We start from the raw sequence: 1,153,433 nt of genomic DNA, 5'->3' as shown, positions 1-1,153,433 counted from the left end.
TAGCCCACCCTAGAGGTGTAGCTACCTGTGGGCTACACGTTCACGGAAAAACTCATTTGGCCACTAGTTTCTCCTCTCTGTTCCTATAGCCAGCCTGTCTACCTGACCAAAGAACAGCCCCTCTTGAGCATAGTTGCCATTTGGCCATCAAAGGCGGCTTCTCCTTTTGGGCCAACACCCTGTGTGGATTCCTGCAAGTTGGAGTCATTCACACTCATCCCCAGGAAGGCAGAAGGCTGCTTGGTGGCCAGCATCTGTGAATGGCCACCAGATTAACGGGGCAACTTTGCCTCTCCTGAAAAGTGACAATAAATCCGACTTGAGCATCAGGTAGTGTTTGATGCCATGATTAATTTGATACCTTAAAGTACCAACTTGAGGAGTCCCGTTCAGAACTTAGCAGGGCTTAGATGCCTGCAACTCTGTACCTGCTAATGGAGCTACTAGCCTTTCCACAGTAAAAATAATAACTTGGATTTTTTGCTGCTAGGATAATGTAAAATATATGTTCTACTTAATGAAATGTAGCATCCTGCCTTATAGGCCTTCCTTAAGTATGACTTGTATATTTCATTAAGGGAGATTTAGGTTTTGAACTCATTGACCCATCTCCTGTGTGTGGGACCTACTCTCGCCTTCCAATGTCGTGTGATTTCTCTTTTAGCTATGATCAGGCCCATGTCTATAAATTTGCTTGTGGTTTTATTTTTGGGCGTGTGCGGTAACCAGTGTAGTAGGCATACTGCTATATCGTATTGCAATGTCCTGTCCGTCACTTCAGTTAAAGTATCACCAATCGCTTGCCAGTATTCCCGGAGGCTAGGGCAGGACCATAACATATGTTCAAACTCCGCTCCTTCCAAAGCGCATCTCAGGCATGCCGCGTTGGCTGCTCCAAAATACTTCTTGATTTTGCCCGGGGTCATATAAGCCCTATGTAGCACGTAAAAGTGGATCTGCTGAAAGCGCGCATTTCTCGTGCTATTTTTAGCTCGTCTCACTAACCGAGCCCAAGTCGTCTCAGGGCTCTCCCTGTTAAGGTCCGTTTCCCATTTGGCCTTTAGCATCGTCAGTGGCGGCAGGTTTTCCCGGAGCATTCTGGAGTACAAGCATGTCACTGCCTTATAGGTTCCAGCTGCCATCATGGTGTACTGACAGGCCATGGTCGTCGTTGGTTCCGCAAGTCCTCCCTTCCAGTGCGTCTGGATGGCCCTAGTCACCGCAGCATGCAGTAGGTACTCCCTCTAGGTAGCCCAAATTTCTCCTGCAACTCCTGATACTGGACAAGCGCCCCGTCCTCGTAGAGGTCGCCAACCACTTGTATTCCCGCGTCCTCCTAACTCTGCAACTGCGACCAATCTCCTCCATGGGGGAGTGCTGTTAGCATTCCCAGGGGTATCTCTGGAGCATATGGGTGCTGCACCCCCGCGCGACACTGGGATCGGTTCCAGCAGAGCCTGAACGTCCGTTCCTCGGGTGTCAGATCCCTAAGAGCGATTCTCTGCTGCAAAGCGATATAGGCCAGAACATGGCGCGGTGTGCCCCCGCCTCTCCCGCTCTCCGGACCTCGATATACCCTCGCTATCTCCTGCGTAAAGATCTGCAGTTGAGCAGCTAAATAGTAAAGTTCAAAATCAGGGGTCGCCATTCCGCCCTCATCTTTCGGGCGGGTGAGCGTCGCCAGCGCCACTCTACATCTGCCCGTCCCCCATATGTAGGAGGTCATCTGAGATTTCAGTTGGCAAAAGAAGGATCTAGGTATCCAGACAGGGAGGGTGCGAAAGTAATATAGAAGACGCGGCAAGGTGATCATTTTCAATAAAGAAATGCGCCCAGTGACTGATAGCGGGAGCGTAGCCCAAAAGGCCATGCAGCCCTTCAGTGCCCGCATGCAGCGGCCTACATTACCCTCCAACAGGTCTGCCGCCGTGTGGTATATATATATACTCCCAAATACTTCAAACAAGTGGGCTCCCATCCAACCTCGGGTCGGTGGTCGGGCCGTTCTGTGTCTCGTCTCAAAGGAAACAAGCAGGTTTTAGACCAGTTAACTTTCAGCCCCGATAATGCTCCGAATCACTCTAGGAGTCGCTCCGCACCCTTCAGCGCCTGTGATCCGTCTTCTAGGAATAATAGAAGGTCGTCCTCGTATAAGGAGATGAATTGTTGGCCCTCTCTGCTATCTATGCCCTGAAAATGTTTAGCTGTCCGGGCCTCAGCCGCGAGGGGCTCAATCGCCAAGGCGAACAGTAGGGGGGACAGGGAACAGCCCTGTCTGGTACCCCGTTCCACCGGATATTGGTGTGAAAAGAGGGGTCCTATCCTCACCTTAGCCACTGCCGCCTTATACAGGACTCGCGTCCATTTGATATAACCCTCTCCCAGGCCAAAGTGCTCCTTGGCCCTGTATAAATATTCCCACTCCAGGCTATCAAACGCCTTCTCTATGTCTATCGATAGGACCAGGGGTGTATGGGCTTCCGTGTGTGGACTTTCCACCAAGCGTGTAAGTCTCCGTATATTTATCGTCGTGTTCCGCGCAGGGATAAAACCCGACTGGTCTGTGTGGACTAGGTCGGGCATGTGCTGTAGGAGCCTCGCTGCTAGTATGGCACTCAATATTTTGTAGTCCGTGGTTAGCATGGATAACGGCCTGTAGGAGGCCGGGCTTTCGCTCTCCCTCCCTGGTTTTAGTAGTGGTATCACCAGGGCCTCGCGCATAGACTGGGGTAGATGGCCGGTTGACTTGGCCTCATTATATATCGTTTGTAGTCTCAGCGCTAGCAAGTCTAGGTATTTGCTGTAGAATTCGGTGGGTAACCCATCCAGACCTGGCGTTTTGTTGCGAGCCATCCGTTTAATCGCCCCTCTGATCTCCCCTAATTCTATGTCCCTACCCAAGTCGTCCGCCTGTTCCTGATCCAAATGTGGCAATTGTAGGTCCGCGAGAAAAGCTTGAATGTTGTTCTCCAGCCCCGCCAGCGCGCTCCTATAGAGGCTCTCATAGTATCCCTGAAAGCTATTTAGTATCTCCATCTGGGAGTATTGTATGTGGCCCCCTTCTCCCTCGACTGCCAGTATCGGGAAGCTTCGGTTAGCGGGGTTGGCTAGCCACGCTAGTAGTGTCCCAGCTTTGTCCCCCTCAACATGGGCCCGGAGCATGTATGCTTTGTGATCGAAGCTGCGGAGGCGTTCTACTTCCACCGCTATTGCCTCTTTAGCCAAGCTGACCTCCTCCTGAAGCTCGGGGTGGCCCGGTCGCGCTTTCTCTGCGTCTCTCAACTTAGAATCCGCCTTATGCAGATCCTCTAATAATACCTTCCGTACGCCCACATGTTTCCCTATGCACTGACCTCTAATTACCACCTTAAAGGCGTTCCATTCCACAGCTCTGGTAGCCGTGGACCCCTAGTTTTCCGCGAAGTACTGGGTTATGCCCTCCTCCAGCGCCGCGTGAAACAGTGGATCATCCAGTGTCTCAGGCCGCAACCTCCAAGTCGGGACTCGTGATACCTCCGTGACCCAGTTCAAACTAATCAACAACGGATTGTGGTCCGAGAGTGTCCTGGTTAGGTACTCGGTCCGCGTCACAGTCTGCATTACAATCCGAGAGCACAAAAATGCATCAATCCGGACATGAAGGTCATGGAGGCTCGAGAAAAACGAGTAGTCACGCTCAGCTGGGTGATGTGTGCGCCACGCGTCCGTCAAACCCCATCTCTCTTGCCAATACAATCTCCCCTTCGTGAGACGGTGTACGGGGGAATCTCCCAGTGGTGGGTGTGATCTGTCTAGTGTTGTGTCCGCTACTGAATTAAAATCTCCCCCAATTAGGACCGGCCCCGCTAAGAAGTGTGCTAGTGTCCCCGATAGTCCCGTGAAGAAGGTCATCTGGTCAGTGTTTGGCGCGTATATGCTACACAGTACTATGTCCCTGCCCCGTAGTCTGCCCTCCACTGCCACATATCTACCCTCAGGGTCCACTATGTGCCTGGTCGCCTGAAACGGGGTGCCCGCCCTCATCCATATCATAGCTCCCCTAGCGAATGCTGAGTAAGTGGTGTTAAAGATCTGGCCCCTCCACCTCCTTTGCAGTGCTATCCCCTCAGGTTTTGTAAGATGCGTCTCTTGCAGCAGCGCTATATGCACCCCCCTGCGGACCAGGTAGGCGTGTACTTTGTGTCTTCTTGTCATGGTATTCAGCCCCCGCACATTCCAGGTCATACATCGCAATGCATTTGCACTAGCCATTGTCCCATAGTTCACATCGCAGCCTCTTTCGCAATCCCGTTGCGACATGAGTGGTGGTGTCCCCCCAACTAGCCTTCGAACCGCCTGACATTTTAATTCCCTTATGTTCCGGAACCATCCATTGCCAGAAAAACGAAGCAACCCCAACAATTCCCTCATCCCCCCCCCCCAGAATATCAAACTATCAGTACCCATCCAAACTTAGTCAATCCACTCAACTTCCCAACTAGTTCACGGTCGTAACCGTGAGTGCCTTAAGGGCAAACGGGTTGTGGTCTAGGCCGGAAGGCAGTTACGCGGGCCCCCCTCGCACCCCCTCTTTAGCAGCGGTCTGACATCCCGGTCAGTGACCCCCGACCGCAGTACCTTACAGTTCGTAAATTCTTCGATCTGCAGGAGTGTCCTCTGGCAATCATCTTTGTATCAGTTATTCAGGATCTCTTCTGCCGTTTGTGGTGTCACCAGCGGGCCCTTGGTACTGTGTGTTTCTGAATACTCCGTCTCCGATCCTGTGCCTCGGTCCTCTGAGTTCGAGCCCTGTTTTGATGGGGAGGCGCCCGATCTTGACAACGATTCCACTGCCTGTAGTGCAGCCTGCCGCTCCACCTCCGTCTGGGACACCGATGGTTTCCGCGATCCCTGCCTTCGCCAGCGCAGCCTCTGTGATTTCAGAGTCTGCGTCTTTGCACGCTCCCTCTCTTCTCGGACTCTGGCACCGTCCGTGCCCGCCTTGTATGTCTCCCACCAATCCCAAGCATCCGCCGATGTGGGGAAGAAGTGTGTCTTGTCGTCCAGTACCACTCTTAGCTTGGCCGGAAAGAGCAGGGAGTACCGAATGCCCTCATTTCGTAATTCGCGTTTAATAGATAAAAAGGAGGCTCGCAGTCTCTGCTTCTCAAAGGTGTAATCAGGGAATAGGATCACTTTACTATTCGCTACCTGGAACGGCCCTGCATCGTGGGCTCTCTGAAGCAGAAGGTCCCTGTCTTTATAGTGCAGCAGTTTGGCTACGACTGGCCTCGGGGGCAGGCCCGGCCTAGGAGGCCTAGCCGGAACACGATGAGCTTGTTCCAGAGTGAAGAATGGTGATAGGCCTTCCGGCGCCACTGTGGTCTTAAGCCAATTGTCTAGAAACTTGACCATATCTCCCCCTTCTGTTTTTTCGGGCAGGCCCACTATTCGGACATTACTGCGTCGACTCCTATTTTCAGCATCCTCGGCCCTCTCCAGCGTTTGTATCCTGCCCAGAGCGTCCGTGAGCCTTTCCTCCATGTTTTTGTGGGCTGGGGCTAGCTCGCCCAAAGTGTCCTCGGCCTCTTTGACTCTATCTTTGAGTTTGTCTTGGTCAGCCCTCAGGAGACCCAGTCCCGATACCACCTGCGCAATATCGTGTTGTAAAGCGTCTCTCGTTGCCGCAATAGCCTCCAGTATGCGGTCCTGAAGCTGCTGCAGGTCCGAGGGCCCCATAGGGCCACCCTCTGATGCCTCAGAGGTCGCAGCTCCCTCGGTTTTCCCCTTGTTTTTTACCATGGTGTCAGTTCGCTATTTACACCAGTGTCCGTAATCCTTTGTGCAGGTGCCGGATAGGCTCAGTGGTCTCTTTCAGATCGCGATATCGTATCAGCTATACACCCCGGGCTTCTAGTTCATCAGACAACTGTCCACTAGGAGATTCAGACTTGGTTTCGTCCCCAGGCGGGAATCCACTGTCTCCCCCCACCGTTAATCCACCTTCTCCACGTGTTTGTGGCCGCTGCGGCCGCAGGGCGCCCCCTCCGGCCCCCTCCTTCTCCGTGTAGCTGCTTTGGGCTTGATTGCCTTACTCACGAGTGTCCAGGGGTCTACCACTACTCCCGTCAACAATAGGGGAAGGATCCCAGGGTGTAGTTCCTGCCCAATCCGCGGTCAGGGACTTATCCCTTGTTGGGGTCTTCTCGTCAGGGAAGCCCACTCCCCAGCCGCAGTTCGTGCGGTCTCAGGCCCTCTCAGTAGTCCATAAGTGGAGTCGAGGGCGCCCCCAGGACTGACCGTCGCATTGGGTTCTCGACCCTGCCCAGCTCCTCCGCTCTGCCCTCGGAGAGGTAAATATACCTCCGTCGCTCCCTCCTGGACTCGCCAACCTCTCCAGTGCTCCCGAGTGCGGCCGAGGGCCACCCAGCCGCGGCCGAAGTCTAAAGAGGAATCTCCCCCCTTCTCAGCTGCAGCGCAGGGCCCATCCGGGGTCACTCGACTTTTAAACCCTGCTTACCGCTCCTCTGCGTGCGGCCAGGGTGCGTAACCTCCCACAGTCAGCCACCATAGCACTCCTTCCCACTCGGCGGTGTTAGCTACGCCGTCGGACCCTTCAATCCTCCTGGGTCAGCCGCGGGTATTTCCAACTTCTTTTTCGTTCTTTCCGTGGGCCTAGGACGCATCAGATCCAATGCGCCTTGGGGCACCTCCTTCCCCGACGGGGATAAGCTCTGTTCTTCCGGAGGAGGCCGTCTCTCGTCCGCGTCCCAACAGCCTCCCTCAGCGGCGGGCGGGCCCCTCGCCTCTCAAGCCCACAGGCGGCAGCCGCTGGACGCTCCCCAGTGGTAAGGACTGCAGTCTTCCCCTCGGCCCCGTTCCGGGCCGGGCGCCCCGCCGCACTCTGGGCTTCCTGCTATGCGGCCCCGCTTCTCAGCCTCCCGCGGCAGGCGGCGCCCCGGGCGCACCTCAGCAGGGCGTAGGATCAGCAGGGCGGTCGCCTCAATGGAGCCGCATTTCCTCCTTCGCTCCCCCTGCCGCCATCGTGTCACAGGGCTCACGGCTTGGTCCGAGTCACAGACCGGCGGGCGTCCCAGTCAGGGTTCACGGGACTCACCGCAATTCCGCCTGGCCGCTCCCTCGGCAGATCGACCGCTTCCCCTGCCTGCACAGCTCCCGGAGAGGCGCCTCCCGCCTAGGCGTGCTTCTCAATTACTCCTGGCACCCGTGGCATCCGCCATTTTGCACTTCTCCGTGCGCTGGTCCGTAATCGTTTTTCCTCCGCGGCGGGCTCTCTCACAGTTCCGCCAGCGAGATCGAGGGTGCAGTCCAGATTCCCGCTGCCTCCGGTCTGCAATTTAGGGCTTTCACGGGTGTCGCCGCACCTTTTAGCAGGATAAATGCGGGGATTGGGCGCGGAGCTCCGAGCTCAAGCCGCCATTCCCTCCGGCACCTAAGCAACGCCCCCTGAATGGGATGTAGTTATGTATGGTGTTGATTGGCGTTGTGTTAGTGATGAGTGTATTGATTAGTGGTACGCGCTAGTGGAGCACCTGTTGTTGCTGCTTCCCTGTTGTTGGTGGGGGGTCTTGGCTGCTGTGCAAACCCCTGCGGGGCCCGTTCTATTTCTCCCGGCGGCTGGAAACCGCTATTGCTGCTACCTTCATTGCCGCACTAGGGGGACCACAAGCCCCAGAAGCCCCGGCGGCGCGACGCTCTACGGACCTGCGCCGCGAGACGTATAAATACAAACAAGGCCCCACGCAGCGCGGGACGCGGGGCGTGCCCGGGCCAAGGGCGGGCCCGTCCACGCCCGTTGAAGCCAGGAGAAGGCAGGACAGGGCCACACCCCTTTCATCTGAACATTGGACTTCTGCATCTTGCAAACTTGGTCAGTGACTTGTTTTTGTTCATCTATTGCCGACTGTATGACATTTTCTTACATTATAGCATTTTTTATTTGAATATGAGCATGAACAAGGGTACCCGTAAAGGGGTTGGAGGCCAAGGGGTTGCGGGCACTCTCGATGCCTTCCTTATCAGGGCAGAGTCTCTTTTGACCCATGAAATAGAACTTACCCAAAGAAGGCTATCATTGGACACACGCCGAGTTTCAATGGAAGTCCCCACAGGCGGGCCCCTCCTAAACCCAGGGGCGGCCTTAGGCATGTGCAAGCTGTGCACCTCCACAGGGCCACCAAACCCCAGGGGCCTCCACACCAATATATATCCTTAATATAATAATCCTCTGAGGATGGATACATATTTGCGTGGTGGCCCCTGGCTGGGATTTGGCGGCCTCCGGCTCTGTTCCACTTCCTAACACCCTGACCCCCCCCCCCTCCTGAGCTCCGGGGGCTCCGCCCCATCCGGACCCCTTCTTCCGGGGCCCCCTACCTACGCTCCCTGCCCAGGGCCGCCATGAGCCTAGAACCGCCCCTGCTAAACCTATCGAATTTAGCTGTATCCAATCCGGACAGTATCCACAGACCGGCTCTTGGGCCTCCCGAGCATCCAACACTCACTGAAGAAGATTCTCCAACTATAGCTATAGAAACTATTGCCATATCACCACCCGCAGCTCAAATCGTAACACGATCAACACGACAATCACAGGCTGGGGGGGGGGTACGGTTCAGGCCACAACACGGAAAAGGAAGGCGAGGGGTTTACCTGCCACAACCCAACAAACTAGCACAGCGGCCAAAACAAAAAGCTCAGTTCGAAGGAAGACCGGCATATCTGATGAGGTAACTGTTTTTAGTTCCATCAGCCCAGGTACTACTAGATGCCAATGCCCCTGCAAGCAGCCCCAAATCGACTGGGAAGATGGCTTATTAGCTAAATTAGAGGGCAAATTTAGGGTGCTACTAAACCCACTGTTAAATAAACTTGCAGATATTGAAACTCGATTATGCAATATCGAGCAAAAACTCCCTTCTCAATCCAGTCAGCCGTCAAATGGAACACTTACAGCTCAGGGGGGATCTAATACAATTATGGCCCCTGTCTTAAATCGGCCTTCAATGGTCGATCGTATTGCTAGATTAGGCACACAGGCTCTTGCATTACATACTACTAGAACATATCCTGTACAAAGCAATTCAACTGGAGGAGGAGCAATAACTGGGGCAAATTACAGGGATTTGAATGAGGGTCGCTCAACTAATGTTCAAACCGCTCACAGTAAGGGATATCTCAACCTACCCCCAGAATGCACACCCTATATTGTTGTGCTCTCAAATGTTCCACCAATAGCACCCAATTCAGAGGAGCATTGGCCCTCATTAAGAAATAAGGCACTCCACTTACTGGACACAAAGACGGGGTTGGGTAGCCGTCTGTTTCAGGATTTTAAAATGGTCAGAAGGGTCCCCTGGATAGGGAAATCGAACAAAATGAGCAGGGTTGATTGTATAGTATTGAATTTTGGGTCTCCAGCACTGGTACAAAGTATTTTACAAAGAGCAGGGACAAGGTATATGGGCAGGGAAGGGATTCATATCCTACCACTGGGCTTTTTTTTAACGTAAACCACTCCCATTACTTGTGCCCAGACGTGACCCGCCAGTTAATGCTTACAATTGGGGAACATTTGAGTACAATGTGCCAACCTATAATTGATTTGATATGGCTCTCCCAAACCTAGATGCACAGGACTGACTGTCAGACAGGTCGGCCAATGGCAATAAACTAAGGGATACACCAGCTATTTGACCACCCACCTTGACAAAAGAACAGGAAGTTCTGGAATTGAGGAATACACAGTCAGCAATCCTTGCTGACTATCAGGCACAGGGAGAGGGTGGCATCGGATATGTGTTAGCTGACAGTGGGGGAATAACCAAGACCACTCATAATACTGACAGAAGCAAAAATTATTCTGACCTTAGAATCCTGAGCTGGAATGTTGCTGGCCTTGAGCCAAGACTAGCTGACACAGACTGGCTATGTATAATATCTACCCAAGATGTAATAATGTTTCAGGAAACATGGGCCACACACGATCTGCATATAGAAGGCTTCCACTGTTTTAGTTTAATAGCACCTACGCCTGATTTTGGCCGCACTGTTGGTGGTTTATTCATTGGGATTAGCAAAGCATCTGGAGGGAGCATTAAGGTAATACCTACAAACAGCCCTAACATACAAGTACTAGAATACAAAAGACGCGTCCCTTTTAACTAATAAGTTTTTATGACAATGATTTCCATTCTGTCCCAAATAGGAATTTCATTGAGCTTTTTAAAGTTATTTCGAAATTAGAGAAAGTCGAAGGTCTAGACGAGTGCATGGGGATTCTTTTGGGGGGGACTTTAATGCTAAGGTCCAAACTGACCTCCGGGGCACAGGTACACGGCATGCAGACCTAGCTGTGCGGAGGGGCTTGGAATTAGACACTTTACTTAGTGAATATTTCCTCACTAATGTAATGGATCTAGGCTCACCCAGTAAAAACCAGCGGGCACCAACGTTTAGAGGAAGGGATAGTGCCTCAACTATTGATTATATTTTCGTTTCCCCCTGCCTCGCAGACTGCCTTTTGCCTGCAGAGGTTTCCGTAACAGATTTTGGAGACCACAACCCCCTAACAGTGGTACTAAGATTAGTATCCTGCCCGTGTATGCTGTTTCTCAGGGGGTGAGGGATATAACCCCATCGACAGATAAACTTAGACTAAAGTGGAGGGGGGTGGATAGCGGTAAAATAACTGAGACTCTGTTAGAAGGGCACTCGAATTTAATTACCTCTTGCCTATCAATCAGAGTCTCTCGCATAAGTGTAATCAAAGATTTCACCGAACTTTGTTCGGTGATTAGATCCCTCCTATCGGTGCCACTTTGCCAGGATAGGAAAGAACCAAGATGGTTCGACCATAACTGTTCGGAGGCCAACAGGAGTATGCGCAAGGCTTTAACCGCCAAACCTAGATGAAGGGCAGACATAAGGGTAGCCAGGAAGGTGTATAAAACTGCTATAAAAGATCGAAAGGGTACTCTACTGAATGAACGCTGGGAAGTCTTATCTGATTCTAGTGGGGGGAAAATGGTAACCTATTGTGGAAGAGGTGTGGCGCCGCGGCCAGGGCGACTGACTCCGGAATCTGGGGATCACGGTTCAATCCCCGGCGCCGGCGGCAGATTAGCCCAGCACCATGTAACTCTGGGCAATAGCTTGCTTAATCTTCCCGACGGCCCCCAGCGCCTAGAGACCCTTACGGGTGATTGTGCGCTTTACAAATGTGGATTTATTTATTTATTTATTATTCTGGTCCGCAGTCAGAGAATTGCGTAATATGGGCCAACAATTAACACCCGTCAGCTGTACCATCTCCAGCAGTTCTTGGGAGAATCACTTCTCCAAAATCTATGCCACACCACTGCATGAGACAGATTACTGTGTGGAGGGTCAAACATGTGGCCTACAGATAACGTTGGTGGAGGTAGAAGAGGCGATTGCACAGAGCCTTGGCAATAAGGCTCCCGGTCCAGACGGGTTGCCCATAGATATAATAAAGTGGAAACCTGAACTTTGGGCCCCAGTCCTTTTGAATGTTTTTAACAGTCTACCCCAAGCACCCATGCCTGACACATGGGCTATGAGCATTATTGTTCCAATCTATAAAAAGGGGGATAGATCTGAGCCAATTAATTACAGGCCGATCTCCTTGCTTGATAACACCTTAAAGATCTTGGAACGTGTTATCTATAACAGGATTTTAGATTGGACCGAGGAAAGTGGCATTTTAGACCCTTGCCAACTGGGTTTTAGAAGCAGGGTCGGCACAATAGAACAGTGTCTGAACCTCAATTTGGTTTTCAACAAATTTAACATTGCCCGCTCTTCCCCTATTTATTTAGCGTTTATGGACCTATCATCTGCTTTTGACTTAGTTAATAGGTCCAAACTCTGGTCTATTTTGTCGAATTATGGTTTAGATCAACACCTCGTACATTTCTAAGCATTTTTACATATTGATCTTAAGGCACAAGTAAGGATAGGCATGGGAGGAGAGTTGTCAGGTCCAATCAAGGTAGGAAGGGGAGTTAGACAGGGGTGCGTTTTAGCACCCCTGCTTTTTATTATTTATATTAACGGACTGAGTAACTCCCTGAGACAGTCAACCCCAGATGTTCCTATAATCAACGGTAAACTACTACCTGTACTCCTTTACGCAGATGATGCAGTCCTAAAGGGCCGCACCCCGAATTCTCTGCGCATCCTGATTAAAAGCTTTGTAGAGCACATGGATGGGTTGGATCTACGCGTGAATTTTAAAAAATCATTTATTATGTCATGTGGACCAGGGAAACGCCAGCTGAATTCTATACTGGTAGACATTGATAGACTAATTTCTACTAATACTTTCCCATATTTGGGGATGGTCTTTGCTGCAAATGGCTCGTGGACTGGGCATTTGGCCCACTCCACGAGCAAATTCTCAAAGGCCATCAATTCCATTTTAAGTCTCCCTCGACCAAAGAAAATAGGTGCCATTGAAGCAATTTTAAGGATTTTTAAACTGCAATGCGTCCCAGTAGCTACGTATGGGGCAATGATATGGGGTTTGGCAGAGAGACGGTGCATCCAGCAGGAAGAAAATCGGTTTTGTAGGAAGCTGCTGGGCGCACCGATTTCCACCTCTCACTATATTTGTCATAAGGAACTCAACTTACATTTTATACGTGATTTTGTTAGTGCACGACCCGCGTTATTTTGGCACTCAGTTTTGAGGAATAAATCTGCCACCCTAACTCAATAAATTATAACTGACCGCCTTACGTGCGAGAGAGGAATGGACATCCCTTGGCTCTCGGGGGTCTATAAAAGTTTGTGCAGTATTGAAAAAGGTAGCCTCTTTTTAGATCCGATTAGAGCAGATTCAGTACATAAGAATGACCTGAAGGAAGCACTGTACGCACTTTACAACATAGAAAGGGTAAGGGAAGAATCTAAGAAAACTACAGTCCTCAACTACATGGGCAGGGAATTGTATAGGCATCCATTATTATTATAACTTACCCTGCCAATGGTAAATTGGGAAAGAAGATTTTTATTTCGACTGAGGGCAGGAACTGTAAGATTTTTGTTAAGTTTTCCTTTAGGCTATCGGCCAACCCACGAACATATAAGATGTCCATGCGATGGGGTGAGCGCACAAACTGATTTGCACTTTTTCTTCTTTTGTAAATATTATCTGAAATATGTAAAATGGTTAAGTGCCGGACATCTACCTGTACTATCAGTGTGCGCAGGCGCAATATGCGCATTACTGGTTTCACGAAATTCCCTTTCTGACACACGTGGCTGTGGAACATGGAGATGCTGACCCCATCCCACTAACGAGCATTCTTACACACAAACGCCCCAGGCTACACGACCATGATATAAACCCTGTGAACACCACGATAGATGCATGGAGGACACTTAGCAAGATGGCGCATTGCACACCACTCTATGCACCGACACTCCCATTGGCTCACCACCCGGCACTGTCTGTCACGCAAGAACAGGTGGGGATGGATCTTCTTAAGCGCGCAGGCATAGACACCCTTGGGGATCTGTACAAAGAAGGGCAGTTTGTACAGTTGAAGCAACTCACATACATCCAGAACCCGACTCTGTTGTTTAGCTTCAACTATTATAGGCTACAGAGGGCGGTGAAGGAACACTTTGTGTCTTTTCCAGCAGAACCACAAGAGCTCGCACCACTGACACTTGTAATCAACACTCCCTCAGCGGCACACTTGGTATCTCGATTGTACCGCTGCGCACAATCTAGCAATGGTGGCTCCTCAACAAGAGCCAGGGAGAAATGGCAAACAGCACTGGGGGAAGATCTCACGGAAGCGGACTGGGAGGCCTCCTGCATGCTTACGGGGATGCTGACGCCTAACGGGAATCTTAGACTGATCCATTATAAGTATTTGCACCAGATGTACCACACCCCTGCACGTCTACACAGATATGGTCTGAGAGACGACTCTAGATGCACTAGGTGCGGGCAGGAACATGCGGATTTCATTCACTTGGCATGGCACTGCGCTGTGATAGCACATTACTGGGACCAGGTGATACGGACACTCAACACTATGCTGGGGGCCCAATTGCCGTGCACTGCCAAAGTCTGTCTCCTGGGATTGGTGCCACACTTGAGGGCAAGACGGCGTAAGCTTTGTGTGATTGCGTTATTGGTGGCGAAGAGACGAATATCCCTGCATTGGAATAGTAAGCGAAAGCCAACAGTGAAGCACTGGCTGGAAGATCTGGCCTATTGTAGAGACACCCTAGTCACGTATGAGGAAGAGTTGCCCATGGGGTCCCGCCCCAGAGACTTCTGGGAGCCATTCCAACAATATCTGACGACAGTGGCGTCTGTAGATATTGAGGGCTGAGCGCCTGGCTGCTAAGGACTTATGACCGCTATGAGCTACACTTGATGGGGCAGTGAGGGGGGAAGAATGCTGTGACACAGTGCTTTGGGTTTCACAGGGGATTGTTGTTATGTTGTTTGAGATACCCCCCCTAGGTTACGGGGGTTTTCTTTTTGTTTGACAGGACCAGAAAAAGAAAAACTGGAAAATGTAAGACTGATCAGGCGAACCTACCATGCGGTTGCATTGTCGAAACCATCAACTGCACTGCTACTGAACTCACGCCGCCGGACCTATGGTTGTCGGCTGATGGGCTGTGTAATGATAAGATGTTCATTTACTCCTGTGTACATTGCAAAGCCGGCCTTCTGTGGTTGTAGGCGAGATTGACTGTACAATTCATGTGACAATGCGTAATAAACGTCTTACCCAAAAAAAAAAACAAAAAAAAAAATATGTAAAATGGTTTTTAACTCCCTTTTTTTAAAAACATAGACCTATTACAATGGGGGAATCGAATGAATTGCTGCTTTCTTTGGACAATGAAGAAATAATTTTCTGCACTAGCACTTTTTTGAGAATCGCTACCAGAGCACGTAAAATGATGGACAATCCTTGACTTTCTTTTGTTTAGTAATTTGTAAATTTGCCTGATGTTTATTTTGATGTATTAATTTTAATAAGGATTTTATAACAATATTGTAAATCTGTGTATGTGCTTTTATGAATTCTTGGAATTCGATTAAAGATTTATGATAATGATTAGTGGTATAGGATAGAGTTGTGTACTGTTTGTGGGTGATGGTGGATATGTGTGGTAGTTGGGATAGTATGGTGTGTAGATGTGGTTTGGTTGGGTTTGTAGTGCAGGCTGGTACATTAATCTGTGCATAGTGTTGTGCGTGGTGTACATTTGGTGCGAGTGTGTTGCTCTGTTTGTGGATGTGGATGGTGTGGGCTGGGTATTGCTAAATGAGAAAAAGGGCAGCATTTCTGGCCCTAGTCCCGACCAGATGGGCTTGGGCAGGTGTGAGAGGAGGGCTCAGACTTGCCTGGTAGCTGAATAGCCAATGGTCTGCTGGCCTGGGGTTGGGGGCTGGGGAGCTGCTTCTCCTGTTCAGAATCTCCTAGGAGACAGACAGGCTCAATCCACACTTTGTACTTCTGCAGGTAAAGGCTTCACTAACTCGAAATCTAACAATACTGTTTGAATAAAACTTTACTCCCCCCTGCTGGACAAAAATGAAGTGCACAGGCCCCAGTAAATACAGTTTAAACAGCTCACAGAAGCACCCTCTGATGCAGAATATCCTTGTTACTGAGGGGGGCATGTGGGCTGGTCTCACTGGCTTGTGAACACAAAAGGGTGGCTGGGGGCGCACTGTTTTAACACACAGGTCTTAGCACAGAGCAGAGGAGAAATTTGGAGGGAAAACAGATTTGTCACCAAGGAATGAGAGGGACAAACTACAGAGGTTGGACTGCAAATCCCACAATTCAACATGTTAAATGCAAGCAAACATGGGCAGGGAAAACCACAAGTTTAAAACACAAAACAGGTGATAAAATATGCAATCACAGGCAGGTCAAAACTGCAATTTTAAACTGTAACAACCACATGCAAAGACAGTTCTCACAGAAAGGGAAAAATCGCTTTTTAAACAACTTTTGTTTTGGGAAGAGACAGCACTAGTCTGTCTCCTTACTACTTCCTGGACTCTGCTCACTGCAATCTGGGGCACAGGTGGGCTGCAACTCACAAGATGGAGGAGAATGATTTGGGGTGCACCCAGCAAAGCCTTAAGGGGCCTGGGCAAGTGTGAGAGGAGGGCTCAGAGTTGCCTGGTAGCTGAATAGCCAATGGTCTGCTGGCCTGAGGGTGGGGGTTGGGGAGCTGCTTCTCCTGTTCAGAATCTCCTAGGAGACAGACAGGCTCAATCCACACTTTGGACTTCTGCAGGTAAAGGCTTCACTAACTCGAAATCTAACAATACTGTTTGAATAAAACTTTACTCCCCCTGCTGGCCAAAAAACGAAGTACACAGGCCCCAGTAAAGTTTATTATTTAGAAATGTGTTTATATGCATTTAATTATATTATTCATTTTATCTGTATTTATCCAAATTCATGTAGTACTGTGTAAAAAAATAAAACTGAAATAGATAGGTTTTCACATTTAATCACCAAATGCTTACTCCTGTTTGAATGTCCAATGGGGTTTAGACATTTAGAGTGCAATACAATCATCTGAAAAAATTGGCATTGTAGAAAAGCTCAAAACAGATGTACTGCTGAAGTTACTTAACCTTCAATTAATTACCCTGCAAGTCAGCAAAGCTATTGATCCAGCACTCGTGTTTGACAATAGTGAAAACTGTCAAAAAGAAAACCTATATTCTGTAATTTTCAATATTTAAAAATAAATGCAGACAGGAAAATAGATGGCTTTCAGTCTGTATTTATCAAAATCAGTAAACAGAAATATGTGAGCCTTTAGTACAATGTACATATTTCTTAGTTTATTATAGTTGAGGCTTGCACTATAGAAACAAACATGCACATTACAAGTCTACATCAAACAGTAGCTCCATAACTTTTTACCCCACATAAGGTATCCATGCCAAATTTGCATCCTTTCCCCCACTCAATATCATGGGGGGGGGGGTAATAAAGGTACCTAGCTAGGGTTTGTTGATTTACCAGGAGGATGCCGAGCAAGTAAGCAAAATTTAGCTACATTTTGAGTTTAATGGGGATAAAAGAGCCCCGGATGAAAGAATCTGTTCCCCCCCCCCTAAAATTAGAATCAATGAATGGGTTGCTGTGCTAAAGTCAACATCTTCCCAGCTTTCAATAACATGCTATATATAGGCATTTTTCAAAGAGATAGCCCATTTTTCTTGGTTTTTTAATGCTTTCAGCCTACAACCAGTTTGTGGTGGAAACCACTATGAAATTCATGGGTGATTCAGGACAGCTATAGATTTCTGAAAAATAGACAACAACCTGAATTCAGCAAGGGGCCTTATGTGTAGGTCGCTCAAGATGTTCCCAGCAAAACATACGGAAATAAACAAATATTGAAAATTAGTAGAGAAAAACTGCCATTTTTGACAGCGTTTCCACCTGTAACTGTTACGATTGCCGATATACAAAAGCAATATACCATTGCATATCCTAAGTCCTTCTAGCTGTGGGATATATAGTTTGCAGGTTCTCCCAGAGCCCAAGGTACTCCGTCATAACTAAGCTGTACCGTATAGTGGGGTTTGATTGTGTAACGAGTGTAGACAAATAAATTCATATGGTGAAATGTACAGTGCAGGTCTCTCTAACCGACCCTGATTGAAGCATGTCTATGCAACTATAACAGCATCTGTACTGCTGAGTTTTAGATTTTCGGTGATCTATTTATGCTGGTTTGTGTTAGACCCAAATAGAGGACAAAGCCTGGATTACAATTTTCTAGGCCGAAAGAGGCAAAAAAAAAAAAAACTCAGAACCTTCCTTAAAAAAATAATAAAGGAAACATGCATGTCTAGCAACTGACTGCACATCACTGTTAAAAGCCACATAGAATGTAACATTTACACTCATGGGCTGCACCAGATTGGGTGTAAGTGAGCATGCAGAGGCAAAACACTTGAAGCTGCGCAACTTGCGATCCAAGTCAGAAGCTCATCCAGTCCCATTCACCCTCTCTCACCACTATGGCAGTTGGATTCCTGTGTTGCTTATACTATGATGAGGAAACAAATAAAGCAAGAAACAAAACCACAGCACTGGAAAAAAAGTAGTAGTAAATAATGAGTAACTGTAAAAAAGGGACTTCATGCTCAAACAGGATCCTTGCTCAAAAGCAATTCATTGTACACTATTCCTATGAACTGCCCAATTGGGTGGTAAATGACTGGCAGATACGTATATTGCTGAAACAGCATGTTAAGAAAACCGATCTCCACCTTGAGGAGCAGGTGGAGGCCTTAAACTCTTTCAAACATCCCCTTGCAAGCTCTGCAGGAATTAACAGGCTAGAAGTGCCGAAACAAAATTGAAAGCCGGTGCATACTGTACAGATTAAGTAATGTTATCAGAGACCTGTTGGCATTTTTAGCCAATTACATTCCCAGGTTCTCGCTGAATTCTGGAGCTCAATTTTCAATGTTTTTTTATTTACATTTTCCAATATAGACAATAGCATATGATGTGATCTGCATTTGGATAGCACGTGTTACAGCTCATTTTAAAAATGTTATGTTCTGCACTACAAGTCCCAGAATCCATCGGTAGAAACCGGACTGGATCAGATACTCGTCCAGAGAGCAGCTAGACTCTCGGAGGGGGTTGGTCTTCGCCACAATGTGGGGTTGTGCTCGGGAGAGTAAAGTGCCGATGCAGCTGTTTAGCCCCCACCCGCCCCCCGTGGGGAATGTGCCCTCCAAGGTGACTGTCACAGCTGGAAGGCGCTGCCTGGCTGGAGGGGGAGGGGAGGCGCGAGGTAATTAGATGTGTAAGTGGCGGCGAGGCCCGAGCAGCTGACTAACTTACCAAAGTTCACGGGGACCGGCTCCCTTGTTCATGACCTTTGAGACCCAGGACTGCTTATTCCCGGGGAATCTTCGGCCTATCCGGGCTGCCCTGTCTTGATAAGGCCCGGAGGGCGGCTGCTTCCACACAGACACCATCTCTCCCTTCGGACACCTTTTCACCGGCAGCACTGGTGTCCTCCGGGGGCGATTGCACGCTCCGGTATGTTTGGGCCTTCTGGAACTCCGGCAGCACGGTGGGTTTTGCTGTTGATGCACGCGTTTACGCGGATGCCTGCGTTTTATTATTGTAACGGTTCCAGCAGGGTTTGCGAGGGATTGGCCCTTCCGGGTCTGACTTGATACTGGTCCCCACAGGGCTCTATATTCGCAACCTTAAATTTGCAAGCAGTGACACTAATCGACGTCATCCTTTAGGTAATCCACGTCAGCGAAGCGTTCCTCATTTGTATTTCCCCTGTTTTACTTCATCGTGGTACCCTAATAGTATTTCTTATTTCCGGATGGGTTTTATAGTTATTTTTTTTCACTTGACACAGGACTCTTGTATAGTGCCAGCTTTGAAACGAGTCACCTCAAGGTGTCTAGGGGAGTTCAGGTTGTAGGGGCGTGTGTTCGACTGAGGGCTCTGAAGGTTGAGTGTCTCAGCTTGCTTCTCAGTGAGTCACAAGGTGTTCACAATACATGCTCATCCAATCGTAGGCGTTAGTCATGTGTGCGTGAATTAGATTTACCATTTTATGTGCAAGTGCGTGAAGAGGGTATACACAGTTGTGACCTTGCAAAAGAAAATACTGTGTTTGCAGTGCAGGTGAGGCGAGCGTCTGCGTGGTTGTGTGTCTAAGAGACTCTGCGTAGGTGTGTGTGAGAAAGCACAGTAAATGTGTTAGTGGAACAAGGAGCAACATGCAGAAGGTCAGCGAAAAGACCAGATTGCTTTTTTTTTCTCCCCCTCCCACTTGCATGGTCTTGGACTGCCGGCCACCTCCCCCCTTGAACACCGACTGAATTACCCAATTCAACCAGTCAACACATGGGGGTCTTTGGAAGTCAAGGGGGGGTACGGGCCCCCCCCCCTGGCCGTATTTATTAAAATATAAAAACAAATCAAAAATTTTAATCAAATAAACATTTCTGACAATTATTAAAATGCACACTTTTCAGAATATTAGATTGACATCCGTTTCGACATGGTATGATGGGCTAACCTTAACAAATAGCTAATACAGCGTGTCTCCTAACGTAATCTAATCATCCTGAAAATTAAACTGCATTCTAATATTTTAATACTTTTAATACCTTTAATAAAGTCCTACGGCAAGGTCGCCAACCGGTGTCAGATCCTTTTACAGCTTCGCTCTCACGTTGAAGATGCGCATGCGCAACCCAGGGCACGTTACACCCACGTGCGCTCCCCGAACTCCATTTAACCATAACAGGAGGGCCCAGACACTCGCGCACCTTAGTGACGTCATAGTGTTGTGAGGGGTGGCTACCAGCCTGAGGAAAGCGTAGACTCCCTCCCCCGCACCCTTTAAATTAATGGAGATCATATCCTGCCCCTGAAGTTCTGAGAGAGACCAAATGGCCCCTCCCGCGGGCGGCCCCTTTCGTGAATGGGTCCGCCCCCCCCGTAAGGACCTTAAAATGCTGCTCACCGATTAATGACCTTACCGCCACAGGCCAGGTAGTTAACCGACTATCTGGCCCCCCCCCAGAACACCCCCCTTCTAGAAAGGTCATTCTCTTCCTGCAAAAACTTCCACCCATGCCAGGATGTTTCTAATAAAAAGGGCATTCCCCTCCTCTGTTAAGTGAACCCCATCCCGCAGGTAGAAGTGTTCCCCCCAAATGCAACCGTGAGGGATGGTCTGTAAGACCGGAGTCCTAAATAACCTGTCCAGCTTGTTGTTGACCCTCTTTAACGAGCTGTTCAACACGCTGACTGAGTTTCCCCCCCTCCATTGCATCCTTGGTATCAGTTGTGACCATACTACAACACTACCTGGTAACCGCTTTGCTAGCCAACCCGCTGCAGATATAATTTCTTCCAGGAGGACCCTTCTGCCCAGACCTGCCAGATCATTCCCCCCTAAGTGAAGTATTACCGCCGAGGGTGGTGTAGTATGTCGCGCTAGTAAGTCCGACATATAGTCCCTGAACTGATTGAGGCGGAGCCCCCCCTGCCATGGAAGGAGACCCTGCACCCCCTACTTTCCACCCTTTGTTTGCCTGAACCTGCAAGAAAATTTTTGTTAGCACGTTTGACATATGAATGCCCCACTACCCAAATGACTACGGTCTTCTGTCTGTCCTCCTGGTTCCTCCATGCTGTAGTAAAGTTGCCTTGATGATCCATGGGTAGTTTCCGTCCTGCGTCACAGGCCCGTGAAACTGTAAATAACCAGAAAACAGCAGGTATTAGCAATACTCCACATGGCGGCAGCTCTCACAACATGTGCAACCGCACGTAGCGTTTATAAGCGCTTGAGGACCATCTCCCAATTCTTTGCACACTATTTGTGGTCAAACCCCTAGCTGTTGCTTCTGTGGCTGCCCCTATCCGGAAGGAGTGTGTCCCAAACTCTTTGTGATTATAACCAGCTTTTGCCATGCTCATGGCTAGTACCCTCTGGAACTGAAACCTGGTAAGAGGAGTCCCATCCCCATGCATTAGCAGTGACCCCACACACTCCTGTGCCCGCTGTCTTATCAGTTCCTCCACATGTGTCACCGGGCAGCAGGGATTGTTCCTTGCCCGATGTAACGCCAAACTTTGGCCCCTAGCGTCCTGATCAGTTTTAGATTTCCTGATGCTGATCCACATAGTGTCGCTCCTTATGCTGATATCCTGCAGCTGAAGGCCGCCTATCTTATCACCTTTGTTGGCCGCCACGAGTTCACCTACCCTGAATGCCCCATAGAAGGCTAAAGAGAAAGCAGCTTTAAATAGGCCCACCTCAGATGTAGAGCTACATGTGTCCGGCAGCGCGAGGAGAACAGCTGACAGACGTTCAAAACCTATGGGTTTCCTAGAATCTATGGAGGGGGGCTGCATGCGCCGCCATCCTTTCAATGCCCTCTGGGCCTGGAAGCTGTGTGTAGGGTCCCTGCCCCCTCGTGCCCGTGCGAAAAAGGAGATAGCGGCCTTGTGCCTGTTGGCTGTTGCCACCGTGCGCCCTTCCTTGTGTAGGCTGCCTAAATACCCATTGAAGCTAGCCTCCATAGTCCAACTACTCTCCCAGCCCTGTCCCAGAAAGTGACAGTAAGACCTGAACGCCCCTTCATATGCCGTCCTGGTCTTGGGTGCTAGGCTGGCTGCCACGAGGTCATGTAGTTGGGGGCACCAATTTGCCAAAGAATCGCCGGGAATTGAGCTGGCGCTGTCTCTGCCTCCGGCAAGTGATCCCTGAACACCTGCATCTTAAAGCGAGAAAGGGCATCAGCTGCATTGTTTAACACCCCTGGGACATGTTTTGCTCTGAAAAGTACATTCCTCGTCATGCAACACAGCACAATCTCTTTGATCAAGCGTAAAATGAGTGGACACCTTGCAGCTTGTTGGTTGATGCATTCAACCACTGACATATTGTCTGACCAGAATATTACCGATCTGTTGGCCAGCTCCTCGGGCCAGACTTTCAGTGCCACCCAGATTGGGAAGAGCTCGAGGAAACCAATGTTCACCGTCAGCCCGCTCTCCTCCCACCAGGCGGGCCACTTCTGCGCCACCCATTTCTTGCCAAGGATGGCACCAAACCCAACACTGCCCGCCGCATCGGTCCATAAACCAATGTCCTCCGAAGACACCGTGGGTGCACCCCACAGCACTCTTCCATTGAAATCCGCCAGGAATGCCATCCATATCCGCATGTCCTGGCGCACCTCAGCAGACAGCCGTGTCCGGTGGTGTTTTTCACGAAGACCCCTCATGGCCTGTGCAATTGAGCGTGAAAATGGGCGAGCCATAGGAATTACTCTCAACGCAAAATTCAACTGTCCCACTGTCTGCTGCAACAGCCCTAAATTCACCTTCTTCGCTTGTAAGCACAGTCCTAGAGTCTGTTTGAATTTTTGGATCTTTTCTGCTGGTAATCTAAAACACCCCTCAACAGAATCCAGTTCAATGCCTAAAAATTCCAGGCATGTCACTGGTCCAACTGTCTTCCCCTGTGCCAACGGGACCCCGAAAGAGCGCATGAGCACGCAAAATTCCTGCAATGCCGACGCACACTCCCGTGAACCCGCCGGGCCCAGAAAAAGAAAGTCATCCAGGTAGTGCATCACCCACTGGTGACCCGTATGTTGTCTTAATGCCCATTCCAAAAAGGAGCTAAACTGTTCAAAATAAGCACATGAAATTGAGCAACCCATGGGCATACACTTATCCATGTAGTACTTCCCCTTAAAGGAGAAACCCAGCAGGTGCTGGTCCTCTGGGTGAACTGGGAGTAGTCTAAAGGCTGACTCAATGTCTGACTTAGCCATCAGTGTTCCTGCGCCCAAACTCCTCAGCATGCCCGCTGCCTGATCGAAGGACGCATACTTCACAGAGCAAATTGTATCATCAATAGCATCATTCAATGATGTCCCCCTTGGTGCGGATAAGTTGTGGATGAGCCTAAATTCCCCTAGTTCTTTCTTAGGCACCACCCCCAGAGGAGAGCACACAAAATTCTGCGTGGGAATGACGTGAAATGGTCCCGCTACCCTCCCCAAACGCACTTCTTTAGCTATTTTTGTTGACACCACTGTTGGATTGGCAAGGACTGATAGCTGATTCCTACACTGTGGTCTCCCGACATACCCCCCAGCAGGAATTCGAAAACCATGTGTGAAACCCTCTTGTAATAACCTAGCAGACGTGTGATTCGGGTACCTGTTCAACCAGGGGATCAATGCTGACAGCTGAATGGGTGAATGTGCTATTAGAGGGTGGATCTTACTATTCAGGTTTCCTCCTACCCCTGTTTCCTGCACCACTATTTTTATTTCGGCATGTTGTTTCGGGGTGGGAAGGGTGGCCACATACGCTACATGCGTGCCTGAACTTACAGGTACCTGGTGCCCTGTTGCATGTCCGCCTATTGAAGTCCCAACATACCCCCTTCGCCCCTCCATTTGCTCTCTGCTTTTGGGCCGTCTCCCCTCCCGGTGCTGATCGAAAGGGCTGTTGAAACGGCTGCTGCGGCCTGGGGAAATAACCTCTACCCGCATTTGTGCTTGTGCTTGCCCCCTGACCCTTCTCGAATTGATTGTGCCATGAGATAGAATCCACCTTGTCCCATGATAAAGTTTTATCAAATTCTTTGGACTTTCTGAAAGCGACATCATATTCCTTCCATACATCCCCTGCATGATTCTCATGGAACATTGTTATCCTACTTTGATAGCAGTTCATGGCTGGTTGCATTCCCTTAAAACGTTCGCCCATTACTGCGCCGAACACTGCAAAAGCCCTCAGCCAATTGATGAGGTTTTCTTCTACTCTAAACTTGTACAACTTCGCTCTCCATTCACTGGGCAACAACATTTCCTTCTGTGATTTTGCATATTCCCATTCCCTGTTATCTATCAGCAATGAAAACATGTTCACATACTTGTCAGCCCATATCATTTCCTTTACACTCTGTGACACATGCTGTGCTAAGCACTCACCCCTAGAGGGCAATGATCCTTCGCCCAGCAAAGGAAGGGCAATCTCCTTACCATTCCCATTGTCGTTGGGTAACGTTGCCTCCGCGGTCTTGGCACTGCCTCCATCATTCGCTGGACCTGTTTGGGGAGAAACCGGTGCAGGCGGCGTTGCGCCCCTACCACTAGCCAACAATATCTGAGTCACCAATGTTTGTTGCTCCGTTGTCAGGGCAGTATTGACCGGCAACGCACCCCCCCCTAACCAAGGGAGAATAGCCGCCACCTGAGCTGCCAGGTCTATTGGCACTGGCCCTGGCGCGGGAATGGGAGTAGGGCCCGCACCTAGGGGCACCGGAGCCTGTGGTGGCACGACGGGTGGCACTGGTGCCGCCGCCGGTATTACTGGCACATTTGGTACTGCCACTGGCAACTGGGGCACCGGGGCTGGAACGGGCACCGGGACCTGAGGTGGCGGGAGTGGGGCAGCAGGGGGTACCTGTGGTGGCAGAATTGGTGCAGCAGGAGGTAGGATGGGAGTAATATTCTGTGGCTGCCCCCCCACCCTCTTATTTCTCGCCCGCCTGGGTGGTGTCACAAAGACGCCCCTTGGCTTGGGCGGTACTATCGTCCGCTTGGGTCTACCAGATGGACCGGCCTGGGCATCTACTTTGGCCCCCAGGTCCGCTAAAGCCTTATCCATTTTATCAACCTTCCCCAGTCTCTTATCCATTGCAGACATTCTGCGCATCATTTTTTGTAACATTACACCCACATTTGGATTGACACGCCCCCTTCTTTGAGACATATTGATGAGCACACCGTGCTCCGTACCTGACCCAGTTGGCGGTGCACAACCTGCAATACCTGACCCGATCGAAGGCGCCTGTGCTGGTGTATGAAGACCACAATCTAGTCTCGCAGTCCTGAAAAACAAAGAGCGTTACCTTTCCCACTAGTGACAATGCACTAGGTAAGACCTTATACCGGTAAAACAATATTATCAAATTCGACTTTGCTTACCCACCAATTTGCATATACACACAAATCCTTGACAGACAGTAATGTTCAAACATATACTTGCAGGATTATACCCATGTACTACACAACTGTATAACCCAAAACGAAAGCGCTATGAATCGTGCAGTAATCAATTGTGGCTAATCATAGGAGGGGAAAATTCCAGTTCCAGCTATAGCACAGCATAAATAACCCACCAACTGATGCAAGCAGTCAAAGACACGAATATTTCTTAAAAAGCCCCACTGCGCAACAAAATGAGACAGTGCCGCCAATGGTTATACTGCTAAAGACAAACCCTGCAAGATTAAGAAAATATCACGTACTGAACCTTGAAGATCAATGTACTGGCATAAAAACAGGCAGCGTCATACAAATCATAGTAATAGCGTTAATTGGACATTAGTAATGACAAACCCCCTGTCAGGTACTACCCTGATTAATTGGCATGCGCTTCTGTCTGCATTTCATAAAACGATATCATTTGTCCTTATCACCAGCCACATTCCCAAAATTGTGCAATGCTTGATTATTTATATCACACCCCCTCTGGTCTCCCCTCCGTTCCCTGCCCTAGCTGAGCCTGCTTTGCTTCACAAACGAGAAGGGACAAGCGCCAGTCACCGGCCGATGAACTTGCCCGGTATAACAAAGGCAGCCCCGGCTGCTTGTGGCCGCTCTCTGGAACCTAGCTGAGCCTGCTTAGCTTCTAAAACCAGTTACCGAGCTCGAGAAAACTTGCCCGGTATAACGAAGGCAGCCCCAGCTGCTTGCCGCTCTTGGGAACCGCCGACGAGCCCCACCCGCCCCGCACAATACCTTGAGTCCCGCTGGCGTCTTAGAGCTGCTGCGCGCCTCGTGCCTTTCACTTCACCGCTCACGACTAGACGCCGGCCCCGACGAGAAGCCGACAAAGACCGTCCTCGATTCGAGCCGCTAAATGCTCCATGCCTCGCCTCCACAGCGTCGCGATGACCACGTACTCCTTCGCGGGAAAACCTTCGAACGCCGCTCAAGTCTTCGCGCCCGACCAACCTGAAAAATAAAACTAGAGAAAATTAAACGGCCCCACGGTGGGGCGAGGAGCGAGCCTGGGAGCGCGGGCACAAAGAGGCCGCTTCCCGCGCTCCCCAGGCTTTTAACCCTTTCGCCCCCGCAGCCCCCCGCCCCCTCGCCCCGGAAGCACACCAGTACTTCCGGGGCGAGGGGGCGGGGAAAGCGGCCCCGAAAGGGACGGGGTGTGGGAGGGACCGGGCACCGCCATGCTTGCGTGGGGGCCTATTGGCCCCCCCTTGTATTTCTCCAGGTTACTCCCCTCCCCAACCGTTCTCTGGGTTGCTCACCCCGTCTCCTACCCGTTATCTGGGTTGCTCACCCCGTCTCCTACCCGTTATCTGGGTTGCTCACCCCGTCTCCTACCCGTTCTCTGGGTTGCTCACCCCGTCTCCTACCCGTTCTCTGGGTTGCTCACCCCGTCTCCTACCCGTTCTCTGGGTTGCTCACCCCGTCTCCTACCCGTTCTCTGGGTTGCTCACCCCGTCTCCTACCCGTTCTCTGGATTGCTATCCCCCTTGTTCTCTGGATTGCTATCCCCCACTCTTGTTCTCTGGATTGCTATCCCCCCCTCTTGTTCTCTGGATTGCTATCCCCCACTCTTGTTCTCTGGATTGCTATGCCCCCTCTTGTTCTCTGGATTGCTATGCCCCCCTCTTGTTCTCTGGATTGCTATGCCCCCCTCTTGTTCTCTGGATTGCTATCCCCCCTCTTGTGCCCCCCTCTTGTTCTCTGGATTGCTACCCCCCCTCTTGTTCTCTGGATTGCTATCCCCCTCTTGTTCTCTGGATTGCTGTCCCCCCCCCTTGTTCTCTGGGTTGCTATCCCTCCCCCCTCGTTCTCTGGGTTGCTATCCCTCCCCCCTCGTTCTCTGGATTGCTATTACCCCCCTTGTTCTCTGGATTGCTATTACCCCCCCTTGTCCTCTGGATTGCTATTACCCCCCCTTGTTCTCTGGATTGCTATTACCCCCCCTTGTTCTCTGGATTGCTATTACCCCCCCCCCCTTGTTCTCTGGATTGCTATTACCCCCCCCCTGTTCGCTGGATTGCTATTACCCCCCTCGTTTTCTGGATTGCTATCCCCCCTCGTTCTCTGGATTGCTCTGCCCCTCACATTCTCTGGGTTGCTTTTCCCCACCCCCTCTCCCACCCATTCTCTGGGTTGCTTTCACCCTCTCCCACCCGGTTTCTGAGTTGCGTTCACCCCCTTCCATCCGTTCTCTGTGTTGCGTTCACCCCCTCCCACCCATTCTCTGGGCTGCTTTCACCCTCTCCCACCCGTTTTCTGAGTTGCGTTCACCCCCTCCCACCCGTTCTGTGTTGCGTTCACCCCCTCCCACCCGTTCTCTGGGTTGCTTCCCCCCCGCCCCGTGTCTGGGTTGCGTCCCCCCCCCACCCGCCCTGTGTCTGGGTTGCGTCCCCCCCCACCTGTCCCATGTCTGGGTTGTGTTCCCCCCGCCCCGTGTCTGGGTTGCGTTCCCCCCCACCAGCCCCGTGTCTGGGTTGCGTTCCCCCCACCCGCCCTGTCTCTGGGTTGCGTTCTCCCTCCCACCCGCCCCGTCTCTGGGTTGCGTTCTCCCTCCCACCCGCCCCGTCTCTGGGTTGCGTTCTCCCTCCCACCCGCCCCGTCTCTGGGTTGCGTTCTCCCTCCCACCCGCCCCGTCTCTGGGTTGCGTTCTCCCTCCCACCCGCCCCGTCTCTGGGTTGCGTTCTCCCTCCCACACGCCCCGTCTCTGGGTTGCGTTCTCCCTCCCACACGCCCCGTCTCTGGGTTGCGTTCTCCCTCCCACACGCCCCGTCTCTGGGTTGCGTTCTCCCTCCCACACGCCCCGTCTCTGGGTTGCGTTCTCCCTCCCACACGCCCCGTCTCTGGGTTGCGTTCTCCCTCCCACACGCCCCGTCTCTGGGTTGCGTTCTCCCTCCCACACGCCCCGTCTCTGGGTTGCGTTCTCCCACCCACACGCCCCGTCTCTGGGTTGCGTTCTCCCTCCCACCCGTTTTCTGAGTTGCGTTCACCCCCTCCCACCCTTTCTGTGTTGCGTTCACCCCCTCCCACCCGTTCTCTGGGTTGCTTCCCCCCCCGCCCCGTGTCTGGGTTGCGTTCTCCCTCCCACCCGTTTTCTGAGTTGCGTTCACCCCCTCCCACCCGTTCTGTGTTGCGTTCACCCCCTCCCACCCGTTCTCTTGGTTGCTTCCCCCCCACCCTTTCTCTTGGTTGCTTCCCCCACCCTTTCTCTTGGTTGCTTCCCCCATCCTTTCTCTTGGTTGCTTCCCCCATCCTTTCTCTTGGTTGCTTCCCCCCCACCCTTTCTCTTGGTTGCTTCCCCCCCACCCTTTCTCTTGGTTGCTTCCCCCCCACCCTTTCTCTTGGTTGCTTCACTCCCCCCTTTCTCTTGGTTGCTTCACTCCCCCCCCCCTTTCTCTTGGTTGCTTCACTCCCCCCCCCCTTTCTCTTGGTTGCTTCACTCCCCCCCCCTTTCTCTTGGTTGCTTCACCCCCCCCCCTTCTCTTAGTTGCTTCACTCCCCCCTTTCTCTTGGTTGCTTCACTCCCCCCTTTCTCTTGGTTGCTTCACTCCCCCCTTTCTCTTGGTTGCCTCACTCCCCCCTTTCTCTTGGTTGCTTCACTCCCCCCTTTCTCTTGGTTGCTTCACTCCCCCTTTCTCTTGGTTGCTTCACTCCCCCTTTCTCTTGGTTGCTTCACTCCCCCGTTCTCTTGGTTGCTTCACTCCCCCCGTTCTCTTGGTTGCTTCACTCCCCCCGTTCTCTTGGTTGCTTCACTCCCCCCCCCTTTCTCTTGGTTGCTTCACTCCCCCCCCCCTTTCTCTTGGTTGCTTCACTCCCCCCCCTTTCTCTTGGTTGCTTCACTCACCCCCCCCTTTCTCTTGGTTGCTTCACTCACCCCCCCCCTTTCTCTTGGTTGCTTCACTCACCCCCCCCTTTCTCTTGGTTGCTTCACCCCCCCCCTTTCTCTTGGTTGCTTCACTCCCCCCCCCTTTCTCTTGGTTGCTTCACTCCCCCCCCCCTTTCTCTTGGTTGCTTCACTCCCCCCCCCTTTCTCTTGGTTGCTTCACTCCCCCCCCCCTTTCTCTTGGTTGCTTCACTCACCCCCCTTTCTCTTGGTTGCTTCACTCCCCCCCCTTTCTCTTGGTTGCTTCACTCCCCCCCCTTTCTCTTGGTTGCTTCACTCCCCCCCCTTTCTCTTGGTTGCTTCACTCCCCCCCCTTTCTCTTGGTTGCTTCACTCCCCCCCCCTTTCTCTTGGTTGCTTCACTCCCCCCTTTCTCTTGGTTGCTTCACTCCCCCCTTTCTCTTGGTTGCTTCACTCCCCCCTTTCTCTTGGTTGCTTCACTCCCCCCGTTCTCTTGGTTGCTTCACTCCCCCCGTTCTCTTGGTTGCTTCACTCCCCCCGTTCTCTTGGTTGCTTCACTCCCCCCGTTCTCTTGGTTGCTTCACTCCCCCCCCCCTTTCTCTTGGTTGCTTCACTCCCCCCCCCCCCTTTCTCTTGGTTGCTTCACTCCCCCCCCCCCTTTCTCTTGGTTGCTTCACTCCCCCCCCCCTTTCTCTTGGTTGCTTCACTCCCCCCCCCCCCTTTCTCTTGGTTGCTTCACTCCCCCCCCCCCTTTCTCTTGGTTGCTTCACTCCCCCCCCCCCTTTCTCTTGGTTGCTTCACTCCCCCCCCCCTTTCTCTTGGTTGCTTCACTCCCCCCCTTTCTCTTGGTTGCTTCACTCCCCCCCCCCCTTTCTCTTGGTTGCTTCACTCACCCCCCCCCTTTCTCTTGGTTGCTTCACCCCCCCCCTTTCTCTTGGTTGCTTCACCCCCCCCCTTTCTCTTGGTTGCTTCACCCCCCCCCCTTTCTCTTGGTTGCTTCACCCCCCCCCCTTTCTCTTGGTTGCTTCACCCCCCCCCCCCTTTCTCTTGGTTGCTTCACCCCCCCCCCTTTCTCTTGGTTGCTTCACCCCCCCCTTTCTCTTGGTTGCTTCACCCCCCCCTTTCTCTTGGTTGCTTCACCCCCCCTTTCTCTTGGTTGCTTCACCCCCCCCCTTTCTCTTGGTTGCTTCACCCCCCCCTTTCTCTTGGTTGCTTCCCCCCCCCCTTTCTCTTGGTTGGTCCCCCCACCCTTTTCTCCGGGTTGCTTCTTCCCCCTCCCATGTCAACGTCCGAGTCAGTGTAGACCCCCCAAATGTTCAACTCTGGGATATATTTGGTTTACACCTCCAACAGTCTGTTCTGCTCACCTCTCCTCACTTCAAGGTGATTGTTGCTCACTGTCCTGCTCTGTCATGGTTGAGTACTGAGCATGTCCGCTACACCTGCATGGAAAGGGCTTTAAACGATTGCAGCTCCACGACACAGCCCATCTCCTTTATCCACACCCGGTACGATATACCTTGTTCCCTCGCCCACTAGCACATCCCAGTCTAAAACCCATTTATTTGTAAACAAACAGTTTCTCGCCGAAGCCTTGTACATACTAACAAGCTCCTGCATTGCATCCATCAAAGGCATCAGATGTTTACATAGATTGGACGTCGCCGTAATAATTGTTAACATATTGGACTATAATTGCGTTTATACAGCACAAGCTTTGAAGTGCTATAGGACAGTTCAGTGGCAACTCAGGCACTTTCCATCTCACTCCATTCCACTTAACTCAATACCTTTTCACTCCACTCAGTTCCACTCCACGCACACATTTCCATACCATGCCACACAATTCCACTTCCAGCCGCACAATTCCACGCAATTCCACTCCATGCCGCCCCCACATAATTCTATGCCACTCCACCCCACACAGCTGCACACCCTCCAGACCACTCCAGACAATTTCACCCCAGATAATTTCACTCCACACGATTCTACTCCACCCCACATAATTCCACTCTACTCAATTCCGCTAAACACCACACAATTCCACTAGACTGCACGCAGCACATTTCCACGCCATGCCTCACAATTCCACTCCACACAATCCCAAGCCACACAGTTCTGCTCCACACCACACAATCCCAAGCCACACAATTACACTCCACACAATGCCACGCTGCACCACTCAAGCCAGTAGATCTCACATGGGTGAGGCCTATTGGCTGTGCCAGAGCTTGTTTGAGTCGTAGATTAAGTGGCACCTTGTCCCATACCTTGCTGACTAAAAAAGTAAAGAAAGAGCCACCTCGCCTTTTATGTTGGGTTTTAAGAACAGCTGCCAACCGAGCATCTGCTCATTGAAGAGCTCTTGAAGGCTGGTATTAGTTGACGCTGTTGGACAAATTATTGGGTTATATTTGTAATAAGGTCAATGAACCAGTACTAGTGCTTTGAATACTATCCTTTTGTTGATTGGTAGTCAGTGTAAGCCCGATAGATGATGTGACAAGAAGCTCGGCAGGGGATCTTCAACTATAGTGCAGAATGTGGCTGCACGCCTAACTGGAAACGCTTGAATAAGGCTCCGGGCAGGCCCTTCCTGTAGCCCAAGCGTGAGCTAATAAGAGCGTGGACCACAACCGTCCTAGCCTGGAGTGGCAAGAGGAAGAGAAATGGCTATAGGGCTCACAAGTGCGTTGAACGAGAGCTTGCCCCAGCCGACACCTGCAGCCTCAAGTACAGCTGGTGGTCAAATTGATCTCGCAAATCCCTCCCCACCATTGCCGGGGCACGGTCGGAGGCAGTGGTGAAGGCCAACAGTTCTCAGACCAGGACGAGGATCCAAAAAGAAGAATCTCAGTCTTCTCCGAGTTGCTCAGGAGATTGCGGACTCTCGTCCAGTACAGCATCGACTTCATCCAAGAATTAACAGAATCTCTGCCAGCCGAGGACCTGCTCTCAAAGGAGAGGGCCAGTTGTGTGTGGTCCACATATGACTTTATTTTGACACAGAATGACTCAACCAGGGGGACCCAAAGAGGCATATAGATGTTAAACAGAGTAGGGTTTAAGAACGAGTCTAGATTATGAGCCTAGGTGATCCTGTTGAAAAGAATCTGTATGCAAGATCCTCTTTGGAGGGCAGTAGGTATGACGCTTGAAGAACCACAAACCGCTCCTTTCACACCACAGACTGAGCAAATGACTTTAGAAGTGGCACTGATATCATGTCATTTGTTTTAGGTCTGGCATTAGACAAGAACTTTTGGTTTTAAAAAAATAATGGCTGTAAGCCACCTCTTCATCCATTGGTCTGTTGTTGTGTCATTCACATTTTGCTTCCGCCCCACCCACAGCATACAGTATTTGGCAGTGGGTCGGCTTACTAAAGTCGCTGATTAACTTCACTTTGAGTGACTCCATTTTGCTCTTTCACGGGGAGCGCATCCACACAAAGCTCCCTTCAGTGCCAGTGGTTTTGCTTTTACTGTGTCATTTCTTTATTGTTGCCTGATGCGATAGCCTGAGACATTGGAAAAGAGCACCCAGCACGTACCATCTTTATTAGTTCTTGTCTCCTGCCAATACTGTTGTAAATTCCTTTCCAATGGACTTTGTTTATCTGACTATTGCTATTACACAGCATACCATGTCGTGTTCTTGAACTCTGTATTACCAATAGTGCTTTGCCCGTGAAGTAAAACATATTTTATTGTGTTTAATTTGCTGCACACAAGTAACACTTTTATTTAAACGTAGGTGTGGTGAAATGTAGGTTTTATTATCCGATACTGTATACTGTGGACCCTAGTTTCTTCTTTCTTTGCTTCTTTCTTCTTTTCTTATTTCTTTGATTTCTTTCCTTTTTGCCTTCATTCTCCTCCTTTTTGCTGTATCTTTTTTCTTTCCTTCTTTCTTTTTTTGCATCTTTTTCATTTTTGTTCCCTTCTTTTGTTTTGCCCTTTTTTACTTCCCTTCTTTCTAGTTCTCTTTTTGCCTTTCTTTTTTTTCATTTCTTATTTCCTTATTTCTTTCCTACATTCTTTTCATGCTGCCTTCTTCGTTTTTTTCATTCCTTATGTTTAAATTTGTCTTCTGTAATTTTCTCTCTTTTGCCTATTTTTATTTTTTCTTTCCTTTTTTACATTCCTTTTTTGGCCAACCATTTTAGCCTTTCTTCCCTCCTTTCATTTGTTGACTGCCTTGCTTCCTTTTTTTACCTTCCTTCCATTCTTTCCTCCCTTCTTTCTTGCATCTTTCTTTCTTTCTTTCCTTCTTTTTCAAAAGCAAGATGCTGACAGACCAACATGCTTTTTAGGTCTGTGTTTCCAAGACCTTTTGATGTATCTAAAAGTATGTAAAAACACTTTCTTAAAAGCAGGGTTTGACCATTGTACCTATTTGAATTGAGATGAAGATAGTGGTCTGTGGGGTGCTGGATGGACTCAATGTGCTACATTGGTCATATAATCCTTTAGTTGGGATGGCATATACGCAATCGGGGGTGGTGGGGTGGAGGGTTTTTGTTTGTTATAAAAAGTCTACGGCATTATTGTGATTTCATTGATGTATGCTGCAGTCTCCGGGTTACGGAGCTATGCGATATGTGATCTGTGACAAATAAAATCTGTTTAAAAAAAAAAAGCATGGTTTGAGGTTGCGGGAAGACCAGAGGAAAGGATGCTGCTTTGAGGTTCAGGCATAATTTACTTTGCATCTCGTCTCCTTGCAAGGCAAAATAGCTCATCTGGTAAGAAAGGAAGGTAATGGGGATAGGAATTCTATAGCTACTAACCAATCACATTGGCGGATATTCAACTTTACTGTTTATACTGCCCTGGTTGTAAGGACAGTTTTGGGAAGATGGGCAGAGGGATCTGGATAGTTGACAGAGGTGGAAACATTTGGAGATATCTCTGATCTTACATGTGAAAGGCTTGAAACTCCCAGTTTTACTTGTTAGGGAGCCACTGCAGAGGCACCAGAGATGGTTTAATAGTCTTTTTAGATCGACTTGGTCTGTACTGAGCTGAGATCTTGCTATTTAAATGTTTTCTTGATGGAAGGCTGGGGGTAATGCTGGTAACTTTGTATTGAGACATTACAACAATGTGGACCACAGTATCCGTATGACTCAGAAGTGGAAAGACAATGCTACTGATGATGCACAGATGACACGGTACACATTTTGCTAACATATTTAGTTAGCGTTTCACTATTACGTTTGCATTATAGGTGAAACGTAAGTTAGCCACGCTGTTGTCTGAGATTACGGGGGCCCATTGATGTGGGCAGTGATGTGGACATAGTTTCACAGGATTCATGTAAGAAACCTCACTGGTAGGATAGGAATGAGAGAGTAGTAAGGAACTTTTATATGTGCTTTGTCTGAGCTTCACAACTTACTACCAGAAAAGGCCCAAATCTGAGAACTCTTAAAGTATCCTTGTCTTGTGTATAGTCGCACTGGACAAACTCAGAACGTACTCTTCGTGAAATGCTGGATTGTGTACGTAATTACAATTAAAAACAATCCATACAGACCAGACCATGACATGTTTGTAGCAAGGCGAAGCAGCGACATTGTGAAAATATAGCTATGAAATATTACTAATATACAATGGAGCAAACCAAATAAAAAGCAGTATAGCTATGTTCAGTTGACCTTGATGGGATCATCCCCCTCTAAACATGTGTGAGAACCAAAGCAAATCCATGGGAAAAGAATAGAAATGTAGCATCACTTTTTAAAAATGTCATTCTATTTCTTTTTTAGTAAGGCCAGAAAGTAAAGGTAGGTTGAATTGCACAGATGAGGTCTGTCTGGTATTGAGCGGTTGGCGTGATGGAAAAAGGTACCTTTACACATTTGTCGTAGAGTGTAATCCTCTTTATTAGCATTTGTCATATTGATTCATCTGACACATTCTTCAGAAAGCCAGGTGGAATCCACTGGGTGAATCTTTGTTTAGAAGAAAAGATCATGGGAGCTGAGTGTAACTTCAGCACACGTTGTATACTCTGGGGCAATTTCATTGGCTGATCTTTCCGATTATCCTTTTATGGCGTCTCCAGTCATGGATGGTTCTATAGCTTTCAATTGTTATTGCATCAACTTTATCCTCTACTTGCTCCTAACAGATCCCCTTTGATCATGACACAACCTATACTGAGCCTTCCATTACACCATCCACCAACACCGCTTCCTCTTTTTACCAATTACACACAACCATAAAATCCTTACACGCCACTCCACTGCTTCTATCATTACCTATTCAAGTGATCAAATCTAACACAAACACTCATTTTTTTCCATCCCCCCACACACATTCTCTTCTCCAAAACACATCACCACCCCTGTACTATTCAAATACCACTCACCAGCCATACTGCCCATACAAATCTTTCACAGAAAACCACAACAATATCTACTCAATACTCCCACAATAATAAAACAGGCAAATCTCAATACATTATATTCCTTCCACATATATTCCCTTACTATGTAATCCTATATCTGTATATTTATTTTAGTCCTAGTGCACAAGAAAAAGAAAAATACTCCCTCGAAAGCTTTACTCTGTCCTACCATACCCTACACAAAACAAGAAATAAAAGCAATTCCTGCTTGGTAAATAACTACAATTCTAATAACAAGATCATAGGTAAAAGGGTGCAAAATGTCGCAAAATAGCCCACCACACCACAGAGGAAAAACCATCCCTTACAATGATTTTTATAACAAAAAATTAATTTCTTACAAAATGCTTTTTCGTTTGTTTTTTTAATATAAATATATCCTAACTTTAGACAACGATACAAAACAGTAACGCATACACTGGAAAAAAACCCGAAAAGTAATAATATAGTACACATGATAAGCGCCTAAATTAACATAAAGCCAGGAAGCATCTCTCAGGATAGATACCTCATACAAACTCACATGTATTCTAGTCAGGCTTACACAGACAAATCCAAACTTCACTCATTCAGACAAAAACTTTCTTAAATACGATAAACAAACCTCTACCTTACTTAGCTACCATCACCCTACACCTCTATCAATGTATCCTATATCTTTACTCTCTCTCATCCTAAACCCTTTCTACTACTATGATCATCAATATAACCCTTTTAGACACCTCCATTCTCTACACCTCCTGGCTCGCCTAAAACATCAGTTTACTATGCTCCCCCAAACAATCCTACTAAATTCTCCCTCATGTTATCTCTCCTTTGACTCATCTCAAACCTAATTTTTCTACTCTGATTCTCTTTCTCCATAATTCCTTTCTACAGGCTCTTCCCTCCTCCAGCTCTCCTTTACTCATCACAGACCTTAACTTACTACTATGATCTCCCAAATAACACTTTGGCTTTCTGCCCTACTCTATTCCTTCCCTTTATCTATTTAATCCAACTAACAGACTTGCATGTCCTCCGCTCAAATTAACTCGTACCTCCCTATACTAATTCTATACTCCTATTTCCCTATACTAATCTACCACTAATCCTATTGGGTTCTTAATTAGCGTGCTACTCGCCGAAAAGCACTTTGACACCTCGTAAGCGATACATAAGTACAATTACAATAGGCATGAAGAGCCATCCACACTTCCTGCCCTCAATGCTCTAAAAATGCCATGATCCTTTAGAGAGCCTGTCCCCCTACTCTAATCACCCTCAAAAAGTGAAGTATGCAGTAGGAGAGTGTATCAAATGCCGCGGAGAGAGCGAGTAAGATCAATGCAGCATTTTTCCTCTGATCTAGCAACAGTAATAGTTTCTTCCAGTAACGCAGATTCTGTATTGTGACGGGGTCTGAAACCTTATATGCAACTGCACAGGTAGAGGAACAAAGTACCCTGGAGTTTAAAAATCCGACCTCATAGAGTTCTGTGATGCTCAAGCTCTTGCATCCTTTATAGACACTTGCCTTATACGCGAGACAGCAAAAACATTACATTCTGTTTGAAATGAAAACTTTCACAGCCTTCAGATTTCTTTTTATTCTTTTTTGTCTTTATTCATTCGTCTTCAAATAACTAGACGAAACGATACATCCAGAAAAACAGCTTATGCGTTTCGTCCCAATTCACACGGGACTTCTTCAGGGCTGTCAAAAAACATACACCAGACAAAACTTTAGAACATTAACCAGACAAACTACAATTGACCTATACAAATACACATTAAAAGATAAGTTACTGTTTTTTACATAATCAACAAACAATAAGTTAATTCTAAGGCAATTGTTCGTATCCACATTTTAGACTAGAAGGACAGAAAAACACACACACATAATAAAAACATTTGATTACACCCAAACATTGTACAAAAGTAAACCTATCCAAGAGCACAGACAACAATTTCATATAATACATTGTTTCAATAGACCATGTATCTTAACACCCATTTATACACACATTTTATGTGTGTATGTATGTGTGTGTGTATATGTGTGTGTGTGTGTGTGTGTGTGTGTGTGTGTGTGTGTATATGTATGTATGTGTGTGTATGTATATATATATATATATATATATATATATATATATATATATATATATATATATATATATATATATCCCTTATACATACACACACGTTTGATACATATACACAGCAGTGTTCTCAAATATATCTTAAATATATATATACACAGATTTGAGTCGTACGTGTGTGTGTATATATTTATATATATATATATATATATATATATATATATATATATATATATATACACACATACACACAGCAGTGTTCTCAAATATAATATCTTGAATTCGTCCTATAAATCATGAAAATTCTAGTACTGTATTCTGTCTTAGGGTATGGGTTCATTCCTGTCCCGCTATCTGTTATTATGCTGTCTCCACTCGAGTATTTGTCTAAGAAAATATAGCCCTAATAATATGCCACGTATTAAAGAACAAGCCAAACCACTACTTATTGCTTCACCATAGGTGCACCATACTCCAAAGTGAGATTTCCTAACTTGCAAGTGCAAAACAAGGGCATACCAACATTCCAAGATGAGGTAGTCCAAGCTCACAAGACAATGTAGGCCTCAGTTTCTTCACAAATTGCCTAGTTCAGATACTGTGTACTGAAAATGACATGAGAAAAAGGGCCTTAAACACTATCCCAATCTGTAGTGATCAAACACAATCCGTTGAGTATTCACCGACCACCAAGATGGTCCTTACCTCGCATGTTCTCACTATGATTTATATTAAATCTGGCTTAGCCAGCCATTCACTTTGCGTACTCTTTTTTAGATCTCCCCCTGACACTGCAGGCAAAACAGGGGAACATTATTATTGTACCTCTAAGCGGCATGATCTTAGAATCTCTTCAAATGAGAGAAGATATTGTGTATAGAACACCCTATGCTTACCTTTCATTTAGAATCCATAAAAAATCAATCCTTATGTTGCACGCGTTAATCTGTCAGGCCTTAAGTTTACATAGCCCCTTACCGCGCAATTAAACGCTAAAGAAGGCGTACAACGCCCCCTAGAGAGATGATAAGCATCATTACTATCTACGTAGCAGAAACCAATATCTGCGCCCCGAAAGTTTGTCAAATGTAATTTTCCAATATAATGCAAAGCATGAGAGACCTCGGTAAAAACGTGAGTTTTGACGAGATTGCAAACGCCCCAAGCACCGTATTTACATAAGCATGTCCGGTTCCAAACGTTTAAAAAGTATCTAACAGAGTAGAAGCGTGACAAGAATAATGAGATTTTGAAAGAAAAAATCGCAAAGCATCTGAATATGATTAGGGATAGGAAAATGCGAAACTCTGCTGCTTGATTACTGAGCCGGGTCTCCAGAACCTCCTCGGCCTCCAGTCTGCTGGGGAAGTTACATTGGCTCTCAGTCGAAAAACGGACTAGGTTCAAAGCCCTAACTTACATGTTTCGTATTCAGTACGACAGAGCTACCCGTTACCTGCAACATTTAGCCTGTCTCTATGTACCTTCTCGCACCCTTCGGTCTTCTACACAAGCCAAATTCCAGGTCCCTAATGTCAGACTTTCCCGTACAGGTGGTCGGTCATTTTCGTATTTGGGTCCTGTACTGTGGAATGCTCTCCCTCTCTCTCTTCGCACTCAACCCAATCTTTTACTGTTTCGAAAGTCACTTAAAACCTGGCTCTTTAGCCAGTAGACCGCTTCTTCCTCTGCTGCTCTCTGATAGCACCAGGAAACCCTTTTTGGGTAGCTGTTTGCACTGATACAAATTGAAAAAATATAAACAAAATAATTCAGAGGGATGACCAAGACTACAACAATGGCAGGGTTTATACTTTTGCTAAAAGAATCGATCAAGACATTACCAGCAAAAACAAGTCCAGAAGGACAATCCCCCAAGACTCACAAGTGGGGAGAGTAGTTCAGATGTTTCATTAGTGGATGACTCCTCAAGCTCATCAAAGCCTGCATTCACTCCACTAGGTTCTTCTACTTTTTTAGAGGAATTAAAGCGATACCGAATGATTGTCAAGCAGAATCCAAATTACGCAAAACAAGAATAGGGAGTAGAAGGGGCACATCAAGAAAAAACAGATCAAAAGACTGGTGAGAACACGGTTACAAACAAAGGGGGAACAGAGAGTGGTATAAACACTGACTGTGAAGGAAATAAGGTTGAGAGTTTGATTGTAAACTTGTCTGATCATGAATTGAATGAACATGAGATCAGTGTCTTGAAAAAGGGTCTAGGGTTTTGCCCAAGTAATGCTTGTGAACTCTCAGAAACAAACCTAGACTTGTTCAAATTTGTGAGGTTATTGAAATTGAATTCCTTGCTTGTATACGCTCCCGAAGATACATAAAGCAGCTAAATTTCCACCGGGTTGTCCCATTATTTTGGATATTGGGTCACCCACCGAACACATCTCAGAGTTTGTGGATGTGTATTTAAAGCCTTTTGTGATAAACGTGCCTTATTATGTGAAAGACACTCTGGATGTTCTACAGAAATTTGAGGCTTTGGTATGGGATCAGGACAACATGATGTTTGTAACATTGGATTTATACCAGTATACGAAAAGATCTGGGTTTGATTGCTTTAGATTTTTTCTCGTCAACTAGGAAAGCAAATTTTTACGAACACTCTGTGATGCTTAAAGAACTTGCAGACATTATACTCTCAAACAACTATTTTCTATATGAGGGTGAATGGTATCAATAGCTACAGGGTACGGCCATAGGCTCCAGGTTTGCCCCCATCTTATGCCAACCCTTTTATGGGTTGGTTTGAGAGGAGGCATGCCTGGGCCTGTGGGGCCTCGGAGTGGACCCAATTTGTCCACTATTGGGGGTGTTTTATAGATGACATAATGATATGGACAGGGACCCCGGCTCAAATGGATGAATATTTTGGATACCTAAATGATAATGATCAGAATGTGAGGTTTACCGTGAACAGCAGTAAAACAAGAATATCCCTTTTAGATGTTGAAATGTACATGAAGGATAACTAGATTCAGAGCACCCTATTTCGAAATCCGACTGCTTGCAATAGCATTTTAAAAGCAGACCACGTGCACCCCACTAGTACAATCAAAAGTGATCCTCTTTGGTGAGATGTTACGGGTGAAGCGGAATTGTAGTGAGGGGAGTGAGTGTGAGAGGAATTTGAACAGTCTCACAAACAGGCTGTCCTCACAATGATATGATGAGAGATTACCAAATGATGCTAGGAGGAAAGTCACTGACACCAATAGAAGAGACTTGCTGATGGTAAAGACTAGAGACAAAAAAGAAAAACCCTTAGCTTTGATTACTACCTACAATTTGTCTAGCCCCCGGATATAGTGTGTGCTTAAAAAACACTGGAGCTTACTGGAGAGCGTTCCAGGGTTGGGGACACTTGTTAGCAGACATCCAAAAGTCACCTATAAAAGAGGTCGCACTATTAAGGACATAGCCCAAGTTACACACGAGAGGTGAAAAAACCCAGTACGCTGAACTGGCTACCGCCTAAACCAAAAGGCTTTTTCATGTGTAAAAACTGTAGCATGTATTTTTTTGGGTATGAACAAGACGGCCAGGTTCAGGTTTAATACAAAGCATGCATATAGAATCAACAGTTTCATATATTGTCGTACAACTTTTGTTTATGCAATTATTTTTGCTTGCAGGAAAGTGTATGTTGGCAGCACTACGAGAGAATTGAGGTTCAGGATTGCAGAGTACTTGAGAGCTATTAAAAATAGGGATACGTCATATCGATTATCAGCTCAGACTGTGACAGGAGCAAGGATTCTCCCTTTGGATTTCATGGGATAGATGTGGTAAGGGTAAATGTGGGAGGTGGTGACAGGGAGCTTTTATTAAGACAAACAGAATCCAAGTGGATTTCACGCTTACGAACTGTGGTGTCACGTTTAAATGTGAAGCATGAATTTCACCACTTCCTTTAAATCAGAGTGTCTAGTTGTAATTGCATTTGACCATCAAGGGTGCCTGTAGAGACATATCGGGATAAACAATAAGAGCTGTTCACACCTGCTTTGTTAAAGATAGATAAGTGTCCATGAGTCTCCCTCTCTTGACTGGGAAAATACATTCTTTCCTAGATGTTTGGCCCCTACTCTCTGAATTGTGTGAAATGGAAACTACTTTGAAATTACCTTTGTGTATGTACATTTAGATCACGTGAGTACTCACAATGGCTTTTGTGAAACGGAACAATGGCATAGGTTTCACGCATAATGGTACGGTTTTTAGCTGACGTGTGACTGTGCAAATTTGAGGTACTCGAATGCTTCTAGTGTCACTAAAGAATATAAATGATTACATGCCATCCCCATTGAATGGCATGTGTTATTGTTTTATGTGTGTAACCAATTGAAATGTGGTAATCTGGTATTCATGGTAGTGACCTGTTTGGAAAAGTGGTATCCTTGATCTTTCCGGACTTAATCATTGTCAATGAGAATATATGTGAAATGAGTAGAACGCTCAAGGAAGTCTTTGTTGGACATGACACTTGGGCATAAGATTATCTGTAGTGGCCCCTTTTGAGTCTTCATGATTTTTATATATTTCCACTGGATGGCATGTGGCTGTGTTATGTGTTCATATGTCCTTGATTGAAGTGTGGCAGTTCGATGCTTTATCGATTGGGACACTCTAGTGTCTTGCCTAAAGTGACGCCTATTTGCTCTGGAATGGGCGTTTGAATTTGCTTACGTTTAATCTTTAAGTGTAAGGAGTAATATGAATGAAATCACTAAGGAAGCCACTGTATAGTATGACGATGTTGTGGCTTGATTGGTCGTAACCTGTGATAGCCATCGTTTGAGTTTAAAGCAATTGCGGGAACAAATGAAGCTTTGAAACAGATGTTTGGCAAGAGTGACTTGACAATTGTTTTCTTGTCGAGCAACGGTATTAGAATGTATTCTAGAAGATGGCAAATACTATTGCAACTGGCCCCATTGAGTGGAAACACGTTACAAGATGGCCGAACCTATTGAGGCAATATTGGTCCTCCATTTGTTACATGAAAGTGCTGTGGACCAATTAGCGTGCTCGGAGGGAAATATAAGGGGCGTCGGACTATCTATCCGGTTTCAAATTTGTGTTTTAGACAGCTCGCTTGTGTTTGGAACAGGTAAGATGCTTCGGGACTGTGGGAGAGGCTGCAATAACTCTGGTGCCCTACTATTCATGGTTTTAGTTTTTTTTTTCTTTAAACGTTTGGAACAGGACATGCTTCTTATGTACACACGGTGCTTGGGGCGTTTTCAATCTCGTAAAAACTCACTCTTCTACTCTATTAGATACTTTTTAAATGTTTGGAACACGACATGCTTCTTAAGTACACACAGTGCTTGGGGCATTTGCAATCTTGTATAAATTAAAACGTTTACTTTATCGATATCTTTTACGCTTTTCATTAGATGAGAAAAATACATTTGACAAACTATCGGGGCACAAATCTAGGTTTCTGCTGCACCAACAGTAATGATGGTTTTCCTCTCTTTCATGGGGCATTGTACGCCGTCTTTAGCGCATAATTGCGCGGTAAGGGGTCATGTAAATTTAAGGCCTGACAGAGATTAACACATGCAACATAAGGATTGATTTTTTTTTTAATGTATATGTGAGGAAGAGGGCCCCGTTAGTACCTGTAGGGCTCCAGGTCTCGACCAGTCCGTGAATTCCGAACAACCCGATGCACCCTGGGACTTGAAGGCAGAGACACATAACCGTCCGTTATTCTCCCTGTGGAATGTCTCTGTACAGCGAGATCCCGTACTTCACCCGGAAGTGGGAGGAGATGTACCCGGAATTGAATCGGGTGGGCCAATGAAAACGGAGACACCCAGGAAGCAGTTGTCTTTGACCCACAAGGAGGAGGGACGATAAAGAAGCGAGGACGCCAAGGACCGAAGAACACCGGAGGAAGACCCGAGGGAGTCCAGGAGCACGGTGGATCTGAAGTCGGTCGAGGAGAAGACGAAGACGAAGACATCGAGGAGCGGTGGACCGAGGAGTGGTGGTGTCTGCCGGAGGAGGCTGGTGAGCGTCCGCGACTCTGGAGAGTTGCGGTAGAGCCAGTGAGGGGTGCCGCTTCCGGGGACTCGGGAGGTGGGAGGAATATTAAGGGGAGGGAAGGGAACGGGTCGCTTTTACAGAGTTACCCCCCCCACCCCCCACCCCCCACTTTAGATTACCTTGTGCCTCGCTTTTGGTAAGACCATGCTAATACCTGAGAAAGTGTTGTCCCTGCTTTCTGAGCAAGCCTATTACAGAGTGAGCCGATATATGGAAAGTTCATTGCTTACCCATCGTGTAAATGCCCCACTCTACTATTGTTTGTCCTTAGCCCAATTGTCGCTAATATTGCCACCCTAAACACGCTTCAGATTCCACTTCCCACCGTAAGTCAATTTGGGAAGTGTAGTTCCATTATTATTTTTCTGGTGCACATTTCTTGCCGCTCTTTTCCCACACTCCCCGGTGTGGTGATTGGTAACATAAAAAACCCTCAAAACAGTGTCTGACGGCTCCATTTATTTTTCCTTCTATGAGCCTCCGGGGAGACCCCATCCAGAGTGAAGAGGAGCCTCAAACATCTTCCCCACTCGGCGCGTCAGGAGGAAATCCAGAAGAAGACCCGGAAGAAAGTCATTCTGTTTTGGACACTACCGTTGTGACTGTTAATAAATCACCCCTTCCTAGACGATATATTCAGCCTCCTCGCCTGTTTATCAAGCCCGCCCTCCCACAGTATACAAAATGAAAGGTGAGCAAACGAGAGAAGAGATTGTGTATAGAACACCCTAGTTCTATACACAATCTCTTCTCTCATTTGAAGAGATTCTGAGATCATGCCGCTAAGAGGTACAATAATAATGTTACCCTGATTGGCCTGCAATGTGAGGGGGAGATCTAAAAAGAGTACGCAAAGTGAATTGATGGCTAAGCCAGATTTAATATAAGATGAAATCATAGTGAGAACATAGGAGGTAAGGACTATCTTGGTGGTCGGTGAATACTTAACAGATTGTGTTTGATCACTACAGATTAGAATAGTGTTTAAGGCCCTTTTTCTCATGTCAATTTCAGTATACAATATCTGAACTAGGTAATTTGTGAAGAAACTGATGCCAACATTGTCTTGTGAGCTTGGACTACCTCAGCCTGGAATGTTGGTAAGCCCTTGTTTTGCACTTGTAAGTTAGGAAATCTTACTTTGGAGTATGGTGCACCGATGGTGAAGCAATACGTAGTGGATTGGCTTGTTCTTTAATACGTGGCATATTATTAGGGCTATATTGTCTTAAATACTCGAGTGGAGACAGCATAAAAATCAGATAGGGGACTGGAATGAACACATACCCTAAGACCGAATACAGTACTAGAATTTTCATGATTTATAAGACGAATTCAAGATGTTATATTTGAGAACACGGCTGTGTGTGTGTGTATATATATATATATATATATATATATATATATATATATCTATATATATATATATCCTTAGAACACCCCCTTCCGTTGAAGTTGATGAGGAGACACAGTGGGGCTTTAAAAAAATCATTTATTCAAAATCGGCATGACGCGTTTTGGTATTTACACCTTTATCAAATGCCTTAAGTTTTGAAAGTGCCTCTGGAGCTATCCGTTCCTGGTAAGTCTCTTATTCCACCCCGCGTCTGAAGTAGTGTGGGGTGCACCTGGGTCATGTCACACGGAGTCCTTACGTGCAGTACGTTACTTGAAAACTGTAATACCCAGAATGAAGTTGGTTCTGTTACACTGGTGTGTGGCTCTGTTGCCCTGGTATTTCTTTTTTTTTTCTAAAGTAGGAAACCGGTTCAGTGTGTGACCTGATAAAACTGTAGCGCTGTGCTGGGCAATGATGATCTTCGCATCCCACACTTCCAGCCTTACAGCTCCATCCGTAGCAGGACAGGAGACGCCATTGAAGTAATACGTCCCTCCATATGAGTATGGACTGCACGCTGTCAGCATGTCTCCTGCTCTTTCTGGAATGTAGGGCGGTCTGGGAAAAGCGCCATAGACTCCCTGGACGCTTATGGAACGGCCTTCCTCGCGTGTCAGTGGCTTCACGCAACATATCCTTAGAACACCCCCTTCCTTTGAAGTTGATGAGGAGACACAGCGGGGCTTTTAAAAAATCATTTATTAAAAATCGGCATGGCGTGTTTCACTATTTACACCTTTATCAAATGCCTTACGTTTTGAAAGTGCTTCTGGAGCTATCAGTTCCTGGTAAGTCTCTTATTCCACCCCAGCATCTGAAGTAGTGTGGGGTGCACCTGGGTCACATCACACGGAGTCCTTACGTGCAGTACGTTACTTGAAAACTGCAATACCCAGAATGCAGTTGGTTCTGTTACAGTGGTGTGTGTCTCCGTTGCGCCGGTATTTCTTTTTCTTTCTAAAGTAGGAAACCTGTTCAGTGCGTGACCTGGTAAAACTGTAGCGCTATATATATATGTCTGTATGTATATATGTATGTGTATATGTATGTATACATATGTATAAAATGTGTGTATAAATGGGTGTTAAGATACATGGTCTATTGAAATAATGTATTCTATGAAATTCGTTGTCTGTGCTCTTGGATATGTTTACTTTTGTACAATGTTTGTGTGTAATCAAATGTTTTTATTGTGTGTATATGTTTTTTCTGGCTTTCTAGTCTAAAATTTGGATACGAACAATTGCCTTAGAAATAACGTATTGTTTGTTGATTATGTAAAAAACAGTAACTTGTCTTTTAATGTGTATTTAAATATGTAAATTGTAGTTTGTCTGGTTAATGTTCTAAAGTTTTGTCTGGTGTATGTTTTTTGACAGCCCTGAAGAAGTCCCGTGTGAATTGGGACGAAACGCATAGGCTGTTTTTCTGGATGTATCGTCTCGTCTAGTTATTTGAAGACGTAGGAATAAAAAGAAATAATAACGACGTGAAAGTTTTCATTTCAAACGGAATGTAATGTTTTTGCTGTCTCACGTACAAGACAAGTGTCTATAAAGAATGTAAGAGCTTGAGCATTATAGAACTCTATGAGGTCGGATTTTTATACTCCAGGGTACTGTGCTCCTCTACCTGTGTAGTTGCATCTATTGTCAAGTTTGTGTTTATTCAACGGTTGACCTGAAGAGTGAGCACTGCTTAGACACTCAGGACAAAACGTGTGCAGGTGAATTTTCGGCCACAACGTTTTTGGGGTATGAAACCTTGACTGGGTAATAGCCCAAACAGCTCCAGGTACTCTGAAATATAAAATGACTAACTTTTCAAGTTCCATATGTGAACAGCCAATTAAGTTCAGGATATTTTTTCAGTGCACTCCAGGTTTTTAGGTCGAGCCTGGGCAGAGCATGCGCTGCTCTGCAAGGCATGCTGTATTGAGGTATGGAATAGAAGCTAGGCCCATTTCCCTGCCCATTTTTTGTTTTGTTATAAATCTTTTTATTGATGACTGTTACAACAATTCAAACATCTCAGTGATTATTCATGCGAGTAATTGACTTTTCCTTTGATGATACATTTGTTCACCATTTGATTATACATAGTAGAGTTTGTTAGCTCAGTCCTGCAGCCCCAGTACAACAGGTGAGGTGGGGGGAGGAAGGGAGCAAGGGTGAAGTACAGATGTTCCCTCTATATATATATATATATATATATTCCATTTGCCCCATATTTGTGACTACTTATCGGACATCCCCAGGCTACGTATATGGTTTTTTTCCCTTATCCTGCACCAGTCCATGTCTTTTTTTTTTTCCATGCGCTCACCGTTGGCACCACTGCCTACATTCTAGCGATATTTTGTTTGGCGACCTTCAGACCCAGTATTACCCATGCCTTTTCTTTGCTTTTTAAGTCTGTGGGTTCCCAAATTTTCAACAAGCATCTTTTAACTTCAAGTTCCAGCCTCAACCCCAGAACCTCCTCCATGCAATGGAGTATCGCCCTGATGTGGGCACACTCCCATATTATATGTAAAAACATGCCCTCCTGGCCACACTGCCTGCCACACCTAGGATCTTTCCTGTAGCCCATCTTGAGCAGTGCTGGCCCAGTGAAATATATTCTGTGGAATACTTTTAATTGTACCAGCTTAAGTCTGGAAGAGATTGCAACTTCTCTGGAGTGGCCAGTGCTTCCTGCCACTCATCATTGTCCAGTTCTGGTATATCCATTTCCCATTGCCTACGGAGTTTTGCAAGGGGGTCAGGAGTGTGGTTAATTAGCTTCTGGTAGGTCAGGGATATCATTTTTTTGGGCCTAAATCTGTCTAGGAGCCTATCTTCCAGCGGCAAGGCATCTGAGGGAGTTTCCTCCCTCGGGATTGGCACCTGTAGAGCATGTTGCACCTGCAAGTATATAAATCTCTCTATTTGTGTGACCTCGTCGCTCCAACGACGAGATCACGCGAACACAGCAAGGAGTGGTGGGCTGCTTTTCCCCCATCACCCTCTCCTTTTGCTCTCCAACAGGACGATTGGACATGGGAGTCAGATCACGCACTCGGCGAGGAAAAGGAACCTGGTGCCTTTAACTGGACCTTCTACTGCGACGAGGCCACACCCTCGCTAAACGTCAGCCGTTGCCCATTGGATAAATCCTCGGAAGAAGAAAACAAGGTGTACGGCGTCAACGACGCGAGAGAGAAGGAGTACGAAGAAGGAGCAGAGGCGGCGAGGAGAGAGTGTGCGCAGAGTTACGGAGGCAGCAAGGAGAACTGGAGAGGAGAAGTGTCGTGTCCGGCGCCTGGAGGCCAATGTCACCGCTCACCCCCGAGCCACGTTCCTGGAGGAGCGTGGCTTCATCAGGTACGAGACAGAATCTCGGGCTGGGTTGGGAGGCGGGGACGCCCGTAAAACAAACCTTGTACAGTTTAGCCCCGTGTGTCCCCCTCCCTTAATCCCTTCACTCCCCCCCCCCCCCTCCTCACCGGCTTCACCGACTTCCGTTTTGTAAATAACTGGCACCTTATCACGAGTGACAAGCGGTGTTCCCTCACTCCCAGTCCTGGTGTGTTCAAGTCCATTGAGGACTATTGACCTGACCCAGTCTTTTCTTTTACCCCTTTATGCCCTCCTGCACCGCTCCACCCACTGAGGAGTGACCTCGACTTTCTGAATGACCGCTACAACTGCAAATTCACCACGGATCCAGCAAAGTTTGCAGAGGAAAGACTCACTAGTAGACAGAAACGGGTGTTAACAAAAATAAAACCATACTTACCTCGACCTGGCCTACGCTCCGTTCGTTCCACCCCGCCACAATTTGCCATTTCATATTCGTGTTGCAGGACGGAGCAGGTCAAAACCTCCCCCTTCTTCAATAGGTAACCCACCCCAGGTATTCCAATAGTATCCTAGCGTTCGAAGCCCCTTGTCTTACTTAGCGTGCCCAACTGTTCCGAATCCCACATTAGAGTGGCCTGCGTAATTCTCTTTGCCCAGCCCAGAATCTTATTGGCGGTGTGCCATGCCTAGACAGAGTGTCCTGTGGGTCCCGTAAGCTGAGGCTTTGTGGGCCTGGAGTAGAGCGCCACAACATAACTCCCACCCGGTAAGAGCCAACTGTCCATTCTATACCCTGGGTCATCAAAATGCCGATATGTGCAGTGGTTGATGGCAGTTAAGTGTGCAGCCCAGTAGTAACTTTTTAATGTCTGGGAGTCTCACTTCCCCATCATACCATCCCCTCGCCAATTTCGGAAACAATATTCGAGGTTGCCCTCCCACCCAGAGTAGCTCTCTGCGCACTTTCTATAGCCTTAAAGTATGTCTCAGGCACGATTAGGGGAATTGTGCAAAACATATAAGAAACATGGGAAAGACACCATTTTAAATAGTGGAGCTCTACCCAATAGCGACGGGTGTAAAGTCCTCCAATGTTTTACATCGTTTTTTTAGGTCTCGCCTAGCATTGCAGTGCATGCGCTGCTCACTTTGCGAGGCATGCTGTATTAGGGTTAGAAGTGGTATGGAACCCCCGCCCATATTTTTCATTGACTGGCGTCATCATCCATGGTAAATGCTGAATTCCCATTGATACTGAGGTTTCTTAGTCCCTCCTTGTTACCGCCCTGTCTCCTTTTTGGATTGCCCATCAGGACTGGACCTTTTACTTCGCTCCTAACAGGGCACTATCTTCTTTAGTTAATAATGTGGGACACTGGCGGCGCTTGAATTTGCAGAGTGCCCACACAGCACTCACGGGAAAATGGTGGGCGCTACTTGTATATGGAATTCGCAAAACGCTTTCATTTTAATAATGGCTGACGCCCCACACACTAGCTTGACGCCAGCTTTGTTAATGGAGGAGCAGCATCATCCCTGTTGTTGCTCGGGGATGCTTCTTTTACTTTTATAGTGAGTGTGGTGCATCTTCAAGGACACCGCGCTCTGTTTGTCGGTTTTTTATAACTTTAAAACTGAGCGCGGCGTTGCTTCAAGAAAACCGTGCTCGGTTTCTTAATTTTTTTTTTTAACTTTAACACTAAGAGTGGTGCCTGCTTCAAGGACATGGTGCTCATTGTTAAAGTTAAAAAAAAAAACAAAAAAATGAGCGCGGTTTCCTTGAAGCGGCGCCGCGCTCAGTTTTAAAGCTATGAAAGCATTTGCAATGCAATATGTCATTTAGAATGCAGTAGCTTAAACTCGTGTAAATGCGAGACCTATTACATTGCAAATGATTGTCTTAAACATTATCATCGTGCACAGCGAATGGCTGTTTCCATTATTACATGCAGTGAGTGGACACCTTCGTGTACAACAAAGTGGGTAGCAGGTCAGTTTTCTTCGTGTGACGTTGGTGTGGAGTGTCGATTCAGGGTGGCTTAATCTCCGTGTATGGTGTGCGTGTGATACCGTGAGGGGCAGTGCGAAGCTCCCGAGTTTTGTGCTTGAATAACGTATTTTTTTTTCTTCGGATAGTATTGAGGACAAGCTGGCCCTGCTGGGGAGTGTGAGGCTCATGGGGGTCGCCCCTATGTGACCTGTGTCCATCTGCAGCCCCTTATAAATGAGGACAAAGCCCGTGGGGCAGTCTGTGAGGGCCAAAAGTTAATTGAGCAGCTGCCTCTAGGGCCCAGGAAAAGTGTGCCACTACCGTGATAGTGTGATGTAACGCCCATGTAGTAGTGTCAGCAGAGTGTGCCATCCCGAGGATAATGCAAATACATCATCTGGGGAAGGGGTGCAGCTATGGGGGATAGAGGCAGTGCCAGCAATGTCAGCTGTGTGAAGTGTGAATGCAGGTCTGAGGAGGGGTGTGAGCGCTGCGAGGGTACGAGTGGATGCAGTGCCCGGGAGGGGTGACAGCAGATTGCAGCTGTGGGAATAGAGTGAATGCAGGCCCCGTGAAGGGGTGCCACTACAGTGCAGCTGTGGTGGGGGGCAGGGGGGTGAATACAGAGCTCATAAAATGGCGCTTGACCAGCGCACCCCTGTAAGATTACATGTAGTACTACGCCTAGGGCATCTCTCCACGTGTTGTTGTGGAACGTCAATGGTCTCTTGGACCGGCACAAGCGCACAGCGGTCTTGCGCTATGCGCAGCGCCTCTACATAGATATCCTCATGCTTCAAGAATCGCACCTCCTGGGTAATTATTGTCCCTTCCTGGCTCGCTACGGGTACAAAAGAGTATGGCACTCTGGCTTCTCCAGGGGCTCCCATGGGGTGGCAATCCTCTTGAGATGCACCCTGCCCTTTGTCCTCTCCCAGGTGACCCACGACCCTCAAGGGTCATCTGTGACAGTTTGTGGCTCAATGGCTGGCTCCCCCCTCAATCTAATGTCTGTATATGCCCCCCCTCGATGCTCACGCCCACACTTGCACATACCGCTGCCCTGCTGAACTCTATGCCTCTGGGCACCACGGTTGTTGGGGGCAATTTTAATGCAGTCTACTCCCTGTCTCTTGATACAAAAGGCCCTCCCTCTGCTCCCGAATAGCGCAAGCAAAACAGCTAAAGAACTGGTCCGAGTCTCTTGGCCTCTGTGATGCGTGGTGCACATGGCGCCCCCGCACCACTCCATTAACACACACCTCCGACGCCCACCACACACAGGCGCGCACAGATGCAATCTTTGTCCATGCACCAGACTGCTCTGAGATTATAGACGCCCGCATCCTGCCTAGAGGTATTTCCAACCACTCTCCAGTGCTCCTTAGCATGGGGGCTCCCCCCCTTTGGCCCGCCAAACATGGAGAATGAATGCATGGTTCCTCCAAGAAAAGGAGTTCAAAAAGGTGCTGGGGTGGAACTCAAGCAAAATTTCCTCACTAACGAAGGCTCAGTAGCCTCCACGGGTACCCTTTGGGAGGCAGGAAAGGTGACCATACGGGTTGTTGTGATGGGGCAGCTCAAGAAACAGAGGCAGACACAATTGCGAGAAATCTCCTCGAGGGAAGCGCAGGCGCTTCACTTGGAACAACAACTGTCCCTGTCTGATGACGCTGCCCAGGTCCGACAACTTGCTCACCTTCGGGACGAAATTAGACAACTATCCCTGGATTCTGCTAAGTTCCAATGGAGGTCATCTGTAGCGAGAATTTACGGCTGGGGAGACAAAAAGGTACGATCCTGCACAGGCTAGCCACATACCCCAAGGCGAACTGCATTATCCCAGAGGTGGTGGATGAGGTTGGAATGATGCACCGCATCCATGTGGCAATGGCCAGCACCTTCACCGCCTACTATCGGCGTTTATACACAGCACACACCCCCGACCTATCGCTCCCTGTTCTCCTTGAATGAGGTAATGTAGTTCTCCCTCGGCTGGACATGGACGCCCAGAAGGATCTGGAACGCCCCATTTCTCGGAAAGAAATTGAACAAGCGATCGCCCTCACCTCATCGGGCAAAACCCTGGGCCCAGATGACCTTCCTCAAGAGTAGTACCGCGACACTCTGGTGCCCATCTGGCTGACTTATTTCAAGAAGCTGTGGAGAGGGGTTCCTTCCAGAAACGGATATCGCCACCATTGTGGTCCTCCCCGAAATCCCAGCCTCCCTCAATACCAAAGTTAAGCTGTATGCCACAATTCTGGCTCAGCGATTGAAGCCCTACTCAACCCTGCTGGTCCACCCAGACCAATATTGCTTCATGCCTTCATGCTTCATGCCCCAACGTGGGACCCGCCATTGCATCCGGAGGCTACAGCTGGCTCTAGCCCACCGGCACTTGCTCACCCCATACTTAGCTCTCCTGTCCATAGATTTTGAAAAGGCTTCGACTCTGTGGATTGGGCATATATACAGGAAGTGCTGGCCGAGATGGGGTATGGACCCCAATTTAGTGCCCTGGTTCAGGTCCTCTATGCCCACCCGCTTGTGTTGGTGAACGGTACATTGTCAGAGGCCTTCCCCGTTAGCAGGGTGTGAAGGGGGGGGGTTGTGAGGGCTGGTGTGAAATAGGAAGAATGGGTAACCAGACGGACGTTTTGGCGGAATAGACGTTTATTTCCACAGACACAAGGAAAACGTTCAATAGTCAGCTTTGTTTGTTAGGTGGGCGAAATAGACAAAGAAAGGTAAATAATGGGGTCTTCCAGTTCTTCCTGACTTGAGCTGTGTCAGTTCCGGTTACTCTTGTGACTTGGTTTCGGATATCAGCGTCATGAAAAGAAAGAAGAAAAACAGAGTATTACTGATACGTCTCAGGGCTACTCGAGTGAAAGAGGGGAAAAGGGAAGTGAGGAGTCACCAGGGTCCTACACCAAAAACATGCTGTGCTTCTTCGATGCTTTATCGCGTTGGCGCAAGTGTGATCAGGGGGGAGGCACACAGACAAACGTTTCTACGGTGTCGGGACCTCCCTCAAACCTCCCCTATCCTTTCCCGCCCTGAGAGGAGAAGAGTCCCTTTAAACAGCCCTGTACCTTTCCCAGCCACACTTCTCCAGAAGTGCGGCAGGGCGGCTCGTGTTGTCGGTGGCCTCCGGGCATACTCCTGGTCTCCTCGTCTGCTTCTCTTCCTGGATTCTCGTCTGCTTCACTTCCAGGATTCTCGTCTGCTTCTCTTCCCGGTTTCTCGTCTGCTTCTCGTCCCGGTTTCTCGTCTGTTTCTCTTCCTGGATTTTCGGCCCGAACGTTGCTCCGCTCCCATCTTCCTTCTCCGGCTTTCGCGCCGTTCGGTTCTGGCCGGGCTGCCTTATCCGCCCCTTCTGGCACTGGTTGGTCAGACTTGCATGACGTCAGGAGAGTAGATTCCGCCTCTACTCGAGACATCCACTCCGCATTAAAGGGGCCGCAGGGATCCTGAGGACGGGGCGGAAAGGAACAACAGTTAAAGTCCCCGCCTCGTCCACCGACATCACCAGAGGCCCCGTGACACAGGGGCACTAGACAGGGCTGTACCCTTTCACCCTTGCTATTCGCCTTAGCAATGGAGCCCTTGGCTTCCCTAGTGCGGGTGGAGGATCCTATTCGTGGTTGGGAGTGGCCCAATACGGAAACGGACAAGATTGCACTGTATGTGGACTACGTCCTGATTTTTCTGGCCAAATCCGCCTCCTTTGGACCGTACTGCCTTCAGATCTTGCAGTCTTTCGGGCATGCCTCTGGTCATCGTCTGAACCCCGGGATATCAGTTTTGGTCCCGCTGCACCTCTCTAGGGATTGCTACGACTGGCAATCCACCATACCGCTTCAGCGACAATCCTTTAAATACTTATGAATATGGGTCACCCTTCTTCCGGAATTGGGCTGGTCCCTCAATGTCGCCCCATTGGTTAAAAAGGACAAAGAGGATCTTCACAAATGGAAGAAGCTGCCCCTGAACCCCCTGGGGAGGGTTGCTCTGTTTAAAAAGATGATCCTCCCCAGATTTCTTTATGTCCTTCAAAATGCCTCCTTCTGCTTTCCCAGGACCTGGTCCCGGGAACTGGACAGTCTAGCTATCAGGTTTCTCTGGAACAGAGGGAGGGCGCGCCTGGCTCTGTCCGCATGCAGGATCCCCTCCTTCGATGGAGGTATGGGGATGACGCACTTATTCTTTATTTCTTAGCTACACGTCTCCTGGTAGTCCACAACTAGTTCAATGGGGGTTGGTCCGACCCGACCTACCGGCTTGAGATGAGTGAGCTGGGATTGCCTTAAATCCAAGCTATGACGTACGGGGGCCCATTCCAGCTCAACTACCTGATGTGACACGCTCAGTATTGCAGGCCTGGCGGGCCTCCCTACGCCACACGGGCTGGATGCGTAGGTTGAGCCAATGTACACCCCTCTGGCATGGGGCTTGGCTCCAGGAGGTTAGTGGATTGCAGGGGTTTAAATCATGGGACCTCATTGGCATCTCACAACTAGGGGACGTATGGGCTAAAGGCCATATGCTTTCCTTCCAGGAGCTTTGAACCCGCTACTCCTTACAGTCATCCCAATTCTATAAATATTTACAGCTGCAGCATGCCCTCCAAGCGCACATCAGAGGGACACGAGGCTCCCCGAATACAACCCTACCAAGGTGCAGACTATGCTGGGAGACCTAGGCAAAGGGGGCATCTCCCACATATACCGCACTTTAGTCAACAACACTCCCACCTCCCTGGACAAGTTGAGGGACCAATGAGTAGAATGGGTGGGCCGCCTTGATGAGGTGGACTGACCCGACGCCCTCCTGGCACCCAGGACGGTCACCGCCTCTGCTAAACTTAAGCAGATCCAACTCTACTACTGACATGCTGCTTACCTCACTCCCCTGCGCCTTCACCGAGCGGGCTTGTGCTCGGATGCGTCCTGTGCGAGATGTAATTATGCCCCGCTGATTTTTTTTCATTTGGTTTAGTCCTGTCCCCGCCTGGAGCGATTTTGGGGGGCCATTGAAGAGGAGCTTATGGAGGTCCTGGGATGGGGGGTTCCCCATGATCCACGTCATTCACTATTGGGGATAACGGATGGGTTGGATGGGGTCCAGAAATGACAAGATATTTTTAATACAGCTATGATTGTAGCCAAGCGTGACATAGCAGCAGCATGGAAGTATCCTGACTTGCCTGACCTGGGGAGGTGGCGAAGGGGGGTGGACTGGTGCGCAGCGCAGGAGAAAGCCCTTTACATGGCAAGATGTTGTTCCCAAAAATACCGAAGGGTGTGGAGGAAGTGGTTGGGTACTGTGGAGGGGTTGGAATGAATCGCTTCCTTACTTTGCCTGTGTATGTCTTGTGGTGTATGAAGCCGTGGGATGCTATATTCACAAGAAAGTATTTGATCCAATGTCCTCCGTGCTTTTCCTGATTTGTTCTATGTGTTAGAAAACAATACAATTCATTATAAAAAAAAAAACATGTACGGGCTGGTGGTGATGCGTGCAACTGTTGGAAAAGTGGGTAAAAGTCACGGTTAGTGCTGTGCAGATAGTGAGTGTACCGCTTGGGAAGGGGCTCCCTCCCGGTGCGCAGCTGGAGGAAGAGTGGACGTACCCTTCTGGTGTGCAGCTGGAGGCCAGAATTAATGCATACCTTCGGTAGGGGTGTGAGGAGGGACCGAATGCATGTGCCAACATGTGAGGCTGGGAGTATTGTGAACGTGCTTTTTATTTTACAGTCTTTGGTCTTTTCAGTGGGGGTGGAGAAGGCACAGCTTGAGGGATAAGCACAGTGTACAGCTGGACGTAGATTAAGTGTTACGTTTCTTACAAATCGCCGTCCTTCGCACCGGTTGTGCCAGGAAAGTTAGACCCCCAAGTACCTGGTAGCCATTTAACTAGAACCGGAGGTCTACTCGCCAACAAACTACGGGCTAAGTGAGAATAACGCTCTCTACTAAGTAGAGTGTTATCTGTGAAAACTACCACTAAAAGTTAAGATACTCCTAATGTGACAAAAGAAAGAGTATTAAATGTGATATGTGGTGGAAAACAGCTTTTCTTGATATCCGAGTAACCATCAACTATTCCAGATGATCAGTTTTCTCATTTGGTTAAACGGTTCAACGGGATGGTGTATCTATTGATCAATAGAGTACACAGTCCCAACAGGTACTCAGCCGAATTCCGCCCACATTCACTTTAAGCAGTCTAGCGGGAAACTGACCTGCGAATAGAGAGAAGCAGTGCAAAACACAAAAGTGTGCAAGTGGTGAATAAAATAGTGGTATGCCTTTCTCAATAAACTTTATTAAGCACCGACACACACCCTAACTAAAACAGAACAGTGCAAAATGCAGTTTGAAACAATAACTGCCAAACAGAGCCGACATGTTTCAGCCAGGCGGGCTACCAGTCCCTAGGCTTTCTTCAGGGCTTCTGCTCTAATAAGTTGCTACTGCTTATATTTGTGATCTAACTCGTGAAAAATAGTGTGTGCATAAAAAATTATATTAATATATTTTGTTATTCAGCAATGTAATAACAAACATACGGTTGAAAAACTAAATAAATACAACCAGTAAAAAACAGATCCTCCACGTAAAGATATGCAGATGGCATCTAAAATAAATCAGAATAACATATAATCAATTTCTCTGGTCACTTCATGGGTACTATATCCAACAAAACAAATGTTTAAATGTAATCCATAAATCTAATTCTGCTCACCCAGCTTGACCGGGGGCTAGACCTCACCTCACCTGGACCGTGCTTAGGATCTGGAGGCCCCGCTCTGCAGAAAGCAAGATTAAAAACAAGGAGGCTGCAGGGTATATAAACCAGGAGCTTCAGACATTTACAGTCCCTTCAAGTTACAAAACCCTTTGCCCCCCTTGACTCTGATTCCTGCTAACCAGATGGCTTACTATTCACAACCGCCACCAGTGCATTAACCATCCCTTAGGAACCCCTCAACACCTCTCAGTCTCTTGAGAAATCCACTGAGCGAACTCTCCACATGTCTGCAACAGTGATCTTTAGTCTGTGTATAGAGCAGGGATTGACTGTTTATTCCCCCTCTTGGGCAATCTAACACTTGTGAGACCAGCATATATGTATAACTATATCACTATATCTCACATAACCTTATCCCATTCATATCAAGTTTATAAATAATGCTTTCGTAAATGTGTCTTTCAATGATGAGGTTCACACTGAGCAGATAGCAATCCTCTAATCAATACAATCCATATGGTCGCACACAGCTCCTCCTACCAGCGAGTTGGCCCCTGGGCATTATGGTAAATACAGTTCATTCCAGCGTGTGCGCTTCTGAAAAAATGTCGAGTATATCCACCGTTGTGCTGGCCATCCCTGGACACGTGTTTCGAGGTCGTTACCTCTCATCAGCAGGGAATAGGCGTGTGTATGGGGCTGCTGCGTAGGCTGCCAAAAATGTTGTCAGGTCTTGATACCTCCCGTGGCGCGCAGGTGCGTAACCATGAGCTTGTCCGCTCGACCGGCTCAAGGGAGCCTTAATAAGCAACAATCCATATGGTCGCACACTGCTACTCCTACCAGCGAGTTGACCCCTGGCATTATGGTAAATGCAGTTCATTCCAGCGTGTGCGCTTCTGAAAAAATGTCGAGTATGTCCACCGTTGTGCTGGCCATCCCTGGACACGTGTTTCGAGGTCGTTACCTCACATCAGCAGGGAATAGCTTGTGTATGGGGCTGCTGCGTAGGCTGCCAAAAATGTTCTCAGGTCTTGATACCTCTCGCGGTGCGCAGGTGCGTAACCATGAGCTCGTCAGCTCGACCGGCTCAAGGGAGCCTTAATAAACAACAATCCATATGGTCGCACACTGCTCCTCCTACCAGCGAGTTGGCCCCTGAGCATTATGGTAAAGGCAGTTCATTCCAGCGTGTGCGCTTCCGAAAAAATGACGAGTATATCCACCGTTGTGCTGGCCATCCTTGGACACGTGTTTCGAGGTCGTTACCTCTCATCAGCAGGGAATAGGCGTGTGTATGGGGCTGCTGCGTAGCAAATGGCTCCCTTGAGCCTTTAAGCTGACGAGCTTCTGGATGACGCACCTGCGTGCCTGTTAGGCATCAAGGCCTGTGACGGTTGCTTGGCGGCCTCCTTTTCCACCCCGAATACGTTGTCTACTGATGAGGGAAGATATCCCGAAACCCGGGCCATGTCTCGGGTCTAGAGATCTTCACAACAACAAGTACTTACTTGCATCTACTGAGGTGAACCACTCATGGACTATACGTACCAGAATCCTTAGGGGCGATCTGGAGGAGGGGCTAGTGGTGTGCAATCCATTGCAGTTAATCCTCTAATCACTGCCTGAACTCAAACAAAGGATAGGCTATCACCACACAGTAAAAACAGCCCATAACAGTAGCCAGATTCCGCCTACCTGTCTGTCGGTGCCTCGGGACTTTGCTGAGTCTTGGGGGAGGCACCGGCATGAACAGGAGGCGGCCTTAAACACATCGGTAAGCGGCGCTAGTTATGGTTCAGTATGCTCGAACAAAGCTGCACAATGATTGTAAATATGAACACAGACAAGCGGCGCTTACCCTGTTGAAATTACGAAGAACTACTGTTATTATTCATCGTGTTTCTTCGTCAAACAATCTCGACAGGGCGCGTCTTTTGAACTACAGAATGACGTCACAGAACATGGCGTCTGTAATTTTCTATAGAATCGAAAACCATTACTCATTTGTCCTTCTTAAAAACAAGCCACATATTGGAGTTGAAAATTAAAAATTAAATCACACAACTAGACTTGGTATTATTCTTGGTGTATCTCCGCCGAGCAATCCCGGCCGGGCGCATCTTTGAAACTACAGAATGACATTACTAGACATGTCGTCTGTAGTTATCTTAAGGATCGAAAACTATTACTCATTTCCCCTCTAAAAACAAGCCAAGTATCAGAAATGAACCACGTAATTAAGCTTAGGGCTGGGGGCATTAATATGCAAAGCATTCCCTCGATGATAATAACACATCGATCTCTGCGGTAAAGAACTACAAAGAACTACAAAGTGACATCACGATTCAGGCGTCAGTAGTTCTTATGCTTACGATGTAGCGCCTCATGGATGACGGCTGATTTTTAATCGGACTTGATGCCAAGGTTGCTCAATTTGATTATACAAGAACATTCAAAAGTTCAAGCATCTGCAATGCAATATGTGTCGCATTTACGAGAGTTTCGTAAATGCAAGACCTAGTTCATTGCAAATGCTTGTTATAATTCAGAATTGGTTTTGGGATAAATTGAAATACAACTACCAAAACTAATAAGGAAAACAAAACAAAAAGCACCTAGTCTGTGTATGGTAGTCATGCTTGTAGGAGAGGTGTGGCGCCGCGGCCAGGGCGACTGACGCTGGAATCTGGGGACCACGGTTCGATCCCCGGCTCCGGCGGCAGGTTAGCCCAGCACCATGTGACTCTGGGCAATAGCTCGCTTAATCTCCCCGACGGCCCCCAGCGCCTAGAGACCCTTACGGGTGATTGTGCGCTTTACAAAAATGTGGACTTTGGAACAGGGAAATGTGAGAGTTCTTGTGAGACCCAATTAACAGTTGTGGCCTTTTTGTTTAAGGGCTTAATGCATCATGGGAGGTATAGTTTGTTTCCATGAATGAACAGACCTGGACTGATGTATCATGGCAATGATTTAACCCGTTCAGGGCTCATGACCGAAACGGTTCCCTCATGAGCGAAAGAGCTTCTATGCTCATGATGGAACCATTCCGTCATGTGCACAGGAGCACTAAATCACTCAGCTGCCGACAGCAGAGAGATTTCATTTTTTTAGGTCGAGCATTCGAGACCTCTTGTATATACTTATTTGTGTATGTACTTTGTGGTCTCTGGAGATCAGCCATAGGACTTGTCTGCTTCCGCTTAGGGACTTTTTTTTTCTGTTGAACTACCTCTATTTAAAACTACCAGTAGAGGTCAGTAAAATACCAGAATTGCTTTCTGCTTGTTCAACTGCTTCTATTTAACTGCCTTGATAGAAAATGACCAGTAGAGGTCAGCAAAATACCAGAATTGCTTTCTGCTGAGGGACTTTAAAAAAATAAATTCTGGCAACTGCCTCTAGCTTTCTTGATAGAAAACGACCAGCAGAGGTCCGTAAAATACCAGAATCACTTTAGAATTCTCTAGATTCCAGTCCATAGAAATTGTCTTACACGAGCAACCATAGGCAATAATATTTTTTTCAAATCTTGTATTTTCAGTTTATATTAAAAACAGAGCTTTGGACTATACCATTTCCTGCTGAAAGGCAATATTTCTCTCCATGTGTTCCCATACCTGGCATGTCACGCAGATTGGTGCTTACTTTCCCTCCATGTTAAAGAACAGTAGATGTTTCAGCACCCAGGCTAATGTGCTGCATAGCTAAATACATATAAGGTCCTAAAGGCAAGACCGATTGTATTGCAAATGCTTGTTTTATTTTTGCCCTAGGAGGTGGGAAGGAGCTTCCCCAACCTCCCGAGGCTTTTTAGGTCGAGCCTTGAGCCAGGGTGCATGCGCTGCTTGCGAGACTTGTTGTAGTGGAGTAGGCAATAGAAGTCCCGCCCACTCTCCTCCCATATTTGCCATTGGCTTGTGTCCTTGTCCTTCCTAAATGCTGGTTTCAGATTCGTAAATAGGCGTGTTAGTCCCTCCTTAGTACCACCTCCTCTTCATTTGTCACCTCTCATGAGGACTGGCCCTTTTACTTTGGTTGATACTCGGTGCCTGTTATTTAGTCTTTACACTATTTGCTTTGGCAGCTTGCTCTTACTGTAGGCACGACGTGCTTTGGTGCATTCTTAACCCTCCCCCCCGCATGCGCACTGGCATGTGATTCCTACATTCTCTGGGGAGCATATTGCTGTTTTTCGGATAAACGACAGGTGCCCCGGATCACAGATGTTTGGTCGAGCGGGGGAAGGCGAGGTTTGGGCTCAAGTTTCCTCTTTCGAACACTTCACTTAAGACAATAGAACACATTTCACATGTGTATCCCGAAATACTTTTAAAGAGCACTTGGTGATTTCAATTTGCATCCCGTCGGTATCAAATGCAGCACTTTGCAGAATGTGTGCCAAAAGTCAAAATACATACGATATTGAGAATTTCAGGCTCGAGGCAGCCAAGCATGTCCTGCGCCCACATACTGTAAACCTGGCATTGCTGCAGATGTATTGTGGATACAAAGTCTCATTGGAGATGGTAGAAGATATTTCCTCTCATAAATGTTCTTCTGGGGTTTGCCATTCCTGGGAGGATGTTGATTTTCACAGGATTGTGGCAGTGTCCATAAAATAGCTCTGCTTTTATTCTTCGTCGAGCAGATTCTTCTGGGTTCTCAGCTTGGAGTCCTGCTTTCTGTAATAAATTGGCTTAATTGAAAGCAAAAGGTCTTCCTCTCAATGTATGTGCTGTGTGTAAAGCGCGCCCAGGTAAATCAAGTGCATCAAGGCGCTACCGAATTTTTGGAAGATAAGAAAAAGTGTAAGTATAGTGCTTTCCCAAGATCAACCAGTTTGGTCAGATCATGGCAAGCCGGAATTCAAAGGTGGGCTTTCAACCATAGTCACTGGACTAACCACTAACTGAGTTCCTCAGTAGCGTTCTGATCGTCATAAAGCACGTCAAAGCCCATTTAGGGATGGTAAGCACTATATAGATGTATTAGCAGTACAGTAGTATACAATGGGTTCCTTCACTTAGCCTCTCGATTACAGCTCAAATTCGTGAAAAATACACTCAGGTGTGTCTTATGTGTGTACACTTTGTAACAAACTATGTATTAATAAGCTAGCAAATCTGACAGCAACCCAAAGAGCCCACTCCCTGGCCTTCTCGAGTGTCACCGAGCTGTGCGTGATCTATTAAAAGTTGCATAGTGTATCGGAGCGCATCACAAGAGAGGGATAGGATGTGGCCTAACCGCTAGAGCTGCCGACTTTTGTGCTGGAAACCAAGGTTTGAGCCTCGGGTCGAAACCTCGGGTCGCGTCCACATCCTGTGATTCTGGGCAAATCACTAATCTCCCCATGACTACCATAAAAAAAATAAAAAAATGCATGTGTCCTTGTGTAATGAAACCAGTGCGAAGGTCGAGTTTGCGCTATATAAATCTGCAAAAAAAATTGAAATAAAAAAATAACATAACACTGTATGCTGGCGGTGGAGAGAGAGGGCAGTAAATACTGGCCATCAGTGTTCCCAATAATGTGCGTGCGCACGTCTGTTCCCCAGAACGCGCAGTGCTGCGTGTGGAGTGCCCACCCACAGCACATCCCGTGAGAGCATTCACGCGCCGCTTGTATATCGCGAGCGGCGCTAACATTTTTATTTTTCAGGATGTAGTGGCTCCTGCACTTGCTGATGTTTTTCCTTCTTAATGAAGCGCGGCTGGGGGCTGTTTGTGGGCCTTTGTGAAAATATTTGTTAATTGCAGCACAGTAATGCGCTGCAATTAACATAAATATTTTCACAATGGCCCACAATCAGCCCGCAGTGGTCCTTTAACCCCTCCCAAGCTCAAGACGAGCTGAGCTCGTCATGAGCCACGGCGCTCCGGTGCTCATGACGAGCTCAGCTCGTCATGGCCCGTGGAACGCTCAGGTGTGGGGAGAATTCCCCTGCTGTGCTGAGAGTTCCACGGGAGCCGGTGCACCTGTGACGAGCTCAGCTCGTCATGAGCACCGGAGCGCCGTAGCTCATGATGAGCTGAGCTCGTCATGAGCATGGGGCGCTATGCCCCCCCCCCTCTCCCCCAGCACAGCGGGGGGATTACCCCCGCAACGAAGGGGTTAAGAGAAGAAATCCTCTTCAGAGTTGATAAGTGAACTCCTGATTATCAGTTTCAAAAAGTGGAGTAACCCCTGCCTTGGTAGAGCCAACTCTGTTATGCAGAGAGTCTTGCCCTGATGACCTTGAATAATTCTTAAACAGATTATTGCAAATAGCATTTACCTTTCATTTATTTTTAATCTGGGTAATGTGTGAGATTGTATTACAGACATTTTATGACAAATGTGTTTTTTGTTTCATGCAACATCCATAATTTTTTTAAATTTTAGATCCAAACAGGATCTCAGATATGAGAGATGGGAGGATGTCACAGGGATTATTTGCAGTAGTACTGGTGAGCTGTTGCTGTGTTACAATATTGGAAAAATACATTACTATCCCTGAATATTAACTATAAACACATTTAGAATTTGAACCAGTGTGTCTGTGCACTGTTTGTGATCTGCCCAAAGAGGACACGAAAAAGCTGAAATTGGATCATAAATTCAAAGCTGATCCGCACAGAGGCCCCCAAAAAAGATTTGGCCAAGGGCCCCCAAAATCCTTATGATGTCCCTAAGCCGCCGCTGTGTAGTTAGTTAGGAAAGAAGGGGTTCACAATCCTAACAGAGACATGGCTGTCGGAATCATCGTCTACAGTCATCGATCTGCTAGTGCCCCCTCAATACAACATAGTGAGACTAGACAGACTGTTGGAAATGGGATCCCCGGCTGGCCAGGGCTTTCGCCAAAGTCAGTCAGAGACCACCACACCCAAGTCAGGGCAAGGGAGTTACACGCCAAGATAACCCCTACTCACCCTCTAGGTAACGTGGCGCGAGCAGCAAGGCTAAACTTGGAGGCGATGTAGGTTAAGTATTTGCGCACGCACCCCAGCAACAACAACTAAAGGCCCACCACAAAGGAAAACTCCACACAAGGTTATATAAAAATAGCCTTTGTTTTATAATAAATAAACATCAGATAAAACACACATCTTGTTACACTGTGCCAACAGGCACGGGCGGAATTTACAAGGGATATTTGTACAGGACAGGGCCACTTGAACCACTGTCAAGGGTATCAACACTTTTAGCAGCAATACTTTCAGTAATAAAGCAATACCTTCAGTAATAAAGCAATACTTTCAGTAATAGCACTTTAGCAATACCTTCAGTAATAAAGCAATACTTTCAGTAATAGCACTTTAGCAATACCTTCAGTAATAAAGCAATACTTTCAGTAATAAAGCAATACTTTCAGTAATAGCATACAACCAGTAATTACTGGTAACAGGGCCTCACTAGCACCACCTGTACTAGGGAGAAAACAACCACCTACACGTCACACTACCTGTAGGGGTGCAAAAGCAACACACATGATGTCGTAACATTCAGAGGTGTAAAAGGACAAAGAGAACACATGATGAATAATCTACCCATTCAGAGGTGTAAGCAAAACACATGATGCCGTAACATTCAGAGGTGTAAAGGCACATGACGCATAATCAATACATTCAGAGGTGCAGAACAAATACCAATTTCCCCAAACTCACCAGTCACCACCTGTGACTGTCCCGGTGTCCCAATGTCAGGGCCTAAACGTGGCAGTTGCCCACAAAGTGCTGGGCAACTGGAGCAGGGAAAGTTAGCGCAAAGTTGGAGCCTCTCTGGGCTCAAAGAACCACCACTGTGGCACTGGTGAGCCTCTCTTAGGCTCTCTCACCAGCAAGGGGGGCTGCTGAGCCTCTCAGGGCTCCAGCAACAGAAAGGTACAGCCTCGCTGGGCTGGGGGGGTCCCTCGCTCTGGGGACCCAAAGCAATAATGCTGGCCAAGAGCCTCGCTGGGCTCTAACGCTACTGGTGCCCCCGGGGCACCTCGTGGCTCCACAAACGCGGAGGTGCTTTCTCTCGGTGGAGCCTCTCTGGCTCGGGTTGGAGTCCCCCTCTTGGGGACTCGGGTCGCTCACAAGTGCCCCCCTGCGCCCTCAGGCTCAAAACACAAAGGCGCGAGGTCGCGCTACAGGGAGGGGGCGGGGCGGACACCGGCAATGTGTCCCGACGCTCCCCCCTCTTCGGCAGGCACCTACCGGGTTCGCGCTGGGCTCTCCAGCGGAGGCGGGTCTCTCCCGCTGGTCCCAGGGCTCTCCTGGGCGGCGGGGCTCTCCTCACCGCGACGGAGCCTTGCCGGCACCTTTTCTCTGCTCTCCTCGCTGCTGGGCTCTCCTCTCCCGGCGGCGAGGCGGAACTTCCGGTTGCTTCTCCCGGGGCCGCGCTCTGATTGGCCGGCCGGCCGGAACACTTCCGGGTCGTCGCGGGCAGCGCGGCGGCCTGTTTCAGGCAGGCAGGCGGGCTCCCAGATGATCCGAGGAGTGGGCTCCCTCGTAGATCAATAAATCGGCACAACACCACAGCAATAAGCGGGGTGGCACCCGCGCTGTCAACTCGCCACACGGGGCGATCGGATGCCGGGTGGGCACCGGCCTCTGCAGACCACAGCGCTCCCAAGCGCTGCAGGCACAAATAAGCGCTCGTAAGCGCTAAACAGCAGCAAAAAGCGCTCCCAGGCGCTAGGGGTAAAATCCAGCGTTTCCAAGCGCTAGGCAGGCAATCTCAGCGCTCCTAGCGCTGAAGGGCAGAGAGCAGCGCTTTCAGGCTGCAGGCAACGAAGTCCTCAGTGCTCCCCAGCACTGGAGGACAGGACAGGGCTCCAGCAGGGGCTGGAGGCAGGCAGGGGGGGCAAGGCTGGGCCAGAGCCAGCACACTGGGTCTCCAGGCAGGGAGACAGTCCAAGTGGCGGTCCTCCTGGCCCCAGCAGCAGCAACAGCCCCCTCTGGCAGGATCCAAAAGCAGAACATTTTCCAAGGGGACACAGCCCCTTCTTATACTGTAAATTCCTTTGTTACAATGTGCAGGGTGGGGGGGAAAACCAGTCGCAGCTGGTTCTGGAGCACTCTTGATGGCCCAACCACCCATTTCATTCACTGGGGAGGCTAGGGTCGTTAGACACACCACAGGGGGGCGGAGCCAGCATTGTGTGGGGAAAACCCAGCCCATCCAGGACACAGGTACACTCCTCCCACACATCACTCATGCTAATCTCCCACTCACCACCGGGCAGACCCATCCAGACTTCCTGGAGCCTGGCATGCCAGCCAGCTCCAGCCAATCACTCTCCAGCACCCTCACAGCACACGCACATCAATGTCCAGAAGTAGCACTTCCCTTCTAGACACATACATGCCGCATATACCATCTCGCAGCATTCACTCTCACGAGTTTACACATACTAAACTCGAGCCTGCACTCCCCACGCATCAGGAACTACCAGGGACACACACATTCCCCATGCATTCCTATGGGAGGGCAGGCCAGCCATACTACACGCACGCACTTTCACTCTGGGACCCAGGGGAAAGTGCGCAGAGACCCAGAAATCACTGACACAGGGTCACACATAAGGCAAAAAGTTTAGGGGTGAACCTGCCCTGCGAGCCAAGTCCCACATAACCCCCTTCCAGCCAAAACGCAGGGGAGAACAATCACCACCGTGATGGACTTCCCTGCTTGGGGCGATAGAACACGGACGCAGGCCCGCCACTGCCGGGACACCCTCCTGTTCTATGCCACGGTGAACCCCTAGGGTTCCTTCTAAAGCTACTGTAAGGACCAGCTGGGCTACCCCACTGGTACTCCTCAGCTGTCCGCGGCCAGGACCAGGCCCTAGGCCACCCAGGTGCCACTGGTTCCTGCCTACTCACGAAGTGGGGGGTAGTAACCCCAGGCCCATAGTAGCCATTCTCCACTCCTCCTGTCTGCAAGACAGGGCTAGACTGCCACTGGTTCTCCAGCCTAGGGTCTACAACCTCAGGTGGACCAGGAGTCTCAGGGAAGGCGCTCCTCCCCTTTCCTCTTCTTTTAGGGCTCCTCCTCCCCGTGCGAGGGGGATACCTAGAACGCCATTCCAACCCAGGGTTTAACCCCTCAGGTTGCATCGGGGTCAGAGGTGGGCTCTCCCACCCTCTGCACCCCCTTCCAGAGGTCTGCCCTCTCCCACCTGGAGAAGTTCCTCTGGAAGAAGAACCGGTCAGGACACTGGTTACAGTCGTCCTACCCTTCAGGTCAGGCCGATCCTGAACCTGGCCACCCAACCTCCGGTCTAAAACCTTTGGTGGAACAACTGCCTGGCACTCCAGGACTTCTGGGGACTCACACACAATCCCCCTGAGGCTAACAAATGACACCTCTGTTGTGTGACTGTCTGTCTGGCGCCGATCTCCCGCCCTCTGTCCACCTGACAGTGCGTGACGATCCCCCAGACCAGAAGTGGCACCACCCGGGTCCCTCCAAGAAGATCCAGCCCAACTGGCTAGTCTCTGGTCCACTGGTGCATCCACTGGGAAACTCATCCCCCAATCACTCCTCACGCTGGACTCCTGTACCCTCCCTACCGGAGCGGTACTGCCAGCCTCTGGAACCACAGGAGCTCTGGTTACAGACGCTCCAGGTCCTCTACTCACTAGGAGATCCTCCTCAAATGGGCTAACAGGACAGCCTAGGTCCCCAACCTGGTGTTCCCTCAAGAAACCACCCAGGCTCTGAGACAGGGCTTCGGGCCTCTGGGGGCTCTCAGCCACCCACTGACTCCTGCTCCACTGAGCCAGGCAGTCAGCCCCTACACCCTTCTCACTATACTGGGACCTAGCTGGGCTACACTGAGCCTCTTCCACCACGCTGGGCTGGAAGATCCCTGACCCACTACTGTCGGAGTCACTCACCAATGACTCTACAGAACCTCTGGCCCTTTCCCAGCGGTCTGCTTCCTCTGCCAGGTCAGATGGTTCAGACAATCCACACCCTACTAGGTGATGGCGCAATCCTGGATAAACAACACTGAGCAACTGCTCTCTGAGAAACATATCAAACAATATGTCCCAATCACATTTCGTGGGCTCCCGTACCCAATCACACAGGGCTCCACAACAGTCATCCTCAAAGTCTACCCAAGACTGGTGAGACGGTTTCCTAAGGTTCCTAAACCTCAACCTATTCTCCTCCTCTGGGGAAACAGGAACCATACTCGGGGAACTGGGACTTTCTAGACTGAGATTTACATAGCTGCCACCACTGGACTCAACCCTCCCTGGGGGATCCAGAAAATTAAGACTGCGCTCAGGGGATAACTTACACTCTAGGGCTATCTTCTCCCTGGCCAAGGCCCTCTCAGCCTCTGCAGTCCGCTCATTCACACCCAGCTGCGCCATCTCTCTGGCATACTCTAACCGGAGCTTCTCCATGGCCAGCTGGTGCTCCCTCTCTTCTCTCCTATCCACCCACTCCTCTGGGGACAGGGAAAGGGATGGGGTGCTACACCTGACACTGGACCCAGCAAGGGACTCCCTATCTAGGGGGTACTCACTCTCTGCTGGCGCCCATCCACTGTCACACTCACTCTCCACATCAGACTCTTCAGGGCTCCCCTCAGACCCACCACCCTCATGGTGTGCGGTCCGGGCCCTCTCCCTCTCACTGTGCTCACGCTCCCAGTCACTCTTCTGCCACAGGATCATGTTATCCCTAAGCTTGGACTGGGTGTCTGACTCACTCACTGGGATGTCTCTCTCCTTACATAACCGTACCAACTCATGCACATTGTACTTAAACAGGCCACAAAGGTTAAAAGGAGATTCCATCTTGACAGGATGCTCACAGACACGTGCAACACAAGGGAGCTAGCAATCTGAAGTAGGAGTACACAATTCCAAAACTTCCACACTCTCCTTAAAAAAAGAACTCACTCATGCGTCCAGGGAAACACACCATTCATCCACACACACCCTCCCCTCGGATCGGTAAGGCAGTTTCTACCACCCCTGACTTCTCAACCTGACCAAAAGTGACACAGGTACCAAACTCTGGAAGCAGGGCGGGGGACAAATGTACTGAACACAATTATAAAATGACACTCTTCAGGAGAAGAAACAATGGAATTTCACCAAAAACAATAATCCCCAAAATGTGGTTATCTAACAAATGTAGAGCTTTGAAGTGCGGCCAGCTGCTACTGTGGTACAACGCAAACACAAATCCTTATCCCACCGCTTGCCGCCAATGTTGGAAATGGGATCCCCGGCTGGCCAGGGCTTTCGCCAAAGTCAGTCAGAGACCACCACACCCAAGTCAGGGCAAGGGAGTTACACGCCAAGATAACCCCTACTCACCCTCTAGGTAACGTGGCGCGAGCAGCAAGGCTAAACTTGGAGGCGATGTAGGTTAAGTATTTGCGCACGCACCCCAGCAACAACAACTAAAGGCCCACCACAAAGGAAAACTCCACACAAGGTTATATAAAAATAGCCTTTGTATTATAATAAATAAACATCAGATAAAACACACATCTTGTTACACTGTGCCAACAGGCACGGGCGGAATTTACAAGGGATATTTGTACAGGACAGGGCCACTTGAACCACTGTCAAGGGTATCAACACTTTTAGCAGCAATACTTTCAGTAATAAAGCAATACCTTCAGTAATAAAGCAATACTTTCAGTAATAGCACTTTAGCAATACCTTCAGTAATAAAGCAATACTTTCAGTAATAGCACTTTAGCAATACCTTCAGTAATAAAGCAATACTTTCAGTAATAAAGCAATACTTTCAGTAATAGCATACAACCAGTAATTACTGGTAACAGGGCCTCACTAGCACCACCTGTACTAGGGAGAAAACAACCACCTACACGTCACACTACCTGTAGGGGTGCAAAAGCAACACACATGATGTCGTAACATTCAGAGGTGTAAAAGGACAAAGAGAACACATGATGAATAATCTACCCATTCAGAGGTGTAAGCAAAACACATGATGCCGTAACATTCAGAGGTGTAAAGGCACATGACGCATAATCAATACATTCAGAGGTGCAGAACAAATACCAATTTCCCCAAACTCACCAGTCACCACCTGTGACTGTCCCGGTGTCCCAATGTCAGGGCCTAAACGTGGCAGTTGCCCACAAAGTGCTGGGCAACTGGAGCAGGGAAAGTTAGCGCAAAGTTGGAGCCTCTCTGGGCTCAAAGAACCACCACTGTGGCACTGGTGAGCCTCTCTTAGGCTCTCTCACCAGCAAGGGGGGCTGCTGAGCCTCTCAGGGCTCCAGCAACAGAAAGGTACAGCCTCGCTGGGCTGGGGGGGTCCCTCGCTCTGGGGACCCAAAGCAATAATGCTGGCCAAGAGCCTCGCTGGGCTCTAACGCTACTGGTGCCCCCGGGGCACCTCGTGGCTCCACAAACGCGGAGGTGCTTTCTCTCGGTGGAGCCTCTCTGGCTCGGGTTGGAGTCCCCCTCTTGGGGACTCGGGTCGCTCACAAGTGCCCCCCTGCGCCCTCAGGCTCAAAACACAAAGGCGCGAGGTCGCGCTACAGGGAGGGGGCGGGGCGGACACCGGCAATGTGTCCCGACGCTCCCCCCTCTTCGGCAGGCACCTACCGGGTTCGCGCTGGGCTCTCCAGCGGAGGCGGGTCTCTCCCGCTGGTCCCAGGGCTCTCCTGGGCGGCGGGGCTCTCCTCACCGCGACGGAGCCTTGCCGGCACCTTTTCTCTGCTCTCCTCGCTGCTGGGCTCTCCTCTCCCGGCGGCGAGGCGGAACTTCCGGTTGCTTCTCCCGGGGCCGCGCTCTGATTGGCCGGCCGGCCGGAACACTTCCGGGTCGTCGCGGGCAGCGCGGCGGCCTGTTTCAGGCAGGCAGGCGGGCTCCCAGATGATCCGAGGAGTGGGCTCCCTCGTAGATCAATAAATCGGCACAACACCACAGCAATAAGCGGGGTGGCACCCGCGCTGTCAACTCGCCACACGGGGCGATCGGATGCCGGGTGGGCACCGGCCTCTGCAGACCACAGCGCTCCCAAGCGCTGCAGGCACAAATAAGCGCTCGTAAGCGCTAAACAGCAGCAAAAAGCGCTCCCAGGCGCTAGGGGTAAAATCCAGCGTTTCCAAGCGCTAGGCAGGCAATCTCAGCGCTCCTAGCGCTGAAGGGCAGAGAGCAGCGCTTTCAGGCTGCAGGCAACGAAGTCCTCAGTGCTCCCCAGCACTGGAGGACAGGACAGGGCTCCAGCAGGGGCTGGAGGCAGGCAGGGGGGGCAAGGCTGGGCCAGAGCCAGCACACTGGGTCTCCAGGCAGGGAGACAGTCCAAGTGGCGGTCCTCCTGGCCCCAGCAGCAGCAACAGCCCCCTCTGGCAGGATCCAAAAGCAGAACATTTTCCAAGGGGACACAGCCCCTTCTTATACTGTAAATTCCTTTGTTACAATGTGCAGGGTGGGGGGGAAAACCAGTCGCAGCTGGTTCTGGAGCACTCTTGATGGCCCAACCACCCATTTCATTCACTGGGGAGGCTAGGGTCGTTAGACACACCACAGGGGGGCGGAGCCAGCATTGTGTGGGGAAAACCCAGCCCATCCAGGACACAGGTACACTCCTCCCACACATCACTCATGCTAATCTCCCACTCACCACCGGGCAGACCCATCCAGACTTCCTGGAGCCTGGCATGCCAGCCAGCTCCAGCCAATCACTCTCCAGCACCCTCACAGCACACGCACATCAATGTCCAGAAGTAGCACTTCCCTTCTAGACACATACATGCCGCATATACCATCTCGCAGCATTCACTCTCACGAGTTTACACATACTAAACTCGAGCCTGCACTCCCCACGCATCAGGAACTACCAGGGACACACACATTCCCCATGCATTCCTATGGGAGGGCAGGCCAGCCATACTACACGCACGCACTTTCACTCTGGGACCCAGGGGAAAGTGCGCAGAGACCCAGAAATCACTGACACAGGGTCACACATAAGGCAAAAAGTTTAGGGGTGAACCTGCCCTGCGAGCCAAGTCCCACATAACCCCCTTCCAGCCAAAACGCAGGGGAGAACAATCACCACCGTGATGGACTTCCCTGCTTGGGGCGATAGAACACGGACGCAGGCCCGCCACTGCCGGGACACCCTCCTGTTCTATGCCACGGTGAACCCCTAGGGTTCCTTCTAAAGCTACTGTAAGGACCAGCTGGGCTACCCCACTGGTACTCCTCAGCTGTCCGCGGCCAGGACCAGGCCCTAGGCCACCCAGGTGCCACTGGTTCCTGCCTACTCACGAAGTGGGGGGTAGTAACCCCAGGCCCATAGTAGCCATTCTCCACTCCTCCTGTCTGCAAGACAGGGCTAGACTGCCACTGGTTCTCCAGCCTAGGGTCTACAACCTCAGGTGGACCAGGAGTCTCAGGGAAGGCGCTCCTCCCCTTTCCTCTTCTTTTAGGGCTCCTCCTCCCCGTGCGAGGGGGATACCTAGAACGCCATTCCAACCCAGGGTTTAACCCCTCAGGTTGCATCGGGGTCAGAGGTGGGCTCTCCCACCCTCTGCACCCCCTTCCAGAGGTCTGCCCTCTCCCACCTGGAGAAGTTCCTCTGGAAGAAGAACCGGTCAGGACACTGGTTACAGTCGTCCTACCCTTCAGGTCAGGCCGATCCTGAACCTGGCCACCCAACCTCCGGTCTAAAACCTTTGGTGGAACAACTGCCTGGCACTCCAGGACTTCTGGGGACTCACACACAATCCCCCTGAGGCTAACAAATGACACCTCTGTTGTGTGACTGTCTGTCTGGCGCCGATCTCCCGCCCTCTGTCCACCTGACAGTGCGTGACGATCCCCCAGACCAGAAGTGGCACCACCCGGGTCCCTCCAAGAAGATCCAGCCCAACTGGCTAGTCTCTGGTCCACTGGTGCATCCACTGGGAAACTCATCCCCCAATCACTCCTCACGCTGGACTCCTGTACCCTCCCTACCGGAGCGGTACTGCCAGCCTCTGGAACCACAGGAGCTCTGGTTACAGACGCTCCAGGTCCTCTACTCACTAGGAGATCCTCCTCAAATGGGCTAACAGGACAGCCTAGGTCCCCAACCTGGTGTTCCCTCAAGAAACCACCCAGGCTCTGAGACAGGGCTTCGGGCCTCTGGGGGCTCTCAGCCACCCACTGACTCCTGCTCCACTGAGCCAGGCAGTCAGCCCCTACACCCTTCTCACTATACTGGGACCTAGCTGGGCTACACTGAGCCTCTTCCACCACGCTGGGCTGGAAGATCCCTGACCCACTACTGTCGGAGTCACTCACCAATGACTCTACAGAACCTCTGGCCCTTTCCCAGCGGTCTGCTTCCTCTGCCAGGTCAGATGGTTCAGACAATCCACACCCTACTAGGTGATGGCGCAATCCTGGATAAACAACACTGAGCAACTGCTCTCTGAGAAACATATCAAACAATATGTCCCAATCACATTTCGTGGGCTCCCGTACCCAATCACACAGGGCTCCACAACAGTCATCCTCAAAGTCTACCCAAGACTGGTGAGACGGTTTCCTAAGGTTCCTAAACCTCAACCTATTCTCCTCCTCTGGGGAAACAGGAACCATACTCGGGGAACTGGGACTTTCTAGACTGAGATTTACATAGCTGCCACCACTGGACTCAACCCTCCCTGGGGGATCCAGAAAATTAAGACTGCGCTCAGGGGATAACTTACACTCTAGGGCTATCTTCTCCCTGGCCAAGGCCCTCTCAGCCTCTGCAGTCCGCTCATTCACACCCAGCTGCGCCATCTCTCTGGCATACTCTAACCGGAGCTTCTCCATGGCCAGCTGGTGCTCCCTCTCTTCTCTCCTATCCACCCACTCCTCTGGGGACAGGGAAAGGGATGGGGTGCTACACCTGACACTGGACCCAGCAAGGGACTCCCTATCTAGGGGGTACTCACTCTCTGCTGGCGCCCATCCACTGTCACACTCACTCTCCACATCAGACTCTTCAGGGCTCCCCTCAGACCCACCACCCTCATGGTGTGCGGTCCGGGCCCTCTCCCTCTCACTGTGCTCACGCTCCCAGTCACTCTTCTGCCACAGGATCATGTTATCCCTAAGCTTGGACTGGGTGTCTGACTCACTCACTGGGATGTCTCTCTCCTTACATAACCGTACCAACTCATGCACATTGTACTTAAACAGGCCACAAAGGTTAAAAGGAGATTCCATCTTGACAGGATGCTCACAGACACGTGCAACACAAGGGAGCTAGCAATCTGAAGTAGGAGTACACAATTCCAAAACTTCCACACTCTCCTTAAAAAAAGAACTCACTCATGCGTCCAGGGAAACACACCATTCATCCACACACACCCTCCCCTCGGATCGGTAAGGCAGTTTCTACCACCCCTGACTTCTCAACCTGACCAAAAGTGACACAGGTACCAAACTCTGGAAGCAGGGCGGGGGACAAATGTACTGAACACAATTATAAAATGACACTCTTCAGGAGAAGAAACAATGGAATTTCACCAAAAACAATAATCCCCAAAATGTGGTTATCTAACAAATGTAGAGCTTTGAAGTGCGGCCAGCTGCTACTGTGGTACAACGCAAACACAAATCCTTATCCCACCGCTTGCCGCCAATGTTGGAAATGGGATCCCCGGCTGGCCAGGGCTTTCGCCAAAGTCAGTCAGAGACCACCACACCCAAGTCAGGGCAAGGGAGTTACACGCCAAGATAACCCCTACTCACCCTCTAGGTAACGTGGCGCGAGCAGCAAGGCTAAACTTGGAGGCGATGTAGGTTAAGTATTTGCGCACGCACCCCAGCAACAACAACTAAAGGCCCACCACAAAGGAAAACTCCACACAAGGTTATATAAAAATAGCCTTTGTATTATAATAAATAAACATCAGATAAAACACACATCTTGTTACACTGTGCCAACAGGCACGGGCGGAATTTACAAGGGATATTTGTACAGGACAGGGCCACTTGAACCACTGTCAAGGGTATCAACACTTTTAGCAGCAATACTTTCAGTAATAAAGCAATACCTTCAGTAATAAAGCAATACTTTCAGTAATAGCACTTTAGCAATACCTTCAGTAATAAAGCAATACTTTCAGTAATAGCACTTTAGCAATACCTTCAGTAATAAAGCAATACTTTCAGTAATAAAGCAATACTTTCAGTAATAGCATACAACCAGTAATTACTGGTAACAGGGCCTCACTAGCACCACCTGTACTAGGGAGAAAACAACCACCTACACGTCACACTACCTGTAGGGGTGCAAAAGCAACACACATGATGTCGTAACATTCAGAGGTGTAAAAGGACAAAGAGAACACATGATGAATAATCTACCCATTCAGAGGTGTAAGCAAAACACATGATGCCGTAACATTCAGAGGTGTAAAGGCACATGACGCATAATCAATACATTCAGAGGTGCAGAACAAATACCAATTTCCCCAAACTCACCAGTCACCACCTGTGACTGTCCCGGTGTCCCAATGTCAGGGCCTAAACGTGGCAGTTGCCCACAAAGTGCTGGGCAACTGGAGCAGGGAAAGTTAGCGCAAAGTTGGAGCCTCTCTGGGCTCAAAGAACCACCACTGTGGCACTGGTGAGCCTCTCTTAGGCTCTCTCACCAGCAAGGGGGGCTGCTGAGCCTCTCAGGGCTCCAGCAACAGAAAGGTACAGCCTCGCTGGGCTGGGGGGGTCCCTCGCTCTGGGGACCCAAAGCAATAATGCTGGCCAAGAGCCTCGCTGGGCTCTAACGCTACTGGTGCCCCCGGGGCACCTCGTGGCTCCACAAACGCGGAGGTGCTTTCTCTCGGTGGAGCCTCTCTGGCTCGGGTTGGAGTCCCCCTCTTGGGGACTCGGGTCGCTCACAAGTGCCCCCCTGCGCCCTCAGGCTCAAAACACAAAGGCGCGAGGTCGCGCTACAGGGAGGGGGCGGGGCGGACACCGGCAATGTGTCCCGACGCTCCCCCCTCTTCGGCAGGCACCTACCGGGTTCGCGCTGGGCTCTCCAGCGGAGGCGGGTCTCTCCCGCTGGTCCCGGGGCTCTCCTGGGCGGCGGGGCTCTCCTCACCGCGACGGAGCCTTGCCGGCACCTTTTCTCTGCTCTCCTCGCTGCTGGGCTCTCCTCTCCCGGCGGCGAGGCGGAACTTCCGGTTGCTTCTCCCGGGGCCGCGCTCTGATTGGCCGGCCGGCCGGAACACTTCCGGGTCGTCGCGGGCAGCGCGGCGGCCCGTTTCAGGCAGGCAGGCGGGCTCCCAGATGATCCGAGGAGTGGGCTCCCTCGTAGATCAATAAATCGGCACAACACCACAGCAATAAGCGGGGTGGCACCCGCGCTGTCAACTCGCCACACGGGGCGATCGGATGCCGGGTGGGCACCGGCCTCTGCAGACCACAGCGCTCCCAAGCGCTGCAGGCACAAATAAGCGCTCGTAAGCGCTAAACAGCAGCAAAAAGCGCTCCCAGGCGCTAGGGGTAAAATCCAGCGTTTCCAAGCGCTAGGCAGGCAATCTCAGCGCTCCTAGCGCTGAAGGGCAGAGAGCAGCGCTTTCAGGCTGCAGGCAACGAAGTCCTCAGTGCTCCCCAGCACTGGAGGACAGGACAGGGCTCCAGCAGGGGCTGGAGGCAGGCAGGGGGGGCAAGGCTGGGCCAGAGCCAGCACACTGGGTCTCCAGGCAGGGAGACAGTCCAAGTGGCGGTCCTCCTGGCCCCAGCAGCAGCAACAGCCCCCTCTGGCAGGATCCAAAAGCAGAACATTTTCCAAGGGGACACAGCCCCTTCTTATACTGTAAATTCCTTTGTTACAATGTGCAGGGTGGGGGGGAAAACCAGTCGCAGCTGGTTCTGGAGCACTCTTGATGGCCCAACCACCCATTTCATTCACTGGGGAGGCTAGGGTCGTTAGACACACCACAGGGGGGCGGAGCCAGCATTGTGTGGGGAAAACCCAGCCCATCCAGGACACAGGTACACTCCTCCCACACATCACTCATGCTAATCTCCCACTCACCACCGGGCAGACCCATCCAGACTTCCTGGAGCCTGGCATGCCAGCCAGCTCCAGCCAATCACTCTCCAGCACCCTCACAGCACACGCACATCAATGTCCAGAAGTAGCACTTCCCTTCTAGACACATACATGCCGCATATACCATCTCGCAGCATTCACTCTCACGAGTTTACACATACTAAACTCGAGCCTGCACTCCCCACGCATCAGGAACTACCAGGGACACACACATTCCCCATGCATTCCTATGGGAGGGCAGGCCAGCCATACTACACGCACGCACTTTCACTCTGGGACCCAGGGGAAAGTGCGCAGAGACCCAGAAATCACTGACACAGGGTCACACATAAGGCAAAAAGTTTAGGGGTGAACCTGCCCTGCGGGCCAAGTCCCACACAGACCAAAAAAGATAGGAGGTGGTATAGCCTGCATACACAGATCGGACATAGAAATCAACCAATGTCAATGTGACTCCCTCGAATCCTGTGAATACCTAGGTCTAAATATACGATCCACAGAATATAAAGATGTAACTTACATGCCCTATACCATCCTCCTGGAAATAATGCCACTTTCATAGACCAGTTAATGGAGATCATCACGGAAAATCTAACACCCACTCTAACTTACACTGGGACGACAAGAAAGACAAACAGATCAGTGTTCTTAAAGACTTTTTAACTGAGCTAAATCTTACCCAAAAAACAAGAACATAGTGATCCACTCAGTTATGCAGTGTGACTGGCCCGATCACCATGCAATAACCTTCCTAATACCCACCTTGAAAAGGAATAAGATCACGCAGCCTATTAAACTCAGAAGGTGGACCCGGGACAACAAGGATGCGAATACTGAGAGGCTAGTAGAAAGCTGTGAGAAAGGTCTGAATCCGCCCGACAACGTGCAGAATGTGAATGACCTAACTGATCACTACACTACAACAATTACAAACATAGTCAACACTACCATGCCACTAAAACTGAAAAGCATCACAGAAAAGGACAAAAACCCTTGGTTCAATGGGGCACTGAATGATGATAGGCGGAAACTAAGACTTGCTGAAAGAAAGTGGAGACAACACCCTACAACACCCGAACTGAAATCACTCAGAAAAAATTAGAAATTAGTACAACAAAAAGATCCTCAATTCCAAAAAAGAATATATTAGATCAGAACTAGATAACGCTAAAAACCGGCCAAGGAAGCTTTTCGAGATTTTAAAGCAACAATCCAACAAATTAGCCAAAACAGCCCAAGAAACCACTAAAACTCAGCTGACTTGTGTTTGTATTTATATAGCGCACTTCTACCCAGAGGTCTCGTAGCGCTGTATTCATACCGCTGTGGAACCCATCCTGGCTTTCCTGTGAAATGTCCACTCCTGGGCACCCCCAAGGTGAAGCCAGGCATCCAGGCGCTGCTGGGGCCGTTGTGGAGATTAAGCAAACTATTGCCCAGAGTCACAGAGTGGGACCCATGATTAGACTAGGCACCGAGGCGAGAGAATTATCAGGTCCTGGGAAATTAAGTCCAAGAGCAGCCGAGGCGGGAATTGAACCCTGGTCCCGGGCCAGACCTCTGCATCAGGGTCTGCCGCTCTAACCATTGAGCCACGCTTCTCCACTTGCGAAGAATTTTCAACCTTCTTCACCAACAAGGCCAACACTTTGGAAATCAAGCTTAAGATGGCAGCGGACAACATGCCCGACAAACCACACAGACTGATCAACCCCATCCTGGCAATCAACCACGATGAGGCAAAAAACAAAGCGCATTGGGATACCTTCAAGCTTTACGATCAGAATACTATCGCCAAAACATTATCTGATATCAAACCGAATAACCACTATAATGACCCTCTACCTGCCAAATGTCTACAAAAAATCAACCACATCGTCATCCCTATATGGACCAGAATGATAAATGCCTCGCTATCACAAGGGATACTTCTGATTGCTTAAAAACAGGCCAAGTGGTTTCCATCATCAAAAAACCAACAGCGGACCCAGCAGACCCTAATAACTTCCACCCAGTTACCAATATTCCAGTACTGGCCAAATTAATCGAGAAATGTGTACAAAACCAACTGAGCCACCACATATCAAATTTTACACTGCTAGACGACTGCCAATCAGGATTTAGAACAGGCCACAGCACAGAAACAGCAATCCTGCATATTGTCGACGATGCAGTACAGGCCCTAGATCAGAATAGTACATGTCTACTAGTACTTCTGGACCTGTCCGCTGCATTCGACACGGTAAATCATGAAAAATTACTAAGCAGGCTGCATAACAGGATGGGAATATCGGGAAATGTGCTGAAATGGTTTGAATCCTTCCTTCAGAATAGAACTCAAAGATTTTTGGTCAGCCAGACACTATCCCCATCATGTCCTAATGTGATCGGAGTTCTTCAAGGATCTATACTATCTCCTTCACTCTTCAACCTCTATGTCGAACCTCTGACAGAAATTCTTAAAGACTCAAACATATCTTATCATATGTACGCAGACGACACACAGATATACATCAAGATCGCTTCTCTGGAAGATATCATGTTAATGAACGAGGCCTTAAAAATGTCATTAAACTGGTTGTCCAGCAATCATCTGAAGCTAAATGCACAAAAAACGGAGTTCCTTTTAATCTCTCCACCTAAGAACCACACAGAAGTGAAAGAATGGGCTAAATTGATCACAGCACTAAACTGCACTCCCACTCTAGTGCTCTAGTGGACTCAGCAAAATCATTAGGAATCGCATTAGACAAGAATCTTGACATGAGAACCCATATCCAATCTATAGCAAAAAATGCACGCTTTCACCTGAACTATATTAGGAAAGTGAAACCATTCATCTCTGCGGCAGATCTCAAAATGGCAGTACAATCCTTAGTTATCTCAAGGATTGAATATGGATGTACTACTTTAGCAGGTCTACCAACAATTTCCACGGCACCGCTAAAAGCATGTCTCAATACTGCTGCAAGGCTCATCACCGGATCTAGGAAATTCGATCATATCACGCCACACCTGAAATCTTTAAACTGGCTACAATACAAAGCGAGAATCCAACTTAAAATGGCATGTATCACCCACACTTCACTACAAAACACCAAGATACCTGGCTCAGAAAATAGAGCTATCTGGAGGAGACCGACCGGCCAGGAGTGCCAAGGAGCTGCTGCTGAGACCACCCATCTTCCGGAAGAAGAAAGCATACGCCAGAGCTTTTTCAGGGGCAGTTCCTAGAATCTGGAACTCACTCCCTCCAAATGTTAGGAAAATTACTAACACAGCAACATTTAAGAGGGAAGCTAAGATTTTCCTAATGAGTAAGTTCCTCATTTAGGCAAGAAGAGACATCACCGCCGCCGCGACATTGTTGTGCCAAAGCAGAACAACAAAGGGACGCTTCTACTAGTGCTTTGCCTCGCCCGCAGGCCACGCCCCTTTTGCAGGCCACGCCCACTTCCCCATGTCCTCCCAGCTTTAAATCATGTGCTTTCCTAGGAAGCGCAGCGGGCCCGACGTTGGCGCGCCAAAGGCGCGCCTAGGGAAAGCCAGTCTGCGCCCGTCCGCGACCGACCGGGACCAGGGGCAGGCCACTCTGCCTCTCTCCTTCAATATTCCTCGGCTCAGTTGTCCGGACTCCAAGGCCCCTGGCCTTTAGATGACTTGGTATTTTCTCGAGTCACTAAGCTTGGCCTTTCCACGTCCCATGTTCCTCCCGATTCCCGTCCTCTTTGTCCGGCTCAGCTTAGCGGCCCCACCCCATCTATATCAAATAGTTCTTCTTGTATGTCTGTCTCCGGGATGTATCTCAACACTAGATCGGCTGTGAAGCATCAGCACGAACTTTTCACGTTACTAGACTCCAACAAACCCGACCTCCTTTTCCTCACAGAGACCTGGTTTTCCGATAGTTCCCTCCCTTCCCTGCTGGCAATGCTTCCCTCTTCTTATTATGCTCTTCGAGCTGATCGCACTCCCGGAAAGCTAGGAGGCGGAGTTGCCCTGATCGCTCGGAAAGATATTACTTTTCAACCTTTAGTATCCCTTCCATTAGGCTCTTCTGATTGCTTAGTGGCCCGCTCACTTTCTTTCACTCCCCCTCTTACCTGTCTTCTTATTTATCGTCCTCCATCCCCCGCGCAATCATTTCTTACTAATTTTCAAGATTTGCTGGCTACTCTGGCTGTTAACCATTCGTCTATTCTTGTCCTTGGGGACTTCAACTTTTGGCCCTACGATCCCGCGGAATGTACGGTCTCCAAGGAGTTTTCAGAGACGCTCAACTCCTTAAATTTCACTTCTGCGGTTCAAGTCCCCACTCACAGTCAGGGCCATACCCTTGACCAAATCTGGCACCGAGAGTGTTCTGTCAACTCAGTATCCATTTCCCCCTGCCCCTGGTCCGATCACTTTCTCATCTCTTTTTCTCTTTCCCTCTTATTAGTCCCCAAACCCCCTCCAGTCAAAAACATTTGGGCGCGTTCCTGGAATCGTGTAGACGTAGCTTCCCTGACTGCTTCGCTCTCGGCGTCCAGCCCGGCCCTCGGAGGGCTGTCATCCCTCGACCAAGCCGCAACCATCAATGATTGGTTGCGAGCCGGCTGCGACCAAGTCGCCCCCCTAAAGCGCATATCATCTAAGCGTACTAAGGATGCAAACCGTTGGTTCAATGACGACTTGAAGATGCAAAAACTTAACCTTCGCCGAGCAGAGCGCGCTTGGCGGAGGGACTACTGCCCTAACTCGAGATCTCATTATACCACTCTTGCGGCCCGATATAAGAATTCCATACTGGAAATTAAGAAGGCTTATTTTTCTTCTAAAATTCAGTCTGCGGAAAATCAGCCTAGAGAAATCTTTTCCATCGTTCAGGAGCTCGCATACTCGGACAGGTCCACGCTCAAGCCCTCTCCCTCACAGCCCCTCTGTGATTCCCTTAATTCTTTCTTTCTGGACAAAATTAGTTTGATCAGAACTAATATTCTCAGCCCTTCTCCCTTTTTTATTAATCCCCACTCCCCTCCGGTCACATCGCACTTGGATGATATTCCGCCTCTTACCAGGGACACTTTTCTTTCCCTCCTACCCCTGGTTAAATCCGGTTCCCCCCTGGATCCCTGTCCTGCCCACATCCTTAAACAGATCTACTCTTCCTGTCCCTTACCCCCCTCACGTTTTTAAATAGTTCATTGTCTCAGGGTATCGTCACCCCCTCACTTAAAGCAGCGGTGATCTTACCCATCCTAAAAAAAAACGGCGCTGATCCCTCGGTGTCAGCTAATTATCGTCCCATCTCACTTCTCCCTTTTCTGGCCAAGTTACTGGAACGTCATGTTGCTAGAACCCTGACTTCCTTTACGGAAGCGAACTGTGTTTTGGCCCCCAGGCAGGCCGGTTTTCGACCCGCCCATTCCACGGAGTCCGTTGTTCTGTCAGTTTTGGACAACCTCAGGGAGGGGATGGACACCAGTCAGCCCCAGGCCCTGGTCCTTCTTGATCTTTCCGCCGCCTTCGACACGGTGGATCATTCCATCTTACTTTCCCGTGTCGGAGCGGCGGGCATCGGTGGTGCGGCCTTGGTCTGGCTGTCCTCCTTCCTGAGTGGCCGCTCACAAGCAGTTCGCCTGGGTGACTTCTCTGCCGATTTCCGGCCAGTACAGTATGGGGTCCCTCAAGGATCCTCCCTTTCCCCACTGTTATTTAATTTATACATTGCCCCTCTTATCTTTGCCTTACAGCAGCAGGAGGTCTCCGTGTTCAATTATGCGGACGACCTCCAGCTCATCTTTTCACTATCCTCTTCCCCTGCCTCTATATCCAACTTTCATTCAGTAATGACCTTCATTCAGGACTGGATGAACCACAACCACCTGAAATTAAATCCCGATAAAACGGAACTGGTGTTGACAGGTGGTTCCTCCAGTCCATGGTCTTCTCTCTTTTGGCCTCCCTCTCTAGGTTCCCCGCCCACTCCCTCTTCTTCCGTCAAAACCCTTGGATTCAAAATTAACGACCAACTTTCCCTTCATTCCAAAGTCAACACGGTGGTTTCTTCATGTTTTCTCTCCCTCCGCACCATTCGGAAAGTTTCCCGGTTCTTTTCCCCTTCCACCCTTAAACTTATCCTTCTGGCGATGGTGACGTCCCGCTTGGACTACGGGAATGCCATTTACTGTGGCATGCCGCAGTACCTAGTGAGGCGCCTACAGATGGTTCAGAACCAGGCGACCTGACTCGTCTATAATCTACCCAAATTCCACCACGTCACTCCCCTTCTTAAATCTTTACACTGGCTCCCTGTACAACAACGTGCATTGTTTAAGCTGGGCTGTATCATGTTCAAGGCTCATGCTGGGCTGGCCCCGGCCTTCATCAGCTCAGCCATCCAAGATTACACCCCATCCAGAGATCTGCGCTCTTCCACCCACCAACTTCTGGTGATCCCACGTTTTAAACGTAAAAAATGGGGTGGTTCCAAGTTCTCGACCCTGGGTCCTGCCTTCTGGAACTCTCTTCCTATCTACTTGCGATCCTGCTCCCAGTATCTCCAGTTTCGCAAAGCCCTTAAAACTCTCCTATTCACTCAGGCTTTTCCGTCTTAACCTTCCCACTCCTCTCGCCCCCTTTGCCCTCCGGGTTTGTAGCATTGTTAAGCGCCATGAAACCGCTTGGTGTACGCGCGCTGTATAAATACATTTAAATTCAAATTAAATTCAAATTCAAATAGAAAGTCTCTAATTGCACTGGGAATAACCTAGAGGCGCTATACTTACCCAGAATCTGAAGGAATAATGCACAGATAAAGACTATTGGTCTTATTGTTATTGTACTACAATTTACAGTACTGTAGGCAAATAGAATATCATGTATGATAACCTTGAAGACCGACACAGGCTGAAATTATATTGGAATATGCACATGCCGATGGCAAGTTGTAGTTTATTATACTGCGCCATTGTACATTGTTATGATAAAATGCTTTATAATCGTATACTTACCCACCACATATCAGTATGAATCGTTTTACTACATAACTTTATACCTACCTACCTCATTCTCTGAATGGTTATGATATGCAAGATGTATCCCTAACCCACCTATTGTATTGTATTTGTATCTGTGAAGCGCTCTGATACCCAAGGGTCACGTTCGCGCTATACAAAACTATCTAAATAAAAATAAAAATAAACTGTGGAATGAGGCACGTTGCCCCGGTTTCCTAATAGATATTAGTGTAGCTTTGTCATGGTTGCAGATGCTGTGCACTTTCTCATTTCGAACATGAGACCACCATTGTACGCCAATCACAAATACGAAGGCCACCCCCTGGCTGTGTAGTGTAGTTCCTACATTCCCAATAGCCTCTGCGCATTAGAATAATATATCCTATAAATATGACGTAGGACTTAGGTCAGTAGGTCTCTATCAAATATACTAAACTTAATTGTGAGTGCCAGCTAGCTCAGAGGTCACTAGAAACCTTGTCGAATCCATAAGAAGGGATTAGTTTCTGACAACCACATAAACATAACAACTTTGTTTCCCTAGGACTGGAAAATATCTTCAGAGTCGTAGAAACAATAGATAAGTATTTCACTCAGTCAATCATGCATGCTTCGTTTCTACAGAGGTGCAGAGAAATAGTGGTACGAGCGTTTTCAATAAAAGGTTTATTGAACAGTCTTCTTTCTCATGCAAGAGGTGAACTGCTACAATCGTTAGACCGAATGCAAAGTATAATGCGTACAGTGAGAATAGTATTATGAAATAACACTGTAATAGCATTGTATGGTTTCTAAGCCATATAAAAATATATACATAAATAACATAGGCTAAAATACTGAACTGGTGCTTCTAAAATATGCCTACCCCAATGAACCTAACCTAGGTCTAGTACGAGGGAAGAAGTACGTTTTGTTTAGTATACGTTTTAGTTCTGCCAAGAATTGCCAAAGGTTCATCTAGGTTCTAATCCGCCCCATACCTTAGAATGAAGGAGGTCTGGTATCTCTGTCTCGGGACTCGATTTCCCAACACACTGCAAGGGTAGTCTGAAACACTGGAGCTGGATTTCTCGGCAGATGAAGGCAGCTACCTGATCAGTGCGTCAGCTTGGAGATTCAACTTCCTTCAGCACTTGCTGTAGCGAGCTGCGTCGGGCAAGTAGGTCGTCTAACTGCACCGAACCACCGTACTTTGCTTTGACAAGTGAAGGTATATTTATACCTTGAAGGTGTTTAGGAATGCCATGTTTGACGTAAAGTCGGGCATTTGAATGTCATGAATGAACCCCTAGGGAATAGTTGTTCATTGTAAAGTAACTGAGTTCTTGGAGAAATCAATATTCAAGCAAGGGGAAGTCCCTAACGGCTTAAGCTTGTTTTCCAAGAAATCGTTGTGACGTTTGGTAGCCATGCCTATATTTGGGTAGCATGAGCTATGCCTAAATAAGGGCTTGATTTCTATGCCTCTATAAGGGCAACTCGAATTGTACCTAATATAAGGGCATGAATCAGGAAAATTCATTTGGAATCTAAACCGCCATACAACAGCTGGGCTGGCTTTAGCAGGCAACATGCGTTTACCTGGGAGGCTGGAAGGGTGGGGGGTCAGTTTTGGAGCAGTGGGGCCAGTTTTGTTACTGTGGGTAGTTTTGCAGGGATGCTGCAATATGGGCCCTCAGTAACAAAAGCACTAGTGCTGGGGACTGGGTTTAAGCAGTAGTGCTTGACACTTGCCCCTCCCCCCTCCACCCCACCCCTGGTGGGTGGGAGCCAGTGCAGCAAAATTGCCAGGGCAACTTTGGGTTTCCAGTCCAGCCCTGCCTGCCCCATCAAACAGGCCTCCTCCATTCCGATACCTAGGTCATTTTTCTGCACAATCAAGCAGGAATTATGGTGTCAGAACCCCTGTCGCTGCACCCACACATGCAATTGGGTTCTTGGTGCACATTGCCGTGGCTGGAGCTCACAGAGACTTTACACTGCTGCACATAGAGGGAAAAAAAAGAGGGAACATTGCTGATCATTGAAATAAAATCACAGACTGAAGACAGTAGGCAATATTTTCCGAATAAAAGGCTAGCCGTGGGACTGCAGAGACCACCGTGTTAGTTCTACTATATTGGCCTGTAGCCCAAGTCTCTCAGAGCTGCACGAGTGAGGGCTTTGCAGGGTCATTGCCACTGATTTTAGATGTAAATGTCCATTAAAGTACTAACTCACTTACAATGTAAGTGCAGTGCACATGATTGAAATTTACAGTATGTAGCCCTTCGTTGCGCTGGCTAGACTACTTCAGGGTGCTTTATTTGTTAAAAGAAACATGAGAATGGAAAGTGGTTTGCCCACATACTGGTGCAGAGGGTAGGAAACATTTTTTTTTTTTTTTTAAAGGCTTTCGGTTTCGATAGTTGACCACTTAAGAAAATCACGACCCTTGCTTTAACTACACCAGGCCCACCTAAAGATAAATACCGTAGAACTATTGGGTAAATAATCTGTTTTTGCACCAGTGCTGTCCACAGACAAAGGCTGTTGGGAAATCTGTTTCCTTTTAGAACTATACCAGATACAGTTAAATACATTGAGTCTACCGCAAAGATGTTAGTAAAGCTGTACAACACCCCAAATAAAATTAAGTTACACGATCCACTGTAACCCAAGTCTTCCTATGTAATGTATTTCATAACCATGAAGGTGAAATAGTCGAAACTGCTTTAGTGTTTCGAAGCTCCAGTCCCCCCAGCTTCACTCACAGGAACAGCTAAACTATCAATTTGGACCCGTTGTAACAACCTTCTAATAGATATAAATGACATTAAGACGTCGGAATGTGCATGCATACACCTCGTGCTAGCTAGATGGATTGCAAGAATGACAAGCTACACAGTGCACACACCTTTTCTAACAACAACAACAACAAAAAAATGACAGCCTGAATTAGCCTGAGAAGCTTTATCTACTGACACTAAAAATGCTAGTTAGCCCCGCTACGCAACCCCGGCGAACAACACCCCAGGAAAGCCGCCTGGTTCACCACAGATCTCCAAGAAGCAAGATGCATCTGCAGATACCTGGAGAAGACCTGGAGTAACACCAAGACAACGACAACTACTCCACCTACAAGGACGCCATTATGAACTACCACAACCAAATCAGCACAACCAAAAGTACCTTCATCCACAGCAAAATCCTCACCAACACCACCAACTCCAACGCCACCAACTCCAAGGAACTCTTCACCGTCATTCAGGAATTCACCAACCCACACAATGAAGCCACAGACATCACCCCATCCTTAGACCTCTGCGAAAAGCTAGGGAGCTACTTCCACCTCAAGATCAGAAAACTCTACGACAACTTTGTCGACCACGCGCAAGACGCCACTGCCAGCCCCCCAGAGACACCACCCAGCTCACTATCATGACTGGACTCCAATCACGACCGAGGACCGCGCCGCGACCATGAAGAGCATCCACTTGGGAGCCCCCACTGACCCCTGCCCCCGCACATCTACCACAGAGCCGCTGACACCATTGCGCCTGGACTGCAACCGACCATCAACACCACCTTCACCACAGGCACCTTCCCAGACTACTGGAGACGCACAGAAGTCCGGCCCCTGCTCAAGAAGCCCGCGGCTGACCCCACCAGCCTCAAGAACTAGCAGCCCATCTCGCTCCTCCCCTTCGCAGCCAAAGTAGCAGAGAAAGCTTTCAACAGGGAAGTGACACGGTTCATCGAAGAGAACGCCGTCCTCGATCCATTCCACTCCGGATTCTGGAGCAAACACAGCACTACTACAGAGGACATCCGCACCCTCCTGGACCAAGGCCACTCAGCAGCCCTCATCCTCATCGACCTGTCTGAAGCTTTCGACACTGTCTCTCACCGCACTCTAGTCGCTAGACTACACAAAGCCAGCATACAAGGGACCGCCCTGAACTGGATCCGATAGTTCCTCACCGGAAGAAGCCAAAGGATCAGACTACCACCCTTCCTCTCCGCCCCCACGGAGATCACCTATGGAGTCTCCCAGGGGTCGTCACTGAGCCCGACCCTCTTCAACGTCTACATGGCCCCCCTCACAGCCATAATCCGACAACACTGCCTCAACATCGTATCCTACGCCGACAACCAGCTCATCCTCTCCCTCACCAGAGAGCCCACTACTGCAAAACTAAACTTCCAAAAAGGAATGCAAGATGTCCCAGTCTGGATGACCAACAGCTGCCTAAAACTCAATGCAGAGAAGACAGAAGTCCACGTACTCGGAACCACCCCTTCAGCATGGGACGACACATGGTGGCCTAGAGCCCTGGGGAGCCCATCCAACCCCCTCCGACAACGCCAAAAACCTCGGCATCATACTCGACTCATCACTCACCATGAACAGACAAGTCAACGCTGTCACCTCCCGCTGCTTCAACACCTTCTGCATCCTTCGAAAGACCTTCAAATGGATCCCCCCGGAGTCAGGGAAGATAGTCACCCACACGCTCATCAGTAGCAGACTGGACTATGAAAACGCGCTCTACGCCGGCATCAACAAGTCCCTTCTCCGCAAACTTCAGACAATACAGAACACAGCAGCCTGACTTGTCCTCGACATCCCCTGTAACAAACACATCAGCCAACACCTGTGGAGACTCCACTGGCTCCCCGTGCAGAAGAGAATCCCCTTCAAAATCCTCACCCACGCCTACAAATGCCTACACAATAACGGACCCATACTGTAAAGGGGTTTGGAAATATGGAAATGCATACCTGCATGATTGAGAATGCACTGAAGACTGGCAGGTCATTGAAATGAATATGCACCACTGCTTCGATGCATTGTGGACGGAGCTGTATGTGAACACCGCAAGTTAATAATGTTGTGTACATTATGCAGTCGACACATTAAGGGCACATTTGTATATATATCATGCCAAACGCATTTATATGCGGAGTTGAATGTAAGCGAAGGACATGGTTCACTAAATATGACATGAATTCTATAAAAGCACACATATATGCTTTAAAAATCATTCATGAAGATATTTATAAAACATGTAGGCCCAAAGCAGTCATGTTAATAGATATTTGGCTAGAAATATCTGTAATTATTTAATGAACTTTATAGCCAATGGCTTTCAAGAAAATTGACTAATAAGGAGTCTAGACTTAAATATACTTCTCGCCTTTACAGGTGGAATAATGAACTCTATACTGCATCTTCCCCTACCAGCCTTAAACTCCGCCTCCTGCCTTCAGGTGGAGCTACTTGTGATAAAACTTCTACTTCCTTCTCGGGTTAAGAAAAATATGATCAGGAACACCACAACAATGGCAGCAAAACCTAACCACGCACGCTACACACAAGACAATAACCTGGATGGACATAAAACATCTTCGATTTAAATTTGTCCCCATCATAATGGACTGAGTGATATCTCCTATTAAACATATCAGACCTGCTAACTCGTCATTGATCACCTAATCAGTACAATATGATAACCCGTTCTTCAGAAAAGAGACCTTTCCGCATTAGATCCAGATGAACTATTCCAAGACAGAAGTCCTCTGTAGCAAAAAAGGAAAATATCAGGCTTGAAGGTCTAATTCTCATATATTTGTGATCAAAAGGACATCTTAACAAGGAGATGAAATAATGCTGCATCTGTTAGACCCGAAAATATTTTTTAAAGAGTTGTCACTGTTTATAAAGGATCAGCTTCTGCCTACTAAGTTTTACATGTTACCTGCCTGTTTGGCGAATGTTTCACCTGAACTAAGCAAACCTTCTGTATTTTGAGAGGACTCTGAGGCTTCTGTTTAGATTGAAGGTGAAGCCGTATTCGGAGATTCTGGGTTTTGGGGCACTTTTTGGTCTGATTATTCATAGCTCTACCAAACATTTACTTTTGATATTGCATTTTACGTAGCATTGCCCTTTGTGCATATGTTTTATACATTTGGTGGTTCATACATATAGGTATGATGCGTTGCTGTGTCATTTCAATTGATTTGTGCTTGATAAGCAGTTTAGCAGTATGCAGGGCACTGCTAGTCATGCTGGTTTCTGTAAGTCTCCCTGTCGTGGCTTGTTTCAGCCAGCTGTAGGTTTTCACGTGCAGCCCATTGGCTGCCGCGAACCTTGATTTTCTCTGGGCTTCCTTCCTTTTGCATCCCTTGCTCTTCCCTGGGGTCTTTAGTTTGGTGGAGCTCCCAACCCTATGAATCCCTTGCCCTTCCTATGGGTCAGTAGTTTAGTGGGGCTTCCTTCCCATTGGAGCCCTTGCCCTTTCCCCGGAGTTGGTAGTTTAATGCCCTTACCCTCCCCAGGGTTCAGTAGTTTAGGGGGCCTCTCTTTCCTTTGGAACCCTTGCTCTTTGGAGTCCAACCTCTTTCCCTCAGCTGTTTGTGTTACAGTGTGTGAGTTGAGTATAATAAACCTTTTTTAGGTCTCGCCTAGGCATTGCTTGCACTGTCTCTTCGAGACATGCTTTATTCAGGATATGCTTTCAAAAACAAAAACAATTGCCAGTGCTGAGAACCTAAATGAGAACCTAAATGAAAGGCAACAAAGAACAACTGGTGGTTGTGAATATAACAAAAACACCTGCTTTAAGAATTGCAATCAATGAGTTTTAATAATTCTTTTCTTCGAATTCTTACAATATTTATGCGAACCAACTGGTTTGGTACATGGGAATACAAAAACATTTATATATACAGTATACACAACATAATAAACTCACTCAAGAAAAATATATACATTGCAAACACTCTTGGCCAATTCAATCGCACATCAGAACATTCAAACCAACAAACAAACACTGATAGGTCTCGGTGTCAATAGGGCTTTTTAGACATGAATTTTAGGGACAGAATCCAAGGCACATGTAACCCAGCATTCCCTCGAGGTTGTGTGCACATGTTTCAAGCATCGAGGTTTTTCTCTCGCTGACACAGCCCTTCCTTACAACACGGCCGGGACCATGCCCGTCGCAAACTACATTACCCAGCATTCCCGTGAGGGCGGGTCCTTGTGGTTTAAGCATCCAGGAAGTTACCACTCGTTGACACACTACTCTCGAGTGAGCCAGGGAGACACATCGAGTCGACCCGCCATAAGTGCTTAATCGGCACGCCAAGGTTTGTTTAGCCCCTACTTTTTATAGAGGTTTCAGGGCAGTCCACACGCGCCAACGCGCTAACGCTCCTCTTATCGTCTCTCCCTCGCAGCGGTTGTAGCCGTGCTACCGTCTGGCTTCAATTTGGAACACCAGGGATTGAAATCCTCCACAGCGGGTAAGGACAACGGCATGAATGGGATGCTGTGCGTCAAATGAGTGAGAGTCGTGACTAAATGAATTATGTCGGCACTCTTTTCTTTCCTTTCCTCAGCCCCCGCTCACAACTCCTGTTGGGAATACAACTCATCATTAGTAGGATCTTCGTATGAAGAGTATAAGGTATGCCAGTCTGCTTTGATGTAGTACAGGGGAAATCTCGTAGTACAGGTTGTAGTCCTAAAGCCTTGTTTTTTCATTTTTTCATTTTTTCAGTTGACTATTTGGTCCTGAGGAGAACCCCGGCATTTGCGGGGTTTGAAACATGTCGACCCACCCGGTCTCGGGTCACTGGATTAACATCGTCCTCACGGACGTTTGTGAAGTAGCAAGGGATTCATTCTTTGTTTATCTTCATTTTCTAAAAAAGACTTTGACAGTGTCAAACTGTGCCTTGGATTCTGTCCCTAAAATTCATGTCTAAAAAGCCCTATTGACACCGAGACCTATCAGTGTTTGTTTGTTGGTTTGAATGTTCTGATGTGCGATTGAATTGGCCAAGAGTGTTTGCAATGTATATATTTTTCTTGAGTGAGTTTATTATGTTGTGTATACTGTATATATAAATGTTTTTGTATTCCCATGTACCAAACCAGTTGGTTCGCATAAATATTGTAAGAATTCGAAGAAAAGAATTATTAAAACTCATTGATTGCAATTCTTAAAGCAGGTGTTTTTGTTATATTCACAACCACCAGTTGTTCTTTGTTGCCTTTCATTTAGATTATCAGCACTGGCAATTGTTTTTGTTTTTGAATACTCTAGGTTGACTCAGCCTTGCTGAGTTTGGAGTCTAGGCCCTTTGTGTTTTTTGATTATTCAGGATATGGGCATAAAGCTCCACCCACTTTCCACCCATCTTTTTATATGGCTTCTGCCCTTTGCAAATGGTAATTTTGTTTTATTGGTCATTCGGCTTAGTAGTCTGTCCTTAGCACTGTCTTGTCTCTTCTTGTAACCTCTCATGAGGACACCCTCTGTAATTAAACCCTAGGGAGTAACAACACATGTAACAGCCTCCGAGCACTATTTCTCAAAGGTTTCCGGCAGGACAAACTCTTGGTCTTAAGCAAGGTTGGCAGTGGTTGCTTTACTCACTACCACAACTAAAATGTATGTGAGACCTTCTATACATTTTCCATCATCAGTTCCACACACAGTACAACCAAATCTGGATTGAATGTAATAATTATTTTGTCACATTTCAAAGCTACTAATTGTATATATGTATGTAGCTATTTCAATATCTTCGAGGTAACTTCTTGCATGCAATTCATTATGGGTAGGGTGGATTTAACATATCGTCTGCAGGGTACTCCACCCTGCAACATGACTAGGTAAATAAACATTGGCAATTATAATGTCAATAACTTCAACGCAAACAAATGCGAGACCAATTGCATTTCCAATGCAGTAGGTCTCGCATTTGTTGAAGTTAGCGCTGTTGGCATTGAAAATGACCATGTTTTTTACTTTGCTTTTTTATACTATTGCCAATATTGCTATGCAAATATAATAACTCCACTGCAAATAAAAAACAAATGTAAAAAAAAAATGTCAACGCCAACAGCTTTAACCTATTGCATTGCAAATGCTTGTTTCCATTGGTTCCTGTTGTTGGCTAGCTGCTTTAACGAGCACACTAGACCAGATTAACGCATTTTGCCCTTCCTCGTATGGGCTCCTTGCATGTAGAGGGCCAACAGGATATATGAAGGTGATTTAGGAAGGTGCCTTGGAGATCAGAGAACAGCGACCAGAAGGAGCAAAAGCAGCTGCCCTCTGCAGCAAGAAGGATGAGGTTAATTTGCAGTCCTGCAAAACGAACAAGTTTAGAGTGAAGTTTGTGTTTTACTACTTTAAGATCACACCTGAGGCACATATGCTGGCTGCAGGCCCTTAGCAAACAGAATGAGACAAGGTAAAGAAGGACGAGCTCACAGCATCTCTTTCCTTTTGAACCTTTTCTTGGCAGAAGCTTGATTGCCTAAGAAGTTCTAAAATACATATTAGAATGCTTAAATGTAAGTAATATTGACACTTACTATTGTGGTGTCTCAAGCGGGTCCATGATAGTATGACACAGTTGTATGTAGTGGGTATCTAGATGTCCTCCTTTATTCTGCATCCGCCCTTGTCCACGCTCACATCCCAACAGTCCGTTCTCCTTCACACGTCCCCTCCCTCGTTTGCCTTCCCAAGGTCACTTCCAGATCCGACCTCCCCTGTCTAGGCTGCTGGTGCCAGACTACACACCAATGTAGTGGCCACTGAGACTGGAATGTAGGCTTTCCTTTAGGCCTTCATTTTACGTCTCTTAATAGTCACTGCTTTGGAATTATTTTATTGATTATTCTATGCAATCACATGCTTTTGAATCATAAGTAAATAAATACATATGATTTAGAAATACTACCCACTTGTTGTATTTCCTGGTAGTAGGGACACCGAGTCTCTCCGTTAACACACCCTGAAGAGTGTGATCCAACGGAAGCCTAATTATTCCTCTAACCGTACTGGGCCCTTTGATTGGGTAACCAAATCAAAGTCATTTACCACAGAGGCAATGATCCTCTGATGAATCTTTCTCTGTCGATAGGTGGGGCAGAAATTAGGATGTCTGAAAATTGTTAGCTGTCCACTGAGGACCATTAATTGACTGCCAACTTACAAGTTAGAAATCCGAGTTAGATACCCCACTCTCAAGACCATAGTGTAGATATAAAGAATAGCGACAGGAAGTCTCAACCTCCTAAAGAAGTTAAGACGAGCAAGGATCGTACAAACCAATAACTCTGCAGTTGCTTCACAAAATAAGAGCAGCAACACCTGATGTTCCTGCAGAGCTAACTGTTTTTTCCAACAAAACCACTATATTCTCCGTCCTTCATCAAATTAACCCAGCGCTCCCAGCAGTGGCTGCCCTGCTTGATGCGACCAAGGCCTTCGATACCCTACAGTGGCCCTTTCTCTTCTATCGCCGTCCTCGATTGGGCTTCAGTCCAGTCTTTATACGTAAAATATTACTTCTCTGCACCCTTACCCTGCCCGCCTCCAGATTAACGTTCAAATATCTGAGCCTATCTCTATCGGGAGAGGTACCAGGCAGGGGTGCCCGCTGTCACCCATGCTCTTTGCCATCGCAATGGAACCCCTTGCTGCTAGACTTCGGCAGCACCACACCCAGAGAGGCCTCGGTTTTGCGGCTCGTGCCCTTGTTGTCTCCATCATTGCGGACCACTTTACTCTCTATGTCCGCAATCCTCAGGAGAACCTCAGCCCACTGACGCATGAGGTGTTACGGTTTGGGGGCTACTCCGGCATTCAGGTTAACTGGAATAAGTCCATGCTGTTCCCCCTCATGGACGCCACGGTACCCTTCACTCCGGTTCTACCCCTTTGTGTGGGTAACGGGTCCCATAAGATACTTAGGCATCTGGTTGAGCAGGAATGTGGACGAACTTTGAAGGGCTAATTTTGGCCGGGCTGTAGACTGGTTTGAGTCCAAGATTCCCCTCTGGCACTGGCTGCCTTTGTCTTTGGCCGGTTGCATAGCCATCGCTCAGATGGTGGTTCTCCCAAAGTTTATATATTTATTTGTCAATATTCCTATTCCCCTCACTGACCACTTTTTTCGCAAAGTCCGCTCATTGCTTATTACTCTGGTCTGGGCCGGTCGACAGCCCAGAATTGCGAATAATATCCTTACCCTTCTGATGTCGTGTGGCGGTCTTGGTGCCCCTGATTTTAAACTTTATGCTCTTAGCGCTCAGGCCAGTTTCCTCCATTTTTGGCTCCACCCCACTCCTTTTCAGGCGCATGTCGCAGTGGAGGCCCACCCTGCTGCCCCATGGCCGCTCACGACCGCCTTGTTCGCCCTGGCCAAATTTCCACGTACCTAGACTGGCATGGTGTAGACCCTGCGCTGGGCCTGAGATGGGCTTCGCAAATTCTCCGGATCTGATATGCTCTCTGCGATTGCCATGCTTATTGCTCATCATCCGGCTTCAGTCTTCCGGGATGGTTAAACATGCAACCCGCTTAGGGCTTTCCACAGTGTCGGACCTCTATCCTGGGGACACATTTTTCTCACTCGCTGCAGACTCCGGCCCCTTAGACACTCTGCTCTACTATCAACTCAGGGCTATCTGCAAGGAGCTTCACCCCTCGTTACCCCAGCCGCATTCCACAATGGCCACTCTTGACTTCTTCTACACCTCCCCCTCCCCCCGGAAACTAGTCACTAAAATGAACGCCCCCACTGGCAACTATACCCATCTCTACTGACTGGGCGCACGTGGTGTGGGGTGAGGACCTGGGTGTCGCAATCTCTCAAGTAGACTGGCTCTATTGCTACAATCAGATCACACGCCTATCCCCAAACTACCGCCTGCGCCTTATTCATTTTAAGTATTTACATAGGCTTTACCGGACTCTTGCTCCGTTGCATAAGATGGGACTTATCCCCAACGATAGATGTCTGCGCTGCTCTGCTCCTGCGGCAGACTTCTCCCACCTCGCCTGGCTGTGCCCTCAGATCTCAGCATACTGGCGCGAGGTCTGTGTTGCTATCTCTGAGATCACCTTGTCGCTGGTCCAGGCTGATCCTCTCCTCTGCCTCTTAGGCTTTGTCAAATTTTGCCCAGATGCCACAAGCTGCTGGACTGCGATGCTTCTTGTCCTTCCGCGGTGCAGGGCATCAATGTGCTGGGGTCGCAGGCTTGTACCCAAGGTTGACACCTGGCTTGAGGATGCTTCGCATTGTCAGACACTCCTGTCTGAATTATGGGACCTAATGCCAGCCAAATTCTGTCCAATTGACGTATGGGGTCCACTTGTGTCTTACCTCTTAAGTCGTAACTCTCAGCGCTCTACGACCTCCCCTGCACTCCCCGCCGGCTGTCAGTGATGGTCAATGAGTGGCTTGCTCCCTGCTCACATTCCCTTCTGCTCCATTAGCCTCTCTCCCCCACTCGCTGTGCTTCTTCCCATGGCTCATTCTATTGCCCCGGTGCTGCCACGACATTTCTCCTCTGTATTACTTTCTTGTGCTATGTGCTTGAGGTAACCTCTGCTGCGATACACTGTATTCTTGTATATAATGTCTTGATATGGTGCAATCTTGTAACCTTGCTGTGCAACTTTGTTCAATAAAGGTTTTTAAAAAATAAAAAAACAATACTTTAAAACCATTAATTACAATCAAACGATGAATCAACAAGACTCGAAAACAGGCTCAGACATATTTGAGTAAAATTGTCATTGTATTAGAGATGCAAAATTCCTCTTAATCAGCAATTGCTTAAGAAGCTCAGTTTTAATGATCATGCCAAGCATTTAAGCATGCATTCAAATCCACAATAACCAAAGAGTTAGAGTCCAACCACCAAACAGGCAGATGGATAGTTGTGGTCTAACAGCTCAGATTCTAATCGGATGGAAATGATTCAATTAGAGCCCCTTAAGGGCGAGTCCATTAGCATAATCGGAATAAAAAAATAATAGTTCACCATAAAGCTTAGTCCATATACTCACTGTAGCATAGACCAGGCAGTCCAAAATTAGAAGGAGTTAAAAAAATCAAAGAGCATCCAAGTATGCAGTGCCATGCAATGCGCTTCGGAAAGCATCAGAAAGAAATGTGTGCGCATTGAGAGAAATGAGAATAAAGTGGGTATTGGCATTGCGTTGCGGTCACCCCTCCTTTGGGGTTTTTTTCTTTTATAAATTCTTTGTTAAAGTCCTAGTGGAGTAACATCACACCACCATCGAAACACCATGACTGGGTCACATAATGTCACCTAAAATGATTGAAACATTGAGCTGGTTTCCTATGCTTGTCACGAGAAACTAAACTTTGAGAGTGCACACTGGCATAACATTGCTTAAAATGAAACACAAACACATTGCAGTTTATGGTCATAGCTAAAATTATATTCCCCCAGGAATATTTTACTGTGAACATTCGAGAAAGAAATGAAAATAGGTCAGAGGATAGAAGTGTACAGGACAAAAACAGTGCAAAAAGTATAATTGATGGACAGAATACAGAACAATGTCATACATTCACCCCAGTACAAAGATCTGGGCCTAAGACCATTGGCTTTTTTTCTCACCATGCCATTCCAGGTTGGACCCAGCCATATGCAAATCAGTCTTGACCCTGCGCCGAATGGGAACAGTCGGGCTTTCAGCCCTCATTAGCCAGGATAGCTTGACTCCAGTGGCATGGAGAGCACGGGACCCATGTCTGGGCATAGCCGTCCCACACAGGGCGACAAATCCAAAAAGAACAATTGATGGACAGAATGCAGAACAATGTCATACATTCACCCCAGTACAAAGATCTGGGCCTAAATCCATCCTTTTTTGCTCACCATGCCATTCCAGTTTGGACCCAGCCATATGCAAATCAGTCTTGACCCTGCGCCCAATGGGAACAGTTCAGCCCGAACTGCCAGGTCAGGTCCTACTTGGACTGGAAACAAGCATCCTAGGACCGGTTTCGAGCTTTCAGCCCTCATGAGCCAGGATAGCTTGACTTCAGTGGCATGGAGTAAAAACAACAGTACATTACACTTGCACGGAATGATCCATTGTATAAAATCTGGGGAAAGGTCAACACCAGAGAAAAAAAGCATCTTGAAAAAAAGGCCTTCATGTTAGCAGTGCACATTTGAATGAAATAAGCTTTTCAAATCTACCTAAAATGTAATTAAATTAAATCAATTTGCATAGAAATGTTTAAACTTCACAAATATTATTACATAAAAATAGCAAATGTTAGAAATATCCTATTACACATTTTTTACATTATTAATATAAATGCATGTTTTTCACAAAACATTTTCTGAGCCATCGTTTGAAGGTTTGCATGAACTATAATATCTCTTAATATCATTCTGTAAAATATCAAGTTTACATTTCATTGTTTCCACATTGTTGCTCTATTTTTCTCTCTAACTAGTGCATATTAGCAAAAGCATCAAAACACACGGCCACTTCACTTGGGGTAAACTCCATGCATAAGTACCATAAGTGCAACTTTGTTTATATGTATTAATATTTCGCTATATTTTTTTTATTCATCGCATATTTTAAAGCAAACTTTTACGGTGCTTCTGCGACACTTGTCTCTGTTTTATTTATCATTATATCTATCTTGTACAATGTCTATTTTCAACGTTTTGTGTTCTCTATGTATACATGTGTTGAGTATTATAACGTTCAAAATCTCACTTTATTAAGTGCAAAACATTTTCTGCTGGGAGCTGTGATCATAAATCCTGTTCTGTACCACACAAAGCCAATCATGAGCAAGATAGACACACTCCTCTGTAACCCATCCAGCCAATCATGAAGCAAGATAGACACTCCCATGTGTGACTTCTCACGCTTTCTCCTTAGAGTGTCCCCTTCAAGAACCGGCTTAAGGGAGGTTTCCTAGGGTGGTCCGATTTTAAAATTGTCATGACCATTCCATTTATGGGGAACCTTAGGAGAAAGGAGCATATCTTGGAGGCAAGTAATAAACTCCATTGGCTGACAGTGGAGGATTGAATTCAATTTCTTTGTCTTTGCCTGCTGCATGTACGTATCCAGGAAACTCCTCCTTACCCAAACTACTCACTTGTCCGACGTTCAGGCACAGATTTGTTGCAAAAAGCTTCTCTCCCTTCGCTACAGAAATGTTGGACAATCTACTAGCCTTGCTGAGAACTGAACGGGATTATCAGAGTTTGCGTGGTTTGCTCAAGATCCATCTTTTCCCATGATGAACTCATGGCTAGGGGCACTACAGTGCCTAGAGAAGCGTCTCTGTAGAGGGATATATGTAGTATTTTCTTACCGATGATTGATCTCAACATTATCAGTGTAGGTATGGTACAGGGACTAGATCCAACTGCTGCTGAAACATGTATTCTTGTTTTATTGGAACACAGTCTGGACCCAGGATTGGTTGTTGTAGGAAGCTGGCTCTTTTTATGATATATAAATGTAAAGAGTCCAGGTGTTCCCTAATGAGTGGACAGGGAGCTTGCTATGGATTTCCCAAGGTGCCCTGTTGGGGGGTAGTGTGGTCCAGCCGCCTTAGGCTTAACACAGAGGAGTAGAAGACATCTGAAAATACACACAATGGTCCATAAATGAGACACACGACTCAAGAAGGAGATCCACCTGAATTTATAAAAATAGCAAACTGTTGTTATATACGTTTAGGCATCAGAAGAAAATCGTTCAGAAATGTATGTTTTTAAATATGAATTTTATTTATTTATTTGAGTTTTTTTATATAGCGCTGGCTAGACCCGGAGGTATCTGAGCACTTTACAAGAGTATCAGCAAGAAGCAAGTTACAGAGAGCTTCTAAACATTACGCAACGTGAAACATTAAAAACACAAGATTACTCGAGAATGGCAAAAAAGACATATGATGAAGCAAATTAACGCAGTGGTATAACAATATTAGCGCAGGATAAGCGGAGACAAAAACAACCTAAGGGGCAGAGAGGGAAAAGGGGGAAAACCGTAAGGAAAGCAGATTAGGACAGGAAAGTAAGCGAGACAGACGAAAGGGAAGTGGGACCAGAGGATTCAACAACAATCGAAAACGTGGAGCAGATCCATGGAGAAGAGAGATGATAGAAAGGTCGCCCAGATGGTGACCAGTGGGGAGGAGGAAAGGACAAAGGTGACTAAGATGGTGGATCCAGGACATGTGTATCAATCGGAGATAGTCACCAAAATGGTGGGGTACATGAGAGTCCAAGTACAAATTCCAAGGGAGCTGATTAAAAAAAAAAATAAGAGCGCTGATTTCACGGAGTGGAACTAGATTGGGTAAGGAGCCAGAGACTGAGGAGGGAGGGGTGCAGATGATTGCTGAAGCACCGCTGTGCCGTCCGCATGCACAAGTTCTCTGAATTCTTTTCAGTTCAAAAAGACGACACTTGGCGCAATTTCCGAGTTCTGCAAAGTTAACCTACAGGAGGAAATTCATATGCGGTTTACCAGTTCATGTCAGCGACTTACAGGGCACTTCTCCAGAAGTTAAGGTGAGTGGTGGGCAAGCTCCAAGGCCGCACCAGCAGAACACCACCAGCGGCACTAGGGCGGCCAGGCACAGAGGTGCAAAAGAGCATCAGGTGCTTCATGTTCTCCTATGGAGAACGGTTGTGGTAGAAAGCGGCTGTAGAAGTGGACTGGGGGACCAGCCCAGTGAAACCAAGTGGCTTTGGTTCTTGCGATGTTGATGTGGGGACACCTTTGGTCCTATTCATCTTGAGAATGGGGCATCCAGGTGCAGAGGGCCTTTGGAGTGTTGGGTTTCTCCATTCTGCGACTCTCATGATTGAGGCAGCCTGCCAACAGAGACATCTGGGAGTTCACGAGGAGTCACTCCATGGTGGACTCGGTATCTTGAGGGCTTGGGGACCACGCCGTTGGCCCACTTCGACACGGACTGGGGGACTCGGGTGCTGTGGTGCTTGGCAGCATCGGGTTACGTCTGGGCAGGACTCCTCTTGGTCCTTCTTTTGCTGTGTGCAGGATGCAGGGGACAATTCTGCTCCCCCTCGTAGGGTCTTGGTTCCTGGGCGATGGCTGAGGTCTCCTGAGTTATGGGGACTAAGCACCTGCAGGACAAGTTGACATTCGATCAGTCAGTTGCTGGGTCTTCTGTTCTTGCTGTGTGACTCTTCTCGTCCGTCTTCTTTCAGGTCATCAGGATTTGCTTTTCTGGTTCTAGGGGCTCCGCTAAAGTCTCAGTGTAGTGGCATTAGGGGAGTGTAGGGCAATAGCCAAAGAACTACTGACCCTTGAGGTTACTATGACCCCTATGTGACCACTTCCTGTGGGAAGTGGCATAACCCTGTAACTGAATTCCTGAGTATGCATCAGAAAGACGGGCAATTCTGAAAAATTGTGTCCATCTCAGTTTAGCCCACCTTAGGGGTGGTACTAGCCTGGGGGTGGTATGCCTATCTGACTCATTTTCCCACCTGTCCAGGTGCCAAGAGGGCTTTGGACAAAGTGGGTCGGCTACTTCATCTGTGAGGAGAGCCATATTTGCGTTTAAAAGACAGCAGCTCTTTGAAGCTTGCCGGCCTAGGACCTCTAAGCAGCAAGTCATCCTGTGTGGGGGAGGAGGGAGGGTGACACCCTCTTCCCCAGCAGGCTTTTGCTTTGGGTCTCCTGGGAGCAAAAGGCTCTCACCCTAGGAGGTCAGAATTGTCTTGGGGTGCAGGCCGAAAGAAACCAGTCAGGGAGCACACCAGAGGCTGGTAGGTTTTCAGGAGGCACTTCTAAGGTGCCCTCTGGATGCATGTATTGGTAAATCCATCACTGGAATCGGTGTGGGTTTATCAATACGAGATGTTTGATACCAAACATCCTTAACTTCAGTGAAGCCATCTTGTAGCTGGGCAACTCATATTCACCAGAGTCCAGCACATGTTTTAAAATGGCTTCCCTGGTCACTTGTACTAGGAGAAATAGGACTGACCAGCACAGGGGCATGTATGCTCATGCAGGTATGCCCTCACATATAATATTCAGCACCCTACCTTAGGGCTGTCAGGCTTGCTGTAGAGGTGACTTACAAATATTTCATGCAGTGTTGGGGGACATGGCACACAGAGATGTGTGGCATGTCGTGTTTTCGCTTTTGTCTGCACCAAGACAAGCAGCCTGCAATAGCAGCCCTGCATGTGCTTGGTGGGGGGTCCCTTAGGATGGCACAATTCGTGCTGCTGCCCTTAGGGACCCTATTTAGTACCTTGGGCCTTAGGTACCCACGGTACCATTTACTAGAACTTACAGAGGGTGCAAAGGGGGACAATTGTACAGTTTTAGGAAAGAGCTCTGGCACTGGCGACCGGGTTAGCAGGAACCCAGTGCAGTCAGTCACATCAGTTAGCAGGCAAAAAGTTGGGATGACTATGTAAATAAGGGCTACATTCCTACAGTTGTGGGGTTGAAGATCATTTTATTGTGGTTTCTTGATTTGACTATTCCATTAGTTTTAAGGCTGTATTTTTTTGTTAAGCTGTTTTAAGAATCGTCTTATCTTGGACGTTCAGTGAAGTATTGGTTGCTTTTTAAGAATTGATGTTTTTCGAATTTTTTTTTCTTTCTTTCTCTTGGCTTTATCGACTTTTTAGTGCAAAATAAAATTAATTGAATGTTTGAATAATGCTTACAATTTTTTGCAGGTGCCTGGAGCCCACTCTCACAGAAGGCATCACTTCTTTGTTGTGGAATAGTTCCATTGATAGTTTTTTCCTCTTATTTCCAGACCAATCATGGGATGGATTTTGATCTGGTTTTTTGCTGCAAGCGTGACCGGCGCTAAAGATAGCGTGCTAAACATCTGCATGAATGCAAAGCACCAGAAGGAGAAACCAGGAAAAGAGGGGGCAATGTACGGACAGGTAAGTGACCAAAATCTGATGCTAAAGTAGACTTTTAAAGGTATCCTAGAAATCTACAGGCGGGGAAATTTGGATCCACTGTCTAGCAAGCTCTAAAAGTAGCCAGAAGGACTGGAACATTTTCATAAGACCAAAGCTGCATTTCTGCTTCAAAGAAATGAAGCTGAAATGTGTTAGGATACCAATGAAAGAAGAACAAATATTTTTGAGAAAGAATCCTTCATAGCCCTCCTGGAGAGAGTTGGGCATTCTTAGTGTGCTTGCATGCACAGCTCAAAAAATGACTTTTTGGGATTACTTTTAGCTCTCAGTCCAGCCCTAATAGGAACCCTGGTCTTGACTACCTACAGGTCAAATTACATTTAAAAAAAGCTCCAAATGCAACAAGAAGCACCATGCATTTTGCTATGTGTTTACCAGTCCATTACCTCCAATATGAGAAGCCTCTGCTACATATCTGTGCAGGCCAGGATTTTTTTGAGGATTCTGTGCCTCACTTACAGATGTCTAGAATATCCAGTGCTAACAGACTTTCCACGCCCTTCTGACAGACCAGCAGCCAGTTGGTCTTCAGAAGCAAATGTAAAAGCAGAGGAGACAGAGGCTTTTCTGCCATAGTCTCTCACCTTTGGAGTAGCCTCCCCTTGCACACACAAACATCACAAGCCGCTTGGCCTTTGGTGGAAAACTGAAAAAAGTCTTTCTCAACTCCACATTACACCTACTAGGGATAAACACTTATAGAAATGAAACTGTGCTACCATATGCATTAAATGATGATTGTAGCAGCCCAATTATTCATCATGGAAGTATATGATCAATAAAATCCAGATAACAGAGCCTGAAAATACCATCCTCAACATTAAGAGCAGCGGCGAAACACAGGCCCCTGCAGCGCAACGGGCCTCAGCCCTCCAGGAGACCCCAATGCCGTGGTACTGCTACAAGGCCGGGAAGGCATTAGGTAGAGTTGTTTGCTGGGGTACGTCATACTGTTGAAAGTACGTGTTGTTAGTCAGATCACTTGGGCTCGAAAAGCCATTATAACTAACAACGTAAATGTTGAGGTTACAGTGTCTCCGTTAACCAATCCCAAAAGGTCTCACCCTTGTCGAGAGAGGTGCTTCAGGGGTGACACCAACATCAAACCGTCTTCACAAGCAACGATGAATGAACCCCTTTTCAGAATATAAGATTGCATATGGCACGCTTCCTATCTAGGAACACGATCCAATGGAATTAGCAGTCCTAATCCTATGCAATTATAAAAAAAAAAAACAGGTCAGAAGAGTGTTACTGTTGCTGTAAATTGAAAATGATCAACACCTCACCCCAGTAAAAGAATGGGTGCCAGTTCCCGAAGCTCTGTTTAGAAGCCCGTGGCCACATCGGCATAGCTTGGTCAGTAAGATTGGGGGGTGAGCTTCAGATTTTCCAACAATCACGCTGGCATTTAATGTTAAAATACATTATAGGACAAGCAGTGTGCCTGAGAGGGCCTAAGGGGCAGTGGAAAGGGAGAGGAATGCAGATTGGTAGGAGTACTAAGTGAGAACACAACATTTTGTAAAACAACCAACATTTTTGAGGACTTTCAAAACAGAGAGGGAGATTGTGCATGAATTTCTGTGTCTATGCAAACAATCCTGCTTAAATCTGACAGACACCTCACCATACCCGACTGAAAGCACCTGTACCTAACTATTGATCAGAAAGTACATTTGTTAAAGGGGTGTAACACCCCAAACACACTCCCTGAAGATACCCCCCTGCCTGCCAGTGCTATTAAATTTCTGTGCACCGAATACCAAGGCTGCGTAGTCTTGAATCTACTTGTGGCCTTTTTAATCCACTGCCTCCCCTTCGTCTCACTCTTGCTTGTTCCTGCTTTCTCTGTTTGAAATGTTTTTTTCTGTCCTCATCTTCCTCCTCCTGTCTCATTTGTGTTTTTTCCCTCTCTTGCTCTTTGTCCATATTTGATGAGCAAAAATAAGTGCTGGTCCCCAAAAATGAGTGCCGGTGAACCTCGCCGGCTCAAATTAAGCACTGCTTAACTCGATTCGAATGTCTTGACAAATTATGGAGACACTAGTTGCAGTTTCAGAGCTTACTGTTTCACCATTTCATAGGAACTTTGCCTCACCTGGTTCATTTATTATGCTGCATTAGGGAATGTCCCCACGGTTGGATTGGGATTAAAAATCGGCCCGGGCACGCTAAAAACAGTGGCACACATTTGCATATTTCCTTTGTGTGTGCAAAACACTGCTTCGGCGAAGTTTTATAAAAAGAAGGGGGTGGGGAGGTCTCTGACAGAGGCTTGATTTCTTAACTTTACTTAAATAAAAAAAGTGCATGGATTAGTTCACACTAGAGAAACACACCTGAAAACAAATGAGGCCAGTTCTGCTCAGGCCCACTACCCCCGCTCAATATGCATACATTAATGGGCCAGCCCAGCGAAAGAAAGGGAGTGACACCTCTGCCTGTTGATAAAAGGGAGGTAATGGACACCCATCGGCCTCCAGAAAGGCCACTCAGAGACCCACTGGGCCACTGGCAGCATCCGAACAACACAGACACCGCCCCAAATTGGCCCCCCAGGACATTGCTCGAGTACCCGCCTTACCAATCTGACCCTGACTGTTCCTTCTCTTCCAGATAACCTTTCAGCCTAGGTTAAAACTGCACCGATATATTTTAGAGCCTTTCACAAATTCCTTTAATGACTTGTAAACACTTTTTTGCATCCCATCTTGCCTGCTAAACTTTGCTATTACACACTTCCTCTTCCAAGTTCCCCTTTCATCATTTGGGAATATAAATGTCATGATCTTTTATTTTGTTTGTACCTGAGGAAGGGTCATGTGATCCATCTATTCGTAACATTGCTTTATCTGTGTTGGTCAAATAAGCTATATCCGCTCCACAGAATTTTTACAGATGTTAAGTATTCAAATATGTCTAAATATTGTTTGACTTAACTGTAGTCTTATCTAGATAGTGTTTCACTTTTTTCTTTAAAAAAACATTTTTTCTTATGAATATTGTATGAGGGTTATACAAATGGCAAGCTAAAACAATGTAACAAAAGACTTAGCTGCACGCACACCTACACTCAAAGGTTAGAGCGTGTGCAGAATGAAAAGGAAAACGTAATTCTCAATAATATAGTTTTCTTTCTAAGAAAGCAAGAAAGGCAGTGATAGGCTACAGTTTAGTATATCTCCATCGATTAGAAATTAAAGCAACATTTTAATAACCTAATAGCTCACAAGTAAAAAAAAAATGTTGGTGAACTAATTAAAATATCTGTTGATTGGTTGGTTTGCTGTATACTTGTTTATTTATATTTATGTATTGTTTTGAGGTACAAATCATGGAAATTGATTATGCCAGTTTCCCTGGCTCCCAGGAGTGATTCAGTGAGTTTTCAAGGGAAGTCCAAACATTAAGCATCGCTGCAGTAGACTGTTTTCTGATATTGAAATTATCAATGGTCTGGAAGGGAACAATCACCTTGGACCTATTCTCTTTCAATTGTCTTAACAGTGTGCTCCTTGGAAGGACAATTCCTGTTGTAGAGCAAACACCAGTGAGGAGGCCCACAACGACCAATCAAATCTGTACGGATTCAACTGGAACCATTGCGGGATAATGAGCGATAACTGCAAAAAACATTTCATCCAGGATACCTGCTTTTACGAGTGCTCGCCAAACCTTGGGCCATGGATCCAACCAGTAAGTCCAACGATAGATTGAGTGCTGTCAATATTTGACACATTTGCTCTCTGTTGTATTTTTTTAATGAAACATTTTTATTAGCATGTATTTAAAATGGAAGTAACATTTGCAACATTTTCAGCCGGTAATACAATAATCTATCAAGTAAGGAAGTTGGGGGGTTTCCCTTTAATTTGATTTAAAGTCAAGAATTGCTTTTCTTGATACATTTGCCAAACTCTGGTCAAACAAGCGCATTTCAATGCACTCATAACAGTCTTTTCATGTATTAATGGCAAATCGGGATGGTTCAGTAGAAGGATCTCGCAGACTGCCACGCAAATTGTGTCCTCTCCTGGGCCGCAGTGCTGCTCGGTGCCGGGGGAGTTGTCGCGGCTGGCCCGCCATGGTGCTCGCTCACACAGAGTATCGCTCTACTTCTTCCTAGATTTATTTCCTTTTAGAGGATCACATCTTACAGCGCCTGAGCTGAGCTCTGCATTGCAGTCAGTCTGTTGTCTGCACAAAGTTGAGTTCAGCGTCAGTGAGGCTGGTTCAGGCTCTGTACCTAGGCTTCACACACATCCTAATGCTCTTACATTTCTGTTGCTTTGCAGCAGTTTTAAGATCTTCTTAGAGTTTCTCATTGCTCAAATGGGTGTAATTTCTGATATTTTGTTTCACTCGTTTTCATTGCTTGATTTTGCTTGCAAGAAAGTGTCATTCATAGTCGCTGAATGTCACTCATAATTACACCAAAATTATGAAAATGTCACACATAAGCATTCTGAAACCTTGGCAGCTATGCACAGTAAAGGGATATCTACTAAAAAACAAAGACGCATTCTCTGCCCATGCTTCTGTTGTTTAAAGCATCATGTCGGCGGCCTCCATAGCAAGCGCGGTGCGTCCATTGGGGCGTAGGGGCGTAGCCCCCCTGCCCGCAGCTGCTCGAACGGCCGAAGGAGAACTGACAATCATGTCAGTTGGCATGGCGTAGGACCGCCCACCCCCTTCAGAGTCTGAGGGGGGTGGGCGGTCCAGCGTTGTGTTGACTGACATGGTTGTCAGTCAGACGTCACAGGGGGGCATGCAGCAGCACAAGTGCGCATGAGTGGGGACGGAGGGCGAATTTTCGCACCGTGCCCATACATGCGCACTTGTGTTTTGACTTGTTTGCGCATGCCCATTAGAAGCCTTTCGGGCTCCTAATGGGCAGGCGGCGGGCATAGATTAGCCGTGCCCTAAGCCCATCCTGGTGCTGCTGGCAGCACCAGGATTGGCTGAGAGGGGCTGTAGGCCCCCCGGACCCTCCCCCCCGGCTCTGAGTACAACGAGCGAATGATAGTGGTTCTGGTGATCATCGTTGTCTTCGTGAAAGCGCTGGAACAGCTGGGTCTCTTGGACGTGAAGTAATGAGAAGCGTTGCGACTGGCGAGAGACCCCATTTCATCCGTGTTTAACATCTGTGCTAGACTTGCATGTGGTGCGCGAGTTAAAAAGTGAGGGGCAAATGCCGCAGTTTTGATTTACTCTTCACACGAGGTGGCAAAAGTACCACCATTTATGTATTCACTCGTATGGCGGACGGTGATACTAGAACTTTATTTAAGGTTTTCAGTGGTAAATTAATTTACTGAAATGAAAAGCGTGATTTTAGCATATGCGTGCTGCTCAGTCAGAACCAATATCTTTTTTTTAATGAATAACGTCACATTTGCCCGTTATTTTAAGTATTGGCATGGATTAATTTTTGGATTCTTCACCTAATATTTGACTGACTCTGTATTTTAAATATTCTGAAATATGCTTGGACTGCCACTTCCAAAACTACTCAAAGCAGTGAAATCCCACAGTATCGCCCAATTAATTGTAAATGGCATTTTATTGTGTTGAAATGTTATCTGGCGTGTGTTTGTTTTGATTTAGATATGTGCTAACTTTTGCCACGTGACTTTTCACAGTATGATGTGCACTACTTTTCTCTAACTGCACCAGGATCAAATATACACCAATCAATAGTCGATTATAGGGAGACAAACGTGTTTGGCGTTTTGATCACGTGATCGCCTGTGTGTCCACTGTTTATATCGGCATTGCATTTGAGCTACATACCGAGATTTGGTATGTGAAGTGTGCGTTTCATTGTAAATTTGCAATTACTGCGTCACTGTAAATTATGCAGATTAGCGAGGACGATGTTTGTCCGGAGTTAAATTAGTGATCAGTCTCTGTATGCTTGTTAGGAGCCTTACATTTAACTGTGTGTTGGAACAACTTTAACATTTCAGAAATACCCACAATATATGAAATGCAGGAGCACGTTTGAAAGGCTTAGTCGACAACTATATTTTTCTGTGCTGCTTTATTTTCCCAATGACATTTGAGGTTCCCGCTCATTTTTATGGCAAGTGACAGTCGTTGAAACTTCCTTGTGGGGAGTAAACCTTAACCTATTTAAAGCTGCCTATCTCATGCATCACATTTTTGTCGTGTTCCCTGACCCAGGAACACACAGGAGACGGTAGGGCTTTCAATGTAATCTTTATTTGCTTCTCTAGTACATGCTTGTTGCCCTTGGTTGCCCTCGACCTCTCGCTCCGAGGTCCTGCTCCTTAGTGACCCCTGGTCCCCTCCCCTGACCGGATGTGGTGTCCGGTATCTCTTGTCCCCACCCTGTGCCCCAGGGTCCTATTGCCATTCCCACGGCACGACAATTTTGTCTGCACGTTTCACATTCCTCACGCTTCTCCTGCGTGCCTGCTCCTCTTCAAGCGTCCTATTGTCTGCCTGCTCCGGTCTTTGTTGAAGAGGCGATGAATAGTTTCTCTGGCAAGGTGAGGATGGGTATAGGGGAGGGAGAAAGCGTGTGGGGGTTAAGGTGGCTGATGCAATGGTCCTCCACAGAAGGTAGGGAGGGGAGGGGGTCAGGTTCATGTCTTTCATGGTGGAAGAGTGCGGAGCTGACAAGTTTCACACTTCTAGGCGCACACACAGTCTAAATGTTGTCTTTTCATTCTGGGACTTGTAGTCCCGGTTAATTAGAGATACGGGACTACCAGTCCTAGAATACATAGAAAAAAACGTGAATTTGATGAGCTACCCACATGTGGACCTGGGTACTTGAGCTCTGTGGTGACGGGGACTTATAATAATAATCCATATTTGTAATCCACATCCATATAACAGTGACCAATCAGTGTCTCTGAGTGTAGTGGGGGGGGGGGGAGTAGTGGCTTTATGGTGGTTTGTGAGCTTTGCCTTATAGAGGAGGCAGCACGTGGGGTTACTGCACTTAAGACGTGCGTTTGTGAGAAAGTAATATGTGAGTTGATGGCGCCCGGTACCAAGGTATGGCGCCTCTGAAGCTCTGGTGCAGTGGATGGATACGAGAAAAAGTTAAAGGCAAAAGTGAAACAGATAGGAGAGGGAAAGACACAGCGACAGATGCAGAAGGGGCACACTGAGCAAAGGATCTAGGAGTGGTGGATAAAGGCAAAGGGGATTGGGAGGGATGGGCACAGGGAAAAGAAAATGTACAGAGGAGTGATCTGTAAGGGCACGTGGAGAGGCAAAGACACAGAGGTGTGATGTATAAGGGCAAAGGGAGAGCAAAGACACCGAACAGTGATATGTAAGAGCACAGGAAGAGCAAAGACACAGATGAGTGATACGTAAGAGCAAAGGGGGAGGAAAGATACAGATGGGGGATATGTAAGGGCACTGGGAGAGCAAAGACACAGAGGAGTGATATGTAAGGGCACAGGAAGAGCAAAGACACACATACTGAATAAGCAGCCGCCTATTTTATATGACATCTCTTTATTAATGTAATAACTGCACTTTCACAATTGCTTTATTAACCATCCTACTTTCTCAATTTTGCTTGAAAATGCACCATTTGTCCAGTCTTTTTTCAAAAATTTTGCGGTGGTAGAACCCCCGAACCCTCCATACATTGTTCCAGCTCGCACACTGCGCGTGCTCGCTGTGGTGGATTAGGAGAATAATTTTACGCCTTACCACTTTCAAATGTCACCAGCCGCCACTGCTCCATAGCAGAAGCTCTGGAAGCAGAGACCCCTCCATCTATGCTTCTGGGACTTACCATGGTGTGGAGTTCATTCTGCCAAAGATGGTGGCGGTTCTGTTGCTCTAATAATTGTTCTGTCCTCCAACATGTTTGACGGAGGTAGCACCGTGGAAACTCGCTATGGAAAGCTTGGTGAACCTCCATAGTAAGGTGATTAGTGTGTCCTGCTTTCATGGGTATATTTCCAAGTGTCCACAATAATGGTGGAAATTCAACTCCCTCCTATGGCCATTTTCAGAATTTCTGCCAAACGTCCACCTCTGCCCCCTAATTGTACAGGGAACCCCTTGGAGATTGAAACCACCAATGTTAAGAGTTCAAAATGAGGAGAAATGTTCAATTCAGACGTATATCAGACACCCTGATTTGGCGGGTGTAAAACCTCTCTCTGAACTCTATATGAGCATTTAAACTTTGCTTCTTTCATTGTTCAAATCTTAGGGTGCTGACCTGTGATCTTATGTGTTCTGTAGATAGACAGCAGCTGGCGAAAGGAGCGAATCCTCGACGTGCCTCTCTGTAAGGAGGACTGCGACACCTGGTGGCAGGATTGCAAACAGGACTACACTTGCAAATCAAATTGGCACAAAGGCTGGGATTGGTCAACGGGTGAGTGAGTTGTTGGCCTTGTGTCTGTCTATTGGCCAGAGAGCTGGCTTTTGTTGTGCCTCCTATTCAACATGTCTTCAAAATGAGTAATTTCCAAGGAAAAATGTATGGATTAAAATATGGAGTGTTAAAACTGAGGAAGTGAAGATTTCACTTTGTTTCATTATCAGTGATATAGATAAATACTTTATACTAATAACTAATTATATTAAACCTTCAGTGACTGAAAAGCCGCTATAATATCCACATTAAAGCTTTCTTCAGTAGTCGGCTAGTTGTGTGAAACTTCTAAAGTCATCTGCAAGGCCAAAATCTGGCATACAAGCAAAGAAATTGACTGAAAAGGCATTAGCTAAGGCATGTGGTGGTCCTTGGATTTCATACTACCCTTTATTTATAAAAAATATCTTTAAAAGTTATCCAGTTGAAGAACTCTGGATTGTGACCCAAAACCTCAAAGCCCATGAAAGTTGTCAAATGTGGTTAGCTGAATGCATTGCTGATGACTTTAAACTTGTAATGGTTGATGACATTGTCAATTATGTGGGCCCGTCCCTATGCCCCAATATTAGTATGTGTAGCACATGCGTGTTGCCTGCTATATACATGCAATGTACAAGGCACGGCTGCCCGCTGTGCATTGTGTGTAAGGTTACCATATGACTCCATGTCCCCAAGGACTCCTGTGCTGGGCTTTTCTTGTAAACCTAATTCTTTTCAGGTATGCTAGTTCAGTTAGATCAACTGAAGTAAATCCAGACTACAAATCCCGAAATGCATTTGATTATTAAACAATATCCCAGGACTAGGGTATCAGGCTATTGGTGAACGCGACCCAGAGTCCATTGCTGCTGGTATTGTATTGATGTTACAGGGAGAGGGGCATTCTGACTCAATCTTAAAGAGGCGAGTGACATTATGCTACCTGTACCACCGAAGGGGTTCTTCCTGCTGCCCAATGATGAAGAAATAGGCCGATGCAAGAAATGGTTCTTCTTCAAAAGGTTTATTAAAGTGTAACTCCACCCAACACACGGAGCGTCTTCCCAGGTAAGTGTACTAACGGCAACTGGCAAGCTGCATTCGAATCACAACCAAGTGGACAATCCACGTGTGAGCCACACATTTAAAAGAATACACATAAACATTCCTGAAGCATCGCGCACTATCCTTCCCCCTTACAAAAAAATATAATACAGTGTACATGAAACTATACGATGGGACATTTTATAACAAAACTTAATATCTGATATAACCATCAAATTTCTCTGGAGTTCTAATAAAACGACCCCTAGAAGAACTGGTACTAGGATTACAAAATGTCGAGTTAACAACTGGTTGGACGCCGGCACAGGGAACAGGGTTAACAGAGGAAGTAGCTGTAGATGGCGTCAGCTCTACAGGTTTATTTACTGAATCCAACCAGTGCCCCCATTCAAGGTCATCCTAACATTTCTACGACTACTGTGCATAATCTCCACTTGTTGTGGAGACACTTTTACAAGATGTCTCTTGTTCCACCAACCTTTCTTCCCAATGAAAGCAGCACCCTTACTAACCTTGAGTACCTGTTCAGGAATAAAAGTAAGAAAAGCCCAGCAGAGGAGTATCATGTCCTTGGGGACATGGAGTCATCTGGTAACCTTACACACAATGCACAGCGGGCAGCCGTGCCTTGTACATTGCAATATAGCAGGCAACAGGCATGTGCTATACATACTAATATTGGGGCATAGGGACGAGCGCACATAATTGACAATGTCATCAACTATTACAAGTTTAAAGTCATCAGCAATGCATTCAGCTAACCACATTTGGCAACTTTCATGGGGTTTGAGGTTTTGGGTCACAATACAGAGTTTTTATCAAAGTCTATCTTCATCTGGGTTTGTTTCGCATTCACTCTGTTATTTCTTTAAAATTGGCCTTATTTCCACCAGATATTTCCCGTAGCCAGGAAGGTAATAGAACAGTGTTTGCCTCTCTACCCCTTAATAAAGTAAGAGGCGGTACCCCAGTGGTACAAGGTGGGGAAGTGTTATAGCTCCAAATTTTTTGTTTGACAAATTCCTCAACCTTCAGACCAGAAGCAAGCGCTGTTTGAATACCTTCCTTTAACACCTTATTCCCTCTTTCAACGAAACAATTCAATGTGGGAGAATATAAAGCGACCTTCAGATGCTTAATGTCGAACTCTTTTAAAAATGTACACATCTTCTCCAACACAAAGTGAGTACCATTATCCGTGACAATCCCTTTAGGAAATCCTTTTAAAGAGAATATCTCACTTAAAAATGAAATTGTTGGTTCGGTGTCAGGAGACTTCACAAAACCATGGTACATCCATTTTGAGAAAAAGTCTACAGCTAATCTAACGTATTTTCTATCCTGTTCAAGCATGGAATAAGGACCTGAAAAATCAACACCAATCTTCTCCCATGGAGCACATGGAAATTCGGTAGTGTGTAACGGGGTTTTAATGGTACGCCAATGTTTATCTGACAAAAGGCACATGGGGCAGCTATCAATTGTTCTTTTAACCTGAGAGTCCAATTAGGGCCACCAGTAATGTTGCTTACTTTTCATTATAGTTTTAGTCACTCCTAAACGTCCCTGATGTCCTTCATTAATGATTGTAGGTTATAAAGCTGTGGGTGGAACAAACTTGTCCCCATGACGGACACGTTTGTTCTCCATCGAAAGTTCATCTGAAACTTGTGCAAACACCCTCAAATCACCAACCAAACACCTGGCCTCAGGCCAGTAATGAGCGGTATACTCCATCACTGTTTGCAAAACCACATCACTTTCACACGCGGACTTCCAATCTGCTTCAGACAAAACCATGTTATACTCTTGAACAGCATCCACAAACGCTACACATTCAATATTTTCAGAAAAAGTATCCTCCTCATCGTCTTTGTGCATCAAAAACCTTGACAAGTAGCGTGGACATTTTTCCCACCCTGAATGTGTTTAATTTCGAAACTGAACTCTTGTAGTTTAGACACCAACCTCATCAACCTGACAGACATGCTTAGAGAATTCACCTTGTTAAAAATATAAACCAAAGGTTTATGGTCTGTCACCAGTTCAAATTTGCACCCCCAACTATACATTCTAAATGTATGCACTGCCAACACACATGCCAGGGCTTCCCTCTCTATTGTGCTGTATTGCCGTTCAAAAGACTTGAGACCTAAAGGCAAAAGCCACGGTTTGTTCCATACCCTCAACTCTCTGGCTAAGAACTGCACCGAGTCCGGAAACACTGGCATCCACTGTTATACTAGAGGTACAGTCCTCTCTAAAAGCTTGGGCGGACACAAATATTGTTTTAACATGTTTAAAGACTTTGTCCAACTCAACAGTCTGCTTGAAACATGTGTCCGTTCCTCAGCAACATGCGTAAAGATTCAGCTGCTTGAGCATAGCCAGGTACAAACCGCGCGAAATATTCGGCCAGTCCAAGAAACAACCATAATGCATCTTTATCAGCAGGGGGCTTAGCATCCTCAATAGCTCTAATAGTGGAAAACTTTGGCTTAATTCCATGCTTTGATACAGTATGCCCTAAATATTCTAATTCTTGTACGGCAAACTTACATTTGTCGGTACGTACAGTCATATCTTTAGACCTCAAAATAGAAAGTACTTTTTTCAATATATCATTGTTCTTCCAAGGATTTTGCATAAATTCAAATATCATCCAAATATGCTTGGACACCACTGACACAATGGAACAGCGTATACATCACCTTCAGGAACACGCTACCAGCTGACGCAAGGCCGAACGAGAGACATAAATACTTGTATGCCCCGAAAGGGGTCACAAATGTAGTTAACTCTTGAGAGTCTGTCGTCAAAGCGACCTGATGGTAAACTGATCTTAAATCTATCAACAAAAACCATTTGGCCCCTCTGAGGTTCGCCAACAGCTCGTGAATCTTAGGCAGTGGGTGGTAATCCACAATGATATTTTTATTAAGTGCGCGTAAATCCACGCAGAGCCTAATCTCACCAGATTTTTTCCATGCGACAACGATGCGTGCCACCCACTGCGAAGAATCTGTGCCTCAATAATACCTTGGTCACACAAACTTTGTAAGGTGCGTTTCAACTCCTCTTTGACACTCAATGGCACCAAACTCACTTTATGTGTAACTGGTTAAGCCCCAGGTTTAACCAGACCAATTTTATCTCTGAACACAGGACTGAAATCCGAGATTATTTCTTTTAACACATTGTCAGTCTCGGGTATAGAACATTCAACGGTACACACAGGTAATTTCCCTACTTTAATCGGATTCTCATTCCCAGGTACCAAATATAGACCCATACGTGCAAGATCCTTCTATCCAATTATATTTTTCCCTTTTTCTGCAACATAAATCTTTGTTTCAGGTTTTCTCCTAAGACACTGTACAATACCAGTAAAATAACCAATCATGTTTATATCTTTTTCCCCCAAGTGCCTTTGGGTGTACATCAGAATGTAACAACTCTACTTGGTGGTTCCATAAATCATTAAAAGTTGTCTCTTAAAATCGTAATAGGTGAGCCGGAGTCCGCCAATCAGCTGAAGGGGAATGTTATCAATTATAGTGGAGCATAATGGACTTTTATAGAATTTGACTTACTACCACAGTCCAGTGTTACTACCACATTACTAAGAGAATTGCTACATGTATCTATAACAGCTTCGATACTGTTTACATTGAGAGATGTTTTAGTGTTCCTGCATACTCCCTGGAAATGCCCAATTTTCTTGCAAATAACACAGCATTTGCCAATGGCGGAACAACCTGGAAAATTCCCAATATGATTTTTGGACCCACATCTTTAACTGAACAAGGGTTGTTTCTTTTGATTAAATTTGACATTTCTACTCTTGACATTCACAGCACAAATTGAGTTATCTTGTTCAACATCCGAGGGTGATATGGGTGAACCCCGGTTTTAGAGACCTCTTGCATGGCTTTGCTAGAGATAGCAGAATGCTCGATACTCAGAGCCAACTCGATAACTTCAGATAAAGAAGGATTTTTACAACATAAAATGATTTCCTTGATCTTGCTGGAAGCACAATTAAAAACAAATTGGTCTCTAATATAATTGTCCGCCAATGGTCCAAAATCACAAGCTAGCTAATACTCGAAGTGCAGATATATATTCCGCTACCTTCTCTTCTTCTCCCTGTTTCCTTTTATAAAAATTATGTCGCTCCAACATATTAGGTTCATCAGAAAATTGTTTTTTAAGACTAGCAACTGCTTCTAAATAAACGTTCCGCTGGCTGTCGCCAGAATGAGATGCAGAAGGTGGAATAGGTACAATACTATTGAAAATCCTTTGAGCAGCTTGACCAAGACATCTGAATAACCAAGCAAATTTGCAGGTGGGAGTATAATCCACAGCAACGATGGCTACTAAGTGATTTTTCGAAAAGCCTATACCATTCAGACCAAATAATTGGTGGACTAACTGGTTTACTCCGGAACGGAGGAAGTTGCGTAATTTGTTGTACATTAGCCATAATAAATCAAAAATTGTGCTGGAAATAATAAAATAACAATAATATCAGGAATGAATACATTCACAGAAGAATTAATAACTATTGGCTCACAGAACTGAGGAATAAAAGCGTGTGTATCGCTGAAGATTTAATTATGACCCACAGAAATCTGAAGCAGAGCATGCATGTTTTTGAACTGTGAAGTTGATGCGCTGTATCAAAATAAGATCATCTGCAAGACTGAATAAATGGTTGTGCAATATGAAGGGTGTGCGTCGCTGACACAAGGATGCGGAGTTTACTGTATCCAATTATAGGGTGTGAGTCGCTGAAGAGAAAGTTTGAAGCAGTGTTTTTCAAATTCAAAGCTTAACACAGTAAATAAGTGGTTGTGCAACACAAAGCGTGCGCGTCGCTGACACAAAGCTTGAAATGCGGAATTAGCAGTATTCGATTATAGCGTGCGCGTCGCTGAAGGGAAAGCTTGACGCGCTGTTTTTAAATTCAAAGCTTAATACAGAGCTCGACTGTTACCAATTATTTAGCGTGCGCGTCGCTGAAAGGCTTGATGCACTGAATTTAATTGCCCAAAAGTTAAATGCACAGAATCTGATTGCCGTAAAGTCGTACTGAACTAAATAGCAACCGTCCCAATTAAAGATTGCGCCGCATAGCGTAATGACGTCAGCGCGTTGAAAGACGATGAATGCTCTCTGGACAGGGAAATCGCCACGAGGCGAGAGCGCGGACCAACTGGGTGCTCCGTGTAACAAATCAAATTCATGTAACTCTGCAGAATCTCATCTCACCCTGATAATGACCGTGATAATGACCGGAGAGCTTGATCCGACAGAAGAACTTCGTGAATCGCCGCTAGGTCACTGGATGAAAAAAATTATCAGACAAGATGGCAAAAATGCAGGAAAATCCTTTGTTGTAGGTATGTGGGTGGAGTGTTCTCTCCCTCGTCACCAAATGATGAAATAGGCCGATGCAAGAAATTAATCGTCTTCAAAAGGTTTATTGAAGTTTAACTCCACCCAACACACGGAGTGTCCTACCAGGTACGTGTACGAACAGCAACTGGCAAGCTGCATTAGAATCACAACCGAGTGGACACTCCATGCGTGAGCCACACATTTAAAAGAATACACATAAACATTTCTGAAGCATCAAGTGCTACCCACGCGATGTTTAACATACCAACTATTACAAATGACCATGCAGAAAATGCCCATTGGCCACTCACTTGTCTGCCAGATGGGCTCGATGCCATATTTTTGCTTGGAAGTCTGACTCAAATGCACTTGCTGCCTGGACATTCGCTCTTTACAGAAAACGTCATTAGAATTTAATTTCTACTGTTTTCAGCCACCTTTATTAAGTAATATAAAATATATTCTTGGTATGTTCACTGTTGAATAAGGCTTTTTACTGTCCCGTGTATTGTCTTCCTTTATCTGTTAGTATGGTCTGTGCGCATAAGGGTTGTATGAACTGCAATAAGTAGAGATTCTGCCATGATGATTTTTTTGTCTGATATATGGTGCTTTAAACCAAAGGAGATGTTTTTTAAATAATCCATTGTGAAATGTCTTTATGTTCAAATAGTTTAGGATGCTTAATAATGGCTTTCAATGTGTATGATAGCCCAAATATGTAACTGTGTTATCTTCTGACATTTGTTACATACCTGCTTATTGACACGCGAACAGGACATATGCCAGCCAGTTTAACTAACATTGTTATACCAAATCATTTCATTTAAAGCAAAGTCAGCGTCTGCTTAGAATTGTAGTAAACTGCTCCTGACTGATGCGCTGCATCACAATCTGCTCCAGATTGATGCGCTGCGTCACAATCTGCTCCAGATTGATGCGCTGCGTCACAATCTGCTCCAGATTGATGCGCTGCGTCTCAATCTGCTCCAGATTGATGCGCGGCATCACAATCTGCTCCAGATTGATGCGCCGCGTCACAATCTGCTCCAGATTGATGCGCTGCGTCTCAATCTGCTCCAGATTGATGCGCGGCGTCACAATCTGCTCCAGATTGATGCGCGGCGTCACAATCTGCTCCAGATTGATGCGCCGCGTCACAATCGGCTCTAGATTGATGCGCGGTGTCACAATCTGCTCCAGATTGATGCGCGGTGTCACAATCTGCTCCAGATTGATGTGCGGCATCACAATCTGCTCCGGCATCCAATGTCCGGAGAGTTCCCTGTACCTCCAGAGTGGTGTTGGAGGCTTTAGATTGCGCTGGGATGGCCGATTGCCTTTGGTCGGAGTTCCCTGCTCCCCCTACGCCCTTGACTGCCTCTGCGGGGTCGCTGTGACTGTGGGAGTGCTGCGGTTGCTGCGAATCATTTATCACGCCATTGATATGGCGAGAGGCCCGCGTGAGCCATGCGCCTGGGTCAGGCGAGCGGGGCTTGCTGCGGCCTCAGACCTGAGAGGGCCTAACACGATGTAGCAGGTGCTGAGGATTGGCGGTGGAGCCTCACTGGGCTCGTGGTGCTGCTGGGGGCTGATCATCGGCGTTGCTGTTGGCCCCGGCAGATGCTCCCCGCGGCACAATATCGGCAGGTACAGGACTGGCGAGGTGTGCACTATTGCAGCGATTCTCCCCCCTCCTCCCCCTCGCTGCCTCTTCTACCCCGGTGCCAGAGAGCATTGAGCGACCTGTCCTGCATCATTGTATCACCACTGGCTCCGGGTCAAGTCGGACCCAGGCTAGCTGCCACCCAGTTGCTGCGGGGGGTGCTCGAGTATGAGGGGGGCCGTATCGGGCCCAGGCCAGACGCTGGTGGAGGAATCCTTGTAATTGTGAGCCCAGTTTGGAGCAGGGACTTCACGGTTGTGGTCACAATATGGTAGACTGCACGGAGTACCTTGGTCGCACGCATTCAGACCACAACCCCCAGCTACTAAGCCTCTCATGGGGATACACCTCGCCCGATGGTGCCCTCCTGGCGCCTCGAACCCGCAGACCTGGAAGATGCGGTGATTCGAGGAGCAGTGGGAGAAGCCATGGCTGAATATTTTTAACACAATACGTGGTCGACTCGCTAAGAGAGTGGGAGGCGTTTATGGTGGTGGTCCGAGGCAATGCATGGGCATTAGCTGGAACATCCGTAAATACTTAGAGGGAGCAGTGGAAAAGGTGAAGGGTGAACTGATGCAGTTGGAAACAGACTGGGTGACAGGTCGTGGGGGAAGGGCATCTTTAGATGCAAAGAGGGGCGGACTGGCAAAATTGCTGGAACGTCTGCGACACATTAACTACGCTGCACACTCGGCCAGGATCCATGCGCATTCAGATCGGGCGGGCCGTCTAGTAACGTGGCTTATGACCAGATCAAACACTCCAGCCTATAATGATGCTTCGCGCTGCAACAGGTCAACTACTATACATACAGACAGAAGTGCACACAGAATTAACCCGGCACCATGGCGCCCTCTGCACTTCCAAATATACATCTGATGACACATTACTTGCCGCTGTTCTCTCCCAACTAATGCTCCCAGTGCGGTAACAAGCAAAAACCCTGGAATTAGATGAACCCATCACACCCATGGAGATCAGTATTGCGATACGAGCACTGGCGTCGGGTAAGACCCCTGGCACAGATGGTCTCCGCTCAGACTACTACAAGGCTTATGCGGGTGTTGTGACCATGCACTTTCAACAGCTGTACAATACAGCACTGGATACAAGCATTCTCCCTCCCTCTATGCGGTAAGCACTATTAGTGTCACTACCCAAACCAGATAAAGACCAGACCAAACTAGGATCATACAGTCCATTGGCCTTGTTAAACACGGACTACAAAATATTAGCCAAAGTACTGGCAGATCACCTGGTCCCGCTGGTGCCATTGTTGGTGGGCACAGACCAGAATGGCTTTGTCCCGGCCCGCAACACGTCCCTAAATATCCGCTCCTTCAGGGTTGCCACCTATTCCCTGTGCAACTGGCTGCACTCAGGTTGCTTAGTGCTACACCTGGAGAAGGCGTTTAACTCCCTGAAGCGGCCTCACTTATTTGCAGTCCATGGCAAACTGAGCATCACAGGACGCTTTCTCCGCCTAATCCTGCTGCTGTACACGCAACCAACGGCAAGAGTGAAGTCAGGCACTTATATTTCCGAATCCATACCGATTGGTCGTGGAACTAGTCAGAGGTGCCCTCTCTCCCATTGCTGTTCGCCCTGGCGATCGAGACGCTGGCTGAGTTGCTTAGACAGCAGGGTACTGAATAGGGTATCCCACTGGGAGACGGCATACACGCAGTATTATTGTATGCAGACGACCTCATGATATCTTGAAGATGTCCACACCCTCCCATTTGCATTGATGAAAACCCTGACGACCTTCGCTAATCTGTCGGGATTGAAAGTAAATTGGAGTAAGTCCTGCTTATACCCCTTCAGGAGTGCATAATCAGATCCCAAACTCCGATGCGGCGACATAGGTATACCCTGGCGACCTGAAACGTTCAGATACCTTGGAATCCGCATATACCAAAGTCAGGAGGACATGCTGGAGAGAAACATAGGTGAAGCAATGACAGCACTGCGTTCGCAGATGACCTTCTGGCTCACGCTCACGTTATCAGTTGCAGGCCGCATTGCACTGGTGAAGATGGTGGTGCTCCCCAGACTATTATAATATTTCACAAACCTACCAGTCTATGTGGCCCCAAGTATATTCTGGAGATTCAAAACTGTCCTAAACTGTGCTATGCTATATGAATTTGTAGCGCGCACAGCTGCTCCGAAGAGTGTTCCGGCATGAGCTTTGCGGATCGAGGTCAGGGGGCAGAATTTAAAACAGAAAGGTTTTTAACTTTTTCCCGAAAGTCGCAGAATCTTGAATGCTGCATAGATCCAATAGCAAGGAGTTCCATGCCAGAGCAGCTTTCCGAGAGGGAGAGCTCCCGCAAAGCCTTTGGCGGGTAAGCCGAGAGACCTGAGCCAAAAGTAGTGAGGAGGAGCTAAGTTGTCTCACAGGGGCATAGAAAGCAAACCTCTTCTGAAGATAAATGGGCCCCAGGCCGTAGAGAGCGCTATTGGCAATAGTCAGAATCTTAAATGTTACCCGAACCTCGACAGGAAGCCAGTTTAACGTTCATAGATGGAAGCGACACTGCTCCTGTTGGGAAGATCACACTTTGCTTTTGTAAGTAATACTTTGTGCTGGACTTTGTAGGGGACACCCCTCCCAGCAGTTGCAGAATCTCCTTGTTCATGTTTACATTATATCCTGTGCACTCTTTCAGACTACTGTGATCATGAGTTAACCACTGCTTTCTTGTGCAGTCTAAAGCTGTTGATGATTCCGTTTACACTACCAGCCACTGAGCTGGTTAGCTGACACTGTGAGGAAGCAGTAGCCTAGCTGCAGAAAGACTGCTCACCTGATTCTAGTGTCTATCAAAAGGAGCGTGTAGTGTCTTAATAGGTATTAGTAAGTTCTGGGGCAGAATTTTGCTTAGAAGCCTGTATCCTGCGTTATCGAGCATCTGGGTGCTGGAAACCAAGACTTTGTACTCTTGCTTCCAACTCATGCTTTGTTAATCCACCACCAGACACCCCCTGCCTCTTTCTTGCACTGCCAGGTACTTTATCATCCCTGCTTTCTCCCTGTGTCACTACTTTTCCCTATTTCTCCGCCTCCTTTTTGTGTTTCTCCCTCAAAGTATGATGTGGAAAAATAAGTGCCGACCTGCAAAAATAAGTGCTGCTGGGCCCCACCTGCAAATTAAACACTGATCAAAAGTATCTGATATAGCACTGCGCACATGCAAATAATGTAGTTTCTGCCTACAATTTTACATCCTCCGATTTCATGCCAGCTCAAAAGCCGTCTCTAAACTCCTAAAACCCTGCATGAAGAATTGACCTTTACTTAAAGCTGCGATTGTTGCCTCTCCTTGTATTCTTTTGAATGACCCTCTCCTTTATTTCCAAACTCTCTGCCTCCTGTCACGTAGTACACTCTACTCCAACTCACATGCATGTTTGCTTTAATCTCTATTATTGTATTGATGCAAATTTCCCATTGTTTCAAAGATCACAACCACTTCATTGACAGTTGTACCGCCGCAGCCGAGCAATACCAAAGCATCTCAGCTCATCAACCGCACCAGCCATCTGCATGAAGTCCCGCACTCCACTAATGATCACGCAAAGAGATTGGAGTACATGCAGGAATGGATTCTTCAAGAGCTAAAGATTAATCTCATAACCAGTACCCACTAGATTAACCACTAACCGTCAACCTTCAAGTGCTTGAAATACCTTGTTAGGGGTAGTAAGCACTATATAAATGCATTTTGTAATCTATCCTCACAGGAAAAAACTTGTTGGAATCGACAGACCTAAAATAGTAACTTAAGGCAAACTTTCCTAAATACGTGATTGCAAAATGTTTTGTGTATTCCAAGTTTAAGTTTTAGATTGTTTTTAGGTTGTTAAAGTAGTACACTTATTGACACCCATGCTGAACAAGAATGCAAACTATTTTGATGTGGCAAATAGTGTTGTATTATTCACTCCCTTCAGTCTGAATAGGGTTGGACTGGGGCAGAATATAGGCCCGGGCACCAAAAATAAACTGACCCCCATTAGTGAATTTGAGGGCTACGAAAGTGGTCGTGTTTGTAAATTGGGGCAGTTTTGAACTTGTAAAGACATGCAGTATAAGTGTTTTGCCAGATATGAAAGACTGCATGGATTTGTGCTTGCTGTAGACAATGTTTGTTTTAATATCGGGGAAATCAACAGTAGACGGGAAACGGCCACTACAACGAGGCCGTTTCAACGAAAACCATAACCACGCATGCATTACAACGCATGCGTGGTTACAACGACAGCCTTTACCACGAATACTTTTACTACGAAGTACGTAGTAAAGGCATGTGTGGTAAAGGGTACAAATAAAAAAAGGGCGGTTGGGGGGCTTGCCCCCCCATAAAAAATTAACACTAACCTTTAGAGGAGATGTGCTGGAAATCGGCGGCGCTGGGGAAGGAAACGGGCGTTTTTTTTCTACGTATGACGTCACCACGGAAAAAACGTGGAGAAGGAAAAGCGTGAAAATAGTATTCCGTAGTAACGCATGCGTGGTAAAGGCATGCGTTACAACGGAGTTCGTTGTAAGATCATACAACCCAGTAGACACCGGCCCAACAGACCCGTAAACAGTCAAGAAAACAGCCCCTACACCCTACTTGCCAATAGACCCGATTTGGGCAGGTGACTTCCAATTTGGGAAGCAAAAAAAGCCTTTATTTTGGCTGCCTCATGCCTGAAATTGCCTCTGCTTCAATAGAAGGGAATAAGTTAAATACATTCTCCTGATTAGTACTATTTATTTATTTTTAACTCGCCTACTTTCCTCCTCCCAAAATGTTGGCATGTATGCTGCACACACTGCCCTCTGAGACCAGCCCCTCAGCCACTACTAGGGTCGCCACCTTTCCAAGAGAAAAATTGCCATTTCTTTTTGTTTTAAGAGTCTGCAAAGGCCCAGACATGATGCTAAATATAGGACTTTAAACTAAATCGAATGTGTTCATTTGTAATATGAATTTTCTGTCTTGATCTCTTTAATCATTATTGAAATGAGTCCACTAACTACTGTCTAGAGTCGTTTTAAAGTGTTTTCGATTTGCTGGTTGAAGTTGTGCAGATAAAGGCTTAAAATGCTCGGCTTAAACGGATTTTGCTCATATTTGTACCGGCCGGCACATTAAAATACCGGCGATGCCGGCAGAAGAAAGGCCAGGTGGCAGCCCATAGCACTGCAGGACTACACCATGTGCCATTCCGACCCTGGGCCGTACGAATGAGCGTCGGCGCATATACTGTAATTTAGAAATGGCATCTAGATTTTGGTGTCATTTACTTGATAGTACATTTTTTAGGTTTCGGCTACCGTCCCACTGCGTAAGCAGTGGGTGGGCGGAGCCGAAATCTTTTGTTAGTAGTATGGGGGCCTGAACACGCCCCTCTTCTCCATATGCTGGCCTCGTAAATGCTGGCCAGCCATTGGAGGAGAGGAGCGTCACTGAGTTCAGGGCCCGCCTTGACGTGATTCGGAGGCGTTTCCGTGTCTTTTTTTAAGTCACGCCCTCTCCTCTTCCCATTGGCTGGAATTTTACCTTCCAGCCAATGGGAAGGGGAGAGCACGCCCCCGAATCCCTACAGGACGCTGTGCTTTCCGAGCAGCGTCTACCGAGGCCATGCGGTAAGCCTCTGCCCCCCTTTTCTTGTTTTCTAAAGTGTGTGATCATGTGCATGTGTAATGCGTTTTCAGTTGAATTGCTGGTGAACAGAAAGCGAGGCTTTAAAAAATAAAGCTTCGTCTCCATATGGTTTAATTCGATAATCCTTTGTTCCGGTGCTTTCCAGTGCCAGTCTACCCCACGCTGCAACTCGGGACATCATATGGCATTGTGGTGCTCGTAGGAAGTATATAAAATTACCTCACTGACTCACTCGGCGCAAACAGTGTTGTTTTTAACACTGGCAGACTGACGGTGTTCGTTTGTCTCCCGAGGCCGAGTTCCCGTGAAGTCAGTGTGTTGAGGCAGTGGCTGTGAGAGCCATTAAAAATATTCACATCGATCGGCACTGTAATACTATTATAGGATTCATCAGACCGTACGACTCTAACCAAATACACAAAACCGTTTCCAAATCCAATGTGAGTCATTCACAACATTAAACTATTACTGACTGGTGACGATGTGCATTACGAATTTGCCTTAGTTAGGCGGCAGCAAGCAGCCATTAGTTCAGTGTTGCACTGTTGCCTTGTGGGCGGGACACTGTTTGGGCTCAATTTGGGCTTGATTTGGTTTGGCGGGGGTAGGGTTGTGCGGCAGGCAGTGTGTGTAGATTTTGTTTTAAATGCCACGCCCCGGCAAACCCGCACCCCGCCACAAGATATCAGCAAGCGGTAACTGGTGGTTAGCCTGAAGAGTGACGACGTCAAATCAGTGCAGGCCATGCAGCAGACCCAGTTATCAATTAAAATTAATAAAGGCAGACAGCCTCTGACCACCACCACCTAACTGTAAGTGTAGCAACCAACGCTGCTTTTTTTTTCTTGGGTATGGCCGTGGTGGGTGCTGTGTCATGTGACGTGATGGTCACGGTCACCATGGTAGCTCCGGCTCCCGCTCCAGGTGAAGAATCGATGACTGCACAGGGACCTGGCCCGGCCTTAGGTATATCTATGTGCAGTAGAACAGGCGCTGCTGACCTTAGCCACTGACAAGTGTGGCAGAGGGACTCAGAGTACAGTAGTACCGGTGTGCAGCACAGCACAGACAAATCGATTAACTTAAATGAATTAACTCAGGGTGGTTAAAAGCAGCCTGTGCTGACGTCAGCACAGCCTTAAATTACCCTAGTGTAGTTAACCACAGCCTAGTCCGGCGAGGGTTCAATCATGAACTTAAAATGCGCTAAACCAGTAAAGAAATTAAAAGAGCTTGTAGTCAGTCCTCTTCTAGAACATTTATCATAATAGGGCTGGGGTTAAGGCCCTGCCCGCTCCTGCGCTTCTTAAGTTCCAGCCCTCTCTTAGCCCAAGCAGTAGTGGCATTGTACTTGCAGTGCAAACACTGACAAGGTGTTTTGGGGGGAAAGCAGGTGGTGGGCATAGAAGCAACATGTGAGGCACACGAGGGTAAATGGGTGACCTGGCTTGGATGGTCACTCAGTGGTTCACTTTACAGTTCACTTCAGTTCATACGTATATGAACGAAGTGAAGTGAAGTGAACTGTAAAGTGAACCACGGAGTGACGAGTTCAAGGCGAAGGCCTGCACTGAGGAATCATGCCTTACAGCCCACATTGCTCTCTCGCCTGTATGCTTCTTACCCCCTCCCAGTTCCATAATTCTCTGTTTCTCACTTGTTTGCTTTCCTCCCCCACATTTCGTGCTTCACTTTGCTCTCCCTCGTTTGCCTCACAGCCCCTGGCGCCGTGCACTGCATGCAAGTACAATGCCCTTAATGGCACTGATTTGTTTTTAATTGAGGCCGTTTTTTATAAGTGAGGCCATTTCAGAAATGTATTTAAAGCATCCTTTAAGTAAGCCCAGCAGAGAGAGGTAAGTGTTATTTATCTAAAAATCCCCACATTGGGCGGCAAAGGCTTCTTTCACAGGACATCAGTATGCTAAGGGCACCTAAGTTTAAATAATGCTTGATAAATATAAAAATCTTATTTGGACTGTTTTTAATGATGCATATATTTTAGTAGACCCTTTTTCATTCGGAGTAGGACGTTTTATGTTCAGGACTCTGGACCAAGGTACTGAACGACCTAAGAGTTATTAGGACAGATCCAAGTGCACACTATCACGAAGGAAGGTCTGTAGTGAATACTGAAGAAGGGAAACATGGGAACAAAAAATTGCTGAAGTGGCAATGAACTACGTAAAAATGTACTTCATATGTGTTGCAAATCGTCTATTTCGTATTGACTGCTTGTACTGGCCCAGGGACGGGCTCTTCTGTGGATGGCCACAACAGTTATGAGCCTGAGTTCTGCATCACCCTGTTAAGGAACATAATAATGGTTAAAGGCATCATACCAATGTGTTCATGGTCCAAAGTAGAGCCTGGCCTGGTCGGTTTTAACCCCTTCGACGCTGATGACGAGCTGGGCTCGTCATTAGGTAGCCTCCTCGCACGCTCATGACGAGCCCAGCTCGTCACGTAAAGTGCGCTTTCGCAAATCTCAGCGTACGGGCGGAATTCCGCCCGCATGCATGCGGGTAAGTCTTGTTGGGGCTTATCATTGAGGTGCAACTCAAGTCATGTGACATAGCTGTGTCATTATACAGCCTACATTCTCTATACACGCTGGCCATATTATAGACCTGATATATGATTTTGAAATGGAGGGTGATGCTGATCAACCCTGTCTAGTGACAGGGCCGGCGTTAGGCATGGGCAGCGTGGGCTGCTGAACAGGGCCTCGCACTCAGCCCACCAGCATGGGGCCACGCACTGGTGATGTGTCCTGTTGTTTCCCTGGCGATCTATTACAAAGAAAGGTGTTGCCTGCAATTAAGGTCCATTGGAGGGGGCCCCCTCCCTGTGCCTCTCATGGATGGTGTCAGGAGGCATAGGGGAGGGAGACGGAGACGGAGACGCTCCCTCAATTGCAAGGAGACTATTCACAGACACTGTGGGGGGCCCATTGTCCAGCATTTTGGCTCCCCCACAGTTTTAACTTTTAGACCACAATCAATTCTCACACCTATCGGACTGAAGGTGTGAGAAATGCTTGTGGAGTAAAAGTTAAAACTGTGGGGGCGCCAAATGCTGGACAAAGGGGCCCCCACAGTGTCTGTGAATGGTCTCCTTGCAAGGGGCCACTTATCTAAATTAGAGGGGGCCTCCCACGGTCCCTTTTAGCCCAGGGCCTCGCAAATCCAGGAACCGGCCCTGTCTAGTGATGTGTGTGGATAAACAGGCACAATCAATCATGGACATTTATATAGCGCACTACTTACCCGGAGGGTCTCAAGGCGCTTGGGGGGGGGGGGGGTGCTGCTACTGCTCGAAAAGCCAGGTCTTGAGCTTCTTCCTGAAGGAAAGGTGGTCTTGGGTCAGGCGCAGGTCGGTCGGGAGGGAGTTCAAGGTCTTGGCGGCCAGGTGGGAGAAGGACCTTCCTCCTGTTGTCGATCTTCGGATGCGGGGGGCGGCGGCGAGGGCGTGACTGGCTGATCGGAGGTGGCGTTTGGGAGCGTAGAAGTTGATGCGGTTGTTGAGGTAGCTCGGGCCTTGGTCGTGTAGGGCTTTGTGTGCGTGGGTGAGGAGACGGAAGGTGATTCTCTTGTTGACGGGGAGCCAGTGCAGGTCTCTCAGATGTCCGGAGATGTGGCTGCGTCGGGGGATGTCGAGGATGAGTCTGGCTGAGGCGTTCTGGATCCGCTGGAGTCTCTTCTGGAGCTTGGCGGTGGTTCCGGCGTAGAGGGCGTTGCCGTAGTCCAGTCGGCTGGTGACGAGGGCCTGGGTGACCGTCTTCCTGGTCTCGGTGGGGATCCACCGGAAGATCTTTCGTAGCATGCGCAGGATGTTGAAGCATGACGAGGAGACGGCGTTGACTTGTCTGGTCATGGAGAGGGAGGAGTCCAGGATGAAGCCCAGGTTGCGTGCGTGGTCTGTCGGTGTGGGTGCGGAGCCCAGGGCGGGGGGCCACCAGGAGTCGTCCCAGGCGGAGGGCGAGGAGCCCAGGATGAGGACTTCCGTCTTGTCTGAGTTGAGTTTCAAGCGGCTGGTCGTCATCCATTCGGCTACGGCTTTCATCCCTTCGTGAAGGTTGGCTCTGGAAGCGGCGGGGTCGTTGGTCAGTGAGAGGATCAGCTGGGTGTCATCGGCGTAGGAGATGATGTTCAGGTTGTGTTGGCGTGCGATGGGCGCGAGGGGGCTCATGTAGACGTTGAAGAGGGTGGGGCTCAGCGAGGACCCTTGAGGGACGCCGCAGATGACTTCGGTGGCCTCTGACTTGTACGGTGGTAGACGGACTCTCTGTGTTCTTCCGTCGAGGAAGGAGACGATCCATTCCAGTGCCTTCTCTTGAATTCCGACGTTGCTGAGGCGTTGCACTAGGGTGAGGTGGCAGACAGTGTCGAATGCGGCGGAGAGGTCTAGGAGGATGAGGGCCGCTGTTTCTCCGTTGTCCATCAGGGCTCGGATGTCATCGGTGGCAGCGATGAGTGCGGTCTCGGTGCTGTGGTTGGCTCGGAAGCCAGAATGTGACGGGTCGAGGGATCCATTCGTCTCGAGGAAGGCGGCCAGCTGTTTGTTGACGGTCTTCTCGATGACTTTGGCTGGAAACGGGAGGAGCGAGATGGGGCGGTAGTTCTTGAGTTCGGTGGGGTCCGCTGTTGGTTTCTTGAGTAGAGCGCTGAGTTCGGCGTGCTTCCAGCTCTCCGGGAAGGTGGCGGTGTCGAAGGAGGTGTTGATGATGTCCCGCAGGTGGGGTGCGATGACAGTGTCGGCCTTGTTGAAGACGTGGTGAGGGCAGGGGTCGGTCGGCGATCCGGAGTGGATGGAGTTCATCATGCGAACGGTGTCATCGGTGCTGATCGGAGTCCAGGCGCGGAGGGTGGTGGTGGGTGGCGTTGCTGCGGTCGTTGTGTGCGATGGTTGACTGCTGAAGCTGTTGTGTATGTCCGCGATCTTGTTGTGGAAGTAGGAGGCGAGGGAGTTGCAGAGGTCTTGCGATGGGGTGATGTCGTTGTTTCCTGCGTTGGGGTAGGAGAGCTCTTTCACGATGTTGAAGAGTTCCTTGCAGTTGTGTGCGTTGTTGTCCAGTCTGTCCTTGAATGCAGTTTTCTTGGTGGCGCGGATCAGTTGGTGGTGCTTCCGGGTGGCAAGCTTGAGGGTGGTCATGTTGTCCGGTGTTGGTTCCCTTCTCCAGACTTTCTCGAGGGCTCGGCAGTTCTTCTTGGAGCTCTTGAGTTCGTCGGTGAACCATGGGGCTTTCTTGCTGCCGGGTCTGCTGGGCGGGGTCCTCAAAGGGGCGAGTTCGTCCGCGCAGTTGCTGATCCACTTCGTGAGGTTGTCGGCGGCCTGGCTGGGGTTCGCTGAGCTGGCGGGAGGGTGCTGCCTCAGGGAGGCGGCGAGCTGGTCGGCTGTGATCTTGTTCCAGCTTCTTCGGGCAACCTGTTGCTGGTGGTGGTGGGTCGTCGTTCTTCTGAAGGTGAAGTGGACGCAGCTGTGGTCCGTCCAGTGGAGTCCTGTGGCGTGGCTGAAGGCGATGTCTTTGCTTGATGAGAAGACGGCGTCGAGTGTGTGTCCGGCGAGGTGGGTGGGGGTGGTCACCAGTTGCTTGAGTCCCAGGTTTGCGAGGTTTTCCAGCACGGTGGTGGTGTTGCGGTCGTCGTTGTTCTCCAGGTGGAAGTTGAGGTCCCCGAGGAGGATGTAGTCGGCTGAGGGGAGGGCGAGCGGGCTGATGAAGTCGGCGATGTCCTCGCTGAATTGTGTGCGTGGTCCCGGGGCACTGTAGAGTCAATTGGTCATCCTTGTACTTCAGACAGCTCTGATATAAATCATATACTGTGGCTACCTACCCAAAAATTAGGTGTAGAGTTTTAACTGTCAACCATGATATTTATGTATAGAGCTAGGACAATGCACGCCACTTCAGCACTTGGTGTTCAGGGCAAGTGCCATCCATCCTGGAGCCCCCTCTGAGCCCAAGGCGTTTCTATGTCTGAGAGGTGGCTAATAACAGAATTTAAATTTTAGAGGCTACTTTGTAAATCTTGATGGAAACCCCAACTTTTTGTGTTGCACCACTACTTCTACTGCAGGAGTTACTTAGATCTGCATAGTGGCAGCTCAAATTGAAAGAAATGCTTGACCTGTGATGCGAACACAGTGGCATTCAAGCCAGGTAATCAATGTAAAAATGTGTCACAGTTACCAGGAGAGAATGTATATTAGGCACACAATGACCGAAAATGATTACATTTGCAGAAGTCACTAACCTGTGAGCTTCAAGTGTTTCAACGAAGCTATGTGGAAAGGAGATTCCCCTGAGGGTAAAAAACTTTTAATCTTTTTAATTTTTTCTCTGCACTGTGGCTTGATAATTTGAATACTTCTCAAATAAAATATATGCTCGATCCTATCAAATATTTAGACTCTGTAGATCTGACTCACACACTTTGTTGGGTTCATTATTAATGTGCATAATTTTGTGGTGCGGCTTGGTGAGTCAGCTGACATGTTGGATGTACAGAAGTATGGCAGCAGAGGGAGATGAGGTGAAGAATAACTTAGAAGAGGGTAGGGAGGAAGGGTAGGAAGGAAGCAGAGAGAGACGGAGGTAACGAGGGGTGAGGACGAGGTCAGATACCGAGAGAGAGATGACGGAGCAAGAGATGGTTGAGGACTCGAAGCCAATAGTGTAAGTGGGTGGAGCCTGTGGCAGAAGTGGGTGGAGCTAGAGAAAAATAGGTGGGGCCTCCGTCAAACATTTGAGCACCTGCACTTCATATTTTACAAATTAAGCACTGTCCGCCCCCATTCCCTTGCTTTCTTGCCCGTAGCTACGGTTCTATCTCTGCACCAATTAGCAGAGTGATTTATACAACAAGCAAGCAGTTTAGAGGTAATGGTACGCAATTAACATCTCATTCCACCAGAAAGACTATGCTAAATACCCTAGTCACTGCTTTTTTGCCTGGGATTGAAATCAGTGTTTGTCCTAATTCATATGCTATCTGATGTGAAGTGGACCTGCTTTGTGCCGCGCTACACCATTAAACTAATTATAGATAGCTGCAAATGAAGTGCTGCCCGAGCAGGGACGGGGAAGAAAATAGCGCTTTTGTCATTTCGCATGACTGTGAAGCGGGCTCGCGCTTCCCATGGCAGGCGGACAGTGCGCGAGGACTCCCGAATAAGCTCCGCTGCCGCCTGTTACACCACTCCTAATTACTGCAGCGCTGCCAGCGCAACTGGGCGGCGCGACGTAAATAGAGCCGTAGCAGTGCTGTCATGTTTGGATGGCGGAGAAAGCCCTCTGAGGGCTGGTGGATTAAATCGCGCATCCTGACCGACGGCTACCTTGAGAGGGCTCCGATGGAGTTGTCAAAGCATTGTGCGAGCGCAGATCCACAGCTCACCGCGGCTCGCGCAGCCTTGCCGCCCGCTCTTTTCGCCGTGTTCGCAGGGGCTCCTACGCCGAGAGTCCGGCGTCGAGAACCTCCACTTCTGAAGGGCCTTCAGCGGCGGCCATGTGGTGGCAGGACTTTGTTTCGATGGATGTGACCCTGCTTTTGTTCTTTGTTGATACTTATTTTCTGCGTCTTGTCATGTGAAGAATGCAGAATGCGTGGCTTATATCCGGCCACAGCGATTGGTCTGCCATGGAATTCTTTCCCTTTGCATTCTTGTGTGTTATTTAGGTTTGTTCTTGATCGTCCGGCTGGTGATTGTACATGGCGTTACAGATTTCGAGGCTGTATTAGGAGAAAGCTGCACCTCACTCGATATCATACCTGCCAGCTTTAAAGACTAGCTCACCGTGTGAAGACGGGCGGGGGTCTCTTGCCGAGAAGTACCTACAAGCACTTTTGAACCCCACCCCACCCCGCCCCCAAGCCACCCTCCTCCCAAAACAAGACAAGCACTGGCGTTGCCAATAGGTTTCGCATTTGGAAAGTTGGAGCTATTGGTTTTGTAAATGACATTTTATATTTATATATTGTCATTTACAATGCCAATAGCTCTAACTTTTCCAAAGGTGAAACCGTTGCATTGTAAATGCTTGTTTCGACCTTGATTTAAAATACTGAAACTTTCAGCTTTGACAAGATTAGCGCGCCATCTCGTGGAAGTATGTTAGTATTACTGTATTTTTAGCGCTCTATCTCGTGGAAATCTGTAAGTATTACAGTATTTTTAGCGCGGCATCTGGTGGAAATATGCAAGTATTACAGTATTTGGTTTCGTGCCGAGTTTGGAGGTGGTTTCCAAAGTAATAAACTTTTTGTGCACGTTTGCTCTGAACCTTTTGTATTCCTGAATCAGGAATCCTGATCACATGTATCTCTTATCACTTATTTTTATTTTGTAATGCCTTGTATAATTTGCTCATATAACATGTACATGATATGCGGACTCATTTTGTGATTACAAAGTATGAGCTTTGTAAGATAACATCTTTGCAACTGCAAAATCAGGAGTTGCAAAGTACTCGTGATACTTGGCAAGTCTTTCTGATTCACCAAGTGAGTTTTGCGACCTATCCTGGCTCCCATAGAGCAGTGGTTCCTAACCAGTGGTTTGGGGACCCGTGAGGGTCTGCAAAGCCTGCTCCTGGGGGTCTGTGAATGCTTAGAAAATTAAATAATAGCAGATTAATAAAGTGTGTTTGTATATATATGTGTGTGTGTGTGTGTGTGTGTGTATATATATATATATATATATATATATATATATATATATATATATATGTATATGTACATAATATGATGTACAGTCAAACATTTTAAAACCTTCTTTAAATGTATAGGAATTTGAAATTGGAAACTAAAAATTACGGTAGTATCCGAAGATTGATTTGTGGGAGCAGAGTAAGAGCATCAAACACAATATAGGGCAACATGTGCCAATATTAGGAATTCACAATTCCTAATGTGATGAAGAATATATTTAAAAATAGCAATTCCTAGTGGGGTTGCAAATCGATCAACCTCCTGAACATTAAGGATGCAGGTCGCGATTTGTGACCCACTAGGAATTGCTACCATCACATGGATGGTGGCCTGCTGGAGCCTGAATACCACCATGTCTGTGATTACTTTTAAATAAAGATTTTTTTTTTTAATGCGTCCCATTTTCCTTTAAAGGAAAATGGGATGTATTTAAAAAAAGAGTAGGCTGTAGTCCACAGGGACAAGTGCCTGTGCTTAAAAACAAGAATATATAATATATATATATATAATTACGAAATGCGCTCCACACCCGACCAAGGACCCAAGAGAGGTGGTACATGTGCCGGTAGTGCAGCCCGCAGGAATATTAAACACAAAGTCCCCGTATCCACAGATGAAGGTACTCTCAAGGCAGAAACAGATTGAATGCTCAGGAAAGGTTTATTTTACTCTCCGCTACGTGTTTCGGCGGTAAACAGCCTTGCTTACACGCGAGAAGCTGCATACACAATGTAGAAATACCATGAATAAAACAGCGGAAACTGACAAAACAATCATAACTTAGTACTCGTAATTCGCAGCCATATTGCAGTGTTGCAATCGTATTGAACACAAGTGTAAAAACAAATATCGGCCACTGGGGGGACCTAATTTGGAAACACTTGCTATTGGAATTGAAAACCATTGAACAGATACCAACACACAACCTGAGGTAGTATTGGAGTCTCAAAAGATAATCTTTCCCTGTGGGAGAGTTCCTCACTTAAGAATGTTTGGTGAGCAACCTCGGGAGTCGTGGGGCAGACAGTGGTCCAGGGAACAACTGCTTGCTCTTCTGATGCTGTTCTTTCATACCCTTCCAATTTCTTCAAGGACTAGGGGCGTGTTTTTATTTTTATGTTAACAAGCAGGAAATGGAAATGCAGTTGTGGAGGGCTGCTGTTAACAGGTAGGTGGGGAGAGGAGTTGGCCTAACGGCTAGGCCGCTCTACCTCGGACCTGGGGCCTAATAAAGAAGCAGGAGATATTTCAACCTCCTAAAACATGACATTTGCAATGTAGCTGACTTAGTACATCATTTGTATCACAAAGTGTAGCCCGGGTCCGGGGTCACAGTCCCCTCAGTTGCACAAACCGTTTGTGACCTGTGCATTGGGGCTCCAGGAGCTGTTTAATGAATATTGTGTTTCTTGAAGGTTTTTTCTCCTATTTAAAAAAAAGTGTGCTCCATGTTAACATGTTTTGCTCTTTCACAAAGCATTAGGTCATTTGGTAATCTCTACACTTTTTGTATGAGGTTTGTATGAGGTCGTATAATCAGAACCCCTGATTGGACACCTACAGCATTAATGACATTTGTCTGCAACTTAGTCGGTCTCACTACAATAGAAAGGGTGGAAAGACCTGCTTCTCATGGTGCTGGCACCATTCAAGGAACACTGTTGATTTAACCTACAAAAGGGACTAGGGGAGTCGGTATGTAGAAAAGATTTGGCATTAGTTGAGAGAGGGAGAGATGCCATCAGTAGGTGTCACGAGGGCAGCCAGTCCGGAACTCTGGAGAGAAACAAGATGACTGCCAGAACTATACCGGTCTCACCTCTTTCCCCACAGGAACCTGACAACTGGAACCCGGCAGAAACAACACTCTTCCGACCGCAGGAGGAAGCAGGGCCATGTTTCTTTAATTGGGCCAGGTTTGCTGAAGGTCCCGCCCTCTGGGACGTCACGGGTTCAGAGGCCCCAAAACTCGGAAGGACGGAGGAGGAGGTGTGTCCGACACCAGGAGAAGAACGCGAGCGTGGAGGAGGTACCGAGCGAGACGAGGAAGGACCACCGACGGAGGAATCCAGAAGAGACGAGTCCCTTCAACGTGCGGCAGAGCCAGGAGGCCAACGGTTCCACGCTTTGCCCAGCCACACATCAGGAGACGCGTGGCTAGCCCAGGTACGAGCGCGTCTCGGGGTGGGCAGGGAGGAAGGGTTTCAAACTCCCGTAACTACACCAGCAAAATCCAATCACCCCCTCTCCCTGAGCACTATCGACACGGGGCAACCGTTTACCTGTTGTTTGGTTTATTTTCATTTGCGCACAGTGTGCCTCCTCACTACCTTTCCCTATCACCGATTGAGGCACGACCTCTGACTGAATCCAAGTCTTTTGTTTTGTTTTTCTTGCATTCCGGACCGGCGACTGCCCCGGGAGCGCCCTGGAGTGGAGGAAGAAAGGAAAGCCCTTTCTGAGAGGACGTCTATCTCCAGACAAAGACCCTGAAGCAACCTTACCATATTATAGACTCAGTCCCAGATGAAAAAAACTGTTAAAGCCAATAAAGGCCAGCCTACAATTATTACCTGTGTCCGTGAGTTCCTCTAACCCGCTAACACTGGTGGAGAATGCGGGCATAGAGGCAACCATCTGTACCAAAAAGATGGAAGTCCTATTGCAGCACCTTGTGAAAGGACAAGAGCAGTTAGGATGGGACGTTGAGCAACAGTCAACCTCCGCCCAAGCAGACAGAGCGACTTTTAAATCCACGATTTCCGCCCAAATTGAAGGATTGCAGAAAATGATAGTGGAGCCTCAGACCAACCCCTACCGGGAACCCCGAGGTCCCCATCCCAGTCCCTCGGGCGTATCCCTCCAAAAATACATACCAGAGGAGGATCCCGACGTGTTCTTACTGAACTTTTGAGAGGGCTGCACATGCGTGCGGTTGGCCCCTGGAGAAGTGGCCGTTTTTTCTTGCACCCCTTTTGTCTGCTGAGGCTCAGGCGGCATATCAGGTGGCCAATGCTTCGGGGAACGTCCCCTACGCCACCATTAAGACAGTCTTCCTAGACCACCTAGGCCTAGATTCAGAGGCCTACCGCGTAAGGTTTAGAAAGGAGCGAGGTACCCCAGGGGAAAACCCAAAGACTTTATTTTTTCGTCTAAAAATGGCTGCTAACAAATGGCTCACCCCGGCCGTGTCCTCCAAAGAAGATATTATGGACCCAATCTGTTTGGAGCAATTCTTGGAGGCGTTACCCTATAACACCCAGAAGAGGCTGCGGCAGCACCCCGGCCTAACAACAGAACAAGCCGCAGAGATGGCGCTTACATTCGCCAGAGCTCCACCCCGGTTACCACCCTGGGAACCAGACAAACCCTCCCGAGGATCTGCGATAAGGGTGGAGAAGAAACCCTGACCCAGCAGTGAAACATACCAACCACGTCCCCACAAACCAGCGATTCCCAGCTTCCGGGGGCCGCAATGTTTCGAGTGTGGGACATGGGGCCACATCGCCAGAATATGCCCCCAAAGAAAGACCCCGAAAGAGCCCATGGAAGTGGGGTATCTCCCTAAGACTGTTCTGTACTTAGCGGAATTAGGAGGAGCCTATCACGTGAGAGTAAGGGTGAACGGGGAAGACGTTAGGGCACTCCTGGATTCAGGCTGCAAACAATCTGTAGTAAAAGGGGTATTCGTCAGGGCCAACCAGATCCTCCCCAACTTCTGGGTGTATATCAAGTGTGTCCATGGGGATATAAAAGAGTACCCCATAGCCCTCATAACTCTGGAAATGACTGGGGGAAAGGCCTATACAGTGAAGGTGGGGGTTCTCGAGACTCTCCCTGAAGAGTTAATTATAGGGACAGACAACCCCAACTTCATAGACTTGTTCACTCACACCCTCAATCTATCTGCTTCCCAGAATAAAAAGGAGACCCGACTTCCCCCCTCTGTTCCAGCGTTGCTTTCCCCCGATGCATGGGCCACGGAGAAAAGTTTTAAATTTGCCCAGGCTATTGACTCCACTTTGTTCAATGCGTGGGAACAGGCACACGTGACACAAGATAACCCTGACCCCAGCTTTCCCCATTTTCTTATCAAGGAAGGTCTTCTCTACTGACAAGGTGATAAGGAGGCTCCCCATCAGCTTATCATACCAGTCTGCTTTAGGGACCATCATGTTATGTGCTCATACACATCTGCTAGCTGGTCATATAGGGAGCGAGAAAACGACTCAAAACATATTGAGGCATTTTTATTGGCCAGGAATATATAAAGATATCAAGATCCATTGCCAATCCTGTGATGTATGCCAGAGAAATACCCACCGTCCACCCGCTGTACCCCTGCAACCACTCCCGATAATAGGCATCCCATTTGAAAGGGTGGGGGTGGACTTGATAGGGCCCCTACCTAGAACCAGGAAGGGTAATCTGTACGCACTGGTCATTGTAGACTACGCCACCAGGTTCCGCAAAGCTTTCCCCCTGAAAGCCCCTACATCCCGAGTCATAGCTGAGAAACTAATCGAACTATTCTCCCGGGTAGGGTTCCCTCGGGAAATCTTAACTGACCAGGGCACGCCCTTCGTCTCCAGACTGATGCGGGAAGTATGTAAAATGTTAGACCTCAGTCACATTAAAACATCAGGTATCACCCGCAAACGGATGAACTGGTTGAGCGCTACAATGGCACCCTCAAGTCCATCCTCAAAAAGATGCTGTCAGTGAAAGGGACGGAGTGGGACCGCCTACTGCCCTTAGCCCTTTATGTTATCAGGGGCAAACCCAAAGCAGTCTCGGATGTTCATCATTTGAATTGTTGTATGGCCGCCAACCACGAACACTCCTCGAGATGACCAAGGAAGCATGGGAAACCGAAGAAGCCCGAGAAGAACGCACTGTCCTGGAATATAGCCAAACCTTGAAAAACCAACTGAGTAAAATAAGAGAGCTGGCCTACTCCAGCTTAGCGAAGAGCCAAGAGAAACAAAAGAAAATCTATGACAAGGGGAAGCGCAGGAGAAGACTAGAACTGGGTGATTGGTCTCTAGTTTTGCTTCCCTCTAGTACAAAAAAATTCCAGGCAAAATGGATGGGGCTGTATAAAGTGACTGGAATAGTAGGAAAGACAAGCTATAAGATCCAGCTCTCCGCCCAGAAAAACCAGATCTATCACATCAACTCCCTGAAAAAGTGGATAGATCCTTTACCCAAGAGCTCTCATCTTGTTATACCCACGAGAACTCCCTCTGCGTCAACACTAGAGATGCTGGAGGAGCCAAGATGGCGTCCGGGACGGGCGCCTATTCTTTCGGCTCCGAAGACCGTCTCCTCCTGTGCGCATATCCTGCCGGCGATCCTGCACTGAAACGACATATTGAGGAAAATGCCAACTTCCGACGACCCGCGGAGAAATCCTGAGGCTCGAGCCCACTCGCAAACGGGAGAAACACTCGGCTAGAGTTTGCGGCCCGTAGCAGCCCTGTGACCGGGGCCTCGAGTAGATATCGCGGCTGGCCACCAAGTGAACAACAACGGGCGTCTGCGACTGAGAGGTGCCGGTCGGATCATTTCTGGCGAGAAACGGCCGACTTTCGAGACACATATCCTGCTGGACTGCAGGCACGACTCCTAGGCGTGCCTGACGATTTGTTTGGGGTGAATCGCACGATCGCAGGTAATTTGATCATCTGCTGCCGAGAAAACTGCTGGTGCATTGTCCCGCTGTCGGCGGGAGGCTCCCGAATTTCTGCTTACTTAACATCGAGCGGGGCTGCCCCCCCCTTTTATAGATAGTGGCTTATCGCACCATATTGGTTTTGTCGGTCACTATTGCGCTACGCAGATTTCTGGTGCTCCTTTGTGTGTTGCCTGACCCGAATCAGTGGGTCTCTGCCAATGAACGCAACGTGCACTATGGAGTGCAGCCTCTAGGAGACTGAGTCACAAGGGGGACGTGGACGTATGGAGCAGAGAGACATGATGGAGAGGGGGCACGGAAGAGACGGGTACTATGGCGGTCTTATGGCAGCTATTGTCGCCCTTCGCCACGACCTGATGCATTATGTCCGAACCCTGACCAGCAAGGTGGATGATATCGTGTGTGCACTGGGGCGATCGAGAATGGCTGCTCAACGGATACATAGCGACATGCCTCCCTCTATGCCCGACTACGACAAGATGGCGGCACTATGCGGCACTGACTGATTTGAGACCCCTAGCCCCGAAACGTCCCTTGCTGAAAATATTGCTTGCCCGGGACGACATGTGGTCTTCGGATTGGAATCGCGACGTGAGTGCTCGCCCCAAGTCGGTCACCCGGGGGCCACTCCAGCTTTTGTTTGACACTCAGACTTTCCTCCCCGGCCCAGCTCCGCTGCGTATCCTGTGGAAGGTGTACTTTTGGCCCTGACCGGGATCACTGGATCAGCGTGAGAAGGGTATGGCCGTGGTGTGGTTGAATCAAATTGACGCTTTTGGGCTGCTGTTCACGCTCGCTTGGGACACTTTGGTAAGCAGTGGCAGAAAAGATAAGACGGGACAGGGATGAACACTGCCCACTGCAATCCTACAGTTTCTTCGTTGCTGACCGTGATAGATGTGCGACGTGCTGATTTCCCTGATTGCGCCATATGCTGAACTTGTGCTATGAAACTTGTTTGCTAGTGATGGTTCTTGTTACCTGGACTTTACACTCTGTGCTGTTATTGACTTACGGGAGGGAGATGCCGAGGGACTGGTGGAAGGCTCCTCCCCGCTTCCCACTACTCTTATTGTAGTTATAGGTTAGGACCTTTTTCTTCCTTTCTATACTTCGGGACTCCTTTTTTGGGGCGACAGGCACACTGCTAGGGGGGGTAGGCCGTAGCCAACTGCAGGGGTGCGGGGTGGGACGGAGGGTTTTTCGTTTATTTCTTTTTGTTCTATGGGCCTTCTATTCTTTTTTCTTTTTTCTTCTGAGCTATATAGTGGACTGACTTCCCGATTATTGAAGTTTAATTGGTGTGTACTACTGATCATTCATATGCTTCCTCCTATGAGGATAGTTGCAGTATTTGTATAACAAACGAAAAGTGTACTTATTTCTCCTGATCTTAGCGGCTGAAATCGATGTTCTGCTTTAAATTGTCCTGATACTACTTCTCCTTACGAACTGAAATTTGAAATTTGACCTCTGTAAATCTGTAACTAATCCTCTATACACTGACGTATTGCTGTGTACTGTACTATTAAGCGTTCGGGCTTTCTGTTGGGCTTTGTGTACCACCGTTATAAATAAAGGTCTTCAAAACACTAGAGATGCTCGTGATAAACGACGAGCTAAGAAAACAAGAACAAGATGACTAACAGAATACTCTGCTCCCTTTTGCCCCCTTATTTTCTGATCTTCCAGGGAAGACCTCCATAATCGAACATCGTATAGAAACCCCAAAAGGAGCCGTGGTGAAACAGAGGCCGTATCGGATACCCGCAGCCAAAAGAGCGGACGTATGTAGAAAAGTGCAGGAGATGTTGCGTCTGGGGGTGATAAGACCATCCAGGAGTGGAGACCCGACTTCCCCCCTCTGTTCCAGCGTTGCTTTCCCCCGATGCATGGGCCACGGAGAAAAGTTTTAAATTTGCCCAGGCTATTGACTCCACTTTGTTCAATGCGTGGGAACAGGCACACGTGACACAAGATAACCCTGACCCCAGCTTTCCCCATTTTCTTATCAAGGAAGGTCTTCTCTACTGACAAGGTGATAAGGAGGCTCCCCATCAGCTTATCATACCAGTCTGCTTTAGGGACCATCATGTTATGTGCTCATACACATCTGCTAGCTGGTCATATAGGGAGCGAGAAAACGACTCAAAACATATTGAGGCATTTTTATTGGCCAGGAATATATAAAGATATCAAGATCCATTGCCAATCCTGTGATGTATGCCAGAGAAATACCCACCGTCCACCCGCTGTACCCCTGCAACCACTCCCGATAATAGGCATCCCATTTGAAAGGGTGGGGGTGGACTTGATAGGGCCCCTACCTAGAACCAGGAAGGGTAATCTGTACGCACTGGTCATTGTAGACTACGCCACCAGGTTCCGCAAAGCTTTCCCCCTGAAAGCCCCTACATCCCGAGTCATAGCTGAGAAACTAATCGAACTATTCTCCCGGGTAGGGTTCCCTCGGGAAATCTTAACTGACCAGGGCACGCCCTTCGTCTCCAGACTGATGCGGGAAGTATGTAAAATGTTAGACCTCAGTCACATTAAAACATCAGGTATCACCCGCAAACGGATGAACTGGTTGAGCGCTACAATGGCACCCTCAAGTCCATCCTCAAAAAGATGCTGTCAGTGAAAGGGACGGAGTGGGACCGCCTACTGCCCTTAGCCCTTTATGTTATCAGGGGCAAACCCAAAGCAGTCTCGGATGTTCATCATTTGAATTGTTGTATGGCCGCCAACCACGAACACTCCTCGAGATGACCAAGGAAGCATGGGAAACCGAAGAAGCCCGAGAAGAACGCACTGTCCTGGAATATAGCCAAACCTTGAAAAACCAACTGAGTAAAATAAGAGAGCTGGCCTACTCCAGCTTAGCGAAGAGCCAAGAGAAACAAAAGAAAATCTATGACAAGGGGAAGCGCAGGAGAAGACTAGAACTGGGTGATTGGTCTCTAGTTTTGCTTCCCTCTAGTACAAAAAAATTCCAGGCAAAATGGATGGGGCTGTATAAAGTGACTGGAATAGTAGGAAAGACAAGCTATAAGATCCAGCTCTCCGCCCAGAAAAACCAGATCTATCACATCAACTCCCTGAAAAAGTGGATAGATCCTTTACCCAAGAGCTCTCATCTTGTTATACCCACGAGAACTCCCTCTGCGTCAACACTAGAGATGCTGGAGGAGCCAAGATGGCGTCCGGGACGGGCGCCTATTCTTTCGGCTCCGAAGACCGTCTCCTCCTGTGCGCATATCCTGCCGGCGATCCTGCACTGAAACGACATATTGAGGAAAATGCCAACTTCCGACGACCCGCGGAGAAATCCTGAGGCTCGAGCCCACTCGCAAACGGGAGAAACACTCGGCTAGAGTTTGCGGCCCGTAGCAGCCCTGTGACCGGGGCCTCGAGTAGATATCGCGGCTGGCCACCAAGTGAACAACAACGGGCGTCTGCGACTGAGAGGTGCCGGTCGGATCATTTCTGGCGAGAAACGGCCGACTTTCGAGACACATATCCTGCTGGACTGCAGGCACGACTCCTAGGCGTGCCTGACGATTTGTTTGGGGTGAATCGCACGATCGCAGGTAATTTGATCATCTGCTGCCGAGAAAACTGCTGGTGCATTGTCCCGCTGTCGGCGGGAGGCTCCCGAATTTCTGCTTACTTAACATCGAGCGGGGCTGCCCCCCCCTTTTATAGATAGTGGCTTATCGCACCATATTGGTTTTGTCGGTCACTATTGCGCTACGCAGATTTCTGGTGCTCCTTTGTGTGTTGCCTGACCCGAATCAGTGGGTCTCTGCCAATGAACGCAACGTGCACTATGGAGTGCAGCCTCTAGGAGACTGAGTCACAAGGGGGACGTGGACGTATGGAGCAGAGAGACATGATGGAGAGGGGGCACGGAAGAGACGGGTACTATGGCGGTCTTATGGCAGCTATTGTCGCCCTTCGCCACGACCTGATGCATTATGTCCGAACCCTGACCAGCAAGGTGGATGATATCGTGTGTGCACTGGGGCGATCGAGAATGGCTGCTCAACGGATACATAGCGACATGCCTCCCTCTATGCCCGACTACGACAAGATGGCGGCACTATGCGGCACTGACGGATTTGAGACCCCTAGCCCCGAAACGTCCCTTGCTGAAAATATTGCTTGCCCGGGACGACATGTGGTCTTCGGATTGGAATCGCGACGTGAGTGCTCGCCCCAAGTCGGTCACCCGGGGGCCACTCCAGCTTTTGTTTGACACTCAGACTTTCCTCCCCGGCCCAGCTCCGCTGCGTATCCTGTGGAAGGTGTACTTTTGGCCCTGACCGGGATCACTGGATCAGCGTGAGAAGGGTATGGCCGTGGTGTGGTTGAATCAAATTGACGCTTTTGGGCTGCTGTTCACGCTCGCTTGGGACACTTTGGTAAGCAGTGGCAGAAAAGATAAGACGGGACAGGGATGAACACTGCCCACTGCAATCCTACAGTTTCTTCGTTGCTGACCGTGATAGATGTGCGACGTGCTGATTTCCCTGATTGCGCCATATGCTGAACTTGTGCTATGAAACTTGTTTGCTAGTGATGGTTCTTGTTACCTGGACTTTACACTCTGTGCTGTTATTGACTTACGGGAGGGAGATGCCGAGGGACTGGTGGAAGGCTCCTCCCCGCTTCCCACTACTCTTATTGTAGTTATAGGTTAGGACCTTTTTCTTCCTTTCTATACTTCGGGACTCCTTTTTTGGGGCGACAGGCACACTGCTAGGGGGGGTAGGCCGTAGCCAACTGCAGGGGTGCGGGGTGGGACGGAGGGTTTTTCGTTTATTTCTTTTTGTTCTATGGGCCTTCTATTCTTTTTTCTTTTTTCTTCTGAGCTATATAGTGGACTGACTTCCCGATTATTGAAGTTTAATTGGTGTGTACTACTGATCATTCATATGCTTCCTCCTATGAGGATAGTTGCAGTATTTGTATAACAAACGAAAAGTGTACTTATTTCTCCTGATCTTAGCGGCTGAAATCGATGTTCTGCTTTAAATTGTCCTGATACTACTTCTCCTTACGAACTGAAATTTGAAATTTGACCTCTGTAAATCTGTAACTAATCCTCTATACACTGACGTATTGCTGTGTACTGTACTATTAAGCGTTCGGGCTTTCTGTTGGGCTTTGTGTACCACCGTTATAAATAAAGGTCTTCAAAACACTAGAGATGCTCGTGATAAACGACGAGCTAAGAAAACAAGAACAAGATGACTAACAGAATACTCTGCTCCCTTTTGCCCCCTTATTTTCTGATCTTCCAGGGAAGACCTCCATAATCGAACATCGTATAGAAACCCCAAAAGGAGCCGTGGTGAAACAGAGGCCGTATCGGATACCCGCAGCCAAAAGAGCGGACGTATGTAGAAAAGTGCAGGAGATGTTGCGTCTGGGGGTGATAAGACCATCCAGGAGTGAGTGGTCTTCCCCAATAGTGATGGTTCCTACACCTGATGGAAGCACCAGGTTTTGTATGGAATTTAGGGCCTTGAATCATATATCGTCTTTTGATGCTTATCCTATACCCGCATCGACGAGCTCATAGAGAAACTCAGACGCCAAATATATAAGCACGTTGGACCTGACCAAAGGCTACTGGCAAGTGCCTTTAAAAGAAGAAGACCGTAAAAAGACAGCCTTCGTAACTCCTGACTTACACGGACCACCCGCAACATTTCAGCGCCTCATGAATGAAGTGCTAAGGGACCACCAATCCTTCAGCTCCGCGTATCTAGACGACATCATAATCTTTAGTCCATCTAGGGAGAGCCACCTGAAGCACCTACAAACCATTGTAGGGTCCTTGGAAGATGCTGGCCTACACGTGAACTCAAAAAAGTTGTGTATTGGCTACCAGATGGTGAAATATCTGGGGTATATTTTGGGACACGGAATCATTGAACCACAGATAGAGAAGGTACGAGCAATTGCAGAAACTCCCTTTCCCCAGAATAAAAAAGAAATGAGGGCCTTCTTAGGCCTCATCGGCTATTATCGCCGATTTATCCCAGCCTTCTCAGAAATAGCAGCCCCTTTAACAGACGCACTAAAAAAAGAGTCCAAAAACACCACATATCACTCCCCTACCCCTGCCATGTGGAATGCGTTCAACACCCTCAAACGAGCCATCACCACCAGTCCTGTCTTAACTTCCGCCGACTTTACCCGTCCCTTCCTTCTACACACTGACGCGTCAGACTATGGCGTGGGGGCGGTCCTGTCCCGGATAACGCCTGAGGGGACAGAACACCATATACTCTACATAAGCAGGAAACTGTTCCCTCGGGAGTTAAAATATCCAACTATTGAGAAAGAATGTCTCGTGATCAAGTGGGCAGTGGACAAGCTAAGATATTATCTGGAAGGACATCCTTTTACACTCTACACAGACCACGCAACCCTTAAGTGGATGAGCTAGAACATGTCCCAAAATCCCTGAGTCTTGAGATGGTTCTTATCGTTACAACCCTTTTCCTTTACCCCGAACCCGGCAGAAACGACACTCTTCCGACCGCAGGAGGAAGCAGGGCCATGTTTCTTTAATTGGGCCGAGTTTGCTGAAGGTCCCGCCCCCTGGGACGTCACGGGGTCAGAGGCCCCAAAACCTGGAAGGACGGAGGAGGAGGTGTGTCAGACACCAGGAGAAGAACGCAAGCGTGGAGGAGGTACCGAGTGGGACGAGGAAGGACCACCGACGGAGGAATCCAGAAGAGACGAGTCCCTTCAACGTGCGACAGAGCCAGGAGGCCAACGGTTCCACGCTTTGCCCAGCCACACGTCAGGGCTAGCCCAGGTACGAGCGTGTGTTTCAGGGTGGGCAGGGAGGAAGGGTTTCAAACTCCTGTAACTACACCGGCAAAATCCAATCACCCTCTCTCCCTGAGCACTATCGACACGGGGCAACCGTTTACCTGTTGTTTAGTTTATTTTCATTTGCACACCGTGTACCTCCTCACTACCTTTCCCTACCACCAATTGAGGCACGACCTCCGACTGAATCCAAGTCTTTTGTTTTGTTTTTCTTGCATTCCGGACCGGCGACTGCCCCAGGAGCACCCCGGAGTGGAGGAAGAAAGAAAATCCCTTTCTGAGAGGACGTGTATCTCCAGACAAAGACCCTTAAGCAACCTTACCATATTGTAGAAACTGTTAAAACCAATAAAGGCCAGCCTAAAATCATTACCCGTGTCCGTGAGTTCCTCTAACCCGCTAACAGTATGGTACTGAAATTAAGCTTTCAGATTATCGTGTGATGATGCATTTTATGCGGTGTGTGTTTTTTGTTAGTATACTGGCCCTTGGAGAAAAAAAGTGCATTTGTAAATCGAGCGCTTTCAGGCAGACGTTTATTGTGATATATATGTTAAGTAATTGTCTGCCCGAAAAATGAGATATCTAAGCAATGGAAAAAAATGCAGTTTACTTGTATAGCAGTTGTGTTTCTTGTTGGCAATTGTCATAAATAATTAATTGACATGAAAGGAAAAAACCTGAAAATAAGGAATAATGCCTACCAAATTGATATTGTTATTTTCTGGAAGGTGTATTTGTATAGCGCACAGCTCGCCCGGCAGAGTACCCTGGCGCTGTAAATTTAGGCCTGTACAAGAACTAATAGCAAAATGTGTATCATTTCTCTTATTTTGTTTCAAACTATGAAATGCCAGAATGTATTTAATTGTTTGTAATTATGAATACAAAATTAGGTGCATGTTTAGTTACCTTGATCCCAGATTGCTGTACACCATATTTTTCGCCCTGGGCTCTTCAGTACATTCTGGTGCTTGTAGTCCTCATTTCTACTACTGAACCAATACATTTAATAAAAAATGTTTGCAAAGGCAGAGTTCAGGACTGGATAATGAAATGAAATGAAAAGGGGATTTGTAAAGCGCGGCTGCTGCCCGAGGGCGTCCAAGCGCTGATTGGTAGACGTAGTACTCTGAGGGAAGTGGGGTAGTTAATTTCCAAAGAGGAAGGTCTTTAGCTCTTTGCGGAAAGGCAAGAGGATCCGGTTGGCTCTTAGTGAGGGGGGAATGGAGTTCCAGAGTTTGGCGGCATTGAGCGTGAAAGACCTGCCTCCTGCCCTAGATCTTTTTTTGGGGGGAACTGCGGCAAGGCATGCATTAATTGAACGAAGCTGTTTGCCGGGGCAGTAGGGAGTAAGAAGAGAATGGTTGATCTCAGGGCCAGCTCTATGAAAGGCTTGGTGGGAAATACAGAGGGCCTTAAATGTTATTCTTTCCCTGACAGGGAGCCAGTGGAGTGATCGGATCCCTGCTTTGGCTGATTCTCTGCGAGGTATTTGGAGTAGGGTACGGGCTGCGCAGTTCTGGGTCCGCTGAAGCTTTTGTAATACATATTCAGGGGCTCCCAGGTAGAGGGCGTTGTTAAAGTCATGCCGGGACTGAATGAGGCCCTGAATGACGATTTGTTTAGCTTCAAAGGGCAGGATCGGTAGGATTTTTTTTTAGGATTGGTGTCAGTACAACGCGGATTTTTACATCGCATTCCGTTACAACGGAGCTATTACAACGCAGGATCCATTACATCGGATGCCATTACAACGCATTGCATTACATAGCAGATGGTATTACAACGCATGGCATTACATCGTAAGTATAGGTAAGTATACCTTTTTTTTTAAATGTTATTAAGTTAATTTAATTAATTTAATTTAATTAATTTAAATAAAATACACTTTAAAAAAGCCATTAATTTAATAAAATAATATCTATTTAATAAATGTAATTTTAATAAAAATGGGAATAATTTAATTTAATTAAAATAATAAAATTAACTTAATGTACATATTTTTATAATTGATATTAAATTAAATTAATTGAAATAATTTATTTAATTTAATTAATTTAATTTAAAAATGTAATTAATGAAATAAAATTAATTTAATTTATTAAATATATTTTAATTAATTTAAAAATGGTAAATATAATTTAATTAACCCAAAACACAAACCCCTGTACCCCAAAACCCAAACCCTGCCCTAAAACCTAAAAACACCCCTGTACCCCAAAACCCAAACCCTGCCCTAAAACCTAAAAACACCCCTGTACCCCAAAACCCAAACCCTGCCCTAAAACCTAAAAACACCCCTGTACCCCAAAACCCAAACCCTGCCCTAAAACCTAAAAACACCCCTGTACCCCAAAACCCAAACCCTGCCCTAAAACCTAAAAACACCCCTGTACCCCAAAACCCAAACCCTGCCCTAAAACCTAAAAACATCCCTGTACCCCAAAACCCAAACCTTGCCCTAAAACCTAAAAACACCCCTGTACCCCAAAACCCAAACCTTGCCCTAAAACCTAAAAACACCCCTGTACCCCAAAACCCAAACCCTGCCCTAAAACCTAAAAACACCCCTGTACCCCAAAACCCAAACCCTGCCCTAAAACCTAAAAACACCCCTGTACCCCAAAACCCAAACCCTGCCCTAAAACCTAAAAACACCCCTGTACCCCAAAACCCAAACCCTGCCCTAAAACCTAAAAACACCCCTGTACCCCAAAACCCAAACCCTGCCCTAAAACCTAAAAACACCCCTGTACCCCAAAACCCAAACCCTGCCCTAAAACCTAAAAACACCCCTGTACCCCAAACCCAAACCCTGCCCTAAAACCTAAAAACACCCCTGTACCCCAAAACCCAAACCCTGCCCTAAACCTAAAAATACCCAAACACCCCAAAACATATACCTCAGTACCCCAAAACATATACTCCTATACTCATACTTATTTAAAAAATTACTTAAATTAATAAATTTAATTTATAATATTTGAAAACATAAATAAATATTTTTATTTATTTTTATTTATAATTAATATTAATTAAATCAATTATATAATATTAAATAAAATAAAAAAAATTATATACTTACCAATACTTACGATGTAATGGTATGCGTTGTAATACCATCTGCTATGTAATGCCATGCGTTGTAATGGCATCCGATGTAATGGATCCTGCGTTGTAATAGCTGCGTTGTAACAGCATTACGACGTAAAAGTTGCGTTGTAAGTGATACACACCTTTTTTTTAGCATCCGAATAAGCCCGATAACACAGAGTTTGCTGTAGATGGAGCAATGTTGAAGAGGGGAGTATCTCCTTCTGAACTTGAAAAGAAAGAGGGGGGGACAGGGAGCTGGATGTGGGTCCAGTGGCTTGTGCTCCTGAAAGGTAGATAGTTTACTTAGGAGAGTCCCTGTTCCTGAGAAAGTGAGAGTTGCGGGAAGTCGTTTTAGAGAAAGGCGGGATGAAGTCGTGGAGACTTTTGCTTGATGCCCTCACACACCCCGGAGGATGTCATGCTTCATCATTGGGCGGTGCTCCTCATTGGGCCGGCGCTGCAATGCCCTATGGGTTCCCCGAAGGGTCACTTTATCGGAAATATTTTGTTGAACAAGCCGTATGGTGCATGCGGGTCAGTGCTTAATGAGTAGTGAAAGGTGAGTTAAAAAACGGCTAGAGGGTATCAAGGGTAAGTCAATGATTAAAAAGAAACGGTTAGGTGCTGCTCGAGGGTAGTTATTGTCCTCCGTAGCTGAAAGGATATAGTGCTTCTTAATGAAAGTAAAATGTATACGGTCAGGTCAACATGTTTCGCGCTTTGATATGGTCTCTGGGAGTCCTATATCTTAGACAGGCTCCATACGGATGCGAGTTTCCATCCTAGTCCATAAATGGTGATGTCACCATTGGGGTTTCATGGTGTAAGATAATTGAGCAACTACATATTACGCAGCCATTTTGAGGATCTTTGCCCATCAGATTGGATATGCTTGTGTCAATCTGTGCATGTTATTCCATGCATTAGTGGTGCCATAATTAAAAGGGCATCCGCCAGACCTGGTTAGTCTGATGTTTAAGTATCTCACAAAGGTGAGCTTTGATAGAACAAAGTGTCTAGCTAGGATAATGTTTGTGAAGCCGTCTTTGAAGAAAGAGTTCCTAAGGCATTTATAACTCTGTCAAATGCACAGACATTTGAACAATACCTATTTAAATACAGTCAAGTGATATAGTTCTGTTCACCAATAACTATCTGGATCTCATCCTTTTGCTTGCGGAACTACCTTAACTGCAGCCCTTTGAATGATGTGACGTTTCTGGTCAGGTCGCTTGCATTCATTACTCTCACTCTGAACAATGGATTTTCTGCAATATAGTGTTGAGTGCAGAATTCTCTTTAGGGTCCTGAGGGTAGTAAAACATGTAGCCAATATTTTAGCTGCAGCTTCAGAACAAGGCTGCAATCAAAAATCCAGCTCAGGTTTCTTACAGGATCTACAGGTGTTGAAGTGGGTCCCATCATAGGGCCACAGGTCATTGGACCAGAAGTTGTCTGTTCCTCCCACCACTAAAACGTGAGTTTTGTTGGTACTTTGTTGAAGCTCATTCTGACTCATCCAATGTGCTTTTGCCATCAAATATGTCAGAAAACTACTGCCAAGTTGATTTCTCGTTGCCCTTAGGTCAGACGATTCGGTGGGCATCACCCGCAAGGCCACGTTGTGTGAATCCAAAAGTGTGACGCAAAGTAGCTAGATTAAATAAAGTGAGCCCTCTGGAACACCAGTGTGGATTTTTGGGTAAAGAAAGTTGGGGTCCCAATGAGAGAGTGTGCCCCACTAAGAATGATACAGACCAATGCCCTCTTAGTTCTATTCCACTTAATTGCTGAACCAAAATGGAATGGTATACCCTGTCGAAGGCGACTGAAAGATGAAAATTGATATCAAGGCTGAAGCCTTCTGCATGACATGGCCAGTCACTCATTACCATAAACCTAAAGTGCCAAGCCCTGGTAGTTCCAATGTGCCTATGGAGGTCTAACCTTCCATCCAATAACTGATATTGCCCAATTAGAAAAGAGTGTTGCAGCTTGTATATTGGGGACAGAGCCAGGAAATCTGCCAGATGGGAAGCAAAATCAGGCTTCCGCCACTAAATCAAACCGGTAACAGAAATAGGACAAAACAATGGCTGAGTTGGCCAACATCAGTTCTGCATTATCTATCAAAAGTAATTACATGGTAATAGTAAAATTGTCCTTGGCTCTTACTTCACAGCCTCCAACCGGTTTGTTTAGAGCGATCAATGTGCATTATTAAAATGCCCCATAGGAACTAGTACAGCAAAAGGGGGGGTGGAGGGGTCCCCGAACAATCTGTAAGCAGAGTGCCAGTGACAAACAGGAAATGGGTTTTGGTTTCTGTCTATCAAGTGTTTAGCCAAATCAGTGTGGTCTGGTGGGAAGCATGAGGCACATACACTGAAGGCGAGGGTAATTTTTTTAAGTCTCATATTTGTTCAGACCTTCTAATTTTATGAAAATGTGATTTATAATATACTTTTAGGGGTTATCAGTCAGCCCTCTTCTTCCATTGGTCTGTTATTGCGTCATTAGCCTTTTTCATCTACCTACTTTAGCACAGAGCGTGGGGCAATGGTGCAGCCTCTGGCAAACTTCACAATTCTGACGTTTCACAAGGAGCGCGTTCACAAACAGAGTATCTCCCCTCTTTGCCTGGGGCTCCTATGCAATTTGTGCTTTTTGAGATCAAAAAAGAATTTTGCTTTTAGCCACCCTTTTTGTTTTAATTGAGAAGGGCTCAGCACCTTCCCCCAAAAACAAAGTTTTGCAAAAACAATGAAAAAAACAAGCATTGACAAAACCAAAAGGCTGGGAGCCAATGCAGGATTAATTGACTTTAGGAATGCTTGTTTTCTACCTCTTTCTGAGAGGCAGTTTGTTTCATGTAAGAATCAATCAATTAGCTGTCCTATACTGTTCTTAACCATACTTTGTATCCAATTCAGAGTTCCATTTTGTCCTGCAAAACTGAAGGAATGTCCTATATGTCTTTGGCTGTGGGTCATTTTAAAGGAATGGCTTACTCGCCCCCTGCCCCCACTTATTCAATACTGGATTTATTTATTTATTTATTTATTATGCAACTTATACCGCGCAGACTAAACCCGAAGGTATCAAGGCGCCTACCAAAAGAGATCAAAATGTAGGGCACAACTACAAGTACGCTTGTACATAGAGACGTGTTTTAAGGGCAGATCTGAATGTCTGTAGGGAGGGGAGAGACCTTAATTCAAGCGGAAGAGCGTTCCACCACTTTGGAGCCAGATAGGAAAAAGCCTTCCCACCCCATCTGGTTTTCCGAATCCGCGGAACACAGAGAAGAAGTCTGTTTGAGGAGCGGAGGTTCCTGCCAGGATTATAATGAGACAGGATGGATCCAATGCCTGTAGGGCTACTTTTCGCCAAAGCTTTATAGACCATACACATGGATTTAAAGACTATCCGCTCCTCCATCGGAAGCCAATGAAGCTGCTTCCTGGCCAAAGTGGCCGAGGCACGCCGAGGTAGATCAAGGACAAATCTGGCTGCCGCATTCTGGACTACCTGCAGGCGCTGCAGCTGGCTTTTATTCAGTCCTGCGTACAGCGCATTGCAATAGTCCAAGCGGGAGTCTAGGAGGGCAACAGCAAGTTGCCTTCCTGCCTGCAAAGAAAGGTAGTGCCTAATTTTCCTTAGTATGTGGATGATACCCCAACAGGTAGATACAGTCCTATTAACCTGTTGGCACATACCAAGGGTGGGATCAATCATGACCCCGAGATTTTTAGCCAGAGAGGTGGGATTAGGGCAGGCACCCAGTGAGTCAGGCCACCACTCCATTGACCAGATCTCTTCCTTTCCTCCAAACACCATCACCTCAGTCTTCTCCCCATTTAATTTCAGTGAATTGTGAATCATCCACTGGCTGACTGCCTCCATACAAGATCTAAAATTGGAGGCTGTCCGCTTAGTTGACTGGGAGAGAGAGACGAGGATCTGGGTATCGTCCGCATAGGAAACTACCTCCATCCCAAAAGATCTAATTAGTCTGGCAAGGGGGGTCACATAGATGTTAAAAAGGGTGGGACTGAGCGCCGACCCCTGAGGGACCCCACATTGCACAGACCGGGATGGAGATAGGAATTTACCCAGCATTACCCTTTGCTCTCTGTGGTCGAGAAAAGAGGAAAGGAGCCCCAGGGCTGCCCCCTGAACCCCAATCTCACCCAATCGAGATGTTAAGACTAGGGGAGAAAGGGTATCGAAGGCAGCCGTGAGGTCCAGAAGGATTAGGAGGGATATTGAGAGAGATGCGAAATGCAGGCTTTGCTGAGTGATGGGCAAAGTGTGATGTGCAGAGAGAAGGTAAATTCAGGATGCACAGAAAGACCAGAAATAGGAGATACCCGCAGAGATGGGGAATGCTGGATGTGCAGAGGGATGGGAATGACGATTGAGTAGAGTTGGGAATATTCGTTTCGCAGATGTTCGAAATGCTGGATGTGCAGAGAGATCGGGCTGTTGGAACTTAAAGGAGGAGGGAAGGCAGGCGGGTTTCTGAAAATTGGATATAGTGGGGATATCTAAGGTGGAAGACATTTGGGAATAGGATAAAACCATTCAAGCAAATGACTAATTAGGTCACACTACAAGGTACGCAGTGCTTTAAATATCTACAATTGTGGGACGCCCTGAGCGTCCATGAGGGGCAATTGCACGAGGCTCATAAAATCTCCCCACTTGAGAATTGGACCATCATAGACCTGCCTGTGAAAAAGGTATAGCATAGATTTGTAAAACTTGAACCAACAACTCAACTGAAAAACTAATATAGGAATAGGAAAAATGGAATAGGATATCGGCTTATTAGAAGATGAAGAACAGGAGGAGCCTAGATGGGCTCCCCTTGAGGTGTCAATGAAACCAGGATATCATTTAGAACACTTTTTAAAATACCACAGCACATGTACTACACATGAGCAAGGCTGAGAATAATGTGATACATTCAACCAGATCTATGTCTTCATGGATGTGGGATATATGGAACTTTCTCCACAAATGGTGGGAAATTCAGAAAGATTGTTACTTTTTGGAAAAGAAGAGGTACACAACTGAACAAAATGCAGAATCTGCCGTAGATTGGTGTCGTGCCTGACCCTTTCTGCAGGTTCACCCCAGATTTTTGCCTTCTTTTTGCTGAACTCGCTTTTGTTGTTTTTTAAGACTCTGTGCACTTTCCCACTCTTAAACAGTGCTAAAGTTATTGTGCTCTCTTCCTAAACATGGTAAAGTTGGCTTACTTCTAATTTGCACATTACTTTTCCTTACGAGTCCCTAGCAAATGGTACTACATGTACCAAGGGTCTGTATATTAAATGCCACCAGTGGTCTGCAACACTCATCGTGCCACCACTAAAGTAGCATGGTAAAACATGTCTCAGGCCTGCCACTGCAGCCTGTAGTGCAGTTTTAAAGGCCAAAGCTTTCCTTTTTAATGCTTATAAGTCACCCCTAAGATAGGTCCTGAAAGGTTCACAGGGCAGGGTGCATGGTATTTAAAAAGGAGAACATGTGTTTACGTTTTAAATGTGCTAAGAGTGAAGAAACCCTAAAGTCCCATAGACTAATGCTGGATTACCTTATTTCAGTTACAGAGTGCTAACGTTAGTTTGGGAGCAGATAAAAAATACTTCTTGAACTCTTTTAAATTGTAATTTTAAACACACTTTAATGGTAAAGTCAGATTTTTAAGTACAATTTCAAAAATTTAACTTTTAGTTAGTTGGCATTTTTGTGCCCAAATCAACAGTGCCCTTCTGCCAGTATCCAGGGTTACATGACATGGCTGTCCCACCTGTAGTGGGTTGTTGATTCCTTCCTGACATAGGGACAAAGAGGCTTAGTTGTGGACAGGATGAGCCATCGTGACAGGATGGCTGCGGGAAGAGAGCTTTACCTACTGCGCATACAAAGGAACCTGGCACCAGGCCTGCCCTTGCTTTTGTCACTGTAGACCGAGATGACCAAACCCAAGAAGGACAGGGGAACTGGACAGAACCAGTCGGGCATTGGGCTAGAGGTTGCCCCCTACACACACACACACAGGCTGGCACGGGGGATAAAAGGTAACACTCAGACCCCCATTTCAGATCACTTCTGGACCTGTGGATGATTTACAGGAGGACTGCACTGCTGCTAGAAGGACTGGCCTGCTGTCTTAAGAGGAAAGACTGGAGATGCTCCTTTGAACACAGGACCACCAGAAGGATTCCAAGTGGTAGCTGGCTAGCCTCCTCCATGAGCAACAGAGAGACCATAATCTTCCAGTGGCCACCTGGCAAATGCCCAGCTGACCAGCAGCACCCGGACCTGCCTAATTCCTTTTACTGGCCTCTGGTGGAGTGAGTCTTGATCACCAAAAGATGCCTTCCAGCTCTTGAACTCTTGGTTGGCATCAGTAAGAACTCCTTCACAAGAAAAAGGTGAAAATCCTGAAGTTTCAGCTCTTTCCAACAGCTAACGGGCCTGTTTGCACCAAGACTCCGCCACCTGCGATTACCACCAGTGCAAATTTCTAGTGGGATCTGCTCTTTGCGCCAACATCAACTGTCTGCAATGACCAGCAACACAAGACATGCACGTCAAGCTGCTACGAACTGTTGGCTACGATCTACCAACACGAAGCCCCAGCGTCAACTGGTTCTTCACGCTACAGCAACGACCATCAGTGAGGCTCAACCTGCTCGTAATGCCTAAAGCCTCCTTGCAGCCACCTCTAAGGCAGATACAACTCTTCTTGCCGGACTTGAGAAAATAACTTCTCAGCAGGACTAACCTGGTCTCTGTATCTAATCCCTGCTTCATTGCAGTAGGCCTGTACTTGTGACTTTACCCTAGTCTAGCTTGGCCAAAGAACATGAGTGGTGCTTTCTACTTCTTGGCTCTATTTTTATAAAAACTTTAAAGTTCAGTATCTCCAGTTCTGTTGATTGGATTATGTTTGTTTTGGTGTGATTTTATTTATTACACATGTACTCTATTCTTCTAAGTTAGTTTTGGATTTTTCTTATGTTGTATTTCCACTTTATTAATGCTTGTGTGCTGCATAAATACTTTATACATTGCCTCTAAGTTAAGCCTGACCACTTTTGGGCCAAGCTACTACAGGGTTAAGCATAGGTTAATTGAGTTATGACTTGTGGTTCACCCTGACAAGCATTGTGTTTATTATTTGAGTGGGCCTTTAAGACCCTCAACTGTCAAACCTTCAACTGATAACCTGGTTTCTTAAAGATGTCAAAATAAGTGTCTTCGAGGCGTGGCCAAGATGGCGGCGTAGTCTGACGCGGGTCCTGTGAGCTCCCCGGCCCGTCGCCCCCTATAGCCGATTTTCTGCTTAATGTCCCCCCAAAAAAGACCAATTTCAGCGTCCGGGCCGCCCACGGAGGCTCGGGGACACAGCGGCAGCGCCCCACGAGCGGCCGACAGCAGTGCAGGAACGGGGCTCGCTGGCCGCAATATCGAGGCGGCCGCTGGAGGCCTGAGCCGGGCTGCACCCACGTCTGATCCGAGCCGCCCCGGCTAGCCCACCAACGCTGGGGTGCCCGGGGGGCATCTGGGGCCAGGCGCTAAGAAGCGGAGCTGCAGAGCCGCGGCGGGTCCGGAGCCGCGAGCCCCGGCCACCCCCCGGCCTCGGGAAGCAGAAAGCACCTTACCAACGGGGGAAAGGAAGGCACCACAGAGCAGGGCCCTCGGACGTTGGGCCGCCGGCACAGTGGGGGTGAGGAGTCGCGGGGGCGGCAGCAGGGAGGAGAAAGTCCCACAGACAGTCACCGGTGCCGTTTCTGGGTCGACGGCGGGAGCGCGCTCACGCTCAGCCAGCGGCACCTAGAGGGGAGACGGCGCCACGGCCTTAAGACTGCACACCCGCCCACTGGACCCTAAGCGTTGAGCGGGCCACAACACCTGGTCGCCTCCCGCCCACGAGCGCCAGGTACAAGGGGTCAACAGAGCTGCACCGGCTTGCAATACAGAGCCGCGCCGGGCCTAGATTCCACTGGGGAGGGGCCCGCATGACCGGCGGTTGCGGAAGCGGAGAGCCTCTTCTGCAAGGCCCATCGTCACTGCTTCCCGCCCCAGGGCCTCTGGGCTCACTGCAGTCGCCACACCTCGTGTTTCCCTCGCCAGCAGAGGCCCCTAGCAGGGCAACGGACCCAGAGCACTCGCCCGGACAGGGCCCCCTGGCCAGACAAGAAAGAAGGTCTGCCCACCGCTCCATAAGGAAAGCCCAGACGCAAAGGAAGCCCCAGAGGGCAGATGGAGGAGGGCCCGCGTCCGGTCTAGGGGCAATATGGCGGGCCAACGCAAAAAAGGGGACCGCACGCTCCCGGAGATGCTGGCGAAGGGCCAAACGAAGAACGACAAAGGGCCGCCCTCGCCAGAGACCGCGAAACAAAAGCCTGGTCCCTCCGGAGCAGACGTACCGATCACTAAGTCCTTCCTAGAAACTCTATTCAACTCACTAAGGGACGGCTTCAAGACACTACAACAAGACAAGGCGGGAGAAGTCAGGGAAATCAGGCGGGAGGTGGACGGCCTTGGAGAACAAGTGGTGGCCATTGAAGAGACAGACCAGGTCAGGAGCGAGGAGATAGAACAACTACAACAAGAGGTCATCCGTTGGAAGAACCAACAGCTGGTCCTACAGGCACATACAGAGGACTTGGAAAACCAGTCCTGCCGGAACAACATACGGGTGCGAGGGGTCCCTTCGAAGGAGGAGGGGGCTGACGTCACAGGCTATCTACAAGCTCTCTTCCGCGGCATTCTGGGGGAACCACCAGATTTTGAAATACGGATTGACAGAGCACACCGAGTGGGTCTCCCTAGGCGATCACCCGCTCCCCCCCCAGACATCCTAGAGTTTTTTGCCGGACTTCCCTCTCAAGGAAAGGATCCTTAAGGAAGCGAGACAGAAACAACCCCTACAGTTCCGCAACTGCCCCGTGGCCCTGTATCAAGACCTCTCGGCCATTACACTCCAGAAGCGGAAATCTTTTAAGGCAGCTACGGAGGCTCCTAGCTTATAACATTCAGCTGGGAGGGTGTCAGCCGTAATCGGGTCGATCTATGCACCTAACACCAAACAAGAATCCTTTCTCACAGGGGCTCTAGCAGACACACTAACTCACACCATCAATTCAACGCTAGTGGGGGGCGACATTAACCTCGTGATGGACTCCGCCAAAGACAGGTCAGGCCAAAGGTTTGGTTCTACGGGGGCGATCTCCAAGGAAGGGGAGCAATGGTTAGCGAGCAGAGGGTTTGTAGACCTCTGTAGGAAGACTCACCCTGACACCCCGGGATACACCTTCTACTCACACGTACACCACACGTACGCACGCATAGATTATTTCCTAGGGTCGTCGGAGGTGGCGTCTCTGGTCACGGATACTGAAGTCATCCCAGCAGCACTCTCCGACCACGACGCACTCGCAATACACATACGAGTACCTAGAACGAAGACACAGTAGGGTAGATGGCGCCTCAAGGAAACTCTTTTGCATCGTAAAGGTGTCACACAACACGCGCATTACTGAATACTTAACCACAAACGACACGGCAGACATCCTGTTGACAGCATTGTGGGGGGCTTTGAATGCGGTGGTGCGCGGGGAATTGATGGCGGTAGCGGCAGCTGAAGCTCGGGAACGCCAAGACAAAAGACAGACACTGTCCGACCAAGTACTTGAGCTTGAGCGGGTCCACAGCAGAACAGCTAGGGCCCAACTGGTGAGTCTTGATCTGGATCGAGCGGAATACGCGGCGCTGTGACTGCGCCATACATATTACGCGGGCGGAGATAGAACGGGCCGCCTGCCAGCCAGAAGACTCAAGGCTAAGGTCCTGCGCTCAAAGATCACGTCCCTCCGAGATAGCAACGGACGAGAGCTACAGGACAACGAGCAGATCGCTGAAACGTTTCGGGCATTTTACGCGTCGTTATACGCGGCAGAGCCTGGCCTGGACATAGGGGAGGCAGACTCGTATCTTCAGACGGCGGCAGTCACGGCCCTCAACGAGACTAACGCGTGTTCTTTTGACGCACCGATAAAAACGGACGAGGTAATCACAGCAATAGCGCGCCTCAAGCCGCTCAAGGCGCCAGGCCCGGACGGCTTCTCGGCGGGCTTCTATAAAACATTTTGCCATCTGATAGCCCCGATACTGACTAGATTATTTAACTCTTTCCAGGGCCCATGCTCCATTCCGCGGGACATGCTAGAGGCTGACGTCATCGTCCTGCCAAAACCGGGGAAAGACAAGACCAATTGTGCAGCATATAGACCCATATCACTGCTCAACCTGGACCTAAAGCTGTTCACTGGCATTTTGGCCGCAAGGCTGGGCCCCTGCCTGCCAGGCGTCATTGAACCTGATCAAGCAGGATTCATCCCTAACGGGCAATGCGCGGACTACACGAAACGGTTGCTGCATGTCATAGGCAAGGCCCACTTCAATGACTCGGACGCTGCCCTCGTATTGGTCGACCCGGAAAAGGCGTTTGACAGGGTCGACTGGGGGTACCTGGACATCACCCTGGCGCGCTTTGGAGTGGGAGAACGTTTCCGTACCTGGGTCGCTAGTTGTTACTCTGCCCCTCAAGCGGTCATTCGGGTCAATGGGGTGTGCTCCAAACCATTTGACATCCAAAGAGGGACCAGACAGGGGTGCCCACTCTCCCCATTGCTTTTCGCTCTTTACATCGAGCCGTTCGCACAAAAGGTCAGAGACAACCCAGCGATTGCCGGAGTCAAATTTGGGGGGGAAGCACAGACCATAAGCCTCTATGCGGACGATATCCTCGCAGCAGTGGAGGACCCTATCAAGTCGATCCTGGCGTTCTTAACGGAGGTGGAGGCGTTTGGGAAGGTTTCGGGGTCCCTGGTACTCCCACTGGGGCGAAATGCCCGTGCGTCTAGCAGACTGCCTCAAAACCTAGGGGGGCTCGCCTCCAGCATGTCGGTGCCCTATCTGGGCATCTCCCTAACGCCTAGCACTGCGCAAACAGTGAACCAGAACTATGCAGCTCTCCTTAGTCAACTTCTGGGCGACCTCACAAAATGGCGCCAACACTCACTCTCATGGTTGGGGCGAGTAGCGGCGGTTAAAAATATCTCTGCTGCCGAGGGTCCTGTATTTATTCCAGACATTGCCTGTCACACCCCCCATTAGGCCTGCTTAATAAACTTCAAGATGCCATCCGATAGTTTGTCTGGGCCGGTAAGAGACCGTGGCCACATAGAGACCTCACCGGCCACGCCTCGTCGGTTGGCGGACTGGGAGTCCTGGACCTCCAGAGATAAATTCAGGCAGCACAACTCGGATATCTCTTGGAATGGCACCGCCCCGAATCTGAAAAGAGGTGGCTGTTCCAAGACCGCGCAATGGCCCAAATGCCACTATGGCGGGTCCCATTCTTGAGGCGTCAGGACCGCCCCGCATACATGAAGTAATCTCCTATCACAAGCACTATTTTGCAGGTGTGGGATAAGGTGGCGATGTCTGGGGACCTCACTACCTACCCATCACCGATGACACCCTTGTTTGACAACCCAGCTTTTGAGCCGGGTACGGTCCCTGGCTCCAGACTGCAGGTCGGCTGGTCATCTATTCGACCTGGAAGGTTTTATGCCGATGCAAACCCTGCAGGAGGCCTACGCGCTCCTGCAGCTTCCACACTTCCAATACTTCCAAATCCGACATTGGCTCACGAGCAGAGACATTTTACCGCAGGTCAGTAGGCACCTCACACCTTTTGAAAAATGGCTCCACACCAAGAAGACCGATAAGCAAGCGATAACAGATCTATACAAAATGCTATGCCCGCTGCTTCCCACCTCGCATTCTGCGGGTCAGAAAAGATGGAGCGAGAACTAGGTCGATCCTTCACTGATAAGGGGTGGCAAGATATATATTATAGGGCCCACCACACCGCTAGGAATGTGGCTCGTAAGGAATCGGCAGTCAAGATAGCTTATTATTGGCACCTGACACCGGCACGGGGAGCCAGGGGCAGCTAACAGGGAGGGTGTCCGTGAATAGGGGTGTACGGCAGGGCTGTGTGATGGCCCCGACACTGTTCTCTCTCTTTGTTAATGGGGTTGTAGACCATTTGAAGGAGGACAGTGCCGATGCCCCGGTCCTGGCCGGGGAGAAAACACCTACCCTCCTCTTCGCGGACGATACCCTACTGTTGGCTAAAACTTCAGCGGGCCTGCAAAAATTATTGGATAAATTCAGCCTGTTTTGCTATGAACGTGGACTCACCATTAACACGACTAAAACAAAGTTGGTGTTACCCCCCCCCCCAAAAAAGAGAACGAAACCCCAGATTACCCTTAATGGATCTCCACTCGAGGTGGTGGAGGAATTTGACTATCTGGGAATCGGGATTAATAGTAAAATGAGGTGGGATTCCCATATAGCCAAGATGTTGCTAAACCTTAAGAGAGTCTCGGGTGCCATCCTGAGGAGCCAGCGATTATCAGTTAGTAGACCTATCGCCCCGGCTCTTGCTGTGTATGATGGAAGGGCACTGCCTTCTGCGACATATGGGGCAGAATTATGGGGTGGAGAAAATGTCCAGGTCTTGGCCAGAGCAGAGAATAAATTTATAAGGGAATTAGTTGCCTTACCGGCCTCAACCCCGCTGAAACCACTGTATCTGGATATGGGCAAACGCCCTATCTCAGATGTAGTTCAGTTGCGCCCGTTGCTGTTCTGGGTGTGCCTAAGGAGGACCCCAGAGCTAGCAAACTATGCCCTGGTGTTGGAGGAACTGATTACATTGAACACCGTAGTAAAATACATTGGGTAAACAAATTGAAACAGATGGTTTTGAAGTTGGGTTTGATTGAATCCTGGATTTCCCAGTCCCCACCCCCAAAACAAGTAATAAAGAAAATTTATTGGGAGTGGGTGGAGGCAGAAGAACAGAGGGACCCAAGCTGGGGTTCTTTAACCATGCAGTTCATAGAACACAAACCAATTAGGAAGCTGGAACCTTTTTTAGATCTCATCAGAACACCTAGAGACAGAGTGATCTTTCTAAAGATGAGGTATGGAATTTTACCACTTAACTATTTCACTAAATGTTGGAAAGGCTCAAGGGCCCCTAACGGTGCATGCCCTTGTTGTCCCTGCAGAATCCCTTCCACACTTCCTGTTTGGTTGTAAAGCTTATAAGAGGGCAAGACATAGATGGCTGAGACCAGTTTGTAGGGAGCTGGGGGTTAGAGATTTCCGGGTTGCCCTCCGCATTATTATAACTAACACGTCTCCCCTTTTTATTGTTTGTGGTGTGGCTCATTCGCATGAGGATATGTAATGCTATTAATCCTTAGACCCTCTAGATATGGTTATTAACTAACAATATTTTTTAATATTGATATATTTAGTATTGTCATGTAATCTGGTTATGTTTTATGTTTTTAAATGTATATAGTATTTTTAGCCATTTTTAACATGAAATGTACATTTTTAGCTTTAATATTTTATGAAATAATGTACTTTTATGATATGACAACATCGAATAAAGTATCAATCAATCAATCTTATTATTGGCACCTGACACCGGCACGGCTTCAGCAAAGTAACCCTCGCCGTGATCCTCTGTGCTGGAGGGGTTGCGGACAAGTAGGCTCACTAACCCACATACTCTGGGAATGCGCAGAGGTGCAGGAATTTTGGGAGCAGGTGCTTAGGGACATAGATAAATACTTTGATACAGAAATCCCACGCTTCCCGGCTTACACATTACTGGGACTACCCAACAAAATCACCTTCCCACTAAAATCACTTAGAGGTAAACAAATGGGGCTGGCAATGGGGGCGGCGACGCAACACGTCCTTTTGCTATGGTGCTCCACACGGAAACCCACACACACGGGGTGGCCCCACAGGCTCTGGTACACGATGGGCATGGAAAGGATACAGGCCTCCCTCATCCAAACGCAAGACACGTTCCTTGATAACTGGTAACCACTGGTGGACCTCTTATCCGATGAATTTAATGAGCTAACCTGCCCAAAATACCTCAAGGTTCTCCGGCTTGCTGACGAATTCCAGAGACCAACTGCCCCACCCGACTAGAGCTTTTCGACTCGGTAGCTGTTACAATGACCTTCAGAATAGTGACCACACCGGAGGGGGGGATCCGGGGGGAGGGAGGACTGTTCAGTTGGGGATGTTTGGGGCACTGCCGTTCAGCACCAAGCCCACGCCCGCTCGCATGGACACATCTTCCATTCCCATTTGCACATTGACCGCCCTAGCGGTGGGGGGCGAGGGTCTGAGGCGGGGTGTGTTCCCCGAGATATACAATGCATGCCTTGTTTTGTGTTTTATTTCTTGAAATGCAATAAAAATTATTCAAACAAAAAAATACGTGTCTTGAGTATTGGGTGGGGGGGGACAATCTCCACCCAAATATAAATGTGCAACACACAGGCTTCATGGTGGCCCGACAAAATGTAGCCAGACTATGGGCGCTGCTCAGAAATGGACTGGCACATGTACTGGTTGTGTGGAGCTGAGAGAGTCACTTGAGTAGAGGTTGCCCATGCAATCCTCATAAGCTATGGGGACTGCATCACTTGGAATGATTAATTAATGAGAGCATAGAACCTTAAGGAAGAGATAGTGATTGATTAAACAAAATGTGGTCCATTGATTTATTGAGGGTAGAAAAGAGGCAGACTGGCTAGTTCTCCTGGCCAGTGATTATGTCCATGAAAGATGTGAGATGCCATGACGTGAACTTTACTTAATGTCAATTGATCTGTACATGAAGAAGGAATTTACTTATTGCTGATTTGAGACCTGGCAGTTGATTATTATTATTTATTTTTAAAAACAGGAAAATGTTATGAAAAAAAGACATTTCAAATTAGTAGGAAATGGGAATATGGATGAGCATAGAGAACGAAAAAAGGACGATAGATTAAGGTCCAGGACCATTTTAAATATGATATACATGATGACCAGAGCAAGGATCAGAAGTTTGAGCAGCAGTTTAGGGGCTGCATTAGTTTTAGAAGGGGGATGTTGGATGTCCAGAAACCTGCGAAATATCTGAGGTTAGTGGAAAACCTAGGGTCTTGTTTACATATCTGACCAATAACCAAGGATCAATCAGATGAAAGGGCTGCTTATCATATAAAACTAGACATTGAGATCACAGAAGAGAGAATTGTCAAGATAGTGAATCAAATTAAACCATTGAATGTCCTAGATTTAGCGGGGATAGTCAAGTCTATTATTTTATCAGTGACTTGCTTTTCATATCTGAACACAACGTCAGTCAAACCCACTGCTCCTTGCATCATTGTAAATACAGGCAGAGTCCTATTTCCTTTTAATGGTTGCTAGGAACACAGGACTCCAAAGAATGATGATCCGCCTTGCCATGCATGCCCACTCTTAATAAACGGAGAGAAGAGTCAAAGTCTTGTGTTGGGTACATCCAAATACAATAAATCCTGGTATATTTACCAATGTAGGCTTGATAGGGTTAGAGAGTACAAATATTTGAGTTTAATTTTTGATCAGGTACCACCATGGAGCTCATTATTTAAGACTAAAAGATTGACTAATTGACAAGTTCTCTAATGAGCTACTAAGATTTGATTGGAAATTTGGAGAGGGCATTGTGAGCCAATGTAGCTAAAACCACTCTAGTCGTAATGCACGGCTCCTATTTCTGTTTCACAATCCTGATAAACTCAATAGATCTGATGCTTGAATATCGCGTAGATTAGTGGATTTCAACAAAGACATCCCATTAGAGGCAATGCAGCTAGAGTTGGAATCGCCTTCCACAAAAGTCGAAATAATTCAGGCGACTCTGTTCCAGTATATCACCCTGTCTCGATCTCCACTATACATTCGATATTAACTGGATTGTGAGCAATTGATAGCCATTCTAGAACCAGACTTGTCCTTAAGGACTCCAAGGCTAGTCTCCCCTAGATAAAAGTAAGTTTAAAAGAAAGAAAATGAGGGAATGGTCGTGCAAAACAGATGCAGAATATGCAGCTACAAAAGCAACGTATCCGCCTTACCATTCCTTACTGAATTGTGAGCCCTCAGGATGTACAACCAACTCCAACAGTTCACCCAATGCATAATACTAATGCTGGCGAGGCTCACTCCTTTCCCAACCATAGACGTAAAGAGCAAATGGTTCTGAAGTTTGAACAATAGCAGTAAATTTCCCCATTGTGTAGAGAGCAGAGAAATACTTAATCATATCAAGTTTAACTCTCAAGAGTTGGAGGCATTGCAAATATTTCAATCTTTGTTTCCATGATTTTGAGAGCACAGTATAGCTTTATAGTCCAATGCCAAGGGCTATACCAGTTGTTGAAGGGCAAGAATCCGAGTTGTAAACCTGAGCCGCAAATGAGGGCCTTTAACAACAGCAATAGTGTGAGGCAAAAGACTAAAAGGTTATTGAATCATTCCAGTCCCTGAGGAGAGAATGTTCTAAATGAAAAAGGGAGGAACAGAAAGAGCAGCATTGGAATGCCGTAGTAGAAGGCTTAGATCAGCCATTACAAGCTCTGAGACACCGGATGTCTTCAGTGAAGCTCCCAACATTCTGCTGTTCTAATATACCCAAATAGCCCACTGCCGAGGGCTATACCAGTTGTTCAAGGCCCTGAACTCGAGTGTGGCTTGGCTCTATAACGAAGGAGAGGGCCTTTAACAACCAGTATAGCCCGAGACAGTAGGGCTATATGGCTATTAGAACATTCCACTCACTAAGGGTAGAATATTCTAAACTAAAAAGCAAGAAAATTAATAACATTGGAATGTTAGAGCTCCGGGATTATACCAGCCATTATAAGCCTGGAGCACTCCATTGTCTTCAGTGGAGCTCTCAACATTCCAGTGTTCTAATTGAAAACATCAACTCATTAGTATGTCAATCATCAGCCTTATTTTAATAATTTACACTTTTATTTCTAATCTATGTTTATACAGTTTATTTTATACCTGAAATGAAGCACTAGTAAAAACATAACTAATATGATGGGGTATATTTAAAATAAATTTGATTAGATCACCTGTTAATGTTTTATTAGACAATTCACCTTGTGGGGTGCCTAAGCATTCTTTGTCCAATAACTGCCTGGACTTGGTTGGACTTTGTTTATCAGCTTTGCTTTATTTAAGTTCACCTCCTCTCTTGTTTTGAAATAAAAGGTGTTTTGCATCCGCACTGCAATCCCTTAATTTTGTTGATCAATCTCATGACCTACTTCCAGATACACTCTTTCTGTAACGCAGCAGCAGGCTGCTCCAATCCAGTTTCAAGTGCAAGTTTGAAACTTGGCTGGTACGACCAGGGAATTCTAATGTGAAACTCAGTCACGGTGGTCTACACTGGCATCTGTATTGACGAGAGAGGAACTGAAGCAAGGGCATTTTTTTTGCTTAAACGCCTATTTCACCTCCTCGGGAACCATGCCTGTGTGTGAATTCCTATCTCATGTGCCAGGTGCCAGGAAAAGTGCAGCAGGTCAAAATCTCTTATAACAAGTTCTGCAAACACATATAAACTCATATGCATATTTTGTTTGACTAAAACTGAATAAGGTAAGATTGGGCCGCATATTTCAAAGGAAAAGGCAACTTTATGAGATGTTTTCCGTTTAAAAGAGGTACCAGCTGAAGGGGATGAGGGGGTGTGTGGATGGAAACATGGGCTGCCGGGATTCTCATGGTCTATCCAGCAGCGTTGTGTCATAAGCCCTGGAGGTGGTGCGAGTTAGAAACTCGGGGCTTTGTAAACTCCACAATAACAGAAACCAATATCAAGCTGCTGCTCATACTTCCAAAGACAAAGCACCTTAATTCACTCACCACTTACTCCTAACCACTATGCAAACGCCTTCCTAGTTGAGGGAGTTCACAAGGTTCAACCCCTCCCTACAGTATTTCTCACTGGGTTTCACCATGTGAAGTCCTTTCCTGTTGTATTTGACATGGCCCCTGTGCTCATCAGGTCTATATCCGAGCTAAGCGATGGAACTACATTTTAGATGAGCTAAGACAATTGCTACCCAATCAAATGGGTTGGGCCGTAGCCCTTAGACCACTACTACTGGACCCGACTAAGCGCCAAGTGCAGAACTCTAGCATTTCACCTTGGAGGTAACGAGGCAAAGCAGTTCAAGGTGCACTGGGGGAGGTGTTGTGGGTAGAAACTCTGAAGTCTGCAAGTGCACAGTAACAATTCATAAATGAAGGTCCAGCCGGTGCTTTCACTTTTAAAAATAAATACATTAATTTAATTCACAAACTAACACAGAAAATACAATTCTAAACGTTGACAATGACTCTCTACGCCTTCTAAACAAGAAATCTGTGCAAGACTTTCTTTGTGTTCAAAAATACACTGAGGGCTCTCTTGTATTTCATTTTCACGGAGTTCACAACGTAAAACCCGCCCTCTCAATTGTATTTGTCTTGAAGTGAATCATGTAAACCCCCTTCCTGTTGCATTCATCAGATGATTCACAATATAAAACCCCTGCCTATGTGTTTGTCTGAGAATTTTCAGTTTAAAGCCCCTTTCTGCGGTATTTGTCACTGAATTATTCAGCACAAAGCCCCTTCTAGCTGTATGTCATAGGGTTACTTTATACACAGTCCCTTGCTGCTGTATTTGTCACAGGGTTACTTTATACACAGTCCCTTGCTGCTGTATTTACCAGTGAGCTTGGAGTTAACTTCATAGGCAGAATGACACAATTGCTGACCAATTAAATGCCTATAGAGGAAGAAGATTGTCATACCCTCTCTAAACACTGCTTTTAAACCTCTTTTTCATGATCACATGAGCTCTGGTTGACAATTAGAGTTGTTTCTAGAAAATTGAAAGTGGATATATTACAAGCAATGCATGTTTCACCAATAGCAAGATATTGGAGGCCACCTGTCTGCATTGTGAGATAGTTTCAAAGCATCCAAGGTAAGTGGATTCATCCTAGTGTCAAACTGATTTGGAACATGGGTCTCCTGTGCGCTTTCTTTTTTTTTTTTTTCTTTTTTTTTTTACATGAACCTTAAAATCAAGCTGTAAGAACTTTCAGGTTTCTCCAACCTAGTAACCCTAAGAAGAGCCAAAACACATTCTTGACCGATGGAAAGTCCTAAATTGTAGACTTATGAAAGTGAACAGAAAAACTGGAGATATATTTGAGGCAACTCTTGTCATATTTTAACTTTGAGAGGGCCATATGAAGCAAGTAGGTTCTAAAACAAATGCATGTGTTTGTGTAATATACTAATAGGTGTTATCCATACAGTGAGACTCTCTAACATTTAAGATATGCTTTTGTAGAAAATGCTTTTATAATGTTACTTAACCCCCTATTTTTCTTTTCACTGCAGGATCTAACCGTTGTCCAGAGAATGCCCCATGTGTAAAGTTCACTGACATGTTTCCGCAGCCTTCTGACCTGTGTGTGAATATTTGGAGTAACTCGTACAAGTACTCCACCTACACACGAGGCAGCGGGCGCTGTATGCAAATGTGGTTTAATGTCGGCGAAGGGCAGGAAAACCCAAACGTCAAAGTAGCAGAGTTTTATGCCAAGAACTCAGGCCACGGTCCATCTAACCACTTCGCCCTCCCACTCCTAGTGGCTGCTCAGTTTCTGAAATGGGCAATTTAAGAACAAAGGCTGCACTTCTTTTTCTCTCTTGTGCTATTGAGGATTGGAAGAGTTTCAGGCAAAAGTACCAATTGCTTACAACTTGTACTTCTAAGTAATATTCTTACTATTTGTTGGAAATTTCCTATTGGCCAACCAACATGTACGTCAAATGTTGAATCATGTGAACTTTTAAGCAAATCTCCATGTGTGCCTTACAGCTGTGTGGAGATAAATTCAACTGGTGTATGGCAAGTGATGTATTTTTGTTGTTCAAAGTGCTGTAGGACACGCACAGCTATCTCATTCCAGGACTACCAGTGCTTGGTTTTCATGTTGGAAACAAAACTCGCATGTTGCCTTGATATGGGAATCTTGGAAACCAGGAGTGACCCATGATGTCTGACTCTAGTGAAAAGTGCTTTGTTCACCATTATGATGTCACTAGGTGAACCAGCTTGCCCTGGAATCGATGAAGTGCAATAAGGTTTGATCCAAAAGTGATTATCCGATCCACCTTATCGAGACCTTGAAATCCATTCAGTTTATTTACATATCTATGGGTCCTTAATCTATTCGGCTATCACAATGCGAGCTGTTGAATTTCTGCTATTTTCTTTCCGACCAAAACCTCTTTCTACGTAAGGGCACTTTTAGTTTGTCACTTAAGACAAAAAGCTAATTAAATGCAACCGACCAGCTGTGAAATATAGGATTGATAACAATGACAAAAAAATTCAATTGTCACCAGAAGGACAAGAGGCAATGCAGATGGCTCAGAGAAATGTTACATCTGGTATCCAAGGTTCTACAGCAGTTTGTGGGAGAAGGTACACTTTGCTGAGCAAATGCAGTAGCCTGGCTTTGAAATGTAGACCTCCTATTAGCAAGGAACTGATTGGCGGCAAATGATTATAGCATTTAATTTAGGCATTGTTCACGTGCCACCAAACAAAATGCACATGCTGGTACCTCCTGATTTGTCTTGAATAATCATGAATAAAATTCTTAATTTATGATGTTTTTCACTGCTGATGAATTTATTATTTTCAAGTGTAAATTGAATTGCATTCCAAATTGTGCTCAATGGAAGTTTTGCGTAATCTCCAAGCCAAATATCTCAGACTGTCTTCCAGGTTGACTCTCACAACCCTCACCAAATGAGGCTAAGTGTTCCATCAGGTCATCACATCTCTGTCAGGCGAGCAGCCTTTCCATTCCTCTTCTGCCATTCAAAAGCACCTACACATTTCAAAGCCACCTTGAGCAAAGCAGTACATCCAGGGATTACAAAAGCTCACAAAGTATATACGTTTTGATGTCAAGCCCTCACTATATAAGGTGTGATGTCAAGCCCTCTACTATATGAGGTGTGATGTCAAGCCCTCTACTTGCTTCTCTACTCCGATCCTCTGGAGAATCCCATTTGAGTTTGTCGAGAATCTACAAACATGTTGATCCAGCTCCCAGGGTTTCACACTACCTTTCATGTTGCATTTCATTAGTGAACTTCAATTTTCTCAACGGGCATGCAATTTTACTACCTGAGCACCAATGCAAATGAGGTAGGATGACCCAGCAAGTTGTGTGGTAAAACGACCAATCTTCAGAGATTTTGTGCAGCTTACCTCCTTATGGCAGCTTTATGCTCATTGGCCAGTGATTATTTAGCAGGTCGCCAATTGCAGACTTTACTGCCAGGCATGGTGTAATTTGTGCAGGTATTCCCTTGTATATGCAAGAAGGTAGATGTTTGTGCAAATGCACTGCAATGGAAAAAGTATCTTGACTCGAGGCTCTAACACCTACAGACTAGATCAACTACTGTATAAAGAAAATGACTCCCACATGTTCTACTTAAGTAGTGTGTCCTCCTTCAGATCGGTTGAAATAAAGCAAACTCATTTGGTATAGAAAAGCTGGAAAGGGGGGATGTAATATACTCTAATCTAACCAAGTAGAATTGTTTCAATTACTCAAAATAATTTATAGAACACATTTGCAAGTTCAAAGAAAATATAATCTTGAGCTGTAGATTGATGCACTGACCAGAAGATGAATAAAGAGGCGACAGGATGTAATGCAAGAAAGCAGAGTGATGTGAGTACTGCAGGATGTATTTATTGAAGAAAGCACAGATGAGTTTTCCCTGAATGTAGGTCGAGTACACGCTATGCAACAAATTGACATTGGTATATGCAAACAAATTAGCCTCTCACTTGGAGGCCGTCCACAAGACAGTTGGACGATGGCCTATATAAAACATAACGTGAGCATTAATCTTATCAAAGGAGCAATGGCAATCCTTCAGAAGAACACAAATATTAAATCTAGTCATTTGATCTGAGTTTGATCATACCAAATAGCATGCCATAAAACTAAAATTAACAAGTGGATGGAATTGGAAATCCAAAAGGGAATTCAGTAATTGAGAAGTGTTGGGCTAAATTAAACTGGATATGTGGGACCATCCATCACCGCTACTTGCAAAATCGATATATAATTTCATTATTTTCATTTCAAGTTACAACTATTGGCCCTCTCTCCTAATTATCATCAGCATGGGGAAATGAAGACATTAAGGGCCATCCAGCAAAGTCTGTTGTTGTACAGGTGACCACCGATTGTACACCCCTCCATACAAGCTTTGTGGTGTTCATCAGTGTGCTTTGTTTGTGTTTCCTGACCTACATTCTTTTTTTATTTCAAGATTTTTATTTGATATAATAAGTATATATGGCAAACAGGGGCGTGGCCAGGCAGCGAGGCAAAATGGCGGCATAAAGGCGCAGCTCCGGGACCGGCCCCATCACATCGTCTATTCTGCTTGAAGATCCGGTCTGCCCAACCGCAGTCTAATGCGTCGGAATACCACCTGATCTGAACCTGCCATCCCCGGTCTCTCTCCGTCACCGGAGACCGTCGATTCGCTTGCTGCGAAGGTGGGGCCTGGCGACGGAGCTCCGCCGGATTTGACCGATTACCGCGTAGGTGCCGCAACTGGAGGGCGCCACTACCGGACGCCACAGGACGCTCCCGCATTGCCTGGCTGGGGCTTTTTGAACTTGCGGCGCATCTGGATAACTCAGGACCACCCAAAGAGATCGATACAGGCTGCCTGTCAGCCCCGCGCTGCTGCCTGCCTTTAACCCTGGGGCTGTGTCGGGTGCCACGGGCGCCCTTGGCGAATCGTTTCCACCTTCATCTCCCCCCCCCTTGCTGGTGAGGTGAGACCTGGGATTTTGGAGTTGTGCCGGGACCTGCGGTGTAGAGCGGAGCCGTGCAGGAGCTCTGCAGGACTTGGCCTGCACTCGTGGAGGCCCTGCATCTGAAGGGCGCGTCCTCAGGACCGCGAGGAACGTCACCATCTTGCTGGACTGAGGCCCCCCTGACCCAACAGCATCAGACGGCGGCCCAGGACTGCCTCAGGAGGAGCAGGCGGGCCGGTCAGTTATCCTGAGGGTGTCTGGATCCTGTCCTATGGTGGTTTCGGGTGCTGTGGGATCCCCCCGTAAATTGCAGCCTGTACCGGGGGCCGCTGGAGGGACGTGGCGCCATCTGGAGACCCTAGACTGCGCCAGTGCTGTCCTCTGCGGGGCTGGAGAGGCCCTTGGGGGAGCTTCTGGGGAACTGCTGGGCCCCCTTGTGGAGCGGGTGGAGCCGGTGGGTCCATGAGACCGAGATGAAGACTGCCTGCGACCGCTGGGAGCCTCAGTGAGTACATGTAGGCCTTATTATTGGGCAGGATTCCTTGCACTGCTCTCGCAGCCGATGCGGGGGCAAATCCTCTTTCTGAGACACCCTAGGAAGGCCCTATTCATTACGCTCAGGGGACACTCTGCCACCCCCAATGTTTACCGGCTCCAGGTTTGTGACTGGAGGCGGTGCCACTGCCTCGTTGGAGTACCTGGGGCTGGACTAGCGGAGTACGAAGTAGGTCACGATGAAACGTGTCCAGGCCGCAGGGACCCATGGATCTAAGGCTTCGCAATCAAATAAACTGGACCGCTACACCGTTCTGAAGGACGCGCAGCTGTGCCGAGCACCCAGGGACTCCGGATCCGGGGGTTGGGCGAAGAGGAACAAGAAATCTCGCTGAAGGACGTAATGGCCGCCATCACTGGTGTCAAGGCTTCTTTGGACACCGTATCAATGGATGTCAATCTCATCAGGGCCGATATGGGAAAATTGAACGAAAAGGTCAAGCAAGTTAAACTTACGACTGCCAGTCTTGTAGGGGATGTTTCTCGGATCCAGGGAGAGATCCGCAACCTTCAGGACTTCCGTAAACTCACTGACCTCAAGCTGGACGATTACAAAGGCCGTCTGTGTTGCAATAACCTGCGAATTCTGGGGGTTCCGGCGAAATCAGAGAGACCTCATCCTGAAACACTTGCAACCTAAAGGCCTCAGCAAATTTTTCGTCATCGAGCACGCCCACAGGGTCCCGGGCGGCTGTCCCAAACCGGGCGCCCTCCGAGGCCTATGTTGGCGCGGGTCTTGAATTTCCTTGACAGAGACATCATCCTTCAAAACTCCAGGGCTGGCGCGCCCCTACGCTACGAAAACTCAGACATATTCTTCTTTCCAGGTTTTACGCAGAGGGTGCAATGGCAGAGACGGTCGTGTATGTTGGTCAAGCGCGTCCTCCGAGAGCAGGGATTGAAATATTCCATGCTGTTCCCGGCCCGTCTCAAGATTGAGGCGGAGGGGAAAGTGTGTGTTTTTTTTTTACCATCCTGAGGCCGCAGCAGACTGGATCGAGAGCCGGGGAGTGAGAAGCCCGGCCGACCGTGGTGGTGGTGACAATTAGAACAGTCAACCGGCCTGAGATAGTAACCTGTGCTGTGGCTGAGCTTGGACTAATTACATTTGGTGGTGGGGGATGAGAATGTGTGGGGCCCTTTTTTAGTTGCTTTTGGGTTCATGGACTTCATCAGACCTGAGGTAACTGCTTTTGGGTGGGTATCCTTTAGATTTTTGGGGCCGTGGTAGGGTGTGCTTTGATTTCCCCCCTATTTCTTCTGTTTTCTCTTTTGAATATTTTTCTAGGGCGAAGGGCACTCTGCAAGTTTTCCATGGGCAGTTCTAAGCCCAGAGTGCAGGGCAGCGGAGTGGGGGGTTGGGTGGGAATGTTTGGTTATGTTTTTGAAGTTTTCATCGCATCAGCAACTGCTATTGCTACATTTATTGGGGGAGTGACAACACATTCTGTAAATTTAAAATGTATACTTTGTCATGGCACCTGTTGGGAACAGTGGGGTTAAACTTAAGTTGGAATGTCAATGGCTTTGGGACAAAATTAAATGCAGCTTTGTTCTTCAATATATAAAACGTCATGCCCCCGATATCATCCTACTTCAGGAAACTCCTCTAGTTGGTAACGCATGTAGGGCACTGCATAGAGGGGGTTACGTATTGCTGACCCATGCAGGTTTCACAACGGGTTCCCGAGGAGTTGGCATACTGATGAACAAGTCCTTCTTCCTTGTAGTGGAGAATACCTGGTTGGATGTAAGAGGGAGGTATTTTGGGGTCTCGGGCACTTGAGAGGGCCATCCTGTCACCTTCCTCTCGATTTATGTACCCCCCGGCCTCCAGGTCACCACATTCAGGGACTTGGGTGCATTATTGTTGAATATCCCAGAGGGTCTCTTGGTGTTGGGAGGAGATTTTAATTCTGTGGTCTCTGGTTGCCTGGATAGTCACCCTCCACGTGACCTCGCTCGTTCACAATGCTGACTGCCTGATTTCCTAGAATCCATGGGGCTGGTGGATGGATGGAGGGCCTTTCACCCCGACACTCTTCAATACACTTTTCACTCCGGGGCACATGGGAGCCTATCTAGAATTGACTATTTTTCGGTACCCGCATCTCAAGTCACCCATGTCCGGGAGGTAAATCACCTAGCTCGAGGCATTTCTGATCACTCACCGGTTTGGCTCCAGTTGGTGCTCAATTATCAACAGGTGGGATGTGTGGCCCCCATCAATCCGTGGTATCTTCGGGATCCTCATATCCGTTGCGAACTCCTCGCGACCGTTGATAATTATTTTAATGAGAATGAAGGCTCGGTGGAATCCCCACAGATGCTATGGGAGGCCTTTAAGACAGTGATTCGGGGTCAAGCTCTTTCCTTGATTTCGGGGAAGAAAAGGGAGCAGCGGAGGAAGCTTGTGGCCCTGGAGGCAGAGGTGGGAAGATTGGAAGAAGACCTAGAATTGGATGTCACACCTGATAAGCTCCACCTTCTCAAACTTAAACAACAGCACAATAGGGAACTGGCGACAGACCAGGCTAAGGCCTTGGGGAGAGCGGCGCAGGGGCGGTTGTACGAGGTAGGCGACAAGGCTGGGAAACTCTTGGCCTGGTTGGATAAAAGAGACTGTGCAAGTAGATTAGTACCTGAGCTCCGAGGGCCGGAGGGAGAGTCCCTAACGGATCCGCAAGCTATTGTGGACCGTTTTGCGGCCCACTTTGAGGCAGTCTACACCTCGGCTGCCCTCTATCCAATAGATGATTCCCGCCAGATGCTCACTGATATAGTTTTACTCAAACTGTCGTTGGTTGACAACGACTTCATGGAAAGTAATATATCCAATGAAGAAATAGCGGCAGCAGTGCGGTCCCTCAAGCCGGGTAAAGCCTCTGGCTCTAACGAGCTGCTGATTGAATTGTACAAACTCAAGCCGGACAGATTGGCCCCGTATTTAAGAGCTATGTACCAGGAATCGAGGCACTTGGGACTCCTGCCCTCGGACCAATGGACGGCCACTATTGTCACCATCCACAAGGAGGGGAAGCCCAAGACCGATTGTGGGTCTTATCGGCCGATATCCTGTTGAACGCAGAGGTCAAGATCCTGGCTAAGCTCCTTGCTACTCAACATTTGACGATGGTTGAGACCCTGTTCCACTCAGATCAACCCGGTTTTATAACTCACCGCAATACCGCACTGAACTGGCGCAGGGTTCAAGGGATTTTGGGCAGGGCAGCCTCTATTTTGGAACCGGTGACTATAGTCTCCTTGGACGCTGCATTGGCGTTTGGCACCACTGAATGGCCATACTTGTGGGCAGTATTGGAGAACATGGGGTTTGGCCCGAAATACATACAGTGGGTGCAGTTACTGTACTCCCGACCCATGGCCCAAGTGGTGGTCAACAACAGGAAGTCGGTCGCCTTTGAGTTGGGTAGGGGGACCCCTCAGGGTTGCCCCCTGTCCCCTCTCCTGTTCGCCCTAGCGCTGGAGCCACTGGCAGCTTGGATACGTAAGGATCGGATGATTAGGAGCATGTGCTGGTCTCTGGACTGGAAAGATCGTATTTCCCTTTACGCTGACGACATCCTTCTGTACTTGACCTCTCCAAGGAGGTCTTTGATGGTGGTTTTAGATATCCTTACCATCTTTGGACGATACTCTGGCTACTCCATAAACTGAAGAAAATCCCTCCTGTTCGTGGTAGCGGGCGAGCCACCGATTTCGCCACGCGGGTGTCCTATTCAAACATGTACCGAAGGATTTAAATATTTGGGTATCTTCCTCTCTGGATCCTGCTCTTCGTTATTCTCGATAGATGGAAATCGCTCCCCCTCTCCTTGCTAGGGAAGGCTGCCCTCTTTAAGATGATGTCTTTACCCCGGTTCCTGTATGCACTCCAGAACTCCATGTACCCGATACCCACGTCATATTTCAGGGAAGTCGAGAGCCTTTAGAGGGATCTGTTGTGGAATGGCAAGCCTCGCATCGCTCTTGGCAAACTTTCCCTGAACTGGTATGATGGAGGCATCAGCCTCCCCGATATGGGCGTCTCATCTGTCCTCCATTAATCACTGCACTTATGCCCAACCTTGTGAACCATGCTATAGCCTGGGCAGGTGGATCCTCTCTGGAGGGACATTCAGTTGAGCCCTATATTCCAGGCCCTGGCGCTATCCGCCTACGGGCCCCACTAAACATTCAGTGCACGTCTGGCATGTGGCCACCAAGCGCCTTGGTTGGGAACGCAAGCTAACGCTCGCAACACCGCTATGGGATTCTCAACAACTGGGCAATCTGTGGAGGGATTCGACAAATGGGATCTCATAGGTATCACTCGTATAGGCGATCTGTGGGAAAAATCAGACCTTGTCTTTTGCCACACTACAGCAACAGTACAAATTGGCCGAATCGGAGAGATTCCGTTACATGCAGGTTCGACACACACTTCACACACACTTACAGCCCGGGGCCACGCTGCCGGAATCATCCCCATTGGAGGACAGAATACTAGATGGTCATCTCCCTGATAGCACCATTTCACTGGTATATAAAAAACTAGTCAACAACATCTCGGATCCTCTCTGGGCCCTCCGAGAGAAGTGGACCAGAGCTGGCATAGAGATGGATGATGAGGAGTGGCAGGAGGCCATCTCCTCTCCCAGAGTGGTGGCGATACCAGCTCGTCTCAGACTTGTCCAACTAAAATTTCTCCACAGGGTATATGTAACGGGGCCTCAATTGGTATGGATGGGGAGGGCAGACGGGAGCACCTGTAGACAGGGATGCGGCCAGCTGGGAACCTTTTTCCACGTAGTCTGGGAATGTGAATTGATCCAACCCTATTGGCGCGACATCCATGACATTATTAATACTGTTTTGTCCGTGCAGCTCTGTGTGGAAGCCCGTTGGTGTCTCTTAACCCCTTCCATGCCGGCCGTCCGACGTCACGGTGGGCGTGTGTGGAGGACGGCTGGGGGCCGTCCGAACCACACCCACGCCGTAAATCACCCGCACCGCGGCGGAATTTTCGCCGCGGTCAAGGGGTTAAACATCTGGGACTCAACAGATTTAAATTTTTGCTTGACACAATGGGTTACGTTGGGAATAATGCTAGCCAAGAGGAATATTGCCCAGCGAGGGGAGTCTCCGCTCCCACCTACAGTTCAGGATTGGGGAAAAGACTTGGATTGGGCAATGCTCAGAGAAAAAACTGTGTATGTATCCCGTGGATGTTCCAAAAATGGTCTCGTGTCTGGGGCTTGCGGAACTCCAATGGAGGAGAAATATGTTAGCCTCCTTTGACTCCCACTATCAATAATCCCCGCCTCACCCTAGACCTTCCACTCTATACAAATGTATCCTGTGACTTACCTACTGTACCAATGATGCCTACTGTATTACTCACTCTGAAATGTCGTTGTATTGCTGATGTCTGTTTCTTATTAATAAAACATGTTTTACAAAAAAAAAGTATATATGACAACCAACTGTCTTTTTATGAATACCTCCTAATAAATCGAAGTACAATCCAAAATTAAATATATACCAAGATGTTCCTTGTGTCATTATCTAAACACTAGATGTAAACATATCAATTGGAAGCCAAATAAGGTATGCAATGTGTATATTGAAATCTCACATAGTACACTTAAATGTGTATTGTGGTTTGATTTTGACTAGCGATCCAGTGTGTCCCAATTATGTCAAGTATGTGTTTTCCATGGGGATTGTGACTGAGCCATAATGTCAGCTCGTCTGATAAAAAATAGCAATGTCTTCTATTTTTCAACTGAGATTTCTGAAAAATTCTTCCAATGACGCACAATAATTTGGCCCAGCAATGTGAGGAATAAATCCAAAAGCTATGCATCATCTTTAGGGAGTAATTCAAGATTAGATGGACCAGTCAGTAGATATGAAACGCTCCTTATGTGTAAGATGTTCTCAGTAAAACAAAATACATCTGACGAAAATTTGAGTCATGTGGAACAGTTAAAGTCTATGAGCTAAATCCCCATTTGTAGCATCATAGTTCCAGCATAAGGAGTTTTCTCGAAGATTGAGTTTTTTGTAATCTTCGAGGGATCCAATATGCCCTTTGCAATAGAAAGTATTTTGTTTGTACCAATGAAGGGGTGATTTTATATTTAAAAGGTAGAGACCAAATTCGAGCCTAGTTAAGGGTTGATAGATTCTGTCTAGCCTCGATTTCCCATTTCGATTCGGTTTATTGATCTAATTTTGTATTTTTTATTAAAAACATCATATAAAGTTTAGAGATTAAATGACCTGTTTTACCCAAGTTAGAATTCAGTGTAGCAATCGAGATGGTGGAATTAAATCTGTTTACCTTAGTGATGGCAGTTTTCAGTAGAAAGTACTGATAGAATGATATGTTCTCTAAAGGATCTAGATTCTGTAAAGTAGCAAATGATATTGGTGCGGATCTTGTACCTGACTCACCGTGAAAATACTTTTCGATATCCACTCTTGCCAAATAACACTTTGTCTATCTTATTATGTTTATTAAGCCAAAGGGAGGCCAGTAATGAGGAATGGAGTTTTTTTGTCCATTTTCATGTCAACACATACATTTTAAAATAGTCAACAGCTGTAGGAGTTTTTACAAGGGATTACTCTAATCAAACAGATTTTCAACAATGCTGGGAGGAGCCAGGCTGGCGACCGAGATGGCTGCATAGACGCTCGGCTCCGTGAGCCTTCTCACCCCGCGCATACATCCTGACAACTATCCTGAGCCGTTACGGCATATTTAAGTAGGCGAAGGACAACTTTCACTGACCATTTGCTCCTGAGGCTTTTACGTGTGGCAGACCCGAGGAAATGTCCCCTGGTATGTTAGGCAAACACCGAATAAACCTTTTTTCAAGTGCCTATTCAAACCAATTTTAAATACACTTTTTATGGGTTTCTTTCACTTCATCACTTTTTCTAGCACTGCACACCCCAGTCCCATATCTAGGGCCACTTACCAACATCGAGTGGTCTACCACACTGTCACTGCCATTCTCTTTTGAGGAACCCCCTTACCACCGGGTTGACCTCTTAGTGTGGCACCGATTTTCCCAGACGGGTGGTACGGATAAAATCCCAAATGATGAAGGGCGGATCCGTATGGTGACTGATGGGTATTTTCCTCATCTTGTTGGGAATTTTCTGTGACGCATCACTTTGGTTTGCAGGGATAGGTTGGCTCTCTATTCTGTGTGGGCACACCCTTCGAGACCCTCTGGTACCTTTTGTTGTTTACCCGACTGTTTTGCGGCCTTCACAGAGCTGGGACCGGGGTGTCGAGTGAGGAGGGTAGCCGGCCGCGACTGCGACAACAGCGGCCTCTGGTGGAGGTGAGGAGTCGGCCGGAAGGCACCGGAGATCTGTTGGGCCGATGGCGACAGTGCCAACCCAGTCCATTTAGCGGAGAGCCTTGTGGGATGTGAGGTAAAGCAGGGTCGAGGGGAGTGCACGATACTTGGCCCCCTTTCCAGTGTTGCGTCCGGGCATGACTAATGACTTCTCCCGGAATCGGCGGGCGGCTCCCAGGGAGCGGCGGAGATTTTGTTTAGCCTTTTGGTGACCCTTCGCTGGGAGGCCTGCCTTGACTTTCGGGGTCCTCGTGGTGAATCCTGTTGCGCCCTGGCGTGGGGCCCGGTCCCGAGGTGAGGTGGAGAAGGATGAGGCCGGATCAGCTAAGATGGCGGATGGCACCCTCTTACGCAGACCACATCCAGGCAGAGAAGCTGCTGTACGGGAGGGTCATGGGGTCTGGCGACACGAGACAGAGCCCACGTCCAGAGATATACTGGCTGCGCTAACAACCCTGCATACGACCCTGATCCGGGACGCCCGGGATCTGGGAAGAAGGATGGCCGCCATTGTTGTCCCACCGTTCCACACGGGCATAGTTCGATCTCAAGGAAGCGCCGATGTGCCCGCCTCTGCGTCAGTGAGGAGTGCGCCAGCTACGCCTATGTTCGTGGAGACGCTGGAAGACCAGGTTCATGAGATCGCTTTGGACAGATCTGTTGTACATGTGAGTGACTCGTCGGGGCACATATCTAATCGGCGGCTGGGGAAACAACGTCGATCTATGGTTTGGGCTGCCCCAGCGGCGTTTCAGCGCTTACCGGATGGTGTGACTCTCTTCTGGCTGGTGAGACTGTGTTCGAACTGGAGGATGTTTTCGGGGTCGATGCTGACACAGACGGATTACCGCCATACATATTTGGCTGGGTTTTGGTGGCTGAAGTCCCATGGAGTAACGGCTCTGCCCGGTCCGCCCGGGCCGCTTGGACCCTCCACGCTGCTCTGTATGCCGATTGATAAGTGGACGTATGTTGGTAGTGCTGATAGAAGAGGCCAGGGGTGAGACCGTCTAGGACATGGTGGAACTTATTGTTGGCTGACGGTGATTTGGGGGACACTCGGCGGGGATGTTATTGATTGTGCTATCGGTGATTAATGTTTTCCATGGCTATTCTGATCTTGCTTTTAGAATGTTTACTGTGCGCGGTGGTGGGGGGGGGCCGGGTGGCCAGATCGATGGCCCTTCCCCACATTTTTCCTCTTTCTCTTCTTTTTTCTCTTTTTCTATATTTCGGGTCTCTTATTTAGGGCGACGGGCATGCTGCTGGAGGGGGGTAGGCCGTAGCCTTCTGCAGGGATGCAGGGTGGGGGGTAGGGGGATGGGGTTTGTTAATTTGTCCTTTCTTTGTTTCTATGGCCCTTTGTCTTTCTTCCTTTTTGGTGTCGTCGTTTTTCATGTTTCCTACAGTATGTTTCGTTTTGAGGGGTGGGGTGCAGCTTTGCTACACAACGTGTTTGTTTTTAAATTTATCCTGCTCGTATGCCTTACCCCCAATACTTCACACGTATTTGCACTGTTTGCGGATTTCCTGCTCATGTTTGCTATTGTGGGACCATGTATGACCGTATGGCATTGATTCTGAGTTTTTCTTTATTGTAAAATGAACCTTCTCGAATCCTGACTCTTGCACAGTACGCTTGAATACAAGTTATATCCTGGACACTTATTGGACCCCGATTTTCGGGCTGCTGTATTTTTCTACATTGATTTGCTGTACTTACGACTTGACTAGCGGCCGGCCGGGATGGTTGTAGGCCCATGCTTGTATTTACTTGAAGTAACAATAAAGGTTCTCAAAAAAAAAAACAATGCTCAGAATTTTTAGATGAACTAGTTCTCCCAACTATTTCAGACAAGAATAGATCTAAACTTAACTCACCTATAACTATTGAGGAAATAACAAAGATTGCTCATAATCTGAAAACAAATAAAGCCCAAGGCCCAGACAGATACACAACAAATTTTTATACATCCTTTTGACCCAAATTACTAATTCCACTCTTAAATCTTTTTGAGAACTTTGCTCCGACTGGAGTAGTGTAAGGGACACCTGCGGAAACAGTTATAGTGGTACTCCCGAAGGAAGGGAAAGGGTAGCACACAACCTAAGAACTACAAGCTAATATCACTAATCAATCTCGACTGCAAAATCAATGCAAAAGCTAATATCACTAATCAATCTCAACTGCAAAATCAATGCAAAAGCATTGGCGTCCAGAGTAGACACATTAATAATACCCAATCTTCTACATCCTAATCGAGTAGGGTTTATCAAACACAGACTATTTTGTAACAACACAAGATTATTCTCCCATGTTCTAGAAAAGGTAAAATTCAGCTTCCACATCAAGAATGGCCATTTCCTTAGATGCTGAAAAGGCCTTCTAAAAAGTTTCATGGTCGTTTTTGAGGGCAGTCTACATAAATAAATTTCAATTGTGGCTGGATTTTATTCTGATGGTGATGGCTTTATATGACAAACTTTTCTAAAATCTGCCTTTGGGTAGTATTTCTGAAGCCTTTCATCTAAAACTGGGAACTAGGCAAGGTTGTCCACTATCAGCATTATTTTTGTTAGTGATATAACCTCTACTTTATATGATTGGAACAAATGACCACATTGCAGGCATTAGTTTTAACAACCTTGTGGTCAAGGCAGCAGCCTATGCTGATAATAGTTGCCAAGAACAACTTTCACAAGGGGATGAAGGCTGTTGCCGCCTTGATGAAGAACAGCTGCCTCAAGCTCCACTCAGAAGATCGAATTCCTCCTCATGGGCTCCATCCCCTCCGCCTGGTGGCCCGCAGCACTTGGAACCTCCCCCAAATCCACAGATCACATGCCGAACATCAGCATCATCCTGGACTCCTCACTCCCGTCAGATTAACGCTATCTTATCATCCTGTTTACACATGCAATGCCTGCTCTAAAAGATCTTCAAATGGATTTCAACTGCTGAGTCCAGAAAAACGGTCACCCACACACTCGTCAGCAGCCGAATCGACTACGGAAACGCACTGAACGCCGGCACCACCCAGACTTCCTCATAAAACTGCAGAACATCCAGAACGCCTCCGCCAGCCTCATCCTCCACATCCCCCACCGCAACCACATCACTAGCCACCTAAGAGACCTCCACTTGCTCCCAGTCAACAAAAGAATCACCTTCAAGCTCCTCACACATGCCTACAAAGCCCTACATGACGCAGGACCTGTGTACTTCAACCACTGCCTCCCATGCCATGCACCCACCAGAGACCTCCACTCCGCCCAACTGGCACTGGACACCTTCCCACGTATCCACAAGACCACAGTCAGAAGATCCTTCTCCAACCTCACAGCAAAGACCTCTCCACCTCAGTAAATCACTGTCACTGCCTCATTCAGGAAGGACCTCAATACCTTGGTCTTCGGCTGTACCACAGTACCTCGACAGACCTGCAGCTCTCCTCCCCACTCCCCCGCACCTTGAGACCCTTACGGGTGAGTAGTCATGCTCTAAAAGCCTGTGATTGATTGATGATATTTTAATTTTTACTGAAAACACTGAACAAACTATCATAAATTTATCTCAAACCATAGCCACATAAATTATTCAGAATATGCTTTAAATAAAGAAAAATCTGAGTTATGTCTCTTAAATATTCTGGGAGGAAAAGAATCACTAGGAGACTCTAGACTAGCTTGGCAGCCGAGTAAATACTTAAAGTATCTTGGTATTGAATGTAACAACGATTTCTTAGAAAAAATAAAACGCAATGAACAAATAGTGTACCAAACTTGTAGGAAGTTCTTCACCTAAATTTCTCAGTTGGTTGCAACGTTTGGAGACCATAAAAATGTTCTACCCCCATGCTTAGCTATGTGATAAGTATGATCCCTGCGTTTCTGATTTCTTTTCAAAATTGTATGCTAAGCGCTTTCCTATGGAATAACTAACGACAAAGAATAGCTTTAAAGAAGCTTCAACTTCCTGAAGATCAAGGAGGTGTTAGATCGGCAAACTTCAAAGACTACCAATCAGCTTTTTTATTTAACCAAGGTTCAAGATGGATATACAATTTTAACCCCCCATTTGGCTGGAAGTAGAAAAGGCGATCATCCATGAGGCATCTCTCACTTCCTACTTTTCATCTATACCTGTAACATGTATTTTGTTGTATTGTAATTATATTCATAAACAATCAATCAGATTACTTGTAAAGCGTGCTACTTACCAGTGAGGGTCTCAAGGTGCTGAGGGGAGGGGGTGCCGCTACTGCTCGAAGAGCCAGGTCTTGAGGAGTCTTATGAAGGCGAGCAGTTCCTGGGTCTGCCTTAGGTGGGGAGGGAGGGAGGGAGTTCTAGGTCTTGGCGGTGGGGTAGGAGAAGGATCTGCCACCGGAGGTTGTTCGTTGGATGCGGGGGACTGCGGCGAGGGTGAGGCTGGCGGGCCGGAGCTGGAGGGTGGGGGTTTAGAAGCTGAGTCTGCTGTTAAGGTAGGCTGGTCCGGCGTTAAGTGCATTGTGTGCGTGGGTGAGGAGCTTGAAGGTGATCCTCTTGTCGATGGGGAGCCAGTGTAGGTCTCTCAGGTGGGGCGTGATGTGGCTGCGGCAGGGGACGTTCACGATCAGTCGGGCGGAGGAGTTTTAGATGCGTTGTAGTCATCGTAGGTGTTTGCCTGGGATTCCTGCGTAGAGTGTGTTGCCGTAGTCCAGTCTGCTGCTGACGAGGGCCTGTGTCACTGTTCTTCTTGTTTCGGTCGGGTTCCACTTGTAGATCCTGGAGAGCATGCGGAGGGTGTTGTAGCAGGAGGAGGAGACGGCGCCGACCTGTTTAGACATGGAGAGGGAGGAGTCGAGGATGAATCCCAGGTTGCGTGCATGGTCGGTGGGTGTCGGTGCTGTTCCCAGTGTGGTCGGCCACCAGGAGTCGTCCCAGGCTGAGGTGATGGGTCCGAGGATGAGTACCTCCGTCTTGTCCGAGTTCAGCTTTAGACGGCTGTTCCTCATCCAGTTGCCGACGGCCTTCATTCCCTCGTGGAGGTTGGTTTTGGCGGTGTGCGGGTCCTTGGTGAGGGAGAAGATGAGCTGGGTGTCGTCGGCGTAGGAGATGATGCTGAGGTCGTGCTGGCGGGCCACTTGTGCGAGGGGGGCCATGTAGACGTTGAACAGCGTCGGGCTGAGGGATGAGCCCTGGGGGACGCCGCAGATGATGTCCGTGGCCTCGGATCGGAAGGGTGTGAAGAACCGGAATAACCCACTTACAGGGTCTCGGCGGCGGGGGAACCGCCCAAATCTTCCATAACCTTCATACGTAGTAAAAGGAGACACAGGAGCCTTCGTCTGCAGGAGGAACCCAGATTTATTTCAATAGCCCGGGCTATGGAACAGAGTCCCAAGCTAGTCAAAGACAAGACAGAGGAGGCTGCTACTTTACTCTGTAGCTTACAAGCCTTTTATACATTTCTCATACCATTCTTTTGGCTGTCAGTCCATTGTCCAATCAGGGCAGTGTTTGTAGTTGATAGCTTGATCAAGGCGATGCTTGTAGTTGTTGACCTGGTCAAGGCTTGGTACACAGAGCATTGTCCGCTCTGCTTTGATTCGGGCTCTTTCTTTCAGGTCATTGTTCAATTGCCTGATCAAAGCCTGGTCTTTCAAGTCATTTGTTTATTTACCCTGATTAGAGTCCAGCAGTCAGACCATTGTCTAGATAACCTGATCACTGGGTCAAGGATGTTTTATCAGGCTGGGAGCAGGAGAGAAAAAATGAATCATTCACTCGGGGTGAGGGCCATGTGGCTTTCTGATGAACTGAAGAGAACAGGGGGTTGGGCGGGTGACCGTTCCTGGGCAGAAATGCAGGCCTGCAAAAATGGATTTTTGTCGTGCTGATAGAATTTTCCTCGTACATCAGGAAAAACGAACAGGTGGGTTCTGTGAAAGTGTTTGCCACGAGATGGCCATGCAAAAACCAATGGAGTCCTGTTAAAAATGATTGTTGATCGAAAAATTATTTTCCTCAGGCGGGAGGTGGACGCTCTGGGTTCTGCCGGAGAGAAAGGACGTGGTCCAGTCAAGTGCCTGCTCTAGGATTCCGGCTTCTAGGAGGTGTGTCTTTAAAGTGCGATGACAGACCGTGTCGAAGGCGGCTGACCGGTCCAGGAGGATGAGGGCTGATGTTTCGCCGTTGTCAAGTTGGCGCCTGAAGTCGTCTGTGGCAGCGATGAGGGCTGTCTCGGTGCTGTGGTTGAGTCTGAATCGGGACTGGGAAGGGTCTAAGATGTTGTTGTCTTCCAGGTGGTGGGCCAGTTGCATGTTGACGATTTTCTCGACCTTCGCCGGGAACGGGAGTAGGGAGATGGGCCGGAAGTTCTTGAGGTCCTTGGGGTCCGCCTTGGGCTTCTTGAGGAGGGCATTGATTTCGGCATGTTTCCAGCTTTCCGGGAATGTCGCTATTTTGAAGGAGATGTTGATGACCTTCCATAGTTGGGGTGCGATGGCAGCGTCTGCTTTGTTGAATACGTGGTGTGGGCACGGGTCTGACGGAGATCCTGAGTGGATGGAGTTCATGACCTTGCGTGTCTCGTCGTCATTGAGGTTGGACCAGGAGTCAGGCGGTTGGCTCTGGTGGTGTTCACAGGGTAGGTGGGGTCTGGCGTAGTCTGGATGGTCATGGTGTTGAAGCTGTCATGGATGTCAGCGATCTGGCGGTGGAAGAAGAAGATGGCTAGTGAGTCGTACAGTTCTTGTGAGGGCGGTATGTCGTTGGCGCTGGGGTTGGAGTGTTCCTTTACGATTCAGAAGAGCTCTTTGCTGTTGTGTGCAATGTTGTCCAGGCGGTCTTTGAAGTTGGATCTCTTGGCTAATCTGATGAGGTGTTGATGTCTGTGGGTGGCGTCCTTGTGGGCTGCGTGGTTGTCTGGAGTGCGTTCGTGGAGCCATATCTTCTCTATGTTGGAAACGGCCTCATGGCGTGGCCCTACCCCTCCCGCGTGGCGGGCCCAGGACGATATCGGCCCTCTGCCGAGCCTCGGGCGACCCCGGTTGCCCAACCCTGCACGCCCCAACACCGACCCTGCCGGTCCGGGCACCAACCCGGACCCTCACTACCGGCCTGACTCCATCTTGGGCCCATCACCTCACAAACCACGTCACAAACACGTGGCCTCGGCCCCGGCCCAGGCCCCCAGCAAAGCCCCGACATCGAGGCACCAAGATCCACCCAGGTGGTCGAGTGGCCACTCAACAAGATCCAAGAGGAGGGAAGTTTCGATGGGCCTCCAGCCGTCCCCGGATGCCTGGTATCGATCGCCCTCCGGCCTCCCTGGGCGCTGGCTCCACCCTCCTGCTGGGTGTCTGGACACCATCATCCCGGCCCCTCTGACCCCCAGGCGCGAGGGTCCGGACATCAAATGACTCCAGTCCTATATCTGGGCCAGCCCCGGAGTAGGACGGCAGTTGTATCCTGGACTGGAAGCCCTGCTGACGCTGTCACGGCCGACACCAGAAGAACTCATTTGCCTGTAACCGGAAGCTATCTTGGGAGCCTGCTGGCGCTGCCGCGGCCCACCTTCTCTGAACCATCTTGGGAGCCTGCTGGCGCTGCCGCGGCCCACCTTCGCTGAACCATCTTGGGAGCCTGCTGGCGCTGCCGCGGCCCACCTGCGCTGAACCATCTTGGGAGCCTGCTGGCGCTGCCGCGGCCCACCTTCGCTGAACTATCTTGAGAGCCTGCTGGCGCTGCCGCAGCCCATCTTCGCCGAAATCACCTCGAGGTCTGCTGGTGCTGCCGCGGCCTCCCCTCCGTAAGGACCACCTGTCGAGTCCTGCTGGCGCTGCCGCGGCTCGACCTCTCGGAACCCCCGGCTCGAGGATTGAGCCGGGGGTTCCTGCAACCGTGTTAAGACTGTCCCGCTACCCTATCCCTTCTTTCTGAGACTTTATAGATCCCTCGATCTACCTGTACATATCGCCAAGAACAAGCAACCTTTATTCCTGATAAAGCCTAAGAACTTATCCTCTTGTGTGGTGTGCGTTTGTAGTGTTGTGGTTACTCTGCTGTACGATCCTAGGAGAGGGCCCTCACCCAGGAGGCCCCTCGGTAACGCTCGGCTACTTCTCGACGGAGAGGTGGACCTAGGGGTGGCCAGTCAGACCTCTTCTGCCTCCCCCGGGATCGCCTTTCTAACATTGGTGGCAGGCGACGGGATCCGAGCCGACGCAGATCGTACAGAGAGTGATTCACCCACTACCAAGTAAAACACACTACGACCATGACTACGCCAGAAATAAGACCAACCACAGAATTCCAGAAAGAGAAAATGGAAGATTACAGTCACAAAGAATTAAAGCAATTCTGCAAAGACCTAGGCATCGCTACCACGGGCCTAAGCACCAAGGAGGACTTTAAATCGGCCCTACAAGCCTGGGTGGAAGCCGGTGACAGGCCACCCCAGAACGAAGATAACCGGGGCCCGAACGGACGTCCGGAGACCGACGCGCCCCCAGTGGGAGAAAGACCCGCAAACCTAGATGCGGGCCTCTCCCACGAAGACGCCCGAGAACGAGAGAGGAACCGGCTCCACGAATTGGAGCTCGCCCGACTCCGGCTAGATGGAGAACTACAGCTGACGACGAAAAAGATAGCCCTCGAGCAACTACGGCTAGAAGGAGACCTAGAGGAGAAACGGAGACAAAGGGACCTCGAAGAAAAGAGACTCATGCTCGAGCATGAGCGCAGCTTAAAGGAGCTAGAAATCAAGGCCAAAACGAACGATGCCAACGCATCCGGGGGCAAGACCTCGCCCCCTCCTATGGACACGAAGGTGCACATACCCAAGGATGTCATCAAAGAGTACTACAAGAACGACGACATCCAACAGTGGTTCAAAGCCTACGAAGTAGCCATGACCGCCCATCGAGTACCCCTCAAGGACTGGGGCGCCGGCCTGTGGGGGAAGTTCGTCAACGAGGGGAGAGACACCCTGCTAGAGCTCCCTGATGCCGAGATGACCTCGTACGAGCACATGAAAACCGCTCTCCTCACTCGCTACGGACTCACCCCCGAAATGTACCTGCAGCGGTTCCGAGACTGTAAAAAAATCCCCGGTACCACATGGGTGGAGTACGTGAACCTTTTCAGCAGAGCTTTCGAGGGGTGGATCAAAGGCAGCCAGGTCACCACCTACCAGCAGTTGGTCGACCTCATTATATGGGAACATCTCTCCAACAACTGCTTCATCGAACTCCGGCAACATCTCCTCGACAGCAAATTGACAGAGCCACGAAAACTCGCTGTCGAGGCTGATAGATGGGTGAGCACACGAGTCCCCCGTAGCCCGATGGGAGACTACGGCCGGGGTTCCCCCGGAAACCACCGACCACGAGGCGGAGGAGGAGGCCAGAGCAGGGGCCGAGATTCCCCCGCGGGGTACTCCCCTACCTCCACTTCGCCATCCCTGGGCCGAAGGGGGGCCCCTCCAGCGAGACCAGGGCCCCGCCCGAATGTTACGTGCCACAGATGCCAACGACAGGGTCATTATGCGAATGACCCCCTTTGCCCGATGAACCAGCGAACCGGCACCACCGGTCCTCCGAACCGCCAGATCGCGGCCGCCGCCCTGGGCACAGAAGGAGGCGCGGAAGAAGACAACGACCCCGAGCAGGCCGAGTGGGAGCCCGCCGCTATGATCTTGGCATGCCTGGGTAATCGAGACATGATCCCCCGAGACCCAATCCCAGGCAACACCCAGAAATACCGCCAGTGGGTCACCATCAATGGTCGCCGGGCCGAAGCCCTCCGTGACACTGGAGCCAGCGTGACGGCGGTCCGCTGCCACTTGGTGACCCCGGAACAGATTCTACCCAATATCCTGTGCCCGGTACGGTCGGCGGACAACTCCGAGAGTTTGTGCCAGATGGCCCGTATCCCCTTCGAATGGGGAGGGGTGTCGGGTATGCTGAAGGTGACCGTCCGGGACGATGCCCCCGTGGACTGCCTCCTCGGGAACGATCTGGAAAGTTCCGCCTGGGCCCACGTCGAGCGGAGAGAGCATCTGGGGATGCTAGGCCTTCCCGAGTGGGTCTGTGCGACCACTCGATCCATGGCCGACCGGGCCACCGCCCCGATCGAAGATGCTCTGCCGGAAGAACCGGAGTGGCCCACACCTCCACCGCCCGCCGTCCCCGAGGACGCCGACCCTGAACCCGGCTCCCAGGGGCCCAGCCATGAAGACCTTACCGAGCTCGGCCACCTTCCCGAACTAGCTCAATGGCGCCAAGAAGGTGGCCCCACCCGCGAACAATTCCAGCAGGAACAGAAAACCTGTCCCTCCCTCGAGGGAATCCGACAACAAGCAGTCTCTCAAGCCGCTGGAGACCCCTCAGGGTCCCACTGGGTCTATTGGGACCACGACCTTCTCTACAGTGAGCAGAAGATTGCCGAACTAGGGGCCAGCCGGGTGCTGGTCGTTCCCCTCCGATTCAGAGACTTCCTCTTGAACTTGGCACATGACGTGCCCCTCGCCGGGCACCTGGGGCAGGACAAGACTTACAGCCGCCTGGTGACCCATTTCTACTGGCCGAAGATGCGCAACGATGTGCACAACCACTGCCGAACCTGTCCGACCTGTCAAGCCAGCGGGAAGAGCGGGGGGAAAGTCAAAGCTCCACTCCAGCCTTTTCCCGTGGTCACCACCCCCTTCGAGCGAGTGGGGATCGACATAGTGGGGCCCTTGGACCCTCGCACCTCCCAGGGGCACCGCTTCGTCCTCGTTCTGGTGGACCATGCTACCCGCTATCCTGAAGCCATCCCCCTCCGAACCATCACGGCCCCAGTAGTAGGCCGAGCCCTAATGGGGATCTTCTCCAGGGTCGGCTTCCTCCGAGAAGTCGTGAGTGATCGGGGCACGAACTTTATATCGAAATATATGCGGTCCCTGTGGCAACAGTGCGGGGTCACGTATAAGTTCACCACCCCGTATCACCCCCAAGGAAATGGACTTGTGGAGCGGTTTAACCGAACGCTGAAAGGAATGATCAAGGGCCTAGAGGAGCCGCTACGACGCAAATGGGATGTCCTGCTGCCCTGCCTCCTGTTTGCATATCGTGAGGTACCCCAGAAGTCCCTGGGGTTCAGCCCCTTTGAACTATTGTATGGGCACCCGGTCCGAGGCCGCCTCAGCCTGGTCAAAGAAGGCTGGGACTCGACTGTCCGAGGCGCTCCCCCAGATGTCTACCAGTACCTCCTGACACTCCGCAACCAGACTCGAAAGTTCCGGGAACTTGCCGAGGCCAACCTGGAGGCCAGTCAGGACGAGATGAAACGCTGGTATGACCAGAACGCCTCGTCCATCGAGTTCGAGCCGGGCCAACAGGTCTGGGTCATGTCCCCGGTCGAACCTTGTGCTCTCCAGGACAAATGGACAGGGCCCTTCAAGGTGGTGGAGCGCAAGAGCCCCGTCACTTACTTAGTGGACCTGGAGTCCCCCCGAAACCCCCTCCGGGTTCTGCACGCTAACCGGCTCAAGCCGCACTTTGCCCGCACTGAACGAAGTCTGCTGCTAGCGACCGATGACGGAGCTGAAGACGACTCCGAACCTCTACCAGATCTCCTGAGCACCACTGAGAAGGACGGCTCTGTCGAAGGGGTCAGGCTCTCCTCTACCCTGACCCCCGAACAGCACCAGGACTGCCGGAAGCTGCTAGGGCAATTTGCAGATCTGTTTTCCCTCACTCCTGGGGTCACCCGGTGGTGTGTCCACGATGTAGACACCGGGGAAAGCCCGCCTGTAAGACACCGAGCTTTCCGGGTGCCCGACCGAGTTCGGGCCTGCATTCAATCCGAGGTGGCCAAGATGCTAGCTCTGGGGGTAGTCGAACCCTCCAACAGTCCCTGGGCCAGTCCCGTTGTCCTGGTCCCTAAAGCCGCCGCACCCGGCACGCCCCCGGAGCTCCGGTTCTGTGTCGACTACCGGGGGCTGAATGCCGTCACCAGGACCGACGCCCATCCCATCCCCCGGGCGGATGAACTGATCGACCGCCTGGGGGCCGCCAAGTATCTCAGCACCTTCGACCTCACGGCCGGGTATTGGCAGATCGGCCTCACCCCTGGAGCACGAGAGCGATCGGCCTTCTCGACCCCTGATGGCCACTACCATTTCAAAGTGATGCCCTTCGGCATGAAGAACGCCCCGGCCACCTTCCAGAGACTCGTGAACAGGGTGCTGGCCGGGCTAGAGGAGTTCAGTGCCGCCTATCTAGACGACATTGCAGTGTACAGCCTCCACTGGGATGAGCACCTGACCCACCTCTGGGAGGTCCTGACGGCCCTCCGACGGGCCGACCTGACAATAAAAGCCAGCAAGTGCCAGATAGGCCAAGGGTCCGTGACCTATCTGGGACACCAAGTAGGGAGCGGCCAGGTGGCTCCCGTCCAGCCAAAGATTGACGCCATCCGTGCCTGGGATCCCCCGGTCACCCAAACAGCCGTCCGAGCCTTCCTGGGGCTCACCGGATATTACCGGCGCTTCATAAAAGACTATGGAAGCATTGTGGGGCCCCTCACAGAACTGACCTCCAAAAGGTTACCCCAAAAGGTGCGCTGGACCCCCGAGTGCCAGGTCGCCTTCGACACACTGAAGACGGCCATGTGCACCGCCCCTGTGCTCCAAGCCCCCGACTACAGCCGAGAGTTTGTGGTCCAAACCGACGCCTCGGAGCACGGCATTGGGGCGGTCCTATCACACGTAAACCCTGAGGGAGTCGACCTTCCCGTTGCCTTCATCAGCCGGCGGCTGCTGGCCAGAGAGCAACGATGGAGCACAATCGAGAGGGAAGACTTCGCCGTCGTGTGGGCCCTACCTCTTCGGCACCCACTTCCGGATCCAGACCGACCACCGGCCCCTGCGGTGGTTGATGCAGATGCGGGGAGAAAACCCGAAACTGTTGCGATGGTCCATCTCCCTCCAAGGGATGGACTTCACTGTGGAGCATCGCCCCGGCAACGACCACGCCAATGCCGACGGCCTGTCCAGATTCTTCCGCCTCGGCGAGGAGAACCCCCAAGAAGAGGGGTGACTCTCCCCTGCCTTCAGCTGGGGGGGACGCGTGTTGGAAACGGCCTCATGGCGTGGCCCTACCCCTCCCGCGTGGCGGGCCCAGGACGACATCGGCCCTTTGCCGAGCCTCGGGCGACCCCGGTTGCCCGACCCTGCACGCCCCAACACCGACCCTGCCGGTCCGGGCACCAACCCGGACCCTCACTACCAGCCTGACTCCATCTTGGGCCCATCACGTCACAAACCACGTCACGAACACGTGGCCTCGGCCCCGGCCCAGGCCCCCAGCAAAGCCCCGACATCGAGGGACCAAGATCCACCCAGGTGGTCGAGTGGCCACTCAACAAGATCCAAGAGGAGGGAAGTTTCGATGGGCCTCCAGCCGTCCCCGGACGCCTGGTATTGATCGCCCTCCGGCCTCCCTGGGCGCTGGCTCCACCCTCCTGCTGGGTGTCTGGACACCATCATCCCGGCCCCTCTGACCCCCAGGCGTGAGGGTCCGGACATCAAAGGACTCCAGTCCTATATCTGGGCCAGCCCCGGAGTAGGACGGCAGTTGTATCCTGGACTGGAAGCCCTGCTGACGCTGTCACGGCCGACACCAGAAGAACTCATTTGCCTGTAACCGGAAGCTATCTTGGGAGCCTGCTGGCGCTGCCGCGGCCCACCTTCTCTGAACCATTTTGGGAGCCTGCTGGCGCTGCCGCGGCCCACCTTCGCTGAACCATCTTGGGAGCCTGCTGGCGCTGCCGCGGCCCACCTGCACTGAACCATCTTGGGAGCCTGCTGGCGCTGCCGCGGCCCACCTTCGCTGAACTATCTTGAGAGCCTGCTGGTGCTGCCGCGGCCCATCTTCGCCGAAATCACCTCGAGGTCTGCTGGTGCTGCCGCGGCCTCCCCTCCGTAAAGACCACCTGTCGAGTCCTGCTGGCGCTGCCGCGGCTCGACCTCTCGGAACCCCCGGCTCGAGGATTGAGAGCTGTGCGCAGGGTATCCCTTCCTGCAACCGTGTTAAGACTGTCCCGCTACCCTATCCCTTCTTTCTGAGACTTTATAGATCCCTCGATCTACCTGTACATATCGCCAAGAACAAGCAACCTTTATTCCTGATAAAGCCTAAGAACTTATCCTCTTGTGTGGTGTCCGTTTGTAGTGTTGTGGTTACTCTGCTGTACGATCCTAGGAGAGGGCCCTCACCCAGGAGGCCCCTCGGTAACACTCGGCTACTTCTCGACAGAGAGGTGGACCTAGGGGTGGCCAGTCAGACCTCTTCTGCCTCCCCCGGGATCGCCTTTCTAACACTCCAATTTTCGGCATGCGCGTTTGGAGGCCTGCAGCTCATCGGTGAACCAGGTGGCTCTCTTGCTGGCGTAGTTGTTGGAGGATTTCTTGAGTGGGGTGAGGGTGTTGGCGCAGTCGTCAATCCACTGTCTGAGGTAGCGGGCTGCGAGTCTGGGTTGGTAGGGTCGGTGGGTGGGTTTTGAGCGAGGGTGGTGATCAGCTGGTCTTCGGTGACTTTGCTCCAGCAGCGGCGAGGTAGCTGTTTGGTGCGGTGGTGCGTGGTTGGTTTGTTGAAGGTGAAATGGGTGCCTGTGGAGAAGATGGGGTCCAGTGTGTGGCCGGCGGTGTGGGTGGGTGGGTGCGGTGACGAGTTGTCTGAGGCCGTGGTTGGCGAGGTTTTCGGTCAGGGTGGCGGAGTTGGCGTCGTTGTTGTTCTCAGGGTGAAGTTCAGGTCCCCGAGGACGATGTAGTCTGTGGAGGCGAGTGTGTGGGTGCTGGCGAGGTCGGCGATGGAGTCGCTAAATTGAGCTTGGGGCCTGGGTGGTCTGTAGATGAGTGTTCCTCTGAGGGTGGTGTTGGGGTCCGTGTGGATCCGGAAGTGCAGGTGTTCGGCGGTGTTGAGGGTGTCGTCTGTGTGGGTGGTGACCTTGAGGGTGGACTTGTGGACGATGGCTATTCCTCCGAATCCGTTGGCGCGATCCCTGCGGGTGATCTTGTAGCCGTCCGGGATGGCTATGGCGATGTCGGGTGCCGAAGAGTCGTTCCACCAGGTCTCGGTCAGGAAGGCCACGTCTGGAGCAGAGGTGTCGAGCAGATCCCAGAGCTCGACGGCGTGTTTGCGTGCGGAGCGGGTGTTGAGGAGTATGCAGCAGAGGTGATTGGGTCCAGTCCTTGGGGGGTTTGGTGGTTCTGTCGCAGGTGAAGCTGCAGGTGTGGCAGGAGAAAAGGTCCGTGAGTCTGTTTCGGGGCGGCTTGGAAGCAGGTGTGGTTTCGGCCGGCATTGAGCGTGTGGAGGGAGCTGGTGTCGTAGCGGAGTCTGGTGTTGTGGCGTTCGCAGGGTCCAGGGGTTCTGGCGCTGGCGCGGTCCAGGCGCGGACGGGCGCAGACGGGCCTGCCTTTGGCGCGCCAGCGGCGCGGCCTCCATAAGAGGGGGATAGGGAGGGAGGAGCAGCTGGGAAGCGGGAGCGGGGTGGCCAATGGGGAGCAGGGGGTGGGGCCGCAGGGACAGGAAAGGATCGGGAAACGGCGGGAACCAGCGGGCAGCAGGAAGCAGGACACGAGGCAGCTGGCGGCCGTGTGGTGGTGTGGGGAGTGACCCGTCTGCGAGCAGGGTCAAAGGTCGCTCCTATGCCACTGCACGGCCCCTTAAGAGGGGGATAGGGAGGGAGGAACAGGTGGGAGGCGGGAGCGGGGTGGCGGGGCCACAGGGACGCAGCGGCAGGAAAGGATCGGGTAACGGCGGGAACCAGCGGGCGGCAGGAAGCACGACACGAGGCAGCTGGCGGCCGTGTGGTGGCTTTGGGAGCGACCTGCCTGCGAGCAGGGTCAAAGGTATATAGCACTTATTACCCCTGAAGGGGTGTCAAAACACTTTTTCGGTGAGTTGCACGCTGCTCCGGAACCCATAATGGCTTAGTGGTCAATTAGTATAGTGAAATATGAAAGTAATTTGACTGGTGGATATGTTAGTCAGTTATTGGGATTGAGAAGGATAGTGGAGGGATAGAAGAAGGAAAACAAGCTTTGCATTTAAATAGTGCTTGTCCTCGTTCTAATACTATTTTGTGACCTAAGTTCTATTAGTGCCAGTGTTGATTTAGGTTTATATTTTTTCCAGGTCTCCTTGCCTTAGTCTCCATACTCTCTAATGTACTGAAGTCTGTTGTCTCAGAGTCCTTGTGCCTGATGCCCCTTTCAGTGTTTGGTCACTGTGCCTCAGAATGCCCACTGCCCCTGTATCCCTATGCTTCTCATTATTCTTGTTTCCTTTGCCCTGGTACTCCACTACGGGAATCCCTGTCACTAAAGACAGATATCTCTCCATCAGTATGCTGGTCTTTCGTATACCATAAGAGCCATCTTCCAACTCGCACCAGAACACTACATCCACCTCCTGGATTCATCACTGCTCATCGGATAGCATCTGTTACCACGCATACCAAAACTATGCATGGCTTAACAATGCAGTCAATACCACGACTGTGTTACCATGAGTCCCATTACAATGCAAGTCATTACAATGACTTGCTTTAGGGAAGCGCTGGACTTTGTGATAGTTTAAATTACTATTCCAACTCCAGTTGGAGTGTCAGTAAGGAAGGTGTTGGACTCAAAATCCAACACCAGTCCAACACCACATTGGACTGCTGCTGTAGCATTGTTGGGCTCAATTTGATACTTGGATTTCTCCTTGCGTTTCTTTCTCGAAATCAATACCACTCTCTCTTGGTCCTCCGATGGACCTTGTTGCGTGCCAAGAGGGGTAGGCTATGAGCAGTGACGGCTGGTGACATTTGAAAGTGGTGAAGCATAAAAACTGTGTGGGAGTGCGCCGCTGCGAGCGAGCCTGAACAACTTAAGGGGGGGTCGGGGGTGTTCTCCCCCGAGAATTCTTTTTATAAAGAGTGTGCAAACTGGGACATCTTAAGGATTTTTGGGGGCCCTGGGTCAAACATATTTAGGGGCCCCCGGCCCCTGTGAGGACCAGCTTTGAATATATGGTCCAGTTTCAGCTGTTTCATGCCCTCTTTGACCAGGTTACTGACAATGCACAGTCATTCCTCCAAGATTCTAAGGGGCCCTTTAGGATCAAGGTCGGATCGCCACCGCCCGCATGGCGGTGGCGATCCGCCCGTGATCCGACCCCGCCCGCCACCCAATTGCCCCGCCATATTACTAAAGCGGGGGGGGCGCGGACGACGGAAAGACCGTCTGCCGCTTTTCCGCCCAGTCAATGAGTTGACCCGGCGGAAAAGTGTTTAATATGGTGGCGGTGTCTGTTAGACACTGCCATCCATATTACTTATCAGGCAGGGACATGTATTTCCGTGGCAGCGTGGGCATGCCGTGTTTGACATTGGGGGACTGTTGCGGGCCCCCAGGGACTCTGGGGGGGTGCATATGCAGTTCCATGCACAACATGGCAGGCACCGCGCGGTGCCTGCCATGTTGTGCTTGGAAGTGCACAACATGCCTTCCTGGCATTGTGGTGGGCGGTGCTGAGTGCACCGCCAGCCACAATGACAGGAATGCAGGATGCACCCGCCACTGTGGCCCCTGCCCTCATGGCGGGCGGTCCCGTTTCCCGATAGGGTGGCGGGCGGACATCCTAATGACACCCTAAATGTTTACATCTATAATATTCATGGATAGTGTTGACGTGTTTTCAATATTGCAACACAACAGCAGCTCACTAATATTAATGCAAGTAAACTCCGGCATACAATGAAGCAGCATGGGAGAGCAATATAAATCTCACAAATCGTACCTTAAGTCATACTGGTAAACACCCTCACTTCCCTTCCCCTATGCAACTATTTGATCCCAGAATAATCGAAGTCATTTTGGGTAAGCGCTTGTCACTCGGAAATCTAACCAAAATATTAGGACTCATATATTGATCTAAAGGCAGTGGAAATGTTAAATATGACACTGGCTCTCAACAACGTTTGACAATCAGGGTCACGTTTTGCCGCAGGTTGGGTTTAAATACATTGTATTTATCACGTAATAAGGTAGTGCGCTGTTTTCAAACTCTTGTTCGAAATTCCAGCTAAAACCAAAGACTTTTTACACACTTTATTATAGTCAAAAATGTAATTTTGAAATCTTGCACGAGTTTTCTTTTCCTGCTACCATCACTTAAGCATATACTCATTGCTGCTGGATGTATGCTGGCCCAACCCCGTCCACCGGCAGTGGCCTTAATTGCATTCACCCCCCCACACACACACCCCCCAGTCGGCTAAACACTCAGCATTGGTGCACCATTAATACCACGCCTCTCTCAGAAAATGTCTATAAAACGTAGACTGTCACCCTCTTTTCTGCCTCAGAACCCCACAAAAGATGTATGCAATGAACACTTCACCTCCAAAATATATCACCGCCAACTCCCCTGCACCCTCACCAGAAAATAAATAGTCTGCAAACACCCAGACTAGTCTCTGCCATCGCTGACACCCTCCATTAGAACAACATCTCAGGCAACACTCTGGGTCCCTTGTTGTGAACGTATCTAGGACCCTATTTAAATATTCCCGATGAATGCCCTTATGTGGTTATAACAAATCATATCCTTATAAAAGCATAAGAATCATATCCATATTTAGTCATAGCCAATGCAGTCCAAATACGGCAAGGCTACTCCCATAGACTCCTAGAAAGTACAACGCGTTCTTTAAACAAACCAAGCCTCCAGCAGCCCGGGAATTCCCCCTGCTTCTGTTTTGATTTGTCCAAGAACTCCTTGAGTCCTAAAAGAACTGCGAGTTCTTAGTGACGTCTTATGTCCAACCTTACGTCAAACTCTGCACCTCCCAGGTATAAATATACCAACAGCTGCCCTAGCAAACACACGGTGGTTTGGAGCAGATCAGCTATCTACTTGCCCGACGCCCTGCTGTGGCAAGTGCCGAAGGAAGCCGACCCTCCCATTGACGCACTGAGAGAGACGCTGTCTTTTCTCCTGCCCAGAAATCCAGCTCCAGTGTTTCCAGTCACCCTTGCGGGTTACTGGGAGATCGAGTCCTGAGACCGAGATACGAGACCCCCTTCATTCTATAAACAAGGTATGGAGCTGATTAGACCCTTAGAGAATTCTTGATTCAGATTCTTGGCAAAAACTATATTAACTTAAACTACAGCTCACTTACTGTAATGTAATGTAATGTAATGTAAAATGTAATGTAAAAAATTCTTATAGAGCGCAACTTACACCGGGCGGTTTCTTGGCGCTGGGGGGGAGGCACAGCAGGGAGGAAAAGAGTGTCTATGTATAGATACAGTGGAAGAGGTGAGTTTTAAGGAGAGACCTAAAGTGGGGATAGGAAGGAGAGAGTCTGAGTTCTAATGGGAGTGAGTTCCAGAATGAGGAGGCCAGGAAGGAGAATCTAAGACCTCCATGTTTTTTGCGCTTAAACCTAGGAATCTGGAGAAGCGCATGGTTAGAGGATCGAAGGTACCTGGAGGGAACATAAGGATATAGAAGAGAGGAAATAAAGGAGGGGGCGATACCGGCCAGAGATTTATGCGTCAGGCAACCTAGTTTAAATTTGCAGCGCTCCGATACAGGAAGCCAATGGAGGGCTTTAAGCAGGGGGCGGACATGGTGGTGTTTGGGTTGGTGGTAGATCAGGTGGGCTGCCTGATTCTGTACCAGCTGTAATCTTTTAATTTGGTATTGTGGAATGCCTGCATACAGGGCGTTGGCATAGTCAATCCGGGAGATGACCAATGCCAACAGTGCCAGAGTGAGAGCTTCGGTGGTCAGAAAATGGGCAATTTTCCGGAGCTTCCTTAGCTGGAAAAAGCAGGAGGATACAGTGGCACTGACCTGATGCTTCATTGAGAGATCGTGGGAGATGTAGACTCCCAGGCTTTTCACCTTGTCCGCGGGGCAAGGAGAGGGGCCAAATGAAAGGGGCCAAAAAGAGGAATTCCAAGGGTTGGATGGGCCTCCGACAAGAACAAGCTCAGTCTTGTCGGGATTAAGTTTAAGGTGGTGAGCACGCATCCAATTACTAATATGGCAGAGGGTAGACTGAAAATCCTGAACCGCTTCGTCCGAGGAGTCAAGGTTGAAGACAAGCTGAATGTCATCTGCATAGTTAAAGGCTGTGACATTCCTTCCCCGGAGGGAGCGGATCAGGGGGGCAAGGTACAAGTTAAATAAAAGGGGTTACAGGGACGAGCCCTGTGGGACACCGCAGGTGAGCTTCATCCTATCAGCCGAAAACTGAGAAAGTCGGACAGATTGATGGCGGTTCATCAAGAATGAGCGTACCCAGTTAAGGGCCGTCCCACTAATGCCTGCCTCCTTGACATGGTCGACTAAGATGGTATGGTCGACCGTGTCAAAGGCCGCCGATAGATCCAGGAGGACCAGAGCTTGACTGAAGTTGGAGTCAGCACCTCTACGGAGTTCCTCCATAACAGAGAGGATAACAGTCTCCGTAGAATGGGCTGGTCTAAACCCTGCTTGCTGGGGGTCTGGGAAGTTGGAGTCCTCAATAAAGGAGCTGAGGATCTGGTTACATATGATTCAAGTACCTTGCTCAGGTAGGGAAGAAGAGAAATGGGGCGGAAGTTACCCATGACCGCAGGGTCAGCGTTGTTTTTTTTAAATATGGGAACCACCTCAGCGTTCTTAAACTGGCCGGGGACCTCGCCGAGTAGGAGGGAATTGTTCAGGAGGGCCAGAGGAGGGGCAGGGCATGCCGAGAAAGCCACACGGAGGATCACAGGTGGGCAACAATCCGTGGGGGAGCCAGATGAGACTTTATTAAGCAAAGAAAGAAAGTCTGCTTCTAATATGGGGGGAAGCTTGGTTAGGGAGTGGGGGTTCAGAAAGGGGATAGTCTCTGTGGGGGACATCACGGGGGATCCGACAGAGATGCTGTTTTTAATTTTGCTGATTTTATCTATGAAAAATAGATTGAGGGAATCACATAGTGCCTGCGATGGAAGGGGTTTGATGGTCACCCTATCCGGGTGTGAGAGCTCCTCCACAATGGCAAAAATTTATTTCGATTTTTGGGCAGAGTTAAGAATTTTAGTGGAGAAGTAGGCGGTTTTGGCAGCTGAAATTGCCTGTTTATATTCTCCAGTTAGTTTTAAGAATTTAAATTTTTCTGAAGGGTCATAGTTTCTACGCCAACGGCGCTCGGCTTGGCGGAGTCCCAGTTTTAGAGATTTAAGGCTGTCAGAAAACCATCGATGTGCGTCGTGAGGACGCTTAGTTCTAACTAACTTAAAGGGGGCAACCTTGTCGCTGGCGGACTCCAGCCATTTGACAAGTGCTTCTTCCTGGGAATCGATGTGACCAGGACTGGGCAAAATCGAGGATGTTAGAAAGGAGAGAAATAAATCAAGGTCTGCTTTGTTCCAATTGCGGGCCACGAGGCTAGGGCCTCGGTTACGAGGGGGTGGTGAGGGGACCAGAAGAAAAAAGGAAATTAAGAAATGGTCCGACCAGTGGCAAGGTGAGATCACAAGGGACTTAATTTCAAGGTTATAAGTCCAAACCTGGTCTAAGATGTGTCCCTTGGAGTGGGTGGCCGTATGGATGTGTTGGAGGCCGTTGAGGCCACTTAATAGGTCAGTGAAAGCCAGGGAGTGAAAGCTTTCGTGTACGTCTGACGGCCAATAGTTGAAGTCTCCCAGGACCAGGAGTTTGGAGTTGTTAATTGTGAGCTGGGAGAGTAGGTCGCCGAAGAGCGAAGGAAAGTTGGGCATAGGTTGGGGAGGACGATATACCAGGACACAAGTGAGGGGAGATACCGAGGAATCGAATCTGATTACCAGGCAATCAACCTGGGGAATAGTGAATAGGGAGAGGGAGGTAAACCTAAGGGGGAGTTTGATAATGGCGGCTACGCCACCGCCGAGTTTCCCAGCTGGCCGGTTGGCCTGGAGTATATAATACCCAGGTGGAATGGCTGCCAAGATGTCAGGGGAGGAGTCCTCATTCAGCCAGGTCTCCGTTAGGAGTAGAATATCAGGTCGGTCTGAATCCAAAAGGTGGCATATATCAGATTGGTGACTGACTAACGACCGGGTGTTAAGGTATGTGATTGCTAATTCCATATCGGCAGATACCTGAGCGGACGGGGATTTAGAACGAAGGGGGGAGGTTGTGTGCTCGGGGATGAGGGAGGACGGGAGGGTTCGAATCTCTGGGAAAGATCTGCGGGCTTGGAAGATGCCTAGTTGACGTAATCTTGAGTAGGTGGTGGATTCCAGCGGCCAGAGTGTGTGCAAAGCGGTCAAGTCCCTAGGGGCAAAGGATGTAAATTGGGCAGGGTGACTGGCCCCGGGCCCCGGCCGGCCGCGGCCGGGCGCAGACGGGCTTGCCTTAGGCGCGCCTTCGGCGCGCAATCGTCGCGCCCGCTGCGCTCGTCCGCTGCGCTTTTGGTAGGGGCACATACTATATGCAGGTGAGGGGAGGGTTGGAAGGGGGCGTGGCCAACGCAGGTGGGCGTATCCTGCTCAGTGCGGGAAAGGCGGCAAAAATAACAACAAACACCTCACCCGCTGCAGCGCTGAATCCGCTGTGCGGGGGTGTCAATGGCCGAGAAAACTTAGGTGCGCATGGGGTACGTAGATAACAATTTAAAAAACACACAAGACTACAATTTTAACATTTTTCTAGAGTTCGTCGCTCCCGGCTGTGCCTCAGGAGAATGAATGAGCTACGTACTAAGCTACGTACTTACGTACTACGTACTAAGCTTAGGTACACCGGGGTGGGCGTATCTTAGAAGCACCAGTTGAGTACGTTTAGTCAATGATTTTATATATGTATATATTTTATCTATTTTAAACACGGTATGGCTTAGAAACTGTACCATGCTTTTACAGTATTATTTCATAATACTCCTTTTACTGTACGCACTTTACTTTATGACAAGTATTGCAATTGTGGCAACTCACTTCTCTTGCATGAGAAAGAAGAATGTTCAATAAATAATAACTTTTATTGAAAACACCCGTCTCTCTATTTCTCTGCGCTTCTGGTGAAACTAAGCATGCATGATTGACTGAGTAAAATAGTTATCTATTGTTTCCGCGACTCTGGAGATATACTCCTTATTCTGGAGGGAGCAAAGTTGTCATGTTTATGCGGTTGTCAGAAACTAATCCCTTCTTGTCTATTCAGGAAAGTTAACACCTTCCTGTTTACTCGAGAAAGTTTCTAGTGACCTCTGAGCTAGCTGGCATTCATAATTCAGTCTAACATATTCAATAGAGACCTAGTCGACCTCAGTCCTACGTCTAAACTATCGTTTATGTTATTCCAATGCGCAGAGCCTATTGGGAATATAGGAACTACACTGCATGGCGCCCAACGTTTGGTAAGGCGATAATTTAACGCTAGATACTAGAGTAACTCAGTCGTGCTTTTCACACAGACCCCTTTTTCCCGGAAATACTCCAATAGATGTCTGGAGTGGGTGAAAGGTTAATATCCGCCAAAACTTAGTAGGATGAGAATCCTATGTATTAGTCCTTGGTTTAGTCAACGTTGAAGGATATAGTGTTCCAAAATATTGTGCACCTAATCTTTGTTTCCTTGATACTTGCTCTGCAAAATTTCTGTCAGCAAAATGTCAGAAAGTGACGAGGAAAGGGAGAGAGCTAAATTAGCAGCTCAACTTTTAGCGGAAGACACAAGTCTACGGGAAGATGACCCGGAGGCTATACTCATCCCAGTCAATGTAAGAAAGAGTGTAACTTAAAAAACTTATAAATAATGGAGTATCATCAAGAGGTGGTACAGTCATATTTGTGGTAGAGGCCCATGAATATCGGCAGACAGAGGTATTCTATTCCTGGATACATTTTCCAGCAGCACATGCTGTGACACGCGAGTTCCACTACTACAAAGTAGAGGAATCTCCAGAGGAATACGTTCCTTTCGAGGACGTTGAAATTCCACTAACATACCAAGAGCACCAGCTCTGGTTTAATGGCACCCTAAAACATAAAAATCACTTCACCAGGCTCGGTCCACTAGGTAGACCAGGAGCCACATGGCCGGTTCTTGCTAGCTATACACCACATCCTGACATTGAAAAAATGTCAAGCGAAGAACTTTTGTTCAGCTACAGGAATTAACGAAAGCATATAGAGAATTAGTTCAATTAACACTTGACGGTACTACGATCCGCCAAAAAATGAAAGAAACAGATATAGCAGAAAAACCTTTTGAACTTGCCAGAATAATTGAAAAATCATACGAAGAATTAGGTAAAGATAGTTTGGGTGGGAAACCACTAAAACCACAACTAACTGAAAATCCTGAAAAAACTTTTATTAAAAATAATCTCATTACTCCAAAAAAGAAGTGGGAGGGTAACAAGCAAACCACTCCCAGAGAAAAACAGTTCCAGTCCAGACGAAAGTCACCCAATCGGAGAAATAGATCTCCAGAACGGGGGGGCAGGTCTCCACAACGGGAGCCCTCTGAAAAACAGTACAACCTTAGAGATAGGGATAAATTAAGAAAACCTGACAGATATCAAGATATTGATACACGTCCCTCTCGATCTTTTCAGACTTCCTCACAGAAATCGGAAAGAAGAGCACGTCAAGTCCAAAGACAAGGAACCTGCTCATCAAAGTAAAAAAATTACAATTTCCAAAGAAGAAGGTAGCCAGTATTAAAATAAAACATGCCGAGGATTCTGAGGACACAACTCAAGAATGGAGAATGGGCCCAGACAATGCTAGACAGCGCAGCAGAAGTGACCATAGCTCGCAAGATCCTGATGAATCTTCTGGAGACAGTGGACACGAATGAATATATTCAGGTGGAAACTGCAGACACCAAAGTTAGTGTACCCCATAAATTATATGAAATAACATTACGTATAGAGGGGGAGAAAACTAGGAAAATACGAGGTCTCTTGTGGGAGAACCTATCAAAAGGCTATGATATCCTGCTAGCAGAGAAAGACTGACCACCAGAGTTTGTCAGGGAGTGCCCACATGGCGAAGAAATGATTATGCCTGCCTTCTCAAATCACATTCAAATTCATAAAAAATACACATTTGCTAGAAAATGGGCAGTGGCCCAAGCTCCTGCATTATATAAAATCATGTAGGATGGGATGAGGATTCTCCTCACCATAAAATCCAGTTAAAAAATCAATCTACTGCACAGAGGCAGTATCCTGTTAAGCAAGAAGCTAAAAAACAAGTCAGGGAGATCTTAGATCAACTTGAATACCTGGGGGTGATTGAAACATGCACCTCACAAATGAACAATCCTTTGTTTCCTGTCTCCAAGCCAGACGGTTCATATCGTCTAGTTTTGGACTACAGACACCTAAACTCTTGTTGCAAAACATTTGCAGTACAAAACTCACACAGTGCAGCACTAATGAATAAAATCGTGCGCAAAAAATATAAAACGTCATTAGATATTTCAAATGGTTTCTTCTGTCAAAACATAGCACCGGAAAGCAGGTATTTGACCGCTTTCTCCTGTATGGGGGCCAAAAAGCAATTTTGTCGTCTCCCACAGGGATTCAAGAACAGCCCAGGATTATTTTCAGCCAGGGTAACAGAATTACTACAAATGTATGATGATGAGGCATTATCTTATGTCGATGACATCTATCTTACAGACGATGACCTGGAGACACACTTGAAAAGAGTGAACACCATTATACTTGGGTTCGCAGCTGAAGGGTATAAATTCAACTTTAAAAAGTCACGAATTGCCCACCAACTGTCCTATTTTTGGGATATGAGTTATCAAGTGAAGGCAAAAGCCTAGCAGACAACTTCTTAGAGAAATGTGCAGTACTCCAAGCTCCAAAAACGCTGAAAAACTTACAATCAATTCTAGGTTTCCTGAATTTAGGAAGAACATACATTCTAAACTACGCAGAGAGGGTTAAACCACTCTACGAATTAATAAAACCTGATTTCAAACCATTTAATTGGACACAAAAATTTTAAGATCAATACAAGCAGATATGTTTACTAAAACAAAACTGCAAACACGTGCAAACAAACGCAACCTTGTAATCCGAGTCATCCCAGGAAGATTAGGATTTACGTACCTGACCTCTAATGAGGGAGAAACGGTACCAATAGCTTATAAATCACACTTGTACACACAAGCTGAAATGAAATTCAGTTCTACTGAAAAAATTCTGACTGCGGTTCAAACTGCGGTAGCAAAAGAAAGAGCCCTAGCCCAAGGGAAGAGCATATCTGTTTTAACAGCAGTATCAGCCCTTGAGGCAGTAACAAGACCAAGCATTCCAAATGCTATGGCATTAGATCCAAAATGGATACAATGGGAAAATTCTCTTGCTGCGACAGACGTGAAACACGCATTTGATAAAAAAATGAAAAAACTAGAAGATCTGGAATACGAACATGAATGTCCTCTGTCAATCGAAATTCTGCCTCTCGAACAGTACTCGTGTGTAATATACACAGACAGATTTGCACAACACTACGTTGTGGAAAAACAAGTTTACAATGCAGCATGCGCGATTGTTAAAGGTCGCTGGCGCTTAGGTAAATTCAGACCGATGGTCACCAAAACTGAATCACTCAAACTGTACAGCTCAGCGAGCTCAAATAAGATCTTTAAAGATGGCTCTTGAAAATTCCGATCGCGAATTCCCCACACTAATAGTGTGTGATTCGCATTACTGCGTCCAGTCTTACAATAATGACATGCAGACCTGGATCAAAAACAGTTACAAAGATGAGACAGGTGCCACAATAAAGCATAAAAAACTTTGGGAACAAGTGGTTCTTTTGCAGAAAGAACTACAAAAGACTCACGTGATATATACGCAGAGTCTTCAACGTGATGGCGTTCACGTTGCGGGGAATTCATTGGCTAACAGAGCCACAGCGGCAGCTGTCAAACCGGCTTCCGTAGCTACAGAAAATCGTTCTAAAAAACAAATAGATGGAGAAACGCTACTAGCAGTAAAAGCCTCAATGGAGGGCAATTATGCGGCGTTACCTCTAAATTATCCACTCGGAAATATATACATAATTGATGCGAACTCCGTTCCGTTTGCTCGAATCCCTGGAGTGGGGGATAGGGTAATTCCAAACACGAACCGGAGAGCTTACTTGATTCAAGAAGCACACATCGGAATGGGTCTGAGGCACCAAGAGATCTTGAAATCTCTAATAGAATTACAATCACAATACTGGTGGCCGGGGATGAGTGTGCAAATTTACAACTTTGCAATAAATTGTCAGGACTGCAATAGAGATCGCAGTTGTGAACCAGACCAGACACCAGACCAGATACCTCTATTAGACAGCATTAGGCTATCTATACGCAGACATCCAGAAGGAAAAATGGGATCCAATAATTATTAAGACGAGATTCATTTAGATGTGGCCCCAGCGCTCGGCTGACGCCAAAACTGTTATAAAAGAGTTGTCAGTCTTTATCGGCACATGCGCAATTGGCATGCTACATTCTGACCAGGGTCCTGCGTTTAGCTCTCGAGCTTACAAGGAGGCCATAGCCAGCTTGGGCATTGCATTGCAGTACTCTAGTCCATTCCATCCCGAGGGAAATGCGGTAGTGGAGAGAAAAAAACGTGACATAAAGCAATCTATAACAGCGAGGGTATTAGGTTTGGGTGACGGGTGGGTCAAACATCTAACAAGTGTCCAACGTAGTCTTAATAATCTGCCAAGAAATTCTCTGGGGGGAATCACTCCGTATGAACTTTTGTGTGGTACTAGAATGATCATCAGTAACCTCGATTGTCAGACTTCAGTGGTGGAACAAAAAACCTTTGATATCAAAGATCATTTGGCTGTTTTACAGGACTTAAATGAAACAAGAAGAAGTCTAAGTAACATAAAGCTAAAGCCAACGGCCACTGAAGAAAAACCACCTGTCCCAGCAAGACCTGTCTGGATTCCAAAGATTGGGGACCTGGTCAGAGAAAAGATCGCGGTGAAGAAGGAATTTGGGCCTTCTTACAGAAAAGCAGTACCTGTCTTAGCTGTCAGCGGAACAAGATCAGTAGTACTACCGCCCCTTGCTGGTAAAGAGGAGAACAGAGTTGTATCAATCGACCTGGTAAAACCACAATCATGTGGCCAATAATAAGTAGTAGGCCCAGTGGACTCCCAAGAAGTAGCAGAAGACCAAACCTTGCTACAATTCAAGAGGTTCAAACTGAGAGACTAATCACATTTGATAAACCTGCAGTGAATAAAAAAGGACCATGCAACAAAGACATGGAACTTGTGCCTCTTGAAACCCAAATTGTAATAGTTCATCAAGAAACACCAATCTACAATGATGTAGCCTCTGACTACACACGTACAAAGATTAATGAAAATCCGGAAGCAATTCCAACAATTGACAGAACTGCATCTGGCTTCTTCATCAATTTCGATGACTTTTCTGATGATCCAAGTGAACATGAAGAAACGCCAGCAACTAAAACTTTCAAAGAAAAAATGACTGAACTATTTCATCAACTCAAAGAAACATATCTGATTTCACCATGGATTGAATTATGGATTGTGTTAGGTGTACTTTTCCTCCTACTCTGGCTCATTTTGGTTTTAAGCTTGGGAAAATTCATTGATGGAAAATATAGTACAATGGGCACAGCAAGTCAGAACATCAACTTGGTCCTAAAGCCTCACAGATCTTCTCACATTGAAAAAAGAGAACTATCATCAGTGAACATCACAGCCATTTCTATACCTGGTGGTGTAGCATGGGACACAACTGATTGCGAAATCTACGGCCCGGTTGAACTCTTGAAATATCCACATCAGTTCAAGGTTTCATTAAGTGACTTTGTATCACCTAGTACTTTCTCTGATGATTGAGACTTTGAAAATATTAATAATATGATGTCAGATTTAGAAATGTCAGCAAAATTTACAGAACATGATTATTTAGAAGGTTCATCAGAGTATGAAGAAATGTATTGCTATAATCATTATGGTCATCACTATTTGCATAAATCTGCTAATCCTAGAAATGTTTTTACTTATAATCAATGGGAACATTGTCCAACACCACCAAAAGGCAGCTCGAAAACATTTTATGAGAAATTCCCATACTTCTCAGGGTTTAACAACACAGATCCAGAAACGTTTTATTTCAAAATGTTAAATAAGACAGGAATGAAAAACATGTTGACAAACACTAAATTGATATATTCCACAAAATTTTATGAAAAAATGTCTACATTTGGTTTTGAATTTTGGAAAAACAACATTGAAATAAAAACCATTTGGGGTACAAAAGATTGGCAGGTACAAGGTCTAGATTCATTATTTAATTTTAAATGTGTTTTATTGATTTCAATAACAGTAAGATATACAGCATTGCATGGAGTACATGTCAGGAAGAAAAGAAAACCTCCATCCGGCGAGAAGTTCTGCGATGTACAGTTACGTCGTGCTCGAGTGTCCGCAGACAATAAGTTCATAGTGCAGAGTAGGGAGTTGAAGCACTCCAAAAGGCGTAAGGAGGAAATCATTGTGAGAAGAACTCCCAACGGTAGCCCCGATCCCACCCCCCAACTCCCGTTCCCGCCCCCACCCCACCCAGTGTGCCCAACAAGAGGGACATATATAGTCATAGGTTTGCGTTGGTCGGTATCGTTAGCCAGGTGAAGTTGCAGGATCCTTCACGGGCTCAGTGAGGCTGGGAATGCGCAGGTATTTGAGGCACGTGATCTCATTAAATTCTTTGGAAAGAAGGGTAAGCAATGGGAGCCACAGTTTCTGAAAAGCGGCAGTGGAGTGTGTGAGCGTGGCATGGATGCGCTCCATGCCGAGGACAAACCAGATTTTGTGTAGCCAACCTGTGTGTGAGGGTTTGGTGGTGGAGCCCCACAGGGACTGGACGTGTTGCGTAGCGGCTTGCATGGCGATCCCCATCTGGCGACCTCTCTGGGATTTTAGGGGAAAGGTGAGTGCGTTGGGTAAGCCTAAAAGTGTGTATGCAGGGAACCTGGGAATTTCTGTATCAAACGTGGAGTCGATCTCGTCCAAAACGAACTGCCAGTAGTCCTGGACTTCACGGCACTCCCAGAGGAGGTGTGTCAGGGTACCCTGTTCTCCACACCCTCTCCAGCACAGCGCGCTTCGTGTGGGATTACCCCTGTGGAGCCGGACTGGTGTGAGATGCCAATAAATAGCAATTTTTGTTGCTGCCTCTCTAGAGGCCGTGTTGCGTGTGGTATGGGCCACCCTATAGTATATTGAATTCCATTCCTGTGGTGAGAGGGCCCTCCCCAGTTCTGCCTCCCATCTCCTTTGGCCCGCTGATTTACCCTGGGGAAAAAGTGGAGTGAGCATTTTGTAGAGGTCTGTGATGAGGTGTTTGTCAGAGTCTTTCGTCACCAGCCACCTCTCAAAGGTAGTCATGGGTCTGCCGACCAGAGACACGATGTCTGTGTGGGTGAGACAGTGTCGAAGTTGGAAGTATTGAAATAGGTGCGGGGAGACAACATCATAGCCCTGAGTGATGTCTGCAAGGGTGAGAAAGCCTTTTAGGTCGAAGAGATGACCCGCTGAAAAGTTACTGATGGTGCGCCATTGCGGGAAGGCCCCGGGAGCATTACCCGGCGGGAATTCCGGGTTGTCCAGAACGGGTGTTAGAGGGGATGGGAAGGTGGTGAGACCTCTCTCGGTCGCTAACTTGTTCCAAACCTGTAGGACAGTGCGGGTAATGGGAGACCTCAAGAGATAACGTGGCCGGTGTTGTCGAAGGAGGAACGGGATCTTCCAAAGGGGGGTACCCGCCATGGCTCTGTCTTGGAATAGCCAGCGTTTTTCAGATTCTGGCCTGAACCACTCCACCAGATAGCGGAGTTGCGCTGCCTGGAAATATTGCATAAGATTGGGGATGCCCAGTCCTCCCTCGTCTGGGTTCCTATATGCTAGTTGTTTGTGTATACGCGCTCGTTTGCCACCCCATATGAAATGTTGGATATCAGACTGTAGAGTCTGAATGGTGCCTGCCGGGGGGGATACCGGGAGTGTCTGAAAAAGGTATAGGATTTTAGGTAGGGTCGTCATCTTAATAGCCGCGACACGGCCCAATAAGGAAAGGGGTTGTTTAGCCCAACGTGCGAGGTCTGAGCGGATCCGGGAGGACAAGGTCGTGTAATTGAGGGTCAGTGTTGAGGTCGTGGAAGCTGTAAGGGTGATGCCTAGGTATGGAAGCTGTGCCGTTGATTGAAGTCCGCCACCGTATGTGGGCGGGGTATCATGCCCCCGAGCGTTCCCGCCGAGAGGCAAGATAAGGAATTTCCCTCTATTGATTTTGAAGCCAGAGACGGCTCTGAAGGTCTCCAGTTCGTCCAAGAAGGCCGGGACGGAGCGGGCCGGGTTGTCCAGGGCAGCGATGATGTCATCTGCGTATAACCCTATAGTGTGGGGTTCCCGACCGAAGGTCATTCCAAGTATGTCGGGGTTATCACAGACTTTTTGTGCTAGGGGTTCTACATAAAGGGCAAATAGGAGGGGTGAAAGGGGACACCCCTGCCTTGTGCCCCGTTGAATTTCAAAGGGGTCAGATCGTAGGCCGCCAATGCGGACACGGGCCTGCGGGTGGTGGTAACAGCTCGCGATCCATGCCTGAAAGCGGTCCCCCTTCCGATAGCGACGCAGGACTTGTTGTAGGTAGGACCAGTCTACGCGATCAAACGCTTTCTCCGCGTCGATAGCCAGTAACACAGAGTCCGATTGCTGATAGTGGGCTTTATCTATCAGGTGTAGAATGCGTTTAGTGTTATCGCTGCATTGGCGATTGGGGACAAAGCCTGACTGGTCTGGCTCCAGAATGCCCGGTAGGCACGGGCCTAGGCGCGCGGCTAGGATCCCTGTAAAAATCTTCAGGTCTAGGTTAAGTAAAGATATGGGGCGAAACGCGGAGCAACTCGTAGGCTTTCTGCCTGGCTTGGGCAACACCACGATTTCGGCCGCTAGCATGTCTGGGGGGATAGAGCTCGGTCCTTCGAAAGAATTGAAGAGCCGGGTGAGAATTGGGGCCAGCAATTGACTAAAGGTTTTGTAAAACCCGGAAGAGAACCCATCCGGCCCCGGGGACTTAAGAGGGCGGAGGCGAGAGATAGAGGCTAGAACTTCATCTAGGCGGATGGGGGCATCCAAAGAATTCGCATTGGTTTGCGACAGTTCCGTAATGTTCACGGTCTCGAGATACTCCCTGACCCCGATCGACGAGACAGAGTCCGCGCTGTACAGGGTGGCATAGAACGATCTGAATGCCTCCGCTATTTGGGGCTTGCCAGTGATTTCCTGGCCGGAGTCATCTGTCAAGCTAGAGATCTTGGATCGTTGGGTTTTCGCCCTCAGGGCGTTGGCGAGCAAGCGGCCTGTTTTATTTCCCCCTACATAGTAAGAATGACGGAGGCGCAGTGCGGCAAATTCCGCCCGGTCAGTATCTAGGCTGGCCAGTTGGGCCCTGGCGGATTTCAGTTGTTTCCAGATCCTCGGGGCGCCAGTACGGCTATGAGCCCTCTCGAGTTCAGAAACCCGAGCCGTGAGGTCCTGTCTTTTCTCTTTGCGGTCCTTGGCCTCAGCTGCCGCGATAGCTATGAGTTCTCCTCTGGCCACCGCTTTCAAGGCTCCCCATAAGGCAGTGACCTGTGTCCCCGGAAGGTTGTTAGTGGCTATATAGTCGGTAAGGCGTGCGTGCAATTGAGCGGTGACCTCCGGTCGTTGTAGCATGGTCTCGCGGAGCCGCCAGGAGCCGGGTGGTCGGGTGGACCTAGGGACCCGCAGGGTGAGTTCCACCGCATCGTGGTCAGAGAGTGCCGCTGGCGTGATAGTGATATCTTGAAGAGTAGGGAGCAGTTCCGAGGAGCCCAAAAAGTGATCTAATCTGGCATATGTGTGGTGAACGTGGGAGTAAAACGTGTATTGAGATGTGGTGGGGTGACGAAACCTCCACAGATCTACCAAGCCCTCTTCCTGTAGCCAGTGCCTGCCCGCAGCCGAGATAGCGCCCGTATCCCCATATCGGTGGCCAGATCTATCTATGTGTGTGTCCATCACCAAGTTGAGATCTCCTCCAAGTAGCAGAGGTGAGTTAGGGGCCTTCAGGGACTCGGAAATAGCTTGTTTCAGAAAGTGTTCCTGACCGGTGTTCGCTGCGTACAATGAGGCAATGGTGAAGCCGTGTCCCCCACTAGGAAGGTGTATGCCAGTAATCTGCCCTTAATCTCACCCACCTTATCTCCCACACTGCCCCGGAAGCCCCTGGAGACCAGGAGTGCTACCCCCGCTTTCTTTGTCGGCAGCGAGGAAAAGAATTGTTGGGGGAAAGCACATGAGCGCATTCTATGCCAGTCTTTGGGTAAGAGGTGTGTTTCCTGCAATAAGCATATGTCAGCGCCCGAGTTCTCCAGGTATGAGATCACGGCCCTGCGTTTGATGGGGTTGTTCAGGCCTTTGACATTAAGAGTCAAAATCCTCAAAGTGGACTCCATGGTGTTCATGAGTTGTGTAAGGCCTCCTCCCCTGGTATGGCCAGCGACGAAACAAAGGGCAGTGCAGCCCCAAACAGTACCCCGGCACACTGGGTCCCACCCGCATCCCCCAGCCCCAACCGGCACCTCCTCCCCCCTCCCACCAACAACCCCAGAACAAACAGCAACTTTCTCCCCTTCCCAGCACCCCCTCCTCCCCATCCACCCCCCGCACCCCGACCTCTGGCCACGCCTACTCTGCGCCAGGCCCCAACATGCTGGTCAGAGTGGCGGGCCCCCCTTCACACCTGCCCCCCCCCGTAACCCCAAAATCAGAACAAAGAATAGTCCCAGTCCTGCCAGTCTATGCAGGGCTGTGGTAAAGTTACTTGTAGGGGTCATCTCCAGCAGCGGCCATTGCAGCCCCCCGCCCGTCACCCCCCCGCCATTCAAGTAGCGTGTGTGCCAAGTGTCGGCTCCCCAATGAGTACCTTGTTCATTCCGAAGGTGAAGTCTCTCGGGCCACCTCGGCCACCGCTGTCGCCCTCTCCTTGGCGACCACTTAGGCGGCGGGTTTCAGGCGATGCGACGGGGATCTCCTGCGGCGTACCGTTTGCCACCCTCCCCTGTTCAGTCCCGTCGGTTCTTTCACTACAGTCTCGTCAGCGTCTGAGTCCAGAACAAGGAGAGTGCAAGTATCCCTCAGTGAGCGCATTTGATGCAAGGCGCCGTTCCATTTAAAGATCAGTCGGAACGGGTGGCCCCAGGAATACGGGATTTCATGCTGTCGTAGGAAGTCCGTAGCAGGTTTGAACTCCTTCCGTTTTTGCAGAGTGATGGCCGATAGGTCCTGGTACAGGGCGACCGGGTGGCCCTTAAAGTGAAGGGGTTGTGCCAGCCGAGCTTCTCTGAGAATTCTTTCTTTGAGCGGGAAGTCCGGGAGGAACGCCAAGATGTCAGGTGGCGGAGCCGACGCTCTCCGAGGGAGGCCCACCCTGTGTGCTCGGTCAATGCGGATGGTGAAGTTGGCGGGTTCCCCCAGAACAGCGCGGAAAAGATCCTGCAGGTAGCCGGTGATGTCCGGTCCCTCCGATTTCTGAGGTACTCCCCGAACCCGTATGTTATTGCGACGGGAACGGTTCTCAAGGTCCTCTGCGTGGGCCTGGAGGTCCACCTGTTGATCAGTAAGTCGTATGATCTCTTGTTGAAGCTGCTCGATTTCGGCACTCCTGGTCTGGTCGGCCTCCTCCACCACCGCCACCCGCTCCACGAGCCCCTCCACCTCTCGCCGAACCTCCCGGACCTCCCCCGCTACATCCTGCTTCAAGGATTTAAAGTCTTCTCTGAGGGAATTAAACAATGATTCCAGAAAGGATCTGGTGATAGGTACTTGGTCATCGGCAGGTTCCGGCGGTGATCCCGTGATTTTCGGAGATGGAGGGTCCTTGCTGGACCGGGGTTGGGATTTGGGCAACAGTTCTGGGAGTGTCTGGGTCCCTTTCTTCCCCCTCTGGTTCGCCATTGTCTGGTATGTGGAGGGGCCCTGCGCGGTCCCTAACGCTGGAGGGTGGAGGTTACTGGGGGGACGCAGCGGAAGAGGCAGGCCGCCGCCTATCTTTCACGCCGTCGGAAGTCAAGGCCCACCGGGGACGACTGGCAGCAGGGGGTCCCCCAAAGCGAAGCAGAAAGCGGCTCACAATTCCAAGGCTTGTGCAGGGAGGTCGGAAGAGCACCCGATTAGGTGTGATCGTGCGGGCTAGGGGGGTCTGTTCATATATCTGGGTCCGTGCAGCTGAGACACCCGGCCTATGTTTGTAAGGATTGCAGGCTGGTTCCACAGGAGCGTCAGGAATCCGAAGAGTAGTCCGCAGCCTTCCCCTGCGGTCTTCCGACTCTATCAAGCACTAGAGTACGAGAGACACGCCAGGGGAAAACAGGGAAACAAAACAAGGAAAGAGGGGGGAAGACAATGTTGGCTGATGGCAATCTCCAGTAGTGAATATGGGGTGCTTCAATGAAGGTAACAGGAAAACAGGTAGGCTGAAATGACAAGAGTAAACAAAACACTCTAGCTCTACTCCAATAAATGAAATATTAAGTATGCATGTACATAAACATATCACGTACCCCAGGTTCTTAATATGTCGCTGATTTAGCAGATGAAGGTGGAAATAAGGTACAGCGTCTGGAGCTATGATAAGGATGACACAGTTATTGGAATGAGTACTATAGGCTAGATGTTGTATGTTTGATAGTGCTCTAATCAATCCTTCTTACTTCGACTATCTTGGAACTGCCTTTGAAGACCCCTTCAATACTGTCTGGTACACAAAGAACCTTCCATTCATCTCTTCTGCAGATGTCTTTATGAATTACCACCATCTATGAGAACCAAACGAAATCTATACAGTCTATTCACATGTATCAATAATAAGGCACAAAAGATTGGTAGCGCATGAACGCTCTTACCGTGATTCCCTGTAGTGAGGAATAGAGGCACCCACCCTGATCCACGCAAGAGTGCCACGAAATACCAAGGACGGGGTTTCCAGAATAACTGAAAGTATAGTGGAAGATCCTGGAAACAGGGACCTTGCAGGTAAGGAGGGGACAGAACGGGGACAGGAAAAAGTAGGGAGAAACCTAACTGGCTAACTATGTAAAGAAGAAATGGGGAATACACTACACCGGACAGCGGAGCTCAAACCCGGCCGTCAGGTGTAGAAAAAGAAATACTGGGAAAATGAAGGAAAAACTAGTCCCACCGGATGGCGGAGCAAAGCCCGGCCGCCGGGTGGAACCAAGTGTCAGAGTAATTCGAAGGAGTTCACAATGAATCTGTGAACACGTTCTCCACGGAGCTGTGCCCGGCCGGATGGCGGAGCACAGCCCGGCCGCCGGGCGAGGCACAAGGAGAAGGGGAGAGGTGAGCTGAGAACACGTTCTCCACGGAGCTGTGCCCGGCCGGATGGCGGAGCAAAGCCCGGCCGCCGGGCGAGGCACAGGAGAAAGGGAGAAGTGATAAGGCACACAGCAAAGTACGCCTGAGGCAGCAAGACGCTGCATAAACAAAAGCGTAAGCGAGCCCACAAAATAGTTGGTGCTGGGGGGCGCAAAACGCTTAACAGCGGACAACAGCAAAACTCAACCAGGAACAACAAGTCAGGAAACAGGAATAGGACGGAACCGGAAACAAGGGAAGCTTGACGCAGGAACGTGAAGCGTCGTTCCCTGTTTCCTGGTTCCTTACATACCGGGTTTCTTAAAGGGACAGCGTAGGGGAATCCCAAAGCATGACAGTACACTCCCCCCACAACGCTCCCCACCCGGTTTGGGCTTGTCAGGATTTCTCCGATGAAACTCTCTCAACAATCGAGGGGCATGAACATTGGCCGCAGGTTCCCATGTGCGTTCCTCTATACCATACCCTTTCCAATGAACCAGGTATTGCAATACTTTTCTGACCAACCGGGAATCAATAATGGCCCCAACCTCAAACTCCTCTGAATCATGCAGGATAACAGGAGCAGGTCTTACAGGAACCCGAGTCCCTGGTTCAACCGGTTTGAGTAGCGACAAATGGAAGACCGGATGGATCTTAAAAGAGGGAGGCAGGATGATTTTGATGGCGACAGGATTGATCACCTTCTCCACCTTGTAAGGGCCTATGTATTTAGGGCTAAACTTGCGTGGACCCCCCAAAGAGAGATGTTTAGTGGAGAGCCAGACCTCATCTCCTGGCGTATAAATAGGTTCCAGTCTCCTGTGTAGGTTTGCCCCTTCTGTGTATCTCACCTTTGCCATCTCCAGATTATCTAATGCTCTCTTCTGCACTTCGTGTAGGTGTTCTACCCTGTCTGAGGCAGCCGGGGTTGGACAATCAGTAGGGATACCTGAGGGCAATAACCTGGGGTGATAACCATAAGTACAAAAGAAAGGTGAGGTTTTGGTGGAGGAGTGTGTGCTTTGGTTGTAAGAGATTTCAGCCAACCAGACCAACTCATCCCATTCATCCAATGTTTGCAACATCTGATTCCGTATGTACTGCTCGAAACACTGGTTAACCCTCTCTGTTTGTCCGTCTGACTGCGGATGGTGACTGGACGACAAACGGACATCAATGTGGAGAAGGGAACATAAACTTCTCCAAAATCGTGACACAAATTGTTCCCCTCTATCAGACACTAGAACAGAGGGAAAACCATGTAAACGGACTATGTGCTGCATGAATATGGATGCCAACTCTACTGCTGTGGGCAAACCCTTTAAGGGCACAAAATGAGCCATCTTAGTGAACAAGTCTACTACCACTAACAGTGTATTGTTCTTCAGTTTTGTGAGTGGTAGTTCTACTATGAAATCAAGAGACACAGTATGCCATGGGCCTGCAGGTGAAGGTAGGGGCATAAGAAGGCCCACCGAATTGAGACGTGACACCTTGGTCTGAGCACACACACAACATGTCTTCACATATTGTTCGATGTCTTTCAACATTGTAGGCCACCAAAAACGGTCACGCACAGCTTCTATTGTTCTCTTGATTCCGGGATGGCCTGCTACTGGATGGGAATGATACCACTTCAGGACCTGTTCCTGTAGCTCTCCCGACGGTAACACCACTCCCCCTTGTACCCGTACCAGTCCTTTTGGCAGCGACATTTCCTGAGCTCCCACCACTTGCATCATGTCTACTGCTACTTGACTAGCTCTAACCTGTGATAGGAATACATCCTCATTTTGTACAAGCCCTATGATGTTAGCTCTGGGGATGATGTTGACTTGCTCAATGGGGTCCGAAGGAATGTCAAAACCCAACCGAGACAGGGCATCCGCCTTGCCGTTTTTTCTCCCAGGTCTATATTGGACGGTGAAGTCAAATTCACTAAAGTATTGGGACCAGCGTAACTGTCTCATGGATAGGGCTTTAGCAGATTTGAGGTACTGGAGGTTTCTGTGGTCTGTATATACTACAGCAGGATATCTAGCCCCCAAGAGATACTGTCTCCACTCCTCAAACGCTTTCTTAATGGCCAACAGTTCCTTATCTCCTATGGCATAATTGTATTCAGCAGGAGTGAACTTATGCGAGAAGAAAGCGACCGGATGGCATTCGCCAGTCACCGCATCCGCTTGTGACAGCACACCACCCACCGCCACTTGAGAAGCATCCACTTCCACTACAAAGGGCAATGCAGGGTCTGGATAACGCAAGACAGGAGCGCTAGTAAATGCCTTCTTCAGCAGACGAAAAGAACGTTCTGCTTCATCAGACCACACAAAGGGAACGCCCTTCCGCAATAGTGAAGTGACAGGTGATATCAAGGTGGAGAAGTCACGGATGAACCGTCGATAAAAGTTCGCTAGGCCCAGAAAGCTTTGAATTTCCTTTACTGACCGAGGAGCTGGCCATGCCAACACAGCCTCTACCTTGGAGATATCCATGCTAAGGCCTCTAGGGGATACGACATATCCCAAAAAGGGTACTTCCTTAGTGTGAAAGGTACACTTTTCCAGTTTGCAATACAAACGGTTGTCAAACAGTCGTTCCAATACATTGCGAACATGTTGTTTGTGTTCTGTCAGGTTACAGGAAAAGATCAACAAATCATCTATGTAGGCAATTACATAGATCTCAAGCATGTCCTTTAATACCTCGTTAATAAAAAATTGAAACGCCGCAGGGGCGTTGCATAGCCCAAAGGGCATCACGAGATATTCAAAAAGACCATATTTGGTGCAAAAGGCTGTTTTCCATTCGTCACCCTCCTTGACACGCACAAGATGGTAAGCTCCACGTAGATCTAACTTGGTGAAATATTGGGCATTGCGTATCTTGTCAAGGAGGGAGGCGATGAGAGGCAGGGGGTAACGGTTCTTGATTGTGACATCATTCAACTTCCGATAATCTATGCAGCATCGCAGACCCCCTTCACGTTTTGGAATGAAGAATAAAGAAGAAGAGGCCGGGGGCCGGGGACCGCGATTGTCGGATAAACCCTTTCTGAAGCATGGAATCCAGATAATCCCGTAGATAAACATTCTCCTTTTCCGTAAGGGCGTAGACTCTGCTGCAAGGAATCCTAGCTCCTGCCTCTAAATCTATACGGCAGTCATATACTCTGTGTGGGGGAAGAACCTCGGCTTCCTTGGCATCAAAGACTGCCTGTAGATCTTGGTAACATAGTGGTAAGGGAGTACTAGGCTCTTGACTGTCGTGGTCCATACTCAAGCCTTCTACAACTGCCCCCGCTATGGGTGAGGGTACGACAGAAGGAAAGGTAACTGTAGACGTTTCCCAATTAATAACAGGATTTTGGGATCTCAACCATGGGATACCTAGTAATACTGGGAACTGTGGTGAACAAATCAAATCGAACACCACTTCTTCCTGATGATCGGGATCGATAGTCATGCGAATAGGACTGGTACATAGGGTTACGGGGCCGGAAATAAGAGAACTACCGTCTATAGTAGTAACTATACTGGGTGTCTCCCTTGTAGTATAGGCTACCAGATTTTCTTTTGCCCACTCTTGGTCCATGTAATTTCCAGACGCCCCCGAATCGATCATTACCAATACATGTAGACCAAGCGCCCCCTGAGTCATATGTACTGCAATATATAGATGGTTCGTGGGAGTGGTGTTAACCTCAGAAGAAGAGACCGTAAGACCAGATCTACCTGGGTTCCTTGTCTCACAAGAACCCAGGCTTGCTAGTTTCCCTGTACTTTGGTTTGTGTGGCTTTGGGTTTCACCGGGCATTCCCGCAGAAAATGCCCTGCTTTACCGCAATAAAGACATAGTCTAAGAGCTCTTCTCCTCTGTCTCTCTTCTGTAGTCAAAGGACCTCTGACTACACCTATCTGCATAGGTTCACTGTCTTCACTGGCTTTCTCAGGAGCGCTCTTTTTCTCCTTAGTGCTAGCGTATCGGTACTCATGTTTCCCTCTCTCTTTTCTTCTTTCTTGGCAGCGATGATCAATTTTTACCACCAAATCTATTAATGCTGGACAGGAGGTGGGAAGGTCGACTATTTGAGAGAGAGCGTCCTTTAATTCCTCTCGCAAACCCCTATAAAACATGGTACTCTGTTTTGCTTCAGGCCATTCAGATTCGACCACCAAGCTACGGAATTTGGTTATATAAGATACCAAATCTTGGGTACCCTGTTTGAGGTCTAGTAACTCAGTGTCAGCAGAATGGGTGTACATGTGTCTGTCAAATAATTTGCGGAACTCTCGCCTAAAAGCCGAATAACTGTGTAACAAAGGATCATCCCGGTCGACTAATGGGATTGCCCAATCTGCAGCTGACCCGCTAAGATAAGAAACCACAAAGGCTACCTTGGCCTGATCAGAGGGAAAACAAGCTGCTTTACAAGAAAAGTGTAACTGACACTGGCTAAGGAAAGCAGCGCATCGTTTTGCGTCTCCTGCAAACCTCTCAGGTGGTGCCAGAGGAATGACAGGGGGGTAGTCACTTGTACTACTGATGTACCCCCTCCAGAAGCCCCCGAGGGCTGCTGTCTCTGGAGGGTGTCCATCCTTGCCATTAGAGTTTGCGTTTCTACTTGTAGATTACCTAACATGCCAGCTAGGTCTGTCAGGGTCACTGCTTCGAGATCCATGACGCTCGGGCAGAACGTACCACTTGGGCTTCACGTTCTGTAAGGATTGCAGGCTGGTTCCACAGGAGCGTCAGGAATCCGAAGAGTAGTCCGCAGCCTTCCCCTGCGGTCTTCCGACTCTATCAAGCACTAGAGTACGAGAGACACGCCAGGGGAAAACAGGGAAACAAAACAAGGAAAGAGGGGGGAAGACAATGTTGGCTGATGGCAATCTCCAGTAGTGAATATGGGGTGCTTCAATGAAGGTAACAGGAAAACAGGTAGGCTGAAATGACAAGAGTAAACAAAACACTCTAGCTCTACTCCAATAAATGAAATATTAAGTATGCATGTACATAAACATATCACGTACCCCAGGTTCTTAATATGTCGCTGATTTAGCAGATGAAGGTGGAAATAAGGTACAGCGTCTGGAGCTATGATAAGGATGACACAGTTATTGGAATGAGTACTATAGGCTAGATGTTGTATGTTTGATAGTGCTCTAATCAATCCTTCTTACTTCGACTATCTTGGAACTGCCTTTGAAGACCCCTTCAATACTGTCTGGTACACAAAGAACCTTCCATTCATCTCTTCTGCAGATGTCTTTATGAATTACCACCATCTATGAGAACCAAACGAAATCTATACAGTCTATTCACATGTATCAATAATAAGGCACAAAAGATTGGTAGCGCATGAACGCTCTTACCGTGATTCCCTGTAGTGAGGAATAGAGGCACCCACCCTGATCCACGCAAGAGTGCCACGAAATACCAAGGACGGGGTTTCCAGAATAACTGAAAGTATAGTGGAAGATCCTGGAAACAGGGACCTTGCAGGTAAGGAGGGGACAGAACGGGGACAGGAAAAAGTAGGGAGAAACCTAACTGGCTAACTATGTAAAGAAGAAATGGGGAATACACTACACCGGACAGCGGAGCTCAAACCCGGCCGTCAGGTGTAGAAAAAGAAATACTGGGAAAATAAAGGAAAAACTAGTCCCACCGGATGGCGGAGCAAAGCCCGGCCGCCGGGTGGAACCAAGTGTCAGAGTAATTCGAAGGAGTTCACAATGAATCTGTGAACACGTTCTCCACGGAGCTGTGCCCGGCCGGATGGCGGAGCACAGCCCGGCCGCCGGGCGAGGCACAAGGAGAAGGGGAGAGGTGAGCTGAGAACACGTTCTCCACGGAGCTGTGCCCGGCCGGATGGCGGAGCAAAGCCCGGCCGCCGGGCGAGGCACAGGAGAAAGGGAGAAGTGATAAGGCACACAGCAAAGTACGCCTGAGGCAGCAAGACGCTGCATAAACAAAAGCGTAAGCGAGCCCACAAAATAGTTGGTGCTGGGGGGCGCAAAACGCTTAACAGCGGACAACAGCAAAACTCAACCAGGAACAACAAGTCAGGAAACAGGAATAGGACGGAACCGGAAACAAGGGAAGCTTGACGCAGGAACGTGAAGCGTCGTTCCCTGTTTCCTGGTTCCTTACATACCGGGTTTCTTAAAGGGACAGCGTAGGGGAATCCCAAAGCATGACAATGTTCTGCACTCGGGGGTGAAGCACCACCGCAGGCTGCGAGCTGCAGTAACGGCTCTCTGTGCCTCGCCGCCACCAGGCCCAATCAATCTAGGCACCGGGAGCTCGAGAGTGCTCCCCGAGTTCACCTTCAGCGCGCACCTCCTCTCCCCTCACCTCTTGTGTCGCTCAGGCCGCCTTCTCAGGACCTCCGTCGGCCAGGCCCCTGACTCAAGGCCTGGGCCGTGTGATCTCCGGTCGGGCCCCCTCGCGCCCCCCGCCGGGCGCCGCAACTCCGCCAGGCGGCTCTTAACAGCAGGGGGCCAGGCTCCGGTGTGCAGCAGTTGGGGCCGCCTTGATCGCGGTGTCGTAGCTAGGCCCGGAAGCCGGGGCCTCAATTTTCGCGGCCACCGGCCGGGCAGCCGCTCTCATCGGTCGAGGCTCGGGGGCTAGTCCGTCCGGTAGGAGGGGTCCCGATGCAGCGCAGCAGCAGTCGCCTGCCGTTCAGGCGGTGTGGGCAATGGTTCCGGGCGCCGAAGCTCCGGAGGGGCAGCGAGGGCTCCGCTGGGCGCTCCACCCCCTTAGTCGGCCGCCATCACCGGGGAGCCCCGTCCGAGCGCCGCCGTCGGGAAGAGCCGGCCCACGGGAGAGTGGCTCCGGCACCTAGGGAGCGCCGCCGATGTCAGGCACCAACGTCAGGGACAGTTATGAAGCTGGGGAGCCGAGAAGCTGACTGCAAAGGCGTTTGGCGGAGGTGTAGGACGGGGAGCTGCGGGGACCCACGTCCTACCAGGTCGCCATCTTGGACACGCCCCTAGAATAATTATTTAGAGCCTGCATGATCCCAGAACAGATAATGTTCCTGAATGACACCATTCAACAAACAACCTGTCTTGGCCTAGCTAAGATAAAAGACTTAAACAAACCGTTTAGTCCAAAGCCCATACCTGATAGTAATAGCACTACAGATGTGGAGATAGACGTATCCCATATTTTACAACAAAACAGAACAAATCCTGATTTGAAAAATGGTTGATCTTGCCCACAGGCACTAATAACTGTCAAGATAGATTCCTGAATAAAAGACAGGGGTTCAAACAGAACAGGCCAGACCCAAGATATTCCCAGAGACAACATCCAGGGATAGTTACAACATACAGTGTAGGGAAACTATGCCTCGAATGGCTACAGAAATCCACACTGCCTGAAATTAAGCAACACTTGACTTTACTTAAAGAAGGTGCTGACTTGCGAGATTTCATATTGGGACCTCCCAAACAGCGTCAAAAACGTTTCATATACGCCGGTATATACGCTACTTACAACGAAGCTTGGAAAGTAATGCAAATTGAAACTGATGAAAAAATACGAGAAATTGATCGTATTAATTTGGAAAAATCACTGTCTGTAGTGGACAAAGGGTTAACGACTCTGTCCTCCAGAATTTATTCACTGGACAGCATTGTATCATCTGCTATTAATATAATAGAACAGGATATGTTAATGTTACAACATGGCCAGTCCCAATTACGTTCTATTGTACAGCTAGGCTGGACGTTACAAAATCTGCGTTCAGGCTACGTGCCATGGCGTCTAATAAACACAACGTCATTATTTTCTATCTTTAACCTTACTGATAAACAAATCTCTTTGGCACAAAAAGGAGCAGACTATACGGTGCTGAGCATTGAAAAACTAGATATATTGCCATTGACAGTCTTTGAAAGATCAGTCATTGAATGGATAATACATGGCACAATCACAATTCCGATAACAACTTTTCAGTTTCAATATTGCCAAAAGTATATACCAGCCGGCCTGTATGAAAGGTTGGGTAAAGGATACATCAAGTCAACCTGGAATTTACCTTATACACATAGATGTTATAGTGAAGGGAAAAAAAAGGTATTTCTTAGTGGTAACAACTGTAAAAATTCACTAAGCGGTACACTTCTGTGTCAAGGTATTAACTTGCATGGAGCATGCGAAGGTTCATCAAATAACCTTTCATGTCATCTGCACGGCACCCCTGCAACACAGATAGAGCCTTTTTTCAGACAGCTTTCCAACGGCAGCTAAGTTATAATAAGTGACCACAGCTGTTGTGGCATGGTGCCAGGAATAGCCTATCTCGTGAGCGTTACTTCCAGGGTCATTTGCTGTATGCAAGTATTGTATCCAAACAGAAAACCAGACAAGGAGGCAGCAATATGGCCTTCTCTCAATATCTCTTCTATTCGAATTGATACTTTAAGCAGAATGAAGTCTATTCTTTTACAAAAAATTGTGCCTTTAACCTCGTCCAAAGAGACGTATGATCTGTAAGTTGCAAGGACAGCGGCAGAGATACATATATTATTATCAACCAATTGCCCCGTACATTTCGCAGAAATGTTAGGTCAAATTTTAAGCATGTCTGATACCAGTGGCATCGCACATGTATTTAAGACAATTTTTTTGGGACTATTAGCACCCTTTGAAGCAGTCCTGAGCATCTTCCCGAATTTCGTGCACTCTGTGTTTGGCGGCCTGCCTCTCATCTTGGGACTCGTAGCAGAAATTGTATTTTTGTTCCTTCTGCTCCGATATGGCAAATCCAGCCACAAACAAAACTCAGGCAACCATGGAAGAAGCGATCCTTGCGATGAGATACCGAGAAAGAATAACTAAAGTACTCGGCTTAGCTCGGCTAAGAGATCTGAATACCACATGGTTTCTTTCATTCAGACCAATCTGGCAAGATTGCATCCTACCTGTTCTACGATGCCTGCTATGCGGAGAAGAATGCGTGTGGACGTCTGTCTCACACTACCATCAGCAGTACCTATGGATATCGATACTTTGCTTGGTTCGGTAACGGCTCATGCAACGTGTTGTCCCCAGCGGCTACCTATTCTGATGACGGCATTCGCTGAGACTTCACCATTACGATTAGGTGGCGGTGAGGTACGAGATGAAAGCGGCACACAGGTACAACCTTCTGTGACCATTGCTGATCTAGACACCGATGACGGCAATGCATCTCACATTTGCACTATTTCTACTTTTTCGGACTTGGTCCAACTTTCACCTACTGTTGTAGACGAATTCTTTGCCAGCCTATCTGAGTTAATGTTCTCTCTAACTTTTGAATAACTTTTGAAAACATGAGCACACAGCATTCCCTGAACTCTGAATTCGGCCTTCAGTTTTGATAAACAGAACTCCTAAAAAACTATTGGAACTATGTTTTTGCCCCGAAAGCGAAATTCTTTTCCCGTTCCCAAAATATTTACTTTTTTTGGCACATGGTAGTCTGCTTAAAGTAGAACTATTCTTAGAGAACAAGATTTCTATTTTAAAACTCTAGAGACAATATTTTGATTCAGCCTCTAGCACATGTACAGTATTGTATAAATATGTGATGAAATGGTCTCAACCTTCTCTTCTGTATTAAGAGCCATTTCATAAATGTAATTTTCGTGATTCATTCAGTCATCATCCAATGTACAATATATGCATAATCTGAATGATATAATTTCTTGAAAAGCGTACAGTATACTACTCATTTTTCGTGTACATACCATTTCAAATGCATTTTATGTATTTTGGGGTGGGCTGGAAAACACCTACATAGGTATATGTTTAATATTGCTTAGTATTTAGTAATGATGGACATTATACGTGGAGTGGGTGTTGTGAACGTATCTAGGACCTTATTTAAATATTCCCGATTTATGCCCTTATGTGGTTATAACAAATCATATCCTTATAAGGGCATAAGAATCATATCCATATTTAGTCATAGCCAATGCAGTCCAAATACGGCAAGGCTACTCCCATAGACTCCTAGAAAGAAAAACGCGTTCTTTAAACAAACCAAGCCTCCAGCAGCCCGGGAATTCCCCCTGCTTCTGTTTTGATTTGTCCAAGAACTCCTGGAGTCCTAAACGAACTGCGAGTTCTTAGTGACGTCTTATGTCCAACCTTACGTCAAACTCGGCACCTTCCAGGTATAAATATACCAACAGCTGCCCTAGCAAACACACGGTGGTTTGGAGCAGATCAGCTATCTACTTGCCCGACGCCCTGCTGGGGCAAGTGCCGAAGGAAGCCGACCCTCCCATTGATGCACTGAGAGAGACGCTGTCTTTTCTCCTGCCGAGAAATCCAGCTCCAGTGTTTCCAGTCACCCTGCGGGTTACTGGGAGATCGAGTCCTGAGACCGAGATAAAAGACCTCCTTCATTCTATAAACAAGGTATGGAGCTGATTAGACCCTTAGAGAATTCTTGATTCAGATTCTTGGCAAAAACTATCTTAACTTAAACTGCAGCTCACTTACTCCTTCCCACGTACTAGGCTTAGGTTAGGTACACCTGGGTAGGCGTATCTTAGAAGCACCAGTTGAGTACGTTTAGTCAATGATTTTATATATGTATATATTTTATTTATTTTAAACACGGTATGGCTTAGAAACTGTACCATGCTTTTACAGTATTATTTCATAATACTCCTTTTACTGTACGCACTTTACTTTATGACAAGTATTGCAATTGTGGCAACTCACTTCTCTTGCATGAGAAAGAAGACTGTTCAATAAATAATCACTTTTATTGAAAACGCCCGTCTCTCTATTTCTCTGCGCTTCTGGTGAAACTAAGCATGCACGATTGACTGAGTAAAATAGTTATCTATTGTTTCCGCGACTCTGGAGATATACTCCTTATTCTGGAGGGAGCAAAGTTGTCATGTTTATGCGGTTGTCAGAAACTAATCCCTTCTTGTCTATTCAGGAAAGTTAACACCTTCCTGTTTACTCGAGAAAGTTTCTAGTGACCTCTGAGCTAGCTGGCATTCATAATTAAGTCTAACATATTCAATAGAGACCTAGTCGACCTCAGTCCTACGTCTAAACTATCGTTTATGTTATTCCAATGCTCAGAGCCTATTGGGAATATAGGATCTACACTACACCCTAACCCCTAATATGAATATTTAACTACCTCAGCGCGCCCCCTCCTCCACTCCCGATACTAGAAAGTGGCACCTTTCCTGCCCACATTCAGCAACATTTGTTTAAAAACCCAGGGTCACCATCTCTTCAAATCACGTGAATGAGAAGTGTTTGTGCGTGGAGAGTGGGTCGGGGTTTATAGGGAAAATAACTTGTTTTATACAGCGCTTCAAATCAAAGACTTGATGCCTCCAAGCTCTGTAAACAATAGGTGTTCCTTAGCTCCAACTGTATGGCAGCTTATAGTTTTCCTATATAAGGACGAACGGCAGAGACGACCCTTTGCAGGAATCGAAGTAGTGTTTTATGGCCTTTGAAAACAGCGCGTACCTGGAGCCCTTCACCAGTCGCGGGTGGCATGACGGGTGGGTGGGGGTATCGCGTGGGGGGGGGTTGCGCATGTTGGGGGTAGTGGGGGAGGTGGGAGGGGTTTAAATAAAAAAATAAAATAAAACTTACCTATCCCCCGGGTTCCGCGTTTTCCTGCTGCCGCAGCTCTCCTCAGGAAGCTGCCACCTACAGGAAGCCTCCCTCCTCTCCGCCAATCACAATGCTGCAACAGGTGCATTGTGATTGGTGAGGTGCAGGTGCACAGTGCCCCAGCCGGGCGCCTAATGGGAGGCCCTTTCCCTATGTTGCCTGCATGCAGCCTACATAGAGAAAAGGGAGAATGCGCATGACTGCTTTGGTCGGCCCCAGGCCGACCAAAGCAGTCAGGGCCCACAACAGTGAGCAAGCCACTCCCCCCTGCCCTCGAGCATGACCGCCCACCAGCCCACAACCAGGCACTTCTGCTTTCTCACAGTACGAGAAGCAGAAACATAAAATGGTAGTTTTACCGTTTTATGTTTCTGCTTCTCGCACTGCAAGAAAGCAGTGGGGCGACGCCACACGACCCAATGGAGGAGTCGCCGCTGAAGATACTGGATATAAGGGGTCTCAACAGTCATCCAATGGGAGCCAGGACTTTGATGAATTATCTACAAACTTTAAATCAGACTCATATATATTACCCTCAGACTAATACCATAAAGATATAAGGTTATCACAGCTAGCCTAAATCGCCTGAAGAATCGTAGGCGAGCCAAAATCATACTCCTACATATATCGGATAAAGCTATGCAAAATAATAGCATCAGAATTTGAGATCTCTCTAATGATATGAGCTCCCTGAATCATTGAAACCCAAATTAAGAATGCACAATTTAGTTTAGTTTATCAGAGTTTTAAGACAAATTAAAATATATTGCTAAATTAGCATTGGATTATTAGATCAGATTCTGAGAATACCAAAGCTCAAGAGTTCAGGAAGGGACAAAAAAATGTCAGTTCAAGCAGTCTCCCAAGAAGGAAGAGACCACCATACGTATATGGTATATGCGTCTATCGGGAAAGGAAGCCACGTGAGTCTGCATCAGGCAAGTCAAATTGACTGGGAAGTTCCACAAAGTCTTTGGCACACGAATAGCCAGCAGCCCATTCATCAGACAGCCAACAAGAGGAAAATAGCAGAGAGTGCTTGCTGTGCAGTTGCAGTAGTAGTAGTTGTAGTAGTAGTAGTAATAGTAAGTTGTGGCAAGAACCAGAGCAATAGCAACAGCAGCCTCTGTCCGTTCAATCAGGCAATAATATATCCTTAAGGTTTCGGGGGTGACACTTCCTGGAGTCACCTTATTGATCAGACCACTCAGTCCATTGGCCAGTTTGTTTAGGATGAATGTCAGGTGACATAAGAACACAAAATGTAGAGAAATAGGTGGTACCATCAAGCAGTCCTTAAGCAATCCAGTGTGTGAAATGTAGAAACAATGCTCATTTAGCAAAGAACATAAGCAAGTTCAAGATTACAATTTACCAGGCAGATGTCCTGTATTGTGACAGAACATGTATCAAATATTATGTACAGTATGTGAGAACTCAGGAAAGAAAACACTCATTTATGTTATTTGTTAGATTGAGGAATTCTCTCACGAGTAGAGGATTCAGCAAGTCAAGAGACTTCACAAATGTAGTCAGCCTATATTAAATTAAAGCTAATATAATGTAAAATATACGTCTATTGATCAAACATTTACAGAAATGATAAAGATATCATGAATCTCACATAATTCAGATGCATTTGGAATAATTTTGTAAGGTTACAAATAACGTGCCACATTGAATGTTCTAATGTGTAAATACGTTCCTAATTAATATATGAAGAAATCGTTTACTATGTATTACATTAGTATACATATGACAGTCAATCTTTAAAAGTTTCATGCATGCAGGATTGATTAGGATTGTGTAGCACCTTTTTTGTTTTTGCCAATTCGGTGCATGTGTCAGCATACATAAAAAGCATTTTTAGCAATTTCACTTTCAAAATCAAATAAAATATTCATGTTTGATTAATTTTCACTATTTATGCATACTTATCATTTGAATGATAGGGGTACACTATATAACGTGAGAGTTAACCACTTTACAAATTGTAGCATTTGTTAATAAAGTTTAATACTTGTTGAGTTAGAAAATCACAAACTATATTAATAATATGAATGATTCAACTAAGCTACACTTTTTCTGCATGTTTTTACGATGCAGTAACTAAAATACTCTTATTTTGTCATATTTTCTTGAATGTGTAGAAGGTGCACATTTTTTATTTTTCTCGTAAAAGTTTTGTATTGTGGTTTCTATAGTCATCAAAGGTTTTTAATTAAATTTCTCTCCATAAATTCCCCCTTTGATGGTGAATCAAGCCATCACATTCTTATTTTTATCCCATCTGATGACACTTTATAGTTTTTTTGTCTTCATTAGTTTGTCTAGACTGCTTTAGAGCTTTAAACTCATCTTAATACTCACATTGTCTCTTCCAATTCTACTTCAGTTTTGTCTTTTCACTCCTCTTGTCTTTTTCTTTGCGTTTATGTATCTGTAGATTTTGATAAAAATAATTAGCTTTACTATGCAAGCAGCAATTATTAGTACATGTTTTAAAATTCGACCCACTAGTCCACTTTCCAGATTAGTAAACCATTTTCCGATTGCAGAAAATCAGCTTTTAATCCACTCAAATTAGTAATGTATCTTTTAAAATGTTTAATTTGGTAATGAGACATTATATCAAGGGTAAAAAGTTCAAACTACCATAATATAGCGTGGGATGGAAATATCGAGTGCAAGAATATCATTGTCAAGACTATTTATTTGAAGGTAAGTAATATCGATTTAAAAAATATAGAAGTTATTAATATCGTTTGCAAAAATATAGTTTAAAATATTGTTTTTCTTAAAATGTGTTATGTATTTTAGTACATATTTTAAATGTATGTGATGTATTTTTTGTATTAGTATTGTTTGTTTTTTATTGTGTTACGTTTTTAGCAGTTATTAATTTTATTTTAATTAAGTTTTGTATTTTTTAGTTCCGTAGCAGGTTTTGGGGTAATAGGGGAATAGGGTGGGAAGTAATTTAATTATAATAAATGAATTAATATTTTTTTATTTATTAATATTTATTTAATTGAGATTTTATCATGTTAATTATGTTTTAAATTTTTTGGGGTCAATTGTAGGTGCGGGTTGTGGGGTTTATTGGGGTCAAGGGTGGGAAGTAATTTATTTAAATTAATTAATAGTTAATTAGCATTAATTGGCAATTTATTATATTGTGTAATTAATTTTCGGTGCAGTTTGTGGGGTTTATAGTGGTAAAGGGTGGGAAGTCATTTATTTTTAATTAATAATTAGTTTTTTAATATTGAGGAATTGACAAATATGGAAATTGTGCAATCAATTTTAGTTGCAGGTTTTGGGATTTTAGGAGTAAAGGGTGGGAAGTAATTTAATTGTAATTAATTTATAGTGATAACTAATATTTAATTGATAATTAGAGTAACTGTTTAATTAGGCGATTTTGGAGTACCATAGATCTCACAGCAATAACTCCAGTGTCTATGGCTAAAAACCCTCCTGCGGTGTCTATCAACTACAGTAGAAAGTTTCCGAATTTTGTGAGAATTTCGTATCACCCCAACTGATGAAATTATGGCTCCAAATATATCTCCTATTATTTCAGGAGGATTAACCCCCTTTTTAATTGGGTGAGTTTCAATGTATTGGTTTCATCAGATTGATCTACATGATGCGGGGAAAACTATTCCCATGTAGCAGGATCCTTGCAATTTTTTTAGGCAGCCTTTAATAGGTGCTTTTCTCACATATAGTAAATCCCTGGGAAAGCAGGATCTACAAATCCCAAATAGGATATGTAGGGAAATGTAGGTACCCCCCCCCCAGTGCTTGCCCACCTCCCCCAACACAAGGGGGGTCCGCTACGGGCCCCCATATGCAATCCCCGCCAGCCTGTGAATGGCGGTTTCACCGCCTTCCACCGGCTGGTCAGAAGGCAGCATCGTAATATGGCGGACAGTGCCTGCTAGGCACCGCCACCATATTGTTGATGCGGACGGACTGTGTGTCCTGCCAGCACACCGCCTGCCATTGTCATTTGGCGGGCGGAGAAGTGTTTTACGACGCCGGTGAAACCACCACCGGCAGGGTGGCGGTTTCACCGCCATCGCAATGACCCCCTAAGTCCTAATTAGAATAATATTTAAGTTGTCCTTTGCAATAAAACAAACTAGTTAGCGCACTGCAGAAAATTCCATAAGTATCAGGTAATTGATGGTAAGTATCTCCCTCTGAGACTAAAGTGGTTAACTGTAAGCACACATAACAATCTTGTGCATCCATGATTTCTAATATTCATAAATAAGTTTAGTAAACACATTCAATGAGAAATTGGTACTTAACTTATCTCCCTGTAAAGTCTTATCAGCTAACATGCTTAGTCCATAGTTATTATTTTTTAATGGAGTTTTAGTAACAGAAGTTGATGAGGCAAATTCAGAATAATGGGAAACGTAAGCAGAATTATAGAAAAGGTGGCAAGTATACATACACATACGCATTTGCGTTTTAATGATACTGGATTTGGATACATACCTTCACTAGAATCAGACCCCACAACTTTGTTAAAACTTAAATTAGATGTAAGCAGCACCGATGGAAATTAGGAGCTTTTAGTTGGCTTTTAGCTTTTCTTTATCACAGTTCGCATTCACCCACAGCCTTATTGATTTAGTTCATAGAATATAGGGATTCTTAAATCTCCTTGTATTGACTTAAGGTTTTGCTGGCAAAGTTTAACTTTAGCACAACAATTTCTCAAGGTGGTTCATATGAACTTGAGTTGTTACACAAAAAGGCATGATATGCCTTTTCCTCACAAACATTTAATGTCAAATAATTCCACTCTGGTGCTGCGTATTTGCGACTTGGTATCCTTTCTATTTTGGACCTTCTCACTGACAGTCTGTCACCATCACTTTGTTCAGACGGATTAGAGACTTCTGCAAGTGTTCATGGTACTCTTCCTTTAGTTAGAATGTGTCTCAATCCATCTGTTCTTCTGGGCCAATGTTCTCCATTCACTACTCCTGTTTCAGCTGTACTGTTCCCTTCATCTAGGTCACCAAGTCTACTCTTCCTCTTGTGACCCTTCTGTACCTACAAGAGCTGACTCTCTCAGAACCACCTCAGGACCAGTGCCAAGAATCCCAGTAGCTGAAGCACCCTCTACAATTTGGCTAACCTGAGACTGCTGTCTCACTGAAACCACCGGCACATCCGAAACAGGCATAGCATCTTCAAGGGGACATGGGACTCTGTGAGTTTGGGTAGCATGGACCCAATTTGGAAGACCTCCACATTTGACAGCAGTTGTGGTTGCCAGGATCACTTGGAATGGCCCACGCAGCATGGTTCCAGGCACAACTTGCATATGTGCTTCTTCACCAGAACCCAGTCTGTGGCTGAGGTCGTGGCACTGCTCTTGCTGAGGCGAATAGAGACATAGAACGTACCATGTCAGCCGGTCCTTTACAGTAATCAAGCACCAAATAATCTGTAGTGTTAACCAGGGCATTAGCTGAAACTGCAAGCTGTCTTATAGCCCTCCCCATAATAATCCTATGAGGGAACAGTCCCATTCTTCTTTCTAGGGTACTTCTCAAACTTATTAACACAAGAGCCAAAGCATCAGGCCATGTCAGAGTCGTTGAAGCACACACCTTTGTCAACCTGGATTTTTTTTTTTAAACCGTTTTTATTATGTCAATCGTTAAATACAATGCAGAGCTCTGTAACCCACAGACAGGCTGCCACATGATACAAAAGAAGTATTGCGTTGACTTTTAGTATATACATTATACAAAACTGAAATAATAAAGAAACAAAACCCCCCATGCACTGTCTTTGCACCACACCATTAATAACATATATTCGCCCGCACATAACTGACATAGTTTGCCGGACCCTATAGGTCCCAAACCACAATTCCTACCCAATTAACCCTTAACTGGGGCTGGGGGCTCTAGGTCTAACCCTCTATAGGTCGCCCACCTCCTCCAAATCTTAAAATGCTTCAGTGGGCACCCTCGAGCTCTAAAAATAGGAAACTCAAAACCCACATTGAAATCCAGACCATTTTTCCATGCAGAGAGCAATGGCGGGTCCCACCCTTCCACTTACGAGCAATGTCTTGTTTAGCCAGCGTAAAGCCCAGTAGCATCAGATGGCGCTGATAAATATTTCCCCCCAGTCCCTCCATTATACGTAACAGCACCAATTTTGGGGAATAGGGGAGCTCCCACCCCAAGACCTCAGCAAGACAGGACAAACCCCCCGCCAGAACCTTTTGAGCGCCGCACACTGCCAAATCATGTGGAACAGGGTACCATTCGCACAGCCGCATCGCAGGCATTGCGGGGTAACTATCAAGCCCACCTTCGTGGGACGTGAGTATAATATACCCGGTGTAGGTAATTAAATTGGATCAGACAACAGCGCATGGCTATTGCCGTCCCCTCGAGGGAAAGCAAGTGCTTCCGTCCAGTTCTCTCCATCCAGGGGACCACGGTCTTCCTCCCACATTTCCCTGAGTTTATCTAATGTAGTGGGGCAGTTTGTCACCAGTGTTTGGTATATCTTGGAGATTTTATGGTACTGCAGATCACCCATAAAGAGTTTAGCTTCAACAGGACTGCACTCGGGAAGAGACTTCAAATCTGCAATGCTGGGAAGGATGGCATGCCTAAACTGCAAGTATTTGTAAAATTGTGTTTTCGGTATCTGAAATTCATGCTGGAGGTTGTGGACAGATTTTAGAACCGTGCTGCACATTACGTCCTCTAAGGTAGAGATCTCAATATTATCCCAGTCTCAGAAATCCTCCAAGCCAGAAAGTTATGGCAATCTACCATTGGCCCAAAGGGGAGACTCCCTTGTCAGCAGTGCCCTGCGTAAGGGAGCTGAGTACAAGACGGTGTGTAAATAATAGGATCCCATATGGCTCCGCTCCACCGCATAAGCGGGGTCAGATCGATCCCCATACCACTATTCATTTAATATCAGGAGTTGCGAGGCCACATAGTATGAATAGACATCCGAAGCGGCCAGCCCACCACAGTACATGGACTGAAAACACGTCCGTAGCACTACTCTAGGTGCCCTTCCTGCCCAAAGAAACTGTCCTAGAACCGAGTTAACCTGGCGAAACCAAGAGGAATTAACAGGGAAGGGATAATTCTGTAGCTGGTAGAGAAAACGTGGCAACAAGACCATTTTAAAGATGGCCGACCGACCTGGAAGAGAAAGGGGCATATGAAACCAGGTCCTCAACACGTCACGCATACGCACCCAAACCGGTGAAACATTACGGTCCCCGGACACCCCAGATGAATCGGACAGAAAACCCCCAGATACTTCATACATACCGCGGTAACCTGCACCGCAGAGACCTAGGTACCCAATTCCACCTGACGCCCTCTTACCCTCGGATTTAGCTTTACTCCTTATAGACTTAGAGAAGGCGTTTGACATGGTGGACTGGGGCTAACTCCAATTAGTTGTGGCGCGGGCTGGGACCGTGACTCACTTGAGGGATATGGTCTGAGCACTATACTGTAATCCAAATGCAAGAGTTCAGATTAATGGGGTCCTCTCCTATGCCTTTCCATAGGTTGGGGGACCAGGCAAAGCTGTTCTTTATCCCTGCCCTTTTCGCACTGGTGATTGAGCATCTTATCCGAACACACACGCTGACCCTGGGACGAAAATGGAGTGTTGATCATGGAGACTATGTTGCCCTGTATGCGGATGATGTCTTGCTTTACTTGGCGAATCACGCATAGAATGAGCCTTGCTGTCTCCATCTCTTATACTTCTTTGGGGAAGTCTGAGGTCTTAGAATAAACCCTGCTAAATCAATACTGGTGCCTCAGGCCCCCTCCCGGGACTGTGTGGATTGGCAAGATTCTATACCCATCCGTCATTGAGCTTCAAATACCTGGGCATCTGGGTTGCGCTACATTCTGAGCTTGCATGGTCCCTCCTTGTAGAGCCCCTTCCTCAGAAAGCCATGGTTGACTTAGATGGCAATTCCTCTTGCTAAATGTAATGGGATGATTTTACCTTGTTTCTTATATATCTTTCAGAATTTGCAACTCCTTATACCATAGAAGTGGTTTCAGACGCTGGATGGAGATGCACCCTCCTTTATATGGCATGCCTTGCCCTGGCACATTGCCAGCGAGGCCCCTATCATGGCCGAATGGGTATGACTAACCTTTACTTATATCACCTGGCATCACACCTTCTGATAATCCACGACTGGTTTAACAGGGGTGGTCGGACCCTGTCTATTGCCTGGAACACACCCAGATGGGATTCCCCCGCATTCTGTCTCTGCTGTATGATTCTCCTATTTCCAGCTCTATGCCCTCGGTGACCAAGCTGGCCCTACTGGTGTGCAGGGCAGCTCTACGACATACCCACTGGGAGCTAGGCTCACGCAGCAAACCCCTCTTTGGCATGGTACCTGGTTGAGAGAGGTGGTATCACTGCAGGGCTTTGGCAGATGGGACCTTATTGAGATCCCACAGCTATGGGACGTTTGGTCTGGGACCCATAAGCGTTCATATCAAGAACTTCAAACTACACATAACATGTCCCGCACATAATTTTATAAATACCTCCAGCTAAGACAAGCACTTCAGTCACATCTCTCTCATGATGAATTGATCTCAGAGTTTAATCCACGGGAGGATAAGCTGTTAATGGGTAGCTGAGGCACAGGAGGAATTTCAAATTCTACTGCACCTTGATAATGAATACCCCAGGTGCCCTAGACCACCTCAGAGTCAGATGGGAGGCATGGTTGGGACCCCTTGACGACGCACTGATGGCACCAAGAATAATCACAACTTCTGCCAAGTTACGCCTGATCCAAATATATTACCTATGTGATGCCTATCTCTCTCCGACCCGGCTCCATCGAACGGGATTGATCCCTGAGCCCACTTGCCCTTGATGTGGTGATGCCACTGTTGATTTTTATCACATGGTTTGGCTGTGCCCTATCATTCAAAGGTTCTGGTCGAGATCATGCTATTGTTGGGTGTCATTGAGGGTTCAGACAGTACGAGGGCTGACTAAACATTCCTGGAGATAGCCCTTTATTTATTTATTTATGCGATTTTATATAGCGCTAACTTTATCCGAAGGTGTCAGAGCGCTTTACATAAGAACCAGTTGAGAAACATAAGGATTACATGCATTACATAAAGGATACAAACAGAAAAAAATGCAAATGTACAAGATGTAAAGTCACACAAGGAGGAGATACAAATGGATATACTCTAAGAGTCACATAGGAATGGTAGAGAGCACAGCGGTCTACTGCATATACTAGCGATTAGAGTTATCTCTATATACATAGGGAAGGGATATGACTGGATATACTCTAAGAGTCACATAGGAATGGTAGAGAGTACAAAGGTCTACTGCATATACTAGTGATTAGAGTTATCTCTATATACATAAGGAAGGGATACAAATGGATATACTCTAAGAGTCACATAGAAATGGTAGAGAGTATATAGGTCTACTGCATATACTAGTGATTAGAGTTATCTCTATATACATAAGGAAGGGATACAAATGGATATACTCTAAGAGTCACATAGGAATGGTAGAGAGTATACAGGTCTACTGCATGTATTAGTGATTAGAGTTCTCTCTATATACATAAGGAAGGGATACAAATGGATATACTCTAATGGTCCCATAGGAATGGTAGAGAGTACAAAGGTCTACTGCATATACTAGTGATTAGAGTTATCTCTATATACAGAAAAGCAGAGTTCCATTAGGTGGGGTCGGAGGGGGGATGCAGTAATAGCACCAAGGGACGGACAGAGAAGGGCAGGAAAGTGAGACAAACCAGAGAGGGAAGCAGATAGTAACGAGTAAGACAGCGAGGAGTGTGTCAGAGGCAGCAGGAGAGACAATAGAAAGGTCGTTAGGACAGAGGGGGAGGTCAGAGATCGCTAAAGTGGCGGAGGAGAAAGGTAGAAGAAGAAGCGAGTCATAAAAAGACAATTGCGGGAAACTCAGAGGTCCAGGTCCGAAAGTCCACGAAGAGGGCTGCCATAGCCAGCAAGTCCGAGGGGAGAAAGGCAGTCCATGGCAAAGTCACAGCCTCATCGTCCATGAGGAGCTGGGGCAGAGGAGTTCGATCCGGATACCAGGAGTCAGGGAAGAAAGACCACAGGCGCCAAAACAGCTGTTCGCAGAACGGGAGGCAGTCCCGGGGGAGGGGAGAATGCGCCACCCACATCATCTGGGGCCAACTGGAGGAGCCTCAGCAACGCCGACGCTGGATGGGCACAGGAGGAGGGATCAGGAGGAGAGCTCTTCAGGCTATGCTTAGGCAGCAGCCGATCGCGAGCTTGAAAGTCTGTCTGGGGAGTCATTGGCACCGATGTCCCTAAGGCGCCGCCATTTTGGGGTCAGGCAAGCCCCGGGGCAGAGCAGACTGGAGCGCTTCTCTGAGGAGAGCAGCGAGGGTGCCCCGTTAGTTGCGGTGGGGCCCGGCTCACCTCTAGTGCTGGTGTAACATGGGAGGCCAAGGTCTTCAGGTGGCAACCTCCGCTGGCACGACAGGATCCGGTGAATAAAGCCGCCCAGCAGCCGCCATTTTGCCTCACAAGCACGAGATCCCCATGAGGTCGTGCCAGGGACGATCCTGTATCTCCAGAAGCATCTAAGCGCTCTACAGCTGAGCGCCGCACCTTCTGCTTCCGAGGCGTGCTGGAAACAGCCCCCGGGCCACTGGGGAACTGCCAAATTAAGCTCCCGAGCAGCGCTGGAGCCGGGAGACGAGACGGATTACGACCGCCCGGCTCCGGCTCCGCCCCCTTTTTTGCCCTTGTGGTCGCTAAAAAGGATATTGTTGCCCGCTGGAGGTCCTACTCACCTCCCACTCTCTCATAAGCACAACCATGTATGGGGGAGTGGGCGGAACTATGATTCCGAGGTATCATTATGAGATTGGGAAGTCAATGTCACTGCTGCAATGTAATGATGTGTTGTATCAACTGTATGCCAATGCCTTGCAATCACAAAATGTGATTTTTATTGATGAACCAAATGTGTGTCACATTGTATTATACATTTCTGGTATGAAAGTCAATAAAAATCTGTTTGTCAAAAAAAGAAATTGAGCAGTTGAGCTTGCACAGCAAGTCTCGTCCTAACAAATTTACAGGACTTGAATCACACACCACAAATTTGTGTAAGTCCTTGAAGGACCCCGTTTGGACTGGTATAGGTTTTGTTACATGGTAGGACATTAGTCGATTTGAAACTCCTACAACTTGGATTATTTCTCCCCAGAGGGGTAGGTTTGGAACTTCTGCTGTTCTCAGAGTAAAACAGGTAGCACCAATGTCAACAAGGAAGATTGGAGTTCCATTTACCTTACCATCCGCTATTCTATCCCGACTGGACTATGCCAGCTCCATTCTTCTAGGGGCTAACCAGGCCGAAATAACTCTGATGCAGCACGTTCAAAATGCTGCTGCTAGGGCTTTGTTGGGAATCCCACGGACCTGCTCTACAGCTGCTGCCATCAGGAAACTCCATTGGCTCCTCATGGCAGCACGTATTCAATTTAGAACACTGTGTCTCTCCTTTAAGATTTTGAAGCTGTCCACGCCTAGCATATTGGCAAATCTTCCTACTCCTTATGCTCCCTCCCGCCAGTTGCGCTCCTGGGGGCAGCACTTGGTTATTGTACCCCGTGTGAAACGTCTCCGCGCTGGTGGGCGGTCTTTCCGCTATCTGGCGGATAGACTTTGGAATTCATTACCTGTCCAGTTTCGCAGTATGGATAGCCTGCTGGAATTTAGGGAAGCCATTCCTTTTTCCTTCGTGTTAGGCTCTGCTCTCCATCACTTTTTTTCTGCGTTCTTTCTGCTCTGGTGTATGGTCGCTGTTTCTGATGCTGCTAGCGCCGGGACGCCCCTTTGCTGGGGCATCTGTGCGCTATACAAATCTTAATAACATAACATAACATCCACATAGGGACAACTCTAGTCTATCTGTAAGGATGCGCCAAGTACACATTCTTCTTCCCCCCTCGGGCACTGTCATTGGGACATGTCAGAATCTGCATCATCAATCTAAATTAAGTATTGTTGAGCATATCCTGATTTGGATTGACTTGAGCACTTGTACAGAATCTCTTGCTTGAATTATATTTCTGTAATTGAACATTAATTTGGGGCATTGGGGCTTGAGGCATGTTTAGAATCTGATTCTTCTGTCTATTGTTGACACTGTACTACATTACCTCTTGTGACTGTGCATTCTCAACCTGTTGAACCTGTCCATTCACCTAATTAAGAGGATTAAATCAACACTTGCTCTTCCAATGCCCAAATCTGCCACAAATGTGACACGCATTAGTCTTCTTCATCACCTCGATTGAATCATCTCAATTGAAGCACCTCTACGGTGTGGTTGCATACCCTGTTGTTGTCCTCCATCTACTCCTCGCAATCACCCCCTGCACCCTTGTAACCTTTCTTAACAGCTTTCATGTGAGCTACAAGCAGCTTCTTCTTATCTTGGTTTAAAGTTCGTCTTCACAATACTTGGCATATCAGAGAATTTCGTCTATAGGCTTGATTTGTCAGCAAATCATATGTTGCTGGATCATCCTGCTTATTTCAGGCCTCAATCCATACACAAACTGATAGACAGCATTTCCCATATCCTTTACTGATACATTTTCAATTTCGCTGCATTTCTTGAATGCCTGCAACAACCGTTCATAATAGGCATGCAATGTCTTTTTCAATTCCTGCATGGTCCCGTCAATATTCACCCATTCAATTTCTTTAGGAGAGATTTTCCCTTTGAATTAGGTATAGCTTGATTATACTTCATTACCTCGTGTGATGGTGCACCAGTACGTGGATTTCTAGCTGGTTCAGTTTCAGGCCAATCAATAGCAATTATACATTCTGCCCACAAGTCACTTGGAACCACAATGTCAAACAGAGTATCCAAATCCTTCAATAAAACCTTTACAAACCTCTCAACTTGTTTGTACCATTCAACTGGGGTGTCTCTCAATCTCTGGAAATCATTTGTAAAGGACAATATGTCTGGTCTTGTCCATGGAAAATGCATGTACTCAACTCCATGTACCTCTCTCATAGTGAGCATTTTTACTACTTCCTCACCCACATCTTCAATAGCTGGGAACATGTGCATTGTGACTCTCTTCACTTCCTTCTTTTTAGCCCATCTATCTTCCCACCTTTCCAATTGTTCTCACTTCCTAAGGGCAGTCAATAATTATTTAATTTGTAACCTCATTTCCGAAGGTCTCCTGTTCCCAAAGTCTCTGTTGCTAAAATCTATTCGGTATGATTTCTTTAATGTCTTTGATGTTTGTATGTTCACCCAGTATTTCTGTGCCAATTCAGTCCGCTTCTCCTGTGAGTTCCGAACTTGTCTGGTAATGTTCTTGCATATGAATAGTAGTTTGTTCTCCTAATAAGTGGCTATTCTAGTGGTAGTTAGATCTCCCATTATCATTTCTTCTAATTCTACCTTGAGTTTTGCTACATCAAGTGCCTTATCTTATTATTTTTTGAAACAGTGGCTCCTTGGTCTCCAACACCCCTATTGCATCTAGAAGGTGCTATTTCTCTGATTCAATCATCAAGTTCCCGTGGTGTAGGGCCTATCTGTCTGATGTTTTCCCTTGTAAATATTCACTTCGTTTTCTGCACCTGCAAAGGGAGTGAACGATAGAAAGGACACGTTAGAATCTGGCAATCCCATCTGCAAAGTTCTTCCTGCCATGTTTTGTGTTCTCGGTTGTGGGGTTTCTATGCCTCTTCCAGGCACATAATATATCGAGGCTTGTCCTGATCTCCCACTTAGGTTGGTTTATTGAGCCAAATCTATATTAGGACCAGTATTCGTTCCACCAGAAGCGGTTGTGGAAGTTGAAATTAATGGTTCTTGGTCTGTCAGTCCTGATCTCTGGTCCATAGAAGTAGGCACTGAACCACCAATCCCAGTAGGGACGGTCTAAGTCGGTGTATTTTGTCCCCCTATTTCCAGATTGATGTAATGGAACTACAGGACCTATGGTTACAGGGACAGTGAAGGCATCTGAAGCATTTAGCTTGCCAGGTTATCAGTTTCAGACCTTCCTGCACTATCATTCACAGGCAAGAAAGGATTATGTGGATCCAGGTTAATTGGCATGACAGATGCATTAGGAATTCTCCTAACATAGAAATTGATTATACCTGGGGTTTGATCCTCATTATGGGGTGGTGGACGATTTAACAATAATTCACTTAAGAATTAATCATCAATTTCATCTTCACTATACATCAGTATGTGTCGGTCTCTGGGAATTCTCAATATGTTTTTTCTTTTCTTTACACTTCTTCCCTTCTTCTTCTTTCTCCGCAACTAATATGGGATACATACGAGTTCCTTCAACTATATCTGTTCTCCAAGCTTTCTGCTGTGCATCCCATCTAACTTCAACATATCGATTCAAAGTGTTTTTGTATCTACCCTGAAATTTCTGTTTCTCTTTCTGCTCAGCTATGTGTTCCCATTCACTAAGAGTCTCAAATTGCATGGGTCTTGGGATGATTTAATCTCATATAAATGCCTTTGCAAATTTTCAAGAATTTGAATGTTAAATGTTCCATATTGTGGAAAAGATAAAAGTCTGTCCTTCACAGTGTATTTCATCCAGTTCTCAAGCCATGTACACGTGTGATATCCTGTCTCCTCTGTCATGTATAAAGCTAGTGTGCCCTTAGGTGGTATTGGCACCCCTTCTCTAATGGGCACGGTCACATCTCCCTGCATCAAAAAAAATTACGTTTTCAAAATCTTCATTTTTCTTAAATTCTAATATTTTCCTTCACAAATACTTCACTCAACAACTTTGACAATTACTTCCTTGTTCAGTTCCAATCAACCAATACCAGCGCGGTACTCTGTGACGTCACTTCACTCCTTGCAGTGACTACCCCTTCTTCACAATTCTCTTTCTGCACATTTTCTTCTAAGCAATTTTCACAAAATGAAAGCGTTTCAAAAGCCCTGCCTGCTCCATTAAATTAAAATATGGATTTCGCTCTCTCAAACAATTCTATAAACACACCAATCTACCTTTATCCAACACACACTCTAACTGAAGTTTTGACAAGCTCAACCTCACTCTAATCATTATAACCGTTCCTGGTGCACTGAGAACGACTGTAAATGATTGTATTTCCTCAATCATGCAAATTAAAAGTTCCCTTCTATTAGTGGTACTGCTGACGACATCTCACGATCAGCACCTTCAAAATACAGCAGGCAGACTTACTAAGTGTATGCCATACTACGACTACCCGTAGGTGTATATCCCAAGATCTTAGGCCACTTCGGACCGATAACAACATCAACTTATAGCAAAAAGCACATTACCCAACATAACTCCAAATACTTTACATAGCCTCACACAGCCAAATTACCACAATCTAAGCTTTAAGCAATAGCAATACAACCATATTTATACTCAGTCCACTGTCTAGTTGCCTTCGTCATACTCCTACAATACTGCCACCTGGTTGCCTTCAACTGAACATAGAGATTTGGATTTTGTCACATTTTTTAATCAGGGTCTCACTAGATGTCTCATTCGAGATCCGTCTTTATATCCATATTTCATCGGACAGTTAACTATCCGACACGCTACCAGAATTACAGCTGTAGCGTTGCTGGGGACAATTAAATACTTTGATTTATCCTTGCGTTTCTTTCTCTAAATCGATATCGCTCTCTATTTGGTCCTCCTATAGACCTTGTTCTGTGCCGAGAGGGTAGGATATAAGGAGTCCGAACAGTCATCCAATGGGGACCAGGAATTTAATGACTGATCTAGAAGCTTGAAATCAAACTCATATATATTACCCTCTGAACAATACTATAAAGATATAAGGTTATCACGGTAAGCCCAAATCTCCTGAAGAAATGTAGGCAAGCCAAAACCGTACATACCAGCTCAGATAAAGCTATGCAAAATAATAACATTAGAATTGGAAGTTCTGAGATTTCTCTAATATGAGCTCCCTAAGTCATTTATTAACCCAAATTAACAATGCACAATTATTTCGGTGTGATAAGTTATGATAATGGAGTCAATATAGTAACTTCGTTTATCAGAGTTTTAAGACAAATTAAAATACATTGCTCAATTAGCATCAGATTATTAGATCGGATTCTGAGAATACCAAAGCTCAAGAGTTCAGGAATGGACAAAAATATGTCAGTTCAAGCAGCCTCCCAAGAAGGAAGAGACCACCATACCCATATCATATGGTGTATGTATCACTTCAGAAAGGAAGCCATTTGAGTCTGCATCAGGCAAGTCAAATTGCCTAGGAAGTTTCACAAAGTGCTTGACACCCGAATAGCCAGCAGCCCATCCGTCAGCCAGCAAGAGGAGAATAGCAGAGTGCTTGCTGTGCAGTAGAAGTAGTGATAGGCTGTGGCAAGAACCAGAGCAATAGCAACAGCAGCCTTTGTCCATTCAATCGGGCAATAATATATGCTTATTGTTTTTGGGGGTGACACTTCCTGGAGTAACCTCATTGATCAGTCCACTCAGTCCATTGGTCAGTTCATATAGGATGAATGTCAGGTGACCTAAGAAGACACAAAATGTAGAGAAATAGGTGGTACTATCACACAGTCCTTAAGCAATCCAGTGTCTGAAATGTAGAAACAATGTTCCTTTAGCAAAGAGCATGACAATTTACCAGGCAGATGTCCTGTAGTGTAACAGAAAATGTATCAAATATTGTGCAGAGTACATGAAATGTCAAGAAAGAAAACACATGTTCACGTTATTTGTTAGATTGAGGAATTCACTCACGAGTAGTAGATTCAGCCAGTCAAGAGACTTCACAAATGAAGTCAGGCCTATATTATGGTAAATTAAAGCTAATATAATGTAAAATATACATGTCCATTGATCAAACATTCACTGAAATGATGACTATCATGAATCTCACATAATTCTGATGCATTTGGAATAATTTAGTAAGGTTACAAATAAAATGTGTTACTAAGGTGCACTACTAAGTTGAATGTTCTAATGTATACATACATTTTTAATTAATATATAAAGAAATCATTTCTGTGTATTACATTAGTATACATATGACATTCAATCTCTGAAAGTTTCTCAAATGCATGATTAATTAGGATTGTGTAGCACCAATTTTTCTTTTGTCATTTCGGTGCATGTCTTCACACATAAAATAGCTTTTTTTTTTTAGCAATTTCACAATCAAAGACAAATAAAATATTAATGTGGTTAATTCTCACTAGTTATGCGCTCATATTTGAAAACTACATAACGTGAGAGTTCACCATATTACAAATTCTAGCACTCGTTAATAACCTATAATACATTTTGAGTCAAAAAATCCCAACCTATATTATCAACTAAGCTACCCTTTTTCTGCGTGCTTATACGATGCAGTAAATAAAATTCTCTAATTTTGCCATATTTTTCTTGAACGTATAAATGATGCACGTTTATTATTTTTCTCCCATGAGTGTTGTATTCTGGTTTCTCAAGTCAATAAAGGTTTTAAATAAAATGTCTCTCCATCTCTGCTCTATAATAGATGTCTGCTTCTGGCATATTTTACCCCACCTGACTCAACCGGCGAGGCAGACGTCATCTATTCTCTCTCTGCTCCTGGGATCTGACAGGGATCACCACAAGAGAAGGGACCGGAATTTGCAATCTAAAAACCGAGTTAAATGAAATGCAACTTTTGGGCCCAGCTTCATGCCTGGTAATTGCGTTGCTTGCTGATACAAGCAGCGGGCCAGTCCTAGCTGCTCTGAAGAGTCGCTCCGTCGGATCGGAGTTTAAGAACTAACAGCCTGATTCATCAAAGACCCGTTTTGCGAGTCTATAATAGCGATTCATAAGGAATCGCTATTATAGACTCGCAAAACGGGATTCATGTAGGAATCGCAAAAAGAATTGAGATTCCTACACATTCCTTATTTGCGATTAGCAAATTGCTAATCGCAAATAAGGAATAACTCCCCATTCATTCCTATGGGCCAAAAGGCCCATAGGAATGAATGGGGAGTATTCCTTATTTGCGATTAGCAATTTGCTAATCGCAAATAAGATAGCGATTTAAAGGGTGCCAGGGATGTCCAAATGACACCCTGTAGCACCCCTTAAATGCAAATTGAAACAGGTGTTGCGCACACACATGTCCAAAGGACATGTGTGTGTGCAACATGCAACTCAGAAAAATGCTTTTAAAAGCATTTTTCTAAGTTTTTCGCTATTTACCACGAGGTTTGACCGCGCGGTAAATAGCGGGCCGAAATTGCGAATTCGCAATTTTTAAATGGATGATGAATTGCATTTAAGGAATCTCAAATAGAGATTCCTTAAATGTAATTACTCACAAAATAGCGAAATCGCTATTACCGATTTTTGCATTTGGGATGAAAAGCGCTCGCAAAGGGCCAGATTCTCAGAATCTGGCCCTTTGCGAGCCGATTTCGGCTTGATGAATCAGGCTGAAAAGTCCCGAGAGATCCACGCGAGAGAGAAGGATTCTAAATAGATTTCAGCGCATCGGAACTAAGGCTGCGTCTGATGACACCAACACAAAGACCCCTAGAAGCAAGTAAGGGAAGATAAATCGAGTTAAGTACTGAGAGGGATCCCCGTGATGAGCAGCAAGATGGCGATCATGCGAACGCTGTATCGAAACTGAAACCGCTATACAGGGGAATAGGTTGATAGCAAGTGACAGTGCCAGCGCCAGTACTAATATTTGCAGGAATCGGTCAGCCTGAGCCAAGCTAGAGTACATATGATGACACGGAGAGAGCTGTAGCGAGAAAGAGGTCACGGCATCAACGGTGTAGAAGGGGGCTGTCGGCACCTGACTCTGTCAGGTAGGACCTCAACGAGTGTACGAATAGATATGTGGGTCTAGGCTGAGTGAGTTGGAGTATGAGGCAGTACGGAGGGTGGGCCAGGGAGTCCAGCGTTCCGTTCAAGGTAAAAAGAGAAAACGAAAGCGAAACCTCCACAGCCCGAATGTCGCTTAGAGCCATCGTCCACACCAGCGACATATCCCTGTAATGCCTATAACCGCCTGTGAGTGGCGAGGCGCTGGTCACGAGGAGAGCGACAGCATGTATGTAACGGTCGCAGCGAAGCATTGGGTGGCTGTCTGCGCGGGCTCTGACCGAGTGCACCGAAGTGCATGATAGTGCATGAAAGTGTGTGAAATCTCAGATCGGAGGGGGTTAAATCGTCGAGAAGAAAGATCATCTGCATCGGAGCCTGAGGACCAGCGGGCCCTCTCAGGAAAAGCGAAAGTGAAAGCGACTCCGCCATACTCTGCCGAAAACCGAAATGGCGTCTTTGGGTCCAGCCTGACTTGACTCCCATAAAATCACAGAGCGCGGGTCCAGCCTGACTTTGGCTCCCATAAAATCACAGAGTCCGAGGCCCCGTATGGCTCCCACGAGGTGGCACATTCTTGTTGAAGGGCCCGTGTTGTCCCCAGCTTTGTTTTTAGAGCCTAGGTGGGCTCCAACGCTTGGGCATAATTATTTAAGAGCCCTGTCTGGCTCCAACAGGGGCAATATTGTTTTAAGAGCCCCAGCAAGGTCCCAAAGGGCACAGTTGTGCCAGGACCCGTTTGTTCTATTCCCAGCTGCGCCACACCAGCTCAGGCAGCTGCAACGTTTCTACCTATCTATTCAAAGGGCACATTGAGTGCCCGGGCCTTTCCCTCATTTACAGCTGCGCAGCAAGTAGTGCCAGCTACACCGTTTAGGCCATTTAATCCTTGGGGGCTGTTCTGATTGAGTTAGGAGTGAGATGCACTCCTTTGCCCCATCCCTTCACAGCTGCGCAGCACTTAGTGCCAGCTGCAACGCTTAGGTTTGCGCAAGTGCGCACCCTGGACTTTCGCTGCTTTGGCTGCAGCCCTGTCATTCTGGATACAGGGCATTTGAGCCCCCCTTTGAGATGGCCTGTTGGCCAGGGGGCCTGGGAGGTTTGTTGGGCGCCAGGCCCTAATGTGATTATGTGGTGCTAGGAAATGTACTTCATGTAGTATGATTTACACACCCTATTCTGGTTACCTCTAAATGTGTTTTTTTATGATTATGAGGTTGTCTTACATATTATGGTTTATGCTAGTGAGACTTTGTTCCACACTGTGCTTTATGCCCCTAATGTTAGTGATTCTTAGGAGGTTAGGAGATTTTGTTCCACCCTGTGCTTTATGCCTCTAATGTTAGTGATACTTAGGATGTTAGGGTCCAATATTAGACTGTTGAGATTATGGACATACAATGCGCTTGGCGCCTAATGTGGTTTATGTTACAGGCTGATGCTAAGTACAGTGATTACCAGTGGTTACTGGTTGTACGTGTATGATCTGTTTTACTTTTACTAAGTTCACTTTTTGATGGTTCTGACAGTGGTCCAGTTGGCCCTGTCATATGTAAACAATTCCCTTGTAAATATGATCTAGTGCCAAGTGGCACCATGTATATTATGTGATTACCTAGATGAAGGGCCCATCAAATACCAGCAGAATCATAGAGACTCCCAAGCAGTAAAGCTTTCTCGACTACTGGAATCTGAGCCCCCATCTTCTCCTGCTCTGAAGTAACAACCTAATCGCCTCACTTCCCGGACTGCACATTAGTTCAGATATTTTCACCCGACGTCTGGAATTTGTGCCCCCTTTTTGTCCTTATACTTCTCCTCACCACTGCTTTCCTAATAACACCCTTCTCATATGCCTTCCACCCTCATCCTCCTCATTTTCCCAACATGGCTACCACTCGAGTTAAGTCTGGAATTAATTGCTACAAAATCGTTTATCCTCCCAAACTGACTAAAGCTTCAGCAAAACGATTCAAGCATAACACTATTGAATGTTTCCCTGACTCCCTTTTTGTTGATCAATTTTACAATGGTCGTTATGGGAGGCTCAAAAACTATTTCATTCTTTTCACTCACGACATCCCCTCTTGGTCCACCAGCTCATATTATTCCCTTAACATCACCTCCTCCTCCTCTATCCCTCATGGGAAACAGCTAAAAATGTCCCCCTCTGCGTGTTTCAACGGCTCCCTCACTATCTCACTCTATAACAACGGTACTGTCATGATCCAAGCCAAAGACACCTGTCTCTCTCTCTCTTTGACCACCTCTTCCCTTCCTTACTCCCCTCCTGTCGTGTTGCGGCGTTTGCCGTTTCCTTGGGGGCTACTAGGCACATACGGGAGACCGGGATACTCATTCCGGCGGAAGTCGAGTCCCGGTCCAGTCTTTTCCTGTACCCACTAGGCAAGCACTTCCGGGGGAAAACGCATAACACCGCGTTTCCCCGCCGGATCTGCGCTTTGGATTCGAGTAGAATTCCCGAACGCCAGAACCAGCCTGCAGTGCCCGTAGCAGCATCAAAGCGCAGGAGCGCTAAGACTTGGTTTCGTATTATACCCGCTATGCAGCCGCGCAGGAGCGCTGCTGATTCTCTCCACGTTTTCCACGCTGGGAGCGCGGCTTGCTTCTGACACTAACGCCGCGCTGGAGTGCTGTTGGTTCCATCCTCGATTGCCGCACTGAGGGAGCGGCAGGTTTCCTTATGGTTTTCCGCGCTGAAGCGCTGTTGCTTTTCCTTACCTTTGTTTTCCTCAAACCTGTCACAGCGCAGGAGCGCTATTGATGATTTTACTTTTGCTCAGAGGGAATGCCACGGATATATGACGTTACCACGCGTTCTTTTACCACGCAGACCATTACCACGCATTTTTTACAACGCAGGATCCTTTACCACGCATACCATTACAACGCTGGTATTTACAACGCAGGTACTATTACAACGCATACCATTACAACGTAATTATAGGTAAGTAAATAATATGGTAAAATAATTTAATTATTAATAATATTTTTTTAAAGTAATAAATTATTTTAATATTTAATATTTTAATTATTTATATTAATATTTATTTATTACTTTTTAAATATATATGTTAAAAATACCCCTGTACCCCAAAACCCAAACCCAGCCCTAAAACCTAAAAATACCCCTGAACCCCAAAACCCAAACCCAGCCCTGAACCCTAAAAATACTGTACCTCAAAAACTGAAAACTGACCCTGAACCCTAAAAATACCCCTGTACCCCAAAAACTGAAAACTGACCCTGAACCCTAAAAATACCCCTGTACCCCAAAAACTGAAAACTGACCCTGAACCCTAAAAATACCCCTGTACCCCAAAAACTGAAAACTGACCCTGAACCCTAAAAATACCCCTGTACCCAAAAACTGAAAACTGACCCTGAACCCTAAAAATACCCCTGTACCCCAAAAACTAAAAACTGACCCTGAACCCTAAAAATACCCCTGTACCCAAAAACTGAAAACTGACCCTGAACCCTAAAAATACCCCTTTACCCAAAAACTGAAAACTGACCCTAAACCCTAAAAATACCCATTTACCCAAAAACTGAAAACTGACCCTGAACCCTAAAAATACCCATTTACCCAAAACCCAAACCTAAAATATTTTAAATAAAATTATATACTTACCAATACTTACGTTGTAATGGTATGCGTTGTAAAGGTACCTGCGTTGTAAATACCAGCGTTGTAATGGTATGCGTGGTAAAGGGTCCTGCGTTGTAAAAGTTGCGTGGTAAAGGTAGGTCGTGGTAAAAGTTGCGTGGTAAAGGTTGTATACCGAATGCCACATATTAGGTGCTCTTCACCAGTATTGCACTAACGCGCAGGAGCGCTATACATTGGGTGTTTCACACGCGCAGGAGCGCATTGCTTTGGGTTTGTTCTACGCGCAGGAGCGCTATTCTTTGGGTTTGTACATTACGCTCTGGAGCGCTATTCTTTGGTTTACCTGACTTTGGAGCATCAATCCAACCCTGGGTACGGCAGACTGCGCTACGCTGGCGAGTCCGTGAGTGAACAGGCTTTCTGTATGTGCTTAGATGTCTGCAATGGAAGGGGGGAGATGAGGTCATTCCCTAATTTAGTCTTCTTTGTCTTCCAGTTGGCGCCAAGACCCTACCCGAGCTCCACACAGGCCAGGCCTTTTGTTCCTTTCTGGCTTACTTCCCTGTTCCCATCTCAACCTTACCGTGTATTACATTCTGTGCGGGTCAGGTGGGTATAGGGGCGGTAGCTCCTGTCGTCTCTGCGGAATCGCTTCACAAGCAGAGGTAAGACTTGTGGGGCTCTGACACCTCCTCTGCGACCGGGTTATCCCTTGACTCTTCATCTAGCTCAACCCATTACTCCCTTTCTCCTCCCCTGACCCCCCCCCCTACACTCCAATAGGCTGCACCCTCGGGATGCACAGGTCGACCCTCTTCTCTCCTCCTCCCCTGTGCCCTCCTCTCCCATTCTTCCCCCTCACAATATGCCCGACCTTCATCACTTTAGCCTTACCTCTAGCTAATACGCTCCTCGTCCAATCTGCACCATCCCAGTACTCCAATCTCATCTCCTCCCCCCATCCCTACCTGCCACCCCCCTTTTTAGTCCACCTCTCCTCCAACCTTCTCCCCTAGTTAACTTCCCTTACGTTCCCCTTATTCTCTCCTCTTCTCTACCCCCACCTCCACGCGCTATATGCCCCAATTTCTCCACAAACCCATTGCATCTCTCTCCTTGCCCCCACTCCTCCAGCAATGCTGTGCTACCCCCTTTCCCCCCTTGGTAACCCTTTCCCTCCCTTGGGCCTAGCAGAACCACTTCCTTTCTTCAACTTCCCTATCTCCCAACCTCCCTCACTCTGCCAGATGCCTGTTCCCTCACAGCCACCTCACCTAGCTGACAGGACCTCTCCAACCACCTCTCCTCTTTTCCTCTCAAACCTCCTACATTTCTATGACTCCACACTTTCCGCCCCTCTCCTTCCGCCCCACCGCCTCACTCCTCACCTATCTCCCCCATGTCCTTAATTCCTATCATTCTTGCAACGCCAACAAAGACAACTTTCACCTCTGATGCACCAATGCCAGCTCTCAACCACCACCTTTCCCCACCTAGGAACCCTATACTCCAACTCCCCTCCTGTCTCCCCACCTCTCCCTGCCTTCCACCGCCAATTGCACCCCCTCCTGCTTCCATCGAGCCACCCCACATTCCGTACTCTGCCCTACTCTCTCTGGAAAATAAGCTAGGCTCTCTTATCACCTCCATCTCCCAACTTGAAGCTACCATTTCACTTTTAAGCTCCTAGATTTCCACTTTTCCATACACCTCAATTCCTTTGAAAATCACTCACCGTCCCACGAGATGCACCTCGCCCCCACACCCCATAATAACCAAGCATAACCTGTCGTCTGCAAACATCGCAAACTCACACAAGCCCTCAAACGCCACCCTTCTTCCACTTTCATATCCAAGTAACCCTACTATCTACACTATTCCGACCATCTCCTCTGTCAGAACCACTCATCCACCTAAACCCTCCCGAGCACCCTCGTATAAGTACAATATCCCTATCACCCTTCATAGCCCAAGTGCCCCCGTCACCAAAACAGTCTCGACAGAGCTGCGATGTCTGCTCTACAACTGCAGATCTGCAATAAAACACAAACTTGAAATCTCCGATACCATCATCCTTCACAATATTGACATGCTCTTCCTCACAGAGACCTGGTTTAAAGATACCTCTCACTCTATGTTTGATCTCCTATTACCCACAGGCTATTTTATGTTTAGAAATGACAGAATTGACAAAGTTGGGGGAGGTGTTGCAGTCATCTCTAGAAACTCACGTCAACTTAAGGCTTTTCCTAACAGCTTCTTCCACACTTTTGAATGCCTATCTCTTGAGCTTCAATTGCACCATCGCTCACCCTTCAGATTCCATGCCATTTACTGCCCGCCTTGTAGCTGCACTTCGTTTATGGAGTAACTCACTGACTTCATCAGCGACCAATACTTGCAAAGTGACAATCAGATCTTCGTGGGTTACTTCAATCTCCACAGGGACTCGCCTCAAGACTCTTCTGCGAATTTGCTGGCCACCTTCCTCTCTGCAAACGATCTTATCCAGCACTGCACATAAACAACACACTTTAAGGGCTCAATCCTGGACCTTGCTATTTCTAAAGTAGGCATGCTTACTATCACTACCCCTAGTCATGTAGACTGGTCTGACCACCTCCTCATCCCATTCTTTCTTCACCTATCACATTCTATAACTCTCGGCCAACCTAAGAGGGCTACCTCCTGCTTCCATGACACTAAAAATATTGATGTCGGTACCCTCTGTGAATCAGCTTTGCTATCACTTCCAAGGCTAGACCCGAACCTAGATGTTAACGTACTCACCTCCCAATGCCTCACAGTCCTTGCAGTCGAAATCAATAACATCTCCAAAGCAAAAAGAAAAGGCCTACTCCCTCAGCACCTTGGTTCAACAAATCCCTCTATGAAGAAAGGAAGTACCTAAGATTTCTGGAGAAACAATGGAGACAAGCGCCCTCCACAGATAATTTGGCCACGCTTCGTTCAGCAAGATCCAAGTAACACAAACACATCTTCCTTGGAAAAGCATCGCACTTCAGAACCCTCCTCGACTCAGCCAAAATTAGACCTAAAAAACTATTCGATCTCATCAAGAATCCAAACTGTTCTCCCCCAACCTTCAAGTTGGAGGATTCTACAAAGAAAGCAGCAGAATTCGCTTTATTCTTTGACGAAAAAGTGAAATCACTTGTGGATCAGGTCATTCATCCTACCCCTCCAGAGGAGCGCAAACCCTTAGCCATTTGGCAGAACTTTGACCCCATCTCTGAAAATGCCCTTCTCAAATGCATCCTCGAAACAAAGCCCTACAACCATTCTCTTGACCCCCTCCCTAGTGCTATTGCCATTAACTTCTATACCCATTCTCTTTCCTATTGGACCACTCTGGTTAACTTCTCCCTCTGTCAAGGCTCCCTTCCTGTTTCCTTCAAAACTGGGCAGGTCACCCTTCTGCTTAAAAAACTCACTGCTGATGCGAACGACCTCAACAACTTCCGCCCCATCACTAACCTACCTTTTCTTGCGAAAATCAAAGAAAGATGTGTGGCGAAACAGCTCTCTCGTCATATCAAGGACAATGATCTTCTTGACAATTTCCAGTCCGGCTTCATTCAAAACTACAGGACTGAAACAGCCCTGCTGCAAGTGATTGATGACGCGCTGCGGATACTCGATTCGGGGGAGTCCTGTCTCCTAATTCTCCTTGACCTTTCTGCAGCCTTTGACACTGTCAATTACAACACTCTCCTCAACACTCTTCAACAGAGAATGGGCATGGAGGGCACTGTGCTTAAATGGTTTGCTTCCTTCCTCTCTGATAGATCCCAAATGATCAAAATAGCAAACAGTCTTTTATCTCCTTTGGCGGTAGGTCAAGATGTTCCTCAAGGCTCTATACATGCACCCACATTGTTCAATCTCTATTTAGAACCATTGGGAAATCTCCTAAGTGAATCCGGGATCCACAATCATCTCAACGCAGACGACACTCAAATCTACCTTAAGGTGGCCTCCACTCACGATCTCTCCATCATAAGCTCTACTCTGGACTCCATTCAAAACTGGATGTTAACTCATCAACTGATTCTGAATCTCCCCAAAACCGAATTCCTCCTCCTCTCTTCCTCACTTTCTCCTCTCCTGGTTCAATCATGGATGGATCAGCTGAATCTACTTAACAATAAACCCATCATTGTCGACAGCGCAAAATCCCTCGGTGTCATACTTGACAAAAAACTCAACCTACTCTCCCACATCAATTCCATTGCAAAGTCTGGTCAATACCAACTGCGCCTTCTTTGGGGGATTCGTCGCTTCTTCCCAGAGCAAGACTTTAAAACCCTGGTCCGATCGCTGGTTCTCTCCAGACTGGACTACTGCAATTCTCTTCTCACTGGCCTCCCCAAATCCCACCTGTCCCTCCTTAAATCTGTTCTCCATTCAGCAGCTAGTTTCATATATGGGGCCAAGAGAAGCGACCACATCACACCCATTTTATCCACCCTCCATTGGCTTCCCATCGAGGCAAGAGCTATCTACAAGACTGCGTGTATCTCCCACAAAGCCTTGCACTCCTCCTCTCCTCGCTACCTGGCGAATAAACTGAAACTCTCTGGTGGCTCTAGACCATCACGTAATACGGAAAATGTATTGCTTGAACCTCCCATTTTCAAGAAGGAAAGATCGATGGCCCAATCTTTTTCAGGCAACGCGGTGAGAATCTGGAACTCACTTCCGCCTCAGCTCCGGACCACCACATCTCCCCAGTCCTTAAAAACTGACCTCAAAGTTCTCCACCTTCAAAGACACTTCCAAATTTAATTCACGCCCTCTCTATTATCTGAAGGAAGTCCTTCCATTATAGGAAATTCTATTCTCCATGACTATAGAAGTGCCTTCCCAGTGTGTTCTTGGGATTTGAGTGTCTGCTATTTATTGCAGTATTATACTTCTACCTGTATTTTGTACTCTTTTGTAACATGCACACGTCACTTTTCCTCTTGTAACGTATCGTTTACTACCGCTTGTATTTGTTTGCTTTTGATACATGCACAATTGCCACTGCTACAGCGCGGCTCTAGAAATCATTTCTAATCAATACTCACCATTTCCCTGAAACCTTAAAACACACAAATCATGCATCAGTGGGGCCCATAACACTGTGCATTTACCCTGTTCACTTACACTTGGCTTCAAGGCTTTGGTGAATCGCAATGGAGAAATGCTGTAACATTTGTTGGAGCGTCTAAATCTATTTAGCTATTTATTATTTACACCTGCAGTTTATTACACTTTACCATGGTTTTATTCAAACTTTAAATATTCAGACACACCACCATAGTGGCAATGGATCTGCTAGAACGAAAACTAGGCGTAGGAAGAATCAAAGACCAGCTTTTACTTCTTCATTTATCTAATTTTTATTCAAGGCAAAACTGCAATTTATGTCTGACATTTATGCATTAGTAATTCTTTATTCAGTAAAATCTAAAACTTTATTTCAAAATGATCATTTTATTTAGAGCTCAAGAAAAATCGCTTTATTTTAGAGAACAGTTAAAGGTTAGCAAAGAACAGATAGTTCCAAATTCATTCTTTCCTAAGATCCCTAACTAACACCCTCATCTTATCCTTTCAATCCTGCAAAACAAACAAGTAAAAAGCATTAAAATTCTTACATCCAGGAATCGGTCAGCAATCGGGCAGCATCGCCAATAGAAATTGAAAAAGGCGACCACAACTAGACAAAACCAGGGGGTTTTATACCCTAAATCCCTAACTTAATCTATCTAAAATGTAGCTACCATCACTTATTTGGTTTCTGATTGGACAAAATCGGGATGGGTGAACATCTCTTCACCATTACAGCATCATTTTCACAACGTGTCAGCAGAAAAATAAAGGGTCTTTGTTTTAGGACAATCTTTGGCCTAGGCGCTTCCTTGCATTTGAAACATGCATCAACTTTCTCAGGCTCTGAGCATTACATCGTCCATGCTTGGCACCCATCCTAGGTTCCGGGCCATGGTAGCCTTGAACCTCCTCGAGCACAGGCAGTTCACTCTGACTTGCAGGTTTTTTTTTTTTATTATAAATCTTTTTATTATTTTAAGACAAGAAAAAAAAAAAGGAATAGACATATCTGGTGTCATATATACATACATGATGATAGGGTGAACAGGAATAATAGCAGGATAGACATGGAGCAACAGAGGAATCCCCGAGAGGTCCGCGCTAACGGATTCGAAAGATGGCTTGCAACATTACAATCGATAAACAGTTTAAATGCGGACCCTCAAGACCCTCCCACCCGTAAAACCATAGCTGCAGAGATTCATGACAGCCAGATACTAGAATGTAGAAAACACAAAATCAGGATATTTCGACAATATTACTAATAAAGGAAAAACTAAACAGAGATCGAAAAAAAAGGAAAAACCATATGTGCGATAACAGAAAGAAAACAAAAAAAACCCTCCCCCCACCCTCCACCCCTGCAACGGCTATCGCCTAACCCCCCAAGCAGTGTGCCTGTCGCCCCAACTAACTATGTTCTAAAAGAAGAAAAGAGAGATTGTGGGGGAGGGCATTTCCATATAAGCTCCCGGTCCCCTCTCCCCCCGCCAGAAACCAGCACCCCCTATGATGAAAAGTCAGTAATATCTATAGTTACCAAAAATAAGTTAGGGGGAGCCGCGACGCACCGCCCAACCTCCCGCAAGACAAACAGCCACGAACTCCACATCAATCTAGGGCCGTATAACCAATAACAGTCGACCACTCTCAAACCTGGCCCCTCCGAACCACCATGTGAACCCCTCCCATCACCTCAGCAGGAGAATCAAAGTGAAAAAAAAAGTCCGAACAAACGCAGTACAATACTATTCAAAGTCAGCAAGTGGCCAAGAACCTCAGCAGCACAGGAACACTCCCTCACGGACGGACAGACTCCCTCACGGACGGACAGTTCCAATGTAGTTTTCTTCAAGACCGCAAAGTCACCAGAGAGGGAGAGGATGAAACAGAAGTCCAAGGACAATCACCCAAAGGGTTCTCCGGGGAGGGGTCGCAAATCGGTTTTCCCAAAGTCCGCAATGATGGTAAGTATGTCGATACGTTCAAAACACTGGGTTCGGGATTTTCCAAGAGACCAACCAAGGGCTGCTGCTCCTCTTGTCGCACGGGGTCCTCGTCCAGAATCAAGATGGTCGTAGTTGAAATCGCAGCTTGTGATAGTACCTGAGATGTACCAGGGTCCTGTTGCACGCACTCCATCCCCAATAAGCCCGTCATCATTTTGTGAAGCAGGGCATCTACATGTGAATGAAATGCCCCGACGGCTGCCATTACAGCCTTTAGCGACGGCTCACTCTCCGTCCGATCCATTTCTCCACGCTCAACAACGATCATGTTAACTTCCCCCAAGGAGCCAGCTTCCCCGGGGGAACAGACAGGAGCGGAACGGACGGTGTAGGAGGGGACTGACCGGATTCTACGGCAACAATATGCAGCTCGTTTGCGCGAGCGAAGACCCCGACTCACCGAACCCCGGCCGATCACACCGGGTCCACGGGTCAGGGACCTCCACCCCCGGCCACTGTCGTGCCACGTCACTCCTCCCTCAATGTTGGTCAGGCAAAATGAGCGCCGTCGAAAACGGGCAAAGAAAAAACCTCCACTACGGTAGACCTGACCCTGACTGGCTCCCAAGGCCGATGTTGTTCAACTACGACACGGGCTGATCAAAACTCGAGGCCCCGGCTCTCCTGCTGGATTAGGCCGCAAACTTCCACTCAACGCAGCTCCGTCACCCAAGCGAATTAAATCTTCGGAGTTGCACCATCGGAGTGAGCAGCGGTTCATATACACGGAGGTCGGGCGTTTAATCAGGATTATCGACAGGATCTTCTGGCAGGATACGGAGGTCGACGGAGCCGGGAGCCTAAGCGGCCATCTTGGTTGCTAGCGTAGCTCCTCCTGACTTGCAGGTTTTTGATGCGCCTGCGCTGTCCAGCTCTTGCTCACAGTTTACCCAAGCAGCCATTTTTCACGTAGGCCTCAGAGGCCACTTTTGGAACTATCATAGAAACAAACACAAATTCATGTTAATTATTGAATCAAAACCCATTCTGTTTACCTCCCACCATACTAATATTTCCCATTAGTTGTTACCTAGCAGATAAGCCACATAAATGCGTTTTATACTTACAATTTCGACCACTTCTTAACACAAAAACGTGTACAATAAGCACATTTAAATTGCGTTTGTTTACAACTAAGCTGCACATTAGTTCACAACACAATAACAATACATATTAGCTAGTTTTATTGCAACATGCAAGCAAAATTAGTATCCCCATGTATAATAAAAGAAAATAATGTGTGCATTTTACTCTATGGTTGGTTAATTTCGCAAACCATGCAATCAGTAAATATTAACGTTATGGGACATTAACTTCGAGAGGGGTACACAAAAGTTTGTGCTTGCCACCTTTCTCCATCAATTCCCTGATCTGGTGATTCTCAAAATTTTGGAAAATTTAGCAGAACATGTTTCAATTTCCTTTTGTTAATGTCATATATACTTTTGTCTCTTTCTCTTTTGAATTTTTGAAAAACTTTTCTTTTATTTCTTCCATTTCTATCTCATTCTTTTCTCTCATTCTTGCCAATCGTTCTTCATTTCTTTTCTTTACTGCTTGTCTAAAATTCCTCCTACCTTTATAAATGCAACATAATCTTATAAAGAAAATCACTATCACTATAATTGTTATTGGAATTAGTATCTTACCTATAATTGAACTACCTATTTCTTGAAACCAATGCTTAATTGCTGAGAAACTTTTACCCAGCCTTACAAGGACACCTTCAATCTCCAGTGGTTCAATTTCTTTATGCAAATCTGTAATATGTATTATATAATTTTCAATATTCTGACTTTCATCTGGAATGTAAGTACAACAATGTTGAACTTTCAAAATTCCACAGACTCCTCCCTCTTTTGCTAAAATTATATCAAGGGCAAGTCGGTTTTGCATAACCATAGCTCTCATAGCAACCATTTCAGTATTGACCATCAGGAATCCTCATGCTGTGTCTGTTGATAATCGATCAACTATTGTGGACAATGTTCTGATTCTATTTGCATTAAACGAAATTCCCACTGCTGGTATCAGTGCTCCAAATACATCACCTATTATTTCCAACACAGTTTCTCTTCTTTTTCTACTTAAAACTTTACCTATCTCATGCTTTCCATTAGTACCTCTATCTACATGGAAAATATTAGGAAAGACCAAACCCACATAACATGTCCCATACCAATGGTCTGGCAGTCTATAATAGGCTCTATTCCCACAAATGAAATAAATTCCAGGAGAAACAGGATCATTTCCTCCTTTAAGTCCCCAACCCCCTATAATTCTATAGGTATCTTCACATTGACTCGCACCCACAAAATAATTGTCATACAATGAGTTATCTCTTCTAATACAAAATGTTCCCAACATTGGTGCATCTATATTTATTGCCACATTCACATTCTTGTCTTCAATATTCTCATCATCAAATGTATAATATTTTGACTTTGCATGTTTCATTTTCTCATTTCGTTTGTAAGCAATTCTTCTTTCCTCAACCATATTTAAAAATGCCTTTTCCTCAACTCTCATTTTACATGTCAAATTATGATTAAACGCATACTCATGTGTTAACTCATCTACTTCTAGAAAATATTCTCCCATCACCTCTGCATGTTTCCTTTTATTTAATGTGGCATCAATCTTCAACTTTGCAAATATTTCATCTACATTAGAATAGTGATATTCCAGTTTCCCTGTCTTGTAAAACAAACTTGCAATTACACTACACGTAACTCCATATGTAAGTGGAAGGTGGTGAAAGGTCACCCCTTCTGACACTGATGCTGGCAATTTTACACAAACATAACAGTCATCAACATTCATTGTTTTGATGTATTCAAGCAGTAACTTTGAAAAGGTATTCTTGGTGTAATCACTAATAGACCTATCTTGATGCAACTCTGGCTTGTACACGAGTCTCATACCCTTTTTCTTTCTCAATTGGCTTACTTGAACTCGCATTCGGTTTTAATTTTGTTAAATTCGTTTGGAAAGGAATCACAATAGCTAAAATTACCCATAATATCATTAACAGTCCCATACATATTGTAAAGCATCACACCCTTTTTTAAAAATAGAACATTTTGTTTTGTGGTTGTTCATTGCCATTTTCTCTAACACCGTTTCTTCGACCTTACGTCACCTATAATTTCACACCACTTAGCACTCTAACAAGTTTTCTTCGACCTTGTGTCAATTTCTATTCTAAATTATACTATAATTAGATTCTCTAACAAGTTTTCTTCGACCTTTTGTCAACTCGACCTCTTCTATATTTACAAAATCCGTCTCACAGGACTACAGACCTTTTACTTTAATATCATATACTTTGAACACCTATCTTTTCTCTTAAATGACCTTTTTACTCACTTTTCCCAATTGATTTTGGGTCGCACAGATTTTCTTGACTACTGTTTACTTCAACAATTGGTGGCAGGACAAATATATGTCCACTCAGGTGATATGTATCTTTGATTTGGACGTCCTACTCTTTTTGGCCTTTGAACAATCTCTATTTTCTTTCCCAAACTTTCTTTCTGGCTGGAGATCTCATTCACTTGGTCTTCTTGCTCTTTTGTTTTGTTCACTATTCTGAATCTTAATACTCCAGCTCCTTTAGGCCAATTGTCTCCTTTGCAGACTTTCTTAGTCTTTGGCTCTATTGTATTATACTCCACTCTCCAAGCTCTTTTTCTTGGGCTTTTTCTTAGTGGAGTTTCATCTGCACTGTCATCAGTTTCACTCTCAGTGTATTCTACTTTATCATTGATTATGATCTTCACAATGTCTTTGTCTTCATCAGTTTCAGTTTTCTCTACTGTTACTCTGTTAGGAACACCTTCATAACTGGTACTTGGAATCTCATCCTTGTCGTGAGTTACTTCCTTTTCTCCAGTTTCAGGATTTCCGTTCCTGCTTTCAGAGTCTTCAGTTTGCGTTTCAGTTTTCTCCTTTTCAACAGCTCTCTCTTCACTTTCTTTTGCGTCTTTACTGGTGCTTGTCTCTACCGATTCTCGATCTTCAGGTTGATCTTCTGAATCTGGTATTTCAACAATCTCCCTTTCACCTTCACCTTCAGACGCAGAACTGGCTTGATACTTCCAGATGTCGACGTTCCTGTCGATCTTCAATATCTGGATCCTTTTCTGGTTTACCTTCAGAATCAGAGTCAGGGTATTCAGGTTCAGGCACACGGATGGTGTGACTAGCATAAACCCACCTTTTCAGTCCAGCACACTTAACTGCAGTAGTACTGACCAAGATAACTTGACGTGGTCTTTGCCACCTTGGTACCAGACAATGCCTTCTGCGATGAACTTTCACTCGTACCCAGTCCCCAGGGACTAGATCATGAGCTGGAATTTTCTCTTTGGAATTTGATTCAGTTCCCACCTGATGGAGCACAGAAGTTACTACCTCAGATAGATTCTTGAAGTAATCCAGTATGATGTCATCATTAATGGTTAACAGCTTATTAACTGGTACATAGGCCTGTCTCATCACCCTGCCCATCAAGATCTCCTGTGGACTTAATCCAGTTTTTCTGTCAGGTATGCTTCTTAGTGTCATTAAAACAAGTGGCAAAGCATCAGGCCACTTCATTCCTGTTGCCAAACACATCTTTGCAATTCTGTTTTTAATTGTCCCATTCACCTGTTCAACTACTCCTGAAGCCTCAGGTCTATATGCACAATGTAGCTTCTGGCAAATGTCCAGAGCTTCACAAATCATCTGCATTAACTCATTTTGGAAATGTGGGCCTCTGTCCAATTCAATCGTGACCGGAAACCCGAAACGTGGTATTATCTCACGCAAGAACAGTTTAGCAACAGTTAATCCATCATTCCTTCGCGTGGGAAAGCTTCTACCCATCGAGAGAACAAACAGATTATCACAAGAACATATCTGAGTCTGTTGCATGGAGGTAACTCAACAAAATCCATCTGAACTCTTGTAAATGGGCCACCCTCCCGTCCTATGGTTCCCAAACTTACAACAGTTTTTCTGTTTGGATTAAATTGCTGACAGATTAAGCATCTTTGACACAGACTTTCAGCAATCATTCTGAATTTAGGATTATACCAAGTCTGTCTAAAGAGACGAATCATAGCGTCTCTGCCAATGTGTGCTTGACCATGGTACATTTGGGCCATATCTGAAATCATGCTTTTGGGCATTACTGGTCTTTCATCTTTGTAAACCCAAATTTCATCTTCCTCCCTTTGTCTGCAACCTGATTTTAACCAAATATCTTTTTCCTCTGTTCCTGCCTCTTCCTGCATTTGCTTCACTTCCTACCAAGTTTCGACTACAGTGGTTAGCATTAAAGGACTTGGAACATGTTCTTCATTTTTTAATTGAAATCTGATTCTTAGCGCAATGCTTTGCAATTGCATCTGCGTAACTATTTCCTCTTGTGATATAATCTTCACCTTTCTTGTGAGCAGAACATTTTACCACACCCAATTTTTCAGGTAACTGTATCACATCAATCAGTGTCTTCACAAACTCTGCATTCCGTATGGGTGTTCCTGCAGAGGTCAAATAACCTCTTTGGGACCAGAGCTGTCCATAATCATGAACAACTCCATAACCATATTGACTATCAGTCACTATGGTTACTTTCACCTCTTTTCCCAACTCACATGCTCGTATCAAAGCAATCAATTCCGCTATTTGAGCAGAATGAATTCCTTTCAGACAAGATGCTTCCAACACTTCTGCCACTGTACAAACAGCATATGCAGCACTTAAAACACCACTCTCTGTTCTCAGGCATGATCCATCCACAAACATTACAAAATCTGATTTGAGCAAAGGTTCATCTTTAATGTCTGGACGAGGCTTTGTGCAATATTCCAGAACATCCAAACACTTATGATCAAGCTCACATTTTACTTCTGCTTCAACTGTATCAGGTAACAATGTCGATGGGTTGACATTCACACATCTTGCAATTGTCACATTCTCAGCTCCCAAAATTATTTTCTCATAGCGTGTCATTCTGCTGTTAGTCATGTACTGAGTCTTTGCTCTTGTAAGGAGAATCTCCACGGAATGAGGTACATAGACTCTCACAGGAAATCCCATCACAATTCCTTCACTTTGCTCCAGACTTACACTGGTTGCTGCTACTGCTTTCAGACAACCTGGCAAAGCCTTTGCAACAGGGTCCAAAACAGCTGAGAAATACGCAATTGGTTTTCTCATTCTTCCATGCCTCTGAATTAATACTGACAGAGCACATCCTTCTCGCTCACTGCAGTACAATTCGAACTCTTTTTCCTAATCAGGCATTCCCAAAGCTGATGCTTCACACAATTTAGTTTTTAGCTGTTCAAATGCTTCCATCTCCGTTTTGGTCAGAACAATAGGGTCTCTGATGTCTGCCTTTGTCAGTCTCTGCAATGGTTTTGCAATCAATGAAAATCCACTTATCCACTGTCTACAGTAACCTACCATTCCTAAGAACATTCTTACCTGTCTTTGAGTCTTAGGTGGCTGCATTCCTTGTATCATTTTAATTCTCTCAATTGTGACCTGTCTGATCCCTTTAGCAATCTTGTGTCCTAAATACTGCACTTCTTTCTGACAAAACTGTAATTTTGATGGAGACACTTTATGTCCCTCCTCAGCCAAATGATTCAACAATGCCACTGTATCAGTTACACAGGCATCCTTTGTTTTTGATGCAACCAAAAGATCATCAATATATTGTACCAACACAGATTCTCCAGGCATGCTCAAATTTTCCAATGATTTCTTTAGCAGCTGATTAAAAATCGATGGACTCTCAGTGTACCCTTGTGGAATTCTACACAATGCTAGGATACGATTTTGGAAACGAAACACACAAATTGGTTGACTTTCTGGATGCAATGGAACAGTAAAGAACGCATTGCACAAATCAATCACTGTGTACCATTCTGCATCATGAGGTATTTGGTACAAAATCACTGCTGGATTCGGAACAATCGGAAAACATGGGACAACAATTTTATTAACATTTCTCAGGTCCTGCACAATTCTAAATGTTCCGTTTGGCTTTTTCAATCCCATAATTGGCGAATTACAATGACTACTCTCAATTTCTCTTAGAATTCCCTGTTCAATCATTTTGTCAATTACTGGAGTAATCCCTTCAATTACCTCTGCAGTCATTTTATTTTGAGGTATATTCGGGTAGCTTGCACCTTCTTTTATAGACACTTTCACAGGATCAACTCCTTTCATCAAACCTATATCCTTTCCAGTGAAATCCCACACGCTTTCTCTTACTGTCTCTTTCAATTCAACAGGAATTTTCTCTTTATCAAAAACAGGAAACAGTTTATCTTGTTCTGCCTCAATCATGAGCATTGTCAATTTATACAAACTATCTTCATCCGGAGTCTGCAATTCTATGCCATCTGGTGAACAATATATGGCACAGTTCATTTTATACAATATATCCCTGCCTAGCAAATTAACAGGACTGCTATCGCACACCACAAACCGATGCATATTTTTGTATGTCCCAATCTCTATCTCAACTGGTTTCGTCAATTGAGTATTGATTTTTATCTGTTAGCTACACCTACAACCTGGATTGTCTCACCCGAGAGAGGAAGATTCTGAATTTCCACTGATCTAACAGTAGAACGGGTAGCACCAGTGTCCACTAGGAAAGTTATTTCCACATCATTCACCTTTCCGCTCACAAATGGACCTGACTGTTCTACCTCAAGAGTGGCTCCAAGCACACACTCTTCTTCCTCCCTCAGGCACCGTCAGAAACTTTCATCCGGCTCACTGCCATTCTCCTCTTGCAACCAATATTGAGGACACGCATTTACTCTTTGCGGTCTTTTTACCTGCTCACCTCCGCTGAATCCTGTCTCTGCACTGTATCTCTGCTGATTTCCACTGTATGGCAGTGGCGGTTGCGGCACCTGACTTTGCTGATTTGCTATCTGCTGTTGCTGCGGTTGCTGCTGATTTACCTCACACTGCACCTGCGGATTCAATGATGTATGTTCCCCATTAACTCTAGGCGGACATTTACACTCTCGTTTCCAATGCCCTATCTTGCCGCAGTTGAAACATGGCATTTTCTTTTTCAATTCATCAATATTTCCTACCAATTTAGGTTTGCCTTTAAACCCACCTTGGTCTCCTGCGTTCTTATTCTCCATCTGTGCTACTTGTTGTTCTGCTACTTTTACTTGTGCCCACATGGCTTTCTCTTTCAACTTCTTTTGTTTTGCATCAATCTCTTCACTGCAATACTTCGCTTGTCTCAGTACCTTATCTACTGAACTCGACTGCCAATCCATCATGCTATGTCTAATCATGTCTGAAATTTCTGGTCTTAATCCATATACAAACCTATACACAAAGTGGCTCATGTCTTTCTCATTTAATTCCTCATAACCTCTATACTGTTTGAAAACTAACAACAACCTTTCATAAAACGAATGCACAGTTTCTTTTGGCTCCTGGGTAGTCCTGTCTATCTTTACCCAATCAGTTTCCTTTGGAGATATTTTGTTTTTCTACCATACTATCACTTGTTCATACTTCCTCATCACGTCCGGTGATGGAGCTCCCGTTTTCTCATCTCTAGGATACTCCTCCCTTGGCCAATCCACAGATATTTTACATTCTGTCCATAAATCTGTTGGCACCACTATGTCAAATAATCCATCTAATTCAATCCACAATACTTTTGACACTTTTACAAATCTGTCCACTTGTCGATACCATTCTACTGGCTTCTCTCTCTATCTGGGAAAATCATTCGTAAATGATAATATATCTTGCCTGCTCCAGGGCACATGTACATTTCCTCCTCCAGGAATTTCTCTCATAGGGAATTCAGATGTCACTTTTCCCTTCTCTCTAATGGGGAAAGCTAAGGTAGACTTATCACTATTTTCTTATTTCTTCTTCGCCCACTTGACTCTCCATTTACCTACGTCACCCCATTTGCGCCAACAACAAAATCAAATCTTTTATCTGAACCTGTCTTCCTGCAGTATTCATATTTTCAATGTCTCTTTCTGCAAAATCCACTCGATAAGTTTTCTGTAATGAAAATTCTATTCCACATTCACTTGCCACTTCTTCTAATTGATCGTACATTGTCTTAGCTCTCCGTGTTATGCTCTTACATAAAAACATGAGCTCATTATCCTGGTAAGTTTTTTATCTGCCTGTCCCAATTGTTCCAATTATTAATTCCTCCATATCTATTTTTAATTTGGCCACATCCAGCACTTTTGATTCCTGCTCTTTTAATTTCAACGTTTTTATCCATTCACTCAATTCTCTATCTGATGGACCCATTGGCGTTTGTGTCAAATCTATTTTGTCTGCACTCCTTTCTGGAGTCGCGGAGTCAGATTCTGCTCCTGTTGGGATTCCGCATGTCGAATTCTTATTAAAAGTTAATTCTGGTGGATTTACACTTGTATTCTGCCTTATTTCTGACAAATCAGGATAAGTACTTTCTCTCGCTCTCTGTAGGCTTTGTTGTAACGGAATGGTTAATCTTGGCTCTTTTATTTTCTGATCATCAAATACTGGTATCACAGGTCCTATCGTTACTGGTACAGTTACAGCTTCCATATTTTTAGTTAGGTTTTGAATCAATTCATGTGTAGAACGCTCATAATCAGACATACTTGGTGTGAATCATTACTTTGTAAAGGAGTACCTGCAATTCTAGCTTCTCCTATTGGTTCAAGTTCAAGTTCAGGAATTTGTATAGCGCACTACTCACCCAGAGGGTCTCAAGGCGCTTGGGGAAGGGAGTGTGCATTACTTATCAAATAGCCAGGTTTTTAGTTGCTTTCTGAAGGAGAGGTGGTTCTGTGTAAGGCGGAGGTGAGAGGGGAGAGAATTCCAGGTTTTGGCCGCTAAGTAGGAAAAGGATCTTCCTCCCATGCTGGACTTATGGATGCGCGGGATTGCGGCGAGGGCTAGATTGGCTGATCGTAGTTGGCGGGTGGGTGTGTAGAAGGTCAGTCGTGTGTTGAGGCATTGGGGTCCTAGGTCGTAGAGGGCCTTGTGTGCGTGGGTGAGGAGGCGGAATGTTATTCTCTTGTTAACAGGAAGCCAGTGGAGGTCTTTCAGGTGACCAGAAATGTGAGCTTGACGGGGGATGTCCAATATGAGTCTGGCTGAGGCGTTTTGGATGCATTGGAGTTTATTCTGTAGTTTGGCTGTGGTTCCGGCGTAGAGGGTATTTCCATAATCCAGTCGGCTAGTGACCAGAGCGTGGGTGACTGTTTTTCTTGCCTCGGTGGGGATCCAACGGAAGATTTTTTTGAGCATGCGAAGGATGTTGAAACATGAAGATGAGACGGCGTTGACTTGTCTGGTCATTGAGAGGGAGGAGTCTAGGATGAAGCCCAGGTTACGTGCGTGGTCTGTAGGTATCGGTGCTGTACCCAGGGCCGGTGGCCACCATGAATCGTCCCAAGCAGAAGGGGATGAACCTAAGATGAGAACCTCCGTTTTGTCCGAGTTTAGTTTTAGACGGCTGTTCTTCATCCATTCGGCTACTTCTTTCATTCCTTCGTGTAGATTGGTTTTAGGGGTGTTTGGGTCTTTGGTGAGGGAGAGGATCAGTTGGGTGTCGTCTGCATAGGAGATGATGTTGAGGTTGTGTTGTCGTGCGATGGATGCGAGGGGGCTCATGTAAACGTTGAAGAGGGTGGGACTGAGTGATGATCCTTGTGGTACGCCGCAGATGACTTCGGTGGCCTCTGATTTGAATGGGGGAGGTGGACTCTCTGGGTTCTTCCGGCGAGGAACGAGATGATCCAGTCCAGAGCTTTTCCTTGTATGCCGACGTTGTTGAGGCGTTGTATGAGGGTGCTATGACAGACTGTGTCGAAGGCGGCCGAGAGGTCGAGTAGGATGAGGGCGACAGTTTCTCCGTTGTCCAGTAGTGCTCGGATGTCGTCTGTAGCAGCGATGAGGGCGGTTTCGGTGCTGTGTTTTGCTCGGAAGCCGGACTGTGAGGGGTCAAGGGAATTGTTGGCTTCGAGGAAGGCGGCGAGCTGGCTATTGACGGCTTTCTCAATGACTTTGGCAGGGAATGGGAGGAGTGAGATGGGGCGGTAGTTCTTAAGTTCAGAGGGGTCTGCTGTGGGTTTCTTTAGGAGGGCGTTGAGCTCGGCATGTTTCCAGCTTTCTGGGAAGGTAGCGGAGTTGAAGGAACAGTTGATGACATCGCGGAGATGGGGTGCGATGATGGAGTCTGCTTTGTTGAAGATGTGGTGGGGGCATGGGTCGGTAGGTGATCCTGAGTGGATGGAGTTCATCAGGCGGATGGTGTCTTCAGTAGTGATTGGGTTCCAGTCGCAAAGGATGTTAGAGGGCGGTTTTGGTTTGGGGTGGGTGGAATTGACTGGTCTTCTGACTGGTTTACACAGCTGTTATGTATGTCGGCGATTTTGTTGTGGAAGAAAGAGGATAAAGAGTCGCAGAGGTCTTGTGAGGAAGTGATGTCGTTGGTGCCGGCAGTGGGGTTGGTAAATTCTTTGATGATGTTGAATAGTTCCTTGCTGTTGTGGGCGTTGTTGTCGAGTCGATCCTTGAATGCTGATTTCTTGGTGGATCGGATCAATTGGTGGTGTTTGCGGGTGGCGTCCTTGAAGGTGGTCAGGTTGTCGGTGGTAGGGTTTTTCTCCAGGTTTTCTCGAGAGTGCGACATGACTTCTTGGATTTCTTAAGGTCGTCGTTGAACCAGGGGGCCTTTTTGCTGCCTTGTTTGATCTGGTGGTTTTTCAAGGGTGCTAATTCGTTAGCGCTGTGGGTGATCCAATGTGTGAGTTTGGTTGCGGCTTGGTTTGGGTCCGATGACATGGCAGGAGGGTTTTGGTTAAGCGAAGTGAAGAGTTGATCGGTTGTGATTTTGTTCCAGTTTCTTCGAGGAATAGGTTGTGGGGGGTTGTGGGTCGGTGTTTTTTTGTAACTGAAGTGAACGCAGCTGTGGTCTGTCCAATGGAGAGCTGTGGTGTGATCGAAGGAGATGTGTTTGCTGGAGGTGAAGATAGGGTCGAGCGTATGACCGGCAAGGTGGGTGGGGGTGTCAACAAGTTGTTTCAGTCCGAGATTGTTCAGGTTGTCTAGGAGTGTGGTGGTGTTTTTGTCGTTTTTCTTTTCCAGGTGGAAGTTGAGGTCTCCCAGTAGAATGTAGTCCTCGGAGGGGAGGGCGTGTGGGCTGATGAAGTCAGTGATGTCTTCGTTGAACTGTGTGCGGGTTCCTGGTGGTCTGTAAATGAGGGTGCCTCTAAGTGTGGTCTTGGGGTCGGTGTGGATCTGGAAGTGAAGGTGTTCGGCAAGTAGCGAGGTTATCGTCGTAACTGATCGTGATGCGGATGGTGTTCTTATGGACGATGCCTCCTCCTGTTTGGTTGGTGCGATCTTTTCGGATGATCTTGTAGGCGTCCGGTATGGCTATGGCGATGTCGGGCGCTGATGAGGCGTTCATCCAGGTTTCTGTAAGGAAGGTGACGTCTGGTGATGTAGTGTCGAGTAGGTCCCAGAGTTCAGTGGCGTGTCTGTGGACCGAGCGGGTGTTCAGTAGGATGCACTTCAGGTGGTTAGAGTCGGAGCTGTGTTCGGAGTTATTGGGTTTGGTGAGGGTCTTGTTACAGGCGAATTTGCAGGAATGGTAGGTGACGGTCCATGGGTGTGTCCTGGGGCAGCTTTGCAGCATTGTGGTGTGCGTCCGGGGTTAAGGGTGAAGAGGGTTGCGGCGTCGTACGTTATGCGGGTGGAGTGGGGTTTGCGAGGGCCAGGGGGCTGGCGCTGGGCGCGGTCCAGGCGTAGACGGGCTTACCTTTGGCGCACCTTCGGCGCGACCGCTGCGCGTGAATGCTGCGCGCAAAATCATCTGTCATATGTGGATAGTGGGAGGGGGAGGGGCGAGGGAGGGTCAGCTGGGAGGCGGACGCGGGGTGGAGACCCGGGCAGGGAGACACAACAACAACAACAAAATGGCCGGCAGCGTAAAACGGAACAGGGAGCTAATACGATGCAAAAGGCAGTGGCCCCGGTATAATCCGGGGTGGTTTAGCGCTACTTATGTCAATGAGCAAAGTAATACAAGCAATGCAGCAATTTAATCAGCAACTTAGTCCAGCAATGTGAATTAGCAAATTGATCTAGCAAAAGCAGCGGTGAAGCGCTACGATACCAGGCTGCAAGGCAAGGCAGGTCGGGGAGCAGTGTGGGGAGCGACCGCGTCTGTTGTAAACAGGACGGTCACAGCGCAATCTCGTGAGAGTGGGCCTAACAGTATCAGTGGGAGGGAGGGTCAGCTGGGAGGCGGGCGCGGGGTGGAGACCCGGGCAGGGAGACACAACAACAACAACAACAAAATGGCCGGCAGCGTAAAACGGAACAGGGAGCTAATACGATGCAAAAGGCAGTGGCCCCGGTATAATCAGGCACGCCTCGAACAGCGCAGCACTAATGAAAAAGGAGACTGTACGTGTAGCTCGCTTTGGCGATGTAGCGCTACGATGTCACAAACATAAAAATGATTCAGCAGTCAAGGTAGTCTAGCGATGACACGATGATTTACAAAATGAATTAGCAGGCGAGGTGGTTTAGCGCTACTTATGTCAATGAGCAAAGTAATACAAGCAATGCAGCAATTTAATCAGCAACTTAGTCCAGCAATGTGAATTAGCAAATTGATCTAGCAAAAGCAGCGGTGAAGCGCTACGATACCAGGCTGCAAGGCAAGGCAGGTCGGGGAGCAGTGTGGGGAGCTACCGCGTCTGTGATAAACAGGACGGTCACAGCGCAATCTCGTGAGAGTGGGCCTAACAGTATCAGTGGGAGGGAGGGTCAGCTGGGAGGCGGGCGCGGGGTGGAGACCCGGGCAGGAAGACAAAACAACAACAACAACAAAATGGCCGGCAGCGTAAAACGGAACAGGGAGCTAATACGATGCAAAAGGCAGTGGCCCCGGTATAATCCGGCACGCCTCGAACAGCGCAGCACTAATGAAAAAGGAGACTGTACTTGTAGCTCGCTTTGGCGATGTAGCGCTACGATGTCACAAACATAAAAATGATTCAGCAGTCAAGGCAGTCTAGCGATGACACGATGATTTACAAAATGAATTAGCAGGCGAGGTGGTTTAGCGCTACTTATGTCAATGAGCAAAGTAATACAAGCAATGCAGCAATTTAATCAGCAACTTAGTCCAGCAATGTGAATTAGCAAATTGATCTAGCAAAAGCAGCGGTGAAGCGCTACGATACCAGGCTGCAAGGCAAGGCAGGTCGGGGAGCAGTGTGGGGAGCGACCGCGTCTGTGGTAAACAGGACGGTCACAGCGCAATCTCGTGAGAGTGGGCCTAACAGTATCAGTGGGAGGGAGGGTCAGCTGGAAGGCGGGCGCGGGGTGGAGACCCGGGCAGGGAGACACAACAACAACAAAATGGCCGGCAGCGTAAAACGGAACAGGGAGCTAATACGATGCAAAAGGCAGTGGCCCCGGTATAATCAGGCACGCCTCGAACAGCGCAGCACTAATGAAAAAGGAGACTGTACTTGTAGCTCGCTTTGGCGATGTAGCGCTACGATGTCACAAACATAAAAATGATTCAGCATTCAAGGCAGTCTAGCTCAGACACGATGATTTACAAAATGAATTAGCAGGCGAGGTGGTTTAGCGCTACTTATGTCAATGAGCAAAGTAATACAAGCAATGCAGCAATTTAATCAGCAACTTAGTCCAGCAATGTGAATTAGCAAATTGATCTAGCAAAAGCAGCGGAGAAGCTCTACGATACCAGGCTGCAAGGCAAGGCAGGTCGGGGAGCAGTGTGGGGAGCGACCGCGTCTGTGGTAAACAGGACGGTGTACTCGGGATATATCTTGTTTCTATTCTTTCAGGGAAATCTCTGAAATTTGATGGTTGTTTTGGCGTTTCATCTACTTTTTCTTCCGTCATTGGGGCATTTGGGGTACTCCATAAAGAACTTGGCTGATATGGGGGCGGTCTCCTATTTAGTATTTCTTCTACAACAGCATCCTCTGATTCACTTTCACCATAGCTTTGATTTCCTAATTCTGTATTCTTTTTCTTCTCTGTACTTTTCCGTCCCTCATACTCTTCTACCAATCTGACAGGATACATGCCATCGCACATATTTCCATCCCTTCATCTTCGCATTCTATTCTCATGTTTTTTTTCTCCACAAATCTCTACCTCTACCTCTTGGTCTAAGATACTTGCTCAACCTTTCACTCTCCATCTGATGCATCTCATCTTCCCATTCAACCAGTGCTTCAAATTGAGTTGGTCTGTGTCTCGGCTCAAGTTTCATCATTTTGTCTCTCAAATGTCTCAAAATTGCTACGTCAAACGATCCTTCTTCTGGAAATGCTAACACACCATCATCCTTCGTATACTGTACCCAATTTTCCAACCAAACACACGTATGATATCCATATTTCGTCAACATATAAGAAGCAGGCGTTTTCAGTGAAGGAAGTATTTTTCCCTCTCTCGTAAATACCTCTTTGTCTTTTACAAACACGTTTTTTAGCCTTTTAAACCATGAAGATTTCTTCTTGTCATCATCATAATAGTAGTATGACATTTTCGATAACTTTTAATTCTTTTCAAAAGATCGCGTACTATTCTGTTGCCTATTCCGTAACACCAACCTATCACAGCGCGGTTCGCACTAATGCACCAGTTAGAACACGATACGTCACTATAGTGCTTAACCAATAGCTCTTGCTGCTTTCTGTGATGAACCTATCAGCTCTTACTCTGCTTTGATCACGTGGACCAATCCCAGTGCGACACTTTTGACGTCACCAGCGCTCCGGCTTCTGCAGCGCCGACTGACCCCTCCTTTACAGGGTTTTTTCAAGAAGCCGTATTTACAAGATATTTTATAAAATCAGTTAGTAACTTACACAAAACAATTCCACTAATCTGTTTCGCTAATAAAGTGATAGAATTTTCAATCACACAAGTATTCTGTAACCGGAGTAGACGACGCTTATCTCCTCAGAATTTTTAGACTCAGCGATAAAGCAACACTACTGGCTTTACCCTTCTATCAGGCAATAACGATCTCGTTTCTCTAGAAAAGCACATACAGAGATCCTTTTCACCTCCTTAGAGACAATTCCAGAGTTTCACTTGAACGCGTATTGCAATTTCATTTACACACGTTCATACGGAAAACCCTATTCATATATACATGAACTCTGTTTACCAGTAGGCAGCGCGTCCATCTAACCGACCACAGAATTCCTCTATTGTTAGCAAAAGAGAGACGCCACTCCCTTTACCCTTCAATCAAGCTCGGGTTAAGACCTATTACTCTCCCAGCAGTAAGTTTTAGTCGGGAAGCACAGAATGATCCCTATACTTGAAGGCTGAAATTTCATAGACTGTCCTCACAATACATTTATCCTTTCACACCTAAAGTCCCTAAACAGTGATATACGACGATACCACCGCAGTATTCGGCGATACTCCTTTTTTGAAACAGACTAATTCACGGTGCGACTACCTTGCCACACTTCCTCCACCTGCAGACAGAGGCACTGGCTTCACCCAACACTTGGAAGCCTTTCCAAGACTACATATAACGTAATACAAACTCAACAGATGTTAGTCATAATTCTGTACATCAAACTCTATATAGTACTTTATACATAACCCTAGCTAATTTCCTTCACAACCACTACTCTGCTACCAAGATATATAACTGCTACAGCGCGGCTCCAGAAATCATTTCTAATCAATACTCACCATTTCCCTGAAACCTTAAAACACACAAACCATGCATCAGTGGGGCCCATAACACTGCGCATTTACCCTGTTCACTTACACTTGGCTTCAAGGCTTTGGTTAATCGCAATGGAAAAATGCTGTAACATTTGGTGGAGCGTCTAAGTCTATTTAGCTATTTATTATTTACACCTGCAGATTATTACACTTTACCATGATTTTATTCAAACTTTAAATATTCAGACATACCACCATAGTGGCAATGGATCTGCTAGAACGAAAATTAGGCGTAGGAAGAATCAAAGACCAGCTTTTACTTCTTCATTTATCTAATTATTATTCAAGGCAAAACTGCAATTTATGTCTGACATTTATGCATTAGTTTTTTTTTAAACTCTTTATTCGTGACTGTAGCAGTTATTGTACATTACATTCAATCATTACACATTGAATCAGTCTTTTCCTTTTTCTTTAACAGTAACTTTTGTAGCATATCTCCCAGATTCACCGTCATCATGTCTTACAGTCCTCCGGGTATATCTCATTTACAGCGTTTAATTGTCTTACATGTAACTTACATAGTCTGCTAAACCCCAACTTCACTTCCCTCCCCACCCTCCCTCCCCTCGTCTCCTGGTCATTCTCTTACATACACTCTACATGTCGGGTCTGAAAGTTACCGCCTTTTCAGGGAGTGTTACAGCTCGTAGGCTAGGCTATCCATTGCATCTGGTATCCGTGCCCGTGTACTTCGGCAGTCTATTGTTGTGTGTGTGTAGTCATGCCGCTGGGTCTTGCGATATTTCTAGGTCTACCTCTTCCAGTTGTATCAGCATTTGGTCCCATTCTTGCGCTATGGGGTATTTGCGAAGACCCCTTTCCTCCTCCCCACGCAGCGCTGCGGTTTCAGCTTTGCCCCATTTCAACAAGTCAGATCGCCATATTTCTGCATTTGGGGATCTGGGCGATTTCCACCTCATAGTAAGTACCCTGAGTGCCAATAAAAGCGCTAAGTCCATAAATTGCAGTTGTGCCTTACATGTTTTGGGTCGTTTCCTATGCCCTAACAGACAGGGTAATGCCCCCTCAGGGATCTGCAGTGCTGTTACAGTGTGCAGTGTGGTTTTGACCGTCCCCCAGTAATTACGTATTTTCGGGCATGTCCATAGCATGTGGAGGATATGTGCCTCATCCTCTTGGCATCTTGGACAGCAGTGTGTAGTGGCAGGGAACATCCTGTGGAGCCTCTGGGGTGTGAGATATGCTCTATGGAGAATCATGGCCTGTATGAACTTGAACTTAACGTTTCTAGACACCCTCCTATGGTGGCCAAGAATGATGTTCCATTCCCCGTCCGTTATGGGTTATGCATTAGTAATTCTTTATTCAGTAAAATCTTAAACTTTATTTCAAAATGATCATTTTATTTAGAGCTCAAGAAAAATCGCTTTATTTTAGAGGACAGTTAAAGTTTAGCGAAGAACAGATAGTTCCAAATTCATTCTCTCCTAGCATCCCTAACTTACACCCTCATTTTATCCTTTCAATCCTGCAAAACAAACAAGTAAAAAGCATTAAAGTTCTTACACCCAGGAATCGATCAGCAATCGGGCAGCATTAACGATAGAAATTGAAAAGGCGACCACAACTAGACAAAACCAGGGGGTTTTATACCCTAAATCCCTAACTTAATCTATCTAAAATGTAGCTACCATCACTTATTTGGTTTCTGATTGGACAAAATCGGGGTGGGTGAACATCTCTTCACCATTACAGCATCATTTTCACAACGTGTCAGCAGAAAAATAAAGGGTCTTTGTTTTAGGACAGTCTTTGGCCTAGGCGCTTCCTTGCATTTGAAACATGCATCAACTTTCTCAGGCTCTGAGCATTACATCGTCCATGCTTGGCACCCATCCTAGGTTCCGGGCCATGATAGCCTTGAACCTCCTCGAGCACAGGCAGTTCACTCTGACTTGCAGGTTTTTGACGCTCCTGCGCTGTCCAGCTCTTGCTCACAGTTTACCCAAGCAGCCATTTTTCACGTAGGCCTCAGAGGCCACTTTTGGAACTATCATAGAAACAAACACAAATTCATGTTAATTATTGAATTAAAACCCATTCTGTTTACCTCCCACCATACTAATATTTCCCATTAGTTGTTACCTGGCAGATAAGCCACATAAATGTGTTTTATACTTACAATTTCGACCACTTCTTAACACAAAAACGTGTACAATAAGCACATTTAAATTGTGATTGTTTACAACTAAGCTGCACATTAGTTCACAACACAATAACAATACATATTAGCTAGTTTTATTGCAACATGCAAGCAAAATTAGTATCCCCATGTATAATAAAAGAAAATAATGTGTGCATTTTACTCTATGGTTGGTTAATTTCGCAAACCATGCAATCAGTAAATATTAACGTTATGGAACATTAACTTCGAGAGGGGTACACAAAATGTTGTGTTTGCCACCTCGCTCCATCACCACCATTGCCTCATGTTACATAACGTTTGTTCTTGTGTTTTGAGTGTCTGCCATTTATTGCAGTATTATACCTCTACTTGTACTTTGTACGCTTTTGTAACATGCACACGTCCCTTTTTCCTCTTGTATCGTTTGCTACCTTTTGTATTTTGTTTGCTCTTGATACATGCACAATTGTCACTATTGCCTCATGTAACTTAACGTTTGCGTTTGTAACATGCTCACTTTTAATTTTCTCCTCATGTATCATTACTGTACCTATTGTGAAGCTCTCTGACACCTTCGGGTAAAGTCTGCACTATATAAAAACGCATAAAATAAATAAAACCTGGGGGGGCGTGGCCAGCAGCATGCTAGACTAGACGTGTCTCCCGGGAGCTCCCGGCCTACGTCTATATATCCGACTTACTTTTGCACCATCACGAACTGAAACTCACCCACAGACAGTCGGAGGTGGTCTGGAGGGGAATGAGTGGTCCGGCGCACGAAACTGAGCCTTTTGGAGGGAGCTGCACCGAGTTCTAGACGACACCTCGGGTGGAGGAGAGGACGCCGGACAATATGGCGGCTCAGTGAACGGTCGGAGAGATAGAGCTACATCTGACCTGGCGATCTCAACCGACGGGGAAGAGAGCGGCGCGACGGCTTCTTGTAGCCCGCTGAGCCTGGGGGGCAGCAATCACCCCTGTGTCGGCCGGCACTCCTGATGGTCAAAGACCCGTGGGAAGAGAGAGGTACACCGGCGGAAACACTGCCCCAAGGACGTGGGACACACTGTGGCCGGAACCGGAGGGACCCCGTGTGCAGATATCCAGCCGGGGGAGTAAGACGGGCACCGGGCTGCTAAAGAAGTGCACCGGGGGGCGGCGGACAACACCGGGGCGCGGGACGGCCTTACACAAGATGGCGGCCGCTACACTAAATTGAAGAGAGAAGAAGAGCCCGGAGGCGCCAACGGCGAGAGTACGTTGTTACCTGCCCACACCTACTGCAGCGACGGCCCGGAGGAGGTACAGGGGGGCGGCCAGGACGGAAAAGTTGCAGGAGAAGAGAGCCCGGTGCTCCGCGACCTTTACCAAGATGGCGGCCACAGCAGCGGAGTGTTGCAGCACATGAAGAGTGCTCACCGCCGGAGGAACGGTGGGGCCGAGGGACCAGGAGCTGGCGGTGGGGTGTGAGAGACACGCAGATACGCTGTTGAGGGAGACAGTGGCAGAACCCCCCCCCCCGCATCTATGACCTGCGCGGACGTCTGGACACGCGGGAAGCTGCAGAACAACACACCGGGGTAAGCTCGAGAACGACGCGCTCTGCCGCCACCCCCCGACCGGCTCGCACAACTCTGGGGCGCGAACGCTGACAGCGCGGGAGAGACACTGCTGCAGCGGACCGCAGGCAAGGGGAGGAGACGCACTTTGAGGGCACGGGAGCTCCACAGTCCGCGTTTGTCGTTTAGGGAGTTGGGGCTGGGACGGCAGCAGCAGCACGGGCCCGGTGGAGGTTTGAAGACGACGAGCGGCAGCAGGGACGCCGGAGGCAGCGCGAGCTAGACCGTGCCATAGAGTGGGCCTGACCTATGCGCGTTGAAGAGAAGGCGCCCCAAACCAACAAGAGCGGCTAATTGACGCGGTGGAGCGAACGGAGCGAGAGACCAGGTGGTGGCACGCGCCCGGTGGGGGCATTGCAAGACGGAGCGGAAGGGACCGGGACGACCGGCCAGTATAACGCCCGGAACAGTCATCCAGGGACGTACACAGTGGAGCCAATCCACGAAAAAGTAGCGGACATAAGGCAGACAGCACCCGGCGCACGTGACGCACGGTGAGGCCTACTACGAGGAGGCAACCACGAAAGATCGACCTACACACGTCAACGCAGCCACACCACGAACTTAGTGACGATGGTAAAGAAAGACCACCTCCCACCCAAGCCTCCCAAACAAGGCACGCTGGACACCTTTACGGCGCCGAAACCGTCCAAAGACAACGCGGGTGCGGCGGCGGAGGGAGCCACTGACACGGACAGGCTGCTAGCAGCAATCCAGGCGTCTAGATCAGACATTCAGGACTCACGAGCAGCTTTGGAGGTTAAAATTGGGGAAGTGGGCTCCGAGGTCACGCTCCTGCGCCAGGACTTCAAGAACCTCTCCGCCAGAGTGACAGAGACTGAAACGCGCATTGGTGAGGCCAAAGACTCGATCACGACGCTCAAGAAAGATATGGCGGAGCTTCAGGCGTCACACAGACAGCTACTATGGAAGGTGGACGATGCGGAAAACAGGGCCAGGCGCAATAACCTCCGATTCGTGGGTTTCAGAGAGGGAATCGAGGGGAACAATATGGTGACATTCCTGCATACATGGATCACGGACACTTTCACAGGAGCCCGCTTCTCATCCTGCTTTGTGATCGAAAGAGCGCACAGGGCGCTCCTTGCAAGACCTCCGGAGGGCGCCAGACCCAGACCTGTGATCGCCCGCTTCCTAAACTTCGCTGACAGAGACTTAATATTACGTGAAGCGAGAAAGATGGGCAACATCCGAGTGGAAAACACCAACATAATGATCTTACCAGACTATAGCCAAGAAGTTCAGAGGCAACGGCGCTCCTTCGACTCAGTGAAAGTCAAATTGAGATCATTGAACATTACATATATGTTGCTCTTCCCGGCAAAGCTCTAGGTCCTCTACAAAGATAAGGCACACTTCTTCACCCACCCAGACGACGCATGGCAGTGGTTGGAGGAGAGACCGATCCTCAATAGTCGGGAAACGGTGGGGAGAGAGGAACTGGCGAAAGCAGCACAAGAGAAGGCGCGGTGGGGCTCACCACAACGGCAGAGGAGGAAATCCAGGAGACTGCACTCGAGATACACTGGGACCCCGTACCAGCCACGCCCGTCGGCAGGAACCAGGAGAGGTAGATCTGAATCCCCGGGGACGTCGAGCTGGGCGCGCAAGTCGCCAAGGCGGCACCAGGACCAGGCCTGATCGGAGGGGGAAGGGGAACGCCTCAGGGACTCGGACAGGAATGATGAGCTGTCGGACAGTGATCACCGCTCATTGCATCCACTAGAAGCAGAGATACGGCAGTTGGAACAGGATAGATCTGATAAAAACTGCAGCACGGTACCGACCACACAAGACTCACACTCATGAACGTGGAAGAGGTGGACGGCTGGATGGTCGGTCGGGACACGGACATGACACGCAAGTGGCCACAACCCTTTCAGTTGTTGTTTCCGTTTACTTTGACACCCTTTTCTGTTTTTCAGGAACAGTTTATTTGTTAGTGTACCAGTTGTTCCGCCACCTGGACGCAAGCTCAGGGAGTGGTATATACCTCGGCTGGGAGACACGCCCGGCAAGGGGGATACATCACAGGTTAATATAGGCGGAGTTTTGTGGGACATAGTTGAATAGAGGGGGGCAGAGGGGGGTGACAGACCGACTTCTACCGACAGCTTGAACCTTGATGGGGTCGAGTCTGGAGGGGGAGAGAGGTGGGGAGGGGGGGGGAAGGGAGAGTGGAGTTACAACAAGTTGGGGAAGTTGGGGGGGTCATTGGGAAAGGGCACACAAGAAGGAACACGGTCAGACACATGAGAATCGAACTGGTCACACACAGGGGCGAGGGTCTCCTACAAAACTACAGAAGAGTTGCACAATATGGCAGGTACACTAACGTCAACAGAAAGAATGCAATGGGGAATCTCCATTTTGACGTGGAATGTTAATGGATTGGGGTCCAAAATAAAGAGAGGTCTGGTGAATTCATACATCAAGAGGCTCGCCCCGGACCTTGTCCTCCTACAGGAAACGCACCTGAGGGTAGGGACATGTACATTCATAGCGAGGGGGAGATACAAAGTCTTGACACATGCGGGCTACACGTCAGGTGCAAGGGGAGTCGCAATACTAATTGACAAAATACACCCCTTTACCGTAACGCGCACATGGAGTGATCCACAAGGTACATACGTGGGGATACAGGGAACGTGGAATAGACTAAACATGACAGTGATCTCAGTATATGCCCCTCCGAGGCTCCAACCACGCACACTCAGAGAGGTGGCGTCCATACTGCTGGAAACGGCGGACACGATGCAAATAGTGGGGGGGACTTCAATGACGTAATGTCGGAGGAACTGGATCGTTCGGGACCCGCGCGCAGAGGGGGGGCACAGACAGCGCTGGCGGCCTATATGGCGGAGATGGGGCTCACTGACACATGGCGATGGCGACACCCGACACAGGAGGCGTACTCCTTTTATTCAGGGGCACATAAGGCCTTCTCCAGGCTAGACTACATTTTCGTGGCAAGGCAATACCTGTCGGAGGGAGATGAGTACACGTATAAAGCAAGGGGGATTTCGGATCACTCCCCCCTCTATGCGAAATTGGGGAAATCCACCGAAAGACGAGAGACGGAATGGCGCCTGGCGGCATGGGACATTCAAATTCCAGACATACAACGGGGTCTGAGGGCGGACATAAAAGTGTACGTAGCGGAAAACGAGGGTTCGGTAGACTCCAAAATTACCTTCTGGGAGGCCATGAAACCGGTGTTGAGAGACAGACTTAAAGGGAGACTGAGAGACGAACGAAACAGGCGGCACAGGGAGGCGATGGCGTTAGAAACTGAAATACTGACCTTGGAAGGTGACTACCACATAAACAAGGGGGTGGATATACTGAGGCAGTTGCAAGACAAACAAAGGGAGTACAGAGAACTGGTGTCCAATGAGGCAAAAACGCAATCGCTAGCAACGTTACACCGCCTATACGATGTAGGCGACAAATCAGGCAAGCTGCTGGCGTGGTTAGGTAGGAAAGAGAGAGCTGCACGGTGGGTGGCCCAAATCAGGAGTGACGAGGGACGCATGGAAACAACAGACAAGGGCATTGCTGAAGCATTCGCACTACACTATGAGAACTTCTATAGAGAAAGAGACCTCGGGACCGTGGACGAGGCCATACGATACATGGAAAATGTAGAGGTTCCATCTCTGGAGGTAGAACTCAGTGTCCCACTCGAGGCGGCAATTACTCGGGAGGAGATAACCACAGCCATTAATAGCCTGAAAACGGGGAAAACGCCGGGACCCAACGGGTTCCCGGCGGAATTCTTTAAAAAAACAGCCGACTTACTAACCCGTCACCTCTTGGCCTTGTATGTCGAAGCTTACGACGCAGGGAGCCTCCCACGAGATCTAGCATTAGCGACCATAATACCAATACACAAACAGGGCAAGCCAATGGAGGACTGTGCCTCGTACCGTCCCATCTCGCTTCTGAATATGGAGGTGAAAGTGCTGGCCATGATTCTGGCGGCACGCCTACGTACAGTAATTCCTGACCTTATCCACACAGATCAATCCGGGTTTTTGCCGGATAGAGCGACAAAACTCAACCTTAGACGGACGCACAACTGGCTCCAAGAGGTGAAGGATAGGACAGAGCCGCACTGGTTCATGTCCTTGGACGCCGAAAAGGCGTTTGACGCAGTGCACTGGCCATTTCTTATGGCGGTATTGAGTCGGTTTGGCTTTGGTCCAAACTTTCGGAGTTGGATAGGGCTGCTATACACGGCACCGAAGGCACGGGTTCGAGTGAATGGATGCCTATCGCGAGAATTTCGAGTAGAGAGAGGCACCAGACAAGGATGCCCGCTGTCGCCTCTGCTCTTCACACTCACCATAGAAATATTGGCAGCCAGAATTCGACAAAATCCGGAGATCCATGGTTTTACGTGGGATGAGATAGGGGGGTCTCAGGAAAAAATCTCACTTTATGCTGACGATGTATTACTATACATTACGAACCCCGAGGTGTCGGTAGGGGCGTTGTTCAGAGAGTTGGAGGGCTTTGGGGCGATGGCGGGCCACACCATCAACTGGCATAAATCAGTCCTGTACACGCCGCAGGGAACAGTACAGGGGGTAGCTCTACCAGACCGCCTACTCACCACTGTGGAGGGGTTCCAATACCTTGGGGTCTATATCTCAGTGGATGAGAAGGTCTCATTCCAGAAGAATGTGGGTCGAATAATGAAGGAGGCGGTGGAGGACATGACAAGGTGGAGGCAGTTGCCGCTCACCCTCTTGGGGAGAGCGGCGATGTATAAAATGATCACCTTACCCAAATTCCTCTACGCACTTCAGAATGAATACTACCCGCTCCCAGCCAACACTATCCCCAGAATCCACGCAGACCTGCGTTCCTTCATATGGCTAGGCAAACAACCACGCATCGCACTTCAGACACTCCAACGACACCAATATAGTGGAGGGATTTCGTTGCCGAATCTAGAGGCATACTACTGGGCGGAACACCTGACCCCCATAAATGACTGGCTACATGCACCAGCGGACCACCCCACGTATGCATTGGAAAGACATAAATTGTCAACACACAATATACTCCACTATCTATATGGTGGGAAGGCAGGGAGAACGCTCTTGCCCGCGACGGTGATTACAATCCGAGCGTGGACACGGGCTACGAGAGCCATAGGGTGGGAGGGGCGGCTAACACGTCAGACGCCACTATGGCACTGCAAGTGGCTCACGGAATTTCAAAAACTGAGAGGTTTCACCAGGTGGGACGACATAGGGATATCCACTATTGGGGATGTGATCCGGAACGGTGAGCTGAAGACATTCGCGATGCTGCGGGCGGAGTATGGATTACACCACACACAACAATACAAACACTTACAGCTAGCACATGCCTGGAACGCACAGAAGGTATCACTACAAGACATACCGGAGTATTCACCACTAGAAGGGAGACTCCTGCAGGAACAGATGGTACACCAGGCAGTATCCCTCACATACAAAACACTCACGAATAATATGCTGGGGACACTGGCGAAACTCAGAGGTGTATGGGAGGCGGATGTAGGGGAAATGGAGGACCTAGACTGGGAGCTAATACTGATGCACCCTCGGGAGGTGGCCATTAAATCACGGTTGAGGCTGATCCAATTGAACGTCTTACATCGGACATATTTCGATAGAAGGCGCCTCCTCAGGATGGGCAGGATAACGGACGCCACATGCCTTAGATGTAGAGCGGCCCAGGGAGATTTTTACCACACCATCTGGTCATGCGCAGAAATACAAGTATATTGGTCCCACATTTTCGCTGAGCTGGGGGAGGTACTGGAGATAGAGTTAACACTGGACCCGAAACTAGCGCTACTGGGAATGGTAACGGAAGTCGACCTGCCACGCCCGCATATCACTTTCCTGGTGCTGGCACTAGTAGTGGCCAAAAGGGACATTGCGAAATACTGGGGGGTGGCAGAGAGGCCGGACATAGAGGAGTGGAGGAGAGGGCTGGACCTATATATGGCAGCAGAACGGGTGACATACAAGGCTAGGGGCTGTCCCAAGAAATTCCGAAAGGTGTGGAATAAGTGGAGACAATATCATGGCCTGGAAGTGGGCGATAAGGGGTGACACAGGGAGGGAGGGAGGGCGGAGATGGGTAGAGGGGAACACTTGAAAGCAATAAGTGCCTGAAGGGGGGCAGGGACACAGGGATCTCGGAGGTACCGCACATATTGGGTGTTATACAACGAAATGGACGGGGGGACAAGCAACTGTTTATTGCACGTGAATGGCACTGAGGAAGAAGTGACTCATTGATAGAGACGGAAGATCTGACTGTCTTCCCTTCTAGGAGGAACAGCTACCAGTTTGTTGATTCATAGGGGTGGTGGGGGGGGGGGGGGGGAGTTGCGGGTAGAAAACGAAAAGCAGGATTGGAGGGACACGTGTGGAAAGTGTCAGCCTTAGCACTAAAATACACTACTTGAAGTATCAGAAGTTGCCGCCCGGCCCCAGGGATGTGGGCACGACGGCTGTGAAAAGGGGACATAAATGTAAATTTGATGTGTTGTTGGGGGCTTGACGCACCTATATCCTTTACTGCCTGCACAAAAATAAAGTTTAAAAAAAAAAATAAAAAAAAACCCTTATAATTGCCCTCACTTTGGTAGAGACTATGCAGGTTTCCTACATTTGAACTTGGAGTGCTCACCCATGTAAAGGTTTTGGTTGACGGTGATACAGTTGGTTGGAGATATGATGCTGAAGTAGAATAACAGAATTATTCCGTTTTGAAGAAACCAGGACACTGAAAGAAATTAGGAGCAGCAAACACGTTATTCTGAAGAGTTGCACTCGCTGGGACAGCGCAGCCAATGAGCTACTGGGAAGTCTTTTCTCAGCCAATAGCAAACTACCATGGTAGTCACTGATGGTCCAATAAGCCAATAGTGATGGAGAAATCCCATACCCAATCCCATGCTAAGAGATCCTCCCACCAATCCAAGCGTATCTGGCTCTCCCACCACTGATAGAATCTAGTTTCTTTGGCGTGATTGGTTGCGAGCCCGGGGTGTGTGTGGCTGTGCTCCGGTGTTCTAACCGGCTCCTCACCCTGTTGACGGGACCGAAGCCGCCCGTTAAACTGTAATAACGGTCAGCGGCTTCAGTGTGAAGCAATGACTGTCCCGGGACAGTGAGCCCAGACAGGTGTCCGCCACTCAAAGGCGGTGTACAGAATCAGGAAGCACACACACTCTCACCCCCTCACCACTCCCGCCCCTGCCGCGCACAAACACTGCCCTCCTTCCTCCTCGCTGGCAGGCTGGCTCCGGGCTCCGGGCGGCGCAGACACCCGTCCCTCCCTCCAGCAGCAGCGCATGCCTCTCTCCCCCTGCCAGGCATGCTGTCACGGGCGGGTCCGGCTGGGGCCACCACAGTGACACTCTCTTCGAAAAGGGATTTCTTTAAAATGTACTTTTATACTGAAAAGTAACGCAGAAGAACACTTTCTCAGAGACGCTCACTTTTTTTTTGAGCTGAGCCTTCGTTTGGACCTGGAAGTCCGGACTTCGCAGTGTTTTTTTGGGGTGGTTCTGTCTTTCCTGGAGGGAGTCCAGTCAGCTGTGCCCCCCGCCCGGTGCCATGGCCTGCGGAGCGCCGGCGGGCACCCTCCCCGGCACCAGCCCTCCCCTCTGGTACCACCGGGACCTGAGCCGGGCGGCCGCCGAGGAGCTGCTGGCCAAGGCCGGGAAGGACGGCAGCTTCTTGGTGCGGGACAGCGAGAGTGTCACCGGGGCCTATGCCCTCTGCGTCCTGTGAGTAGCCCGCCCCCCTTCCTTCCTTCCTCTTATTTGTGCGGCTCAGCTAGCTGGGCATCGCAGTCAGAAATGTGCCCTCACGCAGGATTTTTGTGGTGTCTCGTTTTGGGGAAAAAACATGAGGCGAGTTCTTGTCGCCAAGGAGGCAGTGGTCTAGTTTGGGTTTCCTTTTTAAAAAACAAATGCATGTTGGTAAATTGTAGTTCTCTTTTACTGAAATCAAATGTACCTGAAAACATTGGTTCGTAAACTAAACGGATAGTGCTGCAGCGTTGCTTATTTATTTGAATATTTCTGCAAATCGCAGCTTAAGCAGGGGATGTAGCCGTGCTGTACAACAAAACAACACTGAGACGCATGGCAACCCTGACAAACAACTAGCATGAGTAGTGCTTTAAATGGGCAGGTGTTGTCTGGTACTGAGTACCCGCCTTTCTTCCATTTGAAAGGCAGAGTAGCTGGGCTTGTCAGCCCTGCTGCAATAGATTTAATGGAGGACTACCAGCATTTTTCAGGAGCAAACGGGTACCGTGGATAGTGAGTGTGTTGTATCTGATGCTCAGCTGGAGTGTCTGTGGTATAGAATATTGGTGTGTTATGATGCTGTAGAATGTTGGTGTGTTATGATGCTGTAGAATGTTGGTGTGTTATGATGCTGTAGAATGTTGGTGTGTGATGATGCTGTAGAATATTGGATGTGTGAGAAAGTCAGTTGGAGGATGGACTGAGCAGTGGGTAGGCTGCTCCTGGTGGGGCTCTTAATTACATCTCTTGAACTCAACATCTTAATAAATCATCTTACTTTATATACATCTGGATGGAGGGATCCTTCATTGATTACAATAGAGTGCTAGCACTTCTCCATTTTCTTTCAAATCACTGAGGTGAGCATACAATAAATCTTGCTAACATAAAGTCAAGAGGTGGACCAATAAGGTCATGCAGGCTGTCTCTGTACATGAGTTTTGGGGTAATAAAGCCGTAGACCTTGTACAGGCTGCTGACTCTTGCAAACCCTTGTGCCGTCAGGGTGTGCAACAATGGACCCTGTTGAAGTCAGTGTGGGCACTATGTTAAAAGGGTGAATGTGATTGAAGACGGTGGCTCCCTCCAAATTAGTGTGAGTTGACCGATGCCACTCTACCGTTGCTGTGGTGTTGGAGTACCTGAGGTAGTCCGTGGATGACATTTTCAAATAATTCTGATTAATCCATTTCAGACCTGAGTATGATTTGGCTCGTTGAGGTTTTATATCAGTGATATGAATGGGTATGTTTCTGTGTTAGATGAAACTTCATTCAGTTGGACGGAATGTTCTTGTTTACGAGAGATTTTTGAGATGCACAAAATGATTTGAGCATCTTGTGTCTTAACATGCAAGCCCATTGACCTCTCTCAAAAGTACACGTTTAAGACAATGGCAAGTGATTTTGGGCTCCGTGAGGATCGAATATATGCAGAGTCTGGCTATGGTAAAATATATATGCTTGGAGAAATGTCTTAATCTGTTCTGTTGTAGAACATTCTCAAACTAGGAAGTCTATGCTGGCCTTGGCGCGTACACATGAGCAGGGTGATTAGTTGGGACAGTCTAATTCTTCTGACATATATGTGCAAATATGCTGGTGGATATTTAACTTTTATTTGAAGAACGTAGTGAAAATCTATGAAAATGAAATTGCAAATATACAATATTTCTCAATCTTAATCTAACGCTCATAAACAACAACGTCAATCACGTTTTAGGTCTCACCTAGGCACCGCCTGCGCTTCAATACATGCTGTATACAGGATTTGTGCAGAAAGCTTCTCCCGCTTTCCTCCCATTTTTTAAATTGGCCCCTGTCCTTTGTAAATGGTGGCTTTTAATTGGTCAATAGGTTAAGTAGTCCCTCTTTAGTACCGCTTTGTCTCTTGTAACCTTCCATGAGGACACCCCCCACACCATGTTTCATGTGTTGTTACTCCCTAGGTTTTAATCACAGCCTCAAGGCACAATTTTCTTCACAGGCTTCAGGCAAGACACACACTTGGTCCTAACCTAGGCTGGCAGGGCTTACTTTGCTCACTAGAACATCTCACATTTATATGAGACCTTTTATAAATGCCTCTTCATCAGCTCCACATAGAGTACAACCTAATACGAAATTAATGGAATAATTATGTTATCACATTTCAAAGCTACTAATTGTATACATGGACATAGCTATTTGAATGTACTCGTAGTACTGTCTTGCATGCAATGCAATACGGGTAGGGTGGATTTACCATATCTTCTGCAGGGTGCAGTACCATATGTGACCAAAAGAGGTCTGCAGTGCTGGTGTCTTGCTCACTACGGACCTCTAGGAGCAGTTTGCTGTACTGCACCTAGACGTGCAGTGCTGGTGCATTGCTCACTATGGACCTCTAGGAGCAGCTTGCGGTACTGCACGGAGACATACAATGTTGGTTCCTGGCTCACTACGCAAGCATTTGCAATGCACTAGACCTCGCATTACTGAAAGTATGAGCTATTGGCGTTGCATTATTATTTGCAAAGCCAATGCCTCAAACTATCAGTAATGCAAGACCTATTGCGTTGCAAATGCTTGTTGTCTATTTTCTCCAATTATGGAATGTTCAGAAATCCAGCGAATTGAACGATTGTGGTAATTCTTTCGCTCAACTTTCTTTAGGTACCCTGTTTGTATTCTAAGGTGGAAGTTGCTTGCAAACTGTTTGTCAACTTACTTGGGTCTTGGTGCTCAGTATCCATTTTTATATCTCACCTTAGCCACAGCCATTGCCTATGTGTACCCATAAGAGATGCTTGGCGCATTCATCATTGGGGACAGGACAGAGTTCCCTCTTGGTGACGGAGTTGTAGCATTAAAATGTTATTATATAGTTATTAAAAAGGTTACTAAACTGAACAAGTAATAAGCAAAGCCTTGGCCTAACGGCTAGGGTGCTCGACCTCGGACTTGGGGATCTGGGTTCGAGTCTCGGTAACTACGCCAAAACTTCCTGTGATTCTGGGCAAATCACTTAATCTCCCTGTGCCTAAAAAAAAAAAAAAAAAAAAAAAAATGAATGTATGTCCTCATGTAACGTAACTGGTGCTATGTAAAGCGCTCTGATACCTGATTCGGTTCGGGTCTAGTTCGCGCTATATAAAACTCTGCAAAAAAAAAAAAAAGATCTCTACAAATAGAATATTGTATTTTTAGTAGAAAAAAACACAGCACTGCACTTAATATGCTAAAAATTTTAAGAAATACATAGCTTAATCACAACTTGATGTGGGAGTGGTTGCTTTTGATCCAGAGCCCCTAAGGAAAACTGTCTTACCAAAGCTACCTAACTCCACATTACTCATCATTAATCATAAATCACTCACAAGGCCCATATACCAACGAGACAATTTTTCGGGCGACTGAATCATATGACCTAATTAAACAGGACTAATCACAAACTATTTACAATTTTATATACATCTGCAGTTTATCATTTCTTACCATGGTTTTAATCATTTATCATTTTAATTAAGTCACTTAGGTAAATGGATCAACTGATGGTAACTAGACCATGAATAAACAAGACCAGCTTGTCATTTCAAAATCTAATTTTATCAACTTTATTAATCATAGAATGAGCATCTCATTAAGAATCTTTATTTTATTAGTAAAATGTAAACAGCGTTATATTAAGGAGAAAACATAATAGACCGACACTTTAAAGGCACAAATCAGTTAGCATGAATTAAGAAAATAACAGTTTCCATTCCCTAAATTCTATTTCCCTGTCTAAAACTCGCTCCACCTAAAAAGGAATAATCATTAAAGTCTGCTATCCTTACGTGCGCCAAAGAGTCCAACAGCACGTCACGCCCATCAGGAATCGGAAAGCGAGAAGCGCCCTCCTGCCCATGGGGCCAAGTTTTATACCTTTTTGACTAGCTAATCTTCACTAAAATGAACACATTTCTTTACCATCCAGTGTCCTCATTGGCTTACGTGTCATCACGTCTCCATACCAAAATCGAGCCTTTTCCTAGACTCTATTGTCCACTGTTTTTCGTGACTTTTGGCTTCCTCGAAAATGAAACATTTCACGAGTTACAGTTCACGACTTCCTTAGTTTGGCAAACTTTGCCGCTTCCTGTCCTTGAATCTGTCTTTCGAAGAGCACGTTTAGCACAGTTTTTTTGAATTTGCAAATACTTGTCAACGTGGTAAAAGTTTCCACTTCCATGCAGGGCTCTTTCTGGACAGGTCTCGAAAACGCCATCTTTTCTATGTACCTTTAGGCCTCACTCGAAAACTATTATTTAAACAAAGACAAGACATTAATTAATTAGAGAATTGAGACCCATTCTGTTACCCACCCCCTTTGCTAAATATTAACCCATTAATATATGTTACCTAGCTGTGCACACAAAGCAACATTTTATATCAACCTTCTTCTTATAGGCCTCAGAATTCTCCACGAGTTTATGCCACATAAAGACGTAAAGACATAACATAAGCACACAAATAAGCACATGCCATTAGTTAAACAACCGCATTTAATACTGACAAAGACAATAGACAAGGTTAGTTTATTATTTTATACGCACTTACTTTTGCAACATAGAGCACATGAGTTAGTCCCTCGTGTTTCTGATGTACATGCATTTTAAAACTAAGTTGGTTAATAATTCACCACACACTGATTAATACAGTTATGGTATTATGGAAGTTTAACTTTGCGAGTCAGAACAAAATATCATTCTGAACCTCGCTCCATCACTTTACAACACAAAAAATCACAATAAGAAAATTATCTGTCAGTCAGAGGAACCGAGACAAGCCTGTAAGCAAAGAAGTGATACAATGGAGATATCAATTAGTCAGTCATTGTACTGTTTGGTTAGGTTCTTATTTTTATGAACCTTAAGAGCAGACCAGTCGCTAAATTATAGAGTCTGTATTTGGGCATTCAGCGACATTGCCTGACCACCTCCCTCCAGGTCAATACAGCCACTGTTTCCAGTCCTCGACCTTTACATGAGTGCCTCCTGCACTCTGGGTGTCTTAATATTGTTAATATTAATCTTAATATTCCCATGAGGCACAGGGTCAGAGCTGATTTGCATAAAGCCAGTGTCTAACCCAGGGTGGTGTGGAGTGCAAAAAAACGATGGATTTAGGCCCAGATCCTTGTACTGGGGTGAATGTATGAACATTTTCTACATTCTGTCCATCAACTGTGTTTTTTTGCAATTTTCTTCCATTGGACTAATTAGATGAACACACCTGGAATAAGAGTTTTGTAGGAGAAAAGTTCAGGACTTAATGGCAGTGTCTGTAGTGAACTTGAGTGAAGAGGTGCCTTAGGTACAAAGCCAGTGCCCATGTCACCTGTAGCTTAAGTGAGATGCCATTACAATAAGCGACTGCCTGCCTGACAACAATGTTGCCATCCTTTGTGCTTGCCTCGGTAGCTGCCGTAGAGGCCCAGCTCCTTGTCTCAAGTAACGTCTCCATCCTGGCTGATGCTTTTGCTCCTTTTCTCCCTACGTGGAAATTTAGGCATGTATTGGGAATCAGTTGGTAATTTAAAAGTGCATATTGTATTAATAAATGTGCATTTTCTGATGACAAATCTACATAGCTATTGCACCGATAGGCTTATAAATTAAAACCGATAAAGCAGTGAAAATCCCAAGTTATGGTTTGCTCCACAATTCTTAACTTTGCAGCAGCCCTGCGAACCCATAACTCACACATCAAATGCAAGGCTCATGAACCTGTCTTTGATGTGACAGTCTCAATTGCAAATGTAAATATTCTTTCAGGTGAGATTGTATATGACATTACCCATAACATTTTGAAAGAGTTGACTATGAACGTAGTCCTATTTAATGGTTTAAGGATGTGTTATTTAATTGCATTGTGTTCGTATGTGTTGCTACTTACTGGTGTGAATATTCTAAGGCCGTGAGCATTGCGTTTGGTATGCGAGTCGTGGTTAGCATAGCTTTTGTGCAAGTAATTAAATGTAGAGCTAATCATAAATTACAAATTTCACTGTTTTTTCGGTTGTAAATCATTTATAACTACGTCTGTACTTTATCTGTATTTTATTTAAGTGAATTTCTGAGGTAGCACGTTAAGATTTTATAACCAAAGTTAACCATAACTTCACATTAACCTTGTTTTGCTATAGTGAATTTTAGTTTTGGTATGACATACTTTATTCAACTTCTATGAAAATGTACTGTATCTTGCTAATCATGGCCTTTGGCTGTGCACAGCTTGAAGTGACGAGAGTACCGGAGGGCTTGTCTTTGCCTATAATCTTAATAACCCAGGGAGGAGATTTGGTCTGTCGACTAGGGTGCTGACATTGCAACCCACATCTGACATAAAACCAAAATCTTGAGTGATGAAACATGAATCACTTTGTCCCATTCTAAATATCTGCATATAATGTAAGTATTTGATTTGCAAATATGGATGATGTAAAGAGAACTGTGAAGAGTGCTTTGTAGTATTGTCCCAATTCTATAATGCAACTTCAACAGGACTTTACAAACGTGTTCTGTGGTGTCAGTGTGTGGGTAGCACGTCATGTTTGAGATTCTCCTGTTGGGATAAATAGGTTCTCTGTAAAGCTTTGCATTGCTTTTTCTTCTTCAAATGGCTGCCGCTCAGTTTCTGAAATAATGTGTGAAGATGCAATTATACCCTCTTCAAGACTTCCCCCAACGCTGTTTCGGAGCAATCAGTTCTACTCACTAGAGTGTTCTCTGCTTTCACAACATCCTCTTTACTTTAATCAAGAGCCCTCATGATTCTTGTAAGGGGCACAATTCAACCAGTTGTCAGCATATTCCTTATGTGCAGCGCTAGTGTAGGTCTATCTCTGGTATTGGAAAGCCATAGTTCTTTCTAATGGCTGAGATAATGTTGAACACTCGCTTTGAAAAGGGATTCATCTGCAGAGTGTTTTTTAAAAGCAGAGCACTCTGTAGGTAGATGTCTGGATTGTGCATGTGAGGGGCGTCGTTCAACTATGACCCCTTAACATAGGCGCAGTCCATTGTATGTATCTGGCATACTGCATATGCCTCAAGCAGCACAGTATATCTGCTAAAAGAATGCTGTCAAGGCACGCATCAGTGCACCCCCAGAGGGATTGAGGTGGGTCTTGCTCTTTTCAAACCTGGGCTCGCTGCTTTGTCTGGCTCCTCCTTTGGAATCACAGCCTGCTGATTCCAATGGCCAGCGCCACGCCAGATTCCTTCTTTGCTGAATGACAATGATTAAGTACGAGAGTGGGAGTTTGTGAGTGAAGGGAAAAAGAGTGTATGTGGGAGGGAGTGCGTGAGTGATAATGTAAGATAGTAATAGTGTGTTTATTTGTGTGTTTTGATTAAGTCCACTGTTGGCCATATCATATTCAAATATTAATTCTGGGCTTTTTGCTTCACACAGAGTAACATGTTCAGGGGTGTGGAATTTAATAAAATATCTAGATATCCATGGGGGCAGGTTGCTTCCTAAATCTACTTGTCCATGCTTTAAACACACGCAGCCCCTCGCTTCAAACACACGCAGCCCCTCGCTTCAAACACACGCAGCCCCTCGCTTCAAACACACGCAGCCCCTCGCTTCAAACACACGCAGCCCCTCGCTTCAAACACACGCAGCCTCGCTTCAAACACACGCAGCCTCGCTTCAAACACACGCAGCCTCTCTTCAAACACACGCAGCCTCTCTTCAAACACACGCAGCCTCTCTCTTCAAACACACGCAGCCTCTCTCTTCAAACGCACACACGCACCTCCTCGCTTCAAACACACGCATGCACCTCCTTGCTTCAAACACACAAATGCACCTCCTTGCTTCAAACACACGAATGCACCCCCTTGCTTCAAACGCACGCAGCCCCTCGCTTCAAACGCACGCACCCCCTTGCTTCAAACGCACCCACCACCTCACTTCAAGCGCACGCACCTCCTCCTCGCTTCAAACACACAAATGCACCCCTTCGCTTCGAACACACAAATGCACCTTTGCGTCAAACGCACGCACCCCCTTCCTTCAAACGCACGCACCCCCTTGCTTCAAACGCACGCACCCCCTTGCTTCAAACGCACGCACCCCCTTGTTTCAAATGCACGCACCCCCTTGTTTCAAATGCACGCACCCCCTTGTTTCAAACGCACGCACCACCTCACTTCAAACGCACGCACCTCCTCCTCGCTTCAAACACACAAATGCACCCCTTCGCTTCAAACACACAAATGCACCCCTTCGCTTCAAACACACAAATGCACCCCTTCGCTTCAAACACACAAATGCACCCCTTCGCTTCAAACGCACGCACCCCCACGCTTCAAACGCATGCACCCCCATGCTTCAAACGCACGCACGTCCTAGCTTCTAACACGCGCACCTCCTCGCTTCAAACGCACGCACCTCCTCGCTTGAAACGCACGCACCTCCTCGCCTTCAAACGCACGCACCTCCTCCTCGCTTCAAACACACAAATGCACCCCTTTGCTTCAAACGCACATACCCCTTCGCTTCAAATGCACTCACTTCATCGCTTCAAACACACGCACCTCCTCGCTTCTAACACGCGCACCTCCTCGCTTCAAACACACACATGCACCTCCTTGCTTCAAACACACAAATGGCATGAAAACACTTACTACGTTGGCTGAAACAAAGACAGCACACTCTTAACCATACACCAACATAGTGTAGCATGCTACAAATGTGAACAAGTGCTTCAGCGGCCTACATAAGGATAGTGAGCAATATAAATTGTTATAATACCACGACTAAACGCTGGTCTGGTGCCATAGGCAGAAGGATGGGCTCTCCTTCTCAGCACGGATCTCCGTGTCTTTTATTTATCCTCATAGGGCAGCTTACTCTTGATATCTCCAGGTAGGCACCTATGTTTAACTGGTTCTGTTTATTCATGAAGTTTGCTTGTTTTCTGAGTGCTCTTACTGTGTTTGTCAATAAGTTAGCATTGCTGCTGGAAATGCAATTGAGGATTGCCTCCAACGCCCGTTTTTTTCATAGTGCACCTGTATGCCTTGAGGGTGCCTCAAGGGACTCCTGTAAATTGCTAGTCGTTGTTTTTAACCCCTTCGACGCTCATGACGAGCTGGGCTCGTCATGGCGTAGCCTCCTCGCACGCTCATGACGAGCCCAGCTCGTCACGTAACATGCGAATCTGCAAAATCCAGCGTACGGGCGGAATTCCGCCCGCACGCATGCGGTTAACAAACTAGGCCCTCTCTGCTTTGAAGCCTCACTCTTGCCTCTAGCAGCAGAAGAAAGGTATGTGTGTCAAGCTGCAAAACACCAACAGAGTCTGTAGTAGTGTAATGGTTGCCACACTAGAGTCTTCCGTTTCCCGCACTACGTACTAAGCATATACCCAAACTACTGGCTAGTAGGATTGTAGTATTGTTCCCATCACTCGTGGACAGGCTGGTACTGGTTTCTTCCTAAGATTGCTGATGTGTTTGGACTTCTGCCGAGCTGCGATTAATAACAATCCAGTTGCTTCTTGTAAATGGTTGTTTGTGTTCAATAATGGCTAGCTTTTAGTCGCTATTTACATTTAACCAATAAAATCTCCTCTCTTGTTCTTTTTGGACAGATATAGCTCCAAATCCTTGTGATGCAACTAGATGTAGTAGAAGCACATTGGCAATGGAACATTGAAATTTCCAGCATAGTTCTATCTGTACTAGGTCTTCTTCACTTCATGTCTTGTTTCTCTTTAAGCCACTCTTGCTGGGAAGCTGCTCAATGCTTTGATTAATCTACTTATGAAGAAATATCTTCTAATGTTACTCCTGAATTTTCTTCCCATTCTTTTTTTAACCTCATGGTCTAGGAGTGATCTTCCACAAGAGTTTAACGCTCTGCATCTTACACCCCTGTCCTCACTTTCGCATGGCTGCATGTCTTCTTTTAAGACTTGTGTTTTCAGTTGTCTTCGGGTGAGGTTTTCTAGTGATGTACCATGTAGGCCTGGGCAAAAGTTTTATTTTGCAGTCTTAAAATTGCATAAATCCCAAGAAAAGGGTTTCGAGTTGTTCTCCCCTGCAGTATCTTTGGGCCGTTTTTTCTGTCCCTTGGGAAACAGGTTTGAGCAGAAAGTGTTTCTCAGCAACTCTGCAGCTGGAAGGGTGCTGTGGCAGCATGTGCTGCAGCAGTAACATTGCCTTTGCTTCTTTAGAATCTGTAAAGGGAAATGCACTGAGCAGGTATCCTGTGTATCTTTTGTACTCTAGGGAACAGCTCGTGTACAATTTGAACACAGGTGATCGAAAAAGTTTCACAAAAATGAAGGAACATTTTGCATGGGGAAAATGCTGGAATATTGCCCAAGCCAAATACTCAGGGACTACCCTTTCCTGGACTCACAGTTCGGATTCTCTCAGCACTTCGGCCTCTTTCCAGGCGACTGATTAACTTGGGTTATTCTAGTAGCGTAACCAGACTCCGTTCCTAATGGAGCCTTAAGCTCATCACGATGAACAAGGATGCTTTGAGCTCAAAGGGGCATCCGCCAACCCGTCACTGCATCATAAAGTATGGAAATAGGCATATCATACCTATACACTTCTCACCTCCAATCCCGGATTCGCCCTCTTCGGCGACCTCAATTACTGGTTCAATGATGCCAACGCCGGTCCCCATGCCTCAGAGGTCTTTGAGGCCCTCACCAGCCTCAACCTGAGCCAACTAATCACCTCGCCCACTCACACCAAGGGCCACATCTTGGACCAGATCTGGACTCAAAATCTCACTCTCTCTCCCCCATCAGTCTCACCCTGCCTCTGGTCAGATCACCACTTAATTGACACCACTCTCACGATCAGTGGCAGAATCTCCGCCCCATTGATAGCTGGCGGCTTCTCTCGCAAATGGAGGTCTTACGACTCCCAAGGATTTCTTACGACACTCTCCGACTCACGGCCTGCCCCCAATCTGTGCACCAACATTGACGAGCTAGAAAGTGACATAGACACCTGGCTGAAGTTAGCCAGCGACCAATTTGCCCCCTTAATCAAATTCCCCCCGACCAGACACCCCAACTCCCACAGATGGTTTACGGACGACCTCAAAAAATTTAAACTAAAGGTACGCCAGATGGAAAGGACATGGAGACACAACTACTCTGAATCAGATAGATTGCAATACATCTCAGCCCGCAGTGACTACAAAATCGCAATTGCCTCAGCTAAATCGGCCCACTTCTCTAACCGAATCTCATCTTCAGACAACAAATCTAAAGAAGTTTTTTAAATTATGAACAAACTTACCTCTGATGACAGAACTCTTCCAGGTCAAACTCCCACCCAAAAAACCTGTGATGCTCTCAACCTTTTCTTTATTGAAAAAATTAATAAAATCAAAGCCTCGATCCCCACTTCCCCACAGACCATCACCCCCGATACCCCCCTCAATAACTCTTCTATCCTCACGGATTTCCCCTCCCTCAACCCTGGCTCCTTGGCACAGCTTGCGTCCCAGATAAAATCGGGCTCCCCGAATGATAGCTGCCCCCCTCCGGTTCTACGGAGCGTCTGTCACTCTCTACCCAAATGCATCTTACCCCTTCTGAACGGCTCGCTCAACACTGGCATCGTCCCCAGCACTTTTAAACAGGCCATCTTAGTCCCGTTATTAAAGAAGCCTGGCGCGGACCCAGCCGAGTTGTCCAACTACCGCCCTATATCGCTTCTGCCCTACCTCTCTAAATTACTCGAAGCACATGCCACTCGTTGCCTCTCCAACTTTATTGAGACCTCATGTTACCTGGAGCCTAATCAGGCAGGCTTTCGGCCTTCCTTCTCCACCGAGGCTGTCATCCTAACTGTTCTTGACACGGTGAGGAGGAACGCCGACTCGGGGACCCCTCAGGCCCTCGTACTCCTGGATCTATCGGCCACGTTCGACACGGTGGACCACAACATCTTACTTCACCGTGTCGAACAGGCTGGCATCCAGGGCTCCGCCCTCAGATGGATTCAGTCTTTCTTGTCTGGCAGAACTCAAGCTGTCCGGCTGGGCCCTTATGCAGCACCCAAAACCCCCACGACATGCAGAGTCCCCCAGGGCTCTTCCCTGTCACCTCTACTGTTCAATCTTTACCTCCGCCCCCTGCTTCACTCACTTCGCAACTGGGACATCACAGTCTATAACTATGCTGATGATCTGCAAATCATCTTCCCACTCAACTCCCCGAACGCGGTAGAAAATTTTCACTCGGCTATGCGCCACATCCAGGACTGGATGAACTCTAATCAGCTGAAACTGAACCCTGGGAAAACCGAGCTCCTCCTCCCGGGTTCTAGCCCCTCTTCTTGGGGAACCCAGTTCTGGCCCACTGAACTGGGCCTTCCACCGACCCCCGCGAGTTCTGTAAAGAGCCTCGGTGTTAAGCTCCATGTCAAATCAGCCTATTGGTGTGGGTGCTAGTAAGTGGGGCACTGTCAATCTTGGCACTATTACTGTACTTATCAGGCTCTGGAAAATCTGGATGAGGAAATCTTCTCCCCTAAGATACCCTTATTGAACCTTACATAAACTCTGCTTGCTCAGGTTTAGTGCCTTATTTGGAGTTGTGTGGTTAAGGAAATTCATCTAATTTGCAGAGGGCAAACCAAAGGCATAAATTATACACCCTTAGGTATATTGTACTATGTTGCATTAATATTGATATATTCTGATAGATACATCTGCCTGTGGATTCCTCACCTTTTCAATTACTCCTGCGCCAGCATTCCACAGAAACTTTTTCATTGCTCTCCCACATCGACATCACAATAGCACAGCTCCGCTTGCAACTCCGTATGACGTCACTGGAGCCATAAGAAGAACTCGTCCGCGTGCTGACGTCCATTCCCTTTTTTCCGCACCGTTGACGCTTAATGGTTATTTGTGGGACTCTCAATTTCTTTAGGATATTACACTGTATCAGTTTTTATCTGTAGTGTAGCAGTGCTATGGCTACCCAAAAGAAGTCAGGGTTCAAGCCTTGTGGGGAGTGTTGGGGTCATATGTTAATCACGGAACCCCACGAAGATTGCCTTTGCTGCTTGTCGTCAGATCACGACGCCGAAGTATGTTAGTCTTGTCGAAGGATGAATCTGAAGGCGCTTAAGGAGAGGTAGGCGAAGTTATTCATGGTCCAGGTGAGAAAGGAGAACAGCGGCCGAAAAAAAGATCCAATTCGAAGTAGACGACCTGGCACACCGCAAGGTTGTCAAAGAAGCACAAAAGGAAGCGTCGTCATGTGTTCCGTTGTTGTTCTTCGAACGGCAAGTCTTCGAGGTTGGCTTCTCCAATCCAGCGGCGTCTAGGTAAAGATTACATCTTGTCTTGCCCTCTCCTTCTCCGCAGGCGACTCTGGTCCATTCTTCGGCGCCAAGGGATTCGCCAGCGCCCAGGGAGTAGTCTCCAGCTCCTCTAGTTTCACCTGCCACGGCGTCACTGACGCCGCAACCCGCCTCTCTGCCTCGGTCAGATCCAGACCAGGCGGCTCCAGATCCTTACTCACCTTTTCTGGGTCCGGGTGCAGACTCATCTCACTTTCTTAATGCGATGTTTGGCATGTTTGCCAAAGTGGCTAACCCATCCGGCATGCTAGCTGGCCCCGTGGGTCCGCTTGCATATAATTTGGACATCTCTCAACATTATGCCTAGGCACCATTCATGTCGATGACTCCATCATGGCATCTCCCGGCGCCGAGGTTCTCGACGCGGATACCGAAATCTCCAGCACCGTCTGGTTTTGGCCAACGTCTTCCCGGCTTTGTGTGGCTCCACTGACCACTACTAAGGGTTCTCCTTCGGTGCCGATTCACTGGCGCTGCAACTGCAGCCCCCGACCCTAAAGATGCGCTCCAGGTGGGAGGTCCAGAGGCTGCTGAAAGAGGAGTTCCAAGGACAGCAGGAGCAAGCTGAAGAGGGGGAAATCATTGACTCTGTGGATGACTTCGAGGGTTTTCAGCAGGCCAGTGGTGTAGACACTTCCCCGGAGTGGGAGCTCTCTTCCCCTTGCCTTCTCAGGACCTGGCTCCTCATTACACTGTCATCAGGAAGGCTGCTGATCTGTTGGATCTGCAGTTGCACACAGCTGAGGTCCGGTCTAATCTTTTGACTGAAGTGTTGCACTCTTCTTCAGTGGTTGTGCCTTTGTTTCCTTTCAATGAGGCATTAACGGAGCCGATTTTGGAAGTGTCGCAGAAGCCTTTGTCTGCCCTGACAGTTTCAAGAACAGTGGCAAGATGCTATAAGCCTGCTCCAGGGGATCCGCCTTTTCTAACCTCTCACCCTTCTCCAGAAAGCTTCATGTTCTTCCAAACAGTCGGCAGGATCCTTCCCCATCACCCCGGGGGATAGAGACTCCAAAAAGCTGGAGCAATCAGCCAAAAAGGTGTTCTCTTCGGCAAGCATGGCCTTAAAATCTTCAAACGCCATATGCTTGTTGGAAAGATATATCCACGCTTTGATGGACTCAGCCAAAGAGGTGGCTTCCTAAGCTCCCGGATGATGTACAAGGGCACTTCTTGGAGGTATTGACTGATACGTGGACTGTGGCCCGTCAAGTGATTCTGTCGGGTCTGGATACAGCGGACTCAGTCGCCAGGGGGATGGGTTCTTCGGTGGCTACCAGGAGGTACGCCTGGTTGAGAAGTTCAAGGTTTTCTCCAGATGTGCAAGCCTCTCTACTTGATCTTCCTTTTGATAGATCCAGGCCCTTTGGGACAAAAGCGTATTCTGCTCTGCAAAGCCTCAAATATAGCAGGGCTACTGCAAGTTCCTTAGGCCTGAAATCCCTGTCTAGATGCTATGGTTACAGGAGATTTTGTGGTTTTGGAAAGATGGCTTCCTTTTGAGGCCGTCAGCAGCAACAGCAGCAGCAGAACCCCCTGTACAAGTCGTACAGAGGGAAGGGAAGAGGCCGTATGTGGGGGCAGCCCGGCAACAGTCCTTCTCCTCCTCTCCTGTTCCTCCCACCGGTTCTCCAGGGAAGCAGCTCTAGATTCCCCATCTTGGAACATGTTGGTCCTGTAGGAGGTCGGGTGTCCCATTTTCCACAAAATTGGAAATCTTTTACGTCAGATCTTTGGGTTTTGAATCTTGTAGAAAATGGGTGTGTCCTTCCTTTCCAGGAGTTTCCCCCTCCTTACCTTCCTCACCAGGGCTGGTGTTCAGAGGACCATCTGTGCTCCTCCAGCAATAGGTCCTGGCCTTGCTTCAGAAAGGTGCATTAGAGGTGGTTCCTGAGCAGGAAAGGGGTCAGGGGTGTTACTCCCGATATTTCCTGATCCCCAAAAAGCATGGGCGGTTGAGACTGACCTTGGACCTCAGGGTCTTAAATTTTTACCTCAAGCAGGAGAAGCTCAAGATGTTGACCCTAGCTCAGGTTCTTCTGGCACTGCAGCAGGAAGACTGGATGGTGTCGATCGTTTTGCAGGATGTGTATTTCCATATCCCCATCCTGAAGTCGTTTTGGAAGTATCTCAGTTTTACGGTGGGATCCCAACACAACCAATTTGCGGTCCTTCCATTTGAATTTACTTCCGCACCGCAAGCCTTCACAAACATGATGGTGGTGGTTGCAACTCATCTTAGAAGGGCGGAGATTCCGGTATTCCCCTATCTGGACTACTGGCTACTCAAGGCAAAGTCCCCAGAGTTGGTGCTGAATCATCTGCAGATAACAATTTGGTTGTTGTTCAACTTGTCCTCCTGTTCATAGGGGCAGTACTGGACACTACTGTGAATTGTGCCTTCCCGCCTCTTCAGAAGATTCTAGACATCCAGGCTATGATTCCGTTGTTTCAAGAAGGAGCGGAAGTTCCAGTCCTGAAGGTCTTACGCCTGTTCGGTCTGTTCGCTTCCTGCATACTGTTGGTCAACCATGCACGCTGGCATATGAGGGCACTCCATTGGTGCCTTTGCAGGCAGTGGTTTCAGCACAACGGAGATCTCAGGGAGGTGGTCACAATCTCCAGAGAGACTGCAGCGGATCTGTTATGGTAGAGCGTTTCAGGCAACCTGTCTCAGGGGAAGCTGTTTCAACCTCCCTCTCCGGTGGCCACAGTGATTACGGCTGCCTCAACTCTGGGGTGGGTTGCTCATCAGGGAGATCTGGAGATCAAGGGTCTTTGGTCTCCAGAGGAAAGATTGCTTCATATCAGTCTTCTGGAATTGCGGGCGATTTGTTTGGCTCTCAAGGCCTTTCGTCCCTCCCTTTGCAGTCAGTTGGTTCCGGTCCTGACAGACAACACTACCATGATGTGGTAAATAAACAAAGGGAAGAGTAGGGTTGTATCACTTCGGCAGAGAGGCCATGCGGCTGTGGTCCTGGGTTCAGGGCCATCGGATTTGCATGATTATGAATCATCTAGCAGGAGTGCTAAATATGTGTGCGGACAGTCTGTCGGCAATTCTCGACGATCACGAATGGCGCCTCCATCCGTAGGTAGTCTGCCACATTTTCAGGATGTGGGGATTTCCTCGGTTGGACCTGTTTGCCACTCACGAGAACGCGCTGTGCCTGTCGTTCTGCAGTCTCCAGTATCTGATGCGAGGAGCTTTGCAGGATGCGTTTCAACTAGATTGGAGTTGTCCGCTTCTTTACGCGTTTCCTCCCATACCCTTGATTCCTCAGGTTCTGAGGAAGAATCGCTAGGACTGGGCACAAGACATATTGATTGCCACGGATTGGCCAAGAAGGGTGTGGTACACAGATCCTCTCCATCACACCATCCAGCGTGGTCCTCTTCACTCCTCACATGAGGCTTAAAGCCTCATCATCTGCACCCTTCATGCTGCTCTGCCCTTGGAGCCTGGTGTTATCAGAAGAGGCTGATGCTCCCTTGCACCTCCCCCCCTCTGTGGTCCACCTCACTTGAGGCTTAAAGCCCCATCATCTGCACCCTTCATGCTGCTCTGCCCTTGGAGCCTGGTGGTACCAGAAGATGCTGATGCTCCCTTGCACACCCCCCAGTGTGGTCCTCCTAACTTGAGGCTTAGAGCTCTGATGTGAACCTTTCATGCTGCTCTGCACTTGGAGCCTGGTGGTACAATCGGAGCAGAGGTATCTGCTTCCTTCTGTAGCCTTGACGTCTTGTAGCCCTGGTGTGTTCATGAAGCCAGCGCCTCCATAATTGTGCAGCTCAAATATTGTAAGGTCAGTTGTCTTTAAGTGGGAGGCGGACAAACCACCTGAAACAGTGCAGAAGCGAACGGTGTAGCTCTCGGGCTGGGAGGCTTAAGTGAAACTGTCCTTGTCCAGCAAAAATGCATCTAACGCACCGACGTTCCGATGATCCAAGACTCTTTAGTGCACCCTGTAGTTTTGATTTTAGGGATGGGGCAAGTCCAAATGAGAACGACGTTACTCTGGAAAATTGTAGGCCTTGTGTTTTGTTCTCGTCGTTATTTTGAGGGAAGTCTATTTTGGCAAGCATGGGCCACTGAAAAGTCCTTCGAGGCGCTTCGTGAAGAGAAAGGTCTGTCTCCAGAGGTTCCCTCTCTCCAGTGCTGGTCCTCGCAGCTGGCCTTTGGCTGCAGTTGAGGAAGGCGCGCCAGAACTGTGCGGCCCACAGAGGAAGTCTAAAAAAAGGTCCTTCACGGCCGCCGCGGTGGCTTACCCTGCTTGTTTACAGATGTCGTAATGTAGCTCCAAATATACCCTCTGTGTATCCCACACAGCGGAGGAACCTGGTCTGTCCCTGGTCACTGGTCACTGGTCACAAAACAGGAACGGTTTACTGGGTTTTTGGTTCGGTGATGGCGGCCTTGACTCCTTTGTGCACAAGAAAGCTCTGAGACCATACTTGGATTTCCAAGTGGGAGGCCAGACTTTAGATTTCATCCACTGGCAGCAGCGGCCCCATCCAATCCTCGGCCTCCGGTCCCTGCTGGCCACCACCATCCCGGACCGCTTCCTAGAGCTTGCCTGTGGTGCCGATTTTAGCTCCTTTTTACTCTGTTGCTTTATTTCATGTGTTAATCTTTTTTGCTATCTCCCCCTGTTTTGTGAAAATGAATCAATAAACTATTACGAAAAAAGTATTTTTTGTTCTCGTTTATTGCTTTTTGTTTTCCCTTCGATTTTAGGAACATTTATTAAAATATTTGGAACCCAAAAAGTATTATTGTGCTTTTTTGTTTTCCTTGTTTAAAGATTGGAATTAAGAGCCCTAGACTTGTAAACCTGAGAGCTCAGACTAGATAGAGCCAGTGAGAGCTGAGACAGGACGACTCCAACAATCGGAGACAAATGTTGTACAATGTTTTTTCATTCGGTGAAGATGGTTTAGCTGTTGACTGTGAAACTAGGCGAACCAAGCTTAATTAGTTCGTTCCCCTGTGTCTTGGTTCCTTTAGCTGCCAAAAATGTGAGCTTTTCGAAATAGGCTGGGGCCGTAAGTGTTATATAAACCAAGTAGGCACGTTTAATTCTGATGACCATGCGTCCTGGAAACATAACTTTTTTTTTATGGGTGTTAATTCCGCGTGCTCCTAGCATACACCCAAGTGAAGATTTTCACAGCTCTACTGAATGAGATATAACGTTTGTTTTTGTCACATAGAAAAGAGAATCATTGATTTCTTAAGAATGTAGTTGGCCAAGATCACAAGGCACATCTGCAGCAGAGTCTTATGCTTTCCATTTCAGGGCCTTGCATAGAATATGAAACAGTCTTTCGGATGCCACACGTTAAAATAGCTTGCAACACACTTGGGTAAATATTCTGTAAACCCAGTCCTTAGTTAGCACATTGCACTGCTTCAAAGAAATGTAACCGAAAAAAATATTTTTTGGGCCTTTTTTTGTGTTAAAACTATGAAGAACCAATAAACATTGATAGACTAGTTTTACATTGTCTTGATTAGTGATCCCGGATTTCAATTTGTGGCACCAACTTCTTTTTTGACTATCCTATTTTGCGGTGGAAACCATTTTAAGAACATATTTCGTCTAGGATTAGTACAACCCTCAGTGGGGATCAAGATGTCCAGCCAATAAGATGCATCTCTAGAATGGTGGACGTTCTCCAACTAGTTGGAATTCTGAAGATAGCATGCTGGTTCGCGATTGTTTCAAGAGATCGTCTCCTTCACAGCAGCTTTGAGGTGTAGTTTACCGATCCAGCTATTCTCTTAGGTTTTCAAATGCAGTATTGCTTTGTTATGGAAAGTGATTGCTATCACATAAGCTGTAGTGTGGTATAAACAGCCTGGAGAGTTGAAGGTTTTTTTAATTGCACACTCAGCGTAGTTCTGTATGTTGGGCCAGGTGCCTACTGAAAAAGGAGGAAGACTCCTAGACCAGGGAATTGATTGAGTTATAGAAGAGTTCGCGTTGAAGTTGCCTACTTCAGCAAGTCTTGCATGTTTAGTACAGAATGTACCAATTGGATCGGTCACGTGCACTGGAAATCGGGAACTAACGAATGGATCCACTAGAGATTTCTTCACATGGTCTATAATTCCCAAATATGTATATGAAATATTTATATGAAAGTTCTACTCCTCTCCTAAAAAGGTGGTTAGTTTATTGTAATTTATGATTGGACTCCGAGTTTTATGGTATTTATTTGTTGAACATTTCTCTTTGTATTTATCCATATTTATTACCATCTTATTTGTATTTATGTATATTTATTTTGAGTTTTATGAACACATGAAGTTGCAACTTATGTATACCCACATTTATTTAGTTGATAAATGTGCACTCATAGTTTAATGCCCGTCTGGTTTTACCACGCTGCAAAGCCAAATATAATAATCAATACACCCCCATGAAAATATTACCATTATACCACAAAGGTTGAGATATGGCGTTATTTAAGGAAATCTCATCCTGTTTTTAAGCTACATATGCGGTCATTCTGCAAAGCGATTGGCCTGGAATTCATGAATAACCGCATGGATGGTCGCTCACAAGAAGGCAATTATCTGTATTTTTCCACTGAAAAGAAAAAAAAAACACAGCCAGACACACACTATTTTCTGACTGTATCTGCACAAATCAGTAAACATGGAAAACTTTGGGGCCTTATTTATGACCAGCTGGTGCGGAGGTTTTGGATAATGGACTGGCAGCTGTCCGTCCTTTATAATTTTGCGAAGTCTCCTCAGACCCCACGCTGGGGAAGTGTGCGGGTTTGGATGCTCTGCTGGTGGGGATGAGGTTTCATTGATATTGTTCCTTATGTGTCTGGTGAAGTGTGGTTGCTTGGGTTCAACCATTTTAATGGGGCTTGGAAATGCAAAGGCCTTTACAGAATGAAGTAGGATGGTCTGGGACATTGTGTTGTTGGGTATGTTAGCAATATGTGCCGGTGCTCTGGTCGGACCATAGCCTGGCGAATTTTTTGTTTGTACTAGGTACCAGTAAGCCATCTAGTACCGCTCCTAGACAGCGGGGGCGAGTCTCCAGGGCCCTTCATCGTGTGACTCCAGCAATGCTGGCTCAGGCATCCTGTGATCATCCCTGCCCTTGTTCGGGTGACCTGGAGAGGGATGTAGAGGCCTTGCAGGTGTGGCTCACGGAGAGGCTGAACGATCTGGCCCCCGTGATGGCCCCCCGAGCAACATCGAAACGGGTCTCTGCCCCCTGGTTCACCGAAGCACTGTCGGCTTCTCGTAGGCAGTGTAAGGTGGCGGAAAGAGCCTGGCGCTCCCAGTATGATCCAGCGGCCAGGCTTGCTTACAGGATCGCGGTTAAGGCCTATCATCGTGACATCCTACTGGAGAAAAAGGGCTATTATGCAAGAAGGATAGAGACGGCCTCCAACTCCTGTAAGGAGATTTTCACAATTGTTAGGGAATTCACAACCGCACAAACTAATTCTACTCAGGCCGCCCCACCGGACTCTTGGGTCTCGGCTCTTGCTGATTTTTTTACCACCAAGATCACATTGATCCAGGACTCTTTTCCCCTGAGGGTCTTTGAAGTTCCTTGGAGCTCTGAAGATGGGTCAGGTTCGCGGCCTTTTGTGGGCCCAGTCCTGGCGGCTTTTCCACCTCTTTTGATCTCTTCATCGTTGGCATGTATCGCTAACCTTAAGTCGGGCTCGCCTCTTGACCCATGTCCGGCCAAATTCCTTGCAAAAATGGCCGATGTTATAAACCCACTGGCGAACCCGCTCCTTAATCTTTCCTTGAGTCGGGGGGTGGTTCCGCAGGCCTGGAAACAGGCGATGGTCATCCCCCTTCTCAAGAAGCCTAGTCTTGACCCGGAGGCTTTGGCCAATTATAGGCCAATCTCTCTCCTCCCGGCGCTGGCGAAGATTCTCGAGAAGCATGTTCATATGGTGCTTTCCAATTTCCTGGAATCTTACAGTCTCCTGCATCCTACTCAATTTGGCTTCCGCCCCAATTTAAGCACCGAGACGGTGCTCTTGGAGGTGTCTGAGGCTATTAAAGAGGTGCAGGGACTTGGGAGGCAAAGCCATGCTTGTTATGCTGGACTTGTCGGCGGCCTTTGATACCGTCCCCCACGAGGGTCTCCTCATCAGACTCCATGAGATCGGTCTGAGGGGGACGGTGTTCAGTTGGTTTAGATCATTTTTGGCCGGTCGCCGACAAACGGTCTGGGCCCCACCCAGCTCTGCCGTGATGCCGCCTTTGGGAGTCGGAGTTCCACAGGGTTCTGTGTTGAGCCCGACGCTTTTTAACATCTTTATGACCCCTCTCGCGGCACTGGCGGAGTCTCATGGGGCCCAGATCGTATCCTATGCTGACGATACTCAGCTCCTTTTTACGTGCAGGAAAGGAGAAGAGTTTGATGGAGAGAGTATCCGTGAGTGCCTTGGGGCTGTTTTCGAATGGTTCCAGCTGAACAGCCTCAAATGCAACTCAGATAAATCTGAGGTACTCTTCTTCGGCTGCCCTCACGATCCAGACTGGCAGGATTGGTGGCCGGTTAACATGTTTCCTCCAGCACATTCGTCCCAGCTGGCTAAGAATCTGGGAATTAAGATGGACAATGGCCTGGCGTTAAGGTCTCAGATTCTTGGTCTCTCGAGAACTTGTTTTGGCCTGCTTAGGATGCTGCGTAAGTTTTTCCCTTTACTTTCAGTAGATCACAGGAAGTTAACGGTGCAGGCCTTAATTGGCTCAAGATTGGACTATTCCAACGTCCTGTATCTTGGCCTGCCGGACTACCTTTTGCAGCGACTCCAGGTGGTCCAGAACTCGGCTGCGCGGGCCATTTTTGGCCTTTATAGGCGCGCCAGAGTTTCGGGACTCCTGCAGTCGCTCCACTGGCTGCCTGTCCGAAAACGGATTGTGTTCAAGGCTTTGACCCTGGCCCACAAGGCTCTCCATGCTTCGGGGGCAAAATATCTCCAGAAGAGGTTGGTCTTTTTTCATCCGACCCGGTCTTTGAGGTCTGAATCTCTGTTTCTGGCGGTGGTCCCTCGAGTAAAAAAGGCTCGCATAGGGGGCCGCTCTTTTGGGCTGTTGGCATCACAGATGTGGAACACGCTCCCTTTGTCACTTCGCAGCTCCTCTAATCTACTGATTTTTAGGAAGGGCCTTAAAACCTGGCTTTTTGCCCAGTAGTCTGTTCTTGTCTCTCCTTGCTTCAATGTGTTGTGTTACTCTGTGATCGTTGTATTAAAAGCGCCGGGACACTCCATGGAGTAGCCGTGCGCTATAAAAGACAAAAGTTAACATAACATAACATGAGGACCAATAACTTGGCTGGGGAACAAGAACCTTCTGATTTGGAATGTTAATGAGCTGAGGAACAGGATCAAGAAAAGTTTAGTGTCCAGATGAAATAAGCCGGACTTCATGCTTCTTTAGGAGACAGACATGATAGATACAGAATATCATTACCTTAGGCTATAAACTGTTGGCAAATGCAAGGTTTACTAAAGGGTCCCATAGTCTGCGATCTAAGTCAGGAAGAGAGTGGCTGCTGTTTGTGCTAGCAAAGGCATATGCTGATCCCAATGAGTGTTATGTTTGGGTACAGGGAAGGTGGAAGTATCCACATTATATGATTCGTTATGTGTACACCTTATTGAGACTACAAAGTGTCTCTCTGCTGGACACTGTGAATTCTACTTACATCCTGGGAAGGGATTTCAGTAGAGTGGTGGATGTAGGCCTGGACAGGTCCAGGCTTGTAAAGTGGGACATACATGATGTGACTAAATTTTGCACATGCCCTGGCATTAGCTGAGGCTTGGAGATTGAAGCATTAGCTAAACAAACAGTATTTATTTGTTCAGGAGACTATGGCTCTTCTGTAGTATACTTTACTTCCTAGTCCCTGGATTCGAGCTCCAGCCCCGTTTGACAAAGTGAAATACCTGGCCAGAGGTATTTCCAGTTATTTGTCCCTGGTGCTGTTGATGAATGAGCAGAGGTCTAATGTCTCAGTTGTAATTATAGACTGAACACGTGGGAACTGAAGGACCAAGAAATGATCGGCTATGTCAAGAAATTATAAAGTTTATATTTCAGGAGAAGGCTGGTTGATTGCACCACTAGGGGGATTCATTGGGTTGGCTTATGGGGCAGTCTTTAGAAGTTACACATTAGCAGGGGTGAAGTACAAAAAAAGCCTAAACTGAACAAGTTACATTGCGGTACTCTGGCTCATCTGTTTTAGAGGTAGGCTGGCCATTTGGGCACTGGACTGCTCAATGTGTACAATGAAGCTGGTCAGCTGCCTAAGGACCTGTCCATGCAGTTATAACAATTTTTACCCAAGAAGGAAAATAATGCCACAAAGTGCCCTTCATATTCCCTGATCTCTCTTGTGAGTATAGAAAGTGAAATCCTGGCTAATGTGCTGGCCAGCAGTCTCTTTTGGGCATGTCCTTACTAATACACCTGGACGAGTCCTTGTTTACATCTCACTGTTCTACCTGATTGATTTTCCGTAATTTCTTATGTTCCCTGGAAATGTGCAGGTGATATTGAGGAACTCCTTGCAAAACCCACAAGACTCTGAAATGGCATTTTAATCAATTGAATGGGACTTCATGTATACTTGGTCTACCAATTCTCTTTTCAAATTTAGTTTTTACACCACCTTCCATTTTGCTTTCACTCTCAATGGAACCTAATTTTTAATGCTTATTGTTTGGGGATGCTGGAAGAGTGTAAAGATTTTTGCTAAGTGTCATCCGCTAAATGCAATGAAAAATATGAAAATAGTCACACATTAGTGCCTTCTCTCTTGTGTGTCAAGAGTCAGTCCTTTTTGGAGTTAGTTTAGTTTCAAATCACATTGTATGTATTCTGCACACTAGACCACGCACTGTTGTAGAGAAGTATAGCTCACAGTTAAACAAGTATGTAGTTTGGATTCAAGCAGGTTGCAGTGCAGAGACACTTCAAATGCTTGCTGTTGCTCTCCACATCCCGGATGGAGGTGAACTCTGCTTGTCAGTGCGCAGTTTTTTAGGTCTTGCCAGAGACGGCGCAATCTTGTTAGCTTACAGGGGACTTTGAGCCTGCCCATTACCTACAGTTGGTTTGCTTTTTTGTCACTCTTATTTGCTTGCTTCTATTTGGTCAGCGCGTGCTGCCTTCACTTCCTGCTAGTCTCTTTGACCCTCCCCTGGAGAATGGCCCAAGTACTTGTACCCTTCCACTACTTGTGCTTTTGGAGCTACTTTTTTCTTTTATAAAATCACTCAACAAGAGTACATCTGCTTGTTGGTCATCTCCCTCATGTGCTGTACCATGCCTGGTGTCGCTCTCTCTTACCCGCATGCTTCTGTCCCCCTCTGGTTTGTTGCTTGCGCCCATCCACTGCCCGTGCTGTTGCTTGCCCCTTCCCACCCACTTGTCCCAAACTCGGGTCTCTCTACATGTTGCTGCTTGCCCCCTTCCTGACCCTTTCTGTGATGTTGCTTGCCCCCCTTCCAACACTCACAGAGTTTTCTTCATCACAGTGGAGAACTGGAGAACAGTGGCCCAGGCTTATATCACATTGCTTATGAACACTATGAACTCTGTCATGGTGTCATTACACTAATCCTAGTTGTCACCTTTGCAACCTATACCGGATATTGCCATCAGGGCCTGTGTCCATGAGTAAGACCCCCCAACTCATCTCTAGCAGGCCCATCACTGGCTTCCTAGTTAATTCTGGCCTGCTTAGTCTGTAAGGGTTTTTAGGTTTTGCCTACGCAATGCGTACGAAGTACGCATGCGCTAGCAAAATCTAATGATATCCTCTATGTGGGGTCGGGTATCTGCCCCCTCCTCCCATTGGCTAGCTCCATAAATGGAGGCTAGCCATTGGTAGAGGGCTCTGTCTGTCAATCCCAGACCAGATTCGGGGGCGTTCCCGAGAATTTTTCCCTTTTGGCTACGTCACGCGACGTCAGCCAAAAGCCGGGAACGCCCCCGAATCTGGTCCGGCATTGCCGGCACCTGCATCAGCCTTCCTGCTTGGGACGATTGCACAAAAGTCGCTCGATAGCCCCTCCATCCCGCTCCGTGGCAGCCCGTTTCCCTCCCTCTCCTCAGGCCGGCCAGCCGAAAGAAGCAGCCGTCCGCCTCCAGCCAGGGCCGCGCTGGGATTGGCCCAGCCGGCCGAGCCTCCACCACGTCATCGGGAGGAGGAGTGGAGAGCAGGAAGCAAGAGATCTGCCGGAAGATGTCCAGGTGAGTGCTTTGTTTTTTAGTTTGTTGCTTTGTCCGTGTGTGTGTGTCTGTTCCCGCCCCTCACCCTCCCGCTGTCAGTGTGTGGCCGTTCCCGACCCCCCTCCCGCTCTTCGTGCCTTTCCGCCCCCCCTCCTCCGTTTACCTCGTGTGTGGCCGTTCCCGACCCCCCTCCCGCTCTTCGTGCCTTTCCGCCCCCCCCTCCTCCGTTTACCTCGTGTGTGGCCGTTCCCGACCCCCCTCCCGCTCTTCGTGCCTTTCCGCCCCCCCCCTCCTCCGTTTACCTCGTGTGTGGCCGTTCCCGACCCCCCTCCCGCTCTTCGTGCCTTTCCGCCCCCCCCCCTCCGTTTACCTAGTGTGTGGCCGCAGGACGCAGTAACCCGTTGCAAGGAGCCTTCCGGTGCTGTAAAAAGCGGGATTAATACGTGCTCTAACCTCAGCGCTGCTCCTCAGATAAAACGCTGTGCACAGTGGCACGCGGATGTTGTAAGCAGCTTCACAAGAGTTTGCACCCGAGTTAGGACTCTGGGTTTTACGGTAATTACTAGACCGCTGTGTTTTTGCTCTCACACTTTTCGTCAGGAAAAACTGACAGCATTTGTATGGGCACAATACTCACATTCCGAGATAGCACACCTGGTAAGAGCGAAAGTACAGTGTATTCCCGCAGTATTCCTAAATAGGAGGCGCAGAAACCAGAATACGTTAAACCCACCCCTGGGTAATAGGACACCCATAATATCTGTATTTACCAGGTGCGGTATTACCGCACCAAAATACCGAGGCAGATCTAACGAGGCTCTTAGTAGGGCCTACGCCTGATAGGGGAGAGGCAGGTGTAAATCACGGGTGTCATCCTAAACGCTTTACATAGTGCATAACAGAAAGAACCCCTAAATCATTCTGTATCGAGTGAAGAAGGCCAAGTTAGATCCAGGCATACAATGTACAGTGCTGCGAGGCGTCCTATTAAAAACTAGGCTCTTTATAAGCATACACGTGAGAGGGCCTGGTGGTCTGTCATGAATTAGAGCACCTGGTGTATCTAGCACAATCTATTAGTGGGATAAGGCGAAGGAATGCCATATTTCCTCTCAAATGACCTAGGCTCGTTCCTCACAATTAGCAATGCACCGGCTGTGCACGAGGAGCTAAGCAGCAGAATGAATGCAAACAGTTACCATGACAATGTGACAGGGCATTCCCTATTGTTGTCATTATTGTTTTCTTTACAATGTTTGTCTTGTTTTCCGCTGACTGGGCTGAGGTCCCTGGCTGTGTTTGCTAAAAGCCACTGTCAGGAATAACAGCTGTGGCATCTGACAGCCTTAGACGGGTGTCTGAGGTCCCGCCTGGGGAGCAGTGTATCTGACACGTCACAACGAGAGAGAGTGTGCGTGAGGGCGAGGGAGGGAGAGAGAAAAAAGAGGGACAGCAGGAGAAAGGCAGAGAGAGATAGAGATTGAGTGAGAGACAAGAAAGACAAAGATGGCGAGACATAAAGTGAAAGGGAGGGGTGTGTAAGTGAGAGGACAGAAAAGAAGCAAGAGGAGGGATCAAGATAAGTGGTGCATGTGAGAGAAATAATGAGGGAAAGAAAGAGAGCGGAGAGAAACGAGACAGAAAGGGAAAATAAATATCGAGAGGATGTGGCCTAATGGCCAGACCTGGCGATTTTGGCGCCGGAAAACCAGATTCGTGCTTCGGCTCAACCTCCAGTGATTCTGGGCACATCACTTAATCTCAACTTGCCTACCTAAAATGAATGCGTCCTTGTGTAAGGTAACTGGTGCTCATGTAAAGCTCTCCAATACCTTCTGGTCGAGTTCGCACTATATAAAACTGCAACAAAAAAAGAGAGAAGGGGACAAAGAGGTGAGTAGGTGAGTGAGGGAGTGTAAGAGCAGGGTTAAAGAAAGAATGTCAGAGAGAAAAAAGAAAGGAAGAATGATAGATACAGATCAAGAGAGGGTCCTGTTAAAGAGAAACACAGAGAGAGGTAGAAAGAGGGAGGAGAGAGAAAGGGAGAAGAAGAATGAGAAGGAGAGAGAGAGAGAGAGGTATAAGGAACAAAAAGAAAACGCGAATGGGTGGGACAGGTAGAAGGAGGGGGAAGAGAGACAGACTGAGACGGACTGAAAAAGAGAAAGAATGAATGTCAGGTAGCTAGATCGATCAATAGATAGGTCGATAGATAGATAGATAGATAGATAGGAAGATAGATAGATAGATAGATAGATAGATAGATAGATAGATAGATAATGCGGAAAATTCAGAGAGAAAGAGTGAGAGCAAAATAGACCGAGATAGACACAGAGAACAAGACAAGGAAAAGGAGCAAGAAGGAAGTTGGAAATCTCCCAACAAGCATTTGTATTTTGCTGAAGGCTGCTTGGTTCTGTGGTAGGTTTTAATGACATTCTGCACTCCAGCCTGCAGCACTCTTCACCGATGCATCAATGCTCTGCTGGTAAATGTACCAAGATGAGAAGAGCGTGGAGAAATCGGTCGGTCTGCTTAAGGGATTTGATCTATATATGGATGAAACAGAATCAAGTTGACTCATAGTTCAAGATTTAGGTTTCTTGTACAGGGAGTGCTTTATTTACTTCTTTATTTTAGTTAACATACTGTACATTTCTTCATAAATATACACTTGCAAACCTACAATAATATTTAAAATTTAAAATAATCAATCGATAACAGATCTAGTCGTCAACAACCCTCTTAATCACACTATGTATTTTCTCCTGTGTCTGCAAATCCCTCTCTCCTGATTGGTCACATTAACTTTGATCGTTGGGCATCTAAAAAGAATAAATTGCACATATTCTATCTCCTGTCACACAACCTACTCATCTAGTTTTCATACTTGAAAGCCACCCCAGAACCCTCAGTTTCACGAACTGGAATCAATCCCAGTGGGTACCAGGTACAATCATGTTGCTTCGACAGAGTGGGCCATTCAGAGCAGAGAACATGAAATAACTTCTCATGATTATATTTTTACAAGATGGTCAATGTTTGATGATGAGCCATAAAATAGCAACTTGTCTCATTAGCAATTTGCAGCATCCTCCAAGTTATACCCAAATCGCAAGACCCGATCAACCAAGGGTGTCTTACAACACCTAGTACTCCTTCACTGCTTGTTTGCCACCATGAGCCATAGTCTCTTTCAACTAGTAAACACGTAGGCGGCTATTGAGAATTTAATTGTATAAAGACAGGAGATGCTGCACCACCATTGTTGTACAAGAAGTGAGTCCCTTTTCAGATCGAATCAGGGCACAGCTGGTCTTGCGTTGCTTCTTTTCCAGTTCGGGGAGTACCCGTTCTGGCAGTTCAGGCTGGACTGTTCTTACTGATTTACATATAGCTGAGTCCAAAATGAAATGGCATGATGAGCAAAGAAGGAACGATAGATTGGGATGCAAGCATTCCTCCCATCATCTTTGGTGTGTTTATTTTTGGTTACTGGCATTAGTATTGTGCTCCCAAGGAATTACTTTTATGCCTTTGGTCCTGTTTCCTAGTGGTAGATTAGATTAATAGGCGTTGGGTGTGATCAATAGTGGGGGTTGTGTAAGGTCATGAATATGGTTGGTGGGATGAGTAGATAGGATGGAGATGATTATGCACTGTAAGAGTGCAGGATATAGTCCCCAAAAGGGGGTGGTTGAAGGTTTTCAGCCAAGTTTACATTTTTATGCAGGGTGCCTCCGTGTGCCCCTGTTGCCTGCTTGTGCTGTGTGGGTGTGTGTGGAAGGCTCTGTGTGGGTGTGTGGAGGGCTCTGTGTGGCTGTGTGTGTGGGGGGCTTTGTGTGGCTGTGTGTGTGGGGGGCTCTGTGTGTGTTTGTGTGTGTCATTTGCGAGAGATAAAGCTAGTGGGATTGTAAATGACAATGCCATTTATTTATGTTAAAAATAAACATAAATAAAAATAATGTCAAGAGCAATGCCAATAGCTCTAACTTTAACAAAGGCAAAACCATTGCATTGTAAATGCTTGTTTTATCTAGGGATTTTGACTTATTTAGCAACAAAGATGTTTTTTCTGAGTGGTCAATGTAAGCGAACACTGCAAAACAAAGAAATTCTTTAAGTTGAGACTGTTCCTTTTCATAAGTAGAATACTACGCGCTCTAGATCTTGTGGCCTGGTTAAGGCTGTATATCTGTGCCCATTAAATGTAACAGTGCTGTGTGTAAAAACACAGCTCTTCTTTGGGAAGACCCCTAATGTCCTCTCTACTCAGCCTTCCAGATTGGTCTCAGAGAAGGCGTTGTTAGGTTGTTGTTGGGGACAGTTGATGTTTTACCACTGGGTGTACACACGATCATAGCTGCTAACCATTACGTCTTATTACTTACCTTTATCAGACGTTTGTGGGTTGTCATTCGACCTTGCCATTTGTGCTCATATGGCTTTTCTTTGGAGACCCTGAAATGACCACTGCTAGTTATACATATGTAATCCTCAACCTTGGTTATACTCCCTGCTGCTGTACGTATAGCAATCCTTTGTGAGATATAAATCTGTCTTTGCCATCAATAGTCATTACTTGACTTAATCAGGATGTTTCCCATATTTTTAGGTCTCGCCTGTCGATGCGCATGCGCATCGAGCAAGCGAGAGTATTGGGACTTATCCACTCTTTATCCACACTGCAAGGAATCGTGGCGATTCCTTGCAGTGCCCGTGACTTTTAAGCTCAATGCGCATGCGCATTGAGCTTAAAAGCGCGTGCACGTCCGTCTTTGTTTACCCGCTCCGCCCCCTCCCCGCCGTCTCGCATTTCCCCTGCCGCATCAAAGGCTTTCACGGCCGGCCGGCCTTGCTTTCAGTTTCACGACCGGCCGGCCGTGTCAATTACATTCCAAAGCCCGCTCTCCCTGCTCCGCCCCCTGCTCCGGCCGAGACGCATTTCTCCTCCCCCCTCCCCTCTCTTCCCTCCGTCTTGTTTCCTTTAGCTGCCCTGGATGATCTATTCTTACTCAAACTTGCACCGCTTTTACTAACTCTTACCCTTTTAACCTTCGCGATGTTTCCCCCTTTTTACCTCCAGTGCTTGATATATCGTTCTCCCCTTTTTAACTCGGTTTTGCGAGGTCTCCGTTTATTTATCCTCTTGCTGGCTCCCCTTTTCTTTACCCCGCCCGGTCCGGAGGATCTCCTCTGCCATAGCCCGGTGCTGGATCTGTCCTCGTTAGCCCGGTGCTGTAATTGCCACGCTCCCCCTTAGCCCGGTGCTGGATCGCCCTTCTCTTATCCCACACATGAGTTGCCCGACCGTGCTAATCCTGACTGCATGAATAAAATCCAGCACAGGCAAACGCACCCGTTCTCCTACTGTAACTTCAATATACTCGCAGGCTCGCCACCTCACCCAAACGTGCTCCCCCAAACAACGCGGCCTGCCACGCAAGGACATCAAACCTGGTTGCTGGTGGTCCCTACAGCTGCTTGAACCAGGTCCCGAGCTACAAAGAAACTCCAGCATTCAGCACCTCCTCGCCTCACCGCCTCGGTCTGCCTCTCACCTTCGTCGGCATCAGGCCTCCGCCCGCATCCCATAACTGCCATCTTGGGAGCCTAGTGCACCACAGGAAGGTTAAGGCGATCTCGCCCTCCAGACTTCTCCCCCAGGACTGCCGCCTCCGCAGTTTTCCGCTGTGAGTCTGCACGCCGAATCGCCTCCCAGCCGCTCACAAACAGAGTGCACATCTCCCGTTGCCGCAGCCGGTGGAAGTCTCCCCCTCAGTGCGCTGCCGTCATTTTAGATGCGCAGCGCCCAGCGCTCAATCGGGTGATTTTGCTGCACTTACACCCTTGTAACAGCACCAATGCGCCCCAGCAGCAGTCCAGCTCATGCACCAGGATTTCCGCAACCAGTTTTGCAGTAAGGGGCCACCTTAGAATCGCCAACCCCTCACCCTCAACACCTCACCCTCACTCACTCACCCTCAACCCCTCACCCTCAAACCCTCACCCACCCTCAACCCCTCACCCTCACTCACTCACCCTCAACCCCTCACTCTCACTCACTCACCCTCACTCACCCTCAACCCCTCCCCCTCAACCCCTCACCCTCACCCTCACTCACCCTCACTCACCCTCAACCCCTCACTCACCCTCAACCCCTCACCCTCAACCCCTCACCCTCAACCCCTCACTCACCCTCACTCTCACTCATCCTCACTCACCCTCAACCCCTCACCCACCCTCACCCTCACTCACCCTCAACCCCTCACCCTCACTCACTCACCCTCAACCCCTCACCCTCAACCCCTCACTCACCCTCACTCTCACTCAGCCTCAACTACTCCCCCTCACCCTCACTCACCCAAAACCCCTCACTCACCCTCACCCTCACTCACCCTCAACACCTCACCCTCAACACCTCACCCTCAACACCTCACCCTCAACACCTCACCCTCAACACCTCACCCTCAACCCCTCACCCTCAACCCCTCACCCACCCTCACTCACCCTCACTCACCCTCACTCACCCTCACTCACCCTCACTCACCCTCACCCCCTCACCCTCACTCACCCTCACTCACACTCACCCTCACCCTCACTCACCCTCACTCACACTCACACTCACCCTCACCCTCACACAGTGCAATAGTTCTCAGACCATTTCAGTTAGAGCTTTTAGAAATGTTTATGGCTTTTTTTTATTTGTAATACTTTAGCATTGGCTACAGGAAACAAAAATGCTAAACATTTACAAAAAAAACCCATAAACAATTCTAAAAGCACTAACTCTAATGGTGCGAGACCTATTGCATTTCCAATGCTTGTTAACAGTTGGGGATAATAACTTGTGACCAATACATCTTCGCAGTTTTGATTACTATGTAGTTATTATTGTAGACTATCTGGGGACCTCCTTTGACTCAAACATCTTATCTTTTGAAATGTTAGTGCATATATTATCTGCAGAGTTGAAAAGATTGTTAAAGACTAATTACAGTTACTCGTTCTAAAATGCATATGCCTTACAATGAAAACATACATAGCTGTTCAGATTATAAGAATCCATTTTTGGTGTTTGATGCCAGTTCAAACATGTTCATCACCACCCCCTTTTCTGAATCATTTTGTCCACCATAAGCGTGGAAGGGTATACTCAGATGTGAGTCCCTTGCTCATTGCACCATCAGGATTCAAGCAAGCCGGGCCGACGACGCCTGAAATGGCAGAAACCGGTCCCCGGAAGCTTGTTTCCTTCCCAGTACAAGAATTGGCTTGGTAGTTTGGTTTGCCCTGTTCCCATCATGCACTGGGACAGGAACAGACTAATTTGCATATAGCCAAGTTCTGAGCTGGGATGGTGCAGTGAGCTAAAAAACGGTGATGGATCAAGCCCTGATCTTTGGACTGGGTAAGAGTGGTCTGCTTAATTCAGGCACTCTGTTCATCACCACCCCCTTTTCTGAATCATTTTGTCCACCATAAGCGTGGAAGGGTATACTCAGATGTGAGTCCCTTGCTCATTGCACCATCAGGATTCAAGCAAGCCGGGCCGACGACGCCTGAAATGGCAGAAACCGGTCCCCGGAAGCTTGTTTCCTTCCCAGTACAAGAATTGGATTGGTAGTTTGGTTTGCCCTGTTCCCATCATGCACTGGGACAGGAACAGACTAATTTGCATATAGCCAAGTTCTGAGCTGGGATGGTGCAGTGAGCTAAAAAACGGTGATGGATCAAGCCCTGATCTTTGGACTGGGTAAGAGTGGTCTGCTTAATTCAGGCACTCTGTTCATCACCACCCCCTTTTCTGAATCAGTTCAAACAAGGGCAACATCAATATAGATCCTGCCGTTAATCTCAATCAAATATATGGACTTCTTGAAATATCACAAAAAATAAGCCTGATAAGAATATGTTTATTTCTACACGGACCGGGGAGACACAGTTGTATACCACAAAGTAAAGAGCAAGGGTGCTTAACATTTTGACTTATGTGCACAACCACTTAAGCAATACTGGAATCTGGGGACCCCCATTGAATTATTATTGGAAGCCGAGGACCCACACTGAGTCATTACTGGAAGACTGGGGGGCCCCAGCTAAAGCATTTTGGATTTGAACCTCAAAACAATACACAAAAATACAGAAACGATCATTCATTAAACAAATACTCAAATGATTAAATATTTAATTTAATTCACAAACAAATATAAAAATAAAAATAAATCCTTTTAATGGAAAGGCTGAGGCTTTTCTAAATTCAACTGAGCCCACTCATCGTCCATACTGTGTTCTGTTTAATGTATTTGCACTACTTGCATAAATCGATCAGAGGACACCAATTGTTATCCTCCAATTTCAAATTCCTTCACATTTATGGAACGTTTTAAAATGTTCAGTTTTACATTGTGCTTCTTTATTTAGATACACTTTAGTAATATTATTTAGTTTTCTTAGCAGTCAGAGACCCTGAGTAGGAGTCTCGGAACCCTGCTGGTTAAAAACTACTGATCTAGCGCATATTGAATGTTAGCTATTCTTTATAAAGTGTTCCTTGCATCTGGTGTCGTTGGCAGGACTGCAAACAAAGATGGCTGCCCCAGAATGAGTGTCAGCCACAGAGAGGGGCATCTGCATTTTTAATTTATTTTAATAAGGGATTTTTAAAACAAGTGGTGTGGGCTTGTGGCATATCAACTAGAAAGGGCACATTTAAGGGTGCAGGTTTGTGTATTGTGTGGTGCGCCATAACAGGCGGTGTGATCAATATCATCAATTTTGGAGATTACGTTTGATGAACCTATAATACATAGTGTACGTATTGCTAGGAGGGCAGAGCTAAGAGGTGGGCACTATTTATGATAGAATGTAACAAATAAGCGATAGAAGAATTAGCTCACGTTGGACAAGGTATGGCAGAAATGGATCACTTTGGACAAATGTAATAATTATTGAGTTTTACATTCCTTACTGAATTGTTTAAGGAAGGGAATTGTGTAGCACGAGTGATCCTGTAAACACAATATAAATATGCACAATTGTGTAGTGAACACAATCTACCTTTAGTGCCCAACACTGTTAGTAGTAGTTATGTTATCACATTTATTTGAGTGGTTGGCAGTCATTCAACAACTTCTCAAGTAGATTACCTGTTCTCCTGAAATCTGATTTGTAAAATCCAATTCTTCTGGAATTGGCTTGTTTATGACCATCTTGAATTCAGTAATGAATCCTCCCCTGCGGCCATGTAGATGTTTGACTGAATATTTGGTATAGAAGGTACATCTGAAAGAGCTTTGATGTTAAGGATTAAATTAGTGACTGAGCATTGGATATGGACTAGTAACCATCAACCAACGAAATATATGATAAAAAGGATTTATCCTGGGTATCTTAGCATTTGTCAAAAATGAAGGAACACACGCTCACTAATATATAACCCTATATGTACATAGGAGCAGCCATTTTTACATGATTTGATATTCACACGTATCGTGTGGTGTAATATATAATTTCCCCTTATATAAATGTATCTGCCTATAACAGGAGGCATGGTTCAAAGTACAATGGCGTACTTGTACAACAACAGCTCTTTTGTACCTTTCATTCCATCACTGAAGCCTAACTGGTCAGTGGTTGCCTAGTCGAGCAGACCTATTGACCTGGAATAGTCGTAGAATTCAGACGTGTATTCAATCGACATAGACCCCACGGTATTTGAAGTAAGGGGAGAGCAGCAGCAAACGTGCAGGATCAAGCACACGTCCCCGGTTTTGTTGTTTTTCTGACTGTCGCTGCTTATTTTCGTTTTCCATCTTTTTAAAGCAGAGCACGTTGTGTTGATCTTGAGACTAGACCAATGCATTGAAATTCAGCTCACTTTTTCCAGCACGCCATTGAACTCCAGCAGGAAGAAGGGGCTCTTCAAGTTTGTAAAACGCCTTTGTTCCTCCCCTCGCATTATTCCAGACCTAGGACTGCAGCTTTCAGGAGGCTGTGTGCACCGAGGAAAAATAACCTTGTGTGGTGGTGGAAGATGCAAAGGGGGGAGGAGGGAATGGGGCGACAAAATAAGTCAAGATTTCGACTAGTTGAAATTGTGGTACGAGGGGTGCCCTTAGGTTCACGAAAGGCACTCTTTCAGTGTCAGTAACTTTAAGGATAATTAGAAAGAGGCAGTTTTAAATGTTACAAAACAGAAACAGACTTTGGGGTTATAAGGCTAAGCAAGAGAGCAAGTGTTGGGATTCATTAGGGGAGTATTTACTGCCAGAAAATTGCGGTTGTGTTATTACCCTGACTCTTGCTAGGACCCCATCATCTGAAATCATGCTCCAGTTTTGGAGACAACCTGTGGTGAAAAAGAAAGACGGTTGGTAGAGTTTGGACAGGGGTCCCCAAAATTATGGATGGTTAAAATCACAATCGCAAAAGGATTAGGCTAGAGAAATCAAATGCGTATGGTTTCAAGTAAAGAAGTTATTGAAGGAGGGTTTATTCAGAAACCAAAGAAGTGACTAGTATTTGTAGCAAGATAGTACCAACAAGCGTTGGCAAACCCAGTAGGTCTTGCCCATGATGAAGCTATTGGCTTTATCAATATCTTCTGGCCATGTTGCACAGCAGCGCAGATGCTGTGCAGAATGGCAGAAAGTTAGAAAAAAATAAGTGCTATAATGCCAAGCTAACCCTTTAGTGTGAATGTTGTTCTTTACAGATACGAAAACTAACCTAATAAAGCCCTAGCAAAGCACCTCTATCACAGAGCTCCTTTCAAAACGCTCAGGTGATGAATCTCTTCCAGAGTGCTGCTGTATGTGCCTTTGTCAAAAGGTTGCCCTCTGTTTGCATTCAAATAGCTTTGCTGATGCAAGTAAAAGAAAAAAAATCTCTGAAAGCACAAGAAGTGGAAAGACATTGGGCAAGGTAGCAGTTCTTGGGCCATGCTCCAGGGGAAGGACAAACAAACTAAGAGACAATGACGCCTGCATGTGCTGGTCATAGAGAAGCAAGGAAATGAAACTGATCATAAAGCCAACCAGTGGTAGCCGGGTCTGGTGGCTTACTGGACTAATGCGTTCACCATAGGGGCCTGTGTTTCAGGTTCAAATACCGCAGGTCCATGCAGCCTTTCATCCTTCTGAGGTCGATAAAATGAGTACCATTGAAGTGGGTAACAATAAACATCTGCAACAAGATGCCCACGGGTGAAGGTGCACTTTACAAATACACGTTATTATGTTATGGTACATAATGGGCTGGCTCTAAACCCCTTGTAAGTAAACAAAATGTCTTGTAAGTGACAGCACATGCTCTGTCTCGGGCAAGACCTAAAAAGACATTTTACTCCTTTGAAGTCGGGATCAAACATTTGTTTCCCAGCTCTTGCGTTATTTAGCTGCATGCCATGTTGCTTCTATGCAGCCACATTGCTGTAGCTGGTGCACGTCTCTCTGCGACTTTTCCAAGTTTAGGGAGCTTTGAGTTACCCACAAAAAGACAAATAATGACATTGCATTATTCTTATGGTCTTCGATCAGAGTTGGCGGGCCGTTGTTAATAGTTTTTGCAGTAGCGCTCTTAGATTCTTTAGTTAAGAAATGCCTGGGGTTCCTCCTGTCGCCCATACAAGGCAGGAGATGCGGGTGTCCTTTCAGCCCTGATTGTACATCTCTGTAGGATCTGACTCTATGCAGGCCAGTATCTTTTGACCCCCAGTTCCTTAAACAATATGCCACTTCTAACTCAGCAAGAACTCTTTGCTGTAAGTGACAAGTTGTTGACGATGGACTATGATCGGTCTGAGAGTTGCTTGTAATCTTGTATGTAACTTTAGCTTGTTTGAATGGTTAATTGAGGTTCGGGGACATCTAGAGCTCCTCAGGAAGTCATACCTGCATCAAGTGTGAGTGTCTATGTTCAGGTGCAGTAAAGCAGCAGCCTTCCTTCTGGGCCTCAAACATAGTAATCTGTTGCAGAGTGACAAATAATTGTAGCACTGCAGAACCATTGAAATAATCATTCATATAAGTAAATTAATGAGTGATACATGGATATGAAGCTGAATTCCAGCTGGATTGGGGCTGCAGTGTTATAGGATCACACTGCTCCACCATGAAGGGAGTGTAGTGGTAGGCCTGTGTATAGGATGCTGCTTACATTGGGGCAAGATGCAACTTAAATGCGTAGTTGTGGCAATGTTGGAAAGAACAATCATTACTATGAAGCTGAGTTGTCGTTTATTGTGTTTATTACATCTTTGTAATTGTTAAAGAATCCAGACAAAAACAATGAGCTAGAGGTAAAGCTACATATTAGAATGCAGAGGTAAAAAACAGGACTGAATGAATTAGGCACCCTTGACTTGGTGCAACTTGGGAGCTCTCCGAAGACAACATGGGGTAATGAGTCAAACTTGCAGCACGAGATGAACAATACTCAAAGAATAGGTGACAACAAGAGCCATTTGCTAGAAAAGAGGGTTACAATACAAAACTCTGCAGCTGTTCCACTGAAGCAAAATGTGAAAGGTTATCAGGAAACGACTAATAATTGAATGGTAAAGTTTTATGGCAAAAAGCCTCTCATTGCCATGAGTAGACTATATCACTTAGAACCGTGGTATTTGTTTTATTACCTTGGCGTGGTGGCAAAGTGGCCTCGAACCCATACACTTTTGGAGCCTCAAAATCTCTGAAGTGGATAAAGTGATCCACTGATCTATCTTACTTGTTTCTACTGTTGGTATAGTGATCCATTGAGGTTTCTTCCAGGTGTGGCCCTGGAAATTTACAGTGCAACGGTCAAAGCTGGTCTTTACTCTCTCAAGAAGGGACTCTCCTGAAATCTAAGAAACTAAAGATCAGATGTTGTGTGCTGTTGGGGAACCACAACCTGACGCACCCAGGTGTGAAGCACGGATAGTGTGTCTGGCTCCATCTTCAGGATCTGAACATTCTCATTGGCGGGAAACAAATGTTCAGCACATTGCTTCTTGCTCACCCTTGACTGAGAACTTTATGGTGTGGAAGTCCTGTGAGGATTTAGTGGGCTTTTTCTCTAGATTAGTTATCTCTGGTGTTAACGGAGGTTACCAATCCCATGAATTTTTGGAACCCATAAACATCCAGTGACATGCATGTGTTACATAGTTAAAGGGTTATCCTGATAAGTATGACTTTTTATATATTTGCCCCATGCTCTCGTGCCTTTTAATAGATATATGCAGTAATGGGCCCATACAAACTTTTGTGGCCTTTTTAAGCCACATAAGGAGAAAGACAGCCTCACCTCAAATGCCTTTTTTAAATCACACCTACACCTTTTCTCTTCATACAGAAAACAGTTCTTAGTCAACACACCTCAAGAAGGGTGCTGCTTGACTGGGTTTGCTGTCTTCCCTTTTTATGATATCAGTAGTATAAGCTCTCCTAGATACTTCGCAGTTCATATAGGAGCAAGCCGTAACCAAGGCCAAGATTCCTTATGCAGTTTAGAATACATGAAAGCCAAAGTTATCACTTACCTGTTGAAAAAAAGATAACTTAGATGGGTCCTTAGTGGATAACTGTAGACCCATTACTCTTCTTCCTGTCTGTGGCAAACTGCCTGAACGAATCATGGTTAATCAGCTTGTTAATCACCTAGTAGACACAGCAAGCCAAGAACCTTGGAACTACTTTTGCCTTTTCTCTTTATGAAATGAAATTAATTATTAATCATCGCAGCTTGGCTGCCCTCATCCTTCTAGATCTCTTCACTCCTTTGACACAGTGGAAACCTCTATTCTATTGAGGCGGTTAGCTGAGCTGGGAATATTCAACACATTTCCTCCATGGATTGTTTCCTTGCTGGTAGATTGGACTCAAGTATTCACCCTTTCACTTTCCTGGTCCGCAGGCACGCAATCTAAGTATAGGATCCCACAGGGCTCCTCACCAGTTATGTTAATGTCCTCATGAAATGCTTAATCTAGTTAATCGGATCTCATGGATGTCTTGCGGTGTCCTATGTTGTTGACACTCAACTGTTTATTCAACTGAATAATTCAGCATCCAGTTCCACCACCAATTTGAAGGAGTACTTAAAGGGAGTTCAGGCCTGGATATCCCCGAATTTCCTCAAGTTAAATTCCAAAAAGACCAAGATTCAGGTGGTCGGGGAGAATTTAAATTGCTTACAAAATAGTCTGTAGGGGTGGGCAGAATTTGCGTAATCGCGTTACGCAAATCTCCGCAAAAAGGTAAAAACTTTCCAAACACGCAGAAATTCCGCGAGCACGCGTAATTGCTTTTTCGTGATTTTTTTCCTGTTCGCAATCGCTGTTTGCGTGCTCGGAGGGAAATAACTTGCGATCACGCATTTTGAGAACGCAAACAAGCAAAAAATTTAGTGAAGTCCTGGAACGTAAATTTTGGCCAATTTCGCGTTCTTTGCGGAACGCGAAATTAACCAAATTCCGCGAGCGGAACGGAATTTGCCGTCCAGGTCTACTGGCCTGTTTCCTAGTGCTGCCCTATTTCTCTAGCTTAGAAAATCAAGTCACTAGGATTAATTTTGGACTCTTGTCTTTCTCTTTATTAGCTTATGGCATTTGTCAGGAATTCACGATGCTCTTCGGGATCCGGGTGATGCTTAATGGGGTCCACCTCCAGATCTCCCCAAGCTCGGTTCAGTTAATACCCAGAGCTTAGAGGTGATCGGGCGAGGGGAAAAGGAGGGGCCGGGATGATGCTGGTCGTCGAAGGCAATCTGAAAGACAAAGGACAACCCGTTAATAAAGGGCCAGGCCGCCTTCCCCCCCCCCCTCTATTTTCTCCCTTAGGATAGTCCACACACCTTGCTGAAAACACCGGGATGTGGCGTTTATGAGGGACACCGTAAGGCTTCTCTAATGCTGAACCGCTTGTGGCAGAGCCTATAATGACACAAACACAGGTTACACATGCATGCCACTTTCCATTCCTTTTCCCTTCTCCTTTCTATTATTTCTCTCTACCTACCCTGCACACTTCAGGGAAAGCCTTGAGGTAAATGGTTAGTCTCCCCACCAATGAAAAGAACACTTCAGCAAGAATGTACCCAGTTCTGAATCAGAGCACCTTTCTGTTGTATCACAGAAACGCCCGAATGAAATCCTCGAGAAGTAGCATCAGAGCCCTTAGGCAAGTACAAATGAGTCAAAAGAAAGCAAACAAAAAGAACCACTGGACAAGGGACTCTCTAAGCACCTTGACGTTCCCTCCCCGCAATGGAGTCTACAGTACCTCTGGGCTCTGGGGTTTATGAACGTTCCACAAAGGGCCAAAGCTGAAGAAGCTCCCTTGTCCGGAAATGCAGATTTTCCTTCTGCGTACGGAAGCAAATCAACCCCCTCCTTACTCCGCCGTCAAAAGCAAAAGCAGTTCTGCGAGTGTCTGTGTCTTCGCGGAAGCTAGCGGCGAAGCACCACAGATCACTCAGAGTGCATCAGCGGATGCGCTCGATCACATCCATGCGCGGAGAACCGCGCTCACCGCACGACTCCGGAATCCAAACAAAACGGTGTCTGTGTCTTCAGCAGTGAACTGCTAAGCACCACAGATCACGGCGAACTTGCGGGCAGCCGCTCCGCAAGAAACAGGTAACAGAATCTGATACAACCCGACTTCCGGGTTGAAGATAGTTTTATAGACTCCTCCTCCATGCCGCAAAGAGTCTTGGTACTCATAGTCCTATTGTATTAGGCAGGTGCCATACCATGCGCCTCAGATCCTGACAGCATTAGCCTGTTTCTATACCCTTAGCTGTTTAGGGAAAATTTTCCAATACCTACTGCAGGAGTATCATGCTTATGTGGTTTCTGAGTGTATTCTATCATGTTCATGTGGTTTCTGAGTGTATCCTATCAAGAATAGATAATTGCAACACATTAAATGTAGGCCTTCCAGAAACAAGTTTACATAAACTGCAGACGATTCAGAAAGATGTAGTTGGAGGCTTATCTTAAAAGGTCAAATCATATCTCCCGGGCCAGACTCCACCTCCGCCTACACTGGCTCCGAGTCAAGCAAAATTGGTTGTTTTAAAGCTGGTTTGCCTTCTGAATAAGGTTCAATACAACACTGAGAAATCAACAATTCAGTTGCTACACTTAGGGCAGAAAGAAATACTCAAACTCATAGTTTCTCCTGGTTATCCCTAGATTTACGAGACCAAGGTTTGCAAGCAGGCTCTTGGCTATTCATGCTCCCAACTTGGGAACAATCTCCATCTCAGCATTGTACACTCCCATTTGGCCTTTAGGAAAGCCTTGAAAACCTGCCTATTTTGCTAACCTTTACCCCTGCTGTATTATGTACAGTCTCTTCTCTCCTTTTGTATGTGTAACATTTTTCCCCGCAGTTCTTGTCTCCTGGTGCTTAGCACCAAGATTCCTCAGGGGATGGAAGGGTGCTCTATAAATAAATGAAACTAAGTTTATATTTGGAAACTGAAAGCAGATGTTTCTACAGATGCATTCTTTTCCACTATTAAACATTGGCCAACACAGTGTCAGTTGTTGGCAAAGGGTACTTGGATCGCCTTGCTCCTGGTGGGATGAATGCCCAGCGCCTGCAAAGTTCCAGTCTTCTCACTGAGGCCTTCCGTTCACGGCATGGATAACTGTACATTCTGGCTTAAAGACACTGCCATTGGAGTTGTGTAGAACGGAGGGCCAAATTACATAGCCAGGTTGAACAATTTATGAATTAATATTTGACAAATTATGACATAACGTGGCACATTCTGTGGCAGTACTATTTTGTGCTTTCTATACATATGAATACTGTCTGGATAAAGGTGCACCTCATTAGCACCAGTATAACACCAGATCACCTCAAATCGGCAACTGAAAGGCGATCAGTTCACTTTTGCAACAGGTTTGCCACAGCACGAATATGGTGCTTTTGTTGATACGTTTTGGACCATTTGAGCCAGAAACAAATACATTCTTTCTTGAAATCTGCAAATTATTCAGCAGATGGGGGTTATGGTGCTCGTGAGGTACATCTGTATTAATGCATTAAACGCCACGGCCACAGAATTGCATATTTCCATTGGGCATGCCTATAGCCAGGCCCTTTTTGCCACTTTTAGTGAAAGTTTTCCTCAAAGCTTTATTTGGGCAGCCGGTTTCCCTTTAAAATTTCCCAACACTTACATTGGTGAGAGGAATGTGCTCTTCTAATCATGGATTAAAACCGCTCAACCATTTTTTATCTTAAAAATAAAGACTATTTCATATGTTTTCAGCGCATGGTCGGCTTTTTAAATTATTTTTATTTCATAGGTATCTCTGGCTTGTCACCATAGCTCAAAACATTCTAGCTAAATTCCCTTCAAGGGAGTTACATTGGAGTTAAAACTGGAGTACAGACAGCTCAATTTTGTTAATTAATTCAAGTCCAACCATGAACCTGTACATTAAACGATATGACGGACTAAATCCCTTGGACAAAGCCATCTAAGACGTTTACATCATGGGCTTAACAGGATGCGCTCAAGCTTCTTTCTGAGCCACTGTTTAAGTAAGGCCCGGGTGTAAATATTGCTAGTGTTCCATGACTTTGCCCTGTCGATGAATCTTATTTCTCAATGAAATCCCAGTGTTGATTCTGAATGAACAAAAATTACATTGATTCTTTTTAAATTCAAGAAATATGATCTCACTTAGGCAATAGATATTGCTGCTGGGGTTATCCCAGTAGGCTCACATTTGTACTCTTCATAATTTGTGCACAGAAAATGGATGGAGCGCATTTTGTTCATTTGCCGCATCCAGTTAACTCTTTCAGAAAATGTTCATTAGGCATATGCGACAGACAGCAAAACTGCACTAGATATATGCTCCACCAACAGAGACTGATTGTGAGAGTTTTTTAAATATTGTTTTTTGGGTTTCTTCTAGGAGCATTAACGTAATCATGTGTTTTTACTAATGTGTGTAGTATTTCAATGTAGTAGTTTTCGTTTGATTGATTGTAATTGTTTAGTCACTTTTCGTTTTGAGGCCTACACCTAAACTAATAAAACCTTAATGTGGCACAGCTGGATCCACTAGAAACCATTTGTAACCCTTCCACTGGAATTTCCACCGAAGGGTATTAACAAAGAGTGAAGTGAAAAATGGCCCCACAGCTGCTGCAGCAAATGTTCTGCCTAATCCCCGCGTTCCTCCCATCAGAAGGTTTCCTTGCTCTGTCCCAGAGCCGGCTGGGAGGATTTTTTTTCTGTTCCAGCCAGAAATGTGGTGGATCCCTGAGGCAGCTGCTACTTCCCGGTTGAGTTTTTTTTTTAATGTATTTTTTTGAAGATGTTTTATTTTTAGTAAGCCGTTTCTGAGGAGAACTTCGGTTCGTAGTTCCCTCATTTTTAAGCACTAGTTTGTGAAACAGCTGCTGTGTCGACTTTTGCAGCGTGGCGCAACTTATGTCCGAGTGTTTTATGACTTCTTTTGAACGTGGATTTCCCCAGTAGCTGCAAACTCTTGTAAAACCCTGGCTCGTGAATGTGACATGCATTTGATCTTATGCTGGCAATCGGACATGGGACAGGCTCTGCCGTTTGTGGTGTGGCTAGAACTTCAGAGCACTCGTTGAAGGCTAGACGCCCCTTTTCCTGTACTGACCTTTCCTTTGTCAATATAGAGTGTAATCTGCAAATTGTAATATTTGTAAGTGGAAATAGAACTAACATATCTGATGACGGCTATTTGTAAATGGAAACATAATGCCCTTCTGACGTATGCCTCTCGTAACGGTATGCCATTATTGCTGGTTCCTGAGTGTTGGGCTGGCAGAACAGTTATATTGGATGTGCTATACCCCCTTCTCTTTTCATAGTTCGGCATCCTCAGGGGTCCACATGACAGTTCCTTGGAGGTTCTCACGTGGTAGGAGAAGCGCCTATATTATGCTTGGCATCGGTGTTGCCTGGCTCTGATGGGAGGATGTGGAAGAAGTTGAGCTTTAGTTGGTCTGCCCATGATATGTGACATTTATTAGCTGCTTCTATTGACTTTATGATGTCTAAAACTGCTTCAAAGTGCCAAGGATCAGTTCTAACTTTGGAAGTACTGTAGCAAGGCAGGTTAGTTATTTTTTGCAGTTAGCTGTAAGACTGCCCTCAAGAGCGGGAATAGAAAGTTGTGGCATGGCACCGGTGATGCTGCAGTATGAGACAGCTGGTAGGCTTGTCGCGATTGTAAATTAAAATAAAAAAGATCCTACATCTTATGTGTTAGACAGCATATCCTTTTCCTTTCAGATGGGAGCTCGAGCACTAGTGATTATCACAAAGACTAGGCCCTGGATGGTCCTCTAAAGGACTTTGAATGAAGTGCAAGGGCCATACCCAGTAAAACTGAAAGTAGTTACAGCAGACGTGGTCTTGCTGTTCACACAATTAGATGGGCCTTCTAGTGAGCTTTCAAGCCAGAGATGGGTAGACAGTGATGTTCTTACTCAGTGGTGTGTGGGCTTTTCTTCCTCTTTGACAAGCATTACTTCTTCCTTCGATTGATAGTTATTACTGGCTCAAGGCCACCCCTGTTTTGGCCTTCCAATTGCTGTCTGTTTCTGACATGAATTGCATTTGGTATAATCTAGCTCTGGCGTATACAACCGCTTCCACACCCTCATGTTCGCCTATCTACCCATTTATCTCTTCTGAAGTATTTATGGTTACTCGTGGCTATACCTTTTTGTGCCTATATTTGAGCCACCTGTTGGTTGCTGTCCTCAGTCTTCGCGCAGTTCCCTTACAAACTACTTGTAAGTGTTGCCTTGCACCTACTGCCACAGTGTTGTGCCTTTTTATTGTGCTTAGCTTCTGAGACTCTAGAGATCAGGGCATGGGCCCAACTCTGCTTCCCCATGATTGCCATGTGGGGCCTGCTAGTCTCCAGAGATGTTGATGTCCTAAACTGAAGTTGAGTAATACTGTTCTCTTTAACATTGCTGTGCTGAGTCTGCACAGAGATCTCTCTGCCTTTTTTAACCCAGCATTAACAATGTGTTTTTTCAACTGAATATCAGTCATTTTAAGATAGGCACCTAATACATTTGTGTTGTATTACAGATACTAGTTTGTTCCTCCTGCTGCAGTCCTGTGCTACAGGTTTCCCTTGTTACCTAAATCAGGGACGTAGCATGGGTTGGAAAAGGAATAGATAGGCGTGTGAAACCTCAACTCTGTTTATGCTTGTGTGCACCTTTGGGGGGTTGTTGGTTCTTCCTAGTCACACCGCACTCTGGGCCAGAGGTGCATTTTTTCCTGTTACTAAGTAGTAAAGTCTAACAGTTGTGACTGCCAGAAGGATGATGATGATGATGACAGCTGCCACAAAGTTGCTTTCCCTAGGCCTGCCATTGGATCGTTCTCTCTGTGAGCTCCCTGGGAGATGTGTGGATGACAGTCCATAAGCCGACAGTCAGCACCTGAACTGCTAGGGAGTAGGTCACATAATCTGTGAGGTCGGCTATTGTTGTTGGCTGGCCCAAATTAGGTATATTCTTGCCTTAGTGTGTTGACGAGAATGAGCCTTATGCCTGGATGTGGATTACTATAACTTCTCAAATTCTGTGCACCATGAGTTGTAGATCATCCGATCTTGTTCACCTTCCCCTGTTCTTTGCAGGCTCTCATGAACTTGTACTTTTCTTGCTGGTGCAGGAATGACAATTGACTAACGCCAGAATATGCATTTTTCAGCATCTTACAACCTACCTGTTTATCATTGACAATTGTATTCAGTTTTTAAGTTCCTGCACTTTTGCGAAAACCTTGTACCAATCTCTGCTTGGTGTGAGCACCGACGGCCAATGGATATTTCCAGTCTTTATGTTGCTGAGAATTGATAAAGATAATTTACGAGTCCTATCACACGAGGGTACTCCGCTCAGTTCTGCAAGGTGGACACGTTTTTTACTACTTTCAGCCCTCTTCTGATTGTATCCTTCATGGCTGAGTGTGGCACAAGTATCTTCTGATCTTTGAACTTGTGAACCTGGAACCCCTTTTTAGCCTGTTAAGTGAAACATTTTTCTGGCACACTATAGGATTTTTCCAGTCTTTTACATTGCAAATGAATGTTTGTGCTAGTAGTTGACCCCATGCCTTTTTCTCGGGGTACACTTAGCAAACTCCTAGTGTCTAATATGAATGACCTCAATTAGTTTCTAACATAATTGATAACTTGCAGTGCTTCAGGGAGTGCAGGGACCCAAAGCTTTTCTTAGCAGCTCACCAACTGACCTACCGATTGCCGAGGTTCGTGAACACCAAGACTGTCTGGTTTTGAGTCAACTTCATTTCTTTCTTCCTCCTCCTTACACTACTATTCGTATCATTTTGTGGATTCTTTTTCTTCCGTGCTTTCTCCTCTCTTCCTCCTGTAGCTTTCTCTCTCTTGCTCTGGGTCAAAGTCTGGTGATGAAACATAAGTCCAAGCCCCGAGAAATAAAAGCCGTGCCAACCACCTGCACAAACAGAGGGCTTTTAAAATGCAACAGGAAGCGTACACCACAAACTATGGAGCAGCCAAGGCCAGAGCACCACCCTCTAGAGCCGAACCTGTCACTGTGAACGCATGACCGTACCACTTATTCATGTCCTCGTAATCATAAGCACATGCTTGTCCTTCATCATGATATGTGAAAAAAATACAATAATGAATCAATACCGTAACTTAAGCTGAAATGAAGGAAAAATAAAGGATGAAAACTTTTATGCAATAAAAAGTTGTTTAATTTACATGTCTATTAATTGTAAATAGGAACATTTGTTGCTGTCATGGCATATGGTTTTCCACTTCGTGGAATAAAAATGACCTCCGAGCTGCAATACATTGGTTGTCGTTTGTGTTGGAATTCCCAAATCTGTTTTTAGGGAGCCGTGATCTAGCGGGTTTTTAAATTTTAATTCCAAATTAAGACCCAAGTAAATCTGACAGTATTGTAGTTTTTTGCAGTCACAATCTTAGCATTAGCTGTGGGAGCATGTTGTAAAGGGTGCACTCTTTCACATACAACCAGCGTAGTTCCCTTACCACCAGGAGCTGCTATGGCAAAGTGTGCTTTGAGAGGCCAAAAATGTATTGCTTTAGCTAATGGTTGTCTGTTATATTAGTGATGGTCTAGCCGCTCCTCAAATTTTCGAAAACCATGACAATGTCAAAATGTTACTTTAGGGAGTGTTTGCTGTTTTCCTTAGCTTATCATAAAACCAGGGGTATTCATTAGTCACCCTTTCTCGGTCCGAAATTACAGCTTTATTTGTTCACTAATTATAGAGTTGGGCGCGCTTTGGCTTTCTTTGCCGTTCAAATACTCCCCCTTTGTCACAAAAATCAACTATGTAGCATTTTGCTCTGAATGCCTTTAATTCACCACTTACAAGGCAGGCTTCATCTTCGATGTCCTTTTCATGATGTTCTTCTTTGAGGGTACTGTTTAGCTCAGCAAATGTAGTCTATTGATGCAGGGCCGCTCCATTAGAGCGGGGGAGCGTCGCCCCGCCAACTCAAATGCCCCCCAAACTCCAGAGATGAAAACAAGTAGTAATTCAAGTAATTTATTACCATTTTATTTTTCATCAACCTGTCCCGAATCTAGTGTCAGGACGGGGTGGGACCTGCTGAGGGGCAGCAGCAGGGAGGCGTAGTGGGCTGCCTGTGCACTTAAGTTTAAAGTGCGCATGTCCCCTTGGCTGGCTGTCTTTCGACGGCCAGCCAGACATGTGCACATTAAACCTCTCTAACTCAGCTATCTTAAGACACCTGGGTTTAGAGAGGCACAGGCCTCCTGTTTCCTTGGCCGCCCCAAAATAGGCCACTCCCTCCATTCCTGGTGCTTCTCTCATGCTGGTTAACCACATGAGAGCAGCGTCAGGATTGGTTAAGGGAGTTGGCTGGCCCCGCTCTGAACACCAGACTGGAGTGAGGATGATGACGTGTCAAGCATGTAAGGTAAGTTAATTTTATTTGCAGGGCGCAACAATGCATGCTACCACCTCACCACTCTCAGTAGATGCCAGCCGCCACTGCTGTTGAACAAAGGTACCATACTGCGAGCTTCTATATCATTGCATCCAGCCCGAGATGCTGCTTCATTTTGTGTTTTATCTCTAGGACAGCTGAAGAAAACGCGCACTTCACTAAGCTCTTACCAAATACTTCCCCTAACCAAAAACATATGTTCATTGGCCTTGCTGTGCTTGTTATAGTTTCTGTGAAATGCAAACATTATCTTCCATGATGAGTGCGTCACTTGGTTTACCAAGTCGGCACGGTTACTTAGTCATTAGGCGCCTGCTGCTGAGCCAGAGTATAACGTCATGGGTTCCAGTATTGACCCTGTGTTTCTTCCTTCCAGGGTCGGTAAGATAACACCATAGGTTACATCCAAGTAGTATCAGCAGTTGTTTAACTTCACAGAACAGATTGTTATGAGTATTATATATAAATAGACAGCTTTCACTTTTGCCCCTAAAATGAAGTATGTGAATAAAACAAGGGAAGTGAGAGAAACCTTATGAAACAGGTAATCGAAGGCTTTATTGAAATATGCAACCCCTAGTGGAAACAGTAAGACACCGCACAATGCAGCAAAGAAGTGGGAACTAGAAAGATCTAGGCACAATTTTGATAACATGACGATATGAAATATCTGTGCGTTTGCTGTACGTTTAATTGAAGAGGTGTAGGAGTATGTGGGTGCGTATTTAATGATTTATTGTGATTCTTGTTTGACCCCGTTTGATTTTGTATTGTTATGAAACCATATATTGGAAAATCCTGAATCAAAAAGAAATAAAATGATTTTGATATCTTCTTAAAATTGTGGTCCTGTTTCTGGTACCAGCATTTATAGATTTGGGACTCTAATTGAGCCACTATATTAAATATTTGGGGCTGTGTCTCTTTTACATTTTGAAAGTTTATTTCCCCTGCCTGCCTGATATCAATTTTTTTCAGGGGGCCCCTTTTTTGTATTGACCATTTTGATAACTGTCCTTAAAATGGCATTCAATTTGTATTTAAACCAAAGTGAAAATGTAGGTTGCTCAGCCCTTTAAAAAAGACAAAGAAAAAGTGGTCACCCGTCCCCAGCTAGGCCATATCTTCATATCGCCTTACCTGCCTCTTTTCTTTTCCTTGTATCATGTGGAGACAAGGCTTGGGTTGAACCTGCCATACAGGTTAAACCGCAGTGAACCGTGTTGATGAGCAATCTGAGAAGTGCGTCGCTCACTGCCAAATTCATAGCCTACGGCTCAAACCGACATGCGTCCTGCAGAACAAGCAGTGTACCTTTCGAGAAGAGTGGGGGCTGGCTTACAACCTATCCTGAACCTGCCCTGGAATATACGATAGACTAGCCCTATTAGAAACGTGCTTTGTTGCCACACGTTCTACCACAGCGCATTTATACAGATATACAAGGCGTGAGAAGAATAGGACTGGGAGACCACAGGAGGTGGCACAGACCTTCCACAACAGAACAGGCCCCAAGTCCGCCTGTTATAACCTAAATACAGAACCTGTGTTGGATTCAGCTTCACCCTGTTGTTCACCAATTTTTTTCCTTCCCTTTGTGCTGCCCTCGGATTTAAGAAACTACAATATATTATGCATGGGTCCCCAGCAGATGCTCCCATGATTTACAAATGGTGACTTACCAGGGCTGGTGCTAGGTATGGGCAGTGTGGGCGGCTGCCCATGGCCCCACAGTCAGCTCACCAACATGGGGCCCCGCACCAGTATGCCACAGCTTGGCCACGGCACATCGGTCCTCTTGCTCATCTAATTGAGAGCAAGGCGTCTCGTTGCAGTTGTGGCCACAGGAGAGGACCTCCTCTTTTCCCTTGGGCCTTGATGCAGCGGTGTAGCGAGGTGAGACCTAGGGACGGGCTCCCCTCCTATGGTACCAATTGAAGGAGACACATTCTGCAGGTTTCTGACCTCAATCAGGCCTCCTACCTTGCTGCCCATACAAAGTCACCACAGGATGCCGATTGTCCTGCAGTTTAGTGCCCCAGCAGTTTTAAACCTCAACGCCTACAAGCAAACTTCACATCTTCAGCCGTTTATGAACTGTAAAAGAAGTGCTTGTAGGGGACTGAGAGGGAGGGGCTGCACTTTACGAAATTGATTGCATCCATTTAGTAGCAGTTTAGTAAAAACCCATTAATGAGGGATCCTTCAGGAATATCCAGTGTTGGTGAGGAGAGAAGTTGAAAAATGGCTGGTTGGCTTTCTGGGAAGGATAACTGTTCTGGGAATACGACTGATTATGAAGCAAATCTTCCTGATCCCTTAAACTCCTACATCATTGCAAACCATACAACCCCACATTAATTGTTATTCTAGAAATTAGGTGGTGGCCCTGGGGCCAAACTATTTTCTCGAGAGCCTTCTGTCAAAACGAAGAGGGAGTCTGTCCCACAGCATCTTCCTTTAGGTCCAACCCCATTGAAACCTTCTCCATGCCCAGTCATTTCCATATACAGTATAGCTAGTAAGTTCAGATGCTCTGGCAGCTTGTCTGTCCCCTGCAACGCTGTGATGGTTGGCTTTGCTGGGCACCAGAGAAGTGGTGCTGCTTTTCCCCAAGGTGACCACAGGGGGAAATATCTGTTCATTAAGAAGTCTTTTGGGATTGTGTTAAACTTTGTGTCTATGTTTACCAGACCCTCCAACCAGTATGTTTTCATTCTAGGGCAGTGCCACATTAGGTGTAGTAATGTACCTGTTTCCCCACGTTTCTTCCTTCACTCTGCTGGTTTTGTAGGATTCTATTTGTGTATCTTTGCCAGGATGTAATACCATTATGATTTTGTTTACTTATGGTTCTCTAGTGGCCATTACCCCCATTGTGTAATGTATATCTCTCCACTCTGTGTTTGTAAGTGCACAACATAGTTCCACTTCCCATCTCTTCTGGGCTGAGGATTTTGTTTTTCAGTGGGGTGTGTGTGAGGAATTTATAGATATCTGGCAACAGGCACTAATGTTCTTTTTTTCATGATAATCCATTTCTTGAACAACCTTGATGGATTGCTGGCATGAGGCATAATAGTCATGCGTAACCCACCGCTTATCTGAAAGTATCTCATTCTTTACCCCTCTGAGTTGAGTAATTTTGTTTAATCCTGTCAAAGGTCCTAAGACCATTGTGGTCCTAGACATCCTCTATTCTTTTTTAGAATACATTGTGTTTTATCCCCCGATGTAGACTTACCCTTTCCTTGCCTGGGAGAATTCAGGGCGAACCACAAAGGGTGTAAATGGTCGGGGTTTGATAAATGCTCTCAGTATAAATATTTTGCGACAATCTGCAGTGGTGGTCTTTTGACCTGGGATGCAGAAATGCCCCACAACCTCTGTATCCTGGCCATCCAAGCTATCTTTGAAGTGTGTATGCCTGCTATTAACTGATCAATAAAGCACAATAATTTTTTGATTCTGTTATATTTTATTTCACTACATATTGTATTTGTGCCACTAGATAGTAGTTGGATAGGTAGGGAAAACCCAGTCCACCCTCCCCAGAGGATGGATAGGTATGCGTCCTCCCCATCGTGGGTTCGTATTCACCCATGTAAAGTCTTTGTTTAATGTTTGTATCTTATCAAGCGTCTTTTTAGGGGATTTTAGTGGAAGGATTTGCATCATTTATATGTAGGAGGGTCATTTTATTTGCTGGCTCCCTTCCTATCCACAAGAGGCTCCACATGCCATGATTGTAAGCCTCTCTGCACTGAGCTCAGGAAATATGACTCGTTTTTGGGTACAATTTTGACCAACACCACCAATGTTTAAATATCCAGGTACTGGACATGATTCCCTCACCATATGCACCTCCAGTGAGTAAAATAGCAACACTGTCCACTATTTGTTGAAAATATAGAGAAAGATGTAAACTATGGAGATAATGCGATTGGAAGTGGACTCCCATCAAAATTACATGAAGAGGCATACTATTTTTTTTTTCTTTCTTTTCTTTATTTCATGTGTTCTGTTCAATTCTACTTGTCCTGCATAACCAAAGTTATCGCAGTTGTAGCATGTGCTTCGCACGAGGAAGTGCATATTCTAAAGCATGGGAGATTCTTCCAGGATTGAATCTCACCAGACGTGTGTCCATTTCATATAGGATAGGTATAGTAATTAGGGATCCTTAAGTCATGAAAAATACTACCGACCCATTTAGGGCTGCCTGTATATGGTTTAAATGTATATTGACCAGTGGACTTAGGCACTGACAATTTTCGCAGGCATCCATTTCTTTTTTTGCTTTTAATCTTCTCAGAGGTATCTTTAATAAATGCCATAATGGTTGATCCCACTGTAATCTTATGCCATACTCATAATTGTTTGGATCTCCCCTTCAGCTCTGACCAGTAGGAGACAAATTCAGATAAATCGTGGTGTTTTATATGAATGAGGAGGGAACCCAGTAATGAAGCATGCCACCACTGGAAGGTGAGAGTTCCACATCCTAAATGAGGACTACTTCCGAGTGGATAGATAGGCTTTCGCCAAGTCCCTTCTGTTGAGTCGCCAGACCTTGCTCTTTGTTATGCCAGAGGGAATGTTAGTGCAGGTTGCTTGGGGGAGAATGCGTGGAAGCTTGGGGTAACGTGTGAAAGTGTGGCTGCAGTGGATATGCAGAAGCGAGCGATTGCCTTTTTCATATCATGATCTTACTTGTTGAAACGAAGCAGCTTTTAACATTGTCCCGCATTCGCTTGTTTACTCCCTGGCGACGAGCCACAGAGGTTTGCCCTCCTGGTCGTTTTGTGATGTTCAATAGAGGACTTATCATGGACCTTAAATATCTCTCACCCTCCCCTCTTGTATATTATGCACATGCTTTGGCGTGTTCGAGGATGCACCTTCTGAACCCTAGTTGATGCGTGCTACCTCAGGCGAGGCATGTGCTGTAAGAAGGAAGTCCTTTGTGTTAATCGTGGGTAAAACCTGTGCTGTCCTGGGGGAACAAGTGTTATGTGCTACCACGAGCGAGACACGTGCATCCTGCAGATAAACGGGTTGCTCCGATAGAGAGCTCCACCATTCATAAGTTACCCATCAACAATCTAAGGTAGACTGCAGTCTTGTGAAGATTGCTGCGCTGCAGTAGAACTGCTTTTACCAAAAGATTTCGACACTGTTGGATAAAACTCAGAATCGTACAACCTAATGATTGGCAGCTGTACATCTGTGGTAAGAGGTGCCTCAGCCTCCTGCTCGGTCTCTCTTTTCGCACAACAATTTCTAGTTTGCTTTGCAGCAGAGGCCTCTAGATAAGACCGGACTGCATTAACACCTCAAAATCTCTTGTTGATCCCCATGCTCTCTCTTCAGCCCTTTCAACAGTATTCTATTTTTGTGGTCAGCCTGCACCAGTATGTGCAAACATATGATACGATCTATTACTGAGACAAAAAGAGGTCATTGTTCCCGGTTCCCCACAGAGCTCCTATTTATAGAAAGTAATATGTCTTACAAATTTGAATCCTGCTCCTGATCAAATAAAGATATGATAGAGGGCTCCAAGACAAACATGGTGCTCAAATAAGCCTCAGGCGTTCAGCAAAATGAGGAAATGTGACTTAAATCCAGGCATCAGTACTTCCAACACTTTGTGGCTCATAAGGCCAAGCACAGCTTGGTGTCAGTCTCTCAGGATACGGCTACCTCACTTAGTCCCTTTCTTTGTTGCTGCAATGCTTTCTAACCAAATCCGAGCCACACTGCTCAGTCTACAGGCTCCAAGAAGGATGATGGAGGTGGACACTTTTTTGGGATGATGCTGAAGGCTTTCTGGCATGATGACCCCCTTAAAGTCTGTAGGAATTCTGTTAATTGTTGGTAGTGTAAAAATGATTCCAAGGTGGTCAATACCCTCCAAGTGAGAGTGAGTTGAAGGTTATGCAGGCTATGTGGAGTGCTCTAGAAGCAACCTGGTTAGCTCACAACACTTTATCATTGCTGCTGCTCCACATATGCCTGTATGTTAAGGAAGTTTCTCTGTTTTAGACACCATTATTGCTCTTGGCATCAGTTTGCGCCGTGGTGGACTTCCTCTAGAAAAAAGAATGGCCAAGGAGCAAACTTGCTGGGAGTTAAGAAGCTTCTTAATGCAATAGGCCTTATCTTACGCAAGTTTAAGTAAGAGGGTCTGTCTGTCTGACTTTTGCTGTATCTTGATTCACTTTAGGAGGCAGTAATTACCTTGCCTGTCCAATCACAAAATATGTGAGGCTGCTGAAGGCTTTCGGGCTTGGCGACCCCATTATAAAAGTCTGTTGAAGTATTTGACTTGTTAGGAGTGTAAAAAGGATTCCAAGGTGGGCAGTACTACCCAAATGTGAGGACGTTGAATTGTATGCCAGGCTATGTGGATTTCTCTGTAAGCAACCTTGTTACTTCACAAAACGTTCTTATTTCTGCGCTCCATGTACGTTGGTATCTTATGGACACATTTCCCTGATGAAGAGACCATTATTGATCTTGGCATCAGTTTGCGCTGTAGTTGGCATCCTCTAGAAATGGAACGGCCAAGTATCGACCTTGCTTGGACTTAAGACTCCTCTTTATGGAATAGGCCATTATCGTATGCAAGTTTAAGTAAGCGGATTTGTGTGCCTGACTAGTGCTTTAGCTTGATTCCATTTAGAAATCAGTAATTACTGTGTCTGTCCAATCACAAAATATTTGAGGTGCTCCTTTGTGATTTTACAGTTTGTCAAAGGAGGGTCGAGACCCAAAAATACGCAAGTAATGTGTAACAGATCACTAGAGTTCTTCAGGGCTCCCATTAAGTATTATTTTGCACCCAATGGTGTTGTGCCAATGGAGCTTAGACCACTGAATGTTAAAGATGGTATTGCCTCAGGAAGTCTGTGGTCTTCTAGGGTGTCAGTGTTGGGCTACTTTTCTCCACCACTCTTTTTCAAATGCATTCTATAGTTTTGTTTTTAGGGGCTAGTTCACAAAGCCCTGGTTCTGAAAGCTAGAAGTCTCCCCCCATACATAGTCTTCCCAGTATAGAGTAGATTTCCTACTTGTTTGGGATTCACAAAGAATGCCCTGACTAAGTTAATAAATTAGGACCGTCGATGTTTGGAGGAGGAGATATTGGGAAGCTGGAAAAGAAGCATGTGGGTGGTTACAGGGAAGGAGCTGCTGTGCTTATATAAATTGGAAGATACATGGTTTAGCTAGTTTGGGATGAAATTGTTTTGAGTGATCTCTGTTCTCTGTAGTAGCTCGTCTGTCTGCATTGTAACTCAATAGCTTATTTTGAGTTTAAATGAGCCAGGTTATCTTACTTCGCTGTAGTCAATAAGGTTTTGCCTCTCCTAAGCTGCTTGAAGATCACTGCCCTCCTGAGAGGGGAGCAAACATACCTGGTGTCATTGCCCATTGTAGTTACATTGAAGAATCGGTGTCTAATATCGTCTTGTCCCCTTCAACATTTTCTAGTTGAGATCTACTGAGCTAGGTGTAGGTTAATATAGTCTACCACCCATAAACAGACATATTTATTAATTTTAAATGTATCTGTGTAAGTTTACATTGAAATAGGATATCTTCAATCATGAGTGGGTGCCACGCCTGAGTTGTTTATAATGCTCAGCAGTAATGAGATGGCATGTAAGCTGTGCCTTGATGAGTGATATTATAAGAAGTTGATATATCTGTTTCTGCAAGGTGTCCAATAAGCTGAACGTCTGTATGTCTTCTTTTCACATTTCATGCTAGGCAGCTTTTCTTTTCTTACCTATCCTGCACTGCAGGTCTTCAGCACAGAAGTCTCATGTTGCACAATGCCCCAACGTTACACAACAATGTTGGTATGTGTAGGAAAGTGGGTTTATGTTGCAGTAAACTCCCCCACCCCACTTTTTTCCAGATTTCTGATGCCCTTTAACTTTGTGCCCTGGGTCCCTGCCAATCTGGTTCCCAGGGCTGGTATTCTTGACCACAGGTAAGCCCCTTGTAAAAGGTACCATTGGTACCAAGGGCACTATGACCAGGGAAGGCCTCTAAGGGCTGCAGCACCTATTGTGTCACCCTTAAAGATCCTGCACCTTAACACCCACACACTGCCATTGCAGGCTGCATGTTTTGGTGCAGAAAAAAGTGAAGGGTCGACAGGGCACATATCCCTGTGTTCCATGCCTGCAACCCAATGTCTGTGGCCTGGGTAAGTCACCCATCTAGCAGGGTGCCCCAGACTGCAGGTGAGGGTACGGTGGCATGAACACTGTACCCCTTTGTAACCTGGGCTTGGGGTTCTGGGGTGACTGCTATGCCAGGCTGCGGGTCAGGAACGAGAGTAACACCGGGTCGAGTGGGTAAAGAAGGTTTTATTGGAATCAAACGTCTCGATTGTAACATCAAAGTTCTTCTGGTTCTAAAGGTGAGCCTTTCTTTCGCAAACTGACTGGGATCCGTTTTGGCGTTCGGGTGTTGGACTGTTCGTCTTTCCGGTTTGTCCGTATGGGACCTTCAAGCTCTGGTCTGGTCGATGTGGCAATTCTCTTGGCTCCGGTGACCCATGCAAAGGAAGACCAACAGAGAGGGAGCCGTTAGTTCTACAGTCTACTGGGGTATTCCCTTGGGACCGTGTGTAGTGACTGGAGGGAATCACCGGTGAACAAGTACAGCTATACAAGTGTGAAGTGTGGCGGTTCGTATAGACAGTGAGGGGTAAACGTGGGGAAATGGAAACGAGAGGATGGGGAGACGAGGAAGAACAAACACGGGGTTATTGTACACTATTTACACACGCTTTCCCACCCAAGCCGCCATCCGCTCCCGTACCTGGGATAGCCACGCTCCTCCCCCGGGAGAGTGGCACGGCGGCTCACGGGGTCGTTGGCCTCCTGGCTCTCCGTGGGTCGCTTCTCCGCCTCCTCGGTGCACTTCTTCGTGGCTCGGCACTTCGGTCTTCCGCTCTCCAACAACGCTCCTCGCCTTCTCCTCCGGGGTGATGTCACACGCCACGTACATCACTTCCTGGGGTTTATCCAATCCGGCGTCCCTGACGTATGCCGAAGGTGTGTCCTCCTCCTCCGTGTATTCCCAGGTAAAGGCGCCGTGTCTCTCTTCTTCGAGTCCGTCCTGATCTGAATACCAGGAGTCCGTCTGTAACGAAGGAGGCAGTACGGGGTCATTTCCGGGAGTCCACCACCCCTCGTTGTCACTCAGCCTCGCCCTGTTACACCCTACAATGTCTAAGTCCATTCTTAGAGCTTGTAGGTGCAGTAAAGCCATAAAGAGTATATGGTCTGGGCGTTGGTCATTACGGACTCCACAGCTCCATAATGGCTTTACTGAACCCTGGGAGGTTTAGTGGCAAACCTCTCAGCACTTTAAACACACACTGATGCCAGTATGGGATGGTATGTAAAAAGCACTCAGAGGGCATCTTAGAGATGCCTCCTGAAACATGACCAGCCCTGGTGTGATTCCTGAATGGTTGTCCGCAATTTGCCACCACCGGATTGGTTTCTGAACCCCTGGGTATTGGGCCTTCGCTCGATGGGTCCAGAAACAAAGCCAATCCTCGGCAGAGGTGTCATGCCTCCTGCCTACAGATTGAACTATAGTTAGATATTTTAAATGTCCATATCTCCCTCTCAAAGCTCCTACAATCATGAAAAACATCTGCTCCAAATATAATCTGCAGGATGCATGGAGATTACAAAATTCTGACACATTAGGTTCTATTGGTTCGAGGCATGTGGGCTGCTAAATTCATATCTGTTGCATTAGATCGCCGCCTAGTGTTGGGTCCGGATGATCGCACATTGTTGTCCTGGAAGAGTCTTCGAAGTATCCTGAGATAGGTGGCTCCTCCCCTGGACTACAGTGCGCATGGGCATCGGCTCCATCCCCAGATTGTTTTTTTCCGCCATTGGGTTCGGATGCGGTCTCGACGTCTCTCTGTCGGAACCGAGAAAACTAGCTTCTTTAAGGCCAAAAGGCCTTCGTTTCATTACGTCGGTATTGTTTGCGTACGGTCTCGAGTTCTTCCGTCTCTTTGAGTCGGAATCTGCGGAGTCGTATCACTCTTCGGACATCGAGGCCTTCTCATCGCAGCACGACCACAACTTTTCAACATGGAGCGCAGCCCGTTTAAGTACTGTCCCGTCTGTGGGTCCAAATACCCACATATCGACGTGCACCCGGTCTGTAACAAATGCCTCTCGCCAGACCATAACGAGGACAGCTGCATGGCCTGCTCCAGATTCAGGTCGAAGAAGACGCTCAAGCTGCGGCGCGCGGTGCTCCTTGAGGCCAGACAAGCGGCCCCAGCTCCAGATAACATCTTCGGCGACCAGGAAGAAGAGGGCCTGGGCCATCATCTTGAAATCTCACCGCCCGCGACGGAGGTCGAGGCTGATCCTGAAGACAACGACGAGGTCGTGGATCTCGGCCTTGAATACGTCGACGAGGTAGGGGACGTCGAAGAAGTTTATGGGGCCGCGGAAGATAGCTCAGGGGATGAGCTATGCCCCGAAAATTACGTGGATCAGGCTCGGGTCACGGGATCGCCACTCGGCCTTACCCAAGACCCCGCATCGCAAGCCACGGCCCCGCCTTCAGGCCCGGCCACGGACATACTTGCTACGCAGCCCGTATCGAAACCGAAACTGAAAGCATCGGTATCGACTACGCCTAAAATGGCCGACCCGAAAACGAAACCGAAACTAACGGATTCGAGTGCACCTAAGATGGCGGTCGTTCCACCAAAAACGCCAAAGCCTGCTACCTCATCGGCTCCGTCGGCCTCCGGTCCACAGAAGTCGAAGAAAACTGTCGATTCGACAGTGCCGAAGTCGTCAGCGGAGGAGGCATCCTCTAAGAAGGTCGTCCGGCACGGGTCGACCGGGGCGACGCCGTCAAAGTCCACCAAAGTCGGAGACAAGACTCCAGTACCGACTGGGACGTCGTTAGTCGGACGCGTGGTTGAGACGGAGTCTGCAAAATCACACGGATCGAAGAGCGGAGGCTCAACACATCGGTCCAAGGACTCTGTGTCTACGGCTGCAGCATCGACGTCTAAGATTCCGAAGGGGCCACAGGACGTCGGAACCGAAGGCAAGGTGAAGGCCTCCTCGTCGGCGCCAAGTGCCGCTGTGAGTGACGCATCCCTCATCGCCACTTCACTCCAAAGAATTCGGGATAAGGCCTCTGCGACGTCGGCTCCGGCGCCGTCGCACCAGAAGCCGATGGACATGCCGGCAAAGCCTGCTGGCAAGCTTCTCTTCCTTCTGCCGCCAAAGGAGGCACCAAAGGCCTTTGCGCCAAACACGGCGCCAAAGACATCGGACTCGTCCACGTCTGCTGGAGTATTGGGTCGACAACTCGACTCAGGAGACGATTCTGAGCGTTTTATCGACGCAGACACGGGCAAGTTGACCCTTTACAAGCGGAAGATCACTTCCCAACCAGTGGACTCCTATGTTATCCCACTGAAGAAGAAAAGGCCTACACAGGACGCTCCAGCCCTGATTGAACCTATCCAGCCTCCTCCTAGAAGGAGTCCAACACCTTCCCCCGACCACTCTGAGGGAGAGGAATATGGACAAGATGACCAGTACACTTTCCCCATCAATGACCCCGATGCACAACAGGATTCCTATGACGACATAGGTGACCAGGGAATCCAAAATGTGGGCAGGACCCACAGCCTTTCAGTGCACGTGCATCCCCAACAGAAGACTCTGCAGGATTTCATGCACTCATTGAACGGGCAGCTGCTAATCATGATGTGGACATGCATGCTGACCCAGTGGAGGAAGATTTTCTGTTTGACACTTTTTCAGTCTCTGAAAGGACAGTCAAAACACTTCCTATGCTCAAAGGTGTCCTTAAGCATGCTGCGGAAATCTTTAAAGAGCCTACCAGGGCGAGGGTGGTCAATCCACGCATAGAGAAGAAATACAAACCAGCACCTGCAGACCCTGTATACATTCGGGGACAGTTGCCACTAGACTCTCTTGTGGTCGCAAATGCCCGCAAGAGGGCAAACTCCCAGACAACGGGTGAAACTCCTCCCCCAGACAAGGAGTCTAAAGTGCTTGAGGCAGGGGGCAAAAGAGTAGCTGCGCAGGCTGCCAATTTCTGGCGTATTGCGAACACACAGGCGCTATTGGCACGTTATGATAGGGCGCATTACGACACCCTAGAGCAACTTTTACAACACCTGCCTTCGCAGTTTCAAGAGGGTACCAAACTGCTTATAGAGGAGGGTAAACTCATCTCCAACGCAGCCATAAAGTGTGCACTTGATGCCGCAGACACAGCAGCTAGGGCTATTAACACTAGCGTCATGCTGAGACGACAAGCGTGGCTACGCATATCAGGGTTTAAACCAGACATTCAAACGACCATACTCAATCAGCCCGTCAATCCTGATAGACTGTTTGGTCCTGATGTTGACACCACCCTCGAAAAGATTAAGAAAGACAACGAGACAGCTAAGTCTATGGGGGCCCTTCAGTCACAACAATTCCGGGGCAACAGTTTTCGTCGCTCAGGTGCACGTGGAGTCACCCGAGGACAGATGGGTCAACAATCACAGTTCACTAGAGGTGGAGCACAGTCCTCGTACCCCAAACAGAATAAAGGGGGTTATCGAGGAAACAGCACCAGAGGACGTGGCAGAGGAACCAACAACTCCCGTTCCTCTGCCCCAAACAAACAGTGACTCTCTGTCACTGCCCCCCGACCATTTAACACCTGTCGGGGGGAGACTCCAGCAGTTCCTGCCAGTCTGGACAAACATCACCACAGACAGGTGGGTACGACAACTTGTCCAGTACGGTTATTGTCTAGAGTTAAAGTCCACTCCACCCAACATTCCACCAAGGCAACGGCCTATGTCCGCAGAGCACTTGCACTTATTGCAGCAAGAAGTAGTGGTGATGCTGCAAAAAGGCGCAATCGAGCTCGTGCCAGTGGAGGAGGAAGGCACAGGGGTATATTCCCTGTACTTCCTTATTCCAAAGAAGGACGGATCTCTCAGACCCATTCTAGATCTGCGTCCCCTCAACCTGTATATACTATCAGAACATTTCCACATGCTTACACTGCAACAGATTCTTCCCTTGCTGAACCAAGGGGACTTCTTAGCAACCTTAGACCTCAAGGATGCTTATTTCCACATACCACTACACCCGTCCCACAGAAAATACCTCAGGTTCACTATCCAAGGCAGGCATTATCAGTTCAAAGTCCTACCCTTCGGAGTGACAACCGCCCCAAGAGTGTTTACCAAGTGTCTGGCGACGGTAGCGGCGCACCTCAGGAGGCGGAACATCCATGTCTACCCCTACCTAGACGACTGGCTCGTTCAAGCCAAGTCGGAACAACAGTGCGCCGCGGACATGTCGACTACCATTCACCTCCTTCACAATCTGGGCTTCTCGCTGAACTACCCAAAGTCGCACCTTCAACCAGCACATGTGCGGCAGTTTCTGGGCGCGACGATAAATACCCTGACAGCCATGGCTCAGCCAAACAAGGTCAGGATAGACAGCATGCAGTCTCTAATACAGAAGTTCAAACCACAACACTCGCTCCCAGCGCGAGTATTCATGCAGTTGATTGGCATGATGGCCTCCTGCATCTTCATAGTCCCTCACGCAAGGTTGCATATGCGTCCGCTGCAAGAGTGCTTAGCAAATCAGTGGACACAGGCTCGGGGACAATTGACAGACCTAGTGTTGGTTACCAGTCGGGCGTACAACTCTCTGCATTGGTGGAATCCACACAACCTTTGCAAGGGCCGACTGTTCCAAGAGCCAGTGCCACAGATTACCCTGACAACGGACGCATCTCTCCAGGGATGGGGAGCTCATCTGCTCACTTACACTGTGCAGGGACTATGGACCACGCAGCAACAGAAGATGCACATCAACTATCTGGAACTGATGGCAATCTTCATGGCGCTCAAGTCCTTCAATGTACATCTGTGCAACAAGGTAGTGTTAGTCCGGACGGACAACATGACAGCGATGTACTACATTCAAAAGCAGGGAGGCACCCACTCGCCGCAGCTGTCTCATCTGGCTCAGTGCATGTGGAAGTGGGCCATTCAGAGGAACATCTTCCTCATGGCAGAACACCTCCCGGGCAAGGACAATCAGATGGCGGATCTGCTCAGCAGATACAGCCATCAAATGCACGAGTGGGAGTTACATCCATCAGTACTCCTCCCGTACTTCCAGCAGTGGGGTCATCCGGAGATAGACCTGTTTGCCACACACGAAAACGCAAAATGCCAACACTTTGCCGCCAGGTTCCCTCACCCACAGTCGCAGGGGAATGCGATATGGATGAACTGGTCAGGCAAATTTGCGTACGCTTTTCCCCCAGCACCTCTGATACCGCTGGTGGCAAGAAAACTAAGGCAGCACTCGATGACACTCATCCTAGTTGCTCCAACGTGGGCACGCCAAGCATGGTACACCACGTTTCTGGAACTCTCGGTGGTGCCGCATCAAAGGCTGCGCCTAACGCCCAGGCTTTTGACGCAGAACCATGGAGACATTCAGCATCCAGATCCGCAACAGCTCAACCTGGCGATCTGGCTCCTGAAGTCCTAGAGTTTGGCTACCTTCACCTACCTCCAGAATGCATGGACATCATCAAAGAGGCAAGGAAGCCGACTACCAGAGCATGCTATGCTGCAAAATGGAAGCGTTTCGTCCTTCACTGTACAGCCAATAGCATAAACCCGCTAGATGCATCTATCCCTAACATCATTTGCTATCTGTTACATCTTTACAAGTGCAATCTAGCGTACACTTCCATTCGGATACATCTATCCGCCATAGCAGCTTATCTTCAGAACAGGCAGCATCTCTCTGTCTTCAGAGTGCCTGCCATTAAGGCCTTCCTTGAAGGTCTGAAACGAGTCATTCCCCCAAGAACACCGCCAGCTCCGGTGTGGAACCTCAATGTGGTCCTCACCAGGCTGATGGGACCACCTTTTGAGCCACTACACTCGTGTGAACTCCAGTTCCTAACATGGAAAGTGGCTTTCCTTATTGCTATCACTTCACTGAGACGTGTCAGTGAGCTGCAAGCGCTCACAATCCAAGAGCCATTCATACAAATTCATCCAAATAGGGTGGTACTGCGTACTAACCCCAAATTCCTTCCGAAGGTGGTGTCACAGTTTCATCTCAACCAAACTATTGACTTGCCTGCATTCTTCCAAAACCCACAAACGGTGGCGGAAAGAATGCTCCATACTTTGGACGTTAGGAGGGCGTTGATGTACTATATTGACAGGACACAACACTTTAGGAAAACAAAGCAACTTTTTGTTGCCTTCTCGCCACAGCACAAGGGCAACCCTATTTCCAAAGCAGGAATCGCCAGATGGATTGTTAAGTGCATCCAGATATGCTATCAAAAGGCTAAACGCACCTTAACAATACCCCCAAGGGCGCACTCCACACGCAAATTGGGGGCATCCATGGCTTTCCTGGGGAACATTCCTTTAGAGGACATTTGTAGAGCAGCCACATGGGTTACACCACATACCTTTACAAAACACTACTGTGTTGATGTGCATTCCAAACAGCAAGCAGCTGTTGGGCAGGCTGTTCTCAAGACACTTTTTCAAGTTTCTGCAGCTGGCACGGGCAACCGCCGCTAATGGAGGGACTGCTATACATTCTATGCAACAGATATGAATTTAGCAGCCCACATGCCTCGAACTGAATATGCTACTTACCAGTATGCATCTGTTCTTGGCATGTAGGGCTGCTAACATTCATATCGCCCACCCTCCTCCCCGGTGCCTGTCGCAGCTGCAGACATACTCTTGCATTCAATCATTAGCATGGACATCCTTTACACTTTACACTCCATCTCTGCCACAATGGCTAAAAACAATCTGGGGATGGAGCCGATGCCCATGCGCACTATAGTCCAGGGGAGGAGCCACCTATCTCAGGATACTTCGAAGACTCTTCCAGGACAACAATGTGCGATCATCCGGACCCAACACTAGGCGGCGATCTAATGCAACAGATATGAATGTTAGCAGCCCTACATGCCAAGAACAGATGCATACTGGTAAGTAGCATATTCATTTCTCTCCTTCACAGCTCTCATATTCAGGACGTGACAATTATTGCTCTCAGGCTCGCATGTAGACTTTATTGACAGAACTACTGTAGAAGTTAGACACATTTCTGAGCACTCATGCATCTCTTTAACACCTATATGGGGCACCCTATGTACCAAATGCAATTTATGGAGACTATATGATGACATTTTAGACCTAAGTGGACATAAAACTAAAATATGTAATGATATTAATCGCTTCCTTGATGCTAACCTGGTTGATGATACTTCCTCCCTCAGCAAGATGGTAGGTGCAGAAGGCAACCATTAGGGGTTTCCTGATTAGTAGCTGGTCCTTTATGAGTAAATGAGCTATTGAAATCTTAAATAAACTAGAAAAAGAAAACCTAGGATTAGAACTCCAACATAGACATTCCACCTCAAATAACCTATTGCTAGCATAATTAAATGCAAAAAAATATAACAATCTACTCAGGGCTGGTACTTGGATACAAAAACAGATAAGTGTATGTATGTGTGAATCCAACAAAGCGAGAAACTACTTGTTTCCTATTGACATTTAAACAAAACAAATTGTTCATAACTGACATTAAAGATGCAAACAGTGAGATATAGGCCACTTCTGTACGGAACTATCTGATAGCAATACACACATTGACCCAAGTAGTTGCTTAGCGTTTCTGAACTCAATTGACCCTCCCACAGTTAGCGATGCAGAAAGACAGTCATTGGCTTCTTCTCTCACAGCAGAAGCAGTCTGGACACTCATAAAACATTTGAAGACTGTGAACGCCCCTGGATCCGATGGGTATGCAGCTTTTTTAAAATAAATATTTCTGGACAGAATAGGAATCCCCCTAATGGAATTATATCACACATTCTCATCCTCAGGAGTGATTACAGCTACTCCATTAGAAGCTGTGATTCCAGAACAAGTGAGAGTTTTCTCTTTCCCGAACAATTACAGACCAATCTCATTAATAAACTCAATTTTAAGATGTACGTAAAAGTACTCGCTTCCCGCTTAAATAAATTATTCCTAAGCTGATTCACCCCTCACAAGTGTGCTTTGTTAAAATCAGGCTGTCTAGTGACAACACTAAAATATTTTCTCATGTCATTGAGTAAGCCTCTCTCACCTCTTCTCTTCAGTTGCAATAGCCCTGGATGCTGAGAAGGCCTTTGACAAGGTTGCCTGCCATCATGCACACATTTGGTCTTGATGACTATTTTATCTGGATGGTGAGGACCTTATACATGCAGCCTAAAGCAAGAGCCTGTTTAAATGGTACCTTATCGCTTATTTTGATCTAAAACAGGGTCCAAAACAGGGATGTCCTCTGTCACCACCATCTTTTTCTACTAGGTTTTACAAACTATAAGAGATAATAAGGGAGTTGTGGGTATTGCTTATGGTAACTTTACAGTTAAATTTGCAGCTTATGCCGATACCATCTTAGTCTTTACTGAGCATGTGGAGTCATCTGTCCAAGCACTATTGAAGCTTATTCCCGAGTCGCTGGTTACTTCCTAAATAGGGATATATCTAAAGTAGTGGCCTTGATAAACTGGGGGGGGGAGATATGTTTTAAATAACTCTGGGTTATATCGTCAGGCTAAATTAAAAAAAATATCTTTTTATCAAATTCATTGACAACCTCCGGTAATCCTTCAGGCATAATGAATATATTACCTCCTGAAAAGTATTGAATATCTTAGAAGGTTGGTCTCCAAAATACCTAATATGGTGGGGCAGAATTGAGACACTCAAAATAATAATCACTCCCATGATAAATTATCTAATTTCTATTATACCGATTTTTTAATCCTTTGATTTCTTTTATAGTCTGGATGGTCTTCTTCTACAACAATAAAAAAAATATGAGAATCTCCTTAAAGAAACTAAGAATCTCTAAAAACACGGCCAGATTTCTCTCTATACCACAAGGCTTTTCTCTTTAAACTATGCTCTCTTTGGCTTTCCTAAGTGGAGCAATATCAACAGATATGGTTGGAGGTTGAGAATCAGATTGTAAAACATTCTAATCTTCTCTCCTTTTTGATACCCTCTACCAAAAACATACCACACTATGTAGGTATTTTCTATCAGTCAAAAAAATGATTTTGATATTGACTCATTTTCTGGCAGGAAGCTCAAAAAATCTTACTTCACATCAATTTGAAATAACAGCTCAATTAAGATAAAGAGCTAACCACTTAACAGGACCACTTGGAGGATGCAGGCATTTGCACTTTGAACCAGTTGGACTCCCCACAAACTCCACTGACATTCGCTAACTTGCAGCATTCCTACCATCTTCACAATTTGGAATGTTATAGGTTCCTTAAACTAAAATCAGGTTTAGCTAAATCTAAAGCTACTTTCTCACACCCTACTATCACAGATCTCATTACTATATATAATCTTAATGGACACTGTGTTTCTGAAATATACTACCTTCTTCTACCAAAATTATCTAAACTATTATTACATACTCAAACTAAATGGGAATCTGAATCAAATTGGCAAGAGATCTGTATGGCCAGTTTTAAGTACAAAATCACTCCCACCCTTGCTCAAACTAAACGTAATCTTTTGTATAGAACACACTGGACTCTGGACCCCACATTACATGTATAAAATGAAACTAAAAGATAGCCCTTTATGATGGAACTGTAACGATGTTACTGGCGACTTACCTCATAGGTTGTCTTACTGTCTTTAAAAGTCTTTTGGCAAAAAAAATATTTCTATTCATCGAAGATGTTTCACAAATCAAAACAACCTTTTGTTTTTCTTACTTGGTGACCAGACCATATGATTGGAATATGCTAAATTGGAATGATAGACACCTTTTGGACCTTATACTTAACAGTAGTTGTAAGGTAATTCTACCAAAATTTCATTCTAACTCAAGAACGTATAATATTTACAGCAGGCAATATCCCTTTTCGACAGCCTCCCTAGAACGCCATGACTCATCCCATATGGGAAAAACGACACTTTATCTAGAACAAATTAAATCCCTCTGATTGTTTACTGTACTAAATATATGGCATTGGATGATTCTATTGCCATGCTGATTCTGTTCCCACCTACACCAGCTTTTATTCTGTTGTTTTCCTTCTGTCCTTTCTATACCACATCTGTCTTTAAATTGGACTCTAAATCATTTGCTTAGTGACGATCCAGCAGATTATTTTTTTTTTCTCTTCTTGTTTATTCCTCCGGTGCTAATTTATATGCATACACTAAGATAGGCTTCATTGCTGTATGTAAGTGTTGATGTACCTTGTTTTCTAAAATAGAACTTTCAGAATTTAAAAAATCCCTCAAATGAAAAATATTTGTTTTGGTCTCTCAAACTGACATAGTCCTTTGCACTGAAGGGAACTACTTTGTGCTTGGAAGTGCTTCTTGTGAAGGATCAGAACCTCTTAATTCACAGTAAAGTGAGCCAGTGGCTGAAGTGGGCCGACCCTTCACCTCATGCGGTTAGCTTGATTTTAAGGGAAAAAATGTGAACGACACAACAGAACAATGGATGAAGAGGCCTGGCGAAAGCCCGTACAAATATGTTATATATATTTATACTAGCAGCCCGTCCCGACCTTGTCCGGGAGCAATCAGGCTTCCCGGACCCCCGCCCGCCCCGACATTGTGCAGCAGCCCGGCCCCCCGCCTGCCCCGACATTGTGAAGCAGCCCGGGCCCCTGCCCGCCCCGTCCCCCGACCCCTGCTTGCCCTGACCCCCGCCTGCCCGGAGCCTTACCTCAGCCACCGCTCCTCCCCCGCGCTCCTCATTTCACTGCTCCGCCGCTCCTCGCTGCTTACCGCTCCTCCCGCCTGTTCGCCGGTCCTCACCGCCATTCCTCACCGCTCCTCCCCCGCGCCATGTCCGCCGGTTCTCATCCGCTCCTGCACGCCGCTCCTCCCCGCGCTCCTGATGCCACCACACAGGTCACGGCCGGCGCTACTTGCAAGGGACTACTTTTTTTATCGTCAATTTTTTAAATAACGTATATATTTTTTATTTATATAGCCTATGTCCATCTGCACACCCTGACAATTACAATGATGTATCGGGTGTGTGGATTGGCGCTGTGGTTCCTGAGTTTACCCGCCTCAAAGGTGCAAAGTTCTTCCTTTATTATAGTAGTATAGATATCTCAATCCTTCCCTCTGACCTCTCACGCCTTTAACCAGTAAGGACACTTAACTACCCAATATACAACCGATATAAGTCTTTACTGACTATCCCTCAAGTAGAGATGTTCCAAAGAATGCTGGTCTGGCACTAACCAAGACCTCTTCATTTTACTAAAAAAAGAAAATATATCTATATAGCTTTTGAGGCCTACATAAAAATAGCTGAATCACTGTTGTGTTAACATTATTGAAGATCACACATTTGCAAGTGCATTTCATTTATCTCATTAATTCAGTTATAAGTTCTCTTCACGATATACATGTCAGAATTAAGTGCTACTAAAAAATTTCTTTTTAGTCATTATTAGCACAATACCATGCACGCATAATTTTCAACGGGTCACTTTTCAGTGCATATTTTTTTATTTTCATATGCGTTACAAAATCTCATATTCATCCTAGGTTAGTTCTCCTTGAAAAAGCATTTTCTACATTTCTCTAGTTCAACTATGCACACACACATTTATTTCAATGCACATTTGAATTTTGTAATCATGAAAATTCTCTGTTATATTGTATTTTTTATCTTCTCACAACACGTAAATGCATCAGCATGAAATTTCATTTTTTCTCACTTTGTTTGCATTATTTGTATCATCGTTCTCTAAAACTGTGCATGCTTTTACGATACAGTATGTGAACTCATGTTTCCAACGTAATAGGTTAACATATCTCATCCAGTAAGAGAGTTTCGTAAAATGATTTTTTCTGGTAGGAATTGGTAAACATAGATGCCAGATAACATCTACACTCCAACACCTCCATTCACACGTTGATTAAGAAACAGAGCTACCAAAGTGACATCATTACTCAGGGTCTCTGAAACGTCAAAAGGTTTCAGTGGTTAGAGAAACGAAAAACAGTATAAATTACTAATAAAGTGCTGTATGCTGTCATTGGGTTAGGTAGGGAAAATACCACGGTACAATTATATGTAACACACTGTCAGTGTATAATGAATACTAATAAATACTGTTTATGTAGCCCATAGTAGTTTCTTGCCATTAAATAATGGATATTAATTACTACCCGAGCTCCCTGATACTTGTTGTCGACCTCGGAAGAATGTATGTTAGTTAGCCCTGCATGGATTCAGATGTATTAGGTGTATTCGATGTATACATGGTTACATGTACCTTATCAGCAGTGTCACTGGGTTTCTGCTATTCGGTGGTCCCACTCGCCATGTGCGTTTGCTTGCTTTGAAAGGAGAGCACACCATTTGGTATGTGTTTTAATGTGGATTTTGACGCATATAAATAGAAGGTGCACTAGAAAAGAGTCCAGTTCCAATATAAATTCCAAATTGTTTTCTTTTTCCCCAAGTATAGAAAATGATAAAAATCAAGCCAACGTGTTTCGATACGAATAACGTTTTTAAATTCTATTTGATGACCTGATGTGAATCAGTTGCTCTGGAATTGTACTAATGCAATATCGACCGAGACTGTCATTATACGTACACCGTTAAACGCGACTTATAGCTCTGAAGAAGTTCCAGGTATTGGAACAAAACACATTGGCTGTATTTTTATAATTTTCTATTCTTGGAGAATAAAGGAAACAATTTGGAATGTATGTTGGAACTGGACTCTTTTCTGGTGCACCTTCTATTTTTTCATAAATCTTTGCATCTGCTGGACAGTAGCACCAAACAGTGGCAGGTGCTGGAAGATTTGTGCACAGGACAATGTACTCAATAAGACTGGTGAATTTGATGCAGACTATAGAGTCCGCTGCTGGTTTCTTTGTATTAGTGATATTCTTTTATTTATCACATGCTCAGACACCACGATCCCCACACTCTTCTGGACAATAGACACATATGGACAACATGCAAGATACAAGGTTAATTGGCACAAATCACAGATATATAGCCCACGCCCAATGGCAAAATGGCCACCACTTCTGAGAGATTTACAGGTAGCAACCACGGGGTTCACATATCTGGGCATTTTGCTCACTACCGAGCGCAACATATGTCGCCAACGCAATATTCAACGAATACTGACGAAATGCAAAGAGGATGCCCGGAGATGGAAGACCCTGCCGCTCACGAGAATGGGCCGGGGAGGCGATGTTTAAAATGATAACCCTACCACAATTCCTTTACGCACTACAAAATGCCTACCACCCCCTCCAATGCACGATATTTCGAGAGATAGATGCGCAACTGCGCTTGTTCCTGTGGCTGGGGAAACACCCACGCATTGCACTGCAAAGACTGCAGCGCAATCAATATAACGAGCGATTGGCATTACCAGATGTGGAAGCCTACTACTGGGCTGAGCATCGCGCTCCTATTAATGATTGGATACATGCAGCAGGCGATCACCCAACATATAGGCTGGAACGAGAAACAATGACCCCAAGCACATTCTTGCACTATCTCTATGGGAGGAAGGGAATTAGGGGGCTGCTCCCAGCCACACAAACTCCTCTGGAGGCATGGGGAAGAGCATCCAAAACAGTGGTATGCAGGGCCGGACTGGGGACCACAACCGGCCCTGGCAATGTGTTGGAGGTGCCGCCGAGCTCTGCCGGGCCGGTTTACGTTCGATTTTGTTACAGGGCCGATTTTGCAGCAATGCTGCAAAAACGGCCCTGTAACGAAAACGGCCCCCAGCGGCCCAAAACCGGCCCCCACCCGTGCGGCGCACCGGGGGATTGCCCGGTGCCCGCTATGGCCAGTCCGGGCCTGGTGGTATGGACCCACAAACCTACTAAGGCAAAGCCAAGCCTACTGGTTTCAGGGAATGGGACAACATATGGATCTCAACTATAAGGGATATCACAGACAAAGGCACCCTTAAATTATACCCTGCCCAGTGCAACAAATTCACACTTCAAGCATCCCAATTACTCAAATATGCCCAATTAAACACGTATGGCTAGCGGAGGGCATAAATGGGGTGAACTTTACTGGAGGACGCACCACTGGAGGGAAGGCTCCTACTAGAACAACTCGCATTGAAGGCTGTCTCAGTCACATACAAAACCCTAAATAACAAAATGCCGGACAATCTAGGCAAACTCATAAATACATGGGAGGAGGATCTAGGGGTCTTGGAAAATGTAAATTGGGAGGCCCGCCTTGTTGCACTCAAGAGGGGTAGCAATTAAGTCACGCTACGCCTTACCCAATATAAAATCCTTCACAGAGCCTACTACAACGAGGTCAGGCTAAACAGCATTGGGAGGGCGGACAAACCGAACTGCCTCAGATCTGGACAAGACCAGGGAAATTACTATCAAACGATATGGGGCTGCATACCATACAGTTCTACTGGAAGGAGATCGTAGGAGAAGTAAATTAATACAAGCGGCTATCCCAATGGATCCGAAATGTATACTGCTAGAGATTCCTAGCGATGTGGACCATGATAGACCATAGTGGATACTCAGCACATTGGGAATGGTGCTAGCAAAAAGAGACATAGCAAGGCATTGGGGTGGCCTGACCCCACTGATGATACACAAATGGAAGGCCGGAATGGACATGTACACGCAGCAGAAAGGGTTGCATTTAAGGGTAGAGACTGCCCAAGAAAGGTCCACAGGATATGGTATAGCTGGTGGAAATATTATGGGCTCGACCTGTTGGATAACGACACACAGATGACCTACACCGAGGGGTTAGGATAGATATTTCCGCACGGTCGACTAAGAGATGATGCGATACCCCAAAACAATGATACAACAATGGGAATACGAAATTGTAGGTATGGGACATGGTTGGGATAACATCGAGGCACTGCAGATGTGAAGTACAGAATATTAGGTGAGATGAGAGTATTAAGCTCATATACAATCCACTGAACTTTGGGACGTTGGGAGGGACTGCCTACGACTAAGTGCGACAAAAGTTATGTTTCAGATTGTTTGTTTGTGTTATTTCAATGATGGAACTGAAATCAATAAAAACATATATTTTTTTAAGTGCTCCATTGTTCTGCTCACAAGTGGAATTTCGGTGCACTTTTTAGGTCTCGCCTCCTACACAGCGTGCATGCGCTGCATAGGAGGAGACCTAATGCCATCGGCAGAGCTTCATCAGCAAAGATGTGCACGCCTTGCATTGCTTGCAATGCAATGCGTGCACATCTTGGCGATTTCCTTTCAGGAGCATGCGGCGCCATATGGTCGCACGCTCCCGAAATTAAATCGCCCATGCCCCCTCCCCCTGCTGACACTTTCACTGCCGCGCAACTTTACTGCCGTGCGGCCAATGCTTGTTTTTGGCAGTCGCCAAACAACTGGAAAATAGCAGGAAAAAAAACGACGGAATGCAGGTAAATTGAGGCTGTCTCCAGTGTTATCAGCCTCCAGATGTTCGGATCAGATAAGAGCCCCCCTTGCCCTCTGACGCCCCTCACGTAATCAGGACGGGCCCTTCAACTTTTCAGACCACTCAATGTAAACATTCATTAGCCTGGCAGCAATGCCACCGTGGGCAGTGGCTTGCCCCCTGCTCTGCGGGACGTGAGCGGTGGGCACGGATGCAATACAGATCGTTTTGAGTTCTCTAGCATAGCCCATGAGGTCGCACGTCTAGCATGGCGCAGGGCTACAGCACGTGCAATGTGATTGGCTGAGTGCACACCAGTCTCTCGTGCCTGAGTGCAACGACCCTCGAACGGTGCCACCCAGGGGCAAAAAAACAACACATCACGCGCGTTACCATTATTTTTTTTTAAATATATTTTTTATTGCGAATATATAAAAAAGGCACAAAGCTCACAGACTTCAATACCACTGAGATGAAATCGGTATGAACATGATGCTCCAACGTCAATACACAGCCGTATATGGCCCACATCCCGGAGGCTGGGCGGCGTAGGAGTAAAGCATTTATAAGAGAAGGGAAAATTGCATTTGTGCACTGAGAATACGATACTATCAGTACCTTCGCTATTTCACTCATGTTGCGCTATCAAACTACATAACAATGTAACAAGAACCAATTACCCCAAAAATGGCATCATTTAGTACAGATCCGAGCAAAGTAGGACATTCAGGTGAGGGCCAACTAAGGCGCAGTCCTTATAATGTAATATGGACCCATGGGAATCACAGCTATGTACAGGCCTACATAGTAAGGAATGTCGGCGTGGCAATTTGGAGGGCTCCCACACCGGACCCAGTCACCCCACCCCAGTACTCCCCTCCTCACAATCAGACTCCGAGGCAGCGGGAGTAAACAACTCAGCGCTAGTAGCATCTGAATCATCTTCCGCCAGCCCCTCCATGCACAATATTCTCCAAGCAAGCAAATCGTCCTGCAGTTTCTCATCTTTTCGAGTGCTCTGCATGTGCGTTTCTTCAGCTAAGGCCCATTCCCTGGCATCCCTCAGCCAAGTGGAAATCTCGGGCGCTCTTTGACCCATCCAAGTGATGGCCACTCGTCTCCTCGCCAGAACTAGCAAGAGTTGCAGAAATTTATAGGACAAGTTCTTTTTTTTAGGTTTAGGCACCAGTGCCAGCAGGCAGTGGAGTGGGTCCAAGAAAAGCCTGATGTGCGTGGCTGGAGCAATGTGGGCTACCACTTTGCGCAAAAATCCTGAACTAAAGGACATTCCCACGCTAAGTGCAGAAAGCCCGCCCTCCGCGTCTCACACCTAGGGCACTCGTGACGCTTATCCGCCAATATGCGATGTAGGGAGATAGGTGTCATATAGGTGCGATGGACAAAGTTAAAGTGTATGAGCTTGAATCGTGCGTTACAGGAGACCTTACGGGTCAACAGCCCTATCCGTTTCCGTTGCTCAGGCGCCAGTTCCACCCCTAAGTCCGTCTCCCATGCCGCCCAAGCCGGTGCCGTCGGGGGCGGTGAGTCTCGGCGCATGGCCGAGTAGAGAAGGGAGATTAAGCGCCTACCCCTCCCACAGGATAAAATGATGTCGAAAGTATTGGTGAGCGGAGGCGCTTCCGGAAATTGGGGCCACGTTATCCTGGCCACATCTTGAAGACTATGGTAGTGGAGGTATTGCCCCCCGCCCAGCCCAAAGGACTCCATGGCGCATTCAAAGGACACGAAGGAGTCGCTAGGGTAGAGGTCCGCCAGAGTCTCGCATCCTCCGGATCGCCACTCCCTATAGGACATATTTTCTTCCAACCGGAGTATCGGGGCTAAAATCCAAACAGGGAGCTCCCTATGAAACGGGGCACGCCTCAACCCCCTTTCGACAAACCGCTGCCAAATCCCAGCCATGTGCCGCACCACATATGGCAGAGTGCTGTCGGCGCCACGACCCTGCATCAAGGCCTTGTCATCCGCCAAACCAGCCAGCAGTGTCAGTTCCCAATTATCAGTCTCGGCGAACCACTGTGCGGCTGGTAGAAGTTGCGCTGCATAATAATACAGGTCAAACCTCGGGGCCTCGAGGCCTCCCTCATCCCAACATCTCGTTATGGTGCGTAGTGCTACCCTGCTGCGTCCACCCGCCCAGAGCAGGGAGGTAAGGAGCGAGTTCAACGTGCGAAACACTCGGGGAGGCAACGGACATAGGGTATTCTGTAAGACGTATAGAATCCTGGGGAGCATCACCATTCTGGCGATTGCCAATCGCCCCATGAGGGAGAGAGGAAGCGTGTTCCAAAAGGCAACAGATTTGTGGAGGGCCCGAGTATTCTGTCAACATTGCGAGCCAGTAGAATCTCCTCAGACGTGGCCACCTGAATGCCCAGATACCGGAACGCCACTCGCTCACAACGGAGGCCCAGGCAAGGCAGGTCCGTGTCCGGGTCCGGGAGATAGCTGGTCAGTGGGAAAACCAAAGATTTGTCAATATTGATGCGCAGCCCAGAAGCCGCACCAAATCGGTCCAGGAGCCTCAACAAGGCGGGGAGGGCCTCAACGGGGGAAGTCAGATAGAAAAGCGCATCATCTGCGTAGAGGGAGACCACATTGGTGGTGTCACCCACCACTATCCCCCAGTGTTGCAGTTCAGTGCGGGCGGAAACCGCAAGGGGCTTGATTGCAAGAGCAAACAGGAGTGGGGAGAGAGGGCAGCCCTGGCGGGTGCCTCTCTCCAACGACCACTCATCCGAGCGGGCCGATCCCAAGCGCACCATGGCTCGGGGCACCCCATAGAGCACCCGGATCCAATTGCGAAATCCAGGTCCGAACCCCATCTTCTGAAGCACCTGCATCAAGTATCCCCAGTGTACCGTATCGAAGGCTTTAGCCAAATCAACGGAGACCAACACATGAGGCCCCTCTCTTCCCCGCACCTCATGCAGCACATGATTGAGGCGACGCAAATTCATCGCCGTGTTACGACCGGGGATAAATCCGCACTGGTCGGTGTGGATCAGCCTAGACATGAATGGGGCCAGGCGAGTGGCCAACATGGCCAACAATTTAGTAAGGATTTTTGCATCTGTGTTAAGCAAGGTGATGGGTCGGTACGCCGCGGGATCAGTACTGTCACCGCCCGGCTTCAAAATCATACACACTTCTCCCTGATTCATGGTGGGTGGGAGGGCGCCAGCGTGCAGAGCCTCCGTGTAAACTTGCAATAGGAGGGGAGCCAGGACATGTCCGAAAGAGTGATAGAACTCGGCCGGATATCCATCACCACCAGGGGTCTTAGCACGAGGGAGGGCGGCTATCGCTGCAGTTATCTCACCCAGCGTCAGCTTCGTATCTAGGTCTTTTACCGCTGCCTCCGGCAAGGTGTGGAGGGGCATGTCCTCAAGGTACGAGTGGTAGACGTCCTCCGTAATTAACGGGTCAGCCTCATATACAGTCTGTAGATGGGCCCGAAGGACCTCGAGTATACCTAACTCAGAGTGGACCATAATTCCATTAGACCCTCGTAGAGCCACTATCCTTTCAGGCGCGAATTCACAACGGAGTATCCAGGCCAACAAGCGGCCAGACTTATCCCCTTCACGGTGGAGACGTTGCCTATACTGGCCTAATGTAAATTTGTCGAGCCGGGCGAGTGTGTCATGTATCAACACCAAAGCATCTTCCTCCGCCCGCCGATCTAAGGCATCCGGGTCAGATCGGGACTGAGCCCGTTGAAGCTTAACCTCCGCCTCGTGCAGCTCAGACAATAATTGTTTCCGGACCCCATACATAAGGCCCATACACTCGCCACGCACCACTGCCTTCAAGGCTTCCCACTTCGTAGAGTAGGGTAGTTCATCAGCCCCCCCAGTTGAGCTCCAAATAGTTCGACAGCGACGCTGCCACATGGTCTTTGCCCACCTGATCATGAAGGAGGTCAGCGGGTAGCCTCCATGTACGCGGACGTGCAGCTCGATCCGACCACTGCGCCATGCATGTCACTGGGGCGTGGTCCGACAAATATCGGGCCTGATGAGTGACCGTCAAGGTAATAGACGGGGTGAGGTTAGCCGCAAGAACGCGGTCCAATCTGCTATGGGTACCGTGCGTCGGGGTGTAACACGTGTAGAGCTTCTGAGTGGGGTGACAAGCTCGCCACACGTCGATCGCCCCAAGATTGTGCATCACTTCCCGTAAACGCGCCGTCATACGGGGATTAGTACCCGTCCTGGGTGGATGACGATCCAACTCAAGGTGCAATATACAATTGAAATCCCCACATAAAAGTAGGGGTGCGTCCAAACTCGAAGCCACAAGATCCTGGACTCGAGAGAAGAAGGCCGGGTCATCAGTGTTCGGGGCATAGGTGTTAAGGAGTATGAGTTCCTTGTCGTCCAATCTAAGCCTCACTAATAGGTACCTGCCGTCCACGTCCGCCTCAATATACTGAACGGCGCAAGGAATCCCTGGGGCCACCCAAATGAGGACCCCCCTAGCATATGAGGAGAAAGAAGAATGGAAGATCCGGCCCCTCCATTTCCTTGACAGCCGCTGCGCTCCGTCGTCGTCTAGGTGGGTCTCTTGTAGACAAGCAACCGAGACCCCATGTCGTTTAAGGAAGGTGAGGACCCTGTGTCTCTTGGTGCAAGTGCCCAAACCACGCACATTCCATGTTAAAAATTTAAAACCCATGTCCAACGTTTGGGCCCAACCGGGCCACAGCAGAAACAGAACATGACCCGCCACCCCGCGGTCCCCACAGTAGGTAAATCTAGAGGTGTAGCCCAGTCAGTTGGACGACCACAAGTCGGAGTCAATGTGTACATGATGCCAGCAATACCTTGTTCATGAACCCCAGCCCAACCCCCAAAAACCCCACAACCCGGAACTTTTGCAAGAATAGTCTCCCCACTCCCACCCACGAGCAAGAGGATAGCAACAAAGAAAAACGCCACCCCGCCCTTCCCCCTGCCAGTGCCAGGACATACACAGCCACCCCATACAACACACACACACTCACAACAAGTCAACCACACCCACCCTCCCTCCCAGCTCCCCAAGAGACCCAACGATTCTAAGACAATACCCGGGCATGTCATCTCACCCCAGTCATCAGTGTGGACACGACGTCACTCAAGGCAACCCCCAGCCCCCCCCCCCCCCCCTCCCCCCCCCCGCATCACAGGCCACAAGGGTGCCAGTTCTCAGGTATGTTCCAGGAGCTAGAAAACCCAGCGGCAAGGAGAAGGCGTGTTAGCCCACCACAGTAATAGCACAAGGCAACGCAACCCAAAGACATCCGCCCAAAGAGGTACATTCAACTCGAGTCAAAAAGTTATTCCAACCGTGGTTCAGAGAGGGCCGTCTCCGGAACCACCGGGACAGTAGAGTCCGTGTCTGGCGGCGTTACCTGCAAAGTGTCTGGCACCAAAGTTTCACCAGGGTCAGGGGCCCCGGTCGGACTCGGATCCGCCCTTATCGGTGAGGTCTCCATATGAATAGCTCCATCTGCCCCCACTGTGGGTCGAGCCTCACGAGTACCGCGGGAGCCCGAACGGCGTCCCCTCCTCCCTCGACGCCTCTTCTGCGGTCTGGTCCCCCAGGTCTCACAGGAGCCGCCACGCTCTCCCGGGGGCAGGTCATCTCCCTGATCTCAAGCCATTCCCAGACCTCCGCAGGTGTCTCAAAGAAGTGCGCCCGGCCCTGGGAGAGGACCTTGAGCTTGGCAGGATACAAAAGCATATACTGGAGTTTCATTTCACGCAGTTTTTGTTTTACCCCCAGGTAGGATTTTCTCTGTTCCTGCACTTATTGGGTGTAGTCCGGGTAAATCGACACTCGACTGTTCTCAATCGTAAGGGATTCCGCCTCCCTCGCAGCCCTGAGGATACAGTCACGGTCCTTATAATTCAGAATTTTGGCGATGAGGGCTCTAGGAGCCTCGCCTGGGCGCGGAGGGGGCACAAGAGCTCTATGCGCCCGCTCCACAATGAATACGCTAGACAAACCAGTCGGGCACAGATGCGTGCGGATCCAAGTTTCCAGGAAGCGTTCAGGATTCCTCTACTCCAGTCGTTCCGGCACACCTCCGCATCTTCAGCACGTCTCTCCAACGCGCGGGTGGTAGAGGTAAGCTGGGCTACTGTCTTTTGCAAGGAAGCGACCTCCCCCTGTAACTGTGTGATATTGCCCTCTGCGTCCGAAACCTTATCTGCCACCTTGCGAAGGTCGGTACGTAGGAGGTTAACATCGACGGAGACCGTCTCTATCTGTCGCTCCAGGGCAGAGTGGGATCCCTGAATAGCCTTAAGGATTTCAGCTCTAGTCGGTTCCTCAGGACCCTCACTCCCGTCGTCAGGCCCCGTTTGCCGTGTGATCCTCTGAGGCTGCTGGCGTGCAGTAGTATATTGCACAATCGTGTAAGGTTGGGAGGCCTTCGAGGATCGATCCTTACGAGCCGCCATAGTGATAGTCGCAGCTCCCGCCCAGTGCGTTCCTCAGTGTCCACTCTGGGGCTCGCTGGTCAGGGAGGAATCACCCGACCGGACCAAGGACAATTGGCACAGCGAGGCCACACCAATGCGCAGGGCGGGTGCGGTGCAGGCAGTGCTCGGGACAGGCCGGGCGATCCAGTATCCAGGGCAGAACGGAGGCCGCGTGCACCCGTCTCCTCCCCAGAGCCGGGAGCGCAGTGAAGGCCTGAGTCCGACAACAAGGAGCGGAGCGACTGGGTCAGCGGGCATGAGCAGCAACTCCCTCCAGGGCCCTCTTTATCTCCAGTCGGGAGCAGTCCAAGACCGAGGCCTCCAGAAGCGCCCACTCCGGAAGTCACACGGCCCCAGCAGTCCCCGTCCCACCAAGGAGCTGCCTGAATGAAGGAGGCAAAAATGGCGGGCAGGTGGGGGAGGGGCGCCAGCACGATCGCACCCTCAAAGGCTCCTTCGCTTGTGACCCCTCCAGGGCAACGGGGCATCAACCACCCCCGAGAGGGGAATATAGCGTAGTTCACAGTTCGGGGGGGGGGAGGGAAACAAGTCTGCAGCTCGCGTGGGGCACAGCAATGGCAGCAGGCCAGGGCGACCGCCTAGCAACTCGGGAGACCCACTTCAGTGACCGCTCTCCTCCAGTAGGATCTGGGGCAACAGTACTCACACCCTTCGCCGGTGTTGGTATGGGCCACAGAGACCAGCCATGCGATCCTCAGCAGTGCGGACGCCCGGAGTGGAGCTCCTCCGCAGGATCACAGCGCAAGATGGAGGGCGGCGCGCGCCCTCTCCCTCGATCACCGCCGACCACTGGGGTCTCAGAGTCACTGCTCCCCGCCTTTGTAGTCGCGGGCAGATCGCCGGGGTCTGCCAAGGACCCGCCCGGCCTGTAGCCCACCGCACGTCGGCTCCAGGCGGCCCGCCCGCAGCCCGGTCCCGCGAACGAGGCCCAGACCGCGGTGTCGCGTGAATCAGTGCGGCACCGCCGCCTCCGGCAGTGTCGTCGTCTCCTCTCGCAGGGGGGTCCGGAGCCTCTCCTTCGGATCTGGAGGTCCCAGTCGGGTCCGAGTGCCTTCCGACACGGTTCCAGAGAAGCTGACAGCCCGGGCAGGATTTATTTACAGGATTCTTCAGGTCTTCGGGACGGAGCTGGTGGAGCTCACGTCCTGTCGGCCTTGATGCTTGGCCTCGCCCCCGCGCGTTAGCATTATTGAAGGGGAATGCAGAGGACACGGACAGCATCCGAGCGAGCGCCCATTTTGTTTCTGAACTTTTAGGGTGGCGAGGGAGGAGGCTTGCCTTTTCCTGACAGCATGCATGCAACAGAAGATCTGTAAATGCGCAACAATTGTATCTCGGAAACAATTGGCCCCACTGCTGCTTTTACACAACTGGAATTACTGATAGCAGCATCTCGGGTGATTTTGAAATCTAATATATATTTTTTTTAAATCTTTTTATTTGAATCTTAATATTAAACAATCCGCGATGAAATGGCCACTTTAAAGACAGCAGCGAAACCACTAAAGGAGATTGCATTTGTTCTGATTCAGAGCTTTGGTGAAACGGATAATACAGGACTTCAGATTTTTCAAACCCTACTGGGATAGACTGCATCACCACTCCAATGTAATTCAGGCCTTATGTGTTAGGCCACACGCATTGCACTGTTGGCCATTTTTGCGTCATAATTTTCTACGTAATATGATTGTTCTGTGAGAACCACTCCACAATCTTTCATTAATACCTGACAATTTAATAGAGGTAGCTCGGTTTCACTGCATACCAACGGGTGGTTGCTTTATTTAATTTTGTTCTGTGCACTTGTGGAATGGCCTCTGTTGATCTGCGCTCATCTCCTATGTTCATGTTTGTAAACTACCGTAGATGGGGATTTTGATCTCAGAACTGTAGATATCATTCCAAAAACACAGGTTGAACGGATGATGATCTGAAGCATTATCAGTACTTTTATGCTGTACATTGCCATTCCCCCTCAGATCAATAACAGCCTCACTTGCCATTAACTATGATCTATCTATGGTGGCACCGATGGATTATTTTCAGATGATTCGTGTTAAATACCGACACCAACTTTGGAACATAAAGTTGCCCTTATAGTTCATGAATATACGGAGGTCATTCCCATTATCCGCTATCAGTGTAAACAACGCGGTTTCATTCGTGAATCCAGTTTACAGATACCGAATTCTAGTACAATAGACGGTTTCCTGATGAAGGCAGTAATGCCGAAACCCGCGTAGTCTACATCTACCGCATTGCCTCCATCAACTGCACGTCTATCATATATTATTGATAGATTTTTATATTGAATAGCATGAATTAATCTATGTGAATCTTGTTATATGCATATATACAAATCAGTTCATGAAATCATCTGTATATCCTTTGAGATAAACAAACTTTTATATATATAAAAAAGGAAAAAAATGAGAATCCAAAAGATTAATAATCAAATTTAATAATAAAATGAAATATATTTTCTTAGACATATGTGTGTATATTTTTGATGAGTTGATTGACATCGATTAGTGGTTGCTTAATACGGAGGGACCTAGAACTATTTTTGTCAATTCTTTGACTTAACTAACTATACACCTTTATTTAATATGTTTTCTTCCCTATGTATAGCTCGTTCATTAGATATATAGGGGTCCCCTGATTTCAAAAGAGGACATGGGAGAAAACTACAGTGCCTCATGATGTCCCTCCTGCCCCCCAACAATGGCAATGAGAAGCATATTATTTCTATCTTCATGTCTGATGTATGCCATGCTGTCTTTTTATGTCTAGAAGCTTTAAACAAAGGTGTTAAAAAAAGATCCAGAACAGTAGGTGCAGCAAAATTCAAGTTTGTTAATGGTAAGTTATGGTTATCTTTACTGATAAATTAATGTTTATTTATAAAACCCTCAGAAATTCCCTTAATGAAATACAGTTACAGTGGTGCTATAGTTACACTGCAAAGCCTAAAAATTACTGAAATCCAGTTAAGCCAAGATATCCACACCATTACTCAAGCCCCTGCCATGTGCTGTTAATGGCATCATTGATGACATTTAAAATTACATCAGTGATGACCTCCATGAACAGCACAGCTTGGGAGGAATGGGGCTGACCTAGCGTGTGGCGAAAGCCATATCCTCTACCTGTTCCCCACTTCACGCAGCCGAAGAAAGTGCTCAGTCCCTTTTCTGGACTTGCAATTTTGAGGTTAATTCCACAGCAGCCAAATGACCTGGCGGAAGACCCCCGTCCTTTGCTGAACTAACTGGGTATGGCCTTTAGTTTTGCAAAAAAGGCTTTTAGTACTTTAGTGCAGGATCTGTACTTTATCCAGGACACAGCCTTCATCCACCTATGCCCAGCTGCAGACATCACTTGGTCTTGAGCAAGACATGCGCCTATTGCCCATCCCACCCAAACCTGCTTCTATGACAAGTAGGCACTCGGTAGCCACGGAAACCCACTAAACATAACCTTTTTTGTTTGTAAAAATGGTCTTAGCGTTATTTCAAATCTGGCAAATTATAAATGAAAATCTGCTGGTTTTTGCATCAACTTTGTTTTTTTTTTTTACATTCTATTAGAGAAAACGTCCGCCCTCCCTACATTCAGATACTATCTTTGTCCCCCTCATTCCACGAATGCAGATTTTCTTTTTATTGAACATTTTGTTATTACCCCCCACACAGGCCATGAAAAATCTACCAGCTCACTCACTATGGCAAATCAGAATTTATGGCGAGTCAGATTTTATCAGGTTGAGCTATTTTTAGCACCCACTCCTCCATTCTGGTGAGTGAACTTAAGCTGGAAGGAACAGGTGTTCTTTTCATTCAGAAAGTGAAAGAGCAATAAAGAGTCCTGTAAATCTTGTTTTTATCTTGACACATTTGTTGTCTGTTCAAGGACAGATATCAAATGTCAGTTTCTCTTTTTACTATTGTTTCTCATCTTATCCTGGAAATGTTGTTTACTCTTCTTTCTCTTATTACAGCTAGTGTTTTTTTATCAAATGAGCTATGTGACAATCATTGTGAAACAAAAGCCTGTAAGATGTCAGGTATTTTTTCTAACACTCAACAAAACAAGCATTTACAATGCAATGGTCTCGTCTTTGTTAAAGTTAGAGCTATTGGCATTGCTCATGACATTATTTTTGTTTTTAAAACATATAAATAAATGGCAGTCATTTACAATGCCAATAGCTTAATCACTAGCAAATGCAAGACCTATTGCATTTGCACCCACACACACACAGAGCCACACACACCCACACACACATACAGAGCCACACACAGAGCCACACGCACCCACACATACTTACAGAGCCACACGCACCCACACACACAGCCATACGCACCCACACAGCCATACGCACCCACACACACAGACAGAGCCACACATACACAGACAGAGCCACACATACACAGATCGAGCCACACACACAGACAGAGCCACACACACAGACAGAGCCACACACACAGACAGAGCCACACACACAGACAGAGCCACACACACGCACAGACAGGGCCACACACACACACAGAGCCCCACACACACACACACAGAGCCACACACCCAGTGCCACACACACACACACAGAGCCAAACACACAGACAGAGCCACACACACAGACAGAGCCACACACACACACAGAGCCAAACACACAGAGCCACACACACAGAGCCACACACACAGCCACACATAGACAAAGACCCCCCCCACATACACACACACACAGCCACACACACACAGCCACACACACACAGCCACACACACACAGCCACACACACAGCCACACACACAGCCACACACACAGCCACACACACAGCCACACACACAGCCACAGACAGAGCCACACACACACAGAGCCATACACACACAGAAAGAGCCCCACACACACAGACAGAGCCACACACACACACAGAGCCAAACACACAGAGCCACACACACAGAGCCACACACACACACAGAGCCACACACACACACACAGACAGAGCCACACACACACACACACACACACAGAGCCACACACACAGACAGAGCCATACACACACACAGAGCCACACACACACAGAGCCACACACACAGAGAGCCACACACACACACAGAGCCACACACACACACACACACAGAGCCATACACACACACACACACACACACACACACACACACACACAGAGCCACACACACACACAGACAGAGCCAAACAGACAGAGCCACACACACAGACACAGACAGAGCCACACACACAGACACAGACAGAGCCACACACACAGACAGAGCCACAGGCACACAGGCAGAGCTACACACACAGAGCCACACACACAGACACAGCCACACACACAGAGAGCCACACACACACACACACACAGAGCCACACACACACACACACACAGAGCCACACACACAGAGAGAGACACACACACACACACACACACAGCCACACACACAGAGCCACACACACACACACAGAGCCACACAGCCACACACACACACAGCCACACACACACACACAGCCACACACACACAGACAGCTACACACACACAGACAGCCACACGCACACAGATAGCCACACACACACAGAGCCACACACACACACACACACACACACACACACACACACACACACACAGACTCACACACACATAGAGCCACACACACAGAGCCACACACACACACAGACAGAGCCACACAGACAGAGCAAGACAGAGCCACACACACAGTCACACACACACAGTCAGAGCCACACACACACACAGAGCCACACACACACAGAGCCACACACACACAGAGCTACACACACACAGAGCCACACACACACAGAGCCACACACACACACAGAGCCACACACACAGAGCCACACACACCCAGAGCCACACACACCCAGAGCCACACACACCCAGAGCCACGCACACACAGAGCCACACACACAGACAGAGCCACACACTCAGACAGAGCAACACACAAACACACAGAGCCACACACTCAGACAGAGCAACACACACACACACAGAGCCGCACACACAGACAGAGCCACACAGACAGAGCCACACACAAAGACACAGACAGAGCCACACACACACACAGAGCCAAACACACAGAGCCACACACACAGAGCCACACACACAGCCACACATAGACAAAGACCCCCCCCACATACACACACACACAGCCACACACACACAGCCACACACACACAGCCACACACACACAGCCACACACACAGCCACACACACAGCCACACACACAGCCACAGACAGAGCCACACACACACAGAGCCATACACACACAGAAAGAGCCCCACACACACAGACAGAGCCACACACACACACAGAGCCAAACACACAGAGCCACACACACAGAGCCACACACACACACAGAGCCACACACACACACACAGACAGAGCCACACACACACACACACAGAGCCACACACACACAGACAGAGCCACACACACAGACAGAGCCATACACACACACAGAGCCACACACACACAGAGTCACACACACAGAGAGCCACACACACACACAGAGCCACACACACACACACACACAGAGCCATACACACACACACACACACACACACACACACAGAGCCACACACACACACAGACAGAGCCAAACAGACAGAGCCACACACACAGACACAGACAGAGCCACACACACAGACAGAGCCACAGGCACACAGGCAGAGCTACACACACAGAGCCACACACACAGACACAGCCACACACACAGAGAGCCACACACACACACACACACAGAGCCACACACACAGAGAGAGACACACACACACACACAGCCACACACACACACACAGAGCCACACACACACACACAGAGCCACACACACACACACAGAGCCACACAGCCACACACAGAGCCACACAGCCACACACACACACACAGCCACACACACACAGACAGCTACACACACACAGACAGCCACACACACACAGATAGCCACACACACACAGAGCCACACACACACACACACACACACACACACACACACACACAGACTCACACACACATAGAGCCACACACACAGAGCCACACACACACACAGACAGAGCCACACAGACAGAGCAAGACAGAGCCACACACACAGTCACACACACACAGTCAGAGCCACACACACACACAGAGCCACACACACACAGAGCCACACACACACACACAGAGCTACACACACACAGAGCCACACACACACAGAGCCACACACACACACAGAGCCACACACACAGAGCCACACACACCCAGAGCCACACACACCCAGAGCCACGCACACACAGAGCCACACACACACAGAGCCACACACACAGACAGAGCCACACACTCAGACAGAGCAACACACAAACACACAGAGCCACACACTCAGACAGAGCAACACACAAACACACAGAGCCGCACACACAGACAGAGCCACACAGACAGAGCCACACACAAAGACACAGACAGAGCCACAGCCCACAGACAGAGCCACACGCACACAGACAGAGCCACTCGCACACAGACAGAGCCACATGCACAGACAGAGCCACATGCACAGACAGAGCCACATGCACACAGACAGAGCCACATGCACACAGACAGAGCCACATGCACACAGACAGAGCCACATGCACACAGACAGAGCCACATGCACACAGACAGAGCCACAGGCACACAGACAGAGCCACACGCACACAGACAGAGCCACACGCACACAGAGCCACACACACACACACACACACACAGAGCCACACACACACACACACAGAGCCACACACAAGCAGGGAACAGAGGCGCTAAGAACGATCACAAGCAGGGAACAAAGGCACTAAAAACGATCACAAGCAGGGAACAGAGGCAGTAAAAACGATCACAAGCAGGGAACAGAGGCTCCAAAACTGATGACAAGCGGGGAACAGAGGCACTAAAAACGATCACAAGCAGGGAACAGAGGCACTAAAAACGATCACAACTAGGGAACAGAGGTACTAAAAACGTGGGAACAGAGGCACTAAAAACGATCACAACTAGGGATAATGGTTCATTGCGAGCCCCGGCCTGACCGACCTCCCTGAATGACTCGAGCGGGTGCCGGGCCGCGGGTCGGCTCTCCCCCAGACCTCTGTCCCCTGCCCTGGGGTAGGGATCGCACTGCCTTTCCTGGGACTGCTGCCCCGCCGTTGCCTCGTTACACCTACCTGCGGTTGGTCCTTAGAAAATCCTATTCTCCCACTACCGGCCAGGTCCCCTTGTGCAGGCCGCTCAGTGACCAGGCCTACTCTCAAAAGTTTCTGTCTTGGTATCCCCGGTTCGTAAAGTGTACTCGCACAGATTGAGAATTCCCCGCTTGGGATTTTTTTTCTTCCGTTGGGCGAGAGGAGCGTAGCGTGGGGGGGGAGAGCCCAAGAGAAGGGAGGGGCCGAGAGTATGCAGCAGCGCTGAGGCGAGAGAGGGCGGGGGGGACAAATCACTCAAGCGGCAGGCTGCAGATTCTCCCGAAGGGGCCGAGAGTATACAGCAGTGCTGAGGCGAGAGAGGGCGGGGGGGACAAATCACCCAAGCGGCAGGCCGCAGATTCTCCCGGAGGGGTCGAGAGTATGCAGCAGCGCTGAGACGAGAGAGGGTGGTGGGGGACAAATCACCCTGTGGCAGGCTGTAGATTGTCCCAGAGCAGGCCCATCCGTCAGAGCTGCGCGTCACGTCACGGGGTAGCTTCGGCCCCCCGGCGGTAGAGCCCACAGGCCGATTCTGAGGCAGCCTACATTTCCGGAAGGCAAGAGGAGCGCTCCACACCACCATGTTTCTCCGAGGTCCAGCAGAAATGCCTCGGAGAAACGCACCGTCATTTTCGGACTGGGGGGCGTGTTTTTCTTTTTCTCCTCTTCCCATTGGCTGGAATGTAAAATTTCAGCCAATGGGAAGAGGAGAGAAAGAAACTACAAAACACACCCCTTAATCTGAAAAAGACTGGGGGTTTAAATGGAAAGTCGCCAATGGCTGGCCTCAGTTTAGGAAGCCAGCCAATGGAGAAGAGGGGCAGGTTTAAGCCCCCTACTCTAAAACATAAAATCTCGCCAGCGAGACTGCGCAAGCGCAGCCTATGCAGGCCGAGACCTAAAAAAAGAGTTAAAAACATCTGGATCTGGTTCAATCGTCCAAAACCACATGAATTCACAAGTCAGAACAGCACACGCCATAACATGCTCCAAATGCCATGCACTAAACAACAATTTGTGGACTGCGCAGCAACAAAGGGCTAACAAGGCAACATGACACCACAAATGGACAGACAGCTCAAATGATGGTGTGTGTTACTTGCTGCCCACAATTGACGAAGTTTTTTGATTTTGGACGTTTGAGGGGCAACTTAACTAGCTTCTTCATGGTTTTTCCCCCCCCCGATATTTAATACTCACGGACCTTGCCACAAAGCAGCTGAACACTTCACAAGTAACAGAAAACATCAATACACTCACAGTGTACACTCCGGGCAAAAAGTAAACAGCAGATTCAATTTCTACTCACTGTATCTTTGTGCCTCTTTGTGTTCGGGTGTGTGCTGACGGTTTAGTCTGCTGAAGAGCCTTGAGTCCAGGGCCCACACCGCCCACTGCCTGCAGTGGTAAAGGTGTGCCTTCACTGGCCTCCTTTAATCTTGTGCCTCAGGTGAGTGATGTCTGCACCTGGCACTGAGAGTAAGGTGAAAATATAACAAACCCTGTGTCCTCTCAGAGCCTGCCTGCAGGTCTACCCACTCTGAGCTGAGCACCCTTGTACTGTCCTACTTTAAAGGTAGCACTGGTTGAAACACATCTCCATTTATTTGCAGCCCCACCACGGATTTGTTGCTGAAATAAAAAAAATGGACAGCTGTTAGTGCTTGGATGAACCAGCAAATGCCATTAAGGCTACCTGTGCCTGCTGCCTGCAGTGATGGTGCCTGTTGAAAACCTATTTTTAGCTGTGATATTTATGGCTTTATTATTATTTTTTACATTTTTATATATATCTTCATGTACTAGTCTGCAGTGGTGTCTTAACATTTTGCTTCCACCCACTATAGTATGCATCATGATAACAAGGTCCCCTCACTTCAGCTTTTGGCTGTGTCACTGTTAGTGATGGCACGGTGCTCCTGTGTAATGTACAGATCCGCCGAAAAATAGTCCGCTTCAATGCCAGTGACTACTGGCCGAGTGTGTGCTTCTTCTTTCCATGTTCTCCCTTTTGTAGTTTTATTTATTGACTGGACAAGCTCCCGCACCCGCAGTCCGCCACATTCTGCAAGAGTAAATGGCTTTCGAAACCATTCTTTACTGACTAATCATGGGTACACATGGGTGGTCATCTCGGCATCGATTACGGAGATCCTTTCTAGAGCAGAGGCTGTTTGTCGTGCGTGCAGGTCTCCGTTTCCCCCTCAGAGCTCGGACGGACTGACAGACAAACCTGGCGTGGCTGCAGTCTTTCATCGCCGGGCCGCCCTGTTAGCAGAGCCGCATTCCCTTTCCTCAGGCCGCCGAGTGACATGTGAGAGTGTTTGTGCTCTACCACAGACAGCTGCTCCGGCTAATCCGCGGCCCCACGCCAGCGAGGGCTGGGCTGCCATGAGCGCCGGGGCTGAACCCTGGAAGGAGGCTGTGCTCTGGTCCCAGGCGCGGCTTATGGAGGGCTGCAGCAGGGGATGGTTCCTGCAGCGGCGCAGCGCTTCGAGGCGGAAGCTTGAATATTTTACTCATTTCGGAAGTTTTGGGAAATGAGTTTCCCGCTGGGCCGCTATGTCCTGCGTTAAATATTATTTAGGCCCTCAATCTGTGGCAGCTCCTTATTACTAGGTGGATGCGATAGCAGGGGTGCTTGCTTCTCAGGCAGCATAACTTCTTGTCTGTATGTACATTTTATAATACATTCAACAATACCATATTGTTGGATTTATCATTACCGTTCTACTGACTCCTTTAATCCTAATGACTCTCCTTTCTCCAGTTATTAATTAATAACCTCTTGCAATGTTAACCTATGGGCTGGGGATCTGCAATGGAAAAATAAACTGGGCAGTTTCTACAATACCAGGGCCTATAAAACATGTTTTATAAGGACCCTGCTAATACCTACAGCACCCTCCCCAACCCCTGGAACACCTAGGAAAGGCTTTAGAGGTTTTGAATATATCAAAATATTGCAGAACCTCACTTCCCAGTGCATCTAGCACAAAAGTCGATTTTGGGAAGCACTTTACTACAACGTGGGAAGTGAAATGTGTAATTTCACTAACCTCAGGACATGTAAAAATCTTTTTATAAGGATTCTTCGTATAAGTATCTGCCCCCCCGCCCCCATGGGACACCTAGGTGAGACCCTGTGGGTATCTAATATGCCCAAACATTGGAGTTTATACATTTTTAAGTGCCCCAAACACAAATGTCGAGATAGGGCACAATTTGAATTTTGAAAAGCAGTCCTGCAACACAGGGCTGCTTTTAAACGGACCCCAGGCTTCAGCAGTGCACACTTGCAAGTGCAGAAAGGCTGCTAGCCTTTTAAACTGCCATGCCCTATTATATACTAGGGACTTAAAAGTAGTTCCCATCCCCCTGTCCTATTATGTACCTAGGCCCTATAGGGAAGATCATGCCACTCATAGGGATACCCTACACAGTGTATCCTAGTGTATGTGGGTGTTTTCACTGTATTCTAAGTATATCTTCAGCATTGCACTGGCCCTGATTAAGCAGAGCGCAGGTCAGTCAGAGTCAGTTACCACCAGTACAAGTCAGCAAAAAAGGTTGGGGGGGGGGGTGCCCAAGGCACAGGATGACTTTGCAACACTCAGTCACTCCGACCCAGTCTTTCATTTCATTTAATACTAGTAGTAGTATTTGTCTAATCTATCCTGAAACATAATGCTTCTCAATCATGTTGGACTTAAGTTGTTACGAAGCTTGACCTCAAACATGTCAGAAATGAGAACACTTCATAGAGCTTCTTTGTGAAATAGGTGCGATTTATTTATTGTGATCATCTTGCACTGTGATGCCGGGATGTTAGGACTTGCACTTGCATGAGTACACACTCACATATGTATGTTAAGGGATGTTATGATTGAGGTATAAGCCACAATCTGAAAGAAACACATAGTGAGAGATTCCTTACCTTAGAATTACCCCAGGCGCCAGACTGGATCCGGGAAGTTTTCGTCAGCAGTACCCCTGCGCATCGGAAGGTGGCGTTGTGCGGCTCCGCGTCCGTCAATGGTATTGTGGTCGCCCAGATGACGTCGCAGCAACTACTTAGACGCCACCCTCGAGTACTGACGTCCGCTCTCTATTTTTCCGCGCCAGCAAGCGCAGGTCCGGAGAGAGTTGTACCCCAAGTCATTTTTTGACTGTGTTTTTTAGGCATTTTGTCTCGGTTTTTTTCAGTCGATCGACTCTTGGTGTCATAGGGATGCCCAGTTTCAAGTCTTGCGGAGACTGTCATCGAATCATGTTGGTGACGGACCCGCACCACGTGTCTCTCTACTGCCTGGGACGCAACAACGACCCCAAGTCGTGCCCCGACTGCCGGGCCACGGTGCCGAAGACTTTGCAAGTTGCCGGAAGTCCGGCAGTTGGCTCCGCGCCGCTCAAGGTCCCGGTCCCTTGGGAGGTCGAGGGACCGGTCGCGGAGCCATCACCATTGTTCTTCCGGATCGAAGTCTTCACACTCTGGGTCAGGTAAGGCGAAGCACAAGAAGTCGAAGAAGCGTCATCGCTCGATGACTTCCCATCATGCGACACGGCTTAGGGTGCGGGTGGTGCCTCCCTCGTGGCTCCGATGGAGCCTACGGTGTCGCCGTTGGTCTCCCTGCCCTTCCCGGGTCCGTTTGCGACTCTGGCCCAACTGCAGGACTTCCTGTCAGCCATGGCCCCCCTCTTTGGGCGGTCGGGCCCTGCTGGTGCGCCTACGGGTCCCGCGGGCCCTACTCGGGGTACTTGTCCTTCACTGTCACCGGCTCCGGCATCGCTGTCAGCTCCGGCCCTGGCGCTGCAGGGCCTCCAAGGATCCAGGCCTTGATTCCGGTCGACGCCGGTTGTCCTCGTTACACCTCCACCGAAGCGAATCCCACCAGCACCACCTCGGATGTCGCCCATGGCACTGGATGACGTCCTCCCCGGTGTCAGCCCCGACATGGACACGGAGCTGGAACGGCATTGCTCGACACCGATTCAGACGCTTATGGGGCCTTTCTATCCCTATGTTCAGCCTCCTTATCTTCGGCCTGTACATAAGGAAGAGGGGGACTGGGAGGGGTCTTAGGAGCCTCTCACAGCTCAGTGTGAGTATTACCCGGACTGGGTAGAGGAATTGGGGGATGCCAGTGGTCACACCTCACCTGACCGTGGCATGCTCATTCCTCCTACTGTGGCTACGGAGGAGGGTGCTAGTTATGCAGTGGTGTTGCGTAGGGCGGCAGAGGCCCTCAACCTCCAACTCCCTACCGTGGCCGTCAGAACTAACCTCCTGACAGAAGTGTTTCAGCTGGCGGCTACCTTTGCGGATTCACTGCTGCCTTTTAATGAGGCACTTTCTGACATTCTTTTGGTCACCTGGTTCAGGCCCAACATAGGGGCTCCTGTGGATAGGTACGAGGCCCGACACCATCGCCCGGCCCCAGGCGCCCCATTTTCCTCTCCCAACACCCCACCCTTGAGAACTAGGTTGTCCAAGCCTCAACGTCCCAGAGCACATTCCCTACCGCACCCCTGGATAAGGAATTCAAGAGACTGGAACAATTTAGGATGAAGATTTTTTCTTTCGCCAGTTCAGGGCTGCGGTCTGTGAACACTGCATGCCTCTTGGGCTGTTACCCTCACTCTGTGTTGGATATGGTGGCGCAAGTGCTGCCTCAGTGTCCGGAGGAGACACGGACAGTGCTCGCGAAGGCTATTGCTGAAGGGAGAGCTACAGCCAAGTTCACAATACGACATTGTCACCGCCGACTCGCTGGGCAGAGCAATTTCGATGACAGTGGCTCTCCGCCGCCACGCCTGGCTGAGGACTACGGGCGTCTTGGGGGATGTCCAGAACACCCTGCTGGACATGCCCTTTGATGGCATTCGCCTTTTTGGCAGCAAGGCAGATAGTGCGTTGGAGCGTTTTAAGGATTCACGGGCTACGGCCAAGTCCTTGGGCCTGTCGGCCACTCGACCTCCTCCACCTTCTGCTTTTCGCTCCTTTCGTCACAACTAAAGGGGCGCCCCAGCACGTTCCATTCAGAGCAACAGGCCGCAGCAGCAGCAGTCACAGTCTCAGCGTGGCCACAGACGTGGGAACCGCAGAGGCGGTTCAGGGGGCCAGCGGGTGGGTCAGTCCTATTCCACCCCGGCCACTAGTGCCCCCAAACCTTCTTAGTCCGGTCTTTCAGGCCCATCAAACGCCAGTAGGTGGCAGGATTCGCCATCACATCCCCCACTGGCGCACCATCCCTTCAGACAGGTGGGCTTTACAATAGTCAGAAGGGGCTACTCCCTCCCCTTCGAGGCTACTCCCTCCCCTTCGAGACTACCCCTCCAGCCATGCCACCCCAGTACCACCGAATGTCGGGGGATCACTTGGCACTTCTTCAAGAGGAAATCCCGGCCCTCTTGGCCAAGGGGGCATCGAGCGCGTTCCTGCGCCAGAAGTAGGACATGGTTGTTATTCCCCTGCTTTCTGGTGCCCAAGAAGGACACGGGCCTTTGTCCTATCTTGGACCTCAGGGACTTCAATTGCTTCTTCCGGAAAGAGAAGTTCAAGATGCTAACTCTGGCTCAGGTCTTGTCTGCTCTCGACCCTGGAGACTGGATGGTAGTGTTGGACTTGCAGGAAGAATATTTCCACATTACTGTCCTGCCGGCCCACCGGCGTTACCTGCGGTTCACGGTAGGCCACAAGAATTTTCAATTTACCGTGCCCCCCCTTTGGCCTTACCAGCACCCCTCGGATGTTCACGAAGGTGATGGCGGTGGTCGCAGTTCATCTGCGCAGATCAGGGGTTCCAGTCTTCCCCTATCTTGACGACTGGCTGTGGAAGGCGGGCTCGCCCCAGACAGTCGACTCCCACCTCCAGACTACGGCAGACCTCCTGCATTTGCTGGGGTTCTCCATCAATGTGCCAAAGTCGTACCTGATTCCCTCTCAGAAGCTTCTCTTCATCGGAGCGGTTCTGGATACGACACAGTTTCGGACCTATCCTCCCGAACGGGGTGTCCAGGATATTCAGACTATGATTCCGATCTTTCAGCCTCTATCCTGGGTTTCGGACAGAATGACCCTGAGGCTGCTCGGCCTCATGGCCTCCTGCTGGTTACTCATGCCAGATGGCATATGTGGGCTCTGCAGTGGGACCTGAAGTTCCTGTGGGCACAGATCAGGGGAACCTGTCCGATTACGTCCAGATCTCAGAGGGCATTGCACAGCAGCTGCAGTGGTTACTCATGAACTGACATTGGGTCCAGGGAAGATCTCACTCCCTTCCACAACCGGAGCACACAGTGGTGATGGACGCGTCCCTCCTGGGATGGGGAGCCACATGGGAGAGGCAGAGATCAGAGGCCTATGGTCTCCGGCGGAGTCCAAGCTCCATTTCAACCTTCTGGAGCTCCGTGCGATCCGACTCGCACTGAAGGCATTCCTTTCCTCTGTCAAAGGGAAAGTGGTGCAGGTGTTCACAGACAACACCACCGACATGTGGTACTGCAACAAACAAAGCGGGGTAGGTTCGTGGACCCTATGTCAGGAGGTCCTGCTCCTCTGGACATGGCTGGAACAGCAGGCCATTTCCCTGGTGGTTCAACACCTGGCAGGTTCACTGAACGCCAGGGCGGACAAACTCAGCTGCAGGTGCATGATGGATCACGAATGGCGTCTGAACTCGGACATGGCACAAGGTCTCTTTCAACAGTGGGGCGAGCCTTGGTTAGATCTATTCGCCACCGAAGAGAATGCGCAATGTCAGCAGTTCTGCGCATTGGAATTTCCAAGGCGGCACTCGCTCGGCGGCGCTTTTCGTCGCGAGTGGAGTTGTGGTCTGTTGTACGCCTTTCCGCCTATACCACTTCTACCCAGAGTGCTGAAGAAGATCTGGCGCGACTGGGTCCAAGTCATTCTTGTGGCTCCGGACTGGGTTCGAAAAGTATGGTATCCCGAGCTACTCAGTATAACAATCGATCCCCCGATCCAACTCCCTCTTCGGGAGGATCTTCTGTCGCAGCAGCAGGGGACAGTCGTCCACCCAAACCTGTCCAGCCTCCACCTCTTTGCATGGAGATTGAGCGGCGACAGTTGATTCCTTTTGACTTGCCTCCTGAAGTCTGTGATGTCATTCTGGCAGCCAGGCGTCCCTCCTCGAAGTTGGTATACACCTGCAGGTAGAACAAATTTGTGGCATGGTGCACAGCAAAGGCTGTGGATCCCCTTTCTGCCCCTCTTTCAGAGGTCCTACTGTTCCTCCTTTCTTTGGCCCAGCAGGGCTCTGCTCTGGGCACTATCAAGGGCTACCTTTCTGCTATTTCGGCCTTTCTCAGGATCCCTGATCAGCCCTCTCTTTTCAAGTTCCCTGTTGTAAATATATTTCTCAAAGGCATTACTCATCTTTTCCCTCTTATTCCTTTTGTAATGCCACAGTGGGACTTGAATCTGGTTCTTACATATCTAATGTGCTCTCCCTTTGAGCCTCTGCACAATTGTCCTCTTTGTCTGCTGACCTTGAAGACTTCTTTCCTGGTTGCCACCACCTCTGCCAGGAAAGTGAGTGAGTCCAGGCTCTTTCTTGTAAGCCTCCTGTAGGGAACTTTGTCCCGGTCCCTGGCCGGATGAAGATAAGAGCGAGTCGCAGTGTAGGGTTTAAAGGCTTTATTAGCTCTTCTTTGGTTTAAGTGCTCGGGTTTTTGCATGAACTGAGTAACAGTCCCAGGTATTGACCGGAATAGTCCAGAGTCGCTTGTTATAAGACAAAGAAAACCGGGTTGAAACAATAATCCAACTGGGGAGGGGAACTGGAGAGTTATGCTTCTTTAGGGAATGTTCGTAGTAGGTGGTAACAATCGTGGCTTTGGCTCTCTTCTTCTTTCCGGAGTATTCCAGACCCACGTTACTCCACGTTGGGGAAGACATGAACCGGCCTCCAACAAAAGGGGGGGGAAGAAGGGAAAAGAAAACACACAAGACCAGTGTCAGGGCTTCTGTAATAATTACATGTAGTGGGGTAGGGGAATCGTGCCCATCCCCGCCGGTCCCTAGCAGTGAGATGCCTAAGTGAGGGACAAAGTGCTATCGGCGCGGTGAGGTGCTCAGATGGCCCGCCCACCCCCTTTTATAAGAGAACCCAGTCGCCCCCGTCACTCGCCTCTTGCCACGGTCCCCTGTGACCGTGGTATGGTGAGATCCTGCCTCCTCTGGTTCCTTCAGGGGGTCGATCTCGCTCGCGTTGTCGGGTGTCTTTGCGGCGTCTTCTTCTCCGTGGCAGTTCACGGCGCTGGTAGCGTCCTCTTCGCTTCGTTCGCTCTCTTCTCCTGTGTCCTCGTCGTCCCTCTCGCGTGAATGGGGGTTCGGCTCCGGCTCACTCCTCTCCTTCCTTCCGTAGCTGGCCATTTGTGTCTGCGGGCCGGATGGAGCTGTGGCTGGCGTTTCCTGAAATCCTGCGACGCCAACCTCAGGTCCGGTTTGGTCCCGACCGGCGGCCATCTTGGGTTGGGTCGCTGTGGTGAATCCCTCACACCTCCTTTTCTATCTGTCCATCCGGACAAGATTGTGCTCAGGGCACGTCCATCCTTTCTGCCAAAGGTTGTCACTGCCTTTCACATCAGGCAGACCATCATTTTGCCCACCTTTCCGCCTCCTTCTAGAGAGGAAGAGAGGCTCCACCGTCTGGACCCAAAACGTGCGTTCTCATTTAACTTGAACTGCACACAACAGTTTCAGGTGGATGACCAGCTCTTTGTTGGCTACGTTGGCGCCAAAAAAGGTCAGCCGTACACAAGCGGACTATCTCCCGATGGGTCGTCTTGTGTATTAAAGCCTGTTATTCTCTGGCTAAAAAGGAAGCTCCGTTGGGGCTGCGCGCCCATTCCACCAGGGCTACTGCAGCCACTACAGCTTTGGGACGTGGTGTCCCCCTGCAAAACATCTGTCAGGCATCTATGAGGGCCTCGCTGCACACTTTTACTAAGCACTACTGCCTGGACAGCCAAGTCCGGAGAAAATGCTTCTTTGGCCGTTCTGTTCTCCGAGACTGCCTGGTGTGATCTTGGTTTGCAGACCCACCACCGGGGTTGGTATTGCTGGGGTATCTATTCTAAGGTAAGGAATCTATTACTGTGTTTCTTTCAGATGAACAAGTTACTTACCTTCGGTAACGATATATCTGTAAGACACATTAGTAGTGATAGATTCCTTACCGCCCCACCCATCCTCCCCATTCTGCAAACTGATTTCTAGGGTTAAGGTGATCCCTTTCAGGGTCTAGTTTCAAGGCACCATTGGTCAGTATCTTGCATGGCTCTGTGTTTTCTGGCACGGTAAGTCGTATACAGAACTGACGTCAGCGCGAGAGGGCGGCATCTAAGTAGCTGCTGCGACGTCATCTCGGCGACCACGATGCCAACGATGGATGCGGAGCCGCACAACGCCACCTTCTGATGCGCAGGGGTACTGCTGACAAAAACTGTTCAGATCCAGTTTGACGCCTGGGGGTAATTCTAAGGTAAGGAATCTATCACTACTAATGTTTCTTACATATATATAGTTACCAAAGGTAAGTAACTTGTTCATCATGGGCAAAGTACCTGAGAAACGTGTGGCTTTTCCAATGCTTCTTTCCGTATATGACAGCCATGATATACTATAGATCAGTTTTAGATCGAGCTTACTAGACTGCGCATCCGCTTTCTGTTGCAAGGCATATTGTGGCATAGCATGCACAGGCTTGAAGAACTGCTCATTGCTTACAGTTGGTCGCTCTGCTTCTTATTTATGTCCCAGCTTCTAAACCCTGTGTTTTTCTCTATCCTGTGGAGCATTGCCTTTTGACCAGGTGTTTTTTTGCCCTGTGTGCTTCGATGTTCGGGAACTGCTTTTTTCTTCTTATGTAAGCAATCAAAGTGAGTGCCTGTGCTATTGAATTTCTCCCACATGTATGTCTCTCACCTTATGATGCGGTTTCTTCCATCCCACCCTTGTGTTTCTTCCATGTACCCCCTGCTCTCAGCTGTGTTGCTTCGATCACGCCTGCCCCTCTTGCTTCGCCCCCTGATGCTTCTGCCTCCTTTTATCCCCAGATCAAAAGTGGCCTTATAAAAGTTTTTTCTTTCTTTTTAAATTTAGCCATGCTCCACTGCATCGAGGATGCTGTGCAGCAAGGCTAAAAACCAGTGTCAAAGCCAATAAGTCTCAAAGGACAAACTTACGGCCCCTCGCGGCGGGATGCCTGGCTTTCACCTTGTGGACACCCTGCCGGGGTTTCTCACAGGGGAATACCAGGACGGGTTCCCTAAGCAAGCGCCGGGACGCTCACGGGCAGCTGTGCGCTTTACAAATCCAACACATTTACATTTACACATTTACATTATTGGCTTTGCCAGTGCTTGTTTCATAAATGTTTGTTATTTTGCATTCTTTTTTTGTTTTTACATTCTTATGTCTTCTCTACAGACCGCTTCTAACTATTTGTTGTCCAACACCTATTGTTGATGATATCAATATATAGAGTACGATTTTGTTCAACCTATTGTTCATCATTTATTCACTTTATTCTCAATCTAAATTGCTTGCTTCTTATTCAGTGACTCTCCATGAGAATGCATCTATTTTCCCATTATCTCCCTTGTGTGCTGCTTCCTCCTTCACATCCACTCCATCCATAGCCCCAAGCTCTGCCTTGTGCTTTCCCCACAGCTCAGCTGTGAAAGCACAGTAACAGGTATTCATGACTGGGTCGGATCCTGAAGTTCTGCACGGCACCCTATTGCTTCCTGACCATCTGCCTTTTGAAAGCGCTACTTGAAAGGAGAGTCCCACAATACCCCTGCTAGCCCAGTGAGTCCAAAGGAGTTGCCCAGATCACTTTGGAAGTCCTTCACCAGAAAAGGAGAAATACAGCAAGTGAGAAATTGCTGGTGCACTGCAAAGAGGGGAGCGAGTTCTTCTTGGTGTATATGTTCCTATGCCTCATGTGACCCTTTGTGACAGTAGGATGTCCCTCCATGCGCCATCCTAAGCAGCCTCCTGCCTCTGTCCAGCTTGACGTGAACACAAATCTGTCACCACACATAGGCATAGGTGATCCTGCTAGACTTAGTAGAAATCTTGCAATTTTTTGGCCCCTTAGGTCTTAAACTCTGAGCTCATGAATGCAGATCAGTTGGCCCGTTTGATGAGCTAAGGTCCTCCCAGAGTGGAATTGCACATTTGAGGTTTGGAATTGCAGCCAGTCCAAACCCTTACTCTTACCCAGGGAGATTCACACTCTTTCTCCTGGAGTCCATAACTGTTGACTCTAGGTGACTAACACCAAAAGCCTGGAGATATTTGTTCCTAAAGGGTGACAGTCCACTCCATATACAGCAAACCTGTTCGAATTTTTTGGCCATGGCTAGCGGAATTAAGGATATCCCTCTTTTAAGCTGTGTGATCAACCAACCTCAACTAGAAGCTAGAATAGAGAAATTTCCATGAACTGTATATCGGGAGAATACTGATACCAGTGAGATAGGGTGACTGCCGGACCCCAAAAGGGAAGTGCCATGAGACCCTAATAAAGCAGAGGTTAAGATTTAGACCGCATCCGGTGTAAGCAGAGTTCAAGACTTTAGCTTATTTCCAAAAATAATCTGAAAGGGAGTTGAGACTTTTTGTAGAGTAGATCAGTAGTGAGTCCAGCAGGGAAGGCTTTTGAATTTAAAATGTGTTTTCTTTCTGGGTAGTTTCTGGGCCTCGGATAGCTCTACACACCTTGATGTTGAAGACTTTCAGCACATTGGACAGCTCAGCAGTTATCCATTGTGCTGAAGTCTCAAAGGATAAAACTGACTCATTGTATTTGATAAAAGCTTTCCAACTGGATCTTGGAACGGTATGCTGAAGACCTTTGTCAGTTGTGCAGAAGATGTGTAATCCAAAAATTATTTTATGCAACATCTCCAATTGTGCATCCAGGAGTGAATGATGCATGCAAGATTTTCTGAATATTTGCACGAAATACATTTTTTGTGCAATTAATCTAAATGAGAGCCATATATACCTTTTGTAATGATTCTGAATATCTGGTCTTGGCCTACCCATCCTGCACCTAAGGTGGATGGATACCCCTTGGATTATTGTGTCTGACTCATCCTTCACCTCCCATGAGCTGGCCTTGGCTGGTCGCGCAAGGTTCCCCGGAAGCTGATAAGGCATGAGGCCCATCTTTTCATTTCGAGCTCGTTGTTCCTGCTGCTGTGTGATATCTGCTCGTCACCGGGTGACTCTGTACAGGGAGCCAATATCGTGTAACACACGGTGGCACCGTGCGAATTGGCAGGTCTGCTTTATACTTTTTTTCTCCAATTATCTTTATTTAGTTTTTGTTAACACAAGAAAGTGTAGTTATTATAACATATATAGTGTAGTTATCATAACACATTAGCAGAAATATAGTTCAGGGCGGGAAGGGTACAAGTGAGACTTTTACCTGAGGGTCACAAGGTGCTCCGGTTCCCAAGCAATACATAGCTGTTAAAGCTAAATGAAATAGAACTGTAGAATAATGAAATAAAGTGATCAAAACATAGAATTGCCTATAACCAGAAAGAGGAGACAACTATCAACCCTCCCACTCCCTAGCCCTTTGAAAGCCCCGCCACTCCCTGAAAAAGTGCACCATTAGAAAAAGGTCTGCGTTGTACATTGTGCTGGGCTGGAGCAAAATGTGAATGACATGAGCAGAGATCAGTGGGTGAGCTGGCCAGAAGCCCCTCTGTGTATGTTCATTTGTATATTTATGTCTTTGGTTGCCGTTGTTTTTTTAAAACATGAGATTGGGAAGACAGCTAAAGCTGTCTCGAAGCTGGACCTAAAATTGGCATTACTGCAGCATTGCAAGTTTCCTTCTTCATCTGCATACCACATGCAAACCTTTCTGTTCCCAAAACAGTGTCTCACTTCACGTGTAATGGTTATTCTCGGCACTGGGTATGTAAACCAGCATGCAAACTACAAAGTTTGCATGTGACCTTTCTGGCTCGCGGCAGACGCTGTATCTCGGATGCGTCCGGTGGATACGCCGTCCGCCCCCAGCTGTGCACCGTTTTTGGTTACTTTAACCTCTGTTCTCGCCATTTGCCGGAACAGTAATGTGACAGCAGTCTGGCCTGCTCCCGGTGGGAGTTCATGGCTGCAGATTCCTGGATGTGTTGGCGTTTGGCCTGCTCCCGGTGGGAGTTCAATGCTGCAGATTCCTGGATGTGTTGGCGTTTGGCCTGCTCCTGGTGGGAGTTCAAGGCTGCAGATTCCTGGATGTGTTGGCGTCTGGCCTGCTCCCGGTGGGAGTTCAAGGCTGCAGATTCCTGGATGTGTTGGCGTCTGGCCTGCTCCCGGTGGGAGTTCATGGCTGCAGATTCCTGGATGTGTTTGCGTCTGGCCTGCTCCTGGTGGGAGTTCAATGCTGCAGATTCCTGGATGTTTTTGCGTCTGGCCTGCTCCTGGTGGGAGTTCAATGCTGCAGATTCCTGGATGTGTTGGCGTTTGGCCTGCTCCTGGTGGGAGTTCATGGCTGCAGATTCCTGGATGTGTTGGCGTCTGGCCTGCTCCCGGTGGGAGTTCATGGCTGCAGATTCCTGGATGTGTTTTCGTCTGGCCTGCTCCTGGTGGGAGTTCAATGCTGCAGATTCCTGGATGTGTTTGCGTCTGGCCTGCTCCCGGTGGGAGTTCATGGCTGCAGATTCCTGGATGTGTTTGCGTCTGGCCTGCTCCTGGTGGGAGTTCAATGCTGCAGATTCCTGGATGTGTTTGCGTCTGGCCTGCTCCTGGTGGGAGTTCAATGCTGCAGATTCCTGGATGTGTTGGCGTCTGGCCTGCTCCCGGTGGGAGTTCAAGGCTGCAGTTCCTGGATGTGTTGGCGTCTGGCCTGCTCCCGGTGGGAGTTCATGGCTGCAGATTCCTGGATGTGTTTGCGTCTGGCCTGCTCCTGGTGGGAGTTCAATGCTGCAGATTCCTGGATGTGTTTGCGTCTGGCCTGCTCCTGGTGGGAGTTCAATGCTGCAGATTCCTGGATGTGTTTGCGTCTGGCCTGCTCCTGGTGGGAGTTCAATGCTGCAGATTCCTGGATTTGTTGGCGTCTGGCCTGCTCCCGGTGGGAGTTCAAGGCTGCAGATTCCTGGATGTGTTGGCGTCTGGCCTGCTCTCGGTGGGAGTTCATGGCTGCAGATTCCTGGATGTGTTTGCGTATGGCCTGCTCCTGGTGGGAGTTCAATGCTGCAGATTCCTGGATGTGTTTGCGTCTGGCCTGCTCCTGGTGGGAGTTCAATGCTGCAGATTCCTGGATGTGTTGGCGTTTGGCCTGCTCCTGGTGGGAGTTCAATGCTGCAGATTCCTGGATGTGTTGGCGTTTGGCCTGCTCCTGGTGGGAGTTCAAGGCTGCAGATTCCTGGATGTGTTGGCGTCTGGCCTGCTCCCGGTGGGAGTTCATGGCTGCAGATTCCTGGATGTGTTGGCGTTTGGCCTGCTCCTGGTGGCAGTTCATGGCTGCAGATTCCTGGATGTGTTGGCGTCTGGCCTGCTCCCGGTGGGAGTTCATGGCTGCAGATTCCTGGATGTGTTGGCGTCTGGCCTGCTCCCGGTGGCAGTTCATGGCTGCAGATTCCTGGATGTGTTGGCGTCTGGCCTGCTCCCGGTGGGAGTTCATGGCTGCAGATTCCTGGATGTGTTGGCGTCTGGCCTGCTCCCGGTGGGAGTTCATGGCTGCAGATTCCTGGATGTGTTGGCGTCTGGCCTGCTCCCGGTGGGAGTTCATGGCTGCAGATTCCTGGATGTGTTGGCGTTTGGCCTGCTCCTGGTGGGAGTTCAATGCTGCAGATTCCTGGATGTGTTGGCGTTTGGCCTGCTCCTGGTGGGAGTTCAAGGCTGCAGATTCCTGGATGTGTTGGCGTCTGGCCTGCTCCCGGTGGGAGTTCATGGCTGCAGATTCCTGGATGTGTTGGCGTCTGGCCTGCTCCCGGTGGGAGTTCATGGCTGCAGATTCCTGGATGTGTGAGGTGTAACACAAGCTTCCTGGGAGGCCGGCCGCGTGTTGAGACCCTCGGACCTCCTCAGCTGTGGGTGGAGGGGAGGGTTCCTCAAGTGGGCTGTGGGTGCCCTTTGTGGAAGATGAACTGACCTCTGCGCTGCCCCCTGAGACCTCATACAAGTGCCCCTCAAAAGTCAGCACTGCCTTCCAGTGTTTCCTTCCATATCCTCTGCCGGATGTGGTGTCTCTCCAGGAGCAGTCTATAAGAGGTGGCTGCCTACTTCCAAGCCCTCTCCTCGAAGAGCTGTCTCGTGTGATGGAGTCCAGATAGCAAGAAAAGGCGATTCAGCAGAGGAGGCCCACCCTTCAGAATTCTCTTATAATGAAGGAGGCGAGGGAAACCATTATTCATGAAGCGCTAAACTCGCCCCTCTGCTAGTCTGCCTTCTAACTCGCAGTACCCATTGCATCGACCTCGGCAGGAGGAAAGGCGGAGTTAGTCCTTCCTGTCAGTGTTTGAACCTGTGACCACGGGCTGCCCACATTTCAGCAGTTAGAGCCACCTTGTCAGCCCGAATACCGCAATAAGTATCGAGGGAAGTGGAAAAAGTTGTCGTTTTGAAATAGAATCCGCTACAAAGAGTGACTTGTTGACTGTAAAAGGTTTTTTATGAGGCTTATTTATTTCTTGCTGCATTGTAGCCGAGCTCACATTTTAAGTGTGCTTGTAGTATGGAGCGAGGAAGAAAACAAGCAATACAATAGCAAGCAGTGACAGCTATTCAGATTGTCAGAAGATCCTCTTATACAGAATTGTGTGGGCTACATGCATCTGTTCATGTAACTTTGAAAGCAGAGGCTGGCCCCACACTGCAGTGATTTCCATGCAGGGGGCAGTGTAGAAAGTAGAGCTGGAAGTACAGCTGAGGGAAACAGTAGGATGGGAAAAGGGGTGTCAGTGGGGTACAATAAGACAAAATAGAGGGGAGCTTAAAGGCAAAGGAGAGTGAATGTGTGTGGGAGATACAAAGTAGGAGGCGGAAAATATAAGAGAAAGAGAATGGGGGCACGCCTGAGAGTAAGAGAAGAAGGAGATGTAGTTAGTGACTCAGTGGCGGACTCTGGATTTAAGAGACCTCGACTATAATGCTAATTTATGCTTAACTTCACCCTTCTTGTCACCTTCCAGCCCTCCAACGTTCCCCCAGACTAGGCTGCCTGTGTTTCTAAAAGTGCGTGCAGTTAGAGATGAGGGTTGGTTCGAAGGAGGAAACGAGAAAAGGTGAGAAATGGAGAAAGGAAAGGCGATGTGGCGTGGAGGCTGTTGCAGACTATGGAATCACCAGCCATGCAAGACCCCGGATTTCACACTTAACCAGATTTTATAATACTGGGCCAAGCTCTTGGGTGGTACCACCGATCCGAGTCCTGAGAATTGAGACCATGTTTACTTGTATGCAACCCATAGTTTAATGGCTGCTTTCACTTATTTCCACATGTTCTGACTTGGGCTCACTTTGGGTTCTCCGTTCAGTGATAGCTTTATATCTTCTTTACTGGTGAACATTCACTGCCAAAGCCTTTAGTGTGTACCAGGTGACCAGAGTATCCACCTGTACATCCAGTCGGGCATACCTTTCAGGCATGCAGTTGAGTTTGTACCTCATTCATGAACAATCCAGCAATCTTAGCACAGCAATGCTTCATTCACTTTCATTCAATACGGCATCCTGGAGGTCTGCCCACTTCTGGTAGCAATGCCTTATCCACCAATCAGCCAGCCACACTGAATGAGCCTGACCAGTACTTAATTTGAGCCGGTGATTTCTGGTGCTCTGCACCAGAACTTAATTCTTAACACTGGGACTTATGACAGTCCACCACATGGTGCTGTTGTCTTTCCAATTTGGAGAAGTGCACAACAAAAGAGTGTATAATGGCTCAATATGCATTAAAATGAATAATACCTACCACCTGCACCATTCTAATAGCTGTGGGTAGCCTCCAGTAGTCTGAAATGTCACATTTGTAAGGGTGTGATGGTTAGTAGTTGTGTTGGTACTTTCATTGGCAGAGCTTGCAGGGCCAATAGGTGGTGAAGCTGTAATGGCCTCCTGAGAAGCGCCCTGGCACTTAATTTATTTATTTATTTATTTCTTCTAATTAAGTACTGAGCCTGACCCTTCACTTACGGTGTCTCTGCTTCATCTGTCATAATATTATATAAAGAAAAACCCCCATGAGGCACAGGGTCAGACTGATTTCCATATGGCCATGTCTGAACTGGGGTGGCAGAGTGGGCTAAAGAACGGTGACGGATTAAACCCAGATCAGTTGACTTGGGTTGGGTGCTTGTATTGTCAACGCTCCGTCCATCATTTCCTTTGGTTTTTCCACAATATTATATAAGCCATGCTTCATTTTGCTTCAGTCAGGTATAGGAGGTGGCTATCCACTTCCGGGTAGCTGTGCTTCTTCTCTCAATCAAAACAAAGAAAAAAAACCTTGTGTATGTTATTCAATTCAACGTTTCAAAAATGACCAGAGATAATTTATTAATCGATCAAACAAATTGATTAGTTCAACAGTTACTTCACTTTGCACATTTAGATCTCAGGAACCAACTTGGGAATCCTTTGAAAATTTGTTTATTCATTATTTTTTTGTAATATGTAACACACACTATGGTGGAAGGTTTTTTTCCCCAAATTTCCCCCATGTTCAGTTTTGTTTATCTATGTTTTGTCTACTTTAAATGTCGCATCGTTTCGGTATTATTATTATGGAGCTGTATTAATGTTTTAAAAAAATTTGCAAAGTGAAATAACTGTTGAACATATTGAATGAATCAATTTGTATGATCCATGAATTAATTGTCTTTGGTAATACTGGAAACCTTGACTTGAATGGCATGAGCTTCAAGGTCTTTTTCCTTGGCTTTAGTTTGCAGGGGTCCAACCTCCTGGTTTTTAAAGACCTACCTTTTTTCACTCCTTGACAGTAGGTACAGCATCATCTCTCGGTCAGGCAGTCTTGTAGACCTCCCCTTGTTAGGGCTCGCCTGGCGTTGGAGCGCAAAGCGCTCCCGCCAGCGAGTTCTATAGTCACTATCCTCCCTGCCAAGGGAGTGAGAGCTGTGAACGAGCAGCTCTAGACCTGTGAACGAGCCGACTCAGGTCCGTGAACGCGCGGTACGTCAACGTGCACGTTCACGCGCGTCACGCTCCTGTCCTCCCGCGTCTCTTCTGAGATGCGCTCGAGGCCGACTTGCGGTGTGCTGTTCCAGCGTTAGGTAAGTGAGGGGGGGGGATTTGTTTGCTTGTTTAGGAGCAGCCGCCCAAGGTGACGTTCAGGAAGAAGCCGCAGCCATTGCCCGCAGGAGTACGAGAGGGAAGAAGAGGAACCGTGCTTGGATATTCGCGGAACTCCGCAGGGGGAAAGTACTGACCCCATTACTCGGATACCAGAAGGACTCACTTGTTTGTTCCCGCAACCCCTGTAGGACTGACAGCACTCGACCCGCATAATACGGATGCCCGGCTCCCCAGAAGGACTGAGGGTCTGAGCCCGGCCTCTCGTAAAGACTCGGTACTGGCACGACCCGGAAGGGGGGTTGAGACCAGGAAGGGATCATCGCATTCTAATATCGCAAGAACTAATATACCGAGCGACACCCAGGTTCCGTTTCCAGTAAGGACGGAGGTGCTTCGCTAGGGAGCGAGGCCCACAAGTGGCTAACCGGCTGCCGTAAGGGCGGCTGACACCGGACTCTGACCGCGGACTTCTCAGCCCCTCTGGTGCTCGGCTTGCGTCTCTGTTCTTCTCTCATTGCCTTGTGCCGGGCTCCTCCTCTAATACACGCTGTGCAGTCAGTATGTTGGTATTCCGTAGTGTCCTTCGGGGGGAGTCTGCGCCCCGCTAGGCGGGCCCGGGTCCCTGTATGTGTGGTTGGTGGGAGGTGGAGTGTGATTGTTGAAGGGGAGGAGTTGGGGTCCCGTATCTTTGGGGTGGAGGGGGGTCAAAAAGCCTTTAACATGTCGTGTGTGCATTATAAGTTTCCCTCCAAACTGAACTATGACACGGTGACCTTCGACGGGATGCACATCTCCCTGTGCGACCTGAAGAAGCAGATCATGGGCCGGGAGAAGCTGAAGGCTGCTGACTGACCTCCAGATCACCAATGCGCAGACTAAGGAAGGTAAGAGCCCAGAACCGTCGAAACATTACGCCCGTTTGTGCTTTTTTGTGTGGTGGGGTGGGGGGGAATGGGGGAGTAGTGCTGGAACATCTTACAAAGTTTATCTGCTGAAAACGATGTTTGAACTGCAGAACGTAAACATCCATTTCTGTACGCGAAGGTTTTTATTTTTATCGGCTAGAACCAAGATTTCCAAACTGCACTGTACGTGGCCTACGCGTCTGTCACGTCTTCTGTACTAAAATATAAGTTTCTTTGTATGTAGCGGTGATGTTTCTTTAGTGTGTGTGTGTATAATCAGAGATTCCCAAACTTTATGTACGCGTGCATAACGGTCTGAGCATTTCGTTGTATCAGAGTAGTGCTGTTTTGCTTCTTTTTCAAGTGGTTTAGTTTTCTTTTGCATCTGAATAAGTACACATTACTTGTGGCACAGTAGAGGTGCTATTCTTTTTACATGGCTCTTGGCGTATTGAAGTAGATGGTGGGACATAACGATTTTCATTTACAGCAGCCAGTGAAGTACTGGGGGTGGGAGCAAACTACAATTCTTGCTTTCTCGATTTGATAAAGTTTGTCCTCGTTAATTTTACAAGAATCTAACCCATTCGTAGTTGAAAGGTATGTATGCTCCGGCAATCTGCTCTGGACAGTCTGTACAATTTAAGTCCGCTGTGAACGCTTCCAGAAAGCGGTTCGTATTTCAAATAGATTATGATTCAGTGGTAACTGTGCTGTCATGTGACCAGGCTTAATGCTTTAGTGGTATAAAAGAATAATTAAGAAATTGTCAGTTCACCAAAATGGCAGTGTCAGAAGTGACTTCAACAACCCATAAATTAGTGGATGACATCAGATGGTACTCTCTTGATACTTGGTGCCAAGTTTGCTCAGTACCCCCTTTTAGAGTAAAACCATATTTTCATTATGTTGTACAACACTAGCTTTTTAAGTATTAAAATGGATATGAGTTGTGGGTTATATACTTGTTCTCTGCTAGATGTAAGTTTTCTCTGGCATCTGCTCTTAAGTTACTGCTGTCAGTCGCCTTCACAGAGAGTCCCTTTGGAATCATCATGGACTAAGAACACTGGTTTGTAGGGAACGTTGCTTACTTGTCTTAAACTAGGAATGTTTTTGCTTCCAGTTGTGGGTGAAAATGCACTTGGTGGTTAACGTGGCAACACACATATTAGCAATGTATTCGGGAAGTAACACTGCCTACTCTTTGTAGTTATTTACTACAAAGTTGTATGCTCGAGTAAGTGTACTAAAGAAACAGCACTTTTATAAGTATCAATGTTTGTGTAGTTCACTTAGAAGTTATATCTTTCTAGGCATGCTATTAGGCTTCTAAAAGTAGCCCTAATTCAGGTGTTGCCGTTGGCACCGAGCCAACATTATCGTGCTTTGTCTGCTGCTGATCAGTGTTGACACCAGAACAACATTTACCGTAATCTCAGCATACCAATTGCAAACTGTTGGTGAGACAAATAGATGCCCAATATATTTTGGTAAAATGAGGTTCGTTATTGTTGGGTTGCATGGATATGGCGTGAAAGAAGGGGTGGTTGTGTATGAAATGAGTTGAAGACGATTTTCAGAAAAAGCATAATAAAGGAATGAGGCATGGAACTTGTAATAGTCTGTACTTCGAGGGAAGGAATTTGGTTGACATTTGTATGGAGAGGCAGGGTAATTCAAATGGATAAGAGGGAATAATCGAGTTTTAATTACGGTCAGAATTACAGGTGTGATTTTAGGAAACCTTTTGGTGTAGCATGTAATTCGAGAATGTAAAACTGTAAAGCAACTATAGGTATTTTAATAGCCACTAGAATCATAGTTTGTCCACCCCTAGGATTGATTTGTTCTGACAATATGTCCTCTGCATGATTTTCGGGCTTGTATGCCTGCCTGACGTGTATGTGGTATCGTGACTTTTGTTTTGGCCCTGGTGTCTCACTAATCTAGCATGTGCCAGAAGCCTATTCCGGTCTGACAATGCAAGGTTGAAGACCTGCCCTATGACCTGAGAGGTACACCATGCAGTGAATGATTAGAGGGTATGTTTTTCCTCGAAACTAAATTGTTTCACTAGTATTTGGTAGTGTTGGGTTCCCCCTTGTTTTTTTAGTCATGCCATAAGTATGCGCTATATCCACATCCACCGCCACATCCACCACACCCACCACCACTACATCCACCACCACTACATCCACCACACCCACCACCACTACATCCACCCCCCCATCCACCACCACCACCACCCCTCCATCCACCACCACCGCATCCACCACCACCGCATCCACCACCACCACATCCACCGCATCCACCACCACAACCACCATCACCACCGCATCCACCACCACATCCACCACCACATCCACCATCACCTCCGCATCCGCCATGACATCCACCGCCACATCCACCACCACCACATGCACCACCACCGCATGCACCACCACCGCATCCACCACCACATCCACCACCACATCCACCACCACCACATCCACCACCACCACATCCACCACCACTTCCACCACCACCACATCCACCGCATCCACCACCACCACCACCACATCCACCGCATCCACCACCACATCCATCACCCCCACATCCACCGCCACATCCACCACATCCACCACATCAACCACCACCACATCCACCACATCCACCACCACTGCATCCATCACCCCCGCATCCACCATGACATCCACCGCCACATCCACCGCCACATCCACCACCACATCCACCGCCACATCCACCGCCACATCCACCACCACATCCACCACCGCATCCACCACATGCACCACCACCGCATCCACCACACCCACCGCATCCACATCCACCACATCCACCACCACCGCATCCACCACCGCATCCACCACCACATCCACCGCATCCACCACCTCCACATCCACCATCACCGCCACATCCACCGCATCCACATCCACCACTGCATCCACCACCACATCCACCATCACATCCACCGCCACATCCACCGCCACATCCACCGCCACATCCACCGCCACATCCACCGCCACATCCACCGCCACATCCACCGCCACATCCACCGCCACATCCACCACCACTACATCCACCACCACCCCATCCACCACCGCATCCACCATCACCACATCCACCATCACCACATCCACCACCACATCCACCACCACATCCACATCCACTGCCACATCCACTGCCACATCCACTGCCACATCCACTGCCACATCCACTGCCACATCCACTGCCACATCCACCGCCACATCCACCACCACATCCACAGCCACCACATCCACCACCACTACATCCACCACAATCCCATCCACCACCACCACCGCATCCACTACCACCACCACCACATCCACCACATCCACCACCACATCCACCATCACCACAACATCCACATCCACCACCGCATCCACCGCCACATCCACCGCCACATCCACCACACCCACCACCACCACATCCACCCACCACCACCCCATCCACCACCACCCCATCCACCACCACCCCATCCACCACCACCCCATCCACCACCACCACCCCATCCACCACCGCATCCACCACCACCACCGCATCCACCATCACCGCATCCACCATCACCGCATCCACCATCACCGCATCCACCATCACCACATCCACCATCACCGCATCCACCACCACCGCATCCACCACCACCGCATCCACCACCACCACATCCACCACCACCACATCCACCATCACCGCATCCACCACCACCGCATCCACCACCACCGCATCCACCACCACCACATCCACCACCACCACATCCACCGCCACATCCACCACGCCCGCCACATCCACCGCCACATCCACCGCCACATCCACCGCCACATCCACCGCCACATCCACCACCGCCACATCCACCACCACCACATCCACCACCACCACCATCACCTCCACATGCACCACCACCTCCACCACCGCCACATCCACATCCACCGCCACATCCACCGCCACATCCACCGCCACATCCACCACACCCACCACCACCACACCCACCACCACTACATCCACCACCACTACATCCACCACCACTACATCAACCACCACCCCATCCACCACCACCACCGCATCCACCACTGCATCCACCATCACCTCTACATCCACCGCATCCACCACCTCCACCGCATCACCACCACATCCACCATCACCACCACATCCACCATCACCTCTACATCCACCACCACATCCACCATCACCTCTACATCCACCACCACATCCACCATCACCTCTACATCCACCATGACATCCACCGCCACATCCACCACATGCACCACCACCGCATCCACCACCACATTATTTACAAAATTAAAAGCCATTGTTATTTGTAATATCAATACATCTAAGTCACGTAAATACAACACACATTGCATTACAAATGCTATAGGTGTCACATTTGCGAAAGTTAAAACTATTGACATTGTAACTGACAAAGCTATTAATTTTGATACTTTCAAAACCAACACATAAAGTGTCATTTACAATACCAATCGCTCAAACTTTCCTAATGCGAGACCTATTGCATTTCCAATGCTTGTTCTATAAGTGCTTAGCTAAATGCCCTAACTGTTAAACTTCCACATCAAAAATTCAGTAGTTCCCCATCATTTCTGTGATCTCCCTGTGGCCGGATCGTTGTGACTAAATGGCCAGGATTCCTAGGTGTTGCCATTTCTACCTGGACTGGCACGTACAGTCGATCGGCTTGTAAGTTGTGTGTAGCAGCTGCTTGAACAACTGGCAAGTTACATGACCATGCCTCTGAAAGTTGGGTGGTTGTGACAGAAGTAGTACTATGTCTGAGCACTCTTAATATGTGATTTATACTGTTCCAATCCACATTAATAATTAAGTTGAAATGATAAGTCAGAAAATGTCTCAATTTTTCTATAGGCCAGACTGCGCCTGTAATATACCGAATGGTCTCTCATCACTGTGGTAGACTGAGAAAAAAACCTCTCTCTTCTGGCTTAAGTGTCGGGCTTAGAAACCAATAGATCAGTACATACATTTGCTAAGTCCTTGTAAGATCTGCACTGCACCTGTGGTCAGTGCACAGATGGGATCTGGGCTAAAAGCGAAATACATTCAGAAGGATATCTCATTTACAGTGGTTGTGAGAAGTGCATTTGTCATACCATACTTAGGCCCTGATTACAAGTGGGTTTGATCATTCATATTATCCTTTCCCTGTAATTACCGGATGCAGTTAAGTCCGCACCCCTGCAATTGTCCCCACGTACATATCAGGAGGTCAAAGTTGACGATATTTACCATGGAAAATACCAAAGCATACTGATTTTGTGCAGAAAGCACCAAAATCCTCATGTTATGCCCCTTTTTAATCTAATAATTAATGAATATTGTTGCAGCCTTTAAATTGCAAAACCCGGGGCATTTGATTTTAACAGGTGCAGTATTGGTATCCAAGGCCAATGCTCCTGTAATCCTGACTTTAGCTAGATCAAAAGCGTGCTGGGCTAGAGAGGCACTGTGTATGTTGAGCATGGGCAATTTTAATGTTATCAAATGAATATGCTTTGCTTGAGTCCACGGGAAGGTAGGTATGATACCAGTCATATGTGGATATAACTGTGAGCTTGGGGAGCTAGTGAGCATGGGTTAAGGCCCTAGGGTGTGAACATACTCTGCAGAAGAGCAAGGGACGCACAAGTTCGATATCTTCCCATGAGATTTCCAGCACTTGGCTTCCACATGGCAATCACAAACATTCTTGGCGCTGTAGTCAATGAACGAATAAGACTAACACACCTGATAGCAATTATTTGAAAGTGGAAAGTCCAGCACTGCAGACATAGACATTGATAGGAAATGATAAGGCCATCATGTGTGGGAGGACGACATAGGCCTCATGTTATAAGGTGACTTTCAAACTTCACTGGTCTTTCAGCAAACTGCATGAAGCATACTGGGGCTTGTAGTTTCACGTTCGCTTTATAAAGATGGGCCTACAAGTCAAAGCATGAGTAAAATTCAGGACTGGCTGAAAATTACCTTCAAGACGTGTCTGTTGGTAGCAGCGCAGTTGGGGGTGGGTTCCTGGAACATTTAACTACAGCGGCGGCTGCTATTAGGGAAAAGTGGTGAGGCAGCATGGGGGACAATAACAAAAAATAAATAGAAAACTACCTCCCCACCTGGCATATACTCTGACTGCAACAGTTGAGCCCCTGCCCCGGTCACAGGCCAACTCTTGTATAGGTGAGTTTAAATAGTTATGTGGTCAAATTGGAAGGGAACACCTGGCATTACTGCTGAACATACCAGTTGTGGCTATACATAAATAACTAAGGTTTCCTTTGACAGAATGGCTGGCTTTACCATACTCCAGCTGAAACACAGACTAGTTTCTCTCCATCCTCAGGAGCATTTTGGAAAAAATGTGATTTAAGGGTTCAGGGAACTTATATACTCTTAAAAGAAATGTTGATACTAGTGCCTTTAATGCCAAGTGGCTTAAGTGTGAAGTTGAGGTTTTGCGTTTGCGTGTCTTTGGCTGTTATGAGGTATGCGCTCCAAAGACAAGGAGCGGAGGTCGCAAGATCATGACGCAAGCCTGGAGCCCTGAGGTAGAAGGGACATGTGTCGATTGTGAAACAGGTGGAAGGAACTCTGAAACTTAGAGACCTTACAGGATGGAGGAAGAAGGATCCAAGATGAGGTTTTGAAGTTGGAGTATTTTACTCCCAGCTTTGGAAGCTAGGACACAAAAAAATATTGCTTAGGGAGTTAAAAAATGCATCTGGCTGTTTGCGTAAATTAAAAGACATGTCTTTAACTAACAGAAGGGCCTATTTTTGTGGTGTGGCACGTTACTTAAGATATTGCAGTTCTGGACATCTCTGAAAAGTAATGGAGGTGGAAGCTTAGGGGTCAATTGTCTGATCATAGAGTGAGAGAGACAATTTGTCTCATGTCGAACGGGCTAGCTAAAATGTACATTCAGTTCTTCCTAATGCTTTGTTTCGTGCAGTGAGACTAGTGTAAATGGCTCTGTAGGTATTTAAATGACGAAATAAAGGGACATGGCCCTTGAAGGCTAGTTATGACAGAACCTAAAGCCTTTACGTCAAAGTGTGTTTTGCATGCTTTTAAAATGGCCTGCCCATCCCCACTTCGCACTTATTTACACACACACGCGCTGCAACCTAAGCACTGCTCCAGTCTGTACAAATTTCGGTAGAAACGTTTGGTTTGTTTCCTGTCTCAGTATCTCTATATCTCGGTGCAGGTTCGCGCGGCGTCCTCGCGCCGCCTTTAAAATGCTGTAGGGAGCCGTAGCACAGGCGCCTGGGGGTCTCCGCGGGTCCCGTCGGCAGTGGGCCCCCTCTCGATGCTGTACGTGGCTGCCTCGGGGTCACATGGTATTACTGACGCATGCAACCGTCAGGGAGGACACCCACGTGTGAGGAGGAGCGGCCGGCGCCGGGGATCGAACCGTGGTCGCACGCAGGGCTTCGGCGCCGTCGGCTGCCGTTTAACCCCCCACGCTACGTAACGTGAGCGCGCATACAGTCTGCTTTCTGGATAACTGGATGCTGCTGCGGGTGAACGAGTCCATTCATACCGCCCTAGACGTGTCTAAGATGCACGCGCTGAAAGCCGCTGAAATTCACGCAGTGTGCGTGAATTCTGACACGAATGCGGTCTAAAAACACGATAAAAGGCTGCCTGTCCCATACCTAAGAATTCACAGCGGACAGCATGGAAAGTCACTCATTAGAAGCAAGATTTTTATTATTTTTGCGATTTTAAAAATACAGACCGGAAACACATTTTTTCGGTCTGTATTTATCTGTAAAAATCAGTAAAAAAAAAAAGGAAAACTGGGAGCCTTATTTATTATACAAAAGGAAGGAGCGAGTTTCCCGAGCGAGTTTCCCACTCCAGTCCGGTGCACAGCCAGCTTCACCATGTATGATCATACATGGTGAAGCTGGCTGTGCACCGGACTGGAGTGGGAAACTCGCTCCTTCCTTTTGTGTTGTAAACTTTCCGTGGGATACCAGGGTGAATCTCACTGTCCAGGCTGCACGCTCAAACAATGGAAAAAGAATGAACTTTGAAATAATGGAACGAAACAAACTCAAATATTGGTGTGCACTGTAAACATTCTCTTCGTTAAATTAGCCTTATTTATTATACATGAAACCAAGTGGAGTTGGTGGACGAATAAAGTGAACAATGATCAGTATGTCTTTTGAATGGATTTCTTTGGCATTTAATAAATAATGTCATCTCTGCCATTTATCATTCAAACTGCCTTGTTCGTTTTGGTTCCCACAGATTTGTACTGTAAAGTTGTCTTTTCATCATACCAGCCTAATATATTTATACTTGAGGTAATGTTTTAGTTAGCTTTTTGTTTTTAAGTTTTTCCTTGATTTAGCCTGTTTTTTTTTACTTTATCTTTTTCCATATTGTAAAGGAGCCCTCCGTGTGAGATCTTAGTCTTTCTTTTATTTCCGTAATTGTTTTGTAATACTTCGTGTTCACTGGGGGATTTGGTTTGATCTTTGCATATGGCTCTACTGTGCAGGAATACATTTTTTAGCAGTAGAAGCTATTTGAGAACGTGTAGCCAAACTATACTTTGCACATTGAAAGAAGTCACCTCCCATTCGAAGTAGAGGGCATAGACCCCTTCCCACAACAGGTCTTGACGTAGACCAAGTCATCCAGGAAGTCAAAGCGAAAGTACAAGAAGGCCAAGCAGGATTCATCCCAGTACCGCCACTCTCAGCCTGAGAAGTACCTCTCTGTCTTGCTCCTGGTTCCCTACTGAGGAGCGGATTCCGCAACTGATCTTGATGTACCCCACGTTTCTTGGGACCTTGGCAATCTTTCAATGGATTGAGGCTTTTAAAAGGCCATATTGCACATCTTTGGCACTCTTCCAGCTCCCTCTGGTGCACCTTAATGCCCCAAAGACCCACAGAGGCCTTCAGCCTGGTTACTGCTGGCTTCTCCACTCTCTGAGCCATCTGCGCCTCTTGAACCCATCTTTGGTTCCACTCAGACACGGGATCCAGCTTCTACTCCAGCACCTAAATTCACAACAGTCCCTTTGATTTTGACGCCAGCACCGGTGCTACAGGTGCTGGAGAATGACCCTGCCCCAATAGTCCTTTCTGACTCTGAATTTCTCTGTCTGGACGGAGATCATGTCCTGAAGTCATATCGACTCACCTGGTCCTAGTCCAATCCGATTCAGACAGACCAGTGCCTCAGCACTGCACCACCACCATCTTTTCATTTCCGACTCGCCTTTGGAGATGATATTTGAGATGAAGGGTGAGTATATCCCCCCATGCATTTATGATACTTTCTACATATACTTGAAGGCCACTGGGTTGGACTTGCACCAGATAGTGGGTGGCGCTCTCCCTCTGAGCCATAAACGGAAAAGAGTGCATCCTTTTCCATGATAATGAGATGGGCAGCAGAGGTACTGGATTTACAATAGCCAACTATGGAAAACCAAACTAACATACGGACAGACGTTTCGCAGCCTGGACAAACCTCATCCTTAGCCCTACTTCCATTTATTAAAGCTCTGACTGACACATTTATGGGCATCCGGTCTAAGCTTTGTTTCTGTTCACTCGTACACAGGTTCGTTGTTATACGCTGCAAGCCAGTGCCTGGAGACCCTCAATTCTTGATGCAGCACCCTATGCCAGAAAGTAAAGTGGTTCAGGCTTCCACAAGTAGGATGTAACCCAATTTAGTCTCAACAACTCTACCAGACAGAATTTCCAGACAAATTAGAAGCATTTGGGAAGCAGAGGTTTTCCTCGGCCAGTTCAGCCCTCCATTCAGTCAGTGTCGGCGGTTTGCTTGGCGAGATCTTATCAGAAGTCTCCAAGTAAATTTGGGCCAACCTGTGTCAAACCATGCAGGATGGTCAGAATGGTGCAACATGAATTGTGTCTGGACTGGACACTACCAACTGCTTGGGTAGAGGAGCTAACACTGGCATGGTACTGATCTCGCTTGTTTGGCAAGAAGGCTGATTCAGCCCTGGAATGGTTTAAAGAAAGCCGGTGCATGGTATATTCAGTAGGCCTTTCTAAACCTTGAGGGCGCAATCTTTAACAGTTTTTCCCCATTTGAGGCTTCTCCCATATAGTTGGTGTACTGCCAAAGCCAGGGTCCCCCACTCCTGCAATAGGCACCCCAGGCCTTTCGGGTGGAGGATTGGGATCAAGCAGACAACGTCCAGGCTACCATGGGCAAGGAACTTCCCAGTCCACTGCCCCTACGGCAACAACCTCTAAACTGCTTTAGTTTGCCCGTAGTGACACACCCTCACCCTGTGGGAGAAATGCTCATATGTTTTCTCCAATAGTTTTCAAAATATAACATGCTACAGGGGGGGTCCTTCAGATCATCCAACAAGGCTATGTCTTCCTTTCCTTTTCAACCTGCTGCATCTTCCACACACATCAGATTATCTTTCTAAGGAGCACCTGTCCCACTTTCTTCAAGAAGAACAAGCTCTTTTGGCCAAAGGAGCCATTGAGGTGGGGTCCTGGCCCTGGAAACAAAAACTGCCTCCTACTGTCACTATTTCCTCCTTGTGACGATGAAAGACAGAGGCATTTGTCCTATTTTATATCTTAGCCCCCTGAATGCTGTCTTGCTGAAGTACAAATTCAAGATGCTCAAGCTGGCCCAGTTTCTGTCTGGATGGTAGCTTTGGACCTGCAGGACACTTAATTTCATGCACCCGTCCTGTAGTCCTTACAGACGCTGCTTGGGTTTAAGGTCGGCCAGAAGCATTTTGAATTTGCTCTGCTCCCTTTCAGACTACCCGGTGCCCCTTGGGTGTTCATGAAGGCGATGGTCACCTCGCACCTTGAGAGGTTGGGTATTCCAATTTTCCCGTAACCCGATGACTAGTTTTGGGAGGTGGGTTTGCCACAGTTGGGCGTAGACCATCTCCAGATGACGGCAAACCTCCTGAAAACATTGAGGTTCACTAGCAACATACCATTGTCAGACTTAACTCCTTTGCAGAGGCTCCATTTGATTAGAGGCTTTCACGTCAACTGTGCCAGATAGCATATATGGGCTATGGGGAGAAACCTGAAGTCTGAGTGCTCAACACCAGGGGAACCTGTCAAATTCTACACAGGTTTCTGGATAGACTGCAAATGACTTGCAGTTTTGGCTCAACCGCAGTTGGACCGGCAATAGAACCCTCACCCTGCCCCACCAAGAGCTGACTGCGGTGATGGCTGCATTAATGCTAGGCTAGGAAGTTCATCTGAGAGAGGAAGCGATCAGAGGACTCTGGTCTGCAACAGAGACCCACCTGCACATCAACCTTGGAATTGCGGGCCATTTGCTTGTCACTGAAAGCCTAACTATGATCAATCGAAGGTAGGTTGATTCAGGTTCTCACAGACCACACTATTGCGTGTAATACTGCAACAAGCAGGGCGTGGTGATATCCTGTGCCAAGCGGCACTTTGTCTCTGTAGCTGGCTGGAGCGCCAGGGCATTTTCCAGGTCTGGAACTAGCTGGCCAGTTCCTGAAACACCATTGTGGAAAAACTCAACTGGCGACTCCAGGTGAATCATGAATGGTGGCTACACCCAGAGGTGGCACATGGCATCTTCCAGCAATAGGGAGTACACAGGCTAGATAGTTTTGCCTCAGTCGAGAACACGCAGTGTCAAAATATTTGCATGATGGAGTTTTCAAAAGGCTCTCTCGGACGTGCATTCTGTAGACAATGGAGCAGGGGACTCCTTGTACTCATTTCTGCCTCTTCCTTTCCTGCCCTGAGTGCTAAATAGAATCAGTAATGATTGGTCCCAAGTCTATCTAATAACTCCAGATTGGTTAAAGAGTGTGGTATCTGGAATGTTTGGGCATGAGCATCAGTCCTCCGATCAGGCTACCGCTTTGGGAAGATCGGCTGCTGCAGCTGGACAAGGGTTCTGCAATCGAACCTGCACAGCCTGCACCTCCATGCATCGAGATTGAGCGGCTGCAGTTGACTTTGCTCGATTTTCGTTCTGAAGTTGTGGATTTGTGTTCTATTTTCCTCCTGAAGTTGTATATGTAATCACTGCTATCTGGCATCCCTCGACAAGTGGGCTCTCTGACAAGTTTGCGGCCTGGTGTGGCTCCCATGAACCAGATATGTTAGAAGCCAAACTTTTGGATGTCTTGTAAAAAAAAAAAAAAAAAAAAAAAAAATTCTGGCTAAGCAAGGACTTGCACTGGGCACTGTTAACTATTTGTCAGCCTTTTTGAATTTGCTGGACCAGCCATCATTGTTCAAATCACCTGTTGTGATGAGGTTTATTCAATTTTGACACATTTCTTCCCAAACCCCTTGTGATGCCACAGTAGGATCTCAGTTTGGTCCTCACTTATCTCATGTCAAGCTAGTGCAAGGCTGCCAACTACTTCTGACTTGGAAGACTGTGTTCCTGGTCTTGACAACTTCAGTTTGTAGCAGGGATGCACTCTAGGCGCCTCACACCTACTTTTTTCCCGAGATAAAGTTTTGTTGAAGACCAGGGCAGCCTTTTAGCTAAAGGTTGTGACTTCTTTTCATGTTGGGCAATCCATCACTTTCCCAATGTTCTTTACTCCACTTCACTGCTGAAAAGATGAGGAGCAACTTCATTAGCTGGACCCGAAGAGAGTCTTGAGTTTTTATGTCAATCGCAACAAAGACCATCAGGTGTATTTTCCCATTTTTGCGAGGTTCGCTGGGACAAAGAAAGGCAATACAGCGCAGAAAAGCACCCTATCATTGTTGATTTGTCCTCTGCATTATGATCTGCTACACATTGGCCTAGAAGCAGCGCCAAGAGTGGCCCATTGCACCAGTGCCATGGATGCAACCACTCCATTGGCACACGGAGTGACTGTTCTCTGTATCAGTCAGGACGCAACATGGGCATCTGTGCACTCTTTACAAAGCACTACTGTCTTGACAGCCAGTTTCAACAGGAAAGGCGCTTTGCCTGTTCACTCCTGCATTAATTTTTTATTTGAGTCATTCCGCTGGCCCACCGCCTTGGGAGGTATCACTTTGTTGGTATCTTTTCTAAAGGTGAGGAATCTGTGGTTAGAAGTGTCCATCAGAAGAACAAGTTACTTATCTTCGTTGAAGCTCTTTCTGGTGGTTAGTTTATCTAACCATAGTTTTCTCAAATCTCACCCACCTCCCTTTGTAATGGTCTCTTTTTTTTCTATTTAAAAAGGTCCCAAACTAGAGACATGAACACTGATACCTCTGATTAATTTTGGGCTCCGCTTTCGGGGGCACAGACCAGGTCAAGAAAGAAACTGATATCGACATGTACGTGTGGCATTTATATGTGGTTCTGTCGTCACTTCTAGGGCGGAATAACTTCAACGCAGAGCTGCACTGTTCCTTTTGGAGGCATGTGATAGTAATGGTATTTAAATCATCCGGTCCAGTCTGGCACATGGGAACATTCCAAAGGTGAGGAATCTGAAGTTAGAAAGAATGGTTCCAAAGGTAACTAACTTTTCAATATAACTCATGCATGTACGCTACACCGGATTTATTTTAGGTTCACAATCACAGCACTAACAGCATCTTTGTATTGCCCGTGGTCTGCTGATTTTCACCACGTATATTTCACCATTTGGGGGCATTATTTATGGTCTAATTTGCACACGTTTTGCAGAGTATCCGAATTAGGCAACAAACTTGACCAGAACTGCTGCACTCCACCCTGACTCTGTCCCTACCCTCTTGTTAATTTAACCTCAGAAGGCCATGGGCTTAAGCCCAGTGTTACGCATTTGAAGCATCCAGAGCACCTTGAAATCTTCCCCTGCCATTTTATTGAGCAATTCTGTTGTACCCTGCGCATAGAGACACTGGTAGCCTTGTAGAGTAGTTTCAAATCTTCTTTATTTGTTCCACGTCAGGGTATGAACAATCACAGGCCAGCCATGTACCAGCTCCTACATCTCCTACACCAGCCCCACCAGGAGCAGCCTGCCTAGGTGCTCAGCCCATCTCCAACTATCACCACTCATCCACACAGGCTCCCAGGCATTCCACGCATCACAGTCACACCAACATTCCATTACCATCTCTCAATCTGGCTGAGCAACTAGGAGGACCTAGACTGATTATAATTAAATGTAATACTCAGGACATAACAAATTCATAGCTTAATATTTCCTGTAATGTGCATAATAAGTGTAGAATGCTTGATGAACGAAATCATGTATTGGGGACAAACGGGTCAACATTCAATCAATCTATCAATCAGGGGATTTGTAAAGCGCATTACTTACCCGCTAGGGTCTCAAGGCGCGGGGGGGGCTGCAGCTCGTGGTCGAAGAGCCAGGTCTTGAGCAGTCTTCTGAAGGCCGGGAGGTCTGCTGTCTGTCGTAGGTGGAGGGGGATGGTGTTCCAGGTCTTGGTGGCGCAGTGGGTGAAGGATCTGCTCCCGAAAGTGGTTCTGTGGATGCGTGGGACGGCGGCCAGGGACAGGTCGGTGGAGCGGAGTTTCCTGTTGGGTGCGTAGAAGGAGAGTCGGCTGTTGAGATAGGCTGGGCCAGTCTTGTGGAGTGCCTTGTGTGCGTGGATCATGAGTTTGAATGTGATTCTTTTGTCAATGGGGAGCCAGTGCAGGTCTCTCAGGTGCGGGGTGATGTGGTCTCGGCGTGGGACGTCTAGGATCAGGCGTGCAGAGGCGTTCTGGATTCTTTGGAGTCTGTTGATGAGTTTGGACGGGGCTCCGATGTAGAGGGCGTTTCCGAAGTCGAGTCGACTGCTGACGAGGGCGTGGGTGACGGTTTTTCGTGTGTCCGCCGGGATCCATCTGTAAATCTTGCGGAGAGTGTGGAAGCAGGAGGAGGAGGAGACTGCGTTGACTTGGTTGGTCATACTGAGCTTTGAGTCGAGGATGACTCCTAGGTTGTGTGCGTGGTTGGTTGGTGCCGGGGGGGGTTCCCAGTGATGTTGGCCACCAGGAATCGTCCCATGCTGAGGGGTTGGGCCAAAGGATGAGAATCTCCGTCTTGTCCGTGTTCAGCTTGAGCCGGCTAGCCTCCATCCAATCGGCGACGGCCTTCATACCCTGGTGCAGATTGGATTTGGCAGTGAGAGGGTCCTTGGTGAGGGAGAGGATCAGCTGGGTGTCGTCAGCGTAGGAGATTATGTTAAGGTTGTGTAGTCTGGCGATGCGAGCGAGGGGAGCCATGTAGACGTTGAACAGCGCCGGCTGAGGGAGGATCCCTACGGGACGCCGCAGATGGTTTTGGTGGTTCCGGATTGGAACAGGGGGAGGTGGACTCTCTGGGTTCTGTCGGAGAGGAAGGAGGTGGTCCAATCCAGGGCCTTGTCTCGGATCCCTGCGTCGTGGTGGCAGACTGTGTCGAAGGCGGCGGAGAGGTCCAGGAGGATGAGGGCTGCTGTCTCGCCGTTGTCGAGTAGGATTCTGAAGACGTCTGTGGCGGCGATGAGGGCAGTCTCGGTGCTGTGGTTGCTGCGGAAGCCTGACTGGGAGGGGTCCAGGATGCTGTTGTCTTCTAGGTAGCGGGTGAGCTGGGTGTTGACGATCTTTTCGATGACTTTCACTGGAAACGGGAGCAGGGAGATGGGCCGGAAGTTCTTGAGGTAGCTCGGGTCCGCCTTGGGTTTCTTTAGATGGGCGTTGATCTCGGCGTGCTTCCAGGTCTCAGGGAAGGTAGAGGTCTCGAAGGAGAGGTTGATGATGTTACGCAGGTGGGGGTGCGATGAGGCTGTCTGCTTTGTTGACGATGTGGTGGGGAAGAGGATCAGACGGGGAGCCTGAGTGGATGGTGCTCATGGTCTTGATTATGTCTTTGGTGCTCACGTTGGTCCATGTGGTCAGAAGGTCGTGGTCAGTGGGGTTCGGAGTGTTCGTCGTGGGGGGGTCCTTAGGGTTCAGCCGGGGGTTGAAGCTGTTGTGGATGTCGGTGATCTTGCAGTGGAAGAAGGCAGCGAGGGTGTCGCACAGGGCTTGTGAAGGCGGAATGTCGTCGATGCAGGAGCTAGGATTGGAGGGTTCTTTCACGATGTTGAAGAGCTCTTTGCTGTTGTGGGCGTTGTTGTGGAGGCAGTCTTTGAATGAGGCTCTTTTGGTGGTCCTGATGAGGTGGTGATGGTTGCGGATGGTGTCTTTGTGGGCTGCGCGGTTGGCGGGCGTTCTATCGCTGAGCCAGATGTTTTCAAGTTTCCTGCAGGTGCGCTTGGAGGCCAGGAGCTCCGGGGTGAACCAGCTGGCTCTCTGGCTGGTGGCTCTGGCGGTGGGTTGTCTCACTAGTGCTAAGGTGTTGGCGCAGTCTTCCATCCAGAGTCTGAGGGTGCGGGCCCCATCCTCAGGGTCGGTGGGGCTGGTCGGTGGGTTGAGTGCGAGGTGTGTTTCTAGTAGGCCCTTGGTGACTTTGCCCCAGCGTTGGCGGGGGATCTGTAGGGTGCGGAGGTGAGTGACGGGTTTCTGGAAGGTGAAGTGGACGCAGTGGTGGTCGGTCCAGGTGAGCTCGGAAGTTTGGCTGAAGGCAACATGTGGGCTGGAAGAGAAGATGGTGATTTTCCTACTGTTGGTGCTTCTTGGAAATTCCTGTACTCTTTTAGCAGAGACTGCGATGACTGGGAATTAAACAATGAATGCCTTCTGTGCTCATTTACCAGTAGGATGTTTGAGGCGAAAAACGAGATCACCAAGTGTAGTAATCCCAGGAGTACCGTTGTCTGCTCCAAGAGCACATACAAGCTTGCAGATAAAGCTTTGAAGGAAGAGCAAACAAGCACTGGTAACATGTGCCACTCACTGGCACTTAACAGAACAAACCTCTGTGGTAACTTAATCCATAAACTGAGAACTTGGGGATAAATCGCCTCAGTACCCATTCAGAAGGTCCTTCTTTTGTATTGTGTTTTCAAAAGATAGTACAGAAAAGTCCAGTCAGCCAGCAGAACAGCGTAGAGCGGATTAATGGATTTCTCTTCCAGTCGGCAGCGTGATAAGAGATTGACATCTAATAATAACAAAGGAAGTCACATTTCACATTGGTCACATAGTTACCAAGCACATCATTCCACGCCGAAGTATTTCTGCTTACAGGTGTTATATTTTGTTAATTTTTTACTGACTTGCTGTCTTTCGTAGACCACTATTTCAGAGCACATATCCTTAGACCACCTCCCCACCCCCACATTAGTGTCCCAGGACTTCCTTGTGTCCCCAGTCCCCATTCCCAGGCTACATCCTACTGCACAGAAGACTTGTTGGATCCCTTTGTATCTGGGTTGGTCATAGGTTCTAATGTGTATTCTCTCCATCCATAGGTTAGAGCCCATTGCACCCCAAATGTCTGGTTTTCTCTGCATCTCCATGTTGTGTAAAAAGGATCCCTCTTGCATTTTGTACAGTTAAGTGTGGTATTATTCCTGCGCTACATGGTCTGAACCAGTTGGGTCGCTATATGTCCTGTGTAATATCTAGAGTAGTGTAACCCACAGAGTGGCTTGGGCGGCTATTTTTCAGACATAAGCAGGGCACAAGTCAAGGGTACATGCGGGTAGACTGCATCTGCCCACTCTTTTCACAGGGTTGGACGCCTTCTACCCTGTCCAGAAGTTGGGTCGCACAGAAATGAACTCTTCCTGGTGTAATTTACAGACACCAGGACACTTTCAGCAGCGCCTGCACGTTGTCTGCTTTCCGTCGGAGCAGCAACATGCAGGCAGGGAAGGGGCTTATCAGATTCCAGCTGGGTCTATAACAAAAGCAGAAGTTAAGCGCCTATCAGGCCTCCTTTGGGAGCCTCGCACCTAGATGCAAGGTGGGGAAACAAAGGCACACAGCTTGTTATCACTTCACAGGTACTTAAAATAGGCATTGTTTTGACTTCTCTATATAACACATATGTATGCACTTTAGGTCTGCCAGATGTGTTGATCTGTCCTAGTATTTACGCAAATAATTTAAATACTACTGTTTTGTTCTATTTCTTTTACAGCTGTATTCACCCCAATGCAGTGTCAGAGCTCTTTACATACGACATACACATTATACATTGACAATAAATCATCTGTGTAAATCTGTGTGTAGGATGTGTTATACAAGACAGTGAGGGTTAAGGCGTAGGAGACATATATGCCTTTCATACTTGACTGTGCAATATTAGATGGATTACAATTTATGAACTTGCACGTAACAAAAGGATCTCTGTATTAAGGCAATAACCCACTTACCCATTTACATAAAATAAAAATCTGTTATCTGTGTGTTACATAATGTGCTTTACAGGGGGCATATTAACCCTCTATGCTATTTTGATTCGAAAGCCAGACTAGACAAAACACAGATCTCTCCAGCAAATACGTTAACCTGCAGAGTTATCTGACCATTATTATTCCTTGAGATTTATTTGTCACACAAAGATCTCTGCAGCAGGTGCTCTAACTCCATAAGATATTGTAAAATGCAACCAATTAAGCCGAACAGATTTACTGCTAAGTTTCTCCTGGTTGACAATTTATTTATGGCAGGATTTAAAAAAATGAATGTATAAGTGGAGGGCCAGATTTTGAGTCTGGGTTTGCTTCACTTTTTTTTACCCAACCACGGCGCAAAATCTCATTTTTTAAATATTGTAATGCTCTCAAATGTACTCATGATAGACCTGCTAAATATATGTGAGAATTGTTACGATCTGATGTCACTTCTTGTGATGTCACTTCCATTGAGGTCATGGGTTGTGATGTCACGCACTGTGATGTCACTTGCATACTGGCTTACTTGGATAGTCCCCCGCTTCATTTTTTTAGGACTTGTGCCCTGGAGATAAGTATTGGGCTCCCACTGCGTCCTTCTTGAATGAGTATTCACGATTTGCGTTGTTTCTTGTAGGGAGTACACAGAAGGAGTTTTAAGAAGTGAAATGTTTTTTTGGAAGGATCCCAGCACCAATCGAGGAGCTCCCTTGCATCCCACCTCTTCATACCAGTCGTCCTCTACTTGTCAGGCAATATTAATTAGTAGATGGGTGGGTTGTTGTGGTGTTGTGCTGTCATTTCTGGAATCAAGAACTCTGCTGTGTTCGGGATTCCAGAGATGACAGTTTAGACCCAGGCTTCAGATGCGGACATACCTTTCTACTGCTCTTGAAATAAACCTGTAATTTATCATAAACTTACCTGTTCCACCTTAGTTATTTCACTTGTTTCTTGGCATATTCAATCTATCTACTTTTTAGACTTTGAGGCACTGTCTAATGTGAAGCGATACAAAAGGGGATGATGGACGGAGCGTTTGAACAAATCAAACACTCACCCCCAGTCAACTGATCTGGGTTTAATCCATCACCATTCTTTAGTTCACTCAGCCACCCCAGTTCAGACATGGCTATATGTAAATCAGTCTGACCCTGTGCCTTATGGGAACAGTCCAGCCCGAACTGCCAAGCCATGTCTTCCCTGGACCGGAAACAAGCATCCTGGGACCGGTTTTGGATTCATAATCCTCATCAGCCAGGCTATCTTGAATCCAGTGGCCAAGTGAACAAGGGACTCACGTCTGAGTATACCCTGCCACACTTAGGGCGAACAAAGCGATACAAAAGGGGATGATGGACGGAGCGTTTGAACAAATCAAACACTCACCCCCAGTCAACTGATCTGGGTTTAATCCATCACCATTCTTTAGTTCACTCAGCCACCCCAGTTCAGACATGGCTATATGCAAATCAGTCTGACCCTGTGCCTTATGGGAACAGTCCAGCCCGAACTGCCAAGCTATGTCTTCCCTGGACCGGAAACAAGCATCCTGGGACCGGTTTCGGATTCATAATCCTCATCAGCCAGGCTATCTTGAATCCAGTGGCCAAGTGAACAATGAACTCACGTCTGAGTATACCCTGCCACACTTAGGGCGAACAAAGCGATACAAAAGGGGATGATGGACGGAGCGTTTGAACAAATCAAACACTCACCCCCAGTCAACTGATCTGGGTTTAATCGATCACCATTCTTTAGTTCACTCAGCCACCCCAGTTCAGACATGGCTATATGCAAATCAGTCTGACCCTGTGCCTTATGGGAACAGTCCAGCCCGAACTGCCAAGCCATGTCTTCCCTGGACCGGAAACAAGCATCCTGGGACCGGTTTCGGATTCATAATCCTCATCAGCCAGGCTATCTTGAATCCAGTGGCCAAGTGAACAAGGGACTCACGTCTGAGTATACCCTGCCACACTTAGGGCGAACAAAGCGATACAAAAGGGGATGATGGACGGAGCGTTTGAACAAATCAAACACTCACCCCCAGTCAACTGATCTGGGTTTAATCCATCACCATTCTTTAGTTCACTCAGCCACCCCAGTTCAGACATGGCTATATGCAAATCAGTCTGACCCTGTGCCTTATGGGAACAGTCCAGCCCGAACTGCCAAGCCATGTCTTCCCTGGACCGGAAACAATCATCCTGGGACCGGTTTCGGATTCATAATCCTCATCAGCCAGGCTATCTTGAATCCAGTGGCCAAGTGAACAAGGGACTCACGTCTGAGTATACCCTGCCACACTTAGGGCGAACAAAGCGATACAAAAGGGGATGATGGACGGAGCGTTTGAACAAATCAAACACTCACCCCCAGTCAACTGATCTGGGTTTAATCCATCACCATTCTTTAGTTCACTCAGCCACCCCAGTTTAGACATGGCTATATGCAAATCAGTCTGACCCTGTGCCTTATGGGAACAGTCCAGCCCGAACTGCCAAGCCATGTCTTCCCTGGACCGGAAACAAGCATCCTGGGACCGGTTTCGGATTCATAATCCTCATCAGCCAGGCTATCTTGAATCCAGTGGCCAAGTGAACAAGGGACTCACGTCTGAGTATACCCTGCCACACTTACGGCGAACAAAGCGATACAAAAGGGGATGATGGACGGAGCGTTTGAACAAATCAAACACTCACCCCCAGTCAACTGATCTGGGTTTAATCCATCACCATTCTTTAGTTTACTCAGCCACCCCAGTTCAGACATGGCTATATGCAAATCTGTCTGACCCTGTGCCTTATGGGAACAGTCCAGCCCGAACTGCCAAGCCATGTCTTCCCTGGACCGGAAACAAGCATCCTGGGACCGGTTTCGGATTCATAATCCTCATCAGCCAGGCTATCTTGAATCCAGTGGCCAAGTGAACAAGGGACTCACGTCTGAGTATACCCTGCCACACTTAGGGCGAACAAAGCGATACAAAAGGGGATGATGGACGGAGCGTTTGAACAAATCAAACACTCACCCCCAGTCAACTGATCTGGGTTTAATCCATCACCATTCTTTAGTTCACTCAGCCACCCCAGTTCAGACATGGCTATATGCAAATCAGTCTGACCCTGTGCCTTATGCCACTGGATTCAAGCAAGCCGGGCTGAAGACGGCTGTAATGCCAGAAACCGGTCCTCTGAAGCTTGTTTCCGGTCCAGGGAAGGCATGGCTTGGCAGTTCGGGCTGGACTGTTCCCATGAGGCACAGGGTCAGACTGATTTGCATATAGCCATGTCTGAACTGGGGTGGCAGAGTGGGCTAAAGAACGGTGATGGATTAAACCCAGATCTTTTGACTGGGTGTGAGTGTTTGATTGGTTCAGATGCTCCGTCCATTACCACCCCCTTTTGTACTGCTTTTGGCCGCCATAAGTGTGGCAGGGTATGCTCAGACGTGAGTCCCTTGCTCACTTTGCCACTGGATTCAAGCAAGCCGGGCTGAAGACGGCTGTAATGCCAGAAACCGGTCCTCGGAAGCTTGTTTCCGGTCCAGGGAAGGCATGGCTTGGCAGTTCGGGCTGGACTGTTCCCATGAGGCACAGGGTCAGACTGATTTGCATATAGCCATGTCTGAACTGGGGTGGCAGAGTGGGCTAAAGAACGGTGATGGATTAAACCCAGATCTTTTGACTGGGTGTGAGTGTTTGATTGGTTCAGATGCTCTGTCCATTACCACCCCCTTTTGTACCGCTTTTGGCCGCCATAAGTGTGGCAGGGTATGCTCAGACGTGAGTCCCTTGCTCACTTTGCCACTGGATTCAAGCAAGCCGGGCTGAAGACGGCTGTAATGCCAGAAACCGGTCCTCGGAAGCTTGTTTCCGGTCCAGGGAAGGCATGGCTTGGCAGTTCGGGCTGGACTGTTCCCATGAGGCACAGGGTCAGACTGATTTGCATATAGCCATGTCTGAACTGGGGTGGCAGAGTGGGCTAAAGAACGGTGATGGATTAAACCCAGATCTTTTGACTGGGTGTGAGTGTTTGATTGGTTCAGATGCTCCGTCCATTACCACCCCCTTTTGTACCACTGTCTAATGTGAAGCAGAAGAGTACAGGGGCTTTTGTTAGCCAGTGGGTGGAATAGATGATCCAGGAACAACCTGAAAGCACACCAGGCTTGCGGCCCTTGTGTGCTGAGCAGTGTGCAGCGTCTGCCAAACCCCCTTCTCTCACTGGGACATCTAGCAGCCCACTCGGTAGCTGCACTCACAGCTGTTCTCATGTGCGGTATTAGTCAACTAGAAGGATCGTGAATATTTCATGTGATCCCCGATCACTCAGTGGGCTAATGGACCCTCAAGAATCTTTATCCACTTGAGCTGAAAAGTGTTTTCTGGTAGGGGCTGCCAGGTGACGTCTCGCATGTGGATGGGCGGGCGGGCACTGTAACACACAAAGGGATTTGCACTGTGGCGTAAAATGATGAAATAATTATCAAAATGAGAACCTAAATGTTCTCAATGGGAGCAGACAGTCCTCACAGAAGACTAGTCAACTGGCTGAACATCCTTGGATGGGAGCAATGTTGAATATCGCTAACAAGAATATCAAATGACAGAAGTATTCTGTCCTAAAGATCGTCTGTATTCATTTTCAGAGTGCAGATCTTTCCCCTTTAACTACTAAAGGGAGATTTTTTATAAATGATATTTAGGGCACAATATAGATGGCAGACGATGGTTTGGTTATGATATTCTGGTTCTGTATCAAGACTGGGCAGGTGAGCCAGTCGGAAACTGGACTAGAAGGTTTATATGGGTTGATTCTTAGGAAAAGCAGGTAAATATTTGGGTGCTAACGGCATCTGTTCTTGGCTGTTTGCTCTCCAGTGCACTTGATAGTGGTGTTACAAGCGAGCTTCTTAACACCATTTAGAGTGTAGACAAGTAGGATTAGCTGGGCAGGCCCCATTGGATTCCATGTAGAGTAATGGGTTAGTAAAATAATTTATTTGAGAACGACTACATTCTAAAACAATGTAACTATGCGGAATATTGTTAATATCGATCGTGATGTTTTATTTTTTTATTTAATGTGGCAACTTTTAAAATCATTGCAGTTGTCCACAACTTGTCCCAGCAGGGGGCATGCAGTGCAGTTGTATAGTGCAGTCTCTTTTTAAGTGTGCTCGTAGCCATGCTAGTGAAAATCTTTGGGAGCTGCGTGTATGTTGCCATTCAGACTGCGCTTTATTTCAGTGGCTAGACTGCTCTGAAAAGGGGATCCGGCGCAAAAGGGAGAAAGGATAATACGTTGGAAGACTTTACTACTGTTACTACTGCTATGTACTATGTGTCCATGCAGATATTGGTTTGGTCCTTCTTGTATTTTACTGCTTTGCCGCTTGTGGACACTTCCTGCAGGTAGGCTGCTGCGCAAACTACTTTTAGTGGCCATTATTTTATTGGTTTATCAGTCGCTTTCAATCCTTAGTGGTGTTTTGGAACAAGAACTATCCAGTGGTCAGGAGAGGTGAGTTATTCATGGACATCTGCTGAGAATGTGGGTGACAGACTTGCACTGTATGCCCATATTGCAAGGATTGTGATGTAGAGAGGCACGGTGGAAATGCTTTGATGACTTCCACGCATACTGCGATAAGAATGAGTAGAACTCATGAGAATTACCGGAGAGTAATCAGAGCACAGTACACCATCACTTGGGAGCTAGTAACCTGATGGTCTTCTGCTGTTTTTATCTGCTCAGAGGAATTCTAATCTTCCAAAGGTTTCAAGTTCACTTCCCTGGGTTGCTGCTGTTTTCTTTCATATCTTGGGGAGAATGTTTTGCCTTCAAGTTTTCCAGCAGCAAGATTTTTGACAATGTTCTCTTTTTGGGAATAACTCCTTTGGGGGCAGAAACCCTTACTGGCATTGTTCCACTCAATCTGGTCACCTTTATGAACCTCCAGATATAATAACTTCACCTGCAGTTGGACTGGCAGAAAAACCCTCTCTCTGCTTCAGCCAGATCTGACTGTGGTGACTTATGAGTTGTTGCTAGGACTGGGAGGTCATCTGGGAGTGGTGGAGATCAGAGGATTGTCATACTTAGGGCTGGTATCCAGACAGTTGGGGGGCTTCTATAGACCATGTATGAATGGTGATCTTGAGCATGAATTTTATAGGCTGGCTTTGCTTCTAAGAGTCTCAGCACACTTTACATGGTTCCTCATTTATCTCTCCCCCTCCCCCTTTGCACATTCAAGGGTCACACTAGAGTGAGCAAGGAGGAGACAAATATCCTAGTAGGCTTACAGGGTAGAGTGGCTGCACTAAGGTGAAATACTTGTGCAAATATATAGTGTGACCATCATGTATACTGGTCAATTCACATACTCATGAAAGTGTAGTACACCTAGCAATTACTGATTGCTTTTTGAGCCAAGGAATTCTGATTTAAAACAGCTATTTTTAGGTCTTGCAGACCTAGCACTAGAGCGCGCATGCGCTTCTCACTCTGCGAGGCTTATTGTCATTGATACACTTTTAGAAGGGGACTTGAAGCCACGCCCATTCTTCCCATTGGCTTGCGTCATAGTTCAGGCTAAACATTGGCTTTCTATTGTAAAGGAGGCTTCTTAAACCCTCCTTGTTACCACCCTGTCCACTTTTGGCCCCGCCCACCCGGACTGGATCGTTTACTGGAAGAGTTACACGGTCTCCTTTGTAAGTCTGTTGGTACTCTTTTATTTTTATTTCCTGCGCGGTCCGCTTCGGCTGCGCTTGTTGTTTCTATTTTTGCATCCATCCTTTACCATTTAGGAGCCAAAAGAGGGCTTTGCGCCGGACACGCCATCTGCAATCGATGTCCAGTCATGCCGAGGTAGTCGTCGTGCAGTCTTTGTCCATCTGGGTTATTAAGGTGAGTCAGGGTTGAGTGTGACGTCTCTGCCTCTTGCTTTGTGTACGTTCAGCTGTGGTAGCTTTAGGCTGCACCATGTATTAGCCGTGGTGGCTTGGCACGTGAGGCCCAGGTAGTGACCTCGATATTATGGGGGACTTGCGAGTAGTTGTGCGTTGTCTGCGTGCAGGTGAATTTCTTCCAAGACGGAAACCTGATGCGGCAGCACGTTGTGGTGCTGTGCTCTCTCGTCTCTTGTCCCAGTGGTTTTGTGTGTCCAGGAACCATTCAGGCGGTTTGCGTGGCTTGTTTCCTTACTGTGGGCATCAAGTGTGTTGGGCCTGCCATGGCCGTTTTAGGGGCACTTACGCTGAGGGGTGGTGGGGGTGGGGGGGGACAGTGAGGCGTTCCATCATTATTTCGCTTTGCTGGTGCCCCGTGAAACTTAATATGTGGAGCAGCTTGGGAGCTGCAGGAGCAGGCTTTGAAGCGCTGATAGCCGAAAATTTGGGCATTTGGGTTTGCCGCCATTTAACATAGCAGTTTCGGTACTGCATCCCTTTCTAAAGCCGGATTGGAAAACGTCAAGGAGATTGAAGGAGACGATATAGTTCTCTAATTGTGATAGGACACATTTTTCAAGGGCTTTAGAGAGGAAGGGCAGGTTAGTGATAGGGCGTAGGTTGTTAAGGTCATTAGGGTCGGCATTCGGGTGTCCAGTTTGTGACGCACACCCTGTTTTACAGCAGATAAAGTAGCAGCAGCCGCAAACTCCTGTGAACTTCCGCTGTAACCTTGCCGCCGGATGGCCCCACCACTGTATGCCCTGTATGATGGACAATTGCTTGGATGTCATCCAGTGTTTGAGTCAACCCAGAGACCACAGGAACATGACGGCTGTGGGGGGTTTTTCCCCGTTGCATTCCTACCATGTATACATATTTTGATGTCAAGATCAAGGAGTAAATCGTTCTCCGGCGGGGTACATTTACAGTGGGAAACATACTCTGTAGCAGACTAGGGCCTTTTTCACGTAGGAGACACATTCTTGTAATACCAGTTTCGCGTTTTGTCCGGGCCCTGTTATAGGTTGCCCTCCTTCAACGAGATGCTGTTTGCGGCTGGCCCCAAGCTAAGTTACGGAGATGGGTGTACCATGTGTTGAGTGGTCACGGGAGCCGGTAGCGAGCGGCCGTCAGTTGGTATTGGTGCACGCGGACGCTGTTGCGTCGGATTATTTAGAAGGGGGCAAGTTGTGAGTCATTGTCGCCTTTCCTTCGGTCCTTCGCTCTCAGCAGTGTGCAGGCAGTTTGGTGATGATGTGGGCATGGTAACAGAGCCCACAAGGTTATTACATATCGCCAGGGTTGCAGGTTTGACCTGGGCAGGCCGCAAAGTGCCTTAAAAGCAGGGCCTGCAATGGGCGGAAACCGGGCACAGCAACGGAGTGTCTATGATGCGCGGTGGTAGGGTAACTCGGGTTGAGCTTCTTCCCACGTTACTGCGGCCCGGGTTCGCTCTCTGTAACAATGTGTGGCTGTCGCTTTCTGTGCTCTAGTCTAAGGGTCAAGGCCCCCATAGTCTAACCTTCGGGTACTGCACGAAAGACTATATAGGCAGTAGTGGAGTTCACCGCGTGGGCGTGATAAAGAATGGGCGCGAGTGGTTGGACTTCGCACCGCAGCAGGGGATAGGTGAGATTTGGGCCAGTTATTCGGGCCCTGGGCATTTTGACCTGCCTAGCCGGGCGGCCATGGGGAACAATGCGAGCGTCATGGCCTGGGAACTGCTCCCTATTTATTTTATTTATTTATTTATTTTATTTCAAAGGTTTTATATAGCGCTGCTGGACCCAAGAGTATCAGAGCGCTTTACAAGGAAGGTAAACATAATAAGATAAAATTAACAATGTACAGAAAATTCACAAGGGATATAGTATTGCATTCAGAAGAGCTAGGGGGGCAAAGAAACAGAGAGATAAGGGATATAGTATTGCATTCAGAGGAGCTAGGTGGGCAAAGAAACAGAGGAATAAATTAAGGGGAAGATGAATGCTGAAAGTTAAGAGAGAGAGAAGGGGGTGTAGAGAGGGGGAGTGAGAATATGAAAAGAGTGAGAGGGGGTGCTGAGAGTTGGGGACCAGAGAAGAGAAAAGAGTGAACATGTTCAGAGTCAGTAACATTAGATACCCCAATATTTGTTGAGAAGAAGTACATTGAGTTCTTTTTTGAAGAGGGGGTAAGAGAGGTTGCAGCGAAGGTCCTTGGGGAGAGAGTTCCAAATCGTAAGAGCATTACCAGAGAATGCGCGGGATTGGGTCTTTTGACATTTTAGTCTGGGAGGGATCAGGACAAGGGAGTTAGTGCTCCTCAGGGACCTGGAGCAACCTGCCTTTTGTAGTTTGATTGCAAGGTAAGAGAGGGTGTTTTGGTGAAGAGCTGTGTGAGTGATACAGGCAATCTTGTAGGTGGATCTTCCTTCTTTTGGGAGCCAATTGAGATTTTTGAAGACGGGGGAGATGTGGTCAAATCTATTACAGTCCGAGATGAGTCTAGCAGCTAGGTTGAGAACAGATTTAATCGGTGCAAGATGGACTTTAGGTGTGCCGGCAAGTGTGGCGTTACCATAGTCAATCCTGGAAAGGACAAGCGATTGGAAAACGATTTTGAAATCATCAGCTGGAATAAAAGGTTTAATTTTCTTGAGGTGGTGAAGGGTGAAAAGAGCACTTTTGGTTGCATTTTTAATGTGGGGGATGAGATTAAGATTCTGGTCAATGCTGATGCCTAGGCGATTTAACAGAATTAGAAGTGAAGAGGGAGCAATTAAGTGCTTTGATATCATTGACCCAGAGTTGAATGGGAAGGGGATTGTTTTTGGGGGTGAAAAGGATGATTTCAGTTTTTTTCGGATTCTTTGAGATGGTTCAGATGGAACCAGGCTTGAACTTTAGTCAAGGTGTCATTGAGGTGAAGAATGTCTTTGTGGGATTTGATCTTGTAGTATAATTGGGTATCGTCGGCATAGAGGTGGTAACTGATTTTAGCTTGCTTGAGAATGAGGGTGAGTGGTTCCATGAAAAGATTGAATAGGGTTGGGGAGAGGATGGATCCTTGAGGGACACCAAGTGAAACAGGTTTAGGTTTAGAGAGGAAGTGGCTAAGCTTGATTTGCTGTGATCTATTGTGAAGGAATGAGGAGAACCATTTGAGTACAGTGCCTTCCAAACCAAATCGATCTTTGAGAGTGTTGAGAAGGGTGGGATGATGGACAGTATCAAATGCAGCCAAGAGGTCAAGGAGGATTAGTAGTGAGGATTCACCTTTGTCTAGGGAGCGATGAATGTCATCTGTAATATTTAACATAGCAGTTTCGGAACTGCATCCCTTTCTAAAGCCGGATTGGAAAACGTCAAGGAGATTGAAGGAGACGATATGGTTCTGTTAATTGTGATAGGACACATTTTTCAAGGGCTTTAGAGAGGAAGGGCAGGTTAGAGATAGGGCGTAGGTTGTTAAGGTCATTAGGGTCGGCAGAGGTGTTTTTAAGGATGGGTGAGATTTGACCAAGCTGAAGGGAGGCAGGGACACAGCCAGTGGAAAGAGAGGAGTTGATGATATTGGTCCATATAGGGGCGATGATATATTTGAGTTCTTGAACCAAATGGGCGGGAAGAGGATCTTTGGAGTGGGAGGAAGGTTTGAGTTTGGCATTGATATTGATGATCGTAGATTCTGATACTGGACTAAATTCGCTCCATGAAGCATTGTTTTTAGCAAGGAGGCCCTTGGGAGAGGGGTCTGGTTGGGGAAGAGCAGGGAGGGGTTGAGATGGATCGTGAAGTGTGGGAAAATGGACGAATGTGAATTAGGAGTGTTGGGGAGGGTGTGTTGGATGAGGGGAGGTTGGAGTGAGAGGGGGAGGGAAGAGAAGGATAGTTCGATCTTGTTGACTTTATTCGTAAAGAAGCTGGCAATAAACCCTAGCCCTGGGCTAGGGTTCATGCTTTAGGGGCGCCACCCTGAGATCACTACTTTGCAGACAAAGAGGCCATCACTACACACCACATACACTCCATAACACATGGATAAAAGACATTGTCATTTACAACGTCATTTACAACGCCAATAGCTCTAACATAAGCAAATGCTAGACCTATTGCATTTCCAATGCTTGTTTTATTTTGTTGTCGGCAGCTGGCTCTGTCTTCTTCCCCCACTGGTTTTAAGAAGCATCGGTCTATTGGTAAAGCTTCCTCCCTACATACCTGTAAACATCAGGTCTGGATTACATGTTCAGTGGCAAGCCACTGAGCTTTCCAGCCATAAATGTCACACCTGTAGGCCCGCATCTTGGCTCTCTGCGTGACCTGGCAATTTGAGGGAGGTCCCGATCAAACGTCTATTTCAGACTCCCGCAATCACTTGGGAAATGTGCAACTAACTGCTATCCTTGTTTTCTACTCAAAGTAGGGCAGTGGGTGAAGGTCAGCCGTCATGGAACGAACCATTCTGCCACCTCCTGTGAGCATTCTCTGGCAGAGACCTGTCCTTCCTGAACTGCATGCCAGGCACACAGTAAGTCCGGGGAGTGGAAACACAAGCTCATATTTTGTACACAATTGGCGTGGGAGGTGAAGGGTGCACTGGAATCGGTCCCAAGGTCACAAGGCGGTGCTTGGAGGCGTGTTTTGCCAAGTGGCCAGCCTGCCCTCCACAACTGGACCGAGCTTCCTCATGGCACTACTATTGAAAGATTGGAGCTTGTCACCCAACAGAGGCTGTTTGTACTAAGAGAGAGAAAGAGTACCCTGGGTTTGTGCTACAATATGTTAGCCATGAAGAAAGTGACACCTCTGAGGGGTCTTGTGGAAGGGAACTGTTTGAATGGAACTCTGTCAGATCTTCCATATCAGGAGGTCAGCGCTGATCTCATGTCTGTATATGCACATGTAGGGAATAATGCTTATAGCAACATTTTTGCAGAACGTTGGGGGGAGGCAGTCTCCCATTAGCTGCCCCTTGGTATAGGCGATCTCATTGGAAGAGGAAAGCTTTATTAATAGAAACGTTTTAATATCACAATATGTTTGATTAAACTGCATCCGTGGACTGAATGGGTTATAGTGTGAAATATAATGTGAAGTGCAGTGGAATCACGCATTCCATGTTCCCCTTAGCACAATCTGCCCATGTCATAATACAGGTATCTCTTGTCAGACACTTTTTTTTTTACTTCGAAAGTGCTTAAAATTGGTTTACTAACCCAAAGGTTCAGGCTTTTAAGATGCCTTTTTGAACTGATACTGAGGGGTACACCTTTATTTCCCCAGTTTACCCCATGAAATGCTCTGCAGCAGAGCTTTCTGAAAGTGACTTTGACTTGCTGCGCTGCTTGGCAGTGACTCACTTGCTTCCATGCGTGCTGTTGTTGTCTGGCTTCAAATTGTTCACTGGTTGGTTATACTAAATTCCTCAATGAGAGGATTTTTGCCAAATATTTGTTCATAGCTCTTCCTGAGGCAGTTGGGCTATGGCCAATGTGGCTGGTTCTGTTATGTTATGAACTGAAACTTACCTTTCAGTTCCCGTGAAAGGTAAGTCATCATCTTTCAGGAGGGATCTGGTCCACATTGTTTTGTTGTCTTGGCATTGTTCATTGCCAGCAGGTTTGCTAAAGCACCTGCTTTCTGCTGCTGCTCTTCAAACTAGCCTTGATATCCTGTTGGAGTACAGATAAATACAAAATCCTTGGAACGACCCCCGGCCACAGATTGTGCCTCACTTGTGTGGCTTTAGCTTGCTCTAATTGTCGAGGTGGGACAAGTCTTGGCTACCCTGCCCTGTTTCAAGGGTCTGGGTTGTCAAATCATGACCCCCTCACCTAGTTAATCTGCTAATGCACCCACCAACCAACAAGCACACCTCAAGGTTATAGCAAAGATGTCTGGTTCATCAGTCCTCAAGCATGAGAGGTCTCAGATTTTAGGCTTCTGGACTGGTTTCTGTTATCGTGGTAAGATCTCAGAACCCTAGTTTCTGTGAGCATGTCACTTGCTGGGCCTGTGGTCTGCACTGCCATTCGCTACGCTGAGCAGAGCTCAGAAGCTTTGCTTACAATGTTCTCCCGGCTACCATTTTATTGCTGGGGTGATTCTGTGGAGGGTTGGAAGTCAGTGAAAGCTAATAACATGCCACGAATGCTATCAGTAACCCTCATGTAAAAGATCCTCTTCCCAGTACAGTTAAAGAGCTTGTTTATCACTTAGAACGCCGTGCTTCCCTCCCAATTAGAAATACCTCTGAACAGTTCTCAATCGTAGACTTTGCGTTCGCCAAAGCTGATACTTTGTGTTTGGTGACATACTCGTTCGGGAGGCAGAGCATTGCTCCAGATGTATCAGACAGTTTTCAGAAGACCTTTCACGCTGATGTTCACAGTGAAAACCTTGTGGGATAAGGTCTGACACTGGTGTCACAACCAGGTACACAGAAGACCTTCTCCTTGTTGAGTCTAGCATAGAGTCTAAAGATGAGGGAGTGGTATTCAAGAGCATGCAAAGTTTGTCAACTTTTCCACTTGCTACCATAAAACATAGTTTTAATAGAGATATTCTATCCAAAACAGTTTTGGGATGTTTTAAAGGTAGGCTTGCAACTTTTTTTTCTTACGGATAAATTGGCTCAGGGGAGGTCAAATAGAATTGGGAAATGAGTGATGAGAAAAACAAAGCAGGGGAGGAGTCACTATAATGCTCAAGTTTTCACACAGTAAAGCTCGCTTTTAAACACTGTTTTGACACTAATATGATTGAAGCACAGTTTGGTTGGCCTGGCGCAGACCATCTTAACTCAGTGATTTTTTTATGGAGATCCTGCCCTTTGCAAGTGATGGGTACTTTATTGTTCATGTGTATATTCATGGAATGACATCATGGGAGACAGACAGTAGCTAATATACTTCTTACTATGGATATTATCCATAGATCCATACCTCTCACTGCCATGTTGTGCTCTTTGGACCTCAGTGGTCCCGAAAACGGTTGCATTCCATAGAACCATCAGCAATTACATATGCTGCTTTGTACCATTTTGAAAGTTGTATATCGTGACGTAGCTGTAAGGAAGCATATTGAATTAAAACGCGATGGGCCCCCTGAGTCTCCAATATTTCACAGATGTGCACTGACCTTGGGTAAATGGGGGCCGACTGAAGGTTTGGGGGCCACTTGAAGGGTTGGGTGACTCACTGCACCACATATTTAGGTCTATCATAACTGAGTAAAATCTAGTTTGGATTTTTTTTTCACAACAAATTTTTTATTTTATTGATCAGGTAAAGCATGTATGCAGTTCTCCACAGTCAGGAGAGTCCTGCCAAACGTCAAAATTGGTATGAGCATCACATAAACCAATCAAAAACAACCCCACCTAGGGGGGCGTGGCCAACAGCATGGCTGAGTAGACGTGCCTTGCCGGAGCTCCGGCCGAGCGGCACTTTATCCGACTTTTTCATATCCCCCACGATCCCACAGAGGCACTGTGTGGACGTCGATACACCCTGGCACCTGGTTGGAGTACCTGCGTAGTGGAGAGCAGCCGCCTTTGCAGAAACCCGGGCTGTGCGGTGTCCCCGGCGGCTCTCCGGCGGCCAGGAGGGCGCCTGCGGCGCTTGGCGGAGCGCGGCGCTCCCAGTGCCCCACGTGTGGTCTTGCCGCACACTGCCCAGCTGAAGGTGGCTCCGCGACCCGCCTGACCCCCAAGAGTGACCAACGTCTCGCCGGCAGAGGAGGGGAGGTGAGCCGAGACAGTCGCGAGGCTCCGGCTGCCTGCACCAAGATGGCGGCCGGCGGTGTGTGACGGCGAAATCCCCCACCGGCTGCACTCCCCGGGTCGCGGATTGCCCGAGAGTGCTCGCCGAGGCGGAGCGGAGGTAAGCCCAGGACAGAGGATTCAAGGGCCGTCCTCCTGGCACTCTGAGAGCAGAGACCGGCTCGAGCGCGGCTCCCGCCTTTACCAACATGGCGGCGAGGCTGCGGAGGCGCCCGACCTGAAGGGCACTGGAGGGAGAAAAGTGGCTGAGAGCCTGGGCCCTGACTACCCAGCCCCCACCATTGGAGACTTAGTCTGCAGGACGGCAGACACGCGACCCCTGCCATCGGACCTCACGGTGACACTTGGGGGACCTCAGGACTGCGACGGGAGGTGAGCCGGGGAGACCGCTGACGCGGTACAGCGGACAGTGACATCCGGAGTACCTAGCGTCATTGGAGCTACGCGACTGGGCCCCTCCGCGCCTCTGAGACAGGACGCCTGCATAGGGAGCCTCCGGCCTGCAGACTTCATCATCATGGGGAAGGGTGACACGGCGAGCAGGGCTGCGAGGCGGGGACCTATGGACGACTTCACGGCAACGCGTTCTGGGGCGGTGCAACACTCTCTGCAGCCTGACACGCGCAATGACACGGCCATGTTAATGGAGGCCATCCAAGCGTCCAGGACCGACATACAAGCGTCCCGGACGGCCCTGGAGACGAAAATTGGAGAGGTAGGGTCCGAGGTGACGCTACTGCGGCAGGACTTCCGAAATTTGACGGACCGGGTCACGGCAACCGAATCTAGGTTGACTGACAATGAAGCCTCGATTTCTACTCTCAAGAAGGACATGGCGGAACTCCAGGCCTCTCACCGTCAGCTGCTGTGGAAGGTGGACGACGCGGAAAATAGGTCGAGGCGCAATAACCTTCGCTTTGTAGGCTTTAGAGAAGGGATTGAGGGAAAGAACATGTCCGCCTTTCTCCTCTCATGGCTGAAAGATACCTTCCCAACAGCGCAATTCTCCCAGTGCTTCATCATCGAAAGGGCACACAGGGCGCTTCTAGCCAAGCCTCCGGAGGGTGCGCGACCGAGACCAGTGATAGCGCGCTTCTTGAACTATGCAGACAGAGACCTGATCTTACGGGAGGCCAGGAAAATGGGGGAGATCCGTTTGGAGAATACCACCATAATGATCTTTCCGGACTATAGTCAGGAGGTCTCGAAGCAACGCCGCTCGTTTGATTCGGTGAAGGCAAAGCTGAGATCTTTGAACATTACTTACATGCTCCTTTTCCCCGCCAAACTCAAGGTGATCTATAAAGACAACTCCATCTTTTTTGCTCACCCGGAGGATGTGTGGCAATGGCTCGAAGAGCGACCTATTCTAAACAGTAGAGAGGCGGCAGGTCGAGCGGCGCTGGACAAATCGGTCCGGGAGAGGACGCCCTGGGAAATGCCGAAAACACGGCGACGGGGAGTACGGAGGACGCAGAAGAAAACACCGGCGACACCATACAGGCCACGAGACAAGGAGGGTGGGAGAGGCAGCAGATCCACTTCCCCGGGCGCGGACTCCGTGGCGGGCTCGAGATTCCATTGCCTGCGGAATGGAACCCGTTCAGAAGGTGAAGACGTGGAGGACTTGGAGGACCGCATATCTGGAAGAGAGGACGAGGAAACAGTGAACGACTCAGTGCACCCGCTGGTCGCAGAAATCCAGCAATTGGAACAAGACTCCTCGGGTCAAGGGATGAATATGGACACTCAGGACTCACATTCGTGATCGTTGCTGTATAGGGATCGGGGAAGATAGCGGCTCGGCGCAGCGGAGCACGCAAGTTGACACACCCCCCTACTATTCCTTAAGTTTTCAGTACTGGTTACTGTTTGTTGATTGAGGGTGGGATGTGTGGGAGGGCGACAGGCCTTCTCCCACGGATAGTTGAGACCCGGATTGGGATGCAACTGGAAGGGGAGGGAGGTGGGGAGGGGGGTGCGGGAAGGGGTTTGGTTACAGTTTACCTCATGTTGGGGTGTTGGGATGTTGGGAAGGGAGGGAGACAGGTGTGCATGCAGCAGCAACTTCGGGAGAGTTTACCCTTGTTACCGTCCCGGCCCTGGGGCCCGGTACTGGACAGTCCTCAGGTGATACAATGGCGAGTACACTAGCTACACCACACGGTGAAGGCGCCGGGGTTAAGGCGCTAACCTGGAACGTGAACGGTTTGGGGTCCAAAATTAAGAGGAGCCTGGTTACTGCATATATTAAGCGTGTAGCACCTGACATCGTTTTCCTGCAGGAAACACATTTGAGGGGGAACCGCTGTGCTTTTTTGGCGCGCGGGCAGTACGTCGTTCTGGCACATGCGGGGTACACCATGGACTCACGGGGCACGGCAATACTAGTCAGGAAAACAGCACCTTTCACAGTCGCACGTACATGGTTGGACCCACAGGGATCGTTTGCCGGGGTGCAGGGGACATGGAGGAGGCGCAGGTACACTCTGTTGTCGGTTTATGCTCCACCCAAACTACAAACACGAACAATGCAGGAGATCACGACCATTCTGCTAGACACGGCGGACACGATACAGATTGTGGGGGGGGATTTCAACGACGTGATGTGCACGATGCGCGATCGTTCTGGGAACCCCCACACGGTGGCTGCGGAGACGGCTTTGGCGCGTAGAATGGACACGATCGGTCTCACCGACGTTTGGCGGTGGCTTCATCCTACCCACGCAGCCTACTCATTCTACTCTGGGGCCCACAAGGTCTTCTCTAGGCTAGATTACATTTTCACATCGAGACAGGAACTTTCGGCGGGAGACGAGGCAGACTACAGGGCGAGGGGTATCTCGGACCATTCCCCGCTGTTCGTACACATAGGTCGGGGAAGGGGGAGAGGTCAGGCACAGTGGCATATGTCGCCATGGGATTTACAGACTCCTGCTATTCTAGGGGGCATAAGAGCGGATATTAGAGTTTTTTTGGCGGAAAACGAGGGATCGGTACAGTCCGGGGTGACACTATGGGAAGCCATGAAAACGGTGTTGAGGGACCGCTTTCAATCCAGGGTGGGGGAGGCCAGAAGGAAACGCACGGAAGCTATAGCGAAGGAGGAGGCAAACATCTTGACCCGGGAGGCTGAATATCACAGAACGAAGGAGGAGGTAGATCTCAGAATACTGCTAGACACTCAAAGGCTGTATAGAGAGCTAAGCACGGACGAGGCGCGTACACAGGCGCTGGCCACCCTGCATCGCTTATACGATGTCGGAGACAAATCTGGTAAACTCATGGCATGGCTGAGCAGGCGCGAGCAAGCTGCCAGGTGGGTGGATTGGGTTGAGCTCCCCAGTAAGGCACGGGCGTCCACAGACGACACTATAGCGGAGGCCTTTGCGACCTATTTCGAAGACTTCTACAGGGCGCGGGACCTAGGGGACCGCGAGGCGGTGCAGTCGTTCCTGGGTGGCGTGGAAGTTCCGCAGTTGACCCCCGAAGATAGTGAGGCTTTGGAAGCCGACCTGTCCCTGGATGAAATCGCAGAGGCGATGGCTGCCCTGGAACCGGGGAAGGCTCCGGGACCAAATGGTTTCCCAGCGGAGTTCTTCAAACGAACGGGGGACCTCCTTTCGCGTCACTTGAAGTCGCTATATGCGGACGCTCTCGCCTCGGGAGGCCTACCGCCGGACCTGGCCCTAGCTACCATAATCCCGATTCACAAAGAAGGCAAGCCCCGTGGCGACTGTTCCTCCTATCGCCCAATCTCGCTGCTGAATATTGAGACTACAATCCTGGCCACTATTCTGGCACGACGCTTACGACAGGTAATACCGGGCCTGGTCCACCCAGACCAGTCCGGGTTCCTGCCGGACAGGGCCACCAAACTAAACCTGCGGCGCACCCACAACTGGCTCCAAGAAGTCGGCGACAGGAGTGAGCCACATTGGTTCCTCTCCTTGGACGCGGAGAAAGCGTTCGATGCGGTCCACTGGCCTTTCCTAATGGGGACCCTTGAACGGTTTGGGTTTGGGCCCTCCTTCCAGCGCTGGGTGAAACTTCTATACTCGAAACCTAGGGCTAGAGTGCGAATAAATGGGCGACTGTCGAGGGAGTTCGCGATAGAGCGGGGGACGCGGCAGGGGTGTCCGCTGTCTCCACTCCTTTTTACCCTCACGATCGAGATCCTTGCGATCCGTATCCGGCTTAACCGAGAGGTGACTGGCTTCCACTGGGGGGAATCGGACACTGAACAGGAGAAGATCTCCCTATACGCCGATGATGTACTGTTATACGTGACCGACCCGGCTACGACGATACCGGCCATATTCAGGGAACTAGACGACTTTAGGGCGGTAGCCGGACACGCTATAAACTGGCATAAGTCGGTCCTCTACGACCCACAGGGTGCCCCGCGAGGGGAGGAGCTGCCTGAGCTGCTCATCCACACCACGGAAGGCTTCCGGTACTTAGGGGTCTTTATCACCCGAGATAAGCGGCGCTCCTTCACGGACAATGTCGACCGAGTCTTGGTGGCAGCCAAGGCGGAGATGGATAGATGGAGGCCGCTCCCGCTCACCATGTTGGGCAGGGCTGCTCTATATAAAATGATCCTACTCCCGAAGTTTTTATACGCCCTGCAAAATGAGTATTATCCCCTTCCGGCTCTGACACTGCGGATAATCCATGCCGATCTCCGCTCCTTCTTGTGGCTGGGGAAGCAGTCCCGGGTGGCACTCACGACTATGCAGCGTCACCAATATAGTGGGGGTATCTCATTACCCAATTTGGAGGCCTATTACTGGGCGGAACACCTTACCCCGATCAACGATTGGATACACGCCCCGGCTGACCACCCCACCTATGCACTAGAGAGATCTACGTGGGGCAATAAGACGGTGCTCCACTTTTTATATGGGGGTAGGGGGGGGCGCCAGCTTCTCCCTGCGACTAAGATTACCCTGTCGGCGTGGCGCAGAGCGTCGGTTAGAATGGGCTGGCATGAAAGGCTCACCCGCCAAACACCCTTATGGTCATGTAGGTGGCTGACTGAACTAAACAAGCTGCGTGGGTTTCAAAGGTGGGATGACATTGGCATCTCCACAGTTGGTGATGTCATAGCAAAGGGAGAACTTAAAACCTTTCAGGCACTGCAGCAGGAATTTGGACTCCAGGGAACCCAATACTACAAATACATACAGCTGCGACATGCATGGGGAGCCCAAAACATATCTCTCACTGACATTCCCCAGTTCGCACCACTTGAGGGCCGTCTACTGCAAGAACAGATACAAAGGGGGGCGGTATCCATGACTTACAAAACACTGACAAATAACATGTTGGGGGATCTACAGGCCCTCAGGGAGAGGTGGGAGGCAGACGTGGGTGCGCTGGAGGACCTGGACTGGGAACTCGTACTCATGCACCCCCGAGAAGTGGCCATAAAATCGAGGCTTCGCCTCATCCAGTTTAAGGTCCTTCATCGGGCATACTTTGACAGAGTGAGGCTTTTCCGGATGGGGAGGGTTACCAACACCGCCTGTCTACGATGCCAACACCTAACAGGCGACTTCTTCCACATCATTTGGGGATGCACAGTGATACAGGAATACTGGGTCGAGGTTTTCAATGAATTGAGTGCGGTACTGGAGGTAGAGATACCTAAGGACCCCAAACTGGCGCTCTTGGGAATGTCCACGGAGGTGGATATCACGCGATACTTACTCATCTTTCTGCAGCTGGCCCTGGTGGTCGCAAAAAGAGACATTGCAAGACTGTGGGGGGCGCCTGGGAAACCAGATCTCGAGGACTGGAGAAGAGGTCTAGATATGTACATGGCAGCTGAACGAGTTACATACAAAGCTAGAGGGTGCCCCCGCAAATTTAGAAAAATATGGGCCAAGTGGAGGCACTACCATGGGTTGGAGTAGTAGGGTGGGACCGGTGGGGGAAGTGGGCGGGTGGTGGGATGAATCACAGGGATGGTGCATATGTCAATGACTCCAGCATTTTGTACCCTTGAGGACTTCGGGACGGGGGGTTTGCCTATGCTCAATGTCACACAACTGAGAGGACCGAGAGAGCCGCGAGGGTCGGGGGGGGGGGGTGGTTGAGGAGGGTGTTCTGCTGCTTAGGGGGGGGGAAGGACGGGAAGGGGGGCTTCGAGGAGAGGTCTCTCAGTTACTGCCTCTACTTATAGTTGATGGGGGGGGGGGGAGTTCGGGGTGAAAATGATAACTAAGTTCGTCAGGATGAATGCAATGTAACTGACTATTTCAAAAGTTGCGTAACGGCGGGTAGAGCGGAATGTTGATGCTCCCCCGCGCTGTCTTGTTCCTAATACTTATGATTCGCCTGCTGCAACAATAAAAAGAATTTATAAAAAAAAAAAAAAAAAAAAAACAACCCCACCTACTCCCCCCCCCCCCCGCCGCCCACATCCACCCAGTGCCCCACCTACCCACCCCTTATCCCTCCCTAACCCCGTGCACGTGTCTAGTTTGGATTTTGATTCTGCTGTCGGCTATTACTCTTGTATAGTAACAGGAACGATCCTCACTGCTATTGTTGCTCAGGAGGCTTGGAGAGCGCATCTTAATTTTAGCCAGACTCTTGTCTTGTGTTTCTTGTTTGTGGTATAGCTCAAAAGGGCACCAGAGTATGTTACAACACTTTAATGCATTTATTTTTAAAGTTTTGTATAGCGGAACATGACCCAAGCGGGTATCAGAGCGCTTTACATACAAGATGAGGAAGACATAGGTAAATAGCTGCGGGAGAAAAAGCATATGGCTGATTCAGGCCTAGGATTTTACTAGGCAGTGTGGGAGTTGGGACCATGTTGCTGGAACAGTACTAGATAACACTCTGTACTGTAAGTTTTTACTTATTTTCAGCTGAAGGCAGAAAGAGTTCATCGATTTCCCCAGAAATACACAACATTTTGGTCAAGCGTTAACGTCTAGATTAGAACCCAAGTCTTTTGTTTTGTATTCATCCACTTGAGTATATCCGCTGTGAAGCTGTGTCCTGTAGTACCTGCGATGAACAGGGTAGCATGTCATTTGTGCCCATAGCAATAAGAAGAAACAGTTTGTCAAATAATGGCCAAGCCGTATGTTTAAAAAAAAGAATTTGTGCCTAATGTCCAGCAAGGTGGGTGAGTCATAGTTGTCCTGATGCCAGATGATGCATTTTACAACCAAAAGCAAGCAGCATAATTTCATAAATCTGTCATCTGACAGAGTTGTCGGAATGCACCTTTTGCCAATTGATGAACCACAGCGGAAGTCGGAGGCTGTTAAGTGGATAACTTGTCGAGTAAAACCATTGGGGCTGTTTGCTCGTTTTTTTTCCTAGTATACTTGTGTGATTCCTAGAGGGTTCTTTTGGGTGTTAATCGTAAATACAGGAAGATTGGGAAATCCTAGATTAGTGGGAAGGATCATAGTGTTGATTCTCTTAAGACAGCCTTGGAAGATTCTCATTAGAGTGCCTATAGAAAGCAGATTGACCCAGATGGAGAGGGTAAAAAAAGACAGTACAACGTGGAAAATAACTTATTATATATGTATGTGCTCCATTGTTTTATGTGTCCGCACAGAGTTAACCCTTTTACTCCGGCTTTACTGTTGAACATCATACATCAGTAGTGCAAGTGTCATCAAAGTGCGTTGAAATGTAATTGAAACAATCCGTTAATAGTACGGCCCCTGTAAGCACTGCTTTAAATAGAAATATCGAAGTTCTAGTGCTCACACTACCAGGGTGTCTGTTTGCTACTGAGAAGTATTGGTACTCTGCCATTACCAACATCGAAGCCCTTGAGAAGCGCATGTATTTCCCTTTCAAATTAAAGAAGTGCAGGTACTCAGTAGCTGTCTATTAGAAGTTAAAAAACATACAATCATGGTTTTCATGCATGTTCGTTCTCCCTTCAGAAAGAAGCGCCTTAGACATAGAACGATGACGTCATGCCATCCAACAACTGTGGCTCCAGTCCGGGCCTTTTGATTTTCTAGTCTCTATTTTCAGATGTGTAAGCTTAGCTGAAGTGACCCAGTTTACAAATTCCCGAATGCCCTGGGCTATTGAACAAAAACCGGTGCAGTGACTGCCCACGGTGAGGCGCCTCGAGGCCGCCGGGTCTCGGCGCTGCGCGTCACGAGTGACTGGGAAAGAAGCCGCCGCGAGCGCGAGGCCCGTACATGTTGACGCAAGATGGCGGGAGCCGGAACAGCGCCCGCGGCGGGGCTGGACTTTGAGCCTAGCCTGCTATGAAACACGTGTGTGCCCTGAAACGGCCAGCTGCGTCAGAGGAGGCCTTTCATGTGTGTTTGATTTGTGGCTGCTCGGGCCAGTCAAAAAGGGCGCCAAGGGAGCTTCCCGGCCTGTGACTCACAGGCCCCGGGCTCTGTGCTTTACTTCCCCCCGACCCTTCCTGTGAGCAGGGTGTGAGTAATACCGACTGCTCGGCATCGTGAGCTTCCCGGCCGGGCAGTGCTGCCCTTCAAGCCCCAGAGAAAGGGGCTCGGAGGCCGGACTAAGGGTGTAGCAACCTCAGGCGACCCTCACCGTGCAGCACCTGTTTAAAGCAGGACTTTTCACGGAGGAGTTGCAGATGCGCCAGTGCTTGTTTTCCTTCTCCGTCAGCGGAGAGTCAAGCTGTTGGTACTATGGTGCAGTTACAGCAAGGGTGGGCGACGAGGGATACAAGTCTTAGTTTGTTAGCTGCCAAAACACTATTTAGACATTGTTTCGGGTCATGAGACAGTTTAAGCATGTTCCCTTCGGCAACTGAAAGGCCATCACCACCCCTCTATCTAAGTAGATAGTATATATAACCCATGTTTGCCTAAAAAAAACAAGCATTGGCAACCCAATATAAATGGCCTTTTTGACCTATAAGTAGGGTGACCAGGCGTCCCGGATTTTCCAAGACGGTCCCCGTTTTTCACCAGCTGTCCGGGCAGATTTCTAGAAATTTAGCTCATGTCCCGGTTTTTTGCTTTAAAATTCTGGTCACCCTACCTATAAGCTTTTTCAGAGTTTTTTGTTTGTGAAGGAAAAAAGAGCGGATATTGCGTGCAGTTGCTATTCCGATAAAGAGAGTGTTCTATAGCATGGCTTCTTAGAGATTAAATGAATGGATAAGGAACAGCCACGTCGTTGGTGTTTCCTGTAGTTCCATAACAGGTTGGAACGCTTCAAGTTCTACCTCCTCCTGCCTAGGACTGCCCAAGTATTTGCCTGGATGTCCAGGTAGCAGCATAAAATAAATGTACATAAAACTAATCTAGACCAAGCTCATTTATTTAGCCAGCTGCCATCCTTAAACTCTGGCAGGGGTCTAGTCCTCCAGGGCTCTGTGTTAGCCCTCTTCACAAACCTCTCGGGTCAGAAGATAAATGAATGGGCAGTTATCGCTCAGCTCCTCGAAGGGCTTGCGTGGTCTCTTCCGATGCAATGATCTCTTTTTGCTGCTGTTCTTTTAATGTGTAGTTTCTGTAAAGCTTAGCTTTGTTTAACTGTCAGAACATATATGTGTTCCTTAAATACTTGCTTGAGGAAGTCTCATGCTTTTCTGTTTGGTAGTCAGCTCTCCGACAAGGGAATGCTGCAAGGCCAGGGAAGAGACATGTACGGTGGAGTTATATTCTCGAGGACTACAAATCGGATAGAGTGTTCCTGCGCAAGTCATTAAATCTTCATGCCTCACTTTCCTTATCTGCCATAAGTGGGAGTGTTTTGGAAGCAGGCTGAACATCACTGTTAGGAGGTGTGAGATAAAAATATTAACCTCTAATTACAGTGAATTAAACATAATACTTAACCATTCTGTTCGCCCTGGGAGTTCCTAGAACCGAATTACCCAGTCCGGGGTTCCAGATCTTGATAGATTGTACAGCTCCTGGTTTGAATCTAGATCACATTTTACAAAATCTGCAAACAAGCGACTAATCAGTATTTTTCCATAAAAAAGACGTCTCCGCGAGTATTCTTTCCACCAATCCTCTTCACTTTCCACCCCTCCTCTACACTTTCCACCCCTCCTCTACACTTTCCACCCCTCCTCTACACTTTCCACCCCTCCTCTACACTTTCCACCCCTCCTCTACACTTTCCACCCCTCCTCAACACTTTCCACCCTCCTCACTTTCCACCCCTCCACTACACTTTCTCTTCAGTCGTCTGGGAGATGGTCCTATAAACTTCGACAGAAGCACGGCGCTTTTATTCGTAAGCTTCCTCCCCGATCATCGTAAAGCCTTGTGCGTATTCCATGTTTTATTTCTGCGCTCCATTTTCTTGTGTTCTCACCAGCTGCTCGGCACAGAGCTCTTTTTTGGTATGGCGCTTCACAGGGCGCCTGCCACAATGAGCTGGGCACGACGAGCAGACCAATGTCACCTACTTGTGTTTCCAAGCAGCAGTATTGCTTGGTACCCCCACCTCTTCTGAGGGTGAGAATATTGATGGTGTTATGCCTAAGAACGGACACATATTTCTTGTCGGATAATGATTTTGTCCTTATGTTTATTATGTATGTCTGGATAGCTTACAGGCAATCTGAATGTTCCCGGCTTCGAGTAAACAGCTGACACCTAACCTGAGAAGGCCCAGCTGTCCCGTCAGTGACCAGCCGTTACCATTCCTCAGTTTAGATTTCAAGTTTATTAAATGGAAAGCGCTCCAGTACTTTACACTTCGAGTCCCAGCGCCGCCGCTGTCACCGCGCTGCTCGTCTGCTGCCAGGTTCATTGCCCCGTTGGCTCGATGCTTCCCACGTGTGAGTACAGCTCCCACGGAACGCTTTGGCCCCCTGGTGAAACCCGATCTCCCGCCTTCTCGAGGGCTTGTGTTACAGCCGCGTCGTTTGTATGGCCTCTCTCACTTTCACCGGCTACTGCTTTATTTATGCAGCGTGCTGTCAGCGCTGAAGGCTGCAGCAGCCGGTTCCACGGGTTCTTGCAGCTTTGGTTAATGCAGCAGGGGTGTTTGAGGCGCTGCGCATGTTCACCCTCTCACTTCGGCCTCGGCCCACAGACCCCGGCCAAGGGAGCTCCCAGTGTAGAGCGTAGGGGCCCCTCGTGTTCATCCTCGCCGACCCCGGCCAAGGAAGCTCCCAGTGTAGAGCGGAGGGGCCCCTCGTGTTCATCCTCTCACTTCGGCCCGCCCCACAGACCCCGCCAAGGGAGCTCCCAGTGTAGAGCGGAGGGGCCCCTCATGTTCACCCTCTCACTACGGCCCCGCCCCACAGACCCCGCCAGGGGAGCTCACAGTGTAGAGCGGAGGGGCCCCTCTCATGTTCATCCTCTCACGCCCATCCTCTCACGCCCCCCTCGCCTCACAGACCCCGGCCAAGGGAGCTCCCAGTGTAGAGCGGAGGGGCCCTTCGTGTTCATCCTCCCGCGTCACCCTCGCCTCACAGACCCCGGCCAAGGCAGCTCACAGTATAGAGCGTAGGGGCCCCTCATGTTCACCCTCTCACTTCGGCCTCGCCCCACAGACCCCGGCCAAGGGAGCTCCCAGTGTAGAGCGGAGGGGCCCCTCATGTTCACCCTCTCACTTCGGCCTCGCCCCACAGACACCGCCAGGGGAGCTCTCTGTGTAGAGCGGAGGGGCCCCTCATGTTCACCCTCTCACTACGGCCTCGCCCCACAGACCCCGGCCAAGGGAGCTCCCAGTGTAGAGCGGAGGGGCCCCTCGTGTTCATCCTCTCACTTCGGCCCCGCCCCACAGACCCCGGCCAAGGGAGCTCCCAGTGTAGAGCGGAGGGGCCCCTTGTGTTCATACTCTCACTTCGGCCTCGGCCCACAGACCCCGCCAAGGGAGCTCCCAGTGTAGAGCGGAGGGGCCCCTCATGTTCACCCTCTCACTTCGGCCTCGGCCCACAGACCCCGCCAGGGGAGCTCACAGTGTAGAGCGGAGGGGCCCCTCTCATGTTCATCCTCTCACGCCCCCCTCGCCTCACAGACCCCGGCCAAGGGAGCTCCCAGTGTAGAGCGGAGGGGCCCTTCGTGTTCATCCTCCCGCGTCACCCTCGCCTCACAGACCCCGGCCAAGGGAGCTCACAGTGTAGAGCGGAGGGGCCCCTCATGTTCACCTTCTCACTTCGGCCCCGCCCCACAGACCCCGGCCAAGGGAGCTCCCAGTGTATAGCGGAGGGGCCCCTCATGTTCACCCTCTCACTTCGGCCTCGCCCCACAGACCCCGTCGAAGGAAGGTCACAGTATAGAGCGGAGGGGCCCCTCGTGTTCACCCTCTCACTTCGGCCTCGCCCCACAGACCCCGGCCAAGGGAGCTCCCAGTGTAGAGCGTAGGGGCCCCTCGTGTTCATCCTCGCCGACCCCGGCCAAGGAAGCTCCCAGTGTAGAGCGGAGGGGCCCCTCGTGTTCATCCTCTCACTTCGGCCCGCCCCACAGACCCCGCCAAGGGAGCTCCCAGTGTAGAGCGGAGGGGCCCCTTGTGTTCATCCTCTCACTTCGGCCTCGCCCCACAGACCCCGGCCAAGGAAGCTCCCAGTGTAGAGCGGAGGGGCCCCTCATGTTCACCCTCTCACTACGGCCCCGCCCCACAGACCCCGCCAGGGGAGCTCACAGTGTAGAGCGGAGGGGCCCCTCTCATGTTCATCCTCTCACGCCCATCCTCTCACGCCCCCCTCGCCTCACAGACCCCGGCCAAGGGAGCTCCCAGTGTAGAGCGGAGGGGCCCTTCGTGTTCATCCTCCCGCGTCACCCTCGCCTCACAGACCCCGGCCAAGGCAGCTCACAGTGTAGAGCGTAGGGGCCCCTCATGTTCACCCTCTCACTTCGGCCTCGCCCCACAGACCCCGGCCAAGGGAGCTCCCAGTGTAGAGCGGAGGGGCCCCTCATGTTCACCCTCTCACTTCGGCCTCGCCCCACAGACACCGCCAGGGGAGCTCTCTGTGTAGAGCGGAGGGGCCCCTCATGTTCACCCTCTCACTACGGCCTCGCCCCACAGACCCCGGCCAAGGGAGCTCCCAGTGTAGAGCGGAGGGGCCCCTCGTGTTCATCCTCTCACTTCGGCCCCGCCCCACAGACCCCGGCCAAGGGAGCTCCCAGTGTAGAGCGGAGGGGCCCCTTGTGTTCATACTCTCACTTCGGCCTCGGCCCACAGACCCCGCCAAGGGAGCTCCCAGTGTAGAGCGGAGGGGCCCCTCATGTTCACCCTCTCACTTCGGCCTCGGCCCACAGACCCCGCCAGGGGAGCTCACAGTGTAGAGCGGAGGGGCCCCTCTCATGTTCATCCTCTCACGCCCCCCTCGCCTCACAGACCCCGGCCAAGGGAGCTCCCAGTGTAGAGCGGAGGGGCCCTTCGTGTTCATCCTCCCGCGTCACCCTCGCCTCACAGACCCCGGCCAAGGGAGCTCACAGTGTAGAGCGGAGGGGCCCCTCATGTTCACCTTCTCACTTCGGCCCCGCCCCACAGACCCCGGCCAAGGGAGCTCCCAGTGTATAGCGGAGGGGCCCCTCATGTTCACCCTCTCACTTCGGCCTCGCCCCACAGACCCCGTCGAAGGAAGGTCACAGTATAGAGCGGAGGGGCCCCTCGTGTTCACCCTCTCACTTCGGCCTCGCCCCACAGACCCCGGCCAAGGGAGCTCCCAGTGTAGAGCGTAGGGGCCCCTCGTGTTCATCCTCTCACTTCGGCCTCGCCCCACAGACCCCGGCCAAGGGAGCTCCCAGTGTAGAGCGGAGGGGCCCCTCGTGTTCACCCTCTCACTTCGGCCTCGCCCCACAGACCCCGGCCAAGGGAGCTCCCAGTGTAGAGCGAACGGGCCCCTCATGTTCATCCTCTCACTTCGGCCTCGCCCCACAGACCCCGGCCAAGGGAGCTCCCAGTGTAGAGCGTAGGGGCCCCTCGTGTTCATCCTCTCACTTCGGCCTCGCCCCACAGACCCCGGCCAAGGGAACTCCCAGTGTATAGCGGAGGGGCCCCTCATGTTCACCCTCTCACTTCGGCCCCGCCCCACAGACCCCGGCCAAGGGAGCTCCCAGTGTAGAGCGGAGGGGCCCTTCGTGTTCATCCTCCCGCGTCACCCTCGCCCCACAGACCCCGGCCAAGGGAGCTCCCAGTGTAGAGCGGAGGGGCCCCTCGTGTTCATCCTTTCACTTCGGGCTCGCCCCACAGACCCCACCTGGGGAGCTCACAGTGTAGAGCGGAGGGGCCCCTCATGTTCACCCTCTCACTTCGGCCTCGCCCCACAGACCCCGGCCAAGGGAGCTCCCAGTGTAGAGCGGAGGGGCCCCTCGTGTTCACCCTCTCACTTCGGCCTCGCCCCACAGACCCCGGCCAAGGGAGCTCCCAGTGTAGAGCGAACGGGCCCCTCATGTTCACCCTCTCACTTCGGCCCCGCCCCACAGACCCCGGCCAAGGGAGCTCCCAGTGTAGAGCGGAGGGGCCCCTCATGTTCATCCTCTCACTTCGGCCTCGCCCCACAGACCCCGGCCAAGGGAGCTCCCAGTGTAGAGCGAACGGGCCCCTCATGTTCATCCTCTCACTTCGGCCCCGCCCCACAGACCCCGCCAGGGGAGCTCCCAGTGTAGAGCGGAGGGGCCCCTCATGTTCATCCTCTCGCGCCACCCTCGTCTCACAGACCCCGGCCAAGGGAGCTCCCAGTGTAGAGCGGAGGGGCCCCTCGTGTTCACCCTCTCACTGAAGCGTCACCCCACAGACCCCGGCCAAGGGAGCTCCCAGTGTAGAGCGGAGGGGCCCCTCGTGTTCATCCTTTCACTTCGGCCTCGCCCCACAGACACCGCCAGGGGAGCTCTCTGTGTAGAGCGGAGGGGCCCCTCGTGTTCATCCTCTCACTTCGGCCTCGCCCCACAGACCCCGGCCAAGGGAGCTCCCAGTGTAGAGCGAACGGGCCCCTCATGTTCATCCTCTTGCGCCACCCTCGTCTCACAGACCCCGGCCAAGGGAGCTCCCAGTGTAGAGCGGAGGGGCCCCTCGTGTTCACCCTCTCACTGAAGCGTCGCCCCACAGACCCCGGCCAAGGGAGCTCCCAGTGTAGAGCGGAGGGGCCCCTCGTGTTCATCCTTTCACTTTGGCCTCGCCCCACAGACCCCGCCAGGGGAGCTCTCTGTGTAGAGCGAACGGGCCCCTCATGTTCATCCTCTCACTTCGGCCCCGCCCCACAGACCCCGCCAAGAGAGCTCCCAGTGTAGAGCGGAGGGGCCCCTCGTGTTCATCCTCTCACTTTGGCCCCGCCCCACAGACCCCGGCCAAGGGAGCTCCCAGTGTAGAGCGGAGGGGCCCCTCGTGTTCATCCTTTCACTTCGGCCTCGCCCCACAGACCCCGCCAAGGGAGCTCCCAGTGTAGAGCGAACGGGCCCCTCATGTTCATCCTCTCGCGCCACCCTCGTCTCACAGACCCCGTCCAAGGGAGGTCACAGTATAGAGCGGAGGGGCCCCTCGTGTTCACCCTCTCACTGAAGCGTCACCCCACAGACCCCGGCCAAGGGAGCTCCCAGTGTAGAGCGGAGGGGCCCCTCGTGTTCATCCTTTCACTTCGGCCTCGCCCCACAGACCCCGCCAGGGGAGCTCTCTGTGTAGAGCGGAGGGGCCCCTCGTGTTCATCCTCTCACTTCGGCCTCGCCCCACAGACCCCGCCAAGGGAGCTCACAGTGTAGAGCGGAGGGGCCCCTCGTGTTCATCCTTTCACTTCGGGCTCGCCCCACAGACCCCACCTGGGGAGCTCACAGTGTAGAGCGGAGGGGCCCCTCATGTTCACCCTCTCACTTCGGCCTCGCCCCACAGACCCCGGCCAAGGGAGCTCCCAGTGTAGAGCGGAGGGGCCCCTCGTGTTCACCCTCTCACTTCGGCCTCGCCCCACAGACCCCGGCCAAGGGAGCTCCCAGTGTAGAGCGAACGGGCCCCTCATGTTCACCCTCTCACTTCGGCCCCGCCCCACAGACCCCGGCCAAGGGAGCTCCCAGTGTAGAGCGGAGGGGCCCCTCATGTTCATCCTCTCACTTCGGCCTCGCCCCACAGACCCCGGCCAAGGGAGCTCCCAGTGTAGAGCGAACGGGCCCCTCATGTTCATCCTCTCACTTCGGGCCCGCCCCACAGACCCCGCCAGGGGAGCTCCCAGTGTAGAGCGGAGGGGCCCCTCATGTTCATCCTCTCGCGCCACCCTCGTCTCACAGACCCCGGCCAAGGGAGCTCCCAGTGTAGAGCGGAGGGGCCCCTCGTGTTCACCCTCTCACTGAAGCGTCACCCCACAGACCCCGGCCAAGGGAGCTCCCAGTGTAGAGCGGAGGGGCCCCTCGTGTTCATCCTTTCACTTCGGCCTCGCCCCACAGACACCGCCAGGGGAGCTCTCTGTGTAGAGCGGAGGGGCCCCTCGTGTTCATCCTCTCACTTCGGCCTCGCCCCACAGACCCCGGCCAAGGGAGCTCCCAGTGTAGAGCGAACGGGCCCCTCATGTTCATCCTCTTGCGCCACCCTCGTCTCACAGACCCCGGCCAAGGGAGCTCCCAGTGTAGAGCGGAGGGGCCCCTCGTGTTCACCCTCTCACTGAAGCGTCGCCCCACAGACCCCGGCCAAGGGAGCTCCCAGTGTAGAGCGGAGGGGCCCCTCGTGTTCATCCTTTCACTTCGGCCTCGCCCCACAGACCCCGCCAGGGGAGCTCTCTGTGTAGAGCGAACGGGCCCCTCATGTTCATCCTCTCACTTCGGCCCCGCCCCACAGACCCCGCCAAGAGAGCTCCCAGTGTAGAGCGGAGGGGCCCCTCGTGTTCATCCTCTCACTTTGGCCCCGCCCCACAGACCCCGGCCAAGGGAGCTCCCAGTGTAGAGCGGAGGGGCCCCTCGTGTTCATCCTCTCGCGCCACCCTCGTCTCACAGACCCCGTCCAAGGGAGGTCACAGTATAGAGCGGAGGGGCCCCTCGTGTTCACCCTCTCACTGAAGCGTCACCCCACAGACCCCGGCCAAGGGAGCTCCCAGTGTAGAGCGGAGGGGCCCCTCGTGTTCATCCTTTCACTTCGGCCTCGCCCCACAGACCCCGCCAGGGGAGCTCTCTGTGTAGAGCGGAGGGGCCCCTCGTGTTCATCCTCTCACTTCGGCCTCGCCCCACAGACCCCGCCAAGGGAGCTCACAGTGTAGAGCGGAGGGGCCCCTCGTGTTCATCCTTTCACTTCGGGCTCGCCCCACAGACCCCACCTGGGGAGCTCACAGTGTAGAGCGGAGGGGCCCCTCATGTTCACCCTCTCACTTCGGCCTCGCCCCACAGACCCCGGCCAAGGGAGCTCCCAGTGTAAAGCGGAGGGGCCCCTCGTGTTCACCCTCTCACTTCGGCCTCGCCCCACAGACCCCGGCCAAGGGAGCTCCCAGTGTAGAGCGGAGGGGCCCCTCGTGTTCACCCTCTCACTTCGGCCTCGCCCCACAGACCCCGGCCAAGGGAGCTCCCAGTGTAGAGCGGAGGGGCCCCTCGTGTTCATCCTCCCACGTCACCCTCGCCCCACAGACCCCGGCCAAGGGAGCTCCCAGTGTAGAGCGGAGGGGCCCCTCATGTTCACCCTCTCACTACGGCCTCGCCCCACAGACCCCGCCAGGGGAGCTCACAGTGTAGAGCGGAGGGGCCCCTCATGTTCACCCTCTCACTTCGGCCTCGCCCCACAGACCCGGCCAAGGGAGCTCCCAGTGTAGAGCGGAGGGGCCCCTCGTGTTCATCCTCTCACTTCGGCCTCGCCCCACAGACCTCGCCAGGGGAACTCCCTGTGTAGAGCGGAGGGGCCCCTCGTGTTCATCCTCTCGCGCCACCCTCGTCTCTTAGACCCCGTCCAAGGGAGGTCACAGTATAGAGCGGAGGGGCCCCTCTTGTTCACCCTCTCACTTCGGCCTCGCCCCACAGACCCCGGCCAAGGGAGCTCCCAGTGTAAACCGTAGGGGCCCCTCATGTTCACCCTCTCACTTCGGCCTCGCCCCACAGACCCCGGCCAAGGGAGCTCCCAGTGTAGAGCGGAGGGGCCCCTCGTGTTCATCCTCCCGCGTCACCCTCGCCTCACAGACCCTGGCCAAGGGAGCTCCCAGTGTAGAGCGGAGGGGCCCCTCATGTTCATCCTCTCACTTCGGCCCCGCCCCACAGACCCCGGCCAAGGGAGCTCACAGTGTAGAGCGGAGGGGCCCCTCATGTTCACCCTCTCACTTCGGCCCCGCCCCACAGACCCCGGCCAAGGGAGCTCCCAGTGTATAGCGGAGGGGCCCCTCATGTTCACCCTCTCACTTCGGCCTCGCCCCACAGACCCCGCCAGGGGAGCTCCCTGTGTAGAGCGGAGGGGCCCCTCATGTTCATCCTCTCACTTCACCCTCGCCTCACAGACCCCGGCCAAGGGAGCTCCCAGTGTAGAGCGGAGGGGCCCCTCATGTTCACCCTCTCACTTTGGCCCCGCCCCACAGACCCCGGCCAAGGGAGCTCCCAGTGTAGAGCGGAGGGGCCCCTCATGTTCACCCTCTCACTTCGGCCCCGCCCAAGGGAGCTCCCAGTGTAGAGCGGAGGGGCCCCTCGTGTTCTCCCTCTCACTTCGGCCTCGCCCCACAGACCCCGGCCAAGGGAGCTCCCAGTGTAGAGCGGAGGGGCCCCTCGTGTTCATCCTCCCACGTCACCCTCGCCCCACAGACCCCGGCCAAGGGAGCTCACAGTGTAGAGCGGAGGGGCCCCTCGTGTTCATCCTTTCACTTCGGGCTCGCCCCACAGACCCCACCTGGGGAGCTCACAGTGTAGAGCGGAGGGGCCCCTCATGTTCACCCTCTCACTTCGGCCTCGCCCCACAGACCCCGGCCAAGGGAGCTCCCAGTGTAGAGCGGAGGGGCCCCTCGTGTTCACCCTCTCACTTCGGCCTCGCCCCACAGACCCCGGCCAAGGGAGCGCCCAGTGTAGAGCGGAGGGGCCCCTCGTGTTCATCCTCCCATGTCACCCTTGCCCCACAGACCCCGGCCAAGGGAGCTCCCAGTGTAGAGCGGAGGGGCCCCTCATGTTCACCCTCTCACTACGGCCTCGCCCCACAGACCCCGCCAGGGGAGCTCACAGTGTAGAGCGGAGGGGCCCCTCATGTTCACCCTCTCACTTCGGCCTCGCCCCACAGACCCCGCCAAGGGAGCTCCCAGTGTAGAGCGGAGGGGCCCCTCGTGTTCCTCCTCTCACTTCGGCCTCGCCCCACAGACCTCGCCAGGGGAACTTCCTGTGTAGAGCGGAGGGGCCCCTCGTGTTCATCCTCTCGCGCCACCCTCGTCTCACAGACCCCGTCCAAGGGAGGTCACAGTATAGAGCGGAGGGGCCCCTCTTGTTCACCCTCTCACTTCGGCCTCGCCCCACAGACCCCGGCCAAGGCAGCTCCCAGTGTAGAGCATAGGGGCCCCTCATGTTCATCCTCTCACTTCGGCCTCGCCCCACAGACCCCTGCGAAGGGAGCTCCCAGTGTAGAGCGGAGGGGCCCCTCATGTTCACCCTCTCACTTCGGCCTCGCCCCACAGACCCCGGCCAAGGGAGCTCCCAGTGTAGAGCGGAGGGGCCCTTCGTGTTCATCCTCCCGCGTCACCCTCGCCTCACAGACCCCGGCCAAGGGAGCTCACAGTGTAGAGCGGAGGGGCCCCTCATGTTCACCTTCTCACTTCGGCCCGCCCCACAGACCCCGGCCAAGGGAGCTCCCAGTGTATAGCGGAGGGGCCCCTCATGTTCACCCTCTCACTTCGGCCTCGCCCCACAGACCACGCCAGGGGAGCTCCCTGTGTAGAGCGGAGGGGCCCCTCATGTTCATCCTCTCACTTCACCCTCGCCTCACAGACCCCGGCCAAGGGAGCTCCCAGTGTAGAGCGGAGGGGCCCCTCATGTTCACCCTCTCACTTTGGCCCCGCCCCACAGACCCCGGCCAAGGGAGCTCCCAGTGTAGAGCGGAGGGGCCCCTCATGTTCACCCTCTCACTTCGGCCCCGCCCAAGGGAGCTCCCAGTGTAGAGCGGAGGGGCCCCTCGTTGTAGTGTAGTTCCTATCTTCCCAATAGGCTCTGCGCATTGGAATAATACCTACAGCAGTAAAGGCCTAGGCCAGACGTTAACTAGGTCTACTACTGTCGATACTAGACTTAAAGTTTTGGGTTTGCCAGCGTAGCTCAGAGTTCGCTAGAAACTTTCTCGAATGTTCAAGGAGGAATTAACTTCCCTGATTAGACAAGAAGGGATTTAGTTTCTGACAACCATAGAACATGACAACTTTGCTCTCCCCTAATCAAGAGTCAATCTCGAGAGTCGTGTGAACAAAAGGCAATTTATTTTACTCAGTCAGTACGTGCATTCTTAGTCTCATCAGAATGTAGAGAAAAGGAAGAGACGGGCGTGTTCAATAAAAGGTGTTATTTATTGATCAGTCTCTTTTCTCATACAAGAGAAATGGATCGATATTATTGCAATACTTATAGTTAAGTAAAGTGCATACATTAAAAGCAATAGTATAAAGTAATACTGTAAAAACATTGATATGGTTTCTAAGCCATATGATGTTTAAAATGAATAAAATATATTTACATACACATATACATTTGACTAAACGTACTCAACTGGTGTTTCTAGATACGCCTACCCCGTGTACCTGACCTAAGCCTAATACGTGGGCGGGAATAGAAAGTTACAGTTTAAGTTAAGTTTGTTTTTGCCAAGTGAATAACTAAAGAATTCTCTATGAGGGGTTATTCAGTTCTGTACCTGGAAGTTTGGATGAATGAGGAATGGTATCTCTCTCTCTGGTCTCGATATTCCAGGCTGCCTGCGAGGGCTACCCAGAAACGCCGGTGCTGGATTCTCGGCAGGAGAAAGCAGCGCGTCTCAGCGCGTCAGGAAGGCGGGGCTGCTGCCAGCGGGGTCTGCTCTGCTCTTGGCTTCGGCAAGTATGGCTGCTCCGTCTCGTCACCACGCGTGTGTTTGCATATGGCAAGATCGGTAATATTTATACCTTTAAGGTGCCGAGATTGACGTAAGGATGGACATAGATACGTCAATAAAGATGTCATACGATTTGCTCGTTAGCACATTCTTTTACTAAAGTTCTCGGTGAAATCAAAACAATGGCCGCAGGGTTTTGCCCAGGTTGTCATAGGTTTGATTTGTTATGAGAACTCCGTATGCCTTATCAGGGGCTGGAGGAATATCGCTTGTCTAATTAGATCGCAAGCGTTATGACCTAATCAGATAACACGTTCCTGTGCCGTAGTGTGACTGCGTCAGATAACGGTATCTGCATCATGGGGGTTTTCTGCCTCATGTGCTGACTGCTAGTTAACTTGTTGGTTAGTTTAACTAAAATAGGGTCAGGAATAGGGGGATCGATTCAGAACCGATAGGAATACATGACACCCACTCCACGCTAACTATGGACATATTTACTAATCTAGGCATAGTATAACATAGTACAACATACTATAGAGTAGTGTGTATACCTTACCACCCCAAAATACATAAATGCATTTCGAAATTTTCAAATATACTGAAATTTTTTTTGCAGACATATATATATGGTATGCACTCAAGCTGTAGAAAAATGCCAAAGTAACTGCATTTGTATACATTATTGCTTATTTGGTATATGAGAATTACACATGAAATGGTTTCTGACAGAAAAAAGTTTCGAGACCATTCCATCACAGAATAAAATATCTTTATGAACATGCCAGCGGGCAGCTAATGTCTATAAGTTATCTAAAATTTAGAAACCTTAGTTCTCTAAGAATAGTTCTTACTTTAAGCAGAAGATAGTGTCCCGAAAAATATGCAAAAATATTTGGGGCTGCTGGAAAAACTGCTGTCCGTGAACTGGAGCGAAAATGTTCATGTGACTTTATTTTTAAAGTTGAAGGCCGAATTCAGGGAACGCCGTGTGCGAGCTTGCTCAAAAATCTCTATTTCTGTTCGGGTGAGAACATCATATCATTTAGGCTTTCGAAAAAACTGTCAACAGCTTCCTGGGAAAGTTCCACTAACTCGGAAATAGGTGTGATCATGCATTCTTGCGCATGATTGTCTCCATTGACATTCTGATTTGCATTACTGACAGAAGGTCGTACCTGTTCGATGCTGCTTTCATCTTGAACTTCACTACCCATCAATCGTAGTGGTGAAGCTTCCACGAATGCCGTCATCAGGATTGGTAGCCTTTGAGGGCAGCACAAAGCATGAACCTTAATCGGGCTCAACAATGTTTCTGCATCCATCGGCGCATCCGATTGTAGCGTCAGACAGGTGTCTAACACGCATTCTTCTCCGCATAGCAGACACCTCAATACAGGTAAAACACATCTTTGCCACATTGGTCGAAATGATAGAAACCAAGTCATGTTCAGGTCTCTAAGCCGGGAGAGTCCCAGGATTTTTGATATCCGGTCCCGGTATCCAATGGCTAGGATTGTTTCTTCCCTGGTCGCAAGAGTTTTGTCTGTGACATGGGTTGCCATAACGAAAAATTAGGACTAAGAATAGGATTCCTGCAATTAGTCCCAGGATCAGGGGAAGTCCGCCAAAAATCGAATGGACGAAATCTGGAAAAATACCCAGTATGGCTTTGAATGGTGTTAATGCCATTGAAAATACTGTCTTAAATACCCCTGAGATCCCATTGGTATCAGAAATATTTAAGATTTCACTTAGGATTTCCGCGAAATGTACGGGGGAATTAGTTGATAATAATGTATGTATCTCTGCAGTCGTCCTTGCGACTTGTAGATCATACGTTTCTTTTGATGACGAGAGCCTGGTAGGCGTCTGAAGAAGGACTGTTTTCATTCTGCTTAAAGTATCTATTCGAATAGAAGTAATTTTCAAATCGGGCCATGCCCTTGCCTCCCTGTCTGGGAAGGAGCTGGGGAACAATGTGCGTCCACAGCACTTGACCTTCGCAGTAGTAGTTACTAGATAAGGAGTCCCGGGCATAAGACTACAACATCTGCGGTCTACAATAAGAATGTAACTCCCATTATAGAGTCTTTGAAAGAATGGTTCTATTTCTGTTGCAGGTGCGCCTTGCTGGTGACATGAAAGGTTGTATGAATTCCCACAGGCTCCATGTAAACTAATTCCGTTACACAGAAGCGTGCCGCTTAGTGACATCGCACAATTGTTGCCACTAAGAAACACTTTCTGGCCTTTATTACTGACACATGCATGTGAATAGGGCAGGTTCCATGTTGTTTTAAGGTACCCCTTTCCCAATTTCTCGTACATGCCAGCCTGTATATATTTTTGGCAGTATTGAAACCTGAAGGTTGAGATTGGAATATTTATGATTCCGTGTATTATCCATTCACTGACAGGTCGTTCTGACATTGTCATTGGTAATCTTTCTAGTTTTTCAGTGCTCAAGATTGTATAATCAGCACCCTTTTGTGCCATACCGATTTGTCTATCAGTAAGGTTAAAGATTTGGAATAGTGACGTTGTGTTGATTAGACGCCAAGGCACGTAGCCTGAACGCAGATTTTGTAACGTCCAGCCAAGCTGTACAATAGAACGCAATTGTGACTGACCATGTTGTAATAACAGTAAGTCTTGCGATAATATATCAATTGCTGAAGACACAATGCTGTCCAATGAAAAAATTCTGGAGGACAGAGTCATTAACCCATTGTCCACTACAGAAAGTGATTTTTCCAAATTGATACGGTCAATTTCCCGTATTCTCTCTGCTGTTTCAATTTGAGTAACCTTCCAGGCCTCATTGTATGCTGCATATACAGAGGCTGCTATGAAACGCTTTTGACGCTGTTTGCGTGGTCCCAAAGTGAAATCACGCAAGTCAGCACCATCAGTAAGTAAAGTTAGGTGTTGCTTAATTTCAGGCAGTGTGGAAGTTTGTAGCCATTGAAGACATAATTTGCCCACACTGTAGGTGGTAATTATCCCTGGGTGATGTCTTTGGGGATATCTAGGGTCTGGCCTGGTCATTTTGAAACCTTGTGTTTTGTTCAGGAATCTGTCTTGACAGTTATTAGTATCTGTGGGCCAGATCAACCACTGTTTCCAATCAGGATGTGTTCTGTTTTGGTTTAATATATGGTTTACGTCTATCTCTTCATCTGTATCAGAGTTATTGCTAAACATTATTGGCTTTGGAATAGACGGTTTATTTAAATCTTTGATTTTGGCTAAGCCAAGACAGGTGGTTTGTTGAACAGTGTCATTTAAAAATATCATTTGTTCTGGGATCATGCAGGCTCTAAACAAAGCTTCTATACCCTGTACTTGCCATTCTTTTGTACCCCAAACACTTTTCAATTCAACATTTTTGTCCCAATAATCAAAACCAAAAGTATTCATTTGTTCGAAAAATGAGTCTGAATATAACAATTTTGTGTTGGTTATTATGGTTTTTGTTCCTGTCTTGTTTGACAATTTAAAATAAAATGCTTCAGCATTACTTGTGTTAAAACCTGAAAAGTATGAATATTTGTCATAAACGGTTCTTGAGCTCCCTTTTGGAGGTGTTGCACAATGTTCCCTTTGATTATAATTTAAAACATTTCTAGGTTGTGCAGATCTATGTAGAAAGTGGTTACCATAGTGGTTATAGCAATACATACTGTCATAATTTGTAGAACCCTGCAAATAATCATGTTTGGTAAATTTAGCAGACATTATTAAGTCAGACATCATGTTATTAATGCTTTCGAAGTCCCAATCATCAGCAAATGAGTTTGGTTTTGCAAAGTCACTCAATGAAATCTTAATTTGGTGTGGATATTTCAGGATCTCGACCGGACCATAAATTTCATAGTCAGTGTTGTCCCAGGCTACCCCACCAGGTATTGGATTGGCTGTGAAGTTGGCTGAAGAAAGTTCTCTTTTCTCGACGTGTGAAGATGTGTGTGGTTTGAGGATCAAGTTGATTTTCTGACTTGCTGTGTCCATTTTAGCATATTTTCCCTCAATGAAGCGTCCCAAAGTAAGTACCATGATGAGCCAAAGTATGAGGATAAATGCACCAAAACCCACCCAAAATTCAATCCATGGAGAAATCAGATATGTTTCTTTCAGTTGTTTCAAAAGTTCCTTAGCTTTGTCTTTAAAGGTTTTTGATGATGGCTGTGTCTTTGATTCGCTGAAGCCCTCAGAGGAATCATCGAAGTTAATGAAGTAGCCGGATGCAGTTCTGTCAATTGTTCCAATTGGTTCTGGATTTTTGTTTCTTGCATTGTCACTTGGTACTTCATTATAGATTGATGTGTCTCTGCTAAATGTTTTTATTTGGGTTTTCAGAGGTCTGAGTTCTATTGCATTGTTGCATAGTCCTTGTTGTTCTTCTGTAGGCGTTTCGAATGTGATGAGCCTCTTCGTTAGGACCTCTGTACTGGTAGCAAACCTTGGTGTTCTGCTACTTATTGGGAGTCCACTTGGCCTACTGTTTGTTATCGGCCACATGTTGTGGTTTTACCAGGTCGATGGATACAACTCGGTTCTCCTTTTTACCAGCAAGTGGCGGTAGTACAACTGATCTTGTCCCGTTGACAGACAAGACAGGAACTGCTTTTCTGTAAGAAGGCCCAAATTCCTTCTTTACCGCGATCTTTTCCCTGACTAGATCCCCGACTTTTGGAATCCAGACAGGTCTTGCTGGGACAGGTGGTGGTTCTTCAGTGGTTGTTGGCTGTTGTTTCAACTTAATGTTGCTCAGGTCTTTTCTTGTTTTGTTTAAGTCCTGCAAAATAGCCAAACGGTCTTTGATATCAAAGGTTTTTTTCTTTCACCACTGAAGTCTGACTATCAATGTCAGAGATCATCATCCTAGTTACAAATAATAATTCGTACGCACTGAATCCCTTCAGAGAATTTCTTGGCAAGTTATTGAGACTACGTTGGACACTTATTAGATGTTTGACCCACCCAGCTCCCGAACCTAATATCCTTTCCGTTATAGATTGCTTTATGCCTTGGTTTTTTCTTTACACCGTCCCGTACCCTCAGGAAGGAAGTGAGAAGATTCCCGCTGGACTGTGCTCATTTGACCATGTTTCCCCCCAGGCTGGAGGGCTTGAGTGAAAATAATAGTCAAACGTAGCATGCGCTTAGCGTATATGCCATTTAGACTTGCAAATCTTTGTATAACAGTCCGGACGTCAGCCGAGTGCTGGTGATTTACATTATAAGTGGAAACTAGCCTGTATATGTTAATCGCAAGCCATTCTTTTTACTGGTAATATTATCTGCCGTAATACGACGAGGTATCAAACTGTTTCTTTCCCCACTGCGATCTCTGTTGCAGTTTGGGTAGTTTTTTACAAACATGGTATGACGCAGGCTCATGCCTGGCCACCAGTACCGTGATTGTAATTCTTCCAAAGAATCTTTTAGTTTAAGGTGTCTGAGACCCTCGCCCATGTGTGCGTCTGCGATTAACAAGTTTCTCCTGTCCATGTTTGGAATCACCCTATCCCCCACTCCAGGGATTCGAGCAAAAGGGACGGAGTTTGCATCGATTATGTATGTATAATTGAGTGGATAGTTGATCGGTAACGCTGAGCAGTCGCCTTTTGATGACGTTTTCACCGCCAGCACTGTTTCACCGTCAATGTATTTTAATGTACGCTTTTTTCGATCTACGGGAGCCGATTTAGTGGCTGCCGCTGCGGCTGTTTCAGCCAATGAATTCCCTACAACGTGAACGCCATCAGGCTGATGACTCAGTGAGTGAGTCACGTGAGTCTTTGGTAGTTCTTTTTGTAAAAGAGCTATTTGTTCCCAGAGCAGTTTCTGCTTTATTGGTGCGTCTGTGTCATCTTTGTAACCATTTTGAATCCATGTCTGCAAATCCTTGTTGTATGATTTGACGCAGTAATATGAATCGGACACTATAAGTGTCGGGAATTCGCGATCCGCATTATCTAGCGCCATTTTTAATGCTATTATTTCAGTTTGTTGTTCTGAATTAGTTTCTACTGAGTGTGATTTTGTTAATAGAGGTTTTAGTTTACCTCCGCGCCACACTTCTTTTGTAATCTCACATGTGGGGTTGTATGCCTGTTCTCCCCAAACGGAGGGTTGAGCATGTCCGTCTGTATAGATTACACAGGCGTAATGTCGTAGAGGCAGAATGTCGATTGGCAGAGGATATGTTTTTTCATATTCTAGATTTTTTAATTCTTCTAGTTCTGGATCAAAGTAGTAGTACACTTTGTCCGTTGTGATTGAATTCACCCATTGTATCCATTCCGGATTCAATGCTGTTGTTGGTAAATTACACGGTGTTGTTAGTGCCTCAAAGGCCGATTTTGCTGTTCTGACTGTGATATGTCTACCGTCTGCTTGATCTCTTTCTCTAGCTATTGCGGTTTGAACTGCATGAACAATTTTTTCTTTGTTGCTGAATTTCTGTTCAGCCTCTGTGTACAAGTGTGATTTAAATGCAATTGGTACCTTTTCTCCCTCATTAGAGGTCAGGTATGTGAATCCGCATCTCCCTGGGATGACTCGAATCACAAGATTGCGTGTGTTATCACGTGTTTCTAATTTTGTTTTAATTAGCATGTCTGTTTGTAAGGATCTCAAAATTTCTGTGTGTATTTGAGTCCAACTGGATTTTTTAAAATCTGGTTTAATTAGATCATAAAGGGGTTTGACCCTTTCTGCGTAATTTGCAATGTATGTTCTTCCGAAATTTAGGAAGCCTAGAATCGACTGTAGGTTTTTTAGTGTTCTAGGTGCTTGGAGTATGGCACATTTCTCTAGGAAATTGTCAGCCAGGCTTTTGCCTTCACTTGATAATTCATATCCTAAGAACAGGACTGTCAGATGGGCAATTCTGGACTTTTTAAAGTTGAATTTGTAACCCTCTGCAGCGAACCCAAGTATTATGGTGTTCACTCTTTTCAAGTGAGTCTCCAAGTCATCATCTGTTAAGTAAATGTCATCGACATAAGATAATGCTTCATCATCATATAGTTAAAGTAATTCTGTTACTCTCGCTGAGAATACCCCCGGGCTGTTCTTGTACCCCTGGGCTAACCGACAGAATTGCTTTTGAGTGCCATTTACTGAGAATGCAGTTAAATATCTGCTCTCTGGTGCTATGTTTTGACAAAAGAATCCATTGGAGATGTCCAAGGTTGTTTTGTATTTTTTGCGCACTATGTTATTCATTAGTGCAGCACTGTGTGAGTTTTGCACTGCAAAAGTTTTGCAACATGTGTTAAGGTGTCGGTAATCCAAAACTAGACGATATGAATTGTCTGATTTGGAGACCGGAAACAAAGGGTTGTTCATTTGTGAGGTGCAAGTTTCAATCACCCCCTGGTATTCTAGCTGATCTAGTATTTCATTTACCTGTTTTTTAGCTTCTTGCTTAATTGGGTACTGCCTTTGTGCAGTAGGTTGTGATTTTAACTGGATTTTGTGAGGAGGGGAGTCCTCATCCCATCCTACGTGATTTTTATATAAAGCAGGAGCTAGAGCCACTGCCCATTTTCTGGCAAGTGTGTATTTTTTATGAATTGGAATTTGATTTGAGAAGGCAGGCATAATTACTTCTTCGCCATGAGGGCACTCCCTGACAAACTCTGGTGGCCAGTCTTTTTCAGCTAGAAGGATATCATAGCCTTTGGAGAGATTATCCCAAAATAGTCCCCTTATTTTCCTAGTCTTATCTCCCTCTATACGTAATGTTATCTCGTATATCTTGTGGGGTTTGCTAACCCTGGTGTCTGCAGTTTCCACTTGAAGATATTCATTCGTGTCCACTGTCTCCAGATGATTCATAAGGACTTTGCGAGCTATGCTCACTTCTGCTGCACTGTCTAGCATTGTCTGAGCCCACTCTCCGTTTTTCAGTTGTGTCCTCAGTATTCTCGGCATTGTTAACTACCTTGATACTGGCTACCTTCTTTTTTGGAAATTGCAATTTCTTTTTTAGTTGAGCAGGTTCCTTGTCTTTGGACTTGGCGTGCTCTTCTCTTTGTTCTGATCGTCCTCTTCTTTCCGATTTCTGCGAGGAAGTCTGAAAAGATTGAGAGGGACGTGTATCAATGTCTTGATATCTATCAGGCTTTTTTATATTATCCCTATTTCTAAGGTTATATCTTTTCCCAGAGGGGTCACTCTGGGGTGACCTGTGTCTCTGGTTCGGAGATTTCTCCCTTCGCCTAGGAGACCTTCCTCTGGACTGGAATTTCTTTTCTTTAGGATTGGATTGTTTGTTTCCATCCCAGTTCTTTTTTGGTGAATTATTATTAAAAAATATTTTTTCTGGACTTTCAGTCAGTTGCGGTTTTACTGGTATTCCACCTAAACTATCTCTACCTAGTTCCTCATAGGATTTTTCTATGATTCTGGCAATTTCAGCTGGTTGGTCTGCTATATCTGTCTCTTTTAACCTCTGGCGGATTGCCACGTTTGCTGCTTCACCTTTTATGTTGGCTAATAATATAGCCGAGACCTGCTTGAAGTCTTTCAGTAATTTCATACCAAGAGTTAAAGCAGGTTCTGGACCGTATTCGTCTTGAATTTGTTTTAGCACATCTGGTATTACCGAAATGGATGGAACACCGTGCGTTTTTGTGTAGATGGAAGCAAAGACTGTACCCCAAGTGTCACAGTCCTCAATGTGTGGTGCGATTCCCATTGGAAGACAGATAGTTAGAATCCTGTGTTTTTCTAATGGGGTGGTGTCAGGAAACACCGCCTCTATTTGGGTAATTTTCTGTGCCAACCAGAATGGTATTTGTTCCCGTTTAGCCGGTACTTTACCTAGGCAGGACTGGATGTTCTGTGGTGTAATTTTATTTGTGTTCCCTTGTTGAGGGGTCAGCTGTGGAAGTTTAATGGCTGGCTGAATTGTTGATGTCCGCATCACATACTGAACTAATTGTCTATGAATTTTTATTAATTGTTTTAGCTGTGTTAACAGCTCTGCTGCAGACATCCCATTGATGTCTGGATGTGGTGTGTATCCGGCTAGGACCGGCCACGTTGCTCCTGGTCTACCTAAAGGACCGAGCCTGGTGATGTGATTATTATGTTTTAGGGCGCCATCAAATAAGAGCAAATGCTCTTGGAATTTGAGTGGTACTTCCACCTCCTCGAAAGGAGTGTACTCACTAGGAGGTTCCTCTATTTTGTAATAGTGGAAGTACTTTGTTACAGCATTTGCTGCTGGAAAATGTATCCATGAATAATATACCTCTGTCTGCCGATATTCGTGTGCCTCAATTACGAATATGACTGTGCCACCTCTGGGTGTCAGTCCATTTTCTATAAGTTTCAAGGTTATAGATTTTCTTTTAATGACCGGGATGAGTATTATATCCGGGTCTGCATTTTGTAGTGCAGTATCAGCTTCTGCTATGTCAGCTGCTAATCTAACTGCCTCTCTTTCTTCTTCATTTTCTGACATTTTACTGTCCTGAAGGTTATTTTGTTTGCAGATCAGGTTTCTTATGGAACAAAGGTTAGATGCACAATATTTTGGAACTGTTTATCCTTCAACGTTGACTATACCAAGAACCATACATAGGAGTTCCCTCCTGCGAGGTCTGGCGGATATAACCTTTCACCCACTCCAGACGTCTTTGGAGTATGTGGGAAAAGGGGTCTGAGTGAGAAAGCACGACTGAGTTACTCTAAATGTCTTACGTTAGTTTTATCGCCCTTTCCAAACGCGTTGGGCGCCATGTAGTGTAGTTCCTATCTTCCCAATAGGCTCTGCGCATTGGAATAATACCTACAGCAGTAAAGGCCTAGGCCAGACGTTAACTAGGTCTACTACTGTCGATACTAGACTTAAAGTTTTGGGTTTGCCAGCGTAGCTCAGAGTTCGCTAGAAACTTTCTCGAATGTTCAAGGAGGAATTAACTTCCCTGATTAGACAAGAAGGGATTTAGTTTCTGACAACCATAGAACATGACAACTTTGCTCTCCCCTAATCAAGAGTCAATCTCGAGAGTCGTGTGAACAAAAGGCAATTTATTTTACTCAGTCAGTACGTGCATTCTTAGTCTCATCAGAATGTAGAGAAAAGGAAGAGACGGGCGTGTTCAATAAAAGGTGTTATTTATTGATCAGTCTCTTTTCTCATACAAGAGAAATGGATCGATATTATTGCAATACTTATAGTTAAGTAAAGTGCATACATTAAAAGCAATAGTATAAAGTAATACTGTAAAAACATTGATATGGTTTCTAAGCCATATGATGTTTAAAATGAATAAAATATATTTACATACACATATACATTTGACTAAACGTACTCAACTGGTGTTTCTAGATACGCCTACCCCGTGTACCTGACCTAAGCCTAATACGTGGGCGGGAATAGAAAGTTACAGTTTAAGTTAAGTTTGTTTTTGCCAAGTGAATAACTAAAGAATTCTCTATGAGGGGTTATTCAGTTCTGTACCTGGAAGTTTGGATGAATGAGGAATGGTATCTCTCTCTCTGGTCTCGATATTCCAGGCTGCCTGCGAGGGCTACCCAGAAACGCCGGTGCTGGATTCTCGGCAGGAGAAAGCAGCGCGTCTCAGCGCGTCAGGAAGGCGGGGCTGCTGCCACCGGGGTCTGCTCTGCTCTTGGCTTCGGCAAGTATGGCTGCTCCGTCTCGTCACCACGCGTGTGTTTGCATATGGCAAGATCGGTAAAATTTATACCTTTAAGGTGCCGAGATTTTCGTAAGGATGGACATAGATACGTCAATAAAGATGTCATACGATTTGCTCGTTAGCACATTCTTTTACTAAAGTTCTCGGTGAAATCAAAACAATGGCCGCAGGGTTTTGCCCAGGTTGTCATAGGTTTGATTTGTTATGAGAACTCCGTATGCCTTATCAGGGGCTGGAGGAATATCGCTTGTCTAATTAGATCGCAAGCGTTATGACCTAATCAGATAACACGTTCCTGTGCCGTAGTGTGACTGCGTCAGATAACGGTAACTGCATCATGGGGGTTTTCTGCCTCATGTGCTGACTGCTAGTTAACTTGTTGGTTAGTTTAACTAAAATAGGGTCAGGAATAGGGGGATCGATTCAGAACCGATAGGAATACATGACATCTTGTTCTCCCTCTCACTTCGGCCTCGCCCCACAGACCCCGGCCAAGGGAGCTCCCAGTGTAGAGCGGAGGGGCCCCTCGTGTTCATCCTCCCACGTCACCCTCGCCCCACAGAACCCGGCCAAGGGAGCTCACAGTGTAGAGCGGAGGGGCCCCTCTTGTTCACCCTCTCACTTCGGCCTCGCCCCACAGACCCCGGCCAAGGGAGCTCCCAGTGTAGAGCGGAGGGGCCCCTCATGTTCACCCTCTCACTTCGGCCTCGCCCCACAGACCCCGCCAAGAGAGCTCCCAGTGTAGAGCGGAGGGGCCCCTCGTGTTCACCCTCTCACTTCGGCCCCGCCCCACAGACCCCACCTGGGGAGCTCACAGTGTAGAGCAGAGGGGCCCCTCATGTTCATCCTCACTTCGGCCTCGCCCCACAGACCCCGCCAGGGGCGCTCTCTGTGTAGAGCAGAGGGGCCCCTCGGGTTCATCCTCCCGTGTCACCCTCGCCTCACAGACCCCGGCCAAGGGATCTCCCAGTGTAGAGCGGAGGGGCCCCTTGTGTTCATCCTCCCGCGTCACCCTCGCCTCACAGACCCCGGCCAAGGGAGCTCCCAGTGTAGAGCGGAGGGCCCCCTCGTGTTCATCCTCCCGCGTCACCCTCGCCTCACAGACCCCGGCCAAGGGAGCTCCCAGTGTAGAGCGGAGGGGCCCCTCGTGTTCATCCTTTCACTTCGGGCTCGCCCCACAGACCCCACCTGGGGAGCTCACAGTGTAGAGCGGAGGGGCCCCTCATGTTCATCCTCTCACTTCGGCCCCGTCCCACAGACCCCGTCGAAGGAAGGTCACAGTATAGAGCGGAGGGGCCCCTCGTGTTCATCCTCCCGCGTCACCCTCGCCTCACAGACCCCGGCCAAGGGAGCTCCCAGTGTAGAGCAGAGGGGCCCCTCTCCAGGGTCGGTCTGGTAAAGAAAATAGGCCCGGGCACCAAAATAAAAGTGGCCCTCATTAGGGAATCGCAGAGCTAGAATATGCCCTGTATTTACAAATCAGGGCAGTTTTGAACTTTTAATGACAAGCTTTAAAGATTAGCCCTATGTGTTTTGCAATATATGGACGACTGCATGCATTTGTGTTTGCTGGAGGCAATGTTTGTGCCAATTATGGTGTTTGTGATAATACCAGAGCAAAAACCGGCCCACCAGACCATAAACAGCCAGAAAAGAGGCCTTTTGGCATATTGAGGGCGTCCGCGGCATGATAAGCCTATGTCTAGCCTAATGCACACATTGGCTTATTGATGGTAAATACAAACATATTTTCAGTATTCCGTAGTTGTATGTTGTCCACCCCGGCATAATACTGATCCTGCATAATGATTATAATTGCTGGCATATTGTGGTTTTTAGTGGCATGATGGCCCACTGTTGGTATAATGCAGGCCCTGGTAGAAATGATATAATTCCTACAATAAATACTATGGTCACCCATGGCGTTGCCCACCCCTGGTATATACCAGTCTAATATGGGTAATTCCTTGATTATTGTGGCATGATGGAGCACACCCTTGGAATAATGCTGAACCTATGATGGTATTAGCTATTTTTGGCATAGTGAGGACTTCCATGGTATGAGCCACTAGTAGAGCACTGATGACGTGGAGGCTTCTGGTAACCTTAGTTGACATACGAAAATATGTAAAACATACAATACAAAATAAAACACATAATATTGTGTAGCAGGGACCGAGAGAGCTGTTTTGTTTCGTGTGTAAAGGGAAGGAATACCCTGCGCCTTGCCCGGAAGTAAGACCCTTTCCGAGTCCTTTCCCTTGATCTGTGTATGGTTCCTGTCGGCTGGGCCAGAAATAGGAGAAAAACTGTCGGTGAAAAAAGAGCAAGTGAGAAAGATGAAAATAGGCGCTGCCCTTTGTAGCGTCACCCAGTTCGAAAGGGAGCCGATGCTTCTGACAGGGGCCCATGGCCCATCCAGCCAGACTGTCTGCTGGGAAATCGGACCTGCGAAGGGAACCGAAGAAAAGGGGATGCGACTGTGACCATTGGAGTGAAAGTGGGGCAGGGAAGCAGGCTCGGTGGCAGAGGGGTGGTCGAAATCGATTACATCAAATATGTACGTACGGTTCAAGTGTTCTGCCTCTGAAAAATAACATTTATAAAGGTCCTGTATGTAGAGAAATGTAAAAAAAGTTCATTTTAAAATATTAATCATTGTGCAAAAAAAAAAAGGTTTAGCATATAAAATTACATGGCTTATTGTCACTTGCTTGCCCTAGGAAAAAAACATGTAAAGAACTGCTTATTTTTATCTTTCTGCTCGGCAAATTAGTATAATATGGGTTTCATCTTCACTTCCAGATATACACACACAACCTGAGATTGGACAATAATTGCAACTAACTGACTCGACATTACAAAGTGTCTGTCTGTGCTAGCTATCCAGGAATAGGTGTTTCAACTTCCTTAGTCTAGGCCCCGATAAAACGGGAGGAGTGGTGATTGGAGGAAAAATAAGTGTGAACTAAGGATGGGCCCCTCATCCACATGTATTAGATAACATGCTTACCACTAGTAGACTGATAAAGGCAGGTCACCTTCTTCTGCTTTCAGTCAAAACAGTTCCAGAAAATACTGGAATCCATCCCGCGAGACCATTAACCACAGACCGAGACCATTAACCACAGACCATTAATACCTTTGTCAAGGACAGACTAGATTATTTTAACTCCAGCATCTAGGTATACTTGCTTGATCTCTGTGCAAACTGCTTTGCTTGCAGAATGCAATGAAAAGACTCGTTGCTGAACCGTAAGTCTTAAAGCTCGGACCCTGGATGGTTGCCTTTCAAGGAAAGTGACGTTTTTAAAGCTTGTTTAGTTTCATAAAGCAGAGCCAGAAGTAAGTAGGATTTTACACTTGACATCAAGTATTAGTTTAGAGGCTGAAGAACTAGCAGGAGTTAAATGCATCATACTGCGCCTCCAGATAACACTCAGATTGACAGAAGCATTGCCTGCAGCATCATACTCATGGCGCAGCAAAGATACAGAACTCAGGGAAAGCAAGATGTAATAGTCTGTTAACACCCCCATGCATAAAAAAGTTGAGGACCTACACTATTGGAAAAATCTTACTACTAGATCAAAAAACATTTTGTCCTTCCCATTGTTTACAAAAAGCTACGTAAGGAGAGGGATTGGCATTTCTAGAGCCCATCTAGAACACTATACCAGAGTTATCGAAGAAACCAAACACTTCATAAGATTCCTTAAACGTTTGAAAACCCATCAATTTAGCTGATCCACTGGTTCTCTGAGAGCTTAGGGAAACCCTTGCATGATAAATTGCTTCATTAATAAGCAAAATGAAACATTATATCTGGCCAAACACCTTGCCTTGCCTCAAACAAGGACCCACACCGCTGGTATTTCCTAATGGGTTCTGCCTTGTGATTTCCAAACCTCCTTTCCTAGCAGGCAAGCTGTTTAAAAGGGTGATTTCGTGACACGCGAGATGACCTTGCTGCATTCAGGAGATTGCGTTTTTGGTTTTACTTTGTAACAATTTACAGAGTGTCACTTTGAAGCCTTCATCATGACACTATCCTAAGTTTGGATTTCCAGACGTGTGACATTTCAGTTTAGATGCTTCCAAAGTCATTAGATGCAGAAATAAACAGTTCACTTCGAAGAGAGGATGGTGGACAGTTGTGAGATAAAAGGCTGCATAGTGCCAGAACGGGGGAAATTGTTGCAAAAATTGTGCTATTATATATAGGTTACTGTGTACTTTCTGAGGTGTCAGTTCTCGAACCTTTACACAATGTTCTAATGCCTGCTCCAACACTTAATGACATTGTGTGACCCTGGACAAATCGCTTCTTGCACACTTATCCAGTATTGGGTTATCTTTCATAGATTCACATGCCTGAATCATTCCCCGTCGTCGAGGCGGGAGTCCCACGGTAAAAATATATATACAATAGCAGTGCCTAAAACCATTAGTAGTAGGCTAGAAAAGGATAAAGGCCCAACTAGGCCCAAAACTTAGCAGCCTATCTACCTCATTATGTAAAAAGAACTGAAAATGTAGCCTCAGCCAATCAGCTAACCTCACCCTCTAGAACCTTCCCAGCCCAGGCAGTTCTCCTCAGATTTTCACCGCACTTCGTGTGTAAGGGAGTCTCCCTGAGTGCCTACTCAGTTTTTCTTCAAATTTCTTCAAGATGTCTGAAAAGAAGGCTCTTTTCAAGGCTTGTGGTTCCTGCTTCAAGAAGAGGGTACATGTGGACGACCAGCACTCTGATTGTATTTACTGTTTGCACCCTTCACATGTTGTGAAGGATTGCAGGATATGTCGAACCTTCCCTCCTAAGACCATCAGGGATAGAGAGGCAAGAGTTCTTTTGTGGTTAAAGTCATCTGCCACAGATGACGAGGACAGAGCCTCTACCTCAAGTAAGAGAGCCAGTTCCAAAGAGAGGTGTTCTCCTGAGAGACTGAAGAAACTCTCTCACAAAACCTCTGATTCCACAAAGAGTGCTGCGTCAACAGAGTCACCAACTGTGAGTACAATCCGCACTAAAGCTGTCTCTTTGGTGTCCTCTCTTACTGTCACCACCTATTCTACGTCTTCTACCTCTTCAAGTACGGTTACCACCTCAGCAATTACGTCTCCTGTGATGTCCGTCAGGATTTCCTCATCTGATAAAAAATCATCGGGGAAAAGCCCGTCGTCGACGGGTCTTCCGTCGACGACCAAATCACCGTCTACGAAGCATTCGTCATCACTTCCGTCGACGTCCTCGTCGACGGCTCCCCCGTCGACGAAGGCTTCCTCAACTCCGGCGACGAAGATCCCGTCGACGAAGACCCCGTCGACGAAGACCCCGTCGACGACGAGCCCGTCGACGAAGAGCCCGTCGACAAAGACTTCAGCTCCATTGACGACAGGCTCGACGACGAAGAGTCCGTCGACGGATTCGTCTACGAGGACGACTTCAAAGAAGGCCTCGTCGTCGACTACAACAGCAATGACGATGCCGTCGACGACAATACCGTTGACGAACGCATCTGTTTCTCTTCTACCGTCGACAGCAGCACTGGTTTCTTTGAATGTGCCGTCTACGCATCTATTGCCCACATCTCCTGTAAGGGTACAATACACCCATTTCCAGATGAAGTCATTTCAGAGGCAGAGTTACTCTCATATATCTCCCCTTTTGCCTTCACATATTTTGTAAAACTACGTGGAGGAAGGCTCTTATGATGAAGGGGATGATGAAGAACCTTTTGGAGTGGCCCATCACCCATCCCAGTTGCACATAAAATATAAAGAGGATGAAGATGATGATGATGTTCATTATTATCAGGAGAATTTAGCAACTCCTTGTCATCATGAGCCACAACACGCAGAAGACACGGCCCATCTTCCGTCTTCTCTGATTCAGGATTTGCAGGCCATGCTGGCTGATTATCGTCAGAGGTTTCCGCCAACTCTGCCTAATACGAATCCTGTGCCAGTGGAATTGCCGAGGAATTTCCCCCCACATCCTTCACAGTCTCCAAGGCAGGAGGTTGACCCCGGGACTGTGGGTGATGATGTTGACGTCTCCTCTCCAGATGAGGATGAAAGAGAGGATGGTGAAATTCCGGATTCCACGCCTACGGAGCCATGGAATGATTACATCATTCCTATGCCCTCTCCTAATTTACCACAACCTTCAGATTCTCCGCCAGAAGACATAGGAGGTTTTCATAACATCATGCACCGAGCAGCTGCTAGATTTCAAATTACAGTTTCGGTTGAGCAGACTGACTGTTTTCTCCATGATTTCAAAGAAGGGTATAGAAGGGTATCCAGATCTATCCCTATCATTGAATATATTTGGAAGGAAGGGATTAACATAATGAAGACGCCAGCTTTCATCCCGGCGGTTCTTCCAAGAATTGACAAAAAGTATCGAGCACCACCGGATACTCCTTCGTGTTTGATCGGTCACCCACGACCTGATTCAGTAGTTTTACAGGCGGCTCAACAAAAATCCAAGAATCCAGCGGCACCAATTTCAACACCTCCTGACAAGGAGGGCAGAAGATTGGATGCGATTGGAAAAAAGTTCTCAGCTAATGCCGCTGCTACTGTTAAGATTGCTAACTCTTTGGCAATTTTAGCACGTTATGACAGACAAATGTGGTCAGATCTGTCGGAATTCATCAACCTTATTCCCGAGGACTGTGTTCAAGAAGTCCGGAAGGTTGTCATGGAAGGCGAGCGGGCGGCTTTAGAGATTATCGATTGCGCCCTAGATATCTCTAATACAGCCTTTAGACAATTGGCTGGATCGGCAGTTCTCAGACGGCAAGGATGGCTCAGGGCAACTTCTTTCAGACCTGAAGTCCAGACCAAAATACTTGACATGGCCTATGATGGAGAGTTATTGTTTGGCAAGCACATAGATGAAGCATTGCTTGCGATCAAAACGGATACTGATACGGCCAAATCGCTTGGTACACTACAGTATAAGCGAGGTTTTTTCAGAGGAGCAAGGGGCCGTGGTTTTTCTTCCAGAGGACATTATCAGAATCAGCAAAACCGCCAGTATCAAACTCAGAATAAGCCATACTACCAACAGTCCTATCGGCAGTCATCATCAGCGGGTTTCTCTCGTCAAGGAGGGAAACGACGTTCTAACTACCAGGGACGCGATTCAAATAAGCGCCAGTGAGTTTTGCCGGACACCATCCTTCCTTCCTTCCCTCCCTGTGGGCGCCAAGATCTCCGTCTTTTATCAACAGTTGCGGAAGATAACTTCAGATCAGTGGGTTCTGGACATAGTCAAACACGGACACACTCTGGAGTACTTGCAGAAACCTCCAACATCACTGCCCAGGGGTCCTTCCCCCCCTCGTCTTCATTTGTTATACATGGAAGCCATGAAGATGCTGCACAAGAATGCGATAGAAAGAATTCCAACATCCCAGAAAAATCAAGGGTTTTGGATCTACGAAACTTAAACAAATATCTGAAAAAGCAGAGTTTCCGCATGGTGACGCTCACGGATGTCCTCAATTGCCTCATGAAAGGAGATTTCATGGCTTCCCTGGATATGGAAGAGGCTTACTTCCACATTCCCATACACCCAAATCACCGCAAGTATCTGAGATTCACAGTGGCTGGTGTCCATTTTCAATTCAAGGTGCTCCCTTTCGGCCTGAAATCTGCACCGAGAATCTTTACCAAGACTCTAGCTCCGGTTGCAGCTGCGTTGAGGTCACAGGGAATACAAGTGTTCCCGTACCTCGACGATTGGTTAATAAAGAGTCCAACAAAAAGTTCAACGAGACAATCGGTCAAAAGTGCCCTATCAATGTTCTCAAATCTGGGCCTGACCCTCAACGTCAAAAAATCTCAACTGCAACCCAAACAAATTCTGACATTTCTGGGAGCAGTATTGAACACTTTTCAGTGCAAGGCCTTCTTGACCCAAATTCGTCAGGACAGGATCACAAAGCTGGCAAGTCAAATAAGGACAAGAAAGTCTCTTTCGGTCCGACAGTTTGTTTCCCTGCTAGGGATGTGTTCCTCTGCACTCCATCTAGTCCCACTAGCTCGACTCAGAATGAGGCCTCTCCAGGAGGAATTGCAGCGGCAGTGGCGGCAGATAGACGGATCATTCGAAGACCGCATCAAGGTCCCACCCAAGATGAAACAGGCTCTTCTATGGTGGGCGTCAAAGAACAATTGGTCTCCGGGGCTCACATTTCTTCAGACCATACCGGAGTTTACTCTGACGACAGATGCCTCCATGGAGGGTTGGGGAGGCCATCTACAAGACCTTCAAGTGCAGGGACGATGGTCTCATCAGTACAAGCACAAACACATCAACAGCCTCGAGTTGAGGTCCATTTTTCTGTCCTTGCGAGCCTTCCTGCCAAGAATTGCAGGCTCTGCAGTGCTGGTGCGCACGGACAACACCACCAGCATGTTTTACGTAAACAAACAAGGGGGCACAAGATCTCTGGCCCTGTCACTGCAAGCGCAGGAAATGTGGGAATGGTTAATCCATCACAAAATTTCCCTCAGAGCGGAGCATGTACAGGGAATTCAGAACTCTCTGGCCGACGATCTCAGCAGGTCGTTCTCAGGATGTCACGAGTGGGAACTCGAACAACGCCAAGTAGACACAATTTTTCGGCTCTGGGGCACACCAACGCTGGACCTGTTTGCCACACAACAGAACAGCAAATGCCTATATTTTGCCAGCAGGTTCCACCAGCAAGGGTCGAGAGGAAATGCCCTGTTGATGAGGTGGTCCGGAATTTTTGCGTATGCCTTCCCACCGATTCCTCTCATTCCAAAGGTTCTACAGAAAATGAAGAGGGAGCGTTGCTCTCTAATCCTAATTGCTCCTCGCTGGCCGAGACAGTATTGGTTCCAAGAGCTTCTAATACTCTCTCATCAACCTCCACTGCGCCTCAAGCCGACACTTTCAATGCTGACACGGGAGGAAGGTCAAATACTGCATCCAGATCCTCAATCGCTGCACTTGCACGCCTGGCTCCTGACTTCCTAGAGTTTAAGGACCTTGAGATTTCTCCAGATTGTAGAGCTGTTCTTTCTCAGGCTCGTGCCCAATCTACCATCAGAACCTATCTCTTCAAATGGAAGAGATTCTGTTTGTGGTGCGGAGAACATGATGTCCATCCACTACAGGCTCCTCCGGAGAAGATTCTACCTTATCTGCTGTCTCTGGCTAGATCAGGTCTCGCTTTTTCTTCCATTAAGGTTCACCTTGCGGCCATATCAAGATTCAGAAAGAGTTACAGCAAACCATCTTTATGCTCTTCCTCTTTAATAAAACAGTTCCTTAAAGGTTTATTTCGAGTTTTCCCTCCAGTGCGGCCTCCTCCTCCTGAGTGGGATCTCAATATTGTGTTATCTCAATTGCTAAAAAGACCCTTTGAACCAATTCATAAAGCAGAACTTAAATTCTTGACTTGGAAAGTGGCTATTTTGTTGGCCCTTACTTCAGCCCGAAGAGTAAGTGAGATACAGGCGTTCACTATATCGGAGCCTTTCCTACATTTTTCCAAGGATTGTGTGACACTTAGAACTCATCCTAAGTTTATTCCCAAAGTTCCGACTCAGTTTCACATCAATCAACCGGTGAAACTCAGAACTTTCTTTCCAGACCCCAAGACTCCAGCCGAAAGGATGCTGCATTCCTTGGATGTCCAAAGATGCCTCAAATTCTATTTACAAAAGACAAAAGATTTGCGCAAATCTACCCAACTGTTTGTGGCTTATGGCCAAGCTACCCGTGGTCAGGCCGTGACGAAGGCAACTATAGCCAGATGGCTTTCCTCTGTCATTGTCTTCTGCCATGAGAAAGCGAACAAACCCCTGACAAGAAGGGTTAAGGCGCATTCCACCAGGATGATGTCAGCGTCTACAGCCCTATTTGCAGGAGTGACCCTGGAAAACATTTGTCGTGCTGCTACATGGAAAAGTGTGCATACTTTTACCAAGCACTATTGCCTGCAGTCGGTGGTAAATGAAGATACGTCAGTGGGAGAAGCAGTGTTGCAGCATCTTCTTCACTGAGGTTAGACTTTAATGGTGTTTTCTTGTTTTCTATTGTTAAATTTATTCTGAAATACTGTTTTTTTTAATACATTGTATATTATATGAAGGTATTTTCATGATTATGCATATGTACTGAAATATGTTCTTGCTCTAGTACCTTCCAGGTTGTGTGGGGATATATGGTTTTGGATTGTCTCCCACCTTCCTCTACCGACAGATATGGTTATTACTGCTTGCTATTCTGATTCAGGCATGTGAATCTATGAAAGATACCCCAATACTGGATAAGAAAACAAGTTACTTACCTGTAACTACAGTTATCCAGTATTGGTATCTTTCATAGATTCACATGCACCCACCCTCCTCCCCGGCAGGGCAGTTCTTTATTTTGGATACTACTTCTCACTTGTGCTGGGAAAATCTGAGGAGAACTGCCTGGGCTGGGAAGGTTCTAGAGGGTGAGGTTAGCTGATTGGCTGAGGCTACATTTTCAGTTCTTTTTACATAATGAGGTAGATAGGCTGCTAAGTTTTGGGCCTAGTTGGGCCTTTATCCTTTTCTAGCCTACTACTAATGGTTTTAGGCACTGCTATTGTATATATATTTTTACCGTGGGACTCCCGCCTCGACGACGGGGAATGATTCAGGCATGTGAATCTATGAAAGATACCAATACTGGATAACTGTAGTTACAGGTAAGTAACTTGTTTTCATACTTCGTTTCTCTGACCTGCTACCACCAGTGGTGCCTAGAAATTGATTTACCCATCATACTGAAAGGTATATGGTGCAGGCCTTTTTTCATTCCCTCCTTGCGAAGAAAAAAATGATCACCCTTGCTAGCAATAGGGCTACCCCCATCTCCCCTCATTAAACACAGAACATGTCAAAGGCTAGTACACGAATAAGAAGTAGGCAAATGAGAGTTGCAGGAAGCAAATCAATTGTAAGCAATAGTGGGCTCAAAACCCCCTGTATGTTATTGGTAAGGCCTCAATGTCTTTCGCAACCAGACATGGCTTACATTTTAACAGAGAGATGGACGTTTAGCCACCTATGGGCCCAGAAAGCCAGAGTTGTAATTGCAACTTTCTTATTTTACCAGATCATATGCTTTTGGGCAGGTTATTCTGTATCCTGGTATCAAAGAAATGCTGAGACCTGGTGATATTGGAGTCAAGCGTTTAACAAGAATTATAATACTTGTTCATGTGCACAAAATGTGACATAGTATAAATGTTCTATTAGTCAAATATCTTGTTAATTTGTGCTGATATTTTATGTAGCCTTACCCAGTTCTTAATTTGAGCCAGTGATTTCCAGTGCTCGACACCAGCTCTTAATTGTCAACACTTGTGCTTATGATAATTCAATATACATTACAAATGACGAATACTTATTGTACAGGCCGTTCTTATGGCTTTGGGGGCCTGGAATTGTCAAAGTCACACTTGTAGGAGTGATGGTTAGTAGTTGTGTTGGGACTCTCATTGGTAGCGCTGGCAGGGGCAAAGGGTGGTGCAAGCTGCAGCCGCCTCTTGATGAGGGCTCTCATACTTATTTTTGTTACAAATTAAGCAGTGGCTTTACCTTAGCCTAAGTGTTCCTCAAAATTATGAAAGGGGGCCTTTGTTTCTTCAGAAGTATACTTTTTCTATTTAGATCAGTTATTCAGTGTAATGATGCACATAGGTGTCATGGTGTCAATCTAGCCAACTGCATTAGTGTTTAACATTGTGGGGGTAGTCTTGGGCAGATGGACTGGCCAGTAGTGGATGGTGATGACTTTGCTTGTATGCCAAAAATAGGGCACAAACTCTTCTCGGTCTACCAGATAAATTGGGAGAAATTGCTAGTCTTTCCTCTGGCCAGAGAGATCCCGCCCCTCATATCGGCCTGTGGAACTCTGACAATAAAGGACAAATTCAAATACTTAGGAATTTGGATAACTAAGTTAAAAGAGGAATTCTTGGTACTGAATCTTTATTCTCAACTGGAGAGGTTACGAGGAGATCTGAGTCATCGAAGACAGCTCCCGGTCACCACTATGGGCAGAGCTGTCTTGTTCAAGATGATGGCCCTTCCGCGCCTCCGGTACATGTTTCGGAACACCCCATACCCAATCCTGAGTACTTTCTTTCAAGTGATCGAAGGGGAGTTACGCAATCTGCTTGGGAAGAGGGCAGCCAGCGAATTACACTATGCAGACTACGACGGGGAGTATATGACGGGTCTGGTGGTTCCACATGTTAGGAGTTATTACTATGCATCCCAGCTCGTAAATATCAATGATTGGCTCTGTGCACCCTACCCGGAACCGGCATACCAGGTAGACCACCATGCAATGGGAAACCGAGGGTAGCCGGCGGCAGTGTACCGGAAAGACAGCGAAAAATTATTTCTACACACAGGGACGGTGGAAGAGGCATGGCGAGCAGCCACAAAACTAGTGGGATGGAAGGCCAAACTGACGGAACAAACCTCACTCTGGGACTGTGACCTACTGGGCGAACCTGGGCGACTGCAGGGCTTTCGTAAAAGGGAGAACATTTGCCAGATTGGTCCCCATTGGAGGACAGACTGCTATTTGACTAGCTAGTAGACAAGGCCATCACTGTAACATATCAAAAGATAATGAATTACTTCCCAGATCCTTTTGGCCCCCTCAGGGAGGCGTGGGAGACAGATTTGGGTCTATTAGAAGATGACTACTGGGCAGAGGCCATAAAGAGCCCTAGGGAATGTGCTATACAAATTAGATTTCGATTGATCCAACTCAGATCTTACGCAGGTCATACACCTCCCGGATGCTTTAGGGCATGTGGGCTCCTTTTTTCTTATCTTCTTGGCATGCCCCATAATTCAAAGATACTGGATTGTAGTGGCTCAGATAATGACTACAGTAGTGGGGCTGAAGGTGCCAGCAGACGCAAGGTGGCACCTTTATGAAGTAACTGGGTTGACAACATGGCCCAAACACACCAAGGCCTGGCTGATATTGGCAGCGGCGGTGGCAAAGAGGAACATCGCTAGGACTTGGGGAGCAGTAGATTCCCCAAAGATCAGAGACTGGAAAAAAGACCTACATTGGTGCCAGCGGCTGGAAGAAGGCGTTTATCAGAGCAGAGAATGTCCCAAAAAATGGGAGAAGATCTGGGGTGCTTAGGAGAAATTTACATCTTAAGGGTGCGTACAGGTTGGACTCTGTACACAGGGGGCTTGGGAATCACTGAGGTACTTAGTTGATGTTAGCAGCTGTACTGTTATCTCTTTCTACCACCGCCAGACTAAGATATAAGTGTTATTGCTTGTGATAGTGTATGATGCAGTGGTTTATTAAAAAAAAAACTTTAAAAAAAAGTAGGGCACAAAGACATACCTTGCTTAGGTTGTTGTTTTTGTAGAACATGAACCTAGGCTAGTGAAACATGGAGTGCTGATCAAGTACGTGATCTCAGAGATACTTATGAGTTCTTCTTTTTGCATCTTGTTTGTTTCCAATCTGGTGATTTCCTAACTTTAAACATGGTGCTGTTCACTTTAGGCGGTTCATTTCTTGTCCAAGGGTGCATTGGAGCCTGTTCTGGTCTTGAAGATGACAACAACTTGGTTGGAAGCAAGGGAAGTTTCTAAATGTTTATTTGGAGTGCTCAATCTTCTTCAAGCCTTCAATGATATTTGCTGCAGTGTACAGGATGACTTTGTGGCACTGAGGTGTTAGGAAGACCCTTGAGCAGGGCATTGCTTTATTTGCTTATTACACACACACACGGAATAGAAGCTTGCACTGTGGATAATGGATCTTTATCAACTGTTAAATTTTATAATAGCTATACCATTACCGAAGGCTTCCCTCTTTATTTAATATGGGTGACAAGGCCATCACACAAATTTGTGCTAACCAGGCTGAGGCTTGGTGTAGCACACCATGTAGTAGCACTGCCTACCATCAGAAAGCATCCGCAAGGGCCTTGTATGTGTGATGGTGTATTTAGACAAAGCACTGTGCACTTTCTCTTGATCTGCAAACTGTATATGAATTTTCGTACAACCTATTTAAAACCGTTATTTCTTAAATATGGCGTGCGTACAGTTTTGCAGGCTATGAATCTCATTTTTAACTTGCAATATGTCGATGTCTGTTTTTTAACTGCTACGTTTTTAATCCAATCTGTAAAAGTTAGGAAAAGTATGTGCTTTTAAATTATTGTGTCTGTTATATTATGGTAGTTTTCCTTTATTTTATAAATAACTGTAATTTTTATGCAATGTATGTATCTTTGTGCTTTTATGGTAATTTTTTATGCACCGAATAAAGCTTCATTACTGACTGACTGACTGAGCTTGCACCTCTTAATCTGCTAACAATGAATGCATCTTAGTGCCATGTATGCTGCATGTAATGTAAAAAAGTTACCTGACTTGATCACTACACCAGGATCGGAGTAGTAAATACTCTTAAAAATAGGATACAACGCAATACTAATTGATTATATGTGTCAGTAGTTCAATAAACGTGAATGGGTTTGCTTTCAGCTCTTTGGTATCCTCAGGGCACATTAGCTGAGTATTCCATGCAGTATGCATGATTCATGCTGCTGCTTCTTGCATCATCCCAGTTATCTTACCTGCTTGCTAATTTTAGGATTACAGTCGCCGTGCCAAGTAAAAGCACTTGCAGTGTACCGACTGCAATATTAACATCTGAGGCGCCCCGCTGTTTGATTCTTTGTGGCGGTGAGTTTCCAACCAGAAATCTTGTCAGACCTTTAAAAGTAGAATGCCCTCAGCTACATTGTACATCTTGTAGTTGTGCCACATATAGAGATTGTTCTTCTCTACCGAGTGCTTGGCGTTTGCTACTCATTGATAATATTACTGAGCTAAGTGCATGTGCTCCTGGTCCCAACCCTTTGAAAAGCAGTGAATTTTAAGCGGTCAAGCGCCTTTCTCACTCCCAGAGTTTCAAAGCAGTGCTTCTCGCCCAGTGGAGGATGCTAGCATCCAGGATGTGTTATTTTATCAGAACTTTGTATTGTGGAGTCCATTGATCTTACTTGTATACGTTGGGTCTATTCTTACGCAAACTTCTCCTTTTGGTTCTTCGGGGATTCTACCTGTTGAGCTGGCCTGCATCTGTAAATTCATTGTTGCACTCATACAACTTAGAAGTGAAGCATGCATTTCACAGTAGGCAGGTTTCCTTGCTCCTTGTGGAAACAAAGTAGACTTGGCAGCCTATGATCCATTTTACTTCGGTAATAGTTCCCTACAAATAATGTCCAGAAATTCTGAATCCCAAATACACGCCAACAATTTACACAACGTGTCACCCATTATTGTTCCCTGTATGTGCCTGTGATCTTGGTGCTTAAACGTTTTTCAAAATTGTCACCTTCATGCAGTGGAATCACTCCCTTCCCATGTGCACTAGTATCAACCTAGACATAATGCAGATCTGTCTGATACTGAATTATCTGATGGTGGGTGCACGAACAGTCTCTCCTTCCACACATGCAGTCAGTGGCAGCTTTTCTTAACCCCACACAAATAAAACACTCTCTTCCAGACAACCTGCTGATCCCAATCTTGTCAGATAAATTATCAATAAATTTCACAGTATTCATGTTGGTCATAAAATAACAGTTGTTTATTGATAGTGTGTGGAGCCTACTTATGCATCCACAAGTGCACACTGCAGTATGATGGTAGCCTCTAAGATGCTTTACACAAGCTATCCCTACTCCTTTTCTTAACCACAAATTTAACTTGTTTGGTGGGTCCCAATGGCTGCTGACATCTTTGCTGTTAGGATGGGACGACTGAGTCTTCGAGTTTACGCTTGTCCTTGGTTACTTACAGACCTCCATGTATGAGCTTGCATGTAAATGCACCATATTGTACCACTCTACTGGATAACATGTCACTTAAAAGGATCAAAGTAGTCTGAAAATACGTTATTACCACATAGATAGACTGCTTCCCAATTTTATCCCGTTAGTCATTTGGATTTGCGATTTTTGTGGTTTCGAGTTGTGTAAATAAATAAATCTTAGCATATCTAATGTCAATCCATGACCACGTTTCCTGTGGTCGGAGGATGGAAGTCAGGCTCATTGGCAGGAAGTGCTAAATCATGTTCGGGGCAAGGGTGAAAGATTTTTCTAGGATAGCGTGCGGAAATGTTAGAAGGAATGTGGCTTAGGATCGACTTTCTTTGGCACTGAACAAAAGAGCCACTTGCATATGATCAGTCTACTTCTGTAAAGGGAAAGAAGATGTATAGCACGATTTAATGAAGTACACCCAGAGTACTTACAAGTAGTTTATATTGATTTATGCATTTCCGTCTGTCACCTTTGGGCTTTGTAAATATGAGGTCAATATACATATGGCCCAATCTTTGTTACATACAGTCAGATTCCATTTTGGGACCAGGAATTAAGGTTAAGTTGTAGTCGGAGTTCAGTTGAAGTTGCAGCAGACTTGCCTGTAAGGTCTTAAATGCCACACATGACTCAAAATCACAGTAGCAAGCCTGATAATAAAGGTTTTGAGTTCACCCTGCAACAGGTAGATTTTACACACTGGCCATGAAATCAGCCTATCTTTATGCTGGAGCAGTACTTCTGAAGACGACACAATGCAGATTGTATTATGTACTAATCTTATCAATGAGCGAGATATATTCCATATAGATCTTTCTACTGTAGGAGAGTGGTACGCCCTAGCGGAGCTTTCCGGGTACAGTACCCTGTACTCTCCTGCATTGCCACTTCCTGACAACATGCTACTGCCCTTAACAAGAGGAGGATGAGAAGTCGAGATGGCCTTCGGTAGGGCAGAACAGACAACACTAGTTTACTGGTAAAAAGAAAGGGAGTTTCTAAAACCGGACACTTATAAGGGAGACGGTAATTTAAAAGACCTCAATATATTTGCATTGATCCACACTATACACAGCTTATGCCAACACTTCCTTCAGAAACCTGCAGCATATGCCATGCTTACACAAATTCTCTCCCCATAAAACAGATGTCTTGGCTATATAACGTCACCCTAGTAACGCAGTAGACACTCCATGTAGATTCTAATTAAAATGGGAGTAAGGTTTGGATACTGAATTATCATGTGTGTGCTGGGAGCTTAAATGCAGACAGAAAACAAAGTTACTCCATTTCAGATTTCTTCATATTATATATTATATCCCTGCACTGCTAAATAAGATGGAGACCCACTCCCTGTAAGCACAGACTTTATACATCTGGCTTAGTACTGTCCAGGATTGTTGCAGTTCTGGAGAAAGGTCTTTGACACTACATCGCGGACTATAGACCACTGCATTCCAATGTACACAAAGACAGCTATGTTAGGCCATGTTGCAGATATAGCTCGAGGTGTACGATGGCAGGCGATAATTATTACTGCTGGTGTGAAGGTGTGTGTCAATGAGTTTGTGGAAATACCCACTTCTGACTATAAAAACATGGTTTAAGGATATAGCTTTCTGTAATGACAAGGCAGAAACATTGCTGACCTACATTATATGTATGTATGTGTATGGCATTTCTATAGCACAAACCTTGTCAAAAGGCAGTTGAGTGCTGTAAATGGTCAAAGGTGTGCATAAAGTGAAAGAGTAAGAAGATAGAAAGCTGGGTTGTTGGTGGTTAATGTATTGTGACTGTGATATAGTGTTCCTTTATTATAAGCAAATTGTCGACTGTTTTATAAATTGGAGCAGCATTGAGGCGATCCTGACGGATACTGGGGTGTTGCAGATTCTGGGTGTGTAGATGGAAAAGGCCTGCTGTTGTGTTTTTTCTTTTTTACACTTCTTAGTCTGCTGTCTAACAGTGGCCTGGCTTGCAGGTCTGCTGAGATCCACCAAGGATTGTGAGCTAATCTGCAAGATAAGTAGAGGTGCTGGCAGGGATATGGCAGCAGATAACTGAAAGTATGAGTCAGATACTCCATACTTGAGCGCCTGTCTTTCATATATGTTCCTGACATTTTTGCAGACTAGCTCACTGTCCCCTTTCTGTAGGTCTGATGCAGCAGATTAGTTTTAGCAGTATGTGGAGCTACTGCTGTTTATATCATATACTGATTGTGGCCTGCGAAATCAGGGTAAGGTTAATTTGTTAAGTAAGGCTGTCTCATCCAAGTCTGATGTTCACATAAGGTTGTCGCTGTAAGATATGAGCACTGAAATAACTAAATATACACTTAAAAAGGCAAAAGATGGGAGGAGCTTCGCGCGCATCTGAGATGGCCGCGTGAGCACAGGGCTCCCGAGACCCTCGCCACCTCCCGCATCTATCCTGAATCATATCCTGATTACGAAGACGGTTTATTGAAGACGCAACCCAGCTGATATAATAGCTGCTTTCAGAAATTGATTTGGACTCCGGGAACCGCAACTACGACACTTTGAACTTTTGTGGCCCGCCCCATGGAGTTACCCGGGGCTCGAGTTGTTAAAGTGCCCAGGCAGTAGTTGAACAACAACGGCCTACGGGGCTCTGATCACAGCCTTGGAGTTGACTTTCGGTTTCGTTTTAGGGTCTTTGGCCTCATCCTATCTCAAGACAGATCTGGTAGCCTGAGGTGCAGCCGGACCCCGTGAATTCATCGTGTGCCAACGGCTGCGTGTTTATGGTTGCTGCGATATAACTGCTGAAATTCGCTTTTGGAGATTCTGGTGGGTGAATCGTGAGGAGCCATTTTTACCAGGTCTCAAAGGCCCCTCGGGGGCACATTGCCCAATATGGAGGGCAGACCCGATAGCGAGAAACGGAAAACCAAGACCACTCACCGGGGGGGGTACTATTCAGGCGAATGTTATGGATCGTTATACCCAACCCAAGGGGTCCCCGGTGGCGTGAGTAGGACTCTGGAAGAGGCAAGTGAAGGCCCTACCGCGTTGGCCGATTTAACTCTACAGGATTTCATGGGCGCCATTGCTGGTATGAAGACTTCCATTGGCCAGCAATATGAGGCTCTGGCCCTTAAGCTTGACACTGTGGCCATCGATGTCAATTTGATTAGAGTGGACTTATCAAAGACTAACGAGAAGGTCAAATCCTTAGATTTGAAGACCTCCAGCCTCACGACTGATGTGTCCGACCTACAGACGGAGGTTCGCAACTTACGATCCTCCAACGATCTCTTTGCTCGTCGGCTGGAGGATTTTGAGAGTCGGGCCAGACGCAATAGTGTACGTATTATTGGGGTCCCTGAAAAATTGGAAGAACCCGCTGCAGATCTCCTTGTGGAGGACCTCCATCCTAAATCACCTCGCCCCCAGAGGCCTGAGTAAATTCTTTGCGGTGGAACGTGCGCACAGTGCCGGGTGGGAAGCCGAAGCCGGGTGCCCCTCCGCGGCCGATCATCGCCAGAATTTTCAACTTCAGAGATAGAGACGCTATTCTGCAGGCATCGCGGGTGGGCGGCCCCATGAAGTTCGAGAACACTATGGTGAGCTTCTACCCGGACTTCACCCAGTTCGTTCAGAAGCAAAGGATGGGGTTTCAGGGGGTGAAGCGACGACTGAGAGACATGGATTTGAAATACGCGATGCTTTTCCCAACCCGGCTGCGTGTTGAATATGAGGATCGGACCTTTTTCTTTGACCGCCCTGAGAGAGTGAGTGACTGGCTTGATAAATTGCCTACGCAGCGTGATCACACGAAATATTCTGGTGGAGCTGAAGGCGGCCTGTCGGAGCAAGAATGAGAAGTGGTTTCCGGTTTCCGAAGATTGTGCATATCATACAGCTGTGGTTCGATGACTTTTATATTTGCGTGACTTATGGTGGGACACCCAGGGGTGGCGGGTGGAGTGGAACTCTTTCCTCCTCCGGGTTTCTTTTTATAGATTAGTTTAATGTTAGGGCGACAGGCACACTGCAAGTTGGGGTGGCTTTTGAGTCTAACGCAGGGGTGCGGGGTTGTATCGGGCTTCTGGTGGGGGGTGGGTTTGGGTGTGTTTCATTTTCTCTCAAGGCAACGTATTGTTTTATTTCTGGATCTGGGTGTTGTGTTCTCTATGGGGTGGGTTCTGCATCTATTTCTGGGGTAGGGGGTTGAAACTACTGTGTTGGAATGTTAACGGGTTGGGGGATAGGATAAAACGTGGGGTAGTGTTGCAACTGTTGAGACGCCTCTCCCCTGATGTAGTGTTATTGCAAGAGACACACTTGATCGGAAACACTTGTTACGCTATGAATCGGCGAGGATATCGTCTTGCTGTACATTCTGGGTTCACAACTGGTTCTAGGGGGGTGGGTATTCTGGTTAAGAACTCTCTCCCCCTGGAGGTAGACGACATAATCCTTGACGACAGGGGGCGCTATGCTGCTCTCACTGGTAGGTGGGAGGGGAAGACTGTTTCACTGCTTCCTGTTTATGTCCCACCTGGTCTGCAGACCACGACTTTTGCTGATTTGGGGAGGGTAGTTCTGGGGCTTCCGGATAGCATCCTGGTGATGGGTGGAGATTTCAATTCTGTCGTCTCCGGTAGGGAAGATCGGTATCCCCCCAGGGACCTCACGATATCACAGTCTTGGCTGAGTGGCTTTCTGGAGACGCTGGGACTGGTAGACTGTTGGAGGTTGATGCATCCGGGACAGGCACAATACACCTTCCACTCGGTGCCCACGGTAGTCACTCCAGACTAGACTATGTCTTGATGCCTGCAGCACAGGCCTCGTCAGTTAGGGAAGTTAGACATCTGGCTCGGGGTATCTCGGATCACTCCCCACTGTGGCTCCTGATGGACGCGAGGATGGGTGCTGAGGGACGGGTGGCCCAGATTAATCCCTGGTATCTCCGTAACCCCAAAACCCGGGCTGAGTTGGTCAAGTCTCTGGATCAGTATTTTGCTGAGAATGAGGGGTCGGTGTCCTCTTATGTTTCACTGTGGGAGGCATTTAAGACGGTTGTCCATGGACAGGCACTATCGTTAATTGCTGGTGCCAAGAAAAGCAAAAATGAGGCGGTGGTCCGCCTCGAGACCGAAATAGCTGAGCTGGAAGGGGATTTGGAGCTGGGTATTACTCGTGACAAGGTTCATGTCCTCAGTCTCAAACAACTTGATTATAGGGCGTTGGTAACAGACGCCGCTAAAGTTATGAGTAGAGAGCAGCAGGGACGGCTGTATGATGTGGGGGACAAGGCTGGGAAACTGATTGCGTGGGTAGATAGAAAGGAGAGGGCGAGTTGTGTGGTTCCTGTGATTGAGAGAACTGATGGAGTGCGAGTGACTGACCCTGTTGAGATTGTCGAGTGTTTCGCTGAACATTTTCGAGATGTGTATTCCCCAGTCTCCGATAGACCCGAGGAAGACTCCCATTTGCTGTTGCGAGACATTGCGTTGCCTTGTCTGTCAGATTCAGATAGAGACTTGATGGACGCAGCACTTTCAGTTGACGAGGTGGCACTCGCTATTCGTTCTGTCCGTTCGGGAAAAGCTATGGGCCCTAATGGTCTTCCCATCGAGCTTTACAAGCTGCGTCCTGACAAAATGGCGCCGTATCTTCGTAATATGTTCCTAGAATCGCGAGACATTGGCTCCCTTCCTCGTGATCAGCGTCTTGCGACCATTGTTGTGATTCATAAGGAAGGGAAGCTGCGGGATCGCTGTGCGTCCTATAGGCCCATTTCGCTTCTGAATGCGGAACCTAAGATCCTCGCAAAGTTGCTGGCAAACCGCTTGATAAAGGTAATCAGTGACTTGATTCATCCGGATCAATCCGGTTTCATTCCACATCGCAATACAGCACTGAACTTGAGGCGCTTGCATGGCGTTCTCGCGAGAGCGGCGTCACTGCGTGAACCGACCATCTTGGCTTCCTTGGACGCTACGATGCCCTTTGATACAGTGGAATGGCCGTACCTTTGGGCTGCTCTTGCGAAGTTTGGTTTTGGTCCTGGTTTCATTGACTGGGTGAAACTATTGTATGAGGAACCATTGGCGCAGATTGTGGTGAATGGTCGGGTTTCTAAGTCCTTTGTTCTTGGGAGGGGTACGCGGCAGGGATGTCCGTTGTCTCCGCTTCTTTTTGCCCTTGCCTTGGAACCTCTAGCTGCCTGGCTGCGATGGGAGCCATCGATGAGGGGTATTCAGTGGACCCCGGAATTTGAGGATCGCATATCGGTCTATGCAGACGACATTTTGTTGTACCTCACGTCGCCTCGAAAGTCGTTGATTGTATTGTTTTATGTGCTAAACTCGTTCGGAAGGAACTCAGGCCTTGTGATTAATTGGACCAAGTCCTGCGTGTACGTGCTCTCGGGTGACATCCCTCCTTTACCGCGCGGGTGTCCCATCCAGGTGACGCAGATGGGATTTAAGTATCTGGGGGTCTTTATAACATTAGACCCCGTGGTTCGCTACAATCGTTATCTGCTTCCTCCGCTCCAACGGTTAAAATCTGACGTTGTGGGCTGGCGCAGGTTGCCGCTATCCCCCCTCGGGCGTGCAGCTCTTTTCAAAATGATGTCCTTGCCGCGGTTTTTATACGCGCTCCAGAACACGTTTGATGTAATTCCGGCGAGCTATTTATGGGAGGTGGAGAGTCTGCAGAGGCGGTTGATATGGGATGGGCGTACGCGTATTGCCTTCGCCAAGCTGACGCTTCCCTGGTATGACTGCGGTATCGCACTTCCGGATATCAGGCGATATTATTGGGCCTCTCAACTGGGAGCGATCAATCATGGAATGTATGGTCCAGCGTTAAATCCTGCGTTCGAGATGGATAAGTGGTTGCTACCGGGTGGGGATTATAACAGGGCGCTTTACTCCAAATCTGCTGGAGGGAAACTTTCGGGACCCACTAAGATAGCGGTACGAGTGTGGCACTGTGCGAATGCGGCAATGGGATGGAGGGATCAACTGACCCGAGCGACTCCGCTCTATGCGTCTGAAAGATTGGGTAGCCTGTGGAAGACGAAAGGATTTGAGAAGTGGGATATGATTGGTATTTGTAGGGTGAGTGATCTCTGGGTCAAGGGCAGGATTAAGACTTTTGAGGCGTTGAAGGTAGAATATAAGTTGAGTGACAGGGAATTCTTCCGTTACGCGCAGATTCACCACATGTTGAGTTCGGTCTTTCCTGAAGGTATTGACATCCCGGAATCATCCCCACTTGAAGATCGGGTGCTTGATGGCTATGTGCCCGACAGCACTATTTCTTTGATATATAAGAAATTGATCAACGATCGAGCGGACTTGTTGACGCAACTCAGGGAGGCCTGGACCAGTGACGGTTTAGAGTTGGATGACGAGGACTGGCAATCGGCGATATCCTCACCTAAGGAGGTCGCGATTCCGGCCCGTCTCCGACTCGTCCAGCTTAAGATCCTGCATCGGATTTATGTGACTGGCCCTCGCCTGATTCGTATGGGTTATTCCGTGGATGGGTTGTGTAACCGTGGTTGTGGTTTAATTGGTACTTTCCTCCATATAATTTGGGAGTGTCCGGAAGTGGTTGTGTTTTGGAATCGAGTGCATGCTGTGATGCAGGAGGTCACGGGTGTCGCGCTGTCGCCTGAAGCCAGGCGTTGTCTGTTGAATGTATGGGAACCGAATGACTATGATGTGGCGCAGACGCAGTGGGCGACCCTTGGGAATATGGTTGCCAAGAGAGACATTGCGCAGTTGTGGGGTTCCCAGAGACCGCCCACGGTCTCTGCATGGAAGGGGAACATGGACTGGTGTATGTTTAGAGAGAAGACGGTGTATGTGGTGCGGGGCAGACCTAAGAAGTAGGGTAAAATCTGGGGTCAATGGAACTCCTACCGTGGAGATATATGCACACCTCCCCTTGCAGATATTCCGGATGTTCCTCTTTCCCCTGACCCGACATTCCTAGTGTTGTTTAGCCTCTATGTTTTTTGATTCTGGTTTCTCCCCTGCCCCCCCCTGCACTAATGATTCTTGTATTATACTTTAATGCACTTTCCTTCCTACTTGAGCACATATCCAACTGTACTGCTTTTTATTGCCTTGTCTGTTTGTTCTTTATTAATAATAAAAAGAGTTACAAAAAAAAAGGGCAAAAGATGATTTTGGAGAAAAATCGTTCTTAACGTATAAAAATACATCATTCATCCAAGAGTTTCTTCAATGCGATAGCAATGAATTCACAATTTATCATATTTTCTGCAAATCACAGTGTACGTAGGTCTTTTTAAAATGCATTCTAAAATTTCTGCAGGCTTTGGTGCCTCAGTAAGAAAGTGGGCAATCCGTTAGCTCGCGGCTGCCATTATGTTTTGGCATACCGTCCCATGAGGCGATCCAACAGCTGATGCATTACCAGGCTGGCAGGAAAGGTTCTTCTAGGGTTGGCAGTTTATCATGGTTAAAAAGTGGGAGATGAGGGGTCTCTTAATGGGGCACGGCCTAAATAGAAATCCTTTCCTACAAGCATGGTTTATGTAATAATTGGTGTGGCTTAAAACATGTAAATTAAAATTCTATGCTTCCCTTAGTGTACCGCCTGACCAATATTTTTTTGCATCTCTCTGAACTTTGTTATTGCATCCAGGCACATCACACAATAGCAGATGTACGCCTAAAGCAAGCAGACCTATTTGCTTTGCCAGTGCTTGTTAGTAATATTAGCTGAATGAGTAACAATGATTTTGTTGTAAATAATTTGAAATAAAAATGTTTCAATTTTGAAAATATGAGAATTAAAATTAAACATTACCAAGGTCTGCAGAAGGGGCAAGGGTATTTGTTGTTTCTCAATCACTCCCCTTCACACTACTTTCCTCTGACGTCTTTCACTGTTAAGACACACGCACCCTTTTCTCCCCACATCTTTGTGTAATCTTCCATTGCAAATGTTGTATCACAACTCGTTCTTCAGCTCTCTTTTTCACTCTCTCCTGCATGTACTTCCTTGCAGATCTTTCAATACCCCAAACACGCAACATACCCATTTACATTTAAACACTGCATTTTATTTTACTTTATCCATGTCAGTATTTTGACAGATGTGCAACTTCTTCACATGCTTTTGCATAGAATCACAATTACAACGGGCACATATAACCATTGCTCTGTGAGCTTTTCAGAGAGGCCAAGGATCGGATGGCCATGTATTCTGAACCCCTTTACCACCCACTGAGACACTGTGAGAAACTGGCATTGTACACTGCCTCAACTCCAGAGCTCTCAATCACGGCCCATTATAAACACCCACCCACAATCTGAACAAACCCAGATAACTAGAGACCACTCAGTTCACAGTACACTTTATAAAAGAGTAATATGTTGCATGATAATCAATCCTACAGAAAAAGCACTCAAAGAATGTTGGATTAAGTAAAACGTGAAATGTAAACATGATCTGCATGTCTGACACTGATTAACTTAACGTTTTTACAGTCATCGATCAGTGGTTTTAATTGTAACATTAAAAACATGAAGATAAGGCCTAATAGAGACCGGTTTCAAAGTCAGTGTTTAGGTCCTGGTGGGTCTGCAACACAGGGAGACCTGCCCTTCTTAAGCTCTAAATAACGACAATGGATGAAACATAACTACAACATGTGAAGAAATATTAATAAAGTGTTTGTTTTCTAGAGAGAGTCTTCGGGTGCCACTGTAAATGGTAAGAATGACGAAGAGATAGAAAACTCACCATTATTAACACTACACCATCTACAAGTTGATGTTGTGTTTGGATCCCACTCACAAAAAAAGCTAATCCCATAATTCTGCTGTGCAAGGTGATATGGGGAAACATGCACAATATAGCATTTAATATCATATTAAGATGTGCTTTGTGGGCACGGTCCCTTTAGTACGACCTCGATGCACTGTTGCATTTTGAGTATCTTCCCAACTTAGTCATGTTTTTTTTTGGTTGTTTTGATTGCATCCTCATTAGTGTATGTGTGGATCTGTGTACGATTCAGTTGTGTGTTACTGTGAGTAGTAGTGTCTGAGGCATTTATGAATTAGGGTCTGGCGGAATTGGGATGGGGTTTTTCCATTGAGTAGTGTGTGGCGAGATACTTGAATTTATTGTGTCCTCTTAAAGATCCACAGTATCCTTGTACCAGACGTAACTGTGGGATGTTGGAGTTTAGTGTATTATACATAGGTTGATGAGGAATGGTATATGGTTTAGTGGGAAATGGGGTGCGGTTGGGCGCTTAGTGAAATACAACTATCTGGTATCTCTATGCTGTGTTAGATAAATGTGTAGTTTGTGTGATTTATAAGGGCCATTGTCGCCCTCGCCTAAAACACACAGGCAGTCTTCCCATTCGAAGGCGTCCTTCCTTCGTTCCCTCCAGCCTCTGGGCCTGGCCTTCTGTCCTCCTCCTCCCTCCCCCCCCCCCCAGGTCCGTCGGTTATGAGAGGACAGAGGCGGCGCCATGCGGCACGGCCCTGCCAGAACTCCCACCAGGCACAGGAGAGGTTGGCGGTCTCTTGTGTGTCTGTGCCAGTGACTCAGTCACCCGCCATGCCCCCGGGGAGGTGTTTGCCGTCGCACCACCTTCTTCAGTCTCTGAAGCCTCGTGGGAAGCTTCTAGACTAGGACGAAGTATTCAGCCAGTCTGCTCTGTGTTGTATACGGCCTGGCCAGGCCACTCTTTCCGCCGGAGCCACTGGAGCATGGCGGCGGCATTCAACGGAAACCCCTCAGAGAATGTTCTCAAGAAAGGAGCAGCCCGGGCCCCTCTCGCGCGCCCACGCGCAGTGACGCGCCGCTCAGCGATGCCCGTGGTTCGCCCCACATTGCACTCCCCTGCAGCCACCATCCATAGGAGTGGAAGCCCCTGCATTGCTGGAAATGGTTTCACAATTGAACTCGCCTCAACTGGGAGGGAACGTGCGGGCGTGCGTCCCCTGCGGCCAGTGACGTCATCACGCAAGAGTTCAGTCAGGGCAGGGGGAGCTGTACTCTTTCTTTACTTCCAGTTAATGTCTTTACCGTCAATGCTCCTCGTGCCTCTTTCTACATTCTGTGGTGGGCACCGGGCAGGAAGAGTGAACTCACTGGCCTGGCCCATCCAAGCCGCATTACTGTTGGTCATAGAGTTCATAAGGAATGCGTGGGTTGTGACTAGGATTTCCACCTTCCCCAGGGAAAAACCCACCCCAATCCTTTGCATTTAAACATTCTGTAAAGCCCTGACGAGATTGTTAAGCGGAGCTGTATGTAAATATTATGTATTCATTTTCACCCTGGCCTTTCTTTGTTTATGTTCAGGTAGGTGTCAATAGGGCAGCTGTAGAACAAGGAATCTGTTTTCTTATTACATTTTAAAAATTGTATATATAAGGTGAATTTACCAGTTATATGTGATTTATTCTAATTTTTGTCTCGGCCGGGACGTAGAATGCCAGCCATGCTGGTAATAAAACTAGCCAGGCGTGACTTCATCCTTTCTACTGACAGAGGTCACTTTAGCTATTCACATCCTGCATTACCGTTTCTAACATATAGTTTTGCAAGGCCAGGTATCAAGAGCTTCAATGCTACTCTACATGTATGGCAGCCACACAGTGCTTTTCTTAATCAATGGTGATCGAGCATAGAGTGAGTAGTCTGTGACAGCTCAATTTAACTGAATCGTTCACACCTGATGGTTTGATTGAAGAATATCAGCTAAGACCCTGCCCTCACTGCCTGAACTCTTAACTCCCCATTCTGTTTATTACCTTACGCTCTGAAGTAACTTGAGAGACGGGCAGTACTTTACAAAAACTGTAAACCAATTAATATTTTTTCTAAGGTTACATAGTTCTATCAAGATCTCTAGTGGCTAACAAATGCACTTGGATAGTACAGAATACTGCCTCCAAAGGGTTTAGAAGATTTACAAAGGTTGTTGTAAAATTGCAGTCACACAAAATAACTTATCAAACTCGAAAGGATGAATTGCTGGGCTGGGAACACCAGTATTGAGTTCATTCCTAATATTAAGAGCTGTGTAAAACTTGTATGTATTTACTGCATTACACATATCCATTCTGGGCAGATTTGTCCTCGCCTGAATGGGCCAATAATGGCTGCGTTGAATCACTTGTTTAGTAAACCAATCTTGTTGACCTGAATGTTTTCATATTGTACAGCTCGTTGAAATGCGTTTTTTTTGGGTACTTTTCTTTCTTCCACAGTCTATCTACGTGGACTTTGCAATGCTGAATCACATCTGCACCTAACACTTAAATAAAGTTGCAAAAAAAGTAGCTGCATAAAACCTGATGACTTCCCAAGGTCTACCAGTGGATGAGGTCTCCTAACACCAGTGGCTAAACAGAATTCTGGTGTCTTCTTTTTTCACCACTAGGAGCGGCCTATGTAATATTAACCTGCGGACCACACTAATGCCCTCAATAGCCACTTCTAGTTATTACACTATCTATGCGAAGATGGTGAGTAGTGACAGTAGTGGCAGCATCTGTTCTCACACACTATGCAGCACCCCATGCTTACGCACACCTTCATGCCTCACACACTGTAACAAAGCTCCACATTAACTCAAACTGTGACCATAACTCTAACAACCATGCACTTAAAGCAAATTGGAGCATCCCCCCCCCCCCGCACCCTCCTTACTCGACAATCCAGATGGGGCTTTGGATGTCGTCAAGGGTAGGAACGAGCTAAATAACCTTGAAAATAGCATGGTGCCCAGTCCTATTTAATAGCTCTGCTTCTGTTATCTTGGGCTGTTTACAGAGCTTGGTAATTATCAGAAATGTAAGCTGTAACCATTAATCACTGCACTGGAAGCCTTCCTCTTTCCACAGATTGTGTGTGGGAAACGATTCAGCAAGCAGGCTGATGCATCATGTGGATGTGGTTTTGACTTTTCGGGCGTAAAAGTACAAATGCTTTCATTAAAAAAAAAAAATTATATTAACGATTTTTTACTATAACTGTGAACGTTTCAGCCAAGCTGGGTGTAAGTTCTATAAAGACTTTTAATTAATAAATCCCCTTACTGTAGGTAAACAAGTATTAAATGGTAGTTACTCTGCAGTTCGGGTTTCACTTAATTTCCTCTCAAGGCAAGCGTAACTGCCCATCATCATTATAGATTTAGTGCCTTTTCTCCCTTCTTCTTTCCTTGTGCAAAGGAGTAGGTGTCTTGAAAAGTCTTTTCCCTGGCAATGTTATTTGTGTGAAATTCTTTTCTCTCATTGAGAACAGTACTCTCCCTCCCCAAGCTTATTTTCCCACTTTGTGGTCCTCTACTGACCATTGGTGTTCCTTATCTTCTTTTTCCTTCAGTTCTGTCAAAGGGTTGTAACCTATAAGGATAGAGTGAGTCATTCCATGGTTTGGTCTGTGGCTACTGTTCCATGCAGTATTTCCTCCCTTCTCCCTGTTGTCTGAACCCCACTTGCCTGGCATTCAGCAGACTGGTCTGGCCTCCAGTATCTCTCTAATGCAGGTCGCGGAGGCCATCTTTATAGGGGTGAAATTCCCACCCTCTCATTCCTCCTCTACCTCTTATTTTTTCAGTGATTGTTCTGTGTCAATTCTGGTCTTCAAAACCTAGGGCCTTTTTGATTGATGTACTCTACCTCTGTCTAGTTCCTCGCTCGCCCCCCTTCAAAAGGTAGTCAGCGTCCTTCCGTGAATACACTCTGGCCCTCTGGAGCTCTGACCCTGTCTTGTCCTGTGCACCAAAGAGCCTCTGTTCTGCTTAATGCCGTCTTGCTGAGCATCGGTCTCCCTCCCTGCAGCTAGTGGTGTATTGAAAATTGATGATGCCCTCCCCTCCCTTGCAGAATATGAACAGGACTCCTTATTTCCCCTCAATCTCACAGATATTCATTAGCCTTGGTCCGAATGGGACCCTGAAAGGGCAGGGGCCCTCTTGTGCCACAGGGCTTTCTGTTGTCACACCCTTCCTTGCAGCAGCCAGAGAAGGGTACCACTCACAGTGGTTGGTGAATGTAGATCCTCCTGAACTAGAGTAAAACTGGCAGATAAAGGATGGCCCTCGCCCATACCGTTTAGAGCCCTCTAACCCTCCTGGGTAGTCATCCATATTGTCTGAGGTTCTAGATAGTGCAACCAAACCTGCGGTCACAGACCCTGAGAGGTGGATTTACTCTAGTGCCAGACCCTGAGCCTGCCACTTTACATCCTGAAAGTAAAAAGAAGAGCGTGCCTTTTTTTGTCATCTTCCGTGCACCTTCGGGGTTCAGAAGGGTGACCAGGAAGACCCGAATTGCCTGCAAAGTTCTGCATTGACATACCCTGTCCCAGCAGATTTCAGTAAATATAGCGCGTCCCGAATCTCAGAGAGGCTTGACTGAATACAGAGGGAGGCAAGTTTTCATGGGTTCCAGTGCAAAACTAGTTGACAGACCGTAGAAGAAAGCCATTACATACAATATGACATATGATAAGGTGTATAAAAGTTGCATGTAATTAGTGCCTCATTGTCTGCGTTTTCTATGTTGATAAGTGCTTACAGTTAAGTCATTCTGTCCCCTTCGGTGGATACAACATGGCAGACCTACCTCTATGTTTGTGAAAGGTCCTGCATTTTACTTTTCCATAGTTGGTCTTCCATCTTTTTAGGTGATAGGTGTCCTTACAGGGTGTAGCCTGTGCCCAAGTGGGCCTGCGCGTGCCAAAGAACATATCTTGACTGTGTAGAAGGAGTTCGTGAATGTTTGAACGTGTACAAAAGACACGCTCCCTGAGTTTGCCTGCACTATAGTACCCGATATGTTTGCGAGGGTATCTATGGCGTGTTTCATGTTCGGCCTCCACTATGGACTGCTGTGCGCCCCAGCCCCCAGGACCCTGACACTGCTCCTTTTGTGTCTCGGCTCCCAGCTGCCCAGACACACACTCTGTCCTCTCCCCTTTGCCTCGGATTACTCACTGAGGCACTGGAATCTACTTCGTAGAATGCAAAAGGAGCAGCCCAGAATTGATCTCCCACGAGCCCTGGGCATACATAGAACACAAGAACAGTGGCTGAGAGAGGGGTCATTCCAAATGTAGTCCAGATCAGTGGTTAGTGATTAAACCATTGCTGGAGCAGGAAATACTTCCAAAGTACTAATCACAGTGAATAAACCATTGCTGGAGCAAGAAATACTTCCAAAGTATCAATCACAGCACCATACACAAAGGTTAGAGCATCTTTTATACTATGGAGGTCTCAGAAAATCAACCTTTAAAACGTGCTCAGTGCTCTAGTGATTATCAGTGAGTGAAAATAACCTAACAGCTGTGTAAATACAAAAACAACATTAGTTCAGTACTGATATAGTAGCACAGTCTGATTATTACAGTGAGCGATCAATACGATAGAAATTCATAATTGAATAGCAATTGATCTTCGTGTTTGTGTGGACAGCGTTTCAACATCTTTATACATTCTAAGGTCATCATCAGAACCTGGAGGATTACGATTGTGTGGTATTGATCAAACGAGCAGCCGCTCTGTCATCTTTGTGGTCTCTTGATATGCGGGGTCCTTCAGGCAGTGGCCATTTGTTCAAGGCATGTAGCCCACCCTCGACGGATGGTGCTATGTTTTGTAGCTTCTGAACAACACAGCGTCTCTTCACCAGAAGCAGCAGAACACCATCATTGTATTTCTAATCTCCACCTTTTTGGGTCTTAGGTGGGGACCCAATACACTAGACCCCAAGTGGTCCGGAGCATTGTGCTAAGCAGAATTGATTACTGTAATGCTTTGCTCTTGGGTGCTCCAGTCTCTCTGCTCAAGAAGCTGCAGAGAGTGCAGACTATGGCAGCAAAACTTGCATTAAATCGACCTTGGGATGCATCATCTTCCCTAGCCCTTAGGGACCTTCATTGGTTGCCAGTGTACAAAGGATACAATTTAAGGCATTATGCATTGTCTTCAGGGCAGTACATAAAATTGGGCCTAGGGTACTTCAGAGGAAATTTGCTTGGTATGCGCCCGTTAGATCTTTACGTTCTTCCTCTGCAAACTTCATTTGTGTTCCTCATGTTAAGAAAGTGCGTACAGGAGGTAGATCCTTTAGCTTCACTGCCTCCAGACTTTGGAACGCTCTTCCCCTGAGGCTCAGACAGTTGAAGCTTTGGAATCTAAAGCGCCAGGATACCCTTTGGGTGACAGTTGCGCTATATAAGTGCACCTTACATTACCTTACATTACATTACAGTGCTTCAGTAATAAAGCAATGATCCCCTAAGTCCCTAAGTGGTGCTCTGTAACAGTGATATGGATGTACCCAAAACAATTCCAACATTGACACATTAAGATCATGTGTAAAACAAAAATCAGTATGCCTCCCAGAGCATCTAGAACAACTATCCCACTGAGATAGGTAGATTTAATGTAAAATAGCTGAAGTGTAATATGCCATGTGTAGGACCTTGCATGTTGCGAAAATCTGGTGTGTGTGGGTGTGTCGAGAAGTGACCCTGGCTGACGCGGTGGCTGCCTGGAGTAAACACCACACACCTCAGCGTGACACAGTGGGGGGAGGGAGGGCCCACGGGCGGGAGATCCGCTGCTGTCTCTCCCTTCAGGACACGGCGTACCACACCCGCCTGTGACGGCGACAGGGTCGTGTTTCCACAACACACTGCACCGTGACCACAGCAAGCTGAGGGGTGTTTACCGCGATCACACGGGCTCCCCCCGGGCTCCCCTTAAAGGACAGCAGCCGCCTCTCGGTGGCTTGAGGACAGTCAGTGTGTTCACTCACCACAGCTGCCTGGCCTCACCACAAACCACAGAGAATGGCTTTAGAGACTTTGCTGACAACGAAGCTTTGAGTTTATGAAAGGTCTGTAAGAAAGGAAGGGGGAGGGGCAAGGGATGCACTTTACACTGGAACCAAGTTTGCCTGTGTGTGACCACTAGTGCTGATTCAACCTCTTACTGAGTAGTGTCTTAGGCATTAAAGGACAACACGTCCCTGCTCACTAGCAATAGCATGGCCTATATGTAGTACAGTAAGGGTTGTGTAGGGGGTATGGTAGGCCCCTGGAGAATTGTGTCCTTAGTTCGGACTCTGGCGTGTAAAGCTCGAAGTCAGGGTACCTCATGAACGCCACGAGAAGGGGCCTGTAGAGATGCAGGCACTATAGTGATACTGGGCTAATGTGCAATATATTCATTCAAACCTTATTTATTTTTCCTATACTGGGAAAGAAATAGCCATTAACCCTGAACACTGGCAGCGCCTGTGACGCGAGCCGTGTAGCAGAAGATCTGAAGACAGTCCTCCTGGGGCCCAGGTTTTCTCATTGGTGTCCACTTGATGGCATCATTAGATGAACGAGCCTGGTCTCTAGAATGAGGTGCATGCAGTTGTGTAGTTTGTTTAGACAGTTAAAAGACAATGGAAGTCTGATAATAACACAGGGACTGTGAAGAAATAGATTCCAGGAGGCCTAAATGTCTCTTGTTTTATCTTGCAGGTAAATTCCTTCTTCTGTGAGACCAAGCAGGTACAGTGTTGAGATGCGCGATCCTACTTCTTTGTCGGGGGCGTTTCGAAACAGTTGAATCTGTTGTTTTGACCTTGTGGATGAATGCAGGGAAACATCAGAGTGGGTGGCCCACTCTGCTCCCCTATCAGGTAGCGCAGCATTTCTAACAATCTTATTTGGTCTGTCTCATCAGCATTGCACTACCCGTGGTGGTGAAGGAACCTCGGTATGCAGGGTTGTGCCAGCAGTTGGAGAACTGGGCAGCCCCGAGTTCCAGTTGACCAATGTACATAGGCACATTGAAACATGCTACTCGGGAGGCCTGTCCTTGCAGGCACCACTCGCAGAAGTCGTGCCATGATGGAGATGAGCTGCTCCGAATGGTAGACTCCAGTTCCATGTTTCACTGACCTTCCTCGGTCACTTCTCGAGGCCTTTCTTCCATGGAGCTTTCTTTGTTCCACAGAGATATTGATCCGGTTGGTGAAGGTGCAATGTATCCCAACTAGGATGGTGCTGAACCTCTTCGCCTTTCGTCCAGCACTAGTGGGCAGATCCCGAGCCTACTCACAGTCCTGCCACTGCTGGAACAATTTGAACATGAGTTACAGACTGCAATCTCAGACTCTTTTTCCACTTACATCAGCCATGCTTTGTTCATCTGGGGACTTTTTACGCCGTAAGTATGAACTAGCGGAGTTCAGTTCAGAGAATGAGGGCAAAGCAGCCTGTTAATGGCCTCTCTTGTGCACAAGAGACCACCATTATACAGTATGTGTAGGCGGTTGCTTGAATATATGTTAGCTGGTGAGTGAATTGGAACTAGTGGAACATAGTGGATAGGAAGAGGCACCAAGGAGCGAAGACATCAGTAAGATATACAATAAATTCGACACAGCCGGATCCCTGCGACTCCCTTTCACCGGAAACATTATGCAGTGATCTAATCAGTGCAGAAATACAGAAGGGAAGGGACATGGCCAAGGAGTTATTAGAAGGAAAGGAGTGGTATTTTGATTTCAGTCCAGCAGCTTTGAGTAAGGCTAAGACCCACAAGAAACCACAGCTCCTTCTCTGGCAAGAAGCACAAGGCTGTGGCAGTGCAGCCAGGCACAGCAAGCTGTCCGGTACCCCATCTGCCACTTTCACACCCAACATTTACAGTGTTGGAAAGGATAGCTGGGTGTTAGGGGGGCGGGCCTTTATCATGAACATTTCAGTGGATCACAGTCAAAGTGGTAAAGAGTTACAAAACCGAGGGTAAGACAGTGAAGCAGTTGCTGAGAATTTACTGCTGAGCCATCCCAGCTTTCTACAGATCCCAGCTTGGATCTCCCTGATCCCTCATTTCTCCTCAATTTCTACTCACTCAGTCACCATCTCTAAACATTTGAGTTGTACTTGAATAGGCAACATTATGCTGAAGCCACAGGTGTACGGTGCTGTCAAAGGCTGCTCCAAAATAACCTTACATGTATTCCTTTCGAACACCCTGCTACTGTCATGAGGTCCCAGAAAACCCCCAAAGTTGACTGTACCTGTTCACTTGACATCAGGCTACACAAATACCAGATACTGGCTCGAAGAGATGGATGACGAAGCCACTGGACTGACCACAGGTTTGGAAAATAATCATTTTGGCACAACACGAAACTAGCCACATCAGCATAACCATTAGGATCAGATTCAAGTGCGAGATCGAGTACCTATCCAGAAAATGGATCATAGGGACAGGCCCATTTCAGTACAAGGCCATAGACTCTGGACCAGCATGCCCAGCTACATTCACGAACCCCCGTCATGCTTAGTTTCGTTAAAACCTCAAAACTTTCTTCCCGTTTGACTAATAGCCCCATCGACCCCATCCTGTTGATGTTTTCTGGCTGGCTTATGTGTATCTGCCCTTTCCCCCTCAACACCTTGAGAACATCTTTGTAGTGTGTGTGCTAAATAACTAACAAGAAGTGCACCTGTCCTTGCCTTGCAGCAGCAGCTGTTGCGGTGAGCAGTGCAAAAGCTGTGGCCAACTGGAGATCAGTTAAAAGATCAGGAATTTCCACCCAATGTTATGTATATATGGGACAGTACGGCTAGAAGAGGCCCATTCAGTAAATATCCGGGCCACGGAGAGCCAGTAAAGTGCTCAGAGGGGAGAAGGGGAGTACATGCTTCTGCCTAGAAGATTTCATCGGTTGATGAGCTAGCTGCACTATTCTGAATTTATTGCAACATTCTTAAAAGATGGACTGAAAGCCTCAGAGAGAATAACAATCGTTGAGCCGTGAGGCAACAAAGGTAGAAATACAGGTAAAGGTTGACCACAGTGATCTGGTATGTAATTGAGAAATTAGAGGTCAGAGTACAACCAAGATTCATCACTGTTGAAAATGGGTGTAATATCCACCCTAAAGGGCACAGCCACAGTTCTGTACTCCCGAGTCTCATACACACCTGGAGGTGCTACAAACATTTGTTGCCCAGGTGTCTTCTTCCGGAGGGGGTTAGAAAAAAGATCCCTTACTCGTGGGAAGGTGTTCCACACCTGCCTAACCTCTCACCCTCTTGCAAATTGAGTGAGATGCTTCTGTCTGAATCTCACTGTTTTCGGGGGCATAGCCTATTGGCCCAAGTTCTTACCCTTCAGTGGGTGGATCAGGGTGATACTGCCTTGTCACCCTCTTCACTCCTGTACCTGCTCAGCATGAAGTGTAACACAACCCGCATGCCAAAGTGTGTAGCTGTTAGAAGGTGGCATTCTTGCCCACGTCACATGTCCTTCACTCGTATGGAAGTACTGAAGCCACGTCTGCCACCCTTCAGGGTATGGTAAGATGCTTTTCCTCTCACAGGAATATGCTTCCTACTCCCTGATAGAGGGCACAAGGTGTTTTACAAAACTCTACTCTTTCCATGAGTTCCAAAGACCCATCACGCACCTCCTCAGTAATTCACTGTGCGAGAGTCTTGGACCAAGACAGACCTGTGCCCAGGCTCTCGCCTTTTATGGAGTTTTACATGAGTGCTGCCCCACTCCATAAGAGGAGCTTAAAAACTATCCTCTCTTGACTATGCTGTGAAAGGTTGTGTCAGGTCAGGTGCTATTCGAAGGTTCCACCAGGAATTAGTATGCAAAAAGAAGTGTCAGGGTCAGAGATTTTCTTAGAAGGCTGCTGAGGGCCCCACCTACTACTGGCCCTGCCCATTCCAATCACTCGTACCCTTTCTGTGCTTCTGTCCTTTTCCCTACCGTAGTTCCCATGTCAGACAATCGCCGTGTACTGTGCTCCATTGATCCTCACGTCGGTAAGATCAGCACTATGGAAATACCATTACATACATCGCATGTTGTCATTTATTTCAGACAAGCGGGGCTCACGTTTAGGCATTAATGGAGTGATCTTGAGTTGTTCATCTATTGTGAGTAGCTTATTCAGCACCCTTTGCATTATGGTATTTGTAGTCCAGCATTTACAATGAACAGACTACAGGTACCAGAATTCAATGAAAAAAACATGAATTCTTGTTTTACCTGACTAGGTAAACCAGGGTCCTCCTATTGGTTTTGGCTGCAGTTCCTAATCTGGATCTGGTTACGTCAATGTATCAGTCCCATATTGGATGACAGTTTTTTTGTTTTGTTTTTTTAACCATCTGTACTGTCAGATTTCAGTACGTTCAGCAGTCACCCCGGTTCTCAGAGAGGGTCGTCTGAATACAGACGGAGGCAAGTTTTCAAGTGTTCCAGTGCAATATTACTTTACAGATCTTATCAAAAAACAGTTTGTTTAACACCGTGTGTGTAAAAGTTGCTTCATTGTCTGTGTTTTCTATGTTGGTGAGCACTGTGAATTAAGTAATTATGTGCCTCTCGGTCGTTTGCGCTGGTTTTGTTCACCTAGCTGTGGTAGGCTGGTGAATTGTTTTTCGTACTTGGTTGTATGTGGCAGAGCCCGGCAAAGGCTGTGGTTATCGCTAAGCAGTGGTGTAGCTATAAATGGTGCAGTGACGCCACAGCCCTAGGATATTAGGTGCCCTGTGCAGCTCAACTATGGGTACATTTTAGTACCTAGTCTGGGCTTGGGGGACGAGTGGGCAATTTGTTTGCATGCAATATGGGGCCCGTAACATCTTTGCTAATGCTGGTGATGCCACAGGTGGATTAACTAAACTGCAATGCATAGATCTAAAGATGTTATAAGAGTTGAAGTAAGTTTGTTGAGTTATGGATTTTTTTGCTGGTATTTGAAATGGAAGGGTAAAGGTGCCTTCAAGGGAATTCACTTAAGTAACTATTAGTAATTCAAATGTAACTTGCAGGGATGAATCAATAATCCCTATGTGAATTCAATTCCACTAGATAAGTCAACAATTAAAAAAAAACCACTTAATCAAAATACATAATTTCATTTCATAAAGCTTTATTCGGAGCAAGAAACAAGTCCATAAAAGCACAACATACAGAAAAAAATACAGTTAAGAAAAGCGGTGACCATACTAACGCAAACTATACAGATCAGTTAATAATGATTACAACTGCATGCTTTTCCTAGCATTAATTGATTTTAAAAGGAAGGTAGCTGTATAAAAACACACATCAGGGTGTTGAAGATTAAAAAGCAGTCTCATGGAGTCTTTTACCGTCCTAACTCCAAACTTCACAAACACTGGTTTAAGATAAGCAATCCGCAAGTATTTATACATAGATTTATACATAAATAGAAAGGGCTTAGTGCTTTGTAAACAAATGTTATCACATGGGCAGGGACCAATAGGGGGTGAACGCTGTTGTGGGAAGGCCACTAGATTGTGGACTATCCCAGTTCTCAATCTAGTCAACACAAACCGGTGGGCCTTCCAAGTCACCTGCGATAAATACGATTGGAAGCCCGAAAATTCATTTAGTTCGTGATATAAAATACAAGAGGAAAGTTCAACATTGTCTTGGTGCCGTTTGTTAGCTTGGTGATTTAAAAAAGAGTTCTTGATTTCCTGTTTGGCTAAATCAGAGGCACCACAGTGATTAGTAAAAACATCCAGACCAAAGTACTCCTGAAAACTGTTCACATTATACTTTAGCCAAGGAATCCTTCGATAGTTATCCAGGGACAAACAGTCAGATATAATTGATCTACACAAAGACGTCTCTTCTTTCATCCATATTGAGCGCCAAAGCATAAGTGGTCTCAGGAGAACCAGATCGGAAAGATGGGGAATACCCAATTCTTTGTGCACTAAAACGTTGGAAACTGAGCTGGGTAGACACAAAAGTCTCTTTAAAAAAGTGTTCTCCTCTACCTGGAGCGGTCCCGCCGGGCGTAGCCCCAGACACCTGCGCCATACAGGGCCGTAGAGAGGCATCGAGACTGGAATATTTTAAGCATATCGTAGACACGCCTGTCCCCCAACTTCGTAGCCAACGTAAATATGCCATTAGAACTACTGGCCATCTTAGACCTTACATTATTGTGTTCGCTAGACCATTTGTTATGTTTATTGTTTGAGAAAGTAACCCCTAGATAAGAAAATTTATCAACAAGTTGAACCTTGTGCCCACCAATGAAATATGAAAAGGGCTTCTTTCCGTTCCTCCTCCCACATTCCATTACAAAGGTTTTGGATTTGTTAATTACTAGCTTTCTTCTTTTGATGAATAGGGAAAAACCATCCATCAACCGTTGGAGGCCTATGGGGGTGCGTGAGATTAGAACGGCGTCGTCCGCGTATAATAAAACTGGGACGCGGTCACCGTGTATAGTGGGAGCATCCACTGCCATAGATTTTAAGATGGAATCTATCTCGTTAATGAAGAGGGTAAAAAGCAGTGGAGCCAACACACATCCCTGTCTAATTCCACGCCCGATTTTAAACTTGGTGGTACATTCCCCTTGGATACCGTAACGTACACAAGCACGTAATTTGGTGTATAATCGTGCCATAAAAAATACGATACCCTCAGGAGCCCCCATTTCAATAAGCTTGGCCCACAGGATGGCGTGATCCACTAGATCAAAGGCACTGCTTAAATCCGCAAAGCAGAGATAAATAGTGCCTGGTTTTGCTAGGGTATATTTATCGATAAGCAAGTCTAAGTTAAGACATTGCTCTATCGTGCCACGACCTTTCCTGAAACCAAATTGACTGTCAGCCAGTATACCATTCTCCTCCACCCATTCTTCTAATCTTACCATGAGGACTCTGCTCATGACTTTTACGGAAGAATCCAGCAAGGAAATCGGGCGATAGTTCTTGGCATACCCACGATTACCTTTCTTGAATATTGGGACAATTATGGATTCTTCCCATGTCGGAGGTACCTCATTGCAGACTGCAGCGTTAAAAATATTAGTTAAAAGTGGGTCCCATACCTCGGGTACTAGTTTATAAACGTCGATTGGGACCCCGTCTGGACCCTGTGCTTTCCCCCCTTTACTAGCCCTGATACTGTCTAAGACCTCTGGAACAGAGATGTTAAGTGGCAAATGGGGCCATCTAACCACCGTATCCTCATTAACACTGTCGGAGTCAAAGATTTTAGAGAAATGAGAAATCCACTCTTCCCTAAGAACGGTGGTTATTAGTTCAGGGTTTTTTTCATCTTTAAGAAAAGGGGAATTGATTGTTTTCCAAAACAGGGTACAGTCGTTCAGCTCAGCAGCCCGAGCCAGGTTATCCCACGCGTCCTGCTGGAGCTCCGTTTTCCTGCGTTTTAAAGTTTCCTTGTAACTACCTCTGAGACTTAATACCAAGCTCTTGTCTCTAGGTTTGGTTGCTAGTGCCTTTTTTAATTCTTTAAGGGCTAATGTACAGGCTTGGTTAAACCATCCCCGCAAGCGACCTTCCTTATGCTTAGAGGTAATGGTAAGTTTAGAATCAATAATAGAGTTGATGTGAATAAAACGTTTAATAGAGTTAGCAGTGGCATCACCGTCATCTAAAATCCCTACTATATCTGTCAGACAACTTTTAATAATAGAACCGGACGCAATCTCAGCCTTGTCCCCGTTCCATTTGATTCTCATACCATTGGGGCGGTGGGGTTCGATGTTATGAATACTCCCCGTGTTAGGAGTCCCTTTGTTTTCCCATAACAGGGCCTCAACGGTCAAACAGTTATGGTCACTAAGCTGCATGTCTACAACTTTAGGTGCCATAATCCAGGGTTCTAAGCTCGAGGAGATACAAATGTAATCAATCACTGAGGAGGCTCCGCGGCCTGTGAAGGTCGGGGTATGTTCCTCACAGTCATTTTTGTCATTAACCATAATATTCATATCATGTCCATGGAGGAAAAGGTTTAATGATTCCCCATAGTGATTATGTTGAAAGTGCAATGCACCCTCTCCTTGACAATATTCCACCCCGCATAAGTTTAGATCAGAAAGTGGGCAGGTGGTAGCATTGAAATCCCCTGCCATAAACAGGTCGAAAACGACATTTGAAGTTATGATAATATCGTCAAGGGCACAAGATAATGCTTTTACCGCCTGATCCCTAGTGTTGTCGAAAATATTATTATAAAAATTAATTAAAAGAATGTTCCTGCCGTCTGCATAATACAACCATAAGATCTGAGAATGCACCCCCACTTTTACGTATTTTTTAACCAACAAAGGAGTTTCAACAGATATCAGAACCAGGAGACCCCCCTTCGCTCTCCCTGACAAAGATCCAATAGCGGGCAGCTGATATGAAACGAATCCGTCATAGCCCTTAAAATCCAGGCACCAGGTTTCCTGGAAACATATGATTTCAAATAAGGCTAAAAATTCTGTCCAGCCCAGACAATCTGATTTAGACCTGATACCTGCGACATTCCAACTAGCAATATGGCAGCTACAGAAACCTTCTCCATAGGGTGATCGCCAATTGCTATGCTGGATATGTGCAAGCTGTGTACTAACCTCGTGGTTGGTAATCTCAGATGGACTCTCCATACCTTCTCCAATTTCATCCACCATGGCCACTAACATACAATCTACAGGGGTACATATTTCACTGGCGGCGATTATACACCCCAGTGGGTGAGAACTATATCCACCATAACTTGAACCCCGCTCCTCCTTATTGTCAATAATGATCAAAGCAGTCTCCAGTCAATCAGTAAGGTCTAACCCACTTAGATATTGGAAACGGTTAGAAGTATCCACCTGGAATCCACTTTGCTCACCATAAAAACCTACACCCTTCCTCTTCGACTGACCATCGTCCCTGTAAGGCTGGCCTATAAACTGTCTATAGAAATTACCTAGGGGACGAAGAGCAATACCATTCTCATTACAGGGGCGGGAGGTGGCTCTAATTAGGGTAGTAGTTGCAAGGTGGGGATTACTAAAGTGTATAATAATACAGACACCAGGAATGTTCTTAGGGGTAGTACCAATCCAGTTGGTTCTGGTGGTAACCAAAATCTGGTCCGCCAGTGCAACTGGAAAGCCACATTCTCGATTAAGCCATGCCACGGTTTTGTGTTTGAGCGAATCCTGCAATTCGTTTGCACGGTGGAGCCCCTCATCCTTGACTGGCGGGACGTTGGTCAGTACTGCCACATACGGTGCACAGTCAGGTGGGAGATTCGGATGTAGGTAGCTGTGGTTTTTGGACTTCCCCCTATCTGAGTTGATAGACCGATTACCTGAAATCCCGGTAGAAGGCAGGGTGGGAGGGGCAGGATTGGAACATATAGGTATCGCTGCTGTTACTTTGGCTAAACCTTTAGTGGTCGGCTGTGAAGGCTTGTTGGTTTGACCTTGAACCATGACAGCTGTGTTAGAGGTATTACTTTGCTGTGAGGACGGACAAGAGTCAGGCCGGACCACAGCAGCACCTAATGAACTAGTGTTAGGTTGCATAGGCATGCTGGTTCCACCACACGCCATAGGAGCCAGTGAGGGACTAATATTTGGGTTAAAACTAGATTGATCGACTCCCACCTCACCTCATCCTTATTTTTTGTTATTTACTGTGCTTTTGGATAGGTGTTTCTAGGTTCTGTTGAGTTACTTATTAGCATACTGGTTGTATACCTGCAGACCTATTTCACTTTTTGAATTCATTAGTCCTGTATATGAAATGAATTGTTTTATTACTTGATAAATTCTATTTTTTCCTATACACCTTTTTGTGCTTGTGTTTGTCATTTATGTAGTTATTTATGTATTTTGATTAAGTGTTTTTTAAAAAAAATTGTTGACTTATCTAGTGGAATTGAATTCACAAAGGGATTATTGATTCATCCCTGCAAGTTACATTTGAATTACTAATAGTTACTTAAGTGAATTCCCTTGAAGGCACCTTTACCCTTCTACTTAATTACCCAAGCCCTTAAGGGTATTTTGGGTTGCTCACTGTTCGAATTTCGGTATTTGAAATGAGCATAATTTTTTTACTATGTCCTGGAGGAGAGCAATGGAAGTGCATTTCGCAGTTCCGCTGCCCTGCCTTAGGATGCGCAGCCACCCTACGTGAAGTATCTAAACTTTGAAACACAGCATAGCTTGAGTTATAGGTCACATTGTTCTGTAGGGCTTATATATTTGAAAGTATTGTTGAGGGAACTCTGGCCCTCTGGGTCAATAGGCATTAGGAACCCGACAGGGCGATTTAAATTGAATTGTGTTTCCTTTCTGACACCAATGCAGGTTTTTACAAGCTGGGATTAAAGAATCTTGCCAGCGAAGATCAAACTAGCATTGGCATAGCCAATAGGTCTCGCTTTTGGGACCTTGTAGGTGTTTATCCATGCAACAAATTCTCCTAATATTGTTTGTGAAAGGTAGGTGTTGAGCTAGGCACTTCAAAAAGCAGGCAGCTATTTTGAAAACGTTTACTTAACTATTTTAAGTTTGAAGAACTCACTGAAAAGCGTGCCCCTTTTTACAGAAATAACCAGTCCTCAAAAAAGGTATATACACCGCTTTAGAGAAGGGCTAGAACTGTGACAATAGTGCAGAAAACTTTAAAAGTGTATAGACCTTTCTAAGAAACAGAATGGTTGACAGACATGACTCCCACAGCCTGAGGTGTGCAGGTAAACACCTATGCTGGTGTTCTATTGATCGCTTTTAGTAAGCATTAGTGCAGCAGCACACTATACAGATTAAAGAATGTATGCTGTCCTACAGCATGCAAAAGCAGACTAAATTGTTTTTACGCACTACCTAGTTCTGCAAATAATGCAAAGGGCGCTAAAGTGATTTGCTCAAGATCACAACATTGGATCAACAGATTAAGACAGGATTCTGAGCATGTCTAAACCTAGCCTCTAGATCACATGTTCTACCTGGACGAAGAGCAATGATCATGAAAATAACATAACAAAATAGAACATAACGGAAGAGTCATGTGCGATAGAAGCCCTTCCCTGGGACTGCAACTCTTCCAGTATACCTTTCAGAGTCCCCCACCCGCCCCCAGCTCGCCACTCATTAGGTGTCCTTCTCCAGAGTTTTCCATTGAAAATGCTACTCGCACCATATCTTTACCAGCAAGCCCCTTACCATGCCTTGTCTTAGCCCCTGGGTTTAGGAGGCACTGGAACGACAATAACAAAATGCTCCTGTATGGCAGTTAGAGGGGAAATAATGAAAAAAACACTTGTGTTCCTGTCGATTCATACAACGTATTCTAGCAAGCCCCGGACCTGCCCACCACACAGTTGGGGAAAGGGGAGGGCTTCAGTGTTTAATTTAAAAGAGGGAAGTACCAATTGCCTGCACTGGAGCGTGATAACAGTCCAGCCCGTCCGCCGGGCAGGGGTGGGCTTTGAGACTCTATAAGTAAACATGTTTCCTCTTTAATCTAAGGTCTCCTACTTTGGGCAGATAAGGGATTGATAATCACATAGCGTGATTAAGTGGAACACCAGAGTTAAAAAGCCCGGTGGGGGGCGTAGCAAATAAAGAGGCTGCACACATTTCTCTTCTGTCCAAAGTAACCAAAACACAAACATGGCTCCTAAAGTAAATAATAAACGAGCACGGCGGCTGTGAAGAAAGATCAAGCACAGCAAATGAAGCGGTTGCAAACCTTTCATCATGCCCTGCCTATGAAGTAAACAAAACACGAACACCACGAGCAGAGGCAGGCCAACAAAAAAAAAGAGTGCTCTCAAGGTATCCTAAATAACCGGAAGAGTAGGAGCACATGTAACAGGGGCAGTCCTCATCTGAGGATACGAAAGTCCAAAAGGAGGGATTTCTGAGCATATTCACCAAAGTAAAGCCAGCATTTACAAAGGGCAGTAAGAGTACCCAATGAAAAAAACGGACAATGCTTGAAGCTCATATTGTAGATTGTAGACCTCATGTCTTGAAGAGACATGTATGCGCTGCCTAGGCGAGACCTAAAAAGGCATGTGCAGCAGCATTTTGAGTTGTTGAAGTGAAGTCAAGAGGTTACAGGAGCCAAAAGAACCTGATCATTTTGGAGAAAGCCAAGCAACCTAAAAATGTTATTCAGTAAGTGCCATAAAAAAAGCATGTTCTTACAACTGCTGAAACTTGATCTTTCATTGAGGGATACTGGTTTATGAGGATTCCCAGATTTTTTAACTTAAGAGCGGGTGTCGGGCAGTGAACCAACACATCTGCAGCTAGCAGAATGATCATCATTTTGCTGGGTCTTAATTTTGAATGATTGATACTGATTTGAACATAACCATTTATCTGTTTTTAGAAGGTATGTTGTGAAAGGTGTTCTTTCTCCTGCAGTAGAAGGAATGTTTTTTAAAATCAGCTAACAGTCATCAACCAGACCACAGACTGAATGCTCCAACGGACAATGGACAAATGGTCACCTTAAATGTAGTAGTTAGGGAATTTAAATGTGACTTTTACATACAATATTATCTTCCTTGTTATTAACCATTAAAGGGCTGCTATCTAAAGCTGCAATGCAACATTGGAAAATGTGCCTTAATCGGCGCTCGGTCAACCCTCTCTGAAATCCGGGTTGCTATAAATTCTCTTTCACTTCCCTCCTCTGCATACTTCGTCTTTCTGAGCACAGTCTACTCTGTCACATGTAAGTTTGCCTTTATCTCTTATCCTGGATTTCTGCATACTGTCTACAACTAACGTCAAATATCACAACCTCTCCTTTCTTGAAAGCCATTCTCCTGCAATCTAACCTTACTGAATGAACCTCCTGTAGCTAGCTCATCTGTTAATCCCCACAACCATCTGCATGAGCCCACATATCATACCCAACCCTTATTAATTTAATATACTGCAAAGAAATTAGAGTGGATGCATGAATGTTTTGGTTGAGCACACAAGAATAATTCCAATAAAAAAAAAAAAAATAACCGACCAGTAACACTGGACTAACCACGTGTTCCTCCGCATCAGGCTACCCATGATAAAGCACTACAACACCGCATCAGGGGAAGTGGATGCTACAAAGTGCAATTACAGTACAGTAAAACGCAATCAATCTAGTTGTAAAATAGAATGTCTCTGGGTTTGGGCAGCAACAACGGAGGGTGAAGATTAACCAGAAGCGGAGATAATACCATCCGCTCCGAACACCACAAACAAGGATTTTTTTACTTTAAGGTGATAGTGCCATGTGTTACTTCCTGAGATCTTTCTCTGGGAAAGAAAGGTGCCACGCATGCGCAGAGTCCTTGACTTAATGTTGGCTCGTCAGTGGTGTACTCTAGCATGGTTGATGTTGTTGAAGGCCGTTGATAGATGTAATAAAAAAAGTGCTCTGACTGCACCACCATCTGCCATCAGGTGCAAATTGTGCCTGATTATTGTGGTGACAGATTCAGTGCTATGAAGTGACCGAGACAAGCTTGATGATCAAGGATGTTATTAGGCTTGAGGTATTGTCTGGAGTGGAGTACTAGCTGCTTGTTCCAGGTACTTAACCAAAATCTGCTCCAGATTCAGAATATTCTTATAATGCAGCAAGGACGCCGGATCTGTCTGGGTTTCAAAAGGCAAGTAGCAACGGCTGATTTCAAATCAAATCAGAACATTCATGACCAGGGTCAATGGCTAATTTCTACAGTTAGAAGGGTGTTTTCGGAAGTAGCAAGATTTCCTAGAAGCTTGTGGCGGATTTCTATCAAGGGGGGGGTCATGAGGTTTTACAATCATCTGACTGATATCAGTAGTGGACATCTGTGAGCGCTGAGAAAAGGTAGACCTGACAGTCTCACTGGGGAGAAAATAGTCCGCCACTTTAGGTTCATTACGTTTCTGATTAGGTTAAGCATATATCGAATCTATTTCGAGACTCCAAACGACATGATTTTCATTGCACAGATTTTGAGTGGTCGCAATAGATGATGCATTGGCTTCAGAGCTATAGAGTTATGTTATATGTCATATGTATAGCACACAGCTCTCACAAGTGTGGCGTTGTGGCATCTAGGCGGGTGAAGAGGCCAAACTGTTCTCATAAATACTCTCTTCTCATTGTACACGTGTATATTACAGTAATTTAGAAACGTTTTCGAGGGTCATGATCACATCTCCAATGTTGCCCAAGCTTCAGTTTCGCCTTTTTTGACTTGGGCGTTTTTTCTGTAAACCACCCTGTTTGTTGGCGAAGATTAATTTTCTGTTTAAACTTGAAGACCTGATCTTCAAATCCATAAGAAATCCAATTGGCTGGATGCCACTACCCCTTTGCCGTGGTAGCAGTGCATTCTTAAAATATAAATATGTGTGTGCCTCTCAGAATCGGTAACAGTGCTCAGCAGCAGTGGTTCTTTTATGCAAAATGTACAATTATTTGGTCAACGCACAATCAGTGCATTGATGAATGCAAGCATTATTAACCCCCTTTACCCTAAAATGAGTACCGGGCCTGAGCATGAGAACCTGGCTTGAGCTCTGCCAAACACCATCTTAAATAAAGCAGTGAATTCCACCACAAATATTTAGCTGTTCATGCAGGTGAGATAAAAGTCATTTTGCAGATGTCTTACACACTTTCTGAAGTTTTCAGGAGCCTCCTTTCACTTGTTTTTTGTTAGGTGTTTGAAGAAACTTGCCTCCAATTCTTCATCTGACTAGCAGTAGTATGAAGATTTGTCTGCTTTTGGGCTTTCTTGTAGTACTCCAGCGGGTCGGTTTTAGAGTTTGCATATAATGTAATCCTCTAAACTCTGGGGTTTAAAGACAGGTGAAGGGTTAGTCTAAAATGGAGGGTGTTCCTGTGGGATTTGATGTACTACTAGATTGAGTGAGATTCTAGAACTGTAGTGTTTTTTCTTTCCCTGCAGGATACTTGTTTTTAGGTCGAGCATAGGCAGTGCATGTGCTGCTCTGCGAGGCATGCTGTAATCTATACTGTGGCTTGAAGTACCTCCCATCTTTTCCATCCGTGCCTGTTTGTGTCGTTCATAAATGCCATGCCTGCTTTTGTTTGGTCAGCATGCTTAATTAGTCCCGCCTTTTGCTGTTTTGGACCCTCCCAGTAGACGTGGTCTTGCTTTTTAATTTATGTTCCTTCGTGCGCACAGGCCTTGTGGCGCGTTGAACAGGAGGGCAGCATGTGAATTAAACACTACAAGATGAGCACAATGCGAATGAAACACTACAAGGTGAGAACAATGCGAATAAACAATAGAAGGTGAGCAGAATGCTAATTAAACACTACAAGATTAGCCAAATGCGAATTAAACGCGACAAGATGAGCACAATGCGAAGTAAACACTACAAGATGAGCACAATGCGAATTAAACACTACAAGATGAGCCAAATGAGAATTAAACACTACAGGATGAGCAAAATGAGAATTAAACACTACAAGATGAGCAGAATGCGAATTAAACACTACGAGAACATACGTTAGCAGACAACTGCGGCCTTAGGACTTTCCTAAAGAAATATGTGCAATAATGTTTTTGATGCATAGAGGACACCTCTCCCAGAGTTTGAGGCCCAGGAGTCGGAGAGAAAGGAGCCTGTATGAGAGAACGTTTAACATAGGTGCTGAGACCAGCAGCTGAGCTTTAAAGCACAGCTCCTTCGCAGAAGACTGGTGAAGGAAACATTGAAAGGAGAGAAAGATTGTTTGTTTGTGTAAAAAAACCACTGTGCATAAGAGAGAACGTTTTAGAAGCAATCCTGTGCTTAACGAGGGGCCAGTGGAGTTGGAGTCTAGCTGGAGTTCCATCGTTAAGTTTATGCTGTTTGCCACCCTTACACGCTGCTGGGTTCTGAATTCTTTGGAGCTTGATGAGGGAGGACCCAGGAAGGCCTAACTACAGGATCTTACAATACTGCTCCTTTGGTAAAACGCTTGCAGAGACGACTTGAGCATGAAGTTGGTTTGGCGGGCGCGGGAGGACTGTTCCCAGATGCTTTAGTTGGTGGAAACTTGTCACAGAAAGCACATCACTCTGGATCAGAGGGGAGAGTCATGAGTCAGTATAGCTCCTGAAGTTTTACCCTTTCTGAGAACTGTGCATTAACTGTAGTTCTAGGCTGGTCTGAGGTATGCAAATAAATGATGGTCCCATTTATTAGGATCGCAATTTAGTTTTTATTTGGTTTGATAAAGTTGTGTGAGATCAAAACAGAACTTCTTGCAAGCATGCAGTATGCCTGTCTAGAGAGCTAGGAGCACAGAGGCCCAAGCATATAGCTATTTGTGTGCCTTGGGCATAAAAAAGGGCTACGCAACCAAAGTGGCATCTTAAGGTGACGGTACATTGGCGAGAGTCTATAAGGCTCACTGTACGGGGCATGTTGTGTAGATGTGTTTTTGGGGCTGACCGTAGTGCTCACAAGTCACACATCTTCTATCATGTCTCATGATGTCATCTGGGTCAGAGGTCACATTCCTTCATTTCCGGCCATTTAAGATCTGTCCTTCCCAGTGTTTTCATCAATGTACTAATTACCACGTTGAGACCTGAAAAATTCTCATTCTTCTTGTTCACAAAAAGTCATCAAATATGGTTGCTTGTTCCTTATGTTATGGTTGCTTGTTCCTTATGTTATGGTTGCTTGTTCCTTCTGTTATGGTTGCTTGTTCCTTATGTTATGGTTGCTTGTTCCTTCTGTTATGGTTGCTTGTTCCTTCTGTTATGGTTGCTTGTTCCTACTGTTATGGTTGCTTGTTCCTCATGTTATGGTTGCTTGTTCCTTGTGTTATGGTTGTTTGTTCCTCATGTTATGGTTGCTTGTTCCTTATGTTATGGTTGCTTGTTCCTTGTGTTATGGTTGCTTGTTCCTTATGTTATGGTTGCTTGTTCCTTATGTTATGGTTGCTTGTTCCTTCTGTTATGGTTGCTTGTTCCTTCTGTTATGGTTGCTTGTTCCTTATGTTATGGTTGCTTGTTCCTTCTGTTATGGTTGCTTGTTCCTTCTGTTATGGTTGCTTGTTCCTACTGTTATGGTTGCTTGTTCCTCATGTTATGGTTGCTTGTTCCTTGTGTTATGGTTGCTTGTTCCTCATGTTATGGTTGCTTGTTCCTTATGTTATGGTTGCTTGTTCCTTGTGTTATGGTTGCTTGTTCCTTATGTTATGGTTGCTTGTTCCTTATGTTATGGTTGCTTGTTCCTTATGTTATGGTTGCTTGTTCCTTGTGTTATGGTTGCTTGTTCCTTGTGTTATGGTTGCTTGTTCCTTATGTTATGGTTGCTTGTTCCTACTGTTATGGTTGCTTGTTCCTCATGTTATGGTTGCTTGTTCCTTATGTTATGGTTGGCATGAAGGGGGTGGAAGGGATTCATTTTTTCTGGCCTGGTGCTGGTACCTTCCCTGTTGCAATGTTTGTCTATTTTCTGAACCCTTCCAAGAAAAGCTACCCTCAAGCCTTCCAGCTCCCACTTTCTAATTAATACATTTGCCTGCAGTGTCTAAACTTAAAGAGAGGTTTGAAAGGATGGGGGTATAGGGAACATTCAGGTGCAAACTACTTTGCTTCCTCAAGAGCTTGGACTAATGGCGGTAGAACAATATTAGATTTCTAAGGGGCAGTTCTGGTCCCTGTGTTTCAGGGACATTCACTCTCCAGTCTCCTGGCCTGGCCTCGGCTGCCAGTGTTATATGCTTGATCTTAGGATGCTGGTAAGTTAGCTTCAGCAAGGCCAGAGATGGGCTTACTATTTAATCAAACTGGCAAACCTCAGATGGGCTGCAGTCATGGAAGTATTTATGGAAAATGTGAAGGCTGATTTCAGCCCCCAGTGGGTACCAGAAGACAGCATTAAAAAAGGTACAGCAGTGCTCTGTATTTTAAATGCTTGTTATTTTCAGGTACGTCATCATAGTGTCAATGCTTTACAGCACACGTCTGCACGTGCACACTAAGAGCATGCCCTTCCCCATCAACCGCTCCCTGCCCACGTAAAGAAACATGAACACCAAGTCGGGCAGGGCTCAGTATTGGAGATTTGCTGTCACAAGTGGATTGATCGCTCAATCAATCAAACCGTATTTATTGAGCACGTCTGACCACCCCTGAGGGCATCTAGGAGCTAAAGTCTCGCTGGTTTCAGTCAAACAGGCTGGTCTTGAGTCCCTGTCTGAATCCCGCGAGAGAGGGAGACATTCGCAGGTGGAGGGGTATGTCGCTCCAGGACTTGGCAGCGAGGTGGGAGAAGGAACGACTTCTGCTGTAGGTTCAATGAAAGAGGGGAGTATGTGCAAGGGTGAGTGAGGAGGAGCACAGGTGCCTGGGAGGTTGATGGAAGCTCAGTTAGGCTGATCCCCGTGGAGAGTTAGTGACAACTGTAGGGCACAGCCACAGAAGGGTCATACAATAGAGAGGCATCAGGACCTAGAGATGGGGGAGTTACCTGCCACTCTAAAACTTTGCCTTTCTGGGACTCGGGGTGCAATTTTATCATTCATTCAATTGCATTGTTTGATTGTAGGGGCAGCTGTTAAGTAGAAAGGAAATTCATGAGGCATGTGTGCAGTGTGGTCAGTCCTGCAGTGCCTTCCCTCTGAATAAGTCTGTCCCCTAGATTAGAGTGGCATGAGTGTGCATTTGTGAGCCAGAGAGCGGGCACACACGAGTGTTTAAGTTTGCACGTATGTGTGTGCGTGTGTGTCCGGCAGGAGGAGAGAAACAAAGATAAGTATATGGGAAGGAGACAGTTGCATGAGAAAAGATATCTCGATGTCCAGCCAGGTCAACTCGATCGGCCTCTCTTGTTTCCACACCCTCAAGCTCCTCATGAAAATCTTCAGATGACTTCCTCTCAACACCCTTCAAAATATTAGTCAAGCCATTATTACCAGCAAGCTGGATTATGGAAGCTCACGGACTTCAGATCATCCAGAACACAGCAGCCAGACTGGCACACAAACTTCCACCCCAAACCAACATACCCACACACCTCAAACACTGACACTGCCTCCCTATTCACAAACGCGCCCTGTTCAAACTATTCACACACATTTACAAAGCACTGCACAACCTAGGACCTGCATATCTGAACCGCCGTGTCTGCTTCCACACCCCAAACCTTCTCTCAGCCAGCCTACTGCTCTCCCATGGCCTTGCTTTCAAAGAGCTAGAGATGTGGCTGCCTTCTCATACCTGGCTCCTAAAACCTGGAACTACAGCCACTACCCCGCCCCCTCCCCCCACCAACCCTCCTTTACATCACACACATCTAGAATTCTGAAAGAAGCAGAAGAAATGTCCATTTGGTATGCATCAGGATACTCTCCTGGGTGACATGCACACTGTACCAATGCACATACCATAACAAGGGCTGGGAGGCACAGGCATTTTAGAAATAAGACATGAGATCAAGTGAGAGGAGGTGTGTAAGTAAAGTCGAGAAAGGATGCTGTAGTGGGACATTAGATGGGGAGGCTGGATGTATGAAAGGAAGAGTCTGGAAAAAGGAAGGTTTAAGAGAGGGTCTAGGGAAAGGGAGTGTGGGATATCTGGTATCTTTTAATATTTATTCTTCTTGGCAACCATAGATAACTTTGGAGTATTTGGTTCCCACAATCCTTTGTCGTGAGATTCTGTGTGTGTCAGTTGCAAAGGCTGTAATAAATACTACTTTGTCTTGTTAAGTTTGGTCACAGAATGTGGGACGAGTTTCAGCCCTGGTGTGGAGGATCCGCGTGGAAGTGGACTGGACCAGAATTATCCACATACACAGGATACAGAACGAATGATGCAGCCCGAGTGTTTACCAGTGGCTGAGATTAATCCAAGCATTCCATCCATCATTGTTTTGAATACTTATTGTGTTGTCCTAAGCGGGACACGTATGCCCAGACGTGTGTCCCGTGCGCACTATCACTGGAGCCAAGCCGTACCCGGCTGATGAGCCCATAACTGGGGTGGAACCGGTCCTGGGTTGCTTGTGTTCTGGTTCACGGAAGACCTGGCTTGGCAGTTCAGGCTGGACTGCTCCGAATGGAGCAGGGTCAAGACTGATTTGCATATAAGTGGCTGCAAACTGAGGTTGCATGGTGTGCAGAATAACGATGGATTGGGATGCGGCTCCGAGTGATTACCGGTGGCTGAGATTAATTCAAGCATTCGATCCATCACTGTTCTGTAGACTTTTTTGGCCGCAGCCAGCCGGGACTAGTCCCCAATGCTTTTTTCCCCTTGAGAGGACAGTGTCATGAATGGGTTGTGGACGTGCCATAGAACGTTATCTTACACACAATGTACACAACTATGCCCTTTTAGGTGCATGTTTTATGAGAGAAGAGAAGTGGCACTAAGCTACCAACTTCAGTTACAATTTGTTTTTGCTTTAGAGCTTTGATTCAGTTCTTTGTTTTTCATTTACTCCTGACTTTACGCCTCTTAAAACGATCAGTTGCATTATTTCCCATGTTATGTTTCGTGTTCCTTCATCATATTCAATTCTATATATTGTGCCTCTTTTACATGAGTGGTGTCTATCATATAGGGGAATTGGGACTTTGGATATCCTGTAACCCATTAAATACGTTGACAGTTTCTTCTGGCATACCACCAGCGTTAAGAGTAATGGTTCCTAATCATTTTCATGAACTGTTTTATAATGCCAGTGGCACGCCAAAACATCTAAGTTGTTTTACCTTTTATTAAAGATTTCAGGCAACAGAAGCATTCTAAGCAGACACGAAGACAAGGCAGGGAAAGGGGGAAATGAAAAGGCAAATTATGCATTTTATCATTTCAAAAGAGGAGTCGAGAACTGGATACGTTAATAATACAGACAGAAGTAAGAGTTCTGTGACGAGAACAAAATGTAATGAAACCGACGATGACTGCATCAAAATGAGGAACGAATGAAATATGGATACAATAAAACAATAAAGCTCTAAACCAATCAAAGAGTGAGGACAGGTAGCGATTGTGGCTCTCTGCTGATGCTAACACAATGGAAAAGTACAAGGAAGCCCACAATTGGAACAGTCTTCATTCCACTGCTGAATGTTGAGTGGGAGACATTGGGGTGGAAGGAGTGCAGGTAACTGGACATCTCACGAAAGATGGGAGATGCAAGGAGTTTTGCATTACAGTGGGCTGTAATGCAAAACGACTTCCGGAAAATCAAAAGACTTGAGGTGTAATCTCCCGAGTGTATGGATCTCCAGACCAGATCTACTGTTGCATAATAGTGAAACCCTAGAAACCTTTCCTAGGTAGTCTGGACCTACCCCAAATCCCCAAGGACCAGTTTAGTGGCTTACAAGGCTTTAATTGTTTTCTGATTGCTTCTGATTGTAAAGCACCTCTGCCCACTCCCTTATTTCACCTCCTTAAATTTAATGACCATGATCACAGGATGGGTAGACATCCACAAGTTGTGTACATCAGTGTCTTAATCTTGCATTTTGAAAGAGTCCCATCCTTCTGGCCCGAACCACTCTAGGCAAAATTCAGGACGGTGTACTCCATGGGCTTGCTCCATGCGCAGCCAGTGCAAGCAAGCCTGTTTAGGCGAGAGATACTGCCCCAGTCTAAATAAGAAAGCGGTTTCCCAGCCCGTTTTATAGGGTTAGTGTTTGTCAGCAGAGTAAATTGGTGGTGTCTGCTATTTGTCCACTTAAAATAGTATGGCCGGTCTAATTAGGGAATGTATTTGCTAGTTATCTAATAGGGGTCTGAACTGCAAACTTTCATCACCGCAGAGATATGTCTTTGTATGGGCATATCTTTATTAATCTAAGCCTCTAGGTTTTTTGATACAAGTAGATGATGGTGATCCTACCTTATTTGGGCACCCATAAGGTAGTGGTGATATTTATTGTGATCTCATTCGATGGCAACATAGTATGTCCCATTCAAGAGTACTCTTCAATGATAGTCATGTGGATGACCCCCTCACCGCTTGAATGTCTGCCCAGACTACGTCTGAATATCGAGTTGACGCTTCCGAATAGAGACTGGAGTAACAAAGCCAATCTGTCCAGTCAAGAAGTGCGAAGGGCCAGTGCTCCAGGACATCTTCAAGCCAAAGCTCTGCGCCCCACTTTTCAGTCACCTGCTTAGCCCATTGAGCAAAGTCATTGTGCCAGTAAAGTTTATTCCTGGTCTAACAGGGGCAGAACCAAAGTTTAGAAGTAAGACCATGTTGCTTCCTGCGGATGGGTGAGTAGAAAAAATAGCCTGAATTTTTTACTTTACAATTATCTCTGTAATGTTGCACCCACCCCTACTCATGCATGATCCCATCCGGTGGTTACTACTCCACATTGCAGGGTTTGTAAGATCAGTGTGTCCTGCCCTCTCCCAATCTAGAATTTGTGTTATGATGGATCGTGAGTGAGGCCTCACCATCTCCCTCCTGATGGTCCTGGTAAGACTGAAGTTGCTTCTCAAGGACCACCTCAAGACACAATCAGGATTTGATGGTCCGCTTTGTTGAAGGCTGCAAACTGATGCAAACGCACCAGTGCTTCCCTACCTCTGCCGAGTTTCCGTGAAGAATTTCAATGGAAAATCGGCGAAGTATGGATACATTTGCAGATTTTTTTACACCTGAATCGCCGTCAACATGGTAGAAAGGTATATTCATAAATATAAATATAAATATAAATATATATATATATATATATATATATATATATATGTATATGTAATTTTCACGTGCCTCTTTAATTCCATTTGACTCACAGCAGTACCAGGACCATTTACTTATGGAAACATGACAACTCAGTAGGCTGAACCTGTTAACCCCCCCCACCACCACCCCCCTCACCCCATCATTTTCTGATGTGGCCCAGGCTCTGAGGTTAATGGACAGATACCTACAAAATATAGGTTGCAAGGAGTAGCGTGGGTTCAATGTACCAGGAATGCCTCCAGCCACGCGCTGGCCGCCCTGTACCTCTGGATGTTATGAGCTCAGTGCGTGGCCAGGTGCCGTGCCCTGTGTAAACTGGCTATAGGTGCAGAATATACTCATGCGGAGGACATGGGCGAGTGGCCACAAACCATTCCCCGTGTGCACTCTATTCTATATGAAGCACCAATGTTGTCATTGGTGATGTTGCTTGTAATGTCATCGGTGATGTCACCAGTGGTGTCATCTGCGTTGTCATGTGTAAGGTAATGCGTAGTGCAGAGGAGATATGTTTGTGTAGCTAACCCTACCTGGATAATCTGTTATTTTTATGATTATCATTCAATCTTCAATTAATGTATTTTCAGGCAATGTAAACATTTGTCTTCTATGACAGTAAATTCGTCCCTTCCCCAACGTCGAAGCTGCATAGTTAGGCCTCTCCCCTGTCTCAGTGTGGCACTTCCTGCCCCACAGTCAGCTGCTGGATGTAAACCGGAAGTCGCTTGCATGTGTGCTTCCCACAGGCTGTGCTGACGAGGGAGGCAGCCTCTATTTACGCACACAGCTCTGCTTTCCGGCACCGCTTTCACTTTTCTCACCGTGGGAAAGGCTGGTCTCGCAGTCTTGCTACAATTAACAAAGTCTCGACTCAAAACAATGGCAGGCTAGTTATTGACGTGGGTAGTATCTATTCCACAGAACACCTCCCACGCAAAACACCGATTTAATAAAAGGCACCCTCTTATAGTCTTTTATTCCAAAGGACACTTTTTTTCTGAACAGAACAACTGAAAGTAAAATTAAGTGTAGTCCTCAAAATACTCGTCTGTCTCATTGTTGCTCTAGAAAAGCACCAGGGGTGCCTGGTCGAAAAAAACGGATGCATTAGGCCATTGAGACGTCTTTTGACGGTCTCACAGCCCCTAGAGAGCACTCGTGTGCCATGTTGCGCCAGATGCCAAGGGCTGCAAAGCAAGCCATGCAGGTATCCACCTGGCACCGTCTCTGCCAGCTGACGGAAGTGTTGTGCCTTTTTACTGAGTCCTTACCTTCCACCTCTCCTTAACCCAGTCCTCCCCCTTGTCTACCAAACCCTGAGACTGGATACCTCTTGGATCGAGAGAAGTGGATTTAGGACTCAGTTTAGGCCCTCAACTGGCTCCATCCAAAGAACGGCGACCCTTAGTTACCCTGGTGCCACTGAACACTTCAACTAGCCCCAAGTCATCAGGGCCAGTTTTAGCCAGTCACAACTTTCCAGACCAGAGTGTGAGAAGTTGGCCTGATATATGATGCTCACTAGTTCTAGTGATCACCTTGTATCATGCCAAGCAACCCTTATGGTGCAGGTTGTAAAGTCAACCTTATAGACAAGCTATCCTAGGGGTAGCATGGACTAAGCAGTCTTAGGCTAAACTCTGTAAAGGCATGTGAAGCAAGCTGTTTTACCATACACAATCCCTTGAATACCAAATGAAAGGACACCACACAGATATATATTGAAAATATATATAGATTTATTACTACAAATATCCCTGATACTCTTTATGAGCACAGAAGCAAATGCGTTAAAACAAAACACAGTTTAAATACACAAAAGTTGCACAATATGGATGAGCCCTAGGGGCCACCTAAACCATATACTAAAATAGTGGTATAAGAACCACTATGGGGAAAGTGAAGAGGCCTAGGGCCTGGGGAATCGCTGGAGCTGTTCGGGACTAGCAGTGAAGAAGTCGGGAAAGGCCCGCAGGACTCGGGAGCAGTGCGGAAAGTGCACGCTTTACCAATGCAATGTCAATGGTGCGTAAAAAGTACAAAGTTAGTTACAAAGGAACCTTCCGAGTGACCTAGAAAGCTGAAACTTTAGACACAGGCCCTAGAGGTGTGTACCAGTGTGGGAACACCGGCGGAGCTGAGTTACCTCACCCACAGGAAGCGGGTGCATAGGGTCGAAGTAGTGTCGGGTTTCGTCACGCAGGTCGATGGTGCTTGGAGCTGAAGATGCTGCAGGCGGCTCGATGTGAAGAGTTCCGGTGGATCCAAGGGTGGATCTGAAGAGGTGAAGACCTGAAAGCAGAGGGGACAATGTTCAAAGTCACTAGCCAGTGACTACCGTGGAACCAGAGTGGAACCAGGCGATGTCGGGTGCAAACAGGCGTCGAGGTGTAGCTTCTCTCTGCAGCCACGTGGACACGAGGGGTCGAAGACGTCCAGGAGTCGGTCACGAGCTGTCCCACGCAGGCTTCTCGCTGTTGGCGGTGTCGGCGACTTGATAGAAACAAACAGGCCTTGGCTAATGCAAGCCACGCAGGAATCGAAAAAGGCTTGTTACTCGGACCAGCAAGGTCAGAGCAGGGGCTCCTTTTTACAGGAGCAAGGGCAAGTCTGGAGCAACCAGACCCGCAGTGAAAGTTGTAGGTTTCGTCGCCAAGATGGCCACTAGCCGCGTGGCAAGTGGACGGTTAGGCGCGTCGAGTGGCACGATGCAAAAGGGCCCCACGCAGATCGTGGAGATGCTGGGGGGCTGATCTTCGGTGCAAGGGCTGCTCGAGGTTGGGGCTTCTCAAACCCCAAAGCACAGCGTAGAGGGTGCCTCTGATGCTGCGCAGTCAGCGTTTCGGGGGTCTTCCAAGAGGTCCAGTCCCACGTCTCTCGGTGCCTCCACGGGTCCCTTCTTTGCAGGGACTGTGGATCGGGCTGTGAGAAGTCTGGGAGTCTGGGTCTTGTCAGGCTCTGGGCTCGGGCTCCGGCGGGAGGCGGCGGCAAAGCAGACATCGAGTTGCTGGTTGGTGCCTGTGTTCACAGGGTGGTCACTCCTTGGCCACAAGGGAGATTCTCTTCCGTCTTCTGTGCAGCAGAATGTCGAAGTCCAGTCTTCTTCTTTATTTCAAGTTGATTCAGGATGATCTGAAGTCTCAGGACACAGCGCCCACTCTTATTCGAATCGGGGGGGCCGGATCACCTACTAGGTCCCTCCTCTGGGTGGAACCAGGAAGGGGGGTGGTTACACCCCCTTTCCTTTGTCCAGTTTCGCGCCAGGACTGGGGCTGGAAAGCCCCAGCACCGGTTTGAACTGGCCTATGCACAGGGACACCTTGTGTGCCCCAGGCATGTCTGATTCTTTTCAGCCCTGTCCTACCCAATACACAAAATCCTGTCTGGAGTGGTGCTAGCACCTCCCCAGGCAGGAAACCCTTTGTCCAAGCTGCCCTCGCTGGAAGGACTCCCAGCAGCAGGAGGTCAGACTTGTGTCTGTGGTGGCAGCATCCATTTTGAGATGCTAAGGCTCTGTTTAACTTTAACCGGGGTTCAGGCTAGGTACATGTCGTGTCCCTCTAGAAGGGTGGAATGCTACCCCCGTCGCCAGAACTGGCGAGGGGGTAGTATTCCAATTCGTATGACACCTTACTCGACATGTTTTGATAAAGCCAAACCTAAGATAGCATTTAACCGCGAGGTTCATAATGCACTTAAGAGTATATGGTATGGCAATATCATGAAACAGCTAAAGGACATGGTTCCGAAAGCTGCAGACAGGCTCAGCTCATGCCAGAGCACCATCTCACATATTTCCAAGCACTCTGCCTCCAGGATTGATGAGGCCTTCCATAGGAGTGACTGATAGGAACATATGTGTCCATTTTAGGTTAGGTATAGGCATACTACACCTAAGTAAGGGGTGGTTACACCGACTTACCCCAGCTGAGTGATCAGCCAGTTGTGTCAAATATGGAGGCCAGGCCAGGGGTGGCACAATACATGCTGCAGCCCCTGGTAGGCCTTGGAAGCACCTATGCCCTGGGTACCTGGGTACACTGTTACAGGGGCCAATAAGGTGAACCAGTTCCAATTGTGTATGTACCTAAGGTACATGGAGTCCATTTTAAGGAGAGAGCAATTAGCCTGGGGCCCTGAATAGCAGGATCCCAGGCCAACTATGTCAAAAACCAGCTAAACACCAGGCAAAAAGTTTGGGGGTAACCATAGTCAGATATCCACCTTCCTACACAGAGCACTATGGATTCTGGGAGCTGAAATGTGCTTTTTTTCGTGTAGGTTTTACAAAAGACTGCAGCAGTGGTGGACGGGCAAATACTTTGTTAGGGCAGCTGCATCAAAGCCCACAGGACAGCTCTCCTGCTGATTCAGCGCTGTATTTAGCAACGCAGGAGTTGGAGTTCTTAAACAACAACCATCCTTTACACGAGTAGTGTTGCTAAAGGGTAGACGTATCGACTAGTGTGGCAAGATCAGAAATTGTAATGTAGCGTCATTCTGCCGAGTCTGCTGTTGACCTGAGGGCTGAGTGAAGGTGATCCTCATAATGTGGGTCAGATAGCAGGTTTGCAGATATGGAAGGCTCTTTCCCTGCCGTCCTGTGTCATTCTGTGTTGATTTGTCCTAAAGTGGCACCACCACCCACCACACCACATGGTGTTCAGCTGCTGCTACCACCCGTTCTAGAGCGGGCCATCCAGGTACAACGTTTTTTAATACACACGGCTAGCTGGTAAGAAAAAAATTCACAAGCAAAATGCCCGTGCTGCAAAATGACAGGACATTTGTAGTTCCCTAAACACCTATTTCACATCCTAGTTTCAAAAGCCGGCAATGCCTCCACTCCAAAACCCTACCGGCAGCAGCGAACAAATTCCTCCTCTGCCTGATCCCACTCCACACTCTGTTACAATCTGGATTAAATCTCCTACCAAAACACCCATAGGTCCTGTGCTTCTGGCATTTACCTTTTTGGCTCATCCACTTGTTAATGGCCCTAAGGGACTCAACGTTTTGTGTCTATTATTTTTTGCCCATGTTGTATCATGCACATCACTTGATGGCTCTGCTGTGTCCACTCACTGATTGCTCATCCTCTGTCATTTGTTAGCTGTGCCATGTCCACTCACTTGTTGACTGCGCTGTCTTGTAGATCGCATGCCCAGTTGCTGATCATGCGGTCATCCCAATCACTTGTTGCCTGCTCACTTGTTGACTATGCTGTCATTCCTATCACCTTTTAGCCATGTCTTGTCCGCTTATTTGCGGATTATGCTTGCCACTTATTTGCCATATGTGCTCACATACTGGTCATGCTGTCTCACACCAATCACTTGTTAGCCATGTTGTGTCCACTCAGTTGCTGGTCATGCTGTCATGCCAATCACTTGTTAGCCATGTTGTGTCCACTCAGTTGTTGATCATGCTGTTGTGCCAATCACTTGTTAGCCATGTTGTGTCCACTCAGTTGCTGGTCATGCTGTTGTGCCAATCATTTGTTAGCCATGTCCGATCACTTGCTGATCAAGCAGTGTCATGCCAACCACTTCTAAGCCATGTTAGCTCCCTGACATATCTGCCTGCAACTTGGGATACCCATCAAAAACTCCTCCCACTCTTGTTCTGTAATAGTAATTCTCTGTTCAATTGCCCAGTCTGTGCTGAACTAATAACATAACGTGTATTTCTAAAGGGCACATTCACCCAAGTGTAACTTGGTGCTGAATAACAGATGTTTATTGTTACACAACTCAATAGTGCTCATTTTATTGACCTCAGAAGGATGAATGGTTGAGTGGACCCACTGGGATTTGAACCTGTGACTATGAGGTCAAACACAGGCCCCTACAGTGGGCATAATTAGTCCACTAAGCCACCTGACCCGACTAATGAAATGGATATTTCGTTCATGTTAACAGGATTACCCTCTGTTTCTTCAGTTGAGTAACCTTGTCAGTGGTGTGTTGACGCATCTTATAATTGGAACATGATTCCTGCTGAGAGCAGGCGTGGATGGTTGCTGCTGACAGGGCTTGCGTCAGTGCGGCCTGAACCGCTGTACACCTGCCTGAGACCTGTTCACACTCCTGTGTTGGAGCTGCAAACAAAGCTGGGATTGGCCTTGTTACTGTAAACAAGCTCTTCGGGTTCTGCTTCCTTTTAATGCTCATCTCTTTATAGTCTCTTGGGTGCATTTTTGTTTTCACAACAGGATATGGGTGGGGAGGGTAGGTTCTCTTGGCAAGCCCAATGCCAACAGCTTTGCATGACCCAGTGCTTGGTGAATCTTGTCCCGTTTGTCAGTAGTGTGCGGAATGTGTCCTGTCATCTTGTCCTTGCTGTCACTTGTCTGATGTTGAAAATGGTCTCTCTGTGTAATCTTACGGTCACTGTGGTCGCTACCCTAACAGCGATATTGGTTAGTAGCACAAGAAGATTTAATTGATCAAACGTAGTCCTCATTTTAGAAAAGATTGTAAACTTCTGTTTTAGGAGGATTTGTAATCAGAAGCCTAGTCCCTGATTCCTGAGGTCAATGTTTCAGAATTTTCTCCACTCCCTCTTAAATTTCAGGAGGGACCGCACATATCTCTTCACTTCTAAGCTACAGGAACGGAGCGGGGGTAGGTTCTCCTGGCTGGACAATGGAAAGGGTCTGCACTTGACCTTCAGACATATCTCCTGGCTAAGCTCCAGTTTCTACCTAATGTTCTAGGTGGATAAATGACCGAACACTATGCCAGTACAGACCATTGGCCCATTCCGCGTTGTTCGTGCAGGACACCCCCTCCAGAACCAAGACGCTTTTGCATATCTGAAGTGGGAAGCATAAGTTAAGGGTAAATTGGGAGGCCTCGTCAAAGTTTGCATTGGGCACAACATTTTGTGCTTTGCTACTGCTGGATGCCAAATATAGGCATTGCATTCCACAAGAGTGTCTGGGTGCCCTCCACCTGTAAGAGATATGTCACTTCTTTCTCAGATACAGATTCTCTGGTTTCGTCTTCCCACTTGCCCTAGCATGGTTATACATTTTGCGCAGTTTGTGGCACTTCATTGACTACAAATAAGATTTATCTGGTTTGTAATGTTAATTACAAAATTACAGCATTCAATATCATGAATATAAAATTGCCCATGCAATAAAAAGAGATGTGGAACTTTACAAAGAGCTCACAAAAGCCAATGCAGACAAAATCAAAGCTAATGGCTAGGGCTGGGTCATTCTGCATTACTAAACACAAAAATAGGTCCTGGATAGGTCAATCCATTATCAGCCTCCTCTCTCTGATTGCTCCCAAAAAGGAGACATCTGTAGATCTCCAAGCTCATATTTATAGAATTAGGACTTTCTTTGCAACTAGGTAAGTTTCTGTCTAGCACAGCGACATACCTGAGGATTCTTACAGATGCTGAAAGGGGTTAGTTATAGAGGTGGGCTCCTGGGTGAAGATATCTGTCAATGATGGGTCCTACCTGGAAGCCTTTAAGACATGATCACAAATCACCCATAAACTTGTTTGTGAAGGTTACCGTTCTCTTCCTAGTATTTAGTATGATTATTAATATGTTTCCGATATTAAAAGATGTACAGGTGAGCAAAATCGGAAATATTTTCTGACACTATGCTTCACACCCTCCTATCTCAGATTTATCTATGCCAGCAAGCGAAGAGCGGATCTGTGCAGACCTTTCTGTATCCTTGTGCCAGGCATAGGAACATCACAGTGTGTTTTTCCCAGTGATGCTAGGTTGACTCCTCTTGTAGGATTATTTCCAAGACCCTTCTGGTTTGGCGGGCTGGTTCAGGTCATTTGTTTGAATTTGCTGACTTTCAGTGTCCCTTGCTGGGGCTTCTGCTTGCACAAATGGGTTCATCGTCACAGGCGAAGATTTGCTTCAAGGCCGCCTGCGCTGAGATCTGCACATTACTCAGTTTTCATGTCCAGTTACTTCGTCAGTAGGCCCTCCAGGATGGGGGCAATCCTTGGTGGTCCCACTTCCTGAAAAAGACAAGCCTCCCTCGCACTCCCAAGTACTTATCAATTGTTGTCCCTTTTCCCCTCTCCCCTTTACTACTAATATCGAGGTCTCCATTCAAAGCAGCCAGTAAACTGTTGGATCGAGGTCAGCCTCGGTTCATCCCTCCCATGGAACTAAACCCGCATTACTTGCTGCCACTGATGACCTCCGTGCAATATCTGATCAAAGTGATAGGGCAGCCCCCATTCACTTAGATCCGCACTTATGAAAAAGTAAAGACCCTGCTTTTCTCCATCTAATTAGCCAGCTAGCTCTTTAGCCAGTCCACCCTCTATAAGGGTAAAAGTGTCCCTTGCGAGCACAAGGGGATTCAGGATTTCGTTCATTTGTTTTTGCATCTAACAGAGGTTTTGCCTTGAGGAACCTACCTCAAATCTCTTGGATACAAAAGTCTGCATTTTCCCTCATCCCCCTCTCTGCTTTCCCCCCTATGACTATGGGGTTTTGAATAAAATGTACTAGGGACCCGTGCCTTGTGCACACTTCTCGATAATTTCCTTTCCGTGTGTCTTTGAACACCCTTACTTGTACCGTTGTGGTTGCCTTTTGTACATTCATAATTTTTTCAGTAAGTAGTACATAAAATATTGAATAAAAACAAGTGTTTGGTTCAGCACTTCTGTGCATTGGTTTATGGTCCATTTTAAGGGCATTTTCAAAGAAACACAGTAGTATATCTCCCGAATATGTTGAGTATTGTTATTCCTTGTATTGCATGTAAGCGCAGTCAAACATGTCTGCGGACTTGTATTCAAACAACATAACGTACGTGTATCCGCTGTATCCCGAGTATTATTTTTTTTTATAAGAAAAATGACATTTACTAGATCTTGGATATATGTGTCAATAGTTTAGAACCTCATGTTATAGGTAACAAATTAATTGTTACACGTGTATATTCCTGGCCATGAAACTTTTGGGGTAATTCATGATACCCCTAACATGTACTTCCTTCTCTACTAAAAGTAGAAAAGAAATGTATAATAGATAGTTGTAATTTGGAAAACCGCTTATAGTTCGAAGTGTCTGTTGTCCTAACAGGCGTGGGGTCAGTAAGACTTGACTGAGTCATTTGCGTATTTTGTGTCCACGTCTTTGCGAAATCTCCCTACAGACCAGTCCGCCTCGGCCTTAGAGGGCCCTTCATCGAGTTCCTGAGAATTGGATCTTTTAGGAGTTTATGGTGCACTTAGATCTTACCACACAGTCTTATCAACTGAGCCAGGCGGTTGTAGCCTCGAATATTGTGCGGGCAGGGTCAATTTGTTAGGTATGTGTCCAGAAAGAGAATACAGTCATTTTTGTAAGATTTGCTGGTACTCTGACAGTAAAAGACACATAATTGATGGACGGAATGGAGAACTAATCCAATTATTCACCCCCGGTCAAGAGATCTGGGTTAAATTCATCATTCTTTTGCTCACCATGCCACCCCAGTTTAGACCTGGCCATATGCAAATCAGTCTTGACCCTGTGCCTCATGATAACAGTCCAGCCTGAACTGCCAAGCCAGGTCCTCCCTGGACCGGAAACAAGCGTCCTATGACCGGTTTCAGGGTTTCACCCCTCTTCAGCCAGGATAGCTTGATTCCAGTGGCACAGTGAGCCCAGAACCCACGTCTGGGCATACCTGGCGCACTTAGGGCGAGAAAGCAAAAGACACACAATTGATGGACGGAATGCAGAACAAATCAAAACATTCACCCCCAGTCAAGAGATCTGGGTTAAATCCATCATTCTTTTGCTCACCATGCCACCCCAGTTTAGAGCTGGCCATATGCAAATCAGTCTTGATCCTGTGCCTCATGGGAACAGTCCAGCCCGAACTGCCAAACCAGGTCCTCCCTGGACCGGAAACAAGCTTCCTAGGACCGGTTTCTGGCATTACAGTTGTCTTCAGCCAGGATAGCTTGATTCCACTGGCACATTGAGCTCAGGACACACGTCTGGACATACCTGGGGCAGACTTATTTGCATATGGCCATGTCTGAACTGGGGTGCCAGAGTGAACACTCCGTCCATCATCCCCTTTGGTTTTGCCCGGTACTCTGACAGTAGCTGATATCGCTACGAGAGTCACGTAGTGTTTGTTGGCAGGATATTTTCATTCTGGTCTTTCTGGTGTCTGCCTTCCTTGTGGTGTGATTTGGTTGGTTGATTGCTTTATTTCGATATGCATATATCATAAAAGCATTACAAAAAAATAAAACAGCATGTCGAAAAAGGGAGACTGTACATTTAGATTTAAAAAGAATAAGATCACAGTTAAGTAGAATAAATTATCTAAAACAGCATTAAATTGATACGGCCAGTCTTTTAAGTCGAATCAACCAAGCCCATTTAAAAAATTTAGAGACAGCACAAACAATGTTGGGGGCTGTATTAGTTAAAAGTATCCGAAGGGCAACTGTGTACTGGCGGGTGCCCAGTTCTCTACAAATTGGTTTGAGCCATCGTGATCTAGGGCGCCCATAATCCGGAAATTCAAATAGAAGATGTGGCACAGTCTCTGGTTTGTCAGGGCATAGGGCACAGTAACGTGATGCAGGCTCTGACTTGTTCCACCTGGAGCAAAGGTCGGCGAGGGGTAGAGTTCCTAATCGGAATTTAATGTACAAGGACCGGTCCATGGCGATGGTGATTAGGTCCATGTAAGGCTCAAGCGCAGCAACATCTTTTATGAGCAGAAAGGCTGCAGTGGCTTTGCAGTGCTGCTGGTTACTGGTGCGCTTCGCGGAGACCCATTCCCAATACAGTTTTTTCAAAGAGTCCTTTGGGGGGGCTGAGCGGGTAAGCCAGCAGGATTCCAAGCCTAGGTCCCTTAAAAGTTGGTTGGTAGCCCTGAGCCATTTGATCTTCCGCCAACCAGTGGAGCGCATCACCTCTGCTAACCCGTCAGCGTAGGGTTTTAGATCCGGAACCCTCCACAGGCGGGCCCAAAGCAGGAGAGGACGAAGTCGTGCCTGATCCCCAATTGCTTTGCAGCCTACATCCATTAGCACCGGAACTGTTGGAGTGCTCGACGGGATGGCAAGGAGGTCTTTGATAAATTTGTTCTCGGCCTTGCTCAGGGAGTCCAGTTTGCCTTGACCCCACAGTTCAGCTCCGTAGAGTGACGCGGAGACAGCTCGTGCTTTATAGATGTCGATCAGTGGGGCAACGCAATGTTTGGTAGAACTGCTGTACTCCTTGAGTAGGGCCCCTCCAACCCTTTTGTGGCCAATTATCATTTTGTTGATGTGTGCGGTCCAGTTCATTGAATCACTTAGACGGATTCCCAGGTAGTCAAATTCAGCCACTCTTTCAAGGGGGGTTGAGTTCAGAACAGGGGGACGGCCCAGTTTGCGGGGGGGGGTGCATGACTAAATACTTAGTCTTGTCCACGTTAATGACAAGGCCTCTGGTGGTGCAAAAGTGCTGGAAGCGATCCAAGAGTTTCTGAAGGCCTTGGGGCGTCTTTGAGATGAGGAGGGTGTCGTCCGCGAACAGTAGTGTTGGGATTTTTACGCCTCCCAGAGTGGGAGCGTCTGCTGGTTCGCCTAGCAGGTGCTCTACCACCCCATTAATATAAAGGGAAAATAGGGTGGGAGCCAACACACAGCCCTGCCGCACTCCCCTCTCGACCCTGATCTTATCGGTCATTTCCCCGTGTAGGCCCCATCTAACCTGGGCAAAGGTGGCATTATGCAATTTGATGAGCAGGTTAAGTATGTACGGAGGCATCCCTAAGCCGTGCAACACCCTCCAGAGTTCCTCCCTCGGAACCAGGTCAAAGGCAGTCTTTAGGTCTATAAAGGCCAGGTAAAGACTGCCTTTGCCTAGCTCCACCACCTTCCAATACAATACCATAAGCCTAAACACTTGTTCTATAGTTCCGGTACCTGACCGAAAACCGGCTTGCATATCGGACAAGATGTGGTTGTCATCCACCCATTCTAAAATTCTCCCCAAGATAGCTTTCCCCGCCAGTTTCTGACTCGAGTCTATTAGGCTTATGGGCCTATAGTTCCCAGGAAGGTCCCTGCACCCCTTTTTAAAAATTGATACTACCACGGCCCCTTTCCAGGAGTCAGGGACAGCACCTCCCATAATAATTGCATTGAGAAGGTCCGAAATCAGTGCCCCCCATTCATCTGCATAGGCTCGAAGGATATCTCCTGGGAGGCCGTCCGGGCCAGCAGCTTTTAGTGGCACCAGGGTTTTAATCTGGTTAGTAACATCCCGTGCAGAGAACAAGGCCAGGTCTCTGTCTAGGGTGTATGGCGGGAGAATGAAGTAGTGTGGCTCACTGGTTAGAGGCGGCAGACCCGAGAGCAGAGGACGGCCCGGGACCAGGGTTCGATTCCCGGCGCGGCAGGTTTCTGGACCAGGGTCAGCGGACTCGATAATTCTCTCGCCTCGGTGCCCACTCTGATCAGCGTTCACACTCGGCAACTCTGGGCATTAGCTTGCCTCATCTTCACTAACGGCCCCACCAGACCGCCGGGGATGCCTGGTCTCACCCTGGAGATACCCATTAAGGGACCATCTCTCAGGGAAGCCAGGAAGGGTTTCGCAGCGGTCGAAGCGCCTTGGGACCCTACGGGTAAGTAGTGCGCTATATAAATGCCTATACATTTAATGAAGGGATCATTGAGCTGGCCTTCGATGGCTGAATAGAGTGCTTGGAAATGGGTGAGCCAGGTCTGGGGATTAATGCTACAGGTCCTGAGTGTATCATCAGGACGACTCCTATTTCCCACCAAGTCCCAGAAGCCTTTGGCGTCTCTCCTTTTACTGGCTGCCAAAAGGTCCTGCCAGTAATTGTCCTCCCACTCCTTCTTTGCATTTTTTTGGCAAAGGGAATAGTGTCTTCTGGCCACCCTGGTCCTGATGGGCTTTTTGGATTTAACTGCTTCGATAAGAAGCGACTTCGCCTCCCTACACTTATCGTTAAACCAGCCCTGTCTAGCCCTTAAACGGGGATTCCTCCTATTAGTATTAACCGGGACTATAAAGAGGTCACTGATAGCCTGCGTTAGGGCACAGAACCTAGTAGTCACTAGGTGTGATTTGGAAACCGGTAGGGGGTGCTTTTCCAGTGCTAGCTTCACACATTTCTTCCTCCTTATGCTCAATAAATTTACGCCTAGATCATTTTATGGCACTCATTTTGTTCAATATTTGATGCCTTTGTAGCAATAGGTGGCATCTGCACAAAAGTGGTGCTTGACTGGAGCACAGTAAAAGGGCACTTTTAAGGACGTTTGAAGTTGTGCTCTTCTGACGGCACAGTGCAGTGACTGCACAGTCTTGAATGTGAAACACTAACTGTGATGCTGCCTCTCAGCATACACTTCAGTCACCATAATTGAATGATGGGGCTTTAGCAATTGATCTGTGACAATGGTCATCATAGCCCGTGCTTAGGGACTGAGTGGATATTTTGGTTGTTAAAAGTCCAACCGCAGTATTTTTATGGGTTACGAACGCCCATAGCCAGAAATGAGGCCACATAGAGGGTGCAATTCTCTGAACCAAAACAGAGATGGCCAAGTGGAAGGAAGCGGCCATGGTGAATACTCTTCATTGAAGGGGTGGCAACCCCCTCCCCAGTCTGGGTTGTAGGGGCAACGCCTCCTTGCTTTTATTATACCAATAGTGCATAATAATCTGCTATTCACTCTAGGTCCTGCGACAGTCTCTGTCTGGTGGCTGGCACATGCACCCAAAGGACCCTGGCTGCACCAGCTTCAGAAATAGATCACCAGGGCAGGAGATACTCCAGCCCTGCCCTTGGGCCCTGGCACGCCTGTGTGCCTCCCCCATTAATGGCCTGCTGGGCGTCAACTTAAGGTAGACATGGGCGCTGTGGGCTTAAGCCCTGCAATGCCCGTGGCCTTTTCCAAGCTGGTCACAGAGTTGGAAAATAGTGGGAGGAAAGCACAGGGATGAAAACCTCAAATCTGAGACTGCGCAGGTTCAGGGTTTCAGTTTTATTCCCCAGCTGGAAGCTGAAAGAAGCAAGCCCCAAATGGGACCTGCTGCAAGGTAAGCAAAAAGCTGTACAGTTTTTAAATGTTGGGTGCGCGGCATAGGGGTAAGTGTGTGTGGTGGTAGGGAAGAGCGTGTCTGTGAGAATCAGCATGTGGTGTGTAAGTGAAAGTGAGAGAATCAGTGGAGGGAGTCAGTGAGCGACAATGAGTGATAGGAAGAATGAGTGTGATGAATAATATAGAGGGAGGATGCTGGTGACTGTAACTGTGAGGGACAATGACAGTCAGTGGGACTGTGTGGGGGAATGACAGTCAGTGATAGTACATGTAAGACTTAATGAGTCACAGTCTGAGGGAATCCGAATGAGTAAGACAGAATCAGTGAGACTGATTTTGTCAAAGTGAGTCTTAATGAGTGGAACTGAGTAGGAATGAGTGAGAATGATTGAGCCTAGGTGAGTCAGGGAGACTCAATGAATCTGAGTAACATTGATTGACTGAGAATGAGTGAGACTGAGTGATTCAGAGGATGAGTGACACGGAGTGAGTCAGAGGATGAGTGACACGGAGTGAGTCAGAGGATGAGTGACACGGAGTGAGTCAGAGGATGAGTGACACGGAGTGAGTCAGAGGATGAGTGACACGGAGTGAGTCAGAGGATGAGTGACACGGAGTGAGTCAGAGGATGAGTGACACGAAGTGAGTCAGAGGATGAGTGACACGGAGTGAGTCAGAGGATGAGTGACACGGAGTGAGTCTGAGGATGAGTGACACGGAGTGAGTCAGAGGATGAGTGACACGGAGTGAGTCAGAGGATGAGTGACACGGAGTGAGTCCGAGGATGAGTGACACAGAGTGAGTCAGGATGAGTGACACAGAGTGAGTCTGAGGATGAGTGACACGGAGTGAGTCTGAGGATGAGTGACACGGAGTGAGTCTGAGGATGAGTGACACGGAGTGAGTCAGAGGATGAGTGACACGGAGTGAGTCAGAGGATGAGTGACACGGAGTGAGTCAGAGGATGAGTGACACAGAGTGAGTCAGAGGATGAGTGACACGGAGTGAGTCACAGGATGAGTTACACGGAGTGAGTCTGAGGATGAGTGACACGGAGTGAGTCAGGATGAGTGACGCGGAGTGAGTCAGAGGATGAGTGACACAGAGTGAGTCAGAGGATGAGTGACACGGAGTGAGTCAGAGGATGAGTGACACAGAGTGAGTCAGGATGAGTGACACAGAGTGAGTCAGAGGATGAGTGACACGGAGTGAGTCAGAGGATGAGTGACACGGAGTGAGTCAGAGGATGAGTGACACGGAGTGAGTCAGAGGATGAGTGACACGGAGTGAGTCAGAGGATGAGTGACACGGAGTGAGTCAGAGGATGAGTGACACGGAGTGAGTCTGAGGATGAGTGACACAGAGTGAGTCTGAGGATGAGTGACACGGAGTGAGTCTGAGGATGAGTGACACGGAGTGAGTCAGAGTGACACGGCGTGAGTCAGAGGATGAGTGACACGGAGTGAGTCAGAGGATGAGTGACACGGAGTGAGTCAGAGGATGAGTGACACGGAGTGAGTCACAGGATGAGTGACACGGAGTGAGTCTGAGGATGAGTGACACGGAGTGAGTCAGGATGAGTGACACGGAGTGAGTCAGGATGAGTGACACGGAGTGAGTCAGAGGATGAGTGACACAGAGTGAGTCAGAGGATGAGTGACACGGAGTGAGTCAGAGGATGAGTGACACAGAGTGAGTCAGGATGAGTGACACAGAGTGAGTCAGAGGATGAGTGACACGGAGTGAGTCAGAGGATGAGTGACACAGAGTGAGTCAGAGGATGAGTGACACTGAGTGAGTCAGAGGATGAGTGACACAGAGTGAGTCAGAGGATGAGTGATACAGAGTGAGTCAGGATGAGTGACACAGAGTGAGTCAGAGGATGAGTGACACGGAGTGAGTCAGAGGATGAGTGACACAGAGTGAGTCAGGATGAGTGACACAGAGTGAGTCAGAGGATGAGTGACACGGAGTGAGTCAGAGGATGAGTGACACGGAGTGAGTCAGAGGATGAGTGACACAGAGTGAGTCAGGATGAGTGACACAGAGTGAGTCAGAGGATGAGTGACACGGAGTGAGTCAGAGGATGAGTGACACGGAGTGAGTCAGAGGATGAGTGACACAGAGTGAGTCAGCGGATGAGTGACACGGAGTGAGTCAGAGGATGAGTGACACAGAGTGAGTCAGAGGATGAGTGACACAGAGTGAGTCAGAATGATTCAAACTTAATGGAAACCAGTGAGATTCGGGGAGTCAGAGTGACATTGAGTAAGAGAGTGGGGCTGAGTGAGAATGAATGAGATTAAGTAAGACCGAGAATGTGTGAGACTGAGTGAGTGAGAATGAGTGTGTAGGACTGAGTGAGCCCCCCACCCACGCCCGTCGAACTCACTGATGAGTTGGGCTCGCTCACTGGAATTCGAGCCACAGATTAAGCCCCTCTACTTTTAAAGGTCACCAGCCGCTGCTGCAGGCAGGTGAATTAAGGCAAAGAATGAGGTTTTGTTTCTGCTCTCACTTCGCTGTCATTCACCCCCACAAAGCACAGTGTTGAAGTACAACAGCAGCACACCAGATTCCTAGCTGTCAATGGGTCAGCCTTGCATTCCACTTCCAGTCTCATGTGTAGCACTGCCAGCACCCATACCTACAGCACATACTCATAGAGCAAACAAACAAACAAGTCAATGGAAGGAATTTGGGATTAATGTGAACCACTGGCAAACATGCCCGTTGCCTTTCGCCCGCTCTGCCACTAGGAGACTTGGTCCATAGCAAATCAATCTTGACCATGCTGCAGTAGAAATAGCCGGATCGTCTTCACACCGGAACAACAACCTCAACCCAGCCTACATCAGCCTTGTCAGCGAGGTATAGCTTGAGGCCTGTGGCACAGTAAGCACGGGACGCATGTTTGGGCACCCCAGTTGCACCCAGAGGGGCTAAATACATTGAACTAGAATACTGCCTGTGGCTGAGATTCATTCAAGCATTCCTTCCATCGCTTTGTTGTTTGTTGCAGAAGACACTCCACCTGGGCACAGTGATGGGGAGTCGAGTGGAGGTGGAGAAAGAGATGACTCACATTTTGTATTGTGTTGTGGTTTTGTATTGCATTTGCATGTATTTAGTGCTTCATACCCCCTAACGAGGCACTGCTTTATTTTTAAAGTTTTACATAGTGCAAACAAGATCTCGAGGGATATCAGAGCGCTTTACAATATGATGAGAGTAAGATGTGCATAGGCAGATGTGTAGCAAGCTACACTTTAGAAGGTGCTTGTTAAGAAGAGTAAAGGGTATTGGATTGCAGAGTACCCTATGCGGGAGGTGGTGTGGTGCTGTGTCTGACCAGAGTGCTGTGTGTTGCACTTATCCTGACATCCATCACTGCACCTCAGCTTGTAGTTTAATGAAGAGCAGTGAAGGAAAGAGCACCTGTGATTGACACGATTGTAATGCTGTATCTGGTTGGAAGGGCTTTGGTTATCAGTGTGGCCCATGTGGGAAGGGTTTTGATGCCAAGCATAGTGAGAAGTGAATGCTCTCTTTATTTCGCTGCAGTTGTACAGCTGCAGATATACTTGAAATAAAGCACAGAGAGAGATGTGAATGAGGTTTTGTTTCCCATACAGGAGAGGGAATGGTTTGAGCATCTTGGGTGGGTTTAAGAGACACTGAGGGAAGCCTCAGGAAAACAGTAGAAGCATGTAGCCATGGAAATGCAGCGTATAGTCCACCCAGGCATGACAGAGGAAACACCAACAGGAATTAGAGGGGGACTAGCCAATGAACGCTCGAGCCTGGCTCTAGCTCAGGTCAAGGTCCTGTTGGAACCTCCTGCCAAGCTTTCATGTGGCTTCTGCCTCTCTCCCTCTACCCGGGATGTGGTGTTACGGCCGGAACCGACGACTAAGGAGCTCGGAAACCAGGTTCGAGTCTCAACAACTGCTCAACATCATGTACTTCTGGGCAAATCACGTAATCATCCCATGCCTATAACCAATGCATGTGACGTTGTGTAATGTAGCTTGTGCTCATGTAAAGTGCTCCAATACATTCAGCTCGAGTTTACGCTATATTTTAAAAACTGCAAAAGAATGCACGAAGAGGAAAAAACAAAGCCCTACCATAAAAACAGCCAAATAGATACCCATTTACTAACTGATTTGTACAGAGTGAAACCAGAAAATCTGGATAAATCATGGCTTCCCTGCTTAAATTGTGTGATTTTGGGCAAAACATGCATTTCACCAAAACTCTTTTTTCTTCATTATTGCGTTTGAAAGCACATTTGAGTATGTGAGTTCAGACTACTAGTCTTATCACTTTTAATAAGTACTTCTCAGTGCAGTGCTGTGATTTTCCCTATTAATGTAAAAGCTTCCACATGTTAAAGAAATTCACTTTTTTTTAACTTTGAAGAGACTGTATCATATTTTATGTGCTTTGTTGTATGATTTACTTAAAACATATTTGCAGGGCTGGGCTAGTGCACTGGCTCCAAGATCCGAGTCAGACCCTTGGCTCTGCTCTTCCTGTTAATTAGTTGGCTCACCCACCTCTAACAGGAATGCACGAGTTACAGGCATCTTTTTGAAGGCTCTCTACAGCCCACTCAGGAAGGACAGAGACACAGCTTATAGGTATTCAGTTAATTGAGCCTGCTATGGTAAAAGCCCAACCAGGAGCGACAGAGGAGCATCCCACAGGAATCCACCGGTTACAGGCCTGGATCGGAAAGCTCAGTTTACTCAGTGTACAGTTTTCCCAGGAGTGACAGAGGAGCATCCCACAGGAATCCACTGGTTACAGGCCTGGATAGAATCCACCGGTTACAGGCCTGGATAGAATCCACCGGTTACTGCCCTGGTTAGAATCCACCGGTTACAGGCCTGGATCGGAAAGCTCAGTTTACTCAGTGTACAGTTTTCCCAGGAGTGACAGAGAAGCATCCCACAGGAATCCACCGGTTACAGGCCTGGATCGGAAAACCCAGTTTACTTAGTGTACAGTTTTCCCAGGAGTGACAGAGGAGCATCCCACAGGAATCCACCGGTTACAGGCATGGATAGAATCCACCGGTTACAGGCCTGGATAAAATCCACCGGTTACAGGTCTGGATAAAATCCACTGGTTACAGACCTGGATCGGAAAGCTCAGTATACTCAGTGTACAGTTTTCCCAGGAGTGACAGAGAAGCATCCCACAGGAATCCACTGGTTACAGGCCTGGATCGGAAAGCCCAGTTTACTTAGTGTACAGTTTTCCCAGGAGTGACAGAGGAGCATCCCACAGGAATCCACCGGTTACAGGCATGGATAGAATCCACCGGTTACAGGCATGGATAGAATCCACCGGTTACAGGCCTGGATAAAGTCCACCAGTTACAGGCCTGGATAAAATCCACCGGTTACAGGTCTGGATAAAATCCACTGGTTACAGACCTGGATCGGAAAGCTCAGTATACTCAGTGTACAGTTTTCCCAGGAGTGACAGAGAAGCATCCCACAGGAATCCACTGGTTACAGGCCTGGATCGGAAAGCCCAGTTTACTTAGTGTACAGTTTTCCCAGGAGTGACAGAGGAGCATCCCACAGGAATCCACCGATTACAGGCCTGGATAGAGTCCACCGATTACAGGCCTGGATAGAATCCACTGGTTAAAGGCCTGGATAGAATCCACCGGTTACAGGCCTGGATAGAATCCACCGGTTACAGGCCTGGATAAAATCCACCGGTTACAGGCCTGGATCGGAAAGCCCAGTTTACTCAGTGTACTGTTTTCCCAGGAGTGACAGAGGAGCATCCCACAGGAATCCACTGATTACAGGCATGGATAGAATACACTTGTTACAGGCATAGATAGAATCCACCGGTTACAGGTCTGGATGGGAAAGCTCTGTTCACGCACTGTACAGTTTTCCCAGGAGCGACAGCGGAGCATCCCACAGGAATCCACCGGTTACAGGCCTGGAAGGTAAAGCTCGGTTCACTCAGTGTTCAGTTTTCCCAGGACTGATAGAGGCGCAGCTGATAGGAATGCACTGGTCTCCAGAAGCCATTGTAAATCTCTATAGAGTCCACCCCAGATTTTGTAAAGCGCGAGAAGTCCCCATCATTCTTTGACCTCCCCTGTAAGATATCACTTCTGACCGCTAATGTATTGCGTCGCAGCATGTGGTTCGTCCCAAAGAATATCTGATTTTTTTCAAGGGGAATTATTTTGTATACCAATCTTATTAATTAATAAGACATATTACCCGTTATGTAGCATGCTTGCGTTTTCCTGTCAGACATCCTGTTTTCCACAGTTTTGGAAGAAAGGAGCTTTTCAAGGCTCTTCCAGAGAAAACAGTGGAGGCGCTAATAAAGTTACTTTATTGGAATGTCTATTAATAGATATTTGGCCCGAGAAATGAGGACTCCTGTGGGAAATATTTGTTTTCTTGTATACAAAAAAAGTTGAATGTCTGCTTAGCGTGCGGCGCCCTCTGGCGGCAATTTGTTATATTTGCTGTGCCGAAGGGAGGAGGTTCATATAAGGCCTGTCCTAAACCAGGAAGTGAACAGGAAAAGGAGTGGGCAGGAAGCCTTCGCTCCTGCAACGTTTCCTCTGGGCCTGAATTTCAGACTCTACTTTTTCAGCCGAATGTACACCTGTTTTTTTAAAGATGTTGACCACCTCGTGGTGGTCTACATTTTCTTTAGGCACCCAGGTAGTCAGTGATTTTAAATGGCTTCCTTCGGAAGTGTTTCCTTTCAGCGAGCTGCATTTAGCAATTGCTTGATAAATTTCTCAATAAATGCATATTTAAATATATCTAACATGAAAGGCACTGATTTATATGTATCGTTGAGTGCAAGAGAATTACAGCAAACCAAAGCAATTGCCTGAAATGTTTGGGTCCTCTGCAGAATGTTGTGAGGGGGCCCCCGAGAGTCCCATATTTAACAGATATTAATAGGGTCTGGGATAAATGGACCCCCTGAAGCAGGAGCGTAACATTGGCCCCTGCAGCTCAAGGGGCACCAGACCTGGTGGGGGAGAGGGGAGTTTACACTCAGCCCAAATCCAACGAATATGTGAGGTATGTGCAGGCCCCATCATTTTGCGTTACACCACTGTCTCAAAGGGTCGGCGTCAGCATGTACTGCAGGAGCCTGCGTTATGACGTCACCACATAAAGGCATTCAACAGGAAACATTTGTGTTCCAAAGCATACATGTATGAGTAATGAAACTTGTAATACGTACATACAAGGGATAGGGTTTTACTTATAGGTTGAACATTATTGTTCTGCTTTCTTCTGATAAATACGCATTTAAAATATTTGTCTTGGGCCAGCGCATGGAGACCCTTACTACCTACACCCTACGTGATCACGAGTGACGTGACCCGGCAATGTATTGATGTCCATACACCAATGTATGGGACTGGGCTGGGTGCTACAGGGGGCTATGTTCGTCTTACATTGCTTTTGTTATAAGAAAGTTCCAGCAGGAACAAGGAGGTGTGGCCATTCTCCGAGGTGGATAGTAAATGTGGGGTGGTGATGTGGGATTGACTGATAGAGGCAGGGGAAACAGCAAAGGGGGGATATTTCTGAATTGTTTCTGAATTGTTTGCCAGCCGAGATGTCCTCTCATCATTCCACCTGCCTGTCCCTTCCACAGGTTCCAGAAGCACGTGCACACATACCGGATCCTTCCTGACGAAGAGGACTACCTGGCAGTGCAGGTGAGCAGACTGTGCCCCGGCCGGGCGAGGTATCTTTCTTTACTAAGAGGCGTGCTATTTGCAGCTTTAATTAAGTTAGTTTTGTTTCTAATTATATTTTAGGCTCAGACTGGTGGCCCAGAAGTAACAACTTAAAGCTATCCACAGTCCTTGTAGATTCTTTTATGAGCCAGCCCCCTTTTGTTTTTTACTCCCCCATTTTCAAATCTGTAAGTGTAGAATGGCAGAAGATGTTCTTGGAATATCATGAGTAAATCCACTGCTAATCCACTTTGGGTTCCGTAGTAAGCGCTATACAAGTATAATTACAATTAGTCGCAGAAACCCGCCTAATCGCCTTGTTTTAAAGGTGTTGGTGTGTAACAGCTCAGCTTCGCTAAGGCCATCAGTAGTGAACTTACTTAGCAGTACAAATGAACCCACATAAACTGAACATTGGCATTCATTATCGGTCCAAGAGAGCAGAAAACGTTAGCTGGTGGGGCGTTCATTTGAGAAGGAATTTAATGATGACTTTTGTCGTATCTAGACATTTTTTAATTAAGCAAGAGCACATTTGTGAGCTAGACTAGTGCAACAACAGTCTCGTCTTGATATTGCACGAATCACACCGAGCGAGCAGTGGTGCAAAAAGCGATATCTAAGTGCTAATGTAACTTTCGATGTTTAACATGCATAAATTGTAACAGGCTAAATCTTGAAAAAAAAACTATAGAAAGAGAAGACCTCTGAAAACATCCGAACAATAACGCCAGTACTTTCAGTGTTTTCAAAGCAGTGTTAAAACCGCAGTTTGGAGGAATGCCAAATACAATTCCCCCCACTGAATTTAACCAAAGGAGAATCCACTGTGGCAGAAGCAGAAGACCATCCAGAATGAGCTCGAAGGCGGACAGTAGTTCCAAAAGCTATGTTTCAAAAAATAAAAGTTAAAAAAGGGAGTTGCAAGGAAATGATAGAAGCATGTTGTAGTGTGTGCATTCTAGTTTATGCACGTCACGTAGACGTGACGTGCGGCGGCCATGTTGGCGCGCTGCGCGCGCATCGGGCATTGCGTGCCGAGGAAGGCAACGAGCGGCAGCGCTGGCCGGCGCTCCTCTGAAACGTTATAATTTGATTAAATAAATCCTTATTGAACCCTCAACCAGCATCCTGCATATCATTGATAGCATAAACATTACAGTGGCGACGAGGGTGGGAGGCTCCAGCTGGCCAATTCAGCAGGAAAAATCGAACCCCCCCCACGTGGGCAGCAGCAGGGTAGGTGACCCTCCGACCACCTGGAAATAGCGCAGAGCTGCCTTGCTCGACCAGATTGCAGAGGGCATAAGGGGGCACGACTGAGCCCACCAAGGCACGACAGCAGAGGAGCGTGGCAGTGCCACAACCACCTGAGGGGCGGCGAAGGGGCCGGATAGGCGGCACAGCGCCCCGCAGAAGATAAGCCTACCGCGCAGACCTTCCCACGACACCGCGGAAGGGAGGAACAGCGCTGGCTATCAAAGAGGAGGAGGAGGGGACCAGCACTGAGAGTCCCCAGGAGGACGCCAATACAGAAGCGAAGGACAGCACCCCAGGGAGTCCCACCAGCAAGGACGTCAAAGCGACGGCGATCAGGGAGGTGAGAATGAGCACGCCAGCAGGCTATGCGATTGCACCAGTGCAATTTCTGCCGAAACCTGGGGACCCCCTGATGAAGTGGGAGGATTGGAAAGAATATATTGACAATTTCATAGGGGTCCTGGAGGACGAAAATGAAGAGTCATTCACCCCCCAAAGAAAGAAACGGATCCTGTTACTGAACCTGGGACCGGAGGGTCTCAGGATTTACAAGAGTCTGGTGCCCAAAATGAGGGAAGACACCGATAAGGATGTATATGCCCATGCATTGGAAGACTTGGACGAACGTTATCGCCCCACTATCTGCGTATCAGTGGACAGGTTTAACTTCCAGCAGAGAAGACAAGGGGCTGGAGAAACCATAGAAGAATATGTAGCGGCCTTGAGGAAGCTAGCTGCTCCATGTAAATACGCACTGTGGGAAGACGAATTCATAAAGGACCAGATCGTGATGCATACTATGAGCACAAACGTCCAAGACAAGTTATGGGCCAGCGGCGACACCACACTCAAAGACGTAATGGTCATCGTAAAAAGGGCGGAACTCGCAAGGAGGTGCGCTGATGCGACCAAGAAAGACGTAGCCCCCCAATGATGGTGAACAGGATACAAGAGGGAGACCACCGCAAAGACCAGAGAGGCAAAGACCCAGCGGCCAAAGGCACCAACAGATGGCAAGGAAAGCAAACAGGCAATGATGGCAAGAAATCATGCTACAGATGTGGCAGTTGGTCCCACGACGCACGCGATAGAAGATGTCCCGCGTTCCGAGCCAAGTGCCTACACTGTGGCATCTTAGGCCACTATGAGAAGGTGTGTAGGAAGAAACATCCCAAGGAAATGGTGAAATGCATCGATCAGGGCGAAGAAGACCTGGAGGAGGTCGCAGAGGAAGAGGTGGTCACCGTCTTATGCATATACGACCAAGTACTGAGCGTAGAAGGGAAGAAATCCACAAAACCAGTCCTGGACATGTCTATGGGTGGAATCACCATCACTGTGGTGGCAGACACCGGATCCCCATTCACCATCGTCCAACGGGCAGTGTGGGAAGAAATGTTCAGACCCAAGTTGGGCCCGGAGTTGGAGAAACTAGACATTCGGCCGGTCACCTACAATGGCGACCGCATTCCAATGGTGGGGTTCCGACGCCTGTTGTTCGAATTTAGGGGCCGATCAGCATGGTGCAAGCTGTACATTGCAGAGAAAGGACCCTCCGTCCTAGGATGGCTAGACCAGGGCGACCTAGGAATAAAGCTGGATCCAGGAGGAAAGGAACAAATATTACTCACAGAGCAAGAGGAATGGCCGGACCTGAACAAATGGAAGGAGAACTATCCAAAGGTGTTCGGAGGCACGGTGGGACGAATGGAAAAATTCCAACACAAGATCGTGCTCAAGGAAGGGGCCATCCCGGTGGCTCACAAAGTGAGGAACGTACCGATCGCGGTAAGAGAGGCAGTCCAGAAAGAACTCCAGGAGTTGGAAAAGAAGGGAATCATAGAACCGATAACCTGTGCAGAATGGTTGGCGCCCTTGGTGGTCGTGATGAAGCCCAATGGGAAGGTCCGGCTCTGCGTGGACCTGAGAGAACTGAATAAAAATATCGTGGTGGAGAAATTTCCCCTCCCCAGAATTGAGGAAATGTTGGCCAAGACCAGAGGAGTGAGGTGGTACACCACTATCGACTTGACATCGGCCTATCACCAAATAGCACTTCACCCGGACAGCAAAAGTCTTACATCCTTCATCACTCCGTTTGGTTGTTACCAGTTCTGTCGTATGCCGTTTGGGCTGGCCTCGGCGGCTGCAGTTTTCCAGAAAATGATGCACCAACTATTCAGAGACTGCAAGGACGACCAGTATTTCCAGGACGACATCCTGGTGATGGGGCGAGACAGGCAGGATCACGATCAGAAGCTGGGAAACGTGTTACAAACGCTAGAAAACAAAGGTCTAACAGCGGAGTGGACGAAGTGCCGGTTGGGCCTACAATCGGTAACGTACCTAGGACACGAGATCGGACAACATGGCGTCACACCCAAGTTGGAAAACGTAAAAGCCATTGCTGAAGCACCGCCACCCAGGAACAAGGAAGAGGTCAGGTCGTTCTTGGGGATGGCGGAATACTACAGCAAGTTTGTGGTACACTTCGCCTCCAAGACTCACAACATGAGGCTGCTGACCAGGGAAAGCACTGTGTTCCAGTGGACACCAGAAGCCCAAGCAGAGTTCGAAACTATCAAGAAGGACGTCACAGGAGCTGTTCCTCTCAAGGGTTACGATCCACAAGGCACCACCGTACTGACGACTGATGCTAGCGACAAGGGCCTGGGCGCTGTACTCATGCAAGACAGAGGAAGAGGGGAAATGGAGACAATCAGTTTTGCATCCAGAGCACTGACGGATACAGAGAGCAAATACAGCGTGATTGAGAAGGAGATGCTGGCAGTCGTGTGGGCCATGGCGAGATTCCGGCAATTTTTGTGGGGGACACGTTTTCTACTCAAAACAGATCACAAGCCATTGGTGAAGGTGCTAACATCAAGCGGACATGCCAGTGCCACTCCCAGAATATCCAAAATTTCCCTAAAGTTACTCGAGTTCAGGTATGACGTGGAGTACATTCCTGGGAACCGGAACCGAGTAGCGGATTACCTGAGTAGGGCAGCCGCCATGGAGCCTGGAGAGGAAGACCCTGCAGGTAGTGGGGAGTTGGTAGCTCTCATAGAAGACCAAGAGACATTAATTGGCCAACAAGAATGGACAGAGGCCTACGAGGAGGACACCGATATGAAGGAAGTAAAGGGGCACATCGTACAAGGATGGCCAGATAAAAGAAACGTGAGGGCGAGCCTCAGGCCGTACTATGAAGTGCGGGAAGAACTGTCGGTAGGAGACAAGGGGGTATTCATATACAGAGGAGATAAGGTGATCCCCCCAAGGAACCTCACCTCAAAACTGTTGGACCTACTACATGAGGGACACCTGGGCATTGGGAAACTCAAGGCAAGAGCAAAACAAAACTACTGGTGGCCAGGCATGGACATAAGGGCTGAAAGGCATGTCAGGGAATGTCCACAATGTCAACGGGCAGATAAGACCTTAAAACCCTTGAGGCCAGCGATAGGGAAGTTTGACCTTCCTTCAAATCCGTGGGAAGAACTATCTGTAGACATTTTGGGACCTGTCCTAGATGACCAAGGCACACAGAAATATGTGTGTGTACTCATGGATCGATATTCTAAGTGGCCGGAGTTGAGAGTAGATGAGTCTATGGACACAGAGAACATCATAAAGTTTCTGTCAGAGACCTTCACTAGGGAAGGAATACCCAAATCGGTTTTGAGTGACAATGGGCCACAGTTCACGTCGGAAAGGTGGAACAAGTTCATGCAAAGAAATGGCATCACTGTCAAACACACGGCAATCTACCATCCGGCCGGTAACGGCTTAGTGGAGAGATTTAACAGGGTGGTGATGGGAGCCATACAAGCCGCCATATCAAGTGAACAGAACTGGGAGAAGGCGCTAGAGAACATGGTGTGGGCCTACAGAATAACCCCTACTGGCACGGGGTACAGCCCATTCCAAATATTGAGGGGACGTGAACCATTCACGCATGACAACAGGATTTGGAAGGAGAAGGTCGTCACCAGCGAATGGTCCCCTGCGGTGGTGCGGGCCAACCTGGAAAGAGCACAGACAATTTACAGCAATCACTACAACAAACGAAGGAATGTTAAAGGCACAGGCCTAGAGAAGGGAGAGTGGGTGAGAGTAAAGTTGGCCACTCTACAGAAGAAAGGAGACAGCAGATATAGCAAGCCTATGCAAGTTGTGGAAGTGTATGATCGAGCGGCCCTGCTGAGTGATGGGAATGTGTGGTCCCAGGACCGCATGGCCAGGTGCAACAAGGTTTTGGGCTGGGAGCAACACGGAACTGAATGGGAAGGCACAGAAGGTTCGAACGTGGAGAGAAGACAAGATGCTAGTGAGCAGCAAGGCGGAGTAAGAGCCGGGACGGAGAGTGAAGAGGAAGAAGAGAACGGAAGTCAAGGAACAGAAATGGACAGGTTGGAGAGAAGCATGAATGAAGATGGAGCTGTGAGTGAAGGAGCAGAAGGCCAGGAAATGCAGAGCCAAGAGACTATGGAGAACCCCGTCAGGGTTACAAGGAGTGGAAGGCAGGTGGTAAGGCCCTCCAGATATCGAGATTTCGAATTGGACACTGAACTGTAAGTGACTCAGCAAAGCTTGATAAAAAGGGGAGATATGTAGTGTGTGCATTCTAGTTTATGCACGTCACGTAGACGTGACGTGCGGCGGCCATGTTGGCGCGCTGCGCGCGCATCGGGCATTGCGCGCCGAGGAAGGCAACGATCGGCAGCGCTGGCCGGCGCTCCTCTGAAACGTTATAATTTGATTAAATAAATCCTTATTGAACCCTCAACCAGCATCCTGCATATCATTGATAGCATAAACATTACACATGTAGGGGTCTCTCCTGTCAGGAAAACAAGGCGAAAGGAGTTGAAAGAAAAAAACCAATGACCCACCAAAGACCGCAAAATAAATCTTTGTCATGCATGTAAATGGCTGTAATTTATTTACACCACCGTGGTTTGAGATTTTAGCATACACCCCACAGTGCCTTTCAGCTGTCAGAGAATTGCTGGTTAGAAACCGTACTCAAAAATACAGCAAAAAAGTAAAATACTGATCGAGTGTATCTTTGTATGTTATATTTATTTATACTCAATTTTGTCCTTTTACAATCTTGTTGCTGTTTGTGTTGACCCGTAATCTCCACTATTGCCAAATGTGCTGTCATGTATTTTATATACCTCATAGCAGTGAAAATGATTTGGTGTTTCCATGTCTTACAGTATTGTTACGCTGATGTAAAGTCTATGGATACATGTTGATTTCTGTGAGGCAGATATTTATGTAATCTTACCTGATAGTATGTGTTGATTCTGAAAATAAGGTCTTAGTTTTAGATAATTCAATTTAACTTGCATACGCAGGAGTCCTTTTTCCGCAGCTATGTTAGGCTTGAGGTGAATACCTAAAGTTTTTTTATTATTGGAAAGATTGCTTCAGTATGAGTTTAGTTTGGTAGGGTTAGACATCGGACATAACATTTCACATGTCTATAGATTACAAACACAAGACCAGAAAATTCATGAGAACAAGATAGTTATGGTTCTGTGTGAAGATTAATAAGAAGGCCATCTGTGACTGTGAAGCCAAACTTGCTGTCATAGAACATTGGAGAAAGTGAAAGAAGGTCCTGGACATGCTCTCATTCCCTGAGCTGCTCATCTTCGAAGTCCAGGAATTCAGGTAAGGTGAAGAAATAAGCACAAGAAGTTGAATCACGGGTCCCCTTTGTTCCACCACTCCCACTGTTTGAAGTTGTTCTAAGTCCTGAGTACCCCCAAGCCGCGGGGTCGTTCTCCCCATCCTATATGTATTATGCAGTTTATCCCGATGCTCCCTGACATCCTCGGGTCACCAGCGACTCCTCAACAGCCCTAGAATTTAAATTGGTAACAGAATATTTGGTAGTTGGGATGCCTCTAGAGCACCTTTGGGCCCTAAGGATGCAAGGTGGCCTCTAGTTGGGTTACCACCAGTCGATTCGTCCCGAAGATGACTGGCTCACTCAACCTTGCTTCAAGACTGGTCTCATCCACGAGCCTAGCTCCGCTGACTCCAGCACAGGTCCGACACCAGCGCTGCGGCCGACACCACAAAGTCGAAAACCACACAATATTTGTCCATTCTTATTCAGAAACCTCCCAAACTCATGCTGGCGACATAATGTTGATGATACCCCTTGTAATAAATTGGGTTGTTGGTTGAGGGGTGTGTAACCCTACTCAAGTAACAGCCACAATCCCTGTCAAGATGAACTACAAGAAGTCATAAAAATAACCTGTGCTTAACCTTCTGGTAACTTGGCACAATATCAGTCCGGCTTAACTTCCAGACAACGTGTAAAGTATTTATGCAGCACACAAACAGTAATAAAGTGGAAACCCAACACAAGAAAAATCCCACACTAATTTAGAAAAAGAGTGTATTTTAATAAATTATTTGACACCAAAACGGGCGAAAATCGAATCAGCGGAACCGGAGATGTGCAATTTTAAAGGTTTTAGGTAAGTATAGCAGGTAAAAAGCACAATAAAAGCACCACGAGTATATGATCGTGCAAGACCGGATGGAAGTCACAAGTTCAGGCCGACCCCAATGGAGCAGGGTCCAGGTTAGTCCCGCTGAAAAAGTTACCTTTTAACCTCCAGCCAGCATAAGGAGTTCATTTCGCGGCAGAGGTGGGAATGAGGAGCAGGGTGAGCGTCGCAGATGGCCGTCACTGTAGCACAAAGAGCTGTACGGTTGTTGCGGTATTTCTAACATCTTGTCAAGTGTTGCGGGCGGTCGTTGTTGGAAATTCACCTTGGCGGTCACCACGGGCTGTCGATGCCATAGCACGACGTGCAGATCTCTCGTTGTCGGTTGACTCTGGTGGTCACTGCAGCGTGAAGCTTTGCGCTGGCAGTTGGAAAGGAGGGTGGCAAGATCTCATTGTGGCCGGGTCCGTTCGCATGTCGTGAGGAGCCCAAAACTTTAAGATTTCTTCCTTTATTCAAGGAGGTGCTCAACTGATGCCACACCAAAGGTCCAGGACCTGGGAGGCACCTCTTGGGGATCAGTAATTGACTCCAGCAGGGCCCAGGCAGGTCCAATCAAGCAGGCCAGCTAGGTAGTTGCAAAGCGGCCTCTGGCGCTTGTTGTGTCCCTGTAGCTCAGAACAGGTGGCCAGTCAGCTGACCCTTCGAGTCCCGTCAAGTTTTTCACTACCAGGACATAAAAAAACAAAAAGTAAATGTTCATATTTTCACTTGTAACACACCCTGCCCTATGGTCTGTTTAGGGCCTACCCTAGGGGGTGAGTTATATGTATTAAAAAGGAAGGGTTAGGCAGTGCTTAATTTGAGCCGGTGGTTTCCGGTGCTCAGCACCGGCACTTAATCACCTACACCGGCGCTTTTCATGAGCGCCAGTTAAAGACACATTAATGTACAGGGAGATTAAGTGATTTGCCGAGAACCATAGTATGTTGAGTGGACGCCGAAACTCAAACATGCTTCCCCAGTTCCGAAGTTGGCAGCTGTGCCATTACGCCACATCCTCTGCCCACTTTCATGATTAGTAGTTGGTTCTGGTTTAGGCAGCGCTAACAGGAGAAATGTGCTGGTAAAAGCTGCCTCCTGATGAGGGCCCTGGCACTTATTTGTTTGATTGTTCGGTTTAGGCCTGGCAAAAGGTTTCCCCACCATACAGATTGGTATGTGTCAGTACGTACTCCAGTTATTCCAACACTAGTAACAACCTAATCATTATACATTGGCACATTCTGATTACTGGCAAGCAAAACTTAAAGAAATCTTTATTTGCTTTAGGTGAAGCCGTAATTTACGAGAGCTGTTGGTTCATACACAACCCAAGAAGGCCAAGGCAACCCCACAAACTGAACTTTGGGGCCTCCTGAAAGTGAGCGGTCATTACCCCTGTAGATCATGTTCTGTGTGCCACCTTACTATGACAACTACATCTGTTGATCTGGGTCTGAATACTCCATGGGAGCAATGGAAATGCACTAATGGTAATAGTGAGGGAGCGATTTACCTGATACCTGCCTATGTTCACTGCACTGTGGAGGCATGATCACTTGGAAGGTAAGTGATCGCATTTGTGAACACCGAAGCACCATACGATGCAGAGGTACTACCACCAAACTAACTAACTATTATTTCAGCATGAAGCACACAGAAAATGACTTGTCATGGGTAGTCATTGATAATCTAGATGTGACAGGAGAACTGACTAACTTCACGCAGTATCTCAGTCTGAAAAAACAATGGTGAGTGCATCGCCTGCACACTGTCCGAGACGGGCTTAACATTGACATACTGTAGCGACGAAGTGTGATGATGACACGCTAAGCACTCTCGCTTCTCGCTCCACGATGACAGCGCTTTATACTTCAAGTAAAATTCCCGGACAGGAATACTCACCAGATGCAGGTCACTCGCCAGAAAATCGCCGGAGTTGCCACAGCACTACAACTCACAGCAGTAACCGTCAGCGTAGAGTAGAACCCTGCCGCACACCAGGGCAAAGGTGAGCACTGCCTTCCTTCCTTCTTCCCATCCTCGTCGCCAGTCTGTGTAGCGAGGAGTCTACACACCACAGGGTCATTTAAGTAGAGTTTATTTGCATAGAAGGAAGGCAGCTTAACACCCAGATGGCTAGCTCCCCAACAGCCTTTCCTCAACTGTACACCAAGAACCTCCCCCGACCCGCAGTCCAAGAACCCTGCCACCCACCAACATTCAGCCCAAGGGTGCTTAGAACGCTACACATACCAATGATGTCATTGTCTGAGATCTAATATCACTGTCTACTTTGAGGTGACCTTTTGAGTCACATTAACAACATGCACATTTTATGATTCAGCTGAGCGAATCTTCTGGAGACTGTCACACAGATGGCGGTTTCATTTACTATTCTCACATTAACACCCTGCGAGCAGCGTTATGGAAAAATGGACAGTACCATCTATGTATTTAATATGTTAAAAGAATACATCCCTCTTCCATGAAGTGGTGATATTTAGTATTAAGGATAGCCTGCCACCGATTGAGGGTGGTATTCTCGGGTTAGTTTCTCGTACTCTAGCTGCCCACGGATTCAATTCAATTCAGTACCTGCGCACAGAACTTCAATACTCAGCTTCTTAGAGCAGGATCTCTGACATTTTGGTCGGAGTCACTACTCTCCCCCGCGCAGCTCCACCGTTAAGGCACTGCCCTTAGTGCCAACTTGAGCTTCAGGTAGGTGTTTGAGGCCCTCCTCCACCCGCGGACTCCTGCCTGTGCCTCATTCCTGGTGGTCTAGTGGAAGAGCCTGCTCTTCTGCTAGTCCGCTCTGTGGGTGTCAGCCTTTTCTGTTTTGCCTTTCTCTTCTGCCTTTTCTGTTTTACATTTCTGTTTTGCCTCTTTTTGTCTTTTTCTGTTTTGCCTTTTTTGTTGCCATTTCCCCGCCGTTGCTGCTCCCGCGGCCCTTCCCCCCAGCTGCTCCCACTCCCTGACCCCTACTAAATGGCGGCCGGGCCATAGACAAGTCCCATCTGCGCCTTTCCACGACCAGCACCCGGGACCCTGGTCCCCCGACCCCCAGCACTCTCCATGAACTCAACCCTGGACGCAAAAAGAACTGCCAGCTCTTGACACCGAGCAACACCCATGGACCGATCTCCTGCCAATACTGCCGCTGCACTTTCACCCACCTCCGGACCCAGGCAGCTACTCCCAATCCACCGGACGCCACTGTACACAAGCCCCTGAGCTGCATCCTCAACATACGCTCCCTGCACAGGCACGCCGTAGAAATCTGGGACCTTCTCAACACTAACTTGCCCAACGTTGCCTTCCTCACAGAGACCTGGACCAACGCCAGCTCTGCTCCCGATATCGTAACCGCCCTCCCCGACAGATACAAGATCCTAGGGAAAGCCCAGGAGGAGGCCTCGCCATCATTCACAAAAGCTCCCTCCAACTAACAACCACCAACTCAGACGATGCCTCACCCCTCATGGAACACATCCACTTCCAGATACAGCCCAACCCTAGAACGACACTCAGCGGAACACTCGCCCACAGACCTCCCAGACTCTGCACGTCTTTTACCAAAATCATTGCAGACTACATCGCTCCCCATGCCCTCGCCTCCACGGACTGCTTACTGCTCGGAGACCTGAACTTCCACCTAGACATCCTCAGCAATGCCAACACCACCGCCCTCCTGGAGAACCTCACCAACATAGGACTGAAGCAACTTATCTCCACCCCCACACACACAGCAGGACACACGGTCGACCCCATCTTCTCCGGAGGAAACATTAGCTTCAGCCAAACCACTGAACCGCTCTGGACAGACCACCACGGCATCCATTTCTCCTTCTCGAAACCCACCGCACACAAGCGCACGCCCCGCCTCCCACGCAGAAACTGGAACAATGTCTCAGAAGAACACCTCACCTCTGCCCTACTATGACAGACGTCAACACAGCAGCAAGCAACTTCCACCAATGGATCGCCATGCGCGCCAATACTCGCGCCCCCCTCCAGAACTCCACGAGACGACACAACACGGAAGCCACCTGGTTCACCACGGACCTCCAAGAATCCAAGCTCTCTTGCTAACGACTAGAGAAAACATGGAGAAACAGCAAAACCCCGGAAGCACGCTCCTCCTACAAGGCGGCCACCACGGCACACCACCAACTCATCAAATCGACAAAGAGAAACTTCATTCAAGACAGAATCCTCCCCAACTTCCACAACTCTTCGCCATCATAAAAGAATTTGCAAGACCCAACAGCGAAACAACCGACGTCCCTCCCTCCCAAGACCTCTGCTAACAAACTCAGCTCCTTCCACCTCAAGAACAAGACGCTCTACGACAACTTTGACGACCAAGACCATGGCACTGCCTCAACCCCACCTCCCCCCTCTAGTGACACCATCTAGCAGACCCTCCTCATCTGGGCCCCTTTCTTCACAGAAGACACAGCAAAGACAATGAAAAGTATCCACTCCGGAGCACCTACTGACCCCTGCCCGCCGCACATCTTCCACAGGTCCGCCACCACCATGTCATCGGAACTACGCCGAACTATCAACTGCTCTCTCGAGACCGCCGCATTCCCCGACGACTGGAAACACCCCTCTTTAAGAAGCCCTCCGCAGACCCGACAGGTCTCAAGAACTTCAGGCCCATCTAACTACTCCCTTTCTTCGCCAAAGTCATCGAGAAAGCCGTCAACACCCAGCTAGCACACTTCATAGAAACCAACAACATCCTAGACACCTCTCAATCCGGATTCCACAGCAATGAGACCACCCTCATAGCCGCCACTGACGTCATTAGCACCCTCCTTTACCAAGGCCACACAGCAGCCCTCATCCTGCTGGACCTTTCAGCATCCTTCGACACCGTCTTCCACCGCACACTAGCCACCAGACTCCACGAAGCTGGCATCCAGGGATCAGCCTTAGACTGGATTCGATCTTTCCTCTCAGGCAGAACACAATTATAAGACTCCCGTCCTACCTCTCTGAACCAGCAGTGATCAGATACGGAGTACCGCAAGGATCCTTCCTCAGCCCTGCGCTTTTTAACATCTACATGGCCCTACTCGCAACCATCGTCCGAAAACACAGACTCAACATAGTCTCATGCGCCGACGACACCCAGCTCATCCTCTCTCTCACCAAGGAACATCGCAGCCTGGATGAGCAGCAGCTGCCTGAAGCTCAACTCGGAGAAAACGGAAGTCCTCATCCTCGGCTCCACCCCCTCTGCATGGAACAACACCTGGTGGCCCCCTCCCTCGAAAACCCTCCCACCACAATGGACCACACATGCAACCAAAGCATCATACTTGGCTCTTCACTCACCATGAGCCACCAGATCAACGTCTTATCCTTCACTTGCTTCAACACCGTCTGCATACTTCTCAAGATCTTCAAATGGATCCCCCCGATGCCAGGAAGACCGTCACCACGCTCTCATCACCAGCGAACTGGACTACGGAAACACCCTCTACGCTGGAATAAAACAAAAAACTCATCCGCAAACTCCAGACCGTCCAGAATGCCCCGGCCAGACTTATCATCAACATCCCACGACATGACCACATTACCCAACACCTCCGCGACCTCCACTGGCTCCCTGTCGAAAGAAGAATAACCTTCAAACTACTCACACACTCCTACAAATCCCTCCAAAACACCAGACCCCAAAACCAATCTCCTTACACGCCCCCAAGAGAAACCTCCGCTCTGCCGTCCTTGCCCTAGTCATGGTTTCCCCACATTCTCAGGGCCAGAACAGGTAGCAGATCCTCCTCCTACCTCGTGGCCAAGACCTGGAACGAACTCCCCCACTGCATCCGACGAAGCCAGACACTGCACCATTTCAGAAAGGACCTCACGACCTGGCTCTTCGAATGACCTACGGAGCTGTTCACCCGCCCACACCCCCTCCCCAGCGCCTTGAGAACCTGACGGGTGAGTAGTGCGCTTTAAAACCTCTGATTGATTGATTAGCGGTGCGATGACATCAAACTGGCGCGCGCCTGCTGCATTTCAGCAGCCCCGGTCAGACGGAGGTGTCTGGAGGTGCATGTTGCAGCATCTCTATGTGATTGTCACCATATTTGTGCCTGTGATCATTTGTTAGGAGACACGAGCACGCCACTGCCGGCCACCATTAGTCAAGTTCATTATTTTTAAACAGGCACGGCATGTATAAATCATGCATTATGTAGTACATTTGAGGGGAAGAGTTACTACACCATATGTTTCTCAAGAGCCTGATGAGCATGACTATGTAAGTGTCTAGAGATTTGGACAGACACTTCTCATGCACCACGCTCCGTTTGCTTCTAGAGTTGGTGTGTTAATACTAATCGACTGTCACTAACCCATACATCTCTCTGGCTGTACCAGGTCCTTATTCTTCCAATGCGTGCCGCTATACAGTATTACAAAAAAAATGCTTCAGTTTGATTAGTTCCCCACTGTGTAACTGATCTGAGAAGTACATTGTATGAGTAATGTCTGTTGATTGCTTGAGCCAGAGAATCATGTGTTCGGGATTTCTGTATGTTCAGCAGGTCCGAGCCGTATTTACTGCAACTTCAAGGACGAAGTGAAACCATGTAATTATATTGGTGAGAAAAATCTATCAGCATGCACACTTTAGTATGGGTTTGTAGTGGATTCTTCACGCGTGTATTCACTTTACCACTGTGCACACTACTTTGGTCACATATAGTTTATGCATTATCTAATGTTGTGAGTCTTTTATTCCCTATTGCAGGCCAACAGTTAGGAGATATTTACATTTCAAAAGTATTTGCCAGAGGGGGCGTGGCTTGCAGCCGACGATGGCGGCAGCCTAGAAGGAGAGCTCCGTGCTTGAGGCGGCTCCCGGATCAATCCGATCATCTATCCGTTTTTCAAAACTTCCCGGGCGGGAAGGCACAGAAACCTAGGACCAAGCGGCAACGAACCGGACCAGCGGGACCTCAATCCGAGGTCGGGAAGTACGGTTCCGACAGAATCCGGAAGGGGCCTGTGCGCGGCGTCCAGACCGGGGACCACAGTGAGCGGCGAAACCGGGAGGAAGTGGCCTGTCTCGGGCACCAAAACCACCGGAAGTGCACGGCCGCGGAGAGCAGCGGCGACTGACAGACCGGAGCACCCAGCCGCCTTCACCGGACATCGGGGGCCCGCGACTCCTGACGTGGGACGCATCGGAGGTGAGGGAGACATAACTGCGGGCACCCGGCGAGGGAGGAGACAGGCGCACAGAGCCGGCAACCGCCATCTTGGCCGGCGGCGGCCAGAGCGCTGGGGCAGGAGACCGGGAATCCGCGCTACAAACCGCACCGTTCAGCAACTCCCCCCCGCCGCCCGCAGGCGCAGTGAGCGGCGAGGAGCCCGCATGCAGGATTGACTTTGAGACACCCCCGCCAGGCTGGGGCCCTGACACCTGACGGGCATCTACGCGGGACATTCGTCCTTTACCTGGTGGGGTCCGTCTGGGGCCGGCCCGGGGCCCCTCACCTGCATCAGAGGTCCCGAGCAGTGGATCCGACGGCCACGAGCAGAAGGTGGCACACGTGGACATTACGGGGGGCAGGGACAGTTCCCTCAGGGCGGCGCCGATTGACTGCATACCACGCAAATTAGCTCGAAACCTTACTGGCAGCCTCACACCATCGAACGTCCGGAACCCTGACCAGCCTGATACCCTCACTGGACGCAGCACCTAAACTGGCCCTCAAAGGCTGCACCTCACCCCTACGCACCGAGAGGGCCCCGAGATAATCCCTGAATACCTGTCTGAGGAGGTCAGGGAGGCACGGCCCCCAGTGGACCTTGGGGTGAAGCGACCACACGACATCAGGCCGGCCCGAGGGACGCCGAAATGGCCGGCAAAGGGCCTAAAAACGGTGCGGCCCAATCACGCCTGGACCGGTTTGCATATGAAAAGCCCGGCTCTCCCTCGCAGGAAGCCAAATCGCAATCGAGCAAGACGGCCGACGTGCCCAGTGGCAAGAAGGCGACAATTGACGACGTCATGCGGGCCCTCACACAGGTACAAGCCACGGTGGGGTCGATCTCAGCTGAGATTACACTTATAAGGGCGGACTTTCATAAAATGACAGAGAAGGTGAATAACATGGAGGTGGTGACCAAATCCTTGGTCGAAGACGTGTCGGAACTACAAATCAGCATGGAGCGCATCTCAAAAGAAAATAAGGAACTGCGCGACAAGCTTGATGATCAGGAAGGGCGCTCGAGGCGGAACAACATCCGTATAATAGGTGTGCCGGAATTGGAAGACACGAGGGCGATGGACCTATACGTGGAAAACCTGATCAAAGAGACTCTGAAGCCCAAAGGACTCTCAGCCTTCTTCACAGTGGAACGGGCACACCGGGTACCGGGAGGGCGCCATAAGACGGGCGCCAACCCCAGACCAATAATAGCTAGACTCTTCAATTTCAGGGATCGGGACGCCATCCTACAGGCGGCGAGGAACTCACCTCCCATTAAGATCCAAAACGCGACACTGGCATTCTTTCCTGACTACACGGCCGAGGTTGCACGAAGAAGAAGAACCTTCTTTGAAGTCATAAAAGAACTGAGGGCCAGGGAAATCCCGTACTCCATGCTCTTCCCGGCCAGGCTTCGGGTCGTGGCTGACAACAAGACCTGGTTTTTTGATTCCCCGGAGGTGGCGCAAGATTGGTAGGAGGGATGGAGAACGACGGGCCTCCCCCGTCGGTCCAACAGACCGAACAAGCACCGTACTGCTGGCTCTCGACAGGGCCCACAAGCCAACGACGAAGACGCAGAGAGACACTCTCCTTTGGCCGATCATCGTGAGGACAGTGCTGACGGAGGGCTATGAATCACTGCTGTTGCCTGGATGAATCGATGCAAAACACAGACTGACAAGGCCGCTTTGGACACTGGGCGGAAGGGCCTCCGCAGCTGAGGGAGGGGGCCGCCGACCACGGAGACACCTTCACCCCAGCGAGCAAGTACTATGTTATGGGTTGGGATCAAGCACTCTGCTGAGTTGGGGGGGCGGGCAGTTTTGAGTCCGTTGAGCAGGGGGGCAGGGAGGGGGGGAGTTGGGGGTAGGATGGGGTTATGGTTCTTAGTTTCTACACGGGGTCACGATTGCTACAAAGGGGCACATGAACACAGAATGATGATGTCACGATACTGCACGCGGAGTCACTACACGGACCTCCGGGTCCTCCACGAGCACGACTTCTCAGTCCGCATACCCGAACATGATGGGGGAGGGCACTGATGTAGAGCGGGCGTCCCCGTTGAGCCTTATGTCCTGGAATGTGAAGGGTCTGGGCGACAAAATTAAACGAGGGCTGGTCCTGCACAGTATAAAAAGACTGAATCCCGCCCTGGTCCTACTACAAGAAACACACCTCACAGGCACGGCCACAAAGGCCCTAGACAGGAAGGGCTATAGCATGGTGGCCCACTCTGAGTTTACAAGGGGATCCCGGGGCACCGGGATACTACTTCACCGCTCCTCCAGGTTTGTGATCCAATCAGTAGCAGTGGACACACAGGGCCGCTTCGCAGCGGTGCATGGACAGTGGGAGGGTAAACCACTTAACGTGGTATCAGTATACATCCCGCCGGCACTACACACCATAGCCTTCCCGGAACTAGGTAAATTCCTATTAGACCTTCCAGAGGGGGCTCTCGTAATGGGCGGGGATTTTAATGCAGTGGCTCAAGAGTCCCTAGACCGATACCCAATGCGTACACAAACACCGGCACACTCCAAATTGCAAGACTTCATGGAAGCGCAGGGCCTAGTGGACATATGGAGGCGGCTCCACCCAGTGGACCGGCAATACACATACTACTCAGCAGTCCACGACAGCATGTCGCGGATTGACTATTTCCTGACGTTGGAAGGGGGTCACCTCACTTACACTGACTCTCAGATTAGACCGCGAGGGGTCTCCGACCACTCCCCACTAACACTGACTCTCTCCAGTCAGGAACGGACCCGTAGGCGACTCTTCCCTATCTACCCGGGCTACCTTAGGGAGCCTGTTATAGCCAAGGCCTTGAAAAGAAATACACGATCCTACCTCACCGAAAATGTGGGCTCAGTGGCGTCGCCTACGATCCTGTGGGAGGCCTACAAAACGGTACTCCGCGGACAGGCGATTTCAGTGATCGCACAACACAAGCACACGCAGCGACAGGAACTAATAGGTCTGGAGGGACAACTTGACAAGGCAACACAGGACCACGAAGGGAACCCAACCGGGGACACACAGCACGCGCTCCGAATGGCCCAGCAACGCCATACCGATTTTCTGCGCCACAGAGTGAGGGAACACATGTCAGCGACTACGAGTAGGGTGTACGACATAGGCGACAAAGCAGGGAAGCTCCTGGCATGGCTGGAGAAAGCACGGGGAGGTCAGAGGGCCATACTCCAGCTGAAAGACCCGACTGGCGAGATACATACCAGTCCGGCAAGAATAGTGGAACTCCTGGCAGACCACTTCCACTCCGTGTACACCCCCGAGTATGAGGTCACACGGGAGATGGCAGAGAGCTCGCTCAGTGGAGTGCCGACTCGCACTCTCGCCCCCGACCAACGGGATGAACTTGACTCCGACCTGACAGCGGAAGAAATACAGTTAGCCATAACAGCACTACACCCGGGGAAGGCGCTAGGCCCCAATGGTGTGCCGATAGAGTGGTACAAGATTATGTCCGAAACACTATCCACACCATTGCTTGATATGTTCCAGGAGTGTCGGGAACAGGGGCGTCTGCCTCCTGATCAACGTACGGCCACAATTGTCGCGATACCCAAGCCAGGCAAACCCCCTGAGGATTGCGGATCATACCGCCCGATCTCCCTCCTTAACGCTGAGAGCAAAATCCTGGCGAAACTGTTGGCCACCAGACTCCTGCCTCACCTGACGTATTTGATACACCCGGACCAGTCGGGCTTCATGCCGCACCGGAGTACGGCGCTGAACCTGAGACGGCTGAACGGGGTGCTGGCCCGGGCCCCGCGGTTGGAGGAACCAGCAGCGGTACTGTCACTAGATGCCAAAATGGCGTCTGACATGGTGGAGTGGCACTATCTCTTTGCGGTCTTGGAACACATGGGTGTTGGCCCGACGTTCATTTCATGGGTCAGATTACTGTATACCGAACCCATGGCGCGGGTAACCGCAAATGGCCACATATCTAGGGAGTTTCCGCTGGCACGGGGCACGAGGCAAGGGTGCCCACTCTCGCCACTACTGTTCGCCCTAGTGTTGGAACCCCTAGCCACAATTATTAGAACTACCCAGCTGCTGAGAGGCATACAATGGGGAGGTGGCTGGGAAGATAGAGTATCCCTATACGCCGACGACATGCTCGTCTACCTCATGGACCTCCCGAACAGCATCCCGGTCCTATTGGCACTGTGCGAAACACACGGTACAGCCTCGGGATATAAACTTAACTGGTCCAAGTCCATACTCTTCATGGTACAGGGTGACACTCCAGCCTTACCTGAGGATTGCCAATTACTCATAGAACACGTCTCCTTTAAGTACCTAGGGATACGGATCACGAGGGATCACTCGACCTTCCTTGACATGAATCTTAAACCCCAGCTGGACAGGCTGAAGGCGGACGTGCGCCACTGGAAAAATCTCCCCTTAACTCTGTTAGGTAGAGCAGCGCTCTTTAAGATGATGGCGCTGCCTCGTTTCCTCTATGTCCTGGAAAACACGCCGGCGATGGTCCCCGTATCATTCTTCTGCCACGTGTCGGCACAATTGTCCGGCCTTCTGTGGGGTGACAAACCGGCTAGGGTTGCCCAATCGAAGCTAACCAGGGACTGGTACAGTGGGGGGATAGCCCTCCCCAACCTCGAACTGTACTACTGGGCCGCTCACCTCAAGGTGATCAACCAATGGGTCCACGCGGCACGCGACGACCCGGCATATGAGGCGGATAGGCACCAGCTGGGCACATCCACCCTTCTGGCCCCACTCTACAACAAAGGATTAGTGAGAAAGTTGGAGGGACCCACCAAACACACGGTAGCCATCTGGCACAAAGCACAGAGGCGACTGGCCTGGGAGGGAGTGATCACCAAACTCACACCACTGTGGGACACCAAAGCTCTCGGCAACCTGCGCAGCTCAAAAGGGTTTGATCAATGGGATACCATTGGGATCTCCACAGTGGGCGACCTATGGACAGGAGAGGGCGTGCTCTCATTTGCGACCCTGAGGGAGCAATATAACATGGAGGTGACCGAAACATACAGATACATACAAATTAGGCACGCACTCTTGTCAGTGTTGGAACCAGGTGTGGCGCTTCCGGAATCGGCCCCGTTAGAGGACCGTTTGCTTACGGACTACATGGAGTCCAGTGCAACCTCCCTCACTTACCGCAAGCTGATGAACAACCTACCGGACCCCCTTGGAAAGCTGAAGGACTACTGGGGGGGCGAGGTGGGAGACCTAGATGAGGCAGACTGGAACGCAGCCCTGGCATCGCCCAGGGAGGCGGGTATTTCCACCCGATTCAGGTTGATCCAACTCAAAATACTTCATAGGGTCTACTACACCCGCACCACACTATATAAAATACACAGAGCAGAACACCCGTATTGCCTGAGAAAATGTGGGGAGGAGGGTACACTGTTCCACACTATTTGGACCTGCCCAAACATACAGGACTACTGGAGGCGTGTCACACGCACGATCAGTCAGGCCCTCCAGAAACCGTTCACGCCTGACCCCAGAACATGTCTCTTAAATATATGGGGCCCAACAGATTTGTCATTGCATGCAAAGGGCTGGGTAATCATTGGCGTAATGATGGCAAAGCGTGATATCGCGAAAAACTGGGGGGCACTAGAGGCACCGACACTAGCGCTATGGTGCAGGAATATGGATGTGCTCATGGTGATAGAGAGGGCAGTGTATCAACAGAGACATAATCCACGTAAATGGAACAGAATTTGGACTCCATGGAATACTTACAGGGGGGACATTTGTGAGCCTTTGCCCGAAGAGGAGGATGGGGACAGCTCAGGGGACGACGAGGACCTGGAGTAATGAGATGGGGGAGGGGGGAGGCCCTGATGCGTAGCATGGCCCGGGACCTGGGGAATGTAAATGATGGAGAGAATGTACTTACCAGAGACTGTATTTGGGGCTGCTGAACGCATAGATACACACCAATGTTGCAATAGACTACAGTTCATGATCATGCAATGCAACCCTTGAAGTAGCAAGTTTTAAGTTGGGGGGGGGGGAAAACACAAAAGGTTGCTCTATTAAGCGTAGACAGCTGAATGTTGACGCTGCTCTACAGAACGATTGATTACCATTGTATACCATGTGATAGCAACAACAAAAATAAAAATAAAAAAAAATAAAAAGTATTTGCCAGAGCAGAGAGGGTGCCTTGAGTCCTGACAAATGCCACTGACACCTCCTTTTAGTGTTGATACAGGCAGAAACATGTCGCCCTCTATTGTGAGTAGACCTATATCCTACTGTTTTTACCCAGCCACTTAGGGACTCATTAAAATGCACTTAACCACCTAGTAGTTAGTTTTATTCCTTTCCAGTTCATTATTCCCCTCTGCACACCCACATACCCCCTTAGACCAGACAAGTTGCCTAGCTAACCATTTACACTCTATCCTCCCAAGCTGCCCTATATATTGAAGGGTAGTAGTTTTCATCCACTCCTTAGAGATGTCCGGAGGGGCCCAATGAATGAAGCATGTGACCCATCGGGTGGGTGAGGGCCTTTGTCCTTAAACAGGTAGGGGTTTTCCCCTAGATCAGCCAGATTTTCGGGTTATGTTCAAGATATGTTTGCAGCTAGTTCTCTTTGTGTTGTCTACAGTTATGGGAGGTTGAACTGACTGCCTAGTGAAGTTTGACAAAAGGTTTATTTTGTCAGGTCGAAATTGCAGTTTAAAACTGCATACACATGCTTCCATGTCAGGGCTTGAGACATGTTTTTGAGGGGCTACTTAAGTGGGTGGCACAATGAGTGCTGCAGGCCCACTAGTAGTATTTAATTTACGGGCCCCGGGTACCTGTATCACCTGCTTTACTAGGGACTTATACGTAAATTAAATAGGCAACTTGGTGTAGGCTTCTTCGACCGTGTTTACAGGAGAAAGCACAAGCAATTTAGCATGGTTAGCACTGGTAAAGTGCACAGAGTCCTAAAAGCTAACAAAAAATGGGTTCAGAAAACAGGACAGGGTCAGGGCATAAAGTTTGTTGGTGACCCTGCAGAGAGGGCCAGGTCCAACACCCCTTTGCAACAAAAACCTATTTCTGGATCTGATAGATGCCAGTGGGTTGGACACCGACACCTCCCTAGACATTGGCATTTCTGCTCCTAAAACTTCAGTGACAGTGGAGTCTGACTCCTTTGCTACAGTGATCAGGAGGGAAGCTGAAATTTTGCATCTCACCCTCCCAACAACAGAGGTGATGACAAATGATTTAACTAAAGTGCTCAACCAAGTCAAATGAACTAAGAACCTCTGTTTCCCTTCAATAAGACCCAATATCCAGCACCTCCACATCCCTCCTGGGAGCTGCCGCAAAACCACTTTAAGTCACCCTTGTCAGCACAAGATCGCCCAGTGAGAGGCCTGCATCCCCTTGTACCTCCCCAGGTGAAGAAGCATCACATCCGACCAATGGGTGCTCCCGACCTTCGTTATGTAGTCCTTATTCTCAGTTTTGTCGCCCAGGATAGCAGTTGTGCATTCACTCATGTCACACAAGGTTTCACTTGTGTCACCCAAAATCTTAATTACACCATTGTGAGAAATCATAATGATTGTGCTCATGCTGGGCCCTAGTAGCCAATGGCATATTTAGGATGGATACTATTGACTACATAGAATAAAGTGCACTGAGAGGAGTGCTAGGTGACCAGGCCTTGATGTGGTGGATACTTATAACCACCTGGAAACCACATCAAGTCCAAGTGTTGTGTGGTTGGCCAGGATGAATTCTTTAAATAAAGGACTGCCCTACCCAGGGAAACATAAGATATGCCACACTTATGTTCACCACTTGATCGATTTCTTTTTGTGTGTACTTGTTGCATGACTGTGATCCGGCATAAATAATGCTTATGAAAGTGTAGAGAGGGGAATGAAGCAGAGAGACTCCTCTTTAGTTCCAAGGAGTCCTTCAATGGCCGATGGCATTCTCGGAGCTTCATAAAACTCTGCAATAGTAACTAGAGTTGTTCTCCACCAAGGTGTAAGCCAAAGAAAAGCTCATCACTATGCACACGTAGTGTATTAAGTAAAAGTGTGTTTGAATTTTAAATAGGGCGCAAGTTTTGATGAGGATATCAGTGTGGTGCTTTAAAAAGGAGGAGCTTTGTGGAGCGATGCCGTTATACCCAAAGTACGTCTAGTGTGTTTTGTGAATCTGCTGGAAAATTGTTTGTAGGTTGCCGGGGACTGCAGCCGGAACTTAGAGTTAGACTTGTGAGCGCAACCGAGAACAGAAGCTTGTATTGCAACACGCATTGTCTGTCAGATGATTGCCTTTTACAATCCCAGGTTTGCGGAAGATGATAGTATCGTGATCTACTGTGGGTTGAGATCCAGTCCCACAGTCAAAGACAGCGGAGGCCGCAGAGCCTACTCACGAGTGGCTATAGTAAGAAAGCTGGTGTACTGAGGAAACTTGAATAATTGTCACAGTGCCCTAGCATTTCCTAAAACCATGGGAGTGTGTAGCAAGCAAGGGGTTGACTCAGGATGCTTACAATGCAATGTTCATACATGTAAGGAGGGCAGGATGAACATGGCAGCATGTACACAAGGTCAGTAGCAAGGTAATGTGCCCAACAGAGGGAGTCCCAGTGTTTTGTAAACTGAGGATTTACTTGTAGCAAACTGTAGAACTAGTCTAGATCCCTTTGTGATAAATAACACTTGAGCTTTGGTGAAATGGATATAGTTACATAGTTGATGGGGGTGCCCTGACCCCCATTTAGAGTCAGCGGCAACTCTACCATATGCAAAAGCTCAGTAGAACATGAAGATGGTAAATAAAGGTGGACACGGAGAAGAGAGCCTTGAGGCTTCATAAGAGCTGAAAAAGATCATGGCACCTGGAAAGATTGGATCTACACAATTTATCCTAAAGAACAGCTGCATTGAAAGGAATAGTAGGGGAAGGATATGTCAAATGGTAATTAAAAAGGAAAAAAAAGTGTAGATGTGGAGAACACCCCCTTTTTCACCGCTTTGTTCGCCATGGGTTGGCAGGGTATGCTCAGACATGAGTCCCTTGCTCACTTTGCCACTGGATTCAAGCAAGCCGGGCTGAAGACGGCTGTAATGCCAGAAACCGGTCCTGGGAAGCTTGTTTCCGGTCCAGGGAAGGCATGGCTTGGCAGTTCGGGCTGGACTGTTCCCATGAGGCACAAGGTCAGACTGATTTGCATATGGCCATGTCTGATCTGGGGTGGCAGAGTGGGCTAAAGAACGGTGATGGATTAAACCCAGATCTTTTGACTGGGTGTGAGTGTTTGATTGGTTTGGATGCTCCGTCCATCGCCACCCCCTTTTGCACCGCATAGATGTGGAGAACAGCATTGGTTCTCAGTCTTCCAGCCAATTTTACATCCAAATGACACCGGATTTTTCCCGAAACTCTAAATCAGACTGAAGGTTTTTGTCTTAGTGGAGTGGAGTTTGTGTGATTCAGGAGTGAGATGATCTAATAGTTTTGATGAAGCAGAAGAATATTTTATTTGGATGCCCATTTGTTGTCCTGCCCTCCTCTTTCTATGAGCGGGATATCTAGAAAAGAGTGTTTGTCTCGTGTGTCTCATAAATGAAGGGGACCAAAGTGAAGAGCCATGTTCTGGATTGAACCTAATTGAGTGATCTCTCAGTAAGTTCTCCTTTTATACTAATGTATTTTATCTATCTAGTTATTAAATAAACAGGTTCAGAAAAGAATTTCCACATTCCTACTCACCCATGAGTAAGAGATTATTGAATTTGCCAAGGAGAGCGTGGGTTACTTGTACATTTTTTTTACCATGTAGTCAGATGAAATGTATCTAAACTGTGGTTTTTAGGCTTTGAACTGGAGGCATTTCCTCTCCAACCACATAGATGTTTGATCTAACCCATGTGCAGACGTAGAAGGTGCATGAAAACTCATCGGATCAAAATCTGCATGGTTGTTTGTCATCGGCATAACTGTGTTGTGAATCAGCTGCTGAGTGTTGTGTATGAATATGAACGTACTGAGGAAAGTGAGTAATAGTCAGTATTACAAAAATATCAAGAACTTTGTGCTTTAATCAGTAGCAGATCTTTTGAGCTATTTCACCTCTCTCAACAAACTGCAGCGCTCACGATTATACGTAACAAACCAGAGTACAAAAAAGGAGAGTAAAAATTGTGATTAACAGGTCTATGGAAAATATCAAAATGCAGAAGTGAAAATGTTTCCACTGAGTTTAATTGTACAAAGACCTACGTTAACGTTTGCCCTAATACACTAATACATAGGTGACACTCCTTCGTTAGCAGAACCTCTTATTTTTTTTTAATAAACATATGCCTTGCTGTCACTGTCATTGCATGGATGGAGACCCCTTTGCCTCTATGCTCCCACCCGAGACACACTTCTCCCTCACCATCTTAAACCTATCAGTTACACCTTCCATCATTCATAGCCAAATCTAACCTTAACCTCGACCGTTACCGAAACCCTACCACCTACCCTTCTCTACAAATTTGATTTAAAAAATGGCTCAGCATTAAAAATGCTCTGTTTATCTATTTACTAGCATTCAATCACTAAAAACATGTCAGGGACCCTTATGTTCGCCCAGCTGTCCCTCCAGCACAGAATAAGGCGAAAGAAGAGGGTGGGGGGGGCGTAGGCATCCTCTTAATCCACTTATTAATAATATTATGTAGAGTAATGAAACCAACACATAGGTAAAGCACCTGTATCTGCAGTTCAAGCTAAGACACACCCACCCCAGATGAGGCCTGGACAGCAGCAGTTCACGCTGCCTCATAAATAAATATCCAGGAAGATAGGTGTGAGTAGAACCTGCCCTTCCCAGTCCTCACTTTACTTTTACCAAGAGGACAGTTATGAAGCGGCTCAAAAGGAGCGCACATCAGGTAAGTCAGAACCAGATTCAAGTCCCACTGGGCATCACAAAAGGAACAGGGGGAAACATATGAGTGATGCCTTTCAAGAATCTATTCACAATATACGAGGCTTTTGAAAGGTGACTGGACAATGAGGGAATAACAGGGGCCTGTAAGTGGTGTCCTTTGCTGGACTGTAGAACGGAACACGCTGATGAGTGTCTCCAGGGGAGTTTCTAAGGGATTCCTTCCGGGTGCCTGATGTGAATGGTGTGAGTGGTGGCCTTAGTGCGTGGTCGGGCCTTCTGTAGGGCAAAGCAGATTTGTTATAGGCCTGGCCAGAGCACCTGATGCAAAGTAAAGTGGAGGAATCCTGGCAGAGCTCTGAACTGTAAAGAGACCTTGTCCTGTGGAGGAACAACGTAAACCGTGTAGCTAGGACAAACATCCCCCCCTTCCCCCCACTCCTCCAAAGTGTCTTTCATGCGAAAGGAAGGGTAATAACAGTGGGGCGTGGGAGGAATTAAAGGGAAGGAAACTCAGGGGCTTAACCCAAGCAAACAATTCCCACTTGTGAAAGGTCGTTTTCCAGTACATATGAGTATTTGTGCCCTTCCTGTTTTGTAATTCATGCTCTTCAACGCGGTCATTCTGAATATTTTAATTTTGTTTAAAAGTGAAACAATTATTACTTAGTCAGGGCTCGACTGGTCATTTATGACTCAGGAAGATCACCGGTGGGATGGGGGAGCGGCTGGCTGGGTGAGAGCTGAATGGGATTTTCCATCCAGGCAGGACTGAGTAAGTGGCAATTTCCATGTATTCAGAAGCATAATTTGGTGCTGCGGTGGACTAGTACTACCGAGTGTTGCAGCAAACCTTAACGTAGTGCTGTCTTCGATGAGGTTTCTTCAAAAAGTGAATTGTATGACCCTGTCTCAAATATTTAATGGGGGCAGGGGTCGAAGAATTAGAGAGCGGGAATAACCCAAGGATAAGAAGAGTGGACGGAGTCAGAGGCGTGGCCAGAATGCGCAAACTATTCACATTTTTTGTATTTGTTTGGCATTTCAGTGCGAGTTACAGCTTATTAGGAGGTTATTTAATTCAAACAATGGATACACATGTTTATTTAAGGTTTAACGTGAGTTATTGACATTAAATACATTCACAAAGTGGGATATGTTTCCAATCACAGAATGTCCCAAATGCGCTAAAAAGTGGAATCACAAGCCATTTGTCTCCGACCCATGGAGTTTCTGTCATCAGCACTTCTCCCTTTTTCCACAAGAGCAGTTCAAACATAAATGGGAAAATATCCTAATTTGGAATGGTTTTCTACATCATTATGGCTCCGCCATATTTGACACATAATACAACATCCGCTGCTTAATCTGACAATTTTAACTAATAAATAGTTTGAACCTCAAACGGATCAAAAGTTACTAAAACATGTGACTGGTGTTGCTACGAAGTGGACTGCTCTTTGCCAAGGTTGACCGATCACCTTTCTCACTGCTGCATTTGTATGTTACACTGGTACTAATAAGGCAAAATCTTTCCAAGACTGTTGGCATGTGTAAAAATGTCAAAATAATAAAGTATCAGCAAATATACTGCATTATGCTGCAGCCTGTTTTTTTTGCTGCATAATTTGGTCAACTCTGCGGCATCATTTTGTCCTCCTTTGCTGCATAATTCCAGTGGCCCAAAGCAGGCAGCACGTGTTAAAAGTGCTTGTGTATGAAGTAGAGAGACTGTGAAATGTGCTAACTTCTTTGGTGTGCGTGCAAATCCTGCATTACCGATCCCTGGTTAGTTGCAGCTACTACTGCTGAAACCAGGCCAATGGAGTTACCAATGGGTGAGATGAACATGAGTCAAAACTATCCACTAGACATAACTCCGATCTCTCTCTAGGAAGAACATTAATCACCTGAGTTGTTATGACATTTTTATTGTTACTACACAATAGAAGGGGGTTCCCCGGTATGATAAATGATGTAGGCAGGAAAGAGGGGGATTTAAAGCAATATAAATAGAGAACACAGACCCTGCCAAAATGGATATCTGAGGTCCTCTAAAGGATCCTCGTAGATTATAGAGGGAGCAGTCTTAGAAATGCATCAGAGCCATCAGATATATATGGATCAGTCAATCATTTTTATAGAAAATATATATTTCTTTATTTTTATACAGTAGGACATTGCTAAAAAAACATTCAATAAATACATACAGAGAATTCACAAGGTTACGTCAGAATATTTTTTCATATGGTATGGTGACCAGGATATATTCATATTATTCACTGTTCCATACACTCCAGGGCACTCCTAGCAACTCAAACAAACATTCATACCTTTGGGGAATCACTCAATCTGACATACACTCAAGCAAAGTATCCATTGTGTAGCTGACAATGCCTGCAACTAAGGGGTGGAATGGTGGTTGCATGGACGGGGGCGTGGAGAGAAGAAGGCAGATTAGATGGTAAATGTTGTCCGAAGGGCTCAAATGCTGCCGTTCTAGAAAGAGGCGCCAACGCGCGTTTCGGTGTAAAACACCTTTGTCAGGGCAAGCAGGTACCGCCAAGGAGGGGAACAAACAGGCTGAAAATTAAAGACATTTCCTAATATTAGATAGTGGACTGATTTCATATTTTATGGACTGCACGATAGTTAAAAATAATTCAATTCCATTATTATTTATGACATTTATGATACATTTAGTAGACTTTAAATATAGAGACTCTGATATCAAAAATAAAGGCTCCCAGGATGCATCTCTCCACAATCGGAGAGTTAAGGCCAAACACAGTTCGAGGCCTTTATTGTTACTAACACTCCCACCCAAAGTTAGCACCCGGTTCAGTAACACCAATCGCACCGCCCTAGAGCCGGCCCTTCTCAATGATCCTGTGACCTCAGTGACGTCAGCTTCATAGGCCTGTCCGCAAGACTGGAGGTGAACTTCAGTATGGATTGTGGTGGACAGGCCTTCAAGGTTAATCCACCCTTGCCACCGCTAGGGTCCACCTGCACCTGCTAAGACACCAGGGCTTCTAAGGTCTAGCATGGGATTGTGTTCCATCGGGAGAGTGGTCTGGGGAAACTGGTCATGGACTGAACCTGGTTCCCCAGTTCAAATGCAGAAGCTCTCACCACAGTGCCACATCCATTCCCCCACTGATCACCATACTGCCCCACTGATAGAAGCTTGCACTGCCTTCAGCTACAACCCAATTGTGCCCCGCTATAAACCCCTGGATGCGACTCAATACAAATTACGCACTAGACCAGAGCAATATGCTGCCTAAAAAAAGTAACAACGTCATGGAAAAAGCATACACTCATATGCAAGCTTAAGTAAAGTTAGGGAAATATAAGCAGGAACAACATGGTTACTTAATGATTTTATATTCACTATACAGAAATCAGTGAGTGTTTTTGCCTGAAGAGTTAAGCACATGACTAAAGGGTCAGGAAGGGACTTGTTTCAATGTCCATTGCTTATATCCTTACAAAACGTAAGCAGTATAGTTTAAAAAGACCACATCCGTGAACACAGGGCCACAGTACACATTTTGTTTTCCAGTCTACCCATCAGTCCGGCATTGCAGTACCTCCAGGATTGGTGCACTTCCCCACCCGGGGACACAATGCTGTTCAAAGACAAGAAAACAAAAGTAGGGCTTCACTGGCAAACTCTGTAAAGTGACGCTGATGTGTTTGGGTGTGAATTAAATCAATCTGGCCACTTTGCGACCACTCCAGCTTGCTTTATTCAGTTATTTATTTATTTTTCATATTTTGAACCTTTTATTCCTGAAGCTGCAATTTGGAATAGAAAATGTAAAAATAGATGACATTTCCATCAAAAGTGTTTTTCTTTTTTGGATCCATTTCACAGGGGAACAAATAAAGGAAAGGAGGGAAGAGAGGGTGAGAACGGTTACTTGAAGTCACGGTTTTCAGTAAGTGAGGAAGAGCAAGACAGAAAGAGCGGGAATACAAGGAAGAAAGGGGGGGGCAGCTGCCAGCAGAGCAGAAGGAAGCACAGTCCTTTTCGCTCTGGGCAGGAAGGAAAAGACAGAGTCCTTTTCCTTCCCTGCCCACGCGTCCGTCCCCGAATGGCCACGAACCCTGAGCCTTATCTTAAGGCCCTGGCTATTTCTGCCATCCTGGGACGCATGTAACATTTAAAAAGTAGGGGAACGGAATCTATTGAATTTAAGAAGTAGGGGCACGACGTGCCCTGCCAATTCCGCTCACTTCGACCACTGCCTGGGAGTTTGTTGAGAACCAGCCAAATCTACATCAAGAGTGTCTGACTCACATGCCACTTTTTCTGGTGTGGTGCAATCTAGTGCTATTCATCGCCATGCCAGCCCAGCACCCAGCTCACTGCTGTGAGTCAGTGGGAGGATAGAAAGAAATCAGCACTTGAGACCTGATCCCTTGAGCCCTGCCTGATCGGGAAATCGACTGAAAATAAAATTAATCTTTATCGACGTGCGGCAGAGAGCAGAAGCTGGACATCATTAGATTGATATCAAACTCTGTAAAGACAGTAGTAGAGGTGCTGTCTGAAGGAGTTTATAAGGCAGGTTGTTGTATTCGCTTTGTTTTTTCTTTTTCATCACCTAGAAGCACCTTTATTAAGGACCAGGCCAGTCAAGTGACTTTATCTACACCAGCCTGAAATGACAGATCCAGACCTGGCCATTTGAAGCATTTTCAGATTTAATGCTTATGAGAAGGAGAGCAGGGAGGTGGTGGAGGTTGTGGTGGAGGTGGTGATGGTGGTGGAGGTGGTGGTGGAGGTGGTGGTGGTTCGCTCCGTTTCCTTCAGACGCATCTGAGCGGTTTGCATCTTGGAGGAGGACAAACAGCGCAATGGAATAGTTTCCTTAATTGAGCTATTGGACCACTGTAGCCACACAAAAAATGATAGCAATTAGTGCTCAAAGTGGTAGTTTATCTGAAGCGCCCTGTGAAGGTGCTGTGAGGCAACATTCTGGTTCTCGCTTGAAATGGTAGCTCTTTACATTTAGTGGTATGTACATTTTTTGTTTTTATCATCTCTCACCCCTATGCAAGTGTGGATCCTTCAGGTCACTTCAAGGTTTTTTGGAGGGGAATTCTCTTCTCACTGATAACTGTAATAGGAGGAGGGTTGATGAGTTGGTGAGTGATATTATTTATAAAGCACCTAACAGAGGCTGAATGTTCTTTTGGGACTTGAATGCAGTTTCTGAGGCAGATGTTTCTGTTCACCCTGCATCTGTCCTGGTATATCGTCTAGTAGAAAATACCTCTCCTGACAAAGCCCAAATCGTCCGCTTCAGAATTTCTTTTCTCAGGATTTACCAAAAGATGCAGCCATAACTATCCACCGATACTTTCCAACCGTTAAGTCTTTTCTGATTATTCTAGATGCAGGTCGTTCACCGGGATCCTATTGCTGTTCCTAGCTGTTGTTGTCTTGCAGACTCCTTTTTTTTTAACACACTTTATTGATGGCCGCATTACAACATAATATGTGGAAAGAATTCTATCGATAGTCTTTTTTTCCTTTTTTACATCAATTACGGTATATTGCCACATATAGATTCTGTTCCAATCATTCCATGTGATATACAGAACAAAAGTCGTATTCTACAGTGATATTGCTACTAAAATAGCAGTGGATATGTTACGTAATTACAAAGTTTTGTATATAATTAACAAAAGGAACTTATGCAAACCCGTTCTCTCCCCCCGCCCTAACCCTCCCAAACCTTCTCCTGGTCCGTCTTACTTCAGCTTACACAGTACTCAAAGGAGGTCTATATAGATGTATCGTTCCAGGGAATGTAATTTCCATGGGGAGGTCGTGTTTGCTTGGGCCTCCGGGCCCAAAGCTGAGAAGTCACAAGGCACCCTTGTATATTACGGGGTCGGGGTAACTTGTATGGGGGACAAATCAAGAGTTTCCAGCTCAAGTATCATAGCCTCCCAGTCCATTGAGATGGGTTGTTTCCTCAGCCCTCTCTCTTCCTCTCTACAAAGAGCTGCACCCTCCGCCCTACCCCATTGTAGCATATCAGTTTGCCAAGTGGTGACCGCCGGGCATCTGGGGGACTTCTACCTCATGGTGAGAACTCTTATCACCAAGATGAGTGCCAGATCTAAGAACTTTAACCGTACCTTTTGTACCTTTGAGCGCCTATAAAGGCTTTGTCTCCTCTACAACGGGGGCAACAAAGGAGGGAGTCCGGAAACATGCAATGTATCCTTTTCGGGGTAAGGTATGATCTATGAAGGATCATCGCCTGGATACATTTCAGCTTCACATTACGCGATACTTTTTTGGGGTGTTCCAGCATACATTTCCATGCTTTGTCGGTAATCTCAACACTAGAGTCCTCTGCCCAGTGTGCTCTAAGAGAGGTAAGTGCGATTGCTGCATGTGCCCGCACTCCAGTATACAACCATCGTACTAAATGCCCCCCAGGACCCATGTAGTATAAGAGGTGTACCAAGTTATGTTGTGGGGGTCCATTCCTCTGTGGGGCCCATGTGGTTCTGATATAATGTGCCACAGTAGCGTGTAATAGGTATAGGCGCAGTGGTGCACCCGTGGCCTGAAAAAAGGAGTTGTGATCTAGCATGGTGCCATCACCAGAGAACACACCCACGTCTTCAACCCCATTGTCTGTCCAGTCCTGTATTCTGGCCCTCGTGAGTCTCCCCTGTTTTGTAGGGATACCTAGGATGGGAATGTTCGTGGTGTACGGGTTCGCTGTGGAAGTGTATGATAGAGCCTTCCTCCAACAGTGTAGAGCAGTCTTCAGTAGGGGAGGGCAATCTGGGGGGTATCCTAGCCTTCGGCAGTAGCAAGGCATGCAGCTCGCCCGATCTAACCTCTGCGGCGTGAACCCAATCTCCTGCAGATTCCTTCCCACAGTCCAGTATGATAGCCACTGTAGCTGACTCGCATAGTAGTAACTTCTAAAGTCAGGGACTCCCAGTGCGCCATTTCCTGTCCCCAGTTGGAGCTTCCAAAGACTTATTCGACTGCGGCCAGCACCCCGAATGAGATTCACCAGTATAGTCTTCAATGTGTTAAAAATTGACTGAGGGAGGACCACGGGCAAATTCACAAAATAGTATAATAGGCGAGGCAGCATCACCATTTTTGAGATGGTGATTCCTCCCATCACCGATAATGGTAAAAAGGACCAGAAACCTGCACTAGCACGGAGAACCGTTATCGCCTGCAGTATGTTGCCCTCAATTTGATCCGCCTGCTTTCTGTAGACTTGAATGCCTAAGTACTTAAAAGTGGTGGGAGTGACCGATAAGGCGTAAGTGCCAAACTGTAGGAGGGTTAGGTGTGGCGTCTCCTGAAAGAAATAGCTTGTCAATTTCTCAGGGTTTATGGCCAGGCCTGATAAGCGCTCAAAGGTGGCAAATATATTCAGGAGAGGGGCATTGTCAGTTGTCAGGTCCCGTAAGTTTAGGAGTATGTCATCTGTATAGATGGATATTAGATGATGTACCCCATCAATAGGAATACCAAGCCGGTCCGCTGAGTCCCGAAGAGCCAGAGCTAAGAATTCCAATGCAAGTACAAAAAACAGGGGGGACAATGGGCACCCCTGCCTTGTGCCCCTGTGAATATTATATTGGTCTGAGATATAGCAACCCGTGTGAGCTCTGCCCGTAGGGGACGTATATAATAAGTGAACCCATCTAAGGTATGTGTCCGGGAATCCAAACCATCTCAATGTCGCAAACATAAAGTCCCAAGAGAGGGAGTCGAATGCCTGTCTAAGGTCTAGTGCTATGCACCCTACATATTGGTAAGTTTGTGGCCTTCATTACATAGTTTAGCCGTCTGGTGTTTAGAGAGGTGCTGCAGTTTGGTAGGAAACCGCATTGGTCACAGTGAATAAGCGTATTACGGTATGGTTGTATGCGCTGAGCAAGGGCCTTACTTAGGATTTTATATTCGGTGGATAACAAAGAGATGGGTCTGTAATTAGACATCTCTAAACCGTCTCGCCCTGGTTTGGGTATGGACGTGACCAGCGCTTGCATGGTGGAATCTGGCAGGCGGCCAGCCGCAAAGGCAGCCTTGTACATGGCCTCTAGCATGGTTACCAAGGACTCTGAGTAGGTATGGTAAAATTCTACAGGGAGTCCATCAATCCCAGGCGTCTTGTTACGGTTTAAACCCTTAATTGCAGCACGGATTTCTTGTTGAGTTATGGGGCCATCTGTCTTTTTGCACATCGTCGGGAAGCACCGGCAAGGGGAGATCCTGTAGGAACTCTGTGATGGAGGAGCCTTTTACAGGAGCAGGGAGTGCGTAGAGTGCTTCAAGGTAATCGTGAAAGGCTGCATTTATTTCTTTTTGTGTGTGGACTATGTGTCCTGTCAGGGTACGGACTCTAGATATGATCGGCGGGTCTGGTCTGTCTCTGACAATGAGGGCAAGTAGTGCACCGGATCTATCCGCTTCGGTGTGTTTCCGTTGGCGAAATGCCCTGTAGTCTATTGTCCGCAGTGTCTCTAGCGTTTCCGCATGATCTATGTGGGCGGATTGCAATGCTTCTCGTTTGTCAGGATCTGACACTGCCTCCCTCTCCAGTGCATCTAACTGGTGTTCAATGTCCTTTAACTGTTGGTGTGTCTCTTGTCGAGCCCCCACTAACTGTCTGATCGCCGCCCCCCCTAACCACCACTTTTAGAGCATCCCATTCAAGCAAATTAGAGGAGGCTGTGTGTTTCAGTTTTCAGTCAAGTAGTTAGTAATAGTGTCGGACAGGGTCGTGCGGAAAGGGGCGTCTTCAAGCAGGTGTGGGTGCAATTTCCAGGTGGGTACTGGGGTAGGCACCGTGCCCCAGCTGAGTGAGAGCTCTAGGGGGTTATGATCGGAAAAGGTTTTTGCTAGATATGTGGAGTGGTGGGCCTTCATGATGATGGATCTCGAGCAGAGGAACCTGTCAATTCTGGTATAGAGACTGTGTACAGGAGAATAAACGGAATATTCCTTGTGGGTTGGATAAAGGCATCGCCATACGACAGAAAGTGTCCACCCATTCGCCCATGTTGTGAATTGATCCGCTTGTTCCCCTCCCAATATCAAGGGGATCCCCTCTCAGTCCGCTAATACTGTACCCAGCCTACCCAAGAATTGGTCCTGGTCAAAATTAGGGGCATAAACGCTGCTGAGTATCACCAGGGAGCCATCAAGGGTGCCTTTCACCAGGATGTATCGGCCTTGGTCATCCACCCGGCGCTCCAGTTCCAGAAATGGGACCCCATGGCGTATCCAAATGGTCGCCCCCCCTAGCCAAAGCAGAATAGATGGTAGAATAAAAATGTCCTCTCCATTTTTTCCGCATTTTTTGTGTTTTGGACTCGGTTAAATGGGATTCTTGGAGGAACGCCACCTGTGTCTTGCGCCTCAGGAGATATGCATGAATACGGTGCCTCGTTATCTGTGTTCAGTTATCGAGCATGTCATCGGCCGCCCTGGGTGTGATTGTGGGGAAGAGAATTGCACTGTGCTCGGAGTCCAAATGAATAGTACTGTCTTCTGAATCAGCAGAAATTTTGTTTGAAACGTCACGGAATGCACCAGCAACCGCAATCGCTCCCTCCTGGTCCTTTACTCCGGTTGGGGTTCTGGGAACAATGAGAGGTCCGTTTCGTAAGTTTGTCCAAGTCCTGTGAGGAGAAGTCCGGGTGGCTGATTTGGCTGGAACCAATACACATTACTTCCATCCATTCCTCAACATCTGCTGGACTTTCAAAAAAGTGGGTCTTTCTGTCATATATAACCTTCAGGTTATACAAGAGTGCGTATTTAAGTTGTGCTTTCCGTCGTTTTTTCTTTAAAGCCTGGTAGGATGACCTCTGTCTCTGTACCAACACAGTGTAGTCGGGATACAAGTATATACGGTGGTTTTCAAACTGGATTAGTGCCTTTTCTCTTGCTTTCTGTAGTAAGACGTCGTGATTTCTATAATTGAGGATTTTCACGATCAGAGGGCGGGGTGGCGCGTCAGGTCTGGGTTATCCTGTCGGAATTCTATGGGCTCGTTCCATGCAAAAGTACCAAGAAAGCCCCTCAGATGCCACATGGTCTCTGAACCATGTCTCCATGAAGTCTGCCGTCTGGCTCCCTTCACAGCGTTCCGGCAGACCAACGGCGCAGATATTATTTCGTCTACTTCTGCCCTCCGCATCCTCCACCCGGTCCATGAGAGTTGTCATCTGCTGTTGGAGTTGTTGCAAGGTGGACGAGTGGTCCGCCACTCTGGGGTGAGGTCAGTGATAGCTTGTCTGTGGCCCTTGACCGTGCCCGCCAGCTTATTGTGGTCTGCGCTTAGCAGCGTTATTCCTGTGGTGAGCGTACCCATCTGTAGCTCCAGCGCCGTTCTAGAGTCCCGGATCTCCTTGAGAATGAGGTCCAGTTTATCAGGTGGTTCTCTGTGTGTCCAGTAGATGCTGCCCCACGCGAGGAGGGCCGACTAGTGCTGACTGTCACGGTAGGAGAGGGGTCAGGACCTTGTTGTCCTTCCAGCATCTTCGCCCGGACCATGCCCATGATGCAGCATTACTACCAATCCGCCTCTTTGGCCTCGGCACTGTCTCAGGTAGTGGTATGGCGCAGCCTTAATGTCTTCTCAGTGCACGTTGAATGAGTACTGACGATGGGGTAAGGGGTAGGTAAGCCGGTGTCCCACTGTGTCATTCCGGGCAGGGCTAATGGGCCTAGCGCTAGTGGACAATGGTGCCCTAAATTTGGTAGGTGAGACCTCTGGTCAGTGCTCACCGGCATGGTCTCATCTGTATGTTGGTTACTGTACACAACACAGCAGGATCCCACTGTATGGTCTTCGCTGAAGGTGGCGTCTCACCACGTGCAGAGTAGGCTCAATCTGCTTCAGGGGAACACGTCCTGCATTGCAGTTTCCCGGTAAAAGGTGGTGTTATAAGTGCCAAGGGTCTCATGTGAGGGAGCTCTGTGCTACGGGTGAAGATGGGCGGAGAGATCTCAGCAACTGCCCTGCAATTTACGTCGGGGACTCAGGCCAATCTATCATCCCCCCAGGCGGCAGACTGTAGGAATCAATATGGGCCCGTGTCACTGTATCTGGCGCTGTTACAGTCCTCAGTAGGTCCTCCTTGCACGTCCCCACTCCTTTCCAGTTGCGTCCGGCGCTCCTGTGTGCGTGTCCCCTAGCTAGCAGTGCGTCAATGAGTCAATTCCCCCCCGGAGGGTCCGGAGCTCTACCGAGTTGCGACCGCCATTTTAGACGGCTAGCCACGCCCCCCTTGTCTTGCAGACTCCTTTGTGGGGTTTGATGCCATACAGTCCTCTCTCTCCATCCATAATTGAAGAATTAAGTGTCTTGATTTGGTTTGGTTAGAGTTGCAAGGTAAATTTACTGTAAGGGCTAAAGTTAGATTTAAAGTTAGGCTTGAGAGTTATTAAAGAGTGATGGTGGAGGTTGGCTTTAGGGTTAAGGTAACGCTAAGGGTTATATGTAAATTTCAGGTTAGGGCTACATTTTCACTAAGGTCAAGAGTTCGGATAAAATTTAGGATTTGTGTTAGATTAACTGAGTTTCGTTAAGGGCGAGTTGCAAAAGACATCGCTGTAGACGTAGAATATTTGTTGTATGGGGCTGTTAGGGATTATCTACTGTAATGTATTTTCTTTTTTTTGTCATGGCTTAGGTTCCTTTCTTTGGCTTTAAAAAAAAATATTAGAGGTGTTTAGTTATTCTGCAGGCCAATGACTGTCTTTATGGTAGGATATTTAAATGAAGTCCAGATGACCATAGATTTATGGTAGAGGGTTTAGTTGCCGTGGCACGTGCAGGTGCTTTCCGCCCGGCCAAGAGAGATGGTTTACTGCCTGCTTTGTCAGAACTACTCCTTTCAAAGGGTTCCTTTTGAAAAAGTAAGAATGAAGGAGTAAATTCATAGGGAGCCTGTTTTTCTCTTATTAAATGTGTCTTTGTTTGGTAAGCTCAAACACTGCTGATCTTGGTAGGAGACGCATGAGTTGATGTTTTCATAGACTGATATTGACTCCTCTGTGCTCAGTCTGAGTGGAAACAGCAGCAGTGAAGGAGGAGAGATGGAGTGAGCAAAGAGAGACCCAGGGTTTGTGCCATTGAGCCTCGCACCAGCCTCCCATGGGAGGAGTGCAGTTAACACTGGTGCCTGGCCTCCCCAGCCTCACTCAGACTATTGCTTCCTTTGTTAGCCAGTCTTCTTGTCAGGAGTTTTAATACAAGCTAATAAATGGAACGCAATCATATGTAAGCATGCCCTTAGATAGGCAATAGAAAGTGAATGGCCGCATGTATTATGCGATGTTCGCGACATAAGATATGTGCACAGGAGAGGTAATATATTGAATAATATGAATAAATGACAGATTGAACACAGTATAGAAGGTATCCGTCTCCATTATTGTAACGGTTAAATAGTTTGGCAGTACGTGATGCAGTAATATTGCTGATAAATCATGATCAAGATGGAAATTGATGACAACACAAATGTAATTGTTTTATTATGCAAAAATCAAATACAGAAATTCAAAAGAAGTGAATAAATGTCGAGCATCCACGACAGCCCTCCTCTCCTGCCAGGTTGGTTCCAAAGTATAAGAATAGGTTTTTGGTGGGGCATTATTGCTTTCTTTTTGGAAGGAATTTGCATCACCTTTTGTAGAGCACGTAAACTCAATGGCTTCATTTGCACCCTCTTTGATGTCTTGCCTATTTGTCTCCTTTTCCAGTTGGCTTTCACTACATCTCTTTGATGTTTCTTATTTAGCTTTTTCTGGTCTTATTGTTTGTACTGTTGTTGTCCTTTATCTTCTTGTTTTTTAGTTCTAAGAGAGACTTCTAGCCACAGTTTCCTCACCTTTTGTATTATTTCCCAGGCATCAGACAGGATCCGGAAACTTTTTCGCAGTATCTCTGTGCGCCGGCTGGTGGCGCTTTGCAACTCCACACTAATGCCGTTCTGCTCTGGAAAGTACGTGCGGAGCTTATGTAGGCACCAATCTCACGCAATGATGTCCATTCCTTTCTTTCGTGCTGGCAGATGTTTATCATAAGCATCCTCTCTGAGAGCATCCTTTCTCAGAGACACTTAGGATTTTTCTTCACAAATTTTCTTCAGTTTGAAAAGGATGTCACCCCCTAAAATAACAGGTTTCAAACCCTGTAGGGACTGCCGCAAACAGATGTCTGTGAGTGATCCTTATCCTGTATACCTGTGGTGTCCGGGGTCCGCCATGACTCACAAGACCTGTGGCGACTGCGTGTCGATGAACCTGAAGGTCGTCAAGGAATGCAAGGCGAAGCTTTACATCACCAAGCGTGAGACGACCGAGTGTCAGGCCCAGCCCTTCTACCTGAATTACCACTGGCTGGTTCACGGTTACCGCCAGCTGGATCCTCTCAGCCAATCTTGCCTCCGGCTCCCCTTCAAATGCTGTTCCATGTGCCCAAACCCACGCCGGATCTGGATAATTGTCTTCAAGGGGATCCTCATCAATAGTCATAAGCACTGAAGATTCCCACCCATGCGAGGGGACCCCGGAAATAATAAAAAATATATATGAAAAACATATATGTACAGCTCTATATAGGAATCCACAGTCCTGAGGTGCCAGAAACAACGAACGGACACAACCAGGTACAGACCACACAACGAGGAGTTAAAGGAAGATGAAGTGCTTTAATCCATTGATGGGGACGGCAACATGACGCGTTTCGTCCAGGAAACCCGGACTTGATCACATGGCAAACCCCAGAGATTTTAGTGGTTAAATACTGGTAGTCGCGAGACTCCTCCCATAAATCAAATAACATAGAAGAAATATCCTGCAATATCAACTATAGTTAACCAATATACACAAAAATACAAATTCATGCATAAAATGCAAAACATCAAACATTCAATAAAAAATTGAAAATAAATTGTTTGATAAATAAAGGGCAAGTGCCCAAAGGTAAACCATAGTATAATCTGCATCAGATAAGCAGCTCTATATATATGTACATATATCATTTTTTTCACACCTCAATGCAGCCCCTATAAAGGAGGCTAATCAATGCAACAATAAATAACTGCTTTTGCATTCACATACTATAGACATAGACCACAGGTGGGCAAGCATTACTTGAACTCTTTTTAATGAGTAGACTCAAAATAAACTGCAAAAGAGCAAGCATTGTTCGCCTACGGCTGCAGTGAAACCCAATAGCATAGAAAATGAAAACAATTGTAACACAAAAACTGGCACCGTGCCTTTAAGGCAGCCATGACCCGTGGCTTCCCATCATGCCTCAGGGATGCCAGATCAGTTGTTCTTTCCGGCTCCTTCAATCAGGACCCTGGAGTTCCCAGCTCTGACTTTTTGACTTTTTTGTAAATAATTCTACACTTTATTGTGGTTTTTTACCTTTCACTCAACATCTTTTAGGTCTTTGAGTGAGGTACAACCATTTTTTAATGGAAAGTGATTTATTTCCTATCATAATGCCATTTCTTTTTGACCCTTGGCCCTCCTGTGGCAAGAAGGCTAGATCTGGCCCATATTCTGTGTGTATTCTCTGCCTTCCTGACTCTCATTCCCCAGAGACCTGAAGAATCTGTTCAGGAGAACTCTCAAGGAGAGAGAAAGGATTCGTCTCTATGTACTTTCTGAGAGAGGAAGGTCTCCGGTGAGACAGAAGAAAAAGAGGGCCAGATAGACGTCGAGAAGCAACATCCCAAACTGTTCCTCATCGGCGTTGGGATCGGCATCGAATTTACAAGCGGCAAAAAAATGTTTGTTGTCGAAGCCTTTGACGACTCCAAGTTCGAAGACGACAGTTTTGATGTTGAGTCACCAGGTAATGGACCCTCTGTTGGCGTCAACCCAGCAACACTCAACGTCAAGTAGTAGGTCTCCATCAGCTTTGGTCTAACGTTTGACGTCGAGGCATGAGACTCCGTCGGCGTCCTCTCTCATGCGTTCGACGTCGAGGCATGAGACTCCGTCTGCGTCTTCTCGTAGACGATCGACGTCGAGGCATGAGACTCCACCGGCATCCTCTCGTAGACGATCAACGTCGAAGCAAAAAACTCAGTCAACACCTTCACATAGACATTCGATGTCGAGCCACAAGATTCAGTCGGCGTCATCTCAGAGGCATTCGACGTCGAGGCACCTGACTCCGTCTGCGCTACCTCAAGGGCGCTCAGTGTCGAGATAGGGGACTCCGTCGGTGTCAACTCAGGGACGTTAGACGGACACCTAAATCGACGTCAACCAGTCGGCTATCAACGTCGAGGCACAGATCTGTCCCCAGTGAACGATCGACGTGGGGGAGACATTGGACTTCAAGACATAAGTCTCGGTCTGCCTCACGTCCAGTGAGCATTTCTCCGTCACCATCACCGAGGTCAAAAGCGCCACCACTGGTTCAGGACACAGTGACTCCACGTTCAATGTCGATACACTCTCACCAGTCGGGGTCGACCCATCATACTGTTTCAAGACGCTCTTCATCGTCGTCCTCAAGGTCACCGGAGGTGGTTATCTCGACGTCGAGCAGTCCGGCGTCTTCACCTGTACGCCCCCTTTCACGTTCTGATGCTCCTGCTCGAGAAGAGGCAGAAATATCCATCTGTGCACCTCTCTCCTAGGAGGATGTTACCTCTACATCACTGGCAGAAATCTGGTACAGCACAAGCACAAGGTACTCAGGACTATTCCAGTCCTCTACACAAGTCTCCTCTTGCCCGATTGGCACACGCTGTAGATCTCTCTCCTTCTACTCCATCGAGGGGTCAAGATCGTACACATACTCCTGCACCCTCCTCAAGAAGGAGATCTACGTCTCGAGGTCATAGGAGAAGACGCAGGTCACCGACACGATCACCTTCTTCTACCCAATCTTCGAAGAGGGACTACTCTGCAACTCTTGCTGACAGCCCACCGTCTAGGGTTTCTCCGGTGAATGACGTTAGTACCTTCTAGGACGTTCTGGCCAGAGGGGCAACTAAGTTGAACATTGTTATGCCTGCTCAACAGAGTTCATTCTCAGTGATTTTTGAGACTGTATATCAAAGATCAGCGGCCAGACTGTTGTTACCCTTAGTGATGGGGCTCCTCCAGCCGGTGATGGACATTTTTCTTACGCCGGCAACTCTCAAGACCGCGCCAGCGAGGATCTTGAAGAAATATAGACCCCCAGAAGAGGATCCATTGTTTCTTAGATCTGACCCACCTCCTGACTGTAATTAGTGCAGCTGCTAAAAAGACACATGCAGTGGCCTCCTCACCAACAGTCCCACCCAATTTTGAGCAATGAGAAGCACTAGCCTGAATATTTTGTCTATTTTAACACCATTAATACCCATCTGAAGTAGTGTGACCCATTCACTGCATCCTAACTCCATTAACAGCATCAGAAACGGCCAGGACCATCCAGTGTGTCGAAACTCTAGACACTTCACGCATATTGACACGTGCTCAATGCACTCAAACCCTGTTGACATCCTCCAGAGCTAGCCCAGCCAGCTGAAAGTCTTTCTAGACACATTTGCATAAACCAGAACCACTTTGGCCCCACCCAGTCCATTCTAGCCCCATTAACCCCCATCTAGTAGCCCATTCTCATGACTAAATTCACTTGAGCCAAGGTTACGGTGACTATATGTTTCTTGATTTGTATGGAACTATATGTTTTTTACTATATACCTATTTATCTTCGATATTTTTGTGATTATACGACTCTTGATTTGTATGGAACTACATGTTATGTGCCAAAGGTCTATGTATCTTCGTTATCTACATTGTAAAGTGCTCTGATACCCGCAAGGGTCTTGTTTGCGCTATATAAAACCTTCAAAATAAATACATTCCAAGTCTGATCTAATCAGCCCGGCCCATTGTATTTAAACACCATAAATATCCACCCAACCCAGTCAGGTGAAGCCCCAGGTACATCAAGAAAAATAAGGCAATTCTTTTTTTTAACAATTTTTTTTTTTTTAAGACCTTTATTGTATTTCACATTTGTACACCGCGTCTGGCCTGCAACCCCTTGGGTCGGCCGCAACGTAGTCACAGTTATTCAGCCAATCAATAATAACACAGCCCATGAGCCGACAACCCTGAGGTACGGCGGCATTCCATAATCAAGAAAGTACATAAGATCCAGAAGGATTATGAATCTAATTAGGTCCATTTTCTATTTTTAAACTAACTAAACTTGCTTGTATTGCAGCAAATAAAGAAGACGACATAAACAGTCATGTGTATAGTGTTGTGAAAATACGTAGTGCAGAAACAGGTAAATCCCCATCGAAAAGCCTTCTGCTGTCGCAGTCTAAATACTGGAATGAGACAGAAAATAAAAACCCACCATATAGCACTGAATCATGGGGGGGAGACTCTTAGTCCAGAAGGGCCTCGTCCGAGTCAATCTGGGGCGGTTCACAGATGTCTCCTCTGAACTTGTTCCACGCCCCCCAGATCTGCCCCCATTTCCTGGGGCATCCCCGATGTACAAACACCGCTTTCTCTGCAACCATCGCTAAGTACATGTCCCTACACCAGTCCCTCAGCGTAGGTGAAGCTTCAGCACCCCACAGCCTAGCTATGTTTCGTTTTGCCACCATCATCCCCAGCATGGTCCAGTCCTGCTGGCGAAGGGTCAAGTCCGTTGCATCCCATACGTTTAACAAGCAACGCCGGGGTTCAGGCAGCAGGGAACAGCCATGGTTTGAGATATGGTGCGCATCACAGCGGCCCAGAACCTCGCCACTCGACCACAGTCCCAAATAGTATGGTAGTACGTTCCCCTATCCCCGCATCCACGAAGACTTAACACATTTTATTGATGTATATGTAAGGATTCCAATGCAGTCCATAGTTTGGATAAACAAGTTCAACAAACATATCTTGAAAATAAGATACAACTCTCCTGCCCTCCCCCCCCCCCCCCGACCCCTTGTCAAAATAAAGCAATTCTAATGCTAGAGTGAGATATATTTTATAAATTAGCCTTTTCATAGAAGTTAAGAAATCCACAGCACTCCTGCAGTGCTTTTGGAAGGTTATAACCCACACAAGCCCCTATGTAGGCAAAAAGCCGAGAGCGCAATATGGCAAAATATGGTTGAACTTAATTTCCCTGTTAACAAGGGGGTGGTGGGAATTTTAGGAGTTCAAAGCTAAAACGAAGCCTATTTCTGGCAACAACAAAAAATGAGTCTACTGTTTGAATTGGGAATGGGGCAAGCATTGTTTTTTCCTCTTTTCTGAAAGAGACATCCTGGAACCATTTTTCCTTAACTTAAATGCAAAGCTGAATTCAGAAGCGAGGACTTCGGGAAAATTAAGCTGTAAACATATTCAAAAGCTGGGAATTTGCGAGGGCTCATACATTTTTTCCAATCCAAACTTTGTTAGCTTTGCTGTAAAGGCACTCGTTGCTCTATTGATTCTTATCGGTTTTTCATCTACTCATTTGCTTCGCTGTCAAGCCTCTAATTTGTCCTCCCAGCCTATGACAGGCACCTCACTTGTCCCTCCTGGTCCCTGACTGGCCTCTCATTTGCCCCACCCAGCGTCTGACAGGTGACAGGCCTCTCATCTGTCCCTCCCAGCCCCTGCCAGGCCTCTCACCTATTCCTCCAAGTCTCTACCCTGACAGGCCTCTCATCTGTTCTTCCCAGCCCTTGAAATGGCTCTCATCTGTCCCTCCCAGCCCCTGACAGGCCTCTCATCTGTCCCTCCCAGCCCCTGACAGGGCTCTCATCTGTCCCTCCCAGCCCCTGACAGGCCTCTCATCTGTCCCTCCCAGCACCTGACAAGCCTCTCATATGTCCCTCCCAGCCCCTGACAGGCCTCTCATCTGTCCCTCCCAGCCCCTGACAGGGCTCTCATCTGTCCCTCCCAGCCCCTGACAAGCCTCTCATATGTCCCTCCCAGCCCTTTAAAAGCCTCTCATCTGACCCTCTCAGGCCCTGACAGGCATCTCATCTGTCCCTCCCAGCCCCTGACAGTCCTCTCATCTGTCCCTCCCAGCCCCTGACAAGCCTCTCATATGTCCCTCCCAGCCCCTGACAGGCCTCTCATATGTCCCTCCCAGCCCTTGAAAGGCCTCTCATCTGACCCTCTCAGCCCCTGACAGGCCTCTCATCTGTTCCTCCCAGCCCTTGAAATGGCTCTCATCTGTCCCTCCCAGCCCCTGACAGGCCTCTCATCTGCCCCTCCCAGCCCCTGGCTGGCCTCATTAGTTCCTCTCAGTCCCTGGCAGGCCTCTCATCTGTTCTTCCCAGCCCTTGAAAGGGCTCTCATCTGTCCCTCCCAGCCCTTGAAAGGGCTCTCGCCTGTCCCTCCCAGCCCTTGAAAGGGCTCTCGCCTGTCCCTCCCAGCCCCTGACAGGCCTCTCATATGTCCCTCGCATCCCCTGACAGGTCTCTCATATGTCCCTCCCAGCCCTTGAAAGGCCTCTAATCTGTCCCTCTCAGCCCCTGACAGGCCTCTCGTATGTCCCTCCCAGCCCCTGACAGGCCTCTCATGTGTCCCTCCCAGCCCCTGACAGGCCTCTCATGTGTCCCTCCCAGCCCCTGACAGGCCGCTCATCTGTTCCTCTCAGCCCCTGACAGACCTTATTTGTTCCTCCCAGCCCTTGAAAGGGCTCTCATCTGTCCTCCCAGCCCCTGACAGGCCTCTCATCTGTCCCTCCCAGCTCCTGACAGGCCTCTCATCTGTCCCTCCCAGCCCCTGACAGGCCTCTCATCTGTCCCTCCCAGCCCCTGACAGGCCTCTCATATGTCCCTCCCAGCCCCTGACAGGCCTCTCATATGTCCCTCCCAGCCCCTGGCAGGCCTCTCATCTGTCCCTCCCAGCCCCTGACAGGCCTCTCATATGCCCCTCCCAGCCCCTGGCAGGCCTCATTAGTTCCTCTCAGTCACTGGCAGGCCTCTCATCTGTTCTTCCCAGCCCTTGCAAGGGCTCTCATCTGTCCCTCCCAGCCCTTGAAAGGGCTCTCGCCTGTCCCTCCCAGCCCCTGACAGGCCTCTCATATGTCCCTCGCATCCCCTGACAGGTCTCTCATATGTCCCTCCCAGCCCTTGAAAGGCCTCTCATCTGTCCCTCCCAGGCCCTGGCAGGCCTAATTTGTCCCTCCCAGTCCCTGGCAGGCCTCTCATCTGTCCCTCCCAGCCCCTGCCAGGCCTCTCATCTGTCCCTCCCAGCCCCTGACAGGCCTCTCATCTGTCCCTCCCAGCCCCTGACAGGCCTCTCATCTGTCCCTCCCAGCCCGTGACAGGCCTCTCATCTGTCCCTCCCAGCCCCTGACAGGCCTCTCATCTGTCCCTCCCAGCCCCTGACAGGCCTCTCATCTGTCCCTCCCAGCCCCTGACAGGCCTCTCATCTGTCCCTCCCAGCCCCTGACAGGCCTCTCATATGTCCCTCCCAGCCCCTGACAGGCCTCTCACCTGTCCCTCCCAGCCCCTGACAGGCCTCTCACCTGTCCCTCCCAGCCCCTGACAGGCCTCTCATCTGTCCCTCCCAGTCCCTGACAGGCCTCTCATCTGTCCCTCCCAGCCCTTGAAAGGCCTCTCATCTGTCCCTCTCAGCCCCTGACAGGCCTCATTTGTTCCTCTCAGTCCCTAACAGGCCTTATTTGTTCCTCCCAGCCCTTGAAAGGGCTCTGATCTGCCCCTCCCAGCCCCTGGCAGGCCTCTCATCTGTCCCTCCCAGCCCCTGACAGGCCTCATTTGTTCCTCCCAGCCCCTGGCAGGCCTCTCATCTGTCCCTCCCAGCCCCTGACAGGCCTCATTTGTTCCTCCCAGCCCTTGAAAGGCATCTCATCTGTCCCTCCCAGCCCTTGAAAGGGCTCTCATCTGCCCTTCCCAGCCCCTGGCAGGCCTCTCATCTGTCCCTCCGAGCCCCTGACAGGCCTTATTTGTTCCTCCCAGCCCTTGAAAGGGCTCTCATCTGCCCCTCCCAGCCCCTGGCAGGCCTCTCATCTGTCCCTCCCAGCCCCTGACAGGCCTCATTTGTTCCTCCCAGCCCTTGAAAGGGCTCTCATCTGTCCCTCCCATCCCCTGACAGGTCTCGCATATGTCCCTCCCAGCCCTTGAAAGGCCTCTCATCTGTCCCTCCCAGCCCCTGACAGGCCTCATCTGTTCCTCCCAGTCCCTAACAGGCCTCTCATTTGTCCTGCTCGCTCCCTGTAGACCCCTCACCCCTCCCACCGGGTCTCTGCGCCCTTTCAGCTCCCTGCATGGCCACTCAAGATGTCAATCAAACGTTATTGTTTTAAGTTGATAAAAACCATCACAATGTTACCACATACACAGACTACAATATCTCGGCGGAGTGTGGTACATAAGAACAATAGTTACTTACCTGTAATCTGTGGTTCTCCAGTATTGGTGTCTTTCATAGATTCACATGCCTGAATCATTCCCCGTCGTCGGAGTAGGAGTCCCACGGTATATAAAAAAGCAGTAATATGCCATTTGTACATAGCAAATAACAGTTATAATAAACCAGGAAGTAAAGTAGCCTCAGCTACCAATGAAAAACTTCCACATTAGTGACCATCCAAGTCATTATGTTAGACCAAACTGCAGCCAATCAGGCCACAGCTCCCACCAAGGTATTCTCCCCAGAGACCCAGGCTGTCAGCTTTTTGTAGCACTGGAGTGTACCAGAGTATATATATATATATATATATATATAAATATCTTAACAGTCTGGGTGAGACTCTGAGGGGAGGTGGGTGGGTGCATGTGAATCTATGAAAGACACCAATACTGGAGAACCACAGATTACAGGTAAGTAACTATTGTTCTTCTCCAGTATTAGGGGTGTCTTTCATAGATTCACATGCCTGAATCCGAGTAGTTAGCAGTAATACAATATGTCGCTCTTAGACGCCAAAAGAACAGTTTCCATGCATGAAAATAAAGCAATGCAACAACATATGAAAGCGTCAAAAGAGCAAAAGGAGGTGGGAGAGATCACCAGAGGCTCACCTTATTGAAAAAGATTACGCAGGACTGCTCTCCCCACCGAGGCATCGGTATCACTTGCAGAATCCAGACAGTAATGCCTCGTGAATGTGTGTCTGCTGGACCATGTTGCGGCTCTGCAAATATGCAGGAGAGGCACACCAGCAAACAAAGCAGTTGAAGAGGAGACTGCTCTCGTAGAATGCGCTCTAGGTAAGGTCTGTAAGGGTTTACCTGCTTGTTGATTGCAGAGCCCTATCGTGGATGAGACCCACCTGGCGATAGTCTGTTTTGTCACAGCACAGCCTTGTCTTGGTCTGCCATGCGCTACAAATAGCTGATCCGTTTTTCTGATGGCAGCTGTTCTTGCAAGATAAAATTTAAGGCATCTCTTAATGTCTAAAGTGTGTAAAGTCCGCTCAGCTGGTGACTGCGGATTGGGGAAGAATGTCTTAAGTATCACTGGCTCATTTAAATGAAAATCCGATGGTACCTTGGGCATGTACTTCGGGTTGGTGCGTAGTATCACAGAGTCATGTGTGAATTGCAAGAAGGGTGGCTTAGATGTGAACGCTTGCATGTCACTCACCCTTCTGGCTGACGTTAATGCCAGCAGTAATGCAACCTTCCAAGTGATGAACTTGAGATCGACCTTATGGATAGGCTCAAAGGGATGGCGCATAAGCTGAGCCAGTACTATATTCAAATGCCATGATGGAGGCGGTCGACGTATTGGTGGAAACATACGAAATAAACCTTTAAAGAATTGCTGGATTATTCTTGAGGAGTATAGAGAATTCGTACCATCCTGACGGTATCGTGATATGGCCGCTAAAAACACTTTAAGTGTTGAGTGCGCCAGACCTGATTTAGCCAACTGCAAAAAGAAAGGTAAGATCTTTTCCGGTTCCGCATTCATGGGATGTAAATTCATAGTTTGGCACCAAACACAACAAGCATTGGAAATGCAATAGGTCTCGCAATAGAATAGTTAGACATTTTTCTTTTTGCAAATGGAAGAGTGGCGTTGCGTGGATGAGTAGCGTTGCGTGGATGAGTGGCGTTGCGTGGATGAGTGGCGTGTGTGAGTGGCGTTGCGTGTGTGAGTGGCGTTGCGTGTGTGAGTGGCGTTGCGTGTGTGAGTGGCGTTGCGTGTGTGAGTGGCGTTGCGTGTGTGAGTGGCGTTGCGTGTGTGAGTGGCGTTGCGTGTGTGAGTGGCGTTGCGTGTGTGAGTGGCGTTGCGTGTGTGAGTGGCGTTGCGTGGATGAGTGGTGTTGGAATGCAATAAGTATCGCATTAGAAAAGTTGTAGTTATTGGTCTTGTAAATGACATACATTTTTTTTTTTTGCGATGTTAAAATTGCTATATTGATGGCTTTGTCATTTACAATGCCAATAGTTAGAACTTTTGCAAATGTGACACCTATAGCATTTGGAATGCAACATGTTTAGTATTTACATGACTTATATGGCAGCTCTGGTCGTTATGCTACATCTCTAGATAGTTTTATCTTCCGCAAATGTGACACCTATTGTAACACAATATGTGTTGTGAGGGTGAGTGAGGGTGAGGGGATGAGGGTGAGGTGTTGAGGGTGAGGGGTTGAGGGTGAGTGAGGGTGAGGCGTTGAGGGTGAGGCGTTGAGGGTGAGTGAGGGTGAGGCTGAGGTGTTGAGGGTGAGTGAGGGTGAGGAGTTGAGGGTGAGTGAGGGTGAGGGTGAGTGAGTGTGAGGGGTTGTGGGTGAGTGAGGGTGAGGATGGGTGAGGGGTTGAGGGTGAGTGAGGGTGAGGGTGAGTGAGGGTGAGGCTGAGGGGTTGAGGGTAAGTGAGGGTGAGTGAAGGTGAGGCTGAGGGGTTGAGGGTAAGTGAGGGTGAGTGAGAGTGAGGGTGAGTGAGGGGTTGAGGGTGAACGGTTGAGGGTGAGTGAGGGTGAGGGTGAGGTGTTGAGTGAGGGTGAGGGTGAGGTGTTGAGGGTGAGTGAGGGTGAGGGGTTGAGAGTAAGTGAGGGTGAGGCGTTGAGGGTGAGTGAGGGTGAGGGTGAGTGTGGGTGAGGGTGAGTGAGGGTGAGTGAGGGTGAGGCTGAGTGAGGGTGAGTGAGGGTGAGGGGTTGAGGGTGAGTGAGGGTGAGGGGTTGAGGGTGAGTGAGGGTGAGGGGTTGAGGGTGAGTGAGGATGAGGGGTTGAGGGTGAGTGAGGATGAGGGGTTGAGGGTGAGTGAGGGTGAGGGGTTGAGGCTGAGTGAGGGTGAGGGTGATTGAGGGTAAGGGGTTGAGGCTGATTGAGGGTGAGGGTGAGGGGTTGAGGGTGAGTGAGGGTGAGGTGTTGAGGGTGAGTGAGGGTGAGTGTGGGTGAGTGAGGGTGAGGGTGAGTGAGGGTGAGTGAGGGTGAGTGAGGGTGAGTGAGGGTGGGGGTGAGTGAGGGTGAGTGAGGGTGAGTGAGGGTGAGTGAGGGTGAGGTGTTGAGGGTGAGTGAGGGTGAGGAGTTGAGGGTGAGGGTGAGTGAGGGTGAGGCTGAGGGGTTGAGGGTAAGTGAGGGTGAGTGAGGGTGAGGCAGAGGGGTTGAGGGTAAGTGAGGGTGAGTGAGAGTGAGGGTGAGTGAGGGGTTGAGGGTGAACGGTTGAGGGTGAGTGAGGGTGAGGGTGAGGTGTTGAGGGTGAGTGAGGGTGAGGGGTTGAGAGTGAGTGAGGGTGAGGCGTTGAGGGTGAGTGAGGGTGAGTGTGGGTGAGGGTGAGTGAGGGTGAGTGAGGGTGAGGGTGAGTGATAGCGAGTAGCAAAAAAATCGTATGGAGCCTGGGGCGTAGCGCAGGCTCCTGCAGGGGGAGGCTGGGACAGGCTGGGGTACCCCTTGAACTCAATTTCTACGACTATCCCTGAGTTGTGAGAAACTGGTGAGGGGGGGGATTCGGAAGGACGGGGTGACATCATGTAGATTTACACCATGGCATCGTGCTCCACAGCAAGCGAACGTCTCCCACAAACGGCAACATAGCGCGGCACAAAAACTCGGACTCTTTCCCCTGAGGGAAACGCGCACAGGCCTGCAGAACGGCTTATTTCCACCCTGTCAGAAATGGCACCTCAGCATGTGCCTTCCCTCGTCACTGAACAGGGCATATTGAACAGGGTCGAGGGCTGGAGGGCTGGCAGCTCGTCCTGTTCTCTTCCGTGAATGTCTAGCTGATTTGTCTTGCCAATAAAATATTATTTAACCGGGAGATGGAAACGTGCAGAGAAATGGATAGAGAGTGAGCGGAGACAAATGGAGGCGGGGGCTGGGGAGAGCGAGGGTAGGGAAACAGACAATAGGAAAAAGTAGAAACAGGAAACATGCAGCAATGGAGAGAACACATCAGAAGAGCAGCTGTAAAATGGGATTGCGAGAGGGAAAATGAAAGGACATGTGGGACAGAGGAGAAGAGCACGAGGTGACCCAACAGGAGTAGATGGGTACTGGGGAGACATGACAGAAGTTAGAGATTAAATAGGTGCGACGGGGGTAAGAGGGCTGAGATATAGGGGTGCTTAGAGCGACGGAGATGCAGGGAAGGAGAGTGACGGTCACAGAAGGGGAGAGGTGTATAGAGATGGCGGGAGGCGGACGAGGAAAATGGTTAGAGAAGGAAAGATGAAGGAAGCACGAGGGAGAAAAGGAAGACGTAAGAGGGTTAAAATTGTGTAGAAAACAGAAAAGATTAATAGGTGGGGGAGAGGGCTAGCGAGGGGAGAGCAACAGAATAGACGATCGTGATTAGAGGGTGAAAGGAAGAGAGATGAGAGATCGTGGGACGGAGGTGAAGAGAGAGATATTCGTATAACGTGTAAGAGGAGATAGCTGGAGTGATAGATGAGTTGAGATGAGGATGAGGGACATCGAGAGGTAGGCGATTAAATGGAAACGTATTGAAAGGAGATGGGCAGTTGGAGGAAATTAACAAACAAGACGGAGGGCATTGCTGTGGGGAGGGGGTGGAGGAGAAATGCACACGGCGGGCAGGGGAGGGGGCGGAGCGGGGAGAGCGGCATGTGGGTGTGAAGAAGCCGGGGCCTTTGAAGTGAAGCTAAGCTTCACTTCAAAAGGTGTCGGGAGGAATGCGGCTGAGGGAACAGACGGCGATTGCGGCTGAGGGAACTGATGTGCACGCGCTTTTAAGCTCAATGCACATGCGCATTGAGCTTAAAAGTCACGGGCACTGCAAGGAATCGCCACGATTCCTTGCTTCTTAGTTAAAGGTTGTTTAAGCCGCAATAGGCTCGCAAGCTCGATGCGCATGCGCATCGACAGGCGAGACCTAAAAACGCTTCCACTTGAGTTTGTAAGTTTTGTTTGTTGAAGGCGCTCTAGCATTGGCCAGGACTTCTTGACAGTCTTGTGGAATGTTCAAGTGTGCAAATTCATGGTGTTGAGGAGCCAAGCCGATAATTTCAGAGAATGAGGGTCCGGATGATACACCCTGCCTTCTTGAATTGTCAGAAGATTCGGAATTTGAGGCAGTTGGACTGGTTCGCGCTCTGAAAGAAGGAGAAGCTGTGTGAACCAATATTGTCGTGGCCACCGTGGAGCAATCAGAATTATGCGACACGGTTGTCTCCTCATTTTCTTGATGACCTTGGGAATTAACGGAATTGGCGGGAAGGCGTAGGCAAATATCCGTTCCCAATTCATTGACAGAGCATCCCCGCAAGATTCTCTGTGGGGAACCCAGCTCGCAAAGTGGGTACATTTCTTGTTCTGATATGTTGCGAAAAGATCCAGATCGGGGTGACCCCATCTGTGGAAGATCCGATCCAGCGCTGGCTGATGCAGTTCCCATTCGTGAGTGCTGTTTTTGGATCTGCTCAGTGAATCTGCCAGGACATTGGCTACTCCTGGAACATGCACCGCTGACAAGTTGATGTCGTGATCCAGAGCCCAAATCCAGATCTCTTGAGCCTGTTGAGACAATCGGGCTGATCTGGTGCCCCCCTGCTTGTTCAGGTAATGCATGCTCGTTGTGTTGTCTGTTCGAATTAACACTGTCGAGCCTTCTAGCACTGCCTGAAAGGATTTTAAGGCGAGGAATATGGCCCTTAATTCCAACAGATTGATGTGCCATTTCTTTTGTTGAGCGTCCCATTTGCCACTGATCGTCATCCCTTGAAGGTGAGCGCTCCAACCTTCTAGTGAGGCATCCGTGGTCACTATGAATCTGGGGACTTCTGCGAGGAAAGCACAACCCACTTGCAGGTGGCGTTTCTGACTCCACCACAGAATTGTATTCTTCATTCGAGGTGTTAAGGTGATGATGTCCTCGAAGGAACCTGATACCTGCACCCATTGGAGACTGAGTTCCTCTTGTAAGGGTCTCATCCTCAGACGACAGTTTGGAGTGAGAGGGATGCATGATGAGATCATCCCTAGGAAAGATTTGAATCTCCGAACAGAAACGCACTCTTTTCTGAGGAGGGTAGTTGCCATTGTTCTGATCTTGTCCTGTCTTTCGCTTGAAATGAAGACCTGAGCGAGCTTGGAATCCAGCGTTGCTCCTAGGAAAGACTTCCTTTGTGATGGTATCAGATCCGATTTCTCGAAGTTCACTGAAAACCCCAGGCTTTGAAGCAGGCAAAGGCATTTCTGGACATGTTCGCTTGCTGTGTCGTAGGAATTGGCCTTGATAAGGCAATCGTCCAGATATGGGTATATCTGAATACCCTGCAATCGTAAGTGGGCCGCTACAGGTGCCAACATTTTTGTGAATACCCTCAGGGCTGAACGTAGTCCAAAGGGAAGCACCTTGAATTGGAAATCCCTGCCAGCCACTCTGAACCTTAGGAACTTCCTGTGTCTGGGGAAAATAGGTACGTGGAAGTAGGCATCCTGAAGGTCGAGTGTTGCCAAGTGGTCCCCTTCTGCCAAAAACTGGAGGATCTCTTGGAGAGTTAACATTCTGAACGTTAATTTTTTGATGTATTGGTTGAGGGCACGCAAATCGAGGATTGGGCGCCATTCCCCTGATTTTTTGCGTATCAAGAAAAAACGAGAGTAAAAGCCTGTTCCTCTCTGGTGTTGAGGTACTCTCTCGATTGCCCCCTTTCGAATCAGTGCATTGATTTGGATGAATAGCTCCTTGAGATGTGCTGGGGGCGGCCCCTTTGGTGGTGAATTTGGAGGGGTTTTTACAAATTCCAATATGTGGCCCTTGGACACCACATCCAGCACCCATTTGTCTGTAGTAATCTTTGACCATTTTGAGCAATGTAGGGATAGTCTTCCTCCAATTCGTTTTTGGCTGGGACACATTGGCGGCAGGAAGTGATTCTCACTTCTTGTTGGTGTTGTCTCTCCCCCGAAATGTGGTTTTTCCTCGGGGCTGTGAATAAGTATTTCTTCTTTGGCCATAAGGTTGTTGCTTATATGGCTGGTACCTCTGGGTGTTTTGGGTGTTTGTATAGGAGCGCTGTTGGTAATATCCTCCTCTATTGGAGAAGCTTCCTCTTCCTCTAGCGCCACGAAAGGAAGATTTGCGATACTGCAGAGTACCCAAAGATCGTGCAGTTTCTGTATCCTTTTTGATGGCCTGTAAAGCCTCATCCACATGCGAGCCGAATAGGTACTCGCCATCATAAGCCATGTTTAACACCTTGGCCTGTACCTCCTGCCTAAAGGATGTAGATTTCAACCATCCCTCTCTTCGAAGGACTGCGGCTCCTGCCAACTGTCTGAATCCTGTAGCTGCTACATCCACTGCAGCGTCAATGATCTCCGACGATGCACACTCCCCTTCTTGCAGGATCTTTATAGCCTAAAAATGTAAATAAATGTAAATGTAGTATACTTGTAAAGCGCACAGCTGCCCCAGCAACGGGGCGTCCCGGCGCTGTATAACTCTGGGGAACCCGTCCTGGCTTTCCCTGTGGGATGGTCCCTTGCTGGGAGTCCCCAAGGTGGAGCCAGGCATCCCCGGAATTGGTGGGGCCGTTGTGGAGATTAGGCAAGCTTATGCCCAGAGTTGCCGAGTGGAACCCCTGATTAGAGTAAGCACCGAAGCGAGAATTATCGAGTCACTGAACCTCAGACCGGTCCGGTTCAGGCAGCTTCTTAATGTAAGGCGATATGTCAGACCACATTTGCCTGTCATACCTGCCCAGAATTGCCATAGAATTAGCAACCCTAACTGTGGTCGCTGCAATCGTTGATACCTTTTTTCCAATGGTATCGAGTCGTCTCCCGTCTCTGTCCGTTGGAGTGGAGATTTGAGATGACGGGTTCTTTGCTCTCTTTTGAGCTGCCTGCGCAATGACCGATTCCGTCTTGGCCTGGCCAATCAGGCAAGCAGGTGAAGAAGCTGGTGCTCTGTATTTTTTATCCACTCGAGGTAAGACTGCAGGTAAAGAATTTGGTGTGGCCATGATTTTTAGACCTTCTTTCCAAATAAAGTCTATAATAGGAATAGACCAACTTTGCCTCTGAGACAAGTTCTTAAAGTCGTACAGGAAACATTCGTCCCGTTAGTCTCCATGGAAATGAGAAATCTCTTGGTGGCACTGTCCATAATCCTATGGAAATTCGCAATATCCACCGGTGGCGATTCAGCCTTTGGTTGTTCATCTGGAGAAGGTGAGTCAGCCTGATAATCTTCATACTCCGACGAATCTGATTCATTTAATTCACCTTCTTCCTGAGCCTCCTCCTCAGTAATGTCATCATCTGCTTGGTTATAGGGCACCGGTATGTGTAGGTTATGCCCCGTTTCTTCAGGAATAGTAGGCATAGAATCTGTGGCTACTCTGGGCTGTGGGGACGAGATATGTGAGTCGCCAGACTCCGAGGGCGGAAAACGGCGATAGTAATCGTCCAACATGGACATTACATTTTTGAAAAGCTCCATAGGCATTTGCGTCCCTGGTGGTGGTGCAGTATCCAACCTGGGCGAATGTGTCACTTGCTCCTCTTCTTCCTGATCCTTTACAAGTATAAGCAATTCAGATGGACTTTTGGCTTGAAATAAATCATCACCAGAGTCCTCTACCTCAGAGTCCAAGAGCCTGTCTGGCATTGTTAGTGGTGACATACATGCAGACTGGGATGGGCGCTTCTGTAGTAGTGCCGCAGTGGTGGCTGGAGATGGCAGCGATATCACGTTAGTTTTTGCTGACCAGACTTGGATATCCGTGCAAGATGATAGCTTTGGGGTTATTGGATTCTCCTGAGCCACTGGGATATCTTGTGGCTTAGATTTTGTTGTGAGCGATGCAGTCGCCGTCGTTGATCGCTCCGTCGACAACTGTGGTCGTTGAGACTTCGTCGACGAGACGTGTTTCGTCGTCGACGACGTCGTCGACGGAACTATTTTCCTCGTCGACGGGGCCGTCGACGGGGCCGTCGACGGAACCATCTTCGTCGTCGACGGGGTCTTCGTCGACGTGGTCGTCGACGGGGTCTTTTTTGTCGACGGCTGGATGGTCGACGGGGTCTTCCTTGTCGACGATGGGATGGTCGACGGCACCTTCGTCGACGGTGACGTCGTCGACGGTAAGGTCTTCTTCTTCTTCGTCGACGCTAAAGCTGTCGTCGCCGGCAAGGTTTTTGTCGACGCTGATGAGTGCGTCGTCGACGGAGGCTCGTCGACGGTTGGAGAGACCTTCTTCGTCGACGAGATGGGACGAATCTGGACATGGACAAAAGTTGGAGAGGACGCCGAGGACATCACCAAGGAGGATTTAGGTGAGGAGAAAGTCATGGTAGAAGTCACCGGAGTGGCTGTCTGACAGGAAACCGGCAGAGAAGTTGCTGCCTTGGTAACTGGCCTCTGAGGTGACAATAAAGACACAGTCTTTTTAGATTCTGGTGGCTTCACAGATTTTTCAGAGGCTTTCTTTATTTTTGAGGTAGAGGGCTCATCAGCGTCAATAGTGAGCTGGGCCTGCTTCGCCACCTTTACCTTAGGGGTAGTCACCTTACCCTCAGCCATTCTTTTTCTAGATCCCATAGAAGACATAGAGGCCAAACTTCCTACCTCAGAAAGTGGCAAATCCTTATCCTTATTCCGCTGTATCCACAGGAGCAGGCGACCCTCTCTGTCCCTGAGGGTTTTTGTAGGAAAAGTGCGACAAATCTTGCACTCCTTAGCCTGATGATCAGGATACAAGCAGTATATACATAGAGTATGCGGGTCCTCCTTGAACAGCCTTGCCTTGCCACAAGAATCACAGGCCCTGAAAAGGGACTTAGATGTAGACATGTTGGAAAGTGAGAACTTTCAAGAGTAGAGAAAAAAAAAAACTGAGCAGAGCTCAGAGAGACTCCCTATCACACGACGTGCGGTAAAAAATCTGACAGCCTGGGTCTCTGGGGAGAATACCTTGGTGGGAGCTGTGGCCTGATTGGCTGCAGTTTGGTCTAACATAATGACTTGGATGGTCACTCATTTGGAAGTTTTTCATTGGTAGCTGAGGCTACTTTACTTCCTGGTTTATTATAACTGTTATTTGCTATGTACAAATGGCATATTACTGCTTTTTTATATACCGTGGGACTCCTACTTCGACGACGGGGAATGATTCAGGCATGTGAATCTATGAAAGACACCCCTAATACTGGAGAATTACTACTTGTTTAGTGTCCACTAACCTGAATCCCCCCATGCTCTCCTTAGCCTCTCACCTGCCCCCACCGCTCTCCAACGGTTTTACAGTTGCCTCCCCCCCTGGTCCTGACGAAAGAATGAAGTCACCTTGAAGTAGTCCAAGCTTTAGAAGTTGAGTGTGGAGGTGGGTGTTGTTGAGAGGTGTTGACCAAGTCCCCACACGCACGGTCCTATTGGGACCCCAGGGAGCTAGTTCTGCGCCCTTACACCCAGAGTGGGCAGGGATTGCGGTTCCAGTTGGATCCGTAGTCCTTCTAGTTGGATTCTTCTGGACAGGGCCACTGTTCTCAGAAGATCTGGTCTTTATTGAAGAGTGGGCTGTCTTTTTCGGGTTCTGGAAGTTGCTGGCCACAGGACAGGTGTCTTCTTCTAAGCAGGGGCTTTGAGAAAGAGACAGGCCAGCAGGGCTGGGGCCAAATCAGTAGTCTTCAGACTCAGCTGCACTGTCTTCTAAATACTTTTCTTCTTAAGTCGCAGGAATCTGAGGATCAAGTTTCAGGGGGTGTCCCTAAATATTGAATTTATCGTGTTACAGGTACTGGAAGATGGTAGCCAATGGGCTAATTGCCTTTAGGGTGACTACACCCTTAGGGTGGGGGGCAACCCCTAACCTGATTCGCTAAAATTCTTCCACTCAAGATGGAGGACTTTCTAAATGGGGGGGGGGGTGGGCACCTCGGTCCAAGGCACCTTAGGGGTGGTTCTGGCAGAGTGGGGACAGATCCCTCCTGATTACCAATTTTCCCGCCGACCCTGACATCAAAGTGGGACTTGGTCAGGATGCAGGCGTCCCTGCTAGCTGGAGAGGCCCTCGTCAGCATAACAAAAGGCAGGAAGCCTTTGCTGCTCACTGCCCTGAATGCTATTCCTGCTTGGAGGTTGGTGAGGAGCACCTCCACCCCAAGCAGGCTTTGTCCCTGACCTCAAGAGGTCAGACATGTCTCAGTGTGGCAGGCTGGTGCAGACCAGTCAGCTGAACACGAGGGCGTTGGCAGTTTTTCAGGGGCATCTGTAAGATACCCTCTGAGTGCATTTTACAATACATTCGACACTTACATCAGTATGGGTTTATTGTGCTGAGACATTTGATACCAAACTTCTTAGCATTCAGTAAAGCCATTAATGGAGCTGTGGAGTTCGTAATGACAAACTCCCAGCCCATGTGCTCAGTATGGCTTCACTGCACTTACAATGCTTAAGAATGGACTTAGGCACTGTAGGGGTAATTTGCTCATGCAGTTATGCCCTCACCTGTAGTATAGTGCACCCTGCCATAGGGCTGTGAGGCCTGCTAGAGGGATGGCTCACCTATGCCGCAGGCAGTGTTGGTGGGTATGGCAAACAGGGATGTGTGCCATGTCGACTCTTAGGTTTTGTCTGCACCAAAACACAATGGCAGTGTATGTGTTTGGGGATGGGTCTCTGAGGGTGACACAATACATGCTGCAGCCCTTGGAGACCCTCTCTGGTCACAAGGCCCTTGGTACCAGTGGTACCCTTTACAGGGGACTTATAGGTGACCCAGAGATGTGCCAATTGTGGAAACAACGGTAACGTTTTGGGAAAGAACACAGACACTGGGAACCTGATTAGCAGGGACCCAGTGCACCTTTAGTCAAAGTGCCTCAGACATCAGGCAAAAAGTGGGAGGTAACTGTGCAAAAAGGAGCACTTTCCTACACACATGCAAATGCTATGCTTCCTTAATCTCCTGGCCATCAATTAATTCTCTAATCCTTTCTTCCTTCCCCTGACCCAAACAGTGTGTTTCATAGAAACACTGTGATTATTTCCACTTGTTTTGTAAAGTCCTTTAGGGTTAAGTTTCACCTTAAACATTCATTTTCGTGTTTTTCAAGTGGGTCCACTTAAAACTCTATAAGAGATCCTTTATCAAATTGATATCCACGATACCCCATTTCAACTAGTGACCGAATGAAGGGGACCTTTCCCGACTGTGGTATGCAGCTCAATAGCCGAGGGCAACAAACCATCATCTTTCACACCGAGTCAGTAAGTATGTCATCTGTGCTGTATGAATTTGGGCCCTGTATGTTGCAGGTACTATCTTTCATGTATACTGTACCGTTAACTCTAACATGTCATCAAACTGGACAGAAGTGTCACTCTTAAATTATGAGCGAACAACTCGTTTTTCATCACTTTTTGCATTTGTAGGGTTTCTTGAGCATGTTTGTTTATTGCAGTAAAACCATGAAGACTATTGCTTTAATTACTTTGATATTAAGTCTAAAATGTTGCCTGTTTGGCCCATCAGCATCTTCTCCTGATTCATTCCATGTTGTCTCTTCCAGACGTCACAGGGAGTCCAGGTGAGGCGCTTCAAGTCCTTGGGTGACCTAATCACCCAGTACCTGCAGCCCGCCCAGGGCCTGGTCTGCACACTACTCTACCCTGTCGACAGAGAGAAGGAGAAAGAGAACTTTGAGGACCGAGACTATTCAGGTACACCCTTCTGCAGGGCTCTGTCATTTTGGTTTCACTACTATGGGTTCATTCATGTTTGCCAGCATGAAAAGATAGACCATTCTTAGTGTATTTACAATTCAAAAGACAAAATTCCTAGGCCAAGGTTTTTTTTTCTTCAAACATATGTTTATTGGCATTTTGGTGAGAACAAATCCACAGTAGTCAAGACCATACCTCTGCAAGGCCTCCTAAACAACATGCAATAAGCATGTGTAACAAAAACGTGGCATGATAGTCAAATTCTCTCATGAGCATCCCCAGGAAGTTCCAAAGGCGCACAACCTAACTTTAAAATACTAATGTACTGCTCCATGCTTATAACGTGTTTGCCAAATCAGCCTATGCGTTTGCATCAAATCGCTACTTCCCATGTGGCCCATAAGACCGTGGGCCAGGGAGGAGGGAAGGGGAAAATATGGGAAGTAACTTAGGTAAAAAGAAAACCTAACACTGTCTCAGGGTGTGTGTTGGCTACAGGTAATGAATAATATCAGAGGAGGCGTGGCTAAGGGGGACAAAAGCTCCCGAATGTGTACGGGCAATCTCGCCACATCCAGGGGAAGGGGCGGGGGGAGGATTTGGGGCGCATGGGCAGCCAGGGAGACCACAGCAGGTGGGAGGTGCTGTACCCTAAAGAAGAAGGGGAACTCTACTCAGAGAGCACTCGCTCCTACACCATCACCCAGGTCCCTGCCTCGATCTCCACAGACAGACCCATTCTGCTCCTCGGGTTCTGACCCCCACATCACCCTCTAGTTGTTCCCAGCTCTCCAACACCTCCGTCCACAGACCAGCTATTGGGCGTCGTATTACCCCTTGTGCGTCAACCCTAAGCAACACCCTTTCCTCTGGCCTAACCCGCATGGTGATCTCTCTCACCCAGGCTCCAGAATGGGCCCCACTACAGAGTTCCACGCCATCGCAATTCATCTCTTGGCAAATATACTTAGTGCCCACCATCTGAGGTTTAGGTCTGCCTCAATCGTACATGGAAGAGTCGGAGCCAGTGTAGTGTGCAGTCTGAGGACTGCCGCGTTCCAGAACCATAACACCAGAAACCCAAGACTGGTTTCGGCCTCGGTGGACCTCTTCAATTGGGTGAAGCTTGGTTCGAATATCTGGGCATACCCGTCAAATTAAGGCCGTCACAATGAAAAATACAAAAAGAAATTGGATGGAATGCTTAAATGAATCTCAGCCACTACTAAGTACTTGGGGCCATTCCGTCGTTGTTTGCCTCACCATGCTGACTTAGATTAGGTAATGTCAGATGCATATGGCCATCCAGAGGAAATGCAGGTCAATGTGCTTTCCAATTGTGAACCTATGTGTAAACATTTGAACATATGCCAAGGTTCAGCCAAGGATTCATAGAATAGTCTATGAGATGTTGAGGTTGGGTCTAGAGGTCAAGCAAGGCATCTCATCAGAGAGACATCTGATGCCATTCCCTAAGACAAGTTGAGACCTCGTTGGATTCTGGGCCCGAAAGAGTTATCACCATAGAGTTGAATAGGTGGAAATACCATTCAAACACAGGAGTGTAGGTAGAGAGAGAAGAGTGCATTCAGGGGCTATCACTCTAGCCATTTACTTCATTTATGTAGTCCTTGTTAGGTTCTTATTTCCTGGGACTCCATCTGGCAGCAAAGAGTGCTGATAGAGAAGCACCCCCCAGCTGCTTTATTTGATCTAATCCTACATGGTGCTGGAGCCTTGTTTTCCATTTTCATTGTACATCTATTGGGATCAATGGCTGGAAGTGAAGAGACTAGGAAGACTAGCCATGTTGATGCTTCCTTGGTAATCTAAGTCAGTCGCTTGTGCCAGCGCAGAATTATCTTTGTCGGTCACTTGTGTCAAAGTTTCCTAATGTGGTGATGCAGTTTACTATAAATGGCTTTTTGAATGTGGGCATCCATGTGCATTGATTGTGGAAAAGCCTTTAACCCCTTCCACGCTGATGACGAGCTGGGCTCGTCATGAGGTAGCCTCCTGCTACGCTGATGACGAGCCCAGCTCGTCACGTAAAATGCGGTTTCGCAAAACTCCGCGTACGAGCGGAATTCCGCCCGCACGCATGCGATTAATCGGCAACACAACACTCCTCCAGATTTTACAGGCCTTGTATTTGTTCTTTGCTAATAGAGTGGACATGGTAAGTGTAATTTAATTGTATAATTCAAAATGTAAAAATTCCCGCTTAATGTACACAAACCTGTATAGTCTCCCAACCCCTTTCTCCAGCTAAGCTTGTTGTATATAAACACAAGCCCATACATAGGCACAGACCGAACCCAGGCGGAGTAGGCTAAAATGTTGTGGGATGGAAAAAGAGGAGACTTTTATAAGTTGTTAGCTTTTATAGGTCATTAGCACCACTCGTAGTTTTTGGGCCTACAGTAATTGTATAAACAAGTTTGGCAAAGGCAGTAGGTCTCGACTTTGAAACCGATTGCCTTTGCCACCGCGTGTTGCTATCCTAGCTAACTGCGGCAATTGCACAGACATCCGCATTGACCTTCTTAGAAGGCATTCTGTTTTATTTAACAAAATGCCATTTCTAAATGGTCGCTGTGGATAACTTTGCGTCCACAACCATCTTTGAACAGCATTTTTAATTATTGCAAAATACATGCAAAGATAGCTGCTGTGGTTGTGCATATATCCATGATGGCCATCTTTGAATGCATTTTGTGTTATTTGATCACATTCTGTTCAAGGGTGGCTAATTGGGGATGCATGTGCATCCGTGGCAGTCATATTTGAATGGGACTTGTTAAAATAAAAACCCATTTGAAGATGCCAGCCACGCACAAGTGTACAGGCACACAAATGAAGCGCCATATTAGAAGGATCACAAATCCATTTTCGCAATGGATGATACTACTGCGTGCCTTTAGAAACCATAGGAGGCTGGACTGCGAAAGCAATCGAGTCCTGGATGCAACGAGGGGGAGAGGGAGAGGAAAGATAGAGAGCAGTAGAGAGTCACTGAAAATAGCCCCTCCAGTGCACTGACCAGTAAGGTGGGACATCAGGAGTGGAAGGATACCTCATCTAGCCAAAACACTGTAAGACAATATTTGTCTTGGGCAGGACTAGTCAAGTATAGTGAAAACAACCATCGAATCAGGAGCAGGGAAGTGAGATAGACAAGAAAACCATCCAATCATGAGGAAGGGGCTGGCTGAAAGCTCACGCTAAGTATATGTAATGTATTGGAGACAATATGTCTGGCTAATAGATAACAAGAGGTGTTTGTAGCCAAGGCCAAATGAAGGTTGGTCGATACTTGATTCTTCTGCCTTAGCCCTGGGGGCTCTGATATTCCTTCCCCATTTGCAGGCCTCATATGCCATCCCACCTTGAAGGCATGAAATGCTGTTGACTCTGTTACGTCCCAACTCTTTTCCTTACTGGTTATATATTACTGGGGCACATATCAGGGATTGGGTGTTTATTCTTTTCAGCAATGTGGTTTCTGCACCACAGGATCTTCATTGATACTCCTAAATGCTGAATAATCCATTCCATTCAAAAACTAGTTTGCTTGACATAGTTCCATATCTGATCGCAGGTTAGCCTCCTCCAACCTATTTTTTCCGTCAGAATGCCTTCTCTATTTATCAGCTGTCTTTCTTGTGGAAGGAAGAAGGCATCTTCTGATGCACACAAAGTCTGTGTAGTATGCCTGTCACCATCTCATCAAAAAAATAAATGTGACATTTGTAGTAAAATGTCAAAAATTACTCGTAAAGACTGAGAGGGTATCAGATTAAGAGGTCTGATGCAGGATATGAGGGCAGAAGAAGAAAAGAAGATAGGAAATGCCTGTCTCATGCCCTTCCTCTGGTAAAATTCATAGATCTGGCAAAAACTCCCACAGAGGGAGCTCTATAGACAAAAATTCCTTTTTAAGACAATGCCATCAACGTCCTTTTCATCGACACCAATCATCGCCATCGAGAGTGTTAGTGCCAACTTGCTCTCCTTCAAACGAAGTCTTGACATCACATCACCGTCGATGCTCACTGTCAAAATCAACTTTAAGAATATCCGCATCACCATCAATGCAAAAAATCTCAACGGCACCAGCTTGTTCACTGCAGCAGACCATTTGTTTGACGTCTGTGGTAACACACGCAACGTCGAAAAGACATGCATCACCATTACAACCGATGTTATTGAAAAATAGACCCTGTACGACATTGAATCCTTCTCCCTAAACATCGAGAGGTATACAAGTGGCACTGTCTTCATCACCAGGGTGGTCTGGATCACCTTCTGCTCATTCCACCTCATCTCAAGCTTCCTGTGATCCAGGTAATCAAATGGACAAACCTCTCTGCCTACTGAGAACAGTCATGCCTCCAGAGGATCCCTTGCAGACACACTTTCATTCCTTAGTCCTTTCACCAGTTAAAATGTCTTCAATAGCAACTTCCATGTCCCCAATCAGAAAATGAAAACCCCCTTCACCGATTAGGACAACATCATTGAGAACACCCTCTAACATAAGCGATGCATCTTCTTCCAGATCAAGATCTCCTTATTCTGATTCAACACATATATAGTCTACACCATAGCCACCTTCTAGAGTATCTCCTGGAGATGATATTCTTACTTTTCAAGATCCCTTAATTAGGGGAGCAACTAGGTTAAATATTAACATGGACACTTCTCAGCCCACTGTTTTTGTCATGCTAGAGAAGCTACAACAAAGAGCAGCTCGTAAACCTCTTCTGCTTCATCTACCATGTCTGTTGGACATTGTAGAAGAAAAATGTCTTAACCCGGCCACAGTTAAAGCCGCCTCTCCAAGGCTTCTGAAGAAATATAAACCACCCCAACAAGATCCTAATTTACTCTGAATGGTCCTAAGCCTGATTGTCATTGTTACAGCGGTAAGAAGGAAACACACTTCTGCTCCAGAATCTGTGGTTCCTCCTGACAGAGTGAGCAAGAGATTAGACTCTGTGAGGAATAACATCTGTGGTAAAGCTGGCACTCACTTAAAAAATGCCAATGCAACTGTCCTTCTAGTGAGGTATCATAGAGAGATTTGGGATGATTTGAAATCTGTTGCCTCTGATTTACCATAACATATGCAACTCTTTTGTTCTTGAAATTGGTTCGAGATTAGAGAGCCTTCTTTAACAATCTTGAAGTGCTGCAGTTGACTCGTTGAACTCTCAGCTACATCATTCTGCCATGGGGTTTCACTGAGAAGATCGTCCTGGCTTTGTTTATCCTCCCTAAAACCTGACGTTCTATTAAAAATGGCAAACTCATCTTTTTCAGGTTCCTCACTCTTCGGGCAGCATACTGAGGAAGAAATTGTCAGAATGAAAAACAAAGAAGCAAAACTCAAAGCTGTAGAATTGGAGGAATAGAAAAAATCTTCAAACACAAGCCCAGAGCAAAGGATTCAAATCCCCAGATGGCCATGCCAGCCTCAACACCAACAAAGGCATACCCTCCCAAAAAAAAGAGGAGATATCAGAAAAGAAAGTCCACTCCACCAAAATCCTCACGTTCCAGAGGATGAAATTCACCAAGAAACAAGTAATTAAGATCTAAACCCCCCCTTACATGTCCCCCCTCCTGTATGGGGAGCAATGACTCTTTTTCTAGAAGAGTGGAAAAATATAACAACAGGCAGATGGGATTTAAATATCATACAAAACAACTATGTAATTCGATTTAAATAGATTCCTTCTCCCGTTCCATCAAAACCACCAATGAGCGATCTTCTACCCAGTTTGCATCACAAAAACGGGTATAGTGCTACCAAAACGAGCAATAGAAAAGGTTCCGTAAAACTAACACAACAGAGTAATATAGTCAAGATATTTTCTAGTCCGCAAAAAAAGTCAAGTTAAACTATTTCAACCCATCCTAGATCTTCAGTTCCTCAACAAATATATTGCCAAAGAAAAATTCTGGATTTTGACTCTTCATCAGATCTAGCCACATATAATGAAAGGTGATTAGCTGTGTGCAATAGACTTACAGGATGCTTACTTTCACATTCCAGTTTCCTGTTCTCGCAGGAAATTTCTCAGATTCCAGGTAGGAAATGGTCACTATCAATATGCTGTACTCCTCTTTGGCCTGAAACTAGCTCCTCAAACCTTCTCAAAATGCATGGCAGGGATCGCAGTTCACTTGAAAAAAGAAGGAATATTTGTATACCCATATCTCAACGATTGGCTGATAAAGCCAGATTCAAAGTCTAAGGCGAAAAAACAAGACTTCAAATACCCGGCGAAATTACTGCCCAGAAAATTTCTACAGGTAAACTTAAATTCGTCAGTTACATCAACATTACTATGTCTGAATTTTCTAGGAGAAAAAATAGACACCCAAAAATAAAGAGTGTATCTTTCAGAGGAGAGAGTATCATCCATACAAAGGAAACATTGAGATCTGATCCAGATGATAAAACCATTTGTTCTTCATATCTCATCACTCCTGGGATCCATGGCGTCATGCATATTCATAGTCCCAAAGGCAAGACTATTCATGAGACCTTGTCAGTACCGTCTAGAGGACCAACGGTCACAGAAAACAGAACACGCGGAAGATCACATTTACTTAATAGACAACACTCGATATTCTCTGGCCTGGTGGTCCAAAGCTCAGAATTTACTATTGGGAGTGCCTTTGTAGTGTAGTTCCTATCTTCCCAATAGGCTCTGCGCATTGGAATAATACCTACAGCAGTAAAGGCCTAGGCCAGACGTTAACTAGGTCTACTACTGTCGATACTAGACTTAAGGTTTTGGGTTTGCCAGCTTAGCTCAGAGTTCACTAGAAACTTTCTCGAATGTTCAAGGAGGACTTAACTTCCCTGATTAGACAAGAAGGGATTTAGTTTCTGACAACCATAGAACATGACAACTTTGCTCTCCCCTAATCAAGAGTCAATCTCGGGAGTCGTGTGAACAAAAGGCAAATTATTTTACTCAGTCAGTACGTGCATTCTTAGTCTCATCAGAATGTAGAGAAAAGGAAGAGACGGGCGTGTTCAATAAAAAGGTGTTATTTATTGATCAGTCTCTTTTCTCATACAAGAGAAATGGATCGATATTATTGCAATACTTATAGTAAAGTAAAGTGCATACATTAAAAGCAATAGTATAAAATAATACTGTAAAAACATTGATATGGTTTCTAAGCCATATGATGTTTTAAAATGAATAAAATATATTACATACACATGTACATTTGACTAAACGTACTCAACTGGTGTTTCTAGATACGCCTACCCCGTGTACCTGACCTAAGTCTAATACGAGGGCGGGAATAGATAGTTACAGTTTAAGTTAAGTTTGTTTTTGCCAAGTGAATAACTAAAGAATTCTCTGTGAGGGGTTATTCAGTTCTGTACCTGGAATTTAGGATGAATGAGGAATGGTATCTCTCTCTCTGGTCTCGATATTCCAGGCTGCCTGCGAGGGCTACCCGGAAACGCCGGTGCTGGATTCTCGGCAGGAGAAAGCAGCGCGTCTCTCAGCGCGTCAGGAAGGCGGGGCTGCTGCCAGCGGGGTCTGCTCTGCTCTTGGCTTCGGCAAGTATGGCTGCTCCGTCTCGTCACCACGCGTGTGTTTGCATATGGCAAGATCGGTAATATTTATACCTTTAAGGTGCCGAGATTGACGTAAGGATGGACATAGATACGTCAATAAAGATGTCATACGATTTGCTCGTTAGCACATTCTTTTACTAAAGTTCTCGGTGAAATCAAAACAATGGCCGCAGGGTTTTGCCCAGGTTGTCATAGGTTTGATTTGTTATGAGAACTCCGTATGCCTTATCAGGGGCTGGAGGAATATGGCTTGTCTAATTAGATCGCAAGTGTTATGACCTAATCAGATAACACGTTCCTGTGCCGTAGTGTGACTGCGTCAGATAACGGTATCTGCATCATGGGGTTTTTCTGCCTCATGGGCTGACTGCTAGTTAACTTGTTGGTTTGTTTAACTAGAATAGGGTCAGGAATAGGGGGATCGATTCAGAACCTATAGGAATACATGACACCCACTCCACGCTAACTATGGACATATTTACTAATCTAGGCATAGTATAACATAGTACAACATACTATAGAGTAGTGTGTATACCTTACCACCCCAAAATACATAAATGCATTTTGAAATTTTCAAATATACTGAAAAATTGTAGACATATATATATGGTATGAACTCAAGCTGTAGAAAAATGCCAAAGTAATCGCATTTGTATACATTATTGCTTATTTGGTATATGAGAATTACACATGAAATGGTTTCTTACAGAAAAAAGTTTCGAGACCATTCCATCACAGAATAAAATATCTTTATGAACATGCCAGCGGGCAGCTAATGTCTATAAGCTATCTAAAATTTAGAAACCTTAGTTCTCTAAGAATAGTTCTTACTTTAAGCAGAAGATAGTGTCCCGAAAAATATGCAAAAATATTTGGGGCTGCTGGAAAAACTGCTGTCCGTGAACTGGAGCGAAAATGTTCATGTGACTTTATTTTTAAAGTTGAAGGCCGAATTCAGGGAACGCCGTGTGCGAGCTTGCTCAAAAGTCTCTATTTCTGTTCGGGTGAGAACATCATATCATTTAGGCTTTCGAAAAAACTGTCAACAGCTTCCTGGGAAAGTTCCACTAACTCGGAAATAGGTGTAATCATGCATTCTTGCGCATGATTGTCTCCATTGACATTCTGATTCGCATTGCTGACAGAAGGTCATACCTGATCGATGCTGCTCTCATCTTGAACTTCACTACCCATCAATCGTAGTGGTGAAGCTTCCACGAATGCCGTCATCAGGATTGGTAGCCTTTGAGGGCAGCACAAAGCATGAACCTTGATCGGGCTCAACAATGTTTCTGCATCCATCGGCGCATCCGATTGTAGCGTCAGACAGGTGTCTAACACGCATTCTTCTCCGCATAGCAGACACCTCAATACAGGTAAAACACATCTTTGCCACATTGGTCGAAATGATAGAAACCAAGTCATGTTCAGGTCTCTAAGCCAGGAGAGTCCCAGGATTTTTGATATCCGGTCCCGGTATCCAATGGCTAGGATTGTTTCTTCCCTTGTCGCAAGAGTTTTGTCTGTGACATGGGTTGCCATAACGAAAAATAAGGACTAAGAATAGGATTCCTGCAATTAGTCCCAGGATCAGGGGAAGTCCGCCAAAAATCGAATGGACGAAATCTGGAAAAATACCCAGTATGGCTTTGAATGGTGTTAATGCCATCGAAAATACTGTCTTAAATACCTTTGAGACCCCATTGGTATCAGAAATATTTAAGATTTCATTCAGGATTTCCGCGAAATGTACGGGGGAATTAGTTGATAATAATGTATGTATCTCTGCAGTCGTCCTTGCGACTTGTAGATCATATGTTTCTTTTGATGGCGAGAGCCTGGTAGGCGTCTGAAGAAGGACTGTTTTCATTCTGCTTAAAGTATCTATTCGAATAGAAGTAATTTTCAAATCGGGCCATGCCCTTGCCTCCCTGTCTGGGAAGGAGCTGGGGAACAATGTGCGTCCACAGCACTTGACCTTCGCAGTAGTAGTTACTAGATAAGGAGTCCCGGGCATAAGACTACAACATCTGCGGTCTACAATAAGAATGTAACTCCCATTATAGAGTCTTTGAAAGAATGGTTCTATTTCTGTTGCAGGTGCGCCTTGCTGGTGACATGAAAGGTTGTATGAATTCCCTTCACAGGCTCCATGCAAACTAATTCCGTTACACAGAAGTGTGCCACTCAGTGACATCGCACAATTGTTGCCACTAAGAAACACTTTCTGTCCTTTATTACTGACACATGCATGTGAATAGGGCAGGTTCCATGTTGTTTTAAGGTACCCCTTTCCCAATTTCTCGTACATGCCAGCCTGTATATATTTTTGGCAGTATTGAAACCTGAAGGTTGAGATTGGAATATTTATTATCCCATGTATTATCCATTCATTGACAGGTCGTTCTGACATTGTCATTGGTAATCTTTCTAGTTTTTCAATGCTCAAGATTGTATAATCAGCACCCTTTTGCGCCATACTGATTTGTCTATCAGTAAGGTTAAAGATTTGGAATAGTGACGTTGTGTTGATTAAACGCCAAGGCACATAGCCTGAACGCAGATTTTGTAATGTCCAGCCAAGCTGTACAATAGAACGCAATTGAGACTGACCGTGTTGTAATAGCAGTAAGTCTTGCGATAATATATCGATTGCTGACGACACAATGCTGTCCAAAGAAAAAATTCTGGAGGACAGAGTCATTAACCCATTGTCCACTACAGAAAGTGATTTTTCCAAATTAATACGGTCAATTTCCCGTATTCTCTCTGTTGTTTCAATTTGAGTAACCTTCCAGGCCTCATTGTATGCTGCATATACAGAGGCTGCTATGAAACGCTTTTGACGCTGTTTGCGTGGTCCCAAAGTGAAATCACGCAAGTCAGCACCATCAGTAAGTAAAGTTAGGTGTTGCTTAATTTCTGCCAGTGTGGAAGTTTGTAGCCATTGAAGGCATAATTTGCCCACACTGTAGGTGGTTATTATCCCTGGGTGATGTCTTTGAGGATATCTAGGGTCTGGCCTGGTCATTTTGAACCCCTGTGTTTTGTTCAGGAATCTGTCTTGACAGTTATTAGTATCTGTGGGCCAGATCAACCACTGTTTCCAATCAGGATGTGTTCTGTTTTGGTTTAATATATGGTTTACGTCTATCTCTTCATCTGTAGAAGTGTTGCTAAACATTGTTGGTTTTGGAATAGACGGTTTATTTAAATCTTTGATTTTGGCTAAGCCAAGACAGGTGGTCTGTTGAACAGTGTCATTTAAAAATATCATTTGTTCTGTGATCATGTAGGCTCTAAACAAAGCTTCTATACCCTGTACTTGCCATTCTTTTGTACCCCAAACACTTTTCAATTCAACATTTTTGTCCCAATAATCAAATCCAAAAGTATTCATTTGTTCAAAAAATGAGTCTGAATATAACAATTTTGTGTTGGTTATCATGGTTTTGGTCCCTGTTTTGTTTGACAATTTAAAATAAAATGTTTCAGCATTACTTGTGTTAAAACCTGAAAAATATGAATATTTGTCGTAAACGGTTCTTGAGCTCCCTTTTGGAGGTGTTGCACAATGTTCCCATTGATTATAATTTAAAACATTTCTAGGTTATGCAGATCTATGTAAAAAGTGGTTACCATAGTGGTTATAGCAATACATACTGTCATAATTTGTAGAACCCTGCAAATAATCATGTTTGGTAAATTTAGCAGACATTACTAAGTCAGACATCATATTATTAATGTTTTCGAAGTCCCAATCATCAGCAAATGAGTTTGGTTTTGCAAAGTCACTCAATGAGATCTTAATTTGGTGTGGATATTTCAGGATCTCGACCGGACCATAAATTTCATAGTCAGTGTTGTCCCAGGCTACCCCACCAGGTATCGGATTGGCTGTGAAGTTGGCTGAAGAAAGTTCTCTTTTCTCGACGTGTGAAGATGTGTGTGGTTTGAGGATCAAGTTGATTTTCTGACTTGCTGTGTCCATTTTAGCATATTTTCCCTCAATGAAGCGTCCCAAAGTTAGTATCATGATGAGCCAAAGTATGAGGATAAATGCACCAAAACCCACCCAAAATTCAATCCATGGAGAAATCAGATATGTTTCTTTCAGTTGTCTCAAAAGTTCCTTAGCTTTGTCTTTAAAGGTTTTTGATGATGGCTGTGTCTTTGATTCGCTGAAGCCCTCAGAGGAATCATCGAAGTTAATGAAGTAGCCGGATGCAGTTCTGTCAATTGTTCCAATTGGTTCAGGATTTCTGTTTCTTGCATTTTCACTTGGTACTTCATTATAGATTGGTGTGTCTCTGCTAAATGTTTTTATTTGGGTATTCAGAGGTCTTAGTTCTATTGCATTGTTGCATAGTCCTTGTTGTTCTTCTGTAGGCGTTTCGAATGTGATGAGCCTCTTCGTTAGGACCTCTGTACTGGTAGCAAACCTTGGTGTTCTGCTACTTATTGGGAGTCCACTTGGCCTACTGTTTGTTATCGGCCACATGTTGTGGTTTTACCAGGTCGATGGATACAACTCGGTTCTCCTTTTTACCAGCAAGTGGCGGTAGTACAACTGATCTTGTCCCGTTGACAGACAAGACAGGAACTGCTTTTCTGTAAGAAGGCCCAAATTCCTTCTTTACCGCGATCTTTTCCCTGACTAGATCCCCGACTTTTGGAATCCAGACAGGTCTTGCTGGGACAGGTGGTGGTTCTTCAGTGGTTGTTGGCTGTTGTTTCAACTTTATGTTGCTCAGGTCTTTTCTTGTTTTGTTTAAGTCCTGCAAAATAGCCAAACGGTCTTTGATATCAAAGGTTTTTTCTTTCACCACTGAAGTCTGACTATCAATGTCAGAGATCATCATCCTAGTTCCAAATAATAATTTGTACGCACTGAATCCCTTCAGAGAATTTCTTGGCAAGTTATTGAGACTACGTTGGACACTTATTAGATGTTTGACCCACCCAGCTCCCGAACCTAATATCCTTTCCGCTATAGATTGCTTTATGCCTTGGTTTTTTCTTTACACCATCCCGTACCCTCAGGAAGGAAGTGAGAAGATTCCCGCTGGGCTATGCTCATTTGGTCATGTTTCCCCTCAGGCTTGAGGGCTAGAGTGGAGACAATGGTCAAACGTAGCATGCTCTTAGCGTATATGCCATTTAGACTCGCAAATCTTTGTATAACAGTCCGGACGTCAGCCGAGTGCTGGTGATCTACATTATAAGTGGAACTAGCCTGTATATGTTAATCGCAACCCTTCCTTTTTACTCCTGATTTTTTCTGGAGTAGAACGACGAGGTATTAAACTGTTTCTTTCCCCACTGCGATCTCTGTTGCAGTTTGGGCAGTTTTTTACAAACATGGTATGACGCAGGCTCATGCCTGGCCACCAGTACCTTGATTGTAATTCTTCCAGAGAATCTTTTAGTTTAAGGTGTCTGAGACCCTCGCCCATATGTGCGTCTGCGATTAACAAGTTTCTCCTGTCCATGTTTGGAATCACCCTATCCCCCACTCCAGGGATTCGAGCAAAAGGGACGGAGTTTGCATCGATTATGTATGTATAATTGCGTGGATAGTTGATCGGTAACGCTGAGCAGTCGCCTTTTGATGACGTTTTCACCGCCAGCACTGTTTCACCGTCAATGTATTTTAATGTACGCTTTTTTCGAACTACGGGAGCCGATTTAGTGGCTGCCGCTGCGGCTGTTTCAGCCAATGAATTCCCTACAACGTGAACGCCATCACGCTGATGACTCAGTGAGTGTGTCACGTGAGTCTTTGGTAGTTCTTTTTGTAAAAGAGCTATTTGTTCCCAGAGCAGTTTCTGCTTTATTGGTGCATCTGTGTCATCTTTGTAACCGTTTTGAATCCATGTTTGCAAATCCTTGTTATATGATTTGACGCAGTAATATGAATCTGACACTATAAGTGTCGGGAATTCGCGATCCGCATTATCTAGCGCCATTTTTAAAGCTAATATTTCAGTTTGTTGTTCTGAATTACTTTCTACTGAGTGTGTCTTTGTTAATAGAGGTTTTAGTTTACCTCCGCGCCACACTTCTTTTGTAATCTCACATGTGGGGTTGTATGCTTGTTCTCCCCAAACGGAGGGTTGAGCATGTCCGTCTGTATAGATTACACAGGCGTAATGTCGTAAAGGCAGAATGTCGATTGGCAGAGGATATGTTTCTTCATATTCTAGATTTTTTAATTCTTCTAGTTCTGGATCAAAGTAGTAGTATACTTTGTCCGTTGTGATAGAATTCACCCATTGTATCCATTCCGGATTCAATGCTGTTGTTGGTAAATTCCACGGTGTTGTTAGTGCCTCAAAGGCTGATTTTGCTGTTTTGACTGTGATATGTCTACCGTCCGCTTGATCTTTCTCTCTAGCTATTGCGGTTTGAACTGCATGAACAATTTTTCCTTTGTTGCTGAATTTCTGTTCAGCTTCTGTGTACAAGTGTGATTTGAATGCAATTGGTACCTTTTCCCCCTCATTAGAGGTCAGGTATGTGAATCCGCATCTCCCTGGGATGACTCGAATCACAAGATTGCGTGTGTTATCACGTGTTTCTAATTTTGTTTTAATTAGCATGTCTGTTTGTAAGGATCTCAAAATTTCTGTGTGTATCTGAGTCCAATTGGATCTTTTAAAATCCGGTTTAATTAGATCATAAAGGGGTTTGACCCTTTCTGCGTAATTTGCAATGTATGTTCTTCCGAAATTTAGGAAGCCTAGAATCGACTGTAGGTTTTTTAGTGTTCTAGGTGCTTGGAGTACGGCACATTTCTCTAGGAAATTGTCAGCCAGGCTTTTGCCTTCGCTTGATAATTCATATCCTAAGAACAGGACTGTCAGATGGGCAATTCTGGATTTTTTAAAGTTGAATTTGTAACCCTCTGCAGCGAACCCAAGTATTATGGTGTTCACTCTTTTCAAGTGAGTCTCCAAGTCATCATCTGTTAAGTAAATGTCATCGACATAAGGTAATGCTTCATCATCATATAGTTGTAGTAATTCGGTTACTCTCGCTGAGAATACCCCCGGGCTGTTCTTGTACCCCTGGGCTAACCGACAGAATTGTTTTTGAGTGCCATTTACTGAGAATGCAGTTAAATATCTGCTCTCTGGTGCTATGTTTTGACAAAAGAATCCATTAGAGATGTCTAAGGTCGTTTTGTATTTTTTGCGCACTATGTTATTCATTAGTGCAGCACTGTGTGAGTTTTGCACTGCAAAAGTTTTGCAACATGTGTTAAGGTGTCGGTAATCCAAAACTAGACGATATGAATTGTCTGGTTTGGAGACCGGAAACAAAGGATTGTTCATTTGTGAGGTGCAAGTTTCAATCACCCCCTGGTATTCTAGCTGATCTAGTATTTCATTTACCTGTTTTTTAGCTTCTTGCTTAATTGGGTACTGCCTTTGTGCAGTAGGTTGTGATTTTAACTGGATTTTGTGAGGAGGAGAATCCTCATCCCATCCCACGTGATTTTTATATAAAGCAGGAGCTAGAGCCACTGCCCACTTTCTAGCAAGTGTGTATTTTTTATGAATTGGAATTTGATTTGAGAAGGCAGGCATAATTACTTCTTCGCCATGAGGGCACTCCCTGACAAACTCTGGTGGCCAGTCTTTTTCAGCTAGAAGGATGTCATAACCCTTGGAGAGGTTATCCCAAAATAGTCCCCTTATTTTCCTAGTCTTATCTCCCTCTATACGTAATGTTATCTCGTATATCTTGTGAGGTTTGCTAACCCTGGTGTCTGCAGTTTCCACTTGAAGATATTCATTTGTGTCCACTGTCTCCAGATGATTCATAAGGACTTTGCGAGCTATGCTCACTTCTGCTGCGCTGTCTAGCATTGTCTGAGCCCACTCTCCGTTTTTCAGTTGTGTCCTCAGTATTCTCGGCATTGTTAACTACCTTGATACTGGCTACCTTCTTTTTTGGAAATTGTAATTTCTTTTTTAGTTGAGCAGGTTCCTTGTCTTTGGACTTGGTGTGCTCTTCTCTTTGTTCTGATCGTCCTCTTCTTTCCGATTTCTGCGAGGAAGTCTGAAAAGATTGAGAGGGACGTGTATCAATGTCTTGATATCTATCAGGTTTTTTAATATTATCCCTATTTCTAAGGTTCTATCTTTTCCCAGAGGGGTCACTCTGGGGTGACCTGTGTCTTTGGTTCGGAGATTTCTCCCTTCGCCTAGGAGACCTTCCTCTGGACTGGAATTTCTTTTCTTTAGGATTGGATTGTTTGTTTCCATCCCAGTTCTTTTTTGGTGAATTATTATTAAAAAATATTTTTTCTGGACTTTCAGTCAGTTGCGGTTTTACTGGTATTCCACCTAAACTATCTCTACCTAGTTCCTCATAGGATTTTTCTATGATTCTGGCAATTTCAGCTGGTTGGTCTGCTATATCTGTCTCTTTTAACCTCTGGCGGATCGCCACGTTGGCTGCTTCACCTTTTATGTTGGCTAATAATATAGCCGAGACCTGCTTGAAGTCTTTCAGTAATTTCATACCAAGAGTTAAAGCAGGTTCTGGACCGTATTCGTCTTGAATTTGTTTTAGCACATCTGGTATCACCGAAATGGATGGAACACCGTGCGTTTTTGTGTAGATGGAAGCAAAGACTGTACCCCAAGTGTCACAGTCCTCTATGTGTGGTGCGATTCCCATTGGGAGACAGATAGTCAGAATCCTGTGTTTTTCTAGCGGGGTGGTGTCAGGAAACACCGCCTCTATTTGGGTAATTTTCTGTGCCAACCAGAATGGTATTTGTTCCCGTTTAGCCGGTACTTTACCTAGGCAGGATTGGATGTTCTGTGGTGTAATTTTATTTGTGTTCCCCTGGTGAGGGGTCAGCTGTGGAAGTTTAATCGCTGGCTGAATTGTTGAAGTCCGCATCACATACTGAACTAATTGTCTATGAATTTTTATTAATTGTTTTAGCTGTGTTAACAGCTCTGCTGCAGACATCCCATTGATGTCTGGATGTGGTGTGTATCCGGCTAGGACCGGCCACGTTGCTCCTGGTCTACCTAAAGGACCGAGCCTGGTGATGTGATTATTATGTTTTAGGGCGCCATCAAATAAGAGCAAATGCTCTTGGAATTTGAGTGGTACTTCCACCTCCTCGAAAGGAGTGTACTCATTAGGAGGTTCCTCTATTTTGTAATAGTGGAAGTACTTTGTTACAGCATTTGCTGCTGGAAAATGTATCCATGAATAATATACCTCTGTCTGCCGATATTCGTGTGCCTCAATTACGAATATGACTGTGCCACCTCTAGGTGTCAGTCCATTTTCTATAAGTTTCAAGGTTATAGATTTTCTTTTAATGACCGGGATGAGTATTATATCCGGGTCTGCATTTTGTAGTGCAGTATCAGCTTCTGCTATGTCAGCTGCTAATCTAACTGCCTCTCTTTCTTCATCACTGTCTGTCATTTTACTGACCGGATGGTTATTTTGTTTGTTTGCAGATCAGGTTTCTTATGGAAACAAAGATTAGATGCACAATATTTTGGAACTGTTTATCCTTCAACGTTGACTATACCAAGAACCATACATAGGAGTTCCCTCCTGCGAGGTCTGGCGGATATAACCTTTCACCCACTCCAGACGTCTTTGGAGTATTTGGGAAAAGGGGTCTGAGTGAGAAAGCACGACTGAGTTACTCTAAATGTCTTACGTTAGTTTTAACGCCCTTTCCAAACACGTTGGGCGCCATGTAGTGTAGTTCCTATCTTCCCAATAGGCTCTGCGCATTGGAATAATACCTACAGCAGTAAAGGCCTAGGCCAGACGTTAACTAGGTCTACTACTGTCGATACTAGACTTAAAGTTTTGGGTTTGCCAGCTTAGCTCAGAGTTCACTAGAAACTTTCTCGAATGTTCAAGGAGGACTTAACTTCCCTGATTAGACAAGAAGGGATTTAGTTTCTGACAACCATAGAACATGACAACTTTGCTCTCCCCTAATCAAGAGTCAATCTCGAGAGTCGTGTGAACAAAAGGCAAATTATTTTACTCAGTCAGTACGTGCATTCTTAGTCTCATCAGAATGTAGAGAAAAGGAAGAGACGGGCGTGTTCAATAAAAAGGTGTTATTTATTGATCAGTCTCTTTTCTCATACAAGAGAAATGGATCGATATTATTGCAATACTTATAGTTAAGTAAAGTGCATACATTAAAAGCAATAGTATAAAATAATACTGTAAAAACATTGATATGGTTTCTAAGCCATATGATGTTTTAAAATGAATAAAATATATTACATACACATATACATTTGACTAAACGTACTCAACTGGTGTTTCTAGATACGCCTACCCCGTGTACCTGACCTAAGTCTAATACGAGGGCGGGAATAGATAGGTACAGTTTAAGTTAAGTTTGTTTTTGCCAAGTGAATAACTAAAGAATTCTCTGTGAGGGGTTATTCAGTTCTGTACCTGGAATTTAGGATGAATGAGGAATGGTATCTCTCTCTCTGGTCTCGATATTCCAGGCTGCCTGCGAGGGCTACCCGGAAACGCCGGTGCTGGATTCTCGGCAGTAGAAAGCAGCGCGTCTCTCAGCGCGTCAGGAAGGCGGGGCTGCTGCCAGCGGGGTCTGCTCTGCTCTTGGCTTCGGCAAGTATGGCTGCTCCGTCTCGTCACCACGCGTGTGTTTGCATATGGCAAGATCGGTAATATTTATACCTTTAAGGTGCCGAGATTGACGTAAGGATGGACATAGATACGTCAATAAAGATGTCATACGATTTGCTCGTTAGCACATTCTTTTACTAAAGTTCTCGGTGAAATCAAAACAATGGCCGCAGGGTTTTGCCCAGGTTGTCATAGGTTTGATTTGTTATGAGAACTCCGTATGCCTTATCAGGGGCTGGAGGAATATCGCTTGTCTAATTAGATCGCAAGTGTTATGACCTAATCAGATAACACGTTCCTGTGCCGTAGTGTGACTGCGTCAGATAACGGTATCTGCATCATGGGGTTTTTCTGCCTCATGGGCTGACTGCTAGTTAACTTGTTGGTTTGTTTAACTAGAATAGGGTCAGGAATAGGGGGATCGATTCAGAACCTATAGGAATACATGACACCTTTTCTCAAAAAACTTCCATCGCAAACTATCAGCACAGATGCCTCCTGGTCAGGATGAGATGCGCATATGAACCATCTAACAAAAAATCTTACCACATCAACCTTTTGGAACGGAAAGCAGTAGATCTGGCTCTCAAATCCTTTCTACCATCTCTTTCCTCCAAATAAATTGTAATTCAAACAGATACCACACTGATATACTACATCAGCAAACAAGGAGGAATAAAATTGAGACTCTTGTAACTTCAAGCTCAAACAATGTAGCACTGGCCACTATCAAGAGGCTTGTCACTTACAGCTATTCATATACCAGGAGTGCAAAATGTCTAGGCAGATTTTCTCAGTCGTTATAGCGAATGAGTTCTCATCAATGAAATAGCACAAGATATTTTCACAAAGTGGGGTACTCCAACATTAGATTTGTTCGCTGCGACACAAAAGAGAAAATGCTGAGACTTTGCATCCACGTTACCAGAACCATGCTCAGTGGGTAATGCCCCTTTTGATCAGCTGGTCATCTCCATTTACTTATGCGTTTCCACCAATACCTCTAATACCACTAGTGATCCACAAATTGCAGAAATCGAACATGAAAAGGATCCTAACTGCACCGGGTTGGCTAAGACAGTGGTGTTGCATGGACCTACTTCAACTATCCATGAAACACCACAAAGGACTTTCACTCAGATCTCTTATCCAGGCTACAGGGCCAAATTTTGCATTCAACCCTACAATGTTTGAATTTGGCAGCATGGCTCCTGAAATCACATACTATGGTCACTTAAATTTACCAACTGATTGAATGCACATTCTTAATGAATTGAAGCGCCCTCCCACAAGAAAATGTAATACGTTAGTGGAAAGTTTTTTGTATGTGGGTCAAAACAATAGGCATTATCCTATTACTAATCAAGAAAGCATAACTCTTCCATATCTACTTCTTTTTGCCAAATCCAAACTAGAGTTTTCATGAATAAACGTTCACCTAGCGGCCATTACGGCATACAGGAAATCACCTCAGCAACCATCCTTCTTCAAAATCCTTGTAATAAAAGATTTTCTCAAAGGATTTAAGTATGTTTTTCATCCAACCTTTGCTGCCATGGGTACTAATTCTAGTAGTATCGAAACTGATGGGTCCACCTTTTGAATATAGCAACCCTACAACATTTGTCACTTAAGACTTCTTTTTTAATAGTGATTACCTCTGCAGGCGAAGCTAGTGAACTACAAGCCTTTCAGCAATAGAAGCTTTTACTGTCTTTTATCACAATAGGGTAGTATTACGTACTTCTTCTTGCTAAAAGTAGTGTCTGATTCTCACATTAATCAATCTATGGCATACCTACCTTTTCCCCCAATCCTTATACAGCAGTAGAAAGATCTTTACATTCTCTAGACATTAAAAGGGTTCTCTATTTCCATTTAGACAAAACAAAAGATGGTAGAAAACTTCAGAACAGGCCATTGCAAGATGGATTGTTTTGTGTATTGCATTATGGTCCTGATTAGGCTTGGGTGGAGTTTGCGGATTTCCGCAAAACTCTGCTGCGCTTTGTGGAGTTCCACAAGCTGAGGAGTGCGTTTGGTCATGCCATCCGCGTTGATTTTCAGTGCTGGCTGTTTGTCCCACTCTGTAAAATCAGCACTTTCTGCACCATTTGCAGCTCAAGAGGGCGCTGTTTGTTTCTGCCGCTCAAGTAGATTTTGTACCCGAGCTGCAGCTTTCTCAACGCGAACGGAAGGTTTCCGAACGCGAGCGGCCACAACCACCTGCGTTGAGAAATCTGCCCGCTCCACGTTGAGAAATCTCGCCGGAGGTAGATTTTCCTTGCTCGCGCTCACCAACATGAGGTTGACGATTGTGGAGTAGAGGTTTTCAGAACCCTGCTTGGTCTGCCGGGTGCGGAAATCTCCCCAAACTCCACGAGCGGAGTTTACCAGGCCTTGTCCTGATTTGGAGTAAGACTCAAGTTGGGATGTTGAGATCTGTCCTGGCTCGTGTCGCGCTTGAGCCTGTGCTGTGGACAGCTCCATTCCATCTTGGAGTGTTGATACTATTGTGTTCTGGGTCCCGGCAGCAACTGGTGGTGTCTTCCCTTCAACTCCCTTCCTTTTAACCAAATCAGTAAGTTTCCAAAACCGGAGGTCCATCGCCCAACCCCGCCCCAGGGGCCTCCCCACGGGCCTCCCCACGGGCCTCCCCACGGCCATCCCCATCATTACCATAGTCTCCTGAGTTAATGGCGTCTGAATTCCTTTCTGGTGGGTAACAAGGGCACTGCTCGCTGTCCGAAGCCCTCTTTAGGCATGTCAGCACCCGCAGGAGCCTGTCAGCTCAGCTGGGGTGTTCAAATAGAAACCGAAATGTCCATTTTGTTTTTGTTGTGAGGTAGAAGCGGCGCCAGGGAAACCGGTGCATTGGTTTTAGCCGGGCACAGGCAGGCCGGGGTAAGGCCGGGTGAACAGTGCCATGTACCTGGGGGCGAGCAAGGCGCACTGATCTTTCGGTATTTAGACTCATGCCTGGATGGTGACCCGCGGGGCATGGCGGCTTCACATTCAAGTACAAGGAAACAACATGCTTGGAATTAATGTCAGGATATCTGTCGGTTTTTATTAGTAGCTATTTTTCGTTTAAAGCAGACTGGAAATGCCGAGGTCAGGCGGAAGATCACACAGTCTGATCGGAATTCCAACTCGGACTACCTGGTTCCACGGGAACCTGGCTTCAGGTTCATTACTTTGCAGCTTTGCATTTTACACGTCCTCAATAGTTTTCTGTCTGTTTGAAACAGTTCTTGAAATGGAGCCACAGAAGTGCAGGTGCTGGCTATCCTAATGTGAAGTGCCGCTTCTCTGCCTTTTAAATGAAAGAAGTGCAGGTACTCAGTACCTGACAATACCTCGCTCCTAAAACAATCATATAGCGCTTGCGCCAGTCTCAGAGCTTCGTAGCCCTGCAGACAACAGGCGTTAGGGTTGGATGGGACTTGGCTCATCTGTCTCAGAAGGATGAAAGTCTAATAAAGCCCCGGCTCCATTCGAACCGGTCACCCGCTGAGATCTTGCCTTTGCTGACATCAGACGACGGAGGTAAACAACACCAGGAGTGGATGCGTCATCTGAGCACAGATGTACGCGTCCGCTGCATTAGCCCACCGAGCTACCTGCCCGGTTTGTATTGGTGCGTTCCTTGTACATTCCTCGCGTATTTCTGGTCTCCAAGATACCTGCTCCTCCGTTGCTGTCACAGGCGTGTCGATTGATTTGTGTGTTCATGTTTAAGGCGTGGCCGCACCTTCCAGACTCGAGTGTGAGGAACACCTGTAAGGCCAGAGGGACACCCGCTGCGACAAGAGACCCTCAGGGTCGGGGACACCGCAGCCGCTTGTAGAAACGTGGCAGGCCGCGGCAGCAGGGGGAGCGGACCCCGCCGGAGCGGAGGTAAGGCCTGTGAGCCCCTACACGCCCTCTGATGCCCCTACACGCCCTCTGATGCCCCTACACGCCCTCTGCTGCCCCTACCCGCCCTCTGATGCCCCTACCCGCCCTCTGATGCCCCTACCCGCCCTCTGCTGCCCCTACCCGCCCTCTGCTGCCCCTACACGCCCTCTGATGCCCCTACCCGCCCTCTGCTGCCCCTACACGCCCTCTGATGCCCCTACCCGCCCTCTGATGCCCCTACACGCCCTCTGATGCCCCTACCCGCCCTCTGCTGCCCCTACACGCCCTCTGATGCCCCTACCCGCCCTCTGCTGCCCCTACACGCCCTCTGATGCCCCTACCCGCCCTCTGATGCCCCTACACGCCCTCTGATGCCCCTACCCGCCCTCTGCTGCCCCTACACGCCCTCTGATGCCCCTACCCGCCCTCTGATGCCCCTACACGCCCTCTGATGCCCCTACACGCCCTCTGCTGCCCCTACCCGCCCTCTGCTGCCCCTACCCGCCCTCTGCTGCCCCTACCCGCCCTCTGCTGCCCCTACACGCCCTCTGATGCCCCTACCCGCCCTCTGCTGCCCCTACCCGCCCTCTGCTGCCCCTACCCGCCCTCTGCTGCCCCTACACGCCCTCTGATGCCCCTACCCGCCCTCTGCTGCCCCTACCCGCCCTCTGCTGCCCCTACACGCCCTCTGCTGCCCCTACCCGCCCTCTGCTGCCCCTACCCGCCCTCTGCTGCCCCTACACGCCCTCTGATGCCCCTACACGCCCTCTGATGCCCCTACCCGCCCTCTGCTGCCCCTACACGCCCTCTGATGCCCCTACCCGCCCTCTGATGCCCCTACACGCCCTCTGATGCCCCTACACGCCCTCTGCTGCCCCAACCCGCCCTCTGATGCCCCTACACGTCCTCTGCTGCCCCTACACGCCCTCTGCTGCCCATACCCGCCCTCTGCTGCCCCTACACGCCCTCTGATGCCCCTACCCGCCCTCTGATGCCCCTACACGCCCTCTGATGCCCCTACACGCCCTCTGCTGCCCCTACACGCCCTCTGCTGCCCCTACACGCCCTCTGATGCCCCTACCCGCCCTCTGCTGCCCCTACACGCCCTCTGCTGCCCCTACACGCCCTCTGATGCCCCTACCCGCCCTCTGATGCCCCTACACGCCCTCTGATGCCCCTACACGCCCTCTGCTGCCCCTACACGCCCTCTGATGCCCCTACCCGCCCTCTGATGCCCCTACACGCCCTCTGATGCCCCTACCCGCCCTCTGATGCCCCTACACGTCCTCTGATGCCCCTACACGCCCTCTGATGCCCCTACCCGCCCTCTGCTGCCCCTACACGCCCTCTGCTGCCCCTACACGCCCTCTGCTGCCCCTACCCGACCTCTGCTGCCCCTACACGCCCTCTGCTGCCCCTACCCGCCCTCTGCTGCCCCTACACGCCCTCTGCTGCCCCTACACGCCCTCTGATGCCCCTACCCGCCCTCTGATGCCCCTACACGTCCTCTGATGCCCCTACACGCCCTCTGATGCCCCTACACGCCCTCTGCTGCCCCTACACGCCCTCTGCTGCCCCTACACGCCCTCTGCTGCCCCTACACGCCCTCTGATGCCCCTACCCGCCCTCTGCTGCCCCTACACGCCCTCTGCTGCCCCTACCCGCCCTCTGCTGCCCCTACCCGACCTCTGATGCCCCTACACGCCCTCTGATGCCCCTACACGCCCTCTGCTGCCCCTACACGCCCTCTGATGCCCCTACACGCCCTCTGCTGCCCCTACACGCCCTCTGATGCCCCTACCCGACCTCTGATGCCCCTACCCGACCTCTGATGCCCCTACCCGCCCTCTGCTGCCCCTACCCGCCCTCTGCTGCCCCTACACGCCCTCTGATGCCCCTACCCGCCCTCTGATGCCCCTACACGCCCTCTGCTGCCCCTACCCGCCCTCTGCTGCCCCTACCCGCCCTCTGCTGCCCCTACCCGCCCTCTGCTGCCCCTACACGCCCTCTGATGCCCCTACCCGCCCTCTGATGCCCCTACCCGCCCTCTGATGCCCCTACCCGCCCTCTGATGCCCCTACACGCCCTCTGATGCCCCTACCCGACCTCTGATGCCCCTACACGCCCTCTGATGCCCCTACACGCCCTCTGCTGCCCCTACACGCCCTCTGATGCCCCTACACGCCCTCTGATGCCCCTACACGCCCTCTGCTGCTCTTAAACTCAGCTCTCCAGTCCCCTTACCTGCAGTGAATTATGCCACAGTGTCCCTTGAGCACCCCCAAGACAATTGGAGCTTTCTCGAGCTACTTCCGGCTAGATTCCTGTCGAATAAAGTCCATGGGAGATTGTATCATACTAAACGCACCTCAGTGCTTACTTGCTGAAGATGCCAGTGTGAGCTGTGCGTCCTTTGCCCCTCCACTGTCCACATTTACCCCGCGGGGCAGATGCCCGTCTCACCCATCACGCAGGTGGGGGCTGCATCAAACCCGCCTTGACGGCTTCAGTAATCACTCACTCACTCAAATAAACTTTATTCGATTTCACGTCGGAGAACCATAAAAGTTCACCATTCACTCTCTGGCCCGCCGCTGCGTTTCGGACAGAATACTCCTGTTTTTCGCAGTTCACTTTCTCCTTCACAATTCCATCCGGTCATTGGCTTAATAGACCATGTGGCCAAGCCCCAGTGCATTGTGGTTATTGTAGTTATTCTTTTGGCAATAGCTCAGCACGCTTTGCTTCGAGGCAGCCCTTTTTGCTGTCATTGGAAATGTTCCTGTTGATTTATTCCTGTACATTTTGCTTCAGTGCAACCCCTGATATGTGAAGCCCTTTACGCATGCACTGTTTACTTAACATCATTTTCTGCAGGACTCGCCTGCCCCTAGGAACACGCAGTCGAGTCCCACACACAACGTGTGTGCACCCCCTAAGATAATAATAATATAATAATAATAATTATTATGATAAGATGGAGTCATTCCTTGTCCATCTCCTCCCCCCTCATGGATCTGGACACACGAGAGGACATCTCAGCGCTTCAATCTTATGCACAGGAGATCTGTAATAATGGACTTGTATACTTCCAATCTGCACATTCTACACCTATATGCGTAGAGACTGGGTGTTGGCATTTGACCTGCCACCTGAAGTGGTGGATGCCACCCTTGCCGCTGCCAGGTGTGCTTCATGAGATCCATTTATGCCGGCACTGAGACAAATCTGTGGCCTGGCGCGGCGCTTGTAAGACTATTCCCTTGTCCGCAAAGCTATCAAATGTCTTTTTGTTTGTTTCATCTTCAGCCCAGCTCAAGGCCTTGCAGTGGGCTCTATTAAAGATTACTTGTCGGACCTTTTCCGCCTTTTTCCTGTTAGTGCACCAATCCACCCTTATTTAAATCCCATATTGTGGGTATAGTCGTTAAAGGTTTGACACGTGTTCACTTCTAAGCTGTTTGTGATGCCCCACTGGGATCCAAACTTGGGCTTGACTTTTCTCACGTGTATGCCCTTCGAGCCCATGCATAGTTGCCAGGTGTGTCTCCTGACTTTGAAGACTGTCTTCATCTTCACATTTATATCAGTTCGTAATGTGAGTGAACTCCAGTCGCTTTCAGTGCAGCCGATGTACACCTTCTTTTTTCCAGACAAGTTTGTGCCGAGGACTTGGGCGTCATTCTTACCAAAAGTTGTGAGACTTCCACGTTTGGCAGTCCTTCACCCTGACTATGTTACTTGCTCTGTGTCACCCCAAAAAAGAGGAGGAGAGGCTCCATCGGCTGGACCCCTAAAAGGCTTTAAGCTTTTACTTTGACCCTACCTGGGAACACCGTGTGGACGAGCAGCTTTTTGTGGGGTTCTCTGGGGCCAATAAATGCAAGGCTGTGCACAAGACTCTATTGAGGTGGATAGTCCTCAAGTCCTGATAAGGTACTGGCCAAGAATCGGCCCCTATAAGGTCTAAGAGCCTATTCTGCCAGGGCTAAAACCTCTACCACTGCATTGGCACGTGAACTGACTGTCCTTGACATCTGCCTGGCTGCGACATTGGTTTTAGTGTATACATTCATGAAGCACTACTGCCTTGACTGCCAGGTCCAGCATGAAGGATATTTTGCCCATTCAGTCCTGCAGGACTTTTTGGACTGAGTCCACTCCACAGAACCTCCACGTGGGAGGTAGTGCTTTGGTATCCATTCTAACATGAGGAATCTGCAGTTAGAAATATCCATCGGAAGAATTAGTCACTTACCTCCAGTAATGTTTTTTCTGGTAGATACTCTAACTGCAGATTCCTCACATCACTCCCATCTCTCGGTTCCATGGCATGGCCTCTTTTTAACATCACAAAAGTCCTAGTTTGAAGCCTACAAACCTTAAAGAGGCTGTACTCCTAGTGGTTTATGCGATTCTCTCTGAGATGCTGTTTCAGTAAATGTTTCTGTCATATGATTACAGTGTCATGATGCTCAGAGTCTACCTTGGTTGTTGTAGATCTTGTGGTTCCCATACTGGCCCTTTCATTCAAACTCTCCTCTGTTATATGTGATCCACAGGTATCCATTTCTCTCCTCTCAAAATGTATCGCATCCCTCTCCACTTAGCCACATCATTCAGTCATTTATCTGTTCAGGGTCTTTCACAAGCAGCATCACACAAACTCCCAAAATAACTGAAATCTTGCCCAGATAACTCCCAACTATGCTTACACCATCTGTGTAGGCTTCTGTAACCAAAACACTTTCGCTTCAACATGGTCATCAAAAAACAGACGTCTGACATGTGGTCCCTCCTCAATCAAGGGACCCAAAGATCCTTCTTCTTTATGGTTGCCCTTGCAGAATAACTTCAGCACTTATTACCCAACTAAAAAGCAGTTTCCCTAATAATGAGAGGCTTCCACTCTTTTTATCCTGTTAGACCTATCGCCAGCTTTCGATACTGCCACACATCATCCTTCTTTAGCACTTAGAAAACGTTGGAGTCAGGAGCTTGGCATTGGCGTGGATTCCGTCTTTCTTGGAGAATAGAAGCGAAGTGGTTTGGATGGCCCTTACTCTTTGGATTACAAAAAGCTCAAATTTGCAGTGTCTCCCAGTTCACCTTTGAGCCCTACTTTATTTAATATTTATCTGGTTCCTCTGACCCTGTTAGTAGAATACTTGGGGTTCAGTCAGACAGTCTCCTACGTGGACAATACGCAGTTGTGTGTCTCTATAGAAAAAGACACAAGTGAGGCGCAGGAAGCTTTCAAGAAATACTTGGAGGCAGTATTTGAATGGATGTGGGCCAGCAACTTTCAGTGCAGTGCACCTGAGATGCTGCTGTTTGGCTCGTCCTCACCTCAGCGGGGGCTGGGTTGTTGGACGGTGCATACAGCTGCTCCGCCGCCCACACTGTGGCTTGCAACCTGGGTGTCAAGATAGACTGTCAACTGACTGTCTGCACGGATAGCGGCTGTAGTTCGATCATGTTTAGCTCTATTGACATCTCTGAGATCCCTCTTGAGTCCCAGAGAACAGTGATCATGCTCTCATTAAATCTTGCTTGGACTATGCAGTGTATTGTACCTGGGTCTGCCTGCTGAAGAGGCTGCAGTCTGTACACAGCGCTGCAGCAAGGTAACTGCTAAAGATCAGGAGGAAATTGTCAAATCCCCCCGCTCATTTGAAGGAGCTCCATTGGCTGCCAGTTTTGGGTGATGATCCGTTTGAAAACCCTTGTTATGGCACACAGAGCTTTCTATGTCTCGGGCTCCTCCCTAACTCTCAAATCGACTAAATTACTATCTCCCTACCAGAGACCTGTGATCTTTTGTTGCAGAGTGTTGGACAGGCCACATGAAGGGCCGCTCTCCCCCGGTCCAACCAGGCCCGAACCAGCCACGCAAGTACCACACACCACCATTACGCGTCCACCGTCCCCGCAGGGACCCCTACACTCGAACCTGTTGACCGCGTAGGCCGACCCACTACCGGCCTGCGCGCCCATCCTGGGCGCCATCTTGGACACTCCACCACGAGGCCGCCTGGCCCCCGATCGACCTCAACCCTGGGCCTGGCCAGGCCTCAGACATTCCGGCACCAACATCCACCCAGGAGGTGAGCGGGCTACTTGGTCAGTCAATGGGAGCAAGAGGTGTCGATGGCTCTCCCCCGCCAAGTACCGCTCGCCCATCGCCTCCCCGGGCGCTGGCTCCACCCCCCTGCTGGGTGTCTGAACCCCCTCATCCCGGACCTCCCGACCCCCAAGTGCGAGGGTCCGGACATCAAAGCACACCAGCCCTATAACTGGGGCAGCTCCAGAGCCGGACGGGAGTTGTATCTTGGAGTCGAGAGACGCAAAGAAGAACTCATCCTTGACGGACTACTGGCGCTGCCGTAGCTCTGTCTTGTGCACCCTCGTCTTGCCTGCTGGCGCTGCCGCGGCTTTGGGAACCACCCTATCCTTCATCATCGTCGGGACCTGCTGGCGTGGCCGCGGACCGTTTGTAACCACCACCTTCATCGGGACCTGCTGGCCCTGCCGCGGACCGTCGTCTTCCTTCATCCATCTCGGGACCTGCTGGCTCCGCCGCGGCCCGTTCATCTACACCACCGAGCTCGAGGATTGAGAGCTATTTCCATCTCTTTTGTAACAAGACTGTCCCGCTACCCTTTTCCCAAACAGAGACCAGAATAGAGGGGACCCCTGAGTCCAGACCTCCTTGTACCATTCTACCGTACTTGAAGAATTGCCTATAAAATATCGTTGAACTTTATCAGTGTGTGGTGTCCGTCTGTGGGGGGGAAGTTACTTGTCTGTACGATTCGCTGGAGACGGCTCTCCCCGGAGACCTCTCCCCTTATCCTTGGCCGACCCTCCCGGTCCGTCTAACATTGGTGGCCAGCGACGGGATCCGAATCACCGCATAAACCGTACAGAGAGTAGCTCACCCCACGGCGAATCACGATGTCAACTAAAGACAGCGGATCAACGGAGAAATTCCAGATGGAGAAATTGGACGAGTACAGCCATTGTGAACTTAAACAGTTCTGTATCGAATTAGGTATCGCTACCACCGGACTAAATACCAAAGATGACTTTAAGCAGGCCCTGGAATCTTGGGCAGAAACCGGGGCTGCCGGAACCCCCGATCAAGACATCGCAGCACAAACCCCCATGGCCCCTGAAGAACGAAGAACGGGTCTCTCGCCAGACGAGATCCAGGAACGAGAAAGAACCCGACTACACGAGCTGGAAATGGCCCGGCTCAAAATGGACGTTGAACTAAAGTTGGCCGAACAGAAAATCAACTTAGAGCACCTGCGTCTCCGAGAAGAAAGAGAGGAGAAACAGAGACAAAGGGAGCTCGAGGAAAAGAAACTGGCATATGAACATGAGCGGAAATTAGCTGAAATCGACCTACGCAAACAGAATAAAGAAGCAGGGGTGCCCGAGCAACCCCACACTCCAGGGGCAACAGAGAAGAAGGTACACATCCCCAAGGATGTCGTTCGAGAATACTTCCGAGAGGACGACATCCAGCAATGGTTTAAGGCCTATGAAATCGCTATGACTGCACACCGGATCGATAGAAGCGATTGGGGGGCCGGTCTGTGGGGGAGATTCCTCAATGAGGGCCGCGACGCCCTGCTGCAACTCCCGGACCACCAGATGACCTCCTATGACCATATGAAAGCTGCACTCCTCACCCGCTATGGCCTCACACCCGAGATGTACCGTCAGAGGTTCCGAGACTGCACCCGCATCCCAGGTACAACTTGGGTGGACTATGTCAATTACTTTAGCCGAGCCTTCGAGGGCTGGATCAAAGGAAGCAAGGTCACAACCTACGAACAACTGTTCAATCTTATGGTATGGGAGCATCTGTCGAACAATTGCTTCATTGAACTTCGTCAGCACCTCCTCGACAGCAAGTTAACGGATCCCCGGCAGCTCGCAGCCGAAGCAGACCGGTGGGAGATCACCAGAGTGAGTCGAAATGGGTCCTCCGAACAGAACCGGAACAACAATGGTCAGCACCGTCCCCGAGGAGGTGGAGGCCAAGGACGCGGAAGAAGCAACGCTCCGGTCACCCTCACTACCAGCCCCACCCCCCCGGCCAACCGGGGCAGCACCCCAGCGCGACCGGGACATCGAGCCAATGTTACCTGCCATCGATGCCAACGAGTCGGACACTATGCAAACGACCCAAACTGCCCCCAGTACCAGAGCCCAAGACCCCGCCAAGTAGCCGCTGCTGCTCTGGGGGAGGAACAGATCTCAGAGGAACAAGAAGAATATGAACAGGAACACCAAGAATGGGAGCCAGCCGCCATGGCTCTCGCCTGCCTAGGGGGGAGAGACATGGTCCCGCGGGTCCCCCTACCCGCTAATACCCAGAAGTACAGCCAATGGGTGGGCATCAATGGACGCCGGGCTGAAGCTCTTCGTGACACTGGGGCCAGTGTAACAGCCGTCCGCTGTCACCTGGTGACCCCCGAACAATACTTACCAAACATTCTCTGCCCTGTACGTTCAGCCGATAACTCAGAAAGTCTGTGTCGGATGGCCTGCGTCCCCTTCGAATGGGGAGGGGTCTCCGGCATGTTGAAGGTGACGGTCCGAGATGATGCCCCCGTAGACTGCCTCCTGGGTAATGACCTGGAAAGCTCTCCATGGGCAGCAGTCGAACGAAAAGAGCACCTGGGGATGCTGGGCGTCCCGGACTGGGCGTGCGTCACCACCCGGTCCATGACCGCCCGTGCCAACACCCGCCCAGAGGAACTCGAATGGCCGGCGCCACCGCCTCCGGTCGCCCCCGCCGAAACCACCGACCGTGACGTCCCCCCCGAACCAGCTCAACCTCCAGACCTCGCTAACCTCGACCAGTGGCCTCAAGAGGGGGGGCCCACGCAAGAACAATTTCGCCAAGAACAAAAGACCTGTCCCTCCCTCGAGGGACTCCGCCAGCAAGCGCTAGCCCAAAGCGCAGGGGATACCTCCGGAACTCACTGGGTCTACTGGGACAATGATCTGCTGTACAGTGAGCAAAGAATCGCGGAGCTGGGGGCCAGCCGAGTCCTAGTGGTACCCCTCCGTTTTAGAGACTTTCTGCTAAACCTGGCCCACGATGTCCCCCTGGCAGGACACTTGGGTCAAGACAAAACCTATAGCCGCCTGGTGACCCACTTCTTCTGGCCCAAAATGAGGGACAATGTACACCAGCATTGCCGATCTTGCCCCACGTGCCAAGCCAGTGGGAAGAGCGGCCGCAAACTGAAAGCCCCCCTGCAACCTTTTCCCGTGGTCACCACCCCGTTCGAGAGGGTCGGAATCGATATCGTAGGGCCCCTGGACCCGCGCACAAAACAAGGCCATCGATTCATCCTGGTGCTAGTGGACCACGCCACCCGCTACCCGGAGGCTGTTCCCCTGCGGACTGTAACAGCCCCGGTAGTCGGCCGGGCTCTGATGGGGATCTTCTCCCGGGTGGGCTTCCCCCGGGAGGTCGTCAGTGACAGAGGCACGAACTTTATTTCGAAATATATGAAATCTCTCTGGCAACAGTGCGGGGTTACCTACCGGTTCACGACCCCCTATCACCCTCAAGGAAACGGCCTCGTTGAGCGGTTCAACCGCACGCTCAAAGGGATGATCGGGGGGTTGGAAGAGCCCCTCCGTCGCCAGTGGGATGTGCTGCTGCCGTGCCTCCTCTTCGCATATCGAGAGGTTCCCCAGAAGTCCCTGGGCTTCAGCCCATTTGAACTGCTATATGGACACCCCGTGCGCGGGCCGCTCAGCCTAGTTAAGGAAGGCTGGGAGATGCCCCCTCTAAAGAACCCACCAGATGTTTTCCGCTACCTCCTAACACTCCGCAACCAGACCCGGCGATTCCGAGGACTAGCCAAAGCCAACCTAGAGGCCAGTCAAGAGGACATGAAAAGGTGGTATGACCGGAATGCCTCCTCCATCGAATTTGAACCTGGGCAACAGGTATGGGTGATGTCCCCCACCGAACCCTGCGCCCTACAAGACAAGTGGACAGGGCCCTTCAAAGTGGTCGAGCGCAAGGGTCCGGCTACCTATCTCATCGACTTGGAATCTTCCCGGAACCCCCTCCGGGTCCTCCACGCTAACAGACTGAAACCGCACTTTGTACGGACAGAACTCAGCCTCCTGATGGCCACAGACAATGGGGCTGAAGAGGACTCCGAGCCCCTCCCGGACCTCCTACGAACGCGGGAGAAAGATGGTTCCGTAGAGGGGGTCCGACTCTCAGAGGCCCTCACCCGAGAGCAACGCCAGGAGTGCCAAGTTCTCCTGTCACAATTCGCCAGCCTGTTCTCCCTCACCCCAGGTGTCACTTCCTGGTGTACGCACGATGTGGACACGGGGGACAGCCCCCCTATCCGCCACCGGGCCTACCGCGTGCCAGATCGGGTACGGGCCTGCATCCAGGAGGAAGTAGCCAAAATGCTCACGCTCGGGGTCATCGAGCCCTCAGACAGCCCCTGGGCCAGCCCTGTAGTACTGGTCCCCAAAGCAGCTGCCCCCGGCACCACACCAGAACTCCGGTTCTGCGTCGACTACCGGGGCTTGAATGCGGTCACCAGGACAGACGCACATCCCATCCCCCGGGCAGATGAACTAATCGACCGCATGGGAGCTGCCCGCTACCTCAGTATCTTCGACCTGACGGCGGGCTACTGGCAAATCGGCCTCACGCCCCGGGCACAAGAACGTTCTGCCTTCTCCACTCCCGATGGCCATTACCATTTCACAGTCTTGCCCTTCGGCATGAAGAATGCCCCAGCAACATTCCAACGACTCGTCAATCAGGTCCTGGCGGGGCTCGAAGGATTCAGCGCCGCCTACCTAGACGACATCGCTGTATACAGCAACCAGTGGTCCGAGCACCTCCGCCACCTCCGAGCAGTGCTGCACGCCCTTCAGCAAGCTGGCCTCACGATCAAGGCCAGCAAATGTCAAATTGGGCAAGGGTCTGTAACCTACCTCGGGCACCAGGTGGGAAGCGGCCTGGTGGCCCCTCTGCAGCTAAAAATTGCCGCCATCCAGTCCTGGCAGCCCCCCATTACCCAGACCGAGGTACGGGCCTTCCTGGGCCTCACGGGCTATTACCGAAGGTTCGTGAAAGACTATGGTACTATCGTGAGGCCCCTCACAGAGCTCACGTCAAAAAATCAGCCCCAGAAAGTCAACTGGACCCCAGAGTGTCAAGCTGCATTTGAACAATTGAAAGCCGCCATGTGCTCCGCCCCTGTGCTCCAGGCCCCCGACTACAGCCGGGAGTTCATCGTCCAGACGGATGCCTCCGACCATGGCATTGGGGCAGTCCTGTCTCAAGTGAACACCGAAGGCCGTGATCAGCCGGTGGCCTTCATCAGCCGGCGACTCCTACCACGGGAACAACGCTGGAGCACCATAGAGAGGGAGGCCTTTGCGGTGGTATGGGCCCTCAAGAAGCTCCGGCCCTACCTTTTTGGCACACCCTTTCGGGTACAGACCGACCACCGACCCCTGCAGTGGCTGATGCAGATGCGGGGGGAAAACCCGAAGTTACTACGCTGGTCCATCTCCCTACAAGGGATGGACTTCACAGTTGAACATCGGCCTGGGCCGGATCACGCCAACGCAGATGGCCTGTCCCGGTTCTTCCGCCTCGACGAGAAGAGTCCCCAAGAGAGTGGGTAACTCTCCCCGCCTTCAGCTGGGGGGGACGCATGTTGGACAGGCCACATGAAGGGCCGCTCTCCCCCGGTCCAACCAGGCCCGAACCAGCCACGCAAGTACCACACACCACCATTACGCGTCCACCGTCCCCGCAGGGACCCCTACACTCGAACCTGTTGACCGCGTAGGCCGACCCACTACCGGCCTGCGCGCCCATCCTGGGCGCCATCTTGGACACTCCACCACGAGGCCGCCTGGCCCCCGATCGACCTCAACCCTGGGCCTGGCCAGGCCTCAGACATTCCGGCACCAACATCCACCCAGGAGGTGAGCGGGCTACTTGGTCAGTCAATGGGAGCAAGAGGTGTCGATGGCTCTCCCCCGCCAAGTACCGCTCGCCCATCGCCTCCCCGGGCGCTGGCTCCACCCCCCTGCTGGGTGTCTGAACCCCCTCATCCCGGACCTCCCGACCCCCAAGTGCGAGGGTCCGGACATCAAAGCACACCAGCCCTATAACTGGGGCAGCTCCAGAGCCGGACGGGAGTTGTATCTTGGAGTCGAGAGACGCAAAGAAGAACTCATCCTTGACGGACTACTGGCGCTGCCGTAGCTCTGTCTTGTGCACCCTCGTCTTGCCTGCTGGCGCTGCCGCGGCTTTGGGAACCACCCTATCCTTCATCATCGTCGGGACCTGCTGGCGTGGCCGCGGACCGTTTGTAACCACCACCTTCATCGGGACCTGCTGGCCCTGCCGCGGACCGTCGTCTTCCTTCATCCATCTCGGGACCTGCTGGCTCCGCCGCGGCCCGTTCATCTACACCACCGAGCTCGAGGATTGAGAGCTATTTCCATCTCTTTTGTAACAAGACTGTCCCGCTACCCTTTTCCCAAACAGAGACCAGAATAGAGGGGACCCCTGAGTCCAGACCTCCTTGTACCATTCTACCGTACTTGAAGAATTGCCTATAAAATATCGTTGAACTTTATCAGTGTGTGGTGTCCGTCTGTGGGGGGGAAGTTACTTGTCTGTACGATTCGCTGGAGACGGCTCTCCCCGGAGACCTCTCCCCTTATCCTTGGCCGACCCTCCCGGTCCGTCTAACACAGAGGTGTTCTGTATCCCCAAAATCAAACGTAAGGAGTGGGGAGGTTCATCTTTCTCTATCTTGCGGACTAGGCCTGGAATCGCCTCCCGGCACATCTTCGAAAGGACAGGGTTGAAGGCCAGTTCAGAAATTCCCTTAAAGTGCTCAGGGTTGCATAATGAGCATGGATGTCTGCCTTGTTTGGGGTATGGTGGGAGCCATAATGTTGGGACACTCACTGGAGTCGCTTTGTTCTCTACAAATGGACTGATTGATTGATTATTGCTTGTTTTTGTTCGCATATGCAATTATTTATTTGTTTTTCGGGCTGTGTATATTTGTTATTGTTCTCTCTTGTTCACCTCATACACATGGTAATCTGTCTAACCAAACGCGACTTCTTGCCGTCGTCACTTATATAAAATCTTAAGTTATTTTTCCATGTGAAAAATATGTTTTCGTGTTGTCAGAAACATGAAAAGGCCGTTCTTATTAAGGCTGAAAATTAATATTAAGTATGATGAGAAAGACCTCACCAAAAAAAACCAAGCATGAATAAGCAGTGGCAAAGCCAACAGGCCTCACCTTTGTGACCTATTGCCTTTGGTGAAAGTAAACCGTTTAAAAAAAAAAGTATTTTTATTAAATATAAACAGACAAGCAAAACGCTTTTTAAACAATATACAACGTGCACTTATACGTCATGCTGCTGCATCATTTCTAAGGCACGCACATGTGTGATGACATATGCATGCAGATGGGTCACCATGCATGTGTTTGCCTACTGAATCTCACAGCCACTGTTTTATGTAGTTATTTATTTTTATGATCCAAGATGGTGGACGCCACTTAAAGTCGTATATAAAAAATAAATGTTCACTAGTACAAAAACGCATTTCTTAAAGTGAAGTGGCCATGCAGCAAATAAGAGCTGCTAGGCCTAAAGGTTAATTAAAGAAAATACATTTTTTAAGGACTGCAAGAGATGAAGGAGTGGGTGGCGGGAAGCAACGGGGAGTTAACCGGGGGCGCATCGGGTGAGCTTCATATTAGTGAGGGAATTAACTACAAATAAAATTAAAAGCTGTGCTGGGGAAGAAGGAAGCAACAGGAAGCATACGTTTAAAGCAAGCAAGAGGAGGGAGCGGGAAGCAACACAGCATGCAAGTGTGTGTTTCGGGGGACACGACTCACGAGCAAGAATGCACGTGCACTCTAATGAAGTGCTGTAGAAGAAAAAAGTAGTTCCATAAAGGTAAGCAGTGGAAGAATACAAGCCATCAATCTAAAGGATGGTAAAGAGAATATCCTTCAGAGGAGGGACGAATGCAAAAAATAAAAATAAAGTAATTGAATAACCCTCTGCCAGCAGAGCTGCTGACCTTCCACTTCTTCATTAAGAGTTTGGAGCCAACTTAAGGGAGTGGCATCAGGGTCATATGGTGTCCTTGTAAACACTTTGCATTCTGTCCCTTTCCTTAGCACTAGTAGATTGCACTGGCAGGCCCTTTTGAACAAGGCATACTCACCTGAAGACTAGGCAGCTCTATTTTTAGGCTGTGAAAAAGTTGTACGGGAATCTAGACAAAAATGTCTACTTCAAGGTCCTCAACTACTGGTAATGGACACCCTGGAAAATGAAATGGGCATGTTTGTTGCTGGCTTTGTAAGATGGATTCCTATAATCTCTATCTCATCCTCAGGTTCTGCCTGGCTCTATTATCCCATTGCCCAGCAGTGCGGCCGTGTACACATCTGCACTGTTCGCTGGTCATTACCCCATCTGCACCGCTGCCCCTAATACATGACAGAATTGATGTTCCCGATCTGAACATCCACACCCATAAATGGATAGCCGCCTCTTCAGCAGTGACTAAGCTGTGTATCCTTGACCATTGGTAATAGACTACCCCCAGTACGTCTCAAGAGTGGCTCTTAAAGTTACATAGGATAGGCCTCCATGAACACTCCATCTACAAGATTATCTGACAGAGACTTCTAGCCGCAGATGCCTTACCTTATGATTTATAAACAGGCATCAGACTGGATCCGGAAAATTTTCATGAGCTGTACCCCTGCGCGCCGGTTGGTGCCATCGTTCGGCTCCGGGTGGTGTCGTTGGCGTTTTCCGCACCAGAAGTGACGTTCGCAGTGCCTATATAGGCACCACCCCACCACGCTTACGTCAGTTCTTTTCTTTCTGCGCCAGTCAGCACCGATAGAGAAGAGCTATCCCATAGTACATTTTTGACTAACTTTTTTCAATGTCTTGGCAAAGTCTTTTTGAGGTTTTCCTCCTGGTGTGGCAGGGAAGTCATCGAAGAAGGCTGGCTTCAACCCTGCGGTGCCTGTCACCACTCAGTGACGGACCTGCTCCATGTATGCCTGTGGTGCCTCAAGTGCGACCACGACCTGAAGGCCTGTTGTGATTGGGGTGACATAAACCCAAATCTTTGAGGGAGTGATTCCTCAAGCTCCTAGAGCTCGACATGGGACACCGCGACGATCCAGATCTCTGTCTAGCAGAAGGTTTTTGGAGCAGTCATGGAGCCCGCGATCCTCTACTAACTCGAAGGAGTCAGGCTATTTGTGTTAATCCCACCAGAAGAAGAAGTAGTCAAAGCGTTCTTCAACATTACCTCGTCTGTCGGCCAACGACACAAGGGGGTGTCAACATTCGAGGCCTGGCTCCATGGTAGAGCCAGCACCTGGGCTTTCTCCTGGGCTCTCTGAGTTTCCTTGAGCCAGATAGACCCCCGCCCAATTAAAAGAATTTAAAGAGGCAATTCACCTCATATTTGGGTGCCCCCTTCCCTCTGGTGTGCCTTCAGGCCCTGGGTTCGGGAGGGGCCTCTGCTGGATCCACACCGGTGGCTCTGGCTCCGGTTCCAGTCAGTCCCCTTGCGTTCACATATGGATCCGGAATCGTACCACCTAGACCGTCCCTGGTCCCGATCCCCCTTGGGTCCACAGATGGATCCGCACTGGCACCAATCGTGCCACCTAGACCACCCCTGGTGCCGATCCCGATGTTCCCAGCGCCACCTGTTCCCTCTGATTCATCTTCGGGCCCGAAGGTTTGGTACTGGCCCCTACTGGATCCATGCCAGCAACAGTCCTGGATTTTAGCCAACTAACATCTTGACTGAAGTGCTCAACCGGCAGTGCCCCACTCAGAACCGCTTCATCTGTTTAATGAAGCTCTTACTAATGTTCTTCTTGGGATCTGGTCCAAGCCCAACACAGTGGCTCCTGTGAACAGGATGATTGCCTTTCGCTACTGCCATGCTCCTGGGGACTCCAAATTCCTAACACAATACCCTACCCCGGTGAGCTTGGAGGTCCAGTGGCCCTTTCCCATCTTCTCTTTGACTTGAAATCAGCCCCAAAACAGTCTCAAAATGTATTGCAGTGGTTGCGGTACATATGAGGAAAGGATTAATTTTTACATATCTCTACCTAAACAACTGTTTGATAACATTCTGAAACCCCCAGAAAGTAAAGTAAGATTTCCAGGCCACTCTGAAACACCTGTACAATTTGGATCTCCCATCATTCTACAGAAATCAACATATAGAACTTGTTCAAATATTAACATACTTGGGCTCATTTCTGGATATCTTACAGAAAAGAGTGTTTCCATAGGTGGAGAGAGCATATGATATATACAGTTGAAGTGTTGTCGACTCTAACTCATGCACAATTTAACAGCCGTGTTCTGAGGGTCCATGACCATATTCATAATTCCGAATGGCAGGTTGTATAGGTGGCTCCTACAACAGTGTTGAGAAGGTCAGTGGACTCGAAAGCAAAACTCCTGGGCGATAGAATAATTTGACCATGAGAAGCTCTTTAGCCACTTTCATTGTCGAACATTTGTGGCAGTCTCATCCAAGGAGTCTTTTTCCATCAAGATCATTCAACTCAATCGAGTCACTGATGTATCACTCAGTATCTGTGGAGTGCACATGGACTTTCTAACAAGGCAGATCCTGGTAAAAAAACTCAGGATGGTTTGCCTAGTTCTCCAATCCTTCTTTCTTTCTCTAAAAACAGACACAACCCTGATTCAAACAGATAATACAACCACAGCCTCAACAAACATGGGGGGGCTAGGTATTCTATCAAGTGAGGTGCAAGCAGTTTGGAAGTGGTCAATACTGAGAGGCTTGTGATGCATCACTCTCCCAGGAGCACAGAACAGCTAAGCGAATGCTTTAAGAAGCTTGTTTGAAGAAAACCCATGAGTGGGGTTTAATCGGCAATGCTTTAAGAGAAAACTTTTCATAGTGGGGCGTACTGAAAATAGATCTATTCATGATAGCGAAAAACACCAAATGTTGAGACTTTGTACACAGGTACTCACAACCAGGGTCCCTGTCTGATGTCCCCTTCTTGAATTAAGTGGTCAAAAGGGTTGTGTTCGCCTTTCCTCTGTTTCCAGCCACTCCACAACTCAGACAGGCAAAGATGATTCAGATTACTCCAGAACAGCTGAGACAGTGGTGGTACATCAACTTGCTCATCTGCCAGAAAAACCTCACAAGAGGCTGCTGTGCAAACTCAACCTACTAGATGGTGCCAAATATCCCTTTCCAAATATGACTACCTTGCATGGTTCCATGGTACATTCAATACAAATTGATAAATGTTACTGGGTGTTTTTTGTGTAGAGTTTTAAAGGAGCTAGCCGATACAGAAAAATTGGTTCAGGAATCACAATTTGAGCAGGTGGGCCTATGGGTGCCAGTAATTAGGGGAGAATCTGGCTCAGTAGTTTGGCATTTTCTTAGATCTGCAACAACATTCTGAAAAATGTTGATTTTTTAAGGAGTATATGATGTATCTGAGTGTACCGGATTAGTGCTTCAGTTGCATCTGTTTGAACCCAGGGTAGGCTGCAGACGTTCTCACTCGAGTGTAACTTTACAATTCAGTTTCAGTGTAGGTCATAAAGTAATCACATGTGAATGTCTTGAGACAGTTTTATCAGTTGAGTGCAGGCTGGTGACGTTACAGGCTTTTTTGGCCAGCGAAGAGGAGTTCACCATTTGTCTCATAGTCATTGAATTGTGACATAACTGACTCGTGTTGCTTTGTAAATCCCAGTATTCATTCACCAATTGTATAGATAATACACCTGCCGAAACACTTCCATTTTCCGATAATTTATTGATGTCCTTTGATCCACCAAACATAGCACAGACATCTCAGGTGGTCAGAACATCAAAGGCCGGAGCACCCTCGGACTCTTGCCCCCACCCCCCCAATATTCCAGATGGCACCTGACCTCATCAGTGAGCAACTTAGTATACTTTTAAGGAGATTTTTGGCACTGGTATCTTTCCTGATTCTTGGAAGACTGTCTAAATCCTTCCCCTTTTAAAAAAAACTCATTTGGATCCTAGTGACACCAGCAGTTATAGACCAATTGCCTGGATACCATTCCCTGCTAAAGTCCTGGAAAAAATCTTAAACATCCAATTGACAGACTTCATATCATCGGCAGATCTGTTAGATCCCTTGCAATATGGTTTCCGACAAGGGCATAGTACGGAACCTACCTTAGTCATGGCAGCAGAAGAGCTCAGAGCAATACTAGACTCTGGTGCTAAAGCTGCCTTGATACTTTTGGATTTATCGGCAGCTTTTGACACCGTTAACCACAAAATCCTAATTGGAAGGCTCTCAGAGGCGGGAGTTAAGGATTCTGCCCTTAAATTGATTAAATCCAATCTGAACAATAGGTTTCAATATGTTCAGGTTGGAGATTCCTGCTCAGAACAGTTCATGCTACCATGTGGGGGGCCACAAGGCTCCTCCCTGAGCCCCACATTATTCAACATGTATGTGATAAGATCAGCGCAGAGCAAACTCCTCCAAACCCCCAGATTCAACAAGGTACGTTGGGGAGGAGGAAGCTGTGTTCTAGGCACAGTGAAATTGTGGAACTCACTCCCTTTTGATATCAAGAACAGTCCTACGTTGCTTTCCTTCATAAAAGCACTAAAAACCTGGTTGTTCTCTATCTAAGCTCTTCTCTGTTATTTCTGGCAATCTACTGCGCAGCGCCTAGACGCCCTTGGGCATTCGTGCGCTATATACATTTCCAAATTAAATCAAATTCACAGATTAAAGTGAAAAATTCATGTACATTTTCTTGCATTGATGTTGTATTTGGGAAGCATTTGCGGCCTTACAACATCTAAGCTGTGTCTTAGACTGAGAAAGCATTCTCACACATATAGTACATACAAGCAGGGGGACAGAGGCAATGATTTCTAGGTGGAGGAAGTGGTAGATTGTAACTATGATCATGGGCTGAGCTCAGTAGGAAAGGTGTGCATTGTGAGTTGTTAAGAGGTGGCCTTATGGGGTTAGGGAACAGGAAGACATTCGTAGTTCTCTCCGATTGCACACATGAGTTAAAAGGAACCCAAACAAACAAGGTTTTTTCTCATTTAACATTTCGTCAGACTTGCCAAATTACAGAAAATACCAGGGTTAGTGAAGTCACAAGCCTGTTTTTCTTGTTCTTCCGTCCCACAGTGGGCTTGTTTCCAAGAATTTTGGGTGGAGGTGCCTGGGGTGAGATTATTCTGGGTCAAATACAGAGTTGTAGTTTGTGGGACAGCTCGAGTACCTGTTACTGTGATTTGTGCTTAGCCTGCAGTCACCAGATCAGATCCTGCCACATAGCATAGAAATAACGTTTTTGATCCTTTCGCATATAAAATGAATACTACTGAGCAGGGTAATGGCGCGTATTATTTAAGCTCCGTTCAAATGTGTGGTGGGGATATTTTTGAATTGTTTATATTAGAAGTGTTATTGATTGTAGTAGTGGTAAGAACCATATTGTTACTGGTATTGGTAATTTAAACGATGGCTCTATAGTATTATTAATGTTATGGGCATTTTATTTTAAAGCTAATTAGAATTAGAAACTCTATTAATTGTATGTATTTTCTGGGGTGTTAATCGTTTGTAATAATGTGTCCTGCAATTCAGACCCAAGCCGAAGGCATGAGTGCACAATGAGGTGAATACCTGACAGTATGTGGGGAATACGACTTTTAGCTCCAGTCCCCAGTTTCTTCTCCAGGCTGACATCCCTCTATCTCTGCTGCATGTTCTCTTTGCTTGGCAAGCAAAGGTAGTTCATGTCCGCATTTCTAAGTTTACATTAGTTATTTTATTAATTGCTTGCATTTATTGATATTTTCCTTTTGCCCTTCCCACTCTCTCCTCGGCATCCACTCCCTCTTTGCTCTCCCTGCGTCCATCCTCCATGGCACCTTATCCCGTGTCTTGTTCATCCATTCCTACCTATCTCTCTTTCTGCCCCTCTTCTCTCTCACGCCCTCTTACTTCCCCCACTCCATCCTCCTTTCAACTTCACTCCTCCTCTAGTTCCCCCTTCCTCCCCTCAAGTACCTATACCTATCTACCTTAATTTCTTCCCTCAGTCCCTCTTTTTCTCACTCTTTTCGTTGCCTGCCCCCCTTCACTTCCATTCTGTCCCATCTAGTCTTTCTTCCTCCCCTCATCTTGTTTTGATGTATATCAGTTCTATGTTTTCAGTTTCCATGGTCCATGTTAACTGTACTACCATTGCCTTACTGTTGTCACTATGTACAGAGCTCCTATATCTCTCGATGATGACGCTACACAAAACTGTTAAATAATATGATGTATATGTATGTATGTATCCAGTGCATGCTAGGAAGCACTGGCGTGCATGACACAGCAGTAAAGCACGGCACAGCTAGTACACGTTACCCTGCCAAAACAATTTAACTCGTTGCACACCATTTGCCTTCGTCTGATAGTGTGAACACCTAGAATGAGTTCAGGGGGAAAGACAAGAGACAAGGTATAAGAAAACAACTTCACCAAAATGCATATTTCCCTGCTACTACTCCCTTCAAGAGGTGATTGTGGTCTAGTTAGTTAACAGTTCCTTGAGTATTCCAGGGCAGCCAGCACCGCCACTCTTTCTTACTGCAGGAAGTTTTCTATCAACTTCTTGGTACATGCTCCAGCTAGTTGAACACCCGTTTTTTGCCCATGTCCTTTTACTGGTTTCCTAGTAACCAAGGTGTGCCCATTTCTTCCTCATCCTCCTTCTCTATACATACAAACCTGCTCATCAAGCTTTCCTGCCACACTTTTAACTGCAGTTTTGATGGCATTCGTCCTCTCAGTCAAGCTGCTGCTTGGTACATTGATGGAGCACAGAATGGTCCTGTTCTCTTGCTTGCGCCTAGGTTTGTCTTTGGAATTCACAGACCCTTCCCATGGCACAAGTAAGGGTTGGCCAGGAGCGTGGAGTGCCCCCACTGTTTTAAGTTTGGGGACCCTCCATGCACTTGCATCCCACATACCTGTCGCACTTAGGGCATCACCTTGAAGTATACAAAAAAAGTGATGGATTGAGTGCTGGAAATAATCTCAGCCACTGAAGCTTACTTGGGCTGCATCTCCGTCCATCATCATTTTGCACACCATGCCACCTCAATTTGGCCACACCCATGTGCAAATCAGTCTTGAACCTTGATGTAACACCCTAAGTTCCAAGGGTATGCCCAAACATAGGCCCCATGCTCACTGTGCTACTCGAACAAAACTACACTTGACTGATGAGCTTTATTCAGGGCAAAACCAGTCTTGGGTTGCTTGTGTTCCAGTTGCCTGGTCTGGCAGTTCGGACTGTGTTATTGCAGCAGGTTCAAGGCTGATTTGCATATGACTGGTCCAAACAGAGGTGACATTGTGGGAAAAAGAATGATGGGTGAAATGCTACTCTGAGTGATTGTCCAGTGGTTGAACTTATTTGCAAGCATTCCTCCCATCACCATTTGTGTGTTATATTTTTTTGTACGGCAAGCATACTTTTAGGGGTCTGCTTCAGATAATAACAGACCTCATCCACTGTGTCCCATTTTTAATGTATCGCTGATATTTGCCTTTAACTTGATATATCACCCTGATTAGTATAAATATAGATGCTATCCTTAAGAGCAAATGTATATTCATTGGCACACCAGTTGTATACACTTTGTCCATTGTATCAAACGTAATGGTCATTGATGCATGGATTATGCTTTTGAATGCACACTTGCATATTGTCTAAGACAGTGGTTTCCAAACTTTTGACTCCTGAGGACCCCCACTGAATCACTACTGGAAGCCGGGGACCCGCAAGAAATTTGTACAATTTAATTTCAAAAAATTAAAACAGTAATTCGCAAAAAATACACAAACAAGTACACACCAGACAAATACTTGCATTACTAAAACTTGTATTATTTTATATTGAAAAATATGCAAAAGTGCAACAACTACAATCCAACGATAACTATAATAAGTTATAGTTATCGTGATAAGGGGCAGCGAATGGGCATTGGGCAGTCAGGGGGGGCCGCAGGGGGCACAGCGGCGGGGGAAACGAGTGGAACAGAAGGTAAAAGGGGCACAAAAACAAGGAAGAAACGAGTGGCACAGAAGGCAGAAGGGCACAAAAAAGAGTGGAACAGTGGGCAGAAGGGCACATAAAATGAGGGGGAAACGAGTGGAACAGAGGGCAGAAAGGCACAAAAAACAGGGGGAAAACGAGTGGCACAGAGGGCAGAAGGGCACAAAAACGAGTGGAACAGAGGGCAGAAAGGCACAAAAAACGAGGGAAAAACGAGTGGCACAGAGGGCAGAAGGGCACAAAAAACAAGTGGAACAGAGGGTAGAAGGGCACAAAAAACGAGGAAAAACGAGTGGCACAGAGGGCAGAAGGGCACAAAAAACGAGTGGAACAGAGGGCAGAAGGGCACAAAAAACGAGGGAAACACACACAAACACGCAAATTGAACACTTACATGCAGTTCCAGAAGAAGAGCCCTACTGCCCGTACGACGTGCTCCAGCCTCCAATGCTCTTCAATCTCGGCGTCGGGTGATGGGCAGAATTGAATAACACAATATAAGGGCAATCACCCTTCAGCTTGCACCTATAGCTGAAGGGTGATTGCCCATATTACATTGCAGTCTAACCGCCCCGGCGCCAGCAACATTCACACCTCTCATGTGCTGTGAGCCAGATTGTATTGCAGTTTTAACGCCCAGGTGCCACGCACATTCACACCTCTTTCGTTAGGCACTCAAGTCCTGCGGACCCCCTGGGAATGTGTCACGGACCCCTGGGGGTCCGCGGACCACAGTTTGGGAAACGATGGTCTAAGACATTCATTCTTTTGTGTTCGCAGACAAGATGTAGACGTGCATGTGTGTTTGGTTTCCATATAAATGTGGACATAGGGGTACTTCCAACGGCTTGCAGTGATATACAAAAACTCTCTAAATAGTTACATTGTATACGTAGCAAAGACTGCATTTCAGCGTTGACTGTAAAATTGGTGGCTCTTTTTTGTGAGCGGTGCGTAACATCACCTCCTGTGATGTCACTGCATGTGACGTCTTTGCAAATTGAATTTCTAAATTAGTTCCGCCACTGTTTTGGTTAGGACCTGCACCCTCACCTTTATTTCAGCTCCCTCCCCCATACTTCCCTTGCTTGTGTTCCCCCTCGACCACTTGTTTCCTGTTACCCCCTTTTGATCCCTTGCAGATAGATTTTCTTTGCATATCTTCCTTTCAGCTATTGTATTGCAAAGCAATTGCATTTATATGGCGCTTACTACCCCTGACGAGGCGTCAAAGTGCTGTTTCGGTGAGTAGCATGCTACTCCGGAACCCATAAAGGATTAGTGGTGAATTAGTATAGTGAAATATGAAAGCAATTTGACCGGTGGATACGTTAGTCTGTTATTTGGATTGGGAAGGATAGTGGAAGGATAGAAGAGGGAACAGGTTTGCATTTATATAGTGCTTTCTACCCCTGATGAGGTGTTGAAGCACATTTTCGGCACGTAGCATGCTACTCTGGAACCCAAATAGCATTAGTGGTGAAATAGTATAGTGAAATATGAAGTAATTTGAGTGATGGCAACCTCGGATAGTTGTTCCTGGTAGGCTCAGCTCGGTGTTAGCAGTGGTCCATGCTGCAGCCCTGTAATCTTCTGAGAAATGCTACAAACCAGAGAAATACTGCAAAATTTCTTCCCAGGGGTAGAATCAGTGATGGCACCTGGTGCAGGTTGGTTCAGCACAGACCCCCCTACAGCACCCTCTCGAATCAGTTTCATTTACAATCATCTGCTATCAACGCACCGGCTAACCTACCAGGATCTTGTGCCTATGGCTGTAAATGGAAATTTAGAAGTGCAGGTACTCTCTGTTTACAGTACCTGCGTGCTCCTGAGAGATGCTGGTACTCTCCCATTATAATGTGTTCCAGCAGTGCTGAGAAGTGCAGGTACTCTCTCCTTCAAATTAAATAGGTGCAGGTACTCAGTACGGCACAGTACCTTCCTATTTAAAGCACCACCTATTCCCTTCCAGACTCAAAGCACCTTTCTTAAAGCGACTATTGCTCCATCTAAGGGGATCAGAGAGTTGGTCTTCTTCTCTCCATGCCTGGAAATGTAAAAATGTTGATGACTTCCCCAGCTCTTACTCCTGGGGAAGTCACCAGCCTTATATTTGGTACTGTTTTTTCACCTCTTGTCTCCATAGGTCACACAGATCTCCTCTACTTAGCCAAGAATGGAAACAAGCTGCAATCTCATCAGCGTCTACAGGATTCCATTCTCACGTCTATGAATTTATGCAGGCTTTAAGTGGGCTGGGTCCTGCCGGTTTTCAGCACCATCGGCAGTTCTAAAAAGTAGGTGCTGAGACAGGTCCTACCAGGCTTTCCATTGTTGCCCTCACCCTCGGGGTAAAAAAAAAATCTGAACTCTGCAGCAGTACCACCTTTCACTGCTTTTGATGTAACTTCAAATAAACTTGTTATAGCTCTTTCATAGTCTAATCATTTCAGAACTTTTTTTACAGAATGATATAGTGCGAACTCGACCGGAAGGTATTGGAGTGCTTTACACGAGCACCAGTTACGTTACACAAGGACTTATTAATGTTTTTTATTATTTGATGTTGAGCGTACGCAGAGGGTCAGCTCTAGCCGTTATGCCACAATCTCTCAAAAAAAACATTTTCAACATTATATACAACGAATGCAAAGTTGGTACTTATTAAACTTATGGAACTAACAACCATTGACAAAGCCAATAGTCCTGGCTTATTGTAGGTGTACTGTTACTTGTATTATATAACTGGATGCAATGACAGAAGCAACAAAATACCTAACGGCTAAGGCGCTCGACCTCGGACCTGGGGATCTGGGTCCGAGTCTTGGTAACGACGCCAAACATCCTGTGATTCTGGGAAAATCGCTTAATCTCCCCGTGCCTAACAAAAATTAATGTGTCCTCATGTAACGTAACTGGTGCTATGTAAAGCGCTCTGATACCTGATTCAGTTAGCGCTATGTAAAACTCTGCAAAAAAAAGCACAGATTTTTACCCTAGGTGTTTTTAAGCCACGCCTTTAATTACATCGGCCATGCCCCTGTAAAAAATACCGCCCAGTTTTTTCATCCAACTTAAAGCCCTGAACTTATAACTCCCCTGGGAGTCAATTGTGGGCAGACGATTGGAGCTGCATTCAAAGCTCACAGGAAACTAGGCCTTCTTGTACTCTGTCCGGCTCTGTCCATCCACCAGTGTTAGCATGCTAAACATTGTGATTGACTGAGCCAATATCCTTATCCATGCAGCGTCATAGCAATAATAATATTAATTATAACTCTGGTTCAGGGCCTTTAACATCCGTTACTGCCCTTGGCAGCCGTCTTTACTGCTCAGTTATTAATTGATTACTTTTTTAATACACCATAATAGGTAGAATTCCTCCTTGATCCCATGTATTTTGTCCTTTGATGGTGCTGACTTGCATAGGTTAAGATTCTACTTTTGGCAGGACTTCTTGGCAGGCAGCATTGCTCCTTCGGTAGAACGCCCACACGCTCTGTGCACGGAGCCATTGGTCTGCCCGGTCATGTGAGAGGAACTTTTAACCAGGAAACAGCATGGGAGCACTGCAGTGAGGGAGCCCGGGATGTCCTTCTTCACGAGATGTGTCCTCTCCTTAGCGCGTGAGTAATGCGCGCGCTACAGAAATGTGTGCGCTGTATGTATAGTGTCCTTTCGCTCGACCAGAACACGTCGACGCAGTCTGTCTGTCCGTCCGTCCACTCACAGGGAGCCGGCCTCCCGCCTGCGGGCAAACTCCAAGGTGCTGCTGAGGAAAGCTGCCATAGCAGCAGGCGCGAGCGCCCAGCGTGACGCAGGTAACGTGAGCGCCGAGGGAGCGCGAGGTGACAAAACGAGCATGCGCAGCTCCAGGCTTCTTTTCAAGGCCCCCTGGGGGTATTAAAGGAAATCACCTGCACTCAAACACCGAACACGTTTAAATGCTAGTTATGGCACTTTCGTAGATTTACAAGAAATAACTCCCCCAAGGTACTGAGTGAGGCCGAAGCACGTTAAAAGTTTGTATTTAAACATATGGAGAACCTACAAATGTCACGGGTATGTAGTGCGCTCTACAAATGTTGTTGATTGGTTGCTTGATTGATTGAAGGCATTAAAAACCCCTAGGAAAGGCAAGTACTGTCTGAAGCCAAATATTGATTAGGATTTAGTTAACTCGAAGATGTCCGCTTTCCTGTGTGACAAAGAAGGCAGGCCATATTTAGATACACAAATTTTCAAATCCACCAAAGTATTGATATTGTGTCTAAACCCTGCAGTGGTAATATGCATTATAAAATGCTACCTTTAATGACTAATTTCTATAAAATTCCTTTGGCAAGCATAGGCAGAGCCAATAGAACTCGTATGTGGGACCCATTGGCTTTGTCAGAGATGTTTTAACTTTGCTGTACAACATCCCCAATACTGTGCAGCATGGCAAAAAAAAAACTTGCGTCATTTTGTAGTTGCACAAAGCACACGTGCGTGCCCACAAAATAAACAATCATTTGCAATGCAATAGGTCTCGCATTAGGAAAGTTTGAGCTATTGGTATTGTAAATGACAATTTTTTTATTTATATGTTGGTTTTGAAAATAGCGAAATTAATAGCTCTGTCATTTACAATGCCAATAGTTATAACTTTCGCGAATGTGACACCTATAGCATTTGTAATGCAATATGTGTTGTATTTACGTGACTTACATGTATTGCTATTACAAATAACAATGGTTTTTAATTTTTTTAAATAATTAATACTTAAACAAAAGTTATTGTAATTTATGGCAATAGCTTAAACTTTTGTAAATAACTTTTGTGAAGATTATGTTCAGTGTATTTTATTGTGACGAAAATCCAAGAACAGAAGTGAAATATTAACATCTTTTTGTGACATTTGTAATAAAGCTTGAAACATTGAGAGAACATATTTGAACCAGTGATGCTGTGGTGCTGCCGAGTGATGCTGTGGTTGCGCTGAGTGATGCTGTGGTTGCGCTGAGTGATGCTGTGGTTGCGCTGAGTGATGCTGTGGTTGCGCTGAGTGATGCTGTGGTTGCGCTGAGTGATGCTGTGGTTGCGCTGAGTGATGCTGTGGTTGCGCTGAGTGATGCTGTGGTTGCGCTGAGTGATGCTGTGTTTGGGTTGAGTGATGCCGTTGTTGTACAGAGTGATGCCGTGGTTGCGCTGAGTGATGCTGTGGTGGCGCTGAGTGAACCTGTGGTGGCGCTGAGTGACGCTGTGGTGCTGCTGAGTGATGCATTCTTGGCCCTGAGTGATGATGTGGTGCTGCTGAGTGATGCTGTGGTGGTGCAGAGTGATGCTGTGGTGGTGCAGAGTGATGCTGTGGTGGTGCAGAGTGATGCTGTGGTGGTGCAGAGTGATGCTGTGGTGGTGCAGAGTGATGCTGTGGTGGTGCAGAGTGATGCTGTGGTGGTGCTGAGTGGCGCTGTGGTGGCGCTGAGTGGCGCTGTGGTGGCGCTGAGTGGCGCTGTGGTGGCGCTGAGTGGCGCTGTGGTGGCGCTGAGTGGCGCTGTGGTGGCTCTGAGTGACGCTGTGGTGGCTCTGAGTGACACTGTGGTGGCTCTGAGTGACGCTGTGGTGGCGCTGAGTGACGCTGTGGTGGTGCTGAGTGATGCATTCTTGGCCCTGAGTGATGATGTGGTGTTGCTGAGTGATGCATTCTTGGCCCAGAGTGATGCTGTGCATATGTGTATATGTGCAGTTAAGCTTATGTAACTCTCTGTGTGTGTGCCTCTCCATGTAAGACAACGTGTGGTAATGCGGCACGCTAAAAAGAAAGACTACTAACGAAGTATTAAAGGCCTGCACATAACTTGCTCGTCCACTACAACAGCTGTGGTGCGTGTCCTCTTTACATCAAAGAAAAACAAAGCATCTGATATAACAATGTTAGATCCACAAAGCTTGGTGGTTTCAAATGCCACATTTACAATGCTGGTCAATAAACATTAATGACGTTATTACCTGTTAGGTAAGTTGTTTTATTGTCATGCCTCTCGAAGTACAAGCTCTGGCATTGCGCAGAGGGGGGCAGGGGAGAGCATTCCTTTGAAGTCTGAAGCTCTGGGCATTGCTGTGGCGGGTCTGATGCGATGATGCGAAGCACAGACAAATGGTGGTTTGTGACGTGGCTGGTGTGGCGGGGACGCGGGAGGCATTCCTTTGATGTCTGATGCTGAGGCTCGGGGAGCAAATGGCAAGCTCGCGCACGGAGCACATGCACTGTGCGTAATCCGCCTGCCAAAGCCCTATTGGTAAGCTTTCCTGGTGCACTTCTATATCTCTCGCCATAGCGATTGCTTAACAGCAATAGCTAGGCGAGACCTAAAAAGGCTGCTTTTTTTCTTTTTCTGTGCCGAGCCAACTCATTAGTAAATATATTTAAAAAATGTACACAAAAGCGCTATCATTTTTTTTTTTACTTGGTGAGGAGAGCGAAAGCAACAAGCAACAAGCAGCATGGGCAGCCAGAAGCAACATGAAGGGCTTGAGTAGAGAAGCAACACCGGGAGGTGGAGTGGAGAGCAAATGGGTGCAAGAGGGATAGCTATGCGGAGGGCAGGTTTACAGTAGGTACACCACAGATGAGAATGGAACATGAGCTTCAAAGAGGAGGTTACTCGCTCCCGGCTTCATGTTACTCATTATTTCAACCTTGGAAGGATAAGAGGCTGAGTGAGAGGCTTAGTTTACATAAAGACCGCTGGAGTGGTTGCATTCATTGACAAAGTTTTCTTCTCTGATTGATAAAAGAACATAAAAAGCACAACTTTCGATGCCTACATAGTCAACAAGCATTTGCAATGCAATAGGGCTCGTCTACAACGGCTATTCAAAGAGTGCTCAAAGCCAAGCTAATGCCGGCTCTCAATTACGCTCAACAGGCATTCCCGGGCAAACTGTACAAAGACCTAGAAAAAATTCATTGCAGAGCTATTCCATCTACCAAGGTGCACCAGAAATTCTCTTGTCTGCCTGGAGTTCTCACTCAACCAGCAAAAACTGGAAGAGATGGCCGCCCTAAGCAAATACTACTTTCTAACAACAGCAGCACACGAGCACACACTCAAGGCAGTTCTGAAATGCATCTTCAGGGAACCCGGGAATCCCTGGTCGGCCACTCTCAATGCGGCAAAGGATCATCTCAATCTTGCCATCGAGTCTTGCAACCCCGAACACGTCAATTACACCGCCATCAAAAACGCGATTAAAAAACAAGTGCGCGGTCACGGGAATTGGATCTGGAGTCACTGGCAAGAAAAGACTTCCACAAGTCTCAATGCCTGCCGCACATTCTGCACAACCCAAAATATCATCTTACGCAGGCCGTGGGCCGCTCAGCCCTTCACAAGATCTTAGCCTACAGACTACATCCACTGCCCCTCAAAGAATTATACGCCTTTGGACAGGTCGGTTCAGGAGCCCGGGAATGTAGGCTCTGCAGGTATAAACGAGAGTCATTGGCCCATCTTCTATTCTGCTGCCCGGCTCTGCGCACGGTTCACAGTCTTTATCTCAGGCCAATCTTAAGACAAGCAGGGTCACGGACTGCAAAGGAGGCGATCAACCATCTCTACACTCTGACCACGGTAAAACACATGGCCTCTTTTGGAAAGTTTATCCATCAGACACGGTCCATGCTGATGGTCACCGAGGGTTCGAACATATAGAGACTTTGCAGACTCATGTCTCTCCATGAATCCTACTTACCGCATCCACCAGTGCTCAGGGAGTCACCACATAGACTCACCTCTCGAAATTCCCTTGGTTTTAAATATTGTAATTTTGTACTTTGGTTTTAATGTAATGGTTTTGAGTAACAAAACAATAAAGTATTCATTCATTCAATAGGGCTCGCATTTGCGAGAGTATGAGCTATTGGCATTGTTAATGACAATGCCTTTTATATATGTGTTGGTTTTTAAAACATAATTAAAAGGCATTGTCATTTACAAAGCCAATAGCTTGTTTTCAGTCCAGGGAGGACCTGGCCTGGCAGTTCGCTCTGGACTGTTCCCATGGGGCACAGGGTCAAGACTGATTTGCATATGACTGGGTCCAAACTGAGGTGGCGTAGTGGGCAAAAGAACAATGGATTTAACCCAGATCTTTTGACTGGGGGAGAATGTTTGCATTGTCAGCATTCTATCCATCATTTGTTTGCTGTAACAGCTAGGGGAAGCACACAATTGAAAAAGCAACGCAGGGTCGAAGAAGCCCTCATGGGTCTGGGGTAGAACATGAGCCCCGAGCACAACAAAGGAGATACATGCACAGTGGATACATGCACATGGGAGGCAGGAGTGAAGCACATGCACCCTTCAAGAGTGCTTTAACTAAAAGGAAAAAAGTTGCATCTGAAAATATAACATTGGAAGGACACAAGTAATGGTTTCATGCTGCAGAGGAGAGAAAAACTCCAGAAGAGACAGTGAAACCCACACATGCAAACAAATTAGAAGCAATCAAATGAGACTGACAATGAAGCCAACCAATGGTCAGTAACTGGTGGCATCTAATCCCACTGTAAGGTAAGAAAATGTCTTGCAGCAGACAACACATGTGCTGCTGAAGTGTGACCTAAAAAGTAGTTCCCTAAAAGCAAGCAGAGGAAGCATAGATGCTATCCATTTAAGGAGATGGTAAAGAAGCTACTCTTAATGTGAGAGACAAGCACTAGATGGACAAGCTGAAACCAGGAAAGCCATCCAATAAGAACCAAGCAAATAAGATTGAGAGTAAAGTCAACCAATGGCAAGCAATGGGTGGGCTGCATGCACGTGTTATGTTCTTGGTAAGCCCACAATATGTCTTTGGCTACCAGAGAACTGCACTGTCTGAAAGACTCAACCTAAAAATTAACTATCCCCCAATAATAGTGTATTACCCTTTTAGACCTAATTAGTGTTGGTCATTGTAGTATTCACACACGATTACTGCAGGCTGGAATCTTCAGTCCTTTTTCGAGAAGACATAGTAACTCGAAGGAACTCTTTAACTCTTCAGCGTCAGCCAAGAATTCACCAATCCCTGCAGCTAAGCCTCGGCCATCACCACCTCCCAGGACCTTTGCGACAAGCTCGGATCCTACTTCCACCTGAAGGTAAAAAAACCTCTACGACAACTTCAATGACCACACGCCTGATTCCGCAGCCATCCCGCCCTCCGGCATCGCCAGCCAGCCCACCATCTCCTGGACACCGATCACAACAGAAAAGACTGCCCTCAACCTTGAAATGCATCCACTCACGGGCCCCACAGACACCTGCCCACCACACATCTACCAGAGAGCCACCACCACCATCGCACCAGAACTAAAACACACCATCAGCACCATCTTCAAGACCGGCGTTTTCCCCGACGACTGGAAACGTGCAGAAATCAGGCCCCTGCTCATAAAACCTTCAGCAGACCCTACGGACCTCAAAAACTACCAACCCATCTTGCTCCTCCCCATCGCTGCAAAAGTTGCTGAGAAGACCGTCAACGCAGACCTGACTAAGTTCATCGAAGACAACCCCATCCTCGACCCCTCACAATCTAGATTCCGCAGCAACCACAGCACCGAGACCGCCCCACTCTCCGCCACAGACGACATCTGCACCCTCCTCGATGAAGGCCACACCGCAGCACTGATTCTACTCGACCTTTCAGCAGCATTCGACCCAGCCTCCCACTGCACACTTACCACCAGACTACACAACCCCGGCATACAAGGAACCACCATTGACTGGATCCGATCATTCCTCACCGGCAGAAGCTAAAGGATCAGGCTGCCTCTCCGAACCCACAGAAATTAACTGTGGAGTCCCCCAGGGATCATTGCTCAGCTCTACCCTCTTCAACATCTACATGGCGCCCCTCACCGCCATCGTCCGACAGCACGCCCTCAACATAGTATCCTACGCCGAAGACACCCAGCTCATCCTGTCCCTCACCAAGGACCCCACCACCTCCAGACTCAACTTCCAGAATGGGATGTAGTACATCGCAGCTTGGATGAGCAACAGCTACCCCAAACTCAACTCGGAGAAAACAGAAGTTCTCGTCCTCGGAACATCCCCTTCAGCATGGAACAACACCTGGTGGCCCACTGCCCTCTGCAGCCCCCACGGATCACGCCAGAAACCTCGGCATCGTACTTGATTCCCTCATCTCCATGAACCGACAGGTCAACACCTTCGCCTCCAGCTGCTTCAACACCCTCCGCAAGACGTTCAAATGGACCCCCCCCCCCCCGAGTTCAGGAAGACAGTATCCCACGCACTCATCACCAGCAGGCTGGACTACAGAAACGCCCTCTAAGCCGGCATGAACAAGTCCCTACTCCGCAGGCTCAAGACAAAACAAAACACCGCCGCCAGACTTGTCCTCAGTGTCTCCCGACACGAGCACATCAGCCAACACCTACGGAAGCTCCACTGACTCTCCGTCAAGATTTGAGTCACTTTCAAGATGCTCATCTACGCCTACAAATGCCTACACAACCCTGGGCCCCAATAGCTCAACGACAGAAATGTAAATGTTGTAGTACTTGTATAGCGCCCAAATCACCCCACATGGGGTCTCTCCGGCGCTTGTACGCATACCGCTGTGGAACCCTTCCTGGCTTTTTCCCTGTGGGGGGCCCACTCCTGGGCACCCCCAAGGTGCAGCCAGGCATCCTAGCGCTGTTGGGGATGTTGTGGAGATTAAGCAAGCTATTGCCCAGAGTGGGACCCATGATTAGAATAGGTACCGAGGCGAGAGTTATCAGGTCCGAGGAAATTGAGCCCAAGACCCGCCGAGGCGTGAATTGAACCCTGGTCCCGGGCCAGATCTCTGCATCAGGGTCTGCCGCTCTAACCATTGAGCCACACTTCTCCACACCCGCCACGTACCCAAAAGAGACCTCCGATATATCAACCTCTTCCTCGCCGTGACATCCACAGAGCCAAAGCAGGGGGAAGAGCCTTCTCCTACATCGCAGCCACAACCTGGAACAAGCTCCCGATCGACCTCAGACGCGCCCCCTCCCTGGATACCTTCAGGAAGGCTCTTCTTGAAGACCTGGCTCTTCGGATGAGCAGAACAACTGACCCCCTTCCCCAGCGCCGTGAGACCCTCTCAGGTGAGTAGCATGCTTACAATCCTTGATTGATTGATCATATAGATCATGTGTAATGAAAGTAACTCAAACACAGCAAAGCCTACACTGAGCTTTTTGCACCAGATTTGCTAGTTCAGTAAAGCGGAGTGTACTTTACCGTGATCATTGGAGTATCTAGTGAAAACTATGCTTTCCAAAATATGGCATATTGTGTATGTGTTCAGGGAAATCACTTTGCACCAAAATACTAGTTGACAAACGTAGGAGGATAATTGCCTGCTGCCCCAAGGGCTGCATCGTTGAATGTGCATGTAGTCCTGACTAATCAGTACCCATTTATACGTATTTAACAGTTAAAACCTTGGCTGCTATAGAATATCCTTAATTTGACAAGACAGTACATCTTCATAGCAGTCCCCCTGACTCTTCAAACTTTGTAACCCGTATCTTTGACTGGTTCCTGGCTACGCTCACTGTAAAGTCTCCACTTTGTATCACATCTGGAATGTGAGGATCTGGAACGCACTCCCTCCCGAAACCAGGCTTATCTCCTCCACGGCCTTCTTTAAGAAAGAGGTGAAAGCCATCCTCATGGCTAAGTTCACCTGAACTTTAATGTCTGTTCCTCAGTGACTTTCGTGCCGCTTGGGTATTACTGGTTTCATGTTGGTCTAATGTCAAATAATGTCATATTTTGCATGATCTAGATTTGTTTTTTTCCTCTTGTTTGCCACAACTACATGATGGTCAGTCGATCCTTTTATGCTACTCACTAAATATCTATTATTAGACTATTCATGTTAGCCTACTGTATATCGAGGCCCCTTCCCCTTGCTCCCTGTAACTTTCAGATACTTATAGCATAAGTTCTCCTGATTTTTATGGTAGTTGTATGTAAGACTCAGTATCGTCTTTTATTTTCGTTTATCTGATTGTTTACTGACATTCTATTAGAACATGACTGCTATCCGATCATGCTACTGAAGTTTATATTGCACCCAATATTATGTCGCGTCACCCTCATGCTATCGTCACCCCCTGTTTCTGTGAAGCGCTCTGATATCTGTAAAGATCTTGTTCGCGCTATATAAAACTCTGCTTAAATAAATACATTGCAATGTAAATAACTCCTCATTTGTGATGGTATTTAGGCAACATTGGCTTTTGTGGGTACTCTGAGTCAAGGGATTCTAAGGTGATTTGGTAATTTACAGTAAGCTAGTGTAGTCAGTTCAAGGTCAGGCAGATGGACTCCCAGGACCACTTTACTAATACCATTTACTGTGCATCTCTTGGGGGTTTGCTGTTTTGATGCCGAGACTGATCACAGATCCAGACTGGACTTCTAGGGTTAGCATTGAGTCAAGATTGACTCTCGTGACACCTTATATAGACGGAAGTAAGATGTTCGGTCTGTGTAGTGTGTGGAAGTGCATACAGCGTTTTTCGAATTGTTAAAACTGATTTGATTGTGAAGGAGATTGATAGGGCCTGGTTTTGGGTGTTTCTTACTTCCGGGGGATGTTGAAGTCCTTTAACATCTGTTCTCTGACTTAATCAATTACAAAATTTGTAATCCTTCAAGAGTTATACTCTATAACTAACTGTTAGCTATTTGAGATTTCTTATTTCAATACTCGAGGTGGCAACTAAGCTCTTGTATGTCACTTTGAACAGCAAATATGTCGACACTCATGCTTGGGAGAGCATATCCCAGCTACCACTGATTTCTTGTGCACCTCTCCTTTCGGTTTACATTGAATCCTACAGTTAAGTTATTGCATTTGTATTGCAAGAAAGTGGAGCACCGAGCAAGAAGTTAGAAGAAGCTTCACATATCCTTGGTTGGCCAGCTAGTGATTGGTGTGCATGCATTGCACAGCGTGCAGTGGAGCCGGGTTTCAGTGCTTGCAAACACATTTCCCCCCTTCCAATTAAAGAACTAAAACCCGAATGGAAGTCCCTTGCCTCCTTAACCAGGTGCAGAATCTGCAACTACAAAATGGAAGCCCTGCTACATTTGGTGTGCTGCTGCCAGTGTGTCTATTCAAGGGAGTTCGGATATGTGACGAAGCGGTATCGGTTCTGTTCTCCTGCCCTGCACCGACAGACTTGGCCAAATTTGAGAAATACATGGCCGAGCTGAGTGTCAGGCTTACCTGGGAAGAATGTTCAGAAAACACCAAAGAAGTTTGAACAGCAGCAATGACACAGAAAGCAGACGTGCTTTTTTATGTTAACATCATAGTTTTAAACGATATACATCACATAGTCACTTTAAATCCAGTGGCGCTCACATTACATGGGGGCCGGTACAGAGGTCTTTTCTGTCCTACAAGATGGTTGTATGATGCACTTTGCCACATATATAATGGTTTTTAACATGAAAAGTATTTCCTACAAGTGTACAACTGCAATCGGATAGAATTGTATTTGTGTGTTTTTTTGACAGATGTAAGATATTTTCCAAATGATTTTAAGTAATTGTGCAATTAAAAAAAATCATTCGTTTTAGTGACAGTGGAGTATGTTAACTGCAGATTTGTACTTGTTAGTGCTAACATTCCATTGGCAGGTGCTCTGGAGAAATGGTGGGTGTGGTGGTGATTGTCGGTCGTCGGTGAGGGTTAATGACGCAGATTATGAAGCGGATGACACAATGGTCAGTCCAAGGGAGAGAAAGCGATGATAATTTACTTTTGTTGGAAGAAAAGGCTTGTGGTGTATTTCCGGTCTGTAAGCGGGCCGGGTCTGAGCACCTGCAGTTTTTAAAGGGGGCCTCGAAACGGGTCTCTATCGGGCTCTGTTTTGTGCCCCGGCACAGGTGGACTGCAGTGACAGCAAGCACATCAATGTGCCCGTGCTCACACTGCTCACTTCTCACCAGTGGAGGTTACGGCATGACGTCATGCCAGGGGAGCGTTGTAGGGGAAGGGAAATCCTTTAAAGAGAGTAATTTTCTCTCTGGATTTCCCTTCTCTTTTTGAAACTCAGGAGCAGCAACATTGTCGTGGGTGTCACCAGGGCTTTAAGTGGAAGCTTTTCAGTAGTACATACAAGCCATAGTTACTGCTTATTTATCTTATGCAACCAACAACCATTGACAAAGCCAATAGTCCTGACTTGTTGTAGGAATGATGTTACTTGTTGTATCATATATCTGGATGCTATGACAGAAACAGCAAAATACAAGTCAGACGGCACACTATGCTAAGCATAGATTTTTAGTTTAAGTGTTTTAAGTCACGCCCTTAAATACATCGGCCACCCCCCTTTGAGAGACCCCCCCCAGTGTTTTCATCCCACTTAAAGCCCTGGGTTTATCCAAAATATAGATAACACCCATGATCAGTTACTGAATTCCCGGGGTGGTAAAATAGGCTGTGCAATGTAGGGGGACATTGGCCCATAGGTTCAAGTCTTCAGTCAGTAGAACCTAATTTTTACTGCACTTGTGGAGATGAAATCAGTGAAAGGATCAGATTTTGTTTTTGCTATAGGCCTGTAGTTAAATAGTATGCAAGTGTCAAAGTTTAGATTACTTTGGCTGGGGTGTAATCTTAGATTGTTTACACCTGAAATGATTGGTGGACCTCTTATGCAATAGATTTACCTGTTTCATTGTACTTTCAACAGTTGTTGGTACTTTTGTAATTTGTAGGTCTTTCACAGTTTTCCAACCTGTGTCCCTTGACGATAAGTATTAGTCTTTTGCTCACCTCCTGTTAATACTTTTGACTTGTTGCTGACTGCAAGGCCAAGTTGGGGTTGGCCAAGGCAGGGTTGGAATTGTGCCTCTGATGCTGTTCCTCGGAGGTATAGTGGGAGGAGATGGTGTGGACTTCCTGTTTGTGTCCTGATCTGATTAGAGCAGTGTGCAGGGTACCTGTAAGCTATGTTCCCTCCAGGGTGGGCGCATGCTCACCCTGCTTCCTTGAAGCTCCCAGAGTCTATTAGGGCGCGCTCAGGCCGCTCCAGAAACCATCCAAGAGCTTTTTGCGTCTAAATGCAAGTTTTTTTTAGAAAGGCGCGTTTGTGAAAGGCATTAAGTCTGTTGTTGGATGGCACGTCAACAAAGATTGGGAAGGGGGCAGAAATGTCCTGCACTGTGATGGGAGCAAGCTGTGCCATTAGCCTGAAGGTGACGAAAATGCATGGGGCGGATGGGCTGCCTTCTTAGAGAAAAGAAAGGCGGCTGTGCCTTTGATTAACAGTAGGAAGTGCACGAGTCAATAAATTAAGAAGTAGAGTAAAGACAAGTTTATGGTCTCACTTCACTGTGAGAGCCAAGCGTTGAAAATGTTAGAGGTAAATGTTAATCATGCAACAAACACAAGGTAAAAATGTGATAAAGCCTTTTCAAAATTAAAGAAAGTGTATTTTTTCAATGTTTCAACTTAGTATATGAGATTACATGACTGCACTGAGATGTTTATTAAAAGTGATAATTAAAAAAAATGAACTTAGACACATTCAGACCTCTCACTCTGACAAATCTAGAGGAAAGTCAGTTTTTGGGTCTCGCCTAGCGCATGCGCTGCTCATGGAGAGGGCTCTTGGAATCACTTCAGACTTCCAGAGCCTTCTCCGTGTAGGTGTGCCTCATCTCACACATCCCATTGGCCTTTGTGTGTGGCTTTCAATAATGAAAGCACACAAATTGCCAAAGACGGGTGCGTGTCCCGCCTTTCCTCAAAACGTTTACTCTCATGGTCTAGAGGTCTCGGAAGTGAGCAGTGGCACGCATTGTGCCAGCTGCATCCCTCCCTGATCCTTATCTTGTCTTGGCTCATATTACTGTCGTCCTCGCATGTTCCCTCCTTCTTGGTTTCAGCGACGGGGCTGACAGCTGCTTTCCGCCAGTGTCTTTGATGTTTTCCATACCTCCCTACGTGACACCCGCCCCTTAGGGATAGCCGGTTTGGTGGCTGTGTGAGATTTTATATGTGTCCTCCTCTCTTCACTTAATCTACCAAAGGCTGCCTGTATTTGGTGTTTGTTGGCTGTTTAATACCACCCCCTCGCTGTGTGGGTAGAACCTTTCTTCCAAGGTTTTTACACTGTTTGTTCCTAAATATTCCACTGTTCGAGTGTAGAGACCACTCGATGTGACAGTGCAGCTGTCAAGTGAATGTTAAGATGTTTGTCTTTTTATGGACACTGAGATGGCAATGTGAATCAAAAGTTTTCATTTAAGCATTTGATAGCTGACACATTGCACTCGCTTGCAAAGTGATTTGATTAGTGTCTTTGGTGCTTGCAGCTTTGGTTCTGGTGCACAGAGACCATTCATTGCCGCACACAGAAGAACAAAATTAGAGGGAACATTGCCTGTAAGGGCGCGTTTGTTTCGATGTTATCTTTTTTGGGGGTAATGGAAGACTCATGTTTTTGACAGAGTAAGGGGGTTGATCCATATCTGCGTATTGTTATACATGAAGGTGCACCGAGTGGGAAGGGTAGATAAGTGATAGACAAGCATCTGAGTAGCTGAGTAATGGCATAAAAATGCCATTATTTCTGGGTTACTTCACCATTTAAGGCCTGGGATCACCTTATGGATTTTTACCTGTTACTGGGGGGGGGAGTATAGCAAATAGACAAGAGGATTTACAAGAAGTTGCTTGATTATGCCATTGCATCGCACCTCATCAATACAAAGGACCGTCCTATTGAATTTTAAAATCAAAACCAGAATCGTCTGGAAGAAGCTTACCAAGTCTTATCTGGAACTATTTTAGTTGTAATAGTAATAATAATAATAATAATAATAATAATAATAATAATAAAGGGGTTTATAAAGCGCCTGGTGACGCCATCCCGGCGTATCCCCGCGCTGTGGAGAGAGAGTCAAGAGAGCAGAAACAGCAATCCCTAGAGGGCAAACAAATGTGTTTTTAAAAGCTTCCTGAACATAGTTTCAGTTTTGGCTAGTCTGATCTCAGTTGGAAGGATGTTCCATTGGGTGGCTGCCAACACCCGAAAGGAGCGACCTCCCATCCTGGCCCTTCTAACACGAGGAACTGTAAGGAGACCCATACCCATTGAGCGAAGTGCTCTTTGGGGCAGATAGGAGATAGCTAGATCCTTCAAATATTCCGGCGCTTTTGCAGAAATTATCCTATAGCAGAAAAGGAGAGCTTTAAAGAGGATCCTTTTCTTTATAGGAAGCCAGTGAAGGGCAACCAGAGTAGGCTTGGATGCCGTTCTTTTGGGGAGTCTGAGGACTAATCGGGCCGCCGTATTTTGCAGCACTTGCAATCTTCTTAAGTTCTTCTCCGTAGTTCCTAATAGCAACACATTAGCGTAGTCAACGCGGGACGTGACCAATGCTTGGGTCATAATGCGTCTGGCCTCAAGTGGCAGTAGGTCCAGAGTGCGGTTTAGGGTCTTCATAACCCCAAAGCATTTCCCCACAAGTTTGTCAACATGACTCTCAAAAGAGAGTTTAGGATCAACCCAGACCCCCAAGTTCTTGGCCTCACTGCACGGGATGGGCAGAGAGCCAAGACAAGGCGGCCACCATTCCTGAGTCCAGCTCGCCCCATCTCCCCCTATCACTAAAACCTCCGTTTTAGCACCATTGAGCTTCAGGCAGTGTTGATTCATCCAGCCAGCAAGCTCCTGCATGCAGGTTTTAAAATTGGCCGCTGCTAACGTGGGTGACTGTGACAGGGAGATGAGCAGCTGCGTGTCATCGGCATAAGATACTAAATCTATGCCGTATGACTGAACTACAGCTGCCAATGGAGCCATGTACAGGTTGAACAGGGTGGGACTCAGGGCCGAGCCCTGAGGCACCCCCTGTTCTAAGGCTACGCTGTTGGAGAGGAACATACCTCTCTGAACCTGAAAACTGCGGTCCGAGAGGAAGTCTTTAAGCCATCCCAATGCTGCCTTAGTAACCCCAGCACTGCTCAGACACTGTAGCAAGGTGGAATGTGCCACAGTGTCAAACGCAGCGCTGAGGTCTAGCATAATGAGTGCCATTATATTACCCTCATCAGCTCCAATCCGCAGAGTTTCGGTCGCTCTCAGCAGGGCAGTGAGTACAGTTGAAATAAATGAAATGAAATGAAAACAGGATTTCTAAAGCCCCTGATTACCCATAGGCATCCCAGCGCTATTGCCTGATTACACACAGAGCTGTGACCCATTCATTTAGGGAAGAGGAATATTTTAATCTGTCTCCGGAAGGTGAGGTAGTTAGGTTGGGCACGAATCTGCAAAGGCAGACTGTTCCAGCTTTTAGCCACATTATGAGAAAAGAGGCGGCCGCCACTTCGTGCTCTCTTTATTCTTGGTGTTGACAGTAAATATTTAGTTTCCGACCTTAGGGCTCTATTTGGATTGTAAGATGGATAAGGGACTGAACAGCCAAGGATCCCTTGCCTGCAAGTGCCCTGTGGGCTATGCATAATGCCTTAAACTGGATGCGCTCACGGATCGGGAGCCAGTGTAAAGATGCCAAAGGTGGTTTAGCTGAAGAACGCTTTGGGATGTTCATGAGCATACGCGCCGCACAGTTTTGAACAACTTGTAACTTTCGTATCAAGGAGTGAGGGGCTCCAAGATAAAGCGCATTAGCATAGTCAAGTCGTGACAAGATGAGAGCCTGAACTAGAACTCTTCTTGCTGGAAAAGGGAGTAGTGGAAGCACTTTACGGACCATTCGTAGGATCCGGAAGCAGCTTGCAGCTACTTTTTGCCCTAGCTCTTTACAATCAAGGTTCCGGTCGAGCCAAACACCCAGACTTTTGATTTGGTCCTTAGGAGAGGGGGCAGGACCAAAAGAGCTAGGCCAGAGTAGCGCAAGATTTGTCTTTTCTTTATTCCCTAGAAGCATTAGTTCAGTTTTTGATCCATTAAGTTTCAAAAATGAATCTTCCATCCACCTTGATATTTTGTCTAGACAAAGGGCAAGACCAGAGCTGGAGGGGTCCCGTTGGTTGAAAGAAACAACCAACTGGGTGCCGTCAGCATACGTGACGATCTGGATCCCGAAAGGTAGCACCACCTCTGCCAGAGGCCTCAAATAAACATTATAAAGTGTGGGGCTCAGGGAAGACCCCTGGGGGACCCCACAGTTAAGAGGTATGGGCTTTGAAGAAATGCCATCTTCAAGAACTTCGAAGGATCGGGCTTCTAGAAATTACTGAAGCCAATTGAGCATGGTCCCCGCAATTCCCACCTCACTTAGCCTTTTTATCAACAGCCGGTGGTTGACCGTATCGAAGGCTGCGCTTAAATCTAAAAGAATGATGGCCGCGCAGCTTCCAGCTTCTAGAATTTTTCTAGACTCTTCCACTACCACCAGAAGAGCCATCTCGGTGCCCTGTTCAGGTCTGAAACCCATCTGGGAGGGATGGAGATGGTTATTACTTTCCAAGAAGGTGGACAGTGCAGAGTTAACATATTTCTCAGCGATCTTGCTGATAGCTGGCAGCAAGGAGATGGGGCGGTAATTGCTCCAAACTTCTGAGTCCAGAGTTGTTTTTTTAGTAAGGCTTTAACCATAGCCCTTTTCCACAAAGGGGGGACCGTCCCTGAGGAAAAAGAGGCATTGATCAGGTCAAGGATTACTGGAGAAATAGTTTTAGAGGCCAAATTTAAGATGTTAGGAGGGGCAGGGTCAGTAGGGGAGCCAGATTTAAAACTACTCATGATGTCTAGCAACATGGACGGGTTAAGTGGAGGGATTTCCTCAATTAGGCCTTCTCTTCCTTTGTCCAAGTACTCCTGCTCTCCAGTCTGTAGTTGATATGATATTTGAGGGAAGGAGGAATAAATGGTTTGGATTTTACTGGAGAAGAAGTCTGCTATGGCGTTACATCGCGCAGAAGTATCTTCTGATGCAGTAGGGGAGAGGGGATGGTCAGTAAGCCCTTAGCAATGCCAAAGATTTTGCGAGGGGAATTTACAGCTGCTAGAATTCTCTCTTTGTAGTATAGAGTGTGGGGCAATTGGATTTCAGTTTTATAGGTTTTTATGGCCTCTCTATAATTCTGTTTATGACTGGCAGAGAAATCCTTCCTCCATTGCCTTTCAGCTCTCTTGCAAGTCTTCTTAAGTTCACGGAGTTTAGGGGAGAACCACGGATTACACTTGGTTTCTGCCTTGTTAAATGTTTTTTTGATAGGGAGGACTGAGTTCAGTGATGATTCCATCCAGTTGTTAAATTTATTCTACGCAGTGACAGGATCAGGGTCGGAGGTAGGTCTGGTGTTTTCCAGGGTCATTACCCATGGTTCAATAGGTAATTTAAACCATGTTAAATGTTAAATACTTGTAAAGCGCACAGCTGCCCCAGCACAGGGGCGTCCCGGCGCTGTATACCGCTGGGGAACCCATCCTGGCTTTCCCTATGAGATGGTCCCTCCTGGGTATCTCCAAGGTGAAGACAAGCATCCCCGGCGCTGATGGGGCCGTTAGTAGAGATTAAGCAAGCTATTGCCCAGAGTTGCTGAGTGGGGCCCATGGTTGGAGTAGGCACCGAGGCAAGAATTATCGAGTCTGCTGACCATGGCCCAAGACCCTGCCGCATCGGGAATCGAACCCTGGTCCCGGGCCGACCTCTGCTTCCGGGTCTGCCGCCTCTAACCAGTGAGCCACACCACTCCACAGTACGTGAGTAGTTCCAATTCCCATGGTTGCTGTGGAAGTAGCTTTCGGAATTCAAGTAAAAGGAATTAACAAATTGTCTGACCACGGCAGCCTAACAGGGTCTCTAACTAAAAGATTCATCAAATTGGAGAAAATGGGGTCCAGAAGGTGGCCTTTGGTATGGGTAGGGCCAGCTACTTTTTGTGTGAGTTGGAATACGGCTAGCTCATTAGTTAGGTCGCGTGCATCTGATTGTTTGAACGTTGTAGACAGCCAATGCTGTAATTAAGATCTATCTGGGTACACAATTGTAGGTATGTTTGAGTTCATATGTGTCTGTTGTGTGTTTTCTAAGATATGCCGTAAACTCAGGCACTTCTGGAAGAATCACCAATAGTGAATGTACAACCAGCTTGTCAGTTCTGAATGTTGAATGTAATGCTACCTCCTGGCTTTCTTTGATTCTTCCATGATGAGTTATTGTAAAATCCTCAGACGTCTAATAGTCTAATGTGTGTTCACCTTATTTCTTTCAGATGGAGATGATGACAAGCCCCCACTGCCGCCACGCTCAGCCTCTTCCAGTTTCTCCACCCCCATGAACTCAAATATGGGAACCAGTGGACAAGATGGGACGCTAGAAAGGTGAACTGTCTTAAAACACAGAATAGTCCTGAGATGGAAAAGCAGAAGGAGTTTTTTTTATGTTAGATCGTTTATTCATTTAAGGTGTGCCCTTTAACACCAATCTTATGCCCATTACATAGACACTTGCCACACCCAATCAGGCACATCATACAGAGATACCTCACAGGTCTGTATCTGCCATTAAACAATGCTTTGCGTAGGTGGAATAAAAGGTGCGTCACCCTGGTTCCTGGATTTAAGGAGGACTGACTAGGTGTAGTTAGTAGTGAGTATGGTGATGTTGGTAGCCCAAAGTCTGGTTGACAGTATCTTGTGCGGGTTGCAAGCTTGTGGAGTCCAACCATCCAGTGTTACTCTGTCAGTTCACACATCAGCCCCAGGTCTTGCGTAGAGGATTGATGCAGACGTTCATTTTCAGATGTTTCCTAAGGAGTAGATTTGTTTCTGTACAATAATCCATCATTTTATATTCATGAGTAAATTTTCCCATTAGTAAATAATATAATAGTGCATTCTAGTGGATGAGTACGTCCGCCGATGGAGTACATGAACCCCTACTGCTAGAGCTGATCACCAGTGCCGGGTGGTACCAAATGGGGAAAACAGAGAAGGCTTGGGTCTGGGTTCGAAACGCGTTTACAGTAGGGCAAAGGCGAATGACTCTTGTGTGTTAGATGGGAATTGGTCTAAAGAAATTTTGTTCCCAGTGATCAGACAACCATCATACGAATTGTATACCCCATTTGCCCTACATACAGGCAGGACCTTTGGAATTATTAATCATCCGCCTGTGATTTATCTGTTTAGTATGAACTGGATGTTTTAAGGAGATGTATAGGATACTCACAACTTCTGTGGCGTTTATGTTCTTTGTTACGTGTATCATATATGTGATTACGTTGTAATGTCTATATATATTTTTTGATGGTGTCATAAGTATGGTTTATTGACTGAAGTGTTATCTATCTTATGGCATTTATGAATGTTCTTTACATGTGCACTAAATGAGATAAAAATGATGTGAAATAAATCACAGTGCCCAAGACAGATTTTTAATGACACGCTTCAGGCTAAACCTATTACATCATAGTCTAGCGGTGCCGGCAGGTAACACAAAATCTACAGAGTTGAAGGGTCCGTGAGGCTGCGACCATCGCTCTCCGCAGGATACCCTTCACTTTGTTTTATTATGTCCCCACTATGCCCGCCCTAGGAAGCTATTTTTAAAAAGTATTTTAAAGAACGCTAGTTTTAAGCAGGCAAAGGTGGCCTTACTGTTTCTGAAACTGTCCACAGAGGTTTTAACACTTTTCTGTACTGTTAACTTTTTACGGTCTGCAATGAGACTCAGAAACACAAGAAGTGAGGGGTGAACACATATGGTTGCAGCACTGGCTTGTTAGCTTGTTAAAGGTCCTAGCAATTATTTGGGCAGGGGAGTGTATTTTTAAGTATAAAGGGATTCATTATTCGTGCATTTTATGTGGCCGAACGGATTTCATTTGTATTTGGCTCGTTTTTTTTGATAATGTAATGTTTGTCCTTTTTTATAAATTGTACTTTTATGGTATTGTGTTTTATGCCGAATAAAGTATATTGAATGATTGATTGAATCACATGAACTTAGAACTGTTTGTCTAGGCTCATACATTAGCAATCATTAATAATCTATCCGGTCAATATTTTGTTGTAGTGGTTAGTACCAAATGACATTGTTAAAGAAGCCACATGGACAATGAAACTAACTTCAGCAAAGCCAATTTAATGCATGCTGGTGCCAATGATATGACTTTCTTGACGTGACTATTATCACAGAGTCACATTCATTTTTTTATTCTTTATTTATTGATTTTGCAAAAAAAACAATAAACCAATCAAAATTAAATTAGAAAAAAAAAACAGTCGCAGTGTACATGCGTTTTGATCAAGTGACATTTCAGATATCAAGTTGCAGATCTGGGGAGTTATGCATTCAGGGGTACAATATGCCAATTAAGTGAATCATTATACAACAAAGTCTAGGCTAGCATTTCTTCCAACTGCTGGGTTGTCTAATGGGGACATCATGAGGACATTATTCTCTATACAGCATGTAGATCTCTTTTATCTAGCAAGTGCCAAGTATAGAAGCTAAAATGTGGGACCCAATGTACCCAGGTATCCCTAGTCGCGCGTTTCCTACTACCAGGAGCAATCTGAATTACAGGAGATATTCATTCTCTGCCAGCAATGTAGCTCTGATACAGGCTCAAGAAAATTCTAGGGCGGCTCTGAGGGGAGAGCAACTCGCTATATAGTTCGGATTGCGTGTTGCAGTACAACATATCTCTAGACCACTGTACTACTGTAGGAGGTGGCTCACGGGCCCAGTGCCTAGCAACTCCGCGCTTAGCCAACAGCAAGCCCATATCAACCAGTCGTCGTATTTTTTCCCGTACATGTTTAGAATAGCCAAGGAGAGCTAGCAAGGGGTCAGGCGTCAAAGACTCCCCTATGATATCGCTCAACTATTTAAATATTAGATTTTGTGGAAGTCATCTCGAAGTAGATTAACATCCACCGTTACAGCATCCATTTTAGGTTCATTAGGGGATATGGATCCCCGCAGCTCCTGTATGGCAGCCATAATTGTGCGCAGGGAAGGTTACCCGTCCTGCTGTGAATCCCCTCCCAGAGCCGCAGTCTCTGCCCCCTGGGCCAATGTCTCAGCCGCGGACATCTTCACAGTGTTCTTGTCCAGGTTGTTCTGTTGCGGGGCGCCTTATAGGGGCGGTCCGTCACAATTACAGGGACCTCCCACTCTCTCGCTCCCCCTCCTCGCTCTAACTTCCACGTTGGCCATTCTCCACCAGACACTTTCTCGCCCACGAGCCCTCTGTCGCCCAACTGACGCAGGCGTTAGGGCCTGCAACAGGCATAGGCTCCGGTCCGCCACGTGCCACTCAGGGATCTATAGGCGTCCCCCTGCCCGGGGGAGGTGGGGTCCTCCAACACTTCACCTGAGTCACTCCTTCCAGTTAGCCCCGTAAGCAAGAGCACACTGGCTTCACCCGGCAGGGAGCACCACACCAGCAGTGCAGAGCACCGCTGGATCTCCAAACACTGATTCCAGGGTGAGCCCAGTCCCAACTGTATCCTTCTGGCAAGCCAGCTTTCTGCCTCTCCCATCGGAGCATTGTCTACTCGCACTATCCAGTACCTCGTTGCTCTGGCACGCGGGCCACAGCACAGGGCCGCGGCCTGCAATGCAGCTGCTCAATTGCCTCACTGCAAGGTTCTTCCAGGACACTCTCCAGGGTCCGAGGGTCCCTGCCGCGGTTGCAGATAGGAGGGCAGGGCCCACTCGGCACTCCCATACCGGGGCTCCCGCCAACAGCCCTCCTCTGCACTGAACCCTGCCCCGGATGTTCAGCGTCCGCCGGGCCCTTTGTGGAGGGCCGACACACCGCCTAAACGTCTTGGGTCTGTCCCTGTAGCCGCGAACAGTTCTCGATCCTCGCGATCCTCTCTGGCAGTTCCTGCACCAGGTTGCAATGCTTTGGGCGGGCCACACAGAGCTCGCTCAGAAGGCAGCCATCTACCCCGGCTGCAATCCACTCCCCTCCATTCATTGTTTTGTACTTTAGCCACATGTTGTGCAATACCTGAGTTCTGAAGCTCTATTGACTTCCTTTCTTGTTATATATTGTCCCACATCTATGGTTTTCTAATTTTTTTGATTTAATACATTTATAATAATCCGTATGAAATTCAAAAACATAGCTATCATTATATATATATATGTATTATTGCTTTATATGCCTTTTTTGAAAGGGGCCACTGTTCCTGTAGAAATTACTTGTACGCTAGGTCTCTTTTTGACTTCTTGGATTCCCTTTTCTCTTTAAAATGTATTGACAGATGCTTCACTCTTGGGATGCGGCAGCCATCTGAAAGAGGTGGAGATCAAAGGACTTTGGTCTTCAGCAGAATCCAGACTGCACATCAACCTGTTGGAGCTCCAAGCGATCCGATTGGCATTGAAAGCCTTTCTACCCCCCATCCAGGGAAGGCTATTGCAAGTGTTCACGGATAACCTCACTGCCATGTAGTACGGCAACAAGCAGGGCTGGGTGTGTTCATGTACCCTTTGTCAAGAGGCCCTGTGACCCTGGACATGGCTGGAATAGCAGGGCAAATGACTGGTGGTTGAACATCTGGCAGGCACACTTAAAGCCAGAGTGGACAAACCCAGGCCGAAGAGGCCTAACGGATCACAAATGGCATCTCCAGCCGTAGGTGATGCAAGGTCTCTTTCATCAGTAGGGAGAAACTTGGTTAGATCTGTTCACCACTGCTGAGAACACACAATGTCAGCAGTTCTGCACGCTGGAGTTTCCACAGCGGCTCTCGCTCGGAGACGCTTTTCATCTCAAGTGGAGCTCAGGCCTCCTATATGCCTTTCCACCCATGCCACTCCTGCCCAGAGTTTGCAAGAAGATCTCGAACGCCCGGGCCCAAATCATCCTTGTGGCTCTCGACTGGGCATGGAGAATTTGGCATCCAGAGCTGTTCCTGAACCAACTCTTTGCCTTCTTGAATGGAGATTCAGCGGTGACAGTTAGCAGCTTTCGACCTGCCTCTCGAAGTCTGTATTGTTATCTTGGCAGCCTGATGTCTCTCTAACCAAGACAGTTTATGCCTGCCGTTGGGGACAATTTGTGACATGGTGTACAGAAAGACAGATCAATCACCTTCCTGTCCCACCCCACTCCCCCACACCCCCTTTCTCTTGCCCAGGAGGGCTCTGCTCTGGGCACTCTAAAGCCCTATTTCTCTGCTATTTTTCCTTTTTTGCAGTTGCCTAACCAGCCATCCCTCTTCATATTCCTCATTGTAATTTGATTTTTTAAAGGTGTGCAACATTTGTTCCCACCTTCTCCTTTCATTATGCCCCAGTGAGACCTCAAGCTCATCCTCACTTTTCCTATGCGCTCTCCCTTTGATCTTTTGCACAATTGTCAGCTCAGGCTGCTTACCATCAAAGCGGTGTTTCTTGTGGCTATAACATATGCCCAAGATGGTCAGTGAGCTTCAGACTTTATCATCCAAGCCTCCCTGCTTCAGCACCTACCCAGACAAACTGGTGCTTCGTACGAGAACTTCCTTTCCACTGAAAGTGGTCACTCCTTTCACGTAGGTCAATCCATCAATGTCTACTTTTTAAGCCCTGCCAAGTCCCTCCAAGCCAGAGGAATGACTTCATTGGCTGGACCCAAAGAGAACATAGTCTTTCTACTTTTGACCGCACACAAGAGTTTTGGGTGGCTGACCAACTCTTCGTGGGGAATGTGAGAGTGAAGAAAGGACAGGCCGTGCAGAAGCAGACCATCTCCAGATGCTATGCATTGGCTAAGAAGCAACCCCCAGAGGATTTGCGTGCTCACTCCACCAGAGCGAAAGCTGTGACCACTGTGATCGCACGCGGAGTTCTGGTCCTGGGAATCTGCAAGGCAGCAACGTGGGCCTCCTTTAACACATTCCAAAGCACTACTGCCTGGACAGTCAGGTTCATCGAGATGGCCATTTTGCCCATTTGGTCCTGCAGGACTTCCTTGTATGAAATCGGTCCGCAGACCCACCTCTGGGGATAGTATTGCCTGGTTATCTATTCTAAGGTAAGAAATCTCTGTCTAGAATTCTCTATCAGATGAACAAATTACCCTTCATCGGTAACGGTGTATCCGGTGGAGATTCTATTTAGCTGTATATTCTTTACCGACCCTTTCCCCTGTTCTACGAACTGTATTTCATTTAACATTGAAGAGATCCTTCAGACCTCACTTTGGCATACTAGTTATTCCACCTCAGTTTGGCTCTGCGCTTCTGGTGTAGAAAAACATCGCGTATGTCACTTCTGGCGAAGACGGCGCCACGTGAATCCAAACACCACCACTTTTACCAGCACGCATGGGGATTGAACAAAAAATTCCATATCCAGTCTAACGCCTTGGGAACATTCTAAGGTAAGCAATCTGCGGCTAGATGGAGTCTCTATCAGATAAGGTGTTACCGAAGGTAAATAAATTGTTCTTTTCGTCACACTTTGATATTTTTGAAAGGAGTAGACTTGACTCTAGTCTCTATTCTAGTGGTCAAATTACTGTAAAAAGAAAACGTGAAATGTGTCTGGGCATCAAGGAGTTAAAAGTAACCTAAATATTAATTAATTGCTGTTGGAAATTCATGTTACTGACTGAATGGTTTTCCTTTCAGCACCACCAATGGCTTGAGCACTGTATCTCATGAGTACTTGAAGGGGAACTATGCTCTCGATCTTGATGCTGTCAAGTCCGGTGCCACAAGCCTACCCCATCTCAACAAGACGCTGGTCACATCATGCAAGAGACTACACTGGTAAGACTGGCCTCTTTCTACTCGTACCTCAAGTTTTAGTTTATTTGATTTAGTTCCCAGCTGAGAACAACAAATTTCATACAGAACAATTGCTATTAATATTCACATAAAACAAACAATACATATTTAAAAAAGATTAAAAAACATTTAAACAGGTTATGGCATACAAATTCATCTGGGGGAGAGTTAAAAAGGGTGATCAGATTATGCACAGATGCGCTGTAGTATCTAATTTGTATTGGTTTTATATAGCGGCTTCTTGCATCAACCAGTATCGGGTTTGGGCATACCGACAGCACATGCGTCATCTCTTGCACACCACCATTGCACTCATACCTCACTGATGAAAGGAGCCTTTGCCCATTGAAAGAAAAATGAAGGGACACTGAAGTCAGCAAGCCTTCTGTCCAGTTCCACTGGAAGCACCATACTCTTTTCCAGTCCATATAAATGGGTTCCAGCTGCTAAGTAGATGTTTTGATTGGGTTTAATGGCATTCCTTTGTTGGGAAGAGTGTTTGATTTTAGCTGCTTTGTTCACTGTGTATGATCTAGTCCGTAATTCATGGTCCGTTGCAGAAAGAGCAAATGGTGCAATTTGTATGGATAAGTTTACACAAGGGCGGAGAAATTTGGAGTTCCAGCTAATATGCCTGTCATTCGAATGGTCAAACACAACAGAGTATAAGTAAGTACAGTGAAGATGTAAGGCTTGTTAGGGTTTTCTTTAAAATGCAGACATAAATAATTTTTTGTCAACAATACAGTATCAAAAAGAAAATGTTAACACCCTAGTTATAGAATTAGCACTCAATAGAGAAACCTCTGTTCGTAAAACATATCACCTGGTGTTCTTAGGGAATTTTTAAACTTCTTTTTTTGTTGAATCAATCTACTATTATGTGCATACAGTGTCCGACACAATTCTGCATTACAAAAAAGCAAAAACGTATTTGTCCAACATTTAACAAACAACTTCCATCCTCAAAAAGAACTATATACCACCTAGATCCACTTAAAGTACCAAAACGGGGGAATAACAGTGAACAAAGACATCAGGTATAAATCCGAAATGTTTCGTACTCACATGGGAACCAACTTCCCTAAATCTCCCCCTCACTTCCCCCAGAATGCAAGTTCCCAAGTTCAAAGAACCTCACCTGGCTGCAGAGGCCCAACAGCTTTACTTATGAACAGCTTAGTATGTGTAAACCGTTACTATTTACCCTCGAAATCTACCCTCACCTCTTAACAGTGAAGTACCCATTACTTGTCCTTATCACTTGCTTACAGAATCTTTTCCTCTTGAAGGAAGTCAAGGAATAAGTGCAGATGGTCGGTCGAGGGTGTTCCCAGGTGCAGAGCGGGTGCCAAGCGTTGCGGGCGGTGTGCCATTGTCGCCTCCACCCCCCTCCCGAGACCTATGGGGTGTGGATCTTTTACCTAACAAACTATACAGGTTCCTCTCAATTTTGAGGTAAATCCCACAACTTGTTGGTTTGTTTTTTGCACCGATTTATTTTTACACTACATTTTAACTTTCACGTCCTCTGGTAGGGTGGGCCTTAGCGCACCCACACCGCCGAAGTACATTCCCCATGGTCCTGAAGAAACCCCAGTAAACTACACATAACGGGCAGAAACATGTCGACCCCACTTTGAGTGGAAATACCCAAAACATTATTTGGTCATTTCCCACACATACTTTTAACCTTGTCAGGTTGACCACTGAATAAAGTTTTTGCGTGGTACACTACCTTGACATTTTTAAACTCACATTTTTTCACATCACTGTCACGAAAAAACCAGCTCTGCAGTATTCTGGCGTTGTAGCACACTAGGGAGGCATTCGGCTTCTCCTTGTGGGCCCGATGATGAAGCATGTCACCACCCAGGGTGGTGAGTGAGGGCTTCCTTATAAATTCCAATGTGATTTATTAAGGTTCACTTATTCTCTGTATTTGTGCTCACATACTTTCTACATGCGACACTCTTTTGTTGTTTGACTTAGACCTTTTTCTTGCAACCCTGTCTCTGTTCTTGCAAACAGAGCAGCCTCCACCGTACCCCCTGTGTTTCTTAGAGTTGGGGGGTTCATGTGCGTTATTGTTATGCATAGCATAGACAGCAGTATCACTGTTCTTCGTTAGTTCACAAAGGGGAAGTAGTATCTCCTCAACTACTAACAGCTGCTTCTCCAGAGGGATTGAATACAGGAGACCCATAATCTTCAGTTGGTCCCCTTGTCAAGAGACTTCGGTCTTGCATCAGACCTCAACGTTTTGTGCAACACAGTTTTTCAATCAACCATCTCATCTCAGGCCTTCTCTGTCACAATTTGTTAAGTGTTCCAGGCCATTCCAAGCTTCCGAAGAGGATACTGTTCTTTCCACAGCTATCAGTCTCTCAAAGAAGGATCCAATGTTCAGCTTGATTCTTTCACATATTGTTCTATGGCTTCTGAGAGCTCCGTCAAATTGGAATGTACAGTGTTCATGGATTTCAGAAGTAGTCGCTCCCCTTCCAGTAGCAAGCTCTAAGGAGGAGCCTCCTGTTATTCATTTCACTAGCTTCTCATCATTGAGGTATGTGGCTTGAAGAAGTTGTCAAAGAACCTTTCCTTTATTCTCTATCCTAAATTTGGTGCAATTTCAAGTTGTTACGGTCAGGAATATCCTCTGCGCTTGAATCCCCCACTTGATGCCCAAGAGAATCTCAGGAAAACGTGCTTCGGATCTTCTGCAGGGCACGGCCCTGAGCCCCTTGACATAGATGTAGCCACTAAAAAACCCCTTCACCTAAGTGGGCCACACCACCTTCCTTGAAGGTAAAAAAGACCACCCTACACTGTCTTCTCCCGCCTGTTTGTGTGCCGAATGAATGAAAGAGTACAGTTACACCACATGCTCATTACCAACTATCAGTCTCTTGGCAAATGACAGTGCTAAAGCTTTCTTTTGCAGCAACTCCAGATGGTGTTGTTCCCCTTAACCCTGACACTCACAGCATTCATCGGTGCCACTGGGTGTAGCCAGGCCTGCCTCCTCTTAATCTCCACACCAGCACACATGGTGGCCAGAGGGGAAGAGAGGCACTAGTTTAGGAAAACCCACTTCCCCTCAAGAGTCAGCCCAGGATAAGCGCACAGTTAGCTAGACAGTGTGGCGATTGAAGTCCAGGATCAAGAGCCCCAAACATTGCTGGTCAACTTGGAGTTTCCTAGGAATAGCTACACAAAGCATTTTTTTAATGAGGCGCTGACATATTTTATGCATTTTGTCGAGGGACTAAACACGTTCAAAGAAAAGCAAGAAGAAAATTTGCCCTATAGTCTATGTAAAATGCCTAAATGTATTACGGCAGGTAAATATACAAGCTTTATTGTTATTCAGCTAGATTGTATCACACACCCAGAATTCAGAATAAGCAATTGGCACTGAGTCCATTGTGGTGAATAAGTAGTTGGATATGCACGTATGTGTTAGGATTCACCTAGATTATTCAATACAATATTTATGAGTCTTCCCAGCACTTAAATAAAAAAAATATTTAATTGAGTTATCCAATTTCATACAGCAAAACATAGACCTTTACAGCACAGAAGAGCATAGCACGTTCCATAGGCTTACATACATCTGAATGTCATGCTAAGAACGGTATCTACAGCAGTGCAAAGGAGTACATTTACATGTGGTAACGAATGAGCACAGAATTCCACCAATCATGTTCTGGCTCCGCCATTTTCAACAGGGTGTGCAGGGTATCTAGCGTGGGGGGCTCCTGCTGGAATCCTGACTTCATGTTTCAGCCTAATATATAAAAATACCTCCAGCGCAGTGACATTTTCCCCATTTTGAAGCGCCTGTCGATCTTTAATCGTACACTCCTGGTAGAGGTCACCCCAGGTATGAAGGCTTCTTTTCCGGAGCATTTCTTGGCACACAGCCTCATGGGTGACCGGTGCTAGGGGATGGTACGGGAGGGGCAAAATCAGGGAATATAGCACAGGTGTACGCGCTATCCTAACTAAGCGATCCCATGCTAGGTTGATACTGGTCACTGTGTGATGGGCAACCCCCTCTCCAGGGACACGTGTTGCTAGGAAGGAGGCTTGGGGTGTGGGCGCCATGTATCCCTGCTCTATGACCAGATGTGGCATAAATGGTGGTCGATGGAGCCAATATATCAGATAGTGGGCTTGGGCGCTAAGGAAGTACAGTTCCATGTCCGGGGCCTCGAAGCTGCCGCTAGAGAATGGTTGTGTCAGTCTGCCATCCCACCCGAGACTGTTTCCCACCCCATGCCAGCTTAATTAGCAGCGACCAGAGGGTATGAAAAAAGGGCGTTCCGGATAATAGGGTATGTTAAGAAATAAGTATAATAGTTTGGGTAGGAGAATCATCTTCATCAATGCAACTCCTGCTAATGAGAGTGGCAGCGTGATCCAGCGAGCAACCCAGTTAGTAATCGTTTCAATGGTTGTGCCATAGTTTGCACGGATTATTTCCTCTCCGTCTCTTGTTATTTCCACACCTAAGTATTTTATTTCCGATTCGAACCACCTTAGTGGGCATTCTAGGGAAAATTTGGTGGTGTTGGGAATGAGGGGAAATATCTGCGATTTACCCAAGTTAATGTTTATCCCTGATAGGGTGCCAGAGCGAATAAACTCCCGGAGGATAGGGTTGAGGCTAGTGTGGGGTTCACGGAGGTAGAGGCTAATGTCAGCTTATAATGAGACTAATATTTGGTTGTGAGGGGTATTGTTTTGCATATTCCCTATGGTGCTGCCGGAGTTTGGCCGCAAGAGCTTCATTTGCCAAGGCACAAAGTAGTGGAGAAAGAGGGCACCCCTAGCGAGTGCCTCTCGAGATAGGGAACGGAGAGGAATATAGGCCATTAATCTGTGCAGTGGCCCCCGGCTGAGAATAGAGTAGTCTTATCCACGCTAAAAAGGGTTCGGGGAGGCCCAATCTACCCAGTATAGTGAACATGTAGTCCCATTCCATGGAATCGAAGGCTTTTGTGGCATCTAAAAAAAATTCCAGCCGCCGAGATTTCTGGATCAATATCGTGCACTAGCACGAATATGGTCCGCAAATTATGTGAAGTTGCCCTCCCAGGTATGAAGCCTGCCTGATCTGGCAGTACCAGTCCCTCCATCAACAATGTCAGTCTATTTGCGATAACTTTAGCCAGTATTTTGGTGTCACAATTAATCAGGGACAAGGGTCTATAAGCCTCACATGTGGTGGCGTCCTTGCTCAGCTTGAACAAGGTAATGATCACCACTGGCCGCATTATCATAGGGAGGACACCATTTTCCGTGGCCTCTTCATAGACTTGTTTAAGGATTGGGACTATCTGATCAATATAGCATTTGTAGAAGTCTGCAGGCAGCTCGTCAGGGCCTGGGGCTTTGCCACACATTATGGCAGCTCGTATTTCGTCCTCTTCAATGTCTGCGGCAAGAAAGTCTCTGCGGGAATAGCAGATCCACCCGAGGGCAGTGTCTTCCAAGTAAGAAGCAATGTCAGGTTGTTTTCCTCTGTGTGCAATATAGTTGCGCGTAGTAGTCAGGATACTGAGGATCTCGGGTGAGTCAGTATGTCTAGTTCCATCTTCGTTTACTATTTCGAGTATCTGATTAGCAAATCTAGGTATACAAGTTACTTCAGGTAGGGCCTTTCTGGGGCGTTCACCCTCCCCACATGTCCTAGCTGTATGGTACTTAGAGCAAAACTTAGATTCGTGCTCTGCCTCGTCTGTGTATTCAATTACCAGCTCTTTGAGGCGTGCCCTCCGTTGTGGGGTAGGGTGAGTGACCAGGTGGTCCTCCTCTTTTTTAATATCCCCTTCTAATCTGTGCAGCGTCCCTCTAATGGCACGCATAATCCCCTCACCTTTTGCTATACAGATCCCCCTAATGGTGACCTTAAAGCTTTCCCATACGCAGGCAAGTGATGAGACACTGTCTAGATTACAGGGGAAAAACTCAAGGATTTCCTGACGTATTTCTTCGCGGAAGGCGCGATCTAATAATGCTGTGGGTTGGAGCCTCCAGGAGCGATATGGGGATTCGTTGCCTGGTGGAGCCAATTTCATTAGCACAGGGGAGTGATCCGAGAGGGTGCCTGCCAGGTGCGTCGCCTTCCGGAGCCACAAGCTCAGCCCCTTTGAGAACAGGCAAAAATCTATATGAGACCAGCTGGAGTGTACACTGGAATAAAAGGTAACTTCTCTGTGTGTGGGATAGAGAGACCTCCATGCATCAAACAGCTGGTTGTCTGTCATAATGCCGGAGAGGTGTTGATTTGCTTTTGGATGTGAGGACGGGAGTGCATGTGAAAGGTAAGTCTTCGTGTCCAGTGCTATATTAAAATCTCCTCTCTATATAATGTAGGTGGAGCCTATCGCCAGAAAGCGTCCCCAGAGTTTGCCAAAATAGGTGGCATCGTCAATGTTGGAGCCATAACAGTTTACTAACGTTACTGAGTGATCCGCTAGTCTGCCCCACATCATGCTGTATCTGCCCTGTGGATCTTGCAGAGCCGCAATCGGGCAGTACTTCACACTCGCCTCAACTAGGATAGCTGTGCCCCTAGCATATGTTGAGAAGGATGAAAAGCAGCTATGCGCAGTCCACTTCTTACCAAAGCTGGGTGATGTTTGAGGGTCTAGGTGCATCTCTTGCAACTTTGCCACCTGCACCTGGTGCCTGTCTAGGTATCCTAGGATTGCATGCGCCTGCGGGGGACTCGAAGCCCTCGCACATTCCATGTCAGGAAGGTATAAGTGAGGTCTGCAATTGAAGATGTGTATCTTCCCGTGGTAAGGGACGCGCTGCCGGGCAGGGTAAAGCATTGAATATTGTATATTGGCTTGTTTGAGCTTACGTTTGACTGTCTGGAACTTCTTTTGTGCTTCCTGCACTGCCATAGGAAAGTCTGGCTGGGTATACAGAGAGACTGTTCCCTTCATGTTTCAGCTCTTGCTTGTCTCTTGCCAGTGTCAGCACTGTGTCCCGGTCTTTATAGTTAAGTAGACGCGCCAGACTGGGGCGGGGCGGGTGCACCCGGCGGTGGTCTGGCCGAGAGTGACCGATGAGCTTTGGATTGGTCGTAAATCTATGATTTATGAGTGTGACAATTTGAATTATTCAGGTATTTTTGTTGAAGTCAGTATGTGTAATTGGCAGGGTTGTACAATGAATTATATGATGTTTAAAGTCCACTATATTAATTTATCAAGAAGTAGTAATAACTTGGTTGGTACATTTGATCTGTTGAAATGTTTGCGTATAACGCACTTTTATGCACTGAGATTGATATCTGAACTTTTTTATGCATTTTATTGACTCTTGTCTCTTTATAGGTTAATACTTTTTTATGATAACCTTTATGAATAAAAGACAGCTTACTATATTTGTTTTTCTCATTTCCCCTGACTTTCCTCCCCCTTCAGTGAAGTTGATAAGGTGTTATCCGGATTGGAGATCCTATCCAAGGTCTTCGATCAGCAGAGTTCCCTCATCGTCTCTAAAATCATTCAACAGGTAAGACACATATGCAGACCTCCTGGGTGAATGGGTTGTTTGAGTGACTGGTGGTGGATTTATTTTTCTAATGTAGAGCTGTTTTTTTAGAGTCTGCATTAAGACTTTACATTCTGAATCGTAGGAAGTTTCATTGAAGTCATGCATTGACCCTGGAACTCTTCTTCTGAATATGTTTTTCCTTATTTTCACTGGGGATGCGACTCTCCATATGCCCATATGATGTACAGCTCCTTTGAGAAGCCTATCACAGCAGGTTTTTCAGAAACTCCAAAAAACCCTTTCTAGACTTAATTCCAGCATCTAGAGTATAAAAAAGATGCGTTTTTGTTTAACATTTAGATAGGCTTGTGTATAAAGGCTTAAGAAAATGAGTTTTTTGCTTTTAAGACTCGAGGAACTTGCACTGCCCATGACACTTTGTACCGGCAGTCACCTCAAAGAGTCAGTTCTTTTCGAAGAGAGATAAAGAGTTGTGATATAAAAAAGTCAATTGCTGTTACGAATGCCCAAGAAGATAGAAGCCTGAGAGGTGGGAAGGACATGTTTTACTTCAATAGGGAAACACTTTATAAATCACTTAGTTTCCTGTTTAACTAGGAATGGCCACCTGTATGGCATAACCCACCTGGTTAATAACTGCGACATAAGTCACTGACACCTAATTTCCTTTTTAAAAGAGAATGGGGTATACTATTATTCATATACCGTGAATGTCCACTATAGTACACTAAACCATTGTTTAACAGGTACAAAGAATGCAAAGGAAAATAGGTACACAATACAAAATTGGTGCAGTGAATCACAAATACAAACATTTAAATACACAAGGCATTACATAATTACACAGAAAATACAAAAAAATGCATATCCCACATCCAATTAATAAGGACATACGCATGAATCTGTCTGAACAATCCTTGGACACAATTTTTGAGTAATTTTTGTAATTTCTTTGTAAATATGTAAAAGTTAAATTTGGGGAACACAGTTTCACATGTTGGAAAATAAATTGGTTTCTGCAATGTTTCACTTTTATGGATTCCTACAAATTAATATAATATGACAAATGTGAATGTCTTATGTGTTATCTCTCCTTTTAACTTATGTACCTATGTTAACTTTGCAGTATCTGTTTTTAGATTATTTTGAATTTTATGGACTAATTGATTGGATATATTTGGCATCAAATTTGATAATATAAACTGGTTTCTTAAAAAAACATTTTTTTTTACTCTTTCAAGACTGTTTATATGAATAGGTGGTGATTGAAGATGTTTTAGGTAGTTGAGGTGTGCGATTTTAGGTCTCCAAAGGAAAATATTTGTGACTGTTAAGACTTCCATACTACCCCCTTGTGGAATGGGTCATTGGTTTCCCTTGCCATGGTTTACCTATCAGTTGGTAACATATATATTGTACCCACAATCAAAAAGGTGACGAGGACAACAGTCTTCAGAGTCATAACACACAACAAGCAGCTGTGCATCAGCTCGAAGGGAGAACATGTGTGGAAAGTCAGGACCAAATTGAGGCATCACAAAGGGTTTGGAAGGAGGCATTTGTGTCAAACCTTTTTTTTTGTTGATAATCAACTTTATTGGCATTTCGAAAGCAACAAAGAAAGGTCATTGGTGGCAGCTCAGCAATTATTAGACACAGGTAAAAACATTCAGCAGCATACATAGACGGGTGAGCAATGTTCCAGTCCGACAGCACAAACGTTTCGATGGAGCAAACACAGAACAAATATCAGCGCTCATGGTGGCAGTAGGTTAAACCATTTCCCCCAAATTCTGGTAAATTGTTCTGGCGCACCCCGGGATTCGCAAAGGGCCTCCTCCTGGACCCCGCACCAGTCCACCCCCCTTCTCCAGCCCTTAACCGTTGGTGCAGAGTCTCGGAGCCAATGACGAGCAATATCACGCTTGGCCACGGCCAACGCCGTCCCCAGCAGGCGCTTGTCCGGTCTATTGCCATCAAGGCCATCCAATACCCCTAGGAGCAGCCGAAGTGGTCATGAGGGGACCTCCCAACCCAAGGCCTGTGTTAACTCCCTTTCCACTCCCCTCCAGAACCTCTCCAGTCACGGGCATGTCCACACAATGTGGAAAAAATCAGCCGGGGAACATCCGCATCTAGGGCAGTCTGGGGTGGCTCTCAAGTGGGCCCGATGGAGCCTCTCCGGGGTGAGGTAGGACGTGTGTAGGTAGTATATCTGTACCAGCCTTAACTTGGAGGACATCGTCAGGGTGCGTGGGGCAATCAAGGCGTCTCTCCAATTGGCCTCCTCCAGGGGTCCCACCCATCCCTCCCATCGGGCACGCAAGCGATCAAGGGACGCAGGGCTGTTATTGAGTAGGGCACGATAGATTCGGGACCAACCCCCCCCCCCCCCCCCCCCCCCCCCCACCCGCCCCTCCCATGGTCTCACATCATCACCTGGGCTTCTAATGGGTTAAATTCGGGGAGGGTTGTTGGTGCGGGGAGGTGCGCGTGGAGGGCGTGTCGCAGCTGGAGGTTGCGGAAATGTTGGGTATGTGAGAGGGCGTGGCGGCGTTGTTGTTCGGCAAAGGCTCGGACGTGATCTCCCACCCATATATCTCCGAGCACCGACACTCCAATGAGGTCCCAGCGTCGGAACCCGTCCAGGGACGATACCTCTCAGAGCCAGTTTCCATGCCAGATTGGCATCTGGCGGGTAATTGTACGGTCCCATCCCATGTGGCGTAGAGAGGCTCGCCAAGCCGACAAGACCGCTCTGGTAATGGGGGCCACGGATTGCGGAATCGGGCAGCCATAGAGGAGGGCTTGAATCCGGGAAAAGTCAGTCTCTGCCAATTCCACCCGATATGCCGGGTCGGACCAGCCGCCCGCATACCAGTCGTGGATAGCTATCAGTTTGGTGGCAAGATAGTAGAGGTAGAGATGAGTCACTCCTAGGCCTCCGTCATAGGGCGGAATGCGGCAGTGTGCGAGGAAAATCCGCGGTCGCCCGCCGCCCCAGAGGAACCTGGACATGGATCCATCCAGCTCTCGAAACTAGGCACGGGGGAGTGGATGGAGGTGTTCTGCAGGGTGTAAAGAAAACGGGGGAGAATCATCATTTTGAAAAGTGCGCTCCGCCCGAGGGGGTTGAGGGGAAGGGAGTGCCATTTCTTTAAGTCTGATCTCATTCAGGTCACCAGGGGCGCGATATTCAGGGCCCATTCCAACTCCGGCAGGAGAGTTACCCAGATCCCCAGATATTTGACAGAGTTGTGTCGGATGGGAATAGATGACTGCCAGTCGAAGCAATCCCGGGAGGGGTGTAACGGGACCAGGGTGGACTTGGCCGCGTTAAGCCTGAGGTCCGAGACCCGCTCAAAGTCCCGTAGGAGGTGCAGGCATCTAGGGCCTGAGTTCGCCGGGTCCGACAAATATAGAAGCACATCGTCAGCGTAGAGGGCGATCTTATCTACATGACTCTCATTCCAGGCCCACCCCTGGATAAGGCGATCCTGCCGGATGAGCGTCGCCAGGGGCTCCATCGCTAGCGTGAAAAGGAGTGGAGACAGGGGGCACCCCTGGCACGTCCCTCTACGAACCGGGAACGCTTGCGAGAGCGATCCATTGACTAGCACTCGGGCCCTGGGATTCGCATAAAGGACCCCAATATAGCTGCGGAACCGCAGGCCAAAACCCATTAGCCGTAACACGTCCTGCAGGTACTCCCAACCCACCGTATCAAAAGCCTTCTCGAAGTCGAGAAAGAGGAGGGCTAAATAGGGAGACAAGCGGGATCGATGGGCCAAGGCCAGATGAAGGCGGCAGATACAGTGGTGGGTTCCCCTGGCCGGCATGAAGCCACATTGGTCCGGGAGGACCAGGTCCTGTAGGAAGGGCTTAAGTCTTTGGGCCAGTATTGTGGCGAAGAGCTTAATTTCAGTATTAATGAGTGAGATAGGGCGGAAGTTCGCACAATCCAGTGAGGGCGGGTGGGACTTAGGAATGATCACAATCGTGGCCAGGTCCGACTCAGGGGGGAAGGCGCCTGTCTCTATCACATGGTGGAAGAGATGTAACAGCTAGGGTGCCAGAGTATCTCTAAAGGCCGCATACAATTCTTGGGGGAATCCGTCTGGGCCCGGCGTTTTGCCCCGATTCAGGAGGGGATGGCCTCTAAGATCTCCTACTGCGAAAAGGGCCACTCTAAGGATTCTGCATCTTCCGGAGCAAGGGAGGACATCTGCACGCCAGCACTGTCCAGGAGGGTGGCCAACAGCGCCTCCGGAGGGTGCGCCGCGTATAGATGAGTATAAAAATCGGCGAAGGTTTCCGCAATGCCTTCTTCCGGGATGATGTGGTGGATCTTAGGGTAGGACACCAGGTTGTGAAGGAGTTTACCATTTTTATCACCCCACCCATAGATCCGCGCTACCGACGATCGCCACAGCTGCTGAGCCGAGTCGAGCGAGACCTGGCGAATCTCTTCCCGGAGCAGTGCTAACCGTCGGGTGGGATCCCCTCGACCACTTGCGGCCTGCTCAACCTCGAGCCGTGCCGCTCGGGGCTCCAAGTCTACCAGCCCGGCCAGCCGGTCTGCTCGCTTGGCATGGACCCGTCCCCTTGCCACCCCACGAATCATGGCTTTGCCAGCCTGCCATAGGGTCCCTGTCGTCGAGACCGAGCCCTCGTTGGTGGCGAAATAATGGGCGAGTTCCTGTCCCAGCTCCGCCACTAGGGCCTGGTCTTGCAAGAACCAGGCATTGAGGCGCCATACCGCACGCGCCCCCCTGGGGCAAAGCCCATGCGGAGGGAGACCGGGGAGTGGTCCGACAACCCCCTTGGTAAAATAGTCACACCAGCGATCAGGTGGCAGTCCAGGGCCGGGAGTAGGAGAAGGTCTATGCGGGAATGGGTGTGGTGAGAGGCCGAGGTATGAGTGTACTGTGTCTTACGGGGGTTCCATACCCGCCAGGCATCACAGAGCCCTAGGGAGGACGCCCAGCTCGAGAGGGCCGCCGCGGTAGAGGAGCGGGTCGCAGAATGAGGGCCAGACGTGTCTTGTTCCGGCTGCATTACCGCGTTGAAATCACCGCCCACCAGTGTGAGGCCGGGCGGGAGCTCGGAAAGGATATGTGTAATGGAGCGCAGCGTCGGGGATAGAAGGGCGGGAGGGACATAGACATTCAGGATGTTCAGGGGGCAGCCTTCCATCGTGCCCGAGATCGCGCACATATCTCCCCTGTGGATCGGTGTAGGCTCTGGTCAGGGTGAAGGGGAGGCCCCTTTGGAGCAGAATCGCCGCTCCCCGGGACCCACGCTGAAAGCTGGAGTGCCAGACCATCGCGAATCCGTAGCGAGCTAGGAAGGGACATTGGGTGCCTAGGAGGTGGGTCTCCTGGAGAAGGAGTACATCCGCCGAGAGGCGTTGCGCCGCTCGGAGGACCGCCGCGCGCTTGATGCGGTCGAGAAGACCATTCACGTTCCAGGCGAGAACGTGGAGGGGCCTAATCAGAGAGTAAGCCGTGGGGGGGGGGTGGAGAAGTGGGCCGGCGCAGGGCATGCAGGGGAGCGCGCCGCGGGGCAGGACTCATCACACCGCCCCTGGGCCGGAGCAAAGGGAGCGCAGCGCAGGTCTGCAAGGTCCAGGCATCTGAGTCATCGTGGGGTCCGGAGGAAGGAGGGGGCAGCAGTCAAGTGGTTGTTCCTGTGATGGTCCAAAAGGGACCCAGAGGTACCAGAGCGTCTGTGTGTCGTGAGTGCATGCCAGACAGTGCGCCCATACCAGAATAGTAACAGAAAGAGCTGCTGTCGGCCGCTCGTGAGCGATCACCAATTTAGCCAAAGAGCGGCTGCTGAGCGCCAATTTAAGAAACAGCCCGTAGGCAGCTAGAATCAAGAACCATAGAGGAGACATTGGCCTCCTTTTTCCAACCCCCCCAACACCCGCACCCTACACTTCGAAACAGGAAGCATCTGTCGCCCAGGAAAAGCAAAACAATCCCCTAAAAAAAAAAACAGACCCCTCAGTAGAGGACGGAAACTAAACTGAAATGATTAGTTGGGAGCAGTGGCACTAGTTCAGTGACAAACAAGGGAGGACCCCCTTCCGTATGGTCGGATGAAGTACAACAGCCATAAACATTAAAAGTCAGCTATCCAGGGGGGCGTGGTTTGGACGCCGAGAGAGATGGCGGCTCGGTGATTCTCTCTGTCCGTGCGGAGACCGACAATCAAAGGTGGAACGCATCTCACCGCTCCGACGCTGAATCAGACCGAGGAGTCGGCTTTCGGAATGTGAGGGGAACATCTAGAGAATAAGCTCGTAGATTTCGGGGGCTGAGAAGTGTTATCTAGCTGTGCCGAATGACCTGCCCCGGAGGCTGCAGCGAGTGAGGCGGACGAGGAGACCGCATGACCGCGTGGCTGCCCGGAGTATCGGCGGACAGAACACACGACCCTGACGGGAGTCGGGAGCGATTAATGGGAGCAGCGGTGACAGAGCTGACCCCCTGGGTGAAAGCGTGAGTAATGTAATGTCCGCCAGGCGACATTAAACCGGTGAAGAAACGCCAGCGTCATTCACGAATTACAAAATGGCGGCTTATATTTACTTTTAAGCGAGGACTCTCTGCCCTTCATGGGTGCGCATCGGCACATGTGGGATATTCAGTACTGGGCGCCGAACTGCAACCAGCGAGTGTGATGCCAGCTGTAGACCGCTATCATCAAAAGGAGGGTGTCTTAGCATGTGTAAATATAACATTTGATTTGGGCACTGCTTTCTTCCGGCACCTGATGTGAGGAGAGGAAATAAGATCAGCTCACTCTGCCGTTCAGTAACGGATGACACACGCACAATCTGCTCAGTATAGCAAGATGGTATTAAAATGAATCGTCTCATTGCTGAAAGGTGGTGTTTATGATGACACATGGAGGCAGGGTCTGCTTTGCTGTGAAATGGTCGCTGAATTGATGATTGGAGATCAGCAATCCTGTGAATTAATCCTGGGCTGCACCATGAAGTTTTAGACTTACAACGCAAGCTCTTCAAGATGCAATAGACACTGCTTACACTAATGGGGTTGTTGCCGTGTCTCCATTAATGGAAGCTTAATACAAATGGTGGCTTCCAAAATGGCGCCGCAGGCTTCAGGCATCGTTTGAATGTGCGCACTTCCTCACGGTGCTTGACAACCACTGGAACAGCTATCATTCAACTCTTGGGTGTTTTTCTGGCTACTGTTCATTTGCTTGAATTAAGATAGTAGAAGTGAATAGCAAAATATATCGGAGGGACCAGTGACTGTATACAATCCATAAAGTGCAGCTGGGAGTATAGGGTGCATAAGGATACTAATCGCTTCAATTAAGAATCCACGCCAAATCACACCACACCAAACCAAACATGGCGGATAATAAGGATCTAATGAAAAGCCTGAAGAGGCTTAAAACTGACCAGTCGAATCCGAATTCGCCCAGCAAAGGGGGGAAAGGCAATCCTGACCCAATTGATCTGATACTCAGCAGACTGGATGAAGTAAGAGACCTGGCAAAGGCGACCAAAGAGGAAGTGGCGGCGATCAGGCAGGACAACCGAGACACTAATGCAAAACTGCTGGAAGCAGAATCGAGGATTAGCAAACTTGAAGACAAGGAAGTCAAGTCAGGTGAAGCCATTAAACGTCTGTGTATCGCTGCGGATCATACGACACGGAAGCTTGCGGAATTGGAGGACAGGAACAGAAGGGGGAACCTACGTATTTTTGGAATTCCGGAATGTTCAGAAGATCAACATGGAGGCTGTGTGGCATTCCTGGAATCCTGGTTCACCCAAACCACTAACATGACCTTTGCGCATCCGTTAGAATTTGATAGAGCGCATAGAGTGCCGGGTAGGATAAATAAGAATCAAAAAGGCCCTAGAGCTATTGTATGTAAGCCACTACGCTACCAGCATGTAGAACAAATTCTCAGTTTCATGCGGAAAAATAACCATATCCTATGGAAATCCTCTAAAATCTACATATCCCAGGATTTTAGCAAGGAGACAGTAGACGTTAGGAAAGCGTTCTTGGCACTCCGACCGCTGTTGAAGAAGAGAGGCTTCCAGTATGGTTTTATGGGTCCAGCAAGATATCGTGTGATTATCCAGGGTTCTCCACACATCTTCTCAGACCCATTGAAACTGAAACACATGTTACATGGCCCTGAAGACCTGGATATGGAAACGAGCAACCCCGAGGACTCAGCGGGCCAAGCTTCGGCCTCAGGATACAAGTGAATAGCCTTCATCCACGTTTCCCATGCAACTTTCATATATGTTCCTTTCCCTCACCATGGAGGGGTTCTGAAGTTCTAAATTTGCTTGTGTTCTCTTACATCCTGGCAGCTTTTGCGATGTTTGCTATTGTTATTGCCCTATTGGATGGAGAGAGCGTGCTACCAATGCCTGCTAATATAATGGCGCTTGCGTTGTTTGTAATTGGTATGGACCTACTGTATATAGAGAATGCTCTGATACGCTTACCATTTGGTATTTCGGGGGGCTATGTCAGATGATATTGATGTTGTTTTCTTAAATCGCCATAAGATTAATAGGAGCTATGATATTCACGCTTCTTCTCAAAGAAGTCACTGGTTGTGGTTCCCGAGACAGTTATCTTGCCTGGGTTCCCTTGGTTGGCGACAGTCCGCAGATATGCTGCGGGAGTTAATTTGTTCCAAACTTGTTCTGATATGTATATGCACGGGGAGGATGCACTGCAATCTCTCTTAAGTCACCATGCCTACTACGTACAGGTGGGGTGGGGAGGGTGGGGGGTTGTGGGGATTCTGGGTTGGGGTGTGTGTTATATGTTTTTTGCTTTTACTTCTTTGTGCTTGCGTCTCTCTTATTGCCTTAGTGCTTGGTGGTGGGGAAGGTTGTGGGCTCTACTATTGTACTACCATATGTATAGGCCGTACTGATCTCGAGGAATTTTGTCTCTCTATTATGCGACTACTGATATCATATGTGATATATGATTTTCGCCATGATGGCGCGCTCTATTGATGTCTGATAAAACAATTAATACTCCGTTGGGGGTATGTAATGTGGACAGACTGAAGATATTATCTCTTAATGTGAAAGGAATGAACCAACCCGTCAAGAGGCAAAAGATTTTAGACTACATACGGAGATTGAGAGGAGATATTGTTCTGTTACAGGAAACAAAACTTGAGTCTAAACAGTTTTATCACCTGAGGAATTAGTTTTATAATGAAGTTGTGGGTGCAGAGGCGGTGCGCAAAAAGAATGGTGTCTTGATTCTTATAGCAAAGAAATCTAAGATAGAGCTTCTGTCCTCCAAAACGAGTGATGATGGGAGGTGGGTTATGGCCAAGTTAAGTAGGGACAATGTAGAGTTTTATGTCACGAATATATATGCTCCTAACACTAGCGACCTTAATTTTTGGGAGGCTCTTAATAAACGTATTGAAAATATCCCGGATAATGCTGTTCACATACTGGCCGGAGACTTCAATCTTCCTATGGATGCAACGTTAGATAGAGACTCCCACTGCCCCTTCAAAACAAATAAATCACACAAAGCCTTTCTCAATTTATGTCAACGCTTTAACTTAGTGGATGCATGGAGGCTCCAAAACCCTACAGGGAGAGACTACACTTTTTACTCCGCACCACATGATTCGTACTCCCGAATCGATTACATCCTCATATCACAGAATGGAGTCCCTAGAATTGAATCCACTACCATAGAACCCAGAGTAATGTCTGATCACTCTTGCATCTCCTTATCTATAGCTAATGTCAAGCCCTCTTCTCGTCAAACGTCTTGGCGTCTTAATGACGAAATTCTCAGTAATGACCAACATCGGGCAACAATACAGGAGGAGATTTCCTCGTATCTGCAGATCAACAAAGAGGGGGATACATCTGATCTCATTAGATGGGAGGCCTTGAAAAGTAAAATAAGGGGGGTGTGTATCAAAATCAGATCAGCAATGAACAAAAATTATAACGCAACTCTGGAGTCCCTGGAGAGTGAAATTGTAACCTTAGAGAGTAAACATTTGGAAGACAGAGATGATGTGTCTCTCCATGCCTTAGCAAATAAAAAAATACGAATACAATAAAATAGTCAGCGAAAGAGCGGGAATATGGCTTGATAAGAAAAGGAGGTTTAAGATTTGCGATTCTAACAAAGCTGGGAAAAGTCTAGCCTCATACTTCAAGTTTAAAATCCAAAATTCTTCGATCAGTGTCATCAAAGATAACGTAGGTTCCTCACATTCGGATCCAGACAAAATAACAGAGGTGTTCAAGGTATTCTATGAAGACCTTTATGCAAAGAATAAAACAGTGGAGGAAGACAAGATTAAGAGTTACCTTGATGAATGTAATCTTCCACGACTTTCTGATGAGGACCAAGCTAGTCTTAATGGCCCGATTAGTGCTCTAGAAATAGGAAATGCAATTAAATGTCTGAAAACAGGTAAAGCACCAGGCCCGGATGGCTTCACGGCTAAATTTTACAAAACCTTCCCCTCCCTCCTAATAGAGCCCCTCCTACATCTATTTCAAGAAATAAATGATACAGGTGAGGTCAGAGGCACATTGGCAGAAGCAATAATTGCAGTACTTCCTAAAGATGGGAAAGATCCATCGCTCCCGAAAAATTATAGACCTATCTCATTGATTAATATAGATTGTAAGATCCTGGCTATGATACTGTCCGCCCGCCTACAGAAGGTTCTTCCCCAGATAGTCCACCCATCTCAAGCAGGCTTCCTTAAGAACAGGTTGTCGAGTGACAATACAAGGGTTCTGGCACATGTTCTAGAGAAGGCGAAATTATTAGGTACACCCACAGCGGCAATAACACTAGATGCTGAAAAAACCTTTGACAAGGTTGACTGGTGTTTCCTTGAAGCAGTTCTTCATAAGTTTAACTTAGGGGACACATTTACAAGACTAGTGATGTCCTTATACTGCTGCCCGTCAGCGAGAGTGAGAGCTGGTGGATCTTTTTCTTCCGCCTTTTGTCTAAAACAGAGTACGAGGCAGGGATGCCCCTTGTCTCCCTCTTTGTTCTTATTAGCGATTGAGCCGTTCTTATATCATATAAGGAATGACCCCAACATCGTAGGCATTCCGTTTGGAGACTGCACGGTTAAATTAACGGCATATGCCGATGATGTGCTTATTCTGTCCGAGAGAGCCAATGAAGCGATACCAGCGCTCATGTCTGACATTAAAGATTTTTCCATGGTTTCTGGGTATAAACTCAATAAGGACAAGACGGAGGTTAAACTCCTGAACAATATTGGTGATAAGGAAATCATTGGGGATTCCGGTCTTACATGGCAGCCTAAATGCTTCAAATATCTCGGATTGGACTTCGATAAAGATTTGATCTCCACCCTCAAAATAAACGAAGACCTGACTCTTAAGAAGATATCCACATTACTCGAAGGGATGGTCTCCAAAATTCCTCTCCTGGTGGGGTAGGGCGGAAACGCTCAAAATGATGTCTACTCCGTTGGTTAACTATCTAGCCAGCATGCTCCCCATGACGTTCTCGAACAATTTTATCACTAAAGTGGACCAGCTGTTTGGTAGTTTCCTGTGGCGGGGTAAGAAAGCCAGGGTAGCACTAAAGAAATTACAATTAGCCAAAGACAAAGGAGGCCTGGGACTGCCTTCTTTCAGGAACTACCAGACGGCCTTCCTTTGCAAACAAGGAGCTCAATGGCTGATTAAATCACCACACCACCATTTTGGAGCGACATTTCGCGCCAATCCGTCGCACAGCATCACAATGCCTTCTGGCACATTTTCCATCAAGTATACCATATTTTATTCCAATTAATCATCCTTCTTCCAATACTAGTCTTTCCACATAATAGTATGTTCCTCACTCCGACTGATCATGCCATTTGTCCAGGTTTCTAATGTTCCCACCATGTCCATCCAGACCTTTCAGTGAAAACACGAATGAAGCATTCTTCGTTCAGGACAGTGTTTATTTGTTTAAAAACCCAATGCATTTCGTGCATAATTGCACTTCTTCAGGGGTCACTATAAATACAAAAACAGTAACAAGACTCAGTTCATAAATTATTATCTTGACAATTGGGCACAAAACAACACTAACGTTTCTTTACATTTAACTCCTCCTATTACTTTAAGAGGTGTCAGTGTTAACCCTGCAATTATCAAACTAAAAATAACCAACCCTCGCTGCCTCCTCTGGATATGTAAATCACCAACCTACACACCCATATGGATTAATATTGAGGAATCATTAGTGAACCATGCCCCACTTGAAACCCCCCTTACTATGGACCTATCGCACTTACCACACTCCAAATACATAATGCTAAATACTAGACGGGCTCTGCTTAGACTTGATCAAACACATAACACTAAGTTGACATTTACTAAATCATCTTTTATGTCACTATGGAGGAATCCATATCTCAAGTACAATGGTAGTGGACTCTTCTGGAACTCATGGTCCGAGAAGGGTATTAACTTGGTAGGGGACCTATATGATGAGAAAGGTCCACTCCCGTTCTCGACTCTGCAGCGGAAACATGATCTTACTCCGATGGATTTTTATGATTTCTTGAAAATCAAAGCGATACTGACGGCGCGTAGCTTTTCTCCCTACACACCATGGTTAGTGATTCATCTTCCGCGTCTTGTACATGCGGGTCACTTCGTCTCTAGGGTGTATAAACTATTATTGCCCTTGCCCAAGAAAGCTCACAGAAAGATCGAATTGAAATGGGAAGCTGAACCGAATGTAACAGGTATAGATTTTGACTGGGAGATGATTCATAAGACGGCCCTTACCCACAAAGTCTCACCCATCCTATTTCAGACAAAGTTCATGCTAATAAACAGGGCATTTTGGACTCCAGATAAGCTCTTCAAATGTAAATTAAGGGACTCACCTACATGCTGGAACTGCCAGTTAGGCCCTGGTGATCTTGCACACATGCTTTTCAACTGTCCTTCTTTAAGTGTATACTGGGTGAAGATATTTGACTGCATTCGCCACGTATTCAAGATAAGGCCTGTACAGGATTTTGTATACGTAATCCTGGGGGCGCTTGATCCACAGTTATCAAATGATCAAGACCGCCTGCTTTTGGACTTAATGCTAACACTTGCGTGTAAGGTAGTTCTATGCAATTGGAAAAGTGTGTCCGAGGTAAACTTTAAAATCTGGCAGGAGTGGTTATCATTTCTGAGAGGTGCCAATAACCCAGCGCTACAAGCAGCCTCATGGAGACCATCAAATAGAAAGCTGTGGAAATCACTAGATGCATCCTCATTCCACTACGAACCGCCTTGATGCAATATATGTGATCCCATTACATTGGCATATGGTATCTGAGAGTACATTTGTTGTCATCTGCTAGAGTCTAATCCGCTATCTCCACGCACTGAGTGTTCTGTATGTACCTGTTTTATGATGATGCAAGCAACAATTGATTTACTTTCTACTTTAATTTCATTTTGTATGTGTCTATCAATAGATGAATCGAATAATGGTTGTAATGGAAGAATTATTGTACTGTCTTTCCTTTTGTTTTTCTAATTCAATAAAAACGACTTGAAATAAAAAAAAGTCAGCTATCCAATCAAATACAGTGGCAGTGATCTGCGCGGTCACCAAGAGCCATAGGATACGCGTGCGGATGATAAAGAAGGATATGGACAGAGGAAGAGAAAGGAGCAAGGCAGGAGAGCGAAGGGAGATGGAGGAGAGAGGCAGGTGGGAAGAACAGCATGAGAGTGACATAGTGCAGATCTCGGGTGCGACCCTCCTTAGGTCGCTCGCCCTCCAGGCGTCAGGCCAAACCTGAGGGAACGTATCCAGCATGTCGGCCACTCAGGGCGACCGTGGGCAGAGAGATATCACAAAACCAGGTTCAGGCCTTCGCCTCTTGTGAAGAGTCCCGGATCACCGGGCTGCCGGACAAATCCGAGTCCGATCCAGATTTGCGCAGGTCCGTGCCAGGGATCAAGGGCTCGCCCACGGCGGTCTCGGTGGAGGGCCCCGCCGCCGGGGGAATGCCTCGATCCGGGGGAGGAGGAGGAGATGGTGGCCGCCCAGTCCCTTCAGGCGAGTTCGAGGCATCGTGGCGTCGGCGGCCCCGTCTGCGGGACCCGGTCCGGCGCCGCCGCGGCTTGGGCTCCTCGCGACCAGAGCGGACGTCAGGTCCCCCGGAAGGGGAAGACATACGGTTCGATCTAAGGGGCATCTCCTCCGTGAGCCAGGTCCAGGCGGCCTGTGGGGTATCAAAGAAGAAGGATTGATCCTGGAAGAGGACCTTGAGCCGTGCGGGGAACAGGAGACCGTATCGCAAGCCCAGCGCCCGAAGCTTCTGTTTAACTTCATCGTAGGATTTCCTTTGGGACTGGACTACCCTCGAATAGTCCGGGAAGATTATGATCGTGGAGTTCTGGAATTTCAGGGGGCCCAAGTCTCTGGCCGCACCCAGGATGGCGTCCCGGTAATTAAAGATGCGCAGGACCCCCCGGGGGGGGTTTGGGCGCTAAGGAGCGATGGGCCCACTCGATGGCGAACCAGGGGGAAAGTTTCTCTGCCGGCATCCAGGAGCGGAACCAGGATTCCAAGAAGGCAGCCACCGGGCCCTTCTCCACCCCCTCCGGAAATCCAATGAGGCGGAGGTTGTTCCGTCGGGCACGGTTTTCCGCATCTTCCGCCCTGCGATGGAGGTCAGACGTTAGGGTTTGAAGGCGGGCTACTTGGGTCTTGAGGGTGGCCAGGTCATCCTCTGTCGAGCATATACGGGACTCTGTTTCAGAGATGCGCGCCGTGGCATTCCTGAGATCCTGCCGGATGAGGGCGACATCAACCCGTACCTCCCCAATCTTAGTCTCCACCGACGCCTGGGAGGTGCTGATAGCTTTGAGGATGGTCGATAAGTACCCCCCTCCGCCCCGGAGGGAGGAGAGGGTCCTGCACCGGGGCCTGGGTCCGTCCTGGTGAATTGGTCCATACGCAGTTGAGCGGAAGGAACCGAGGGCTGTGTGTTTTTCCCCCTGACCATGGCTCCTCCAGGTGAATCGGGCCAAGGGGGGCCGGCGTCGCAGGTGTAGGTGCTCAGAACATGTGTCAAACCTTTTATAAAATGCATCGCAACAAGTGGCTATAAGGACGGCTGGCCCAGTAAACTCAAAGGCTGAAAGGTTCAACAAATATCTTTTAATTGTGCCACTCAAAGTCCTTGCTGGGTCAGAGATAACACAAATAATAATAAATCTTACAGTCTATACTGTGGACTCCATACCATAACACAAATTTTCTGAAAGTGCCCAGTATAGAAGAACTTTGTAGATGGGCAGCAAAAATGACATCCACAACTTTGGGTGATAGACCAAACGTATTCAACTGCTGCCGCTCAGTCTCCATGTGTGGAGGTGGAAATTACGCACGTTCGGCTGCCGAACCCAGCCCTGCTGCTACAACAGAAGATCCTCCCAAAAAAGCACCCGAATTGAGGGACATATGATCAAGAACAGACGTTTCGGGTACCACACTCTCCTTGCCCAGTCTAGAGCCACTAGGATGACCTGATCTTCTTCAGAACTTGTTGCAGAAGATGGGAGGCAGAAACGCTTATAGGAGTCCCATGCTCCACTCAAACCTCTTTTCAGAATCCGTCTTTTAGAGAGAGTTTTTGGGAAACCCAGGCTGGCAAAAATGTTGCCACTGCACATTCTCAACGGTGGCAAAACGATTCAGTCAGGGTTCTCCACATTGTTGGAAGATGCTCTAGATCACTTCAGGGTATAATCACCATTCCTAATCTGCCAGGTGCCTTAGGCTGAAGCAGTTCGTCCTGGCACCTGTGGGACTACAGGATTGAAACATAAAAAGTACTTGTCCTGCAAGTCCAAGGCAACAATCAAGTCGCCTGGACCCAATGCAGACTCAACTTGGGCATTGTGAGCATCTCGAATCTCTCTCTCGGCAGAAAGGCATTCAGAGGGCAGAAGTCTAGAATCAGACGAAGGCCTCCATACTTTTTTGGCACTTAGGAAATAGCTGGAGTATCATCTAGCCTCTATTGCCGATACCCGTACCCTCTTTGTAGGAAAGTAGAATCTGCTTTCATGGTCACCCACAGTTTTTTGCTGGTGTCATTCTAGTTTTCTGACTAATCTGACTGGGACCCTGCTAATCAGGACTACAGTCACTGTGCTCTCTCCCTAAATTGGTCTATGGCCAGTACTGTGGTACCTTCCTAATTGGCTACAGGTGTGCCCTGCGAAGTCCCTAGTATATGATACTAAGGTACCCAGGACATAGGTACACCAGGGGGTCTTCTATGGGCTGCAGCATGTATTATGCCACCCATGAGAGATCACTCTAACGGTGTCTACAGGCCTGTTATTGCAGCCTGTGTGAGCTGGTGCCAGCAACACTTACCACCAGATATAATTTTCCTTATATCGGAGGTCACTGAACTTAAAACCTATAAGTCATCCTAAGGTAGACCTTTCAATCCTGAAGGTAGGGTGCTTAGTTCTAAGTGTGAGGGTGTCCAAAACCTGAAGTTGTTTTTCCAGGCTTTGTAACTGCGGTCAGCCATTTTATATATATATAGTCGATTATGAGATGTCTAATTATATATTGGCTGCACCAAAACCGGTCATGTTTGGTATCAAACATGTTGGATTCCTACACCAACACCGATTCCAGTCTTGAATGCAGAATCCCACATTCTGGGGGGCTCCCCTACGGAGCCCCCCACTGTATTCCTGGTACCAGCCTTTCATGGTCTAACAGCAAGCGAGTGCTGCTGCCGACCACAGACACAAGTCTGCCCTCCTGCTCCTGAGCCAGGCTCAAGCAGGGGAAGGTAAGAAAATAGGTTTCCTGTCGCAGGGAGGTGTGACCACCTCCCAGACAGGACGTTTTGGGCCGGGTGGGGGCGCTTTCCAGCACCAACAGACTGCTTTGAAGGGCACATTTGGTGCCCTCCTTGCATATTCCAGTTGGAACCAGTTCAGGGAGCTGTTGGCTCCTGCTCTGGTGCGAAACTGGACAAAGGACATGGGAGTATCCTCTCCTCTGTCTAGCCCCTCCCCTGGGAGGGATCCCTGAATCGTCTCAACCTTTTTCTTACAGTACTTAAGGGCTTAACTGCGAGTGGCTCTTTAGATACGTCGTGGGACAAGATTCAGATCCAAACCACTTTAGCTTCAACGGCCTGGGCACTTTGGACTGCGCTTTGAGAACCGAGACTGCATCTGGAAGACTCCTGCTGCTCCTAGTCTAATTGTCTTGCTAGTCTTCTGCGTCGTCTGTTCCTGTGCGCTGTCCAGGTTCTTCTCCAGGACTGTGGGCATCAAAGACACCCAAAGGAATCTCCCTTGGAGTGAAGGAGTCACTCCCCTGAAAATGCAGGCACCGCAACAAAGCTGACCGGTCTGCTGCTCCTGATGTCCCCCGGCCTCCAAAAGGCTCATCAATACAGGTGGTGGTTCTGCAACTCCCTCGAGGCCTGCATTGTCTTCACAGCAAGTTTGAAGTCAGTATCCCTCGTCAGAACCGCTGGAGCAGTACCCCTGTGCACTGCGCCAACTTGCTGTTGCCAAGGCTTGTTGGCTCTCTTCTCCAGAGATCTCGGGCTCCAAGAAGCTCCAGCCTCAGCAGCTCCTGCTACCAAGATCTTCGTCCCCCCGAATCTTCTGCACCGTGGGCCTGCATTCTTGGTGAGCTGCTCGAAGTCTTCTTGCGACTCCTGTGCCTTCGGCCTGTGGGTCCTCGTGAGGGTCTTCTTTGGCTCCAGTGGGCTCCTCTGCTTGCTCAGGGCCTGCACATACTCTCCTGCCATTGGTGAGTCCCTTGGACCTTTCTGGTCCCGACACTGCACCTTCTTCTTTTTCTTTGTCTGTTGCTGCTGCCAAGGCTTGTTGTTGCTCCCGACAGACACCGACCCCCTGGCTCTCGACTTCTGATATGGTACAGCTCATGAATGACTCCTGGTCTTCCACAGCGTCGCCTTGTTTCACAGCTGCAGAGACAAGGTCACCGTCAACTCGCCTACATCTTCATTCATCTGTGGTCATTGGTCGTCCGTGCCTCCTGGTCCCTCCCATGTGGCATAGACTCTGTCCCCTCTGCTTGCAGGTACTCCTCTTCAAGAATCTATCCTTGGATTCCACCGGACACTTTCAGCTTCCTCGCCAGCGGGCTCTTCACTGAAGTTCTCTATTGTGGTCTATGGCGGTTTCCAACGTCATTTCGCACCTATGCACCCGGCTTTCTTGATGTAGGTAACCTGATTTCTGGAGTATCGATGGGTGGGGTGACTCTCAAACCTTCCATCTTCCACGGGGTTTCTTCAGGGTCCTCCTTCTCAAAACTGCAACCGCGTCTTCCCCGTTGACTTGCAGTGAGTACGTGGTTGTGTTTCCTGGGTACTTACCTTGGGTGGTTTCTTGGATCCCCAGCTCTTCGAAGTCTCTGGGTCAAGTCTCGACTTTGGTTGTGGCTCGTATTCCAATTTATTTGTATACGGTTTTGTCTACCCCTGGAGACCACTGTTTTTTTGTGATACTTACCTGTTCTATTGCTTAAATATTGTATGTATTGTATTTATATCTCCGGGTAGTAGATATACCAATGTGTTAGTGGGTGTTTATAATAAATAACTTTTTTAATAACTACACTGTGTGTTTTTTTTCTCTTAACCTACACTATATGATTAGTACTGGTAAAACAAGCTGCTTAACACTCCTTCTGGACTAAGCCTGAAGGCTGCTCTCCACAACTATCACTTAGAGCGCTTTCTATGATTGTCTAGGACCACTAAAATCACCATAAGGGGTGCCTGGATTAGTGACCGTTGCTTCACTTAAATAAGTGCGCACCATATACTAATCCAGCCCCCTACACTCTTCATAGCCCCTTTGGACAAGACAGTCTGCACATCTTGCAACAAGATGTTGAGGTTGGTCCTCTGAAAGCCACTGTAATGTGGGCGAAGATGCAGCGGGTCGGAAAAGAATGACTGGACAAAGCCCCTATGAATGATCTGAAGGATCCATCTGTCAGGATTTATACCTTGTCACCATTCAAGGAAATGTCTGATCTTTCCTCCCAAAGGGTGGTCATGTGCCGCTAATGGCAAACTAAACTAAAGCAGCATTGATGTTGATGACGCAGGTGTAAGGGACTGGGAAAGTCACTGCCCAGGATGGCCTGTACCGTGTCTACTCAGTCCTTAGCCTTGAACCTGAAATGACTAGGGGCATACCGCAGGGGTTGTGGAGTGGCTGGCGGTTCCTATGTGCCATGCCTCTGGATGCAATTGTTGAGGAAATTGTTTAGCATGGTTTGAGAGGTCCAAGGAACGTGTCAGGGCCAGGCTCTCTTGGAAGCGTTCCAGGGCAGAATCATCCTTTCACCTAATAGACGCTGTCTGTCGAGAGAATCATCCATATTCAATGCCTGGACAGCCCTCGATAATCCTGTGGATCTCATCTATTCGAGGCAACGAAGCTCCACACTTGTACTAACTGCTTGACTCAAGGAATTAGTGGTATCCAAGCCAGATCAAATTACATATTTGGCTGCGTCCTCAGGGGCAAGAGTTGAGGGTAGAGGTGATCAGTGGAGGAACCAAGTATCAGGGGAAGAGTCCAGTCCAATGGCCTCCTGTAAATCTGTATATAGAATGTCGTCGTCATAATGCTGGGGTAAATCGCCCCCATCTTCTCCATGGTCATCATCGAAGTCTGGTGGCTTTGTTCAGAGTCATAGCGGAAAAGGTGATGGAGCATCTGCAGCCAGCCCCCTGGTAGAGACAATATCTTGCCTGAATCTGATTGTATAAGTACTGGGTGCATCAGTGTGAATTCGGGATGTGACTTTGGTTGAGGGAGTGATGAGTTTGGCTCGGAGTTGGACACCCGAATTGGTAATGAGTTCTCCTCAGGCACTGACAGCGTAAAGTGCAGTGTTGATGTTGAAGGAACCAATGTAGATTTTAGTACCAGGGAACAAATCTGCTTCGCAGCCAGTACGGAACTCAAGATGGGTTTGGGAAATACAGACGGCACCAAAGATGGATCCATCAGCGGTAACCTGGCTGGAGGCCTCTGCGATCTTTAGAGCTGAAGGTGCATCAGAGGGAGCCAAAAGAGTGCCAAAGTTTCACAGCAAAGACTGTCCAAAGGCTTAAAGCAGTTGCAATGACCTGAGGAACTCTGGGTGCATTGGGATCAATTGCAAAATCGGCTCGCCTGAAGGAGTTCCGTAGTGAGACCTAGTGGCACTTTGATGCCCTCTCAAGTCCAGTGGAGACTGGCCGGATAGGGGATCCTCCGCGATAATTTGGACTCTGTGGGGATACTCTGTCTGTTTGCCTTGCCCTGACTCTCACCTTCACTTGCAAGCTGTGTAGCAACCAAAAGGAAAAGATTAGTCACCCCACGTAAAGGCTATAGCTCAAAAGCCTTTAAAAGAATACGTAGAAATCATAAGAATGGGGGTGCCGCTTGCAAACCTACAGGGTTTGTGACCAAGAAAGTAGGTGCAGGAGTAGGTGTCCTACAAGTAGAGGATCCCATAAATGTGTCAACTAGCCACCTATTAGATATTACTCTGGACAATTCTCTAAAGGAACCACCTGCAGACAAACCTTTGATTGAACAGATCCACTATTTAATGTCAACTTTGATCTCACCTGTGATCGAAAGACTGAAAGGGCTCACGGACCGTTTAGATAAATTTGAACAAACATCATTAGACAATTTTTTTGCATTGAAATCATTAGTTAAACTACATTCAAAAATCGGAGTAGATATATCAAAGGGAGAATCAAGCCCGCCAATCCCCAAATCACCTGATCAAAGCCGACTATCGAGAAAAGATAAGACGGCTAAGAATAAGGACATCACTGCACAGGGGGCATTGAAACCAGCCCCTACTGGGACTTTGCCACATAATGTGGGAATACAATCTGTTGTTCCCCCAAAACCAGCACCTCGTAAAGGAAAACAGGATGCACCAACAACCAAGACAGTATCTACCACTACTGGAACAATAGGGCCACTGAGAACCGATGAAGGTACTTCCATCTGCACCACAAATTGTCCTACTAATGTTATAGATCCAGTGCCCGACTGTAACTCAGGTCAACCAGTGCCAAAACAAGCCGCAAATGCAGACCTTCCTCCGGGATGCCAACCGTACGTGGTAGTTCTCACAGGGGTCCCTCCTTTGAAACCTGATAGGTGGGAGTCCTATGATGAACTTAAAAACAAGACTCTGTACTGGCTGACAGAAAATAGGCCCCTCCATCATGCCACCAACTGCCAGGTTATACACGTCAGAAGAGTTAATTGGTTGGGCACCAGACCAAAGGATATAAGAGGGGATTGCATTTTGGTGAACTTCAAAGACCCATCGGTAGCGCCCCTTGTGTATGGACAAAATCAACGGAGAGGATTCACAGGAATTGGAACTTGTGACCTTAGCTACTTTTACCCAAAGCACATCACATTAAGTAGCAGAGGTCTTTCCCGTGTGGACACTAAGAGTAATAGGTATTCGTTTTTTGATCCCCCAACCCCAGGGGGTGGAATACCAACACAGAGCATGGTCGTAGATACAAACTGGTCATGGTGGGGCCGCTGACAAGTGGGAGAGCCCGAAGTTGGGGACAATTTCTCTCCCTTGGCTAGTGAAGCTCCACGGGACAGTAGTGTAAGATCGTGTATAATGCCTCCCAAAACGGAATTAGCCAAATTCCACCTGGTTGGTCCACTGTTTGCTATCAATCCTGATGAACGCTCAAAGAGGGCATCCGTAGATGCTCCTACTGTTTTGGATAAAAATGTGTCATTATTAGCATGCACGGAAGTCCAAGAGTTAGTGTCTAGCAATGGGCCATTGGTCGGATTAAATAGGGGGGAAATACCAAATGTACACATGATCAAGAATGTCTCCTCTAGTAACTCAGTACAATGCAAAATAATGTGCGAAACCAAACTCTTGTCATGGAACATCGCAGGGGTCACTAGAAATCTTTGTGATAGGGTTTGGAGTTCTTTCTTGGAAGAGCATGATATCATACTCTTACAAGAAACTTGGGCAATTGACATGATTCATAGACTTGGGTATAAAGCCTTTTATTGTGGGGCAATTGCGTCTATAAGAGGCAGACCTTCTGGAGGTTAATAATTTGGATAAGTATAACCCTAGACGTTGTTGTTTCACCCCTTTATCTTTGTTCTAATGATCTGCTTGGGGTAAAAGTGACCTCGAAGGAGATGGGGGCCGTATACATTATAAATATTTACAATAGGCCCAATCCTCACAACAAGGAATCCGTGGTGGTAGAACAGTTGAGTTTGTATCTGGGTACACTAGAATCAAATCCTCAAGTCATCATAGGTGGGGATTTTAACTGCCAATTCGAACCTGTATTGGGGCTTGAAAAGTTATTTGAAAACGAAGATAGGGCTTGTGACATCCCCACTTTAGATAGTGTAAAATCAGTCAAAAGCTCAGTGGCAGCTATACAGATCCTTGAATTAACTATGTCTAATGATCTAAGGGCCTGTAATGGTCGTCTTATCTCCGACAAACCTGCAAATTTTACATATAGCAAGGGGACTTCCAAATTACTCATTGATTTTATGCTGGTTACCACCAACTTGTGGCACTTATTGTTGGACTTCAGAGTTGTAAATAGGTCTGAAAGTGACCACCTTCCTTTACAATTGGGGTTATCCACTAATTTGTTTATGACACCGCTTGCGGAAAAAGAGCTTACAAGGGAGGTGGGAGAGATCGAGGTCTCTAACAATAGAAGAGCCATAAAATGGCCGTACATTCTAGCAAAAAAAGACATACTAGCTGATATCTATAATACCTTTTCAACTACGATCTCATTATATAATAACCTGTGCCTGGGCTCCCAGGAAGTTCTTAACATGCATTACCATTTGGTAGAACTGTTAACCCCCCTTGTGAGTAAAACATGTAGCAATGATAAAAACAATATAAGCAGGCAACTAGAATTAGAAACCCCATGGTATAACAAACAGTGTCGCCTAGCGAAAAGTAACTTAATTAAAGCAGTCAAGTCTAAAGACAAAAGGACGATAAGTGAGTGTAGACAAGAGTGCAAAACACTTCTTTCTCGTGCAAAAAAGGAATGGGACAATTCGGTTTGGCAAGATCTCCTAACTGCAGCCAGGAAGCATGACCAAAGTACCTTTTGGAACCTGATATAAAAAAATAATAAAACAGGTCGTTCCAACAGGGACTTTTACCTCGATGAGAAAATATGGTATGACCACTTCCTTGAGTTGTATGATTCGGTAGATGTGGACCTAGGCCCAAGCGATCCAGGACTTGAATTGTCCTCATGTACTAGCTTACCTCAATTCAGCGAGGAGGAGACTCTACGTGCAATAAATGCAATCAAGGTGGGTAAGGCACCAGGCCCTGATAAATTGCCTGGGGACCTATTTACCCATAACACAGAAGTATGGTGCCCATATATAAATTTGTTGTGCAACTCAATACTGGCAGGGACTCCAATTCCCGAAACATGGAAGGGGGCGGAAATTGTAACTATTTTTAAAAAAGGGGATCGTTATAACCCAGCCAATTACAGACCGATTAGTTTAATCGACATTTTACAGAAAATCTTTGCCAGGCATATTTTAAATCGACTTTTAGATTGGATGGAAGAATCCAAAATTCTTTCCAAATATCAAGCGGGGTTTAGAATCAAGACAAGCACTGTGGACCAGGTGTATAGGTTTATGTGCATCTGTTGGAAATATGTACAAATAAAGAAGGGTAGTCTGTACGTAGCATTTATGGATCTACGTGCGGCGTTTGATCTTGTTCCACGCTCCCTCCTTTGGGATACTTTGAGGAAAATGGGTGTTCCAGGCGAATTGCCAATGATCCTCATAAAGTTACACACAGATAACTTTGCGAAAGTGAGGTGGGGAAGAAATGGTGAATTGACCAAGGCCATTCCAGTGAGAAGGGGAGTGCGGCAAGGGTGCGTGCTGGCCCCCACCCTTTTTTCTTTATTTGTAAATGATATCCCTCCCTACCTGGCACAATGTAATCATGATTCCCCGAAACTAGCCAATGAGGCAATTACATCATTATTTGCCGACGACACCATTTTAGTCTCCCAAACCCCGAAGGGACTTCAAAATTTAGTAAACCAATTCTATAATTATTGCGAAGAAAAGGGATTAGAAATTAATTCATCAAAAACCAAGTATATGGCCATTAATCCTCCGAAAACATTTAAGAAGAATTTAGCCTTAAAAAATGAAAAATTAGAATACGTGGAGGCTTTTGACTACTTGGGCATTAGGCTAGATAGTAAACTGTCCTGGAAAAACCAACTGGAAAATAGCAGGCTGACTTTCAAACATAGTTCACTTCCTATCCTAAAGATCCATGGAGGGAGTGCTTCCAAAGCCATAACCCCGGCGATGGAAGTATTTAAAGCCAAAGCTCAATCAGCTGCTCTTTATGGGGCAGAGATATGGGGGCCACACTCAAATAAGACCTTTGACATCGACGAGAATGTGTTTTTTAGGCGTTTATTGAGAATACCTTTAAGAACGCCCCTAGTGCCTGTTTACCTGGACATTAACATAAAACGTACAGATTTATTATGTTCCCTAAGGCCACTTCTCTATTGGGTAAGATTATGGTCTACCCCGGAACTCGCTGATTATAGACTTGGAGTACTAGAAATCATGGAATTGGACACATTCAAGTCAATCAAATGGCTGAAACATATATCTACTTGGTTCACTAAAATAGGTCTGTCACACCTTTGGAGTAATCCACATGCATTGTCAGCTAATTGTAAAGAACAAGTTAAAGCTGCTTTTTGGTCCTATGTTAATAATGCATACTTACATGAACGTGGTACCGGCTCCTTAACTCTACAGTTTCTACTATTTAAAGACATACCTATGTTTGAGCAGTTCTTGGATGAAATTGAGCCACCTTTGGCCAAATCAGTCTATCTGCAATATAGGTATGGTATCTTACAAATTAATGTAAATACCGGCAGATGGGGAAAAAGTATGGGAAATGAGTTGTACAATTGTAAATTGTGCGAACTCAAACACAAAGAAGATGAGGCCCATATTCTCTTCTTTTGTCCGGTGTATAAATATTCACGTATGAAATGGATTAAACCTATCTGTAAAAACTTGGGTATAAGATCTTACAAAGAGGCAGAGAGGATATTTAAATCCACAACCTCTCAGCCTGTAGTTTTTGGAGTTAGTAGGTATCTCCTCAGTGTTTGCTTGACAAGGACGAAATTTGGGGTCAAAACATAGGGTATATTACACAACAGCCCTGATTCCTACAAGGAATCTCCTAAATTCATAACTAAGTAAAAATATGTTTTTTAACTTACTGGCATTTTAACTATTTATATAATGTAAATAGGCTTTTAAATTTGGTTCTGTAACTGACTACTAAATTGTTTTAAATTGAATTTTGTATGTAAATAATCATAATGATCTAGTAATGTATTTCTATACAAATCGTATATATCGCCCCATGATGTTGTCCTTGTGCACCATAGATGTATTTATTGTACTTTGGAAATTATGTTTTAAATGAATGTATTTTATAAAATGTGTTATGGCTTTATGACTAAAATGTCGAAATAAAAGCTTTACAAGGGATAGGGGAGAGCCCCACTTGGCCTTCTGTATTTGCACTTCGACTTAGACTGTATCCAACGACTTTGTCCGTGAAGAACACCTATTGCAGGAACTGGCCCTCTACCTCCAGAGATCTCGATCTTGTGCCTCCCTGCTCCCTTTATTTAGTGCATTATCATTGAGAGGGATTATCATGCTGAATGGGTTAGCTGGATCTTGTTGTCCCAGTGGTCTTGTTTTTGTGGCTGTTAGTCCTTTAGGTATTACTGTGGGGTTCTCATATGCAGTCTTGCATCTGAGAGAATGGAAATGCAGAAAACCATGGAATCAAGATGTGAGAAGATCTGCTGGATCTATTGGATTGGTGGTGTTGCACAGAAGTTGACATTTGTCTCAAATTGATGACCCTCTCTCCGAAGGACCCATGTTTCCTCTTAAAGTATGTATTGTTGCCCCTAGATAGGATAGAAGTTATGCAAGCTTTGATACTAATTGATGTGAGTGGTCATGAAGGGCTAGCCTGCAACCTAGACAGTGTGTTGTCCTTTTGAAGTCATGTTTCAGTTTCCTGGAACTGTGAGCCTTTATTAACCAGTTGCCTACGGGAGAATGTGTGTAGGGTGTATTTCAGGTTGACTGGTGGTTTTGTATACTGGAACTGCAAATTTATCTCAATGAATTGCAGTCTTCCTGTGTTGTAACCCTACTGGGATGTAAAAATAAGAATCTTGTAACTCTGCGGCACACATCCAGTCGCCTTACTTCATGTGAGAAAAGATGTGATAGGCTTCAAACACCTGCTTTTTTCCTATCAGATCCACTTGTTGGTGAAGCACAGGACCGTTTAAGTGGGTGCATGTATTTGCAATAGTGCAAATGTTTTTTTCCTCAGGATGGAAATTTGGTGCTTCGATGTTGGCTCCAGAGGTGGTGGTTTGCCTTGAAACATAGTGAATACCCACAGCTCACAAAATCCAGCAATTGCCTCCATTGCTATTCTCTCCCACTCTTGCAGATGAATAGATATGGTTCCCCAACTTGAGTGAGAAACAGAGAAATGTGGGACAGGTTCATGGTTGCCTCAGTCATTTGCCCTAGTAGTGCTTTCCAGATGTATTAGAATGGTGTGATGGTGTTGACTGGGTGTTGGAATGCTTTTTCTGGTAATAATACCACTGGCCTTACTGCTGCTGATACAGCCAGTGACTGGGTTAAACCCTTCTCGCAACTTGTACTGGGGCATAAAAAAAGCTTTCTTTTTTCTTCAAGCTCTACCCCCTTCAGGGTCTCCACTTCATTCTTCATGTTTACCATCTCCAGGAGATGACCAAACAAGGAGGATCCTGACAATGATTGATTTTAGATTTTCAACTGAGTGTCTAGCTTGAGGAAAGTTAGACAAAGCCCTAAGCCTAAGGACCTTCGAAGAGAGACTCTAAGGTAATAAGCTGCAGCCAGTAGTGCTGACGGTCAACTATAAAGGACTTCTATATCTCTGTTGTATGTTCCACAAGAGCCGTCATGCAAGTGTTTTTCAACGTGGTAGCTGCTATGCCGTACATTTTGGTGTCTGTAGCACAGTCATTTCTAGGATAGAGACATGTCTTCTAACTGATATGACTATGACTAAATATGGCTATGGATCAAATCTCAAGGAATCTCTTGTTGTGGTGGCTTATATTTTTGGGGAAGGCGTGCAGTTGCCTTTATTGTGGCCGGAGTCAGGAGCAGCAACTTCTCTGCGACTTCAAGTGCAGGAGGAGTTATGGCGCAGGCTATGGTTGTAGCTTCTTCATTATGCTTCTCCAGTTTATATGCACCCTCGACAAACACATTGTGATATCATCCACCAGTAAAACTCTTGAAGGTTTAATTGTGGCAGTGCAGTTTACTTTGTGTCCTGGGGCAGGAGCAACTTCTCTGCACCCTCAATGGCGGGAGAAGTCTTGATGAAGGCCATGGTTGTATCGCCTCCATTATGATCGATAATAAAGCTTGCAGTGCTTTTCTGGTTTGAAAGCACCCTCGACAGATACATTGTGATATCATCCAACTGTTGAAGGTTTAGATGTAGGAGTGTATGATGAGTGAGTGTCGTCACCATTAGACTGTGATCATGATGGAGACACAGAAGGAGATCTGAATCTTTTGTACCCCTCTGGAGTGTGTGCAGAGTCCATTCTCCCACAGGAAAATATTGGTGCACAATATTACAGTCACTGACACTCTAGCGGTCACCGGCCTCGTCCTGATGGATGTTGGGCACAAGACCGTATTTGGTGGTGGAGCCAAGTTTAGTAGTCTTCGTGGAACCTGAGCTTGGTCCTTGGTCAGAATGAAGGCCCAGTAATAGTAGTATAGGCCCTTCAAGAGACTGCCTTAGCCTCTTTCTTAACCTTGGTGACACAGACCACATCAAGGGCTTCAGCGTTGAGCTTGGTGACGTTAAGAATTTGTACCACAGCGAGTCCAGCACCAGGGAGTGCTGTGGAACATCAGGGGTTTCAACGGTGAGGAAGACATGGTCAATGGAGGATGGTGATGTCGGAGCATGCTTTTGTCTTTGCCAGACCTTCTCTCGCTAGATCTCCCACTATGAAAGTCTTTGAGTTGCTGATTTTTCTTTAGTGGAGGTTGCATGGCTAGAGGACTTTTTGTGTTTTTTCTTCTTCCTTTGCTCCTCTTTCATGATTAGGACTTTCAGCTTGCCTCTAAATTCATAAGTCTAATGCTATCACTGTCTCTTTGAAATCTTCATGCAGTGGGCACATTCCTTCACTGAATGTGGAGAGTGAAGACACACTACACACAGCTTCAGTAACCACCTTATTTCTTCTTTTTTATCAAATCATTCAGCTACTTATATATATTTTGTCAGTTGTAACGCTCAGTTTTATTGTACAATGTTCATAAACAAATCTCTATAAAGCATTGAAGGTTTATGCTAGGAATCCTAGATTCATTTAAAATTTTCAGGAAAACTACTGACGATGTCACTGGGTTTCATTGAGGTAAATGTATACAAAATAATTTTGTTCGGAGACCTGACATGGATCCTGCCCTTTTGGCATTATAAAGAACATGTGTAATGCCATTTCCTTAACTAATATCTTTCTCATCCAAAACTCATGGACTTTGAAATATTTTTCGGATTGGCCTTGTTTAAGTAAACGTACCATCCACTAAGTCTTTTCAAATTCTTTGTTGTTGGGCATGGCTGTAGGAGAGTGCCTGTTATGATCTCTGGATAGTAGAAGGTAGTACTCAGTTTTGAAGTTCAATTTGATGTAACATTTTCTAATTACATCAGAGCAATACTTTTAATCTAGCAGTAGATGGTTGTATTGGGCTATATATTTGAACTTGGTTGGGTTCTTGTGAATTTTACAGTAAAAATGAAAATGTTTAGACCACCTTTTAAGTTTCTCTTAAATTTACTAAGGAAAATTACCACTTACCTTCACCAAAGTAATTTGTAGGTCTGTGGTAAAAATAAGTTGACTGTGCCCTCTTTGGGGGTCACGTACAGGCTTCAGAATTTCAGATACTACAGTTAGTGGAAAGAGCTGTACATTTCCAAATTGTGGGCAAACTGCTGGGAGATTAGCAAAAGTAAGTGAAAACTCAACGTATTCAGAGAAAATGCCCACTGCATTGCAAATTTTGGATGGGTGAAATGCACAAAAAAGGATGATGTGCTTTGTTTGGGTAGCTATGGTCTTTTCGCTGGAAATTGTGCTAGTTAACAGCCCTGATTCATAACTCTATTTTGTTTTGATGTTATTCTTGATTGTGTCCTTCTCAACATTCTGGGAATGCTTAATTCATTGGCTGCACCCAAAAAAATCTTCTCCAAAAGATGCTGTCCCTTTTTTCAAAAGTACTTGAGCCTCAAGCAGGCTCGTCATAGAAGTTCATGTGGCATTCAGAAGTCCTACAACAACTTGATGAATGTTGGGAAGAGCCATTGCTCAGCCTACTTGCAACAGGGAAAAACAAAAAGTTCCTTCAATCCAGAATCGGAGTGCGGATCCTACACTACTGCCTGACTTTCCTTAGCTTAGGAGCTTGGCCCCTGTGGCCCTAAAATACAAATATCTGGATGTTTCTGAAATTTCATGCAAATTCTGAAGGAAGCTAGGCACCCATCCCACCTATGCTATGAAATGTAAAAGATTCTTTGTTTGATGTATTTTGCATGGACATGCCCCTTTATCTTGCCAAGAGGAAAGCCTTACTGCCCTGCCTGTTATACCTGGCAAAACATCTCTTTAATATAGGTCTGTTCTAGTTCACGTGTTAGTGGTAACAGTCTAAATGGTATCTTCTTAAATAGCCTTTTCAAGATCACAGGATTGTGACATTTCATGGAGGATTTGAAGAGGTAATACACACCCACCATCACTACTCCACCTTCATGAGAATTGAAAATAGTATTCTCAAACGTGATTAGGGTATGTTTGAGTCCATGCTCATGTGCAAACTCTGTCTTGCAAGGTCACATTTCTACTGCCTTTACCTTAAATCAGATTAGGAAGGGAGGGCCACGTCAGTAGCTTTAAAAAGGCATCTGAAACAATGGAAGCACAGCCATCTGGGGCATCCCACATACCATTTGTAATCATTACATGCTGGATGCATCTTTGTTGAAGTCTGGTTTAGCAAATGCTGTTTCTTTCTCCTGGCTGTCGTGGAGCTGTGGAATCCTGTTTCACATCTGCTGGAAAAGAGGGTGTGAAGGAACTAGAGAGGAAGAAAAAATAACCTTCATAGTTATTCTGGTACTCTTCATTTTTACACTCTTCCCTTCACAACACCTGCTCACTCATCCCATCATTAAGTATGCACTATGCTCCAACCTTAAATAGCAGGAAAACATGTATTAGTTGGGATAGGGTGGTTTCATGGTTGGTGGCGCACGGATGGGCCCTGTGATTGAGATGTTGTGATGGGTATCCATGGAGACTCAGCAGCATCCTTTGAGCTGCTTTTTGTGGTTCACCCTCCATTGAACCCATTTCCAAACAACTGTGAAGGTTATGTTAAACTAACAAAAATAACTATGAAGTATGATTTTCTTATCTACAGTGTAACGTGTGAGGGGTGGAGATGATGGGTCTCCAAAAGATAATATTGATCAGTGTTTAGAATACAAGAACACTCTGAAGTATGCAGTGTGATTGTTTGTGGAGATGATGGGTCCCCAAAAGATAATATTGATCAGTTTTTAGAATACAAGAACACACTGAAGTATGCAGTGTGATTGTTTGTGGAGATGATGGGTCCCCAAAAGATAATATTGATCAGTGTTTAGAATACAAGAACACTCTGAAGTATGCAGTGTGATTGTTTGTGGAGATGATGGGTCCCCAAAAGATAATATTGATCAGTGTTTAGAATACAAGAACACTCTGAAGTATGCAGTGTGATTGTTTGTGGAGATGATGGGTCCCCAAAAGATAATATTGATCAGTGTTTAGAATACAAGAACACTCTGAAGTATGCAGTGTGATTGTTTGTGGAGATGATGGGTCCCCAAAATATAATATTGATCAGTTTTTAGAATACAAGAACACACTGAAGTATGCAGTGTGATTGTTTGTGGAGATGATGGGTCCCCAAAAGATAATATTGATCAGTTTTTAGAATACAAGAACACACTGAATATGCAGTGTGATTCTTTGTGGAGATGATGGGTCCCAAAAAGATAATATTGATCAGTGTTTAGAATACAAGAACACACTGAAGTATGCAGTGTGATTGTTTGTGAGTTTATGTGCTAGGACCTAATTCTGGTAGGTGTTTCAATTAGCAGAACAATGGGGTGGAAGTTACACATTTATTTTTGAGCTTCGGCATGCCACAAATCAGGCAAAATAATGTATGGTTTTAATTGTAGGATGGCGCCCACCTTGTGGGCATGAATTATTAGCTGTAGAAATATGATGTGTGTCCTGGAAGTATGTGTTCTTAATTATTCTAAATAACTATAGAAAGTGGTTGCTTACTCAAACATGTTTACTGTTGCGTCTTGCGAGAAACACACCTACCTTATCCTAATCATGATGGCCAAGCAAAATGTGTGCCTCATTCGTAAATAGATGCAGGATTGTAATAATATTGATGCATCAAATTTATAGTTGATGATGACTTGCACACGTAAATGTGAAAAAGACTTTGTCTGCTTCCACGATAGACTGCAAGTCTAGCTAGAGGTTGTTGACTCAATTCAATGCCTTGCCACACACAGTTCTCTGTATCTGTCAGAAGTAAAATTGGTACCATTCTTTCATGCCAATGGAGCATGCGGTGTGTTGCAGGGGGTTAGTGTGGTGCACTTCAAAGGTGTAGATTTGTATGTGTATGTCACTAGGAGAGGGTTCTTAAGTGGCTGTGAGGAGTTTAGCGCTCACTGAGAAGATCCAGTCATAGAAGCCCACCCTTATCTAACCCATGACCAGACCGTGTTGGGTGAAACTAATGTTATGGCATGCAGATATATATTGAGAAAGAGACTGATCAGCTCTTGAGCGTGGACTCTAACGATTGTAACTACAAAGCAGGCCCACATTGGAGCCTAAGGGTGAACATGGTACTGTATCTAACAATAACAAATATTAATTTACCGTTTTAGACTCATTGTCAGATGTCATAAATACAAAATAATTGGTTCTATTGATGAGGTGCAAAGTTCTTGTCACAGTTTAACCTCAAGAAAATATGGGTGCAGCCAGAGAGGCACGAGAGGAGTCTATGTTAATGTATAAATTGATAGCGGCTGCTACAGCTCTTAAGTTTGAGAAAAGACCTGGTCCTGCTGTCAGGGTGCCCAAGCTTCATTCCTAGAACAGTAAAGTGGCACCACGAGCTACGCATTTGCTGTGGAAATCTTTTGTGACTTATAGGTTGCACTACTGACTTCCCACAGCACAGACACTGCCTTATATCCCTCCAGTGCAATGGGAATTGAGTACTAATAAAGAGAATAGTAGAATCAGATGCTATTAGAATAAACAACTCTACTGTCTTTGGCAGTCTGTAAAATCGTGGTTTTCTCATAAATTGTGTTTACACATTTCAGGCTCCTAACCAATCAGGCGAGCAGGAGCTGGAAAGCCTCGTCTTGAAACTCTCCGTTTTGAAGGACTTCTTGTCCAGCATTGAGAAGAAGGTAAGTTGAGGTAGAGGGGAGTCTGTCCCTATTTAGTCACACCAGTGTTTTTAATTTAACTTGCAGGCTATTTATTTCTGCACATATATCTGATTTTACTCCAAGTTTATTGTTTACTGGGGGGAGGCTAGGATGAAGTAAACCCTCAATTTCAAAGTATAAGATTGAGAGTAAGTTGGGTAAAAGGCAGTATCCCACAACATTATTATGGAAGCAGGCTACATCAGCCTCTGTGGGATCACACCAAACTGGTAGTGAGAGCATGGGTGACTCACTTGTGAAACAGGTTAGACTTAGGGGGACTTCCTCGCAAACCTACACCTCTCTGGATAAGTCACACACTAAAGAATTGAAACAGTTGGAGAGGTTTAGAACATGCACTAGGATATTCATGCTATGAAATGTGTGGCGTCAAACTGGATTGCATGCCTATGATTAGCCACATCCTGAATTTAGGGTCGCTGACCTGAGGCTTGCAAGTATATATAACTACAGCATGCAGTGTTGTGCCAGTTGGTACAGGACTAGATGGCCCAGTATTGGCCCAGTATTGCTTCCCAGTGTACAGAATACTGTTTAAGCTGATGGACAAAAAGACAACATTTCGTTTTTACAGAACCCTGATTAATAACACTCAAGTTACATTGAGCCACTTGAGGTCCCACTGGGGCACAAATCTTGGCCCAAGAGGGCCAAGAATAGGCACTAATTCACCTACCCCAGAGAGATGGAAAACAAATCTGGGTATGGCTGGTAGAGTTCAGATATTACATAAAATACATTACTGGTGTATCCAGTTGAAACTATTTGGGACAGTGCAGAATGATATGTGTGTGTGAGGATGTGGTGAAAATGTCAGTTTTACCCAACCATATGGTAGCATCCCAGGATTAAAACCTGTTGAAAAATGTATTAGATGTAATGGCCATAGTTACAGATAGTGTTGTTGAAAATGCTCACTTACTTATATTGGGTATGTGGAATAAACAAATATCATCAAGGTGTATTAAGGTTATGCATAATATTGTGGTACTGCTTGCACACATCATGCTGCTGGGCATAAATTCCTTCAACACCTTGTCGGGAGTAGTAAGCGCTACGTAAATGCAGTTACAGTTTGTGAGGAATTAGGGTGTATTATATGATGTAGTAGTGCGACCTCACCGTGTAATACACATACCAACCCTTTTAGAACCAGTAGGTTTCGTCTTTAAAACTCTGAGCTCAACCCTGGGTAGCACTGAGCAGCAAGGCTTACACAGAGGAACAAGTGTAAAGCATTTAAACAGCAGCAAAACAATTAAAGAAGTTATCGACACAGCACTCAAGAAATTCCTCACCAGTTTATAAAAATAGACTATATGTTTATAAGAATTTAGACACTAGAACGAAAAAGATCAACTAGTAGTTTCTGACAATATATAGATTTTACAAGCAATAATGAATCAAAGCAATTTCACTCAACCACGAACAAGCCTTGGCAAATCAACTAATTGAACTCTTAGAAACTTTTTCAAGAAAATCTTAGCTAAGTGCCAATGCAGTTGGGTAGAAGGACTTGGGGTGACCAACTCCAACATGGAGCTATAGTGAAGGGGACTTGCAAGGTCCCTAAAACCAGTTACCTCTTCAGAGGAAGCAGTCCTCCAGCAGTTCCAGGCACTTTATCCACATTGCAATAGATTGCTATGGAGTGGACCTGATGCAATGGATGAAGGCTGCTGAAGATGCTATGTGCTCGATAGGGGTCTTACTGCAGGGGTTCCTCTGTACACTAATATGGGGAAGGGGGCGTGATTGCAGGGTTGACGTCCCACAAAGTCCTCTGTTGTCTGGCCGAAGTCCAGTCACCACTGGACTAACAGTCACCCGTTGTCGCAGTCACAGGCCAATCTTTCCTGGGTCAATAACTCATATGCTAAGGGGCCCAACAACTCTCTGACAGCACTCCCGGGTTCAGTGAACTTGGGTGAAACTCTGTGTACCGGGCCTTGCTGCTTGGTGCTGCACAGCGGCGGTGGTAGCGACTTGAAGACTTTGGGCTACGAACTTGCCCCAGCAGGCTTCTTCAGCTGTTGTGTCCCTGTGCTGCGAACAGTAGGCCAGTCAGCTGGCCCTTGGAGTCTCTTGGCTTGACTGTGCTCTGTAGTCAGCTTCTCCTTGAGCAGGACACGCCAGGCACAGTTCCTCTTTTCGCTGGGACCAGGTGCAGCAGGTGTAGTCTTTGATGGTGCAACCTCTTTGGTGGTCCCTCTGTGCAGCAGGGCAGTCCTTCAATCCTCCTTCCAAGGTAGTCAAGATCTGAGGTCTGGGTGCCAGGGGTGCAGCCCTCCTCCTTACTGTGACACGTGACCTTCAAAGGTGGCTTCCCCTTTGAAATCTGCCTTTTGGGGCTAACACCTAAGCTTCCTGCAGGAGGGAGGTAACATATCCGTGGCCTGCAATCCCCCATTGTTCTCCTTCCTAAGAGTCGTTGGCACATCTTTCCAGGAGGGTAGAAAGTCTCCTCGCTGAACAACCTCCATGTGAGCCCCGAAAGGAACATGAATTTTAAAGGCAACCAAGTGGCAGCTTTGCTAAAGCTGCACACTGCAACACATTACATTATTTTCGACTTGAGATACAAGTCAGGCTTAATGTAACAAATTGCTTGATACCTTCAAGTGCCCACTTTGCTCAACTGTTCAAGAGTTATCACCGCTGAGGAGTCAGCCTATACTCTTGTACTCGCCAATGAGGTGAACATGTCTTTCCACTGGAAAAAATAGTAGTTTTGTGTTTTTCCAGGCACGGCATGTAAAGTATATGTCCTGCCTGTGTCATATGGTGCAACCTGCCTTAGGACTCAGTAGGCCTGCTCGAGGGGTGACTTACAAAGATGTTATGGGGAAGTGGTGACTTTGCCATTGCTTTAAATGGCAAGGTCGGGCTAGCCGTGCACGACTGCTGTACCAGTCTACAGTGGCGGATTGTGGGACCAGTTTTACTTGGAGAACCTACAGGATAGCACAACCAGCGCTGAAAGCCTTGGGGTACCCCTCTAACTTACATGCCCATGGCACCGGGGTATGATTACTAGGGACTTACAGCTAAGTTACGCATTTCCAATTGGGTACAGCCAATTCGACATACACTTAGGGTCAGGGCACTGAGGTCTTAGTAGCAGACCTTCGCGCAAACTCAGTAGAAAAATCAGCAGCATCAGTCAAAACATTTGAGGCTGACCATACATAAAGGGGCAGTTCCTTACACAGTTACAATGATGCTCAAAGGTCAGACAGTGAAGAACCTGGTTCAATGGAGGAAATCTGGGGTTTACACAATAAGTACTGTGGTGTTTTAAAGGAGAAATACACCATGCAATTGGACGAAGAGTTTTTACCCCAAGCTTCAGAAGTGAGAAGTCACAGTGATGGAGTGGCATCCTAAGGGTAGTCTCTGATGGCTGCTAATTGTTATATTAGTGGTATTGTTACTATGCAATAAAAAAGGAAACCTCAGCAAAAATAGGTTTAAAAAGAAATTGGCTTTAAGAAAGAGAATACATGGCATGCATCTGATATATATGCTGCACGTCTCACATGTTACTTGTACTTTTGTCGTTTTCCGTCATGTATATGTCTCTTTTATGACCCCATGCAACATTTTCCCTCTTGAACTTCTGTGGTACTCTGCTTTAGAAGGTTTTTTTCTCAGTAGTAATGTGGAAAGCATCTGCCATGTAATTCCTATAGTTTGAATGTAACCGCAATGTGATGTTTCTCTTTCCTTTAGGCGTTGAAAGCTCTGCAGGACATGAGCACTACTGCACAATCTGCCCCAACACAACCATCGTCCCGGAAGTCCAAGTCCATCCCAGTGAAAGCCTTTGAGGTAATCTTCCTTCACCAGCATTCAATGTTTCATAGAGTCACCCTCTTGAATCATTCCCTTCTGCGACAGCCTGAATAGCTCGTTACTTCTGTACGAACCTTGATTACATCTGCAAAGATACTGCTTTTCCATATTTCTAAACAGCTGAAGGTGCAACCTTCAAGCAGAACGACATCATATTAAGCTCCGCTGTGCCATGCGATTGATTAATAAAAGTACCTTGGGTCCCATATAGTGGGGTAGTTCAAATATTATGAGGCAAAATCAAGCAGATTTGTGCATTTATTTAGGAGGGTTTTTTTATCCCTTTGTCTCCTCGCAATTATTTCAAAATATGTTTATGGGGTTACCTCGAGTGCTGCTGATAGCATTGCATGACCCCTACTAGATGATCCTCTTACGCAATGGCATACAACTTTTACACTTTTAATTTCATTTTAAATAAACAAACCTCGGGCACAGCATTTATATAACACATCAACTTCTTGGTGAAATGTAATGCCATAGATAAACAGGGAATATAATGAAAAACTGATTTAAGATCATCAAAGTAAATGCCAGCTAAGCCAAGAAACCTGCTCTGAAAGCTTTGAATAGTCTTTTGTGGTGTTTGTCCTGCCTGGGTCTGGTCATTCCTTTGGGTATTTTCCCATAACCTGGGTAGAAACCGCTTCAGTTGTTTGTGGATATAGAATACCAATGGCTGAAACACACCAATGTGTGTATAGATCAGGCCTATAGCAAGCATCATATAATGGATATCCTCTTGAGGAGTGAGACAGGGCAGGTTACAAAGGTAAGCTGCCAGGAAAATCTTTGCTTTGACTATAATTGGCAGCAGGACAGGTAAAGAATACTTGTCCTTTTTTTCTGTGCATTGAAATTCTGTTTGCAGAACACTAAATAAGTGTTCGCATGGAACTTTGTTCAAACCGAGCACAAGTTTGTAACTTGGGCTCCGCAGTCACTTCACCAAGGTGTAATGCTTTATTCACCCAGTTATTCTATGACTCAAACATTGTAGGCAGGAGGGGCATTTTAGCACATTATTTGGGCCTGTCCAAAAATGCAATCCTATTGGGTCTCGGTGGTGTTGTGCATGATGGGGATCTGTGGTGAGAATCTATCACTCTCAACCAAATGGACTCAGTGTTTGGTAGGCCACGGAACTGAGGCAAGCTCATCAGACCTGGGTAACTTTAGGCTTGATGATTGCAAAGTGTAACATAGCTCGTCTTTGGGTGGCGGAAGCTACACCAACCCTCCTGGACTGGAAGAGGGACATGGATTGGTGTATGGTAGCACAGAAAACAGTCTATGAGAGTAGAGGGTGACCCGTGAAGTGGGAAAAGGTGTGGAACAAATGGAATGTATACAGGGGTGCCCGTGTGTCATGCCCACTGTTGTGTCGTTGCAGTCCCTGATCCATGGGGGTGAAGAGCAGCCAGGGCCCCTGATGGGATACATTCAGAATGGTCGTTTACTGAAATTGAATGATGGAGATCTGTATTATTTGGAGATGTACTGCTTTATTGGTAAAAAGTGGTGTGATATCTTATTACCTGCTTCAAACTAATAAAAAGATTTAGAAAACAAAAAGCAGTGGCTTCTCCTCCTGGTAAAGCATTTAGTGGCAATGGCTTCGGCACCTAAGTGATTGGGTGAAGAAAACAATAGGGCTCTAGAAGTGTAAGGGTTGTGTCATGCAGAATGTGGGTATTAAACTTGAGCAAGTTAGTTTTGTATTGTTGTGATGTACTACCAATCTGGACCTTTAGTTTATGTAGTTCCCATGCAGTGTTTGGTTGCCCAGGCTTCAGAGTCTTGCATTTACAAGCCTTAGTCCAGTGCCTACACTGGGCACACAGTGCACATTTCATGACTGTTAGCCCTCGGCATATACTCCATTGCTGTCATGGGTTTCTCTTTAAGGTTGCTTGCTTCAGCCATGTCCACCAAGGGCTGACTGAGATGATGAAGGTGACAACTTTACGTGCTTTGCTGTCTTAATGGGACTCTTTGAATAAGAGAATGTGTGTCTTCTTACAAAATATTAGCTAGCTACATCAAGGCCCTTCTGTTTCTGCGATATTGAGCTGTGCTTATCATACACTGTGGAAAGTAAAGACTGTTTTAGGTAGGTTTCAATTAAATCCAGTAGATGACAACTACAGGCAAGGTACTGTTTACTCAATCTGGTAAGGTGTCCCCTCCTACTTGATGAGATAGCTGGACTTACTCCAAACCTTAAGTTTCAGTCTTTTGCTAGCCAATGACTGCAGCCTGTGTACCCTGATTCACACCCTCTGTCTCTTCAGATCTCTTTGGACTACTATATTGTCTCTTCTTTATTTAATCAGGTGAAGCTGGACATGAACTTGGCAGATCTCACTAAGATCCGGAAAACTATGAAATACACCCTGAGTGTGGATGTGGAGGGTGGGAAGCTGGTGGTGATGAAGAAGCAGAAAGATTCCCAAGAAGACTGGAACACCTTCACTCATGATAAGAGTAAGAATGCATGTGCCTGATGGGTTTGCATCTTCTGCTTCATTTGACACGTGCTTCAGGCCTAATGTTAGTCTTCTGTTATTTCATAGGTTAACCCTGATGATTTCATGAGAATCACGCCCAAGTCACTGAGCACAATTGCTTCTCTGAACTCTGAGAGTCTAAGGGGGGGGGTCATCATTAAGAGTGTTAGTCCCCTAAATGAAACCTTATTACGTATATTACAACCACCAAGGGTTCCAAGATCTGTTAAGAAGATATAGGCTTAAACTCTTATTTTTTCTATGTAATTGACACACATGATGTATGCAAAGTAACTGATGGCATATTTAGATTTACAGCATACCCCTTCTCCCCGCCCATAGCACTACGTCTAGTGGTAACCCTTCCACCAGACAGTGTACCATGGCCCATGGTTCTTCTTCGTACTTGCTAGTGCCAGCCCTTGAGGTGGGAAGGGAAATATATAAAATTGTATATTTTATTTATTTCATGAATACTTAATTAAAACCATTTCATTTAAATCACATTAAGAACATCATTTAAAAAATCTCAAAATTATGTAAAGTGCAGTGTCCATAAAAAGTATCACCCTGGGAAACAAAACACAATTGTGAACTGTTAAGCAAGTTAAAAAGAAAATACATGCATTGTAATGTTATGCCTGTTTTTTTCCAATCTGAATTATACATTTTGTGTACATCTGGAGCTAGGTCTGTACATAAAATATGCAAACAATTTAAAACAGTGATTTCATGTCGTGCAGTATGTGCCAATGTCAAGTTTATTGGAGCTTTTTATAAGACTGGTACAAAAAACGGATTATTTGCACATTAAGTCTTATATTTTCTCCATGAAAAGATGCTATAACTGATTGACGGCATATGCACTCTCCAAGATGCTTTAAGGTATGGTGCAAAAATTGTCAATGCTCAAACTGGAGTTCATGCGTGACGGGAGAGTATGTGGGTTTAACAGCTAGAGCCGTCGACCTCAAAGCTGGGGAATCGGATTCGAGTCTCTGGATCGATGCTCAGCATCCGGTGATTCTGGGCAAATCAATTACACGCCCTGTGCCGAAAAAAAAATGTGACCATCTGTAACGCAACTGGTACTCATGTAAAGTGCTCTGATACCTTTGGGTGGAGTTTGAGGGAGCTATTCCCCCCCCCCCTCCTGACACCCAGCCCCACCACACAAAAATAAAAATTGTGTGGGGGACTTGGGACTTGTTTTACCATCTATAGTCTTTGTGTTTTTTGTTTTGACCGGCCATTTGGGGCTTACGTCCAGAGTTGGGAAATCACCTAGAGGCAGACGCGTTAATTTCATTTTCGTATTGACAGAATAACAGTAGCCAAGTTGCTCTAGGGATTTATGAGATTGTATGACAAACCATGAAAGAGCTCGCTTTGCAAAGACATTTCTATCTGCCTGAAGTGACAACTCTTGCATATTTCTGTTTACCAATTTCTTAAAGACTTGAAAGGACATTGGTAGCTTCTACAGCCCATTTATTTTCAAGTTCTGTATTCTAATCAATAGATAGTCTCTAAAACGGGTGAACCTGGTACCAGTAGATAGTTATGTCCAGAACATTTGATTTAACGAGCCATCCTTGGCAGCTCTAAATTTATAACAGAATCTGATAAAGGCACTTTGTCTTGCATTTGTTTGGTTTAGTAGGCTGAATTCCAACCTTATTTAAGCTGGAGAAGCATTTCATGGTAGGCGAAAGAGCTTCCTATATATGTTTCAATTAAGCACTTCAAAACACTCTGTTTCGCAACCACAAAGCTCTTCCAAACAATATACTATAGTGGGAGGAGTTTTGTGGCAACAACCGTCTATATAACTTGTAGAGAATAACCTCCCAATCTTTTCTGAAGTGGCACAAAGGCTGATAAGAGTGCCTCTGCTTTAGGGTTCATTTGGGCCCCGGTGTCCAAGAAAAGTCCCTGTTGTGGCTATTATGACCCCATAATACTTATACTCTTTTAATTTTCTTTATTTATGGGTCTTTATAAACCACGGTCAAAGCCTCTTAGGGCTTGTGGTAAATGTCAACACTTTTTTTATTGAGATTGATTTCACACTTGTTGATTGACGTGTAGTTGCTTAGTACATGCAGCAGTCTTTGGAGACCCACCTTGGTTCTACTGAGTAGAACAATAGCATCTGCATATAGCATGCTTGTTAATGTTTTCCCCTCTATTTTGGGCATGTAGGTATAGATTGAGTCCATTTCAGGTGTGAGGTCCGCCATAAAGATGTTAAAACCAGCTTGGGGCGAGCACACAGCCTTGTTTGAGTCCTGTTGTGATGTGTATCTTGCGCAAGATGCTTGTTCCAGCTCCAATTTTAATCCGCATCCTTGTATCAATCTGAAGTTGTTGGATTGCCTTACTCTGCTAGCTTAAACCACAAATGTGTGATATCGACTCGATTGAAAGCTGCCTTTAAATCCATGGAACAGGCATGGAAAGGGCTTTTGGCTTTTTTAATCATGTCTACAGCAGTCAGATTGGACAAGATACCAATGCCTGGGTGAAAACCAGTCTGATTGTATGGTAGTTTCTGCTGATCCTCCACCCAGTCGTTCAGATCTTGAAGTAACAGCCCGTATAATTCTTAGACTCATTATCCAATAGGGCTACAGGCAATAATTAGATGGATCTCTTTTACTACTGCCTTTGTATATCTGGTGGATGATGGCACCTTGCCTCGATTCTGGAATTGTATTACGCGCAACTCCGTCACTGTACTGTGGAGTTAAGTAGTCTGCCTAACTTGTCATATTTGATTTAAGGAGGGCATGTGGCAGACTGTTCGGCCCTGGAACACCATCTTTTTGGTTTGGCTGAAAGATATCTGTATACGAATCAGGCAGCTCCCACCGTGGGTGAACTAATGATAAAGTCACTTGATCTTCTAGCTGAATATTATAATGTGCTGGGAGATACTGAACCCAGGCTACCTCTGTGATTTTAAAGTTATTGGCAACACCGGGGCTTCTTTATAAGTTGTTTATAATCCTCCAAAATTGCCTTGAATATTAATTCATACAGTTGTGGAATGCTCTTGCCGATAGGCCTTCATTATACTCCTTCACTGCCCAAGGTAAATTTGTATACCCTTGTCTGGTTTGTCTAAAGTTTTCCACCAGGATTCTACTAGATAGATATTTCCTCACATTTGGCAGTTCAAACTGTTCTTTTCAATCCTCAATGCAAACCATTCAGATTTTTTGTATCTTTGGACCAATTTGTTGTCCTTTTTGGAAGACCAAATTGGAAACCTGTTTAACAGCATTTCCACATTTAACTCCCAAGCTTTCACAGGGTTACTGTCCTTAGATACATTCACATGTGTTAAAGCTACACCCTGCTCTATTAAATCGTTGTAACTTGTCCTTTCCATTGCAATCTTCTCAACGTTTCTGAAGACACTAGAGTTAGTTACATTTGGGCTTTTGAATGTAAACTGATCTCTGTTTTTAAGTTCATTATTTGGGGGCTATTGTCACTTTCTGGCCGTAGATCAATTCTAAAAGAAATTTTCCAGTTGAACAGGTTGAGGGACACCAAAGTATAATCTATTGTAGAGGTAGCCTTTGGAGAAATACGCGTTTAGCAGGTGGCCGATCCACTGGGAATCTCTCATTTCATACCCTGAGGCCCATTGTGGTACAAGCCATCAGCATTAACGCACCAATTTTTCTATTTCTTTTCTCCAGAGGCACCGGCTGATCTGGGATCTGCCATGCTTGGTCTTGTTCAACAATGTATTAGTCAGCGTCTAGTTAATGGAAGAGATGTAAATTAAAGTCGCCTGTTAGTGTGAATTCAGCATCATTATGGTCCTGCTTTACGCCTACTAACAGATTGCAGATGTGCCTCTACCTCACGTTTTCCCGAGGCTGCCGGGTTGATATATATATTTGGAATTATTAAAGGGTATTTAGAGTTTTTGGACTAGTTATCCTGCTTCGCTGACAACTTCCATGGTTGGGACAATTTCAGTTGCAAGGTACTGGGCTTTTAAGTCTGCAGAAATAAGTTGACAGGCCACCCCCTAGGACAACCTCTTAATGTGTGTTTGAACGCAAAGTTGGTAAATTCAATTAATCCAATCAATAGCACACTTTCTTGGGCCCAAGTCTTGCAGTAGAATACTGTGGTGCCTCTCCCATTAAGTGGTTACTGTGGCAGTTTCTAAAAGATTTTTTAAGCCACCCACATTGCAGGAGCAGAGTTGAAGCACTTCTGTGCAATCTTTAGCGCCAATCTTACATGGCTGCAAGGAGTTATTTCATCTCGAGGCCTTATTTGAGAGGTCCAATGGCAGCCAACTTTGATTCCAGGTAATGCTGCATGAATCATATGCACACTCTTCCAAGTTGCTGCACGGCATATCTTGTCTAGAGGCACTTCCACAAACATAGTAGTTGAGGTGGAAACTGTCCTAGTTGAGTGCAACCTTGCTTTTGCTGAAGTTTTGGGGGCGTAGGGGGTGGGGCTTGCCAGCCTTTGAGTAGCAGATCTGGATTGCATCTGAAATTCAAGGAGTGGTGGTTGACATTATGACTGGAGCACCCTTAAAAGTGTGTCCAACAGCTGGTCAGTTCTTATGAGTTATTTATTGTGATGTAAGTAGAATTTTAGATATAATTTGATACATAGTGTATGAATGAAAATTTTCCTAGCTAACGTAACGGAAAGTTTCAATTCTATTAAGGACTCGGAGGCGATAATTATGCCTTCTTTCTTCACTTTATTCAAATAGCAGCTCAATGAAGGATAACAAAAAACTACGTTTCCCATGAACACTTGGGAGAAGGTAGTTTAGACAAAACACATGGAAATAGCCAATGATGGCATAGCCGCAATGTCCTATCGCCATCTTTTGTTGCGCAAAGCCAGCCGTCGGATCACCTTCATGCATCCTTTTTGTTTGCATCAGACCCTGCAAAGACAGAGAAATATTACCATCTGAGCCCAAACTACAAGGCCTGCAAAATTAAGCAGCAAACTTAGTTAGTGCACAATAGTACAATGCTTCCCACCAAACCCCTGTGTAGATAAGCAAGATTACTTACTCAATACGGGGAGGGATTTCCTCTCTTGGACCCAGGTGCGGGATAATCCTCGCATCCGAGTCCTTAATAGAATTGAAACTTTCCATTACGTTAGCTAGGACATTTTTCATTCTATGTCAGGACTGGAGGTGAGGAATATGCTAGTTCAAAGCTTGTTCACAATGAGGTGAGCCATGTCCAGCACTGGCTTGAAATAAAATCTTTAAAACGTTGAGTCTGAAGACCAATCTGCCGCGTTGAGGATATCTTGAAAACGGGCACCCAAGCCGAATGCTTTAGAGGCCATTGCCCCCCCGTGCCGAGTGGGCACCAAAGTGACGGAGGCTAATGCCTGCTTCTTGCATCCCCCATCTGACCCAACTAGCAATGGTAGGTGACGAAACCGCCTTAAAAGTCTTCCGGAGAGCAATAAGTAGTTGGGATTCCCCTGGTGGAGGAACCTCTTCCGTCATTTCTTCATATGCTTTAATCCCTTGCATGCTCATGTCAGCCCCCGGCCTTCATGCGTCCCGGTGGGCGTGTGCCGGGGGCTGTCCGAATCCCTCCCACTTCTAAAAACACCTGCACAGCGTGAAAATTCACTGTGCATGCAAGGGGTTAAGGCATCGAACCACACACAGTTTTGAGAGTCTGGAAATTCTGGGTACGAAATAACCCTGGAATGACACTTCGTCCTTCTAAGGAGAGTGAAAGTCACTCCATTAGGAGTAAACATCCTACTTGTGATGTCTAAAGCTCTGAAAGCAGCGACCGGTCTACTGGAGATGAGGCAGAGAAGCATAACCAACTTAGCCGAAAGCTCTTTCCTGGAGAGAAAACAGTTTGGTTGCCAGGAGAGAAACAAGTTGAGCACTTGGTTCACGTCCCAAAGGGCAGAGTAGCGAGGCTCTGCAGATAAAGAGAGCCGAATACCACGTAACAGTCCACATACCATCGGGTGCACGCCCACAGAAGTGTCATTAATCGGCACATGTCCGGAGGACATGGCAGAGCGAAAGGTGTTTATCGATCTGTATGCCATGCCATTGGAGGCCAGTTGCGACAAGAAATTCACAACATGCACTACGTCTATGACCAGGGGATCAAAACCCCGTCGTAAACACCAATGAGACCATCTGCCCCAAGCAGATCTATACCTCTTGACAGTGCTGTCTGCCCAAGCATTGGATAGAAAGCTTTCAGCCTCCTGCGAAAGGCCCCGAACCTCCCATCGTCCCCTGAAATCTTCCACACCATTAGCCACAGCGAGTTTGTCTACACCAGAGGATGTGGAACATTGTCGGACATCAGTAGGGGGGGTTGGAAAGTGGGGGAGTAGGATTGGAGAATCCCAGGAAAGTTCCAGAACTGGAAGCCAGACTTGCGACCTTCAACAGGGGTTGATTATGACTAACTCTACTTTTTGTCGCCTGACCTGAGCCGTCGTCCTCGTGATCATCGCGAAGGGTGGGAAGTCGTACCCCTTCTCTGAGCTCCAGTCCTGAAGTAAAGCATCACGGGGCCCGGAGCAAGGGTAGGACGATTGTCAGTTCACTGCCTACACCTCAACCGGCGAAACAACGTGCTCTGGTTATCCCCGTCAGCCTTAGACTAGGTAACTAGGGGTCTACAGTACTCCCCAGTACAAGTCTACTAGGGCATTCCTACCGCATCTGGTAATTTATGTCACAGAATCTCAATACCAGACGGCAGTGCACTTTTTTCACTTAGCTTTCTCGGTCCTGATGAAGTGCCATTTGACCCGCTAGGGGCAGACTGGGCACGAAAAATGTTGACCATCCACATTTGATAGCCCTTTAGGAACATTATTTCTACATAGGGGCACACTCATAGTTTTTAACCAGGCTAGAGCTACCTAATACATTAAAATTTTATCTAAGTAGGACTGCTCCAGACCTATTTTATTTATTTCACCCCCCACCCCCATATACTACCTAGCCCTCACCCCCGCAGGCACCTAATGGCTTCTTCCAAAGATTCCTGACAAAGAGCCCTGATTCCGGGAGCCCGTCAGGCATTGCAGCGCCGGCCTGACGAGGGGCACACGCCCGATGATGAAGCATGACACCTCTCGGGCGTGTGAGGGCATCACGAAGAAAGACCTGTCTTTCCCCCACATCCAGACAGGAACTACACACCCCCTTTAGACTTGGAAAGCATTCATGGCCACTGCCAAGGGATCTGGTCTCTAGCTGAAGAAGCGGAGAAGTTGGTGGTCCAATCTCAAGGTGAACAGGTCCACCAAGAAGGGACGACTCCAGCGGTCGCTCAACATTGCAAATATGCTTGGATCGAGCATCCAAAGACTGGAATCCCTGAAGTTGCGGGACTGAAAGGTTCTCTTGACCTGGTAAGTATTCTGCTGTGACCGAAACCTGGCTGTTTAGTCAGTACTGCCAGAAACTCGCAGTTAAGTCCGAAAGGGCTTTGGATCTGGTGCCTCCCAGGTGGTGTATATATCGGACCGCCGAAATGTTGTCCATCTTGAGAAGGACCCATGTCTACACCGAGTCCCTCGTCCAGCAGCGGACGGCGAAAGATCCAACCAGAAGTTCCACACAGTTGATATGTAACTTCTGTTTGTCGGGAGACCACACCCCTACCCTAAAGAGATTCCTGCACCTGGTCCTGCTGGTGGCGGACTCTATAACCAGATCTGGTGCAAAGCCGAAAATTGCGCTGCCGTTCCAGGAATGTATGTGGTCTAGCCACCATTGGATCTATTCTCGAGCCTCGATGGACAGAGAAACGTTGTAAGAGTAAGGAAACCCCTTGTGAAGGAAATACGCCTTCAGGTTCTGTAGAGCCCAGCCCGGTAGTGAAGTGGACCTGGGAAGAATGCTTGAATCGAGGCTGAAAGGAGGCCCACCACCCGAGCCAGTTGGCGGAGTGACCCTGTTGTTTGGAAGGACACGTTTCAGTTCGTGCCAGATCTTCGCCACTTTCCTGGAGGGAAGGCTTAGAGTGGAGGAGGTGGAATCTATTACGAACCCAAAAACAATTACAGACTGGGACGGCTGCAACAGAGATTTTTTCTCGTTTACTACAAAGCCTAAGCTCTGAAGCAGATCCACCACCATCTGAAGATGGGCTGACAGCTGGCGCGGGCAAGCCACCATTAGAAGGAGATAGTCTAGATACACAATCATCCGTATGCCTCAAGCTCTCAGGAACTCCACCACTGGTTTGAGCACCTTTAGTGAAGCACCAAGGGGCTGAGGACAGGCCGAATGGAAGAGCGGGGAATTCGTAAGTTTGATGACACCAGACGAACTGGAGGAATCGTCTGTGTGGAGGAAAAACTGGGATTACCAGGTAGGCATCCTTGAGATTTTGGAGCACCATCCAATCCTGAGGGCACAAAACATCTCGGAGGAGGTGAATACCCCCCATCTTGAAGTGGCGGTAAACTAACCACTTGTTGAATTCGCTTAGATTTATAACTGGCCTCCGGCCACTGTTGGTCTTGTCGACCGAGAATATGTTCATTATAAATCCCCTGGGGTGTGGTGAGGAAGGAGAGATGGTGCCTTTGTTGAGGATCGATGTAACTTCCTCGTCTACGAGGGCGGTCTCTTGGAAAGAGAACTGAATGGGACAGGGCCAGGACTTCTGTGCAGGTTCCCCCAGATAATCTATGTGGAACCCCTGTACCGTCTGTAGAACTCACGCATCTCTCATGATGGATATCCAATCCTGGAAAAAATTCACCACCCGCCCCCCTATTTTTAGTTGGGAAGAAGGGAGAACACTCACCAGGACTTAAGGTGGCTGCTGCTCCTCAAAAACCTCTGTCCTTGCCACAACGTCCTCTCGTGGGGTAAAAATTCCCGAATCTGGACTGGTCTTGATATTGTCTGGAGCCTTGTCCCCTTTGAGCAGTCTGGTGGGACCAGCGACCGCTCGAGCTGCCCCTACTTTGACCAGCTCAGTGAAAAACACGAGGGAAAACCCTTTTTATGGTTGTCTGGGCCTTGTCTAGTGATGTAAATGTGTTGATAAGTTTTCCCAATTCTTTGACAAAAGGCTCTCAGAAGAGGCCTCCTTGGGCATTGGCGCCCGCTTCCGAGTCCACCAGGTCCCCCAATTTTGGGTCGACTTTAATAAGGTCGGAGCGGCGGCGCTTAGTGCACAGGGCACAATTCATGTTGCCCAATAAAATGATGGCCCTCTGGGCCCACCCCAACAATGTGTCCGGTGAAATTATAGAGCCAGATTCTTTGGCTTCCTCTGCCATTTCAAGATATTTGTAATGGGGCTGAAGGCTTCCAGGAGCTTATCCTGGAATGCCCTCCATGACCTGTCAATACCCTTCTTAGGGTCTCTAATAAACTTCTTTAAAAAAGTGGCCATGAGAGGATCAATTTCCGGGGTGAGTGCTACCTTTCCCTCGAGGGAGGGACGGGGGCACTCCACCTGGAGACAATTACTGGCCTCCTTGTCCAGTGGCCTACGAATGCGACCCGCCACATAACTAGCAACCTTGTTGGCCGGAGCACATTCGGAGGAACGTGGGTGTATAATATTATCAGCGTCAATCATGTTTGAACATGAGAATATTGGTGCATGTGGACCAGTGAATGTGTTTATGCTTCAGCACTACCAGCATTCTGCCAAGGTAGTAGAACAGCATGCGTCACTTTGCAGGCAGATCAGTTTGCACGAAGCACTCTGCTCTGCTACATGTTTTTATGCTTTGACGTGCTTTCATTCGGGCACTGTATTTTACTATTATTTTTTGTGGTAGCGAATAGAAGAAATCACTCAAACGAGCGCTCGAATTGCAGGTAGTTGAAATGTCATAAAGGTACTCAAACTCTGTAAACAGCATCTTTAACAAGCATTGACAAGGTCAATATATCTCGCCTTTCGGAACTACTGGCTTTGCCAATTACTTTAGGTTGTGCTGTGCAGCACTGTCAAAATAAAACAAGCATTGAAAATGCAATAGGTCTCGCAATATTAAAGTTTGAGCTATTGGCATTGTAAATGACAATGCCTTTTATTCATTTGCATCGGTGCGTAAACAAGCACTTTGTACTTATAGTGCATGCTTATGAGAAGCAAGGCTGGCAGTCTCTTTTACTGCCAGCCTTGCTCATCGTAAGCAAGGACTATACGTTCAAAGTGCGTGTTTATGCACCGATTGCAGGTTTTAAAAACAAATGAATAAAAAGCATTGTCATTTACAATGCCAATAGCTCAAACTTTAATAATGCGAGACCTATTGCATTGTAAATGCTTGTTTATTCATGCACCGACACTTCAAGCTTTGTTATGAGTGCAATAGCAATGCTGTTGGTTTTAATTAACAGTGTATTACTATTAATTTACTCATAAGATACTGTTAATCCTTGTTATTGATGTCCAAAGTCACTGGTCAACACTTTTTTCACAAGCAAGTAATGTTGCTTATGATATGAACTTATAACAATATTTTAAAAAATCTCATCAAATTATTTTTTTAATTACATGCTTTGGAACTATGCTTAATTGTGCTGTTTTATATGTTTTATTGATTTGCAAAGGCTATAATTAGTTGAGCAAAATAAAATAAACTTGAACTTGTCACAAACATCTAATATCGCTAAACAAGAAGACTTTAAGTTACTTTCAAAGAAGTCTTCGGAGGAGGTTCCAAAAGAATTGTACTCTCAAGTTTTTTCTCATCATGAAGAAGAATAGGAAATAGAGACCCTTGCTTGATTTGCTCAGCCTTATAACGTTTTTAAGAAACCAAAGTGTGGTAGCTAGATAACCACAGCAAAGATGGAATGTGGAACTAATGTTTTTATAGCTCACAGTAGCAGGAGAGCTTTGAACACTTGCTGCGAGTGACTAAGAAGCAGCAAATGGGCTAAATGAGTTTGAAATTTGTGTAAAATAATTGGAGATTCATTAGTTTCCAAAGATGTGCACAATTCTGGAGAAATTTAATTTTCGGAAAGAGGAAGAGTCAACAGAAATTTATGTAACAGCTATTGGAAATTTATCAGTGAATTGCAAGTTTGGGGAAAATCACAATGAGAGAATTAGAGACCAATGTATGCTTGGTTGTAATGCAGATAAGGTAAGAGATGAATTACAGTTTAAGTATGAGCCTGATCCGAGTGAGGTTTCGAAAATTGTTAAGAAAATAGAACATACTCTAACATGAGATAATAAAGGAAAGCACCAGTAATGACAAAGTCGTGATGCAAGCAGTAAATGTTATATCAAAAGGGGCAATGCAGAGCAAGGCTAGTATGGAAATCTTCAGAAATCAAGCGCATTTAGCCAGTTATAAAGAATATCTTGCCTGTAGTAGGTAAAGGGGAGATTTTGCTAAAGTGGGCAAAGCATCTAAAGGAATATAAAAGGTCAGTGAAGTTATGGAACTAGTTGAGTAATACGTTTTGCAGGATCTGGGGAGGAGTGAAACATGACCCATCAACCTAGTAGAGTAGAAGAACATCAGATTAACCTGTTATTTGATTCTGGATCCATAGCATTCAAGGAGTTTTTTAAAGGTTTATCAGAAGGAAGATTAAACTGTGCTGACCAGACATTACAGCTGTAGGTGATGGCGAAGAATCCATCAGGTTACTTGCCCACTTTAAGTGGTACATAGGGTATAAAGGAAATTATGCATCAGGGAATTATTATAATTTTTTTGGTTGGAGTTTTATATAGCGCAAACTTGACCCCAAAAGTTTCAGAGTGCTTTACATGAGCACCAGTTACCTTACAGACAGACACGTTCATTTTTGTTATGCACAGGGCGAATTAGTGTAATTCGCCCAGAATCAGGATGTTGAGCGTCCATACCGAGACTTGAACTCTGTTCCCCAGCTTCGATGGTTGTCCAGTCTAGCCGTTTGGCCACATCCTCTCCCCCTTGTTGATTCCACCTGAGGAATTTGAAGTTGTTGCTGGATCCCGCCTCTCAACAACCAATTCGATTAAAGGACGGTGATAGAGGACTGCGCCATAACTCAAAAAGGAAAACTCAAGATTAATTTGTAAGTGCATTTTCAAAAGCCTTTAGTGATAAATTGAGTTGCTTGAAGGGTTATGTCCATCGGATAAGATTAAAGAATGCAACCAGTGGCAAACAGGGTAAGGAATATTACTACTAACTTCTGAGAGGAAGTTACAAGGGAATTGGAAAGACTCATCTCAGCAAGCATCATTGAGATTGTAGAGTTGTTCGCTCCTGTGGCTGTGGCTCGTAAAGAAAGAGGGTACATTAGGCTATGCATGAACCTAAGAGGACTCAACAAATGCATGGAGGCTGATAAACATTCTCTCCAGAACATTACAGTAATAATGTTCATGTTGAGGGCTAAATATTTTCCACACTAGATCTAGTGTCTGCATACCACCAGGTGAGACTGCATGGTGATTCCAAAGAATTGATTGCCTTTGTGACTCCCAGTGGTACTTAATGATTTTTACAGATGCCTTCTGGGCTTATTTTCAAAGCCTCCGTGTTCCAGAGGATTATGTAAAGGGTTTTGGAGACGATACAAGGAGTGAAGATATACCAAGAGAATATCTTGGTTTTTGGGAAGGATGAAGAGAAACATAATATGAGGATAAGACAAATCCTGTTAAGAGGTGAATGGTCTCATAATAAGGTGGAAAATATAAGCTGAGTCAAAGAGATTTGGCTTATTTGAGTCCCAGGCTTAGGGAAAAGGCATAATACCTAAGAGCTGCACATATACTCTCGAAACATGGAGATAAAAAAGGCATCTGAAGGTAGATTTTAGGAAAGGTTGCCTCATTGTGTAGCATCTCCTGAACTGCTAGTCATACTATATATGTCTCTTAATTTTATGATTCACTAGGCATCACTTTATCTATAGATGAGGTATTTATACTAGAGCTTAATGATTATAAAGAAACGGAGGTTGAAGTTCATATGGGACACTCCATAAAGGAATTTTGTGTGCACCGGTAGGGATGTAGGTGCTTTTTTGGTTTAGCTGATGACTGCAGTTCCACTGCATTAGTAATCTCAGGAAGATAGGATCGCCTGAGTGAATACACCAGTGAGCATTATTTTAATTTTTGCATTGCTTGTTTAAATGTGTTGGCTATTTGGAAGAAAAAAGGGTAATCTTCTTTAAACTTATTACTGTGTATTAGCTTAATCTCTAATTTCACCTTCATGATGTTGTCATTATTCAGTCCGACAGCTGATCAAATCTCAGCGGACGCAGGCCAAGCTGGGAATCGTATTTGAGAAAGAGAAGGACAAATCTCAGAGGAAGGATTTCATCTTCGTCAGTGCTAGGGTAAGAACCAAAATAAGAAGTGAATAGAAATGCATTGAAAATATTTCAATGTTTCATATGAACAGGATGCTATATTATTTCAATTTGGCCTAATGATGGCTATTTGCAGTATTCATTCATGCCATATTGTCCAAGAAAATGACATGTGTGGCTAGTGGAATTGTCATCTTTGTGATTCTTTGAGTGAGTGAGGAATGCAACCATCATGCTTCAGAAATGCTGCATCATGTTAAGAAGATCTAATATTTTTTCTTTTACAAAGAAAGACTATACAAAACCACAACCAAGCCGGGTATTTGGTCTAACAGCCGGTGTGTGTTTCAGTTTAAACATTCATTGCTAGCTCTCTCACACGCCCATTACATATAAAAGTATGCAAACGAGGATTAGATCACCTAGGCTTTCCCACTCCTTACTCCATTTATTTTTTCTCATCAGGAAGTTATTAAAACAAGATCTACTTACTTAGATGGCTAAAACCCTTGAAGGCAGTTCCCTTTTTTTTGGGTTCTTGAGACGATTAAACAAATGGTCACCCTGCTAGTTTCGGGTTGCATAGTTAGTAGGCAAGACTGCATCTGTAAGTAAAAGGTGATGGAAATGTTATCAGGTCAGAAAAAATGGAGAGCAGTAACTTAAATCTCTGATGGTAACAATAAAGTAAGTGAGGGAAGTATAAAATCAGGATAGTGATATATTTCCTTTTAAGAATAAAAATATTTACTTTAAATATAATATGAAGGGAGAAAATGTGCTTTTTAAATTGACATCTGTTCCAGTAGTCTGGTAGCAAGAGTAAACAATGAATTACATGAGCATTGTTTCAGATTATGAAGTTCTTGTCCTTTATGCCAGCTGGGCCTGATTCGTGTAATTTTGATCTTGGAGCGCATCTCTCTGGCTTTAATGACTGTCTGTCACATAAAGAGAAGATGAGTGTTGGGTAGCATAGTGCTCCAAAACGGCGCGTTTGAACAGTTCTGGACTACACTATCAAACTCCAACATATTGATCTCCAAAATTATTGCTGGCAAAATAGTGAACATCCAAGCTATTGTTTTTTTAGCTTGTATTTTATATTATTATTATGATTATGCAGTGTTGGATCTTTAATGGATTAACATGCTTTAATAATCCCCCTTGTCGAGCTGTACTACATAGTGATCAGTGCAATGTTAAATATACACCTAGATAGCTTTCACATAGTCAAAACAGTAACCTTTCCACCTCTTTATAAAACACCCAAACTCCGCCAATCAGAGCAAAGCACAATATTCCCCTCTCCAAACCCAGGCTAGCAAGTTGAGATTTCTACGGCACGCCGTGTATGAAGGGAGCCCCTGTGAGCACTTCTTTCTCAGTCAGATAAGAGACTATTTCTTTCAATGTATACCCCAATATTTCAAGGAATTATTAAAACTAAAAATCAAACTATGTCTGAATCTAAGAAGCAGAGCCCTATTTGATAGACTTCTAGCCAAAGACATCGGGCCATTCGGGTGAGCCCTGCTCCCACAAGAAGAAGAAGAAGAAGTTGTTGAAGCGTACTTTGACCTCACCTCGTCCGTCAATTGGAGCGTCGACACGCGAGACCTGGCTTCGCAGTTGAGCCAGTGCCTTGTCCGTCTCTGCACCTCCCCAAGTTTTTGGGAGCTGAAGCGACATCCGTTCAACTAAAAGAATTCTATGAGGCCATGCACCTCATATTTTGGTGGCCCATTCCTCCTGGAGCGACTTTGGGTACTGGGGGTTTGGGAGGGCCTCCTAATGCATCCATGCTGACGGCTCGGGCCCCGGCAACAGTTGGCCCTCAGGGATCCACAGATGGGTCCAGATCAGTGCTGGTTGTGCCATCTCGACCTTCCCTGACACTGGTCCTAAGGTGACCCTCCTCGCAGTGCCGTCCCCATTTATATCCCTAACTCCAACTCCAATGCCCGACTCGGATTCTGACTGGAGCCATGCCAGAGCATGAGCCCTATTGTTATGGGCTAGGCCGAAGGGAGGAATGAGAGGGGTCGTTGGACCCTGAAGAATACCAGCCATATGATACTGACAGGGACTGGATTAAGGGTTTGGCGAATGCCAGCAGACAGGATACCTCTCAAAATACTGTCATGCTTTCTCCCCCTACCATGGCTATGGAGGAGGCAGCTTCCTTCGCAGTGGTGGTGAAGAGAGCAGCCAGGGTCCTGGACCTTAGTTTTCCCTCAGTGGCAGTCAAGACTAACATCTTGACAGAAGTGCTCCTGCCGGGACGGTCCCCTTAAGAACCACTTCTCCTCTTTAACAAAGCTTTTACTGATGTCCTTTTAGGGACTTTATCCGAGCAACACAGGGGCTCCTGTAAACAGTACAATTGCACACGACCACCCCTTCGCTCCCGGGGACCTAAAATTCGTCACAGAATACTCTACCCCGGAGAACTTGGTGGTCCATGCCTCCACTACCACGTAAATTCTGGCGCATTCCCAACCACACAACCGGATTGGTAATGCAAGAGGCTGGAGAAAATGTTTTCTTCCACCAGCCTGGTATTGTGGTCTGTGAACACTGCATGCCTTTTGTCCTGCTTTCCCATGCTCTGTGGGATACGGTTGTGCAGGTGGTGCCAACGGTTTTGAACGAGGCCCAAGTTGTGCTCTCCCAGGCTGTTGTCGACTGAAGGGATGCAGCTAAGTTCATTATTAGATGTGGACTGGACACCACCGACTCACTAGGCAGAGCGGTTTAGTCGACCGTGGCCCTGGCTCCATGCTTGGTTTATAACTATCAGTGGGATATCCAAACATTACTTAGAGACATGCCCTTTGATGGTTCCTGGACAAGATGGCTAAAGCCAGGTCCTTCGGCCTTCCCATGACCCCTCTTAACCACCAATCTGCTGTTCGCTCTTTTTGTGCCCACAGAAGAGGCTTCCAGCCACATCTTTACCCGGCCAGCCACCATGGCGTTCAGTCTTCCCAACCTCTGTGTAGACAAGGATGCGGCATTCACAGACCCCATGGGTTGGGCAGCCAAAGGTCAAGCCAGTCCACCACTCCCCCGGCAGCCCCAGCCTCCAAATCCTTATAGTATGTCCTTCTGCCACCAGGGGCACCCAGTGGAGGGCAGGGCCTGCCCCACTGGTGGTTTATGACATTGGACCGGTGGGTTTTGCAGATCGTCTAAAGGGCTACTTCCTCCCCTTCGAGACAACCCCTCTTTCCATGCCACCTACTAAAGACACGTTGACATAGGACCATCTATCCCTTCTCCGCAAGGAAGTGATGGCTCTCTTGGACAAGGGAGCCATAGAGAGTGCAGATACCAGAAGTAGATTGTGGTTGCTATTCCCGCTACTTTCTGGTGCCCAAGAAGGATGGAGGTCTTGGTCCTATGCTTTTCCGGCTCTCTCTCAATTTCTTCTTCAAGAAAGAGAAGTTCAAAATGCTCACTCAGGTTTGTCTGCGCTGGACCCGGGAGACTGGACGGTAACGTTGAACTTGCAAGACGCATATTTTAACATCCCAGTCCTGCCCGCCCACAGACGTTACCTGCAGTTCACTGTAGGTCCCAAGCATTCTCTCATTTGGCATTACCAGCACCTCTCGGGTGTTTACCAAGTTGATGGCTGTGGTTTCAGCTCATCTTCAATGATCACAGGTACCAGTTTTTCCCTATATCGACGCCTGGCTGTTGAAGGCATATTCGACCCAGGCTGTCGTCTCTCACCTCTAGAATATGGCAGACCTCCTGCATTCGCTGAGGTTCACTATCAACATGCCAAAGTGAAACCTGACTCCCTTTCAGATGCTCCTTTTCATCTGAGCGTTTTTGTGGACACGTAGCAGTTTCGGGCCTGTCCTCCCAACTGTAAAGTCCACGATATTTATGCTGTGATATCAATGTGTCAGTTTCTGTGCTTGATTTCAGTGAGACTGACTTGGAGGCTGCTGGGCCTCATGACCTCCTGTTTCCTGCTTGTGACACATGTCCGTTGGCATATGTGGGCACTGCAGTTGGACCTGAATTTAGAGGGAACTGCAAAAGACCTGCAGTGGTGGCTAACGAACGGGAATTGGGTCAGTGGCAGAACCCATCCTTTCCCCAACCAGACCTGACAGAAGTGACAGATGCATCACTCCTGTGGTTGGGCAATCATCTGGGGAAGGTGAAGATCAGAGGCCTCTGGTCTCTTGCAGAATCTGGACTCCATATAAACCTGTTGGATCACCATGCGATCTGGATGGCATTGAAAATCTTTCAACCCTCTATCAAGGGAAGGCTAGTGCAGATGTTCACAACAACACCACCTCCAAGTGGTACTGCAATAAACAGGGCGGGGTGGTGTGAGGACCCCTTTTCAAGAATTGCTGTGTCTCCTGACATGGCTGGAAGTTCAGGCCTTATACCTAGTGGTTCAACATCTGGCGGGCTCTCTGAATGCCAGAGCGGAGTAACTCAGTCAAAGATGCTTAGTGGATCACAAATGGCGCTAACAATGCGCAATGTCAGCAGTTCTGTGTGCTGGAGTTTCCAAGGCATTTATCACTCAGAGTCGCTTTTCTTCTCAAATGGTGCTCCGGCCTCCTATATGCCTTTCTGCCCATATCACTCCTACCCAGAGTTATTGAGAAGATCAGGAATGACCGGGCCCAAGTCATCCTCAGTTCAGTTTGGCTCCGCAGGTAGACTAACGTGGCTTGAAGGCCACGGGCGTGCACCAGCGCTGCCGAAGGACTTTTTAACCTTATCACAGCTGACTACGAGCTGCTTGCTCATTTTTAAAGACCTTATCGTTATTCTGTGTGTAGCCTAGCTGACTACGAGCTGCTTGCGCATTTCTTAAATATTTTACTGTTATTTTGTGTGTTATGTTCACAGCGCCCGCACTATTTCTGATTGTCACGCCTACTTTACTTACCTGCTCTCGACCCCGGTCCGCCCCGGCAGTGTGCCGTTTGTGCGGAGGGTCCATGCACGAGCGCCACTTCCGGCTCTGCACCACTTCCGCTCTGCCTCTCCACCGTGCAGGTGAGCGGTCTAGTGGTTCACGTCGACCAGTATAAATGGCGACTTGGAGGAAGCGCAGCGGACGAGCGCAGCGGACGAGCGCAGCGGGAGCACCGACTTCGCGCATAAGTCAAGCCCGTCAGCGCCCGTCAGCGGCCGACCGAGGCCCGGGGCCATGCATGCTGCCCGACGCATCACTTATTCCTCACATGAACTTCGTTCTCTGTCTCCCTGTGCCCCCCTTGCTCCTCACATAATCGCTATTGCTCAGAAATACGACATATTCTCTTCCCTTCCTTCCACCACTCCCCCGGCCCCTTCCCCTTCCACCTCTTCCTCTAACTTTGCCGCCCCCATGCTGATTAAGCCAAGCTCCTCTGGTAATCGTTTTATCTCATTAGTTTATCTTAATACCCGCTCCCTTCCTAAACATCAACTTGATGTATTTCAACTTCTGGAAGGTGGCAATATTGACATCTTGCTCCTCGCCGAAACCTGGCTCCATGCTGACTCCTATCCTGACATCCTGGCCGCTATACCTTCGGGTTATTATATTCTTCACTCTAATAGGACTTCTGGCAGACCTGGCGGTGGTGTTGCTGCCATCATCCGCTCCAACCTACAATTCACTTCCCTTACAACCACACCTATAACAAACTCTGATATCCTCACGTTGAAATTCACATCTCCCAAATTTTCTTTCATCTGTGTTTTAGTGTACCGTCCCCCTGTCAACATGCCCTTCTTCCCATCCCTGTTTAGCAATTTGATTTCGCAGATGGCCATTAATTCCGCCAGGGTCTTGATCATTGGCGATTTCAATTATTGGCCATTAGACCCCCTTGAATCCTCTCTTTCACTCGAATTCTCCGGTCTCCTACTTGGTTTAAATTTCTCACAACATATCTCTGTTGCTACACACAATAAGGGCCATACCTTGGACCAGGTATGGACCACCAACTTCGATATTTCCCCCCCTTTGGTCTATCCCTGCACCTGGTCCGATCATTTTTTATCTCTTTCTCCCTACACCTCTCAGCACCCACCCGTCCCCCTTTAATTCCCAATTTCACGGCACGTAACTGGAAGCACGCTGACATTTCCCTCCTTCACTCGATTCTTGCATCCACACTCCCCCCTGACCACCTTGACTTGAACTCTCAGGCAGCCACATTGGACCAATGGCTGTCCCAAGCCAGTGATGTGGTCGCCCCCATTAAAATTATTAAATCTAAACGCCCTCACGACACTCAGCGTTGGTTTACTGACCAACTGAAGGCTGACAAACTCCTTCTCAGACAGGCTGAGCGCCGTTGGAGGCGCAACTATGATCCTTTATTAAAGTCCACCTATACCGACCTATTAAAATCCTATAAAAAATCGATTATTTTGGCCAAATCCTCCCATTACTCCCAGAAAGTTATCAATTCTGCATCCAAAACAAGAGAAATTTTTTCCATTGTAGCTGAACTTTCCCTACCTGATCGAGTTACACCTCAGCCTCTACCCTCACAAGTTTTGTGTGACTCCCTTAATTCTTTTTTTATCGACAAAATCTCCATAATTAAAAATAACATTCCCCCTACCACTATGTCTCAGGACAGTGCCCTTCCCTCTCCAAATCCTCCCTCCCTGCACGAATTTCCCCCTATCTCCTTGGATACCTTTTTCTCATTACTCCAGGCTGTCGGCTCTGGCTCTCCTAATGACTGTTGCCCTCCTTCAATCCTAAGAGATGCTTTTATGGCCTGCCCCGGCCCTCCTCTTGACCTTCTAAATCGCTCACTCTCTACAGGCTCTGTCCCCAATGCTTTCAAAAGCGCTGTGGTGGTACCCATTTTAAAAAAACGTGGTTCTGACCCTGCGATCCTGGGTAACTACCGACCCATCTCCCTCCTCCCTTACTTGGGGAAGGTCCTGGAGACTTACGTCACCCGCTGCCTGAGCACTTTTATCGAGGAAACTCACTTCCTCGATGATCGACAGGCAGGTTTTAGACCAGCCCATTCCACGGAGGCAGTGGTGGTGGCGGTCATGGATACGCTGAGACGGGGGGCTGATAAGAACTTGGCCCAGGCCCTAGTGCTATTAGATCTCTCGGCCGCATTTGACACAGTCGACCATGATATTTTGGTTGACCGTGTCAGAAATGCTGGCATCTCTGGCCTGGCCCTGTCGTGGATTGTATCCTTTCTCCAACTTCGCTCCCAATCGGTTCACCTGTCTTCCTTCTCTGCTCCCCTAATTTCACTTTCTTGTGGTGTTCCCCAGGGTTCTGCTTTGTCCCCTCTTTTGTTTAATCTTTACATGCAGCCCCTCCTTGTCTCTCTCCGTCACTTTTCTGTCACTACTTTCAACTATGCAGATGATCTGCAACTCATTTTCCCCATCGACCCCTCCCCTCTTTCCTGCTCTAATTTTCAAACCACAATGCTTACCATCTATGAGTGGATGAACTTCAGCCAGCTGAAGCTCAATCCTAGCAAGACAGAGCTGGTTCTGTTTGGCGGGCTCCAACATCCCTGGACTCCCAACTTCTGGCCCTCTGCCCTTGGTCCCCCTCCCTGTCCAGTCAACTCTGTGAAGAGCCTAGGTGTTACCATCTCTAGTGACCTTTCGATGCGGCCGCACATCAACGCTGTTACCTTGGCCTGCTTTTATCATCTCCGCAGAATCGGGAAGATCCGAAGGTTCCTATCACCAGAGGCTCTCACCCTTGTTATTCTGGCCCTGGTCACCTCACGATTAGACTATGCCAACTGTCTATACGTGGGGATTCCTGCATGCCATCTCTCCCGACTCCAACTGGTGCAAAACCAGGCAGCCAGATTAATTTTTCAGCAGCCCAAACACCAACACGTCACCCCAAAGCTAAAAATTCTACACTGGCTCCCGGTTGCGCAACGTTGTATTTTTAAAATGGGATGCACCATGTTCAAATCTCTCTTTGCCTCTGCTCCTGTCTTTATTTCTCTCTGTTTGCATTCCTATGTTCCCTCTCGACACCTCAGATCCTCTGCTCACAATCTTCTGATCACCCCTAGGTTCAATCGTAAGAAGCACGGTGGTGCCTGTTTCTCTTTTCTTGCCCCGTCCACCTGAAACTCCTTTCCTCTCTCTATTCGCCTCACTCCTGACTATCCTACTTTCCGTAAATTCTTGAAAACACATCTGTTCCGTCTTGCTCACGGCTAGCTGCACTCACTTCCCTGTGTCCTTCCACTGGTCTCCGAGCGCCAAGAAACCAATTGGTGTATGTGCGCGGTACTAAGTTTCTTTAACATAAAATTTTTAACATAACATCCTTGTGGCTCTGGACTGGGCACAGAGAGTCTGGTAACCCGAGCTGTTGAGCATGGCCATTGGTCCTCCAATCAGGCTGCCTCTTTATGAGGATCTCAGTCTCAGCAGGGGAGAGTCCTCCACCTGAACCTGTCAACTCTTCACCTTCTTGTGCGGAGACTTGTGAAAGTGGACAGCTTTTGACCTTCCGCCTGAAGTCTGTAACATTATCTTGGCAGCCAGCCATCCCTCCACCAAGACGGTATACGCCGATCATTGAAGAAAATGTTGGCCTGTTGTACAGAAAAACAGATCGGTCCCCTTTCTGCCGCCTCTCTCAGGTGCTTCTCTTCATACTTCCTCTTGCCCAGCTGGGCTCTGCTCTTGGCATCTCTTAAAGGTTATCTTTCTGCTATTTCAGCCTTTATGCAGTTGCCTGACCAGACATACCTTTTCAAATCCCCTATTGTAAATAGATTTCTGAAAGGTTTTCAACATTTGCTCCCACCTTCTCCATGTATTATGCCCCAGTGGGACCTTAATCTTGTCCTCACGTTCCTTATGTGCGCTCCCTTGGAGCCCCTGCACAATTGTCCACTCAGGCTCCTTACCACCAAGACTGACTTTTTCTAGGCTATAAATCTGTCCAGAGGGTCAGTGAGCTTCAGGCATTGTCATCCAAACTTCATTACCTGAACATCTACCCAGAGAAACTGGTGCATTGTACGAGAGCTTCCTTCTACAGAAAGTGGTCACCCCCTTTCATGTCGGCCAATTCATCACTCTGACTACTTTTTATGCTTTGCCTCGTCCCTTCAAGGAAGAGAAGCTACTTCACTGTCTAGACTCAAAAAGAGCGTTGTCGTTGCACGAGAGTTCCGGGTGGACAACCAACTCTTTGTGGGCTATGTTGGACCTAAGAAAGTACAGGACATACAGAAGAGGACGATGGATCATGCTCTCTATCAAAATCTGCTACGCACTGGCTAAGAAGCAATCCTCTGAAGGTTTGCATGCTAATTCCAGAAGAGCTAAAGCTACAACCACTGCATTAGCAAGAGGAGTTGTGGTCCTGGACATCTGTCAGGCAGCAATATGGGCTTCCTTGCACACGTTTACCAAGCACTACTGCCTGGACAGTCAGGTCCATAGGGATGGGCATTTTGCCTGTTCTGTCCTGCAGAACGGGCAAAATGCATTATGTGAAATTGATCCGCAAACCCACCTCCAGGGAGGTATTGTTTGAGTATCTATTCTAGCGTAAGGAATCTGCAGCTAGAAGTCTCTATCAGATGAACAAGTTACTTACCTTTGGTGTAATGCCTTATCTGTTAGAGACTCTATCTGGCTGCAGATTGCTTACCAACCCACCCATCCTCCCTGGTCTGCGAACAGATTTACAGGGACAGGGCTTTCCCCTTTCAGGGCCCTAGTATTCCACACCAGTGGTCCATGTGCTTCGTGACTACCCACTTCTGGCGTGGAAAGTCGAGAAAAGTAACAGATGTCAGCATGCTGGGGTGGTGCCTATATAGGCACCATGCACATCACTTCCAGCGCGGAGTGGCCAATGATGCCACACAGAGCAGAACGACGCCTCCTACGGCACGCAGATCCTCTCTAGTTCCAGTCTAATGCCTGGGGACAAGTCAAAAGGTAAGGAATCTGCAGCTTGATAGTCCCTAACAGATAAGACATTACTGAAGGTAAGTAACTTGTTCTTTAAGCCATGTAGGAAATGTGTAAAAAAAGAGACTTCGCCCTAAAGACCCACATAAAGACTGTATGTTTCTCTTAACCCGGCATACAGGGCCAAGGAAAGCAAAATTTGTAGAACATTCTTGTTAGAAATGGGATCCCCGGCTGGCCAGGGCTTTCGCCAAAGTCAGTCAGAGACCCCACTCCTAAGTCAGGGCAAGGGAGTTACACGCCAAGATAACCCCTGCTCACCCTCTAGGTAACGTGGCGCGAGCAGCAAGGCTAAACTCGGAGGCGATGTGAGTTAAGTATTTGCGCACGCACCCCAGCAACAACACCCAAAGGCCCACCACAAAGGAAACTCCACACAAGGTTATATAAAAAATAGCCTTTGTATTACACCAAAACACATTAGATGAAAACACACACTTTACAATGTGCCAGAGGCACGGGCAGAATTTACAGGGGATATGTACAAGACAGGGCCACCGGGACCACTGTCAGGAATCAGCACTTTTAGAAGTAACACTTTTAGAACATAGCACATAGAATGTAAAATCACTGTAGCACACAACCAGTAACTACTGGTAACCAGGATCTCACTAGTACCATCTGCACTAGGAGAAAAACAACCACCTAAGTATCACAATACCTGTAGGGGTGTAAGCACATAACACATGATGCATAACATACATTCAGCGGTGTATGGAAGGAAAACACATGATGCATCAACAATACATTCAGAGGTGTAAGAACAGGCACATGACGCATAAAAACACATTCAGAGGTGCAGGGAAGAAAAACACAACTGCGCAGAAGTCACTTAAGTCACCACCTGTGACTGTCCCTAGGCCAACTGGCCTCTCTAGGGCTAGGACGCCCTGTGTCCCAGTGTCATGGGCCTAAACGTGGCAGCTGCCCACGAAGTGCTGGGCAGCTGTAGCAATGCTGGTGGGGACAACGTTAGAGCTTTCCCTCTGGGGACTTGAAATCAATGAATGCCCCCTGAGCCCCTCCTAGGCTCTTACTTCAAAGAAATGGCGCCACGAGCCTCTCGGGCTCTTCAAACAACTGGGGCGCTGCTGAGCCTCTCCCAGGGCTCAAGAACAGTATGGGCTGGGGCTGGGAGCCTCTTCTCTCAGGCTCTAAGAAGTAATGCCCCTGCACGACGTTGGAGCCTTTCAGGGCTCAAAACACACTGCCCCCTACGTTGGAGTCCCCCCTCCGGGGACTTGTGACAATGAAATGCCTCTGAGCCGCTCCGGCTCTCAAGAAATGTGCCCGGAAGTTGGGGCCTCGGGGGCCCTGGCACAAGATGCAGGCAAATCGGCGGAGTTCCCCTCCTGTGGACTCAAACTGACAATGGCCCCGGATGGAGCCTCTCAGGCTCTGGAGATATGCCCACGCTCGTTGGAGTCCCCCACTGGGGACTCTAAAAACAACTGTGGCAACCAAGAGCCTCTCAGGGCTCGCACTACAAAGGGATGCCCCTAGGTGGAGTGAGCACACAGGGGGGGGGGGGGGCGGGCCCCGGCAATGTGCCCCGACGCCCCCCTCTTCCACCAGCCACCCCGGGCCCCACTCACCCGCTCTGCGAGGCTGCCGGTCGATACTCCTTTTCACCGGCGGCCACACGGGGCTCCAAGGCTCTCCTCCTCTCGTCCTGCGGGGGGGCGGGACTTCCGGGGCATGCTCCTGAGGCACTCCTAGGCTTCCCCAGACTGGGGGAAGCGGAAGGAACACTCGCCGGTCCCGTCCTCGTCCGGGCGTCCTCTGTGGTTTTGCCTGGCTTCCTGCCTCGGGTGTCCGCCAATGACAGCGCGGCCCCGAGCAGGGAGGCGGGCACTTCCGGGTCGCACTAGGCAGCGGCCCGGCAACGTTTCAAAAATACTCCGGGGCTGCGGCGGCGAACTTGGCAATGCGCCGAAAATCGGCAAAAACGGGTCCAATGCCGGGTGGGCACTGGCTTTTACAAATAAAGCGCTCCCCAGCGCTACAGCCAAAATAAAGCGCTTTTAAGTGCTAGGAGCAGAACAAAGCGCTCCCAGGCGCTAGGAGGAAAATGCGAGCGCTTCCAGGCGCTGGGGGACCCAAAAGTCCAGGGACCAGCACAAAAGCTCCCTAGGCAGGTAGGGGGGGGCAAGGCTGGGCCCAGAGCCAGCTCACTGGGTCTCCAGGCAGGGAGACACTCCAAGTGGCGGTCCTCTGGCCCAGCAACAGCAGCAGCCCCCTCAGGCAGGATCCTGGAAGAGAACAACTTCTGTGGGGACACAGCTCCATTTTTATACAGTAAATCCTTTGTCTTTAGGTGCAGGGTGGGGGCAGAACCAGTCGCAGCTGGTCTGTGAGCACTGCTGATGGGCTCAACCACCCTCTCTATTCACTGGCAGGGCTAGGGTCGTTAGTCGCACCACAGGGGGGCGGAGCCAGCATTGTCAGGGGAAAACCCAGCCTCATTCAGGACACAGGTACACTCCTCCCCAGCCATCAGCATGCTAATCTCCCACTCACCACCGGGCAGACCCATCCAGCCTTCCTGGAGCCAGGCTCACCAGCCAGCTCCAGCCAATCACACGCCAGCACCTTCACAGCACACACATAGCCATGTCTAGAAGTGGCATTTCCCTACTAGACACATACAAGCTGCACATACTATCGCGCAGCATTTACTCCCACGAGTCCACACATACCAAACTCAAGCCCGCACTCCCCACGCATCAGGAACTACCAGGGACACATACATTCCCCTTGCATTCCTATGGGAGGGCAGGCCTATCTCACCACATGCACTCAAAGTGCGCACGCACTTTCCACTGGGACACAGTGAAAGTGCGCAGAACCCAAAAATCACCATCACCAGGTCACCATTACAAGCAAAAAGTCTAGGTGTGAACCTGCCATAAGGGCCAAGTCCAACACAACCCCCTTCCTGCCAAAACGCAGGGTAGACCAATCACCACCGTGATGGACTTCCCTGCTTGGGGCGATAGAACACGGACGCGGGCTCGCAACTGCAGGGACACCCTCCCGTTCTATGCCACGGTGAAGCCATGGGATTCCTTCTCAAACCACTGTCTGGACCAACTGGGCTATCCCACTAGTACTCCCAAGCTGTCCGCGGCCAGGACCAGGCCCTGGGCCACCCAGGTGCCACCGGTCCTTCTCTATTCGCAGAGCGGGGGGTAGTAACCCCTGGCACATAGGAGCCCTTCTCCACTCTTCCTGTCTTCCATACAGGACTAGACTGCCACTGGTTCTCCAGCCTAGGGCCTACAACCTCAGGCGGACCAGGAGTCTCGGGGAAGGCTCTCCTCCCCCTACCTCTTCTTCTAGGGTTCCTCCACCTCCGACGAGGGGTACACCTAGAACGCCATTCCAACCCCGGGCTTATCCACTCAGGTTGCACCGGGGTCAGAGGTGGGCTCTCCCACCCTCTGCACCCCCTTCCAGAGGTCTGCCCTCTCCCAACTGGAGAAGTTCCTCTGGAAGAAGAACCGGTCAGGACACTGGTTACAGTCGTCCTACCCTTCAGGTCAGGCTGATCCTGAACCTGGCCTCCCAACCTCTGGTCTAAAACCTTTGGTGGAATAATTGCCTGGCACTCCAGGACTTCTGGGGATTCACACGCCATCCCCCTGAGGCTGACACATGACCCATGTGTCGTGTGACTGTCTGTCTGGCGCAGATCTCCCGTCCCCTGTCCACCTGACAGTGCGTGAAGATCCCCCAGAACAGAAGTGGTGTCACCATGGTCACTACACGGGAACCTAGCCCAACTGGGTAGTCCCTGACCCACTGGTTCTTCCACTGGTGAACTCATCCCCCATTCACTCCTCACTCTGGACGCCTGTACCCTCCCTACCGGAGCGGTACTGCCACACTCTAGAACCATAGGAGCTCTGTTTACAGACGCTCCAAGTCCTCTACTCACTAAGAGATCCTCCTCAAATGGACTAATAGGACAGCCTAGGTCCCCAACCTGGTGTTCCCTAAATAAACCATCCAAGTCCTGAGGCAGGGCATCGGGCACCTGGGGACACTCGGTCACCCACTTACTCCTGCTCCACTGAGCCAGGCAGTAAGCCCCTACACCCTCCTCGCTATCCTGGGACCTAGCTGGGCTACACTGAGCCTCTTCCACCACGCTGGCCTGGAAGATCCCTGAACCACTACTTTTGGAATCACTCCCTAATGACTCTAGAGAACCTCTGGCTCTCTCCCAGCGGTCTGCTTCATCTGCAAGCTCACATGCATCAGACAATCCACACCCCAACAGGTGCTGGCGCAACCCTGGTGAACAACAACTGAGCACCTGCTCTTTGAGAACCATATTAAGCAGTGTGTCAAAATCAGAGTCAGTGTGAGTCTCTACCCAAGCCCACAGTGCTCCACAACATTCATCCTCAAACTCCTCCCACGACTGGTGAGGCAGCTTCCTACTGCCCCTGAATTTCAACCTATACTCCTCTTCCTGGGAAACGGGTACCAGACTGGGGGAACTGGGACTGGGATTTCCTACACTAAAATCTATATAGCTGCCACCACTGGACTCAACCCGCCCTGGGGAGTCCAGAAAATTAACACTGCGCGCAGGGGATAGTCTACCCTCCAGAGCTACTTTGCCTCTGGTGGAGGCCCTCTCAGCCTCCTCTATCCTTTCCTGCGCTAAGACCCTCTGAGTCTCTAGCTGTTGCTTTCTAACGCCCAGCTGTGCCATAGCCTGGGCATGCTCTAACCTGAGCTTTTCTAAAGCCAGCTGGTGCTCCCTTTCTCTCCTCCTATCTTCCAGCTCCTCTGGGGACAGGGAAAGGGATGAGGCGCTGCCTCCTACGCTGGACCCAGCAAGGGACTCCCTATCTATGGGGTCCTCACTATCTTCTGGCGTCCCTGTGCTATCATTTTCTTCCTCCTCAGACTCTTCAGGGCTCCCCTCAGACCCACCACCCTCATGGTGTGAGACCCGGGCCCTCTCCTCACTGTGCTCAAGCTCCCAGTCCTCCTTCTGCCATTGGATTAGGTTACCCCTAAGTTGGGACTGGGTGTCTGACTCATTCACTGCAATGTCTCTCTCTTCGCAAAACTCTCTCAGTTCATGCATAAACAGACCCCAGACATTAAAAGCAGACTCCATCTTGGCAGGATGCTCACAGACACGTGCAACACAGGGGACTTAACTGTCAGAGCTGAAGCAAGAGTACAAAGTTACAAAGGTATTCAGCAAGCTCTCTACCCCAGAGAACTCACACTCACTTGTCTAGTGCCACACACCATTCATCCACACACAACCCTCCCCTCGGACTAGTAAGGCAGTTTCTACCACCCCTGACTTCTCAACCTGACCACATGTGACACAGGTACCAGACTCTGGGCGCAGGGCGGGGGACAAATGTACTGACACAATTACACAATGATACCTTCAGGAGAAGAAAATAATGGACTTAAAAAAAAAACAATCCCCTAAATGTGGTTATCTAAAATGCAGAGTTTTGTAGTGCGGCCAGTTGCCACTGTGGTACAACGCAAACACAAATCCTTATCCTCAACGCTGCCGCCAATGTTGGAAACGGGACCCCCGGCTGGCCAGGGCTTTCGCCAAAGTCAGTCAGAGATCCCCATTCCCAAGTCAGGGCAAGGGAGTCACACAACAAGATAACCCCTGCTCACCCTCTAGGTAACGTGGCGCGAGCAGCAAGGCTAAACTTGGATGCGATGTAAGTTAAGTGTTTGCGCGTGCACCCCCAGCAACAACTCCCAAGGCCCACCACAAAGGAGACTCCACACCAGGTTATATAAAAATAGCCTTTGTATTATAATAAAAACACATTAGATAAAACACATACTGTTACACTGTACCAACAGGCACGGGCGGAATTTACAAGGGATTATGTACAGGACAGGGCCACCTGGACCACTGTCAGGGGTATGCACTTTTAGAACTTAGCACTTGTAGAAACAATACTTGGTAGAAACAATACTTAGCACATAAATCATATAATGACTTTAGCATAAAAATAGCACATGTAGCACCCAACCAGGACTTCCTGGTAAGGGGTAAACCCCTCCTACGTAACCCTAACCACTCTAGGAAAATCACGCAGGTAACTAGGACCTTAGTCTCAGGACCTATGGAAGGAAAAAGCAATCACCTAAGCATCAACACCTAGCAAAGGGAAAGAAGCAAAACACAACTGCGCAAAAGTCACTTAAGTCACCACCTGTGACTGTCCCTAGGCCAACTGGCCTCTCTAGGGCTAGGACGCCCTGTGTCCCCGTGTCAGGGGCCTAAACGTGGCAGCTGCCCACGAAGTGCTGGGCAGCTGTAGCAATGCTGGTGGGGACAACGTTGGAGCCTTCCCTCTGGGGACTTGAAATCAATGAATGCCCCCTGAGCCCCTGCTAGGCTCTTACTTCAAAGAAATGGCGCCACGAGCCTCTCGGGCTCTTCAAACAACTGGGGCGCTGCTGAGCCTCTCCCAGGGCTCAAGAACAGTATGGGCTGGGGCTGGGAGCCTCTTCTCTCAGGCTCTAAGAAGTAATGCCCCTGCACGACGTTGGAGCCTTTCAGGGCTCAAAACACACTGCCCCCTACGTTGGAGTCCCCCCTCCGGGGACTTGTGACAATGAAATGCCTCTGAGCCGCTCCGGCTCTCAAGAAATGTGCCCGGAAGTTGGGGCCTCGGGGGCCCTGGCACAAGATGCGGGCAAATCGGCGGAGTCCCCCTCCTGGGGACTCAAACTGACAATGGCCCCCGATGGAGCCTCTCAGGCTCTGGAGATATGCCCCCGCTCGTTGGAGTCCCCCACTGGGGACTCTAAAAACAACTGTGGCAACCAAGAGCCTCTCAGGGCTCGCACTACAAAGGGATGCCCCTAGGTGGAGTGAGCACACAGGGGGGGGGGCGGGCCCCGGCAATGTGCCCCGACGCCCCCCTCTTCCACCAGCCACCCCGGGCCCCACTCACCTGCTCTGCGAGGCTGCCGGTCGATACTCCTTGTCACCGGCGGCCACACGGGGCTCCAAGGCTCTCCTCCACTCGTCCTGCGGGGGGCGGGACTTCCGGGGCATGCTCCTGAGGCACTCCTAGGCTTCCCCAGACCGGGGGAAGCGGAAGGAACACTCGCCGGTCCCGTCCTCGTCCGGACGTCCTCTGTGGTTTTGCCTGGCTTCCTGCCTAGGGTGTTCGCCAATGACAGCGCGGCCCCGAGCAGGGAGGCGGGCACTTCCGGGTCGCACTAGGCAGCGGCCCGGCAACGTTTCAAAAATACTCCGGGGCTGCGGCGGCGAACTCGGTGCTCCCTCTCATTTAAATATAAGGCGAGGTGGACACTCGCCCGGGCCAACAAACCAGTGGGCAATGCGCCGAAAATCGGCAAAAACGGGTCCAATGCCGGGTGGGCACCGGCTTTTACAAATAAAGCGCTCCCCAGCGCTACAGCCAAAATAAAGCGCTCTTAAGCGCTAGGAGCAGAACAAAGCGCTCCCAGGCGCTAGGAGGAAAATGCGAGCGCTTCCAGGCGCTGGGGGACCCAAAAGTCCAGGGACCAGCACAAAAGCTCCCTAGGCAGGTAGGGGGGGCAAGGCTGGGCCCAGAGCCAGCTCACTGGGTCTCCAGGCAGGGAGACACTCCAAGTGGCGGTCCTCTGGCCCAGCAACAGCAGCAGCCCCCTCAGGCAGGATCCTGGAAGAGAACAACTTCTGTGGGGACACAGCCCCATTTTTATACAGTAAATCCTTTGTCTTTAGGTGCAGGGTGGGGGCAGAACCAGTCGCAGCTGGTCTGTGAGCACTGCTGATGGGCTCAACCACCCTCTCTATTCACTGGCAGGGCTAGGGTCGTTAGTCGCACCACAGGGGGGCGGAGCCAGCATTGTCAGGGGAAAACCCAGCCTCATTCAGGACACAGGTACACTCCTCCCCAGCCATCAGCATGCTAATCTCCCACTCACCACCGGGCAGACCCATCCAGCCTTCCTGGAGCCAGGCTCACCAGCCAGCTCCAGCCAATCACACGCCAGCACCTTCACAGCACACACATAGCCATGTCTAGAAGTGGCATTTCCCTACTAGACACATACAAGCTACACATACCATCGCGCAGCATTCACTCCCACGAGTTCACACATACCAAACTCGAGCCCGCACTCCCCACGCATCAGGAACTACAGGGACACATACATTCCCCATGCATTCCTATGGGAGGGCAGGCCTATCTCACCACATGCACTCAAAGTGTGCACGCACTTTCCACTGGGACACAGTGAAAGTGCGCAGAACCCAAAAATCACCATCACCAGGTCACCATTACAAGCAAAAAGTCTAGGGGTGAACCTGCCATAAGGGCCAAGTCCAACAATTCTCTACCGAAACTTTAAAGGACGAAGAGGCAAGTGTACTGTTAAGACTGCAAAAGTAAAAATCTGAAGAATAAGACTCTGGGGAAGAAGGATAAACCTCCTAATCTCTTAAGACATATTATGACACCTTATTACTGTAGACGGTAGAATGCTAACTAAACTGAAATACCTAATACACTACAGCCCTTTGCCCAAACATGATCCCTAATCTTAGTTCTGAATCTTACGCTGGCTCCACCATATCCCTATCCTTATTTTTTTTTTAATAATTCTTTTTATTGAACGAAAAACAAAACATAGTACAAAAGAAAATCGACCCCCAGGTGAACGCATTCAGTTCCAAAGCATGAATTCAATCAACACAAAACAGAATGAAATAGCAACAATCAGTAATAGGGTTAAGGGGATTCCTGTGTTTCTGGGTCTAATCTCGTCCCGGGTGGATCACATATTCCTCCTCGGTGGCTATTCCACGCTTCCCAAACCTTCTCCCACTTCTGCGGACAACCCCTGGCCACATATACCAATTTCTCCCGGAACATACACCAATCAAGGTCTTCCGACCACTTATTAATTCGAGGCAGCACACTGGCCCCCCAGAGTTGGACGATTTTACGTTTGGCCACCATATAGGCCAGGGTCACCCATTGCTTCTGATACACATTCAAATCAGTTGGCTCCCACACATTCAACAAACATCTCCGGGCCTCCGGTCGCATCTCCCCACCCAAAGCGTCTCTCAACTCCTCGTGTATTTTTATCCAATACCTCTGGATCGCATCACAATGCCATAGGATATGGATCAATGTACCAACTTCCCCACAACCTCTTCTACAGACTCCACTCTCAGCTCTCCCCATTCGCACCAGACGAGGCCCCGTTATGTAGGATATATGCAGTACCTTTAATTGCACCAACCGGAGCCGCATCTGGATGGCGACTATCTTAGGGGACGACACAGCCTCCGTCCAATCCTCGTAGTCAAGTTCTAACCCAGCTGCACTCCATTGGGCCCTAAGCCGCACCAAGGGGTCTTCCGAGTTGTTGATTAATTTCCTATAGATCAACAAGATGGTTTTCTCAGGAATATGACCATCCAACACCCGGTCCTCGAGAGGGTATGCCTCCGGAAGCTCTATGCCCTTGGGAACATGTGTGGTGAGGGCGTGTCTAACCTGCAGATAACGAAAGTACTCGCTGTGATACAGACTATACTGCTCTGCGAGGGATTCAAACGTGAGAACCGAGTCCTTCCCTCACACATCCCTGATCTGAGTGATCCCAATGAGATCCCACCGTCCTCTTCTTCGCTGACACCAGAGACAGTACTTCACCTCTTGCAACCGTTTTGTACGCCTCCCAGAGGGACCGCGCAGAATCTACCGACTCCGTGTTTTCCATGAAATAACGGTCTGACATACGGAGAATCTCCTTCTTGATAGCAGGGTCTTTTAACTGCCAGGCACCGATGGGAGCCACTCTACGCACTGACGGTATGTCAAGAGCAAGGGAGAGCCACAGCGGGGAGTGGTCAGAGATTCCCCGACCGAGATATCTCACTTTCCGAATCATGGACGCCATCGCCGCAGGAAGCAGTAGGTAGTCCAACCTAGATAGACTGCCATGAGCAGCCAAGACATGAGTGTAGTGTGTTAACTTTGGATTACAAACTCGCCAGCTAGCCCCAGCGTGGCAAGAAACTCTGAAAGCCACGTCTTTGACGGACGGACCGCTCGGGTGGGTTTCGATCGATCTCGCCATCAAGAACTGAGTTAAAGTCACCACCAAAGACTAGCCTTCCAAGGGGCAGCGTGAGAAAAATAGTGCTCAGATCCTGGAAGGTCTCAGTCTGAAGGCCAGGCGGTAAATAAATAGATAAAAAGGTAATCGTCCGACCTCCGACCAGTCCGGAGACACCGACATATCTGCCCCTTTGATCGATCCATGTAGCCTGTACCAACAGGGGGAACGAGTTCTTGACCAGGATACCAACCCCCCTAGAGCCAGTAGTGAATCCAGCGTGTACCACCAGTTTATACCCGTCCTTGTGGAGGGCCATGCACTTATTCCCGACCAAGTGCGTCTCTTGTAACAAAACCACCTCTGGGGAATGCCGCCTGACAAGTTGACTGACCATTCCCCTCTTAATCTTATCACCCAAGTCATTCACATTCCAGCTCAACACTCTCTTCTCCGACCCTCGGCTATTCTGTGTCACCGGTTCCATGCAATAAACAAATTTCAGCAATGGTATCACCTGGGGTTAAAAAGTAATAACAGAAATCCTCACAATAACCATCTAACAAACACAACAGCATACAAAGAAAAAACATTCCCGACCCTCCTCCCCCCACCCTGCACCCCTGCTCCTGGCTTACGCCTGACCCCAACTTGCAGTGTGCCTGTCGCCCCACACTCTAACTAACCTACTAACTAAAGATAGTGCTGAGGAGGAAAACAGCTCCAATGGACATCCCCCCCTCCACCCCTCAACCTCTGTGCAGTGATAACACACCTCTCATAATTCTTAATGAAAAGGCACATATTTCGGACACCCCGTGGACGTTCTCAAACTTACGCCTCTACTCCCGCTGTATCTCTTCACCCCCCTCCCCATCCCCGTATGCCCCCGGCCCTGGCTCAGGATGTGCGTCTAACCAGTCCGAGGCAATGGCAGGATTGTAAAAAAAAACACAGTTTCCCATGAAGCTCAATCCGCAGTCGGGCCGGAACATCATGCCGTATTTCACCCCTCTCTCCCTAAGTCTCTTCTTAATCCCCAGAAAACCTTGGGGTTGTTTCTGGACCGCTTGTGTAAAGTCAGGGAAAAAGGAGAGATTGGCATTTTCAAATTCCAGAGGGCCTTGCGACCTGGAAGACGGCAGGATAGCGTCTCGGTCCCTAAAATTGAGTATTCTAGCGATTAACGGGCATTGGGGGGCTCCCGGCCTCGGTCTTCCGCCCGGGACTCTATGCGCCTTTTCAACTGTAAAGAAGTTACTCAGTCCCTTGGGCTGAAGGCACTGAAGAATAAGATCCTCCACGAATAGATCAGGGGCCGGGCCTTCCGCCTTTTCGGGGACCCCCACTATCCTGACGTTGTTTCTCCGAGCCCTTCCTTCATACTCGTCGAGCTGCCGGATTGCACGCTCCCCAGCCCACCGGAGCTCCCGCAGATCCAGCTGCAATGTGGCCACATCGTCGGTCAGACTCGTCGTTTTAATATTAAGGGACTTTACTTTCTCACTGGTTTTAGTGAGATCGGCACGGATAAGGTTGACCTCGATGGTTACGGTGTCCAACTTATGGTCAAGCGACTCCATTTTCTGCCCCAGCGATGTTTTAACTCCGTCTATAGCCGCCATAACATCAAGGAGCGTCGGCTCCAGCGGTGGGCCGGTCGGTTGCTTCCCCGAGTCTTGTACCCTCGTTGAGTCCTGCGGGATCCCCTGGGCGTCGTGTAGCGATCTAGTTTATTTGTTTGGACATAGCGAGCACCCCTGGAGGATCGGGCCCAGGGCTTCTCTGATTCAGGCTTGGACGCCATCTTTAGTTCTTAGCCGGAAATCACAACAGAACGCTGTGCACTCAACACCACACTGGCCTGCTCATTTGATGCGCCAACAGCCCCAGCTCCTTGGCACCCCCCGGTCCAACAGGATGTCAACAGCCCCGCGAGCGAGACGATCCAGAAAACCGATCTCGAGGGCGTCTCTCAGAGGGGGCGGGCTGCCGATCTCGCCTCCAGGCCCACTGCCCCATGCCAAGGTTATCCGGCAATGTAACTCAAGGACCAGCGGGGAGGCGTCTTCCAGGGACCACAATCAACAAACAATTATTTAAGGGTTCAAGGGAAGTATTTAGAGACCCGGGCACAGTTATGACCCCCCACACAAGTACTAAGAAACAACAAATAACTGTGGGTCTAATGATACGTTCAAGACATGCTATGTGTAGCCGGCTATGTGTCTGCTGCTACTGTTTATGTAGAGGACAGACTGGACAATCAACCACTGTGAAAAATGTCCATCAGTTACTCATTTTCGGGCTCCCAGTACATCATTTGGTCTACTCCACAGTAGTACATTATATACACTGACCCGCGTATTCGCGGTGGTCCCGAACTACATTTACCGACTTTTTGTAGTTCTATAATCATATTACGTTTGGTGGTTTTGCAATAAACTACATTCCCCTTCTGTGTGTGCAGTTTTCAACTGCTGCGCGCCAGAGCACACATGGGTGAGCCTTCTAGACTACATCTTCCAGCAACCTTGGTAGTTCTGGTTTTGGGCAGTTTCAGCATCCCCTTGAAGGCTTATATATTCCACAGGCGCTAAAACATTAGTAAATACACTGACCCGCGTCTTCGCGGTGGTACTGAACTACATTTACCAACTTTGTGTAGTTCTATAATCACATTGCGAGTGGTTGTCTTACAAAAACTACATTTCCCATGTGCGTGTGTAGTTTCTTCTGCTGCGCGCCAGTGCACGCATGCGTGAGGCTTAATGACTACATCTCCCAGCAACTCGGGTAGTTCCTGGTGCCGTCCACGTGACATACGTCGCTGGCCCAGAACCAATAAGGTAATGTTAGCTCCCCCCCGTCGGCACCTCCCCAAACAGCTCGGCTGACTGTTTGAAGTACCGACGGAGAGGTGAGGGCGCAGGAGGGGCTATGTTTAACTCTTTGTTGTTATGGACTAGACGCTCTTTATTTAATCCGAGCGTAAGCGCTTCTGCATGTTATACTGAGGCATAGACTGTGATGAGCGGTTTTCTACCGAGCGCGTTGAGATTCAGCGCCTGAGCGCGTCCTGTGACTCACAGCGCGCGCTCAGAAAAGTATATATTTTTCGATCTTATGGCTGCACACGGCAGACCTTAATGCACACAAGCTATGCATGGATGCGCTTTAGCTATCTGTCAAAATGGCTCAACAGGCAAAGGGCAGACATCAAGAAATAATAGCAGGATTTATTTACTGGCTACTCTTAACATCTGATGCCTGACACCATTGTAATTAACCATGTGGCCCATTATTTTGGAATAAGACTTTGGAATGATGAGACAATTGACCCCCAGTGGCTTGCTGTCTGAGCACCCCACAGGTTTGTCTCTGCCTTGACCTGACACAGGTTTTTTAATATTGATCTTTGTATAAATTTTCTGCATTTTTAGAGCGGGGCTTCATTTTCCTGAGCTGTTTGCCAGGTGAGGTGAGGCAATTCCCCTTACAAATTAAGGTGAGGCATTGATTTTAGATACAATGTGATTCATACTAGGGTCATTTGACCCAGATACAGTACTGATATGATTATAGCAATATCGCTTGTATAGCCCTTACTAATGAAGGTGTTATTATTGTTTATATTTCATTACATGTTGACTTGCTGGCTTTATTTCAACCGGACTTTCATAGGAGGAAAATGGAAGTGTACAGGTGACACTTTTTTCTGTTCACAAATGTCCTGTTGTTTTTTCACACATTATCACGTTATGCAGTAGCAATTAAGTTTATGGGTCCTGAGGAAGCGGTTGGTATAATATATGACCATTACCCGCAGAAACATGTCGACCAGATAGCCCAGTCAGAAGTTATTTGTTTGAACCACCTGACTTTTTTGCACTATTGTTGTTTTTAACATTGGAGGTGCATGACCTTAGAATAAATTAATGTTTGTATGCACTATCCAATCTTATACTTATACTTTTCCCTTTGCACTTATTTTTTTATGCACTGCTTTCCGTTACTCACTAAAAATAAAAAAATTTACCAGACATTCATCCACCACTATATTTCTCCGATATATATCTATGGGGATAGAGTGGTGGTCATACTACTGTGGAGTAGACCAAATGATGTACTGGGAGCCCGAAAATGAGTAACTGATGGACATTTTTCACAGTGGTTGATTGTCCAGTCTGTCCTCTACATAAACAGTAGCAGCAGACACATAGCCGGCTACACATAGCATGTCTTGAACGTATCATTAGACCCACAGTTATTTGTTGTGTCTTCCAGGGACCCCCAACTTACTCAGCGTCGGGGAGGTTGCGTCCCACAATAGGCCGCCGAAGCTCTCACCTCACCAGTAGGACCAATCACGCCCCCGTCATGCAGGGCACTCCAGTGTTCACTGCCAGCGTCCACATCCAGACAATGCACCTCCTCACTCTGGTGCCGACAATGACCAAGCGCCGAGGGAATCGGCCACCCCCGGTTGCGACCGCGGGAGCAGCTAGAACCTCGGCCGTTCACGCCCACCGCCCGAATCCTTGGCTTCGAGCGCTACCCCTATCCTTATTTTAATACTAACCTGCTATAATATTGCTGACAATTGTGACTCAGATTTCTTTGTCCTCACTATATTGTGCTTACAAAAATGTTGTACCATAATCTCTTACTGTCAGTATGTTTGCACCACAAAACCCTGAAAAGTTGAATGATTATGGCTTGAAGTGAGATGGTGTCAAATGGGTTGTGATGGTTGAAACAACTCAGTCAAAGCAGATGCATGATCTTTGTTCTCCGCAGTACGTACTTACTTATGCCTAATACCCCATGTGCGGTAAAGGCCATCAACAAGGACTCTCCAGCCATCACTGTCCTGGGCTTCTCTTTCAATATGACTACATGTGTAACCCATCTCCTAGTAGTCAGCCTCGACACCAGGTATTTCTTGGCCTTCCACTTTTCCATTGAGGGTTCCTGGAGAGAGCTTGTCTGGTGGCCATTGATGTGTGCTTGCAGAGGGTGTGACCTATCAGCCCCAGCATCTTTTCATGGGAAAATATTCTTATTTGTATATATTTGTATTGTTGTCTTGCATCCAAGGCCATGATAATGATAAAAAACAATTTATATGAAGCATACACAAAGTATGTGCCTTGCTGGGCCTTTGCAGATTTTAAAAATAAAAACAAAAGTAACATATTCTCCCACCTACTCCGTTATTCAAACTTTGTGTCACAGCCTGATCTGATATGCAGCTGCAGGGGTCCGCAAAGGTGAATAGGAATAAACAAACGTATTTTCTACAGCGCTGAACAGAAAAGGAAATATCCACGCAACAGGATGGTAGGCAAAAGTTACTCGGTGCCAAATAAATAATTTGGCCCCTTCACCATGCCCCTATTGTTTGGCACAACACAGCCCATCTTTTTAAAAGGAGTTGCATGATTGGGGATGGCTGTGAGAAAAAGCCCAGGCAAAATCACTCAACTCCCAGATCAGGAGGGAAAACAACGTTAGGAGTAACGTTTTAAATTAAAGATGCCATTTTGTATTGGCCTTTGCACCATCACTGCGAGGGCCAAGACTTATGTTTGAGTGGGCCAGGCTCTTGTTTGGGTGGGCCTGGCCCACCCGGCCCTCGCTAGAACTGGGCCGTACTCTAGGTATTCTGATGTGGTCTAATTGTTGGCCTTAAATACCTTAATCAGCTACCACAACTGTCCATATAGAGTCTACAGGCCGTAGGAGGATTTATATCTACCTCACCAAAGCTTTGTAGAAATATTATTTTTCCGGACTTGTTCGATTCTACTCTGCTTTTAAATAGTTAGCTATAACTTAATTTTATTTTATTGTCCTAAGCTGTTCTGATTTTGTTGCATATGCGTCACTTTTAAAATAAATGCACGCTGCACATCATGAACCTTTAAATACTGCTTTAACTTATCTGCTTATTGTTTTTGAAGTTTATTTGTAGTGGTATGACTTTAATAGCCTTGTTAAATCTGCACTTTGTATATGATGGGGTGCTCTTTGTATTAAAGTGCCTGCAAATATGTTATATAATAGTTTGTGTGTTTTAAACTAAGCTGTGTGTTTTTTCTGCTGGAATTGCTAATTGTACAATAATATTTACATATTTGTTTTTTTTATAACGTTTTATTTGCAGAAATAAACTTGGTGGTCGGTACATACAGGGATTACAGTTGGTACATTTTTGCATCCACAGATTCTTATACGTATACATCACAGCTGATGATATAGCATACAAGATGATTAACAATACATGCATCAATTAAGGCGTCATTGGTTCGTCAAGGGTAGGGAGCAAGGGAGGTTCACACAGATTGCCGCCGTACTCATTCCATTTTGACCAAATTGCCACCCATTTCCGGGGGCATCCCCGGGCCACATAGACTGTCTTTTCTTGCAGTATGGACCAGTCCATGTCCTTTCCCCACGCACTGAGCGTTGGAGGTGATACTACTCCCCATAGGCGTGCTATATTACGTTTTGCAAGTGCAAGTCCCAGCGTCACCCACAGTCTGCCTTTTGAGGACAGATCTGTGGGCTCCCAGGTGTTCAAGAGGCACCTCTTAACTTCGGGCCGCAATTCAAACCCCAAGACAGCACACATACAGTTGTGCACCCTCTTCCAGTAGGCTTGTATTAGAGGGCACAATATTTACATATTCTTGAAGCATTGGGTGTAGTGATGGTGGCATTGCTCTAGATAAAAAAATTGAAGCCTCAATTAATAGCTTGACTTAAGCTGTGAATTTGAAGAAGCACAAAGCAACGGAGACAGTGCCAGGTATGGTGTCAAAACTCCCAAAATTACAGGAGATTATTGCACCATAATGGAGATTGATGAGTTAATAGAAGAGGTAGAATCAATGCTAGGTGATAAGAAACAATCAGATAGTGCTTGAAATTCCAAAAGAACACAGTGTTGTAAGAAACATAATGAAAACCAAAAACCTGCAACCAATATGAAATAGGTGTTAAGTTCTCGGGTTGTTGGGCAGGGTGAAGAACCCCTTTTAATTGAGGCCTCGTGGCAAACAACAACCTAGAGTACGCAAGTAGGAATTTTCCATCCACTGAGGCAACAAAATTGGTTAGAACAAATTCCGTGTGGCAGCTGAAATTAAACCCTCTATTCCCTGCAAGAATAAGTTCTACCCTCTGACATCGCACTTGTTTGCAGCTCACCAACAGGAGAAGTTGGAAATCTGGAAATCAGAATCCAGAGGGAGTTATCTTTGGAGGAATTTAGGCTGAATATTTATTTGCTCACAAAAGCGCTCATAGAATTGAAAAGGTTGGTAAACTCCCTATTGCTATATTCAGGGGGTCCAAGAGACGGTATAACAAGTAGTTTGCAGGCAAACCATCCAGTGCCAGTAGAATAATGTAGAAAAAAACACTGATAACCGGAGATGGAGAGTCGTCAACCCCACATTGATCCCAAAAGTAGCTCACACACCCTCCTGTATTTTGAGTAATCAAGATTATGGGCTTGGCCAGCAAGGTGCATGGAATGTTAGTCGGAAGGACACTTTTCATAGTGTTAAAACAGGTTCTAGGGAGATCAGTAAACTAAAGTGCTCTTCCATACCTTTCTCCCAATGCCCTTCTTATGGCTTTGTGCCAATAATTTGCTGCCCCATAGTGCCTCGTAATTCACTAGTAGCTTAGTTTTGTCATTAAATGTAGATTGCGCATCAGTCAATTTGACGAGTTCTGATTGACTGTCTCCATTAGGGAACTTCTTCCTGCCCATAGAGCACCAATGCATGGACTGTCCGCAAGTATTAGCATTAATTCCCTGTCCCACTACTACCGTGGCATCGAGAGAGGTGACCCGAGATCTTAACAAAGGCTTTTTAAGTATATCTGGCCATCCTTTTAATGCTACTTTTTTTCTTGAAAACAATGACAAAACTTTCACTGGTTCCTTACATCTACTCTCTTGGAATACCGTGGGCCTAAGACAAAAAACTCATTGACCCCTACTAGCAGGAATATGTGGATCAGTATCTGGTTTGCATGTTATAAGATACTTGGTTAATCCACCCACCCCATATACCAGGATATAAAACATACTATGTAACTGCTCTACGTTCCCCTAGTGGTAGACCGCCGGGAGGGGGCTGATTATTTGGGTAAAAATATCTTTGAATGCTCGTATTGATACCCTAAAATTAGACTCCTCTAACATCTTAGCAAAGACGTCTCCTCCGTTGGAGCAGAGGAGAGTAACCCCACTTAATTTGTTATTTGTAATTTGCATTTATATAGCGCATTATCACCAACGGTCTCTAAGCGCTGTGAGAGAGGAATTCTGCTTTTGGTTACTGATGGGGAGAGGGTACTTTACTGTGTGCCCCAGGCCTCCTGGAAAAAGTATAGTCTTAAGTTTTTTTCTGGATGGCAACAGGGAGTATTCTTTCCGAATGTTGTTGGGTAGCTTGTTCCAGATCCGTGGAATGATAGTGGAGAAAGCTCTGCCTCCGAGGGAGACCAGTCGGGAGCGGGGGCAGACTAGGAGCCTGGCCTCTGAGGAACGGAGTGCTCTGTTTGGAATATAGTTGGCTAGGCTATTTTTGATGTACCTCGGGGCCTGGCCAAAGATGGCTTTGTGTACAATGCAGAGACTCTTGAACTTTGTCCTTTGCCTGATCGGGAGCCAGTGAAGCTGGCGGAGGAGGGGAGAGGCGTGTGCGACGGGGGACTTTGAACACCAGTCTGGCCGCATCATTCATTATGATCTGAAGTCTGGCCAGATGATTATCTGGGAGTCCTAGGTAGAGCGAGTTTCCATAGTCTAATCTAGATATTATGAGTGCTACTACCACTCGTTTGAGGGTGTCAAAAGTAAGGAGAGGGGCCAGTTTCCGCAGCTGCCTCAGTAAGTTTGAGCAGACGCCCACTATTGTTGACACCTGTTGGACCATGGTCAGTTTATGGTCAATCTTGATGCCCAGGCTTTTGACCGCTGTGGCTGGCTCAGGTTAATTGCCCAGTTCTTGTGGCCAGAAGAGACTGCTCCATGGGTTGGTGTCTGTGGTGACGGCCAACACCTCTGTCTTATCTGGATTGATTTTAAGGGAGTTGGCCGTCATCCAGTTGATGGTGAGTTTGAGAATGTTCTGGACTATAGTATGGGCTACTGGGGAGTTATCTATCTGAAGGATAATTTGGGTGTCGTCTGCATAATTATATATCTGCCACTCCAGCTGATTCAGTGCCGCTATCAAAGGTTGGAGGTATGCATTGAACAAAAGGGGTAACAATGCAGATCCCTGCGGGACTCCGCATGGGAGTGTGCCTGGCTTGGACACCGTGTCGCCCAGCTGCACTCTCTGGGAGCGGTCTTTCAGAAAGGATGTGAGCCATGTGAGTGCCATGCCCTGAATCCAAGATCAGCCATCCGCGACAGGAGAAGATCGTGGTTTACAGTATCGAAAGCTGCGGATAAATCTAATAGGATCAAGGCACAAGGTTTCTTGGAGTCAGCCCTCAGTCTCAGTCAGTCTAGTACCGATAGCATGACTAATTCAGTGCTATGGTGTGCTCGAAAACCTGCCTGGTTGAATTGTAGGAGGTGGTTGGCCTCCAGGTGGTTCAAGGACTTTAGAGAGGAATGGGAGCTGGGAGATTGGCCGGAAATTTTTCAGGTTTTTGATGTCTGCCCCAGGTTTTTTCAGGAGTGGAATCACGCGTGCCTCCTTGAAGTCTCTGGGAACTAGTCCAGTTTCGAGGGAGGAGTTAAGGAGAGCCATCTTAAAGGTCCTTGGGGGCAGGGGTCTGCCGGTGAGCCAGATTTCACGCGTCCTATAAGTAGGGCAGGGCTTCGTGCGAAAGCGGAGGGAATGAGGTATGGGGTTGTTCGAAAGAGGGGCATATGGGTGTGGGTTCTAGAGGGCATGGAAGCGGAAGAGTATCCTTAATTGTGGTCAAGAGGTCCGCAACTTTGGTGGAAAAGGTGGTTTGGAATTTATCGCTGTCTTCCATGCCGAAAGAAGGCTTCTGTTCTTTTACCTGTCTTAGTTCTTTCAGGATTTTGAACGTTTCTTTTTGTGTGTTGTGTGCGGATGTTATTTTGGTTTCATAAAAGACTGCTTTCCCGGTTTGGATTGCTTTTTTGTAAGTGTCGAAGGTTTCGAGATATTTTGAGAGGGCAACAGGGTCATAGGCTTTCCGCCAGGCTCTTTCGCTTTGGCAGAGCAGTTGTTTCAAGCTTCGAATGTTCTCATTGAACCATGGGACCCCCTTCCCCTTGTCTCTTATTTTTTCCGTGCGTGCGGGTGCTAGGGTGTCAATGGCGATATTCAGCCTTTGCGTAAGGGTGCTATTTTGTGCATCTGAATCTCCGGGAGGGTGGCCCAGAGTGCTGGATTTTCGCAGGGCGTAGACTAGGTCATCGGCCCTGATTTTGTTCCAACTTCTGATAGTTTTCCAGCTTGGGGGTGGCAGGGTTCCCTGCTCTAGAGGTTGGATGTTACCACAGATGATAAAATGGTCGGACCAAGGGCATGGTCTAGTGACTGGGAGGGGCTATGAGGGACTGGGAGGACCAGATTAGGTCCAGTGTGTGTCCTTTTGCATGGGTGGGACCGGTCACGGTTTGGTGTAGTTCCAACGCAGTCAGGGCTTCGTCCATTTAGTTGGCTTGACTCTCTTTGGGGGATAGCTCCCAATGGAAGTTAAAATCTCCCAGTATTAGTAGCCATTGGTAACGTGAGCGCAAATCGTGTGCTAGTTCCGTCAGCCATTTGATGAATTTGGGCGGCCTTTTCGGGGGGCGGTACACAATCAAGATGGTGACGCAGGCTGAGGAGGTGTGGAATTTCGCCCCTAGTACCTCCGCCCCTTCAATGCTTTCTGCAAAGAGGGTCTCGGCCTTCAGGGAGTTTTTGTAAAGTATAGCCAACCCTCCCTCTCGAGTGTTGCCCGGCCTGTTGTGATAGAGGGCCGCATAATTGGGAAGCATGGCTGCTACAAGATCCGGTGTGGAAGAATCCTCCAGCCAGGTCTCGGTGATGCCTAGGATATCTACCGTTTCATCTTGTAATAGTGAAAAGACCTCAAGGTGGTGTTTTTGTAGTGATCGAGTGTTCAGAGAGGCGAAAGTGAGGGTCGGGGAATTGCGGGGACCAGGAGGTCTCGGAAGGTTGCCAATGGCCCTCTGGGTAGGTGGCCTTAGCAGCCCTTCAGATTTGAGTAGGGTTGCTACCTTCTTATCGAGTGGCACTAGGTGGCTTTTTAGGCGGTGAAGTTCTGTCAAAAGGTATGTAAGGCCCTGGCCAGGGGTTCTGGCCCCTGGGCCCAGTTGGGCGCGGACAGGCGCAGATGGGCTTGCCTTTGGCACGCCTTCAGCGCGCCATTGGCGCGCGCTCCAACGTGGAGTAAGTAGGCTGAGGCTCCACCCACCCGCCAATCAGCACTGCTGTGCAGCGGCTGTCTGTTCCCTGCACTAGACCGGTAACCGACCGGAAGTGCTTCTGACAGGAAGCGTATTGGAGTGGGGTAAGTTTGTTTGCCAACACACTGTGAAATATTGATTTTAGACTTTTCCTCTAAGTTAAAAACATCAAACACAGTGCAAACGAGCAAATTAAAAATACAGGCAGCGAGCGCAGCAGCATTACAATCAGCCCACCACACCTGAGCAGGGCTCGCTCATCTGCGCACTTGCTCCAGCGTGGGGTAAGTAGGCTGAGGCTCCACCCACCCGCCAATCAGCCCTGCTGTGCAGCGGCTGTCTGTTCCCTGCACTAGACCGTTAACTGACCGGAAGTGCTTCTGACAGGAAGCGTAGTGGAGTGGGGTAAGTTTGTTTGCCAACACACGGTGAAATATTGATTTTAGACTTTTCCTCTAAGTTAAAAACATCAAACACAGTGCAAACGAGCAAATTACATTTTTTTAAAATACAGGCAGCGAGCGCAGCAGCATTACGATCAGCCCACCACACCTGAGCAGGGCTCTCTCATCTGCGCACTTGCTCCAGCGTGGCGTAAGTAGGCTGAGGCTCCACCCACCCTCCAATCAGCCCTGCTGTGCAGCGGCTATCTGTTCCCTGCACTAGACCGGTAACCGACCGGAAGTGCTTCTGACAGGAAGCGTAGCGTAGTAGAGTGGGGTAAGTTTGTTTGCCAACACGGTGAAGTATTGATTTTAGACTTTTCCTCTAAGTTAAAAACATCAAACACAGTGCAAGCGGGCAAATTACAATTTTTAAAAATACAGGCAGCGAGCGCAGCAGCGTTACGATCAGACCACCATACCTGAGCAGGGCTCTCCTAAATGGCTCACTTAAATGGCCCCCAAAGCCCCAGTGATCCCCAACGGAGATCTCTGCAGAGGGCTCGAGTAATGCTGCTCCGCCGTGACTGTGGCCGTGGACCAGTGATGCAAAGGCCTGTTCCATTGCGGTGACAAATGGATGGAAGGCGATCTGTGCCTCTCTCTCCCCTCAGGAGACTGTGCAGGAGGGGGAGAGTTCACCTCTTCATGTGTAGGCCTGGTTGGGAATCTTGGTGTCCCCCTGGCACTGGACTGCTGGACGTCGAGATCACCACCTCCGGAGAGCTTGACGTTGATCCTCAGTAAGAACTGGGGGAGCCTGTTCTAGACGTCGGTGAAGGTGACGATGATAGGCTTAATGCAGGTGAGGTTTCTCTGGAAGAGCGTCTGCGCACAAACTGTCGTCTCAACGGAGACGTCTGCCTCGACGTTGACTTTCTCCTCTTGGAAGGTGGACTTGATCTTGCAGCAGAGCGTTCTCTAGACGTCGAATGTCTACCAGACGCCGACGGAGTGTCATGCTTTGACGTCCGCTGCCCCCTCTCAGGAGACTGGTGCCTCGACGTCGACTGGCGTTGGGCTGCTGAGACGGAGATCTCTGTCTCGACGTCCAAGATCCCTGTACTGATCTCAACTGAGTTTTCTGTTTCGACGTCGATGATGGAGTGTGACGAATCGATGTCGAAGAGCCTTGTCCTGACTTCGACGGAGACTTCTGCTTTGACGCCGAAGAAGGAGTCCTGTGCCTTGACGTCTAAGATCTTTGGATTGATATTGACGGAGACCTGTGCCTCAACGTCGATCGCCGATGATGAGGCGACGACGGAGTGATGTGCCTCGAGGATGATCGCCGATGCGACAACAGAGTGATATGCCTGGATGTCGATCGCTTAGCAAGCGTCGACTGAGATTTTTCTCTCGACGTTGAGCGTCGCCTGGTTGACGTCAACAGATGACTCGTCGGCGATGATTTCCTTGTCAATTGATGATGCTCCGGCATCACCGAAGTCTTCAACGCTGATTTCTTCATCGTCTGCAGCTTCGACGCCGACGGAGAACAGGTCGAGACTTTTCCTCTCGACGTCGACCGAGTTCTCTTCTTCTGATGCCGCACAGGAGACCTACCTTTTTCAGAGAGGTCATAAAGTTGAATCCTCTCCCTGTCCTTGATGGTCTTTCTCGACAACTACTTACAATGATGGCAGTTGTTAGAAGAGTGAGACTCAGGGAGGCAGAGAATACACACAGGGTCTGTAACTGTTCTGGCCTTCTTCTTGCCACAGGAAGGGCAAGGGTCGAATAAAGAAGGCATGGTCTTGCTATTCTATTCAGTACTTATGACTATTGATGATGATCCCCTGGAAGAGAAGGATAAGTTACTTACCTGTAATCCTAGTTCTCTTCCCGGGGTATCCGCATCAAAGTCATAAGCAACCCACCGCCTCCCCAGGCAAATGAGATGTTTCTAAAGTGTTAAAGGATATCTATGTGCCCTGTCCTTCAGGGTTAATCAAAGAGCAACTGACCTAACTGTCACCCCTGAGGCATGATGGGAAGCTAGGGGTCATGGCTGCCTTAAAGGCACGGTGCCAGTTTTTTGTTGAACATGCTTTCATTTTCTATGCTATTGGTTTACAATACAGCCTGTAGGCTAACAATGTCTACTTTATTTGCAGTTTTACTCTTTATGAGTGCTTTACTCATTAAAAAACAGAGTTCAAGTGCTACTTGCCCTCTTGTGTTTTTATATATTGCCGAATACAGTCATACAGTCTTTATGTGTGCAATTACATTGTTTGGCCTCCTATTGGGAGCTGCATTGGTATGAGAATAAATTATATATGTGTGTGTGTGTGTGTGTGTGTGTGTATATATATATATATATATATATACGAGCAGCCCGCCCCGACCTTGTTCGGGAGCTTTCAGGCTTCCCCCTACCCCTGCCTGCCCCGACATTGCTCTGCTCCTCACCGTTGCCTTGCCTGCCCCGTCCCCCGCCTGCCCCTACAGCTCTGCTCCTCACCGTTGCCTCGGCCGGCGCTACTTAGGACGGACTACTTTTTAAAAAATATAAATTTTTTAAATAAGGTTTATTTGTTTAATGTATATAGCATATAACCATCTACACACCCTGCCGATTTCAACGGTGTATCGGGTGTGTAGATTGGCGCTGTGGTTCGCGAGTTTACCCGCCTCAAAGCCTGAAAGTTACTACTTTATTATAGTAGTATAGATATATATATATATATATATGTATAGCTGTGTGTGTGTGTATATATATATATATATATAAAGGCTCCGAAAACACCGAAACCGTGGGTCACTCTTGGTGTTGGGTGCTGTCAGAACGCGGCGGTGTACCGCGTTATTAGATGCAGGCTCCAAACTTCATTCCCATACCCAGCCGGGTTGGAAAATACAGAAACAGCACTCCCGGGCTCAGAAAGATGCAGCAGTATTTTTTATTTTTTAAGCAAACGCGTTTCGGGACAGCGTCCCTTCGTCAGTGATTCAACATTGTGCATAACGCAGCGCCATTTTTTAAAACCGCAATTAGTTATTGAAGTAAACAACGGACTTGCAACCTTATTCCAAGCGGCAGCGCCATTTTGAAGTGGTCAATATAGTCACAGCAATAGACAATAGTAAACATTATTCACATATAGTTTACAGCTACATTCTCGCGCTATTGCTTCAAACAGATGACCCAATTTAGGCCGTGTATCGGCCTTGATTCCCGTTGTCATTTCATATTTTTATGTGTTTTTCGGGGTGCCTTCGCGATTGGGCCAGACTTAGAAACTGCAAATTATTCGTCACCAATTGACGGATATGGTTTTTATCCATATCAAAAAAGGAATAATACCTTGTGATCTTGCCGTGGATCGGCAATTGCAGCACACACGGCTGCATTGTCAGTTACATTGGTCTGGACACATTCGTGACTCACCCCTCCACCACCTAATTAAAATTCACAATTTAAACAGACAATTGCGAGCCCACCACCCACAGCGACATCAAATATTTCATAGTCCTGATCAATTTCAATTCATTACAGTTACCAGGTCAAATACAGTTTCCTTAGTGAATCAATAATCCACATGGAAAGAAGCCCTTGGCTTCTCGCAATGTGCCCTTAGTGTTCCGTACAGGTTCCAAATGGCTATGCACCATAACATCCTTCAATGACCTGGCTTTTCTAAAAGTCAACTGTGGGGTTGACGGCTTCTTTCCATGTGGAAAGTGCAAAGCCTGTGCCTTTAGTAAACGTTCACTTTCCTATCAAGTGAGAGGATGTCATAATGGGAGGAAGATCAACAAGTTTATGACATGTCTGACAGACCATGCTGTATATTGCCTCATGTGTCCTTGCCAATTGAGGTACGTTGGCAGTACGATCAATCCGGTGAAACTCAGAGTATTAGAACATATGAGAGCCATTATGAATAAGGATTTTTCCTACCCTGTTGCCCGCCACTTTGCAATTAAACATAATAGCAATAGGGATCTATTGAGATTTTTCTGTTTGGACTGTGTCCCAGAAAATGCAAGAGGTGGAAACAGGCTTTTAACTCTCAGACGACTCGAGTCACGTTACATCATTGATCTTGAAACTAAGGCACCTGGAGGTTTAAATATGGGGGAAGAAATGGCTACTCATCTAGGATGAGTTATTGATTCACTAAGGAAACTGTATTTGACCTGGTAACTGTAATGAATTGAAATTGATCAGGACTATGAAATATTTGATGTCGCTGTGGGTGGTGGGCTCGCAATTGTCTGTTTAAATTGTGAATTTTAATTAGGTGGTGGAGGGGTGAGTCACGAATGTGTCCAGACCAATGTAACTGACAATGCAGCCGTGTGTGCTGCAATTGCCGATCCACGGCAAGATCACAAGGTATTATTCCTTTTTTGATATGGATAAAAACCATATCCGTCAATTGGTGACGAATAATTTGCAGTTTCTAAGTCTGGCCCAATCGCGAAGGCACCCCGAAAAACACATAAAAATATGAAATGACAACGGGAATCAAGGCCGATACACGGCCTAAATTGGGTCATCTGTTTGAAGCAATAGCGCGAGAATGTAGCTGTAAACTATATGTGAATAATGTTTACTATTGTCTATTGCTGTGACTATATTGACCACTTCAAAATGGCGCTGCCGCTTGGAATAAGGTTGCAAGTCCGTTGTTTACTTCAATAACTAATTGTGGTTTTAAAAAATGGCGCTGCGTTATGCACAATGTTGAATCACTGACGAAGGGACGCTGTCCCGAAACGCGTTTGCTTAAAAAATAAAAAATACTGCTGCATCTTTCTGAGCCCGGGAGTGCTGTTTCTGTATTTTCCAACCCGGCTGGGTATGGGAATGAAGTTTGGAGCCTGCATATATATATATATATATATATATATATATATATATATATATTAACAAACAAATTGTCCTGTCGCAGCGGGAGCTCGTTCCAGTTGGTGCCCGCAATGAGACCAGGACAGTGTCTCAAATAGTTGCAATACAATAAAGAAATCGCGGCACACTTCTTGATGATTCACGCTGTTATTTTATTCACAAACGTGAGGTAACAACTCCTACGCGTTTCGAACCGTAGTTCCTGATCACGGTAGTGTAAGTGATTAGTCCCTCAACTATTTCCACATTTACGCCAATCTCACCATGGGATGGTGGGAGAGGGGCGTGGCTTGGAGAGAGGAAAACGACCACCACATGGCCAAGGTAGCTCTTTGGCTAAGATTCATTGACGATCTCTTTATCCTGTGGAAGGGCAGTGAAGCAGAATTTCAAACGTTCTTTGAGATCCTCAACGACAACCAAATGGGATTAAAATTCACATACAATATCAGCGCCAAAGAGATAGTATTCCTGGACACAAAGGTATATATCGCAAATGACAAAATTCAAACTACCGTCCATAGAAAGGAAACAGCAACAAACAGCCTGCTCCACGGCCTAAGCTTTCATCCAACAAAACTGAAAAATAGCATCCCGTATGGTGAGCTCCTGAGGATGAGAAGAAACTGCTTGGAAGATATTGAAATGGAGAAAAAGTTCACTGAGACCAAAGAACGCTTCAAACAGAGAGGGTATAAAACAACTGACCTCAAAGTATGCGAAACAAAAGCAAGACTGAAAACAAGAGAAGACACACTCATCAAGAAAACTCTCTTAACGGATGTAACCATAGAAAAATCGTCACAAACATCTAAGACAAAAGATGAACAGCCAAGAATGGTAATAACCTTCAGCAAAGAAAGCTACCGAATTCAAAAAGTATTGATGAAATATTGGCATATCTTGCGCAAAGATCCGGACATTGGAATGTCAATAGGCGATCATCCTCTGATCTCATATAAAAGGGCACCCAATCTGGGAGATCAATTAACCCAAAGTAATTTTGAAATTAAGAAACCAGAATCTTGGCTGGACGTAAGGAAACGAGGATTGAGCAAATGCCAAGTCTGCAAGGCCTGCAAGATTGGACGCAATATCAAAAACTTGAAGGATCCTGAAGGAAAGAACTTCATAATCAAAACAAGCATAACCTGCGAATCGACGTTTGTAGTCTATATGCTGCAATGCTTTTGTGGAAAATCGTATATTGGAAGCACCACTTGTTCCCTCAAAACGAGAATACTTCAACACATTCGTGCAATTCAGAATGGTGACAATTCATATGCCATTGCCAAACATATGGCAAACCATGAAACAAAAACGTGGCTTGATATAAAGTACTTTGGACTTGCAAGTATTCAACAAAATGAAAGAGGGGGTAACCGCATTCAAAAATTGAGACGTTTGGAGTCTAAGTTAATAATTAGATTCAGAACCAAGCAGCCGGCTGGCTTAAACGCCGATGAAGAACTTTATGTACATTTATAATTTGACAATCTTGCAAACATTCATAGATGTTACATTGGAGAATATGAATCCCTAACGATAGGAAAAGAGATAGATGGTTTCCCAAACTTACCTGAGTCAGGAAAATAGGACATAGTACAGTTAACGTTTTTACAAATACACAGCAGAGAGGGTTTAACTCTTAGCGGGGACGTAGGGCACTCAGCCCTGAATTGAGAATTGACACAATGTCTTAAGTTACACACATAAATCAAGATTCATGTATAACGAGTCCGGATTTTACACGCACTTGAGAGTCAGGTGCGTCACAAAAGCGCAAAAGCCTCTGTTAAACTAGGGGACGCTTTTCCAGTGCTGTAACCGAAAAGTATCCTCGCTAATGTGTTAACCAAATCTGTGTAATGCATAAATAAACATGCTAAAACTGTTGAATTTTGAAAACTACAAGTCCCAGCATGCCCCAGATAGTATTCAGGGCATGTAGTGGTATAAATGTGGAAATAGTTGAGGGACTAATCACTTACACTACCGTGATCAGGAACTACGGTTCGAAACGCGTAGGAGTTGTTACCTCACGTTTGTGAATAAAATAACAGCGTGAATCATCAAGAAGTGTGCCGCGATTTCTTTATTGTATTGCATATATATATATATATATATATATATGATTTACATATATAATTTTTATATTAATTCCGGGGTCCCCGCACATGGGCGGGAATATTCAGTGCTTATGACTTTGATGAGGATACCCCTGGAAGAGAACTAGGATTACAGGTAAGTAACTTATTCATCTCATACATCTAAGCGAGGGAATTTAAGCTGTAAAATTTATTACATCTTGAGAAATGTCTCTTTATAGAACAACAATTATAGACTTTAAAAATAGATGCTAGGACCAGGGAGTGACCATCTTCCATAGCACCTAATGATGACATGTTCTTTGATTGAGAAGCTGGGTTGTCCAACTGGTTTTCCCATTATAACACCTAATGTTGGAAATGACCGCAGATCTATTTAGTGGCCAAAGATACTGGGCAACACGGCTGCTTTAACTGAGATTTATAATAAACATTCCCCATACATATGAAACATTGGCGGTTTCTGAGATTTGAGGTGGCAGGGTGCCATTACCAATTCAAAGTACTTCCTTTTAATCTGCATTCGGCTCCCAGGGTGTTCACGAAATGCATTCTTAAGAAGAAACGGTCCCCAGCTGTTTTCATATTTGGACGACTGGCTCGTCAAGACACACACATACTTCTCAACAAGAAAATCTACCTTGGCCTATCTTTGACTGTTCAACTGATTGGGTCTAAAGTTGAAAAGAGAGAAGTCTGCTCTAATGCCATCTTAACCTTTGGTGTTCTTGGGGGCAATCCTGGATACCAAAGTCTCCAAAGCTTATCCAGCGGTGGAGAATATCCAACTTATAATGAACATAACAGATTCCCTTTAAAGGAAAGAGTTTACTTCCATTCAAACGTTCAAGTCAATGCTGGGAATGATGTTTTGCATTCCATTGATTCCAAATTGTTGTCGGCACATGACACCGTTGCAGGAACAATTAGACGCATAATGGATATAAACCCAAGGTAAGTTCGAGGACATTGTCAACATTACCTTAACTATGAAACTAGCAATGTCATGGTGGGGAAAAAAGGAGAATATCTCTCTGGGCCTACCATTCATTCCACTGCATCCCCATTTTGTGATTACAAAGGGCACTGCTTTAGTGAGCTGGGAAGCTCACCTTCAACAGCTGGAAATTCGAGGAAAATAGTTCTTTCTGGAGTCAAAAATGCACATCAACCTTCTGGAGTTAACGGCGGTTTTACTAGGCCTACAAGTCTTTCAACCCGAATTCACAATTCATCTGTCTTACTGAGGACAGACAATACAACAACCATGTTCTATCTCGCCAAACAAGGAGGAACTCAATCAAAGATACTTTCATCTCAGGTCCAGCAAATATGGAAATGGTCCCTTACTCACAACATTTCTTTGTAGATTCAGCATATTCCAGAGGTGGACAACGAATGCGTAGATTATCTGAGCAGAACTGCAAAGCAGTGCAACAAAAGGGAATTGAACCATGAACAGCTGCTTCAGGTCTTCCAACAGTGGGGTATCCCGAATGTGGATTTGTTCGTAGCCCTTCCAAATAAGAAATGCAAGATGTATGCAAGCAGATTTTCTCAGAGAAGATCTTTTGGGAATTAATTTCTAGTAGCCTGGACAGAAATGTTCGCTAACGCCTTTCCACCTTTCCCTCTCATTCCCAAGGTAATTGGTAAAATGAAGCAGGAACTATGCCACCTCATTTTGATAGCTCCAGTGTTGCCACTGCAGTATTGCTACACAGAGCTTCTTCTCCTATCATTGTGACCACACTTCCAGTTCAAACCTGTGGAGTCTCTCATTTCCATGAACAAAGGACAATTTTCCATCCACAACTAGTCACTCAATTTATCAGCTTGGCTTCTCATGTCAATGAGTTTGGATTACTAAATGTTCCGCAGGACTGTAAATCAGTTCTTGAACAATCACAGTGTACAAATAAATCATACAGCGCGAAATGGAAAAGATTCTACTATTGGTGTATTAGTAACAATCTACATCCCTTTAAATCTTCTCCGTAACAGTTACTGCCTTACCTTCTTAACTTAGCCAAGTCAGACCTAGCACATGCTTCAATTAAATTACATTTAGCTGCAATTTCAAGATTTCGGAGAAAGTCAGGCAAAGTCTCTTTATGGCCTAATAGACTAATTAAGGAAGTCATGATAAGACTGTTAATAGTTTTTAAGCTTCCTCTGGTATCCTGGCAGTTGAATACAGTCCTATCACAGCTCATGAAAGTCCCATTTGAACCTATTAAAAAAACCATACATAAAATATATGTACCCTTCTTTTCGCCCTCACTTCAGCAAGGTGAATAAGCAAAGTTCAACCCTTTACTGTTGCAGATCCTTTCTTGCAATTCTAGGATGACAGATGATATTGGGAACGTATCCCAAGTTCATTCCGAAGTTCCAACTTTGTTTCATTTGAATGCACCAATTGTGCTCTCAACATTTAAGAAACATCATTTAACTAAAAAAGAAAGGACAATACGCTCCGGCAATGTTTACAATTTTATATACGCAGAACGAAGACTTTTAGAAAGTCCAACCAGCTTCTTATATCCTTTGCACCGCCTAGGAAGGGCTATGCTTTGACAAGGGCTTGTTGAGTGTCTGCAGCGATTACCTTTGCCGGAAGGTCACTGTTATCAAAGGTTGTGGCACATTCTACGAGAAAAGTGGCAGCGTCCTCAGCCCTGTTTGCTGGAGTGTCTCTACCAGACATTTGCAGAGCGGCACCGTGAACTAATGTCCATCCATTTACTAAGCATTACTGTCTGGACTTGTGGAAGGTGGATGCTAGTGTTGGTCGAGTAGTATTACAGCGCCTTTTTTAGTTTGGTACAGGAATATTATTATTGCCTACGTATTGCATGTTACAATGTCTTATGAAATGAAATGAAATGAAACAGTTCTTGTAGATGCGCGGACTTAGCCCAATGGGCGTCAAGGCGCCTAATCAAATGCAGAAGCTAGCAAAACTAGGAAGTCCTATTTGCTCATGGGTAGGCCCTCTTAAAAAAGTAGGTTTTGAGAGCCTTTTTGAAAGACTCGATAGTCGGGAGCGTTATGGAGATTTTCATGTTGAATATTTATGATTATATATATATATATATATATATATATATATATATATATATATATATATATATATACATACATACACACACACGTTTGTCTTTTTTCTCTTTATAGCTAACTACTGTCATTATGTTTATTGCTTTATATGAAAGGGCTTTTGACCTACCCACTGTCTCTTTTTTCCATGGCACTGCTTACTAGTCTGGTTCAAGAATGTGAATCTATGAAAGATTCAATACTGGAGAAAAAACAAGGTACTTACCTGTACACTGTGGTTCTCCATTATTGATATGTTTCATTGATGCACATGCTACCCTCCCACCTCCCCTTGGGTTCACCACTCTGCATACCTCTAATACTATTCTCTTTAACACTTGTGCTTGAAATCTGAGTTATGGTAGGTCTACAGGGGAAGAGTACTTCAAGGTCTGGTCTCTGATTGGTGATATTTGAGTCTCTTAAAACAATATACATTGGTTACAATGTCAATTGGTTTCCCTATGGCTGTTAATGTTTTTGTATAGCATTGCTTGTTATAATTACTGTGGGGCTCCCACCTTGACAGCGGGTAAGATTCAAGCATATTGTATTGTATTGTAAATGCATTTATATAGCGCTTACTACCCCTGATGAGGTGTTGAAGCGAGTAGCACCCTACTCCGGAACCATTCAAGGATTAGTGGGGAATTAGTATAGTGAAATATGAAAGTGATTTGAGGCAGTTGTTTGGATTGAGAAGGATAGTGGAGGGATAGAAGAGGGAAAAAGGTTTGCATTTATTTAGCGCTTGCTACCCTTGATGGGTTGTTGAAGCACTTTTTTGGTGAGTAGCACGCCTCTTTGGAACCCATAAAGGATTAGTGGTGAATTAGTATAGTGAAAATATGAAAGTAATTTGAGTGGTGGATATTAGTCAGTTATTTGGATTGAGATGGATAGTGGCGGGATAGAGAAGGGAAAATGGTTTCCATTTATATAGCGCTTGCAACCCCTGATGGGGGTATTGAAGCGCTTTTTCGGCGAGTAGCACGCTACTCTGGAACCCATACAGTGTTAGTGTTGAATTAGTATAGTGAAATATGAAATTAATTTGAGTGGTGGACATGTTAGTCTGTTATTTGGATTGAAAAGGATAGCGGAGGGATAGAAGGGGGAAGGATTTAGCATTTTTTTTCTTTTTTTAAGCTCATAGCAGTAGGAGGAAGCTTGGGATGAGTAAAAGGGAGGTGGAGGGGGATGAGTAAAAGGGAGGTGGAGGGGGAAGAGTCAGTGGGAGGGTTAAGAAAGGCTTGTGTTGGGGTATCGGAATAGTAAAAAGAGGTATGAGATGATGCAGGGAGGGGTGGAGTAGGGAAGAGTCCCAAAAGGGTTATTTTGGGGACCATAGTATTTGTATGGGGTTTGGGATGAATGAGAGAGTGGAGGTAGAAGATATATTGATAGAGGTATACGGTGAGAAAGAGGCTTGAGATGAGTCAGAGTTGAGGTAGAGGATATATTGAGAGTGGTATATGGTGAAAAATAGGGTAGTGCATTGGATATGCTGAATTAGAAGAAAAGTAATGGGTAAAAGTAATAAATATATAGATCCATAAGTACATGGAAGGTATATAGATGCCTAAAGGAAGGTAATATATGTAAATTAAAGATGCATTAAATAAACTCTGGCTTTCAAGTGCTGTACTTTAAAATAATTTGAACCTATGAAAGATATCAATACTGTAGAACTACAGTGTACAGGTAAGTAACTTGTTTTTTCTCAAGACAAGGATGCCACTCATCACCATGTAACCTTTTTTTCTGCTTTCACCATAATGGTACTACATGCAGTAATGTTTCAGAGTTGAACCCACCCACCAGGTTGGTACCTCTGCTCCACCAGTGACCACTTTTATATATGCCTGTTAGCGTAACGACTGCTACTGGTATCATCTCGTCTGAAGGTACAGTATCTCTATGGCTGTGTTCAGCAGTTCCTGACTCGAAGCAATCAAATGCTACATCTCAGTTCATTTAAGCCCATCTTTAGTGGAACCCTTCGCGCTACCATCCAGATATAACTATTTAACAAGCACCACTCTCTTTGATGTTAGAGTTAAATGTTAGAATATTTTTTTATAACTTTAACTTGTTTGAAGTTTAGGTAGACCGAAATACGCAGCATGAGCAGGCAATCTGGAATTGCAGGACCTTACCTTAGTGAAACCAGCAATTTGTATTAAACAAAGTTATCAAACATATTCAAAACTCTAGTCCCCAAAGAGTATCTATGTTTTCAATGGAAGATGGTCCTAGGGCATTATACCGATTGCCCACCCTCCTCAAGAGAGTCGTATGGTACTCCTTGCTAAGGAGCTCCAGAATACTATTGGAAGAAACTGCAGTAGCTCGAGGAAAGTGAGTAAAGATGTGGTGACTAAGTATGTAAAGAAAGAGGGGAGGTTAAAGAAAATCGGGACAACTTCTTGTGGATGTGGTTAGGGAGGGATTGTGGTCACTTCAATGGTTATCAGTGAGGAAGCGGGTTACCTTCAAAGCTCTGTGCATGGTCTATAAGGCTCTTCACCAGCAGGGTCCATGGTACTTGAGAACCGCTTTCTACTGGTATTCTCCAAATAGACAGCTTAGATCTGCAGCGCTGTGGAAGGTGATCATTCCCATGTTTCGAAAGGCGAGTTGGGACGGCTACGCATTTTCAGTGGCAACAGCCAGATTATGGAAAACGCTACCTATACATATTGCAAGTCTGAATTCTTACTCAGTGTTTCTTAAGCATCTTAAAACCTGGTTATTCTCTCACCCTTATGATTGTCTTGCTGTCTCACCCTGGCTCTTTCTGATCGGTGCTAGTGCTTTGATACCTTTCTGGTTTAGTGTGCTTTATAAACTTGAATACAAATACTCGTCTAGTCTCTCTATAGAGGGTTTTTTTCTCTTATTTTTTAATCGGGAAAGTGTTACTTTCCCCATATTCCCCCCCTCTTTACTGGTTTTTTATCTTCTTACTTTTATAGGGGACATAGCCCCCTCATACCCACCTTTTAATATATATACATATATATATATATAAAAATGTAAATTTATGTATATATATGTGTGTGTATATTTACACACACATATAGTCACTGGAAAAAACCAAAGGTTATAGGGACGGTATAGTTAGGTTCACGTTTTACCCACTCAAAACCATAGAAATTCAGCAGTTATATTAATTGTAGGAAGCTGGACTTGTTTGCAGATGTCCCCCACTTTTTGCCCCCCAGTTGAACTACTGAGTGCTGGTTTTTCGACTCTTACAGTTCACTGAAGCCTGCTAACCAGGCTCCAGTCCCAGTGTTCTTTCCTCTAAACTGAAATGTTCAATTGCAATTCAATTGGCAAGGACTTTAACACCCTGGTAAATGGTATCTATGGTGCCCAGGGCATGGGTACTAACGAGTATCCCTAAGGGCTGCAGCATGTATTATGCCACCCCAAGGGACCCACACCGAAAGTGCATCGCAGGCTGCGTGAAATAGTGCAAACCATATAACCTTTGTTTTCTCAGTGAATTTGTATGGTTTTTTTAAACGTAAAGTAATATATATTTGGATCCATAGGTACCCGCGGATCCGTTGAGGATCTGCTTCCCTAGAAATACAAAGTTTTATTTCTTTAATAGCTCAAACTACTGAACAGATTTACACCAAATTACAAAAGGGCTCTCTCTGGACCAATAGCTAGCTTTCTGCCAAATTTGGTGTAAATCCACTCAGCGGTTTAAACTCCTTATAACTAGTTGATTTCCCATTTTTACTACTGATGTTTTCTTATTAATTTTTTTCTGTTTTGATATTTGTTACCGATTGCATATCTCACAAACTCTTTCAATTTCTACAGTACTCCACTGCATCAGTCGAAGGTTCACTCCAGAGTTGGGTCTGGGGATTCCCTCAATGTCTCCGTTTACTCTCTCGGGGTGGGTGTTTCCTCTCCACAGCGCCATGTTTTTACCAAGTCTGTGGTTATGTTTTTCCAAACTCCACTGTGGATTCCCCTTAACTGTGCAACCTTCAGCGACTCACTCTGGCCTCCTTGGGCACACAGTGAGTCTTCCTGCTCATCCTGTCCAAGCTTCTTCCTTGTGGGGTGTCTTGACAACGCAGAGGAATCAATGCCCTGTGCCCCCCACTGTGCACAAGTTTATTTGCACAACTTCTCCACTTTATTTACTAAGTTAAAAGAAGGGTTTGTCTTTTACCATACTTTGGATTACAGGCACAGAAGCATTTCCATACCAGTCTGTTTGTAAAATGCTAATATGTTAATGTTTTAATATATGTTAAAGGTATGTGGTCTTTTGAAATATAAACAAATATAATAAGCAGTGGTGACACTTTGAGTTAATGATTTGATTTAGAAGGGCTTACTGAGTCACTGTTTCATGACTGGCTCCTCCCCTCTTCCCATAGAAACGTGAGGCCTTCTGCCAGTTACTCCAGCTGATGAAGAACAAACATTCCAACCAGGACGAGCCGGATATGATCTCCGTATTCATTGGCACGTGGAACATGGGTAAGTAACTGAGCAGAGGATTAATGGCCTTCCCAGTGGTGAGCATGACCCAGAGGTTGGATCCCAGGCTCTGGCATGCTGTATGTCCTAAGCACTTGATCTTAAGAAGACATCAGAAAGAACACCTTTCACATAAGCTTTTAACAAGTAGATCCATGGGTCAGTATGTGGCTATTTATGTGTTCTGGCCTGACTCAAACTGCTCTTGGCCTATGACATATAGAATTCTGACCTGTGACACATGGACTGTCACCTGAATCCAAATTCGGTCCAAAACCCCATTAGCACCTAAATCTGTATTCTAACTTGTGTGCAAATGTCAAATTATGCACAATGCAAGTGTTTGTCTTAACTGTTTCATTGCCACAAATCATGCAGCCATCTGAAATCGGAGTTGGTGCACTGTGGTACAGTGGATAATTTGCTTCATTTGCATGTTACAGACTTTTCCGAGGTCCGAGTGATGTGCTAATTAGGCACTCTGTAATTATCCCACCAGAGATTTCAAGGCTCTCAGAATAAGGCCCTAGGACTGCAGTCTCTCATGCTCATGGTTCCCCAGCACGCACTCCTCCTTACTACCCTCTCTGAGCTGTTCCAAGTGCTGGCATGCAAACCTATTAACTTATTCTCATGCAGCGAAGGATGCGTCTGAAGAACAATCACATCTTCTATGTCTCGGAGTACGTGACTGTTCGGTCCTTCATCTTTTGGTAAGATATCTCAATGTGCAGAGATCTGCGTCTAACATCATGGCCACAGATTAGAATGTCAGTAGAGTGACTTCGCGACTGGTCCTTCTAAGGTTTATAACGTGAGCACTATTAAGATGTATAGTGATAACCCCCCTCAGCAGCGATTACAAGTGTTTCATTATGAAGAGTGCACTGTGAAAGTGTAGTTACTATTATTACAGTTATTATGGCAATCATTTTAACCATCTATGACATTTAATATATTTTCTAATCAAGTGAACACTTTAATGTGCAAGAAATCTCTCTGAAGAGGTGTTAAAGCCACAAGATCAATTATCTGTAAAAAGCTAAAGTAAATATATCACACTAAGAATACAACTCTGAATGTTTTGATTTTACTCCCAGTACCTAGGCTGAAAACACCAGCCCTTCCTTGTTTCTTCGTCTTTTGCTATCCTGTAGTCTCGAATGGAGTCCTAAATTCCAGATGTTCCGTCCAGTGTCCTTTTGCAATAATCACATAGTGTCAATTTCTTCTGAGGATTAAAAGAAACTGAGCAATATGCACTTCAGTGACATTCGAAGAAATACTTAGGCCACCACTGCCCTCCCTCCATCCATCCATCCATTTTACTTAAGGTCACTTTTATGTGTCTTGTCACTTGTCTTAGCTCATCATAAACTTGCAGGATTCAGCTGCAAGTCAGTTACTGCACCTTTCATTACAAAATTAGTGATTTCTGACTGCTACAGTTGTTAGGTAACCATAGACATCAGAGGCAGGTAATTCTGAAACGTTATTTGCTGGGGCTACATATCACTTGAGCCAAGTGCCTTCTGGTCATCCTTGTAATTTTCCTCATTGTGTCAAGTGTTTTGCATACACTTTGTATATAAATATATCATCTTTTTTGTGTTCTCTCTGATAATGCAGTTTCTACTATTTTTGTTAATAAAAGGCAGAACCCTGGCCTGCCCTCCTAGTCTCCTCATTGAAGTTCTTAAATGTAGCAATTGTAGTACTTCTCCCTGCATCATTTGTCACAGGTGCAAGTCTACGGTACATTATTTGTGTCGGTCGCTAGCTAACATCAACCATCCCAGCTCTGTAAGATGTCCATCTGAATATCGGGCATAGTATTTTTGTACATTAATGGTTCATTGCCCTAGGATATGCCTTTAGATAAACCATTACTGCCACTTAAACTCCACATAGCTCTATAACAGTGTTTCTTTCCTGTTTCACAGGCAGCGTGCCACCGCAGAAAAATATCACCTCATGGATTGGTTCAAAGGGATTGGGCAAGACACTAGATGAGATGACAGTTACCATCCCTCATGATATCTACGTGTTTGGAACTCAGGAAAACTCAGTCACCGACAAAGACTGGATCGACTTCTTGCGTGGGGTGCTGAAAGACTGCACTGAGATAGAGTATCGTTCGGTAAGGTTCTATCCTTTATAAACAAGTGGACTGGTATTGAATTTGTAGGCACTCCAGAACAGTAATCTCTAACAACTTTATAATGATGAGTTTCTCTTTGTAAAACCTACTATCTCTCCATGATTCAGAAGTGTATGGAACCTTTGGTGCTGGGCTCTGCTGGTCAGCGCTTAAAATATTAAGCAAAGTGCAAGGTTGAGTTATCCCTTGGGTATTCTCCTTGCATCCTGAATAAACTAACTGTGGACTGGATATCAAGGCGTAAGAGGCAACCTAGATCTTCTTGAAGAGATTCTTTGGAAAAGTATGTATGCCTCATCTGTAAAGAGCTAGCTACTGTCTTAGAGGTTTCCAGTGCGGTCTGAAGAGGATTAACCGACATATCATTCTTGCCATTTGAGAGTGGCAGCACTTTCATTGGGTGGTGATCCAGGAAGGATTCAAGTTCTTGGGGATCTTGAAATGCTTATGTTCTCCCCTCAACCGTCACCAGCACCTTTGCCTGATCCAGAAGGTCGTACTTTATTCCTTTGCGTTATAGCATAGAACTGAGAGCAGGGAATTTTGTCAGAAGCACATTGATTACTTAAGAAAAGTTGACTGTGAAAGACTGGAACCCTTGTAGGTATAGGAATCCTGATGACGAGCCGCATGGAAAAATGAACCTTGCATGTTGATGTCGTGGAAGGCTCATTATGATTGGTTTTGAGGAATTACTGTTCAAACTCTATCGATTTCAGTCTATGAGCGCTGTGAAATTCAAAAGGATAGCAAAAGTAGGCTTCAGATAAATTGGGGACTGAAGGTGCCAGAAATCCCGACATATCACCTCTTCTTCCATTTCTGAAAGGTTGCAGAGGTGGACCTTGTCCTTCTCACTTCTGTCGTTCTTCAAATTTGGCCGGCATGTTTCTCGGATTTCTGTACATTTTCTGGGCATTCAGAGCAAATGTTGAGAAGAATTGCTTTAAGCATTATGCTGGGCTGAAATCTACTGACAGTTTGGATGCTTTCATACTGTTTTTTGATTTAATGGCATCATCTAGACTCAGTGGATAGTAACGATCTGAGAGGAAAAAACAGAAGTAAGAGAAGAGAAAGGTGTTCACTTGTTCAGAGAAGACTAGGAAGTGTTTGCAATGCTGTTCCTATATCAAAGGTCCTTGTTAAATCATATGATTCGGACCCCTTTCTGCAAAGTGACATGAGATGTGGCCATAACTATAAGCAAATGAGTTTCTCCATTGTAGAATTTTCACTGATAGTAGTAAACACCAAATTTGTCCTGTTCTGTGCAGGGGGCGAGAACACTTTACATTTATATATTTATAGAATTCAAATCATGCTCCAAATCCGATACCATGCATGTGGTCTATTTATTTAGGCGAAACGAATGCAAACAAATGGATAACGTGTTAAGGCAGAATGCCTTGCTATTATTGAAAAATAGTTGCTCCAGAGCTATTTCCTTTTTAATTACAACGAGAAAAATAGAATAAGCATTGGTCGCATATGCGATAGCTACTGACTTTTGCTCTTTTGGTAATGTCTTTTAGCTAGATTTTACACAAAATGTGTCAGAGACAGTGCAGTGCATGTGCTGTTTATGCGAGAACTAAAGAATAAAAATGTCACTGTCATACCAGCTTGCAAGGGCCAGATCTATTTAAGCTTCCAATGCTGGTCTTTTTGTGTTCATACTTATTAAACCTGGATTTGTAACCTAATTAACAGGTCTACAAGCATTCACTGCAAATAAAAAAATCGCCTAATAGCCAACTCATGTATGGAGTGATGAAAATTGAGAGCTGTGACAAGCATAAGATTCGGCCTGGGGCAATAAGGCCACAGCTCGCCTAAATGTGTAGACTCTCTGTACCCAGTATAAGAATTATCCTAAAAATCCTACCATCCTCCATCTATTAGATGAATTAACAAGACAGGCTGAAAGTGACACTGACCAGCTGACATTCTGTGTGCGAATCTTCAGTTATCTGAATGAGCGAAAGGAAACGTGTCAGAGCATAAACTGTCAACTTGAAGGTCAATGTGGGGGGATTATTTGCTTTAGTGGGGAGGAGTCAGAGAGACCTCAGAGTGGGTGTGCTTCAAGGAGATGCTGCAGAGAGGATTTAGGAAGCTAAATGTGTCCCTTGAGCTGTTGCTCTCTTAAAAGACATTCCTTGGTTCTCTGCCATCCAGCAGCTGCTTCCTCAGCTCCCCTATGTACCGGGCTCCACTGCCGCTCTGCGCCCCATCTTGAGCAGAAGAGTCTGCTGAGTCACAGAACGAGCCTTTGTCATTGGCACCCTTGTAACTATGGAAATGGAGTATGGACCAATAAAGATAGGGCACATGCCAACAGATGAAAAGTTGGCAAATAGTATGTTACACTCATGCGCCCTAACATACAATCCTCTATATCAAGGCTATTATAACAAAAGCAATCTATGTCTCTCTGCCCCATCACCTTTCTGAGCTTGTAAACTTTGTGCATTTACGCATGTTCGAGGCAGTGGGCTGCTGAATTCATATCTATAGCATAGATCGCCGCCTAGTGTTGGGTCCGGATGATTGCACGTTGTTGTCCTGGAAGAGTCTTCGAAGTATCACGAGATAGGTGGCTCCTCCCCTGGACTACAGTGCGCATGGGCATCGGCTCCATCCCCAGATTGTTTTTTTCCGCCATTGGGTTCGGATGCATATTTGATCACTCAAGTTCGGAATCAATAGAAACTTTCTTTTTGGCCCAAAGGCCTTTTCCTATATCGTCGGTATTGTCTCGATCGGTGCCCAGTTCTGTTCCAACTCAGTTCCCGAGTCGAACATCCAGAGGAGTCGCGTGACTCTTCAGTGCTCGAGGCCCGGTCGACGCTACAGGCCTTCTTCGACAAACCATCATGGAACGGAGCCCGTTCAAAAGGTGCCCCGTGTGCAACTCGAAGTATCCCCACATCGACGTCCACCCGGTGTGCAACAAGTGCCTGTCGCCGGATCACGATGAAGCCAACTGTTTGGCTTGTTCTCGTTTCCGCTCCAAGAAGACGATTCGACTTCGGCGCGTGGCGCGCCAGGAGGCCCAGCAGACAGCACCTGACCCGGTGAACATTTTCAATACCGAGGGAGAAGAGGCAGACGAGCAGGAAGATCGAGAGCCGATTTCCAATCCAGCGGCCGAGATCGATTCCAACTACGACGCAGACGTAGAAATGCTCGATGCAGAAGACATCGTCGACGAGGTAGGAGACGACGATGGGGCCACCGAAGATAGCTCAAGCGAGGAGCTATGCCCCGTTCAAACAATATCTACGGCTCTGGTCGAGGGATCGCCACATGGCCTTACCCAAGATCTTGCACCAAGTTCCACGGCCTCGCCTCCGGGCCCGGCTACGGACACTTCTAAGGAGCCGCCATTGGTCAAATCGAAACCAAAAGAGAAAGCTTCGGTTTCTACACAACCGAAAGTGCTAGAGGCGCCGTCGAAACCGAAAGCACGTGTCGCCTTGGTCGGCTCCACGTCTTCAGACCTGTCGGTGCAGACTAAGCCAAAAAAGGTTGTCGAACCGGTGAAGTCGCTCAAGGGTGTCGAGCCGAAGACTGGGACACCGAAAGCACTTGTCAAGGTCGTCGAGCCGAAGAAAGGTGGCGCCGAAAGCGTTCGCGACAAAGAAGGTTGTCAAGGCGTCCATGAAGGTGTCCACGGGGCCGAAGCCTACCCCTGCAGTTGTGGGCACAACGCATCGGCGACCCCTGCTGGAGGGGCAGTCGGAACAATTCATCGACGCCGACACCGGGAAACTTTCCATTTACAAACAAAAGATCACACCAGCACAGTCTATGGAGTCCTATACAATTCCGTTAAAGAAGAAGAAGGATTCCACGGGTTCACCCGTTCTTGTGGAACTAATACCTCCACGTGGCCAGGACACTGCTCCACTCTCGCCCACTTACTCAGATGTGGAGGCTGGGGAAGGTGACTATGATGAGTACAACTACCCTGCCGACACTGATCCTGAAGATCAACATGACACATGGGCAGATGCTGCGGACCCAGGGGATCCACAAACTGCCCCAGACACTCAAGTGTATAATGTCAAAACATCACCTACTGAGGACTCAGCGGCATTTAATGCGCTTATTGAGAGGGCAGCCAAAAATCATGACGTCCAGCTACATGCTGACCCTATTGAGGTGGACTTTCTGTTTGACACCTTTTCCACCTCGGAGAAGACAGTAAAAACTCTGCCAATGCTGAAGGGTGTCTTAAAACATGCTGCAGACATTTTTAAAGAACCCACACGTCCCAGGGTTATAAACCCTAGAATTGAAAAAAAAGTACAAGCCGGCGCCTGGGGACCCTACCTACATCAAGGGCCAGTTGCCGTTGGACTCTCTAGTTGTTTCTAATGCCCGGAAGAGGGCAGACTCACAAACTACTGGTGATGCTCCTCCCCCTGACAAGGAATCTAAAGTGCTAGAAGCATGAGGGAAGAGGGTGGCGGCTCAAGCAGCCAATATCTGGCGCATTTCAAACACTCAGGCACTCTTGGCCAGATATGACAGGGCACATTACGATACACTTGAAACCCTGTTACAACACTTGCCAGATGAATATAAGGAGGCAGCAGAGCTGCTCATTCAAGAAGGGAAACTCATCTCAAATGCTTCTATTAAGTGTGCACTGGACGCAGCAGACACCGCGGCCAGGGCCATTAACACCAGTGTAATGTTACAACGACAAGGCTGGCTCCGGATCTCCGGGTTCAAGCCGGAGATACAGACCACCATCCTAAACCAGCCTGTAAACCCTGATCACTTATTTGGACCTGAGGTGGACACCACCCTGGAAAAAATAAAAAAAGGACACTGAGACTGCAAAGTCCATGGGGGCTCTCCAGTCCCAGCAATTCAGGGGTAGTTCTTTTCGTCGCTCAGGCAATAGAGGTGTTTCCAGAGGCCAGCTGTCCCAGCAAACACAGTACAATACAAGTGGCGCGCAAACCACGTACAACAAACAGAATAGGGGTGGCTATCGTGGAAACAGCGCAAAAGGCAGAGGTTTTGGAAACAACAGCTCCCGATCCTCCGCCACCAACAAACAGTGACGCCTTGTCACTGCCCCCCGACCATACAACACCAGTCGGGGGGAGGCTCCAGCAGTTCCTGCCAGTCTGGAAATCCATCACCACAGACAGGTGGGTCACAAAGCTTATCCAGTACGGTTATTGTCTGGAGTTAACATCCACTCCACCCAACATACCCCCAAAACACCGTCCTATGTCCACAGAGCATTTGCGCTTATTGCAGCAGGAGGTACTCGTCATGCTGCAAAAAGGGGCAATCGAGCTCGTGCCGGTGGAAGAAAGAGGCACAGGAGTGTACTCCCTGTACTTCTTAATCCCAAAAAAGGACGGGTCCCTTAGACCCATACTGGACCTCAGACCCCTAAACCAGTGCATTCTATCAGAACACTTTCACATGCTCACACTGCAGCAGGTTCTTCCGTTGCTCAATCAGGGAGATTTCCTCGCCGCATTAGATCTAAAGGATGCATATTTTCACATTCCGCTACATCAGTCACACAGAAAATACCTCAGATTCACTATTCAGAATCAGCATTACCAGTTCAAAGTCCTCCCTTTCGGAGTGACTACAGCGCCCAGGGTGTTCACAAAGTGCCTGGCAACAGTGGCTGCACACCTCAGGAGACAAAACGTTCACGTCTACCCTTATCTGGACGACTGGCTTGTCCAAGCAAAGTCGGCCCGGCAGTGCGCCGCCAACATGTCCCACACCTTTCACCTTCTTCACGATCTGGGATTCTCACTCAATTACCCAAAATCACACCTTCATCCCGCCCATGTACGGGAGTATCTGGGCGCAACAATAAACACTCTGGCAGCCACAGCACAGCCAAACTCGTTGAGAATCAACAGCATTCAATTGCTGATACAGAAATTCAGACCACAACACTCGCTTCCAGCAAGAGTGTTCATGCAGTTGATAGGCATGATGGCCTCCTGCATCTTCATAGTCCCGCATGCGAGACTACATATGCGTCCGCTTCAGGAGTGCTTAGCACATCAGTGGACTCAGGCTCACGGACAGTTGAAAGACCTAGTGTTGGTGACCGGTCGTGCATACAACTCTCTGCATTGGTGGACTCCACACAACCTTTGTAAGGGACGACCGTTCCAGGAGCCTGTGCCACAAATCATTCTGACAACGGACACATCTCTCCAGTGATGGGGAGCTCATGTACTCCACTACACGGTGCAGGGACTATGGACAACGCAGCAAAAGAAGATGCACATCAACCTCCTAGAGCTGATGGCAATCTTCATGGCGATGAAGGCATTCAAGGTACATCTGTGCAACAAGGTCGTGTTGATCCGGACGGACAACATGACAGCAATGTACTACATTCAGAAGCAGGGAGGTACACACTCTCCGCAGTTGTCTCATCTGGCTCAGAGCATGTGGAAGTGGGCCATTCAAAGGAACATCTTCCTCATGGCGGAACACCTCCCAGGCAAAGACAATCAGATGGCGGATCTGCTCAGCAGTTACAGCCACCAAATGCACGAGTGGGAGCTACATCCATCAGTACTCCACCCGTACTTCCAGCAGTGGGGTCATCCAGAGATAGACCTGTTCGCCACGAGGGAAAACGCCAAATGCCAAAAGCTTTGCCGCCAGGTTCCCACACCCACAGTCGCAGGGCAATGCGATATGGATGAACTGGCCAGGCAGATTTGCGTACGCTTTTCCCCAGCACCTCTAATACTGCTAGTGGCACGCAAGCTGCAGCAACACTCAATGACGCTCATCCTGGTTGCTCCAACGTGGGCACGCCAACCATGGTACACCACGTTTCTAGACCTTTCCGTGGCACCGCATCAAAGGCTGCACCTCACACCCAGACTTTTGACGCAGAGCCATGGCAACATTCAGCACCCAGATCCACAACAGCTCAACCTGGCGATCTGGCTCCTGAAGTCTTAGAGTTTGGCTACCTCAACTTGCCTCCAGACTGCATGGATATCATACGGGAGGCAAGAAAGCCCACCACCAGAGCATGCTATGCAGCAAAATGGAAGCGGTTTGTCATTTATTGCGTAGACCACGACATAGACCCGCTTGACGCGTCCACGCACAACATCATTTGTTATCTGTTACATCTTTACAAATGCAATCTAGCGTATGCTTCCATTCGAATTCATTTATCCGCCATAGCGGCTTATCTCCAAAACAGGCAGCATCTCTCCCTTTTCAGAGTGCCTGCCATTAAAGCCTTTCTAGAGTGACTCAAACGAGTCATTCCTCCCAGGACCCCACCTGCTCCTGAATGGAATCTTAATGTGGTCCTCACCCGACTAATGGGTCCACCTTTTGAGCCTCTACATTCATGCGAGATTCAGTTCTTAACATGGAAAGTGGCTTTCCTGATAGCCATTACGTCACTGCGACATGTTAGTGAGCTCCAGGCACTAACTGTACAAGAGCCATTCATACAAATTCACTCCAACCAGGTGGTGCTGCGCACTAACCCTAAATTTCTTCCAAAGGTGGTTTCACAGTTCCATATCAATCAGACTATTGAACTGCCTGTGTTCTTCCAAAATCCTGAGACAGTGGCAGAAATAATGCTCCACACTCTTGACGTCAAAAGAGCTTTGATGTATTACATTGATATGACCAAAGAGTTTAGGAAGACAAAACAACTCTTTGTTGCCTTTTCCGCACAACACAAAGGCAACCCCATTTTCCAAAGCAGGTATAGCCAGGTGGTTCGTTAAGTGTATTCAGATTTGCTACCAAAAGGCTAAGCGCACTTTAACGATCCCCCCCAAGAGCCCACTCCACCCGCAAGTTGGGGCCTCCATGGCTTTCCTTGGAAATATCCCTTTGGAGGACATTTGTAGAGCAGCCACATGGTCTACCCCACGCACATTTACAAAACACTACTGTGTAGATGTGCACTCCAAGCAGCAGGCAGCTGTAGGGCAGGCTGTTCTCAAAACACTTTTTCAGACTGCTGCAGCTGGCACAGGCGGCCGCCGCTAATGGAGGGACTGCTATGTATTCTATGCTATAGATATGAATTCAGCAGCCCACATGCCTCGAACCGAATATGCTACTTACCAGTATGCATCTGTTCTTGGCATGTAGGGCTGCTGACATTCATATCGCCCGCCCTCCTCCCCGGCGCCTGTAGCGGCTGCAGCACTTACACTTACTCTTTGCATGGTCATCGCTCACACTGTTACACTCCATCTTCGCCACAATGGCTAAAAACAATCTGGGGATGGAGTCGATGCCCATGCGCACTGTAGTCCAGGGGAGGAGCCACCTATCTTGTGATACTTCGAAGACTCTTCCAGGACAACAACGTGCAATCATCCGGACCCAACACTAGGCGGCGATCTATGCTATAGATATGAATGTCAGCAGCCCTACATGCCAAGAACAGATGCATACTGGTAAGTAGCATATTCGTTTTAGAGAAAATATTTGTTTGTGGTTTCAGGTTTTAAGTATTTTTGAATATAGTGAGGGGTGGAGTTGTCTAGTCTCAGCTTTGGCTCAATAGCCTGTGTTTCTGGGCAAATCACCCAGTGGACAAAAAAATTAATGCAACCAGGTACTCATGTAAAGTGCTATAATGCCCTTGGGCTATGGTCGTGTTATATTAAATAAGTGGCAAAAAAGATTTTCGCCATCTCGTCTCAGCAAGCACTCTGCTGCTGCTTTTATCAAGCCCACAGGCAAAGCAGATTGGTATCCCTGCTGCTCATGTAAACACGGCTTTCAAATCAGCCAGCCGGTCTCATGACCCGCATAACCACTCCAGGGGGGAAAAAAAAGAAAAGGGTTGAGCGGATGGGGAAGTAGAAACAGACATGAGGGCAGTTGGAGGGAGATGGGAGGGTGAGGGTGTAAGATGAAACATTGACAGGGTGAATGAGGAGAAGTAATGATGGGGGAAAGGGCTTAAGAGTGAAAAGAAGCAACATGAATGGGTTATGGGAGTGCTTGAAAACAGAGAAGAAAGCAGCTCCAAAAACGGTAGCAGTGGAAGGACACAAGTACTTATGTCATACTCAAGGGGAGGGACAATCTCAAGAGATGATATGACGTACGCATGCAGTGCCAAATACAGAAGAAGCAAATGCGAGCTACGCTGAAACTCACCAATGTTGAGCCAATGGGCGGCATGTAGCCCACTAACTGTTAACAACATGTCTCGAAGAGACAGCACATACGTTGTCTGTGAGACCTAAAACGGGACACATTGTTACCTAAAAAGAAACATCTACTGAAAAGAAATCATTAAGGCTGAGGTTGGGTTGAAACCCTAGGCTGACTCATGGGAGACATCACATTTGTCACTTCTCAAACATGTTTCCATGCAAAGTAGAAGAAATAAACGTGCATGTTTCGCCATTCTGAACCATTCAGTACAATAAAGCCTAAGTCAGCATTACAGCAGAGTTCTCAATAAAACGGAATCATTGTATGGGTCATCATCGGCGAAACTAAAACTGTTATTGCAGTGACATATGTTCTGTTGCTGTCAAAAGTGAACAAAGACCTTTAAAAATACCACAAGGCCCAAGTGGACAAACATCTCCCTCTTCAGGACAGTCTGTCAAGATGGAGAAAGTTAATAAACATATATGACATCCTCCTTTGAAAAAATACATCTAACTACCACTTAAAGGTGATTGTAGCATGGTTTCTGATACAGAACAAAATCATACTACACCTAGGGCTACATCTGTAGTGCAAACTAAATCAGTGAGACTAAGACACCTTATAACCCATTGAAATATCCTACAAGGAGTGCTGTGTGGCATGGTCTGTTGAAACTGTCAAAGGTATATGGAAAAACACTAACAGGGTACCACTCTGTATGTGAATCCTAAGGAGTAGAACATCATATTCAACATCACTAGTTATGGTTTTACTAAAACCACCAATATTGTATTACACTAATATTCATATAATTAAAAATCTGTTTCAGTTGTGTGGATTGCCCCGAAACAAAGCAATACTGTATGTCATAAAGCAGAGCGTAAGTTAACCATCCATTAACTTCAAATACATTTTCTAACTATTATATCTCCTGTTACTTTAAAGTTTCACAATGTCTCTGTGACGCTACTATGAGAAAGATCAAATTAAAAATAACAATGCAGAAATTCACACAAAATAAATATGCATATAAAAGTTAGATTAAAAAAACCAGGAAAAAATCAAGCTATTAAAAGCAGATTGTCTTAGTCACATAGGTGTACCGCTAACTCTTCATCTGAATTGACTCCACCTTTTCCACATGTACCTAGATTGATGATGTAGATAGACTCTAGTTTTCTCAGTGCCTACTCTTTGTTTCCTACCCAAGGATTTTGCAAAGCTTTATCAATTCCAAAGATTTTCAGTTTGTTGCAATTTTAATCATGCAATTTGTAAAAATGTCTGGAGGCATGGTAAACTCTGTTGTTGTTAGTAATAGCCCTTTTATTCTCCTTAATACTTTTTTTTTACTTGACTGATCGTGCTACTCATGCACCATTGGCAACTGGGGCATTCTAAAATATAAGTAACAAACGAAGTATTGCACGTTAAAAACTTGCTGATTTCTTTGCCAATCTTAGTGCCTGGCACAACATATTAGTTTCTGTCCTGAATTCCTTTACTGGCCTTTTAATGTGACATATCGACACCTGAAGCTTGTATACTGGTTTTGGAAGTACCGAATGTCATCTTAAAATGAGTAGGTCCCCCTAAAAGTGACAGCTGAAATTAGATCGATGCTACCTTCAAGTTTCTCCTCAACATTTAGGATGCTCCAACGACTATTCAGAATGTTCTTTAATTGTTGGAACTGTGTCCTGAAAGCAGTAACAAAGCCTGTTGCTGCTCTCTTGTAGCCTGATGTTTGGGATTCAGTAAGGTTGGCCTTTCCATTCTTCTTTATTCAATTGTTAAGGGATGATCAAATGTAATAGTACTGGCTTTATAGCATTGGTCTTAAAATTGTTGAAGGTGTCATTATGTATCATGTTCAAACACACAAGTGCCCTTGTAAAACTGTAGTTCCCAAGACTACTATAGCGTCCGAACCTAAATGACCAAATGGAATGTTTGACATATTTAAAAAGCGCTGTGAAAACAAACGACGTACCTGTGTACACGTCCCTGTTTGACCGAAACGAGTAGGGATACCGTTTGCATTTGTTCTATTAAACTATCATAAGATTATAATTAAAGAATGTTGGAAGCCACCCGTGAGTGCGGCTCATTCTTTACCGTTGGTAAAGCCTGTGGTGTATATATATATATATATATATATATATATATATATATATATATATATATATATATATATATATAATATATATATTAATATATATATATAATATATATATATATATATATATATAACCAGAATCTCACAGAAAGACCACGCCTGGTCAGACACGGGCAAAGACTCCAATTGAAGATGCAATTTTTTTTTATTGCATTAACATGCCGAGATGGCGCGTTTCGACCGCAAGTCTGCTGTCTTGATCACAGAGCGCTTTGTGAACCAACAACCAACAACTTGTCAATGTTGCATGATAATTACGACATGCAGTAAAGTTACCTAGTCATCGGCTGATGACTGGACACACACCGTGAATCAAGAGCGATAACAGACTCAGACAATATACTTGGAATTTGAACAAAGCATGGATGACCTCATTATGTTTAAAACGTGTGGTAATAATGCTTGAACAAATGAACAGATGCATATGGAGCGCTTTAGCAGTGCATATGCCCAGGAAAAGAAATATAAAGAAAGGAAAACCCCCTTACCAAGTGTGAAAAAACCAAAGATGAACGCGGAAAATAGCCGGTAGAACAAACGCTGGAATTACGTGTATCGTGGCTATACGGATGCTGAGAGGTGTGCGCTGCATCCGGGGAACCGTGTACAGACTTCTAATCACCGGGAATGGGGGATCCGGCCAAACTGGCACCTACTGTTGCTAATCCAAGAATGCACAGGGAAAACTGCTAAAAAAGGAATAGAGGAGCCATGCAAACTGCGAAAGATGAAAAGCAGCAATTGACACACTGAATGCATAGTGCAAGAGGTCACCATCAATAAAGTAAGTCTACTATTGTCAAGTCAAAGCGCCCGTGTCTGTGCGAGGAGAACAACCTCATAGTAACATACACTGTGCTAAATGTGAATAATAAGGTGGAAGGTCACTGGTTAGTTGATCATGCTAATAGGAGGGGGTCGGGAAAGTGCAATTGGGTATTGGCATGAATGGACCATTTTCCAGCTTCACAAGTTTTTTGGTATTCTTGTCTGAATTTCTTCATGTTTGATTTTTTGTAGATTGCTGTGCAATCATTATGGAACATCAAAATTGCTGTTTTAGTAAAACCAGAACATGAAAATAGGATTAGCCATATAAGTACCTCAAGCGTGAAGACCGGGATAGCCAACACATTAGGTAAGATTGCAGCTTCTTTTTCATTCTGTAAACATTACTTTTTCTTCTAGCATTGTCGCAATTATTCGCTTTTTTTCACATAAGCGAGGATGCCCTGAACTTAGCCTAAAATAATTCAGAAAAGCTATTCAGTGAGGGCACAACCTGAAGCCCAACACTTGGCCATCACCATTTTTTATTCCCTTTCATAATGTTATGCAAGGTACCACTACCTAGTCAGTGTTACCCCTGCATGTAACCTTTCCATACTTGAGCTTGATATTTACAGTAAGTATTTTACTAGTTGACAACATAGCAGTTTTTAAGATTAATATTGCTCAGTCATTGTTCCTTTGAAGTGGTTAAATCAGCCCCTTCAAGCAAAGATGAATAAGGAAATACCTTTTCCATGTAAGCAGGTCTACATGCTGCTATTGGAGCCATCAAGGGCTGAACCTGCTGATAATACCTCGACAGACAGCCACTGACACCTTGGCTATGTTAGCAGGCTGAAACTCAAAATCCCCAGTGTAGTATTTCTCCTGCTGTCTTCTAGATGTGTCAGCAGTGTGGATGTAGGTGTTTTGCGTAGCATTACTATGCAGTCTAACAGCTACTCAAGAAACCTATCCAAAACCAGATAGTCTAATCGTGAAACAACATGGCAGCTAGTAGTTGTACAGTAGCACTATTCCAACAGTAAGGGTTTGTTTGTAGCATGTTTAACTGAACGGTTTTCATTGTCACAATGTCTTTATTTTTCTATACAGCTTGGTGTCATATGGGGAACTAAAATCATTCTCTCTTTTGTACCCAGAAGGTGGTTTTGGAGGGGGGGCTTAAGGTCTCTTTAGTAACAAAAACTATACCAACAGCAGATGTTTTAAGTTTCGACCAATAAGGGCAAGTTCAGAGAAAAAAGACAATTTCTTCATCCAGAGGTATGTGTGCCTTGAATCTGGACATTAAACCACTACACAGCAAGAGACGAGTCTGGGCGCTGTTAGCTTATATCTACAATTCGAGGTGGTGTTACCAGTCTGGACCATGTAGTAGATGTTAAAATGCTCATAATGGGCATGCCTGTAGCACTGCCTTTCTGCCTCTGTTGGCTGTAACATGTTAAATAGAAATAAGAAGGGTTAAAGTTACAAAGTGTTGTTATCAACACTGCTTAAAATATTTTTAGCGATCTCTGCTAATACCTTGTCAGTGTCTATTAAGAGCCTGTAATTGGAGTGATGGGCACATATTAGGCTATACGACTGCATACTTCTGAAGTTGAACTGGTAGGCATAGAGAAGGTTATGAGAGACTACCTATTTCTACATTTGGACTGGTTGGGGTGGAGCAGGTTATGGGACTATAGCTTTGGGACTATACATACTGCTGGAGCTGGATTGGTTTGTGTACATACTGCTGAGGTTCCACTGGTGGACCTAGAGCAGGTTGTGGGAATTTTCATATTGCTGAGGTTGAACTGGGAGACTAAGAGAAGGTAATGCGTAAAGCTGAAGCTGGACTGGTTTGCGTAGAGCAGGCTGATGGACTCTGCCTGCTGGAAGAGTTAGACAGGAGGCATAGAGCAGGACAGCAATGCTGGTGCTAGTTATTACCTTATTTTCTAACATCTTGTTGCACAATGGAAGGTTGCACATAGTGTGGCATTTGAAACAATATTTTTGTCTGTTGTAGCTTTCTTATGCAGGGCTTACTCGTAATGTGTTCTAGAGGTTCATTCATCACTCCCTGTTGAAGGGATACATTCAGTATTGTTACAAGGTCTGGGGTGAGAACTATGATGAATCCTTTTTGCTGCAATAGAGCACAGTTCTATGATAGACTCAGGGTACAAATATGAACATCTTTGTGAACTCTTTTTCATACCTTGGTTTGGAGAAATGTTTAGAAGATTAAGTATTGGGAGTTGTCGTTGGATATGGGAAGGTCTTGTTTTTCAGTAGCTAAGCTTTCCCTTGAATTCATTGTTTGGGAGATTGAAAATGTAATCACTGCTTCTCACTTACAGGGAACAAAGGAGCTGTTGGTGTCTCCTTTATGTTCAATGGCACGTCTTTTGGTTTTGTCAACTGTCATCTGACCTCAGGAAATGAGAAGACAGGCAGGTAAGTCTCCTCATGAAGTCAAGTCACTTGGTTTTACACAGTAAACTTGTATTAATGCCTCTCCATGTGAAATGTGAAAAAGAGCGCGAAGACTGATAACTAAAGTCAATCAAGAAATAAAGACTGTGTCGTCACCCCGCTCACTGAACAATGACAACATCCAGCCTACATGGTGTTTTAATACCTCTTATTGGTTGATACTGTAGGGCTTTAACATAGGGCCAAGTTAGGGCTCCTCCTCTTCTGTTCCCAATATTCTTCTCTGTCCTTTTTGATACTTGAGGGCTCCTTTTGCGGTCCCTTGATGAGGCGAAGTGTGACCCTCTGAACCAAAGTAAAATAGGAGCCAGGGTAAGTAATTCAGTCCGTATTCTACCGGTTTCCTAATTGCTTTTACTAGTGCTCTCCTTCTCCTGGGTGATCAAGCGGTAGCAACCGCCACCCCTCCCACCGCCTCCTTAATGATAATTACTGTAGTAGGGGCACTTGCCTGTAGCCACAGCCCTCCAGGGTCCTGGCAGGGGGAGTCACAGTATCTTACTCTCACGGCACTACTGGACCTCCACTTGTTACTTGTGAGCTGTTCTTCCTTGTGGTCTCCCACAGCCTCTGTTCTCCGACCTGCATTGCCTTCATCCTTTCATTTCGGCTCTCTGCCAGTCACTCCTCCTTCTGTGATTAACCGCTCTGTAGTGCTCCTCGCCATCTTCAGGTTTTCCGCTTCCACACCAGCTTCTTCCTCCTCAGTTTGGATCTGTCTGACGACCCCGTGGAACCGCGATACCCATTCTTTGAACCTCTGACCGGCTTCTCTATGACGTTTGCCTGAAATACTGGTGCGCTGTTGCTCTTCTTGTCCATGCAAAGAGCGGCCATTTTGGAATTCCTATCTGCGGAGGCTGCGGGATCACATAAATCTCATGTCTACATAAAACAGCATATGAGTTGGGAAATAAAGTCTTGCCAGGCCTAAGATTTTCTGATGCCAAGTGCACCACTTTCTCAAGGTTTTGGATGAACAAGTTTTCATGACTTGCTTTTTTTAATCTATAAAATGACATACAGTGGTTGCAAAAGACAGTTAATTGCTTAGCATGATGCAAGAAGTGGGAGCATTTATGACACAAACATCAAGAGCAGAACGTTTTCTTTTGATATGGGTAAATTGATTTGTTTTCATGTGAAAGGGCATTGCTCTGAGTATCCTGGAAACAATTCATACATCGCATCCATTTAGAAATTTCGGTTGAAGTAATGCATATTTTTCCATTTCCAAATCCAGACACTTTAGTTTTCTAGCTTTATATTCTTTGGGACAGTTAAATAACAGTGTGGTTCTCTTACATGATATATTCAGTATAAAATGCTTAACAAAATGGACATAGTACAAATTTCTTAATCTCACACCTAGATTTACCTTTATATTGGAGTTTAGACATGGATGGAAATCATATGGATTATTATCAGGAAAATGTTGTCTATGAGGCAGTTGAAAGTATAATTTACTCTGGTCTTAATGAAAGATGTTTGCTGTTAAAACCATAGAGCTTAGCTGCAGAGAGACATGCTTTCAACTCAATAATCAATACATATTTAATAAGGCTAGAGAAACAAATTGATGACAAGTGTTGGTGGCGGATCCACACCTCTTCCGTCTGTATGACCATAATGCCAACATCTGTGTCAATTGATACACCATGCACCTCACGTTTTTGAGGGAGCGAAGCTCCTTGAGGTATGACTCCCCAACGGTCTCGATCCCGGTCAGGAAGAAGGTCTCGGGATCAGTCACGGAGCCACTCCATGCGCTCGTCATCACTCGAAGTTGTCCGGGGGATTCGGGTAAGTCGCACAAACAAAAGAAGAGCAAGAAGTCAGGGGTCTTTGACTTCAGCCGTCTGTTGAAGTCATCCACTAGATATGGGAGCGTCGGCATTCGAGGCCTGGTTCCGGGTTGAGCCTGCGCCTAGGCCGACTCCACGCCTCCCCTAGTTTCCAGAAGACTTTGCTGCCACAACCTAACTTGTTGAATTTTATGAGGCCATGCACCTCTTATTTGGGTGGCCTTTCTCTGCTGGAGCACCTCTGACCCCTCAGGCTCAGAAGAGGCCCTCTGGTCTTCATCTTGCAGGTTTGCCCCCGGCACCAGTCCAGCCCCTTAGATCCATGGCGGCTCAGTCCCCATACTCATCCCTGGCTCTGACATGGAGCTGGATAGGCATCGTCCGACTCAGACTCCTGGACTGACTGGGGGCAGACCACCTAGACTGGAGTCTGAGGCTTATTTCTTTGGGCTATGATTTGGGGATGATAGGGAGGGGCCACTGGACCGTGATGAATACCAGGCCTTAGATGTTACGCGATCACCTGGTATGAGTATTCAGGATAGCGAAAGGTAACAAGGACCCCCCGTTGAATTGATACAGCAATTCCTAGGGTAGGGCACTATTTAAGTGTAATGTATATCCCTAGACAATTTATAACTTTCTACTTGTCATAGATCTTTTAAGTATATATGCCTTTCCAGTGCAAACAATTAAAAAACTGAGTGTAACAATCAATATAAAAAACAATATTAAAAAAAAATAATGAAAATTATATGAAATTAAAAACAGGAATTTATTACAATATTAAAAGTACGGCTCATAGCTCATGTTAATCTCTTAATAAATATCCTATTCTCATATTCATGCAATGTTTCAATGATTTAAAAGCAATTATACATACATCAACAAGATTGTGTCAATAATCTAAAAACAGTTACATATACAACAACAGTGTTCGTTGTGGCAGAGGAAATTAAGTGTCTTCGACGCATGTTTCGACGCAAACTGCATCTTCGTCAGGAAAAGCCACACGAGGACCTAAAAATATACTGTCGAAAGGTACACTACAGTTTGATATCATACAAGATAGATTGACCATCACCTTCACCATGTGTTATTCAGAGGAAGTAAAAAATGGTAGCAGTGGTGTCCGAGTAAGAGAGATAGGATTGGAGCATAGCTAATGTATCGCTGATAGTGTTAATAGAAAGTCTTCAGTAACTCAGACGGCTATAATAGGAGGATGTTAGATAAGTCATGATATTCCTGCTTACTAAGTATATCCAGTGAATATTAAAGATAGTAAGTGGAGTTCAAATCAACCAAAGTTTTACTGCTTACTCAGTATATCGAGCGAGGATGTAGGGATATTACTGTTCTCTCATATACATTTCAGCGTCTCTGTCTGATGCCCAATACTACAAGGGATCATGGAAAAAATGTTTTAAAATGAGTTCCAATATTTAATTAAGTTCCTATTTAAAGAGATCTATTTAGATATACAGGAACCTTATAATTACCCTCCGCTTATTCTTATACGACTCTTCTGATGCTCAGAAATGTCCTTGATCGATGAGTTACATTAAGTGAGTCTGTGGATACAAATTAGAGTACAATAAAATCTAAATAGGATTAAGCATATATTAGTGACAAACTCAAATTATTTAATGCTTTATTCTTTTTCTTTTGTAATGATATCTGGTACCTAACATGAATCGTTTGTACTGTGGGTATTATTCCTGTTTTTCAGTATCTCTTGGAACGGCTCATTCGGAATAAAAATCTTGAGCGATGGGTATGTAATAATCGTAGCTGTAAAGAGTGTTATACATTCAGATTACTCTTTATATATATGATAACAATACTCATATAGTTTCACAGTCAAATACTTCTATTAATCAAATCATGTTATTACTTAAGAGTACGGCAACGGACGCCTCCTATTGTGGTGTTTAATCGGGTATCTCAACTATATATTCGAAACACTGTTATTGAGTCTAAATACAATTGCTAACTAACTTGTAGTCATTAAGCTAGCATAGTTCTAACAACTATGTTTACGTTATAACAGGGTAACAGTTCATATGCCGACATAACTTACATTAATAACATGGGTAAAGTTGGTAACGGCTCCGTCGGTGTCTTCGCGTCTGACCGGTCGTCTCAATTCGTTTAAAAGATACAGATTGTGTCTCTATGGTCTTTTAAATGTTTAAAGCCGCGCAGATCTTCTTCCATGATTGGTTATTGGATGTACGGTATCACATGCAAAGGGTCTCAAGGTTAACTGACTACTGGCAGGAACACAGAAGTACTCTGATCATGTGGCTCGTGTTCTAGTTGTGTTCTCGGGAAACCGAGCTACACTAGAATGTGAACTCTATCTACAACGGTGTCCCTACTTCCTTTAGTCATAATATACATTTCCTTTAGCGATCGGATTAGCACGCAACTCTATACATAGCATGTCATTATTATGCAGAGTCTCTCATATTGTTAAAGCTTCTCTAATATATTATAAGACATACCCACCTATATGGATCTTATTAAAGAGTTATCTAATTTAATTAATCGAGTATGTCCAGACCATGCATCTATAGCATAATATCTAAATGCAATATCTACTGTAAATAGCATTCTCTCATGGCAACTCATTATTCAGTCCACAGACTGAGGTATTAAGCAAAAATATCCAGTAAGCTTCCTTTCTTTTACAGATTCTTGTACTTTCATTCTCTCCTATATTCTTTATCTTTTCTAGTACTCGCCGTTGCATCTCTTCTGGCTTGTGTTCTGACTCTAAATAATGTTTCACTAATGGTGCAGTAATTTTGGCAGTACGGATTGCCGAGCGATGTTCTGTAAGTCTAGTACTGATTCCTCCTGAGGTCTCTCCTACATACCCTAATCCGCAGGTGCATACAATTAAATAGATAACATTTTGTGTCTTGCAATTCCACATCTATTGTGCGCGAATTGTATTACCATTGAAAACTAGAGTCTCTCCTTCCCTTTCTGAATCACATGATTTGCAGAATAGACATTTAATCGTTCCCTTAATGGGTTTGCTGCCATCGATAGTTTTTTGGACAAAAGTTTTAGCAGTATTATAACGTGAATGTACCACTATATCTTTGATATTTTTATTACGTCTATATGCAAACAGGGGTTTGGGTAATGTTGTTTCTTGTTCTGGATCACTATTTAAATTGTGCCAATTAGAGTTTAGTATTTGTTTTACTTTGGCATTTAATGTGGAATGTTTAGTGACACATAGAAGTTGGTCTGGCTTTTTACGTGTGGTTCCTGTTAAAAGGTGATCTCTATCTTAAAACCTGGCTCTTTTTTAGGATTCTCTCACCAACTGGTGAGGGTATCCTCTGGCTACAAATTTCTTTTTCCATGGAAATTGCTTGGTTATCAAATTCTACCAATTTCGTGCAGTTGCGACTTAATCTTAAAAATTGTTTTTGTGTGCGTTGATGATAACTGTTAAAATGGAGGAGTGTATTTCTGGCCGTCTGTTTAACAAATAGATCTACCTATAATACTCCTGTATTATGTCTTATTATTAAGTCTTGGAACTTAACTTCCTGTACGCTGGAATGTGCTGTAAATTTGAGATTATTATCTGTTAGGTTCAACCATGTTAAAAATTCTTCAAGACTATGTTCCTCATCGGTCCAGATAAAGAAGATGTCGTCTATATATCTAGACCAATGGGAAATAGACTCGAAGAATGGAGAAATTTCATTAGAAATTGACTTTGTTTCAAAGAGGGCCATGTAAATGTTTACTACCAAAGGTGCCATAGAGGCCCCCATGCTTACGCCTTTAATTTGTTTAAAAAGACTCTTCCCAAATTCAAAATTATTTTCATTTAAAACAATGTTAAGGCATTCTAGGATGAAGGTTTGTGGACCCGGAACTTCAAATTTGTTCATGAACCATTCAACAGCTTCTAGGGCTTCTTTTTGTGGAATATTACTGTAGAGTGACTCTATATCTAGAGTCACTAATACATTCCTATCTGGATTGAATTGTAAATTTTCTACCTTATTAATCCTATCTCTTGTATCTTGTACATATGATTGAATTTTAGAGATTAAGGGTCTGATTTTGTGATCTATATATTTGGACAATGGCTTTGTAACTGATCTGATTGTCGACACAATGGGGCGATAAGGAGGGTCTTTTTCGTTCTTGTGTACTTTAGGGATGCCATAAATACATGGCATCTTTCCCTCGGAGCTATTTATATATTCGTACTCTTTATTACTGATATCTCCTAAATCTAGCGCACTATCTGTTAATGATTTAATTTTTTGTACTATCTGGTTGGTAGGATTAGATATAATCTTAGAGTAGAATGTTTGATCTTGGAGCATGGTTAATATTTTTTGTTCAAATGTAGTAGTATCAATAACTACGATGCCTCCCCCTTTGTCGCAATTTTTCACTGTTACAGCCTGATTTAGGCCGAAAGATCTTAAAGTTAAAAATTCCTCTGTCTAAATTATAAGTTGGTTTTGGGATAAATCTGCACACCTGGTTCAAACGTTTTAAGACTATATGTTCAAAAACAGATACTTCAGGGCCGATTTGATCTAGTGGTGGTGTAAAATTTGATTGAACACGTAATTCATTCGTATCTGGTAATTCTGTATGATTGTTTCCTTCACTGAAATACTTCTTAAGTCTTAATTTTCCGAAAAAATTAGATGATGTCTCGATAAAGCTCAATTTTATTCTTTGATGTATGGGGTGCATATGATAAACCTTTTGAGAGGAGAATGAGACTAGCTGAATTCAATGGATTAGAGGATAAATTAAATATAGGGATGTCATACCTTACCTCCAATATTGTCTCTTGCGTTCTTCTAATACATGTGGGATCTCTGGTTGGTATTGGTGGTTCTGATCATTTTCTCTCGATGGTAAGTGAAAGCTCACTCTCTGTCGGCCTCGGCACGCCCCGCTCTGGGCTAAAAAAGGCTGACGTGTCTGCTGATTGGTGTTATATGACCTTTGTTGAATCTGAGGTTCATAATAAGTTGAGCACCCTTCACCTTCGGAATCCAAAGTGTCAGTGAAAGTAGTGACTTTTTGATTTCTAGAGGTATTCTCATTCATATACTGGTTCTGTTTATAAAAGTTTTCCCTTAAATAAGGATAAGTTTTCTCTACTGAATGATAACGTTAATCTTTGGCTAATTTGTTGGTTTTACATTGTGTTAAATATTCTGAAAAAGATGCTAATTCCCTTTCAGATCCTTCTAATTTCTTTTTTGCCTCTTCAAAATCATTAGGTTTTTTAAACTTTATCTTCTAATTCAGCGTTTTCTATTTTTAGGGTATTTACCAATTCCTTAGCTGTCTCTATTATCAGTATCATAAAATCCCTGGAGCACCTGTTGGCTATCATGCTCCATTTTTCCAGGAATTGTCTGTGTTCTATAAAGAGTCCTGGATGTCAGTGAACTAGACACCTCTTCAGATACAGGCTTGGTTTATCCTCCTACCGTGGCTACGGTGGAAGAAGCCTCATTCTCTATGGCAGTGAGGAGGGCAGCTGAGGTTCTGAACCCTCAGCTACCCACTTTGACAACTGTCTTGCCTGAGGTACTTCAACCGGAAGTCAACACTTCTGAACCGCTTCTCCCGTTTAACAAAGCCCTAATGGATGTCCTACTCTGGGCTTGGTCCAATTTGTGCATAGGAGCTGCTGTGAATTGGTCGATGGCCCACCTCAATTGCCCTGCCCCAGGAACCCCAGTTTCCTCGCAACACACCCCACCCCACCCCACCCCGGACACCTTGGTGATCAAAGTCTCCCATTCCAAATCAAATTCAGGCACATTACCTTCCACTCCCCCGGACCTTGAATCCAAGAGGCTGGGTACCTTTGAGAAGAAAATGTTCTCAACCGCCAGCCTGGCACTGCGGTAAATGAACACCGCATGCCTTTTGGGCCGATACTCTCACTCGCTCTGCGACTTGGTTGTGAAGGAGCTGCCTATGGACTCAGAGGAGGCCCAGGCCATACTCTTTCAAGCTATTGCTGATTTGCGAGGCGCCGCTAAGTTCGCCATAAGTTTGGGCTGGAAATGTCAGGGCAGAGGATGATAGAATGGCGTGGAATGCTATGATTATAGACCTTCAGGGCGACAAGGAACAGATATCCCAATCTGCTGAACGGAGGGACACATCTCAGGGGGCAGTGAGCGCATTTAGACCCGCACTGGAAGAGACAGCACACCCACAGATAGAGTAGACTACTTGGACAGCTTATCCGCAGGTGGAACTCATGTTGGCCCAAGGGACTGAACCGACGCACGGGGGAAGGGTTATTGTTAAAGTTGTAAAATGTTTTTGTTAACTTTATGGCATTGTGGTTGATATCCGCTACAAGTATTGGAAATATTTCTTTGTTGTCTTCAAAAGGGAGGTGGGTGCCCGAAATTGACACAGTCTGTGCTACAAACCAAATTGTGTTTGAGATGTTGGGGCCTATTATGTCATACCTCATGATATAATGCGATGTGCTTTATTTGTGACTAAATGCCAATAAAGAACGACAAAAAAATTGTGGGCTGGATACGACAGACTCACTAATCAGGGCAGTTTAATCGTTGGTGGGCTTATGGCGCCATGCCTAGCTGAAGATGACTGGCTGGGATGTTTAGGCCTCACTCATGGACATGCCCTTTGAAGGCTCGTCTCTTCGGAGACAAACCTCACCCAGCGATGGAGCGCTTCAAGGACAGCCGGGCTACGGCCAGGTCCTTGGGCCATCACCTGCGCCACTGAAGGTAGATGGCATCTGTCCGCTTGGTTGTACAGATTGTCCAAAGGGGCTATTCCCACCCATTTGTGACTGACCATCCACCGATGCCACCTACTTGCGACAGGCTGACGTAGGACCACATCTCATTACTCTACCAGGAAGTGCAGGCTCTCTTGGCCAAGGAAGCCATAGAGAGGGCCGGCATCAGAAGTAGGTTGTGGTTGTTATTACTGCTACTTTATAGTGATCAATAAGGACAGAGGCATTTGTCCTATCCTAGACTTGCGCCCTCTCAATTCCTCCCTGGAAAAAGAGAAATTCAAAATGCTCACACTCGCTCAAGTCCTCTCTGCCCTGGCCCCGGTAACATGAATGGTAGCGTTGGACCTGCACGGCGCATACTTCCACTTTCCCATCCTGCTTACCTGCAGAAGTTACCTGCAGTTCACGATGGGCCACAAACACTTTCAGTTTGCTGCGCTCCCTTTTGGCCTTACCAGCGCCCCTCAGGTAATCACCAAGGTGATGGCCGTGGTTGCAACTCATGTGCGGAGATCAGGCGTTCCAGTTTTCTCCTATCGCAATGACTGGCTGATGAAGTCGGGCTCGTCCCAGGTGGTTGTCTCACACCCCCAGACTATGGCGAACTTCCTGCACTTACTGGGGTTCTCTGTCAACGTGTCAAAGTCACACCTGATCCCTTCTCAGATTCTCTTTCATCTGAGCTGCCCTGGGCACTGTTCAATTTCAGGCTTATCCTCCTGAGCAGTGAGTCCAGGATATTCAGGCTACGATACCAATGTTTCAGCCTCTATCCTGAATTTCGGTGAGACTGACTCTGAGGCTGCTGGGCCTCATGGACTTCTGCGTCCTGCTTGTGACTAATTTCCCGTTGGCATATGGGTCTCTGCAGTGGGACCTGAAGGTCAGGCACAGCATCCGGGAAATCTCTCCGACATGGTGAAGATCTCGGAGGGTACTGTAAAAGATCTGCAGTGGTGGCTAATGAACTGCGATTTGGTCAACGTCTGACCCCTCTTCCTTCCCTAACCAAATCCGATGGTAGTGACAGATGCATCACTCCTGGGTTAGGGTGGCCATCTGGGAGAGGTGGAGATCAGAGGACTCTGGTCTCTGGCGGAATCTGAACTCCATATCAATCTGTTGGAGCTCCGAGCAATCCGGCTGGAATTAAAAGCCTTTCTACCCTCCATGAAGGGAAGTCTAGGGCAGGTGTTCACAGACAACACCACCGGCATGTGTTACTAGTGAGGTGGGTAGTGGACCCTCCGTCAAGCGATCCCGTGATTCTGGACGTGGCTGGACATTCCCCTGGAGGTTACACACCTTGTGGGCTCTCTGAACGCCAAAGCCGATGAAATCAGCTGTTGTTGCCTACACTGAGTTAGTCAATGCTCCGCCTTCATGCGTTGAAATTGAGTGTGACAGTTGACAGCTTGTCATTCCTCTGAAGTCTGCAATGTTGTCTAGGCAGCTCGGCGTCCATCCACCAAGACGGTGTATGCCGGCAGTTGAAGAAAGTTTGTGGCATGGTGTACAGACAAACTGGTTGAGCCTTTAACTGCACCCTCTTCCCAAGATCTTTTGTTTATTCTTACCCTGGCGCAGCGGGCTCAGCATTGGGCACATGGAACGGTTATTTGTCTGCCGCCTCAGCTTTTCTGCGGCTGCCCGATAAGCTTTCCCTTTTCAAGTACCCTATTGTAAATAAGTTCCTTAAAGGTCTTCAGCACATGTATCCTCTAGCTCTCTTTGTTATACCTCAATGTGACCTTAGTTTGGTCCTTACTTTTCCGATGTGCTCTCCCTTTGAGCCACATCGTAACTGTGCTTTTAGGCTTCTCACCATCAAGACAGCCTTTCTGGTGGCAATTAGATCTTTCCGGAGGATCAGTGACCTACAGACTCAGTCATCTCATCCTCTGTAATTTCCTTTTACCCAGACAAACTGTCCTTGTTGACTTGAGCATCCTTCCTCCTGAACATAGTCACCCTGTTTCATGTAGGCCAATCCATCACCTTGCCTACCTTTAACGCTCCACCTCATCCCTCTAAGGAAGAGGAGAGGCTCCACTGACTGGACCCAAATGTGTGTTGTCATTCTACCTTGACCGCACAGAACTTTGGGTGGATGATCAACTCTTCATGTGCTATGTCGGAGCCAAGAAGGGGAAAACCATGCAGAAACAAACCATCTCCCGACATGTTGTGCTCTTCATTAAGGTCTGCTTTGCATTGGCCAAGAAGCAACCCCCCAGAGGGCTTGCATGATCGTTTCACCAGAGCAAAAGTTGCGACCACTGCATTAGCACATGGAGTTCCTTTCTTGGACATCTGTCAGGCTGCAGCATGTGCTTTGTTGCACACGTTTACCAAACATTACTACCTGGACAGTCGGGTCCCTCGATATGGGCATTTTGGCCTTTGGTCCACGTTCTGCACAATACCTACCAATGCTAAAGGTTATACTTCGTCCCACCCCGGACATATGCAATGACCCTATACCATCTAATATGATATGATAACACCATGGGTAGATCAAAAATATAAAGCTTTCCCTAATGACCCACTATACATTCGAGGTCAACTTCTGCTTGACTCTTTGGTGGTAATAACCGCACGCAAAAGAGCCAATTCTCAAACATCTGATGAACCCCCTCCACCAGATAAGGAGAGCAAGAAAATAGATGCAGCTGAATACCTCCCAAACTAACACAAAAAACTATCCTATTAAGTTGCCTCTGAGGGAAAATTGATTTCTAACACAACTATATGTTGTGCCCTCGACTCTGCGGGTACTGCAGGTAGGGGGAATAAACTCTAGTATTTTACTACGCAGACATGCTAGACTTCGAGTCTCGGGGTTTAAACCTAAGGTACAACAAAATCTACTAGCCCTTCCATTCAATAGGGAACATTTGTTTGGGCCTCAAGTAGATACATTATTGACAAAGACAGAAAAATCACACTGAAACAGCCAAAGCCATGGGAGCACTGCGGACACCCTCTCATCGTAGCTCCTTTGCCATGCCGCCTAGCGTGGAGGGTCCAAAACTACCTCACTGTAGATCTCCACCTCATACCAGTGGCAACCACCCCAAACCACCTCCACTAGAGGATACCACAGAGGCTCATGGAGGGGTAACCACTCCAAACCCTTTCTTACCTTCCAATCACACAACACCTGTCGGGAGTCATCTACAAGGGTTCTTTCTCGCCTGGCAGAACATCACTTCCTACATATGGTTGTTGGATGTTATCCAACATGGTTATTGTCTAAAGCTCACTTTAACACCTCCCAAGACCCCCCTTGCAAAAACAGGCTTTCCCCACAATATCATACCATACAGTGTATTTGTAAAGCGCACTTTCACCCGTAGGTATCTTGGCGCTGAATAACAGATGTTTGTTACCCAACTCAATGGTACTCATTTATCAACCTCAGAAGGTTGAAAGACTGAGTGGACCAGCCAGAATTTGAACCTGTGACCATGATGTCGAACATAGGCCCCTGCAGTAGATGCATTAGTCCACTAAGCCATCAGACCCAGCTTAATCAAAAGTTGCTCAGGGAAGAAATACAAGCACTCCAAAAGAGCTATAGCACCCATTCCACTCCAGCAACAGGGCTCAGGAATCTATTCAATGTACTTCCTTATTCTCAAAAAGGATGGGTCTCTGAGACAAATATTGGATGTGAGACCTCTAAACGAGTGCTTTCTCTCAGAGCACTTGTAGGAAAGTAGGATCTGCTTTCAGGGTCACCCCCATTTTTTGCTGGTGTCATTGTTTTTTCTGACTAGTCTTACTGGGATCATGCCAATCAGGACTCCAGTCTCTGTGCTTCTTCCCAAAATTGGACATGGTGAGTACCTAGGTACCCTCCCGATTGGCTACTGGGGTACCCTTGCAAGTACCTAGTATATGGTACTGAGGTACCCAGGGAAAGGTACACCAGGGGTCTCCCATGGGCTGCAGCAAGTATTATGCCACCCATTGTGTCTACAGACTTGCCATTTGAGCCTGTGTAAGCTTGTGCTAACACCACTTACGACAGATCTAGGTTTCCCTATATCTGAGGTCACTACACTACCCCAACATCAGGCGGTCGCACCCGTCACAATTTTTAAAACCGGGCATCCTACCGGCACCTAAAGAGTTAGAGTAATCAAAAAACTTTGGTCAAAGACCGGAGTACTGCTCTTCGGATCTGCGCTAACTGGCGCGGAAAAAAGAAGAACTGACGTCAGCGCGCGGAGGCGGCGTCTATATACTCCAGCGACGTCATCACGGCGCACGACGCCGACGACGCGGAGCCGCAGGGGACGCCTGCAGACGACGCCTACCGACGCGCAGGGGTACTGCTACGCAAAAGTTTCCGGATCCAGACTGACGCCTGGGGATATTCTAAGGTAAGGAATCTAATACTAACTACTGTTTCTTACAGATATATCGTTACCGAAGGTAAGTAACTTGTTCGCTAACACCACTTACGACAGATCTAGGTTTCCCTATATCTGAGGTCACTACACTACCCCTAAGGCAGGCCTTTCAATTCTGAAGGCAGGATGCTGGGTCCTAAGTGTGAGGGTGCTCCTACATGAGCAGGGCACCCCTACAACCTTCAGAGTCCTTTCTCCCGGGTTGTAAGTGCAACAGTCATAACAACATATAGAGTGGCCATGCGTCATTACGCTATGACCATCTCTAAACTGCTGTAACGAACCCTGTCATGTCAACGGTGTGGGAGGTATGATTCCATGCACTGAAAAGCTCCACCGGGGGGCCCTCGGTGTTCCCGGTACCAGTCTTCCAGAACCAGACAGTAAGCTAGGGCTGCTTCCGGCCAGACACACGTTTCTGCCATCCTGCTGCTGGGCCAAACTTGACCAGGAGAAGGCAGAAAAAAAGGTATCCTGTCACAGGGAGGTGTGCCCACTTCCCAGACAGTGTTTAATCTATTGGGACAGGGTGGGGGCACTTACCAGCGCCGCTGAGACTGCTTGAAGGGCACATTTGGGGCCCTCCTTGCATTCTCCAGTTCAAACCAGTTCAGGCAGCCGCTTGCTCCTGCTCTGGCGCGAAACTGGACAAAGGACGCAGGAGTATCCTGCCCACTGTCCAGCCCTTCCTTTTGGAGGAACCCTTGAATTGTCCCAACCCTTTCCTAAGAGTACTTAAGGGCTCACATGTGGGTTGGCCCCTAGATTTTTCGTGGGACAAGATTCAGATCACGTACCACTTCAACTTTGACCGGGAACTGAGACTGCACTGGGGAAGATTCCTGCTGCTCCTGGTCTAGTCGTCCTGCTGGTCTTCTGCAAAGTCTGTGCCCATGCTCCATACAGATCTTTCACCAGGCCTGTGAACATTCAAGACACCCAAAGGAATCTTTCTTGGAGTGAGGAGTCACTCCCCTGCATCTGTAGGCACCACAACGCCGCTGATTGGTCTGCCGATCCTGGGCTCCCGCAGACTCCGAAAGAGTCAGCAACACAGGTGATGATTCTGCAACTCCCTCGAGGCCTGCACTGTCTTCATACAGAGTTTGAGTCCAGTATCCCTCGCCGGAACCGCTGGAACAGAACCCCTGTGCACCGTGTCGACTTGCCGTTGCCAAGGCTTGTTGACTCTCCTCTCTTGTTGTTGTTGTTGTTGGTGACTCTCTCCTCCAGAGATCTTCGGCCCCAAGAAACTCCAACCTCAAGCAACTTCTGCAGCCAAGATCTTCGCCCTCACCGCTTCCTCTGCACCGTGAGACTTCTTCATTGGTGAGCTGCTTGAGGTCCTCTTGCGACTCCTGTTCCTTCGGCCGTGGGTCATCTTGGGGGTCTTATTTGGCTTCAGTGGGTTTCCCTGCTTGCTCTGGGCCTGCTCTGACTTACCTGGTCGTGGTGAGTCACTTGAACTTTGCTGGTCCCGACACGGCACCTTTTTTGTTGACTACGTTGTTTACCGCTGCCAAGGCTTGTTGGTGCCCCTGCCGGATACTAACCCCTCGGCCCTCGACATCCGACGTGGGAAAGCTTGTGAACGGCTCTTGGTCTTCTACACCGTCGCCTGGTACTTCAAGGGCACCATCAACCTCAGCTGCATGTCTGACATCGGTCGGCCTTCGTCTTCCGTGCCTCCTGGTCACTCCTGAGTGGCTTAGACTCTGTCCCCTCTGCTTGCAGGTACCTCTCATCTTGAATCCACCTGTGGGTTCGACCGCACTCTTTCATCTTATTGACCAGCGGCATCTTCACTGAAGTCCTCCATTGTGGTCTTTTGCAGTTTCTGACATCACTTGACACATAAGCACCCGGCTTCCCTGGTGTAGGTATCCTGGTTCCTGGCGTATCCACGGGTGGGGTGACTCTCCAACCTTTCATCTTCGACGGGTTTCTTCAGGGTCCGCTGGAAAGGGGCCTTCTTTTATAAAATTGCAACCGAGACTTACCTGTTGACTAAAATTGAGCACACTGTTGTGTTCCACCCTGCACACAACCTCTGTGGGGTTCCTAGATACTCACCTTGGGTGGCTCCTTGGGTCCCAGGCTCTTCTACTTCTTCTTGGTCCATTCTTGACTTGAGTCGCGGTTCGCATTCCACTATTTTAGTATATGGTTTGGTCTTCCTCTGGAGACACTGTGTATTTGTGCTACTTACATGCTCTATTTCGTAAGTATTGTGTGTATTGTGTTTCTATCTCTGGGTAGCAGATAGTACAAATGTGTTAGTGTTTGTAATAAAATACATATTTTTATAACTACACTATGTGATTCTTTTTCACTTAACCTATACCATAAAATTAAATACTTGTAATACAAGCTGCTTTACACTCCTTCTGGACTAAGCCTGAAGGCTTCTCTCCACTGCTACCACTTAGAGAGAGCTTTTCTAAGACCACTAAAATCACCATAAGGATGGTCTGGATTCGTGCAGGGTGTTACACTTACATAAGTGAGCACCATATACTAAGCCAGCCTCTCACAGCACATTTTCACATGGTTACTCTTCATGATATCATCAAGTTATTACAACAACGCAACTTCATGGCCGCACTCGACCTTTAAGGACACCGACTTCATATTCCTATTCACCCAGCACATCTCTGGTTTCTCAGGTATGAAATAAACGGTCAGCATTACCAGTTCAAAGTACTCCCCTTGAGGGTCACTTCTGCATCCTGGGTCTTAACTAAATGTTTTGCAGTAATAGCTACTCACCTGTGTCTTTGCGTACCTAGATGACTGACTCATTAAAAGCACAACTCGTCATACTCAGGTCACCAAAACCTATTTCACAACCTAGGTTTCACAATTAATGCTTTACAATCCCACCAATACAATCATTTCAGGCACTTATTCCTAATTTCAAGCAGATGAACAGGTAGCAGTGAGGACAGTCATGTGTCTCCTTGATGTGACGTCTTCATGTACAGCCACTGTACTTTATGCCAGACTAAACATGCGTCCGCTGCAGGAGTATTTAGCACACCAATGGACTCAAGTGGAGGGTCAATGGGAAGATATTATATCGGTTGGCCTTCAAGCTTGCCACTTTCTGCAAAGGCTGAATACCAACAACATATTAAAATGACAGCCTTTTGACCCAGTTCTGCAGAGAACCATAACAATGGACCCCTCTCTAACAGGATGGGGAGCATTTTTGGAACATCTAACCATCCAGGGCCACTGGAATCCCAATCAGTGACATCTTCACATAAATCACCTAGAATTGCTAGCTGTTCACCTTGCACTGAAAGCCTTCCTTCCTCACCTGATTGGCAAAGTTGTCCTCATCAAAACTGACAACATGGCAGCCATGTATTATCTCCAAAAGCAAGGCGGTACCAAGTCCCTTCAGTTTTCTAATTTAGTCCAGACCAATTGGAAGGGGAGTCTCCAATCCAATATTCACCTGTTAGTGTAGTGAAGTACATACCGGGAGTGGACAGTGAATTTGCAGATTTCAGCAGGAGGCAAAAACAGGTCCACGAGTAGGAACTCCACCCGCAAGTCCTCCTTTAATACTTCCAGTGTTGGGGACAAACACAAATAGACCTCTTCGCCACAGCAGAAATCGCCAAATGCCCAAACTTCACCTCCAGGTTTCCACACCCACAGCTCCAGGGCAACACACTATGGATGAGTTAGTCAGGGATATTTGTTTAAGCTTTTCCAACTCTCCCACTGCTTCCGCTTGTAGTTCACAAAGTTTGGCAGACATCTCTCACCCTCATCCTGGTGGCTCCCACATGGGTAAGACAACCATGGCTCACCACACTCTTCGAACTGTCAGTAGTTCTCCCAGGAAGTACTGCCGAACCTTCTCACACAGCACCAATGAGAAATTAGACAGCCGAACCCCAGATGCCTCAATCTTGCGATCTGGCTCAGATGCCTCAATCTTGCGATCTGGCTCTTGAAGTCCTAGAATTTGGTTACTTAATTTTCCACAACAAAGTATGGATATTCTCAAAGAGGCACATTAACCTACTACTCTAGCCTGTTACACGGCTAAATGGAAAAGATTTGTTCTCTATTGTCATTCCAAACACATTGATACCTTAGCAGCCTAGGTATGCTACTTATTTCATTTGCAGACTCTGGGTTAGTGTTGCCACAAACCTACCAAATAGGCAACACACTTCCCTATTCAGAATTCAGGTAATCAAAGTGTTCCGGGAAGATCTTAAAGAAGTCATTCCTCCTAGGGTGCTATCAACTCCCACTTGGAATCTCAATATTGTATCAACAAGATTAATGGGCCCTCAATATTAGCCCCTCCAGTCGTCCCCCCTCTAGTTTTATCATGGAAGGTAACATTCCTGGTTGCTATCACTTTGTTTAGATGTGTCAGTGAGCTTCAGGCACTAACTTTTAAAGATCCCGTCTTCCAAATACATAGTGACTGGATTGCACTTCGTACCAACCCCAAATTTGTTCCAAATGTGGTCTCACAATTTCACCCGTGTCAATCTTTTGAGCCTTGTCTTTTTTACCTAACCTGACTTAGTTGCAGAAAGAGCTTTGCACACATTTTACGTGAAACTAGCTCTTATGTACTGCATTGACAAGACGAAATCATTTAGGAAGACGCAACAACTATTTGTTGCTTAATCAAAACGTAACAAGGGAAGGGCCATTTCTAAAGCAGGCATTGCATGATGGATTGTTAAATGCATCTAAACATGCCATGCTAAATGTAAAAGAACCTTACCTATTCTTCCTAGCGCTTACTCCACTAGTAAAAAAAAAAGAGCTTTAGTGACCTTCCTAGGAAATATAGCTGTAGCTGACATATGCAAAGCAGCTACATGGTCTACACCACATACATATCAAAACATTATTGTGTAGATGTACTGGCCCTTCAAACAGCCAATGTCGGGTAAGCAGTTCTACGTACACTATTTCAGACAACTGTAACTCCCACAGCCTAGCCACCGCTTATGGAGGAGGACTGCTTTACAGTCTATGCTAAGTATGAGTATCTACAGCCACACATGCCTTGAACAGAAAGTGTTTCTTACCCAGTAAGCATCTGTTCCTGGCATGTAGTGCTGTAGGATCACATGCACCCAACCTTCTACCCAGGCGCCTGTGCTTCTTGCAGTTACTTTCGCTATATACTACTCTTTACTTCATATTTCATCCTCACCCGCCTTATGGTATAGTAATCTAGTAGTGGAGTGGAGTTGATGACCGTGCATACTACCAGCAAGAGGAGGAGTCACCCCGCCTCGTGACTCAAAATACATTTTTTTAAGAATAACAATTTGCACACATTTGAGCCCAACACTAGCTGGCAGGATTATGCTAAGCATGTGAATCTATAGCACTACGTGACACAAACAGATGCTTACTGGGAAAGTAAACTTTCCCTTTCATCTCAACCTGACACACATCGATCAGATACTTGGACGAATGGGACCCATATGACCTTGAGATACTGTATCGGGTGGAAAATGATGCTAGTCCCTATAGCTTTATGTAAGGACTTGAGCCTCATGTTGGCTGATAATTACATAAGGTTTCCAGGGCCATTAAAAACAAAATCACCAAAGCAGCCATCTTTGACACCACAGTCACCTTCTGACTACCCCTCGCATACCACGTAATTTGGCATTGCTTTCAAGTTCAAAGTAAACCAGCCACCTCAAAGACCTCCATTAAGACCCGTATTACCTAGAGTGTTTGATTATGCATACTCGGATGAGGAAGGATAAGTACAAGACGAATCTCAAGATGTGGGATCTGAACAGGATGATTACCTAGCACCTTTTTCTCCATCAGCTACTCTGCAACCAGCAGACTCGCCACCACATAATATCTGAGATTTCATGCTCTGTTAGTTTGGGTACATAAAAAGTTGGAATTACCTATTGCAATCAAACAAGCCAATTGTTTCTCATATAACTTCAAAAAGACAGCTTGTAAATTGGTAAAAGCACTCTAGATTGTAGATTTCATTTGAAAGGTTAGGCCTAAAAGTCATGAAGAACCCAGCAGCAATGGGAGCAGTTGTCCCTCTTCTGGATAAAAAAAATAAGGCACTGGTCTGTGTAAACAACTAACTTCATCTTGATGCAAGCTGATCAGAGATGATCTTGCATCCCTACAACTCCCTGTTCAACTGCAGACCGGGAAGTGAGATGGTTTGACTTTATAGGAAAACATTTCTCCGCCATGGCAGCAACACCTTTGAGAACAGCCAATTCATTAGCAATTCTTAGTTGTTACAAAAAGTGGATGTGGTGAAGTGAAGTGAAGCGGTTTTGTAAAGCGCGGCTGCTGCCCGAGGGCGTCCAAGCGCTAAGTAAAAGTAGCAGAGCTCTGAGGGAAGAAGGGAGAGATCCAGGTGGGGAGCTAATTTCTGAAAAGGTATGTTTTTAGCTCTTTACGGAAGGATGAAAGGATAGGGTTGGACCTAAGTGAGAAGGGAAGGGAGTTCCATAATTTAGCAGCGTTGAGCGTGAAGGACCTGCCTCCTGCTCTGGACCTTTTGACTCTGGGAACTGCAGCAAGGAATGCGTTCTCTGAGCGAAGTGACTTACCGGGACAATAGGGAGTGAGAAGTGTGTGGTTAATCTCAGGTCTGACTCTATGGAAGGCTTGGTGCGATATGCACAGGGTCTTAAATTTTATTCTATCCCTAACCGAGAGCCAGTGAAGTGACCTAATCCCTGGCTTAGCTGATTCTCTGCGTGGGATTTGGAGTAGCGTGCGAGCTGCACAGTTCTGTGTGCGCTGAAGTTTCTGCAGCACGTAGTCAGGGGCTCCTAAGTAAATGGCATTGTTGAAATCGAGCCGAGATTGGATGAGGCCCTGAATGACAACCTGTTTAGCTTCCATGGGCAGAATAGGCAGGATTTTTCTCAACATTCGGATAATCCCGAAGCAAATTGCTACTGTTTTGGTTGCCTGAGTGTTAAAGGTGAGGGTTTTGTCCAGCCAGACTCCCAGACTTTTAATGTCCTCCTTCGGGGATGGAGGAGGACCCAAACTGGGAGGCCATAGCTGGTCCAGGGGAATGAGAATGGGGGGGCCAAGGAACATTATCTCGGTCTTATCGCCATTGAGTTTTAATGAGGATGCTGTCATCCATCTCCTGACGTCCTCCATGCAAGCTGCTAGGTTGGACTGGGGGAGCCTGCTGTTCTTTTGTGCCAGAGAAACCACCAGCTGAGTGTCGTCCGCATACGAGATGATCTTGATACCGTATTGTCGGACGACCTCAGCCAGCGGCCTCATGTACACATTGAACAGCGTGGGGCTTAGGGAGGAGCCTTGGGGTACCCCGCAGTTTAGAGGTCTGCTAGTGGAGCAGGAGTCGCCATCAAAGACCTGGAAGGTCCTTCCGCTCAAAAAGGAACCCCGCCAGTCAAGAGCGTTTCCTGAGACCCCCAGATCGGCTAGACGAGACATCAGGGTTTTGTGGCACACCGTATCAAACGCGGCGCTTAGATCAAGGAGGATCACTGCCACTGACCCTCCCTGATCCAAGATCCTCCTGGATTCCTCCGTCACGGCCAGAAGAGCAGTTTCTGTGCCGTGTTTTGGACGGAATCCTGTTTGGGTGGAGTCCAGTAGGGAATTCTCCTCAAGGAAGTTGGTGAGGTGGAGATTAATGGGCTTCTCTAGAATTTTACTTGCCCAAGGCAACAGGGATATTGGACGGTAGTTGTTAGGATCCATAGGGTTAAGGTTGGGTTTCTTAAGCAGTGCTCTCACCATTGCTTGTTTCCAGGGGGGAGGAACCACTCCTGTTTGCATGGAGCTATTGAGTATGTCCATGAGGGTGGGGAAAATGACTTGGTTGGCCATGTTCATCATCTGAGGGGGCACTGGGTCGAGGGGGAAGCCTGATTTTACTTGATGTGCAAGGGATTTAAGTGATTCCAGCTCTAAAGGTTAAAATGTATTTAGGGAAACTCGCGGAGGATGTTCTGTATCGCTAGGGGGTGGTGGTATGACAGTGATGGTCTCTGAGATGGGGGCTGCGAAGGATAAGTATATTTTATTGATTTTTTTAAAGGAAAATTCAGCCAGCTTGTTACATCGGGATATAGGGTTGTCAAATAAAGCCATGGGGGGAGGAAATTTTAGCAAGACTTTTGACTGCTTGGTATATTTCTTTTGGCTTAGATCTTGCTGCCATAATTTTTTCTTTATAGTAGTAGGTTTGAGCTAAGTTTATTTCGCATTTGTACGCCCTAATGGCTTCCCTACACCTTTCTTTTCCGGTGATAGCGTAGCCTAGGCGCCACTTCCTTTCCAACTTTCTACACTGTCGCTTTAGCTCCCTGAGCTTCTCCGAATACCAGGGGGCAGTTTCTCGTGCTCTTTTTAGCCTGGTTTTCCTGGAAGGGAGGATTGTGTCGATAGAGTCCTCGATCCATTTGTTGAATGTCCTGCTGTCAGGTACAGGGCCCTTGGAAAGAGCGGGTTTGGAGGAAGAGAGGAGGTTCGACCACTGCTCTAGCGGGAGTCTTGACCAGTTTCTCATCTTTCGTGGGATAGGTGGAGGGGGAGTGACTTTACAAGTGAACCAGTTAAGGGGAATCAGAAAGTGGTCAGTCCATGGGAGGTGGATGATAGTACCAACCGTGAGGTTGGGGCGGTTGCTAAAGACTGGGTCGAGTAGGTGACCTTTGTTATGAGTAGGGGACCTGATTAGTTGTTCTAGTTGAATTGCGGCTAAGCTGTAAACTAGCTCGTTAGCGGTGCTGTCCGTACTGTTATCGAAGTGGATGTTAAAGTCTCCCAGCAGCGTAAAGTTGGAGGAAGACATAGCAGATTCGGCCGCTAACGAGGGTAGTGAAGAGTGGAAGTGATTCAGTGGGCCTGTGAGACTGTCGTTGGGGGTGAGTTTAAGGCAGAAAGACATGCTTTCGCAGTCTGGGATTGGATCAAGGGTACAATGGCATTGGTATATAGATTTGTGGATAATGGCAAGGCCTCCACTTTTTCCGCGTGAACGGTCCCTGCAAGCAATTTGGTATCCCGGTGGCAGGGCTTGAATCACATCCGGGTCGCAGTCTGGGGTTAGCCAAGTTTCGGTTAGGAAAATGGCGTCGGGAGACCGCTCGTCTAAGAGCAGGAAGATTTCTGCGCTATGTTTTGGTAGAGACATGCAATTCAGGAGCAGTAAGGTGTAGTTTTGCTGGGCCGCCCTGATTCGAGCGGGTCGGAGGTTAGTGTTGCAGTGTAAACAGTAAGTGGGGAGGTTCAGAGGATGGTGTTGATGAAGGCAACTCTCTTCCGTGGGGGGTTTCAGTGTCAGAAGGGCAGCAGCACTATATTGAATCTTAGGAGGGAGACCACGGGAATTGGCCCCTGTCCCTGGCCGGACGCAGACGGGCTTGCCTTTGGCGGGCTGACGGCGTGCCTGCTGCGTGTCCGGCCTTGGCACATTTTATAGAGGAGAGGGGGCGTGGCCGGTGGGCGGGGCCTCACGGCCCTCGCTGATGGCGGCAAGAAGTTTGTTCAACCCCGCGGCAGCGTTAAGATCGACTGCGCGGTGGTATCGGCGATTGTGAAGGAGGGGGGAGTGCTCAGGGCTGAGTGAAGCAACAGGTAAAATAACAGTTTTTACAAGATAACCAATTTTAAAAAGCGCTAATCTCCCGGCTTCCGCCTCAGGAGCTTCTGTCTGGCTTAATGCGTGCTTTGGGCTCAGCGCGGCTTAAGTAGTGGGCGGGGGGCGTGGCCGGTGGGCGTGGCCTCGCGGCCCTCACTGATGGCGGCAAGAAGTTTGTTCAACCCCGCGGCAGCGTTAAGATCGGCTTCGCGGTGGTATCGGCGATTGTGAAGGAGGGGGGAGTGCTCAGGGCTGAGTGAAGCAACAGGTAAAATAACAGTTTTTACAAGATAACCAATTTTAAAAAGCGCTAATCTCCCGGCTTCCGCCTCAGGAGCTTCTGTCTGGCTTAATGCGTGCTTTGGGCTCAGCGCGGCTTAAGTAGTGGGCGGGGGCGTGGCCTTGCGGCCCTCGCTGATGGCGGCAAGAAGTTTGTTCAACCCCGCGGCAGCGTTAAGATCGGCTGCACGGTGGTATTGGCGATTGTGAAGGAGGGGGGAGTGCTCAGGGCTGAGTGAAGCAACAGGTAAAATAACAGTTTTTACAAGATAACCAATTTTAAAAAGCGCTAATCTCCCGGCTTCCGCCTCAGGAGCTTCTGTCTGGCCTAATGTGGTCGGTTGTTCATGCCTGTTTCAACCTTTTGTCGGAGGACATAAAAAATGAAGCAAAAAATATCCTTCATGCGGTAGATGGGGTTTCGGGGATCCGGTAACTTGCAGATGCGGCAGTTCTCTGAAGGCAGGGCTGACTGAAGTAGACCTCTTTCATGCCACAGGTCCAAAGTTAGATATTGGATATTACTTATGTTGGAGAAGCTCTCTTTGGTAAGCATGTTAGCAATGCTCTTCCGTCAATTAAGACTCTTACGGATACAGCAAGATCACTTTGTGGACACCAGAAAGCTGGAGCTGACCCTTGCTTGGAGCCAGAATTCAAGGTCAGATTTTCATTCAAAGAAGGATAGCAGCATTAAGATATCAGCCTCGTCAACATCCTCAAAAGTACTACCAGCAGCACTTGACTCAACAGCAACATAGAATTTCACCATCAGCCACTTATATGAAACAAACACCATGTAGAAAATCAGAAGCCCAACTTAAGGATTCCGCCAGAAGACAGCGCGGAATACAGCTCATGAACGTTTGTCCCCAACCTCAGTTGACGGGGGAATCTCCACTTTTCACAGATAATTACATTCTGGATCACGTAACCTACACTTACACTTTGGAATTTGTCCAAAACCTCCACATGCTTCACCAAAAAAGAGGTCCCATCTCCACCTTTGTCTGTTACAAATGGGAATTCTTTCAATGTTCGCTGTGGAGCAAGAACCCTCCGCTTCTCAGATGTTTACAAAATCCCTGGCTCCCATGGTCGCATATTGGAGAAGGAAAGAAGGGCCTTTTTATGGTTCAGGGTTCCCTGCCTTGTCGGCTGGCTAGTCAAACCCCTTCTTGGCAAGCTAGAAAGTTGACCAAAGTCTGCCTATGGCTTTTTGAAAATATAGGCCTGACCCTCAACAAGAACCCCTTTTCCCGCCATCCATTCAGAACAATCACGTTTCTGTGAGCCTACTGGGAAGATATTATGGAAAACAAAGCTTCCCCTACACTGGAAAGATCAATGAAGATCATCAATATAACCAGAACTGTTTATGAATTAATTGTAAAACGAAAACAGAAAAACCACATTGGACGATACTGAATCATGGTAAGCCAGTTTTAAGGAAAGACAATTTTAAGGAATTAATCGAACATTGAAGGAAAACATTTAATGGAAAGATAATTTTTTTTTTCAAAACAATTTTATTGTCATTTTTCAATAAGATCGCAAATGGACCACAGTACTCCGAACACCGGAGGGGCTGTGAGAAGAAAAGGTATAATGCAAGAAGATGCAATCAATACAGCAATCAGAATTATCAGTATAGCAAAAATAAAGGAACCCATCCCCCCTCCCTAGAAGAACTACCCCCCCCACCCCGTGCCCACCCTAACCCCATGCACGACGTCAACTCAGGTCCACATAGCAAAGAGTCTTTTAGAATTTACAGTGCACTACGCCCCTGTCCCAGGTATCATAACACAAGGAGATCATCAGCATCCCGCTGTACCGGCGGCTCAAGCAACAGTCCTCTGTACTCCGCCCATCTTTTCCATATTTTATAATGTTTTCGGGGGCAGCCACGGGCCTCATACACTGGACGCTCCAGTCCCATGCAATAATCCAGTCCTCGTTTCCACATTTCTATCGGGGGGCCCTGGGGTTCTTCCAGGCTCGGACCACATCCCGTTTGGCAACAGTGAGACCTAAGAGCAGCAAATGCCTCTTGTATATGTTCCCACCCACCTGTTCCATGATATGGAGGAGGCCCAGTTGTGATGTACGCGGAAGTTCCCAACCTAGGACCTCGTCCAGGCAGTCCCACACTTGCATCCAAAATCTCTCCAGCACCCCACAGGACCACACAGTGTGCAGGAACGTGCCAACCTCTCGGCCGCACCTCAGACAATCAGGGGACGCAATCAGTCCGGCCCGCCACAGCCTCTCCCTCGTAAAATAGGCTCTATGCAAGTATTTAAATTGGATGAAGCGCAAGCGCACAGCAACGGCTGCCTCCCTCGGGGCGGCAAGGGCCTCCCTCCAGCCCTCCTCATCAACATTTCCTATGTCTCTCTCCCAGGCGCGCCGAAGCTTGTCTAGAGAAAGGGGAACAGTGAGTAACCAGTGATTGGTAGATGCGGGATATTTTCTTCTCCTCTAAGTCACCCATGAATAACTTGGCTTCCAGCGGGCTGAATTCTGGGAGGGAGTCTAGACCCTCTAGGGCAGGGGAGATGGCATGTCTAAACTTCAAGTACTTGAAAAATTGGGTGTGGGGCATGTTATATTCGTCCTTCAGATCTTGAAACGACTTAAGAGTCGTGCCTCGCATAACATCGCCCAGCGCCGAAATCCCTATCGCGTCCCATCCACTGAATCCCTGTAAGGCCGCCAAAGCCGGCAGTCGCCCATTCCGCCACAGCGGGGTCTCCCCCGTTAACCTGTTCCACCACCCCATACGACGGAGCGCTCCACGCCAGATCTTGAAAATTGTCTGAGTAACCTCTGGGAGCCTCTTTCTCTTCCCCATGGAGTATAGGAGCGTATGGATAGTATCCGGGGCCATCAGATGTCTCTCTAGGGCGTACGCCGGGTCATCCCGATCCCCGTACCACCACTCATTTAGCACCAGCAAGTGGGAAGCTTGGTAGTAGGACTGGATATCCTACGATGCCAGACCGCCACAGTAAGTAGAGAGGAAACAGGTGCGAAGCGCCACCCGTGCGGTGCCCCCGGCCCAGAGGAAGCATCCCAGTGCCGAATTCACCTGGCGGAACCACTGTGGCGAGACAGGGTATGGATGGTTCTGCAGCTGATAGAGTAGGCGAGGGAGGGCCACCATCTTGAAAATGGCCGAGCGGCCATAAAGATTGAGGGGCAAACGGGACCATGTTTTCATGTCCGACTTAACTCGGTCCCATACCGGAACTACATTGCGCTCCCAGGAAACTCCCGGTATATCCGCCAGGAAGACTCCAAGGTATTTAATACCCCCGGTAGCCATCTGCAGGGCCGTGGCCTAGTCTCCCAGTTCCCCACCACCTCCAACGGTCCACAAGGTGGATTTTCGCACATTAAGTTGGAGCCCCGATACCTCCCCGAAGATGCGCATGATGTCTAGTACCCTCGGTCCTGACCTGTTGAGATTTGTAAGAAAAAAGAGCACATCGTCCGCGTAAAGCGCGATCCTATCTGACGGCCCAGCTGCCCATTCAAAGCCGTGCAGCTGTGCATCAATGCGCACCCATGCCGCTAGCGGTTCCATGGCGAGGGCGAACAGGTACGGCGATAGGGGGCACCCCTGCCGGGTGCCACGACCGACAGGAAAGGCGCTAGAAACCGCGCCCGCCACCCTCACTGATGCTGTTAAATCAGTGTAAAGTAGCTGTATGTAGGAGAGGAAGGAAGGGCCCAGGTTTAAGCGAGGGAGGAGTGCGTGCAGGTACACCCAGCTCAACGAATCAAATGCCCTGTCTATATCTGCCAACAATAGCGCCGCTGGGGTTCCGGTGGCACGCATCATTTCTAATATCACCTGGGCCCGCCTGATGTTGTGTCGCGTGGCTCGGTGCGGCATAAAGCCCACCTGGTCCGGGTGGACCAGGTCTGCAATCAATGGGAGAAGACGATTAGCAAGGGCCTTAGCCAGTATCTTCGCCTCTATATTCAGCAGCGAAATAGGACGATATGATTCAGGACGGTCTGGCGGCCTCCCTGGTTTGCAGAAGACCACTATCTCTGCATGGCGCCAGTCCCCTGGTAGGCGACCCAGTTCCCTAGCTGCATCTAGCGCCTTCTGATAGCGCCGCCCTAGCTGAAGGTGGTATTTCCGAAAGAACTCACACGGGAATCCATTGGGACCCGGGGCTTTGCCTGTATTCAGTTCGCCGAGAGCCTTTTCTAGCTCTTCTGCGGTCAGTGGAAGCTCGAGGCGAGCACGGTCATCATCCGAGATCTCTCTTGGTGGGAGATCCGCAAGGAATTTATCAATGGCCTCCGCTGGGAGGAGTTCCTTGGGGGCATACAGTGTCTCATAGTAGCTCGCAAAGCTGGCGGCAATCGCCATCGGGTCCGACATGGATGCCCCGGCCGCATCACGTAGCCCCGGAAGCTCCTGCGCCTGAAACGTACTCTGGCACAGCCTATACAGCATCGTGCTGGACTTGTCCCCCCACTGGTAAATCCGGCTCTGTGTAGCAAGCCAAACTTGGCGTGACTCCTCCATATGCAGAGACGCAGAGTCCTGCTGGGCCTGTAGTAGTCGCCTGACGTCCTCCTCATCTCCCGCCTCGGTACAGCGCTCCTCCAGGTCACGGACCCGAGCCGCCGCACTGTCTAGGTCCTCTCTACGCTTCCTACGCGCTGACGCACACCAGGCAATGTCTATTCCACGAAGTGTGGGCTTCATAGCCTCCCAGTGGGTCACGTCATCTAATCCCGACGCCTCATTGTCGGTCCAGTAGTGGGCAATGGCCTCCCGCATGTAAGACTGATAGTCGTCCCGTTGGAGGTGCCAGGTCGAGAGGCGCCACCGAAACTGCTGTCGCCTACCATCCAACAAGTAGGTAAGGGCAACGGGGGAGTGGTCAGAGAGCCCGCGCGGCAGTATAGCCGTTGATTCTACCCTCCCTATCCGAGTACCAGGCACAAATATGTAATCCAGTCTGGAGAAGGATTTATGGACCGCCGAGACAAATGTGTATTCCCGGCCATATGTGTGTTGGTAGCGCCACGCATCCGTCCAGCCCATACCTCTCACCATGTCATTCAATCTAGTGGGAGCGGAAACCTGCTGCCCACCACCCGGTTTGAAACGGTCGACAGTATTTATTTATTTAGGAATTTTATAAAGCGCTTAGTTACGCTCACCGGCGTGTCCCTGCGCTGGATTGCTTAATGAGTAAAGGGGATTGAGGAAAGAGGAGCTAGGGCAGTGCTAGGCGAAATAGGTGTGTTTTGAGGGCTCTTCGGAATTTGGACTCGGAGGGTTCCAGACGTAGTACCATCCATAACGTCATTCCAGTCGCCACCGATCACAGCCATTACATCCGGTATCTTCGCCCAAATGTTGAACAGTAATGGAAAGATAATTTTAAGGAAAAATTCAAAATTATATTAAAATTGGGTTGAGTTTTGTGGGTAGTGCAGGGTTTTGGGATCATGGATGGTTAATGTTTAGGGGTGATGAGATTTTAAGGTTCAGGGGTGGGTGGAGTTCAGGTATAGAATGGGATTTTTAGCAATCACGAATGGGTCGAGTTTAGTGGTGGTGAGGGTTTTGTAGGGTTCACGGATGAGTGGAGTTATAGGTGGTACGGCATTATTAGGGTTCACATATCGATGGAGTGAAGCGGTAGAGTGTGGTGTTAAGGGGTTTTTAGGGTTCTCTGATGGGTGCAGTTTGGGGCTGGTGAGGGGTTTTTAAGATTCTTTGCTAGGTAGATTTAGGGGTGGCAATGGCTTTTTAGCATTCAGGAATTGGTGGAGTTTAGTGGTGGTAAGGAGTTTTAAAGGTTTAGGGATGTGTGAAGTTTTGATGTAGAAAGGTTTTTTAAAGTTTCAGGGACGGGAGGAGTTTAAAGATGGTGAGAGGGTTTCAGGGTTCGGGGATGGGTGGAGCTTAGGGGTTGAAAGTTCCTTCAGGGATGGGTGGAATTTGGGGATGGTGAGGAGTTTTTAAAGATCTGGCATGGGTGTTTGGGAGGCTGAGAAGGTTTTAGGGGTCAGGGTTGTGAAGAGTTATGGGGTTGATTGATTTTAGGATTGGTGAGGGATCAGTGACTTAAAAGCATAAAAAGTAATTGTTTGACTATGTAGAAGATATAAATCTGAAGTAAAACACTGAAATAAATGTCAGACAAAAATGTTTCTGAATGCAGCCATTGCATTTATACCTTAAAGACTTAGCATGCAAAAGCCAATTTAAAAAATAACATTTTTGAATTGGTTTCTATGACATGGTAAATGCCATGCTTCATGCAAATTTCCATTAAACAGTTTAAAGTGAAATGGTTTCTCAGTAATGGTATTCCATGAAATAGTTTTTCTATGAAATCACATACATAAGAACAAGTCAGTTTCAGTTCACTTGTACAAGTAACTATTAGGGTTGATGCCCTCCAACTGCTTGCCACTTTATCTCTTTATTCAGAAAACTGTGTTTACATCAATGCGCAAGCTAAAACCTTCATCACACTGGTTCTCTAAAGACTTCACTGAAAATGAACCCTCCATCCATAGACAGGATACAAGTGGAAGAATGGACATGCAATGACCATATGATACTGAAATACACCCATCATGCAAACAGCTCATCACTTCAGCCAAAGCAAAGTACTATAGCAACACCATCAGTGAGGCCACCAACAGAAGTAGAACCCTTTTGAGGACAATCAAGCACTGCAGCAATTCCCTGCCTGGCCAATCTGTCTCACTTTCCACAGGCAAGTGCAATATCATCAGACTCATCTTCACTGAACAATACAAAAGATCAAGTGGCACAAGTACAAGATCAACCCTGCTTCTCTTCTTACACCCATCACTTTTCATAGAATCCTGAAAGTCATTCTTCAAAGCTCTACCTCTCACAGATCTCCCCGACCTACTTGGCTCCCTCAAAACCAATTCCTGTTAGGATGATGTCTGGATTCTATAATTTAGGGGTTCCCTACACCCACAGGTGCAAGGACCTCAAAGTACCACTCTGTATCGCTCTTGACCTCCAAGTCTGGTCCTGATGCATCTAGACACTCCGTGTCCCAAAGCGACGTCACTGCAAGTCTTAACCTTTAGGGAGGCCGTGCTGTGCATTTTGTTTTGGCACGTTCCCTCTGGCATGCCTTTGGCCTCCAAAGATCCGCAGAGGTCTCCATTTGGGCTTTCACCAGTGGGTTTGCCACCTGGGGCTCTCAACACCACCTCGGGTTCCGCACCCTCTTTGGTGTCTACTTTGGTCCACTGCACCCGTTCCTTTGACATTGATGCTAGAGGAAGATCCGTACCCTGTAGTGGTCTCTGAGCCTAACCCGTCTCAACCTTGACCGAGCCCGCACTTCAAACCTACTGGTTGGCAGCCTGTCGGCAAGCTTTCTGATTCTAACACACTCGCTTTACTGTGCAGCCACGCACATGCACTACATCAACTTTTTGACTCTGATTTGTATCAAAGTCAGAATTACGATGATGAAGACAAATTAGTATGAGCAATTACAGAATGGCTTTGCTTAGACACTACCCCAGATACTGAATGTGTCTCTCCCCCTTGTCCTGTCACTGAGGAGAGCACAATTTTTGCTGTTCTGATTAGAAGGGCGGCAGAGGTCCTTGTCTTGCAGCTCACCATTATTGAGGTTAAAACCAACATTCTAATGGAGCTTCTTTAGCCTGGCCAGGCCCCTACTAAACCTCTTCTGCCATTTAATGAGGTCCCTGACAGATATGCTTGTGGGCACTTGGGCAAAAACATATTCTTGTTCTCTTGTCAAGAGGCAGGCCGCTAGTCACCACAGACTAGCTCCAGGCAACCCTGAATTTCTCACACAGCATCCAATACTGGAGATCTTGGTGGTTCAGGAATCCAGCAGTAAGGTCAACCTGCCTCCTGTGGACTCAACCTGACTGCAGATCCAAGCATATTGAAACCTTTGGCAAGCACATGTTTTCTTCTGCCAGGGTTTCCCTATGATCAGTGAATGCCAGCTGTCTCCTTGGTCGCTACATCCATGCACAATGGGACTTGGTCAGTCATATCTTAGTATCATATCAGGTTTGAAGAATTACAAGTAGAATACCAACTGGTTGACTTGGAGCGCTTTCGCTATTTACAGTTTAGACATGCCCTACGATGTCACATACCAGAGAGGGAAATATTACCCGAATACTCCCCATTAGAAGACAAATTATTTCTTGACCTTATGATAGATAAAGCTGTCTCTCGTATTTACCGTAAAATTGGACTACACTTACTAAAATTTGGCTCATGTTGGCCTCAGTGGTGGCTAAAAGGAACATTGCGAGAATGTGGGGAAACACCCGTCTCCCTAAAATCAGGGACTGGGAAACTGACCCAGATTGGTGCCAAAAGGCGGAGAAAGTGGTCTACCAAAGTAGAGGGTGCCCTGCAAAATGGGAAAAGATCTGGTCCTCGTGGGAGAAATATAGAAATTAAATAGAATAAAGCGGGAGGGATACAATCACAATTGGGACTAGGAAATGAGATGCTGTAATACTCTGTTGTATATGATATGTGGCTCCCTTCTGTTCACCGCGCCTGATACCACCATGTCTCTGCATTATTGTGAAGGTGTACCGACAAAAGTTCAATAAAAATAAGTTTTAAAAATTAAAAAAAAGATTAGAAAAAAGAAAATGACCGGGCCTAAGTCAGCCTAGTGAATCTGTGTTGGGCCAGGAGAATGTTGTATCTGGTACTCCTGAGCATGAGTATCAGTCCTCTGTCCTTCAGGAGGTTCTTCTGCCGTGAGAGCAGGGCAGGGTCTTGTACCGAGCCCTATGTAACCTGCACGTCCAGGTATGGAGATTGAAAGGCAGCAATTGATTTCATTTAATTTCCCTCCCTTGGTTATTAATATTCTCTTGGCAGTTAGGGCACTTGCACACCATTACAGGGCAATTTTTCTGTTGTTTTTGTTGTTTGTTTTATCTTTGGCCCAGCAATGACTTGCACCGTTCAAGGTTACTTATAGGCTCTTTCATCTTTCTTTCATCAGCCTTCTTTGTTCAAATCACCTGTTATGAGATTCCTTTAAGGTTTGCAACATATGTTGCTGCTAATGCCCTTTATGATGATATAGTGGGACTGTAATTTGGTTCTCCCTTTTTTGGTGTGCGCCCCCTTTGTGCCAATGCCCACTTGCCTACCTAATCTTTTGACCCTGAAAACTCTTTTTGGTGGCAATAATGTCAACTGGTCACATACATGGCCTGCATGCACTTCCGGTCCTGCCACCTCATACAACGTTTTCCCCAGACAAACCGGTGCTTACAACTCAAGCAGCCCCCCTGCCGAAAGTAGTGACATCTTTTAATGTCGGACAGGCTGTCACCCTTCCAGCCTTTTTGCCCTGCCTTACTCATCAAAAGAGGAGAGACTCCATCATTTGGATCCTGAGAGCCCTCATTTTCTACATTGATTGTAGCAGAGACCAACAGGTGGATGACCAGATCCTTGTGGGCTTCTCTGGGACAAAGAAGGGCAAAGCAGTGGAGGAAGGATCCATCTCTCGGTGGATAGTCCTCTGTGCCTGCATTATAATGTGCTGCATGCTAGCTAAGAAGCAGCCCCCTGAAGGATTAGGGGTGTTATACGGTTCCTACAAATCTAGGACTGTGTATTTAGAACAACAAAACTTCATAATGCAGAGACTGAGTCTTCTTATATAATCAGTAAATGTTGGTCTGTTTGGCTAGCTCACAGTTTTACATCTAAGTTCTTAAACCCACAGAGTTATTGATGTTGTCAGTTAGCTAGAACAGGACTGTCAGAGTCCCAAGATCTAACCCTTTCGTTTCTCACTTTTACATGCCCAAAGTTTCACAAAGAAAATATTCAATATGACATTTTCAAACGTTTATTGAAAAGCTCTAATCTTTGTCTATGAACTGCAATTATGAGAAAGATAAGACATATTGTTATAAGCATGATTCGAGTGGTGACTACACAAACAATTCAACCATGTTAATTTTTCATAATGTTACTAAGGTTACTCCCATCTGTTACTAATCTCAATACTAAAGAGAGCATATCAGGAGTACTCATCTGCCAAGCCTATTGGAATACTCCAAGCCCATAACTTGGTACAGTATGTCAGGAAGCCTGGCTCCATGCATTAACCAATGCATCTCCGTCTGAGTGTAGCTTTCTTCTCTGGATGAAGGTCATGGACAGCGGAACTGCAACTTTCACGACTCACATAAGCATTTCTTGATTACTCCATCCGCAAATGACCTTCTGACCGATTTCAACATGGATGCTGTTTAATAAAACGGCATAGATGCTGTTTAATAAAACGGCAAGCTTATCACACTGTGCCAAAGGTGCAGAACAGTGTCTTACTTTGTCCGGGGGGAAAAGTCGTCTCCAACGAACAAAATAAAACAAGGCATCATGTTTTCAATTGTAAGACCCTGGAACTAAATGTGCAGATTACAGGGTGACAATGCCTATCAGATATTAATGTGTACATAGGCCATTCTTGCAATAGGAAAAACATGTGCAAACCACCAGTAGAAAATGATAAGTTAAAACCAGAAACTAAAGTTGAGACTAGATCTAAGCTACATAACAGGGACCCATTCCAGTCGGGCCAAGACTGCTACTTCTGCGCAAGCATGTGGAGTGCTTTCCTTGAGCTCAATCAGGCATTTGTGCACACTTTCACAAAACACTATGGTCTTGATAGTCAGGTATGTCGAGATCGGTATTTCGCTCATTCGGTCCTGCTAGACTTTTTCATCCGATATATTTCACAAACTCACCGCTTAGGGAGGTCCTGCTTTGGTGTCTGCTCACAAGGTGAGGAATGTACAGTTTGAAGTATCCATCAGGAGAACAAGTTATTTACCTTTGGTAAGGCTCTTTCTGGCGGATACTCTATCTAAACACAGATTCCAATTTGCTGATGGGCTCTGCAATAAGGGTGTGGACAAGCCTGTGAAAAAAATGACATCATTGCACATGGGTGATGTTTATATGTGGCTCCTTTTGTCACTTCCGGGGTGCAACATCGTCGATGTAGAGCTGCAGAGCACCACCAACTGGTGTCATGCAGGAGTACTACGTTTGAGTTTTTCAGATCAAGCCTTACATCTGGGAACTATTCACAGAGTGAAAGATCTGCAGTTAAATAGAGTATCCACCAGCAAGAGCATTACTGAAAGTAAGTAACTTCATGGCTTGTATAGTTTCGCATCTGGATGGTGATAACACCCTGCTCCAAGGCCCCCCAGACTCCACATCGGTCCATCTGATGGGCATCCTACATGCTGCAGGATCTCTCATCCAGGGCCACCACGTCACCCCCATTCAGATGGGGCACCATAGCCTCTCCTTGCTAGCCCACACCATCTTCAAACCCAGCTGCACCAAATACAAATCTATAATGACTAGCATCCCCGCTTATCTTGGAGAGAGGCTCACCGCCTCTGGTGGCTCTCTGCACACCTGCAGCCAGGCTTCTGTCACACTACAGACTAAGAAATATAAAAGTGAAAAAGCAGCAGGCCTTTTCCATCTATAGATCCAGAATCTTGAACAAAATTCTCGTACCCATCTGGAAGACTGCCCAAATGCAGTTTGAGTGTTGGAAAGAGTTAAACATGCACCTCTTTACAGAAGACTACATCACTGTGCAGTAACAGTACACTTCTGGTCCCAGAACCCAGCTACTGGTCCTTTCACTAATTGACTGTATGCTTGCATTTAACCTTGTACAGCACTCAACTGCCTTTTGGCTTATGCATGCCCTATAAAAATGGCACATACATACATATGTACAAGTTGTATCTCTAAGCAATTGCACTGGTTGTAATCTGCTCTCCAAAAACGTACACCTCATCTTCCTACCAGATCCCAGTGCGGTGGGTCTCTCCATCTTCTCAGCTTCCTAGCTTCCTTTTTTACAACATGGAATGCTATGGTGGTTGATCATTAGGGACTTTTGGACTCAGGCTCTGGAATGTTACCACTAGATATGTGCATGACCTTAAATTCTCCTGTGTTTCAGACAACGCTGAAAATTAATTTGTTCTCTTAAGCTGCTGTCTAATCTCTTGCTTTGTGCGTCTCTGGTGAGTCAACTGACCTAGGTGACCGTTGCACTTCATAAATAATAAAATCTCTCAAAGTCCACCCACACTATTGAGTTTAGACACTTGTCCGTGCACTAACTGTTGGAATCCTTAGCCACTCCCCCCAAAAGGGAGGAGGCTCAGGTCAGGATTTCACTGCAGAAAGTGGCCACCATCCAGGGGAACTTTTTTTTCCAATATCGAGCAGATACTCAATGTTAGTCTCAAAGTGCGTAGGAATATCTAGCCATCTCATAGGAAGGCACCACTCATAAAACATTTCCAGGCAGTGTCTTGCTCGGCAGGCAGCTCACAAGCAAAATTGGAGCCATCTTTGAAAATTACAATCCACCATATTCTAAGTCTCTGAGAGACAGATTTCCAAGAGGGGCTGCTCCTCATGTTGACGGCATACAATTGAAAGGCTACAGCATTTGGTATGTCTGTTTACACTGGAAAGGTTAATGAATAACAGTTAGCACTTAGTACTTTGCCTTTCTGGCCTAAAACTAGAAATGTGCTGGTCGATTTGCTCACTGTCCCTCATAACAGCATTAGTCGTCACCAATTTCCTGTTGGGCATTGGTATTTCATACTGAGGCACAAAAATGCAAGCCAACTATTATAGACTGCTGTAGCTTGCTGTACCAGCCATTCGGCATTTAGTTTGGGCCTATAACAAAGGAGCAGTACTGTAATAGCCAGAGTAGCCTGCAACAGTGGACTGGAAAGTTATTACAGTATTGCGAACCATGAAGGCTGAATGTTTAACTGAATCAAAACCTTCCTCGAGACACTGGGGGTGTTAAAAAAAAACTCCTGCGCCTCAGAAGTTTCTGAGCCTTCGTTTCACAGATCCTGCTATGCATGTTTAATAACTACAGCTGCATGCAGGGCCAGGGCAGTAATTGACAAACGTGGACAGCAAGAGCTCTCAAAGGAGGCGAAGTAAGCCCCTGATTCTCCCATGGCTTTGCCAAACTGTTTCATTGGTTTGGCAGTCCCAAGGTAGATACAGGAGTGTCCCCCTTCCTCCTTCTGTGGCACTAGTGAGTCTCTGAACTACAAAAGGAGGGAGAGGAAGACTCTTCCATAGTCTCTGCCTCGCTCCTTACCGTGTGCGTTCCACGTATCCTGGAAAGCGAGGGGAGAACGACAGTCAAAGGCTGTAGATTAGGACATTGGAAAGTTGACAGGAGCCGGTCTCTACCTATCTTTATAATCCACTGCTGCTCCAGTGGAACGCTCAACTTCACAGTGTGCATCCAACTCTTGAAGGACATTCTTACACAACTTCCTAAATACAGATGTGCATGTAGTAAAGTATGCAAACTCTTAACAGCTTCATGTTCTGATCTATCATTTGTATGCATTTTTACTCCATACCCAGCTGTGTTTAAAAAGTGTCCTTCTCGAGTTGGAGGAACAGTAACATTATTTACTTAACCTTAATATCTTTTCTTGATGCTACAATCAATCCTATCTGTATAAAAGAATTCTTTGGTGACCTGTCGTGTTAAATTGTTTTTCTCTTATTGAAGTGTTTGCTTTTCCATCTTGTGTTCTTTTTGTTCCAGGCGGAACCAGAATTACCTCGATATCCTGCGGTTGTTATCACTCGGTGACAAGCAGCTTAACTCCTTTGACATTTCGCTGCGCTTCACCCATCTCTTCTGGTTTGGAGACCTCAACTACCGCCTTGACATGGACATCCAGGTACATTCATTTCATATGCAACGGCAATGCAGCTAATTCTGCTCACATAGATATGTGCTAATGTGCATTGTTCCCTTTGTCATCATGGACTATAATCTAAGAAGTTGTAGGATGTAACTCCCAACCTGTGGCATTTATATGATGCATCTGAAGAATAAGTATCTACAAAATATCATAAGAGGTTAGGGGTGCAAATTTAATGCATCTTTTCTAATAGAATTATCAGTCAAATACTATACATTTAAATATGTCTTCTTTTATTACATATCAAAAGAGATATTTTAATCTACATATAAAATCTAGTCATTCGCAATTGTTATTACATGGATTTGACGGATTTGATGACATAAGTGGTTCTGCTATACCACATTTTAGTGCTATTAATCTTTCTTTTCATTGCATAAACTATTGAAAGTTGCAATTCATTGTTCTTCTGTCCACTATTATATTTACAACTGATATTGTTTGGAACCGTATGCCAGTGTCTAGCTTCCTATATTGAGAAGGCGTTTCATCAAGTAGCTAGAGGAAACGGGGACATTGAAGTTGGGGGAATTTATAGAGTGCACGTACACCAAAAAGGTTTCATGGCGCTAATGTTCATGGACATTGCAGATAGCACTTGAGATGAGTAGACAGATTTCATCCACTCTGTGCCTTGTTTGTGGCCACATAGCATCACAGAAGAGAATGACCAAACCATATTACACATTACTATTTTAACCTGCTCTGTTAAGGACACCTCAAGTATATAGAAACACCTAATTAAAAGGAATGCTCCTTCAAATTAAATGAGAGGTGATGTGGGTAGAAACTCAACTGCAAGCTGAGTTTTCTTATTGTTTGAGCAAGCTATCATTTAGAATTGGGTTGTGTCTTATCGGGTGCCTGTTTTTGAAAACCTTTTTGTGTATCTTGCTGTGTATTTTTGTATACCCCACAGTGGGGTAAAAAATGGCCAGTGTTCTCAAAAGAACCGTTGTTTTGGTTGTATTTGTTTGTCTCTACTACCTATGTTCATTAGGTCATGTGATGTACCTGGCAAATCTATTGCTTTGAGTAGCAATGCACCTGTTTGCAAGTTTTATGTTGCTTGTTTGGTCTGGCGTGCCTCAAATAAACCGACAGGATTCTCCAAAACTGGATCTTTCATAGATTCACATCCTTGAATTATCCCTGTCATAGAGCGGGGAGTTCCACAGTAGCATATCACTCGCTGTTCTATGTTAATGTAATGTTAAGGCTCAAAGAAATACTGTTTAGTAGTCTTGTCACATCATTGGAAAATAACCAAACTTCAACCACTCAGACTATCAGCCTGATGACCACACCCTGAGAGTCCACCATTCTTCAGATTTCTATTGCATGTTAAGGGTGAAGGGAGTTATCTGAGCTTGGCTCATTTCCTTACAGATAAGTGACTTTTCTTTCAACTTCAGCTGTTGCTATTCCATGAAGTCAACTTCACAATTTACTGGGATTACCATCTAAAGCAGACAATGTCTGACAATGGTAAAAAGGTCTTTTCAGACCTTGTGGAACTTGTGTCAAGAAAAGATTACACACCAAAGACACTAATAAGGAGTCTATTTATTGCCTGTTCCCTAACCATAAAGCATAATTGACGGTGTTACCCAACACCAGTATAATAGGTCCACACAAGAGTAATACTAAGTTCTTAAGGGAATAACATATGTTCGCACGGGCTGTATAATACGGCGCCCCCAGATACAAAGATGAATGTTGTGTAATAACTCATGTTCTCATCCAATGTAATAAAATCTAATGTAATAAAACCCGGGAACAGAAAGGCTTGCAATCAATGTACTGACCACCTGTAATGTTGCTATCATGATGTAAGGACCTTGCATAATAACGGAATGCCAATAAGAAGATTTTACAAAAAAACACCTTAGCTTAGCGAATGGACCTGTTTGTGCCAAAATCTTGCCACACAGCCCGCCCATCAACTCAAAGCTCTGGTGAACTCGACTTTGTCACAGTGACCGCCAGCGATACCCGGCAACACGATATCTGCATCTTTGCATAGAAGATTCTCTGTGAACCAATACTGTCATGGACACCACAGGGGTATTAATATGAGCCGCAATGGTTCCTTTTTTATTTTGCCCATGACATTTGCAATTAGGGAAGGTGAGGGAAAAAGAGTATGCTAATGTTCCTGACCAGGCTGACAAAAACACATTCTCCTGCATTCCTGGTAGAGCATGTCTGCAAGCATAATAATGGCAGCTCCTGTTCCGACCTGTCGCAAGCAGTTTCAAGTTTGATTTTTCCAAGTGCTTTAAGATCTTGTTCAACTGAATATGATTTGGTTCTCATTCATGGCACTCTTTGTATGGCCTGCTTAGGGTGTCCGCCCATGCGTTGTTTACTCCCGGAATTTGTTCGACTTTTAAATGTATGTGGCCTTTGTTGGCCAATCCGGTATCCTTTGTGCTTCTTCTGATAGGGGAAGAGATCGAGCTTCCCCTTGTTTGTTCATGTAATGTATTAATGGTGTATTTTTGGTGTGAATCATTAAGGAACTTCCTTTTTCGGAGCGGCTGCTGACCCAGGGCAATGGTTCTCATCTCTAGAACATTGATATGAGGGTGAATTCATCCACTCACCATAAACCGCTCAATGCCAGAATTTGGCCAGAGATGTACCTGTTTTGATGAGAAAGTTCAACCTTTGTTGAAAAAAAGTTCATCTAACTGTGGAGTTTTTTTGTTGAAAACACCATGGCAGAGCATGTTTTATCCCTGGTGTCAGTTTCATTAATTAATCAATGACCCCTGAGTTTGTAATCATTGTTTATCTGACACTTCCTAGAATGGACACATATACAGATGGCAGTTTGGAATTAAATGAATACAAGGCAACATCATTGCTAAAAGAGATTTTCATGATCTCATGGTGATTATTGTGTTCTTTCTGCAATTTTTTGTTAGCTCGGTTACCCATGCTATTCTCTGTTTGGATCGGAAGGCGTTGTCCGCATCTATATCCAAGATTGCTCTTAGGAATTTCATTTTGTGGCGGGTCACTAATATTGATTTGAACTTGGTGAGTATAAAAGCTAAGGCATGGAAAAGCTGCAGAGTGGACTACATATAGTTCATTGCAAACACAAGTCCTGTGCACACGTTATAAATAGTTAATCATAAAGGTTTTCTTTATATACAGAGTGAGAAGCACAAAACAGTGGTAATGAGACACGGTTGACACGTATATAAAGTTTATTTAGGGTGTATTAGGCTTTCCTGTTCTGGAAGGTTGACATCAAGACAAAAAACAACAACCAGTTGGCTGGTTGTTGTTTTTTGTCTTGATGTCAACCTTCCAGAACAGGAAGGCCTAATACACCTTAAAGAAACTTTATATACATGTCAACCGTATTTATAACGTGTGCACAGGACTTGTGTTTGCATTTAATTGGTTGGGCCCCTGCTGACCCCTACTGAGGTTTATTGGGTCTCCTCTGACCGTGTTGCACCGTTCTTATCTTGCATTTTGTTTTACACTTACCGCTACCAGAACAGGCGCCACTTTTTCTTGTACACTACAAAACCCTACACAGAATCCACTACATATAGTTCATTGCCACCTTGAATGATTTTCGCTCAAGTAATCAATTGTTGAGGCAGGGACACTCTTGATGTCCCCTTTTCCTCAGGTGTGCTGTGAGTGGAGCCATACGCTTTGTGACGATTGTTGGAGACGATATGAGGCTGAATGGGAGTACGTTGAGCTGATATTCGCAGGCTGCCACTTTGATCCTGAGATACTTTCTGTGCTTGGCATGGATAGGGATATGGAAGTATGCAACTTGTAAGTCTAGGGTAGACGTAAAATATCCTTCCTGTAACAGCTGGAGAATATCTTGTAGTGTAATCATGCAAATTGTTTACTTCTTTAGATATATGTTTAAAAGACCTAGATTTAAGATTGCACTCCTTTCTCCTGAATTTTTCTTTATTAAAAAGAAGCAAGAAAATAATTCTGTATTTCACTGCAAATCAGGGACTGATTTTATGGCTCATTTCTTTACATTTTAGATATTACTGCTTGGAACATCTGCAGATGTCGATGCAGTTTCTTGGCTGGTAATGAAGGAAGAGGTTTTTGTATGAATTTCAATGCATTTCCCAGGTTTAGGATATCTATGATCCGTATGTCTGTTGTTATTTCCCAGCAGATGACATAATAATGGATTGTTCGACCTACAGGGGGGGAGAATAGATGTTATGGCCACCTCACACTTTTCACTGACATCTTGAGATTTCTTGAGCATACCCTGCTACTGTTGCTGGATTTGTCATTGTTTTTAGGTCCTCTCGCCATATGTGATCTATTATTGTGTTTGCTTTGCCTGTCTTCCTGGTTGGCTCTCTTGAAACCATATTTAAAGTAATCTGTTCGAATCTTTGTGATGCCCTTTCATGAGGTTGTGTAAACCGCCAATGTTACTCAGGGTTGGGGAGGGGGCTGTATCTGATGGAGTTGGTGCTGGTTTTTCCCCCTTCCACCGAAAGATAGTCATCTCATTCAGAACCAGTACGAGCAGGGGGAAAGGATGTAAGCTCCCCTTCCTCTTGTGCATCTTCCGTACAGCAGTCATCGTTCTTAGGTTGACCTGGCGGTAAAACTTGGCACGCTGCCAGTGGGTGAGCCTCTATAAGCAGATAGAGTGGTACTCTTGAACGTCTTCTAGAAGCAGTGGGCTTGGTTTGAGGCATCGCAGCTAGTGGTGAAGTTGGCGAGGAACGTGTGTTCTTTAAGCCAGTGATGCTCAGGGAATTGTGCATAACTGTTGGCTAAGATTAGAGTAGGTTTTTAACCAGATTTAAAGGAACTTGCATTAGAGGTTGATCAGAGACCTGATTAACTCTCAAAAGGTTATTCGCTGTAATGCATTCTTGCTACTTTTGAAAAGTTTGAGATTTTGATCTGTCTGTCATAGATTTTATCTGTCTGTCACCCTCACACCCCCTCACCCCCTCACCCCCTGACTCACACACCCTGACTCACCCCCTCACCCTCACTCACACACCCTCACTCACACACCCTCACTCGCACACCCTCACTCGCACACCCTCTCACCCTCACACCCCCTCACCCTCACACACCCTCACCCTCACACCCCCTCACCCTCACACCCCCTCAGCCCCCTCACCGTCACACCCCTCACCTTCACACCCTCACCTTCACACCCCCTCACCTTCACTCCTCCTCACCCTCAGTCACCCTCACTCACACACACTCACACACCCTCACCAGCATAGCATAACGAAATATAGCCTAGCATAACAAAACACAGCATAGCATAACAAAAAAAAGCATAGGATAGCAAAACATAGCAAAACATAGCATAACATAACAAAACATAGCATAGCAAAACACAACATAGCATAGCATAGCATAACATAACAAAACATAGCATAGCAAAACACAACAAAACAGCATAACATAACAAAACATAGCATAGCAAAACAAAACAAAGCATAGCATAACAAAACACAACAAAACATGGCATAACAAAACATAGCATAACAAAACAAAGCATAACATAACATAGCATAACAAAACAGCATAGTATAACAAAACATAGCATAACAAAACACAACAAAACATAGCAGAACAAAACATAGCATAACATAACAAAACATAGCATAACTTAATATCAAACATAGCATAGCATAACAAAACATAGCAAAACACAACAAAACATAGCATAGGATAACAAAACACAACAAAACAGCATACATAACAAAACATAGCATTGCAAAGCATAGAAAACATAGCATAAAAACATAGCATAACAAAACACAACATAGCATAACAAAACAAAGCTTAGCATAACAAAACAGCATAACAAAGCATAGCATAACAAAGCACAGAATAACAAAGCATAGCATAACAAAACATAGCATAACAAAACATAGCATAGCAAAACAAAGCATAGCATAATAAAACACAATAAAACATAGCATAGCATAACAAAACATAGCATAACAAAGCATAGCATAGCAAAACACAACAAAACATAGCATAACAAAACAAAGCATAGGATAGCAAAACTAAACATAGCATAACAAAACAAAGCATAGGATAGCAAAACATAGCATAAGATAACAAAACATAGCATAACAAAACACAACACATAGCATAACAACACATAGCATAACAAAACACAACAAAACATAGCATAGCTTAACAAAACACAACAAAACATAGCATAGCAAAACAAAACATATAATAGCATAGCAAAACAGCATACCAAACACAACAAAACATAGCATAGCATAACAAAACAGCATAGCAAAACAAAGCATAGCAAATAATAAAACACAACAAAACATAGCATAACAAAGCATAGCATAACAAAGCATAGAATAGAAAAATATAGCATAGCATAACAGAACATAGCATAGCATAACAAAACACAGCATAGCATAGCATAACAAATCAAAGCATAGGATAGTAAAACATAGCATAGCATAACAAAACATAGGATAGCAAAACAAAACATAGCATAGCATACAGCATCACTCCACACCCCCACAGCATCACTCAGGGGCACCACAACATCACTATGCGCTACCACAGTATCACTGAACGCTACAGCATCACTCGTTCGCCATCACAACATCAATCAGAGCTACCACAGCAGCAATCTGTGCAACCATTCAACAACACCTGTTTCAAATATGTTCTCTCAACGTTTCAAGCTTTATTACAAATGTAACTAAAAGATGTTAATATTTCACGTATGTTCTTGGATTTTCGTCACAATAAAATACACTGAACATAATCTTCACAAAAGTTATTTACAAAACTTTAAGCTATTGCCATTATAAATTACAATAACTTTTATTTAAGATTTAATTATTGAAAAAAAATTTAAAGCCATTGTTATTTGTAATATCAGTACATGTAAGTCACATAAATACAACACATATTGCATTACAAATGCTATAGGTGTCACATTTGCGAAAGTTATAACTATTGGCATTGTAAATGACAAAGCTGTTAATTTAGCTATTTTCAAAAACAAAACATAAATAAAAAATGTGTCATTTACAATACCAATAGCTCAAACTTTCCTAATGCGAGACCTATTGCATTGCAAATGCTTGTTATTGGAAGGATTGTGATGACTGCTTGGCAACAAAGCAGTGAAAGGGTATTGATTTTAGCTGCTGGTGGATTCCACAGCTCCTGTATATAATAGAAAAGGTTCTCCATGTGGATATACTTGAGAAAATGGTAAAAAATGGCACTCTGTTGCAGAACAGTTCACGTTTGGGGATTTGGTACAAGAGGGGTTGTGGCACATACTGGTTCGTAATAATTGGGATCAGACAGCCCTGCAGTCTGAGATTGGGTTTTTTATGAGTGAGCCACTGCAATGGCCTATTGCTGCAAAACTTGCATATGCTAGTGGTTCAAAAAGATCAAGCAGGGGCGTGGTCTGGCCACGCAGGAAGATGGTTGCCTGCTGAGAGAGCTCCGCCGAGGGTCGGACCCCTGACGAGCCTCTTCGCCTCACCTGCTCCAGTGGGACGTCTCTCTGCTGATGAAAGAGCTCCGGCAGTCCTAAGGATTACGGCGGTGTGTTTATTTTCCTCATGGAGGCTCCTCTTCAAGTGGTGGCGGAGTGACGGTGAGGCGGCCGACTCCCAAGACGCAAGCCTCGACATTCGCGCGCTTCCGTGCCTGCGTCTCTCCTCAGCCGAGGCGGAGCCTGCGCTACTCCAGGACCGCGCCTCCTTTCAACCAAGGCCGCGCCTCCTCAGACGGTGGGAGCGCGATGTGTAAGCGCTGCAAACGTTTTCCCTGTCTCATGTTACTGTGACTGATAAAAAGTGCACTTCTCACTAAAATGAATAAGGGATAACTTTCGTGGCTTCATTTCAATGGAAATATTGCTTTTTTGAAACACCATTTTTTCCACCTGGATTGCTCTTTCACATTGTTTAAGTCAGTGCCTGTGGTAAAATTACGAGGATTCGGTCTCTCCATGCAATAGTTATTTGCCTGACTACATTTGTACTCTTTCACTTCTTCAGAACTTTTGGAGTTTTACACTATCTTTGTTGCACTGAAGTTGGTGCTGCGTGTCAGAGAAGGCTATATCTTAATTAGACTCAGAAAGCGCAGGCTATGGTCCGACCTCAGGTACAGCCTATATAGCACGAGATTCGCTAACAAAGGCAACATTCCACATTTTGCAAGCAAAATACTCCTAAAATTCACAAGACCACAGGCTATTCACAAGCTGCAATTACTCCTTTATGTCTGGGAACGGCACCTTAACAGCAATGAAGGAAATATAATTGTTTGGCACATTTGTTTTTTCATGGCCACATAGTTACTCAATTAAATGTGCTCATGTGCACGGCGGCTTTGACTTACTGGAGGGAAAATTACTATTGCGCTGTATAAACGCTGCAAACTGCATTTCTATTTCCTCATGTTGATGTGACTAATAGGCAGCGCCCTCCTCAGGCTACTCACTTTTTACTTTCCTCTCAAGCTGCAATTACTCCTTTATGATTGGGAAAGGCACCTCTACGGGAGTGACAGGAAATATAATTGAATGGCACACTAGTGGTGTTTTTTATTTTTTTTTGGCAACATGGTTATTCAATTAAATGCGCACATGTGCCCGACGGCTTTATCAGTGCTGGAGGAGGAAAACTAATATTGCCTGACATATTCTTTCTATTATTAGCTCCTTCATATAAAACGAGCAGTGACCACCATTTGACAGGGCGGAAATCTTTGTTCTGGCAGATTCATGTGCAGGAGTACTGGTCCATTTCTCCCTCTCACTCTATGTGTTATAAGTGATATCTGGGTCAGACTGACTTCACCTTCTCAGTTTCATTATTTCCGCTCTCTATTTGTAACTTTTGTGTCAGATTGAATTGACCTAACCAACTATCTCATTTCTAGTGCATACTTTCCTTTTCGTGGGTTGAGGACGTGTTCACATGACACACTCTCATGTTTACGGGGAGCTTTAATGTGTACAATTACTCTCTCACTGTTACTCTGCTCATATATTGCTGCACTCATTCATGGTGTTTCTATGTTATGTTTCTGAGGTAATTTTGAAGATAATTGTATGATGCTCATTTTGGTCATCTACTGAATGCTCACATCTTATTGTCTTCTTGTTACTTAATGCATTTTTGATTTCATCATTGCCTCCTATTACGATTGCGGGTGCACTTGTCTGCTGTTTGCCTTGTCTTTTTTCTTGCAGTGTACACCCCATTGCTTCATTGTCATTCAATACATTCCTGGCTTTATCATTACTTCATATACCAATATTTCTTCCATTCGCTACTGCAGACCATCGTTAAAGCGGTGCACGGACATGGCTAACAATAGGAATGGTGGCCGTGGGCCCAAACAACCACTTTTCAATGAAGTGGTAAAGCAATCCTCTCCTGTGGTAGCTAAGGGCAATGGCTCTGTGTCACCTCCTTCATCGCAAGTTGCATTGCCTCAGAGTGACAACTCCTTATCTGACACCATGCAACGCATTTTGCACGAATTATCTGGGGTCAACCGGCGGTTAGAAGGTCTGGACATTACTATGACTTCATTGACTACAGAAACTAAATCTATCAGGGCAGAACTTACTGCATTTCACTCCAGGATTGATGTCATCGACTCTAAAATACTAGACATTGAAGGTCGTCTGGATTTTGCTCAGGGCTCAGATCAGGACATACTTTTCCTACACAGTAAGATCATCGATTTGGAAGATCGCAGTCGTAGGGACAACATCCGTTTTTTTGGTTTTCCAGAAAATATTGAGCAGCAAGACATGAAGTCCTTTCTTTGTGATGCCCTTCCCACTCTGACTGGAATTTCTTTTACTCCCCCTCTTGAACTTCAGCGTGCTCATAGACTAGGCCCGCCTCGTCATGGATCTTCTGCACGACCTAGACCAATCATTGCTTGTTTTCTTCGACATGAGCAAACCAGACAAATTCTATCACTAGCTCGCACTCGTGGCTCCTTTCTGTTTCAGGGTCATACCATCTACATGTTTCAGATTTCTCTGAAGAAACAAATGAACGACGGAAGGCGTTTCTTTCCATGCGACCCCAATTACGCCAAATGGACATCAAATATGGATTATTTGAACCTGCACGTTTTCGTGTTACTAGGAATGGAAAATCTACAGACTTTTATGATCCTACATTACTACAGCAGTTTCTGAACGATATCAGGTCCGAAGACATGGAAACGCAGTCTCCTTCTTCTGCTCAATCTTCTCAGTCCAAATCCTCATCTATGAATCTTCCAACATCTCAATTATATTCCTCTCCTGAATCAAAGCAGCGTGGCAGAGATCCCACTCGCCTGCCTCGCTATCAAGATGGCAAGGATTCTGCTTTACGTTCTGTTTCTTCTCACACCAATACGCCACACAGAGACAAGTCCAGATCGCCTCTTAAAACACCTTCTGATGCAGTTTGACATTTTTTCGATATTTTATTGTATTATTAATTTTTCATATTCTATAAGTGTATAGCAGTGTTTATTGTTCATGATGCTTTCACTGCTTGTTTAGCTCACCGAGGTTCTATGGCATGGTAACCAATAAGATTCATTTTTCTTAGTCTTAAGTATTATTCTGTGCTCTATTGTTTTTCTATATTTACTATTACTATATGATTTACAGTTGGCAGTTATTTACCTATTTTCAGGTTTTGCTTATCATATCCTTTAAGACTATCCCTTTTCCCACAAGAGATAATTCTCCTTTCCTGTCCATTTTCCTAGAAATGATGTTGTTATTGTTATTACGTTTATTACCAATTATTTCATTCTTAATCTATAAGTGTATAGCACTGTTTATTGTTCATGATGCTTTCACTGCTTGTTTAGCTTACCGAGGCTTTACGGCATGGTAAAATACGATTTATTCTTCTTAGTGTTCTATATAGTATAGTATTCTGTGCTCTATTGCTCTTATATATTTACTATTATTATGTGATTGACAGCTGGTAGTTATTTAGTTATTTAACTATTTTCAGATTTTGCTTATCATATACCATAAGACTGTCCTCTATCCCACAAGAGATCTTTCTCTCTTCCTGTCCATTTTTCTAGATATGGTGTTGTTATTGTTATTACGCTTATTACCAATTGTTTCATGTCTTCATTATTCCGGTTTTCTCTGATGCCCCTTTGTTTTACTGTTTTCTTGGTTTAAACTGTGTTTGATAATTTATCTTCTGTTTCTACTCTGTTGTATGATCTTAGGGTTTTCTTTCTTCTTATACCTACTATCTCTTTCCTTCCTTCTCAAGGACAGTTTTAGTATGTTCCTTTTTATTTTTATTTTTTCTTGTCATATTATTCTCGTCTAGGTTTTTATTACGCTTCTTGCTATTCGTTTCATATATTAATTACTCCGGTTGTATAAGATATTCTTTGTTTCTTTATTGTATTGTTGCTATTTTTTAGTTTAGGATAATTTCTAGTATCCGATGTTTTAATTGTTTACTTCTTCACATGTGGATCTATAGTATTATACACTATGCGCATTGTTTTATTTTGTGCTATATGTTTTATTGTTATACTGTGAGTTTTCAACAAATTGGAGTATTTAGGCATTGTAGGTATCGCTCATTATATACTGCATATGCATTACTTATTACATATAGGACTTACTCCCCATTCATGCCCCTTTTCCATGTTCTGGTTATTGTGTTTAGATTTACACTGTTCATCTGCTTTATCAGATACTTTGGGTTTTGACATAATACACTTTTATTATATTGTTCTACTCACTTATATATATATTGTCTCTAGTCATGCTCTCTTGTCTCCCCATGAGTGCTTTTCTCCTTTTGTCTACTACTTCTTTCTCTCTCTCTTCCTATGGCATTCTTTACTTTATTCTGTTTCATACATTATTTCTCATGTTTCCTTCATATATCTTATTTCTTTTTTCTTTTTTACTGTTTGCTATGGGGACTCTTTCATTTACTCCACTTCCTTTAGTCTTCTTTTCTTGCCTTCTCGAGTTATTATTTATTGAATGATATTTATAACATGCATTTAATCATTCTCTTTATTCATTGGTTTTGCTTTATGATGATACTTAATGTTTTCACACGATTTTTGATAATGTTGCCTTGCTCTATTTTGTCTCGTATTTTCCATATTCTCCTTTGCTCTCTAGATCCCCAGTCTTCTTTCCTCGGAGGGGGTCCGATTACCCCTTGGCGCTGCTTTCAGTGCTCCCAGACCCGTAGATAACAGTCTAGGTTCTCTTCTCTTTTTCTATTTTATTCTTTTTCTTTTGTTCGTTTCTACCTGATTTGTCTATCTTAGATACTTACTTTGCTTTTCTAAACTACTTCTCTATTTTCTTTCCTTCTTCTTTTCCTTTCTTTTCTTCTTTTCCTTTTCCTCAACTCACTTTGCCTATTGTTTCCCAGTGCAACATCTTTCTTCTCTAATTTTTGTTCAATTGCTTCCTTTCCTTTCTATTTACCTTTTGACCTCCCCTACCATGTCCTCTCCTAATTCGTTGTCATTGATTTCCTGGAATGTTAATGGTCTCACCCATTATATTAAGCGTAAAAAAGTACTCACATATTTACGATCTAAACATGTGGACGTTGCTCTATTGCAGGAAACACACTTAGATGACATTGAATCTAGTAAACTCAGCAGAGATTGGGTCGGTACGGTGATTCATAGTAGTGTCTCCAAGCATGATCCCACCAACCCTAACCCTGTTCGTAAGTGTGGGGTTGCCATACTTCTCCGAAAGTCACTTCCCTTCACAATTCTCAAAACATGGTCTGATCCGGAAGGTCGGTATGTATTTGCTAAGTTGAAGATTGGGAACTCTTTCATCTGTCTTGGTTCCATTTATGCTCCATTAGGCTCCAAAAAACAGTTTTTTCTCCGTCTGAACCGCCTTTTCACGGAAATTGATGCCTCCCAGTTTCTCATTGGAGGAGACTGGAATCTGACACCAGATCCGACTCTGGACAGAACGGGTTGTTTTGACACTGTTAATGCTCCAGATAGAGCCATTTTCCGGGACATTCTTGCTGATATTGGTTTAGTTGATCATTGGAGATTGAGTCATCCTCAGGACAAAGAATACACGTTTTTCTCCCCTTCGCATGGTACATTCTCACGTCTTGATTACTTTCTTCTTTCACAACGGGCAGTCCAATTGGTTACACAGTCCCAGATCCTGGAAGCAGCCATCTCTGACCATTCCCCTGTTCTCTTGTCTCTTGACTTGGGTCTTTCCAAACCAGGACGTAAACCATGGCGCTTGAATATAGCTAGGTACAGAGCACCAGCAGGTAAACTCCTTTTGCAATCACAAATCCAAGATTATCTTCTTCTCAATGATACATCAGTCTCTTCTAAGAGAATGGTTTGGGCAGCGGCCAAGGCAACGATTAGGGGTCAACTCATGCGGGACGCTGCTTTTCGCAATAAAGAAAATGCAGATAAACAGACTGTTTTGGAAGAGGACATTCGCCAACTTTCTCAATCATATATCTTAAAACCAACCCTTCAGGTTCGGAAATCACTGGAGAAAGCACGAATGTCTCTTAATAGTCTCTTTACTTCTAAAGCTGAGTACGCTTTACAAAGAATGAAAGGACGTCATTATGAGCAGGGTGAAAAGGCTGGTCGGCTATTAGCTGCGCAATTGAGACAGAGGGAGGCCAATATGGCAATCCCAGCTATTAAATCAAGTAATGGTGACGTGCTTACTCGACCACAAGAGATTGTTGAAGAATTCGCTTCATTCTACAGATCTCTTTACTCTCCAAGCACTCATATAGACACACTTGCGATGTCCAATTTTTTAGCTGCAGTCCATCTTCCAAAACTCTCCGAGGAGGGTAGAGCTCTACTGGAGGGTGTTATTACGAAGGATGAAATATCTTCAGCGATAACTGCATTGCCATATCATAAAGCTCCGGGGGATGATGGTTTCCCTCCTGAATTCTTCAAATGGACCGGTCAGAGTATGATCGATACTTTACATGCTGCATTTGGGGAGGCACTGGAGGAGTCTTCTCTTGGTCCTATTTCCAACAAGGCCGTTATAGCTGTCTTACCGAAACCTGGCAAAGATCCTTTGTTGTGCAGTAGTTATAGGCCCATATCTCTTTTAAATTCTGATGTTAAGATACTTGCTAGCATTCTTGCTTCACGCCTTCGTAAAGTTCTACCTTCTTTAATCCATAATTCGCAGGTAGGTTTTGTTCCGGGTAGGTCATCTCGTCACCATTTACGCACCCTATCTCATACTTTATGGTCAGCTAAACATCTCACTGACAATGCGTTACTCCTTTCTCTAGATGCTGAAAAAGCATTTGATCGTATCGAGTGGGAATACCTTTTTTCTGTCATGCAAAGGTTTGGGTTAGGTGATCAGTTTATAGATAAAGCGCGACTGCTTTACGATGATCCATCGGCTCAGGTAAATTGCGGCGGTTTCCTATCCACCCCTTTCCAAATCAGACGAGGTACTCGTCAAGGTTGTCCACTTTCCCCTCTTCTTTTTCTTCTCGCAATGGAACCTTTAGCTGCGGCGATACGACAATCTACTGAGGTAATAGGTGTTCCCCTTCCAATTGGTCACTCAAAAATTTATTTATATGCGGATGATGTTCTCCTTACACTTACTGATCTCCCCCGCTCCCTTCCTGCTCTCCTCCGCATCATTAATGATTTCTCTTCCTTTTCTGGCTACAAGATAAATTGGGATAAGAGTGAAGCATTACCCATGACTATTAGTACAACAAAGGATGTGATTTCTGGTTTTCCTTTTCATTGGCAATCATCCCGGCTTAAGTACTTAGGAATCTTAATAAATAGAGGGTTGGATAATATAGTCACGGACAATTTGACTCCTTTAATCGCGCAAATGCAAAGAGACTTTGATAAATGGAAGGCTCTCGGTTTGTCCTTGTGGGGGCGAGTACAGGCGGTCAAGATGGTTACTCTTCCTCGTTTCCTTTATGTCTTGGGTATGCTTCCTTTTCACATCCCCTTAACTACTTTGAGATCCATTGACTCCAAAATTAAACTTTTTGTCTGGGGCACGGCTAAACCGCGTCTTGCCTTTGCAAAATTAAAATCTCATCAGTTACAAGGGGGTTTGGGTCTCCCTTCTATCGAACATTACTCACTTGCTCTTCATCTTTCGCAACTTGTCTTTTTTCTACCTAAATCTAAAGATATACCTCAATGGGTCCCTCTTGAACGTCACTTGTTAGCCTCTGGTCCAGGTTTGTCCCTTCTCTATGGTAAAGGGGTCAGTTCTTTTGATCCTAAAAACCCTATCTTATTTGTAATGTCCAAATCTTGGCAGAGGAGTCATCGTATACTTAAATCTAACTCACGCATCCATATTAAAGCTCCTTTATGGATTAATTCTGCCGTTCGGGTTGGAGGTCGCACTCTGTCCTGGCCCATATGGCAGGAAGCTGGTATTCAGACAATAGATCAGTTGTTTCACAATAACACTCTTAAATCTTTTTCTCAGCTCTGTGAGGAATTCCATCTGCCATCCACTCAATCCTGTAAATACACTCAGCTCCAGCAAGCTCTCACGAAACATTTAGGTCCCCCGCCTGATTTGATATCTGTATCTCCTCTTTTGTCCTATCTACAGTTGTGGGGGAATCTTAAAGGTGTGATTTCTGGTCTTTATAAAACTTTCTTGCATCCTCTATTTTCACAACCCCTCTCACAAGCTCTCCAGTTGAAATGGCAATCTCGCCTCTCGGTTACATATTCCAATACTCAATGGGACCAAATATTGGAAGGGTTACATAAGGGAGTTCGTGAAGCCCGTCTTAAATTTTGTGTTTTTAAAATTCTACACGAATGGCACTGGTCTCCAGTCAAGTTACACCATGCTAAGTTAATATCCCATACTTTGTGTTGGAGGTGTTCAGCCTCTGGTTGTGATATTACGCATATTGTTTGTGAATGCCCTCATACGACACCTTTTTGGCTTTTTGTACGGAAGACGTTGGTCACTACTATGTCACTCCCTCTACCCCTTACCTCTCTGAATATTATCTTGCATGATTTTCGTAACCTTCCGAAGCTTTCTAAACCACAAACTCGTCTTCTCCATACGGCTCTGGCCACGGCAAAAATTCGCACACTACGGCATTGGAAATCTCCTCTGCCCCCTTCGCAGGAGGAGTGGTTGGTGGCGATGATGCAAACAGCTCTACATGAACGTACAATTTATAATTTGCAGGATCAAGCTTCCATTTTTCTCCAGGTGTGGTCCCCTTTTCTGGAAGCCTCTGTACATGGCGATTCTGCCTCCACTCCTCCTTCTCCTCTGATTGTTCCACCTTCTTAATCCTATTCTTTTGAGTCTTCCTCTCGTATTGCTCAGCTTTACATTTTCTTCCCTTACCTCTTTTTATGTAAATTTGTGTTGCTCTGGGATTTTTGTCTACTCTTTTCTTTTCTTTTTCTCTTCTTTTTCCTCTTTCTTTATTATTTTCTTCTTTTTCTGTTCTATTCTTCTTTCCTTTCCTTCATTCTTCTTTCATCTTGCACTTATTTTATAATCTTTTCATTATCATTGCATTTAGGATTACGGAATATACGTTATCCTTATGTTCTCATATTTATTATATTCTGTGTAATGCTTTTCTTAATTTGTACCATTTTTTACTTACCAAAGATTTTACTCTGTATCATTATTTCCATATGTACTTTTATCTTCAAATTTCTAATAAAAAATTTCAACACAAAAACAAAAAGATCAAGCACATCCTTCTTTTATATGTTTGTGTCTTACAAGACAGGCTAAGTCCTCATACAGTTGTCCCTCAGCTATGTATGTGCTTGTTCTAAAAGATGGTATTCTGGCTGTGCAAGTTAGACCTGGGGAGTATATTTTCTGCAGTATAGCTCAGTGGACTAATACATTCACAGCATAGAACTTGGTGCAACATTCTTGTAACGGTCAAGACTCCATTGGGCCCACTTAGTCTTTCACCTTTCCAAAGTCTATACAATGAATATCATTGAGTTCGGTAACAGTAACATCCATTGCCAGCACCTGCATGTTAATCACATGGTAGATAATACTCTAGGTTTAGTTATTAGTGTAAGGTGCTCAGATATTTCTGTGAGCTCAGCACATGGTGCTTAGATTTTTTTGGGATCATGTTTAATAATATTTAAGTGAGAATAAAAATTCACAATGACAGCTGAATCATGCACCGTATATCTGACACCATTAACAGTAATAGCGGTGACATGGACCTGAGCACTGCGTACCAAAGTAGGCCATGCTGTTGAGATTTATAAATGATTTGAAAGTGATCAGTTTTAATTCCTGCAGAACGTACACACTTATCTTGTGGAAATCAATTAACAGAGTAACTGAGTTGCATAGTAGTATTACTTTTTACTGATAGTATTACTGTGAGAAATTAATTATTAACTTGGGTCAATGGTAGTCCACCATAAGTAATAATGCCTCTATTCTTGTCAGATCCAGCACAGGTTTCAGTAACTCAATCTCAAGCCCCTGGTAGCTATGGCACAGAGCAAACAGGCTTAACTAAAGAAAATGTTTAAAGCATTTAGAAGTACAAAGCCAGTTAAAAGTCAAAAACACAAAACGATAAAAATCAGATTCGAATTTATGAAGATGTATTAATGAACAAAATGACACCAAAATGACAAAAATTCAATAAAGCGCCAACTGCAGACAACTAATGTCACTAGACTGATACAAGGGTAAGTTTTAAGGCCTACCGCGATGGAGCGTTGGTCGGATACAGGGACCAGGTTCGTCTTGGTTGGAAATTTTACCTTCTGACTTAGTCTGTGAAATGGAAGTCCAAAATCCTCTGAAGGGTAATGCAGCAGGCTTGGGTCCCATGCACTGGATTGCAGTTGGAATAAGTCCTATTGAAGCATTTGACTTTTAGCAGGAAAGCTCAGAGCGGGAGGAATTCAAGATTCACGCCAAGGCAGGTCCCTCTCTGGTCTGATACTTTTGGTGTCTTTACCCAGTGAAGATTTATATCTTCGGACTTAGTCACATTTTTAGAGCTCTGATTCCACAAGTGGGGCAAGACTGAAATCTTTAGCTGAACAGGGCTCCACGGGGTCGGATGCCGTCTCTGTGATGTCCCACTGAAATAGTTTTGCTGCTGTGGAAAAGCTTTGAGTGGGATCAGCCTGAATCTTTGGCCCAGCATCAACACACCTTCTTCAGTTTAACTTAGCTGGTTTGTACCAGTCTTTTGGTAGTTTCACCCCCAAAAAACTTCTGGGGTCAGCTCCCATCCTACTGAGATTAGTGCCTGGCAGGCTAGCAGGACAATAGAGGGGTCCACATGTGGGCTATATCTGCCTGTGACAGGGTAGGCATCCTTTGTCGTTAATTAAGTTCCTGGGCACAGCCCAGATGGCCATCCTGCCAGAGGAAGGTTAACCCATTTCCTTTATCTCAGCTCTGGGAACCACTGCACACCTAATCAAGGAGCCATTCAGCTCTTGGTGGACAATGGACACTGACAGAAAGATACTTTGGACTCAGGCAGGAAAAGGATAACTTTCTGAGTGTAATTTTCGGAATAGTTAAAAAAAATCCGACTTGACCCTTAAGTTGAATATTAACATGAGTCCTTGAATCATTTTCGAAAGCTACTCCCATTCTGTTAGGTGTTATATCACCCAGACCTTCTCTTTGGGAGAGCAAACCTTGCCACAGTGGAAAACGACTTTGAAGGTTTTTCACTGGCAGTACTTGTGACACACAAAATATACATGTCCTACTTCTTAAATACAATGCACTCTGTTCTATGGGAATTTAGGGTGTAGCTTTGGGGCGACTTATAAGTATTAAAAATGAAGGTTTAGGCCTAGCAAAAAGTTTATTTTGCCAGGTCAAATTGGCAGTGTTAAAATCGCATATAAAGTCTGCTGGGGCAGGCCTGGAGACATGCTTTGACATTGTCAGTTTAGTGGTGGGACAATATATTCTGCAGTCCATTAGTGACATTTAAAGTAAATGTCCTGGGGAAAACTTTTGTACCGTATATTAGGGACTGATAAATAAGGTAAATATGCCATTCATGAGTATACCAATTTGACATGTTTTTTGTGGTTAGATCACATACACTGGGTCCTAGACAGCAGTGTCCCAGTGTGCAGAGCAACAACAAAAAATCAAGCAAAGCATAGGGGTGACCCAGCAAAAAGGGGCATTTCCCTACAATTACACAGTAACACGGTTTTATTTTAATTACAAAACTGGCAATATTCCTTCTAATGTCATTACTTCAGGTAATTGGAGGGCAAAAGACACTCTCATACAGTAGTCTTTCACTGCACCCATAGAAGTATTTCCTGGTTGTCCATTTTCCCACATAAAAAGGTAACCTAGTTTAGTAAAGTTTTGTTACCAGTCTTACCATAAGGGCGAAAATCTGTAATTAAGGATAAAAAAACCTTTGACAGTGGCATCTGATATTTCTCGGGTATTTGCTTTCCATAAGGTGCTGAAAAGTCATTGTCATGAGGGCGACTGGCTTTGTGGCGCTGTTAGTGACAATGGTTTATTTACAAGTATGTTTGCACGCAAATATCACTTGTACAGATAACGAAAAATAGCGGATTAGTGTGGGTTACAATGCTTTGATCTTCCACTTCTCTGAAGCACTAAAAATTATAGTAATTATAAATTATGTTCATGTTACAACTTCTGGTCATTTTGGCTGAACGTTTGAAAATATAGACATATGTGTAAGTATTTTGTGGGTGTTTTTTCTTGTAGGAGATTCTAAATTACATCAACCGCAAGGAGTTTGACCCTCTGCTGAAAGTGGACCAACTGAATCTGGAAAGGGAGAAGAACAAGATCTTCTTTCGTTTCAGTGAGTGATGTTTTTATTTGTAGAGCTTTGGGAACTGAGAAGAAGCTGAAACGGAAGGTCTCTGAAGGATGGACAGGTGGGACGGCTAAGGAAAAGGTCGAACATAAGAGATTCTTCAGGGTGGCAAATTGAGACTGGTGAGAATGATGTAGAGCACTGGACTCGTGACAGAAGAAAGATCAAACTAATGAAATAAAACCGAAACAAATTATGTGGGTAAGGCAAATAAAAAAAAATGCTCTAGAGGATGGATTGATTTGGTGATGGGAAGAGATAGGAGAATACTGTGAATGGTGGGTTCACGTAAGTGTGGTGAAAAGAAGTAAGGGAAGAGGGACAGTGAGAACTCTCAGAGTAGTGAAATGAATCTTTTTAGAAGACTGGCTATAGAGACTCTTGAAGATCGAGTGCCGGAACAGAGGGATTTCACCCTCAATGCATTGTAGTTAAAAAAACAAAAGATAGAATAAGTGGTCTAGGATAAGGCAAGTTAGCTGGCAATCTGGAAGCAAGAATGGTGAGAGGGAGGTGGACTAGAAACACTTAGTGGTCAAAAGATGAAGCAAAGAACTTGGAGAATTAAGCGACTGGGAGTTGCCAGGAGAGAGAATGAGCAGGTAGAATGAAAGGTTGAGCTTAGGGTTAAATCAATCAATCAAGAAATTTGTAGAGCGCACTACTTACCTGTGAGGGTCTCAAGGCTCTGTGGGAGGTGTGGGTGCTGCTACTGCTCGAAGAGCCAGGTCTTGAGTAGTCACCTGAATGTAAGTAGGTCTTGGGTCTGCCGTAGGAGGATGGGAAGGGTGTTCCAGGTCTTGGCGGCGAGGTAGGAGAATGATCTGCCGCAGGTGGTCGCTCTTCGGATGCTGCTACTGCCCGAAGAGCCAGGTCTTGAGTAGTCTCCTGAATGTAAGTAGGTCTTGTGGCTGCCGTAGGAGGATAAGGAGGGTGTTCCAGGTCTTGGCGGCGAGGTAGGAGAACAATCTGCCGCAGGTGGTCGCTCTTCGGATGTGGGGGGCGGTAGCGAGGGCGCGGTCAGCGGAGCTGGCGTTTCGGGGTGTAGAAGGTGAGTTGTCTGTTGAGGTATGCTGGTCCGGTGTCGTGGAATGCCTTGTGTGCGTGGGTGAAGAGTTTGAAGGTGATCCTCTTGTTGACGCGTAGCCAGTGCAGGTCCCTCAGGTGGGGTGTGATGTGGCTGTGTCAAGGGATGTCGAGGATCAGGCGGGCAGAGGCGTTCTGTATGCGTTGCAGTCGTTTCAGCAGTATGGCCGGGGCTCCCACGTAGAGGGCGTTTCCATAATCCTGCCTGCTGCTGACGAGGGCCTGGGTGACTGTTCTTCTTGTGTCGGTTGGGATCCACCTGTATATCTTCCGGAGCATGTGGAGGGTGTTGAAGCAGGAGGATGAGACGGCGTTGACTTGCTTGGTCATGGAGAGTGTTGAGTCGAGGATGAACCCCAGGTTGCCTGCGTGGTTGGTGGGTGTTGGTGCTGCTCCCAGGACGGTTGGCCACCAGGAGTCGTCCCAGGCTGAGGGGGTGGAGCCGAGGATGAGGACCTCCGTCTTGTCAGAGTTCAGCTTCAGACGGCTGTTCTTCCTCCATTCGGCGGCGGCTTTCATTCCTTCGTGGAGGTTGGTTTTGGCGGTGAGGTGGTCCTTGGTGAGGGAGAGGATCAGCTGTGTGTCGTCGGCGTAGGAGGCAATGTTGAGGTCGTGCAGTCAGGCGACGTGGACGAGTGCGGCCATGTAGATGTTGAACAATGTCGGGCTGAGGGAGGATCCTCTGGATACGCCGCAGATGATCTTGGAGGCGTCGGACCGGAAAGGGGGGAGGCGGACGCTCTGGGTTCTGCCGGAGAGGTAGCAGGAGGTCCATTCCGGAGCCTTTTCTCGGATCCCTGCGTTGTGAAGGCGTTTGCGTAGGGTGCGGTGACAGACAGTGTCGAAGGCGGCTGATAGGTCCAGGAGGATGAGGGCCGTAGTTTTGCCTGTGTCCAGCAGAGCCCTGATGTCGTCGGTGGTGGCAATGAGGGCAGTTTCGGTGCTGTGGTTGCTGCGGAATCCGGACTGGGACGGGTCTGGGATGTTGTTCTCCTCGAGGTAGTGGGTCAGCTGTTTGTTGACGGTTTTCTCGATGACCTTCGCCGGGAAAGGTAGCAGGAAGTTCTTGAGGTCTCTCGGGTCCGCCTTGGGTTTCTTGAGCAGGGCGTTGATCTCGGCGTGCTTCCAGCTCTCCGGGAAGATCGTGGTCTCGAAGGAGATGTGGATGGCCTTGCGGAGATGGGGTGCGATGGTGGCGCTGACTTTGTTGAAGATGTGGTGTGGGCATGGGTCTGACGGGCAGCCAGAGTGGATGGTGTTCATGATCTTGATGGTGTCGTCGTCGTTGATGTGGGTCCAGATGAGCAGGGGGTCGCTGTGGGTGGTGGCCGTGGGGTCAGAGGTGTCGTTGGTTGTTGGGGTGGTCAGGTTGTCAAGCTGTCGTGGATGTCGGCGATCTGCCGGTGGAAGAATGTGGCAAGGTAGTTGCACAGGTCTTGTGATGGTGGGATGTCGTCGGTGTTGGAGCTGGGGTTGGAGAGTTCCTTCACGATGTTGAAGAGCTCTTTGCTGTTGTGTTCGTTGTTGTCGAGGCACTCCTTGTAGGTGGTTCTTTTGGCGGCTCTGATGAGGTGTTGGTGTTGGCGCATGGCGGTGTTGTGGGCTTCTAGGTTCTCGGGTGTCTGTTCGCGGTGCCATTTCTTCTCTTGTTTCCGGCAGGTTTGTTTGGCGGTCTGGAGTTCTGAGGAGAACCAGCTGGCATTCATGGTGGTGTGTCTGTTGGAGGGTTTCTTGAGTGGGGCGAGAGTGTTGGCGCAGTCGTCAATCCAACGCCTGAGGTTGCTGATGTCGGGGTCAGTGGGGTCGGCCGGTGGGCATCGGGTGAGGACGGTGTTCAGCTGGTCTTCGGTGATTTTGCCCCAGCTGTGGCAGGGGGCCTGTTGGATGCGGTGGTGCGTGGTGAGTTTCTGGAAGGTGAAGTGGATTCAGCATTGGTCGATCCAGTGGAGTTCGGTGTTGTGGCTGAAGGAGATGTGGGGGCTTGTGGATAAGATGGGGTCAAGCGTGTGGCCGGCAGAGTGGGTGGGTGCAGTGATGAGCTGTCTGAGTCCGAGGTTGTCGATCAGGGTAGTGGAGTTAGTGTTGTTGTTCTCGAGGTGGAATTCATGTCTCCGAGGAGGATGTAGTCCGTGGAGGCGTGCATGCTGACGAAGGAGTCGCTGAACTGAGGTCTGGGTCCCAGGGGTCTGTAGATCAAAGTTCCTCTGAGGGTGGTGTTGGCATCAGTGTGGATCTGGAAGTGCAGGTGTTCAGTGGTGCTGAGGGTGTCGTCGGAGTTGGTCGAGACCATGAGGGTGGTCTTGTGGATGATGGCGAGTCCACCTCCTACTCCGTTGGTGTGATCTTGTAGCCATCCGGGATGGCTATGGCGATGTCGAGGGCCGAGGAGTCGTTTATCCAGGTCTCAGTCAGGAAGGCTACGTCCGGGGAGGATGTGTCAAGCAGGTACCAGAGTTCGACAGCATGTTTGCGTGCGGACCGGGTGTATAGTAGTATACATCTCAGGTGGTTGCGTCCTGTCACAGTGGGCGGTTAGGCGGCTTGGAGACAGATGAAGCTGCAGTTTCGACAAGAGAAGGGTCCTTTGGTGCACTTCGGGCTGCTAGGAAGCAGGCGTGTGTTTGTGCGTTGTTGAGTGCGGCGTCTGGTGTTCGCGGGGGCCAGGGGTTCTGTGCGCGGATGGGCGCAGGCGGTTTTGCCTTAGGCGCGCCCGCGATGCAGCCGCCATAAGAAGGGGAGGTGGGAGGGAGGAGCAGCTGGGAGGTGGGAGCGGACGAATTGGGGAGCGGGGGGTTGGGCCGCAGGAGACACAGCGGCGGGAAACGGAAGTAAGGAACGGCGATGGGTACAGAGGCAAAAAAGGGCACAGAATGGCACAAGAGGGTAAAAGGAGTAATGAAACTAAGACAAAATAAACAATGACAACAAAAGCAGAACAATTGCGCTAAGGCAAAAGTGTAGCGGGCAGGGCCCCAGGGGATGCAGAAGCGGGAAAAACCACGGGAGCAATGGCGAGAAGGAAAGAGAGGGCACAGGGTACAGAATAGCACAAGAGGGTAAAGGAGAAATGAAACAAAGACAAAATAAACAATGACAACAAAGCAATACAATTACGCTAAGGGAAAAAATGTAGCGAGCGGGGGGCGGGGTTGCAGGGGATGCAGCGATGGGAAAGACCACGGGAGGAACGGTGGGAAGGAAAGAAAGGGCACAGGGCGCAGAAAAGCTTTTTAGGAATCCAGGATGACAGCCACATTACAATATATTATTTCTTGTCCTGTTAAAAATATTTTATATCCAAAATAAATGGTGATCTTACATTTTATTTGAGGAAGTTTATCAAGGCTAGAGTGAATGGCAGGGATTTTGCGGTTGGGATTTGGGACATCATAATGATTGTTATGTAGTAGCACTGTACATCAGAAAACTGGGTAAAATTGCTATACCATGTTTCCGCCTACTAAAGGTCTTTTTTACTATGCACTAATCCCATTTTGTGATTTGGTAAATGGCTACTGAATGACAAAATGGGTTTAGAAATGCATTATAAATCACAATTTGGAAGGTGCATGTTTAGTATGTCCGTTCCAAATTACGATTCATAATGGAATGTTCCAATGGTATGTGACCTCAAGTTTGGTCTGAAACCATACACAAGTTACTGGCTCCTAAAAAGAGGTGCTTAGTCCTTCCAAAGGGGAAAGAGGCCCGTTATGATCTCTCCATCTGTGTTAGTGCTAAAAAAAACTAAACTTCTTTTTTCTATAAACGCAGTCCCGTTTCCTTAAAAAAAAACGAGCTGCATAAAAAAAAACTAAAGAAATACTTAAATGCAATCACAGATATGATGGTCCACATTCCGTGTAGTGGCACCCAATAGGAGTAAGTTGGTCCTTGCAATATATATATATATATATATATTATTTTTTTTATTTCGGAACCAACCCAATAGTACATAGGTCGGTCCCAAAATCTCATTGGATTTACAAAGAGACCTTGGTGCACAATTTGTTCAAATCCAGTCTTAGTACATCTGGCCCCTTGTTCTGTCCTGGCCAGAGTATATGGGTGAAGGTGCATGGATTTTTTTTTTCTTCAAAGATATGTTTATTTAAATTTTGGGAATACACATTCCAAAACCACAAATAGTTGCAGTGTCACATGATCCCACGCAGGGGAACAACAAGCCTGCATAAACATTCGGTGCATGAACTGAGTACAGCAAATAAAGGAATTTAGCTCCTCTTCAGAGTAAAGATGCCAGATGAGAGTTACAGCTGCTAAACAACCGGAGCCTTTCTTTCTAACTCAACGACCAAGGATACAAAAAACAATCATGCAATCACGGTAAGCTGTCGTACATGTCCGCCTGGGAAATATCATATTTCTAGAACAGTACCTTCTCCGGATTGCACAACCGGAGTGCTGTAAAGGAGAAAAAAGACTCAGCACATTGGACTTTGTCCCGACGTGGGACATGCGTCAGTGTGACAACAAGAACAACCAACCCCCACCGTACCCGTGGTGGCGGCGACAAGTAAACAACCAGGAGAACAGATGACACTAGCACAGTGATCAAAATTAAAAGAGATGGAGGGCTCTGATAGTAGAGGGACAAACTGCAGGTGGAAGACCCCGAGAAAGGAAGGTAACCAGAGGGCCCCATTTGAATTCAAAGTTCTTGTAGTCATCTCTGAAGATGTCAGCCATACGCTCCAGGCTCAGTAGTCTCCAAAGACGAGAGTGCCACAAAGAGATAGCTGGAGCCTCCTTCTTCCAGGCGGCCGCCAGGGTGACTTTAGCCGCGCCAATGCAAAGCCACATGATCATTTTATCAGCTCGGGTCTGGTGTTCAAGGGAGGGGTCACAGAGAGAGCCCCAGAAGGACCCCTGCTATAGTGGTAGGGATGGGATAGCCTAGCATTTCCTTCATGTGGGCTAAAATTTCTATCCATAAGGTGCGGATAGTCGGGCAGTCCCACCATATGTGTCTAAAGTCTCCCAGGAGTCCACAACCCCTCCAACACCTATCCGAAGAAGTAGGAAAAATTTGTCGGATTCTGGAAGGCTGCAAGTACCAGTCCATCATGGTCTTGTGATGAGCTTCCCGAGGTCAGTGGAGTGATTAAAACGAGCAATATCGGACCAGAGGGGAGCCCGCTCCTCATCGGAGATCGGACGTTGGATCATGTCCTCCCAAATGGACATATACCTGTGGCGTGGAGAGAGAGCAGTCTTAAGTAAAAAGTTATAGATGAATGAAATCACCCCTTTCATAGTGAATGTTTTGGAGAGGAAGGACTCAAATTTCGTGAGGGGACGAGCGGCAGCCTCCCAGACCTGGGGAGTGAGGGCCCAGTGCATCAGTTGCGTGTAGTGATATCTTTCAGAGTTCACTAGTTCAAATTCCCTTTTACAGTCTTCAAAGGTGAGGGGCTCAGAGTAGTCAAATAAGTGTATTAGGGCTAGACAACCTCCCTTCTTCCATGCCTCAAAAGGTTCCTCATGCAGGGAATGCTGGATTGTGGTGGATTAGGGTAAAGGGGGATGGGAAGGAAGCCCACCTGTCATCGCTCGAAACTGTGTCCCAAACTCTTAAGTGTGGGGGTGTAGGTGTACTAATATATGTTTTCGGGGGTCTGTCTTTACCAGATCCCATATAGTCTGACCTGTCACGCTGCGGTCCATATGTAGCCAGTGTTTCTCGGAGTCCTGTTGGGACCATTCAACCAGAACTCGCAGCTGGGCCGCCTTATAGTAGAGCTGGATATCCGGCAGGCCTACACCCCCTTCAGCGCGGGAGCGGCGGAGCAAAGAGTAAGAGAAGCGTGTACGTCCACCCTGCCAGACGAAGCGCAAGATCATGGCCTTCACTCTCCGAAAAAAATCCCGATCCAGTTCAATAGGTAAGGCCTGAAATAGATAAAGAAGCTTGGGCAGGAGGGTCATCTTCCCAGCGTGTATGCGCCCCAGCCACGATAGAAAGAGTGGCTTCCATTTGGTGAGCTCTGCTTGAATCCGCGTGAGGAGAGGAGGGAAGTTAGCTGCATAGAGCCCCTGTAGATTAGGCCCTAAGTATTGAATGGCCGACGTAGCCCAAGCTAGCGGGGTGAGGGATCGGAGTCTAAGGGCTGCCTCGGTTGAAAGGGTAAGATTAAGGATAAAAGACTTTCCCGAATTAATTTTAAACCCAGAAATTAGCTCGTAGCGTTCAAGTTCAATTTGCAAACAAGGTAGGGAAGTTTCAGGTTCCGCCAGGAACAAACGCATGTCATCCGCAAACAGGGATATTTTATGGGGTTCCCCTGTGAACGGTATTCCCTGAATACCTGGGTCATTCTGGATCGCTAGGGCCAAGGGCTCAATGCTGAGGGCAAAAAGTAAGGGGGAAAGGGGACATCCCTGCCGGGTTCCTCTCGAGTGTGGGAAGACAGGGGAGCGTACCCCGTTGACCACAACCCTGGAGTTAGGGAAACGATAGTTAGCTCTTATCATGTTGAGGAATTTAGGAGCAAAGCCAAATGCTGTGAGTGTGCGAAATAGGAAGTCCCAGTCGTCCAAATCAAAGGCCTTCTCGGCATCCAGACCTACTAGGACTGCCGGGATGTGGCGCCTATTGGCCTTCTCTATGACGTGTACAATTCTAAGGGTGTTATCATGTGTTTGGCGGCCTTTAATGAAGCCGGACTGGTCTGGGTGGATAAGGACGGGCATGAGGTCGTTTGGCAATAATTGATGAGTTGAGCTTGGCGTCTAGGTTTAATAAGGCAAATGGCCGATAGCAGGCACAGCACTGGGGATCTTTCCCCGGCTTGGGGATGACTGAGATCACAGCCTCTGACATGGAACCATAAGTCACACCGTCCTCCGCCATCTTATTAATCAGGTTTACGAGATAAGGGGAGAGGTCAGGAGCGAATGTCTTGTAGAAAAGAGCAGTGTAGCCGTCCGGCCCGGGGGCTTTATTAGATTTCAGGGCTTTGATGGCTATGGTTACATCCTCAATGGTGATAAGGAGGTTGTTCCATGGTTCAGAAATCTGGAGCAAAGGCAGAGATTGGAGATATTCCTGCTGCGCCACTCCATCTAAAGATTCACCGGTATAGAGGTCCCGATAAAAAGACCCAAAAATGGCAGCCTTATCGTCGTCCTTATGTGTTACCGTCCCTGATGGGCCCAAGATACCCCCTATATATTCCCTCTCTCGCTTGTCCCTCAGTTGCCGGGGTAAGTGCCTGCCCACTATGTTGTCTTGAATGTAGAATAGGTGTCGTAATTTAAGAAGGGTGAATTCTGCCCTGTTGGAGTAAATGGCCCGCAGCTTGCCTCTTAGGGCCGTGAGTTGACGTTGTGTTTGTCTCGTAGGGTTTGCTTTATGAGAATGCTCGAGAGTGGACAGCTCAGTTTCCAAAGACTCCCGCTCACGCTGTTTATTCAGGGCAGCATTAAGGGCGATGCATTCACCCCGGAGGACAGCCTTTAGAATGTCCCAAGTAGTAAACTCTGAGGTGTCTTCCGGACGGCTAACCTTAAAGAATTCAGTGTTGGCTGGTCTCAACTTGGTGCAGGAATCCTTATCGCGAACAAGGGAGGGAGTAAAGTATCAATTGTGCGTAACCGGCGCATTCCCCCACCACTGAAGACAGATCGAATACAGATCTTAGCGTCCTGTAAGTCGCCCTGTAACGTCTGACTGACAAAGATGTAATCCAACCGGGAATATGTACGGTGAACATGGGAGAAGAACGTGTAGTCACGGGCCTGTGGATAAAGAGCGCACCATGAGTCTAAAAGGCCTAGGTCTTGTATGTGTTGTTGTGTCTCCCCGGTGAAGGAACCCGCATCTGCTCACTGGGAATGTGTGCTGTCAAGATACTTCTGCCAGAATAAATTAAAGTCACCCATAAGAATCAGTGGCCCTTCCACAAAGTCTGTTAGCTTCCCCAGGAGCATGTGTAAGAAAGACATCTGGCCTGCATTGGGGGCATGCAAAGGTGCAAATTCTGCCCCTTAAGCGACCCTTGACTATGATCCAACGGCCGTCCTTATCGTTTTGTACCCCCAAGGGTTGAAACTGAATAGCTGCGCGGAATAGAATAGACGCTCCCCTATGTTTCGTGGGGGGCGAAGATCTATAGATTAATGGGAATTGTTTATGTTTAAGACGTGAGTCCTCGGCTCTAGCTAAATGGGTCTCTTGGAGCACCACCACATCTAAATGGTGATCTATTATGTATTTCCATACTTTGAGGCGCTTCTACGGGGAGTTAAGGCCCTTGACGTTCCAAGATGCAACGGTGAGCAGCATCATATCAGTTGGACAGAGACTACCATCCTCCCAATCGTAAAGCTACCCGTCGCACCACCTCCCATCACCGACCCCTCAAAAGAGTGTATGGCCTTAGACAACATCTTCTCCTAGCATCACAATCCCCGCAAAACCAATAGTTAAAAAGCCGCCACCACCACCCCCCACAAACCCCCCAAAACCCCCTCAAAACTTCCTAGGAAAACAAGAACGAAGAAAAACAAATATGATAAACAAACATGATTCTCGGTCTCTTCACGGGATCGCAAGGGCCCCTCTGAGATCATGGGGGACTTCGGGTCCGAGGACCCGGTCCACGCCCGCTCCAACGGGCATTTGAACCTGTAATGTTGGCTAGTGGTGAAGGAGGTTGAAGTAAGTATAGGAAGAGCCTAGGGGTTAGCTCGGCTGGACCTAAAGAAGGACAATCGGGTTACAAACATCTCAATACCCAGGAGAGATTACAAGATCCCAGTACAAGTTTGTATCGCAGGGAAGCAGGGTCATAAGAGGCAAAACCATACGGACACATTGGAGGGGAGACAGTCTCAGTCTTACATTAAAGTCCCACTGGGGTCATAGGTTCTCGCCCCAGATGCGGAGTATTCGGGGTTGTAGAGGCAGGGGCAGCAGCGGGGCTCAAGGGAACCACGTTCCTGGCTCACCCGCAGATTCGCAGGAGAAACTACAAACATCGGACAGCATTGTAATTCAGCATTGAAGTGGGAGATCTCCCCGAATAGATCCTCCCACCTGATCAGGGGCTCGTCCTCCGTGACCAAGCGGAGGTCGCTGCCGCTCCCATGGAACCTGTACCGGTGTTAGCTGGCAACGAGGACTCTGCCCAAGTCCAACCCATCCTGGAGATCGGTGATGTGACGCCGCTTGTTTGAAAGTCAAAACTTAGCCCGAAAGGATAAGGCCATCTGCATCTGATTTTATCATCGCGTAGTTTAGTGGTAGTAGGTCTGAGTAGCTGCCTCCGCGCCAGCATTGCGGGAGCGACGTCTTGAGATATGCCACAGGAGAAGTTTTGCACTTCGTTGGCACGAGGCTGATACAGGAATAGTAGGGAGTGCATGGAGGATCACGCGTACCAATGCCGTGGTATACCAAAGCAGCGCCATTCTCTGATGTATGTCCCCAGGTGCAGCCAGAGACGTCGCGAGGCTCAGACTGTATGTAAAGTCACAAACATGTAGCCCAGAGTCCAGGAAATTGATGGTTATCGTCGTCCCCTACGTGATCCAGTAGACCATGATGCAGCCGAAAGTTGAATCTCGGGAGGTCTCTCCAGATTTACTGTGTAGGGGAGGGTCCTCTACTGAAGGAAGGCCCAATATCTCTATTCCCTCCTGCAATTCTGTGATATGGCGTAGTTTATTCTGATATTCAAAGGAGTTTAGTGGTGACAGGCCTGAGAAGTTGCCTCCGTGCAAGAGTAACCAGTGATACATCCTGGAAGATTTTACAAGTGTGGCTCTGGAATGAGACAGAGTCTTTTGTTCTAGCAGCCTGAAGGACTGCCTCCTTGACTTTAAAGGAGTTAGATTTTGCTAGGACGTCGCATGGCCAATTTCTCTCTCTGTGTGACAGCGGACCCACTCGATGAACTCTATCCAATTTTATCTTGAGGGTCTGAGGGGCTAGAACTTCCGGGAAAAGTCCCACCAGGAAGGCCTCTAGGTCAGAACCCTCCGCGCCCTCCTCCAAATCCCTGACTCGTAGGTTCTCTCTTCGCCCCCTGTTCTCAAGGTCCTCCGCCTTAAGGTAAGCCTGTTGCAGCTGGTCCTTGAGTGCGAAAACATCTTCCTGGAGCTCAGTAGAGAGTTGTTGTTGCTCTTGGTGGTGAGTTTTAAGATCAAGGACTCTGGTGCCCATGGAGTCAACATCTTGCTGGAGGGAGGTCAAGCGATCTGTCAGATATGATCGCAGTTGATCTATAGAAGACTTGATATCCTGAGTAATGTCGTTACGCAATTCAGCTTTAAAGTCTATAAATAGGGCCAGGAGGTCAGACTTTGTAAGGGCCATTGCTGAAGCGCCCACCTCCCCCCGTAGCGTTGAACAGCGGCAAAGAAGTCCGAAAGTTTGGTCGATGATTTGTCTGTTTCTTTCTTAGGCGGCATAAGGCTAAGACCTGTAGGGCTGTGCAAGCTCGCCAGGGCTGGCGAGAGGAGAGCGGCGACTGGAAGATGTCATAGAGTAGCAGGTGACGCTACGAACCAAGCGCTGGACAAGGTTGCGCTTCAAAGTAGGTGTAGGGTTCTCAAATACCATCGGACGCCCCAGTTATCAATTGTCAGGAGATTGACATTGTCAGCACCTGTGGCCGTACCGGCAAATGTGCTCTAGCAATCGGGCAGGCCACCGGGCCCCAGAAAACCCACCCTGCAGGCTGAGCGTGATCCCAGAGAGGGTGCCTTCAATGGAGTTACACAGGGTATATTTGTGACTGTGGGGTGCGCAGAGGTGGTTTCCCCCGCAGGGAAGAGAGCAGGTATCGGGTAGTGGGCCTGCAGCAGTTCACGGGACCCACACAGCAGGTCAGCCCGCAGCAATCCCTTGGTAGCAGTGTGAAGCGTGTATGAATGGTGGAGGCACAAATTGCTTCAGACTAGCCCCCCAACGCGGCAACCACTCGCTGCACGGTAGCACCAGATGCGGAATACAAAGTTCGACACCCTTCGGTGAGAAGCGGCCGCCATCTTAGGGTCAGGCAGGGGTGGGGAATGCAGCTCTCGATTGGTATCCGGGGGTGCTTTCTTTGCAGCTAGCGCACCCTGCTTGGGCTGTACCTTGAACTATGAGGCGATCGCCGTCAGTGCTTCCTTCCCAAGACTTCTCAAAGCGATCTAATGAGGGTGGCTGTATCGCGGACGGTGCGCTGCCATTTTGTGAGGCGCACGCTCCCTCTCCGCGGCAGCGATGGCAAAAATCACTCAGTTCAAACCACAAAGACCTCCTCAATGGACGCCTCACATTCTCCCTCGCTGCGTGCTCTGTTTGCGGCAGTTCCGGATGCCTGTAGCCGCACTTCTTGTCACATGAAGTGTGCGCGAACCGGGAGCCGAGACGGATTAAGTCCGATCGGCCATCTTGCCCGGCCACGCCCCCCGGTGCATGGATTTTATACTGAAACATATCACCCTCATTTTTAGGTCTGGCCTAGATCTTGTATTACTTGATTCAGTAGCCTCATGTTTTCAGAACAGTTCATAATAAAAATACATACATGTTTCATACTTATTGGGATTTTCAGTTATCCCTCTTCTTCCATTAGTCTGTTGTGGTGGTATTGACATTTTGCTTCTGTTCAACACAAAATACAGCATGAGGCAATAGGTCAGCCGAGTTCATCCTTAGGCTTTATTACGCTCTGAGTGGCAGCATTTTGCTGGATAGTTTGCACATCCACTTGAAAATTAGTGCACTTCAGAGCTAGGCTGGTGTGGATGTGGGTTTCTGCTGGACCATTCCTTTAGTTTTAAATTTTATATAATTTTGTATATTTTTGTTTTGCATTTTGAGTATGTTACCACCCAAAAAAATAACACACTGACGCCAGGCAAAAAGTGGGCGTATTTTTGCCAGAAAGATCCTACTTTCCTACACCACGTAGCTCCCTTACAGATATCTTGAATTGGAATCTGTCTGGCCCAAGCCGTGGTTGGTGCTTCACCTCTTGTAGAGTGATCCTTAGGTTTGCCTGGTAAAGATTTATTAGCAATCGGATAGTTCAAAGATATACAAGAATCAACCTATTTTCCTATAGATTTGTTTGAAGCAGCTAAACCTTGCCTTAAAGAGCAATAGTTTATAAAAAAAGATGATTCGACTTTCTTATATTTTTTGATTTGTCAAACGAAAAACATGGCACTCTTTTAATATCTAAAGAATGTAGGGTTGTTTTCTCTACTGTAGACGGTATTGCGGGGATTCTGCACATACACATAACTATGCGCAGGAAAACAGGACCTCGGTGTATAGGGGCTGAAGCTTCCTACCACCTTAGTACCCAAAATCCAAAAAACTACTAGCTAAAGTGTCTCAGTCATTCTCCTACATAATCACGAACCTACAAATGATTAGACAACCCAGAACACAACACTCCTGACTCTCTCAGGAATTGCGGTAGCAAGACATACTCTTTCACTCACTCACTCGTACTTGTCCACAATAAGAATTGACAGAGTCACAATTATATTGTTCAAAATGTTTATTTTAACTATCGTGCTCTATAATGCAGTATACAAAGCACTACCCGCAAAGAAATGCATAAACCTAGCACAGTTACCATTTTTTTTACAATTCCATAGAATATAAAGGGAGTTGTCATATACAGACAATGGAAAAAGGACTATAAGGCCTAACCACCCTCCCCTTGGTAAGGTGAAGTTTATTATATAATGGAAGATCTCTGGGCTTTATCAGCAGACCCCATACCTTAGTGCCTAGTTGGAAGCTTTACATCATAGGAACAGCATAGCTCTTCACCCTGGAAAGGTCTCTCTCCAAGTGTGTATTTAGAACAACATGCAACCCCTTAATATCAAAGCACGAGTTTCCAGCAGCGCAGCTGTGTTAGCATGTTTTGTCTCGGTGCTAGGGACTGACCAGAACAGAATAACAAGGGGCATTGTTTATCGACTTTGCACATCGTGTTCAACCTAAACTCCAGGAACAGGGAGAGAACACAGAAAGCAGACAGTTCTCATGTGAAAGGCACAAAAAGTCTTGCAAAATTAAGTCTTGTAGTAACATGCGCAAAAGCAGCATCATGGCAGCAGAGCTCATGCTAACTTAGCAATGTCAACAATGACCCTAATAGCCATATAACACCCTCCCCTTGGTAAGGTCGTAGTATATAGACAAAATACCAAAACAGGTAGGCAGAGTTTAGAAGCATGTGAAAAAACCAAACTGGAAAAATAAAATACATTTTATGTTGTTGAAAATGTTGTTGTTTCACGGAAAACGTGATTAAGAAGGAGGTGGTAAATTCATCAAAGTATGTGAACTTAAGATTGCAATTCGTTCCAAAAGGCCATCCCTATCGTTAGTAGAAAGAAGGGATGCCATCCAGTCAAGTAGGCCAAAGGAACAGACATGCTCCTCATAATGCGATACCTCTAGTAGCACATCTGGGCAACTTGCGTGATATTCGATGTAACTCCATAGCAAGAGCTTCTGTGCCGCCGCACAGATATCCTATTCAGCCAAGACTCCAAGTGCAGCTGCACGCGCCATACTGCCGCCCCCAGAACAGGCCTGCTTATGGGCATCTACGGGATCCTTTTACTGGTCATAATCCGGGTCTGAACATGACGTATTGGAGAGGCATACATCCAAATCCCAATAGAAGGGGCACAGCTGACAGTAGAACACAGGTTGCACGCAAGTGAAGTAGGCAAAGTGAAAAGTTAGTCCATAACTCAAGTCAAGCGTTGCTAATGGAAAGCATCCAAAAAGTTGTTGCATTCGGTCATGGTACAGTTGCAATTGGCCTGGTCTGTGCATTACCTCAAGATGAACAGCCATTGCGTAGCAGGAGCAGAAGAATCAGGATTTCACCAGCTAGTGCCAGTTACAAAGGGAACCCTCCGAAGATGCTAGAAAATATAGAATGAATAAAAGCCGGTATTACTCCAAATATCGTCTGAAAAGAAGTCACAAGGCCGGAACCCAAACGCTTAAAAAAATGAGCAAGGCCTTAGGTGTCTGATGCTTTAAATATTTGATGTATAAGCTCCCCAAAGTGAAGTGGGAGGTTCAGTTTCAAAAGTGACTGAATCTCACTAGATGTTCTAGCCACCTGCAATTTGAAGGTCTATAAGTGAGAGGCACTTCTTGTTGAAATAATTGTGCTTGAGACTGCTCAATTTGTTGAAATCTGTTTTCAAAGTCAGAATGGAAGGCCAAATGGAACTATCTACTTTCCCTTGCAGGGACGGAAAAAGCACATTGCTACAGCAAGTAACACGTTGTGAAACTGTTACTATATACGGGATTCCTCCCCGTAAACCACAGCAGTCATGGTTGTACAAAATATGATAACTGCCGTTAGTAAGCCTTGTAAAATGGGAATTATTGCTGGGACGGGAGTTCCTTTAAAGAAAACAAGCAAGATTAGGTGCAGATACATTACAAGCGCCGTGCAACTTAACGTGTTTACAAACCAGGGAATGTCCTACTGTGGAATCGCAGTCCTCCCCTGTTAAGAAAACTTCCTTATCCTCCAGTTGACATCTGTATGTGAATGGTAGGGACCAAAATTCATCGAGAAATGCACTACCCAAGGGTTTAAAGCAGCCAATTGGTAAATGTTTCATGCGAGATTTAAACTGAAACTGTGAAAATGGGAGAGAGATAACCCCATGAATTAACCATACAGCTGAATCTGTCTCCGCACCAGAAAATGGCAAGTAATCTAATCGCTCATTGTGCAATAGCGTGTATGTAGCATCTTTCATGGGCATAAATCTCTGTTCATCAGATAGATTAAATGGTAAAAACAAAGCAGAAGCATTCAAATAATCAGAAGGGACTTTTCCCATTTTGAGAGTCTGTAACGTCCATGCAAACTTCAACACTAATTGTAATTGAATTTGACCATGATATGACAGATACATCATTCTGAACAATATGAATAACAGATGAAACAATATTATCCGAGGTATTAATGCGTGAAAACAGTGTATTGATACTATTGTCGACCACTGCAATGACTTTTTCTAAATTTGCTTTGTCAATTTGGCGCAGATGAAGCGCTGCCTCAATCTGCAAAAGTTTCCATACTTCATTGTAAGCTGAATAGATAAACCTCTTTGTTCTAGGAATCCTAGGACCTAAGATAAAATCAGCCCAATTGATGTCGCACCACAAGAGTGTCAAGTGTTGTTTTACTGACAACAAAGTGGAGCACAATTTACCCATCGAGTATGTGGTGACTGAATGTGAATGTGGATAACGAGGATCTGGTCTAGTCTGTATGAAGATAAACAAAAAGAGAGAGGCCAAATCAGTCTCAAAAATGCCACTAGATTGGAGCGAGATAACTAAGGATCACACACTCACTTAGGGTGAAAAGGAAAGCCCTCACACACCGACCTAGTCAGTGTCATGCTTCATCATCGGGCCCCACCAAAGAGGCCGAGTGCCTCTTTGGTGTGCTACAACGCCAGAAAGACTGCGGAGCTGGTTGTGTGAAGGAGGACGTGTTGTGAGGGTGAGTTAAATTAAAAGTGTCTAAACGAGTATCAAAAAAAAAAAATTTTTTTATTAAATGATCCCTAAGACACGATTTAACAGGTATTATGTGTCTGAATTTGGTTGCCAAGGATTAGGAATGGTAAAATTCAGATAAATACAGTAGATAAATTAGTCAGTCAACATGTTTCTGCCATTTTGGAGGCTTAAATTTACCAAGGCATTCATCAGGACTATACCCCGGCGGTATGGACTCTCTAATCGTCCACCCTAACCAAGGGACGTGAAAGTGTAAAGAGGTAGGTGAAAAAGTGCATAAAAAGGGAGAGCAAATGCTCAATCCCAAAAAAACTCCAAATTCGGGAGTGTTTCTGCACTTTAAAATTTGGCGCTACTTGCACCATGGGTCTCGGGAGGGGGGTTGGAGCGAAATTGGCACATCGCCCTCGTTGCTCACAGCCCGCTTAGACACCTAGGATCTCCCTCGTAACCGGACCCCGTCGATTTTTATTTTTTTTTGTCTGTATGAAACCAGGTGTTACATTATAAAAACGCAGTTGACATGCATTTGATTTGGTTTGCCACAACAACCAACCTGTCGGGTCAGTATCAGAGACATTGAAAGTGTCATTTCGAAACAAAGCTTGCAATATATTGATTGTATAATTTGTGTCTGTACTCCAATAATCATACTCAGCCAATGACATAATGGATGGGATATTTAATATTTTTTTTATTAGGTATCAAGGGGAGAGGGAGGAACAGCAGTGCTAGTTCACTTCCCCTGAAATTTATGTATTATCAATGGGAACTAGCCTCAAAGGGCATAGGGATAGTGTGTTTGTACGGAAAAGAGAAATATGATTTTTTTTTAAAGCTCTCACCCACCAACCTCGTTGGTGGCATGCTTCATCATCGGGCTCCACCCGGTGACACCGAATGTGTCCCGGGTGTACTTCGACACCTGTTTACAGCGGAGCTGGTTTAGTGGTGAATGAGTGTGCAGTGATAGCGTGTGAGTGTGAATTAAAAACTGTCCCCGGGTCCCAATTCCTATACTAGGTAATTTTATTAGCGGGCCCTTGTCAGTGTTAAACACAAGGAAATGGATGAGTTGTGGAGTTATCTTTGGTCTCTCACATCCTGTGTGTTCAACATATTTCAGCCAGGCCTTGGTAATAAGCTGGCTTTCTTCAGAGCCTATAAGTGTGTGAAGTGATTTAAAAAGGCAGGGTCAGGAATTGAGTGGAAGTGACCCGCTATGCGTTGCACTCTCTAAGGTGCAATATGGGTAAGAGGGTGCTTCCCTCTGTGCTTTGTACTCGTGAGATTATCAGAGCAAAGCTTCATGAGTATCCGGCATTGGGGTCGGCTTAAAAACGCCTTTTGGGTGAAGCTCGGTCCCCGCGTCAGCACCTACTTGGTATGCATCGGATCTCCGATGATGAAGCATACCACCAACTAGTTGCCAATGATAATATATATTTACATTTTTGGCAGTTGCCAGGCCTAAACAAGTAGTTTGGTACACTGTATCATTTAAAAAAAAAAATGAATTGCCGGAATTAGGCAGGCACGGTGAAAAGCTTCAGTTCCTTGAACTTGCCAAGACTTAGTGCCCCAAATTAATTTAAAATCAATGGTATCTCTCCAGTGATCATATCCGTGTAAGGCCAAATCAGTTCTAAAGGAACTGGAGTAAATTCATTTTGTGTGGATCAGAATACATTTGGATTGAGACGACACCTGTAATTTAAAGAAATAGGATTCTGGATTGGACGTGTTATAATCAGTAAAATAGGTGAAATTATGCCTAAGGGTTTTAGAGCTCTCCTGTATGGGAGTTAGACAATGTTCCCAATGTGTGTAATTAAAAAACGGTCTTAACGTGTTTGTTTTGTGTAGAAAATGATGCCCATAGTGTTGATAACATAATAAATCCGCAAAATTTGCAGAATTCAAATACAAATCCTCAGCATCAAAGGCAGCCTAATACTTCAAATCAGAAAACAATGAATGTATTGCCTGTTTAGCCCAATCATCGGAATGTATGTCCTGCGTTACCACATCTAATGAGACACGAAATACATATGATATCTTGAGGACTTCTGTCAGGCCGTGAATTTCGAATGCTACTTTATCCTACACGATGCCATCTGCAACTGGGAAGCTGAAATGTTCACAAGAGTTTGATCACGTTGCATGACATGGGACGATGTATGAGGGGCCAGAATTCCATCGACTAAGTTCACAGCAGAGCGTTCTGGCAAATAATGACCTATGATGAACGAGAAAAATACTGTCACAAATCCAATCGACATGAAGGGGAAAATCCGAAAAAGTACCAACCAGATGTAGGTCCATGACAGGACCAGGTAAGTCTTTTGAAATAAGAGATGAAAATACTTATTTTTGTCGGTGGAAGTGCCAAAGTGAAAGGAAGAGTCATAAGAGAAGCTTGCACGGTCCCCAAAATAACCGCTTGCACCAATGTTCATTAAAGGTGGTAGGGCAGCATCAGCTTGATGTTGTCGAGGACTGGTCGGCACTTCACTGTGGGACTCATCCACAGGGTAAGTATACTCGACTTCCTCATTGGAAGAGGATGGAGGCAGTACAGGCAAAAGGTCAATAATAGTTTCCATCTCACCCTCAGTGATACAGGGATTAGTCGAAGAGGATGAATTCACTGGATTCAAAGAGATAGTGTTGCATGAAATGGCTGGAGTTACACTATTCAGAAACGGCCAGATGGTGTAGTTTGACATTGTCCCCTGAAATGTATCTGTTGTCTTTGCGACCAGGCAAAGGTGGTAGAATTACAGTATGAGTACCCTTCAATCCAAGTACCGGCAGTGGTGTACGATAAGAGGGACCAAATTATTTTTTGTTCTCCAGCTTTTTTCGTACCAGATCTCCAATCTTAGGAAGCCTGGTGGTGACCAGTATCAGCAGTGCTGTATCATTGGAAGAGGGCAAACGTGCAGTTGCGTAGTTGTCACAGGTCTTTTGGAGGTCCTGTACATAGTAGAATGATTATCTACGTCAAAGTTTGCGGCAGCCGCCACATTGTCTAGACCATCAAGTTCTTGCACAAACATTTTAATGCCAAAGAGCATTTCGTATGGGGTTTGCCCATCCAGAGATCTTCTAGGAAGATTATTGAGTGCACGTTGAACTCAATACAAATAGAATTCCTGCCAGTACCTAAGACCCTGGCTGTCAAAGATTGCTTTAAGTCACGGTTCATTCGCTCCACTATAGAATTGCCCTCAGGCCTGTATGGAGATGAAAACTGCACCAGCACCCCCATTGACTTCATTGCTTCCTTGTACGCCTTAGAGGCGAACATTGGACCTTGGTCAGAATGGAAGGGGCCACTGGCAAACATTCCGACAAAGACACGCAAATCTCGAATGACATTTCGAGTGTCAGTCCTACGTTGTGGCCAAACCCAGAGGAATTTAGTGCACGAATCAACTGCAACAAAAATGTATTTATATGTAATATTAGAAGACAATGGACTGCGTGATCAAGATATACACAGCCAAATGGCTGATTGGAAATACATAGCTGTGTTTGTGGTGGGCTTTAGACTGTAGACAGTTTGATTTGCTGACAAATGTCACATGAAAGCACATAATTACAGGTCTGTTTATATAAACCACAACACTAGTAGCGTTGCTGTAAAATAGAAACTGTTGCAGACACCCCAGCATGTGCAGAAGCCATGCCTTCGTGTGTGGCAATAATCAAAGCAAGTCTGCGGTCCATGTTAGGAATCAGCCAATCCCCAACTGACGGAATTTTAGCATGAGGAACTTGTTTGGGAGATAAAAGATAAGAATTGTTCGCAGGGAAGCCCTGCGATAAGCAGTTCCAGCTACAGCTGCCAAAATGTCATTATCTATCTTAGTTATGGACCTTGTAACTCCTACAACGGAACACGTGGCTACTGCAGATTTGGCTGCCTCGTCAGCCAAAGAATTATCAACAGCATGTGCCCCCCACCCGCTGATGGCCTAGAGTATGTATAACCTGTGTGAGTGGCTGACGTTCTTAAGATCCGCCACTCTAACCCAAAGCGTTTTATGCTTTATTGCGCTTCCTTAGAGTCTCAATAGTAATTTTGAGACCAAAAGAAAAAGTTGTCATTAAAAGACTGAACACAGTAGTAAGAATCGCATACAATAAGAGTATTCACATTAGGGTCAGCAAACTCGAGAGCAGCTCCGCTAATTGCGCTGTACAGTTCCCAAGTGCCTGTGAATGCACTATGGAAGACTTAAATTCTCCATTTACAATTGAACCAGCTACAATAGCGCACGCCGCTGAATAAGCGTGTTTGGAACCAATGGCCCATTGAGCCTAGCCATCGGTATAAATGATACATTTGTACTCATCCAAAGGAAGCAACGACGGAGGATGAACATGTTCATACTGTAAAAACTCCTGTGTCTGAAGAGCAGGATCAAAGATAAACTTGGTATTAGCCGATGTCAAAGAAGTATCCCAAAGAAGATGTAGTGCCTTAGAGTTGGGTACACTCGCCTTAGTCTCTGTTTCTAAAGCAGGGAGAGGCGTGACCATAAGAATGTGTTTTCCTGGTGCCAGCGAGCGTTCTTTCAGAATTGGACCGCTGTCAAAACTTTTTCACCATTCGAAAATCGCATTTCAGCCGCAGTGTACAGATGTGAATGGTACGCAATAGGTACTGTCTCCCTCATTGAACGTCAAGTAAGTGAAGCCCACCGTCCCTGATACTATACGTATCACCATATCTGAAAGAAACAGTTAGTTATAGATTCCTTACCTTAGAATTAACCCCATGCGTCAGACTGGAAAGTTTTTCGTCAGCAGTACTCCTGCGCGTTGAAGGTGGCGTCAGTGGACTCTGCGTTCGCGTCGTGGTCGCCTGGATCACGTCACGGTAGCTACATACACGCCCCCCTCACGTGCTGACGTCAGTTCTTTCTTTTTCCGCACCAGCAAGCGCAGATCCGAAGAGAGCGGTACCCCCAGTCACTTTTTGACTGACTTTTTCGCAACTTTTGTCGACATCGTTTTTTTAGTCCATTGACTCCTGGTGCACGAGGGATGCCCGGCTTCAAGGCTTGCGGTTCCTGTAACCAACTGATGTCGGTGACAGATCCACACCACGTGTGCCTCTTCTGCCTGGACTGCGACCATGACCCCCAAGTTGTGCTCCGACTGCTGGACCATGAACCCGAAGTCTTTGCGAGAGCAGTCCCGAATGATACTCGAGGCCCGGCAGTCGGCTCCGCGCCGCTCGAGGTCGTGGTCGCACAGGAGGTCAAAGGACCAGTCACTGAGCCACCACCATTCTTCTTCTAAGTCTTCGCACTCGGGGTCAGGTAAGTCAAAGCACAAGAAGTCGTCGAAGAAGCCTCGTCACTCTTCAACTTCTCCACGTCCGTCAACTGACGCGATGAGGGATGTAGGTGGTGCCCCTCCTGCGGCTCCCCGTGCGGAGGCCGAAGGGTCGCCCCCGGGATCCCCCCCTTCCAGGGACCGGGAGCGACCACTACCCAGCTTTGTCAGTTTAGCAAAGAGATGCACACCATCTTTGGGCAGCCCGACTGCCAGCATGCCTTCGGACCCTGCAGACTCGGTTTGGGGCCCAGGGCCTTCGACGCCGGATGCTTCGCGCTGAGGGTCCCCTTGGATCCAGGCCTGGATCCAAGGGCCTGGATGTTATGCCTCCCCCAGCGCCGATTCCACTGGCACCATGTCCACAGCCGGTGTCGGCTGTGTCTCCAGTGGACGTCGACCCCGGCCTCCACTCGAGGTAGACACGGAGCCAGCCAGCGTCGACTGGAGCCGGCGCCAAAGGGTACTTTTGTGACCCTGTTTTACCCTGGCTCTTTGAGACCAAATTGGCAGCCAGAGGAGGGTGAGGAGGATTGGGAGGGGTCTGGAGACCCTTTAACCGACCAGTTAGGTTATGAACCGGACTGGAGAGAGGAACTGGGGGAAGTCAGTGATCTGGATATCTCCCCAAACTTTGGCATGTTGTCTTCTCCTTCCGTGGCTATGGAGGAGGGAGCGTCATACACAGTGGTGTAGAGTAGGGCGGCCGAGGCTCTCCACCTCGAGCTACCTACGGTGACAGTCAGGACTAGCCTCCTGACAGAGGTGCTTTAACATGCAGCGAGCTCTTCTGAGCCCCTGCTGCCGTTTAATGAAGTCCTCACAAACATCCTTTTGGGGTCTGGTCCAGGCCCAGCACAGGGGCTCCTGCGGACAGGATGATTGTCTGACGCCACCGCCTGGCCCCAGGCGACCTCACTTTCCTCTCCCAACACCCCACCGCTGAGAGCTTGGTAGTCCGAGCCTCCACCTCCATGGGATCGTTCCCTACTGCTCCACCTTATAGGGAATCCAAAAAGCTGGACCATCTTGGGAAGATGTTTTCTTCCTCCAACTTGGGGCTGCGGTCGGTAAACACCACATGTCTGTTGGTCCGTTACACCCACTCTGTGCGGGATACGGCTTCGCAAGTGCTGCCTCAATGCCCGGAGGAGGCCCGGGCGTACTCTCTCGGGCAGTTGCCGAAGGGAGGGACGTAGCGAAGTTTACCATTCGCTGTGGGCTGGATACCGCCGACTCACTAGGCAGGACGATTTGCACGTCGATAGCCCTTCAACGCTATGCCTGGTTAAGGTCGACTGGCTTTTCAGGGGATGTCCAATCCACCCTTATGGACATGCCCTTTGATGACCATCGCCTATTTGGTGACAAAGCAGACACCGCGCTAGAGCGCTTTAAGGACTCTCGGGCTACAGCCAGGTCCTTGGGCCTCTCCACCACCCGCACTGCGCAGTCTGCTTTTTTCACTCCTGTTGTGGCTACGAAAGGGGTGCCACCCCCAAGTCTCACCCAGAGCCACAGGCCAGCGCAAGCTGTTCAGACCCTGCGCGGCCAGGGACGTGGGAACCACCGCTGTGGTTCTGGGGGCCAGCGGACGGGCCAGTACACCACAGCCCACTCTGCAGCAGCATCCAACCTCTCCTAGTCCGACCTTACAGGGCCACCAATCGCCAGTGGGCGGCAGGATTCACCATCACCTCCCCCACTGACGTACCAACACGTCGGACAGGTGGGTTTTGCAAATAGTCCTAAGGGACTACTCCCTCCCCTTCGAGACTACCCCTCCATCCATGTCACCTCAGTACCATTGCATGTCGGAGGATCATCTGGCCCTTCTCCAACAGGAAGTTTCGGCACTCTTGGCCAAAGGGGCCGTCGAGTGAGTTCCTGTCCCAGAAGTGGGTCGTTGTTGCTATTCCCCCAACTTTCTGGTGCCCAAGAAGGACAAAGGCCTGCGTCCTATCTTGGATCTCAGGAACGTCAACCGCTTTCTCAGGAGGGTGAAGTTCAAAATGTAGAGGCTGGCTCAGGCCCTGTCTGCCCTAGACCTTGGAGATTGGATTGTAGCGTTGGATTTGCAGGACACCTATTTTCACATTCCCGTCCTGCTGGCCCACCGGCGTTACATGCGGTTCACTGTAGGCCACAAGCACTTTCAGTATACTGTGTTCCCCTGTGGCATTACCAGCGCCCCTCGGGTGTTCACGAAAGTGATGGCGCTGGCCGATGCTCATCTGCGCAGATCAGGAGTTCCAGACTTCCCCTATCTCGACGACTGGCTGTTGAAGGTGGACTCGCCCCAGGCTGACCTCTCCCCCCTCCAGACTACGGCCACGCTCCTGCTCCTGGTGTTCTCCATAAACGTGCCGAAGTCACACCTGATTCCCTCTCAGAAACGACTCTTCATCGGAGCGGTTTTGGACACAACGCAGTTTGGGTCTATCCTCCCGAACAGCGAGTCTGGGATATTCGACCTGATTCCAATCTTTCAGCCTCTATCCCCGGTTTCGGCCATGATGACCCTCAGGCTACTGGGCCTGATGGCCTCCTGCAGGTTGACCATGCCAGATGGCATATGTGGGCTCTGCAGTGGGACCCAAAGTTCCAGTGGACACAACGTCAGGGGAACCTGTCTGATTGTGCCTGGATCTCGGAGGGCACTGCACACCAATTGCAGTGGTGGCTAATAAACCAGGATTGGGTCAACGGCAGGTAACTCTCCCTTCCCCAACCAGAGTTCACAGTGGTGACCGATGCATCACTTCTGGGATGGGGCTGCCACATGGGGGAGGCGGAGATGAGAGGCCTCTGGTCTCTGGCGGAGTTCGGACTCCACATCAACCTTCTGGAGCTTCGGGCGATTCATCTTGCACTCAAAGCATTGCTTCCCTCTGTCGGTGTAAGAGAAGTGCAGGTGTTCACACCATGTGGAAACGCAACAAGCAAGGCGGGGTGAGGTTGTGGACCCTATGTCAGGAGGCCCTCCACCTCTGGACATGGCGGGAACATCAGGGCATGTCCCTGGTGGTTCAACACCTGGCAGGTTCCCTGAACGCCAGGGTGGGTGAACTCAGCCGCAGGTGCATAATGGATCACAAATGGCGTCTTCACACGGAGGTGGTGCAAGGTCTCTTTCGATAGTGGGGAAGGCCTTGGTTAGATCTATCCGCCACCAAAGAAAACGCGCAATATCAGCAATTCTGCGCTTTGAAATTTCCAAGGTGGCACTCGCTAGGCGACGCTTTTTGTCACAAGTGGAGTTGCGGTCTTCTATTCGCCTTTCTGTCTATGCCACTTCTGCCCAGAGTGCTGAAGAAGATCAAGCGCAACCGGGCCCAAGTATTTCTTGTGGCTCCGGATTGGGCACTAATAGTCTGGTATCCCGAGCTACTACACATGGCCATCGATCCTCCGATCCGACTGCCTCTTCGGGAGGATCTTCTGCCGCAGCAGCAGGGGACGTTCCTCCACCCGAACCTGTCCACCCTCCACCTCCTTGCGTGGAGATTGAGCGGCGGCAGTTGACGTCGTTTGACCTGGCTCCCGAAATCTGTGATGTTATCTTGGCAGCCAGGTGTCCCTCCACTAAGACTATATACGCCTGCAGATGGATCAAATTTGTGGCATGGTGCACATCAAAGGCTGTGGATCACCTTTCCGTTCTCTTTCTGGGGTTCTCTTGTTCCTCCTTTCTTTGGCAAAGCAGGTCTCTGCTCTGGGCACTCTACAGGGCTACTTATCGGCCATTTCAGCCTTCCTCATGCTTCCTGATCAGCCTTCTCTTTTCAAGCCCCTGTTGTAAATCGTTTCCTTAAGAACATTACTCATCTTTTTCCCCCTGTTCCCTTCATAATGCCCCAGTGGGACTTGAACTTGATTCTTACAGATCTTATGTGCGCTCCCTTTGAGCCGCTACATAATTGTCCTCTCACACTTCTAACTTTGAAAACTGCCTTTCTGGTTGCCATCACCTCTGCGCGCAGGGTGAGTGAGCTACAAGCTCTTTCTTCCAAGCCTCCCTTTCTGGCTGTTCATCCGGACAAGGTCGTCCTCGGAACTAGACCTTCCTTTCTTCCCAAGGTGATTACTTCTTTCCACATTGCCCAAACCATCACTTTGCCCACCTTCTTTCTGCCTCCACGTCCTTCAAAAGAGGAAGAGAGGCTCCACCGTCTGGATCCAAAACGTGCGCTATCCTTCTACTTGGATCGCACCAAACCATTCCGGGTGGACGACCAGCTCTTTGTGGGTTACGTGGCCACCAAGAAAGGTTGTGCCGTGCACAAACAGACCATCTCCACGTGAGTCGTTCTGTGCATCAAAGCTTGCTATTCTTTTGCAAAGAAGGAGCCTCCAGTGGGACTGTGCACCCATTATATCAGGGTGACGCCAGCTACCACTGCTTTGGGACGGGGACTCCCCCTTAATGACATCTGTCAGGCAGCTACGTGGGCATCGCTGCACACGTTCACCTAACACTACTGCCTGGACGGCCAAGTCCGGAGAGATGGCTTCTTTGGCCATTCTGTTCTCCAGAACTTTCTGGTGTGCACTTAATTTGGAGAACCACCTCTGGGGTTGGTATTGCTGGGGTATCTATTCGAAGTTATGGAATCTATAACTATCTTTCTTTCAGATGAACAAGTTACTTACTTTTGGTAACAATATATCTGTAAGAAACATAGGTTAGTTATAGATTCCTTGCCCCCCCCCCCCACCCATCCTCCCCATTCTGCAAACTGACTTCTAGGGTTAAGGACTTCCTTTCAGGGCACTAGTTTTGTGCACTAGTGATCATTGTCTTGCATGGCTGCACTTCTGGCGTGGAAAGCCGTGTACAGAACCAACCGCAACGTTATCCCGGCGACCACGACGCCAACGACGAATGCAGAGTCAACTGATGCCACTTTCCGACGTGCAGGGGTACTGCTGACGAAAAACTTTCCAGATCCAGTCTGACGCCTGGGGGTAATTCTAAGGTAAGGAATCTATAACTAACCTATGTTTCTTACAGATATATCGTTAATAAAGGTAAGCAACTTGTTCAGTTGTCTAACGAGATAGGGCTTTATTCGAACAAGCACAACGTTATTTGTTGACATATTTGAAATAGATCAATGTTCGCCATGACAACTGACCGCATTCTTTAGAAACATAATTAAGGATCAGAATACCGATAGAATAGCATCCCAAGTGTTAAGTACAATAAAAACCCGCGGAAGACTAACAAACCATTTAACAAGTTCATCAGTTACTAGCGTGGTTAGTGTATCGACGCCCAATATCTACTCAGCAACATAAAAATCATTATCCACAATATTTGGAAAGCATGGGAATTATTAAGTTCCTGCAGAATAAAACAGCTGAGTAGCTAAAATGGCTAAGTGGCATACTCAACAAATGCCATTAATCGGGCGCTTTATTTTAAAATCATTATCTTATTTTGGGGTCTGTTTAAATCATTAAATTGAATATATGTAACACTAGTCCCTGTAGACACTGAGTGAGGGAACTCCTGTATTCCTGTATCCTAGCACATTCAGTGTCATCAAAAGGCCTGCCAAGCATTTCTAAGAGTGGATCGGGATAAGTCAAGCTATTGTTGGAATGCCCTCAAAAACACTGTATTCATTTCCCCCAGGTGCCTGCAGTGTGCAGCGTTTGATGCATCTTGTGTGTCGGGGGCATTTGAGATAGAGTATGAAAGAGAGTGGTGAAAGAGTGTCAGATGCGTTTGCATAAATGAGGGAGATCGCAGGCCACTACTATCGAAGGGAAACTTTTCGCTTCACCATTGAGGAAGAGATTGCCCGCAATAGAGAGCCCAACCTCGTGGCAAGTTTGTAAGTGTTCCGATCTCAACCAACCCGCTGCTGTGGGCAGGCCTGATAAGGGGTTAGATAGAGTAAGTTGTTTCACTGTGCCGGTTAGTTTATTGGTCCTAGCTGAACAGGCCTGTGGGCTGCAGATTTAGGTGAGTAAAGGGGAATAGGATGTAGTTCAAAAGACCATCCTTGACATCAGTCATCAGAAGGCCCCTCTCATACAGGGAGAGAGAGCTACCGGGCCACCCACTGCAGCTGGGCAACTAAGCTATACCATTCGAAATCTGGGAGGGCCAGTCCTCCTGCGTCCACCGGAGGATTTAGAGTAGCAAGGGACACCCAACGTCACCCTTCTCCCCAGATCAAGGTGACCAGAGAAGAGTCTTGTTGCATAAAGAAAGACCGTGGGAGGAGGGGGAAGTTGGTAAAGTAAAGGAAATAACGATAACTCTACTATTTTTACCAAAGCCACACTACCAATTACCGATAATGGCAATGGACTGATGACCAAAAAGCGATGTGGGTTCGGAATGTACGTATCACTTTACCCAGGTTTCCATCCTCAGGTGTGTGATAGATGTTGACCCCCAGATATCAAAAGATGGCCATTTCAAATGGTAGCCAGGGATCTAACGGAGTGTGAGGCGGAGGTCTGTCGGTCTGTTGTAAAGCAGAGACAAGTGATTTAGTCCATTCACCCCGAGGGTCGAAAGGGCCACAAACTCCGAGAAAACCTGGGCGATATCGAATCAATTAACATCAGTGTCATGAATATACAAGAGGAGGTTTCTCTAAAGGTAAATTGATTTTCTGTGGATTATGAATGTCAAGTTGATAAATATTTCTAACATGTGTTTGGTGATTTGTTTTGCAGATGAGGAGGAAATCACTTACCCACCGACTTACCGGTACGATCGAGGATCTCGTGATCAGTATGTGTGGCACAAGCAGAAACCCACCGGGGTATGTTCATGTTTATTTCTGAAAAGAGGATCATTGTGGAAGACAGTTGTCGGGCAAATGAGCATGGAACTAAATTCCTTGCATGCACAATTTAATTCTAAATAGATGTACTTGTGAAAAGTATACCACATAGGATATTGTTCATACATCAGTTGCTGTCGGCTCCCTCTTTGAAAACAGACATTGACGTGGCTGAGTTGTTAAAATACATTTGCTTCATACTAATAAATTAAGGCTTTGTTTTATAATTTATCCACACAATAAAGCTGGTGTTAAAGAATCGTTGCCCTCACACTGAAACAGAAGACACCACTGTTTAGATATTAACTAATGGCAGCTTTAGCGGTCTGTTCTATAAAGCTAGACCATACCAATGCTTACAGTGTGCTTTGGGTTAGCGCATTTTTTACAATTGGTTTTCTTTCTTGTCATTCTAATTTGATTGCCTCTTATTGAATGACTTGCCTTCCTCTTCATTTGTTTATTGCTCCCTTCAAACATGTCCTTACTATCCTTTAGATTGGTTGATTTGTATCCTTCCATTGCTTACATTCCTTTAGTCTATTTATTTCAGCATGGAAAAGCATGTGTTGTTTCCTCCATCAAATCGACACTGCACTTTCTGTGCTGCTCTCCCCCTCCATAACTCATGCGCTACTTCACCCATCCTCCTTGTCTGGCTTTTTTAAAATTAATTTCTAACCCTGTCCACCCCTCTCCTGCGTTGACTTCTCTGTTTTTCCGTTTCTTTGTTCTTCAAGGTTTAAAAAAATTATAATTTCGTAGAGCTGTGCAGCTCCAGTATACTACCAGACAACTCCTTTTTTAGGTCTCGCGCCTAGTGTTGCAGTGCGCAGCACGAGACATTTAGTAGGTGAAAAACAGGGTTTGAGATCCTGACCTAGGAATCGAACACGCTTGTGCGTGTGCTTTTCCTTTTGTGGGCCGATATTGGCCTTTGCGTGCCTCTTGTAATGTAAGTCAGCACGCACTAGGCCAAAAGCGGGCGCATTGCTCCGCCTGCAGCCCCTTGATGTCTGTTACGAGCACCGGCCATCATGTGATTTCAATTATTTCTATTATGTACGTTTGCAAATTTTTTTTAATGTATTGCTCCGAGGTTGGCATTTGCCATCTTGGAACAGTAAATTAAATGTTAAATAAAGGAAGAAAATACAGCAGTTATGCAGTTAAGTTTTGTCTCCTTTCTGGTGAAGAATTGGCTTGGTAGTTTGGTCTGCCCTGTTCCCATGATGCACTGGGCCAGGGACAGACTAATTTGCATATAGCCAGGTTCTGAGCTGGGATGGGGCAGTGAGCTAAATAACGGTGATGGATCAAGCCCTGATCTTTGGACTGGGTAAGAGTGGTCTGCTTAATTCAGACACTCTGTTCATCACCACCCCCTTTTCTGAATCGTTTTGTCCACCATAAGCGTGGAAGGGTATACTCAGACATGAGTCCCTTGCTCACTGCTCCATCAGGATTCAAGCAAGCCGGGCCGACGACGCCTGGAATGGCAGAAACCGGTCCCCGGAAGCTTGTCTCCTTTCTGGTGAAGAATTGGCTTGGTAGTTTGGTCTGCCCTGTTCCCATGATGCACTGGGCCAGGGACAGACTAATTTGCATATAGCCAGGTTCTGAGCTGGGATGGGGCAGTGAGCTAAATAACGGTGATGGATCAAGCCCTGATCTTTGGACTGGGTAAGAGTGGTCTGCTTAATTCAGACACTCTGTTCATCACCACCCCCTTTTCTGAATCATTTTGTCCACCATAAGCGTGGAAGGGTATACTCAGACATGAGTCCCTTGCTCACTGCTCCATCAGGATTCAAGCAAGCCGGGCCGACGACGCCTGGAATGGCAGAAACCGGTCCCCGGAAGCTTGTCTCCTTTCTGGTGAAGAATTGGCTTGGTAGTTTGGTCTGCCCTGTTCCCATGATGCACTGGGCCAGGGACAGACTAATTTGCATATAGCCAGGTTCTGAGCTGGGATGGGGCAGTGAGCTAAATAACGGTGATGGATCAAGCCCTGATCTTTGGACTGGGTAAGAGTGGTCTGCTTAATTCAGACACTCTGTTCATCACCACCCCCCCTTTTCTGAATCGTTAAGTTTTATAAAGCAGTGGTGTTATAAAACATAACTGCATACGTTTTGTGATGCACACACACACTTCGTCACTGTGTGATGGGTCATTTTTGTTTTGGCTGGACACTGTTCCACACTGGCAAACTAATACTTTTTTCTTTTTGCTGACTCAGAACAGCATTAGCAAAAGCATTGGCAAAGCCAAAAGGTGAGGTAAAGCCATTGAAACACAAGACCTATTGCCTTTGTCAATGCTTGCTTTTATTAGGATGCGTAAATTATTTCTGCTGTGCAAATGTTAGGATAGGTTTATGTTTGCAGCACAGTAAGGCATCAGCTCTGTATTCTGTAATCAAAGTCAAAGAAAAAAATTATTTTACAGATTAATTAAAATCATTACAATAGAAAAAATAACTATTTACGCCAAAAGCATGGGCACCTTATAGTACAGAGTAATCTAACATTAATCACTGTAAAGAGGGTAGCTTTTTTTCTAACGGAGGCACACAACACATAAGTCCCAATGTATGAAGCAGTGCTCTTCACCATAGCAGGTTTCTCCTCAAATTAGCCATCCTTTTGGAAAGAAAACTGGCTGTGATTTAGATGGTTAATGCTGAGCAACTGACATATTAAACTGTGAGCCCAGGTTTTGTTTGTGAGCAGACCTTGCATATCAACCTAAAGCCATTTCCCCACTTCATAGAAGGGAGTGGCGTTGGCATTACCTGTGGGTGGCTTTTTGAGGCTTTCAATTCGTCTGAAGAAATCTGCTTGTCCAATCTCTATGGCGAGTTAGATTTTATCAGGGCCAGCTATTTTAAGGCCTACTGGCCCAGTCTGGTGAGAGAGCTGGAGCTGGCAAAGAACTGGTGTTCTCCTCCAGGGGATCTTCATCTAAAGTCATAAGCACTGATTAGTCCCGTCCACGCTGCGGATTCCGGAGATCATCTTCTTAATTTTTTTTTATTTGTAATAAACTTTGTACGTAGTACCTTACATAAACATATATTTGCAGCCTAAAGAGAGGCAAAATGGTCAGGTTACATTAAGTTTTCATATTAAAAAGAATCCAATCACATATGAATATGTTATTAATAACAAATGGCTATAGAAAATATTTAACAAATCTTTAGTAAATGGAAAAGGAAAGCGAATATGAGACATTGTTAGCCAATAGGCTACCATTTCAAAGAATAGTAGAGAAAACTGGCACCATGCCTTTAGGAACCTCACAGCACCCCCTGTATCCCATCATGCCTTACAGAAGATAGTTAGGTCAGGTAATTTTTACGGTGATTAGGAATCCTGAGTGAAGTATTTGTTTAGAGCTGTAATAGTTCCTGTCCCGGGAGGGTTGATTATGAATTTGACAAGGATTACCCTGGAAGAGAACTAGGGTTACAGGTAAGCAACTATTCCCTAGTCTTCCAGGAGATCCTCATCAATAGATATTAGCACTGAATAGAATAGCAAGCCCATCTCACAAGAAGTGGTCATCAGCTACAAAAACTACCCAAAAAGATTCCTCAAAGAAACCTGTCCTACTTGAGTATCTGCTTTGAGTCTGAATCTAGACAATAATGCATAGTAAAGGTATGTCCAGATCTCCACGTAGCGCCTTTACATTTTGCAGGAATGAGAACTTTTCTTAGGGGAGATGCAGTTGCAGCCTTTTCCCTTGTAGAATGTGCCCTAGGTCTAGTAGGTAAGGGTTTTTTAGCTAGTTGGTATGGGGGAAGTATACAGGAGATTATCTACCTAGACATAGTCTATCTTATAGAAACTTCAAGCTGCAGATTCCTTACCTTTGAATGTCTGTAAGCGTTAGACTGGATTCTGAAGATTTTTCGTGAGCAGTCCACCGCATGTCGGTATGTGGCGTCCATTGGCTCAGCGTGCGGCGTCCACGCAGGAAGTGACATTGTGGTACCTATATAGGTACCACCTAGGCACTCTGATGTCAGTTCTTTTCTTTCCGCGCCAGCCAGCGCTGATCCGGAGTAGAGCTACCCTCAGTCACTTTTTGACTGGATTTTTTTCAACGTTTTGTCAACCGTTTTTGAGGAATTTTCCTCTTGATGTTTTTAGGTCTGTTATCCAGGAAGGCCAGATTCAAACCCTGCAGAGCCTGTCACCAACCGGTGTCAGTGACGGACCCGCACATCATCTCCCTGTGGTGTTTGGAGTGTAGCCACAACTCGAAGTTGTGCTCCAATTGCCATGCGATGAACCTGAAAGCTTTGAAAGCTCATGGCGGCCCAGCATTTGACTGCGCAAATCAACATCTCAGACGAGAGTATCTATTCCTGGATCCGGACCGGCGCTGGTCATAACATCTCGACCTTCCCCGGCACCTGTTGCGATGCTCTCGGCTCACACTGATGGCGCCATCCTCATTGTCATCCCCGACACAGAGCTATATGGGCGCCGCACGATTCCAACAACAGCAGAAACCTTGACTCCTAGATAAGAGCCTGAGCCCTATTCTCTTGAGCTAGGCCTCGGGGAAGACTGAGAGGTGTCTCTGGACCCTTCAGAATACCATCCCCATGAAAGAAGACCCAAATTAGGACTTGTGTGAGGAGCTGAGTAAAGCCAGTGAACTGGATACTTCTCAGGATACTGGTATGCTTTCTTCCCCTACCGTGACTGCGGAGGAGGGAGCCTCGTGTGCAATGGTAGTGCGGAGGGCAGCTGAGGTCCTTGACCTTTAGGTGCCTTCGGTGTCAGTCAAGACTAACATCTCGACAGAGGTGTTGCAACAAGAAGTCTCCATATCCGAACTCCTGCTCCTGTTCAATGACACCCTCACAGATGTCCTTTTGGGGACCTGGTCCTGTGAATAGGACGGTCGCGCCCCGCCCCGCCCCATGGGACCCAAACTTCCTCACCCTACCCCTGAGAGAATGTTGGTCGAAGCCTCCAGATCCAAGGGTGCATTCCCACCGTCCGCATGTGTAGGGAATCCAGGAGGCTGGATTCTTTGGGGAAGAAGATGTTTTCTTCTGCCAGGCTGTCATTGCCATCTGTGAACATCACATGCCTTTTGGGCCATTATTCCCACACTATATGGTACACGGTTGCACAAGTGCTGCTACAAGTCCTGAAGGAGGCCAGGGCTGTCCTCACAAAGCTGTTATTGACAGGAGATATGCAGCAAAGTTCACAATCAGAGGCAGACATGGCACTACCGACTTATTGGGCAGAGCGGTGTCATCGACAATGGCCCTGAGGTGCCACGTCTGGTTGAGGACAAGTGGCTTTTCGGGGGATGCTCAGGCTTCCCTTATGGACATGCCCTTCGATGGCACCCCTCTTCGGAGACAAAGCGGATCCAGCGTTCGAGCGATTCCGGGACTTTCGATCTATGGCCAGGTCGTTGGCCCTTTCTGTGGCCCCACGTCATCCCCCAAACTGATTTTGCTCCATTTGTGGCTACGGATGGGGGGGGGGGCAGCTGCACCAATTCCCTCCCAGCTACCATGCCACGTGTGCTCCCCAGCCTCTGCGTAGACAAGGGTACGGTACCCATAAACCTCGGGGTCAGGTGGCCAGTGGTCTGGTCAGTCCGCCACTCAACACCTGGCAACTGCAGCTTCCAAACCCTCCTAATCTACCCCCTTACAACAAACCCAGCAGTGTGGAGTTATGGACCCTGTGCCAAGAGGCCCTTTGCCACTGGACATGGCTGGAACAGCAGAGCATATCCCTGGTGGTTCAACACCTGGTGGGCTCTCTGAACGCCAGGGCAGACTAGCTCAGCCGAAGATGGCTATCAGGTCATGAATGGTGTCTCCACCCAGAGGTGGCTCAATGTCTCTTTCAGAGGAGGGGAGAGCCTTAGTTGGATCTGTTCGCCTCTGCCTAGAACACACACTGTGAATAGTTTTGCGCGCTGAAGTTTTCAAGGCGGCTCTGGTTCGGAGACGCTTTTCGTCTTGAGTGGCGCTCAGGCCTCCTGTATGCCTTTCCACCCATACCGCTCTTGCCCAGAGTTCTCAAGAAGATCAGTAACAACCGGGCCCAAGTCATTCTTGTGGCTCCGGACTGGGAATAGAGAGTCTGGTATCCCAAGCTACTGACCATGGCCATCGATCCTCTGATCAGACTTCCCCTTCGGAAGGATCTTCTGTCGCAGCAGCATTGGAGGGTTCTTCACCCAGACCTGTCCACTCTCTGCCTTCTTGCATAGAGATTGAGCGTCGACAGTTGACAGCTTTTGGCCTTCCTCCAGAAATCTGTAACATCGTTTTGGCAGCTTGGCATCCCTCCACCAAGACGGAATATGCCTGCCTTTGGAATAAATTTGTGGTATGGTGTGCAGAAAAAAGTGTTGATCCCCTTTCTGCCTCTCTTTCTGAAGTCTTACTCTTCATTCTTTACCTTGCCCCGCAGGACTCTGCTCTGGGCACTCTTAAGGGCTATCTCTTTGCCTGTCTGCCTTCTTGTGCCTGCCTAACAAACCCTCATTGTTTAAGTCCCCAATTGTACATAGGTTCCTCAAAGATCTTACCCATCTCTTCACTCCTTCACCATTTTTTATGCCTCAGTAGGACCTTAATTTGGACGAAATATTTTTGATGTGCGCTCCTTTTGAGCCTCTACATAATTGTCCCCTCAGGCTTCTCACACTGAGAACAGCTTTCCTTGTGGCAATTACATCTGCTCGTAGAGTGAGAGAGCTGCAGGCCTTATCATCAAATCTGCCATACCTCTCTGTATATCCAGACAGATTGGTGCTTCGCTCAAGGGCCTCTTTTCTATCAAAAGTGCTCTCACCCTTTCATGTAGGCCAATTGATCACCCTGGCAACTTTATATGCACCTCCACATTCCTCAAAAGAAGAGGAGTGACTCCACCGCCTGGACAGCACACTAGGGCTCTGGGTGGACGACCAACTCTTCGTGGGGTATATGCTAAAAAAGGTTGGGCAGTGAATTATCTCTCTTTGGGTCCTACTCTGCATCAAAATCTGTTACGCACTGGCCAAGAAATAACCTCCTGAAGGTTTTCAAGCTCATTCCACCAAAGCTAAAGCTCTTCCGGTTATGGTATTGCTTGGGTATTTTTTCTAACGTAAGGGTTCTGCAGCTAGAAGTCCATATCAACCATTACAAAAAGGAAACTACTGGTCTGTGACAGAAGGTGATACAAGGCAAGATCAGAATCTATAACGTCACCCTAGACTGTGCTAAATTAGGAAAGAATCCCATCAGCCCACCAAATGGCAGAACTTCATCATCTGGGATTTGTAAGTCTGGTACCTAATAGGACAGATCTCCTTATCAAATCAAGAGCTGTACCAATTCATAATACCAGTGATGGATCAAGCCATAGTTGTTTCTGAAGTCGGTGGTGCTGAAAAACAGGTTTTGCAGTGATTATAGGTATAACAAAAAAGAAGGTGCAATTTAAAATTGACTACCATGGTAACAAAGACAGCTTTAATATACGCTTACCACAGTGTCAAGACTAAAAACAGAGTGTGGATAGTTTGACATGATAACTATCATCAGTTGGTTAAACAAGTCTACATGTTTCAGCCATTCTTGGTGATATTGACCTCTGGCTTTCTTCAGGACTGGAGACTACAGTACTGCAAAATACGACGAGAAAACTGTGTGGTGAAAAAAAAGTTAAATCAAAAATGGTTGGTGTGATACATCCTACCATACTCTGTGACTTTGATATGTAGGACGATTTTCACAGGACACTTAGATTCGTTCCCATTATTTCATGGGAGTAAACCTCACCTCTCCTGGCAACTGCTCAGGTGATGAGGCCCCGCTCTGTCCGTCGGTACCTCTGACTACTCCTAAGCCGAAGGGGAGGTGGCCTCCCCTTCTGGCTACTCCTAAGCCGAAGGGGAGGTGGCCTCTGCTCTGGTATCTCCTTTTCAGACTTACGCCTTTTAAGGTGCACAGGAGACACAGATGCATTGCAACTGCTGAAGGCATTTTGTTTTCTCCCACAACATTAAAAATGGAGGACAGTAAGCCTCTATAAGGGTTGGAGGCATTTTTGTGGCTTCTGCAAGTTATTGTTTTTTTCTTAAGGCTGTATTCGTGTGATTTGTTTTTTTAATTATTTTAAATGCATCCTCTAAAAGCCAGGCTTTTTGCCCTTTATACAACAAAAAGGTCACTTAAGGTGCTGGTATTTATATACCGCATCATACATGCATTTAACCCCTGTTTTAATCCCCAGCTAAAGTAATGACGTAATTTGCCCCCCTTTGTCCACATGGTTAAAAGGGGAATTAATGATGCCTTTTATCATCAAATTATGTTATCAAGTTAAGTTTTGGCTCCTTTGTACAAAAATCTTAATTTTACAAAAAATAATTTTAATTTGTGTATCGGTTGACTTTGAAATGCCTCTGCCAGGCTCTCAATATTCCCCATACACAATCAATCACTCCTTACCTGAAGATGCTGCACTGGCTTCCAATACAATAGCCGATCCATTTCAAATGGCTGATGCTGACACACAGAACTTTCCATAAGAAAGGCCCTAAATAGCTGATGGACAAACTAAGTCAATGTTGCCCAAACAGATCACCTTGATGTTCTAATTTTCTCCTTCTTAAATGTCCTGGGCTTATTAGGGCTAGGAAGGGAGGATGCTCCTTTTTATTCCTTGCCGCCAATCAGTGGAATAGCTCTAATTTTCTCTGTTTGAGCCATTCCTTCTGAATTTTCTTTAACAAAACAGTTGAAGTAATGGTGCGCTAAACTTGAAGCACCTGTTTTCCTGTCCAGAGGTTCTCCACAGAAACACAAAAAGGCGTGGGGGAAGTGGTAGGCATATTGTGGTCTGTAACAAGTCAGCATGGGCATATTGTATTGTACATTTATTATCTTTCATAAGAGCCTACAGTAGATTGTGTGAAACTAATAAAATGTGATTATAAAAAAAACACTAGTTGAAAACCTGGCTATTCTAAATCATTTAAATAGTGTGTTTCTACTTTAGTGTGTGGCCTACTGAAATAGCGCCAGGACACCCTTGCCTGCAGATATTGCACCATAGAAATTTGCATTCACTCATACATTGGTATCAGCTATAGAACAAAACTATACAACAACCAACAGCTGTTTCACCGAGTAAGTCACTTTTTCACAGACAGTGTAGATTCTTTTATGATAGGTTACTTCACTAGTACTTTCCTTACGTCTCATTGAATACTGATACCCCTTCTGGTCTCTCAAATGTCATGAGTATGTAAAACATTTGCTTCTGTAACCTCTTTCCAGGTGCGTACCAATGTTCCCTCCTGGTGTGATCGTGTGTTATGGAAATCCTACCCTGAGACTCACATCATCTGTAATTCCTATGGTAAGTACTGTTGTGATAGCCATCAAACTGCATTTATAGAGACCAGAATCTTAGAAAGACTCAAGGAGATACTACTTACTTCTCCAGTATTAGATCTTTCATAGATTCACATGCTTGAATCATCCCACGGTATACATATAAAAGCAGTAGATAATACTACCATACGCTACCATGCAATGAACAGTCACTGCAATAACCTGTCCATATTCCTTTGGAAAAAAGAACCAAACTTAAGTAGCAGCCAATCAGGTGACGGCACCCTCTAGAACAACCCACGGTAAGAAGAGGCTGCATGCTGAGGATCCTCATAAGAACTGTATCTACTGCCTCTACCCTCAGCATAAGGTAAAGGACTGCAAGATTTGTAGGACCTTTTCAACCAAAACCCTCAAGGAGAGATAGGGTAGGTTGTTGATTTGGCTTCACAGACTGATGTCTTCTCTGAGGATGAGGAGAGCTCTACCTCACAGGCTTCCCAGGAAACATCCAAAAGGAGAGAAAGATCTCATGAATGTCCTGAAGTTTCCAAGAAAAAGGCTTCTAAAAAGTCTTGTCAGGAAGATACAGGCACCTCACAAAAAGGAAAGCATTAATTTCCTACTGATGTGAAAAGCCATACACATGAAAAACAATGTTTTCCAAAGATACTGCAGGGAAAAGAGCATCAGAAGAAGAAACTCCTCTTGTAGAATGAGCCTTGGCCTTGATCGTAAGCAGTTTACCCGCCTTAGTATGACAAAGCTGAATAGCAGCAGCGATCCATCGTGCAATAGTTCATTTTGTGACAGCAGAACCCAGTCTTAGAGGACATAAGAGACTAGCAACTGATCCTTTCTGCGTAGCTGCTTGGTTCTTTGGAAATTAAACTTAAGGCAACGTTTAACATCCAAGGAGTGGAAAGATTTCTCCGCCGGTGAAGAAGGATGTGGGAAAAAGGTGCCTAGAACAACAGGTTCATTAAGGTGAAACTGAGTTGGAACCTTCAAGATTAATTTAGAGTAAAGCAGTAGGGCTCTCTTATGATGAAGGCTTGAGTTTCATTTACTCTCCTTGCAGAAATAAGCGCAAGATGTAATGTCACTTTACAGGTGAGAAACTTGAGCTCAATTTTGTGAATTGGTTCAAACTGTGGTTTCATTAGTTGACAGGACTACTTTAAGGCGCCATTCTGGCAGAGGAGAGCGAATGGGAGGGAAAGTCCTGAAAATTCCCTTCATGAACTGCTTGATGATACGAGAAGAGCGATGAGAAAAAGCGTCGGAAGTGCGCCTGTATCTGGAAAGGGCAGCGAGATGGACCCGGACGCATATGCCAGGCTTGATTTTGCCAGAAATACGAGATAAGGCAAGATTTGTTCTGGAGAAAAGGGTGAGCGTTATTCCAAAGGCACCAAAAACAAAAACTTTTCCATTTCAGTTTGTACATTGTAGTTGTAGATTCGGCTCTAGCTCTGGACAATATATCTCTACAATCTTGGGGAATTACTAAATTCATGAACTCATTGAACTCAGGTGCCAAGCATGCAACTGAAGAGAAGCTGGGTGCGGATGCAAGATTTGCCCCTTGCTCGTGGTTTGCACAGTTGTTGTTACTGGCAGGCGATAAGGCTTGGATTTTGACAGCAAGAGTAGCTCCATGAACCAATGTTGGCAGGGCCAAGTTGGAGCAATGAGGATAAGCTGGCACAGTTCCGGTCTCAATTTCATCAGAACCCTGGGAATGAGAGGGCACGGGTAAACATAGTACCCAAAGATCCATGACCATCTTATTGAAAACACATTCCCCCATGACCCTCTCTGAGGTTCTCCGCTGGTGAAGAACCAGCATTTCTGGTTCCCTTGAGATGTTCCCTGACACCTAAGTTGGGTGTTCTCCATTTCTGGAAGATGGAACCGAGAATTAGTTGATTGAGTTCCCACCCGTGATTTGTTTGACATAATCTGCTCAAGGTGTCTGCCAGGTTGTTCTTTATTCCTGGTAGATGCTCTGCCTTGATGGGTATGTGATGCCACAGTGTCCATTCCCAGATCCTTTGAGCTTCGAAAGATAGGATTGGAGATCTTGTTCCTCCCTGTTTGTTGAGATAATGCACACAGGTGGTATTGTTTGTACGAATGAAGACTGAGGATGCTCGTATCCATTAGAGAAACGACTGAAGGGCTAGGAAAATTGCTCTTAGTTCTAGAAAACTGGAGGTCCTGAAGATGCACCCCCAACCTTCCACTGATGCATCTATGGTCACAACTCTGGAAGAGGAGAGAGGAATGTCAGCCCCACAGAGAGATTGTTGGTGGACTGCCACCGAGGAAGTGCGCTTCTCATGACCCGGGTGATCTGAATAATATCGTCGAATGATCCGGTTATCTGAAGCCATTGTCTGTCCAATTGCTCCCAAAAAGGCCTCATCCGTAGGCGTGCGTGAGGTACCATGAGGATGGCAGAGGACATCATGCTGAGAAAGGATTTGAGGAGACGGAGAGACGCTAACTATTTTGGAGAGATTGTGAACCAGAGATGGAATGGGTTCGGTCTTTCTGTGGATAAGAATACCTTGTTTTGGAGAGTATCCAATGTTGTCCCGAGAAACGTTATCCGCTGTGAAGGTATGAGAATGGAAGCAGTTGAAATTGTGGCATCCCCCAGTTTCACCTCGTGGAGACATGGTCTCCCAGTGCTCCTCCCGCTCGGCGGTTGAGGAGGCCTTACGCGACTCCGCACCCCGTCTTTCCGAGAGCCAGGGCTTCAATGGTTCAGGTGAGGGAGTATTATAACTCTTTACACCTCATCTTTGGGATGCCTTTGGGCCCAAGGAAGCGAATGGGGTGCTGTTGGAGAGTTTATCCTCAGTGATGGTTGGCCATCGGAGTCGTTGGGCGGCGCCAATCAGATTCAGCCGGCTCTGCTTCGGTGCAGGTATACAGTCCTTCGGGATCTCTATCTACGGTGCCTGTTTTCGATCCTGCGACTCCGACACTGATGCCGGTAGCACCGGTAGAAGTCATCCCTCCTCCTCCTACAGACATTGATGCATCGCCTTCTGGACATCATACGGTATCCAATGAGGAGTCGACAGTGCAGACTGAGGGGAATGTGCTGCTGTTTGTTACTAATCAGGAAGAGACTTCTGAAAGTCACCTTGTGTCGGCTGGGACAGTGCTTTTTCAGCCCATTTCTGATACTATTGCTTCTCACGTGGAGGAGGGCAGGGATTCTGATCTTGGAGAGGCTAGTGGGCTGGAATCTTCACCAGCTTCGGGGTTACTTTCTCCCCGTAGTCTCATACTGAGGTGAGTTCCTCATTCGTGGATATGCCGAGGAGAGTGGATTCCGGCATGCGGAGGTACTGTTGAAAAATTTCCGGGTCCAGTCAGACACCAGGGGGGAATTCAAAGTTAAGGAATCTGTGACTAGACTGTGTCTCTACTAGCTACTAAGTTACCTAAGGTAAATAACTTGTTCATATAGTTGTTACCAATCAGGCGTACCCTAACACAGGGTGTAATGCTTATGTAAATTAACACAAATCATTATCCCAGCATACCTTGGTGCACCTGTACGATAACAAAGAAGGACTTATTAGTGATGCTATTTATACAGCGCTTACTACCTTTGATGAGGCCCTAAAGCATTTTACAACTGGTGGCATGCTACTCTGTGGGATTCCAGTGTTCCTGTTGTAGTCTAGCATAATGCTCACATTTGAACCCGTATGTTTGAATTAAATTTGTAGTAGTTCCCCCTCATGCACATATTAACATTTTGTGCCATTTCCTTATATTTGCTGTTAATTTCATGTATGCATTGTTAGTGATCTGCTTTACTTGTCATGCACACATATGCTAGTTGTCATGCTGCGTATAATCTAGTTGTCATGTAATTTGTGCACAGTTCAGCAACCAGTTATTGTGAAAATAGATTTTGTTACTTGGGAATAGTGACTATAAGGTGTGTACTCCTTGAAACAACAGAAGAATACCCCTTGGAGGCACTATTAAATCCAAAAGGAGTCTACCCATGAGCAAGAGGGAAGCAACAGAAAGCAACCAGTTGTGAGCCACTGTTAAATCACTGGGGAGTATTAAAAGAAGTCAAACCAGAAGCGACACAGTAACAGTCAATTGGAGGCACTGTTAAATTGCCACAGCTCATTATATGGCATTTACACAGCGACAACAGAAAGAAATTTATTGAAGGCACTGTTAAGCCACCACAGGAGTATTATATGCAGGCTTCCCAGGAGTGACAGAGGAGGAGCCTATAGGAAATGGCTATCTTTTGCATGATTCCCCCACCAGATGTTTGCCTTAACTGGTTTTGCTGGTAATAGAACTCTCTGCACTTTACCAGTGCTAACCAGAGGTAAAGGGCATGTGCTCCTCTTGTCAACAAGATGAAATTGGCATACTCCTAAGTGGTTAATAGTTAACTTAGCTATAAGTCTCTAATATATGATACAAAGTGTTCCCAGGGCCTGTAAGTTAAATGTCAGTAGTGGACTTCACAACCTGTTGTGCCATCCACCACAGTGACAGTGTAATGCAGTAGTCTTAGTCCCCAATCTTTTCCATGACGAGTACTACTTCTAATTGCTAAAAAAACATTATGATCTCTGCTTAATATACGATTCTGTAAGGGTACACATGGGCCAGGTGACTTAATTACTGCCACTGAAGAATCCCAGTCCTGCCCACTGAGCAAGAAGAATTAAAATCACAAAAGGTGTACCCCAAAAGGTTTACCTCAAATCAAATCTTCAAGGAACAATTGTGTCTTTTTGCTTATGAGTGAGAGAAAGAAAAAGTATGTAAGAGAGAAAGAGAGACAAAGAGGGAAGAGAGAGAATGAATGAGAGAAAAAGAGAAAGAAAACTATTAAGGGGAGAAAATTGTCAGAATGAGTCAAGTAAGAAAAGAGAAAAAGAAAGACGAAACATTTAGAGAAAGAATGATGGGAAGGAGAGAAGAAATGAAAAGTAATATACAGACAAAAGTGAAAGAAAAGGAGGCGAAGAATGAGAGAAAGAAAAGAGATAGAAAAATGAAGAAAGAACTGTGATAGGAAAGAAGGGCGTGGAAGAAAGAAAAACAAAAGACCAAGAAACAAAGAAAGAAAACAGGAGAAAGAAACAAGGTGAAAATAAAAGGAGAGAAGGAGAGAAAAAAGAAAAGAAATCAAGGAAGAGGAACGTGGAGAAAATTAATTGCAGACAGAAAGAAAAACAGTACATGGAGAAAAAAAGAAAGGATAATAAAGAGTTGGAAAAAGGTACAATGAAAAGAGAGAAAATGGAAATAAAATAAGAAAATTAAAGAGGAAAGAAAGTTAAAAATGCAGCAAGGAGAGGAAACAGTATAATTAGAGAAGTTGAGGAAGACAGGACAGAACAAAAGGAAGCAGAATAAGAGAGACTAAAATAGAGAGGAAGATAAGGAAGCAGGAAGATTGCAATAACTGAATAAAGAAATACGTAGAATAAATTAGGGGAGGAAAGAGAAAGCAGAAGCTAGTCAAAAAGTGTTTAGAAAAAATCACGAAAAAATGGAGAAAAAGAAATGAAAGAGGAAAAGGAAAGAAAGAGATGACAATAGAAGAAAAAATAAACTAGTAAAGAAAGAGTTTTCATAAGCGGTTAGCCTGCATTGTCTTCAAAGGCTTCATAGAGTGGGCGGACTGTTTTAAAGAGCTGCTTTAGCTGGTGGGTGTCTGTTTTCAAACCAGCTCACAAGGAATTATAATGTGTGAGCGACTGAGAGACAGCCTGCGAGCTACTGGTAGCTTACGATCAACTTGTTGGAGACAGCTGATCTAGAGACCTGGGGACCCCTTGCATATCTCCAGTAGATAGTGAACGGTCGTTTCACCAATATGAGCGCAAGATCCATGAACTTTGTTGTGACTTTATTTTTAGTGGGCCTTGGGAACAACCCCAGGAGACAAAGCACTGGTTCTACGGTGAGGGTGCACTCCATAACCTCCTCACCACCATCTCACTCCTGAAGCCTCCCATATGTACTATTTCTGCGTCCAACATCTGGCACATAGGACAATATGAGGCAGCTCCAGGATAGTACATACTGATCCTGACCGGTGTTAGGTAGGCCCCTGTGCAAGTAATAAAAGTTAATCATCAATTTAAACTGCTCGTTCCTGGATACCCAGGGCATTCCCTCCAATATCCTACCTCTTTCTGCATCCATGATAGCGGTGCCCACATTAGTCTTCCAAACATCTTTAAGGGTAGTAAGGGAAGTGTGAGTATCTGCCCGGAGTGTGGAATAGAGTGTTGGGACAGCCGTGCGCCTACCAGAAGTTGTGCAGAGTACTTGGCAGCCCTGAAGAGTCACGTGTTCCGCCCGTCTCAGGAGCGCAGCCAGTACACCATACAACGAAAAGTGGCCCACCAGTAGATCATACCCCAGCTGCTGGTCCTTGATGGGATGCAGAGTCCCGGCATCGTAGAGATCCCCGATTTTCAGCAGGCCCAGGTCCGCCCAGACCCTCAGTCTATGCCCTGTGGCAAGTGGCATGTGAGCCAACTAATGGGCACCGCTAAGGCGAATGTAGAAGCAAATATCCCACCCACAAATGTCTGGCCACCCCCTGCAGAGTGCATAAGTCCATAAGCACAGCTTTTGATAGTATTACTTCTCTCAAAATCAGCGCCATTACCAAACAAAGATTCCATACTCCTTGCTACATCACTGAGCTAAAGCAAGAAAAATCCACCTTTAAAACATTTGAGAGATGATGGTGACAAGATTTTTTAGGAAATTGAACCCAAACCATCTCTCTTGGCCCATTTAAATCCCGTACCTTGAGGATTGGAACTGGTGTTCCACAGGGTTTTAGTCTGAGCCCTCCCTTATTTAATATATATAGGACCCCCCTCGTCAAGATTGTTGAATCTTTTTGCTTCGAAATAATATATGTGTATGACATACAGTTGGTCATCTCGTTTGACAGAGATCTGGATACAGCTAAAGATGACTTTGCCAAGGGAATGATAGTGATCTCGGGATGGATGACAACCAATTGTCTCCAGCTGAATGTGGAAAAAGTAGAGATCATGCTGTTTGGTAAGCCCCAATAACTAAATTATGGTGAATTAGGTGCTGTCCCCACCCCCTACGCAGGTAGTCCAACATCTTGGAGTGACAATAGATCAAGCTGTATCCATGAAAGAACAAGTCCTATCTGCTACGGGCACTTGCTTCAATACAATGCGACTACTGAGGAGAGCCTTTCCATTTTTTCCATTTACAGCTAGATAAATATTAGTCCAGGCACTCATAATTAGCAGAATGGACTATGGCAATGCTCTGTTGGTTTCAGCAAATGAGGCACTTATGTCCAAATTACAAGTGGTACAAAATGCATCAGCTAGGCTTGTCTGTAACATCCCTTCAGGCTCTGCTTCTATACCACTGCTGAAATTGCTACACTGGTTACCAGTAAGGCGAAAAGAAGCATCTTTGATATTTGTTGCCTGACACATAATGCCTTGATGGGCAACGTTCTGATATTATTCGAAGCCGAGACTCAGACGCTACTCCCCAGCTAGGAATCTAAGATCTATGGACAAAGCTCTGCTGACTGTACCTCTAATTTGATTGACAGGATGCGGAGGCAGAGCCATTTCCTACATGGCCCCTGTATACTGGAATAATTTACCCCTTCATCTACGTCTCTGCACAGATTATAATAAGTTCAGAATAATGGTAAAGATGTTTGTTTTGAAGGCGCTCTTTTTTTTGCCTGAGACTGCATTAAATACAAAGATACCCCTCCTGCTATATAAATTAAAATAACATAATAATAATTGGCTTCTTTTTTAAAATGAAAATAAAATAAAATTTGGCCTTCTTTAGCCTTTTTATAGGCTGCAAATAGATTATATGAATGTATTTTTATTTTTAAGTGCTCCAGGATCCCGAGCGTGGGTGTGATTATTTAGTGCTTATTACTATGATGAGGATTCCCTTGAAAGAGAACTAGGATTACAGGTAAGCAGCTTTTCATTTTCAAAGGATTTCCCAATGCAAAACACACTATCAACTTTTATTTCAAAATCTAATTTTGAGACTACCAAAATTAGCTGCCTCCATAAAAGCATAAGAGGAGGAGATGTTGGAACTGCTCTTTGGTATTCTGGGTGTAGAGTTTGGAGTTCCTCACTTGTGTTAATTACTTACTCCACGTAAACCTTTCTGTATTCCTTGGCTATGTTGGTATATGTTGGCTATGTTATGATTTGAAAGTATTCACTTGAGCAGGTGAATAAATTAGTTTCTTTCTGTTTGCTATGTTTTGCAGGGTGCACTGATGACATTGTGACCAGCGACCACTCACCGGTGTTCGGGACGTTTGAAGTTGGGGTGACCTCTCAGTTTGTTTCCAAGAAAGGTACAATAGGGGGTTTTTGTTACCATTGTAGGGTCATTAGCAACCTGTGAAGCAACAATGTTAATAAATATGGGATATGAATGACCATGGCACAATTGATGACATAACAAAACATTGCACTATATCTTGCATGTGAGCAGTAGAGCAGTGTACGTGGGATGTCCTTCCTAATTGCCTCAGTAAATTGGGTGGAGTTCCTCCAGATCTCATTATATGATTTACAAACCTCATGGTCTATCGCACTGCCCAATGCTTTAGTGAGCACCACCTCTTTAATCTCCATCTGATTATGTTCTAGGTCTCCTAAAGTCTTCAGAACAAGCTTTCATAGAGTTTGAAAACATTGAAGCCATTGTAAAGACTGCCAGCAGGACCAAGTTCTTCATTGAGTTCTACTCAACGTGCCTTGAAGGTAATTTACTGGTGGAAACAGATGTACAGTTTATCCTTCCCACTCCTGCCGGAAGTTTATGGGTTGGAAGGGGTAGTCAAATGATTTTATGCAGAAAAAGAGGTCATGGCCTCCAAGAAGATACACTAGGTGCCCTCATACTACTGAACATGGATTGTAGGCCAATCTTTCTGTGTCAGCCCAAAATGCATTGGGATTGTCCAAATATTTGATGTGTCTCATTAATTGGTCCATGGAATATTTAATTTATGAAACGTCATCACATTGAGAATGTGATTATACTTAAATGAAGAAATTCACAAACCAATAAAACCAGCTAACAAACGAGATTGAGTCTAACTGGATTTTAATTATTATTGGAAAACCGAATACTTTTCCCCTCTGGGAACCCAGCTGTGCATCTAGGGGACGCTATTCCTAGGGGGGAGCGCTACTTCCAGGAATTCAGACTTTTGATCTGAAATCGATACCATTCGGCACGCCCTCAGCCTAGTCAAAGAATTATCTTGGATACAAACCCATCAGAGAAGCAGAGTGCATGAACCAGCCCAAATACTCTTATATTCCATGGACATAACGCTGCTAGATAAATGCAGTGCGTTGGGGGTTGGTTTATTGACGATTTGCGGCCATAGATGTGTCCTTTGACATGAATACTGTGTATCCTCGATTTCTTCACATGATTTAGATTATGTGCTGCAAATGAAGGTGTGTTTCCAAACTACAGTTTGAACTGTGTGCCAAAGGGCCATAGTAATCATGTTTCCTTATTGATCTTTCTGCATAAATCATACTGTCCAGAAGCCCCCTTGCGTCCCTTCTATTCCCTTCTATCCGAGTTTAATGTTTCTTGCATGTCTTAGAGTACAAGAAGAGCTGCGAGAATGACACCCAGAGCAGTGACAACATCAACTTCCTGAAGGTCCAGTGGTCATCCAGGCAGCTGCCCACGGTAAGGCTCATCCTTCTTTATAGATATGTGACCTTTGGTCACTGCTCAAGATGCTCACAAGCAGGTCACCTTATTGTACTTTACTGGTAACAAAGTCACTGGACACTTTGTGTATTTAACTCTACCACCCAATAGACAACTATATCTTAAAAAAATATATGAACACATTAAACATTTATATTTTCAAGATGCAATTCCTTGCTCCAGGGTAATGTAATTTTATTTAGTTGCAGAGTTACTAAGCACATGAAACCGATGACACATGTAGACCACAAGGGAGTGTTTGGGAAGTGGGACTGGCATTGAGGGAGGCGAGGGCCAATAGGGGTCATTTATCCCAAAGTGACAATTTCCAGAATTCATAAAGTATGCCTCCTGGACTTAGTGGCAACATAAAATACAAAGTAAACTTCATCAAGGTTTATTAAAAGCGATCCATGAATAGAACAAGCATGTAAAGACTTGGTCTGTGAAAACAAATCAGGCTGCTATGTACGTTTAAGGATGTCATGACTCATTAGAAGCAATGTTGAAATGCTGCACCCCTATTTATAAAGACTTTTTCTGTAAAAGGTTCAATCTGCATTTACCATCAGCATAGCTATACATATAAATGCTACGGGTTATTGTTATAGCAACACAAAAAAGATGATTGACGGAATGCTGAACATTTCAAAAATTCACCCCCAGTCACAGATCTGGGTTAAATCCATTGTTTTTTTGCTCACCATGCCTCTCCAGTTCGGACCCAGCCATTTGTAAATCAGTCTTTGGCCTGCTCCCCATGGGAACAGCCCAGCCCGAACTGCCAAGACAGTCCTCCCTGGACCGGAAACAAGCATCCTGTTTCAGGATATCACCCCTCATCAGCCTGGCTACATTTGAAGCCAAAGGCACAGTGAACACGAGACCCACATCTGGGCATACCCTTCCCAATTAGGGCTACTATAGTAACACAAAAAGCAGATTTTTTTTATGGATTCACATGCTTGAATCATCCCTGTTGCCGAGCTGAGAGTCCCTTAGTAACATCTCACAAGCAGCTCTATAATAATTTGATTCCATAACTAAAAATAAAACTGTCATTTGAAAAGAACCACATTTCAACCAATCTGAGACAATCAGCCTGATAACCACATACTGCGAAGCCACCAGCCTTCCCATTTATACCACATGTTGTGTGTGAAGGGAGTGATCTGAACTCTGATTATTTCTCAACAGATAGGTGACTTTTCTTTCAACTTCAACTTTTGCAATTCATTGAAGATCTCTTCACATTTCCCTGGGATTACCATTTAAAGCAGTCAATGTCTGACTCTTAAAAAAACAGAAAAAAGGCTCTTTGGAACTTTTGGAACTTATGTCAAGAAAAGGTTACTCTCTGAAGACCCTCATAAGTGGTGTTTTTATTTTCTCTACCCTAACTATACAGCTAAGAAGTAGAAAACAATCCACACATTCTCAACTAAAACCTTAAAAGACAGAGAATTATGACTTAATTTGCCTGCAGAAGGTCAGATCTAAAGAAGCACCATCTTCTGAAAAGACTAGGATGACTAAAAAAAAAGACCACATAACATCAAAGGGTGCTTTCAGAGGAGAGGCATCCTGAGTCTCAGAATTCTGAACCACCTTCCTCAAAAAAGGTCAGAAATCAGAAGACCAAAGATGCCTTTTTGAGGAGATAATTCACATTGGAAAATCAAAACATATACCAGTGACTTAACTACCAACACCAAAGCAAAAAGCTCCTCAGGCTCTTACGAAAGATATATTACAGTGGGCAAAGGCATCATTGTCAACAGTTCTCGTTGACAAGAAGACATGACAGACCTACAGTGATAATCCCAGCAACCATGAAAACAGCTACTACAGGTTTATTGATATTAGCTTCTTCCACTACACTGTCGACAGAAGTTGCTGTACCATCAGCTATCCCACCAACGTTACTATTTTTTTTTTTTGAAGTTCAACAAAAATCTTTATTGTCATATAATTGCCAAAGTTAACACAGCCAATGGCCTACAACCCTGGGGCCGGCCGCATTTAGTAAGTACACAGGATCGTTTACCACACAGCCCTTCAGCCGGCAACCCGGGGGTCCGGCGGCATATCTGAAACAATGAGACGGCTTTATACCGTGTGGTACAGTCGCAATTGACTATGTTGTTTATATATGACTTCATATTTTTCAATTTTGATGAAAACATATGGAACAGTAAACCTAAGAACACCAGGATAATTCTGCACTCTGTCGCCACCTGTGCGCATCATGACTTTAAGTACGTTATAGTTATGTCTGATTCGTCATGTTGTGCTGAGTGTGGTCAGTTTGTGCGGTATTATAGTCGACCACTGTCGTCAATAACCCTTTATTCAGCAGCCTCATCCTCCTCAGTACTAAGTAAGTAGTTCGACAAATAGCACCAGTAGTCTTTTGGGCGTGATCTGCTGGGTAATTCTTCTTCGTATGTGAGCAATTTGTCTCTGCAATACGTCATGTCTTTGAGCCACGCCTTGAGGTTCGCTATATATTTTTTCCCCTCCCAGCACCTGGATATCTGCCTCTTAGCTATTAACAGAGCCACTGAACAGAACTTTCGTTTCCCCGCCTTGACATTTGACAACAGACCCAGTAGGCATATTTTCATGGTACATTCTATGTAAACTCCCACCATCTTACCCAGCATGGCTGTTACCGCCCCCCAATAGGTATGTATCCTTGGGCAATGCCAAGCTAGGTGCCCAAAATCCGGTTCATTATGCCCACACCTTTTCCACCTGGCATCTTCACGTAATCCATATTTATGCAGCCTTAGTGGTGTGTGGTACGTTTGATGTAAGTATTTCAGATGTGTGATACGCAGGTTCCCAATTGGGGTGAGCAGTTTAAGGAGTGTGCAGGCAGCAGACCATTCCTTCTCTGTAAGTGCTTCTGGTAGGGAATTGTTCCACCGCTGCATTGCCTTATCCGAATTATATGGGATTTCGCTTTGAGCTACCTTGTATAGTCTAGATACCAGATGGGATGTGTTAGATGACGTGATAATTAGTTGTAGCGTTTGCAGAGTTGGTGGCTCCGCTGGATAGTCCGGATACAATTCTCGGATTGCCCTCTGCAGTCTATAATATGTAAATCGGAAGAGTAGCGTGGGGTTGCTTATATAAGACAGGTCCTCCTCTCTGCGAAAAGTTCCTTCATGGTACAGATCACCAAATGTGACTATGCCTATGTGTTTCAGTATGTCCATGCCTACTTGTTCGTTTGTCACTGAAAGAGCAGGGTGGTGGTGTAGTGGTAGTGCCGGGGCATATATCGGTAGCTTGTGAGCCATCCTCCCTAGTGTCCTCCACGCTCGGGCAGTGGTGTCTATCGTGTTAATGTCCCTCGAGTGTAATGGTGGTCTCTCATGTGTTACTATCGCAGTTAATGGTATTGGTAATGCGTCTCCCTCCTCAACCGTTGTGTGTGTTAGGTTAGGGGTAGGGTGATACCAATGTGCCGCATATTGGGCCTGTGCGCACAAGTAGTAGAGCCTGACGTCCGGCACACAGAAACCGCCTTTCTCGTAGGGCAACGTTAGCGTGCGCAGGTCAATGCGCGCTTGTTTGCCTGCCCAGATAAGTTTCAACACCAAGGATGTTATATTTGTAAAGACAGCCTTGGGCGGTGTAATTGGTATGTTGTTGAATAAATAGAGGAACTTGGGTAGGACGTTCATTTTGACTATTGCAATCCTATCCGCCAAAGACAGTGCAAGTTGTATCCACCTTGCCACTTTTCCCTCAAATTCTGTGAGTACCCTGCCATAGTTGGTCCTTATCACCTCCTCAGGATTCCGACTGTACCAAATTCCCAGGTATCTCGTAGGGTCAGTTTGCCAGTCCAATGGAAAGTCAGGGACATGTGGCTCGGTGGAGTCGGTAAGTGGAATGATTAGTGACTTCTCCCAGTGTATTTGTAACCCGGAATGGCGACCAAACCTCACATATTCCCGCAATAACGGGCTAAGATTCTGTTCAGGGTCTCGCACATATGGGAGCATATCGTCAGCATACAACGAAATGTGTAAAGGTCTCCCGGGGAAGTGTAGCGCTGAATGGGTTATGTGTCTGCCTAATTATGCATGCAAGCGGTTCCAAGGCCAGGGCAAATATCAATTGTGACAGTGGACACCCTTGTCTCGTTCCTCTAGCTATACTGAATGGTTCCGAAATATACCCATTGACTCTTACTCTCGCCTGTGGGTTCGTATATAGCAGTATCACCCAGGTTATGAACCTCACCGGAAATCCCATTCTCTGCAATATCGTGCGTATATAGGACCACTCGATGGAGTCAAAGGCTTTGGCCGCGTCAAGCATCACCGCTACTGCTTTAGTCTGAGGAGTTAAATAGTGAGACAATGCAAATAACGTTTTTGTATTGTGTGACGTGGCTCTCGTAGGGATGAATCGTGCCTGATCTGGTAGTACAAGATTCGTCATCAGGGGTTGTAAGCGCTCAGCCAATAATTTGGCCAGGATCTTTGAGTCTACATTTAAAAGGGATAACGGACGATATGAATCGCAAAGCTCCGGTTGTTTACCTGGTTTTAGGAGGGTGATGATCATCGTCTCACGTAATGACGGGGGTAATGTCGCCTGATCAAAGGCAGCGCCATACATTTCAACCATATGGGGGGGCTAGCAGGTCTACACATTTTTTATAAAATTCACATGTGTACCCGTCAGGTCCTGGTGCTTTCCCATTGGGGAACGCAAGTATTATTGCGGTCACCTCCTCCACTGTTATGGGTTGCGCCAAGTATTCTCGTTGGTGATCTGACAGCCATGCTATTGCTATGTCTTGTAGATAACTAAGTGTTTCCTGCAATGGAGCCGGCTTCTGAGAAGTGTATAGTTACGCGTAGTTATGAACAAAACTACCAAGTATTCCCTCAGGTTGTGTGTGCCATTCACCGTCTTTCTCACGAATTTGTGTAATTGTCTGAGCCCCTCTCCCCTCACATATTTTCCTCGCTAATACTCTTCCGGGTCGTCCTCCCTCCCCAAACTGTCTAGCTTGCGGTCGTTTGGTGACATATTTCAGTTCATCATCCGCGTAATGCTGATGTTCAGTGAGTGTCAGTTTGATCTCGCCCAACAAATCCACTCGTCCTGTGCGTGCATACTCCTGTTCCAGGACTGTCATTTTGTGTTCAAGTCTGGTTATCTGCGTTCTAATGTGTTTTAGAATCCCTGCGGATGTACTGATGCATACTCCCCGAAGTGTCGCCTTAAATGCCTCCCAGATGATACAGGGGTCCTCAACCGTGCCTACGTTTAATTGGAAGTACTCCTTAATGGCTGCTGCCCAGTAGTGACATATATGGGGTCTAATAGCACTTGTGCGTTAAAGCGCCAACTGAAGGGAGGGGGTGTGTGGTGAGGCACTTGTAGTGTGAGCGCCACGGGATTGTGGTCAGACAGTGTGCGTGGGAGCGTTATAATCTTTGTAGTCCATAATACTGCTGTATCTGTCCCCAGCCAAAAATCTATCCTCGACCAACTGCCGTGTGCCATGTTAACGTGTGTTGCTCCCGGTGTAGTTGGATGTTTCACCCTCCAAATGTCCTTGAGTGCCATTTCTTCCATAATGTCCCACAGTTTCTCCCTGGCTTTCTTGTGAGGTTCTGTGGACGTTGCGGATCGATCTTCAGTGTTACGCAATGTTACATTGAAATCACCTCCCCATACGAGTCGTACCAATGAATTCCAGCAAATGATCCCAAAGTTCTTGGAAAAAGTCCGGGGAGTCAATATTCTGCCCATATACATTCACTATTGTTATCCTTTGCCCTCTCAGCTTCCCCGACACAATTACATATCTACCATTTTTATCTACAATTGTGCGTTCAATCCTGTAATCAGTGCCTTTCCTAACCAATGTCATGACCCCCCTAGAGTATGAGGAGTAGGCCGCCGAGTAGCACGACTCCGCCCAGCATGTTCCAATAGTTCTGCGTATTCTAGGGTCTAGATGGGTTTCCTGTAGTAGCGCTATATCAATATGGTGTCTGTCGAGACAGGCAAATATTTGTCGAACCTTCTTAGGGTTGGTTAGGCCTCTCACATTCCACGTTAATAGATTCAGATTATCTCTGTTCATGATGTCTGCTCAACTATCTTTATACATTATTTAGCACATTTTGACCCTCCTATTCTCAGCATATCACAGTATAACATTATGACATTTGATTCCGACCAGTTAACATACATCCCAAAGCGGCGTCTAGCAGTGCATCTCAATCGTCCAGGCTGTTCAAAAACACCAAACCCCAACTAACCCACGTCCCACCCACTCCAGCAACCCAATTCTGCCGAAGCCATTTCACCCTTATAACATCAATTATCAACATAACTGTTCGTGGACCGCCCTTGTAGAGGTCCGCCGAGGGCGCACTACACCATCCCAACTAAAGGATGTGGGCAGATCTATAAGTTGTAAACAGACCACAGCGGGTCATATAGTAACATTAACATAGTGAGACGCTTCCATAGCTTATGTTGTCCAGTAAAGTCATAAACTCCATGACAAGAGACATTTAGCCCTCTAAAGTAGTTTGCATAGGTGGTATTCAGGGCTGCATGAGACGTCTATATATTCTTGCACTATGGTCCCCCCTGTTAAGTAGGACTAACCGGGCATCCTCTCAAGTAGACAGACAATGTCAATCTGTAGCAGGTCATCTGCACAGCATCGTGCTTCAATGTTCACCTCCCACGTTACCAGTAGGTGTCACAAGGCTATATTGGCAGTTCCTGGGCACCATGACATTCCCCTCCTTCAAACGGAGTTCTTTGTGATATCAGTTGGTTGAGTTCAGCATACTTTATATCAGAGAGCCTTACCTTTATTCGGAGTCTGTGTGTCTGTCTCTACGATTTGACCTTGTACCTTTGGTTACCGTTGCCTTGATGAAGTCCATTGCGGCCTTGGGCGTTGACAGAAATACCGGTTTGTCATCCCACGTAATTTTTAGTCGCGCAGGATACAGCATGGCTTAGGGGATCTGAAGGTCACAAAGTTTGGCTTTGACGTCATTGAATTCTTTACGCGCTTGTTGCACTGCAATCGTGAAGTCCGGGTAGAATTCTAGTTTGTTACCCTGGTGCTGGATTTCACCTTTTTCCCACGCCATCCTCAACACAGCATCTCTAACCCGGTAGTTTAGGACTCTTGCCACTATAGGTCTGGGCGGAGCTCCTGGTTTTGGTCGCGGAGCTAAGGATCTGTGTGCCCGTTCAATAATGAAGATAGGCGATAGGTTATCAGCGCCAAACAAGTCCTTGCATAGTTGTTCCACATAGGGCTCCATTCGGCCTGTGTTGGTTGATTCTGGCAGTCCCGCTATTTGTATGTTATTTCGCCTCGATCTGGCTTCCAACTCCTCTGACTGGGCTTTAATCACTTCGAGGACCTTCTCCATGCCCGCACATTTGGTTGTCGTGGTGCGTGATTCATCTTCTACAGTTGAGATTCTGGTTTCCGCCGTGTCTAGTCTTTCACCCTGTTTGTCGAGTTTCGCCGCCATGTTGTCGACTCTGCCCGTTAAATAGTCTAGTTTGCCATTAATGTCCTGCAAGTTTGCTTGTACGGCTTTCAGTATATTTTCCATAACGCTCCCTTCTTGAGGTTCTGTTTCCGGGTCCTCCTCCGTTGCCCCACTTTGGCCCCGAGGCGTTTTCCGCGCCTCAAAGGTAAGTTTATGCTGCTTGTTATCTGGTTTCCCCATTATTTATGGCTCAGAGTTATTTATAGGAACACCAGTGGTGTGAGTGACGTTGCTGTGATCACGACGCAGAAGTGTGATTAGCGTTTTCTTGGACCGTTTATAGTCTGCCCTTTATTTTTCTCCACTATCAATGTCCTGTAAGCCGCCCGCAGTTTCTGGGCTCCCCGCCTGTCGTCCTGCTGGCTTTACCTGGTGATTAACGGCGTCAGAGCGGTCCTGTGATATGTAAATGCTGTCACAGATCTTGTGTATGACTCCCGTGCAGTGTCTTACCTTGTTGAGAAATCGGAGCAGGTCCGGTTTGTTAGTTGTAAGTCTGGACTTCCGCGTGTCTATTCCCGGGATCAGCGGTGCAATCCTAGGGCTTCCGTATTGTTCGTCTTATGTAACCCTGCCAGACGATTCAATGCCCAACGAGGTAGTGTCTGGCTGTACACACTGGATAGATCCGTTACACGCCACCAGTGTCCTCGTTAGCCGGGGTGTATCAGCAACAATGGTGTGCCCATATAGTAACTCAGCGCTTCATTATGCCAGGAAGTTAGCCTGCACTCTCCCTCGGCCTTGGTCGCTGTTGCGGGTGTTTATAGTCCCTAGTGTTTTTCGCACCTTTACAACGGCCCACGTTTATATGCCGGATCGCACAGTTCAGAGGCGCCACCCTTAGCTGAGCACACATGTGCCACCTCACCTCTCAGGGCTCTTGTTGGATGTCTGGCTAGCAAGCGCTGAGGTGTCTCTCATGCCCGATTACACTCTTATGCCCAAGTTTGCGGTATAGAGCGCTCCGTACTGGGCTGTACATGGGCGCCGCCATTTTGTTTCCCTCATTGTCGCAGCAGACAGAGATCAATCCGTGTAATATTGGGGGGAAATGTCACCATGCCATGCACTGATTGTGCTTTAGTTGTCCCCAGAGGTACGCAGGGTGCGCGGTGTTCTGATCGCTACCCGGGGGGGCTGCTTGTTATCGGTCCAATTTCATACCTGCAAAGCCGCCATTTTGACAGTGGGTGTCCTTGCCACATATATGCATTTGTCCACTCCGTATCACGCTCTGCTGCTGTAATTAACGTCCGCTCAATTCCCCGACCCGGACCATAATCCTGCAGCCCCGTGGTACCTCAGCCAGCCTCCGTTTTCAGCGCTGTCGGAGTCCGCCGCATTCCTTCAAGATGGACAGAGCACCGGCCGCCATGTTGGTCTGCGCGGCCGTTCGTATCTTTCAGCTGTTGCGGGGACACTTGTACCTCAGGACTCTTCTTCTACCATCCCGACTGTGCTCAGCATGCTCCCATCCACGCTAGTATGCTTGTTGTCCCGCCGTGATCCGCTTTTGCGTGTTTTTACAGCGATATTACGATCCGCCCGGTGGAGCTGCACAGCTAGGCAGCCATTCCGCTGTGCGCCCCCTAGCGCCTCTCCAACGTTACTATTTTTAATGATGAAAAAGCTGTTCTCTCCAAAGCCTCACAAGAATCCTAAAATCCTGCTTATATTGTAGAAGGGAACCCCAACTACTTTGTTTCCATAACAAACATCTGCTCTAATTCCAGAGCAAACATCCCCTAATTAGGTGTCGCTAAACTCTCCGCTACTCCTTTTTGAATCTGAAGACGACGGTTATGACGATAGTCATTTTCATTATCGCTACAACGGACAGAAACTTCTTCGTCCAAAGTTCCTTACCAGACGTTTTAGGAGCACCAAGAACAAGAATGGCACTACAGTGAAGAATCTTTTAAGAGTGGCAACCTATGACGCTGGTTCCGTTAAATTTTGTTAAAAACCTTTGTTTAATGTGTTAGCCGACTGTCATTCATGATTCCTTGAACCAGCATTACTGGCTCAAAGGAAACAAGTTCCTCCACCAGCTTCACCACCAACTACATTGCCTCGGCCCCAACCCACCCGTCCTAGAACACCTTCAAGAGTACCACTAAGACTGCCTACCCAAGTTGACTCACCGACTGCATCATATGTTCTACAGCCATGTCATCCTAACAATGATGATACCTATATGAATAATGCACAAGAGGAAGGGGAGCTTTTCCCCTGCTGATACTGGTCCTGAATAGTGTGATTATATTGCTCCAGTGGAATGGAATGCAGCACCACCAATTCTATCAGCTACCCTCTGGATGACTTAGGTGTTTTTCACAGCCTCACAGGACGGTCTTCCCTAAAATTCGACCTTCCCCTACCATCTAAATAAACTGATTATTTGTATGATTTCAAAGAGCCAACCGGGAAGACAGTTGGAGTAATCCCAATAATAGACCACATATGGTCCGAGGGCCTAAAACAATGAAGAGTCCAGTAACAGTAGTAGCTGTTGGATAAAAGTATAAAACCCCTGATGATACTCTGGTCTACCTTACCCATAGTAAGGATTCAGTAAGGATTCTAGCTGTACAGAGAAGATCATGCACACCAATGACACCCTGTTCTGCCCCTCTGGACAGATATGGAGAAGATGAGGTAATATAGCAAGAAGATCTCTGCAATGGCAGTCACTACTATAAGAGTGTCTAATACCTTAGCAATTTTAGCTTGTGGTCTGATATTGTACTATACTTGGAGATATGGTACCTGATGGTAAAAAATCCGAGACTAAAGTCATCTTGCATGACGGAAGGCGAAAGAACTTCCTCAGTGATTATTGATAACTCCGTGAAGATTGTCGTCACAACTGGCTTTAGGGAATTGGCTGGTGCAGAATTATTAAGAAGGCAAGGGAAGTTCAAAGCAACAAAATTTCGCCCTGAAGTGCAGAGTCGAATCTTGGACATGCTTTACGATGGCATCTCATTATTGTTATTGTTATTGTTAGTATGTGCTTGTATAGCGCCAACTCACCGACAGGTCTCAAGGCGCTTTGACCATAAAAACATAACAGCTAACCAACATCTTAGGAGAAAGGAGCAGACTAAACTAAGTTCAACGCTGCCTTAAACAGAGTGGTTTTTAGGGTTTTCCTGAAATGAAGCCTGTTACCATCCTTACGCAGGGCTTCCGGTAATTCATTCCAGATTTTTGGCAGCAAGACTGAAAATGCTCTACCTCCTTTTGTGGCTAGTTTAAACCGAGGGCATACCAGCAGCTGTGCTTCAGCCGATCTCAGTCTTCTTTCAGGTCGATAGATCTCCAACCTTTCCTTAACATATGCAGGGGCTTGGCCATAGATGGATTTATGGGCTATGCAGAGACTTTTAAAGATGGACCTTTGTATCACTGGCAGCCAGTGCAGGTTCAATAGCAGCGGAGAAGCATGAGAATTCCGCGGCAGTTTAAAGATAAGTCGTGCTGCGTCATTTTGAACCACCTGCAGTCTGTTAGTTAGTGTCTTTGGTAGGCCCAAATAAAGGACATTCCCGTAATCGAGTCTCGAGAGTATAGTAGCCGAGACTACGGTGCGGAGCATAGATTGGGACAGGAGTGGGACTAGTTTACGCAACTGTCTCAAGAGGCCGTTGCAGACTCCTACCACGGTAGATACTTGGCTCTTCATTGATAGGGCACTATCTATCTTGATGCCAAGACTTTTTACCGAGTCAGCTGGTTTGGGGATGGAGCCCAATTCCTGTGGCCAATACAGGTCGCTCCAAGGCGAACAAGTGGATGAGACAATCAACACCTCAGTTTTCTCGGGGTTGATCTTGAGGAGGTTACTTGACATCCATTTAACAGTATATCGAAGTACCTCCTGTGCTTGAAGCTGGGCTCGTTCTGTGTCCTCCAAGCTTAGAAGTAGCTGTGTATCGTCTGCGTAATTAAATACGCGGCAACCCATCTCGGTCAAAGTTTTTATTAAGGGTTGTAGATACAAATTAAATAGGAGGGGGGACAGTGCAGAGCCTTGAGGGACCCCGCAGGTAAGTTCTCCCACTCCTGAGACCGTATCTCCCAGCTGAATTCTCTGGGTTCTCCCCAGCAGGAAGGATTCCAGCCAGTCATATGCTGAGTCTCTGAACCCAAATCCAGCCAGCCTGTCCAAGAGTAAGGGATGGCTGACAGTATCAAACGCTGCTGACAGGTCTAAAAGTATCAGTGCGCTAGGTTTTTTACTGTCAGCCATCAGTCTTATTGCTTCACTATACGCCTCAGACAGTTCAAACCCTTACACAGCATGATCTCTGGGCTTTCTACAGTAGTGAAGAACACGCCTTTCGCAGGGGTAAAGGCATAAGCCAGTTAACATTTAGAGGCGGATATAGGTACCATCATCAACAGCCATACCGTCAATCATACAATCCACTGTATAGGCAGCCGGCATCTTTTCAATTACAAAGTCCTCGCCAAAGACGCAGACATCAGGGTGAAGCTCAAATCTCCAGACATCAGTGTCTGGTGACAACCACATCACGTCTCCCACCTCCCATAGGCGAAAAAATCTCTTACATCAGCTCCTAGAAAAATAACAGCAGACTGATAGGTTCTAGATATCATACACCTGGGACACACATTGGAATTCACACAGAAACCCGCCCCTTTGTCACAGTCCAAGAAACTGCAAAAATATCTACAAATATTACAAGTAGAAATATCTTTAGTGGATTTACTGTCTTATTACCAAGCCGCTCATCTGCTTATCCTGAACGAATGGTGGTACGGCGACAGCAGAGATCCAGCCTATGCCCTGGAACGCACATTGATGGGCGACAATACGCTCCATACAGTCCTCTACTCGGCCAGCTTGCGCCGGAAGCTGCCGGGGGTCACGAGACTCGTTTTTGCTGTCTGGAGACAGACCTTGCGCCGTATGGGCTGGTGGGGTCGACTGACCGCTGAGACACCGCTATGGCACAATGGCCTGTTACCCGCATTGTCGGCCCTGTCAGGATTTGACGGCTGGGATGCGATCGGGATTTCACAGCTGGGACACGTGATGTCCGGAACGACGCTCAAGTCCTTTCAGGCACTCAGCATCGAATTTGATATGCCCCAGTTCCAATTTTTTCGGTACCTACAACTCCGACATGCACTCATGCCCAGCATTGCCAACATAGATTCGCTTCCCGAGTTTAGTCCCATCGAGGCAAAAGTCTTTATGGGAGATCTGGGGGATAAAAAAGTTTCTCGCATCTATCAGACTTTAGTCACTCATTGCTCCTCCACCCTTCTTCCGCTGAAGACGTCTTGGGAAACTGATGTCGGCCCCCTCGATGAAGATGACTGGAGGGAGGCTCTGGAGTCCCCTAAGGGGTCAGCCATTGCTATACGGTTCCGTTTGATACAATTCAAAATTCTCCATAGGGCCTACTTCACCCGTGAGCGACTGTGGAAGGCTGGCTTGATTGGATCCCCGGAATGTTTGCGCTGCGGAAATGAGGTGGGCACTTTGCTCCATACGATGTGGTCATGCCCTAGGCTGGTGGGCTTCTGGAGAGGTGTGTGGGATTGCCTGTCTGAGGTACTGCATTGGATTCTCCCTCGCACTCATCGTCTGGGCTTACTCCACATCTTAGAGGGGGTTGGGGGAAACATATATAAACGTCACCTGCTGCTCCTGGGACTAGTAGTGGCCAAAAGAGATTTAGCCCGGGCTTGGAAGGATGTGAGGGCCCCCCCCCTGTGTGCTTGGAGGGCCGGAATGGACTTTTGCATGGGCCTGGAACGTCCGATTTTTGCAGCACGAGGATGCCCCCGCAAACACTTCAAGATATGGAAGAGGTGGGCTGAATATAGGGGGTTGACTCTGGATCCTCCGGCAGAACTGGAGGAAGATCTGTAATCCCCCGCACTTTGCAAGTCCTTGCATTACGCCACAAGTATCATATCATGATTACGTACCGAGGTTTTCAATACACACGTGCACGGGGGTAGGGTGGGACACAGGGGTGGAAGTGGGAGGGTTGGGTAGTTGGGGTTCATAGGGGTAGGAGAGAGTATTGCTGTATTCTTTATAATTGCTTTCTCCTTACAACTTAGTTGGACATTTGGTCCTTTGATGTAACTGTATCACAATGATTGGTGGTGTTCTCCTGATTGTGGGGAGCCACATGCTTTCCTTGCTCGATCCTACAAATAAAACTTGTTGTGAAAAAAAAAAAATATCTTTAGTGGCAAAGAACTTTATATGTACCGTTCTGAAACCTTGGACTGCTTAAGATCTTTGATGCTCGGAGCCGGTGCCCTACACGGTCCCAGGCACGTATTCGACCCTCTAGAGTAGTACAGACATAACAGCTCAAGCCCGCAATCAGCTGAGAGCCCCTGGTTGCTGGTTCACGCCTTGAGAAAGCCCCATGCCTGCGCTGCGCGGAGGGGGCGAAACACGTTGGCTGTCTTCACTGAACTCGTAACTCCGACAATAAGAATCCGATCATATCAACCTGTGTTAAAAAAATTGTGATTCTGACTTTAAGAACCACACTCAAGCAAAAAACTTGTCTTACAAAATAAAGAAACTTGCACAAACCATCTAAAAGACTACAGATCTATTTTATTGGAATACAGCATATACTACAGCAACAATTCATCTCTGTCCTTGTTCTAACATAGCCAATATCAATTAAAGTACTCCCTTTATGCCTTAAATCATCTCCAAGCTTCCTCACGAAGTGTATGGCTCCAGTCACAGAACAACTGAGTAAACAGGGACATCAAGTGTTTCCCTACCTCGATTTTTTGTTAGTCAAGTGAAAATCTTTCAAGGTGGCAAAAAACTCCTTGAAGTCCGTCCTGCAGCTTTTTGTAAGAATTGGGTTTAACTCTTAACAAGGACAAATTAATATTCATGCCCTGCTCGAAAAATTCTATTCCTAGGATACAGATCTTGGATACGGAAGCAGGCAAAGACTCCCAATCCAAATGGAGAATAGCAAAGCTAACACAATATTTGCAGAAAGAAAACTAAATCACCATTAGGATATACAAGTCTCTTTTAGGAGGGATGGTGTCTTCATTCATTTAATTCCAAACTGTCACCTGCATGTGTCCATTCCAGGAAGAGTTTAATAAAGACATTTGTTCAACTTCATCAAATTGACACCAAAAGTAAATAAACACTGCCATGGGGGTTTCAACACAAAACACCACTGTTGGATGGAAGTTACTTTAATAAAGGCCCAGCTTTATCATGGCAACAGATGCGTCATTAGATGATTGGTGTGAGGGTGCACTTCCTCAAGATCTGGCAGCGATCAGTGTATGGTCAGCAGATAAAATCCAACTCCATTTCAACATTCTAGATATACATGAGAGACATTGACATCGGTCTGCAATCATTCCTCTTGAGTAAAAGTAAGCTCTGCATTCATCCGCACTTAATGTATTACATAAACAAACAAAGGGTAACTCAAACTCTTCCTCTATCAGAAGTAGCCCAAAAAGAAGTGGGCTTATCCCTTCAAAAACCACAACCAAAGAGCATGTTCCGGGAGTAGACAACACATGGGAGGTTGCTCCAAGTAGAAAATACAAAGAATGCCACGAATGGGAACTCCAGCCGATCCAGATCCAGTTGAACAAGATCTTCAAGTGCTGGGGAAAACTGTCTTGGACCTGTTTGCACCAGCTTGGAACGGGAAATTACATTCCTATGCTAACAGGGCATGTTCTGCTGGTAAGGTAGGGGGAGCATTTTCGATAGACTGCTTAGGGACCCTTGTTTATGTTTTTCCACTGCTTCCCCTAATCGTAAAGGTCCTGTCTAAGTAAAGAAGGCAATCGTTACCCACCCCCAGACTATGGCGAAGCTCCTGACATCCTTGGGGGTTCTCTATCAATGTGAGAAAGTCACACCTGACTCCTTCTCAGATGCTCCCTTTCATCATAGCCATCCTGGACTCTGTACGGTTTTGTACCTTTCCTGTGTAAAGGAGAGTACAGAACATTCAGGCTATGATTCTGATCTTTCAGCCTCTCTCCTGTGTCTCAGTGAGGTGCTGGAACTGATAGCCTCTTGCATCCTGCTGATCGAGCACACCAGGTGGCATATGCTGACTCTGCCGTGGGACCTGAAGACTCATTAGGCCCAACATCAAGGGTACCTGTCCGACCATGTTCAGATTTCAGAGTGGGCTCCTAAAAATCTGCAGTGGTGGTTACTAGACCATATTTCGGTCAGTGGCCATCTGCTTGACAGTGAGGAAACACTGGTACTTACGACAACACTATCGCCATGTGGTCCTGGAACAAGCAGAGTGGGGTGGGGTCACGGACCCTGCACCAGGAGGAGCTACTCTGTGCTATACCATCAAGGAATCTTCCCGATAGTGAACCACCTGGCAGGATCTTTGAATGCCAGAGCGGACAAACTCAGCTATTGATGTCTAGTAGCTCATGAGTGGCTGTTAAACTTGCAGGTGGCTCAAACTCTCCTCTGCAAATGGGGAAAACCTTGGCCCAGTCTCTTTGCCACTGCCAAGAACGTGCAATGTCAGCAGTTCTGTGCTTTTCATTTTCCAAGGTTTTTCTTACTACTCCGAGTTCTGATCAGGACCGACCTAGCTTAGGTCATCCTAGTGGCTCTGCAGAGGGCATGAAGAGTATGGTATCCAGAGGTCCTGGGCATAAACCTCTGTCATTTGACCAGGCTTCTCCTCCAGGAGGTTCTGCTGTTGCAGTAACAGGGCAGGGTCTTACACACAGGCCTACGCAATCTCCACCTTCATGCTTGGAGTTTGAGCTCTGCCAGCTAAACACCTTTGACCGTCCTTTGGAGTTGGTTGATGTTATCTAAGCAGGCAGGCATCCCTCAACATAAAATGTATACGCTTGTCATTGGGATACATTTGTGGTTGGTGCAGCACAAGTTACATTGATTTCCTTCAAGGCAAACTTATCTGATGTTTTATTTGTCCTCTCCTACTCTGCAGAGCTTTGTTTTGGGAATGGTTAAAGGGTATCTTTTGGTGCTTTCTTTGGCTGCTTATGGTTGACTGACAAGCCCTCAATATTTAAATCACCACATGATGTGATGTATTTTTTTAAAGGACTCCAGTATTTGTTTCCTTCTTTTCCCTGTGTTATGCAACACTGGGTTCTTAACTTGTTTTATCAAATATTGGATGTACACTCCTTTTGAGATGCTGCCTAACTGTTTTTTGTGGCTTCTCACCCTCAAGACACTGTTCCTCATTGCCATAACGTTGACAGGCCGGTAGGCAGGCTCCAAGCACTTTCATCCTCCCAGACAAACTTGTTCTGGAACTTGGGCATCTTCTAAAAGTACTGACGCCGTTCTACTCTGCTCAAACCATAACATAATCGGGGTTCTATACTCTGCCTGGGCCTTCTAACAAGGAGAAACTCCATTACCTAGACCCCAAAAGAGCAGTTAATCTTTACATTGATTGTACCAGAGAACACTGAGATTGCAGCTCTTTGTGAGGGGTCGTGGGAGTGAAGAAGGCAAAGCTGTTCAGAAAAGGACCATCTGTCCCTGGATCATGCTCTGCATCAAGATCTGCAATGCACTGGAACAAAAGCAGGCCCAAGAAAGTTGAAGAGGCTCATTCCACCAGAGCAAAGGCTGCTGTCACTCTCTTGGCAAGCAGGGCTCCTGTCATTGATATCTGTCAGGTGCTGCATGGATGCCACTTCATAAATTAACAAAGCATTACTGTCTGGACAGCCAGGTTCTCTGAAAAAAGCTTTTCGCCTGCTAGTCTTAGAGGACTCTTTGGTTCAAGCCAATTCGCAGAACCACCTCCAAATAGGTATTATTTTGGTATCTATTCAAAAGGTGATGAATCTACAATTAGAAATCTCTATCGGAGGAACAAGTTACTTACCTTTGGTAACGCCCATACTGGCAGAGAGACTATCTAACTGCATAGTCCTCACCAACCCTCCCATCATCCCAGTTTTGTGAATTGGACTCTGTCCATTAAAAAGCTCCCAAGTCTAGAAATCTACACACTGGTTAACGTCAATTTGCTGTTGAGGCTCTGCATCTGGGGGCATGAACAGCATTGAAAGCAACTTATGTTAGCATGCAGTAGTGGTCCTATATTGGTTCTGTATGTAATTTCTAGAAGGGAAAGGTGTTAGACCTGGGGTTACCAGTCTACATAGGGTAGCTTGGCGCAAAGTAGGAAGGTCTATCCCAAAGGCAAAAAGTGTTAAGCTTGCGTCGCACCCTTACAGTAACACAACGCCCATCCACTAGAAAAGAAAGACACTACACCAGTCTTAGTAAAATACGAGCTGTTTTATAAAATAATCTCTTTGTTCTTCAGCAAATAGAGTTTCAATACATAAAAAAAGAATTAGCTCCACACTGGTGTTCGTATATATAGGCACCAGTTCAGTTTTGCACACACAACATTTCTTTTCTCAGAAGGATGAATTCCACAGCTTCAATTGCAGCAACTAGTAAATATCACTTTTCTACACAATTAATTACAGTTGATCCTTACCCTCGGAGGTTCAAGGTTATTTTTAACAGCAGGTTACAAATTTCATCAATTACACCCCGCTTAGCCCTTTAGCATCTTGACTCAATAGAGGAATACCTAAATAACAACAAGTGAGGTAATCCATTAATACATGAGGCACAAAGGAACATTGGACTTATTCCCTCAAGGGCTCACCAGCAAAGATTTCTACCCCAGCTGCCCACTGGTTTGTACCAGCTAGGTTACTCTGTCTCAACCCACAACCAGTTAACTTGTGTGGTGGTTGCAATTACAGGTAGATTAAAGCTCCAGTTCACTCTGAACTCCTCCCCATTGGTGTACTGAAGGCAAATGATTTCTTTCTACCTTCCCCTCTCCATCCTTAAGGGACTCCTTCGTTGCCCGGCTTCCCTTTATGGGACATAGTTTGTTCATTTAGCAGGCTCCCACACCCAGAAGAATCACCCTAAGCTTGGTAATTGCCGGGGGGCGCCAGTCTCACAGTAGTGGAGTACCGGTGGGTATGCGAGTCACTATGAGGGGGAAATCGGAGGTCGGAATGCAGCTTCTCCTCCCGCCCAACCGATGCCCCTGCTTACTGTATCTATGTTCTCCTGACCACTCGTTTCCCAGTTGGGCCCTTGCCGTTCTCTAGGCTACGAGGAAGGCTCCGCTGGCAGCAGACTGCAATCGCCTGCTTAAACAGAGCGCAACTTTACCGCTTCCATTTCACCAGTCTCCAGGGCGTTACGCAGCTCCTCCGAGGCTCTTCTCGCGCTGGCTCCGAATGAGCTCAGAACTCCGCCCACGGCCGGCCTCCGTCCGCTCTTCTCCGCCCCTTATGTCACCGCGGCAACAGCTGTGGTGAGTTCCTGCTTCCGCTGCTCTTCGGCCGCGCTTGCCTGACTTCCCCTCACTAACTCCAAGGGAATTCTCACACGGCAGGCACGCGCCCTCACGGCTGTTGGATTCAGCTACCGCCGGGGAACTTCCTCTCAGCGCTCCAGGGCCTCTTCCGCAGTGAGTGACTCTGTGATCACAATTATTACTGTATAGTGCTACCCAGGTCAGCTTCCTACTGCACCCAGAGGGTAGCCTAAGAGCACTTGACAGCGTAGGGAGTAGGAATTAATCCCCTCATAGCAGGGCTCGGTCGATGAGTAGAGTGCACGTCACTTAAGGAGGCAGCCGGCCCAGAAGACGATCTCCCCTCGCTCAGTGCGCCTTCCTCCCCACAAGATCGCCTCACTCCTCTCCTGACCAGGTTCCAAAAACAACTCACTGGTCACTACAAAATGGCCGCCCTCGCACTGGCCTTTATATAGGGTGGCCTCAGGCTACTAGAACCAGCTGGAAGGTTCTAGAGTGTCTCTATGCTATCCTATGGGTCCCTTCCCTGAGGTATTAGTTTTGGCAGTTACTAGCCACCATTTTGTGTAACTGAGTTTCCATTATTTTTAAGAGTCACCTAGGCCTAAAAAAACTATAGGGTCAAGGAGTACCTAGCCCCTGGGACATCACCTAAAAATTCCAGTGGACATAAAAAACAAAAGTTAGGAGGCAGAAAGGGGACAAAAATAAATAAATAAGTAGGAGGGACCACCCAAAGGGCTGACAGGTCTAACAAAAGGTATCAGTACGGAGCCTCACAGTACCACCTGGTGGCACCAAGAGATACTGCTGAAAAGTTTCCGGATCCAGTCTGATGCCTGGGGGAGAATTCAGAAGGTGAGGGAACTGCAATTAGATAATCTCTCTCCAGAAATACGTTTTTCAAAGGTAAAAAAACGTGCTCATTACCACCACTCCGCTTCCATATTTTCCATACCTCTGCAATGACCAAGTACTCCACCTATACCCAGCATCTCAAGGATTATCAGCATGTCTCCTGAACACGAGTTCCAATGCGTAGAACTTCCAGATGACTGTAAAGAAATTCTAACTAAAGCTAGAGTAATTTCCACCAATAAGTCCTATAGAGCCAAAAGGAAATGTTTCTGTATTTGGTGTATCCTAAACAATTTGCCTGTCTGTACCTTATGCCGTTGTCCCTTGTAGGTCTTACTCATCCATTAGTAGGAGTCCACTTGACAGCTATGTCACGGTACAGAAGGGAACAAGAACAACATTCTCTCGAGTCCATCAGGATTATAAAGGAGTTTCTTAAAGGACTCTTCAGAGTTTTCCAACTAGTCAAACAACTGCCAACTCCTTCAAACTTAATATAGTACTTTTTCAACTTATGAAAAATTTGCTCCAACAACAGACATAAAATTTATTTCATTAAAACTTGTGTTTCTACTAGCATTTGCTAGAAGAGTAAGTGAAATTGAAACCGTTGTAGTAAGAGAGCCTTACCTACAATTCTATGACGACAGTCATTTTAAGGACTAATTTTTGCTTTATATTTAAAATTCCATTGGGTTTTCATTTACATGAGCATATAATCCTTGGACTTTGTTTAAAAATCCCAACACGGCATCAGAAAGGGTGAAAGAACATACACACATTTACTCTGCATTATTGCCTCGAGTGAACTGTACAGAGAGATGATGCAGTTGGACAAGTGGGTTGCACCATCTGTTTCAGTAATGTGAGCCCTTTTTAAATTGCTCTTCTGCTTGTGTGGGTACTATCCTTTATAACTGCTTGCTATTCTGATTCAAGCATGTGAATCTTTGAAGGATCAAATTCTAGAGGAGAAAAAATTACACGTAACTGTATTCCTCCATAGTTGGTATCTTTTATAGATTCACATGCAGTCCACCCGACTTCCCTTCAAAGGCTCACCAAATTCTGGTATTACTTCAGACTTATGATAAATGGAATCTGAAGGATGGTGCCCTCTGGGGTGTGTACACAAGGCTCACTGACTCTTGTTAATGCTTGGTTCTTTTCAAATGTTGTGACTAGGCTACTAAACCGTCTTTGTTCAGCTTTAGAATTACATTAACATAGAAGTGGTAGTGAGATGTTACAGTGGGACTCCAACTCGACGACGGGGATGATGCATGTGAATCTATGAAAGATACCAATTCCAGAGAACTGTTATTAAAGTGACTTTTTTCTTAACTGGTGATGTAGTCTTTACTGTTTTGAAGCAATGTATTTTGCCACTAGGCGGCAGGGTGTCTACATTTTGGAATACCAGTTAGTTCCTCTGTTGATTCGCAGTAACAGAGGCTTACTGAGGTTACTTGTTTATTTTTAAATCCGAAAGTTCCAATCTTAATTTCTTATTTTATGCTGCAAATGTGGCCGTTTTACTGTTTATTGAGATGTGCAAATCTCTGAATTTCACGTTTTTGTTTTATATATTTGTTTATTTGCAGCTAAAGCCGATTCTCTCAGAGATTGAGTACCTTCAAGACCAGCACTTGCTGCTAACCGTGAAATCCCTTGATGGCTACGAGTCATATGGTGAGGCAGGGGAAGACATGGGTAACCACACTTGGGTCAGAAATGCAATGCAGAACCGTAGCTGAGAAGCTGTCAGTGGCATAGGGCTCTTGTAATATCAAGCTGTAATTGGTCTGGCCTTGGCTACCAGCTATTTCCTTTGTCAAACTTATTTCGTTTTTACCATGGATTTTATAAAACATTATTATGTAAGCTACCTGCCCCGCCCCAATGTAAAAAAAAAAAAGGAAAAAAGTATAACCATTTGGCATAAAAAAGCACCCGTTGCCAGTGTAGTCCCATGGCAGCGAAGGGAATTCTTTTGTGTGTTGATGTGCTTCTTGTAAAAGAGCAGAATGCTGTCACTCACAATGAAATTAGCCAGTAGCTGAAGTGGGGTGACAAATTGCCATATGCTATACTGGTCGGAAGCAAAATGTGAATATCACAACAGACTAATGGAAGAAGTGGGCTGGCAGAAAGCCTCTGTAGCCTCTGTATATTAGATAAAGATTTGTATTAGAACCAAAAGAACTTGGATAACTCCAGTCGTAAAAATGGTAAGAAAAAAAACCTGTCCCATCTTCGGGCTGGTATTGCGACTGTCATATTGCATTAACCTGGCTTTGCAGAATTCATGATGCCGGATATTTAGTTGTCTGCTGGAATGCCATTGATCGAAGATTATTTCTAGCATCAGGAATTACTACAAATCAAAGATTCAAATTCTCCACTTGGATCCGAAGTCTCATGAGACAGACACTCTTATTATACAATAAACCTGTTCTTCTGAGCTATAACTCCTGAAGAGTTGGCATTGCCACTCACAGGCATTCATATTGAAACAGTGGTTCATTCATTTCACTCAGTCTGGCGTTAGCCAAAGCCTTAGAGTTTACTAAAATTATTTGATAATATACTTACATATTATGTTATACATTTTATAAAGCGCACAGCTGCCGCGGCAAAGGGGCGTCCCAGCGCTGACAGCCGACATCTGGATGCTACTAGCAGAAAGCAGGGCCTAGAGCGGAGGGAAGAGGTGCGTCTAGATAGCCTTACGGAATGCCAGGAAGTTATTCATGCTGCGGATATGTATAGAAAGAGAGTTCCAAAGTTTGGCTGCCAGGGTGCAGAAAGAGCGCCCACCAGCACGTACCCTCCTTTACCCTAGGAACAATCGCCAGATGTTGACCCATAGAGCAGAGTTGGCGGGTGGGTGTATAGGGTAAAAGTAGATTGGCCAAGATGCCAGGAGAAGAGAGATTCAAATGTTTAAAAGCAATGCAAAAGGACTTAAACTCTACCCGTCTAGCCACCAGCAACCAGTGTAGTCCGCGAATGGCACTAGTAGTAGAGCACGTTCTAGGGAGGCCAAGGAGAGTTCTAGCAGCCGCGTTTTGAACCCTCTGCGATCACAGGATTTCTGTCTTGTTTGTCCCCAAGTAGAGCGAGCTAGCATAATCCAGACAGAATGGAGGCCAGAATGATAACTTGACGGATGGGAAGGATAAAAAAAATCAGCAAAGGTTTGAGCCCCCGCAATATTCCGAAACAGGTCCCTGCCACTTTCTTCGTTTTGGCCTGGAAACTAAAGTAGACACCCAGATTTTTTACCACCTGTTTGGGGGCGGGTGCGCAGCCCAGGGTTGCAGGCCACCAGCATTCACTCCACAGCTCTGAGTCTCTCCCAACCAGCAAAACCTCAGGCTTGCTGGCGTTAAGCTGGAGGCTTTCATCCAGGCCTCTTCATCCATTTGGTCTTTTTTTGTATCATTCACATTTTGCTTCATCTACTACAGCATAGGGCAGTTTGTCAGCCCTCTTCATCCATTGGCTAACATCACTTGGCTAACATTCTTTCCTTTCCCAAGAAGAACATCTGCACACAAAGTAGTGCCCTTCTGTAGGAAAGTAGGATCTTTCTGACATGGTTGCCCCCACTTTTTATCTGGTGTCAGTATGTTTAGACTGCAGTACACTGGGATCCTGCTAGCCGGGGCCCCAGTGTTGGTGCTCTCGTCCCTAAATTGACTGGTGAGTACTTTATACACCCCAAAATTGGCCTACTAGTTTACCCCTGTAAGTCCCTGGTATATGGTACTAAGGTACCAAGGGCATCGGTACACCAGAGGGCTGCAGCATGTATTATGCTACCCATATGAGCATGTGCATACTGTCCCTGCAGGCCTGCCATCTCTGCACGCATGAAATGATGTATGCACCTTTCACTTTATATCCCGGACACTGCACTTAAAACCTGTAAGTCACCCCTAAGGTAGGCCCTGCAGCCTAAGGGCAGGGGGCATGGTTCTAAGTGTGAGGGTGCCCATGCATAAGCAGAGGCACCCCCTACAAACTTCGGACTCCATTCTTTGGGCTTTGTAAGTGCAGGGAAGCCGTTTTCAGGTATGTAGTGGACACTGGCAAACCAGAGATATCCAACTACATAATGACTTCACCGAACCTGGTCATTTTTAGTATCAGAAAGTTGGAATCCTGTACCTACACCGATTCCAGTGTTAGGAGCATGATACTATGTACTGGGGGGCGCCTTAGAGGCCCCCCATGTCTTCCTGTGTAACCTTGCAGGGTCTGGGTGCAAGCCAGTGCCTCCGCCCAGCCCAGCTGCCCTCCTGCTGGTGAGCCTAACTCAGGTAGGAGAAGGCAGAACAAAGGGTTTCCTGTAGAGAGGTGACGCCACCCCTCCTTTAGAATTGGGTATTTCTGGGCTAGTGAAAGGGAGCTTCAGAGAGCCACCAGACTGTTTTGAAGGGCACATTTGATGCCCTCCTTGCATAAACCAGTTTACCCCAGACAAGAACCCTTGGCTCCTCTCTGGCGCGAAACACAACAAAAGACAGGGAAGTGACCACCCCCATGCCTAGCTCCTCCCCTACGGAGGTGCGCAGACTCTACCAGATGGTCCACTTGATTCTGCCATTTTGGAAGCAAGATGAGCAGAGGCCTCTGGGAGCATCTGACTGGTCAGTCCACTAGAGTAGCGTCCCTGATCCCCCTGATAGATGGGTCACCGCAGAAGCTGTCCAACCCCCTTCCTGGGTTACTTAAGGGCTCCCCTGAGGGTGGGACCCTTGATTCGTCTGGACCAAGGATTCCTCTGCAAGACTCGTCTTCAGGATCCTCCACAAGACTCTTCTACTGCTGGACACTGGACTCTGCTGTTGGGCTGTGCCTGACTAAAGACAAGACTGCTTCTGGTAGGAAGGCTCCTACTACAACTTTATCTCCGTGCTTTGCAACCATCCTACAACATCTATGGCCGTGCATCCTCCAGAGTCACAAGGACTCTGTGTGCATCAATGACAGCTGGAAGGAATCTCCCTTGGAGTGAAGGAGTCACTCCCATGCAGCTGCAGGAACCTCAGCGTCGGACACTGGTCCATGGATCCTGCTGTCCCACGGACTCAAGGCTTTACAACACAGGTGGTGGCTTGATAGTTCTCCTGAGGCCTGACCAGTTTTCTGTGCAGTTTGGTAGACTGCAATCCTTTGTTGAGCTGCTGGAACTGTGTCCCTGTGCACTGCGTCTGTCTGCCGTTGCCAAGGTTTGTCGACTCTCCAGTCCAAAGATCCTTGAGCTCCAAGAAGCCCCAGCCTCAAGCATCATCCTGCTGCAAAAGCAACATCCTCCATCTACTGCGACGTGGGCCTCCATCTTTGCTGTGCTGCTGAGGCCTCTTTGCGACTCCCTGTGCCTGCTGCCAGAGGGTCCCTCCGGGGTCTTCCATTGATTCCTTCTGGCTCTCCTGCTTGCTGAGGGTCAGCCCTGACTTTCCTGTGGTGGGTGCGTCCGTCAGACCTTGCTGGTCTGCAACTAAGCATTTCTTCCTGCAACGTGCATGTTGCATTTGCCAATGCTTGTTGGTGGTCCTACTGGCCACTGACCCTCCTGCAATTCATCGACAGTCGTGGGACAGCTTGTGTTCCTACATCGTCACCTGGTCTTAACAGCCGCAACTCCAAAATCTCCATCCTACCTTGAAGTATCCCGAGAAGGGTGGGCATTGTGCTCCTGCACCCCCTGGACGACTCCGGGTGGCGTGGACTCTGTCTTCTCTCTCCTCAGGTGCTCCTTGTCTGGATCCATCCTTGGGTTCCACCGACCTGATTCAAGGGTCACGGTAGCAGCTGGACTTCTGAAGATCCCAATTGACTTCAACGGGCAGATCCAACACCACTTCACACTTCGGCACTGGGGCTCCCTGGTGTAGGTATCCTTCTTCTCTGGGTATCCACCGGTGGGAGTGCTCTTCAACTTTCCTGGTTCCAAAGGTTTTCCTCTGGGAAGGGTCCTAAATCCTGAAAATCCAAACCGTGACTACCCCATGTTGTTCTATGCACACTGACCCGTGGTATCCCCTCTGCATCCAGGCGCCTAGGTACTCCTAGTTACTTATTGGTGGGTCAGTGCTTCCCTGGCCTACAGATCCTTGGATGGTAGTCTTGGTTATATTTACAACAAGGGGTGGTGATGGACAGAGTCTCTGAATTAAGCAGAATACTCTCACCCAGTCAAGAGATCAGGGCTAGATCCAACACCGTTTTTTAGCTCATTGCACCATCCCAGTTTCAGATCCCAGTCTTGGTTAGGCATCCCTTTCGCATTCCGCTTACCTAGTATACGGTTCCCCCCCCCCCCCCCCCAGTAGGGGGCCTGTGTGTTTTTATGTGTTTACTTACCTGTTTTACTGATATTTTTATTGTGTATGCATATCTCCGGGTAGGAGATATATCAAAGTAGTTTAGTGTTGGTGTGTAATAAATACTACAGTGGTGTGCTTCTCTTCTGTGTGATTCTCACTGACTGACTTGTGTGGTAAATGCACCCGCTTTACACCCTCCTGGATAAGCCTTAGCTGCTCACCACAGCTACCGCTTGAGAGCTTTGGTGATCAAGGACCTCTTACACTATCAATAAGGGTTGCCTGAACTCGGTGCAGAGGTGTGCACCATATTCTGATCCAGCCTCCTACACCCTGCATGCCAAAGACTACTATGGCTACGTCTGCTTTTTGAGAATAAAGGTCGATGATGGTCAATAGTTGATTTTCGAAAAAACTATGACTAAACAAAACAATCATTGACAAATCAAAAGGCTGGCAGTTAACACCTGACCTGCCGGTGCTTGTTTTTATTTATTTTTCCAGGCCGCATGATATCTGCTCTCAAAAGCAGTGGCAGCTCCTCAACTAAGGTGAAAGAGCATCCCCTCACTGAGCAATTCAAAACGGAAATATAAAATGATAATAACTTTACGTTAGAATCATTTTATTTAACTGTACTCCCTCAGTTAGTTGGGAGGCAGGGCGGAGCTGGGCTGTTTAAAGCTGGGGGGGGGGGGGGGGGGGTGGCAGGCACCTCCTAAGTGCGCTTGACATTTTGGCCGGTCCTCCCGGCCGGCCAAACAGTCATGCACACTTTATGTTCTCCACTCAGACTGTGTTACAACTGGGTGGAGAATATACACAGCCTCCCAGCCCCTGTCTGAGCGCTGAACCACGGCACTCAGACAAATCACAACGCTGCTGTAAGGCCGCGTTGTCATTGGTCAGAGGAGTTTGGGAGGCTGTTTGCTTCGTGGTTCCTGCTGCCAGGGAGAATAGAAGAGTACTGATGAGAGGCAGCGGCTGGCTGTATCCAGGTCAGTGTTTTAAAAAAAAAATCTTCCATACCCCTGTTTGGTAACAGTTTCTACTGCTCATAAGATGATTGCCCTATTGTTGTTTGTGCTTTTGTGATTTCCTTCCTGTGTTGCCTGAACTCTCTTTACTCTGGCCCGCCTGAGTATCAGTCTGCTTTTTCAGGTCATTCATGGTTCAGTTGAGAGGCTTCTGCCCTGTTAGTTAGTGTTTGTCTAGTTTTTTGGTTCCTTGACGTTGGTGCACAAATGCAGTTTAAGTAAAGCCTGTATATATCTCAATAATAAGAGGAAGATCTTGTCCTTTTTCCAACGTGTGATCATTCTGTGATCGTACTGCTCTTGCAGATGTGTTTGTGCTGTTCTTTGATTTTAGAATTTCCTTGCAGATACTATCAGTATAGAATTATCACTTCGCCGTTTGCAAAATTGACCATTGCTTTATCCATACCAGCAAGCAAGTCTCCTGTGTCAGGCTTGCAAATCTTTGGCATGACTCTGTAGAGTCTTCTGACCTTACAACGATGGTAGGTTATCTCAGGGTTTACATTAAAGAGGAAAGATGTAGCTTTGGCCCCTGTCAGGAATGAAGTGCAGAGTAGATGATGTGTGTGAGGTAATATCCAGCTCTGGGGCATGAAGAGGGTATTCCTTAAATACTGATGGAATAGTCTCGATTACACAAAAAATATTCTCCTCTCACCACCATGCACTAAGCACATTATATTAACTTAGTGTACATTTTACTGTCATTGCTGTAGGGAAATTATTGCATCAATGGTGAAAGAATGTAGTAAACAGTGCATGTCCCTAAAGCAGTGTAATATGTTCTGTAAATTCTCAAGCAGATGTGAAGGAGATACTGCATTGCACATACTTCCTAAAGCACTCTGACACGGGCAGCTAAACAGCAGACGCACTCTACGAATTTAATATAAGTTAAGTACATTTACTCAGTAAAAATATTTTTTTTTTCAGTAAAAGGACATATCCTATCTCCACCTAGAGGATATTTAGCTTAATGATAAAGACAGACATAAACTAAAAATACATAAAGTTAACATTTTACCACTTATTGATTGTTTAAGCCTTTGAGGGCAAGTGATGCCTCCTAATTTTTGTGCTAGGCTTTCTGGTATTTAAGAATCTCTTTCATGATTTTTTTAACATCTCTATTGTTGTCAGGATTTTGGTATTCAGAACCCTCACTTATTCTAACTTGTAGGTGTCCATTTATTGATGCTGTTCTGTAAGTATCACAATAGATGTCTTCTTCTTTCTAAGGGATCAAATGCACCAGGAAACCAAACATTATTTTCAACTGAGTAAATTATAGTTTTGTTGGAGAGAATTACAGATGAAACATGTGAATGTACTCTTACAACATTATAGACATTTGAGCTGGAAATGTTTTTGAGTTGTTACATTTCATCAGGAAAGCTCCCCACATGGAGGGGTAACCAATTCTTTCTCTTTTGCATAATTTATAGATTACTTTTTGTTTTAGATCGATGCATTCTCATTCTTTCTAACCTATTCATGCAGCATCTCCTGTGCAACATTGTGGCATAGTTGCTGCAAAAGCATTGTGTGAATGAAGCTTTTGTGGCAACATGTTTTCCTGCTAATATGTTGCCACATGCTTCGTGGTTCCTCTGGCACATTTGATTTGCTAATATGTGAAACAATGTGGGAAAACTGTTCAAAACGATAGTGTCAGAAATGCATGATATGCTTCAGCAGCTGGTTAGGCATGATGTGCCATTGCTTTCTATGCAAAATTATCAATACAGTGGCTCCATTAGTTGTAACTATTCAGATTGTTTTACTGAATCCTGGTGAAAACATCCACATGACAAATTCCCTTCATTTCTTTAGGAACATTGATTGTTTTACTCAGAAGGAGAAGTGCCTCAGATGGGAAAAACACAGAATATCAGTGGCTTGCGGCCAGCCACAGTTTTGATAACTTTGACAGTTTCAGGTCCCTGATTGAGATATGGGGTATCCATTTATGTGAAGCATTGCTGTTCGTGCAGCACTCACAAAGTGTGTCTTTGATCTCTCTCTCCAGGTGAGTGTGTGATAGCTCTAAAGTCTATGATTGGCAGCACCGCCCAGCAGTTTCTCACCTACCTCTCGCACCGGGGCGAAGAGACTGGAAACATCCGCGGCTCCATGAAAGTGCGGGTACCTTCGGAACGTGTGGGCACGAGGGAGAGACTTTACGGTAAGGACTTCTTTCTGTGCTATGCCCCCTCTCTGGGTCAGTTGGAATCTTTCTCTCCGTCCTGGACCAGGGTGTTTGCTCCTTGATCATATTGAATCTTCACAATTTGTGTTCTTATTAGAATGAGACATAGTCAATTCAGAATAGCTTAAAGCTACAGCAGTGCAGTTCCTTTACTAATGCTCAGTATTTACAGGGCTGAACAGTAGAGAATAATTGACAGAGCTAATAAGGTATCTTTGTGTTACTAATAAAAAACCTGTTTCATTTGAGCACAGGCATGTATGTGACTTGTTTATATAGGTTATGAATACAGCAAAGTGTGCTTTTCAATGCTTTTTGTATTTTAACACAAGAGTAACAACAGGATGAATAATGCTAACAGTTGCAGTAACAGACATGTGTTAGTTCTCAATCATTGGTCACAGTATTTATAGTGTAAAGCCAGAGTTACAGGCAAATTAGGGTCTGGCGTTCCAGCAGGAAGAAAAACAGTCATAATGGTTGTGATAATTAAAGTTAAAGTTTGCCCAGCCTACACCATAAACCAAATTGTCTCTGAGTGTTTGAATAGGAGAACATAAAAGAAATGTTGGTAGAGCAGCCCTCCTGCCTTTGATTGTCATCAAACAGGAGACAAGCACTAATGATGTCCATCAGCCTGAGAAGATTGATAGTCTTTGGCTGAATCTCTCACGCTGCAGGCCGAGCTAGTCTCCCATCAGAGTTACAGGATACAGTTATCAAGACCAGTGCATACCCACCACGCAAGGCAGACCTAAAAAGTCTGTTCCTACTTCACAAAAAAAGCATAAGTGCACCCATTGCAGTATTAGAACCTGTTCAGACGAGTCGTCTTCCCAGTGTCAGAAACTTGAAAAGAATGATCATAGAGAACGAGATGAATCGATGCGAGGTACTTCAAGTTTTGTCAAGTGCTGATAATTGCAGGCATCTCTTTTTGCTACCAAAAGTTGGGCCTCAACATTTGGGGATTTCCTCTGCTGTGTGTATTGAATGTTTGTGATTCCGAGGAAGAGTTGACTATCTGTTAAAGCAGTGGATTATGGGTGGCTGCTATGGACCGAATCAAGTAATGATGTCTGTATAGCAGTGCCAGTCTGCTGCTGTTTACTGTTTTACTTGCTTTCCAAAAGAGATAACTACTTTATATAACCAAGGGTTGTTTACAGCTCACTTCACTATCAAACCCATCCCCCCAATAATGGATAATCAAGATTCAGTGGCAATGATTAGGGTCAAAAGCACAATAAAAATGTGGGAAAACATATAGTGAAACAAGTGATATAAAGTGAGTACTGCGTTAACCATAAAAGCAGTGGACGCTCAGGCTGTTATAGAAGAATGTGAGAATGCAGGAGTATGGATCCTTCTAAAGAGACAGTCACTGGTGAAAGACCATAGCCACCTATTGCATCCAATACCAGGTGACTTTCCATAGCACCAGGAACTCTTCTACCTGTATTGGTAGTGGAATCATGTTCCTTTGGAGCTTGTCCAACTTTTGACACAAGTACCTTTTCTCACACCCTAGGGTGAACCCTGTTTATTGTATGGTAGTATTGGTACTGCATTTCATAGCTCTATCAGAGGTACTAAAGCACTTTCTGGACGGCCGATTAAATGGCTTTTTAGTTTGTTGTGACTTGTTGGAAGAGTATGTGTTCTACCATATGGCCTATGTTCTCAATGTTGGGTGTTGTGCCTGAGGTGGCTTCTCAATATGTTTTCTCATGTCTCCATTCTCTCCCAGAATGGATCAGCATAGACAAGGATGAAAGTGGAGGAACGAAGGGAAAGCCACCAACTGTTTCACGAGAATATACAAGGTAAGAGCCTTTATGATCAATACTCAGAGCAAGAGAATAGGTAGGAGCTCCTTGTGGGATCCAGGGTTGGGATATGCTCATGTACCTAGTTAATCAAATCAATCAATCAATCAATCAAACAATTTGTATAGCGCGCTACTCACCCGGAGGGTCTCAAGGCGCTTGGGGGAGGGAGAGGGGGGTCCGCTACTGCTCGAACAGCCAGGTCTTGAGTTGCTTCCTGAAGGAGAGGTGGTCTTGGGTAAGACGGAGGTGGATGGGGAGGGAGTTCCAGGTCTTGGCTGCCAGGTAGGAGAAGGATCTTCCTCCCATGGTGGCTCTTCGGATGCGTGGAACGACGGCGAGGGCTTGGCTGGTCGATCGTAGTTGGCGGGTTGGCGTGTAGAAGGTCAGGCGGTTGTTGAGGTACCTGGGGCCTCGGTCGTGGAGGGCTTTGTGTGCGTGGGTGAGGAGGCGGAACGTGATTCTTTTGCTGACGGGGAGCCAGTGCAGGTCTTTCAGGTGTCCGGAGATGTGGCTGTGGCGGGGGATGTCCAGGATGAGTCGTGCGGAGGCGTTCTGGATGCGTTGGAGTCTTTTCTGCAGTCTGGCTGTGGTTCCGGTGTAGAGGGTGTTTTCGTAGTCCAGTCGGCTGGTGACAAGTGCCTGGGTGACCGTCTTCCTGGTTTCGGTGGGGATCCATCGGAAGATCTTTCGGAGCATGCGTAGGATGTTGAAATATGAAGACGAGACGGCGTTGACTTGTCTGGTCATTGACAGGGAGGAGTCCAGGATGAAGCCCAGGTTGCGTGCGTGGTCCGTTGGTTTGGGTGCGCTGCCTAGGGCCGGGGCCACCAGAAGTCGTCCCAGGCAGATGGTGATGATCCAGGCTTAGATCCAGGCTTAGAGACAACATTAGTTGTATAGTGTTCTACGTAAGTGTTATTTTAATTCATTTATTAAGTGTACTTCTTTGACAGTCAAGCACAAGTGCTTTGACATGTTCCTTTTGTAACACAATATATCCTGTGCATTAAATAAAGGTATGCACCTTACACCTCTCTCCTAATCAAATGTCTCAGTCTCTGTAGACTCAAAAGCACTTTTGAATGTTCTCTTCATGTGTCGGAATTTGGCACTTTCGTCCTGTAAAGGAGATATGTGCTATTTTATTGCTTTCTAATCCATGTTTTTAGTCCTGGTTTCGACTGCTCTGCACTTCAGACCTCCAGGGACTGGTTTAGAGATGGGCAGCAATTGGAAAAACTATCAACATCTGCTTACCTCTGTGATCTCCTGTCTTATTTTCGGTGTGGAGGAGGCAGTGACATTTCTAGGCAAAAACCAAGTAGGTAGTTGTGAGGCTTGGTTCTGCACCCTAATTCAGATTGACCGATATGCCACCATTACCCACAGTGGCATGTCTTTGTAAGATTCCTGTGTTGTGTTATATTATGTGTAATTGTAAAGAGCACTATCACTCCAAGGGTATCTTGGTGCTAAGTAGGTGTGTGTGCTTAGCCTACGGTAGGTTGGTTAATTGAAAAGCCAGGTCTTCAGCTTGTTACAGAATTCAAGAACAGTGGAGGAGGCTCTGATCTGGAGGGAGAGGTCTTTCCACGCTTGAGGAGCGATGTAAGAGAGCGCTTGTCCTCCTGATTTGGTTCTATATATACATGGGATGTTTCCGAGTAGGAGTACTGCAAAACGGAGGTGTCTGTATGATTGGTGGAAGAAGATGCGAATGTTCAGGTAGTGGAGGGCTGAGTTGTGGAGTGCCTTGAATGTGTGTGTGTTGAGTTTGAATGGAGCATGTTTGTGTTTTGGAAGCCAGTGTAGTCCCTGAGGTGTGGTGTAATGCGAGTTCTGTGTGGGAGGTTGAGGATGAGTCTGACTGCCGAGTTTTCAATGGTCTCTAGTCTTCTAGTGTGTTACTTGGTGATCGCGGCATTTAGGGCATTCCCATAGTGAAACTTGCTGGTGACCAGGTTGCGAGTTTGTTTTTGTCGTGGTGCTTGGGGGGCCATTTGAAGATCTTCCTCAGTATCTTCAGGGTGTGGAAGCAGGATACAGTGATGGTGTTGACTTGAGCAGTCATGCCCAGTTTGCTGTTGATTATTCTGAGGTTCCTGGTGCGGGTTCTGGGTGTGGGTCAGAGTTCGGCCTGTCACCAGTTGGAGTCCCATGGTGAGGTGTCCACTACTTCTGTGTTGTCCGTGTTGAGCTTGAGACAGTTGACTTTCACCCAGTTAGTGACTTTGGTCATGCAGATGGTGAACTTGTTTCTTGTGTTGGGGGTTTTGTATGAGAGAGAAGTATGAGTTGAGTGTCATCTGCATAGGAAAAGATGTTGATGTCATGTGCGTGGATGACATTGGTTAGAGGGATCTTTTGTTTGTTGAAGAGGGTGGGGCTAAGCAATTAATCTTGAGGGACTCTGCAGATGAGTTTGCAGTCTTCCAAGGAGTAAGATGCCAGTCTGACAGCCTGGTTTCTTTCCATTAAGAAGGAAACAGATCCATCAAACAGCAGGTCTTTGGATAGCAATCTCATGCAGGCAACTGATGAGGATCAGGTGTGAGACCCTGTGAAGTCTAACGTGTCTCATCTGTCAAGGGTCATGCGGGTGGCGGCAATGAGTGCAGTTTCAGTACTATGGTTGGGCTGGAATCCAGTCTGTGTGGCATTAAGGAAACCACCATTGGACTTGCCGGACCACCTATTGCCATATTCCCATCCTGCCAGCCCACCTATTGCCATATTCCTATCCTGCCGGACCACCTATTGCCATATTCCCATCCTGCCAGCCCATCAGCACTACCTGCAGTTCGTGTTTTCATGAAACTGATGGTGGTGGTGGCGGCAGCTCACTTTCAGAGGTCAGGGGTGCTAGTCTTCCCCTACCTCAACGATGTTCTGGCAGTTTTAAACCACTTCCAGATTAAGGCACACCTCCTATCATTGTTGGGGTTCACAATGAACATGCCGAAGTCCTAACTTACTCTTTCACATATTCTCCCATTCATCTGAGTCATTTGGGACACAGTTTGGTTTCCTGACTTTCCCCCAGGAAAGAGTGTCCAGGACATTCAGGCAATGATTCTGATCTTTCAGCCTCAGTTCTGGATTTCAATGAGGTCGACTCTGCGGCTTCTGGTACTGATGCACTCCTGCATCCTGCTGGTCGATCATGCCAGGTGGCACATGCTGGCTCAACAGTGGTATTTGAAGTCTTACTGAGCCCAAAATCAAAGGTCCTTTCAAGCCACGTTCAACTTCCAGAGGAGACTGCAAAATGATCTGCAGTGATGGCTACTGGACCTCGAGTGGGGCAGCAGCAGACCCCATTCTATTGCCCCGTCCTGAGCTGCCAGTGGTGATAGATGCGTTGCTTCTGGGCTGGCCACTTTGGGGAGGTGGAGATCAGAGGTCTTCTGGAGCTGAGGGCAATCCGCTTGGCGCTAAAAGCCTTCCTGCCATCCAACAAGGGAACGCTGGTACAGGTGCTCACAGACCACACTACCACCATGTGATTCTGCAACAAACAGGACTGAGTGGGGTCTTGGACCCTGTGGCAACAGGCCTTGCACCTCTGGAAATTGAATTGAATTTAGATCTTATATAGCGCAGCTGCCACCCTACGGGTATCCTGGCGCTCAGACTTAGATAGACCAACCTAAACACAGACCGGGATAACAGTGAGGACAGGGCTAAGGATCAATCCTAGGGAACAGCCAGGTTTTCAGGTTCTTTCTAAACTCGGCTAAAGAGTTGGCTTGTCTGATGTTCTGGGGCAGCGCGTTCCATAAGTGAGCGGCTGCCACACTGAAAGCCCTCCCCCCCATCCTGGAGCGCCTAAATCTGGTGGGTGTCAGCAAATATGCGCTAGAGGAGCGGAGCTGCCTTTTTGGAATGTACCAGGTAAACTTCTCCTGCAGTGGGATAGGACCCAAGTCGTGTACTGCTCTGTAAGCGATGCAGAGTGATTTAAAATAAACCCTTTTCTTAACAGGCAGCCAATGAAGGTCTCTCAAAGCCAACATTGTGGAGGACCTACGTTGTCTGTTTAACACCATCTTTGCCGCCATCGACTGGACTCTCTGCAACCCCTGGAGGATATATTGCGGTGCTCCCAAATACAAGGAGTTGCAGTAGTCCAGCCTACTCAGCACTATATTCCTCGCTACAAGGGAGCGCGAATCTTTAGGGAGTAGCGGAAGGATCTGTCGTAGCATGCGCATTAAGGAAAGGCACAGGCTAACAGTTTTGTTGGCCTGCGGCTCCATTTGGAGGTTGCCGTCCACCAGGACTCCCAGATTGCGCACCGTTTTAGCTGGAACCAAAGGCTCCTCCTCCGGAGTGAGCCAAAACTCCTGAGGTAGGTGTTGGGACAATCTGGCCGTGGGGCAGTATACCACCTCCGTTTTCCCCCCGTTGAATTGTAGAGAGTTTCTCCTAAGCCATCCATCTGTCTGACGCATACACTCCTGGAACGTATCCATGGATACTGCTTGCTTCCCCTCCAGGGAAAATACCAACTGAGTGTCGTCAGCGTAGTTGACCAGGTCAATACCAAAGGATTTGATGAAGGGGAACAGGGGCTGTAACTAGATATTAAAACGAATTGGACTAATCGCAGATCCCTGGGGTACCCCATAATGCACTGGAGACTTACTGGAGGTGAAAGGTGTCATAGTCACAATCTGTTGTCTTACTGATAGGTAGCACCGGAGCCATTGTAAGGCCCGTCCTGACACCCCTATCCTCTCCAGCCTTTCCACCAGTATTGTGTGGCTCACCGTGTCGAATGCGGCCGACATATCGAGTAATACTAAAATGGTATCACTCCCATTGTCAGCACGCATTCGTAAGTTGTCTAATACGGTAGCCAGAGCGGTCTCGGTACCATGACCTGGGCGAAACCCAAATTGATCCCTGTCCAGCAGATGGTTATCTTCCAGATAGCCTGAGAGACTTTTGCTAACTGCTTTTTCCAAGATTTTAATTGGATAAGGCAAAAGGGAAATGGGTCTGAAGTTCGCTGGTGTCTTAGGGTCTAGTGAGGGTTTTTTCAACCGAGGTGTCACTACTGCCTGCTTCCACGCCTCTGGGACTATTCCTACTTCCAAAGATTGGCTGCAGATCTGTCGCAGCCAAGGAAGGGTTGCTTGACCAATAGTTTTCCAGATTTTGTGTGGAAGAGGGTCAAGTGGAGAGCCAGAGGACACACTGTTAGCCAGATTGTTAAAGGAGTCATCCGTGAGGTCTAGAAATGTGTCCAGGGAGGTGTTCACCCGGACCACTTCATCCGGCCTCTGGTTGAAATTGTCCTGGTCACTGGTATTACTAGGATGAAGGTCTCTGACAATTTTAGCAATTTTATCTTTAAAATGAGCAGCAATCTCCTCGCAAAGTTCTTGCGAAGCAGCTACCTTATTGCTAATACCGATTGGACAAGAAAGATCCTTAACGATTTTAAAAAGAGCTTTGGTGCTATTAGGAGCTTGTAAAATGGAGTTGGCATAAAAGACTGATTTGGATTTAACGATAGCCTCCTTATATTTGGCCAGAACTCATTTCAGGTCTTTCTTATCTGGGTCTGAATAAGTCTTCCTCCATTTTTTCTCAGCTTTCTTGCATGTCAAGCGCAGTGATTTCAGTTCCTCATTATACCAGGGAGCTGAGGCTTTCTTCCTATTTTTAATACTTTTTTCAGGGATTATTGGATCCAGAGTACTGGCTATGTAGTTGCAGAATATTTGATAATCCTCCTCTACAGAGATAGAAGGGGAGAAGCGGTTTGGGTTCGTGAAGATCTGTGAAGTCTTATTTTTCCCCAGTTTGGCCCATTCTCTTCCCCTTCTATATGTCACCGGACAGTCATCATTATGCACAGAACTGAGCACCTTGATATTAAAGTGGACTAGGTAGTGGTCAGTCCAGCTTTGCGGCAGTATGTCTATCACCTCTGTTTCAGTCTGTGTCGCAAACAAAAGATCTAGAGTGTGCCCCCCTTGATGAGTGGGTTGCTGAACCAATTGTTGTAGATTGAGGTTCAGGCAGGTGTTCCTAAAATCCCTCAAATGGATGCCCAGACTTCTGTTATCCCATAAATTGAAGTCTTCCATTATAACCATTTTAGAGTGGGTTAGGGTCAGCTTAGTAATACTATCCGAAAGTACTCGGAAATGGGTGTCTTGCCCTGGGGGTCTATAACAGATCATTCCAGTGAGTAACCGGCCTTTAGCCTCCTGCAGTGAAAACCCCAGAATCTCAATTCCTATTACTTCGTCTATCTCTAGCGGCGCAAAATTCCATTTCTCCTTAAAGATGACCCAAACCCCTCCTCCCCTCCCCACAGGCCTAGGTTTATGAAAGACTTTGTATCCCTCGGGGCAGGCAAATCCCATTTCTACAGAGGAGTCGGGACTAGTCCAAGTCTCAGTTAAGAAGAGGACATCCAAATCCATATCTTCTATCAGACAGAATACATCCAGATGATGTTTTACTAAGGATCTGCTGTTGATCATCCCACAGTTCAAGGGCCTTTTATCGCGGCCGACTGCGGATGGACAGTAATCGTGTCCCCTACCTTCCCTCCTACCTATTTCCAGCAGCTGTTCCCTTGAATATATTGTCCGACCTTTCTCTCCCTTTGAGCAGACAGCATCGCTGGCGCTGAGCGCGTCCGGGGCGCGGACGGGCGCAGACTGGCTTGCCTCTTGCGCGCCTCTGGCGCGCGCGCGCTGCGCGCTTCCATAGCCCTCTCCTAAATAGGCGGGCGAATGCAGTCAGCCAGCCACTAGAGTGCGATGGATGATGGCGAACATTGGTGGACAGCTGACCCCCACACCCAAGATGGCGCTGGTTGCCTCAAGGAGATTAAAATTCCGCTAAGCAGCGGGTGAAGTGCAATATTTTATGTGCAAGTAAGTGAGCTTTTTTTAAAATAGGTGAAGGACCACAGAATCAAAATTAAAAACAGTTTTTCGAAAAAAAACAATTCGCCGATTTTCAGCGATAATACCTTACCCCAGCTTCCCCACAGTCAAGTGGTCAGCGTGAGGTCGGAAAATCGGAGTCTAGAAATGGCTGGACCCCCAAGGGATTTTTCTGGTGGTGATCCACCTGGCGGGCTCATTGAATGCCAGGTCAGAAGAAATCAGCCATCGACGCCTCACAGATCATAAGTGTTAGTTACACTGGAAGGTGAGTAAGGTATTGATCACAACTTAGGAGAACCATGGCTCGATCTGTTTGCCACCACAGAGAACGTGAAATGTCAGCACTTCTGTGCATTAGAGTTTCCAAGGTGCCTCTTGCTCTGAGCCGTGTCCTGCCTTGAGTGGAACTCGGAGCTCTTGTATACTTTTATGCCGATACCACACCTGCCTGTGTTCCCAAGAAAATCAAGACCAATTAGGCCCAAGTCATCCTAGTGGCCCAGAATTGAGCTTGGAGAATATGGTATCCGGAACTCCTGAACTTGAGTTTATGTCCTCCAATCAGGCTGTCCTGCCTTGAGTGGAACTCGGAGCTCTTGTATACACCTGCCTGTGTTCCCAAGAAAATCAGGCTGCCCTTCCTGGAGGATCTGCTGTTGCAGCACTGAGGTAGTGATTTCTATCCTGGCCTGCACAATCTATACCTCCATGCATGGAGGTTGAGTGGCTCTAACTGAATACCTTTGTTCTCCTTCCGGGGGTAGTGGATGTCATCTTGGCTGCCAGACATCCCTCGACAAACACTGTATTCGCTAGTCTCTGGGACAAGTTTGTGGTTTTGTGTCGCACACGCCAGATTGACCCCCTCCTGGTCCGATCGTCCGATGTCCTGTTATTTGCTCTCTCTCATCTGGTTGATGAGGGTGTGATCCCTGGTCAAGCAGCAACCACAATCCTAGCCAGGGTAAGAGGCAGACAAACCCAAAGTTAACCTATGCTCACCCTCTGGTAGCTTGGCACAGAGCAGTCAGGCTAAATTTAGAGGCAGTGTGTAAAGTATTTGCGCAACACTTCAAACAGTGAAAGCACCACACAAAAAGATCCCACAACAGGTTAGCAAATTATAGAAAAATATAATAAATAAAACAACAGCATTACGACAACAATCCAATCACTAGAACCAGAGTTATGAATTGATAAAAAATAAATTATATAATAGCGGCTAGAAAGAGTCCGTGCCAGCCATGGCTATCTGGCCGCTCTAGACTGGGTCAAAGTCAAAAGTTCAGGTCAAACTCGATGGAGCGTGGGTCACATACAGTCCCAGATTACTTCCGCTGAAGTTTTACCTTCTCATGTTTTATGCCAAGAGTCCCGTTCGCGGGGAAGAAGTTTGTTGGGAGCAAGGAGAGCTTCATTGGCGATGGTCGGCGGGGCACGAGAGCAGACCTGGCATCACAGCCAGATGGGCTGGAGCCTGGCGGTGTCAATCCAAGTAGGCAGACAGTGCTAGCTGTGTGCAGAGATGAACTTGTGGTCTGAAAATGGTTCCAGGAGCTATGGGGAACCTGGAGCTCAGATCAGGGGTCCAGCAGACTAGCCCTTTGAGTCACTCTGCCCACCTGCCGGACCTACGAAGCCACCGAACTCCACGCACTCAACGCCGGCCGAATCCCGGGCTGCTATCGAGCCACCCCGAGACGCACCCACGGACCCTTCTGCTGCCACTCCTGCAAGTTCACCTGCATCCGGACCTGCACTACACCTGCTCCGACCAAGACGAGCATCAGCAGCAGCCACCTGAAGTGCATCCTGCTCAACACCCGCTCCGTCCACAGACACGCTGTCGAGCTCTGGAACCTGCTCGACACCACAGCCCCAGACGTCGCCTTCCTCACGGAAACCTGGATGAACGCCTCCTCAGCGCCCGACATCGCCATCGCCATCCCAGACGGCTACAAGATCATCCGGAGGGACCGTATCAACCAGACTGGAGGAGGCATCGCCATCATCCACAGGAACACCATCCGCATCACGACCAACACCGACGACACCCTCGCACCCGCGAGCACCTGCACTTCCAGATCCACATCAACCCCAAGACCACCCTCAGAGGCACCCTCATCTACAGACCCCCGGGACCACGCACACAATTCAGCGAGGACATCGCCGACTTCGTCAGCCCACACGCCCTCCCCTCCGCTGACTACATCCTCCTCGGGGACCTCAACTTCCACCTGGAGAACAACAACGACCGCAACACCACCACCCTGCTGAACAACCTCGCCAACCTCGGTCTCAAGCAACTGGTGACCACCCCCACCCACCACGCCGGACACACACTCGACCCGGTCTTCTCATCCAGCAAGGACATCGCCTTCAGCCACGCCACCGGACTCCACTGGACGGACCACAGCTGCGTCCACTTCAGCTTCAGAAGGACCACGATCCACCATCACCAGCAACAGGTTGCACGCAGAAGCTGGAACAAGATCACTGCCGACCAGCTCGCTACTTCCCTGAGCAAGAACCCTCCCACCAGCACAACGAACCCCAGCCAAGCGGCCACCAACCTCACGAAGTGGATCAGCGACTGCGCAGACGACCTCGCCCCTCTGAAGACCCCGCCGAGCAGACCCGGCAGCAAGAAAGCCCCATGGTTTAACGACGAACTCAAGAGCTCCAAGAAGAACTGCAGAGCACTCGAGAAAGCCTGGCGCAGAGACCCAACACCAGACAACATGACTGCCCTCAAGCTCGCCACCCGAAAACACCACCAACTGATCCACGCCACCAAGAAAACTGCATTCAAGGAACGACTGGACAACAACGCACACAATAGCAAGGAACTCTTCAACATCGTTAAAGAACTCTCCAACCCCAACGCCGGAAACAACGACATCACCCCTTCGCAAGACCTCTGCAACTCCCTCGCCTCCTACTTCCACAACAAGATCGCGGACATACACAACAGCTTCTGCACCCAGCCGACGCACGCCACGTCCGAACCACCGCCCCCCACAACCACCCTCCACGCCTGGACCCCGGTCAGCACCGAAGAGACCGTCCGCACGATGAACTCCATCCACTCCGGATCTCCGACCGACCCCTGCCCTCACCACGTCTTCAACAAGGCCGACGCTGTCCTCGCACCCCACCTGCGGGACATCATCAACACCTCCTTTGACACCGCCACCTTCCCGGAGAGCTGGAAGCACGCCGAACTCAGCGCTCTACTAAAGAAGCCATCAGCCGACCCCACCGACCTCAAGAATTACCGCCCCATCTCGCTGCTCCCGTTCCCTGCAAAAGTCATCGAGAAGACCGTCAACAAGCAGCTGGCCGCCTTCCTCGAGACGAACGGATCCCTCGACCTCGCAGTCTGGCTTCCGGGCCAACCACAGCACCGAGACCGCCCTGATCGCAGCAACCGATGACATCCGAGCCCTGCTCGACAACGGAGAAACAGCGGCCCTCATCCTCCTAGACCTCTCCGCGGCCTTCGACACTGTCTGCCACCACACCCTAGTGCAGCGCCTCAGCAACATCGGAATCTAGGAGAAGGCACTGGAGTGGATCACCTCCTTCCTCGCCGGCAGGACACAGAGAGTCCGCCTCCCCCCGTTCAGATCAGAAGCCACCGAAGTCATCTGCAGCGTCCCTCAAGGCTCCTCGCTCAGCCCAACCCTCTTCAACGTCTACATGAGCCCCCTCGCAGCCATCGCACGCCAGCACAACCTCAACATCATCTCCTACGCCGACGACACCCAGCTGATCCTCTCCCTCACCAACGACCCCGCCACCGGCAGAGCCAACCTTCACGAAGGGATGAAAGAAGTAGCCGAATGGATGAAGAACAGCCGCCTGAAACTGAACACTGACAAGACGGAAGTCCTCATCCTGGGTTCTTCACCCTCCGCCTGGGACGACTCCTGGTGGCCCTCCGCCCTAGGCAGCGCACCCAAACCAACAGACCACGCACGCAACCTGGGCTTCATCCTGGACTCCTCCCTCTCCATGACCAGACAAGTCAACGCCGTCTCCTTGTCGTGCTTCAACATCCTGCGCATGCTACGCAAGATCTTCCGATGGATCCCCACCGAGACAAGGAAGACGGTCACCCAGGCCCTCGTTACCAGCCGTCTGGACTACGGCAACTCCCTCTACGCCGGAACCACCGCCAAACTCCAAAAGAGACTCCAGCGGATCCAGAACGCCTCAGCACGACTCATCCTGGACATCCCCCGTCGCAACCACATCTCCAGACACCTGAAAGACCTGCACTGGCTCCCGGTCAACAAGAGAATCACCTTCCGCCTCCTCACCCACGCACACAAAGCCCTACACAACCAAGGCCCAGGATACCTCAACAACCGCCTCAACTTCTACGCTCCCAAACGCCAGCTTCGATCGACCGGCCACGCCCTCGCCACTGTCCCCCGTATCCGAAGAGCCACCACAGGGGGAACGTCCTTCTCCTACCTCGCCACCAAGACCTGGAACTCCCTCCCGACCCACCTCCGCCTGACCCAGGACCACCTCGCCTTCAGGAAGCAGCTCAAGACCTGGCTGTTCGAGCAGTAGCGGACCCCCCCCCCCAGCACCTTGAGACCCTCCGGGTGAGTAGTGCGCTATATAAATGCTTTGATTGATTGATTGATTGATTGATTGACTCTGGGGTCATGGGTGGTTGGTCCCAAGTCCAGTTCTTCCTCCCGGAGCAATAGGGCAGCAGGTCAACACAGCAAGGCAGCAGCTCCTTCAGAGTGGCAGTCCTTTCTGCAGCACACCAGTCCTTCTTCTTGGCAGAGTACCCACAGGTCCAGAAATCTACTGAAGTGGTGATGTCTGAGGTCCTGTCTTTATACTCAGTGGTGCCTTTGAAGTGGGGGCGACTTCAAAAACATGCTTTTGAAAGTGCACAAATGTCCTCCCTTCCTGTCTTGGTCCCAGACTCGCTGCTGGGTGGTATGGAGCCGTTTTTGTGTAGATAGGACACCGCCTATCCCGGTGTAACTGAGGCTGTGCCCAGCTCCTTCCTTCTATCTTGCCAGAAAATTCCCATGGAGACACACCTAAGGCCCCATTGTGTGTGGCTTTCTAGGAGGAAAACACAAAGCCCAACTGCCAACTACGCCCAGTCCTGTGATCATGGACAAGCTACAGGCACCAAATTCTAGAGAAAAAAAATGCCAAAGTTCAAAAAGTGGCATATTCAGAAGTGTAATTTAAAATCTGACTTCACCATAAGTTAGGATTTTAAATTAGGATTCCAGAGACACCAAACTTGTACCAATTATATCTTCCCATTTGGAAGTTACACTTATAAAATGTAATCCGGTAATCCCAATGTTAGCTATTGGCATCGTAAATGATAATGTGTTTTACTTATAATTTTTTGTTTGTAGGGGAGTAACGTAACAGGTAAAGCAGCTGAGTTCGGAATTGGTGAACTAAGTTTGAGTTTTATAATTGATTAACCGTATTGTATGCGCGGTAAGTGAAGCAGTTTAGCGCTTGGTCTGTTGAGCCTTATGTCTGCGTAGCTATACAGTTTAACTAACTATTCTCCCGGGACGTACATCATGTACTTCTTTCTTCTTAATCTAAAGGTTGTTTTACGCAATTTGAATAGAAATAGAGATGGTTTATCTCTGAAACAGATTAATTAGGTTTTACTGCTGTTGCTATAGCAGCACCCATTCTCGGATTACATGCTAGCAGTATGCATAAATAGATTAGCCCACATCAACAAACTTGAAGTCGAAATAGTCCAATTCAAGTAAAAATGTACTAAAAAATGCAAATATCAATTTTCTTTTGTTTGCAACATTTATGATTAAGCTGACAAGAGGTTCATCGAGCTAATCTTAGACAATTGGGTATGCATAGATCGAATAAACTTAGAAATGCATGATTATGAAAATATGTAATGCAGAGAACTGCTTGATAAAACCAGAATAAACTGAGTCACAGAACATTTTCTGCTTGTAAAACGGAAGTAGGTGGTCATTGTAAATGTCCCACAATGCTCAGCAGTGAAAAGATAAGACAGTAGTGGGCTTGCTTACAAGCAGGTATTTTTTCCAGAGAAAATAGTATACACACAAACATAATAAAGGATTGATAACGTTGTAAAACAAAATAATTTCACAAGCACTAGTTGCTAAATATTAAGCATTAGTATGGAATTTACTGAACACCAAATGATGCAGTATACAGCTTCAATGAGGCAGGGTGGCAAATTCTTAACAGAGTTAAAAAAAAAAGTAAATATCATATAAAACAAAACATAAAAAAATATGATGCATTTCATGAGACACCGCATTGGTGAGGTTGGGTGGGGCGAGATTGAGGAAAATCGAAAGCACTGTCTAATGCTGGAATAATGTGGGTGGTGCCGGTGGACTGAGGTGTATTGACTGAGCTGTGTGTGAGCCCAGGTGCTTACATAAAAGGGGTGCTAAAGATCGGATCTGAGAGGTACTAAAAGCCTGTGAGTGGGCACTAGAGCAGGAATATTGGGGTGTAGGTGCTACCAACCAGGAGTGAGGTGTACTGACAGACCCATTTGGAATCCAGGTGCAGGAATAACATGGAATGGGGAGAGGGCGTAGAGGACTATTGAGAGAGATGTGCGTAGGTTCCATGAGTAACAGTGGAACTGTCAGTCAGGATAGAGATGTACTGACTGAGCAGTACTGACTACATAATATGCCGGTCCTAGATGTGGAAAAGGGAGTGCCATAGGTGGACTGAGTTTCATTGAGGGACCTGGAACAGCAAGGGGTGCTACAGGTGGCGTGGAACAGTCTTGTCTAGTTCACAGTACTGGCCGGAATCTTGACAGTTATGACTGAAGTGTTCTGGCAGAGCTGTGCAGACCTAGTGCTGGTGTGCTAGGGGTGCAGCCGATGGGGCAGAAGCTGACTGAGGCCTATGCAGGGTGCCAATACTCGAACAGCTTGGGGAGTTGCATGTCTAGGCTGGAGTGCACTGGCAGGGTGATTTGGAGGCTGCAGTGGTGAAATAGCAAGTGGGGTTAAGGTTTGAGGTTCACTGGCAGAGCTGTGTTTAAGTCCCTGAACTGTAGCATGTAATATAATACATATGTGTACTATGAGTGCCCTTGTGCTGTTATCGCAAGGTCACAAGTTCAAATACCAGCAAGGCCAACTAATCCTTTCATCATTCAAAGGTAGGGAAACCAAGAAAAATGAATTTATGTTTTTAATTGTGTATTGTATGTTTACTATGCATATATTTTGTGGTTGGACTGGTATAAGCGTGATGTGTTAGCTCAGAGCCGGAAGCTCAATTTCTCCTGTCACCAACACAAGGCGGTGAGGGCACGAGCTACGGGGAGTCGGGCCGGGAGAGGAGGCCCCTCCCCACCCCCCATATTTTAATTTCCCTACTGTTTCTGTGGTCCTGCGGGGCCCTATGCCGCAGTAGACCGGGAGGGCGGGGGAGCGCCTGGACTGGAGGCGAGATGTGCTGGTGAATCATCGGCGACACGGACGGCTGGATGGTGCATCCCCCCCTAATCCGGCTGTTCCGAGCAACACCCGCTTGTCCCCGATCGAACCGGACTAACACTGACGGAGTTACGGCTGGGGTTCCTGGTTTGAAGGCTGCTGCGGTGACACTGGGCATAGCAGCGTGAGGGACGGCCCACTTTGCGACTGGCCTATTCATGAGGCAATAGAAACTGTGCCATAATATACCAGCGGTGGAGTGGGGGTGTGACCGGCGGAGACAGGGGACCCAGAGAAGCTGCGAATCTACATCCACTGAGGCGTGAGGCTCCAGAACTAGATCTCTCAAAGGTGGGGACCTTATGCGACGGCAAGAACTATATCATTCGTGCCTGCGGTTGCGATCGACTAGTTTGAGAAATCGGCAGGTTTAAAGGCAAAATGCTGGACACTGGCCTGACAAGGGGGACCCCCTGACACCAACACTAGAGACACTTCACCGGGCACTTCCGCCATGGAGTCAGCTGAGTCCAACTCAGAAAAACTGTATCTGATACTGAAGGAAATCTGAGACTGTGCGAGACCACGAGAAGGCATTGACCAGTATAGACCCACACCTTACTGAGCATGCTACGCAAATTAAACAACTACAGCTGCAAGTTAATGGCCTCCAGGACCGGGTAGAGGACACGTAAGGCCGCAATCGTTGAAACAACGTCCGATTCATTGGGCTTCCGGAACGATGTGAAGGTACTCACCCTGTGGACTTTATGGAAGCATGGTTCCGGAAGTATGTCGCCCCTGAGAGCCTATCCCGGTATTTTTGTGTGGAGCGGGCACACTGGATTCCAACTGGTGCTCCGAGGGTAGGCGCACCCCCACAGCCTCAGATAGTAAAAGTCCTGAACTACAGAGACAGAAACATGCTATTGCAAAAGGCGAGGGAGAAAGCGGACATTCAATTCGAAAATCAGCGGATCTCCCTGTACCCAGACTACACTATCATGGTACAATGCCAGCGAACCTCCTTCCAAGCGGTTAAGAAGAAGCTTCGGGCGGCTCAGCTTAAATATGCCCTACTGTTCCCAGCTAGACTCAAAGTAATACATGACAAGAAATCTTATTTCTTTGACAGCCCTAATGATGTGGAAGAATGGTTGGAAGTGATGGATATTGCACACAGCCAGGAGAGGGCGTTGGGCTCGGTGAGGCATAGCCCCACGCCGTCACAACAACCACCCCAAGGACGGGGTAGAGGCCCGAAGAACGGCTCAGAAGATGGCGGACAGGGCGGAAGCACTAGCAGTCGCAGGATCCTTGTGCGAGGACAACACGAAGATCGCGACAGACTCCGAGGACAGTACTATACAATCGGACTCTGGCCACAGCATTACACTCTTTCCATTGGAAACTCCCAAACGGGGGAAGGACTGCTGGACAACTGAAGGATAGTGAATAATTCTCTGCACATTAGGCTTCTATAGGCTTGCACCGTTTGAACCACTGGCACGATGTATCACGCTGATCAGTATCCTTTTATCTTAAGACGTACTGATTGTGCATGCAAAGTATTTCTAAAGTATGCACTGTAATCCGAACTGCTAGTTTTTTTTCTCCAACTGTAAAATGTCCATAATTGCAATTACTAGGACATGAACACGATCTTCCACGATGTTGGGCACTCCTGGCTGGGTTACTCATGTGAACCACCCCGATACGGAAATTCCTGTGTTGGGAAAGTGCACAGATACATATATCATGAGACTACTCCCCCCCCCCCCCCCCACCCTCCCACCCCCCCCCCCCCAGGGCCCAGTGGAGCCATCGGAGCTCTACACCTATATAAGCAATAGTATGGTTGGCGGCGCTGGCCCCCCACATAGCGCACGCACCGTTCTATGGACTTTGTATGTTTCAGTTCTAAGTTTGGCTCAGCATTGTTTCTTAGCTGCACCGTTCATCTTTAGTTCACAAGGGATGGGGAATTCCAGGTCTGCCTTTGCTCACAAGCTCCGCATTGCACGGTGCACATAGTGTATACGTCTTGTACTCAAGCCACCATAGGTTCCTACAACCTACTGACCTGGAATGTACAGGGACATGGGGAGGTACATAAGCACCACAAAGTGCATGCCTACCTCCTTAGGAGAAAGGCTCAGATAGTCTTCCTTCAAGATTCTCACCTGATGGAGGCAGAGGCAATGAAAACTTGGAAAAAATGGAGGGGTCAATTATTCACCACTAATTATTCAGCCTTTGCTAGAGGGGCGACAATCTGGATCCACCATGGAGTCCCGTTTGTAGAAGTGGACCGGCGTACGGAAGAGCAAGGGAGATATATACTCATAAAGGGCATCCTGGACGGCCTACCCATAGTCCTCGGTAGTATATATGCGCCGAATTTCGATCAGAACAAATTTTTCTGTGACCTTGGCAGAGCCTTGACGGGTTGGGATACCATTCCCTGGATACTGGGTGGGGACTACAATGCGATCCTTGACATATTGTTGGATAGATCACACCCTCCATTGCATGAGGCCGGGACACACAGGCAGACTGAATTACTGAACACTTGGATACTGGGTTGGAGGCTCAAGGACGCATGGCGCATGTTACGTCCTACACATAGGGAATAGTCCTTTTACTCCCCAGTTAATCAGCTTCTTACCAGGCTCAATAGATTCCTTTGTTCACACACAATAACCACACACATCCACAAATCGACTTATTTAGCCAAAGCTTTCTCTAATCATAATCCTCTGGAACTTATGCTGACCTGGGGCAGGGTCCCAACTCCTGTGCCGACCTGGAAAATGTGGCCCCAACTCCTAGAAGACGCCCCTTTTCAGACATTGTCGACCGAAATTAGTAATTATTTCACTGACAACTGGAATACAGCCTCCTCCAACCTAGTGAACTGGGACGCATTCAAAGTGGTGGTGCGGAAATCCGCCATTGCTGCCACTGTAGGGGCGAGGCAAGAAGCGCTTCAGAGACTCATGGATACAGAGGCCCTAATGACGGAGCTAGAACCAGCTGCAGTAACTGACGTAGACAAACGAGCATCTCTGCAAGAGACTCGAATTAAGCACGCGGAGACTCTGGAAACCATTAGGCCTATAGACTATCAGGCATACACACACCTGAAACACAGGGACTCTGACAAATCAGGTACACTACTAGCTCGGCTTACTCAGGGATAGTCCGGAAGCGACACCTATCACCTGCATACACTCGCCACTGAAGGGTCTGGTTTGTTCACAAATAGAAATCAATGAAGCATTCTGCACCTATCTTAGCACCCTATATGCGGCACCAACACATGTGGATGTCCACATGATGGATGTCTTTCTAGATGATCTACAGTTCCCTACGATTACGGAGGCTACACGCAAAGACCTCTCGGGACCCATCACCCAGCACAAAATGCGAACCGCAATTAAAAGCCTTAACCGCAATAAAGCCCCAGGCCTAGATGGTCTGCCGATTGAATTTTATGTTACATACTCAGACATCTTAGTCCCTAATCTTGAAGAATTGTACAAGACGGCATGGGACACTGGTAAATTGCTGCAATCCACTATGCAAGCTCTAGTAGTGTCACTCCCCAAACCAGGACGGGACAGCACTGAGATGTCCAACTACAGGCCGCTGTCTTTACTGGCTACCGAATATAAAATTCTAAGTAAGGCACTTGCCAATCGTCTGGTTCCTGCCCTCCCCACCCTTATCCATCGTGATCAATGCAGGTTCCTTCCCGCATGTAGCACCTCACTCAATACTAGGAGACTGCATCACATTATAAGGGCCGCCCCCATGGAGTATAATAGGGCAGGATGTCTAGCGTTAGACTTACGACAGGCATTTGATTCTATAACATGGGTTACATGTTTGCTGCCCTGCAGCGTTTGGACCTCCCCCCGGACTTCCTGAAATGGGTGCGCCTGCTTTATGTTGAACCCACTGCAAGGGCACGTACTGGCGGATACATCTCTCAAGAATACAATATTCATAAAGGTACTGTTCGTTCTTGCACTGGAGCCACTGGCGATGGTCTTGAGGCTGTCGTCTGCTGCTTAGAGAATACCATTACAGGACTCCACACAGCTTTTTTCAATATATTGCAGACGACATCCTAATATATCTGCGAGACCTAGAGGGCGAGGCGGGACCCCTTCCCGATATCTTCTCCACCTTTGAGGCCATATCAGGATTAGCTATTCATGCAGGAAAATCCCACGCTTTCTATTTCCAAGAGGGACCTCGCCCAGACACGATCCAATTCGGCACTTATCAGCTACCTGTTGCGCAGGATACATTTAAATATCTGGTTATCCAAGTGTACAGGGATCAGTCGGACCAACTAGAAGGCAATTTAATGAAAGCTATTGCTTCTCTTTGTTCCAGCATCTCCTTCTGGACATCATTGCCGTTGTCAGTGATGGGGAGGATAGTCATCTCTAAAATGGTGATGCTGCCTCGTCTTTTGTACTTTTTCGTTAATTTACCCCTGATGGTGCCACAGTCCACCTTACAAACTCTAGACACGCTACTGTCGGACCTTCTCTGGTAAGGGGGTAGACGTCGGGTCAGCCTTAAGAAGCTACAACTAGCATTGAACAAGGGAGGGCTGGGTGTCCCGGATTTCCGGGTATATTACTACGCATCCCAACTTCAATGGCTGTCTTACAGGACGGCAGGCAGGAACCTACAAGAAATAGGCTATGATACTCTGGATCTGGAACGAGGTACCTTACATATTATGCTGTTTCCAAAAATGAAAATACCCTTTGGCGGACCCCACTGTTAACAACGGCACTGCAGTGCTGGAAATAGGCCCTACAGTACACCTCAGCCACGACCCCTTACGCGAGCAATATCCCATTACTGGGAATGCCAATCATGGGTGGTAAACTCACGATGAATAGACTGTGAGATAGGACAGATGTGGGAGTAGCAGTGGTGGGTTCTTTCTTTAGAGATGGTATCCTCTTAGACCACGCCACATTCGTGAGGAACACCGGTGCCCCTGACCAGCTTTACTTGTTACATGCCACGGTAGTGCATTATATCAGGACGACATGGGCACCTCAGCGTAGTGAACCCCCACAACACGACTTAGTGCACCTGCTGTATTACATGGGGAGGGGTGGTCACATAGTTAGATGGGCATTCGAGCACAAGCCTCCACTACTCTCACGGACCTTCACACAAAATGGGCAGAATCTACAGACACAGTGATTACGGACAAAGCCTGGGATAACATTTTGGAGCATCCCAAAAGGGTCTCCCGCAATGCCAAATTGAAATTCATACAAACAATGGTTCTTCACAGGTCATACTAAACCCCGAAGAGGATACAGCGTATGTTCCCAGAGGCCCAAAACTGCTGCCCGAGATTCAAAGCGGAAGAAGCGGGCTTTGTTCATATGATGTGGGCCTGCCCGCATCTTCGAGACTACTGGGGACAGATCCAGACTATACTGGGGGATATCACACACCTCATAATAACAGACAACCTACTGGAGTGCCTGCTGGGTTTGTGAAAACGTACTAGGGCCTAGAAGGTTAACCTACGCCTCCTGGACCTAGCGGCTATACTGGCTATTAGAGCAATTACAATGCGATGGAAGTCCCCAAAGGGTCCCCTAGTATTGGCATGGTGGGAAGAGGTAATTAGATGGGGCAGTGCTGAAAGTGCGGCGCTCAGATGGGAGGAGGCACGAGGGCTGAGGAAACGCCCCATCTCCATGGAATGGACCACTATTTTGGAGGAACTCACACAATTAGAAATCCCGCATACATTCGCTAACCCTCAACCGGGATCACATTAAACACATGATGTATAGCTAGCAAGGGTTAGAGCGAACTACACAGAATAGCCCATTGTGCACCATTAGTATAGGTTGACGATGAATGGTAACTTACGAGCATGTGACAGGATAGAGGGCAGAACGTAGGTTACCTGGAAGAGGAGGGAGGAAGGGGGTGGGGGCAGTTGACTTAGTTCAGGGCTTAAAGGATCAGACATGTGACACATTTCCTTTGAGGTACTAACAATCCTTAGAGGTGAATCCCCATGTTCTCTTTTATCTAAGCTATATATTTTTGGGTTATGTTGAAGGGGTGATAATGATCAACAAAAATGAAAATGCCATAACTATGTTGTAATACTGTATTGTACTCTACATGAAGGCTCAATAAAGTTTGTTAACAAAAAATGAAAACCGCCAAAACTATGCACCACTTCGACAGTCATGTTCCTATAGAAGACAGCAGCAGTCCTACTCAAGGCAACCGCAGAAGCATACACCCTACCAAATAGGCCAGGTCACTGACAATCTTTTAGCACCAGTTACCATACAATAGTCTAACAACATCAGGCCCTATAGCAAGCATAATATCTACCTTCTACAATAACTGGGAGGCAATCACTATGGATAAATGAGTCTTGCATATTATTCAGTATGGTGACGTGCTAGAGTTTATTTCACATCCTTCAACAATGTCACCTCAGAGAATAAAACACAAACATTTGTTGAAGACAGCAATACAACCTATTCTACAAAGGAAGGCTTTATAAATAGTCCCAAAACACCATCAGAAATGTGGGATTTTACTCCACACACCTTCTAATAAAAAAGAAGATTGAAAATGAATGAAAGGCCATCCTAGATTTTCACCAGCTAAACTTCTGTCTGAAAAAACAAACATTCAGAATGGTCACACTCCAGGACGTTCTGCCCCTATTAATGAAAATGGAATACATGGCATTATTGGGTCTCAAAGATGTGTACTCCATATTCCTGTTCACAGACATTGAAAATTGATACAATTTAAAGTAATAGGTTGTTGTTACCAATTCCAAGTACTTCCTTTTGGCCTCCAATCCGCACCCAGAATATTTACAAAATATATGTATCCAGCAGCAGCTCACCTTCATCATCTAGGACACCAAGTTTACTCGCCATAAAAGATAGCAAAAGCTCAAACCCTGTATCGATTGTGTGTGTGGTATGTTAGTTTAAAGGCTATGGCCCTCACCCTCAATCTCTATCACAGCGCCAGGAAACCTCCGGTGTCAGTGCGCTTTATAAATGCAGCATAAGATAAGATAAGTCTTAAGGCCTCCAGCTAACCCAAAGCAAGTTGTCCTAAATCCCAACAAGAATTATTAATTCCCTTCATTTGGCAGACAAATAGCTCTTTCGGCACTGGTGAAGCAAATAATCAAACAAAAAGATGTAAAAGTATGCCTTCTCAAGAGACTATCAGGCATGATGTCTTCCTGCTAATACCCCCTACCAAAACTGATTGCGACAATGAAAAGAGAACACTTCACGTTGAATCACATAGCCCCCTAGAGGCCAAGTCAGTACTGGTTCTTAGACTAACTAATGTAAGAGCAGCCCATTCTCTTGAAATGCTCAGCTAATCTTCTCTCCAGACACAAGAGCCAAATTCTTAACCCCAACCCACAATCTCTCAAATTGACAGTCTGTCTCCTGAACACCATGGATTTAGACAGTTAGACATCCTGCAGGACTGCAAGGACATTTTGGCACAAGCCAGAGCTGTCTCAACAAATAAAGCATGTGCAGCAAAGTGGAAATGATTTTGTAGCTGGTGGAGGACTAAAAATAATTCACCCTTTTTAAGTTAAAGCTCATCAGGTACTGCCTTATCTTTTGTATCTAGTGAGATCTCGGCTTAGACATGCCTTAATCAGAGTTCACCTGGTAGCCATCTCAGGTGTGACCCCCCGTGCACTGAATGCATCAGATATATGGTCACAGAGAGTTGTCAAAGCAGGTGTCTACAATCACTCGATTGTGAGCCCCCAAACAACTTCAGAGTAGCTCACAGCATTGCGTTAATTTTTTAGATAACATAATAAGCACAGAGCCTGGTTTTATTTTTAGAGTTAAGGGAAGGCTGTGTTTATTTTACATTATCATCAGGCTGCAGATACAGTCTGATGAGGAGCAGTGCTCAGTCAGATTTATTACCCAGGCTAGGGCACAGAGGTGAAGAACTGAAGCTCTGAGATGTTTAACTCTTAAATAAAAGTCCTTGTCAACTCAATATTGGAGCATGAGAACAAATTACGTTTCTGAATGCTTTTAAATTGAAGAACATTAAAATTAGAAGTTACCTCAATGCCCTCATGAAATCTTACCTTGTGTTGTACACCTGGCAGACACAGGTATGAAGTATTCACCCATGTGTGTTAATCTGTCTCAGTTATCAGTGGACTTCATTCCCTCCTGTTACCAATCTCCACGTGGGTGCTGGAAACATTCATAGGAGTAATCTTTAGAACCTTCCTCCACAGCAAAGCTATCTCTAGATTGAGTTTAACTTGGTGTTAGATGCTCTTGTAAGAAGTCCTTATGAGCACATTCCCTACAGACATTTACGTGGCTAACTGCTACTGTACTAGCTTGAACTTCAGTCAGAAGAGTAGGACAAATCTGAGCCTTATCACTCTAACCAACTTATGTGCAATTTGTAAAGAATAGTTACTTTCTAAACAAATGCTCATTTCATGCCTACAGTAACCTCCTGAAAGAGAAGATTAATTTATCAACTAACATTTCACAGTTGACTTCCCCAGCTGAGATATGTATGCATCCATTTAGGTTTACAAGACATGAGACTATCGTGAGTTAGATCAGCTGTCCTTTGGCAAATCCAATTAAGAAGGCTCCTTGTCTGGAAATCCAATAAAGGTGGTGCCTTGTCTAAGAATGATTAGTCCACTGGATCAAACCATGCAATGCCATCCACAGGAAACCTTGCAGGCTACTCAGAAATATTATTGGTGCTCATTCCATCAGAGAAATACCAATGACAGCTGTCCTCTTTGCCAGAATGCCTATTGCAGACAAATGCAAGGTAGCAATGTGGGCCTCTACCCCGGCCGTCACTAAGCATTGCTGTCTCAACATTCATGCAACATCAGAAATAGCAGTTCCACAAGCCGTGCCGCACTTTCTTTTTCACTAAGTTGAGCCTCATTACTGCTTCTCGCATCTATAGGTCACTACTTCTTTGGGATTTTGTAATTCAAGCATGTGAATCTGTGGAATATCCATTGTTTAAGAAGAAAAGGTTCCTTACCTGTAACTCCAACTTGGGTATCTTTCATAGATTCACATGCAACTCAGCCTCCTACTAAGTTATAAAGCTTCTAGATGTTCTGCAAATTCTTCAATAGCTGCAGAAATCTGAGCAGTACAGCCTTTGAGGGGAATTGGGACCCTGGGTCGGTTGACTTCGATTGGCCAGAGTAGGGTTATTAAAAGATGCAAATATACTGCATATAGTCTTCAACTGAATGATTTGCATGTGTATGGAAACTGATAACTGAGGATTCACAGCCTAACGATAGGGAAAAGCATCAGATTCTACTAAGTATATCAAAGTTGAAGAACAGTCTTAGTTTGCGGATTTACTTCTGCAAAGCTTGTATGAATGGCAATTATTGATTTGATCACTGTGATATACCTCTCCAAGTTATGTAACCTGTTCATGTTCTCTCCATTAGATCAGCAGGTCGAAAGCATGCCCCTGGGGAAAGTGCCCCCTCTCAACTTGCAAAGATGTTTGATGAACCTGAAAAGCCCAATGCCACGTCTGTTGGTCGTCCGCCAGCAACCTGTCCAGCCACACTCAAGGAGGAAGCCTCTCAGACCCGGTTAGTCCATTTTACATTTCAGCGGTCTGTGCATAGACTCACCCATTAATAGGCCCAGTACAGCAATATTCGGCAACTGGAAAAGGGCCATGTTCTTGCTGTTAAATGAGTGATGTGAAGTTGACGATTGTAAGTGGCATGTTCCTGAATACAGTTCTGCACATGCCAATATTTCTGCCAGCACCAGAGAGATTCTTTTTGCAGAAGGTAGTCTCGTCACCAGCAAAATCTATATTTGGTTCTTAAAAATTATTCATAAAAGAGCAATAAAATTGATAACTCATGAATACGCAATTAAATAACATAATGCCAAATAAATTAAAAACGCAGGGATTTCCGGTGTGAGACTGCACCTTTTAGAAAACTTCCAACTGCAGAGCTTACTAACTTATTACCGTAAATAAGTACCATAAGAAATAAAAGCAAGTTTACGTTGAAGAAAATTATATGCTTTAAGTGCAGGCACTAAAAAAACCAACGTGAAGGATATTGGTAACGTTTGCAAAAAATCATAAACTGTAAAAGCGATTTGTAAGAAACTTCATCGCAAGGGTAGGTCATGGCTGTATTAGAGTCAGATTGTCCCAGAGGGAAATTGAGCAGGCAGCGAATCCATCCCAGTCAAAGCATTGTTAAAATGGATTTCTCCACAGGTTAGGTACCCACACCAAATAGGGTTCAATGTCCCCGGTGGTCAGAATTATGATGTAGCCCACTATAGATTGTTTAAAAGCGCTTCGCCGTCTTTGTTAGTGGTGATTGTATACCTAAATGTTTTTGTTTTTCTCTTCACAACAGATTTTATTGTTAACAGACACGAAAGCCCAGGCAACGCCAGGGCAACACATGTTATACATATCATAGCAATGGTAAAGATGTCAATTTTTACAATATACAGTTGTCGAAAATAGGAATATGCAAAAATCTAAGTTAAACACAAAACAACCATTAGAAACAAGAAACATCTGTGTCACAAAGTGAATATATATGTTATCGTACAAAATCTCCAATCGTAATATTTGAGTACCGGTATAATTATTCTCTTTATAAAATATTTTTTTTTCCCCAATGTAGTTTGCTTTTCTGGGGAATTAGAATGTAAGTCCGGTCTACACAATACATCAGCAATATACTTAATATGTTTGAACCAGGGAATAGACTGACCATGGTTCTATCACTCGAAGCCCAAGAAACCATAGAGTACCCGATTATGGCTCAGGAAGTGCGTGCAGCTTTGAAGGGTATGCCCACGGGTAGGAACTGGGCCCAAACGTGCTCCCAGCAGAGTTCTACTCCACCTTTGTGGGCACTTTGGCCCCCAAACTTGTAACACTCTATGCTTACTCCTTGCAGCTGGGCCGCTTGCCAGACTCCACACGAAGCGCAACAATGATTCCACTCCTTAAGACTGACATAGTAGGAGCACCTCCATAATCGTTTTGCCCACTGTCCATGTTCAATATGGACTTTAAGGTAGAGAACCCCACCTCAAGTTAGACCTTCTTATTCGAGAGATCCTTTGTTTTGGCCAATACTCCGGACTAGGCATAAACTGGCACAAATCTGTTATCTTTCCCTTGACTACCAGCACGACCCCCTGGATTTGTGAGTTCCCTCTTGAATGGTGCTCGGACTCCGTCATATATCTGGGCATACACGTCCACGGACCAGATTATCCGCCATTATAGGCAGGCAATAGGGGCACTGGAGACCCAGTTGGAGAAATGGCTGCGACTCCTGATGTCCTATGCAGGCAGAATTGCCATCATTAAAATGGTGATCCTCCCTAAATTTTTATATCTTTTCAATAATATCCCCATTCCCCTCCCGAACAGTTTCTTTTTAAAACTATGATCACAATGCACGAGGCTGGTCTGGGGTGGTAAATAGGCGCGTGTCCGCTGGCAGGTGCTCACCTTACCATATGACAGAGGTGGATTTGGAGTTCTGGATTTAAACTTATATTATCTAGTAGCTCAAAGCAGTTATGCCTTCGCGTGGTATCACCCGCATGGCAGAATTCTGTTTCTGCGCCCGGAGGCGGAGTTTGTCCTCCCTGAGCGGCTAGCTACCATCCTACCTAGAGGCGTGCCAAGGGACACTACCAATATACAAACAGTTTTGACTACTAGTTGGGCATGGAGTAAGCTTCAGCGATACACAGGCTCTCCGGTTCTATACTCTTCGGGTCTTCCTCTCCCTAACGCCCGCTGGCTTCCTATCACAGGCGTAAAGCATGTGCAACGCACATTGACCAAGTTTTCCATTTCGATAGTGGGTGACTTGTATCCCGGCGGTCACATTTTTTTGGCCTCGGACGATGCCTGCTACCACGGCTTTGTGCTTAAATGGCTACACTCTGCGTTATGGGCAACAATCCGTGGGTTCCCTCTGGAACCGGACTTATTTGCTCCTCTGTCCCTCCTCATTAAAGCTGTGAGCGGAGTACACCTTAGATCTAAACTCTACAAGGCTTGCGCCGCGAGGATCCCAATAATAGACGACAAGATCTGTAGGGATTGGGAGACTGATCTTGGTCACTCGATCAGGGACGACAAATGGGCCAAATGCTGTAAAATCAATGAGAAATAGTGTAATCCCTATGCACTCAGTATTCAAAGTTCTTCTAAAAGTTCATCAGATAGTGGTGGTGCGTGAACGTCACACGTAGTCTAACCGTGCCTTATTACAACAGGGTAGTGGTGGGGATGGAATCAACGATCCTCGAGCACGTGTAACACCACTAACTGCATCTATGCTATCAAATGCCCTTGTGGGAAAGTTTATGTCGGCCAAACCGAGCGTAAAATAAAAACACGCATCACTGAACATAAAAGCAATATCCGTCAGTCTAACATGAAATCATCCCTAGCTAACCATTGGATAGAAGCAAGACACCAGATATCCCAACTCAAATTCACGGTTCTGGAAATTCTCCCACAGCGCCCTGACGTGGATCCACTGAAACAAAGACTACGATCAGAATTCCACTGGATTAAAAAACTTAATTCGACACATCCTTTTGGGATGAATGATCGTGTTGAACATTCATGTTTTCTTTAAATGACTAGCAGCATTGTTGTTTCTGACCTATTCAGTCCGTTCATTTCGCAATATGTTTCATTTGCTCTATTTCGCATATTTTATTATCATGTTTTTTGATATTATTGTTTACGTTCGATACCTTCTTCTCTATGAAGCATTCACACTCATATCACGTGATTAGAGTCTTCTGACTACACACGTCTCTCTATACTCCACTCCTATTGGGCTCTCTCTGTTCCTTTCCTGTATTGGCGGTTTTGCCGATCACATGACCCTATGTTAAATACTCCCTGCACTTTCCACTACACACCGAGGTTTACCGAGACTCGTTCAAGGTGACGGTTACTGCCGCTATTCCGTAAGTTTTTGTGATATTGTTGCCTGGGACTGTTTTGTACACACTCGTAACTTGTAAAGAGCACTGGGTTACTTACTATATCCATCTGAAGTTACACATCTGTTTGTTTTGCACCGCCGTTTTACTAGTAATTCACGAATCGACCTTTCCACCTTTCAGACACCGCTTTATACTCTTTCTGCATTCCGGTTTCTCCATTTTTTTACGTTTTCGTCTACTATCTTACCTAGACATTATGACATTTGTGGCAGCATCTAATTCCTGGTCCTGTCTTATCCCTTGTTCACAGACCCCTGACGAAGGGTCGAGGTTTATGACCCGAAATGCATTGGGTGATGATAAATGCAAGCTAACTGTTAAAATGGCGACATAAGGAGCACATTATGTTCGCAAGGAAACGAGTATGAAATAATCGTATGTACCAATGAATGAAGAATTGGTCGTAAAAAACAAACAAATAAAGAAAAACCTGTGAAGAAGCATTATTGTTTCGTGTATAACTGAGTGCGTGAACTCGAGGATCGTTGATTCCATCCCCACCACTACCCAAATGCTGTAAAGTCACGAAAGATGTCTCATTGAACATAAACTGCTACACTTTAGGTTTTTACGTAGAATCTACATTACCCCGGCTAAGGTGCACAAACTTGATCTCAGTAGACCGCAAGCATGCCGGAAATGCTGTGGCCTACACGCGGACTTTGCACACCTCACTTGGACCTATCCCAATACACACCCATTTTAGGCGACAGTTCACACTACGCTGGGCAACATGACGCAGCTCTCCCTCGTCCCCACTCCAGAAGTGGGTCTCTTAGGGTGTACGGTTAATTTCTAAAGAACAAAGGTACCTGTCAGTCACGTGACGCCGAGGAGCTCAAAAGTCACGCTGGAAAGGGGAGCACAGAAAAAACAAACAAAACAGACAGATAGGTCAAGGACTTAGTAATAACATAGACTATCAACAAGTGCTGTTTTGAGTCCTATCAGACCACCCAAATGGCGGAGCCTCATCAAGTAGGACACTCATACCATGGTCAGTCTGCAAACGCCCAGATGTACATTGGCAATGCATGACTTCGTCATGGTCTGGACACCGCAAATGTTAATACAAGAGGTGGTACTGATAAGTGCAGTGCAAAAAAGTATATATGTAGTGAAGTGACTAAAATGGCTGTCGAGGCAAACAAAGACCTTTATTAGTGATTGCCTGGACGTCAGATTAAAAATAGTGTAATGACAGTGTAAAATAATCACTGTCCAGCTTGCTTGGTGGAAAAAATCAGGCCAACATGTTTCTGCCGTATTGTGTAAAATCACTGGCATTCATCAGGGCCAAGCTCTCATATGCTACTGCAATTACACTAACCAATGTGGAAAAATAAATTGAAAAGGATTAAATAACCATATTACATGTAAACTAAGAGTGGTCGCACACGACCATCCTACCGCATCTTTTCAATTTGCTCAGTGGATGCGATCGGTCTTCCCTGTAGTAGAAATAAAAAGAAACGGAAAACCATATAGAAAATGTAAACACGTGGTGTTAAATAAGACATAGACAACATTTATGACTTAGATATACCCAAAATGCCACGTGTTATTACTGTGCACAACCAGCGATCATTCAAGCAAACTCGGACAGATCCATCACTAAACTATGATGATCATTCAAAAGGTGCGAATATAGCGTCACCAGCAGTTGTCCTGTGCATAGTTTCAAGAACTAAAATTTCTTTCACTTACCCATCAATCTGTGGGAAGTAAGCCTCACCTCACCCGGCAACTGCTCGGAAGGATAAGGCCCCGCTCTAGACATATGAATGAAGACAGTTCCCAAGTTAGATCACTGTCAAAATTACAGTACAATGTACTGTCTAACAAACCCAATAATTTTCTCAACTGCCCACAACTAAGCTCTCACCACGAAGAGCTGGATGCAAACATCAGACGACTAAATTGTAGTGCAACCTCTATACATATTACAAAATATTACTGACTGCAAACCAGCCGCTCAGTTCTATGTCTACACTGAACCACTGTGCAGTCATTCATGATGAAGAAATAGGTGTAATAATAACCTTGTCCTCACAAGCATGTCTCTGGTAAAGGCTGACAATGCCATACTGGCCAGACCCCAACTACACGCTCAAAATAATAATCCAAATTACACAGTCCCAACTAACCTGTCCGTCGGTACCTCACGGCGGGTTCACGAGCCGAAGGTACCTTTGTTCTTTAGGTTGCTACACTGGGGGTATTTACCTGTGAGGTCGTTAAACTTTGCCCTCGGACCCTCCTTCACCATATGTTGTTGTATTGTACGGTTAATTTCCCCAAACCAGTTCGGAGATTCGCATCCCTTAGCCTGCTGTTGGCCAAGAGGGAGATTGCACTACACTCGAGTCGTAAGGCTTCCCCCACACTGCAAGGTTGGTTGAACAGTTTAGCCTATTGCAACCCCAATAGCGAAGTCTACTCCAGCACGTTACCCTGCTCCTCTCGTCCCAAGGATATTTGGGGCCCCTACAAGGCATACGTGGACACCCTCCACAATTCCCCAGCCTCCCCGACGGGCTCGGGCATAGTCCCCACAGGTATAGGGTAGATGGTCAAGTCTGCACACTAATATGACCTCACAGGCAGCATTGCACCCTGTGGGAAGGGGCCCGACACTCCTGGAGTTTCCACTCACATAAATTGAGGAGGGGTGGGAGCGTGGTCTTACTCTTAGACAGCGACGGGACAAAGACGGGACACGGGAGGAGCCTTGAGAATTGTATTAACTGTCCAATTGTTATCGTCCAGGCTGCTATTGTTTTTTTCCTTTTGATATCGAGCTGTGACAGATTATTTGTGGTATTTCAACATGGTTTGTTTTAATTGATGGTACTGCAGTGAGCACATAAGATTGTATCAAATTACTGTGCTTTGATAATCAATAAAAAGAGTTAAAATAAAAAGTTCGAAAATATGGACTTTAAGGTTCTCAGCAAAATAATGGCAAGTAGACTCCTCCCCTACATGCGGACTTTAGTGCATAGAGACCAGAACGGTTTCATCCTAAACCGTAGCACATCCCTCAGTCTCAGTAGACTATATCATATACTCTACCACCCTGAGGTGCAGGTTAACTAGAAGCTTGTCATTATGTCAGTAGACTTCGAGAAGGCCTTTGACTCTATACGATGGGACTTCCTTTTGAAGGTCATGAGTAGGATGGGGCTAGTGAGAGACGCATTAAATGTGTTACTCTACATTATATGGACCAGACGGCCTGAGTGAAGACTTGCTCCACATGTCCCCTGACATACGCCATGTTCCGGGGAACTGGCAAGGATGCCCGCTGTCTCCTTTCCTTTTTGCCCTGGCTGTAGAGTCCTTGGCTGATATGTTCTGGACAGAGGGCAGAGGCACTGGTATTGCGATTGAAGGCCATGAACATATACCGCTCTATGCTGATGACCTCCATTTATACTTGGTGGATGGATCAGATGGAGGGCATCTCGGCTGCTGGAGGACTTTGGGACTCTTTCAGGCCTAAAGGTTAACCAAGCTAAGATGTGTATATTCCCTTGCTTGAAGAGGACCCCTCGACCACATGATATGTTACCAGATTTCCTTTGGTCTCCCACAACCTTTAAATACCCCGGGGTTATCGGTGTACCATGACCTGGAAGATTTAAGTTAAGGCAACCTTCGGGCATGTGTAACCTTCCCTCCCTGTGTTTATCTCTTTTGGGGTGTGTGTCGATTACCAAGATGGTAATGCTCCCCTGTCTGTTATACTTTTTCATGAACCTGCTGGTTAGGGTATACACCCCTTGGTTCAAACAACTCGATACCATCCTCAACAATTAATATAGGATGGCGCCTGCCATTGAATTTTTTTAGAGGTCCTGAGACACTGACCAAATGCTGGGAGATTAGGAGCTCTAGATTTTGAATTATATTACTTAGCAGCGCAGCTGCAATGGATGGCTAAATGGCTAGATGGCTCTCATACCCACGACTTGGACCTGTTGGGAGTGACCCTATATCAGTGACTTCTTTTGCCCACTTATTACGCTTATAGTCCTCCCACAGTCGAGTGTACTGTTACACGTAGCGTTGCAGTGCTGGCACCGATGTGTTGTGTGAACCCAGAGAGCCCCCTTTATGCACCAGCTTTACCACTGATGGGCCTCCCCCACGGAGACCATGTTACCTATTTCACTCATACTTAACTTTTAGAGTGGATGGAGGCAGGGATCACGACAGTGGGAGATTGTGTTTTTTACATGGGGTACTCATTCCACTGGAGGACCTGTCTGATACCCACGCCCTACCCAGAGGTCAACTCCTGACATATGAAGCATTGGTGCAGGCATTCACGGATTTATGGGACAAGGGTAGGGATGAACCCTCACCGCATATGGTACTCCAACTCCTCCTTTCTATGGGGACAGCACAGCACTTGTTGACATGGTTCTACCGAGTGCTGAATGAAATAGGGAGGAGACCGCTGGAAACCCTAAGGACGTGCTTGGAGATGATACTAGGCAATTACATCACACAAAGTGACTGGGAGAGGGTGATAGCCCACCCCAAAGCGGTCTCACGTAATACACGGTTGAAATATGTACAGTTTAATTACCTACGTATGACATACATCACCCTACATAGACTACAGCTAATAAATGGAGGGCACCCTCGAAGCTGTCCTCTGTCGAGTGCCTGACGTAGACTTCTGCAATATGGCTTGGGGATGCCAGCAACCGCAGACTTTTTGGGCTACAGTTTTGCAAAATTTGGGTCAGATCAGGGCGCCCTCTGCCCATACCTATACAGATCTGCCTCTTGGGAAGCTTCCCCAGGCCCAAAGCATGAAAAGCTGCCTCTAGATGCATAGCTCGGCCTTGGCCCCAGCCCGACCCAGAATATTAATGGCATGAGAATCTGAAAGAGGGCCTAGACTGGAGACTTGGGGGAGGGAAACACAAGAAATCAAAGAAGTTCAAGTGGTGTGCGATTTCGCCACACCCGTCAAAGTTTTCGGATGAAGCGCTCCAGGATTCGCACTTCGGCAGAGCCTAAGTCAGGATCCGCTCCGCAATGTCCTGACTTTTTCCCAGTTTCAAGAATTTTATGAGGCCATGCACCTCATATTTGGCAGCCCAGCTCTTTTGGAGTGTCTTCAGACCCAAAGGGCTCGAGAGGGGCTCCCAACCGGATAGCTGCCAGCGGGTTCGCCTTCGGCGCCACTCTGGGCCCAAGGATCCCATGCTGGATCCGAAGCGGAACTGGCAGCGAGACTGAGACATTCCTTCGACGCCCGCTCCAGTGTTACTGCTCCGACCCTGTGCAAAGAGAAGAGACTCCACCATCGGGACCCAAAAAGAGCGTTGTCGTCCTACCTGGACTGCACTAAAGAGTTTCGGGTGGACGAACAGTAAGGCTGTGTAGTAACAGACCATCGCAAGATGGATAGCACTCTGCATCAAGGTCAGCTACACACTAGCCAAGAAGCAACTCCCTGGCTGTTTGCAAAGCTAAGGCACACTGCATTAGGCCTCAAAGTCCCGGTCCTGGATATCTGTCCGGCAGGAACGTGGGCCTCCTCACACACATTTACCAAACACTACTGTCTGGAAAGTTGGATCTATTGCAAAGGGCACTTCACCTGTTCGGTCCTACAGGACCTTTCTGTTTAAAATTGGCTTCGCAGACCCACCTCATGAAGGTATTGCGTGGGTATCTGTTCAAAGGTAAAGAATCTGCACTAGAAATCTCTATCAGATGAACAAGTATCTTACCTTCGGTAACGTCTTATCTATTAGAGACTCTATCTAGCTTCAGGTTCTTTTCTGACGCTCCCATCCTCCCCACTCTGTGACCCGACTGCAGTGTAAGGGACAACCTTCTCAGGGCCCTAGTTTTTCACACCAGTGGTCCGTTCTCATTGTGGCTCCACGCTCCTGTGGTGGAAAGTTGCAAAAGTATCTTACGTGGGTGCGCCGGGCTGGCGCCTATAGAGGCACCGTGGCTGCATACCTTCAAGAAGAGCCTCAAGACCTGGCTCTTCGGCTGACTCAGAGCTATACCTCAAGCGCCTTGAGATGCTCACGGGTGAGTAGCGCCCTTCACAATTTTCCGGATTGATTGATTGACCTTGGCTGACGCAGGGCCGAACTATGCCCGCTCCTGGCACGCTTGGGGATTATTCTAAGGTAAGGAATTTGAAATTTTGTACCAGATAAGGTGTTACCGAAGGTAAGTAACTTGTTCAGCAGTACCGGGTCAAAGTCACAAGTTCAAGCTGAGCGCAATCGAGCACAGGCCGGGCACAGGACCAAGTATGCCCCGCTGTGATAGTACCTTGTGTCCTTTGGAATTAACATGCGAAATATGCGTCGACCTGTGCCGTGCTGTGCAGAGGAGCTGTCGAGCAGGAACTGTAATGCATGGTTCAGCCTAGACATGCATCACGCTGGGTCAGTGCTGTCGAAGCCACCGACTCAGGAACTGCGATACTGATGTGGGGTTGTATGATTAAACAACTACCTCTAAAATCACGAGTGCCTAAACCACGAAAGCTAAACAATTACCAAATCTTAAGCACTAATTATTGAACCACGACTTAACTGAACCACGAAAAAAATTCTATTAACATCCAAATCGAATCTACCCATATTTTTAAACTGATGGAAATGAAAAACTGCTATCTTTGAAAATGCCACTCTTATAGTGTTTTTCTTTTTTAACAATACTAATATTTACACGTAGACGGTTACCTCATATTTTACTGACATTTTCCACAATGCTACGAACTGTTAATCTCCAGCCTTGAATTAAATTAAAATATTGCTGGTATTGACGTTTGATTAAGCGAAATCTATTTTCAATTTGCAAACTGGGCCACGCTGTTTTAGGATTTTGTCATCAAACATGAAAATATTCGTTGCAGAGCCATTCCTAGAGCTACAGAAATAATGGCACAAAAGAGAGAAGAATGAAGGCAAAGAAAGTAATGAAACCTGCGAAAAGGGCGATCGTAGTGATGAAAAAAAACCTGCTAGAATCGGATAAAGAAAGCGGAAGTGCTGGGTGGTCTGTTCTTTAAATGACAATATATATATATTCCAGAAGCTGCTTGACGTAGGGGCCACATCAACCTAATGTTTTTTTGAGCACTGAGTAATTGAATCTGAATAAAAAAGTGTAAAATGCCAGAGATCACACAGAATGACACTTGTGAAGCTGGGATGTGAAAGTGGCCACAACTAGAATGCTAACTTAATTGGCGGCATATCAAACGGAAAAACAAAACCAAATGCACTATTTAAAGCAATTAAAAAAAAAAACCACGTCAGCATAAAACATCATTTTTAAACAATCCTACAGTGCCATCTACTGGCATCACAAGGTAAATTAAAACTGTCTCTAGTTTTCATTCAAAGTGATCTTTAAATGTATTACGTTCGTGTTTAAATTCGTTGTTAAGGCCACTCGTTGTTTAATGAAGTAGTAGTTGAGGTGGTCGTGGTTCAGTTGCAGGTCGTTGTTTATGAGTCGTCGTTAAGGCCACTCGTTGTTAAAAAATCGTTGTTCATGCTGCGTCGGGTTGGTGAAGCCACTGATCTGGGGCTACCTTGCAGACACTTGCATCGAGATGCATTGTGCTGGGTTGGTGCAAGGGAAGCCGCTGATGAGGTGCTGCGATGCGAGGTTCAGCTCTTAGATGCGATGTGCTACATTGGTTCTGATTAAGCCATCGATCTAGAGTTGGCAATGGGAGGACTTGCGTTGAGATGTGGCGCGCTACGTCGGCTCTGATGAAACTGCCGATCAGGAGCCTGTCCCTCTAGCTCAGAACAGGAGACCAGTTCACTGACCCTTGGAGACACTCTGGTAGTTCATGCAGTAAAGCAGGCCTCAGGCAACTGGGCAGTCCTTTTTAGGTCTTGCAGAACTGCGTTGCAGCGCGCATGCGCTACTCGCTCTGCGAGGTTTCTTGTAATCGGGCTATTTCAGAAGTGGAGTTGAAGCCCTGCCCCTCATTATGATTGGCTGGTGTCACAGTGTATGCTAAACGCAGGCTTGTGATTCAGAATGAGGCTTCTTTGTTACCGCCCTGTCTCCTTCTCGGACTGCCCATCCTCTCTGGATCTTTTACTTGCGGCGTTATACAGTCTCCTTTAACTGATGGGTGAGCACTTTTTTTTATTATTAGCGTAACAGCGACAGCTTGTTTCAGTCGCCTTTGGCAAAGGCGACCGCTTGATTTTGCATTGCGCTTTCACTTAAAGTGAAAGCGCGATGAAAATATAAACAAGCGGCTGTTCGCCTAACTTTTTTAAAATTATTTGCGTAATGGCGACAGCTTGTTTCCGTCGCCTTCAACAAGGGCGGCCACGTGTTTTTGCATTGCGCTTCCACTTAAAGTGAAAGCGCGATGCAAATAAAAACAATCGGGTGTTCGCCTAATGGCGACAGCTTGTTTACATCCTTTTTTGAAGGTCCTCGCAAAGCCTGCTCCATGGCCTTTACAGTGGCATACAGATGCCAGGACTGCTCAACCACAGACTCGTTCACCTCAGGCCGCCCTGCAGCACAGTCAGTCTAAGAACACTGACACCACTCTCTGCTAGCGCCCATGCACCCTGTCGGTGCTCCTAGCACAGAGAAGGGCATTGGTGTAAGTGCTGTGGTGGTAGTACTTTTAACCACGCTTGTTAATTTAGATTCGTATGGCTTTTTGTGGTGTTTTATTTGATGATCAAAGTTGTGGTGAAGTGCACAATACTGCTCCCAGATTTGTGGTTGTTTGTACAGGGTGCAAATGTCCCAGGAAAATTACTGAATTATGTTTAACTGTTTGTATAAAAACAACCCCAAGCTGAGGTGTTTTATCACGATTATTTACGTCCAAAAATGGAAAATTTTGTGCATGTAGAGTTTATTGGGTGCACGCACTGTACTCTTACGGGCGAGTTTTCCACCTACTGGCAGTCTCTCACTCCTCTGCACACTGCGATAAATTCCGGGACTGAGGAAACAGGTCTAGCGTACATGCTTTGCTTATCTGTTTATATTATGCTTTTGGTGGCTGTAGGGTCGAGGGTGGTTCAAGAACATCAGGGCTTTAAACCCGCCTCCTGCACTTAACCGCAAAGTGTGATCCGAACTGGCAATTTGACCCCTCTATGCCAGTAATATCCACAAAATGGGTGAGGGGGCGGGCACTTATATTCCTGACAGGCGGCCTCGCTGACTGTGTAAAGCATTCTGGTTCAAACACACGTTGACAGTATTCATATGCCAGCAAACAATTGGACACTTGTTCTATTGTCCCGTGAAAGCAGAGTCCCCTCAGATTGGAGACGTGGTGTACAGTACATCCCCTGGCTCTTTAGCTTCGCCCATTAAATTCTTGCATGTCTAAGCAGCCATTGAGGCCACTTGTGTGCTCTTCTGCATAGACTTGAGATCCGCCGGCACCTCAGCTTGGTTGTAGAATATAACCTGGCAGACTGCAAGCATGCTTACCAGTAAACAGATACAGCATGGCCCACAGCCAGGGAAGCTTCCTGAACACATAAAATAAGTTCAGCATGGGCAGCAACACTACAAACATAATGCACACAAAAAAACGGTAATACATGTTCAGCAGCAGTGACAGCAGTTTCCATAGCAGCCAGGGGGTGTCTCAGTAGGAAGATGTCTAGCATGGGAAGCAGCACAAGCTTCATTCACGATCATAACAGATAAAGCACGGACAGCCACAAAGCAAGGTGCCTCCTATTCATACCAAAGTTATAACGCGATCCAGCCATGGACGGTTGTTTGCTATTTGCGCTTATAGCGATGCCTAAGACTTACACTTAGTTCACAAAATGAACTTTGGCATTGTAAATGACAATGCCTTTTATTTATGTCTTTTGAAAACCTGCAAGAGGTGAGTAAACAGGTATTTTGTACTGATAGTCGTTGCTTATGAGAAGCATGGCTGGCAGTAACTACACTGCTTTTACTTCCAGGCTTGCTTCTTGTAAGCAAGGAGTATAAGTACGAGGTACGTATTTCCGCACTGCTTGCACGTTTTCAAAACACATAAATAAAAGGCATTGCCATTTACAATGCCAATCGCTCAAACTCTTGGAAATGCGAGACCTATTGCAGTGGAAATGCTTGTTTATGTAGAGTCTGCAGGTCCAAGAGTGTTCTGAAGATTGGGACTCAGGGTCCAATATTTATACCTCGGGCCAGCTTTGAAGTCGTAAAAACTTCTAGACTACCCCCTACATCTGGCTCTGGAATTTCCTTCTTTCCTTCCCCAGATCCCTAGATATATATGGGGTGACAAAAGGCTAGTGTGAAGTTCTTTACGAGTGAAAGAGGCAGCCCCTATTGAGGTGCAAGTGTGATAGCTGACACTCACCCCCCCCCCCCCCCCCCCTCCCCCACCCCGCATCAGATCGGCTCATCCTGCCAACACCCAGCACCCCTGTGGGACACTGTCTGGGAGTAATACACACAAGCCCGCTGCAAACTACACCTATTCATGTGACCCATGACACAGGCTGCAGACACCAAATGGTTAATACAAGAAAATACCAACTTTGTAGAAGTGGCATTTGTAGAACTGTGACTTAAAATTCGACTAAACCATTTAAGCAGATTTTAAATTACAATTTTCTAGAGACCAAACGTGACAATTCCGCCTGTTTCAAAGCAAACATTATCTCTCATGAAATGTAATAAGGCAACCCAATAGTATCCTATGAGAGAGGTAGACCTTGCAGTAGTGAAAAACAGTTTTACGATTTTTTTCACTACAAGGGTATGTAAAATGTTTAAATTCATGTCATGCATTGTAAATATAATGCACCCTGCCTTATGGACTGTTTAGAGCCTACCCTAGGGATGGTCTATATGCATTAAAAAGGAGGGCTTAGGCCTGTCAAAAGGTTTCTTTTGACAGGTCGAAATGGCAGTTTAAATCTGAACATAGGCTGTAATGGCAGGGCTTAGACATGTTTTAAAAGAGCTACTTAAGTGAGTGGCGCAATAAGTGCTATAGGCCCAGCAGTAGTATTTAATTTACAGGCCCTGGGTACATGTAGTACCACTTTACTAGGCACCTATAAGTAAATTAAGTGTGCCGTTTGGGTGTAGGTCAATTGGACCATGATTATATGGGAGCACATAAGCACTTTAGCACAGGTTAGAGGTGTTAAAGTGCACAGAGTCCTAAGAGCCAACACAAATGGGTTAAGGAAACAGGAGGGGTGAAGGAAAAAAGTTTGGGGGTGACCCTGCAGAGGGTCATGTCCAACAGCACTAAATAGGCCATAGCTTATAAATTGATAGGACTTAGAGTACCAATTGGATGATGAGTTTATTGTAAAATTCACTAATGTAAACAAAATAATGGTGGTCAGAAAGCTCAACCTATCTCAATTGATAGTTCTTTGCACTGGTCTTGGCATAAAGTCTTTATCGTGGCACCTTTGGACTAGTTTGGAGACCACTAATACAGCCCTACCACAAGATATTCCTGTTTTCTACATCTGCCAAGCTACCAAGTGGTCCTCAGTCCATACTTTCATCATGCTACTGTATAGGCTCTTGCGTCTGTAGGGAGGGTAATTTTACAAGCTTTGCCTCGCAGGACTATATGGTCTAAAGCCCATGATGCAGCCCCTCCTTCATATCGATTCACAAGGGACTGAATCAGCAGTTAAACGTATCCATCAGAAGAACAATTTACTTGGTTTTGGTAAAGCATGTTTGGTCGATACCGAAATCACATCCTCACAGCCCACCCTTTACTCTCTGAAGCAGTAAAGGCTCCAAGTTAAGATACGCACACTCTTAATATTGTCAATTTGCCAGTTGCACTCCACGTCTGATAGTGCAGAAAATGTAATTAAAGTAAGAGAAGTCTGCCTGCAGGGGGCCACCTTCATAAGGGTTTGGGTACACACAACTGAAGATGGGACAGAGACTGATAGTGTCAGCTGCCAGCGCACAGAAGCTGGAATTTTCCATATCCATGATGGTACCTGGGAAGATCAACAAAGTGTGGAATCTGTGATTAGATAGAGTATCCATCTCTCAGATGGATACTCTATATCCATCTGTGAGAACATTAACAAAAATAGGTACCTTGTTGGATTTATAATTTTCTCCTGTATGTTCTTAGTACAGTGTACGTTGTGGCATTCATCCATGGCACTCAATGATTACAACCCAAGCAACCCGAGCAGTTGTGATAAAGTATCTTGAGCTAGATTACGCAAGGAACTTATAGTTGGTTGCCTAAGTCAGACACCATAAGGTCTTCATGCGTGTGTTCCACGCTGGTCTCCATACATTGAGAACAGATTCAAGTGTTAACATTGTAAATTTAATTTTCCCTATAGGGCGAAACAGGATGCGCAGACAGATCTGGAGGGAGCTGGTTTGAAGAACTGTTTCAATAACCCTGCCTACTATGTGCTAGAAGGAGTACCACACCAGCTTCTCACAGCAGACAACCAGAGTCCACTAACACTAACAAAGCCGCCTGCTTCAAAGAATAAAGTTCAGATCACTGTGCCTGTACAGCTTGAAAAGCGTCGCCAGCCCGCATCAGGTCATCCACAAACACAAGGCGAGGAGAGTTCCTCAGATGATGATGTAGGCACTATGAACCTCCCACCACCTGATTTCCCTCCTCCACCTCTCCCCAAATCTGTTGAGTTTGAAATGGTTGAGAATCCTTTTTATGCCTCCTCAAAGGAGATGCAGGGCTTTACTGGACCGAAGGGAACTGTTGGCAGGGAAGAGATGAATCCCAGGACTGGAGCCACCAAGCCTAAGTCTGGAGTTGCCTTTAGTGAAACTCTTGAGTCCAAGTTGCCTTCTAAACATAACCCAGTGTCTTCAAACACTTCTGTGCCTCATGTTGGGGTGACCTTTGGCTCGGAGCCCCATAACAGCACGAGGCAAACACAAACTACAGTTGATGATCATTCCTTCTCCGTGTTGCAGATGGCCCGGACACTGAGTGAAGTAGACTATTCTAGCAGCAAGAGTGGGCCTGTGGGGAGAGGGCAACATGGGAGAACTCACCATCTGCCTGAGAGAGGGCCAATGGACTTCCCTCTGAGAGGCTTTCACTCGGACTACAGCCAGCCAATGAGCTTCCCACCAAGGTGCATCCGGGAAAGCATCAAAGAAGTTGTCGATGAAGAGGTAGGCAGAACTGGTACTATTGAAGGATGACATTTACGCTGATGACACTTATTTCATCATCTTAGGCATAATTGCTTTTATTTTTACTTTTAATGGCATATATCAGGAATACATACTAAACTACATTTATATATATTTCTTATTTATGTGCACCATGTAGGATTACCAGTCTGTTCATGCATTCACCAGGGCATCTTTACATTAATCTTGGGGAAAGGGGTAATTTGTGCGTGTTAATGCTGGAGCTGGTTTCTTTGTTTGGCATCTTGGGGGGGGGGAGGCAATTTAGCATGGATGAAGTTGGCTAAATTTGCACATGTAAGGGTCTTTTGTGATGCAGTGTTCTGTCCATCCATGATAATATTTCTGGTTACTTACCTGGGCTGGACACTATACATATATGGAGCAGAAACAGTGTTAAAGGGCAGGCTGTTGTGTATTGGCTCACTGTGTAATGAAAACCATCATCTTAATGGAAAAACATTGTTCTGGAGTGCTGTGTCTCAGACATCCATAATTTGCATCTATACTTCGTACATGTTTTTCTTTTGGTGTTCCTCTGAATTTGCATTGAATTATCCAAAATAATTCAATAAAATAATGTCCTGCATTGGAGAAATGTTGCAAGACTAAGCTCTGCAATTGGAGGTCACGCATTAGGGTGATTAACATTCATCCTCTTTTGAAGTGATTACTTTGACTGATATGTTTTTATGAAATATTTTCGGCACAGAGTGTGGGCAGCAGGTTCACCTCTTGGTCTGTCATAGATATAGTGAATTGAGTACAGAGGGCAAGAAAAACAAAAGACATTTAGAAACCAAGTGCCATCCTGGCCACCCTTTGAGCTTTCAAGCAAAGCAGATTATGAGACCCTCTCCACCTGAAATCCCCAAGAATAAGCAGTGATATCCATACATTGACATGTAAATCCTGAAAATAAAACTGGACATGCTTTGGCAAACCTAAAAATATTTATCAAAATTTCTGCAAAAAAATGCAGCTTTTTCCTTGGAATCTTTCACGTAGATGCTTAACTGAGAAGACCATATTTATGTACAGCAGCAGTGGAGTCCGACGAACTATAACAAGATTTTCATAAACCTAAGGAGGAGAACTTGTACTAAGTTTGTCAAAGAGATAAATGTTGTTTAGAGCACCCTTTCTTATGAGGGCAGGGAGCAGTAGGGTGGAGCAATTCTGATCAGGTAGATCTTGAAAGCAAAGATTCTCATTCAGATGTGTAGCTAAACTGGAAGAGTACATAAGCCGGTTGGGGAAGAAATCATCCACTACAAAGAGGGTTCTGCATGATAGAGTGGGTGGCAGGGTTGGAGGAGGCGACAGGGAGACAGGCATAGTAGCCAAATTGGTCAAGTTCAGAGTTTCTTTTTATTCTCGGTTGCCACCCTTTTAAGGGGGTTTCTGTATATTAATAAAAAATTATGAGTATTAGAATGTGAATAGTTTCCCTAATCGGATAAATGAGATTCTTGGAAACGTATGCCTTATGAGAAAATCTGTAGGTGTGTTCCCTGTTGTGAGAAGCCAGGTTAGTATATGGTGCTCACTTATGTAAGTGTAGGATCCTGCACCAACCCGAGCGACCCTTATTTTAGGGGTTTAGAGAATCAGAAATCTCTCTTAAGTGGCAGCTGTAGAGAGCAGCCGTCAGGCTTAATCTAGGAGGAGTGCAAAGCAGCTCGGTTTACAAGTATCTAATCCTTTAGTATAGGCTAAATGAAAAAGAACCAAGCAGCGTACTTATAAAAATAGGTATTTATTTCAGTCACTCACTAACACGGTACAATATCTCCTACCCGGAGATATACTCACAATGTACACAATACTTTGGACGTAGAACAACAAGTAGCACTAATACACAGTAATCCCCAGAGGGAGACCAGACCATATATTGAAGGAGTGGGAAGTGAACCACGACCTAAGTCGAGACTGGACCCAGGATACGTAGAAGCGTCGGGGACCCAAGGAACCACCCCAGGAGAGAGTCTAGGAACCCCCCCCACACCCCCAATGGTCGGGGGGGGGGGGGTTCCTAGACTCCATATACTCAATACGGATCAGCGGGTTCGTCACATTTGCAGTCTTACCACAGAAGGACTAAAGAGTCTGTTGGAACCAGTTTGAGTCGAAGTGTCCCTGAAAGTAGAGGGGACAAAGTCTATGCCACACCGGGACGTCCAGGAGGTACGGAAGACAAAGGCCACTCGAGTTCAAATAAAACAAGTTAGATGAAGAGGCTTCAAGCTTGGGTACACCGAATCAGTAGCTCGGCTCGATCCACCAGGTTGCTGAAGACAACAGAATCGGTCCATCCAACCAACCGCGTCAGCATGGGTCAGTTATAGCTGGAACAGACTCGTGAACAGAACCTCTCGATGCGTCCAAGTCTGTTGGCACGAGTCGGTTGTGGTAACAGTTGAATTCACCCAGTGATTGAAGCAATGCAGTGACACGGTGCACAGGGGTTTTGTTGCAGGCCGTTCTACGAAGGATGCTGGCCTCAACTCAACGAGAGGACAGCTCAGACCTCGAGGGAATGCCAATCCACCACCTGTGTTGCAGAGCCTTGTGGAGTCTTTTGGAGCCCAAGTTCGGCTATCCAGTTGACCGTGTTACTGTGCTTGTGGATGTAGGGGATGACTCCTTCACTCCAAGGGAGAATCCTTTGGATGTCTATAGATGTCCACCGCCCCGGGACGGAACCTGCATGGAGGACAGAGACTGATGGTGCAGCAGGTTTGCAGGAGGCAAGATCAGGAGTCGATATAGTCTTCTAAGTTGCGGTCCCGGTCCTTAAGCAAAGGAAGATGCAATCAGTTCGGCACGGTCAGAATGACTCAGCCAAGATGTCCAGACAGTCAAAGAAGTGGAGTTGAATCTGAATCGAATCCCATGACAAATCTAGGGACCCACCCACAGGTAAGCCCTTAAGTACCCTAAGGTGAAGGTTGGGACGAGTCCGGGTTCCCTCCAGAGGAGGGGTTGGACAGTAGGGAGGATACTCCCATGTCCTTTGTCCAGTTTTGCGCCGGAGCAGGGAGCCAACGGCTCCCTGATCTGGTTTGAGCTGGAGTATGCAAGGAGGGCACCAAATGTGCCCTTCCAGCAGACTATGCGGCGCTGGCCAGCACCCTCACCTCGACCCAATATACTAAGTCCTGTCTGGGAGGTGGTCACACCTCCCTGTGACAGGAAACATATTGTCCAACCTTCCCCTGCTTGGGCTTGACCCTGCAGCAGGAGGGCAGAATTGTGTCTGGGGTTGGCAGCATCCCTAGGTTGCTGTCAGGCTCTGTAAAATCGGACCCCGGGAGAATGGAGGGCCTCAGTGAGGGGGCCTACTGTGGATGGAATCATACCTCCAAAACCGGATACGGTGTTAGAGTATGATTCCAAAATGTTCGATACCAAACATGCTCAGGTTCTTTTCAGACAGTTTTGAGATGGCCCTCGCGTAATGACGCCTGGCACATGGTAACTACCACAAATTTTCCTTAAGAAGACATTCTTGGCTTCAATTGACACCTCTCAAACAGGAGTCACAATGGAAGGTTAATTACCTACGCTTCTCGGGGAAGATTTTATTTGGAAGTCCTACAGACTACAAGATGGCTTGGATGAAAATCGAGATGGAGACCAATGAAAGCTGTTGACCTGGAGAAACGTAAGGAGCAGAAGAAACATTGTTAAAGGCATTGAGAATGTTTCTATTATCCTCCGAGGGTTCAACCCACCAACACCAAAGGCCCTTTGAACAGCAACAAAGTCAGCAACCAAAAGGAAGAGGTGCTCTCCAAATGGCTCAGGCATGAAAACCCCCTGCAGCTCAAAAACAATGAGCCTCTTCTTGCACTTCTTCCATTACCCACTCCGGTAGGGGGAAGTATTTCCCAATACTTGAAAAAGTGGAGGTTCATTACAAAAGACACATGGATACTGAATATTGTGTAGAATGGTTTGTGTGTCAGATTCACCAATCCTCCACCAGCTATTACACCAACAACGCCCACTCAACATCCGGCGATGCTGCAAAAAGAAGTCAATATTCTTCTGCAAAAGTATGCGGCGGAGCCTGTACCTCTTCTGCCAAAGAGGAAGGGGACTTTATTCCTGTTACGTTTGGGTGAAAAAATAAAGGTCCAAAGAGCAACTTTAGACCCATTCTAGATATGAAGGTCGCAAACAAATGGATACAGGGGGAATAATTAAGAATGCTACCATTACACCTAATTTAGTCTCAAATCCATTCAGTGGAACCGGCTATAGCCCTGACCCGCTGTTTAGTATACCCCAACAGACATTCAGGAAGCTGGATAAACTCATAGTGGACCTCTTATGGGCGACAGGGAGGAAGCGGTGGGACTAGGCTTGCTCATGCGGAGTTGGAACCGAGGGGGGGTGGAAGTGCCATGCATGGATCTTTATTTTCTGGCTACCCAACTGCAGCACGCTGCCCACAGGCTAGACGAGGGAGGCGACTGGTAGAGGTGTTACTGGAGGGAACGCACAGCCACCTCCCTACCTGAACTTCTAATGTCTGGAAATAGGGTTTCCAGCTACGTGTCATTTGTAGTCGAGCAGGTATGCCAGGCCTGGGAAAGAGTGGAATGGTGGGTTCTGGGTAGTGCCCCGTTTGCACATAAGTTAAGCATATGGATTATGTAGCCCTTTGTACAGGTTCCCCACCAGATGACAGTGGAAAGGTGGGGAGCAGGGGGCTGTGAGACACTCCAGGATTTATATCACAATGATAAATGTATTACCTTAGCAGATGTAATAGTATCTTTTAACTTGGGGTCTGGTCAATTTCTACAGTATGCAAAGCTGGCGCCAGATTGAGCTGTATAATATGGCCTTCCTTTCCCGAAGTGCCTGAGACGTCACGAGTACTGGTGAGGGTGGGAGGCAGCTGGTCTCTCAGATTTACAGGGTGTTGTGTGGAGGATGCTCCTTCACCTGCACTGGAGTTTCAGGGTAGATTAAATGACGTCTTGGGGGAACAACTCACAGACATAGAGTGGTGGGCGGGCCGTTGAGGGTGTGTCAAAGACATCAACAAATGCCTGCTTCAAGCTCATTCAATATAACTTTGTACACCAGGTTTACTTGACACCCAAGCTAATAGTTATTATTTACACAGGCCGTTCGTGCTCGTGTCCCCTTTGTAGCAGGGTGTAGGTGGACTTTCTAAATATGGTATTGGGTTATCCACTGATATGGGGTTATGCCCATGCACAAGAAGATACGGCTCAGCAGGCGGTTTATACTACTGGGTCTTGTCCTGGCAAAGCGCAAAATTGCAATTGGCTGTGGGATATGGCTGAATGAGCCTGTGTGGAAGATAAACATATGCACAAAACACGCAGGGATGATAAAGTAGCAGAAGATAGGAGGTATTGGGCAGCATTGCTCAATGAGCTATTAAAGCCAGAGATGCAAGACCCCCCTGAAGAGAGAGGGTGTAGATGGGAGAGAGCCGGCTGAGCACTGGGACTGACTCACATAAGAAGGAAGATAGTACAGCAGCTGATTTGGTGAGAACAGCAATATCCATTTGAAATGTCAGTCTCTATCTAAAGCTTCCCATCCAACGGTGAGACAAGAGTCCTCTTTACTGGGCTCAATGACTTCTGCATCTCTGTAACACCGAATGCCCACCTCCACAGGAGACTACTACAAGAGTGTCTAGAAGATTAGTGGAGCCAGTATTCAAGGAATTGGGAAGGCAAGATCATCCTTTCCCGCAAAGCAAAATCTCTCAAAATGATAGTGTTAATTGAAAAATCTCCTCTTTGGAATGCCATTTTAGCAGAAGGTCCCATTGCAGACAGTACTGATCGATGCCTCTCTTTTAGGTCTGGGTGCAGGCATAGATCACCTTCAGATACAGGGAATGTATTCCATGAAAGAAATGACATATCTCATTAACCTACTAGAACTGAGAGCTTTTCCTTTAGCCCTGAAATCTTTCCATCCCTCTTTCAAGACTGATTCACTCCTTGTTCAGGCAGACAACAATGATGAACAAACAAGGAGGAACGAGGCCTAGCGCCTTATCATTGGAATTCCAAACCATATGGCAGTTGTTGCTGGCCAGAAACCGAAGGATCACTGCAGTCCATCTCCCAGGCATCCAGAAAACTCAAGCACACTCCCTCATCAGATATATTCAAGAAAATGTCGAGTGGATCCTCAACGACTGTCATTAGCGATGTCTTCTGTCCCTGGGGTTTTCCTCATATAGATCTCTTTGCTGGGCAAAAAATGCCCAGACTTTACCTTGAGTGTCTACCAACCAGGGACATAGGGGAATGCCCTGTGAATTGACTGATCTGGCAAATTTCGCTACCCCTTTTCCACCGATACTCCAGATTCCACCAGTGATCATCAAGCTGGCTTACTTGAGAGACAAAATGATTTTGCTAGCACTCGTACAATGTGTACACTTGAGCTTTTCACAAGACTATGGAAATTCTGAAAGAAGCTAAACATCCATCCACACGAGCCTCTTGCTCAGGCAAATAGTAGAGATTTTGTATCTGGTATTCTGACAAGAACGTTGATCCAACCACATGCCAAGAGGAAACTTTACTACCATGCTTGCTTCATTCGTCCAAATCTGGGTTACAATTTCTTCTATTAATACCATTACAGCCTACAGAAAATGTCCTTCGCAAACCTCTTTTTTCAAGATCCCTGTAGTAAAGGTCTTCTAAGAAGACATTAAAAAAAAGTGTTTTACCTGATACGTCGTCCATCTCCCTTCAGGGAGTTAAACATTGTGCTTTCACCTCTCATGGGTTTGCCATTCCAACCTATCCATAAGTCTTATTACAACACCTGTTTTGCAAAGCTGCTTTTTTGTGGCTATCACATCAGCATGCAGGGTTAGCGAGATTAAAGCTTCATGCTCTCATGAACCATACACAGTATTTCATAGCAACAAAATAGTCATGAGAACTCATCTAAACTTTTTACCTAAAGTAGTTTCCGATTTTCACGTCAATCAAACCATAAATTTGCAGATTTTTTTTGAGAACCCTCCTACTTAAGCAAAAAGATCTCTATATGTGAAATGATTCTTAAAATGCTATCTGGGCAAAACTAAAATATACGTAAGTCTAAACATTTTTTTGTGAATTATGGCTTTTTCCTTTCTGGTCTAGCCACATTGACACAATCTATATCCAGATTGCTATTTCCTGCATTCTGTTATGCTATCAAAAAATCAAACACAATCTTAGCCGATAATGTAACGGCCCATTCCACCAGCGGTACATCTGTGACAGTTGCTTTAGTGAGGAGTATTTCTATTGTGAAACTCTGCAAGGCAGCCAAATAGAAGTCTGCTTACACCTTAATGAAACATTATGGTCTTGATTCAGATGTTAGAACAGATGCTCAAATGGGACAAGTCTCATTAAGAAATCGTTTCGCTTAGTTACTTCTGCTGGTGATCTTTTTGTCATCCGCCGCCTTTCTTATTCTAGTCAGTGCTTAGGAGTATCAATGAAGATCCCCTGAGAAAGAAGGAATGGTTTCTTACCTGCAATTCTAGTGTTCTCTCGGGTTAATCTCCACTGAGATCATAAGTAATCCTCCCTGGTGTAAGGGATAAAGATAATTAACAAGCATTCTGCTTTTAAATAGTCCTTCTCTCTATGGCTGTCTAAAGAAGAACTGTGGTAGTTGCCAACTACTGGGCATGGAAGGATAACGGAGGGCTGTCAGCCCTTAAAGGTGCACTGTCAGTTTTCATATGTGCATAGCTTCAGCCTTTGTCTACATTGCTGCATTATTTTTTCCACATTTCCTTTAAAGAAGTTTTATGAATGAGATTTATGTTAATGTGTTAAATGTTGTATACTTGTAAAGCGCACAGCTGCCCCAGCAAAGGGGCGTCCCGGCGCTGTATACCGCTGGGGAACCCGTCCTGGCTTTCCCTGTGGGATGGTCTCTACTGGGAATCCCCGAGGTGGAGCCAGGCATCCCCGGCGTTGATGGGGCCGTTGTGGAGATTAGGCAAGCTAATGCCCAGAGTTGTCGAGTGGGACCCCAGGTTAGAGTAGGCACCGAGGCAAGAATTGTCGAGTCCGCTGACCCTGGTCCACGAACCTGCCGCGTCGGGAATTGAACCCTGGTCCCGGGCCGACTTCTGCTCTCGGGTCTGCTGCCTCTAACCAGTGAGCCACACCACTCCACTAGAAAAAATTTCTATTTTCTAGTAATTTTTCCTAGGTTTTGTTATTAATTTGGCCTTTTTAAAAGTAAATTAAAGTAATCGAGCAACATAGCCTATAGCTGCTAAAACCTTTAAAAGATTATATGTTTAAAGTTGGCCTTCCTTAATAAGGAGTAGATCTATACTTAAAAATATGTATTTTTAAAAAGTGCTCCGCGATACTCACAGGTGGTTGTCACTATTCAGTGCTTATGATTTCAATGGAGATTCCCCTGGGAAAGAACTAGGATTGCAGTTAAGAATCATTGCTGCTTTTCTTTTGTAGAAGAAGCTATATAAAAGAAGCCACTTTTAATAGTTCTCAACATTTGGGAGGATTAACTGGTTACAATGTTTCTTTTGCCAATATTTCTGTTTCTATGTCGAACAATCCCAATAGAAATCCCTTATAAGTGTCTTAATGAACTTTCAAGGGATGTTCCCAGTTTTTATCTGTGCTAGGAAGAAACCAGGAATTAAATGGAAAAATGTTAAAACCAAAAAATAAAGGAGGCTGTGAGACTGGCGGATTTTCAAAAGTATTGCTGGGTCGCAATTATAGGCTGCGTTAATGCTAATGACTGAGGGAGAGTAAGGTTGAATTGTTATACTCCTGCAAAATTGTAATCCCCTCATTGCTTCAAGAAAATAAGATTGAAGGGTTTCAGTCGCCTGGCAAACCAGATCCCTGGTATTCCACAAGTGGGTCCTTACACAGTGCTGTTAAATATTTTTTTCCCATAACTGCCCTACTTATATACCTATATATCATATAACATTCTAACAAGTACTTCCTCGTGCTGCATGCACATCAGGGGCCTGAGGCACAAATGTCAAGTGAAGTGCATCTCCAGTGTTGGTACAAGGTCTGTGCGATCAGTTATCAAGGCGTCTGGTACAGGAGTGAGCAGACTTACATTGATTAGAGATTAATACTCCTGTAAATGAATTTATCATTCAGGTAGTATGGTATTGAAAGTATAAACAGTGGATGGTCTGTATAAAAGAGTTATGAGCAACGAAGAAGGAAACTTGTCCTGTAGATACTTACATTTCTTGCACTATCCTCGAATAAAAAATGTATCTGATCGAGACATCTAGCCGCAGATTCCTTAACTTTTGACTTTTCCCCAGGCCAGGCGTCGATCTGGAATTTTTCAACAGTACCTCTGACCGCCAGGGGACGGCGCTGTGCTGCACTGCGATGACGTAGACTCCGGTTATGATGTCAACATCCATACAAGTCCCCTCTGGTGCGTGGATGTCAGTTTCTTCTATTCTGTGCTGCAACGCGGATCCGGAGAAGCGGTTCCTCAGGCGTTTTTTTTCCTGGCATATTTTGACAGCTTTTGTCGGTGGGACCAGTATGCCTTTTCCCAATGTCGTCGGGCGTTAAGCCTTGTGGGACCTTTAATTGACAGATGTCGGTTACAGATCTGCATACCGTTTTTATGTGGTATTTAGGGGGAACACTACGATTCTGAGGATTGCGGCTCCTGCCAGAGACTGAAGCAGAAGGCGCTCAAGAAACGCCATATAAAGTTGTTGGTAGCACGTCTATCGCGGTCCTCAGTGACATTGTGGCCTCGTTCTTCTTCTCCTGCAGCGGTCAGTTTGCAAGGTCATTCTAGGAGCCGGAGCCGTTCTCCAGGACGTCGTACATCAGAAACGTCCATGGGTAAACGCAGGCGTTTGAAGTTGCGGCACCCCTCCAACTTTGCAGTGTGGAGACTCCGTCTCCCGCGGCTCCTCCCGCACGCAGGTTGAAGAAGCCGGCCCAGATGATAGGGTATTATAACTCTCTACATCTTATCTTTGGACCTCTACTTTCCACTGGAGCGCCCACAGGCCCCAACGAGATTAATCTCCGTGGCAGTTGGGCAATTTGAGTCTTTAGGTCGGCGTCGGCCGACTCTGTTATGGCACCGGTGCACAGCCCTTTGGGGACTCCACCTTCGGCATCCGTTGTCCATCAGCCGACTCCAACATTATCGTTGGGGGCGCCGATTGAAGTCTCTCCTCTTCCTATCGATGTCGAAGCTTCGCCATCTCGACGTCGGGTGCAGAGTCAGTAGAGCAAACTGAGGGGAATGGCATTTTCACTTCCTTCTCAGGGTGAGACTTCAGAGAGTCACCTTTTAACAGGTGGTATCTGGTAGACTTCTAGCTGCAGATTCCTTACCTTTGAATTTCCCAGGCATCAGGCTGGATCCGGAAACATTTGCTGAGCAATATCCCTTGCACGTGACATCGGGTGGCTCCATTCGGCTCCGCGTGACGTTGTTGCCGTTGGTAGCGTCGGTTATGATATCGCGGTGCCTACATAGGAGCCACCCAGGCGCGTGGACCTCAGTTCTTTTCTTTCCGTGCAAGTTTAGCACCGATCTGGGAAGAGCTACCCCTCTGCCGCTTTTTGGCAGGCTTTTTTCTTGACTTTTGTCGATATTTTTGAGTACGACTCCGTGTGTGAGGGATATCTGGTAGGAAGACAGGTTTTAAACCATGCAGGACTTGTTCCTGCATGATGTTGGTTACCGATCCCCACCGCGTATGGCTATGGTGTCTGGAATGCGACCACGATTCGAAGTCGTGTTGAGACTGTCGAGCAATGGCTCCGAAGACCTTGAAGGAGCGAGCGATTAAGTTGCTCGCGGCCCGGCAGTCGACACCGTCTAGCGAGACTCCGAGGGGGTCATGATCACTTTCGAGGAAGAGAATCGCTTACTGAGCCCTAAGTCCTCTTCCTCCTATTCAAGGTCATTTGGACACTCGCGTAAGAAGCACAAGAAGAAGAAGAAGTCCAAGTGTACTTCGACTTCAGCTCAACTGGCGTACGTCGTTGAGAGAGGTAAGGAACACCGACGTTCTAGGCACGGTTCTGCAGAATGGGAGCCAGAGTCAACTTCACGCCTCCCTACCTTTCCGGGAACCAGAGCAACTCCCACTCAAATTAAAGATTTTTTTGAGGCCATGCTCCGCGTATTTGACCGGAACAACCCCGTTGGTGAGCCCTCGGGCCCCGCGGGGTCGGATGGGGCCCCATCGGGATCGATGCTGTCGGCTTCGGCCACAGCGCCGGTGGGGCTTCAGGGATCCGATCCCAGATCGACGCTGGTCATGCCAACGCAACCTTCAACGGTGTTGAACCGAAGTCGGTGCCCACGACATCAGCGGCGCAAACCCCATCTTCATCCCTAACGGCATGGAGCCGGAACGGCGTCGAGCGACGCCGATTCTGACGTTGACAGACCCCAGGGGTTCTATGTTGTTGCCTGAGCACTTTGTGGACATGCTAGGCTCAGTAGAGGAATGGGAGGTGTCTGGAGACCCATTAAAGAACTAGGATGTCTCTGAGGAGATGGGGTATGGGGAAATCTGGGAAGCCAGTGATCTGGATACTTCCCCAGACACTGGCATGCTCTCTCCACCTACAGTGGCTATGGAATGAGGGGATGTCCTATGCCATGGTGGTTAAGAGGGCAGCTGAGGTCCTTGGACTGGAGCTGCTCTCAGTGCAGGTCAGGACTAATCTCCTGACCAAATTAGTCAGACTGGCCAAATGGATTGTTTCTGTCAAATTGGCATTTTTTGAATAAAATTGGAATAAAAGCAACTCGCACGACTCCTGAATAACTTTTATTCTTCACATCATGACTACTTGATCTATTGCTGGAGAACAGTTTAACCATCTGTTGATTTTGTAACAGATAATCCTGTATAGTATTGAATGCTCCTTTTCATTTGTTGTTTATTGACCTTATTTTGGGGTGGCCTCTTGGCAGTGGGGTCACAACGTAGAGCGTTGGAGGAAACAGAATTGGTATTCATTACACACCAGTGCGCCGTATGGAGCCCACATGGCCAGTGTGCTCTTTTTTAGCAGTTCTGATGTTATTCCATCTCAAGGGGAGAAGAGTTGGATATCTGCTTTTGGTGAGGCTAGTGTGCTGGAGTCTTCTCCAGCCTCAGGGCTACTTTCCCTTCTGGTCTCACTAATGAGGCAAGCTTTGGACTTGTCACTGCCTACAGTGGAGAAGTCATCCGACCCTCTGATTGATGTGCTTTACCAAGGACTGTCCGGAGAATAGCCTGTTCTTTCATACACTAAGGCCCTGTTTGACATATTGTTAGGAACATGGGCCAAGCCTGATCAGGGGTCCCGTTGGACTGTGCTATATCTCGTAGACGCCTACCTGCTCAAGCAGACCCAGTTTGTCTTCTCAGGCATCCTACCATTCGTAGCCTGGTAGTTCAGGCTGCTGTAGCCTCACAGGATGTGGATTCTGCACCTAAGGCTCTATTAAGTAAGGAATCTAGGAGTCAAGATGCATGTGGCAGACCCATCTTCGCTTCTGCTAGTTCTACGGTAAGATCCACCAACACGTCTTGTGATCTTGGACGGTTTGCCCACGCTTTGTGATATACCTTGCAGACCATGTTGCCATCGCTTCCGGATAACCTCCGTTCAGATGTTGAAAACCTGATTAGAGATGGACGTCAGGCAGCTCAGCTGATAATCAGATGTGGCATAAATACTATTGATTCTGTAGGTAGGACCATGGCATCTTCGGTGGAGCTTCGGTGTCATGCATAGTTAGGAGCTTCAGGTTGTTCAGAGGCTGTACCAGCGACTTTAGCCAATATGCCATTGGTAGCGCCTATCTTTTTGGGGCTCATGCTGATTCAGCTTTGTCACTTCCAAGATAAGAGAAGTGATACAGGGGCATATGTATCAAACCCTTTTCCCGTTCGCAGAATCGGCCCGTTTGCGAACGGGAAAAGGCCTTTTGGGATGTATCATCCCAAAAGGGCATCTCAAATTAGAGAATCGCAAAATTTGCGGTTCTCTATTTTGTGATTGCATTTAAGGAATCACAAATTGCGATTCCTTAAATACGATGTAGACATAACCTAAGTTGTGCCAATTTGGCATAAGAAATCGCAAATTACCACCAACTGACAGTTGGTGGTAATTTGCGAATTCTTTGAAAAAAGCACTTTTTGGCTTTTTTCAAAGTGCCATGTGGCACATATACATGCCCTTAGGGCATGTATGTGCGCCACACATGCACACATGCTCATTTCAGGGGTGCATTAGGGTAGGGTGTCCTTATGACACCCTTGCAAACTTGAAATTGCATTCTCAATTTGCGATTCTCTAATTGGTAATCGCAAATTGAGAATGTCTTCCCATTCATTCCTATGGGCCTCTATGCCCTTAGAAATGAATGGGAAGGTATTCCTTAATTGCGAATCGCGATTTGAGATTCGCAATTAAGGAATATTAAGGAATCGCAATTATTATTGCGATTCCTACATACATAGCATTTTGCGATTCCTTAATAGCAATTCGGTAAAAATCGCTATTAAGGAATCGCAAAAGGGCTTGTTCATACATATGCCCCACAGAGTCTTAATTACTCTTTCTCTGTTATATGTTCTTTAAATTGTACCTAATAATTGAGTGGTGTAGATGATACTGGATTTTTATTTATCAAAGGGCCTGACTTTGTTGCATTGACATGTCTCTTTTTTTAGGTCTCGTGCCAGCGATTGCAGGGGCGAAGCCCCTGCTGTCGCAAAGCGAGCCTATTGTGATCGTTTCAGCTTTTAAGGACTAGCAAGACTTGGAGACAAGAGACTGGCACGCGCACGCAGGCTGCCGGAATCGGATCAGGGCGCGCGCGTGAACACGCGCTCCGATTCCGGCAGGCTCTTCACACACACACACACACACAATGGATATGGACGTAAACAGACCGGCACACACAGACGCGCCCCGAAGTGCTCCCTTCCGCTAGCACAGCACACCAGCACAATTGAGAAGGGCTCACCCACCCCACCTCCCCACAGCACCCAGATCTGTCGCAGCTCTCCTTACCTGTGTAGGTCTCGCAAGTCCAGTCCCGAGTATTGCAGCTCGCGCCCGCGCCATGGGAGGCGCCACTGCGGCCCGTCGTTCCACCCGCGCGTCTTCCTGAGGCTCCGGCTCCCTCTCGGCTGCCCGCGTGCCCCCGCACAACTCCTTGCTCCGCCACCAACTCTTTGCCCGCGCGCCCGTCTCGCGCTCCAGCAGCCTCCAAGCCCAGGCGGCCGCGCCGCTGACGTCAGCCTCGCCGCTGACGTCAGCCGCGTCCCTGACGTCAGCCGCGCGCATGCTCACACAACTCCCACTTGTTTTATGACTGACTGAGGAGAGAGGCCTTATAATAACTGACAGAGAAACGTGGATCCGGCCTTCTCTGTTGAAAGAAGACGAGATGGGTAAACCAAGGTGCCTGCCGGAGCCAGGCCCAGTAGATGTCAATAAATCCAGAAGGTGAGGGGGCTGGGGGTCCCGGGCGGATGAGGAACGCCATCTGAGCCCTTTTAATATGCAGATGGGTGAGGCGGGCCGGGACCATATATTATCACACAAAGAAGAGGCCATAATGGAGGGTCTGGGGGCAGCAGATGGGGCTCCGGGGCCGCGCAGACAGTGACGTCTGAATGGATCACCTCTTATAGACGGGGGGGTCTTACATATGAATCTGTAAAAATCACTCGCGGGGCTCTGCTTCCGTGACCCCGTTCTCCTTTAAAGATGCTCCAGTGCGGTAGGAACAGGGTTAATGCACCCGCGGCGGTCTGCGCACACCCTCTCCACATGTGTAGGACGGTGTCCAGTGTACACGCGAACAAGGATACCACAGACGGGGTGTGTCCAAGAGCACATGACACAAATCCCTCTCTGTCAGCTGATCCTGCGCCCCGGCCCGCGGATGTGAGTGGACTGGAAAACACACAACACTGCCTACAGCAGGCGGAAGCATGGAACCCGGGCCTGAAATGTGTCAAGTATCACTATTGTCTATTGTGGTTACTTTTGTATTCTTCCTACCGGAGTACGGATATTGGCACCCCTAGGCATGGTCGTGCTGGGTGGCGACGACTGTTTATAGCAGCTAGAGGCTGTTCGAGGCTGGAGGCTACTTCCTAGCGCCTAGAGTATGTACGAGTCTGTATGTACCTTCCTAGCGCCTAGAGTATAGAGGCCCCTTCCAGGCGCCTAGAGGTCAGGTTCAGATAGAGTTATATAAATTAGGATGTGATTGGGGGGGGGGGGGGGGCGGGCTTTCTAAAACTTAGTTCAATGTGGGATTTTACTTGGCCTAGAATCACACGGTTTGTTCGGGTTAAGTAGCGCCAAGAAATCGAACGCAGCTTGTCATTTGTTTAGTATTGTCTAAAGACAGTCTTCGATTTCTGTTGTTGAAAGACCAATTGTCGACAACACCAGTGATTGCAGGGATTTGGTTCAGCCCGTTGCATGGAGAATCGCATCCACTACACACTCACCAATTTGGGAAGGTTTCCTACCGATTCTCACTTTGGATACAGATGTACTGCTACCCTTGATGGGATAAGCATCTTGTTTATCTGACGCATGGGTAATAAATGTTACACAAAATACGCCAAAGCACATTTAGCTAGGAAAGTGTAATTTTGCATGAAAAAAAATGAAACAACTCTTGCCAAACAGTGACCGCAGAAAAGGGGCAGAGTCACAAGGGACGAGACTTGAGGAACAGAGTCTCACAGTCAACTTGCACATTTTTACACCTGGGTCCTGTGCTGTGTTTGCGGCATCCTAAAGCAGATATCTCTGGAGATCTGTCAGATGACTGTCCTTTGGCCAGTCTTAGATGATAAAACTATTGCAACTTGTGCATTCGTTTTTTTTTCACGGTTGACATGCGATTTTTCCATATCTCCAAGTTCCCTCGTTGTTTTCAGAGTATTACTTAAACGTTATGCGTTTTTAATCAAAACCAGCCTTTCGAAATTCCCATGTGTGGGCATTTTCTTGCCTTACTTGCAGGGCAATATATACAGAAACGTGCAAGAAACTGGTATGAATTTAAAGGCCTGACGTCATCTAATGGGGCGTTCTAAAGTGTAGATCGCCTAGGTATAACACTATGTGCTGCCCAGTGTTCTCACTGCAGCACGAACCTTGGTTTGTAAACAGGCGGTCACAGGTAGAAACAAGCATTTGCAATGCAATAGGTCTCGCATTAGGAAAGTTTGAGCTATTGGTCTTGTAAATGACAATTTTTTTTATTTGTGTTGGTTTTGAAAATAGCGAAATTAATAGCTTTGTCATTTACAATGCCAAAACTTTTGCAAATGTGGCACCTAAAGCATTTGTAATGCAACATGTTTTGTATTTACGTGACTTAGATGTATTGATATTACAAATTACAATGGCTTTTAATTTTTTTAAATAATTAATACTTAAACAAAAGTTATTGTAATTTATAATGGCAATAGCTTAAACTTTTGTAAATAACTTTTGTGAAGATTATATTCAGTGTATTTTATTGTGACGAAAATCCAAGAACAGAAGTGAAATATTAAAAAAAAATTGTAACATTTGTAATAAAGCTTGAAACATTGAGAGAACATATTTGCACACTGTAGTATAGAGTAGTTCTAGTCAGGAAGATAAGTCGTGTTTTTGTTGCTTGGCGTGAATACAAATTTCTTCACAGAACACTTCGTTTTCCGCAGCACGGGGGCATGTAATGGATTGAATTGCATATAAGACGTCTTTTGTTGTCAACGAGAAAGCCCCGCATGCACACGAGCTATATTTTGCCCAGCCTCCTTTTAAAAAGCAAGACTGGAAGCTACCTGATTGACGGATAACTTTTTTTATTCTCATCAGACAGATCTAATTAAAAAAGTACCGAGCACCGACAGCCCCCAGTAAAATCATAACAGCCATAGCTACTTGGAAAGCTGGCTTTTGTACTGCAACACAGCTATTTTTAATGGATTCGGAAAAAATGCGATCTTATCGGAATCTTAATAGATGTGTGTTTTGGGGGGATAGATAGTAAGACAGCTGACATCGAACGCTCGCCTTTATTTTGTTTTTCGCTAGCACATTTATTGTTGCCAAAATAACACTGGGAATGCCTTACATGCTGTCCCACATAAAAAATAATGAAACGCCGCAGCCCGGCTTCAACAGGAAGCCAGGCAACCTTTATTGGGACGGGGGCGGGGCCAGACAAATACAGGAAGCAGACGGGAGTCTACCCCGCGCTCCTGTGCCCGCCAGAAGATTTGCGTGACTGCGTCTCAGCGCGGCACCCGCCTGTTGCTCAGAATGACCGGATGGCTGCCGAGGGACACGAACGAAGAACATGGTGAGTGGGGCGGGTCTGGTGGGGCGGCGGGGGTCTTGGTGCGCTTGTGTGTGTGCTGTGTGTGTGTGCGCGCGCATGTGTGTGTATGCGACGGCGGGGGTGGGTTCTCTGTATGTATGTATGTATGTGTGCATGCGTGCATGGGCGCTTGTGTGTGTGTCTCTGTGTATGCGGCTGTGTATGCAGTGTGTGTGTGTATGCGACGGCGGGGATAGGTTCTCTATGTATGGGTGCGTGCATGGGCGCTTGTGTGTCTCTGTGTATGCGCATGCGTGTGTGGTGGTGGGGCTTCGAGGCAGGAGATGGGCACAGCGCCGTGCGCGCCCACGAGGTGCAATCTGCGCTCGTGCATATTTCTTGTCCACATTCCTAAAAACGGGTGACAATAGGTTTCGAGCCAGACACAAGCAAGCTTCGCTTGCTTGCATGTCTAGGCTCGACCTAAAAAGGGGCACGGCCAACATTAAAGTGCTCTCGAATTTGTGAGAGTTTGAGCTCTTGGCATTAAAAATAACAATGTATTTTATATCTTACTCTTTTAAAAACACATAAATAAAAGGCATTGTCATTTACAATGCCAATGGCTTAAACGCTCATAAATGCGAGACCTATTGCATTGAAAATGCTTGTTCTGCAGGTTATAGGTCAGGTATGCGCTTTACACAAGGAAGAACCACAGCTGTTCTCACACAGGAGCAGCTTCACCAAAGGAGAAGGGGCAACCTATGAGAATGCAACAATTTCACTGGTAGCTATGTGAAACTGAAAGCACCACAATGACACAGATTCACCTAACTGTCATACACACCATCTCCCCACTATTGAACGCTGCTGCCCTCTTTCTTGTTAGAACCAGTAATAACAAAGTCTGCATGTATGTCTGTATTTTTGGGTAAAATAGCTTTTTGTTGAGCATGAGGATGTGTTTTGTTTTTTAATCAGTTTATGACTGTGCTAGGACTGTTTTGCAAAGAGCAGTGTTATTAACCCAGGTATGTGTGCATAACTCAAAGAAGACGTGTCCAGTTATAGGAGGCGCTTGGATGGCAGCCAGGCTTCTTCGGTCACTACAACACAGCTGCCGAAGTCTGCTCCCTTGTTACCACGCAGGGAGAAACCCCCTTAAACCCAGAGAGCCTTCAAAGGCCTACTTCAAATTAAGCCCTCTGCCTGTAAACCGTTTGCTGACTGCAGCAAAAAGCCCCATGGTCGATGCTATGCTTCATAAACTCATAATAAATACTAAAAAAGAGATATTTACACAATTCCTGCGACAAACACAGAAACACAGCTGCAGCCGCAGCAGGTATTGTGTAAAAGTAAAGAGAGCGCTGACGACCAGTGCAGTCAACAGTGGGACCACAGACATGGCAGTGTGTGGAATAGTAGGTTTTAGATTTCAATATACAGCGGTCACTACAGCTGTTTTCAGCAGCTCTGCTCTTTGAAAATGTTCTGCCAGCTATAAATAAACTACTGCAGACCACTGCTGGCTGGGGTGTTTTAATTATGCCTCTTTCATTCAAAGCCGCATGCCAAATCCTGCATTTTTTGTGAAAGGAAAGGCCACGTACCAAGAAGTGAAATCCCCGCTTAATATAGACATGCAGATGGAATGCAGATGGTATTGTCAGACTTCCCTTTTAATTACAGACAAAAAGGCTCAGGCAAAGCTCATTTCATGCAGACCAAATAACGGGTCTGGGACGGTGACACAGCAGAGCTCCTAATCCATGAGTCAGCAGGAACCATCGGAGTGATATAATCCCTAAATATGGCAGCAAAATCAGTATTTTTGGAAGTTCTGAAATTAATGGAGAGGTGATGTTGGACTATTAGTTGCAGTGTCAGAGGTCATGCAAGGCAGAAACACACTGGGTCAAAGGTTACACAGTAGGATGGGTATGTCATGATAATTCTCATTGAGTACTTGTTAAGGATGATTTCAGCTCCAAGGGTGGACAGCGCAATCACTGGCTCTCTGTGCAACTAATATAGTTAACTGGACTTAGTGGGCAGGCATCAATCAGATACAGAGAGCTCTGTGGTGCTCTCACACTCTGTGTTTTCTTTGCATTCTGGGAATTGTAGTTTTGCCTTTCTTTTGCAGCGCTCGATATGCCAGAAAGAAATAAAGGACTGACTGAGATACTCCCACGAACACGAGAGAGCTGGAGATCTCCGACTGTATAAAAAAAGCTTCAACAGCCTTGTTCGAGACCATCCTTCGGTATAAATCAAATATTCCAAACCATTGCCACGCAGCCCATAGATTTTGCATACATCATAGCCTTCTGAGCTGCATGCGAGCATCAGTTGAATATGCTATCTCCTTTTGGTCAGCCTTCCAGCAATGCATTCAGGAGCATCACCAGATCAAGCACGGATTGGTTCAGGAGCGAGGATACTGCATCATCACTTAAACTATACCTGAAGGAGGGAAGCTCTGAAATGCATCATTTGCACCAACTAATAGTTTAGCAAAAAGTCGACTGTGCCAGCTCCATGTGTCTTTGTGTACCGCGTTCTAGTGCGCACTTCAATTAGAAATACAATCAGGCGAGAGGTTACAAACAAGTCAGAAAACTGGAGATATTTAAACACCTGAACCAGCATACTTTCTGACCAAAAGAACAATTCCTAAATGATAGCAGTGATTGGATTTTAATTAGAGAAATTTGAAAATTAGACCTTGCAGCAAGCAAAAATCCACACGCCTTCCAGAAAAAAACTCCATGCTTAATTACTGTACCATTAACCTAAATCCCCTTCTACAATTATTGCGAACGCAATGTCCACTTAGGCACATTAGGACAAATAAAGGAACATGCTTTCAGTAAACCACAGTCACGACTCAGTTAACCCCCCATGGCCTATGACGTGGCTAAAACACAACCCCAGGACTTCTCGGCACGCTGGTGGTCGAAGACGGCTGGTGGTGCGAGACGTCTGTCAACGGTTTCAACCACAATAACACAAGCCGTGAGCGTGCACTCTCCCGAACTTCCGGTCTTGGGATGTGCACGCTCACGGCAGTCGTGGGGCGGGACTTCCGACTTTGCGAGAAGCCCGCGCCCACAGAGTGGATGGCAGCAGAAGTCGGGAGAGGCGGCTGAGGCGGTAAGTGGGGCTTGGCACCTGTTTGTAAGCGTGTGTGTGTGTGTGTGCGATGGCGGCGGCGGGGGGAGGGGGGTCTTTGTATGTGTGCGTGCGTGCGTGAGTGTAGGTGCGCTGGTGTGTGTGTGGGGGGTCTCTGTGTGTGCGTGTAGGTGCGCTAGTGTGTGTGTGTGTAGGTGCGGGGGCGGGGGGTGTGCCTGTGTATGCGTGTGGCTGTGTATGCGTGTGGCTGTGATGTGCGCATGCGTGAATGTGGGTGCGCGTGCACGCAGTGTAATCCAGCCGAAGAGAAGCTCGTGGCAGTTTCTTGTCCTTCATTCCCCCGAGTCAGCTAGCTATAAGTCTCCACCTGGACGCATCCTTTGGATGCGAATTCCAGGCTCGACCTAAAAAATACTACTGTCTAGGTGATCCTAGCTCCTTTTAATAGAAGTGAATCTCCCCCAACCCTGGTGTCCGGTGTAACTGCTAAAATATTTTTTTCTTTAACTGCCTGGCAGGTTCATGTGGACGAAGCAGAACTCTGGGATACATGTTATGCGAAATGCATCGTAATATTCTGTTCTTTCAAGTAGGAGGGCGGAGTCTCCATTTTAACTTGACTCCAAAGCAACCCCAGCACGGAATTAACACAACCACACACATAGCCACACACACATAGCCACACACACAACCACACACACAACCAAACACAACCACACACAACCACACACAAAAACACACAACCGCACCGTCAGTGCACACTTTTACCAGGCACAGAAACCATCAGTCGTCAGTGCACGCTTTCACCGGGCACAAACAACACCAGCCGTCAGTGCACGCTTCCACCAGGCACACACCACCAGACGTCAGTGCACGCTTTTACCAGGCACACACACACTACTAGCTGTCAGTGTACGCTTTCACCAGGCACACACACCCACCACCGGCTGTCAGTGCACGCTTTCATCAGGCACACAACACCAGCCCGTCAGTGCACGCTTCCACCAGGCACACACACCACCAGCCATCAGTGCACAATTTCTACAGGCACACACACCACCAGCCATCAGTGCACACATCAATTGTTAACACATCCACAATTAACTATTGTAGCAATCGCAGTGTGGCGCACTTTACTTTTAAACATATTCATCTAAAGCACAGCATGCCGCCATTGCTACAAAAATAAATACACATTTTTTTGGCCTACAATTTATAGACTTTTGTTGCAATTGGTGTTGCAATATTTAGCAATGCCAATAGCTCAAACTTAATTAATGCAAGACCTATTGCATTGCAAATGCTTGTGATTAGACCTGGTTGATGTTTCTGCGGGGTGCAGATATTATTGTTTCAATACATCTTTAACAGTTTAAGTGGTAAGGATGCCTGCAGTATTTTTTTCTTCTTTCTCATTTCCTCTAAACGATGGGCTGCATGCTCAAGAGGTCAATACAAGTGATGTGTCTTCTGGTTAGGAAGATTACCTTTTCGCTTGCTTCTTTTGAAGCAGTGTGATTTGCATTATTTCTTGTAGAAACATATTACTTGCGCCAATTGAGAGACTTTGTATACAGAGTGTGTAATTGTTTTTTGTGAATACTCTGAATTTCCACTTCTGGGTAATTTTGGACTCTGGTTTGTCCAACGCAGTCCAGTCCCCTAGCGGAGTGCACTTTTCATTGAATTCTGGTGGTGCAATGATATTTTTGCATTGGATGCAGTTTAGGTTATGTTTCCCGGTGAGGGGATCATGTCAGCTTTAATATGTGTTGAGTTCACTTACCTGCACACAGGAATTTGTTCCATGGAAGTGTGCTCCTCTTTGATGGAGATGTTCTCAGGTGTATGATGTGTATTCTTCTGAATACATACAATCTTAATTTCCTTAATTTCTGGAGGTGATGTTATTACTATGTTCAATTTTTGGAACTTGGTTATCCTGTGAGCTCTACTTCTAAGATTTCCTGAGATGCAGTGTTGGAATAGTTGCCTTAGAGTTGTTTACGACTGTGTCTTACATGGTTGGAAAGGTTTCATCAAAAGAGAAGGTTATCTTTTTGATCCGTCTTCAGTTTAAGAACATTTTGGATATTTCCATGTTCTTTGGCTCTTTAAAGCCATACCTTTCCTGTCTGGGGGTTGGATATTCTTGGTCTCCCTGTGGACAGTTCCCTTTCTCCATTAAGCATTGGTTATTTTTCTGTACCTTACAGTCTTTTTATGGCAACATAGTGTGAGGTTATGATCTAGTGCTTCATCGTTCTTGGAGAACTAAAATATACCTATATGGCCTTGTCTGTCTTTTGGTCAGATTAGATTTGAGCTCATATGTCTTATCGACAATTATTTTAACTGGGTTCCCTAGTTTGGTAATTTCCAGGTGCTTGGCTTATTTTCTTCATCTTGGCCTTCTATACCAACTGTTGTTCTAGGACTTGCTTATAGCAAGGTGGCATTCTCTTGTGGTTTTTTGTTACATATTAGTGGCCTGTTAAAATTATTTGGCAGGCGGCATTATCTTTATTCTGAGTCTCCCAAGGTGTTGGTGGAGGGTGCAATATGTCTCTTGATACTATATTGTATGGTGCTTTCGGGCTGGTTTTTCAGTTCTGTTTATCCATGTGTGTGTATAAAGAATACATAAGTGTGTTGCATATGTAGTTACACATGCTGAGTTATGATTCTGGAGAGAAAAACATTGTGAAATGTGATTGAATCGCTCTTCTCTGTAAGTTTGAATTTAGAGCTATATGTATGCATGGAAATCGGTGATATAGATCTGGACATATTTTTTTTTTTTTATTTTTTTTTAAAACCTTTATTGCGCAGTATCATAAAACAAATACGGGCCTACAACCATCCGGCCGGCCTAGACATATTTACGGGCATTGTAGCAATGTATATCGCGACTCAGTAGCACAGAGTACAAAAGAACAAACAACCTAAGTTACATCGAATAAACAGGTGCTACCGAGAAAACAGGAGCATTTAAGGTTCATTTTTAAGATTTATATAATGCAATTTATAAGAAAGCATACGAACCGAGAAGGATCAGAGCACATATAGTTCACCAAAGACATGGATGGGCAACGTGTAGCAGAAGAATTCCGATCAAGCAGTGAGAAATAATCAAAATGGCGGCATAAGAACAGAACAAAAGGATAAACAGGTACAAAAGACACAGAGCACGCCAAGCGCTACCCATCTAATCCCAACCGATCCCACTGACCCAGAAAAAGCAAAAAAGAAAAGGATGAACATAAAGAGAAATAAGGCCCATAGAAACAAAAACGAACAAAATAAAACCCTCCCCCCACCCCCCACCCTACACACATGCAGAGGCCATGGCCTACCCCCCCCCTAACAGTGTGTCTGTCGCCCCAAAAAAAGCACCCGAAATATAGAAGAAAAAGTAAAGAAAGAAGAAAAAGAGGAATAATATCAAACCGGAGGAGGGCCAAACGTATATACTTAGAATAATCAACATATGCAATCACGGCCACCATCCCCGGACCCCCAAACCGACATAGAATCAACACGTAGCTACCCCGTGTGTACAGTATAGTCCCAGCGATACGAGCGTCAGCAATCAAAAGGAGAAAACTTCTTCAACCTTGCCCCTTACGGTCCGATGTGTCGACAAGGTCCAGCTGGACAGTGGCCATCAGGAACAGAGCGAGCAGACGGGATGACCACAGCAGAATAGGAGACCGACCACCAAAGTCTGTACATCTCGAAACCAAGTGTGCCACGTTATCACAAAAGGAAACAACACATAGCAACAATCCACCGAGAGAGGCCGGACAGAGCAGTGAGAGCAGTCCCAGGAGAAGGTAGTGAGACACGCCAACAGACCACAGAGAAGCTACCGGACAGAACGTCCGGAGACGATCCCCCAACCAACGCAGAAGTCCACGAACTTCAGGGCTCTCCCCAACAACAATAGTCAATTCCGCGACAGAATCAGGATCTTGTATCTTTAGTGCCTCCGTGTACATCTGGATAGGCAATCCACGGCAGTCAGTTACAGGATGTGGCACAGTGTCCCGCACTCGAGAGCAAACGTGGCCAGTCGAGGGCATCGTGGACAAAAGGGCGTCCAATCGGTCCCCCAGCTCTCGTGCATTATCTCGTAAGACAGCTCGCAATTCACCCAGCGCCCCAAAAATATCGCCAATCCGCAATGGTTTCCCAGAAAAAGGGGATGCAGCAGCTCCCTGCACGCCAGGCACACAGACATGGAGGAGACCTCGAGACCGGCCGCCGACCTCCCCTGCGGACAGCCGATCATCTCGCCGCCACTCCGCACAGTAGAGCCGGGCCTGGGGCACAGGGGCAGCACACTCCATTCCGACACCCACACAAGTCCAGTTAGTGACGGGGCATGCTCGTATACTCGGGAGCAGCCCGGGGTCGGCAATTGCAAGTGTCGGGTGATAGATACAAAATGGCACCCACCCAAGCTCTGGGCATCGAGAAAGCTGGAAAAATCTCTTACGAGCTGGGGAAAGGATACTGTGTAGCACTCACAGCCGCCTTGACCTCGGAGCGTGAGGCGTTGCGGAGCAGACGGGATATCTGCGGCGGAAAGCACAGGGCAACAGCCACTACCCACCGGGCGGCTCCGACTCAGTTGCAATGGCCGCTGGTGATGCAATCAGGGTCGGGCGTCTCCGAATAAGAGAGACCCGGTCGCCGCCATTGAACGCAAAGGAGGGAGCAAGGGCGCTGCTTCGCTTCCCCCGCTGGGAACACACCGGGAAGCACAGCGTTGAGAGCAGAGTCACCTCCCGGATCCGAAAAATCGGGTAAGGAGCAGGATAGCTTGCAGGATGAGCGGCGACACGGGAGGAAAGCGAGAGGGTCGGCGGAGCCGAGGGTTCAGGCGGCCATCATGGTTGCGGGCTAGGCTCCTCCTCCCGATCTGGACATAATTGTTCAACTTTTATGACCGATTCATATCTGCTATTTGTTGTCTTCCGTTTTAACTGGTACTATACATAAATGAATTCAGATGGACATTTTGGCTAAAATATGTTTCTTTTTCAAGGGTTGACTATGATGTTCATCTACCTTGAAACCTGGATTGCTATTCCAGACCTTGCAATGAATGATTTTTCATTTTGCTTTTAATGAGAATGAGTGCTGGAAGTCTTTCTTTTCTGGAGTTTTTAGGTTGGGTTCCTTCAGGGATTTGTTTACTGTGGTAAAGAATGTGGGTTACAAGACATTTGTTTTGTCTTTGGCCCTTCTACTCTAAAGGTTATTTTACCCTTTACGGATTGAATACTATTGTCTGTCTGTTGTCAGATGTCTTCTGGCAGAGTTTTTCACTGTTTCCCTTGAGGCTTTGGTTTTCCCATACCTGTGGGGTTGTTTCTTATTTAAATTGTCTGTGGTTATTGCCACGGTTTTTATAGGGAGCCATTTCCTTTTACATTTAATTCCTACGTATGTGTGGTCTGTGACTTATTTTGGCCAACTAGATCTTTTTGAGAATTTTTGTAGGATTGGTTAACAGACCCTCCTCCGGGTGGGTATAGCTATGGTATTTAATTCAAATGTTAAAGAATCTGCTGCTAGATTTCTCTATCATATGAACAAGTTACTTACCTTCAGTAACGTATTATCTGGTAGAGGCACAGTCTAGCTGTAAATTCCTTAATGGCCTGCCCATCCTCCCCGCTCTGCGAACGATTTGTAGTGTGAGGATTATACCCCTTTTCAATACTGGTTTTATATACCAGTGATCACTGTTTCACGTAATTGTGTGACTCAATGTGCCATTAGATCTTATTCCTTTATCTTGGTTTGGTATTGGCATACCAATGGTTTTGATTACTTCGTCAGTCCTTGTGGTCTTTTCTTATGGGTCTTGCCTGGGTCTGGTCATACCATTTATTCCCATTTTTCTTTTATGTCTTTAAAGATATATTGATCTTTTAGCACACTGTTTCCGCAGCCAGTTTCTGTATTGGCTCCGTGTTCTGGCGTGGAAGTTTTCACAGAAGAAACTGACGTCCGCACGCCGGAGGGAACTTGTATGTCTCCAGTGACATTAAAACCTGAGTTGAAATCATCGCGGAGCCGTACGGTGCCGTCGCCCATTGCGCAGAGGTACTGCTGAAACATTTCTGGATCCACTCTGACACCTGGGGAGAATTCAAAAGTTAAGGAATCTGCGGCTATACTGTGTCTCTACCAGATAATACGTTACCAAAGGTAAGTAACTAGTTCTTATGGACCACAGATCTACATTCAAGCATGTTTCATAATGCCCCAGGGCAAAGTTTATCAATAGATTACAGAAAATATCATTGGTGCATGCGATTAGCAATGTACATGCTACAGAGAAATGGGGTTACTGAATGTGGCTGCACAAAAGGAGACTATTTGGGAAAACTCATTAATAATGCATCAGTTACCTATCGTACAAGGAGCTACACAGTTATGTTATAATGTTTTTTCAACTTCATTATACTCCTGAGCGACTCTGGAAGGGATAACAAGATAAATATTATTGGTAGTTTGTAATTGACTTCCTTAGGCTTGTTTTTGCAAACTGTTCAAAGATTAATTTGTTTTGTGACGGAGTGTTCAGTTTTGTTGGATACTACATAGAGCAAAATGTCTAGGGCACGCATAATAATCCTAATAAACAGGGAGCAATCGACAACAGAGAAGCAATTAAAATGTATTGCTGTATCCATTGCCTATAGTTTTATAGTGAAACACTGAAGAAACACTAAAATATCATGGGGTTGGGTTTCAAATTAGATTAATACAGAGTATGCTGTTAGAAATAAAGAGATATATTGGAAACAGGATTGGATGACAGGTTTGAAAACTATATGGTACCTGTTAAGATATGTATTTTGTCCTCTCTATTGTCTTCCATGGAACGCCTCACAGATCCAGCTCTCCATATGTTTTTTGGTGTCTTAAAAGACCCTTTCAAGTGGATGCTAGTAGCAGTATCTAAGCAATTGAATTGAACCTAATATGATGTTTTGTTGTAAATTATCTTTTCTAAGTTAAATTGGGGAGTAAATAATAAAAATTACCTTCCACTTGACACCAGCGCAACTTTTACTGCCTTATATTTAGGAACACTGGTTTCTCGTGGATGATTGTCGAGATAGATGTTAGCCACAACCAAACTGTAAACCCACACAAACTTGGACCTTGTTGATGTCTGAAACGTATGATAATTTTACTATCACCCTGAGAAACTAATATGAATTCTCAAAACATAGCTTGGTGGACAATTCATAGAACCTTAAAAGCCACATGAGATTAAATTGGCAGCCGGTGTAGAGTGATTTTAGCCTTTTGTCTCCAGTGAGTAGCTGGAATGCAGCATTTTGAACCAGTTTAGAGTTTGTGAAGAAGACCTTTAGAAAAGCTCCAGTAGATGGAATTACAGTACATAGGTGTTGAGGCAATTAGTGCTTTGATCACTTTAATTTGACAGCAGGAACTATAACAGGGAGCAACCACACACAAGCTTAAGTGGAAAGAAGGTGGCTGGCCATAGCCGCTATCAAGATGGGGAACAATAGCAGAAGGATTTCATCCATATCAAACCACAGGTCTGTGACTGTCTTTAGGTGAATGCCTTCGTGAAGCATGTTGGTTAAGATTTGCAATTGAGAACGATCTTGGTAGGTACATATGCAAACTACCGGTGGGGCAAGAAAGCGGTTCCATGTTCATTTTGATTATGTTCAGAAAGGCGCCAAAGTGAAGCCTAGAATGGGTACTGCCAAAATCTGTATTTCCCTTATGATGTAGCTCAATAATTGCAGAAACACGCTGCTAAACTGAAGAGTAATGAATCATCTATGCCACGTGTGGTGTATATTTGGAACCCTGAACTGCTACGTCACTGCATATGCATTACCACGTGGGAGCTACCCACGATCCCACACTCCCCATTCCTCTGTTTGCAGTCTGCTGAAATAGTGTACCACCAATTACTTCTTTTTTGATATTCTTTCCTACTCAGGCTTTGTACCAGAGTGAAAGGAGTAGCTCGAGCTTGAGTGAGTCCGGCGTCGGAGACTGGTTGCGAGCAATCGGGCTTGACCGCTATGAGGCGGGACTGATCCATAATGGCTGGGATGATCTGGAGTTCCTTAGGTAAGCCTTGATGTCATTTAAGCCGGTGTTGGGATGATCAGACTGAGTGGGCAGGCTGTCCTCATGTTTGTGAGCTTCTTAGGTGATTGTTGTTCTTGATGAAAGGCTACTAACGACCAAATTAAACCTTACTTTTCACGCATCTGGTCGAATGGATGCTAGATTAGGGATTAATAAACTTTTCAGAACACTAATTCACTTTCTGTTAGATTATTAAATCAACAAGAACTTTGCTGACTGTGAGTATTTGCTTGATGAGTCTTAATATGCCATCTGTTAGGTTTTTGGTGTTGTGTTTTAGATTTTATGTGTATTTACCATTTTTAACTGAAACAGGTCCTGTAACGTTTGATCTGTTACACTTAGAATGTGGCCCGGCTGCACTGTGGCGTGTAAGAAATTAATTAAATCGGGGGAAGGGGAGGGGGGGCATAGATTTCAGTAGTGCAGCAGGTGCAGTGGCACAGGTTTGCCAAGGGTATACTTTTGCCCATTTCGTGGCTACTTCTTATGAGAAAAGCTGGGATGGGCGCTCAATTCTCATGCTTACATGCCTTGGCTACGTCACTAGATGAACAACCATCGGAAATAGGGGTGTCTGGAAATATGCCTTAGGAGACCCCTGTTCATATTTAGGCCTTGGTCCCATGAACAGTGATCAGCTTCAGTGTAAGTTAATATCGACATTGCCCTCTTTTAATAATGAGCTCTATGTAGCAATGTAATCCAGGTGTCCTGTTCCGTTGCAGAGCTATTTTAGCATTCTTAATTGCGTGGGCAAAGTTGGGACGATGCAGGACTAAATAAACCTGAATTATGCAACCTGGACTTTCCATGGTGTGGTTGATATGTTCCAAAAAAATATGGCAGTAGGGGATTCTGTCGCTTATCTTAAAACCGGGCTGGGATAAGGCTGATGTGCGCTTAGTAATTTATAGGTTTGGACTATATATTTTACTCTTGATATGAACTGTATACGCGGAGGCTATGTTGTTTAGACCAGTGGCTCTTAATCGTTTGACTTCTGTGGACCCCCAATTAATCATTACTGGAATCCGGGGACCGCCGCTGAACCATTAATGGATTCTGAGGACCCCGGCCTAAGCAATTTTGATGATTTGACCTGCAAAACAATACACAAAAATACAGAAACAAGTATTCATCAAACAAATACACAAATGATTAAATATTTTATGCAATTTGCAAACAAATATAAAACAGTCGTAATTTAAATGTTAATAGAAAGTTCGGAGCTTTTATAAATTCAGTCTAGGCCACTCATCACTCATACTTTATTCTGTTATTCTGTATGATGCACTTGTACTGCTCCCAAGAATCAGTCTGAGGATACCAACTTTATTTTCAGTCACCAGTTTCAAATGCTTTCATATTTACAGAACGCTTTTAAAAAGTTACATTTTACATTTATCTTTTTTATTTACACGCATTTCATTAATTTGTTTCATTTTCATTTACTTTTATTATTTAGTTTCCTACGCAGTCACGGACCCCTTCAATAAGTGTTGCGGACCCCTGGTCCCATATTTTCAGAATCACTGGTTGAGACTGTTCTTTGCAATATATATATATATATATTTAATCCACAGTCTAATTATCTATGCATACCTATTCTCTCCAGCAGCACAGTACACAACAGCACATAGTCCATGAATCTTTTCAGCCTACTGTGCATGTCACTAGATTATAGACAGGGGGTGACTGTTTTGCCATTGTGCAACATTACGTCCATCATCTTGTTTTTTATGGGGATAAAGTAAGCAGTTACACAAGTTCGGCCAGATACGAACCCAGTGTTCCACCAATTAGATCACATCCCAACCAAGTACCCTTGATGCCTCATATATTTTCTATGCCTCATTGTCTGTTCTTTAAATCTGAGAAAATCTTTTGGTTACTGATGCAATACTGTTTAGAGTAGTATAGTCCATAGTACATTGCAGACCAGCATGTATAACACTAGCAAACAGAGTTCTCACAACATCATACTCCCTGGCAGCCTTTCATTCTCTTGATGACTTTTCTGACATGTTAGTACAGAGTTGCTGATAAAGCACTATGTAGCATTACCAGTGTATTTCTGCCTGATTGCTTTTATCATTGCATAGTTAAATAATGATAACATGCTCTTCCCTGGTTTAATAGCTTTTGTGAAACATTGTATCAAGAGTTCTCCAGCATTAGATCTTTCATATATTCACATACTTGAATCATTCATTGTAATCATGAAAAGCCATAAACAGTGTTAAAATGGCCATTAGTCTCAACAACAGTATTTGTTTTGCAGCAAATCCACATCAATTGAATCAACCCAAACGTGAGCCTGTGAGGTGGAAATGCTGAATTATTTTTCCTATGTGTGAGAGAGTGCCCAAGAAGAGTTCTGCTTCCACCTGTGTGTACTTTTGTGGCTTCGCTGTACTTTAGCCAGCCCTGATATCAGCTTTTAGTGAGGTTTATTTTTTTAGGGTAATCCTCATCTTTTAGGTCAAGAAAACACTCTCCCTGTCACTGTCGCATGGCCATGACTTACCAGGAGACAAGAAAGATCTCTCTTTAGATCATGTCCCAGCAACAGGCAGAAGAAACTCTACACTGATGACCATCATGATCAGTGTATATATTGCCTTTATCCAGCACTCAATGTATATTGCTGTGATATGTATGAAACCTTCACTTCTGGGACTTTAAAGAATATAGAAAGGAGTTTGACGCTATTTTACTGGTGAAAAAGAAGATCCCCCCTTCCAAAGTGGGTGCCCTTCTTAGGAGTAAGATTCTGTGAAAAGTGCTCTACCAGGCACTTTTATGAAGGTAGCATAAAAAAGGAAATGTGGAGTTTCCAGCGATGCACTTGTTACCCAAAGCACCTGCAGCCCCCACCTCATAAGCAAAAAAAAATTGTTTCCACAGGAAAAAAATCCACAAAAGATGAAGATCAACCTCTAAGAAACATTCTGCGAATATCCAGCTCCTCTGACACCCTGTCTGTCACAATTACGGTGATATGACTAAGCACTCCTCATTATAGTCGGCAATCAGATTGTTGATAACATCTCCATATAAACCTATGTTACAAGCCTGTTTGACAATAACCAAGAGTCCATCATCAACAACACCAAAAATGGCTTGGCAACCCACTATCGACGATCATCCAGTCGTTGGCAGTGCTGCCTTCACCATCAACACACAGGCAACATCAGCGATAGAAATTCTATTTCAAGTTACCTTTCCATATTCACAAGTAAAATTGTCTGTGTGTGTGTGTGTGTGTGTGTGTGTGTGTGTGTGTGTGTGTGTGTATATATATATATATATATATATATATATATATATACTTACTATTTTTTTTAGTGTATGCAGGATTTAGGTTTACTAGTTAATTTAAGCAAAACCTTTATTATGAGGCGTGGGGGAGGTCCCCGAAGTGCTGTGATATAAAGATTGGAGTCACAAATAATAGTTTTAACTCATCTTTTTCCTATCTGGCCATATTTAATAATGATGGTTTATGGAAAACACTATTAATACCAGGAAGCTTAATTTTGTGAAAACCACCTCGGTTTTTACCAACTTTATGGGGAAACTTGACAAGAAGCCCCCTTGCGAGATGTTAATCATATATAAAGCCAATTGCTTGTCCATCGCCGTATACGGAGCTGCAGTGTGAGGGCATAGCAATTGTCAAACGTTACAAATGATGGAAAATACTTTCTTAAGTAACCTCTCTTCTGTACGTAGCAGCAGATCGTCGTTCATATGTCACTCCAAATTATTGGTTTCCTTTTTAACAGATACAGCTTAGATTCAGCCAGTTCTGCTCTGGCATAAGATCTGCCATCTGAGTAAACCAGTCTAAACTGCAAGATAATTCGAGATTGTCTTAAATCTCCTTTTGCCTTCCAATACACATTAAAGTTCTTTTCGGTGACCTGAGTCGTACACATATTTTAATCACCCTGAATCACTGGAAAGTATTAGTAGAAAGGAACTAAAAATGGAATGTCTTTCACTGCTTAAGGATCTAAGATTGTCTACAGAATTATTCAAGTTTAGTGTTTTAAAAAAACCAAATGATGCTGGTTACGTATAACATGCAACCATACTTCAACATGCAACCATACCTCAGACTAATACATGACGCCTGACATAGGTTTGTTTTAACTTGTTTTAGAATGGACATATTTCACCATCTGACTGGCTTCCCCAATAAATAACTTGTCTATGACCGTAGACAAATGTCCTTGTGACAACGTGTTGATTCAAAGCACTAACCACATTGTTTTCCTCTGCAAATTCTACAATGCCCAGAGGAAGCGTTTAATATTACCAATGCTGAAGAATCAAAATTTTGCACAATTCCGTCCTGCATACCTATTTTCACAAACTCTGCTTACTCTTTATATTTGTAATACTATGGCAAGTTTTCTATGGGCTGTGATTTTTATAACCCTGTTCCTGAGTTTCTATCTTCTCCACTGTCTATCTGATGATCGCAATTTGATTTCTGTAAAAATATTTTTATTTATTTAAATTATGTATTTTATGCTTTTATGATTTTTAATGAGAAATCAAATAAAGCTCATTTGAATTGAATTGACTGCATATCCTCCATTGCAAATCCTAAATTCGAATTTTGAAGTCGACCTCTACAATCACAGGAACACCTCTGATCCGGCGTGCAGTCTTCCATTAGAATCAGATTTTGAAGCCAACATCTGCGATCCAATGAACTCTTTAGCTGCAGCATACAGTCTGTCGTGAATGGATATGTGCTATATTCCTAAATTTGAGGAAGAGGAGAAAGGCCATCTGCCATCATATGGTCCACAATGCTACTAAAGGGGACCTGAAGTGATGCAAGAACACGTGGTCTTTATGGCAACGTTACAGCAGATGATGGACGCTTTTTGGAAACTACTGCCTCAACAGCCTCCTGTTACAATCAAATGGGATAACCCAGTGAACCTCAGGGCCTGAGTAACAAGTGATGCATACAGAGAAAGGCCCTGGCAGTAGTTTTGGAGAATCTATTTTATTTAAGAGACTAAAATAAACAATTCAATACACATTGAAAGAAGAAAACGCCACCAGAACAGAAGTTACCTCACATAGCATTTATTAGGTCCAGTGAACATGTAATAATCTATGTACATGTCAATGAAGGTTGCTCCAACATGTTCAGAAGTGTGACGTATGTGCTCGTGCAGATGTGAAGGAGTAACGTGACTAACGAGAAAAATACAGTAAAAATGGAGACTCTGTGCGCAAGCTGCCTGCCCGCAGTCTGTCAGATCAATTTTAATCAATTTACAAAGGGCAACTAGAAGGATTCCTTAGAAGTCCCAAGGAGGAGGTTGAGCTTTTGTCCAGACAACTAAGGAGGGTTAATATTTCGACCCTACATATGGCGTGGTTATTTAAATCCAATAGGGAAGATCTTCATCAGGACGTTGGGGGGTGGGGGTGAGCATTAAAAACCTGGCCTGGCGTGTGATAAGAACAATAGTGTGCTTAAATTCATGCAATAGGTTCACCTTACGTTGCACGAAACAGCACCTTCAAATGAGGAAATTACAGAAGTGCTAAGATGGGAAGTCTGCTCTTTCTGACAATATGTGCATGTAAGATAATGTGCTTCAATATTCAATACCTAGCGGAGTTTGACAGACAACAGAGAAGGGGTGAGGATAATTTCATCAACTCACTTCTGTACATCCAGGTCAGGTTGCACAAAAATTCTTGAGTGCCCTTCGAATATTAGGACTGAACACTTTACTGAAGGGGACAGAGCCACATTTTAGAATATGTCCCCCAAACATACTATGACTGTGAAGCATAAGGCAAATTGGCAGGTAAACACTTACCAAAGGTACAAATAACCTGGACAAGACAGTGGAACTCAAATAGAGGATCAATCAATCAATCAATCATATAATTCGTAAAGCGCACTACTCACCCGTGAGGGTCTCAAAGCGCTGGGGTTGGGAATACTGCTACTGCTCGAAAAGCTGGGTCTTGAGGAGTTTTCTGAAGGTCAGCAGGTCTTGGGTCTGCCGTAGGTGGATGGGGAGGGTGTTCCAGGTCTTGGTGGCGAGGTGGGAGAACGATATGCCTGCCGAAGATCGCTCTTCGGAAGCAGGGGACTGTGGCGAGGGCGAGGTCGGTGAAGCGAAGCTGGCGGGCGGGGGTGTAGAAGCAGAGTCGTCTGTTGACGTACGTTGGTCCGGTGTTGTGGAGTGCCTTGTGTGCTGGGCGAGGAGCTTGAAGGTTATCCTCTTGTTGACCGGGAGCCAGTGAAGGTCTCTCAGGTGGGGTGGGATGTGGCTGCGGTGAGGGATGTCAAAGATCAGGCGTGCAGAGGCATTCTGGATGCGTTGGAGCCGTCTCAGGAGTTTGGCCCAGGTTCCTGCATAGAGGGCGTTTCCGTAGTCCAGCCTGCTGCTGACGAGGGCCTGGGTGACCGTTCTTCTCGTATCAGTGGGGAACCACTTGTAGATCCTGCGGATCATGCGGAGGGTGTTGAAGAAGGAGGAGGAGACGGTGTTGACCTGTAAAGTCATGGAGATGGTGGAGTCAAGGATGACCCATAGGTTGGGTGAGTGGTCGGTGGGTGCTGAGGCGGTTCCCAGTGCTGTCGCCCACCAGGAGTCGTCCCAGGCCGAAGGGGTGGATCCGAGGATGAGGACCTCCGTCTTGTCCGAGTTCAGCTTCAGTCGGCTGTTCCTCATCCATTCAGCGACGGCCTTCATTTCTTCGTGAAGGTTGGTTTTGGCGGTGTGGGGGTTCTTGGTGAGGGAGAGGATCAGCTGGGTGTCATTGGTGTAGGAGATGATGTTGAGGTTGTGCCGACGGGCCACGTGGGCGAGCGGTGCCATGTAGATGTTAAACAGAGTTGGGCTGAGGGATGAGCCCTGGGGTACGCCGCAGATGATCTTGGTGGCTTCGGATCGGAAGGGGGGAAGGCGGGTGCTCTGTGTTCTGCCGGAGAGGAAGGAGGTGGTCCAGTCCAGGGCCTTCTCTTGGATCCCGCATTGTGGAGGCGTGTTAGTAGCTTCTGGTGGCAGACCGTGTTAAAGGCGTCTGACAGGTCCAGGAGGATGAGGGCCGCCGTTTCTCCGTTGTCCAGCAGGATGTAAAGATGTCTCCAACAACAATAGTAAGTTGGTAATTTATTTAATTGGTACACAGGTAACGACCTCCAGCTTCTTCTCCAGTGTGCCTCTCTGCCTACTTCAAGAAATAACATTCCATTCACCTGGCTACAAGCCTAACAATGAGTAAATCCCCACATAGGGACTTGATGTCATCGGTGGCGGCGATGAGGGCAGTGTCTGTGCTGTGGTTGCTGCGGAACCCGGACTGGGAAGGGTCCAGGATGTTGTTCTCCTCGAGGTAGCGGGTCAGTTGTTCGTTGACGGTCTTCTCGATGACCTTTGCCGGGAACGGGAGCAGGGAGATGGGCCGGAAGTTCTTCCGGACACTTGGGGTCTGCCTTGGGTTTCTTGAATAAGGCGTTGATCTCGGTGTGCTTCCAGCTCTCAAGGAAGGTTGCTGTCTCGAAGGAGGTTTTGATGACTTTCCGGAGATGGGGTGCGATGGCTGTGCTGGCTTTGTTGAAGATGTGGTGTGGGCATGGGTCTGACGGTGATCCGGAGTGGATGGTGTTCATATTCTTGATGGTGTCGTCGTCCTTGATGTTGGTCCAGGAGAGCAGGCGGATGGTGGTCGTGGGGTGTAGGTCTCACTGGTTGTCAGGGCGGTCGTGGCGTTGAAGCTGTCGTGGATGTCTGCGATCTTGCGGTGGAAGAAGGTGGCCAACGAGTCGCACAGGTCTTGCGAGGGTGGGACGTCTATGGTGTTGGTGCTGGGGTTGGAGAGTTCCTTCACGATGTTGAAGAGCTCTTTGCTCATTGTTGTCTAGGCGGTCTTTGAAGGAGGCCCTTTTGGCGGATCTGATGAGGTGATGGTGTCTGCGAGTGGCGTTCTTGGGGGCTGCGTGGCTGTGTTATGTTCGTTCACGGAGCGAGATCTTCTCCAGCTTTCGGCAGGTTTGCTTGGAGGCCCGGAGGTCTTCAGTGAACCAGCTGGCTTTCTTGTTGGTGTGACTGTTGGAGGGTTTCTTGATCGGGGCAAGGGTGTTGGCGCAGTCGTTGATCCACTGTCTGAGGTTGCGGGCGGCGGTGTCGAGGTCGGTAGGGTCGGCGGGTGGGCTCTGGGCGAGGGTGGTGGTTAGCTGATCTTCGGTGACTTTGCTCCAGCAGCGGCGAGGCATCTGTTTGGTGCGGTGGTGGGTTTCTTGAAGGTGAAGTGGATGCATCGATGGTCGGTCCAGTGGAGTTCTGTGGTGTAGTTGAAGGAGACGGGGCTTGCAGAGAAGATGGGGTCAAGCGTGTGACCCGTGGAGTGGGTGGGTGTTGTGATGAGTTGTCTGAGTCCGAGGTTGGCTAGGTTGTTGATCAGGGTGGTGGAGTTGGTGTTGTTGTTGTTCTCGAGGTGGAAGTTTGGGTCCCAGAGGAGGATGTAGTCCATGGAGGCGAGGGCATGTCTGCTAACGAAGTCGGCGATGGAGTCGCTGAACTGTGGTCGGGTTCCGGGGGGTCTGTAGATGAGGGTTCCTCGGAGGGTGGTGTTGGGGTCGGTGTGGATCTGGAGGTGCAGGTGTTCAGCGGTGCTGAGGGTGTCGTCGGTGTTGGTCGAGACTCTGAGAGTGTTCCTGTGGACGATGGCGATTCCTCCTCCTGCTCCGTTGGTGCGGTCCTTGCGGGTGATCTTGTAGCCTTCCAAACGGCTATGGCTATGTCGGATGCCGAGGCGGGGTTCAGCCAGGTCTCTGTCAGGAAGGCGATGTCTGGGGAGGTTGAGTCGAGTAGGTCCCAGAGTTTAACGGCGTGTTTGCGGGCAGAGCGGGTGTTGAGAAGGATGCATCGGAGGTGGTTGGGTTCTATCCTGGTCGGCAACATGGTGGGGCGGATGCTTGTGAAGCTGCAGTTCCGGCAGGTGAAAGCTCTGTGGGTGCGCTTCGGGGCGGCCAGGAAGCAGGTGTGTGATCGTCCGGTGTTGAGTGTGATCCAGCGGCCTATAGAAAATATATCATAAACAACGCTACCCTACTTCATAACCTATAAACAAAATATTATACTAATTTATGGACCCATTTAGAAACATGACATATTTGGGCCTACTGAATCAGGTGGTCAGATTAAATCTATGTACACTTTATTTACAAATTATATACAAATATATACATCTGCGGAAAAAATATTATCATTAGAACAAATCCTAACCATTTAAACGACCACCATTGGCAATGGGATCTAGCTAATAGTAACCTGCACTTCTGAATAACCAAGACCAGCTTGTTTGTCAAAAGTAAGATTTTATTTACTAAATTATGGTATTTCAAATTGTAATTTTATAAATGCATTTTTATTAGCATTAAAGTAAGCATGTTTGAAAATCTTCATAAGAAATTTACAGTTTAAGTTAGAAACTCAAAGTTTAAGTATGATTTTAGCAGTTTAGCATTTCTAAAACCTAAGTCCCTAGCTAAGCTAAATAAATGGAAATAAAGTAAAGTTCAATGAGGATTCTTACGTGCTCCACGCAAAAGTCCAGCAGCACTTCACCCTCATCGGAAAGTCAGAAAGCAGCAGCCAGCCCATCCCTAAGGGCATGACTTTTTATACCTTTCTATGCTAACTAAACTAAGCAAAGGAAAGTTTTCAAAGATCCTCGAAGTCCCATTGGCTGAGAGTGACAAGTGACATGTCACCCATATTTCAAAAGTTCCATTAGGTCACGTTTCTTAAAGACCATTGTCCTTTTCCGAATGCAACCAGGAGCTTCCTTGGTTTGCAACAATTGTAAATCAATATTCTCACAGTGTTCATTTCGTTTCCGCGGGTGCCAAGTTAGAGCTGACAAAATTGTCCTTTATCACATATTCGACCTTGGCCACGTCCGACAGAATGATGACAGCACATCAGTTTTTGCTTTGAGAATGCAGCTTTGACGAACACTTTTTCCAGAATGGGCTTCTCGTGACTTGTGCAGAAGTAAAATTCAGCTTTAGCAAAATCGAGCAAACTAGGCCCAAAAGCAAGCAACTTATGCTTTCTAGTAATAAACAAAAACAAGAAAAGTATTAATGTAAGAAATAATGTTGGTTCTGTATCCACCCTAGGTTTACTAATTAATTAACCCTCCCGATTAGTCTAATGTTACCTAGCAAATGCAAACAAATAAAGCAGCGTTTATATCTACCAGTCTTCATTAATCCATGAGACTTATGTGCACCTAGAATAGTAGAAATGACATTACATAGACAAGGAAAAGCAAAATAAGCACATGCTTCTTTAAGTTTGCTGCAGTTAGTAATGACGAAAACGACAAATTATTTTATTATTTTGTACGAGCAAAAGATGCAACATTTATGCACATTTATGAGCACACAAGTTAGTCCCCCCATGTGTAAAGTTTAATCTAGGTTATATTAATACAATACATCACAAATCATTAATATTATTATTCATGTTATGGAAATGTGACTTTGCGAGTTTAAACAAAATTTTATTTTCTATCTCGCTCCATCAACTCCCTCATCTGGTGATTAACAAATCACCACACCAACACCCAAAATTTTGGTAATTTAGATTTCCGAGAAATTGATTCAAATTCATTTGTATCAGTAATCCTAAAAATCTGTTTCTGCATATTCTTTGAAATTAGCATAACGCTCTCTATGTAACTCCTGTAATTCAATCTCCCTTTCTTCTTCTTTTCTAAGTTTATAGATTCTTTTCTTTTCTTTCAACTGCTTCTTTCTCTTATGCAACAAACAACCTATTTTTGTCAAAATAAAAATGAATACTATTATAATCAAAGGTGCCAAAATCTTACCAAGAATTGAACTACCAATATCATGAAACCAATTTTTAATAGCTTGGAATCTTTTTGAAATTTTTCCTGTAAAATCATCTTCTTCTAAAGGAATTATCTCAGAATGCATTTGTGTAATGTTTTTAATGTACATCTCAATATTCTTACTTTCATCAGGTATATATGTGCAACAATGTTGTACATGTAAAATGCCACAGACTCCTCCCTCTTTTGCTAGGAGTATGTCTAAAGCAAGACGATCTTGAATCACCATAGATCTGATTGCAACTACTTCAACATTCACTAATTGGAATCCATCAGCAGTATCTGTTGACAATCTGTCAACAATTGTGGACAATTTTCTAATTCTCCCTGCATTTAGGGTTATACCAACAAAAGGTATTACAGCTTGAAAAATATCTCCCAGAACTTCTGTAAAAGTTTCTCTTTTGACTCTATTTACATAATTATGAATTTTAAACAATCCTTCTGAATCTCTATCAACATGAAACACTTTAGGAAAAACAATTCCCACATAACAAGTTCCATACCAATGGTCTGGAAGGTTGTAGTAGGCTTTGTCACCACAAACAAAATAAATCCCAGGGAAGATTGGATCTTTTCCACCTTTGAATCCCCAACCTCCCAAAATCTGATAAGTATCTTCACAGTTACTTGCACCTACAAAATAATTATCAAAAAGTGTATTATCTCTTCTAATGCAAAGCTTTCCACTAACTGGTTTATCTATGTGAATAGCAACATTTTCAAGCATTTTGCCATTTAATTTCTCATCCTCTTTTTGCCAGAATTTTGACTTAGTCTGCTTGACTAATTCATTTCTTTTGTAAATTGCTCTTCTCTCCTCAACCATATTCAAAAATTTCTTTCCCTCAGCACTCAATTTGCATGTTAGATTATTCTTGTAAGCATACTCGTAAGTGAGTTCGTTAGTAACAAGGAAAAATTCTCTCATTTGTTTCGCTTTCTTGTGCTTATTTAAAGCACCATCAATCTTTATTTTCGCAAAAATCTCGTCAAAATCTGAATAGTAATATTCTAAGCGTCCAGTTTGATAAAATAAGCTAGTTAACACACTACATGTTACACCATATGTGAGAGGAAGCATATTGTATGTCACTCCCTCAGAAACAGAAGCAGGTAACTTGACGCAGACATAGCAGTCTTTTGCATCCATTACCTTGACATATTCACTCAAAAGCTTTGTGAATGTATTACTTGAAAAATCACTAATAGATTTATCTTGATGAAAGTTAGGTTGATGATCAATAACTTTAGCAGATGCACTATGTTTAGTTTGACTAACTAAAGCTTTGCTTGTCATGTTAACTTTGTGTAATTCTCTATTCATCTCTAATGGGATGATCACCGCTAAAACTAACCAGAGCAGAATTAAAATGAGCAGACACACCAGAGTCATCTTACAGCATCTCTTAAAAACAGAACACTTTGAAGTGCTCTCCTTAACATAAGGCATTTTTGGTTAGTTTTAGTTTTGCCACAAAATTAAAAACAAAATTAATTTTAAAATTTCTAAGACTTAAACTATTTATACCCCCCTTTTAAAATAATTTTATTTTTAAAACCCTAAACAAGTTTTCTTCGACCTTATGTCATACATAAGATTTCTTCAACTAAACAGTTTTTCTTCGACCTTATGTCAGCTAACAAAATTTCTTCAGCCTTTTGCCAAATTAAAATTTCTGTACTTCAATCATTGTCACTAATTTCTTCTATTTCGTTTTCTTCTTCACTACTACCATAAATGTCAATAACAGGTGGAATTACTAAATAAGTCCACTCAGGAGACTTGTATTTCTGGTTTGGTCTCACTATTCTTTTTCCTTTTCTCGACATCACTTCAATTTTCCTTCCAACTCCTACTTCCTTTCCAGGACTCTTTTGACTACTGATTTCTTCGACTTGCTCTTTAGGTTTCTTGATCAACCTGACTCTCAATCTTCCACCAGGCCAGTAGTCTGCTTTTCTCACGTATTTCTTCTTTGGTTCAGAAGCATTTGATTCTGACTTCCAAGCCCTTTTCTTTCTGTTTTCACTTGCACCATCCACGTCACTTTCTTCAGTTTCGTAGTCTGAAATTTCAATTGACTCAGGAACTTCTCTATTCGGCAGTTTTACTCCTTCAGGAACACTTCTCTGATTTCCAATACTGGTACTTGGTAATTTGTCGTCTTCTTCTTCTTCAATTACCTCCAACTTCCCAGACTTTGGATTTCTGTTCCTTACTTCAGAGCTTGTTTCCTGCTTTTCGATACTCTCCTGGTCTGAAACTTCTTTTTGTTTCGCTTCTCTGTCTTTAATAGAAACAACTGAATCCTCAGTTATCTTTCCTTTTAACAGATTCTCTTCGCCTTCAGAATCTATTTCAATAATTTCCAAGTCTTTTCTTGTTGAATTTTCATTCACAGATATAGGTTCCAGATGTCGACCTTCTTGTCGATCTTCAAGATCTGGATTTATTTCACCTTCTGCTTCAGAATCAGAATCATCTGTAGTATCACTTTCAACATCAGAACTCTCAGGAGTTGGTACTGGAATAGTATGACTAGGATGAATCCAACGTTTCAATCCTTTGCATTTTACAGCATTAGTAGTGATCAAAATTATTTGCCTAGGCTTCTGCCATCTAGGAGCCAGACAATTTCTTCTCCGATGTACTTTCGTTCTGACCCAGTCACCAGGTCTCAGGTCATGTGTCAAAACTTTCTCATTTGATTGTGCTTCAGTTCCCACCTGATTAGACACAGAAGTCACTATATCAGATAACCTTTTACAGTAATCCAAAATAGCACTGTCATTTATGCTCAACAGTTTACCTACAGGTACAAAAGCTTGTCTCATAACTCTTCCCATTAAAATTTCATGAGGACTCAAACCTGTCTTTTTATCTGGTGTACTTCTTAATGACATCAAAACAAGTGGAAGAGCATCTGTCCACTTTACACCTGTTTCAAGACACATTTTTCCAATTCTGTTTTTAATTGTTCCATTAATCTGTTCAACTACCCCAGATGCCTCTGGTCTGTATGCACAGTGTATTTTCTGCTCAATGCTCAAAGCTTCACAAATTAATTTCATTAGTTTGTTATCGAAATGGCTTCCTCCATCACTCTCAATAGTGACTGGAAAACCGTACCTTGGGATAATTTCTCTGAGCAGTAGTTTTGCTACTGTAATTGAATCACAATGTCTTGTAGGAAATGCTTCTACCCATCTTGAAAATAAACAAACGATTACAAGAACGTATTTCAAGCAGTTGTGTAAGGGCATTTCAATGAAATCCATCTGTAACCTGGTAAAAGGACCACCCTCTCGACCAATTATTCCTGTCCCCACCAATGATTTTCTGTTTGGATTCATTTGTTGGCAAGACAAACACCTTTGACAAAAAGATTCTGCAATTGTTCTGAATTTAGTATTGAACCAAGTTTCTCTGAAAAGTCTAATCATAGAATCTCTTCCAAGATGTGCTGGACCATGATATAATCTGGCCATATCTGCAATTAAACAATTTGGTAAGACTATTCTGCCATCTTTGTAAACCCACACTCCATCTTCTTCACGTGGTCTACAATCTGATCTTAACCACAGATCTTTTTCCTCATCATCTGCTTCATTTTGTAATTCTCTAATCTCATTCCATGTTTCTACAACTGTTGTTAGCATTAATGAATTTGAATCAGTTTCTTTACTCCTTTCCCGATTGTATGAATAACCTTTTCTTGCGCAGTATTTTGCCGTTTCATCTGCAAATGCATTGCCTTTTGAGATATAATCAACTCCTTTAGTGTGCGCTGCACATTTGACAATTGCGATTTCTTTCGGCAATTGTATTGCTTCAATTAATCTCCTTATGAAAACTGCATTTTTAATCGGAGATCCTGCTGATGTCATATAGCCTCTCTGAGACCAGAGTTGTCCATAATCATGTACAACTCCATACCCATACTGACTATCAGTAATGATTGTAACTCTTATATCCTTTGATATTTCACATGCACGAATCAAAGCAATTAATTCAGCCACTTGTGCTGAACGAACTCCTTCAAGACATGATGCTTCTTCAACTTCTTTAACTGTACAGACTGAGTATGAGGCTTTCAAGACACCTCCTTCTGATCTCAAACATGAGCCATCTACAAAGTAGACAAAATCTGATTCAGATAGAGGTCTATCTTTGATATCATGTCTTGGTTTCGTGCAGAATTCCATAACATCTAAACATTCATGTTCTGTTTCGATGTTATCAATGATCTCAGAATCAGGCAGTAATGTAGAAGGATTCAGATTCAAACATCTTGAAATTGAGACATTATCTGCTCCTAGTATGATTTTCTCATACTTTGTCAATCTGCTACTTGTCAGATGTTGTTTTACCTCTTGTCAGCAATATTTCAACTGAATGAGGCACAAAAACTTTCACAGGGAATCCCATAATGATTCCTTCACTCTGTTCAAGACTAACACTTGTAGCTGCAACTGCTTTTAAGCAACCTGGTAATGCTTTTGCAATGGGATCAAGAACTGCAGAGAAGTATGCAATAGGTTTCTTTAAATTTCCATGTCTCTGAATTAACACAGACAATGCACATCCTTCTCTCTCGCTGCAATACAGTTCAAAATCTTTCTCATAATTCGGCATACCTAAAGCAGGAGCTTGGCATAGGCTCTTTTTCAAATTCTCAAAAGATTCCATCTCAATTTCATTGAGAATAATTGGATCTTTTACATCAGACTTTGTCAGTCTCTGTAGTGGTTTTGCAATTACTGAAAATCCACTTATCCATTGTCGACAGTAACCAACCATTCCTAAGAACATTCTGACCTGTCTTTGTGTTCTTGGAGGTTGCATTGCTTGAATCATTTTAATTCTCTCAATTGTTACTTGCCTTTTTCCCTTTGCAATTCTGTGACCAAGATATTTCACTTCTTGTTTGCAAAATTGTAATTTTGCTGGAGACACTTTATGTCCCTCTTCTGCAAGGCGATTTAACAGTATTATTGTGTCTGTCACACAATTTTCTCTTGTCTTTGCAGCTATCAACAAGTCGTCAATATACTGCACCAACGTAGACCTACCTGGTAAGTCCAAGTTTTCCAAAGATCTTTTTAACAACTCGTTAAAGATTGAAGGACTTTCTGTATAGCCCTGTGGGATTCTTGACCATCCGAGGGTCTTACCTTGGAATCTGAAAGCAAAGATTTCATAACTGTCTGGATGTAAGGGAACAGTAAAGAATGCATTGCAAAGATCAATGACAGTATACCATTCAGCATCATGTGGAATCTGGTACAGAATTACTGCTGGATTTGGAACCACAGGACAACATGGAACAACGATTTGATTAACCTTTCTCAAATCTTGTACGATTCTAAATGCTCCATTTGACTTTTTAACTCCCATAATTGGTGAATTACAAGGACTACTCTCCATTTCTTTTAATACACCTTGTTTGATTAATTTTTCAATTATAGGTGTAATACCTTCAATTGTTTCTGCTTTCATTTTATACTGTGGAATGTTAGGAAATTCTATTCCCTCATTCAATGTAATTTTTACTGGATCTACGTTTTTCATCAGACCCATCTCGTTCCCAGTAAAATCCCATATATCAGTTTTCACTGTTTCTTTGAGCTCTTCAGGCAAATCTTTTTCTTCAAATGCAGGAAACAATTTTGTTTCTTCTGCTTCCATCATCATCATTGTCATTCTGTACAAACCATCTTCCTCCATTGTTTGTAACTCAACTCCATCAGGAGAACAATATATTCTGCAATTCATTTTACACAGAATATCTCTGCCTAGTAAATTTACTGGACTACTATTACAAACCACAAATCTGTGTTTATCTTTATAATTTCCAATTTCAACTGGAACTGGATCAGTTAAATCAGTTTTAATTTGTTGATTGCTTACTCCAACAACTTGGATGGTATCCCCAGAGAGAGGTAGGTTTTCAATTTCCACTGATCTAACAGTAAAACGGGTAGCACCAGTGTCCACTAGAAAAGTGATGTCTACATCGTTAACTTTCCCGTTTACAAATGGACCAGACTGGTCAACCTCAAGAGTGGCTCCAACAACGCACTCTTCCTCCTCTCTCGGGCACCGTCAGCAATAGTCATCAGAATCACTGTCTTGGCTTTCTGTTAACAAAAATTGTTGTGAAGCATTTTGCATTTGCACCCTTTGTTGCTTTTGCTGTTTTTGCGGTCTTATTACCTGTTCATTTCCCTGAAATCCCACACTTGGATTATATTTTTGAACTCCCCCACAATTTGGTGGTTGTGGTAATTGATCCTGACAGTTATTCACCTGTTGCTGTTGCTGTCGCTGAATGTTTAACTCGTTTAACCCCTGTTGCATCTGTAGCTGTTGCTGCAGGTCAACACCATTCTGCATCTGTGGATTTAATAAGGGATTCTTTAAGTTTCTAGGAGGTTTAGGACACTCGTCTCTCCAATGTCCAATTTCGCCACAATTAAAACAAGGTAATCTTTGTTTCAACTCCTCAATCTTTGGGCTAAATTTTCTTGGAAAAATATTACCTTTAAGCTTTCCTTGTATCTGGTTCGTATTTCCAGTTTGAACAAAATTTGTGTTCTTATTACCCATGCTGGCAATTTGTTGCTCAGCTACTTTTACCTGAGCCCACATGGCTTTCTCCTTGAGCTTCTTTTGTCTCACTTCTAACTCATCACTGCAATACTTAGCTTTTCTCAGAATATCGTCCACAGAAAGTGATTGCCATCCTACAATGCTATTCCTGATCATATCTGCAATTTCAGGTTTTAGTCCATAAACGAATCTATAGATAAAATGACTCATGTCCTTTTCATCTAATTTTTCATAGCCACTGTATTGTTTAAAAATTAACAGTAACCTCTCATAAAAGGAATGAACTGATTCTTTTGTTTCCTGATTTGTCCTTTCTATTTTAACCCAATCAACTTCTTTGGGTGGAATTTTGTTTTTCATCCAAACGATCACTTTTTCGTAAAAATCCATTACTAGAGGATTTGGGGCACCTGTTTCTTTGATTTGTTCAGGTTCTGTTTTTGGCCAACTTATTGATATTTTACATTCTGTCCAAAGATCTGATGGTACGACAATGTCGAAAAATCCATCTAAATCAATCCACAGAACTTTTGACACTTTGATAAATCTATCCACTTGTCTATACCATTCTACTGGTTTCTCCCTCAATTTTGGAAAGTCATTTGTGAATAGTAGTATGTCCTGTCTTGACCAAGGGACATGTACATATCCTCCACCTGCAATCTCTCTCATTGGAAATTGTTTTGACAATTTTTCCAATCTTTCATCTTCCTTCTTTTTCGTCCATTTTACTCTCCATTTATTGAGTTCTCCCAGCTTTTTGATGTAAACAATCAAATCTTTTATATGTACTATTCTTCCCATTGAGTTCAAACTCTCAATGTCACTTTCTGAAAAGTCTAATCTGTAATGTTTTGCAAAATTCTTTTGTTTACTCACATCGATTTCAAGTTCCGCTGCTAGATCTTCTAATTGATCATATTTATTTTTAGTTTTCCACTGTATACTTTTACAAATGAACAGTAGTTCATCATCTCGATAATAGTTTAAACTATCTGGACCAATTGTTCCAATTATTAATTCTTCGATATTTGCTTTTAATTTAGCCACATCAAGTTTTGGAGTAGTTACCCTAGCTTCAGGACTCCCTACATCTGAAATAGCACCCATTGGTGTTTTTGGAGATAAATCCTCATTAAAAGTTAAATCTGGCATTCTCGATCTCGAAGAGTTTATTTCGGATATGTCTGAGTAAAATTTTTCAGCAGCTTTTTGAATTTCTGCATTTAAAGGAATAGTTAACCCTGTTTTGTTTGATTCTCTTTGGTCAAATACAGGCTGAACAGGACCAATCGTTACTGGAACTGTCACAGCTTCCATGCTTTTTGTCATTCGTTTAATTAATTCTTCTTTAGATTTAAAATATTCAGCAGAATCAGCTGTTTCAATATTTCTTGTTTCCCTTGCATAGTCTTTTGGAGCTTCTCTTGCTCTTGGAGTCATTGCAAAATGTCTACCTTCATTTCGAACATTATCAAATTCTGGTCTTCTTGGAGTTTCAATAATTTCACAATTATTCGGATAAAGTTTAGGAGCTTCACTAATTGGAGGTGCACTCGGTGAAGTTTCAGTAGACACCACCGGAGTAGACCATGATCTAGGAGGTCTTAAAGGTTGATTCTTTCTAGCTGTAGTGTATATTTCTTCCATAACTGCATCTTCAGACTCGCTTTCTATAGATTTCCCAGCAGGAGTACCCATGACCATTTCCTGAATTAAATATAATCCTTCACTCATGTTTCCCTGCCTCCACATTCGCAATCTGTCTTCATGAGTTTCTCTTCTCCAAGGTGGAGTTTTAGTAGGTCTTTTAATTCCACTAGCTTCTCTTTGTAACTGATACATCTCATCTTCCCACTCAACTAAAGCTTCAAATTGAGTTGGTCTCGGTTTTGGAATAAGAGCATTCATTTTCTCTCGTAAATTTCTCAAGACTTTTACATTAAATGAACCATCATCAGGCCAAGTTAAAACACCGTCGTTCTTTGTATAGCGTTTCCAGCTATCAAACCATAAAACAGTATGATATCCATATTCACCTTCCATGTACGCTGCAGGTGTTTTATACTTATGAAGTAATTTACCACCTCGCGTTTCGATTTTCTTGTCAGGTGAGAATAAGTTTTTAAGTTTCTGAAATAATGTTGGCTTTTTCTCAACATGTTTAAAATGATAACTCATTTTTAAAAGTTAATTTTAATTCGTAAAATCGTTCGTAAAATATTTCCGGGATGTTCCGCAAAGCAACCAATCCGTGCGCGAAACACACCAACAAGCCAATGACAGTTGAGCTACGTCAGTTTCCTGCTCAACGAATAAAAATGGAGTTTTTCTGAAGGACCAATCAGCTTACAGGTCGTCAGAGACTCAAGAGCCAATCAGAGTATAGCTTGTGACGTAGGTCACCCAATCCCAGCGCGGCTCTGTGACGTACACAGCAGCTGCGGTTTCTCGCTTCTCACTCCTAGCGCTTACCCCTCCTTCACAAAATCTTTTCACAGCGCCATTTTAAGGGCACTTTTCAGTGTAAATTAATTCTTAAACAATGACAATAAAGACTCATCTGTTCGTTTCACTATTTAGGATAGTTTACATACATTCAAGTATCCACACTTCGGAATAGTCGGCGCTATTCACACTAAGGATAATTTTCAATCGTCGGTAGAGTAACTCTTACCCCACCCTTCTAACACGTAAAATTATGAACTCGTTTTCCTCTGAACGCACCGCGAAGTGACAGTTCTAAGAGTTCCACTTGAACATAAATTACAATTCAAATTCGCACTTTCACACGGAAAATTTCCTAATTTCGAACACACATGAAATCCGTACAGGACTCTCACCTGTTTATAGAAATCATGCACCGTTAGCAAAATAACGACGTTATCCGTACAGGACTCTAACCTGTTTATAGATATAAAACATGTACCCCTACAGGACTCTAACCTGTTTATAGATAATCATGCACCGACGTTACTCTGCCCTTCACTCAAGCTCGGATATAACTAATACTTTTATCACAGTGAGTTTTATGGAAGGCGCTTTGTCCCTATTCTCATGCTGCTCTAATTTCTTAGAAAACCCTCACTTTACAAGATTCACACCTAGCCCTAACACTGTGCTGCTCGGCGACAACACTATGGTACACGGCGGTACCTCTTGTGATACTCGACGATATCACTGCAAACAGAACAGATGGCTTGCGTGACTAATTTCTCGCCACACAATCTATACCGGTATAGCTTACAGATAGCACGAAAAACGAACTCAACATGTGTTAAAACATCGATCCTATTTCCATACCATAACACTTTAGTAACCCTTAGCAACCAACATATTACCTTGGTTACCCTTAGCAACCATCAATTTCTGCTACCAGAGAACTGATCCAGCGGCCTATAGAAAATATATCATAAACAACGCTACCCTACTTCATAACCTATAAACAAAATATTATACTAATTTATGGACCCATTTAGAAACATGACATATTTGGGCCTACTGAATCAGGTGGTCAGATTAAATCTATGTACACTTTATTTACAAATTATATACAAATATATACATCTGCGGAAAAAATATTATCATTAGAACAAATCCTAACCATTTAAACGACCACCATTGGCAATGGGATCTAGCTAATAGTAACCTGCACTTCTGAATAACCAAGACCAGCTTGTTTGTCAAAAGTAAGATTTTATTTACTAAATTATGGTATTTCAAATTGTAATTTTATAAATGCATTTTTATTAGCATTAAAGTAAGCATGTTTGGAAAATCTTCATAAGAAATTTACAGTTTAAGTTAGAAACTCAAAGTTTAAGTATGATTTTAGCAGTTTAGCATTTCTAAAACCTAAGTCCCTAGCTAAGCTAAATAAATGGAAATAAAGTAAAGTTCAATGAGGATTCTTACGTGCTCCACGCAAAAGTCCAGCAGCACTTCACCCTCATCGGAAAGTCAGAAAGCAGCAGCCAGCCCATCCCTAAGGGCATGACTTTTTATACCTTTCTATGCTAACTAAACTAAGCAAAGGAAAGTTTTCAAAGATCCTCGAAGTCCCATTGGCTGAGAGTGACAAGTGACATGTCACCCATATTTCAAAATTTCCATTAGGTCACGTTTCTTAAAGACCATTGTCCTTTTCCGAATGCAACCAGGAGCTTCCTTGGTTTGCAACAATTGTAAATCAATATTCTCACAGTGTTCATTTCGTTTCCGCGGGTGCCAAGTTAGAGCTGACAAAATTGTCCTTTATCACATATTCGACCTTGGCCACGTCCGACAGAATGATGACAGCACATCAGTTTTTGCTTTGAGAATGCAGCTTTGACGAACACTTTTTCCAGAATGGGCTTCTCGTGACTTGTGCAGAAGTAAAATTCAGCTTTAGCAAAATCGAGCAAACTAGGCCCAAAAGCAAGCAACTTATGCTTTCTAGTAATAAACAAAAACAAGAAAAGTATTAATGTAAGAAATAATGTTGGTTCTGTATCCACCCTAGGTTTACTAATTAATTAACCCTCCCGATTAGTCTAATGTTACCTAGCAAATGCAAACAAATAAAGCAGCGTTTATATCTACCAGTCTTCATTAATCCATGAGACTTATGTGCACCTAGAATAGTAGAAATGACATTACATAGACAAGGAAAAGCAAAATAAGCACATGCTTCTTTAAGTTTGCTGCAGTTAGTAATGACAAAAACGAAAACGACAAATTATTTTATTATTTTGTACGAGCAAAAGATGCAACATTTATGCACATTTATGAGCACACAAGTTAGTCCCCCCTTGTGTAAAGTTTAATCTAGGTTATATTAATACAATACATCACAAATCATTAATATTATTATTCATGTTATGGAAATGTGACTTTGCGAGTTTAAACAAAATTTTATTTTCTATCTCGCTCCATCAAGTGCGTGGAGGGTTCTGGCATCATAGCGGTGTCAGGCGTCGTGGCGTTCGCGGGGTCCTGGCACTGGGCACGGTCCAAGCACGGACGGGCGCAAACGGGCTTGCCTTAGGCGCGCCCGTTTCGCGGCCTCCATATGAGGGGATGTGGGAGGGAGGAGCAGCTGGGAGGCGGTAGCGGGCGGCGAATGGGATTGCAGGGGGCGGGCCACAGGGGGGGGAAATACAGACAAGGCCGCGGGAGAACTGGACACAGGAAGGAAAAACAAGTTTAGGCAATACAACAAGTACAGGCACAGAGGTATAAAAACAAGTCTAGGTAAGAAAGCAAGTACAGGCACAGAGGAATAAAAACAAGTCTGGGCAAGAAAGCAAGTACAGGCACAGAGGTATAAAAACAAGTCTGGGCAAGAAAACAAGTACAGGCACAGAAGAATAAAAACAAGTCTGGGCAAGAAAGCAAGTTAGGCACAGGGGAAAAATACAAGATTAGGCAAAAACATTGCAGCAGCGTGGGGAGCGACCTGCCTGCGAGCAGGGTCAGAGGATCGCACCTATCCTGTAGTCCCCCAAATTCCTGACCTATTACAAATTGAGCACCACATATTTGGCTTTGTGCACACACTCCAAGCACCCAATGCCAAAATGCAGTCCAGATCGGACTATACAAATTTAAACAAAGAAGGGAGGTGCACCATACAATAGTTAGATATAAAATATTACAAAATCAGAATGACCAATCAATTCACAATGATTTTCGCTGATGTGTTAAAATCTTCTTTTATTATTCAATCATATTCACATTAAAACTGTAAATACAGCCAACGCGTTTCGTCCAAGACATTGGACTTCTTTAGGGCTGTAAAACAAAATGTGACCGCCCTGCTCTTCGCAGAAGAGGTCGCTCCTAACGCTGCTCCCTGCTGCCCATACCGCCAGACTGATAAGTAGTTTACCTGCCTTGCTCGCTAGCACCGAAATAATTGTATTTTTGCTGCCAACAGATCGTAGCGCTAGACTGCTTTGCCTTGATTCTCCATTTACATTTATTTTATCATTGCTTGCGCTTGACGGCTTCGCACTGCTCGCATTGCTCCTCATTTGCATATTAGTGCCGAGAAATATTCCGTAGCGCTTGTCTGCCAAGGTGCGCTTCTACTTTCACTTATTTCTCTGCTGCATGCAAATTTGTGCCTGACTGTGCCAGCGCCATTACCTTCAACGTAGCGCTATTCACGTGCATTGAGCCCCAACCCTGTGACCAGAACCCTTGCGGCCATTTTAATTGGATTTGTGTTGTTGTTTTGCCTTCCTGACCTGAGCCCCACCCCGCTCCCGCCTCCCAGCTGGCCCCCCCTCGCCCCTCCGACTTTCCACATATGACTGACGCCTTTTCGCGCAGCGTTCACGCGCAGCGGTCACGCCCCAGTTGCGCCCCAGTTGCGCCGAAGGTGCGCCAAAGGTAAGCCCGTCTACGCCCGTCCGCGCCTGGACCGCGCCCAACGCCAGACCCCCTGCCCCCCGTACCACCCACCCCACCCGCATCACATACGACGCCTCCACCCTCCTATCCCTAAACCCCGGCCGTCTCCCCAAGTGCGCCCAAGCCGCTCCTGGACACACCCATGGACCCTTCACATGCAACTCCTGCAAATTTGACGGCACCAAGACCAACTCCACATCCACTTACACCAAATACAGACCTGACACTAACCACCTAAAATGCATCCTGCTCAACACCCGCTCAATCCACAGACACGCTATCGACCTTTGGAATCTACTAGACACCATCTCTCCGGACGTCGCCTTCCTAACAGAAACCTGGATGAACGCCTCCTCAGCCCCAGACATCTCCATTGCCATCCCGGAAGGCTACAAGATCATCCGTAAGGACCGCATCAAGCAAACAGGAGGAGGCATAGCCATCGTCCATAAGAATTCCATCCGCATCTCAACCAGCTCAGACGTCAACCTTGCTAGCGCCGAACACCTTCACTTCCAGATCCACACCGACCCCAAGACCACACTCAGAGGCACCCTCCTCTACCGACCTCCAGGACCCCGTGCACAATTCAGTGAAGACATCACTGACTTCATCACCCCACACGCCCTCCCCTCCGAGGACTACATCCTACTGGGAGACCTCAACTTCCACCTGGAAAATAGCAAAGACAGTAACGCCACCACCCTTCTGGACAATCTTGCCAACCTCGGACTCAAACAACTTGTTAATACCCCCACTCACTATGCAGGTCACACACTCGACCCCATATTCACCTCCAGCAAACATATCTCCTTCAGTCACACCACAGTTCTCCATTGGACGGACCACAGCTGCGTTCACTTCGTCTACAAAAAGACCACAACCCACAACCATCCTCAACCTACTCTACGAAGAAACTGGAACAAAATCACCATCGACCAGATCTCCTCATCACTGCTTCAAAACCCCCCTACCCACTCTTCAAACCCCAACCAAGCAGCCATTAACCTCACTCAATGGTTAACCAACAGCGCTGACAACCTAGCACCTCTGAAAAAACGTCAAATCAAACTAGGCACCAAAAACGCACCCTGGTTCAACGATGATCTCAAGAAATCCAAGAAACTCTGTCGCTCCCTTGAGAAGGCCTGGAAAAAAGACCCAAACACCAACACCAGAGACGCCTTCAAAAACGCCACCCGCATACACCACCAACTAATCCGGACCGCCAAGAAAGCCGCATTCAAAGACCGACTAGACAAAAACGCCCACAACAGCAAGGAATTATTCAACATCGTCAAAGAGTTTACCAACCCTACAAATATCATAAAAGACTTGAAGAGTATTCCAGCAAAAGCAACTATTCCCTTGGATTGTGGCCTTTAGTTTCATAAACAGCATTCGTAATGGGATTTAATTCAGGGCGACCAACCATGTAGACCCAACAAGATCTGTTTCCATGTAAGCACATGCCATCAATTTAAAAAAAAGCAAGGTTAGCATAGTCCCACCATGTTTGTAGTGTTGTGAAATCAATATGTCACTAATAACAGTTTAAAGAAGGCGAAAATGACAGGACTTGTTATATATAATGCAGATCCCACACCTACACCCATATGTAGGAGAATACGAGAATAATATATTGGTCAGATCCAATAATGTTTATATCAAAGGATGTGTGAAACAGTGAGTGAGCAGAGACCAGTACAAACCAAACACCTAGGGGCGATTAAGAGAAACCAATAAGCACATATAATTAAAAACAAAAGATGAGTCATGAAGCAAATTAACCATAAGAAACATATGAAAACTACACACCGGACTGCCAATCAGAGTGGTAGTAAGTGATTTCCCCATCCAGCAATGAGCTTCTCTATAAATGTCCGCACAATTCAAAAACCGCATCCCTATCCCTAGGGGTTTGAAAAATATAAAAAAGTTAACCAAAAATGTGTTAACTACTATCTATGCAATCTCACGGTCCCCAACTATAGAAAACTTACAACATAAAAGTAATCATATTTGTCAGATGTTGAAAAAGAAAGAGATTGATGGGTGGTCGCAATAAATCCACTCCTAAGTATGGGCCAAGGGTAAATAAACCCTTAAATACCCAGCCCCGAATATATACAAAAATAGAAGTCATGTGATCAATGCAAGTGTAAGGCAGGTGGAAGTGTCTGCAGATGAAACTCTATATATTATGAGGATGAAGTATTTGCAAGTGACCTGGTATTGACCCATAAGTACAATATGCAGAGCGCCATGTCAGAATAAAGCATGACAAACCCCAGATGATACATAATGGCCACAAGTAAATCCGCAGGAATTCGTACGTCCACGATGCCTTGTGCAAGACATAGTAATTTGCACACCAGTGTGTAATATTAAAAAGTAATAGCCCAAGCAAAACCCTGCCGACCTGACACAAAGCAGTGAGATAATATCTGAAGCAAAACATGTCTAACTGCAGCATGCTGATTAAAGACTACCCCAATAGGCAGGACACATTTCCAATTTTTAAAAAGTGTTATACAAAATTAAGCTAAAACCTCCAATCTCCCGGGTGTTCTATATCATTGCAGGAGCTGACAAATCCACCAATTATTTTGAAAAAGACATGGCACGATATTTTGAAAACTCATGTCAATTACGCCCACTACCAACAGGCCATGCCCCTCCCCCCCCCCCCCCCCCCCCCCCCCCCCGGCGAAGGTATTTAAACGCGCAGAGTGCTAGCGCGAGCCAGAGGCAAACCTATCTCCTGAGGCGGAAGCCGGGAGAACGCTAGGACTTTTATTTTTAAAAACTGTGTGTTATACTGTGTTTTTAGAAACTTACTTTCTTCTCCCTGGGCACTTGTACTTTCCATCTTTACGCATTGGGCATCCCCGCGCAGCGGATCGTAACGCTGCCGCGGGTCACAACATTCTTGCCGCCATTCCCCAGAGGCCACTGGCCACGCCCACTACCAACAGACCACGCCCCCCCGCCTCCTTTCCCTATTAACAATGTGCTTTACCGGGTCGCGCAGCGGACGGTCGCAGCGGGCGCGCGTCAAAGGCAAGCCCGTCTGCGCCCGTCCGCGACCGGCAGGGACCAGGGGCCACGTACCCTGCTCCTGCTCTTACTTACACCTCAGCGCAATTGCTCTCTATATATTCAACCCAGTCCATCGCCCCTTCCCTGCTTCAGCGCATAGTCGCTCTGGGCATCTCTATCCATTCGTTCCCCTCGTCTGGACCTACGCTGCTCACTCCCCGGCTACATGTTCCTCCCCCCCTGCCCCTCCTCCCCTCTTTCCACCTGCCACGGCTACTGCCTACCTGCTAAACACAAGATCGGCAGGCAGGCACCAGCTTGAGCTTTTTAACCTACTGAACACCGAGGCCCCTGATTTTCTGTTTCTCACAGAGACTTGGTTCTCGGCCGATTCCCTTCCTGATCTACTGTCCATCCTCCCCGACTCCTACCATGCCCTTCGGGCAGACCGCCCTCTTGGTAAAGCCGGTGGGGGTGTGACGATGATCACTCGTTCTAATTTTCAGTTCCAGCTTCTTCCCCACCCTCCCATACTTGGTGATGATTTTCTAGTTGCCTGCTCGGTTAACCTCTCGGCTCCTCTTACAATAGTCCTTGTGTATCGTCCCCCTCAGAACATGCCATCTTTTGTGCCTGCTTTGCAGGACCTTCTGGCTACGCTTGTGGTCCATAATTCTTCTGTGCTCCTTTTGGGAGACTTTAATTATTGGCCGGGCGACCCCAGGGAGGACCAGTTTTGCAAGGATTTCTCGGCCACCCTCCAGTGTCTCAACTTTCTCCCCCACGTTCACTTCCCTACTCACGTCCATGGTCATATTTTAGACCAAATATGGTCAGCCAGTTGCACCATCCTTTCCCCCACCGTTCTCCCTTGCACTTGGTCCGATCATTTTCTGATCTCATTCCCCATTGAGCTTGGAGCACCAGAGAAATTCCCCGCACCCAAGAATATCTCGGCTCGCAACTGGAATCGGGTTGATTTTAACTCTCTCTGTGCTTCTCTTATTTCCTCACCCCCTGATCTTCTTAACCTTCCCCTTGATCTTCAAGCAGATGCCGTGAATCATTGGTTTTCTTCCTCTTGTGACCTGGTTGCCCCTCTCAGGAAAATCAAGGCCTGCCGCCCCCATGATGCTCAAATGTGGTTTACGGACGAGTTGAAAACCCTTAAACTGGACCTTAGGCGCTCTGAACGCCATTGGAGGCGTAATTACTGTCCTCTTTTGCAAGCTAAATACAAGTCTCTTCTAGCTAACTATAAGAGGGTGATCCTCTCAGCTAAAACCACTTATTTTTCGGAGAAAATCACTTTGTCAGCCAATAAGCCCAAAGAGATTTTCTCCATAGTTCGCAATCTAGTCGCCTCTGATAGGGCCAGCCCTAAACTTATCCCCTCTCAAGCTTTCTGTCTGTCCCTGAATGACTTCTTTTTAGAGAAGATCGTGAAGATCAAATCTAATATCCCTTCCGTATCTTCGCCACCCCCTTTCCCTGCTCTCCCTCTGTCCTCTTCTTCTCTTGACCAGTTTCCCCCTATTTCTCTTGAGTCCTTTCTTGCTCTTCTCCAGAAAGTGAAGTCAGGTTCCCCGGCTGACTGTGCTCCAGCTCGCATTCTGAGAGAGCTCTTCACTCACTGCCCTGATCCCCCCCTTTCCCTTCTCAATGCCTCCATTTCCTCCGGTCTAGTCCCGAAATCTTTTAAATCGGCCATTTTCCCCATCTTGAAAAAGTCTGGTTTAGACCCCTCCCTCCCGTCCAATTTCAGACACATTTCCCTTCTTCCTTACCTTGGGAAGATCCTGGAGAGCCACATCACCACCTGTCTCTCCACCTTCATTGAGGACAACCATCTTTTGGCCTCCCACCAAGCGGGTTTCCGCCCGGCCCACTCTACTGAGTCAGTGGTCCTGTCCGTTCTAGACGAGCTAAAGAGCAAGGCTGATTCCAACTTACCCCAAGCCTTGGTGCTCCTTGATCTGTTCGCTGCGACACGGTCGGCCATACCATCCTTCTCGGCCGTGTCTGCGCAGCAGGCGTTCAGGGCACTGCCCTCTCTTGGCTCGCCTCCTTTCTCAAAGAACGGACTCAGGCGGTCCATCTCTCTGGCTTTACTGCCCCCACCCGCTTGGTTCCACGTGGGGTCCCCCAAGGTTCCTCCCTGTCCCCTCTTCTCTTTAATCTTTATATCTACCCCCTTATTCTTTCTCTTCTTGACATGGGGGTCTCCGTGTATAATTATGCGGATGACCTCCAGTTAGTATTTGATCTTTCTTCTCCCCTGCATTCCTTACCTAAATTCCACTCTACTCTAGTTTTCATCTCAGAGTGGATGAACCACAATCAACTTGAGCTTAATCTGGACAAGACTGAGTTCGTCCTGACTGGCCCCACCACCTCCCCTTGGTCGGCCGCCTTCTGGCCTTCCACCTTCGGCCCCCCGCCCGTACCGGCGGCCACTGCAAAGACCTTGGGCATTAAAGTCAGTCGGGACCTCTCTATGCATGCCCAGATTAGCTCAGTTGTTTCTTCTTATTTTCTCTCTCTCCTGATCATCCGGAAAGTGTCCCGTTTCTTTTCTTCTGATGCTCTTAAACTTATTATTTTGGCCACAATTCTCTCCCGCCTGGATTACGGGAACAGCCTCTACGTGGGCATTCCGGCCTACGAACTACGCCGTCTTCAGGCTATTCAAAATCAGGCCGCCCGTCTTATCCACCACCTTCCCAAGTCCCTTCACATCACTCCTGTTTTGAAATCCCTTCACTGGCTCCCCATCTGCCAGAGATCCCTTCTCAAGATGGGTTGTCTGGCCTTCATGGCTCGCGCCCGCACTGCCCCGGCTTTCATTAATTCCCTTATCAGTTCCTATACTCCCAGTCGCGCCCTTCTTTCCTCCAACCAGTCTCTTCTTAATGTTCCGCGTTTCCGCAGATCCAAAACCGGAGGCACTAGATTCTCGGTATTAGCCCCTCGCTTCTGGAACAGCCTTCCACTGTCCATCAGATCTGTCCCAGTCTATTCACAATTCCGTAAGGCCCTTAAGACCTTCCTGTTCTCCCAAGCGTACTCCGACTGATGTCCTCACGGCAGAATCCCATTCCCCCCAGTCCTCTGCCTTAGCGCCAGGAAGCCGCTTGGTCGCAGTGCGCTCTATCAAGTACTTTTCAACTTTCAACTTTCAACTTTCAAATATGTAATAATGAGCCCTCCTTTTGGCAGTGTTGTTCAGTCCCTTCACGTTGAAGGAGAGTTTCCTCAGATAAGCATTTGCTGCCATCATGAGGTTGTGTTTTTATGCTGTGTGCCTCCCTATTATTCATCTGACCATGAAAGAATGCTTCTATGTGCATTGGACCCTTGCATCGCATAAGCTTATGTGGAATAGTTACAGCTTCGGGTAGTTCTAAAACCCTTTGTGTTGTTATATATTGGTACGTATCAACTAATAATAATTGAACAAAAGGATACCACAAAGACTCTGGAAGGGGCGGAGTCTCAGTCGGTCTCCGCCATTTCCGAACAAAAGATGGGGGTCCATGGTGACCATCAGCGTACACCATCAGCGTACACCAGGGGTCCTCTGCTACCCGGCCTCGATAACTTCTGTCACGTAGAATCCCGGTTTACTGTGTGTCCTCAGCCTTTTCATCTGTGTGGTCATGTGACAGAACTCCGGCCAGGCTCTCCAACACTGCTTTTCTCTCAAGCTATTGTAGCAGAGTCTGGCTTAGCTAGGCCCCTACCTTGCGATCTCCTCCTCCATCGCGGATATCTACTAGGCCCGGGCTCTGATCTCATATTGTTCCCAGAGGAACCCTCAGAAGGGTCTATCCTGAGAAGGTCGCAGGCTGCTTTGAAGGAGCTTAGTTGATGAGCCTTCCCTTTCCAACTAAAGATTAGCTGGAAAGGGTGGCCCCAGGTATATGAGGTATTGTGTTCTCGTAGATAGGCTGTCACCGGGCGGAATTCCCTACTTTTCTGCAAGGTGATTTCCGAGAGATCCTGGAAAAGTTGAAGGGAGTGGTCGCGTGAGTGGACCAGGGCGGAATCTCTCGCCTTTCGAAGAATGCGCTTCTTCAGTGGAAAACTGTGGACGCATGCTAGAATTTCTGGAGGAGGCAAATGTGTGGCCATGGGTAGGCCCACTCGGTGAACCCTGTCTAGTCTGATGTCCACGCACTGCACATCTCCCAGAATCTGTGCAAAGAGATCGGTCACGTATTCCACCACATTTTCTGCCTCTGCAGCAGTTGGAGTGTTCCGGATACGAATGTTGTTGCATCTGGATCTAATCTCGAGATTCTCTGCATGTGACTGAAGGTCTATTTGTTGGTGCATGAGTCAAATGAGCTCCTGTCTGAGCTGCTCGATTTCTTCATCTCTGGTGATCTCATGGTTCTCTAGGGCTTTCACTGTATCTCTTATCTCCGACATCTCTTTCCAAACCCATTGTAAGTCCTGTGCCAAGTCTCTCTTGACAGCTGGAGTATGCCCGGGGTCCTCATCTGCCACCGACCCCTGCTGTGGCGAGTAATAAGGTATGCTCCTAGGTGCAGGCAACCTCTCTCGCACCCCCACTCATTGCGACTCGTCTGGAAGGGCCCAACATATTTTGAGGCTTCCCTCGCCATGGTGCTGAGGTGGACGGAGTTATCCCTTTTACTGTTGCTGCTAGTGTACACCACTCTGCGGTCCGCCGGGCGCTGCATCCCTGGCCCGGGTGAGTTCTTCACTGTTTACACTTGGTAGGCTCTAGAGGGCCTACCAAGGACCGCGCCGAAGCAGCAGCGAAGTCCCGCCCATCGGCTCTGCGCGTCTCAGGTGCCCCTCTTCGCTTGCTCTCTGATTAGGTTTGGAGAGGATTGCGATAAAAATGCTCTTTAAGTTTTGATATTCTGACAAATTTGTACAGAGCAATGAATACATCAACATAATTTTCAAATTGGGTAAGACTAAATCCCAATCCCTTACCAAGGACTTTTAGTTCATTTTCAATCATAATATTGTTTGACAGATTAACAATAGTTAACTCATGCATCCCTGAGTTCATGAACCCCTCTGTGTGCAACACCATATTTAGATCATATGTCTTTGGTTGGATGCCTAATTCTTCTTGGACCTTGTTGTCACTCCCTGTGTATCATTCTTTCCCTTTTTGTTTTTGCCATCTCCTCCCACCCCTTCTTGTCTTTGATCTTTTCATGTTGTATTTACTCCTAGCCTCAGCTTCTCCATCTCTAATAAAAAATTATTAGATAGATTCTCTGGTTTTGGGACACCTGTTGTGTCCTCAGTCGAGACCGAGCTGGCAACAGAAGTTAAGGAGCTGCTAATGCTGACAGAACCTGATTCAATGTTATTCCTCCCTAGATCTTTTTCCTTCTCCTGACACCTTCATGTTGTCATATTTATGTGCGAAGGTGAATATTCTACCATCTTTATAATCCTTTTTCGTCCCTTTTTATTTTTCACACCTTTTGTCACGTAGATGGATCTGACGTCCCTCCAATACCTTTTCAAGGATGTCATAGTTTTTCTTAATGATATCCTTGAGATCAGAGGCATTGATTTCTTTCTCCAATATCTCAATATTAGACTGCAGTTTAGCGCCCTTTTCTTCGCATGTTTGATCAAGATGCGCATCATATTATTAGAAGCGGTCTTACCAAAAGTAGTAATGTGGGAAACCCTTCCATGAAGTAAAAGCTGGAATAGGCTACAAACATTAGACAAAATCAAGAATTGCAATTTGTAACCATTTCTTAGCCAAATGCATTAAAGTCTGACAAAACCCCTGTGAAGCGGGCAGGGAAACCCGCCTAAAGGGGCCGCTTGCTGTCACAGGCACAGCAGAACGCCAGCGAAATACTCTTTTCCCCTTGCAGATAGACTGATTCGCCAAGTATGACGCGAGTGTGCACGCTGGTGCAGGATGCATCGGCAGCCTCCAAAAATACATAGTGTACTGTGTATTAATAATGATTGCTATCTACCACAAATAATGGGAATATTTTGTGGGCATGTGCTGTATGGATGTGGATATATGCATCTTGTAAGTCTATTGCATGCATGTTTTCAAAGTGCATGAAGTAATAGTAGATTATCCAAGAAATAGTCGTCTACCCATGCTTGGACGACTGTCTGTTGAAGTCTCACTATTCAGGGAAAGTTCAAATGGGTGTCTTAACGACCATGAGGTTTGATGGCCTAAGCCTTCAAATCAGCGAGCAAAAGTCCATATCCATCCCAGTGGGAAAACTGTCCTATCTGGAAGCAGCATTGAAAACCGTAAAAGCAAGGGTTTATGTTTCCGAGGAGAGAGTTACTGCTATCTAGGACAAATGTGATATACTCATATCATCTCATCACCCATCTGCGAGAATGGCTGCCCCTCTTTTGAGATCAATGGTCTACTGCATCCCCATTGTTCCTAATGCAAGACTGCGAATGAGGTCACTCCAACAGTGTTTAGAGGACCAATTGTCACAAAGAGAAAACATTTGGAAAGATAAAGTAATCCTGATGCTGTCAGAGAAACAATCCCCTTCTTGGTGGTGCAAACGAAAAACACATTTAGAGTTAGGAACCCCATTTAAAAAACACATTTTATCTCAAGTAATAATATTGTATGCTTCCCTGATGGGTTGGGGAGCTCATATTCTGCACTTAACAGTTGAAGGACAGTGGTCTAATAAAGACCCTGTAGATTATCTGGAGGTCAATCAATCAATCAATCAATCAAGGACATTTATAGAGCGCACTACTTACCCGGAGGGTCTCAAGGCGCTTGGGGGGGGGGGGGGGTGCTGCTACTGCTCGAACAGCCAGGTCTTGAGCTTCTTCCTGAAGGAGAGGTGGTCTTGGGTCAGGCGCAGGTTGGTCGGGAGGGAGTTCCAGGTCTTGGCGGCCAGGTGGGAGAAGGACCTTCCTCCTGTTGTCGTTCTTCGGAAGCGGGGGACGGCGGCGAGGGCGTGACTGGCTGATCGGAGGTGGCGTTTGGGAGCGTAGAAGTTGATGCGGTTGTTGAGGTAGCTCGGGCCTTGATCGTGTAGGGCTTTGTGTGCGTGGGTGAGGAGACGGAAGGTGATTCTCTTGTTGACGGGGAGCCAGTGCAGGTCTCTCAGATGTCCGGAGATGTGGCTGCGTCGGGGGATGTCGAGGATGAGTCTGGCTGAGGCGTTCTGGATCCGCTGGAGTCTCTTCTGGAGCTTGGCGGTGGTTCCGGCGTAGAGGGCGTTGCCGTAGTCCAGTCGGCTGGTGACGAGGGCCTGGGTGACCGTCTTCCTGGTCTCGGTGGGGATCCACCGGAAGATCTTCCGTAGCATGCGCAGGATGTTGAAGCATGACGAGGAGACGGCGTTGACTTGTCTGGTCATGGAGAGGGAGGAGTCCAGGATGAAGCCCAGGTTGCGTGCGTGGTCTGTCGGTGTGGGTGCGGTGCCCAGGGCGGGGGGCCACCAGGAGTCGTCCCAGGCGGAGGGCGAGGAGCCCAGGATGAGGACTTCCGTCTTGTCTGAGTTCAGTTTCAGGCGGCTGGTCGTCATCCACTCGGCTACATCTTTCATCCCTTCGTGAAGGTTGGCTCTGGAAGCGGCTGGGTCGTTGGTCAGTGAGAGGATCAGCTGGGTGTCATCGGCGTAGGAGATGATGTTCAGGTTGTGTTGGCGTGCGATGGGCGCGAGGGGGCTCATGTAGACGTTGAAGAGGGTGGGGCTCAGCGAGGATCCTTGAGGGACGCCGCAGATGACTTCGGTGGCCTCTGACTTGTACGGTGGTAGACGGACTCTCTGTGTTCTTCCGTCGAGGAAGGAGACGATCCATTCCAGTGCCTTCTCCTGAATTCCGACGTTGCTGAGGCGCTGCACTAGGGTGCGGTGGCAGACAGTGTCGAATGCCGCGGAGAGGTCTAGGAGGATGAGGGCCGCTGTTTCTCCGTTGTCCATCAGGGCTCGGATGTCATCTGTGGCAGCGATGAGGGCGGTCTCGGTGCTGTGGTTGGCTCGGAAGCCAGACTGTGAGGGGTCGAGGGATCCATTCGTCTCGAGGAAGGCGGCCAGCTGTTTGTTGACGGTCTTCTCGATGACTTTGGCTGGAAACGGGAGGAGCGAGATGGGGCGGTAGTTCTTGAGTTCGGTGGGGTCCGCTGTTGGTTTCTTTAGTAGAGCGCTGAGTTCGGCGTGCTTCCAGCTCTCCGGGAAGGTGGCGGTGTCGAAGGAGGTGTTGACGATGTCCCGCAGGTGGGGTGCGATGACAGCGTCGGCCTTGTTGAAGACGTGGTGAGGGCAGGGGTCGGTCGGAGATCCGGAGTGGATGGAGTTCATCATGCGGACGGTGTCATCGGTGCTGATTGGAGTCCAGGCGCGGAGGGTGGTGGTGGGCGGCGTTGCTGCGGTCGTTGTGTGCGATGGTTGAATGCTGAAGCTGTTGTGTATGTCCGCGATCTTGTTGTGGAAGTAGGAGGCGAGGGAGTTGCAGAGGTCTTGCGATGGGGTGATGTCGTTGTTTCCGGCGTTGGGGTTGGAGAGCTCTTTCAGGATGTTGAAGAGTTCCTTGCAGTTGTGTGCGTTGTTGTCCAGTCGGTCCTTGAATGCAGTTTTCTTGGTGGCGCGGATCAGTTGGTGGTGCTTCCGGGTGGCAAGCTTGAGGGTGGTCATGTTGTCTGGTGTTGGTTCCCTTCTCCAGACTTTCTCGAGGGCTCGGCAGTTCTTCTTGGAGCTCTTGAGTTCGTCGGTGAACCATGGGGCTTTCTTGCTGCCGGGTCTGCTGGGCGGGGTCCTCAGAGGGGCGAGTTCGTCCGCGCAGTTGCTGATCCACTTCGTGAGGTTGTCGGCGGCCTGGCTGGGGTTCGCTGAGCTGGCGGGAGGGTGCTGACTCAGGGAAGCGGCGAGCTGGTCGGCTGTGATCTTGTTCCAGCTTCTTCGGGCAACCTGTTGCTGGTGGTGGTGGGTCGTCGTTCTTCTGAAGGTGAAGTGGACGCAGCTGTGGTCCGTCCAGTGGAGTCCTGTGGCGTGGCTGAAGGCGATGTCTTTGCTGGATGAGAAGACGGCGTCGAGAGTGTGTCCGGCGAGGTGGGTGGGGGTGGTCACCAGCTGCTTGAGTCCCAGGTTTGCGAGGTTTTCCAGCAGGGTGGTGGTGTTGCGGTCGTCGTTGTTCTCCAGGTGGAAGTTGAGGTCCCCGAGGAGGATGTAGTCGGCTGAGGGGAGGGCGAGCGGGCTGATGAAGTCGGCGATGTCCTTGCTGAATTGTGTGCGTGGTCCCGGGGGTCTGTAGATGAGGGTGCCTCTGAGGGTGGTCTTGGGGTTGACGTGGATCTGGAAGTGCAGGTGTTCGGCGGGTGCAATGGTGTCGTCGGTGTTGGTCGTGATGCGGATGGTGTTCCTGTGAATGATGGCGATGCCTCCTCCTGTCTGGTTGACGCGGTCTCTCCGGATGATCTTGTAGCCGTCCGGGATGGCGATGGCGATGTCGGGCGCTGAGGAGGCGTTCATCCAGGTTTCCGTGAGGAAGGCGACGTCTGGGGCTGTGGTGTCGAGCAGGTTCCAGAGCTCGACGGCGTGTCTGTGGACGGAGCGGGTGTTGAGCAGGATGCACTTCAGGTGGGTGCTGCTGGAGTTCGGCTTGGTGGGTGCTGGTGCAGTGCAGGTCCGGGTGCAGGAGAACTTGCAGGACTGGCAGATGAAGGGTCCGTGGGTGCGTCTCGGGGTGGCTCGGTAGCATCCAGAGGTTCGGCCGGCGTTGAGTGTGTTGAGGGTGGCGGCGTCGTACGTCCGGCGGGTGGGCTGGGGTCTGCGGGGGCCAGGGGTCCTGGCGCTGGGCGCGGTCCAGGCACGGATGGGCGCAGACGGGCTTACCTTTGGCGCACCTTCGGCGCTCAATCGGTGCTCCCGCTGCGCGGTCGCTCTGGGGACGTCATAAGAAGGGAGCCGGTCGGGAGGGTCTGCGGGGAGGCGGGAGCTCGAGCCAATCGGCTGTCGGGGGGGCGGGGCCACGGGCTGGGGCGGCGGGAAAAGCTGGTGTGGGCTCAGCGGCCCTCGGGAGGCTGGGGCGGCGATAAAAGCTGGTGTGGGCTCGGCGGCCCTCGGGAGGCTGGGGCTGCGGCAGCAGGCACAGGAGCGTGGGGGTGACCAGGCCGTAGGTCAAAGCTGTCCAGCTAAGTCTCTAAGCTTTTCTTCCATCACTCAGTCAGTCATCTACTCTTCAGATTCAGACAGGCAACACCACCACCACACAGTACATAAATTAACAAGGAGGCACCAGATCAAGACCTCTTTCATTTCAAGTTTGGTCAATTGGAAATAGGGATCTATCTAACAATCTGAATTTGTCAGCAATTCATATTCTAGGAAAGATGAATGTAGAGGTAGATTTTCTCAGCAGATATTCAGAAGAGTCTTAAGATTGGGTTTTACACAACAATGTTCTGAAACAGGTTTTCCGAGAATAGGTAACTCTTTCTTTATATCTCTTCGCAATAAGAGAAAAACAAAAATCCAGAGACTTTGCAACCAGGTTCCCAGAAAAGAGATTTCTAGGGTATGCCCTTTCGATAGAATTACTCTACGCTTTTCTTCTAATTTCATTAACAGCAACTGTGATCCTCAAACTTTGCATATCAGCAAAGAAGATTATTTTAGTAGCTCCACATTGTCCTAGACAGTGGTAGTTCCCGGATTTATTACAGATATCAAAAGAGGTTACCATACAGACCAGATCTATTGACGAGACTACTGGGTCAAATTGACACCCAAACATTCTGTCATGGAATGTATCTGCTTGGCTCCTCAGATTAGACAGTATGGCCATTTAAATGTAACACTGACTTGCAGAGAAATCTTGAGACAAGCTGTGCGCCCGTCAACAAGCGCATGTTGTGCTTTTAAGTGGAAAAGATTCTTTATTTGCTGCCCACAAAAAGGACACAATCCTATTACATGTTAAGAAGACTTATTTCGTCCTTACCTACTACACTTAGCTCAATTTAAGTTACAGTTCACATTGATTAAAGTACATTTATTTCTGCACACAGAAAATCTCCAACCCAAGAATCTTTCTTCAAAATACCAGTTGTAAAAGACTTTTTGGGAGGCATGAAAATGGTATAGCCTCTGGTCCGTCGTCCCTCTCAACCGTGGGAGTTCAACACAGTACTCTATAAATTATTGGGTCCACCTTTTGAAACAATACATAAATCTACAATGGAGCATTTATTGTGAACAATAGAGTAGTTATTACTTCAGGTAGGTGAGTAAGTGAGTTACAAGCACTATTGATTGCTTATCCATTCACTGTTTTCCACTCTAACAGAGTACTGATGAGAACACATCTCTCTTTTCTCCCTAAGGTGGTTTCTGATTTTCATATCAATCAAACCATTACTATTCCCTCTTTTTCCCCATTCCTTCAACAGTGGCAGACAGATCTTTGCACTGTTTAGATGTTAGAAGGTTAATACGGTTCTACTTGAGCAAGACGTAGGATTTCAGAAAAGCATGTCAACTTTTAAAATTAATTGTTGACCATTAAGACAAGGATTTGCCACTTCTACGCATCTTTAGCTAGATGGCTAGTAAATTGCATTCTATTCTATTCACTGAGATTTATATTGCAAATGGCTACCCAACGAACCTCCCAACACTGATAATAATCTCCGCTACTGTACTTTTGCATGGCTAAGGATTAGACTAGAGTAGGTGTGTTTTCAGGTTTTTTCTAAAGTTAATTTCTGATTTATCCAGTCTAAGGTGTGTTAGGAAGGCATTTTAACAGCATAAGTGCCAGATTTGCAAAGGAACTCCTTCCACATCTTGGTCTTTTGATCCTTGGAACCAGTAACAGATTCTGACCTTCTTACCTCAATGTTCTCTATGGCCTGTAAGAGGCCAAAAGGTGCTGTATGAGGTGGGGGCCTTTTCTGTTGATGGCGTGGTGGACAAGCCAAAGGGTTTTCAACTGGATTCTGTTCTGTATTGGCAGCTAGTGCAAAGCCGCTGAAGCTGGTGATCTGTGCCTAGGGATTTTATAGAGAATCCGCTCAGCTGCGTTCTGTATCATCTTCACCTTCACCTTCAGTCGGTTGATGACACATCTCGGACTCCCTAAGAGAAAGGAGTTTCTGTAATTCAGGTGCCATAACCCTGTGAAGTGGGTGCAACTTATCAGTTTCCTAAGGGTGTGGAGAAGTCCAAAACAGCATGCCAATACTTTCTTGGCCTCGACCTCCATAGTTAGCCTATTGTCGAGCAAGACTTTCAAGCTTTTAACTTTTGGGGAGGGTGAGGGGAGCGGACCGAGCTCGCCCGGCCGATTGAGTTCCAATCAATGCATGAGATTGCTTCCTGCAACCAGGACCTCGGTTTTATCGCCATTCAATTTTAAGCTACTGGCAGACATCCAGTGAGTAACTTGTTTGAGGCGACGTTTAATTGATTGGAAGTTGTGTTAGATTCTGCTGTGAGTGTGATGACAATCTGAGTATCATGTGCATAAGAGACGAATGCTAATCTGTGAGCTTGCTCTATTTCTGCTAGTGGGCGTACATACAGATTGAAAAGTGTGGGACTTAAAGAGGATCTCTGTGGACTATATTTCAATGAGTATGTAGCAGTAATTGATGAGTCCTCCTGGACTTGGAAGCTTCAGTGCTCTTACAGGGCTGTGAGCCATTTGAACGTCTCAGACAATTCCTGCCTCTTCTAGCCTGTGGATTAATACAGGATGGGACACGGTGTCGAAGGCCACACTCATATCTAATAGGATTATCGCTGCTAAGACACCTTAGTCTTCCATTGCCGCTAGCAAAACAGTTTCTGTACAGCTGCCTGGCCTGAACCCTGTTGTGGGGTACAGAATGGTATGGGCTTCTAAAAAAGCGGACAGGTGTTTGTTTACATATTTCTCCAGATGGGACGGGATCGTAGACTGAAGGATAGCTGTCGATGGAGATGGCCTAACCGCGGTCGACTATGGAGATAACATCACTGCTGTCATCGGCGCACCTGCCATCATCGTCTTGACCGTCGACGTAGTAGGTGTCAGTGACGAAACCGTCGACGGAACGCCCACAGGAGCAGAGCCAGAGGTCGTAGACAGTGATTTCTTCGTCGACGGGCGTTTACTGTCAGTTGAAGAATCTCTGGGATGAGATAGAGGCATCGACGGAGGGGCAGAACCTGACTTCTGACGTGACGAGAAGGGACTAGACTGGCTCTTTTTACCTCCTTTCTCCTCAACTCTGTCCTTACTATGAGACCTGGACTTTTTGGGATCATTAAGAGATGAAGAAAATCCTTCTTTTCTCTTCTTGAATGAGGTATGGGGCTTCTCCTCAGCCTCCGAATTAGAGTTCTTTGCTGATTTCTTCCTTTGCAGCCAGAGAAGCAGCCTACCCTCACGGTCCTTCAGGGTTTTTGAGGAAAAAGTACGACAGTACTTGCATTCTTTGGGCTTATGCTCCGGGCAAAGACAGTAGAGGCATTCTTTATGTGGGTCCTCAGAATAAAGTCCGGACTTTCCACAAGTCTTAGAGGGCCTAAACAATCCTTTTTTAGACTTGGACATAATGAGGAGAAAATGGGTACTCACTCTCCTGACTGGTACCTCAGAAGAAAAATGAACACAGAGATCATTCTTTAGCTGGAGTTCAAAGGGCAGCAGTAGAGACACTGACTGAGCAGAGCTCAGGGAGACTCCCTAGCACATGGTGTGCGGTAAGAAATCTAAGGGTATGATGAGGGGAAGGAGATTCTATGGTCTAAGCTCTCATTGGCTGGAGTTTGGATGTTTTATAACAATGGTTATCGGTTACTAAAGTTAATGAATTCTTATGGGCGTTTCAATGTTAAGCTTTAATTTAATACTGCTATTTTACTGTTACCTTGGGACTCCCACCATGACGACGGGTAAGATTCAAGCATGTGAATCTATAAAAGACATCAATACTGGAGAACCACAGTGTACAGGTAAGTAACTTGTTTTTTTTTAAGAAGCGGTCAGGGGTCCATGCATGCCACACAACACTGAATTATTTTGCGTGTATGTTTTCAATGATGATTCCTACAATTCAAAGCCAGGACTACAAGTAATCTTTCACTTTTAGTGCTCTTTGTAATTCATGTGAAGGTAATGACTTAAGTAACTAGATTCATGATACCAGAGTACTCTTTCAAGCAACCCCTTGTGTAGTACAGTACCTTTTCCTGTATTATAATACAGAGGCACGTCAGTTTAAAAGAACCCGCACAGCATACTCTGAAAATAACAACTTTTGCCTAAGGTGATGCATCGTAATCAGAAATTTGGGTAGTACAAGGTTTCTGGTTTCCATTATTTAACATCTGTTGCCAGGCTTCTTAATGAGAGATTTTATAAACACCTGATCTTCTTTTGTATTTCAGTGACATCACTCAAGATGACCTGCAAGAGGCTGGCGTCAATGATCCTGCTCACAAGAAAATCATCTTGGACAACCTCAAGCTGCTCAAAAAATGATAGGAAGGACATGTCATTGTGATCTTTGAGAACTTCTTCTTTTTGTAGCTGAGCCTTTCATCTTTATTTACCTTTATCAGCAGCATGTTGACTGCCCACTCCCTTAAAGGAAAGAGAAGAGAGCAGAGATCAAGAGAAGATGGCCACTGGTGTCCACGTTTGGTGCAACATTAAAAACTTTTGATGGTGAAGAGTGACAGGCTTGGCTTGTCATTGGAGGATCAAGGAGACACCGGGGTGTAGGCTGAGCACCTCCATGTGCTGAAAAGGAATTACTGAAAAGGCTGTGCCTGTATTGTGAGTCGCCTTTGTCCCTTGGGGACAGGTCTAACCGTGTGCCCTTACTGTGATACAGGCTCAAGTGCCACAGCTTCCAGTACTAACCTTCATTTCAGACTGTACAACATATATCAGGGAAGCAGGTTAACCCTGACAAGAGATAAAGAAATGGTCAAGGGGCCTAGAAATTGATCTGGGTCATTTGTTTCAACAATGTGTATGTGGAAAAAGTTCCTTTGACTTTATTTATTGGAACCGAGAATAAGGGAACCAGAGAACTGTACAGGGATCAATGGTAAGGATGTGCTTGCCAAAATAGGTGTTTGTTACTGATTTAGAGCTACCATGGACCAAGGGAAGGCTGAATGAAGAGCCACATTTAGATCTTGGGAGAGGGTGTGAAGTTGACTTATCAGATGGTAATGCACCTTGGATCCTGTAACCAGCAACGCTCATGAGAGAAGCACATTTGGTCATACCCTTTGAGTATGTCACATTCTTCTGAAGTTTCAGAATGGAAAAATCAAAAGAGGGGGCGGGATGCTGTGTCATTTATCACAATCAAATCAATCTGTTGTAGTCATCTCAGAGAGATGGGACTTACTAGGGGAGCACTGCTCTTGTTTTGAATAATAGAGGATGATTGTAATTTTCAATTGATAAGTGCCTTTTAACAATTGCATGAAAACATGTTTCTCACAGTATGGGTCATGTTCACCTTACAGAGAAGACAGAAACTCCTGCAGTCTACTCGTCCAGTTGCATTCGATGATGTTCATCTTTTATACTGTAATTGACATCTCCACATGTAATTGCCTTTTCATAATCACGCAGGATGAAGTAGCCATCAATATTTCAAACCATTTGCGAGTTCCTTTCCTGAAAGCGGTTCAACAAAGAACCTCCACACTCTTCCTCTCCACCATGAATGGTGCAGCCATTGAAGTAGGAGGCAGCCGTCTTCAAGAAACTATTCGTTTGTACTGCACTATGACCTAACACTACCTGTGAGGACCGACAAATTGTTTACCAGTGTGGATCCGTAGTGCCTTCTCCAACAGACGAGATCACCCAGAGACACACGCATGAATGTTGTCACTGCCACTCATGCTTGGGGCTTCATGCTTGCACCAGATCACTTGCATCATCTTCAGACACTCTCACTTACAGCATAGGGTCAGTTTGTGCTCTGCTTCAGAAGCACAAAGGAAGAATTGTTGGTTTTTGCTGTTTCATCCCCTTGTTCCAAGCATTCATTCAGATAATTTTGACAATCCTCCTTAGTTCCAACTAGTACCAGAATAACTATTTATCCATCGAAGTTTAAAGGCAGGGAGATTCTTGTGGATGGGCAGAGCAGTTTTGCAATCTGTACCCACAAAGTGGCAGGTACTTTGAGGCTGCAGATATTTTTTCATTTGGCGAATACTGGCAGGACTGCTGTGCGATAAATATATATATTTACATATGTTTTATAATTTCATTAAATGTGGGCTAATAACGGTTTTAAAACAACCACCAATAAAACACATTTATTACTAAAGTAAAAAAGATGAAATAGCAGTTTATTACCATAGGAGAGACAAATTGACATGAGAAAAGAGACGTTTACTGTCTCACAGACTGCTTGTTACAATTACTTTACGGATAGAAAACCATATGGAACTGGTCTAATACTCCTGGGTGTCTTCAATGTGATTTAACTGCACTACATTAATTTAGCTCCTTGTCTCCCGGTGTTAGTTAAATACCATTTTGTAAATCAAATGCAAATGAAAAAATGTGACGGCATAACCCATATGAGGTGTATATTATGGTATTATGTTGAAGAAGAGGAGGGGCCTTCTCACCCGCTAAAAGCCTTGCCTTTTGTGAGCCACGGCCCATCCCTGCACACAACAATGAGGAGGGGCATCATCAGCCGCTAAAGACCTTGCCTCTTGTGAGCCACGGCCCATCCCTGCACACAACAATGAGGAGGGGCATCATCAGCCGCTAAAGGCCTTGCCTCTTGTGAGCCACGGCCCATCCCTGCACACAACAATGAGGAGGGGCATCATCAGCCGCTAAAGGCCTTGCCTCTTGTGAGTCACGGCCCCTCCCTGCACACAACAATGAGGAGGGGCATCATCAGCCACTAAAGGCCTTGCCTCTTGTGAGTCACGGCCCCTCCCTGCACACAACAATGAGGAGGGGCATCCTCAGCCGTTAAAGGCCTTGCCTCTTGTGAGTCATGGCCCCTCCCTGCACACAACAATGAGGAGGGGCATCATCAGCCGCTAAAGACCTTGCCTCTTGTGAGTCACGGCCCCTCCCTGCACACAACAATGAGGAGGGGCATCATCAGCCGCTAAAGGTCTTGCCTCTTGTGAGCCACGGCCCATCCCTGCACACAACAATGAGGAGGGGCATCATCAGCCGCTAAAGGCCTTGCCTCTTGTGAGTCACGGCCCCTCCCTGCACACAACAATGAGGAGGGGCATCATCAGCCGCTAAAGACCTTGCCTCTTGTGAGTCACGGCCCCTCCCTGCACACAACAATGAGGAGGGGCATCATCAGCCACTAAAGGTCTTGCCTCTTGTGAGTCACGGCCCCTCCCTGCACACAGCAAAGAGGAGGGGCATCATCAGCCGCTGAAGGCCTTGCCTCTTGTGAGTCACGGCCTCTCCCTGCACACAACAAAGAGGAGGGGCATCATCACCCGCTAAAGGCCTTGCCTCTTGTGAGTCACGGCCCCTCCCTGCACACAACAATGAGGAGGGGCATCATCACATGCTAAAGGCCTTGCCTCTTGTGAGTCACGGCCCCTCCCTGCACACAACAATGAGGAGGGGCATCATCAGCCGCTAAAGACCTTGCCTCTTGTGAGTCACGGCCCCTCCCTGCACACAACAATGAGGAGGGGCATCATCAGCCGCTAAAGGCCTTGCCTCATGTGAGTTACGGCCCCTCCCTACACACAACAATGAGGAGGGGCATCATCAGCCACTCAAGGCCTTGCCTCTTGTGAGTCACGGCCCCTCCCTGCACACAACAATGAGGAGGGGCATCCTCAGCCTTTAAAGGCCTTGCCTCTTGTGAGTCATGGCCCCTCCCTGCACACAACAATGAGGAGGGGCATACTCAGCCGCTAAAGGCCTTGCCTCTTGTGAGTCCCGGCCTCTCCCTGCACACAGCAATGAGGTGGGGCATCCTCAGCCGTTAAAGGCCTTGCCTCTTGTGAGTCACGGCCCCTCCCTGCACACAACAAAGAGGAGGGGCATCCTCAGCCGTTAAAGGCCTTGCCTCTTGTGAGTCACGGCCTCTCCCTGCACACAACAAAGAGGAGGGGCATCATCAGCCACTAAAGGCCTTGCCTCTTTTGAGCCACGGCCCCTCCCTGCACACAACAATGAGGAGGGGCATCATCAGCCGCTAAAGACCTTGCCTCTTGTGAGTCACGGCCCCTCCCTGCACACAACAATGAGGAGGGGCATCATCAGCCGCTAAAGGTCTTGCCTCTTGTGAGTCACGGCCCCTCCCTGCACACAACAATGAGGAGGGGCATCATCACATGCTAAAGGCCTTGCCTCTTTTGAGCCACGGCCCCTCCCTGCACACAACAATGAGGAGGGGCATCATCAGCCGCTAAAGACCTTGCCTCTTGTGAGTCACGGCCCCTCCCTGCACACAACAATGAGGAGGGGCATCCTCAGCCGTTAAAGGCCTTGCCTCTTGTGAGTCATGGCCCCTCCCTGCACACAACAATGAGGAGGGGCATACTCAGCCGCTAAAGGTCTTGCCTCTTGTGAGTTACGGCCCCTCCCTGCAAAGAACAATGAGGAGGGGCATCATCAGCCGCTAAAGGCCTTGCCTCTTGTGAGTTACGGCCCCTCCCTGCACACAGCAAAGAGGAGGGGCATCATCAGCCGCTAAAGACCTTGCCTCTTGTGAGTCACGGCCCCTCCCTGCACACAACAATGAGGAGGGGCATCATCAGCCGCTAAAGGCCTTGCCTCATGTGAGTTACGGCCCCTCCCTACACACAACAATGAGGAGGGGCATCATCAGCCACTCAAGGCCTTGCCTCTTGTGAGTCACGGCCCCTCCCTGCACACAACAATGAGGAGGGGCATCCTCAGCCGTTAAAGGCCTTGCCTCTTGTGAGTCATGGCCCCTCCCTGCACACAACAATGAGGAGGGGCATCATCAGCCGCTAAAGACCTTGCCTCTTGTGAGTCACGGCCCCTCCCTGCACACAACAATGAGGAGGGGCATCATCAGCCGCTAAAGGTCTTGCCTCTTGTGAGCCACGGCCCATCCCTGCACACAACAATGAGGAGGGGCATCATCAGCCGCTAAAGGCCTTGCCTCTTGTGAGTCACGGCCCCTCCCTGCACACAACAATGAGGAGGGGCATCATCAGCCGCTAAAGACCTTGCCTCTTGTGAGTCACGGCCCCTCCCTGCACACAACAATGAGGAGGGGCATCATCAGCCGCTAAAGGCCTTGCCTCATGTGAGTTACGGCCCCTCCCTACACACAACAATGAGGAGGGGCATCATCAGCCACTCAAGGCCTTGCCTCTTGTGAGTCACGGCCCCTCCCTGCACACAACAATGAGGAGGGGCATCCTCAGCCGTTAAAGGCCTTGCCTCTTGTGAGTCACGGCCCCTCCCTGCACACAACAATGAGGAGGGGCATCATCAGCCACTAAAGGTCTTGCCTCTTGTGAGTCACGGCCCCTCCCTGCACACAGCAAAGAGGAGGGGCATCATCAGCCGCTGAAGGCCTTGCCTCTTGTGAGTCACGGCCTCTCCCTGCACACAACAAAGAGGAGGGGCATCATCACCCGCTAAAGGCCTTGCCTCTTGTGAGTCACGGCCCCTCCCTGCACACAACAATGAGGAGGGGCATCATCACATGCTAAAGGCCTTGCCTCTTGTGAGTCACGGCCCCTCCCTGCACACAACAATGAGGAGGGGCATCATCAGCCGCTAAAGACCTTGCCTCATGTGAGTTACGGCCCCTCCCTACACACAACAATGAGGAGGGGCATCATCAGCCACTCAAGGCCTTGCCTCTTGTGAGTCACGGCCCCTCCCTGCACACAACAATGAGGAGGGGCATCCTCAGCCGTTAAAGGCCTTGCCTCTTGTGAGTCATGGCCCCTCCCTGCACACAACAATGAGGAGGGGCATACTCAGCCGCTAAAGGCCTTGCCTCTTGTGAGTCCCGGCCTCTCCCTGCACACAGCAATGAGGTGGGGCATCCTCAGCCGTTAAAGGCCTTGCCTCTTGAGAGTCACGGCCCCTCCCTGCACACAACAAAGAGGAGGGGCATCCTCAGCCGTTAAAGGCCTTGCCTCTTGTGAGTCACGGCCTCTCCCTGCACACAACAAAGAGGAGGGGCATCATCAGCCACTAAAGGCCTTGCCTCTTTTGAGCCACGGCCCCTCCCTGCACACAACAATGAGGAGGGGCATCATCAGCCGCTAAAGACCTTGCCTCTTGTGAGTCACGGCCCCTCCCTGCACACAACAATGAGGAGGGGCATCATCAGCCGCTAAAGGTCTTGCCTCTTGTGAGTCACGGCCCCTCCCTGCACACAACAATGAGGAGGGGCATCATCACATGCTAAAGGCCTTGCCTCTTTTGAGCCACGGCCCCTCCCTGCACACAACAATGAGGAGGGGCATCATCAGCCGCTAAAGACCTTGCCTCTTGTGAGTCACGGCCCCTCCCTGCACACAACAATGAGGAGGGGCATCCTCAGCCGTTAAAGGCCTTGCCTCTTGTGAGTCATGGCCCCTCCCTGCACACAACAATGAGGAGGGGCATACTCAGCCGCTAAAGGTCTTGCCTCTTGTGAGTTACGGCCCCTCCCTGCAAAGAACAATGAGGAGGGGCATCATCAGCCGCTAAAGGCCTTGCCTCTTGTGAGTTACGGCCCCTCCCTGCACACAGCAAAGAGGAGGGGCATCATCAGCCGCTAAAGGCCTTGCCTCTTGTGAGTCACGGCCCCTCCCTGCACACAACAATGAGGAGGGGCATCATCAGCCGCTAAAGGTCTTGCCTCTTGTGAGTCACGGCCCCTCCCTGCACACAACAATGAGGAGGGGCATCATCAGCCACTAAAGGTCTTGCCTCTTGTAAGTCACGGCCCCTCCCTACACATAACAATGATAATAAATAGCATATTGCACTCTGTGTGTGTGTTCACTGCTGTGAATGTAGTGGAACAAAACCCATATTGCACAGGAAAACGTGAAATGTGATTAACATTTCATGATTCCCTATAAATTATCAAATTTCCTCATCCAAATGATAGCCCCCACACCACTCTGCAGAGCTTTACCGTTATCTGGGTAATTTTATGGCAAAATTATCCTAATTATGTGGCAAAAGTATGCTGCAATTCCCTGGTAGTATTATGTTCAATAATTTTAAGTAACAACAGCTTTTTAAAGGAAAATTGCAATTTTTGCAAATTATGCAACAAATGCAGTAATCCCATAATTATGTGGTAAACTCTGAAGCCGCAGAATTTCATAAATCCTCTGCCTCTCACTATTGCCCATTGTTTTATCAACAATGTATTAATTAAAGGTAAACCTAAGTATTCTAATTGTGAAAGGTGGTGCCCATTGTTAGCTGTAATTGGAATAAAACAGCTTTATCAAGGTAACTATCCGCAAATCAACATGTAATCTAAGTAATAATGGAAAACATATCATATGGTCCTATATTGCCAGCTCAGGCTTCTAGTGATATTTGCAAACCACTCATTGTAGGATGTCACCGAAATGGTAATATTGTACCATACGACATGCTTATTGATTTTATATAATAAATATATATGTCTATGTTTACATATATCAGTATTGATATAGAGAGTGAGATATAAAATAAACATGAAAATAAATCGGCTAGTGGGAAAAAACAATATTGATTAGAAGAACGTTGTCGGTTGTTGCCATTCGGTTCGTGTTTTCAGAATACTTACATGTCAGAAATTTGCACACATCGATTCTAGTGTACATTTTTGCATGCCATTAATTGTGAAATCTAGCTTTGCTCGGTCATTGAGGACCAACGTTACCCATCCTGGTTACAGAGTAGCGGATCTCATGCGGATCACAATCATTTCACAGTTTCTGAGAATGTGTTTTCGTAGATTAAATTGCTTTAAATCAGGTTGGAGCACAAGATTATTTTGACAAAACGTCTTTAAATAAAAGGTAGTATTTTCTTGAAGTAGAAGTGCATGCAAAAAAAGATTCCATGGATTCTTTCTGTCCACTCCTTGGGGGCAGGAGATGAACTTTTATTACAGCTGATCAGAGATATGGCTTAATAAGGATATAAGCTTCTGGTTTTGTTGGTCTTATTTTATTCTAGTTTGCATCATATGCATTGTTGGAGAGTACACAAAACAGTAATCGATTTGGCTTGATTGAGGTTTTTAATATAGCCTCTTTCCTGGATTCTTTTATTTCATTGACATTCAGTGCGCGCGCTCGTGACCGGGGTCCTGTCTAAATCTGATTCAGCGCTTTGCCAGCTGTGCAAAACATAACCATGGAAATAATGGCATGCTTTGAAATTAAAACATCATAGTTTTGATATACTTTCTAAATATATCTTTTTTATACCCACATATTTTAAGTTGTATCTACATTGAGCTATCTTAGCCTCTGACTAGTATGCCCATGTGTACCTTTCCCTGTTTGGGAGCCATGCTTTTTAAACATTTTTACATTATGCCAATACTCACACGTGGCACAGAGAAGCACATTTTTTCCAGGGGTGTATCTTAGTCCGTGATATTCGGGGGGGGGTGAATCTTACATTTCACTACGAAAAACAGTATGCCGCAGGGTGGAGGAATGATATGACCATGGTTTAGAATGGTGTTGCAAAAACAACAATTGATGGACAGAATGCAGAACAATGTCATACATTCACCCCAGTACAGAGATCTGGGCTTAAATCCATCGTTTTTTTGCACTCCACACCACCCCAGTTCAGACATAGCCATATGCAAATCAGCCTTGACCCTGTGCCTCATGGGAACAGTCCAGCCCGAACTGCCAAGCCATGTCTTTCCTGGACCGGAATCAAGCATCCTAGGACCGGTTTCTGGCTATCAGCCGTCTTCAGCCAGGATAGCTTGAACTGTTCCTATGAGGAACAGAGTCCATACTGATTTGCATTAAGTGGGCCTCTCAGTTTCTGCTCAAAAGATGCAACAAGTTAAAACCTCTTGGTCAAACGAGGATGATGAGAAAAACCAACAAAGACATAGGAGACCCAACTCAGGGCCCCCAGACCCAACTCTCAAGCCAAGAATACATATGGGGGGTGTCATGCCCAAAACTACCCCTCTGAAGCAGTGCACCTGATTTGCTCCTGTTGAAATCACGAAACTTGCAGCTCCCAAATGTAATAATGTTCTGTCACATAGTGACTCAATTTTAATGTCGACCTGGAGGCAGACACAGTTTCATTTACTTCTGCGTGGATTAAGAAGTGCCAGAGAATCTGCAGCATTTGAGACTCTCCATGTTTTTGCCTCTTGATTCATCCACAACAAAGAAAGCGTACCTTTTGTTAGACTCCTCCTATCAAGAGGCAATTAATACTGAGCTGATGAACAATCCTGGAGAGGTGGAAGGAATGTCCAGAGATGTTGTCATAGGAACCTCTCTGGTGACCAGAGTGTAATATCACCGAAACGATATGAACCCTCTATGATTTAGGAAAGTACAGGATGTGTTATTGGTTTTAAGCTGTGCTATTCCTTAAAGCGTCATGTGAATCCTAATTTTGCATATCAACTGTGCTTCTTCTGTTAAGGGAGCTGGATAGCACTTGTGTAACTATATCAGAAAGCTAAGGGAAAATACTTGTGTTTGTTGACAATTAGTGGTGAATCTATACTTCAGACTCCTGATGGTACACTTCACCACAGACGTATAGACTGTAGTTTGTTACAATAGGTGGCTATTGTTTTCATGGCCTTTGGAATACAGGCTGTCTAGAAGGAAGGAGTTTGTTTTGATAGGTGGCTAAGGTTCTCAAGGCGTGTGCAAAACAGGTTTTCTAAAAAGAGGGTGTTTATGGAAATGGTACACTGATTGCATGACTTTCTCTTATTCTCATTATTATAAACCAGTTACTTCTTTCTTCAGCCAAATCACCTTAACTCTACAAACTAAAACTGTCTATAAATAATATACACAAACGCCTTATCAAACATAGTACTTAGCTGCTAAGTGGCCCTATGTTATGTGCAGCACTGTCACCAACTTTAGGGTTTTCAAGAATCTGAAAGCTCCAAAATTCATTTCTGGCCTAAAAGCTGGGACTTGCTGAGAGTTTTACACAAATCATATGGAAGCTTAGCATTCATAACAGAATGTCTTTCAGACCGCCATAGCCTCCTGCGTTCCAGATATAAATATGAATGGTAATATACTTTAGTGGATGCACTTTTGGCAGTGATGCCCTGAAACCACAATTTAAATTCCAGGTGGCCCACCCAATCTCGTTGTGTGATAGAGTGAACAATGCTTAGTGCCTTCGTTTCCTTGACTGGTAAGAATTGAATCATTGCAAAACATGCTAAAAGCTGGTCTAAACATCAATTTTAAAAAATGCACATCACAATTACTACTTTGACTAGCCAGATGCACCTGAGGAGCTAGAAGGGAAGTGGGGTCTATTGCCCTTAACGTGCAAGATACTTACTTTCAATGTAATGTCAGTATATGAGGTTTATATCTGTATTTACAATACTTAGAGCTCATCCCAGCATCCTCTAAAACGACTCTTCAAAGTTTCCTTTAATCAACGGTCTTCACAAGGTGATGTTTTGGTCCAAAATGGTGCTTTGATGCTTTTGCCCCAAGACAATGGTCTTTCTAAAGAATCGTGTGTAGTGATTTTGTATCGTTTTACTAAAATAGTTTAATTATTATGTTTTGTGTTGATCATGAGCTGTTTTCCATTTTTTACTATTATTTCTAATTTAAATGTGGTTCTCATAGCATACGTTAATGTTATTTGTCCAGTGAAATGGTTAAAAAGTATGTTTATTTGATCATAACATTTCATGTTCTGATTTATTTCATTGAGAAGCAATAAAAAGGCTTGTTTGCTGAATCAGTGAATGGTTTGTCCTAGTTCTTCCTCTACCCTGTGGTTTTGTCTTTACACATTTCTCCCTTTGGTGAATCTGTTTCACTCTATTATAGTTTTATGCTTTGCTTACTTACATTTTTTTATTCCTAGATCCAGGCTGCCTCCTATTTCCAGCTTGTGCATTAATACGCCAGCATTTAATTTGTGCTAGTGGTATGCAACACTAATATCTGATGGAGACATATAGCCGCAGATTCCGTAAGTTTTGAATTCTCCCCAGGCGCCAGTCTGGATCCGGAAATTTTTCAGCAATATCTCTGCGTGCCGGTGACGGCGTCGTACTGCTCTGCGACTACGTTGACTCCGGTCATGGCGTCACTGGAGCCATATAAATCCCCTCTGTTCATGGACATCAGTTTCTTCTTTTCTCCGCGATGTAACACAGAAGCGGTTCCTCAGGTTGATTTGTTTCTTGACCTGCTTCGAAACTTTGTGTCCGTGGAACAGTGTGCCTTTGTCTGATGTCTACGAATTTCAAACCTTGTGGGTCTTGTAGCCAACATATGTCGGTGACAGACCCACAAACAATTTGTATGTGGTGTTTAGACGAGCACCATGATGCCGAAAATTGTGGCTCCTGCCAAACACTAAAACCAAAGTCATTAAAGGAACGATGTTTTAAGTTGATGGTGGCGCATGTGTCACGATGTTTGGAGACTTCCCAGCCCCTGTCTTCGTAGTCTCGGGAAAAGCAGGGTCGATCAAGGACACGAAGCTGGTCTGGAGGACATATTTCTCCAGGTAAATCAAAAGGTATGGGGCGGTTGAAGTCACGGCATTCTCAGACTTCACCGCATTGGGACTCCATCTCCCATGGCTCCTTGAAGGAATATTATAGTTCCTTGCACCTCATCTTTGGGACCCCATCTCCCTCTGGAGCCCCTCTAGGCCCCAAGGAGGTGAGTGGGGCACATTCAGATGGTTTGCCCTCGGTGATGGTTGAGCTGTTTGAGTTTGGGGGTCGGCGCCGGTCGACGTCAGTTGGTGCCACTTTGGCGCAGGTCCAGAGTTCTTCAGGATCTCGGCCTGCAACACCTGACTTCGCACTACCGACTCCAGTCAGCCGACTCCGATACTGGTGGCGCTGGTCGAAGCTGCTTCTCCTCCACTGTGTAGGCGTATTCGACTATTCAGACTGAGGAGGATCAGGTTTTGATTCCTTCTCAGGAAGAGGTTGTGGAAAGACACCCTGTGTCGATCGAGGCAGGGCCCTTTAAGCCCAGTTCTAAAATTTGTGTACCTCAGATGGAGGAGAGCTGGTTGTCAGCTCAGGGAGAGTCTAGTTGCCTGGATTCTTCTCCAGCTTCATGGTTGCTTTCTCCCCATGGCCTTGCCACAGAGGCTAGTTCCCCCTTTGCAGACATGCTAAGGAAAGTGGCCGCAGTTTTAAACTTGTCACTTCCTAGGGTGCAAAGGTCCACAGACTCTTTGATCGAGGTCCTGTTTCAGGCACAGAAAGGGGAAAAATCTGTTCTTCCGTTTTGGGAGGCCCTTTTTGATATTTTATTAGGTACTTGGGCCAAGCCTGAGTTGAGGGTTTAGTGAACCGTGATATTGCATCCTTCCACTTTTAGCATGGTGACTGAGGGTGCGACTTCTTCGCAGAATGTAGATTCTGTTCCTAAGACTCCAGTGGGTATGGAGTGTAGGACTTGTGATGCATGTGGTAAACACATCTTTGCTTCAGCAAGCTCAGCCTTGAGATCCATAAATATATCTTGTGTGAAGGGCGATATTCCCATTCTTTAAGGGGTTCGCTACAGAATCTGTAACCATATCTACAGGATAATGTCCGCTCGGAGATTGGTGATTTGTTAAAAGAGGGTCAGCAGGCTGCTAGTCTTACCATGAGGTGTGGTATAGACACCATAGATGAATACACAAAGGGGGGACTCAGGGGCTTGTTCCTCTTTTAGAATAGAGGGAGGTCCATCATATGTTGCCCCGGGTAGCGTATTAGAAAGAGAAGGATATACTGTTCCTCAGTTGACAAACAAGGGAATTGACTCCACACTAATCGTTTGGATTCAGCGTTGGAGGTCCATTTATTGGATTATAATGCCCTCACACACCCAATAGGATGTCATGTTTCATCATCTGGGCTGCTCCTCGTTGGGTCAGCGTTGCAATACCCAGCAGCTCCCTGTAGTAGGGGCTCTTTGTCAGAGATCTTCTTCCAATAGCCGTATGATGAAGTGGGGGTGAGAGGCCAGTACTGTGTAGATGTGTGGTGGTATGTGAGTGGTTTAAAATAGGGCTCGGAGTACCTGTGAGAACAATTTTAATCAGTAAGTCTCCTACCCTAGCTAAAAATGTCAACAATGCGGCGCTTGACTAAGTATTATGTCTTAGGTCTAAGTGTCTCTATTTGTGAAAAAGGTCAACATGTTTCTCGCTCTATGTAGAAGTATACATGCGATTCGTCAGGACCTATCATGTGAGGACTATCTACACTATGGGGATGGTGACATGGCAACGTACTCACATCAACCAAAACATTACCTAAATGTGTACCTGTCAAGCCTGGGACTACCTAAAGTCATAAGCTGTACTTTTTGGCACACTGTTTCCACAACCAGTTTCTATAATGGCTCTGCGTTCTGGTGTGGAAGGTTTCCCAGAAGACACTAACGTCCGCGTGCCTGAGGGGACTTATATGGCTTTACTGATGTCATAACCAGAGTCGACGTCTTCGCGGAGCCGTACGATGCCGTCCTCAGGTGCACAGAGGTACTGCTGAAAAATGTCGGGATCCAGACTGGCACCTGAAGAGAATTCATAAATTAATTAATCTGTGGCTAGACTTCGTCTCTACCAGATATTAAGTTACCGAAAGAAACTTTTACTTTAGGAACTGTGAAATATTTTACATCATCAAACTCCAACCTACAACATGAGAGAAAATGGCAAAAAGAAAGGTCAAATAGGAAGATTGGAATACTCTGTTAAAGGGAGAAATCAATGATAAAAACCTTACAGGAATGAAATAGAGACAGTGGGTGGCAATGGCAGGATATCAAATGAAGGCACTGTAGTCCTGGTATTCATCACTCTGTTAATTAGCGACTGGCTACAATGAAATACTTTGTGCCTGTGCACACACACGTGTGTGTATCTTACTAAATAAGCACTGACTGCACCACATTCTCTTGAACAGGTGTACTTAACTATTTGCCTTTTCTGATGGATAGGTCTACATGCAGGTTCTTTACCTTTTGAATATCCCCAGACACCAGACTGGATCCTGATTCGTTTCATATCTCTCTGCTACTAGGTGGCTCTGGCTTCATCTTGCTGCCAGAGGTAGCACATGTGTAACAAAACTGCCAACAAATAGCACACTCCTGTGCACCAATGTCAGTTCCCTTTTTTCTGCACTCTTTGACACAGATCGGAGCTGCTCTCTATGACTTTTCAGTGCTTTTCAACACCTTTTTACAAACAGTGCAGAGCACAGTGAAATCGCCACTTATAAATCAGTATTCAAACCCCACTGCTTCTGCAACGGGCCCATGCTGTTTTTTAACCACCACATGGTCTGCCTATGGTGCTTGGGGCCATAGCACGACTCAAAGTTGTGCGACAAATGGGGCCTCATGCGTGCCAATGCCATTAAAGAGCGCAAAGCAAAACTTTTTATGACCCTCAATGAGCGTTGGGCTTGCTGCCAATGTTACAGTCTGCCTCAGAGTTGCGCTCCTCGCTGTTATCCAAATTCTCTAACGAGAAAAAGAGGAAGCATAGGAGGAGAAGGAAATCGGATTACTACTCCCCTCAAAATTGCTTGAGGTCACTTGGAAGATCACCTTGACGCACTGTCATACACGAGGTTTCATTTGAACTGTGATGGGGTCGGTCCTTTGTCATACTTGGTCCTAAATGGTGTAATCAGCTTACAGTACATCTTCGAGCTATATCTGATCACGCACATTTTCTTAAAGAACCAAAGACCTATTGGCCACTGCCTGTCAGTAGATGTCTTGTACACAGGACCTAGAACCGCACTCTGGTGGGTATGAGTGCGCTTTATAGGTTGAAATTACATTACTGTGCTTCCAGGGAAGCACCTAGACATCACTCTGCCCAAGAAGCCTCTTTAGCAGTGGCTCCGACTCTTGCGTCAGCCACAGGGCCAGTTTCAGGCCAGATGCTACCTCTTCCATATGCGGCGCCAATACCGTTTTATCCTAGATCTGACACTGGGAGCTGACCCAACTCTTTTGCTCAGCTACATGATGGCATTTTTTCTATAGCGAACTCTACCTACAGATTCCTCATTTTTTAAATATCCCCAGGCCTCAGACTGGATCTGGAAACTTTTGCATAGCAATTCTCTTGTGTGCTGACACTTGGCTCTTGCCTCCTCATTCTACCACGAGCCGCTCCGTCTCAAATGGATGTGAATCAGGGACCAATATATATAAGCCACCTGGCATAAGTTCCTTTCTTTCCGCCCCAACAGATGCAGATCCAGAGCTTCAACTGTCATTTGACTGAGTTTTGTTTTTTGCTTTAGAACTTTTACAAGTGAGCAAAAAAGATTTCCCCTAAACTAACAGGTTTTAAGCCCTGTAAGGACTGTATCTGGCAAATGTCGGTTACAGATCCTCGTGAAGTCTGCCCTTGGTTTCTTGGCCTTGGTCTCGACTCGAAGTTGTGTTCCTCGCATGCCAAGAGGAACAAAAAGGTGTCCACGTGAGGCGGAGCTTGCAGTTGATGAGATGAGGAAGTCGAAGGCCCATACTCGATCCAGGTCGCAAACTTGTTCCCATTCCCAAGGATGTTCTTGTGATCAGTTTTCATCAAAGTTAGGTAAGTCGAAGAAGAGGCAAAAAAAAGTGTAAAAAAATCCAAAATAGTTAATCTATGTCTCGCTACTCACACCATTCAGGGTAGTATGTCGCAGCTGGCACCTCTAGGCCTCACAATCTTTTACCCCCAATGGAGTCGGCTTCCTTGCTGATCCCGTTTCAGTTCTCATCTGCTCGGGTGGCAAAGCTTAATCAGCTTCAGCAACTTAAAATGGCTATAGACAATGTCTTTGGTGACCACTGAAACGCCTTTGGGCTCCATGAATTGGAGGAGACCTCTGGCTGGTTTACCATCAGCGGATTTGTCCTCCGCATCTGCTACGCCTCTCGATCTCGTCCCAGGGTCAATACAGCGTCTCTGGTTCTGTTGAATCGATCCAACGATATCTTTGACCACAGCCACCCCCTTCTGCAGCAACCACAAAACCCTTTTTATTTAACCTTGTAAACATCAGATTGACTGGTTGAAGGTTGGTTCACCTTTTACCGCCCTGGATGGAGGAGCATCACCTCCGATCATCCTTCTTAGATCTTCGTCCTCTAAGCTTCTTCCTAAGGAAAGACAAGTTCAAGATACTAACCCTAGCTCAAGTTCTGTCTGCCCTCAATCTAGGAAACTGGATGGTAGCGCTGACCCAAATTTCCATATTCCAGTCCTACAGTCTCACAGACATTACCTGTGGTTTCAGGTTGATATGGAGCACTATCAATTCTCCATACTCTCCTTTGGCTTCCTCAATGCACCTCAGGGGTTCACAAACGTGATTGTGGTGGTCGCAGCCCATCTGCAGAGGTTGGGAATGCCAATCTTCCCATATCTCGAAAACTTGCAACTGAAGGCCGACTTGCCTCAAACAGTCATGAACCACCTTCAGACAATGACTAATTTGTTGACATTTTTTCTCTCACAGCCCTTGATTCCCTGCTTTGCGTTGGGTTATGGGGGCTCTTGCCTATAACATGCACTGCTCACCTCGTACCCCATGTTTTGGTGTGATGGGAGATCTAAGGCAGCTCGCTCTACTATTCAGCTTATGTCCCCCAGTTTTGGGCATTGTCACAACCTCCTTCTCTTGCGAGCATTGTCGCCCCCATTAGCTTGCCTTACCGCAAAATGTACTTGCGGTATTGAGCACAACACGAAGTCCGAAAGACATGGGGGTGGAGGGAGGGAGTGGTACAGGCCCCCATCCTCCTTCGTGAAATATGCCCTGATTCCAACAGTCACTTTTTTTTCTGCTTCAAATGTTACCTCCCTTTGGGAGCTCGACTGAGTTAAAAGCCCTTGCAATCCTTGTGGTCATCCTATTAACTCGGTTGATTTTTAATTGTTCTATATGGTGTGTGGCAGATTGTTTTCCTATTCTCATTTGTGCCTATATCTGTACCTTATATACCTTCCTTTTAGGCATCGCTTCTGCTCTCCTGCATATGGAGTTCTTAAAGGATTGCTTCCAATTTCCAAAGGGAAAGTTCCGTGCGGTCATTATGTTGCTTAGGCTTGCTTGGGGCTGGGCGCTGATGTTTCGTGTTTTATCCCTTATGCTACTCTTGCACCTGATGGGGTGCCACTCTGTCCGGTTTTTCATCTGGGCAGTGAGGAAGTTTCGAGGAGGACGCCTGGGTATTACCCTTGATTGCAGCATATTGGATATATGCAAAGGGTGGCAAATATTCCTTTAGGCATGTGAATTTTGACTTTTGACTTTGATGTCTGAGGTAGCAGTGGCAATAAGAGTGTGTCTAAGCTGCTTTCACCAGGTTTATCGGACTCAATTCCAAACTCCAGGCCATTGGAGTCTTAGTTTTCACCCGACACCGCAATAACATGTAATTGAATAGGGTGCCACCTCTTATACCCAAATTGTTAGATGCCTACATATTTCTGGGGAGGGGCACAAATGAGCACGCCCATTCATCTTCGAGGGTTTTTGGAATGTGGCAATAATGCTGGAACTTTGCAGCATGAGAGTTGACATACTCATCTGAGAAAATGTCCCCAAGCGTATATATATAAATCATGCTGCAGTAGGGTATGTTGGACCAATGTTTCTTGTGTTATTGGGAGCCATGGATTATTAGCCAGAGGAAAAGCGGAAGAATATAGGAGACCTCCCCCTTAGAACAAGCGGAGCTTCCGCCATGTCGAACTGGTAGTTAAAAGTGTTTGGATGTCAGTGGCGTCCAACGTGATTCCCCCTGGGAATATGGTCTACAGCAGTGCATCCCCTTTCTGATCCTGTTCAGGCTTGGCGTAAGGGGATATGTGTGAGAAGTTGGCCTGGTATATGCTGTCCACTATTCTAGTGGGCACCTTGCACCAGTCCAAACGACCCTTATTGATGGTAGGTTTAAAGACAACCTATATAGAAAGCTATCCTAGCGGTAGCTGTGGAGAGCAGCCTTCAGGCTAAGTCTTGAAGGAATGTAAAGCAGCTTGTTTTACCAGTCTATAATCTCATGAATGACCAAATGAAAGGAGAACCACACCAGGTATATATATAAAATATATGTATTTATTCTAAACACACCCCTCTAGTCTCTTTATGAGGCTAGAGGCAAAAGTACTTTCAGGAAACTTAATTAGCACACAGTAAATTAGCACAGTATACGTTTTGCCCTAGGGGCCTTACAAACCATATAATAAAAAAGTGGTATAAGTACCACTGCAATCATAGAGACAAGGCCTAGGGCCTGTAGAACCGCTGGGGCAACCAGGAACCACCCACGGTAGGGACGCAGGAGATCCACGGGGGACGCGTGCAGTGTCTAAACACAGCCACGAATCACCATTGACATCTGCGGAGAAAGTTACGGTTAGATTTTTAAAGATTAGGAACACTTAGGAGTGGACTAGGAACAAACCCCTTCAGTACTGGACAATTCGAGAGTCAAGACCCACTGGAGCACTGAAGTACTTGTGTTACCTCACTTAGGGAAGCCGGGTGCATAGGTGTCGTTTCATGTCGGGTTTCGTCGTCGTTTCCTATGGAGTGCTGCAAAGAAGTGCTGCAGGCGACCAGATGAAAAGTGTCCTGATGGATCCAAGGGTGGATCGGAGATCTGAAGAACCTGAAAGCAGAGGGGACAGAGTCTGGGTCACTAGCCAGTGACCAGGAAGGCGAGGAGAAGATGCCAACCGATGTCTGGTGATTTCAGGTGCAGAAGTTGAAGCTTGACTCTTCAGCCACGAGGACCAGGAGATGTCGACGACAACCAGGAGCTGGATTCGAGCTGTCCCACGTCGGATGTCGAGTGCTGCAGCGTCGGTATCCAGATTGGACCCAATATGCCTTGGCAACAGCAACCCACGCAGAATGCAAAGATTGGCTTCGGAGCAGACCAGCAAGGTCTGAGGGAGTCATCCTTTGGAGGGGAGTCGGGGCACGTCTGGGCAACCATGGAAGCCCAAGAAACAAAAGAGTTACCTTCGGAGGGACCCACCAGTCGACGGACCAGGAATTGCGAAGGGCCTCGAGCAGAAATGCTAGAAGTGGGCCCAAGGAACACTCGAGTGTAGGCCCACAATCTTCGGTGTAGATGGTGCTCAGGGCATGGACTACGAGTAGCCCAATGCACAACTTCGGGAAAGCTCAGGAAGTAGATGCACTTGCAAATATGCACGGTGTCCAGGAGTTCCGATCCGATGTCTCTTGTGACTGCTGCGGGACTCAGCTTTGCTGTGATCTCGTGTCGGCCTCGGAGATGTTTGGAAGTCCGTGTCCTGTGTCGCAAATCCTTCTGGATCCGGCGGGAGCCTTCGAAATGCAGACTGGTAAGAAGCTTCTTTGGTGCCTGTTTGAACAGGGGAGTCTCTTCTTGACACCAAGGGAGATCCTTCCGTCTTCTAGTCGAAATAGAATGTCAAAGTTCCAAGATTTATGTTGCAGAGTTTCGTCCAGGATAATCTAAAGTCCTAGGGACTTGGTTTCTATATTTATACTAAGTTTAGGGGTTGGACTAACTCTAAGGCCCTACCTATGGGAGGACCTGGGGAGGTGGTGTTTAAAACCCATTCCCCTTTGTCCAGTTTCGCACCAGAGCTAGGGCCGAGTACCCCAGCAACCGGTTTCAACTGAGGTACGCATAGGGACACCTTGTGCGCCCCAGGCACTGTCTGAAAAGCATTCTCTGAATGCACCCACCCTGCCCTAATATACTAAAGCCTGTCTGGGGAGGTGGTTACACCTCCCTGGACAGGAAACCTATTGTCCAGGCCTCCCCTGACGGACTTTCATCCAGCAGCAGGAGGTCAGACTCGTGTCTGTGGCAGCAGCATCCATTTTGTGATGCTGGGGCTCTTTTAAACTATTACCGGTCAGGTAAGTGTGTACATGTCTTCTCCCTCTATAAGGGTGGAATTCTACCCCCGCCGCCAGAACTAGCGGGGGTAGGATTCCAAAATGTTTGATACCAAACACAACATGTTTTGATGCAGCCATTCCAAAGTTAGCATTTACCGCGAGGTTATAATGCACCTAAGATTATATGGTATGGCTGTATCACAGAACAGCCATAAGGAAGGGATTCCGAAAGCTTCAGAGGGGCTCAGCTCATGCTTTGGCACCCTCTCACACAAAACCAAGCGCTCTGCCTTCAGGATTGTCAAGGCCTGCCATAGGAGTGACTTATAGGTTTATATGTGTCTGTATATATAGGTAGATATAGGTATATATCTTACTAAGGGGTGCTTACACCTCCTTACCCAGGCTGCAAGAGCAGACCTGTGGTGCCCTTTTGGAAGGCTTCCCAGGGGTGTCATAATACATGCTTCAGCCCCTGGTAGGCCTCTGGGGTACCTTTGCCCTTGGTACGTAAGGTACCATATACTAGGAACTCACAAGGGTAACCCAGTAACCAATCTGGAGTGTACCTATTGTACATGCAATCAATTTAGAGAGGAAGCAGCTAGGCTGGGGTCCTGGTTTGCAGGGCCCCAGCCAGACTAAAGTCGATAAATCAGTGAAACACAGCAAAAATGGGGGTAACCATAGTAAGCAGATCCTACTCTCCTAACACGTGCATCCGGGTGATACCAGTGGTAAGTGAATTTTAACGGTGAGACAATATAGTTGAAAGTTCAGTACACCAAACACGCCTCGATCTTACGGAGCACCAAGGTGCTACACTTAATCCGTGGGCAACGGCAGGCCCATATGAGCCTCAGTAAAAGGCTTCTCAGAGTGGCAAAGAAGCTGTTGGTGAGAGAGATGGGTATGTTCAAAAATAAATTATAAACCTGGGGTAGTACCACCATTTTAATGATGGCGATATGGCTCACCATAGAGAGCGGAAGTTGGAGCCATCATTCCACCTGGGTGGACAGTTTGTTGGTGACAGGGCCATAATTCAGATGGATCACCTACTCTTTCTCACGATGCAAGACATTTCCCAAATATTTAGTTGACCCGTTGCACTAAGTTAGGGGATATTCACTCGACACTTGTGGTGGGAGGGAACAGTTCCGACTTGGCCCAATTCAGGTTTAGACCGGTTACACGCCAAATCGGAAGATTTCCCATACAATGGGAGCTAGGTTTTCTGAAGGATGATGGATAAACAACAAAATATCATCCACATTAAGTGAGAGCAGCATGGGGCCAGGCCGAACGTGCAGACCTCGATGCATATGTTTCTCTTGCAGATGATGGACCAGTGGATCCATTGCGATAATAAACAGGCGTGGTGACAATTGGTCTGGTAATTGCAAAGGGATCTGAAAGGGAACTGTTGACCCGCAGATGGGCTACAGGCATAATAAAAGCATAATAAGCTATATGAACCCACAGGACATTCCCTACATCTGCAACGTCGCTTGAAGGAGGGGCCATTCTAAAGAGTCAAATACTTTCTCTGCTTCCATCCAGGGCCACTGCTGCCTGGACTTTTGGAGATATCCTATTTAACGTGTTTGCAGATTTTTTGACTTTACAACTACTGCCTAAACCACGACTTCCTCAACAACGAAAGCTAAACAACGATCTGTACTTAACCACTACTTTTTTTAACAACTACTTCACAGCTCAAAAATTGTCACTGGCCATCGGTCAGCAAGACTGGTGCGACTTCGGCCAGGTACTCTGCCTGCGCAGTGGTGTCACCGCCTGCTTGCCATACATATCATTCCGTGTAATATTGAAGAAGTTCCCTAACAATACCGTGATTATCAGTTACTCGGCCCCTGTCTGCCAGTTGCAGCTCGGGTATATAGTCCCTACCACGGTTTAGATGGAGAAACCTTGCTAGTGTGCGACCTGTGCATTCCCCCTCTCCGTATTGTCAGGCTCTGACATATTGCCCTAGAAACAACACCAAAATTCGTCAAGTAGTACATTTACCAACCAAGAGGTAGCGGTCTCAGAGAGCAGCCAATAGCTGATTCGAGTCCAGACACTGTGCGGATCAGAGTAGAATGTGTACCCAAGATCATTAGCATGTGTCAAGTGTCACGCATCTCTCAGTGACATATGTGTCGCTGATGTCCCAAAGGATTCAGAGCGAATGAGGTTTGCAACTCGGAGCAGCACCAGCAGAGTGCAGCATCTGGTCCGCAAGCATATTAAGGTCATCCCCCAGAAGGGGAATGTCAGTGTCTACCCGCCTCAGTAGGGACAACAGGTCCTGGAGAAAATCGAGGGAGTCCATATTAACCAGGAGGATGAGGTGGCCCGCCATTGTGCCCGCCACTATTCTATATCGTCCATTGTTGTCAATTAAGCTGGAGGTGTGATGGAAGGGGATATTTTTATGAATGAGGGTACAGACCCCACAGGAGGATGTGGTGTAACGGGAAAAGTATCTGTGGGGACCCCAGGAGGATGCACATGTGGGGGAATCCTGATAAGAGAAATGTGCTTCCTGTAGGTGAGCTATTTTATTGCTGTATCAACACCTGGTTATCCTTGTGAGGGTTATTCAAGCCTCTGATGTTCCAGGACAGAAAAGGGAGTTCTGCTATTTGAGTTTGTCCCCCTTGTCTCGTTGCCATTAAAGGTGTGTAAATATGAAAGTGTACGCAAAAAGTAAGTTATGCCCTTGCCAAATAAACTATAGTGTCCAACATAAACAAAAAGAAAACCCCATACTAACCCCCATCCCCCCACCCCGTCCCACACTAGGCAGGCTACCACCCAGCAAATCCCAGAACTAGTAACCGAAAATACAAATATCCAAAATGTGTCCAAAATGATATACAGCTTGGGAGGTGAGCAACACTACAGCACATAGGGTCCAGCAGACAAATGATACCTGATGGGAGGAAACAAGATCACAGGTTGCATAAGAGCAAACATGTCAACACTATACTGGGAAGCGGGGCCGGCAGGGTTCTGCATTGGTAAATCCAGGAGCGTCCAAGTACTGTTGGCAATGGTTTTTGCAGGAAGGGGACTAGAAAGAGTGATCAGTCTGGTGGGAAAAAGTCCACACTAAACGAGGCATGCCGGTCAGGAGGAGATCATTCTGGTACAGCATGCTGTGGTGGCGATTTCTCTTTGCTGAGTTGTTTGGAAAAGGCCACGGCATCTGCCGGTGTTTCAAAGAAGCAAGCTTTCCCGTTTAGGTCAATTTGGAGTCGGGCCGGATAAAGCATGCCATATCTCAGTCCATGTTTGCTCTGCAGGGTCTTGGTGTATGTAAACTTGCTTCTGTACCGCAATTGTAAAATCCGAAACAAGGAGATGAAATAGCCGGTAGAGGATTTTGTGAAAAAACTTAAGCGGGAACGTGCGGAGGGCCGGCGTCATGGTGAGGACAGGCTAGAGGACTTCCACTCAGCCAATGAGGATGAATGATGCTAGACACTACATGCATAGGTCCTGCTCTAGTGCTTGAGTGGCCACTGTGGGTCCCCGGCGGGGCCTAAATGGTGAATATTCGTATGCTAATGGAGGTCTCCGGACGAACACTGGACTATGGTGGTAAAGTATTCCAGGCACCGCCCCCCCACTACCTGGGCCACGCCTAGTGTGAAAGATCGAGACAAAGGGCGAGGTGTGGGGGAGGCTATGCGCGCTACTAGGTTGCACCCCGAAGGGTATACCCCATTGCACTTGTTGCCACTGATGCAAAGGTTGGGATGTTTGGGTCTTGTTAAGGGTGGGGGGGGGGGGGAAGGGGTTCCTGGCAAGTTGGGGCTGCTTCAGTGGGTGGAGGGTGGGAGCTCTCGTATTAGAGTGCAATGGAACCTTGGTGCTATTTTCCTTTGCTGTGGGGGCCTATTGACTGCAATATCTACAGTTGCCTCTTTCTGTTGCAGGTTCTGGCCAGTTTATATCTTGGCAGGTACTGTTTGCTTTAACCTTGTATAGCTGTACGCCTAGCATTTTGATACCTATCTGCATATGCTGTATAACCAGGCCCTGCTGGGTGATTGAGAGTTGGTACACTGTGAAACTCTATGTCAGACTCCCCGCACTGCTTGTATCATTTTTGTCTGAAGTCCTACGAGATGGGACAGAGAGGTGGCGACACGTCGCACGAAGTTAAATGGATCATATTGCACTGCATATACTTGATGTCTTACTAGTTTTTAGAACCAAATTACTGAGGTTCCTGCATAATGGGGGGGGGGGCTGTTTGGTTGACATGTTCTGTTCTCACTTTATTCACGGTACCTACTGAAGAGTCACTAAATGTTGATACGACTGGAGTTTGTGGTTGTATGCGAGAGATTGATCTCGCGGTGCAGGTTACACACACAAGCAACAGGCTACTTATGGACACTGATGTACATATCATGCTTCCCTTCGCCGCGCTTAGGCATGACCGATCGATGATTGGCGACTTGGGAGATAGGGCTACACACCGCTCATGGGTGACACTGACCTAAATATTTTAACTTGGAATGTCAGGGGGCTTGGGGATCCTAGGAAGCGACGGCAAGTTCTGTCGTACCTAGATCGCCACTCAGTACACATAGCCCTTCTACAAGAAACGCACTTCAGAATGCAAACCCCTCACACCTTTGCTAATAGATGGGCAGCCCATACTCTGTTCTCGTCCTACTCTACATACGCTAGGGGTACGGCAATGTTGGTTAAAAGAGGCACACCCTTTGTTATGGCTGGCTCCAAAATAGATTCTCAGGGGCGATACTGCATGCTGTGGGGGAGACTGGGACACATGGCGGTCACCTTGGTGTGCTGCTACGGTCCCAACATTGATGACCCGGGGTTCTTTGCTGAGCTGTGGGCGGCGATTATGGGGACGGGACCACACTAACTCATTTGGGGAGGGGGGGACTTTAATACGACACTGGACCCTACACTGGACAGGTCACACCCAGCCCCGCAGCACTACACTAAGGCACGTGCGGAATTGCGCGCTGTAGTTACAGACTTCAGCCTTGTGGACGCCTGGAGGCGTCTCCACGGTAATGTGAAAGAGGGCACCCACTTTACCGCGCAAGCACGCTCATGGGCCAGGCTTGATTATATATTCTTGACATCTCAACTCTACACCTCACTTCATCGTGCACAACACCTCCCGAGGACCTACTCGGATCACTCCCCTGTAAAAATTACACTGCGCTCAGCGGACCTAGGCCCCCCATCACCGCTTGGCGGATGCAACCCTCACTACTACTAGACATCACATTCCAAGAGGAACTTCGAGATGAATGTTTAGATTTTTTCAGGAGGAATAAGGATTCTGTTAGTGATGTTGAGACTATTTGGGACGCATTTAAAGTAACGTTAAGGGGGATTTGCATTGCTAAGGGAGCTGGGATCTTGAAGGGCATTACTACCTGAATACTGACCCTCGAAAAGGATCTTAAAAGCTTAGAAACATTATTAGCTACTACTCCCTCTGACTCCACACTCCTTACGATCCGAGAGAAGGTCTCTGAATACACTGCCGAAGCCACGAGAGAATCACAATTTAGGGGCAAGTATTGGACCGCTCGCCGCTATGGCGAGGGCGACCGACCGGGGAAAGCTCTAGCCTCCACGATTAAAATGATGCGTACGCCCAACATCATAATAGAACTAGAGGGCCCAGACGGTGTGGTGGTTCATGACACGACCCAAATCCTTAATTCCTTCGTATCCCATTACAGCATGCTATACACTTCCTCTAGAGTGGGAGCATTGCAGTTACAAGATTACTTAGCGGACGTTTCCTTGGGCTGGCTTAGTGATACCCAGAAGGCCTTTCTCAGTGCGCCCTTTGAGTTAGGTGAAGTGAGAGACGCAATTATGGGTATGCAGTCAGGGAAAGCCTCAGGACTGGACGGAATCCCAATAGAATTTTATAAAACCTACATTGACTTTATGGCTCCGGTGTTGCGGGAGGTATATGAGGATGCCCTTGAGGTGGGCCATCTGCCACCCTCTATGAGGATTGCCCTTATTACGTCACTACTTAAGCCCGGCAAACCTCCGAACAAATGTGACTCTTACCGCCCACTATCATTGTTGAATTGTGATGTTAAGGTGCTGGCCAAACTCATTGCTAACCGCATCAGCCTTCTGCTTCCCAATCTGATACTCCCTGATCAATCTGGGTTTGTACCTGGCAGGGCCACCTCTCATAATTTGCGTACCTTTTTTTCAGTCCTCAACTGCATGAGGACCTACCCATGGCAGCCATATTCCTTGATGCCACCAAGGCGTTTGATTCCCTGGAATGGGATTATGTGTTTCGCGTCTTGGAAAGAATGGGCTTTCCAGCGATTTTCATCTCCTGGATTAAACTCCTTTACGAACGCCCTATGGCCAAAGTCCTTATTAATGGTAGATTGTCTGAGGCATTCCCCATCACCAGGGGGACCAGACAGGGATGCCCCCTTTCACCTCCCCTTTTCGCGATAGCTACGGAACCCCTGGCCGCCAAACTGCGACAACATCATAAAGACAGTGCACTTCGTTGCTTTCAACAGCAAATACTAATATCGATGTATGCTGATGACATCACTTTGTACATCCGAGATCCTTGCGTAAATCTGAACCTCATTCTTAGGGAATTCATACAATTTGGTAGGCTTTCAGGTGTCCAAATTAATTGGAGTAAATCCTGCATATTTCCGCTTACCTCTTCTACAGCACGTTTTGATCTGGATTTTCCTCTCGCCTGGAGCGACGGTGATTTTAAATACTTGGGGATCCACATAGAGAGGGACAGGGATGAGCTTATGCGCGCCAATTATGGCACTACCATGAATCGCATTATGGATCATGTTACGCGTTGGATTACCTTGCCTCTGTCTATGGCGGGTAGGACCTCCCTGATCAAAATGGTGATCCTCCCGCAACTACTATACCTCTTTTTGAACATCCCGTTCTACCCTGGCAGGTCCTTTTTCCACCAGCTCCGTTCAGAGCTCATTAAACTTGTATGGGGAGGCAAATCGCCTCGTCTCAAGTGGGACACCCTAATTCGACCCTACTCCCAAGGCGGTTTCGGTGTACCGGATTTTGAATTATATTATCAGGCGGCTCAAGCTCATTATGCCTATTTCTGGATTCACCAGCCCAGATACATGCCCCAGCTGGCCGCCGAGCACTGGTTAGCCCACCCTATCCCAATACAAGGTGCACTCTACGCGGTGGTTTCCGGCAGAGACAAAACACCCACGACGGTGCTGAGCACGGTCACCGCATGGGCCCGACTAGCGACAAAGCTCGACATGGCAATGCTGTATGCTCCGTTGTTGCCGCTGATTTACCACCCTGACATGCCCTTATTGCAAGAACCGGGTTTCCGCAAACTACTCCACAAACTACATGTAACGACTTGGGGAGATCTCTACCACGACGGTACGTTTCGCTCCATGGAGCAATTGTATAAAGGGATTCATCCCACTCCACTTGAAATATTCCTTTATATTCGGCTCCGTCAAGGTGTGAAAGCACTTACACCTGACTTTCCAAATGAACCAGTGGCCTTAGCTCCTTTGCAGATGATACTCCAAACTGACATCCCTCGCAGATTGGTGTTGACAATTTATAGGACAGTACATGCACATATAGATTACCCATCTTTAACAGCTAAACTGAAATGGGATCTAGAGCTCGATAGACCCCTCACCGACAAGCAATGGGGATTTTGCCTTCAACAGACAGAGCGCATCTCGGTTAGTAGTAGGCATATAATCATACACTATAAATTCATACATCGCCTATACTACACCCCAGCACGTATGTGTAGACTTCAACTTCGCACTATGGACAACTGTGATAGATGCCATGCTCCAGGAGCTGACTTCTTACATCTCGCCTGGGTATGTGACGCAATTCAACACTACTGGGTTCAGGTGGTGGCTGCACTCTCTGAAATGACTCACACTGAAATAACTCCCTCCCCAGTTCTGGCACTATTGGGATACGTGGAGCCCATACAGGCGGCACATCGCAAGTTTGTTGCGCTGGCTCTTCTAGTGGCAAAAAGAAGAGTGGCGTGTCGTTGGGGCAGGGCCCCTAAATTCAAGGACTGGCTGCATGATCTAATATATTGTCAGGATCAATTAAACACATATTCTGAATTACTGCCGACTACTTCACGGCCCTGTGATATCTGGGCCCCTTTGAGAGGTTACCTTTCCTAGAATGCTACCGACACCGGAGAGGGATCACCGGCCCCCGATCCCCCCCTTACTGTCTCCTCCGCACATCCCGCAATATAGATACAACTGTGAATGGTCATCTTATAATCTAAGATGTTCAGGTCACCACCTTGTACTTGCTGCTCGGGAGGGGATATATCCTTATAAACGGATGATAAATCTCCCCACCACAAGACATCCCTGTTAGCCCAGCTGGAGGGACGACACCTTATACTCTAGCGTATGTTACTGCAACGATGTAGCTTCTTGTGGACTGCATCTCGATGAGTTAAGGACTTACTATGCTACGAGATATGCTTGATTGTACTGTTCCATTGTCTACTGTGCATGTTATATTGCCATATTGTGAAGTATGTACCAGTGTTTCATTTATTGCATGTACTGTACCTGAGCCTATAATGTGTAACATTACTGCACTCTCTGATGATTATTATCAGTGAAAATTTCAAAATAAAGTTTAAAAAAAAAAAAGGAGATGAAATAGCCCTGGAATTGTAGCGGTCTGTGTTCTTGCGCTGGGCGAAGTGCAGTGTCTTGATCCCTATAATTAAGTAGTCTGGCTATAGTGGGGAAAATGAGGTAGGCGCTGGCCAAGAAATTGATGGGCTATCTCAACCATGCAAGTAGAAGTGAAATTTTGGCAGTCAAATAGGTCAGCAAGTCATTCTACAAACTGGTCTAGGCAACCCATGGCTGTGGATTCCATGATGCCCATAATGCGGATATTGTTTTGCCAGGATCTTGCCTCTAGAACTTAATTTTTTACAGCCACTGCTTTTGGGAGGCGTTCCAGCTTATCTAGATGCTTAGAAACAGTTGCAGCTCCATCCTCCAGACCAGGTATGCATTCTTCCACACCATCCAACCGTATGCCCTGCCGTTCGGCCGCTCCCCCATACGATCAAGCCGGCCCACTAGAGTGTCAAAGCATGCGTCAATTGAGCGGAATCCCATGCACAGCTCTGCCATTATAGTCACAGTGTCAGTCATTTGTTCAGCATTGGTGCCACCCACTGCGCCCTCCACTGCATCTGATGGGGGGATCACACCACTCCATCGTTGTAGGTTTCTTTTTTTTTTTTTTTTTTTTTTTTTTTTTTTGAAAAACCTTTATTTGAGCAAGCAAGAAGGTACAAGGATGGGCCTACAACCACACGGGCCAGCCGCTAAAAAGGAGTAGACACATATCATATATGCCTGCAGAGGTAACCGTCAATCAGCAATGCAATACTCCACATTATATACAGGACAAAAACAGGTTTTATATATATGAAAGAACAAACATACAAAAAGGCGAGAGTGTATCACTGAAGGTCAGCCCAAGGGACGCAAGGGGGGGACAGCAACGGAAGTGCAGTAGCAATATTCTAAGCACTAAGGAGTTCGGAGGGGGGGGGGGGGCGGAGGGGCGCAGAGATCAGGAAGAAGAAGGGGGGAGAGCCGGAGATACCAGCTCAGTCCCTATTTGAAGATTCCGGGAACGCTAGCCTAAGGAGACAGGGTAATCTCGATAGTGTCCACAAGGGGAGGAGTACAAATGTCGCCACGGTATTCGTTCCATTGACCCCACACCTTCACCCATGCCCTGGGTCTGCCCCTGGCCACATAGACAGTTTTCTCACGGAACATGGACCAATCCATGTTATCCTCCCATTGCGAGAGGGCAGGGGGCCTGGAGGCCCCCCAGAGTTGCGCAATATCTCGCTTCGCAATCATATAGCCCAGGGTGGCCCATCTAGTCTGTGCCACCGAACAGTCCGTGGGCTCCCAAACATTCAAAAGACAGCGACGAGGTTCCGGACGCAAGGATATCCCCGTCACCACAGTCATCAGATCAAGCACAGCCACCCAATAAGCAGCCACCATCGGGCACTCCCAAAGAATATGCAGGAAAGTAGCACGCAAACCACATCCACGCTTACACAGTCCATCGGAGGAAAAGCCCATCACCATCAGTCGCGGCCCCGTCACGTACACCCGATGAAGGATCTTCAATTGGACCAGACGGAGTCGAGCCGGTATAGCCACCTCCTTCGGAGAGGAGAGGGCCGATTGCCAATCCTCATCATCAAGTTCCAACCCATCTCCCATCCACTGTTCCCGAAGTCGGGCCAATAAGTCAGTCCGATTGTTAATTAACTTTTTATAGATCAGGGAGATAGTGCTATCAGGAAGATGTTCGTCAAGGATACGGTCTTCAAGTGGGGAAGAGTCAGGCGGAATCTCACCAGGAGCAAACACCGAAACCAAAGCGTGCCTGATCTGTAAATAACGAAAGAATTCCCGACTACTCAGGCCGTAGTCAGCCTGGAGGGCCTGAAACGGGCGCACAGAACCCTTAGAGTAGACATCCCCCACTTTAGAGATCCCAATCAAGTCCCAACGGTCAAAACCCTTGGAAGACCAAAGACCGCCCAGACGTTCTGAAGCATAAAGCGGCGTCGCCAACGTCAAGCGATCCTCCCAGCCCAGGCTCACATTCGCAGCACGCCACACCGTCAAAGCAGTCAAAGTAGGTCCCACAAGATGGCGCCCAGCGGAGCGAGAATAGAGCACTCTGTTAAAGTCACCTCCCGGAAGCTGAAGGTTATCCATCTCAAACGCCGGATTACGACCCGGCGAGAACATAGCGTGATTAATAGCGGACAGATGGGAAGCCCAGTAGTATCTCTTAATATCGGGGAGCGCCATGCCCCCATCGTACCACGGGATGGAAAGTTTCGCGAGAGCAATGCGCGGTCGCCCATCCCAAATAAGTTGCCTCTGAAGGCTCTCAATCTCCCGAAAATAGGTCTTAGGGATAGGATCATAATAATTCTGGAGAGCGTAGAGAAACCGCGGTAGTGACATCATCTTAAACAGGGCCGCCCGACCCAGTGGAGACAGGGGAAGTTTGCGCCAACGGGCAACGTCCAAACGGAGCCTAAGCAACGGGGGAAGGAGATTACGATCAAAACGAAGGGACGGGTCCAAGGTAACAAAAACCCCCAAGTATTTGAAACCATCCCGGACCACCTGAAGAGGAAGTCTACTCGGCAACGGAGGCAAGATACCAGATAAAATGTATACACAGGACTTAGACCAGTTGATGACGAGGCCTGAGTTAGCGCCAAAGGACACAAGAACGTCAAATAAAACAGATAAAGACTTGCGAGGAGAAGTAAGATACAAGAGGATGTCGTCCGCATAAAGCGAGACGCGGTCTTCGAAATCCGGGGCCCAACGAATACCTTTAAGGGACGGTTCCCAACGGAGCCAGGCCGCCAACGGTTCAAGAGCGAGCGCGAACAACAGAGGGGACAAGGGGCAACCCTGACGGGTACCCCTGCCCAAGGAGAAGGGGGCCGACACTCTACCGTTCACTACAACTTGCGCCAGAGGTTCCGCGTACAACAGTCTAACCCAGCTAATAAACTCGCACCCGAATCCAAATTTCTCAAGTGTCGCCCATAAATAGGGCCACTCCACTGTGTCAAAGGCCATGGAGGCATCCAGGGACGCCAAAATGGCCGGTTCAGTCAAAAGCCCCGCCCTCGCCAGCGCGCCGTGGAGGCGACGTAAATTCAGAGCAGTGTTGTGATGCGGGATAAAGCCAGATTGATCCGGATGGACCAACTCCCCGAGAACCGAAAGGAGACGGGTCGCCAAAAGTTTAGCCAACACCTTAGGTTCGACATTTAATAGGGATATGGGCCTATACGAGGAACAGAGGTCACGCGGTTTACCCTCTTTGGGAATGACGACGATTGTCGCCAGACGCTGATCATAAGGAAGTATGTTCCGCTCACGAGATTCTAGAAACATGGCGCGGAGATACGGCGCCACCTTATCGGGGCATAACTTGTACAACTCAATAGGCAAACCGTTCGGGCCCAATGCTTTGCCCGAACGGAGCGATCGAACTGCATTGGCTATCTCATCATTCGTAAAAGGGGAGTCCAAAGCAATACGGTCCAAGTCGGTGACACAGGGCAAAGTGATATCACGCAGAAGAAGGCGGGAGTCGGCAACATCCCTCACAGACACGGGAGCATATACCACACGGAAATATTCCGCAAAACGATCAACAATGGCGATCGGATCAATCACATTCTCACCACTCGCAGACTGAATCACGGGCACCACACGATTAACTCTTTCTTTCTTGTCCAACCACGCTAGGAGTTTGCCCGCCTTGTCACCCACATCGTACAATCTGCCCTGCTGCTCACGAAACATCACCTTTGCAGCGTCAGTGACCAGAGATTTATATGCAAACTGTTTTAGACCCAGGGCATGGAGTTTCTCAGGCGTGACACCAGATTCCAACTCGTCCTCCAAAGCAGAGATCTCCCCCTCAAGGTCCACCACCTCCCTCCTCCCAGCCCTCTTAGCTTCAACAATCAAGGAAAGGGCCTGTCCACGAATCACAGTTTTAAAGGCTTCCCACAGGGACACAGCCGAAGAGACCGACCCCTCGTTTTCCAGGAAATATGCATCCATGGACTTGAGCAAGAGGGTACGAGTCTCAGGGGAGGAAAGATACCAAGGGTTAATGGGAGCCACTCGGCCCGCCGCCTCTACCCCAACCTCGAAACGAAGCCAGAGCGGCGAGTGATCAGAAATACCCCTCGGCAAATGTAAAATCTCACGAACCGCCGACGATTGGGCTGCGGGCATCAGGAAATAATCCAGCCGAGACAGACTGCCATGAGCCCCAGAATGGAAGGTGTATTGGAGCTGAGTAGGATGCAACAGTCGCCAGCAGTCCACAAGGCCAAAGGTATCTAAAAACCCACCCAACCACTGCTGAGCCTGCGGGGTATCTCTAGGGGGATGGCGATCGTGAAGGCCGGAAAGCACCGAATTAAAATCACCGGCCAGAAAGAGAGTACTATCAGGGAGATCTAACAAAACACGGCCCAAGTCAGTAAAAGTAGAGGCCTGCAAACCCGGGGGAACATAAACATTGAAGAGAGATAGGGTGCGGCCTTCATACCTACCCACCAGGACAGTATATCTCCCACGGTCATCATGAATCACCTCATCGATCGCCAGGGGGAGGGAGGTTCGAACAAGAATACCCACACCCCTAGATCCGGAGGTAAACCCCGAGTGCGCCACAAGGCGGTAGCCCCATCTATTCATTGCATAACAAACATTACCAATCAAATGGGTTTCTTGCATGAAAACAATGTCCGGTGACAAACGTCGTATACATTTTAAGACCACACTGCGCTTAATACGATCTCCCAGGCCATTAACGTTCCAGGAAAGAAATTTCAACCCTCTACCCCCCATCCCAGCCGCCCGAGCCAAGACCCCTCGTCCATGAGCTAGACATCAGAAACAGCAGCAAACACAGGAGCAACTCGCCTTGAAAACAACACACAGAAAAGAAAAAACTTCCCAACCCCCCTCCCCCAAACTGAAGAGAAACACCCCCCACCCTGCACCCCTGCAAAAAGCTAAAGAGCCACCCCAACCTGCAGTGTGCCTGTCGCCCAAGAACCCCTATTCTACACAAAGACCCCGGAGGAGGAAAGGTCTCCGTACCACCCTCCCCCCGACCTCAGCAAGAACAAAAATAACAAACGAAAGACAGAGTGATCACAATGTAGAGGGACGCCGGCCAACACTCCTGAGAATGTATTCAAAATAAGACATAAGAGCCGAACAGTTAGATCTCCACACCACCTTCGGCACCACCAGGGTGAGCGGCGGAGTCAGTCTCAGGAGGACGGTCAGGCAATGAGTCCAGCCAGTCATTAACAGCATCTGGCCGATCAAAGAAAAGGGTACGCTCATTGTATTCGACCCGAAGTCTGGTGGGAAAGAGCATGGCGTAACGTAGGCCCCGATCCCGAAGACGTTTCTTGGCACCACGAAACTCCATACGTTGTCTCTGAACCTGTTGGGAAAAGTCCGGGTAAAAGTTCACCGTAGCATTCTCAAAGGCCACCGGGCCCTTCACCCGCGAGGCCTGCAGGATAGCGTCCCGGTCTCTATAATGAAAAAGCTTCGCTACAATGGGTCTCGGCGGGGCTCCCGGCTTGACTTTGCCCCCTGGAACACGATGTGCGCGTTCCACCGTGAAAAATTTTGTGAGACCAGAAGGGGCCAGATGGTTCAAGACCAGATCCTCAACCAGGAGATCCACCGAGTGGGGTTCAGGGTTCTCCGGTACACCAACCAGGCGAACATTGCAGCGACGCGCCCTATTTTCAAAGTCCTCCAGGCGACGGGTCATGAAGTCGTTCCCCCGACGGAGATTTCCAATCTCTGTTTGGAGCTCCGAGACGTCATTCGTAAGGCTAGAAGATTTAATATCCAGTGATTGTACCCTCTCATTCGTCTTGCCGAGATCAGCACGAATCAGATTCACCTCAATAGCCACGGTGTCAAGTTTATGGGCCAAGGCCTCGTACTGTAGGCCGATGGATTCCCTCACACCCGAGATGGCGCCCATGATATCCTGTAGGGAGGGCTCCGCCGACTCTTCCAAAACTCGTTCGGACGCTATACTGGAACCAGGCAGGGCAGCTCCGGGGGACCCCTTAGAATGGGTATAACGGTCCATGACATTTGATTGAACTGGAGCTCCGCGCAGAGGTGTTTTCGTCTTGCGCGTCTCTCTGTCCCCTCTGCCCGCCATTTTGAAGATGCGTCACAGGACAAGCCACCAGGTTCGACGGGCCCGACACTCAAAGTACAGGATCAAAAGTACATGAAAAAGGGGGCACAACTCGGGTAGAGGTCGCCAAGCCAGCAAATAGGTCACATGAAAGCCCAACAGCCGATCTGCCTCCAGGTCTCAGTCGCAACACGACAGCCACACCCGTGGCCCAAGTCGGAACGGAATCGAAACCGAAACTCAGGAAGGGGGGACCCACAAGGCCAGATCTCCTGCCGTTGTTGTTCAATTGCAGGACGGCTACAGAACCGCACCCCGTCCCGGGCGCACCTCAAGGGCGGAGCCCAAAAGTTCAGAGCACCATATCTCAGGAATACGAGATCCAAATCGATTTCTGAAAAGTGCCAGGGTAATCAGCCAAACGTCCCCCACACGAATTCTTGCAAGAAATCAGGATTCAGCCAGGATAAAATGCCGGGAGCGGCGAGGGTCCGGAGAGCGCTGTGCTCAAGCGGCCATCTCGGATGCCCGCCAAGCTCCTCCCCCCCCGTTGTAGGTTTCTTGAAGGACAGCTTGTGGTCCCCCCTTACAATGATTGCAGGTAGCGTAAAAAGTAGGCGCCTGTGGGGGGATAGAGCAGATACTGTGGCTGTGCCCAGCAGTGGCCGCGGCAGTGAGAGACGTAGAGAACCCCTCAGGCCAAGCAGTGCCAGCAGGAGCATGTCCAGAAACACGCAGCAAGAGTTCCACCCTGTGATGCGATTGGGCACAAACAGTATTACCAATGGCCACTAGTTTGTCTAAGTGGCAAGGATCGCAGGGCCCCCATAGGTATATGCACTCCTTCGGTAAAGCAGTGCCAGATAGCTGTCTGGAAGGTGTTGTAGCACCAACAACCCGCACAGCCAGCAGCTGCAGTATGAGAGGGGGAGTCAACTGCCCCACTGGTGCCTTCATGAAGTCACCGGGCCTACGCCCCCACCATAAATTCATCCATTTCAGGCCGCCCCAAAGTGCCAGTTCTATGTACAAGTGATTGCATCTGCTACCTTAGTGGGACCTCGGAGGCAAGGGGGGTTAAGAAAGGGCAGGCCCCCAGGACCGTGTGGCATCCTGGCAGTCCCTGGCCTGGCCCACTCAGAAACAGTCCAGTGGACTTGTGCGTCCCACGATGCCTCGTGGTTGAATTAGGCTCCGTCCAGCAATTGTGGCCCACAGGAGTCAATTCCCCCAATGGCTTCTATGAGGGTACCTTCATGCAGATGAAGTGGGGGGAGTTTGGCCCTGCAAGGTTCCGTAGCCTCAGGCTCACTCATGGCCCCTGTCGCCGCCGGGCCTCTGAGGCAAGGGCTGGGCCTTCACTCACTCGATATTATTACACTCCCAGGCCAATGTTCTCTTGCAAACATCAACACGGCATGCCGCCTTCACCGGGACAGCAGATACTGCTTTCTCTACAGGAGCCAATATTAACTATGGCCAAAAATCAGCTTAACAGGGCCTGACCGAGCTGGAGCTTCACAGCCAAGCGGCCATCTTGGTCACTGATGTGGCCAAGCCCCCTCTTGATGCTTTTTTTGATAGGGTTCATCAATATCATCGCCTCCCCTGAGGACATTCAGTCCCTCAACTCAGTCCTACTGGAAACACAAAGCTGGCTGACACGTAACCACCTGAAACTAAATGCTCTAAAAACAGAAATCCTCCTTATCTCACCCCATAAGCAATCACTGGACATTGAGCAATGGTTAAATAGGCTTACGGCTCTTAACTGCAGGCCTCACCTCGTTGACTCGGCATTCTTGTTCGGTATCATACTAGACAACAGTTTGAACATGCAGAAACACATCAGTTCCCTCATCAAAGGAGCTAACTTCCAACTCAGCATCCTTAGGAGGCTCAAACCTTATCTCCCTGCTCATGACCTAAAGGTTGCAGTGCAAGCATTGGTGATCGCAAAGCTGGACTATGGCAGTGCTACGCTGTGTGGCCTGCCCAGAGCGATAACGGCTCCCCTTAGGGTGATCTTCAATGCTGCGGCCAGGCTCGTTACGGGCATAAAAATATACAACAACATCTCTCCGGAACGGCTATCTCTGAAATGGCTCCCCTATGAAGCACGGATACAGCTGAAAATTGCATGCATAACACACAAAGCCATCCACCTCAAGACCCCGATGTACCTTGCTCAGAAACTGGAGCTCTCATGTGGGACAAGAGCCTCTAGAAGTGCCAGATTCCTATTACTCAAACCACAAAAATTCAAGAAAAAAAAGAACTTTAATCGATCATTTTCAGTTATGGCGCCAAAGATCTGGAACTCTCTTCCCCCCCGAAGACAGGGTGATCCCTTCCTCTGCCCTGTTCAAATCAGAAGTTAACGAGCTCTTGATGAAGAAGTATCTGTCTCGGTCTTCCTTCCCCACTTGACTCCCGGACCATTTGACGCTGTTCTGTGTCCTAGATGCTAGGCTTTTGAGAATGTTGGACATTCTAAATATATGTACCTGTCGATATGCTGATTATTTGTGTTTCCATGTACTCCTCCTAATGCATAATCTGTAAAGCGCTCTGATACCCTCTGTGCTCATGTTCGTGCTATATAAAACTCTCAAAATAAATATGCTTCCTCCTGTCCCATTTGTAATGCCACAGTGGGACTTGAATTTAGCTTTGCCCTTTGAGCCCATGCACCGTTGCTCTTTAAAGCTGCTGACTGAATACAGTGCTCCTTATAGCCATTACATCACCAAGGCAAGTGAGTGAACTTCAGGCTTTGTTATCAGTGCCTCCTTATGTTTCCTTCTTTCCTGATAAATTGGTCCTTTGAACGAGAGCAGCATTCCTCCCTAAGGTAGTTACAACCTATGCAGTGCCTCATCCCTCGAAAGTGGAAGACTACTACATTGCCTTGATCCTAAAAGGGCTCTCAGCTTTTACAATGAGAGAGCCAGAGGATTCTGACTAGATTAATAACTTTTTGTCCAGTTTTCAATCAATCAATCAATCATTTATTTATTTATATAGCGCTGCTTATCACCCATGCGCTGAGGGGTTTAGGGGTGCTGCTGCTGGGAGTTGTCAACTGAACATCCAGGTTTTTAGGCTGCAGGGATGGAGACGTGTGGAGGGGTAGACCATTTGGGGTCTTAGTGGCCAGGTCTGTAGTGAAGGGTAAAGCAGTGCAAAAAAGAACCCTCTCTAGATGGATTGTATTATGTATTAACATCTGTTATGGGCTAGCAAGAAAACAGCCCCTAAAAGGATTATGTTCCATTCTCCTAGAGCAAAGTCTGCTAGTACTGTACTAGTGTGAGGTGTGCCAGTCTTAGTTGGTTGTCAGGCTACTACATGGGTATCCTTTCACATCACCAAGCACTATTACCTGGACAACCAAGTCAAGCGGGAAGGGCACTTCACCTGATCTGGCCTGCAAGATTTCGTAGCTGAGCCATTGCACAGGCCCCCCACCTGAGTGGTACTGCGTTGTACTTTCAAAAGGTGAGGAATCTGTGGTCTCTAGTCTCTCTGAGAAGAACAATTACTTACCTTCGGTTATGCCTTTTCTGGTAGAGATTCTATCTAACTGCAGTTTCCTCATCTGCTCTCCCACCTTCCCATTCTGTGGAGTAGTCTCATGAAAATCTGTAGGTGATAAGATTCCAATACTAAAAGGCTGCGCGAAAAAAATCTTTCAATTATAGTTTCTTAAAATTGCATGTCTGTTGGTACGGTTAGAGTACAGAAAGAAACGGACACCAGCAGGTGACATATATATAGGGGGTCCAACGTCACATCTGGACAAGATGAAGAGCAGCGAAGTAACATGGTGTCGCTCAATGACACCTGCCAATGATGGAGGATATTGCTGTACAAAAGTTTCCAGATCCAGTCTGATGCATAGAGATTTTCAAAAGGTAAGGAATCTGTGGTTAGATAGCGTCTCTACAAGAAAATGCGGTACTGAAAGTAAGTAATTTTTTCTTCATGACTTCAGCAAAAATTTCTACGAAAGCACGGGCTCCCGCTCTTAAAAACAAATTTAAAAATCCCTGGGGCAGCCCCCCACCCCGAGCTTGCGTAAGGCCCATTTGACCCGGGGCCAATGGTTAATTTACCGGGGAGGGGGTAGAGGCCTCCCTCCTTGAGCTTACTCGAGGCCCTTGGGACCCAATCACCTGAGGGATGATAGTTTATTTAAAGCAGTGATACTCAAAGTACCACCCGGGGGGCGCTTGCGGCTCTCTTGACCTTAACATGCCCCCCCCCCCCCCCTGGCGAAATGAAGCACGGGCTGCTGTTTAATTGCTGAGCACTAATATTCTGTTTCTTTTCAAATAAACCGGCAAGCATTTATTTGCAGTTTAACTGTAGTTATGCAGTAACTAAGGTGGTGCCCTGCACCACTTAACTTTAGGAACACCTCTATTTTTAAAGACATGTAGCAACAAATGTGTAAAAGTAGGATTACATTTCTTCAAAATTCTAAAAAGTGTATTTCATTAACATGCAGAAACGTTTTACCATACCCCTGCATTGAGAAGATTCTTTTAAGAGATCGTTTGCAAACATACATTTAGAAAACGTTATGCTCCCCCCCCCCCCCACCCCACCCAGACAACAATGCCAATTGTGAACTAAGAGGCATGTCAGTTGTCATGTGCACCCTCTGGGTGGCCTAGGGTTGCTAATATGTGTCAGCTCCATTATAATAAAACAGAGGAGAAGGTTTTGTACAGCGCACATTCTGAGCTTATGTATTTCGACGTCCCCTTACATGCCATAAGAAAGAAAAAAGAGGCAAAGTCTAAAATGAATTGCCTAGGACACAATTTTGTCAAAGGAAAAGTTGGAATTGATCCAGGTTTTCTGTTTCACACGGAACAATTCAGCCATTAGATGTACATGCTTCGCTTCCTCTACGACCTCCTTACACAAACCTTGACCCACCTGGACCCCCTACCGACACCCTGCTGGTATCAAGGTGTCCCCGGGTCACACCACAGACAAGACTTTGTGGCTCCTGGGCACAAGGCCCAGGGGCCCCATACCCTGGGCAGATACATTAATTAAAGGGGAGGGCGATGCGCGGTCCTACTACTCAAGCATGCTCGACACCCCAAGGGTGCCAATCCCCTGGGACCGATAATTAAATGTGAGGGGGCGCTGCCCCCTCCCAGAGCCATTCTATGGTCCCAGGGACCTCATCCCCTGGGGGACTCATAACAAGATGTCCAAAATGTGCAGTTTCTAAAATCCGCAGACTGAACTAATGATGTGGAATAAGCTTATCACCTCTTACCAATAGAGCATTTTCAAGGGATAACTCATCCGCAACCTTACAAAAAGACTGAAAATTGATTCTCAGCATCTTCTCTTTTGGCCATCTTCCTGTGACAAAGGAAAGGACTTCTGTCAATTCAACATCTGTCTCCAGTTTTTGTGTCAATCATCCATATTCATGCTCAGCCCCCAAACTTGAGCAATATTGTATTCTTCAACCTCTTCCGTCACACAATCATGTTCACCATCAACCAGTGGCCCTGACAAAAAGTCTGCTTTGACATTCTTACCACTGCAATGTGGACAATATAAAAAGTAAATTCCAGGAACTTCGTGGACAACCTGACTAACTGAGCAGTAGCTGTCTTATTTTTTTTCTCCAGACAGCATGTCAACCAATGGGCGATGATCAGTTTGTAAACAAAATGCTCTTTTCCACAAATACGGTTTAATTCTCTTGGCACACTATCAACCACACAAAATCAGTATTGCGCTTCAATAAATTCCAGTCACACTCTGTGTGCGGGTAACATAATTTTTCATAAATTTTCTATAGAATTGACATGTGCCCAAAAAAGAATCAAACGGCTCTCTGTTTTAGGTAGGTGGGATATTACTGTGAAATCAACTAGCCCACATTTGGATTTGGCTCCATCTGCTGAGCCATGGGGAAGACCAGTCCAAATAGCATTCTGAAATGTACTGTCAGGTGTCACAAATGCAGTTAGTTGTTGTGAGCTTGTATCCACTTCCACCTAATGGTAAGCTGGACTTGTAGAGTGCCCACCCGCATCTCTCTGTGTGCTGCCTGCCGTGTGAGGAACACCGCTGATGGCTCGAGCCCGCCCACGCGTCTCCCTCACGGGAGCGCCTTCAGCTGGCGGGACTCGCCGTCAGCGTGCTGGTGTCTGGGTGAGTGTCCCTCCCCGCCTGTGACCCTTCCGGCCTGCGCAGCATTATCCGGGGCCTACCTCAGCGCTCGGTGGCTCCCGACGCGTGGCACGGCCAAAAACGTTTGGTTTCTTCCCCGAGGCAGCTCTGTGTGAGGCCGAGAGGTCGGGGAGCCTTGAAACCGCTGTGTGGCCCGGAGACGGAGTCGTCCTCCTCCACGTCTGCTCCCCTCCCAAGCGCTGACAGAAAAAAACAAGCATTTACAAAGCAACGGTTTCGCCTTTGCAAAAGTTTGAGCTATTGGCATTGTAAATGACAAACTTTTTATTTATGTGTTGGTTTTGACAACAGATAAATAAAAGGCATTATTATTTACAATGGCAATAGCTTAATCTCTCACAAATGCGAGACCTATTTCATTTCTTAAAACACAGCACGAAGAGAAACAGAGCTATCCGGAGTAGCACTGGATAGAAAGATAGGTTTCAATGGAGCCTTGGTTGGGACAGCCCCTTGAAGGTTTCACTCACGTGATGGTCCACTGATGGAACTGGGCCTTGCTGGGGTGGAAGAGAGAAACAGCTCCTGGACGCTAGGTCCAGGGATGTCTTGTGTGTGTCCAAGGACCACCCAGACCTTTAGTCAAGATTGGGGGTCTAGAAACACAACAAAACTCTACTGGTCACAGTAGACATTCTGCTAGTGCCCTGGGGGTCCAGAGCTCGTGGCCCCTCGTGGTTAGAGTTTGGAGCCCGTGACAAGTAAGAAAGGCACGTATCTCCAAGTCTGTTAGTGGCATAAAAAGAACTCTGTCCACCCTGATCTCGGCTGGCAGGAGGAGACACCGGGATGGTCCATGTTACTGTAGTGACCTGATGGTCACTGTTCTAGTTGTTGTTGTGCCACCCACTCCCAGAGGCACACAGACAGACAGAGCTATGTACAAATGGATAATCATAAACTAGATAATGCAACGGCTGTCAACGAGGAGCCATCCTTGCCGGCCCATATTCTAATCTTTGAGACCCACGCAGCCTCTGACCTCTTCTCCAGCGCCATATCCACTGTAGAGAAAAGAAGTATTTTTAAATAAAAATCTGTATATACTTAATATGACAGGGCCACTTTAAAAATAACCCACTTGACGTAGTGTGGACGTTGTGTGAAAGACAGATCCATAAAACGGCTTCGCGAGGGAGTCACAGTGTATGGTCTTTGAAAAAAACAACTTGCGCTATAAGTTTAATAACAAGCTGGCTCCGTAGAGCTGATGGGGGAAGGGAAACTGAAAGCATGCGCTGCGCGCGCTACCAGCCTCCAGGGACAGGAGATGTGCACGCGTACGGAGTGCACATCTCCTGCGCGTAGTATGAGTGAGGAGCCAGCCTTATGATGAAGCGTGCCATGCTAGGGTGACTGAGGACTTTGCGTCCTTTATATAAACAAACACCACATACTGACCGAGTAATATACACACCCGAATGAGGGTTTCTTCGTTTTATTCCTTATTTGCTTTTCACTGGACTATCTATTGTGGTTGTATATTGATAAATGTAAAGAGATCGCCTTAGGCAGAGAGCCAACAGGTAGCTTTGTATAGACAGCATTGCACAGACAGTCCTTCAAGCTGCCTCACACCATCAGCCCTAGTGACATTTGTGTGCAAATTTGGCCTTGTGCACCAATGCTCGTGTAGCTCTAAGCCCTCTCTGCTATCCTTGCACACTTGTGGCAATAATGACAACATTGCACTCTGCCAGTCAATCAGACGACCGGCACTCGTTAATGTCAGCCATGGCCCCTTTGCAATGCCGGCAGGTACAGACCTTCCAGTCACGCATAATACCAGCCATGAAAAGTTGACTGTGACAACGCCCTTGCACTATACCAATCGTATTGCTCTCTATTCCTGCGCTTCCCATCAGGCCTTTAGGCAGCCTCATTCATGTCTGTTAGCCTAGCACATTTCCAGTTCTGTGTTGTCTGTTCACTGTAAACCATGACCCTGACAGTTTTGAAAACATCTAAGCGCCTGCTTGCCCTGCAGACTTTATGAAAGTCCTGTACCTTGGGCATGTAAATGACTACGTAAACAAACTGTGTGAAGAACGGCGGCTGAATAGCAGTATGACCTCTTGGCTTTCGAAACAATCGCGATTTGACCATACTTTTTTTTGCAGTTCTATTTATATAGCGTGAACTCGACCTGAACACTTTACATGAGCACCAGTTACATTATATAAGGACACAGGAATATTTTTTAGAGGCACTGGAAGATTTAGTGATTTACCCATAATTTGCCATACAAAAATACATATCCCTGATAGCAGATTGGTATTGGCTATCGAAAAATAGCAGGAAGAGTATAAGGTGCTGCACATAACATGGGACCTGCGTAGGATCACAGCACATAGCGAATGAAGAGAACTTATTACGCAAGTGTTTTAGCAACATTTCCTTCTGTTATCATTCTGAAGCGCTATTATCTCTGCTGAAGAAGCAATTCACTTGAATGAGGGATGGATGTTGAAGAAATGTAGTGAGCCAGTCACAAATAAAGAGATAAGCAACAATGCAACTTTGAGCAGCTGCTGCGCAATGGGCGGTGAAGGTTTGAAAACATTCCACTTCGCACCCAGACAGGGTTTGGCATTAGCACTAGAACGGTGTCTGGGTGTCAGACTGGGCTCTTGTCTGTCTGGACATTGAATCAATCCCCAGACAATTACTTCCTCCTCAAGTGTGCTGGCGAAACGCATCCCAGGCCGCTTCGAGGCAGAGCTGCTTGGACTGCGGGAACGCCTGAAAAAAAATCTAGACAGTTTTGTAAAAATGTGTCATTTAAATTTCATTCTGTGTATTCGTCATTTTCTTACTTCTTCGTTATATCAGTCTTTGTTTTCACACAGATGGACTCGTGTCAATCAGTTCACGCTCCAGGCAGTGTCCACGCCTTGCTCGACAGTGCACGTGATACTTGAGGGGAAGGTATTTCTCGGAGACGGATCCTCGGGCATGTGCGGGTCCTACACGGTGTCCGTGTCGGCCGCAGGCGGGACAGAACGACTTCCCTCCCGCTCCGGGCTATTCTTGTATTCCTTTAACAGACACTGACACCCGTGACCTGCTGCGGTGTTCCCACGTCCTTTACAAAATAGCCTTTAAACCGGGAGACCTGTTCGAGTTGAGGCTACGGATGCCGGGATAAGTTGTGAAAATGTTTTTTGCACATACATTGCGGAACTTTTCCTAATGATTAATTATCTCCTTTAGAAGGACAACCTTTACCAAAACTAAAATAAGAGTACTTGCAGTGACTAACCAAGAGAGGGAAATCTCAGAGAAATGAAAAGCATCCCGGATGTAACCTAATATCGCCTAAGCTCATTGCTTCTTTCGTTTTTGTTTTTTAAACAGACAGGGCATAAAAAAAATGAATGCATGTTGTGAAACCTTTTAAAGAACCATTTAGCTGCGCTGGTCTTTACCTACATAAGCTTGACATTTGTGTATTATAGCCAAAGTTGTCAATTTTTGCATTTCATAGGTAAACAAGTCAGGTCCCGGGCCGGCAGCCAATCACAGCGCGGCCCGGGGAATGACGTCACGGGGGTGTCCCGGGCCGGCAGCCAATCACAGCGCAGCCCGGGACACAAGGCAACAAGGGGCGGGACTTAAAAAAAGACCCAGAAACGCCCCCGAATCGCGTTTTCACGGGGAAAGCGTGATTGACAGCCAATCTCTTCCAATGGCTAGCCTCCATTTATGGAGCTAGCCAATGGAAGACAGAGGCGGGACCAAAGCCCCATATGTAGGACATAAGATTTCCCCCTGGGCGGAGCAACTGCTACGCAGTTGCTACGGCCAGGGCGGAACCTAAAAAGTCAATGAGGAGTACTTCACGCGCTGAAAGGCAGAGAACAGGAACGCGCTGTGGGAGACAAGGAGGCTTCACCTCAGGAGGCGGCCATCAAGCATTGACACCACCAATTGCCAAACAACAAGCATTGGCAAAACCAACCAATCTCAAATCATCAAGCATTGGCAGAACCAATTGCAAATCATCAAGCATTTGCAGAACCAACCAATCGCAAGCCAACAAGCATTGGCAGGATCAACCGATCGCCAGTCATCCAGCATTGGCAGAACCAATCGCCAGTTATCAAACATTGGCAGAACCAACCAATCGCAAGGCATCAAGCATTGGCAAAACCAATCGCCAGCCATCAAGCATTGGCAAGACCAATTGCCCCTGCTCCAGTAAAGTGTTTCATGGACATTTGCTCTCTGGGCCTGCGAATTGGAACCTCGCGCACCCCCATTTCCACCATCTTCGCACCACCTGAGGGAGGGGCTAGTGACGCCGTTGCGAAGCGGAAACAGCAGATTCACATGCAAGAAGTCCATTAGGGTGCTCCGTACAGTGAGGCCACTGATCCGGCGCCCAGATGGAAAGCCTGGGTCGGGAGACTCAACCACTATTTTAAAGGAACCAGAGAGACCGACGGAACGGTCAAGAGGTCACCCCTCATCTACTACGACGGAGTGGAAATCTACGACCTGTTTGAGACGCTCCCCAACACGGGGAGAGATGACGACTACGACGCGGCGGTCGCCGCGCTCAACGCACATTTTGACCCACAGCTCAATAATATCTTTGAAAAGTTCAAATTCAAGAGAGCATGGCAAACTGAGTCGGAGTCTGTCGACATGTTCTACGCGCAGCTGCGCCGGCTGGCCAGCACGTGCCCCTTCACCGAGCCCAGGGCCGAAATCAGAGACCAGATCATCCTCGGATGTCGCTCGAAGCTATTAAGGAAACTCATCCTCAGACAACCGGGGATCTCGCTGGACGAGATCCTGGTCCTGGCACGATCCCACGAACTATCGGTCGCCAAAGCGGAGGAGATGGAGGCGACACTACACACCCCGGTGGCCGCTCCGTCGTCAGCAAGGCCCTTACAGATTAAGGAAGAAAAGGTGGATGCCATCCAGAGGAGACCTCCACCGACACGCCAAGCATCCAAGCTCACACCGAGGAACCAGTGTGGGTACTGCAGAGAGGATCACTCGGTGGCGGCCACGTGTGGGGCGAAGGGGAAGACATGTTCCCGCTGCGGAAGGTTAAACCATTACGCGAAGGTGTGCCGTGGAGGAAGGTATCGAACTACGACGCCCAGATCTAGAGGCCTACCACATCGCATCCGTCAGATCTCACTGGACGACAAGTCACCGCCGTCTGACGATCAGGCTCAGGAGAGGCGTCCAATGTACGAAGACGATGACGATGAAGTGTTCGTCATCTCATATGTTAGCCGATCGGGAACCAAACGATGACCACCACCCATGTGCTCCGTAACCATTGAAGGCACCGATGTACAGGCCCTCATTGACACTGGAGCTTCAGTGAATGTAATGGACTCTGATCAGTATGAGAAACTATCGCCAAAGCCACCCCTCGCACCCTCAGGTGCAAGAATCCACACATATGGAGGAACAGACCCCCTACCGCTGCGGGGTGTAATTCAAACCACCATTGTGAGCGGGAAACACTCCACGGAGGCCAAGTTCCATGTGACTGAAGGAAAGAAGGGGACCCTGCTAAGCTGCCACAGGGCGGAGGACCTCGAACTTGTTTTCTTCGCAAACTCTTCGCAAACCAGGTGCACGAGTCACATGCAGAATCTCTGCTAGGAGACTTCCCAGCACTCTTCCAAGGGTTGGGAAAACTAAAAGGGAAGAAATTCCGACTTCACATCGACACCTCAGTGCGACCCATAGCTCCCCAACACGGGGAGAGATGACGACTACGACGCGGCGGTCGCCGCGCTCAACGCACACTGATTGCTGCAGAAAGGGTGGAGCGCAGGCGTTGCTTCCGAACTGCGGGTGCTGGTCGTGCCTTGGTGGTCCTGTCCTGATCCTAATCTGGGTTTCCTGTCCTGTCCTGGGGTGTCCATTCTGCACCTGCTGTCCTACTGATGACGGGTTTCTTTTAGGGTCCCTCCTGTTCTTAACTGACCTGTGGCCAGGGTTGGTCTTCACACCATTCTAGGTAAATATAGTGCTGAAACTCTATACTGCACCTTTCTATTTTCCTGTCTTTTGCTTTAATAAAGACATACCTTTGCATATATTGATTTTCCATGCTTTCCGCAAAACTACTGATTGAAAAGTTATACATTATTGTTGTTATCTAGCATGTTCCTATTTTTCCCTTTCCTTAAGAACATTTTTCTCAATGCCCTTCATGAAATATAGATGTGTTTTGATTTTTCCCTTTAAAGCTGACTCAATGATGGTTCTGAAATTCTAGTATGGTTCCACTTTTACCCTCCCATAGGTATATGTGTCTTAGAGATCTATTAATTCAAATTCCAAAGTTCTGTTCAAATTTTCATTTAACCCAGGTACCAGTTTTTCAAATGTGGCCTTATAGTATGTTCTAAATCTTTCCCGTATTTAGTAATCCCGGATAGAGACTAATTTTGAGATTTTCGAATAAACAGGTTTCCTGTTTTCCTTCAACTCATAAATGATTAGCTTGATCTATTTCCTTTATGGATATGTACTCTTTATTATCATGGTTAGTGATTGTTTACTGGTTATAAATCTCATGTTTTCTGAATCTGAAATCTAGATAAAATCTTTAAAACTTCCCCAGAGTCTGTGGTTTTTTAATGAAATACAGAAGGATATAAAGTTGGTATTTGTGTTGTTTGCCCTTTTTCTTCACAGCTAGCTCCCTGATTCATTGTGGTCATTAGGTACCCGTAACGGTGGATTGGTAAGTCGGGTACAATAAAATTATATAGGAAGGAAGCTGGGATACTGGTAGTAGAGCGTAAGGTTACCTGACTAATGAATATGGTAAATTGAAATTTATGGGCCCGATACGAATATGGTAAAATTGTTGGTTTGGGTGACCTGCGCGCTCTATCAGTATTTTTCTGGTAGCAGAAAGGATGGTTAGGGACTAGTTGAAGAAAATGGTTAAGGACTAGTTAAGATAGGTAGGTAGGTCGGATGCTGCTAAAAGTTATTGCTGCTAATTGTGAAAATGTTGCTGCTAAATGCATTTGAAAATGTTTTATTGATTTGGAAATTATGAAATGTTTTAAATTGGTTTTCTTGCTGCTATATTAATAAATGTACTGACCCACTCGTTAAGTAAAATTGTTATATGTTGTCTAGAATCCCCGGGGAATTGAATAGCGAGTGGTGAGGAGAATCCACTTTGCTTTGAGGTCACTGGCTAGAGGAAAATCGGTGCAGGTTTGGCAGAACTGGAAGCACTAATTAGGGTTTCTTTTGAATGTATGCTTGAATAAATGATAGCAAAGCGTTCGCTGGCAAAACTTCTATTGTGATATAAACCTAGTAAGGGTCACACGGGAGGAGTAGCAGGTTCATCTAAGCTTGAGTGATAGCAAAAGGGGTTCGCTAGTGAAACTTTAGACTCGGTATATATCCCGAAAAGAAGTGGATGAGTCGAAGAAGTAGCAGGTTCCTTAGCGCTTAAGTGAAGGGTAGGCAGAAGGGTTCTACTCGTAGTAATTGAAAAGTAAATGGAAGTAGTTTACTTGTAGTGAAAGTATCTTTTCTTTCTAGACACTCGAGTACAGTGGCGAATGTGTTCACATTGTTAAATAACTAAAGCACTTGCACTTTAGGAAAAGAAATAAAAAGTTTCCGTTACCTTGTGAAGGAGGGAGTCAGTTGCGGAGCTGGGCTGACGTCACTCTGTGCCGCGCTGGGATTGGTAGAAACAGCGGGTGTGTAGCGGAGCTGAAATTGTAAAGGAGGGGTGAGTGCCGAAGCATGACAACCTGTCTCGCGAAAAGGCCGCGCACCCATTGGTCGAAATCATTTGAAATCGTGCAGTTTATTGGTTGCACGAAAATAAAAGACGCATTTGGATTGAGAGTGATTTTGTAAACAAAGTCGCTCGCAGGAAATCGTATGTGGCATACGTATAGGCCAGTGACTAGACCTGATCCAAGACATTTAGGGTTTGAAAACGATCAGTGGAAAGGTCGTAACACCAGCATAATGTACGGAAATAAGAGAAAACTGTCCCTTGTAAACAAAGTAAAAAATTATTTCAAAAAGGACAAACCTATCAAAACCAGAGAAGGTGTTGTCATACCGCCACCCAATACTCCTGCATATTTCATGATGTTCGATAAGGGGTATCTTTCATGTGTATGGTTGGAAAACTGGGCAGAGTACACAAAAGATGAGGGAATTTTGGCTTTCCCATTGGAAGGTACATTTAATGGCAGAATCCTTTTTAATTTAAGAACGCGAATGAATGATTTACATCCCAGACCTAGATTGACACAGTACGAAGCATTAGAGGAGTGGGAGATAGAGGCTTTTGAAAGAGACAAGCCCCGAATGGATAAAGGGTTAACCAAATGGTATCCGAAATTGAAGCAAGAGACCCGAGATAAAAAGATGAAACAGTGGAGACAGAATATGATCGTAGAAGGACTGTATCCCATGATGGCAATGGGTGGTCCTGCGGGAGAGAAAAAGACAGAAAAGACCAAACATTGGGTGTCCAGGATTCAGATGACGATTTATTGGATGACATGTTCTTGAAAAATGCGCCTCCTTATAATGAAGGACCCAGATCTTCTAGTGTAGGGGATGCTTCCCAACGACCCCCATGTCAGGAAGGGAATAGATCTGTAAACGCAAGAGACAGTTGTCAAATACCTTCCTATAATGAGGGCGTAGGACCCATAGGTGTCAGAGACACCTGTCTAAGACCACCATTCAGTGGAGAATCAAGATATTCAGGTGAAAGAGAATTTTGTCCAAGACCGCATTATGAGGAAGAACCGAGATCCTTAAACACAGGAAGCCTGTTCCCGAAACCTAATTATGGTGAAGGCCCAAGCATGACGCATCCAACTGCCCCTACATTGACTCCGCAAATAGTACCCGAAACAAGCCTGGAGAGAATGCTGCAGGAAAGAGAGCAAGAGGCTCTAGCCAAACAAAGAACCGAAATAATTCAGAAAATCTCCCAGTTAAACACAAGCCCAGCCTTGACAATCCCAGTAACTATTGGACCAGTTATTCCTTTGTATGGGGATAGACAAGGGAGCCCAAAGATTCCGATCATTACCCCAACTGTAGTGCAGCCAAGAAAAGAGCCCTTAATTGTAGATGATCAGACAAGCGAATGTGAATCTGAAGTTTCTTTAATGGATTTGCCGGTTAAAAACCCAGGAAGGAGTTTGCAGAAAAGACATAATCCTTTCAATACAAGAGAAATTCAAATGGAATCGACTTCAGGTACCAAGAGTGTCACATTGGTGACTCCTGAGGAAATTGAGAGATGGAGTCGAGAACTAGAGAGACAAACTCCTCAGACAAAACCATTAGATATTTACAAATTGAGAATTGAAATGGAAGAACTGACGGCCGGAAACGTGGGGTTAGACAGATTAAATACCTATTCCGAGGAAGAGCTGCTGTTTATCTGTAAGAGTCTTACCCGTAATATCAGAGTGCTCCGTGAGAAATTAACAGACACTGCAGCTAGTATGGGAATAGATATTTCGAAATCAAAGCCATTACAAAAACCCTATAGGGCTGAGTTTTCAGACAAAGATCTGGAGAATATGAATGTGTCAGGAAAAAAGGTGCAGATCAAAGAATTGTTAACTGTGTTACAAAAATGGGGAGACTTAGAAAAGTGGAAAGCCAGGTGGGCAAAGAAAAAAGAAGAGGTTAGATCCAAACAGACAACTTCTGAGTTTGCTGTAAGGGAAGCAGACAAGCCAGAACAGTTATACCCCATGCGAGAAGTGCCAGGTGGAAAGTATGTGCACGTTCCATGGTCCAGACAGGATATTGTGTCCTTTACTAATGACTTTCCAAAATTACGGGAGAAACCCGTGGAATGGTACAGACAGGTAGAAAGGTTTGTGAAAGTACAAAAATGCCTGTGGAAAGATCTGGATGGGTTCTTCGATATAGTAGTTCCCGTAGACTTGTGGACAGAATGTAAAATAGCCATTGGTTGGCCTAGTGAGGAATACACGAGGGATCCTGTTACAGGAGCTCCTTCTGATGAGGTAATGAAAAAATACCAGCAAGTAATGTTACACCTGAAAGGAAAGGTGCCTGCAAAAGAAACTGATTGGACCAGAATAGATAGAACTACACAGGAAAGAGATGAGACTGTGCATTCCTTTTATGAAAGACTGTTATAGGGGTTTAAAACATACAGCGGTATAGATAACATCGAGATGAAGGATATGACCCACTTCATTTACAGGTTTGTAAACGGTTTAAGACCTGAAATTTGCCAGTGGATCAAAGACCATAAAATCTGTTGGCATTCTAAGAAAATAGATGAAGTCTTGCGATACGCAAAGTATTGCGAAGACGAAATAGCTGAGAAGCGAAAGGCTTTGAAGGAAAAGGTTATGTGGGCACAAGTTAAATTAGCTGAGCAACAAGAAAAGTAGTTAAATAAAATGAATACTAATACCCAAAACCAAGGTTCTGGGGGTGGAGGGAAGCCCAAAGTGAAAATGAGTCGAGAGGAAGCTAAAAAGAAGTTTCCATGTCACGGGTGCGGACAAATAGGGCACTGGAGAGACGAGTGTCCATATGCACAGAGTAATAACCCCCAAACCCCTGATTTAAATCCACAGACGCAGAATGAAAAACAAAGAAAGACCCAGCAACAGGTAAAAGCGAGTCAGTTGCCTCGTGCGCCTAGACCGAATTATAAAGGAAAGACACCGCAGGGTGAAGACATAGAAATTTGGGGAGGAAAGGAGGATAGAAATGCAGCAACTTCGCAATTTCTGTTGAATGACACTTTCCTCTGTGATGAACCTTACTGACGGTGCCTGAGGGGGGAGGACAAGGAGTGCGTACTTGGCGCCTCCTTGCCGGTAGACCAGTCAGGGCCATACATTGAAGGAAAGGTTGAAGGTAATGATGTCACCTTTCTGTTGGACACTGGAGCTACCCGGTCTACTGTAAGAACAGCAGACGTTCCAAACCTACCCCTCTTGGGAGAAACAATCCAAGTAGTGGGTGTATCTAATCAATTGATTAGTAGCCCAGTTACTGAGCCCATGGAGATCACAATAGGGAACTTCAAAGAAATGCATAGATTTGTTGTCTGTGATACCAGTCCTGTAAACTTATTAGGACGTGATTTGTTGTGTAAAATGAACTGCACTATCTTTTGCACACCAAAAGGCGTCGAAATTCAAACCCCAGACGAAGATGGAATATACAAATTAATGTTAATCAGACCTGACTCAGAAATTAAACGACTGACTATACAAGACTTACCTGAAGAACTCCAACAGACGGTGAAACCAGAAGTATGGGACTTTACTGGAAAGGATGTAGGATTAATGGCAAATGTAGACCCAATTAAAATAGCCATAAAAGAAGATGCAGTTTACCCCAATACTAAGCAATACAAAATGAGTGCAGAAGTGAGAGCAGGAGTGGCCATTGAAATAAAAAGATTGCTAGAAGCCAACATCATACAAGAAGTGATGAGTAGCCCATGTAACTCACCCATAATTGGAATCAAGAAACCTAGTGGCAAATACAGGGTAGTACAGGACCTGAGAAAGGTAAACAAAATTGTTGTTCCTTGCTGTCCTATTGTTCCGAACCCTGCAGTGATCCTGTATCAGATTCCCTGGGATGCTGCGTGGTTCACCGTGATTGACCTATGTCACGCATTCTTTTCGATCCCATTGCATCCAGACAGCAAATTTCTTTTCTCATTTGCATTCGACAGTCACGTGTTCGTTTGGAATCGCGTCCCCCAGGGGTACACAGAAAGCCCCTCAATCTTTAATCAGATTCTGAAAAAGTGCCTCGAATCCTTAGTGTTACCTGGAAATTCAGTTTTGGTGCAGTATATAGACGACCTCTTGGTGGCGTCTAAGAGCCAGAAAGAATGTGTTGTAGACACCATTGCCTTACTGAATCATCTAGGTGAGGGAGGACACAAAGTATCACCTGACAAACTACAGTTCTGTACCAATTCAGTAAAATATCTGGGGCACCAGATAGCGAAGGGTATCAGGAAAGTCACTTCAGAAAGAATTAGGATAATTCGAGACATGCAGTTACCCAATACTCAGAAAGAAATCAGAATGTTTCTTGGAGTTGTAGGATACTGTAGGCAATGGATTGTGGGATTTGCAGTCCTAGCAAAACCATTGATAAAAATGACTAAGAAGGGAGCAAAGGACCCAGTGGAGTGGGATGAGGAAAGCCTGACAGCATTTACTAAATTACGAGAATGTCTGTGTACAGCCCCCGCGTTAGGAATGCCTGATTATTCAAAGGAGTTTGTACTGTTTTGTGACACCCGAGACAATTGTGCATTGTCAGTGCTAACTCAAGAGCATGGTTTGACTAGACGTCCAGTAGCATATTTCTCTGCTACTTTGGATCCAGTGGCTGCTGGATTACCTGGATGTCTGAAAACAGTAGCTGCGACTTGCATGAGTCTTGAACAGAGTGAATCCATCGTTATGGGACATCATGTAACTGTGTATGTTCCACATGCAGTTGTAATCCTACTGACCAGAACAAAGACCCAGTATCTCACACCTAGTCGGCTGACTAGGTATGAGAGGATTCTAGTAGGTGCTGCAAATGTAGTCATTACTCGGTGTAATATATTGAATCCAGCAACCTTATTGCCTGAGTCACTGATTGCAGAGGCAAGGGGAGAGGTCGGACATGACTGCATTGACCTGACTGAATTTAATACCAAACCACGTCCAGATATCAAGGAAATGCCCCTACCTGTAGAAGATTACGAGCTGTTTGTTGATGGCTCATGTCTGAGACATGAATTTGCAGGCCTAAGTGCTGCTTATTCTGTAGTCACGGTATCACGTACTATAGAAGCATCCTGTCTATTTGGAGTAAAGTCTGCACAAGTAGCCAAATTGGTTGCATTAACAAGGGCCTGTAAAATTGGGAAAAATAAAAGAGTAACAGTATATACTGACAGTCAATATGGGTACGGGGTTGTGCATGACTTCGGCCAATTGTGGCTACGAAGAGAGAGTTTCTGACTTCTTCAGGTACTCCTATCAGAAATGGAAAAGTGATACAGGAATTACTGGATGCCATCCAGTTACCAAAAGAATTGGCAGTGGTCAAGTGTGCTGCTCACAAATCTGGCAATGACAACGTGACAGTAGGTAATAACTATGCTGACCAAGTAGCCCAACATTGTGCCAGACATCGAATGTCTGTCAATATTAGATTGGGGGGATATGGAAACAGCTGCCAACTTATGGTGTTTGAGGATGTGCCTACATGGGAAGAATTGAAAGATTTTCAGAATGCAGTGACATCAAAGGAAAGGGAGTGATGGAGAAAATGTGGTTGTCGCCAGAGAGGCGAGGATGGTGTCATTGTTGGCCCTGATGGTATGCCTGTATTGCCTGACAGCCTGCTTGCTTCTGTGGTCTAATTGATACATGGAGATACACACATTGGTAGGGATGCCATGGTTCGTGTTTTCCAACAGACATGGTACAGCTCGAAGTTCAGAAAAGTAGCAGAGTCGCTCTGCCAGAGGTGCTTGACATGTCAACAGTTCAACGCTGGGAAGAGAACAGAAGTTGAAATAGGGAAAATTGGAAAGTCAGGAGGTCCTTTTGTAAGATTACAAATTGACTTCATCCAGTTACCCGTGTGCAAAGGAATGAGATATGTTCTTGTCATTGTCTGCCTATTTTCAAAATGGGTAGAAGCTTACCCAGCCAAAAAGAATGATGCCATCACTGTAGCCAAATTGTCACTACGAGAACTAATACCTAGGTACGGGGTTACGATCACAATTGAATCAGATAGAGGTGGGCATTTCCAGAATGAAATAATCGACCAGCTCTGTAAAGCCTTCAAAATTACACAAAACTGCACTGTGCATATCGTCCAGAGGCTTCTGGAGTAGTGGAACAAGTAAATGGCACTATCAAGTCGAGATTAGGGAAAATGTGTGACTCTACTGGCATGAACTGGATAGAGGCTTTACCTCTTGTTCTGATGGGACTCCGGAGTATTCCAGACCAAAATACAGGCCTGAGTCCCCATGAGATCCTAATGGGAAGAGTGATGAGACAAGCATGGGTACCAGGACACAAACTGATAAGCATTTCTGATGATTTGGTACTTGAGTACTGCAAGCAACTGGGTGACCAAGTGCGTTCTATCTCTCGCCAGATTGGGGAAGACGCCATCGCCAGTCCAGCAACTCCAGTCCATAAATTGATTCCAGGTGATTGGGTGGTACTCAAGAAGCACACCCGTTCGAATTGCCTTGCACCGAAGTGGGGAAAGCCAAGACAGGTGATCCTGGTGACCACGACAGCGGTGAAGTGTGCAGGAGTACCAAAGTGGATCCATGCCAGCCACACCAAGAGAGTGAGGGAGGACGAAAAGAAGACTGACGCTGAAGGTTGCCCAGCTGAGGGGTCTCCAGACGTGAATCCCGAAGTAGCTGATGATGATCAACCGAGCACCAGTCAAGATGATTGGATTCCAGTAATTGACCTGACTGAAGATCCAATAAGAACCAGGAGCCAGACATACGCAGACAGAGAGTGGAATAGTGAGGAAGAGACAGGAATAGGAGAAGAAAATCAGATTATCGAAATCCATGTCAAATCTGATGAAGAAGATCAGATAGGGACAGAACAGGTGATTGACACACCTCCAAGAACTCCTGAAATCGAAAAGGGACAGACAGAAACAAGGGCGAAAGTTCAAGTGGAAGAAAATCAAAGGTTCGAAGTGCTTGAACAGGATCAGATAGAAATAGACGAATGTGTTCAGGACATTGAAGCTGAAATACACAAAAGACAAATCCCGTATACACCTGAACAAGGCCAGCTTAGCGACCAGGCAGAAGAAATCGAAATAAGACCTGGGACTAGACAGATAGAAAGAGAGGAAGCAGAAGCAGAAGTGCCACAACAAAACGAAAATAAAAGAGCATTAGACGAAAGCCCAACAACAGTGCCAGTTAAAAGACTTAATAAGAAAAATAGAGAACCAAGGTACATTAAGAGACTGAGATTGAAAACAGTAGACGAGAAGCTTGAGCAAAGGAAACAAACTTCCAACAAAACGGAGTCAACTGGAGAAAGCATTAAACGAAGAAGTGCTCGAGTAAAAAGACAGAACGAAAAATATCAGAATCCTGAGTGGACTTGCCTGGTATTGGAGGAGTTTGAGGAGCTTGATATAACTGACGAAAGTGACGAAGATCTAACTGCTGACCAATCTGCTGAAGAAGAAGAACCAACCTGAAGTTGCACAGTGTAAGCTACCTGTGCAAAGGTACAAAGAGGGGTTGAAAGGCTTCTTTTAAGCAGAAATGTCTGATTCAATTGTGAATGGAAGACCTAGACGAAATTGTTGTAAAACATGCTGTAAAGTATGTGTATGTAGTGTAGCTTTAGTATTAATAATATGGATAGGACTAACAATTACTATTCCTTATATGATGGGCAAAGAGACTAATATTGACTCTACAACGACTGTGACAAAAGACACTGAAGAGTTGACAACACGAAGTGTAGAAAGACATGAAAGAGCACTTAACGTTAGACAGACTCAAATGGATTTAGAAGCATCAGATGAGGAAGGACTACATTACCACGGAATCAAGAACAAGACGCATTTAAATGTATTCGCAAACCTTTTAGTGCATTATGTAGAAACCATGGAAATAGAGGACTGTTAAGTTTGCATGAAGCTACCCACTTCTGTAGCTGAGGGAGTGACTTACCATCACTTGCCATTAACATACGGAATTTCCTGTAGTATTTTAGCTAGCCTATTCTACAAAAGAGGACCGTTACAGTATTACTACTCTAACTCAGACGTGATATTTTCTGAACTTCCTATACGTGGAAATCTGAATCCTGTACATACCAAAAGTGACGTAACACGTTATATGGGAGAATACTTTTTGACTATAGGTACCATAGATTTAGGTGAAGCACATAGAGATAACTTGACCTGTTCATTACATGAACAAGAGAAAATGTTTCTAAACATGGCAGAGAAAAGAAGAGAAAGTTTCCAAAGAAAGGCAAATGATAAAAAGCAGAAAACTCCTAAGTGGGCTGAAAACATGGGAAGCACCTCAAATGGTGGGGCTAATCCTGCTTTGTTGCTGGATTTCGAGAGAAAAGGGAAACTTTGTCTTCACCGAGAAAAGACTAGTTATTATAATAACATTTTCATTGGTTCCAGTCAATGCGAACACAATTACAGGGTAATTGGAGGATGGGGTTTCAAAAATGGGTCAGAACCTGTGTTTCCCGGAATTTATTATATTTGTGGAAACAAGGCTTATTTCAAATTACCGGATCACTGGTATGGAAGCTGCTATTTTGGAATTGTCTTCCCGAAAATATACCATGTGAATGAAATTGCTGGAAGCAGTGAAAACACTAATGGCTTAGTGCGTAGTAGAAGAGAAAGTGTAGGTGAAATAATGGGTAGTATATTTAGTGCATTAATACCTGCAGTGGGAGTGGTTCTGAACACACACAGAATTTGTAAATTGTCTACAGTAGTGGATCGGTTAGCTACTGACACTGCTAGTGGATTTCTAATGGTCAATACCGAAATGGTTGCGATCAGATCTATGGTTTTGCAGAACAGACTTGCTCTTGATACCTTATTAGCAAAAGAGGGCGGAGTCTGCCGAATGTTGAAAGCGCAACATTGTTGCACTTACATACCAGATAAAAGTGTGCAACTCAAAAGGCATGTAAGGAACATTACAAATTTGGAAAAGGAACTCAAACCACTGGAGGTTGATAGTGCCTGGAAGAGACTTGCTGATGGTCTCTCCTCTGTAGGTCATTGGTTTTCTAATCTAGGTAAAAGTTTTTTGTTAAAGGTACTGATGCCAATTGCAGTAATAGGTTTTGTCATATTCTTTATATTTGTCTGTTGCAAATGTCGCAAACACCAAAAGAAGTATACTGTGAACAAAAGAGGCATGAAACGGAGTGTGGATGAACTTGAATTAGAGGAACTGAATAATCAGATTTATAAAAGGGTGAAGAATTCACACCCTAACAAAGAGACGAAGGAGAAATTAAATCGAATGTTAGAAGAAATTGAAATGAACAAAGTGTGAGAAAAGTTGGCATCTGATTCCATTGGTTTTGTGATGTTAGTAAATATCATCAAAGAGGGGATTGATGGAGCAAGGATTCGCATATCACGCGACTTGCTTGGATTCATGAACCTCGAGTAATAGGTAACCAAGTAATCCAACCTGTTTTGTCTTACTAATTTCATTTTATTTTGACATTGGGAACGCCCTAGAGACGCTTGCCTATGTGTTTACTAAAACAATAACGCTTGTCCCTAAAATGGCCGCTGCTTGGCGGGTTTTCTTCTGCGCATGCGTTAGTCACACTCACGTGACGTGACATATTTGTATTTCTGGTGGGAACCTTTGCGCTTGCGCAATTGCAATTAATATGGCCTCTTGGTGTCCTCACATGGTGAAGCTTGCACTGAGGTTTTCGTGTTGTGGTTTATTTGCACTAACCTTAATGCCAATAGTTTATATGAAGTAAGGGGTATAGAGTAGCAATTCATGGTATACAGTGTAATAATTTATTTCTGTGTTTTAATTTGTTTTCGCTTACTTTTCATGTACCGCGTTCTTGAGGGTCTGCAAGACACTCGTGAATCCATATTGAGTTACCCTTCTGCGCATGACAAGTCTTCTGCCGGTGGCATTGAAACCCAGCCAACCAGAGGTCTCAGCCAAGATGTGCTTGGGAAGATGCACCCTCACCTAGCAGAAGAAGCTAAACTGTTCTGCAAATGCTACATTTGTATTCTATTTCATTGTATTCCGTAGAGTATGTCATGGGAACCCCAAAACCAATAGGCGGTCCCAGAATATGTTAATATAGGCTTGTAGAATTGAAATGTGATTGGTGTGTTGACCTATCCTACTTGGGGACCAATCGAAATTGGGGATTCTGACACTTGCAACATTTGGGGGGGTGGTACACTGACCCGAAAACAGTATAACTAGTCTAGGTTTACCTAGAGAATTTGTCCGACTTGTCCGAATAGCTCACCTGTCACTGACCCAACGCACTCAATAGGTGACTCGATACAGAGGGCTGCGGAGCACTCTGTCTGAAATTTCCATAGACTCGAGGGTTTGTAGAGAAACCCTAAGTGCTGGCGAAGCACTTTGCTGGGGAAGTCGATAACCCAATCGGGGTTCTGACTGATAGCTGCAGAGAGGGTGGAGCGCAGGCGTTGCTTCCGAACTGCGGGTGCTGGTCGTGCCTTGGTGGTCCTGTCCTGATCCTAATCTGGGTTTCCTGTCCTGTCCTGGGGTGTCCATTCTGCATCTGCTGTCCTACTGATGACGGGTTTCTTTTGGGGTCCCTCCTGTTCTTAACTGAACTGTGGCCAGGGTTGGTCTTCACACCATTCTAGGTAAATATAGTGCTGAAACTCTATACTGCACCTTTCTATTTTCCTGTCTTTTGCTTTAATAAAGACATACCTTTGCATATATTGATTTTCCATGCTTTCCGCAAAACTACTGATTGAAAAGTTATACATTATTGTTGTTATCTAGCATGTTCCTATTTTCCCTTTCCTTAAGAAAATTTTTTCTCAATGCCCTTCATGAAATATAGATGTGTTTTGATTTTTCCCTTTAAAGCTGACTCAATGATGGTTCTGAAATTCTAGTATGGTTCCACTTTTCCCCTCCCATAGGTATATGTGTATTAGAGATCTATTAATTCAAATTCCAAAGTTCTGTTCCAATTTTCATTTAACCCAGGTACCAGTTTTTCAAATGTGACCTTATAGTATGTTCTAAATCTTTGCCGTATTTAGTATTCCCGGATAGAGACTAATTTTGAGATTTTCGAATAAACAGGTTCCCTGTTTTTCCTTCAACTCATAAATGATTAGCTTGATCTATTTCCTTTATGGATATGTACTCTTTATTATCATGGTTAGTGATTGTTTACTGGTTATAAATCTCATGTTTTCTGAATCTGAAATCTAGAGAAAATCTTTAAAACTTCCCCAGAGTCTGTGGTTTTTTAATGAAATACAGAAGGATATAAAGTTGGTATTTGTGTTGTTTGCCCTTTTTCTTCACAGCTAGCTCCCTGATTCATTGTGGTCATTAGGTACCCGTAACGGTGGATTGGTAAGTCGGGTACAATAAAATTTATATAGGAAGGAAGCTGGGATACTGGTAGTAGAGCGTAAGGTTACCTGACTAATGAATATGGTAAATTGAAATTTATGGGCCCGATACGTATATGGTAAAATTGTTGGTTGGGTGACCTGCGCGCTCTATCATTGGAACCGGAAAGTCGGTACATCACCACGTTTTCAACGCATGTGGGACTGCGCCGGTACCGACGGCTCAGCTTTGGCGTATCATCGGCGGCCGAGGTGTTCCAAAACGCCATTTGGGAGGTGCTGTCGAGGCTGCGAGGAAGAATCAACCTCAGCGACGACATACTAGTGTATTCAGATACACTCGAGGAACATCACTCACACCTGAGAGCGACGCTGCAACGGCTGGTGGACTGCGGTTTGACCCTACATAAGTCGAAATGTTCCTTCTACCAAGAAAGTATTGACTTTTTTGGGTACACTTTCACGCGAGAAGGACTCAAAGTGGATCCAAAGAAGGCAGAGGCCATCCGGGCGGCAGGCACCCCGCGGAACACAACGGAGGTGAGGAGCTTCCTGGGCATGGCAACCTACTGTGGCCGATTCATCCCCAACTTGGCGGCGATGTCGGAACCTCTGCGGGCACTCACGCGCCAGGACCACAAGTGGGAATGGTCTGTGGCAGCTAACAAAGCCTTCCTGGACATCAAGGCGAGCCTGCTCGGCAAAGCCGTGATGGCGCACTTCCAGCCACAGCGCGGGATGGAGCTTGTCGTGGATGCAAGTCCCGTGGGACTAGGGGCAGTGCTCATGCAAGACCACGGCTCTGAATTATGGAAGCCGGTTGCGTATTCCAGTAAAGCGTTGACCGACAAGAGACGCGCTACGAACAGATCGAACGTGAAGCACTGGCCATCAAGTGGGCGTGCCAACATTTTCATCTATACCTGTGTGGCCAGAAATTCAATGTGGTGACCGACCACAAGCCACTGCTGCCTCTATTTGCAGGATCGTCCCGTCTGGCTCCCCCATGGATTGAAAGATGGCCGTACAGCTACAAGGATACAATTTCAAGGTCATCTTCCGCCCTGGGGCGCACAATCCTGCAGATTATCTGTCCCGACACCCGGAGTGACTGTATCAGCCCACCCTCCGGCTGACAGCTACGGCGTGGAGGCCTTCGTCCACATGGTTTCGCAGGCGGCTTGCCCCAAAGCAATGACGCTGAGGGAGATAGGACAAGCCACCCAGGAAGACGCCACCCTATCTCGGGTCAGGAAAGTGTTGGAAGGAAACAGCTGGGCTCATTTCATGGATGGAGCCCGAACCCTCGGCTGGAGGTTGGCCACGCGCGCCAACAGATATGGCAGGTGCGGAAAGAGCTGAGCGTGGGGGAGGAAGGAGTCGTTCTGAGGGGACACCTGATTGTGATACCCGAGAGCCTACAGAAGAGGATCCTTGCCTTAGCCAATGTCGGACATCAGGGAATGGCCAAGACCAAAGCCGGATTGAGAACCAAAGTCTGGTTCCCGGCCATGGACACCATGGTGGATGAAATGGTGAGGTCATGCCATGCCTGCACGATCACGGGAGGAGATCCCTCGCCAGCACCCGTGATCACCGAGGAACCCTGCAGCACCCCGTTGACACACCTGAGTAGAGACTTTGGCAGTTTTCCCGATGGTTGTCACATGATGGTCTTCGTAGATTCATTCTCAAAGTTTCGGGTTGTTGAGGTCATCACGATGACAGCGTTCCCACAGGTAAAGAAAGTCATGGACCGTGTCTTCGCCATAATGGGATTGCCTGAGGAGATTAAATCTGACAATGGACCCCCCTTCCAAGGGCAGGAGTTTCAGGACTACCTGGCGAATCTTGCTATACGACATCGAAAGATCACCCCATTGTGGCCCCAAGCGAACGGGGAAGTGGAGAGGCTGATGAGAACCCTCAATCGGGCGCTGCGCATTGGAGTAGACAGCGGGGAGGATCCAGATCAGCCCTTGACCAATTCCTGGGGGCGTATCATCAAACTCCTCACAGCACCAAGAAATGTGCCTCCACTCACCTGCTGTTCAAGAGAGCCCCCCGAGACAGCATCCCGTCGGATCCAATATGGGCTCCTGGGACGAGGTATGACGAGGCTGTCCAGGCGAGGAGAGAGACCACGAACCGGAAGGCAAGTGAAACTCGTAGAGCGCAGAAGTCGAGGCTTAACATAGGAGACTCGGTGGTAATCAAAGACAGACACCCCAGGTGGAAGTTTCGAACACCATATGAACCTGAGGTCTGGGTTGTGGAAAGAGTCCAAGGGACCATGGTGACGGCCCGGAAGGGACACCAACTCGTCACCCGCAACGTCTCCAGTTTCAAGAAGGCCACGAAAACAGAAGCAGACCCGGGATATGAAGTATCTCAGGACACAACACCAAGGACACCCCTCTCGGGGTCATCACCAGAGTGGAGTCCGGCCGTGGAGGTGCCAAGACCACTGGATCAAGAGACAGGAGACAGTCCCCGGTTGAGCAATCAGACCCAGGACAGTGAAAGAGCCCAAAAAACCACGGCTGGGGTTATGCCGTCTCCCTGTGGCCGAAGCCAACGATACAGCCTCCGGCCCAACCGTGGTCCCAGCCAACGGTTCCGAGACTTTGCCTGGGCATCCCCGTGAGGGTGGTGAAGGTGTTGTTATCGGACTGAAACAAAGGAGGGATGTAGAGAGCCACTCGGGCTCTCCTCTACAATGTATCACACACCATGCATTCATGCACCCCTCGGGGCGGGCTTGCTCCGGGGGTATAAATAAACCGGTGGGAGATCGCTCGTGGTCTTCCCGCCTACGGAGTAATTCCTGCGTCCTGTGTGTGTTATTTGGCTGCCACACCAGGGCCTAGTCGGGCCTAGTCCTGGCCCACCACAGGACTGACCTACAGAAGTTATAAGAGCCTCAGTGTGAGGTAAGGAAAATTCTCAACCAAGATGTTATTGTTTAGGCCTCTGAGATGCAGTGACACAAACTCCCTGTTTTTTTGCTAGAACAATAGGGGAAAGCATAATCTGGCGTCAACTGCCTCAAAAATTCTATCTTCCTGCCTTTTTTAAAGTATTTGAGAAAGCTCTCCGCTTACATTAAGAGGAACATTTTGTAACTTATGTTTAGTTAGGGCCCAGCCCACTTTCACTTTAATGACGAGTGACATTTTTTGATTCACCCAACTCTCTCTCTGAAAACATCCATAAAATTTGACAACCGCTGATCTTTGGTGTTAGACGAGACACCCTGAAAACTGAACATGTTCCTCATAGAGCCACAGGTCATTTCTTTCAGGTCTGATCTTCATTCCAAAGTCTGCCTGATGCCACCAACCCAAACCATGAATCCCCCTCTGAGAAACATAAACGTTCCTTTTATTTTTTGTTGTTCTGAAAAGCAAGGTCTGCCCAGAAATACCCGAGTAGATCAATTCTACTGCCATCTAATGCAATACTTCTGGTGGTAGTAGCACTTTCTCAGCCCATCTTTCCTTGTACATATCAATGGCAATAATAGTAATCCTTTCCCCTGAAACAAGTAACAGGGGGACTTCAGAGTCTTCAATGGAGATACAAATAGGGGATCGCTATAAATCTAGATGTTGTTATTAACACTTCCAATTTGACATAAGCTGTATGGAAGCGCTAGTTAATTGACCTTATTTTCAGCATTGTCAACCTCATTAGACACATCCTGAAAATGTTCACTCCTGACTCTATTCCCTTTCTGTCCTCTACATAACTGGTCATAATGTCAGATTTTTTGCATCAGCTACACTCCTGAGAGATTGTTAGTCATTTTTTTTATATTTGACACAAATAACAAGCAAAAGACATCTAAAACATTGCGTATTTGTACGAATGTGAACCTCATCTTTACCTCTGCTAGATTTCAAATTAGAATAGCCTGGTTGTGTTTTGTTAATGCTACTCTCTTTCAGGACATAAGTGAAGTGTGATTCAAATTATGTATTCAGTCTTCTTGAGATCACTATATACTTTTGGCAACATCCACTGCTTCACTAAAATTAGATTTTTCCATGCTGAAAACCTTTGTTGTACTTTTTGGGAATTACATCAAGAAACTATCTCGTCAAGTATCAGTTGGGACATAAACATTTCAAATTCACAATATGAAGCTAACACTTTTGAAGCAGTAACAAAACGGTCTATTTATTTGGTTGGTCTTTGTACTCTGAAAAATTGATGTCTACCTACCATCAAATTTGCACTGCCTTCAAAATGAATTTCTAATTGTTGCACCACAAACTCAAATTCATCAAGAACCTCATCTTCATGTGGTGTAAAATCAAATAAAATATATTTTAACCTTCTATAGCCAGATAGAAGTACAATAATTTCTTTTGCGTTCAGGTTTGAATTTCACCCTATTAATTGCACCTAAGTACGCACTAAAAGATTTAACCCAAATTAGCCATTTCAGAGGAGGTTCACCAGGTTCTTAACATAAACGTGCATTTATAAAGCTCATGTTCCTACAGAAGGGTATCTTGGCTCTGAATAGCAGATGTTTATTGTCACCCAACTCCATGGTACTCATTTTATCAACCTCAGAAGGGTGAAAGGCTGAGTGGACCCGCCGGGATTAGAACCTGTGACCATGAGTTCAAACACAGGCCCCTGCAGTGGATACATTAGTCCACTAAACCACCAGACCTGGTTCTTGAAGAAAAGGAGCAGGAAGAATTATTGTTTGGATCATTTTGAAAAATAAGAATAAGGCAGATTCAATTACCACACTAGGACAACAAAGAAACCTGGCGAAATGAAAAAAAAAACTAGAAAAAAGGAAAAGAAATAAATATGTAAAAGAAACTGTACCATAAATACAAATAAGTATGCATAGAGTAAATCTCACATTAGATTCAATTGCAAAAGTATGAAACGCGGTAAAAGTTTATTGAACTTCTTTGAAATCAAAGTAAGCTTGCACGTTGTACAAGGGTTGATCACCAATAGAATCCAGGATCTGTACAAGCGTGCAAATCTCAAAAGAAAAAGTTGTAAGTATAGATACTACATGTGGCCAGTAGGTGTCAGTATTCCTCAATGTTGAAGCTGGAAAAGTTGTCGCGTAAAACGACGATGAAGAAAACACGAAGGAATTCAAGGGCAAGTAAGTGCCTTCTTTATTCATTTGATGTTTGCAGAAATGGCCAGCGCGCAGGGTGAGCGCGCAAGATTTATTTATTTTATTTATTTAAAAGGTTTTATATAGCGCTGCTGGACCCAAGAGTATCAGAGCATTTTACAAGGTAGGTAAACATATTAAGATACAATATACAATTGACAATGTGCAGAAAAATTCACAAAAGATAAAACATTGTGTTAAATGACTGAAGGGGGCAAAGAAACAAAGGGATGATTAAAGGGACAATGGGAGTTGAAATTAGAGAGAGAGAAGGGGGTGTAGAGAAGGAGAGTGAGAATATGGAAAGAGGGAGAGGGGATCGGTAAAAGTATGAATCAGAGCAGAGAGGAAATGAGCAGGGTCAAAGTCAGTAACATTAAGAACCCCAATATTTGTTGAGGAGAAGTACTTTGGGTCTTTTTTTGAAGAGATGAAGCGCACAGCTGTTCTTGAGCGGGCAGTCAATCACACGCTCCCACAGCCGCGAGGGCGGTGAGCGCGAGCCGACCCCGCAGTAAACGGAGGCGAGCTCGAGGACAGGCGAGCAGGAGCTTCCGGCAGCCACACAGAGAGGAGAGGCAAGCTCTGAGGTTCCTCTGAGAGTGAGAGACCAGAGCAGAGTCACGGATGCAGCACAGAACTTGAATGCTTCAGTAAATTGTAGAGGAGCTGCTCATCTCCTGGGTCTTATGCAGGGCACAAGCCGGGGGTACACTCAGGTCCACGGTGTCTTCCCACTATTTTCATAGGGTGGATGCCTCCCCCCTGCAAAGAAGTTGGGCCCCACGGAGATATGTGGAACTTGTCATGGTGTCATTTTCAGACAGGTGGACACGTTCAGCAGCGCCTGCACGCTGTCTGCTTTCCATTCCCAGCAGCAATGTGCAGGGAGCTTTTATTTCACCTCCAGCTGGGCCAAAGTTAAGGGTACATCAGGCCTCCTTTTGTTTGGATATCTAGTTAGTGCTTTAGATGGTCCAGTACTCATCTGTACTGAGATCTGGCACTTCTCAATTTTCTCCCCTAGAGTACTGGAACTTCTCCTTGTGTCAAGAGAGTACTGGTACTCCAAGAGGCATGCTGGGGTCAGGCTCTGGGGTATGGGTACATGCAGCACAGGTGCTGCTGAATACATTCAGAAGGAGCGTGTCTTAGAGGTGCACTGATAGTCTTCCTGCGCTAGGTTGCTGCTGCTGCCTTACACTTTTAACTGACAGTGTGACAGGAGTAAGGAGATGTGGCCGGACGGACACACCTCCTCACTATGGAACTTTTGCGCTGTCAGAGTGTAAGCCTGCAGAGCTGGAAAACACTTGCCACTGACTATCAGAGCGCCCAACGCCTTTGGACACATTCGGCTCATGTATACAGTGCGCAATTTGTACTTTTTTTTGCAGTTATATGTAGCGAACACTTGGCAGGAGGTTATTAAAGCACTTTAAATGAGAAGTGCAAGTTCTACACGAAAGCATACTTTATTTTGTTTTTATGGTACGGGGAGTGGAAATCCAATCCTGTTATTCTGGGCAATCTCCCTGTGCCATAAAACAAAAAAAAGTATGTTTTCATGTAAAACTGCTGCTTCTCAAGTAAAAAGCTTTAATGCCCTTTTGCCAAGTTAGCACTATATAAAACTGCAAAAAACACCAATTACGCCCTGCACATATGAAGGAACAAAGCTGTAGGACACTAGGGGGCTTTTTCATTGAATAAGAAAATGACGCTATTGCTAAATACCTGCCTCGAAGCCACACCCCTACCAGATTCTCAATCAATTTAGTGAGTACCGGCACTTTTCTTTTTCTATTTAAAGCACTGGATATCCTGACTGGAGGCTGCCTGGAACCTCACACTTAAATGTAAATGCCACGGAGGGGAAACAAAGACGCACAGCTTGTTGGCTCTTCACAAGTACTTAAGAGAGGCAGCTTTTGCCTTTGTTCAGTCCTTGTATATAAGCAATGCATGCACTGTAAGAATGTCAGATGTGTTAGTCTGTCCCAGTATTTACATAAATAACAATTTAAATAGCACTCTTTTATTTCTTTTATAGCGCTATGCAACCCAATGCATGGTGTCAGAGCTCTTTAGGTAATCTACACATTATACATTGACAATAAATCATGTACATGTGTAAATCAATGAACAAGATGAGTTACATGAGGCAGTTAGGTTTAAAGGGTGTAGGAGTCTCATGTCCTTCATACCTCTCTGTGGTCTACTAGAAGTATTAGAACATTGGAATGTTGGGAGCTCCATTGAAAACAATGGAGTGCTCTGTTCTTATAATGGCTGGGATAAGCCTGGAGCTCCAACATTCCAATGTTTCCTTGTTCACAGCTCTGGCTGTGAACAAAGGCTTCAGGGAGCCCGAGGGGATTCCAATCCCCTCACGCTCCCATAAGTCTTTGTTCTTTTTTGTTAGAACATTCTGCCCTCTAGTGGCAGAATGTTCTAATAGCCTTATAGCCCTTCGTAGCTGGGCTATACCGGCTATTAAAGGCCCTCTCCCTTGTTAAAGGCCCTCGCCTTCGGCTCGGGCCTTTAACGCTGGAGAGGGCCTTTAATAGCCGGTATAGCCCTCTACGGCGGGCTATAAGGCTATATTACAATTTATGAGCTTCAGGTAACAACAGGATCTCTGTTTTCAAAGCAGTAACCCACTTTACATAAATTAAAAATCTGTCATCTGCGAGTTAGATGATGTGCTTGGCAGGAGACACATTTACCTTCTCTACTACTTCGATTCAAATCTGGAACTTCACAAAACACAGATCTCTCGAGTAAGTGCATTAACCACCAGATTTATTAGTATTCCCTGAGATTTACTGGGCACCTTCACAGCAGATGCCTTAATCCAATCAAATAATTTAAAATGTAGACTTTGCAACCAATTAAGCATAACAGATCTACTACCATGCTTCTCCTTTTTGCCAATTTCTTTGTGGCAGGGTTTAAAAAAATAAATGTATTAGTTCAGGCCCAGATTTTGCATTGGGGTTGCACCACTTTTTTGGCACAACCCCAACACCAAATCTCATTTTTTAAATCTCATAATGTGCTTAAAAGTACTCCTTATATACCTGATAAACATGTGGGAGGTCTTAATATCTGATGTCACTTCTTGTGATGTCACTTCCATTGAGGTCACTTCCTGTGATGTCACGTACAATGTCACGCTTTGTGACATCGTGAGTTGTGATGACGCGTCATTATTTCACTTGCATACTGCCTAACCTGGTTAGTCCCCCCACTTCTTTTTGTAGGATGTGTGCCCTGGTCTTATACGTAAGTAAATTGCTGCACGGTGTTATGCCATGGGACCTGTTTGCCTCCTGCTTTCTTTTCTACCAGCACCACTGGTATTTTCACGTCCCAGCTGGTGCAAAAGTGCGCAAAATCACCTGTACATGTACATATTTAAAACAGCAAATTTAAACAGAAATCACTTTTAAATGTGTTCTAAAGTTGTGTCAACGATCCCTGACTAATAATTAAAGTAAACAAAGGCAGAAAAGTCATGTCAGAAATGAATCATGCGATTTTGTTTCAAGTCCTACTTAGTGTCAAGTCCGGGCCTTTGCAGACTCTTAAAACAACAACACATGGCCAGTATTCTTCTCTTGGAAAGGTGGTGTGTGTGACCTTACATGAGACACGCAGAAAATAAAATTATAAACAGTACCTTTATCCAGCAAAGAGTCGTCGCCAAATAGGTAGTGCAGACATCCACTTCCAGAACAGTACTTCCATTAAATATTTATTTCCAATATTAGAATAGAAGCAAGTTGCTGCCAAAGGCTCAGGAACACCTCATTAACTGTTCGCACTTTTGAAGGTAAACAGTATACCTTCTAAAACAGAACACGATGGCAGCCAATATGACACATACTTACAATTTGAACTTTCTACAAAGCCATAACAAGCGAGAATGTCACAGATTTTTTTGTTTAAGGAATTTCTGTGAAGGTGTTTCCATTAGATGAAGTTACTAACGATGGAGTATGGCAGATCAGCAACTAGAGTCACAGAGCACCATCTAGTGTCCATGAATGGGTAGTACATCAAAAAAGAAATCCGCGCCTCTGTTACATGGACAGGAAAGGTTCACAAGGACTGCAAGAATATGTGTTCATCAGAATGACTATTGAAAGGGCATCAAGGAGGGGCGGAGGGCAAACTAAGAATTTTGTCACGGGGGCACGAACTAACGGAACACACTGCCAGGAACTGCACAGCCACAGTCAGAAATGCCAAGATGATGGACTTGTGTAACTACCTGTAACCCCCCTCCCCCCAGGGCACTATATATCTGCTTTCTCTGTAAAAGACCTCCCATGTATACGTGATGCATCATGTAAATATAATTTTCAATAAAAATTTTACTGAAATAAAAAAAAGAATGAATGTTACCAATGTTAATTCACTTCATTTTCTGTTTCATTATTAGGGGGTACTCAGGAAAATGTTGGTATTGGCAAGAACATTAATTGTTCAGATTTTGTTCTTTTGCATGAATTTTTCATACCTCCCTTTTGTACTTGGTTTCAGACTTGTGGACTCGCCACTTTTGCTCCACTTTCAGCAAAAGGGGAAGTTTTGAAATGAAGCCCTTTCCTAAAGGGCAAGATATTGTGATAGCAATCCTTGTTGGTAAGCTCCACTGTTTCCATGTCGGGGGGTCCATTCTCACCCAGTTTCCTATGCAGGTGTTATTCCAGCAAAATCAGAAAGGTTTTGAGACCTCTAATTATATCTTCTTGTGCTTCTGGTTTAAGCACTGTTCCTCTCTGTACTGTTCTACGTGAGCTCAGGTACTGATAAATGATCAGGCCACACACAGAGCTTGGTATTACACGTCTTTAAACATCAACGTGTAACCGTGTACTGAACATTCTATATCATGAACTCGATGACCCACACCCACGCACTGACGTCACTGTTGTGCAGAGTCTGTCAGGGGAAAAAAGGGGTACCGTTATCTCTGACTCACAAGATACTACACTCCCCAAGGTTTCCTTGCTGTCCTCTGGTACTACCAGAATCCAGACCAGACTTTCCATGTGCGCAGTAGGCTCCTCCAACAAAGAACTCCTGGCATTACGGAAGGTACTATAAAGACCTACTTTCTTTCTCTAGGTTACAGGACAAGTGCTGATGGCATACACAGTTTCCTCATGTTTGTTTGTGTTCTTTTGATTATTGGCATCAGTGCCAGCATTGCTGCCACGGAATACCAAACAGCTTCTCCCCCCCATTTCTTAAACCTGTATTGGTGTTGGTGAACGTCTAGTCAATGGCAAGAGAGATTCTTATTTCTGTCCACCTCTCATAAAACAGTCATGGCCCAGAACATCTTGGACAGCCATAAATAGATCACATGGTGAGCTGTTGTACGACATGATGCCTGTGGAAACCCACCTCTGTGCTGCGGTGGTGCTGGAATGAGGACACGGGACACCAGAGCTGGGGTAGGCTCAGCACACACGGTCATCTGTGCATGGCCCCCGGAAATAACTTTAAACATCACCTGTTAGGATGCATGTTCACATATGTTACAGTTATGTGTGTTGCGTGACACACACTAGATTCCTCAAAAAGTCTCTTGCTTAACAACAGGTGAAGTGACTCAGAAGCCTTAGAACTCATAACTTTCGTAACAATTCATTCTTGGTGGTAAGGGTACTCTGTCACAATGGTGACCGAGTCTCCTTACCGCCAAGAATGTTGCCATCCCACTGAAATTATATGCAGGTAGAATTTAGGATTAATCACAGCAGAGACCACTCCATTTCTGCTGTGATTAATCCTTGTTGACTGCCTTGCGGAGTAAAGGCCATCGGAGGCTGATCTGTCATTATGCCCACCTAATTTAGATGGGCGAAATTGTAGGTCAGTTTTCACTTCCCGTCACCAACCATGAAAACCCTAGTGGTAAGGTGCAGTGAAAACTACTAAATGCTCCCCTAGCCATGCGAGAGGACTCCCATGGTGAGGGGAAGTAGTGTATTTTTTATTTTTAACAAGAAAATCCTTTTTGGGGGTTTTCTTTTTCAAAATAAAAAATGGAACCTGTATGGTTCAGGGCTCCGTCCCGCTGACCGAGCCCTGCCCCAAACACGAAAATGCCTTGACAGGAACAGACATGTCATCGGTTATTGCCCATGCTTTATAAATGACTACCTGTTTGGCGGTCATTTATAAATGTGGCGAACGGTCCCTCTACCAGGGCGATGGAGTTATTTACTCTGTCGCCCTTGCGGAACAACGTACCATAGCAAACACAAGGAGATGACGGACGGAGCCCTGAAACTTTTCAGACACTCACCCAAGTCACAGATCTGGGTTGAATCCATCATCGTTCTTTAGCTCACTTCGCCACCCCAGTTCAGATCTGCCATTTGCATATCAGTCTTGACCCAGTGCCTCATGGGAACAGTCAAGACCGAACTGCCAAGCCAGGTCTTTCCTTGACCGAAAACAAGCATCTTGGGACTGGTTTCGGGGTAACACCTTCTCATTATCCAGGCTAGGTTGAATCCAGTGGCAAAGTGAGCAAGGGACCCATGTCTGGGCATACCCTGCCAACTAAGGGCGAAAAAAGCAAACACAAGGAGATGCTGGACGGAGCACTGAAACTTTTCAGACATTCACCCCAGTCACAGATCTGGGTTGGATCCATCATCTTTCTTTAGCTCACTTCACCACCCCAGTTCAGACCCAGCCATATGCAAATTTGTCTTGACCCTGTGCCTCATGGGACCAGTCAAGACCGAACTGCCAGACCAGTTCTTCCCTGGACCTGAAACAAGCATTCTATTGACAACGTGCCATAGTCTAGTACAAGAAAATAGCTAACATACATAGTCTTTGAACTTCTGAGGTTCTCTGATCTGGGGTCGTAGGTGATATGACTGTCCTCTCAGAAATGGAGTTACCACTTGGAAAATATTGGTTGTTCCTGGGGCACTTGAGGAGTAGCCCTTGCCTCATTCCGAGCTGACCCTTGATATGCCCCCGTTTCTTGCCCAGATGAGCTTTCCAAATTGTTGCTCCAGTCATTGTACTCCCAATCCGAATTGCTATTATCCTCGGGCAAAGACCTCGCCACTTCTGGAAGGCTGAGATGTTTCTAGTGACCTGGCGATTGCCTCTCCATGCCTTAATCATGGTAGCCTGCTTGTTAGCTGCAACAAGTGGATGCTTTCCAAATGGGAGACAGAATTTCCCTCAACAGTGTTGTTTGCAGAACAGCACCCAGTCACCACATTGATGCCCAACTCTTTTGAGTGATGATCTTGGCTGGGGTGGGTCTTCTGCTCTAATGACTGGCTGATATATCCATCAGCCGTGCTCGCCATGCTTGGGTATGAGCTGTCACATCTCATATGGCCCATCTGAACATGACCTCAGTCGGTGCTTGAAGGGTGGTACTGTGAAGTATTCACTTCTAGGCTCCAAGGAATTATCTTGCTGCTCTAGGCCGCTTCTGATGTCTTTGTTGAGGGTCCACATCAGCCTTTCTACTTCTTCAGTGGCCTAAGGCCTTCAAGGTGTAATATTCCAATGAATACTGTTGAAGTATTCCATATACTCCCTAAATTCATTTCCTTGAAGAGGAGAGCAATTGTCATTTTTCATCATATTGGGGAATCCAAACATTTGAATATATATTTTACAACGTGTTCCTGGTCTGTTAAAAAATGCTGGTGAATCCTCAAAGTCAGAGGTAACAGACTTGCTCCGCTTTGAACTTCTATAGTTAGCCCATGGGTTGGCTGTAGCCAAACAAAATGTTGCAAAAATGTGGGGGCAGGACCAGGTTCCACAGTTTGAGGACTGGAAACGCGACATGCACTGGTGTATGGTGGCTGAGCGGGTTGTCTCTGAAAGCCGGGGTTGCCCCCAAAAATGGGTAAACATTTGTGGACAGTGGAATGACTATAGAGGTAATATCTGCAGTATTCTAGCCACCTTCACCTTTGGTGAGCAAACATCTATGACAGAACCATTGAGTAATGCTGCAGATGGCGTTGAAGGATGGGGGGGGGGGAGATGGGAGGATTTAAAGTGGCCATGAATATGATGTCAGGGTATTTAACAGTGCAATGTTTTGCATTGGACTTCTTTATTGAAACTGTCAATAAAAAGATTTGGAAAAGAAAGAATTCTGGAGGTAGCTATTTTGACTACTGGAAGTTTTGAGTAAGTGTCTGATACCACAATCATGTGGCGTCCATCTGGTAGGGTTCCAAAATCAGCGCTAATGCCATGGACCTTTGCTGGGATCTTTAGTGATGATAGGAACTGGCCTCTCAGGCAGGCTGGTAACTAGACACCAATGACATATGACTTCCAGTTCACCCCATGCTTGCATCCATCACTAGGAACCACACTTTGCTTTGGAGCATGGCTTTTGTTTTGCTCGCTCCCTGGTGTCCGCTGTGAGGGAAACGTACTGTCCCCTTGTCAGACGGTGCAAAGGATTTTTAGCCTGTGCCTTCCGAGGAGGATGCTGTCTTCTCCCAGGCTGAGTTCATGCCCTACACTCCAGCTCTCCATAGCTGACATCATGATAGTTAAACTCGACCTAGAGAAAATCTTTCCATTTGTTTAGTCTGATCATGCTGCATGCTCATTGAAGGCAGGCATTTTTTTTTTTTTTGCTTCCTTAATTTTGAAGACTTATCACTTGAGGACAGCTCACTGAGATGACCCATGCCAGATAGTCATCTGCACTTGCATTGGAACTGTTCTCTTAATATTGTTTTCAAAGGTGGCAGGAGAGATAGTCCACCAATTTGATGCACCCCAGAACTGATACTTGTGCAGTTGCAGGACCCCTTTCTTGATCCTCGGCTGCAAGTGAGGTGTAGATCCTGCAAATAGTGGGATCATACGTTTGTTACCCATTGTTACCTTGCATGTTTGAAAATCCCACAAACTGTGTCCTACACGTATTAGCTGATCCTCCTGCAGATCGTAGAGGATACTCAATGTATGTAAAGTGAAGCTGTACCCATAATCAGGACATAAGATTGTGTTGTTAGGTAGACCCTCACACACCCTATTGGTGTCATGCTTCATCATCGGGTCTCATCCTGGTCTCTAAAACCAGGAGGGGCTCGACCATATTCCAGGGAGCACTTTGGATAATTTCTTCTGCTGGGGTTTTAGATTAAAAATACTAACACCAAATGTATTTCTTTTATTCGTGGTGTTCCAGGTATAATTGAAAAATATATAGGGGGTGTCCATGGAGGTAATAGTCCTATCCTGGTGGCGCAGGTCCAATGGCGGCGCTGCTCCAATTGGGAAAACCTACGTGGAGGCCCGGCCTATGCCTCTACCTGCAATTTGGTGCTTGCTCCTACCTGGAGCTCAGCCTCCAATCACCTGTTCCCTCCAGGTGTCAGTTGAGAGGAAATGTATGGCCAGGGTGCATCACCTTTCCCAAGGGATTCCAGTTTATGCTCCCACGATGCCCCTAGTCAGTCTGCCCCGCGGGTGAGAATACTACACCACCGTGGAACTAAGTATCTGGACTAGTCATTCACTCACAGAAGTGGGGGGTCTTTCTTAGAGGGCCACCTACTCCCCTTTGATAAGTTGGCCGAAGACAGTGGTCTTCCACCGGGTCAGTTTCTACTTCATAGGCAACTTACGCACACTTGCCAGACCCTTTAGGATCTCACTGGGGGGAACCCGCGACACATCCGGTGCTCCAGACTGTACAGTACTGACCATGGTGCCTGGTCGACATCTCATCACCTTGATAAATAAAGCCATACAGGAATTGTCAGAATATTTAAATAGTTACACTTTGCCAAAAATTGGAGGACGAGCTGGGGGAGTGCTTCACAACAGAGAATGGGCACAGGCACTCAAATTCCCAAAAAGGTTCTCCCAAAACCCACGGTTCAAGAACATACAGTTCTTCATTCTAAACAAGGCCTATCTAACACCTGCTTGCCTCCAACCTTACTTCCCATACTCACTATTTGCCTGCCCTCGCTGCCTGACTTCATACACAACAATCATGCATATGCTGTGGTCCTGCCAGGCCCTTCAGACCTATCGGTATGCCATTCACACCACACTCCGAGATGGTCACAGGTCTCCCGGACATCTCCACATGGGGGGCCTGCTCCCTAGGCATCTTCAAATAAAGGAAACAACACAGGGGGCAGATGCGGTTTGCACCTCTAGCCTTGCTCCTTGCTAAACTCCTTACACTACACTGGTGCACGCCCTCGTGGCCTTCAGTGGAGGTATGGACGGAAGCAGTGTGCAAATGGGGCACTGCAGAGGCAGATGCACTCCGATATGAGGAGGCCTGTCGGATATGCTGCAGACCCACTTCCCTGCAGTGGGCTACTTAACCCGTTGCGTGCTAGGCACGGTTGAGCTGCACTCATGACGAGCTGAGCTAGTCACGGCCGTTGGAACGTTCGTACGCGTGGCTGATTACCCCGCTGTGCTGAACGTTCGAAAAACAGGTGCGCCGTGACAAGCTCAGCTCGTCATGAGTGCGGCTACGCTGTGCCTCATGACGAGCTGAGCTCGTCACCAGCACGGCGGCGCCGCACACGGCCCCCTCCCCCCGCACAGGAGGTGAAAACCCCCCGCAGGGAAGGGGTTAATAATGCAATTCTGCCAAGCTATTCACAGTGATGACCTGCCTCAGTAATTGACATGGCCCTCACTTGGCACCTAAATAAGTGCACTGCCTGTATCAGGACAACCATCTTCCACCATTTATACTGACCCCCTTGTACCTCTAACCACCTCCACCAGCACAGTCACCACTGCCATGGATTGCCCCGTCCTAGTTTCTCTGTGATCCCCTGCAGTTTTTCTGGTTATTCCCCCAGTTATCACCTGAAAATATTCCCACAGGTAGAACGTCAGCACTACACATCCACTCACGAGGTGGCTCAATTCACCTAGGAATACTTCACTTTACGACCTAGTATCTAATATTCTTGCCTAAATGTACCACCATATTGCTTCAATTGTGCAATGTTTACTAGGTGGTGTAACATATAGTATATGGTTGTCTGATTTATAAAAACCTAATAATCGTGTTTTTTTCAAACAATTGGAGGTATTTATTTATTTATTCATTTATAGTCCTATACTGTGTCTGCAAGCGTCAACTTCTTTCAACCCTGAGTCAAAGAGGCCAAAGGGTCCAGGGCTTTCATTAGGACTTAGAAATGATGCCAGGAATGCAGTCATTTGTCTTTCATTCAAACCTAACTTATTTCATCAGGATAACACACAACATACAACATATATCTGACATGCATCATAGACAATAGTGCCCTTGGTTTTGGTGGCGGCATCGGTCATCATCGTCGGTGAGACAGGGTTGCGGTGCGAGATGCAGTGGTGCACTCTGCAGGGCCTTCAGGTCACGGAGCCGGCAGCTGTGTCGTTGACGGCATCAGGTGGCTTTTTGTTCTGTAGGAGCACAAAGCCCACAGTTCCTGGTGTTGGTAGCAGATTAACTTGGAGTCTTTGCTGTCCCTGAGATGTCTTGAACAGGGGGCAAGCTCTACCTCAAACCCATGGAGAAACTCAGGAAAATAAGACGCAGAAAGTCCAGTCCAGTCACCGAAGCATCCACTGCAGGCCAACACATTAAAACACACAGTAAAGTGGTAGTCTCTCCTCGCAGCTTCTCCACCTCTTCTTTTTGGCAGGTTTCTTGATCCAAAAGAGTTCTAAAGTTCTGGGATCTGGGCCCCAATATTTATACCACATTTCACTTTGAAGTTGGTACAAAGTTCCACTGGCATACATGAACCAATTCTGACTGGCTTAGGCCAGGTTCACTCCAGGATGCAGAGACAGCTTTGTGGAAGGCAGCCACAGTCCATACAGGTGCATGTGAAAACGCTTTCCAATACTCTAAATGCAGTCAGGTCTATTCAGCCTGGCTATGAGTCACCCGGGAAAGGCAAGACCTACCTCAACCCCTCCCCCCCTGTTGTCTATCTAGTGTGAATGCACATCCCCTGCTCCTGTCACTCTAAACCCAGCCAGGGAATACACAAAAAGGCAGAGGCAAAGAGGATGGTTAAGCAAGAAATGCACACTTTCTAAAAGTTGCATTTTCAAACACCTAATATAAAAATCATTTTTACTAAAATATGTATTTTTAAATTCTGAGTTCAGGAAACCTAAACTCCATTTCTCCATCTTGCCCCAATGGAAGGTTATGCTTGTCAGAGATGACAAAGCAACTCCCATGTTAGCCTATGGACAGATAGCCTTGCAATAGTGAAAAAAAGAAATGCCCAGTATTTCACTATCAGGACATGTAATAAACATCAGTACATGTCCTACCTTTCACATACACTGCACCCTGCCCCTGGGGCTGTCTTGGGCCTACCTAATGGGTGCCTAACATGTAAGAAAAGGGAAGGTTTAGGCCTGGCAAGTGGGTGCACCTGCCAGGTCGACATGGCAGTGAAAACTGCGCGTAGACACTCCATTGGCAGACCTGAGACACCTTTGAAAGGTTTCTTGTGAGGGTGGCACAGCCAGTGCTGCAAGCCCATTAGTAGCATTTGATGCTCAGGCCCTGGGCACACAGAGAGCACTGTGCTAGGGACTTACTAGTAGATCAGATATCCCAATCATGGAAACACAAATCCATAAACACAATTTACAGCAGGAGCACTTGCACTTTAACACTGAATAGCAGTGAGAAAGTGCGCAGAGACACTAAACCAGCAAAAACAAAGTTCAGCACACCATCAAAACCAGGAGGTCAGAAAGCAAAAAGACAGGAAAATATGCCAAAAGATGCCAGGTGTAATAGTAGGTTTTTATACATGCATGTTTTAAGTTTCCCTCCTGTTGCAGTTATTTTAACATAAAGAAACTGTATCTTGTTGTGGTTTGTAGTCATTGTGAATTTTAAGTAGTGGTTGCAGGTATTCAGCCAACTGAGAAATCGCTCTGCTTTATCATCACTGCCCTGCCAGATGACTAATGTGTCGTCTATGTAGCGCCGCCAAATGATAACATGCTCATCAATCAAATGGATTGTTGGACAAAATATGATCTTTGTCAAACTGATGAGCATACGGACATGCTACACTGGGAGCGAAGGTGCTGCCCATCAACGTCCCATGTTGTTGTAGTTAGATGGTACCTTCATATCTAAGAACTTTATGTCAAAGCCATCCATATCAAGCTTGTTATTCAATTTACCAGAACTTTAAAATGCTACTCACCCTCAGAGAGTAGGTCTTCAATAACCCAGATACTTTCTTCTTGGGGTATGCTCATATAAAGTGCTTCCACGTCCAGAGTTATAAGTGGCTGTTGTCCAGGATTTTGAGTATGTGTTTGATGTCTTTTATATAAGATGGCATCTGAGGTACCAGTGGGCGAAGGAACCAATCTACAACGTCTAACAATGGTTCTAGGATGCATCCTATACATGATTCAATCGGTCCCCCGGACTGATATATGTTGTTTATCTATCTTAGGTAATGTGTCCTAAGCGTCAGAAATTCACTCTCTTTTTGTGTTATCCACCCATGTTCCTTGGCTGTTTCAACAAGACTCTTAATCTCCTTTTGTAAAACAGGTGTAGGGTCTGAGCTCATCATCTGGTCTTATCCTGGTCCCTAAAAACCAGAATGGGCTCGACCATATTCCAGGGAGCACTTGGATCATTTTTCGGCTCTGGTCTTAGATTAAAACTACCCCGGAACACCAAAGGTATCCCCTTTATTCGCTGTGTTCTAGTATTATTAACAAATATATAGGGAGGTATCTATGAAGGTAATCATCCAACCCTGTCTGTAGGCATCGACATGTTTCATCCCTATGTCAGAGGGTCCAGGGCTTTCATCAGGCCTTAGAAACAATGCCCCAGAATGCAGTCTTCTTTCTTTCAGTCAAACCTAACTTATTTAGTCAGGACAACATGCAACATATATCAGGCATGCATCAAGGACAATAGTTTCCTTGTTTTTGATCAGGTTCCTCTCTTTTAGGTTCTTGTAAGAGAAACGACAAAAATAACACACATTTTTCAGGTTTTCATTCTGACTTGCTTCACATTCACTATTGTGGTGCGCTCTCAGTATATTCCCCTCTAAAAACTGATGGCAAACATATTTTTGAGGGAAAGAGAGCATATATACATTATATATATATAAACATATTACCTACTGGCGGTCGCCAGTAGGTAGTTATAGTTAGGATTGATTTCCATAGGGAAATCGCAACATTCTATTGGGAATAACTTTGGTGCCGGTTGAGGAATCTGTCTGAATTTTTCCTCATCTTTGCCTCGCGGCTCTCCGCTCCTTCCCTGAAAGTTTGGGGGGGATTCGTCAATCGGGGGCCGAGATAAAAGGGGGGTCCCAAAACGTGTTTTCCCCATGTTAATTTCCATAGGGCGGTCAAACTCACTTTTAGCTCGAACGGCTGAATGGATTTCCACCAATCTTGGCAAAATTGTAGGGACTGGTAGCCTGATGTGCCTTTGCTATGTCTCAAGATATGTGCTCCAGTGGATTTTGAGTAATTTAGGTTAAGAAAAAAATATATATCTATAGGCGCGCCCCGGTACGCGTACCGGGCGCGTACCAGCGCGCCACGCGAGTTCGCGAGCGGAAAGCTGATTGGCTCTCGGGTGTCTGTAAACATTCCAAACAGTCCGGAGCAGCCCCCATCTTGTGTCTCGGTAGGATCGAGACACAAGAGGTGGCAAAAAACAAAGGCCCCAATGACCAAAAGGGGGCAGGGTAGACCCCCCTGAACCCCTAGGTTTGATGTGGGGGACATAAAAGGCTCCGAGGGGCAAAAAAAAAAAAAAAAAAAAATCGATTTTCGCGGGGGGAGCACCTGGTACGCGCACCGGGGAGCGTACCGGGGAGCGTAGCATGGGGAAAACCCAGTTCATTCACTGCGTCACCTCTACGACCCTTTCTTGCGTCAATACACTCCTTTTGCATACATTACACCTGACGTAGGTATAATGTGGCGCAGGGGTTTACAAAGTGACGCATCTACCTAGATGCGTCACTTTGTAAATATGACTAAATAAGGTGCATTTTTAACAGCACTGGTGCGTCACAAAAAGTGACGCACCGGTGGCGTAAAAGTGACGCATGGCCTTATAAATGAGGCCTTCAGTCTTCTACTCATGCGTCATATTAAATATATGACGTATTATGTCGCAAGTACTTTTAGATACGTCAGTATTTCAGACGTATCTGTAAGTGCAAAATTGATGCATTGCTGGAGAGTGTCACAAAAATGATGCAACTGCAGCAATGCATCCTTTCACATGGGGCCAGGCCCCATGTGAAAGGGCCTGCATCAGTCTTACGCCTGCTGTGAAACAGGCGCAAGATTTGGACGCAACAGCGTCATAAAAGTGACGTAGTGATATCTCATAGATTTTACTGCGTCACCTGTACGACCCTTTCTTGCGTCAATACGTCCCTTTTTCATACATTACACCTGACGTAGGTATAATGTGGCGCAGGGGTTTACAAAGTGACGCATCTACCTAGATGCGTCACTTTGTAAATATGACTGAATAAGGTGCATTTTTAACAGCACTGGTGCGTCACAAAAAGTGACGCACTGGTGGCGTAAAAGTGACGCATGGCCTCATAAATGAGGCCTTCAGTCTTCTACTCATGCGTCATATTAAATATATGACGTATTATGTCGCAAGTACTTTTAGATACGTCAGTATTTCGGACGTATCTGTAAGTGCAAAAGTGATGCATTGCTGGAGAGTGTCACAAAAATGATGCAACTCCAGCAATGTATCTTTTCTTACCCTTCCACACCCCCGTTCCTTTTCTACATTTTGTTTGAATAACCACATTCCCCATGTTCACTCTCCTTCTCCTTACTTTCGTTCCCAACACTCACCTTCTTTCAGTCCCCTTACTTCACTTCCTTTCTCCTCTCATACTTTTCTGTTCTTTCTTACTCATTTTCCTTTCATTTATCAATTTACTCCACTTCACTTACTCTTTTTCATTTTTTTAAGAATATAGCTCTATGATGAGAATTGGAGGTAGTTCTGAAAAGAACTTTTTTTTTCTTCTTTTTTCTTTTTTTAGAACTACAACAAAAACAGGGAATGGAAACTGCTCAACAGGAGCAAAAAAAATAAACTAAAAAAAAATTAGGGCTGGTAACGGCAGTGATGGTTCTCCAATGCTCGAACCATGAGCAGAACACTTTTCTCCCCACAGGAAAGTAGCTGATCACAGTATCTGCATTTAAGGGCGCCTTTGTGAAATGCAGGCTGAATGTTCGGAACCTGCTCTTGTGATCTCCCCCTCACCGATGGTGTTCGTCCTCCGGTTGATGTAGAGGCCCCATCACAGGGACCCTCTTGTGCCAGAGCCCTGACACTTTCTCGGGCAAAATTCTGGGGGGGCCTTCTCTCCACATGGCGAATCATTGTGGAGTTCCCAAAAGAATATTTTTTAGTGGGGTCACCCCGTGACAGGACTGTGTGACAGATCCTGCACTCCACTTTTGGAGCATTTACCTTCTTCTGGTGATCAGGTATGGAAAAAAAATTCCAGATGAAATGTTCTTTGTATTTTGGCTGAGGAGGCTCTCCATCGATGAATTCATTGGAGTCATCTTCACTGCTGGATGGTCTGGCAGCCATGCTAATCCAAGATATCCAACAAAGAACCGACAGCAAAACAGGCAGGTCTTTCAGTCACAAAAATGAAAGAAGAAGTGAAGGAAATGGGTGGGGATTTCATTCTTTATAAAAAAAAATTTAGCAACCAATGAAAAGTGTTATTATCAGGTCACATGACCCGACGAACTTACGCTGCGCGCCCCGGGGCGCTTACGTAGCGCGTTTGTATGCACGTGGGTGCTTCCGGGTGCGCTTATGCCGTGCGTATCACGCAGACGCGGCTACGCGATACGTTACGATGCTGTTTTCGTTCGCGGCAATAGCGCTAACGGGACGCTCACCGGTACGCGCCCCGGGGCGCGCCGTAACACTGCGCTTACCGGTGAGCGCACCGGTACGCGCCCCGGGAGTGCTCCGGGCAAAAAATTATTTTTTAAAAAAAACTATTACATAATTTTACTATATAAAATTCAATTCAATATCACGTCATACCTATAGAGATTTGCTATTAAAAAACCTATGAAATTCACTGAAAAAACCATAGGTTTCAGACCAGTTATAGTTAGGAATTAGCATTAAAAAAACCTATTAAATTCACTGAAAAAACCATAGGTTTCACACCAGTTATAGTTAGCTGGAAGTTTTACTCGCATAAAACCATTGAAATTCCCACGTTATAGTTAGTTGGACTCACTATAACTTGCGCGTGCAATGCACTGCTGATGACGTCACATATAACATCTCCTTCGGGGAGGAGATACATGAGTCACCCCATGGACAAATATCTTCATCTTGGTGGCATGCAGATGAGGTCTCGGCGCCAGATTTTTAAATAGTTTTTTGCTTCTGGTATTTGACAGATTCCTCTGTGCCAATCAGGGAAGCCACATGTGTTTCGCCCACTGGATGCAAAACGTTGGTCTTGGCTTGTCTCATTATTCATGGCTCCTGATCAAGCATGAGATGAGGAACATGTTCTCCTTATCTTCACCATCATATGTCATATGCATCTGGGTTGTTTCGGGTTTGTGAGGCACGTTCTAGTGTTGAAGTTACAGCCTATACTCCTTGGTGGTGCGCCGGGCCTCTGTATATTTTAGTGAATACAGCACACATAGAAAGAGGAAAAAACGAGGAGAAATAAAGATATTTCTCCTCGTTATGCCTCACCTGGGGAGCTGTAGCAGTTTGAAGTATTCTCAGGTCTACCACTAATGGTAAATGTACGAATGTGCCAAAATCCATGGGTGGATGTGTAGGAACACCCATGCTTCACCCATGGAATGCCTCCTTGGGGCAGAGTCACAGAAGGCAGTGATTGGCGCTGCCTTGCGTTGATCTAGATTTATCAAGCCATGAAGGGCCACACAAGGAGGCCTTGTTTTGCGTCGTGCTTGCGCCCCCTTTCGCCACACAAAGGCGGCACAGAACCTTGTTAAATATGGGCCCTAGAACTTTGCCCAGAAAGAGTAGTTTTTGTGATTTGGTGTAAATCTGTTCAGTAGTTTTTGAAAAATTAAGGTTCAACATTTATGTATGTATATATATATATATAGAGAGATGCTGTAGTACCGTAGGTCCGGCAGATCAAAAGATAAGATTTGATTGGCTGCCTAACATCAAAGGTGTTTGGCAGCCATTTTGAGGCTAGGGGACTAAGTCCCTGTGTTATAATTATAGGTATATTTTCTGTATGTATTTGTATTGTGTATGTGATACTTTTGTAGTGGCTGGTGACACACTAAAGGTTATGTGATGACATAGGAAGGGTGGAGGCGTCAGACTCTGACCAAAACAAGCATTCTGCTGATAGCAGTGCTTTGTTTTCAGTGGGTGGGGGAGGAGGGTGACTGAGCGGCAGTAAACTGCTCTGTAACAGACCATCACTAACATCTTTAGTCATTTATATCCTGGCAGGGAGAAGGTGTCAAAAAAGAAGGCACTCCAGAGGACAGGGAAACACTAAACCTCTATGTTTTAGGTGTGGTTTCTCTTTTCATGTCTCTAGTTTTAAAAATTGTCCTGAAATTTCACAAGAGTTTTGGAAATGCAACAAAGCAGGACATTTTGGCAAATTATGTAGAGGGGTTGGACATCCTGGTGGTTGTAGAGGTACAACAAGGAGCACAGTCGTTTGTGCTGTGCAAAGACATCACGGAAGACATACAATGTTTAGAGAACAAAGAAGAGGAATTGGTACTAGCAGAAGACATCATTACTAAGAAGGGGGGTTTCAATTCTAAATGTTATAGTGATCCATTGTTGGAATTTGTGCTTAACGGATGTATCATATCCCTCTTGGTGGACTAAGGTGCTAGGATTATTAACATTGACATCACCAAGTTCAATTCAAATTGGACTGCCCAAGTGTTACTACCCGCTGATGTGATAACTACAGCTTTTGATGGAAGCAGGATTGATTTACTGGGGTATTTATTGGCAACTATTGGATTTTTCACTATGGAAATAAAGGGAAAGTTTATGTGGTGAAAAAGGGCATCAACAAACTTAATTGGTCGCATCAAGCTGATTTCGGTATTGTAATAAGACAATGGAAGAAGCACCCAGTAGCACATGAAGAGAGTCATAGGGTTAAAGGGACCCCTACCAGTGAAACTGTCCATTAGGTTTCAGAGTTTACCAAAGTTTTTTCAGATCATATTGGTGAAATCAAAGATTTTAAGCATGAAATTAAGGTGAAAGAGTGCTGTGCACCCATTAAACACAAATTGTGCAATGTAGTTTTTAGTGTGAGAAGTGATTTGTCTAAAATTTGATCTCAAATGCAACAGGATGATTAATTGAAACTGTAAATGCAACTGTATGATTGTCCCAAGTTGTTTTGGCTAAAAAGAGATCAGGAGAACTACAATTATGTGTCGACTTGAGGAGTGTAAAGTATGCCATATAGGTAGAAAATGTCCCATGATAATGCTCCCCCGGCTCCTCTACTTTTATGCTAACCTTCCGGTGTATGTGCCGACACGCATATTCAAGGGGTTGGAAGCCCTCACCAGGCGCCTTATCTGGAATAAAGGACGCCCCCCGGTGGCATTGAGGACCCTCTATGCGACCACGGAATCTGGAGGCCTGGCGGTTCCCAATCAGGAACTATATTACCTAGCGGCCCAGCTGCAGTGGGTTGCCTATTGGCTGAGTGGCAAGAACCTGATGGACACGGCCACGGAGGACACTACCTTGTCCCCAACTCAGGTGCTGACGTTCTTCCACCCCCTGACACGGGGCCGGCCTCCCCACCAGGTCCATTTAGCTGTCGCAAGGCAGTGCTTTATGCGAAGCCTAAGACTCACCAAAAGCACAGTGCCATATGCCCCGAACCTACCACTGCTGGGGGCCCCCTGGGGGAATGGCGTGCTATCTTCACCCGTGCTACGCAGTTGGACTGCGGCAGACCTGGACAGTCTAGGTGACTTGTATAGTGATGGGGAGCTACTGTCCTTCGAGACTCTGACCGCCGACACAGGTCTGCCGGCGGGACAGTTTCTGACACACGCGAGGCTTCTCCGAGTGCTGACGGAGACATGGGGAGACCTGACTCATGAGCCGACCACACATATGCTCATACAGTACCTACATGTAATGGGCGATGGTTCCCATCTGGTGCACTGGCTGGCACAGGCGCTACACTATCATACTCAATTCTCCTCTCAACGACTGAGAGAGAAATGGACGGCCGACCGAGGTAGCGACTGGACGGACAAACAGTGGGCCGCAGTACTGGCTGGCGCAAGGAACATTCCCCGTAATGCGAGATTTAAGATCATCCAATATTACATAATACACCGTGCGTATTTATCCCCGGACAAACTGAATCGTTACTTTGGCCTCGCCTCTTCGGCGTGTCCCAGGTGCGGACTCCTGAACTCGGGTCTGCTACACGCACTCTGGAGTTGCACTCACCTCACCATGTACTGGTCGGCAGTCACTGACACGTTGGCGGCGGCCACGGGCGATACCCTTCCCAAGACATGGGAAGTGTGCCTACTGGGACTCTACAAGAGAACCAAGCAGACCAAACTACAGGCACGTTTCTGGGACCTGGGGCTTATTACGGCTAAGCGGCTCATCACGAAACGCTGGAAGAATACTGCCCCCCGCGACCTGCAGACTGGCGTCGCTCATTTGCCAACTGGGCTAGCGCAGAGAGTGTGACTTTACACAGGGAAGAGACGGCGGGCCTCCGTATGTACCCAATTGCCCAAGAGTGCGACACCACCCTGACTGCATACCATCAGGCTTGTACCCAGGCTGGTATTGCATGACCGCTTTGTTGCGGAGCGGTGATAGACCAGTCGCCCACCACCCCGGCGTGCCGCTCCCCCCACCAGCCGTTGGGGTAACGCCCAACGAAGTCTACTTGCTATCATTCTCTCTTACCGCCATATGGCCACAGCAATCCTCAATCCACGGCCACTCCCACCCCCCCACAGTCCATATTTGGCGTCACACACGCCGTTAGGGTCACTGATACACTACTATACACGCTAACGCTAGTCCGATTGTTGTTGAAGTGTTTTCCCTCCTATCTTCGTTATTTCCCTATTGTTTCTCTTGATTGGCAGTTAGCTTGTTTATGCTGTACTCACGATGATGTTAACCTTCCCCGCCCCGTTTATCCTTTCTACAATGTTTCTTGAACACTGCCACGATCACAAGACTGTAGCCCTGTGGCTCATATGGCAATGTGGGATGTGATTCCTGTCTTTACCATCATCCGTGCCAACCAGGGAAAGCAGCCTAGAATTATCGCTGTTGGCTAACATAACCACCTTGGTCCTTCTGCAGTGCTGAACGCTGCAGGCACTGCAACCCAAGATCTCTCCTGGAACTGACAATTGCGGACTAATGCATCTTCCCTGGCTACTGTTTATTTTCACCTATATGTGACCAACATGTCGAAAATGTTACTGACTGGGTAATGATTGTCGTTTATATGACATTGTAGGATCTACTGGCTTATTACTTGTGAAATTAAATAAAATCTGGGACCGTTGGTCTCAAAAAAAAAAAAAAAAATGGGTAGAAAATTTCCCAATTCCACGCATAGAGGATCTTATCAAAGCCATGGGTCGGCCAAATAGTATACAAAATTGGACTTAAAGGCAGCGTACCATCAGATTGTGTTAGAAGTTGGATCACGTCACTTGGCAGCTTTTGTGACACCTGATGGTCTGGTTCAATTTTGTAGAATGTCATTTAGTCTGATCTCTGCTGTTTCCATGTTTCAAAAGATAATGATGAAAATACATTGTGGAATAAAAAAAACTTGCTGTCTTCCAGGATGACATCTTGGGTTTGGCAAGCTCCTTGGAAGAGCATAACATTGCATTGCGTAATTGTAGGAAGCTGGCTCTGTATATGCTATACCAAAGTGAGGGATAGTGTGCACAAAGTCCAGTGAGTCCCCAGAGGTATAGCAGAGGCTAAATTAGATAAGTACTAACAGCTCTCTTTGTGGTAGTGTGGGTGAGCAGTTAGGCTTATCAGGAAGGTGTGTTAAGCATTTATTGTATTCACTCAATCAAGGACTGATTACACACACTCAGAGACAGAATCCAAACCAATTAGGTATGTGTAAAAAAGTTATGCTTATGTTTTATTTCTAAAACCAAGCAGGACTTGGTACAGGTAGGTAAAATGCACTTGCAATTGTAACACTTTACATGGTAAAGCAATTGGGAATGGATTTGCAATTGTTACAGGGTTGTGTATGCTTTTAAAACAGTTTAAATTACATAGAAATTAATTTTGCGATACTTTTGGATTACATCGACTACTCGGGCAGTGTGCCTAGAAACTACACTGTGGTTTCCTGCAATACAAAGGTAAGTAAGACCTTTTCAGGTTTAAAACACATTTACTTTTCTCCCATACAGAAACAGTTCAACATTTAGAAGATTTTCTGGACAAAAATCATAACATGGGTTCCTATGGGAAAAATTAAGTTTGCAATTGCAGGTAAGTAAAACGGTTTACTGTAGTGAGCTTTTAGGTGCTGGACAAGGTCCAGCAAGGTTAGGTTATGCACTGAAACTGCACCCTCAGCAGCACTGTGGCGGCAGGGTGCAGAGTGCAAATTCGGCACCGGCCAATGCAAGCCAATAGGGCTAGGGGCACCGCCTGTTGAGGCTGCTCACGGGCAGGCCAATCAGGCTAGGGCAAAAATCTTCTGGGGTCTTGGTGAGGGCTAAGGGGGACCCAGGCCAGCACCAGTATTGCACCACCAGCGGTACAGGGGCAGCCGGGTGCAGGGTGCTTGCACAGTGTCGGGGTCCCAATACTATTCTATGAGGATCGTCTAAATCGGTCTTGGGCCGCAGGCGTCAGCCAGGGAGCTAGACGAGGGGGATCAACAGCTAGGTAAGTATCTTCAAATGCAGGATGACATCAGGACCCCTTTGGAACTGGTTGATTGGTGAAGAGGCTTCGTGAAGAGGCTGCAGGCGTCGCACTGAATCTTGGAGGTGACACCCTTAATGGTTTGGAGGTCAGGACTGCTGGGGATCCACTTCAGGACTGATGGACTCTCTGGACACGGGTCATGGACGGTGGGTACAGAGATAAGTCCTGGAGCTGGGTTTCTTGGTTTCGCCGGGTCTGTATCATCTTTTGGTGCGCGGGGGGCCGGTTAGCGGTTTAGTGCTCCTGAGGCTGACTGGCTGCGGGATATAAAAGGCACTATAGACCAGGTTGCGCTGTGGTGAGTGGCGCTGCTGTGCGTTTTACTTAAGTTGCTGAAAACTTTTTAAATGCTTTTAAACTTGTGTTAGGCTGATTGCGGGACAGCGATTTAGGCTTCTCGTTTGTGACTCGATCTGCGCTAATCACTCCTTCATTGGCTTACCTGTTTAGAGGCCGCACACCGGGGGATGTTCTTGTCATCCCTCCTTCCCGCCCCAGTCTGACGCAGTGACTAGCACCGTTGCGCGGAGGGCGAGGAAGGTAGAGGCAGCCACTTCCGGTGCGCGGGGGGCCGTTTAGCGGTCTAGTGCTCCTGAGGCTGACTGGCTGCGGGATATAAAAGGCGGATGCCTACCCGGCCGCGCAGCAGGCGCGCCAAAGGTGCGCCAAAGGCAAGCCCGTCTGCGTCGGTCCTCGGCCGTGCGGGGAACGGGGCCACAACCCCCGCACAAAATGGGGTAGGAGTGCAGTGGAGTGCGGATCAACTCCGCGACCTCTATTCACGAAAGAGGTCGCACACTGCTCGTCCTATCAGCGTGTTACCCCGGAGCATGATGGTCGATGAAGTCAGTATCGGCGGGTGCGCTTCTACCAGAGTCTTGAATCTTGAGTGTAATCACTGTTGTGCTGGCCATCCCTGGACACGTGTTTCGGGGTTGTTACCTCTCATCAGCAGGGAATAGGTGTGAGTAAGGGGTTGCTGCGTAGGCTGCCAAAAATGTTCTTAGGTCCAGATACCTCTTGTGGCGCGCAGGTGCGTAACCTCGAGGTCGTCACCTCCACCGGCTCGAGGGAGCCTGTATAAATAGTATTCACGAAAGAGGTCGCACACTGCTCGTCCTATCAGCGTGTTACCCCGGAGCATGATGGTCGATGAAGTCAGTATTGGCGGGTGCGCTTCTACCAGAGTCTTGAATCTTGAGTGTAATCACTGTTGTGCGACCTCTGTCCTACTATCTCTAAGGCGTGCCGTCACAGCATAAAGGTCGAAGAGGATATGTGCTGCAAAGAGTGTCAGTATACTTGTGGCACTGGAGATAAGTTGAAGCTTGAGGAAACTAGGCTCATATGGGGACTTTTGAACGCTAGGTCCATGCGTAAACATAAGTTGGAGATTTTTGAGCTACTTAATGATAAGAAATATGATCTTTTATTCCTCACAGAAACTTGGCTGGACTCCGATTCGGAGCCAGATGTAGTAGAGGCACTCCCTGGGGGGTATACCATGGTGAGGCTGGATAGAGCCTCCGGTAGAGGGGGCGGAATAGCAATTATATCGAAACAATCGCTCTGTTGTCAATTGGAACAGTTAATAGTTGCTGATAGCGAGACAGGTGCCTTTACTATTAAGGTTAACCCACGTAATATGGTAAAGGGTTTCCTGGTTTATAGACCTCCGGGCCCTTATACTCGCTTTGCCGCCAGCCTGATGGAAGGCATGACGGAATGTGCTTTACTGAGGGATACATTTTTGTTGTTAGGTGATCTTAATATACATCTTGAGAACATATGTGATAAGGGAGCTACTGATTTTTAATACAAAACAAGAGCAGATCAGGTCTGAAAATATGTATGTGTCCATATGGGTGGCCGCGCGACAGTTAGGTACATGTGTAGACAGCTACTGTTGATTCACAACGGACAGAACAAGTCCCATCCGCCCACCCTTTTGGTGGAATTTCGTCATGTGGGAATTGTTGAACAGTCTGACCCCGACCAAGTAGTGTCAGGAATGAATGTTCATGCTCTATCCTCGTTGTTCCTCAAAAAGTAAAGTAAAGTCAGTGAAGTGCAGTGCTCTAATGATAGTGATGGGTAAAATTGACTACAAAGACTCAGAAAACATACAGATTGGAGTCTATGTGTCAAAAGTTAAAAATACGCCGAGTAGTTTAACGCTAGCACTACTCATTGGCGCTTCGCAGGGTGGTCGACATGTTTCAGCCTTCAGGGGAATTACCCCGGCTTTCTTCAGGACCTATGGTAAGTATTAGCTGCTGCATCTAAAAAATATTCAGTGAGAGAGGAATAACCAGTAATGTACTCAAAAAAAGTTACATATCTACCAAAGCTTTCGCGCTTCAATGTCCACTGGGGAAGAGGGCATATCTTCATCCTAACAAGAGACAGAGAGATATTTGTTGGAAAGCTACTATTTACAACAGTGCCAAGTGATAACATGCAACAACACAGTCACACAGCCAACACACAAAAACTCACACCTGCGTGAATAATTTAAATTCTGCAGTTTTGAAAGGAAGCATAATAGCTTCATCACAAAGAGGCATTTCCTCAAAGTGATACTCACCCAGCTTTTTGTGGGTGAAAGCCTCACCTCACCCGGCAACCGCTCGGGAGAATGAGGCCCCGCTCTGAAGTGTAGAAAAAGGACACAATAAGTAAAACTTTACTATGCCAAGCCAAATTGCTCTACACATATAACCTAACTAACGTGTGGTAGTGAACCAACTCATAGACCGTAGTTACCCTGCACATCAATCTACAGCAAACGGACTGAAATGTGACTCAACACCCAGAATGGAGATATCACAAAAATAAGTGTGTTCCAATGCCTATCTTGGAAACCCACTAAGAACGCTCATTACATGACCAAGAGTAAGTTGGGACTTGATCCTGTCTCTAAGTCAAAGACCCATATATATATGCACGATTTTCTAGTGCAGCCATTATTTTAGTAAAAAAATTAATTCTTTATTGTTGAGAATAGTGCCTACATTGTGACTTTTTTAAACCTAGCATGGTGTCGTTTCAAAGCCTACTAAAAATACTACTAAAAATAATACTAAAAATACCCTCCAAATATCAACACATAAGCAAACGAAGTCTTACATCTGAAAACGGTATGTGAAAATCACAAACCATGCAAGTTGTTTCCACGTTTATCAATTCGATGAAAGTCAAAATAAAAAGGTCAACTAAAGAAGGAAGGGGGAGAAAGGAAGACAGGGGAACATGGCGTCTAACCTGTCCGTCGGTGCCTCTTGTTTTCAGCCAAGCGGAAGTGGAGGTGCTCACATGCCCGCCCTGCCCTCTTTTTAAAAGGGGTACAATAGGCCGGAAAACAGATTGTGAGCCAAATTGAACGACCGGTCTCGGATCGGTGTTCATTAATAGCCATTTCCGCCTCAGTTTACAGACGGAGTGCCGTGGTCTCTCAGTGGCCGCGAACTCGAGAAACATCTGCGTGCGCGTAGGATGGAAAACACTCATCCCGCGCGCCTGCGCAGTCACCGAGGGGCCACGAAGGCTTGCCACCACTTCTATGCACCTGCGCATTCCGAAGGGGTGCCAGAGTGCAAAATACACAGTGATCACCTACGCAGCCACTGCCCTTAATTCGCAAATTGTGTATGGGGGCACTGCCCCTGCCTTTAATGTTTAATTATGAGGGGTGGGGGTAGAGGAAGGATAGAAAGACACCACCGATAGGGAATTCCAATTAATGACGGCCCTAAATAAGCCGACCTTATCTAGTGGACTGCTCCTACAGACAGGGCTATTGTATTCTCTTGCACCTATTCCAGGGCAGTGAGTAGCAAGTTGGTATGAAAGAAAAAGAAACTAAATATATTCTTATAGGGGAAAAGAACTATTAGTCAGATTTGGGTTACCGTATAGTGGAACGTGACTAAGCTCTATGAGAGAGCAATCAATGTTTGTAAAGATCAATGAGGGTCTATGTGAGATGGTCTTCAATGACTCTGAGAATTATCTTAATTTTGAACGTTGGCTAGATGGAATTTTATTGTCATGGAATGTTACAGGGGCCGAAGCCGGTAAGGCAAGGTCAAAGAGTAGGTAACATACACAATTGAGTTAGGTGAGCTAATCATATGTAAAAAGTGCTTTTACATCAGAGATCGACCCGCAACCAAAAAGTTGCTCTTGTACTCAAAAAAACAAAAATGTGTGTGGAGGGTCAAGGGGAATATTTACTGACCTGTCTGCTCACACCCCTAATATCAAGATACATAATACAAAACAAGAGCAGATCAGGTCTGAAAATATGTATGTGTCCATATGGGTGGCCGCGCGACAGTTAGGTACATGTGTAGACAGCTACTGTTGATTCACAACGGACAGAACAAGTCCCATCCGCCCACCCTTTTGGTGGAATTTCGTCATGTGGGAATTGTTGAACAGTCTGACCCCGACCAAGTAGTGTCAGGAATGAATGTTCATGCTCTATCCTCGTTGTTCCTCAAAAAGTAAAGTAAAGTCAGTGAAGTGCAGTGCTCTAATGATAGTGATGGGTAAAATTGACTACAAAGACTCAGAAAACACACAGATTGGAGTCTATGTGTCAAAAGTTAAAAATACGCCGAGTAGTTTAACGCTAGCACTACTCATTGGCGCTTCGCAGGGTGGTCAACATGTTTCAGCCTTCAGGGGAATTACCCCGGCTTTCTTCAGGACCTATGGTAAGTATTAGCTGCTGCATCTAAAAAATATTCAGTGAGAGAGGAATAACCAGTAATGTACTCAAAAAAAGTTACATATCTACCAAAGCTTTCGCGCTTCAATGTCCACTGGGGAAGAGGGCATATCTTCATCCTAACAAGAGACAGAGAGATATTTGTTGGAAAGCTACTATTTACAACAGTGCCAAGTAATAACATGCAACAACACCGTCACACAGCCAACACACAAAAACTCACACCTGCGTGAATAATTTAAATTCTGCAGTTTTGAAAGGAAGCATAATAACTTCATCACAAAGAGGCATTTCCTCAAAGTGATACTCACCCAGCTTTTTGTGGGTGAAAGCCTCACCTCACCCGGCAACCGCTCGGGAGAATGAGGCCCCGCTCTGTAGTGTAGAAAAAGGACACAATAAGTAAAACTTTACTATGCCAAGCCAAATTGCTCTACACATATAACCTAACTAACGTGTGGTAGTGAACCAACTCATAGACCGTAGTTACCCTGCACATCAATCTACAGCAAACGGACTGAAATGTGACTCAACACCCAGAATGGAGATATCACAAAAATAAGTGTGTTCCAATGCCTATCTTGGAAACCCACTAAGAACGCTCATTACATGACCAACAACGAGGATAGAGCATGAACATTCATTCCTGACACTACTTGGTCGGGGTCAGACTGTTCAACAATTCCCACATGACGAAATTCCACCAAAAGGGTGGGCGGATGGGACTTGTTCTGTCCGTTGTGAATCAACAGTAGCTGTCTACACATGTACCTAACTGTCGCGCGGCCACCCATATGGACACATACATATTTTCAGACCTGATCTGCTCTTGTTTTGTATTATGTATCTTGATATTAGGGGTGTGAGCAGACAGGTCAGTAAATATTCCCCTTGACCCTCCACACACATTTTTGTTTTTTTGAGCTACTGATTTTTGTCAGAAATTACAATTACTCCAGCTCAACCTTAAATCTAACGCCCCAACCCATCAACAGGGCCACTTACTGGACCCTATATTTGCCAACTGGGGGGAAGTTGAAGTAAAGACTCCGACTCCCATACCCTGGTCAGATCATTTCCTGGTGCCCTTTGTGATAAGTATCCCTACAGTGAAAGTTCAAGAACAGGCCACCCCTAAATATCCCAGTCGCAAGTGGGCGAGCTTCTCCAAGTCTAAGTTTGATATGGCTCTGGCTAAAGGGGGAAGGCCGGGAGGTCAGGATGCAGAATCTGCATCCGGTAAATTGGACAGGCGCATAAAAGATGCCTTGGATTGTACTGCCCCACTTTGTCTGCACAAGCCTTGGAGTAGATCTCAGCAATCAGTTCCCTGGTATACTGATGAGCTCCGCCGAGCTAAGACGGAGTGCAAACATCTCGAGAGGCAGTGGAGGGTAGCCTTCCTCGACCAGGCCAAACAGGAGTATAAAGTTAAACGGAGAGTATATCATGGATTAATTAGATGATCTAAGGCTACCTATTATGCGGGTAGAATAGGTGAAGCTGTGAACTCCACAAAGGAATTATTTAAGATCTACAAAGAAATCTCTTCATGTAAGTCGTCCATTGTGCCGACTGATATCTCAGAGGAATCATGCAACCGCATTGCAGACTTCTTTTTGGAGAAAGTGGCCGTGATATATTCCTCTTTTGTGGGAGGAGAAAAAAGGGGATCAGAATTTATGGAGGTCAAGGGGAAAGATGGAGGAATATATAGGCTGGAGAATTTTGTCACCCCACCCCCAGAGGCACTGCGGCAGATCTGTAGTTCGATCAAGTCAGGGTCTCCCAGGGACCCCGCCTCGCCAAAACTGCTCATAGAGAGCATCGACGTCCTTGAACCCTATATTAGGCATGTTTTAGATATATCATTCAGGACTCATACGGTGCCGGAAGGATGGAAGCAGGCGGTGGTACTCCCCCTCCAGAATAAGCCTAATGTTACTTGGGAGAAGTTGGATAATCTCCGTCCCATTTCACTCCTACCCTACCTGGCAAAAGTGGCAGAGAAGGCCGCTAATTCCCAGTTGATGGCCTATATGGAGGAAGCCAATCTACTCCACCCGACTCAGTTTGGGTTTCGCTCACGCCACTCAACAGAGTCAGCATTGTTGATGGCTGTAGAGACCATCAGACATGGGGTGGATGTGGGACAGACTATGGCCCTTATCCTTCTGGATCTAAGCGTAGCTTTCGACACTGTAGCACATTTCACCTTGCTGCAGTGTCTGAATAGGGACGGGGTCTCAGGGGCGGCGCTGAAGTGGATCCAATCCTTTCTGTCCAATCAGGGTTTTCAGGTTAGACAGGGTGATTATTACTCTAGAGTGATTAACCTGGATCAGGGGGTGCCGCAGGGTTCGGCCCTGAACCCGACTTTATTTAATCTGTATGTCTCCCCTGTGGCTAGCATAGTGGAGGGTTACGGCATGCGAATTGTGTCGTATGCGGACGACACACAGCTGGGCATCCAACCTTGCGGCGTCCAACTTCAGTGCTTGCATGCAGGAGCTTGCCTCCTGGATGTCCATCAACTGCCTGAAGTTGAATGGCAGCAAGACTGAGGTGCTCGTGGTAGGGGGAGGCCCGTCTGTGTGGTCCTCGGCATGGTAGCCGTCCTGCCTAGGAACGACTCCCGCACCCTGTCAGCAGGCTAAAAACCTAGGGGTATGGATCGATTCGGACCTTACTTTTGCACCACAGATAGGTCGTGTGGTTGGGGTGTGCTTTGGCATCCTTAAAGGCTTGCGGAAGATCTTGGACCTCCTTCCTACTGAGGCCAGGCGGACGCTGGTGCATGCCCTTGTTACCTCGCGACTAGACTATGGCATTGGCAACCTTTTATATTTAGGTGCCACGGTTAGGAGTTTGGATCGTCTGCAGGTGCTACAAAATGCCGCGGCCCGGCTGATCTTGAGGTTTCCTAGAAGAGCTGCCTCAAAGGCCGCCTTGGAAGCTCTCCACTGGCTTCCAGTCAGGAAAAGGATTATGTTCAAGGCTCTCTGCACATGTCACCACATTATCGGAGGCAAGGCACCTAGGCCTCTACAGAGCCTTGTTGCACCATAAAGGCCTATGCGGTCGCTCAGATCCTCCGGAACTGGCCTGTTAACGATTCCTAAAATCAACAAGGCCCACATGGGGGGTAGATCCTTCAGGCTCCTAGCTTCTAAGAGCTGGAATAACCTCCCGCTGGAACTTCGTCTTGAACCCTCAGAGGCCAGGTTCAGAGCTAATCTTAAAACGTTTTTGTTCCTACAATAATTCTGTACCTGAGCATAGGGAGGGTACTTGTCACTGATACTCACTATAGCGCGGGGACACGCCGGTGTGCGTAACCAGGTGCTTTATAAGCTTCCATATTATTATTATTATATTATTATTTTGTGGACAGGGCTGCTATCCTTGGGAGCCTTTAGACTTTATTGAAGTTGGGGATCAGTCCTCAACAAGTCTGGAGGTAGCTGATTCTTTTTGAAGACATCATTTTCTCTTGCAGGGATTTCGAATCTGCAGGCAGGCCGGTAGGGCTTGAGCCAAGTCAATTGGGCCTGGAGTCTTCACTGCTGTGCCTTCGGCTTCCAGTCTTCAAAGGCCGGAAAAAAACTGAATTCCTGGGTTCAGGGCTGCCCCCTAAATACTACATTTAGGGGGCATTTCAGTGGTCTTTAGGTAGTAGCCAGTGGGCTACTACCCTTGGCATGCTTAACCCACGTGGGGGAGTGAGCACATTACCTAACTCTAATTGGGACTAATTCTCCAAACCAAGATAAAGAATTCTGGGGGTATGGTTCACCTCGGCTCCTGGCCACCTTAGGGGTGTACCAAGCCATGGTGGACACTCTTACCTTGTTTACTAAGTTGCTTGCCTATCCTGCTGCCAAAAATTGGGGCGAGGATCTCCACTGGTAAGAGCTGCCCAGATCAGCATAACAGAAGGGGGAGCCTTTGATGCTCATCGCCAAGTGCTGCTTTTCCTGAAAGGAGGAGATGAGAAGCACCTCCACCCAGAGCAGGCTTTGTTCCTGACCTCCGGGAGCACAAAGGTTCCCACCCCAGGATGTCAGAAACCTGTCTGGTGGTGGCTGGTTGGCAAAGACTAGTCAGCCAATACACTAGAAGCTGGTTGTTTTTCAGACGGCATCTCTTAGATGCCATCTGAGAACATTTTATAATACATCTCACACTGCCATCAGTGTGATTTTATTATGCTACCGAACTTCCACGAATTCAGTAAAGCCATTATGGTGCTGTGGAGTACGTAATGAAAAACTCCCAGACCATATAGTCTCTATGGCTTTACTGCACTTACAATGTCTAAGAATGGACTTAAGGAAACACACTTGGAGATGATGGACGGAGTGCTGAAATTTTTCAGACACTCACCCCCAGTCACAGATCTAGGTTGAATCAAGAATAGACTTAGACACTGTACCCTCTCCAGTGGTATAGTGCACCAAACTAGAAGGGTGACTTACCTATTCCATAGGCAGTGGGTTGCAGGCATGGCACACAGGTACGTGTGCTATGTTGACCCTTCACTTTTCACTGCACCAAAACATGCAACCTGCAATAGCAGTGTGTGTGTTAAGGTAAAGGAGCTCTAAGGGTGGCACAATATGTGCTGCAGCCCTTAGAGGCCTTCCCTGGTCACAGTCCCCTTGATAACCATGGTACCTTTTACAAGGGACTTACATGTGGCCAGAGATGTGCCAAATGTGGACAACAATGGTATTGTTGTTAGGGAAATAACACAGGCCCTGCACACCTGATTGACAGGGATCCAGGGCACATCAAGTCAAAGTGCTTCAGAAATCAGGCAAAAGGAGTGAAGTAAAGTATTTAGGTCATCTTATCTTCTGATTAGTCAAGCCCAAAACCAGGCTTGGTCGATGGTATTGCTAAAGCTCCTCACCCCAGGGTAGGGACCAACTTAGATCCTTTTTGGGAATGTGCAAATTCTTCTCAAATGTTATGTGTAATTTCTCCCACATGACTGAATGTTTTCAGAAACCTGTTCAAAAAGAAATCAGGCTTTGTTTGGTCTTCCGAGTGTCAACAGAATTTTGAGCTCATAAAGAAAAGCATTTTTTATCGGCTCCAGCAGAACGGCATAGGCCATTTATCATAGTGGATGCCAGTGCATATGGCTTGAGAACCATACTCTCCCAGTGTGCCGCAGGCAAAGAAACAACTGTAAGATTCGCCTCCAGAAGATAAACTGAAGTTGAAACAAGATGCTCATCAACTTGGGGAGTTAAAAAGTTTAAACTATATGTGTGGGGAAGGTCATTTTGTTTATAACAGACCGCAGGCCATTAGTGGATATCCTTAAAAGTATCAAGATATAGAAGTCCATAGCTAGATTGGCAAGACTTGCTGTAAAATTTTTAGAATTTAATTGCTGAGGTGTTGGCAGACAACGGAGTACAATTTACTTCGGAAATCATGCACAGGTTTTTCAAGAAAAATGGGATAAAACACACCTGTACTCTATTGAATTGGCCACAGTTTAATGGAAAAATGAAAAGATTTAACAAAGTCTTGTTTGAGAGCATTCAAAGTGTGTTTAAATCTCGTGTTGATGTGTGAAGGCTGTTAGGGATACCATATGGGCATATCACACCACTTTGCTCTATGTTACAGGACACATTTCCTTTGAAATAATGAGGGGAAGAAGTGTGAGGTTAAGTCTATCTCCCAGGTGGATGTCTGACTTTCTGGATGTGGGTGTTGATGTTCAGGTGTTGTCTGAGATGGCGAAAGCTGCGAGTGATGAAGTGGGAAGGACTAAAGTTAGAGACAGATTGTCTGGTAAGCAAAGGTGCAAAAATGCTGTAATAGTGCAAGCAGAAGAATGAGTTTGCATTAAAGATCCTTTATTGCTAAGAAAGGGGATGTCAACATTTAGAGAACCTATCCAAGTGAAAAGAGTGTGTGGTAATTCAGTTCAAATTTCTTATGGCCAGTGGTGGAACTTGTCTTGTGTAGCTAAAGTGAATAAGGACAGTTCAGAATCTTCTGATGAGCTGAGGGATGGTGTTGGTAGGGACTCTGCCTCAAGGGGGGATGTTTTGAGTTAAGGGAAATGTCCACAGTCCAGAGATCCTGGCAGTTTGTTAAGGAACAGTTCATGTACAAAGAGATTACCTAGTAGATTTATGGAATATGTTTATGTATGTGTTAGGTTGTTGTGTGGTGTTTGTGTTATGTGGGTTTGTGTTGAAAATAATAGGGGGGAGATGTGAGGTGTAGTTATAGGCGCATTTTCTGTATGTATTTGTATTGTGTAGTTGATCATCCTGTAGTGATTGGTGACACACTAAAGGTTCTCAGATGTCACAATTAATTGAAGATAATGCCATACTTTCTGACTTCCAAACAGGATTAGTCCAGGAAGAGGCACAGAATACCATATCCTTAAAAAGACTGTATACCACAACGGGGTTGCTGCACTATTTCTCTTTGACCTCTCAGCTGCCTTGGACACAGTTGACCATGACACTCTAATCCAAAGACTCTACGAAGCCGGCATAGAGGGGACTACCTTCGACTGGATCACATCCTACCTTCAAAACAGAACAAATGTCATCCATTCAGAACTCTGCTGCAAGACTACTCCTACATGTAAAGCCACAAGCCAACATCTCCCCTGCCTTGATTGCCCTACATTGGTTACCGGGTTGCCAGAAGATCCACATTCAAGCTGCTTTGTATCACCCACAAATCAATACATGGAACAAAACAGCTTTTCATCAGGGATAAAATCATCAAATACATTCAACAAAGGAACCTCTGCTCCAGATTGGCATCTCGCCTCAAAATCCCACCATACAAGAAATAAACATTGGTGGCACATATTTCTTCCTCTCAAGTAGCCAAACTATGGAATTTATCATCTTAACTTCAGAAGACTACTCTCTGTCTCTTTTCTGCATAACCACCATACTCAAACACAAATTTACAGCACATCCCTGTGTATATAAACATTTAATTTAATTATGTGCATGTATCTAGATATGTGTATTTCTTGTTATAAATATGTGTAATATTATGTAATAATGTATCTATGTATTTATTACTTCACTCCTACTGTAAAAAAAAATGTTGACTCTAAAGCACTACCCTATAATTCACCGTATGCCCCTCAATATATCCCCTACCTCCAAAATTTCAACTCATCCCAAATCTCATTCCACTACAATGATCACCAAAATAATCCTTTCTATGCTCTGGTTGTTTTTAATACAAGTGCTTTATTTATTATATTTTTAGACTAATTATTATTATTAACCATTGCTTAGCATGTACATGGAAATACATTGGATTATAATTATTGATAAATTATTGTAGTGGTTTCTTGACAAAGCCTATATCTGCTTTTTAGAGGTTGATATGCTAACCCCTTGCTAAAGCAAATAGTCAGCCTTTTATATTTTGGTGTTCTTGCCCTTTGACAAAGCCAGTAAGTCTGCCTTATTTAAAATGACATCTCTTTACATTATTGATTTATGATTAAAAAAACACTCAAAAATTAATTGAAAAAACAAAGGTTAAAGTGAGGTTATAGTTAGGTCTGGTAATAATATTTTACTTTCTATTAAAACAAACCTCAGAAATTCACTGAAAAAAAGCAAAGATTAACCCCTTGCATGCTTTGGACGGCCCACAGCCGTCTGACGTCGGGGCGGGCATGTGCGGAGGACAGCCGGGGCTGCCCAATAATTAAATCGACCGCACAGCGCGAAATGTGCGCAGCATGCAAGGGGTTAAAGTGGCTTTATAGTTAGGTGACAATGTCAGTTAAGACCTGATATTTTAAACTCAAACAACCACTGAACAACCACTGAAATTCAACAGTCATAGTTAACTGAAGTAACTATAATTCGCAACCTGTCCGTTCACTGCATATTGCCTCAAATTTTTCATCACTGATCGCATGTTCTATGACATCATTGGCAACATTACTGATGAGTTCAGAAATTACATCATTGATGACAATACTGTGCATGGTGGGGGCAAGAGTATTCCATGCCAGTATTGGGTATTATGGAATAAATATAGCACAAAAACATCTACTTTCAGAACGCTGATGGCATAATATTGAAAATGACATTTCCTCAATGTCTCTCAATTTAGTTTACTGTCAGACCCCATTTGGGGGTTAGGGGCAGGAGGCAAGCAGGGGCTAATGGATTTCAGCTGTGGTGGCTGGGATCAGTTGCCTCTGATGTTCCAGGGCCCGCCCTACTATGGCTCTGCAAAATTGGGCCAACCCCTTCAGCACTTGCCTCTCAGTGGTAGAAACGTAAGCAGTCACAGGCTTCTTAGGAAGGTAAAGTGGGGGGGTGTAAGCTCAGAACTCAACAATCACCCAGCAACACAATAACTGGTTGTCTGCCTCAGTGCTTTTACTTTGGGAATTAAAAGTTCTTTAATTCACATCTAATACTTCACAGAACAGGTGAGAGGGACAACCACTTTCCTGGCACTTAGGCCACTGTGCCATGGGATCTGGTCTCCCTCTGCCAGAAGCATTTTTTAATTCCTTCCCAGGCGACCAGCAGGGACATACACTACCCGGCCTGCTTGCTCCCTTTTCTCACAGTAGATGAGCAGGCTGGAGGTTCTTCCCAAGTTCAGGCAGAGGCTACAGCAGGTAGCAGCTGAGGCTGCCACCTGGAGTCCTTGCAGACATGCAGGGCTCTGGTGATGACGCAAGCCTCTGGCTATTTACAAACCAGAGTCTGAGCTCAAGGTGAGATATAGGGATTGTGCCATGGGAGTCAAAGTTCAGAGCGGCGCATTACACTTTGTACACAATTCTTTACTGGATTGGCACAGTTGTTCGATGAACAGCATAGTCAACTGGGGCACAGTTCTTCGATGCATTGGCACAATCTGCTCAGGCACAGTTCTTCAATCCCCTCTGGCAAAATTCTTCGATGAAACAGTACAGTGTGCTACGGCACAATTCGTGTTTCAGTTTCTGTCTGGAATTGTATGTATCATGAGACGACTGCACCCTCATTTCTTAGGGCAAGCAAATGACTCACCTCAGTCTTCCTGTTCTGGCAGACCCAAATACTGCCGGGTGTGGAGCTGCTATTGACACTCCCTGGACAATCACACTTCTGGCAAAGTTGTCATGGCTACTACGCTTTCTCAGCAGGCAGACTGACCTCTGGGCATGTCTGCTCAGAGAATCATATTCTTCATTCCAAGCAGGGCTTCAGGTTATGTCCCATCATCTATGGGAAACTGGCTGTCAGTCACACACCAATTCTATGTATACAGCAGTCCTGTGAGAACTCTGCGGAGCAATCCCTTCCTTGGTCAAAGAGAACTTGGAAATTAAATAACAAGTGGGTCAGTGCCTCCCACTTTTAGACAGTCAAAGCAGACAAGGAATGTGGATTCACTGGCTTCACTTTCAAAACATTTTAGGGTTGCTCTCCTTTCAAATGTCCTTCCAGGCTGCTTTCTATGCCCAGCCTTTGTTTAGAGTGATGCCACTCACAGCAGGGCAGTCTCCAGCCTGCAGCATCCACAACAGAAGCACAACAAAGAGGTATGAGCTTTTTTGTACCTGGATATCAACAGACATGCTGTGCAGTGATTAGGGAAGAGACCAAGGGGTTTCTTCGCCTAAAGGGATCCCTTTTACCTTAACAACAGAGACAGCATTCCCACCCTTCACCCTACCATCTACCAAATGGCAGTTCTACAGGAAGGCTATTCAACAGGTCCTCTCAGCTAAAGGCCTAATTGAATTTCTAAACACTGGTCTCTGCTTTTCCCAATTCAGTGTCTGGATCTCCTCTCTCCTCATCCCCATCCAGCTACAGGAATGTCAGTAATACATTTCCAGTGTCTGGAAAAACAATCTCACCTTCATCTTGTGGACAGGAACAGGCCAGGAGCTTCCAAAATGGAACACACAAGCCTCCTTACAGTTCACTCATATACACAGTACATGTACCACACAGGTTACATACAGCCATGCATAATATACATTTGTATTGTTAGTGCTAGGATCTGAGTAAGTGCATGGAAATGGAACTTCACACGAGTGGGGCTAACAGCCTCCAGTCCAGTGACGCAGTTAAAAAAATAAAAAGGGCTGTTCACAACAAAGGATTCACAAAACATGGATCTGAAAGAGACATGTTAGTGATAGATTCCTTACATTACAATATCCCCAGGCGTCAGACTGGATCCGGAAACTTTTCGCTAGCAGTACCTCTGCGTGTCAGTAGGTGGGGTCGTGCGGCTCCGCGTCCGTCCCTGGCATCGTAAGCGCCGAGAAGGCGTCACGGAGACTACTGAGGCGCTACCTATGCGCACTAACGTCAGTTCTTTCTTTTTCCGCGCCAGTAAGCGCAGATCCGGTTAGAGCACGTACCTTAGTCACTTTTTGACTATTCTTTTGAGACTTTTGTCTCCTGTCAGTCTACCCTGGTGCACGTAGGGATGTCTGGTTTTAAGTCTTGTGGGGCCTGCCGTCGTAAAATGTCGGTGGCGGACCCCCACGACGTCTGCCTCTACTGCCTGGAGTGCGACCACGACTCTCGGTCCTGTATGGACTGTCTGGTCATGGCCCCGAAGGCCTTGAGGGAGCGGCGCCGGAAGCTGCTTGAGGTCCACTTGTCCCAGCGCCGTTCACGGACCAGGGGCCGCTCCAGAGAATGCTCGCAGGGACACCATCATCGCTCCCCGGGCTCCAGGTCTTCACCCTCATATTCGGGTAAGAGACGACACAAAAAGAAGTTGAAGAAGCGTTGTCGCTCTCCGACGTCCCCCCGTCGGTCCCAGGATGCGGACGAGGGGGACAGGGGTTCTGCCCCTTATCCGAGTCCACCGGCGACTCCCGCACAGGTGCATGAATTTCTTGCTACCATGGAACGCCTGTTTAGGCCTCGGTCTCCCGCCGGTGTGCCCTTGGGCCCCTCGGTCCCGTGTCAGTATCCTGTTGAGCTGTCGGCGCCGCCGGTGCCGGCACCACAGGATCCTGCACTGCTGGCTCCGGTCACAGCACCACAAGGTCCCACGCTGCCGTCTCCGGCACCACCCTTGGCTCCGCCTCCAGTGCTGCAGTGGGTGTAGTCTGTTCCGCCCCAGCCCAGGTTCCAGGAAACTTTTGTCCCTACCTGGGATCCGCATTGAACACGGCGCTGGTTCGGCCCTGTCCGGCGCTGGGAACAGCGCCGTTTGTTTCTTTCCCGGTCCCTGCCCTGCCGCCGCAGTCTGTACCACATACGGCGGAGGTGGAGGACGACTGGGAGGGGTCTGAGGACCCTCTTGGTCAACAGTGTGACTCTGAGCAGGACTGGGCGGACAAGTTGGAGGAGACCTGCGGCCTTGATGTCTCCTCTGACCCGGAGTTTGCCTCTCCCCCACCTACCATGGAGCAGGGCGCCTCTTACATGGTGGTGCTCCGTCAGGCAGCTGAGGTCCTTAACCTTGATCTCCCTACGGTGGCCCTAAAAACTAATCTCCTCAATGAGGTGCTCCAGACGGCGTCCACATCGTTGGAGCCCCTGCTGCCATTTAATGACGCCCTCACTGAAGTCTTACTGTCCACTTAGTCGCGGCCAGCCACGGGAGCCCCTGTGGATAAGAACGTTACCAGGTGTCATCGCCCGGCGCCGGGTGACCCTGCCTTTCTGACCACTCATCCTACGCCCGAGAGCCTGGTCATCCAAGCTTCGACGTCCAAGAGTGCCTTTCCCATGGCACTGCCGGATAAGGATTCTAAGAAGTTGGAGCAGTTCGGCAAGCGGTTGTTCTCTTCGGCCAACTTAGGGCTGTGGTCGGTGAACACTGCATGCCTATTGGGCCGCTATTCCCACGCGGTGTGGGATACAGTTGCACAGGTGTTGCCTCAGTGTCCTGAGGAGGTCCAAGCTGTACTCTCCAAGCTGTTGCCAAAGGTAAGGATGCATTCGGTGGGTGTGGTTTGACACCGTGGACTGCCTGGGTAGGGCGATTTCTACAACGCCCCGTTTCATCACCACGCCTGGTTGAGATCTACCGGGTTCTCGCCAGATGTCCAGGGTTCGCTCATGAACATGCCCTTTGATGGCACTCGCCTGTTCGGCGATAAAGCCGACAGTGCGCTGGAGCGTTTTAATGACTCTCTGGCTAATGCCAAGTCTTGGGTCTCTCCACCACGCACCCGGCCATGTCTATCTTTCATTTCTTTCGTGGCAATGGAAGGGGCACCCCTGCCCGCTCATTCAGTCAGAAGCCTGCACAGAACCAAACTCAGCACGGCCGTGGAGGCTGCCGTGGTGGCACAGGGGGCCACCGTGCGTGTCAGTCCACTTCCGCTCCCGCAGCATTCCCCTCAAAGCCTTCCTAGTCCGAGCTTTGGGGGCACCCCATGAATGTGGGCAGCAGGATTCGACATCACCTTCCCCAATGGTGTTCGGTCACTTCTGACAAGTGGGTGCTGCAACTTGTCCGGGGAGGGGTTATTCCCTCCCCTTTGAGTCTTCCCCCCCCCCCTCCAGCCATGCCACCTAAGTTCCACCGCATGTCGGGGGATCACTTTGCGCTTCTACAACAGGAAGTTATGGCCCTCTTGGCCAAGGGGGCCATCAAGCACGTTCCTGGGCCAGAAGTAGGACATGGTTGGTATTCCCACTACATTCTGGTCCCCAAGAAGGACAAAGGGGGCTTGCGCCCCATCTTAGACCTCAGGAACGTCAATCGCTTCCTCCAGAAGGAGACGTTCAAGATGTTGGCTCTGGCTCAGGTCTTGTCTCCCCTCGAACCTGAAGACTGGATGGTAGCGTTGGACTTGCAGGATGCATATTTTAACATCCCCGTTCGGCCAGCCCACCGGCGTTACCTGCAGTTAACGGTAGGCCAGGAGCATTTTCAGTTTGCCGTGCTCCCCTTCGGTCTTACCTGCACCCCTCGGGTGTTCACGAAAGTGATGGCGGTGGTCGCAGCTCACCGGCGCAGGTCAGGGGTGTCAGTCTTCCCCTAACTCGACAACCGGTTGTTGAAGGCGGGCTCGCCCCAAGCAGTTGTCACCCACCTTCAGACTACGGCCGACCTCCTTCATTTGCTGGGGTTCTCCATCAACCTACGGAAGTCGCACCTGAGCCCCTCTCAGAAGATCCCCTTCATCAGAGCAGTTTGGGATTCGACACAGTTTCAGGTTTATCCTCCCGGGCAGGTAGTCCAGGAAATTCAGTCTATGATTCCGATCTTTTAGCCTCTATCCCGGGTTTCAGTCAGGATGACCCTCCGACTCCTGGGCCTGATGGCCTCTTGCATCCTGCTAGTGCAACATGCCATATGGCATATGCGGACTCTGCAGTGGGACCTGAAGTTCCAGTGGGCACAGCATCAGGGCATCCTATCCGATCATGTGCATATCTCGGAGAGCACAGCACGACAATTGCAGCGGTGGCTCAGGAATCGCAATTGGGTCAATGGCAGATCCCTGTTCCTTCCCCAACCGGAGCACACAGTGGTGAAGGATGCGTCCCTCCTGGGATGGGGAGGCCACTTGGGAGAGGCAGAGATCAGAGGGCTCTGGTCTCCGGCGGAGTCCTGGCTCCATATCAACCTTTTGGAGCTTCGGGCGATCCGACTTGCATTGAAAGCATTCCTTCCCTCTGTGCGGGGAAGTACGGTGCAGGTGTTCACGGACAACACCACCGCCATGTGGTATTGCAAAAAACAGGGCTGGGTGGGGTCCTGGACCCTATGACAGGAGGCTCTGCGCATCTGGACATGGCTGGAACATCAAGGCATTACCTTGGTGGTTCAACACCTGGCAGGTTCTTTGAACGCCAGGGCGGACGAACTCAGCGGCCAATGCTTGATGGATCACGAATGGCATCTGAACTCGGACGTGGTGCAAGGTCTCTTTCAGCAGTGGGGAGAACCTTGGGTAGATCTATTCGCCACCGAAGAGACCGTGCAGTGTCATCAGTTCTGCACGTTGGAATTTCCAAGGCGGCACTCGCTCTGCAACGCTTTTCGTCGCGAGTGAAGTTGCGATTTATTGTACGCCTTTCCGCCTATACCTCTTCTGCCCAGAGTGCTGAAGAAGATTCGGTGCGACCGGGCATAAGTCATTCTTGTGGCTCCGGATTGGGAACGAAGATACTGGCATATCAAGCTACTCAGCATGGCGATCGATCCCCCGATCTGACTGCCTCTTCAGGACGATCTCCTTTTGCAGCAGCAGGGGACGGTTCTCCACCCAAACCTGTCCAGCCTCCACCTCCATGCGTGGAAATTGAGCGCTGACAGTTGACAGCTTTTGATCTTCCTCCCGAAGTCTGTGATGTCATTCTGGCAGCTAGGCGTTCCTCCACTAAAACGGTATACACCTGCAGGTGGAACAAGTTTGTGGCATGGTGCACAGCAAAGGCTGTGAATCCCCTTTCTGCCCCTCTTTCTGAGGTCCTTCTGTTCCTTCTTTTTTTTGGCCCAGCAGGGCTCTGCTCTGGGCACTATCAAAGGTTATCTTTCGGCCATCTCCGCCTTTCTACAGCTTCCAGATCAGCCTTCTCTATTTTAGTCCCCGGTTGTTAACCGTTTTCTGAAAGGCATTACACACACATTTCCTCCTCTGCCGTTCATCATGCCTCTATGAGACTTAAACCTTGTCTTGACATATCTGATGTGCGCTCCCTTCGAGCCCCTTCATAACGGTCCTTTACATCTTCTTACTCTCAAGACGACTTTCCTGGTAGCTATCACCTCTGCTAGAAGAGTGAGTGAGCTCCAGGCTCTTTCTTCTAAACCTCCTTTCCTTTCTGTTCATCCAGACACGGTGGTTTTAAGGACCCGTCCTTCTTTCTTGCCGAAGGTTGTCACGCCCTTCCACATTGGGCAGACCATCACTTTGCCCACCTTCTTTCTGCCTCCGCATCCTTCAAAAGAGGAGGAGAGGCTCCCCCATCTGGACCCAAAACGTGCACTTTTGTTCTATCTGAAGCGCACACAACAGTTCCGGGTGGATGACCCCCTCTTTTTATTGGCTTCGTGGGTGCCAAAAAACGGTCGGGCTTTGCACAAACGGACCATCTCTCAGTGGGTCGTTCTCTGCATCAAAGCCTGTTACTCATTGGCTAAGAAGGAGCCTCCTGTGGGGCTGCGTGCCCATTCTACCAGGGCAACAGCAGCCACTACTGCCTTGAAATGCGGCGTTCCCTTGCAGGACATTTGTCAGGCAGCTACGTGGGCCTCGCTGCACACGTTTACCAAGCATTACTGCCTTGACGGTCAAATCTGGAGAGACGGCTTCTTTGGCTTTCTGACTTTCTGGTGTTATCTTGTTCGCAGACCCACCACCGGGTTTGGTATTGCTGGGGTATCTATTCTAAGGTAAGGAAACTATCACTAACGTGTCTCTTTCAGATGCACAAGTTACTACTTGAGTAACGATATATCTGTAAGAGACATTAGTTAGTGATAGATTCCTTACTGCCCACCCAGCCTCCCCGTTCTGCAAACTGATTTCCAGGGTTAAGGTCATCCCTTTCAGGGCCCTAGTTTCTTGCCACCAGTGTTCAGTTTCTTGCATTGCTCTGCGTTCCTGGCGTGGAAAGTTGTGTACAGAATTACGTTAGCACACATGGGTGGCGCCTAAGTAGTCTCAGTGAAGTCATCTCGGAGCTTCCGACACCAGTGACGGACACGGAGCCGCACGACGCCACCTACTGACGCGCAGGGGTACTGCTAGCAAAACTTTCCGGATCCAGTCTGATGCCTAGGGATATTCTAAGGTAAGGAATCTATCACTAACTAATGTCTCTTACAGATATAGCGTCACACAAGTAGTAACTTGTGCTACGCTGCCACAACCTCTCGACAGTCTACACCCAAAACAGGGACAGCAGTCCGATGAGAAAAAATGTCAGCATGCTTTTAGCATCTTTTCCATTGATGGATCAGGTCCAGGATCTCACTCAAGTCAAGGGGCAGGCCTAGACCTCTGCATGCACACTAGATCAGTGTGAGGCTTCACCAAAAATTAAAAACCAGGACATTGGTGCCTCCTTTATGGGGTTTTGACGTAGGCCAGTGCAACAATTCACCTTGCAGTGCTGCCCTGCGTCAAAGTGAAATGGCAGGAATGCAGCGTATTTATCCAATACAGTACATTCCTTTCCCCCAGCGCTGGTGCCATTTCGGCAGCCTAGTGCCAATGCAGGTGCACTTGCACCATGGTGCAAGGGTGTCTGTGTTGTCAGGATTGCTTTTTGTGCAGGAAGGTCACATTCCTGCACAAAAACAATCCTGAGAGTCATTTTCCTCTTTCTATGTGTGCTGCAAGATGGAACACACATGGAAAGAGGAATAAACAAGAGGAAATAAAGTTATTTCTCCTCATTATGCCTCACCTCAGGAGGCGTATAGTTTTGGCACATCCCCATGTTTACATTGTTTTGTAAATCTGGGAAAGGGTCAACCATGGGTGTCGCGTGAGAACACCCACCACAACGCCCATGGAATGCCTCGCGAGCTCAGAGTGAGGCGAAGCAGTGATTTGCACTGCCTTGCCTTACTCCAGATCAATGAGGCTATTCAAAGCCATGCAAAGTGGCTTTGCGTGGCCTCAAAGATTTGATTTCAATGTTGGCGCTGCTGGAGCATCACAAAAAGTGACACTACGGCGGCACAAGGGGCTCATAATTATTCCCATATATTCTTACATTCAAGCAGTGGCGGAGGTAATAGAGGTGCCAGGGGGTTAACGTCCCACCTGGCTCACTTCTGGTTCCTGTTGCCTAAATACATTTTACAATTGAAAAGAAAGCAGTTAATTTGCAAAAGCATTATTTACTGAAATCACTCCGGTGACTGCACCTTTCCAAATTTTTGCATTTCAGTTGTAAAATGCTTCACAGGTTGGTGGCCTAGTTACAATGCGGCTTGGGCTGGGGTTAATATCAGGGCTATGGGACGGGCTAACTAAGATGCAGTGCTGCTCTGTCTCTGGATCAGCACCGTGGCAGCAGGTTACAAATCACTGCTGGCAGGCCGTGCCTGCTGTCATTTACAAAAAGCACATTCTATGTGTTTATATTTGCACAATAATGAAAATGTTGCCATCGCCCTTGTGTGTCGGTGATCTTCTGTCCTCCAATATCAGGAGGAAGATATTCTCATAGCGGAGGCTGCCCCACTCCTGCACCGAGCACCAGTTCAAATGGGCAGCAAACCCTCGGTGCAAACTGAATTTGTTGGATCAAATGAGCTTTGATAAGAGCTGGCAAAGGATTGGTGAGTTGGGCACATGCTCTAGACACTGTCACCTGCAGGAAGTGTCACATGCAGTCTGTGGCAGCTCCTCCGCTGTGGCGTAGGAGTATCGCCCCCCGCCTCGCCAGCAGCCAAAAAATGAAAAATAAAACAATAATGAACCTGTTTAGTATCGTTTTATTTTTCTCGTAGCATCGTCTAGGACATGGGTACTCACAAACTTTCTCTCGGGGGCCAAATTTACAGTGTGGTTTGTGGCTGAGGGCCGCACCAGTGGGGGCGGGGTCAGAGGGGGAGGGGGCGGGGCTAAAGCAAACAAAAATTGTGACCATGAGGTTAAACACAGGTCCCTGCAGCAGACACCTTAGTCCACTGAGCCACCAGACCCGGTATACATACCCCTCTCTCTCTCTCTCTCTCTCTCTCTCTCTCTCTCTCTCTCTCCCTCCTTCTCTCCCTCCTTCTCTCTCTCTCCCTCTCCCTCTGTGTCTCCCTCCCTCTCTCTCCCTCCCTCTGTGTCTCCCTCCCTCCCTCTGTGTCTCCCTCCCTCCCTCCGTGTCTCCCTCCCTCCCTCCGTGTCTCCCTCCCTCCCTCCGTGTCTCCCTCCCTCCCTCCGTGTCTCCCTCCCTCCCTCCGTGTCTCCCTCCCTCCCTCTGTGTCTCCCTCCCTCCCTCCGTGTCTCCCTCCCTCCCTCCGTGTCTCCCTCCCTCCCTCTGTGTCTCCCTCCCTGTCTCCCACTCTGTTTCCCTCCCTCTGTGTCTCCCTCCCTCCCTCGGTGTCTCCCTCCCTCCCTCGCTCTGTCTCCCTCCCTGTCTCCGACTCTCCGTTTCTCTCCCTCCCTCTGTGTCTCCCTCCCTCCCTCTTTGTCTCCCTCCTGCCCTCTCTCTGTGTCTCCCTTCTCCCTCCCTCTGTGTCTCCCTCCCTCCCTCTGTGTCTCCATCCCTCCCTCGGTGTCTCCCTCCCTCCATCTGTGTCTCCCTCCCTCCATCTGTGTCTCCCTCCCTCCATTTGTGTCTCCCTCCCTCCCTCTGTGTCTCCCTCCCTCCATCTGTGTCTCCCTCCCTCCATCTGTGTCTCCCTCCCTCCATCTGTGTCTCCCTCCCTCCATCCGTGTCTCCCTCCCTCCATCTGTGTCTCCCTCCCTCCCTCTGTGTCTCCCTCCCTCCCTCCATCTGTGTCTCCCTCCCTCCATCTGTGTCTCCCTCCCTCCATCTGTGTCTCCCTCCCTCCCTCTGTGTCTCCCTCCCTCCCTCCATCTGTGTCTCCCTCCCTCCATCTGTGTCTCCCTCCCTCCATCTGTGTCTCCCTCCCTCCCTCTGTGTCTCCCTCCCTCCCTCCATCTGTGTCTCCCTCCCTCCATCTGTGTCTCCCTCCCTCCATCTGTGTCTCCCTCCCTCCCTCTGTGTCTCCCTCCCTCCCTCCATCTGTGTCTCCCTCCCTCCATCTGTGTCTCCCTCCCTCCATCTGTGTCTCCCTCCCTCCATCTGTGTCTCCCTCCCTCCCTCTGTGTCTCCCTCCCTCCCTCCCTCCATCTGTGTCTCCCTCCCTCCATCTGTGTCTCCCTCCCTCCATCTGTGTCTCCCTCCCTCCCTCTGTCTCCCTCCCTCCCTCCATCTGTGTCTCCCTCCCTCCATCTGTGTCTCCCTCCCTCCATCTGTGTCTCCCTCCCTCCATCTGTGTCTCCCTCCCTCCCTCTGTGTCTCCCTCCCTCCCTCCATCTGTGTCTCCCTCCCTCCATCTGTGTCTCCCTCCCTCCCTCCGTGTCTCCCTCCCTCCCTCCGTGTCTCCCTCCCTCCCTCTGTGTCTCCCTCCCTGTCTCCCACTCTGTTTCCCTCCCTCTGTGTCTCCCTCCCTCCCTCGGTGTCTCCCTCCCTCCCTCGCTCTGTCTCCCTCCCTCCCTCCGTGTCTCCCTCCCTCCCTCTGTGTCTCCCTCCCTGTCTCCCACTCTGTTTCCCTCCCTCTGTGTCTCCCTCCCTCCCTCGGTGTCTCCCTCCCTCCCTCGCTCTGTCTCCCTCCCTGTCTCCGACTCTCCGTTTCTCTCCCTCCCTCTGTGTCTCCCTCCCTCCCTCCCTCTTTGTCTCCCTCCTGCCCTCTCTCTGTGTCTCCCTTCTCCCTCCCTCTGTGTCTCCCTCCCTCCCTCTGTGTCTCCCTCCCTCCCTCTTTGTCTCCCTCCTGCCCTCTCTCTGTGTCTCCCTTCTCCCTCCCTCTGTGTCTCCCTCCCTCCATCTGTGTCTCCCTCCCTCCATCTGTGTCTCCCTCCCTCCATCTGTGTCTCCCTCTCTCCCTCTGTGTCTCCCTCCCTCCCTCTGTGTCTCCCTCCCTCCCTCCATCTGTGTCTCCCTCCCTCCCTCTGTGTCTCCCTCCCTCCCTCCATCTGTGTCTCCCTCCCTCCCTCCATCTGTGTCTCCCTCCCTCCCTCTGTGTCTCCCTCCCTCCCTCCCTCTGTGTCTCCCTCCCTCCCTCTGTGTCTCCCTCCCTCCCTCCATCTGTGTCTCCCTCCCTCCCTCTGTGTGTGTCTCAGCCCGGGCTGAGACAGCTTCCCTGGCCACACAGCCCCACCAAGCACTTCATGGATCTTTAAAAGACCATTTACATGTTAATTAGGCTTTGTTGAATTTCACCTTTTAGGCCCCTGCAGCTCCCCTCTGACAATCACTGGAATCCCCCGGGGCCCCCACAGAGCAGAGTCTGAGTCCGCGCTGCTGCTTAATTTTAAACACCGGTGTCTGCAATGTCCGCGGGCCGCACAGGAAGGCTTGCCGGGCCGCCACCGGCCCGCGGGCCGTACTATGAGTACCCCTGGTCTAGGAGATGGGGCCATGGGGATGACAGCCACAGGGGGAGTGGTGGGTAGACAGTTTGGTTGGCTAAACCACCATGCGCACTGAAGCGCTCTCCAACCCAGCTGCATTGCTGTGTTGGAGAAAGCAGGTACAGGCTCCCAGTCTACCTGGGAGTGCAAATCCAGGTCGCTCAGGCCAATCCTGACGCGCTTTCATGTAGCGTCATGATTGGCCCAGGGGATTATGGGAGCCTGTGCCTGCAGTGCACTGTGACGGAGCCAAAGAGGAGCGTCAAACATGTAAGTTATTTATTATTATTTTTTGGGGGGGGGGGGGTTGTCCGCCCCCCCCCCCCCCATCCCCTGCCACTTTGCCTAGACAGCGGCCGCTACTGCGTACAGTTTCCATTTCTAACAACATATTTGGCAAGGTTGAGCATCTGTTGCCGTGATCTGTGTGTTATATCTTTAAGGTCAACGGACAGATGCACTAACATAATGCTCAGAAAAACGTTGCAAATGTTTGCGACCAGTATCATTTTTTGAAAACCGACCTATGTATTAATAGCAGAAACTCGTCCATTTTATTTTCCTGAAACATGGGA

General features: G+C 46.9%; 2 protein-coding genes, 2 long non-coding RNA genes and 1 other non-coding gene across 9 annotated transcripts; 3 read left to right on the top strand and 2 right to left on the bottom strand.

The window, feature by feature from the left end:
* The first annotated feature begins 18,858 nt into the window (after window positions 1–18,858).
* Window positions 18,859–170,630, top strand: LOC144773541 (folate receptor alpha-like). Of its 3 annotated transcripts, none has more exons than XM_078658624.1 (5): window positions 18,859–19,137; window positions 103,208–103,343; window positions 106,896–107,084; window positions 111,633–111,768; window positions 169,351–170,630. In XM_078658624.1, the coding sequence occupies exons 1-5, from the start codon at window positions 19,106–19,108 to the stop codon at window positions 169,632–169,634; spliced, it is 777 nt and encodes a 258-aa protein (XP_078514750.1). In that variant the 5' UTR covers window positions 18,859–19,105; the 3' UTR covers window positions 169,635–170,630. The 3 variants fall into 3 exon arrangements, with proteins under 3 accessions (XP_078514750.1, XP_078514751.1, XP_078514749.1); XM_078658625.1 differs by having other exon boundaries at window positions 18,939–19,103; XM_078658623.1 differs by lacking the exon at window positions 18,859–19,137 and adding an exon at window positions 19,631–19,712.
* On the top strand, window positions 91,803–92,250 carry LOC144773543 (uncharacterized). Its single transcript, XR_013600003.1, has 3 exons — window positions 91,803–91,870; window positions 91,967–92,034; window positions 92,128–92,250. It is a non-coding gene; the product is annotated as an uncharacterized LOC144773543 (long non-coding RNA).
* A 115,644-nt stretch (window positions 170,631–286,274) lies between the features above and the next one.
* Window positions 286,275–1,041,781, top strand: INPPL1 (inositol polyphosphate phosphatase like 1). 3 transcript variants are annotated; one of them, XM_078658619.1, is made up of 28 exons: window positions 286,275–287,028; window positions 537,128–537,191; window positions 597,157–597,307; window positions 662,997–663,105; window positions 669,364–669,504; window positions 676,968–677,058; window positions 709,860–709,949; window positions 713,724–713,822; window positions 716,183–716,333; window positions 729,607–729,713; window positions 776,144–776,246; window positions 778,190–778,386; window positions 790,784–790,901; window positions 792,910–793,006; window positions 829,699–829,837; window positions 849,693–849,792; window positions 878,501–878,589; window positions 887,939–888,020; window positions 896,334–896,423; window positions 896,722–896,835; window positions 897,699–897,787; window positions 919,244–919,331; window positions 927,047–927,202; window positions 928,977–929,052; window positions 953,004–953,153; window positions 968,964–969,777; window positions 998,330–998,463; window positions 1,039,858–1,041,781. In XM_078658619.1, exons 1-28 carry the CDS (start codon window positions 286,856–286,858, stop codon window positions 1,039,949–1,039,951), a joined length of 3,906 nt encoding a protein of 1,301 aa, XP_078514745.1. In that variant the 5' UTR covers window positions 286,275–286,855; the 3' UTR covers window positions 1,039,952–1,041,781. The 3 variants fall into 3 exon arrangements, with proteins under 3 accessions (XP_078514745.1, XP_078514746.1, XP_078514747.1); XM_078658620.1 differs by lacking the exons at window positions 286,275–287,028; window positions 537,128–537,191; window positions 597,157–597,307 and adding an exon at window positions 645,192–645,367; XM_078658621.1 differs by lacking the exons at window positions 286,275–287,028; window positions 537,128–537,191; window positions 597,157–597,307 and adding an exon at window positions 645,292–645,562.
* LOC144774647 (small Cajal body-specific RNA 14) lies at window positions 402,581–402,719 on the bottom strand. Its single transcript, XR_013600412.1, has one exon.
* Window positions 721,165–837,530, bottom strand: LOC144773538 (uncharacterized). The gene is made up of 3 exons (XR_013600000.1): window positions 837,396–837,530; window positions 730,179–730,291; window positions 721,165–721,298 (listed from the first exon to the last, which is right to left on the bottom strand). It is a non-coding gene; the product is annotated as an uncharacterized LOC144773538 (long non-coding RNA).
* Window positions 1,041,782–1,153,433: the final 111,652 nt, after the last annotated feature.

Source organism: Lissotriton helveticus, chromosome 8 (genome assembly GCF_964261635.1).
Source record: "Lissotriton helveticus chromosome 8, aLisHel1.1, whole genome shotgun sequence".
Taxonomy (NCBI): domain Eukaryota; kingdom Metazoa; phylum Chordata; class Amphibia; order Caudata; family Salamandridae; genus Lissotriton; species Lissotriton helveticus.
Note: the sequence above shows the minus strand (reverse complement) of the source record. Positions and strands in the feature narration are given on the sequence as shown.

Excerpts from the sequence above, each read along its gene's own strand:
- INPPL1 (XM_078658619.1), top strand. The coding sequence starts at position 286,856 with ATGGCCTGCGGAGCGCCGGCGGGCACCCTCCCCGGCACCAGCCCTCCC. Across the intron at positions 896,836-897,698 it reads CTACTCAACGTGCCTTGAAG|AGTACAAGAAGAGCTGCGAG; the intron begins GTAATTTACTGG and ends TGCATGTCTTAG. Across the intron at positions 927,203-928,976 it reads CACGAGGGAGAGACTTTACG|AATGGATCAGCATAGACAAG; the intron begins GTAAGGACTTCT and ends ATTCTCTCCCAG.
- LOC144773541 (XM_078658623.1), top strand. The coding sequence starts at position 19,642 with ATGTGCAAGTGCGTGAAGAGGGTATACACAGTTGTGACCTTGCAAAAG. Across the intron at positions 19,713-103,207 it reads ATACTGTGTTTGCAGTGCAG|ACCAATCATGGGATGGATTT; the intron begins GTGAGGCGAGCG and ends TCTTATTTCCAG. Across the intron at positions 111,769-169,350 it reads AGGCTGGGATTGGTCAACGG|GATCTAACCGTTGTCCAGAG; the intron begins GTGAGTGAGTTG and ends TTTTCACTGCAG.